General features: G+C 42.9%; 5 protein-coding genes, 1 long non-coding RNA gene and 1 pseudogene across 8 annotated transcripts; 3 read left to right on the top strand and 4 right to left on the bottom strand.

Moving 5' to 3' along the window:
- The first annotated feature begins 206180 nt into the window (after positions 1 to 206180).
- Positions 206181 to 803822, top strand: SLIT3 (slit guidance ligand 3). Its single transcript, XM_063085643.1, has 36 exons — positions 206181 to 206377; positions 251058 to 251129; positions 264063 to 264134; positions 319086 to 319157; positions 605057 to 605128; positions 640636 to 640707; positions 661514 to 661585; positions 667329 to 667492; positions 676651 to 676792; positions 685738 to 685809; positions 691272 to 691343; positions 694965 to 695036; positions 706564 to 706707; positions 707998 to 708161; positions 718413 to 718563; positions 719841 to 719915; positions 726538 to 726681; positions 727337 to 727480; positions 730159 to 730322; positions 731366 to 731498; positions 750962 to 751030; positions 752957 to 753028; positions 753638 to 753709; positions 761802 to 761873; positions 763237 to 763400; positions 765741 to 765865; positions 772033 to 772130; positions 775913 to 776052; positions 779452 to 779548; positions 784969 to 785106; positions 786914 to 787154; positions 789074 to 789204; positions 796282 to 796436; positions 797847 to 798132; positions 800657 to 800865; positions 803407 to 803822. The coding sequence occupies exons 1-36, from the start codon at positions 206181 to 206183 to the stop codon at positions 803640 to 803642; spliced, it is 4575 nt and encodes a 1524-aa protein (XP_062941713.1). The 3' UTR covers positions 803643 to 803822.
- On the bottom strand, positions 802118 to 885041 carry LOC134369293 (uncharacterized). Its single transcript, XR_010022604.1, has 5 exons — positions 884841 to 885041; positions 883595 to 883716; positions 814955 to 815198; positions 814602 to 814724; positions 802118 to 803737 (listed from the first exon to the last, which is right to left on the bottom strand). It is a non-coding gene; the product is annotated as an uncharacterized LOC134369293 (long non-coding RNA).
- A 367-nt stretch (positions 885042 to 885408) lies between these two features.
- On the top strand, positions 885409 to 938315 carry PANK3 (pantothenate kinase 3). 3 transcript variants are annotated; one of them, XR_010022606.1, is made up of 8 exons: positions 885409 to 885738; positions 894484 to 894836; positions 896950 to 897203; positions 899065 to 899241; positions 901842 to 901965; positions 904094 to 904219; positions 905756 to 905941; positions 938179 to 938315. XR_010022606.1 is itself a non-coding variant. In XM_063085672.1 (7 exons), exons 1-7 carry the CDS (start codon positions 885711 to 885713, stop codon positions 905804 to 905806), a joined length of 1113 nt encoding a protein of 370 aa, XP_062941742.1. In that variant the 5' UTR covers positions 885409 to 885710; the 3' UTR covers positions 905807 to 909169. The 3 variants fall into 3 exon arrangements, 1 of the variants encoding a protein (XP_062941742.1); XR_010022607.1 differs by lacking the exon at positions 938179 to 938315 and adding an exon at positions 909176 to 909347; XM_063085672.1 differs by lacking the exon at positions 938179 to 938315 and having other exon boundaries at positions 905756 to 909169.
- On the bottom strand, positions 928509 to 929465 carry FBLL1 (fibrillarin like 1). Its single transcript, XM_063084009.1, has one exon. It carries the CDS (start codon positions 929463 to 929465, stop codon positions 928509 to 928511), a length of 957 nt encoding a protein of 318 aa, XP_062940079.1.
- A 10738-nt stretch (positions 938316 to 949053) lies between the features above and the next one.
- RARS1 (arginyl-tRNA synthetase 1) lies at positions 949054 to 983679 on the bottom strand. Its single transcript, XM_063086008.1, has 15 exons — positions 983622 to 983679; positions 980069 to 980203; positions 975337 to 975525; positions 975009 to 975117; positions 974347 to 974447; positions 973774 to 973895; positions 972665 to 972785; positions 970013 to 970142; positions 968726 to 968830; positions 966437 to 966615; positions 965776 to 965885; positions 962929 to 963034; positions 950877 to 951049; positions 950227 to 950474; positions 949054 to 949269 (listed from the first exon to the last, which is right to left on the bottom strand). The coding sequence occupies exons 1-15, from the start codon at positions 983664 to 983666 to the stop codon at positions 949160 to 949162; spliced, it is 1983 nt and encodes a 660-aa protein (XP_062942078.1). The 5' UTR covers positions 983667 to 983679; the 3' UTR covers positions 949054 to 949159.
- Positions 983680 to 992425: 8746 nt separating this feature from the next.
- WWC1 (WW and C2 domain containing 1) lies at positions 992426 to 1143626 on the bottom strand. The gene is made up of 24 exons (XM_063086920.1): positions 1143508 to 1143626; positions 1071082 to 1071191; positions 1059982 to 1060185; positions 1048751 to 1048827; positions 1047599 to 1047678; positions 1042209 to 1042338; positions 1040718 to 1040864; positions 1039429 to 1039502; positions 1034290 to 1034532; positions 1027470 to 1027559; positions 1026114 to 1026649; positions 1022862 to 1022970; positions 1022324 to 1022404; positions 1021553 to 1021639; positions 1020160 to 1020352; positions 1014522 to 1014674; positions 1011606 to 1011697; positions 1005308 to 1005428; positions 1003876 to 1004040; positions 999804 to 999896; positions 995829 to 996062; positions 995300 to 995302; positions 993628 to 993749; positions 992426 to 992638 (listed from the first exon to the last, which is right to left on the bottom strand). The coding sequence occupies exons 1-24, from the start codon at positions 1143624 to 1143626 to the stop codon at positions 992572 to 992574; spliced, it is 3330 nt and encodes a 1109-aa protein (XP_062942990.1). The 3' UTR covers positions 992426 to 992571.
- LOC134371217 (COP9 signalosome complex subunit 8-like) lies at positions 1094090 to 1094694 on the top strand (annotated as a pseudogene).
- Positions 1143627 to 1153433: the final 9807 nt, after the last annotated feature.

Raw genomic sequence — 1153433 nt, 5'->3', positions numbered from 1 at the left:
CTCATGAATCTGAAATGACAGTGTCAGCTGGGACTGTAACTTCATCTGAGATTTGGGGTCTTCTTTCAAACAAGTTGTTGGCAGAATTCAGTTTCCTGTGATTATAGGACAAAAGTTCCCATTTTCTTTCTGGCTGTCAGCAGGGATAGCCCTCAGCTTCTAGAGGCTACCCTCAAGTCCTTGTCACATAAGCCCCACTCCACAGGAGATTGCTTCTTCAAAGCCAACAGGAGGATCTCATGCCAGTCTGTTACAACAGAGTCTTATATCATGTAACAGATATATATTTTTTACATAACATAATGTAACAGGAGTGATTATCCCATCATATCCACAGTCTCCACCCTCACTTATGAGGAGATTATATAGTTCACATACATCAGGGGGCAGGAATCTTGAGGACATCTTAGAATTCTGCAGCAAACTTTAATGGCATCAATGAAAATGATGTTTGAAGAACTGCTTGGTTTCTACTCAGATGAGTAGGCTAGTTAACAAAAGAAACAAAGCAAAACAGACAAAAAATGATAGCATGTCAAAAGGGAAGGGTTTGGCTATCAAAGGATTAAGAGATGCCTTTGGGAAAAATTGTTAAATGCCCTATTTTCACACACAAGAAAGGGGCTCAGATAGTCTTAAACAAAGGATATTGTATTAGCTCCCATAAAATTTATTAGATAAATATTATCTCTCTAAATACAATGAAAAGTTGATTCATTTTTTCCTAATAATTATAAGATAATTATAGTTGTAACTTAAAATTATAAAACAAAAATAAATTTCAATTTAAAAAATTTTATTTTCTAAGATTAAAACCCCAAGTACTTTCTCCTCCCTATTTACTATAAAATTTTGGTCCCCATTTATCTGGGATCAATTTCCCTTGGATAATGAATGTCTGCACTTGAAAAATGCATGATGTTTGGAGAGATGATCCAGTTTGGTGTATCATATTCAGAAATTTTTATCTCATCACCTAGTGGTTAGCTATCATTCAAAGATGCCACCCAGTTAAGAGGACTAAACTACTATTTTTAATTTCTGTAGGTATTAGCTCAGCTGATTACATTGAGAATAAAAGTATTTATTAAACCATAGTATTAGTTTTTCACAGGGGAGGTGTTTTAAATTACTTACAAAGAGACCAATTAGAATGGATGTCTTCCATAAACAAATGGTAGAGACATACTAGGGCATTTAAGGCAAATACCACCTGTTTTGGTTATTTCCTTTTACTCTGGGCCAGTATCATACTGCATTCCTAACCCCAGCTAACTTCACAAATGATTATGCTGATTTCACACTAGCCAAAGGAAGAGGGTAAAGTCCCTGTCAAACCATTTGAGAGTCCAAAGCTTAGTACTCTAACATTTAAAAAGACTCATGGAAACTCTCCCCACACCTTCAAACCATGTCTTTTCTTTTCTTAGGATGACATTCCTAAAAGGAAGAGTTAACAGCGAGGAGGGGAATGGAACTTTTGTCCAGTCTGTGTTCTGAGAGACTGCATATGGAATATCTTAGACTTAAACTTTAGATGTTAAAAATCAATTAAGTCGTTATTATTTTTGTCTTTAAAAAGGAGGCTGGGAGAGAAAGAAGTCTATAGTATATTGTTCGAGATACCAACTTTGTGCAATACTGGCTGCTAAGAAGCAGGACATTTGACTTTGGGTATGCTTTCAATATAAAGTTGGACTCGTGCCAGGCTTCAGTGTTGTGCAAGTCATGGCTCTAAAGGTGAATACCTCTTTAAGTTTTTTTGCACTGGGCATCTCACTTGACTCACCTAGTCCTCTCCTTGTGTTAGACCCTTGATCATGGACTGAGAATTCCTACTTCCCTTTTCCTTGGAAACTCAGATTGTTAAAACACTGTAAACACTCACTTGTTTAGACTTGTTTTCACTATTCTTATTGTTCATTTAATTATTTATTTGTTTATTTATTATATTTTAGAAAGCATATACTTTTAAAAGTATATATAAGCAACATATATATAAATCTATGTTTTTAAAACTCCCCAAAAGCAGACATAGAGAGAGCAAGAAAGTGAGGCTCTCCTTCTAAGTTTTCTTCTCATCTAATTCCACTCCCTTCTCTAGAGATCATTATTGCTTTTGCCCCGTCCTTCCACTCTCTTCTGTGCATTTATATACACACAGATGCATATTTGCCTATATGCACTTAAAAAATTAAGAGGATCATCCTTTTCATATTATTCTGAAATCTTTTTTGCTCCATATTATGTTTTAGACAGTTTTCCATGGCCGAAGCTACAGCTGGACCCTAGTCTTTTCAAATGCTGTATAATAGCATGTTCAAAATAGCAATCACGCTAACATGAATTGAGTATCTGTTATGTGTCAGACAAGGTTCTGGCTCTTTAAGAGTGGTACTTCATTTAATTTTTACAGTAGCCCTACAAAGAAGGAAATTTTATTATCTTTTTGCCTTTGAGGGAAACTGAGTCACTGAGAAATTAATTAATTTGGCTAAGGTCACGTAGCTAGTATGCAGTAGAGCTGAGTTGTGAATCCAAGCAGCCTAAATCCAGAGGCTTTGTTCCAACCACTACACTTTGCATCTAGTATGAATATACCATACTTTATTTAATATCCTGCTATTCATGGATACTTAGATTACTCCAATTTTTGATTATAAATAATATTGCATAGGAAATTCTTGTTCATGTGTCTTTGTGTCCATGTGCAGATATTTCTGTGTGATAGAGTTCTACAAATATACCCTCTGGATCAAAAAGCATGCACATTTCAAAGTGTGATAGTTCAGGTAGGAGGAGGCCTGTTGCATTTGGTTAATTATTTACCCTGACCATGACCAAATTCAGAACAGGACATGACAGGTACATCTGCAGGACTTGAGAAATGCCTGAGCCCTCAAGCCTGGTTTATCTTTTTATACCATGATGTCATCCTCTGTTTCACAGACCTTTCAAAACTCCTGCCCCGATCTGTCTCCAAGGAGGAGTTGGCTAGTCTACATGTTGCTCTGCCCCAAATTACTGTTTATTTCATCTGCATTTGACTTGTCTTATACTGATGTAATTAGCATGTGCAGGAGGTTTTGCTGCCCACGGGACTGGGAGTGAAGACCAGAGTTCCATCTCATTGGGACCTCCTCAGGTCTTTTTGGTTGGGGTTGGTCTCTAACAATACTATTGGTTATGCTTATTCTTGTGGTCACACAAAAATATAATCACATCTTCTCTGCCTTATTTTGTTTATTCAAAGATCTCATCGGCCTATACTCATTTTTTCCTAAAATTTTTAATTTAACTCATTTTACTTTTACTAATCTTGCTACCTTTCTCTCTTCTGCTATGACATATTCACTCCTTAAACAATATTGAAACTTCAACACAGATGTCATTTGTTTAAGGTCACACATGTCCATATTAAGTGTCTCCTTTAGATAGGTGCCTTAACTAGTTACAGAGAACTGGAATTTCTAAATAGTCAAGTATTTTTGCCTTGATTTACTGGAAATGCAAGCAGGGATTCACATTTGAGTGCCCTAGGCATGGAGTCAACAAGGGATATATTACAGAGTATGAAATAATATTTAAATGAACTCTTCTCTTGGGAACTACATGAGAGGTCACCACCTGGATATGTGAAGGAAACATTTTTACAAGGGTCTGACTCTGTGATAATTTTCAGAGAAGACAGAATTTGAGTTTATGTGCTGTACCTATTAGTAGAATTGTATTCTGCTTTTCTGGCAAATATACTTTCTTTCTCCTTGTACCTTAATACAATATATGCTCCATTGGGTTGTTAATAAATATTTGATATTACATTTTGTTCTTTGTCCCTTACGTAAACTGATGATGTTTAAGAGAAATTCAGTTACAAGCTTCCTTTTGTTTTTACATATATCATACAACTTCTTCAAATATATTTGTTTCCTGCATTTTATCTCTCCATTGCCTGTTTAAGTCATGATCCCTCTTGCTTTCTGCAAAGACAGAGATTAATTCAAAAGTCTTATCACTGAGTTAAAATCAATTCCGGAAAGATAACTTTGGCTTCTTTACAGATTCTTGTGAGTCTCTCCAAACTCACGTGAGGTAAGCAGGTCATGAGGACAGGTCTTCCCCCCTGAACAGGGGGTGGTCTGCTGGGGGCAATGCAGTAAAGTGAGTTGCAGTCAGATATCAGCCATCAGTGAAGATGGAGTCATGGAATTGAGGGGTCTTCTGAAAATAGTACATTTTATTACCACCAAGTCTGCCATCACACAGACTAAGCCACAAAAGGCATTTCAAGTTCTGGAGCATTCCCCAGATTTACTCCATCTCTTGTGGTCTCTTTTTCATTAGGAGAATGCCCAAGGTTAAGTAAGCAAAACACAGAGGCAGGCTGTCTATGAACAATAAACTAGAGGGGGTAAGTGAAAGTTCTTGCATTTATTGATTAGATTTGAGACACATAGTCTGTTTCCTATTAAAATATGGTGTCCTAGCAAAGACATTTTTGGGAAAAAAAAAAAAAACACTAGACAAAATACTACTAAAGAAGTTTCTGTTTTAGTTGAAATAATCTACCTTACAATTTCAATTTCTTGGCCAACCAGCTGTTGTTAGGTCAGATTAAATGAAAAAGGTGAAAAATGTGTATTGGCTAGTTTCTATTTAAGTTTCAGACATTTCCCATTTCTCTAATAATTAAAACATTCTCATTAAGAGTCTGGACTTTGAAGTTACTTCCACTTCATTGCTGAGAGCTCCCGTTTTCCACAGAAATAAGCAAGTGTCTGATAAAAGAAATATTACTATCCTCCTCCTCTTCATTGTCATTGTGACATTATTCTCACTGAGGAAAAGAACATTTTGATGTTGTAAGCATCTATGAATTTTTGCAGCTCTGCTTTGCAGTTTTCATATGTTCTAAAAAATGCATAGAAATTTCCATAGGAGAGGCTAACTCTGTCCATCCCTTTGATGTAATAGGCAAGCAAACTTTCTGGATACTTTCCTTAAAGGCTCCATAGTCAGAAAAATGTCACATCCCACTTCCCTATGGGATTTGATTACATGGAAGGAAGTCACAACAAATCTCTTACCATACATTGACATCATGAGGCATGCTAATCATATTCACGACTTACTATTAGTACCCCACTCCCAAATCAAGCTGAATCAAAGAAGTGTCTGAATAATTCTAACTACAGCCACCATGAGATTTCCTTTGAAGTCACTGCTGCATATTTACGAATAAATACATTTTTGCTGCGTTGCCTCTGGAAAATATTATTAAATGGGAAAGGACCTTGTCTGGAATGAAGACAAGAGAACATATTCTCTTCTTTGAGCAGGAGAACATATTCAAATTACTGTGAATTCTGAATTGGTAGTATTTTTCAGGCTAAGGTTCATCTAAACACAGATGAGAAGATTTCTCTTCCTACTTCATTTAAGTGTGAGATGTTATAATGGAGTTATTGAAGTTTCTTTGACTATTCCATTGAAAGAAGAAGGAATATTTAAAGCATACATGGAGTTGTTCTATTTATTTATTTTTAAAGGCTGTGTCTATACTGGAATGAGATTGGATTCTCAAGCCACCTATAAAAATCAACCTTTAGCTTCCCGCAGTGTGTCATTGAAGGCAGAGCCCTCCTGAACTTCACACAGTTGAGTTGCTGCCATGACATTTGGCTGCTTCCAGGCTCCGCTGCCCCAGTTGCTGGCTAGGAATCCTCCTTGAGTTGCCTGATCCCCTGAGACCATGAGTGAGAAGCCCACCCAACTCTAAGTATCATCTCTGCCTGGAAACCTGAACAGATAGGCTCTACTTCCAGACTGGACATCTTATAATATTAGTTTAAACCTGTATGTGGGCTGACTTGTCCACATTCTTTTGGGCCCTGAATGTTGAACTGTTCTTGGGAGCTAGGTCTGGAGTCTGTTAATTCCCCCAGTCCTAGTCCCACCTGTCTCCAGTTTCCCTCTCTGCCTACCAGCCTATGCCTTTAGCAGATATTACCAGAATTATGAGAGGCATGTGCTCAGAAAAGGAAAAAAGACAAATGAACTTGAATATGAGATCTCAAACAACTAGGTAGACAAATCAACTTCAGTAATCTCCCAAAGTTAATCTAATGGTTTTAAGTTTTGTATTCTGTTTAGGGTTTTATATATTATGCTCCTTTTTATTTATATTGATAATTGAGAGCTAAGTAGATTTCCAGATATATTATAATAAGTAATTAAGTTATAAGCCACTGGATGTCACTCTTAGGCTATGCAAGTGCAGCTAGTGGTGGTAGAGATTTTTTTTTTATTGTGAATTAGAAGTAGAGAGCTAGGGAATACAACCAGGGGTAGAAACCACTTGAACTGTTTGGATAGGTACATTTGCCATGTCAGTGAACTATTGCATAGTTTGCCCTTAGGTTCCTATATATTTTCTGTAGACTCATTTCTCAATGGCAGTTAAACAGGACTAATAATCAGAGAAAATTCCCCCAGCACCAAAAATCAACAAGGCATTGATTTATCCATCCAATATCTCTGTTAATCACATGCTATAAGCAGGGTATTGGGCTAATGAACTATGAGATTACAAGAAAAAGTGAATTTACATCAAGAATACATTTAACTTACTGAAATTCAGCTATGGAAAAAGAAAAAGGAAGAAAAATAATACAAAAGGTCTTCTAAAAGTTCATGGAAATATTTGTATTATCTTTAAATTCCATTTTTCCGTGAACTTTTTGAAATATCCTCGTAGAAATAGGGCAGGAAATTCTGCCCATTATTTCCCTTAATGAATTTGTGCCTCTAAGTAATTTTACCTTCTACTTTTCAGCCTCAAGCCCAGGCTTTTATATTCTGTTCAGTGACACTGGAGGCAGGGGCGGCAAACTGCATTTCCCAGACTTCTTTGCTTTCTGGCTTCGGCTTCTGATTGAGTTCTACCAACTCGAAGCACTGGCAGGAAATTAAAAGGTAGTAAGAGGGCAGAAGGGATACTCTTACTGTTTTCAGTTGTAGTCAGCTTTGCTCCAGCAGTAGTACTCAAGTAGGACTCCAGGTTATTTCAGCATTTCTAGCATCAGTTCTACAGTGGCCCCTTTGGAAGTGCCAGTAGCAACTTCGGCACACTTCCTCTTAGAGCTCACCATCAGATTCCAAGTTGCAATCATATGTCCCCTTCAGAGGTTCCTGAACTAGCCGTTTAGCAGCACCTTGGTGATCTAGGCATCTGCTCTGTGGCGACCCTTCCCTCAAGCTTCTAGGTTCTGGTGACACCATTTCTCCTTCTTTAATCTCCCAGCCCTAACAGTGGTAGCTGCTTCCCAAGCTACTAATACTGGGGTTATCTGAGCCACCTTTTTTTCTTCTTTTAGCCTTCCAATTGCTGTATAACTGATCCACTGTATTAAATTACCTGTGTTTGAGACACCTAGCATGGTTCCTGTTTTCTGATGGGATGCTGATTGCATTAAGCATGAGATGAGAGACAAGAATGTTCTCTTGCCTTAGTATCAGAATTTGTGTTCTTCTCATGGTTGAACCATCTTGTAACACTGAATGACATTCTAATGTTTAGATTTATATATTTCAAACAATATAGGCCTAATCACAAGCCACCTGGTGGTCAACCAGAAACAGTAGAATGTAAAGCTTCATACAAATAAAGGATTTAATGATAAACTGACCAGCTCCAACACGAGAAAATCTGGCCATGTTGGACTTAATGAATGATAGTCTCCAAACTGCCCATTTCTAAGAGGTTTTCAAGGATGATTTGGCCACGTGAGATTTTTGCCTCACATTTTGACTTTAGAAACTGAACTTCTCATAACATACGTCTCCATAGTATAATCTTGCAAAAGTGAGTAAGATAATAGTTCTTGCCTTCAGAACTTTTCAGTCTAGCAGAAGAAATAAGGAATGGACAGAGAGATGATGCATGGTGATGTTTGATAGGAGCAACACACAATCCATTTGTCACCTGTTAGCAGTCAGACTTCATGAAACAGGTTGAAAGAGTAGGAGAACATGGAACAAGAGCCACAGGTTCTGCTAGAGATTTCATTCACTTGTTTGCTTAGAGCAGGAAATTATTATTAGAACTATTTCCATTTTAAAGACCCAGGTAGAAAAAGATGCTTGCCCATATAGCTTTGCTTAGCATATAACCTTATCTTCTCCTGATTTACCAATGCCATTTTATTTTCTTTTTCTCAGTGACTGTGGAGAATACCTGATTACTTCAAGGCTTCTCAATAACATACTCTTTAAAGTTTTAATAGACCAGTATTAATTCTTTATTTTGTGCTATGAGTTTCTTTTTCAGTGTGTTTGTTTGTCTGCTTTTTTCCCCCTAGAAAACATATGATCGTATTGCCTGGTTCCAATTTCTATCAGCCCTGATCCTTCATGTCTCACTTCTGGTGTTGATGAAATAATCACTGTCCTTTCAGCACAGAACACCAGGATTAGAGAGACAAGAAAAGAAACCTTCCAGCTATATTGCTGGGACCATCCGTCCATGGGAGCTTTTGAACTTCAGTATGTTTCATCCTCTTACCAGGTCATTCATCTTTGAAGGTGGTGACACAATAGGGTGAGAGATGACCTAATGATGAGGGACGTCTTTACAAGTTATCATTTGAAGAGGTGGTTTTTGAAGAATAAGGAGATGTGGGAGGAAGATTAGCAGTCAGCTCTTTTCTTCAACTATTAAATCTTTTGGGATTTAGCACTTTTTCTAAATATATTTGCCTAAAATTCATCAGGGATGCATTTGAAAGAGAGGAGCAAGAGGAAAAGAGAGGGTTTGAAGCTGAAGAGAGAATATTTGTTGCCTTTTTTCCTCATGATTTGAACTTATTTGAACAGTTTTTGTCCTGCCAAATGACTTAGCTTGAGGATTTTTCCCTCTGGTTTTAAACAGTGATGGAGGCACAGAACAAATTTTCCCTGAAAATGCTCCTCCTATTACTTTGAACTATATCAAAGCACACTCCATGCATAATTCTGTGCATTGATTTCCACTTTTTATGGCAACTCATTCCAGATGAATGTGACATCCTGATAGGTACCAATACAATGGAAGTAATAAACTTATTTAAAGAGGGTTTTACTTTACTCTAAAACAAAATATCTGTGTAACTGTAGCTTGCTGAGTAGAATATTAAAGCTTTTTACAAATGAAGGGTCTAATGAGATACTGATACGTTTTGAATATTGGTCCATGAGATTGCTAGAAGAACTTGGCTGCCTTACAGCATTACGTTATAGACAAGCTTCGGTGGAGTAATACAATTTATATACACCTTAATGGGAACCTCCTGGCTCTGACTCACAGCAAGAAATGAAGCCAAACACTCCAGTCTGTGGTGCTTGTTCGAGTTCCTGGATTTAAATCTAGAGTCATAGTTACTTTGTATTCATTTTCTGAAGTGAATTGTATCATTATGGTCAGGATTCCAGGTATAGTTGGGGATGCTTCACTTTTCAAAAGAGATCAATGTCAGAGATTCTCAGAAGGTAAGCCAGAAGAGACTTTATTTTCAAACAGAAAAGTTATAGGCAAGAACCTACAGAGAGAAAGCCAATGGAGGGATTTAACTTTATTTAGAAGTCATCTAACCATGGGGCTGGCCGGTGAGCTCAGTTGGTTAGAACACGATGTTATAAACCAAAGGTTAAGGGTTTGGATCCCCATACGGGCCAGCCACCAGAAAAACCCAGAAGTCATCCAACCAGGATGTGCGAAGAAGACAAATGCTAGGTTCCAATAAACAAAAAGGGGTGTGGGTGGGACTAATTAATGAAGCTAAATCTTAGCTTGTAGCCCCTACTCCATAAGAATATCTAAAAGAATTCTGAACGTGTAGTCAATTAAATAAAAATGTCAAACCAGCTGTTGTTATCATTTGGGCCAGAAAACTGGTTGACTGGCTGGTCATTTTGCTATCTTATAAAATGAAACTGGGAAAAAGTTTAATGTTAATCATGTCTATGTAACATGATTAACTTGCTTCAGGACAATTAAATTAATATGTTCTACTGTCCCAACAACTGATTGTATTAAAGGTAATTTGATCCATAGTGATGCAGGAAAATTCTGTTTTTGAGACGGGCCTACATGGCTGGTTCAGCTATAGTTATTTTAGTTGTAAAAACACAGTCTCAGTCTCCATGACCTAAGCAATACAGGTGGTTAGGGCTATTCTCCAAGTACTCTAACTCAGAGAAAACATTGGCTTTTTTTCAGAAACTACCTGGATCACTTGACATGTGTTCTGCTTGAGCTAGTTCAATGATTTTTTCAATCTTCTACTTTGGTTTTGCCAGAGAGATACAACATACAATGTCTGGACAAAAAATAAAAGCTGTAGATGGAGGATGCTCTTTGTTACATGGCTTAAATAGGCTTTTTCTGAGTTGGCAGGTGCAGTATTTCCTAAAACTATAGAAAAAAAAAGATTGTTAATCTAAGTCTATATTGCATTGGGAGTACAGTGGAATGAAACAACAGAGATCTGTAGCTCCTCTGAGTTAGGAACCAGAATGTCACAGCACTAGCTTTGCACTTAGACTTACAGATACAGGATCATCCTCAAGGATGGTTTTCAAAATTTTCACTAATCAATCCAATAATCAGGATTCTACTAACATAGGAAAAAAGATCTATTTTCTAAAGAAAGACATTTATACTAATACTGGAGATGTAGCTTCTTGAATTTCCCAAGGGAGGAATCCCATCAGGAACCCACAATAACTCCAAGTCCACATGGCAGTGTCACATTCACACTCAGTTTATTGCAAAGTGAAAGTACATGCAGAAGAGTGTGCAGGTGTCCTCATGCATGAGGAGTGCTGTGGTTTCTCAGGGAGAGGACTTATGTCTTGATTTCTTTGAGAGGGAAGTTCTCTAACTTCATTAGGGGAGGAATAGTCAAGGAAAGGGGGTAGTAAGAGGGGGTTTTGGTGTTTTTTTGTAGGTGAGAGCTCTTTTTGCTTCCTGGCATGCACAGTGAGGGGCTTTAAAGGAAAAGCTCATGTACAGTGGGGTCAATTTTCCCTTAAGTTTGCCTTTTTTGGTCCAGCAGCATATGTGGAAGATCTATTTTTGGAAATTTGCGCCTAGGTTCCTTTTTAGTGTGCATGTGTTGTGGTCTTTGTGATTTTGTTTCCTGTTTGGAAAACAGCAGAGCTCTGAACAAGGGTAAGCTGATTGGTAGGGTGGCTAACTGCTGTTAACAGGGGTTAGCTCATTATGGCTTCATTTGCTGCAAAACTAGAAGGTGGCTAATGTCTGTTCAGCCTGAATATTCATGAGCAGTCTCCCTGGGGCAGGTCTCTGTTCTATCCTGCCTCAATATGATTATGCTAGGAATTACAAACTTACATGCCAGAACAGGATGGCTTAATTATATGCCTGGTTGTGAGGTAATGTGGAGTGGTGGGGACTACAGCAAATTGGAGCATTTATGCTCCATCTAAAGGTGACATCCATTACTCAGCTTCAGCCAATCGATACTATGTACAAATATGATTCCTGTGTTGTCACACCTCCCATTTTTCAACAAAAGTCAGAAATCTAGATCTTTATATGAAATTTCCAATTGTATAAATGTTGGCAATCTCTTGGAGTTTGAGGGAGCCAATTATTAACACCACCCTCTCTTCTCCTCTTGAGTTTATTACCAATTGAGAAATTACATTGGAGTAAGACAGATGGAGATCAAGATGTCAACATTATTACTGATAAAGCTGATTGGAGAACAATGCTGGAATCTGCAGACAAATGTATTTTCTAATTACCACTCTCAGAAGAAATCTCGGGTATGCATAATTGCCTTTTAAGGAGAGAAAGGGTAAGAAAGAAAGAGATCATGGTGCTCTCAGGTTATTAATAGAATAATTTTACACAATTTAGAAACAAGGACCAGTGAATGTCAGAACTAACCTCCTACCCATCAGGAAGAAAGATCAGAGAGCTCCTAGAGTGGAAATCCCCCTATTGCCACCAATACCATGTACACATGAAAATGTAAGGTATAATGCCAGGGGGATAAAATTTCTGCCCAGATAGCAATTAGTTCATTTTTAAAAATGCTGTTCAGGGCAAACACAGCTTGACTCAGCCCATAGATGCCCAATTTGCAATCTCTGGATTATAACCATTCAGTTTTTAAATTTGTCAGTTAGGTGCAATTTTTAGAAGTAAAAAACTGCAATAATATTTTTGTAGGCATAAATACTAATAATGAAATTTTCTTCACTCTTATAGAAGTTCAGCATAACACAATACTTTTTGATTTTTATTTTGAGGTATATCCTGGTGATGATCCAATCAGGTTAGAAATTTAAATGAAAATTCAAAAGAACACACACACACAAAAACTTAAATAAATAAAAGTTTTAGAAGTTTCAATAAAAAAATTAATAAAAAGGTACAATTTACAGTTTTTTAAATGGAGCTAGTAGTAACCTGATTCCAAAATGAGATAAGTGAAAAAAAAAAAAAAAAAAACTACAGACAAATATTTCTCATGAACAAAAATGCTCAATAAAAGATTAACTGATAAAATGTAACAATATGTAAAAAGAATTATACACAATGTAAAAAAAAAAGAATACTTTTTGATGATTTTGTTCAATAATTGAATAATTGCATCTTCCTCCAAAAATTGTTGGGAAAATAGGCTTTCCCAACAATTTATGTCAGGAAATAGACTTAAATTGAAATAAATGTTGTAAGCTTTATTTACCAGACCCAATAAAGAAAGCCTGTGTACACTACTGACAGCCCCAGTTCTTTTTTTTTTTTTTTTTAATTTTATTTTCTCGATATACATTGTGGCTGATTATTGGACAGCCCCAGTTCTGACTTCATACTTCTCTCCCACTTGTGCTTCATTTCATATCTTCTAAGACTATTGCTCACCTTCCAATTTCTTTCCTTGCCTCACCCTTCTGTTATAACATCTGCAGTTGTTTTTCTGGTGACGATTTTGACTCCTCCATGATTCTGGTTCCTCTTCCTCTACCCACTTCTCGCCATCCTCGTTCAAGAGGCGCTGAGTAAGCACTCCTCCAACTTCAATAGCAGAGACCCTCCTACACTGTGTTGTTCTCCCACTTGGTTTGCTCCAGACCCTTGAACAGGAAATGGCATCCATAGTTTTTTGGTGGTCTGGAAATGTTTATTATTAAATACAGTTTGCGATGAGTGGACCATTGGCCAGGGCAATGATATTTGTCATAATAAGATCAGTGCTATTCCCATGGGTTTCTTATACAGCAGAGAGAGTAAACAAAGCCATCATCATCTTTAGAAAAGTTTCCCCTCCACCCAGTGTAACTGAATCTTGAGAAGTGTTTTGAAATGCAGCTTCCATTTTTAAAAAAATTTCTCTCTTAGAATCATAATTGATTAAAAACGTCTTTTAAATTTCACTGTAGCAGTGGTCTGGGGCATTTTTGATGTGCAGCCCTAATCGGCTCTTCTGTGGTTTGTTTTTGACTATTCAAAAGCTGTTTTTCAGACAAATGACACCCATATATCAAGATGATGACCCATTCCTTGCACACTATCCCTGGAATTTTCTCACCCAGAGCTTTCTCCTACCAATAATCAAGGGAGGCCTAGAGGGTCAGGGTGCTTTGGAGGGGACACTAAACAAGATGCTGGAATTCATTCCTGGTGTTGTCCTTTTTATTCAAAGATGACCCTATTGGATAGATTTACTATCTATCCGTGGGGATATGAGGAAAAAATCTCAGCCCTGGTTTCCTCAGACCCCCACTAGCACAACCCAGTAGGGAAGTTAGTCTCCACTAAGGCTGGCAGAAGGCCAGAAGGCTCATGCCCACCAGCCTGGGCTGTGCAATGTGTCAGGCACAATTTTGTAGGTTCTAACTAGGGTGGTCTTTAGACATATGTCACCTACAAAAACTTGGCACCAAATAGCTTCCATTTATTGAGTACCTACCATGGTTTTGGAACTATGTTAAGTGTATCTCCCATATTATCACTTTTAATGTAATCCTTTCTGTATCCATGAGGTAGGGAGCCTCATAGATGAGGAAAACTCAGGCTCAGAGTCATTCATGCCAAAAGTCACACAGCTAATAAGTAGCAGAGCTAGGATTTTACTCTGGGTGTCCAATCCAATGCTGTCAAACCCTGTCCATTGGCCTGTTCCTGAAATTTTGCTTTTACCTAGGTGCTCTGTTTAGCATTCTAGTTTTTCATTTCGATGGGAACCATAGTATCCTGCCTAGATTTTAATAAGTCCTACCCAGGTGGATTCAGAGCTCCCACCCATAAGGTTAACTATACCTTTTACCCTGAACCATCAGTTAGGGAGAATCTTAGTTTGTTAGGATTGTCAAACAAAATACCACAGACTGGGTGGTTTAAACAACAGAAATTTATTTTCTCACAGTTCTGGAGGCTGGAAGTCCAAGATCAAGGTGTCAGCAGGTTTGATTTCTTCTGAGGCCTCTCTCCTTGGCTTGCAGATGGCCTCGTTCTTGCTGTGTCCTCAAATGATCTTTTCACTCTGGGCACGCATGCCTAGTGTCTCTGTGTGTCCTAATCTCCTCCTCTTATAAGAATACTAGTCAGATTGGATTAAAGCCCACCCTAAAAGGTACATTTTAAGTTAATTACCTTTTTAAAGGCCCTGTCTCCAAATACAGTCATATTTTGAGGTACCAGAGGTTAGGGCTTCAACATGTGAATTTGGGGGGAACATAATTCAGCCTATAACAGGGCCCAAGAGCCTGCTGCCCATGAATTGATTATTCAGATCTCCGGTAATCTGACTGCTTTTGACTATCACTCCTGGCCCTGCTGAAATGCATTGCTGTTCTGAACTATCCTATAGGAGGAAACTCCTTTGAATGTGAAGCCAGTTAGAAATTCAAGCCTTAGTTTTTATGCCCTATTGCCCATATCTTGGCTTCCACCCTGCTATGGTCTGAATGTCTATGTTCCTCTAAAATTCATGTGTTGAACCCTAATACCAACATGATAGTATTAAGAGATAGAGCCTTTGGGAAGTGATTAAGCTACGAGGCCTCCACTCTCATGAATGGGATTAGTGCCCTTATGAAAGAGGCTTGAGTGAGCTCCCTTGCCCTTTCCACCATGTGATCACACAAGACACCATCTATGAGGAATGGGCCCTCACCAGACACTAAATCTGCTGGTGCCTTGATCTTGAACTTTCTAGCTTCCAGAACTGTGAGCAATTACCCACTCTAAGGTATTTTGTTATAGCAGCCTGAGTCAGCTATGACATACCCCTTCCCCACTGATCCCACAGAGAAATACCTCAAAACACCTGCCTTTGTGCCCATGACTGAACAGACTGAGTTCAAGGGCCATGCTAAGATTCTCTTAACATGGAAATTGTTCCTTGGATTCCAGTTATATTACAGATTAAAAGATATATCTTTATTTTTACCTTAAGACCACCTTTTGTTCTTTACACTGCTAAAGTGACCCTGGCAGACACCTTTACAGCTCATGAGTGTGAAAAGTATCTTCTTGGTGGGTCCTAGCAGTAGAATGTGGTAATTAGGCACACAGCTCTGGGATCAGATTGCCTGGGTTAATATTTCAAGTGCCACCTTACTACTGAGTAATCCTAGGCAGTTTTCTGACCTCTTTATAACAATTTTTCCTCATCTGTAAAAAGAAAAAATAATAACACCTATCTGATGGATGTATTGTTAGGATTATATGAGTTAAGACATATAACGTAAAACACAGTGGTTTGCCCACAATAAGTACTCACCAAATTTTAGCTCTAATCTTTCTTATTAGTGTGGAAGTTTATAAAATTGTCTTCACTTTATCCTTTACTTTAGTTTATCTTGGAAATTTTTATGAAATGTACACTTGTCATTTATTTATCTATGAAAGATAAAAATTCATCCCCAACTGGCTTACATATAGAAAGCAATTTATTGGCTCTTATCAAGCAATCCAGGGACATGGTAGCTTCAGATATGGCTTGATACAGAGGCCAAGTGATGTCACCAGAACTTGATTTTTCTCTATACATTTCTCAGCTATATTGCCTCGATGTCACCATTCTTGGTGGCTCCCTTCTCATGGTTGAAAGATGACTGTCATCAGCTCTTGGAACAGCATGATTCTAGGATGAAATCCATTGAAAAAGTGAGAATCTTTGGCCCAGCATTTCCAGGAAAAATTCTAGGGTCCACTGTGATTGCACCAGGTTAGTCCATGTGCTCACCCTTGATATGATTACTTTTTTTTTTTTATTGATTGTGCATATTCATGGGTTACAAAGCTGACTGTCACCACCTGTGCCCAGGATGTGATGGTCAGATCAATAGTATCAGGATGCCCACTACCACAAGTCGTGATTATTCCTCATGTCCCCGCACAATTAATCCCTTATCCCCCTCCCCCTCCCCCCTCCTCACTCTCCTACTGCAACCCTAGGTATGCTCTCTCCCTCTGCAAATCCAACACACCACTGTGGTCTTTCTTTCCTTCCTTCTTTCTCTCTTAGCTCCCACTCTGACTTGATTACTGATGCTATAAGGATTTAGGAGTTTGGTTGTCCAGTCTGGGTTATTCATCCACTCTTGAGTTAGGGGTAGAATCAACTCTGCTGGAAGCACATGGGTGGAAAGTGGGGGAAATTGGGGTCTAGCTACCAGAAGAAAGATTAAAAGATTCCAGACAGCAAAATAATAGATATTCACAGCATGATTGCTTTTTAAGTAGATTTGGAGGACTTTTGGAGTATGACTGTGGGGACTCTAGCACCTATTACAGTTCAGTTCTGTTGTGTGTCCAAACCTGTATTTTAGATATGAATTAGGTCTAACATTACATAAAAGGCAACAGTAATGCAGTCAAGATAGTGGATCCCCTAAATGAGCCAAAGAAGCTGCTGTGGATTGAATGTGTCCTCCCCACAAGCTCATTGAAACTTAATCCCCACTGTGACAGTGTTAAAAGGGTGGGAAACCCTATCATAGTAGTTGAAAGGTACCTATTATGGTAATTTAAGAGGTGATTAGATTGTAAGGACCATGCCGCAGTGAATGGATTAATCCATTGATGGTTTAATGGTGGTCATGGGTGTGGTACTGATGGCTTTATAAGGAGAGCAAGTGAGAAGCTTAGCTGTCTCTCTTGCTCAGCCATTTCACCATGTGACACCTTGCATTGCTGTGAAGAGTCACCACCTACAAACAAGTCCCTTACCAGATGTGTTCCCTGGACTTTGGACTTCCCAGCCTCTGAGGCTGTAAGAATTAAATTTGATGTATTTATAAATTACCCAATTTCACATATTCTGTTATAAGCAATAGAAATGAACTAATACAGAGGTATGTTAACATATACAATGCTTGGATGTGAAAAATTTTTACATTTTAGTTTCTAGGAACTAAAAACTAAAGTGTGGAAAATATCAAATTTTGTCAAATGAAGCAAAGGAAAAAAATTCTTCTCTCCTTCATTCCAACCCCTTCCCTCCACCTGCAAAAGGGGAAATTACAGACAGGGTTGTCCACTCTGTGTGGAGTCACTATACAGGGTTAAAAGAGCCATCTCCTCACCTTCTGGGTGATATACTGGCCTGGTCCTGCTACACTGGGAGAAGGCCCAGCCATCTCTCTTTGGATGCTTCTTCTCCACTAGATCCTAAGAATGCCCAGTTCAGCTTTAGGCACTGAAAGCTTTGCAGGGATAAGCACTCAACTAGTTGGGCTTTGTTAAGATGGAATAGCTTTTCCACTTGCTTCTAGTTCATTCAAACCTGCCTCACTTGGTTACAGGAGCTCTCTATGGATTCTAGTCAAGCTTGCTTGAGTTCTGCTTTGGCATTTGGGGTCAAAACCCTGTATTTTGCCTCCTTTGTTTATTATCTCCCTTGGATACATTATAAAAGAAGTAGTGGCATACCCAAGGCAAGAATTCAGGTAGTGCTAAGGCCCCTGGCTAAAATACCACCATAATGTCTTTCTATCACCAATTAATTGCACCTAATTATAGATTCCAAACACAACTCTTAAGAACATTTAATTGTCATATCATTGTCTTTAAGTTACAGAATTAAAGGACTAAAGAACAAATGAAATAAAAATCAAAGGCACATTATATTGCTCATGTGCTTGAAGAATATAGATCAGTAGTCGGGAATGAGGGTGTCAAAACCCCTTGTTAAGAACAAAGGAATCTGGCTCAGAGAACCAAACTTGAGTAAAATATCTTAATGGAACCAAGTGTTTACTAATATGATTTCCATGGGAAGAATCTGGCCTGAGCTCAAAAAAAAAATTTTAATACAAACTAATCTACTAAGAGGATATGTTTTCTTAACGCAAAGCCTGAAACCCATCTTTGTGAAGTATACCATTGTATACGGTGTGAGTGTTGTGCATTCCCCTCATTAGGAGAAAGAGTGGAAAATATCAAATTTTGTCAAATGAAGCAAAGGAAAAAAATTAGTCTTTCATTTGTAGAAGAGAAAATAACACCCCAGGGACTCAAAAGCCTGCCCTGTATTACCAGGAAGTCTCTAATTGAGCCTACCTTCAAAAATCCTACTTCACAAGTTATGTCTGATAAATTCCCTGTAATTTAAAGTACTCAACAGTCCAGCATCTGTGAATGTCCCCTTCTGAGCTGGAAGGGCTAATGATCAAAAAGAAACCTGTGAGATACAAAGATATTTAACTTTTCTCATGTGAGTTTAGCAATTTAGAAGACTGATATGCCAGTTTTTTTCTAGTTTTAATGATCTTTCCCACATGCAGCCTCTCTGATTCCCATAATAACACTTTGTTTATACAGATAATTTTCTCTCCAGCAGGAGCTCTTACGTGCTTTAGTAATCTTTTCTCATAAATCAACTCAGTGCACTGTGAAGTTTGATGGTGCACAGAGGTTAGGAGGGGTCCCCTCAAGTCTGCCAGTCGGGACTCTGATTGCTCCATGGCCCCTTCCTGGACTTCTAAGTGGGCTGATGTTGGCATAGGGACCTGGGGGTATGGCTTCACTGGGCAGAGAGGTCACTCCACAGTGGCTCAGGGGTGAGTGCAAACTCTGTGAGAAATAGAATAGAAAAATCTGAGAATGTCCCCTGTGAAGAAGCCAAATTCTGTATTTGTATCCAGATTGAGGAAAACTTGGGTCAGAGGTTCTTGGGTTGTGTTTTGGTTATTTCTTAGAAATGCCATAATTTTTATTATGTATTTATTTTTTATTGAAACATAATCGATTATACATATATGTGGGGTACAGAGTTGAATATCAATACATGTTTACAATTGCACAATGTGTGCTGATCAAATCATGATAATCAGCATAGTCATTGTTACAGAACAAAATTTTTATTTGCCCAAGCCTCCATTTAGAAATTTAAAATATCTTCACTGCATGATTTAGATGGTTTTCTTTTGGTAGCACAAGACAGAAACCAAGCTCAAATTGGTATAGACACAAAAGAAAAATTAATGCATGACTTTACTAGGAGACCCTGATCAGGAACTTCAGGTACACTGTGATCCAGGAAATCAAGTGATATCAAGGAGCTCTTTCTTTCTTTCATCTCTTGCCTTCGTTTCCCACTAGATGTTTTCAGCTAGGCCTTTTTACATATAGCAACAAAGATCTACTCACTTTCCATGATTAATGCTATGTGTAAACAACCCCTTGTTCTCATGGTAATAATTTAGGATCCAAAGGAAGAGAGGGACATTTTTTCTCTTGGCATGTCTATATGAAACTTCAGGAAGTTCTATGACTCTGTGATTGATAATCCCATTATAATCACAAGTACATGGATGGGTTTCTCAAAGGTGTCAGAGAAAGGGAAATGCAAAAATTTGCTGGACTGACCTATCTTTGTCAGCTCAATATTCCTTTTTCCTGTAACCTGCCCTGCCTCTGCTCCAAACCAACTCACACACACCCACACACACGCACACATGCACATTCATGCACACACACATACACACACACATCTTGCTACAGGACTGGATAAAGTATTCTGAAAGGAAACTTCATATGATTAAAAATAAATAAATATGGCACAACTAACAAATTATAGTTGTTTAGGGTCTCATTGTAATACTACAGAAAATTGTCTGATGCCACTTACCATACTATCTCACAAACACTATCTTATCTAACAAAAATATGTACCAGGCACTGTTGTAAGTATTTTACAAATATTAACTAATACAATCCTCATAATAACACTATGAGGTACATATGATTGTTATTCTCATTTTATAGCTTAGAAAACTGAGGCTAGAGTAGCTAAGGCACTTGTTCACAGGTAGTAGGAATCAGAACCAGGATTTGAATACAGATAGTCTGGAAAAAATTCCTTTAAAAAGAACTTAAGTATATTAAATACACTATCTTCTGCCCATTAGCCCTGGTACTATTAGAGTTACTTCATTAATGTCTTCTGTGTCCCTTGCTTGAACTACACATCAGAGTTACCAGCACATGTCCTATGCCCTCCACTGCTTTCTGACTCACATATAGCAGGGTTGGCATTGCTCTTAAACTAGTCAGACCTCAGAGATACTATGCAAAGAATCTGACACACAGTGGACTCTCAATATGGGTTCATTTTTTCCACCTGTACTCTATTTTTTTCCCAGCTAATATTTACTTGGCTTATTTATTTATTTATTCTTTTTTTCCAGCATTAATAATGGAAAGTGAGTAGATCATTGTATCCCATTTGAAAGAGCCAACATCCTGAGTTTTGGGCAGAGTCAGGAATAGCTTTGTATTCTTAAAGAAATAGAAATGCCTTTTTTCTCTAGATCTATTATATCATTGACCATCTACTCCAACAGATAATCCAATGAATGCAGTCTGACCTCATCCCTGGGCCCCTCCCAGCCTACAACCCTGCCCTTTGTACTGAACTGTATATTCCCCCCCCCCCCCAATTCATGTCCACCTAGGATCTCAGAATTTGATTTTATTTGGAAATGGGGTCATACTAGATTACAGTGGTGTTCAATAACTGGTGTCCTTATGAGAAGGCCATGTGAAGACACAGGCATGCAGAGGCAAAAGAGGGCCATGTGAATACAGAGGCAGAAATTGGACCGATGCTGCTACAAGCCAAAGAATGTCAAAGATTGCCAGCAACCACCAGAAGCTAGAAAAAGCAAGAAAAGATTATTCCCTAGAGCCTTCCAAGGGAGCATTGCCCTGCCAACATTCTGATTTCAAACTTCAGCCTCAAAAATTCTGAGAAGATTCTTGCTGTTTCGATCTGTCCAGTTTATGGTAATTTGTTACAACAGCCCTAGGAAGCTAATACTCTTTGTGCTGCTTATCGTCTCAAAGCTTCAAGTATACCCTTCTATTTTCCACTCTATGATGTTGCAGTCGGACTTTGAAACCAGGTTTCTGCTTTGCAGCAGCTCCTTCTAGACTTTGCCATGCCAATACAAGCCCCAGAGGGAAGCTTCAGAGTAGGGCAGAATGATGGGACATGCTCTTTCCTGTTTGCCCCTCTTTCTGTCTGTATTAACACAGTGATTCTTCTTTACCCTGGCATTGGCGGTTGGTTCCAATAGCAGCAGTTCATGATGTTTTCCGTCATGGCTATGGGATAACTGCAGCAGCTCCGAATGTCACACAAAGGGGTGAGGATATACAATCTGGAAAAGTGAGATGCTTCCAGCATACCTTTTACTAGGGAGTAAAATCTTCACAGAAACCCCGAAGGGATCAGATCCTCCCTCAGGTCTTATTGACCAGAATCAGGACACACATCCACACTCTAGCTGGGAGAGGTGTTGAAAGTGAGCACCTGGCATTTGTAGCCTCTTATATGAAGGGCGGTCACTACCAGCTTCCTTTATTGGCCAAGCTCTTCTCCAATCTGAGTCTCAGTTTCCTCATCTATTAAGTAGAGATAATAAGTATTTTTTGCAGGAGTTTTGCAAGAACTAAATGAGGTAGGTGGGTTAAAGGTCCCCAGCATAATGTGTAGCACATTAAAATAATAGCAGATGTACCCTCTGTTACCTGGCTGCTTGTCTGAGGAGACTGCCCACTCTACATAACCAGGAAGCTGCCTTTGGGTGACTGAGGTCTATCTGGGAACTCAGAGCTCGATTCCTACTCTCTAGCTGATAGATGTTCCTTTTATGTGGCACAAAGTCTTTTTTAAAACATTGTCACCTTTGGTATATACTTTAATCACAAATGCCCTGTGAGGAAGCCAGTATCACCCTCTTCCAAATGTGGGAAAACTGAGAAGGGAAGGGTTGGGATCACTGTCTCCAATGATTTTACCAATATGGGTTAAGTCTAGAGCTGTGGGAACCATTCCTCCTTTGAAAATGAATCTATGTGTCCACAGAGATTTTGCCAGGAATAACAGACACCCCTTCTGTGGTAATAGCACTTCCTGCTCAAATCTCAGCCAGTGAATTTTTCCTGAGGATTCCTGGGAGAAATATTTCTGTGCACAGTTGCAAACACATCCATCTACAGCCTGAGAACATCATATGTCTATCTTTGTGTTTTGATTTTGACATTCAACGCATCAGCCTTGTTCATGCACACAAAGAACCCTCTTTGAATCCCTTCTGCTTCTGCTTAATTCACTAGCATGTTAGAAGCATCAAGGAGAACATGAGGCTATTGGATCTGTGGCAATGAGTCTGGGTAGTGCAGGGATGCATGATATTCTATGGCCTAGGGCAGCCTCTGGGACAGAAGGCTTCTCAGCTTGTTTCTGGGGCCACTTGGACATCTTTGTGCTACAGCCGAGTAGGGTGTTGGTAAAATTTCTCCTCTGAAGAATCAGAGATATTCAGCCTCTCCTTTCCTGTGTTTTGTGTGATGCACATATCCCTCCTTGCATGAACTGTTAAGTACACAATATTTACCACAGTGTATCAGGATGTAAAAAAAAATTCAAATAGATTAAATGGGGGGTAAATTACTAATATGCGTTGACTTCAAAGCATCACTGTGAATTTTCCAGGAGATTCCTATGGCATTAGTTTCCTTACCCTGCCTTTCTCATGATATGATGGGCTTACCTTTAGGGAAATGTTTTTCTTTTCAAACCACGGAGACTCTGTTGCAATGCTGTGGTTCTCAAGCCACAGTGAAGGTATTAGGTGCTGCCACTTTACACCTTAAAGAACAGTTCAGATGTAATCTGGGGTGTGTGTGTGTGTGCATATTTATGGTGAGTTGGAAGGTAGGCAGTAAAATGTCACATTCTTCTAAGACAATGAGAATTTCTCATTCTTTTGCATCCTCTACAGAAAAAAGTTGAAGTCTTTAGAGCAGCCAGAAGCATCCTCTTGCCATTTTTCGTGGGGCCCCTCCCCTCTGAGGGGGGCACGTCTTAGCAGTTAGTACTTAAAAGATGGCTTCTAAGTCTCTGGCTGTACTTGGAAGGAGACAGAGCAAGAGGCGGAAGGGGCCCAAGTTTGTGAAAAGCTTCCCCTTCAGTCTGAAGGAAGCTTCTTGTCTACCCTGTGGAACCTGGAGCCCAGCCAGCCCTCTACAGAATGTGCAGGAAGTGTTATCAGGAAGGAAGCTATTGACAAGTGAGAATCAAATTGGACTTCTGGGTGGTAATTAGAATTCTTCTCATATATGGCATGGTGGGGTTATCAGGTGAACTTGTCAGGCCTCCCTTTCATTTGATGAAAATAAAAACAATGTCTCCTGAGAAGCCAAATAAATAAGGGCTCTCAAAGCATTCTGAAGAATACTGGAGACAAAACAGCAAACAGAAACAAAGCATTTCCTTTTCAGAGAATTGTATGTGAACACTGTCGGAGGAACAGGAAACAGCCTGATTAGGAACAAAGATTTTCCTCAGGACTGGGTCCTGGTCCCAACCCTGATCCTCACCCAGAGATCATGGGCAGGCCACTTAACCTCTTGGGGGCTAAGTGTTCTCTTGTGGAATTCCAGGATTAAACACAGGGACATCTTGCTGTGAGTGCTGGGGCAAGCTAAGATGGGGGTTCTGGTGGCAATTAGAGGGGAAATGTGGGAATGAGGTGTTCACTAACAACTGAGTTTTACATTTTGTTTTGCAAGTTGGGAGATCTCTTCTTCTCCAACAGTTGATGTATTTGTACATGTATATATCTCTATTGCACTTTAACCACAGAACAGTCACTCTGAGGAAGCAGTAGATTTTGGAATTCTGGGCTTGTGTGGCTCATTTGCTGAGTCTGAAAATAATTACTCTTTTTGCAAAAAATCATTTGCGGGGAGAGGTCAAACCTCAAACTTCTCTCAGTTTTTCTTCCAAGGAAGAGATACTTTAAAGTTGAACATGAAGTCAAAATTCCTTTACTTCTAAATAGGTTACAAGTTTCTCCCAAATTAATCTAATAGTTTCTCAGATTCAGCAAACATGGTTCTCTGTCCAGGAGGTGTTGGGAGGGAAGAAAGTGATCATGGGTCTGAAATCTATAAGCTTTTCTTTTCCCCTTAATCTGCTTCTGCTATCACCTCTCCTGCCCCCTCCAACCTCTGACAAATTTAGAGACCTTGCTACTAAATTGTGATGAGATTAACCATGTTGATTTCCAAGAGTTAGAAATAAGCATTTTAAAAAACTTTTTGCCTAAAGACATGATGCAATCATAAAAACTGTACTCTATCCTAGTACTAGTCCAAATTGTTTTACTATTAATGAAATAGATAAGACCACTTTTTCCAAAGGATAAGACCACTTTTCCTAAAGCAAATGATACATTATCTAGTTCAAGAGTAGTTCTTTCAGAGACAGGTATAGGAATAATCCCCTAGATCAAAAATACTTCACCTCCAGAATTTGCTATTATGAGTAATATTGCCATGAACATTCTTGCATGTGTCTTCTGGTGCATGGAGACAGTAAATGTATTTTTTCAATCTTATAAAATAATGTTTCATTGTTTTCCAAAATGCTTGTACTAATTTACATTATTACCAGAAGTGCAGTTTGCTCTAAATTCTCACTGGTGCTTGGTATTGTCAGATCTGTTAATCTTTGACAAATATCCATTTACATGTTGAATCAATAATATAGTGAAAAAGTAAAAAAAAAAAATAACATGGGGTATATATTATTTTTATAAAGCTCACAAATAAGGAAAATGAAACAATATATGATTTAAGGATACATACATAAAACATTTTTTAAAAAGTGAATATGTCTAAAACTCAATGGTTACTTTTGGGAGTATAGGGGGATAGAATTGGCAGGAACACATGGGTATTGGTAATGTTCAAACTTTACTATTGTGATGGTTAATTGCAACTTGACTGAGCTAAGAGATGCCCAGATAGCTGGTAAAACATTATTTCTGGGTGTGTCTATGAGGGTGTCTCTGGAAGAGATTAGCATTTAAATCAGTAGACTGAGTAAAGATCTTCCTCATCAATGCAGTTGAGTATTATTCAATCCACTGAGGGCCTGAGTAGAACAAAAATGTAGAGGGTGGGAATTCACTCTCTCTTTCTGAACTGGAGCATCCATCTTTTCATGCCCCAAACATTGGTGCTCCTTGCTCTCAGGCTTTTGGACTAAGATCAAGACTTACACCATTGCACCACCCCCTCCTTGATTCTCAGATCTTTGGACTCGGACTGAATCATGCCAGCAGCTTTTCTGGTTCTCCAGTTTGCAGATTGCAGATCATGGGGCTTCTCAGCCTCTGCAAATGCATAAGCCAAATCCTATAATAAATATGTATCTCTCTCTCTGTCTATCTATCTATCTACTTTATTGGTTCTGTTTTTCTGGAGGACCCTGACTAATACAACTATTATACTTTATGCAACCTACATATATGTTACATATATTCTTTTTTGTGTACTATTTCATAATAATTTAAAAATAAAACGGACTTTCCTTTCAATTGGAGTTGGGATCTTGGAAATGACCTGGACGTTTAATTTAATTAAATTTTAATGCAACTAACTAAGAAAAAGTGCAGTCAGGAAAGAAGAAACAGAAAAATGGCACTGAAAGGATGTGTGAGGAAGCTCGAATTGGACAGAGGGCCATTGCCACTTCTGAATTTGAGTCTTGTCTCTGTCACTTACTAAGAACATGGCTTTGGGAAAGTAACTTTACCTCTCAGGATTCCATTCTCCCTCTCTGTAAAATGGAGCTAATGAAGAGTATGCATTTCTTAAGGTTGTTGTGAGGACTAAAAGAGAAAACGCAGGTAAAGCCCTTTCTCAAGAGCTGGCACCTTTAAATATTTTACTGTTTGTTTTGGAAGAAGAACTTTTGTAGGAGATTGAAGGTTTAGAGAATAGATGGGTATATTTGTATTTGGAGCCCAAGCACCTTTTGTAAGGAAAGCATTTGAAAATTTTCTTCCCAGACACCCAGAGGAATTGAAATCCATCAAGATGGATTGGAGTTGGTCTTTGCCAAGTCCCTGGGACAGGAACACATCATTACACTCTGAAATAAAATTATCCTGATGGTTGAACAAGATGGGGTCAATGGACTGGTAGCCAAAGGGTCTGTTAGTTGACAGACAAACTAGAACTTATCCTGATGCATGCATTAGACTAGAGTCCTGGAACACAGATGGTGAGTGTGCATCTAAAGGTCAGACTTAGACTACCACTATCACACTGTAGTAGTGATTTGCAATAGCTGCAGTGTCAGCAACATGAGCAGGAAACTCAGCCCCAACCTCATTTCTTCATACTGCTGGATTTCCTTGAATTTTGATCTGAGCAGCAACAAGTAGAAATATACCAAGCTCCGTGAACCTGTTTGGATGTGTATTCCTGGAATGAGCAGGACTCCAGTGGGTAGCACTCCAGTTCCACCTGAAGCATCTGTGGCAAACAGGCATTTCTTTGGCAGTAGCTGAGGACTCCAGACTCAATTTGAGTTCTAAGGTGAGAGCAAGCAGGTCTGGATCTTGGAACATAATGAGCAAGCACTCTTGGTCTGTACTTTTTGGAAGTTAACAAAGGTGGGAAACCCTGAGTGGGGAAAACAGGGCTCCCTGCCAAGTTTGGCTATGGGAGGCCTGAGTGTTTGCTGTACATTGGACTATGACTGGGTGGGGAGCAAAACAAACCACAACCCCACTTGTAAAGCCAGATACTCCAATCAAAATGTCTTCACATTAATTAAAATAAGATGGCATGTCTGCGAAGAATCTGTATTTTGCAGGCTGCCATCAGTGGAAAACAGGTTCTGCATTGCAATTCGCTAGCAGGGAATATATTTGCATCCTCCTCTTGCTTAGATCTTGTGGGATGGGAGAGAGATCTTTTCAGATGCACGTTGTATAACCCAGGACTAAGGTAATAGGTTTAAGTCTTCTAAATTGTATTTAGAGGTTTTTAAAAATTATGTTTGTTTAATTTTTAAACCAGATAATAATATAATCAACACCTTTATTCCCGCCGTATAATATTGTCAATATTTGTTCTATTTGCTTAATTTTTTAAAAAGGAACAAAACATTATAAATAGACCAAGTTTAAGTTCTCCTGGCTCACCTGTTCCATTCCACTTCTCTCCTACTCTCTGAACCCCACAGAGGCAACTAATGTCACAGTTGGGGAGGCCTGCTCCCCCTCCGTGTTTTTATACCTTTACTACGCATTGAGCTATTCATAAAGAGTATGTAGGTTTGTGTTCTTTGTTTTTTAAATTAACATCAATTTCATCATCTGTACGTATTATTCTGGAACTTCCTTTTTCACACATTTTGTTTTTGAGATCTAATTCATGTTGTTGCATATAGAGCTAGACAATGCATTATTATTGAGAATAATATGAATTCCATAATACAAATATTAATATAAACATACAGTGTTTTATTTATTAATTCTTCCACCAGTGGATATTCAGATATATATTTTTAAATATTCACAATTATAAACAAGGCTGTAATGAGCATCCTCTTTGAAGACCTGCCTACTTTATAGGAATACGTGGACTACTGTAGCATCAGCATTAATATCAAGGGCAACCAGTTGCTTCTGTGATCACACTGTGCTGTGCTGGGGCCAACTTGTTTTGGTTTGCAAGAGATAATTGTTAAAATTTCAGGAATTTGGGCCGAGCCCATGGCACACTCGGGAGAGTGCGGCGCTGGGAGCGCAGCGACGCTCCCGCAGCCAGTTCGGGTCCTATATAGGAATGGCCGGTGCACTCACTGGCTGAGTGCCTGGTCACGATAAAGACAAAAAAAAAAAAAAAAAATTTCAGGAATTTTACAAGCCAATAATTAAACACAGCCATTATGAAAAATAAAATTCTGTAAATTTACAATGCAATGAATTATACTTTAAAAGGCAATAAATACTCAAAACTCATCATTTCCTAATTATTTTACTACACTTCGCTGTTATCTGTGCTCTCAAGATTACTTATGGCTCTTGTATCTGTGAGGTAGATTTACTATCAAATGGTACAGGATTTTACATCTCTTCCCAACTCTGCAAAATATTATTAGCCTGAAATTAGCCACAGAGGAAGTATTTACACTACCAAATCAGCAGTGCTACAAAAACAAGGCTTCATTTATTGTTTCATTGATTATATAGACCAAGGGTCAGAGAACTTTTTCTCTAAAGGTCCAGATAGTAAATATTCTTGGCTTTGCTGGACACATACAGTCTCTGTTGATATTCCATGCCACCCCCATCCTATTTTATAATCCTTTAAAAATAGGGGAGAAAAAACCAGTCAGCTAATGAGCTTTACAAAATAGGGACCCACGGGCTGTAGTTTGCTAACCCCTGTCTAGACGTAAAAAAGTAAAAGAGAAGATGTTAATAATGCACATTTAGCTTAAGAGCAGAATGTGTATATAGTTTTTGCATTGTGAATTGCAGTAGAACTTGAGGAAATATTCTTTCAGTGTTGGAAGACTATTACCTGATTCAGCAAAGTTGCATTCTTCACAAACAAATGAAGTTCTGACATACGTTTTTATTATTTATTTCACTTTCATCTTACTCATTAAGGTAAATGAAAATATCAAACAACATTCATGAGGAATCACACCTGGAAATCTAGTTGTTACACATTCATCAACACCACTGGATCACATCCATTAGATTTATGCAGAAAAGGAGCACTCATTGATCTGATGGAGATGCCTGATTACACTTAAATTGCGTCTTCTCTTTCTCTCTCTCTTTTACACACACTCCCTTCTCATTTAGTTGGCACACGTTCTTCTGTCTTATGCATGGTCTTCTAATATTTCACTTAAAACTGCATTCAAATGATTATTAAAAATATTATGAATATCATCACTATCATCATTTTACATTCTGACTCCCCACCACGTGGTGAGCTACTTGAAGGCAGGGTCCATGTTGCATTTATCCTTCCTGAGCCTTGACGTTCTCATTTGAAAAGTGAGATAATAACTACCTTATAATAATAACTACTTCATAGGGTTGTTATGAGAATAAATGAAATAATATATGTTATGATAATAAGTGAGATAATATAGAATGAAATAATAATAATAATATTCACTTAATAACATAGAAGTTAAATAATATATGTTATGAGAATAAGTGAAATAATATATGCTATGAGAATAAGTGAAATAATATAGAATGGTGTCTGGCATACAATAAGCACTCAAATACTGTTAGCTATTATAACCATTATTAATGTTAGTGGTATTAGTATTATCCTCATCATCTTCACTATAATGGTAGCTTGAAATCCCAGAGTAGTTCCCGGCCTACTGCAGGCACAAAGCATTTCATTCATGAATGTGACTTCTTTTTAGCATGTGGGATGTACCCATCAGAAAAAAAAAAAAAAATTAAACTATTTAAACTGCTTCTCATGTCTCTAGGACGAGATACTAGATGATAGAGTGATACAAATATAAGTGAAATTTCCCCCTTCAAAGAGCTGCAATCTAATTGAGGAAGTTTTCCACCCTCAACAGTAGATGGAAAGTACCAGTGGAACAGTACAGGCTCTAAGAGCCAGAGAAGTGAAATATCAGGGAAGTCACTATTTTCTGCAATGACAGGAAAGGCTTATGGGTGAGGTGGGTCATTCTGCCTCTTTTTCTTGCAAATCATTTCTTTCTTTCTATGGAATGTCCTCACTCTCTCTCACTTATGTATCTAGAAAAGCATCTCACATCTGGACCGATCAAAGCAAACTTGCTGAATGAGCAGCTCTGCGCATCCTTGGAGACACTGGTGGCCTCCATACCAAAAAGCTTTCCCAAATTCCTAACAACCATAAACAGTATTCCCACATCCCATAAAGTGCTGCAGCAAGTCACTCTGGGAATATTCCACATTCGTGTTAATGTTCTCATTATCTGACAGGGACATCTGCCTTGGGAGAGACTGACATCCACCTTAATGGTACTCATCTATAAAGTGGTCCTTGGCGAGCCAGGCCCCCTCTGAAATGACCTTACCTGGCTCCAGTGGCCATTTTTACTCTGCATCTCCTGTGATATTTCTGATATATGAGGTGTTGGAGGGCTCCCATCACAAGCTCGAGAAGAGTCTGAGGAGGAAGCATAATGCCAAAAGAGTAGTATTGGAATATTTTTTGGCCTTCTGAAAGGGCCTACATGGTCTACCAGTTAAGTTTTTAGGACTGGATTGTAGAGCTGATTATTCTGTGTCTTTCTCTTTACCTGTTAAGATTGCTGAGGGGGGTAATTAATCTTACAAGCCAAGGAGAGAGGCCTGGAACAGACCTTTACCTCACAGCCTTCAGAAGGAACCAACCCTGCTAACAACTTGATTTTGAGCTTCTGGTCTCCATAACTGTAATGCCATCCATTTCTGTTGTTTTAGCCACCCAGTTTATGGTACTTTGTTACAGTAGTCCTAGCAAAGCAATATGGGATGTATTTTCATATGCTCGAAATCAATTGTTTCATGGACGATTATTGCCACCTCTGAGATGTGGGCTTCTAAAAGGTAGGAGCCTCTGAGTGCCTACAATGCCCAGCATCAGGTGCAGAATATGGTTTCATATATCCTTTTTTCACAAAAAATCAGTACTCTGTTAATTTGGAAAATGGCAAAATAGTTATCAATATCTAAGCCAGATAGTGCAAACAGCACTGGCTTTGGAGTCAAAAGACCTAGGCTCAAGTTCTTATTTTGTTACAGACCGTGGGGCCTTGAAGACATTCTTTTACTCAGGAACTCTCCCCAGTGGGGAGGTACTATGGTCCCCATTCAGTTATCCCTTCTCTTGCCTCAAGACTCCCTGTTTAGAAAGTATATGTCTCTAAGGATTCCAAAGTGTCAGTCATCTCCACAGCTGGAGGGAGGAAGAGTCAGGGCAGGGCTCATGGGAGATGTGAAGAGGTTTGACTAGCTGTCTAGACAGACAACCTTAATGTTTAAACTTGCCTGCACATCTGTTAATCATCCAAGATGCTCCTGATGCTACGTCAGCCAACAGATGGTCACCTGGGGCCTGGCCACCAAAGATGTTGTGTGATTATGGCAACTCAGGAGCTACAAGATAGTTAATGGGAAAGACTACCTTCAGCCTACCTAGGATCTAGATCCTAAATGATAACTAGGAACTTGATTAGGCTACTAATACTAGCTCTGGTCTATCACAAATGAAACAATTTTCCTTCTAATTGGCAAGATTCCAGGACTAAAAACTCTTACCATCAACTGTTTAGTCTGGATATAAGAAAGTGGGTAAATTTTATTCTGAAAAAGTAAGTTATTTGAATTGGAAAAAGCATGTGTTCCTTTGGTCTTTGCACTAACAGAGGCCTTTCCTCCCCAGCCAATCTCAACTTATTCTGACATGGGAGACTATCTCCTGTTACATGGTTGTTTTCTCTCTCTAATTTTGGGGAATTTAAGAAAAGACTTTGAAAATCAATCAAATTAAATTAAGTTAATCAAATCATACTATATTAATCAAATCAGGATGAGTGTGTAGCATGCTGCCTTGCAGGCCCCATCTTGGGGAGCAAGAATCAGACCAAAACTCTAGCTTGGTTGGTTTAGGCTAGTTCCCATGGCCCCATACAGTGGTAGTTCCTGAGCAGCATGGAAAAACAGAATCTTTAGATGGGAAAGAAGTAGGCTCACCCTTAGCAATGTGTGGCCTAGGGTGGATGAAGAAGATACAAATATTGTTTCTTTGAGTCCCTCCTCCAATAACACAATGTCAATAAAAGCAATAAATACTTTCTGAGATACTGTCTTAGGCATTAAAGACTCAATGATTAGCAGATGCACCAATGGTCCCCACCCTCTAGAAACTTATGCTCTAGTGTGTTGGGAGGGGAGCCCAGTGATGTTTGTAGACCACTTGAGATGTACCCGTACTTTACATGGATTATCTCATTAAATATTCCCAACAACCCTGTGGGGGGCTAGTATGGTCTCTGTTAAGTAGTTAGGAAAACTGAGAGTATGAATGGTTTAGCTTTGACTAGGTTCACAAATCGTGGAGAGAGTGATGGTGGCATTTGATTTCAGAGGTGGACAGTCCACCTATCCATCCTGCATGCCCACCTCCCAGTGCAGTCCCGAAGATAAGAACTATATGTCTTACCTCTGCCCTGTGTCCATATGTGCTGGTGCCCGGGGAACTAGGACACAGCCCTAGATAAGCTTTGGCCTACTCACCCCTTTGATCGTGGAGTTCAGAATTTCACATTCATGTTTTAACTCAGCCCTGTCTCTTGAATAGCATAACTGTGGAAATGTTATTTCAGTTCTGTCATCCACTTTTCTTCCTTCTCTCCTCTGGTCCCTTCTTTCTCTCACTGTTATAATAACAATTTGATGATGAGGTTTTACCTGATCCTGGGCTTATATTTCTTCCACACTCTGGTTCTGTATTTGAGCTTTGGGCATGCCAATTATCCATTTTTTCATCTGGGTTCTTTATTAGTGGCAAACAGAGCTTGGGTAGGATCAAATTCCAGGATCAGCTTTAGTAATTGCCAAATTTGAAGCTGCCATTACTCTGTGCTGAAATATATGGATTGACCTTGAAGCCATAAGGTGGCTTCCACTACTTCCTCTTTGCAGTGTCCCAAGTTTAAACTTTTGGTACCCCCTCTGGGGTCTGCAAAGCCAATAGTTATCCAGCCAGCTATCCAGAAGGCTGTAGCCTGAATTACCTGGTATTGGCAGGACAGAAAACTGAGGGGGCTGAGTCTCCAGGTCTGTCCTTGGAGGCAGATTCACAGCTCACCTGGCATGCTTTCTGCCTAAAGTGGGAGCAGAGAGTACAGCTGAGGCCACTTGCTGCAGATGGGATAAAGTGGGAAGTGTGCAGAGCCTGTTTTCCACCTTTGTGGCAGAGTAGCTCTACTCACTAGATCTCAGCCTTTCCAAGAGTTCATTGGGCAGGGAGGTAGTGATCACATTAGTGGATGCTGAGAAGGGCAGAAGTGTTGGGGGAAATTCTCTCTTTTCTGAAAGAGTGAGGGTAAGAGGAATAAGCATTTTCTTCATCACTTAGACATCTGACACACCATTTCTCCAGGTAGTAAGCAAACTAAAACTCTCCTTTCTGGGTAGGTAAAAGAACCAGAAACACACTTAGAGCTGGAAGAGGCAAACTCTTCCATGTAGCAGATGAAAAGACGGAGCACTTGGGTGACTTGCCCAAGGTCACACATCTTCTTAGGAACTGTTCCAAGGAAACCAGAAGTCCTGACACCCAGCCCAGTGCCTCTTCTCTGTGCATGGACTCAAGTGGGAACCTGAAATCTTCTCCCTGAGAACATTCACACACCTACACTCGGTTTCAGCTCACTCTCAACAGCGTCATATAATAGCTGAGATATCTTTGTTCAAAAGCTTTGATCAAGTGGCCTTAGGCAGTACATGGCTTATCCCATTCCCTATTCAACAGACGCTGTCTGTTGACTATCCCCTTCTCCCCAGCAGCCTTCTGTTCTACACCAGGAGCCCTAAGGGCAAGACTGGAAAATCAAAGAACCACCCTAGTAGGTGTCCTGTTACTCTGGACCAGAAGGGAACAGCAAAAAAGGCCCGAGTACCCGTCTTCCTTATCCCTCCCTCATTGGGAAGTTTTCTTCTGAATTTCTATTTATTTATTTATTTATTTATTTATTTTTTAAATTTTATTTTGTCGATATACATTGTAGCTGATTATTGCTCCCCATCACCAAAACCTCCCTCCCTTCTCCCTCCCCCCTCCCCCCCAACAATGTCCTTTCTGTTTGCTTGTCGTATCAACTTCAAATAATTGTGGTTGTTATATCTTCTTCCCCCCCCCCCGGTTTTTGTGTGTGTGTGTGTGTGTGTGAATTTATATATTAATTTTTAGCTCCCACCAATAAGTGAGAACATGTGGTATTTCTCTTTCTGTGCCTGACTTGTTTCACTTAACATAATTCTCTCAAGGTCCATCCATGTTGTTGCAAATGGCAGTATTTCATTCGTTTTTATGGCTGAGTAGTATTCCATTGTGTAGATGTACCACATTTTCCGTATCCACTCATCTGATGATGGGCATTTGGGCTGGTTCCAACTCTTGGCTATTGTAAAGAGTGCTGCGATGAACATTGGGGAACAGGTGTACCTTCGACTTGATGATTTCCATTCCTCTGGGTATATTCCCAACAGTGGGATAGCTGGGTCGTATGGTAGATCTATCTGCAATTGTTTGAGGAACCTCCATACCATTTTCCATAGAGGCTGCACCATTTTGCAGTCCCACCAACAATGTATGAGAGTTCCTTTTTCTCCGCAGCCTCGCCAGCATTTATCGTTCATAGTCTTTTGGATTTTAGCCATCCTAACTGGGGTTAGATGGTATCTCAGTGTGGTTTTGATTTGCATTTCCCGGATGCTGAGTGATGTTGAGCATTTTTTCATATGTCTGTTGGCCATTTGTATGAATTTCTATTTATTACACAAATGATATTATGAGAACTATAAAGAAAAGATGTATCATCATCATCATTATTATTATATATTTTTTATCACTCCAGAGAGGGACATGGGCAGAGTTCAGGCTTTGGAATCAAAGGGGTCTGGATACAAAATCCAGGTGGCTACTATATGGACTTATGACACTGCAGTTTCCCCATCTATAAGCAGGAATAATAAAAGCTTCCTTATCATGTATGTGTATGCATGTGTGTGTATGTGCAAGGAAAAAAGGAATGATGTATAAAAGGTCCTGAAGATGTAACTTTAATAAGTTTTAGATCTCCTGCACTCTCCTTCCTTAACATAACCTTTTAAAACTTTGTGGTTCTCCCTTCAAGTTCTTGTCCAAATGCAAAGATACTTTTATGTACCATAGATGTAATTTTGCTTTCTCGATTTTTTCATCTAACCTTATAACATCATCTGTTTTCCTCTGTTACTCTTAAGGTGAATGACATGAAATTGCTGATATTCAACTATTTTGAGCCAGAAAGAGCAATTTCATGTGATTTCACCTAACACACAGTTTTCAGACTCATCATTGTAAATAATATTCTTTTGAGTTGATGCCCCTTGATTTATAAAAGGACTCCCTATTGTTGGCCATTTTGGTTATTTCTCATTTTTCCATTAAAAAATAGCTCTATAGTAAAAATCTTCATGTATATAGATTATTTTCTTCAAATTATTTTTTCAAGGGTAGCTCCAAAATTATTTTTCCCAGAGCAGCTCCAACTTTATTTCAAGGCCCTATGAACTATATTCATTTTGCCCAAATATTACATATTTGTCACTTCCATAATCTGTTCCTCAGGTCTGACTAGAGTTAAATCTGTTGGCAGAGCCAACTAAGAAAACAATGGAAATCGTAGAAACCAGCACCTGGTGCTTGTCACGGCTGAGGCCGCGGGGCAAAGAACAAAGATACAGCAGGAATTCTCCTCTGGAGGCCTGGTCAATCTCAGGAAGAAATTTAAAAAAATAAGAGACATTTTATTCATGTTGAGCTGTCAAGGAACTCAGAGAAAAAATGCACAGAAAAGAGAACCTTGAAAGTTACTTAAAAATCCATTAATGGGAGACTGAATAAATAAAATATAGTATGGTTCTTTGACAAACTATCATAAGCAGTTTAAAAAATGAACAAAATCTACATATACAATATGAGAAATTCTCAAAAATAGTTATGAAAAAAAATCAAGTTATAGTATGAGGTGGTATACCAGTTACATAAATTTAAAAATCACACCCAACATATTTTGTGTTTTTCATGGATACCAATATGCATTTAAAATATTAAAAAAGAACTGAGAAGATGCACATCAAAATTATGATTCCTTTTGCCTTATGGAAATAGGAACAAGGGATTTTTGAATTTTTTCTGTAAATAATTTTTATTCAAAAAAACCATGAAAGCAAATAAAAAGTTAACAATAGTGGATTCTGGGGAAGGGATACCTGTTTGTCCTCTTATTCTCAGTTCTTTTCTGTATTTGTTAAATTTCTCAAATCATCATCATCATCACGACCACCATCACCAAGACCAACAATAAAAGAACATCTAAAGGTAAGAAGTAGTGTGGGTAGTATATTGAAGGGAAGGTTCACCCGAATGCAAGCAGAAGCTCTTCAAGTGGGTTATGAATCAACAGATTAGTACAGTCTCCTTGCTACCCCTTGCTAAGTCAGTTTTTCTTTGCATATTAAGTTAGCTCTAGCCTGTTGCTGTCTTCTTGACATTTTCAAGAGTTTGGTCAGCTGGAGTTTCTGGGAAGTGCTGAAACCCCAAGGCTATCCTACCAGTGTTGCCTCTAGTGGATCCCGTGAAGGCTGAATCTCCTGGGAAGCCCCTCACTTGAGACTGCAGAAATCATTTGATGGATCAATTCCTTATCTGATTCCAGAGCAAGTGCTGATGATTTGGATACTGACCAGTTGTCGGTCCAGTTAATAAGTTTTTGATTCTTTCTTTTCAATAAGTAGAATAAGAAACTGCAAAGAAAGGAGGATTTATGGACTAGATTTTTGATCTACAAATGAACACACTTAAAGTTAGATCATGCATGTAGGACAGCCAGTGAATAGAATGATCCTAGGTAGAGTTGAGTATCAAGCACAGAGGTTAAGATGAGAAAGCCATCTCATGCTGTCGTGCTACCCAACTATAGTGGATACTGTGGTCTATCACAGACTCTGCCTTTAGGACCAAGGCATTTATTCTCCTAGCTGCTAGCTACATCCTTCCCCAGGAATTGCCAAAAGCTGTTGTCCTGCCCGGAAGTTATTTCCTTTTCCCAGATATAGCCCATATCCAAAGAGTAGTCTAAGTGGACATACAAAGACCTGATCTCTTTGCTTTGCTTCAGTTGAGCAATTTAAGGGCTATCCCAGCTCCAGTGCTCCCCTTGTGATTGACTGAAGACTGTTACAACTACATCACAGTTCAACTTCTTCCTTCACCCAATCCTCATCCATCTCTCATCACCCATAGATTGATTCTGATCGCAGTAACTTCCTGATGGCAAATCTCAGAATCTCAAAACAACAACAAACCCTCCTGTAAAGTAAGGCAAATCATAACTAAAGTCAAAATGTTTCATTATTTTAGTTATACTAAGTTTCCACTTATGTTGTCAGAGCTAGGGCTCAGACCCTCCAAACCCATTGTACAGACTGGGTCCCCAGACCCCTCACATGCAGGTCCATGCTAGGTAATTGGGAAAGATTCCAGGAGCTGTTGAAAGATTCCATGAGCTCAGTCCTCAGCTTCCTCAGCGGCAGCAGCTTACAGGTCCGGCAATGGCAGTGGCCTTGCAGAGGGTCCCGGGGGCACTAGCAGCAGTAGCCTCCAGCAGCAGTAGTGGCCTGCCCATGCCCCCCCCCACGAAGGGGGTGCATCCCGGGGATGGGAGTCACTGTGGATCAGAGCCACTCATTCTTATACTTAAGTCATAACCCAGGACACCTGGGTGCACATGCGCAATTACACTAGACAATAACCAAGGAACACCTGAGTGCATATGCCTGTTTACATCAAATGCTTGGCAAGATTCTGAACATCTGAGGAGCCCTGATCATTTTTCCTATATTTTCCCAACACCTCCAAAGTCTCATGGTCTACTTTCCAGGGAACCTGATCTGCAACACCTACCAACCTTGAAATCCACCTTTTTCTCATACTTTACTTATCCCCATTTGGGTAGTTTAAATTAATCTTGTAAATTGGCATTTCTGGTTCCCATCATTCCTAGTAATTAATCAATCAATCAACTACAGTGCTTGCAAGAAGAAGACTCAGATACAAGTACTGATCTTGAGGAATTTATGGTCCAGATTGAAAACCAAGATTTTGGGGAAAAAAGTTAGCTAACTTCCCTGCAATTGAAATAACAGTATAAAATTCTAGCTAAAGAAATACTACAAATTTACTTGCCTGGTAAGTGGAACAGACATGTTCTGTGAGCTCAAAGGAGAGAGAAAATGTGGTGGGTTAGGGAATTTAGCAAAGCGATTGTTAAGTTAATAAAAAAAAATCAAAAGAATTAAAAAATTGGCAAAGAATCATTAAGTTCACAAATCAATTGTCTACAGATATAATGATGACTTAGATGGTTGAGGGGAGAATGGAGGTAATTTCATATTGGAGTTTGGATTGATGAGCAGGAAGTAGAGGCCTAGATGGCAGAATTGTAAGAAAAAGGAGCAGAAAGATATACTGGGAGACATACCTGAGAGCAATTTAATTTCAGATTCTAAGAAGCATTGAGTATTAGGCTAAGGAGCTTGGTTTTACTCTGCAAGCAATGGGGTGAGGGTTGCAGTTGGGGGAGATAGACAGACATTGAACGCCTAGTAGCCCAGTAAAGACGAGGGCAGTAGTGTTGAAAGAAGGCTGACCTGGTGGAGGATGTGCAGGATCTAGGGAAGCCATGAACCCAGAGGCAGCCTGGGGCTTGTGCAAAGGTTCACCTTTAAGCTGTGAGGAAGAGAATAAGGATGGTGGCGAGCCAGCTTCCTGGACTGACCATTGAAAAGTAGTTGAGGGCTGACCCCGTGGCGCACTCGGGAGAGTGCGGTGCTGGGAGCGCAGTAGCCCTCCCGCTGCGGGTTCGGATCCTATATAGGGATGGCCAGTGCGCTCACTGGCTGAGCGCGGTGCAGGTGACACCAAGCCAAGGGTTGCGATCCCCTTACCGGTCACGAAAAAGGACAAAAAAAAAAAGAAAAGTAGTTGAGACGTTCAGTGCAGCATGTTACAATCATTCCTGCCTCCTGCTTTTGATGCAGTTCCCCTGATAACCACCTTCTCCATCTGCTCATCTACATCCTACTTGTCCAGCACGGCCCAGGACAAGTCATGGCCTCCTCCATGAGATCCTGTCTGGCCCCTTCAGCTCACAGTGATCTCTCTCTTTGAATTCCTAGAGTTCCTCAAGCCAAAGTATTTGGTATTTGCTCTATGTTTAACTGAAGTTAGCACTGTCTTACACGTTATTGTTAAAGCTTATTATAATTATGTCTAGACAAGTGCCAGGAACCAACTATGTACCTCTATGCTGATTCTCAATTCTTAACCAGTTGGTGGGTTTCTCTTCTTCACTATCATCCACTAAAAAGTTTTTTTCATCTATCTTTTCATCTTCTGATTAGCTGAAGGCTAGTGTTTGGCACATAAGACTAAGTGTCTCTCACCTATAACTCTCTAACCCTCACAGCAATCCAAAGAGATAAGTATTATCATTATCCTCATTTTACAGATAAGGAATGTGAGGCACAAGAGGTTAAATAACTTGCTCAAAAATGCACAGCTAGTGAGTAGACTCAGATCAAACTAGGCAACTTGACTCCATAATCCACCCGTTTAATCCCCACCCCATTCAGTAAAGGACTCAAAGAAAGGGTTGATGGATGTGTGAGTGAATGAGGAATGAATCAGGCAAATGACATGTTCAAGTCTTTTTGCGCATTGAGAGGTCAAGTCCTCAGGTGTTCTCTGAATCTTTGCCAGGGAAGAAGTTTTGCTACCGAACTCAGATTTTCCCATAGTAAATTGAGCATGGTGTGTATGGGCTGCTGCTTACCTCTGAGGTCCTGTCCACTTCTTAAAGATTAAGAGATTGTAAAACTCTCTTTCAGGAAGAGTATTGAGATTTTAGGGATTTCTACAAAGTGTGTTTGATTGACTTAGAGGTATATTTAAAATGAAGGCACTCAACAATCCACAAATACTTTAAAGTATTGTTCATCTTAATCTGTAGCTTTAAATGCTCATAAACCTCTCCAGATATGAGAGAGGCCTGTAGGGTTTGGGATTCCTCTGGGGCTTGGTTAATTTAGAAAGACCAATGCAAATGCACAGCCAGGGTGTTTGTCATCAAAGCTCATCATTGTTTCCCACTTTCTTCTTTCTTATCAGAAGTCAAAAGCAACATGTGAGATGTGTGGCTATCAGAGGGGTTATCACATGTTGCCAAGTGAAAAAGCACAGCTGAGTTCAGTTTAGCTTGATGGCCCCTCTGTTGAAATTCAGGATCTCTTATCTTTGCTTCCACTTCTCCTGTCTAGACACTTGACAATGATTTGCAGGAAATTGAGGCACTTACCCCTGCTGAGAAGGCAGAGCTAAAACATTTCTAAATATAATTTTACTGTGTGTGTGTGTGTGTGTGTGTGTGTGTGCGCACGCGTGTGTTTAATGTTAATTCAAAAGGAAAACAGAAGTGTTTTTCTCTCTCTCTGAGAATGGGATTAGTTGACCCTCACTCAGGCAGAGCTATGTGATTTTTCACAGTCCAGTCTTTCAAGGCTAGTAAATTCATCCACTTATTTAGGGCACAAAACACAGGCCTCTTTTCTCTGACAAAAGAAAATTGGAGGATCTAAGATACTTGTATTCAACCACTTTTTCTCTTATTTGCTTTCTTTTTATTTTCTTTCTTTCATAAAGATAGGAAAATAATTTTATTCTCACAACACCTGGTGTCAGAATTTCTTACAGGGAAACATTGGCTTTTGTTGAGAAAATGCTCTGATAAATTCTCTTTAGGGTCCCAGGGTCTTCACATTATCATCTGGCATCCAGGTTCTGAAAGGATGAAAGAGAGGCTTTGCTATTAAATAGAGGAGAGCGGGATTGGGGATTTGGCTTTCTTGGGGGCAGCTGGACGGGAAGAGCCTTCAGGATGAATGCTGTCAGGGAAAGAAAGAGCAATGACTTCCAAAGTTGCCAGTGCTAAGAAAAAAAATTGAGAATAAAAACGCTAAAAGTAAGTTTTAAGATTTTCTCTGCAGGATGATTAGAGTAAATTACTTCCACCCCCCACCCCCAATCTCTCCTATGAAATCTTCTAATTTGGGGGGAGAAAAGGAGGTAAATCATATGTCCATATTAATGATCACTAATGCTTTCATAGGTGCAAGAGCCAGAGCATGGAGGAAAACAGCTGCTTAGGTCAAATGTTAGTTCTATTTAAGTGATTAATTTTTGTACACTGTACCCAATTGGCCTCAGAGTTGATCTGATTCAGTTAAGACAGCTAAACTTACCAGTCAGTAGGCTATTGTTCAACCATGTTATCTTTTCTTTTTTTTTTAATCCATAGTACATTTTTTTATTGGTTATGAATATTCATGAGATACAAAGCTGATTGTCACCACTTGTGCCCAAGATTTGATGGCCAGATCCATATTGGCAGCATGCCCATTACTACAAATTGTGATTACAGCCCATGTCCCCCACCCAATTATCCTCGATCTCCTTCCTCCTCCCCTTTTCCCCCACTCCACTTTGTATCCCTAGGTATGCTCTCTCCCTCTGCAAGTCCAACACACCACTGTGGTCTTTCTTTCCTTCTTCCTTTCTCTCTTAGCTCCCACTTTTGAGTGAGGACATGCAGTATTTATCCCTCTGTGCTTTGCTTATTTCACTTAACATAAGTTTCTCCAGGCTCATCCATGTTGTTGCAAATGGGAGAATTTCATTCTTTTTTATGGCAGAGTAGTGTCCCATGCTGTATATATACCACATTTTCCTTATCCAATTGTCCATCGATGGACATTTATAACCACGTTATTTAGCAACACATTCAGGAAGGAGGAATTAAAGAAAAGCCAGCCATTTGTAAAATATATATGAAGCATTTCATATGTAGTTGTATCTTGTATAAATTGGTATGTGTATTAGTTTGCTAGACTGCCACAACAAATACCACAAACTAAGTAGCTTAAGTAACAGAAATGTGTTTTCTCAAAGCTCCAGAGGCAAGAAATCCAAAATCAGTGTTGGTAGGGTTGATTTCATTTGGAGGCTTCCTTCCTTGGCTTATAGATGGCTATCTTCTCCCTTCTCTTCACATGGTCTTTCCTCAGTCTGTTTTCTCTGTTTTAATCTCCTCTTCTTATAAAGACATCAGTTCTGTTGGAGTAGGGCCCACCCATGTGATCTCATTTTACCGTAATTACTCCTTTAAAGTACCTGTCTCCAAATACGTTCTCATTCTGAGGTACTGGGGGTTAGGATGAACATATGAATTGGGGGGAGGGCAGGGGAGTTGCATGATTTAGCCCATATCAATAAGGCATTTGCAGTCTGGGAAAATTTCTACTCACACATACATACATGTAAACACAGACACTCTACATCTGAAGACAAGCATGTTTTTAGCTGCTACACAAAACACACATGCATTATAGTGAAGCTTGTAGGAGTTCTGCTGTGGCTGGGGGCATGGTGGTGGGGGATAGGCAGTAAATTCTACCTACACAGCATGATGTAGCCCACCAGGAATGTTTCCTGCTTTGCAGCATGCTTTATAATCACACTGGGGCTTCTTTTCCCACGTCTGTAAACTCCAAATGATATTACTTTAAGTAATGCTGTACTTGTGAAACTCAGACCTTGACTTGGTCTCATGCAAAAGCCAATACTTTGTTTCAATCCAGTTCCTAGCTTTTCTTAGTGTTTCTACAATTGTTCCAGCAGGACACTTATTCCAGTGTCTACCAGTGAAATTAGCAAGTCCTTTAAATTTCCAGGCTTCCCATCTAATTTTTTTTGAGAAACCCACCAACTTTGTGTCTGAGGATGTTCCATTTACACCAGGGGATGAAGAAGTTAGCTATAGTATGATAGATTTTCTGTCAGAGTTTAGATTTCATTTGGATGCTTCCTTTCATGGTTATGTGTATAGAGAAAAAGGGTACCATGCTCTGGGGGAGCCTATGTACATCATGATTTGCTTAAATTATGATAACTTTCATTCCTCTTGCTAGTGATTAGATTGAGCATGTGACCTTAGAAAAAGTCTGCTGTGTTTCTTCTGAGAAGGAGAGGCAAATGGGAGACAAACCCCTTCTTTTTATAGCTGGTTGTCCTTTGGTCTGCATTTGATAGTTGCACTGTTGCAGCCCTCTTGTGACAATGAAGAGTCTCTACCTATCTCAAAATAATGGTATCCATCTCATAACAGTGTTGAGAGAACCAACTAATTTAATGCTTGTAAAACATTTAGAACTGCTTGGAACATAATAGGCATTCAGCAAGTATTATTATTAATGTGAGGGATAATGTGATCAGCCATGTTGAAGACAGCAGAGTTGGACAAGGGGAGGCACCTACCATGGTAATATTGCTGAGATGCTGGATTAACACTAATCCTAACCATGCAGTTTCCTACCACTGGACATCCTGGTTTGTGAGATAACACACACTTTACTTATTGCTGAGGATACTTTTAGTTGGGACTCACGTTACTTGCCACAAAAATCAGCCTTACTTATATGTATCAGTAGACTTTTGAGTAGAGGCATGGCACACAGCCCCAGAAGCTTCCATTGTTTGTAGTGCCACTAGCTGTGCTGGAGAAACTAGTCATTTGTTAAAAGGGTTAACTATGCTTCATAGTCAGGGGCAGCATATTTAGTTTTCCAAGTTAATCATGCCAGGTACTCTGGAATTTCAGAAGCAACAGACTTTGTATTTCTTAGAGGCTATAATATAGTTGTGAAAAGGGCATGGAGTTTGTAGCTAGAATAGTTGGACTACTTACTGGTCTGTAACCCTGGGCAGTTTACTTAATCTGTATGTGTGTCAGTATATTAGTCCGTTTTGTATTGCTTATAACAAAATACATGGAACTGGGTAATTATAAAGAAAAATGAAATTTATTGCTTACAGTTTCTTAAGGCTGGGAAGTCCAAAGTCCATTTGGTGGTGGTGACAGTGACCCAGAGATCTCACATTGTAAGACGGTGGAAGCAGAGAGAGCAGAATAGAGAAAGACAGACTCTCTTCTTCTTTTAAAGTCCTTGGAACCATGCCCCGACCACCATTTTTAATCCATTCACTACTGCATGGTCCTACAACCCAATCACCTCTTCAAGACCCCACCTTTCAATTACCATAATAGGATTTCCCACCCTCTTAACAGTCACAGTGGGGGCTAATTTCCTAATATGTAAAACTTGGGGGATACAACTCAAGCTTCAGGGAGTTTGGGGGGACATAATTCAATCCACTACAGTCAGTTTCTTTATTTGTAAGATGGAAGTAAATTATCTTCATGTCTCAAGGTTACTGAGAGGATTAAATAAAATTGCACATGTAGTAATAATATTGAGGTTTTCCTATGTGTCAACAATCACTGCGCTAAAACACAGGTTTTTTTCCTATTCATGAATCTACCTAAAATTGTATTAAACATTTTATCAAAGCAGGGTTCCATTTTACCCATAGAAGTTTAAACTACCCTGAATAAAGATTTTGTTATTAGGACTCTTGAGCATTGAAGTTATTGCAATCTGTGAAGTTAAGATAGTGAATTAAGATGATAGATGGGCCTCTTTCTAGTTATTGCAATTTGTGAAATGTTTGGAAATGGGCATTCGGTTTTTAATGATGTGCTGAGAAATGGTGAATTTGTTTACCCCCACTTGACACAAAAGCCTTAAAATGGTCTCTTGCATTTCACTGTATCAGAAAGGCACTTATTTGATTTCAATGTCCTTCAGACTATTGCCAACTAAAATGCTGTGGGTCAGAATGATTTGGCTTGAACAGAGCCCTAAACAGGCTGAAGGAATGCTCACCAAATTCAACTCACCTGGGAAAAACATGCATCAGGACTGGCTCACAGTTAGATACCCAAGCAATTGCTGTGTTGTAAGTTCAGGTGAAGGGAGTGAAGATGTTTCCATTAGGTTGGCATTATTCCTTGAAATACTTATAAAAGAGTCCTGAGTTAATGTTTTTCTATTTAGGCAGAGAACAGCGTGCTTCTTCTTTTATGTGCTCATAATAAAGTCTACTTTTTATGCCTTAGATGCTGGAAATCCCAGAGTTAAAATTTTGTTTAATAATGGTAAGTGGCTTTAGGCAAGGGTTCTGGTCAAATTATATTTCCCTTCACCATTACATGGTTCTTGATCCAATGTCTTTCTGAAAATTGTCAGTATATAGCTTATGATGATTCACCTCAAATTGTCTCCTGGAAGTAGATATTGTTTATTGATTCACTCACCCAACCACCTGACAAATATTTATGGGTATACATTATGTACTAGGCACTGTGCTATTTGCCGAGAAATCGGAGGTAAGACCTTCTACCTCTGTTCTCAGTGGATTCTCATAATCCACTGGGCATGATAGATATTAAATCATTTTACAAGTAATCTTTTAAATTACCAAAAAGGCAAAGCAGAATGTACTATGAGAATGTGAAATAGAAAAAAAGGGTGTACATGGTCCTCACACACACATTCTGCAACAAGGCTTCTAACAGTCCATGAATCTGAGTTGCAGTTATCAACAAGCCCTTTGGCTGATCTGTATAGACACAGACTGATGATGCTTTACACATAGAGAATTAGATCCTCATTATTATTTGGCATTTTTTTATTCACCCATATTTTATTCATGATCATCATCAACAAATGTAATGTTCAAAACCCCAGAACTATAATATATACTCTAAAAAATTTTATTTGGCATACATTTTCTCAACATCTGGGCTCTGTTGTTGATATCACTTTTCCCTTTATCTGCAGATAACAGAGAATAAATTATAGGTTCCCAGAGGAGGGTTTCACATTTTATTTCATCATTTTGCGGCAGAGAGTACACCCAGGATGTGTTTCAAACAGGCATTTTGATAATTTTATTTTGAGATAATTTTTTCTTGACTACTAAGTCTTTGGAAGCTTTGTGGGGAGAATTCACAGCCAAGAGTGTACATTGATGGAAGCATGCGGGAAATTGTCCAAGAATTTAGAAATGTAAAATCTCGTAGTTGGAAGGGCTGAAAACATTATCAAGACTTATCTCCTCATTTGTAGATGAGGAAACTGTGACCAGATAGGATAACTGGTATACCCAATAACACATGGTCTCTCAGGTTTCTGCTTATGTATCTTATTCCAGGTAGACTCTAAATTCACTGTAACTTGTGACAATTTTTACTCCAATTGCTGAGCTGACTAACAGGAAACTCTGAATGAAGAAACGGAGTGAGGAGCAAAGGCATTCAAATAATATTAGGCCGTGAAGAAAGTTGCATTTGATTGCAATGTTTAACTTTTTTTTCTGAGCAGTTTCTTGCTCTTTATCCATATAAAAATCAGCATGCAGTGGATATGAGTACAAAATGTAAAAACTGGAGATTGGTACAAGGAAATGCATTTCCAGGAAAAGCTCAAGGAATCACTTTATTCATAGCTTGGTTTCATCTGGATACACATGGTTAGAGCACAATTTATGTAGAGAAAATAAAATGTGACATTGTTAGTTTTGAGGAAAGATGTGCCCTCTAAACCCAAGACAGTGAACTGATTATTACTTTTTCAAGCAAAATCTATTTAATCTGACTGAGTAACCTGCTGTTTCTTCCTACCCTTTGCAAAATTGCTGTTTAAATGTAACCTAATAGAAAATTTTATTTTGCATCAAGAATTTCTGTGGCCGTTTGACAAACAGGAAGTCAAGGTCATAAAATGCTTGTATCTCCCAGAACCTACTCTGAAATAACTTAAGCTTCTGAGGCACAATGGCTTCCTAAAATGTCCTTCCAGGTGGCATTGCTATTTTTTAGTAGAAAAAAAAAAATAGTGGGGCACCACAACATGAAATTTGCACCAGGCAGTTTGTTTTGATGTGTACTTTAAAGCAGTGGTTCTCAGTGCTGGCTGAACATTCAAATAATCTAGGAGGCTTTAAAATAATACAAGTTCCCAGACATTCTGATTTAATTGGTCAGGAATGGGTTAGGGTCAGAATTATAATGGACAAGCTTTGTGTACCTTCTTAGCTTCCCTAAATGTTCTCTATCTTTTCTTCTTGGCTCTCTGACCTTGTTCCGCTGCTCCTGTCTTTGCTACATCTTTGTTGACCCCCTTGTTCCACCTCTCTAACCCCCACCTACCATAAGCTGGCTGGAGCTCAAGGTAAAATCCTAAGGAGCATGGCTCTCATGACCCACATGCTGGGCTCTCGCAGTTCCAAGTCATCTCTCTTTTCATGTAGACTTTGATAAAATGCCATACCTCAAGACATGGAATCTGACCTTCTGAGAGCAGCCATGGGTTGGATGATGCAGGGAGGAAGCTCACCATGAGAAGAACCTCAGCTGATGAAAAATGGGAAAGATGGACCTTGACTAATGAGAAATGGGAGACAGTAGGGAAGTGGGTACATAGATTTCTCCCTTTCTCTCTTCTGCAAACTGCACCAAGGTGTGGCTTCTCCTTACGTGTCTAGAGAAGTCCTGTTGAGCAACTGCTCTGTCCTTCAGGACTTTTTATGAATATTACCAGTAAGGTAATATTGCATTACATTACTTTGCATATTTTCTTGCCCACTTGCCTTAATTCCATATCTTCATTACCCTAGGCTTGTACCACCCAAATAAATTGTCATCATTGTAATCCTTGCTGCAAGCTCTGCTTCCTGCAGAACCTGAATTAAGACTTTTTTAATTCTCCAAGTGATTCTACAATATAGCCAGAAGTGAAAAACACTGTTTCTAAAAAAGACCTGAGCTCCCATCTTTTCAAGAACATCACATAGGAATGAGTTTTTTCTTGCTGTCATTTTCTTTTATTTTTTATTTTTTCAAAATAGGTGTAGAATAAAATTTCAAATTCTCTCTTTATCATTCCTTTTTCTTACCATTCCCTATCCACTCACTTTCTGAGAGTCTCAGAGTAAACTACTATAACTGGTTTGATGTGCTGCCTTGCAGAAATGCATTTCATACAGAGACATAGAGTCTCAAGGATCTTTTATTTTTTGTGTGAGCATGATCAGCTGTCCATATTGCATTGTACTGGCTTTTGTCATTTAACCATGTCTCTTAGAACTTTGAAAAGGAGAGAACACCACTGAGGTTACCAGAGGTGGGAAAGGGAGATGGGGAGAGGGGTTAGCAAGAGATGGTAAAGGGCCACAAAAAGTGATTACGTTGTGAAATGTTGAATATACTAATTATCCTAATTTGAGCATCACATTGCACACAGGTATTGACAGTCAATGCAGCACCCCACATGTGTACAATTATGCTTAAATAAAAAACCAACAAAAAACAATGTATCTTAGAGATTGTCATAATACAAAGGGCTTCTTTATTTTTGTGAGTTGTCACATAATATTTCATAATGTGGAGGCACTAGAAATAATATTCCCTTAACCTTACAAACAGTGATTTATTTAGATTGCTTGTAATCTTTTGACATTAAAAACAATGCTTAACTGGGCATCTTTAAGTATATCTTTGTACACATGTGAATGTAATTCTTAAGAGCAGATAGTTGTTAGGTTGAGAGGCATACTCATGTTAGGTTTTGACAGATACTTCTCAAATGCCCTTTAAAAATGGTGTTCCAATTTATATTTCTACCAAGAGTATATGAGAATTACTGATTATTTATGCCTTTACCAATACTTGATATTATCAGTTTTAAAAAATTGTCAATTTGAGCAAATAATAACCCATGGCTATTTTAATATATTAAACATCACTTTTTAATCTTTATTTTTAAGCCTCTTTTGGACTTGCATCTACAGTTTGGAAAATTTTGTTAAACTTTATTAGAACAGGATGTGAGTACCACATAGTTGCGGAGAAGTTGGACTGTTCTTTATAAGCAATAGTCTTCTAAGCCAGGTCTAATTACTTTACACTCTCTATAACACTGGGTCTTGGAATTTGGAGGGCTGAGCCATCCCAACCTTTTTCTGAGAGGAACCAGACCTGGGCACCAGACAAGATGATTGAAAAGGCTTTCTAATATTTAGGTTACTAAAAGAAGCCTTCACACCTGCCTGGCCTGCTCTCCAAATCCCCTGTTGACTCTAGCTCCATCCAGCCAGTTTGAACAGAAGCAGAGCATGCTGAGAACTTTCCTGAGAGTCAAACATGGCCTGCCAGGGAGTATACATACAGAGGAGCTGGGTTAAGATTTTCCTGGCAAACAGGCTTTACGCAAAGCTGAAGTAGGCTTGCCAATGTGAAACAGCCCATCTCCTCAGTGTCACGGGAACCGGGGTGTTGCATGGATAGGGAAAGTGTCATGAAAATGAGGCTTAGCACCAGATGTGGCTGCAACCCCAGGCCTGCCCTGCATCTCCACTTCTTGCATAGATTGTCCATATTTTTATGTACTACCTTTCCTTGGGAGAAAGAGTCATGATCTCTATCTTTGGGATGTGCCTAGTCTGATGAGAGACATAGTACTTGCTCCTAAAGTCTCTCCAAACTGCTGAGAAAATGGGTGTTGTTATTTCTAGTTGGAATTTATAATATGATTGATGAGATGAAACATCTTTGCATAAAATGACTCAAAAACACTTTAAAAAGCAATGTATAATGCATTTGGTATAAGTACATTCAGCACAGAAGGGAGCAATAGGAGTGGTTAATTTGGACACAGTTCTAAGAGGCAATGCTTAGCATTTAGGATCCCAGAAAGTTGGCTTCCTTCCATTCTTTCCACTTTATACCTGCTTATCCCCATGTATCTCCTTCACAGTGCCCAGAGGTGGGAAGTCAGCCAGTGCCCCAACCTGGCTCTGCTTCCCAACCCAGCCTTTCAGGGACAAGGCAGGTCCAGTTCAGTGTGATAGCTATTAGGTTAGACTATTACTCTTCCGTCTCCCTGACAATTCTCTTTATATGTAAATTTTGATCTAATTCAATATATTTATTGAGAAGCACTTTAGCTCAGGAGAGCTGTGCTAGGTGTTAGAAAAACAACAATGAGAAAAACAATCTCTGCTAACAATCTCAGGAGAGAAAGAAACATAAAAAACTAGCTGTAAATAGTGTGTTAATGCTGCAGGGAGATTTCAATAAGAGGGTGGTAGTAACGCGTAGGAGGAAGCTATTCATTTTCTACATGTTGAGTTCAAGCAGCATATGGGACATCTAGAAAACGATGACTAGAAAGTCATTTGATAAACAGGTCTAGAAATTAGGAGGATAGACTGAAATGATGATGGAAATTTGAGATTCAACATATGGATTTGTTGAAACTTTGGAATGAGATCTCTTGGGGAAAGAGGGATGAGGTGAAAAATAATTACATGGAAAACATACAGTTTTAAAAAGTGAACAGAAAAACACCAGTGAAAAACTGAGCAGGCACAGCCTTATCAAACCCTATAATCAGGAACTTCTATGCTCACTGAATGTAGAACAAAAGTGAGCAGATTCACTCTCCCACCTGAAACAACAATATCAACAATAACAACAAAACAAAAATACTGTGAAGCAAGTTTTCATGTTAGATATCAAGCAATAAAGGACTGTGATCCATGAGGGTGTATAGCTATGCAACTACACAACTACGCCAATTGTTGGGTAAGGCAAACATAACTAAAGCTAAAATGTTTCGTTATTTTAGTTATACTAAGTTTCCATTTGTATTGTCAGGGCTAGGGCTCAGACCCTTCAAATCCATTGTACAGACTGGGTCACCAGATCCCTCACATGCCAGGCTGGGTTTCCAGACCCCTTACATGGCAGGCTGGGTCACCAGACCCCTCACATGCCAGGCTGGGTCACCAGAGCCCTCACACGCAGGTCTACACTAGGTAATTGGGAAAGATCCCAGGAGCTGTTGGTAGATGACACGAGCTCAGTCCTCAGCAGCAAGAACAGCAGCAGCAGCTTACAGCAGTTTACAGCAGATCTGGTGGCAGCAGCAGTGGCGGCCTGTCATAGGATCCCAAGGACATGCAGCAACAATCTCCAGCAGCAGTAGCAGCCTCCCCGCCCCCCCCCTCCGGGGCATCCCAGGGGTGTGGGGGTGCTGTGGGTCAGAGCCACTCATCCTTTATACTTAAGTCCATAACCCAGGACACCTGGGTACACATGCACAATTACATTAGACAATAACCAAGGAACACGTAGGCACATGTGCATATTTACATCAAATGCTCAGCAATATTCTGAACATCTGAGGGGCCCTGGCTAGTTTCCTATATTTTCCCAACAGAGGGATAGGAAACAAATGAAGTTAAGTCCTAAATTTGCCCCACATTACTTCCCTGAGAAAGTTTCTGGACTTTAGCACATAGGAGAAAACCCTGGCAGTGTCCTCTGGACTCCATGAGTTGAATATATAGGGTGGAGAGTCTGGGAGATCAGGCAGCTAAGATTCACAGGACAGAAGAGAGAGAGAGAGAAAGAGAGCTACACAAAAAGAGAAATTTAAAGATCTGAAAAGGGTGACTGAGTATTCAGAGGAGTATTCATCAGTGCATGCATGTGAGAAAACTATCCCAAACCATGGAAAGAATCACCTGAAATTAATAAAGGAGACACTCCCCAAGGCTCATATATACAGGGCCAGGATTAGTGCCAGGACTACCAGCCACAGTGAGAAACCTCATAATTAATTGGATATCAGGAAGAGTACTCAGAAGAGATTTACCTTAGTAGTATGGTAAATTAGCCCTAGAATAACTGCTGATCTGGTTTTACCTAACAAATCTTAAAATCAAGACTAAAAGAATCGAACTGTCTTCAATTAACAGTACCACCAAACAAAGCTCAAGAATATTTATAGGAATACAAAAATATCCAATAGCCAATAATATTAAATTCACAGTGTTTTGGATTCAATCAAACATACCAGGTAATCAATGGAAACTGCCTCAGAAATAACACAGATGATAACAATAATAGACAAGAACCTTAAAAACATTGTTATAACTGTATCCCATATGTTCAGAAATCTAGAGGAAAGTTAAACACATTAATTAGAGTCATAGAAGCTATGTTTTAAAGCCAAATAAAGCTTTTAGAGATGAAAACAGCAGTGTCTGAGATGAAAATACACACTGTATAGGATTGACATCAGATTAGACATTGCCAAAGAAAATTGTGGTGAATTTGAACACATAGCAATAGAATCTAATCAAAATGAAACACTAGGAAAAAAAATTTTCATAGAAATAATATCAGGAAACTGTGGGAAAACTATAAGAAGTGTAACGTACATGTACTTCCAGTCCCTGAAAGGGAATAAAGAACATATTTTTAAAAGAATTAATGACTGATATTTTTCAATTTTGATGAAAACCACAAACCCACAGATCATGAACCTTAGTGAATCCCAACTACAAAAATATGCAAAAAAATCAAAACATAACATAAAGAAATTGCTCCAAACTAGTGATAACATACTAAAAGCAGCTAGAGAACGAAAATAATATTACATGCAGAGAAACATAGATAAGTATGAGAACAGATTTCTCAGTAAAAACAATGTAAGCATGAAGAGAGTAGAACAATATCTCTAGGTACTGAAAGAAAAAGCAAACAAAATCCTTGCAAAGCCAGAATTATACACCCAGTGAAAATATCTAAAGGTGAAATAAAGACATTTTCAGACATACAAGAACCCAAACATTCATCATCAGAATATCTACACTACAAGCAACTTTAAAGGAAATCATTTAGACGAATAAAAATAATACCAAATGGAAATTTCTACACAAAGGCATGCAAAGTACCAGACACAATAACTACATGGGTAAATATATGCAATTTTTCTTACTAAGTAAATGCCTTTTAAAAAAAATTAACTGTTTAAACAAGGATAATGGCAATGTATGCTGGGATTTATTATGTAGGTATAGGTAAAATATATGACAAAAATAGAAAAAAGCCTGAAGGACAGAAAGAAGTATACTATCATAAAGTCTTCTATTGTACACAAAGTGCTATAATATCACTCTAAGCTACACTGTAATAAGTTAAAGCTATACATTATAAACCTAAAGCAACCAATAAATTAAGAAAAGAGTTATAGCTAATAAGCCAACAAAAAATGAATGAGGAAAAAAGACAAAAATCATCAAATTTTAATTAATCAAAAAGAAGGGTGAAAAAGAGAAAAAGGGGAACAAAGAACAGGAAAAACAAATAGAAAACAAGTAGTAAAATGACATGCTTAAATCTAACTATATCAAAAATTGCATCAAAAGTAAATGGTCTAAACACCCCATTTAAAAGGCAGAAAATTTCAGATTTGGTAAAAAACAACTAGATGCTGTCTCTAAGAAATGCACCTTAAATATAATAGCCAAAATAGATTAAAGTAAAAGGAAGGGGAAGATGTACTATTCTAATATTAGTCAAAGGAAAGCTGAAGTGACAGTATTAATATGGACAAAGTGGAATTTAGGTAAAATAATTTTACTAGAGATGAAATAGTCATTTCATAATGATAAAGGGGCCAATTTATTGAGAGGCTATAACAACCCTAAATTAATATACTCCTTATAACAGAACTTCAAAATACACAAAGCAAAACTGGTAGAAACACAAAGAAAAATAGAAATTTTTCTATTTCAATTTCCTTGAAAGACACAAACTACCAAGTCTTACTCCAGAAGAAATATATAACCTGAATAGCCTAAATCTATTTAAACAATTGAATTCATAATTAAAAATCTTCCCATAAAGAAGCTGTCCAGACCCAGATGGCTTCACTAATGATTTCTACCTAATATTTCAGGAAGAAATACTAGCAATTCCACACAAACTCTTCCAGAAAAATGAAGAAGGAATACTTCCCTACTCATTCTTTGAGGCCAGTAATACACTGACCCCAAAGTAAGACAAAGACACCATGAGAAAAGAAAACTACAAATTGATAAATTTGACTTCATTAATACTAAGAAAACTTTTGCTTATTGAAAGGCACTACTAAGAGAATAAAAAGACAAACTGGGAAAGAATGTTTGCAAAGCATATATTTCATAAAGTACCTATATCCAGAATATATAAAGAATTATCATAATTCCATAAGAAGAAAAAAATCAACCCAATTAAAAAATGGGTAAAGATTTGAAATGACAGAGAAGATATCCACTGGCAAATAAGCACAAGAAAACAATGCTCCATCTCATTAGTCAATAATGAAATGCAAATTAAACCCATAACGATATACCCCTAAATACATATTAGAATGACTAAAATTAGGAAGACTAACCCTTAGTAAGTGTCGTCAAGGATATGAAGGGATGAGAACTCTCACACACTCCTGTTGGAAATGCAAAATGGTCCAATCACTTCAGAAATATGTTTGGCATATTCTTAAAAAATTAAGTATACATCTAAAATATTATCCAGCCATTCTATTCCTAAGTTTTTACCCAAGAGAAAAGAAAGCATATGTCCACACAAAGACTTGGACATTAACATTTATAGTAGTTCTATCTGTAATATCTCCAAACTGGAAACAACCCTGAAGTTTATCAACAGGTAAATGGATAAACAAATTGTGGTATACAGGAGGATACTTCAAAAGTTTCATGGAAAGATTCATATTATCTTTTCATTCTATTTTTCACAAACTTTTTGAAGTACCCTTGTATGTGCAATGGAATACTACTTATCAATAAATGGGATTAAACTACTGATACAGGCAACAATATTGATGGATTTCATAACAATTATGCTGAGTGAAAGAAGCCAGACCAAAAAGAAAAAAAGTACCTTATATGTTTTCCTTAATACAAAACTCCTGAAAATGCAAACTAATTTATAGTGATAGGTTGCCTGGGCAGTGGGGGGTTAGGAGAGTGGCTAAAGGAGTCCTTTGGAGAAGGCAGGATTACCATGGGGCATTAAGAAATATTTGGGGGTGATGAATATGCTTATTATTTTGATTGTGGCAATAGTTTCATGGATGTATATTATACACTAAAACTTATTAAATTGTAAATGTGTAGTTCATTAATAATGTGTAGTTTATTGTATATCAAACCTTAATAAAGCAGTTTTTAGAAATCCTGAAATCACTTTTCTGGATTTCCATAGGTGAAATTCATGCTCCAGATGGAGTGTTGGATGAAGAGATCTTTCAAGTGCATTACAATTCTACGTGACTTGCTGTCAACACCATCACAGACCAACACAACTCAAGTCATTTTGACCATTATGTCTGAAATGCCTTCAATAAGTAACAGAGCCAGTATTTCAAATTGGATAAGGTTTAAGGTGTCCAGTGATAATCTGTGATTTCCCAAAGACCTGCCATGTGGGAGTACACCTCCTTTCTGTGTGTAGTAGAGGTAACTTGGTATGTATAAAATAGTGAGCAAGGAAGGGCACTGGAAAGAGATTTTTATCTTTGCTATTAGCTAGCTGTGTGACTTCAGGCAAGTCACTTCCCCTCTCTGTGCCTCTCTTTAGCTTTAAAATAAAGGAGTTGGACTAGATGGTCTCTAAGTTTCTTTTGGGCTCCAAGATTAAGTTTTTAACTTGTTCTACCATGTACAGAGGTCTTTAACATTGTTTCCAGTATGTGGAGCAATAATCTCACCAGTTATCCTTTAATAACATGATCCCACAGTTAGGTGTGTTTACTGCTTATGATAGTCACCTCCTGGAGTATTGCAGTGCATTGCGGGTACATTAGCACATCAAGGGCTCTGGGGTGTCCTGCAGAGAAACAGTGGATTTAATTTTGTTAGCTCTGTCTTCCCAAGTTTTAACCACAAAATCATATGTTTCATTGAACACCTAATAAATATCTCATGATTTGGGGAAAGCTGATGTCACAGCCTGTCTTCTAGAGAGCAAGAATTAATGGAGGGAGGATGCTCTTGGAGGGCTGCTGGTGTGCTGACGTTTTGGGACCAGGAAATGAAAAGGTTGAAAGGGATATACCAGAGAATAACCAAGGATGTGGAAAGGGACAGCTGAAGTGTGACAAAAATGAGTAGATGTTTTGGAGTAGGCTGTGGGGGAAGAAGGGGCATGTGACTTCTTTTGGGATGCATATTCTGAGACCTTCAGTGTTGTCTTCATTCCCTGCCTCCCCCAGCTCCATGTGGAGCCTCTGCAAAGTAGGTTTCTGCACATCCATCAATCTGCACGTTCTACTTGGCTTTAAGTCTCTCTAATAGGATTATTAGCAGATGGGAGTTTTTCTGTTGCCTTGGCTCAGTATCTCCTATTGTGTACAGAAGGCGGCTGTGTGGAGGCAGGGAGATCCAGTCAGTACAAAGTTCCTCTGAGGCTGCCCCTCCCCTTCTCTCGCACACCTTTAGGGTCTAGAACTTCAGATACTGGTGGTTGTTTAAGTCATGCGCACCACTAAAATGGATCATTTCACCAATAAAACTAGCTTTGTTGCTTTTTCCTACATGAAGATTTACAAATATTCAAAAAGATAAAACACTGTGTAGCAATTTGAGGAAAAAAGAGAACTGACTTCTACTACTTATGATAACCTTGATCATTTTGATTTTCCGTCTTCCTCTTTATCATTTTGTTACTCTATGTATCTATGCATGCATTTCCATTTTGTCACTTTATGCTTCTATGCATCCACATTTGTACAAATAAAGTCATAAAAGGCAGAATAAGGTGAAAGGCAGAATAACGGACTCTCAAAGATGTCCATGTCCTAATCCCCAGAACCTGTGAACATGTTACCTTATTTGGCAATGGGGAATTAAGGTAGCAGACAGAATTAAGGTTTCATCTACTGACCTTAAAGTGGGGGGAATATCCTAGTTTATCCATGTGGGCCTGATGTAATCACAAGGATCTTAAATGTGGAAGACGGAGGCAGAAGAGTCAGTGTCAGAGTGATGCGATGTAACAAGGAATCTGACTGGCCTCTTCTGGCTTTGAAGATGGAAGTGGGCCATGAATCAAGGAATATGGGCAGTCTTTCAAAGCTGAAAAAGCCATAGAAAAGTAATACATTCTGTAAATACTGTTTGATGGAGTTTGGATGTGTTTTCCCCTCCAAAACTCATGTGGAAATTTGATCCCCAATGTGGCAGTGTTGGAATGATTGAGTCATGGGGGTGGATCCCTCATGAATGGATAATGCTCTCCCTAGGGTAGGAGGGGTAGTAAGTGAGTTCTCACTCTGTTAGTTCCCGTGAGAGCTGGTTGTTTAATAGACTCTGGCACCTCCTCTCTTCCTCTCTCTTGCTTCCTCTCGCCATGTGATCTGCTTGTACCTGCCAGCTGCCTGCCACTTTTCCGCCATGAGTCAAAGCAGCCCGAGGCCCGTGCCAGATGCAGCTGTCCCAGAATCGTAAGCCAAATAAACCTCTTTTCCTTATAAATTACGCAGTCTCAGGTATTTCTATTCCAGCAACACAAAACGGACTAATATACTGTTATTATCAAGAACCCTTTCCTTCTCATGTGTTCCACCCTCCTTTCCTTGTCTCCACTTCCCTACCCCATGTAAACAATTTTAATATGTATCCTTTCATGCATTTTCATGCTATGTAGTCATATATACATAAGCATACACATACACATACAGATCAATGATTTTGAAACTTTTATAGAAATGGAGGCACAATTCTCATTTGCATCATACTTGAACTTTTCAGATTGCTTTTATAACTAAATATGGCTGCAGAGGACACAATTGGGGTGGTAGTCTGCCTGACTTACAGTGGTTTTCTTGGTTGTCTGAATGAGGCTCAGGATGAAGCTGGCACCACGGAGGACAAAAAGGAGAGGCAGGGATTCTAAGCTGTTTATAGCATTTGAGCTCTTGGATTAAGCTTTGCTGTCTATGAGAGCCACTTTGGGACTTTTCAGCTGCATAGGTCAATACATTCCTTATAAGTACCGCGCGCTAACCGATTGCGCCACTGGAGCTCCATTCCTTTTATTTTTTAGTCATTTTTAATTGAAATGTTTTTGGTTACTTGGTAACACATTGTCCTAACTGAGATATAGACTCTAAAGCTCTGTTTCTCTTTGGCTACTATACTACTACAAGATATGGGAGCTAGATGGCTCAATAGTTCCTTCCCCCACACCACAGCATTTCAAATGCTGGCAGTATTTTCATTAAGAGACAGAAACCCGATTAGATCAACCTGGTTTATTAAAAAAAAAAAAAAAAATCAGAAAGTGGTGAATCAAAATCATCCTCTCAGCTTACAATCTTCCCAATTTGTCTGATCAGCTCTGTTCAGTGGACTGGAACTATGACTGCAGGCAGTGCTAGGCTCATGTTGCTATCACATATGAAGGAGCACTTCTTAGGCTCAGCTTTTGTTTGAAAAATCCAGGGAAAGAATTCTGATTGGCTGGCTTGGGTCATGTGCTCACCCCTTGGGCTAACCTTTGTGGACAGGTGATGGCGTGCTCTGATTGGCCTAGCTTAGGTCACGAATCCACCCCCATGGCTGTGGGTGGGGCCAAGGTCTGCTTCCAGATACAGGAGACATAACAGGGACATTTCCACAGATATCATTAGTACATTACAGGGAATTGACAGGTAAAAGGAGACTGAATCAAAGGAAGGGTAAAGCAGAGAATACTCAGAGTTTCAGATTCTGTTTCCTTTGGGTCTCTGGGGTTTCTTGCTAATATATGAATAAAATAAATTTAGAACAAAATGAGATACCCGTGATGCACTATTAAGTGAGAAAAACAAGATGCAGACAAATAATATAAAATGCATGATTTGTCTCATATGTTTAACTCCTGTAAAGGTAGGTTGAGGCCAGAGGCTAATACTGAAGACCCCTTTGGGCCCATGAAACACTCCCTAATAGGCTGGTAACTTTCAGAGGTCATAGCCATGCTTCTGGGAAGAAACACCTTGCAGAGGCTCATGTTTGTAGCCCTCTCCTGTGATAATGGCTCTGGCTGTCGTGTTTTCTGTCCCTCCCTGCTGGACGAGTTCTAGTCCTCCCCTGGCAGCAGAACTGGATGGCATTTTGAGTCAAGCTGTCTCTTGGAAGCCGAAACCATTATGAGAGGCTACATTGGGATGGTGGGACAACTGGCATTCAGCTGAGTGGGAGGACAAGAACAGCCTACCAGCTGCTGAGGAGAGTGTTTGCAAAGTATGTGAGAGATAGAGAGAAGAAAAATTGTCTATGTGTATATATGTATGTGTGTGTGTGTGTATGGGTGCCTGGGTGTGTCCATATAACATTCAATTTATTACAAATACTTTGTTCTTTAATAACAGACTATTCTGTCTTCTGAATGTTTCTAGAACTTATGCTGTTTTCCTTAAGCTCATTCTCCCATCCAAGTCTGAAAAAGAGATAAATGGCATGGGAGGCTGAAATATCCCACAGATGGTGTGGAACTAGAAGGTCCTCCTCCTCCCTCCTGTGGCTTCAGTAAGGCCATTTAAAGCCCATCAATACTTACGCTTCCTCCATTGTCTGTGAAGGACTCAGTGCCTCTCTTTCATTTAGGTTCCTTATGTGGGCAATTTTAGTTGTTTTGTGGGTTGGTCCTGGTGAATGCGCCATCCCAGTTTCCCTTCTGTTTACTTCAGCTACCAGCCATAATGATGATTAAACAGTGTTTATTGATCTCCTATTATGTGCCAGTCATTTTAAATCAGAGGGGCAGTAGACATGTGGGTGGGAATGTGTACTATGGAGTCAAACACCATAACTTCAAATACTGGCCCTTCCAGTCACTAACTTGGAAGTGTCTCTGAAATGCTCTATTCTTCAGATGTCTCACTGGGACACGGAACAGTAGTACCCACTCCCATAGAGATGTTTAGGGCAATTAATCACATAATAGGGAAAAAGGGCTTAGAATGGTGCCTAGCATTAAGTAAACACTCAACAAATGTTAGTTAGCTATTGGTATTAATCCTTACGAACATTTTTGAAAAGGAGGAATATTATCTGCATTTTAGAAATGAGGAAAGTGAATTTCAGGGAACAAAATAATAACTGGCTCGGATCACACAAAATCTAAGGGATAGAGCCAGATCTCATACTCTTCCTCCCAAATGGCAAAGCTGCACCATGGGGCCTCTTTACAATGTTCACGAGCATTTGGAAAGGTGAATTCTCAGCTGTAAGACTTTGAGCAAATTCCATAACATCTCAGACCCTGTTTTCTCATTTATGCGAAGTGGATAATAATACTCTTGCACAAAAGTTATTATGATGACTAAATGAGATAATATAGTGGAAGTAATAAATATTCATTTCTTTTCCACCTCTTCTCTTAGTTTTTATTCAAAGTAGAACAAAATATGATGGAAGAGGTAGACTTCTTACCTGAGAATATATTCTCAAATGATAAATAAATCCTCGTTGGTTTGATGTTTTAGATCATCTGCATTCTCACTCTCCTTGAGACGATGGAGAGTCAGCAGCTGTGAATTCAGCATTTTCTTCCCCAAATAGACTCTTTCTCGCTGGGGGGACATGAGATGTGTGTGCAGCAGTAGGTGGCACAGAGCAGTGAGGAGCCCTCGACAAGGACCCAGAACACTGGAGCCCCAGTCTGGCCCTGCTGTCACTCACCACGTGCATAACCTTGGCAACCACTGAAAGTCGTTTGGATTCCACTTACTCATTAAGAAATGTAGAAAATGATGTGTGCTCTGATGTCCCCACTTGGTAATTGTGAAAGACCCATGAAAGAATGAAGATAAAATATCACCAAAATGAGTAACATGCTATATAAGCCCAGGGATTTTGGTTGATAACAGATCCAAGTTTATCACTCTTCTTACGAACTTCAGGCAGTCAACTCTTTCCTCCTCAGTAGACTCATAGTCAAACCTGGCCCCAAATGGAATGTGCGCTTAAGGCCAGGCCATCTGCAGATCCACAAGGGCTCTGGCCACTGCCATCTGGCAGCCCCTCTCTAGTCTCTGAGAAAGTGCACAGAAGGAGTTGTGAGGTGCTGATGTGAAATGGAAGCAACCTGGGAATGGAATGCATGGCTTCCAGGAAGAGGAGACAGAAAGGTGAGAAATGGAGAACTTGATCACAAGTGCTTGCTACTAACAAGGCACCGTGGAGGATTGGACTTGGAATCTGCACGCCACAGCTCAGATCTTAGCTTGGGGACCTCGGCAGATCACGTCTCTTCTCTGGGCTTACCTTTCCTTCTCTATGAAACTGAAATCATCACCCCTGCTCTGCCTACCAGAAGATGAGGATCAAGTGAGATCATGCATGTGAAAGTTTTATGAACCGTGTGTCATCATATAAACTATACAGCACCCAAACAGCAGACAGGGACATTATATGAATTCTTTTTTTTAATATGAACAAGAAGGCCTCTGGTTTTATTGTCTCACCCTGAAAACTTTACAGTGACCCTGTCCCATTCCCCACTCTCTCCCATCCTCTCCGTCACTTCCATTCCCAGCTCAGAGATGGCACATGATTTCTTTACCTATGTTTGTCTTGAATGGGTGGCCAAAGGCAAGTTGACTGGTGACATCCAGACTGACTTGGGGAGGCTGGGGATAGTGGCAGCCACATTCTCAGGCTGCAGAGTAGGGATTTCCACCCAGGGGTTATAGGTAAAATATTTACAACCCATAAGACAGAAGGATCAGCAAATGCCACCTTGGTACAAAAGAAGGTCCTAGGAGTTTCCTGTAGTACCAGGTGGTACTACTTTGGTTGCAGGATGATGTGGAGGTGTGGTCACAGGGAATGGACCAAGCACCTAGTGTGATGGTGAGGCATTCAGGGAGCTAGGAGCAATGAATATTATCCAACCAGTGTACAAATTTCTCAGTATTTTCTATTTATAACTATTTCAGTACTGCCTTAGCTGAGACTGTCAGATGAGTATCAGACTTGCTTCTTCCCCAAGCATAACAAACAGAAACCTTATCTCCAAAGAGTTGGGCAATGTGCCTGGAGCTACCTCCTCTTCCTCCTCCTTTTTCACTTTTCCTCCTCTCCCCTTCTCATCCCCTTCTCTTCTTTCACCCTTCCTCATCCTCTCCCTCTTCCTTGCCACTTTTATCGTGGTATATAAGAAAAAGGGTATGAAAAAAAACGGATGCATTCATGCACATTTGGGACCCTGATCAGACTTTGGCTCTGACCCTTCTAAGTCATTATATTGAGCTAATTTAATTCTCTCTTTAGCCTTAAACAACAACAACAACAACAACAACTGTTCATAATTCAGCCACAGTGTTAAGTAAACAATTAATTGAAACAGGAACAGGGCCCGTCCTTTTCCCCTCCACCCTTCTTCTTAGGGCAAGATTTGAAGGTTTTCTTTCTACAGAGGGAGTTGTCACTGTCACAGAGAATAAAGAGAGACCCAAAGAGATGATTAATTAGGTCCTGTGTCAAGGCCAGTATGCAATAAAGAACATTCATGGAAAAAAATTCAAACATATTTACATGGAAAAGAGTTGAATGTAAACCTGTTTTTGTAACACAAGCACTACCGCTTGCTGTTTTTTCCAAGATGAGAAAAGCTGATCTGAGATCTAAAAGGTTGTGTAAAGAAATTCTGGGGAGCGTGGCCCGTGGGCCAGTCTATCTGAATCTGCACTCTACCATTTACTGGGTGAAATTGGGCAAGTAACATAAAATCCCTGTTCCTTAGTTTTCTCATCTATAAAATGCGAAAGAGCAGATTGTACCTACCTCAGAGTTGGTGTGAAGATTAAAGGAGATTATACAATAGGGCTCATAGAGCATTGCTTGGCGTGTAGTAAGTGCTCAGGACAAGTTCATTATTTTTATGGATTCTAATTCCTCACTGTGGTGGAGAAAATGCTACATGTTCATCAAAACCACATTTGCTTTTCCTCTTGGGCACACAGCTAGACTTTAATACCCAACTTACCTTACAGTTTGGTCCAGACATGACTGAATTCTGCCAATGAAATACGTGCAGAAATGATGTGACACCTCTAGGCCAAGGTAGTTAATAGGGCTGTACTTTGTCCATGGCTTTTGCAGTTCTCCAGAACCTTAGACAAATATGTGCAAGGGGGCTGGGTCCCTGAATAACTGCATGGAGCAGAGCCCCTTCATCCACCACCATTCTGTTTTGAACTGTGACATTAGCAAGAAATAAACCTTTGTTGCATTTTCTACCGAGATTTGGGGGCTTGCATGTTATAGCAGTTAGTATACCCTTAGTAATACAAATTGAATCTCTTTGCTTAAAAATCATGCAGGAAGTGTTTAGGGATTTGTTTTTTCCTCTTGCTTCCTGAGGGTTGACACAGGTTTAAGAAAATACAGAGATCCATCTAATAGGCATTGGCTATGACTCAGCTCTGGCTCTTCCTAGACAGCATGACATAGAAGCAAATACATGTGATTTGGAATTAGTTAACTTGAGTTTGAATCTTGGCTCTGCCACTCTCCAGTTGTGTGACCTTGGACAAATTTCTCAACCTCTGAATAGGCTTCCTAATATTGAAAATTAGGATAGTATAAAATTTAAAATTCACAAGCCCTTGGCCCAGAGGTTGTATTTTTAGGAATCTATCCTATAGAAGTACTCCCAGATGTGTCCAATGATGTAAGTTCAAAGACACTGTTGCAGTATTATGTGTAATAGCCTAAAGTTAGGTCTGTCAATGAACGGGAAGCTAAATAATTCATGATGTATCTATACTTTAGAATATCTAAAACTTTTTTTAAAAGGTGAGATAGCATTATATGTGCCGATATGGGGGGAAGGGGAAACTGTTCCAATATATTATTAAATGCAAAAGCAAAATATAAGATCAAAATCTGTAGGATCCCATTTATGTTCTTTAAACAGCTATATATGTATAAATATAGAAGTATATTAACACACAAAAAAAGCTCTGGAAAGATGTAGAACACCAGTGGTACATCTATAAAGATTTAGTACACCAGTAGGTACTTTTGAGATGTTATAGTGGGCACTTTTGAGATGGGGAGAATAATGGAGTTGGGTAAAAGAGTAAAGGGGAATCTTCATTTTCACTGTAACACTTTTTAAAATTTTTTTACAATGAAACTGTAAATTTTATAATAAAAAAGAAAATGATAAAAATGGTAAATATCTCAGAGTTTTTGTGATGTTAAAGTGACATACTGTAAGTAAAAGTTTGGGGCATATGGTAGTCCTTGAGGGGAAAAAAAGGTATTTTTGAGTTGTTTAATTCTTCTTAGGGATTCAAACCTACTGTGGTTATAATTTTAAACAATTTATTAACTTGCAGACCCTTCTTAGGTGGGTGTCTGGCTCCCTCTGCTCTCTTCTCTCATTCCACTGTGGTGTACCCTTTTCTTTTTTCTTTTTAAATTTTTACTAAAGCATGATTAATTAAACATGTTTTCAGTGTACTATGTTGACTACTATCACCTGTGTACAGCATATGTTGATCAAATCAATATTATTAACATATTCATTATTACAGATTGTACTTATTCTTCATGCCCCTTATCCAATCTCTTCCCTTCTCCCTCTCCCGCCCCTCTCCCACCTCTAATAACTATAGATTTCTTGTTTCCTTCTGAAAGATTAATGGTTTCTCTGTTGATTTGTTGCCTAGATGATCTGTCCAATGCTGAGAGGTGTGTTCAGACCCCCCTATTATTGTAGAGCAGATGCTTTTTCTATTACTCTGGAGTAGGCTTTGTGGAGAGATATGTCCTCTTCTTTTTTTGGTCTCCATTGGTGACTCTTGTGTCAATGCAGTTGAGGGTCTCGCAGGCCACCTGCATGGTGGCTGTGGCTACTGCTGTGACATCTAGCTGCTTTTGTGGCAGCCATGGCTATGGTGGTGGCTGTGGTGGGCCACCCACATAGAAGTGGTGTTTTGGGCATGCTCCTTGCCTGGTTGTGGATGGGGGGACGGCCCTCAACTCCATGCCTCAGGACCCCGGCAGGCTCCATAGCATGCCGGGTTGCAGGTGGAGGGGTTGGCCCTCAGCTCCATCTCATGTACACTTTTCTTAGGAGGCTCCCCCTATGCCATGTGACCCTACTTTCTCCTGCCATTTGCAGTCTTGACTTTCCCAATTTAAGACCTATAAGTACTTTCTTCTAAAGGGGAAACATCTTACTCACCCGAAACATGGCCTCAGAGTCCCTTAAAAATCAGCCACAGGCTTCTTCCAACCTGGGCTAACTCCTCTGATCATTATCCTCACACATTGCTGAGGCCAATATGGAAATCAAAATAGGGGTATCATGATACTGGGGCTCTTGGTTTTTTTATTTTTGAGATTCAGAGGCTGAGCTCTGCTTTCTTGTAGATTCAGTGGATGGGAATTTAGACAGAGCACAAAAGGGGTAGCTTGCTCTGTTCCAAGATGTCTGGGGCCTCAGCTGGGAGACTTGCAGGCTGGGAGATGGAATCATCTGAAGGCTTATTCACTCATGTCTGATGGCTGATGCTGGCTGTTGGCTAGACACCTAAGATCCTCTCCACATGGGCTTGATTGGGCTTCCTCACAGCATGGTGGCTGGGGTCCAAGCACAAGCATCTTGAGAGAGAGAGCCTATTATAAATTAGCCTCAGAAGCTATAGAGTGTCACTTCTGCTGCACTGTGTTTGTCACATCCATCACAAAATCTTGCCCAGTTTCAAGGGGAGGAGAAATAGATCTCACCTCTTGATAGGGAGTGACAAGGTTCTGGAAGAGCACATGGGACCAGAAATATTGCTGTAGCCATGTTTGGAGATGATGACCTCCCACAGTTCATAAGCTCTGAAGTACCTGGGATGAGAGAGATCACACACTTGAAACTTCTGGATTGACTGCTAATTGAAGTAGTTCTGGAGCTTCTTGTGTTGATGATTTGAGCTTATGAGCTGTGCTGAGGGATGAGTGTGACCCTGGCTTTTAGGGTTTTTTCTCACTATTTTTCTCTGCCAAGAAAGTGAAGACCTACAGCAGAGAATCTTTTTGCATGTTTCTTGCCTTGCTGCAGGCTGCAAACCTTCTGAAATAAATTATGCCCTTAAAAGTTAAAAGATTCTATTGAACACGTCTTCTTTATTTATGATGAACATGTATTTGATTCTCCATCTCCCAACATTTGGATCCCAATGTCCTAACAAGTTGACGGCATGAACCCACATGCTTCCTCAGGACATCTTGTGGAGAAGGAGCCCCAACTAGGGACCTGAATAAATACGCCAAATAGAAAAGCAATCTTCCTTCCTGCAGGAGAGCTGCTTATAAGGAATTTTCATCTCTGCCCATTTACACACTTAGGTCTCTTACCAGAAATATTCCACATAAAGATTTTAACCTGGCGATGGTGATAACAGACTCTGTTTTTCTCTGCCATGAGAGTAAAGGGTTTTGTCATAGGGCTAACTGATGTATTTTTTGTCTTTGGTACTCAAGTCACTGAAGATTGGCAACTAAAATTAATTTATAGTGGGCTTGGATGAGATACTTTATTCTTTCTTGTTCTTAAGTCTTCCTCTGGTTTCACTTCATCTGCAGAAAAGTCAGGAAATATTAATGTAGTCATGATTGTTGTGGTGATGATGGTGGTGGCAGATCGTGGGAGTGGGCTGGGATGGGGAGGAGGCTTTCCCCTTCTCGGGGCTGCACGTTGTCTTAGTCACTTCAGGCTGCTATAATAGAATACCATAGACTGAGTGGCTTAAACAACAAACATTTATTTCTTACTGCTTTGGAGGCTGGGAAGTTCAAGATCAAGGTGCCAGCAGATCTGGTGTCTGGAGAGGGTCCTCTTCTTGATTTGTAGATTGCCTTCTTGTTGTATCCTCATATGGCAGAGAGCAGAGAGAAAAGAAGCAAGCTCTCTTGTGTGTGTCTCTTCTTATACAGATGCTAATTCCATGCATGGGGGCTCCACCTTCATGAATTGATTACCTCCCAAAGGTCCGACCTCCTAACATCCTCTAATTGGGACTAAAGATTTCAACATATGAATAGTGGGTGGACACATTGAAGCCATAACATATGTCTTGTCTAGAATAATGGGTTGTGGATTCCTGTCATCTATCCATTGTTATTGCTGTTGAGATGCTCACTGTCCAGGCTAAGGATCAACAGCTACCCAAATAAAGATTTCTCAAGACAAGAGCAGGAGTGCAAAAGGGCCTTAGCTCAGAGCTTGTGCACTGTCACTTACACTCCATTCTGTTACTCAAGCTAGTCTCATTGCCAAGCTCAGAGTCAAGGGGTATGGAAGTATGCCCCTTCCACAATGAGGCCTTGGCATAAATATGAATGCAGCAAGGAATGAAGAATAGAGGCTGGTAGAGTTTGGATGTGTTGTCCCCCAAAACTCATGTGGAAATCTGATCCCCAGTTTGGCAGTGTTGGGAACTGTTTGGATCATGGAGGTTGATCCCTCATGAATGAATTAATGCTCTCCCTGGAGGATGGGGGTAGTGAGTGAGATCTTGCTCTATTACTTCCCATGAGAGCTGGTTGTTTAAAAGACCCTGGCACCTCCTCTCTGTCTCTCTCTTGCTTCCTCTCGCCATGTGATCTGCTTGTACCTGCAGGCTGCCTGCCGCTTTCCATCATTAGTAGAAGCAGTCTGAGGCCCACCCCAGATGTGGCTGTCCCAGAATTGTAAGCAAAATAAACCTCTGTTCTTTATAAATACTCAGTCTCAGGTATTCTGCTATAGCAACACAACAACAGACTAATACAGAGGCCAACAAAGCAGTCAATCATAGTTCCCCTTTCTTTTTTTTATCCTTGTAATTTATTTGTTGAAGAAACCAAATCACTTGTTCTATGGAATTTTCCACATTCTAAATTTTTCTGATTGTATTCCCTTAGTATTATTTGATGTATTTCTCTGCTCTTTTCCTGTAAATTGGTACATTGGATCTAGAGGCTTGATCTGATATGACAAGCATCCTTTATAGGATCTTTTGTAGGTAGTAATTTGTACTTTTATCAGGAGGAACATAATTTCCCATTGTCTCTCTTTTTGTGTTGTTAGTGGCCATCGTTGATCATTGCCTAGATCTATTATTCAATTAGGGGTTTAAAAAAGGGTACTATCATATCTTCTTCATTTATTACTGGAAACCCTCCTATAAAGAGAAACTTTCTTCCATCAGCTATTTGTTTTCTGAGGTACAGTACCTATAGGAAAGCAGGCTAAATGCTTTATTTTTTTCCTTCATTTACCAGTTTCCAGAGTAATGTATTGGCTCCCTCAGCAAGCTCCAAAGATGACAAGGAGTATTGTTTTCAGTATCTTCATGAACTTATGGGGTTTTACCATATTTGAGGTGTTTTAATCCCTTGGTATAATATTATTTATATCAATGTTCACATCTTTAGTCAGTGAAAGCTTCTTGGAGTTGATTCTTGACTTTTTGACATGCTGCTAATAGTCTTTGACAACATCCTTGCTGTCAGGGTGACAAGACATGCCAGGATCATCTTGTACATTTCCTGCCTATGTTATTTTTGTTGTTGTTCTAAAGGTTCCCAGGTAACTCAGAGGAGCAGCTACATTGGGGTACTAAATTGAAGAGATGTCAGACTGTTTGGGACAGTGTTCATGCTAATCTATTGAGGAGCAGGCAGGGGATTCAATGAGGAGATGGGCATTGATGATGGATAAGACTGTGTTTGCTGACTGAGCTACAAAGAAGAAAGTTAGAGGTACACAATGAGGAGCAAGCCTGGGGGTTCAGGACTCTGATATTCCTATTTATCCCCTGGTTGGTCTGACTCCCCACGTACCCTGACCCAAAGTTCTCTAGGGGCTTTGAGTCAGGACAAGAAATTTATGTAACCTTAATTAATTAGTGTAATGATTCATCCCAGGTCGAGGCTGACTCTGGACAATAAAGCACAGCCCTGAGGCATGGCTTCATTTTGGAGCTGTCAGCCTGGTTGTTCAGATAACCATTTACAGATCAGACTCAGTCTTAGGTTTTGAACAGCTGGTAGCAATTTTCCTGCACTAAACGACTGCTAATTATCCTACACACCACACTTAACTCATGTCTTGTTGGCTGAGTTGCGTGTTCACCTTCTCATTGCAATTACTCTTTACCCTCATCACTTTTTTAAATCACTCCCTTCTCTCCTACCTTGAATTTTCAGCACCACAATACAAGGCATCAAATCCAATTGAACAGAAGTCTCTCAGCATTGGCAGTTCTCTGTGGCTCAGGAGATGAACCTCTGGTTCTCTCAGCCACCTAATGATGAGAAATGTCATTCTATATGCCACTCTAATGTCATTCTATATGCCCTTGATTGTGCCATTTAATTCAATATCTGCTATGGATTAAATTGTGTTCCCCGGGCCGACCCCATGGCGCACTCGGGAGAGTGCGGCGCTGGGAGCGCAGCAACGCTCCCGCTGTGGGTTCGGATCCTATATAGGAATGGCCAGTGCTCTCACTGGCTGAATACCGGTCATGAAAAAGACAAAAAAAAATTTTTTTTTAATTAAAAATAAAATAAATTGTGTTCCCCGAAGTCTATGTATTAGAAACCTAACCCCCATGTGACAGTGTTAAGAGGGTGGGGAATCTTATTATGGTAATTGAAAGGTGGGGTCTTGAAGAGGTGATGAGATTGTGAGAACCATGCCCTAGTGAATGGATTAATCCATTGATGGTTTAATGGTGATCACAGGCATTGTTCTGATGTCTTTAAAAGGAGCGCACGTAAGAAACTCTCTCTGCTCAGCCACCTGCTATGTGACACCTTGTGTTGCTGTGAAGAGTCACCACCCACCAACAAGGCCCTCACCAGATGTATCCCCTGGACTTTGGACTTCCAAGCCTCTGAAACTGTAAGCAATAAATATTGCATTTTTTTACAAATTACTCAGTTTCAGGTATTTTTGTTATAAGCACGAGAAATGAACTAACACAATATCTTAGTTTCCGTTTTTGTTTTTGTTTTTAACCTCTAAAATAGGATAATAGTTCTTGCCCTTCCATCCTGCAGGCTAAAAAGGTACAATGTACTTGTATAGTAATGAAACTAATGAACTGTAAATTAGGTATAAAAGTTGACAAATTAAGTTTTATGAAATATTACTATATCCTCACAGTAAATGGTAAGGAGAAGAAACTTCCAGGCATGTGAATAATAATCTGTCACTTCTAAAGAGTTTTTTCATATATTATCCTACAGGGCCCTCGTAACAAATGTGATGGATTAGACAACTCAAATGATCCTTGTTATGGATTGAATTGTGTCCCCTAAAAATTCATGCTGAAGTTCTAACCCTCAGTATGTCAGAATGAGAACTTATTTGGAAACAGGGTTGTTGTAGATGTAATTAATTAAGATGAGGTAGTCATACTGGAGTAGGGTGAACCCTTAATCTAATATGAGTAGTTTCTTTTCAAGGAGAGGAGACAGAGACACACAGGGAAAATGCGATGTGATGGGAGAGGCAGAGATTAAAGTGATACAGTTGCAAGTCAAGGAACACTAAGCATTGACAACTAACACTACAAGTTAGGAAGAAGCAAGGAAAGGTTCTTCCCTACAAATTTTGGAGTGATTGTAGCCCTCTTGACATTTTGATTTTGGACTTCTATTCTCTAGAACTGTGAGAGAATAAATTTCTATTGTTTTAAGCCACCAGATTTGTGGTACTTTGTTCTGGAAGCCTTTAGAAATTAATACAAACCCCTTATTTCTGATCAGTATGCTGAGGTTCAAAACAGTTTCATTGGCAAATATTAATAGTCAAGAATCTATTAGGTGCCAGGTGGTCTTTTAGGCCTTGGGTATACAGCTCTAAACAGAATAAAGTTAAAATCGTACTCAGGGGCACACAACTTGTTAGAGGCAGTAATATGAAACCCCAGTCTCTAGGCTTCCAGATCAGCATTTCTGTTTTGGTTTATTTCAATTACATCTTTTCTAATTAAGAAGTAACTCTAATACTGACAATTTTTATATTGCCTTTGAACATGCCTGACTTTCAGGCATCTTAGTGAACTCCTTGCTAAGTAAACTTACATTTCCCTACAGATACCTTACATGTATCTTCACAGCCTTTCTATCCCTGAGGATGTATACCCTTTATTTTTTCCCCTTGACCCTGAATTTGAGTTAAGATAATCTGATGCAAAAGCAGCTGCTTATGGTAGGGCATTTCTCAACAAAAGGAGGAAAGGGGGAGTTCCAGATTGTGATAGGGTTCCTAGTTGTGGAACTGAGTATTTAAAGCCCTGTGAAGGATTGGGAGTCATTGGTTAAGGAACTTGTGCAGAAAAGTCTCTATGGAGCACCTGAACTCACTCTTCCAGGTATGGGAAAGAACAGAAAATGGCAGAGTGTGACCTGACTGTACCCAACCTCACCCTCCATCCTCTGGTACAGAGGGAGCCCCAGCTCCCTGGTGATGGGGCTAAGGGACTTGATTCTTTCATCACTAAGGGGGGAAAAAAGGTAAAATAAGTGTGCACAGGAGCCCTACTCCATAAATAAAACCAACTACAGCAATAGCCTTGAAAGACTGGAGCTCCCACCTTGACATTTTAATGGGGTCAACAGTTTGAGCTTCATTGTAATGGAAACCAGAAGACAGTCTCTAAAAAGGGAAAGGCCACAGTGGCGGGCCTGGCAGCCTTTGTGTCTAAATGTATCAGCTCTGTCCTCAGCAAATGGCAATGTTGCCTGACAGGCAATTACTGCTGTTCCTAATTGCTTCCATCAAACTCGGTTGTTTGAAATACCTAGAGCCCAAGTACCAAGCCATGCCTCAGCCAACACTGTTTTCTTGGCTTTGGTTAATGCTTTATTTTTGGCACACTGATTTCTGTCTGGCAACAGAGTCCATTCCAACCTGTTAAACTTTCCAAAGACCCTCTCTGATCAAAGCCAGAAGACGATATAATTAGGTTCTGTCTTAAGTGGAAGATTGGCAAAGCAGAGCGTCTCCTGTGCAGCTTGTCAGTATGGGAAAAGATGAAAACTCTACTTAGGACTCTGCCCATAGATATACAGTCTACGGTAGAACTGCCTGATAGTGGCATTTTCTTGAGTGCATTTAGAAATGGGTATTTGTGTGGGGAATTCTGAGTGCTCATGAGAAAGGATGAATGTGTTTATATTTTAAAGTGTGTAAATTCTGATAGCTTGCAATAAGAAGCATGACTTTTTTTTTAACCTAAAAGTATTCCTATGTGATTAAACTAAAACCGTTGGTATTTCCTTCTACCCCCATCTCAGTGAAGGCCACAGCCACCCACTGGTACCAATATACTTCAGTTCCTGCCAGCTTGCACTTGGACTAGGATAATAGCTTTCTAACTATTCTCACCAATTCCTCTCTTGGCTCTCTCCAATTCATTCTCCATAAGGCAGCAGGAATGTACTTTTTAAAAATGCATATCCCACAAAGGGCTACCTACTATATGATTCCATGTACATGACAATATAAAAAAGGCAAAACTAGAAGGAAACAGGGGTCCTAGGTCTAGGAGAGGGGATTAACTGCCAAGGGTCAAAAGTGAACTTTTAGGGGGTGATGGTAATATTCTGTATCTTGATTGTGATATTGGTTATATGAGCATATACATTGTCAAAACTCATCAATCTTTACACTTAAGAAAAATGAATTTCATTGTATATAAATAAGCCACAATAAACCTACCTTTAAAAAATGTAAAAAGCTTCAGTCTTAGGATTTGTCTTTATTTGTCCAATGCAGAGCTCTGCTCTGTGTGGATAGCTGTATCCCTGGGGAATTTATCAAAAACAATCAGTAGCAAGGAAAAATTGAAGAATGAGATGTCCATAAAGGAATTTGAAAAGCTCTGACATATTCTTGGGAATCTAGAAGGTCATACATATGGGCAGAGCAGTGCACATCCTGAGGAAAGACATGAGAAGGCCCTAATCTCACACCTCTGGCTCATCTTGAGGCTCTGCACAATCAGGAAGTGAAGGCTAAGGCAGAGTTATAAGCTACCTTCTGGAGTGTTGAAAGCATGTCCCAACACACCCACAGAACCTCTTGGTGAAGGCTAAGAGACATATTGGCTCAAGGCATTTGAGAAAATCTCTATCCAATCATTAGTTGAATACTAAGCTAACCAAGCAGTGAATTCAGCAGCAGCATACAATAAAGAATACAGACTTTGCATAATTAGTCCTGGAAAGTCATTAAATGAACAGCAACAATGACAAACTCTGGGAAGGCAACGGGATCTGATTTCCAGAATTGTTATGTTATACTATTATAAATGCCCAGATTTTTTAAAAATTATGATATATGCAAAGGAACAGAAAAGTATGACTCAAATACAAGTGAAAAAAGCAGTCAATGCAACTGTCCATGAGGAATCACAGAAATTGGGCTTCCTAGACAGGGACTTTAAATCATCTATTATAAAATAGGTTTAAAGAAATAAAAGAAGCCATATAAAAAGGAAAGGAAACTAGTAAAATTATATCTCCCAAATGAAGAATACCAATAAAGAGAGAAATTATTAAAAAAAAAAAAAACAGAAAGCAAAAAACCCCCAGAAATTCTGTAGTTGAAAAGTACAATGACTGAAATAAAAAAAAAAATCATTAGAGGAGCACAAAAGCATATTTGAGCTGTTGAAAGAAAGAATCAGCAAACTTAAAGATAAGTCAATTAAAGTTAACTATTTGAGAGAAACAAAGAAAAAATTGTACAGAGCCTCAGAATCCTGTGGGAAACATCAAGCTTCCCAACATATACATAACAGGAGTCCTATAAAGAAAGAAGAAAGAGAAAGGGACAGAAAGAATATTTGAAGAAATAATGGCCCAAACTCCTCAAATATGGTGAAAACCATTAACTTCACATCCAAGATGCTCAACAAATCCAAGTAGGAAAAACTTAGAGAGATCCACACTTATACACACAATAGCCAAACAGTTGAAAGACAAAGAGAAAATCTTGAAAGAAGCAGAGGGGGAAAAAAAAAACCCTCACATATACAAGGGTTCCTCAATAATAGCTAAAGCTGATTTCTCTTCAGAAATTATGAAGGCTGGAAGGCAGTGGGATGACATATTCAAAGTGCTGAAAAAAAGAATACTGGAAACCAAGATTTCTATAGACAGAAAATTACCCTGAGAAACAATGACAAAATTAGGACATTCTCAGATAAACAAAAACTGAGAGAATGTTTCACCAGCAGACCTGCCCTATAAGAAATACTAAAGGAAGTCCTTCAGGCTGAAATAAAAGAACACTAAACAGTATTTCAATTAACATGAAGATATGAAGATCACCAGTAATAACTACATAGTTACCATTTACAAAGAGAAATATAAAAGAGACTATGAATACATTTTTGTTTGTAACTTTTTTCTCCTATCTGGTTTTAAAAACAAGTGCATAAAGCAATAATTATAAATTGGGTTGATGTAGTTATAACATATAAATATGTAATTTTTATGATAATAATAGCATGAAGAAGGGGAAATGAATGAAGTTTTATTGGAGAAAAGTTTTTGAATACTATTGAAAATACATCGGTATTAATCCGAATAAAGTGTTTTAAGTTAAGATGCCAGAGTAACCACTAAGACTAAGATAAATATATATATAGTAAAAGACACAACAAAAAAATTAAAATTAAAATGGTATAATAGCAAGTATCTATTTATTACAAAAGACAGTGATGGAAGAACAAAAAAGACTTAAAACATATAGAAAACAAATAGCAAAATAGCTGATGTAAATACTACCTTATCAGTAATTACACTAAATGCAAATGAACTAACACTTTAATCAAAATGCAGAGATAGGCAAAATAGATTTTAAAAATATGTGTTTCAACTACATGCTGTCTTAAAAAGACACACTTCAGATCCAAACAAACACACAAATAGGTTGAAAATAACATTATATAAAATAAGTACCATGCAAACAATAGCTAAAGAAAACTGGGGTGGGCCACTCTACTAAAATCAGACAAAATAGATTTTAAGAAAAAGTGATACTAGAGACAAAGAAGGAGATTTTGTAATGATAAAAGTGCCAGTCCGTAAGGCATAACAGTTGTAAATATATATGTACCTAACAACAGAGCTCAAAATACATGAAGCAAAAACTGATAGAATTGAAAGGAGAAATAGACAATTCAACAATAATAGTTGAGGACTTCATACCCCATATTCAATAATAGATAGAACAGCTATACATATAATCAAAAGGAAACAGAGGACTTGAACAACACCATAAACCAATTAGACCTAATGTATATCTATAGAACACTCCACCCACCAGCAGTAAATAGATATTCTTCTCAAGTGCACATAAAATGTACTCCAAAATAGATCATATTTTAGGCCATAAAACAGCCTCCAAAATTTAGAAAGATTGAAACCATACAAAGTATATTCTTCAGCCATGATGGAATGAAGTTAGAAATCAACAACAGAAGGGAATTCAGGAGTTTCATAACCATGTGGAAATTAGAAAACACACTCCTAAATAACCAATGGGCTATAGAGAAATAACAAAGGAAATTACAGAATACCTTGAGATGAATGATAATGAAAACTCAGCATACCAAAACTTATGGGATGCAGTGAAAGTAGTGCTTAGAGAGAAATTTTACCTGTAAATGTATGTATTCAAAAAGATCTCAAATCAATAGCTTAAACTTCCACTGTAAGAAACTAGAAAAAGGAAAGCAAACTAAATCCAAAGCAGAAGGAAGAAAAAAGAGAGTAGAAATTATTGGGGGCGGGGGGGAAGAATTAGAAAAATAATAGAAAAAATCAATGAAACAAAGTTGATTATTTGAAAAGATCAGTAAAATTAACAAACTTTTAGCTAGACTGAATAAAAAAAAGAGCTGACTCAAATTACTAAACTTGGGAAAGAAAGAGAGGACATCACTACTGAACTTAAAGAAATAAAAAGTATCATAAGGAACAATTATATGCTAACACTTTAGATTACATAGATGAAATGAACAAATTTCTAGAAAGACACAAACTACAAAAACTGACTCAAGAAGAAATAAGCAGTCTGAATAGACCTGTAAGGAGTAAATGGAGTGAATTAGTAATAAAACTCTTCCCACAAAGAAAAGTCCAGGCTCAGATGGCTTCATTGTTTAATTCTACTTGATGTCTAAAAAGAATTAATATCAATCCTTTGCAAACTCTTCCAAAAAAAATAGAAGAAGGAACATTTTGTAACACATTCTATGAAGCTCATGTTACCCTGATACCAAAACCACACAGAAACACCACAAGAAAACTCTAGACCAATATCTTTCAGGAATATAAATGCAAAATTTCTCAATAAATACTAGCAAACTGAATCTAGCAACATATTTGAAGGATTATACACCATGACCAAATGGGATTTATCCCAAGAATTCAAAGTTGGCTTAACATGAAAATCAGTCAATGTAATATGCCATATTAGTAGAGTAAATAAAAAATGTATGATAATACCATTGACTTTGAAAAGGTATTGACAAAATACTACATCCTTTTGTGATTAAAAAGAACACCTAATAAAGTAGGAATACAAGGGACCTTTCTCAACCTGATAAAGAACATCTATAAAATACATATTTCTTTTTTTCATTTTAAAAAGCAATTTATTTTTTATTGAAAAAATAAAAATTGAGTACATTTATGGTATGCAACATGAGTTTTTGTGTTTGTTTGTTTGTTTGTTTAATTTATAAAGAAAACGAAATTTATTGCTTACAGTTTCTCAGGCTGGGAAGTCCAAAGTCCATCTGGTGGTGGTGAAAGTGACCCAGGGGTCTCACATTGCAAGATGGTAGAAGCATAGAGAGCAGAGAGAGCAAGAGAGAGACAGACTCTGCTCTTCCTTTAAAGCATTCGGAACCACACCCCTGACCACCATAAAATACATACTTCTAACATCATACTTAGTAGTGAAAGACTGAAAACTTTACCCCTAAGATCAGGTACAAGACAAAGATGTCCACTCTTGCCACTTCTGTTCAGTACTATTCTGGAGGTTCTAAGCGAGGACATTGGGGGGAAAAAACCCATTTAGATTGTAAAAGAAGTAAAACTATCTCTATTTGTAGATGACATGATATTGTATATAGAAAATCCTAACGAATTCACACACCCATATATACTATTAGAAAAATTAAATGAGTTCAGCAAGGTTGCAGCATATGAGATCAATATTAAAAAGCCAATGATATTTCTATACATAGCTAATGAACAATTCAAAATGAAAGATTTAAAAATTCCACTTGCAATAGTATCAAAAAGAATAGAATACTTAGGAATAATCTTAACAAAGAAGTGCATGATGTGCACACTAAGTACAAAACATCTTTGAAAGAAATTTAAAAGGACATGAATAAATGGAAAAGCATCCCATTTTCATAGTTTGGAAGACTTAAGATGGCAATACTCCTCAAACTGATCTACAGATTCCACATGATCTCCAGCAAAATTCTAGCTGGCTTCTGTTCAGAAATTAACAAGCCAAACCTAAAATTCTTTTGAAAGTATGAGGGCACCAGAATAGTCAATACAATTGTGAAAAGAAAAAAATTATGGGATGCATACTTCTCAAAACTTACTACAAATTTATAGTAATCTAGACTATATGATACTGGCATAAAATAGACATAGGTAATGAGATAGAATTGAGAATCCATAAATAAACTCTCACATTTATGGTCAACTGATTTTTCACATAGATGTTAAGCCAATTCAATGGGAAAAGAATACTCTTTTCAACAAATGGCACTGAGACAACTAGATATCTATGTGCAAAGGATGAAGTTGGACATCTTTCTTACACCACATACAAAAATTAATTCAAATGGATCATAGACCTAAATGTAAGAACTAAAACTATAAAACTCTTAGGAGAAAATATAGGAGTATATCTTTGTGACCTTGGGTTATGCAAAGCCTTATTAGATGTAACACTAAAAGCACAAGAGGCAGAAGAAAAAAATAGGTAAATTGGACTTCACCAAAATTAAAAACTTTTGTGCTTTAAAGGACACCATCAAGAAAGTGAAAAGACAACCTCCAGAATGGGAGAAAATATTTGCAAATTATATATAAACAACTTGTATCTAGAAAACATAAAGAACTCTTCCAATTCCAAAAATGAAAAGACAAATAACCCAATTAAAAAATGGGCAAATGATTTTAACAAGCATTTCCTTCAAGAAGATCTAAAAATCACATGGAAAGATGCTCAACATCATTAGTCATTATGGAAATGCAAATCAGAACTACAAGAAGATACTGCTCTATATCCACTAAGAGAGCTAAAATAAAAATAAAAGTTAAAATTAAAAATCCCCAGACAGTAACAGGTGTTGGCAGGGATATGAAAAAATTGAAAACATCATATATTGCTGATAGGACTGTAAAATTGTACAGCCATTTTGGAAAATGTTCTGGTAATTCCTCGAAAAGTTAAACATAGTTACCACATGAGTCAATAATTCCATGGCTAGGCATATGCCGAAGAGATATGAAAACATACGTACCGCACATAAACTTGTATACAAATGTTTATAGCAGTATCTTTCATAATAGCCCCAAAGTGGAAACAACATAAATGTCCATCAACAGATGAAAGGATAAGAAAAGGGGTATATCCATACAACATAATATTATTCAGCCATTAAAAGGAATGAGGAACTGATAAATGCTCTAACATGAATGAACCCTGAAAACTTTATGCTAAGTGAAAGACACCAGACACAAGTCATATATGATATGATTCCATTTATATGAAATATCCAAAATAGGCAAATCCATAGAGAGAGAAAGTAGATTACCAGTTGCCAGGGTATGGAGGGAGGAGAGAATAGGAGCGACTGCTAATGGGTATGGAGTTTTTTTAAGGTGATAAAAATGTTCGAATTAGATAGTAGTGATGACTGTACAATTCTGTGAACATAATAAAAGCCACTGAATTGTATATTTAAAAACGATGAATTTTACAGTAAGTGGATTATATCTCAATAGAGCTGTTATCTAAAAAAATATAAATCATATCCTTCCACATCTGTGTTTTAAGCTGCTGCATAGCTTCTCCTCTCTTAGAATAAAGTCCAAAGCCTGACAATACCCACACTGTCCTGCCTGTGCCTCTGACCTGTCTTGCTCCACATGCCCCTTGATGTGTTCGTCATCCTGATCTACAATCTGTGCTTTGAGCACATCTAGCTCTTTTCTACTGCAGAGTTCTGGCACTTTCTCTTTCTTCTGGTTAGACTGCCATGGCGTTCTTCATCTCATTCTTTCAATCTCTCTAAAGTAGTTACTTCACCTTTCATACTCTTTATCATATCATGTTGTTTATTTTCTTTATACACTTATATCCCAGGTTGAGATTATCCTACGCATTTATGTATTTATTATGTATTTGGTTTTTGGCCCTCCAGCCCCATCCCCTTACTGTCAGGACATACTCTGTTCAAAGGAAGACCTTCTCTTATTCTTCACTAGATTTTTGATTTTGGATCAGAAATCTTATTCTTCACTAGATTTCTGATTTTGAGAAAAGTATTTGTCCAACTATTGGTGCTCAGTACATATTTCCTGAATAAATGAATAAATTCTCAAGTCTAATGATAGATCTGACTCCAATTTTCTTCTCACAAACAGTACATTCTATATAAGGGCCCTCTTATAGGCAAACTAAAGAAATGGTTACTGAGCAACCAGATGGGTTTTTCCCTTAGTAGAGTAAGGGATCTCTTCCCTTAGAGATCTTGCTGCTTGAACTAATTTGACATTTCACCCTTTGAGCCCCAGATTTAGGTATTCTGCCAGGCAGTGGAGCACAAAGGCATGGAGCAACTCATATTCTAGTGGGGAAAAAAGATCCAAGCAATCATGAAATAATGCAATAAATTCTGATACAGAGCAACAAAGCGGTAAGGGACGATGATGAAAATGGTTAATTTGGGGTTGTGGAAAGATGGCTTTAGGCAAGACTTCACTAAAGAGGTTAAATTTGTTTTTGGCCCTAATGACATAATGGCTGTGTAATGAGGTGGGGAGATGGGGGAAGGATGATTTTTGCCCTGCAGTTCATAGTTGGCAATGTCTAGGGACATTTTTTTATTGTCACAGTTAGAGGCAGGGGGAGGTACTGCTAGCATCTAGTAGGAAGAGACTAGGGAAACTGCTAAACTTCATATAATGCACAGGATAGCCCCAACAACAAAGAATTAACTTGCCCCAAATGTCAATAATCCTGAGGCTGAGAAACCTGGTTAAGAAAATAATTATTAATTTCTGCTAAAACTGTTATGTGAGAGGCTGTAGGTGGTTTTAGAATGGATAAATCAGGCTGACAACACCTGAACCCACTGATCAATCTTAATGTCACACACACACACAAAAGAGATGACTAGCTGTTCTATGTCCTTTGATCTAGTATATTAGGGAGTACACATAAAATAGTCTCAACATAATCAAATCTGACCTGATCAAGGCTTTAACACAGTGCTGGCTGATGGAAATATGTGAGGCACATATGTAATTTTAAATTTTCTAATAGCCACATTAAAAAATAAAAAGATATAGGTAGAAATTAATTTTAATAATATATTTTACTTAACCCAACATAAATAAAATGTTATATCTCAACATAAAATCAATATAAACATCATTAATGAGATACTTTACTCTTTTTCTTTTTTTTTTTTTAACCAAGTCTTTTGAATCTGGTGTGTATTTTACACTTACAGAACATCTCAATTCAGAAAAGCCACATTTCAAGTGCTTTATAGGCATATGTAGTTGTGGCTCCATATCGGACAGAACAGCTCTAGAGTTAAACGCCAATTTTCAGGACAATTAGAGAACAGAGGAATATGTTATACATATACTACAAGGATGCAATTGGAAAAGATCCACAGTGTGGAAAACTCTTTAGGACAATGACCTGGTCTCTTTCACAAATAATTTACAAGAAAAAGGTAGTCAAAGAGCAGCTATGAATTAAAAATTACTTACAAAGTATATTAATCAAATGGATTATGTGGATCTTGTTTGGATCCTGATGTGAACAAAATAACTGTAAAAATTATAGTTTGAACACTAGTTATTGTATAGAAGAATTATTAGTTTTGTTGAGTGATACTGGTATTGTGATTATAGTCAAAATAAGACTCCTTCTAAAGACACATACTAAAATATTTACAGATGAAATGAAGCCATGTTTGTTACCTGCTTCTCAATAATCCATTCAGGAGGGAGAAATGGGTGTGAGTATAGATGAAACAAGATTGTCCCTGAGTTGATAATTCTTTTATTCAAATAATAGGTATATGAGTCTTCATTACTTTTGTAAAAATGTAATGAAGTCTCTTTACTTTTGTAAAAATGTTTGCATTTTGACATTAAAGATTTTTATCTTTTTTAAAAGATAAGAACTCTTATAAAAGACATAACTGCAATATATAATCACATTTTTAAAACCAATAATTCCTTAACATAATCAAATGTTAAATGTCTTTAAATTCTCCAATTCTCTCTCCTCCCTCTTAATTTCTTACAATTGATCTGTTTACATTAGGATCCAAACCAGTTCTGCTTGTTGCATTGGTTGCTGTGTCAGTTGTCTCTTAAGTTTCTTTTAATCTATAGGATCCCCCTTCATCTAACTTTTTCCCCTTTACTTCATGGAGTTTCCCAAAGTCTGAATTTGCTGACTGCATGCCAGTAGTGTCATTTAACACGTTCCAACATCCCCTGCATTTCATCAGTTGCCAGATCCTGAGGCTTGGTCTCACTCAGGTTAGATTTGGCTTCAGAGATACATGTTCTTACTGCAGGAGGCCCATTATGTCTGATCATCTATGGGTGATGTTAGCAGACATTGATGGTCATTTGCTAGATCCATTATTTCAATAAGGTTTTGCAAAATACCATATTCGTTATTTTATTCCCTGTTTATTTACTAGCTGGGATACTTCACTAGACAGAAATGTTCCCTCCTCAGCTACTTCTGGTTACCCTGCGGAACAATTTGTATAGGAAAGACAGGATAAATGCTTGACTCTTCCCTTTTACTTACTAGTTTTAGAAAAATGAATTGTTTCCTTATTATCTTCCAAAGATACTGAAAGTTTGCTTTTGTTTCATTGTCGTTATGGTTTTTTGTGGTGGTAAGATTTAGTTTCTCTTTCTCATTTGCATCTTTGTCCTACCAGTGGGTTTTGTTCTTTATTGTGTATTTGTGGCAGTGATTATTGTTTTTCAGATTCCAGATGCAGGACTCCCTTGAGGATTGCTTGCAGGGCTGGTCTTGTGGTGATGAACTCCTGCAGTTTTTGTTTGTCTGGAAAATATGCTATTTCTCCCTCATTTCTGAAGGATAGCCTTGATGGGTATAGTATGCTTGGCTGGCAGTTTTTTTCTTTCAGTTTTTTGAATATATCACCCTATTTTCTTCTGGCCTGTAGAGTTTCTGTTGAGAAGTCTGCTGTTAATCTGATAGGGGCTCCCTTATAGGTAACTTGACACTTTTCTCTTGTTTCTTTTAAGATCCTCTCTCTGTCTTTGAGCTTTGCCACTTTGACTATAATGTGTCTTGGGGAGAATCTTTTTGGGTTGAATCTGTCTGGGAATTTTGAACCTCCTGGATCTGAAGAGCCATGTATCTCTCTATATCTGGGAAGTTTCCCATTACTTCATTGATTAGGTTTTTCGTGCCTTTTCTTTTCTCCCCCACTTCTGGAACACCCATGATTCAAGTGTTTGTATGGTTAAGGTTGTCTGCTAGCTCTCTTAGATTTTCTTCATTTTTTAAAATTCTTTTTTCGGCTTCTGGTCAAGATGGCAGAATGGACGGTTCCCAGCATCACTCTCTCCCACAAATCAACTAATTTACAACTATAAAAATGTAACATCAGCCAAGCTTGGGCCACTGGAGCTCAGGGGAAGAGGAGGAGAGACCTACATAGTTCATGAAGGTGGGAGAAAACACGTGAGAGAAAGAAAAAACTGCTTGGAGCATTTCGTGCCACAGCCACTTTAAGGCTGGAACTGATTGCACGGAGCAAGAGCCAGCAGAAGCTGCAACTGTGCCCTTCAGATGGAGTTACTTGGAGGCGGCAGGGGAGAAGAGGGCCTTGGCAGCCCCCAGGACACCAAGACAACTAATAAGGTTCCCATGGACCCACGCAGGAGTGAGGAGCCAAAACAAGTGAAAAAAGGGAGCCATTCAGAGGCCAGTGAGTCGTTGCAAGGGATGGGCACAGGGCCCGTCCCATGGAAAGTGTTTGGAGCACGGTGGGGGAGATGGGCCCACTGGGAGAACACTGGGACACAGCAAGGGCAGCCAACCCACCTCCGCAGCAGGACCACTCAGAGGATACTGGTCGGGAATTCAGAATTGCATTGGGTACAATTTGATGAAAAAACTCAGGCCCAGATCAGTTTCTACACAAACCAAGTGCACTGGGTCTATGGAGAGCCATAAGTACCTATAACTTCAACCATTAAACCCTGAGCTGCACAAAAAGCCTTCCCTAGAGAAACAGAAGCAAAGCAGCAATTTAACTCAACCACAGAGCTCAAGTACTGGTTCCCACAGGAAGTTCTCCTCTTTTAGAAGTAAGCAAAGGACAAAAGATTAGTTCTGGCCCAGGCACGCCACCAGCACCTTGGGGCCTGCCTGGGAACCAAAGGCTTGGAGATGGGGACCAGACCCCACTCCCACATCCAGGCACACCACACCAGCACCTCGGGGCCTACTCAGGGATCCGAGGCATTGAGAAGGTGACCGGACCCCCCTACCACATCCAGGCATACTGCCAGTGGCTCAGGGCCCCACCCAGGGGCCTGGGGATGGAGCCAGGGACCAGACCCCCCTCCCACAACCAGGCACACCATGCCAGCACATTGGGGCCCGCCCAGAGACCTGAGGCATGGAGAAGGTGACTGGACCCCCTCCCACAACCAGGCACACTGCACCTGCTCCTCGGGGCCCACCTGGGGTCCCAAGGCTTGGAGGAGGGGACCAGACTCCCTTCCCACAACTAGGCACACCACATCAGAGACTTGGGGCCTGCCCAGGGATCTGAAGCAGGAAGAAGGGGACCAGACCCCCTTCCCACAACCAGGCACACTGTGTCAGTGCCTGAGGGCCTGCCTGGGGACCCAAGGCTTGGAGAAGGGGACCGGACCCATGTCCCACAACAAGGCACACTGTGCCAGTGCCTCAGGGCTCTCCTGGGGACCTGAGGCTTGGTACTGGGGACCAGACCCCCTGCCCACAACCAGGTACACTGCACCAGCACCTCGGGGCCCACCCAGGGACCTGAGATATGGAGCCAGGACCAGACATAACCCACAACCAGGCACACCGCCAGTGCCAAGGAGCATGCCGAAAACATCACCTCCATGTGGGTGGCCCACCACAGCCACACAATAACCATGGCTGCTGTGAAAGTGGCTAGATGCCCCAACCACCATGCAGATGGTCTACCAACCACTGCAGTGCATTGACACAAGAAGTGTCACCAGCAGAGATAAAGAAAAGAAGAGGACATCTCTCTCCACAAAGCCCATTTCAGAGTGATAGAAGAAGCATCTGCTCTATGATAATATTTGGGGACCAGATCATACCTCTCAGCATTGGATATATCACTTAGGTAAAACATCAACAGAGTAACCATTATTCTTTCAGAAGGAGAGAATAAATCTAGAGTAATTAGAGGGGAGAGGTGAAGGAGGGGGGGATGAGGAGAAATTGGACAAGGGGCATAAAGAATAAGTACAATTTGTAACAATATATATGCTAGTAATATTGATTTGATCAACATATCTCAGTGTCGAACTCCAAAAATATGTATAATCAATTTTGATTCTATAAAAATAAATAAATTAAATAAATAAATAAATAAAATTCTTTTTTCCTTTTTTTTTTTTTGTCTGCCTGGGTTATTTCAGAAAGACTATCTTCAAGATAAGAAATTCTTTCTTCTGCTTGTTCTAGCCTGCTACTTAAGCTCTTGGTGTGTTTTCCATTTCACTGAGTAAATCTTTCAGTTCCATGAGTTCTGCTAATTCTATTTTAAGGTATTAATCGCTGTAAATTTCCTCCTTCAAATTATGGAATTTTTTTTCTTGTTTCACTATGTTGTCTAACTGAGTCTTCTCTTATCTCAGTGAATTTCCTTAAAATTGTTGCTCAGAATTCCTTTTCAGTCATTTCAAGGGTTTCCTGCTCTATAGGGTTTGGTATTTGAGAGTTAATGTATTCTCTTGGTGATGTCATATTTTCTTGGATTTTCGTATTTCTAGTATCTCTGTTGATGTCTGCTCATCTGGTAGAGCAGTTGCTCTGGAATGGGCTTGGAGGAGAGAGACTTTCTCTTATTTTTCTAGTTTCCACTGGTGACTCACCTTGTGTTAATGCAGTCTAGTGTCTGGGTGGGCCACGTGCATGGTTGCTGTGGCTACTGCTGTGGCAGCAAGCTGCTTTTGCAGCAGCTGTAGCTGTGGCAGTAGCTATGATGGGCCACACACACGATGATGATGTTTTCAGTGTGCTCCTTGCCTGCTTCTGGGTGGTGGGGGCTGCCCTCTTCAGCTAAAGATTTTTAAAATATGCTTGGTTTTGACAAATATTGGCTGTTGGTACATCTTGCTATTCTGGCTCAATGGCACATAGATGCCTCTGCCACTTGATAATGGCTTTCCAGGAAACTCTGTCTACTCTTCCCCCATGTTTCCCTGAAGTAGTCATTTACAGGTGAGGCTTTCCTAGGGAGCTGAAAAGAGTTGATGGTTGTATTGCTTGTTTTCATTTAGGAATCCAGAGATTTTCAGAAATAGACATTCAGGTGATTCTGTATATTCTATACTTGAAGTAAGCGAAGCAATTACAAGTTGGCATAAATGTTTATTTTAGGAACAAAAATAAAAGAGAGAAACAAAAAGGGAATAATTATATCCCAAACCTTCTGAGAGAGCATGCCCTCTATTGGAGACAGGAAGTGGGGGTTTTCCTCTAAAATATATACCCCTAAGGTATGATTTTAGGTAATACAAAGATCAAAACTTTTAAACTTTAATATTATATTTATATTCTGTGTAATAAAATAAAAACAATCTAGTTAGTACATCAAACTCATTATAATTTTATGGATGTTATCACTTGGGGCAAGTAGAAAGAATTTTTAAATGTCATTTTAAATAAAAATTTTAAGCAAAAAATACTAGATATGACAAAAAAAGTACACAGATATGTCAAAGGCTCATAAGGTGATCCACAAATTAGTGAAGTTTGGGAAATGCTTGATATAGGGATTTTCTTCTCCTGCTAACCTGGATGAGAGGGGATGGAAAATGTTGAAAAGCACATGGAGAAGTAAGCACATTAAAAAATCAGGCTGAGAGATCATTTTAATCAAGAGTGATTTTCATTATGAGAGCTGCGTATTCCTAGATTAATTTTTCTGTGTAGTGCCAAGCTGTATTTTTCTATATCCTGTGCCTCCTAGAGCACAAATGTGGTGGGGAAATACAAGAGAAAGGATGGTGAGGTTTTTTTTTAGAAACAGCGTGTGCTGGCTGAAAAATCCCGAGCAGGGGTGGACAGACCCGTGCTTGCATGTGCTGTATGACAGCCATTAAGTAAGTCCTACAACTGTTCTTGCTTCCATTCGGATTAGATAAAAACCCCTCAACCTGGTCCCCAGGGCCTTACATAACCTAGTCCCTGCTCCTCTCCAGCTTTATCTAATAAGCTCCAGTTTCAAGGCCAGTTTTCTGTTCTCCAGAATTTCAGGCTGGCTCTGTCCTAGTTGCACATGCTGTTTTCTCTGTCTGCTGTCCCCAGAAGCTGCTTGTCTAGTTTCTTATCATTTGGTCTCAGATGAAGTTATTTAGGTCAAATAGTGCCTCCTATCAGGGTCACCCTATCTAAAGAAGCATTTCTCCAATCACTCTTTAGCATATAATCCCATTTTTTCTTCATAGACATTAACACTCTCTGAAATTAGGCTATTTGTTTGCTTGCTCCATAAAAGAGGAGTCTTGTCTGTTTTGTTCTCTGTATTTACTCATCATGTTGAGTGGTGTCTGGCTGTGGAAGGAGCTTGGCAAATATTTGTTGAATGAATACATGAACTAGATAAGCTGGGGTGTGGACTAGATCATCTCTGAGGGTCTCCTTCCAGCTATGAAGTACTATGATTTTCAAAATACATCACAAAAAGCATTCATCTTTCCAACTGGGAGCTTTTCTTCACATATCAGCCAAGATAGGATTTCCCAGGGCTTAACTGAAATGGTGGGTAAGCAAGCAGAGTGAAACAGATGCCTTCGGTGCCCGTACGTCTTCCTTTAAGTTTAGCAACAGAGCAAAGAGCAATCATCTTAATCAGTACAGAGGTGGATAAGAGAGTAACTAGGTCTTCTGCCAAATTGCCCTTGTGGATGTCAGAGCCAAATTCTCTGAAAACAGTTCTTTACTTAAAACACTACTCCAAGTGGAGCTTGCTTTCCACCCCCTACCCCTTTTTCTCTTACTTGGGCTCTCCAGCTTGTCACATATGTGTTCAATTGCTTTCTTAACATCAGTTTGGGTAATCCTGATGTGAGGGAGATGTGAGAGTCAGCCATTAGGTCCATGAAGATCTGATGAAAGCAACTTTAACACATAACCATTTGCTTTGGCAGGAGCTCCGGCCAAGAGCAAAAGTCCTCTTGATGTGTCAAATTATAGATAAACACAAGTTTCAAAAACATTTGTGATATAACTGCAAATAAATGCTGGTAACTGGCAGCGTGCTCCGTTTACAAATAGTTCCTGTCATCCAAACAGTAAGAGGATAAACTTAAACACGACTGACTTCCCAGACATTTGAAACCACTTTAATAGCAAGGCTCTGAGACTACACGTATAAAAAATAATAATAATTAGAGCTTAAAATACAATCCAGCCAAGAGCAAAGCTGCGCAGGGCTGTGCCTTAGGAACTGGGGTTATCATGATGACTCAGCTTGTGATTCTTTTGAGAATTTTCCTTGGGTTCCACCCCATCTTTTGAAGACCCTCTGAGTTGCCCATGCCCCTGCTGTTGGCTTGGGTTGGCTTGTCCTCTCCAGGTCCAGATTCTGAGAAGCATGACCTTGGGAACCACCTAGAACAGTTGATACTTAAGAATAAGAGGTGGTGCATTTCTTCCCTAGGGGGAGACCTTCAGGCCTTGAAAAATAGTTGTTATGTGGCAGATTCTGTCTAGAGGGATCAAGTCAACAGGAACACTGGTCCTTTCTGTGAAGCTCTTTGGTGTGGATGGTGAAGGTGAGGAGGAGAGATAGGGTATACCTCCTTCTGCTTATTGGCCACCATGAGCTTTCATCCATCCACCTATCTACACACAAGTTAGGAAACATGTATTGAGCTCTTCTGAAGTGCCAAGCACTGTACTAGGCACTGGAATACTTTGGTAAGAAAAATCTTGGTTCTGGGATCTAATCTGTATGATATAGTAAAGCTCTGAACGAGGAAGCCAGAGGTTTGGGTTCAGGTCTAAGTTGACGCTAACTCTGTCGTCTACGTACTATATCACGGGCTCCAAATCCCACAACTGATCGGGTAGTAAATGAGTACAGTAGGCAGTGTGGGGACTATGTCACTCTGGAAATGTCCTGTCTCTTACAAAGGAGGTGATGAGACCCATCTCTGGTGAAGTGTTGTTCTGCTAGAAGACAGCAGAGGTTTCCAGATCTTCAAGACAAGCAAAAATTCTGACTGTTAAAATGTGAAATCCCCTCATTTTAAATATTAGTGACTTAGTCACAAAGTCCTTCCTCTCAGCTTGCTCATTGTTAAAACAAGAGCCCTAAATCCATGGAGTCTCGTAGCCTGTGTAGTGACTTCAGGGCCACTGGTCCCACCAGGTTCAGTCAGAGGAGCTCTATTTCAATCAGTGTTCCCAGATGTCATTTGGGTCTTCTCTGTCCCCTGAAATCCAGTTTAAATTGCATAAAATCCACCGAATCAAAATTCAGAATCATGTCCAAAATTCCGAGAGTTCCTAGAATGGGAGCGTGGCTTACTCTGTCCCCTGGGCTGCTGTGGCACCCCTTGAAGCTGCACTGTACCCAGACATGGGACTTGGTTCTTTCTTTGAATATCATAGGAAACTAACTGAATTACCTCAAATATTTGTAGACGTTACAGAAGACATTTTTGATAAGGAAGGAGGGAGGAAGCAAAACAAGGTTTTTTTGTAGCAAGGCAAATTAATTTCTGCAGCAGATATCATTGTTTTTAAGGTGCAAGTTTACCTTCTCCTGGCCTGCTTCATATTTGCGAGTTATGGGATCTGGGAAAGTTACTGAGCCTTTCTGTGCCTCAGTTTCTCATATTTAAAATGGAAGCTATAATAATATCTGCTCACAGGATAAATATGAGAATGAAATGAGTTAATTTCAATAAAATGATTAGAACAGTCACAGGTATAGTACTATATTAGCTTACATATGCAGATAAATAGATGATAGATGATTGATAGTAACAGATAGATCTCTCATATATTTGTGATATATATGACACATATGAAATTTTTTAAAATTTCAATTTCTGGTTCCTCTCACTCTCTTCTCTATTTTTAAATTCTTCCTCACTCACCTCTCCTCCTCCTATTTAGGAGCAAAAACAAAAACCCGTGGCCCTTCTCTATTCTCACCCCAGAATAGTTTGTCTTCTTTCTCCTCTGAGGTCTTGGCTCCACTGATGTCATATCCTAAGCATGTTTACCAAGGTATTTTCCAAACAATGATAGCTTCCTCCCTTAGAGGGATTAAGATGTCAAATGTCAAGATAATATTTTTCCAACTTGTAGGATTTATATATATATACATAAAGGGTTCCATATCTTTAAATAAATATTAAAAACACTGGTTAGGTCTTCAGGGTGTTCTCACCCTCTGTAAATCCTGTGGTTCTGGGTAAATAAAGTTTCCAGGTGGTGTGAGATGCCTTAGTACATGTCTTCTGATAATGGACCCAGGAAGAGCACATTTGAGCATCCAGTCCAGTGGGGGCTCCTCCAGCATATTCTCAGGAGCTTGACAATACTGTTGGCTTTTCTAAAGAGTTAAGAAGTCTTCAGTACCAGAAGTCCAGAACCTAGAACAACATTCAGATAAAATTTTTCCCCTCAAAAATATTTTATCTCATAACTCTTAGAGTCTTTCCAACCTCTTTAATCTTTCCATCTCTAAAAAAGTCAGTCACACAGATGACAAAGATGGAGAGAGACTTCTCTCGGTGAAGAGAAAGTATTATTAAAGAGTTTCTCAATCTTGCTTTATGTATTGATGTTGGCTTGCAGCTAGAATAAGCAAACACAAAATCCCCGAAGATCCATTCCCTTCTCATGCTCCAATAAAAGTGATAAAACCTTGCGTGTGTGTGTGTGTGTGTGTGTGTGTGTGTGTGTGTGTACACTCATCATGCTTTTTGTGAAGCATATTTTCATCTGTTAGAATATTGGTAGAAAATAACATTAAAAACCAAAACCTCCAACTCCTACTTCAACTTTAAATCTGCCCTGTGAGTTCTTCCCTCCTTGTTATGGTCCAGACAAGACCATGAGAGTCAGGCTTTTTAAGCCATTCAATTGCTGTCTTTTGCATTTGTCAGAGGAAGAAGTTGATATAGGAAGCATTGTAATAGAATCATAATCTATTGTAAGTTTGAGAAATAGATTTTGACAAAATTAGAGGAACAGGGAAGGTGTGCTCTGCCATCCATTTCACACAGGTGTGTCATGGAAAGAGCACAGCAAATTGGCTTTGAGTCTCAGCCCAGCATGAACTAGCTTTGTGCTCTTGGGCAAATCACATGAATCTATCTGAACCTGGTTTCTTCTTCCACAACTTGAGAGTGACAGCGTCTGCCTCATGGAGCTGTGAAGGTTTGATAACGCATGTAGCAGGGATCAGTCCTCCTTTGTGAAATGCATTCTTCTCCTAGGGTTTTCCACAGCACCCTCTCCTACATTTTGTTCCCACTTTTCTGGCTCCTCCTCCTCAGTCTCCTTTGCTGCCCCCTAGGTCAGCTTCAGTTGAAGCTCCTCAAAGCCTGCATCTATAAACAATTGTCTTCCCCCCTGGATATTCTTTTCCTGGATGATTCCACCCATACCAAACCCATTTTTATTCCACTGAAAGAAAAGATGGTTTTCCCATTACTTCATGGATCAGAACCAAGGGGAAGGGAACATACTGTAATATGTTGGCACCTCAAATGGTTTTCAGGTTTAGGATTTTTCTAGAAGACATCATTCTAGGTTGGTAACAGCATACTAGAGGAGCAGTAGGGGTTGACTGGTTGGGGACATGTTCAACTGACAAAGCCAACAGCCGATATTCATGACAGCAGCATCTCAACAACATAGAATACTCATGAGACACCACTAGTGACTCCCAGGAATAATTAGGAGGCACTCCAAAGCTCTGTTGCTTTGCAGGGGACAGTGTGGACTCAGAGCTGCTGATGCAGCTATAAATGCTCACATGGCCACATTTGTACTCACAGGCTTGTGAGCCTAAGAACACTAGAATTACAGATGTAGAGTACATAGCCTACAGTAGGTTCTTAATACATTTTAAATCTTTTCATCTCTCCCCCATTTATTAGGATGCTAGAGGCTATAGGTCCTGTTTATAACTAATCAATTTTGCTTTAATAATTGAGTTTTGTTAAAGATTTCATAGAATTTTATAGTTGAAAAAAACCTTAAAAGATCAGGTGACCCAACTCATCCAGGGACACTGAAGAAGCTTGAAGATTCAATCAGTATAAAATAAACCATTCAAGGATGAAAGAAAAAAATGTCTGAAGGACTCAAAAGGAATTGATGGCTTTAGGCACCTGATTTGGGCTAATTATAACACTTGGGTAATGCATTTTTGGCACAAGCTTCCTGGCAGCAAAAGCAAAGTGGAAACATGTTGGGTTACTTAGTTTTGGTTTTCTGACAATGGAAAATGTACAAATTTTTCTGTAGAGACAAACTTTTTCCTGGAACCAAATTTAAGCATTTATCACATGACTCATTGCATAAAGGACACTGAGGAATAGAATGGACAATATCTCAACTCCATGGCTCCTTACAGAATTGTGCCGTTTTTCATCTGGAACATTCTCATCTTGACCATTTATGCAAGTATGCATTGTCCATGAACCAGGTACTTTCCAAGGCACAGAAAGCATCTGAGATAAACTAGAAAAGGAGTCATTTATGCTGCCCTCCTCACCACTAACCTGTGGGGAGAAACTGTGGAGGTGTATTAAATTTGGATGTAATCCAAAGGTAATAATGAAGATGATGATAATAATAATAATAATAATAATAATAATAATTGTAACTACCTTTTATCAAATACAAGTACATTTTATAAGTACAAGCAAGTTAACTAAGTCTTCATAAGATTCATTCTTTTAAGCTCAGACAGCTCATTCTGGTCACCAACTCCATTTAACTGGTCATGGGTTCTCAGAGCATTGAGTTGAGGAAGATTTGAGGTCCCATCTGATGACAGTAGGAAAGAGCACCATGATCAATTCAGATGCTCGAATGTGAGAGGGGAATGAGACATTCCTGCCATGAATTTGCCATCGTTATGTGATTACATTTTCCTGTTAGCAGAGCAGATTTCATATGACAGTATAGCAGATAAATGTTTTGCCTGTAATTCCTCTACATTTGTTAATGAAAATATCCCAAGATGAAAGTTACTCAACTACTTTTATTACATACCACTTGGAAGTTCGGGGTTCCATACAGGAAACAAACCAAACCAAGCAAGAATCCCAACCTCACCACCCCCTCCAAAAAAACCCCAAACCCTCAGTGCAAATTAAAGTTATTAATATAAATTAAATATGTTTAAATTAGTCAATTTACAAAAATATTAACTTTTTAAGAAATCTTTCTTCATAGCTAATGAGTTTTTGTTATTGCTGTTGTTTTTGTACTTAAGTAATAGAATCCACTGAGTTGTAAATTTGGAAGGGTCTCTGTGTGGCACTTTAAATGATCCAGCAATTGGAGGCTGTATACACAAGTTGAAATATAGTGAGTTCTCATTCTGATGGGCTGTGGTCCCTCAAGACAAAACCTTTATTCCAAGGTTGCATGAGGCAGCTGACCGGTCTGAGGTGGGCAGCTGCTGCTTTTGCCTGTCCAGCCTTTCTTTATCTGGTAACAACACCATATCTTCTCCCATTCTCAGAGCACATAGTTTTGTAGAGCTGACTCCACCTCCTGGGGTGGGCATGTGACTGACTATGGCACCACATTGTCCTGACCAATGAATGATCAGAGATAGGCAGAGGTTCCCAGACCAATTAAGCCCAACTCTGGACTTTTGCTGGAGCTAGAGGGTAAAGACCCTTACTGTTCATTGGGTTGAATAAATGGTGCAGGTGGACATACTCTCTGCGAATGTATCCAGCACCAAAGAAAGTAGCATTGAGTGGAGAAAAATTCGTTAGCTTTGAGTACATACACAGAGTTATGTATCCATCCATACAATCACTTTTAGAACATTTTCATTACCCCCAAAAGAACCCCTGCTCCCCTTAGCCATTATCCGCAATGCCCACCCTCTCAGTCCCTCTCCCCATCCCTAAGGCAACCACTAATCTACTTTTTCTTTTTGTCCAGATTTACCTATTCTGGACATTCTTTATAAATGGAATCATACAATATGCTGCCCTTAGTTCTATTTTTGTTCACTTTCATACCTCTCTTTATTTCTTGCAGTCCTTATTAGAATTATAATTAGAAAATATAAGAAATCATTTGTTTAATGTCTGTTTCTCCCATCAGACCATGTAGTTCCACCAGGGCAGGGACTTTGTGTATTTAATTGTCATCATACCCCCAGTTGCCTGTGCCCCACAGAATAGACACTTAATAACATATACTCAATAAATAAATGAATGAATGGATTAATGAATGAATAATTGAATGAATAAATTAGATACCCACCCTGCTACTGCCTCCAGGATAGATCAGAAATACCAGTCTGCTTAGTGCAGTGAAGGAGGCTGATTCAGTTAACTTACTTCAAAACTAGTTCCCCATGTTGGGGAGAAAAAGAAATAAATATCTATTTAACAAGAAAGAGTGTGGTTTTACATGCAGATGTGTAATATTTGTAAATGAGAAGTTGATTGTTTGCGTATAGGAGTAGAAAAAGGAGAGACTCAGTAAGCTGGAGCTAAGTTAAAGTAAACTATTTATTGCACTAACTAAGCCACAATGTGGCCACTGCCAAATGGTCACAACTGCAATCCTTTTTGTTTTGTTTTAAACGTCTCAGTCTCTGCAAGATGCACTCTGAGTACTTGGTAAAGAAATGATCCTAATGCTTAGAATTTGCTCACAGCATTCTCAACTGTTTAAAGCCTTATTCTGTGAGTTCTTAGGTCTGTTTTTTTTTTCTGCTTGTCCCTGTAACAGACAGAGAATGAATGGGAGGGAAGTCAGATGTATGGCTTGTTGCCTTGTTACTTGGGCAAGCAGCTTGCAGAGTGGAACACACACACTCCCTGCTTGGATGACTTCTAGGCTCTGGGGCTTAGCAAAGCTGTTGCTGAAAGCATTGAACAAAATAAACTACAAAATATAGAAAGAATGCAGAAAAAGTCGTGAGAAACAAATTGGTGATTCATAGAGATTACAGTCTAATGGCTACAAGATTTTCCCAGCTTTGATTTGGATTTTTTCAAGAAATCAGTTGCAGTAGAGGCTCCCTTGGTGGTTTGACATGAAAGGGGATTTTCTAGAAATAATGAGTTTTTGGTTGGGGTGTTTATTTTCTTTTTTAATAAAGCAAATATCATTTTTATTCCTTTGCTCCTCTGTTGAAGAAATAAAATCCCTAAGTAATCCCAGCTTCTGGATGCAGGCAGCATAAAGAATACCACAAATAGGGAGATTATTTTAGAGAAGGGACCTTTTTTTTTTTTTTAATGGGTGCTTATGCACTCATAAGCACCTCAACAGTTGCATAAAGAGTTGTAAATGCCAAATGTAGCACCAGGAGGTGCAGAAATGTATACTATTTTGCCCCTTCTTCCGGGCTCGACAAATCCTTGATTAGAAATGCAGTGAGACTGAATCCTTGAATGAAGATCTCTATTTATGATGATCTGCAAGGTTAAACTAATTTTTGTAATAGACGCAAGATTTAGATAAATAAGTAACCAGGGCCACTTTGTTTAAATCCTGACCAGTAGGGTATTTAACAATATAGTTTTAGGAGTATACACTCCAAAAATTACTGTACTGAAGGTCAAATGCGTGGCCTAATGTGCCCAATGAGGAAGTATACACATACCTAACTGGTGTAATAAACAGGAGGAGACCCTATCTCACCTGCCTCCCTCTACCTCCCAGCCAAAAACTCCCACTTGTCTGTAGTTTTCGCTGTCAAATTCACCATTTGTCCTCATTTCTTTCAGATAATTCAGTACCTTCTAAATTCTTCTCATGGTAAAATCACCTGGAATGCTTGTTAAAATTACAGATTTTTGGTCCCACCTATAGAAATAGACCCCTCAGAGAAATCTCTCCTTCTAAGAAATGTCGCAGGTGATCTTTATGATAAGGGAAATTTAGGGAAAATGGGGCTAATGATAATTTTTTAGTTTCGCTTTATGATAACAAAGCACTTTGACAAAACTCTTTCATGTAATCCTCAGAATGGGTCTGTGGCAAAAATATTATTATTACCATAAGAGGAAAGAGCCTCTAGAAGGTAAAGTGGCCTGACTTGGGGCTGGATTTAGACTTCAGGCCATGTGGCTTCCCCACCCAGCCACACTGCCTTTCAGAAACTCATGGTGATGGTGATGGCATTGGCCCCAAGAATGTCTTGTATGAGCAAAGAAAGGAAAGAAGGGAATTCTGATGGAGGCTCTGAGACACCCAAAGGGTCTTGAAGAAAGAGAAATCCTCTGATACTTAAAGGTGAGGGAAGGGAGGAAGGGAATACAGTCATGAAAATGCAAGATCCAATCTAATGTTGGTTAATGAGAAGGTATTAATTAAAAACAGTTGGAACCTAGGACAGAGTCTTGTAAAGTCTCTTTTATCGAGCACTGGTTCTGCAAGATACTCCATGAATCAGGGGTTCTGCACTCAAATAAATTTGGAAAGTGGTGAACTTTACTCCAGTGAATATATTTCCAAAGCACATATGCATATTAAATGCTCTGAGAAATCCTGCGGCAAGTAAATCTAAAATTTTAAACCCAAAATATCTCAAACTTTTTGACCATGGGCCTGTCCCCCAATTTTGCCATAAAATATGCACGAACAGCTGTTTGAACACACTTTGGGAAATGCTGGCCTAGGGCATAGATTTAGAGTTGAGAATATATTGATGGGGTTGTTTAATACTATATGAAATACTACAGTTGCACCCATATAGTTTAATATCCTACATTTGGGGGCTGCACTTATACTAATTTCTTTTCCCTACTTAAAATCTGAAATCTGTTATTTTATTTTGTTTCTATATTTGCTCATTCTGAAGAGAGAGAGAAAGAAGAAGGATGGGGAAAGAGACAGAGAGACAGAGAGACGAAAAGAATCCATAATAAGCAGCAGAATATTTATTGCTCTGAAGTTTGTTGATTCTCTCTTGTTACTAACACAAAGCAAGTGTATAGCATGAGAACAAAGCGGGAGCTGAGCTAAAGCCTGGAATGTGGAAACCAGGTCTGTCTGGAGTCCCCAGCTCTTTCCAGGCATCTGGATTGGAGGTTCAGCTTGTCTTCTTTTCTGGCCTTGCCAATCTGCCTCTCTGGGGATGGGACGGCCCAGAGATGTTGCTTCATTGTTGTGCTTCCTGTTCTCCTTTTGCTTACCCGTGACTCAGAGGGACTCTTCATTCCAGGGACCTCTAGGGCCCCAGAGTGCCCTCAGCAGGGTCCATGTGGCCTTTGGTCAGAAAGAATAGCAGCAGAAGCATAACTAGGCAGGCTTGCCAACTGCGTCAGTCTTTCCAAGATGTAACACTACCCTGGCAAGAATGGGGAGGCTATGTGCTTATGGTTACAAGTCCCATATGTCACAGCCTGATGCCACCCAGAGATTCCTCTAAGTTTGGGTGGATAATTGGGTGGAGATGGGAGTGGATATGTAATAGATCAGATGATTGGATTGTGACTCATAAAGAGGATGGGTGGGAGTTAGGGAGGAATAATTCTTCTTCCTCTTTTTATTATTTTTAAACTGGGCCTTTAAGCAGGCAGACAACTTATTTCAGTTGCTTGTACTCAGATGCTTCCAAGATGATTGATTTCTAAATAGTGTGAACTCTATTGCTATTACTCAGCTGGGCCCTGACCTTGATCTCTCCTAGGTCTGACACAGCGAAATGACAGTTGCAGATGGGTGGGTGAACTAATTTTGTTTGGAAATACAATGTTTAAAAATGTGAATTTTTATGCATTCTTATGGCAGGGTTCACCACTCTCTCAGGTGGTTTGCTGATAATGCCCAATGCTCCAAAAATTAATAAAGTATGTATATATACACATATACATACACATGTAAGTTTATTATAAATTGTATTGACATAAAGGATGTGTAGCATAAAATTTATAAGCAATAATAATAAAATATGCAATACTTTTTATTGTAAATTCATATAGCCAATTGATTCTCATGGGATTATTTCACTGATTTTATCAAACTCTTATATCCATAGTCAACCTCTGGTTTCTACTGACAAACAAGTATAGTTCCAACATGATTTTTTGTTGATATTTTTGTTTATGTTAAATAAGATGAAAGTAAAACAATGAAGACATATGTTTAGGGTTGTCAGATTTAGCAAATAAAAATATAGGAAGCTCAGTTAAATTTGAAGTGTAGATTTAAACAGCAACTAAATTTTTAGTATGAGTGCACTCTGTACAATATTTGGGATAGATTTATGCTAAAAAGTTCTTTGTTTATTTGAAATTCAAATTTAACTAGGCATCCTGTATTGTATCTAGCATTGAAGAATTTCACTCAGTCTTCAGCAATATAAGCTCTATGTTGAATCACTTGATAGGTTTTGAATACTAGAAGAACATTCTCTCAATCTTTTGTGCTGTTTAGAAGGTAACTACTGTCCACATGAGACAATTTTATCTTCATTCATGACATTTTCTCCATCATTCTCTTAAATCTAGGAAATCAACAAAACTATAAGCCAAGCCCTGATCTGTAGCATTTGCCAATTTCCATAACGTATATACTTTCACCATAGTGAACTCCAATCTACCAAATTGACCTCCCTGAGCAAGGAATTGAGAGATGTGCAAGATTATATGCCATTATACCGTATTTCTATTATACAGCCACAATAGACACAAATAATAAGCTCAAGAGAGTAGTCAAAGCAACATTTAGTAAAATAATTAGGAAATGATGACTTTTGAGAATTTATTACCTTTGTTTTTAATATAATTTATTTAATACTAAGTTAATAAAAGCTTTGTTTATAAACTGACTCACAATATTCCTTACAATGTAACAACTGGCTCTTGCTAACTGTTAAAAGCCACTCTGGCACATTACTGAACCTGCTACATCGTCTTACACCCAGCCTATTTTGTTCATTTACAAAATCTGCTTGGCTCCTAGAGGTGTTTGAGTTGGTAATCTCTGTAAAGTTACTAGGGAGATTTAAAAGAAAAAAAGATACAGTCCTTCTAGGGATCTTTTAGTTACTCAAGGGAGTAATGAACATCTATTGAGCATCTTCTCTATTTGAGACACTGCTCTCTACTAAGGACTTCAGATTATAACCTTATAAGACCCCGGGATATGTAAAAGCCAACAATGTAGAGGATACAGGCACTCTAGGTATAAAGAGGTCACCGACATTTTAAGGCAGAAGGTTAGGAGATGGAAAGAAATTCCCACTGTGGTTACAATATTATTGATTTTCTATACCCATAATAAAGGATTGGAAGGGATGGTTGTAAATAATTGTTTCCTTAGGGCAGTGGTCTTAAGGAATGATGAATTTTCCTCTATATTTTCCTTTGATGTTGTGACAATTTTCTGGAAGATAAGTACTAAGTCTGTGATACAGACAACAAATGCATTAAATTCATCAAAGGGACATTCCTCTGGACTGGAGCAGGTTTTATGGAGCACGAGGTAGGCCTTGAAGAATGGGATGGATTTAGATAAGTAGGAAAAGCATTCCAGGCAGGGAAAACTGCATAAATAAAGGGTTAGAGATAAGTATTTTAAAGGAACAATAAATAAAATAGTCGGGCTAGAGAAGGTTCAGATTTATACATAGAAGTGACAGCTATCTAAAGCCGGGCCCCACAAGGTCCATTCTTGGCCTGAAATCATATTCAAAGCACCAATAGCTGCAAAAATTATTAAAACATTTAAATCTTTACTACGGCTTCTCAAGAAAACACAAAAAAGCTGGAGTACTTTGCTCCTCATCACCGATCTTTCTCTACCCTTAGTTTCTCGTCTTTCCCGGTGAATTATTCTCCACCTTTTTCAGTACATCTCTACTTCACTGATTACCTCGATCTTCCCAGTAAGTCTCAGGAAACGAAGGGAATGGGCAGGGTTGAGTGGCAACCAGAACTTTCCTTAGTGGATAGGGGAAGGAACAAGGCTATGCACTAACGTAACAATATGTTTTGTCTGACACAACCAATAATCGTAGTCATACCCACACATAACGATTATGTACATTAATAAGTAATTTCTTTATATTTCCTCCTTATCAACTCTACAATATTAAATTATGTTCACTTCTTGATATATATATATGTGTGTGTATATATATATATATATATTTTTTTTTTTTTTTTTGGTGTTCTCTCTTGCCTTGGCCTTTGTACTTGCTATCTCCTCTGCATATACTATTTATTTCTTTTGTCTTTTACCTACCCAATTCCTGTTAATCCTGAAAGATTCCATTAGACTTTACCCAGAAGTCTTCCTTGACCACTCAAACTGGATTAGTTGCTTCTCTCTGAACCCATAATACCAGGCACGTCCTCCTGTTTTAGCACTCACTATATTTTCTCATAATTGCCTATTTTACTTGTCTTGTCCCCATTGGACTGTTAAAAACTTAAAGATAAGCCTTAGGTCTTATTTCTCGTGTGTGTGTGTCTATATATATACCTAAATATGTTTATATGTGTGTATATAATGTATTTATATATTATATTTAAAGTAATATATATTTCTTATGTTTGTATATACATACAGATTTATTTGTTTATTGCTCCTCTTATATTTTTGGATGAATGAATCCATTTATTGACACCTTTTACGTGAAAGGCACTGCATTAAGCAAATAGCAAACTTATCTCTTTCCATTCTCTGACCAACCGTATAAAGGAAGAGTTACCCTTAATTCTCAAAAGAGAAATCCAGGACTCAGAGAGGTGCAGTGATTGCTCAAGTCTCACAGCCAAGACATGGGAGCACCAAATTCGAACCCAGGGCTAGGTGTTTGGCCCTTGTGTATGCTGAAGCATAAGAAATCCATTAAGAAGCCTGCCTTCAGTGGAGTGAGGGAAGAAGATGTGTGTCCCCTGAGAGAAGGTAGAGACTGGGGCTGTCAGCCAGGCCCTTGGATGGCCAGAGGGACAATGCTTCTGCCAGCCAGCTGCTGCTGATTCGGTGACATGGTGGGAAAAGGAAGGTGGAGAGCAGAGGCTAAGCATATATCCACTGTCTGTAATCAACAGACTCTTGTTTATCAATTCCTTTGCTTCTTGTATTGTGAGACGTCTGAATATACACAACATTTCTCTTCAGTAATGATTTCCTGTCATCCTTCAAGAAGCACTTGTTCTGGGCAAAGTGGACAAAGAGCAGAGAGGTAAAAGCTGAGGGGTTATTTTGTGGTTGGCTCCAATCCACATTGACATCTTAAGTGCACTGTGGGCATGGATACCCACCAGAGGACCATGAATGAATGTGCGTGGCAGGCCTCCTAGGTGACAAGCACATATTCTCTTTTGAAACGTATAACCATTGTATAAAGTTGTGAGTATCCTATAATTCCTGTAACAAATTGCCACAAACTTAGTGGCTTGAAAGAACACAAATGTATCAGAAGTCTAACACAGGTCTCACAATACTAAAATCATGGTGTCAACAGGGATGCGCTCCTTTCTGGAAGCTCTAGGGGAGAATCTGTTTCTTTGCCTTTTCCACTTCTGGAGACAGCCTGCATTTCTTGCCTTGTGGCCCCTTCCTCCTCCTTCAAAGCTAGCCACAGTGGGTCAAGTCCTTCTTGCTCTGCTCTCTCTCTGAGCATGCCTCTATCGCCACTCTTGGACCACAGCCAGGAAAGGTCTTGTGTCCTAAGGATTCAGATGATTAGATTGGCACACCTGGATAATGCAAGATAATTGCCTCTTCTTGAGGTCCTTATTTTTAATCAAATTCGAAAAATCCCTTTTGTTATGTGAGGTAACATATTCACAGTTTCTGGGAATTGGGGTGTGAGACACATTTGGGGAGCAATTATTCTTTTTACCATGAAAGTATACCAAGTAGCCTCATTCTACAGAAGAGGAAAATAAGACTCAGCGAGGCAAAGTGACCTTCCCACAGTCACAGAAGAGATGAGTCTAAGATTCAGACTCAAGTCTGTGTGACTGAGACTGCCTTCTTTTTCTGAGACAGCAAGCTGCCTTCTCTAAAATTTCTATGCCAGTCATAGAACTGTGCCGCAGAGTCAAATAGGTGGTAACTTGTAGAATGTCATGAATGAATCACTTTCCAACTTGGAGTAGGGTAGCATCTTTGAATGAGAAAATGGTGACCCACAATGACCAAAAGGATATTGTTCCATTTCATCCCAGGTGTCTTATCATTTCTCAGAGTAGGTTACACTGGATATGAACACTATCGTACATTGCTGTTGGACCATGGCACATGAGCACTCAGTAAGTATTAGCTGAACATAGGACTGAGAAAATGAACTAATGAACCCTATTGGTTGAACAAATATGATATACCAGAGACTTAACATTTGTTGTTCCTTAGAACAACACTGAGGTAGAATTATTATTATTATTATCCGTGCTTCTCTAGGCCTTTGCATGTTCAGCCGTAATTCAAGGTAGTCTCTTAGTTTCCTTTCACCTTGAAGAAACTGTGATCCCATTAGTGGCCAGATGTTGGCTGTTCAGAGCCCTTTTCTCCTGACACCTCTGACCACGGATCAAGATTCAAGATTGTCAAGAGTCTGGGCTTTTACTGAACAAGCCCTGTAGGTTATTTTCCTCGATCTTGCATATAAATCAGCCTTCTGTGAGAGGTGAAATAATATTCCTTGAGCCAACATTTTCATTGGCTCAGAGGTCTGTGGAAGGAGAGAGAGTGTCCTCCTGGAGCACATTGCCTGGCATGGTTATGATGGAGGAGGCCAAAGCAAACAGAGAAGTGTGCTGTAGGTGCTCCTGCATAGTGCCAGCTTCTCACATGCTTGCGTTGCATTTACTCCATCAAACTATTGAGCAACTATCACGTGCAAGGTCCTAGGACTATAGGGGTTGCTCTCTTAGGGTGTTTCTAGTCAAGCCAGGAAGACATATATATAAATTAGCAAGTACAACATAATATGATAAATGCCAGGTGAATGGGAAGGACAAGGGCTATAGGAGTATAGACAAGGGACATCTAAACCAGTCTGGAAAAATAGGGGAAGTCTTCCTGGGGGAGGGGCTGCTTGGGCTGAGTATGGAAGAATGAGAAGTATTTAGCCAAGTTAAGAAAGTAGAAAAAGGAAGAAAGGGTGCTTGAATTACAACTGTGCCCTTTCTGTGTGTGCACATTTCTGTGTGTGCACATTCATAGCAAGAAAAAGGGCAATATGTATCAACGTTCTTCAAAATGAGTATAACTCTTGATCAAGTAATTCCACCTCTAAGATTTATCCTCAGGAAGTTACCAGACATGAACGTAAAGATTTATGAACATGGATGCTCATTGCTGCATGATTTGTAATAATAAAAAGTTAGAAACAGCCTAAATGTTTATAGTGAATTGGATAAATGAATCCAGATGATGGAATATAATATAGTCCTTAAAAGCCATCTTTAATGAGGGGAAGTGCTTAAGCTGTATTAAGTGGGAAAGAGTAGTTTAAAATATGATCAAAATATGGTTAAAATTGGATATAAAGTGGGGCAAATGAATATTATATATACATAAATTATGCATGGCATGAAAGCCTGGAATGAAATACATCAAAATGGTCGGTGGATAGTAGGACTATTGATTTAAGATATTTTTGTCTGTATTCTTCCAAATTCATTATGTTCATAACTTTGTTGTACAACTAACCCTTAATACTTCAGAGTGTTGTTTGTGCTGCTCAAAAATCCCTCAGCACCCTGTCAGTGCTCTAGCCCATCTTGTGCTGGTACCTATGTCCCCGTCTCTATCTGGGCCTGTATCTGCAGGAGATACGAGGGGCACAGTTTCAAGACAGCATTTCGATTTCAGTACCCTGATCTTTTCTTTTTTCTGTCCTTTTCTCTTTGTGTCCTTTTCTACCCTCTTCTTTCTTATTCTTCCCCAGAAGGATCCTGTGTGTCCAAGTGCCTCTCCTGATCAGAGCCTACTTCTATGAAATAAAATAAGTACATTTATTAAGCACTATGTGCAAGGTGCTCTTTTAAGCACTCCGCATGGATTAACTCAATTAATCCAGACACCACCATATGAAGTAGGCATTACTATAACTTCCATTTCGTTGATGGGGAAACTGAGGCCCAAGGGAGTTAGATGAATATGCCTAAGTTCACTTAATTAGCAAGAGCTGGAAAGTAGATTTGGATGCAGGCAGTCTCTGCATCCATTACAGAGTCCCAAAGAGATGTTCATACCAAACCAGGAGCAGAACCTTTCCCAGAAGTTGTGCATTGAGTAGAAGACCAAGTATTCAACTGGCTTAAGCCAACACAATGGTAATGGGGATGGGAAGATCATGTTTGGGGTATATTGGACTGCCACTCCAATAAGATTCTCTGGGTGTTTCATGGACCTGTTGACATGTGCATTGTTATGTTCCTCTTTCTTTGAAGTTCACTTCTGGGCAAAAAGCCCTGGGAACAATGAAGAATTGGGCTCCTGAACGGAGCTGAGAGGGTGTGCCTGTAGAAAGGGCACAGTGAGCTATGTTTCGTGATTCTGCAATTTCATGAGCTTCCCTGTTATTGATTTTCCTCATGTCAGGGAGGGTAAAAACCCAATCTGTAAATGATTATATGCAATGAATAAAAGCTAGTTTGTAAAAAGGCCTGGCCAGTGCATCTATGATGTTGAGAACCTTGGATGGACAGGTTCCCATGTGAACTATTCTGAAGGAGTCTCCCAGTGGAACAAGCCATTTCTACCTGGGTCAGTGTGGGCTACAGAGGCAGGGACCTGGACCTCATGGTGATGTTCACTTCCCAACATGCATACGCTGAAGTTTCAGTGAGAGCCAGCTCATTGGCATTCACCAGCTCAGCCAAGTCCAAAAGTGACCTTTTGCATTTGCGCCAGTGTGTTCCATTGGCCCAGGATGCTTGGTAGTGTATGCAGTCTTCCGAGGGAATTCTTTGGCCTGCCTGACAAGGAAGTCAACTGTTAGAGGGGCAGGCTGCTGGCTAGAAGATTTCTTTTAAGCTTTGGTGTAGGTAGACTAAAGCTGAGATAATAGTTGGCAGTCATATAAGTAACAACCAGTTCACTTTTACATACATTCACCCAGGGGCGAAAAGAAGCATTTTAAAGACTGCAGTGAGGATCTTGGCCGGCTTTCTTTGTCACAGGGAAGTGATGTCTTGCATTCCTCTCCATGTTTGCCCTGTACCGTGAGTCAATAGGACAGATGTGTGTAACTCCAAAGGCTCCTCTTCCTCCTCCACTCTGTTTCTGGCACAAGGCATGAGTAACCCATTGCAGACCCAGGAAGCAAAGGCTGCAAAACCCATACTATCCACTTCCAAAGAGAATGGAAGAGTCTAGTGGATACCTGCTGATCAGTTTTCCCACCTTAAGACTAAAAATAAAGCGGCTGGGTTGAAAAAGGAGGGAGAGCCAGCAGTGAGAGATTGATGAACTAGGAGCTTCCAACACAGCAGAAGCCATTCATCAGCAGAGCCAAGTGGCAGCTAAAGTAGCACCCATTTATCTTTGTCACTGCCAACCAGTGAGGATGGCCAATGATTAGACAGACAGTCCCCAATAATCAAGTAATGACTGGCCTTAAGTCTTCGCTCAGCCTCCATTCATCCACCCCATGCAGACAACCCTCATTTAATAAGTCCCCAGGATTCTCAGGCATCCTTGAGAGGAGGTGGATCCTGCATCCCTAGAGGCCAGGTGCTGGCAGGAGAGGGAAGCCTCTGCATTCTCACTAAGGTAGGATTAGATAGAAGCAGACATGGAACTCCTACTATACCAGGGTCAGAGGTAGAATCATAGTCACGGTGCTGTGCATTTTTTCTTATCTGTTATCCTCCCTGTCTCATGCAGCATGAGGTAGCTAGAAACGGTATAGGAACCTCAAGTTTAGTACTGACTCACAAGTAACCAGCCTGTGCCTCCAGGTGGGTCCTTTCAGTTCCTTCTCCAGGCATCAGCTATTTTAAGTAAAAATACCAGGCCAAATGATTTCCATAGGTCTGGGGTTAAATCACCTCTTCTCCCATTTCCTTTTTTGTTTTTATTCATTTTTTTTTTTACAAGCTTGACTCAGCACTCCAGACACTTTTATTTTAACAAAACTCTCTCTCTCTCTTTCTCTCTCTCTCTCTCTCTCTTTTTTTTTTGTGTGTGGGGGGGTGGGCGGCTGGCTGGTAAGGGGATCTAAACCCTTGACTTTGGCTTTACAACACCGTGCTCTAACCAACCGAGCTAACCAGCCAGCAGTCGCTTCCAACTTCCTAGCTTGCGGCCTTGGGCAAGCCAGCACTCACCTCTTTAAACCTCACTTCCTCACTTATACAATGGAGATTGAAATACGAACCTCAAAGAATAAAATCAGACAAACAAAAAACAGTCGTTTTGAACCCTGGCTCATGTTGGAATCATTTGGCGAGCTTTAAAATATACTTTTTTTTTTTTTTAATTTTATTTTGTCGATATACATTGTAGCTGATTATTGCTCCCCATCACCAAAACCTCCCTCCCTTCTCCCTCCCCCCCTGCCCCCCAACAATGTCCTTTCTGTTTGCTTGTTGTATCAACTTCAAATAATTGTGGTTGTTATATCTTCTTCCCCCCACCCCGGTTTGTGTGTGTGTGTGTGTATGTGTGTGTGTGAATTTATATATTAATTTTTAGCTCCCTCCAATAAGTGAGAACATGTGGTATTTCTCTTTCTGTGCCTGACTTGTTTCACTTAATATAATTCTCTCAAGGTCCATCCATGTTGTTGCAAATGGCAGTATTTCATTCGTTTTTATAGCTGAGTAGTATTCCATTGTGTAGATGTACCACATTTTCCGTATCCACTCATCTGATGATGGGCATTTGGGCTGGTTCCAACTCTTGGCTATTGTAAAGAGTGCTGCGATGAACATTGGGGAACAGGTATACCTTCGACTTCATGATTTCCATTCCTCTGGGTATATTCCCAACAGTGGGATGGCTGGGTCGTATGGTAGATCTATTTGCAATTGTTTAAGGAACCTCCATACCCTTTTCCATAGAGGCTGCACCATTTTGCAGTCCCACCAACAATGTATGAGAGTTCCTTTTTCTCCGCAGCCTCGCCAGCATTTATTGTTCATAGTCTTTTGGATTTTAGCCATCCTAACTGGGGTTAGATGGTATCTCAATGTGGTTTTGATTTGCATTTCCCGGATGCTGAGTGATGTTGAGCATTTTTTCATATGTCTGTTGGCCATTTGTATATCTTCCTTAGAGAAATGCCTACTTAGCTCTTTTGCCCATTTTTGAATTGGGTTGCTTGTTTTCTTCTTGTAAAGTTGTTTGAGTTCCTTATATATTCTGGATATTAATCCTTTGTCAGATGTATATTTTGCAAATATTTTCTCCCACTCTGTTGGTTGTCTTTTAACTCTTTTAATTGTTTCTTTTGCTGTGCAGAAGCTTTTTAGTTTCATATAATCCCATTTGTTTATTTTTCCTTTGGTTGCCCGTGCTTTTGGGGTCGTATTCATAAAGTCTGTGCCCAGTCCTATTTCCTGAAGTGTTTCTCCTATGTTTTCTTTAAGAAGTTTTATTGTCTCAGGGTGTATATTTAAATCCTTAATCCATTTTGAGTTGATTTTAGTATACGGTGAGAGTTATGGATCTAGTTTCATTCTCCTGCATATCGATATCCAGTTATCCCAGCACCACTTGCTGAAGAGGCAGTCCCTTCCCCAGTGAATAGGCTTGGTGCCTTTGTCAAAGATCAGATGGCAGTAAGTGTGTGGGTTGATTTATGGATTCTCTATTCTATTCCATTGGTCAGTGTGTCTGTTTTTATGCCAGTACCATACTGTTTTGGTTATTATAGCTTTGTAGTATAGCTTAAAGTCAGGTAGTGTTATGCCTCCAGCTTTATTTTTTTTGCTCAGCATTGCTTTGGCTATGCGTGGTCTTTTATTGTTCCATATAAATGTCTGAATTGTTTTTTCCATTTCTGAGAAAAATGTCTTTGGAATTTTGATGGGGATTGCATTGAATTTGTATATCACTTTCGGTAGTATGGACATTTTCACTATGTTGATTCTTCCAATCCAAGAGCATGGAATATCTTTCCATCTTCTTGTATCCTCTCTAATTTCTCTCAGCAGTGGTTTGTAGTTCTCATTATAGAGATTTTTCACCTCCTTGGTTAACTCAATTCCTAAGTATTTTATTTTTTTGGTGGCTATTGTAAATGGGCAGGCTTTCTTGATTTCTCCTTCTGCATGTTCACTATTGGAGAAAAGAAATGCTACTGATTTTTGTGTGTTGATTTTGTATCCTGCTACTGTGCTGAAATCATTTATCAATTCCAACAGTTTTTTTGTAGAGGTTTTAGGCTGTTCGATATATAGGATCATGTCATCTGCAAACAGGGACAGTTTGACTTCATCTTTTCCAATCTGGATGCCCTTTATTTCCTTCTCTTCTCTGATTGCTCTGGCTAGTACTTCCAACACTATGTTGAATAGGAGTGGTGAGAGTGGGCATCCTTGTCTAGTGCCTGTTCTTAAAGGAAAAGCTTTCAGCTTTTCCCCATTCAGGATGATATTGGCAGTGGGTTTGTCATATATGGCTTTAATTATGTTGAGATACTTTCCCTCTATACCTAACTTATAGAGGGTCTTTGTCATGAATGAGTGCTGAACTTTATCAAATGCTTTTTCAGCATCTATAGAGATGATCATATGGTCCTTGTGTTTGAGTTTATTAATATGGTGTATCACATTTATTGATTTGCGTATGTTGAACCAACCTTGCATCCCTGGGATGAATCCCACATGATCGTGATGAATAATTTTTCGTATGTGTTGCTGTATTCTGTTTGCTAGTATTTTAGTGAGGATTTTTGCATCTATATTCATCAAGGATATCGGCCTGTAGTTTTCTTTTTTGGTTATATCTTTACCTGGTTTTGGTATCAGGATGATGTTTGCTTCATAGAATGAGTTTGGGAGATTTGCGTCCATTTCAATCTTTTGGAATAGTTTGTAAAGAATCGGTGTCAATTCCTCTTTGAATGTTTGGTAAAATTCTGCTGTGAATCCATCTGGTCCTGGGCTTTTCTTTGTTGGGAGCCTTCTGATAACAGCTTCAATCTCCTTTATTGTTATTGGTCTGTTCAAATTTTCTACGTCTTCACGGTTCAGTTTTGGGAGCTTGTGTGTGTCCAGAAATTTATCCATTTCCTCCAGATTTTCAAATTTGTTGGCGTATAGTTGTTTATAGTGGTCTCGAATGATTCCTTGTATTTCAGATGAATCAGTTGTAATATCGCCTTTTTCATTGCTAATTTTTGTTATTTGAGTCTTCTCTCTTCTTTTTTTTGTTAGCCATGCTAATGGTTTGTCAATTTTATTTATCTTTTCAAAAACCAACTTTTTGATTCGTTGATCTTTTGAATTGTTTTTTGGTTTTCAATTTCATTCAGTTCTGCTCTGATCTTAATGATTTCTTTCTATCTGCTAACTTTAGGATTGGATTGTTCTTGTTTTTCTAGTTCTTTAAGGTGAAGTGTTAGGTTGTTCACTTGCCATCTTTCCATTCTTCTGAAGTGAGCATTTAATGCAATAAATTTTCCCCTCAATACTGCTTTTGCAGTATCCCACAGGTTTTGGTATGATGTATCATTGTTTTCATTAGTTTCAATAAACTTTTTGATTTCCTGCTTGATTTCTTCTTGGACCCATATGTCATTAAGTAGAATGCTGTTTAATTTCCATGTGTTTGTATAGTTTCCAGAGTTTTGTTTGTTATTAATTTCTAGTTTTAATCCATTGTGGTCTGAGAAGATACATGGGATAATTCCAATTTTTTTGAATTTATTGAGACTTGATTTGTGACCTAATATGTGATCTATCCTGGAGAATGATCCATGTGCTGATGAGAAGAATGAATATTCTGAGGTTGTTGGGTGGAATGTTCTGTAGATATCTGCCAATTCCAATTGGTCTAGAGTCTTGTTTAGATCTTGTGTTTCTCTACTGATTCTTTGCCTAGATGATCTGTCTAATATTGACAGTGGAGTGTTCAGGTCCCCTGCTATTATGGTATTAGTGTCTATTTCCTTCTTTAGGTCTAATAGAGTTTGTTTTATAAATCTGGCTGCTCCAACATTGGGTGCGTACATATTTATGATTGTTATGTCTTCTTGATGGATCAGTCCTTTTATCATTAAGTAGTGTCCCTCATTGTCTCTTTTTATGGTTTTTAGTTTAAAGTCTATTTTGTCAGATAGAAGAATAGCCACTCCAGCTCGTTTTTCTTTTCTGTTTGCATGGTAAATCTTTTTCCATCCTTTCACTCTTAGTCTGTGTGAATCTTTATGGGTGAGGTGGGTCTCTTGTAGGCAGCATATAGTTGGGTCCTGCTTTTTGATCCAGTCCGCCAGTCTGTGTCTTTTAATTGGGGAATTTAAGCCTTTAACATTAAGAGTTGTTATTGAAAGGTGTTGATTTATTCCTAGCATTTTATTGGTTGTTTGGTTGTCTTAGGTGTCTTTTGTTCCTTGCTTTCTGATTTACTGTTTGGTTTCTTTGTTTGTTGGTTCCTTAGGTTGTAGATAGTGTTTTTGTTAGCTTGTTTTCTCTTCATGAATGCCATTTTTATTGTACTAGCAGGTTTAGATTTTTCTTAGGTTTTTATGGCAGTGGTAGTTATTTTTCAGGAACCAAACCCAGTACTCCCTTGAGGATTTCTTGTAAGGGTGGTCTTGTGGTAGTGAACTCCCGCAGTTTTTGTTTGTCTGAGAAATATACTATTTGCCCCTCATTTCGGAAGGATAGCCTTGCAGGGTAGAGTATTCTTGGCTGGCAATCTTTGTCTTTTAGTATTTTGAAAATATCATCCCATTCCTTTCTAGCTTTTAGGGTTTGTGATGAAAAGTCTGATGTTAACCTGATTGGGGCTCCCTTATAGGTGATTTGACGCTTCTCTCTTGCAGCTTTTAAGATTCTCTCTTTGTCTCTGAGTTTTGCCAATTTGACTATGACATGTCTTGGAGAAGGCCTTTTTGGGTTGAATACGTTTGGAGATCGTTGAGCTTCCTGGATCTGAAGATCTGTGATTTTTCCTATACCTGGGAAGTTTTCTGCCACTATTTTGTTGAATATGTTTTCAATGGAATCTCCATTTTCCTCCCCTTCTGGAATACCCATGACTCGGATATTTGAGCGCTTAAGGTTGTCTGATATCTCTCTCAGATTTTCTTCGATATCCTTGATTCTTTTTTCTTTCTTTTTGTCTGCTTGTGTTATTTCAAACAGCCCATCTTCAAGTTCAGAGGTTCTCTCTTCAACTTCGACAAGCCTGCTGGTTAAACTCTCCGTTGTGTTTTTTATTTCGCTGAATAACTTCTTCCGTTCAGCAAGTTCTGCTACATTTTTTTTCAGGACATTGATTTCCTTGTATATTTCCTCTTTCAGATCCTGTATACTTTTCCTCATTTCATCATGATGTCTAGCTGAGTTTTCTTGTATCTCATTCAGTTTCCTTAGAATGATCACTCGAAATTCCTTGTCAGTTATTTCAAGGGCTTCTTGTTCTATAGGATCTAGAGTATGAGATTTATTAACTTTTGGTGGTGTACTTTCTTGATTTTTTGTATTTCTGGTGTCTTTTTTTTGGTGTTTATTCATTGTGGCAGGGGGTTTCACAGTCCACCGGTTTGAGACTAATGACTAACTAGGATGTTGCTGTGGTTGTCAATTTGGTATGGCTCCCGCCGTGACTGCTCAGTTGGCCTCTAGTGTCTTGTGTGTGTGGTTGCCTCAGGTCTTGGGCTTCTCCGGGGATCCACCTTTCTGGTCAGCTTGGACTCTGCTGGGCTGGTGGATCACGTACCACAGGGTGTGTGATCTCTGTTGAGCTTTCACTTTCTGTACAGGACTTCTCCCCGTTCCGTGTGCTCTGGCCCAGGCTGTTAGATCGTGCAGTGGCGACCCCACCGGGTGTGTGGTTTCTGTCGAGTCTCCGCCTCCCTGGCCGCACGTCTCCCCCCTCTGTGCACACTGTGCTGGGCTGGGGTGTGTCTTCTGCACCCCTCGTCTATCAGCTGGGCCTTCAAGACCCTGCTCAGCACCGCCTCGCCCAGGAAGTCTACCAGGTTTCTGCTAGGCACAGACGACCGGTCTCTCTGGGTGCCTTTGTAGCACTGTGTAGATCTTTCTCGGGTCTTGTTCACCTTTGTATCCCCCCGGTATAAACCGAGACTAGTGCCCGCCTGCAGCCTGCTCTCCGGCAGGTTCAAGCGGACCTAGGAACTCTCCTACCACACTATTCCCAACCAGAAATTCGTTAGGCTTTTTTCCAAACTGGTGGTCGCAGAGATGGTATCTGCCTCCCAGTAACAGGAAGTTTACCGGGGCCGGAGTCCAGGGTGTGGTGGAGTGACAGTCGGCCCGCCCGTACTTCCTAGCCTTCCCAACACTGGTCGGGACACCCCACACCCCCAGCCCCGCCAGAGAACCGCGGAGGGATTGGGAGAGGAGGCCGGCCCGCCGGGTCCGGAAAGCCCCGCGCCAGGCCAAGCAAATGGGCTCAGTGATGGCCGAGCAGGGCGGAGCTGCTCGCACCTGGGAAAATGGAGGCAGCACCAGGGCAGTGAGTGGCCTGGTGGTGCAGGCAGGAGCCGCGTGGGCATCCACCCCCCGAACAGAGCTGTGCCAGGGATCATTCACAGTGCTGTGCCAGGTCGGGCGCTCGCTCTGTCTCTGGTTTGTCGCCTTCCGTGTTCTCGGCGCTGCCGCCTCGGGCTGTTCAGTCGCGGTGCCGCTCGGGCGCTCCCAGGAATCTTCTTTAATGCCGGCCTGAAACCTCGAATCCTGAATAGGGCAGCTGGCCGCCTTCAGTGCGGCCCCAGCCTCCGGGATCCTGGCTGCATCCACAGCAGCCCTGGCGCCGTGTTCCCTGTTTCAAAACTCGCTTTTGCAGCTAAGAATCAGTTCTTTTCCTGCTCCACACTTCAAAGCTGTTGCCTGTAAATGAGGCAGCCTCTCCTGCCGGGGGCAAAGTGGCGTTGAGCCCCCATGACCGGCCAGCAGCAGCAGTCCTCCCTTAAGAGATGGCCAGAGGAAGGTCCACAAGTTTCCCGGCTGCCTGAGGCCCAGTGGCCACCTTTTCCACCTCAGCTACTCCGTGCCAGCCGCCGCAGCCGCCGCCATCTTGAAAAACAGAATCCGAGCTTTAAAATATACTGATGAAAATTATCAAGAATTCCATTACTGAGGGCCAAACACCGTTAATGATTTGATATATTTTCTTCTAGTTGTTTTCCCACTATGGTTCAATTCAACAATTAATTTAATCAACAGCTATTTAATACTACTTGTTACATGTCTACCATGTACCAGCTACTGTTCTGGGTGCTAAAGTATGCTATTTCACTGAACAAGACAAGCTAGATTACAATTTTGTATTCTACTTTTCCCATTTGACATTTGATTTTTGATTTAAAAAAAATATATATATATATATTTATATCCAGTTGACAAATAGCATCACAATTCTTACTATATAAAAATCTAAAAATCACCATGGAAGCTAAGGCCTAAGCTCTTATTCTAATTTTTCCCTTTTGTTTATATCTAAGAGATATTAGAAATTAGATTCCAGTACCTCAAAAAAAGTGCTTACATTATTTACATACAGCACAGAAAATAAAAGCTACTTTTTGGCTAAGTTAAATTGCTGTCACCTATAGTATTTACATTGTATATGTTGTTACACTGAATTGTGTTTGTTTTTTGCCAAAGGTTTATATATGTTTTTAAATATTACGACATTTTATTTTGAGTGTGTTTTCCCACCTTACTAAATATTCTTCCAAATCCATGGTTGTTAGTGACTAGCTTGTGATCCATTTCATCGTTCTACCATGATATAACCACTGTTGGGCATTTTATATTGTCTCTTATAACTGTTTAGATCTTGGAAATAAATTTTAAAACATTTTATTGCAGAAATGTTAAAACATTAGCTAAGATATATAATAATTTAATATTTAATAATTTTTTTGCCTAATTATTATAAAGTATTTAATCATCTTTATAAAAAACTAAAGAAATATGGAAAAACACAGAGGACACAATAACACTCACCTAGAGATAACCATCATTAATATTTTAGTATGTTTCCTTTGTCTTACTTCTTGGTACTTTATTTTTATAATAACAGTACAGTACAATTCTTTATTCTTCACTGAACTTTTACTTACTATGAGCATTTTCCCATGTCATTAAACACTCTTCAAAAGCAACATTTTAAAACACTGGAGAATTACCCATCATATGGCTATACTTTGATTTATTTAACGATTACCCTGCTATTATATATTCTGGTTGTTTCTGGGGTTGTGTTTGTTTGTACACATGGTGCTTCAACAAACGTGTTTGTACATAAATCATTGTCTGAGTTTCTACTTCTTAAGGGGCTACATGAAGACAAGCATGAACTTTACTTCAGCCCTTTAACACATATTGCCAATGTGCTTTCCAGAAGAATCTATGGCAATACACACAGCTACCAGCAATGCCTGTGAGTACTTATCTCACCTGTGCACAAATATTTTCATTCTCCTCCTGCCAGGCCTAAAGTAAAATTATACTTCTGTACTGCCTTGAAGCTAGAAGTGGCTGTGTGACTTGCTTTGCTCACTGAAATGTGAGTGGAATTGCCATGTGTCATTTCTAGGTGGAAGCTTATGTCAGGGTAAAAATCAGTTTTTTCCCCCTGCGTAGCAACCAGGGACATTTGGATGGTCGAAGCTCTATCTGCCTGGTTCTCAGAGGGAGGAGACATGGAGCAAAAAAGCTCCCAGCCAACCCTCGACAGACACTTTACATAAATGAGAAATAAGCCTTAGTTTTTAAAAGGCACTAAAATTTGGGGGTTGTTTTGGGGGTTCATTAGGAGAGTTAATCCTAATGTCCTACAACATCCATTTTAGGTAATGAGTTATCTCCTCTCTTACACATCTAAATGGTACTAGTTAGGTGCCAGCCACGGGAGAATGGAGAAGACTGACACTTGTTCAGAGCAATCAATCCACTCTTGTTGCTATAGAAATTGTTTCTGGTGGCCCAGCCCTAAGCCAACATCATGTGGTATTTTCTTGGACATAGAAATTAACTCAAGGATGGTTGTGCAATTCAATTCAGGCTCACAAAATGTGATGAGAAATTTGCTGGATGCATCTGGAAAAGAGCATTCTTTTCTGACTGAGCTGCCAGAAGCCAACTCTTCTCTCCTCCAGATATTGTCATGTCCAGATGTGAGTCCTGAAACTGAAGCAGCCCTCCCATGAGGAGCTGGAGGAAGAAGACCTGCTGTGGGAGAAGGCAGGACTCAGATCTGCTCAGGCCATGCTGATCATCGTGCTAACCTCTGGACTTGCTTAGTTACACGAGTGAGTTTTCAGCTGCTTACAGCCGAATACGTGCTGACTGATCATTTTAAAAGTATTGTTTGAGGTTTGGCTTTTCCTGACCGCCCCTCTTCCTACTCAATCCCACACCCCTCCAGGTGGCAACAGAGCTGGCTAATCTGCCTCCCATCACTCCCCTGCCTTCTCTTCCTCACTTTGAGTCTGCTCTTAACTTTGTGCCATTCTCTTTGGACACATCTCCTGTCCTAGTGCCCTGTAATGAAGAGGAGAACTGATCATGAATCGTTCAGACCAACCCTGATTTTATCCCTGTCCACGACAGCTGCTGAGCCTTGCACACAGCCTAGCCTAGCCCTTCCATGAGGAACCCCTTGAAATGCTTGAGCCTTTCCCAGAAAATCACTCTTTGAGCACTTCTTATTTTGCTTGACAAGTTGTGAGCATTTTTGAGGTAGAGTGCAGAGGGCTCCTCTAGGATATTTGCCCCTAGGATGCAGAGACAGTGAGAAAGAGGGCTGGTGCGTACTCAGTGGAAAGGAGAAGGGAAGGAAAACTGTGTCTTCTTCCAGATCCATTGATCCATGCTCTGTCCTTTTCACCTTTGCCTGTGTCCCAGGAGACTGATCTCTACAGACTGCACCACCAGGCTCTCTTGACTTCTGACTTCTAGATTGGTTTAGCCAATGGGAGGCGGCAGCAAGAGATTAGGAGAGAGTGTGATAGGGGTATTATTCTCCCAATTCTGGCAGGGTTGGTATTCCTTTAGGCCACAACTCCTGCCAAGTGCACAGCTCCATCTCTCACTGGGATCTGCCTGCTCTTTTTCTTCCTTTATTCTTTCAGGCAGGGGTGGTAATAGCTCCCTGATATTTCTAGTCCCTGGGTGCTTCATCAGCCCTTCATCACCTCTGTCTATGCCTCTGTACGTAGAACAAAGAAAGTCCTTCAGTTAAAATCTTTGAATGTGCATCTGTTTCCTGCTGGGACCCAGGCACTCAGAACAATTAACATTTATTGTGCTCTTACTATGTACAGTCATGGGTGCTATACACCCATCATTTATTGCTTAATGTAACCTTTCTATGAATTTATTCTTGTTTTACAGATGTAAAACCTGAGACTCAAGGAGTTTAAGTAACCTGCCTTTAAAAAGTAACATTACTGTGCTGGTAGCAAATGGTGAAGCTGGTTTGAGACCATGACTTTCTGACTCCTGGTTTTGTAGTTGATGTACTCAACCTCTCAATTCCCATCAATCTCCACTGGACATCAAGAGTAGGAGTCACAGGCAGATGTCTTTCAGATAGGACCACTCTGTCAGATGAGTTTAGTTTGATTTGTTTCAGGTTTTAAAAATTGAGGAATGTTACAGAAATCTAGATTTTTAGACAAACCAGAAAATCTAGAAGCAATAAAGTTATATTCTTGTGTGTAAACAATTGTCTAGAACCAAATAGTAGCTTCCTCTTTTAGATAGGTATGAGGTCTCTCATCCCTACAGTACCAGCGCTCCTCATTGCCTTGCAGCTGTATCACTCTGCTCGTGGCTGTTACCTGTCCATCCCCTGGAGGAATTGGGTTTGTGAATCCTGACCTTGAATCTCAATGTCATGTTGCACATTATCCAGACAAGAATACCCCACTAGAATATAAGCTCCACAGGGCAGGAATTATCTGTTTCTTAACTATATCTGAAGGACTTAGAACAGTGTCTGGAGGGTACTAGACCTGCAATAAGTATTTGTGAATGAATAAATGATGTCTTTGTGTGGTCCAGGTGATTTGAGGTGGATAGTTTGCTGAAAATGCCGGGTGATCTAGTAAGGGGCTCTGAGGAGCAGCAGTAGCTAAGAAAATTCCTCTGACTCAGAAATATTTGCAGGGCCATCTTGTACTGAATCTCTTTCCTTGTCTGGCTTAATACCATGGAGATTCCAGCTTTTCCCTTGCTGGACTTGGGTTTGAAGACAGATGCCTTGAATGTTGCAGGCCCCTCTTTTCCTTCTGTCCAATTCCTGTGCACTGGAACATCCTACCCCATCATCCTGAGGCCCCGCAAGTGTAAGCCCATCGGATCTCTGGATCACAGCCAATCTTCAGCGTATTCTCAAGGGCTCTTTCTTCCAACCCTCCTTAATGAGATTCTACCATCCACCATCAGTTATACCTGCTTTACATTCAGAGCTCCAGATGTTGTGGGTGGGTTCTTGGCAAAGAAAGAACATTTGGGCTTAGATGAGAGGTGTTAGGAATATCTGGGCTTGAAAATCATTAGGCTGCTGCCTTTGTAGAGATGGGTTAAATTCAGAGACAGAAAGAGAAGACTTTCTCTTCCTCTGCTTGGATCCATGTGGAGCCCAGAAGACATGAATTTCATTGTCCTCACTCTTCTGTGACTCCATCAGCAGGGAGTCAGGCACGTTGGGGCAGCAGATCCTCTTTCTTGACTGTGTAGTATGAGGTACACAAAACATTTTCCTTGTCCTGAAGCAGGGAGTATTCATTCTTCTGCATCTGCTGGTGAAAGTAAGTTTTGCTGTGACACAATGGCAATTTTCCATCAATAAATCTTTCTCATGAATAAAGGAGCCCCTAGTCACTGGTGGTTCTCAGAGACTGTTTTTTCCACAGCTACATACTGAAGAATGAAGTTAGAGTTTGCCGGGCAAATAGCACTCTCCATGAGTGTATGCTCTATGTTGAGCACAGAGCTGGCTGCATATCTGTAACCTCTTGTCAACCTTGTCTTGTTTTGTAGATTCAGAAGCTGAGGCTCAGAGAGTTTCAATGACTTCTCCAAAGTCACACAACCACTAAGTAGGAGAGCCAGAATTTGAACCCAGAACTCCAAAATTCCCTGCTCTTGGAGACAGTGCCTTGCTATAGAAAAGGTGGAATGGTCTTCTGGGAAGAGGAGCAATATGCATGCACGGGACAGAGGTGTGAAGGACAGGGCATGCCTGGGGAAAAGTGAGAAGCTCCTTGTGGCTGAGGCAAGTGGGAGGATTCAGCTGGAGACCAGACTGACCAGATTGCAAGTGGCACCAGGGGAAACTGTCATAGGGAGAGGCCAGAGGGGTTTTTGTGTGTGTGTGTCTGTGTGTGTGTGTGTGTGTACGTGTGTGTGTGTGTGTTTTAAGACACATTTTATCATATTTTTAGAAATATGGGGAACAAATACATAAACTATCCTTCTTGGGTATTGGAGTTGGGAAGCTGAAAGATTTTAAGATCTAGACAATGAATAAAGAGCCCGTGTACGCTTAACATTTTCACCACTTATTCCTTAAATCTTCCCTTGCCCGCCCACACTCTGCAGCCAGGGCCAAAGGGGCTTTGGCTCCTCTTACACAGAAACTGTAGCTGCTTCTGTGGTGAGCCACAGCTCCCTGGGGCTTGGCCTCTGCTGAGGGCTAGTGATGTCACCTTCAGCAGGAGTTTCAGATGGAGAATTCCCTGTGGACCTCACAATCAATATGTCTCTTGACCCGTTGCCTTCCCAGCCAGAAATTACGTCCATTCCCTGAGTTTTATGTGCTGCTCTAATATCTCAGCTTGCCATTAAGCTAGACATCCCTTCCTAATTCTCATCTCCCCCCAACACCCACCCCATTTCACTAAATCCAAGCTCAAGTACAGTAAACTGCAGAGTATTTCAGCAATAGAAATTCCCAAAGTTAGAAAAGTCATTTTCTATTTGTCCTCTGTGGCTCCTTCAGTTACTCAGGAAGAGAGAATGGGGGCTCTGGAGTACCCCTCTCCCACCTCTTTTTAAGGACAGCAGATACTCTTTTATCTGTTTTAGATTTTAAGCTTCTGAATGTAATTATTTTTGAACTTGGACTGAAAGAGTTCAAAACCCACCTCCTTAATATTTCCATAGAGGTGGTAGAGATGCTTGGGAAACTGTCTGATTGGACATTTCTGTCTTCCTTTTCCCTCCTGTTTTCCCTTTTCTGGGCAAAGCCGAATGAGGCCCATCTGATAGGGCAAAGGGGAACTATAATGTGAGTTTGTGGAAAGAGCATGGATAACGGTCACTTCCCAGCCTCACTTTCATTGCTGAAAGGTGGGTGGAGGAGAATTACTGTGCATCTCATTAAATCAATATTTTATTTCCTCCCTGCTCCCAGCTACCCTCCTAGCTTTGATCTCTTTGCCTCTGGGGCAGAGCTGGACAGGTGACTTTCACAATGCAAATCAGGGTCAGCAGGCTCGCTGCCTGGGCTTTGATCTCCTACCTAAGGAGAAGGCGGGTAGGGAATGCCATGGGCCCGAGTCCCTGCTCGCCCACTGATTCTCTGTAACTTTGGGCAATGTGGAACCTGTCGAGGGGCTTTCCTTTTTGTGCTGTAAAAGAATAACATGACTTACAGCAACAGTCATTAAACTATCCGAGTTCGGATAATTTACACCATGTGAGGCATTGAAGGGGCTAGGGAGGAAAGGGCATCTTGTCTAAAAGACTATTTACTTATTTTTACTCAAGTATAAGTTAAGTATAGAGCAAGATCAAGACATTGAGAAATCACAGGTTTTCTCCCTGGCATATTGAATCTGATCGAAGCTGATCAAAGCTATGCACTGTCCCATTCCCCAGATGTTTGTAGTTCTGACAGCCCCTTTCATATTGATGCTTAGCCACAGTTCTGGGGTAAGGAAGAAGGAAATGATGCAGAGGAGGTGAGAGTTCTTCCCTAGGGAAGTATAGGCTGACCAGGAAGGGGAGGTAAATTCCCAACCATTTCAATCCTGCGGCTTATGGGGAGAAGGGAGATAGATGGAGGAGAGGCAGGGAGAGACATGACTGTCCCCATCTCCTGATGACCAAGAATTTGATGACTAATGCTTGGATGGTGGGGATTTGCTAGCCTGCTTCACTTCTGAGACTCTCAGAGAGGATCATTTCACAGGCAGCCTTCATTAGTCTTAATAAATTTAGATTCATGATCATAAATTATTACATTGTTTTTATATTTCTCATTACATTACAGAGTTGTGAAAACCTTGTTAATGCAAGTATTTATCCATGTACTAGTTTCTGGAAATCTCTATCCTAGACTATCATAGGTACCTATTTCAGTTTCCTTCCAGTTGAATTTTAGTTTTTTTGTTTGTTTATGTTATAAGGAAAAGAGATCCCCTCAAGTTGCTTCAGTAAAGAATGACATTTTGAAGATAGATATGGCTCTGCTGATGACTAGAAATCTTGGACATTGATATCTCTTGTGCATGAACCAATCTCTCTCTTGCAGATTGTGCTTCTCTCTATCCATCTGCTCCCTTCTCTCTAGAACTGTTCTGATTCTCTACTGCTATGCAACAAACCACTCCAGAATGTAGCAGGTCAAAATAACAATTGCCACTACCTCTCATGGTTCTGTGGGTTGACCTACAGTTCTTACTCAGGGTGTTTCATGCAGTTGCAGTCAGATGGCAGCTGGAGCTAAAGGGATCTAAAGGCTCAATTGGGCTGGATTTCCAAAGTGGCTCACTCACGTGATACTGGCTGCCAGCTGGGAATTTAGCTGAGGATGCTGAATAGAGTAACCATATGTGGCCTCTCCATGTGGCCTGGATTTCTCTTGGCACAGCAGCTGGGTTGTAAGAGAAAACAACCCAAGAGACCCAGGTGGAAGCTACAAGACTCCTTATGTCGTATCCTTGGAAGCCACACTCTGCCACTTCAACCATATTTGACCAGTTGCAGGGACAGTTCAGATTCAAGAGGAGGGGACTATTAAAAGGCATGAATACCAGGAGGACTGGTAAATTGGGAAGACCATCTTTGGAGACTGGGTTCCACAGGACCATTCCTTTCTTCACTCATAGATTCTGCTCACTCATGGTTTTAATTTGCTTATGATTCATCCTGAATGCTGCACACGGTCTCTCTAGATGCTTTTTCATGACATTCTTAATTCCTGTCCCTACTCTTACGGGCTTAATTATCCAGTTCACAAATTTCAAATTCCTGATGGAGGACTCTACTTGGTCCAAATTTTCACCAGACAGCCTACAGACTGCTTGCTCAATCCCTGTCCTGCCAGATTTGGGTGGGACCCAATGGCACTAAATATAGCAACCCAGGCTTGCCTCCTCATTAGTGTCATGGGTGAGACAGTCCCTCTAGGAGACATGTCTGATACAAAGTATTTTTGTTTTTCTTTTGCCTATGGGATTTGATAATGAGCTAGTGCAAACTATAAAGGGACTAAGAGTCCAGAGAGGTCAGTTCCAGCCCCTCCGTCTTATTATGTCTGATGTCCAGCTTCTAAATTCTGCCACACAATTCTATTATGACAGCCTCTACAAATCCGGACATTTAACCTTGGCCTTTGCTGTCCATGACTCAGAGAACACACTCATGTGTCTTACTACTTGAAAAGAGCATGGGTCATGAATTCTGGACCCCTCATTTTAGAGATGAGAAAACAGAGACTTTAGAAGTGGATTGATTAAAAATTTCATAAGTACATAAAGGCAGAAACAGATAAAACTTATTTCCCAGGACTCCAAATTAGGCACTCTTCACTTCACTGTGCTGCAACCCTGGGAGGAACAGGGAACTCAGGGGCTGGCAAAGGTGGACACAAAGAACACAAAAGATAGTAGGTAAGCCCCTGTTGACATCACCACGCCCCATTCAGACAGAAAACACTGCTTACTTCCTCCCAGTTTAGCAACCAGATTTATCTTCCTTGGTTGGTTGATAGCACCTACTTCCAACTGACCCTCACTCTGAGCTTTTAGGCAGGTTTTGTTTGGCCCAGCTCTCTATCTTTCCCAGTGACCAGCACTGGCTCAGAATCTTCCATTCCCTCCCTCCCTTGTTTCTCAAAGAGAAAGAGGTCAACATCTTGACATATCTCTCTAAAGCCATTTTCACATGGTGCTCTAGGCTCTCTGGGGAACTCAATAATATTCTGGGCTCAGTGACTTCAGCCTGTATAAACTTGGGGAGTATTTACTTATATGGGAGTTTTCAACCCTACTTTCCAATCTGGGCTGAAGAATTAGGCAAAAAGCCTTGAATTTGTCTTGGGAGTCATAAAATGGATTCTGCAGAGTGGTATTGGTTAAAAAATAGTTCTCCATACAAAACGTAGAAGAGCGCTGGAGAATTACCTTCCTGGAAGATTTTTAAGATAAAAACAATGTTTATTATGGTTTAGGGATAAGTTGGGTGACAGGACAAGTGAGATTGCTCAAGGTTCTGTCCAGCTATAGCTTGTATGAAGTAGTAGTTTTTTTTAGGTATAATAAAGAAGACACTACATTTCCCAATTTGGGATTTTTTAGATTAAGTCCTTGAAGCTGAGCTGTGTCATTAAGGTCAATCAGCTTCAGGGTCTACTTATAAAAATTGTAAATTCAGCCAGTCTTGTTTTCCCTACTCCATTATTTCTTTTGGCACCTTTTCATTCCCATCAAAGAAGCCCTTTCTCCCCTCCCAGTGGAAAACCATTATTTTACTCCATTATCAAGCCCTACTAGACATCAAGCATAACCTAACATATATTGAGTGATGTTGATCAGGTAATATATCAATTAACTTGAGAGGAACTTCCCTGGCATTTCTGAGATTGTTACAGGCAGTAAGGCTCCTCTGCCACTTTATTTACACAGTGACCCTGGTTGTCTTTGGAGACAGAAATAGCATAGTCTTTGGAGCCAGAAAGACCCACATTGTATTTTTGACTCAACTGCTTACTAGCTGAGTGGCCTTGAGCAGTTATTAACTTCTTGAGCATCAGTTTTCTCTTTTACAAAACAATAGCTATCAGGGTGAACTCTGTGAAACTGTCATTTTAGTATCTCAACCTGATACCTCCCAGGGTTGTCATGATATTTAAACAAGATGATGTGTGATATGCGAGGTGCAAAATGTGTGCACATGGCTTGTCATATATCAGATGCTATTCCAGTGTTAGGTCATTCTCCTTGTTTATTCTGTCTATGCCACTGCAATGACAGTAGTATTACTCTTTCTTTCTAAAAATGAAAAGCAGGTCACCACCCATTTTTCCATGGAAAGTCCCTTCATCGTTCATTTCTGTTTGTGGTTCATGTGTTGAAATGTTGCTCATCTAAATAACAGAGAGCTACTGAGGATTTACTTACATTTAGAGTTTTCTTATAATAAATGATAATGGCCTCTTCCCTTCCCCCCTCTTTTTAATAAAATTTTCCTCCAAACTGTGCTCTGCCCCAGAAACTGGTTATTTACACTACGTATGTTCCAGAAATCCCTTGTAATGAACCATACAAATCTATTTGTCCTGCTGCTACTATAATTGCCTATATCTTATTATAACTTAATATGTAACAGATTTTTTTGGCGAGGCCAGAAGCAACTGAGCATTCACTGAAAACGCAGACGCTGAAGGTTGTTGAGGAGCCAGTGAACCCACTAATTGGATAAAGGGGGGATGGTGTGGAAATTTAATTAAACTGGCATTTACTCTAGCTGCTGAAAATATTAATCAGAAAGTGAGTTGAGTAAAAAAAAGTAAAAGGCGGGGGATGACATTAAAAATGGCATGGGTGCCATTCTTCCTGGCATTGATGAGAAAAGGATTCTTTTTTTTCCACAAGGTGTTGGTCATCTGTCCATTGAGCTCTGCTGACAGCTTGTTTGGGCAGAGATCACAAAGAAAGGTGCTTGGAAAGCTGTGAGTTGGGAGGAGGAGTGTGAGATTCTTGACTTGGGGACCAGATGCATCTCTTGGCAGCTCTTGATACAAACATAAAGATAAAATATGTGTCTGAAAAGAAAAAAAAGAAGAAAAAAGCCAACTTTCTCCTTCTACTAAAAAAGTACTCCTTCCAACAAAAGATGAGCTGAACATCTGCATCCATTCAAGCAATAATGCTTAAACAATTGTCAAATTGGAGAGGGGTGGACAAGGGTTTTGAACCAGGCATTTAAATACATTCCATAGTCCAGGAACCACTGGGGAGACAGCACCCTCCCTAGACTTGAAAACAAGAGTAGGGCCGGCCCGTGGCTCACTCGGGAGAGTGCGGTGCTGAGAACACCAAGGCCCCGGGTTCGGATCCCATATACAGATGGCCGGTTCGCTCACTGGCTGAGCGTGGTGCTCACAACACCAAGTCAAGGGTTAAGATCCCCTTACCGGTCATCTTTTAAAAAAAAAAAAAAAGAAAGAAAGAAAACAAGAGTAGAGGGCAAACACAGATGGGAACTCTTGTGTTTGGTTTAGGAGCTGCTCTGATAGGGTTGTTTAATAGCTATGAGTGGCCTGGACAGTCGTTCCCCTAGAAACCATTGCCCCAGTGCCACTGGAGACAGCTGAGCCCTGCAGGAAACTCTGCGATAATGGACTTAGCTGAAGAGCCCACATAGTAGACGAAGATAATTCTTCATTCAGAAAGACAAAGGCCTTGGAGTTTGCTCCTCAGTCTTGGCCATTTGGGCTTCAGTTTCCAGAGGAGCCTTTCTGGTCAATGGGGTGTTTCAGTTCAAGGCAGCCTTGCTTCAAGAAAAGCCATTACGTGAAAATGAGAACTTAAAAACGCAAAATGTACAAAGCTCTTGCTACTTTGTCTTGGCTGCCTGTTAATTTTTTTTATCACTTGAGAAAACTCTGATGACTAATGCTGATCTGGGACAAAATTTGTGGCAATTCTTTTACGTAAATTTCTATTTCTTATAAGCGACTAGAGCCCTAAGAACCACTATCCCTACACTGCTGAATGGGGTATACTTCCCTGCAATCTCCAATATCAGGACCCCTGGTCACCTGCCCTGCTCTTTCCTTGATTATGTAGCAAGAAGGCAGAGCAAGCAACTAGAAGGAGAGGGGCTGTTTTTCTTTGGCTTCTTTCAGTTCAACCAGAATAGTCTCTGTATTTGTTTCCTAGACCTGTGACAAAGTACTAGAAACTGGATGGCTTAAAATGACAGAAATTTATTGTCTACAGTTCTGGAGGGCAAAAATCCAAAATTGCAGTGGCAACAGGATCATTGTCTTTCTGAAGTCTCTAGGGAAAATACTTTCTTGTCTCTTTGTAGCTTCTGGTGTAGCTTTGGTGTTCCTTGGCTTGTAGGCACATCACTCCAATTTCTGCCTCCATCTTCACATGGCTGTTTCCCCTCTATGTTTGTCTCTATATCCTTCTCCTTTCTGTTATAAAGACACCAGTCTCTCGTCTTCCCTGACTCAGTATGACCTCATCTTAACGTGATTACATCTGCAAAGACTATTTCCAAACAAGGTGACATTCACACGTACTGAGAGACGGGACTTCACTATTGCTTTTTGGGAAATACAATTCAATCCTCAACAGTCTTTATCGAAAGAAATGGTATCACGAGCTATTTTGCTTCCATTCAGGTTCACATGACTATGTCAACCTGGCTTTTTTAAAAGGTCCACAATAAAAGCAAAAATTGAATGTTTGAGCTCCTATTTGTGTACTTCTGGTAAATATATATTTCTAATTTGATCAAACTTGTACCAAAAAATTACATACAAAATAACACCACAGCTTAAAATGTATCTTGCAATTTTGAACATTTAAAAGCTTTTAAATCTCTATTAGAATATCAGTGCAGTAATGCCAACTATTATTTCTTAAATTCATTGTGAGATTATAGCCTTCATGCATTTTGATGTTAAAATGTCCCTTCTCTTGTGGAATAATGATGATTGCAAATGGTATTTATTAATGTACACATTTTTAAATAATATCTTAACTTGGCAAAATAAAATGTTGACAATCCTCTGTTAGTCCTAAAGTGTTTTGGGCCATTTTGCTACCCAGTAAAATCCAAATTTGTAGGAATTACTGTAATAGGAGATACTTTATGCCTGAAGAGTTTCCTTTATGAAAAGCATCTGCTCTTTAATAGAGGCCACCACTAGTTTCATAAAGTTTGGATTTTTATTGTTGTTTTCCATAAAATTAACTATTTCATCTAGGGATGAGAAGGAGTGCGAATTTGGAGATAAACCAAAGACTGCCACAATAAATCAGAAATTAAGGATCTTTAAAATACAGTTGTCAACCCCTATAGGAAGTTAATTCTGGTTTCCAGAAGTTCTGCACATTGTCAGCTTTGTAGGGGCTCATCTTCTACATCAAATGCACTGTGCCATTTTCAAATTGTGATGCTGATGCATGAATGCATGGTAGTGATTCAAGATTTTATTTGCAAAAACCAAAATGCCACCAGGATCCATCTAAGTGGTCTGAATATCTCTCCCTATCGGTCGTGAGATTGGAGGTCCCAGCTTGGCACCTATCATGAGACAGGACAGGAATGATCAGTCTAAAACATGGATTTCCGGATGTTTTCAATAAGAAAAGCTAGTTCATATCTACACATTTCAGCAGGCACTGCTCCTCATGAGGCAAAGGAGGCGAGGCAAGCATCAGACCTGACAGACAAGCTTGACTTAAAGCCCTTCAGCGCTTTCGAGAGAGGTTGATTGATTATTGACAGGCAGGATATGAGGGAATGCTGACTGGACTGAGATTATCTTTGACAGGAGTCAAAGCCGAGAAATGGCTTAATAAAGTCTGCCCACTCTTTCTAGCAGGGACCTATGGAAAGGAAATGGATTCCTGTTGCAGGTGGACAACTGCAGAAACTTCCTCTCAAGATACTGAGGGGAGTTTTCAAATGAAATTGTGATGTCCTTTTCCGAGAGATCTTTTTAGGTTCAGTTGAAGGGATGCATGTCTGAGATGGGTAGGCAAGTTCTTTCCTAATGGGATAGGAGAGACTCACTGAGCTGTATGCCGTCATAGCGTCTGGGCTGATGCTCCTCTTTTCTCTTCTTCCACGGTCCCACTATGTGTTCCCGTGAGCACAGGGAATGAGGACTCGGCTCTCTCTCTCTCCAGTTATATTCACAGACAGTGTGGGTGTGGGTGCACTTATGTACAGATACACCCTTCCTCCCCTGTAAGGGAACCAGGGTCAGTTTTCATTTTGGTGAATGATAATTTCCAGATTAGGTCATTCTCAAATGGAGTATTTTTGTTTGGGGCAACCTCATCTGAAGAAAGACCTTTTTGTACAGAGAAGAGAAATTTTACTCCTTTGTCCCCCAAATTCTGCCTGAGTGCAGAGGGAAGGAAATTCTATATCCCACCCCCACCCCCTCTCACATACATCCACTATCCACCCCAAGGAAGTGCTGCTAACTCAAGGGGTTGAGCAGGGAACATTCACTGGGCCACCTGGTGCTATGGGCCAGTTACCTGCCTCAAGCCCAGATTTGGTTTTCCTTCACTTTCAGCCTCTTATGCTACTCGTGGAGGGCCTGGCATTGTGCAGACAGGCTGGCCATCCTCAGCTACACAGATGATGGGGTAAAGGAACACAGTGTCTGCTTTGCAGACCAAGCCATCTCTATTAAAGGGACAAGTAGCCTAAAGTACATTATCTAGTACTGTTTACCAGATTTGTCCCAAATCATGGGAGAGAAGGGGAATAGAAGAGGACAAGGAGATGACATAGGAACACTTCCCTACACTCTATTCACAGCTTTACAATTAGGTTTTCCTTAAATAAACCGTCTTCAAATTATGCTACTTCAAGTGTGCCCCTGAGGCCTGTTGGAGTCCTCTCTGATAGAATAAACTTTGTATAAAAGTCAATTTAGAAGACTGATTTTCGTACATTATATTGCTGGTTATTTTTCAAAAGAGATCTATCTTGAAATTACACTTTTCTTACATTAGAAGCTCTAGCAGTCCTCACCTTTCCCAAACCATCACTTTAGATTACTGAACGGTGGACATATGACCTCTTTGAGTGGAAATGTTGGCATTTTGGAAAATCAGTCTTCAGTCTTCCCTGTTAAGATCAGAACCAATTACCAATTGAGAGATAGATGCAGAAGGCAGTGACAAATCAAGGTTTCTACTTTATTGCTTATTGAAAATGATTCCCCCTTTCCAAGTAAAATTAGACTGATGTGCCCACCCATTTGTAAAGATGGAAAAACCCTCCCAGGTGAGTTTACCTTCCATGGGACTCCAGAAGGAATAGAAAGGAGAATGCATATACAAGGATACTTCAAAAAGTTCATGGAAAGATTTGTATTATCTTTCAATTCTATTTTTCCATGAACTTTTGGAAGTACCGTTATACTTTTGGGGCAGGTCCCAGAGGATCAAACTGAAGTGCCTAAGTCCTGCAAGTTCTGCTCCGGTTTATTGTCTCATGAGTCAAAGCCCTTTGTCCTTGATGAGTGGTGGAAGAAGATACAGGAAGAAGGCAGGAAGCTGTTTCCAAATAATTTTGAAAAGGGAAAAATTTTTATTGTATGGAACAATGTAAAAGTACTAGCAGAAGTAAAGTTCTGCAAAGAGGATTTCTTCTACATAGAAACAATCTTCTGGAATCAAAACCTTCATCTGTGCTGATTATAGGCTGGCAATGGTATGACTTTTCTGATGTTTTAAAATGAAAAGCTTCCTCCTCATTATAGTCCTTATATGGTAGGGGAGAAGAGGGGAATGTATTGTACCCTGGGTTGCTATCATATTACTATTTTGGGGCCATACAATTAAGATCCCATGCCTTGGACACCTCTTGAATAAATTTAGTATCATTGTCTTTCACTAAGAATGAGTGAATGGAAAAATGAATAAATACATACATATCTACATAAAATCCTCTATAATTCAATAAACTTTATTGAATGTCTGTCATATGCTAAGTTCTATTCTAGGTGGTAATATAGGAATAGAAGACAGAGACCCTGTCCTGAAGATGGTCACAGACTAATGGGAAAGAGAAGTACATAAACATAAGGTGACAGGAATAGGTGATAAGAAATAACAGAAGCTCAAGAGCATTAGTTGTGCCAGACAGTGATATAAGAATTTCACTTGTATTATATGATGTAATCCTCATAACAGCCCTACAAAGGGCCATACTTTTATTATCTCCATTTTACCAGCAAGGAATGTGAGGCACAGTGATTAAGCAGCTTGTCCAAGGTAACAGTTAGTCAGTGACAGAGCTGGGATTTGAACCCAAGCAGTTTGGCTAATGGCCTGAGCTGCTGATGGATGCAGACACAGAGGTAAGCATGGGTGCCTCTGGGTGTGCAGAGGAAGAGTCCCTAACCCACACAGCAGGGGTTTAAGAGATCTTTTGAAGGGAGCCCAGGGGTCGTAACCTGTTTCTACAGCATTTGCTTGGAGACAGCAGGAGCAGATTACAAGAGAGAACAGTGCCTCCCATGCATCCTGCTGCAAGATGCTCTGAAACCCACTCGGCCTTGTCCTCACTCCCCTCCCTTCTGGAGAGGGGCCCAGGGACTGGGCCAGAGGACCCATGCTCCTCTTCCTTCAAAACATCCCCAGGGACTAATTCATTGTCCCTTTGCTAGGAATCCAGAAATGGATCTTCTCTTTTTGCCAGGCTTTGTCATAAAGAACAGAGTTTTGTTAGTGATTCTGGCTGGTTCTTAACTAATGACAAACTTGAGAGCATCTCACTGCTGCATAGTCCACTGTGGGCTTTATCTGATTAGATGAGCTCTGTACCCTCGTCAGATCTCAGGCATGCAAAGCACTCTGGAGAGACTCCCATTGTTCCCAGATGCTTTGGAGATGGGTGGGAATCCTATGAGGAATTCCATTCAAATCCCTTATGGACTGTTTGGGAGTAAATGCTCTCTGTTATGACACCCGCAAAGTGACAGATGTGGTTAGCATCTGTGTAAGGTCTTTGTGGGCTCCCAGCTCAGCTTCCTGGAATCCACGCTGGCCAAGGCTGTTGATTATCTCCAGGACCCAATTTCTGTTTTCACATTTTCCCTTAACACAAGGTGAAGAGAGTGAGCTTTGGAGAAAAGGCTTGAACTCCTTCTTCTCTGCCTTCCTTGGCAGTGTGACCTTGTACAGCAACCCCGTAGGACTGGTGAGGGGGTCGTGAGCAATAAGGTCAAGGGCTATGCTCAGTATGCTGTCAACTCCCAATAAGTGATTGCTAGTATTATTACTGTTGTTATGGTTATTAAGTGTTAACAAGTGAGTGTTTATAAATGTCCTAAATTGAAGACATAATGTCATCCTGAAGAATTCTCTGAAGCCTGCCTTCCCCAGTATCTCATTTCTCCATGGCTGTAGGACAGGCTGGTAGGGACCAGGCTGCCTGGGGCTCAGGTAGAACTGGGTGTTCTTGATCTATATCCCAAACATATTGATTTGTATCCAGGGGTTTCTCTAAACCATTGTTAGAGTTATTTCTATTTTCAAAAGCTAATGAATCCAAGAAGATTCCTGCCTGCTTTGTAAAGTAGCATTTCAGCTGCTGCTGCTATGACCACTTGAGCTCTAGTTTTCTAGGGTTGTATGAACCTATCTCTGTTCACTCTATCAATGCACAGCATGATTTTATACAACCATCTTTGGTTCTTTCCTACAAGAGAGAAAATTTTCGCAAGCACAGATGCCTGTTTAAAGAGCCACTCACACATCTTCTGTCTTCTAATTTCTTTGGTGTCCTGGCTCTACACATTGGATTGTCTTCTGTATTGAATCTTAACTTTGCTTTTGGTCACGGTGCCCTGAGGGCAGTACGACCTAGTGACCAAACGTTTGCTTCAATGTCTCACTACCAAGGTTCCGTCAAGTACCAGCAGTAGGTCTTCTCTAACCATAGGTCCTTATCTAAATGGGGATAATAATAATAATTTCTACATTGTAAGCTCTTTATGGAATTTAAATGAAACAATTAATATAAAGAGCTTGGTATAGCACCTAACTCACAATAATCCTCAATTAAAGTAATATTGGTATTAGCAAGAGCATTACCTATTGGAATTGAGATCAGAATCAGGATGAATATCAACATTAGTACCTATGTTTTTGCGCATTCTATGCCTCTATCTGTATTGTTCCTTCCCCTTGTGTATTTGGTAGACACCAAATCATCCTTCAACATCCAGTTCAAACACTGTATCTTCTAGAATGCCTTCCCAGCTCTCCCAGGTGGAATGTATCCATCCCCCTAGTACTTTTTAATCTTTTGCCATTGTAATACTAATCCCTTAAGTGGCATTCATATGTTAATGTGCTCATCTCGGCTGCTAGACTGCCCTTCCTGAAAATGGGCACTGGGTTTAGGTCATGCCTACACCACTTGTCAGAGAACTTGACAGAACTGGCCTTTCTTTAAAGCTCTATCATTTGAAAAGAGCAGCAAAGGCCTCTACAAGACAAGCAGACCCAGAAGTACCCAGAGGTCTAATTACTAGAAGAAAATCAAGATAGAACCCTCCAACCCAGCTGCACTGTGTGAGTTATAGACAGTGTTTCTTTTCACAGGGGCTGGGCCAACTGTGCTGGGTTTGGAGCACACTGAGGAAGTTTGTGCAAATTATACCATGTCTCTGCCTGCCCAGAATGACAAGAACTAGTGAGTTTTTCTGCCTTGTCATGCTGTCAGATGTAGTGAAGACACTCGGGCATGTGATAGGGAGTGTGGATGATAGGGAGTGTGGAAAGGAGGCGTGTCACTTTTAAGTTGTTGGCACTGCTTTGTTTATTTGCTTTAAAGAAAGCAGAGTTGGGTGCTTTATGCCAGTCTTGCTCCTTCTCTTTTATTTATAAAGGGCTCCTTTCTTCTTGGTTTTTATTGCTATGAGTCACTTCTCTGTGTGCCAGATGGAAGATGCAGAAGGTCCTGGCTGCCTGTGAAGAAACATAAGGCTTAGGGTGGGGGATCAGGCTGACAGTGGGGAGAGGAAGGGGAGTTGGGCTGGGTACATCTAGGTTTGTTTTTAGCTGGAATGCAGCTCTCAGTCTCCTCCCTCTACTCCCATGAGGTTTGATCAATTCTCTGGAGATGGTTATTCTCATGTGATTTCCTCTCTTGCTCTTTGAGACCATCTGTAAATTTGCAGGAGAAATTTAATCCGTATGGGCTTGTTCATTAAACTCATTAAGCTGTTGTTTAATGAGAACAATTTTGCGGCTACAAATCCTTCAAAGTTTACTCCTGGCAGGCACAATTTCCTGTTTGTGAAGAGCTTGGGCACTCAGGTCTGAGATGGTTGCTCTTCAGGCCTCTTGTGCAGAAACTAAGACTTATCTCCATTTCAGAGAGGGCTGAAGAGACTGTGGCTTCAGGCTACCAGATGCAACCCTAGTGCCATATTTGTCCTTCCAGGCCAGCATGACCACATCCATCTAGGCCTGGAAGCTTTGAGAATCCCCAAAGCCATGGTCTTTTGGACATAGTACATGTTACCTCTCTTCATCAATTCCATGATGCCTGCTTTGATAGTTAGTTTGGACAAAATCCCTTCTTTGGTTTGGTTTGATTCTCTTTCTACCATTCTGATATGATTGTTTATTCTCTTTCTTGTATTATATATACAACTGATACCTCTACTAGATGATGATTAACTCGTAAATAGTGCTTGAGAGCACACACTTTGGGATCAAGCAGACAAGGGAAGCCTTGAGTTGACGGTTATACCACCCTGGAAAACTCGATTAAAATCTCTGAGCCTTGATTTCCTATCTCTATTTAAAACCTCTTTTAAAACTATGTAATGTAGGGGCCGGCCCATGGCTCACTCGGGAGAGTGCGGTGCTGATAAAACTATGTAATGTAAAATGAACATACAGAGAAAATGTATAAAACATAAATATGCAGCTTAATGAATTCTTGTAAAGTGAATGCACCCAGGTCACTATCCATCAGGGCATGACATTGAACTTTACCAGGACTTTAGAAGTCCTTCCTGTGCCTTTTTTCCATTACACTGTGTCCCTCTTACCTAAATGTAGCCACAATTCTGAATTAACTTCTTTGCATTTCTTCAGTTTTGCCCCCTAACTATCACTAAATACTGGAGTTTGTTTTGCCTGTTGGGAATGCAGTTAAAATGGAACTCTGTAGTATGTATTCTTTCATGCATGGCTACTTTTTCTCTGTGTGATTCAGCCACTTTGTTATATATAGCTGTAATTCATTCCTTTTTGTTATTGTACAGTAATTCACTGTATAAATATACCACAATTTATGTAGCCATTCTACTTGTGATGGACATTTGGGTTATTCCCAGTTTGGGGCCATGATAAATAATACTGCTATGAACCTTCTTGTCTATGTCTCCTGGGGCACAGGTGCATACATTTTGGAATTGCTGTGTCATAGGCATGCATTATCTTCAAATTTAGTGGATAATGCAAAAGTATGCCAATTTACAATTCTACCAGCAGTGTGTAAGAATTCCAATCGCTTTCCACTCTCAGCAAAATTTGATATTGTCCATCTTTTAAGTTTTAGCCATTGGTTATGTGGACAATGATATTTCATCTTGGTTTTAATTTGCCTTTTCTCTATTACCAATAGGTTGTGTACTTTTCTGTATGTTTACAGGTTTATTTAGATTTTCTCTTTTGCAAAGGACCTGTTAGTGTCTCTTCCCCATTTTTTATTTCCTATTTTACTTTCTTTCCTTGCCTATTTTTCTGCTGTATTACCATATATTTATTGATTTGTAAGAATTCCTTTTATGTCCCGGATATGAGCCCATTGTGGGTTATGTATTTTACTAGCATCTAATCACATTCTGTGGCATGCCTTTTCTATTTGTTTAATGGTACAGTTTGAGGAAATGAAGTTCTTAATTTTAATGTGATCAAATTTATCAACCTAGTGCTTTTTATGTCATGTTTAGGAACTTCTGTCTTAAATTAAGTCTTAAAGATAATCTCTATTATATTCTAAAATGTTATTATTTGCTTTTTTATAGTTAGGTCTATAATACACCGAGATTCAGTTTTTTATTTATTGTGTTAAGAGAAGAGTCAAATTCATTTTTCCTTATGTGCATATCTAATTATTCCAACACTAGTTATTGAAAATGCCATCCTTTCCCCACTGCTCTGCAATGACACTTTTAGCATAAATCAAACATCCATATATTGCGTAGATCTGCTTCTATTATGAGTCATTGGTCTGTTTTTCTAACCTGGTGCTAATAAAACATCATCTTAATTACCATAACTTTATAATAAATCTTGATGTCCAGTGGAGCAAGTCTTTTCACCTTGTTTTCCTTCTCTAAGCTGTCTTTGCTATTCTTCTTGTCCTTTTGAATTTCTATTTATATTTTAAAATCATATTGAAAATTTCCACAGAAACCATTTTGAAATTTTTTTCAGGCAAAATCAGTCTAGGATGAATTGACCCCTTTTGCAATAATGAGTCTTCTAATTCACAATCAGTATATCTCCATCTGTTTGGAACTTTTCAAATTTCTCTCATATTTTATAATTTTCAGTGAGGAGATCTTGCAGATATTTTGTTGGATTAATTCCCAGGAACTTGATATTTTTAATCGATTATAAACAGTATCTTTTTATAAAGTTCGTTTTCAAACAGCCACTTGAATTTAGAAATGCAACAGATTTTTTGTACATTGACTTTGTTAATTTTATTTTGCTTAGTCATTTCATTTAGATTATCTCACATATTTACCATTTTCATTATTAATTACTTTCATCTTCATTTTTTCTAATTTGTTTGTTTGAATCAGGATCCTAAAAAAGTCTACACATTGTAATTGGTTAATAAAATTTTTGATTCTTTTCACCTACCGTTTTCTCTCCATATCTTTTTTCCCCCTTGCAATATATTTTTGAAGCTACTGTCATTTATCCTGTAGAGTTTCCCTAAACTTAGTTCTGCTGATGGCATCTCTGAAGTGTCACTTAACATGTTCCTCTCTCCCCTGTATTTTCCACAAATTGATAGTTAGAACTAAAGAAAAAGTTTTATTACTCACATGATGAAGCTTTCTGGGGAGAGCAGGTCAGGGACCCAAGCAGCTCCAAACACCGAATCATGAAAAATAAATCAGACAATTCTTAGTAGAATGACATAGTACAAGATATTTGATCAACACTGACATAGTACAAGATATCTGATCAACACTCCTCAAAGCTGTCAAGTTCATTAAAAACAAGGGAAGTCTGAGAAACTGTCATCTTAGAGAAGTGTAACAAGATATGACAACTAAATGTAATGTGGTCTTCTGAATGGAGTCTTGGGACAGAAAAAAGACATTAGGTAAAAACTAAGGAAATCTGACTACAGAATGGAATTGAGTTAATAATAATGTATTAATTTGATTCATGATTTATAACAAATATACTATATTAATGTAACATATAATAATAGAGGGAATTAGGTGCAAAATATATGGGAACTCTGTACTATCTTTATAATTTCCTGAAATCTCAAAACTGTTCTAAAAAATAAAGTTAATTAAAAAAAATCTAATAACAATATGATTTTTTTCTTTATAAGTGACTTGGTAATTTTGTCTGAATGTCCAAAGGAATTTTTCTATTTTTATAAAGTTTTATTGTTCCTCTAGAATATATTTAGTATTGGTTGTTCTGGTTTAATTTTCCCAGCTATGTAGTGTGTCCTTTTAATATGTACTTTCATGTCTTAGTTTTTTTCCAATTTTCACAGTTTTCTTAAATTATATATTTATTCTTTGCTGTCTTCTCTATCTTTTACTTTCTCTCAAATAATTTTAGTCTCTTCATTTCAGTTTGACCTGAATTGTTTTCCCCCTTCCACCTTCTCGTTCTCTTAAGGCATTATCAATTTTGTTTTCTTTTGTGTCCCTTCTAGTTTAATCTTCATCTCTGAAATACATTTGTCTTCTTTTCTTTTTTATCTTTCCTTGACTTCTATCACTTCATTTCTGAGTTTTTCAATTTCTGATGCATGCTGTCCTTTTGTATCTTGGATTATTTTCTTAATCTCTTTTAGTTATATCTGGTTATAATCTTTATCTGTGGACATGTCTTTCTAGTGTACGCTCAGTGTCTGTACCAATGTTATTCAGTCTTCATTTTCTTTTCTTTTTCATCATAACTTCATATGGGTAATGATCAATTTTCTCTTCCTTTTCTTTTTGTATGAAATTAATGTCATTGAACTTTTAGGAAGAAGGGTGAATCAGGATAGTTTGTCTAGCTTTGCTACTCAAGAGCTCCTCCTGTTGTTTTTTGTAAAGTATTAAAAATATATGGCCTCACATTTTCTGAGACCCCCTTGCATTTTCTTCCTTCCCCACTTTTATCTGGCTTTTGTTTGTTTGTTTGTTTTGCTTTGTCCCTATTGATCCTGTCATATTCAATTCGAATTCTTTTTCCGCAGTTTCTCTCTGGTGTGAGGTTTCATCCTGGAAGGAAATTTGAGCTGCATAGTTTTGAGAATTTGTAGGAGTCAGGCTGTTTCAGCCATGCAAACCTTACCACAAGCCTTTTGCCCAGATCTATAAATTGTAATGTGAAAAATCCCTCCCCAGTTAAAGCTCCTAAATCCAAAACTGGGCCCTCACACTTTTCAAAGAATAACTATTGGGGATTTTGTGGGTTTCTCTGCAGAAGAATAAATGCCCTATTACTTCTCTCTGCTTTCTTTCACATATATGCTGACATTATAGGTGTTTAGTAGCTATTCATACAAATCACTTATGTTTTGGGTAGGTGAAATATCTTATCCTCTATTTTTGTTTTATATATTGTTCTTGGTCTTTCATTTTGCAATCTGAGTTGTTCTGTGTATTTTTTATGGGATGATTCAGAGAGGCTGAATAACACCCCGTTACTACAGCTATCTTCCCATGATTCTTCTCTAACCTTTATCCTTGAAGAATATTTTTGCTGGATATAGATTTCTATGATGGCAATTGTTTTCTTAAAGCAAATAAAAGGCTGTCATTTCACTCTACTGGCTTCCACTATTGCTGTTAAAATTATCTGTCCCTCTTACTGCTATTTTTTTTTCAGGTTATCTGTGTTTTTCTTTGGGCACTTTTAAAATTTTCCTTTTTAGAAAGTTCAGTATGATGTATTTTGGTGTGGACTTATTTTTATAATATGCTTGGGATTTATTAGGATATCTCAGATCTGTAGATCAATATTTTTATCAATTTTGGGCCATTCTCAGTCATCATCTCTTCTTCTCTATTTTCTCTCTTTTCTCCTTCCATATCCTTCTGGGTCTTCAGTTACAGATATGTTAGATCTTCTCATTATATCCTCTAGTATTCTACCTACTGTCTTCTATTTTATATACCTTTTTCTTCCTGTGCTATTTTTTGAATAGTTTCTTCTGACCACTCTTCCAGTTTACATATTCTCTCTTCAGCTGTATTTAATAGGCTGTTGAATACAACCATGAGTTCCTTTTCCAATTCTATAGTTTCTAGTTATTATATAAATCTGAAAAGGCAGCTTTTATAAATTCTAGTTCTTTATTGGATCTATTAAATTCAACTTTTAAGGGCCATCCCGTGGATTACTTGGGAGAGTGTGGTGCTGATAACACCAAGGCCATGGGTTCAGATCCCTATATAGGGATGGCCAGTTAGCTCACTTGGGAGAGTGCCATTCTGACAACACCAAGTCAAGGGTTAAGATCCCCTTACCAGTCATCTTTTTAAAAAATTAATTAAATAAATAAATTAATTAATTAATTCAACTTTTATATCTATGGAAATAATAAGCTAATTGTTTTTACAGTCTATGCCTGGAATTTGCATTACTCAAAGTACTTGTGGTCTGTTTCAGTTGTTTTTCCACTTTTTCTTTTATGTTTTCTTATCTCTTCTTGACCTGGTTATCTTTGATTGTGGGCTGGCTATTATATATAAAATAAATTAGTAAAAATAATTTGATGACTGTTACGCATTATCTTTGTCCAGAGAGCATTCTCATTTGTTTTTTCCAGGTGCCTGGGGCTACTAGTGAAAAAGAATCATCTGAATCCAATTATAGAACTTGAGATTTTTCTGGGCCACCCAGGTGACTTAAAACCAAGCTGCATTTCATTTCAATGTGATTTTGTGATTCTTTAGGACCTAGTTATTCCAGGTCCCAATTCTGTAGCATGTTTTATTAGGACCCCTAAATTTGGAAAGCCCTGGATTTCAACTTTTGTCTCTCTAAACTCATATGATGCTGTAAAAAGTACTCCTTAACCTCTCAGCCACTTCTGATGCATTAGTAAGTACCCTCTAGGCTAAAGGAGGATCAAATGCAGGCTCACTTCTGGCTGTTTTTTCCTATATCTTTGCCTAGTAATTCCACTCTAACTTGATTGCTCTTTGATGTTTTTAGAAGAAGATGTTTTACATGTTTCTTCTAGAATTTAAAAAATCATCATCATCAGGAAGAACACTAAGTCCACCATAACCCAAGACTTTATTTCTTCCGCTGTAAAATAGAGTCCATAAATATTGATCTTGTGGTATTGTTGTGAGAACCCAAATGATATATAAACAAAATATGTTACAAAATATATGGCACATAATGAACTCTCAACTAAAAATAACTTATTATTATCATTATGCTATTGGCAAGAACTATGTCTTACTAATTGTTACATCTAAAGCAACTATTAAATCTCTCTAGCAGCAGGAAAAATAACCATATAATTAGCACCTCGCTGAGAATTTTAAGGTATGCAAATGGAAAGAAAACATTTTTCCCAGTCCAGGCTTACTTATGTGGCTAAAATAATCAGAAGGGGATGGTCAAAAACCACTGAAGAATGGTTAGAGCCCTCTTATGCTTCTTAAAAGTCTCAACCACTTACCTATTGACTATGAAAAGGATATCCGTCAGGGTTTTTTGTTTGTTTGTTTTTTGTTTTTAATTTTGTCTATGCTTTATCTTCCATGTCTGCTGGAAAATAAATCCCAGTGGCCTTTCTAATCTTCATCTACTTAACACTCTTCAAGATTACATGGTCTATAGGAGAGGCAACACAGTGCATGAATTTCTCGAAATATAAAATGAACAAAAGGTTATAAAGCCCTATGAAATACTTTAATTTTCTCCTTTGACAACTTTCTGCTGAGAATTGGCAGAGTTCCTATTGACAGGAATGATTGCCAAGTTCAGTGACACTTGAAATTGGATGATATCAGTTTGAAGATTCAGATACATGCTCTCCCATATCCAGTGGCTCTAATGGCTTTTGTTTTCCTGTTTCAGAGAAATAAAAGACACTAAGGTCCCTTCACTGCTCATTCCACCCCATCTGTGTGAGGCCAAGGCATTCTGAAAGCAGCATACCTATGTTCCACCTCCAAACCTGCTATTGAAAGCTATACAATAATGATAGTAATAAAATTATTATAATCACTGACATGAATTACCAGGCATTTTACATATTTTGACTCTCTGTGATCATCACAGCAAACCTAGGCATTGGATTTTATTATTATACTCATGAAGAAATAAATGCGAAGGAAGTCTAATTACTCATCCAAATTTACACATTTGGTAAGTTCTTACTAACCTTTCTAACTTTATATGTTCAACCTGTAAAATGGTAAATAGTAATTAGCTTTGATGGGATGATTGGATAAGGTAATTATGTAACATGCCTGGCATGTAAAAGGCACTCAATATAGTTGGTTGGCTACCTAGGCAGAGACATTTCATAGAATTATAGAATACACTAGTCTGTTTTCTTCCTTGGGTAGGTTATCTTGATCATTATAGTATCTCAGTACCTAACACAGTGCCAGGCACAGTATTGGTGCCTGATAAGTATTTGTTAAAATGTAATCACCTAAAACTTAGAGGTAAAAAAGGACCTTAGAAGTCACCTAATTCAACCCAACTCAGTGAAGGAATCCTTTTTTTTTTAGGAAACCTCCCAAGAGGAAGGGCAACTAATTCACCTTTTTCACAAGGCAGCCCACTCTATTAAAGAATTCTTATTCTTTGAAAATTTTTCCTTTATATTAAGGCAAACGATCTGTGAATTCAGGGTGTTAGCTTGGATTCTGCCCTCTGAAGGTACATGAAATGTCTTTTTCTTTTTTTTCCTTGAGTTTTTCTTCAGATATTGCACTATCACCCAAGTTCATAGATCCACTTGGTACCTTCCATTCCAGGCCGTATATGCCCAGCAATGTCCATTATTCCTCATGTAAACCAGATGTCAGCTGAGGACACTCTGTCCTTTAAGATTTAAATAAAATTGGCTACAGCCTCCTATCCCACATCCTGTGGGAAATCCAAAGCCCAACCCAAGGTTTCTGTGAATTCTTGGGGATTTATTTTCTTAAGGTGACCTCTGGCTTTGGGTTCCTAATTCCACAAAACTCTGTCTCACACATGCTTTTTTGCCTTGGGTCTTCTCAACTCTCTGCCCAACCATCTTGATGTGGTACTCATCCTCTTGAATCCCTAAATCACATACACAGCATTTGGGTGCATGGCAGAGCTTACCAATGGTGATAATAGAGGAAATTTCTGCTGCTAAGCATAAACAATTGGAAAATAAAATATTTGACATTATAGTTCTTCAAATCCCTTATCCATTCTGTCACCAGGAATTATTTATTCGCTTTTTTTCTTGGACTTCTTCTAACATAGTGCCCCAGCTCCCTCTCTTCATTACTTTCTCCACTTTCTACTCTTTTCTCTAACAACATTCAAATTCCTGCTTATTACTTGCACAGAGCTGTCTCTTTCGAAGCTATGCTCACAGGGTCTTATCTTCCTTACCAAAGCTATTTATCAAAATATTTTTCTAAACAACAAAATTATCTTCCTAACAGGGCCCCTGCCACATACTTAAGACATAATTTCAACCCTCTCTCCCCTGGATGTCCTTATTAAACAAGCTTTATTTGTTAATATCTCTTTTGAAATAAAGTTCCTGGAAGAAATATAGTGACATCTGAGTAAACAGCTTTAGTTATGTAAAAATGTACCTAATAGCATTCCTGAATGGTGCTTAGATAGGGCCCTGCATGTAATATAAATGCCAGACATGAATAACATGTGTCTATTATTTCTTCTCCCTCAGGTGTTTCAGGCAGCCAGAGGTTTAATTTACATATGTATGTACCAGTAGAATCTTTAGTAGTTACTCCAGCAAATATTCTGCACCAGAGATGGGATGCAGACACCTTGGGCACATGACTTCCATTCTGAGTGTTGAACATGTTTCCTTAATCTGCATGTAGCTGGGGAAAGTTCTATTAATGTCATACGCATTCTTTTTAAGATTGCTTGATTGCTTATGGATGTCAAAATGTGACTTGGACTTTTCAAAGCATAAGAAAGCAATCAGAGAGATCCAGAGTTATAATAACCACCTGAGAAAGCCCCAGTTTTAGTCCACCAGTTATTATTTGTATTTAGCTTTGGATTTACCTAGAATGCTAAGTTGACATTGTATTCTTAACCGGTGGCTTGAAGGACAGAGGAACCTGGGACACTTTCAGATCAACTAGTATATATTTCCTAAGTATTTACCCTGGGCCAGATACTGTTCTAAATACATTATATCGGGAGAGTGTGGTGCTGATAAATACATTATATATATTATTTCATTCCCTACTTCCTAAGCCCTAAGCTATAGGTAACTTTATTCTCCCATTTTATAGACAAGGAGGCTGAGGTATAGAGAGATGGAGCAATGTGTTCAAGAGGCCGCAGCTAAAAATCAGGAGACCAAGGAGCCAACCTTGGCTGGCTTGAAAGCCAGTGTTCTTAACCACTGCCATGTTCACCCACCCTTCCCCACCCAGAGGGGCGGGGAAAAGAGACCAGCTGGAACATTCCTGCTTATAACTTTTTCTTTTTGCAGGGTGCCTCAACAGCCTCCTTTTGGGTTTCTAACTTACTATTATTGGCAAATCAAAACCAGGTGGCTGGTTGATCTTTTCAAAAGGAGCCTGGGAGAGGAATTGCTTCTTTGTCTTTCCCTTGCAGGAGCCAGAGCTCCACAAGAAGTAAAAGGAGAGATCATTGAATTCTAAAGAGGAGGGAGGCTAGGGCTCAGAGGGGCCATGAAGAGGTCACCAGGGAGATGCAGGGGGTCACAGCTATCAGAGATGAACTGGCCCCCACCGTGGTCTCTGCGGAAATGTCAGCCTCTTTCAGAAAGGATTATTTTGCATCTTGATTAAAGTGTCTCGGGAGATGAACCTCATTAAATAGAACCAATGAGTTGAAAGTGTGTAATTAAACTAAACAATTTTTGTGCTTCTTAATGCCTTAAATACCCGTTTGTGTGGAGGCCTGAACATCAAATAGTTTCCTTAAGCAAAAGACAGTGAGAGCCATGGAGCTGTAGTAGTAAAAATCTTCTGAACAATTCAGAGTCCTCATTTTTCCTCAGGGGCTGAGTTCTCCTTCCAGAACTCTTTACTCCTACTCACAGAGAACATAAACACACATGTAGACTCTCACTGTCAGGAATATCCGTATCAGAGACACTCCTTGGGATTTTGCTCCCATCACTGATCCATTAATTGATTGGTTCATTCATTCATTTGTTTAACGTTTAGTAAGTGCCTACTGCTTGTCAAGCACTAGGAGCCCAGGAGCACATGAGACAGAGTCCTTGCCCTGGGGGAATTTACACTTTAGTAGGAAACGAAGCAGGCTTCTTTTAGTGTTCTGCAGGGATGCATCCTGAGTCCTTCTTCCTTTCCTTCTATTTTCCCTTTATATTCCCACCTAAGTGAGCTTGGCTAGTCTCATGGATTCTCACATTTCTATGAAGATGACTCTCAAATATATATCACCTGTCCAGTCTCTCTTTGAAGTTTCACACTCATATGCCTGACTGTCTATATGTTTTCTCACCTTAAAGGACTCACATGAATCTCCAAATTCACATGTCCAAAACTCACCTTTCAATTGTCCTCCAAAATCTCTCTCGAACCTTGGTAAACAGATTCATATTCCACCCAGGAATCCAAATCAGAAACCTGGGAGACATGCTAAACTCCCTGTTCCTTCTCACCCCCAATGAATCCACAAGCCCTCCCCATGCTACTTTCAAATTTCATCTCATTCTTCATCCCTCCAGCTACTGCCTTAGTCCAACCCTCCATCACCTTTCACCAGAACTGCTGCAATAGCCTCCTGTCCAGTCTCCCTGTTTCTATTCCTACCTATCTTGAACCTGCTCTTCACACAGCAGCCACAGTGGTCTTCCCAAAGTAAAAACTAGACCATATCCTTATTTTGCATAAATTAGCATAATGATGACAGTAATTACAGTGATCTGCTCAGATCTAGCCCCTACCTACACCCTGCCTCTTCTTGGAAAGCTCAGCTCTCGTAGTGCTTGTTTGGCTCAATATTATGCTGTGGTGGAGAGAATATGCAAGAGATTCTAAAGTCCTTATAATAATAGCTACCATGTGCCCAGCTTTGTACTAAATGGTTCACTTATAGGACTAATAATTTCAATGCACACCCCTCTGCAAGAGAGGCATTAATATATCCATTCTACAGATGAAGAGATATAGATATGAGGTCATACAGCTCATGACTAGAAGAACCAGACCTCTTCCACTTCAAGACAGACCCCATGTCTGATTTATCTCTGTCATGCTGCTCATCACCAATGAACATACTGTCAAATTATACAGTGGCAGTAACTATTTGAACGAGAATTTGAACCGAGAAGTCCAAATCCTGGAAACTTTTTATGCTACTGTGATGACATTTTCTCTTATACTACCAGAAAGATACAGGAATAGTCCTGGCTGTGCAGAAGAATTTTTAAACTTGTATTTCAGTGATGGTCAACCCTGGCATCATAAAAGAATCACATGGGAGGAACTTACAAAAGGATGATGGTCAGGCCCTATTTCTAGGGAGTCTGATTTCATTGGACACTGGTGGAGTCTGAGCTCAGGTATATTTTTAGAATGTGCTCCAAGTGATTCTAACTTGCAGCCAGGATTGAAAAGATGTTCTAGTATGGTTGGAAGGAGGCTGCCTGGTTCAGTCTGAGATGACCCTCTTGGGCTTTTTCTCCTTCCTAAGCCCTCTGGCCAGGTGAGCAGCTTCAGTGCTGGGTGACTGGAGTCTGATGGGGAGCCCAAAGCATTCACTGAGTGGTGTTGTGGGATGAGAGAGTATTTTGAGAAGAAAGCACAATAAAGAGGGTGTTCTGGAGGCTATTTGATTACACAGGATCATGTGAATGATAGTTTCAGATCTACTCTAAAAATTTATGTTATGCAGAGCAACCCCCCAGTAAATGCAACTGTATTAGTCAGTTTCTGTTGCTTATAACAAAATACCTGGAACTGGATAATTATAAAGAAACAATATTTACTGCTTACAGTTTCAGAGGCTGGGAAGTTCAAAGTCCAGGGAACACATCTGGTGAGGGTCTTCCTTTGTGGTGGCTTCAATGACACAGGGTATCACATTGAGAGTTGGCTGAGCAGAGAGAGCTATAGCTCCTCATGTGCTCTCCTTTTAAAGTCCTCAGAACCACACCCATGACCACATTAAACCATCAACTTAATCACCTCTTCAAGGCCTCACCTTTCAATTACCATAATAGGATTTCCCACCCTCAACAGTGACAGTGGGGATTAAGTTTGGAGGGGGACATTCAATCCAAGGCAGCAATCAACACCTCTCTTCCAATGATCCTTCAACAATTTCTTTCCTAGCAGGAGATGATTGGTTCCTGGAGGCTGAGGCTCCTTCCATCTCCAGGGGCTTCTGCAGCAGCAACTTTGCAAGCCTGGTTAAGTGCTACAGGGAGTTTGGGGGAAGGATGAGGAGTTAAAGATAGGGTTGAATAGGGAAAGGAGGTATTAATTAAATCTCTCACTTTTCTCTCTCACTTTCCTATTCACTGAGCTGCCCCTTGTATAGACTTCAGACAATCCCTCAGCATGTTAAACTGGGAGTTGAAACACACTAATTTTCATTGTAAAGAATGGGAATAGCCGTCATATTATTTACAGTCTGTAGATCTTGCCTTGACAATGGGGACCATTCTCCTCCTGTCATCATTACATCATTACTGATCACTGTTATAAGCATCAAAATGAATGTAGTCCCAATTTACTTCCTTTATAATGGTAGAGCTGTATGGTTAGGCACCTGAACACTGGAGCTTGATTTTCTGGCTCCTGAGAATCTGCCCCTTATTAATGGAATGACTTAAGGCAAGTTACTTTGCCTCAGTTTCTCTCTCGATAAGATGGGCACTCTAATTTATCTCATAGGGTTGTTAGAGAATTAAAGGAATTAATTAAAGTAGTTCCTTGAACTTAGTGAATTCTGTATAAATATTTGTTTTAAAATATCATAAAATATACCCCACAACCAAATGGATTAACTGCTAGCTCAAAGCTTCCATGAGGAATCCATGACCAAAATGTTTGGTCTTTGAGTTTGATAGCATGCTCTACTATAAAGTAGAGAGCGGAGAAGGCATCTCTGTGCTGGTCCCATCATCTTTGGACTCATCTAACAGGCCTGGGACACTGCCTATAGGCTCCTGAAGTGCTCCATGTAGCACACCCCAGGGGTTGGCACAGATGCCTCACTCCCTTCCTGAATGCCACTTGGTCCCTCTGCTCTCACACTTTTTCAATATTTTCAATCCCTTTGTTCCCCCACATTCCATTCCTTACCCTCCACCAAAGTTCTGCCTAATCATTTGCTCTGACAAGCACAATTTATCATTTGTACAGCTCTCTTGCATCCAACACTGCTTCCAGCTAGGAGGTTAGATCTGGAGAAGAGAGGCAGGAAGGCAAGAAGATGCCCTTGCCTCAGTTTAACCACAGAATGAGTCTCTAAATAATAGCTAGACCTTTCACCCAATCAATATTAAGTCCTTGTTTGGTGTATGTTGTGTTTGATATTGTGCTAAAATTCCTTCTCGTACATTTATTTTCCTGGCTTATTATGGGTTAGCTTCCATGGGAGGTGTATCTACCCCACCATGAAATCACACATAATAGCTGCTGCTCACTGAGCACCAACTATGTGCCACATTCTAGACATATTGATGCTGTATATCCCAAGACCCTTCAAAAGTAGGCAGATGTTATTATTCTCATTCAGAGTCAAAGAGATCAAGGATAAAAAGGGATTCCTTCCCCCATGCAATGCTGTTTTTCAAGACATTAAAAAGTGAGTCAATTCAAGAACCACAGTCACCAAAATAAAGACTGATTTCAGCACATTTTTACATTTATTCTTTGAAAAGTTATAGTGAAGCATTTATTATCTTTTTCATTTTGCAAATAAGGAAACCAAATTTCAGAAAGTTTAAAGGGTATGTCCCAGCTGACACAACCAATACAAAACTGGGACCAAAAGGCAGGTTCCCTGATTTGAATCCTCCATCCTGTTCACCATACCAGTCACTATCTTTATGATGTGGCGTTTCTTAGTACAAAATTGAAGACTGAAGTGCAGTAGGTGATCGTCAAATGTTTGTTGAATGAATTAATAAAAAAGTAAGAGCTGCCTTTAGTGCCTTCTTTATCTCTTTTCATATATATGCCCTAGATGGCTAATCTTGGTTGTTACTCAGGAAATACCTACTCTGTGGTCTCCAGGCAGCTTCCTAATCCCCGAACCCATAAAAACGTAGCCATCTTTTATCCTACTCTTACTAGGTTGTAAGAACAAAAGTTACAAAACCAGTTAATAATTATTGAGTATATGCTCTGCATTAGGTATTGATATTTAATCCTTATAGCAAATTTAAAGGGTTAGGATTATTGTTTTCAGTTATAGATGACAAAACCAAGACCTTGAAAATTATAAGACTTACAGAGCTACGAAGTGTGGGATATGGTATTTTACACCAGATTTATCTGACTCCTGAAGTTGAGGGTCAACTTGCTTCATTCTCCTGCCTCCACTCAAAGTCAACTGTGACTGCCAAAAGTTTATTTTTTCACCCATCCCTCCCAGATGACATTTGCATTTTAATAAGGTCCTTCAACACTTTAGCTCAATGGTTCTCAAAGTGCAGTCCATAGGTCTCTGGGGCCCTAAGAACCTTTCAGGAGGTCTGCAAAGTCAAAACTATTTTTATTATAATACTTAGATGTTATTTGCCATTTTCACTGGGTTAACATTTGCACTGATGATGCAGAAGCAACTGTGGATCTTACCGCCATCACTTTAGATCAAATCAAGGCAGGGGCACTCAACTGCCATTACCTTCTTCAACACCACACACTCATAGGGAGAAAAGCCAGTTTTCTTAATATTTATGAAAAACAGTAAATATTGCTAATTTGATCAAATCTTGACCCTTGAGTACACATACTTTTTACTACATTCTGTGATGAAATGGGATGCACTCATTAAAGCCTTGTGCATCATGCCGAATTCTTGATTCCGTCATGCAATGGTTTGAGCCCTGAGTTGAACCAGCCACTTTTGTCATGGAGTACAGTTTTTTCCTTGAAAAAATGACTGACAGACAAACTGGTTATTCAGACTTGGGCACTTGGCAGATATTTTCTCAAAAATGAACAAAGTGAGCCTGTCACTTCAAGGAAAACAACTGACAGTATTTAATGTCAGTGATAAAATTTGAGTGCTGGAGCAAAACTTAGAATCTTGAAAAATTTGTATCTGCCACTGTGAGCTTGGCAGGTTCCCAATACTTAACGATTTTTCTGATAAGATCAGTGGTGATATTAATGAATGTGATATTTTTACATTGTACCACGAAATGTGTCAACATTTGGAAGATCTGCATAACTCAGAGACTCAAATATATGATCATTTTTGAAATGATCAATGTATGATGTTACAAAATTACACATGGGCAAAAAGGTCTATGCAAAGTTCAAGACAGATCAATAGATTTTATTGAAACAAAGTATAGAAAATTCACTGATGTGGGTGCAGATTCCAGAGTGTAACTAACATGTTTTGGTGTAATAAAAATAAAGATCTTCACCGTTATCTAAAACCACTATTGAAATACTCCTCCCTTTTCTGAGAACATACTGTGTGAGGCCAGACTTTCTTCATAACCTTCAACCCAAACAACACATCACAATAGATTGAAAGCAGAAGCAGATATTAGAATCCAGCTGCCTCCTATTAAGCCAGACATTAAAAGATTTTCAAAAATGTAAAACAATGCTAGTCTTCTCACCAAAAATTTCTGTTTTAAAAAACATTTATCTTTCAGAAAAAAAATAATTTATGTTTACATATAACAGTGGATTATTTTTCAAGGAATTATTAAATAACCATTTAAATTTTTTCTCAGTTTTAATTTCCAATATGGTAAATATTGAGAGAGAGAACTCACGTACACCAAAGCTTGTTGAGGTCCTCACTTATTTTTAAGAGTGTAAAGGGAACTTGAGACCAAAATGTTTGAAAACCACTGCTTTGATCCAAGGAAGTGATTATTTGGGTGTTTTTGATAAACCAGTGGAGTGGGTATTAAGTGAGAGGACTTTTTATACTTCTTCCAAAAACCAAATGGACAATATATGCGAACATTTGCTCCCAAGGAAACCCAAGTCAAGACTTGAGTGAAGTGCTGTCCCTAAATCACCATTTTCACAGCAATAATTAAATCTGTGCTCAGGCATGAGCTCAGTGTGGTATGCATTTAATTCAGATTTTTTCTCAGATCATGACCTTTTGACTACAGAGTGGGCAAAGTGAGGGAATTTCTACTTAGCACTGCTGGGAGGGTATCTTTGTCCTCCAATGTGAATCTCAGTCTGAGAACCCCTGGTTGGGTCTGAGAATCTGTATCCAATTAATCACCTCGTTGGTCACTCAAGTGGCAGCCCTTAGGGCAGGAAGGGAGAGGCCTGGGAGGCAGAGCAGAATAAACATCTTAATCCAAATCAAGACTGAGGCCAGCCATCCAGGCTGTTCTGTGGCCACAGCTCCCAGGGCTGCTGCCCATGGCTATCCCTCCTTTATTCCACTGCCCCTTGAAGGTGCCTCCTTCCCTGTCCTTCCCACGCGAGCAGCCAGTTTAGTGCATGCATTTGTGGGTTGGACTGTAATTGCTAACTGTGCCTCCCTCTAATTCAGCTTTGACACAAATAACTACGATGCTCACTTGCAAAACCACAACTTCCATAGCAATGCACTGAGTTGGTCCCTTATGGAGTGGACTTCTATTCCATTCAAGTCAACAACTACTTACTGAGTGTCTACTTGGTGAGTACACTCTGTGAAAAATGAATTCCAAAAAGCAAATTGACAGAATCATTGCTTGGGATTTCCAAGCATTTCAGTCTACAGTTGTACCTGTACATAGCCTCCACTTGGACCACTTCAGTGATGAGGAGTTGACTGCCTCTAGAGGCATTTTGTAAGAGGTTTGGTTGGTAGAAAACTCTTTTTGCTTCTCTGGGAGAGGCAGCATAACACAGTGGTTAAGACACATAGTCCTGGGTTTTAATCCCACCTCAGTCATTCACTATATGTATGATCTTGAGCAAGTTGCTTTATCTGTCTCTGTCTTAGTTTTCTTATCTGCACAAAAGCAATAACTAAACCCATCAAAAATCATTGTTGTATTAAATGATGTTATGCTTGTGAAATGTATCACCCATGTCCTAGCACAAATTAAATGCTCATTAAGCCAGTTTCACCATGTAGCCTCCTTTGGCCTTTGGCAAATTCAGTAGCTTCAGGCTCTTGTAAATGAAACAACGCCTACATCACAGCGTTGTGAGGATGCGTCCCTGCTCAGGCACTTAATACTTTTAGGATCTTGGGCAAGTTATTTTAATATTCTTAACCTTCAATTTTTTTTTTTTTTCATCTCTAAAATAGGGGTGAGTAGTGATTGTTATTTAAAGAGTCGTTGTAAGAAAGTATATAAGATTCATATAATCAGAGCCAGGCCCCCTGTCTGAGCTTGGTAAATGGTAGACTTCATTGGATGTCTCTCTTGCAAGGTGTTTGGTCTACCTTTTAGATCTATACAGACTGAGTTAAATCTTTCTTCCATGTTGATCTTTCATTATAATGTCTCTCACAGGTTTTCCTTCCTCTAGTATGGATCTCCCAAGTATCTCCAAGGCATTTCTCACATAACAAGGTTTTGAAGACCTTTACCCTCCTTGGGATGTTCCCCAGATGGCCTTTAGTTTGTCAATGTTCATTTCAAAATATGGTGGTCAGATTTAAATGTGTAACTCCAGGTCCAGGTGCAAATCGACCAATCCAGAGCACCTTGAGACTATCACTTTCATTGTATGTAAGCTAAGCTTCTTTGACTGGAGCAAAGATTAAGTGGTGGATTTGTCATACTGTTGATTCATATGGTAATCAACTTAAATCCTGAAGTCATTTTCATACTTACCACTGTTAAGCCATGTCTCTCCAATTCCATACTTAGGAAATTTAATGTTTTTATTCATATGTACAGGACTTTTTCTCTTTTTTCCTTTTTTATTCTTTTCAACTTTATTGAACCATAATTGATGAACAAGAATTATATTTATTCAAAGTGTAAAATGCGATGTTTTGATCTATGTATGCATTGTGAAATAATTATTACAATCAAGCTAATTAACATATCCATCACCTCACATAGTTACCTTTTTTTGTGTTGTGAGAATACTTAAAATCTACTTTCTTAGCAAATGTCAAGTATACAGTACATTAACTATAGTCACAATGCTGTACATTAGGTTAGGATATTTTCTTTATCTCACATAAAATTGTTCTTATTATTTTGACCCATTTTTCTTTTCTATATACTTTAAAAATAAATCTGGATTTTTATATCCAGCATATTATCTACCTGTAACTATCTCCACTCACAGAGTTAATGAGAATACTCTTTATTCATTTCAGTTAATTAAATTGTTAAGAGGATAGACAAAGCCAGAGCTCCAAGGGATGAAAGAGAGCTCACGCCACCCCCATCCAGGTGGATTTTGATCTATATTATGAAAGTCTGGTCAGTCAAATGGCTATAAGCTCTCCTCATTATAATAACACCCAGCTCATAGTTCTTTACCATGGAAAGAGAAGGAAATCTCATTCCCTCATGGCATAGGTGAAAGAGGATGGCAGAAAACAGGGATTCAAATCTCTATTCTTTAACACACTTGTTGTGTACCCTGCGGAAAATTACTTAAACTTACCCTCCATTTGCTCATTTGCAAAAAAGACAGCACTAATACATTCCTCACTGTGTATTGAGAAAATTAAGAATGGTTATAATTATAATAGGTTCTCCATAAAATGCAGATATTGTGTTTCAATAACTTCACTGAAACACGGATTATCTTTTTTTCTTGCATATGATTTACAGATATTATACACACGAGAAAAGAGGCTCAGAGAAGTCAAGTAGCACCAAGAGTCAAACTCATACCTGTCTTGCTTGAAAATCCATCATTATTCCACAACACCAAGGTACATTGCTGAGATAATATATGTGAAAAGTGTTTTGCATTATAAAATCTCTGGTTGATATGAATTATCATAATTTAGTTTACCAGTAAAAAATTCTACTGAGAAAGGAAATTAGGTTAATTTGATGTGATTAGTCTTCCATGAAACCTGTGGCCTCTCCGTGATTACAAATTCACCTTTCAATCAGTTGTTGCCAGGTTTTTGCTTTTGGCACAATAAGTTTATAACTTCTAGGATTACCTCTTCTTTTTAAAAATGGAAATAAGAACATTTATCCATTTCTGGGTTCCTGGCACCTCTCCCATATTTCTGTATGGCATGACTTCCTGCCTCAGAGTATGTACATGAAACAGAAAAACTAGACAATAAGTAGTTATCTAAAATGTAGCCAAGTATTAAAATGAATGACAGAAATAGAGAAATGCTCTAGATGACCAAGAAAGTGGTTAGTATAGGCTGCAGGTAAGGACTGTGACCCTAAACTCCAATAGATCAGTTTTTAATTTTGGATTTTTCTGTAATCAGACAAGAAAGCACTCTTTGTGCTCCTTGGATATCCCAAGAATCTGTCTCCACTCTGCCGTGCCTGCCCAGTCTCCGTTCTGTCTGCACTGGTACCCAGCAGCAGAGCTGACCCTCTAAGCCATATGGTTGCTCCTATTGGGCTGTGCCCTTATGGTCAGTGCCCTGAGACACACCGAGAGAAGCCATCAGAGGAGTCTGTGGGGAATCCTGTGGTGACTGAGAAGCAGGGGAGTAGTCATTGGCCAGAGTGTGTGTAAAATGGAGCTGCAACAAGCCCAGGCTCTTTTGCTCAAATACTCAACTGTAGGTTTTCAATTTATGTACATTACAAACATGTTGAACAATTACTTTATATGAGGCACTGGGCTTAGTGCTGGAGAAATAAAGGAAAGCTAGACATGTTCTCTAGGTAGTTTCTCATGGCAGGTGGTGCTTGAGTTGATTTTTGAGTAGGAATTAGATATTGGTTGAATGAAAAAGCTGGGAGCAGTGTAAGGCATGCCAGATAGTGGAAACAGCTGAGGGAAATGAAGCAGAGATGCATGAAATAACTCGTCCAATTTGGAAAACTGCAAACGCTTCTGTATGACCAGATAATACATTGACTGTGAGAGAATAATGGGCACAAAGCTGGAGACGAGGTCAGCAGCCAGATGGTGAAGAACTTTGGTTGCTAAGATAGGGAGTTTGAACTCTTGTCCTGAAAGCTGCAGTGGCCCACTGAAGGATTTGGATCAGCAAAGTGAAATGATTGTAACTGTGTTGTAGAAAGAGGGCTCTTGTGAGAGGTGTAGAAGATAAATTGGAAAAGAACCACTCTGAAACCCAGAGAGTCCAGTTAGGAAGCTATGGCAGTAATCAAGGTTATAAGCAATGGATAGGGACTAAAGCAGTGGTCATTAGTGGAAATGGAGCACAGGGGACAAATGAAAACGATAGTAAAGGAGATTAGATTAGTGACCTTGGTGACAAAGGGATGAGATGGGAAGAAAGGCATTGTGGCAGAGGGAAGAGTCTAGGGTGATTCTCACAGTTTTATTTGGTTCACTACATTGATTAAGTTTCCTTTCACTGAGAGTAGGGCATGAAGAGGGAGGATCAAGTATGGGGGATAAAATGATGAGTTCAGTGTTTGACATATTAAGATTTGGGTTTGCAGGATTTCTAAGGGGATATTTCCAGTTGGCAGTTTTATGTGAAGTCTAAGGTTCATTTGAGAGGTGGTAGTGGGGGGTACAGAAAGGAGAGAAATTCATCAATATATAAAAATGGCACTTTGAAGTCACGGTTTGACACGGGAGGAGCAGATACCAAAAATCAATATTTTGGAGTATCTGTCCAACCTATACACTTTTTCTCTAAGAACTATGCCTCCCCTGACCCACAGGTAGACATGTTTGTGCTGTGTGAACCTGCCGTACTGTCCTAATGGTCACAGCTAATTGGCCCAAACCATACCAATCAGATAATATCAGGCAGGGAATCTGAGATAGAAACATCCTCACACAATATGTCTGTAAGATTTTTTAATGTGGAGATATAAAGTCGGGTAGTGTGGGGCAGTCATATTCGGCTATGAAAAAGCTAAACAAGTGTAGAAATAGGGTCAAGGCTAGGGAGAGAGATGAGAGATAGATGCTCCATATTTCCTGTAGCTTTTGTGGCTCTGATAGTCCTTCACAAAGTCTTGGTTCCTGGAGATACTCCAGAATCCTTTCAATAAGTCCCATTCCATTCTTTCAAACACCCCTTTTTTTTTTTTTTTTTTTTTTTTTATCTTGTAGGGAGTGGAAAGTGTAACTTAAAACCAGAGGAAGAAATAGAATATCACCATTTTGAGTGGTGATAATTAAAATGAAATTATAAATATAGGCAGTATTAATAGCTTCTCACATCACAAAAGAAGGCAATCAGATATTATATATTTCTAAATGGAAGTATACAGTATTATCCATGACATATTACTGTCAGAAAACCAAACTTGAATCCGATGAAGTCTCTAAATCTAACCAGGAGTTTACAAGAAATACAGGGCCCAGAGGAACATGTTAAACTATACCATGGGGAAGAAATTGGCAATATCCAGACTATGGAAAGCACTACCAGACAAATTACCTCATTTCTTCATGTAAAAAAAGAGCTGGAGGGGTGATCCGATAAGTTAAATGAGACTTAAGGGACACATGAATCCATTTTAATATATAGACCTTATTTTGATCTTGAACATTTTTTTAAAGTTATGAGATAATTAGGGAAATCTGTTCACTGACTGGATATTTTATACTAAGGAATTTTTATTTTTTAATGAAACAATGATATTACGACTACGTTTTTCTCAAAAGAGTCTGATACTTTTGGGATACATACTTAAATATTAGCAGATGAAAAATTATAATTGCTGGGATTTCCTTCAAAATCATCAGAATGCAGCAGAGCAATTTGAAGTGTATCAATAAACAAAATTGGCTCTGGAATTGATAATATTTGAAGCTCGGGTCCATTATAATATTCTATTTTTTATGTGTTCTAAATTTTCCGTAATAAACAGTTTGTAAAAATATATATATATAAGAGCCTTGACATACCCATGAATGCAAGGTTGGATTAACATCTGAATATTAATTAATGTAATATACATATTAATAGAATAAAGAACAAAAACTACATAATCATCTCAATAGATGTAAAAGAAGCATTTGACAAAATCTAACACTCCTTTGTGATAAAAACACCCAACAAACTAGCAATAGAAGGGGACTTTCTCAACCTGATAAAGCTACGAAAAGCTCACACTTAACATCATACATACTTGTGAAAGACTGACTGCTATCCCCCTAATATCAAAAACAAGACAAGGTTGTCTGCTCTTGTCACTTTTATACAATATTGTACTAGAAGTTCTAGCCAGTGCAATTAGGCAAGAAAATTAAAGGCATATAGTGTGTAAAAAAAGAAATAAAACTGTCTCTACTTGAAGATGACATAATCTTGTATATAGATCTGAAATCCTAAAGAACTCACTAAGAATTATCAGAATAATAAAGTTTAATAAGATCACAGGGTACAAGAGCAATATACAAAAATGAATTATACTTCTGTACACTAGCAATGAGCAATCTGAAAATAAAATTAGAAAAACAATTCTATTTATAATAGCATCAAAAAGAATGAATAGAATATAATACTTAGAAGTAAATTTAACAAAATTATAAAACTTATACTTTGAAAACAATAAAACATTGTTGAAAGAAATTAAAGAAGATCTAAATAAATGTAAAGATACACCATGTTCATGGATCAGAAAACTTAATATTGTTAAGATGACAATATTGTTAAGATGACAATACTCAAATTGATCCACAGATTCAATGCAATCACTGTTAAAATCCCAGTTTGCATCTTTTCAGAAATTGACAAAGTGATTCTAAAATTTATATGAAAGTGCAAGGGAACAAGAATAGCTAAAACAATCTTGAAAAATAACAATGTTGGAGGACTCACACTTTCTAATTTTAAAACTAATGCAAAGATACGTTAATAAAGACAGTATGGATGGCACTGGCATAAGGATAGACATACAACTCAATGGAATAAAATTGAGAGTCCCAAGATGAAACTCTCACATTTAGAGTCCATTGATTTTCAACATGGGTACTTTAGAATTTAAAAAAGAACCCATACAGTGCTCTTTCCACCAAACAACATTGACTGAAAGAACAGAGCAGCATTTATGGTTAGCAGGGTGTAGGTATGGTGGGGTTGAAGGGGACTAGGTGGCCCTACTTAATTTTGGTGGCATTAATATGAGGGCACTTCAAAAAGTTCATGGGAAGATTTTTATATGGGTTGAATGTTTGTCCCCTCCAAAACTCATGTGAAAAACTGATCCCCAGTGTGGCAGTGCTGAAAAGGTGGGGCATTTGGGTGGTAATTGGGTCATGAGGGCCCTGTTCTCATGAATGTACTCATGGATTATTATGGGTGTGGAGTGGTAGCTTTACAAGGAGAGCACAAGAAAGTGCTTCACCCAGCCCTCATTGCTACAGGACTTTGTACAGAGTTCCCACACAAAAAAGAAGGCCATCACCAGATGCACCCCCTAAACCTTGGACTTACCAGCCTCCAACACTTTAAGAAATAAATTTCGTTTCTCCCTAAGCTATCCAGTTTCAGGTATTCTGTTATGAGCAACAGAAAATGGACTAATACAGTTTTACATTATTTTTTAATTCTATTTTTCCATGAACTTTTTGAAGTACCCTCATATAGCTCATTCTAGAAAAGACTTAAAGTCTTGCCCCAAATCTTGCTCAGAGTATATGAAAATCAGAGCATGCAGAAAAAAAGAGGAAGAGGAAAGAAGACACTAACTCTGGCTACTATGACTGTGACAACCTCTGACACTGATGTAACATTTATTAAATGCTGCACATATTGCTCAACAAGCTAAATTTACAAATCCATTTAATACTCACCAAAACCACAGTAAGTACCATTATTATCTCATTATGTAGATGAGAAAACTAAAGACCAAGAGTTTATATAACTTACTGATAGAGAGTTGGAAATGTTAAGACTGTGGTTCTCAGCCCTGATCGTACATCAGAATCAACTCAGGAGCTTGTAAAACACTCAGTGCTCAGCCTGCCCTTCAGACCAATTAAATCAGACTCCATGGTGAGTTTTTGAACCTCCCAGGTGATTCCAATGTGCAGCCAAGGAAAGAACCATTCTATTAAGCTGTAGTTGATTCTTACTCAATGAACAGATTAAGAAGGCTGCTCACCTGATAGACAGCATCCTCCGTGTTTTGAGGCAGTGGTTTTCAGAAAGGATCTCCACTGCATGACATTTTAAAAATGAAAATTCTCAGTCCTCCATCCAGACTTTGGATCAGTCAGAAACCCTTGGATGAGTTGTCTATAAGGTGACTTCTATTGTTAAAGCCCTGCATTTCCATAATTCCTCCTTCATTTTCAGGACTAATTCAAGTTCCTGATGGAAGGATATTTTCCTAAACCACCAACAAACTTATTCTAATTTCCAGCCATGAGAAGTCAGTATAGCAAAATGACTTCAGTAGGGCTGAGGAATACTCGGTAGAATGGGGTGCTGGATGCTCAAGGCCAGAAGTACGAGAGGAATTGTCAGGTGCAGAAAGCAATGTGGGTGAGTGCTGAGGACAAATTTTGCCCTCTTAACAATGTCATGTATTTCCAATCCCTGGTTTGTGATAAGTAGCTACTCTCTCCAAAGCAGAGGAAGAGAGGAAGTAAAAGACACTAAATCACTGCAGTAATACAGGTCTTTCAAGAAACAGCCTATATATTAGTTTTCTGGGGTTGCCATAACAATGTACCACAAACTGGGTGGCTTAAACAACATAAATTTATTGTCTCACACAGTGTTGGAGGCTAGAAGTCCAAAATCAAGGAGTCAGCAGGGTTGGTTCCTTCTGAAGACTACGAGAGACAATCTTGTTCTATGGCCCTTTCCTAGCATCTGGGAGCTTCAGGCATTCCTTGGCTGGTAGATGGCATTCTCCCATGTGTTTTCCTATCTCTTCGCTCTGCATGTGTCTCTGTCTCTGTGTCCAAATTCCTCCTTTTTATAAAAACATCAGTCATATTGGGTTAAGGCCCACCCTAATGAGATCATTTTAATTTGAACTTTTGCAAAGACCTTATTTCCACATAAGGTCACATTCACAGGTACTGGAGGTTAGGATTTTAGTATTTTGGTGGAGGGAAGGGGGAACAATTCAATCCCTAACACAGCCCATGCTTTGCTCACATCTTCTGGTTAATAGCAGGCCTACATAAACTTTCTTTGGTCAGTAGATTTCTTGAGGCTTCAGTTTCCTGTCTCTAATTCAGGACTGCATGGCTTCCAGGCACATTCCTCAGTGCCTTCCATCTGGAGAGGAGTAGGGGAGTCCTACAGCTCCCTGCCAGGAGTTGTCTCGAACAACGGAAGGCCTCAAAGACATCTTCTTAGAGCTGTTGACAGGAAGCTGTTGCACAGAGAAAAAGCAGAGCTAGGAAGAATCTCAGGGATCATCTGGTCATTTTACAGAGCAGTGGACTGGGACCCAAAAGTTGGAGTCATTCTTGTCCAGGCATGTGGCAGAACCAGGCTGCAAACTCAGCCTTCTCATTTGAAGTCTAGCAGTCTTCTCACCCCACTCATGACAAACTCAGCTCTGTACTAGACACTACAAGAGAATCAAAGGAAGTACAACATTTTATTGAGTTAAAAATGCACATTATTTTACATTTTTGAATCTCTGGAATAGAGATGCTATTGACAATCAATGACATGTCCAATTGGCAGCATATTCTCTTTTTTAGTGGAATGTAACAATAAACGTTCATTTTACTTGGGTGTCTTAAATCCAATAAAATTTGATTGAAGAAGTGGCTGCAACCTTCAAGGAGTCTCCCATCTAACGTGGAAGATGAGATTTTGTCATTTGATGTCACAATAAATAGCATAAAACAGAATATAATTGAGAAGTTCATACTAACTGCTTTGACTAAAGAAGGCCAGAAAAAGAATTAACTGAAAATTAAGAATTCGTCATGTCACTACTACTCCTTTTCTATACCCTTCCAAAGGCTTCCCATTGATCTTCGGATTCAGACAAAACCCCTCACATGGGCCACAAGATTTGGCATGTCCTGCCTTTTCCTGAGTTTCCATCCTTATCTAGCGCCCTACTTCTTTACTCTTTCCACCACGGTCCCTTTCTTTCCCTCATAATTGTCATGCTCCTTCCCTCCACAGATTTTGCCCATGCTGTTTCCTCCCTCTGGAGTGCCTTTTTCCATTAACGGTCACATCTTTGAGAAACTTTCCCTGATTCCCTGACTAGGTCAAATCTGTTCTTCCTGCCATGGGCATACACAGTTTTACATGCATTTGGTTATTTGATTAATATCAGTTTCCTCTATTAGACTTGAAGCTCCTTCATAATGGATTCCTGTCTGGTTTTCTTGTCATCGTATCCCAGGACCTAGCAGAAAGCCTGGTATATAGATGATATCAATATTTGTTGAATAAATGAATGAATGAATGATGAAAATGTACATGTTTAGAGAAGATTTCATGGTAGCTATATGATTTAACTTCATCTTGAAAAATGGTAGGCAGCGAGCACAGTTACTGGGTCACACAAACATAGTAAAATCTCAATTCTTCCTTCAATGTAATTAATGGGATAATTAAATAATATATAACACTTAATAAAACATAGCTTTTATTGTTAATATTATGTGCTCATCTATAACAGGCTGTTCAGGGTAGGGTCATGCCTGATTCAATACTTTTGTATATTCTACAAATGGCCAACAGACACATGAAAAAAGGTTCACATCACTCAGCATCAGGGAAATGCAGGTCAAAACCACATTGGGATATCATCTCACCCCAGTTAGACAGGCTATTATTATCAAAAATTCAGAGAATAACAACTGCTGGCTAGGATGTGGAGAAAGGGGAACACTCCTACACTGTTGGTGGGACTATAAATTAGTGCAGCCATAATGGAAAACAGTATGGAGGTTCCTCAAACAACTACAGATAGAACTGCCATTTGGTCTGGCAATTCCACTACTGGGTATATACCCAAAAGCATGGAAATCATGTCAAAGAGATATCTGTACCCCCATGCTTATCACCGCTCTGTTTACAATAGCCAAGAGTTGGAACCAACCTAAGTGTCCATCTACGGATGACTGGATAAAAAAAAAATATGGTATTTATATACAATGGAATACTACTCTGTCATAAAAAAAAAAAAAATGAAATTCTGCCATTTGCAGCAACATGGATGAACTTAGAGAAAATTTTGTTAACTGAAATAAGCCAGGCAACAGAAAGAGAAACACCACATCTTCACTCATAAACGGGAGCTAAAAAAAAAATAGAAAGAAAGAAAGAAACAACAATCATGATTAATCCATTGAACTTTCCAAAGGAAAGAACAGAACGAAGGCCACCCAGAGGCAGGAAAGGGGGAGGGGGAGAAGGAATTAGTGAGAAATTGTTAAAGGGCCACAAAAATAATGATTATATTGTATAATTTTGGATATACGAATTATCCTGATTTGAGCATCACATATTGCACACAGGTACTGATAATCAACTCTGTACCCCACAGATATGCACAATCATGTTTCAATAAAAAAAAAATACTTTTGTATATTCCTAGTGCCTTGTACTTACCAGGCATCCATAAATGTCCATTGATGGTTTGCCCCGTGTTAAGGTTAAAAAATGTTTCTGAGGGCAAGTACAGGAATGATTGAATTTGCTTTGTACCCAGATCCACATCTGAATGGGAACTGTAAAAGTCACCTTCATGTTTTCAATAACTTGTTTATGACTGGTAAGAAACCACTCAGAGCAGTAGGAAACTCAGCCGACCTCTCTCTCAGTGCAAATGTTCCTCATGCAATATCTGTGATGTAGCATCATTTTCAAGGTTGTCACCAGCACATGGTTTTAAGGGGCAAAGGATCCCTTAAAATAAGTGGTAGAGAGGAGGGGTCCATCAATGCCACTGGTTTATGAGCTTCTACCATGGCCTCCAGGGCTGCTCACAAGCTCTTGGTTCCTGGCTGCTTCATCTGGCTGTCATTTTTTACTGTGATCCTCATAATATGGAAAGGTTAACAAAAAGGTATTTAAGAATCAATTTATTTTCTTTGATTATGTCCAGATTTTACTGAGTCTTTTCCATTGAATATTGGCATTTTTTTTCAGCACAGAAACATTTTAATCTACTTTTTCCTTTCTTTGATCAATGTTTCTATCTCCATCTGATATCATTATTTGTCTCTATTTTGGATCCCTAGTCTCTTATCTCTAATTCTCCCTTTATGTCTTTATTGCTTTGTTATTGTCTTGTTAATTACACCTCTTATTTTGCAATCATTGTAGATTCACACGTAGTTGTAAGAAATAATACAGAGAGATACCCTTTGCTCAGTTTTCTACCATAGTAATATCTTGCAAACATATAGTACATCCTCACAAGCAGGGTATTGACATTTATATAACACATCGATATTACTCAGATTTTCCCAGTTTTACTTGTACTCATCTAGGTATGTGCAAGTGTGTTTGTATGTGTGTGATTGTATACTTAATTACATGTAATTTTATTACATATACTGGTTCATGTATTCACCACCACAGTCAAGACACAGTACAGTTTCATAACCACAAAGATCCCTCATGTTGCCTTTTTATAACCATACCTGCCTCTCTCCCATCCCACTTCCCACTTTGTTTTTTTTCCCGTGCATTAATTTTGTTTACCTCACTACTGATTTGATTTTCTGCAGTATTAATTCTTTGCTTTATTGCCTCCAGTATGAATGGCTATTCTACTGTCATACTTTGTTCTTCATAATCTTTTTAAAAAAATCTCACTTACATCCCTTGCTTTGTTATCCTCTTTTCCCTTTGTGGTTATTTTCACATAACCATAAAATTGCACAGGAACCTGGAGAATCATCTGATCCAAGGGGGAAAAGTTTTGGTAAATATGCTGACACACTTCTCTCCAATGGCCGACATTGCTGGTCAGATACTGCTATGGCTTGTAGTACTCCAGGCAAATGCAGCTAATCAATTGGAGAGGGCCTACAGAAGCAAACCTGTTTGCCATTCATGGTCTTTTCCAATCCATTATTTACAGAGGAAGAAACTAAGGACAAACAGAAGACAGTCTGTACCAAAATTGTATAGGTAAGTTACTGTTAGAATTGGGAATGTCTGAAAATGATAAAATGGAAAACCAATGTCATCTGCATTCTTCTGATAGCTCTAAGTCTGCTGGGGCTCAGGGATGTTTTACATCTATGCTGGATGTATGGTACTTCTGGAAGGCAGAGAACTCTCGGGAAGTATCTGCTGAGAAAGTTATTTTTCAAAAGATATTTTTGGCTGAAGACTCTTCTGCCTAAATAATGGAGGAGAAGGGAAGACAGAAGATCCCACTTCTAAGGCCTTATTTATATTTTTGAAACTTCTATTTCACTAGCCAAAACATGCTTTAAGTAGGATTCAATCAGGCAGCATATGCCTGAAAATAAAAAATGGTCCTGGTGAGAACGGATGTTGGAAGACAATTTGCAATCTCCAACACAAAGAATATGACCATATATATGGAACTCATTTCAGAAGAGAGGCAATATTACTTAGTGTTTAGAGTCATGTACTCTGGGTTTAGCTTCCTAGATTCAAAGCCTTATTAGCTATGCTAATCTCCAGAATTTATTAGCTATGACCTTGAGAAATTTACTTAAACTCTTTGTGCCTCAGCTGCTTCATCTGTAAAATGGGGGTTAAAATGATGTTGTGAGGGTTAAACAACATAACACACACAAAGCATTTGAAAGGGTTCCCGGCATATAGAAAGCCATATATAAGTGCTTGCGATGATCATTCTCAGCATGTTCTAGATGCAATGCTCACAGTGAACTTATGAAGTAGACAGTACTTTTCCCATGAAGGAAACGAAAACTCAGAAAGTTATATTACAAAACAAATAAATACTAATTTAGAACAGAGAAGAGAAGGCTAATATTACTAGCCTGGGGAACTCATTGAAAGCTTCTTGGAAAAGTAGGCAGATGAGTACAGATGGAAGGAAGAGGAGTATTAAAACATGAATAGATGGCAGAACAAGCAAAACATCTCATGCAGTATCCTGGGTGCCAGCTCCCCCAGGAGAGGGTACCAGATGGCCAAGACTTGGACCTGGAATGCCATTCCATTCATTATGCATTGACTGAGCATTCATTAAGTACATACCATGATGCAATTACGATGGGAAATATAAGATAAAACAATAAATGTAATCCCAGCCTCAAAGATGTCTACTATGTATTCTGCCAGGAGAGAAAAAGCTGGGGGGAAGGGGTTGAAGATTAATGACTTTCATGCCTTTTTATTGCATTATTTTCTAATGAATCCCTGAGCGTTGTGCAGATGAAATTTGCTAAAGAGATCATATTTGGGGGTCCATTTCTCTGTTACTGAAAACATCATCAGAGTTTGTCTCTTCATTGATGGCTTCAGAAAAGGGGTGGCAAACTCATATGCCTACAGGGGTCAAAAGGTACAGTAAATCAGTGAAGCATTCTGAGTAAAGTGTGAGGGCGCCAAAATGTAAATGTGGAAGTGAGGGCTATGGACACCTAGGGAGCACTTGGCCTGTTTAGGGGAACCCATTCTTCACTTGCAGTGGGTTATCACTAGGTTTTTCAAATCCTTAACAGAATCCAGAAATCTATGGTTTAATGTGAAATTTCTCTAGGTTTTCAATATTGCATCAAATATTGTAAACAAAACTAGGTGTGCCAAATAAAACATGTTTGAGTGCCATTTTTTCAGCTCTTGGCTATCAGCTGGAGCTCAAACAAGCAATGGCATGCAGTGACGCTGTTGTCCTTTCCAGCTCTCTAAGAAAACCCAAAGTCTCTGTCTCCAACCTCCCTCCCACCCAGATACACCTACTTCATCCCCTCACTCCCACTGGCTCCCCAGACAAGGAGGAAGGCAAATTGAACCAAGAGTCTTACTGCCAAGGTATTGCTGCTGAGCTTTTCACATTTCAAGTCCCTGGTTTAGAGTGAGTCATCTCAAATTCAATTAGTGGAGAGTTCCTCTGGGTTCAGTCACCATTGACAGAGGGGGAAATGACTCAGACAGTGAAACGTGCAATGCCTAATAGGTCCAGCATGTGGGGTCTTTTGAGATTGCTGGGCATGGTGCTCATGGTGCCCAAGGGGAACACAGAGGAGGGCCAGAGGTTGCAACATGCTCTTGGCTAAACTCACTGCTGGCTCCTCTGAACTGAAAAGAATTTAAGATACGTGCATCTACCCTCAAACATGAAGTGGGTCTAGCACCTCAAGGAGATCTATTATTACAAGCCCCTTGGCTCCTTCTCCAGCCTTGTTTCCTTCTGCCAGCCCAAACTGTGCATTTTGCATTCTTTCTTTACTAAACTATTTACATTTCTCCCAGGCTCTTTCTTGCTTCTGTACCTTTATACATGCCATTTTGTTCCCCCTGGAATACCTTTATGTGCCTCTGGGAAACTCTTATTTGTGCTTTAAAACTCAAAACAGATGTCACTACTTTGGGGAAAATGTCTCTAACCCTTCCCGTTTATTAAACTTGTGCCCTGCCTTTGTACATCTATAACTTAAACTTACTTTTCACATTATGTGAAAACAATTTGCTTATCTTCCTGTCTGCCTGATTAAAGAGAGGCCCTTGAAGTCACCAAGCTTGTAACGTTCCCCTTTATATTTCACAGTGCCTTGTACATGAGCAGGAAGTCAATATGGGTTTACAGAACTAGACACCACACAGCTCTGAAGTGACCACAACATTACCTATCTCAACTCCATGTGCCAGACCTAAAGTATCTTTAACTCAGGCTCTGCTATCTAAGCCCTTCTGAGTTATCTGTGGTCATGAACAGAGTAGTTAGAGCAAGAAAAGCAAGAATCCACAGATAATCTAAAGGTCAATAATTTCACCCTAGACTTATCATTCACTCAAATTCAGTAAACATCCATGGAATAAATACTCTGTCAGGCCCTGTTCTGGACACTTGGGGTATAGCAATCAATAAGAGAAACCTGGCTAGCCAGTTAGCTCAGTTGTTTGGAGTGCAGTGTTGTAACACCAAGTTCAAGGGTTCAGATCCCAATAGAGGCCAGTTCTGCCAATAACAATAATACTAATACTAATAGTGATACTAATAGTAGTACTACTACTACTAATAATAGGAGAAACCTGTTTCCTGCTCTGATAAAGCTTATATTATATGTGGTAAGGAAGGGGAAAATAAATCAGTAAATATAAACAAAAGAATACCCAGTAATATTAAGTTTGATGAAGAAAATCACACAGGAAATGAAATATGAATAGATAAGGTGGGGTGAGATTTTAGATAGTGTGACAGGGTTGGTCTTTCCAGGAACAGTGCATATGTGCTGAGACATAAATGATGAGGAGTCAGCAATGATAAGATGCAAGAAAAGAAAGAGCCTTCCAATGGAGGATACAAGGACTGGAAATGCTCAGAACCCCATGTGTTCAAGGAAGAAAAAAGGACAGAGTGGCTGGAGCAAAGCTGGAGAGAGCAAGAATAAAATCTAGAAGGTAGTCAGGTGCAAGACCCTGAAGGGTCTTGTAAAACTACAATATAGAATCTGACTTTTTTTTATAGTGTGATGGGAAACCAATAGAGGGTTTTGTGCGACTTTCTTCTGTTCCATAAATTTCCTCCAGTTGGGATGTATTGCCCCATGAAAGAAGGAGAAGAAACAGTAGAATGGAGTAACTAAGGCTGAGAATGAGCACTAGATGGCCCTATGCTTATAGACCCAACTTCAGACTGAAAGGCCTTTATTATTAGTATTGAGGTCAAGTTCTTGTAGTGCTATCAGGACACATGTAGACTCCTTGAGGTAAAGCATTGTTCGAAAGATTAGACAGTCTCAATGGGCAATGTCCTTTCTGATGGATACAGGGATCTTTGCAAGCCTACGTCCATCTTTTGCCCTTAAAATCTACTAGAACATTGCTTCTGAGACCTTACCATGCATACGAAACACATGTGGATCATGCTAAAATGCAGATTCTGATTTGGTAGATTTGGGGTGTTGCATTTCCAATCATCTCCCAGGTAATGAAGAGGCTGCTGGACTACATTTTGAGAAGCTGGATAACAAGGCTGCCTTGACCAGTATGTAGCCAAGCTCCTTGAACTGCCTCCAATTCAGCTGTTCAGATTCACTCCCCTTGATTCAAGGGCTGGAGTGAACTAACAGGGGTAGAAGATAAAAAAGGATCAGTGACAATTTGGAATCATACCTAGGCCCATGGATCTCTGAATTAAGCAGTGAGGACAGCTGCATGACATCAAATCAAAGTCCTTGAAGTTTCAAAGTCACTCCAGATACCCTCCTCAGTCCACCAGAGCCATTTGTTCCAGATCCTTTTAGAAGGCAGAAAGCAATTTGAAATCAGTCCTGGCCAGTGGGGCCAGCTGACCCTGATCAAATGGTACCCCGTTTCTGTCTCCTAGAAACATGAGGCTCCCACAGCCTGCTCCTTCAGGCAAGGTTTTCTCTTTGCATTGCTTCAAAGTCTTGCACAGGATATTAGCCACTTCCTTCTCTATAATTCATCCTTCCACTTTGCCATCTGGAATATTTCTCTTTTATAAGTGCCTAAGTTGTTACGGTTTGAGGCAGTTGAATCCTAAATTTGCCTTCTTGGGTAATTTATTGTTTTTAATGTTTTCTTCCAGAAATTCAGATTCTGTGGTTTGAAAGAGAACCCAGCCAGAATTTCTGTTTCCCAGTTGGGCATCTGGCGGTCTGTCTTTTCCAGGTCTTCTGTGGGTTTATTTTTCAGCCTCCCACAAGTGACTATCAGAGGCTTTCTTCAGCACACTCCTCCCACCATATGCATTATTTCCCATCTCATCACTAAGCTGAATGCCATGGTCAGATCCTTTCTGGTAGGAGATAAGGGAATTAGTGGGGACCACTAGGCTGTAATTTCAATTTCAACAATAGGTCTTGCTGTCCCTAAAACATCTAGTGATATCCTGAATCCTACTTTAGATAACTTTTGAGTTACTTGTCACATTCTTGATGTCTGGGGGACATCAGCAATAGGTGGAAATAAGTACAAGGTCAATAGTGAGGTTGGGGGAAGGGATCCTAACATTTGCTGAGTATTTATCACATGTAAAAGCTGAAACTGATAGAATAGGCAATATCATTCCTGCTCCATAGGTGAAGAAACCAAGGCTCTGAATAGCTTTACCAAGGTATCCTGAGTTATAGAATGATGGTGTCAGGACTTGAACAAGGTTTAACTCAAAGCTCATGTGCTTGGCATTTGATGTTATCAAATTAATACTGGAGGGTTAGATGGGGAGCAGGATACTGAGCAGGGGTGAGAACCAGATTCTGGGGTATTCAAATGTAGGATAACTAAGCACAATTCAGCAAGTAGCCAGAATGGGCACCAAATTTCAGGAACAGGGCACAAGCTAACACACAGACCCTCCATAATGAGCTCACCTTGGCATTATTGCAGGATTTTATGAGTTTCTTACTTATGGTAAGAGCCACACTCTGAATGTGGCTACACTGAAACTTGCAAGTAAACGTGAATGGCAATAACCTGTGTCATGGAAACCTTGAAGAGGAGTGGGGCAAGATAAATTCATCCCTGGAACCACTTCCATGATCTTATTTGAAGAGGTGTTGTTAGGTAACAATACCCTGTGGTTCTCAACCCGTGGGAGCTTTTGAATAGTGAGTACACCTGGGCCCCATCCAAGACCAACTGAGCTGGCTTTCTGGGTGTGGGGCCCTGGCATTCGTACTCCCTGAAGTTCTCCAGGGCTGATGAGCAGCCAGGGTTGAAACCACAGCCTCAGGATAAATGAGCTTTCTATTTTTCCTTTCTCTGAGAAGGAGGACAGAGCTGCAATGCTGTACAATTCTAGGGGGCAGAGGGAGGGTGGGGAAAGGCTTCCGGTGTTGGAAGTTAGAAAACTGAGTTCTCTTATGGAAGGAGATAAAGACAGGTTTTAATCACCTCACAATTTTGCCAAAGAGCAAGTCACCCAGAGGTTCTCTTCATCCCATGTTTTGGTAAGTCTAACTTCCAATGTTTATCCTCTGTAGTCAAGGTAAGAATTTATCATGGTAATATCTGACACCCACTCCAAAAGCTCAACTTAAAAACTCATTGCACTACAGGGTTTCCCATAGTACTGGCAGCCAGGAGAAATGTGTGTTGTCTGTTTTAGACCAGAGAATCTAAGGAAGACAGTGGTTATTTGTTCTAAGGTTGCTTACTGAGTCATCAGGGAGCCAGAGGTAGGTCTCTGCTCTGACTGAGCTACCTTCTTTGACTGGAGCACCATTTAAGATAGTACTGGAATGTGATGAGAAATGCAATCATCCTACAAAATTAACAACAGGTGATTCTGAGGGGTGCCCATCTCAATCCAGCCTCATAGTGGATACCAGAGGGCCCATGGGGCACCATGGTTACAGTTTAACTTTTTTGCAAGTCTCTCTCTTTTTGGAATTGCTGCAAGACCCCAAGAAGATGAACTGTGTCCTCTTGAATCAGAAACAAATTGTCAAAGATGATGGGAACTTTAGAGAAAGATGAATCCTAGCTAGCATTTATCCTTTCCTGACTTATGCTGGGTCTATTTCTTGAAATTTATTACAACTCAGAAAAAAAGAAGTGGACTAGAACTTCTGTATCCAAGTAAGCTCTTTTCCTAAGAAAAGAAACAACCACAGAAAAAACATAGACATCCCATAGAGTTCAACTAGACTTGAGAGATCATCAAGGTCAGTGTATCCATCAGGATTGGGCAGGAAACAAAAATATCTCCCATGAGTACGTCTAATTGGTGGAATGTAATCCAAATGCAGAGCCCTAGCTGCGAGGAAGTCTCAGAAATACAGTTTTTGTTTCCAACCTCTCTAATAGAAGGATGGTAAGAAGGAGATTGAGAGAGCCAATCCAAATATCTGCCACAACCAGCATTTTTTTAACCTGTATACCATGGAATAGTGAGATGTGTTTGGATTTTTTAAAGAGGTTCTCAAATGAATTTGAGCCATGCTTGGCAAAACCAAGTTAAATATGCTTCTTTACTGCAATATATCTCAGGGTATTTATATCCACATGTGCACCCCAGTTTTTTATATTTTGGGGAACATACATAGGGCAAATACCTAAGGCCATTTTTACAGATGAGGAAACTGGGGTCCAGAGAGATTAAATAACTTACCTAATGTTGAACAACCAGTTATTGGCAAAGCTTGAACCAGGATCTATGCCCCTTGCCTAGTCAAGAGTGATCATTCTGCAAAGAGGAGATTGAAAGGTTAGGGAGGCAGGCCAGCAAGAAAGAAGAAAGAGGAAACTGACAGGAAAGTGAGAAGGACTAGAAACCTAGCAGAAGGCTGTATGTCTATTGTAGCGAAAGTGAAGGTAAATGATTAGGGTCCCTCAGATGTTCAGAATCTTGCCGAGCATTTGATGTAAATACACGCATGCGCCCAGGTGTTCCTTGGTTATTACATGTAATTGCAAATGTGTGCCCAGGTGTTCTGGACTTGAGTATAAAGGTCGAATGGCTCTGATCCACAGTGCCCCTTGGGGTGCCCCGGGAGGCCACTAGTGTGGCTGTGGTTGCTGCTAGTCTACCTGAGCTTGCATCTAAATGAAGCCTATTAATTTTGACCCATGGCTCCAAGGATCTTTTTCCTGTTACCTAGCTTGTGGACCTGCAGGTGAGGGGTTTGTGACCCAGTTTGCACAACGGGTTTGAAGGGTCTGTGGGCCCTAGCCTGACATCTGTCTCCCCCAGTTATTAAAAGTAGAAAACACAAAAACATTGCATGTGTCCTGACTCAGGGCCAGAATGAATTCATTAAAGAAGTGAGAGCTCTGGTCCCACATTTCAATCGCTTTCCACCTGTGCCTGGAATATGATGGTGATTTGGCCTTGATTAGTAACAGGAAAAACTGGTTCTGTAGGACATGTTGTCTTTATAAATAGAACCAGAGTCCCATGGTTTCTAAACAGTCAGGAGACGCTCTGTCTTCTGGCATCAGCTTATTTGTTTGTATTGCCGTTTCATGAAATGCATCTTCCCAGTTCTAGGCTTTGCCCATCAGACGTCTGCTTTCCTGCTCCAGATGTGTTGTACAGATTTCTTGGCTTCTTGACTCAAATTCCTGGGGTGGGGACAGTGGGCACTTTCTCCCCTGGTCCCTGCCAAGGTTGGCACTATGGGAGGATGTTTGTGTTTGTTGAGAAGTTGGGAGGACTCTGAGTTTTGGCAGAAATTCTTCCCTAGATTGTGCACTTAGGATAAAGAGAAAAAAGAAATACCTTTCTGAGCAGTACATCTCTTTCAACAAACCTGCACACTTGTTGATTCTTTTTAACAACTTTTGTGTGTGTCAGTTCTCTCTGGTTTGGGTCAGTCAATCTTGCCACTGACCCAAAATGCAGAAAGTCAATAGTCATTCAGAAATGATTTTTAAGCTAAACATCTCAAGCCTTTATTAAAAGCCTGCTGGGCAGCCTGGTTGATATTATGACACAGAATCCCTCCTTCACTCCTGTCTTTCTTCCACATGCACCCTGCTTTAGGTAGCAGACACAAATTTTCAGCCTTAAACAGCAAGGTTAAAAAGATTTAGGGTTCCCCAATAATACAGCGTTACCTTCTCTGATAGACTTGTGATTGTATGTGAATCGTCCTGGAAATAGAGAATTCAATTCTTTATGAAGCATCCCATCATATAGTTAAGATACTTTTGGTTGCAACAGATAATTTTTGGTAACAGACAAGCCAGCTCATACTGGCTTAAATGCTGCTCCCTCGCCCCCCCAAAAGTAACTTAATGATCACCTAAAGAACAGATCATGGATAGACCCACTTCCTGTATTGCTGGATCCAGGAACTAAAACAATGTCATCAGGACCCAATTTGTCTCTCTCTCCAGCCGTCAGTCCTGCTTCTATGTAAATTCATCCTCAGGCAGATTTTTCTGTGTCACGATGCCCCAGGCTTGATGACTCACGTTTCACCCTCACAGCTCCAAGTCCAGTAGATAGTGAGACCGTATCCTCCCACTGCTTAGCTACGTCCTGGGCTGAGTCTCTCAGGACCAATTTCAACCACATCCACACTCCTGAATCAATCACTGTAGCCAGGACCTGTTCAGTTGTCTGGCAAGGCCAGGATCAAGGGCCTACTTCTGGAGCCAGGGGAGAGGTGCCGTTACGGGCAATAGATGCTGATCAGGAAAATTTATTCAGTTACACTGTGTTTATTCATCTTCATTCATCCATTCATTTTGCAGAGTTGAATTTAGGACCTACTTGTGCTGGAAACTCAGGAATCACCAATTCTATGATGAATCCCTTCATTGCTGCTCCCTAAGCAGAGCAGAGTTAGATATTCCCTCCGTGATGCTCTTGCTCTTCCCAGTAAACACCTTGGCTACAGCACACATCATTCAGCATTATATTGATATCTCCTCATCTTTCTCCCCAATTTACTGTGAGCTCCTGGGGAACAGGTATTGTGTCATTTACCTTGGCCTCCCCAGACACCAATAGCAGGCACAGACAAATCACTCAAAAAACCTTTGTTGAATAAATATATGAGTGATGAGTTAGTTATTTAATTAATACATGTGCTCCTAGTCCCTGAATTTTGCAGGGGTAATATCAGGGGTAATAAATCCATAAATAACTAACTGGTATACAGTGTGATTCGTGGAACAACAGCCCCATGAGCAAAGGCTGGGAAGCACAATTCTGTTGAAAATTGTAAAGACATTTTGTGTTATTTTAAATCTAAATCTATCTCCGTATAACTTCTACCCAACACTTTTAGTTCTTCATTCTTGAACAACCCAAATAAATCTACCTATTGTTCTAGCATCTAGGACAATTCCTGACAACATATAAGGTGCTCAATAAGTATTTCTGAAAATAATTAATTGCATCTTCTCAGCCACATGGCAGTATCAATTGTGTAAAGACAGTTATCTTACTCTTTGGTATTCTCTGTTGATGGTTACACTATCATGAGAACTAAAGTATGTCATTGTTGACAATTACCTGTGTTTGAATGTCTGCATCCCCAAAGTCCACTTGAAAATTGATTGTTTAGAACCCAAACTGCACTTTATTTTAGGTAAAAAGTAACAAATGAAGCACGCAGTAGCTGAACTAGTGGATGCTAGTGCTGGCCTGGGATTCCGGAGTCAGAAGTCTGGAAATAGTTGCATCCTTCATTTGAAGTGTGAGTTGGGCCCTGAGCAAAACTGAGTGAAATTGATCTCCAGCCTCTCCTTACTTGCTGGTGTCTCCCTTCCTCCCTCTCTTCTCCTTTCCTGTTTATCCTGGAACTTCTGCTGCATGGAGACTTCTACAGCTATGGTGGCCATGAAAATACAGTGTTCAGATCTCCTGCTACACCACAGAGACCATAACTAATAGACATCCCAAGAACATATTCTGAATCTATCATAGTGTATGATCTGAGGCTTTGCTTCCCTTGGGCTGCTCTCTGACAGTGATTGAACATAAGAGGCATACGAAGGCAGGCCCATTCCTGTGAGATACTGGATAAATTGGCTCTAGAAACCTCGGTCTGGCTGAAACTTTCCTAGCACCATGCTGTAGTCTGAGACCCTGTCTATCCAACTCTCCTTCCTTCCCTTTCTCCACCACAGGGTCAACCCTGCATTGCAGCCTGACAGCTCTCCCTTCCTCCTCTGATTCCTCCCTTGTTCCTCTCACAGACATTTTCTCAATAAATCTCTTATATGTCTAATCCCATCATGGCCTCTGCTTCTTAGAGGACCAGGGGTAACATATTGGTGATCTTGAGACTGCACATAGGAAACATGCACACACTCATCAGGGAGACTTCCCCAATCCCCGCAATCGGTAAGTACTTCTTTACTTGGCTTGGAGGGAGATGGTGGTTGGTAAGTGAATCAAGGAAGTATTAATTGCAGCAGGAGGAATTGGATCTACCTAACAGAGGTGAAAAAGATCTGAGGTTTTTATACATGCCTTCAGCACCCAGTCTCTCTCAAAACCCTAAGGCCAAATAGAGGATCTTCTCCTCCCTATTTTCTGACTTCTATTTCAGATTATTTCTTGTTTTATTTTACTTCATTTCCACAGTAAAGTTGCTCTGAAGATTCACTTTGATCTGATTTTACATGGAAATAAACGGGAGTGGAAAGAAAAGGTTTCCAGCTCAATTACCCTGAATTGCTGTCCCTCTGTCTCCCACCAGCACTGCCCGTGCACACATGCCAGACTAAGACGCGTGCACATGAGGTGAGTAATGTGGGCCCCTTTACACTATTACTCTTTACATGTCTATTCAACATTTAGTAGGAATGGAAAAAAGTAATAAAAGTATATGCTTTTTATGTTCAAAATAAAGATGTATTTTCCATGTACATATTATATGTGATTTTCTGAACTAGACAATTTCTTGAGAGGCATATTAAACTATTTGAATACAGACATTCTAATAAATCATTCCCAGTAAAGAGCACAGAAAGTATCATAAATTTTTCAGTTTCAGAGTTTCAGCAGGCTGGATTGTTACAGGGAACTCTCACAGGGCCAGTCTCAAAGTTAGTGGTGAGTGTATCCACACCATGTAAGTTGCATGTACTTAACACAAAAATATCAACAGAGATAGACTGGCAGCAGTAGGGCGAGCTTAACTGCAGCCATACCAGTTTATGTTTTACCAGTTTTATCAACAGTCATGTGCACAGACCTGAGTTAACTGGCTCCCTGCTTTAGTTTTGTTCCAGTGACATTTTAGTGACCCCTATAGATTGGTGCTCTGGACAGATGCTCAGTGGCTCACCCATTAATCTGGTCTGTGTCATCCTTATCCTTGGTATAAAATGACTCAGCCTGCAATACCACATCATATCCATGAAATGCCCCCTGGAGTGCTTGAGAAGATGGGGACAGAGGAACCTGGTGGGGACAGATGAGGGGATACTGTACTGATTCATGCACCTGGGCAAAGGAGAGCTCCAGTAGGAAACCACACTTGTTGGGAAGGAGAGGAGGGCAAAGCGGTGTGGACCAAGGAGTTCCTATCTTCCCTGGAGGAACCTTTGACTTGATTTCACAGGAAGAGGAAACCCTGCAGACTAAAGAAAGAGACTGGGCTCGAGAACTGGTAGGAGGCAGATTTGTACAGTGGAGAGGAAGCTTCCAGTGAAAGGAGCTCCTCATTAACAATGGATTGGAAGTGGGAATGTGTGTGGTATGGTTATATTCCACTTACCCTGTGTTCTGGCTCTCCATTAATTCACAAGAAGCCACACTTAAATTAAGTGACTTAAAGCAAAATTATTAGTATTTCTCACAGTTCTTGAATTGGCTAGGCTGGCCTAAGTGGTTCTCACCTGGACATGTGGTTAAAGTCAGATAGTGGCTGGGGCTGCTGTCGTCTGAAGTCTCGACTGGCCTGGATACCAGGATGGCTCATTCCCATGGGTTTCAGTTATTGTTGGCTATTGGCATAGAGCTCAGATGAGGCTGCCACCTGGAGCATCTCTTTGTGGCCTTTCATGTGCTTTGGGCTTTTCACAGTGTGGCATCTGGTTTCTAAGAGGGAGCTGTACTTTATAACATAGCATCAGAAATCACAGAGTTTGGTTGATTAAGACAAAGTCACTGAGGCCAGCCCAGACTCAAGGAGAAGGAAATTAAACTCCTTCTCTTATCACAACAGCAGCATGTATATTCATGCAAGGAAGGGATCGATGGTCCCCATCATTGACTATCTACCGCCTCCTACTTTTTGATGCCTTTAACTACTCCCACACCTCCAACCTCACTACGCCAAACAAGAGAGCATAGCATAGTGCTCTGTCAAGTAGGGGAGAGGCAGTATGGTACAGTGGTTAAGAACATGGACATTTAGAGACAGGAAGACCTGGGTTTGAGTCTAGACTTTTCCTCTTACCAGCTGTGGACCATGGGCAAGCTGTTTAAGCTACGTGAACCCCAGTTTGCTCGTTTGTAAAAGACCGGTAATATATATAACCCCATGGATGGCTCTGAGATTTCATTGTTGACTGGAGAAGAATAAGCATTCAATAATCATTTACAAATAGAAATAAAGATGGGAAGAGGCTGTGCTTTGCTTCCAGCACCCCTTGTTTATGCTGATCCAGCACTAGGGTGGCTCTGGGTATACATCTCTACAAGGCAGCTAATTTCAGGTCTTTCCAGCAAGGAGGTCATGGAGTTCAGAAACTACACTCAGGAAGATAAAGTCAGTGTTCTGGGACTGGGTATTGCGACCCTTAGCAGACTTACAGAAGGAAGGAACTTGTCCTGGAAAATAAAGATGAAGGAACAGGGTCTAATCCAGGCAGAGCATTTGACAGAGGCAGTGTGGTAGAGGAGGTGGGGGAAAAACTCAACCTCTGGCTCAAGTCCCTTCTCTTTTCTGAGCCTTGGTTATTGCACAGCAATAAATGGGTATTATTTGAAGGCTGCCAAGTTCCTTCTAGTCTTGGCTAAGCTCTACCATATTAGAAATCTCTAAATCAGTTCACTTCTCTGCAACAACTTGGTTGACACTCTGGATTAGGCTACCATTCATTATTGCTCCCTTTGTTACTATAGATGCTTCTCTACAGGTCTTCATGCTCTTAATCTTTGTCCATTAGTTCTCTGCAGAGCAGTCAGAATGATGTGTTTGGATCACAAATCTGATCATGCCACTCATAGGCTAAGTGCTGTTCCTCTTCATTTGCTCCTCCAATGCCACTCCCCATCCTCTGCTCTGCTTTATACTCCAGCTGGCAGAGGGTAGGGGGGTGGTGCTGCTCTTAAAGCATTCCTCTAGCTTTCTGGCTTCTTTTTTGGTTTAGCCAATCAAATGATCCAGCAGGAGACTGGAGGGAAAGAGCCTAAAGAGTTTGAGGTATCTAATCCCACTTGAGTGCTGCAGCTCTGGTCATTGGCTGTGATCTTCCATAACCACAGCTCCTGCAGAGCGGCCCCCTCCTGGCTCCAGCTCTCCATTTCCTCCCCTGGTGTCTTCAGGCCAAGAGGTGATAATGGCTTCTTGGTATTGCTTTGTTTATGTGCCTCAAATCCTTCCTTGGTTCCTTTAATTCCACCCATATCCATGAAAAGAATTCCTTCTTTAAATTATCCACAACATTTAAGTATGGTTCAAGGAAACCAGCAGTTTCCCTCCATGGCCCTAATGGCTACAGCCTCCAATGGCTTCCTAGCTGTCTCAGGATGGAGACCAAACTCCTTTTCGCATAGCCCTGAAAGCCCCACTAGATCTAGACCCTGCCCACCTCTCCAGCCTCCTCTGTGCTGTTTCTGCCTTCCTCTCTGCATCAGGTACTCTGGCCTTCCCTTGGTTCTTATAATGCAAGATGCTCATTCCCATCTCCAGAGTGTGCCTTTATGTTTTCCTGGAAATCTTTTCCTCATTACTCCTCTTCCCTTGCTGAGTTAAGTCCACTTACCCTTGGCGTCTCAGCTCAAATGCTGCTTAGGAAAATCTTCTGGAATCACTAGATTAGGCATTTTATTAATTCCTTAAATTTTTCTTCATATCCCATATCCCAATTTATGTAATTATTCAATCAGTGTGTCTCTCCTACTAGAATGTAAGAGGCAGGCGAGCAGGCACCATGACGATTTTGGTTTACTTTATATCCTTAATATCTAGCTTGGTGTCCTGGTACCTAGTAAACCCTCTACTCATTGTAGAGTATTAAAAACAATCCAAATATAATGCAAAATCCCAAATAAATATCCAAAAATATATATCTTTAATAACTATATGAAGATGTATAAATATCTTTTATAATTATATATGAATATATCTTGAATAAATATGATTCAAAATCCCATATTTTATTGCTGTAGGCCAGAAAATGGGTTGGTGCTTCCAAGGTCATTTTTAAAAAATAGTGGCTGTGATTGGGGCTTGAGTCATTCGATTTCATACAACTTAATTTGCCCCTCTGCACCTTCAATTCTGTTTAGATATTTTTAGAAATCCTGTATCCAAACAAAGCTCTGCAAGGAAACCTTATACGCCATGGTACCACTACCACATGTGTGGTATGCAGTGGAGCAGAAAAACAATCAGAAGTGTGCTTGATGAAGAAATAACCAGCAGAATGTAGTCCCTGGGCAAAGAATCTCGGGGAAGCCAGCTGAACAGCTGCTTGCATTAAAAATGATTGCTTTATATTTATGGTGGACAGGCAACAATAAGCAGTTTATAGCCTATAATCTAACACAAATGACTTAGGAAAATATTCTTAATAGATAGTTCAGCCGAGTGTCCCATGGCGTTAGTTAGGAAGCTCAGCAGGGAACATTCCGGATTGGTCTTCATTGATCTGACAAATCCTCACTGACCAGCTGGATGTTATACCATTTCTCTGCACAATTTTATATTCTGCCACTTAGGGAAACTCTGTAAAAGAGTTGCCAACTCCAAGACCACAGACCCCACCAGATAGATCCCTGTGTCCCCACTGGCTTCTTAGAAAACAAACCCTCAGCCCTGGGCTTCATCAAGCCAGAAAAATTAAGCATAACCTTGTAAAATATCAGTTCCTGCTCCCCTCCCCCCACCGGCCCCTAATTTTGGGGATGTTATCATGGCAGAAGAAAAATATCATTTTCTGCACTCCATTCTGGAAAATGATATCAGTCTGTGGGAATGCTGAGCAGGCATGATTCCCGTGGCCTGGCGTGGTATCAGACTGACAGGCTGGTGAGAGCTGGGATTCTGTAAGGGGTCAGCTGGAAGAAAGGAAGTGGGTCCTGGGGGAAGTCATGTTCTCTGTGGAATGGCCACACGAGAGCAAAGATCTGAGTAATCAGAAGAGCTGGAGGCTGAGGCTCGCGGTGCCCTGTCTCCTGGCCTTCTCTCCAGTGCTTGGGCCTTCTTGCAGCTCAGTGATGACCATTGGAGCCTGGAACACTGTCTTACATGGTCGGTTCCTGTATGGTACATACTTACCAGCAACTGGACTGCATGCTCCTCAAGGTCAGGCTCATGTTTCAGACCTCTTTGTCCCTCCTGGACCTAATTAGGACAATCCTTTCTACTAGAAAGCATCTGCTTTTTTTTTTTTTTTTTTTTACTAGAAAGTAAGTAGTTCTGTCTACTAGAAAGGACACCACCTCCCACTCCTGACCACAGTCAATACCTCGTGTGGCTTCTTTCACCGTTCCCCTCACTCATGTTAAATGGGTCTGTCCTATGCCCCCATCTCTCCTTCTCCCTAACAGTTAAGAACTTAAGATCCAAAATCAGGGAACTATAGGCTTGTGTTCCAGCTCTCACAGTGGTGTGATCTCTGGGGAAGTTATTTGACTTTGCAGAGCCTCAGTGTTCTTATTCATAAAATGTGGGTAACGATACCTGCTTCACAGGGTTGTTTAATGACTGGGTTACACTCCATCGATGTTAGCTTCTCTTTCTTTTTTCTCCTTCCTCCTTTTTCTTATTATCATGAAGGTAAGCTCATCCTGGTCTACCTGGTCTACAAACACAGTGTCAAGCAAGTGGATGCTTTCTACAAGGAAGGATTATCCTAATTAGGCTTCAGCAAGACAAAAAGTTCTGAGACATGGACCCAATCTCAAGAAGCATGAAGCCCAGTGAGTGACAAATGTGTACCATATAGAATCATCAATAAAGACTGTAAGCTCTAAGTCCCAGCTAAAAGAGTACAAAATGTTTTGAGCATAGAAGAAGGAATGAGCTCTATGAGTTTTACAAATTTTATCAGAGAAGCAGGGTCTTCAAGTTTTCGGAAAAATTAAGCAGAGGAGGATAGTATTCTGGATTGGAAAATGGCATTAGTGAAGATCTGTGGGTAAGAAATAGTGTGGCAAGTTCAGAGGATAATGAGTAGACTGTTGTGTCCTGTATGTGTTTGGAGACTGGCAGTGCATGGTGCTACAGCAAGCCTTTGCTCCAGGAACCAAAGCCCTCTGGGTGTTCTTACACATGAACTAGAGGCTATTCACAGTCATAGGATAAACATGATATATCTTCATGGAGCTTCAACGTACTTGAAAATTAAATTTCAACTACATCTTTATTACAATAAATTCAGATATAATATGGAGTAGACTGCAAAATTCACCTGAAATTTTAAGATAAAAAATGAGAATTTACAAATATTTTGTATTATTAAGATGTGTAGAGCTATGCCCCTAGATCTTATGGAGAACCTTCCACTAAAGTACTTGGATCTAAATTTGAGACATAACTAAACTGGAGAAGTGTTCCAAGTAATAGACATTTTACAAGACCAACAGGGACATATTTGGGGTCAGAGGAAAAGAGAATGGTAAAATGTTAGATACCAAATTCTTTTCTCTGATTTTGTCTATAAAGAGAATGAGGTTTTGAGAGAAGAAGACCCTTGCCTGTGGGTTCAAGAACCCTTGCCTGTGTCTCACCAGTGTTCTTCAAATAACAACCAAAAGATAGCTCAGATGTGGAGCGGCTCTGAAAGAAATTATTCCCCTGTTTCTGTAATGCTCCCTCAAATTACATTTTGCAACTTGTGGTAGGAACCTAGTGCAATGGTCTTCATGGCTTGTCAGTTTTTTGTGCCAAATAAAAAGCTTCCTATTCAGTGGTCCTGAACATAGACACTATTCCAGTCTGTGAAAGGCTTGTAGTAAGTCCCCCCTCACTCCCCACCCCAAGGCCGCTAGTGAGCTCTTGCTCAAATTGTGACTTTTTTAGGCCTCCCGCATCTACATTTCTCACTCTGGTATCAGGTGAAGTGGCTCCAGGAACCCTACGGTGACCCATGCACCCTGGATCCTGCTGGCAGTCGGAGATACAAGTCAGAGAAGAAACCTAATCCAGCTGCAAGTGCAGTGTCTGCATGGGTCCCCGGGGAACATGGAAATGTCACCTAGTGTTGTGGTACTCACACCATGATGTAGCAAGGTGGGAAAAGCATGTACAATTAACCATTAGCAAACAGACTCCAGATGGCACGACCAAGTAAGGTTTTCCTAGGACTCTCAGGATGCTGTCTGAGCCAAACACTAGGAAAAAATACTTAAAATACACAGAGCTGACAAATGACTACATCTAGAATAAATAAAACTTCCTCATAAATCAGTAAAGACCAAATCACAATAGAAAAAATGGGTAATTCATAGAAGAAACCTGAAAAGCCAATAATTGTGAAAAAAACTTAACCTCAGTAATCTTACAACTGAAAATTAAAACCACAATGAACTAGCATTTTAAATCTATCATATGGAAAAATTTGAAAGGTCTAACAAGAGCAAGTTTTGGCTTGATTATTGAAGAGACAACATCACATTCTCTATCAAAACATTTATGGCTATAAATGGGCACAACCATTTAGGACAGTAATTTGTCAATGCTTTAAAGTTAAAGATGTCCATATCATATGATCCAATAATTTCATAGGCCTAAATACATGTTCACAAATGTGCGTGAAGAATATTCATGCAGCAGTGTATATAATAGTGAAGAATTGGAAGAACTTAAATTTCCACTAATAGAGAAATGAAGAAAAAGGTTTTTAGTTTTTTTGGTTTTTTACAGGTGAATACTGCACAGCAATTAAAATGGATCCACTGGGTCTATATGTATCAGCATACTGAATTTAAATCTTAAAAATATGTTTACAGGAAAAAAGCAAATTGCAGAGAATAACCACAATATGTTGCCATTAGTATAAATTTTAAACTACGGATCAATACTATATATAATTCTTTTAGACATATATGTAAATACTAAAAGTATAGATATATGGATTGGAAGGACACAGGCCATCTTCAGAATCCCAGTTACCTCTGGAGAAGAGAGTTGGGAAAGGGCACAAAAGAGGCCTTAACTAAATGCCCTGTGGCTCAGAGAAGTCAGAAATTTCCAGTGAGAAATCAAATCCCCAACTTGTGCTTAGATGAGTATGCGTCTAAATTTATATCACCTGTATGGCATAGAAATCGCTAACTGAGAAATTGAAGTTTAAAGAAGGAAGCAGTCCTGGCTGATGAGTCTCCTGAAGCACTTGGCAGAAAAACTTTCCCAACCTGGGGTACATGTGACTGACTAGCACACTCACACACACACAAGTCCCTACTGATGATCAGCTCACACACAAAACTTATGAAACATCCAAGACAGTAGTCCTTCATGAGGGAGAGTCAGCAGACACCTCCAGCTGGAGAATTAATCTTCCTATAACATGATAGTATAAGACATTCCTAAAGAAACTATGTGATAATCAAGGAGTTCCCATTTCTATCGCAGGGGGCCCTTACAACGTCTGCACAGTGCCATTTCAGAATTGCTACAGACCAATGACAGCTGTGTGTCTCCTTTCTCACCCTTTCTGAATGAATGTGTTCACTGGAATCACCCGGCTGCTGTTCTACCACTGTGTCGAGGAGAGGGGAAGACGTCTGTGTTTGCATGAGATGTAGGTAACTTGTCTTTTTGCTTCATAGGCCTCAAGGCAGATGAGCCATGTCTGGATCTGATGGAGTTTGAACTGTGTGAAAAGACTGAGTGGGCCTTTACACTGCTTCCCTTGTGAGAGAGGAGGACTTAAGTGTGTTCTGCAATGGACACAAGAGGTCAAAAGAATATTTGGTAACTAGAAGAGCAGGGACATTTACTGATGTCCCAATATTTTATGTGATCTCCCTCATTTCTGGCCATGTGCAGTTAGCCAGGATCATGTGACTGTTTCTGGCCACGAGTCACTTCTGGGCTGAAGCATAGAAGAGAAGGCTTGAGATCTCCTGCTCTCCCTTTCTGTTCCTCAGTGACAGTGGCAGCTGCATCTTGAGTTAGTTTAGCTATTAGATAGAAACAACTGTATTGCACAATCACTTTTTGGAAGGCAGGCGCAGACTTGCACAAGAGAAAAATAAACTTTCATGTGTTAAATAAAACTCATGTCATGTGTGACTCATACACAAACACATACACACACAATGCTTGTTGAAAATAAGCTCACATACAAAAATTAAAACTACACAGGAGGCAAGCAATCCATTGTGAGAGAAACAGCAGACACAAAAAATTGGAAATTAGTGGCCAAAGAGCCCAAAGTAATGGAACTATATGACAGAGACTATATTTAAAAATATAGTGTGAATATTTAAAATAACTCATTTATAGAAACACGAGGTATTATATGGGAAATACAAAAAGAACTATTTGAAAAAGAAATTAGTATATCTTTTAAAATGAAAAGCATTACATTTCAAATTGAAAAGTCAGTGGAAGACACACTTATATGTTTAGTCCTTTTATGACAGGTAAAACTGAAATGCAGTAGGAAGTGAAGTATTTTTTCAAAAAATTAATTTTTCATCAGTTACATACCCATACAAGAAAACTGACTTTTGATTTATACTTAACATTATGCAAAAGATTCCAGATGTATTATAGATCTTAATGTAAAATAAAATTTCTAAAGGAAAACTTGAAAGAATAACTTTAGGTAAAGATTTCTTAAATAGAATAATCATAAAATACAATAAAAGAAAGTTGGACTACCTTAAAACTAAGAATTTCTTTTTTTTTGTCTTTTTGTGACTGGCCGCACCGTGCTCAGCCAGTGAGCGCACCGGCCAGCCTTACATAGGATCCGAATCCGCGGCAGGAGCACTGCTGCGCTCCCAGCGCCGTACTCTCCCGAGTGCGCCACGGGGTCGGCCCTAAAACTAAGAATTTCTATTTGTCAAAACATACCACTATGAGAGTAAAAAGACAAGCCATAGAAGGGAAGATATTTATAGTACATACATCTGACAAAGAATTAGTGGTCATAATATCTAAAAAATTTGTATAGATTAATAATAAAGATGTAAAACCCAATAGAAACATGGGCAAAAGACTCAAATAGGCACTTCAGAAAATAAGCTTCCCAAAGGCCAGTTAGTATTTGAAAAAATGTGTGACATTATTAGTCATTAGGGAGATACTAACTTCAGCTAGATATCAGGACAATGCTACCAAAATGAATAATAATTAAAAAAAATAACAAGTGTTGGCAAAGATATAAAGTAACTAGAACTCTCCTATACTGCTGTAGGAGGGTAAGTTAGTATAACTTAATATAAGTTAGTATAAGTTAGCCACTTTGAAAAACTATTACTCAGTAAAATAAAGCTGAATATATGATATCCTATGTGGTAGGGAGAATAATGGCTCCCCAAAGATGTCCACATCCTAATATCCAGTCAGATTCATACAGTATGTTAGGTTACATGATAAAGAGGAATTAAGATTGAAGATGAAATTAAGGCTGCTAATCACTTGACCTTAAAATAGGGAGATTGTCCTGGATTATCTGGTGGGCCCAATGTAATCACAAGAGTTCTTAAAAGTAGAAGAGAGAATCAGGAAACAGAACCAGATGAAGGAATGAAAAGAATTCAAACCAAAGTTGTTGGAGTAAGGCAACCATGAACTAAGGAAAGCAGGTGACCTCTAGAAACTGGGAAAGGCAAGGAAACATTGTCTCCTAGAGCCTCCAAAAAGGAACACAGGACATCTGGTCAAGATGGTGGAATAGACGGTCCCCAGCATCACTATTTCCCACAAATTAACCAATTTATAACTATAAAAAAGCAATGACAGCCAAGCTGGGGCCACTAAAGCTCAAGAGAAGAGGAGGAGAAACCTATGGAGTGTACAAAGGCAGGAGAAGCCACGATGAGAGAAAGAAAAATCCACTCAGACTGTTTTGAGCCCTGGCCACTTCCAGGTTGGAGCTGCTGAGCACACAGAGCAGGAGCCAGCAAAAGCTGCAGCTGTGCCTTTCAGATGAAGTTGCTTGGAGGTGGCAGGGAGAAGACCATGGTGGTCCCCAGGTCAGCAAGATCACTAATAGGGTTCCTGTGGACCCACATAGGATTGAGGAGCCACAACAGCTGAAAAAAAAGAGCCACTCAGAGGCTGATGAGTCATCACAAGGGACAGGTGCATGGCCTGCCCCATGAGAAGTGTTTGGAGCACAGGTGGTGGGGGAGACGGGCCCACCAGGGAAAACTGGGACACAGCAAGGACAGCTGACCTGCCCCCCAATCAGCACAGGACCACTCAGTGGAGGATAGTCAGGAATATAGAATTGCATGGGGGTGCAGTTTGATGAAAAGACTCAGGCCCAGGCCAGAGTTTCTACACGACGCAGGTGCACCAGATTTCTCTAGACCCAGAAGTACCTATAAAGTCAACCGTTAATACCTGAGCTGCACAAAAAGCCTTCCCTAGGGAAGCAGCAGCAAAGCAGCAATTTAGCTCAACCACACAGCTCAAGTACTGCTCCCTACAGGAAGCTCCCCCATTTTAGAAGTAAGAAAAGGACAACAAATTAGTTACAGTGCAGAGTTTAGGTGGTGGGAACAGCAAGTAATCCAACACAGAACTGAAAGAAAAAACAAAGTACCCACAACCAGAGACAAAGTTTGATATTGACTAGTAAAGGTCTCATTTCACCAAAGAACACCTATCAAACCTAGAGGAATGGAAGTCCCATGGGCTACCAAGCCAGAAAGGGGGAAGGGCCGGGCATCTCAGCCATGCCCCCTGATACCCGCAACCAGTCTAGAGGTGAGGGGCTGAGGGCCTCAGCCATGCTCCCCCGACACATGCAAGCAGCCCAGTGATGCTGACCAAGCCACCACAGGACGCTCCCGGACTCTCCAGGTTTTTTAATCTGGGTGCTGGTATCACAGTGTGGTAGAGCTGGGGCAGTGCGGGACCAAGGGCCTTGGCCACACTCCCCCCAACACCCACAGCCAGCCCAGTGTCGACCACCAGCCTACCACAGTAAGCACCCTGGGCTCTCCTGAGCCAGGGCAGTGGGGGGTCTCCAGCTTTGGCCACGCCCCCCCCCCAACACACACAACCAGCCCAGTGACAACCACTGAGCTGCAGCAAGAAGGGCCCCAGGTTCTGAAGCTGGAGTGATGGGAGGGCGAGGGCTTTTGCCACACCCACTTGACGTCTGAATGCAGCCTGGCGATGACCAAACCACCACTTGAAGCCCCCTGGTCTCCCCTGTGGGAATGAGGGGGGTGCCACAGGCCTCAATCCCGTCCTTCCTCCTTCCTCCTTCTTCCATCCCATTTCATTCCCCTTTCCGCTCTCTCCCTCCCTTCCAACTGCTCCACAACAGCATCATAGAATGTAAAGAAATAATATTAATAAAATTTTTTAAAAAGAAAAAGAAGGAACACAGCCCTTCCAACATGATCTGAGCCCACTGAGATTCATGTTGGACTTCTGATCTACAGAACTGTAAGATATTACATTTGTGTTGTTCTGAGCCACTAAATTTGTGGCAATATGTCACAGCAGCAATGGAAAACTAATCTGTGACAGCCATTTCACTCCTAGTTATATACTCAACAAAAAGGCAGAGATATGTGTACCAAAATACGTACAAGAATGTTCATACGGGCTTATTCATAATGGCCTCAAATGGGAAACTACCAAAATGTTCATAACTGTACAATAGATTATTGGTAGCACCTTAATATAATGGAATGATAAACCACAATGAGAAATGAATGCTATGCACAGCAATATGATGGCTCTCAGAAAAATAATGTTGAATAAAAGAAGCCCAAAGAGTTCCGATTGAAAATTCCATTAAGTTCAAAGACTAGTGAAACTAATCTACAGTGTTAGAATCAGAATTCTTGGTGTCTTGGCAGGGTGTCTGAGAGGGAGTACAAAGGAGGTCTACAGTGGTGCTAGCAACATTCAATTTCTTAATCTAGGTGCTGGTATCACAATGTGGTTTGTGAAAATTATTTGAGTTAACATTTTGATTTATGCATATTTGTGTATGTAAGCTATATTTTGACAAAAGGTCTTACTTTAAAAAGTCAATGGATTGGTTAAAAAACAGATCAGACACCACCGAGGTGAGAATTGGAAATTGAAAAACGAATCTGAAGAAATCATCCAGAATGCAACTAGAAGATAAAAAGATGGAAAGTCTAAAAAGGGATTTAAAAATCAGGAGGATTAACATCATCCATAATATATGATCCATAAACAGGGAATAGAGAACAGGAGATATAACATTGAAAGAGAATGCTGCAAATTTTTCCAACCTAATAAACTACAAGACTACTCAGATTTGGAAAGCAGGAAAAATAGAAATGAAAATATATACATACCTTGATATATTGCAGTTAAACCAAAAAATACTATTATCAACAAGAGTTGAGGATGGAAGTTGGTGGAATAATAATTTCTACGTGCTGAGGAAGAAACATAGCAGTCAGCCTAGGTTGTCTTTTTGGGTTTTTTTTTTTTTACACAAGTATGTTGAAGTATGGTTTCCATAAAGTAAAATTCTCTTTTTAGTGTATGGTTCTACAAGGTTTGACAAATGGATAGTCATATAGTCATGCAATCTCTTTTGCAATCAAGATATAAAATAGTTCCGCCATGCACAAAAAACTTCCTCAGGCCAGATGTGATCAACCTCTCCTCCCACCCCAGTCCGTGGCAACCACTGATCTGTTTTCTATTCCTATAATTTACATTTTCCAGAACATCACATAGATAGAATTGTACAGAGTGTTTCCTTTTCATACTGGCTTGTTTTAATATAATGTGTTTGAGAGTCATCTATGCTGTGGTGCATATTTGCAGTTCACTTTTTGTTGCTGAGTAATATTCCACTGAATAGGTGTAATACAGTTTCTTTACCTGTTCACCAGTGAAAAGACATTTGGGTTTTTTCCAGTGTTTTGTAATTATGAATAAAGTTGCTATAAACATCTGCATACAGGGTTTTATGTGAACATATGTTTTCATTTCTTTTGAGTAAATAACCTAGGAATGGGATTGCTGAGTCATATGGCAAGTGTATATTTAACTTTATGAGAAAACTGTCTAACTTTTTCTAAAGTGGCTGTACTGTTTTGCATTCTTACCAGCAGTGTATGAGAGTTCCAGTCATTCCACACCCTTGCCAGCACTCTGTACTGTACATTTTTTCTCCTAATCCAATATGTGTGTAGTAATATTTTTCTGCAATTTTAATTTGCATCCTTCCATGTTGCCCATTTGCCATTAGTATACTTCTTTGGTTGGGTGCTATTCAAGTCTTTGTCCATTTTAGTTGGGTTGTTTCTCTTTGATTGTCTTAACTGTATTTTGAAGAAGTTTTTAGTTTGGTTGAAGCCTAATTTATCAATTTTGTCTTTTATGTATGTGATGCTCTTAGTGTCATATCTAAGAAATCTTTGCCTAATCTAAGGTCACAAAGATTTTCTCCTATGATTTGTCCTAGCAATTTTATGGTTTTAGAATTTTTATTAAAGCCTAGACTATTTTGAGTTAATTGTTGTGTATGGTACAAGGTATGGATGGAGGATTTTGGTTTTGATTTTGCTTTTTTCATATGATGTCTAATTGTTCTCTCACAATTTGTTGGAAAGACTATCTTTCTTTATCAAATTGCCTTTACACTTTGTCAAAATCAATTGACCATACATGTATGGGTCCATTTTTGAACTCTATTCCATGGCATTGAGCTATATGTCCACTTTTTCATCAATACCACACTGTCTTAGTAACTGCAGCTTTATATTGTCTTGAAATCAGGTAGTGTACATTCTCCAACTTTGTTCTTTTTCAAATTGTTTTGATTATTCTAGTTCCTTTGCCTTTACTTATGAATTGCACCTTGTCAATTTCTACCAGAGTATCACTTGAGATTATGCTAAATTTATATGTCAATTTGGGGAAGGATTGAGATATTCAGAATATTGTATGTATCAATCTGTGAATATGGCAATCTATTTACTTAAGGCTTTTAAAATTATTTCTTCAGGTTTATTTTTTTTTTTTAGTTTTAGCATATAGATCTTGCACAAATTTGGCTGTGTATACCTATGTATTTCACAATTTTTCGTAATATTATAAACTATGTTGCTGTTTAAAATTCTAATTTTTCCCTGCTGGTATATAGAAAAACAATTGACTTTTGAGTTCTTTTACTCTGTAATGTATTATTGCTAATATTTTTTTTGTAGATTCTTGGGCATCTTCTACATAGCAAATTATGTTATCTGTGAATAGAAAAAGTTTTATTTCTTCTTTTCTAATGTGAAAAACTTTTTTCTTATTGCATTGGTGAGGACCTTTAATACAATGCTGAATAAAAATTATGTGAGTGAACATACTTTGTTTTTGAGAAAGCATTCAGTCTTTTAGCAATAATACATCTACAAAACACTACAACTATATCACATTTACTGGTAAAAGACAAATGCTAATATTAATAATATCAACCAGCATCTATTGAGTGTGTAATGTAAATGGCACTATGCTAAGCTCTTTGCCTATATCATATAATTTATTTTTTTTCTACAACAGCTCTATGTAATAGGTACTACTACTATCTTTTTTTTTAATGGATAAGGAAAATGAAACAGAATGGTTAGGTAACTTGCCATAGGTCACATAGCTAGCAAGTGGCAACACTGGATCTCTAATCCAAGTCTGATTAATTCCAAGGCCATACTCTGAAGGACTATCTTGTCTGCTTCCCTGAGTTAAAGGCTTTTCTCACTAAAGGTAGGCACACTCTCATGGGTCTGAGATCTTTCCATCTCTCATTCCAGGCACCACAAAATATCTGCTAGCTTACACCTCATTCCATGGATAACCATTCTCATATCCCTACATTCAAAGATTAAAGGGCAGTAATGATATCATGTGCTGTATATGTGACGTAACTGCAAGAACCTACCTTCAGAATCATGAAGCCTAAGCCCAGAGTTAAAGATGTAAAGAGCCTTTCCCAAGGCACATGTTGAAAGAAAATAGAGGTTTCTAAGGGTCCTTTGAAATATAACATGCCTATTATTCTTTTACAAATTTTATTTCAATAAGTGTTTTCTTCCAAGCATATGAATAACTTCTCTTAGCTTGGGCTTAGTGGAAAAGCTTGGGTTTTGGAGTTAGGCAGACCTACCTCCATCACCTATCGTGTTAATTTAGGCAATTTGCTTATTTGTTTATTCAGTGACACTGATGTTAACACCTACTACACACCAGGATCTGTTCTTAGCACTGGGATATATCACTCGTCAAAACAAAGGGCCCATCATCAGCTCACATTCTAGCACAGGAGATAGCCAATAAGTAATAAACATGAAAAATAAGTGATTTATATGGCACAGAAAGATGCACAAGTGTTGGGCAAAAAAAGAGTAAAGCAGGGTCAGGAGGAGTGGGGAGAGTAAATGGGAGGTGAAATCAGAAGTGACATGTCCAGTTAACAGTCACTGAGTGACTATTGAATAGTCATTAAATAGTCAAATATGAGCACACACTTGAAGGACATGAGAGGGTGAGCCACATGCACATAGAGGATATCTAAGGGAAGTTCTCTCCAGGCTGAGAGGAAATCTGGAGCAAACCAAGGCAGGAGGGTGCCTGATATATTCAGTGAACAGCAGGAAGGCCACTGGGGCTGGACTGGAGTAAATGAAGGGAAAATAATAAGGAAGGAGGATATAGATGTGATGAGGGTGCGTGTCAGATCATGTAGGGCTTAAGCATTGTTGTGGACCGATGTTTGTGTCTTCCCAAATTCATATGTTGAAACTCTAACACCCAGTGTGACTGTATTTGGGGCCTTTAAGGAAGTAATTGGGGTTTTAAAAGGCTGTAAGTGTGGGGCTGTGATCTGATGGGATTAGTACCCTTATAAGAAGAGACATCCGAGAGTTCTCCCTCTCTGTGTGCATGCATAAAAATGAGGTCATGTGGGCACACAGCAAGATGGGAGCCACCTACAAGCTGGGGATGGAAATCTCCCCAGAAACTGACTGTGCTGGCAACTTGATCTCACACTTTCAGCCTCCAGACTGTGAGAAAATAAATTTCTGCTGCTTAAGTCATCCAGTCTGTGGTATTTTGTTATGGCAGCCCAAGCAGACTACGACGGACATCGTAAGGACTTTGGCCTTGAGTGAAATGGGAGTCACTGGAGCCATGGTAGGCAGCAAGGATAAAAGCAGCTAATTAGGGGACTATTGCAGCAATCAAAGGAAAATGGGATCATGGCTTAGAGAAGGCCGTGGAGGTGGTGAGAAGCATCCAGAATGTGAGTGTATTTTCAAACGAAATGGATGGGATTTCCTGACATATTAGAGGTGGAGGTGAGAAAAGAGAAAGGAAGAGTAAAGGGTACTTCCCAAGTTTGGGGGCTGAGAGACTATAAGGATGGAGCCACAATCAGCTGAGATTCAGAAGGTTACAAGCAGAGGATGTTTTAGAGGGGAGTCCAGGAGTTCAGTTTTGAATTTGCTATGTTTGAGATTTCCATTAGATGTCGAAGTGGAAACATTGAGTAGAGAGCTGGGTGTACACATCTGGAGTCTACAGTAGGAGTCTGGGGTAAAGATATAAATTCGAGAGTCATCAGTATATAGATGATGTGTAAAGTCTCAAGACCAGATAAGATCTCTGAGGAAATTAGTAAAGATAAAGAAGAGAAGATGTCCAAGGACTGAGCCCTGAAGCACTTGAACATGGAGAAGTTGGGAAGAAGAACCCGTAACAGACGCCAAAGCAGAGCACTCAGCAAGGAAGAAGGAAAACCAACAGAGCGTGGTGGAAGAAAGTGTACTAAGAGATAGTGACCAACTGTGTCAAATAGGTCACGACGAGGACTTGGAATAGACTATTAATTCAGCAACACATGGAGGTCATTTCTGACCTTGATGAGAGCATTTTTCAGTGTAGTGCTGGAGGAGGAGCATACACAGCAGCCTACACAGAAGACCTTTTCTCAAAATGGAGCAAAGGTGGTGATGGATGGTGATGGAAAGTGAGGTCAGGCAGAATCTCCTTTTTTGATGGGAGAAAAAACTGCATGTTTTTCTGTTGAAAAGAAAGACCCAGTAGAGAATTTTAATTACACAGAAGAGTGAGGGGAGAATTACTACAATGATGATGGAAGGGAGAGGATGGAACCTGGTGCACAGGTGGAGGGGCTTAGCTTTAGATGGGAACAGAGCTTGTGTGCACACGAGGGAGAAGGAGTCTATGGATGGACATTGCACCAAATGGCTAGATGTGCTGCTGGGAGTCTGTAGAAGTAGGAGTCCCCTCGTGATTTCTGCAGTTTTCTCAGCGATGTGGAAACCAGGTTCAGAGAGGAGAGAGGGGAGAAGGGCTCTCTTGGGCATTTGAGGAGAGAGTATGTGAAAGTCACATACATCTTTTGAGCCTCAATATGTTAGGGACAAGCATTCATGAATTGCATAGATTTTGTGAGGGTTGGCATCAATGTATCAAAAGCCAGTGTTCAAAAATTCATCATTATCCTTATCATCCTCAAATCTAGTGTGTGTATCTGCATCTCTCTCGGACTCTCAATTCTCTGAGGGTGTGAATCACAGGGTACTATTTTCTCTGGATGCTACCTAAAAAAACATGAATTCCATTTGATTCCTTAATTTTTTAAATCATAAGAAATTACAATAAAAATTCCAGAAAGAGGAAAAAAGATAAATTACGCATAATTCTATCACCTCTCCTGTTTTGCTTTTCTTATGCCAGTTTCCTCATAATTACATATCACGTATGCATCCAATATCACATATTGTTTCTTTCATTTAACATTATGTATTACATGTTTTTCATAATGTTAATCTTCAAAACCATCATTTCAATGGTTTCATAATTTTTCAGATGTCCATTCATGTGAATGAATGTGCTGTATTTTACACAACAATTTATTATACGACATTTAAATTGCTTCAAATATGTTATTAAATATATTATGCTGAATGTCTTTGAGCATATTTAAGCATAATTGATGAGTTCACAATAAAACTATCTACCATTTAATAGCCAATTATTGACTATCAGTTACAGAGCAAGCACTGTGCTAATGATTTTTCATACAACTCATTTGATGATCTTAATAGCAGAAAAAGTAATTTTTATGTTGAAATATTTTGGCATATATAAAAATAGGAAAATAATATGAAAATGCTCTTGAACTGACTGATCGTCTTTGCTAAATATTAATATTTAGCCATATTTGTTTCAGAACTTATTTTAAAAATAAAATATTATAGATAGCGTTGAAGCCCCTCATCTCACTGCCCCCTTCATCCCCATTGGTAACTACTATCTAGGGTTTACATTCCTATTGATTTTCTAATTATTTTGTTTATATAAGTGTGTCAATTAAGAACATAAATTACCTTATTTTAGAATTTATGTAAATGGCACAACACTGTACCTATTTTTGAACTTCGTTTTTCACTTGTGTCTTAAAAGTATATTTGATACATGATGATGCATAGTTTTCCACTGTATATATAATCACAATTCATCTATCTATTCTTTTAATGGACTTTTAGCTTTTCCCAGTAATTTGCATTTGCAACCAATGATATAATTAGCACTTTTTACATGTCTCCTTTGTGCACGAGTTCACTTACATGTAGATGTGGAATTGCTGAGTTCTTTAGAATGTATAGCTAGATGTAAAATTAATCAGCCTAGAATGGTGTTTGGGAATCTGTATAGTTTAAAGGCTTCCCCAAGTGATTCTAGTGTGCCACCAGGCTTGAGAACTGCTGCGCTAGATTTTATCCTTCTCAGCTATAGTTGAATTCCTGCTCACCTTCTTTGCTTTGCAAATGCAGAACTAGATGCATAAAATCCTGTTGCTGAAGATGCTACCTCAGTGTTCTGAAGACTGCCTGATCTTGAGAGCAGCTTTGGATATGGTCTCTCAGAAGAGAGATTTCAAGGCAGACTAGTCACTAGATGACACCTCTCTGATTCACTTGCCATCTTTGTCTTTGCTTTTACCTATGATGAGAAGAATCAAAATACAAGGCCAACAAGCTCACCTAGGACAGGGATGGTAAATTATTTTTAACATATATCAAAGGTAATCAATTGCTGGAAGCTGCCTTGGCAGAATAAAGAGAGTGATTTACAAAGCTATCTAGGGGCTTTGTGGCAAAAACTGCTATGATTTATTAATGATGCCTGCCATTGTTTGGATATAGGTAAGGGTAATATGGGTGCATAATTGCCAATCTGCTACCAGGATTTGCCCACCAGCAGTCATCAAGGAAAACAGCTGTCTGGAAACTGGACCCTGTTTTAACTGAAGAGAAGATCTAAAGGTGGTCAGTGACTAGCTTAAGAGAAAAGTTTTGCAAAGTAATTTTTTGAAGTCTCATTTCTTTTTCTCCTTCCAAAAGTTTGACCTAAATTAATTCCTGAGGCAAATATATCCTTGCTGATAGGCCGGGTAAGCTCTTGATGCTTCTCAGCCAAGAAAAGAACATGAGCTTTGTAGTCAGACCTGTGCTGGAGCCCGGATCTGCTCTTCCCTGGATATCTGGTCTGGTCAAAGCCATTCAGGTGCTTTGTGCTTCAATTTCTCATTGTAAAGTGGGGATCATTCTTATGTCATATGACAATTGTGAGAGTCAGTTGTAAGTATTTAGCATTGTCCTGGGCCCAGCTACCAATTAATGGTAGTGGTTGCAATACTATCATCATCATTATTATTGTTATTATAATTGAAAAGCAAAATAATTATTACGGCAGCAGTTTGCAAATAGGTCTGGTTTAGAAAATTCAGATTCAGGTAGGTTTAGGAAATTTGTCTCCAGATGAAATAAATGGCTAAAAATTTGGGCCCATACGATGAGACACAACACGACATTTGGGGGATAAATATGTATGAAGGCGTTAAACAGTAAGGTTAGGCAATGTGAATTGCTGCTATAATTGGAATAGAACATAAACACAGGTTGAGTTGTGAGGCCAATTGAGGGAGTAACCCCACTTCCAGAGGAAATGGAAGGGAAGAAATCACAAAACAGACTCAATTACTCTGAGTGTAATTATGTTAGCTATGAAAATGCATTTACCAGTCATAGTGCTATATGTCAGGATCCTGATACCTCCTGGGCTGTGAGAAATAAATAGAAACATTTTTGAGAATTCTTCTTTCAACCCAGTCAATAAACATTCCATTGCCAACTATAAAAGAGGGCAGGGCATGAATTCAAAAAGCAAATTGTTCTCACTATGGTCTGGAGTCTGGCGTCTGTTTGAATTCTAAAAAGATTATTGACTCTTTTCTGCTTATTTTATTAAATGTTGTACTCGTTTAAGTGTTGTGCAAGTTACCAGTATGTATGGAGCATAATAATAGATGCTTCTCATAATTGTGTCTTATCTTTATTTATCAATGACACAAAACAGCCCAAGTCAAAGGGGTCATTTTAAAGAAAAAATTAACAGTGGCTACAATTTTATGAATGAAGAAACAGGATTAGAGATGAGTTTGTTTTTGGTCAGGTTCATTGAAATATTTGCAGGTGGTAAAATTGGCCCTTTTTTATTTTTTTAACTAATAATTTATTTTTATCTAAGTTGTAGGTTTACGGAAAAATTGAGTAGAAAGTGCAGACAGTTCACGTACTTCCCCCACAACACACACACACACACACACACACACACACACACACACACACACACACACACACACACACACCCCGTTTCTCCTATTATTAACATCTTATGTTAGTTTGGTACATTTGTTACAATTATAAAATTGGCCCTTTTAAAGAGTATAGGATGATGAGTTTTGACAAATGTATAGAGTTGTGTAACCAAAATCATAACTAAGTTACAGAACGTTTTTCTCACTGCAGAAACTTGCCTTATGTCTTTTTATAGTCAGTTATCTTCCCTAAACTTCAGTTCCTAGCTATCAGTGATCTGGTTTCTGATCTGCTTTTTGCCTTTTCAGAATTTCCTATAAATGTATAGAGAGTATATACGTTTGGTGTCATCTTTCACTAGCATAGTGCTTTTGAGATTCATCCGTTTTGTTGCTTGTAATAATGCTTTAGTTTTTTTATTGCCAAGTTGTATTGCATTATATTAATGTACCACAAATCGGTTATTTATTCACCAGATGAGGAACATTTGAGTTATTTCTATTATTTGATTATTGTAAATAAAACTTCTATAAACATCTGTGTAAAGTTCTTTTGTGGACATAGGTTTTCACTTTTCTTGATTAAAATACCAGGAGTGGGGTTTCTGGGTCATACAGTAGGTAGATGCATAGCTTTACTAGAAACTGCCAAAGACTTTTACCACTTTGCATTCCCATCAATGATGTGTAGAGGCTTCCAGTTGCTCTACATCTTCAACGGCACTTTTTAATTTTAGCCATTCTGATGGGTATGCAGTGGTATCTCATTGTGGTTTCAATTTGCATTTCCTCAATGACTAATATTTTTCATGTGTTCATTTGTTATTTGTATCTCTTCATATATCTTATTTGATGAAATGTCTCAAAGTCTTTTGCCAATTTTTAATTTGCCTCTTGGCCTTTTTATAATGAAGTTGTAAGAGGTTTTTTTAAAAATATATATATTTAAAAATAAATCCTTGGGCCGACCCTGTGGCGCACTCGGGAGAGTGCGGCGCTGGGAGCGCGGCAGTGCTCCCGCCGCGGGTTCGGATCCTATATAGGGATGGCCGGTTCGCTCGCTGGCTGAGCGCAGTGCGGCCGGTCACAAAAAGACAAAAAAAAAAAAAAAAAAAAACAAAAAAAAATAAATCCTTGATACAAGAACTTTTGCTGGCTCTAACCTGCTATTAATCCTATCCAGTGTAATTTCATTTCATATATTGCTCCATTTGGTTATTTTTATTGGGATATAAAGACACATAGCATGAAATATACTCTCCTAACAAATTTTTAAGTGTACAGTACAATATTGTTAACTATATGTGCATTACTGTACAGCAGATCTCTAGAACTTTTTCATCTCAGATGACTAAAACTCTGCAGCCATTGTTCAGCAACTCTCTATTTCTCCCTCCTCCTGACCCCTGGAAATCACCATTCTACTTTCTGCTTCTATGAGTTTGACTAATTTAGATGCCTCATATAAGAGGAATCATGCAGTATTTGTCTTTCTGTGACTGGCTGATTTCACTTAGCATAATGACCTCAAGGTTCATCCATGTTGTAGCATATGACAGGATTCATTTGGTTCTTTTTTATATTATCCATTTTTTTCTTACCTCTTAAATATATAAAGTATACTTATAACAGCTGCTTTAACATCCTTGTCTGTTAATTTATATCAACTTTACCATTTCTGAATCTGTTTCTTTTTTTTTTTTTTTTTCCTTTTTATGAATCATATTTTCAGGCTTCTTTGTATTCCAGGTAATTTTTGATTGGATGTCAGTCATTGTGAAATTTATGTTGTTGGGTGATCTTGTTATGTTTCTTTAAAGAGTATGGGTCTTTGTTCTATCTCACAGTTCAGTTACGTGGAATCAGTTGGATCCTTTTTTTTTAAGCTTCTTAATAATAAGTTGAAGTTGCCTTTAGCTCCACTACAAAGGCAATACTCTTCTGAGGTTTCTACCCAGTATCCTAAGTATTATGAGGGATTTTCACTGTGGCTGGTGAAAACACCAACTATTCCCAGCTATGTGTGAACTCTGGGAATTATTCAGCCTATTGATCTCCAGTGGTTCTTTCTCCAGCCTCATGTGGTTTTCTCTCACAAATACTCAGCAAAGACTCAAGGAACCTCTCTGTAGATCTCCAGAACTCTGCTGCTGTTCAGCTCTCACCTCTCAGGTATGTTGTCTTGCAATTCTAGACAAATTGGCCACTCTGATCTTTGCTCAACTTAGAGAGAATGCTGAATCCTCCTCCTGAAAATTCTCTAGTCAGTAAGCTGGCATAATCATATCATACAGATCACCTCATTTTCCTATCATGTCATGGAGCACAGTAATGCACTTCTAATTTTCCAGAAGTAGTTTTATAAGGGAATATATTTATCATTTGTTTGCTTATCTTTGACAGCTGGCCAGTAGGGGGATCCGAACCCTTAACCTCGGGGTTGCAAGTCTGCACTCTAGCCAGCTGAGCGAACTGGCCAGCACACTTCTAATTTTCCAATGTCTGAAAGCCGCTTTTTTTCCATATAGTTTTCCAGTTTTTTTGCTTGTTTAAGGTGGGAGAGCAAATCCAGTTCCTGTTATTCCATCACAGCTAGAAGCAGAAGTCTCCAGTGGAAGCTTTGAATAGAAAGAAGGACATGACCTGATATATATTTTGATATGCTGGAACTGCTGGGTTATAAGTTGACCATAGAAGGTTGGGAATGACGGAGTCAAGAAGTTAGGAGTCTATTGCTATAATCCAGGTCAGAAATGACAGTCACTTACGGTGATAAAAAGAAACGATTGGATTCCGGACTTGAAAAAATAAACAGAATTTGCTGATTCTTTAGATGTTGAGTAAGAAAGGAAGGGAGAAATGAAGCCTGACTCCAAAAATTTTGGCCCAAGTAGCTAAAAAAAAATGGGAAGGTTGTTGAAAAACACAATTTCAGTAGAGCGTTAGGGAGAAATTCAGGAAGGGGTGGGTTCAAGAAAAAGTGAGGAGAGAGAAATTGGACACAGTGAGGATAAACAGTTCTCTCAAGGAGTTCAGATAATCACGTTTCATTTCTCAAGGGACTCATCATCTGGTAGGGAAGGAAGGAGACGTGTAAGGGGACAATTGTGTGAGTGTAAGGAGTGCCATAATGGACACTGTCATCTTGTGGAGGAGTGAAAGGAGGGAGTAGAAACTGCTTCACATCGGTGGTGGCGCTTGAGCTGCGGGGCAAAGGCACAGGGCAATTTTGCCGGAGGAAGGAGGTGGGCAAGGACATTGCAGAAAGAGAGAAGAGCACGGGTAAACTCACAGATGGAAAACACCTCAATGCTTTCAGGAAATTTTAAGTCTCCACAGCTCAGCCTAAGGTGGGAATAAGGATTAGTGAAGAAATGGAGCAGGAGATGAAGTCAGGGACAAGAATTGTTGAGAAAGATCCTTCTCTACCACGTACACTCTTCAGACTTTATCCTGTAAGTAATGGAAATCCCTGCAAGTCACATCTGGGAATGTGACTGGATAGGAGTTGGGCAGGGAAACCGCTTAAAGAGCTTGGGTGAGAGGCTGTCGAGGCCTGAGCAAAGGCAGAGGAGGTGAACATTGGATGGGTAGGATCTTACAGAACTGCAAGTCATGGAATCAAAAGGTCTTGGTGAGCTGGTGGATGGGGTAGGTTAGGAGGGAAAAGGGGGGAAGAATTAAAGATGACTTTTAGGTCTTGAGCCTGGCCATCCTGGTAGACTACGGTGCCATAGCTAAACTTGGGAATATAGGAATTTGTACAGTAAAATATTTTACAGAAATGGGCATGTCTTCAATAAAGTGTGACTCAAAGGGTTGAGTTAGAGGGGATTTAACCTCCCATCACAGTGGTCATCATCAGCTCCACCCCATCTCCCTCAGCCACATCAAAAACATAAAAGCTGTGGGAAAATATGATGCTGCCTATACAAGATAGCTTTAATACAAATCTCCCAACTAGATTGCCTTTTATCAGCCCCTGTATACAAATACTCCTGGAACTGCAACAGACTCTATGTCAGGTCAGATTACTACAAAAGCTTAGGCTTCTCTTCATACACTCAAAGGGAAGGGGGAATGCCACTCACTGCAGTACATTAGCTATACAGGGGTCAATAAAACAGCAAAGGAGAAATTGTTCTGACCGTCCCTGAATAAGTTTTCTTCACTTTCTAGGATCTTTACGGTTCTCCACCTATCCAAGTCATACCTTGAGGCCTTTGAATGTGCTGTTTTCTCTCTTGGAATAGTGACCTGCTCCATTCCATATCTTATATCATAGCCAGGTTCTTCTTGTTCTCTGACTCTCCTTCCCGGACTGCTGTTTTTCAAAATTTTCCCAGCCTCTATTCATCTTTACCACATCATCCTATTAATTCCCTTCCCAACACTTCCTAATTTGTAATTATATATTATTTTCTTGTTTAATTGTTTGTTTTACATCTGTTGCCCACACGGGATTTTTGAAGACAAAGTAAACATGATTGTTATTATCATACCCTTCACCATAACACTTACAGCATTATCTGCACCTAGAAAGTACTCAGTAAATATCTGTTGAATAAATGAATAAGAGGTAAGCAAAGGGCAGATAATGAGGGTTGCTATTTAAAGGCATTTAAACGATTAGCCAATAGGAGGAAGTATTATTTTGGAATGGGCGAATTTCCTGTTATTTCTGAAGTCATACCGCATAGGTAGCAGCATTCCCTAAGATTGGTCTTGCGTGATTTGGGGAAACATGATCATCAAGATTACATTGATGTATCAGCCTGGGTAATTAATGTGGATCGGTATAATAAACAACCTCTAAATGTCAGTGAAAGGTTTAGTTTTTTTCTCATGTTACAGACTGTTTGACCACTGTCTTGTACAGAGTGATCCAAGACCACTGTCTTGTACAGTGCCTTCCTTTCTGTGTCTCCATCATCCTTTCAGGACACCCTGGATCCTTCACTGGATCTTTCTATTTGTTCAGCCAACAGGTAAAGAGAGAGGGCTTGGCTGATTCCATAAGAGGTTTCAAAGACTAAGTCTGGAAGTGGTAAGCGTCATTTCTGCACACATTGTGTTGGTCAGAATGAGGCACATGGCCCCAACCTAACTGCAAGGGAGGCTGGGACATGTAGTCTTCCTGTATGCCCAGAAGAAGAAACTGGATCTGTGAGCATCAAGCCAGCCCCAGCCACAACAGGGGATTTCATTTGGTGGTTGTGAGCATTAGAGAATTAGTGTATGTATAACACTCAGAACAGTGCTCAGAACATTCAGGGGCATCCACGATTCCAGGTAAGTTGCAGGAGGAGTTTCTCTGAGTTTGCACTAATCGCTGCTTGCTAAACAAGGCTGGTGTTCAGAAGCTTCTGTCAAGCCCAACAGCTGGCTGGAGAGTGTTGTGAGCCCCAGTGCCCAAGGAGGTCAGCCAAGGATGCACATGCCACTGCCAAGTCTGTGTGGCACATCCTCATGCTTTGTTTAATTTGGTTCCCTGGGGTTGGGGGGGGACAAGTTTTATGAGCAGGTGTTCTGGTTAATTAGGTGATTAATACTGCTCAAATTGGAGAGCCATTTCCCCAGTGACAGTTCTTGCTTTGCTCAAATATGAGTCAAATCTTCATTGCATAGTTTCGAGAGGCCTGTGATCACACTTCATCTGTCTGCCAGGCCTCTCAGGCAGCACTCTGGCCCTGAGGACCAGGAGTCCGACCCCACACCTGGCTGAGTTGCCTCTTGATGCACCAGTTTAGGAAACCAAGAGTTCCTCAGATCATCTGACCTGTTCTCAGACCAGGGCAAAGTGGATGTGGGGACATATTTCTGCTTTCCTCCTGGGGATTCCAATCTGTATCACCTCTCAAGGTCAGAGCCATTGCCTCTGCACAGAGTCCTCTAGTTTCCAAAGCAAGGTGGTCAAGACACAGCCAAGGGCAAATCAGGCATCAAAGCTGTTTTACTCAGATTGCCTGTCAGGCCAATAGAAATGTGCTCAAACTCTCTTACATCCTATCTTCCCAAAACCCATTCCTCACATCGTACACAGTTCTATTCCCACCTTTTTACCTTTGTTTCCTCAATGCTAAGACTTTTCTTGCACTCTTTGATTTCATCAAATCCATGTGTACTTCGAAAGCCAGAATGCATTCCTCAACCCTTTCAATCCAGCTTGAAGTGATTTCTTTCTCTTCAGAATTTTTGTAGCACTTATTATCTAAACCACACCAATTAGCATTTAATTACATACCATATATTCTCTCTTCTTTCATGTATCTTAATTTCATCTTCCCATTTGGATTTTTGGCAGCTGTGTCTTCTCCTGGGAATATAAGAAGTTCTCAGTAAATGCTGTTTGATTGCTAAGTTAAGTGGGATGACACTTACTTATACTTCTGGAAACTGGGTCGAATTCATTCTTTTACACCAGCATGGGCCAGACATCTAAAGCACAGCCACTCACTCTTGTTTCTCACATGTTCCAGTTTCACCACCACAGAAGGACTGATCTCTTTTTCCAGTTCAAGGTGGAAAAATTCCAGGGAAGGTCTCTGATTGGCTCATTTCAGTCATGTGCCCATCCCTAGAAAATTACTGTATTAAGGAGGGTGCGATCATATAAGAAAAAGAAAGTTCTGACACATGATCACATGATTGAAGTGGAAGGCCAGCTAATAGTTGTCCACTACAGATGGATCTGAATTTTGAAAGGTTTTATTGCTCTATCTTCTTCCCCAAGATAGGTTATTTTTAAATTACATACTCACTCATCAAACATTTATCTAGTCAGAGTGGATCCTGCCCCTTGGAGAGCCTGCATAGATTAACTGGCAATAAACCTTTATTGTCCTTTCTTTCTCAGGGGAGAGAGTGAGAAGCATTTGCATTGAAAACAAATGTCCTTCTGGGTCTAACTAATGGTACCTTTCCCTTAACTCTGTTCTCCAGAAATGACCCAAAATTCACGTACATAGTTATTCTGTCTCCCAGGAGAATTTAATAGGGATCATAGATCTCAAATTGGGGCTTTCGCCTTCTCTCTCTCCCCTCCCTTTTCACTTATTCCCCAAAGATCTGCCTCAGTGGCTCAATGAAGGAGTGTGTCAGTTTCAGGGTCCCTGGTAGGAAATGGATAACACAATTCAAAGGGGTAACTGAAGAAAGTCTAGTTAAGGGACCATATGGAAAGGTGAGGCAGGATTAAGGAATCAACGAGGAATGGGAACTTCCCAAGGTTAGCATGGTGGAGAGCTGTTCCTAGTCCTACCCCCTAAAGGGGCAAGAGGATGGGGGTGGTTACCAAGGAGACCCATAGCTGCAGGAGAGGGCTGCTGGACATGAACTATGACCTTCAAGAGGGGAAGGAAGCTACTGCCAAACTGCAGTCCATGGGAAGGAAGCCCTGATTTCTCTCCTATAGCTTTCTGAGCCAATTCCTTATATGGCCAGATCCAAGGGAATACACGTGATCCAGTCTGTACAGGTCGGTCTCCTGGGGAATAGAATTGCCTCTGATGGTGGCAGACAATAGATCTGCAGAATACCTCAGAGAATGACCAGCACAAATGGTTAATCTCAATAGGGTGGAAACAAATATATCAGAATGGGATGGAGGGATGTGTATAGTTTATAAGAACATTATGGAAGAATATGCTCTCCTCTTCCACAAATAGATTAAGTAACACTGATCAAAATAAATAAAACTACAACAGGAGAATGTCATATGAGCTAGCCAGTTGGAAAGACCATTTGTTCATTTATTCATTCATCAATCATAAAAATGTTTATTTGCACCTCTAGACATCAAACAATGCAAAAATGGATTAGACATCTCTGTACGATTGAAAATTTTTCTACTAAAATGTTGGAAGAAATGGATTATACAGTGTCATTGTCTTCAAGAATCTAATCATCTGATGCATCAAGGTTTCTTGAAGGAATTGATAGCTAAACTGACTCTGGTCTAGCCAGATAGGAGAGTAGGAAAGAATGTTCTGGGAGGGATGTTCAGTGGGTGTGGGAGAGAGAAGGGAGATGAGAGGGTAGAGGCAGAAAATTACTCCAAAGTTCAAGATTGCACGGTCAGTTCTGCATTTCAGAAAGTTCCCTGGATCATCCAGGCAAAGGATGCACTGGCAAAGCAAAAAAATTAAGAAGTACAGCTAGACAAATGATCTGGGGGCCAATGTGAGCAATACCTATGCATGAAAGTAGGATCTGAACACTGCAGGAGGACTAAAGATGGAGAGGGGACAGAGTCAAGAGAAGATCATGGGGAAGAAATAACAGCACTCAGGAACTCAATAGCTGTGTTATGAAAGAGAGAGAAGATGCTTTTGAGCTGTTTTATCTTCTCAGCACTCACACCCACTTTTCAGCTCACAGATCTCCAGTTTTCCTTTAAGAGCAGTGTTCCTACCTGCTCAGCTGAGTGTGGTTTCCATGGAACTGTCACCCATAGGTTCTTGTAGTCTCTAGCCAAAAGGGCAATCACGTGACCCCAGCCAGGCCAATCAGTCATTCCTTTCTGGAAATATTGGACCTTGCATCTAGATCCTGCCTTGGGTCTTGTCTTTTTTGAAGACTCCTTTAGTTTTTTTCTTAGATTCTGTAAACTACCCAAGGCCTTCTTTAAAAGTTCTTTTTTTTTTTTTTCTTCGCTTCCATCAGCTACAGTCATTTTCTGTTGCTAGCAACCAGACAACCTCAACTCATTACGCTGGTCACGTGAATGGTGGTGCCTTACAGAGAGAAAAACAGGTGAAGGAGGTTTGAGATGGGTTTTTTTGCAGGAATGGGTGGGTAGTTTGCTTTTGAGAAGCCCATGAAAAATTAAAGGGAAAAATTCAAAAGTTGGCCAGAGAGGCTTTTGTGGAACTCTGAAAGTCATACCAGAGTATAAATCCCTGGCACTTGGACACAGAAAGTCCTATCTAACAACTTGATCTCCTAAGAATTTATCCAGACTTTTCCAGGGAGGGTAATTCCTCCATGGGAGGAGGAGGGCTGCCAGATTCTGAAGATGCCCCAGAATCAGTCAGGAGAGTGGACAGAGACACATTGCCCACAGTGGGAACACTGGTTCTGGCTCTGGCCCTCTCACTAATTAGCTAGGTAACCTTGCATAAATGCTCACTTCTCTCTGAAACTCCATTTCCTTGTTAGTAAACATACAAGGTTTGAATTTTATATGGGGTTCTCAAAGTATTCTCCAAGAGAATTTTAAGTTTACACAAAAGGGGTCAGATATACTGGGAAACTGGGTTAAACAAATCTTAAACAGATTTCCTTATGCAGGACTTCTCAGGGTCTTAAATACACTCATCTGTGATGCAAACCTTCAAGAAGGGTAAAGGTGAGCAGTATTTCTCACTCTGTCTTTGCACAAGGAAATGTTTTTTTCCCACTATGAAGAAACATGTGGAACCAGTAGTCATCAGAAGGCACTTCTGGAAATGCTGGATTTGGTGATCTCTAAAGCTGTTCCAGCCTAAACACTCCATAATTTTATGTAGACTGGTGTTCTATGCACCTCCTATCTTTTCTGCTTGTCCCTTCCTTGGGGTTGATTGGCTCTGAAGGACCCCTGCTATCTATTCTAAGGGGCTTCTCCCAGGAAAGAGCACACTTCAATTCCTGTGAAGTTACTTAGAGATCTAGTCAGGCTTATGAAATCCCTCAGAAGCTAAAATAAAAAACACAGTTCCCGCTGCGTTCAGAGCACAGATCCAGGCCCAGCCTGAAGAGATTGCAAAACACGCTCTAGCACGCATTTGGGAAAACAAAGAAAACCCTACTCTTTTCTGCTCCAGACAGTCTGAGATGTTTTTGTGCCCTTGGGCCCTTGCCCGGTTCTCTCATCTGCCTCAGTCCTGGTACTAAATTGGTTCAAGGTTTGGAGGAAAGCTTTAGAAGAAAGGAGGAAAAGGATGTTTAAAGTTCTTAAATGCTGAAGTCACCCTGAGGACCAGAGCATAGACCCCCTCTGGCCACCAGGGGGCGATGACAACACCATCTGTACTGAAAGCTGTTCCCAAGAATAACAGCAGTAAATTGCACCTAATGTGTTTATGAATGATGGAGGGACTGGTGTGTGTGTGCGCGCGTGTGTGTGTCTATGTGTGCGTGTGTGTGTGTGTGTGTGTAATTCGGTGCCTGGAGCTGAGACTTTGAAAATCTGCTAAGTATAATAAAATAAAATCTGCACCTCTACTATATATTCACAGGATGTGGTCAAATAGTTGAAAGTTTCCTTGAAGTAAAACGATGCAGAAGGAGTCAGAATAGCATTCAAGTGAAAGAAAAGTGAAAAGCCCGTCAGGAGTGCAGTTGTTGTTGTGTGTGTGTCGGCGGGCGCAAGCATGCATGTCGTGCACATGTGTGAATGTAATTGTGTATAGGAGTGTATGTGTGTGAGCCTGAGTGTGTGAAAGTGTGCGTGCAGGCGTGAGTGTATGTGCACACATGAATGAGTGTGTGTGTGTGGATGTGTGTATACGCAGGGCTCGTTCAGACTTTTGCAGTGTGAGGGGACCTCAACGAAGTCTGGGCAATACTTCCCCCAGTTCCTGCCCTTTCCCTTCAAACAAACAAACAAAATCACTCCTACAAGTATTTATGGAGCCTCTAACATGCGCCCCTCCCCACCGGCATCTGGAAAAGCTCAGACCTGGCCAATTTAGAGCGGGCACTGGAAGACCGGAGGCGCTGGGGGCAGATGGGACGCCTCGCATGTGAATGACTGTTTTGCAAAAACACTTTCTCTTCTTTGATGCTCAAACAACCCAGGGAGGTGGGTCCAAACAGGGCTGTGGCCCTTTGATTTGAGGAAAGTCAGGCTCAGAGGTGACATGATTGGCCCGGAGTCACCCAGTCAGGAAGCAGAAGCTTAAGTACTAAACATGGTATTGTCAATTCAGAGATCCAAGTCCCCTGCCATCACTACTTTTAGCAGCACACCAGGCAAAGCAGGATGGACCTTTAGGGAGGTTTTGCCAGAAAAGACCTGAACAACATCGACAACCATTTTTGTGTGTGTGACATGTGTGACTGTGGAGGCCATTAGTGTCAATAAAGTAGGTCCTCTAGGAAGAAGTTGTGGATCTATTCGGGGCAGGGACGCAGCTTCGTGGGTGAGAGTGTGATGGCGTGGCGTCCCTAGTGGCTGTGTGACCTCGGGCAAGTCACTCCGCTTCTCTGAGCTTTAGAATTTCATCTATAAAACGAGGGTGCTCAGACGCCCCACACGTGAGACCGTGTTGTTGGGATTGAAGGAAAGAATGTGAGTAGAGAGCTCAGCTCGGTGCCAGAATTTAAAAAAAAAAAAAAAAAAAAAAAAAATGGTGCCACAAGACTCGTCAGTCCTTGGCTCCTGAGTGAATGAGTTTCAATGTTTCTTTCCCGGGACCTTACTGACCGAGCCCCTTTCCTTCCCCTGCTGCCTCCTTCCTCCAGGCTCTCGGTCGCTCCAGCAAAGTTCCCAACTTAGTCGACATGACGCGCGGCGCAGCCAATGGGAGGCGGAGCTGGCGTTTTTTTGGGGGGGGGGGAGCGGGAGGGGTGGGTCCCGCGTCTCCGGTGTCTGCCCTGCTCAGTGAATGGAGAGAGCGAGCGCCGGCCAGCTCACCCGGACGCCCGGTGCCCCAGCCCTCGCCGCCGCGCTCCGCAGCCCAGCCCCAAGTCGGACCTCCCCGTGCGCCGCGTCCCACTGTGCTCGCCCCAGGTCCCCGACCCGGCCCGAGCCCGGGGCCGCGGGGCCAGTGGGGCCAGGGGGCGCTCGGCACCTGGGCGCTCCAAGCGATGCGCAGCGGGGCAGCGTCGGCCCCGCCGATGGAGCTGCTGCCGCCGCCGCCGCCACCCGGCGCGCCCCGCTCCGCCCGCGCCCGGTGCGCCTGAGCGCCGAGCTCGCCCCTCCTCCGCGCCAACTCTGCCGCCCTCTCCGCAGGCCGCCCGCGCTCCCCGCGCGCCTCCTCGGGCTCCACGCGTCTTGCCCCGCCGAGGCAGCTTCCTCCAGGCGCGGGCCCCTGCTCACCATGGCCCCCGGGCGGAGAGGGGCCGGCGCCGCCGTGCGCGCCCGCCTGGCGCTGGCCTTGGCTCTGGCGAGCGTCCTGAGCGGGCCCCCTGCCGTCGCCTGCCCCACCAAGTGTACCTGCTCTGCCGCCAGCGTGGACTGCCACGGGCTGGGCCTCCGGGCGGTTCCCCGGGGCATCCCCCGCAACGCCGAGCGCCTGTGAGTACCCCCGCCCCTCCCCGCCCCGCCCCACGCGGGCCACCCACCTGGGTCCCACAGAGGGGGCCCCAGGCGCCAGATCCTTCCTTTTCCCCTCGGCCGCGCTGCATGCAGTCTCTGATCTCACCCCCTCTCGGATCCAATTCCTCGCTCTCTGAGTTGGGGGTCTGGGCTTTGGACAGGTCTGGAGAGAGAGGTCTGGAAGCCTCCCGAGATGGGCAAAAAGCAGTGACTCTTCAGGGGTGAGGGCTCCGGACCCAGGGCCCACTGACAGCTTCCCGGGAGAACACTGGCGGGAGGGGAGGGGAGGAGAGTACATTGCAGGCTCGAGGTCTTGGGGTGAGGGTAAGGGGTCCGCGTTTATTAAAGAGGGGGGAAAGGACAAAGCTATAGGGTGATGGAACGTCAGGGCGCGGAGGCGTGAGGGAGAGACTGTGACAGGCTTGGAGATCTAACTGGGCCAGCTGCCCTTGCAAGGAAAGTTGAGAGTGTGTGTGGAGGTCTAACTTCTGAAGAACCTGACGGATTCAGAGTGGGTGCTCGCAAAACCCGTCCGGCCTGGAGCGCAGCCTTGGAGATGCCAAGTTGCAGCCCGGGTGAATTTTTTATGGCTGGGTTATAAATGCCTTCCCAAACGGGCCGGAGAATGGAAATGCTGACAGCCCTTTAAATGAGACCGAGCGCTATAATCTTACAAACCGCACTCAGCCTCGGATCCTGGGCTTGGCAGCGAGTGGGGAGGCGCTCGGAGAGTCGGGTGGATTGACCCTCGTTTTAACCCCAATTGTGCAACCAAATATTTACTTTTCATATGTCAACGTTTTGGAAACATTTATCATTTTGATCCTCGGACCAGATTCAAAACTTGGACTCCGGGGTGGGCTCCTCTTAGTCTGCAGTTGTGGGGGTGGGGAAGGAGGGAGAAATGGTGGGGGGTGGGGAGCCGTCCTGGGAACCCAGCCGAGAAGGGGGTGAGGGTTTGCTCTAGTGTGATAGAGTCCCTCCACGTCTTGATTTCTCTTTCTCTCCCTTCCCCACGTGTCTTAGGGGTAGGTGCATGGATCTTCCATTCTGCCTTCTTCACTTCAGGCTGGAAGAGAGTGGGGATGGCATGAATTGTCCTAGAGTGTGTTATTCCAGTTTGTCGCCTCCTGTCACCCAACGTCCTCTTCCAAATCCCAAGTGAATTACTCCTTGTGTATCTCTGGGCGGAGACTCAATAGAACCGCCTTCCTTATTCCTGGTGCTTTCCTTTAACACAAAATGTTTTTTTCCCAGGTGCAGCGATTGTTCTTTTGGGTTGAACCACACAATCCCAGAGGGTTAGAGCTGAATCTTTATTAACACATACAGAAAACAAAGCTCAGGAATGTGAATGACTTGCCCAAGGAAACACAGCAAACTGATGGCAATAAAAGGACCAAAATCCAGGCCAGGTTTCCATCCCTTAATTCAGACATTATATTAGACCATACTAGTGAAAAACATGTTTTAGTGGTATTTTTAGATACCTATAACTTGTAAGCTAAGTTTCCTTCTGCCTCACACCAGTGCTAGCCACATGAGTTAGTGAAATAGTAACTGTAGCTAATGTTTAATGAATGCTTTTCCTGCCTGTATTTGTGTATACAGTAAGTATTATCTCATTGAATTTCTACAACAGTTGTGTTAGTTTCATAGGTAATGCTTATTACTCCATTTTATAATTAAGCCATCTTGTCATTTACTCAAGGTCATGTAGCTAGTTATATTTTTGAATCCCAGCCTGTCTGGTTCCTAAGCCTACACCCCCTTACCACTCTGTGGGACGTTCCTTAGAACAAAGGTCAGTTTGGGCCAAGATCTCTAAGCAGACAGTCCTGGGAAGGTTCTGACTATGACTGGGTCTTAGAATAGGCTTCTGTTCCTGCTGCTTCAGGTATACCCTGCAAACATTCAGCTCACTTTGACATTAGCGTTCCTGTTTGGGGTCTTGAGAATATTTCTCCCCCATCTTCAAAATCATATTGCATGTTTAGGAAACCAAGGAGAGTGGAGCCCCTCTCCTACTGGTATGTAGAAAGTTTTCAAAAGCTACAGGCGCAGCACCACAGCCAGCATGCCACCCATAGCCTCCCCTAGGAGACCAGGCAGTTCAGGGCAGCCTGCTTGCTCTACAGTTGGTGAAACTTGGTGGAGGCTGGAAGCCTGGGCATTTCCATGGGCCCCCTGCTACAGTCATGGTCACTGACAGGCACTAGCAAAGTAGTAGCTGCTTTGAAATATCTGAGTCTCATCTGCTTTGGTTCTGGGCATTGGGGCTGCTTTGGCCAGGGTGCCTGGGGGCGATGGGGCTTGCAAAGGCTGGCATCCTATTCTAGTCTCCTTCCTCCCAGGGAGTGAGGGGCAACCTTTAGGAGCAAGTTAGGTCAGGGTCACCTCAGGATTTAAAGGCAGGCCACCAACAGTCCACCACCCCACATCCTCTCTCAGTCAACTCTGATGTAACATTTCAGTTGTGCAAGCTCTTAGGGGATATTTGGCATTTCTTCCCTATGCTAAAGATTTCTTTCAGGAGGAATTTCTCATTCATTTCCCCCTTCATTCATTCAATAAACATTACTTTAGCCCCTAATACATTACAGTAACTATATAAGAAATCATTGCATATACAGAAGAAAATGAGCATTTGAATGGAAAGAGTGTAAGCAAAGGACAGAAGAGGGCAAATTCCTTTGGTGAGCCTTTTAAACTTCCCAGGGCTGATTTTGTCATGGGGCACAAGTTTTGTTGGCACTGCCATCAGATACTCAGGACCATGCTAAAATCTAGTTTTCTGATCTCAAATGTTTAAATTGTGTTTTAAAACAAAGAGGAAGCATTTTCTCCATTCTCCCTTCCTGCTGCTCTGCCTCCCAAAGAGCCTTTTATGAAGGGATGCATGTGTGTGTGTTTGTGGTTTTTGCTTCTCTGGATGCTTTGGACTCCCCAAACCTCATGGTATGACATGAAGGAAAACCTGAGTGGGGATAATGTGGTCACAATTTGGACTTTGCTTCAGGCCTGGAATGGGGCCTGAATTGTTCATCATTAAGTCAGTATCAGAGTCGGGGGGTCTGTGTTCCAAGTTCTTCCCCATAATGTCAGCACATCACACAGAAAAAGAAACTCTCTGCCTTTTATAAACTACTGACAATGTTTCCCCCTCAATGAGGAGGTGACACCCACAAAAAAGCTAAATAAACACAGAGGAGAATTTGGTGTAATTTATAATCCATGCAGCAAAGATAGAGGACGAGGGAGAGGAAGGGAATGGCGATGCCTGAAACAAAACATTTACCACGGAGCACAGAGTAAACAGATGTTGCATTTACCCTTCTGAGTACAAAAGGAGCCCGCAGATGTAATTCTTCTCCAACCACAATCTCGGCCTGGAAAAGGAGGCGGCAGATGAAAATGAACTCTCACGCAGGGCCTCTTCTCCCGTCCTGCCTAGGGGCAGGCAGGGGCCCTCTTCTCACTGCAGTGAGGTGGTGGCCTGAACAGCAGAGTGGGGGCAAGAGTGGACATCTTTGGTTTTTCACTTGGCTCTGGAACATGCTGGAGACTGCTGTATTTAAATAAACATTTCCTGTTTGCGAAGGAAAACGGGCGAAAGGCTGAAACGTGAGAATGTGGTAACTCAATTTTCTCCATCACTCCAGATGACGGCAAGCTTTGCCGGTGGTTGGGTCCAATAAAAACCGACACCGTGTCATAGGCTTTCCCTCGCTTGACCACAGAGGTCCTGAGGTCAAGTGGGAGACTTTCCAAGATGCTCAACAGCCAAGTCCCGTGTCCCAGTATTCCCAGCCCTCAGGACCCGCTCAGGGGACCAGAGGCAAGCTGGTGAATTAGGGAGCCTCTCTGGGCTGACTGTGGTGATGTGGCCTTTCGGTGAGCACAGTGCTGTCCTGGAGAGTCTAATGAGCAGCTGAGGGCATCCGTCTCCAAGGTGCTGTGCAATTCTGAACAGATTGCCTTACCTCTCTGGGCCTCATTTTCCTGAAAGTAAAATTCTAGCGTAGACTTAGTGGGTTTTCATATATAATCTACAGCCCACAGATGAGCTGTCAGGATTCTCCTCCCCAGTGCCTACAACAGTGTCGGGTACATAGTAAGTTTTCAACAAATATGTGTTGACTAAAAGAATAATGAGCCTCAAAAATGCAAGTCTTTCTTTAGTTCTTACAAGTGAAATACTAGCAATTATAGATTTGCATTTTGATGTATGGCTAAGAGCTGCTTATTGGTAACCTATTACATGAGTTTTTAAGGGTATCTAAAATTTGGATTTCATGAACTAAAATTATTGCCTTACTAGAGTTACCAAGGATTCCTACTGAGTGATCCACTCTGGAGTCTGGTTGCCAGGCGTTGCTTAGCAACCTTGCAAAACTCCTACTGTGTACATACCCAGGAAAAGAGCTAGAAATCCTGAACACTTAAACCATAGGGCTTTCTAATCAGGAACTCATCAGCATCATCCTGAGCTCTCTGTGGTTTTTGATTGCTGCTCTTCTTGTATTAATTGATATGTTTTTGTAGGATCATTATTAAGTTTTGCTTTTGCTGATCTTCTGGGTCTTCTATCATTTTTGCATTTGTGCCATTTTGATTGTTGTTTTGTTTCTCTCCAGTTCTGTTTGTTGTCACTGAATTCTTTACCCCCTGGAAAGTGAGAATGAACTGGTGGGTCAGAGCCATGGGATCTTTTTCCTTGTGACAAGAAAGTTCCAGAGCTCTACGCATTGTGGTTCGGGCATGGGCTCAGAAGGCAGACAGCTCCGGGTTTGAATTCCAGCTCTATTACGTCCTTGCTTGCTGGGTGTGTTACTCCCTTGGTCTGAATGGCAGTCTGATCAGTCCCTTTGTACCTTGCTTCCACACCTGTAATCCGGGGATGGGGATGTTGTGAATGTAGCCCGAGGCAATCCACGTAATGTGTTCAGAAGGGTGCCTGCCCTGTTCACTCATTGTCATTGCTGTGGATTGGTCATCCAACTAGGATTCCTTAACTGTGAAGTGCGGGGGAATAAATGTTCCTGTTTGGGAAGATTAAGTGAAATAAGGTACAGGAAGTACTTAACACAGTAACTGGCACATAAGAGCCCTCCACAAACTAGTAATGGTAGTGACCGTGGCTATTTTCATTTCTTCATCTCAGACTCTGTCGAGCTAAAAGGCTTGAGATGCCCAGTCTAAATTTGCTCCAACCCAGAGCCCTTAGGAGGCAAGTTCCTCCCCTGCACATAGACTGTGCCCGACATCCTCTTGCCTGGGCCGCTCCCTCTCCCTGTTTTCTCTCTGTCTTGCCCCTGCAGCTAAGCCCAGGTTGGCCTCTGTTCCATAAAAAGGGGATTAGGGTTGAAGTGGTTTATATCTTTTCCATGGGTGTACTACTTTGTGGTATATTTAAATAAGGAATGCACTTTATTTATTTATTTTTGGGGGGTAGATTTTCATGGAGAATTTTTGGCCCTGACTTTTTTTTTTTCCCCCAATGCTCATTCCTTCTATCTTTCCCTAAATACTTCTTTTTGCTGACTTCCCTTGTCTGCTTCCATTACTGCTTTTACTTGAAACAGCTGTATTTACTAGCATGCTCCACCCTCATTATGTAAGGTGGTCTTAACCCTTTTTAGAACTGCTGAAAAGGAAGAAAAAAAACAGGGGTGGAGGCTTTCCCAGAGAGCTTTCTGGATCACCAATAACCCAAGTGGGTTAGATGCAGAGGGTGTCCCTGCTGTCGTGCACTGGGCTGATTTTCCAAGGCTCTCCATGGTCTGTTGTTCCCATCCTTAAATTTGTATTATTTTTATTTTTTTTTAACATTTATTTGTACATATTGTGGGGTACAGTGTGTGCTGTTTCAGTACATGCATGCACTTTACAATGATTCACTTAGGATCGATAGCATTAAATTTAAATCAGCCTCGCCCAGGTGGGTAGCTCATAGGAATCATCTCCTCAGTTCTGCAGGCCTGGACTGTATTTTATAATTGCTGTTACTGCCAGTCTGCCAGTAGGCTGGACTTTCTTGCCCACTCACTGAGATCTTCATAGTTGTGTTGGCAGTGCCATATTTGATAGACACTCTGGGAAGAGTTGGCCAAGGAGTGTGTGATTAAAAGTCCTTAATACTGAGCAGACAGGAAGTGGGAAAAGTAACGATCTTGTGGATAAAAGTGTGGACCTGACTCAGACGAGATTCACATCCTGGTTCTACCACCTACTAGGTGGATGGCATCAGTTTCTCCATTTTTAAAATGGAAATAATAATAATTCTCCCTTCATAGGATGTTATGAGTATCGAATTAACTCACACAGACTGCCTGGAACATAGTGCACCCACCACAAATTTTCCTATCATTATTATTATCATAATTCTTATTGACTGTATTCCTCTTTCCAGAGCATGCACAGGATGAAGCCTGATTTGTAAAAATATAAATTGTCAAGGCTGAGAGGGGTCTTCCTGTCCAAGTTCCAACCGCATGAAGGTTGATCTTCCACCAACATAATTTAGGGGAAAGTGGTCAGCCTCCTTTGCTTGATTACTTCTAGCGATGAGGAACTCAGTTCTTCCTAAAGCAATTTATTCCATTAAAAACAAAAACAAAATACAGTCCTATTAAGATATTTTTCTTTGTGTGGAGTTGAACTTATCTCCCATTGATTGTTGTTACACAGAGAAAGTATAATCCTTCTTTCAAATGATAGGTTTTCAGAAATCTTATTGCTGTTGTGTTTCTCACCACCCACATCCCCGAATCTTCTCTTTTCTTCCATTAACTTTCATAATTACCTCGACTGTTCTGTATGTGTTAGAGTTTTGGGACAGGCTCTGTCCCCCTTTCCTAGTTCTTTCCCTCTGAGTGGGCTCCAGTCTTCTGTGGCTATCTTAGTTAGGAGGAGCCCTTCTGCACCCTCACCGTCTTAGTCCACTTCCATGAGTGCGTTCTGAAGTGACCTTTTCATTTTGGGCAGTTGTACATCTGGGCTGGCTCATTTTGACCAGGCTCTTCTGCATCCCTGGTACCTCCCCAGGCTTCCTTGCTCTTATGTTGTTGTCCCACATCCTAGACTTGAGCAGTTGACTTTTTGGAGTCTAAGTGCAACACTTTGCATTTATCCTAATTAAATTTTGGCAAATCAATTCATCAGCTTTTGAGGAACATTTTCTATTTTGATTTCCTCAGGCAGGAAATCAACCACTCCTTTGTCCATCTCCCACTATTTTTTTCCTCTGGAATCTTGGTGAGCTAGCCCTATAGATCTTTATCCAAGTTGCCAATATAATCCTCAGAGTCCCCTCTGCTTTTATCAAAGTCTTTCTACAAGCTGCGTGTGGATTACATAAATATATTATCCTGTTCTTTCTGGCTGGGGTGGATAAAAATGTTGAGATCTAATTTGCCTGTAGTATCTTCTTTCCCTGGTGTTCTGTTCATATTTTCTCTGTAATAATTTCCTATTAATGCTTAATTCTTCAGTTTGCTGAGTTTTCTCTGAACTCTTGGTTTCTCGTAGAACCTTCCAAGACATGACTTTCACTTCATCCTTGTACTATTAGGCTGGTACACAAAGCCCCACCAGCATGGGACATGGGGCGTGGGTGTGTATGCACATGTATGTGTGTAGACACATATGTGTGTATGTTATTCTCTTCTGGCAAGTATTTTAGCCTGAAGAATCAGGTGCTTCTGTCAATGGCAGAGCTCAGGTACCTTCAGCTTTTAAATGCGATGACTTCCTTTAACATTTTGGGTACCCATTGGCATGGGGCACATTTACTTGGGTAGTTCTGGGAACAGATATGATGGAGGATGAAACGTAGAGGACTGAGGCCTATAGTCTCCCCAGACCTGTAAACAGCAACAACCACCACTGCAATAGCTAGCACCGACTGAGCCCTTCTCTGTGCCTGGCACTACTCTCACACTTTACATGCACGAACCTCATTTAATATTCTAACAATTATGTGAGATAGGTGCCATCACTGTCCTCATTTTACAGGTGAGGAAACTCCATAGGACAGGGGAAATAATGTCCTCAGTTAGGAAGGAGCAGGAGAGGCAGGGTAAATGCAGCCAGGCAAGTCTCAGAGTCCACACTCCAGCCAAGGGTCATGTCATTCCAACCCACATCTTTCAAGTCAGCCCCCTTTTCTGTCCTCCAAATTCAATTCTCAGAGAACGACTGGAAGAAGAAGGAAACAATGAGTCTGGCTTGAATCACTGAGCACCTGGTCAGTGCACAGCATCGTGAGGAGAATATCAATGATATGACCTGGACACCTGGTGAAGAAGAGCCAGCATATCCGGCGTGGGGAAGTTGGTGGCATTTGAACTTGGGGCTTGAAGGATGAATAGGGTTCCCATGGGTAGAAATGGGAAAGTGGTACAGGTTCGCCAAAGTGCATGGTTAGATGGGCATGAGCTCAACTTAAGATGATAGGAGCTGCACTGTAGGAAGTCTTATGTCAATGGATTGTTTAGAACCAAATCCAGTAGGTCAAGTCTTATGAAAAATGTTACCCTGGTGTGTGCCTCATTATTTATTTTTATTTTGGATTTGAGGGGATAAACCCTCTAAGAACAGTTCTAATGAAACTTATTGGCCAGTATTTTTCCCCCTCAAGTATTTATTTGAATTTTGAGAGGGATTGTCTCCCTTTCCAGTCCAATGTACATCTTGCCTTCCCCTAGCCGTGATCTCTGGGCTCCTCCCATGCTGGCATCAGGTCCTGCTAGACCAGGATGTATAAAAGAGCATTCTGGCTGGAGTAGAATGTGACTTCACTTATCATAACCTTATCACTGCTTGTGTGGGCTCAGACTCCTCTTCTTTTGTCCAAAACACTGGTCTGGGTTCCTGACCCCTGATTCATTCTGCAGTTTGGCAGCAGTGTGTACTAAGTTTCCTGAAAGTCTGCCAGCACGTTTAACCACCCACCTTGTCTCCCTCTTGAGTTTTTGGCCTCCTTGGCTTCTGTCTGCTACCAGGCATACCCAGTTTTTCCTCCCCTGCCATCTAGAATTACTGACACACTAACTCAGGTTTGTCTGCGTGGTGTGGAGTCCAGGGTTCTCTCCTAATCTGAGGTATATGACTTGACCATGGAATTGTGTATCTCTCCCTGAGCCTGAGCTGCTCCTGGCCCCTGCCTTAACCCTTCTAGCTTGGTTTCTTGCCCTCTCCTCCTCTCCATGTAGCTCGCTACAGCCTTGGAACTGAATGTGGACTGTCGCCATCTGAGTGCTAGGTCTTGAAATTGGACTTCGGGAGTATCTTCACGGCCTGGACCTTCACGGGAGACTGGAGACTTGCAGCTAACTCATGGCTTTGTCCTATAAACAACCTCAGACTTCATCTTCATGGCTATTGTAGCCTTTTATTATGTCCAGGGTAGTATATAGGGGTGCTCCAGGGCTGGACTCTATAAATTATGAATTACTTGGACATACTCCTGAGCTCTCAGCACTCCAAGCAGAGAATGCAGCATATTATTCTGTAATTGAAAAGCACAGCAATGATGGTTTAATTGGAGAGCTGTTCTGCTCAGAAATGTGTTGCAAAAATTTTTGGACTATCTAGCACTTCGCTGACATTCTTTTTTCTCTTCCCCATTCTGCTCAGCTCTAGAATAAAGGTAGAAGGTGTTCTGCATAGGGATATTCTAAGTGGTAGGAAACCAATGGGAAGTACAGTTTGGATGTAACCTTAAATGAAATAGAAATTAAATGAGAAGAAAGGCCTAGGCTGAATCCTGGTTTACACCAAGTTCTGACCACAGGACCTGTATGAGCACCTTCCTGAGTCTCCGTTGTCCCACCTGTAGCCTTTGGATGGTAGGGATAACACTTGTCTCCAGGGGCTGATGCAAGGCTAAAATGAGCTCAGATATCTGCAAACACCTCCTCAATTTGGTGCCGCATGAATACCTTCATGAGTCCACCCACAATATCTGATTTGAACCACTAATTCCTGTATCTGGGACATGATCAGGGTATACTTTAGAATCTTTCACTTATAGGTGAAAACACTCAGGGCTCAGAAGCCTTGCTCAGAGTCACCCATGTCTTTGAATTTTTACTCCGATTTTCTTTTCCACTTAACAAGGTGTATCGTTTCCAAATGTACATATAGCCTTACACCAGCCACATCAGCAACCCAACCGGGCTGAGTTTCCAGGACTTTTTTCCTCACTGGATAATTAATATGTAACAATGTTTAAGACAGTTGGACCAAATAAGGGAATCCTGAAAGATGGGGTCATTTAAAGGAGCCATTTATTGAGAGTCTTCCACAATGAATAAAGTGAGTGACATGTCCTCATCACTAGAACATCCCAGAATAATACAAAAATCAGTCTGGGCTGTCCCTTCCCACCAAATGACTGACAAGACAAAAGCCATCATACTAGATTCAGAGGGGAGATGTAGGAGATGGGGGAAAATGCTAGAACAATGAAGGATGCAGCACCAAGCCTTTGGGAATCACTGGTGAAAGCAAGCCCCTCTCAGCCCTTGTAGTGGGTACAAATATGTGGAAAAACTCACACATTGTAAAAAAATAGTACCAGTGGAATTAAAAAAAACTCATGGGGAAAATTTTAATCTGAAAACAATTGTATCTGAGAAAGCATTCAAGTATGCCTCCGCAGCTAGCTGGCAAACAGCACAAGTTCTGCATTTTATTAGAGTCTTCACTCTGCATAGAACACTGACCTTATTTGAGAGGCATTTCATAAACACTGACACACCACGCAGCAGTGTTTGAGGCCATGAGGAGATACAGGGTCTCCTTTGGGAGGCAGCTTCTTTTCCCTGCCTGGGCTGTATCTGAACCACTGGTCATTGTTTCCTGGAGGTGTTAATTTCCTTATTCTTCTCTCCTAGGTTTAACTAAGCAGGGAAGACTTTCTCCAGGGAAGGTGAGAAAGGGGGCTTTGGAATGAAATTTACTCTTTGGAGGGCAGGTTTGCCTAAGAGTGAGGTAGGCTATGGGAAAGATTTGGCTCCGGGTAAAGGATCTGAGATATTTTATGCAGCTGGTGGAGTTTCTTTTTGGAGGTCTTGCCTTGTGCCTGGAGACCTAGGCTGTGAGTGTGGCAGGGGGCAGTTGTCAGGCAGCATTCACCTGGTCCTTTCGCATGTAAGACTTGTGGCTTGTAATACCCTGAGCTATTACACTCCATCCCCTCTTGCTGGAAGCTGGCTTTGTCCTTTCCATCTGCTGCCAGCTTATGGGTTCTGAATTTCTGCCACGGAACTTGCTTCTCTTCCTCCCCCTCTTCTTTCCTTCCCTAGCCAAGAGATTTGCAGGCTTTGGAGGTGTCTCTAGAGATCATCTGGTCCACCCCCTCCCCATTGATCTCAACCCAACTTGAAAGATAAATTAGCTTTCTGGTGTAATCTGCACTTGTGAGAAGTTTGTCCTGCTGTCATTTTAGCCTTATTTGCAACATTTGGTTCTTAGTAGAGATCTCTCAGAGCCATAGGAAGCCCCTGACAATATGAGAAAGTAGGGAGATGGAAGAGGGACCAAATCTAGTACAAAAATTAAGGAATAACCATAGCCAGAGCGGAGAGGTACCAGATGGGTAATGTGGGATTGCAGATCATATCCTGAGGGTTCTCAACACCAAGGCTGTAGCTTGTTTAGGATCCGAGAGAGAAGATCCAGATGAGGAAAATGGCAAGGGAAGGAATGCTGGGAACCAAGACTGAAGCAGGAATCCAAAAATGCGAAAACCAATTGCTTCATAGGACCCTTTAATGTCTCTAGTTCGCCCAATCCCCTCCCCCCACTTCTAATTGCCTCATAGCACAAGATGGTAACCAATCTGCTCTGTTTACTCTGTTTAGGTGTACATTTTAATACTTTCTGAAACATTTCTCACAAGCATTCCCCTGCCATGTTCCCTCCTTGTACATTCTAGAAATTCTGCAAACACCTAATTCTCTCTGGGTTCTTTCCTGACTGGAGCTGCATGCTGATTTGAGCCATATTCAGCTAGGAAGCTCTCTTCCCGTCTTTAAAACAAGAAACATCTCCTTCCAAGAAGACTGCACTGTAGTTTTCTTTGTGTTGCTAACGAACAAAGAGGCCCCATTGCAAAACAGCATTTCATGAGCAGAGCAGGGCTGATAGCACCTCTTGCCAAATGTGACTGTGTGTAGTTGTGTGGGGGGGGGAAATAGCTTTGTCAAGAGGAGGGCCGAGGGAGGCGGCTGGGGAATTTTTAGCAACTGCAGTGTGGTGTCGTGGAAGGAGTGCTTGCCTGGGAATTTGGAGACCTGGTTTTGCCTCTGACACACCACGTGACCCTTGACAAGTCATTTGACCTCTCTGGGCCTCAGTTTCTTCATCTTTAAAGGGGACAAGGGGAGTGGATTGGATGATCTCCAAGGATCTTTTCAGCCCTATGCATCCTCACTTCTGGGGGCTGGGATTTGAGGTTTAGACCTGAGCCAACATCCAACCAGCCCAAGGGACTTTCTAGAAGCAAGAGAGAGGCCAGGACAGCTGCTTCAGGGAGTGGCTGGTCCTTGATTAAGGCTCAAATAATTAGCTCAGCTCCAAAGTAAGCCTTCTGAAATTAAGAAAGAAAAAGATGTTCAGTTTCAAAAAATAGCAGTTGGTGTTTCTTAAAACTGGTTGGCTTGGGGCTTTGTAGGTTTTATACCAAGACATAATTTCCCCTTTTCTATAGCAGAACAGTTTAGAGTGTTGATGCTAGAGTTAGTGTGTCCTGGGTTTGAATGCTATACCTAGCTGAGTAATCTTGGGCATGTTCTTTAACAGTGACCTGCTTCATTGGGTTGCTGGGAGGATCAAATTAGGTACCACACATCAAGCTTAGAGGACAGCGTCTGGCATTAAATAATCATTCAAAAAGCCATTATTTTTGACTACCTCTTGCCACTTAACAAACCACATCAAAACCTAATTTCATAAAGCAGCAACCACTTTATTATGTGCAATGATTCTCTGATCTAGGATGCTGGACACAGCACAGTAGGGTTGGCTTGTCTCAGCTCCATACTATCTGAGGCATCTGCTGAAGAATCTGGAATGATGTGGGTAGACTTGAATGGCTGCAGGATGTTAACTCACTTGTCTGGCACCTGGGCTGGGATGACTTAAAGGCTGAGCTCAACTGAGACTGTTGACCATAGTGCCTACACATGTGACCTCTCTGTGTGGCTTGGGCTTCCTCGCAGCATGGTGGCTTGAGTAGTCTAACTTCTTACATGGAGGCTCAGGACTCCCAGAAGAGGTGTTCAGCAACTCAGAACAACTCAGAAGTTGCAGGGTTTTTTAAGAACTAGCCTTAGAAGTAACATAGTATCCCTTCCTGCAGTACTCTATTGCCCTAAACACTACAAACTAGCCCAAGTTCAAGGGTGGGGGCCATTATGCCAAGGAAGAAGTCTCTCAGAAGTTTCAGCTGTGTTTTCAAACCACCACAGCTATATAAAATTATCATCATTATCTTCTGTACTGTACAATCTAATCTCTTAACTAGATTCAAAACTTCTTGAGGGCAGGAGCTGTGCATTTCTCTATAGAAGCTTAGTACAATGCTTGTGAAAATAAGACAAAGTCAACACATTTTTAAAAATCAAATTGAATTGGATAGGTAGTAGGTTTGGTAGAAAGACCTCGAACTTTAGAGCCAAAGAGATCTGGATTTAAAAATCTGTACTGAAAATGTGCTCTTCAGCAAATTACTTCTGTTTCTCATCCAAAAATAAGTAAATAATAAATGGAGACAGCAATACCTATTGAAAGAAAGTGGGCCAAGATGCTGGTACCGTACAAGTTTTATTAAAGGAAAAGAATCTGCCTGGCTGTGCCCGAAGTTGGGGGCAGTCCAGGGCTGCCCTCAAAATGGAAGGCAGCACCAGGTGTGGAGGTGGTAGAGGTTATATAGAGCACCAAGGGTTGGCTGATACCATCAAGGAGAGGCATTATGCTAATATGGAAACTATGTGACCAGGGTGGAGAACTGCACCCTTGCGGAAGCAAGTGTTTCTGTTTAAGTCAGGAGACATCTCGTAAAGGGAAGCGGGGAGGGGTTTGGTGCTGGAGTGGAAGAAGAGGCCAGCAGCTATTTTGTGCTTATTGTGTGCACAATGGTGCCGGTCACATCCAAAATCCATCACCTATCTCAAGGATTGTTATAAGACTTAAGGATAGTATATGCAAAATGTCCAACATTCAGTGATGCCCTAACTGAATGATTGATAGTAGGAGGCAGTGTGGCTTTGTGGTAAACACACAGATGCTCAGGTCAGGCGAGTCTGGTTTCAGATTTTTGTTGTGTGATAATTTGTTGCAGATAATTCCCTTCATCTCTTTTAGTCTTAAGATCCTCATCTGTAAAACGGATTCCATAGTAACCAACTTGTAAGGTTATCAGGAGGATGAGGAAGACATATGTAAATCTTCTAGCTCAGTCCCTTACACATAGTGGGGACTTAGTACCTACACATTGTGTAGCCACAGTTCACAATTGTTGTTCTTTTGTATATATGTTGACTCATCCATGAATTCATGCATTGAGCAATTATTTATTTAATGCTAATAACTTACAAAGGCCTCATTTTTCAAGTCCCTGCATGCTAGGGCCTGTTGATGTCTTGATCTGGGAAGGTACCCCTTGGGATAGAGAACTGGCCCTTTGGAAGGCTACCTGGGACAATACTCTATGTTATAGCTCCACAACTGAGTTTTAATTGTCCCCATTGGTCTTTGACCCCAGAGAGCTGCCCTCTTCCTCTCATTACCACCATTCTGCTCAGAGATCCACATGTCTCCTTTCCTAACTGCAGATATCCTATTCCTTGCTGCGTGGAACTATGGGCAAGCACGTTAGCTCTTTTCTGGGGTCTGCTTTTATTGGAGCCTTTTTTTAAAGCACTGTTTTTGTGGCTCAAATTTGGCAGAATCTACCACCTTGCCTATGTGGTGCCAGATTTAACTTTAACAGGTATTTCCTGGGACCTCAGGCTCTGTTAAGGACCAGTGTCTATGAGTCCCCCTTTTCCTTCCCTAAGATCTCCCAAGAGCCCCAACCTTGCCTTTTTAAAAAAATTATTGAGCCTGGGTAATCTGATAGAAAACATTGACCTTGTCCTTAGAAAAATGCTCAAACTCACAATACAGTCATTTTTCAAAAGATTTTGAGTCCATTTCATGGCCACCTCCCCAAGTGGCATATTTCTCCTGAGTGAGCCTGCCTATCTCAGTGATTTTGATTTCATGAGCTTCTGGGTTTTTGCTGAGTTCTGCTTGAAGGTCATAGTGTACCGTGAAGTTGTCTTGTTTTCTTGCATCAAAGAGTCCCTCAGTCTCCTCCATTGTAGTAGACATGTGCTGTGTTTTGGCTGCCCAGGATTTACTCACTCTGCCTTCCTAGCAGCAGCTTTCTTACATTATTGGAGTATCACGTTCTGTACCCATGGGATACAGTCTGGTGGATTTGCGGTCAAGGGTCTTTCCCTGTCCTAGTCAAGGAGTTAGTTCGTAGCCCAAGCCAGGTCAATTGGATGCATCCTTCCTGGAAATGGAATCTTGATGAGAGGGACAAGGAGATCGGACATGATGGTTTTCCATTTTATCAAAGCACTATGCAGTGATCAGACCATGCCTGCTTTCCTTTTCTTCAGACCTCTTCTTAAGGTTCCCATTGAATCTAGAAGTCTCTGATAGCCTTCTGGAGAATTTCCTTTTGCTCAAGTTTACAAACTTGCAACCAAATAACCCTAAATGAGAAAGCTATGAATAACAAACTTCTGAGGAGAAAGTGGCAAAAGGAGAAAGATTATGCATGCCTTTGGAGAAAGGCACATTTGTGTTTGAATCACAGTTTCACTCTTCACCAGCTGGGTGCCCTTAGGCAGTTTGTTTTTCCCTTAGGATGTCAGCATTATTGTAAAATACTGAAAACCCGAAACCCTGGTTCTCAGACTTGCCCACACACTGGAATCATTTGGGGAGGTGTAAAAATTACTGATGCCCAGATCCCATCCCCAGAGATACTGATTTAATGATTGTGGGGTGCTTTTTGGATGTTGGGATTTTATGAAGCTCTCAGGTGTTTCTGATGTGCAGTAGTGTTTGAGAAAATTGACCTAAAGAAATTCTTCAAATTATAGGAAAGAGTAACTGAGATAAGATATGTAAAACAGTTAGCATAATGTAAGCTTTCCTTTCCTTTCCGTTCTTAAGGTGAACCAAAATCACTGCTTTTGCTTCTAGCACGATTTTCTTGGTTCGGAGTAGTCATAGCAATGCATGGCAACCCTGGTGCAGGCTATAACCTTGCTTACTTATCCCACTTGAGGTGAAGGACAATTGTAAATGTAGCCAGAAATATAGAATATACAAAAATGTGATTACTTTCACATCCGTGGAGTAACTAGGGCGAGTTCACCAATGCTTTGTGAGAACATTCTATGGAGTAACTGCTTTTGTGGATAGACAAAATTGATTTATAATTACCATGGCAACAGCAAAATGGAGTGATGTCTTCCCAAGGGACCTGGACCAGGCTCCCAGGAGGATTCTGTCCCATGTCTGCCATGCCACTTGCTGAGTGACCTTGGCTCAAGCAGTTCATCTCTTAAGTCCTCAGTTTCCCCAGAGTCCATTATCTAATCTGTGTGTCTTCAGCAGATTTTTTTAAAAGGAAATTTGTTGATGTGGCAGTCGTTAAGACGATGATGAGAAGATGTTGTAGGAGGCAAAATGAAAGCAGGGCTTTGAATCTCATACAGGAGATCATTCTAGATGCTGGTTCTCCCACCTGCTGGCTTCTCCATATACTACAGTGTGGAAACCTATCCAAACCTCTATCTTCATAAAGTCCTTTCTGTAAAGAAGATGCAAGAGGAAACTTCCATCTGGCCCAAGGTTTTTCTACCTCAGTACTATTGACACTTTGGGTTGGATTTTTTGTTGTTGCTGTGGGGAGCTATCCTGTTCATGATAAGACACTTAGCAACATCTCTGACCTCTACCCACTAGACTCCAGTAGCACCTATGCAAAAAATGTTTCCAAACACTGTCAAATGTCCCCTGGAGGACAAAATCACCTCTGGTTGAGAAATGCAGCTCTAGCCCAATCTCAGTGAAGTATGTTTACTTAATGAAGCAGCATAAATGTTGTGTGTGCACAGTGCTTAATCTCTGTAGTGCCCGCAGAGATCTTCTTGGATGTCTATGAACCAGAGAGCTATGTGCAACCCTTATATCCATTGTTACAGATGGGGGCTCTGAGTTACAGAGAAATTAATAGTTATTACCACGGCTACCATTTATTGAGTGTTTATTATGTGTTATACACATGACTAAGTGCTTTCTATATTACATTGTCTCAATTAATACTCATATTGACAGAGTTGGCAAATCTTTGGCTAATAGGCCACATCTAACCCTCCAACATGTTCTGCTTGGCTCACATGGTATTAGCTCACATAATTTTTTTTGTTGCTTAAATGTCAATTTCTTGCCAACATTTTAAGATTGGATAAATACACTCAAAAATCTATTTGTAGCATCTTTTTTAAAAGTTGAAAAATCTTGCAACAGGAGGTCAGCTTGGCTCTATGGCAATAATTGACTGGCTTTTAGCTGAGGCATGTGTCCATTTCACCACAGTCCCCACCTCTCCCTATTGTGACTCCAACATTGACACTGTGGGTCAGCTACCTTTTGGGAACATGTAGTTTTTCTTTTGCTCAGCCCAGCTTTATTCATTGATATCATTTGCCTGGCTTCTCTAGGCTGCTATATTTGTGGCTCCTGCCCTACACCCACACCACATTGTAGATATTACTGTTCTCATTTTAAAGTTGGAGAAACTGAGGCTCAACAAAAGAAAAGCTCTTGTCCAAAGTCACACAGTCAGTAATCAGCAAAGCTGGAAGTAGAATGAGGCCTTCCTACCTCATCGGCATAACCCTGCCCGACATCACAGAGTAGCCGCTGGTACAGTCTCCCTGCATCCTGAGATGCTCCAGCTCTATCTTCTGCATCTTAGGTTTCCTTGCAGAACCTAACCTCAGTGCCTTTTTTTGCTCACCAGAAACTCATATGTCATCAGGATGGGAAGAGTGTCCTCTGAGTGTATCTCCCCAAGCTGCATTTTTCCTGTATCTGTGCCACTCTTTGGGCAGTGTCCAAAGGCTACTCACATACTCCCACATGGCCAAGGGGCCAGCTGGTGTGTGTGCTTGTGCCTGAGACGAGGCTGCTTGCCTGTGGGGAGGATGTGATTGCTTTAGGAAATTAAGTGGGAGTGATTAATTAGGAAATGTACTGAGGACTCTGGAAAAAATAGCAGAAAAGAAAAAAAAATTGGAACCCTACATACAAAATGCTTCTGGCCACATGGCTAAGGATACTGTGCTGAATGGGACCAAAAGCTTTTGATCCTGTTATTTCTGATGCTGCCAATTTGATATAGCCCCCTTGCGTGAGGGTGATGGAAGGAATCATAAAGTCAGCTGGGCCAACTTCTCCTTTCATTGAATGGCAGATGAAGGCACAGGAAGCCCACCAAGAGAAGCTGGGCAGCTTCCAAGGAACAGCAGGACTTGGGGCTCAGGAAGACCTGAGTTTGAATTCCTGATGAATCCTTGCTACATGCATAATCCTGGGCAAATCTCTGAGTCTCGGGCATCTCACTGCAAAATGAAGGTGGCAGTGACTACTGCCAAGGACCATTGCAAGGAATTAGTGAACAAAGCCTGCGTAATGACTGCTGATAAGTAATGTGTGCCAGGCACTGTTCTAGCGCTTTGTGTTTTCTTAATTCTTACGATCATCCTATGACGGTGGTAGTGTTATTAGCATTTTATATAGATGATGAGCAAAGGCACTGAGAGGATACATTATTTACTTAGTGTCCCAAAACTTGTAAGTGGTAGAGCCAATTTTCCCATGCAGTCTGGTTTAAGAATCCACATTTCAACCTCTAAGAATTCTGCCTCTTATGCATGTTACATAATGTATAGATAACATAGTATAATTAATAAAATATGATACATATATATAAATAATATAATTTATATATAATTTATTAAATGTAAAATTATTTATATAATGTATTATGTTAGGTTGAATTGGAATTGGCATTATATATATATACATACAGACTCAGCAAGTTCCTACCACTGAATCTCAGCTTTCTCCTCCATAAAATGGGGCTAACACTGCCTAACACATGGTGCTGCTATACCATGCCAACAAGGTGATTTGTGTGTGGGGGGAGTACCTGGCACAGTGCTCAATAAATGGGATCTATTGTTACTATCTGGTCACAGCCACAGCCCCATATACACCTGCAGGATTCTGCTATGTGTAATTCCTTCTTCACCCCACCCCTCGGCTTGGCTTTTAGATTGAAGGTCTCCATGTCCAATAAAATTTTTAGGTTACATATAGGTAAAGTGTTGGGCCCAGGAGCTATTTTTTATTCCATGGGACTTTGATATTTTCAATATGCTTCAGTCTAACACAAAGCTTCCTGTCAGGCCAAGTTGAATGCTGCTGCCTTCCATGTACGTAAGAATTATGGTGCTGCCAGCATGAAATACCACCCTGCCCAGCCTCACAGTTCATTCCTTCTGTGTTTTCTCTGGGGTCCTCATGGCACGGCCCCCTGCTGTTCTTACTGCATTTTTTGGCCTGTCAACCTTCTCTTTGGAAACTTTACCCAGCTCCAGTCCTATCTGTGGGTTTTAATGCAATGAGAGTTGTCTCTGACCCCTTGGGCTGTGGGTTCTAGGGCTTTGCAGGAGAGCCTTGTGGTGAAGGCTCTGCTGTGTCCCCGAACACCTTGCCACAATGAGCTTGGAGGGATTGGTGGCCCAAGCAGAGAAGAAACAAGGTCTCATCTCAAACCCTGGCTGTGCATCTGGATGGGTATTCTCATTCCTTCCCGTCAGCCTGGAAGATAATCAGGAAAACTAAGTAATAAGTCTGCTCATCCTGGAGCCCCTTTTGTTTCCCAGGGGTTTTAGTGGTCAGAGGAAGGAGCCAAAGGAGGGGTTTTGTTTGAGTCTGTGCATTAATATTGGAGCTTCATAGTAACAATGAGGCTAACTCTTATTGAGACCTCACATTGTTGCCAGGCACTGTGCTAAGTGTCTTTTATTGATTCATATTAATACTCAAAGAATCGGATGAGGTCCAAGTTGAGACAGAGAGGGAATAAATAGTTTGCTCTTGGACACACACATGGCAAGGGGTCGAGCTGTAATTGAGGCCAATCTGTTTGGCCTGCTGGTTTGGTTTCTTAACCATGAGACTCTATAGCTTACAGTCTCCTTACCTTTCAGGTGTTACCAAGCGGATCCACCTAATTTTAAAGCAGCAGGTTTTACTGATTTCTAGACGCCAAAACAATGCAGATAGAGTGTGCAAATGGTCCCGGAATGAAAGTCCCCTGATATTTGTGATCTTAGTTGCTCTCTGGGTCTTTTTTGTGGAGCTGGGCTTCCCTGTGCAAGTTCCAAACACTATCAACAAGAGAGTCAGGGAAAAGTTGAACAGGACATCAAATTGATGGAAGTAATACAATATTGTAATCAGGAGTGCTCATTCATTCATTTATTCACAGGACAGTACTCAGTGCACCCATGTGATGCAGTGGTGAAGCCATCTATTACTTTACCAATTTGCTCTTACAAAAAACAACCTCATCACACCTACTGTGATGGCTATGATGATGATGATGATGATAATAATAATAAACCCAGAAAATGGCAAGTGTTGGAGAGGATGTGGAGAAATTGGAAGCCTTGTACATTGCTGGTTGGAATGTAAAATGGAGCAGTTGCTGTGGAGAACAGTATGACAGTTCCTCAAACATTAAACCAGAAGTACCTCATGATCTAGCAATTCCACTCCTATGTATATACCCCAAAGAATTGAAATCAGTGACTCAAACAGATATTTGTACACTCATGTTCACAACAGCATTATTCACAATAGCCAAAAAGTAGAAAGAACCCAAGTGTCTATCATCAGATGATGGGATAAATAAAATGTGGTATATACATACAGTGGAAAATTATTCAGCCTTAAAAACAAATGGAATTCTGATACATGCTACAACATGAATGGGTCTTGAAAGCATTACGAAAAGGGAAATAAGACAGTCATAAAGGACAAATATCATGTGATTCCACTTATATGAAATATCCAGAATAGGCAAATTCATAGAGACAGAAAGTAGATTAGAGGTTACCTGGAGCTGGAGGGAAGGAAGAATGGGGAATTAGTGCTTAATGGTAGAGATTGTGTGGTGATGGTTACACAACATTGTGATTGTACTTAACACTGCTGAGAAGTACACTTAAAAATAGCTAAAATATCAGATTAATACTATATATACCACAATTTTAAAAGATCTAATCATACGAGAAACAAAAAGGCTGATTGGTAAAGGAACCACATCTTATAGAGATCTATTTCTTATTCACTCCAGCACTTATGCCTAGCACAGGGCCTGGCCTGCAGTACATGTGCCTTTCTTTTCTGCTGAGCCAAACTGGGAACACAGTAATTCTATTCGTAGTTGAAAATGGCACTGAAGCTGTTGAGTGTAAATTTTACTACCATGGCAACTGTGGAACACAAGGATAATAAATATGAAAATGCAGTAATATTTTTGGCAGGTGGGGTCAGCTGGAGGTAACATGTCTCCTTGCAGGTAAATGCAAGATTTGAGGGAGAGTGAATTTTTAGTAATTGTTATAAAAACTCAGAATCCCAGCTAGGAGGATGTGTTCTCTTTGTTCCAATTGAGGGCATCCATGCAGCTCTTTGGACCAATTGAACCAAAGCGGGTGGAAGATGAAGTCCAAGTAGGTAATGGACTCCAGGAATCTTTGGTAGAGTCTCTTAAGGGAAGAAGGGAGGCCAATCCCACTTTTCTCCACTTATTTGCAACACAGTTCAAATCCTCAGCAAGAGGCATTATGTGTCTGCAGATCATCTGGGCTGTTAGCAGCGTCACAGCTGCTATCTGGGAGGAAGAAGAGAGAAGACCACAATCTGGCCTTTAAGGAAATAGACCTGGGAGGAGATAAAAGGAACTCGTCTTGCTGTTTTATTTCATGGGTTAGAATGCCCCTCGTAGAAGAAGAAAATGGTGTCTGAAAGCTGGTGTGAGTTTTGTATTGCAATCAATTCTTCTCTCTGCATTTAGGATTAGATCACCCGTTTTGGATTGGGAAGGAAAGACTTTGCTGCACCACACACAGACATGCACACAGACACACATACACATTTATTGGCAAGGGGGTAGCAGTTTTAGAATTCAAGAGCATAACCTCTGCAGGGTCTACCATCCTGTCTCCAGCCCACCTATGACTTCCCTCTTCCAGACTCAGTTCTGAGCTCCATCTCTTTCCAATGTTTTATGTGATGTAGTGGCACCAGGAAAGAGCTTGGCCTTCTGACATTGTGGTTGGGTGAATGCTGGGTGATTTTACAGCAGTGGAAGGACTATGGGTTTTACAGTTATGGCTGAATTTGAATCTCACTTTGATACTTGGTGATTGTATAATTTTGGTGAATCACTAAACCTCAGTTACCTCATCGGTAGAATGGGTGCAATGATACCCCTGTTCCAGGGCTCATGTGTACGGTACCTACACATGAGAAGTACCTACACACAGTCTGCCAGTAAGCAGCTGCTCAGGACTTGGTAGTACTGCTGTCATGAAGAAATCAAACAACCATTTTGTGTTCATTGGATCTGGCATTAGAGTATACTGACACTGGTCAGCTTGAAAAATCCCAGCCAGACATAACTTAGCAGAGGTCAATTAGCACCCAGATCTGTGCCATGATACAAAGAGCTAACGTATAGGTCACTTTCTATATTTACAGTATCAAGCTAACTGAATGAGTACACATATTATCGTGTTTAATTCTCAAAACAACTCTATGATGTTGGTGTTATTATTATACCCATTTTCCAGAGAAAAAAACTGAGGCTTATGGGTCTGAATGACTCACCCACGACCATTGAACTAGTACGTACTTGCACACAGGCAGTCTGACTCCAGAGCCTAGGTGCATAACCAACACACTGGGTGCTATGAACAAGAAAGCCTTCATTGGGGTCAATTTGAAGGCTGAGCCAGGAAGAACAGTCATAAGATCGGAGACTTGTATTCTGACCACCCAGTCTTAGAAGCCTTTGTCCTCTCATGAACATCTCCGCATTGGCCCAGAGGATGCTGCTTTTCCAGGCTTGTAAAATCCAGACCCCATCACTCATGCATTAATTAGTTTATCCCTTCCTTTATTCATCCTGTCAACATTCATTTGCTGAACAGCTCCCTTGCAACATGACTGCTTGTGTTGGAGATATTTATTGAGTACTAACTAGGCCCTGGGCACTGTACTCATGAATTTTAAACATTATTCTGTGTACTCCACATGGCAGGCCTCATTACCACTTATTCTTACTATTTTGCAGATGACAAAATAGATACATAAGAAGGTTAATATAGCTACCTTGGGTCCCCCCAAAATGTGTCAGAGCCAGTATTCAAATCCTTCAAGGCTTTCATCAACCCTAAAGCAAGGAGATGACTTCCCATTTCCAACTACCATGGCATTAAGTTGTGGTTCCTAACTTGAGCAGGCACCAGAATCACCTGGAGTGTTGGTTAAAATACAGATTGATGGGCCCACCCCCAAAGGCTCTGATTCAGTAGGTTGGGATGAGGCTTGAAAATGTCCATTTCTCGAGAGTCCCCAGGTGATGCTGATTTGGGGACCCCATTCCAGTCCACTAGAGTCCTGGTCTGGGAACCAATGATCTAGTCCAGTCTCCCTGGAGACAGCCTGTCTTTGTTGATCCTCTAGTATTACACAGTGTTTGGCACTAAGCAGTTGCTTGATATGTATTTGTTATTTTGAATTGTTCAACTGTGCCTTCATTTCTCCTGTATATGCCATATCACATTTGTATATGTCAGTGTGGAAATTCTTAGGCTTTACCATTGAGGGTTTAAGCTCCTAAGGATCATAAATTTGACTTTATACTTCTTAGCACCTGTGCAGAGCCTTGCACACATTGGGTGTTTGGTAAATGTTAGCTAGTTAGTTGGTTAATTCAGAGACTAATCTTACTAAGACCAAAGTTAGAAGTCAGTTAACTCTGGGAGTATAGCTCGTGAGGCAATCTCAAGATACCTAGAACAGGGCCTGGTATAGATTAATGCTCATGTTTGTTGAATGACTAATGTTCATCCCCATGGTTTTGTGGACAACTGAGGGCTATCCTTATATCTTGAGCCCAATTCCAGCATGGGAGCTCAGCCTCAAAGCATAAATTGGTGGATGGAATTTTCTGAGGCTTGCAGTTCACCAGGTGTGATTCTCAACCCTGGCTGCACATTGTAATCAGCTGGGTGCTTTAAAATAATACTGATACCTGCTGTTTATCCCCAGAGATTCTGGTTTAGTTGGTCTGGAGGGTGGCCTGGGCAGTAAGATTTTTAAAGCTCCTCAGGTGATTCTAATGTGCAGCCAAGGGTGGGAACTGAGCCGGAGCATGCTTTTCTCTCAGGCATGTAGAGTGCTGTGCATGTATGTGTATATGTGTGGCCATGCAGAGAAGCAGGGAGCCATGTGCAGAGAAGCAGAGAGCTATGCATTCTACTTGAGTGGTACAGAGAGAGCACCTCTCTCTGACTCTGGAATGGGGGTGCATGGCCTGGAAGTCAAGCCTTGAGTAAACACTTGAGAATATTGAGGATGTCTGCCTCCCTCTCCCGTGGCCACCTTTGGCCGACGGCTGGTTGTCACATTCCATGGCGAGGGGCTCTGTTTCAAGGCTGAAGGCAGGAGGTTGGAGGCTGAATGCAGGTGGTAAGGCTGTTGCAAGGCCTTTTTGTTCTCTCTCAGTTCAGAAGGGGCCGCCCTCTGAGGGGCTGAGGTGTGGGGCTTAGCATTTGGCACCATGTGCATCAGTGCTGAGTTTATTCTTGGGTTTCTTGGTGGAAACACACACAGCTACTAGAGACCCACGAGCTGGCTGCAAGCAATGGGAAAGGTCATGCCCGCACCCACCCCCCCTCCAGCAGGTTGCTTGACTCAGCACAATCCTGGTGTAATTAAGCATGACAAGAAGAAAAAGGGGAAAGGGCTGGTGCTTACCCATGTGCACTCAGCCCAGGTCCCTGGGGGCCAGAGTATTCAGAATGCCAGCTGCTCTCAATTTTATTGGAGCCAAGGTTTGGCTCACCTACGGCCATCTCCATCTCTTTGTCCCTGAGAGTTGGGGTCTGCTTCAGGAGACCTGCAGGATCAAGTCTCCCAGAGAGATGATGGAGTGAGCAGTTCTTATTCTCTAACCTTCTCATGTCATCTCTCTTCTCATGTGGCCTTGGAAGCTGGGAGTGAGAGACACAATACATCGGGACATCCAAATCACCCGCTGTCATTTGAGCAGTGGCTCTGGGTAAGGCAACATGCTGGGTACCAGGGCAAGGACTGATTCTTAGACTTGGTTTCATTCCTAATAGAGCTTTCACATGAGGTGGGAAAACATTTCAGAATTATAAAGTCTGCAGTCAAATCCAATTACCTACCTGGGCCAGACAGGTAATATAAAAGGGTGAATTGGGCTGCCTGTGAAATCATAAGGATTAATAGGGACCATGGTAAACTGGGGACCACATGCCCAGTCAAAAGGCATTTGAAAAAAAAAAAAAAAAAACAACCCTCTTTGCTAACCAAACAAAAGAGAGTCTGTATGGTGGGACTCGGTGGTGGGCAGCCAATGTGACACTGACTCGTGGCCACTCTGGGTGGCGAGCACTCAGCTCCCGGCTTCCTTGTGTCTGAGTGAGGGTCTGCAAACCCAAAGGCCCGATGACTTGTGACCCTGGAGATGTTCTCTTCTGGAGCCAGCTCCACTTACAATGGCTGCTTTAGGAGCCAGCACTGAGCAAGCGGCTGAGAAAGTTTCCAGAATGGAGCTAGGCAAAGCAGGAATTAATCTGAGTGGGTGGGTCAGGGTGGAGGCATGTGCTCAGATTGCAAACAGGACAGGGAAGAAACTGCAGCAACACTGCCCTCCAAATATGACGCAAGGCTCCTTTCTCCCTTTCTGTCAAAGCTTTAGGAGCAAGAGAGGTGAGGAATGGAGAGAAAGGACCCTTGCCCATGCTTCCGCTAGCTCAGGCACTGCCCAGGCAGAGAATGTTGACACTGAGAGCTTGATGGGCTTCTGTCCTGTGCCCTCCCAGTTCCCTTCTGGTTTTTCTCTGTCCTTACCTGCCTGCTTTCACCAGCGCTGGGCTCATTTGCCCATCAGTAGTCTACAGACCCAGGTCTCCCCAGGGGGAGGGAGGCTCTGGAGGCCTTGCCTGTGGTCTCAGCCTCCTGAGCTCTGCTCGTGATTAAAGGGTCTATGGCAAGATTTCTGTACATAAAGTGACTTGTGTCAGCCCCCAGGATTCTTTCTCCACGAGGCTAAAGCAGCAGCACAATAGGCTTGGGCTCATGGAATAAGAGTGGTGAGTCCTTTTCTCTGGGGTTTGAAGCCCTACGTAGCTTCCAATGTGTTTTTGCTTCTGACATGGTGCTATTTTTATCATCCATCTCCAGATATGTAGGACTCTCCCACTGTTATTTTCTTTTTATTTGTCTATCCATGTATCCATGTGCTTGTGTTTTCCACAGAGAATGTGTTGCAGTGAAATTGTCCCTGCAAAGCTTCTTGCCTCCTTCCTAAAACAGTCTCCCCCCTTGCAGTACCCCACACACCAACACCATGGCCCCAAGCCACGTCAGAGTAAACAAACCACAGGCTGAAATTGCAAGCCATTCAGGAGAGAGGAGTCTTTAATTTGGGCTTAAAATAGCCCACAGTCAAGAGTTTGAGGGACCAGGAGAAAGGTGTAATCGCATAATGGGTGTTGAGAACCCATTTCAGGATGACTGAGCAAGGGCTGTGAGCTGGGAAAAAGGCAGAAGAGGTATTGGGGGTCTAAGCTGGAGCCCCCACAGCTCATTTGAAGTTGTCCTCTTGAATCCCCTTCATGATGGAAGAGTGAATGACGTGGTAGTAGAAATACATGGGACTTGCTCCTCTTCTTTCCTCGAAACCCTGCACAGGGCATCACTGCAATGTTAGCTATAATCAGCGCCGCCATGTTGCTGAATTCCTGGGTCTCCATTTTCATTATATACTCCAGGGGTGCCATTCTCCCTGTACACTATTGAACACTGCCCCCTGGAGTTATGCAAGCAGCGATACTGGTAATAATACCAGCAAAGATACGTCAAGCACTTTTGGGCCAGGCATTGTTCCACACGTATGAACTTGCTTAATTCTCAACCAACCCAAGGAGAAGGACGACCATTTTACACATTACCCCCATTTCCCGGATAGGGAAATGAAGTCACAGCGAGTTTAAATAACTTCCCCAGAGCCATGTCGCTACTTCCATCTACCAAATGCAGAAAAAGCTTCAGTCTGACCCTGGTGCTCACACTTTTCACTGTTATATTTCACCCACTGAGCTATTGTTGTGGTGGTTGTTATTCTTGTTATTATGATGACTGCCATTTCCTTATTTTTGACCCTCCAAGACTACATAAGCTCCTAGATCAGGGGTCAGCAGTTTGTGTGAAAGGCCACGCAGTGCATAATAAGCTCTGGGGACCATCAGTCCCAGTTGCAGCTACTCAGCTCTGACCCTATAGAGCGAAAGCAGCCATAGACACTGTACAAATGGAGGAGCGTGGCTGTGTTCCAAGAAAACAGTATTTGTGGATACTGAAATTTGAGTTTCATGTAATTTTTATGTCATGAGATATTGTTCTTTCGATTTTTTTCAACCATTTAAAAATATGAAAACCATCCTTAGCTCCTAGTCTGTACAAAAACAGGCAGTGGGCTCAATATGGCCTGTGGACTGTAGTTTGCTGCCCCTGTTCTAGGGTGCAGGGATTTGGAGGGGTGTGCGTATGTTAATCAGTGTCTTCCTAGGATCTATCTCAGTCCTGGAGCTCAGTCGCCATCCATAAATGTGATTGAATGAATGACTCTGTGGTAGGCACTCTCAGGTATGCTGGATGACTTGGGGATGGTGCTGATTTTCAGAGAATGAGTAAAGTTTGCCTTTACATTTTATTTATTTATTTTTTATTGGTGCATAGTTGATGGTACATATCTGTAAGGCACAGCATTGAATATCAATACCTGTGTGCAATATGTAATGTTCAAATCAGGATAATTAGTCTATCCAACATTATACAATGCAGCCAAGTTTCCCTTTTCAAAGCATGGGATAGAAATATCATCTTTGTCACAATGGCTGAGAAGAAGGCTCCTCACCCTTGTGGGTCTTCATGGATGTTTGTAGGAAAGTAAAGGGAGAAATTTTTTTCTGTTTAAAGTGTAGAGATTTATTCTTTACAGATTGACCTACCTACAGAGCGTGATCCATAATAGGAAACAGATTTCCCCCCTCAAGATAAATGGAATGTCCCCACCTCCCAAACTGAGAAGAGAATTGTTTCCTCTTTACAAAGGAAACAAATTGGATTCTCAAAGGAATAATCAGAGAAGTTTTTTAAATTGTCAAAATAAGCAAGATATGGTTTCATGGATGATGAAAGGAGGTTCGCCTTCCTGGGGTGTGGATGCAAAGAACTGGGTGGAGAATCAGCTGGGCCCTTCTCCCTCTCTGCCTCATTCCTGTCCCTGGGCATTTGATCAGTGCCAGATTGGAAGAGTGGCTCTCGCCAAACAGGGTTAGTGGGCCAGCCTGGTCCCAGTGTCTCAGCCCTCTACCGAAGTAGATCTCCATTCCCCAGCCAAGTTTCCTGACAACTGCAGTTCCTTGTGATCTGTGGGAGAGGGCAGTTCAGATGGCAGATTTGTCTGAGCAAAGTCACAGTGCTTGGTATGAGCCTGGTGAGTACAGAAGACCCACTGGGTGAATGCGCTATTCAGGCTACGTTCCCAGGCAGCTGGGGCATTAGGCTGAGGCCTCTCGTCCTGGTCAAGGTAGAAAGCCATGGAGCCTAGTGCTATGCACCTGGATGAAAGTCAGCATCAGCATGCACTGGGCATCCACTGAGGGGCTTGAAATGTATCCCCCATGGATACAGCCATGTGTTTGGCCACACACTGTTGTGCACAGATGACAAGAGTTGGTACAGTACTAAGAATGGTTAGGGAGAAGGAGGGACTGTAGTTACTTGATCCAAAAGCTTTAACTCCTCAGTCCTTCGCTGGGTCCTGGAGACACACAGGAGACTCCCACACAACTCTTACCCTCATTGCTTACAGGCTAATAAAGGAGACAAACTGGGTGCCTTTAATTCCCCCAGAGCTTAGTAGCAAAAAGCAGAGAGCCCAGACCATCCAGATCTGTCCCCCAGAATCTTTGCTCTGGGGATGATACTTAGAAGATGAGTGAACTGGCATGAGTTGTTTACCTCTCTGGACCTGTTTCCCATAAAAACTAGTTTTAATTTTTATAATAAAATATCATTATGGTAATAATAACAGTAGTTCCCCTTATCCACAGGGGATACATTCCAAGACCCCCAGCAGATGCCGGAAACTACAGATAGTACTGAACCCTATATATCCCATGTTTTTTCCTATGCATGCATACCTATGATAAAGTTTTATTTATAAACTAGGCACAGTAACAGTTTAATAACAATAATAGTGAAATAGAACCATTATAACAATATGCCAGCACCACTACTCTTGTGCTTTGGGGCCACTGTGAAGTTAAATAAGAGTTACTTGAAGACAAGCACCGTGATACTTTGACAGTGGATCTGATAACCGAGGCAGCTACTGAGTGAGTAACCAGTGGGGAGCATACACAGCGTGGATAGGCTGGACAAAGGGAGGATTCATGTCCCGGGTGGGATGGAGCAGGATGGTGTGAGATTTCATCATGCTCTCCAGAATGGTGGAAATTTAAAACTTATGATTTGTTTATTTCTGGAATTTTCCATTTAATATTTTTGGACCACAGTTGGCTGAAACTGTGGAAAGTGAAACTGCAGATAAGAGGGGACTACTGTATCCACCATATAAGATTGCTGTGAGGATTCAAAGGAGATAAACAGTACCCTATACATCTTGAGAACTCAGTACATGGCAAAGCTTATTATTGTTAATTATTATCTTTACACTTTCCCAGCAGTAATAATTTCCTACATTTATACAACTCTTTTTAAATTTATAAAACCCTTTCTCATTTGATCATCTCCAAAGCCTTCTGAAGTTCAGCAAGTGCTATTAACCCATTTTGCAGATGAGAAGGGTGGTTTGCTCAAACCACACAATTAGTAAGTTATGAAACTGGGATGTGAGCCCTGATAGTATAGCTCCTGTCTAGTTATCATCCACTCTGTGCTGTTCTGCTTTTCTCACATGGGTATGGGCTGTGTCAGCCCTGTGGTTGATGCCCAGATGTGTAAGAAGGTTGCTCTGCTCTCACGGAGCTTATAGTCTCACTGAAACTGGAAGAACCTTGGTCTGGAAAGTAGAGCATCAACATGCAAGTGGGAGCCATTTTTGTTGTCTACAGCAAGGGAAGGCAGGCCAGAAATGGACTAGCCAGGAGTCTTCTACAGCACCATCAAATGACACCCAGAATTTCCTTGTGCTGAACCTGCAGAGACCTGTGTCTGATTTCCTGCATGTCACTCGGCAAATTCCCTCCATGTGTGAAATGAGCAATGAAGCCAACTCTCTGTTGGATGGTGTTAGCTCCAAGTTGCACCACATTCCCCCCTCCACCACTCCCCCTTCGCAACAGACCTTAACATTATTCTATGATTGCTTCGCATCATCCTTCCCAAATGTGCATCAAATTAAAGAGTTATTAGGGCATGGCAGGACATGTTTATGGGGAAGAATTTCCTTTAAAGTCACAGCTCAGCCTGAACTCACTTTATTAGTGTTTATACAAAGTATGTAGTCTGTTCCAATGCAATCCATGTTTATATTCCTGCAGCAATCATTGCATTCCTTGGGCTGCTTCTTCCTGTTTTCTTAAAGCGATTACTATACCTATATTAAAAGTTAATAGTGTGTATGCTCTTATGTGTGTGCTCTATGGCTCGCCAGACTTGGAAGTGTGCACCATTTGGAGAATGACACTTAACCATGACGTGTCCTGCAAATATCCATAGACTTAAAAGGGGTCTGCAGTCCAGGTGGACAGGAAGGGGGCTCCTTAAGAACAAAGCATGGTGGATAACCAGGCCCCCTTGTAAGTACTTCCTTTGTCAGTACTGTCATGGTTGTTTTGTGGTTCTAGCTAGGTTGACCATTTGTGCTGATTTATCCAGGACAGTCCCAATTTCTGCCTGTTTCCTTGGTATAATTATTAATGACATCCCCTTTGACTCATAAAGGTATTCAAGTTTGCATAATAAATTATATCATCACTCTAGTTCTAACTGATGACCAGACTTACTGGTATAAATGAAATAGTGGCATTGACTTTTGATCTCAAGCCATTGTCAACAAGGAGCAAATGTAACTCAGTTAAAACTGTCAGTAAAGAGTTCAAGTTCAGATCATTGTCAGTTAACATGTTTATTTATACCTTTTATGTGCCAGGCATTGTGCTGAGTTCTGGGCATTCAAACATAAATAGAATATGGCCCTGGCTCCTGAGAAGTTGGAGTTTATTAGTTTAGCCAAAATTTGGGGCATGTTACTAAAAATACTCTGACCAGATCATTTCAATTTGTCTTTCATCCTTCAGGACTCTGTATTTATTTCTTGCAAGTCGATTGCTAACTTTTCAGGCACTGACACCTGACTACCTGGGTATCAGTGCTCATTTGGTATTCATCAGTTTGTGACCACAGACAAGTGTCTTAATCTCCATGTGCCTCCATTTGTTCATTCATGAGATGGGACTAATCATAACATTGACCTCCTAGGCTGGCTGTGAGGATTAGAAGAGGCTCTGAATGTGACATGCTTAGCACAGTGCTTGGCATATGGTAGACACTCAGTATGTATTGGCTCTTGCATAATAATTGCTCATTCAGTAGATATTTAGTTAGACCATAATGTAGGCTGGCTGTGGCATTTATACCTCTATTGACTGGAGTTAGGTGGTCTTCTTTTAAAATAAGCATCGTTTAAGGTAACATGTATCACAAAGTGAGAATTATAGATTGACTCTAGGGGGTCAACCAGTTTATTTTCCCCCTTTTAAAGATGGGGAAGGTAACTTCTACAAGGTCATGTTATGAGTTAGAAAGAGAGTATGAAAGAAATCAAGGATGCCTAACTAACTTCCAGGCCAGTCTTTCCCACTGTGCCATGTTGCCAGGTGTATCAGTCAGCATTGACAAGGCCGTGCTGCCAGGACAAATAAACCCAGATGTATCAGTAGCCAAACACTATGCAACTGTATTGCTTCCTCTTCCTCCTATCAGTCCAATACAGTTGGTCTGAGTAGTGCTGGTTGGCCTACACTCCAGATAGTCACTCAGGAACTCAGGCTCCTTCCATCTTGGGACACCACCATTTTTGACACATCATTTCTACATGCCAAGAAGAAAGAAAGGGGAAGAAAGTGTAATATTGTGGATTATGATCTCTCCTGGAAGTGGCATGTATTACTTCCATCCATATTCCTTCAATCAGAAATCAGTCACATGGTCCCATTTAGATGCAATGGTTGCAGGACATTTAATCTTGCTGTTTGTCTAGAAGGAAAGTGAAACAGTGGTGAAAATAACATTGTCCCTGACTTGCCATGTTCCCTACATTACTTGCCATGTTTCTAAAGTTCGACCCCAATCTCTTCTGGGATTTCTATTTCCTGACTCTCAGCGATTTGAGGAACCATTTAATCATGTGCTCTCATGTGCAGCATGGGGAAGGATTTGGAGACAGGCCTTCTGAGGAGAGTTTGGAAGGGTTTGAGATTTCTGGACATGATAAACAGGGACATAAAGGGTGAACCCTGTAGATGGATAGTCATCACCTGGAGGTTACTACTCAGAAAAGTGTAAGCTGTGTTAAGTTCTCACCGGAAGAATTTAGGAAGGACTTTTAATTAATTAACTGATTTTTTTCTGAGAGCAAGGGCTAGGATGTCCTGAGTGTGTCATGAAGGGAGAGCTATCTCTGCAGATGCTTTATTGAAGGATGTGCTTGGGGTAGATGGGGGAGGTCTGGGGGAGGGGCTGAGGATTAGACCAGGTACCCCTTCACTGTTAGTGAAGCACCAAGGACCTGCCAGCATCTGCTTCTTATTGGTGCTCACATTTTGCCTGAAAAACAATCAGCAAATTGCCAGCAATGGTTATGTATTGAGTACTTTCTATGTGACCAGCCCTGGGCTAAAATCATGTTATATGTATCATCGCATTTAATCCTCACAATATCCTAGGAGGTAGGTCCTGTTATTATATCTGTTTTAAAGATGAGGAAATAGAAGCTTAGGGATGCCTTGAGTAACTTGCCTAAAACTACACTGCTGTCTGGTAAGATCTGAGCCCAGGCTATCTGATTCTAGGGCCTATTTTCTTAAGCATTACATTCAGTAGCAGGGATCTCAAACTCAAATGCCTATAAAGACTAAGCAGGTTGCATAAGAGAGGGAATCAGATCAGGTGGATGGCTGAATTTTGGAGCACATGCCTTGTTCTAAGTGGGCAGTTGTCTCTTAGCTTACAGCTTACAGTGGCCATAAAGGCCCACGGTTACTTGATCATCTGATTTTTGGAGACAAGCCCAAATTCCAGATTTGTATATATGAAATGCCCCCCAAATTGGCAATTGATTTGCACATGCGAAAATCACAGTGAGAACCAGACTAAACACGTCTGCAGGCCAGAATTCGTTCATGAGCTAACAGTTTGCAAGTTCTACTCTACTGCCCCCAGCAGAGAGCTAGTTGCATCCTATATATGCCCTTTTTAGCTGGAGCATGAAGCTGATCTAAGCAAGATAGGAGCAGGGAGCCTTCCTGCTGCAAGGGTAGAAAAAGTAGAGACCTCACGCCCACCCCTCCTCTTTGCATGGCCCTCACCATGACCACATCCCACCATCAGGGTTGGCTCTCTGTCTGGCCTGTTCTTCTCCCTGCAGGTAGCTGTCTGCACAGAGCTGGCTGCAAGCTTTTGCAGGTGTAAAATTATATATGCAAGAGTGTTGCCAAGCCAAAAATTTAGCCCAAGGAGGCTTAGTTCCCAAACAACTGAAGTAGTGTGAAGCCAGTTTTTAAAATCAAATTCAGTCATTTCTTTCCCGAATGCGCGTATGTGTTTTTAAACTTGTATGTGGTTATGTAACTGATGAGAATGAAGTGCAAAAATCAGAGAATAACTAATAATGCCTCCTGCTGTGCGAGTCTGGAGAGATAAAGTGTGAGATGGGAGCCCTATGAGGGTGATCCGCAGGGAAATGGCTGCCCACGACCTGGTGGGATGGCAATTTGACAGTTCTGGAATACATACTGTTTTGTCCCTTCCATCAGGGCAGTAGGTTCCTTGGGCTGGGGAGACGAAACAAAGAAAGACACTCATTAGGACAGGGCAATCTGAGCAGCTCCTGAGAACTGCCCTTGGGCTCATCAAGGAACATCTTCCTTTAGTCAGATGGGATGGTCAGATTCCAGCATCTTGAATGGCTAACTCTGCCTGGTCACTTAGCTACGGAGAGAGTCAGGTCAACTGGACCACGTTTTTCAATTCTTTTTGTGGGGGTAAGAGGTGCATGTGTAATACATATTTACATATGAAAACATCAACAATACTCTTAAGCAAAATATGAAATGTTAAAGAAAAACTTTTTGCCCTACCACCCTGGGAAAACTAGTATATGTTTTTCTAAGTGTCTCCAAGGGCCCTTACTTCATCCAGGGTGTCTGGGAGGAAGTGTAGGGAGTATCCTCTGCACAGTCCTTTGGGAGACAAGGCAAACATGCAGGAAACAGGCAACAACACACGAGGTGGGAGGAAATGTGATGAAAGACCAAAATGAATTGTGCAGAGGCTGAATGATCCAGAAGTTCAGAAGTTCAGGGCAGGGAGAAACCAGTGTGGGGTGGAGCAGCTGGTGAGGGCTGCAGGGGACACATGGGGGCTTGACAAGCCTGAAATTGGATGTATCTGTTCCTTAAGGCTGCCATAACAAAGTGCCACAAACTGGGCGTCTTCAAACAACAGACGTTTCTTCTCTCATATTTCAAGAGTCTGGAAATCTGAAGTCAAGGTGCCAGCAGGGCCATGCTCCTTCTAAAATCTGCAGGCGAGAATCCTTCCTTGTTTATTCCTCACTTCTGATGGTGGGCAGCAATCCTGGGTGGTTTGCAGCTGCAGCGCTCTCGCTCTGTCTTTTTTGTCACATGGCATTGTCCGTGTGTGTCTCTGTCTCTTAGAAGGACACTAATCATACTGGATTAGGGCCCATCCTAATGGCCTCATTTTAATCTGATTACAAATAAGGTTTCATTCACAGGTAACAGGTGTTAGGACTTCAACACATCTCTTGGGGCACACAATTTAACCCATGACACAGCTGTAGGGTTTGGATGGGGAAAGGGCATTGTGAGCTTTTGAGGCCAGCAAATAGCAGGAACATATGTGTTGATGGAGTACCTAGCACAGTTCCTGGATCTGGTAGGAGCTCAAAAAATGTCTGTGGATATAAAGATGGAAGAGACAAGCTGGGACAGCAATGAGACCCACCCTATTGAGCTGCAGAGTGACATTGGCATTTGGGTTGCATGGGGCAGGATTGATGTCAGGGGAAAGAGGCTGAGAGCTGTTAAATCAGGTGTTTCTCTGATTGCTAGGCATGTTGTCAGCTCCATGGATGCTCCACAGTCGGGGTGGCACCTGCCGCTATGATCCCATTGGTGTTACTCTGCTGCAGTCACCTGGACCTCCTTTTTGTTGCTTAGACCATTTGAATGCTTACTCCCTTCAGGACATTTGCATTTCTCTTCCTCCACCTGGAATCTTCTTTCTTCAGCCTCTTCCCTCATCTGGCTTCTTCTTTTCCTGCTGGTCTCAGACAAATGTCAGTCTCTAAGAGAGGTTCCTCCTGATCTCCCTAGATAAGGCAGTGCCTCCATTTCCTCTTAACCCATCTTTGTTTTCTTTGCCTCATCCTGAAACTATTTCCTAGTTATTTCCTTATCGTAATATGTCATCCTGTTGTTTATTTGTGGTTGCCTGTCTCCCATAGTGTTGGTTTTCTATTGCTGTGTAGCAATGTTACCACAATGGTAATAATGTGTGATGGCTTAAAGCATCACATATTTATTACCTACAGTTAGCTGGGTCCTCTGCTTCAAGGTCTCACAAGGCTGCAATGGAGGTGTTGGTTGGGGCTGAGGTCTCATCTTAAGGCTCGAATGGGGAAGGATCCGTGTCCAAGCTCTCAAGGTTGTTGGCAGAATCCAGTTCCTCGCAGCCTGTTAAATGGAGGGCTCCTGGTTCTTGCTGGTTGTCCTCAGTTTCTAGTTGTTTGTTGGATACTGCCCTCAGTTCCTTGCCATGTGGCCACTTGCTTCATCACAGTCAGCAAGGGAAAGAGTCCCCTAGCAAGACAGGCATTACAGTCATGTGTGATGTGTCTCAAAGGTGACATCCCACCACTTTTGCTGTATTGTATTGGTTAGAGGCAAGTCACTAGGCCCTACCCACCCTCAAGGAGAGGGGGAGGTGATGCTTTTGGGGACCACCTTAGAATCTGTCTACCACACTCACCAAAGGAATAGAAGTTCCTTGAAAGGAACTTTTTTGTTGTTGTTCTACACTCTATCCTTAGCCACGAACACAGTGAAAGGTCCAGAGTAGGTGTTTAATATTGCTTTGTCGTAGGAAGTAAAGAAGGATGGAAGAAAGTGAGGGATAGGGAAGGAGGAAGGAAGGAAGGAAAGAAGGACATGCTTTCCCTTACAACATGCTTTAACAGCCAAAAAATCTGTTATCCTAAGGCAATGCTTCTGGGCATTTATACATGCTGTTTCTTTTACCTGGAATCTTTTTACTCCCTCTTACGTATTACATGCCAACCTGGCTGTGGCCAAGTCCTTCACTTTTTTTTTTTTTTTTTGCTGGCAGGTATGGGAATTCAAACCCATGACCTTGGTGTTGTAAGGCTGTGCTCTAAACAACTGAGCTAAACAGCCATCCCTTCCAACTCATTCTTGAGGTCTCACTTAAAATGTTACCTCCCCCATCCCCTATAACTCTATATTTCTTTCTCTATACTCTCCTTATAAGCTTTTGTTTATGCCTTTGGCATAAGATAGAGCAAGAGTGTATAAACTATAGTCACTGAGCCAAACCTGGCCTTCAGCCTGTTTTGTGAATAAAGTTTTATTGGCACACAGCCGTGCCCATTTGTTGATGTATTGTCTATGGCTCCTCTCACACTGCAAAGCAGAGTTAAATCGTTGTGATAGAAAATATAGCATGCAAAACCCAAATTGTTTACTATCTGGCCCTTTAAAGGAAAAGTTTGCCAACTTGTGGTGTAGAGTATTTATCACAGTCTGTGGTAATTGTTCCTTTATTTATTTCTTCCCCACTAAACTCTGAAGGTCTTAATGGCAGGGACTGAGCTAATATTGTTTACAGCTGTATCCAAGTATTTAGTACAGCCCCTGAAACTTAATAGTCAAAATATATTTGTTGAATGAATGAATGATGCACCAGTAGAAAAATAGAAAACACAAAATAGGATTATTATTCAAATTGATTTACAAAGGAGGTATTTCAGAGGTGTGGGTATGGTTCAGGGGAACTACACAGGATACTGAACCCAGGACTAGAAGCAATGGAGCAGTTACCACTTCTATGTCAGAAGACATGAGAGGAGACAAAATGTTCTGGAACAATGAAATTGATAGGGGAGTGAAGAGGAGCTGTGACCTTTGGTGGCAAAACTATCTAACCTAAGTGAGCTCTCAGGAAGAGAACCAGGAGAATGAATGCCCCATCCTCTCTTCCTTCCTTCCTTTGTCAGCTCCTTCCTCTCATCTCCTGCTCACTCCAAGGGATGTGAACAGCAGAGGAGCCAGCCTTGTGGTGTGGCCCATTCAGGTCAGCCTCCCAGGATGGAGCAAATAACTGCAACTGAGGCCAAAGCCCTCCTTGCCAGCTTGTTCTGGTTTGGTTGGAAACTCTTCTTTGCTGGTGGTAAATGAAGGGTCAGGCATGGCTTTGAGACCTCTAAATTCTGGCCCCTCTTACCCCTTTCCTGAGCAGGCATCCCCAAATCACACTGTGGTGGGAGCTTGAATGTGGGTGCGTCACACTGTCAAGAGCTCCCTGCCCTCATCCTCAGTCCCTCCATTTCTGTGTGGTTCCCACCCTTGTCTTTGCTGTCACTGTGCCACCACAGTGCACTTCCTTCCCATCTCCTCCAGGAGGTCTTCTCTGCAAGTTCATGCTCTTAAAGCTCTCTCACTCTCTGACTACCCACTCACCATGGAATTTAGCACATTTCTCTTAACATCTAATTTTTCATATTCTTTCATTGTTCTCTAAGTATCTCATGAGTCTTAGTCTGTTTCCTCAACCAGACTGCATGCTCCCTGAGAGCAAGGACCAAGCCATAGGGGTTGCCAAAGTATGAGAATTATAGATCTCAAAATTGACAAGACTTTATAGGTCATGTAGTGCAGCCTCCTACCCATCAAGTGTATCCCCTAGACATCACACCCACCATAAGTTCACAACTAATGTCTGCTTACATACCCCTGTGATAAGGAACTCCTATGTCATATGACAGCCCCTACAAGTTCAGTTTAGGTTGAGACCTTGTCTTCTTTCCTGCAGCCTGGAAGGCAGCACTCTGTATACACTAGCTGTACAAGGGACAGGTGGTCTTAAAAGTTGATCTGAACCAATGGTGTGTTCTTTAACTATGTATGTCTCACCATGAAAGGTAAACATCTTTTTTGAAACCCATCTTAACCTACACAATTGCATCCTCTCTCTGCCACTTGGTTGTGGGTGAAAAATAAACCACTCTGAATGCTATGTAGAAAGTACGTCCTCATACTTTATCTATTGAGCCTCATGGTAATCCTATACAGCTGGTATTTTGGGTCATATTTTGCAACAGTCACAACAACTGAGGCTCAATGAAGTGTTTTTCCCAAAGCCACACAACTAAGAAGTGAGGAAGCTGGGATTCAAATCCACTTCTTCTGGGTTTACAGTTGTAGCCCTTTTCTCCACACTGCGCTGTTTTACCCGGGGTTGTTTTTTACTCCTCCATCTTCCCAGATGTGCCACATCAAGAAGAAAATTTTGCAGGAACGCCGCAGAATATATAAAAAGAAGAATATGAATATATACAGGCCAAGATAGGGACAGTGACCTGCCCTAGAAAATGTCATTTTTGTTTCATATTTTTGTTTTATTTTTCCAATGCTGTTCTGAATTCCTCTTCCTCCCAATTCCACCCAAGGTGTCAAACAGATGTGAAAATATCACAACATTCCAAGTCTCAGCATTGGCTTATGATTCACTGATCGGGATGGGGAAAAATATTGCAGGAGATTGCCATGGTGATGCCTGTTTATAGGCAGCATGGCAGATGATAAGCAACATGGTGATAACCAGACATGGGCAAAACCAGCAAGAAAGCACTTCCCCCTCGAGTTTGCAAAGGGGCTCTGCACTCCTGCTGGCCAGACCTCACTGGGAGACGGGGTGAGAAATGCGCCGAGTTGGCTGCAGTATGCCTTTGTTTTTTTCAAGGCATGGGGATGGGAAATTCTGTTGTGTTCTGTTCTACTTAATAATGCATGCATTTATTTATGCATTCTTTTTTTTTTTTCATTCAGTAGGTAACCTGCTGCAGTAGAAAATGCTTAGCCTCTAGTGGTAAATAGAAAGCACATTGTGATGGTTAAAAGAATTCAGAGATTCTGGGTTCAAATTCCAGCCTTGCCACTTACTGGTGTGTGACCTCATGGCAAGTTACTTTATTGATAAAATCTTCTAAGCTGGGGAGGATAAATAAAATAGGATAATAATAGTACCTACTGCATATGGTTGCTGTCTGGATTAGAGAACATGAACCCAAAGTCTTTAGTACAGGGCCTGGTGCATGGTACGGGCCCAACAAATATCAGCTCTTATGAAGGCTGATCTACAGTATTTTTATCTGTTGAAGGAAGATAATAATAACCATCTTTTAGAACTGTTGCAAAGAGAAGAAGGAAAAGAAAGGACGGAAAGCTACTGACTCAAACATTGCATTTGTCGATACAGGCCACTTTAACAAATAGTTCCCAAACTTCAGTGGCTTAAGAGTTATTTCTGGAATATGTCTGAGTCCAATGTGTGTAAATGGGGAGGCAAGGGAGGAGAGGTCTCTGTTTCACGTAGTTATTCAGGGACTCAGCCTCTTTCCATTTGCCATCCATGGAGTCCTCTACTGAACCCAGCCCAAGATGAGGGAAGAGAAAGAGTGTGGATGAGGGGCAGGAAGTTTCATGGGTCATGGCTGAAGGCAGCATATGTTACTTCTGCCCATGTAATAGTGATGAGAGCTCAGTCACACGGCTGCACCTGCGTGCACGGGAAGCTGGGAAATGGAGTCTATCTGTGTGCTCAAGACAGAGAGGAAATGGTTTTGTGGACAGCTCACCAGTCTGCCACAATGTTCAAAGAATGGTAATCACTATAATCATTACTGTGATTAGTAGTGCAATATTATAGTGATTCCCATGGTATCCTAAGCCCCACTTGGAGGGATGGGCATCCCTAACTTTTTTTTTTTTAGTTGTTTATACATATTCATGGGGCACCATCAGCACCTGTGGGCATCCCTAACTGTGTAATCTTTACTCCTGCAAGCCAGAGAGAAGGGCCAGTTCTCATTCCGAGAATGATACGGTGCCTTCAGGCCCTGTGAGCCAGCCTTGACCATAACAACAGGACTGTAGGCCTCAGAAAGGACTTGCCACTGAGGGCCATGTGAATGGGGTGCCATCATTAATGGTAAATTAAATATTTACCATTAAAGAAAGAAGGTGACTTTCTCCTCCTTTCTGTTCTACCTCTCTATTGTTGCAAAATGAATCACCCTAAAGCTTAATGGCTTAAGACACAGCACTTATTTTAGTATTACCTCTCACAGTTTCCGTGGGTCAGAAATTCAAGAATTGTTCAGCTGGGTGATTTTGGCTCAGAGTTTCTCATAAGTTATAGCCAGATGGTGGCTGAGGCTAGAGTCTCAAAGGGGTCTGCACTTAACGTGCCTGAGCTCTAGGCTGGAAAGACTCAAGAGCCGGGAGCGGGGCTCCTCAGGTTCTCTCTCTCTCTCTCTCTGATCCTCTCACATAGCATGGAGGCTTCAGGTCTTCTGCTTTTCTTATATGGCAGTTCAAGTCTTCAATGCAAATGCTGAGAGAGAGAGAGAGAGAGAGAGAGAGAGCCTCTGTCATTGCCTCTTCCAACCTGGCCACAGAAGTTCCTCAGCATCACTTCTGCCACAATCCTGTTTGTCCATGCAGTCTCAAAGGTCTGCTTAGGTTGAAGGGAAGCAGTCATAGTCTCCACCTCTTGATAACAAGTGTCTCAAAGAAAGAAATCGCAAACATTTAAAACCACCCCTCTTCCCCTCCCCACATCCAGCTCCTCCATCTCGGATCACCTATATGGGATCACACTGCCAGCTGATGGCCCAGAACTCATCCTAGGCTGACGTATACCGATTCCTTCAGAGGCCAAAGCCTAAGGTCAAGAAAACTACCAAAAGTCCAGAGGAGCCTGGACTGGACTACGGGTACCGGGGCTGGGATGGGCAACCTCTCCTGAATGTCAATTTGATGAGTTACCATTTTCAGCCAAGCATGTTGAAGCCCAGGCTTTATGTTTCTCACCATTCCATGGTCCGCAGGTAGGAGAGGGTTACCAAGCATAGAGGCTCAGGGAAGTTAAGTAAGTTACTTAAACCCACACAGCAGGAGCTGGGGTAAGGGGTGGGACAGAGACTTGAACCTGGACCTGTCGTATCTTGATGCCCATGTAATCCCTGGTCTGTTCCCTAGCAGTATGTGTGTTTGCACAGTGGGTGGAGGTAGACAGTAGAACTCAGTCGGAGGGGAGAGCCCCTTCCTCCCCTCTGGCCCCCTGCTTCACTCTGCAGCCAGGTACCATGGAAATACGTGTCATAGAAATGCTGTGAGGGAGAGGCAGTGCAAAGGGGCCTTTTGTAGGCACTGTCACTCTACTTATCGGCCACAAAATACACCCTTCTTTTCACCTGCAGGAAGATCACACACAAGTAAGGAGTCTCTTGGGAATCCCAGGATTCATCTGTAGGCACAAGGTTTGGGGGGACAGGGTGGTCAGTTTCTCTTGGTGAACTGAAATTTTAAAGTGAAGATGGGAGGATGAACCTTCACCTAATTATAGTGATAATAGCTGCCGTGATTGGGTATTTAGCAAGTACTAGACAAGTACTGTGTATACATCCTTTCATTTGACCTGCACAAAAACTCTTGAGGTCGAGATTGCCATCCTCATGTTGTAGATGGGGAAACTGAGCCTTAGAGACAAGGTGAACTGCTCTTAGATCACTCAGTAAGTGGCAGGGCAGGGATTCAAGCCCAGGACTGCTTGCCTCTGAAGCTCGGGTTCCCAAACACTGACTGTGTGCCTGGGGCAACCCCACAGTACATCCAGCCCCTGCCACGTGCTCAGCATTTCCACAGCACACCCATAATAAATATTAATCGAAAATATCAGTGCTGCGGCCGCTGGCACAAGCTGCTGAGATGTCATGCTGTGTTCTTGTAATTAAACCCTTAGTTGGATTGTCATATTCGCAGTTGTCAAGGTCCCCAAACATCCATCCCAGTTCAGACAGGAGGTGAGAAGTTGCTCTTGATTAGGAAGTCGCACAGATTCCTTTCTGTCTGCTGGTTTCAGATCATCGCATGGGCAACCCTTCTTTATTTCCCTGTGTAACTCTTCCTCTTTTTCACCAGCACTCACCTTAGTCTAAGAAGTCTAAATACTTCTTTTCTCCATCACAGGCTAGTTTAAAAAACAAACACAAAAAACAAAAACTGTGCTGGCTGTTTTAGGTAGTGGAAAACCGGATGTGGAAGGGAGGTGGTACCCAGGTGTGGTTCCTTGAGGACTCACTGGATTTTTACTTCAGTATTTTTTCTGATATCAGGAGAGTAATCCCTCCTTGAACTTGATTTTTCCTCACACAAAGTGCTAGAACCTGAACATTGTTTCCCTGTTCCTTTTATGCCACTATGTAACTCATAAGTCTTTGTGAGGCATAATTGCAGGATGGCAACTTTAGGACCTGACTAGGGAAACTGAAGAAGTAGTGAACTTTTGGTTGGGGATCCATCATTGGGAAAATGGCCTCTTAGTATATAAATATTCTAGAGGAAAGCAAAGCCAACTTACAGATACCTTCTTGAAACTCTAGTGGCTAAAACCCTGAAAAGTTTCTCATACGTAGGCATAGTGTGTAGGGATTAATCATTCAGCATCCATTATTAAGAATTGTAACTTATTATTCAAGGTCGCTTTTTTATGTGTGTCCAGTCTTCTTAGATGATATTAGTGAACACAAAATATGTATACAGTGGTTCACAGGTTCATTCCTGGCTTCAGTTTTCCTAATCCTGGTTTTCTACTAGTTGTGGTTTCTTCTCCACACTTACCCCAATACCACCACCATAAGGCCTGCAGCTTTTCCATGGTAAATTCTCCTCTTTGGGGCCATTTTCAGGAGCTTAAGTCTACAAATTGAGGCCAGAGTAATCCATGCTGCTGTATTTACCTAATGCATGAGATTGACAAGGTTACCTTGTCATACTATGTGCCAGGTACATACTCTACTATGTTGGGTTATGGAGTTAAGTGAGATATGGTTTTTGCCCTTAGCTGGAAAATAGACAAGTTTTGTCTTGTCTGTTGGTATCTAGCTGTGTACCAAATTCAGACAAGATTCTTTTGGTTTCAAGTGACAGAAAATTAAACTCCAACTAGTTTAAGCCAATGTATAAGGGAGATGGGATAGACTGGCTCACATAATCCCAAGTATCTGGCTTCGGGCATGAGTAGATCTCATAGAATAGCACCAGGAATAAGTTTCTTCTTTTCAACTACTGGGTCTTCCTGTGGTGGCAAGATGTCTTCTGGCAACCTAGAGCAGCTTAGCAACCCCAGTGGACAGAGCATTATTGCAAATTTGAGTCATGTGTGCATTCCTGAAACATTTGCTGTGGTCAGGGGATTGAAGAGGCTTAGAAGTCTTGCCTGGATCAGATGCCCATCCCTGGATCAGCCCCACTTGTATGACATGATGTGAGAGTTGGGGGGGTGGGGGAACTTCCAAAGAAAAATTTGTTACTAATGAAGGGGCCACAGAAGCCAGGTAGTTAAATATAACAGAGCTCTGCTACATACATAATAAACGGCTTATTCCATACAGTATCCTTAAGGTTAGTTGGACATGCTCAAAGGATATCATTAATCATTGGAATTGCCTTATCCTTGACAAGCAACATCCCTCCAGTCCAGGCCAGTCTGAGTTGAATAGACCATAAGTGTAACCAGCAAAAATCTGACCTGAATTTTCTCTCCTTTGCAGTGACCTGGACAGAAATAATATCACCAGGATCACCAAGATGGACTTTGCTGGGCTCAAGAACCTTCGTGTCTTGTAAGTAGCAATGGGCCCTCCAGCACGTATTTATTTTCAGCTCTGCAGTTTTGCAAAAGTGTTCCATTGCCCTGACATCACACTCCCAAGCACTGGGCAATAGGAATTCACCATTCAGCAGCAGAAAGCCCTTCATTAGTATACCCAGGTGCTCACAGGTATCACATTCTGTGTCTGGATGCTGCTGGCTGGGCTAGATGGATGGAAGAACTCAGTTCCAGTGATAGGGAAAACAGAAGGCTATAAATGAATAAATCAACATGCCCAGCTTCTAGGATGACAGCAATGTCAGGTTGACTAACCATGCTTCCCTTCCATAGAGATGGTAATTTCTTCTCCAGCCTGTGCATTAAAAGAGCAATCAGGACAAAAGTTATTTATCTTGTTGCTTAATGGAAAGGAAGGGAGGAGGGAGGGAGAAAGTGAGACAGGGTCAGAGCCCTTGCCAAACACCCACAGCTGTTCAGACAGGTAGCAAAATTTGAGAGAGGCATTGATGGACTAGGGGAGCAAGGAATATCAGGTTCCATTGCTAAATATTGAACACTTTCATCCGTCCTTAAAGCTGTGACTGAGAAGAAGATTCCCAAGCACTTGTCCATTGCAAAGTGTAAGATATTCAGAGGTACAAGAGAAGACCAATTGGATCCTCTTTCCTTCTTTATTCAGTGGTTGATTTTGACCCATATGTGTGGCTCCAGACCTGGGGTGCAACCTGGACAATTTGAACACTGCCTTGGTGTTTTTTGTGTCATGGAATCTTGGCTGGAAAATCATTACTAGAAGTAACAGCTGAACTCTTAGTACCCGAAGTCGTCTCCTTCTTGTTGCAAATTATCCTGTATAATAGAATACATTTTGGACAGGAAGTACTAGGTTCTGGTCCTGACTCAGAATTAACTGCCCATGTAACCTTGGGCAAATCACTATTCCTCTCTGGGCCTCGGTTTTCTCATCTGTAGTGTGTGTTGTGAATAGTTAAAAGTCTTTTTAACTTTTATAGTTGCACATACTGTGCTTTATAGTTTTAACATTTCATGAACAGCCATTGATTATTCTCGCTACCACTTGTGAAGCATTAGTTTTATAACATTGTTTTCCTTACTGAGAAGTGTTAGCAGTAATGATGATGACAACCAACGTGTATGTGATATTTTCCATGGACCAACCACGGTGTTACATCGTGGTAACATATGACGTAGGCATTATTATTGACCCCTCTTTGTAGCAGAGGAAACAAAGGCACAGATAGGTTAAGTTGCCCCAACCTCACATAGCAGGTAACTGAAGGAGTTGGAACTGGAACCCAGAATGTGTACTTTCTATCCTCCATGCAGTGCTGCTGCGTGTGTGCATCATAGAAAGCATAGAAAACCAAAAGAGTAACAGTCTACCCATTTTGTAAATGCAGCACTGACGTGCAGTGGCTTGTCTGAGTTTCACCAAGCCAACATGTGAGGCCATGGGGATCTGAATGCTGGGCCTTCAGCTAGCAGATGCTCTCCCTACTGATGTGTTCTCCCATCTCTGGTCTCGAACATTCTCCACTCACCGTCGTTGGTGGGGAAGACCACCCTGTGCCAGGTCTTTCTTTAGCCCTGAGCAGCCACGTGTCTGTCAAGTGACTGGCAGCTCTGACAAGGTGTGTGTGAATCAGAATCAAGATTGGGCTAAGGGTGGTTCAGTTTTAGTGTGATTTTTATTGAAGAGTTATAGGCAGTAACTAACTCATGATTCCAGGTCATTTTCCGTGTTAAAAAACAGACAATTGTTAAGTTTCTCTCTCTATTTTTTTTCCATTTCTTCTTACATCTGTGAGAGATTTCCTTTCATACGAGTCAGAAATATCACCTAATGCTTCATTTTCTAACAAGTCAAAAATAACCCTTTGATTTTCATACCATTACATCAGAAAGACTAATAAAAATTCCAATTTCCATATCTGTTCTCTGCAAATAGAAAGTTTAAAATAATCACAAAAGATTGTATTAATATCCTCTGGATGGTCTACAACATTCCTTTGACTACAGTTTATCTTTTCAGTTAATTGGTACATTCTTCTTCTTTTGATAAGCAATGCCAGAAAGGCTTTCCCTACCCCCACTTTATAGGCTCTGTTAATACACTGTGTTTCATTATCTTTCTTATCAACTCAAAGACAATCGCATTCGAGTGTCCCTTTATTACTGTAAAAGAACTTGCCAGTTGGAATAGCTGAAATGCTTTCTAACTAACACCAATAAAATATCCAGACATTTTAACTATATTTTCTCTCAATCTATTTTTTTTTTTTTTTTAGCTTTGTAACCTAGACAACTATCTTTTTTGAAAAGCTTTCATCACACCTTGGCACATTCCCCATATCTGTTTCTTATTTACAATTAACAGTGAAATCCAAAAGACTCAATAGTCTTGAATAATTCGAGCTTGCCACCCGGTTCCATACAGAACTGTTAATACAGTACAGGTGAATGGGCGAATGCAGATAAACTGGAGACTGAGGAACCCCAGTCCCATCCCAGGGCAATTTTCCCCAGATGAAATGCATTCAAGGAGAAGATATAAGATTTGCCCATGACAATTCTTTCTCCTAAGGGGTGGGAGTAGGAAAGGTCTCTTCTGGCAGTATTGGTTATATTCCCTTTCTTAGTACTCTGTTTAAGAACTCTGCTGTGCTCACAATGTGGGAACGAGCTTCATCCCAAATGGGGTTAATAAAAGAGTTAAACTCTACCCCAGCCATCACTGCTTGGGGGCAATTTCCAATTCTTACCCACTGCTAAAACTAAAAACAAACAAACAAACAAAAAAACCCAATGCTTAAAGACCTGAAAATGAACACAGTCTGTGTCCCTCTAACTCAGAACAGACTCTAGCCATGGACAGCCTTCCTGGGTGCCCAGCCCTTCCCGATCCCTGAGCTCCGGCATTGGGTCAATAAAATGAGGGGATATCAATGGCTTCAATGCTTGTTTCTGTTTCCATCTCAGCCTAGAAGTCTGGATCGGAGGGCCAGAGGTCATTCATTCATTCGTTCATTCATTCATTGAATTGAATCACTGAATTGAGTTGAATCAAATTCATTGAATTGAATTGAGGTCATTGAATCATTGACCAATTCATTCATTGATTCATCAAATATTGATTACTTATTGAATCTTTGAGTGCCAGGTACTAGGCTGGACTCTGACAGATCTAGGAAGTAGATCTTGAAGGGGCCCTGGACACCTTGTCAATCAGGGTCCCAGCAGGAAAGAGATAATATTCACACAGGGCAAATGAGGAGAGCTAAATAAAGGATTATTTATAAAGGTGTGGGCAGGGGTCAGAAAAGCCAAGAAGAGGAGTTTCAAGATGGCGGCGGCTGCGGCGGCTGGCGCGGAGTAGCTGAGGTGGAAAAGGTGGCCACTGGGCCTCAGGCAGCCGGGAAACTTGTGGACCTTCCTCTGGCCATCTCTTAAGGGAGGACTGCTGCTGCTGGCCGGTCGTGGGGGCTCAACGCCACTTTGCCCCCGGCAGGAGAGGCTGCCTCATTTACAGGCAACAGCTTTGAAGTGTGGAGCAGGAAAAGAACTGATTCTTAGCTGCAAAAGTGAGTCTTGAAACAGGGAACACGGCGCCAGGGCTGCTGTGGATGCAGCCAGGATCCCGGAGGCTGGGGCCGCACTGAAGGCGGCCAGCTGCCCTATTCAGGATTCGAGGTTTCAGGCCAGCATTAAAGAAGATTCCTGGGAGCGCCCGAGCGGTGCCGCGACTGAACAGCCCGAGGCGGCAGCGCCGAGAACACGGAAGGCAACAAACCAGAGACAGAGCGAGCGCCCGAACTGGCACAGCACTGTGAGTGATCCCTGGCACAGCTCTGTTCGGGGGGTGGATGCCCACGCGGCTCCTGCCTGCACCACCAGGCCACTCACTGCCCCGGTGCTGCCTCCATTTTCCCAGGTGCGGGCAGCTCCGCCCTGCTCGGCCATCACTGAGCCCATTTGCTTGGCCTGGCGCGGGGCTTTCCGGACCCTGTGGGCCGGCCTCCTCTCCCACTCCCTCCGCGGTTCTCTGGCGGGGCTGGGGGTGTGGGGCGTCCCGACCAGTGTTGGGAGGGCTAGAAAGTACGGGCGGGCCGACTGTCACTCCACCACACCCTGGACTCCGGCCCGGTAAACTTCCTGTTACTGGGAGGCAGATAACATCTCTGCGACCACCAGTTTGGAAAAAAGCCTAACGAATTTCTGGTTGGGAATAGTGTGGTAGGAGAGTTCCCAGGTCCGCTTGAACCTGCCGGAGAGCAGGCTGCAGGCGGGCACTAGTCTCGGTTTATACCGGGGGGATACAAAGGTGAACAAGACCCGAGAAACATCTACACAGTGCTACAAAGGCACCCAGAGAGACCGGTCGTCTGTGCCTAGCAGAAACCTGGTAGACTTCCTGGGCGAGGCGGTGCTGAGCAGGGTCTTGAAGGCCCAGCTGATAGACGAGGGGTGCAGAAGACACACCCCAGCCCAGCACAGTGTGCACAGAGGGGGGAGACGTGCGGCCAGGGAGGCGGAGACGCGACAGAAACCACACACCCGGTGGGGTCGCCACTGCACGATCTAACAGCCTGGGCCAGAGCACACGGAACAGGGAGAAGTCCTGCACAGGAAGTGAAAGCTCAACAGAGATCACACACCCTGTGGTACGTGATCCACCAGCCCAGCAGAGTACAAGCTGACCAGAAAGGTGGATCCCCGGAGAAGCCCAAGACCCGAGGCAACCACACACACAAGACACTAGAGGCCAACTGAGCAGTCACGGCAGGAGCCATACCAAATTGGCAACCACAGCAACATCCTAGTTAGTCATTAGTCTCAAACCGGTGGACTGTGAAACCCCCTGCCACAATGAATAAACACCAAAAAAAAAGACACCAGAAATACAAAAAATCAAGAAAGTACACCACCAAAAGTTAATAAATCTCATACTCTAGATCCTATAGAACAAGAAGCCCTTGAAATGACTGACAAGGAATTTCGAGTGATAATTCTAAGGAAACTGAATGAGATACAAGAAAACTCAGCTAGACATCATGATGAAATGAGGAAAAGTATACAGGATCTGAAAGAGGAAATATACAAGGAAATCAATGTCCTGAAAAAAAATGTAGCAGAACTTGCTGAACTGAAGAAGTTATTCAGCGAAATAAAAAACACAACGGAGAGTTTAACCAGCAGGCTTGTCGAAGTTGAAGAGAGAACCTCTGAACTTGAAGATGGGCTGTTTGAAATAACACAAGCAGACAAAAAGAAAGAAAAAAGAATCAAGGACATGGAAGAAAATCTGAGAGAGATATCAGACAACCTCAAGCGCTCAAATATCCGAGTCATGGGTATTCCAGAAGGGGAGGAAAATGGAGATTCCATTGAAAACATATTCAACAAAATAGTGGCAGAAAACTTCCCAGGTATAGGAAAAATCACAGATCTTCAGATCCAGGAAGCTCAACGATCTCCAAACGTATTCAACCCAAAAAGGCCTTCTCCAAGACATGTCATAGTCAAATTGGCAAAACTCAGAGACAAAGAGAGAATCTTAAAAGCTGCAAGAGAGAAGCGTCAAATCACCTATAAGGGAGCCCCAATCAGGTTAACATCAGACTTTTCATCACAAACCCTAAAAGCTAGAAAGGAATGGGATGATATTTTCAAAATACTAAAAGACAAAGATTGCCAGCCAAGAATACTCTACCCTGCAAGGCTATCCTTCCGAAATGAGGGGCAAATAGTATATTTCTCAGACAAACAAAAACTGCGGGAGTTCACTACCACAAGACCACCCTTACAAGAAATCCTCAAGGGAGTACTGGGTTTGGTTCCTGAAAAATAACTACCACTGCCATAAAAACCTAAGAAAAATATAAACCCGCTAGTACAATAAAAATGGCATTCATGAAGAGAAAACAAGCTAACAAAAACACTATCTACAACCTAAGGAACCAACAAACACAGAAACCAAACAGTAAATCAGAAAGCAAGGAACAAAAGACACCTAAGACAACCAAACAACCAATAAAATGCTAGGAATAAATCAACACCTTTCAATAACAACTCTTAATGTTAAAGGCTTAAATTCCCCAATTAAAAGACACAGACTGGCTGACTGGATCAAAAAGCAGGACCCAACTATATGCTGCCTACAAGAGACCCACCTCACCCATAAAGATTCACACAGACTAAGAGTGAAAGGATGGAAAAAGATTTACCATGCAAACAGAAAAGAAAAACGAGCTGGAGTGGCTATTCTTCTATCTGACAAAATAGACTTTAAACTAAAAACCATAAAAAGAGACAATGAGGGACACTACTTAATGATAAAAGGACTGATCCATCAAGAAGACATAACAATCATAAATATGTACGCACCCAATGTTGGAGCAGCCAGATTTATAAAACAAACTCTATTAGACCTAAAGAAGGAAATAGACACTAATACCATAATAGCAGGGGACCTGAACACTCCACTGTCAATATTAGACAGATCATCTAGGCAAAGAATCAGTAGAGAAACACAAGATCTAAACAAGACTCTAGACCAATTGGAATTGGCAGATATCTACAGAACATTCCACCCAACAACCTCAGAATATTCATTCTTCTCATCAGCACATGGATCATTCTCCAGGATAGATCACATATGAGGTCACAAATCAAGTCTCAATAAATTCAAAAAAATTGGAATTATCCCATGTATCTTCTCAGACCACAATGGATTAAAACTAGAAATTAATAACAAACAAAACTCTGGAAACTATACAAACACATGGAAATTAAACAGCATTCTACTTAATGACATATGGGTCCAAGAAGAAATCAAGCAGGAAATCAAAAAGTTTATTGAAACTAATGAAAACAATGATACATCATACCAAAACCTGTGGGATACTGCAAAAGCAGTATTGAGGGGAAAATTTATTGCATTAAATGCTCACTTCAGAAGAATGGAAAGATGGCAAGTGAACAACCTAACACTTCACCTTAAAGAACTAGAAAAACAAGAACAATCCAAACCTAAAGTTAGCAGACGGAAAGAAATCATTAAGATCAGAGCAGAACTGAATGAAATTGAAAACCAAAAAACAATTCAAAAGATCAACGAATCAAAAAGTTGGTTTTTTGAAAAGATAAATAAAATTGACAAACCATTAGCATGGCTAACAAAAAAAAGAAGAGAGAAGACTCAAATAACAAAAATTAGAAATGAAAAAGGCGATATTACAACTGATTCATCTGAAATACAAGGAATCATTCGAGACTACTATAAACAACTATACGCCAACAAATTTGAAAATCTGGAGGAAATGGATAAATTTCTGGACACACACAAGCTCCCAAAACTGAACCGTGAAGACGTAGAAAATTTGAACAGACCAATAACAATAAAGGAGATTGAAGCTGTTATCAGAAGGCTCCCAACAAAGAAAAGCCCAGGACCAGATGGATTCACAGCAGAATTTTACCAAACATTCAAAGAGGAATTGACACCGATTCTTTACAAACTATTCCAAAAGATTGAAACGGACGCAAATCTCCCAAACTCATTCTATGAAGCAAACATCATCCTGATACCAAAACCAGGTAAAGATATAACCAAAAAAGAAAACTACAGGCCGATATCCTTGATGAATATAGATGCAAAAATCCTCACTAAAATACTAGCAAACAGAATACAGCAACACATAGGAAAAATTATTCATCACGATCAAGTGGGATTCATCCCAGGGATGCAAGGTTGGTTCAACATACGCAAATCAATAAATGTGATACACCATATTAATAAACTCAAACACAAGGACCATATGATCATCTCTATAGATGCTGAAAAAGCATTTGATAAAGTTCAGCACTCATTCATGACAAAGACCCTCTGTAAGTTAGGTATAGAGGGAAAGTATCTCAACATAATTAAAGCCATATATGCCAAACCCACTGCCAATATCATCCTGAATGGGGAAAAGCTGAAAGCTTTTCCTTTAAGAACAGGAACTAGACAAGGATGCCCACTCTCACCACTCCTATTCAACATAGTGTTTGAAGTACTAGCCAGAGCAATCAGAGAAGAGAAGGAAATAAAGGGCATCCAGATTGGAAAAGATGAAGTCAAACTGTCCCTGTTTGCAGATGACATGATCCTATATATCGAACAGCCTAAAACCTCTACAAAAAAACTGTTGGAATTGATAAATGATTTCAGCACAGTAGCAGGATACAAAATCAACACACAAAAATCAGTAGCATTTCTTTTCTCCAATAGTGAACATGCAGAAGGAGAAATCAAGAAAGCCTGCCCATTTACAATAGCCACCAAAAAAATAAAATACTTAGGAATTGAGTTAACCAAGGAGGTGAAAAATCTCTATAATGAGAACTACAAACCACTGCTGAGAGAAATTAGAGAGGATACAAGAAGATGGAAAGATATTCCATGCTCTTGGATTGGAAGAATCAACATAGTGAAAATGTCCATACTACCCAAAGTGATATACAAATTCAATGCAATCCCCATCAAAATTCCAAACATATTTTTCTCAGAAATGGAAAAAACTATTCAGACATTTATATGGAACAATAAAAGACCACGAATAGCCAAAGCAATGCTCAGCAAAAAAAATAAAGCTGGAGGCATAACACTACCTGACTTTAAGCTATACTACAAAGCTATAATAACCAAAACAGTATGGTACTGGCATAAAAACAGACACACTGACCAATGGAATAGAATAGAGAATCCAGAAATCAACCCACACACTTACTGCCATCTGATCTTTGACAAAGGCACCAAGCCTATTCACTGGGGAAGGGACTGCCTCTTCAGCAAGTGGTGTTGGGATAACTGGATATCAATATGCAGGAGAATGAAACTAGATCCATACCTCTCACCGTATACTAAAATCAACTCAAAATGGATTAAGGATTTAAATATACACCCTGAGACAATAAAACTTCTTAAAGAAAACATAGGAGAAACACTTCAGGAAATAGGACTGGGCACAGACTTCATGAATACGACCCCAAAAGCACGGGCAACCAAAGGAAAAATAAACAAATGGGATTATATCAAACTAAAAAGCTTCTGCACAGCAAAAGAAACAATTAAAAGAGTTAAAAGACAACCAACAGAGTGGGAGAAAATATTTGCAAAATATACATCTGACAAAGGATTAATATCCAGAATATATAAGGAACTCAAACAACTTTACAAGAAGAAAACAAGCAACCCAATTCAAAAATGGGCAAAAGAGCTAAGTAGGCATTTCTCTAAGGAAGATATCCAAATGGCCAACAGACATATGAAAAAATGCTCAACATCACTCAGCATCCGGGAAATGCAAATCAAAACCACACTGAGATACCATCTAACCCCAGTTAGGATGGCTAAAATCCAAAAGACTATGAACGATAAATGCTGGCGAGGTTGCGGAGAAAAAGGAACTCTCATACATTGTTGGTGGGACTGCAAAATGGTGCAGCCTCTATGGAAAATGGTATGGAGGTTCCTTAAACAATTGCAAATAGATCTACCATACGACCCAGCCATCCCACTGTTGGGAATATACCCAGAGGAATGGAAATCATCAAGTCGAAGGTATACCTCTTCCCCAATGTTCATCGCAGCACTCTTTACAATAGCCAAGAGTTGGAACCAGCCCAAATGCCCATCATCAGATGAGTGGATACGGAAAATGTGGTACATCTACACAATGGAATACTACTCAGCTATAAAAACGAATGAAATACTGCCATTTGCAACAACATGGATGGACCTTGAGAGAATTATATTAAGTGAAACAAGTCAGGCACAGAAAGAGAAATACCACATGTTCTCACTTATTGGAGGGAGCTAAACATTAATATATAAATTCACACACACACATACACACACACACACTAATCGGGGGGGGGAGGGAAGAAGATATAACAACCACAATTATTTTAAGTTGATACAACAAGCAAACAGAAAGGACATTGTTGGGGGGGAGGGGGGGAGGGAGAAGGGAGGGAGGTTTTGGTGATGGGGAGCATTAATCAGCTACAATGTATATCGAGAAAATAAAATTTAAAAAAAAAAAAAAAAAGAAAAGCCAAGAAGAGATGGTGCATTTCCGTGGGGCTAGTGACGACAAAGAGCCACCGCTACCACCTGGGCCTCAAGGAGCAGTGGGGGAAAGTGGTTACTAGAGCCCAGCAAAGGCAGGGACTGCCGACAGGACCTATGGTCTCAGGTAGAGGGACACAGTAAACCTGAAGTGACTTGGCAGGGAAGGAGGAAATAAATCCCCCAACCACACTCTCCTCTCACCCTCTGATCCCCGGTTGGTGACTCCCATTGGCTGAACCCAACAGGAAGCTGGAGGTCAAAGAAGCTTCTCGATGAAGCTGATTAAATTCAGCTTTTCAAAAGGAAGGAAGGAAAGAAAGACCACAGTAGTGCTGTGGTCGTACAGAGGGAGGGAATATTCCTAGGGCTACAAAGTGGAGTTGGGGGGAGAGGGGGAAGTAGAGGGACGTTGGGAGATAATTGGGTGGAGACAAGGGGTACAATAGTAATTTCTGGTAATGGGTATGCCCCCAGTAGGAATCTGGCCCTCACATCATGGGCAGGAAGGGTGACAATTAGCTTTGTATCTCATGAATATTCTTAAATAAATAAATTAAATTAAATTGTAAATAAATTCAGCTTTCCAGGGCCTGAGCAAGGTGGAGAAGGAGCACATATCTCATATGGATATATTTGCATTTCTTCTATTCTCCTTTCTGAAAGCAGTGGAAGATTAATTTAGCTAGCACAGAGTAAAGGGAATGTGACACTCAGCTACGCTAGAGTTGGTCCATGTTGTAACTGAGAAATAATGACAGCAAGCAACTCTGTGACTGATTGATAGTAAAAACCTGGTTGAGCAAACCCCCAGTCACTAGTACTAAACTGGCTCCCTGTTTAGCAAGATGTGCTAGTGTGAGTCTGTTAGCATTCCAAGGCCCTCCTAACCATATGGTAGAATGGAAAAGGAAGAAAAGAGAAGGGAAACATTTATTAAGACTCTAATCATACTCCAGGTCCTGACTAGATGATTCCATTTTTATTCTCATAAGAACTTATGCAATGTTTTATCTTCTCTGTTTTATAAGTGAGGAAACTGAATCTCAGAGAGGTTGACTAACTCAATATTACAACACCAGCTAGTATGAAAACAGGACAGGAATTCTAAACTAAATCTGGAAAGCACACCAGACAGCAAGTTAGAAGGTCTACCCTACCTAGCTGTGTGACTTTGTATGAATAATTTCTCCTTGGGAAAGTCTCTTAACCTCTCTGTTCAATCATTTCTAAATCTGTTAAGTGAGGAGCCTGTGGGATCAATCTGTGAGGGGCAGAAGTAACATAAATGTGAGAACTAGAGCTGATGAGGACTGTGGAAAACTGGGCAGCAAGGTGCCCTTGCCTACCGGGTGCTCAGTGCAGGCGAATTCATATTTGGAAATGTGAGAAACAATTTTTTAAAATGAGTTTCTTTTGTGGGGTGTGTGTGTGTGTGTGTGTGTGTGTAATAACCTGAGTTTTAACTGTAACAAATTTACAGAAATATAAAATATCATTGAACCCAAACTAAATACCTCCACCCACTCTGACAGGAAGAAACTTCATGAATCCTAGACTAGCCTTTCCCTGCATATAAAATCAGCATGTGCTGAGGCCCAAAGTCTTCATTCACTTTTCATTCATTCAGTAAGTGTTGATTAAGTGGCTGCTATGCTGGACAATTGTGATAGAGCTAGGCATACAATGACCCGAAGTTCTACCATCTTGGTCTTTAGGCACAGTGGGGAAAGTGGACTTGAACATTAAACACAGGAGCCTCGGTGTTAAGCCTAAGAAGTGCAGGAAGTTATAAACTTTCTAAGAGGTGGAGGGCTGTCGAGGTGAAGACCCAGCTTTTCCAAGGCTGCTCTTCCTCTCCTTCTGCCATTCATTCAGGTGTTTGAGGGCACCTCTCCTCCTGCCTAATCCAGAGGAAGCCACGACTCTTCCTAAACTCCACCTTCCAAAAAAACATCCTTGAATCACGAGTGCATCCCCACTAAACCCTGTTCAGCCACTTAATGCAGCCTCGTCATTGCTCAGCCCGGGGTCAGCACCGGATGGAAGCTATGCAGCTCGTTGCCTCCCTTCCCTGCTATTCAGCTAATCCATTTTAAGCTGCCATGTTTTTTTTTTTTTAAATGAGTGGAACAAATGTTTCATTGTATGTTCAGTTCTTAGGATATACCACATGCGTGAGTCAAACTCACTTAGCAGAGTGTGTAGGGTTTTTAATCACCTGCTTGGAGGGCTTAGTGGGTGAGCAGAGCTTGTGGCTGGGGGTAGGGAGACAGAGCTTTTGTGACCATCATCATGAGGTTGGGATTAGCCAGGCCCTGGGTGAGAGGAGTTCCTGGAACCAAGCTGGTTTCCTTGGTCCCAGCTAGTAGTCTCACTATAGTTTCACCCTTTCACGAGGGTGAACACGGAAGGCCCTTGTCAATGAAGTATTTTTGAATCCTTGGAGGAGGGAGCTCCGAGGGAAGAGATGCTGAATATATGTGTGGTTTTTATAAGAAGCAGCTTTTACCTCTTCCTTTTCTGTGCAACATCCTGCAGTGCTTGGGGGGACATTTGCTGAGAACATTCTTAAAATAGAGGCATGAAAACCAATCTGTCAGGTAGACGTGTGCAGGCGGTGAAACCCTGGTTACCGTGACACCAAGCTGGGATGTGAGTTATCTTGTCCCACCAGGCTGATCCCATCTGGAGGGGCCCAGAGGGTCATGGGAGGGACTGAGTGATCAGGCCTGCATGGCCTGAAGCCTGGCATGAGGATCCCTGAGCCCAGCTTTGTCCTTGACCTTGCTACCTCTGTGATTCTAGGCATCTGGAAGACAACCAGGTCAGCATCATTGAGAGAGGCGCCTTCCAGGACCTGAAGCAGCTGGAGCGATTGTAAGTACAGCATGACCTCTTTTCTCGAAAAGTGTCTTTTTTTCTTTTTTTATACATTTGGTAAATTGGCCTTATGACATTGTTTTAAAAAAGTCTCCAATGTTTAATAAAACTTTTGCCATTATATTTAAAGCACATTAGATGCATGTCAAAGAGACACTGAGATCCACTTAAACTCCTTTTCTTGGAAGGTGCTAGAATCGGCATCGGGGCTTTGTTTTTCTTCTTCCTAGGCTTGCGCTCTCTCGGTGTCTATCCCCAGGCTGGTTTTCACCCAAGCCTCAGCCTTCTCTTTCATGGAGCAGAGAAGCCTGCAGTTACTCCTGTCATGGAACCCAGCATCAGACACCCCCTGCTCCTCCTTCCTCCGACCCTTTCCTCCCTGAGACTCCTTGGCCCCACTTTCTTGGGAGAGGAAGGACAGGCGAGTGGGCGCAGTCTTGGGGGTGCTTGTGTCTCCTCTGAGTGAGCATCAGCCTCTGTCAGGATGCCCACATGTTTCCATGAGAGAATGCATTGCCAGTGGTTTAAAAATAGGCCTCTGTTCTGACTCGATCAGAGGGAGAGAGGAAAAGGGTGAGGATGGGAGATGGATGGAGCCTCCATTTGTTTTGCTGATGAATGCTTTTGCAGAAAACTCTTGGAGCACTTTGATGAGGGGGCTGCTCAGATGGTTAAGTGGGCAACTTCACCTTTCCTCAGTTAATCACATCTGGCAGCTCATAACATCTGGATATTTGCTTTCTGCCCACTGAGCGGGGATTGTCCCCAAGAGCACTTAGTCATGCTGGTGGGCGGCTCTCTTCAGTGCTTGCCTCTGCATCCTGGCTGCTCTGACATCTCAGCCTCCTCCCGCGGTTGGATATGAGGCTGCAAACAGCTTACCATTCTGCCAGCTTACCTGGAAGAACTGTGCTCTCTTGACCTGTCTTGTTGCCAAATCTCATTTACAGAGTTGAGCTTGGGTAAGGTGGCGTGCCTGCCACCAACTTGTTAGCTTTATGATGTGTCATCATGTCACACGGAGTCATTCCATCTGGAGCTACATGGGAAAAAGGAAGGTCCTCATCACACGTCAATTAGTATTACCCAGTAGAATGCTTTATTCCCTCTCTGTTGTGTGAACTGTCTCACTTATTTTTCTCCTCCTGGGTCAAGTCCCAGCATATGTTCTGCTGCCGATGGTTTGAAAATATGACATATATCTCTTGCAAGGGAAAACAGTTATAAAAATAATGAATATTGCCTCTGTTTACATGTTTATTTTTCATTTTCTTAAAACTTAAATTCTCCTTATTTAGACCAAAGAAAACACGAAAGTATTTGTTGAATCTGGTGTCTTTGTATGAAATATTCAACATTTACATGAAAAGATAAATATACAGTCCTTTGTAAAAAAAAAAAAAAAAACAAAGCCACCTCTTGCTTAGTCTTCTAATGAGAAGGGTAAATAAATTCTCAATTTGTTAATTTCACGGTTGTTGGGAAGGAACTAATTGAGTACCTTGGGCATGCCAGGAACCATGGCGGTGTTTTACCTGCTATCTGCGCTTTTATCCCCACAAAACTCCTATGAGGTGCTATTACCCTCATTTTGCAGATGAAGAAACAGAGGCCCAGGGAGATTTAAGTCAAAGAATCGTCAAAAGGGGAGCCAAAATGCAAAGCCACATCTGTCTGACATCAAAGCTCACGTCCTTTCATACTCCTGTGTTGCAGACATTAGATGAAGTGTGATCTTTAGCAATGGCCCTGCAAACAGCCTCTCACATACCCATTTAACCCCAGGGAATATCAGTGAAATATTCTGGCAAGAGGCTCTTTTCTTTGGCTTGGTGAACAAGGCTGAAATACCATGCACGTCTGGGGAACTGAAGGGATTGCAATTGCAGAGAAACCTGGCTGCTTCTCCACTTTGGTATATTAGGTGGGTAATGCTAGCTGCTGTACTAGATAAATCCCAAATCTCAGTGACTTAACACAGTGGAAGTGTACTTCTTATTCATGTAAAACCCAAAGTGGGTGTTCCTGATAGAGCCTCTCCTCCAAGTGCAGACCAAGGACACAGGCTCCTTCCACTCCTTGACTTTACTATCTTTAAGTCTTCCAAGATGCTAATGTTTTTCTGCATCGAGCCAGTAGAAGGGAAAACAGCAGGAAGGATTGCACATTGGATGTTTTCGTGGGTGAGATCTGGAAGGAGTACATGTTGCTTCCACCCTTAAGTACCTTGTGCTAGAACTCAGTCACATGGCCATAGGAAAGTGCAGGGGAGGGCAAGAAAGGTAGCTGAGCGATGTGCCCAGGAAATGGAAGCAACAGGCTTAGTGAGCTGAGAAAGTACTTGGTCAGCAATAAGACTGGACGTATAGGGAGCTGGACTGCCAGACACAGTTGGATAGACACCCTCATTTGAGGCCTTCCAGGGTCAGCAAGCAGGGGGGTGTGTGTGTGACATTCATCGTGACTGGTGTCAATCTGCTTTTGGTTATTCAGTTTCTTCCCAAACAAACTGAGGGATGTAGACTAGGAAAATACGGTAAATTTCCTATTAACAACTGAAGAAATTGATGACGGATGTGCCATGTCTAGCTCTCACCCTTGGCTCACCTTACCCGTGTCTCTATGTTTGGTAGTAGATTAATCTTTTTTTTTTTTTTCTTAAATAAGCATTCTTTATTACTCTCTGAGTACTTGAAAATGAGTACATTTAAGGTTCATTGTTTTTGTTTTCAAAATATGAACATTCCCTTCACACCTAAATCAAACATGCTTTTAACTCTGTGATGCATCCTGGTCTTTCTCTGTAACTCTCCTCATTCATATCCACTCTCAGCCTCTCTTGCCTGAGCTGTTACTTTATGTCAAACTTATTTTCACCATCTCTTAAAGGTCCATCACTAATAAGCAATGGTTCTACTGCTACTCTGTCACCTAGTCTTGCTGACAGCCGCTCCTAACACATTTGTTCATTTATTTTTTCAGGATACCTACAAACTAGGAGTAAGAAAAAAATTAGTTGGGGTTATTTTTTAAAACTTTTACATTGCTTATTTCTATTCTCAAACCAGCTTCCTTTCCTTTTTTTTTTTTTGTTTTGTTTTGTTTTGCTTTCGTTTTTTTTTTATTGTACATGTTTATGTGGTACTGTTTGTTTCAATACATGCATATATTATATAATGACCTAATTAGAAGAGTTAGCATATCCATCACCCAGACATTGTTCATTTCTTTGTGGTTATAACGTTCAAGATCCTCTTTTCTTACTATCTTGAAATATACAATGTAATATTATTAGCTATTGTCACCTTAGAGCACCAGAACTTATTCTTTCTATCTTTATATTTATAAGTTGGTACTGGTCTACTAACCTTTCCTTGCACACCCACTCCAAAATTTTTTTTTCTTTTGCCACAAAACAAGTCTAAGGAAATTCAGAGAATTCACAAGTGTGTGGAAATTAAACAACATTCTCCTAAATAAACAGTGGGTAAAAAGAAAAATCACAGGGAAATTAGAGAGTACTTTAAGACAAAGATCAAAGCGCAACATACCAAAATGTATAGGATGCAGGGCTCATGCAGTGTTTAGAGGAAAATTTATACTTGTAAACACCTATATTAAAAATAAGAAAAATCTCGAATCAGTAATGTGAACTTCTACATTAAGAAAATAGAAAAAGAAGAGCAAACTAAGCCAAAAGCAAATATAAGCAGGAAATAATGAAGATTGCAACAGAAATATATGAAATAGGGAATTAGAAAACAATAGAGAAAATAAACAAAACCAAAAGTTGATTCTTTAAAATGATCAGTAAAACTTGCAAACTTTTATTTAGACAGGACAAGAGAAAAAGAGAGAAGACTGAAATCACTAAAATCAGAAATAAAGCAGGGGCATTACGACATTGTCATTATGTTTTTTTGTGGTGGTAGCATTTAGTTTCTTTCTCTTTCTCGTTTGCATTTTTGTTCTACTAGTGGGGTTTGTTGTTTCTTATGTATTTGTAGTAGTGGTTATTGTTTTTTGGATTCCAGATGCAGGACTTCCTTGAGGATTTTTTGTAGGGCTGGTCATGTAGTGGTGAACTCCTGCAGTTTTTGTCTGGATAGTACACTATTTTTCCCTCATTTCTGAAGGATAGCCTTGCTGCCTATAGTATTTTTGGTGGCAGTTTTTTTCTTTTAGTATTTTGAATATATCATCCCATTTTCTTCTGACTTATAGAGTTTCTGCTGAGAAGGCTACTGTTAGTCTGATAGATGCTCCCTTATAGGTGACTTGGTGCTTTTCTCTTGTTTCTCTTAATATTCCCTCTTTGTCTTTGAGCTTTGCCAGTTTGAGTATAATGTGTCTTGGACAGGATCTCTTTTGGGGTTAATTCTGTTTGGGGATCTTTGAGCCTCCTGGATCAGAAGGTTTGTGTCTCTCCCTATACCTGGGAAGTTTTCTGTTATTTCATTGAATAGGTTTTCCATGCCTTTTTCTTTCTCTTCCCCTTCTGGAACACCCATGATTCATACGTTGGTGTGCTTAAGGTTGTCTGATAGCTCTCTTAGATTTTCTTCATTTTTTTAAATTCTTTTTTTCCTTTTTCCTTTTTTTTTTTTTTTTTTTTTGTCTGCCTGGGTTATTTCAAAAAGACTATCTTCAAGATCAGAAATTCTTTCTTCTGCTTATTCTAGCCTGCTGCTTAAGCTCTTGGTTGTGTTTTTTATTTTGTTGCATTAATCATTTTGTTGCATGAACTCAGTTCCATGAGTTCTGCTACATTTTTTTAAGGTATTAATTTCTTTGTTAATTTTCTTCTTCATATCCTAGATTTTTTTCTCATTTCATTATGTTGTCTAACTGAGTCTTCTCATATATAAGTGAGTTTCCTTAAGATTGTTGCTTGGGATTCCTTTTCAGTCATTTCAAGGGTTTCCTGCTCTATATGGTCTGGTATTTGAGAATTACTGTATTGTTTTGGTGGTGTAATATTTTCTTGGGTTTTCATATTTCTAGTACCTCTATGTTGATGTCTGGTCATCTGGTAGAGCAGTTGCCTCTATTCCTCTGGAGTGGGCTTTGAGGACAGAGATGTCCTCTTTTTCCCATCTCCACTGATGACTTACCTTGTGTCAATGCAGTTGAGTGTCTGGCAGGCCACCTGAACAGTGGCTATGGCTACTGCTGTGGTGTTGAGCTGCTTTTGTGGCAGCAGTGGCTGTGGTAGTGGTTGTCATGGGCCACTCATATAGAAGCAGTTTTTTCAGTGTGCTCTGAGGGCATTGCTCTCAGCTCCTGCCTAGGACCCTGGGCATGCTCTTGCCTGCTTCTAGGTGGAGGGGTCTGCCACTAGTCTTTATTGATCATATTCTGAAATATGGCCTGGAAATTGTATTGGTTCATTTCTGCAAGGTTTATTTCCATTCTGAATGCTCCTTATTGGTTTGTTCTTTTGGGGCTTACTGGGAAAGGGAAGGGAAGCGAAGCCTGTTCTTTGGGTTTCAGCTCAGGAATTTTCACGAGAGGATCCTGTCTCCAGATTGAGTTAGGTGCCCCTCTCATCTTATAACACACAATTATCTGTATCACAGCATTCATGACACCATGTTTTATTTCCCTATTTGCTAGATTATCTCTACCCAAAATTATGAGTATGTTGAGGTCAGGATTCATGTCCCATTTAGTTCATAATCACAAAGGCTTGAACATGGTGTGATAGTAAGTTCTTGTGGAATATTTATCAAAAATTCTCGAGTTTTTCTTCTATACCAGTGGTTCTGAGCTGGGACTAATTTTGGCTCCCAGAGGACATCAGACAATGTCTGGAGACATCTTTGAATATTGCAACTGGTGGATGCTACCTAGCGAGTAAAAGCCAGGAATATCTCTAAAACATCCTAAAATTCATAGGACGGCCTCACACAAAAAATTATCCAGCCCAATATATTACTAGTGCTGTAACTGAGAAACTCTGCTCTTTAACTATTTTGTGTCAGATAGCATGTTAGACACTTTATATATTCCAACTCATTTAATCCACACAGGAATATTATGAGGTTAGAATTATCAAGTCACTGATATGACAAAATAGAAATTTCAAAGCATTGCCTATGAAGTATCATTGCTAAATATGTTTTCTCTAAATCTCATTTAGCTAGATCTCACCTCTGGTCTCCAGAATGTAGATGGAATAGAGGAAAAAGACAAGTCAACATCACAAAAGGGGTTCGAGTTGACCGTTCCATATTAAAAGAAGCTTAAGATAGAATAGGAGCAAAAAAATTGGGAGGGTCAGTGGAATTAAAGTGTTCTAACACAATGTATATCGACAAAATAAAATTAAAAAATAAAAATAAAAAAATAAAGTGTTCTAAGATCCTTGAATTATCTAGGAAGTGATAATAGTGCTAAGGTTTATTGCCTTATTAAATTGAGGATGCTTGATGTAATCTGTAGAATAGCCTCTAAAAGGAATAAAAAAAAAAAAAAAAAAAAAAAAAAGCTAGCCAAATAGAGGGAGAGGGCTATGGTATGATACAAAAAAAAAAAAAAAAAAAAAGGTTAATTCAAATAAGGAATAAAAGGAGGAAAAAAGAACATAGAACAAATGAGACAAATAGAAAACAAATAGTAAAATGATACATTTAAATAGAAATATAACATAATTACTTTATATGTAAATGGACTAATCCTCTAATCTAAGGACATAGATTCTCAGAGTGGATTAAAAAACACAACAATTATATTCTTAGAAAACACAAACATTAAACATAAAGATGGAGAAAGTTGAAAATAAAATGATGGAAAATTGTACTAGGAAAACACCAACCAAAAGAAGGTTGGTATAGCTTTACTTATATTAGATAAAGCAGATTTTTAAAAAAGAAACATTATTTGATATAAAGAGGGACATTTCATAATGATAAACTAAGCCAGGAAGGCACAGCAAATCTATGTCTATATGTATCTAAAAGCATCACCTGGAAATATATAAAACAAATATTGATAGAACTAAATGGATAAATAGACGAGTTCATAATCATAGTTAAGATACCTTTCTCAGTAATTGATAGACACAAGCAGATACAATTATTAACAACATACAATTTTAACAAAAATATTTGCAAATCTGACCTAACTGATATGTAGAGAACACTGCAAACAACTGTAGAAGTATGAAACTTTTATTGTATTCTGATCTAGAAAGCAAGTCTCAACAAATATCAGAGGATTGAAATCATGTGGAGCATGTTCTCTGAGAACAGAAATAATCAAGAAGTCAAAAACAAAACAATAAGTAGAATATTGTAAAATATTTGAAATTGAGTAATATACTTACAAATAACCTCTGAATGAAAGAACATATCCCAGTGGAAATTGGAACATATATTTTTCTTTCTTTCTTTTTTTTATTTATATTTAATTTTATTTTGTCAATATACATTGTGGCTGATTATTGCTCCCCATCACCAAAACCTCCCTCCCTCCCACCTCCCCCCCAACAATGTCCTCTCTGTTTGCTTCTCGTGTCAACTTCAATTAATTGTGGTTGTTATATCTTCTCCCCCCCCCCGGTATTGTTTTTTTTTTTCTGTGTGTGTGTGTGTGTGTGTGTGTGAATTTATATATTAATTTTTAGCTCCCACCAATAAGTGAGAACATGTGGTATTTCTCTTTCTGTGCCTGACTTGTTTCACTTAATATAATTCTCTCAAGGTCCACCCATGTTGTTGCAAATGGCAGTATTTCATTCGTTTTTATAGCTGAGTAGTATTACATTGTGTAGATGTACCACATTTTCCGTATCCACTCATCTGATGATGGGCATTTGGGCTGGTTCCAACTCTTGGCTATTGTAAAGAGTGCTGCGATGAACATTGGGGAACAGGTATACCTTCGACTTGATGATTTCCATTCCTCTGGGTATATTCCCAACAGTGGGATAGCTGGGTCGTATGGTAGATCTATCTGCAATTGTTTGAGGAACCTCCATACCATTTTCCATAGAGGCTGCACCATTTTGCAGTCCCACCAACAATGTATGAGAGTTCCTTTTTCTCCGCAACCTCGCCAGCATTTATCGTTCAGGGTCTTTTGGATTTTAGCCATCCTAACTGGGGTTAGATGGTATCTCAGTGTGGTTTTGATTTGCATTTCCCGGATGCTGAGTGATGTTGAGCATTTTTCATATGTCTGTTGGCCATTTGTATATCTTCCTTAGAGAAATGCCTCCTTAGCTCTTTTGCCCATTTTTTAATTGGGTTGCTTGTTTTCTTCTTGTAAAGTTGTTTGAGTTCCTACTATATTCTGGATATTAATCCTTTGTCAGATGTATATTTTGCAAGTATTTTCTCCCACTCTGTTGGCTGTCTTTTAACTCTGTTAATTGTTTCTTTTGCTGTGCAGAAGCTTTTTAGTTTGATATAATCCCATTTGTTTATTTTTCCTTTGGTTGCCCGTGCTTTTGGGGTCGTATTCATGAAGTCTGTGCCCAGTCCTATTTCCTGAAGTGTTTCTCCTATGTTTTCTTTAAGAAGTTTTATTGTTTCAGGGTGTATATTTAAATCCTTAATCCATTTTGAGTTGATTTTAGTATACGGTGAGAGGTATGGATCTAGTTTCATTCTCCTGCATATGGATATCCAGTTATCCCAGCACCATTTGCTGAAGAGGCAGTCCCTTCCCCAGTGAATAGGCTTGGTGCCTTTGTCGAAGATCACATGGAAGTAAGTGTGTGGGTTGATTTCTGGATTCTCTATTCTATTCCATTGGTCAGTGTGTCTGTTTTTATGCCAGTACCATACTGTTTTGGTTATTATACCTTTGTAGTATAGCTTAAAGTCAGGTAGTGTTATGCCTCCAGATTTATTTTTTTTGCTCAGCATTGCTTTGGCTATGTGTGGCCTTTTATTGTTCCATATAAATATCTGGATAGTTTTTTCCATTTCTGAGAAAAATGTCTTTGGAATTTTGATGGGGATTGCATTGAATTTGTATACCACTTTGGGTAGTATGGACATTTTCACTGTTGATTCTTCCAATCCAAGAGCATGGGATATCTTTCCATCTTGTATCCTCTCTAATTTCTCTCAGCAGTGGTTTGTAGTTCTCGTTATAGAGATTTTTCACCTCCTTGGTTAACTCAATTCCTAAGTATTTTATTTTTTTGGTGGCTATTGTAAATGGGCAGGCTTTCTTGATTTCTCATTCTGCATGTTCATTATTGGAGAAAAGAAGTGCTACTGATTTTTGTGTGTTGATTTTGTATCCTGCTACTGTGCTGAAGTCATTCATCAATTCCAAGAGTTTTTTTGTAGAGGTTTTCGGCTGTTCGATATATAGGATCATGTCATCTGCAAACAGGGACAGTTTGACTTCATCTTTTCCAATCTGGATGCCCTTTATTTCCTTCTCTTCTCTGATTGCTCTGGCTAGTACTTCAAACACTATGTTGAATAGGAGTGGTGAGAGTGGGCATCCTTGTCTAGTTCCTGTTCTTAAAGGAAAAGCTTTCAGCTTTTCCCCATTCAGGATGATATTGGCAGTGGGTTTGGCATATATGGCTTTAATTATGTTGAGATACTTTCCCTCTATACCTAACTTACAGAGGGTCTTTGTCATGAATGAGTGCTGACTTTTATCAAATGCTTTTTCAGCATCTATAGAGATGATCATATGGTCCTTGTGTTTGAGTTTATTAATATGGTGTATCACATTTATTGATTTGCGTATGTTGAACCAACCTTGCATCCCTGGGATGAATCCCACTTGATCGTGGTGAATAATTTTTCGTATGTGTTGCTGTATTCTGTTTGCTAGTATTTTAGTGAGGATTTTTGCATCTATATTCATCAAGGATATCGGCCTGTAGTTTTCTTTTTTGGTTATATCTTTACCTGGTTTTGGTATCAGGATGATGTTTGCTTCATAGAATGAGTTTGGGAGATTTGCGTCCGTTTCAATCTTTTGGAATAGTTTGTAAAGAATTGGTGTCAATTCCTCTTTGAATGTTTGGTAAAATTCTGCTGTGAATCCATCTGGTCCTGGGCTTTTCTTTGTTGGGAGCCTTCTGATAACAGCTTCAATCTCCTTTATTGTTATTGGTCTGTTCAAATTTTCTACGTCTTCATGGTTCAGTTTTGGGAGCTTGTGTGTGTCCAGAAATTTATCCATTTCCTCCAGATTTTCAAATTTGTTGGTGTATGGTTGTTTGTAATAGTCTCGAATGATTCCTTGTATTTCAGATGAATCAGTTGTAATATCGCCTTTTTCATTTCTAATTTTTGTTATTTGAGTCTTCTCTCTTCTTTTTTTTTGTTAGCCATGCTAATGGTTTGTCAATTTTATTTACCTTTTCAGAAAACCAACTTTTTGATTCATTGATCTTTTGAATTGTTTTTTGATTTTCAATTTCATTCAGTTCTGCTCTGATCTTAATGATTTCTTTCCGTCTGCTAACTTTAGGTTTGGATTGTTTTTGTTTTTCTAGTTCTTTAACGTGAAGTGTTAGGTTGTTCACTTGCCATCTTTCCATTCTTCTGAAGTGAGCGTTTAATGCAATAAATTTCCCCCTTAATACTGCTTTTGCAGTATCCCACAGGTTTTGGTATGATGTATCATTGTTTTCATTAGTTTCAATAAATTTTTTGATTTCCTGCTTGATTTCTTCTTGGACCCATATGTCATTAAGTAGAATGCTGTTTAATTTCCATGTGTTTGTATAGGTTCCAGAGTTTTGTTTGTTATTAATTTCTAGTTTTAATCCATTGTGGTCTGAGAAGATACATGGGATAATTCCAATTTTTTTGAATTTATTGAGACTTGATTTGTGACCTAATATGTGATCTATCCTGGAGAATGATCCATGTGCTGATGAGAAGAATGAATATTCTGAGGTTGTTGGATGGAATGTTCTGTAGATATCTGCCAATTCCAATTGGTCTAGAGTCTTGTTTATATCTTGTGTTTCTCTACTGATTCTTTGCCTAGATGATCTGTCTAATATTGACAGTGGGGTGTTCAGGTCCCCTGCTATTATGGTATTAGTGTCTATTTCCTTCTTTAGGTCTAATAGAGTTTGTTTTATAAATCTGGCTGCTCCAACATTGGGTGCGTACATATTTATGATTGTTATGTCTTCTTGATGGATCAGTCCTTTTATCATTAAGTAGTGTCCCTCATTGTCTCTTTTTATGGTTTTTAGTTTAAAGTCTATTTTGTCAGATAGAAGAATAGCTACTCCAGCTCGTTTTTCTTTTCTGTTTGCATGGTAAATCTTTTTCCATCCTTTCACTCTTAGTCTATGTGAATCTTTATGGGTGAGGTGGGTCTCTTGTAGGCAGCATATAGTTGGGTCCTCCTTTTTGATCCAGTCAGCCAGTCTGTGTCATTTGATTGGGGAATTTAAGCCTTTTACATTAAGAGTTGTTATTGAAAGGTGTTGATTTATTCCTAGCATTTTATTGGTTGTTTGGTTGTCTTAGGTGTCTTTTGTTCCTTGCTTTCTGATTTACTGTTTGGTTTCTGTGTTTGTTGGTTCCTTAGGTTGTAGATACCGTTTTTGTTTGCTTGTTTTGTCTTCATGAATGCCATTTTTATTGTACTAGTGGGTTTAGATTTTTCTTGGGTTTTTTTGGCAGTGGCCGTTATTTTTCAGGAACCAAACCCAGTACTCCCTTGGGGATTTCTTGTAAGGGTGGTCGTGTGGTAGTGAACTCCCGCAGTTTTTGTTTGTCTGAGAAATATACTGTTTGCCCTTCAGTTTGGAAGGAAAGCCTTGCAGGGTAGATTATTCTTGGCTGGCAATCTTTGTCTTTTAGTATTTTGAAAATATCATCCCATTCCTTTCTAGCTTTTAGGGTTTGTGATGAAAAGTCTGATGTTAGCCTGATTGGGGCTCCCTTATAGGTGATTTGACGCTTTTCTCTTGCAGCTTTTAAGATTCTCTCTTTGTCTCTGAGTTTTGCCTATTTGACTATGACATGTCTTGGAGAAGGCCTTTTTGGGTTGAATACGTTTGGAGATCGTTGAGCTTCCTGGATCTGAAGATCTGTGATTTTTCCTATACCTGGGAAGTTTTCTGCCACTATTTTGTTGAATATGTTTTCAATGGAATCTCCATTTTCCTCCCCTTCTGGAATACCCATGACTCGGATATTTGAGCGCTTAAGGTTGTCTGATATCTCTCTCAGATTTTCTTCAATGTCTTTGATTCTTTTTTCTTTCTTTTTGTCTGCTTGTGTTATTTCAAACAGCCCATCTTCAAGTCCAGAGGTTCTCTCTTCAACTTCGACAAGCCTGCTGGTTAAACTCTCCGTTGTGTTTTTTATTTTGCTGAATAACTTCTTCAGTTCAGCAAGTTCTGCTACATTTTTTTCCAGGACATTGATTTCCTTGTACATTTCCTCTTTCAGGTCCTTTATACTTTTCCTCATTTCATCATGATGTCTAGCTGAGTTTTCTTGTATCTCATTCAGTTTCCTTAGAATTATCACTCGAAATTCTTTGTCAGTCATTTCAAGGGCTTCTTGTTCTATAGGATCTAGAGTTTGAGATTTATTAACTTTTGGTGGTGTACTTTCTTGATTTTTTGTATTTCTGGTGTCTTTTTTTTGGTGTTTATTCATTGTGGCAGGGGGTTTCACAGTCCACCGGTTTGAGACTAATGACTAACTAGGATGTTGCTGTGGTTGCCAATTTCGTATGGCTCCCTCCGTGACTGCTCAGTTGGCCTCTAGTGCCTTGTGTGTGTGGTTGCCTCGGGTCTTGGGCTTCTCCAGGGAGCCACCTTTCTGGTCAGCTTGTACTCTGCTGGGCTGGTGGATCACGTACCACAGGGTGTGTGATCTCTGTTGAGCTTTCACTTCCTGTGCAGGACTTCTCCCTGTTCCGTGTGCTCTGGCCCAGGCTGTTAGATCATGTAGTGGCGACCCCACCGGGTGTGTGGTTTCTGTCGAGTCTCCGCCTCCCTGGCCACACGTCTACCCGCTCTGTGCACACTGTGCTGGGCTGGGGCGTGTCTTCTGCACCCCTCGTCTATCAGCTGGGCCTTCAAGATCCTGCTCGGCACCGCCTCACCCAGGAAGTCTACCAGGTTTCTCGTAGGCACAGATGACCGGTTGCTCTGGGTGCCTTTGTAGCACTGTGTAGATCTTTCTCGGGACTTGTTCACCTTTGTATCCCCCCGGCATGGACTGAATCTAGCGCCCACCTGCAGCCAGCTCTCCGGCAGGTTCAAGCGGACCTGGGAACTCTCCTACCACACTATTCCCAACCAGAAATTCGTTAGGCTTTTTTCCGAACTGGTGGCTACAGAGATGGTATCTGCCTCCCAGTAACAGGAAGTTTACCGGGGCCGGAGTCCACGGTGTGGTGGAGTGACAGTCAGCCCCGCCCATACTTCCTTGCCCTCCCGACACTGCCAGGGGACGCCCTACGCCACCAGCCCTGCCAGAGAACCGCGGAGGGAGTGGGAGGGGAGGCCAGTCCGCAGGCTCCAGAAAGCCCCGCACTGGGGCAAGCAAGTGGGAAGGCTCCGTGAGGGGCCGAGCTTGGCGGAGCTGCCAGCACCTGGGAAAATGGAGGCAGCCTCGAGGCGGTGAGTGACGCGGTGATGCAGGCGGAAGCCGGGTGGGAGTCAGCCCCCCAGGCAGGGCTGGGCTAGAGGTCACTCACAGGGCTGTGCCAGGTCGGGCGCTCACTCTCTGCCTCTGGTTTGTCGCCTTCCCCGTTCTCGGCCGCTGCCACCTCGGGCTGTTCAGTCGGTCCTGCGGCGCAGCTCGGGCACTCCCAGGAATCTTCTTTAATGCCAGCCTGAAACCTCGAATCCTGAATAGGGCTGCTGGCCGCCTTCAGCGCGTCCCCGGCCTCTGGAATCCTGTCTGCATCCACAGCAGCCCTGGCGCTGTGTTCCCTGTTTGGAGACTCGCTCTTGCAGCTAAGAAACAGTTCTTTTCCTGCTCCACACTTCAAAGCTGTTGCCTGTAAATGAGGCAGCCTCTCCTGCCGGGGGCAAAGTCTATATTTTTCTGAATGTAAATAATCATGCAGTATATCACAGTGTATGTATGGATTGCAGCCAAAGCCATGCTCAGAGGAAAATGTACAGCCTTTAAGCTATATTATTCAATTTATGGTATATATGTTATGTATAGTACATATTTTAAAAGGAATAAGTATTTTGACTCAAGTATCCACTTGAAGAAGTTAGGGCAAGAAAACAAAATAGAAGAAACGAGATCATTAAGAGCAAAAGTATATGAAATGAGAAACAAATATATAATAGAAAACTGTAAAAAGTGGAAATTTCATTCTTTTAACAACTAATGAAGTCATAAACTCTCAAAAGATAGATCAGAAAACAAAAACGAAGAAACAAATTACTAATAGGAAGGCTAAAAAGAAGGATAAACTGAATATTACAAACATTTAAATGATGACAGATTTTGAACATCTTTACTTCAATGATTTAAAAGATTAAATGAAATTGAAAATAGAAACAAGAAGGGATCAAAAGTATGTCTTATATGTATTAGAGAAATTAAATGTTTAATTTAAATGTCCTGTTAAGAAAAATCTAGGCTCAGATGACTTCACCAGTAAATTCTATCAAAGTTTTAAGGAATAAATAATATTAATTTAACACAAACTCATTGTATAGAAAGAATGAACATTTGTCATTTGGCCAGCATAACTTTGATAGCAAAACCCAATGGGGACATTTCAAGAAAAAATATAAACCAATGTATTTCATGAATATTTATACAAATTTCCTTACAAAATACTAGCAAAATGAATTCAGTGATACATGAAAAGGATAATATATTAGAGCCAAGTTTGGCTAACTCAAGGAAGGCAAAAGTTGGTTTAATATTCCAAATCCCCCTTCCTTTCATTGTTTAGCAATGAAAACATGCTAAACAACTAGGATAGCAAAATCAAAGACAATAGACACTATCTATTATAAAACTTGATGGCAAAGTGTCCCAGTAAAGGGTTACGAGACTGTTGTAGTATCTCTTCTCTGTCGAAGAAAGCAGAGGAAAGGCTGAATTTCTTATGACCCTGAGAACAGGAGATCCCTAAATTTCCAATCAGTGTTTGTTGGCAAACATAGTGGTCAGTCTCAGAAAAGATGCCAAAGCTGGAAGGGAGTTCTGTTAGATTCAATTCATGGTAAGCACAAAGGAACCATGATGTCATAATGACTGATAATCCTTGAAGCATTCTGGGCCCTATTAACTCTACAAACAAATAAAAACAAGGCTCTTTTCCAAGGAAAAGAAAGAAACTTCTGGGAGGAATTGATCAGAACAGGGACAATAGTGGAAATACAACAAGAACTTCTTGATAAAATTGTTACAATTCACCCTAAGAGTCAGGTCTTAGAAAATTCAAGGTCATGTTTTTCATTATTTTGCAAAAACAAGAGGGAGCTCTAGAGTCTTAAAGCTAAAAAAGATATCATTTTCCACTCCGCCCCCAAATTACAGAGAAATTTATTTCACTTAAAAAACAAGCAACCAAAAGGATTCTGACTGAAGCGATGAAATATTTTTTATTTTAATAAGAAAAAAAGAATAAAAGCATAATAACATCCCTATAAACAATGAAAAGATGCAAAAAGAGATACCCACAAAACAGATGAAAACTTTAATAGAATAGTTCAAAACTATCTATAAGAATTTAAGATCTTATAACTTCTAAAAACATACATAAATCTGAATTTTAAAAACTCAGAAATTAGATGATTAGAGAAAAGCAGGATTTGAAAGGAGGGGTGAAGAACTCAAAAAAATTTTTTAAAATAAAAGAAGTCATTTTAAACTAAATACTGCCGAAACAATACTAAAGAACAACAACAAATTAGGAATTATACTATCCAGTTTTAAGATTTACTACAAAGTTACAGTAATCAAGACAACATGGTATGGGTGAAATAATAGACACATAAATCAATGGAACAGAAGAGAGCCCAGAAACAGACCTATGCAAATATAGTAAACTAATTTTTGACAAAGGTGCAAAGATAATTCAATGGAGAGCAATTGGATGTCCATATGCAGAAAAATGAACCTGAACACAAACCTTACATCTTACACAACATTTAAGCCAAAATGGATTGCAGATGTAAATGTAAAATATAGAACTGTAAAATTCCTAGGAGAAAATATAGTGGAAAATCTGCATTACTTCGGGCTTGGGATGAGTTGATACAACATGAAAAGCATGATATATGAAAAAAAAAATTGTTAAATTAGGATTTATTAAAATTAAACACTTCTACTGTGCAAAGGGAAGTGTTAAGAGAATGAAAAGATAAGCCACAGACTGGGAGAAAATATTTGGAAAATACATATCTGATAAAGGACTTATACACAAAATATACAAAGAACTTCTGAAACTCAACCGTAAAAAAACAAATACTGTCCCCCCTCCTGAAAAAAGAAAGAAATGGGCAAAAGATTCAAACAAGCACATTACAAAAGAAGATGTACAGATGGCAAACATATTAAAACATATTCAACATCATTTATTAGGGTAATGCAAATTAAACAAGATACCACTACAAACCTAATTAGAATGGCCCAAATACAAAACATTGACAATGAGGTGGAATAACAGGAACTCTCAGTCATTTCTGATAATAATGCAAAATGGTACAGCCACTTTGGAACACAGTTTAGCAGTTTCTTACAAGGCGAAACATGGTCTTATATAATCCGTATTAGTGGGTGCTAGAGATTTAAGGAAGAAGAGGGAGTAGAAAGTTGAATACATGAAGCACAGTGCGGGCTAGGGGTTAAGACGAGACACTATGCTGTATGATACTGAAGTGGTAGGTACATTATACTGTAAACTTACCAAAATTCATAGAATTTTACAGCACAAAGAGTGAACCTTAATGTACCCCAATTTTTAAAAAAACATTTAGGAAACTGGGGCATGCCAGGGTGGAACGCAGATTAGGATGAATGTAATCATCAGCCTCATTGAAGGGAACGGGGGAGAAGGTGCTGATCTAAGTAGCTTTGGAAATGGGTAGAGTCTGCAAGACTAGAGGCAAAAGGAGCTACACAGAAGAACTGGACTCTAGTTGCTAAGTTTTTTCCCACAAGGGTATGAATTAACAATTTTGAAACCACTGTACCTGTATGCTAGGATTGAACAATGGACTGTGGATAGTAGGGACAGGTTTCTCACTGTTGAGATGAAATGAAATGGGTGGTTAGGGACAAGCAATGGAGAAGGCTAGAATGATCCATGTGGTAGGAGATTAGAGACATCAGTATGAAATCATATTTCATTTAATGTATATGGGTAGGTACGTGGGTTAGGATACAAACAAATATTTCCATGATCTATCAACTAGAGGACCTAGAAGCAGCAACTCCACAGTGGCAGGAAGCACACCTAGCACCCAGATCTTGGTTTCTAATACCATTCTCCAGTGAAAGGAATGGAGGTGGTATAGATTGAATTGTGTCCCCCAAGTTTTATGTATGAGAAGCTTGATTCCCACTGTAACTGTTAAGAGGGTGGGAAATTCTATTATGGTAATGAAAGGTAGAGCCTTGAATACGTGATGAGATTCTGAGGACTGTGCCCTACTGAATGAATTAATAGTGGTGGTCATGGGCATGGTTTTGAAGGCTTTAAAAAGAGAGCACATGAGAATATCTCTTTCTCTGCTCCACTATTTTCTGCCATGTGAGACCCCTGCCACCAAAGAAAACCCTTGTCAGATGTGTTCCCTGGACTTTCAGCTTCCCAGCCTCCGAAATTGTAAGCAATAAATTTTGTTTTCTTACAAATTACCCAGTTCCCAGTGTTTTGTTATAAGCAACAGAAATGGACGAATAAATAAGGCATCTTGGAGAAATGGTTGATTCTAGGACTTGGGCATGCAATATGTTGTGCTATAAATAAAGGAAATGCTCAACAAAACAAAACACAAAACCCCACAATTTGGGGGATATGTCAAAGGAACAGGAGCAAACTGAAAGAGCTCTTAATGCTGAAAGCCAAAACAATTTGAGCAACAAAATAAATAAATTACTATTGGATCATAACCAAAGTATAAAATAAATATTCATGTGTTCATACTGATATAAATAAATGATTGAATAAATAAATACATTGGAAGAAGAGAAATCTCCCATACAGAAGAATTTCAAATAATTTGTTGTTTAGGTTCTCTGCTCCCTAGGAGGTTGAGCATAGCTCTTCATTCCTTAAATGTGGGCTTCACATATGACATCCTTCAAAACAGCCCTGTACGAAAAGGGTGGGGGGTGGAATAGGGACAGTAACCTGAATGGGACCTTGAAATTAAAAAAGGACATAAGTAAAAGCTAAGGCACTCTGAAAAAGGTATTGACTTTAGTTAATAATAATGTAACAATATTGTTTTATTAATTATGACAAATGTACTGTACTAATGTAAGATTTAATAATAGGGGGAATTGGGTGTGGGGTGTATGGGAACTCTCTGTGCTATCTTCCCAACTTCTATGTAAATCTAAATCTATTCTAATATAAAAAGTTTATTTTTTTTAAAAGTTGACCTTGTATATGAAACCCTGCTTTGCATACAAATTCATGAGCAAAACAAAATATATACAGGCATACTAATCTCAATGGAATTCAAGAACAGATAAATGTAATGGATAATGCTTTAAGAGAAATGGAAGATGGAAAGGAGTATTTTTTAAATATCAATAAGAAATTAATACACAGGTAGAAAAAGGTTTAAGAGAAAATGATAGGTATGTAATTTCGGCAAAGAAGTTCCAGACACTTATGACAATCTCTGAGAGACAAAACCAAAGCAACGGAACAAAGCAAAACTAATAGTACTGATAATTACTATTATTCAAGAAAATTTCCTTAAATAAAATCAATTTGAAAATAATTTAAATCTTGAAATAATTGAATAATTTCAATCTTGAAAGGACACTGATACCTGGAAAAATAGATTCTCGAATGAAACCAGAACATATTCTAATAAAACAATTATAAAGGAAAAAATCTTTAAGCATTCAATCAATTAGAGACTCATGGAAAGAAAATCAGATTTCCTGTATACTTTTTGACACCAAAACTATATGCCAGAACACAATTGAATAAGTTTTCTAAGGAAATAAAATATTGACAGCACTCTGAGAACCTGTAAGAAAGGATGTTGAAACACAAAACAAAAGGATTCTGAGTCCCTGTGGACATGCATTTGGCTATGACATGAATAAGAAACTTTTATTGTTTCAAAAGTAATACTGTAATTTATCACATTAACAAAATAAATGAGAAAAGTCACTTCCTCTTCATAGATGCAGAATAAAGTATTTCATAAAATTCAGCACCAATTCATGATTTAAAAGCACTTAACATATTAAAAATAAAATGGAACTTCTTTACAAAAAAGCTACAACAAACATCACAGTTAATGGTGAAATATTGAAAACTTTCGCCCTAGGAGAACTAGACACCTGCCATCATGACTTCTACTCAACATTGTATTGGAAATTCTGGTCCTGGAATTATTAAAAGAAAAAAATAAAGAAGAAGAAGAAGAAGAAGGAAAGAAGGAAGGGAGAAACCACAAAACCAAAGAACCAACGAAAAAGAATAGATATAAAGATTGGAATAGAAGAAATATAAATGACATTATTTGCAGATAACATGATTGAGTACACGAAAAACAAAATAAGCAGCAAATAAATTGTCATCATTTCTAGGTGAATCCCTAAGGTCACTGCACAAATGGCAATATACTAAAAAGTCAATACAATTTCTATATAGCAGGAACAAACAATTAGGAAAAATTTCTTAAATGATGTTAATGATAGCACCCAAAAAAATCAACTGCATCAAAACCTGTTTGGCAATGCAGGGTTGTAAATGGAAAGGGCATTAAGGGATTTCTGGGGTGTGTCATGTGCTGTATCTTGATTTGAATAAAGGTTTTACGGATCTGTTCACTGCGTGAAAATTCTTCAAGGCATACAATTTTGATTTGTGCATTTTTTTCCTGTGTATATGTTATATTTCAAAATAATAACTGATTTAAAAAGTGACTTGAGACAGATATAACAACCAAATTCAAAGGATGGCCCTTAACCGAAGCTTAGTTTGAAGAAAGGAATGTATAATATAAAATAAAATTTTGGGACAAATCAAGAAATCCAAATGTGGTCTGGGTATCAGATATGTTAGGAAACTATGCTCAATTTTAAGTGTGATAATGGTACTCTAGTTATGTAGGAGCACATCCTTAATTTTTTGAGATGAATGCTGCAGTATTTACGAATCAAGTGTTTTGATGTCTGTAATTTACTTTAAGATGGTTCAGTAAAGAAAACAAAATAAAAAACAAATATAGCAAAATGAAAGTAATTGTTGAATGTAAGTGGTGAGTATATGGATGCTCAAAATACATTTCCCTTTTTCTGCATGTTTGAACATTTTTGCTATACAAAAATTAAGATGTATTTTTAAAAATTATCATTCCTTTTCACAGAGGAAAAAGATCTGAAATTCAGAAAGTTAAAGTAACTCGTCATGCCGAGATTTGAATCCAGGACTATTCTGAATCCAGGTGCTGGGAAAGAGAATGTGGAAGGAGATTGAGATATTGTATTATCCTATTTCCTCACTTTACAGATAAGGAAGCAGGCTACGGAGGAACTTGACTTCCATGAAATTTTAATGCAGCGTGCAATGTTTTAAAGTTTGAGTTGTCTTGTTGTTAGCTCCATTTTTTTTAAAGAGCAGAAAACCATGGTGTCCTTAGCTCTAACCCAGAGTTCACATTTACTCTTTAATTAGATGTGAAATACATTATTAGATTATGTATTTAAATGCATATGTGTGGCAAATATATTTTTTAAAATTACTGCGGTAGTTACTTTGTTTCCAGCGGACAGAATTCTGCTTGTCTCGCCAGCACTAATGGCCTGTTGTGTTCCTTAAACTGATCATTCAGAGGCCAGACACCCAAACAGCCCATGAATGTGGCTTTTTCTTCATCTGGCCTCATTTGTATCAACATCAAAGCCTGACCATTGTTATTAACTTAGAATTATGGACAGGCTTTTCTTTGTGAAATTTATTGCCTGTGGTGTCTGCACTTAAATTACTCTAAGTCCGTGAAAAACACCTAGTTTCTGTGTGGGTGTAAACTACCAACACCAGAAACACCACTATTGACAGATAATTTTCAACTGGTTTAGTTTATTATTCCTTTAAAAAAAAAAATCTGTCTTGGAATATACCTTCCCATGGTCCCCTAAGAATTGCAAGTCAGACAGAAGGGAAGCCATAAAACTGGGGAAATACCAGGGGAAACATAAAATCTGGAGAAGACTTTCAAAGCCATCAGAAGGCCTAGGCAGGATGGTAGGCCTGCAGTCATGGGCCAGCCCTGCAGGAATCCCTCCCACCAAGTTCTTTCTTCCCTAGATGCATTGAGAGGCCTAAGGCAGAGGAGGAGGAGATGGTTGTTGGAAGACTTAAGCCTAAAACCTTCACAGTGTCATCTAGGAGCTGTCTACATCAAGATCAAAACTTGGAAATATAGGCTTAGTGGCAAGAATTTAAGCAGATGAATAGGAAGGAAGTAGAGCAGGGCAGCAAAGAAGATGTGCTCTGGAATCCTGGCCCCACTTACTAGCTGTTTGACCTTAGGCAAATTAATGAACCTCTCTGAGCCTTCATTCCCTCATCTGTAAAACATCCATATATCTACCACATAGGATTATTGGCAGAACTAAGTAGCACACATGCAAAGTATTTAGGATGGTGTCTGGCTAATAGTAAATGCTCATAAGCAAAACTGACAAAAACAACATATTCTTGGGAAATCCCTGAGACAAACATTTTCAAACATTTTCCAGGAACTTCCTCTCCCACCCTAACCCACAGCAGCCCACCTACCTCCAGAGAGGAGCTGTAGGAATTTTTTTTCATCCTGTGTATTAGACAATTCAATTTCATTTCATCTCATGAGCATCTGCTGTATGGTAGGTATTATATTAGTAGTACAGTTTTTGAGGAGAATACAAGGGAACGCTTGACCTAAGGGTGCTTATAGTCTACTAGGAAGGTAAACATGCAAACACATACCTTTCGGCATGGCAGATGCTAAACCTTTGAGAGTACAGAGGAAGTTATCGCTTTTACCGGGGAGCTCAGATAAGGCTTGACCAAAGAGGCATCACTTGAACCAAGTCTTGAAATTCAAATAGGATTGTCACCACCAGTTTGGCAAAGAATGATATATCTGGGGTTCAGGAAAGGGGCAATGAACAAGGGCTGCTCACTAGAAGTTTCCACAGGCTCTTGGATCTGATAACTTAGTTTGAGTGAGTGGTGGACACTAGCCTATTTAGAGATTAAGAGCATGGACTTTAGAGTTAGGATAGACCTGGATTTGAACCTGTATAATAAACCTCCTCATTTCACTTCCAAGCCATGAGATCTTGGGCACATTTCTTAATGTCTCCAAGTACCATCTGTTAAACGGGGTTAATCCTTGTTGAGTGGAGGTGCCTTTTAAAGAAAGGCTTGTTTCTAAAGTTAGCATGGGAAATAACAATGGAAAATATTCACAATGATTGACAGTTATATCTCCCATAAACAAGACATGTAAGGGCCATTTTTTGGAATCACACTTAACCCGATGCTCACACCATGAGCAGCACATGAGGCCTGAGAGATGGAGGGAACAGCAGATTCACAGCCCTCACGTCAGGGCCATTTGTGGGCCCGGCTTAGTTAAGAAGAATGGCTGTGGGACCTTCTGCACCTTCAATTTCTCACCATCTCTTACTTCTCCTCTCCTTCTCCTTTCATTTTTGCTGAATGCCCACACTTAGGTTCACTTACACGTTCAATGTACATGCATCCTGACTCCTTTAACACACATCATGAGGCTCTTATAAGATTAGCCGTGTGAAATGCTTTGCACAGTGATTGACTGGCACAGTAGTCATCACTCGATGAATTTCAGCCCTAACCCCCATCTTCATCACAGGCCAAGAGTGACAAATAAGGAGGGAGAGGGGAATTTATTTGACTAAGTGGACCAAATGACTACATTTCTACTCATTGACTTTTTTCCATCTCTTCAGGCAAAGACATACCAAACTGGCATTCTTCCCCTGTTCTCCCCTCAGAAGTTCATGAAGCATGTTTCTTCTCATCTTAAAAATGAGCTCAATAGTATTTTCTTTCTGATAGGAGTGAGGGCATTGTTGGAAAGCATGCAGCTCATGTTAGAATACTCTAAAAAGAAAAAACAGATAAAACAATACAAATTATTATTACTCTTTCTATATTACTATTCTTGGCGGGTAAGACCATATAACCTGTTTAGAGTTGGGCCCAGCTCTGTCCTACCAGTGCCTTGAAGATTTTTAGTTTTATTTGTTTTATTCTTTTCTTTATATCCTATTTTTTGCTAGAATTGGAACAAAAAAGTAGCTGAAGGATCAATTTTCACATTTCAAAGTGTCATAAGGAGAATTGCTCTAAGCCTGGGTATATGTCAGCCAAGTTTTAAATCTCAGAATACTTCTATGTTTCTCTCTCTCTCTCAGTATGTGTGTGTATGTGGCTTCTCCAAGATGTGAAGGTTTGGAATAAAAATGGTAATTGACCTTTAACGAGAGAGCTGACAGAACTGCTTCTGTATATTACATGGCTATGAGCTGGATTTTAAATGTTTGATTAAGTTATTAGAGTGTTTTGCTTTGGCATAATGTACTATAAATTCATGATCGCTGGCCAAAGAAGTTAGTCAGTAGAGAAGAATAAATTGTTTTGAGAGGTGCTTCAAAACCTGGATTTTATTCTCTTGGAAAGACAGGGCTTTAAATAAATCACATAATACAAATGAGAATTTCCATAATTAGGGTTCTAACTAGGAAGATCCCTAGGAGCTTTCTGAGCAGGAACATGAAGAAAGACATTCCAGGATGCTTTAATTTTCCTTTCTTCTTTTTTTTTTTTCTTTTAATTTATGCTTTGAGTGTTCTACTTTGTTTTGAGGGACCCAGAGACCAAACAGCACAAAGTAAGCACACATGAAGTATATGTTGTTAAACAATTTGTCTCTGAGATGTGAGTGCTGTCGGGAGATTGATGTGTTACACAAATGTATTAAAACAAGTCTGGGACAGCTCTTGCTTTGCAGGGCTTCAAACGGTTAGAGGCCCCTGACAACTGCACCCATGTTGTTGCTGAGAGAAGTTCTGCCTGGCGATTCTCACTCCTTGTCACCCAATAATTTCACTTCCTGGCAGCTTTTGTGTTTTCAGAGCATGTCCTCCTACTTCTGTGACTTTAGGAAATCTCTCTTAAATGGCAACGGCCCTCTCTTGGGGAGTCCTTCTGGCTCTTGGCCTCAGACTCTCTGCCCAAGATTCTTCCAGCAGTTTCCTCAAAATCCCACAGCCTCTCCTTGGCACTGCTAGGCTCTTCTCCCTAGGAGCTCCTAAATAAATAAAATGTAATTAAATTTATGTGATTGGTTCTTGTACTGCTCTATTTATTTGATGTATGTACACACTAGAGAACTTTATACTGTGCAGTGGACAAATGCACCATTTATAATTGATTAAGTAGGGCAGTTGTGGTCATTTCCAGAAAAAGCATGTCATCAGGCCCTCCACTGGGAACCTGGGCACTTACTCAGACATGTGTCTATGGAATCAAATGAGATGAAGTTGGGACTGCAGCCCTTTGTAGAAGATCGCAGAGTGCTACCCACTTGTGTTGCTGAAATGCTTCTTTTGTTGGAGATTAGGCTGGTGATTAGGAGCACAGGCTGAGACCTTGGCTACCTCCTTCAGAATTTCAGCTCCTCTGCTGGCCAGCTGGGCAGCCTTAGGCAAGTGCCTTAATCTCCTCATCAGCAAAAGGGGCATAATAGAATTACCTACCCCCGAATTGAGAGGATTAAATGAGAAGATGCATGTAAACCGTCTAGCAGAGTGCCTGACACCAAGTAAGTGCTTGCAGACTTCCGGTCAAGATGGCTGAATAGACAGTCCCCAGTGTTACCTTCTCCCACAATCAACTAATTTACAACTATTAAAAAGCAATAACTGCCAAGCTGGGGCCACTAGAGCCCAGGGAAAGAGGAGGAGGGACCTATGGAGTTCATGAAGAAGGAGAAGCAATGATGAGAAAAAGAAAGGACCGCTCTGACCATTTTGAGCCCCAGCTGCTTCAAGGCTCTGTGAGCACACAGAGCAAGAGCTGAGAAAAGCCGCAGCTGTGCCCTTCAGATGAAGCTGTTTGGCGGCTTCAGGGGAGAAGAGAGCCTTGGTGGCCCCCAAACCAGCAAGACCACTAGCAGGGTTCCTGTGGACCAGCATAGGAGCGAGGGCCCACAGACAACTGAAAGAATGAGCCTCTCAGAGGCCAATGAGTCATTGTAAGGGACTGGCACATGGCCCATCCCATGGGAAGTGTTTGTAGCACAGGCAGTGGGGTAGATGCGCCCACTGGGGGAACACTGGGGCACAGCATGGACAGCTGATCTGCCCTCCAATCAGCACAGGCCTACTCAGTGTAGACTGGTCAGGAATGTAGAACTGTAGAGGGTGCAGTTTGCTGGAAAGACTCAGGCCAGACCAGAGTTTCCACACAACCAATGTGTACCAGATCTCACAAGACCCAGAAGTGATTACAAAGTCAACAACTAAAACCCGAGTTGCACAAAAAGTCTTCCCCAGGGAATCAGCCACAAAGCAGCAATTTAGCTCAACCACAGGGCTCAAGTGCTGGTTTCCACAGGAAGTTCCCCCATTTTAGAAGTAAGCAAAGGACAACAAATTAGTTCCAGTGCAGAGTTTAAGTGGTGGGAATAGTAAATAATCCAATGCAGAACTGAAAGCAAAATCAAAAACCCACACATCAGAGACAAAGTTCTGATATTAACTAGTAAATGTCTAACACCACCAGAGAATACCTACAAAACCCAGAAGGACCAGAAGCCTCAGCCATGTACTCCCCCACTAACATCTGCCTTTAGCCCAGTGATGACCACCAGGCCGCTGCCAGAAGTGCCCCGGGCTCCCAAGCCTGGGTGGTATGGGGCCGAGGGCCTCAGCCACATCCCTCCATGTCTGCATCCAGCCCAGCCATGACTAAGCCACTGCCAGAAGTCCCCTGGGCTCCTCTGCTGGAATGAGGGGGCTGCCATGGGCCTCAACAATGCCCCCCTCCCCTCTTCCTCATCCTCCCACACTATGCCCCCCTTCCCCTTTCCCCCTCCACCCCAACTGCTCCACAACATCTTAGGATGTAAATAAATAATAATAACTAAATTCAAAAAATAAATAAATTTTTAAAAACCAAAGTGCTTGTAATATGCATTAACTGTTAATCATATCATCATCCTGATGATCAGATTTAAATGACACAATTTAGTATATAAAATCTCTTGCAAGAATGTAAGCAAGTGTAAATTTGAGGATGGACTGTCCAGCTATTCTCTAATTCATGTATGTTCAGGTATGGGTATCCCATATATGCCAATGCTCATCCAGGGATGGCCACCCCAGCCACCTGGGCACAGCATTACTCCTCTCTCCCTGGTGGTCTCCAGACCTCCCATCTACTCATGATCTTATAGACCTGATGCTGCTTGGGACCTACCTTTTACCAGGTTGGTCCCCCATTCCTACAGAGTGGGGGCTTTGGTGACAAGACCGAACGATGAACAGATGAGAGGCGTGGGGAGTTCAGATAAAGTCACTGCCAATCCAGCCTTAGTATGTATCTCACTGAGGCATTCCCCCAACTCAGAATGTTAAAATGACCCCTCCATCATCCGATGTTATAAGATGTCCAAGAGAATCTAAGGCCTGGATCATAGCTAAAAAATAAAGGTAAATCTGACTTGAGTCTGAGTGTCCTGAGACCCGCCATTACCACCTCTATAGATGGTGACAAAGTGAGAAAAGGGACTGAGGATAACAAAGGATGGTGGTTTTGATTTTGGCCTTAACCGTGCCCTTTGAATGAATGAATAACGCTAACATTTATTAAACACCTACTCTAAGTCGGACACTGGGCTTGCTTAGAACTTTGTCTCATTTCATTCTTTGAGCTATCCTGAGAGGCAGGCATTATTATTAGCATTTTACAGATGAGGAAACTGAATCTCAGGGAAGGTGAATAGCTTGCTTTCAGTCCCACAGAGCAGAGACTAGCACCTGGGACCAAAGCCTAGGCTCCTTTTAATGTGCTGCAGATCTCCAAGGGACTCTGCCACTTCCTTTGCCATCCCTCAAGTGGGCAAGTGTCAGAGGGAAGGAAAGGGACTGAAGAGGAGTCCATCCTGCCTCCCAAGGGACACTGAGGCAGGAGAGTCTACCCTACAGAAGCCCAGCCATTCTGTGGCTCCCCGCCCTGCTGAGAGCACTGGCTTACCCAGCTCTGCGCCTCTGGAGCACCCACTGCCCAGCTAGGAGTGGCTGGTGGGCAGGAGGGTGGGGAGTCCACATCCACATTGCCATACCCAGGGCATGGCAGACACTGGAGGGGGATGTAGAGCAGTCAGGGAGGTGGGCAGCGCTGCCTTCTAGCCGTGGCCTTTCATTCTCCCCTTTCCTCCATCCCCAGGGCCACTTCCACTCTGGCCCAGGGAACAGTGTTCACACGTCTCACCTCTGTGTCCCTTGGCTCTGAAAGTTAAGCTTTAATTCCTTGCGGTGGCGCTCAGGGCCCTGAGGGATCTGGCCCCTGCCTCTTCTCCAGCATCTTCCTGCCTCTGTCCCCTTGCTCTGCTTTCCCTCTGCCGGGAAATCTGCCCTCCCCTCATCAGCCTCGAACTCAGCATTAGAGTCACTTCCTCAGGGAAGTCTTCACCGGCCCTCCAACATTCCTCTCTCACACATTCTGACAGGACTGTGAGTCTTTGCACACCTCAGTCTGCATTTACACCTTTGTTAGTGACACTGGATTGGCATTTGTCTCCCTCAGTAGACTAGAAGATTCCTGAGATGGAAACCATGGGTTTGCACTAAGCCATGTATCACTGTCACCTAATGCTGTACCTGGCCAGAATCTGCACATATTAATATTTGCTGTCTGAGGGAGCGGTATCCTGCTCTGGAATCCCAGTTAGAACATTGAGAGGGGTGGCCAGAGCTACAGAGGAGTAACCCCTGCAGTTACCCCACACCATGCCCAGTTAGATGGGCTTTCTGGGTTATTCTTTGGTCTGCTCCCTCCCCACCCACTCGCAATGGAAATGGCAAGCGTCTACAATGTCTTTCTGAGTAGTTACCTTGTGAGGCCATGCCCAGTGAGGAACCCATGTGTGAACACCTCTTTTAGAACCACCTTGACCTCTCTCTGGCTGTGATGTAAGACTTGTCACATAGTAGGTACTCTGGGAATATTTGCTGGAATGCCCAGCAGCATACTGCTTTGAACACCTTTATTAGTAGCAAATTTTTTTTATGATAGTGTAATTTCCAAAAAGTAAAATAAATAGATTGTAAGCATTATACTATATTGTCTTTTTAAGGTGTACATTTAATTTTTTAAAAACGGGTAAACCAATAGAACTTATTTTTCCTAACTAGCTGTACAGTCAAGCTAGGCACCTATAATTAACATTAAATTACCGCATGTTATCAAATGACTAGAAGAAAGGAGATGGAATGTCCTCAACACAAAGAAATGATTATGTTTTCTGATGATGAATATGCTAATTATCCTGACTTGATCATCACACATTGTACACAGGTATTAATATCCAACTCTGTACCCCACAAGTATGTATAACCAATGATGTTTCAATTTTTAAAAAAAGGGAAAAAGTGGGTAGACCATTTGGAGCCAGGTGGAGTACATACAGTATGTTGGTAAGCTAGGCAATCTCCTATCACAGTAGTTTTCTACATAACATTCTGTTAGTGATATCCTGCTACGTGTCTAGCATGCATACATTTCCTTATTTAATCCTTACTGTAACTTTATGGAGTATATATTATTATCCTTTTGTTTTGCCAGTAAGGAAACTGAGGTCCAATTAGGGTAAATGAGACCAAAATCTCACTTCTGTGAAAAGCAGAGGCAAGATTTGAAAGTAGCTCTACCTCCAAAGCCAATGATCTTTCCATTTCCTGATCCTATGTATCTTCTAAAGACATCAGTGGTCAAAGACGTGGTGTGATTACAAAGTCATAAGTCTCCTTGTTCTGTGTACATTGTAAACAGGCTCTGAAGGCAGAACCAGAGGGGAAGGACCCATTTCTCAGCCCTCCCCACTCTCTGCAGCCTCCTCCTCTGCCTCCATGGTATCCTTGCAGATGGTCCGGAAGACAGACTCGCAGGCATTTCGGCAGAAACGGATCTCTGAGTCAGCCCTTGGAAGAAAAGCAACCTCTTTGCTGGTTTTGTTTTTCTTGCTTGATTTATTTGACAAGGAACCATTTTGTATATCATTTTTGGAATTTCAAAATATTTTTTATCTACAAAGGTCTCTCTTAAGAAGCCCAAGTAGAAAAAAAGAGAGGCTATGTATGTGACTCCCAGTGTGATGCTTTCTGAACCCTGAGATATGCCTTTTCAGTTCATTTTCTGACCCTGAGATCACAGTTTGCGAATAGGGGCCTGAACACAGCTAAATCCCATCAGGTAGGAGTCTGATTTGCACTAATCCCTAAAGACACGTCTCTATCACTCCTTTGACTTGGCAGGACACCTATGCTGCTAAGCCCCTTAGAAGAGCACATGAATTATTCAGTCTCTAACAGAGCTTCTTTGGTGAGATTAGGTGTTACAACCAGCCAACAAGAGAAAACATCCCAAGCTCTGGCTGGCTGCAATTCAGTTACTGTTGGTTTTCTTTACCTCGAAATCAAAGAAACCCCACTCCCAGGCTTTCTGCAGAGATTGTAGGCTGGTGCTCCTGGAGTCTCTGCTCTGGAATCAAGTCATTTACAAGGACATCCCTCATCCTGGCATGGTAGGTCAGATGCCATCAAAACAGCCACCAAGCTTCTCTGGGAACTCTCTCCAGTTTAACATGTGTTTCAGCTGTGGGAAAAGCACAGAAACAAAAATCCAGGCTGAATTTACAGTTGCCTTTAATAACCCATGCAGCTAAATTTATTAGGTCACAATTCCCCTTTGAACTGTGGTGTGGAATTTTCCATGTACCATCTAGTTTCTCCGGTGAGAAGCAGACATTCCCACTTGGTTTTGTTCGTCTCCTTGTTGAGTGAACTCCCATGCCTTGGCCGTGTAGGTTTAGAACCAGCTTTGATCAAGGTGGGGCTGGGAGATTTTACCATGGCTCTTGGTGCTTCTATCTGAATGACAATGGCTGAAGTGCCATGCATATACCAGCTCTGCATGAAAGGTCTGTATCTGGAGACATTCTTCCTCCTAAAGACACTTAAAGCAAAAATTCTGCATCATTTTTTACAAGTTCTGTTTCTTGAGTGCTTTTTTGTTTTGCTAAGAATAAGTTATGGCATAACTTTGTCAGTTTCCTTTGACCCTTCTACTTGAACCACAAAGTTTAGGGCTAAGATATATTTGTCAGTAACTTCCAAGTCTCAAGGCCTAGAAATCAGAGAGATAACTTGCTTAGATCCTGGAGTATCTTTTTTCTTTCATTACAATCCTAACAAGCAATTGTCACATGAAATCAAATCAATAATCAGCAGATTGATATTGAACATTCACTGTGTACAAGATTCCTCACTAGCAATGGTGGGAAATAAAAAGCCACAGTGGAGTCTGTTAACTTCTGAGTGATTATTTTTTTCTTTCCAAGTGCTCCAGGGTGTGTCAGGCATAATATTTTAATTTTCACTTTCATGGATTTTTTTCGGTGATGTGTATTAGATAAGTAGCTCTTCAAATACATGACCTGATGGATATTTTGGCTTAGGATGAGCTCTTCAAATGGATGATGTTATAGATATTTTTGTTTAGGACAAGCTCTTCAAATGCATGACCTTATAGGTATTTTTGCTTAGGATGAGCTCTTCAAATGTATGATCTTATGGATATTTTTGCTTACAGCAGATGTTTAAGTAAGAATCAAAAAGGTGTTAATTTACCAAATTATATTAATTAAATAATAATACAGATGATACTTAGAAATGATAAGGTAGTATGTGAATGATTAAAAATCTCAAAAGCCACCCTCCTTGGTGCACTTAAACACACATCCCCAAGGAAACCAGTCAGTTTATTATTCAAGGAGGTAAGCCAAGGGCCTTTGAGTACTTGACAATACCTGGTCATTAGCTTGCATGGCTCACCACACAGCCAAGTCATAAAGAACTTTTAATGAAATTGCTCTCTCACATGTCCTGTGTACTTCGTATTGTCTACTCCATGGTAACATTAAGATGTAAAGCACTCCTTGCAACCTTGGCAATGTGGATGGAGGAGGTACGGTGGGAAGAAACAAGCTGCCTTTTAACTCTGCACATCCCACTCTGTGCATTAGCATTGGAAAGGGGACACCGGAGACATGGCAAAATGCAGATGCAGCACCAGGCGCTGATGGCTAGGGGTCAAAGAGGGGGATACAGGGAGAAAGATGTCTTGAAGGCAGGGGGGCTGCTGATCTGATGTGCCACAGCTTCAGAGGAGCTGGGCCAATGACCACCGAGCCCTGCCACAGAAGCAATGAATAAATCCCAACACGTGCCCCTCCAAGGAGCCCTAAACTCATTCAGACGTATAATGCTGTTGAGTGCAGTGAATAGACTAACATCATCTTGGCATCTCTGTGGTGACTAATTTGTGAGCTCCCTGATTTTGTTCTGAGTTAAGTGGTCTTTATGTTCCAATTCTGGCAGCGCTGAACAGTGATATATTGTGTCCACGATTCCGCCCGGTTTATTGGTGCTCACATAATGACAGCCTGTTGAACGGGAAGAAGTAGTGCGTAAACAAAACAGCCCGAGCTGGAGGGAAGCACTAATTTTCTGGGCCATATTTGCTTTGATTGAGTCATGAGATGTTCTCCTGTTGGTGTCAGCCTGGATTTTCAACCCCAATGAGTAGATTCACTTTTGCACTTTGAGCTCTAAAAAAGCATAAGTTTGATTACACAAAGAAAACAGGACCTAGCACAAAGGCATCCCTGCCTGATAGGAAAAGTGAGTTCTGAAATCTGCCCCCTTGCAGTGATTAGGTGGGACCCTCTGGGTTTGGAATCTCAGGAGTGTCCCATTCTAAGGCAAAGCCTGAGGGTGTATTATGGGGGCAAAGTGCTTTGCTATTAATACAGAATGATTAATACAGAGTGGGAGCTAGAAATTGTAGCCAAGCAAAGGGTCAGACACCAGAAGGGGCGAGTATAGCCAGGGAAAAGTTGGGGTTGCGGGATGTGTCCTGAAGGGCACTGTCTCTTGTTGGTTGATATCTGCACCGTGCTTTGGGGAGTAGGGTTGGTTTGATAAAGCAGTTTGGAGTGGGCCTTTGCCAATGACCATATTTCTCTCACCAAGTTCACATTTTTTTTTATTGTTACTTTTGAATTTGAAGTTAGAAGGTATTACATACATATTCATGGCCCAAAACTGTCAAGGATTAGAATAAAAGGTAAGTATTCCTGCCTTATCAGACTCCTGGTTCCCTTTCCCAATATCTTCTTTCTTTTGTATGCTTCCGGAAATTACTCTTATACAAACTTATGAGAGAGAGAGACAGTGTGTGCATGTCTTGTGTGTGTGATCTCATATACTGATCAGAGCCAGCTTTATCCATAGATGGAGAAGATAATCATTTATTTGGTATAGTTGAAGAAAACCAGAAAGTCCTATAGCCGAAGAATACACATCTCTGAGGCCTGCTATGGATCCAGGATCTTTTTCTTTTAACCATTTGAGAATTATCACTTAAATTGATTATTTTAAACTTCTCAATTAAGACATTTCATGCATTTGGCTAGGACCCATCTACCAGTTTGTAATGAAGAGGGCCTGTTTGCAAGGGGGTTGATTTTAGTATTTTACCTCTGCCTTTGGGGGTCCTCTGGGACCACTGGCCACACAGAGTACTACGGTGTCCACAGCAATGCAGTGTCCCAAGGGCAGGGCAGGAGCTGAAAGCCATGAGAAGAGTAGCATAAGGTTGAGAATGGTCTGTGCCTGATAAGGGGAACCAGGAGACACTACTGCAGAATTGGGGGCTGCAAGAAGATCCCAGCTCATTTGGACTGGCCACCTGGTGTGTGAGTAGACTTAAGTTGAAGATGCAGGCATGGAGCAGAGAATCATGACATCCAAGTTTGGTTCCGCATCTGTCTTAGCCCACATGTAAAACATCAAGTCTTTGCAAATAGAGACTTCTTGAGGTCTCCAAAGACTCTGAGGGCAATGAAGGGAAAGCCGCTCAGTGACTACGCAGCTATAATTGTGTTCCTTTGTTGATAGATGCCTGTCTTTGTACTTAGAAAGATAAATTGCTTCTGTGATTTCATCTTTTGAATTTCCATGGTGCTGTAGGTATAGGCATCCCAGAAAGTGTCACCACTGGTTTCTAGCTGAGGCTAAGATGAGAAGCCCTCTGCATCCCACGGTCAGGGTCCGGAAACTCAGGGTGCAAACGCTGAGGGTGAGTGTCCTCCCAAGCTATGGTGAGCCCCTTGCTGCATGCCCCAGACAAGCCCACCCCTGCCTCATCTGGACAGCACAGATAGCTCCCCGACCATGCAGGGCAAACAAACCGACACAGGGCAAGAGAGCCATGGTCAAAGAAGGCACAGGTGAGGTGAGAGGTGCATTCTGCACCTGATGCAAGTCCTAGTTCGGCCACTTAGTAGTAGTGTGATGAGTTGTAATGACAAGTTACTTTAGTTCTCCAAGCCTCAGTTTTATAATCTGTCAAGTGAGGTTAATAATGGTCATGGTTGTTGGGAGGATTAAATTAGTTAAAAACTATAAAGCACTTAGAACACTGGCAGGAAGCACTCGAGAAAGGTTCTGTGGTGTTGCTGCTATTACTCTGGAATCTGATTCTGCCTCTGTTGTCAGCCGGTGCCACAGTTGATGCTGGAGGTGGATCAAACCTCTCATGTGGTCTTTCTGTTCTTTCAACCACTGCTGGACATGGCTTGAGGTTGACCTGCTTCATATCTGCCTCTGTCCTCAGGGAATATGTCCTAAGGCAGCAGCCCTAGTGTTTGCTGATCTAATCAGGAGAATGATTCAGGGCCACTTCTGCTGTTTACCTTGGCTCTGGGCCTACTCTTGTCTGTCTTGAACTGTAAGTCCGAGAGGATGGGCCAGATCTGGTTCAAGTACTCTGCAGGGTTGGAGCCTTGCAAACATTTGGAGTGATAGATCAATGCATCTGGGGAGGGTGGCTGGGCTGGTGGTAGTCTCAGCTTAGTTTTACCAATTTCATTCCTTTGTGAACATCTTGTTACCTAAGGAGTTGTCAATTGGACTATCATTTGGCCTCCTGCCTCAAACGCTGAGTTTTCAATAACCATTGCTAGCATTAATTCAGCACTCATCAGCTGTAGGCTCCATGTAAACCATTCCCATATGCATGATCTTGGGTAAGGCTCAGAACTATACAGTTAGTTAGCTCGATTGTTTTCCCCTTTGCCTAGATGAAGACATGGAGGCTTCGGATGTTAAATCACCTGCTTAAGGCTACAGAGCTAGAAAGTGCAGCACCAGATTTTAAATAATCTGTCTGCAGAGCTCTAAACCCTCTAACCTTAATGTTCACAGGAGTCACCTGGAGATGTAGTTGACAGGCAGAGTCAGATTCCGCACAACTGGGGCATGGCCTGATATGCTGCTTTTCTCACAAGTTCCCAGGTGAGGCTGACGCTGCTGGTCCCTGGACTGTGCTTTGAGTGACAAGGCTCTAAACCAGGAGGTCACATAGCCATGGCTGGCTTTGTTATCTGTTTGTCCATTTTGCTGGGTCACAGGTGTGACCTCATCCTCAATTGCCTGGCAGCCATCCACTCACTGATTGATGTGAAGATGTCACCTGGGGCTCTCAGCAAGTGAGGAGCTGAACACTAAGGTTTGGGGGATGCACTTCATGAGGTGGTTTCTCTGCTCTTAGATGTGTAGGCAGGGTAGCCCCTCTCCTTTCTGTATAGAATTAATCCACTTGATTGAGAGAGAAGAATCCTCTGCAATCCTGAATGTGTCTCTATTTTCTTAGTTCTCCTAGTCTCAGCTGGGCTCCTGAGTTTGAGGACCAAGGGAAATCACCATGACCTTTATTTTGCACCCCAGCCTCTCTCCTCTTATGCTCCCCACCTCTGATCATGGTGTCATTTACCCTTTCATTCCCCCCAGGCTCATTCCCCCCAGGCTCAAATCCTTCCAAATTTTTGATTCCTTTCTTAGCCCCAGGTTTCCTTTTATTGTCAAGTCCTAAATTGATTCAACTTGCATAATATCTCTGCCGTTTCAGCCCTCCAAAACCTAGAGAAAGGGACAAGGCTCTGATCACCTCTTAATAACATAAGCTATTTTTTATTTGACAGCTTTTATGTGACTTATCTACTTCATTAAACCTTCATCACTATCCAGTAAAGGTGCTATTATTATTGCCCGTGGTCAGATGGTACACACAAAGGTCAAGAGACTAGCTCAAGGTCACCCAGAATGTGAATTTTGGCTCTGGGTCTGAACCCAGAGAGTCTAATCCAACACTGTCACTACTAAACCCTCTGCAATTCTGCCTCTCTCCCTTCTATCCATCTTCCACTACAGCTGGAGGCATCTCCATAAAGCAAATGTTTGATCACCGATTCATTCAATAACTATCAATGAAGCCTCTCTAGTATGTCCCAGCCTTGTGCTAGGTGCTGGTGATACCAAGGGGAGCCAGATAGAAATGCTATCTACCTTTATGGAGCTGCATTTCAATGATCTCATTGTTGCTACTTGTTAGCCATGTAACTTTTATCAGGTTATTTAACCCATATGAACCCATACCACCCATATGAACCTCAGTTTTCTCATCTATAAATGGGGATCATTATAGGACCTATCTCACAGGGATGTTGCAAATATAAAATCAGATCATGTATGTAGCTCTTAGCACTGGCAGATAGTAGGTATGTAATAATCTTTCCTGAAATTGCATATGAATTAAATTCCATTTTTTTTCCTCAAATGCCTCAGCTGGAGAGCCAGAAAACAGGAGCTCCCATTCTATATCTATTCTGTATGTTTTAGCCAGTAAGGAATCTTGTCCTTCTGACTCAAAGATCCTTCTTTACCATGTGGCTGGTGACCTCCCACCTCTCAGGGTTGTGGGCAATATTCTGGGTGTACTTTGGAAGAGCTATGGCCACAGGTAGGGTCTGGAATCACAATACAGCCTGTATTGTATTCATTTGTTTGATTCATTCAATAAACATTTGTGAGTGCCTACTGGGAGCAGACACTCTTTTTGGTGTTGAGGATGCAGTAAAGAACGGAAGAGATAAATGCCCCTGACGTCATGGAACTTGTAATGGGGCCCCCAGGTACCTGGGGATGTAGCTGCTGAGCCACTAGGTCTTCAGACCTGCAGAGCATTTGTGGCAATGGTGTCATATTCTCCTGGATTACTGCAAAATTCGAACATGCTCCCCAAACCCTGTCATTCGACACTGGGGTCCCAATCCCTCAGCCACAAAGTCGAGCCCTAGGATTGCCAAGTACTTTAGTTATGAGCTCCTGGGACCTACACATAATTTGCTGTATATTCTCCCCAGGAACTCTGCCCTGCTTACAAGTGGTGAGTGTGTGAATTCCTCAGAGAGCCATCGTCTTTTAATAAGAAGAAACAAATAACTCCTTGTTTACACCCAGCTTGCGGTCCCCACACCAATTCTTTATTCACACCCCTGGCTCACAAAAGAGCTTAAACAAAGTTTAGTTCCCGAAGGATGGGGGAAGGGTGGAAAGTCTAATTTTTTTTTAACCTACTCAAGGTCTTGTCCAAACGAGTTGTCACCAAAAAATGAAAGCCAGATGTTATTTTAGTGAGAAATAAATATGTGGCCAAGCTGCGGATTGAACCTGAGGTCTCCCCGGATGGTTTCCACGTGTGTCGGTAGCTGGACTCCCAGGTAACGGTGGCTCACATTCTTTCTCTTGTCTTTTAACTGAGGCGCAGCACACACAGATGGCTAATGAGCAATTAATAACCCAGCCACGCATCCCGCCATAGCGATACCAATCGGCTCATAAGTCAGATTCAAACCAGCACTGTGAGCTGCCATGGGCTGGTGAGTTCAGGGTGAGAGGCAGAGACCCATGTCCGGAAAAGGGAGAAAAGACAATTTCAGGCTGAAAGTGCTGCCTCCAGCTTCTCAACAAGAGATCTGCTTTTGTTGGGAGCCCTTACATCCTCACAGGCAGCATACTTCAGATAGCCATCGAGGAAGTACAGATGGAATCAGGCCTCGGAGCAAAGAGCGGCCCTTTGGGGTTTAACATTACAGCCTGTTCTTCCCCAAGTCTGATTCAACGGTGAGCTTTGCAGCCAAAGGAAGTGTTTTCGGTAATTGGCCGAATCTCCGTAGGAAGACCGCTGAGCTTGCTACTGCTTCTATCAGAGCGTTTCTCATCTCTTGGGTTTTCTCACACTTTTCAAGTTCTACATATATTTCATTGTGCATTGGCCTTTGAAACATGTCAGGCTGGTATTAGAACTTCCTTGAGGGGCAGAAAAAAGATGAGAGAAGGAAAAAGTGATAGAATAGAGCTCAAAGGGTCAGTGGGGCCCAAAGCAGAGATAAATCCACTGGACAGAGGCAAGCAGCGTTGCACCTGGAGATTGTGGATAAGGGGATTACAGGGTTAGGTGGGCAGGGGAGCCACATTAGATGTCCAACCCCAGGCTGGGTTGGCATGGCACTCGGGCTGAGCAGGCCGGGAGAGGCATGGATCCAGCCAACCATGAAGATGCTGGGGGAGAAGCCCCACCAAAGGGCTGGATTTCAGGCACTAAGCAAGAGTCTGTAAGCGAGGGTGTCTGCCAAGGACAAGTCATAGCCCATCTTCGAGAACCTTCGTAAGGTTTCCTCCTATGTAAATTGGGGTTAGTAATAGTTCATAGCTCATGGGGTTATTTTAAGGATAAAACAGATAAATCATTTTAAAATATTGAAAAGAGTGGTACTCAGTAAAATTATTACTATTGCTGCTATTATTATTATTATTATTATTATTATTATTATTATTATTATTTTATTCCTGGGCAGGGCTTTAGACATGAAGGAACAAGAAAAGATGCCATTCTTAAAACATGAATTTGATTCTAGTAAAGAATATTTTCAAACAAGGGTAGCTTGGCCTTTGAAGTGTACCATTCGTTTATTCATACATTCATTCAATCTTCTTCATTCAAGAAATTTTTATTGAGTTCCTTAATGTGCAAAGCACTCTTCTAGGTCCAGAGATACAGTGACAATCTAGAGCAGGGGCTGGCAAACTGCAGCCCATGGGCCAAATCCCACTGCTGCCTGTTTTTATAAATAAAGTTTTATTGGAACTCATCCATGCTCATTCATTTATGTATTGTTTATGGCTGTTTTCTTGCTAAATCAGCAGAATTGAGTAGCTGTGACATACAGCATAGGGGCTACCAAGCCTAAGGTAATTACTGTGGCTCTTTACAGAAAATGTTTGCCACCCTGTGCTCACTCTCTAACGAAAGAGACAAGTAAATAGAGAATTGTAGTACAGTAAAATAATTACAGAGGATTCTGGGAGTATAGAGAAGGGTCAGACAGGCTTCCTAGAAGAAACGCTCTCTCAGCTGAAACCTGTAGGCTGAATAGGGGTTAATGAAGTAGAGAAGGGAAAAGTATTCCAGATGGAGAGAACAACACTGGCAAATTCCCAGAGGTGAGAGAGTGCGGGGTACGTTCAGGAGCTGATGAAACTTGTTATGGCTGGGGGACAGAGGATAGATGACACAAAGCTTTAATCTGACTTTAAGTCAGCTTCCTTTCTTTTTTCTGAGACTCTCCTTAAGGAATAACAACCATGAGAGAGTGATACCTTTTTACAAAAACATAAAAAGTATGATTCAAATGAGAATGCTTGTGTTTATTTGCCTCTGAAATCCCAAGAGGTGTGACAAGTGCATTTTGGTACCTCCTGGCCTCCCCTGGGCCCCTGTACCTTCATCACACCTGACTCGTCTCCCCCTCATCTCTACACATGTTGGTCACTGGGATCACGATGGCCCTGTGCTTCTACGCACTGTCATGGAAAAGCATTTGCCTGTAACTTTGCTCAACCCACTGTCTCGGCCTGGAAGACCCTACCCGCTTCTCTCTTTCTGTCGCTCAAGACGTGCCTCCTCCATGGGCCCATGGCCCTGGTTGGCTCTGCCTTCCTGCTTCACTTCCAGTCCATGCCCGTCACCTGATGTTCCAGTTTGTGCTTCTCTAATCATTGCACGTGTGTTGATCTTGCTGGCGGTCACAAGTACCCCAAGCCTCACATGGCCTGTGCTTGCAAAGCCTCCCACTATCCACCCCTAGACATCCTTCACCCTTCACTTTGCATATTAAAATAGGAGTTGTTTCTGTGGTGTTCCATCTCAGTGCCTTCTACCCTGTACTCTCTCTGCCCTTTCTCCTCGTTTCATTCCTTGGCTCATTCCTCCTTTTCTTTCTAGATGCTAATCAGATATTGCCTCCTCCTTAAAGAAGCTGTAAAGAATCCTCCCCTCCTTCCTGTATTTCCTTCTTTCTTAGCATACATCACATGTTCCTGTGGCCTTCAATAAACTTTCCTTCCTCACCCAGTAGACTGTAAATTTCTTGAGGAGATAGTCTTGTTGGATTTTGTGTCTCAGAGCATGACACAGAATAGGCACTTAGTAAACACTGTGTTTCTTATTCAATTTATAATTAAGTGATTTTGATGTTTCAACAGGACCATGAATTCTTTGAGGGCAGATCTTGCCTTCTTTTTTCTTCTTCTTCCCTGCATTGTTTGCCCCAGGTAGTAGGTAAACAGTAGGTGCTTGTTATTTGCAATAAGATGAGTTGCATAGTGTCTTAGTAGTCCATTTGGGCTGCTATAACAAAATGTCATAAATTGGATGGCTGATAAAGAACAGAAATTTATTTCTCACAGTTCTGGAGGCTGGAATGTCCAAGATTAAGATGCCAGTGGATTTGGTGTCTGGTGTGGAGCTTCTTCATAGATGCTGCCTTCTTGCTGTATCCTCACAGGGTGGAAGGGGCAAGACAGCTCTCTGGGGTCTTTTTTATAAGGGCACTAATCCCATTCTGAGGGCTCTGCCTTCATGACCTAATACCTCCCAAAGGTCTCATCTCCTGCTACTCCTAATAACATCACCTTGGGGGTTAGGATTTTAACGTATGAATTGGTGGGGAGTTGGGGGGACACAAATACTCAGACGATAGCACATGAGAACATAGGAGGCAGCTAAGGTTGAAATGAAAAATGATGACAGTTCAGATAGTTTAGCAATTCTAAGCTCTTTGGGCCTAAGCTGATATTGAACTCAAGAGACATCTCGATTTTGATCATTGAAGGCAGAAGAGTTTGCCTTTGGAGCCCTTTGCCATCATCCACAATTGAAAAGATGTAATTCATGTTAGGTAACTAGCTCTGTCCATTCTATACTAGCTCTACATCTGGAGACGGTGCTGAATTTTCAGGATGGAACTGGTGGTGTGTGTGTGTGTGTGTGTGTGTGTGTGTGTGTGTGTGTGTGTGTGTGTGTGTGTGTGTGTGTGTGTGTAAAATGAAGACCGACAGATAGCGGTGCAGAGGCCAACCCAGATTTCGCACTAAGTGAACATCTGGGATTCAGCCTGAGACGCCAAGTTTGGATGGGATCTCCAAGCTGTGGTTGGGATGTGGAAGTGCTCGCCTGAGGTGGGAGTGAGCAAGTGAGCGGGGGCTCTTAAACTGTTCTGCAGACTTTAGTTCAAATGCAATAGCCAGAGGGTTGAGAAATCCTCCACGTGCTGGAAAAGCATTCAAAAAAAGGGAATAAGTTAAGGAAGATGTACTCAGATCAAAGCAATAATGCAATCCGAAAAGTGCTCCCTTTCCCGTTTCACCCTGTCCACTTTCCATCCTATGGCTTTAATATATCCAGTTATCTTTCTTTCGTAGGAAAAAAAATAGGAAGAAGAAGAAAAAAAACTTGGACCTAAACCAGGAAGGAAATGCTAGGAGAAAGTGAAATTCTAATTAGTTATAGATGAGAACTGGTCACAGATAATTACTCTACATTCTTTGGCTCATGCCTGAGAAGGCTTAAAAGATCTTTTTTTGTGGCTAGATATGTAGATATGTATCTAAATGCCTAGATAAACACACAGAGAAGCACACCATCATTAACAGATCTTGCAGAGTGCCAGTGTTTAGAATAAAAATGAAAGAGAAATTTGTCATTCACAGGCTAGGAATGTTCGAATCTTTCGCTGTCAGGACTTTTTTTTTTTTTTTTTTTTTCTCACTTTGAACTTACTCAGAACAAAAGGAAAGGCCAACGGGTTCAAACAGGATCGTTTTAAACAGTACACTTCCAGAAAATTTTGCTGAGTTGCACCTGCCCTCTCTGACATCTACCAGCCAGAGTATTTCTCTTTCAATTTGCATCTGTCAGTTTCTTACCTGTGGGTCGAAGGGGTTGGAGACCCAAACGAAGGGCCTAGAATAACCCAGAGAGATCATGGAGAGTGTGGTGGGCTGTGCTCATGCCATCCTATTTAGAACCAGCATTGCTGCATTGTTTTGGGGATTTTAAAAGGAAAAATCCTCGTAGCTGCCTAATGTTTTTTTCTCTTAATTCCTACTAGAAATGACTCTACATTAACCATAGTCTGCACAAGGCATGCTTAATGTCTTGATGGAGCATGCTTTCACAGAGCAGTGCTGTATTCTAAGGAATTCTCAATTCATCCTTTGCTGCTCCCAACACAGCTCTTCCATGTTTATTCCCAGGCGGAAAAGGGAAAGTTAGCCTTTGGGGGCCTTCTACCATTTCCTTTTAGTACCCCTCACTTTGCTGATATAGAAACCTCACTCTGATGCCCCGCCTGGTAGAGACCCTCACCCTGACCTCGGCTCGCTCTGTCCTGAAGCTGCCCCTGCTCTCCGCCTCACCCCACTGTACATATCAGATGGCCAGGGCCTTGTGCTCAAAATTCTCAGGACCCTCTTTCAAGCAGGGTGGCAAGTGATTAATCTGTGCTGTTGTGTTGGTGACCCTCCAGTATCCTGGGTGCAATGCTCTGGAGGCTTCCTAATGAAGTACTCTGGTTTTCATAAAGTGAAATGGCCAGCATGGGGGCACTTGGGCAGCACCGCAACACAGCATACAGCACTTTCTGTTTTCACAAGGTTTACTGTCTTCATCTCATTCACTCCTCAGTAGTTCTGTGAGACGGCTGAAGTAGGTGTTCACTCACTCATTCCTTCAGCCAGCTAGCCAGCAAATACTGATTGAGCACCTACTAGTTGCAAGAAACGATTCTAAGCTCTGAGTTGTAGTGAAAGAAACAGGTGAAAATCCCTCTTTTCCTTTAACGTTTGAATGGATATTCTAATAAATCTCATTATTGCCATTTTTCACATTAAGAAACCAAGATGGAAGGAGGTTAAATCGTAAAGATATGGCTCATTGAGAGCTGGACTTCGAACCCAAGTGTCCTATCCAGCTCTCAGAATACGGAGAACGCAGTTGGTGATCTTAGGAATCATTGTGTCCGATCCACTGTTTTTGTTGCTGGAAGAAACGAAGGCTCGGAGAGGTGCCGTGGTTTACACAGTCACACAGCTCTGAGGCAGAGCTGGGATTATACGGTACAACTTCCCTAAGCCCCAGCCCCATGCCCTGTCCAAGAGTTCTTGGACCCTGCAGGAGTCTGTAATTCACTGACCCTGTCATCTTGTCACTGTTCCCCGCCTGCTTAATGACCTCTACCCCTCCTTACGCAGCAGATTTCATGGCCCATTTTTACAATCACCATAAGCACATTCCCTCAACTGCATTGCCCCTTTTCCTCTATCACAGTTACCTGGAGAAACCCTAACTGTGGCTGAATTCAACCGTCTGTTGTGGGCATCCTCTCACCCGGGGAGGTTGAATGTGCTGAAGAAAAACACATGCTTCTGTCGATGAGTCTCACAACTCATGATCACTCGCCTCCAGTGGGCACTTGCTGCTGCCCGGCAACCCTCCGGCCTTTCCTAGACAACGCTTTCTCACCTTCTCTTCTCAGTCATCAGACACCTCATTCCTCTCCTCAGTCTCTGCTGGTTATCTGGCTCCCTTGTTTGCTGAGAAAATAGAAGTTGTTGGAAGAGACCTTCCACAGACACCTGCCAATGTATCTGCCATACGCTGTCCCCTAGCCTCTGTCTACCCTGCTATTGCTGCAGATGACCCATCTTTGGCCCTGTCAAAAATCATTGCAATCCCTGGTGTGCTGGCATTCCTCCTGTTGCCTTTTTAGGAGCCTCACTGTAAACACTTCCCCATCCCTTGCTTCATTGACTTCTCTCTCTCCTAGATCATTCTCATCAGCATATAAGCATGTTGCAACTTCCCCCATCTTAAAAAAATTAAAAACAACAAAACCACCCTTTAGCCTGTATCCCCTCCTAGCTATCAACCCATTTTCTGTCCCCCTTTGGAGTAAAACATCTCAAAATCATTGTTTTTCCTTAGTTTTTCCTTCTGCTCATTCTTGAACCACTCCAGTTAATAGTTCGCACTTATCCCTTTTCAGGTCACCAAGGAGTAATGAATGCATTGTTAAACTCAATGTCATCCTCACCTTGCCCTACCTCTCAGCAGCATTTGACAAACCATCCCTCCCTCGTTCCCTCCTTCCAACGCTTTCTTCCCTTGGCCTACACAACTCCACCCTCTCTTGCTTCTCCTCCCACTGTGCTGGGGGCTGTTCTCTCCTCTCTCTGGTCTCTAATGGATGGTACAGCCCAGTCCTCACTCCTCTTTATCTTCATCTCCCAAGATGACTATGTCCAGGTTCCTGGCTTTAAGTGCCGCCTGCATCTCTATCTTGGTCTTATTTCTGAACCCCAGGTTTGCATATCTCATTGTCTATTGGCATTTACACTGGGATAATTATAGGCATATCAAATTTAACACATCCAAATCTGTTCCCCGCCTCACCCCCTAGCACTGCTCTACCCATAATCTTCCCCCATCTCGGGTGACAACAGGTCCAAAGTTTCAGATGCACCAGCCAAAACCACAGCACCATTGTCAACTTCCCTCTTTCTTATGCCTCACCCCCAATCCATCTGCAGATCCCATCTGCTATACCTTCACACTATTTCCAGATGTTGGCCACTTCTTAATACCTCTACAGGTGCCACCCTGCTAGCAGGGTAAAGAGCATTCCCAGAGAAGGCAACAGCATGTGCAAAAACCCTGAGCCAGGGAAAGTTGCAAAACTAGAGTATCTCAGAAGGGATCCAGGCATGATTTTGTGTGTGTGTGTGTGTGTGACCAGTAAGGGGATTGCAACCCTTGGCTTGGTGTCATCCACACCGCACTCAGCCAGTGAGCACACCAGCCATCCCTATATAGGATCTGAACCCGCGGCCTTGGAGCTCCCAGTGCCGCACTCTCCCGAGTGAGCCACCGGGTCGGCCCACAGGCATGATTTTGAATCTGGGAAACTGCCTGCCCTGTTGGCCCCATTATGAGATGTGTGGTGAACAGGTCACTATGGGGATCCAAGCTTTGGCCATTGCCAAGTAGTCTGATTGCATAGAATGGATCTGGCCAGCTCCAAGGAGATACATGACTGTTAAGTTGCATGTGCATTATATCTGCAGTGTGTGCATGCATTCACATGTGTGCATAAGTGTGTGCTTTCTCCCACTCTAGACATATTTTCCTGGGGTCTGAGCCCTAATGTAGTTTCATGTGCAATCCTCTAGGAGATCCCCAGAGACCCATGCTCTTGACTTTAGTCCTAGGGAAAGCAGCCTGTTGCATTTTTCTAGGCAAAATAACTTAGCTTTGTGGGTCAGCCACCTGGAACCAGGGGCCTCTCGGTGCCCTTTGGCTCTTTCTCTGCAGAGCCAGTAGTTTTCCACTGCAGCTGCATAGACAGGACTTTTACTCTCCTTCTCCCCTACCCACTCCTTTCCTCCTGAAATCAAGGTCTTCTGGATGCAAGGGTGTTTGGCCATATGGCAGCAGCTGGAGCAGGGGTCAGAGGCAAGGCAGGCTCAGGCCATGATGTGTTCTGCATTTCCCTAACAGCCGTGTAATTGGAGGAAAATTGGTCCAATGTGAGGTGCAAGAAAGTTCAAAAGGCGGCTGTTTGGGGGCTTTGAGCATGTTTTCTTTTCATGCTAGTGTACTAAGCCAGATCTCAGTAAGAGATCCTGGGCCAGCCCCAGAGTTCTCTAGAACTGCATATATAGGGCACCTAGAGTCACCTGTAAGGGCAGGCAGGGCTGAGAACACACTCCAAGAAGTTTGAATGGACAGATCCCTTAGGTCTGAGAGAGAAACAAGGACAAAATGCTCTTAATACGTGGCCCAGGATTCCCCACCTGCTCTGGGGGCAGTGATTTTCTGGGACCCTCAGAGCCTTCTTCTGAAACCAGAGCAGCAGGGTCAGCAAGTAGGCTGGGGACAGAGACACAGGGTCAGTTTCCTAGTCTGCTTTGACTCAGTTTCTCCAGCTATAAAATGGACAAATATTTCTTGTCACTGGCCTCCCTCCTGGGATTATTGGGTGGCCTCCTGGTCAACCAAGCACCAAAGAGTTAAGGAAGCAGAATGACAAAAGGGTTAAAATCACAAGTTTTGGTGTTCAAGAGTCCTCTGTCCGAGTCTTATTTATCTGCTGTGTGACTTTGGATAAGTTACACAACCTCGCTCTGCCTCCATTTCCTTATCTAAAATAATGACCATAACAATGTCTACTTAAGGGTGGAGTAAGATAATGTATATAAAATACCATCCCACTTAGCATATTGTTAAGTGCCCTATGTTAACAGAAAAAAGGAAGGAAGAAAGGACAAGGATAAAGAGATCATTACTGCTGCTTTGATGCTTAAAGCATAGTCCTCACCAAATATCCAAGTGTTCCTGTAGATTTCCCAGCTTCCTTTGCAGTTAGGTTTGTGCCATGTGATTAGTTCTGGCTAATAGATTGAGTACAGAAATATGAGCCCCTGCTGGGTAAAGAGAAGTAAGAGCTGGTATTCTTTTTCCCTCCATCTCTCCCCCTGGTAAAGTGGTCTTGGAGTTCACATATTCTCTACAGAGTCATGCAAATGGACCAAGCCCTGTATTTGAGTGTGGAACAGTGTTTATTGTGTTAACCCAGTGAGATCTTGGAGTTAATTTGTTACTGCCTTGCTGACCAATACAGTCCACTCTGTAGGAGAAATAAATCTTCTGTATTTCTGAGCTCTTAGGGCATCTCAGGATGATGATAATGATAATAACAGTAGCTGCAACAACTCCCATTTATTGAGCCCTTGAGAAACACTGCAAAGCTCATGCAGATGCTAAACCATTCAGTCCTCTCAGGTATCCTATGCGGTGCATGTTTTGCTATTACATAATTGTTATTTTTTAAAAAGGTTCTCGTAAACAACCTCAATGAGGGGGAAAAAAACTGCTTAGAGGCAAGAATTTTAGACTATGACAACCAAGTTATTTCTCCTACAGAAATGTCAAAAATAAAGGTTTTTAATTGCTATTAGAATATTTGGAAGTTACAAACGGAAAATAACTGATTTTCAGAATTGGCACGTGCCAACCTAAATGTCATTGAGCAAATGCCTAATAGTATGGAAGACAAATCTCAGGTCAACTTGCTTCTAAACCATTGAAATAAATTCTTGGTTGGGCCATAATTGCTATCAATGGGAGGCCCCATTACAGCTCAGTAAAGCTGTTTACCTATCCCTCCAAAAAAAAAGGAAACCCCAAAGGCAGAGTAGTCACTCAACTAACATGGCCATGGGTGTGGAGGCAGTAGGCCAATAGGCTTTCTTGCTACACATGTGGGGGCCATTTCTGATCATGACATTGCTATAAACCAATAACCATCACCGTTCAGGTTCCTAACTGAGTTGATCAGCTGACATCCAGTTTGCATTGTGAAAACTTGCATAGTGGGGAAAAAAGCCTGAATTCACTTTGTGTGACCAGTGAGGAAACCAAGCAAGTGTGAGGCCAGCTGTGGCTATAGCAAACGACTGGTGGGAACAGTCCCAAATCTGGGCTCTCTGCTCTTTTGACTCTCCCAAAGTTCACATTTTTTGCCCCTGATTTACAGTGACCTTTTACATCCTCATGGATGATGGTCCCTCCTCCGAGCTGATGTTCAAGGCCTCTGCAGTTTGGTCCTGCCCTTGCCCTGAAGCCTGCTGTCATCCCTGGGTTTTCCTGGCCTGGAGCTGCATCTCACAGGAAGCCTTTTCCCTCTCTTTCTCTCTCCACCAGGTACCACATGGAACTTCTGCTCTGAATAACAAAGCTGCTTTAGCCTTTGCTGTTTAGACATGTGAGTGTTTCCAAAACCACCAGTAGACCGAGAAAGAATCCAGGCTGCCTACTGCCTGGGGAAGGGGAACCACCCGAGTTCATTACTAAAGTGAGCAGTCCTGGTGACCTTCAGGGGTTAGCACACATGGACTTTCTCCCTCCCTAAGGCCTTAGCCAGACAGCTGGACATTCCACACATCCCTGAGAAAAGGAAGGGACTTGCTGTGCTGTGGGCCATGCCTGGGCTGGAGTCCCCTCACCCCTGTCCTTTCCCCAAGGAGGGGAAGCAGTGAGCCCTACCCCCTTCTTGCCTTGGTGGCCAGTGAGGCAGGTGAGTCTGGAAGCTGAGTCTCCAAGAAGTTTCTGGAGGATGCAGACAGACTCAGGCAGGCAGTCCCCCTGCGAGTCCTGTTTACCTCCAGACAGAATGGCTCTCCTCATCTAGCCCAAGAAGACTGTTGATTCTTCAGGCTTCCCTAGTTGGCCACCCCTGCCTTTGATGTATTCAACAGGCCCTTCTCAAATGTCCCTGTGTGCCTGGTGCTGTGCTGGCTGCTATTGGGACACAAAGGACATTAGACATATTCCCACTCTCAAGGACCTTCAGAACTTAATGGGAAGGTGAAACGCACACATTAGGTGATAAATGAAGACAGTTTAGAATGAAGGGCTAAATTAAATATCAACATTATTCATAATAGTTAAGAGCAGAGGTTTAGCATCAGGCATCTGGATTCAAATCCCGTCATCGTTATGGGTACCTTAACCTTCTTTTAGGCCTCTGTTTTCTATTATAAGGATACTAGCAATACTGATCTCCAAGTGCTTCTGTGGGGATTAAATGAGGTAGTGCATGTAGAATGCTTAGTACAGTGCCTGACTCATGATGTTAGTATTATCACCAGCTACTGCTATTAGTTGTCAAAACATATTTGAGAGAACTCAGTGGTATAGAAATCCTGAATCTAAATGCACTGACTTCTGCGTTATGTTCTTCTCTTCTCTATTCTTTTCATCTGTGATTGGTAATTTCGACTGATCCATTGCTTACCCAAGCCGGAGCCCAGGAGGCCACTTTTCATACCTCCATTGCTGTAACTCCCTCAACCCTCACATGCATTAGACCGCAAAACTCTGTTGATTACACCTCACATCTGTCTCTAACACACCAATACCACTCTCATTCTTTACCAGGTCCTCACACAGGCACAGTGATTACTCAAGAGCCCTCTTAATTGGTCTCCTTGCTTCCAATTTCACCCCCTTCAGAACCAGGTCTACTGCTACTATAGAGAACATTCTGAAATCCAAACCAGATGATCACTCCCTTGCTCAAACACTTTCTGTGGCTCCTTGTTACCCTCCATAAAAAACCAAGCCCAATTTCTTTATCATAACCCACAAGACCCTTATGATAACCACCTCTGCCTACCTGTACACCTTCATTGCTTGTGTTCTCCAGATTCCTCCCTCTTCCAGCAATGTAAGCCTGCTCCCCAAAGTTCCTCCATCTCCTGGCCCTCCACGAGAATGCACGGTGGAGGACTGTTCTCTAGTCTAAAAGTCTCTGCCCATATGTCTCGAAGAGTCACACTTACCCTACAAAACTAAACTCAAAACTACTTTCTTTGGGATGCCTTTCTTTAACCAGGACAGGGGTTAGCTTCCCCTCCTGTATGCTCCCACAATCTTTGCTTACAAGATCATGGCATAATTTTTTGTTTTCATGTCTATCTCCTCCACTAACATATGACATTCTTATTTTTTTATTATTGGTTATGAATATTCATGAGATACAAAGCTGATTGTCACTACTCGTGCCCAAGATGTGATGGCCAGATCTATACTGGCAGCATGCCCATTACCACAAATTGTGACTATACCCCCACCCAATTATCCCCAACCTCCCTCCCCATCCCCCTTTCCCCCACTCCACTTTTTATCCCTAGGTATGCTCTCTCCTTCTACATGTCCAACAAACCGCTGTGGTCTTTCCTTCCTTCTTTCTGTCTTAGCTCACACTTGTGAATGAGTACATGTGGTATTTATCCCTCTGTGTTTTGCATAATTACACTCAACACAAGTTTCTCCAAGCTCGTCGATGTTGTTGCAAATGGGAGAATTTCATTCTTTTTTATGGAAGAGTAGTATTCCATGGTGTATACATACCACATTATCCTTATCCAATCATCCATTGATGAACATTTGGTTGGTTCCATATCTTGGCTATTGTAAACAGAGCTGCAATGAACATGGGAGTGAAGGTATCCCTTCAACATGATGATTTCCATTCCTCTGGGTATATACCCAGCAGTGGGATTGCTGGATTGTATAGAAGATATATCTGTAGTTGTTTGAGAAACCTCCATACTGTTTTCCATAGTAGTTGTACTAACATATAGTCCCACCAACAGTGTAGGAGCTTTTCCTTCTTTCCGTGGTCTCATCAGCATTTGTTATTTTCCGTCTTTTTGATTATAGCCAGTCTAATTGGGGTGAGATGTTATCTAATGGTTTTAATTTGCATTTCTCTGATGACTAGTGATGTTGAGCATTTTTTCACGTACCTGTTGGCCATTTGTATGTCTTCCTTTGAAAAATGTCTATTCAGCTCCTTTGCTCATTTTTTAATTGGGTTATTTGTTTTATACTATGTAATTGCTTGAGTTGCTTGTATATTATGGATATTAATCCCTTATCAGATGAATAGTTAGCAAAAATTTTCTCCCACTCTGTAGGCTGTCATTTCACTTTGTTGATTGTTTCCTTTGCTATGCAGAAGCTTTTTAGCTTGATATAGTCCCATTTGTTTATCTTTTCTTTTGTTGCCTTTGCTTTTGGGCTCATGTTCCTAAAGTTTGTGCCCAGACCTATTTCCTGAAGTGTTTCACCTATATTTTCCCTAGTAATTTTACATTTTCACGTCTTACACTTTAGTCTTTAATCCATTTTGAGTTGATTTTAGTATATGGTGAGTGATGCATGTCTAGTTTCATTCTTCTGCATATGGATATACAATTTTCCCAGCACCACTTATTGAAGAGGCAGTATTTTCCCCAATGTAGGATTTTGTTGTCTTTATCAAATATCAGATGGCTGTAAGCCTGGGGGGTAATTTCTGGGTTCTCTATTCTGTTCCACTGGTCTGAGTGTCTATTTTTATGCCAGTACCATGCTGTTTTGGTTATTATAGCTATGTAGTATAATTTGAAGTCAGGTAGTGTTATGCCTCTGGCTTTATTGTTTTTGCTCAGGATTGCTTTGGTTATCCAGGGTCTTTTGTTTTGTTCCATATGAATTTTAGGATTGTTTTTTCCATTTCTGTGAAGAATGTCATTGGTATTTTGATGGAGATTGCATTGATTCTGTAGATTGCTTTGGGTAGTATAGACATTTTCACAATGTTAATTCTTCCAATCCGAGAGCATGGAATGTCTTTCTGTCTTTTTGTGTCTTCTTTAATTTCTTTCAGTAGTGGTTTGTCATATGACATTCTTAAAGGAAGGGACCATATCTGATTTATCTTTGTATGTTCCTATTGAAAAATGACTGGAAAGATGGAAAGGTGGATGGATGGATGGATAGATGGATGGATGAAAGGATAGATGGATAGATGAATGGATGGGTGGATAAATGTGGTTAGATAGATAAATGAATGATTGGATGTATGGGTAGGTGGGTGGGTGGGTGGATGGATGAATGGATAGATGGTGGTTAGATGAACGGATAAACAAATAGTAAAATGGATGGATGGTTGAATGGATGAATAAATGGATGAATTCAACAAACAAATTGGCAAAAATGTCTTATTATATCTTACAGCCAAGTACATTCAGGAAGGCCTTCTGTGGTTCCACAAAGACAGGGCTCTGTTTCTCGGAGCTTCAGAGTTCAGTCTGAAAATCAGCATGACCTTGCACCTCAGCAGCCAGTGACTTTGATGCTCCCCATTGTTCCAGCAGGAGAGCTGAGAAGGAGTTTTGGTCTTAGAGGGAGATGGCACACCTGGGTGGGCTTTAGCCCATCGTTCACCTAGCCTATGTCCCATTTGCTGACTTCCTTGGCTCTGTCCTCATACGAGTCTCATTCAGTCCTGTTCTCCATCCAGGAATCACAAATTTACCTCTAACTTGAACTGTGGCAGGAGATTTCCACCTCTGGGCCCAGAGTCCCAGAGCAGCAGATGGCATGAGTGCGCCATGGCCAATAGCAGCCAGCTATTGTCTGCAGCCCAGCTCTTATGTGTTCCTCTCTCAGGAGAACAGTGAATTTCATTCTGTCACTTTCCTGTTCAGGAGCTGCTTTTAAAGCAGCCACATGAGAAGCACACCTTATGCGGCTTGGAGCCTTCATCAGCTTTTCAAGAAAGACTTTCAGGCTGGCCTGTTCACTAAGTAAACATAAATAAGTCCTAGAATGACCTGGAAATACAGTATTGCGCTTCTGATACAGAGAACCAGCATACAACCTGCCCAAGCTGAAATGGAAAGGCCTCGAGGCTTTTGGGAGGAGAGCCCAGCCTGGCTGTCCCAGGATCCTCATTCAGAATTTATGAAGCAGCAGGCAGAGCACAACTGGCTCAATTTGGTTGCATTTTTATTTTTGTCCAGCCACAAATACAGGCAAAAACAAAATGATTCCTTCCCTTCCGGGAGCCTTGGAGCCAAGCTGACTTTATTTTTAGCTTCAACTCTGGTTCAAGGCTTTTAGCACACTAAACACCCTACCCACTGCAGGCAGTGGCTGGCCAGATTTTAGGATTTTTGTCTAGACTGGAGAGTTGGTTGTCTGAGTGTAACTCTTACCAAGTTTTTTACAGCTGTGCCAATGGAGGGTGCTTCCAGACAGACCCACATAGAGACCCAGTTCTTGCCCTGAGGGCCTCCAGGAAAGTCCTCTTCAGGGAGAGCAGTGTACCTGGGGTGGATCATTGTCTGGTTTGGGATAGAGGAGGTAGCAATCCTGGGTGAAAAGCAGCAGAGAAGAATGAATGAATGAAAAGGGGAAGGGAGCTGTCATTTATTGAAAGGCTTCAAGTAACATGGTGGTTTGGATCCAGGGCTCTGGAGTCAGACCGATGGGGTCCAAATCCTGCCTCTACAACTTCCTACCGCTGGGCCTTGGAGATGTGCTCTACTTCCCCAGGCTTCGGGTTCCTCATCTATGGGCTAGGGATACTAGTAACACCTCCTCCAGCGCCGCTGCTGTTGAGATGCTGTCCATGTAGCACGTCACTGTGTTTGCCATGCAGGTAGGACTCAATCAGTGTCGTTTTTATTATTATTGTCATGTTCTTATTGCAGTGATAAACACTTGCACATACACCGTGTCATTTAAGACTCACTGTAACCCAGAGAAGTAGGATTATTTTGCAGATGGAAAACCGAGGCTCAAAGTGTTAGGTAACTTGCTCTAGGTCCTACAGCGAGAGCCGATACAGCTGGACTTGAGCCCAGCCCTGGCTAACCCCAAAGTCATTAACACCATGACTTCTCCAGTGTTGGTGGCTTCTAACTATTAAAAAGGGACTTATTACTAAGTGGGAACTGCTCTAAACAAGGAGCTGGATTCCCTTCACCCCCCTTTCCCCTGGGCTCCCTACTCTTTTCCACTTTAGTGACGGGAACGCACAAAGAGTGGATACCAGGAATGGTCACAAGAGCACTGGTCAAATTCACAGTGGCAGAAAGAACAGTGGTTGCCAGGGGCTGGGAGAGGGGGATATGGGGAGTTGTTGTTTACTGGGCAGAGTTTCAATTTTGCAAGATGGAAAAGTTCTGGAGATTAGTCACTCAACAATGTGAATATACTCGATAGTACTGAACTCTACACTTACAGATTGCTAAGATGGTAAATTTTATGTTATGTAATTTTGCCACAATTTTAAAAAGTTAAACAACCAACAAAGAGCACAGGTATAGGAGTCAGGCTGCCATAGAGGTGGGCAGGGAACTAGAGCTTCTCCTGTCCAGCTTCCCAGCCTTTTCTCCCTGCCTCCTCCTACTCAGAGGCCTCCCCGACAGTATCCCTGATCCACCCCCACCCCCACACTTCACGGACCCCGTCAGGGCAAGAGGCACAGTTTTTTGAATGGAGGCTTTTCATAAGAGGTCCTAAATGCTCCTGTCTCACATGCTTTGCTCTTTATGGCCTCCTTCTAGTCCCCCATCCCTCTGAAGTTTTGGTCCATAGGATGAAAAGAGGGGAATAGGAGCAAAATCCCACTCAGAGAATCATGTCTGCTTGGTGCAGGGCTCGGGGTGGGGGGCATGGGCTTCGGGGTCAGAAGCTGTGAAGAAGCTTACCTTTTCTTCTCCTCAGTTTGCTTAGTTCTAAGATGGAGATAATATAGTATCTCATGTAACCAGACATGCTCAGTTCATTCTAGGTGGAAAAATCCATTTAGACTGCAAACTGTTCTTTGGCTCCAGAAGACTCTGGCGACTGTGAGGTATATGCTTTAACAGTGGTTTGGGTGTTCACTGATTTGACTGTAGTATAAAGATGCTAGGGCAAAGAAATTGGGGCTAGCATGGAACAGGGTATGCTTCTTGGCCTAACACTCCAAGAAAGCAGCCTTCATGGAGATCCCAAGAATGGTTCAGTGTCCCTCAGAAACTCGGATGGGCTTCTTTTCTGTGGGTATTTAGTACTGACCATGCTCAGGAGAAACTCTGATTGACTCTCTGTTGGCCGTCATTCAATGTGGGCCATCCCTACCGGGACAAATTTTAAATTTTAAACTTAAGATTAGAAGGAAAAAAATGAACTTTTAGGTAGAAATAAGTGTTATGTATTTGTTTTTGTACCAACACAGTTGTAAAATATATTTCAAGTTTTTTTAATGGAGAAAGCAGCCCACGAAGGCAAAAATGCCAAGGACCCACAGAAGTCATCATGCAGCCCTGCTGTGGTCTGAAGAGCCAGGATGGCAGGGATTCCACTCAGTCCCTCAACCCATGGTGATTGTCTCTGTTTCTATGGCAACTGCTATCTGCTCCCACCACTGCTGCCATTTACGATCTGGGGTGTTTTTTCTGATATTTTATCTATGTTTTTAGTGGCTTATTTCACATACTAGTTTCATCACTTGGTCATAACTACCCAGAGTTCATGGTGAGAAAAGTTCAAAAGTCTCATGTGGGATCTGTGAGAAAGAACGTTGTGATCTATTAATTACATCCATCCTACACTCGTGATGGTGGACGGGCAGCATATTAACCTGCTGTGATTTTGCTTATGCTTTGCCTTTGCCTTACATCCCTGACTTGACAACAAGCTCCACCAAGCTGAATATGCCTTACACATTTTAAGCATCCCATATGGAAAGATCTACAGAATCTCTTAATACCTGTTGATTGACTGATTGAAGTGGTGTCTGTAAATAAACCTGATCCATTTTAATGTCCCTTTGACATCCTTTCATTCTTTTTTTTTTCCCCCTCTTAGGCGCCTGAACAAGAATAAGCTTCAAGTCCTTCCAGAATTGCTTTTCCAGAGCACACCAAAGCTCACCAGACTGTGAGTAGAGTTGATTTGTGTTTTCTGGCTTTGGTGATGTGGAGAACATGGTTGCCTTAGTGTGTGGAGCCCAGTGTCATGTGCAGCTGGGCATGGAGACTGGGAGCAGGGCCTTGACATGGAGTCCTCTGCCTCCCACACACACCTCCAGGCTTGACTTCTTGGTACTTCTCTCAGAGGTTGGTGGCTTAAGTGGCCGGTGAGAACTTGAAACTTGTGTTAGGGATCATTCCCTTGCAGGGAGCAAAGTAACTCTTTCATTTAATTTGGATCTGAACTTGCTTCAGAGAAATTCCCTGAGGGGGTTGAGGTGAGTTTATTCACATGAGACTGCCAATGGTCTCAGAGGGCATTGGTTTCAACTGAATATGTCAGCCTGACCACCTTGCTAGCTGGAACAGATCCTGCCCTTTGCCCACTGCCTACCACTTCTGGTCCAGGAACCTTGGGTCTGGAGGTCTATGATTTTGTGGAAAAAGGAAGAAACATCTTCCTTGAGTGTTGTTTGGTCCAGGATATAACAAGGAGTGAAGAGTTGGAGATACCGCTGTGCATTTATTCATTGTGAGAGTTTGGAAGCTCAGGAGCTGAAGATACACGTCTGTGTGGAGACCATGATTCACATATTATGTGTGTTGGGCAAGTGCTAATTATTGACAGTGAACAGCTCCATGATCGTGAACCTGAAACCTTGCTGGCAGTGATTAGTGTAGATCATGGGGTGAACTGGGTCACCGAAGGCTTGGCTTTCTGAATGGAGTGACTACTTAGCAGTCAGGTCGCGAGATTCACAGCCTGGCTGGGAGGACCCTAACATTACTAGGGAGGCTCCAGCATTGTGGCCACTATTCTCATCCCCAATGGCTGTGTTTAATGCCTACTTATGCAGTCAAACAATGCATGTAGGCTCTGAGATAAATTGGGAAATACAAAACACATGTTAGTGTGTGTGCTGAAGAATGAGTTCTGAATTGGAAATATATTTATATAATTTATATATGTCTATACACACAGGCTTGTGTGCACACACATGCATGGATTATATGCATAAATGTATTTTAAAAGGGCAATTTGTTGGAACAACAGCAGGCCACAGTTGGCTGGTGTGCCAGGGTGCAGTGATCTTGTTTGCCTGTCAAGGACATACCTGTATTTTGTAGAGGTCTCCTCTTGCTGTGCATGCCATTTCTCTGGCTCAATCCACCAAGCTGACTTTGTTAAAGGTAGGACAAGAGATGTCCCCCTTTCCACTCTTGCAGTCTGGATCCACCTGGATGGGCATGAGGGTAGACAGTCCAGCAGAGCTGGATAAGCTATGCTAAATGAGCATACCAGAAACCATCCTGGTTTTTAACTTCCCCTTCCCTGGATAGTTCTTTCCTTCAATGCACACCTAATAGCCATTGCCACCCAATACTACATTGCACCTTTTCAACTTGCTCTCAACTCAGTATTGCAGACAATCTGCTATTCAGCTGGAATCTCAGCATCGGTTTCTAGGCAGAGGAAAGGTGCCTATGAGGCTGAGGCTGCTGGATGGCTTTGTATGGGTGAGGTCTGAGTATTCCAGTTCTGCAAGATGTCAAGGGGGCTGGTTCTTCCCCACAGAAGCTTCCCCATGGCCATCAGGAGATGCCCAGTTGTGCAGAGCTGGACTCTATCTAGGCAGAGGAGGTATTCAGGTGGTGATAACAGGTCTCTGACCTGCTGGAAACCAGGCACGGGGGTGTGGGAAAACCCTGGGTTATGTCCTGACTGCTGCTTTCTAACTGAGAGAGTTTGGGAAAGTCACGTTCCCTTCTGTGCTTAAATATCCTCATCAGTAAAGGGAGATACCCCTCCTCCTTTCTACCTACCTTGCAGAGGAGCTGTAAGTATCCGAGATAATGGTGTGCATATGTGTGTTTTCTAGGGTTTAAAGTGCTGTCTAAGTGTAAGTGCCAACTATTGTTAATTATTGTTACTCCTACAGTTCCTGTCTTTATAACCTCAGTTTCTTATCTCCTTTCTCTGGGAGGCATGAAGAGACTAGGAGTTGCAATGAGTACTGAGGTCAATTACACTGAGCTTTTGCTTCAAGCTTTGCGGCTGGGAAGGCAGGAATGGTGTTTGACTCATTTTGGTATCCCACCCTCTCTGGGTTCCCAGCCAGGCACAGAGTTTGGCACATGTTGGCAGGCACTCAGTCAGTGATGGGTGAATGAATAAATGAATGATAGATGAATAAATGAGTGATAGAAGCCTAAGGATATAAACAGTGCTGTCAAGGAGCTTTGATTCTTTTATCCACCATTCATTAATTCATTCATTCATTCATTTAGCTTTTCCCTGGGTGCCTATCCCAACTTGGCCTCTGTGCTGGGTGTTGAGCTGTAGACATTAAGGATACCCAGTTTTCCATGTGCCCTATCATTACACATTCTGAAGGGCTGCCAAAAAGCTGAGAGCTAAATATAATTTTTCTTTATTGAAGCAACTATATTAAGCCAGGTTTGGAATATAATCAGCAATCCCTTTTCTCTCTGGGCTTGATCTTTGATTTTTCTTAATGGCCCTATTATATCTTTGTCTTATTTTTCCAGCCACTCAAGGGCCTTTTTGGAAGTAAGCAGGGTACAAATTAGAAATCAATAAATGTGCAATCATGGGCATGTATACATATGCCACTGGCTCTGTTTTAAAAGAGCACTGCATCTCAGTAGACACAGGGAGCCATTTCCCATAGAATGCAAAATGTGGGTTCTGTGTGGCTGACTACTCCACAGTATGCCATGCAGGGTAAGCAGCAATTCTGGACACCACTTTTCTTTTATTGTTAGACTTCTAGACAAAAACTGCTTAACATTCAGTGTTCATCTGAAGAATACCTTTTGGAAAGGCTATGGTTGTATAATAAAGCATGTTTTGAATAGTGATGGGAAAATGAAATAATATTTATTGAGAACATATGCTATGATAATAAAATTACTAACTAGCAAGTTACAAAAATGCAACTAAAGTTAGTTTAACCCAAACAGGAGATATATTGGTTCATGTAACTGAGAAGTCCAGTGGTAGTTATGGCTTCAGGAACAACTGCATCTGGGAGCTCAGTGATGTCACTAGGACTTCATCTCACTCCCTCATCCCTTGCAACAGTGGCTATGACAGCGAGCAAAAGCAGAAGACTCACAGTGTACTAATTTAACAACCCCAGCAGACAGTGACTTTGTCAACAGTCTTGTAGAAAAGAACTGAGGGTGGATAGACTCTGATTACTTAGCTTGGTCATGTGCCTATGTCTAAGCAAATTGCTATTGCCAATGAGATAGTGTCCTCTGATTAATCAAGTTTATGTCATGTGTTCATCCCACTTATTTGGGGCTGAGGGTGTTCAGGGTATGTGTTCATCCCAATTGTTTGGGGAATGGGTTCCCCACAGGAAAGAGTAATTCTGTTACCAGAAGACAGGAGAAAAGACGCCAAAAGCAAAAACAACAGATGTCTACAAGTTTATTGAGCATCTACTCTACTCAGTTCCCCGTGCTTTAATTGAGTGCTTTGGATCCTCACAATAACACTTTAAGATAATAACACTAGCAAACACATTGAGTGTCGGGTACTGTTCTGAGCACTTTACATCTATCAATGCATATGATTCTCCTAACAACCCTGTGGGGTAAGTACTATGGTTAGTACTGTTCTACAGATGTGAAACTGAGGCTCAGAGAAGTTAAGGAACTTACTCAATACTGTACAACTGCTTAATAGCAGAACCGGTACTCAAATTTGGGTAACCTGGCTCTGAAGTTTGTGCTTTTTTCCAATATAATGAGTTCCCTGCCTACACCTCAATCATAACTCTCATTTTACAGATGAAGAAATTAAAGCTTGCAGAGTTTAAATTAATTGCCCATATACCCCATATATCTAAGTAGCAGCACCGCATTGGGCATCTTGTCTCAACACTCATATTTAACTTTTACACCAATCCTGCACAGCTTAGAGGGGTTATCTAACTTGCCTATAGCTGTATAGGTGGGATACAGTGGGACCGAGACTCAATTCATGTCTGTGTCTCTGAAAAGTCCTTAAGCTTTCTACCATACCACAGTGCCATGCTGATTAAGGTGGAGGGCTGAAGTTATGCTTTCTAAAGGATTAATAATGGACCTGTCACATATTCAAGAGCTTCTCTTAGGCCTTTGCTGGTTCTCCCACCCCCAGCCACCCACAAAGCCAGCACCATCTGATACCTGTGTGTGTCTGTCCTCTTACTCTGTTCATAAGCACACAGAGCATGGGTGTAGAATCCTAGGGCTCGGAAGTACCCTGAGCTTTAGGTAATATTGCCATCTGCAAAATGCCCAGCAAGGTCTCTACCATGCATTGGGCACTGGAGAAATGCCAGCCCCCTCCCATCCTGATGTAGCTCATAAGATGTCCAGTGTAGGGACTGTGCTTCAGCTCTTTCTTGGCTCCCTACTGTGCCTGACTCAGAGCTGAGGATAGGTGGAAGCTGTGGTGTGAAAGGGTTAGGGGACTGTCAATTATGTGTCCTGAAACCCTGGGCAATTTACTTGACCTTTGTAGGTCTCATGTTCGTCATCAGCAAAATAGACAATAATACAACTTCTCTCTCTATGTTGTCATAAGGATAAGTACAAATCATCTACAGACAACATTTACATTGAATGTAGCTCATGATAAGTGCTCAGTGAAAGACGTCTGCAGTTAACTTTGGCCAGCTGACTGATGGGAGTGGTTCATAGCTGAGGCTTTGGGGTCTGTGGCGTAAACATTTCAGCACCTGGGGAAGAGTTCAGGCTCCAAAATACTCATAGATGAGGGATGAATGAGCACTGTACATGGGGTGAGAAGACCCAGGTTCTAACAGCTCTGCCACCCACAAGCTGTGTGCCCCTAGGCATGTTACTTCACCTGTCAGGGCTTCAGTTGTCTCATCTAGAGAGGATGGGATGGAGGACAGTCTGTTACATGGTTTATAGGCTATTGAGTTCTCCTTTTTGCATCTCCTTCCAGCTTTTTCTTTCACCTACACTTGGGAGAAGCAGTGAAGGATTTCTGGTTATTTAAAGGCTAAGAATTACCAGAAATTCTTTAGAAGGAACAGAAGGCAAGGTGAAAACAGTGATTAAAAACCTGCATTGGAGAGCTTTGGAGGGGCTGAGGGACACCGTGGCTCACAACTGTTTTTGAAAACTTCGACTTTGCTATGTGAGAATGAGCAGAACACTGGGGTCCTTTTGGCCCCCCATCCCAGATTCAGGTCCAGAGTTCATTCAATAGTTGGTAATGGTTTAAAACCTGTAACTGCATAAGCAGTTGTGCTAGTGGCCAAACAGAGGGCTCCAATTATTTTCCACTCAGTTCTACTAGGTATTTGGCAGTTTAAAAAAAAATACCACTGGGGTTAAACCTGCTGTCACTCACTTGGGGCAGTAGAGTTGCAAGAGACTTAGAAAGTTAATCCCCAGGCAGCTGAAAACAATATGAAATGTGGCCAACCAACTTAGCCCCAAGGCACTGGGGCTGTTATCGTGGTGGAACAGCTTCCCTACCAAAGAGTGAAAGGCTGTGTGACTTCAGTTTCCAGGGAACTTGCTTCCAATGAATGCGCCCCCTCCTCTGAACTCTCGTTACTGCTAGTTTGTACCTCTGCTTCATATTTACAATTTTCTGCCTTTATCACAGGCATTGTGTATACATGCTCTAGACCCAAAACACTGGAAGCTGCATTTAGGAAGGTGATCTAATGTCTCTTGGAGGCAGCCCAACATTAGAGCAATGAACAGGAACTTTGGAGCCATACAAATACCGCATGATCTGACTCATATGTGGAATCTAAAAAAAAAAAAAAAAAAAGCAGTTCTCATAGAAGGAGAGGCTGGAAGGGTCAGGGCATTGAGGGGAGGAGCAGGGATGGAGTAAGGGGTACAGGGTAAGAGTTTGAATCATACTTTCTGGTGATCCTGGTCAAGTGAACTCAACTTTCTCAGTCTCGTGTTGGTTAATTAACTGTACAATAGGGATAATAATCATAGTTCCTGTATTAGTTTGCTAGGGCTGTCATAACGAAAGACCACAGACTGGGTGGCTTAAACAAAAGAAAATTTATTTTCTCGCAGTTCCAGAGGCTGGAAGTCCAAGATCAAGGTGCTGGTCCGATTGGTTTCTCCTGAGATCTCACTCCTTGGTTTGCAGATGGCCATCTTCCTGCTGCCTCTGTGTCTCTTCCTCTTCTTATGAGAAACACCAGTCGTATTAGATTAGGGCTCCACCCTAACAGCCTCATTTCAACGTAATCAGCTCTTTAAAGACCTGATCTCCAAATATGGTTACATTCTGAGGTACTGGGGATTGAAGCTTCGAACATATGAATTGGGGGGGAGGGGGCACAATTCAGCTCTTGTCAGTTCCCAAGTGTGTGTTACATATTTACTATGGGTCAGGTGCTCTGCAAAGTGCTTCACATATATTCTCTCACTCAATCTCAGATTTAGGAGGTAGATATGATATTATCCCCATTTTAGACATAAAGAAACAGAGTCCTTGAGATTTAGACAGTTTACCCAAAGTTACAGAGCCAGTAACTGGCAGAGCCAAACTTCAAACCCAAACTTGCCTGGCTCCAGAGCCCCCGTTTCTTTCTACTTTTTTTTTTCTTTTTAAAATTTTTATTTTAACATTTACTTGTACATTTTTGTGGGGTTCAGTGTGTTGTTTCAATATATGTGCATACTGCACAATGATTCACTTAGGGTAGACAGCATAGCTCTGTACCCTTTAGTCTGCTCCCTCTCCTCCCTTCCACCCCTGATGCCCCTTACCCTCCCAGCCTCTGGTAACCATTACTTTACTCTCTACTTCTATGAGAAGCACTTTGTGTTTTTTTAGATTCCATATATGAGTGAGATCATGTGGTATTTGTCTTTCTATGCTGGATTGACTTCACTTAATATGATGGTTTGCAGTTCCGTCCATGTTGCTGCAAATAATAGGATATCATTTCTTCTTATAGCTGAGTAGTATTCCATTGTGTATATATACCACAGCTTTTTTATCCATTCATCTGTTGATGGGCATTTAGGTTGATTCCATGTCTTGGCTGTTGTGAATAGCTTTGCAATGAACATGGGAGCACAGGTGTCTTTTCGATATATTGATTTCATCTCCTTTGTGTATATACCCAGTAGTGGGATAGCTGGGTCATAAGGTAGATCTCTTTTTTGTTCTCTGAGGAACCTCCACACTGTTTTCCACAATGGCTGGATGAATTTATATCCCTATCAACGTGTAGGAGGATTCCCTTTTCTCTGTATCTTCCTCAGCATTTGTTATTTTCTGCTCTGTTGATAACAGCCATTCTAACTGGAGTGAGATTATATCTCATTGTGGTTTTAATTTGCATTTCCCTAGTGAGCAGTGATGTTGAGAATTTTTTCATGTGTTTATTGGCCATTTGTATGTCTTCTTTTGAGAAATGTCTACTCAGGTCCTTTGCCAATTTTTTAATTGGGTTATTTGGTTTTTTACTGTTGAGTTATTTGAGTTCCTTAAATATTCTGGAAATTAGCCCCTTGTCTGATGTGCAGTTTGCCAACACTTTCTCTCATTCTGTAGGTTGTCTCTTTACTTTGTTGTTGGTGTCTCTTGCAGTGCAAAAGCTTTCTAGTTTGATGAAGTCCCATTTGTGTATTTTTGCTTTAGTTGCCTGTGCCTCTGTAATCTCACTCAAAAAAGTGCCACCCACTCCCATTTCATGTAGCATTTCTCCTAAGTTTTTGTGATGATTAACTCTAAGTGTCAACTTGATTAGATTAAAGAATACCTAGAAACCTAGTAAAGCTATCTTTTTAAGTGTGTCCATGTAGGTGTTTCCAGAGGAGATTAGCATGTGGGTCTGAGTGGACTGGGTGAGAAAGATCCTCCCTCAATATGGGCAGGAACCATCTAATCCATTGGGGGCCCAGAAAGAACAAAAATGGAGGAAAAGGTGAATCTCTCTTTCTCTCTCCACTAGAGTTGGGATATAATTCTGCTCTCTTGACTGTGGATCTCAGTACTAGAGACTCCCCAGCTTTTGGGTTCCAAGACTTATACCAATGGCACCATCAGCTTCCCTGGTTCTTCTGACTTGGACTGAGCCATGCTACTGGCATCCCTTTTGCAGATGGCCTATCATGGGACTCCTCAGCCTTCACAATTGCATAAACCAATTCCCCTAATAAATCCCTTCTCATATATTTATGTAAGTGTCCTATTGGTTCTATCTCTCTGGACAACTCTGACTAATATATTTTTCTTCTAGTAGTTTCATAGTCTCTGGTCTTAAATTTAGGTCTTAATCCATTTTGAGTTGATTTTATGTATGGTAAGAGATAGGATCTAGTTTCAGTTTTCCACATGTGGATATCAAGTTTTTCCAGCACCATTTGTTGAAGAGGTTGTCCTTTCCCTATTGTATATTCTTGGTTCCTTTGTTGAAACTTAGTTGGCTGTAAGTGCATGGGTTTATTTCTGGGCACTCTATTCTGTTCCATTGGTCTATTTGTCTGTTCTTATGACAGTACCATGCTGTTTTGATTACTATAGCTTTATAGTATATTTTAAAGTCAGGAAGTATGATGCCTCCCACTTTGTTCTTTTTGTTCAAGATTACTTTAGCTATATGGTAAAGCATACCAATTTACTGTATAGCTAAATTGTGGTTCCATACAAATTTTAAGATGAGTTTTTCTGTTTCTGTGAAGAATGTTATTGGTATTTTGATAGGGATTGTGTTGAATGTGTAGATAGCTTTGGGTAATATGGATGTTTTGAGGATGCCATTTCTTCCAAACTAAGAATGTGGGATATCTTTCCATTTATTTGTGTCCTCTTCAATTTTTTTCACCAATGTTTTACAGTTTTCATTTTTGAGGCCTTTCACCTCCTTAGTTAAATTTATTCCTAGGTATTTCATTTTTTTGGTAGCTATTGTGGATGAGATTACTTTCTTGATTTCTTCTTCAGCAATTTTGTTTTTGGTGTATAGGAAGGCTATTGATTTTTGTGTTGGTTTTATATCCTGCCACTGTGCTGAATTCATCTATTAGTTCTAGTAATTTTTTGGTAGAGTCTTTAGGGTTTTCTATGTATATGATCATGTTACCTGTAAAGAGGGATAGTTTAACTTCCTCCTTTCTGATTTGGATGTCCTTTATTGCTTTCTCTTGCCTTGTTGAGCTGGCTAGAACTTCTAGTACTACATTAACTAAGACTGGGGAAAGTGGGCATCCTTGTTTTGTTATAGTTCTTATTTCTAACCACATTTTCTATACTATAGTTAGGAGAAGTTAGTAACTAAAGTGCCATCTAGCAGGAGCTTAGTGAGTGCTAGTTTCTTTATCTCTTTGAAGCCCTAAATGAGCCCAGAGTTGTTGAATGACTGGAGCCATATACCTCTACGTAGTAACTGCTGTTATTCATAGATCCCTTTGCAGCCACCATAGTCTTCCACTTCTGCACTAAACTTTAAAACATAACTACATGCAATATATGTCTCTATAAAACTCTGCATTGATGTGAAACAGTGCTATAAAAGTGAAAGACCAGTGGAGAAAACAAAAACCATATTACCCAATTTTCCAATGGAGTTGTTATCTGATGTGGTGAAATGATAATAGGAAAATGAGAAAAGCAATCCATCAGGAAGGTGGAGACTTCAGAGATGGCCTGCCTGGGGCTGCATGGGGATGGTGAGAGATGGGGATGGTGAGACCATCTGGAGATGGGGATGGTGAGACCAGCCTCACCATCACAGATGGATGGTAACTTTTCTTGGGGCACAGCCAAGTGAGACTCAAGAAGAATGTCCCTGCAAACTGGGCCTCCATTTCCTCCCCTTTTCCTCTGTTCCCCAAGCCCTGAACATTGCACTGGGGCCAGCCTTCTGTGTGTTTTGCGTCATGCTTCATCAATGGCAAGTTTTGCCATGCACTTGAAGACAGATTTTGCTTTAATCTGTGTGTGAACAGATAACGGGTTACAGCGGGTGCCTTGTCACTCTTGGTATTTCTGTTTTGTGGACTTGCACTCTCTCTGTAGTACCTTAAGCCAGAACTAGGAGAGAAGGCCTAGAAAGTGTCTTTTCTCCTTTCCTTCACTGGGGATTTATCTAGCTGAGCACAGAAGCCTGTGGACTTATTCATAGGGTTGATTACAAGCCTAATATTTTGAATTATCTTGTAGACTCTTACCCCATAGAATTTTAGAACTGGGAATGAAAGTTATCCAGGCCAGCACTTCTCAAAATTTACTATACATCTTTGCACCTGGGGATCTTGCTAAAATGTGGATTCTGGTTCCGTAGGTCTGGAGTGGGATCTAAGAATCTGCATTTCTAACAAACTCCCAAGTGATCCGTCTGGCCTGGGATCACACTTTGCAGAGCAAAGATCTAGGCTACAGTTGGTTCTCAAATTTAGCATACAGGAAAAAAATCGCTTGAGATGCTAAAATGCTGATTTCCTGGCATGCACCCAGGAAGTCTGTTTCATCAGATCAGGAATGGACCTACGGATTTGACTGTGTAAATAGGCAACCTAGGTGGTTTTTCTGTATGTCACCCGTGGGTGTTTCTTATACTTTAAGAAACACCCATCTAGCATAGCTCCCGATATTTTATAGATTTGGGAAGAGGAAAAGAACTAAACATCTTTTGAGCACCTACTATGTGCCTGGTACTTTATGCAGGTGCCAACTTCTTTGGTCCTTCCAAGAATCCTGCAAGGTAGGTATTTTTATGCTCACTACACTGATGACAAAACAGGCTTGAGGAATTTAACTCACCAGGAATAAACTCAGGTCTTTTTGACCCCCAATTCTATGTTTCTTTTCTACCTTACTGCATGCCTCCTATGCTGAAACATACTTTAAAAACGAGAGAAAACAGTCATAGATTTATGAAGTTTTCATGGTTCAGTATCTTGAACTTATATGCTTTTATAAGCATATATGAGCACATGCTCCTATCTGAGATGTAGGATATTAAGACTTGAAACATTAAAAGAGAAAAATTTATAGACTTAAATACATGTTAGCAGGTAGACCTTTCTAAATTCCCTACAATTTATCAAAGGTAGAGTTAGGTTTTACATTTTTAATCTCTTTAGTCTTTTGGGCCAGCAGAAGAGTTTTCTAAAGTGATCAGGCAATACTTGTACCGAGAATGTTCTGCCAGCTTGGAAATTGTTTTTAATTTTTTTTTTTTTAAGAAGGAAAGAAAACCAAGCTGTGACTTTACAATGCTTTGGAATTACAGAATATGCTTGTAATTTTTACAATTCTGCACAGACTTCTTTGCCACATCTGGTTGATATTACTGGCAAGGATATATGGGGGGAATAAACCATAGACTGGAATGTGAAACATCCCACAAAATGAGTTTCTTAGGTTGCTGCATAAAGTATTTTGAGTCTCCCTCTCTTTGGAAGGGTGGCTTAAGTGATTTCATGGATTTAGTATTTTCTTTGGTTTGAAGGTAAGAGGTTTTTGCTGGTTTACTTGGTGAGGATTCCAAGACAGTTCTCTGAAGATGTATGCATCATTCTAGTGTCATGCTATGGGCCAGGGTGAGAAAAGCCACCTTCCAGGGAAATCTGACTAACCTTGGGTCAACAACACTGGTGCTGATGGCAGAACCCTGGGACCAACCGAATTACTGTAGAAAAAGGCAGAATGTAGGGAGAAAGGGTAAAATATGTAAGGGCTTCAGATGCCTCCTGAATCTTAGCTCAGGTGGTGCATTAAACAGCTGAAGGCAAGACAAGCTCACTTCTCGCACAGACGGCTGAACGTCTTCATACGTCGGTACATTCTCTTTATTGTATGTGAAAATAGTAGGTTGGAAAAATAGAAACATAAGACAAACACCCAGCTGAAACCTGGAACTCAGTCAATTCTCTGTTGGTGGCATTCCTGCTCAATTCTCAGGAAAAGAATTATGTGACCAGGGACAACTAAAACATTGTTGAACACCTACTGTGTGTGAGCCACTCCAATGTGATGGTTTCGAGATGCTGAGTATAGAACCCAGAAATGTCAAGTCGGAGCCCAGAGGGTGTGAGTATGGGCTTCTTGCCACCTGGCTCCTTCTCAGACTTCCTTGGCTGGGACCCACCTGCAGAGCTGGAACCTTGACAGCTGAGACCTTTCTGCACAGCACCAGTGCTGCTCTCAGCACCCTGTGGTGTGTGGTGGAGTCGGTCAGCCTAGGTGGAGTTTTGTGGCCATCACCAAAGGTGCTCAAATAAAGAGTGTGCTCTTTGTTAAGAATGAGAGCCAGAGGCCAGCTTTTACTCACATTATGGGATCCTCATTCTCCTTATCTGGAGTTACAAACTATCTAGGGAATTAAATGTTAGGGAAATTCCACATTATATTTTTAAAAAATCAGCCCTTTTAGGTGGGCCAACCCCAAACACACATTCTTCAATTGTCTGAATGATGCAAATGTACCCACATCTAATAATCTTCAAATATTTGTTCTTGAACCACATTCAGCATCAACAAAAACATTTCTAAAGAGCTTAATCATCTCTCCTTTTCAACCAACACTTGAGAATCTCTCTAGGGGACAAATAGAGTTTTAATTTGATGCCCCAAATTCTAGCATAATTTTAAATTACAAAATGACTATGTAACTTTGTCTTTCTTCTGTCTTTCCTATGGGCTCAGTATCCTGGACTTGAACTCTAAATTCCGCTGCTTAAGGTTTGCTGTTCATTTACAGAGTCCTGGAGTTTGAGGCCTATAATGAAAGTGTTGACACATTATTAACAACAGCAAAACTATGTTAACACAGTGCTGTCCAAAACAAATAGAAATGCAGAAGTTTAAGTAAATTTCACGCTCTTTGACTGAATTTAGTATGCTGGACCTGAGTTTTTGATTCATGGTTTTGAATAATATTTTAATGTTTTATTCATGATGTTTCTTTCTTTCCATCATTCCTTTTCTAATTCTCATCACCCAGCTTGTGGAGATGAAGACTGCTTGGACGTGTGGCCTCCTCTTGATTGGCAGTGCCTATTGCATAGCCAGAAACTTTCCCCATGGTTGGCTAAGTGCAGCATTGTGCTATTGGACTGATGGTTTGGCCTCGCATTGGTGTGTCCTGGGCTTTGTACTTGAATTGTTGGTCAATGAGTCAGCTTTTGATTGAAAATAAGTGTATAGAATCATTCCAACATATCCCCAAGCAAAAGGAGCATCTTGACTTTTGGAGGCCAAAGTATTCTGGAGAGAAAAGTGGATTTCCAAGAGGGTGAAGGGGTAACCTAGGACTGATCCCCTCCATCTCAATCTTATTTAATTTGGGATTTATGAAGCTCTATGCTGTGGATCAAGATTCTCAGAGAATCCTAATAATACCTTCAGTAATTTTTTAAGATGAAAAGCAGCGGTAATAATATAGAAAGAAAGCTGGATCATCAATTTTATTGACATTACTGCCCTAAACATCTCCTTCCTGTTTCTCTATGTCTACTACTCTACTTCTTTTTTCAAAAGCATATGCACACACATATGACATACCATGTACATACACATAAAATCTTCTGTTCTATAGGAGAATCCCAGACAGATAAATGAATATCCCTCCTGTGCTGCTGAATCAAAGCACAGATAAAATTTTTCTTTAGTGCAAGATACTGACTGTTGAATTAGCCAAAATTATTGAGCAATACTGTGACAAAATATGAGGGGTTAGAAAGGTGGTGGCCGTGAGGGGCGGGGATAGGCTCTTTGTCTCCTTGGCTCATAATTGGTGTTTTTGGTGCATAGAGATGGTAGTGGCAGATCTGTGTCAGAGACAGTAAATTATTACTTTAAATATTGTCTAGTCTCCAGAGAGAGCTTCCACTTTTCCCTGGAAGAGATGTGCACAGGTCAGTCTTCTACCTGAGACCTTCAGGGACTTCCATTCCATTTTATAGCTTAGAACAGGGCGTTGTCAACCACCAGTTCCCAAGGGCTCAGCCACTGAACAAAATTATCTTAGAAAATAATAGTTCTCGTTTCCATTGCTAATGGTGTTCTCTGAGGATCCTCTCCCCTTCTGCATGGAAGTTCCTTTATTTAAATGAGAGTGAAGAATGGGAGATCATTGGGTCCAATGAGGGTGGAAAGGCAGGAGCAGGGAAAGACAGAGCTTCCCAGGGACTACTCTACTCTTTAATTTCTCCCTGACTGGGTAGTCATCAACATGAGAGGCATGGAGGTTGGATAGAATTTGTCATCTCTGCCTTTACCACCACACATTACCAATTTGTCTGCCATCTTCCATCTCTGCTGCATCTCCCTTGGACCAGCTATCCTCCTTTCTTGATTGGATGATTGCGAGGACCTCCTCCCTAATCTTCTTGCTTCTCATAGTCCCTCCTCATCCATCGTTCACCCAGCAGCCACCATGACGGTTTTAAGACAAATCAGGTCTCTTTGTTCTCCCCAATTAAACCTTTTAATGACTTTGTGTAGTCCTTAAAACAAGCCTCAAGCTTATTACATAATCTGGCCCCATTGGTTTTCCCAGTGCCTCCCAGGTTGCTCTCCCCACATGCACCACACTGCAGCCTCATGGGCCTTTGTCCCATTGCTCCAACGACTCTGGTCTCTTCTTGGCCTTGCTTTTCCTTCTGCCTAGATCATGCCAACTGCAGATGTCACCATGGCCAGGTCCTCGTTGAAATACAGGTCCCAGCTCAAACATCATTTCCTCACAGAGCCCTTTCCTGGTCACCCTGTCTACACTCATATTCTCTTACCTTTCTATTCACTGTCTATAAGATGAACTTGTTTTATTTTCTTCATAGCCGTTATCATGACTGAAATTATTTTGTTCATTTGTTTACTTGTTTATTTTCTGCTCCCCCATTCCTCAGTAGAATGTAAGCTTCCCGAGAGCAGGAATTTTGTCTGTCTCGTTAACTCTGTAATCTCCTACCACTGCATCTAGCACATGGTCGGCATTCAATAAATACTCTGAAAATGGGCAAATGAGAGAAGGAACGTGATCTCCATAAAATCTGCTTCTCACTGTGTGGTCAAAGGCACCTTTTGCTCCAAAACAGAGCTCTCTCTTCATTGCCTTCCAAAAGCCCCAAGTGACTAGTTAATAGCAGGTGTACATATGTACACTCGCATGCACATGCACACATGCCCATGCACACTCACATGCATGCCCATGCACACACACGCGCATGCCCCTGCACACTCACACGAGTGCACATACACAAGAATGAGGTTAAAACTAACACAGTGGGGCAGGATTTCATACTACAACAGCAGGTCTCTCAGCAAAGAGAGAGAAACAGCCCATGCTAGAATCCTCTTCTAGCAGATGTGAGCCAGGGCCTGAGACTGAGAGATAGGGAGGGAAAGTTGTTTTTGATGCTTATTTCAAAGATCCAGGATTAATATTCTGTGATACAATGAAATGAAAAGATAAGCTTTGTCTCCAGGCCTCATTGATTTTTGACTTCTAGTGGGCATTGAAAGGGATTGTCTAGCTATTGGAAGCCTCAGCTCAGTGAAAGCTTTACCAAAAAAGGAAAAAAAAAAAAAGAAGAAGAAGAAAGAAAGAAAGACCTGTGGGGACTCAAACAAAAACCAAATCTTAGTCTGGAAAAAAAAATAAAAAAGCATAGATTACACTAATTTACTCAACATTGACCTAAACCTCCAAATTATTTTTTTCTTGATCTGAGATCTAAACCAGAGGTTGTTTGAAAGACATCTGGTGAATTAGTTCGAACCTGAAATGAACCATATCTTCTGAAATAACTGAACCAGAACCGCAATGGGACATCAAAATATTTATGTTTTCCAAGCTAGCTCTCTCCGAGACTCTGGCTTGTTATTGTACAAAGCTGCAACACCAATGTTCTTTTTTTTTTCCCCCTTTCTCCCATCCTGTCCCCCACCCCATTCATCCCTTCTCCTTTCTGCAAAACTTACCATTATTCAATAACAGGCCACCACCCGTACTGCACTGTGGAACGTCGGTTCTTCGGACTCTCTTTATGGCTCCCATGTTAATGCGAGATGCTGCTGTTATGGAAGACCTGACCCCTCAGCATCCTTAATTCCATGTCATCAGAAAGAGAGGAGGTGTCTTTTCAGTGAGGGCACATTCATTAAATGAATGAGTAAATAAAGGATGATTGGATGGAAACAAAGGAAGAAAACTTGGAGAGTAAGGAAGAGAAGAAGGAAGGAAGGAAGAATCACAACCACAACCAAATAGTAAATGTGGATCGGGATGCCAAAGGTATAGGAACAGTGAAGGAAAAAGGAAAGGAAAGAAAAAATTAGGAATCTTTGGGTAGGGCATATGTCTCAGGTTTGTTTTTGTCTTTTTCTGGCTCCTCCCATAGCAGATGGAAGAATTTCTTTTTTTTTTTTTCCTAAAAATATCTACCATTTATTAAGCATTTATTATGAGCTCTAGCATTTTACCTAAATTATCATGGTTTTTTTTAAATTTTAACTTCTAAATGTATATTGTAGTTGATTTTCATGACTTTTTACTCATTCCTCTTTCCCCTTCCCTCTCCCCCTCCCTCCCCACATCATATCTGTTCACTTGTCTTAACAAGTTCAAGGAATTGTTGTGATTGTGATACCTGTACTCCCATGTTTATTGCAGCACTATTTACAATAGCCAAGAGTTGGAACCAGCCCAAATGTCCATCATCAGATGAGTGGATATGGAAAATGTGGTACATCTACACAATGGAATACTACTCAGCTATAAAAAAGAATGAAATACTACCGTTCACAACAACATGGATGGACTTAGACAAGATTATATTAAGTGAAACAAGTCAGGCACAGAAAGAGAAATACCACATGTTCTCACTTATTTGTGGAAGCTAAAAATAAATAAATAAACACACAAACAAATAAAGGGTGGGGGGGAAGAAGACACAACAATCTCAGATGGAAGAATTTCTGATCACACATGTGACTCTCCATTCTGTGCCAAGCTCTGTGTAAGCTTCTGTCTCTACAACAGCCTCTCAGGGTGTAAGAAACCATCTTCATAGAATGCCAGAGCTGAATGGCACCTTCTGGGACTTCTAGACCAATACTGTCATTTTACATTTGGGGAAACCAAGGCACAGAGCAGTAAGGGACTCACAAGTCCCCAGCCCTCAGGTTTTTTCTGGCGTTGAAGTCACATCCCTAAGATATTTGCTTACCTTGGGTGTGACTTTTTATATTAAGTGATGGGGAAACCATGGCAGGGGGAGCACTACCTTACAAGAAGTCAAGGACTGATGCTTCCCTGGGTTGGGCTGGCTGGGGTAGCAGTTATCTTTTAAGAAAAGGGATAATGAGGTTTGAAAGAGGTGATACTGGTGACAAATTTGCTGTGGAAACTAAGGATTACCAATTCCTACCTTTATAAAAAGGATGTGGTTGGTTCTATCAAAGCACTAAGGCTGCCTTCCCGTGGTTACCATTATGATGTAGGAGGGCACTTCAAAGAGTTTGTAGAAAAATAGAATTAAAAGATAATATGGATCTTTCCATGAACTCTTAGACATACCCTCATACTTGAGGAAGAGAAATGAAAGGATAAAGCTCACATAAGAACCATTCTAAGGAAAGAACCAACAAAATAGGCATTCAAAAGGAAAGAGTAAAGGTTGACTCCCAAAGGCCTTCATCCTGCTGTTGACGAATGGTCGTACCATTCAAAGGGAGGGAAGAGAAGAGGAGATCTTCTTGGGGTAGGAGGACGGAGACACTTCCCAGAGCTTGCAGCCTTCTCAGGGAAAACAAGCCCTTACATGGAACCTCTATCCCCTGGGAATTTCAGAAGTTAAAAAACTCAAGTTAGCTTTGAATTGGAATCATTTTCTTTCCCATCCCATCTAGTTACTTTTCCCTTATAAAGAACCTGTTCATTTAAGAAAAAAGACCCCAACCTGCTACTTACAGTCTCACAGTCACTGAGAAACTGACCAGGTTTTCCTACTGGGCAGGGTCACTGTACCCTGCTCACCTGCCATATATAACCCATTTACCTGAAGCTAATGAGGCAGACTTCAGTGTGGTGTCCCAAATTGCTATGCTACTGATGGCAGCCCTCCCCTCCCCAGAAGTGCTGATTTCCAGGCTCAGCATGAGGGACTTCAATAATATCTCTTTCCGATGATATAATTTGATTCCTCCATGGGAGGCTGCTTTGGTCCTACCTCACTTAGCACTAAATCTCTTGCTGGATACTCTCATTACTTAATCTTTTCAGGCCCCAGACCAGCCCAGGCCTCTTATTTATTTATCTGGGGCCCTGTTTACTTCCCTGTTATAAATTACTCCTGGCTCCTGGCCGTCTGATTGCTGCAGTGATAGACTAATAGCTCAGAGCTACCGCATTTGCCTTGTGTGATGAGGCAAATAATATGCTTAACTTCTGGGAGAGAAATGCACCCTCCATTTATTTCAGTGGGGGAAAATATTACTCAGGGGAAAGGGCCAAATCATTTACCTAATGGCTGCTGGTGGAAGTCTGTGTAATTACTGACAGAATTATGTGAAACAAATTGTCATGCCCATAAATCTAAACCTCCAGTTTTCAAAGGCAGAGAGAGAATTTCAGCAGCTTGCATGGGCTCTGCGTCTCTTGTGGGGTGGATTTCTAAGAGGGTGCTGGCGGAAAGAGGAAGGTTGGCCCTCTGGTATGCTTGGTGAGGGGCATGATCTTCACCAGCTCTAAATCTTCCCTAACACCGGAGTGGGCAAACTACAACCCACTGCCACCTGCTATTGTAAATAAAGTTTTATTGGAACCCACCCACACCCATTTATTTACATACTATCTCTGGTCCCATCTGTGCTACAGTGGCAGAGCTGTGTAATTGTGACAGAGACTGTATGGCCCCCAAAGGTGAAAATATTTACAATCTAGCCCTTTATTGGAAAAGTTTGCTAATCCTTGCTCTACCAGAAGAACTGTCAACGAATATTTTATATGGAGATGGAGGGCTTAATTTGGAGCACTCCTCTTAACTTTCTTCTTTCAGACAATTCAATCCCATGGTAAGGAAATTTGAAGGGAACTGGGATAGTCATCTACTTCCACATCTATTCATTGTGGCTTCTTTCAGCAATCTGATGGCTTAGGAGGTATTATGAACCCCTTCGACAGAAAATAAAACTGAGACTCTAAAAGGTGAAGTGTTTTGCCCAAGCTCATTCAGCAAGGAAATTGCAGAATTGGGATTTATATCTTGCCTCTCTGGACCCAAATTCTGTCTTCTTTCTTAGGAAACCTTGCTGTTTCCTGAGAAAAAGAAAAAACAGGCATTGGCAGTGGGGGAGGATTTATCTAGGCCTTGCCTCTCTCTGCAGAAGAACTGCTGAAAGGGGACTTGTGAGTAGGTAAATCATGGGAAACACAGAGGCAAGAGTGAAGGGCTCTTGCTTTCTTCAGTCCATACTTGCTGTGGAGTGGGTAGTGGAGTAGGCCCAAAAGTACTTCATCATCTTGTGAAACATAACAAATGTTATTCATGCAGCAAGAGAAATGCAAAGAAAAAGAGGCCTGGGTGATTTAAAAAAAAAAAAAAAAGGCTCATTTCATGGCCTTTGTTGCCTATGGAATACCAGTTGCTGGACAGAGAACATGGTCCACAGGGGGAAGTGGAAGCCACCAGGTCTGCTGCAGCCTGCGTGGAAAGGCAGCTGGGTTCTTGCACCCTGTAGGAGTAATTCTCTAGGCTGTGGGGTAGCCTGGAGCCAAATTCAGTTGCCCTGATCTTCTGAAATGGGTGTGGGAAAGATGGCATCTCCACAGGCCTGCAGCCGTCACCAGTTTGTCTGCAGAAGCTGTAGACATCCCAGGTTGAAAACAGGAACCAAAAGCACCTGTACCTCTTACAAAATAGTCATCGGGCTGTGAACCTAGGAAGACAAGATGTAGTGGAAATAATAGTAAATAACTCAACCAGGTGGCCACAGCTGCCATTCGTTGAGTGCTTACAAGGTACCAGGCATTGATCTAAATTTGACAATCTTCAGAGTCTCTCTTAATCTTCACAACCATCCTGTGAAGTGACTATTACTATTTCATTTTATTGAAGAGGAAATGAGGCTCAGAGATGACAAATAATTTGCTCAAGCTAATTGTAAATGGTGGAGCTAGGAACCCAATCTTCCTGACTTCTTAACCATTTCATGTACAAGGGATGGGAAGTGGGAGAACCACAGACATGGAGCCAAACTACCACACCCCAGCTCTGCCACGTGGGTCCATAATTTTGCTTTTCTGAGCTTCAGTGTTCAGTGTGTAAATAGATATTACAACAGCCAGAATTGTGGAGGCAATTAGGGTGACATTATATTTTAAGCATACATCTATTGTCTGACTCACAGTAAGAGCTCAGCAGGCCCCTCTCTATTCTCTTCCCTCTGCCCGTGACTGATAAGACACAAACCCAAGCTTTTCCATCACTCCCATCATCGCCCCTGGTACTCTGCTGAGCTCTGCAGGAAGTGAGATACTCATACCCAACCTCTGGCCTTTAGGCCCTTGCTGTCTAAGGTGGATATACATTTATGGACCATGCATCCGGGGGCAGAGAACAGCCAAATGAGCCTGAATGGAACAAAAGGTATTTGCATCACGTGCATGTCAAGGGCAGTTGCATTTTAGAGGAATATTTTTTTTGCAATTCATTCATATATGTTGAGCCTCTGCTCCATAGGCTAGAACACAGAGAGGAATTTGGAAATGTGCAGGTAGGACAGATGAGGGCAGGCTATCACTTCTCTTTTGATCAATCTAGGAAGGTTCTTGGGTCAGACATCTCCCCTGTGGGAGTTTGCATGGATCGTGATATACTGATGAGCTGGTCTTTAACAGAAGAACTTAAAATGAAATGGAATTAACAGTGTTTTGTGTTGTACTGTGTGCCAGGCAAGTTCTTTCTCCAGCATTTTCAATTTATTCTCCCAACCCTTGAGGTGGGGGGAGGGGGGGTGGGGTATTAGACTTATCCCATTTGACATCAAGGGAAAGGATTTAAAGAACTTATGGTCTCAGATTTAAGAAGAAATGAAGGCAAAATCAGACCTGTGTTTTTCCAACTCTGAAGCTCATTATACATATAGATGCTCTGTCTTCACTCTGAAGAATAGATGCTCTCTTCTTTGTAATGACCCCCTGGTGCCTGCAAAGAAACACTAGAAATTATTCCAGTGGCCGTGTGTGGCCTCATAGGGTCTGACTATTTCCGCCCTTTAGGAACTAACTGGGCTTTTCAGGACTCTCAAGATTACCCTTGACAGATGCCTAAAGCAACGTAGAAGAAGGAAAAATGAACAAACTAGCAGCAACAACAGCAAAACAAAGCCAAAGATAGGATGGCCTGAAAGACCACAGGCACCCAGGCTCAGAGCCAGCTAGGTCTGTCTCTCTCCAATTCTCATCTCTGCATCTTTCTGTTCCTTCAGGTGTCCCCTTGTGATGGAGCCCTGGAGGCTGGTACCATGTCCTTACAGCTTTTTGACCAAAGAGGAGTCTTCCCTGCTGTTTATACTGAAAACTCTCAGGGCAGGATTCTTATTGCACCTGGCTTGAGCCATGTGCCTTCCCTGGACCTGTCACTGTGGCTGGAGCTGGGGCCTGTGCTGAACCCAGCCTGGGTCACATGCCCATGTTCAGTTAAGAAGGAAAGGGGGTGGGTCTAGGCATAGAGAGACTGGAACAAAACATTCCTTAGCTGGAGGAGCTAGGATTATACCACATGCAAAAGATCACAGTTGCCTTATATCCAAACTCTAGGCTTCCTCAAGCCCAAAGTCATGCCTAGAGTGCCTTGCAGTTTAATTCCAAAACACATCTGCGGCTATTCTCAGGAATGACCAAAGGAGCTAAAGCAGGGGCATTTTGTACAGTTGAGGAGTTGTCAAGGCTGCTGTGAGAGGAGTAGTTGCTCAGCTCAGAGCATCTTGAGTTCCTAAGGCCGGGAAAACAATGTGAAGAAGGAACAGAAACCCAGAAAGGGCGCACCGTTGTTTTCAGACCTAACAGTCAGCCTCGTTGAAGCTTGGCAGGACTTTAGGAGAATCAGGGACTTGATGCAATTCTAGATCTCTCCTCTGCCTCCCTCTCCAGCTTTCACATACTTTTCAGTCCTACCATAGCTAGCATTTTGCAGTTCAAAAAGTCTCCATGTTTTATTTTCTCTGCATCTTTATGCCGTCTTACTCATACCTGAAAGGCTCTTCTCACATCCTTTTATCCAAATAAATCTCACCATTTAAAACTCATCTCTCATCTCTTCTCATCTAGGAAGCCCTCCCTGACCACACTAGCCTTATTTATTAAAAAGACTTCTCTAGCCCCAGCCTTCTGGGCAAACGATTATCTGAGTATCAATTACATTCCAACTCTGAGATCGGCCTGCCTTCCCCACCAGACTATGAGCTATTTGTGAGCAGGGGATTGTATTTTTATTTTTTATTAGTAGAGTTTAGTATAGTGCTAAAATATATTTTTTTAATGAAAAAAATGAATGAATGGGAAGTAATGCCACAAGAGCAGATGCTGATTTTCTGGAATTCATTACCTCAGAGGAATTTGAGGCAGAAAATATGAACATCAGCTTCCCAAATGTCTAGATGTACATTTCCAACGTGTTGCATCTTAAAAGGTATTCAGCAGAAAAAGAGAATCCTGGTCAAATAAATTTAGAAAATGTTGTGCTAAAGGAAATATGAAAGTGTCTTGGTTGCAGGACTTATCAGAGCCTTTACTATGTTAATACACACTGTGAATTTCAGGAGGTGAAAGTAAATATGCAGCTAGATCCCAAATATTTTTTGACTTTGGAATCTGTCTTCATGGCACATTTGGTGGGAGCTGAGTTTTATAGGACTGGTGTTAAGAAAATGGGAAGTTAGAACTTTCTTAAATTAGATTAACTTGTAGGTTTAAAGGGTCATTAAAGGACCCTGAAAGAAATATCTGAGGGCAATACAGTATTTCCCCGGGGAGCCCCATGGTGATCGAAGTGGGTCAAAGATTGGTCAATTCAGGTTGATGATTCTGAGGCCCCATTTAATTGTGATCTCAACTTGGCCTTTGAGAGCCTTCTTAATATTGGTCCTTAGTGCCACGGTCTCTCTCCAGGCACTTTCTTCCACTGAGGTTGACAGCATTTCAGAGGCTCTCTTAACACCATACCTCTTCTCAAATTTCCCCTGATTTGCTAGAAGAAAGGTGACATCCCTTTCCATGCCCACCCTGTCTAAATTTGCTTGCCTTTCCCTTCTCCTTGCCCACCATCCTTAACACCTCCCTTTTGACTCTATTTCTGGGGGATTCCTCACACCCTCAGGGCAGAGAATAGCTAGAGATCCCTAAGGCATTCTTGGTGGGTTATTAGAACCAGATTCCTGTCTGAATCCAACATCCCTACTCCCTGCCCCACCCTGTTTCTCTCTAGGGGTGGAGTGAATTCTTCCCAGCTGAGTCCTCTGAGGTGAATGTCTGCAAATGTTCAGCAGCTTCCCCAAAGCAATGAATGTTCTTGTATTTGCACCACGGTGGACTGCATTGCAGCCTGAGGGCAGGGACCTTTCCTGTTCTGCCACCCAGTTCCTCAGGACCTAAGTCTGATCTATCTACTTCCCCTTGGGGAGAGCCCATCCTCAGCTGACATCTCTCTCCTGATGCTTCAGATCAAAGGAGAGCCACACTAGCCTCGGGGTTTCTGCACCGTCTGGAATCGTGGAGGTGGACACTTGTACAAAACACACAGCACAAGGGAAACCTGCAACAAAAGCTCCCTCTTTCCCCTCCCCTCCACACACACATTTATTTGCCCATTTCTACTCCAGGCTCGTGACCATTATTTGCCCATTTCTACTCTAGGCTTGTGACCATTCCCGCTGCTAGGATGCCTTGCCTTCCCCTCCAAGGTCTATCCATGTCTAAAGACAGTGCTGTGTGGTGTTTAAGAGTGAGAGTTCTAAGCTAGAAGGTTATTGCAGACATTAAATAAAATAAGCCTCATAAAGCATTTAGCACAGTGCCTGGTGTTCAGTAAACATTAGCTGCTGTTATCTAACCCTCAGGGCCCAAATCCTCCCCTTCAGTGAAGACTTTGCAGTCATCTCTCCTCAGAGAGGTCCCCTGAATTCCTCAGCATGGTCATCAGAACCACATTAATCACACCTTTTGTGATATTTTCGGCCTTGTTTTACTACACCATTATTCATCCTTGGTGGTGTTAAGCAAGACATTCCCTGTGTTTCTGCCTTTTTTGCCCAACCACGTGACTGGTAACCACATGTCTGCCAGGGTAGACTTTGCACAGAATAGCTGGTTAATTTACTTGTTCGTTTAATTGAGCCACCAGATTGGCTAAAGTCAAGGATTTGGAAAAACCACCTTATTCTTCCTCTTCCTGAAATCAGCCTTTCAATAAAGGAGACTGCAAAATGGTGGTCCCACAGGTGGAATCTGCCTATAGATGTATTGTGTTTGGCCGGCACCAATTTTTAAAAATTTTTAAATGAGTTGGATATATTAAAACATTGAGAGATCCCATATAAAAACCCAATTGCTTGTTCCTCCTGCACATTGGGAGCTCTGGCAGCAGCAGGGGCCTGGAGTTCTATATGGCAGCAGTCTGCAGAGCCAAGGCCTCAAGCACCCCTTTAGAAGGGCATGCTTCCTCTAGTTTGCTACAAGTCCTGTCACTCTCATTGCCCCACATGGGCTCAGTTTGTTTACTTTCATAACCCTTTGCAGTAGATTAAATGTCCCCCCATTGAAGCTTAATCTCCACTGGAACTATTAAGGGTAGGAAGTCCTATTATGGAAATCAAAAGGTGGGGCCTTGATGAGGTGATTAGATTGTGAGACTGTACCCTTGTGAATGGATTGATCCATTCTTAAAATAGTGGGCATGTTCTGAGAGCTTTAAAAGGAGAGCGTGTAAGAGTCTTTCTCTCTGCTCAGCCATTTTCTGCCATGTGAGACCCCTGTGTTGCTGTAAAGTTACCACCAAAGAAGGTCCTTACAGGTGTGTTTCCTGAACTTTGGACTTACCAGCCTCCAAAACTGTAAGCAATAAATTTTGTTTTCTTTGCGAATTACCCCAGTTCCAGGTATTTGTCACAAGCAGCAGAAATGGACTAATACACCACCATAGGCATTAAGTCTTGGGATGCGACTTTCTTCATACCCTAGCAACACTTCACAGAAGGGGTATTGAGGCCCCAAGCAGGGCTGCCTTTACCTTTGTTGGGTTTGGAAATTATTTAAGACTCTATTGGACCTTTCTTTGAAAGTCTCCACAGCCTTTTCTCCCCTGAGAAATAGGCAGGGCAAACGTCATGGTCTCAATCCTGTAGAATAGGGTGCCCAGCAACGTCAAGGTCCTCAGATGCTGTTGTCAGGACTCTGCAGGCCAGCGGGTGGGGAGGTGGCATGTGGGTGTCCATGTGGACCTTCACAACACATTTGCCGCCTGCAGTCCAGCAAGGCCAAATCCCCTCATTTGGGTACAATCAGGGAAACACAGAGAGGATTCCACCTTGGCATTCCTCCAGGAAGCCCTTTGCCTGCATGGACTGTTTCCTCTCTGAAGAAAGGCATTCCTGAGCTGCCTGCCCCACATCACAGGCCTCTCACCCCAAGGGGAGGGCTGAACTTGGGCTCTGTGGCTAGTCCCTGCAGTCTCAGGTATCACACGGTCAAGACCAAGCCTCAAAGCGCCTCTGCCTGGTGGGGCTTTGCAAATAAGGGGTTTAGAGAAATGGGGAGGTCTGTTTTTAATTGAAACAGTTACTTCGCCTCATCTCCTTGGTCAGGGCCTGTTTTTGTGGTGACACAGCTTCTCTCTCAAGTATAGGCTTCTCTGTCTCCAGGTCTTAGTTATATTGTTGGCGGCAAGTGATTTGGGGTGTGCTAATTACTGTCTGAATCGAGCAGCAATTCTCTGATAGGGACCAATTTGTGGTAAGGAAATTTCCCTTGCCAGGGATCCCCTCTCTAATTTTCTGAACCGTGAAAACTTCTACCATTCTCTCTAATTTGACATCTCAAGGGCCCCTGGGCTCAGGACCTTCTTGCATGGAAAGGTTGGAAAAGCCAGCTAATTTATTTTCCTGAGTTATGTCATTGAAAGCTGATTCCATTATTTATTTCACAAAAAATGTGTATTTTCATACACTTCATGTGTAGACATACCATACAATGATATATTAATCAGGAAGGGTCCTTTAGTATCTTCTAGCTTAGGCATGGCAAATAGATTACATCTTGAATGCCAGCTCTGATTAGATAAATGGTGCCCAGGATAATATGTTGAGGCCCGTCCAAGCTCAGAAAGGATTGGGGGTGTATTATGCTTGGCCGCCGCAGCTCCAGGACGGGGAATGGCAGCACATTCTCTAGGCATTGCCAACTCTGATGGAGCTCATACTACCCATTTTACAGATTAGGACCCTGTGCCCAGGGATTGGAGACAACTAGGGAGTTGCTAGCCCTTACAGCACCTCTGTGTGAGTTAGAACAAGGTTCCTCCTGCTGCCCCGGGCTGACACTGCTTCAGGCTCACAGAGGTTGAACCTTGAGTGAAGTGGGTTCCGGGTGCCATGGTGAAGGGAGGGAGGGCATAGAGCTGGCCAGCCTCCTGACCTGTCCCAGCAGGGTCTCTTTCTGGCCCAGGCCACCCCCCAGGGATCAAGGACTTCCTTCACAGTTTGCATCCAGCTGTTTCCCAGTATTCCTCCTGAAGGAGACAGGCAGGTTATATTTAAGCCATCAGCTGCTAGGAGTATTCCTTGTAGTTGAGGGCTTGAAGGAGATAATGTATAACTGAGTGGTTTAAGAGCATGAAAGCCAGACAGACCTGGGTTAGAACCAAGCTACCTAATTTTCCAGAGATTCGGTTTAGTTTGGTTTTGAAGTAGTGACACTAACACCTACCTCATGGAACTGTTGTAAAAATTAAATGAGATGATGTACGCAAAGCTCCTAGCACAGTGCATAGCATTTAATTAACACTGTCTGAGGAAATATTTGCTATTTTTATCATCTGGCGGGTGAAGAGCCTTTTTTCCCCTGTCAAAAAGCTCCAAGGCAGAGAAATTTAATGCCAGAGTATAGAGCAGCCCCCAGTGTTTCGGTACTCTGCAGTCTTGGAACCAATAAAAAATTTAGATTGTAGAATATTTATTATTTTTTTAAAGTTATTTTTCCCCTTATTAAAAATGATTTGAGTTAGCATTTTTGAAGATAAGTACTAAATCACAGTTTTGTAAGATGCGTAGCCTACTTTCTGGAAACTGTTTTCATTGCTACAAGGTTGTGGAAAGGGGCTGACCCATGCTCAAAATGAATGGCCCAGGAGGATGTGAGGGATTTGGGTTCTTTTGACCTACAGTGTAAGAGAAATGCTTGAAGAGATGAAGAGAACTCCTACAGGAAATTCTCTTGTTAATGCCTGTCTTTTTTGACAGAAACCTCAACAGAACATTAAAGTTCAGATCCCCAGTGTGGAGAGGTTAGGGCATTCTCAGGTAGTATTCCAGCAGAGCTGTGTTTTCCCTTACCTTCCCCCAGGCTGGGGCTCTTTCCAAAGTTCACCCATCCTCTGCACCTCTTCCCTTATCACTCACCTCTATGTAGTGAAGCCAGAGGGTCACTAAGGGAGAGGCTAGGTGGTAGGTGGGGGGAACCGAAAGACAAGTGCCAGAAGCCAACATGCCTGGGTTTGAACCCTTTGCTACTTGCTCGGGTGGCTTATTTAACCTCTCAGGGTCTCAATGTTGTCCTCTGTGAAATGGGCATGATGATAGTACCTAGCTCACATGACTGGCAGGACGATGAAGTGAGTTATTGCATATGAGTGCTTAGAACAGGGCCTGCAACCAAGAAAGCATTCTGTTCACGTTCGCCAATATCATTGTTATTAACACAGGGATGGGGGAAGGATGTGGGAAGGTCACTTTGGAGTATATTCCAGATTCTACAAGTGACATGGCAGCATACACACACCTTTCTGCATAGGCAGCATCGTTCTCATTTCTTCCATTCCTGAGGTTTTCTGACCTCTACTTTCAGTGCAATTACTGAAATAAACCAGAAACTGGAAACAATGCAACCTGTCACGTTAGGGAAGGTGATATTGGGGAGCAGGGCAGAGGAAGGCATGGAATAATACTTACGGGGCACCTGCCATGCTTCTAGCTCTCTGTTAAGTGCTTATTCGATTAACCTAACCACAACCCAGCAGGTTGTTCCTCTATCAGCAAAGAAGCAGATGCCAGAAGAGGTGAATTGACTTGACTAAGATCCCATAGCTATGTTGTAATAAGTTCTCACTAGGATTCAGACTGAGAGGTGTGTGGCTCTGGGTCCCAGGCTACTTCAGCCACCCTATTCCACTGCTCTGTTGCTCAAGAAGATCTCCAGCACCCTGCTAACAATAAACGGCTCTCATGTTCCTTGATGTACCCGCTGCTAGATGAGGCATCTGAACATGAACACGTTGAGTGAATAATTGACCAGGCAGCAGTTCTCTCATTAAGAACATGTGTCAGCAAATGAGTCTCTTTCTCAGCACGAACAAGAACTTTGGGGGAGTCATTGGTTTCCATGGCAAAGAAGGCTGGAAAACAAAAGCAGTGACCCCAGAAGAGGAGGAGGAGGAGAAAAAAATGTTAGTGTTAGTACAGACACAAATCTTAGATCAAAAGGGGAAAGAATAGAGTGCTTGGTTTCTGGAGTCGAATCCTGGCTTTGATCTTTACTGTGTGACCTTGGGCAAGTTATTTCACCTCTCTGTGCCTCAGTTTCTTGATCTGTAATATAGGCATGTTGTTACTAATAGTACCTACATCACAGGTTTCATTCAATTGACAAATACCTGTTGAGCACTGACTCTGAGCTGGACATTCTGACACTGTTCCAGGTGCTGGGAACACTGCTGGGAATAAAACAGCAAAATATCTGTCCTTAGAGGGGCTCATATTGTAGCGAGTCTCATAATTTAGTGGAGATGCACTTGATAAACAAGGTAAATAAATAAAGCAACTAGTGTGTTGGATATTGATACATGCTAAAGAGAAAAATAACACAGAGAAGAAGGTGGTGAGGTGAATTTTAGATAAGGTAGCCAGGGAAGGCCTCAGTAAGAAGGTGATATTTGAGAAGTGACTTGAAGAAGGAGCGGGAAGGAGCCACATGAATATCTGGGGAAAGAGCAATGTTGAATGAATGAATGAGTGAGTGAGTGAATGAATGAATGAATCAGTGAAAGTATAGGGTCATTGTGTGGATGAGATGTGATCATGATAAACATAAAGCACTTAAAATAGTGGCTGACACATAGTATGTGCTCAATAAGTGTTAGCTATTTTTGTATTTAGCAGATTAAGCAATGAAGTTGCTGTCACGCCCCCTTCTTCTGACTTTCTGAAAAGTCACTTTCAAGATGATTAGAAAGGCCACAGAAACCTCTTCTATTCTTTTGGCAGAAAACATACAATAGGCTCTCTCTTTCAGGTTGCTTGAGCACAAGTTAAGACTCATCATGCGTGTATGGATCATAATAATATTCCCCTACACATGCAGCCCTTCAGAGGTTTTTAATATTTTTGTGTATTTCACATTCTTTGTCCCTTCCAACAGCCCTGTGGGGTAGGCAAGGCAGGTGCCTCCTAGCTACCTGCCTTCCCTATGAAAGGCAAAGGGATCTAGCATTTCCTGAGCAGCTACTGCATGCCAGGTGCCTTGCTAGCTGATTTACAAATATGTGTCACCCCAGAGTCCAGTATCATTAGTACTTGAAAGATGAGAAAACAGCTAGGGCTGTGGCTAGCCCAGAGTGGCACATAAGCCATCAGCAGTTTGCTGGGGCTGAGCCCCAGACATCCTGTGGCATGGTATCTTCTGTGGTTTGGTCCCCACGTGAAGCCTTGGGGTGCCACCTCAGGGGACCAGCCCTGTGTCAGAAGCCTGGGAACAGGGCCTGTGGTTGGCTTGCAGTTGAATTGAAGTGGAAAGCAACCCATTGAGACAGGCCCAGATCTGTTCATCTTGATTGTAGGAATGCTGGAGATAAAAGCAGCCATGAATCCAGAGAACAATAGCTCCACATACCAGCAGGGAAGGGCACTGTCATAGCCCCCAACCCAAACAACTGCTCTTTATCCAGCAGAGCCACAGCCTGGAGGATCTGGCTGGGGAAGGCCCAGGGCCAGGCTGACTCACAGGGATGATAGAACAGCCCAGAGAGAATGGGAAAATGAAGAAGCCAAGTTTGCCCTGGTGGCATATACTTTGGGGCTGAATAATGTGGCAGACAAATCACGCCCTTCACCATCCCACCCAGAGTAGAAGCACACCCCAAAGCCTCAAGGATCATTGTTACTTAAAACAATTGAGCGAAAAGGAACCGCAGACTCTGCTGCTTCTTCAGGGAAAGATGCGGCGGTTCTGAGCCTCCCACCCCCTCATTCTAGAGTGGGACCTTTGGAAAGCTTCCTCCAAGGCAATTGAATGAGCCGGAAATGTTTAAGATCCCATTTTCCCTGCCATTGACTTGTACTTACTGGTCTTGGTGGGGAGTCTGAGGGTGGTACTTAGAGGGCCTTCAGCGGAAATTCTAAAACAATAGGCTAGACTTGCAAATATGTGGTCATGTTTAGATGTCTTGGGTTGCTTTCCCCTGGCTTTGAAAAGGAGCAGCCAAAACATCTTGATTTGCTAAAATCCTTCAAGAAAGTAAATCACTGGGGTGAGGGTGGGGTTGGGGGCTGTCAGAGCTCACTGCAGTGATGGGCCCAGTGCCATCTCCCCTGGTCTCCCCGTTATACTTTGTCCTCTGCCCCAGGGCCATTCTGCTGGGCCAACAAGTATCATCTCTGCCCAGGCCCAGAAGGAATTAACAGGGCGAAAGTTCGAGGAATTTGCCTCCGTGAGTTTTAAGGAAGAACTAGCCTGAAAGTGATACAATTGGAAGAATGACACCTAAATAGTACCTGGGCTCCTTTGTATTTCCTGATATGTCCTGGACAAAGATAAAATGAAGTATCTATATTCATGCTTTCTGTCTAATCACTTTGATGAGGTTTCAGGCCTCCAGAATAGTGGGGAAATATGGGAGAATCAGAACTTAAAGTTTTTTTTCAGTTGTTTTTCCCGACATGTGAGTTATATTTTAGATGTTCCTCTGGAGAGTGTCCAGGGAAAGGAAAGCCAAAGTGATGTCTTCCCAAACACCCAGTGATTAAACAGAGCCCGGCTCTGGAAAGTCTGTGTCTGGGGCTAGATACTCTTGGAGCTTGGATGAAGTTTGGATTTCCTAGTTCAAGACTGAACGTCATGTGTTTGAGTCTGCATGTGCAAGGTGGAAGTCATGTAAATAAGATGGATTTGACCTACTTACTATTAGCCTGGCATACCTTTAATTTTCTTTTTTAATGATAAATGGCACCATTTTCTTCTTATCCCTCCTGTCCATCTACTGAGATTTTTACTCTGCATTAAAATCAAGCTCAAGTCCCCCTTTCTCTGCAGGTTTTCCTTCCACAGAGCTGTCTCCTACTCCTACCTTACCTTCCTATCATGGTTTGGCAGTGAATCATGTATCAGCTGGTTGACAAATCTCAATGACAACCCTGGCCATTTAGTAACAAATCCCTGTACTAGCCATTATACAAGGTGGTTGCCCTAACTTCATTTCATTCTTAGAGTAGTATAAGGAGGTGAGGGACTCCAGGCCCAGTGAGGTTAAGTGACTTCATTAAAGTCCCACTCTTGGGAATGGGAGCCAGGATTGCCGCCCAGCTCTGTTTAACCTCAAACCCTGAACACAGATGCTTTGATTCACAGAGTAGTCTGTGTTGTTGGATAACTTTGTGCACATTCTTGTCTGGTCTTGATAACTGAGGAATATGCTCTGTAGGCAGGAAGCTCACAGTTCTTTGTGTCCCCATGGTGTCATCTAGTATAGCACTTTGCACCTAGAAGACCTACATGACTGTGTGCTGTGTGAGAGGTGCATGCAGCTGGAGTTTACTTTGTACCAATTACCTCGAGACAGGAAGGAAAGAAACCTACCTCTCCTCCTGCTGTAGGGTGAACATGGTGATACACAGAGCATCTCAAAATGTGTATCCCACTCTCCTGGAGGGCTTGTAATAACAAATCGCTGCACCTACCCGTAGAGTTTCTGAGTCAGTAGGTCTGAGTGGGGCTGGAAAATTTGCATTTCTACCAAGTTTCCAGGTGGCTTTGGACCTCACTTTGAGAACCATTGTCATAATGGGAAGTACAAATTCAAATCCCACCTCTGCAGCTTACTAAACAGCCTGACCATGGACAAGTTTCTAAAACTCTCAAGGATCCAACAGCATCCTCTGTAAAGAAAGCATAAAAATGTCATCAAATTATTGTGAAAATTAACTGAATGTCACATATATACATAGTATTTCTTTACCAAACACTGATATAGTGCTTTGTATGTGCAAGGCACTTGTTACCATCCTTTACAAATATGAACTCACTAGATTCCCATAACAAGCCTATGTGGTAGCCCTCTTGTTTTCTTCACTGTACAGAAAAGCAGACTGAAGCCCAGAGACATTCAGTGACTTGCCCAAGGTCACCCAGCATGTAATTATGTAGAGTTGTGCTGTAAGACAGGCAGCCTGGCTCCTGAGTCCACATTTCTGCTGCTACACAGAGTACACTACCTGGCCTGTTGTTAACAAATGTTCTTTTCCGTTCCCAGGCAAGCTAAGAACTGGACCTACAAAAGGGCAAAGAAACAGTTTTTCTAGTTCAGAGACAGATTAACCGTAAATGACAAAGAAAAGATGACTGTTTTATGACCACAGTTTGGAAATCACACGCTTGGCCTCCCTTCTGATACCAATATGGTCAGCTGGGAGTGGCTGTTTCTCTTTAAACTTCTCTGGCACCGAGGTTTATCATTGCTCAAGAAGAGGGTACTTTAAAGAGGCCTGCGGCTGAAGGAGTGGAGGAGGCGGGTTGCGGGTCAGTAATAAAAGTGGAGAGAGGTTTGCAGCTCCCACGCCAAGGGCCTCAGGAGTCTGGCTGGTGGGCGGATACAGAGGGTGGGCCCCAGGAAGGGATGATGATGGACAGGGTGGGAGGGAAGCAAATAGTTTCAGCCTGGCCGGGTAACTGAAGCCGAGAGGGCAGGCAGTGGGAGAATTCCAGCTATGTCATGGGAAATGGCCATGGCCAGGGCTCTGATTAGCTGCCGACCACAAATCCCCTAGGACCCTGCCAAGGGTCAGGAGACTGGGGCACCACTGGGATGCCAAACGGTTTGCTGTATTTTATTGTCAGAGAAGGAGGAGGTGATTTTGATTGTTATCCTTGGAAGTGAGTGCTGGCACTGCCAGGATCCGAGAGCTGGATGGGGATGTGGGAGTTAGAGGGAAGCTAGAAAAATCCACTTTTCATTCCAGGGAAGATAGAGGAAAGACTGAGCCACACCGCTGGGGCTTGGTATGATCTCAAAGCTTTTTTGGACACCATCTCTGAAGCATTTCCATCCTTTTGTTGTCTCTCTGCAAGGTGAGACATCAAAATCTCCTGTTGCCATGTTAGAGACCTAAAAGGGAAAAAAATGACCTGGGTCCCTCAAAGTATAGGTGGGATAGGACAGTGGAGCTTCTAGGAGAATGGACTTCACGTGTGAGCCCCTGTAGTTTGCTTGTTTGACATCTAGGGCTTGGAGGTGAGCAATGAAATGTGAAAAAATTCGACTTCAAGAGTAAATGAGCTTAGTGCCCAGCCCACACTGGGGACCCTAGAGGGATGAGGTTGTGTTCCTTGATTCATTCCTCAAGCTTATCTCAAGGCCTGGCACCATGAAGCCTTTATAAATGTTTGTTGAATGAACAAGGGGCCTGATTGATCAATCAATTGATTATGTCCAAAAAGATGATAAATTCAAAAAGAATCTCAGCTAACTCTTTATGAATGCCTGATGAATAAAAGTTTTCTCTGAGCTCATCATGGTCCCATGTGACTGTGGAAGAAAGCCAGTCAGGCAGGCTGGAGGGGATGGTACAGTCTCTCTCTTTTTTTTAGGCATTTCCCTGGATTTCACTGTGTGGTTAATGGTCCTTAATAGGCCTTAGAGTTAGATGAATCAGGTTTGCACTGGGCAGATGAGATGTGTTGTTACCCTGGGCAAGTCACTTAACTTCTCTGAGCAGTAATTTCCTCATCATTATAAAAGGAGGATAACAATAATACCTTCCCCCTCAGATTATTAAAATAATCCCTGTGAAGGGTTTGGCACAGTGATAGACATGTAAGTAGCCCTCAGTAAGTATAACTCCTTGGGATCAGTGAGGATTAGGTTCAACCTCAAGGAATAGGAAACCTCACAGTAACAGGGCTTAAACAAGGTAAAGATTTACTTTTCTCTGAACTAGGAAGCTCTAGATAAGAAGTCCAGAGTTGGTAGAGCAGCTCTGCTGTACCACATGCTTAGAGACCCAGGCTTTTTGTTCTATTATTTCTATGTTGTGGGCTTATCCTGATAGTCTAAATTAGAGTGGCAGCCATCACGTGCATTTTCCAAGAGGCAGAATAGAGGAAAAATCAAGGAGAAAGGACATGTGCCAGTTGCCCTTCAAGGAAGTAGCCACACAACACTTCTGCTTGCGTACATTAGCATATAGTTGGGTTATGCTTTTTCCAAAAAAAATCTACCAATCTGTGCCTTTTCAATGGTGTATTTAGACCATTTACATTTAATATAATTATCCATATGTTAAGTCTGCCATTTATTTTTTGTTTTCTGTTTGTTCTGGTTTTTCTTGTTTGTTTCTCTGTTTTCTTTTTTTGTTTGTTTTGTCTTCTGTGGGTTACATGAACATTTTTTAGAATTCCATTTTGATTCATTTATAGTATTTTAGAGTATCACTTTTTATATAGCATTTTTAGTGGTTCCTCTCTATATCTATTATATGTATATAATGTAATAGTGGTCTTACATTATATACATATAAAACTTATCACATTCTACTGATGTTGACAATTTTCCTGTTCAAGAGAAGTGTAGAAACCTTACTTTCCTTTATGTCCCTTTATTCTCCCCATTTATAATGTAATTGTCTTAAATACTTTCTCTATGTATGTTGAGAACCACACCAGACAATATTATTTTTGCTTCAACTACCAAAAATAATTTAGAAAATTTAAGAAATATATTTACCCATATTTTTACTATTTCCATTGTTCTTTCTTTTTTTCTGATGTTCTAATAGTTATATCCTTTCTGTTTAGAGAATTTCATTTAGCTGTTCTCTTAGTACAGGTCTGCTAGTGACACATTCTTTTAGTTTTCTTTCTTCTGAGAAATTCTTGATTTTCCCTTTATTCTGAAAGATATTTTTGGCTAGATTTAGAATTCTGAGTTGACAGTTCTTTTCTTTCAGCTCTTGAAAAAATTTGTGTTACTTCCTCCTGGACTTCATGGTTTCTGATGAGAAATCTGCAGTCATTTGAATCCTTTTTCCCCTATAGGTAAGTAGGTAAGGTGTTATTTCTCTCTTGCTGCTTTTAAGATTTTTCTTTTTAAGTTTTTAGAAGTTTCACTGTGACATGTATTGGCATGGATTTCTTTGGGTTTATCCTGTTTGGGATCTGCTCACCTTATTGAATCTGTAGGTTTCTGTCTTTTTCCAAATTTGGAAAATTTTCAAACATTATTTCTTCAAATACTTTTTTAGCACCAGTCTCTTTCTCCTCTTCTTTTTTATATCCTATGATGCAAGTGTTAGATTCTTGAGGCCTTGTTTATTTCTTTTAATTCTATTTTGTCACTGGTGCTCAAATTGGATAATTTCTATTGTTCTATCCTCAATCCCACTGTGGAGCCCATTCACTGAGATTTTTTTAAATTTTGGTTATTGTATTTTTCAGTTCTGAAATTTCCATTTGGTTCTTCTTTTCTCTTCTATTTCTTTGCCAAGACTTTCTAGTGTTTCATCTGTATGAAACATGGTCTTCATTGTTCACAGAAGCATTTATAGCGTGGCTGCTTTAAAATCCTCATCAGTCTTGGCATCGTTTGTCTTTTCTCATTTAAGTTGTGAGTTTCTTTGTTCACAGTATGATGAATGATTTTCTATGGAAACTGGACATTTTGGGTATTATGTTATGAGACTCTCGTTTTTATTTAAGTCTTCTGTTTCAGCTGGCTTCTGACACTGCTCTGGCATGGGAAAGCGTAGGCACCACCTTGTTGCTGCCAGGTAGGGGTGGAAGTCCAGATTCCCCACTTGGGGTCCATTGATACCTGGGGAAGCTCCTTGTTACTGCTGAGTGGAAATGAGAACTTCTCCTCTCCAATAGGAGTCTCTTGACACCACCTGGTTGGCTGGGTAAGAATGCCTTATTACTAATCCCCACATGGCCTCCCCAACACCACAGGGTGGATGGAGAGGGTATCCTCATTACTACTGGGTGGTAATGAAAGTACTGACTTTTCCTGGGACTTCTCTGATACCACCCCAGCAGTTATGTCACTGGGGAGGGGGGAACCTTTTTACTCACTGCCAGGTGGGTGTGGAAGACAAGTCTTTCCACATGGTCTCCACTGACACTGTGCAGAGGGATTTCATTACCGCTCAGCAGGGATTAAAGTCCTAGCTCCCTCTATGGCCATCTCTGATACTACCCAGCAGGGGTTTGGGGTGCCTTGTCACAGCCTTGTGAGGTGAGAATTCTAGGCTTCCCAATCAGCCAGTACTGCTGGGGCTGGAGCTGTAGACCTTTCTATGCTATTTTATTTTACTAGGCTGCCTCTTTCCTGGTTCTTTGGTGAGAGATAGCAGATTTTTTTCTTGGGGCTTTTCTTTTGTCTGTGCCCATTGGTGTTTTGGGGTTGCCAGCTTTATCAGTGCCTTTATATGTGAGGCAAAGAGAAAACCCAGGGAACTCACCACCAACTATTTCATTCCCCGGGTTCCAAGTCCCTAGCCAACCTGCCTTCCTCTCTCCCCCTTTTAGAGTATTCTGGAGATTGTTTCATATAATATCCGGGTCTTTAGATTGAACACCATGGGCTGAATAAGGAGGACTATATTTATTCCATCTTCCTGGAAGTGGAAGTTCCCTAAGATGGCTTTTTAAGCTTGTCATCAGTTACCTCAATGGTTCTGACGGGGCAGACCTGAGCCAATTGGTGGTTTGTATCCTAGTTTGTTTATATATAAACTGTCTTGAAATCTCCTCATGAGTATTTTTAATGATTCTGCCTGGTGCTCATCAATAATGGGGTGGAAGATGCCCTCCCCCAAACTCCTGATGAAAAGCTGCCCCCATGGGGAGGAAACAGCCCAGAACAGGGCAGGAAATGGACACAAATATGCCTTCCCACCTCCATAGCCAGGGAATGCTTCTCCTCTTGCTGATCCAGGACCTGGCGGCTGGTGCAGAAAGACAATTGACAGGCTGAGAGCTACTTGCCACATGAGCCAGTGGTGTGGGTGATCAATCAGGGCACCCTCAGTTAGGGTCATAAGGGTCGTTAAATGGAGTGTTGCTTGGCCCTGTGTGTGTGTGCATGTGCACGCACGCATGCATGCATTGTTAGGCACCTGTCTTAGAGGAAAACATGTTTTCAGAGGCTTCCCTTTCTCACCATATTTATTTCTCACTCTTTATCGAAAGGGAACGAGATGGAATGAGAGTCTTTGGTTTTCCCTTTCACAGTCAGGAGAATGAACCGGGCTGCTTACAATAATGAACTTGACATTCCCAGATGTTTTCTGAAGTTTCTACATGCTAGTAAATTAATAGGATTCCATAGTCAAAAACATTTGAGAAATAAAAATAAGTAAAAATAAGTAAAATAACTTACTTCATCATGGGACCTTCTAAGAACTTTTAATGTGCTGATGTGCATTGTAAATCTGCAGTGTTTCCCATGTTTACCCAGTCATAGATCCATTTTGTTATGGAGCATTACTCTTGACTGGTGTCCTGAAGAGGCATCTTGTGGGAAATGCTGCTGTAGACAAGGCTGAGCATTTCATAACTTGGAAGAGGAGTAGTGATGTTCCTTCTAACCAAGACACACAGGCAGCATTTGTTTCTATCCATGCCTACTTCTGTGCCTTCAGAAAAGGCAAAGTCAATTTGCATCTGTCATTTGGAGAATTGGACAGCTATACCTATGTCAGATCCATGTCCCTTGCAAACCCTTATTCTAAAGAAAAGGAAAATTCCCATGCCTGCCTTGTGTTTACTCCAAAGAGCTAACTCCCCCAGGTTACCCAGAGGAACAGGCTCATTCCAGTGATGCTAAGACTCAGGCTTATATTTTCTCCCTACCTTCTTTCAGTTACAGCTTCTTTCTGTATCTACATTAGAACTGAGATCTCTGCTCATTTCTGGACCATTTGCTTCGAGTGATTTGATCTTACCTAGGACCAAAGGTTTACACCTTTAACAGCTTGTGGAGCAATGGGGTTTTCAATAAATTGATTTCAGATCCAAATTGTTCATGATGTCACATTATGTAGACGTGACTTGGGCCAGGAGAAAGGCTCTGATCTCTATCAGTTGCAGACACTGTGGCTTTGACAGTGGTTGGAACAGTCTTGCTTTGTCTGAGTAGGAATGCAACCTCTGTGAGCTGACTGTGTTGATAGGGAAGACTTGAGAGCACTGTCCTTTTGTCGAAGCAAATATGTGGACGTGCTTAGAAAATTGGCTCTTATCTGACTCACAGACACAGGGTTGATCAGCTCTGACACTAGGTTACCAAAAACTGCAACTGCTTATGCACATTGTGATTACTTCAACCAGGTCTTGATGAAGCAGGCAGGCCAAATTGACTATCTTTAACTTTGTCACCCGGTTTGATTTTTAGAGCTCATTTTTAAGTGAATCCCTCTGTTAATTTTCCTAAGAAAAGCTTTTTTTTTTTTTTTTTTTTTTTTTTACTGTGCAATGTGGTCAAAAGATGGCTTGGGGCTGGCTGGTTAGCTCACTTGGTTAGAACGTGGTATGGGTTACACCACACTCAAGGGTTTGGATCCCCATACCTTCCAGCCACACACACACAAAAAGGCTTGGTTTAAGATTGCTTTGAAGGTTAATTTGGAAAAGTCTTGGGGAGCTAATAGCATTCAAGAAGAATGTTCTGCAGATCATGCTTACTTTTTCTGATCTTCATCTCAGTTTCCTACAGATTTCAAAACTATGTTTTAGAATTCTCAAATGTCCACATAACACAATTAATCTAATAGCTAACATTTATTGTGTACTTAAAAGGTACCAAGCATTGCGCTATTCTTTATATTCATTACCAAATTTAATTTCCTCAACAACTCCATAAGGCTATCTTGACTTTGCCAAAGAGAAACCGAGACACAGAGTGATTGAGAAACGTGTTCAAGATTGCACAGCCAGTGAAGCTATGGGGTTGAAATTTGAAACCAGAGCCTGTGCTCTTTACTGGACAGTCTACTCTCTCAGGACTCACTTGACCATGGCCCATTCTCAGCAATGAGATGAGTCAGGCAGGCAGGGACTGGGCCTGGAGCCCCAGGAATAGGCAGAAAGTCATGATCACTCATAGGATGGCAGCAAGCAGAAACCAGGAAGTTGTGGGTGTGGCCAAGGAGCTGTCAGCAGGTGGAAGTACAGTTAAGAGGAATAGAAGCAGAACAAAGTGATAGAGAAGTCAAGAGTCTGTGTTACCCAGAGATCTGGAAAGACTGGCAGCTTAAAGGGAGTCTGGCAAGGTGTCAGCTGGGTGGTAAGGTTCAGAGGTAGGACTCCAAGAGTGAAGGGGCTAAGGTACCAGGTAGCTGACTTTGATGAGGATAGGCCAAAGGAATACTTTGAGAATCAATAACCAGAACCAGAGTTCAAGGGTAGACTGGGTACTGGAAGCAAAAGTTGAGCTAATTGGAGAGGGTTAGAACCAGAGTCAAAGCAATGCTGATGATGGGGAGTCCCATGTGCCCTCTGCCCATGTGATGATTAACTCGTAGTATTGATTCCCTCCTTCCCCCTCACCACCGGCAGACTGCAAGCAGCCTGTGCCTGACACCCAGCCTGTCCTCGAGCCAAAGAGAAAATCCAGGCCTGGGTGTTTTCCAAAAAAAATGCCAAGTATCTGAATATTGTCTGGCAGTCTGTTAGTGGAGATAGAAAAAACAGCAGACTTGGATCTGCAGTACAACCTAACTGCTCACTCAAACAAAACACTGTCCATTGCACAGTTTACGGGATATAATATTTGTCAAGAGAATGGCAAGTCTACAAAGGAACCTGTAAACTGCCCAGTATAATTTCCATTGCTTTGTAATGTCCAAAAGTTTCATGTGGAAGTTTTGGAACTTGGGGGTGTTTCAGGCAGAGAAAATTGTTATGTTCGCCCATTTGCTAAGTATTAGAAACTTGTTCTAAGTCAAGGCAACAGAGGAGGACATGGCAGGGAGGGTCTTCCTGCCCTCCTCCTGGGCCCAAATGGAGTGAGGGGTGGGTAACAGAACTTGATTTGAGTCAACTTGTCGGTATCCTGCTGTGAGTTCTGAACCAGGCCTACGTCAGCAAGAGTGATGTCTTATCCAGACACACACCGTGGGAAATGTGAACTGGATTGAAATCAGAGCAGGCAGGGCTAGGGGGACCTTGGAGCCTTCTGAAGGTATTTTTAGAATGTTTTTAACCTGAAAAAGGGAAAGTGTCTCCTTCTGGAGACCACAAAGCTGAGAATGTCACATAGCTAAACCAAGCTAATAGCTAATTTGGGAAACCCCTTTGGCAGCTCCCCTAGGGTCAGGTGGGAAGGCCTGTTTTCATGCTCTGGGAATGTGACATGCAGGGGATGGCTATCATCACAGACCCTCACTCTCTCTATTGAGACTGAGACTAGGACACTCAGTGTCAAGGAAGGAAATAATTATTCCCTATATTTGTGAATATGGTTTACAAACACGTGGACAGATTTTATGTCACCAGCACTACTGGATACAATGGTCAGGCCTATTGTCCCCCACTTTTCTGATGAGGATCTTGGGGTTCATGTGACACATTTGCACAGCTCTACAGTAGACCCTCAGCCCCTTCATCAAGACTGTCCACCCCTACACGGCATGTAAGGCAAATAATGATGCATTACTAAAATTACTCTGAAAAGCATTGCAAGTCATACCCCAGGAGCAGTGCCCAGCCAGTTTGCTCTCTGGAGCTGGAAAAGATCCTTCCTTCAGTGGACTGCCATCTGAAAGTAGTCGACTTGCATTTAGAGGTCATGTTTTGTTTTTTAAGAAAGGTTTCCTCATACTCAGCCTGCTGAGATGCACACACATGAGAAGCATGTAGGGGCCGAGACTGTCCGAGGGATCAGCGGGTTTAGGTCTCCCTTCCATGCTCACTGGGTGCATTTGCTTTCCGAGCAATGTGTCAGGTAACTATTTCAGTTGTTGACTTTCCCTTTCTTCTTCTTTGTGACAAATGCACATAGTTGAATTTTCCCAAGTCAAAAGTACGTGTGCTGTGATTGTGCTGTGAATTACAGAGCAGACATTTGAGCCTAGGCCCTCTGACTTCAAATCTGGGGCTCTTTATACCATAATCACAGAGCCTCCTTTGGTCCAGTTTTGCCTGGCCAAGGGAACTCTCATCTGCTGCCCTTTCAATAATAATGATGATGATGATGATGATGATGATGGCAACAATATTGAGATTTCATCTTGTGCTAAGTGTTGCACATACTTTATTTCCTTTACTCTTCAAATCACACCTTGAGATGGGTACTCTGATCATAGATGGAGAAGCTAAGGCACAGATGATTGAACAAGGTCAATCAGCTTGTAAGAGCCAGGGGAAGGATTTGAACCCAGACCTAAGCATCCCCATACCCCTAACCATTCTGCTCTTCTGTCTCGCTCTCAACTTTTCCTGACCACTGCGCTACATGCCCACTTACTCTGTGAGGAAGGCTAGCACTTCAGAGGTGAGAAGGAACAGACCTGAGTGCTTTACCCTGGGCTTGTGGGCTTGTTCTGATCATGAACCTGGAAAGTTAATAGCAAATGACCCTGTCATCTGACTACATAAAGTTCCCAGGAAAGTTGACACTGTTGCCAAGTGAACACCGGCCAGCACGCCTTCTGCTCAGATTCTGCATACTATATACTCTCTCAAGGAAGCTCGTTTGGGTCCTTGACAGGAGCGCTGTCCCAGCATTGATCTTCATTCTGCCAAAGCCATTATTCCAGGCTGGCTTTTACAGCAAGTTAGCTCTTTGAAGTACTGCACCTTCAGCATGATGGGCCATTACAATCTGGCCCCGATGGTACTATGGATGGAACTCAAGGAAGTCTCAGAAATGAGGGCAGGAGGTTTGATCCTAATAAAAGGGGGAAGCAAGACCATGCAAGGTGGAGGGAAGTACACTCCCAAGCAGCAATGGGCTGCAAATGATGCATTTAATGAACTGGCCACCTGCTGTGCTGAGAAAGAGATGGCCACACCACAGCAAGGCAAGGAGTCACTTGCTCAGTAGGAAGCAGAGGGTGATTGCTGCCTCACTTTAAAACACTGATCCTGGTGTCCCTTACAGTTAGCTTCTCTCCCTTGCTCCCAGCCCTGATTCCTGACCTGCCACCTGGCTTCCAAGTCCTAAGTGGTGGTGGTGGAGTTTTTCCCCCTACTGGACCCCGCTCATCTGGAAATCCAGCTACAGAGAGCTTAGGACTCTCTCTTGAGGGGACAGGAAAGGTTTGAGTTTTTCTCTCTCCAAATTGCTGGGAAATTAATTTCAGTAGATGTCTCCAGCATTTCTGGCATGAGTTCAAATTGTAGATTCCCAAGCCACATGTAAGGGTGGTCATTTAAGAACGACAGGTAATTTACAGAGTGATAACTGGATGCTGCTGTATACCCCCAGATCCTTTGAAGACAGGGAGATAGGACCCCTCTTGTGCAGATGGGCGTTCTTATTCAAGGTCTTATTTGAGGTCACAGTGCTTTAGTATTGACATAGTACAGGAAGCAGGTTACCTGACTCCTAAGCTATCCTTTCACCTCTACATCCTGGTGCCTCCATAAGGCAAGAAGGTGCTAGAGAGGTTAGAAGAGACATCACTACTCTACTCAAAGTAGGTGTGTGTGTGTGTGTGTGTGTGTGTGTGTGTGTGTGTGTGTGTGTGTGTGTGTGTGTGTGTGTGTGTGTGTGAGAGAGAGAGAGAGAGACAGAGACAGACAAGGTGTGTGTGTGGGGGGGTGTTTCTCAAGCAGGATGGGAGTTGTTCCTAGATCCCATTCTGGGATAGAGACAGTTTTCTTTTCCTTATTTAGACCTTTGTTTAGACCCAAGTGTCATCTACTTGTCCCAGAGAACCTGCACAGCCTCACAGCTTTATCCTTATCTTATTTTATATTTAACCTCATTAGCCATTTCTGAGCCTAGCCTGGGCCAGATCATAATGGCAGGCACACAAGGCGAGGGGCTCTGATGTTTATCTCTGCTGTGTAGTGTCTGGAATAGTAATTAACTTTGAGGTCTTGAATACAACAGGATACGGGTTGTGGGGTGAGTGAGAATCAGAAAAGCTCTTGCTAATTTGCAGAAGTCTTCAAAAACCAGAAACTAATTATTTGTGCATTTCTTGCTTACATAAGGAATAGTTACACCGCCCAATGCACTTCAAGATGTAATGGGGAAGAACCCAGTATTGGCATCTCACTGCTAGGATTGGACTCCTACTCACTGGCTGCACGACCCTAGGCAAGTTACTTTATCTCCCAGAGCCTCAGTTTCTTCATCCATAAAAGAGGAATGATCAAATGAGGATTACATGAGATACACAGTGAAAGTATTTGGCACAGTCCCTGGAGTAGAGGGAGGCCGGCGAAAGTAGGGGGTCCTGTCTAGCTAGCTACGGCTTTATAGGACCCATTCGCGTTTTTTGTGCCTTCAGCTCAGATTCTTGTTCAGGCAGGACCATTAACATTGATCACTCCTGACACAGGAGAGAAGACTCTGTTGGGATTTGATTGTTGAAGGCGTGCGCCAAGACCTTCCTAGTTCGGAACACCATTGCACAACCAGATTTTAGAAATCATTTTATATTATTCAAGCCATTTATTTTTCAGGCTGTGCAACATCAGGCTATTTGCTCCCCTTCACTTTCATGGGCGCTCGCAAAAGTAGTTAAATGGTGGCCCTTCTTCGCTCCTACTTTCTTCGATTCTACGGACCTGTGTTGATAGCCACTAGAGGGTGCACCAGGGATTTCTGGGGTCTTGGTAACCCGCTGATGGATAAGAAAAGTCAAAAGTCAATAATTGCAGAACCCTCGGGGGTGAAGAGCCCGACTGCAGTGCAGATGACAGGAACAGCATTTTGGAGCTGGAATTAATCAAGGAGTCTTATCACATGACTAAGAAAGCCCTTGTTGTATTCTCTTGTAAGGTTAGGCTATATCTTTTTTTCTAACAAGACCGTTTACAATTATTTTGCCCCCAAAGAATCATTGGCTACAAAATGCCTTTCTATAAGCAATCAAATAAAATCTGTTAGCATTACTTCCTCTTAATTTGTCACGCAATTAGTGTGTGGTTAGAATTTCCCAGGCTGTGTTTCTTCTGTTAGGAGCCTGGGTGGCTGGTGGCCATGGACTTTAAAGATAGAGAGTGCGGACGTCAATCCCCAGCTTTCTCCAATTACTAATTCTTTAGTTTTTGGCAGGTCATGTAACCTTTCTGACCTTCCATTTTCTCCTCTATAAAATGGGAATAAAGATACTCCTTTAAAGGACTTCTGTGAATAGTAAATGTACAGTGAGCACAATGTCTGGGATATAATAGTTTTTCAATAAATGGCAGGTATTATGATTATTCTCAGTTTTTTAAAAATGACACTGTTAGTCGCATACATTACTGATCTGTCTTGGAGAGCAGCTTATGACTTACAGGATATAATTAAATGTGTTAGCTCCACTACTGTCACAGTTTAAATTTTATCTACCCTGTTTCCTTGTTAAACATTTATTAGACTATTTTTAAAATATGCATTTTGTATAGAACACCAATGCCAAGTCACAATTAGTAACAGTTTTTCATACAACACGTAACAGAGGTTGGGAACTGTTTATGCAAGATGACAACCACCACCAAACAATGTGCAAAGAAAACATTGTGCCTGCTTGGCCATTCCTGACATTTCAAGTCAAGGTGTTGCATTTAATTAATCTCTAGAAGGTTTAATCTCAGACTTATTAAGAGCATTATTTTGTGAAGGCAAACAAACAGCTCTGCTAGCAGCACCAAACATGTTTATCCCAAATAGTTAATTAAATTATGTCAGTTCCTGCTCTGGAGCTTTCAGGCTATTCTGTTTTTCTGCCCATGTGGACATTTTGTCATCATTCATTTTTATTTCCTCTCCAGCCTTTTGAGAAGAGGCTCTGAGCAGCAGCCCAAGCATGCCTGTAGTTGGAGCATTTTTGCAAAGTTAAATTGCTTAAATACGGGCCGGCACTGGCTGCTGTGACTGTCTCCATTTTTCAAAGTCTACTGGAGTTTTCCAGTGCCATCAAAGCAAACCTGAACAATTCTGACCCTGAACATAAGCAGCGATAGCAACTGAGACCTGGATAACTCTGGAAGCTCTGGAGCTTGGAGCTACATGGAACCTGGTGCAGGGAGAGATGATGGTTGACTTCCAAAGCTGCTAACCTACACCTCTTCCTGACCTGCGAAAATAGACAGGGATGTATCAGTTTCAAGTCTTTCTCTATGAACACAGGGGGCTTCCTTTCGGCTTCCAGGGGGTGCAGGGTGCCCACCCTGTGGGGTGCAGGGCTGGAGGTGGAGGGAAAGGCCCATGGCTCTGCTTGCATGGCTGTAAGCAGTGCAGTGAGTCAGAATCAGGAAAACCTTCTCAGACATCCAAGGCCCAGGCACACTTGACACTCGGGATAGGCTGCTCCAGACACCCTCTACTAAGAAGCATGAGGCCCCTGGTCTCTCCAAAGCTGGGTTAGAGAGGAAGGTGCAGAGGGCCAGGTACTTACAGACTAGTTCATAAAAAGATACAGATTTGCAGGTCAATATTGTAGTCCCCCCCCTCCATCTGTGGTTTCACTTTCTGAGGTTTCAGTTACCCATGGTCACCTGCAGTCTGAAAATATCAAATAGAAAATTTCAGAAATAAACAATTTGTGAGTTTTAATTTGCTTGCCATTGTGAATAGTGTCATGAAATCTCTCATCGTCCTGCTCCACCCCACCTGGGATGTGGATCCTTTCTTTCTCCAGCGTCTCCATGCTGTCTACGCTACCCGCCCATTAATCACTTAGTAGCTGACTTGGTAATCAGATCAACTGACCCGGTATCACAGTGCTTGTGTTCAAGTAACCCTTATTTTACTAAAAATATTATAATATTCTTATAATGGTTCTTTTTATTATTAGTTGTAGTTGTTAATCTCTTACTATGTCTAATTTATAAGTTGAACTTTATCACAAGTGTGCATGTATAGAAAAAACCACTGGAGGTCCTCCAATTGGATTTGGAAGAACTTACCAATGTGGAGAGAAGTGGGGAGAGCATCGCAGTGGCTAGAAGTGGTGCAGGTGGCAGGGGAGGCAGGAGGAGCTTTGTGATCTGGGCAGGTGGGCAGCAGAGAAGGGTGTGTGGAGGGCAGGAGGAATGGCTGGGGCCAAATGGCTGTGGCCTTGAACTTCAAGCCATTGTCATCAAACAGAACCAGAGGAAATGAAGTGACTAAAGCCCTGAACCTGGGCATCAGACACCATCCAGGCAATAGATCCCCTTGTTCTAAAGAGGGAAACTGCTGTTAGTTAGCAGCATTGTGGGTCAAAGACTGTGTCATTGTTACTTTGTGACACCACTAGGCTATGTTTGAGAGGGAGTACATTTTGTGGTTAGGAGCAAATGCCCTGTAGCCAGACTCCCTGGATTTGTGTTCTGGTTTTGTCACTTAATAGCTGTGAGTTCTTGGAGGAGTGACTCAACTTCTCTGTGCCTCAGTTTCTTCTGTGCTGCAAAATTGAGCAATAATATGTTCCTTGCAGGGTTGTTGCATGTAGTAAGTCCTCAATATGTGTTATCTATTGTTATTATTATTGTTGATATATTATCATCTTCAGCTTTGAGACACAAGCATTATTCCAGAGCCCAGGCAGGGATAAACTAAGAGAATGCAGGTTTATCCAGACAGTGCCTCTCCCTCTGTTTCTCAGCCATCTAAGGTCATTAGCTCTGCTAAAGGGAAACAGGGTACCCAATGAATGTGGCCCAGCCCCTTGTCTATGAAGAACTTGACTGCAGCTGCTTTACTAGAAGGCTAATAACATAGGTGTGCTTCCTTTTACATGAAGAGCCTCATTAAGTGGAGGTCTGTGAACTTTGCCTGCAGCTTTGGGTTTCTCTGGCATCTGCACATGTGTGCCTTAGGAGCTGTACTGACTGGGGAGAAGCTGACATGCTATGCGATGGCTTTACCAGAAAGGCCCCTTGTCCTCTGCAGTCCTGGTGGGCAGCGAGCAATAATAAACTGTGCTTCCTTTCCAGTCCAGGAGACAGGAAGCTCCAAATGGGCCTCTAATTAACTCTCGGGGAACAATGGGTTTCTCCAGACCCCAGTGGTTCTGATCGGGTCTAAGGAGGTGTCACGCAGCCTTGGAAAATAATTAGAACCGTAATGACGATGCCTCCAAAGTTGGGCTCCTGACGATACACCTTGAACAAATGTGTGTTTCTCCTTCCCCACAAGGTTCGCTGCCCTTAATTGCTACCCTGCTTCATTAAGTGGCAATTAATTTTGTGACTTGGTTTAAAAAGGCGGTAATTATAAGGCGAGGACAAAAAGCCCGTGGTTAAACATAATCTGGCTGGATGTAAAAGGTGCTCCCCAGCAGATTAAAGGAGGAGAGAGGGAAGAAGCTTGCATCCCCAGCAGGCCACATTTTCATTCTTGCATTTTCTTTCCTCAAGTCATAACTGCCTCTGCTGTTGCAGGGTAGGGTGTGGGTCAGAACCTGTCTTTTCCTGCCCAAGCTAGAGGACTTTGCATCTAACAGGTCTTTGGTTCTGAGGTCTTGGCCATTGGGTGTTCTTCTGCCATAGAAGTTGACCAGAAAGCCTGGACCAAGCTCAGTGGCCAGGGGCCTTTGGTGGACATGGCTTCCCAGAGAGAAAAGGCCCCTTCATAGGGTTCTACATGTTAGGGGCATTTTTTGTTTCAGTGTCATGCTGGACACACCTCCCTGCATTCATCTATCGTTCATCAAATGTTTGTTGAGAACATTCTACATACTGTGCTAGACTCCTGGGATGAAATGGAGAGCAAAATAAACATGTGCCATGCCTTTAGGAGTTTATAATCAGATGGGAGAGCTGCATGTTAACAAAATAATAACCCAAAACAAGGAATTAGAAGCAGTGAAACATGCTAGGAAGGAAAAGTATGGGGGCTATGGGAGCATAAAATAGAGGCATCAGAGTGGTCAGGAAGAATGGCCCCAAGAAAGGGACTTTTGAGCTGAGACCAGAAAAAGTGGAATGTAGCAAGGTTAATGGGGGAGGGAGGGAGTATTCGGGTCCCAGGGAAAAGCAGGTACAAAGACTCTGAGACAGGAGTGAGTGTGACAACTTCAAAGAATAGAAAATAAAGGTCACAGAGCTGGTCACGAGATGAAGGGAAGAAGCAGGGTAGAGTCATGGGCCTCAGCTTTTCTAACCATAAAATAAAAACAATGTTCCCTTCTCTTGTCTATACCATAGAGAGATTGGGAGGATACAGTGACAGCTTAGCTTTGTAACTATCACCTGCACATAATATCTATTGATATCTTACCATGCACCTGGCTTTTCTCTTATGGTGGAGAGTCAAAGCTACGATCACAGTCCTCCATTTAATGACACTATTTAATGCTGGCAATGTGAGATTACAGGACCTTCTACTTTGATATTTCTGTGTCCTCTCCCCAGTTTTTACCATGGACCCACATGAGTCTGCCTGTTGTGAGCATTCCCTCACTGTCTCTCTCTCACACATACACACGCCTTGCACACATACACGCGTGCATACGTAATGTTTATGCAAAACAAAACTGAAATCATACGGCAGCAATATAGTGCCAGACTGAGTGTACATCCTAGCTGTACTAATCACTAGCCACATAACCTTGACAAAGGTACTTAACTCTTTAAACTTCAATTTCTTTGTCTGCAAAAGGAAGATGATTTCATCATCTACTTCACTGGTGTTGTTTGGATTAAATGAGACAATCCATGGAAAGCCCTTAGCAAACTATAAATCCTTAACAAATAGTAATAATAATCACATCATTATTACTGAATGACTTAATACAATGTCTTACACCTAGTAAATATAATATCAATAAATAATATTATAGTTATTAAATGTTGTGTAATCTGCTTTGCAGCTAAGGATAATATTAATAAGGACTCTTTGGGGTAAAGAGGCAGAGACACAACTTACACAAAAATGGGTACTTACTGGCCACTAGGACTCATCCTCTTTTTCTCTCTGCTTCTTTTTGCATCTCAGCTTCATTCTCCCTGGGGCATATGGGCTTCCTTCACCTAGCAAGAAAGGCAGCCTCTGGCAGATCCAAAGACATGTTCTTCTATTCACTGACCAATCTGGAAAGGGACATTCTCTTTCAGCTCCAATTTAAACAACCACAACTGAGGACTCTGATTGCCTCAGCTTGGGACACATATCCATCGTTTGGACTGATTACTGTTGTCCCGGGATCTGAGCTGGGGTGATTGGCAGCCCTCACTGCATGGAGTTGAGAGGTGGGTGTTGGGGAGTGGGAGCAGGCTGTCCCGTAGAGTGTGGGGAGGTTTAGCAGAAACATGGACATTAGAGAGATCCCCTGATTAGGGCCCACATCCAGAGTGTAGCAGAGGCTCAACCTGCCCGTGCTTTCAATCCGACTTGTCTAGTCATGCGAGCTGCGAGGGTTGGAGCATAGCTTGACTTGGAGCCTAGATGTTCCAGGAGTCCCAGTTTACATGCAGTCTTGGGCTAATGAACTGCATTGCTATTTCTCTCTGTGTCTGGGCTGAATCCAGTGGGCAGTGACCCAACACCCAAGTGATTTGTGGGCCTGAGGGAGGAGGAGAGAAACTGATTATGGAGTCAGCAATTACTCTGCCCAAGCCCTGCCTGCCAGGGCCTTATCTTTATTTATAGCTGGCGGAGCCTCCCAGAGCCCAGTTTCTGCCCTTGAGTGACTGGTGCACAGCAGATTTAGTTCATAAAACACTGTTTGTTTATAATCCTTAACGGATTCTGTTTTATTGAAAGAGAAGTCTCCATGCAGAGTATAAATAAAGTTAACTGGTTAAGTTTTAGTTTATATTCACAGTGAATATGCACGGGATGGGAGCTCACCACAGAATTATGCACACTCATGACCTGACTTTATTTAAAAAAAGAAAATCTTAAAGGTCTCTGAGGCCTGAGGCCTGGACAAAACCTTTTCCAAGGGGGATGGTGGAGGGGTAGAGGGAGGGGGAAGCAGAATTAAGATCTTAAAATGAGCATTGTTGCAGAGGATTTTTTAAGTTTCTTATTGTTTTTGTTTGTGGGGCACTGTGGCAGGCGATATGTCTTTGGGTACAGTTTCATGATTTGGGGGTGATATTGGGGTAGACCTAGGTCTATTTGCAAGAGTGAGAGGAGAGGGAAGAGAGAGATCTCAATGAAAGGGAACAGTGAAGGTTTCTGGGATCGAGGGGCATGGCACAGAGTCTTGAAGGATGGGTCAGATTCTGACCAAGACAAAAGCAAAAAGAATCGAAAATACATGAGTGAGGCTCATGGTGATGGGAAAAAACTTGTTTAAGCTATCTAAAGAAGATCGGTTTTCATACGGCGTGAAGACAACACAAGGGAGATAGGATTCAAGGGTCGGGTCCTGCTGTAGGGTGGTGGCCAGATCCAAAGGGTTTTACAGTTGACTTAGCCATGGGGAACCACTGAATTTTTGACTGGCGGAGGGGCATGGTTGGACTTACCTTTGGCATGTGTGATTCTTGATACCCACCAGTTTCATCCAGCAGGTACCAACCCTCAGAAACAGTTCTTGCCTCCTCCAACCTGTGTCTCCTCTGAACTCTGGAAGAATACCCCACACTGCTCTCCTGTGCTGCCGCTCACCTCACCTTCCCTTCTTCCTGGTCTTGTGGTTGCTGAAGTCCCTGGGTGGGGCTCTGTGTGGAGGTTTGCTCTTGGGAGGAAGAGGGGGAGTTTCAAGGTCTCTGTGAAGTGAAAAGGCTTGAATTTTTTTACCCAAGGCCTGCCTCTTGTTTCAGCAGTTTCTGAGTAAACGTTGGCCCCTAGTGGATGGGACAGTTCTTTGGGGTCTTCCTGTAGCAGCCTTGTAGAGGGGAAGGGAAGTCCAGGAGTGAAGGTGGAGTTTTTTAAAGCAGGAAGATTCCAGGGGATGCCAGGAATACCAACTGTATGCTTCCTTCCTCCCTTATTTTCTTTCTTCCAACAAATATATTTATTAAGCTCCTTTTTTGTGGTTGGCATTATGCATAGAATGTCCCATTTTCTCCTTGGACGGACCTAGAAGGGTTTCTTGGGGAAGAATGATCACAGACTCAAGCATTATCATTATTCACAAATATTTAAGAGAGGATAGCAAATAATTGGCATGTTTATTGAGACTCTCCTCCTGTGCCCATTGCTGACATTACAAATCAATCATGATCAATCACACAGAGCTTAGAAGATGCTCCAGAATCATTCTTGACACAGTGCTCCAGGCACGACTTCCATTTAATCCAAGTGGCCTCCCAGGGTTGTTCCTGCACCTCTGACATTCTTCCTGCACACCACTTGGGCATGCCCACCTTCCTTCACACAAGGCTGCCCAGCATACCTGCGGACCCCTTCTACCTACCCAACCCTTCCTATATGCACTGAAAGCTGAGAAGACATAATGGCTACAGCTGGAAACTGACAGTGAAATTTGAGGGTAAGGATGGTGATAAAGGAGCAAGCGTTATATGCTGCAGGAAACAGGAAGCCTGGGTCCTATTCTAGGTTTCCCATTTACAAACTGGGACCTTGGGCAAATTAGCTAACCTCCCTGAGTCTCCATCTCCTCTTCATCAAAATGAGAGTTTGGATGAAATGTTGTCCTGGGTCCCTTCCAGCTCCGGTTTCTTCTGATCTAATTAATTAAATATTATACTTTTAAATCTAAGTAAATAAGTTCCACTCTTTAGTGATGGAGGGAAAGAAGTGAACCAAGTGTCTGTTTCTTATTACTCTCCATAAGCATAAACAAGAGCCTCGTCATTTATAACTGAGCAGAACTTGATGCTGGGTCTCCATTTAGACTGTCAGCATCGTTATCACATTCCTTGAGCTTGTCGTTTCGCAGATCCCTGCTCCTGGCCTAATTTGCACATCCCTGAAGCATGCATATGGAAGGTGATGGCAGTCCCGGAGCTGTTTGTGAGCGGACCTGGGCTCCATCCCCAGCCCGCCCTTGCCACTTGCCCATCATCAGGCATTTTTTGAGCATCCCCTAGACTCTAGCCTCCCAGCCAGCCTTGGTTCAAGGGCTGTGCAGAGGTTTCTCACCAAGAAACAGCACCCATTTCTGACTCTGACAAGGGCCATGGAGAGGTGGCTGTGGGCCAGCTAGACCCCTCCATTGCTGAGGCATGTTTGCTGCACTTAACAATGTTTGAGCTGCAGTTAATGTACCAATATTTGTTCTGGAGTGTATCTGGCATGGAGCAGGTCCCCGGGACACGGGCAGATAGATTGCCTTCTCTTGCACCATTCTTCATTTTTTTGGCAGGGATGGAAGGGGTTATTAGCTGCTGACCAGAGGTGTGGAAAAGGAGCCCCTATTTTTCCAAGAAGTGCCTCGATCTCACAGTTTGGAACTGTATGATGTTGTCCACATCACTAACTATTTCCTGGTGTATTTCACTCTTCCCAGCTTTACTAGAATTCTGTTCCTTATACTCATGTTTGTTTCAACCTCTCAACTGGAAGCTCTTTGGGGTTGGGCTAGAGCTAGGAGAAGGGGAGTTTAGTAGCTGAGAGTGTGGGGCTGAGACCAGACAGCTGAGGATGAATGATGCTCTTGCTGGTGAACCGTGTACCCTGGGCAAGCTCCCTGACCTGTCTTGGCCTCCAAAATCCCTCTAGAAAGTGAGGATGGTGATGACAGAAGAGCTGTAAGGATTAGATAACATCATACAAACAAAGCAGTTTGCAAAACACCTCAGGCATAGTAAATGCTCAATAAAAGTTGTATCTCATTAATCATGATTCTTCTCATTCAATAAATGGTGATTCTTGGATCCTTTTGTCTACCATAAGTTTCTCAAAGACAAGGACCAAAACTTCTATCTCTTCTATAATTCTTCTGTTTCTCTTCTAACAGCACAGTGCTAGATTTATAGGAAAAGCTGCCTACAACTCTAGGGTTTTTATCAAACTATTCTACATCAAAGGCTGGTGCCCTCACAGCACTGGGCAGTATTACCCAGGGAGAAACCCCCGGTGCAGAGGACTTGTCTCCAGTCTTGGGACAGAGCTTGCTGGTGAAAAAGGAAGGAAGAGACATTCTACGTGTGATCTCTTCATGAAGCTGAAAAAAAGAGGGCCTAGTCCTGGAGAAAGTCTCCAGGAAAGGCTGGAGCAGCTGGGGCTAGAAGTAGACAGTAGTTCTCCACTGCAGTCAATCGTGAGTAACCTGTTACAGAAGGTCCCTGACTTACAATGGTTTGACTTAAGATTTTTCAGCTTTAAGATGGGTGTGTAAAGCAATATGCATTTGGTAGAAGCCATTCTCTGAGTTTTCAATTTTGATCTTTTATTTTTATTATTTTTATAAAGTGTTTTTTTTAGCATTATAAAATAGGCTTTGTGTTAGATGATTTTGTCAAACTTTTCACTAATCCAGGTGTTCTGAACATGTTTAAAGTAGGCTAGCCTAAGCTATGATGTTCGGTAGGTTAGGTATATTAAATGCATTTTCAACTTACGATGAGTTTTTCAGGATATAACCCCATTGTAATTTGGGGAGCATCTGTACTGTATGGTACTGAAGCTTTCAAGTGACTACTTTAAAACTTGGAACTATTTCCCCCATGATAATGTCACTTACGCCATTTCTGTTCTAACTCTGTCTTGACTTGCAAGTCAGAAATTGTGTAACAGTTGGGATACCCAGAATCTGGCATACCCCTGGGTATGTCTGTGCAAGTGTGCTATGCTTAAGGGAATTAGATAACAAGAGCAGTGCTCAGAGGGGAAAAAAGGCAAGACCTGAAGTTCCGTGAGACAAGAGAAGTTGCAGAGGTCAGGACAGAGCAGTCACAATGTGGAAACTTACCAATGCCAGGCTGTGACATAAGCATTTATGTGCATTATCTTATTTAATCTCTCAGCAATTCTATACAGCAGGTATCACTCTCCCTAGAAGCAGAGCCAGAGCCAGGGCTGTGTGAGTGATTTGTTGAGGAAGTGCTCTAACGGGAAAGCTTTAAGGAAGTGAGGGAAACAGGTTAGGACAGGGGAGGAAGCCCAGAAAAGATGGGGTGGCAGGAAAAGTCTAGCACAGATCTGTCCTCACTTGAGGCAAGGAGGTCGGGTTTCTGTTCTCTTGTATCAACCAGTCATTGGCTGGAGAGGTTGGGGTGCAACTTTCCAGGCATTTCTGAGAGAGCCATATTCCAAGGGCAGCTCAGTTAGAGCTGTTAACAGCCAAATCTCCCAGCCACGAGGGGAGGAGTGTACCAACCCAGTAAAGAGGAACTGGGTGGGGCACTGATAGCATCAAGCACTGTAGATACAATGAATAGGCCCATTTGCCCAATGAGGAAACTGAGGCCTAGAGTGTTTGTCATTGGCCTACAAACGTGTGAGCCAGGACTCAAACCCAGGCACCCATCTCCAGAGCCTTTGGTCTTGCATGACTTATACTCCCTCACTGTTAAATCATGTGTCCCTGTCCAGGGCCAGTAAACCAGTTAAATCATGTGTCTCTGTCCAGGGCCAGTAGACCAGGGATAGCTGAGACAAGGGCTCAAGAGTCCTAGAGATAAGGAAAAGGTCATTAGAGGAGCCCAGGAGTCAAGACCAGACTTTAGGCTGCTGTAGTGTGACCAACTCATCCTGCTTTGCCAGGGACTTTCTCGGTTTTGGCAATAAAAGTCTTGTGTCCTGGGAACCTACTCAATCCTGGGCAAGTGCGGATGGGACAGTTGATCAGCCCAGGTTCTGGATGTGAGCAAGGTGAGCATGTGGTAGTCTATACCATGGCACTGTGTGGAGCCAGATGAGGCAGTTTAAATGTAATCAGAGCTGTTATTCCCCAGGGCTCCTGGAGTCAGAGTCGCCTCAGCTGGTGGCTGTTTGGAGGACATGGGTGAGGGGGAGTAAGCCAGGAAAAGCCCCCGGTAGGAGGGTATCCTGGCCAGGAGCTGAGCAGAGAGGGTGGTCTGATTCAGGGTGGGCTAATGAGAGGAGGGACGTGCATTGATGGGAGAAGGCAAGGGGAGTAAATTTCCAGCCCCCGGAGGCCTCCTCAGGGAGCTTGCCAGAAATAGATGCCTTCTTCTGCCTCCTGCTTTGAAATAGGCTGTTTGCTGTGTGTGTGTGTGTGTGTGTGTGTGTGTGTGTGTGTGTGTGTGTGTGTGTGTGTGTGAGAGAGAGAGAGAGAGAGAGAGAGAGAGAAGGGGAGGATGTACATTGGAATTAACCCAATGAGAACTTGCTGTCCTTTTAAGTTCCTACCCCATCATAGGTTTGGGCAAGGTGAAATCGGCTCCCATGCTTTTGTATGGCCTGATCATCTGAATCTGGTGCATCTTCTGCAGACTTGACATGAGAAGCTATCATGAAGCCCGGAGCCATGAAACGCATGAATAATCATGTCCTTTGGTGAAGCTTTCTGGATAAGAAGCAAAGAGAGTGATTAGGATCTGAAGTCCAGAGGCCTAAAAGAAAAAGTGGGTCCTGGGTCCTCAGGATGGAGCCTTGGGCTGCAATGGCTCAGTTCTTACATATACTCATACACACGCGCGTGCACACACGTATATATGTGTACACACATACACATGCACACATGTATACACACCACCTCCTTCTTGCCAGAAGGATAGCCTGGCTCGTTCTCCAGATGGGAAAGCTGAACCCAGGTCCAGACTGGGGGATTAGGCTTGTTTTTAGGAGTGGAAGGGAGGAGCCAGAGGTTACCAAGTTTAACCTCCAAGATGGTCAAATTAGGAATTCCCTCCATAGCGTTGTTGACATGTGGTCCAGTCTGACCTACGATTGGACTGCTGTTTCCTACCATTTCAGGATGAGGTTGGTCAAAAGGTCGTTCAGGGTCATAGGAGGGGTTACAGCAAAGTTTGGTCACTGCCTTCACTCCAGCCAGAGCAGAGGAGCAGCTCAACTTTGGTGGCACGAGGCCTGTGTAAGGGAGTGGACGGTGCTCGGCGGTGTGGGTTTTGGAGGGGAGGGGGGAAAGCCCTGCCCTTCAGCAGATGGGGTAGCAATCATGTGCAGAAGGCAGTGCCTTAAATAAAGGGAGCACTGACTCCTTTTACTTAAGAGGCTTTGGGTTCACCACTGATGTCTCAGTCCCATACTTCATGCTGCTTTTTCTCTTCTTTCCTAATCAATGTGAACCACTGAAACGTCTGTGATGGACTGCCCTGGGGAAGTGGTTTCCCCACCACCACCACCGCCCCTTGCCCCCAAGCTGGGTTCTGACTGGGACGTCCAGCCTAGCTCCTCCCCATTTGATGGGAAACGTTATTTCTAGTTGTCCTCTTCTGTACTCTGGCTCGATTCCTTATGTTTGGGAGACTGTCCTAGGAGGGAGCAAGGTTGAGAAAGAGGAACTTGCTTCTTTCTGTGTGGGATACAGTAAACTTCTCTGTTAAGTGAAGGGAGGTAAAGGCAGTACTAGACAGTGATAATCTTTCCCATGTACGAGGCTGTTACCAAATGTCTCTTCTCAGGCTCCTGGGGGCCTTCCCAGCCCACCCTAGGTGGTAAAGCAGGAGTAGGGAGAAGGATTCTAGAAGGCCAGGGCTGGAAGTGAGCTTACAGATTTTAGAGATTGTCTAATCCAGTCATTTTCCAGCTTTCAGTGTTTTTAAAACTTTCTGATGCTTTTTATCTGTGCCCCATGGAGGGGGGGAATATATCTATATCTATATCTGTGCAGATACATATACACATACTTTATACCATGATCCAGTAAGCAAATGCATATAAACATAAAAATACTGAAAGAAAACTGTCATGAGACAATACTTGCTTACCACCAGTGATAAAAGGTTTTACTGGTGTCAAGAAAAAGTATCGTTTCTATGTTTCTGGTAGTTTCTATGCTATTTCATGTTTTGAAAGTATTAGTCTTGACAACCACTGAATTGCTCCCATGAACCCAGGAATAGGGAACAACCCACAGGTTAAACAAGCACTGATCAAGTCTGCCCTTGCAGGAGTGATCAGGGTTGAGGTTCTATAGGAGAAAACAGATGGACAGTAAAGGGAAATGACTTACCCAGGGTCGTAACACATAGTCTATATATATTTATTGAGCAACTACTATATGCCAGGAACTGCCTGGACACTGGATATATAGTGATGAGCAAAACAGGATGATCTCTGCTCTCAAGATGTTTAGGATCTCATGGGGGAGGTAGACATTAAACAAATGAAAAAACAAACTTACGTATAAAATTATAGTGTGAAATGCAATGAATGCTATGAAGGGAGCAGGCTGAGAGCTCTATCAGAGACAAGCGGGAGCAGGGAAGGCTGGGGCCTACTTTTATAGGGTAGTCTGCAAAGGTCTCCCTGAGGATGCAAAATTTAATTCAAGGCCTATGTTAGACAATGAGGCAGCTACAGAAAGGTAGGAGAGAGGGAGGACAGGAGGGGGAAGAGTGGGGAAGGAGTATTTTGAGCAAGTATGAAGATTAGTGCAGCTGTTATGGAAAACAGTATGGAGTTTCCTCAAACAGCTACAGATAGAGCTGCCATACAATCCAGCAATCCCACTGCTGGGTACATACCCAAAGGAATGGAGATCATCATGTCAAAGTGATACCTGCACTCCCATGTTTATAGCAGCTCTATTTACGATAATATCTAAGAGTTGGAACCAACCTAAATGTCCGTCAATGGATGACTGGATAAGGAAAATGTGGTATATATACACAATGGAATACTACTCAGCCATAAAAAAGAAAGAAATTCTGCCATTCAAAGCAACATGGATGAACTTAGAGAAAATTATGTTAAGTGACATAAGCGAGGCACAAAAAGAGAAATACAGCATGTCTTTACTCATCAGTGGGAGCTGAAAAAAAAAAAAAAAAAGAAAAGAAAGGTACAACAATTACAATAATTTGTTGAACTTTCAAAAGGAGAAATGTAGTGGGAAAGGGGGATGTGGGCACGTTGGGACAAATTGGTGAATAAACATACACAGAAGGAAAAAAAAAAAGACCTTGGGTCAAAGAAGAATTGAACCTGAACTGGAAGAAAGCCAGGGTGGCTGGAGCACAGTGAGAGGGGGAGAGGCACTGCGGGCTGCAATGAGACCTCGGAGCCCACTCCTGTTAGGCCTGTTGGACTTTATTATAAGGTCAGCGAGCAGACATTGAGAAGTTTTAAAGCAAGAGTCTGACATGATCTAATTTATGGCTTTAAAATATCCCTTATCCACTATGTGGAAAAAAAATATTGGAGAGAACAAGTATGGAAAGAGAGAGGAGATCAGCTGATTTTTGTCTGCAGAGTCTCAGCGTGGGGTGGGGGGCAGTAGATCTGCCTTTGCCCATATAGAAAGGCTACGTTATTAATGAAACATGTGCATCTTAAAAAGTGATAAAACAGGCGGCTACATGTAAAAATTAAGTAACTCAGTTTGTTTTAACAGCTCGTGCTCTAGTACAGCAGTGTATTTGGCACATACACAGGACTCCATAGGAACAGTAATTATGCCATACTAATGATTTTACTGTATTGTGTACATCTGACATTTAATTACGGGGAAGTGTGTGAGGGTAGATTTTCTTCCTCCCTCCATCTGCCTGACAGGTAGTTTTGTTTCCCATACCTCTTTTGCACCTACATTGTCTTTATGCCAACTTGTCATCTGCAACGAAATCGTGTTTCTGTGACAGCTTTGCTCAGCCATGTTGCCTGCGAGTTGTAGACAATCACCAAAATAAACAGTTGACACAGATGTCACTGTCACCCTCCCCGTTCTTCCTCTCCCTCCCCCTTGATCTAGTTCCTACAAGAAAGATTTTGTTTTTCTTCTCCTCTAAGAAGAAAAGTGATCCCTGTCAACCTTGAGCATCCTTTGGTACGTGGGCATGTCTCTCGGTGACTTCTCTTGTGACCTCTGCCCTTCTCCATGGAGACCGTTGGAAAGTCAACTCCTGTGGCTCTATGCTTAGATGACACAGCTCAGCAGCCGTGGGTGGTAGACCAGCAGGCTCAGGGCTTGCATTCGTGGAGAGGTAGCAAAGGTGGACTTACCACTCAAGATTCCAAGAATTGGACCAAGGCTGTGTTGTACCCTTCATAGGGTGCATTGACAACACTGTAAAGCTGAGCAGGCTTGGTGCCTGGGCCATGTCCACAGAGATGGGATGGGAGTGGGGGAAGGGAACAGGGAGAGAATGGAAGCTCCTGCCTATGAATACAGAAATACAGAATACAAAAATACAGAACTACACAATCTCAGTTGGGATAAGCAGAGGAAAAGGAAAATGAGATGCACATCATGAACCTCAGGCACCACTTCCTAGCCTATCATTTTGGTTGGTGCATCTGTAACAACCTCTCCACAAACAGGAAAAGATCGTCTATGTTTCTCAAGTGGAGAGAGGTAGTTAAAAAAAAGTTGCAAGAGTAGAACGAGATCGAAGAGAATGGCTCAAAGATGAAAGCTACCAGGACACCACAAGGCATTTATTTCAAAAAGTGCCTTGCTACAGGACTCTATATCTTAAGGTGTAGCAAAGGTACATTAAAGTACACACACAACCCTGCTATGGGTATAAAATAAATGTCCAGAGGGATTAGAGATCACGGGAGCCTTCCCAGAGCTAGAGCCAGAGCCGTTTACTTCTTCCTTGTGTTCATTATATTTCCTTGTATACTTGGGGTTAGCTAGGAAATTTGGTGCACCTTAGGGAAATCAAAAAAATAGACATAAAGACCTTCAGCTTGATACAGAGTGTGCTCTTTGAGAAGTACTGGTTTCTGCTCAGTTCAAGCAATCTTGGGTTTGGATCTTTCTAGCTTATGTTTTGCTGTTTCAGATCCACTGAAGCTGCAAACCCTCTGGCCCAGGAATTTTCCGTCAGTGTTTCCCATGAGTGCCAGGCAAATCTCTGCTGGTTCACAGATGACTTTTGGTGGCAAAGGGACCATGTTTTCAAAAATTTTAATAGTCACGTATTCATTTAAATGTGCATTAAAGTATGTCTAACCTGCACCTGAAACCCGTGTTTTAATGGATATAATAAAGTTTCTTGTGTAAATACAGGATTGGCATGCCTTCATTTTCCTCTCTTCCAGGCTTTTGCTTCCTTTACAAACTCATTCAAAATTTCCCACTTGTAGGTATCCTCTCCTCAGGAATCCCACCTGGCTCTCTTCAACCTTTGTCCTATTCCTCCACTTCTCCCTCCTTCTCTGCTTCCACCTCTTCCTCCTTTCTCTTTGCTCTTCTCCCTATTATCACCCACAGGCATTCTTTAGAGTCTAATGTATGCTGGGCATGCAGGGGGACTTCATGCAGTAAGGAATGTGTCTGGCTGCAGTAACAGAAAAACTAACTGCAGGGGTTTAAAGAAACAGGGCCTTTGCATCCTGAAGGAGATAAAACAGAGCTGATAACAGCTCTTCCAGGATGACATAAAAGTCCCGTGCTCCTTCTGTCTTCCTGGGCCTGGGCCCCATCTTTACCATGGGACTTTCATCTTCATGTTTGCATGAAGGCTGCTACACAGAAGTGATTCCTATGAAAGGTCTTCTCTCTCCGGGCTGTTTTATATTTAGAAAGCTAAGCCTTTTCACTGAGATCTCTTTGACAAAGGCAGTGAAGAGAAAGAGAGTTTTTAGCTTGACAGCCTCAATAGTAGAGGAAGGCAAATGAGAACTCGGTTATAAACGGTTTGGGGGTAGCCAAGCCACAGAGTCAGCCAAGGAGGAGAATAGTAAGAATATGATTCCTGGCCTTACTTTCTCCAAGTATGTATTAAAAGTTAACAACTTTATAAGTTGGTGTATGGTCATAAACTTGCAGGGGAAAGAATTTAGAGATCATTTGGACCTGATCCACATTTTCATAGATGAAGAAACTGAGTCAAAGATAAAAGGGATTTAGTCAAGACCCAGTGGGACAAGAACTCTTCTTGGCAGACCCTGCTAATCCAGTGGTTGTCACGTGGAGTAAGCATCAGGATCACCTGCAGGGTTTGTTAGAGTACCTGTTGCTGGGTCTCCGCCCCTAGAGTTCACAATTCAGTAGGTCTGGGGTGGGGCCTGAGAATTTGCATTTTAACAAGTTCCCAGATGATACTGATGCTGCTGGTCCAGGAACTTCACTTGGAGAACTGCTGTGCTAACCAATCCCAAGAATGTAATTTACAACCAGTAATCCCATAGCAGATTGTCCTATATTATGCTCTTTTAATTTGTGATTCTTTGTATGTTCTTTAACAACTAAATAACATGGTAGCAGATGATCAATGCAGCCAGTGGGCGAGCTAAACTCAATCTTAGAATTGTCTGTGTTCCCATCGTTTGATAACTGGAGGCTCTTTGCTCTTCTGACCTGTCCAGGCCTCAAAGGGGATGAACGCTGCCCTTCCCCAAAGATGACCACTACTTTACATTTAATGAACCTTTCTGGCCCATGTTTCTCTATTTTTATTCACCACGTAAATCATATGTGTATCAGTAAAGAGTGTATGGTAACATTTTGTATATTTTCAAACATTTTTATGTAAATAGTATCATACTGTACTTGTTCTCTAACTTACATCTTTCATTCAACATTATGTCACCCTCTAGAAATGCTGATCCACATCCATCTAGTTGATTTAACTGCTTTGTAGCATTCCATAGTCACATGCCGTAATGCACTTATTCTTTCTTCATGTTTCAGGTTGGTTTTTAAGAGGATTAATAAGGTTTTGATATTGTTTGTTATTAATAGCAATACTATATTGAAGTGGGATGTCATTTTGAGCTCTTCATTTATTCACTCATGTGACAAATATTTGCCAGGCACTCTTTTAGGCATAGGAGATATAGCAATAAATGAGCAACCTTACTGCCCTCATGACGCTTATTCATATGACACTTGCAACAACTCTATCAAACAGGTGCTGTTATTCACATTTTATGGATGAGGAAAACTAGAGTTCTGTGAGTTCACATGACTTACCTGGATTCTCAATGAAGAGAGGAAGAGAGTTTTGAATCAAATCATCTCACTCTCATACCAACTCTCTTTCTACCATTCCTCATTTTCTTAATTCTCTCTGGAGGCCTTGGTTTTTTAAAAAATCTAGATTTACAGAAAAGTTTTAAAGATGGTACAGAGAGTATCCACATACCTCTCATCCAGTTTCCCTCTTTATTAACATATTATTACTATGGTACATTTGTCAAAACTAAGAAACTGGCATTTGTATATTACCATTAATTAAACTCCAGACTTTATTTGGATGTCACCAGTTTTTCCACTAATCTCCTCTCTCTGTTCCAGAATTTAGTCCAGGTGTCATGTTCCATTTAGTCGTCATATATTCTCTGTCTCTTCTGGTCTGTGACAATTTCTCAGTCTTTCCTTGATTTTCATGGCCTTGACAATCAGTACTCCTTAAGGAAACTGAAATGTATTTTTAATTTATCCCAAATGTCCACACAAGATGGTATCAAGAATTTAGAGAGCCATAACCATCTCATCAGAGAGTTAGGATTTGGTTACCATTTTAGCACTTCAGAAAGGGGCGTCATTTCAACACTGCTCCTGTGTTGTATAAAGACACAGAGAACAATGGAGTGACATGTAGTCTTCAGGCTACAGGGCCAGGTTCTTGCTGAGTATGGCAAATTGTAGGTTTCGATGAACAAGCAGCTTACCAAGGAGGTATAATCCCCTTCCCCCCAGTGCTCAAGTCCAATTCTAAGTGTTATATAACCACAATTTGACATGGCTGGATCTTCCCCAGCTCTGCCTTTTCCCGTGAATATTTGTATCTTTCAAAAATCAGTTCTTACTTCTGATGACTCCAAATACAAGCCTTCCTCAGTCACAAAGTCACAAAGATGGGAGTCACAAAGATTGCTTGGGTTCTGTGATGCTGTCACCAGATAGAACTTAATAATTACATTTGGCAGACCCACTGTCCATGTTAACAGGCAACATGGGGGGATCAGAGAACTCTTTGAAACAATATCCAAGTTGTTAGTTAAAAGAGTTATTACACCAGGATAAAAGAGCCCAGAATAGGTTCGTTCTTAGAAACTAGTAAACAGCCAATTGCTTTCTTAGAAGGGCAATGTTTGAGAGACTTTATTTTTTTAATTAAAAAATATATATGTGTGTGTGTGTGTGTGTGTGTGTATATATATATGCTTACTTTCATCTCTCATTATACAACAAATCTTTAAATTATGCAATAAATCTTTACTGCAGAAATTTCTGAAAAATTTCAGAAAACAGCATATGAAAATAATTATTCATAACTCACTTCCCCAAAACAATTATTGTTGATATTTTGCCTGTTTCCTTCTATTTATATTTATGCTTTATAGAACACATTATATGCTTTTTAATATATACTATATGTTAGTATATAGTATATATTAAACATACTTTTTAATTATTTTTTCATTCAACAGCATCATAAGCATTTTACCTGTTTCTTTCAAATAACTATTAAATAAGTACATAATAGTTTTGCTTTTTCCTCTTTGCGATGATGACTGGATGTGAAAGGCACCATCTTGCAATGGCTCCCCAAAAGTACTGGAGGAATCAGTTGTCTGCTTCTTAGCCTGTTGCTGAGTTCAACAACACTAACTCTCAGACAAGCTGTCTAATGATGAAGCCACGGTCAATTATCTAGGGAACATTTTGTGTAAGTCATTTGAATCCTTGAAGTCAGTGCAGACTTCTTATTGTAATTATGTGGATCATGAAGTCCTGATGACTCCCAGTGGATCTCAGCAAAGAGTGACTAATGGTTCATGGGGTCATTTGGTTGAGCTGAGGAGAAAACCTGGACAACCAAGGACAAGGTTTGAGATGATCGCCATCTGTGGCCTAATCTCTGGCAAATGCTGTCTCCTCCTGTCACCTAGAGGCTCTGACTCCTCAGGGCATGCCTCCCCAGCCCGATAAGAGGAATACTCCAGTCTGGCAGATTCCTGCATCTCCAACTCTGCTGCTTGCACCTGATGCCTCGAGTGGTTGATATAGTCGTGTCAAGAGAGCAGAGCCTGTGTCTGTGAGCAAAGTCGATGATGGAGTGTTTGGGAAGGGCAGTTCTCTGTGTCAACCATGATGTCATTTAAGGGGGTCAGCTTGGCCAAAGCTGTGCTTTTCATGATGTCACTACTAAAGTCACTTGGCTCTGAATCAAAGTTGTTTCTCTTATGCCGACTTCTTTTGTTAATTGATAGTGAGAGAGGAAAGAGGTTCTAAGGAGCACAAAACATTCTACCCTTTAGCAGCATCATGGAGTTCCTGGGTGAGTTCTCACATCTCTCTCTCTCTCTCTCTCTCTCTCTCTCTCTCTCTCTCTCTCTCTCTCACCCTCCCTCTCCCTCCCCCTCCCTCCCCCCTTGTCCCTCTTCCTCTCTCCCTCTCCTGCTCTCTTTCTCTCTGTCTCTCTATTCTTTATATGCATTTGCTTTTTAAAATTTTTCAGAGCACTTGTCACTTTAGAACATAAATAAGTTGTCCAAAATGTGTGATTTTTGAAATAAAATTTATCAAAGGATCTTGCATGAGAAGATTTTCCTACAAGCTCTTTTGAAGTCTAACGGTGTGCTGCTGGAGAGCTAGAAGGCAGCAAGACCAGTCTTCCTAAGGTAAATGTAGTGTTCTTGCTATAATTCCACATGGTCCCTTCTCTCTGTGGGTCTCAATACAAACGTGTCATTATGAGATGAGCTAAAAAACAAGCTTTCCAAAATGAAGTCCCTGCGGAGTGTAAACTCTGGGACACCAGTTGAAATACTCTTCCTACAGCTAGGCTGGGAGTGTATTTCATCTCTTAGCAAGCTGGTTTCATCTCTACCTGAGGATAGATAAAGAACTTTGCTCAGGAAATGTGAGCTCCTGCTCTCAGGCCTCGTTCCTCTTAAGCTGATGGACAGGTATGGCAGGAATGTGTTTGTTGGCAGGAATTAGTGCCCAGGCACAAATGGAAGTCACATTCTTATCCTCCCTCTCTCTGCTTTGGGGGAAGAACGTGGTAGGTGGGGGATTCTCTGCAAGGAGAGGGGTTCAGAACAAGCTGTCTCAGCTTTAGACAGCTGCCTCTTGTCAAGGAATTCTGACAATGGCGTCTGGCTCAGTGAGTGTGAAGCCAGGGACGTGCCTCGTGTAGAGGTGGAGTGACCAGTGGAAGATGGGGTAAACCTTCACTGCAAGTCAGGAACAAGCTGCCCTGAATCTGTTCCCCCAAAGGGCATTTCTCTACTCATAACTCCATCCTAACTGCAAGGCTTGGTTTGTTCCCTTTCCTTCTGTTTCCAGCCAAAAAGCTTTGCATGGCAAGCAGGTGGCTAAGACAGTAATTAAGAAACCTGGTTAACCTGAAGTTTCAATCATAGGATTGGCCAATTGCATTACAGTTCAAGAGAATGCTGCATTACAGTTGTAAGTGCTTCTCAGGACATATATTAGCTCATATGCAAAGAGAGAATGATGTAATAGGCAAAAAGCAAAGGCTATAAAACAGCAGGTATGGTACAATGCCGTGCTGGTATTCTCTATATAGTCATTTATACATTTAAAAAAGAAAAATGGAAAGCAATACAACAAAGATTTAAATAGGGACTATCTCTTGGGGTGATATTACTGGTGATTTTTCTTCCTTTGAGGTTTTTCTGTTTTTCCACCTTTTTCCTTGAAAAAATAAGGAAAGATTTAACTTCCTTACCCAGATGGCTTATAATCACTCTAGTTCTAGCAATTTCTACATATGTCCGTATCCATATCTACATCTATATATCTCCGCAGGGTCACTGTGTACAGTGGCATCGATTGTACGCTGCACCAGCACCTAGTTTAGGAAGAGGTGTGTGGGGACTGCAATCCGTCTCTTCATCCACTTGTCAAGCCATACCTGGCATGGGGCTGTGTCTGCCCAAAGGAAAAGGAGCCTTTTTCTAATTTTTCCAGAAGGGATGCTTTTTTCTAATCCACATAGTGACACTGGATTTGCTCACAGAAGCCCTGCTTCCCTGTATGCGTGTGTGTGTGTGTGTGTATAAATGTATGTATGTACGTATTTATGTATGTATGTATGTGTGTGTGTATATATATATTTATGTTTATATATATATATATATATATATATATATATATATATATATATTTCACGTTAATCATTTTGGATATTTCATATAACTACCACATTGTTTTATAAAGAAGAATTATTTCCCAGTCTAAATACATCAGGGCTCAGATTTTAGAAATGGCTTTCTGTAGGAATAGATGAAGTTAAAGGATTTTTCAAAAGGATGAGCTTCTTTGGGCCTCTCTACTACTCTATTATGTGCCTAGATCTGTATTTCCTAAGGACGGGAATGGGTTGGGAGAGAAGCAAGAATATTTAACTATGAAATGTCAGTAATAGACACTGACCAATGAAAGACCCATGTAAACCCCTGGTACTAATGGGATGCAGGCAGCCTTCACTGTGCCAGAAGGTAGTGATGGTGTCACCAGTGGCCTAAAATAAAGGGAAACTGTGTGGCTATGCTCTGAAGTAGAGGATGTCAAATTCTTTCATCTTCTTTTCAATCTACATCTCTTTGTGTGGGCTCTCTTCTGTTATTTTGGGGAAACTGAGATAGCTTCACAGAGAGAACACCCAGTAAACCTGAGATACCCAGAAAGCATGAAATGATATAACTGAATGGCTCCCTGAGTTCTTTCCTAAGTGATGAGCAGGAGGATACTAGGTACCAGAGCCCAGAGCTTTGTTGCACATGTGAAAGGCACCATGTTCCAGAAATAGCATCCCTGACCCCAGAGACGAAGGCGGCCTTGTTTTAATTTCAGGGTTGAAATAATGACAGCTTTATGAACAACCAAATAGTTATTCCAGGTTCTCCTCTTGAGAGTGTGGTCTGAGACCTTAGCTTGTGCAGTCGAAGTGTATAATAACGTCTGATTGTGCTCTCAGTGATGCTGCGACAGCCTTCACTTTGAGTTCTATTTCAGAACATCCTCCTATCTGGGAGCACCTAAACATAGGCTCTGGTGAGGCAGAATTTGGAAACAGCATCATCTGTAGGTCAAGCCAGGACTGAGCTGGCCAACTCCCCACTCTCAGCTCCATGAACAGCGACAGGAAGTCACCCCACACATTTTGGGAATGGTCAAAGGTGCTACCATTTAGTAAGCAGAGTGAGTGCCCCAGAGCTGCTTATGAGCAACTCTGGAATCCTCTGAGAAATCAGCAAAATTGGAGTGTCAGGTGGCAACTTGGGGTGGAAGAAAGAGCACTAAACTGGGAATCACAGCAGCTCCTGGGTAACCTTGGGTATGTCTGTTCTCGACATTGTCATATCCGGTTCATGGCTAGGGGCACTTCCTGCTGTTAAACCCCATGGCTTAATGAACAGAACGACTAGCTTAGGATGCCCTGCAGAAAAAGTATTCACAAGCAACAGTCTTCAAACCAGAAAGAAGTGATGAGTTCCCTCTCTTCCTCTCTTTCTCTTTCTCGCTGCAGAATAAATGCCTCCATAAATCTGATAATGAAATTTTTAGAATGTTAATGATGAAATTTTTTTCTCCTCATAGAATGACTTCCAAAAGCAAGTACAGAGCAATAAGGACTACGGAGATGAATGGTCCCTTGAACGCTGGTTGACTATGAGGTTTGAGTTCTGAACATTGGCAGGATGGGACAGCCTGAGCATCAGTCAGTGGTTGGGATAGACAGGCCATGGGGTCAGGGGAGAGTCTCGCTGAAGAAGTGTCCGTTGGTCCTCTGGGTTTGGGGGTGATTCTTTTTTGCATTGCTGTGATCAGTGAGCCCAAAGCTACACAAAGTATGCCACACTAGAGCTTAACTTTAATTCTGCTCTCTATTGAATGAAATTAGTAGAGATTATGTCAGTTTCAACTCTCATCAGAAAGGTTTTAGGTATCAGAGGTCCTAAAGTTAATCCTGGGCCACAGCTCCTGGGACCTCCTGGGGGAGGTGGGCGAGGGAAGCTCATGACAATGGTTATATTCAAGAGCCCTTGAGAACAGAGACTTTAGCATTTTACTCATCTGGATATTAATCCTGGCATACCATTTGTGAACTGTGTAAATTTTGGCAAGTTAATGCCTTTCTAACATTAGCCTTCTTCTTGCTAAATGGGGATAAAATATAGTATTTTCCAAATAGGGAGTGGTTATGAGAAGTAAAAGAGATCTCACGGCAAATTTCTAAGGCATGGAGACTAGGATTATAAGAGAGGGTCCTACATCAATCCTGAGAATAAAACACAAGGATTGGACCCAGAAGCACAAAAATTAGACCCAGAAGAAGGAGCCTAGCTGGGCGCTTGGGTGTGGGTAGTGGGTCATTGTTCTCAGAAGTGGGTAAACAATGACTATGGTAGAGAAGAGACCTCAGGGGATGCTGAGCAGAAATAGGATGAATATCTAGGGGTGGGCACAGAGCAGGTATGTGTGCAAGGTGGAAATCCTGGGTCATGTGCTGTATTAATTTATTACTGGTACTGTAAGAAATCACCACACATTTAGTGGCATAAAGCAACACACACTACAGTTCTGGAGTTCAGAAGTCTGAAATGGATTTCACTGGGCTGAAATCAAGATGTTGGCATGGCTACACTCCCTCTAAAGGCTGTAAGGGAGAATCCATTTTCTTGCCTTTTTCCACATTCTAGAGCCCACCTGCGTTCCTTGGCTCGTGGCCCCTTCCTCCGTCTTCAGAGCAGCAGCATAGCATCTTCTAACCTTACTCCCTGCTCTGTGGTCACGTTGCCTTCTCTCTCCTCCTGGGCCAGGAGTGGAACTGTTGAACAGCACTAGACAGAAATCACATCCCTCCTACAGGATTCTCCAAAGCTCAAGGTGTTCCAAGAACAACTATACGAGGAAGATGGAGGAGGCTTAGAAAATTAGGTCCCTGTTGCCTCTCCAGACTTAGACCATTATCCCAACGCTGAACACTCTGACTTTGTACCAAGATCAATTTTGCTTTTAGAAAGATCAACTTAAGTCTAATTTTAAATGGGAAGAAAGGTAGGACTCTCTTTACATTACTACTTAAGAAGATATCCTTCTTGGTTCTGTTCTGTTCCTGCACATGGAGTAGAATTTTAAATAGCCAGATATGAGGCTGCATTTGAAAGCTGATGAAGAGCTTTATGATGACAGGGGCTTTTATTGGCCTTCCATTGTTAGCCAATCTTTTTTTTTTTTTGTTCTTTGAATGATATGACAAACAAGTGTTCTGATACAGTTGTCTTTGGTGTGATTTCATGAGCTGACATAATTAAGAGCCATTTCCACTTGGCAATGCTGCAAGAAAACCATCCAAGTCAAATGAATAAGGAAATTACTTAATTAGCAACTCAGGTGAGCCTCGCTCTTGAGAAGCATGTTAAAATTGAAGGAAAGACAGGAGACCCACAGAGGAAGCCTACCACCTTGGGTGCTCGGACAAAGACAAGTTAGCTGTCCTTTTCCTTCTCCCCTCCATGGGATTTCTCAACTGTACACGTGAGATCAGATATGGATGGGCTCTGCTGCTGCTGCTGCCCACCTAGTAGAAAGAAAACATCAGTGTCAGGGAAAAAGGATTGTGTCTTTGGTTCCCTCCAGTTCTCACAAAATAAACATCACCAGGCAATTCCTTTGAGATTGATTAGTCATTATTTCACTCCCTTTGGTCCTTCCTGCTCCGTTAATCATTGCTCTGAACAATGGCAGCATTAATCAGTATAACAGTTTCTAGCCATTAACAATATAAGCAGGTTCTGTGCCTATGTAGTCCCTTCATCAAACCATCATGAAGATCTAAAACTCATCCTATGGTCGATGCTATTTCCTAGGGGAGACACAATGCCCATGCTGGGAAAATGTTCCTTTGAAGAATTTAGCTTTGGATGGGTTCCAGGGGGTCATCTGCAAGGCAAGCCTGAAGAAGTATGTTTTGGTGGAACTCCAAGACTTTTTCTTTGGGTCAGCCAGTGTCTTTGACTTCCCCGTGTATTGGCTTTGATGCTTTTTAAAGCGCAGAGGCAATCTAGATATCACAGTTCAGTAGACAGGCTTTGTATCCAGACAGACTTGGGTTCAAATATGAACTTCTAGACTAACTGTTCATAAGAATTTGGTAAAAACTTAGCACTTAGGAATAAATATAATAATCTATGTACAACATGTTAGCATGGTGCCTGGTACACAATAAGTGGTCAGTCATAAAAATATGAGAACAACACTGAAATTGTTTTTTTAAAAAATTCATGCAACTCCAGCCTGTTTGGGGGACTTTAGCAGCAAGGGATATATCCTGAGGGAAAGCAACAGACCGAAGAATGCCATAAATGTCATTATCAGAGTGTCAGGTTTGCCACAATAGTTTCCTGCAAAGGCCAAGTGACACACTCACCCTTTTTAAGGACTGTTAGTTTTATCTCCTAGTAAGGGCCAAGGTCTTAAATCCCCAGACCTATGCACCATCCAAATGCCTGGGTCATCTCTTCTCCAGAGAACCAGAGCAGACCACTTGGGAAACTCATCTTACCCTTTAGCTTATGGCCTAGAGTTCTGACCCTTTACCCCTTTCTTCTGGGTTGACAACTGAACTTGACCTGGTCCTGCCTCGAGAGCAACAGGACAAAACCACTAGCTCCAAATTTTCTTTCCCTTCTTACTCTCACCTGGCCCTTTCAAAAGCCAAGGAACCCTCAAAGACTGAAAGGAACATTTGAGCCAAAGGCACCTCTAGCCACTAGCCACTGTCACAGGGAGACAAGAGGAAGATTCATGCACTAGGGTGGTCTTAGTACCACCTCCAAGATGTTCCTCCCAGCACGCACATATCCTCCATCTAAGGCTCCACTGAATGTAACACACAACTTATCTAACACAAATTATTGGGGAAATAAAGGCTCTTTCATTCTTATGCATTGCAAATGTACACATTTCAAAAATATGAAAGTGGCAAGACATGCATCATGAAATCTAAGAACTACAACACTGTTCTGTGTGTGATTCTGGGCCCATATCAGAGTGTCTCTTCTTTGTGATGCTGATGCATTCTTAAGAAACCCCATGGAGTATTCTCAAGTTCTAGGTAAAGGGCCAAGGGAGAGAACCCAGAGTTTTCTAATCTATTCAATCTGCCTCTGACTTCACTGGCAATATTTGGAGCTCATTTTGCATAGGAGAACAAGAGAATTTACCTCTTGAGGATAGAGACCCCTTTGGGTGGCAGGCAATAGAATTTGCCAGACATCTCCAGGGAATGGTAACACTTGGCTGCAGGCTAGGGAAGACTCTTGAAACAGATAGAATTCTGGCTAACACCTCCATCAGTCCCTAGAAATCCTCCATTCCTCCTCCCCACATCAAACGTGAGGTGTTCAGGTTGGCAGCATCTTGGCTCTGCCATCATGTCCAAATTCTACCATTTCTGTCTTGTATTTCCTTTCCCTGGCAGACTTGAGCCAAGTCCCAATGAAACATATCCATGGCCTTTCAAAATTACAGGCAAAATTGGGCTGGCAAGAGGTGTGTGTGGGGGGGCAGGGGACTGGGGAGAACAGCTCACAGTAATTACTGCAAATGGCCCAGTTATGTGGACCTGCACGGAGGAAATAATTTCGTGTGGTCTTTGCCCACTCACTTCCAGTTTAGCTCTCCCAGCTCCTTGCACCAGGCCCAGAGCCTCACTTTTTAGAGACTTTAAGTTCATTGTGAAGTTATGTATCCTGGCAGCTTGTAACGTCGTGTTTTTCTTTCTTTTTATTGGTGCCCTAGGACAGTGCAGGCACACACGCGTTTGTTGGTACTTCCCCTTCCACGCTGCTTGTGATTAATTGAGAAGGCCGGCTGCCCTCAGCCCCTTCGTAGGAAACCATATCCTCCTAGACCCAGGGCAGCCTCTGATTTGCTGTGTGTCCGTGGTTGAGCCAACCCCTTCAGGACCCCCGTGCCCAGCCCCATCCTAGATGTTGCGGAAATGAATGAGCGATGAGAATGAAACCCTCCCTGAAGGGTTATGTAAATGTGAAAGGCTCCACAGACTTTGAGGCTGGCCTAGGGAAACCTCAACAAATCAACTGCCCCTTGCTTTTTATTAGAGTCCCTGTAAACAACTAGGCTGTGATTGCAGTGGGAATCAGAGGACAGGAGACTGCGTCATGCTTGAGGACTTTTCCCCAGCACTGGTGCCAAGCACTTCGAGCCTCTTCTCAGAATGCAGCCTTGATTAGCCTGGTTCTCCCTCAGACCTCAACAAAAGGGAAGATGTATTTGTGGCAGAAGGAAATGTAATAAGCAGAAAGATTATGTACACAAACTATCATCTTATCAGTGATAATAGGCCTGGTCGCCTGCATTTTTCCAGTTGGCCACTATGTTCTGTCAGCATGGCCTTCATAAAGTCCTCTTCATTTCATTAACAATGACTTTGCCTCTAGTCTTTCTCCTCTCTTATCTACCCTGAATACCATAACCAGGTCATTCATCCTGGAGAGATATTTTAGAACCTTGCCCTGAGATATTCAATGGCTTCCTATTTCCCAAGGCTGAAGTCCTAGCTTTGTATGCTGACATCCAAATCTCTAGACAGTATAGTCTCCACCCCTGTTTATGGGTGCCCTTGCTCCCTCAGGCACCTGCTTTCCCACATCTCTGCTCACAATGTCCTCTCTTGGCTGGACTGCTCTGTGATGATGCCTCATTCAGATTCTCATCTCTTGCAGATAATCCCTGACATCCCTGTAGTAGACTATTTCTGTTGCTTATAACAGAATACCTGAAACTGGGTAAATCATGAAGAAACAAAATTTATTTCTAACAGTTTCAGAGGCTGGGAATTCTACCATTGGGGGGGAGGCATGTGGTGAGGACCTTCCTCTTGGTAGTGACCGTCTACAAGTAATGCTGGGTATCACGTGACAAGAATGGCAAGAGCAAGGAAGCTAACTTTCTCACTCCCTCTTCTTAAAGCCATCAGAACCACACCCATAATGACTCATTACTCATAATGAATGGATTAATCTGTTCACAAGAGCACAGTCTTCACAATCTAATCACCTCTCAGAAGCCCTGCCTTTAAATTACCATATTGGATTTCACACCCTCTTAACACTGTTGCAGTGGGGGTCAGTTTTCCAATCCAGGAACTTTTGGGGGGCACGTTTAACCCATAGGAAGCCCCAATCCCAGGAAGTCTCTCTCTCTCTCTCACTGTGTGTCTCTGTCTCTCTGAGCTCTTCTAGTACTTGCAGACTAGGAACTTATCTTTTCCTGCTTTATATTATTATCTAACTGGTTCATGTCCTTTATAGAATATGTATCTGCCCTATGGGCAATGACTATTCTCTGCCTCTTGGCGGGGCCCCCTGTACCTAATAAGCTGGTTGGGCCTTGTCCAAAGTGGAGGTGGCTTTACATGGTGGCCAGGAGCACTGGCTCGGACAGGAGGCTGGAATCCTGCCACCATGTGCAACCATAGGCAAGTACCTTCATCTCTCTGATCCAGAGTTTCCTCATTTGCAGTGTGGGGAATGATGACTCCTTTTTTACAGAAATAATTGTAAGGACTAGATTAGAAATTCTGGGTTAGGCATTTGGCATAGTTCTCAATGTAGAATTATTATCATTATCATTATCATTAATGTTGATAGAGATGACTAGGAATTCTGGTCATAGGATCCAAGGCCTTTCTGAGGGGGTGGACATTTGGCTTGATCTGTCTGTGGAACCCCTCCCTGGCCCAGCTCCCATAAATTTGACTAAGTCTCAGTTTTCTTCTGTGTAGCTTGGGGAGAACAGGAATCCTCACTTCCCAGGGTTGTTGTGAGAATTAAATGTGATGATGGCTATAAAATGCCTACACTTAGGAAAGAAAGGCTTGGTAAATGAAAACACAATGGAATTCTGGAAATTGCTTTGGGTCAACAGTCAGGAATTCTGGCCTGTATCACATCTTGGGCTTTCATTGGTGGGCCTCAGTTTCCCCAATCCCTATGTTGGGTCTGGTTGGGGAGGGGAAGAGAAGCTTCCTTCTGGCTCTGGCTTTATGCAGTTCTTCTCTTATGTCTCCCTTGACCCACTAAGTCCAGACCAGAGATGGGAAAGCTTTGAGATTCCAGAGAAGGGTTCATCTTCCTAGCTTAGAATGGCAGGACCCTTCCAGGGGCTGAGGTGGATCATCGCCTGCTTGCACCCAAGAAGCTCATCAGATCCTGGCAAATGCTGCTTCTCGAACCCAGAGCGCCCCTGGAAATATTGACACTCTCTGAGCTGTGGGATCCAATGCAGACGGGTTAGCACCCCTCCTCCTACAGCTCTCCCCCTGCATTTCATCCACTATATCCTAGGGTGGATAGTGTTTCTATAACTGCCTAATTGGGAGAATTTAGCTGGAAAATTGCCATCACATTCTTTTAAAGGGTGCCAGCAGCCAGAGGCTGCCAGCTGTAATGTCAGTGTATAATCCTGGCTTTGCTGCTGTCTTTCTCTAGTCTCCTTCCCAGGTGCTTAGAGCAGGCCACCAGCTCTAAGAGGAAAGAACACCAAAGAGCCAGACAGAGGGGGCCAAGAATGCTGCTGCAAGCACAGGTCTGTTTCCTAGTTATCTTCCCCCTCCCCCACCCCCACCCCCACCGTAGCCTGCTCCACAGGGAAATGAAACGTGATGAACTGGAATGTCTGACCAGGACACCTAGGCCCTATGGTGTAATGGTTAGCTCCAGAAACTCCCACAGCAGCAATCCTGAACTTAGACTGGATCTGGGGGTTGTTAGAGAAGAGAAAAATTGAATTAAGGTCTTGTTGCTGAGTTTGAGAGAGACAGAGACAGTGTAGAGTAGTGTCTAAAAGTGTAGACCTTTGGGCCAGACTTCTTGCTTAGGTTGAAATCACGACTGTGCTACTTGCTGGACAAGTTACTAAATCTCCTAGTTTCATCATCTGCAAAATGGAGGTTATCATAGAGCACCTACTTCTGCTCCACACACTGAGGGACCCAGGCTGATAGAGGCTCTGTTATCTTTAACACAGGACATCCAGGATCTTCCTGCAAGTTGGATGTCTGGCCCTCAAAAAGGGAGAAGGCATAAAGGACTGGGTGGGGGAGGTTTTTCTGGGCCAGGCTTACAAGGGGTATGGCACACTCTGGTCACATTCCACCTCTTAGAATGAGGCCACGTGGTCACAGCCTAACAAGATAGGGGGAGGTAGTTTCACTGGTGCTCAAGATGAAGACAGATTGCTACCCAGTCTCTGCCACACAGAGAAACCTTCCTAATAATAACTCTCTGACATTTATTGAGTACTCACCATGTGTCAGGCACTGACATATTTACTCAATTAATGCAATTACTCAAAATGACATGATGATACTTGGTATGTATTATATCGGTGACAGTCCTCATAGGAACCCAAATGGAACCCTCAAAGGGACATTTAAAGAGGATGTAAGGGTATTTGTACACCCATGTTTATTAGCAGCATTATTCACAATAGCTAAAAGGTAAGAGCAACACAAGTGTCTGTGCATGGATGAATGGATAAACGAAATGTGGTATACACATACAATAGAATACGATTCAGCCTTAGAAAAGAAGGAAATTCTGACACATGCCACAACACAGAAGCACCTTGAGGATATTAACCTATGTGAAATAAGCCAGTCACAAAAAGACAGATACTGTGTGATTCCACTTGTATGAGGTACCTAGAGTAGAAAACTCATAGGGACAGAAAGTGGAATGGTGGTTTCCAGGGGCTGGGGGAAGGGGAGTTATTGTTTAATGGGTAGAGTTTCAGTTTATCAAGATGAAAAGAGCTCTGGAGATGGGTGGTGGTGATGGTTGTACACTGTGTGAATGTACCTAATGCCACTGAACTGCTGTATTAGTCCGTTACCTGTTGCTGATAACAGAATACCTGAAACTGGATAATTGATAAAAAAAAAAAAAATGAAATGTACTTCTTAGAGTTTTGGAGGCTGGGTAGCCCAAGGTTCTGGGGGCACACCTGGTGAGGGCCTTCTTGGTGTGGACTCTCTACAGAGTCCTGTGGTGATGCAGGGTATCACATGGCAAGGGCTTAGCAAGAGCGTTTTACGTGATCACTTGCTGTCTTTATAAAGCCCCCAGTCTACACCCACGATAACTCATTAAACCATTAACCCATTACTCCATGAATGCACTAATCCATTCATGAGGGTGTAGTCCTCTCAGTCCAATCACCTCTTAAAGGCCCCACCTTTTAAATGCCATAGCATGATTCCCCATACCCTTAACCATGTTACAAAGGGGATCAAGCTTCAGTGAGTTTGGGGGTGGGGGGAACATTCCAGCAATAGCAACTGTACACTTAAAAATGGTTAAGATGGGGCCGAGCCCGTGGCGCACTCGGAGAGTGCGGCGCTGGGAGCGTGGTGACGCTCCCGTCGCGGGTTCGGATCCTATATAGGAATGGCCGGTGCACTCACTGGCTGAGTGCCGGTCACGAAAAAGACAAAAAAAAAAAAAAAAAAAAAAAAAAAAAAAAAAAAAAAAAATGGTTAAGATGGTAAGTTTTATGCTACATGTATTTTACCACAATTAAAAAGAATTTTAAAAGAGGGCTTAAGGAAGGGGATATTTACAAAGATATAGATGGGTTATAGGTGCCAATGAGTGATGGTTAGGCACAAGGTGAGTAGCAACCATGGGAAGCCACATCCACCCCTGGGCCTGAGGTGAGAGTAATAACTGTGGGACAAGGGGCACCAGCAGGAGCTGTGGCTTTAGGTAGAGGAACTCAGCACTCCCAAACCCCAGCCCAGCAGAGAGAAGGCCAGGGGATAAATACCTGCCTTCTGTCCTCTTGCCCTCTGATCTCCTGCCTGGGACTCCCACAGGCTGCACCCAGCTGGAAATCAGTGGTCAAGGGAAGCCGGTGATGGAGTCCATGCAAGGCAGCCTCCCCAGGGCTCAGAAAAGGGCAAAGGGTGGAGAACAGACCTGGAGGGCTTAGAGGGCAACCAGAAAATATCCCCATGTAGCTACCACTATTCCCATTCTGTAGATTAGGAAACTGAGGATGAAGTAAAGGAACTCATCCAAGCTCACAATTAGCAACCAGACATGGCTTTTAACCTGAGATGGCTGACCCCAGAGCCTTCAAGGGAAGAGGGAGAAACTACAATGTAATGAAGGTCTACGATGTATCTAGCACAGCGATTCCTCTTCCCTGTGATGAATCAGAAAAGAGAGACTCAGAGAAAGGTAACTTGTCCAAGGGCAGGCAGCTAAGAGACAGCAGATCCAGGATTTCAGACTCCAAAGCTGAACTCTTCCCCCCTGCTGCATGACCTTCAGGCTGAGCGTCATGCACTGTCACCACCATTATCACCAGAATCAGGAGGCGGTCACTGAGCAGGGCTGCATTGTGCTGTGTCTAGACAAAGGGAGCTACTATGCACAGACCGGGTGCCTCCCCCACCCCCACTGAGCTTCCAGGCTGGGGCACTACTTTGTAAAAAGTCACACTAAACACAGACAAAAAAGGCTGTCCATCCCCTGGCAGCAGTCCCCAGAATGCTAGAGCTGAAAGACATGTGAAACCATCTGTCAAACCCCACCATCATGCCTGGGCCAAAATGACCTGTTAGTCCAGTATTAGTTCAGATCAGGGGTTCTACATCGACGGAGCACCTGGCTGCTGCCCACTTGGAGCCGGGCATGTGGGAGACCATGACTCAGAGGAGTCCCCTGGATATCTCGTGCACCACACCCTTCTCTTCATTTGCACCACCACCACCTAGACCCGGAGCCCAAAAACTGCAGTCCACACATCAAATCCAGCCTGCAGTCTGTTCTAGTAAAGTTTTAGTGGCACACAGTCCTGCTTATTTGTTGACCTCTTAGCTGTGCCAGCTTTCACATTTAAAAAACACGGTTGAGTAATTGCAACAAGGACAGTATGACCCCCCAAAGCCAAAAATATTTACTATCTGGCCTTTTACAGAAAAGTTTGCTGACCCATGACCTAAACCAAGTGTTCTAGTTTGCTAGGGCTACTATAACAAAGTACCACCAACTGGGTGGCTTAAAATAATAGAAATGTATTGTCCCATAGTTCTAGAGGCTAGAAGTCCAAATTCAAGGTGCCGGCAGGGTTGGTTCCTTCTGAGAGATGTGAGGGAGAATCTGCTCCATGCCTCTCTGCTAGCTCCTAGTGGCCTCAGGCATCCCTTGGCTCGTAGAACGTGTTCTTCCTGTGTCTTTACATCATCTTCTCCTTATGCATGTCTGTCTTTGCATCCAAATTTCCCCTTTTTATAAAGACACAGTCATACTGGATCAGGACCCACCCTCATGATTTCATCTTAACTTGATCAGCTACAAAGACCCTATTTCCAGAAAAGGTCACATTCACAGATGCTGGAGGCTAGGACTTCAGCATCTTTTGGGGCAACATTGTTCAACCCATAACACCAAGCTGCATGATTTCTCACCTGGCCTATTGAATAACTCCCTAACTAGCTTCCCATTTTTATACTGTAGCCTCACCCCACCCCCAAACCCTTATTCTACAACCCACTGTCCACTTCTCAGAATAATCATCTCACCGTTTATGTCAGATGGGTCACCTTCCTGTTTCAAACCTTCCAATGCATTTCCAGTGGGCAAAGGTGGGGCTCTCTCACATGGCCTGGGGAGCACTGTGTGGTCTCCCCCAGTGGACCTCATCGCCTCCTCTGACCCACTCACCTTTGCCATCTCTGCCACAGCATCACTGGCTTTCTCTCAGTTGTTCAAAATTGCCATGTGTCCTTCCCCACAGGGCCTTGATGTAAACTGTCCCTCTGTCTAGGATGTTCCTCACCTCCCTCTGCCTGTTCTAGTCCTCCTCACCCTTCACGTCCCATTCTAAACATCACTTTCTCAGGGAACCTTCCCTGACCCCACTCCTAGGTCACATGTGCCCTTATTGGCTTTATCATACCTTCCTGGCAGGTATCCTCAGCCATCATGCTCCAGGATCTCTTTGTTGGTAGATCTGATACTCCATGAGGATAAGAACAGGATCTGTATGTAGCTGCTGTTGTTTGCATTTGTATCCCAGCACCTAGCACACTTTCCCAGCACACTGTAAGCCCTCCAAAACCATCTGCCAGAGGTAAGGAGAAGGGAGGAAAGAAAACAAAAAGACAGGGCATTTGTCCTTGAAGAGCTCAGGGCCTCGTGAGTGAAATCAATGTGGAAACAGAAAAGGACAACGTAGTGTTAAAAGGGTTATTATAGAGCGAACATAGGGAGCTTTGTAGGAGCACAGATGAGGGACTCCTGAGGTGGGAGCAGAGTGAAATAGGGAAGGCTTCTTGGAGGAGGTGATACCTAAACTTAGTGTCATGAGAGTCCCTTAGCCCTTCCCTTCCAGACAGAGGGAACAGCATGATTAAAGTCCTGGAGGCTGTATTAGTTTTCTTTTGCTTTGTAACGAATTACTACCAACGTAGAAACTTAAGACAACACACCTCTACTGCCTCACAGTTTACATGGGTCAGGAGTCTGGGTGTAGCTTAGTTGGATCCTCTGCTCAGGTTCTCACGAGGTTACAATCCAGGTGCCAGTTGGGCTGCATTTACATCTGGAGGCTCGCCTGGGGAAGAATCTGCTTCCAAGCTCATTTGGGTTGTTGGCAGAGTTCATTTCTTTATGGCTGTATGACTGAGGGTCCCATTTTTTGCTAGTTGTTGGCTAGAAGCCACCCAAATGTCCTAGCAGCCACCTGCTCTTCTGTGGCAGGTGGGCTTCCTCAGCATGCCCTGATTCATCATGCCAGCAAGGAGAGTCTCCTGTCCACAAAGACAGAGTCTTATGCAACCTACCATCATCAGAAGAGTGATATTCCACCACTTCTATGATATAACATGAAGTGATCATGGTAATGACATCCTACTGCCTTTGCTGTATAACTTCACCTAGTCGAGGGAGTGACACATTGCTTCACCTTTGCTGTACTCTCTTGGTTAGAAGCAAATCACAGGTCCTGCCTTCAGTCAGGGTGAGGGGATCACATAAAGACATGGACACCAGGAGGCAGAAACTCATTGGGGGCCCCTGAGGGTCTGTCTGCCCCAGAGGCCTGAAAGATCATGTGTGTGGGGATAATAACTGTTCCTTCTTTGACTGAGCCAGGGTCTATAGAGCACCCACTCTGTCTGTGCCAGGCACTGTTTGGGTCCTGGAAACACAGTGGAGAACAAGTCAGACAAAGCATCTACCCTCATGGAGCTTCTCCATTTCCAAGTAGCAGGAACATGTGGTGAAAGGGGGAGTTAACTTTCATGGGGATGGTCTTTAGGTATTTTCCTTCTGACAGCATGACATGTAGAGGAACATCCTTCTCAAAAGCTGCCCCCTCCCCCAAGAATATCGAGAGGGGTCCTCAGCCAAGCCATTGCTTTAGCCCTTCCTCAGACACCTCAAGGGTGACAGATGCCTGCAGTCATCTCTAGCTGTTGAAGCTGGCATCGTTCAGTCTTACAATAATTGAGCCAAACCCTCCTTTGCCTTGTGTCCTTCCTCTGCCTCTACCACTTCTCCAACCTGGCTACTTCCCTGGCCTGGAGGAACATCTCTCCGAAGGATTCCTCTGGACTTCAGACCTGTAGTGGGATGTCTCGTTTTGGTCTGCTGTGCTGTTGGTCTCTGGAGCATGACATGTCAGCTGTCTCTGGGCCTGCCAGAAATCTGTTCTCAGATGCAGGGATTCCAGCATTCTAATGTCAGGGCTGAGACTTGAACCCAAGTTGCCTGACCCTGAAAGCTCTTCTCTTCTGTTGTCCCTGCTGTCTGGGATTGAGAGTACCTGGTCCTTGCCTTGCATCTGGAGAGCTTTTGACTTTTCACTTAATTCACAAAATGTTCATTGAGTGGCTTCTCAGCACTAGACCCTATATTAGGTGCCCTGGGGTGAAAATAAGCCGAGTGTCTGCCCTTAGCCAGCTTACAGTCTGGTTGGGGGCAAGTATGAGCTGAAGTATCACATGTGTAAGTGGAAATTCAGCTGTAATAAAGAGAATGAGCAGTGCATGGTGATGGAAGAACCCAAGGGCAGCATGTGAGCTGGTCTGCAAGGTCAGGGAAGACTTCTCTGAAGCAGGAGTTCTTGAGCTGAAGTTTGGAAGAAGAGGAAAGAGAGCCAAGGACACAGGAAGGCAGTTAGAACGGTGGTCCAGGCAGAGGGCATAGCATGGGCCAGGGCTCTGAAGTGGGAGAGTTTGGGGGAACTAAGAGAAGTCATGTTGGGCTGGAGCCAGGTGGTGGTTCATCCAAATCTGAAGCTGGGCAGCCAGACCCAAACAGAGAGAGTGAAAAGGCCCTAAGCCCCCTGTGTTCCCAGGCTCCCTGTGATCCTGCCATGGCCAAGGCCTCCCATTTATCATGCTGAAGGGCCCTGCCATGCCTCCTCCCTGGGGCTGTCACCCTCTGGAAGAGGTTATCACCACACAGAAATCCAACCAATCCCCTGACCATGTTCAAGGCACACAGCTTAGAATAATAGTAATTTTTTTCAAGCCTTCGGAAATGTCAAGCCCACATCTACTTGGAATGAAAGAACAATGTTACAGCTCTTATCATCAGGGAAGTATGCAGGCCACAGCTCTTATGAAATTATGGAAAGCCGATGAGTGCATTTGGGTCTGTATAAGGTGAGGGGGAAGCTTGATTTTTTTACCCTGTTCATCCCCAACACCTTTGGGTTTGGGAATACAAGCTTGAACTGGGAGGACTGTGAGCCACAGGATTGATCTATGAAAAGAAAAAGGGAGACAGACAGCCTTACTCACCTTTTCTGCCAGCAGCGAGGAGCAGGGTCCAGCCATATGGACAGTCATGAGGAGGCAGGGACTGCTGAGCCTGCTCAGTGCTAATTAGAAGCAAACTAAGGCCTGGCTGAAGTGGCTGCAAGGACACCTAGTGGGGACCATTTCCTGCACAGGGTAGGCAGCCCTGGATTAGGGGCCGACAGGTGCTGCCTCCTCTGACACTTTTGGCAGCATCTCACCTGCTCCTGCAGCTCAGCCCTAGATGCCAGTGACCTTGGAATGCTCAGGGAAGCTGGGTTTGGCTAAAGATTCTGCAGGAACTACTGTCTCCCCAGCTCTCTCGTTGAGGGTTTGTCTGCAAAAGCTGAAGGACTTTCACTTCTTTTGAAGTTCATTACAGGAGTGGGTGATATTTTGGCCCAGCTGTTTCAGGATAGGGTCATTTTAATGTGATCTAGAAAGCAAGCCAGTAAATTGATAGTATTCTTTTTGTTACCCAGCAAGATGAGATGCCTTAGCGTGCTGCAGAGACAAGGAGGGGATGGTGGGACATGTGCATAGCATCAGGGATGGAGAAAGAAGCTTAGGACTGAGAAAAAAAAAATGAGGACGAGGTCGGAGATGGCAAAGGGTCCGAGATATGATGATGGTTATACTCAATACTGGTAATTTTTTAAAAGAATGTTTTGCATATTTATACAACAATTTTGATACCAGAATGACTGTGTTGAAATGACCCACTTAGCATTGGAGATACTGAGGAAGGGTCCATTTGACAGAAATCTCCATAGAGTTCCCTCATTACTCCCCACCCCCATGCCTGTTGCATAGACTTTCATCATCACTCACTCATACTATTGCACCAGTCCATGTACTAGTTGCTCTGTGGTTTGCCTTCCATATAGCAACAAGAGGGATTTTTCTAAAACACACCTGTTTAAAAGAGGACATTTGGCTTCTGCATCCTGATACAAATCCCTGCTCTCTGAATCTTGTTCTGTTTTCCTCTGCTCTGGAATATGTTTGATTTATCCAAGGATGACCTTGGAGGACATTGTCTAGTGGGTGAGTCTTATCTTCACAGGCTTGATGCTCCCTGAAGCTTCCCTCTACCCAGAAGGCATCCCCAACCTTGCTAACACTTGGCATGCCTTTGGGCAGGTGTGTTCTCAACACAAATATAGCCCTTCTGCATTCCTTTGCCTGAAAACTGTTTGGTTTTTTTCCCCCTGTGAGGATGAAGATGGGATGAGAAGAAATAGCTTGGGTATTTCTTTGGTTTAAAAGGAAAAAGAAAAGTCTTCTCAATCTGCATGTGCATGTACATATATGTGCATTAGAATCATTCATGGTTCTTTGGAGAGAGGTTAAATTTATGTGCAGTTTAACCAAATGATGTATCTCCAGGGGAGGGGAGGGAAAGTCATCCCCCATCCATATTAAACAATATTTGTGATGCATGGAAAAAATAAAAAGAAACCACGAACTCCACGAGCGTGAGAAAACAAAGGGGAAATCAGAATTGTGGATCTGCCAGGAACCTGCCATTCACAGAGCCCACAAATCACAGGGAAACAAAGAGAAATGGAAAGATTTGGTATTAAAAACCCATTCTTCCCTGAACCTGTGCCAGCATCTATAAAACAATTACATGTGATCATACTTGAGGCTTTTCTGAGACACTAATTCTTCTCTTGACATTAAAACGTTGTGCAGTTGCTTTCAAAATGTCGCACCCCGTAAGGAAGGACACACGATTCAAAGGGCAGACACAGAACTCTGCGCAAGTTAGTCCAGCTCCTAAACACTGAGAAATCTCTGTGGTTTTTTCCCCTTTTTCCCCCTGGGAGTTTTCTTTTGAACCACTGATTTTTGACTGGAGTATGACATCCTTATCTGGCTCCAGATGGCTCTTTGGTTGCCAGGAGACCAGACGAGGGGGTGGATGGATCCATGAAGTGCCCCCCCCAAAATATGAGAAGAACTCACCAAAGCCCATGCCCAGGAGAAGGTGATGAAGCTGGGAGCTTGGCCCGAGGTGGAATGAATGCATGCACTTAGTCACTGAGGAGAAGGCTCACCCACCAGTCCGTCTGCTGATCTCACGTTCATCAGTGCATTCAACTTTGACTTAAGATTAAATAGGGCCGCTGTGTGAAATCGGCTGTAAGTTTTTAAAGCCTTTTCATTTTGACGGATGAAAACCTCATCAGAATTACCCTATGCAAAGATGTCAGGAAAAATATACAAGAGGAAATTGGAAAATGTGATTGAGCCGAGCAGGCGTGTCCTCTACCCTGCAGTTCTACGAGGGCTTATTTATTTCTTGCCTATGTGCTCTTTGGGCATTTTCCCTCGTTGAGGCTTAGATGTAGAAATTCACAAAAGGCAGGTGATTCCAGGGATGTTGGCTCCTTGCTGGCATGGCTTGGTGGGTCCCGAAGGGGACCCACCTTCGGATCAGATGTGGGGGTATTTCCAAATTGAGCTTCAAGGGGTGGAGCCCAGAGGAGGAGAGGTAAGAAGAAAAAGTGGTGAATTAAGTCAGAAGCATGTTGTGGGCCAATTTAATCAGGGCTAATATATCAGACTTGGTATTGTTTTTGGAACTGGATTCAGGAGTAACAGGATCCCTGACAAGTTGTAGCCAGCCCTGGTAATGAGTGTCTCCAGAGTTCACAGGCCTGTCTTGAAACTCCATTACAGAGAAGCAAACAGCAGGTCCACTCTGGCAGCAGGAGTGGGATGAAGGGCCATCAAGGGCCATTTTCCCCCTGGTCTCACTGCCCTTCCTGCTGGTGAGAGACAAAAGCTGGGAGCAGCGTGGCCAGCCCCAGGCCTATGCAGGTCTGCTCCTGGCTGGAGGGGTGGACACACGTGGGAATGGGTAGGAGTGGGATGCCAGGCCATGCTCTCAGAATGCACCTGTGCTACAGGCTGCAAACAGTTCCATTCTGAGTCCAGAAAAGGGACCTCCCATCTGTCAGTCACAGCATGCCCTGGGGAAGAGGCCCTGGGACAGGCAATTGAATCCCTGCATTTTGCAAAAGGAAAAGGAACCTCCCAGAGTGAGAAAGGCCCTGCCTGGCCCAAGGGATGACTCAGGGTCCTAACAGCCACTTGCTTTCAAAACTTTCCAGGCATAGTTGACTTTTCATTGCATTGGGGACCACAGGTTTTCATATCCTTGGCTTGGTTTTCCTCACAGATTCTGAGGTCTGAGAAAAGACCTAGGCCAGGGCTTTCAAGCCCCTTCTCAGAGGCTACAATTCCAGGACATTGCTTGGAGGAAGGGATCTGAACCTCCACTTCCCATACAACAGTCCTAATTTGTCTGTTTTACATAATATGATGGAGAAATAGAAATCCCACTCCTTGGATTCACATTTATGAGCTGTTTCACTTTGAATATGTTATCCAACCCTTCTCTGTGCCCCAGTTTCTACCTCTGTAAAACTGGAAGAATAATAATAGTACCTATCTGATAGAATTGCTATGGAGATTAAAGAGTCAATGCATGTAAAACACAAGGAATAGAGCCTGGATGTAATAATCACTCAACAATGTTACTGCTACTATTTGTTAGTATTATCATTGTCACTATCAGAGTTGTGGGGAAGATTCAGTTTGAAGAAAGAGGATTTTCTGAAGGATAAAACACATTTAAAATCCATTGATTTGGAACAGAAGTGACCTGTGATTTGTGTGTCATCTTGACTGGACCATGGAGTGCCCAGATATTTGATCAAACGTTACTCTGGGTGTTTCTGTGTGGGTGTTTTAGGATGAAAGTAACATTTGAGTTGGTAGACTGAGTAAAGCAGATTGCTCTCCCTGATATGTATGGGCCTTATCCAACCTGTTGAAGGCCTGAAAAGAACAAAAAGCTGACCATCTCCTGGGCCCAGGGGAGAGTGAATTCTCCTGTGGCCTTTAAACTGTGACATCAGCTCTTATTGATTCTGCAGCAATTTCCAGCCTTTGGACTCCAACTGAGACATTGGCTCTGCAGATTTGGGACTTTCCAGCCTCCATAACTATGTGAGCCTATTCCTTCTAATAAATTTCTCTCTGCCTCTCTCTCTATTTTTTTTTTCATGAATATGGTACAATAAATCATTCAAATGTCCAGGTTTTTTGAAAAATCAGAAGATTTGACTGTAGTGGCCTCTGATTGGCTAGAGGTGATTTCAACCGTCCCCCTCAGACAGAGCATGTAGTCCTCAGTTCTTACCCCCACCCTTACACATGTATTCCCTTGTAGGCAGCAGCTTCACATAGGCAATAGTGAACATATTTGAGAAATACTGGGCAAACAGCTGCCCTCCAGAATACAGAATTCATTCATACAGTCAGTATTCACTGGTAGGTGGCAGGGTCACGGTGAATAAGACATGGGTTGCTTCACTCAAGGAACTCACATCTATTGGAAAAGACAGACAATTGTCAGTGCTGGGACAGAGGTAACAGTAGTTCTCTGGTGTTGACCAGTCTGGAGTAGAAGGGATGTCAAAGAAGGCCACTGAAAAGTGGGGAACCCTTGAGCTGAGTCTTGAAGTTTGCATAAAAGGTTAGACAGCTAATGAAGTAGGTGAAAGAAACTCTAAACAGAGGGAATAACATGTGCAAAGGCCCTGTGGTAAAGGTTTAGAGAACAGTTCACCATAGCCAGAGCATATGGTGACACTCAGGCTAGAGAGGTGGGAAGTGGCAGGGTCATCAGGGATTATTTTTCCTGAAAATGACCCAAGACCATCGAGGAGTTTTTAGCAGAGAAATGGCCAATATATTTTCATTTAAGGAAGAACTCTCTAGCTGCATTGCGGAGAATAAATTGACAGGGTAAGGAGACCAAGGAATCTCATTGGCAGATATCTGGAAGTCTAAGCTTTCCACCCTAGTAGTAAAGACTTGGATCCCTGTCACACGGTTTATGGCTTTAGAATTTAATCTCATCCTCCTTCAATGTCAATGAGTCCAGGGGCCTTCTCTAAGAGCAAGTTTCCATGGTAGGAGATGTAGAAGGTGCTAGGGCATTGAAAACAAATTTCACCTGCCTGATGATTTTTCCCAAGTCCTCTCCTATGAAGAGGGACCCTACAAGGGCTCAGTAATGACTTTGCATGGAACATTTGTGGGCTGTTCTTCTGGACAAAACATCATGCAGCAAACAGAAGGTTTTATTGCCCCCAATACTCACTTCTTGAGAGGAGACAACCAGTTTTTCTTTACTCTCTAGGACCACCAAAAGTGAAAGCACTAATTTCAGACATCTATGGGACTCAGGATGAGACTAAATACTTGATGTTAACTTTTCCTTTTTCAAAACAAACAAAACTCAAAACCAGTTAGCCAGGATGAGCCCCAGGGAGGAGGACGACCATGGCCAACTTTCACTCTGGTTGCCACCCTTGGCTACTTATTAAAAAAACAAGAGGCCATTTGGAGATGCAAAAAGCAAAATTTTTTGGTCACAGTGTTCATTGACAAATGGGATTTCCCACTGTCAGCTCGTCATCTTCTAGTGACCATAGAGAACCCTAATGAGTCAGCCTCTTCTTAAACCACGGGGCATCTCTGGTCCTTTGGTGAGGATGGAGATACCTGGAATCAGTCACAACAGCACCAGAAGACGGGATGACTCAGTGTCTGCTCAGCCTTCCCTACCCCCCAGGCTTAGGGATGGAGGCTCTGGGGCAGATGAAGGTGGTAGATCCGTTTTTGGTGTCTCTGTATCCCCATTCTCCCCACCCTCAGGCTCTGAAGGAAAGACTCGGCATCAGAAGGGACCTCACACATCATCTTCCTTAGTTGAGCCACCAATTGCTCTCCTCTGCCTACGTGAGCACATGGCCATATTCCTGACTCCTTTACTTTGTGGAGCTCCTTGCCTGCTCTCATTCTCAAAGCACTTTCTTGCCATGCTTTCCTTTGTGCCTACGACAACCCTGTGAAGTGGGTAATAAGTAAACTGAGGCTCATCTAGTTTGAAGGACTTGACCTATGTTCACAAATCTTCCATGTGATTGTGCCAGGACTGAACCCACTGGCCTCCTCTCCTCCCGTGTCTGACTCATGGTGTTTACCTCTGTCTCCTCTGGCCCAGCGGGATCCGCATTTGCTGTTCTTTCTTGGCTCTTCTTGCTTTGGACTGGATCTGGCATTCTGCCTAACTCTATTCCAGGCTTGATCTACCTGTTTGTATGAGCCAGCACACCCTACTCTGTTTTATCACTGAATCCTGAGCTTTAGCAGTGCCAGAGGAAGGCTTGGCAGGGTGATCAGATAAGTGGAGGAGATGCAGAACAAGGTGTTCCAAACTAAAGGCCAGTCAGCTCTCTGACATCTGCTTTCCAGGAAAGATGCTTTCTGGCTCTCAGTCTGTCTGCCCTCATTCAAATAATCCTAGCAAATGGGCCTGGACCTTCCTCTCCCAGATGGCAAAAGTCCTCCTTGCCTTCAGGACTCACCTTAGATATCACCTGCTCCTTGCAACATCATCTGCCTTCCTCACCCTCAGGCAGGGATAGGTGCCCCTCCAGAGCACTTACTGCACCCGTAAGTAGTACCTGTCACACCATGTTGCAATCCCTGCATTGCCTGGCCATGTTTCCCGCTGCACCATGAGCACACTGAAGTTGAGACCAACCTTCTGTGGCAGGCCACTGCCATGGTTAGGACTAGGATGGGCTGTGGAGTCAAACTGCCTGGATTTCAACCTCAGTTCCAGCACTTCATAGCTGTGTCACCACTTAGAGGCTCTGTTTTCACATCTATAAAATAGGGCTAATAATCATTCCTAATCAGAATGTTATTAGGAGGATAAAATGACACAAAATCTAAAAAGCATTCAGCTCTGTAAAGGGCACACAGTAGATGCTCAGCATTTGTTACTTGTTATTATATTTGTATCGCCATTGTCTAGTCATTGCATGTGGAAGGGAGGGAGAAAGGGAAGGAAAGAGGGAAGGAAAAAAACCTGGGAAGAAGGAAGCACTAATTGATTTAAGGAAGGATGAATGACTGAATGGATGATCAAGTCATACAACATGAGGATAAAAATGGGCCCCAGCAATACATACGCCTTATGAATGGCAATACAAATGGCCCCTCACTTTCTTTGGGGGCTGCTGTGCCTGTAAATCACCTATTTTGTGCAAACACAACTGCATCCTGAGAGGTGTATTCCATGCTGAGTGGACAACCTCCCGAGGTTGTTTTTCCCCTCCAGAAACAAGGAAGGATAGGTCAGAAGAAGATGAGATGGCAGAAAGCTAGGGAGAAGGGATGGGCTGGGGGAAAATACTTGCTTAAATCCTCAAGGCAATTTCTGGAAGGTCAAGCAGAGGCAATGGATGTATGAAACCTCAAGAGGCTCCCAGAAGCAGGCTCTGAACTCTTACGCTGCTAGGAGGTGGCAGTCATCAGAGATCTGACCTTGGAGCTCAGTGCTTTGGTCTTCCCCTGCCATCCCAGGTGTGTGACCCTCTTACCCCCTGGAATGTGGCTACGCTGGAGATGTAATCAGCACAATTACTCTGGCTTCTCAAGAAATTCCCCTTTGGGAGGGAAAAGTACAAACAGGTTGGAAAAATGTGAATCCTGCTTCTTGTGCCTGAACAATTGTCCCATTGTAATGACCGTGTCCAGTAAAGGAGAAGAGCGATCAAATGACATCTTTGTCAGAAACCGTCCCCACTTAACCCTTCCATCATTTGACACATTTATAGGTGGGCATTATCCACTTCATCCCCTTTTGTTGTTTTTGTTTGCTGAGCTATTAGACGTCTACCAAACTATAAGCAACATCTCCCTTTCTGGAATTGTCAGAGCTGTAAATATCTAACTAGAGTCATGTGATGTGTGGAACTGATGGGGAACCCTTGAGAAAATCGAATCCTCTACGCACACCAGCATTTGTTCAGATTCTGGTTTAATGCCACAAAAATAGTCTCCACTGAATCTCTGGGCTTAGGAACAAAAACCTTCTGCATCTAGGAATGGGTTCACACTCAGGCCAAAACCGTACCTAAGAGTGTGCTTAGTCATTGGTCACACACACCTATGCATGGTTTGAGCAGGGATGCCCATGTTAAAAAAAAAAAAAATGAGATTCTTTTTGTAGAAAGAAGGACACTTGATCGCTTGGCTCCACAGAAAGGGAATTTCTTCCTGGAGTAATTTGTGACTGGATAATGAACCCCAAGGCATTGAAACACCATGTGTGAGAAACAGCCAGCTCTCCAAAAGAAATAAAACCAAGCTGGGGCCCTGCGATGCCCATCGGGAAGGCATGGGCAGCTTGCCCAGAGTCAGTTTCACTTTACTCTGGGCATCCCTTCTGACAGGTTTTCCCCAAACAAGGAAAAAGCACTTGTCAAGTATATTTTTAAAAAATTTTTAAATGAACATTGTGAATGGCCCCTGGTTCAGGCCCCCTGGGAGTTCCCCATTTACATCTTTAAAAGCTCAGGCCTTGGCAGGTCTGGGCTTTTTGGTTGGCATGAAACAGAGTGGAAAATGCACTTCATCCTCCAAGTCGTGCCTGGGGAGCAGGGTTTGGACCTCACAAAGGGCAGATGAGGAGCAGCACTGGGGAACTGTGGGGGCTCCAGAGCAAACTGCAAAATGCCAGTACCAAACTGATAGCCTTCCTGCTACTGCCAGCTCACCTGACTGCTTCCCCCAGTAACTCCCTATGGCCAGAACTGTCCATGGCTGCTAAGCTCACATTATACAGTAAACTGCTCTTCTTGTGAAATAAACACACACCCCCACCACCGTAGTCTGCCCTTGATAATCTTAACAGGTCCCCAAACTATCCCTATAAGGTGAAAGCATGTTGGCTAAATATAATTTTTAAAGTGCATATACATTTAACATTGGATTTTTTTTCCTCAGCTCCTCTCTTCCTTTATCCCTCCCTCCCTCCCCCCTCTCTTTTTCTCTTTCCTCCTTTCCTTCCATATACCCAACCAGCCTTCTATCCATCCATCCATTCATCCATCCTCTTTTCATTCTTCAGTGGGTAAAACACAATCAAACTCTAATACCATGTCTCAAACTTTCAGAAACAAGTGGGGAAGAAAAGCGAGTGTCTCTAGACAGAGAGGGGAGTTAAGAATTAAGGTTACTCTAGGTGTGCTTTAGGTAAAGAAAGCATGTGGTGTGTTTCAGCACTGGATAGGTCCCCAACTACATTGGGTCCTAATACAAGAAATCTTAACCTGAGGTCCATGGTTGGCACTCAGGGGATCTATGACCCTGAAATTATAGGCAAACTCCATCTGCGCATGTTCCTTGGAAGAGGGTCCACCACAACCAGCAGATTCTTTGTTGTTAAAGCCATCTGGTACTTACATGATGATGGACTAGCTGTGTTTTGACCCATCTACATGCTACCTCTTCTTGCCTTCATAGTAGGAAGACATTGTAGTATAGTGGTTAAATACACGGGCTTGGAGTCATGTACCTGGAGAAGAATTCCAGTTCCACCTGTTATCAGCTGTGTGACCTTAAAAAATTATGTGTTATCACTGGGTTTCAATCTACACACTGATAATATTGATTCTACTACTTCATAGGAGTCTTGAATGAACTAAACGTGCAAGTGGAGCCTGTAGCAATGGCCATGGCACACCCAAATGGCTCAGTAAATATTAGTTAGTGATTATTGGTGCTGTGGTGTGATACCCTAGAAATACTCATTAACCATAAAACATTGATGTGCTAGTTGGAAGGTATGCTCTAAACCAAGGGACAGCAAACTATGGCTTTGAACAGCAAACAAAATCCTGTGCAATGACTATCTTTGTAAATAACATTTTATTAGGGTCACTGCCACACCCATTAATTTACATAAGGGCAGAGTTGAGTAATTGTGACAGAAACCTTATGGCCTTGCAGAGCCTAAAATATTTACTATCTGGCCCTTTACAGAAAATTTTTGCCAACCCCTGCTTTAAACAATGAGAAAACAATGAGCAATATGTAATCTACCTTGGAGAAACACACAGGTACACAAGGAGGCATAGACAAGAATGTTTATAACATCATTTTACTCTCAAATAGTTGGAAACAATCTAAATGTCAATCAGAAGAGGAATGCTATACTTACACCATGGCAGTTGAAAGAATGCATTCTATCTATATTGAGTAATGTGGAAAAATCTCCTGTAAGGATTGTTGAGTGAAAAAAAGCAAGGATGTTACCATTTGTGTTAAATATGCAAAACATATTATATATTTTCTACTGGTTCATATGTAAATATGCAAATGCATAGAAAGGACTTTGGAAAAATATGCAACAAACAGATAATGCTTGCCTTGGAGGAGGAATGGAGCTTAGAGGTTTTTGTCAAAAGAGACTTCAGTCCTATCTATAATGCTTTTACAGAATGCATTATGATGAGAAGAATGCATTCATGTATTTCTTGTTTAATTAAAATGGATTTTAGTGGTGTTGTGTGTAACACATAAGCATCCTGGGCAGAAGGATGGGTGTAGTTCTGACAGGTAGAATGATGGGGAAGGGACATGTGCCAAGCAGGGGATGGTGGGTGAGGACACTCACTGATGTAGCCCCATGAGAGGCAGAAGACAGCAAGTAGAGGGGAGGGGAGTGGATAATTAGCCTGGAAGGAAGTCATTTACCACAGTAGAGGGCACAAAGATGAATTAAAGTGTTACACTTGATGCCACAGTTGGCCACTCCCAAGAGAGACAGCAGTTGGGAAGGCCATGAGCACTTATGGCGAGACTGGACAGAGCCTGGGCCTATCAGTCCCACCAAACTTGGGGGGGGGGGGGGCTTTACTCTTCTCAATCCCTTCCCCTTAATTTTTTAATTTCTTCAGATTATGTCCTAGCAGGAGGGGACCAGAGAACTTTCTGTGCTTCCCAGGGCTTGCTAAAATGGACTGGACGATTGGATTTGGTTTCTAGCACTAAGGAAAAAAGATGCCTGTTTTTAAAATAGTTGGTACAACATGTAGAAGTGACAGTTGGATGTGGTGTGGGGCAAGATGATTCTGCATTCATTTTTTTAACATGAGTAAATCAACCCAGTTGGAGGAGAATTTAAATGTACTTCCTGGGATGAGCACTAGGTATACAATGAACAGGAAGAAACTGTAAATGGGCAGATTTGGGGCTCTTGTTTAAAACAAGGGTGTGCCCTGGGTATGAATGCCCAGCAGAAACAGGAAGTAGGGTAGGGAAATAAAGTTTCACATCTACAGAGGTTATTTGCAAACTTCAGCTCTGGTTAGGTATTAGGGAAGCGTCATTCCTTGCTGTCCCTCTCCACCCCAGGGTGGTCCCTTTGGTGTAAGGTGGAGCCGATGAGTCGTGAGCCATCCAGGTGGGGGTCTGCCAGTAAGCTATTTCCATAAAGGTCCAGACAGTAAATATTTTAGGTTTTGCAGGACACACGGTCTCTGTCACAACTACTCAGTTCTGCTGTTGTGATACAAATGCAACTCTAGATAGCACGTAAATGAATGGGAAGGCTGTGCTCTAATAAAACTTTATTTACAAAAGAGTTGCAGGTTGGATTTGGCCTATGTACCATAATTTGCCAACCTCTGTCCTAAAGCAAATATTCTACACACTTTGATGTGTCAACACTCTGTTCTGTCTCCAGAGGATTTGAAGTATGTTTAGAGGTGGTATAGTGAGTGGTTAAGGGCAGTAGCTTTGAAAATTAATTTGGATTTGGATTCTGGCCCAGAGCCTTTATTAGCTCTGTGACAAATGGTTAACTTCAGTGTCTTCAGCTGTAAAATAGGAATAATACCTACTTCATTGGGCTCTTTTCATTAATCTAACTTAATATTCAAAAGGGCCCTTCCTATTGAAACTCAGATCACAATCCTAACACCATGAAGTAGGTATTATTATTAATCCCATTTTACAGATGATGAAACTGAGATATAGAAATACACAGAAACTGCTTCAAGATCACACAGCTAATAAAGCTGGAGCTGGGATTTGAGTCCAATAAATCTTCACCCTGTATTACTTTCGTTAATCTCACTTAATATACAAAAGAGGCCAGTGAGGGCTCCAGCATTTATTAGCTGTTTGTTTTAAATAATAATAATTTTTTAACTGCATTATAAATCAACATATATAATCAAATTAAAGCTGATTCAAGGCGATCCTTATAAAGTCACTCTTTTTTTAAAATATTTACTTGTACATATTTGTGGGGTACGGTGTGTTGTTTCAATACGTGCATATACTGCACAATGATTCACTTAGGGTAGATAGCATAGTTTTGTACCCATTAGTCCACCCCTTCTCCTCCCCCAACCCCATCTCCCCTCCTAACCTCTGGTATCACTCAGTCACTTGCTTTGCAATATAAATTTTTCTAAGAAGGTGAGAAATGAATGGAGCCTCAGTTTATAATCAACAGCCTGTCTCATATCTGGCATAACCAATGGGGGAACAACTAAATTCTACAATAATATATTAATTGTTATAAAAACAAAATCCATGAGCTACTTTATTGTAAAACTCTTACTTCTCATAAATTAGGCAGGTGGGGGCAGGGAGGGTTCTGGGGTCTTCGGCAAGATCTGAAAACATTTAACTGAATGACCAACTTGACCCCTTGGCACAATCCAGACCTGGGCCGATGAGCTCCTGTGCTCCACCCTCTCCCAACACTGGCTACAGGTTAGAATGGACAGGTGACCAAAATCTGCCCAATTATAATCAGTACCAAACTTTTGCTGGACCTTTTGAGAGAAAAAGGTTTTTTTCACCACTAGAATTGCTAAGCTGGCAGGATACATGCCTGGAGGAGCCCAAGTCCACCACATGAGCAGAACATACCTAAGAATGAAACCAGTAAAGAGGAAAGCAAGAAAGACACGTTCTTGATATTATTTATCTCACTGTATCTAGCTGTACCTGGAATCTGTTAACCCCCATAATTCACAGTTATAAATAAATTCCCATTCTTCTTAAACCAATTTCTGTCACTTGCACCTCCAAGAAGCTTGACAAATATATTCAACCTATTGTGTTGCAACAGGAAAAAAAAAAAAATCCCTTTCCAGAACTGTGCTCTGGATAAAACAGGAAACCTCTCTACACTTCCTCCATCCGCTTAGGAATAAGCTAGTACATACTCTGGATCTGGCCAGGTTAATAGTTCCAAAGAGCATCAGCCCACACTGATGGAGATGGCAAATTGATTTATAAAAAATCAGGTGGGTCTTGGAATTGCCAGAGTTTTAAAGAATTGGGCTCAGGACAGCAGTGGGAATGAGGGGAGTTAGTGCCCCAGGACTACAAAGGGACAGGATGAAGAGAAGGCCACTGCCACCACCAACACAGGAAACTGGCCCTAGATGCTCTGGCACTGCTGCCCCAGAAAAGTACTGCCCTGCCATCTCTGCAAGAATTCTACATGCTGACTGACACAGCTTTTTGCATCAAAAGCTCCATATTCAAATCCCAGGCTAGCATGTCTGATTGGCTGAGCCTAGGTCACATGCTTATACTAGCTGCAAAGGAAGCTGGAGACATGAGGATCTGGCCATTTGGGCTTCTAGAATGAAGGGCAGACTGCACCTAGCTCTGAGACTTGGGGTAGCAGAAAATAAAAATGGATTGGAATGGAATGGAATACAATACAATACAATATGATACAATGGCACATGTCCACTATGGTCCATATGACCTTTCCTAGAACTGCTGCCATCTCTCGTGGCTGTCTACTCACCATCCTCAGCCCTTAGCAACTGCCACAGCTCCTCTGTGGATCTATCAGGACCCATGACTTGACCAACTCCTCCCACCTCTGAGTCACTTTTCTGGGCCACTCAGTGGTTTTGCTGGGACATGTTAGCAAGCTGGGCTGTCAACCTTGGGCAATGTGATTTCTAGAAGGCCCTCAGCCTGGCTCGGGACATCTGTGAGCAGACTCTAAATCCCTCCAGAGCACTGAGTGATAACTAATTATCGGGCCGGTCCAGCCTTCCCGCGAGGCTTTGCACACGTCTGCTTGCGCTGTGGGGAGAAGGGGAGCTGGGCAAGGAGCAGCGCCCAGGAAGCCGCAGGCCCCATCAAGCCTGCCCTCCTTGTCATTTCCCTATGGTCTCCCTGGAAACTAATCCCGTCCCTCTTGACGACTGCACAGTGAGGCTGCTTGCTTCAGTGATTGTCAAGGTAGCTTATCCCCTCGTTAATTAACTTCTCAAAAAAATGCTGTACGACACTATGCTGTTTAGCTTCCAGCTTGTTAACACCGGGGACTCCAGAGGAACTTTGACCTGGCCGATGGCTGTGAGTTGCATGACTCAAGAGAAAAGCAGGAAGGAAGAGGTGCTTTTTTTCAGTGACTTACCGTTACTCTCAGGGATTATGGGATGAATGGGTAGGAAAAGTGGGACCAGCACTGCCATTGGGGAGACTGTTTACTGAAGCAGAGTGTGTCCCGTGGGGGCGGGGGGAGCAGTTTACAGGGTAGAGATTCCTGCACTGTAGAGTCTGACTAGATGGCTAGAAATATTGTATTAAGTTCTTCTTTTGGGCAATATTGTCTGAAATAAGAGATCAAAGACCAAGATTTAGGTGGCTTAAAACCTAAATTTAATAATATTTATTTGTCATCCATTATGTGCCAGCCACAGTGCTGAGAACTGGGGAAATAACTACTCAAGACATAGTCCCACCATCGAAGAGGTCAGACTAAAGAACAGATAAGATGGTGCAATTGGCTGCTTTAACAGGATGGGACACTGGCAGGGGGTGCTGTTATGGGCATGCAATGGGGGGCATGGTATTAGTTTCCTGCAGCTGCTGTAATGAATTACCACAAACTTGTAGCTTAAAATGACGAAATGTATTTTCTCACAGTTCTGGAGGCCAGAGGTCTGAAATCAAGGTGTGGGCAGGGCTGCACTCCCTCTGGAGGCTCTAGGAGAGAAATTGATCCTTGCCTCTTTCAGCTTCTGGTGGCTGCCACCATTCCTTGGCTTGTGGCTGCATCACTCCAGCCTCTGCCTCCATTTTATCTTCATGCTGCCTTTTCTTCTGTGTATCTGTCTCCCTCTGTCTCTCTCTTATATGGATACTTGTGATGGCTGTTAGGGCCCACCCAGAAAATCCAGAAAAATCCAGAATAAGCTTCATCTCTCAAGTTCCTTAACTTAATCACATCATTTGTGACATAAGGCAATATTCATTCTTTTGTCTCAGAAGGTGCTATTCAGAGGTTCTGGGGATTAGGAAGCAAATCTTTCTTTGGGGGACCATTTTTCAGCCTATCAAGGCCTCTAATCCAGCTTGGGGTGGGAGGAGGAAAGACTTCCAAGGAATTAAAGACAGCTTGTCTGGGTCTTTTGCCTTCAGACTCACTCTTTGCTCTTTTCCTGTTCTGCTCTGTGTTTCAGAGGGGTTGATCCCTGCAGGCTGTGGTTGCCAGGCTTCTGTGTCAGCTGGCTTTCATCTGGGTCCAGCCAAGGGGCGTCATTCACAAGAGACTGTGGAGTGGGTAGGAGCACTGGGAGGGAGAAGCCAAGACGATGATGGTGGTTCTTCTCCTCCTTCTCCTCCTCTTTTGCATCAATAGCCTCTCTGGTAGTAGCTGTGTCTCCTTCATAGTTCCATCTCCTGCCAGACAGATCCCTGGGCACTGTAACCTGTTCCCTTTGTCCCACCAGCCTAGAGGTAGGAACAGTTTCTTGCTGGTGCTTATCTGTGGGATAGTTCAGCATCCTCTGTGGGGCTCTCAGCTCCCCTATCACCAGCATAACCAAATCCCCCGCATTACATTCCCTCTGTAGGACATACTCGAAGTGGTTTCAGTTTTCCTGGCAGGACCCTGACCAATGCCAAATTAGGGCTAAGATTTGAAAGAAGAATAGTCTAGGATGAGGCAGAGGAGGATTACTGTGCTGCAGCGGTGAGCCAGACAGACAGACAAACAGACCCTATCTCTTTGGAACCCTCAGTCAAATAGAAAGAACAGACAGTAAGCTACTCATCACCCAGGTAAACATGTTTACAAATGATGGCAAGTAAATGAAGGAGAAATAGGACAGCTTTAGAAAAACACAAAGATGGGACATGCAATCCAGGATGGGGGGACATTAGGGCTCTCTGAGGAAGTGATGTTTGAGCTGAGTGATGCTGAAGAGTTGGGTTAAGAGGTCACCTGACTGAGGCATTCCAGGGACAGGGGGCAGCATACTCAGACAACCAGATGCAAGATGGAGCCCCCAACGGCCTGACAGAAAGTAAGTGTGACTGGAGCAGCCATAGCTAGAGACAAGGATTCACTGCTAGAGGCAGAACATGTAGGCAGAGAGGGTGTGCAGGACATGGGCTTGGGAAAAGGAGTCAGGTGGTATTGTTTGCTTGGAGCAGAAAGGAATATAGTCTGGGTTAGCAGCTACCTAAGATAGGCCTTCCTGGGCCACAGAAGAACAGGGACAGACACCACCACCGGACCAACCCTGCTGAGCAGCCAGTTTTCTTCTTGAGAAATGAAGTAGCAGGTTATGGACACAGAGGCCATGTAAGAGAACGTTAGGATTCAGACACCAGGAAGAGGTTTCTAGAAGTTTCCAGTGCAGAGGGACCTGCTACCCCCAAAGAGGCCCTTGAACACAATGGTGGATGCCAGAGTGAACGATGGAGAGATTCCAGCTGTGGCCGGGAAGGGCCCTGAGCTTCCTTAGCACTTGCATGCAGGCCAGTAGTACAGGGCTGGCTGCAGCAGAATCCTAGGCACGTGGCTCAAAACACAGATTCCCACCCCTGGAGATTCACAGTCAGCATTTCTGAGGAAGGGCCTGGAATCTGCACTCTTCCAAGCTATTGTGGAGGTTTTAATGCACAGCTGGCTGTAGCAACCAGTACTCACAGTCTGATTCTTTGACAAATCTTGCCTCAGGTCTCGATACTGGAGTAATTACTGGTACCTCCACACTTCATTCCTCTGACCCGCCTTGCTTACTCCTGGGCTAGTTGTAAATCCCAGGTTCAGAAATGCTGTTGCCATGGAAAGGGTTTTAAGCTGTGATTCTCTTTGGGTTTGCTATTCTCATGCTAGTTATTTTTGTTGTCATTCTTATTGTTGCTGTTGTTGTGACAAAGAATGTCTTCTTCAAAGAATAAGCTTGGACAGGGGAGTAAAGGCAGTAGGGATTTCAGCATTTTGCAAACTTCCTGATGTTCCCTTTGTAATCCACACAGTGTCTTCTGGAACTTCTGAAGCACCGTGTACTACCAGGACAAGATGAAGACAACTTAGGAGGGAGGACAGGCTTTTCTTATCCATGAATCCCAGACAGATGGCCAGCCACACACGCTATAGGAGATATAGTTGTGTAGTTCCCACCTACCCTAAAGCAATTGTCCTTTGTATCATCCGACCTTAGAGACTCTGGGGAGTAACGGGCCTAGAAAACAGCAGTAGGGAACTTGTACAAATACCAAGAGTCATAAGATATTAGCATCTGGTGACACCCCTGCCCTTCTGTCTCCACTAACCCCACCTTGTAGAAACCAGGGAAGGGGCTGACTCGTTAGCTCATTGGTTAGAGCATGGTGTTATAACACCAAGATCCAGGGTTCAGATCCCCATGCTGGCTAGCCACCAAAAGAAAAAGAAAAAGAAGAAAGGTGAAAGACAGAGAAGTTGTGGCCAACAGGTGTTCTGGGCATACCCGGGTGGTAGGAGGATAAAGAGAACAGGCAGATGGAGAGGGATGCCGAGTTAGAACTCAATATATTCGTCAACAGAGGCACATTTTTTCCTTTCATAGAGCTTTATTTTTGTTTGATTTTTCAAAGGTATACATTCCCTCCTACAAGAATTATAGGAAATATGGAAAGTATAAAGAAAGTAGGAAAAATCACTCATGAGATCATCAATTACTACTGGCATTTTGGCCACTTCCTTTCCATTTTTGGTACGTGCTTTTTCTTTCCTTTATTGGTCGCGATTGTACTATAAATACCTTTGCTGATTTCTGGGTTTTTGCTTCACAAATTTTATACCAAGAACATTGTGTCATGTTGTTAAAAGCTTTTTGAAAATATTTTAGGTGGCCACACATACTATTCCACAGGGCGGGTGCACTGATTTACCTAACCATTCCCCTCATGTCAGGCAGGCAGTTCCTAACTGTATATTGAAATAAAAGCTCTGCAGATGCTCCGAGGCCCTGGGAGCAGTCTCAGTACTCACCTCACTCCTTTCCTAAAGCAGCTGCTCACCTCCTCACAAGGTGAGCCCAGCTCCAGAAACCAACAGCAGGCAGTAGAGATTTGCCTACAGATGCCCAAGGCCCACTGAGGAGATGGCGTCATTACCAACGTGACAGCAAAACATACTAAGAGATTCCCACTAGACATCCCGTCCTCCCTTTCTCAGTCGTCCTTTAGCCACTAGTCTCACCTTCCGGCAATCAACCCCCTCAGGACTCCAGTTAGTGCTTCTCAAGCTATCTGCTGGAGAAAGGCCAAGAGGTTTTGTTTTTGTTTTTGTAAAATACAAAATAACATGATTGGGGGGTGCAAAATGTCACACTTCTAAATATTTACTAAGTTTCTGTACTGCTGACTCATCGCTGGCTGCAACAACTGATTCCAGGAGCTGCAGCAGTTCCCAGACCACTCCTTGAGTAGCGCTGATCTGTAGCATTTCCCTTCATGCTAAGCAGTTTCTCACTCTCGTAGCATCTCCAAACTTGCATGCATGCACCTTCCTCTTGTCCAACAAACAAAGACTTCTCTTTTGGACTTTCCTTTGTTAGAAGGCAGTGAGGGGTGCAGTTAGTTGTTCTAGTAGTGCTGAAAATAACATTTGGGCTAAATCTTCATCCGCATGTCTGATTAGGATAGATTTCCAGAAGGCGAATTAAGGGTCAAAGGATTTGGGTATTCTTAAGGCTCTTGTGGCATGTTACCAAACTGCTTTCAGAAAGTTTGCACCAATTTTATTCTCACCAGTAGGAATTAAGAGGTCCAGCTTTACTAAACCCTTGCTGGTATTGACAGCACTTTTATTATTTTTATTTCATCCTTTCTCTATGTACATTCAAAAAAATACTATCTCTATATGGTTCTAATTTGCATTTCTTTGATTCTAGTCAGGGTGAATATATTTCATATGTTCATTTTATAAATGAATGTTTGGGCTCAATGGTTGAACCAACAATTAGATATAGGTGAAAGAATCTCATTGGTGGTATATTCCAGAACACAAGCAAGAGCTTGTAGGTACCTCCAAGTTGGGAGTCTGGGCACACCTGTCAGAACCTTTCCTTAAGAAGAAGTCATTCTGAGATGCAAACACTTGACTTACCAACACACATTCAGAACTTCAAATAGTGGCTGCTGCTTCCTGGGTTCTGACCCTGGCTCTTTGCTCTTCTGCAAGTCATTTATATTTTGTTCACGTGTAAAATAAGGTGGTTGGCCTGTGTAAACTCTAGGCTCCTAAAAAAAAAAAAAAAAAAAAAGGTGTTTGTCCTCCTTGGCCATGACCACAGGAGAATAAAAATCAATTATAAAGGATACTAGAGCTTCTGAAGGACACATCGTGGCTGTGAATGGAAATTTCACTGGGTTGAGTGGAGGATTGGCATTTCTGCTGAGGAAGCTGGCTGTAGGGAAATCAGGGCCTCTGAGAAATGATTTTTGGGATCCCGAGAGCTTAAAGGGTGGTGCTGACTCTCTGGACTGGTGCTCAGTGGCCAAGTCAGCTGGAGATCAAATATGCCAACATTGGAGCAGCTTTGAAGGAAGGCAAGAGGGGGCTTCCTGACAACACCCATGTCATCTCTGCAGTGGTTTGAACGTCTACACAGCCGTGAAAATCATGGAAGGAATCTTCATGAACTCACAGATCTTTCTTTTCTTTTTTCTTTTTTTTTTTTTTTTGTCTTTTTAATGACCGGTGCTCAGCCAGTGAGTGCACCGGCCACTCCTATATAGGATCCGAACCCGCGGCGGGAGCGTCGCTGTGCTCCCAGCGGCGCACTCTCCCAAGTGCGCCACGGGCTCGGCCCACAGATCTTTCATTATTCCAGAAACTAGGGAGAAGAGGGTTCCATATTGGGACAGGGTAGACACTGCATACCACTTGTTGGTCCTTTTAAGACTACCATTTGTCTTGCTGAACTGGGGCCTATTGTGTTGGGTTTGGGTATTGACACGAGGCAGTTCTGATTCCCAGCAGTAACTTCCTTCTTATTTCCATTTCATTAATTTTCATTAAGGCTTAAACAGCCATGCATGCAGCCTGGATTTGGGGAATTGGAGTGGATTTGAACAATTAAAAGCCCTTGCTCTTTGAGTAGAGCAAGACCAGAGAGAAAAATTCCTTTTTCTCCTCTTTTACTGCTGTGTTAGTTGAAGCAATTTCAATGGGATTAATTGACTGCTGGAATGATTTGCATTTTATTGCCCACGTCTGCTCATTGGGTCAGAAGATGTGTAAAAGCAGAAGCCCAGGGTTGCTTACAACCTCAGAGACAGCGGGCTGCTCCACAAAGAGATTGGACCAGTCAATCTTATTCTTTATAACTCAGTGGTGTAATAAGTTACATGTGTTTCCAGCCGACCTGCTTTGGCTCTGAAAGTCAGATTTTGTGTTTTTCCAGGAGCCCAGGAAGCAAGTAAGCCCGAGCAGAAGTTGCAGGGCTGAATTTAAGAAAATAAGAAACCTGGGGTCTAGGGAGAATTGGATGTGGATGGCAACCCAGTAAGAATTTTCTCTGGGTAGAAATCTAATCTATGTGTTGGTGCTGTTGAACTTGTAAAAAGTTTATAGCTGTCAGTTGTTGTGTATAGCAGGGATTAGACACGCCTGCTGGGAGAGGCAGGTAGCATGAACAGGCGAAGCTGGTCAGGTGGCCAGTGGAGGAAACTGGGCTTTTCTGGCCCACAGGGAGCCTTCGTGTAGATTAGGAAAAGGGTCCCCTTCCTCCTAGTGAAAACCAACTTGGCCCAGCTTTGATTTTAGCCCACCGTGCCCCCTCAGCAGCACAACCTACCCAACCAAAAGCAGTGGCCCATCCACCTGAAAGAGGGTAGGCCTGCTCAGCTCAAGACAAAGTTTGTCATGCAAGAGTGTGGACCCAGTGTTACTACAGCTTCTGAAATTTTTGCTTGCTTTTCAGAAGGAACTGGAAATCCAATTTTCTGTGTGAAATATCCCTATTTTAAAATGTAAGTCGCAGCTTCAATTTTTTTGTTTCCCTTAAATACTGTTGGAGTCAACCAACAAAGTGCATGTGAGGGATGGGTTGGGCTGCAAGTTTGCAGCCTCTAGTACTATACTGCAAAGGAAATAATATCCTACCCCCACCCCTGCACACACATGCAATTACAGCCAAAGAGCTGAGGATGCTGGGATCTTTTGATTCTTACACTTAAATGAGCACACTTTTAGAAAACAACAAATGCCGAGCATGATCCTGTTCAGACTGGTAAGGTGGAGACACTCTCCAAGAGAAGAGTAAAATCCCAAGGAAGTGAGATGTGGGGCCCTAAGAGAGAGGGTTTATTAAGTGAGGCAAGCACAGCTAACCAAGAGGGACAATTTTGCTGCAGGTGGGTATTTTAAGTAGCCTATAGTGAGCTCTACCTCTTTAATTGCCAGGCAGACAAGAATTCCAGGTCGCCCCCTGAGGCGTCAAGAATTGGGAAAGGGAAGGAGCAATTTCTGGAGGTGGCTGGATGACAGTCAGCTCCAGGGCGGACCCTTAGCAATGCTGTGTGCTTCCCAGCAGCTTGAGATGGCTGGCTGCAGCCCTAACAGTGTTTTGTCTTCCCTGCTGAGCCCAGATTGAGTGCATATAGATGGCTAATTAAACTCTGAACTGACAAACACACATGCTGGAGAGGCTCCCCTTTGATGAGCAGGAGATCACAGGGACAATTTCCTGTTTGCCAGTTTGCAACCCCAGATCTCATCAGTTTGGGATTGTGTTAAGTTTAACTAAGGCATGTTGATGGCACTCAACGCCAGTCGCCTTTTGCTAGAAGTTCTAAGCCTGAGTTTATGGTGAGATCTTCCCTGCCCCCCCACCCTTCTCATTTTCAGGTGTGTGTGCTTGGAGGGGGAGGGGGAGGATGAGGGGAATGTTATACCTGTAAAGCTTTAAGGTCTCAGTTTAATCCAGAGAGTCTTTTTGTATGACATTTTTCTATTAAGAGAGCAGCTATTTCCTTCTGCCCATATATGTATATATATATTCATACATGTATTTAGATTACTATATGTATTTGACAGGTAAATGCAAACACACATAACTATATAGAGAAATAAAGTCAACAATGAGGTTAGTTTGGTTTGGAAACTTTGTGTGTCCCATTCCCTTTCTGGGATGACCAGTTGGTTCCCAAATTATACTGAAAGACAATGCTTTTTCTCACCAGCAACCAAGGGGTCAAGTTCTTATTTTGGATAAAATATGTTGCATATGGTAGGCATTTAATAAAGATCAGTGTATCTGATTCTGTGATCACTTTATTTGCTTTGGAGTTGTAAGAAAAATGAATAAGTTCAAGTTGTGTATTTGTGCTGTACTGAACTGCTGGGGACACAAGTGTCAACGATTGTGTAAGTGATTTTACTGAGACACGGAGGGAGAAAAACTTAGCCAAAAGATGTAAGTTGCATACACTCGGTGATGTAAAGTAGCAATTACAGTCACATGATCACCAGCAGCTCCTATGAAAAGGACGGATTAAACAACATCACATCTTAACCTACCATATTTCCACTTTTTCCTGTGGTTGCCAGGATACACTGAACCAATTAAATGTCAAGTTGTGCTAACTTAATCTTTTGATCCTGGTGCAGTCATTTCTCCCATTCTACCATATGATTTTAGATAGATAGGTAGGTAGATAGGTAGGTAGGTAGGTAGGTAGGTAGATAGATAGATAGATAGATAGATAGATAGATAGATAGATAGATAGATAGATAGATAGATAGATAGATAGGCAGACAGACACACACAGGTACTTTTCCAAAACCCTGGGCATCGGGGTGAGAAGGACAGGATGCAAAGAATGAATAGTCAAACATCCAACCTTTGAGGAGTTTACCGTTTAGTTAGTTGAGGAGGTTTGTGTGTTATTTTTTTAATAAGCTGTCTCATTACTCTTCTGGAAATAGGTGAGACTACACAATATAAAAAATAATTACTCCAACATAATCTTAACTGGGTCTTTGGCCAAAAACTTAAACTGGAAGCTTTGTAGGTTTTAAAAAAAAAAAAAAAAATCTGAGCATAAAATATGAGCCCTATATTTTCAATGTCTGTGAATTTCTTTGGAGTATAAGGGGAAAATAGAGAGAAAAAAAAGGTAGAAAAAATTGAGGGTTTTAAACTAACCATAGAAAGCAGTGGTCTGTTTAGTGAGGTCTTCCACTCAAGGATGGTTTTGCTGGCATGGTCACAGGCTGTGGAGCCCTAGCTAAGGATGATTTCTGTGTTACCCTGTGCATAACCCTCTACCTCTTTGAACTCTGCTTTCCTCATCTGTTAAATGTGTTAATAAGGATCTCACAGAGAGTCACTTATGTTAAAATGGATAACAAATATATACTTGTACAGTATCAGTAAATGTTATGGTGCGTGGGACTCTGGAGTCAGGCAGGCCTGAGTTTAAATGTCGCCCTAGCCACTGTCCAGCTGCATGGTGCTGGGCAAATCACTTGGCCCCTCTGAGCTTTGGTTTTCTCAAATGAAAAACCAGGCTGATTATGCCTTCTAAGGCTGTCCTAAGGAGTAAATGAGACAGTGTATGTAAAAGAGCAGAGCATAGGATCTGTCCTAGAATGGACTTTTTGATAAGGCTTGGGTGTTATTACCTGCTTTGAATATAATTCTTCTATCAAACCTCCTACTGTCACCACCACTTCCACTACTCACACCTTCCTCTAGTCATCCATGGAAGAGGGATACATGCTGCTGAATGGAAAAGCTTCCAGTGGCTTCTGGGACCTTCCCAGAGTAGACCCTGCAGTTAAGCATCCCCTTCTCCTTGGGGGCCCTAGTAGAAGAAAGTTCTGAAGGAAGCATCCAATTGCTCCAAAACATACCATAAAAACCCCAGGAGGAAAGAGCTCCATTAGCACCTGCACATTTGGGGACCTTGACAGCAAAATGGCCAGGAGCTTCCTGCTGAAATCCCAGAGCATGGCAGGTTTACTGAGGCCCTTCATTAAGATGAATTATGAACCCATTGGTCTCCTTGGTTCAATTTGGCCCAGCCTGGGAGGCACAGGTGCAGCTGTCTCCCTGCCTGCACTGCATGAAACCTTCTTCCTCTCCCGATCCCAGGCTCCTTCCCACCCTGCTGTGCATCCCTACCCTTGTTTAATGAAAGAGAAAGGCATTGCACCGCTCCAGGGAAACCCAGAGCATGAGGCAGAGTTCAACCTGACAAAATTGTTTTCCTGCAAGTGGCAAGCACCTGGCTGACCAGCCTGGCCCCAGCCTTTTGTGACTGTGCAGTTGTCTGCTGTCCTTCTCCACTACCCCCAGGTCATAAACAAGTCCACACAGCCAGGAGGGAGGGAAGTGATGGGGCGGAGAAGGCAGCCAGGCCACACGGCGATCTGCACATTTATTTCAATCCTAAGCAACAGGTCAGGGGCTATCCTTCTTGTTCCTCCAGGGTATCTGGCTTTTTATATTTTTTGTTTTTCTTTTTTCTTTAAAACCATGAAATATGATAAATGGTTGTTCAGAGAAGTCAAGCACAAATACTCTCTAGAGCAGTTGTTCTTAAGTTAACATGCTTGCAAATAGCCTGAGGATCTGGGTGTAGCAGGGAAAGCTACAGCCCAGAGGCGGCATTTAGGGGCAGCCAGCTGAGGACTTAATCTGCAGCATGAGAGATGGAAGGCAGAGAGAAGGAAGGTCTCCCTGACCACAGAGTCAGTTGTATGGTAGAATGGTTGACAGACTGGGGAAAGGGGGGAAAACCAATATTTACTAAGTGTCTACTATGTGCTTTATGCCGTTCACCTGGCAGGTGGTATAACAGCTGGTGCGTGTGCAGACTCTGGAGCCAGACTGCCTGAGATCAGATCACATACTTATGGAATCTCAGCACCTCATGTCTCCCAGCCCCAGACTCCTTGCTTTTCCAATGGGGAGGATGAGAGTACCTACCTCACAGAGTTATTTTACTGTGGGTTAAGTGAGATAGATGTAAAACTACTTATCACTATGCTTGGCGCATAAATCCTCAATAAGTGTGAAATGGTGTTATCACTATTATTATTATCATTGACAAAGACTTCATCCTTAACCAAACTTTAGTCAAGTTTCTAGGTCCTCTTTTTGACTAGGCCCTGACCTTGGGCTCTGACCTTGGCCTGCTTAGTCCAGTTTTAGCAAGAATCCTGTTGTATCACCCCCGCCTTGATATTTTGATATTTTCTCTTGGTGTTTTGCCATTTGTGAGGCACTGACCCTCACCCTGCTCTTTGGCTTTAACTCTCTGTCCTTGTATTTGGAGTTAAGCCCCATCTCTCTTCCCTATGCAAAACCCCATTCCCTTGAATAAAGTCTTCCTTACCAATTTTAACAAGTGTCATGAAAAATCTTCTTCTTGCTCTTTTTCTTCTTCCGCCTCCTCCTCTTCTTCCTTCTTTCCCTTCTTCCATTTCCCCCTCCTTTTTCTTTCTCCTTTTTCTTTTTTCTGATTTAATTTTTTATTGAAACATAGTTGATTGTACATATCTGTGGGGTACAGAGTTGAATACCAAACCTGTGTGCAATATGTGATGCTCAAGTCAGGATAATTAGTATATTCAACTTTACACAATTTGTTGAGCTACAAATATAATCATTTTTTGTGGCACTTTACCAATTTTCTTTCCTCTTTTTCTGCCTCAAAGCTTAGGATTCTGTCTCTGACCCTGCTCTCTTGGCCTGGGCCATAGGAGTCTTCCTTTTAGCTGAAGAAATTGAAATTTTCTCTGCCTAGAGTCGAAAGATGAGAAGTAACACTTCTTTGTTTAGCTAGAGGCTGGAAAATCTGAAAACAAAACAAAACAAACAAAAAAAAAAAAAAACAGAGCTGAAAGAAGGCAGGTGTGGGACAACATGCCTTATCCCTTTTGTTCCTGGTTTACACAACCACCTGGGCCAACCCTGGCCTGAAAGCTTTGAGCTCCTTGAAGCATTTTCTCTCCCACATGGAAAAGACAAGAATTCATCAGTGAGTCATTGCTTTGGGATGCAGCAGGATGAGGGGCCAAGGATCTGCTATTCCATCGCTGTCTCTCTTACTCTCTCTCTCTCTCCCTCCGTTCTTTCTTGTTTAGGGAGCTAACAGGGAAGGCTGATTCTGGGAAGCAATTTTTTTTTTTCTGATATCCCCTGGAATTCTGTGCCATTAGAAAGCTTGTAATCTGAGGTCAAAAATTATGGGTTTGAACCATAACAGAGAGCCGGTGAAGTAGGAAGGACTTTGGGTTTGCAGGAGGCTGGCCTTTCATTCCTCACTGGGTCTAAGATTTCCACTTGGTCATTTGACTACTCTGAGCCTCAGATTCCTCTTCTGGAAGATGGGAACATAAATATTCATTGTATTGGTGGTATGTATCCAAGAGGAAATATATTTGTGAAGGCAGCCTCCAGAGTTCCTAAAATACCTGTGGTACAAAATGACATGAAATCTGAAGGTATAAAGGAAACCAGAAACAAAGAAAATAGAAAGGAGACTAGGAAGCAGGGGAATCTTCTGACTGGGCTGGATTGGATTTGGGTGTGAGAAGTCATTGCACTTGGACATAAGTGTGAACCCTGTATTTTGTAACTTGTTGTGATTAAATTGAAGGGGTGAATGGTTGAGGTCAGGAGTGGTAATGCATACACGGCATGTAATCCCTATGGGGGAAGCAAAATGAATGTAAGGTCCCCAACCGAACTCCTAGAAAGTAAAATGAGGTTTCCTAAGATTCTCTAACTTACAGACTCAAGCTGAGCCTTGATCTTGTGTGGGTTGGAGGTTGTGATTGTCAGTTAACCCAGCAAGTCAGGCGACAAACTGGCTGTGTGTACAAAGAGACACAGCCTAAGAAAAGTAAACCTAGGAAGGATTGTTTTTTAAATAACATTTTATTTCTTTACAATGACATTATTGTTTTTAATAATTAAGGAAGTTGTAGACATCCATTCTGGAAATTTTGGAAAATGTAGAAAAGAACACCTATAGGCACATCAAGAGATAATCCATCATTGACATTTTCATATAGATCCCTCCAGGGCTTTGTGTGTGGGTGCATGTGGTGATGTAAACTTGGAGCATATTTTTATTATATTCAAAGTACTTAGCTAGTTGTCCCAAGACCCATCAATTCAATAATATTTGATTGACTATATATCAAGTTCTATATTCAATAAAGTGAACTATATTCTGTTTCTGATTAGCTCTTCTCAAGTTCTTGAGTTTAAAAAGAATATTCTTGGGAAAGGCTGTTAGCAATATCCTACAACCTATTCTAGAATTTTCAAGGACTGAGTTATAAAATGCTTCCTCTCCCTTTTAGGTTCTCAAGACAAATTTCTTTTGCCCTCTCTCTCCTCTTAGAGTAAGGAAAAAAACAATTTTTTCCTCTGAGATCAGGAAAAAAACAATTTTGACCATTTCTTTTCTGGATATGATCTATACTATAAAAAGAGGTTTTAGCAAGCTGGAAAGAGATGTGGGGAGACTGGGGAAAGTTGGGAAGGAAAGGAAGATAGAAAAGGGAGACAGAAGGCAAAGACAATGGAAGAAAGAAGGTAAGGAAATGGAAAAGGGATCTGTAGGGAGACTTGCAGGAGTCATTCATACAACTAATATTTATTGAATGTCCATTAAACACCAGCCCTGGGTAATAATCACAGCCTCCTGAAAAAACCCTGGCCCTAACATACATTCTTTTTTATCTCTTTTAAGTCTGAAAAGGCCCTCAATCCCCCCAGCCTTTGAATACTGTTCTTTATAAACTGTTGGAGAAACCCTATGCATCTACTTTCCTGTGGTCCTCTAGCAACTCAGGCCCATCCTCTCCTGAATGAAGCTTCCCCTGAGGGTCCTGCCCTTGTTGGTGGGTCTTCCTAAGGGAACTCTCACACCAGAGGATGGGGGGCTCAGCTTTGTTCAGAAACCTTTCTGTAACACCTCTCCCCACCTGGCAGATTCTCAAACAGTGGGAATAGAGCTCATCACCCCACCCTAGGATGTGGGTACCTCTCCCCAACCCCTCTAGTGGGGATTTGCTACATTAAAGCCCACAGAGACAGACTACATAGATAGATATATCAATAGATTGACAGTCTATACTGGCGGGCCAGAGAAGGACTAGATGAAATCCAAGAGAAAAGCAAAGAAGAGCCAGATCATGAAGGGCTGGGAACTCTCTGAAGAGAGTGCTGTTATTGATCAATTTTTCTCCATCATTTTGTTTGTATATCACAAGCCAACCCTCTTCTGTGCTTCTGCCTAGAAGGTTGCTGAGCATGATCCAGGCTCAGACAACCCATCACAGATTTTCTGCAAAGAAAGTTTTCATAGAGCCCACTCTGGCATAGCTAAAATTTAGGTAAACATTTTCCTCACCCAAGTTTTAGAAGGGAACATTTCTTAACAAAATGCATTCAACTTCACAAAATTTTAGGACATAGCTCTTATTATTTCCCAGGACTTATAGGCACATACACCATAGCACCAAAAACACAGCAACAGAGAAAGCTCCAGGTCCTCACTCAGCCCTAATGCAGAGAGACTTTATTTCCCCAAGTACGTACCTTATCATCATTGGTTCAAGAAAAGTAAATGCAAAACTCCTGACATCAACAGATCCCTTCTTTCCTTCTCCTCCCACCATAGTCAAGGTTACTTTAGATTTTCTTGTAGAATAAGAAAAGATGACTAAAATGTCAAAACCAGCCATCATCCCAAAATGTCTGGTCCAAAATTAGAACAAAGAGAAGACAATCAATCACTCGCAGGTTATGAATCATGACCCAGCCATAAGCAGAGCCTCTCGGTGATGTATTGTGTTTGTATCTGACTCTCCTTCCTGACAGTTGGCCCTCTGCGATGAGTTTCCTATGTTACAAAACTACTCCAGATGTAAGAACAGCTCAGTACGTGGAACTCTCAGCCTAATTAATCCAATCACAGGATGGTGATTAAGAGGTCAGTGGTGACATTTCCAGAGAGCACCTTCTGTCTTCCCAGCAGCTAGCTCATCCTAGGGCTGCAAACCCCTCAGAGAGCTCTGGAACCAAAGGATCCATGGGGGTCCTTGTCCTACCTTAAGCCTTTGCTCCAGCTGTTTGCAGCCAGGCTAACCAAGGAGAAGGGCCACAGTTTGGTCCTGCTGGGAGGAGTTTCAGATCCACAGCAGAGAGCACTTGCATGCACAGCCCAGGTCCAAACACAAAGGATCCAGAGTAATGAGTTCCAAGCATGGTAACTTTAGTTTTGAATTTCATATTTAAGCCTACTTCTTAGGAGGTAGTGGAAGGAAAGGATGAGACTTGAAATCCTTGGAAAGTTATCTCTCCAAGCTTCTGCTTCCTGAACTGTAAAACTGGATTACTGATAGTACGTACTTCATAGACTGTGTTTGAGAAGTAAATGAGTTATTATATGAAAAACTTTTGTGACAGTGCCTGGAATGTGTAAATACTCCATAGATGGTAGCTGCTATTATTATTATTATTACTACTGTTATTATTTGTGTCATTTGGTGTATCACTCAGGATTCCTAGTTTCAAGCTACAGAATCAGACTTAGCAGATTTAAGCCGAAAAGGAATGCATTGAAACTGATATTGGATAGCCTACAGAATTGCCCAGAGAGCTGGAAAATGAGACCTGGAGACCACCCAGCTAGCAACAATACCCAAAATCACCTTGGAGACTTGCCTAACAACACTGCTATCCCCACCTAGCCCCGGGGATTATAGGATGCATGTTAGACATCACCAGCTGGGGGATCTGAGTACCACTGCCCCCTCGAGCCATCACTGCCCCAGAACTTGGTCTTGCTCAGCCAGATGCTACCTCTAGAGAGGGTTCTTCTGAATCCCCACTTCTTTGAGGAATCTACTCCTCATTCACCTGTGGGGCTGCTCTGTCCAACTGGTAGATCCTCAATGCTCTCATCATTGCAAGATGGTCCTGGAAAGCACATATCTGGCATTGTCTGATTCCACTGTAGAAGGGGGCTTTGCCTCCCACCCAGACCCAAAGGGTGGAGAATTCCCCAAATGTTGGAAGAAAGAGGTGAAATGCCAAAGGGTGAGAAAGAATGATGGAGATGAGGCTAGTGTAAGGTAGTGATCATCACATATCTGAGGCCCAAGCTGGCCTGTGGCACAGCTTGAAACTGGACCACCATATGTTCATTCTACTGGGTTAAGGATTGCCCTCCCCCTGTTTTAATGTGCTGATGCTTCTGGAAGCCCATGAGAATTAGGAGATTGAGGTCTCTCCCCTCCCCCAGGAGAAACTAAGTAACAGGAAGGCATTGGGGGAAGGCAGTGTAAGGAAAGGAGTGTTAAAAGCATAACAATGGGACGTGAAGGATCTGTTCTGAAGGATAAACTTCCCATGATTTATATGCTCCCTGCACTGCATGAGCATTTACCAATAAATATTAAATGAAAATGCTGTAATTACTGGATGAGCCCTCTGGCCACCTGCTGCCACCTGGGTGTTTAAGGTGGGCTGGATCTGCTGTGGAGGCTGGTAGTATTTCAGCAAGCGGAAGGCACCCTTTACTGGAACAGTTTGGGTTTCTTGGAGAATGAAGCGCTGCTAAGCAAGGAAGTTGTTGGATACTGAGAATGGCTAGAAGTGAAAGGAGGAGCGTCCCATATGCTCAGACCAGGATTGGGCATAAGGGTGCCCAAGGGATTACTCTAGCCAGTGACCCAGCCATGCACAAGATCTGGTGTGAGTTTTATCTCCCATGGCTGGGCTCCCACTGTTCTATGCTGACCCCTGCCCAGCTGGAGTCTGGAAGCATCCCTAGCCCCCTCCATGGGTGGCTATGTCAGGATGATAAAAACCTCTCTAGACAGGCTAGACCCAGCACTCGGACAGTGGCTCCGTTTAATCCATCTGAGATTCTTTAGCCTTGAATAATAAGTCACACCCTCATTTGTACTCACCTTCCATCACAGTCCCTTTAGAACTGGAGAGACCTGATGTGAATAATGGGAGTGCTGACTTTGTACAGAGTCGTACGTGCCTGGAGTCATTTCTCCTCTCACTCCTTGGGGAAGGGCAGCAGATATTTACCTGCTTCCTTTGATGCATGAGGTATCTACAATTCAGGAAGCTTATGTGACCTCTTCAAGGTCACACCAGCAGTAAGAAGCCTAATCGCAGGACTTCTGTCTCCCAGTCCAGTGCCAGTGACATTGTCACTCCCCTGGTGACCTGCCTCCTGCTGGAGACATATCAGAGGGGGGAAGTAGGAGAGCACGGTGCTTGAGAGCCTTGTGACTAGACTGAGACATAGACTGCCTAGGTTGCTGTAAGGATTAAAGGAGATAATGCATGTAAAACACTTAGCACAGAGCCAGGAACATAACAGCACCCAGCAGTGTCATTATTTTCCATGTTTATCAGCATTCCCCACCACCACCGTCCCTCCGTCACTGCAGGAAGTCCCCTCTCTTTTGATACAATACTTTCACGTGGGGCCATCTTTCCCCCTAACTGGTTTCTGGAATCTGGATGTTGTCGTTCTCATACATATTAATAAAGGACCCTTTGGCTATTTGGGAATCAAAACTGGGCCATTGTTCTAGTCCCAGCTCAATCCAACTTAGAGCCAAGCAACATCAAAGGGAGCTTCTGTTACCTTCTAGGGTTTCCCCTGACATTCCAAGAGCCTTGCACCTGTCATTTCTCCCCTTCCTCCTCTGATGATAATGACCCAGTACCTTTACCCTGCCTGCCCTGTCCCACCCTCCCAACTGCTCACAGGAGGGGTTGAGAAGGTAAGAGTGGCTATTTCCTGAACAAGAGGCCGAGTCATTCATGGTGGTAACTCAAGAACGCAAGGTCCATGCGGTGGAAAGAGGGCAGGCAGAGTTTCAATTCCAGTCGCGATCCTGGATTCTAGGCTTACACACAGCAGTGATTCCATGTCAAGGGCTACAATAAAAACTCCCCTAAAGTGGAGGCTGGTGTCATTAGGGGGTAAATGTAGAGCACAGAGTGTTCTAAAGGAGCACAGCTTTATGAGAGAGGCTGAGACCAAGACAATAACTTCTAGAGTGAGAAAAAGCCCTCTTATCTTATAATACAGTTTTCTCCTGTAGCCATTTATCACTCTGTGTACCCTCCACCACAGAAATCAGTGTTTTATGAATTATCTTTCCTTCAAAGGCTCTTTCTCCTCCCTATTTTGCCCAAAATAAGAGTTTCATTAAACTTAGGATTTCTCCTGCTTGCTACTTCTTAGAGCAGTGAAACATGGAGGAATTGGGTTGTGTAGAAATGATTTTATCTGTTGCTTCTGTTTATAAAGAAGAAAAGCAAAGCATGGTCCCTGTTTTTGTGTCTGTTACGTGTACCCCATTCAAAGAATGAAGCTAACATAGCACCTTCTATGGGATTAAGTGCAATAAAAGCTTTCTGGTCATGATAGCCACACATAGCACTAACCATGTGCCATAGCCTGTGACAAGCACAGTCTCAAGACTCATCACATATTAACCTCATATTTATATTACCTGTGGGGTAGGTTTTCCCATGAGTTGCATTTTACAGATGGGGAAACTGAGTTTTAAGGAGGTTTAAGTATCTTGCCCGAGGTCACACAGCTCGAAAGTGGGGAAGCCAGGAATCAAACCCAGTGTTCGGGCTCTAAAGACCAAGTGCCTAACTGCTACAGGTGCTTTCTTTTAAGGATGAAGGTTGATGTCGACAGTTATAGTGTCTCAGCAACATGTGATTGTAAAAGGTTTTTAAGGTCAGTTTAAAAGTTTGGGCTTCAGGCTTCTTTTGGAGGAAATGTCTAGGCAAATGTTGGTAAATAGCACTATGGCTTTCAGCCAATGGATTTGGGAACTCAAGTGATGAATCTGGCCTTTGCATCTTTAAATATCTTGGAAGGTCAGATTAGCACAGAAACCCTGATGCTGAACCGAACACTTGGTCCTCCCAGTTGGCAAACATTAGCTGGTTGAGATACTTTCTGATGGAAATACGGATAACACGCTGACAAAAGTTCAAACTTGTTTCTAAAGGTCATCTCAACCGGCAGAGCAATTAGTTCAGGTTTGCCTCTTGCTTTTCCCTAGTGAGAGTTTAAGCTGAAACCTCAAATTTTAGTCCTCTGCATCATACGGTCAGTGACAGGAGAAAGCTGAATTCTACCCCATACAGAGTATGCAGTGATCAAAAAGTTTCTCTTCATCTGGGCCAGAACCAGAGCTAGACATTCCTTCCGGAGCATGGTGACAGCCTTTCCGGGGGGATCTCTGTTCAGTTCATCACAGGATGCCCATTGGACCCAAGAAACATCCAGTTACTTCCTGGACACATCACCTGAATATACCACAAACCCCCAAATATTACCCTGTTGGAGCCCCTTAAGTCTCCAATCTGTCTTTATTACCTGGCATCATCAACCAGAACACTGCAATCTGCTTCAACTTCCCCTCTTACCCCGAATCTAATCAGATCAATTCTATCTCCATCATATTCGTTATTTTTCCTTCCTTTTCTATTCCCACTGCCGCTGGCCTTATTCACTCCTGAAATGTTTTGCCCAGCCTATCACAACTCTCCCACCTTCATCCCACCTTCCTGAGTCCTTCAAACTGCAGGTAGAACAACCTTTCCAAAACCTCCATCTGACCTTGACTTGACCCCATTTCAAATCTTCAGTCTTTTGGAGTGTTTCCCACTCCCCAAACTCTCAGCACTGTGTGTACTTTCTTCCATGGTGTGGTCTGGTCCTTGCTGGCTTCTCTGTCATTGTGGTGTACACTTTCCACACTCCATCTTTTTCACATTCACTCTCTGTCATGTCTCCCTTCCTCCTCTCTTTCCCTCCCTCTCCCCTGCTTCTTCTCCTAATACCAAACCCCTTGGTGCTCCCCAAATAGGTCGTGCCATCTTATACATTTGCACATTATATTGCCTCTACCTGTAATAACCTTACTTCACATAGAATATGCCAGACACCCAATGGAAGTTAGCCATCTTTCTTCCAGGCTCCCGGAGTCCCCTACACATTCCTCTAGGAGACCACTCTTACAGGTCTGAGTTCCTTAGGGATGAGGCTAGGGGTCCTGTCTCCAATGAGTGGCACAGGACCTGGTGCAAGTGCTCACAGCCTGCCCACGGAACACCTGGGGTTTGAATGCACCTTCTAGGCTGCTGTTCCTCCTGCTACTCCTGCAGTGTCCCTAAGGCGACTCTGTTAGTAACCTGGCACCTGCTTTCTATGACCCTCATGCCAGTTTCTCTGCCACATACTTCACCTGCCTAACACATGACACTCTCCCTGCCCCCCCTTGCTATATGGGAGCATCTGGAAGGCAGTACCCAGCAGGGACAATTTCTGGAGTTGGGCTTGCATTCGACTCCTCTCAGACACTGAGGATTTGTGTGCCCTTTTAATATGTGCCTTAGTTTCCTCATCTGTAAATTGGGGATAGTTGTAACTACCTCCAAGGGTTGTTGCAAGGAATAATTGAGATAATTTGCAAAAAGCATGTAGCCTACATCTTGCTTTTCAGTAAAGGGCAGCTGCTGCTTTTGTTGTTATTTCCTATTTATACCTTCTAGTCGATTGTAACAGGGTTTATGCCAATCCACTTATGTCTCCAGTCTGTTGTAGGGGCTAAAAATAAACTCTGATAAACTTATTCATTGAGATTGAATTGCCACTAAGCTGCTGCTGCTTTAGAAGATAGCCTTTCCTATGGGATCATAAGAAAAAGATTCTGCACTGTTTTTTCTGAGGCTTTTAAAATTTGGATGATAAATAGGAGTTTTTTCTAATATAATAGGGAGGGTAAAGGCACCATGGCAGAGCTTCTTCAGCTGGGTGGGCCGTGTGTGCATAGTGCACACTTGTGTCCAGCAGCATCATAAGAGGCATTCCTATGTAACTTGCTGGGGTATGGCCTAAGGGCATTTGGGGGGACATTATGTTTTTTGAGGACTCACTGAAGAAATTTCTTCCAGCCTTCAGTTGCCAGGAAGGGCTATATTTCTATAGAACGACTGCTATATTTTGAACTTTTGAATCTCTCTTTGCTTTGGCCACTGGGAAACTCAGGATATACCTTGCAGCCCACCTTAAACAAATCTCTCTGGTGATCCATATTGCCTTTTGACTTTACCCCAGGCTTCATCTTAGTGGTCTATGTTATTTTCCTTTCCTTTGATCTCTATACCTCAGTACCTAGCACCGAACCAGGCCCACAGTAATTAATTATTAATCACAGTCTAATTCCAAAGTCTATTGCCAACAGACTACTCATTATACTTTTTTCTATAGAAATATGTATATGTAACCTTTCTGGAAAATGGAAAGATATAAAGGAAGAAACATTATTGTTAGCATTTCTTTTTCTTTCTCTCCCTGTCTTATTTCCTCCCTCATTGTCTCCATTCTTAAAACATAGTGAGAGTTCCCTTAAAGCATGATTTATTGTACTTTTACAACCGTAAGGGGAATAGTGCTTACCAGCTTGACTGGTGGAAAGTTTCCAAGCTGCACAGTTCACTAGTTTATATTACCTAATAGAGAGATAAATAAGCCATGATTCTTCTTAAGGACTGGCTTTTAATTAGATTTTTAATGGATACTCTTTGACTTTCCCATGCATATAAGTACTGCTGTATTAGTTCATTATTGTGATTCAAAGCAGCTAATAATGATCATAACTAAATAATTTTCCTCAAGTGTTCTAGCCCAGTTTGATGCCCTGAGTGGTAGCCACGGCTGTCCTAAGCCTTTTTTTCCTCTGCACTGCACTGCACAACAGAGCCGCTGTTCTGAGTTGGAGGCTGGGATGCCTGCAGACACAGGAAAGCACAAAGGACAGAAAGCACCAACTCTCAGAGCCCATGTCTTTGTGTTTTGTGGGGGGCTGCTCGAAACACCCTCTATTTCATCCCTCTGATGTCAGAGGCTTCTACAAAGCTTAGCCCAATTGGAATATTTCCCCAAGTATATTTAGGTCACTGGTTGGGATGTAAGTGGGAAAGCCCACCTGGGAAGGAGTTTGTGAGCACGCAAACGACTGATGCGAAGGCCCAGCAGCATCAGCCCTGGCCACTGGGCTGAGAATGAAAACTTGCAGCATCCTGAATAAATTAAAAAATATATTTGCTTTATAAACAAAGATATGGTTGTGGAAATTTTTGAAGAGAATAACAATCAAAATTAGTTTTACTATTAATATTGCATGTTTGTTCTTCTTGTCCTTTTCTAAGCATATATTTATCTCTATCTTTTTTTTCAGAAAAGGCATCATGTTGTTGCCTTAGTAATACACCATGAACATTTTTCCATGTCATTAAATCGTCTTCTACAGAGTCATTTTTTAATGTCTGCCAAGTATGTCATTACATAAATGTACGATAATTTATTAATCTCTGCCTTTTATTGGACATGTAAATGATTTTAAGGCTTGTATTATTATAAGCAACACTTCAATTAATACCCTCTTCAAAAAGTATTTCAGCACACCATGATTATTGGGTGAAAATTTTAGATGCTGGTCAAAGAGAGTGAAGAATTTTAATGCTTTTGCTATGTACTGTCAAATTGACTTCCAGAAAGATTGAGCAAATTAAACTTCTACTAACAAGGTAAAGATTGATTACTTCTTCATATGTTCTCTAGCAATGGGAATTATCAGTTTTATAATTAATATTTTTTTAGGTTTTAAGGCACAGGGAATGGTAGTTGGTTTAAGTTTGGGTTTTTTTTTTTTTTTTTTTTTTTGGTGGTGGGGAGTCATACAAGTCAAGTTGAACATTTTTTCACACATGTTGGCCATTTGAATTTTCTATTTTGCAGATTGTCTCTTCTTGTTCTTTTTCCATTTGGGGTTGTGATGTTAATTTTGGTGCAATTATCTTTTGAAGGTCTTTACCAAAAATAATTCTCCCCAACTTACTGTCTCTATTACTTCATGCAAAAGGGGAAGATAGGATCAACTCTAGGTTTGGGATTAGGGAAATCAATTGGTACCACTGCAGTCATGTCTAACAAAGTATATGTAACAAATTCTAGACTGCCCAAAAGTAGTTTTTAAATTTTATTACCTGTTCTGGTTTTATGCGTGTTATTTTAATCAATACTCTGTGTGTGAGTCCTGGCTCTGTGATTTACTAGCTTTGTAAGCTTGGGCCAAGTTACCTCACTTCTCTGAGCCTCAGTTTCCTCATTTGTCAAGTGGGGTACAGACACCTATCTCACAGTGTTCCCTAGTAACAGATATAATAAAGCTTATAAAACAGAGTGCCTGGTACAAAGTTGGCAGCCATTGAAAGACACCATAATTATCATTTAGGAGACTGCAGAATGATTTCCAATTTTTTGCTTAAACATGTCACTTTTGAGTAGCCTTGATGTAGCCATTGGGGTGTCCCTCACCCTATGTCCATCCCCCTTTGCTGAAGGGCCACAGGCGAAGAGGTGCATACTATGTTAGAAAGAAGTCTTCCAGCTTGTATGGAATGGGACATCTTGGGGATTTCACAGAGATCTTACCTCTATCCTGACCCACAGTGTCATGGGAATAAAAGTACTCCCAGGACCCAAGGATGCCTTGGGGAGGATGTCATAGCCTCCACATTCCCCAGCAATGACCAGGGTACCTGATGTGGCCAAGACAAATGTCAAGACAAAGGTCAAGTTAAAATGAGGGTCATTTTGGTGGTCAGGCTCCTCCTATTCATTCCCAAGAGACACAGGCTTAGAACTTCTGGGGACACAGAGAAATTGGCTTCACTCTACAAATGCTTCAGAGGGGCCAACCCGGAGGAGGAAAATGGATTCATGAAGACTCTGACATGAACCCTGGGCCCTGCTCTGTGTGATGGCTTCTGTCTTGTCCATTTGGCATCATATAGAGAGTATTTATTCGATTGTTTCTGATTCCAGTACCCTGTATGATGCACTAGATGGTAGCTGCTATTGAGGTGTACGCTGATTGTTCATCTGGTAGTTGGAGAGAAGGTGTGAGTATTTTTGAAGGAGGTTTGAGAGGGACATCAGTCTTACTTCTCACGAATGTCTAAGACTCTAAAGAATCCTCTTTGAGCATTTTAGGTAGTATCTACAGGTCTAGCTTTGAACCTTCCCACCAGTAATACATGTAACACTTCAACCATGTGAACTTTGTTCTCTGGGCTTCTGCTTCTTCAGGGACCATAGTAATACTTCCCATACCTTCCTCAAAGAAAAGGTTTTAGGAATAAAATTAAACAGTAGTAATGAAAGGTGAAAACTCATAATGTCAAGGCAAGCAATTAGGCTGGGATCTAGTTTTAAAACTGCTAGGGAAAAGCCCTCTGAAGCTCTTATTTCCCTTTCATTAAAATGAGGAGGTTGGACTGAAAGATCTCATTGGTCCCTTATAGCTTTCCCAGAGTCTATGTGAAATGTCCAAAAGGATTCAACAACAGCAAATCCCTAGGACATAGACAGTGCTCCTAGAATTGAATAAATACTGAAAGAAACCGAGCTTCACAGGACTGAAGATATGCAAAGAAGGGTTGGATTGGCCTTTCTTGCAGCTGCAGTCAGGCACGGGAAGCAGTGACCCTGAGCATATGGGCAGCCATTGCATAAAAAGTATATTAAATTTGGCAGCAGAAGACCTAGGTTCAAATCTTGACTTGGTCACTTTCTAGCTGTGTAACTTGACACAAGACATTGTACCTCACTGGCCTCAGTTTCTATCTCTGTAAAAAAGGGGGAAATAATGATAATACCCACGCTGAGTTTTGTAAGTGACAAATAAACTTGTATCTAAAAATACTTGCATGTTATAGAGCCTCACACATAGTGATCGTCCACCAGCGTGGCCACCATTGCAATTATTGGACTGAATCAGAGAAGACAAGTCTCCATTTCAGCACCCAAAGAATCAAGAGGCAGTGACCCAGAGCTAAGGAATATCGAAGCAGGCAAAGATTGTTTCTTCTGTCCCACCATGTCCCCTTCAAAGTTCAGTTAGGGTTTTTCCAGGAAGTCAAGGGTGAAAGTCATAGGAGCTAAATTTGGTTTTTAATAATCCAAGAAACTGCATCTATTTATCTGTTTAAAGGAGAACAACAATCCAATTTTCTGGCACCAAGCAGAAAGGAAAGGTATTCATTTGTAACAGGCTGGTTTCACGCCTTAAGCCCTGCCCTTGTGAAAATAATTTACCCTGCTAATGACATCACATTAACCAGTTACTCCCAGTATAGATTAAAGGACTGCTTTTTCAAATCTTTCCATAAATTAAAAGCTGTTCTCCAAGATACATGATTTCATGGATAAATAGTGCATTTGTGTTGTCAGAATTTATGTGGAGAGGAAATGGAGGAAATGTATTCTTAAAGAAATATTTTGCAGTAGTTGTTAACACCTTCCCCTCCTTCTGCTCACGGCTTCTAGTACCGTAATATAAATGTGCAAGCTGTTAGTGCAAGATGAACATTCCGGAGCTTCAGGGGCCACCTGCCTGTGTGGCTGACTTGTTATTTAAATTCCCTCTGCATTTCACAGATTTAAATACTGCCACAGTCCTGATTTATGGTGTCCTGCATCACACACATAAAACTTTCACTAGGATCTCCCTGTTTCTCATGCACGCACAGGAGGAAGTCAATTGTGGAATGATTTTGTGGAGCGAGTAGTCCCCAGCAGGGTGTAAAGACCAGAGGAGAGCATCCATGAAGCCAATTGGAAGGCAGCAGTATTGGGGAGTCTCAGTTCCCAGAAATCTGTCCCTACCCTTTCCGTCAAAAGAATCGAGAGAACTTGGGGAGACTGAAGGAGCAGAGACATTGAAAGAAGAAATGCTGCAGGGAAATTTCTGCTCCTGGAAGGGAGGAAATCTGCAACCCCTCCTTTCAGAGACAGATCTAATATATACAGAGGAGCAAGTCTGTAGGAGGCAATAGAACCAGATGACCTTGGAGAACACAGAACTGACCATCAAGGTCCTGCCTCTAGCATTATGGTGAGTCATGATTCTCTGTGCACAGCTGGCTCTGAGGCTTGGTTGGCATTTAGGATTGCAAACTTTTTTTCCTCTGGGTATTTGCAGCCAACAATGTGCTAATTTGTCCAAGCTGTGTATCTAAGCTTGGCAGACCAACAAATATACCAAATGTACCAACAGGTACATTTTAAAACATTTTAAACAAGTATGGTTTCTATTTCAAAATGTAAGAAACATCTTGAAAAGGTTGGGTTTTGAACAGTTTTGTACACACACATGCACACACACATACAGCCTCTTGATGGTGGCGTTCACGTTGCTGACGTTCCCTTCATTCATGGCTAATGGTCTCTCTCCTTCCTGGCTATGCTGAGAACTTCTACTTGTGGGTAAGGCAGGGAGGGAGCATTAATGAGGAAACGATGGTAATGATAACAACTTATTGGGCCCGACTCTGTCCTGGGGAACTCATAGTGAGGAAGCCTCACAGACCGAAATCTCTGCTCTCATGGAATTAACATTGTTTGGGGAGACATATGTTGTGCTGGGCATACTAATTACGTCTATGGGTTGAAGGAAGCCTGTTTGAAGTTTCTGCAGTACAGTCATGGAAAAAGAGCAAGAGCTTTGGGACAGACAGCACTTGGTTCAAATCCCTGCTCTCCTACTTCCTGGTGGTACAACGTAGGTAAATGACTTGACATCTGGATCAAGTGGGGATCTGAATGCCACCTTGCAGGCTTGCAGTAGGATCGAATGGGTAATGCTTACAAACTGCTTGGTACAGTGGCTGGCACATATTAAGTGCTTATGGGATGTGGCTGTTGTTGTTATCCTTATTCTCAATTGTGTGAAGGGCGAGCTGCCTGTCTGTCTGACTTTGCTCCTAGGAAGAGGGGAAGGGGCCTTCTCCTATGCTGTCCTCCATAGAATCTCTGTGGTCTTCTAGAGCTGAAAAAATTGCAGCTTTCTGTTTGTTTGCCAGGAAGATTCTCCCAGTGATTCCTTACCAAGAAAGACAAAAAATGCCACGAGCTTGTGATGAGCTACTTCAGCACCAGCTCAAGGACAAATGCAAGTGTTCTTGGAGATCATGCTTTAAAATAAACCCTCTTATTCAGGGTTTCTTTTCAGCCCTCTTGGCAAACCTTCTAGCACCTGTGTTCCTCACTTTGGATATTGCAACATCCTCGCTATGTTTAGTGTGTGCAAAGCTGCCTGAGATGATGGTGTTATAACCTGGAATATTCTGGCAGCTCTTTGATGTTACTTTCTGGAGTAGCAGAAAGTTCTTCCCCTGGGAAGATGCATTTTCCAAACCCGAAGCATCTTACTCTTCTTTCTGGTGTCAGCCTACTGTCTGAATCTCATAAAAGGAGTGAGAGCTAGAGGAAGGCTCACTAATCAAGAGCTGGTATATCTGGAGTGGGAGACAGAACCACAAATTAATGCAATTCATATAAAGCCAAACGATTCACAGCCTGGCCCAACACAGCCAAGCATTCAGACAGAACCACAGACCAGCATCTGAACGGAATGCTTTTGGCACAGAGGCACGATCTGAATCTTTAACAGCAGCACGATCTGAATCTTTAATACAGGTTCTCAAAACTTACAGCGTGGGATTTCATTCATAACACACAAAAATTTCTCTGAATTCTCTTCGTATTAGCCAGCATCTCCCTGTTCCCCAAATGTCTCCAAACATATCCTGAGCTGCTCACATGTCTTTGACCAGCATTCTTACCTTTCAAATCTAGCTTCTTTGTAAGTCTGCCTTTCCAATGTAAACCAGGCTCACTATCCAGGCTTTTCCTGGTCTGTGCCTCTCCCCACAACCCCAAGCCTCACAATAAAAGCAAGCAGATAGATAAAGAATCTGCATTGGAATGCTAGTGGGGAGAAAGGCTGTGAATACATATACATCAGCATTTTGCCCCATCACATTAATATAGCATATGCCACAAAGCGAAGCCATTTGATGGGTGGCTCTTTTGATAGGCAGAATATTTGAGAAGCAATGTGAGAAGACCTTTCATGCAAAAACATGGCAGTCCCTGCATCTGCAATAGTGCTTGTCTCCTTTGACACTGAAGGAAATTCCATGTTTTTTACCTTGCAGACTGGGGCCGATCATTTCATTCACTACATGCTGGAGCAAGCAAACAGGGTCACTTTCTATTTTCTGTAGCCCATCTCACCTTGATCTTCAGCCTCTATCCTGCTGAAGGGGAGGAGGAAAAATCCCAAACTTTCCTAATTAAAAGGAATGTTGTCACTTTTTGTGTGACAGAGAGTAATCTCTTTTGGGTTGAATATTCTCTTTGGAGAGGATGCTCAGTATTTCAGGGTCGCTCTCCGTTTTCCTAACTGAGAAGGCACAGAAGGAAACCTATGTGGCCTCTCGTGGCTGGGGTGGAGGTACAATCCTCAGCTTCAGGTGCTTCAGGTGCTGGCCCCATCCCTTCTTGTCATCGGGCATCCATTGCTGGCATCCATGGCTGAGGAAACTTGTGGTCTCCTCTCCTGGAACAGTGAGGCATCATGATGACCCCCACTCTACCTTCTGCACCTGGGCTCCACCTCATTCTGCAGTTTCTCTGTGTCTGAAACATGTTTTCCTCCAAGCTTATCACTCCCTCTGCTTCTGCTAAGGGGTCCTCTCACCCCTCGCATGATAGCCTCATGGCAAATGGACCCCCTGGCTTCCCTCTCCCAGCCACCACCCACAACCCCACTGGAAGCTGATGGGCACTTTCAGACTCTACTCTTCCACTCTTGAAGCTCTATTTCTGGATTTGCTCTGCTCACGCCCAGTGTACCACCATTCCTGGTCTTCCCCAGCTGCACCATGCTAATACCAGGGCACTTGATAAAGCAGTTGCCTTCCAGAAAAGGGAAAGGAGGGGAAAGATGCTGCTTTGCTCAGCCTCTTCCCAGCCCATCTAGGGCTACTGTCTTTGACCCCTTCTTCCAGACCTCAGCCCAGGGTTATGGGGACACTGGACATCTCCCCCCCGCAAGTCTCATCCCCTCTGAATTTCTCCCCTATTACCTAGAAGAGCATGCTTTTCTTTCCCGATAGAAGGGAACTCAGTTCTATGTCACATCCTCCTTCTCACTATCAGTTACACATGGTAGCTACCCTTTCCTTTCCTGGAATATCAAAACCCAGTGTAGCCTTAATGACAGATAGGACATAGAGAGAAGATCTTGCTTACCAGAAAAAGAAAAATATATTAGGAAATATTTTTAAAAGATTGGTACCATTTCAGTTGCAACATGCTCACTCTTGTCATTAGAAGGACAGGTAAGGCAGGTAGCATTTTCTTATTTTATAGCTGAGAAAACTAAGGCCCAGAGAGGTTAAGAGACCTGCCTCGGTCAAACAGCTCATGGGAGGCACAGCTGGGAGGAACACGTGTTTTGACTCCTGGTGGCTCATTCCTTCTGTGGCACCTAGCCTGCTAGGGCACCCTTTTCCTCCACAGGACTGTGAAGTCAGCCATGGGGCAACATCAGCCCCACCAGTCTGCTCACTTGTCTCTTAAAGAGATTATAAAGTAGAAACCATGAAATCTGCAGCTGCAGGAACAGCAGGAATTCCGCCTCAAATAGGCACAAATCCTGGAAGCCAGCGGTTAATAATGAAGTCACTGTGAGCTTCATTTAACTTCTTTTTTAAAGAGATTGCCAGCTATGAATGTCTGGGAGGTGTCCAACGATCCATTGTGTAAGTACTAAATAATTTGTAAGTCAAACCTCTCTGTTGATGGCAATGTGATGTCAAAATCAGTCAACTTAACAACACATGTGGAAAAGAGAAATCAATTATGCCTGGGCCTCTCTGAAGGTGGTTTGGGAAGGCAGCACATGGATATGTAAGTGTGTATAAGCATATATACTTAATGGGGTGCAGAAGAAACAAAACTGGCATAATAATTGAAGAATCTATTGGACTCTACCCGTCTTCTTGCTCGGAACCCTGCCCAGCCAAGAATCTACAAGGTGCCTGAATCAAATACGAGCCCCTTCCTCGTGCACTGAGATTATGAGAAGTGAGGCTCCCACTGCTCGTAGCAAAGGCTCTAAACCTGCTCAGACCCCTTTCTGCATAGTGCTCTCTACTGAGAAGAAAAGACTGAACACCCTCACTTCAATGCCCCCTCCAAGCCCTTCAGCTTCCATCTGGACTTCAGGGAAAGCTGCCTAACCAGCCTCCTGGACTCCACTCTGCCCGTCTCCAATCTATTCCCAAGAACAAGCCAGAGTGTTCTTTTGAGAACTAAAATCAGATCATGTCATGCCTCTCTGCTCAAGCCTATTTCCACTGGTTTCCAAGTATATCTAGAATAAAGTCCCAGTTTCGTATCATGGTCAATGAAGCTCTATGCATTCTGACCACTACCTACTTCTCTGACTTCTCACACATTTGCTCAGCTCTCTCCATAAGCTGCAACCTCTTCTGGGCTTCTTGCTCTTACTTGAGCAGGTCATGATGTTTCTGCCTCCGGGCCTTTCCTTAGCCTCTGTTTGAATGTCCTTCTGTAGACTGTGCACATCATTAAAGTCTAATCTCAAATGTCACCTTCCCAGAAAGGCCTTTCCTAACCAGTTACTCTCTGTTGTATTACTACGTCTTATGTCTTTTAGTACAATGTCTACCTGAAATTTACTTATTTACTTGATTGTTGTTCATAGCCCTCATCTACAATGGAAGATTCCAGATGGCGGGGACTTTGTCTTATTGACAGCTATATCAACGGAACAATAGAACATGACTGGGTTTGTGGTTGGCATTCTCATGAAACCTGTTGATTGACTGGACGGATTCCTTTTATTCCTCCTAAATGATGGTTTCCTTTACCAGTCAAGCAACAACTATATTGAAGTTTACCAGAGATTCAATCATTCATTTTCATAAATGCATTCATTTTTATAAAAGCATTCACTAATTTCCTACTACTTGCCAGCTCATATGCTAGGGATTAGGGCCACAGAGCAACCTCTGACTTCAAAGAATTCAAGATCTGGAAAATTCCATGATACCTATTCAGTGTAGGAAGAAATATAACAAAGGTGTGCATCATGTATTCGGAAAATAGGACCCCAAGTCAGGGGTTTTAAGGAAGGTTTTCAAAAGCAGATAAGCCTTGAGCTGTGTCTGGGAGGATCTGTAGAAGTTAGGCAAACAAGGGCAGACAGGAGAAGTAAGTAACAAGAGCCCAGGAGAGCCTGGCAGACATCACTCCATATGACTGGAGTAAAGGATCCCAAGAGGAGAAGAGGAACCAGAGGCAGATAGGGGCTAGATTAGGAAGGATCTTTATAATATTAAGGAGTTTGGACTTTACCTTGTAACAACTGTAAATTTTAAGAAGGGGAGTGGCTTTAGGCTTATGTTTTAGGAAGATCACTTTGGCTGCTGTAGAGAGGATGTATCAGAGGAGAAAACAAAGGAGACAAAGCTCATCTAGGAATAATATTGGTCTTGGGAAAGAAACCCTATTGGCGTGGACTAGGGGAGTGGAATCATTTCCTAGGGCTGCTGTAAGAAGTTACCATAAATTGGGTGATTTAAACCAACAGAAAAGTGTTCTCTCATAGTATTGGCAGGTAGAAGTCCAAAATCTAGGTGTGGGGAGGGCCATGCTCTCTCCAAAGTCTCTAAGGGAGGATTCTTTCTTGCCTCTTCCAGCTTCTGGTGGCCCCAGGTGTTCCTCAGCTTGTGGCTACATCACTCTGGTTTCTGCCTCCATCTTCACATGGCCATCTTCTCCCTGTGTGGCTCTGAAGATATGGCATTTTTCTCCTCTTACTAGGACATCAGTCATGCTAGATTAAGGCCCACACTAATGACCTCAATTTGATTATATCTGCAAAGACCCTGTTTTGAAATAAGGGCAATTTACAGGTACCAGGGGTTTGGACTTTGGCATTTCTGGGAAGACATAATTCAACCCATCACAGGGCGTGAATGGAAAGAAGGGGGAAAATTCCAGAGTTGAATAGAGATAGACTCAATAAGTCTTGGAAGCTAAGCAGATACGAAATTTCGAAGGAGAGAGTGTAATCTAGAAAACTGCTCGTTTTTTGTTTACGCAATCAGGTGGAGAATGGAGCCACTCATTAAAATACAGAATGCATCATAGAAAGCGTAATACCCGAGATCCCTATTTCTTTTCTACAAATACTTAGCACATCATCCAAATAAATCTTAGTAGCCTAAAGGACTACCCTAGAGAGGAAGAACAGGCAGAGAAGGCAACTGCCTGAGTAAAGCAAGAGGCAACATTAACGTCCTCAGAATTCACACCAGAAGCCAAAATGAAAATCAAGTTACTGAATTCAATTGATTTCTTAAAAGCTAAAGCCATAGACACAACTGGAGTTTTCCTTGTGGAGGAAAAGGAAGGAAAGCTGTTTTCCCAGCCTAATCTATTGACCCTGCATTCATTCTGGAGCCAGGTTGATATAAATAGTGTCTTGTTTGGTTGGAAAACCTCAGAAAAGGGAGGCCAACTTAGCGGCAGAGCTTATTTCAGAGTCACATTAACATGCACAGGATGTTGCAGACTGTACAGGTATATCAGCCTCTCCTCTGGCCCTGATAATCCAGGGGCTTGTTCTGACACGGTCCATCCGGTGCCTATTGCTGAGCCTCTTTGATGTCCAGACCAAATGCGGCCCCCTTTCCCGTGGGCATCAGGGCCTTTCAGCATGTTTACCTGCAAGGAGTGGTTCTTTGCAACGTCCGCCTGTCCTTTGAAACAGAGTGGGGTGGTGGGCGGGTAGGTGCTCCCCATGAAAAGGCTGATTGAATTTGCAGGCACCAGACAGAGGCGATGATATAGTATTTCAGCAGTGGTCTGGGAGGAAGCTTGGGTGGTGTGGAATGAAATCCACCTTCCTTCTACTTGGAACCCAGTTCAAACTTGGAAGACCCCAACAGTGTGATGGCTTACTGGAGCTGAGACATTGTCAGGGACAAGGCCAAAGAGAATGTGACCTACCACATGTTACAGATCGTTGACAGACTGGTGTACTGGTACTCACACTCCATATGCTTTCTGACGTTTTTTTCTCCTCCTTGTGCTTCTGACAGTTGGAAAGTCTTGTATGGCTTAGCTAGCCTTGACAAGCTCTTTGTTGCCTAAGGGGGGAAACCACCTCTGCTCTTAATCTGACCCAGCTAATTGGCCCTGGGGAAGTAAATTATGTAGAAAGAGGAGCCTTCTCTGACTCTTGCCACATATATCTCCTAAGTATAGGAGACACAAAAAGTGACCACAGCCTTTATATAAATCTGTTATGGCCTCTTGACCTCTGAGCAATAATAAATAGTATTCTCGCAGGCTGTCTTGAAGATATGAAGATGTTTTGTGAGAACATCTGGCATTCATTGACTCAGGAAAAGGAAGAAAAAAATCACAAACCTTGAGACAGAATTTCATTTTCTTTTTATGTTGCCATGTGGGTGAAAGTAGCCCTTTCTGTCTCTAAGCAAATCGGGGGTAGGGGGCGGGTATGTGAGCTCTCTTTCAAGTTTTAAAGGGGACATAAAAATGCACATGCATTTCTGTGAAGATGTTCTCTGGCAGGGGGGCATCTTTTTGGAAGGAGGTTGGGTATTGTCCAGTTATTGTAACTTTCTGTTCACATGTCTTCTTTCCTTCTGGTCCTGTGACGTTTTCTCTGTGCTGCCTTCCAGGAAGACCTGGGTCACAGATTATGGATCTGTGGGTTGGTTAGGGAACACCAGGGTGTGCAAGCTTGAAATGGATAAAAGCCCAGAGTGCTAGTTTGTGCTTGCTTTCTCTCTCTCTCTCAGTCTCTCTCCCTCTCTCTCTCTCTCTCTCCCCAGTCCTATAGAACAACCTGGCTCATAAGCTCTAACACCCCACAGATTTAGACTTTTCTTGATATGCAGTGGAAGCTCACTTCTGAAGGGTGGATTTTCCACTTTCCCATAGGATGAACGTAGGCTCTCCTTCCCCCATACAGAAGTTGGCTCCTCTTTGGTCAGTGAGTTTAAATCAGAATAGGTCTTAGGTAGCCAAAGTGGCTTAAAATGTTAGCAAACAGTGGGCTCTCTTTTAATTTTTAAAGGGAACTCTAATTCTACCCTTTATGACTTGCTTAATTATCCTGGGCCCCTGAACAGCTGTCTATTGATTCCAATTAACATGATTGACATCTCCTCTGGAAGGTAAAAGCTAATCAACTACAGGATCCCCCACTGAGAATTCATTTCCTTCTTGGAGTCAATCCTGGGCAGGAGGAAACTTAGAGAATTGAGATTCGGCACCCACAGCTCTGATTTACTCCTTTATATACAGTCCCACAATGTCTTGTAGAAGGAAAAAAAAGACTAGAAATTTTTTAAATGGCAATTTATTTTTGAACCAAACTAGAGTTAATTCTGTTGGCTATCATTTTTCTTCCTGTTTTTTTGTGAATCTAAATTGATTCCTTAAATGTTTGATTTCCTTTTCCTTTCTGATTCTGAAGGACCCACAAAGTCTACTCTTTATTACTTCTGACAAGTTTAGATGTTGACATGAACTTCCTGATATTGCCAACTTTCAATTTTCCATCTTTTTTCCCCATCGATTTAGATGCAGATCATGATGGTTTGCTAGTGATATTTTCAGATAAAACAAAAGCAAGTCAGAGAGAAGTTATGTCAGATAACAAACCAGACTTCATAAGACAGGAGAGTGCTGGCATGATGCTGAATCTAAATATGAAACATGAAAGAAATAAAGTCAACAAATTCATTCACATTTCTACCTGTTTGTGCCAAATACATGGAAACTTCTGCAAGGGGTTGGTGTGATCCTTCTGTGATACCTGTAGCATCCTCTTCTTTCCATGTGTATTCCTCCTAGACAGAAAAGAAATCTTAAGTGTTACAGCTGGCAGGGAGCTCAATGTGAACAGTGTTACATAGCTGGCAAAAAAAAAAAAAAGTGCTTTTATAGGCTGCGTAGTATCCAGTTCAAAGGGGGCAGTGGTTAGTCAAATCCTAACATTAATTGGCATTTTATTTGACTATAAATTTTATAAGGGCAGACACAACATGGGTCTTGCTGATTACTGCATTCCAATAGCCTAACACAGTGCTTAGCATGTCACAGATATGGAAGAGGTATTTGTTCAATGAACCAGTTCTCTGGGCACAGACCGAATAAGGGTAAAGAAACATCGTGTTTAGTGAGCTAGTCAGAATAATTATGGGATGGATGGATGGATGGATGGATTGGATGAGACGAAATGGGGGAGGTGAGAGGAGGTTTTGTTTTGGACAATGTGAGAGAACTAATAATGAGAAAACAAAGTTCGCTGTTCATTCTCCAGAAAGAGCTCAGAGACTCTGGGCATTTGTACAGGAGCAGATACAGCACTGCATCGCTATGTGAGTGGCTCTCCTTTAATGAGGGCTGGGCGATCAGTGAGAAGGATAGCAAGAGAGCCTTAGCATGGAACGGTGTGGTCCAGCAAGTCCAGGGTCTGCCGATGCATTTATTCCATATGTTCCTGACTACAGAAAATGCCCCCCATACTTCTTATGTTATCTCTCTTTGCAGAGCCATCTCATTTACCTAGAGGAGAAATGGGGAGTGAGGGGGAAGCAGCCTAGAAAGAATAGATGGCTCAGCTGTGCCAGGACACCAGTGTCCAAGCCTGATGTTGGAAGCCCAGCACTCCCTTGGTAAAGATCAAATGCTTGTGGCAGCATTTCTTGGCCAAAATAGAGCCAACAACAACAAATAAAAGCAACACCACAAACCTACCCTGGGAAATCCAGGACGCCTCTGTCTTGTTTCCCTTTCTTTTACCCATTTCCGAATTTAGGTTTATGTCTCATGGATTTAAGTGTGTTGTTGCCTATCATTTGTCAACCCCAAATGCCAGTTTATGTATCTTAATGTCACTTCTTCTTACCACGACAATAAATCTTCAAGCAATTAGAAACTTCTCAGCATCCAGCAGGGACTCTGGGGCTCTAGACTGGACATCGCGGAGGGAAACTAGAGAACTTCTGATGTGTCCATTCCTGACTGTTTGAAAAATTACAGTGCTCTCTACATTTTGGATTATCCTTTCCAATGCTCCACTGCTGTTGCCAGTTGGTTTTACTACATAATATAGCTTTTCTGAGTGGAGGTCTGGGAAAACAGGAGAGAGGTTAATAAGGTAAGCTAAGAGAACAAAAGTCAAGCAGAGCAGTACCTGATTCCAGTAAATGCATAGGCTGATTCCTGCTTCCCTGCTCTGGGTGCTGTCAAAGCCCTAAGAACTCTTATTTTTGGAGGAGTCCCATCCCCCACCAAATCAAACAGTAAACTACACTTATATTGCACATCAGATTTAATAAATTTACAAATTAAAACAATTTTTATAATTTTGCTTCTTATAATTTTGATTTTATACTTTTTGTATATTGGAGCCAATATTTTTTTTTTTTTTTTTTGCCAACTACAAACATTTTCATATGCTCTCAAAGAGCTCATGTGACATAGGTCTTGACTGAAGTCGGAAATGGCCCTGCCGGTCCTGCCTGGCCTGCTATAGCGATTCCAGTGGCCCTCACGGGACTACTGGCTTTCCTGAGAAAACTGCCAGACTGTTCTCTCTATTCAGTCAAACAAGATTTTCAGTTATCCACTGCACATCCAACACTATGCAGTTCATGGTGTCACTCAACTTCCAAGCTTCCCCCCACCCAAGTTCTTGCCTGTTCTTTGCTCAGCCTAATCTGACACATTTCAAGAACAATATCGTAACTAAGTGGGGAATTTTTCTAAGCAGCTGAACCAATGGGGCAAAGGAGCTGGGTTCCCTTTTTCTGACTTGATTCATTCCTTCCAGAAGAATCCTATGCTACCTCCAGAGAGGAGATAGAGAAAGTGTCTCTAACAATTTAATGTGGTTATTATTTTCTGAGGTAAAAATACTGTGGCATTTAATGTGCATTACTATACTGGAAATCAGTTCTGATGTTGCCTTTTATCCTCAAAGTTAAAAGGTACAAACATTTTTAGCTCTTGGTTGCAATGTTGGAAGAAATCTGTAAGCAAACTAAATACAGTATCTCCAGTCAGTCCTCCATATCCAAGGGTTTTCATCCGAGGATACCAAGGGACGACTGTACTGCGTGAATGGCCATGTTGATGGAGATGCCTAAATTCTGGTACATCTGGCTTAAGAAAATCGGTCTTCTTATTTTATTGTCCCTTCTGATCTGTCACCCTAACTAGATTACCAGTTTCAACAGGGTAGAGATTCTTAGGAGTTGAGGAGCTCTGTTCAGTAAAAGATCTCTAAGGACAGTGATAAGGAATAATAATAAAAGTTATCATTTGTTGAATGCTTACTGTATGCCTGATTTTGTTATCAGAATGTTTTACAGCTTATCCTTCTGGTCAAACATTAAAGCAACTGTGTTTGTGTCTGTGTAGACAAGCTTATGATTCTCTATGTGACAATGAGGACACTGAGTTTTGGCAAGCTTAAGTAAGCCATCTGAGGCCACCCATGGACAGAGAGTGGGTATTCAAACATTTCTCGTCTTCTGCTAAGTCTGTGCTTTGAGTCTCATCAGTTTCTCCTTTGTGGCTTCAATTTCATTCAAGTGGCATCGAAAGAAACTAAATGAGGTTTGGGGGCAATAAAATGGGTCTGGAGAGCAGGGATAGAGTAGAGTTTGACATATTTTCTTCCATTTTCCTTCTTTCCTGTCCTCTTTCCTCCACCCTTCTGCACAAACATTGATTAGGCACTGGTGCTCAGTTGCTGAGAGACAGAGATGACTATCACCTGATCCCTGCTCTCCAGGTGCTCGTCAGCTAGAAGAGGGCAGGACAGTGCATCCTTATGGCACATCGAGCTGAGTGCCCTTGTAGAGAGAGCTGTGTCTGAATTTGCTAGAGCATGAAGCAAAGACAGCCAGGGAAGCAGGGCAGCAAGTATCCCAGCAAAATGAGACAACATGTGCATGAAGGCCCTTGAAATGAATGCACATATCCTATTCAGGGAGTGACGGTGGAATTGGGGGAGTTCAGTCAGCCCAACTGGACTGAAGGGGATATCAAGGGAGATGGTGGACCTGAGGCTAAATGGGAAGGTAGATTAGAGTCATACTGTGGAGATTTTGGGGGGCAGCTACAGGCAGAGACCCCAATAAAGATGGGAAGAAGGGCTCGTGTTAGAACAGTGGTTAGCAGAAATGAAGTAAGAGGTTGATTCAAAGGACATTTCAAAAATAAAATCAACAGGACTTGGAAAGATTTCAAAATGGAAAAATGGTATGGGGTAAACGAATCTGAGGTTTTTAGCTGAAGCAATAGGACAGATGGGGGATGTTGCTTACCAGGATGAGGAAATGGGTGCAGGAAGATGCAGAGGTGGCTTGAGAAGGTGGGCAGGAAGCAGCCAGTGAGGGCAATTTTGGACATGTTGAGTCGGAGGTGCCTGCAGGACATTCAGGTGGAAAAGTATATTTTTTCCAGCTATGCGTTGCTGTGCTTTTCATTTTTCGTTTTTCCAGTCTACAAATAGGACTTGAATCCTCCTAAAGACACAAAGTTGCCAGTAAAAATAATGTCAGAATTATTGTGTCTTGACTATGGCGGGACTAGACCCCTTTGCCAAGAGCCCAGGATATAGAAAGCAAATGGTGGTTTTGGCAGTCTGGTGCAGACACCCAGCTGCTAAGTAAAGGCTTAGGCCTGGAGAGAGGGCCCTGGAGCAAAGGGTGTGTTGGGGGAGAATGGAGAAGGGGAGGGGTAGAGAATTATCTCTAAGAAGAAATCACTTTTGTTTTTAATTTTACACACATGGGGCTCATAATACTTGCAAGAACAGGGCTCAGCAGTGGAGAAAGATGGAGCGATAAGAGTGAACCTCCCCTCATGGGAGCCTGGGGGGCACTGTTGCTTTCTGCTAAACAGCCTCCAGTGCTTAAAAGAATGTATTTTTGGTGAAGGGCAAGGAGAAAGTGATTCTCAATTCTTCTGTGGCTTTCTTCATGCTTACCTAAATGTGCAGTCCACCTCTCAATTCTGATCTGCTTAGAGTGTAGGGGTGAGATTATGGATCTGGAGAAATTTCAAATACGCAAAAGAGATTGTTGCTCTCTCTTGCTCCTTATTTTTTACTTCCTTACCTATTGGCTTGCTTTTAAAGCAATGTCAAAGGGAATCAGTATCTTCTCCAGTGTATCCGATTTGGGGAGCCTCACCTCCCTTCTTGTATTAATTTAGGAATGTTTCATTTCTGCAAAAATAGTGCTGTGATCTCTGCTTTTCTATGCATGCCTTTCATCTGGCCCTCACAATGTGCTGTACAGATGTTTTGCTGCCGGACCCTGGTGCCCCCTAATTTGCTTTGTGATCCCTAGCTAGTTACAGTCCCTCTAGGCAATACCACCCCATTACCTGCAAGTAAGCACACAAATAAGATACCTTGGGGGGTGAGGAAGGGGTCTCCCTCCACACACTGCCTCCTATTTCTTTGCCTTTGCCCATCAAACCCTTCTCAGTTCAGTCTGTATAACTCCCACTCACCAAATCATAAATTCAGTCGTTAATTCAATATGTCTATACTGAGTGATACACACTAAGTGCTGTGCAATGAGCAAAACACAGTCAGTCACTGCATCTAGGAGCTCACTGAGTACAGTGGGTGAGATGAAAGAAAAGTGAGCATAAAATCCAAATTTGATACGGTGGATGCTAAGATGGAAGTAAGCACTAGGTGCTGTGGGAACAGAGTTGTAGGGCCCTAACCCATCCTGGTCAGGCAGAGAATGCTTCCTACAGGCAGTAAGAGCTAGCAAGGTTTTGGCTTCCTGATCTACTATTAACAAGCAGTATTACCTTGGCAAGTCACTCTTCACCTCTGTGCCTCTAAAACGTGATAATGAATTAGAAACTTAGTAAAGCACCTAGCACATAGTAAATGCTCAATAAGCACATATTCATTCACTCCATTCAGTGAATATCTATTGAGTACCTACCATATGTCAAGCAGTGCTCTAGAAGGTATGGAGAGGTGTCCTCGGGTCTTGAAATATATTTCTAGGAAGCAAATTACATCATCTCAGCTCTTCATCTTCTACATGGACTATACTTGGAGAAAGTCTTTGAAGTCATATTAACAGACATTCTCTTTTGCTGCCTGTTGAAGCAGCAATGAAGAGGGTTTTCCTAGGGGTGAGGGGAAGCCCAGGAAGTGAGGAAATAGTGGGTGAAGCTGTGCCCAGCAACATGAACGTTCAGGTTTTCATACCACCACCATCTCCAGGCTGTGGGAGCCACCCCTCCCACCACCACCCTCTCCCACCACCATCTGAATTTAAGGTCTGCTTGGCATGACAAGGCACATAGAAATGCACTGTCATCCTCTGTTGCTGTCAGAAATGACCTAAAAAACCTTATCACCCCCCGCTGCTGAACTCTTGAAGTTCTTATACATAGAATGCACTGCTCCCATGAGCATGCCCTCAGCCAGAACCTGGCCATCTCATTCACATGTCCAGCTGCAGCTGTGTCAGAGCCCTCACAAACAGCCACAGAGTGAGAAGGCAACTGCAAACCACTGACCCAGCTGAAACCTTAACCTGACCCTGCATTTCTGGGCCAGCGCAGCCCCACAACCTGTGAACCACAGACGAGTCCTCCCCGTCTCATGATGGAAAAAGGCTGCTTCTTCAGAGAGATGAGGTTGGGCAGTGGGTAGCTAAGGAAACTTACAGTTATTACTGCTATTGATGCCCCAAAATTGCAGCACTAAACACTATCCTCCTCTAGGTCCAGAACACAGAGCTGGGTTCTCCAGCCCAGTTGAATGGAAAGATGGTAAAACACCACTGTTTGGGCCTCTTATCTTTCCAGCAAGTCCCTTGCCCTTTCTTTCTTTCCTTTCTTTCTCTTTCTTTCTTTCTTTCTTTCTTTCTTTCTTTCTTTCTTTCTTTCTTTCTTTCTTTCTTTCTTTCTTTCTCTTTCTTTCTTTCTTTCTTTCTTTCTTTCTTCTTCTTTTCTTGAGATATAATTCAAATAATATAAAATTCACCATCTTAAAGTATATAATTCAGTGCTTTTTAGTATATTTGCTATGTTGTGTGACCATCACTGCTATCTAATTCCAGGGCATTTTCATCACCCCTAAAAGAAACCCACTACCCATTAGCAGTCCCTCCCCATTTCCCCCTCCCCCAGCCCCTGGCAAACACTAATCGACTTTTTGTCCGTATGGATTTTCCTATTCTGAGCATTTCACATAAATGGAGTCATGCAGTATGTCTCCCTTTATGCCTGACTTCTTTCACGTAGCATCGTGCTTTCAAGGTTCATTTATGCAGTAGTATGTATCACTACTTTCTATGACCAAATGATATACCATTGTATGTACCCCATTTTGTTTATCCATTCATCAGTTGGTGGGCATTTGGGTTTTTCCCACCTTTTGGCGATTATGAATAATGCCATTATGAACATGTACGTGTAAGTCTCTGTGTGGTGTATGTTTTCAAAAGTCTTGGATGGATACCTAAGAGTGGGATTACTGGGTCACACGGTAATTCTATGGTTAACTTTTTGAGAAACTGCCAAACTGTGGCTGCATCATTTATATTCATACCAGCAATGTATGAGGGCCCCAGTTTCTTTACATCCCTGCCAACACTTGTTGTTGTCCTAATTCCTTTTTTTTTTTAGTATAGCCATCCTAGTGGGTGTCAAGTGGCACCATTTCTTATGTGTATTGACTTGACCACTTTAGGATTTTTCTGCCTCTCTCTACCTAGGACAGGCTTCTATCAGGATAGGTCCCTCTGATCTAGGATTCAGAATTTTTCCTAGAGTGGAAAGGAAGATATGGACAGTTTTTAATATTTTGTGTGTCACAGTTTCATCATTCTTAACATTGACTTGGCCAGAATCTGCATCATCCCAATCTTGAACTCCCAATGCAGATGCCACTAACTGCTGTGTTTGCTGATTATAAAGCCTAAATTTGGTAAGGCAGAATTAGCTACTCTCTCTTAAACCACCCACTCTTCCTGCCTGGGCAACTGGAAGAGAGAAGAGAAGAAACCCATTGCTTTCTCTTGCTTCTGTTTGTTTCTAAACCAAGGAGTTAATGAGATATACAAAGAACCCTAGAGTTTGGAAGAAATCAAGAGCATAATCACATCAAGGCTTACTATTGAAGAATTTGTGATCCCTTGAACATAAGCTCATATAAAGTTGTCCTCAAAAGAGAGTTTGAGCAAGTTATCAAATAATACTTAACTAACTTAAGGGGACAAAGTATTTTCATGTATTTCAGTTGCGTGTTTCTATTTCCTTCATACACAGGGGTTATGACCTACGATTATTCTTATCATTAAAGTAAGTCCTGAAGGATCTCCATCAAACAGGGAAATTACGAACTCATTGTGTATACTTGTGGATAATCGGTGGGCATTTTGTAATTCAAACTTTTCTAGCAAATTTAAACTCTCTTGTGTCTTAACCATCTCAAATTAATGAGGCTTTAAAGTATGGCTATTAGATCTGATTCCTAATAAGACACAAACAGTGAAATACAAAGCAAAACAGACTTTGACTTTGAATCTCAGCTCTGCACTGCCTATATGACCTCAGGCAAGTCATTTTTTCTCTAGTCGAAAATGAGATTCTGATATGTAGGTTATGGGGCTGTTCTGAGAAGTAAATGAGATTAATTACATAAAGTGTCAGTACAGGGACACTCACATAAACAGCAGGCAATCAATAAAGGGAAACCATTAGTAGCAGTACAATAGGTCATTCTTTAAATAATAGATGTGTTCCAGAAATGCTGCAAGTAAACACCCCTTTATTTTTGTTTTGGGGATAATGAGACATATTAACTAGATCAGGGAACTGATTTTTAAGGAACAGCCATGGTAAGTCCTCTTTTGTGAATCGAGGAATCACTTCTAGTTTTATCTGGTTTTTACATCTTATTTTTTAATAGCAGGATTTCTTAAAATGGCACATAACATGTTCAGAATCCCAAGTCCCCATCTTTTGCCTTTGCTTGACAAATGTCACAGTTTGATTTTGGGGTCGGCAAATGCTGGTGTAGCAAACAAACAAAAACCCAACAACAAAACACCTTTGATGTGACTGCAGTGCATGGGGGAGCCCAGGATCTCTAAGTCAAAGAAGGTACTGACTCCTGGGAGAAAAAGACTGATTTCACTAATCTTGTCCTCCATTGGGCTTTTAAGGGAAGTCTCACAAAACGTTTAGGTTCAAATGGAAGCAAAATGCTTAAACCCTAATAAGGATCTCAATTATAACCCTAGGAGAGCAGATGGGCACTGGATTTGATAGAGAGGACTTTTTAGCACATCTGTCTTTGACCTCTAATGCCGAGAGTGGAGTCTTTGAAATTAATTGGTTGGTCCAAAGCAGTGTTATTAATAATGCAGCTGAGAACTTTTCATTATGTAGAACAGTCCTTACTAGTGCTGACTTAGAGTACTGAATTAATTTTTCATGAGTTCATATCTCTCCAGGTTACTGTTCCAGCTTCTTCTAGTTTCTCAGGACTTTTTCTTTTTCAATGTGTAGGGTGATTTGTTTGAAGCATCTCTGTATGAAGAAGTTATGGAGGAGCTCTATTTTCTCCTCAGTCACTATCTGAAAAAGTGATCCTGTGGAGTTTGAGGATTCTCTAGTAGGCACTTATAAGCTGGACTATCCCAATATACTACCAAATATGTTTTCTTTACCTTCTATTTTCTTTGGATATGCCCTGCGTTCCAGCAATATACACACAAATTAAACCAAGAAGGCAAGCGGGAGTAGCAGGCTTCACTCTTAGAGAAAAGTGCCTTTTTTAGAACTACAAGATTTGAATGGGGGATGAGATCTTATAGCTAATGTTTTCCCTGTTTATCTCCGGGAAGGTCTCTTGAGGCTCTCTATCCACCACTTGGGCGCCTAAGAAATCTTCATGAGTCTGGTTGCTGGAAACAAGGATCTTGTCTACAGAAATGGAAAGTACGGACTTTATTGTTAGCCTATCTTAGAAAACAGACTCAGCCTCCTTATTTTCTGAAGCATCTCCCAAATACTCTAACCCACACAGACTTCCTCCATTCTTCAAACTCCTGTAATATTTATTCATAGCAGGAAAAAACAGAAAATACTTTTAAGCCTGCCTTTCTTTCCCCAAATTTCATTATGTTGTAAGTGCAAGAATTGAAGAATATCTAAGGCTATATGGTTGTTCTATAATTTAGAAGATTTAGTCTAATCGCTGAAACCACTGTAAATGTAATAGATAAGAGGAAAAGCTCTGAAAACCTTCTCTGCTCTTCTCCCACCCCTGAGTCTGAGATAGATGCCACTCCTGGATGTCCCCATGGCATCTGGTACTTGGCTTCATCCAGCACTGATCACCCTCGATTGTGATTACCTGTGTGCATGTCTGGTCACCCCCACCCCCACCCCCCGCCACTAGACTGAGATCCTTGAGAACTAGGACTGTGCTTGTCTTGTTTGCAGATTTATCCCCAGTGCTTAGTAAATGTTTGTTGAATGAATGATTGAGCAAAGAAATGAAAGAGACATGTAAATTAGTTGGGACCTCTTCTTAAAAGACATGATACTGAAAAATAATAGGTGAATATCCCAGCTATTCACACTCAATTTGGAGAATGATACCATACTTTTGTAACTTACTAGAGTTTGGGCATAATGATACCAGGAATCATGGGAAGAGTGACAAATATACAGTATTGGTCCAGTTAAGAAATTGTGGCAGCTAAACATTTGTTTAACCTTCTTCATGTTGTATTGATAGTAAACCTATTAATCACCACCTCCATCAGAGCTTATCAGCCTCGTATTAATGCATCGATCATCATTTGCAGAAGTAGAGAATAAGGGAAAGAAGCCTGCTATTAAAAAGATCTTCACTTTTTAGGGGGTAGCTAATTAGCAAGTGTCTGATGCCTATTGGTGGGATTCTTCAGGTCATAATGTGTATGCACAAGACCTTCCCCCCCCCCCTTCATTAAGGGATAATTGATTGAGGTCAGAAGATTGGAGAGTCCTGGGAGATTTTTAATCCAGTGCCATCATGCAAAGCTTACTACATCAATAAGACAGTTCCATAAGGGAATGGAGGAGTAATTGAGATGCCACACCAGCTGGAATCCAGATGAAGATACATTTGGAAGCTTAATCACAATCATGTTCTACACTAAATATTCATCCGTCTGTCTTCCAGAGAGGACAGGAAATTAAGTTGTCAAGGGCAGGGGGGATGAGGGTTTTGCTGAAAGAAGAAACCCACACCTTAGCCTTAATCTCTAAATATGCAAGACTGTCTTAGACGGTTGGAGCAAAAGCTGCTTCTTTCCAGTTTTATTTCCTGAGAAATATTTGAGCTGTTTATGCACAATTTATCAGCTTTACAGTTACCAAAATGGACTGTTAAGATAATTCAGTCTTCTCACTGTGGGATAAATACAGATGAGAGTGCCATCTCAATAGAAAAATGCTTTATTGAGCCAATATAGAAGAATATTAAGGTTGTGTAAACATGCAGGAAGCAGCAGGGGAAATCCTAAACAGGACTAACAGTCCATGATTGCACATGCCTTGTGTCCCGAAAGTTGAGACAAACACTGGAGGTAGTCAGTAGGAATTACATTACATGTTGTGCATTTTCTTTCCTTTCTTTTTAATTTCCAAATTAAACTCTCTATGGTCCCATCTAAATGGTCCCATGGCATATAAATTTCATTTCAAAGGGTGATTTGAAAAATGTGTGTTGCTGCCATAAGTGAAATGATAGTTTCCTTTGAAATTCTGGCCTAACAGTACAAATCAAACATTGGCTTTGGTTCAAAGGGACATTGACGTTCAGTATTATCATTATCATGTGAGGAGCTTGCATTAGGTAGGATGCCTTTGGCTGCAAGTAACAGAATAATCCCTATTTGAATTAGTTTTAATAAGGTAATATACTATCTCTCATGATAAAGAATCTTTAGGGAGGGGATACAACAGTGCAAGATGTTAAGTTCCCTTCTCTGCTTCCGTTTGGTTCCCTCAACTCTCTGCTTCCTCGGTGTGCTAACACCATCCTCCGCTGGGTCACAAATGGCTGTGGGATGTCCTGGCCATCGTATCCTTACATTTCAATCTCTAGCAGAAGGGTCCATCTCTTCTCCATGCCTTTCTCTTAGGAATGAGTAGACTGTTTCTAGAAGCTCATCAGTAGATTTGTTCTCACTTGAAAGCTGCGTAGCCCATTACAACTATTTCATGGCCACCTTTGCTTGGAGATGGTAGTAGGAACACATCTTCTTCCTACCCATCCTCTTTTTACCTGCTGTAACATGACCAAGACATAGCTACCAGTGCATCACTGAACTCACCTGGTGCAGTAGAAAGAACGTGGGCTGTGAGCCAGACAGTCCTATATTTGAATCCCATACCTGTCACTAAATTGCTGTGTGACCTTGGCTAATCCCTTAGCCTCAGTGAACCTCACTGCCCCTTGGGTGAAATATGGGTGTGAGACCCAATCCCACAAAGAGCTTGTGAGAATTAAAGCATGGAGCACAGGGTAAGCACTGCTCAGTCGTTACTCCCTTTCCATGTGTGTCTTCTCATCTAGTGGATCTTGGTGCCAACTTGCTATCTAACATGTTCTAATGTGTTTTCTCTTTCCTAGGTATAGGTCTCCATTTGGTAACCCCATCTTCTTATATACATGTATGGTAAAAAGGATAATTGAGTTGAGTATATGTGTATATAGCTGTATTTGGTATGAATATATCATGCATGTATGTGTATAATATATGTATATATATTAAATATACATACACACATAATCAACAGTTACATATTGAGGAGATATCCCATGTTCCAAAGTGTTCTAAATATTCCAGGTGTCCTGGTTTAATGCTACTCAAAATGTGGTTCACAGACCAGTGCCAGTCAGCAGGCTGTGTGTTGCTGGTCTGTGACACATACAGAAACTGAGTAAACACTTAGACACATTTATAGTAATTTGATACGTCTAAGACATTCAAGCTCATGTTCATTTTTCTAATACATTATTTTTCTTATATTCTACAAAAATATTGGTGCATGATAGATTAGAAAAAAATTTTTTAAATAAAAATATAAAACAACAACCTATCCCCTCAAGATCAACTGAGAAGCTTGCTAGGATAGAAACATATTGAAGCTCCTCTTTGCCTTCCAGGTGCTAAAGTTTATTTGGAGTGAGATGATAACACAAAGTTGTTAAACAACAGTACATACACAATTGTGAAAGATAATGTCATCAGGCAGTCATAAATTGCCAAGTGCCACATCAGTGGCTGCAATAGCACTTGCCACAGATGTCCGCAGGAGGACGAAGTCACAGCACTGCAGTCGTCGTCAGAGTCTACCTTCAGCAGGTGGATTTGTTTTGATTTCCCCTGCATCCCAGCCTCCTGTCAGGGCCTGCTCTGTCCCTTCTCACTCGGCAGCCTGATGGGTTAATCTCCTGGTGAGCGAGGGCCTGCGAATGAAGCTGGCTGAAGTTATATGTCAGACTGCAACAGGCGTGCACTAAATATCCCGCTCCATTATCTTGGACGGGGCTTTGATGTCAGCGCAAAACATGTCAGATTACACGGGACATCATGTCATGTGTCAAATCAGTGTTGGAGCTCTGTCCTGACACTTTAATTAGTGGGGGTGGAGGGAAAGGGTGTATTATTTTTCTATTTCAAGGCAAAGACCCTAACTCCCACTGAGAACTGTTTGGTTATGCCCAAGCCTGAAAGCAGCCTTCTCTCCTTTTAAAAACACAGCTTGTACCCCCTGGGATAATGGCCATAGTGTCAGCTAATGAACAGAGCCGTGGGCCAGGAGGTATAAAGCCTCACTAGACTCTACTCCACTGGGAACAGCTTGTGTGAGCTAACCAAGTCCCCTAGTGTTCTCATCTTTAGCAATATAAATGCTCATTAATTATTGACTTTGCAGGTTTCTCAGCATTAAAAAGTGGCTGCTGATGCTTTATGTATGTCACGGGAGTATTAGTTGTGGCAGTGAGCTAATGCCTATGACAGTGCTTTAGATGTAGTGGATGATGCCACGTAGGTAGGCAGGATAGAGGTGGGGGTGGGGAGAAGGGAGATGGCACAGTCAGAGACCTCTGCATTTAAGAACCCCCCATCAATTAGCAGCAGTGTGGCCCACACCTGAAAACACCTTTTGTTCTGTTTGTCCCACCATGAGCAGATATGAGCATTGGGGTTCAGAGATATATCCCACCCCGAACAGTGTCCAGGTATGACCAAAGTCCTTTGCCATTTGTGAACAAGGCCCTGAGTAATGAGAAACCTGCACTTTGCTCTCTGCTCCCGGAAAAAGGTCGTCCAACTTAATACCGAGTGAAATCTCTGAACATCAATAAGCCACATTCATTTTGACATCTAGACTCCCATGTAATTAAGACCTCAGGTCTGGCGCTTGGTTTATCAGTGTATGTCGATTCTCATTTACATAAGACTTTGGTTTTTCCCTCATCTCTGCACAGACGCTGCCAAAAAAAATACTATTAACAATGAAAGAGCTGAGGATAAAGTTACAGCCCATCGTGTCTCTAATCCCTGCTTAACATTTCCCTTAAAAAGAATATTGCCCTATTCAGAAATTAAACACTATGCATTCAGATGTTCTTTATGGAGGTAGAAGGGAGGTAGATTTTTCCACTGCTTTATTTTGAGCTTAAAAAACATCCGATTTCCTGCCCCTTATTCAACTGGGAAGCAGAATCTGCTGCATAATGGAGGGTGGTGTTTCCATCCCTCTTGTAGAAAACAACAGGGCCGAAGCTCTTCTGCCTGTAGCTGGACACTAAAAACTGAGGCTAGTCTCTGACGTGCCCTAGGTGTGTTCACTTAGTTTTGTTTATTCAGACTGAGATCTGTTGGGAGTGTGTAATTGGATCCTACAAAGGAGGAAAGTGACTTCTGGGACTGCTGGAAACGGTCCTTCCCTCCCTTCCAAGCTTTCTCCAGAGCGAGAACGACCCAACACTTTGGATGCTGCTTCTTCTTCCAATGCTAATGGCTACCAGGCAGATGGGTTTATTTTTGCAGCTCAAATGATAAAAAAACCATATCCAAGTGAAGTTAGGGCACTTTCACAAGACCACACATATGGTCGCTTATATGACCAGGGAAATAGTATGGCCTCTATAGGTCTTCATTTTCACGTAGATAAAATGTACTCATCTGTAAAATTAGAGATGAGGAAAGCAATCTAATAAAAAGGCACAGAGAGGGCAGATCCCGGAATTTCTACGACAGCCTTCTAGACCCTAAGGTACCTGGTTTTAAGTAGAAAGCCATCAAGAAAGGATGGAAATTTGGGATTGCTTTCAAGGACCCTCCCATTCCATCTTTACCACTTCCTACTGTGTGACCTTAGACAAGTTACTATACTTCTTTGGGCCTCAGATACATTTCAGAAATAGATAATTATGGTGCTTGCTTTGTAGAGTGGCTGTGAAAATTAAACAAAATAATTCTTATGAAGTTCTTGGAAGAACAACTGACATAGTTAGCCCTCAATGAATATTGCGTAGTAGCAGTAGTAGTAGTATTTTTTATATTATTATTTATCAAAATGGCTGTCCCTTCTGAATGGGATAAAAACAGTGATTGACTGTCACTTCCAGGTTCTCCCCTTACAGCCAATCCCCAATATCTGTCCAATCCTAGAAGTCCTAGACGGTTTTAGAAGGAAGGCATCTAAGAATCTAGGTCAGTGGTTCTCAACCGTGGTTCACATAAGAATCATTTCAGAGAACTTTAAATAATGCCGATGCTTGGGCCCCATGGCCAGAGGTTTTGACTTAATTGATCTGGAGTCCAGCTGGGCATCAAAAGTTGTAGAAGCTTGCTAGGTGATTCTAATGTTAAGCACCACCAGACTAGTAGAGGGTCTTGTTAATTTTGAAGTTGAAAAAAGACCTAAAATATGAATGATATAATGATCAACTAACTTTTGACAAGGGCACTAGGAGAACACAATGGGGAAAGAAGAGTCTCTACAATAAATGATGCTGGGAAAACTGGATTTCTACCTGCAAAAGAATGAAATTGAACCTTTATCTTATACCATACACAAAAAAAATCAACCCAAAAAAGACCTAGATGTAAGACCAGAGACTATAAAACTCCTAGAAGAGAACATAGGGGGAAAGCGCCTAGATATTGGCCTTGGCAATGAATTTTTGGATATTACACCAAAAGCTCAGGCTATAAAAGCAAAAATAAATAAATGGGACTACCTCAAACTAAAAAGCTTCTGCACAGCAAAGTATCAACAAAATAAAATGGCAGCCTGTGTATTAGGGAAAAAATATTTGCCACCTATATATTAGTCAAGGAGTTAATATTCAAAATTATAAATAACTCATACAAACCAATAGTAGAAAAATAAATAGCCCAATTTAAAAATGCACAAAAGACCTGAATACACATTTCTCTGAAAAAGACATAAAAGTTGCCAACAGGTATATGAAAAGGGCTCAACATCATTAAACATTAGGAAAATACAAATCAAAACCACTGTGAAATACCACCTCACTCCCATTAGGATGGCTATTAGCAAAAAGCCAAAAGATAACAAATGTTGGTGAGGATATGGGGAAGAGGGAACACTTGTACCCTTTTGGTGGGAATGTAGGTTGGTGCAGCCATCATGGAAAGCATCATGGAGGTTCCTAAAGAGATTAAAAATAGAATTACCATGTGACCCACCAATCCCTCTTCCGGGCATACACCCAAAGGAAATGAAATCACCACTTCGGAAGGATATCTGCAATCCCATGTTTACTGGCACATTATTCACAATAGCCAAGATATGGAAACAAAGTGTCCATCGACAAATACATTAAAAAAAAACAAACTATATAAACGTAATGGAATATTATTCAGCCTTAAAAAAAAAAATAATGAGATCTTGCCATTTGCCACAACATGGATAAGCCTGGAGGGCATCATGCTAAGTGAAATAAGCCAGACACGGAAATAAAAATATTGCATGACTTCACTTATACGTGGAATCTTAAAATAAAGAAATAAATAAACAAATATACTAAAATAGAGAACAAAACAGTGGTTACCAGGGGCGGGAGGGGAGTGGGGAATAAATGGAGAAATATAGGTCAGAGGATACAAAGTAGCAGATATGTGGGATGAGCAAGTCTAGAGATCTAGTGTAACATGAGGACCACACGTAATTAAACTGTACCATATTTGGGATCTCTGATATTCAAGTAGATTTTAGCTGCTCTTACCACGAAAAACAAACAAAAAGGGTAACTCTGTGAGATAATGGATATGTTAACTTGCTTCACTATCGTAATCATAGTAACCATTTACTATCTATATGTATCCCATAACATCATGTTGTATACCTTAAATATAAACAATAAAATTTATTTTCAAAAATACGAATGGTTGACCGACAGAAGAGGCATCTGCTCTGTGATAATATTGGGGGACCTGATCATGCCTCTCAGCATTCGACAGATCATCTAGGCAACAAATCAACAGAGAAACCATTATTCTTTCAGAGGGAGAGAAGAAATTTAGGGTGATTAGAGGGGGGAGGAGGGAGGGAAAGGGGGGTGAGGAGGGATTGGACAAGGGGCATAAAGAATAATTATGATTTGTAACAATATATAAACTAGTAATATTGACTTGATCAACACATCTCAATGTTGAACCCCCAGAATATGTATAATCAATTTTGAGTCAATAAAAATTTAACATATGTATATATATATATATGAATGGTATGAGCTATCACTTCCATGTATATTTTTTACCACTGGTGTTATGTGATATCCTATTAGTTTATATTATTTATATGTTATTAGATCTGCAACTATTTTAATGTGAATTAGGAAAAAATATAACTGGAATATCAACTCCGTGATTTTGTAGGTAATATTCTTTAAGTTGAAATTTCTTTAAAAAACAAAACATGGATGGGAATGTACATAAATTATATTTAAATAAAATATTAAGTTAATATTTATGCATTAATTAAAAAATGACTTAAATATGTCCATAAATAAGGTTCAGGAAATGTGTTATAAACAAAATACGATTATAAATATAATTCTAAGTAAATGATCATTCTAAAGAATAAAATGATTTTTATTTCACAATTGTAAAATTTTCAACATTTAAAAAAAGTAAAAGTAGATTTATGAAATACAGTGAAACTGCTAACATATCTAAGAACACAAAATTCTTGGTTTCTAGTAACTTACTTTCAGGACACAGCAGGGATAAAAAATGTTATTCCATGTTTATTCAGAACTATAATTATAATGATTTTGTATATGTTGACATGTTTAACGATAATGACATCCTCATTTTCATAATGCTTTACCATTGACAAAGCACTTTCACTTACACTATTTAACTGGGCTTCCTAATAACCCACTGAGGCTGGATGATTAGCCCATTGTTATGAGCGGGGAAAATGAAGCCCAGAGGGGTTAGCTAAGTGGCCAATCTCAGGTTACACAGCTGTGACGCCGTGGTGCAGGACTGGAACGGCACCACTGGAACCGCATCATCTAAATCCAGTGTAGCGCTTTTTATTTTCCACCACTCTTGTTCTTTTAAGTTTCGCCCATGCTGCCCACTCTCTCTTCCACATAAAATTGTAAAATCCCTCAAGGGCACTTCTGACTGTGTGACCAAGGAAAACCACCTAATAACCTCCTCGTAGGTCTCTTCATTTATACTTTTGACCAAGTCCAGTTTTTTCTCCAGACCATAGCCAAAGTCATCATGATGTCAGTCAGTCATGCCACTCTTACTTAAATCCCTGCCGTGGCTGCCCATCATGCTTTGCAGAAATTAGAAGCCCTTCCCCGCTTAACCCCTGTCTCCCATCTCCTGCAGCTCTGTTCTTGCACTGGGCCCAGCCAGCTGCGGATCCTGTGAAATCCTCAACCAGGTCAAACACTTGCTGCTTCCTGCCTGGACAGTGCTGTTCCACGCAGCAGGAATGCTCTCCCTTCTCTACTCTGCCACAGCAACCTAGCTTCAGTGTTACCTCCACAGAGCGTGGTTCTTACTCACTAATTAGATGAGACCCCACCCCTCATGATTCTTTCATGAAAGAAACAGATCTTTCCTTCATAGCTTTTACTATGATTTGGGATTATTTATGGTATGATGTTCTGTTTTGGGTCTTACCAGTAGGTATGCTACATGAGAGCAGAGGTGGAATCATCTCCATATTTTTTTCTACCATTCTTGTCCCAGACCCCAGCACAGTACTTAGCACATAGTAACTTAACAAATATTTGTTGAATTACTGAACAGAACATGAAAAGGCTGAGGGGTAACTTACCCTCCCTGAGGACGGGACGCAGTTTTCACCGCCTACGCTGAGAGCAAGCCAGGAGGTATGAAGTACTTGCAAAAACTTCAGGGCTGACCAGGGCCATCTACAACTATATTTTCCTCAGTAGTCAACTGCTATGCTAGTCCTCTACACCTGAGTAGTACAGCTACTATACTGGATATTATAGACAGAAAATGAGAACCTGTCAATGGCTCCCAAGCTGCTTTTTAAGGGAGCAAACATTCTAGTTAAAGCGGGTAGAGTACCCTGAACCCTGCCTACCTCACCTTTCCATAGCTCCTCCAGAAGTTTCTGAGTCAGCATACAAGAGCCGTAGGCTCACAGTTTTTAAACCACATTCTAGTAGATAAATACAGCACCAAAAATTAGTAATCTGTATTCTGTTCCCACTGATGCCACTTTCAACTTCTAAGCCAATAAGTTATTTTTACTGGCCAAACGTCAGTTTCCTTACCATTAAAATAGGTGTGATATTGCTTATCCTACTTAACTCATTGAATTGTTTGGCACATAAAAAAGGTAAAATGAAAACAGTTTGAATAGGTAGAAGCACTTTATGTTATTCTTTGAGCCTGAATTACACAGATATGATTACTTCTCCTTAAGGGCTTCTAAACTAAAGATGCACTGATTTCCATAGATACAAAGATATTCCAAAGACATAAATATAGTGAGGGAACAAACGCATTATTCACTGGCATTATGGATTTTGATAGGTGGTCAGAAAGAGACAATGTTCCGTAATAGGTCTCCACCTGCATATCTGGGATTGAACCTACCTTGCAATCGAAATACTAACTGTGCAAGTTTGGTAGGTAATGTAAGCCCTGGAAGCCTCAGTGGTCCCATCTGTAAATTGTAGAGTGGGAAGTGGAAAAATGGTAATGCCATTATGGTAGTTTGGATCAAATGAAAAGTTGGCAGTGAAAGGCCTTGGGAAACAGTAAAGTGACTTAGCAATGCAAGGCATGAGTATTATCCAAGTGCTTGTGTATTTAGCCAAGGGGCACTCAAGAAGCTGCCAGGGAAGGTTGCCCAGAATAGCAAGGAAGTATCAAGAGTGACTTGAATAATGGTGGTGAAAGCATAGGTCTAGCCAGAGAATGAGAGCTTCAGATGGGGGCACAGCCTAGGACAGGGCTGATTTCCAAGGGGCTGGCAGGACCCAGCCAAGATGGCAGATCGTCCCCTCTTCTAGAAGCTGAAGTGGCTCCTAAAAGCACTGGATTACAAGGCAGAGGACAGCATACAGGTGGGCAGAAAATGTTAAAAGCATCCCAAGTATACTTGAGGATGTTTATTTTTGATTAAAAGATAAGGATTAACTGCATTAATGGAGCCTCATGGATGGAGAATGTGCACACGCTAATTACCCCTAAATTACAGTGGATTCCATTGGAATTGTGTATTCTCCTCCACAAACCTAACCACACCCTCCTCCTCTCCCTCCCTTCCCACACAATGCTAAAATGAATGTGTCATTGTAACTGAGATGAAAGGCCTTCACATTTATTTTCCGCTTCCCTCCAAGATCTCTTGTTTGCAAAACACAGGAAGATGTAGGTTACTAATCTAGTTCCAGTTTACTTCAAACCAAAATAAATAAATAAATAAATGTATTCTGGAGATTCAGGCTTCTGGAAGGCTTTTCCAAGCCCTCTTTCCTTGCTTGGTTTCTCTAGCACAATGATGACCTAAATTAGTGATTCTCAAAGTTGAGTGCACATCAAAATCACCTGGAGACTCTGTTAAAACAGGAGGGGGCTTCAACCGTGATTTCTAACAAGTTCCCCAGTCACTTTGATTGGTGCTGGTCCCAGGACACAGGGCCACACTTTGAGAACCCACTGAAAGAGGAAAATATCAAAGTATTTTAAGGAACCTGGTCAAAGGAAAGAGACTGCAAACCCCAAAGTCCTATTGTTGTGTCTCCTTGGAGATGAGGTACAATTACTCCAAACTGAAAAATTCTTTATTTTCTAAGTCAACTATGCATATATGGTCAGCCCTCCATATCTGTGGGTTCTGCATCCACAGATTCAACCAACTGCAGATCAAAAATATTTGGAAAAAAGAAAAAACAACAATACAACAATAAAAAATAATACAGTATGACTATTTACATAGTATTTACATTGTATTAGGTATTATAAGTAATCTAGAGATTATTTAAAGTATATGGGAGGATGTGCATAGGATATAAGCAAAGACCACACCATCTTATATAAGGGACTTGAGCATCCATGGATTTTGGTATCCAGGGTGGGTCCCGGAACAAATCTGTGGATACTGAGGGATGACTGCATTCTCTTGGATTTTATGAAGCTTGTGTAGGGCTTTTGGGATCAATGTGCTTACAACAGTGTGAGAAATTCAGAAGAGTTTGGAAAGGAGGTGGTTTCTTCCTAGGGGACCCCACACATTCCTCCTCTGTGGTTTGCACACCTTTCTCTTCTGTTGATTATTATTGTCAAGTGTTTTTTTCACAGCTCCACAGCCATCACATTTCCAAACCCCTGAATTCACCCTTTGCCTGAGGCCACCAATATGTGTGCAATCCTATTTCACAGATTACTTCTGTGCAAGGCTGGGTAAAGCCTGGGCTGCTTTTGCTAATTTTTCCAAAACTTTGCAAAGCACCGGACAGTGAGTCAACAGATTTTGGGTTTTAGCTCTGGCCTGGCCTCTGGCTTTCCATGTGATTGTGGAAAAAACATTTAAGCCTCTGGGTAGGATTTTACTAATCAATTAAAGGAGAAAGTCGGTCTAGCTAGCTTAGCGGCTCTTCCCCTTTTGGGAAAAATGAAAATGAAATGAATGGACCTCTTCCCAGGAAAATGCACACGTGCACATAAATGCAAAATGTTGCTTACAATAATTTTTAGATTGTCTAAATAATAACAGAGTAATAACAAGCAATAATAATAGCTGGCATTTATTAACTGCCAACTATATGCCAGGCACTGCAAAGCACTTTACATAAGTTACCATATTTAATCATTGCAACAGCCCTTTGAGGTCGTAATGCCCAGTTTCTAGAGAAAAACCACAGCAGAGCCAGGGAGAGGAATTCATCTCAGGTCACCCAGCTGGTAAGCAGTAGAATGGGATTTGAGGTAGCCTGAAGCTGATAAATGTTTCCCTGCACATGTATGACCTTGAGAGTTAAGAGTAGATCCTGTTCTAGGTGGTATTTCAAGTTCCCCTGAGCTCTGAAGTCCAGAATTCACAGACTTTTTCCCCCCAATACTAACAACCAAATATTGGGGAAATGACCCATGGTGTTCTCAAGGCTTCTATGCATCAGAAGTGGTCATAAGGTTTGGAATTTTAAGATATTTAGGGGTCAAAATCAGAAAAGCAAGCCACCATAGAGCCACACTTCTGAATACTTTCTTATCGTAGTTTCTGAACAGAGGCAGCTTCCTTTAAAGGCAAGGGGAAGTAGCCCATCTTGGCTTCGGCAGGTCAGTAATGTGACGAGATAAAGGGCAGTTCCTTAATGAAAACCACTCTGCCTCCTGCCAGCAAAGGAGTTTCTTTAGTGCATTTCAAGTCCTCTAACACCTCTTCCCAGATCAATGGCTTTTCATAAATGCACCAGGAGATCTTTGAACCACTAATGCTTCAGGGGCTGTTTAGGTTTGGAGTCAAACTGTTTAATATAACTCTCCTCCAAGTCTGGCTCTACTGAAAAGTCTCAGGAAACAAGGCGGGGGAATGTATAAAAAGCAGAACTGCTGTGGCCAAGTGACACCCCCCTCCCCACCTCCGCCTTCTGTTTATACAAGCAAATTGGACCAGGCTGATTACATTCAGGAGGGAGAGGGGGATTGAAATGGCATATAGGTCATGATGGGGAGTTGAGGGAAAAGGAATCAGATGAAAGGTGCCTTTTGATTGGAGTGGAGTAAGTCATTTGCTTAGGAAGGGGGGAAAGCCATTGATTGGCTTCATCAACAGATTAAGTCATCAACAGATTAAGCACTACAATAAAAACTGCACTGTGCCAGGGAAATGTGGGCCAGACTTCCACATGTTCCAGGGAAAATGAGGGCCATTTAATTTAAATACTTGTTTAAACACTCAATCTTAAGGAATTGTCTTTTCAAAAAGTAGATGACTGTGAGCATCAAGAAATATTACACCAAAGGGCAGTCTTTCTTCTGTCTAAAGCTGTTCTCACTCTTGCTTTCACAGTGCCCTTGGTGGGAATGAAAATGAAGTAATAATAACAATGGGCATCTCCTGAAGGTCTCCTGTGCGGGAACTGTGCTATGTGCTTTACCTCATCTATTGTTATTAACTCTACTTTCAAATGGGGAAAGTGAACCTCAGGGCAGATGAACAACTTGACCAATAAGATACCAATTATTTCTTACCCTTAACCACCATCCTATGTCTGTCTACCTATGTGAACATGATCCACCATCATCTACTGTTTAACTCATTTACTCCTAAAGATCTGTGACCTAGTGGTTATTTAATGTAGTCATAGACAGTATCCCTCATTTAGACTTCAAGCCCTTTGAGGGCAGAGACCATGTGGCCCTTTAAATTTGTCCCCCCATCACAGTGCATGGTACAGTAAAGACCTGATCCCTGTCCTTTATTCTTAAAAAGTCAGTCTAAAAGTCGCTTTCAGGTCTGGGTTTCTGTTTTTGGTTTTTTGTGTGTGATTTTAATATCCATACAAGCTCCCTGCATAAAATATTGTTTTAGGCACCCAAACTATATAAAGATAAAAAGAAGCTTCCCCCAGAGGTAACAGTCATTAACATTTCAGTACATAGCCTTTTACTTTTTCCCTTATTCACATATACACATAAAGATTTACTTTAAATAGGATTATGCTATGCATGTTGTTTTGTATCGTGATATTTTGCTAGCAATATATTGTGGGCATCTTTCTGTGTTAATAACTATAGATCTTCAGCAGCTTGTATATCATAATACTGCACAATGTTCCATTGCATGTTATGTCATAATTCACTTAATCCACAGTTGATGGACTTGGGTGGTCCCTGGTATTTGCTTGTCTCTGCAAAGATACAGCAAACATTTCTATATCTACCACTTGATGCTAGTCTTTCAGTCCCTGTTCTTGACCCAGCTTCTTGAAAACTTTACACCCACAACATTTACTTGGGTTGCAATTCTCCTAAAAATGGCAAAACACATACTTTGTCTATTTCAGGATGCCTTAGAGATTTATACATTTCAGTTTTTAATATAAAAAATAGGCTGTGGCATTTCCCTTAGAATGGAAGGAAGTCACGGGTGCTCATTTCTGATGCAGTTCATCAGAATATTCTTAGTCTCTCTTACTGAACACTCTCTCCCAGGGAATCACCACACCAGGGAGCTTATAGTCTTTTCCATAAATGCCCTCTCTATGAAATTGCTGTGGACAGCCAATAAACCCAGGGTCAAAGATTAATGAATGCCAGCAAGAGCATGGGGAGAGGAGTCAGGCTGGTGATTTGGGGGTTTGGGGAATAAGCCACTGACCTTTTAAGCTCATGGGCCCAAGTGCATCTTGGGGAATCACAGGTGGCTATAGCTAAGCTAGGAACAAGCCAGATGTAAAGGTGATCTGACGGAGAGTTCAGGATGGTGGTGACAGAAAATACAAAGTACAGGCCCCAGGAGCCCTGTTTATTATTTTCCATCAGCAAAATGAAAATAATTTTTAGATTTAGATGTGGTTTTTTTTGATGAGCTGTCACCATGGTGATGGAATTGAAAATTCTTTTTCTGACAATATTGCTGTGAAACCATTCGCTTAATTATTTGCATACCATGACTCTAGGAGGCCCCTAGAGCTGTGTGCTCCTCTACCAAGAATAGAGTTGACCTCAGCCATCTCTTGGATTCCTTACAACACAGAGATCCAGGTTTCTTTCCTATATGCCTGGTCTCTACCAGATATGGAATGAGGCTCTGGATTCCCCAAAATCCATCCCACAAAAGGAACTCATGAGAGAACAAGACTAAAGAAAAGAAAGAAGAGTGGAGAATTTACCATCTGCTCCTGGGAAATGGTTTTGAGCCTCTCTCCTTCTTCTATGGACCCAACTGATGTGATCTCTTGCATATCACATCTACACAATCCCATAGCGTAGAGATGTTGCAAAGAGGCATTCAGTAAGTACAACCTTCCAGAATGAGCCAGGAACTCAAGAATACAAATTGCTTTTCCTGCTATGGGGCTGGATCCATTTCTGAATTTACCCCTTTCCTTGTCTGAGTAATACTTTAACATTCCAGATGTATTCAAGATTATTTTTTTAATCTCTTCTCTTAACTCTTCAACTGATTCCAGAACCATATCCAGAAAGGTCCCTTCTAAACATCCTTCTCTGACTTTGGTCCAGCTTATTAATGGAAGAGATTGGATTGCTTCCTGAAATCCACACTGCCCAGACCCACGCTTCCATTCAGACCTGTTCTGAATGGAATAATCAAGAGCAGTGTCCCAATGAGAGGTAATTTAGTTTTGCAAATTTTTGTCCAAGTTGTGAGGTCTGGAAGTGTCTGGAGACTTCAGGAGTCAGTTGTTCTCCAATCCTATGGGCCTGTGAGGATTCTGTACACCTACGTAGGAAGTGCTTCAAGCTGAACCTGTGTCATGGGTTCACATCTCTTTTTCTATCTGCCTCTTTTTCCCCTCCATCACTCTGCTACTCTTCTATAAAGACAAGCAAGGGGTTGGTTGATTCTGAATTGGTATCAGTTTGCTTCTGGAGAATGTGGAGCATGTGACAGCATGGGCCAGGCACGGAGCCCAGGCTGTTTGTGTCACACTCCGTTCCCACCCACAATCACTGCTGCTCGCCTCCCTGTCCAAATCTGATAATGCGTATGTTCTCCCAATCCTGTGCTGTTGCTCTGGAAACCGAGAAAGCAGCACAATTTGGAGTAGGACTGTGGCCTAGTCAACCTTAAATGTCTCACAGACATTCTGGCAACTTCTGGCAAGAAAAACACATCTGCCCGCACTGCCGAGTGAGAGATTTTTGACTGTTAGCTTTATCTCCCCAATGGAAAAGTTTGCCTCCTAAAGTTAGAGAATTTGTATCTGCCCAGAGCTCATACTGGGGTCAATGTAGTGTATTGGATGAAGACTCAAACTCTAGAATCTCAGGTGAATCCAAGCCCTGATGCTTCCTAGATAAGGCACCTAGTGCTCAATAAATAAGAGCTGTTATCATATGCCCTTCAAATGCCCCTCAACCTCCCCCCGGGGATGCGCTGGCCATCTGGAGTCTCCCTGATGCTGTGTCCACATTCAGTACCCTGCTCTTGGGACTCATTCCTGGCTCAGAGGCTTACCAGCTGGGTGACTGGGCATGTTCTTCACATTTCTGATGCTCCTATTGGTTATCAATAGAAGAATAATTATGCCTACCTCAAAGCTGTTTTTTGAGGATAAATAAAATAACATATGTGAAGTCCATAGCTTAGGTCACAACCAACATGATCTGCTGGCAGAATCACATTCTCCAACAGTAAGATGCAAATGTTTCCACTGCGAAGAGAAAACAATTCTTTCCCTTTCCCTAGGCTCAATCCTTCATTTCTTTCTGAAGATACATCTAACCTCATGATACCAGCTCCCCACGTCTTAAGAGCTGGGTAAAGCACAGTAAGAAAACCCGACCTTTGACCTCCTCATTCCTGTACTCACACCCCAGCCCAGCATCACTACCTCTGCTGGCGCCTTGCAGGGAAGCCCTTCAGGATGGTGGGGGGTCGAGCTAGGGAGCCCAAGCGTTTAGGGCAAAGAGGGAGGCACAGCGAGGACTGTAAAAGGGAAGAGTGAGAGAAGGCAGCTGGGGGTGGGAAGAAAGGAGAATAGAGGGAAGAATACAAGGGGAGTGAGGAGGAGAGAGAGGGGGCATCTCCCTGTGGGCTTAGAAGTCTCCTAGGTTATGGGACATTGACTGTGGGCCTCTTCTCAACGCCAACAGCCTTTAACCCAGAGACCTCGCGCTGTGTCTAACACACCTGATAAGGGCCTTGGAAGAGCTTTAGTCTTACAATCATTCTTTTTTACGTGAAGATTCCAACCCTCCCCCTTTTTAAAAATAGAGCCCAAAAGAACCCATTTTTACAAAGAACAAACTATTTTTCACAGTAACAGAGGAAGCCAATGCCAAAGCCCACCCCTGCGACAGTGCTCACCCCTCTGCACGCCAGCACTTGGTTCTCACAGAGGAAGTCACGCCAGTGCCTGGTGCTCAGGATCTTCAGTAGAGTGGTATTCTACATGCACTCATGCATCGCTTAGCAACAGGGATGCATTCTGAGAAATGCGTCGTTAGGTGTTTTCCTCACTGCGTGGACCTCCCAGAGTGCACTTACACAGACCTAGATGGTATAGCCTGCTACACACCCAGGCTGCGTGGTCTAGCCTGTTGCTGCTACATGAACAATGTGTCGCACTACAATGTCACGATGGCTACAACAGGAATTTTTCAACTCCATTATAATCTTATGATACCACTATCATCTATGCAGTTCGTCATTGATCAAAATGTCATTATGTGGCACACGACAGTAGATAGATGCATCTGAACATTCATACAATTCACCGAAAAGTATGGACATCTGAAGTGAGAAGAACACAGCTGGTGTGATAACAAATAACTTAAGAAATTATTCAGGAGCACACAGAAAGAGAGCATGCTTAGATAGCAGAATTTGAGCTTGCGTTTTCTTAGGCATCTTCACATACACAGAGAACATCGTTTTAGAGTGGACGGCACTAGAAACAGAAACGATACAGGACGCTGACCAAGATGGTGACGTGTTTTTGCTTAATACCTGTTCTCCTTTTGCTCATTTTCTTGTGGAGCAATGCAGGGCTTTAAGCTGGGGTGGGGCGTGTTTTCTTTTGTTGGACTTACACATGTAAGCTTAGAGCACACACTCAGTTGTTTATTGGCTTGGCCCTTGACCCACTCAGGAGGTGTCAGGGCATACACTGGAGAATTCTGCTGCCTTCACACACCCAGAGTTGATCTTAAACAGCCTGAAACCTCTTCCTGCATTTGCCTGTTACCCCAAAACCCATAACATCCAATGAGATGCTTTCAGGTATAAGAAACAGAGATCTCTGACTCAATTGTTCATTGAGTTTTCCATCTGTCATTGTTTTCAGTGGCAGGGTCACTTTTGCACAAGACAGACATAAGAAATACATAGTGGGCATAAACTCAGTCTGCAAACATCCGTATCTAAGAAAGGCGACTTAATAACAATTCTTACATGCGTCTCCTTTCCACTTTTTGCAAAACCTAAACCACAAGCACTTTTAGGTCCCCCTGCCTCCTTTCCCAGGGCTATGTCCAAGATTCAGGGTGTTTAAGTGGTGCCCAGCATAAGAGAAGAAGCAGTGGGCACCTAGTTCATGGACCATGAGTCTGTCCACCTCAGCATCCAATGGGACAACCCCTCCTCTCTCGGTTTGCTTCTCCCCTCCCATTCTCGAGGGCTTGCTTCCTTGCTCCTCAGGGGCTCTGGGAAACTCTTGAAGGCTGTCTTTCAGGCAAGGCTGCTTGGCTTCCCCTGGTAGAGGGACATAGGTCTCCTTAGACCTCAGCTTGTGTCACTCCCCTTGGTCTGACCCACTTCGAGCCCTGCAGTTGACAGAGGGAGGTTAAGAAAGGGGTCTCTCATCAGGTGCCCATCTGCATCTCAGCTTCTTTCACTGCTCCTTTAATAATTCCTCAGCTGGAAAAGTCTCTGGAGGAAGGAGTGTCCTAGTTCTGACTCATCAAGTATGCCCTGATTACACTTAGGTTTAGATTAGCACTGTCCAATAGAACCTTCTGCCATGATGGACATGTTCTACATGTGCACTTCCCATGACAGTAGCTATAGCCACATGTGTCCGGTGAGACCAACGAACTGAATGCTTCATTTTAATTGACTTGAATTCTACAAGCTACATGTGACTAATGGCTACCATACCAAATGGCACAGGTCTAGACTTTTGAAACTTAAAAACCGAGAATTAATGTTTTTGTTCTCTATGTTATAATGGGACAATCCATCCTTAGGGCAAAGATGGAATCTATCCTGTCTTCCCAGGTACAAGGGAGTGTGCATGTCCTGTAAGGGGTGGCAAAAAACACATGAGTTATGACTTCAAATACTATCCCACCATAAATACTTAAAAGTCACGTTGCGCCTGTTGAATCGGTGGGCAGCCCAGAACGTGCTCACTGTCTATCCCTTAAATATTGCAGAAGATAATGAGGCACCTATGAAGGATCCCAGGTATCCCTGGAACTTGTTTTGGAAATCATCTAAAATCCAGTCTAGTTCTGACATTCTAAGATGAAATGGGCTGGCTGGCCAGTTAGCTCAGTTGGTTACAGCACAGCCTGGTAACATCAAGGTTAAGGGTTCAGTTCCCATGTCAGCCAGTCACCAAAAAATATATATATCCAAGATTCTGAAAGCTGTAAGGGCTGTCAGATTATTTATTAGGCTGGCCAGTTAGTTCATTTGGTTAGGGCGCAGCCTTTTATTTTTATTTTTATTTTTATTTTTTTATTTTTTTTTTATTTTTTTGTCTTTTTCGTGACCGGCACTCAGCCAGTGAGTGCACCGGCCATTCCTATATAGGATCCAAACCCACGGCGGAGCGTCACCACGCTCCCAGCGCCGCACTCTCCCGAGTGCGCCACGGGCTCGGCCAGGGTGCAGCCTTTTAACACCAAGGTTCCAGGTTTGGATCCCCAACCTGCCAGCCACACACCAAAAAAGAAAGAAAAGAAAAGAAAAGAAAAGAAAAGAAAAGAAAAGAAAAGAAAAGAAAAGAAAAGAAAAGAAAAGAAAAGAAAAGAAAAGAAAAGAAAAGAAAAGAAAAGAAAAGAAAAGAAAAGAAAAGAAAAGAAAAGAAAAGAAAAGAAAAGAAAAGAAAAGAAAAGAAAAGAAAAGAAAAGAAAAGAAAAGAAAAGAAAAGAAAAGAAAAGAAAAGAAAAGAAAAGAAGGAAAAGAAAAAGAAAACAAGTAACTTCACATGGAGAAACCTGACAAATACTATCTCAGCCAAGTGACTAAAGCCAACATCAACAGTCAAACGTGATGTTGATAGCATGAGCCCTTGATTTGATGTGACGAAAAGGGCACTTTACTTCTGTGTTCTTCTACCCAAAACCCATCACCCCAGTGGAATCCATAAAGAAAGCATGTAGACTTACATAGACTGGCCTTAAGCTACACAGCTAGTGTTTGCAGGGAAGATCTGAGAGCCAGGTCTGCCACACTGTATTCAGTACTCTTTCATAGTTGGCTGTAGGGTTCTGACACTGATGCTAGACTGTTCCATCACTGCTGGAAGTGATTATCGCCTGGAGAAAGGGGCATATCTCCTGCTCTAGCACTCGGCGGCAGTGGAGGACATCTACTAGTCAGTGATGGGGAGGACAAACTCATTATTCTGGCATTAGGAGGATGATATGAGTTGAGACCTCAGGTAGAAAATAGTTTCCACACCACTACCCTCTCTGGCTCTTCTCCGTCCTTCTCTTTCCCCTGTCTGTAAGTAGCAGTCCCTACACTCTTCATCCATGCTTTTGGAGAAGCTAAGGCTGCCCTGAATAAGGAATGGACATCACCGCATGACTCTTTCTAACTTCTAGCCTAAGGAAGGAGGGTCTGTGTTTAAGTTAAATTAATTTGGATGCTGTAACAAATGAATTGGATATCATGTATAACGATGCAAACTGATTGAGGTTTATTTCTCTCATATAAAGACCAAAATGGCTTTTCCTAATGGCTAGGTGGCTTGCTTCCAAGTAATGATTAAGAGACCCAATCTCCCCAACTCCTTTACTCAAGTAATCATTAAGAGCTCTGCCGTCATCAGCAGGAGCCTTCCCTGCACCTTGGGGGATCAACTCAGGGAAGTTTTATAGGCCAGACCAGGTCAGACTCTCCTAATTACCTGTCGCATCTCCTTGGTCAGAACTCATCATGTGATCATGCCTAACTGTGAGGGAGGCTGGGGAATGTAGTCTAGGTATGTACCCAGGAAGACAAGGAAATGGGTTTGTTGAACGGCAAGCCAGTCTCTGCTACCTTTCTAGACCAAGGTTTGGCAGACTTTTTCTGTAAAAGGCCAGATAGTAAAAATAAATATTTTAGGCTTCACAGGCCATACTGTCTCTGTCTCAACCACTCACCTTTGCCATTGTACTATGAAAGTAGCCATAGACAGTATGTAAACAAAATGGCAGGACTGTTCCAATAAAACTTTACTACAAAAACAGTCAGTGGCCAGATTTAGTCTGAGGAATGGAGTTTGTCAGCCTCTGTTACAGCCCAGGGAAAACATTTGTTCCCATGCAAAACACAGAACAAGAACATTTTAGACTATTTGCAAAGAACTGAAAAATTATGTCTATTTTCTATAAATACTGGAAACAAAGAAAATGGATTAAGAGGAAAATACAAGAAGCCGGGGACCATATTTAATTAATCCTTTGTAAAAGAAACATGTTTCCAGCTATGGTTTGAAGGAAAGGAGTGATCGCTGTGAAGAAGATGTTTGTTAAAAGTGTGGATTTCAGGAGTCTACCTTCAGTATCTTTGGGGTGGGGCCCAGGAATCTGCATTTTTGACAAGCTCCTCAGCTGGTTTTATGCAAGCAGTAGAAGTGGTGGGTTATCACAGTTTGCTAAATACTGCCAAGCCATTAGTGTTTCAGACATTTGTGGTTGCGACCAGTTACGAGCCTGCAGAGTACATAGGAAATAAGATACACTGTATAAACAAAGCCACGGACCTAGGTGAGCCTAACTTTTCTTTTCCTCCAAGGAATCTGTCAGAATGCAAGGGAGCAGGAGTGATCTTATAGGTCTTTCAAATCTTTTTTTTTTTTTTTTTTTTTTGAGTAAATTAACCTGGGACTCTAACTCAGTAACAAATTGTATGATGGCGCAACCCACAATTGGATGTGAAGGAGGGGTAGAGTCAAGACTTCCAACCAGGCTGTGACCCGGCAGGCAGGCAGTTTGGCTTCTTTTAGACATTCCATCACTTGCTTCTCTCCTCTGAAAAATGTCAACCCCCAGGTCTGAGAAGGGACAGTGTTTGCTCTGGCAAGAGGGATGCATGGTCGTGTGGAATGAGTTGACACAGCTGGAAGATTCCAGTTGCTAACACCATGTCACTTCCCTTCCCCTCCTTATCATGCAGCTAAAAGTTCTCTCTTTGCAGTCTGTGAAATAAGCGTGTAGCCCCGTCCACAGCTTCCTCCTGTTGCCCAGCAACCCTGCCTGGGAGGAGGCAAATTTGCATGGGAGAGTAAGGGAGTGGCTTGTCATCAATGCAGGGTGCTAATGGGCACCCCAGCAGAGAGAGGCAAAAGACATTCAGAGTGACCTTGAGAAAGTCACCTCAGGAATCCCGTATGTCAGCCCATGTGTTCCTGTCCCAAAGATGTAGTAGAAACAGAAGGAGAAGGAAAGCTGCCTTTGCCCCCTGCTTTCCCCTAGAAATAGCCAATGGCGCACCGTCAGAATTGGTGGGGATGTTTTATATTCCCTAAGCAAGAAGACTGCAAAGCATTGAAGGGTGAAGAGCGAATCAGTAAATGTGTTTCTGCAGTTCACCACCCACCTTGGAGATAAGAGAGAAAAAAGCAATAAATGACTTTAAGATTTCTTTCTGGTGGAGGGTAGGAGTCCTGCACTCAGTTCTGATTTCTGGGCATGGAAATTTGCCTTTAACTGAGCAGACCTGCGTGTTTCTCCAGTCCCCATGTCTCTGTGAAGAGGTCTGAAGCCCCCCTCCAACCCGTCTGTCTGAGGAAATGGATTGCCAAAGCCAGACCCTCTTCCTCGACTCAGCAGCTTGCCATTGTGCTGGACTTAGGTGGTTGTTCTGGCAGCTGAGCAACTCATCTCTCTGGAAAAAGGAAGCTTTTATTTTTATCTTAGTGCCCTTTCCAGATGGATTTGGTAAAATGTATATATTAGAAAGGGGCTTCAAGCTGAAAGGGGCTTGCACAAGCTTTGGTTCACTTCTCTAAGGCAGACAGGGGACTTTGGTGTATGTAAAAATCACCTTGGGAACTTGTTAAAAATCTGGGTTATGGGGCACCACCCTCCCAGGGATTCCAACTCAGTAGTCTGGGGTGGGGCCTGAGAACTTGGATCTGCTACATAAACACTTCAGGTGATTCTGATACAGATGGTATAAATGACGCAGGCAACTCTGGAATAAGTCGTATAAATAGGAAGCATACAGGATTCTGGGATATGGGAGGGAAATTTGTTTTCTTTTAGAAATATTTCTTGAAGATTTATAGGTAGAACCATACTCTTAGTCAGCAATGGAATCTAGCAATCTTAACAGCCTGTGTTCAGAAAGGACTTATTTTATTCAATTGGAATTTTCCTTCCCGCTTAAGCCCATTTTCCTTTCTTTGAATCGCAGTGTCTCCAGGTTACTTCTCTGACTCCTCTCATAAAAGCAAATAAACCAAAGAAGACTTCGGAGATGCTTGAACACATTTACTCCTTAGGCTTTATTTTTTCCTTCTAGCCAAAATAACTTTATTAACAAAATTATGGATAAACTTTCTATAAACTAACTTCCTCCTAGGACGATTTATTCATACCATTTTTGGCAGTCTTGCTAGAGATACTGCTGTGCACACACTGTTGAGGTCATCCACATTTCTATAGGAAATGTAGCCCTGTTGCTGTGCGGAGGCTCGCGGGAAGCATCGGTTGGCATTGAGGAGATGGCTGCAGGTGGTATGCGATTAGGCCTGCTCTTTCCAGCCCTGCTGCAAGCAAGGGCTGGCATAAGTGTTATGAATGTTCCCCAAGCTGCCAAGGTGGCTGCTTTCCTTTCCTTAAAAGCTTCCTCTGATGAAAGCTGCCAGCATTGCCAGGACTGTGCCTTTCTTGCTGTATTCCATACCATTGCTCTTCTTGGCTCTTTCCTCGATGTTTCTTCATTAGGGACCCCCAGTGCCCGATGTGAGCTGGGTCATTAGGAAAGAAGCAGAAGGGAATGTCCCAGAAGAGTCTGGAATGGGGGCTGGGCAAGGAGTTCAAGTTTCTGGAATTACAGATAATGCACAAAGCAGCCTGATACCTACCTCAAAGTAAAGACCATTAGGGGTCTCTGACTCCCATTAAGGCCTGACTATCCATGCCACAAATTTTCCTGACCTCTTTCCAAGGCAAAATGATTTGAACCACAGGTGAATAATGACTTTTAAAGGTAGATTGCAGGAGAAGTCCCACAGAAAGTGCTGAGTTTATGTGAATATCTGAAGAAGTTGGCATCGAGAAAACCTGAGTTCTGCAGTGATGATATACATCCAAGGGACAGCACACACAGGATGGGGCTTAGAGACAAATGGAACTGGATTCAAACCCCACACTAGCTGTGTGACCTTGGACGAGTCACTTGGGCTCTCTAGGCATTAAAGTAGCCATGTGTGGAAAAATTATACTAACAACAATAAATTACATTTATAGAGCATTAATTATGTCTCTAACATTGTGTTAAGTGCTTTACATAATTTTTTAATTGAAAATCCTACCAAGCCTCTGAGGAACATGCTATTGTTTGTCCCATTTCACAGATGAAAAAGCTGAGGTATGGAGAAGGGCAGAGTCTGTGTGACTATTAGCTTGCCCTTGACACTGTGCTTACATTGATCCCCTGGTTTATGGTGAAGATTAACTGAGATATGTATATGAGTTGCTTAGCACAGTTCATAGCATACAATACTCAATAAATGATAATTACTTTTATTCTATGTGTTTAACAGACAGGTCCATCCTAAATGGAGTGATTTCTCAACGAATAGGAATAGGTGCACTTAGTGAAGAATGAGGACATGATCCATTTTGCTTAACTCACACATTAGGTCCCCTCTTCTAGGAAGGCTTTCTGGATCCATAAAATTCACTCCCTCTGTAATCAGCACAATGCCTTCATGGCTAGCCATTTCACCCACAAGCTCTGTCTTACTTTCTGCAGCAGAAATGTCGCATTTGTGTGTGCACTTGTACTTCTGTGTTAGACCAGACTTCTTGGTGCATGGTCTGTATTTATTCCTCTGTATCCCCAGACTTAACCAGGAGACCCTTGCTTGCTGACTGCCTGGTTTCTCATACCCATCACTCAACCAGAGACTTGGGGATTTGTCTTAGAGCCTAAGAACTTTGTAGCTGAATCATAATTGTGGGATATCAGCTTCTCCAAACCTTGTGAAAATAATTCCTCATTTGCTGGCTTCCCTGATCTGTTGCTGGGGTTCACTGGCTCTTGTGAGGCAGATGAAGAAGACTTGGCAAAGAGAGAGGAAAGAAGAAAGGCAGATATGAGACAGGAAGAGCCAGGGAGAGAAAAAGAAAAGGGGGCATAGAGAGAAGAATGTTTTTCATAGAACTATAGAATTTTTAAGAAGATTCTTAGGGAGTACCTGTTCCAACATTTTAATTTTATCAATAAGGTTAAAGAGTTCCAGAGAGGTTAAATGCACAGAGTTACACAGTTATGGATTATATGTCAGTTTTGGACAATTGCAACAGAAACTTTTCTCCAGCCTGTCCATGCTTTCAAGAACACATGCTTATTACCAAACTCTGATTTTTGGAATCCCATTGCTGACTAGCTCCTGGAACCCAGAATTCCAGCATCCCTGTGCAGAGGTACCCAAAGCCATAAACACATACCTGCAGCAGCTTTCCCGCTGGATGCAGGATCACCAGAAAGCATACTTTGAACCTGCCCTTCAGTAGCCTTAATGTTCTGAGCTTAAAAACAGCCACATACAGGAAGGGAGGGAGGCAGGGACAACAGTTACCATGACAAGGGGATGGGCTAGAGCTGCTTTTGTTTTGCCCTTTCTTAATACACAGAAAAGCCATGCTGGGCCAAATACATCAACTCGTCAAGGGTGATACTTTGTTTTCTGTTCAGTTAGTTGGTTTGTAATTTAGTTTTGTGTGGATGGGTAGCCCTTACCTATGATGAGGTGTTGCTTTGTGCCCACCTGGAAGTTTTGTTCTGTAGCCTACAAAGCCACTGCAGCTTTTGGAGGCTGCTTATTAATGCTCTTGCAGACATGGCTACCCCAACTTCTCTGCCCTTCCCCACAGCCCTGTGTACAGAGGGCTCTTTCTCTTCCTTCCCTGCAGGCCTGTGTACAGAGAGCACTGTTCCCAGCTCAGAGGGGAAAAGGAAAGCACATGTGTTTGTGAGGGAAGCTAGCTGGACATTCATCTTGACCTGTCTTTTCTTAATGCCAGAGGTTTCAGCCAAAGGAAAGCCCTGGCTATTGCTTCTCCACTGTCCTCTCCTCCAGCTATACTTCAGGTTTCTTAGCTCTCATCAAATTTATATGGACTTTCCACTCCATCTACCTAGGTATCCAGGCTCTGGCTAATTTTGGTTCAGAAAATTCACTAGATAATAGCTGGAGGGAGTGGGGGGAGAGAGAGAGAGAGAGAGAATATATGTATAATGTATAATGACAGGTGATACTACAGATAAAATTATCTTCTTGAATGATTCTGTCCTTGCATATCATGTCATAAAAATCATGGTCACGTCATGAGTGTGTCATAAAGATTGGGATATTAAGGGTGAAAACATAAGTCTTTCCTTCCTCCCTCCCTTTCTTCCTTAACAGAACATTCTCTGTAGTCCGAGCCCCGCTGGCAAGCAGGCCTCTCAGGTTGGTGTGGCATCTTATGAACCCATTTATTCCTTCCCCTCGTCCACTCAGTGCTGTGGCTCGCACGTGCTGGGACCATAGCATGAGCAGGATGGGCACGCCCTCTCCTCACAGAGTTAATGGTGCAGCAGGCAGCAAGCAGAAGCTACTGAGCAAATACGCAAGTGAGACGCTTTAGGGTGAGTGGAGTGAAAAAATCGTCAAGGAAGATGTGAGGAAGAGATAAGCAGTATCTAACTGTATATTTGGAGGTCGGGGAAGGACTTTCTGAGGAATGAACACTTGGGCAGAAACCTGAATGAGCAGAAGGAGCCAGCCTTGCTCAAAACGTGCTTGTCCACCGAGGAACTTCCTGGGGCCCTGGCCGCCCTGGGCCACCTATTTAGCCTGGGTTTAATTCCACGTGAGTCTCCATCTCAGAGCAGGCGTCAGAGGCAGAGGTCAAGCAGCTGCTGAAAGCAGAGTAAGCCAATCTTGGGCACAAGTCAGCCTTTAATAAACATCCAGGTAGCCCTTTGAAAAATGAAACCTGTGGTCACGTCTCCAAGAGCAGAAGGGTCAGGTTTCAATTTTAATTATGAAACTAAAGAGATGCTCCTGCCTGGATCCCACTTTGTGAAATTCCAGCTTCCCCCAGAAGAGGGTCTCCCATCTCAGATCCTGCGGTAAGATGCGCCTACCTCACGCAGATCCTGGCTGCTCCACGTTGGTGCTGAACGTGGAACTGGAGTTGGACAGGCTGGTGAAATGGTCGGGTGGAAGCAGAGGCCCAGATGTCATGTGCGAGCGGGTGATGAAAAGTGAGAGGGAGGTGGGGACTGGACTCGGGGGCTGTTCACATTTGTGGGCTGCAGCTCAAATTATGACATCACAGAAGGATGGGACAACTTTCAAGCTCAGGAGCATGAATATGTGTCTTTTCCTCTCCCTCATTTCCATGCACCTGACAGAAGCTCTGTTAAACATACGACAGAGCAATGCAGCCTGAATACAGGTAGTGCCAGCAAAGATCCTCTTTGAATCATTGACATTTTTGTCACTTGCTATTTGTTAGACACTGAGTTAAGCAGTTGTTATGCATTTCTTTGCTTGACTCTGCCAACATTTTATACAGTGGGTTGTAGTACTATTCCCATTTTATAGATGCAGAAAGTGAGACTCAGAGGTTAAATAGCTTGCTTGAGGTCATCGCTAGTAGGCAATGGCCAGAATTCTTCTCAGGTCTGAGTTAGGTGTCTGCGTTCTTCATGACTTTGCTTCACGGCCTCTTTGTGTAGGCTCCAGACCTGCGTTCGTAAGACAAATCAAAAGAGGTAGGTTTACATTCCTAAAGGCGTTTTCCAAAGTGATTTCTAAAGATATTTGATCCAGCAGCTTTCCAGAATTAGCTCAGTTGTTAGAGGTTTCATGGATGAATAGTGGTATGGGCGGCGGGGGAGGGAAGCGGTAAGAAGGAGAGACGTAGGTGGAGAATGATTTCCTAGCCTGGATCTTTCTTTTATTTGACTCCAGTAAATTTTAACAAGGCCCTTAATGAAATCCCAGTTCTTAGCAGAGCCTCCATCCACATTTACAAGTTGCCAGATCCTGGTGGAAGACGGGAACTTGGAATCCTGGCACTAAGCTTAGCCCTGCTGACCTTTCATCGGTCAGGGGAGCCAGGCCCGTGAGGCTGAGCGCCACACTCTGGCAGGACTCTCCTGCCCAGGTAAAGCGGCCAAGAATCCTGACGCCCACTCAAGGCTGGTTTCATCCCCTTAGAGGAGGCGTTCTTCCCAGCACATGCCTGAAGTTGAAGGCTGCCAGTCAGTGAGATCTTGGAAGGAAATAATCAGACACAGTTATCACAGGTCAGCAGAGCTTCATGTCTTTTTGCTTCAGAATCATTATAAAGTGATGTCCTCTTGGTGATTATCAAAATCCTTGTCTCATTTCACAATCTAGAAGATGTCCTTTCCCACACCCCCAAAATGATTTCAACAACAGTGAAGAATTATTGTTTGTATTCACTATTTAGTAGATAAAAAAATAATATTTAAAACATATCAAAGTATAAGGAATAAAAAATGATGTTAAAACTGGTTTCTATCTTTCAACACCTAGTTTAAAAAAAAAAGAAGAAGAACATTACCCTGCCCTTGAAGTCCCCTCCGTAGAGTGAAAAAATAAAATTTTCATCAAAGTGGGCAGTGGTATATTTGAGGCTTCCCTGGAATCATTATTTCCGACAAGATACTAAAAAAAAAAAAAAAAAAAAAAAAAGTTCCAGCTTTTTGTAATAGCAAAAACAGCTGCAGCCCATTTACTGACAATAGCACCAGGTCACTTTTCAAGTCTGGTTGACTTTTTTCCCTTCCTTTTGACCCGATGTCCGTAAGTAAAGATTTTAGGATGTGTAAAACACTGAGCTCTGACAGAGTGGGCCCCTCCCCCCGGGCAAAGGACTGTCTTGAGTGTGCTGGACAGGGCATTCCTCAGCCTCACCTCTCCTGGGTCTGCAAGGCAGCCCTGAAAGTCAGGCTTCATTCTTTGCACAGCTCTCATCTCTATAAATCACCATCCACACCCGTCCTTGTTGAGCTGCAGAAGAATCAAGCCGCCTTTTTATTTGTAGATGAGTTTCACCTGGCCTGGAAGATAATGAACCCAAGGGTTGGTAGCTAGACCTATTACAAGTGTTCCTAGATACCACAAGCAGTGGAGACTTAACTGTGATCACCTCACCAAGTAAAATCATTTCATAGTTTGGCTCTTCTGCAGACTAGAAAGAGGTCATCTGGAATCAAACACACATAAAACTTCAATGTTTACCTAACCTTTCGAGGGGGAAGTTTGGAACCAAACTCAGTGATATCATTTCTGGGATGCAGGAGCCTGGTCCACACTTGGACTCAGGAGCTACTCAGGCTCCTGGAGCAGAGCTGGACTGCCTGCTGAAGCAGGTTTTGGTTATAGCTCTATCCCATATGCTTTAGAGTCTTCGCCGGACTTAGCTACCCCAAACCTGTTTGTTTTTTTTTTTTTTTTCTGGAAATAATTAGACACATTTCTCATCCCACCAGATTACTGGGAGAATCAAATGACACGGTCTTTGTGAAGGGGCTTCATAAACTGTAAAGTATTCTAAAAATAAAAGGCGTTATTTTCTAATGGGGTTGAATCTCAGTCTACAAATTCAGTTTTGTAAACTCAGGTATGAATTTTGGTCCAGATCATTTTGTCAACTTAATTTCTATTTCAAGCCCTATCTAGGGTTGCCAGATTTTGCAAATACAGGACACCCAGTACAGGGCATACTATAGTATATCTATCAGCTTTAGCCCTTTTCCTCCAGGCCACCAGGAAACTATGGTAGGACTGGTTTGGGTTCCTAAGACTATGGGCCCACACCCTCAGTCTATGCAATGTCCAAGTAAAGCAGCAACCAAGCAAGTTACCTCTGAAATGCTTCTTATCCCTGTCCATATGGCATCATTAGGGCTCTCTGTGGTCATGCTGCAAACCTGAGAATCTTCTTGCAGAATCACCTCAGGTCCTGCTTTTGCCTAGACGTACCACACAGCCATTTCTTTGGGGGTGTTGCTCAGGCATGAATCATGAGGTTAGGTCCCCTTTGTCAGGCACCCAACAATCAAGTCTCAATCTCTCTCTCTGCCTCTTTGTCTTTGTATTATTCACTTTTTCTCTGTCTGTCTTTGTCCCTCTCTCTCACTTTCTCCCTACCTCTGCTCCCAGCCCAGGGCTATTTCTTTCTATACTGGGAGAAAGCCCCTCTCTACCTTGACTTTCCCCAGTTCACTTTGCATCTTTCCACAAACACTCTTTTGCCTCCTGCCTCCCCCATAAACCCCATTGGTTCAACTCTGGGCATCAGTTTGTGTAACATCAAAGCCAGGGAGTCTTGCATTCCACTCTTCCTTTCTGCTCTGCAAGGTATGATTCCCAAGGCAGTAAAGACAAGGCTACCTGCTTGAGTGGAGAGAACAGGAAAGGAGAAAGTTGATGAAAAGTACAGATTAAAAATTCAAAATATGTTCTAGCCATAAGTAAAGTGATGTTCATTTAGCATGTATTTAATTATACCCTATATTGTGGCATTTCTTTCCTGGTCTTTTCCTGCTCTACATTTACAATTTTGGGAGGGAGAGCCACGTACTTTATCATGTCTGATGTCTTGAAGTGCTTAATGAATGTTGGTTGAACTTGTTTTGGCGGCTTACAGATACTGAGTGTGATGTTGGGATGTAGCATTAATCAGCTGCAAGGCTATCACTATCTGGGTCTTAAGTTGTCTGCTCTCAGTGACAAAAGCAGAACAAATATGAGTATTACCGCCCTGCTTTACTATGGGTTTGCTTTTTATTGGCATATATATATATGGGTGGGGCTGGGGAGACTGGCACAAAAAGGCAACCTAGAAAGGAGCTGGTAGCTACACAGAATGCATGCTCTTTGGCAAGGAGGGAAGAGACTGTTTGCAAACAGACTCCCCCGTGTGACATTTGGCATCAATTCCAACTAATGACATCTTTCTGAGAACCTTGCAGAGCTTGTCTGCTGATTCAACCAAGTTATGATCGCCCAGAGACACAGCTACATGGGATCTGGAAAGTGAATTAGCAGGTTGTTGGTCTCCATTGGTTCAGGGGAGTATGTGGATGTGGAATGGAAGTTTCAAGAGAAGAAAAGCCATCTTGTGGTTTAATACCTTTTGAGGAGCTTTTGCACTTGTTTTGTGCTCCAAGGTGATCTCTTTCTCCTAATTAATCTTTCCTGGTTTCTCCTAAAAAGAGCAGTAATTTTTGCTCATCTCAAAATATTATCTTGGCTGCAAATGGTCAAACTGCTTTTGTGCAAATACCAGCTCCCCCACTTACAAGCAGTGTGACCTCACACAAGTTACTTAATCTCTGAATTCCCCATTCTCCTCAGTTCAATGCAAATAATAACAGCGTATAAATACGTCCACCGTCGGGTGGTTGTGAGGGTTACGTGAGAAAACGTGTCCGAGTGTTTACTGCAGTACCTGGCAGATGATAAGGCCTTGCTGAATGTTTGCTGTTACTGCTTGGGGGATAATTTATCAGCAAGGCAAAGGAAGAGCAGGAGTATTTCCCATTTGAAAAAGGGGATGACAAAGAGAGACCAAGAGTCTTGTCCAGACTTACCAGCGAAGTCTGTAGCTGATCTGGGAACCCCTATTTCTCAATAAAGAAGTGGACCTGGCCAGCACCACAGGTCTGGCCCTTGGCCCACCAACATGGAGTTCTGAATTTCTCTAGCTCCTTCCAAATGCCAGTGCTAGCTATCATTATGGCCTCTTCTCTAAGCCTCTGCACTCCTCTGTGTGGCCAGGGAAGTCAAGTCCCTTCTCTATGTGCTCCTCCTTGTCTCGGGACCTCCTCCAAGCCTCACATCTCCAGAGCCATGGATTATGTGGGGATCCGAAGATGAGTCCCCACAAGAATCATTGGCTGTTTCACTGGAGTTTACAGGACCCTATGGACCCAATGTTTTTTTTTAAATTCGCATCCTGCTGGAGATGATTTATTTCCATCACAAAAAACTGATCTTGTTATTGCTTTTTTATCTCAATTTTTTTGTGTGTGGACTTTACCCAGGAGAAGGATATAGTTATCATCAGTTCACCAAGAACCACATAGAGCTGGGAGTCTGTGTCCAATATTGTGGCAGAATGACTGCTCTCTACCTGGTAATACCAAAGGAAAATGGCCAGTTCTCAAGGTACAAGGTAACAGAGAAAAGGGAGGTTAACAGGGAAGATTAATGTCAGAATGATGATGACTTCCAGAGATAACTTGGTTAGCTCTGAGTGTTTGAGCAAGAGAAGTAATGGGGAACCCAAGATTTCTAAAGGCAAAGGGTGTGCATATATGTGTGTGTGTGTGTGTGTGTGTGCGTGCGTGCGTGCGCGCATGTACACACATGCTTGTGTATGCACACATAACTGCATTGGGAAGGGGTCATCTTCAGCTTTGACAAATCTTGAGAAGAGAAGCTATTGAGCAGAGCTTTCTACTTTGAGAAAGTCAGGATAGTTAAAATTGTAGCTGAGCAAGTCAATACATATTCAGTTAAGCAGACAGGCTGCAGTGTATGTAGTCAAATGTACACAGACTGTGCACCCCAAAATACACACTTTCAAATACACACACAAAGCATCATGTAAACATGTACATGCCATCCAGAGACTCCTAGACACTCTCTAACTAATATCATTCTAAAGTCTATTATTTTAGGATCAAAGAACTTGTAGAATGAAGTTGGGGGCAGAGGAGCAGCCCGATGTTCCCCCCTTCATACTTGATGATCAGGGCAGAGCCCCTGGCATTGTCACTGAGTCAGGATGAGAGAATAGGAGAAAGTCCAAAATTCTGAGACCTGGTGGGTGTACAGGTGACAGGTGGGGGTGGGTGGGCAGAGCTGTGTGACAGGAGTAGCATGGCTCACCAAATGCCACTTCCTGGGCACCTCATGGGTATCCACACACTCTGCTGGCAAATGGCAGCTGAGAAGGCCAAGGGATCAGAGGCACTGGGGTTCCTGGTAGAGCACTTTCTCATTTAGGGAACTTTGGGGAGGACAAAACAAATGGAGGTGAGGAACTAGGCTTTATCTCATTGGATTTTCAAATCTTGTTTTTAATTGTAAACACATAGGAGTCTAGAGGAACCCAACTTTTTTTACTATTATTATTCACATCCTGCTGGAGATGATTTCTTTCCATCACAAAGAATTGATTTTATTGTTACTTTTTAATCTCAATCTTTTCTTATGTGGACTTTACCCAGGAGAAGGATTGTCATCAGCTCTTTGTTCTCTGAGAGGCAGGAGTGTGTGTGTGAGAGAGAAAGAGAGTCTTTAAATTTTAATTGGTCTGCCGTGAAAGATTTAGTTGTTTAAAAACCAAAACCTCCTTAGTCTCAGACCACAACTTACGTGCTAATGTGGGATGTTGGGGGATAGTGAAGAAAGAAGGAGGGAAAGGCAGATTCCTAATGGACCCCAGGGGAAGTCATGCTGTCATGGGGTGGAGGAAGCCGCCACAGGGACCATGTGGCCAGTAGAACACAATTCAGATGTGACTCTCTGGCTGTGGTCCCATCTCTCAGGTGGAGAAGTTAATCTTTGCTTTCTTTACTTGTAAGAGTGTCCTGTAAATAAAATAGATGATTAGAGAAGAGAATGCAAAGTTGGTTAAAGGTTTACCATATATTCAGCTTCAAAAGAGGACCTGGCTGGTTGACGGTGTGCTGTAAGGCTTGAAGTACAGGGATACAGCAGATGCCCTGGGGATCTGGCATTGCCCCTTGGTGGGATGACTGTTTTCTTGTCCATCTTTCCTCTCCACTTAGATTATGAGCCCTTGCAAGGCTGGGCCTGGGCCTGCCTTATGTACCATGGCACTCCTGGACCTAGCTCAGTGCCTGGTGCTGAGGAGATGTCAGTAAATACCTGTTGAATTCTCTGTGGGCATTTTGGGTAAAGTATAGACCCTAAGTTCCTGTGGCCCTGATGACTTCAGTGCCCTGCCATTTGGTGGCAACATTAACTGTGAGCAATAACTCAGGCTGCCTTTGAAGCCTTTTGCATTGTGTTTGGCAAGGCTGTGTTTCAGCCCCACCCCGACAGCCCCAATGGCAAAGGAGACTGTACTCTCCAGAAGGACCAGCACTGTGTCTGCCCAGCTTATAGCTGTATCTGCAACTCTAGAAAAGTGTCTGGAACATAGTAGGTACAGTAAATGTTTGTTGAATTAATGAAGGAATGAATGAATGTTACAGTTGTATCCTTTGCTATGTCCTGATTGTCTACAGAAGAATGAAACTGAGGATAGACATACTGTTAATGTCATGAGGGCCATTTGCAAATCCGTTCTAAGTGGCATTGAGTTGAGTAACTTAATGTCTCTGCTCTCATCCAATCCTGGCCCAGGTCATCAGGGAAGATACTGGTGATGGTGATGGTGATCTTAGCAGCCACAGTGGTTATAATGCTTACCATTGAGCTTGCCACAGGCCGGGAACTCTCCTATACATTTTACATGCATCATCTCACTGAATCCTCATAGCCATTCTGTAATGTACATATTACATTCTCTATTTTACAGAAACTGAAGCTCAGAGGCTTAGTCCGCCCAGGCTACTATAACAGACTAGCACAGAGTGGGTGACTTAAACAACAGACATTTATTTCTCACAGTTCTGGAAGTTGGCAAGTCCTAGATCATGGTGCTACATGGTTGGGTTCTGGTGAGGGCCCTCTTCCTGGCTTGTAGACGGCTGCCTCCTTGCTGTGTCCTCACATGGCAGAGAGAGAGAGAGAACTCGCCGGTCTTTTCTTATAAGAGCATTAATTCATCATGAGAACCCCACCGTCATGACCTCATCTGCACCTAATGACTTCCCAAAGACCCCATCTCCAAATACTGTCTTGTTGGGGGTTAGGCTCTCACCATATGAATTTTGGGGGAGATACAAACATTTGGTTCATAGTAGAGGGGTTAACCCACATGCCCAAAGCTATATAGCTAAGAAGGTGTAGAGACAGTATTTTAACTCAGGTCTGTTTGACCAGCTCCAGCGCCCCTTCTCTTACCTCCACAGCATGCCAAGCACTATCAGACTCAGCACTGGAGGGCCCAGAGAGGTCAGTAAAAGCAGCTGAAGAAAAACAAACTGTAGGGAGTCTATTACAGTTGCTCTTAAAAGCCTTCCAGTGACCTTATTTTCTCCGGGGGACATTCTGAAAGCCAGTGATTTACCATGGCAGCCTGGCCAGGGGAAGATAGCCAGGCGGCGGGTTCCCCTACCTGTGCTGTGGGGCACGGCCAAACCTCACCCAGCATGGACTCACGAAGGAGCTGTTGCCATCCACTTTTACCTCTCTAAGTAACACTTTACTTCTCTAAAATGCATAGAATATCAGCCCTTCGGGTTTTGTTTTGTTGTTTTTTTTTTCCCCCCCAGGAGGGTTGTTGGCTTCTAGCCAAAAATCCTTTCAATTAATGGACAAGGTATGGCACCCATGAAGAAAATTAGAAACAGATACGAAAAGAAGGGCCCTTGTGCTCAGAGCAGAGGAAGGGAATAATTCTTGGATTATGCTGATGATTTACCAATGTTTTCCTAACGTGAGAATCAGTCAGCAGGGGCCTGGGTTTTTTATGAGGAAGGAATCCCGTCCAGACAGCTCACTCCACAACAGCCCCGATAAATCCCACACCCCCACTTCCAGCGAGAACGTCGCCCTCTCCAGAGTCACCGTGTCAAAGCCTGGTTAGCTGTTCTTTACTTATCAGCCGCAACCCCAACATTAGTTCATGCTTGGAATATGAAGCCATTTCATATTTATTCTTGTTATATCTGGCAAGGAGCCTTAAAAAAAAAAAAAGTCCCCTGTTGGTACTGTTCAGCTCTTATATCTTTATAGTCTCTTGAATTGATTTGACAGAGCAATCACAGGCCACGGGTGAGACCAAACTCTCCTGTCTCAGCAGCAGGCTGGGACAACAGACTCACTACACAGCTCACCCCTCCAGGTCTGCCCTGAGTGTGAGTATGTGTGTGCATGTGCATGTGGGCACACACGTGCCCTTGGCTACTCTGGCCCATGCAGATCAGTGCCAGAGAAAGAGTTTTCTTATGGCAATTGTCTGATGGGAGCCTCTAAAAAGAACTGGGGTAGCTGGGGAGCCATTAGGAATGGCTTTCACCACAGAACATTCTAGAAGGTGAATGGGGTCAGACTTCCCCAGAGGGTGTTGCAGGCTCTCAGTAGGACTTCTCCAAGGCCACAGTGAGTTTCAGGAATATTTGCCAAGTAACCTGGCCTGCCCAGAAATTAAGGTTCATATTCTGCAAGCTTCAGATCCAAGAGACAATGACAACTTGATAGGCAAAGCTGCATGTGTGCTCACACACACACTGAACTTTCTGGAAAAAGGGTCTGTAGATTTTAGTAGGTAAACGAAGGGCTCTATGACCACAGTAAACTTACAAACCTATGAGCTAAGACAGCCTTCCCCAAAGCATGCCCCACTGGTGGTCTGAGATGACTTTAAGTGAGACTCAAAGTTCTTTTTTTACTAGCCATGTACTTGTTTTAATGTTGTTAAAATATATATGTAACTATTATATCAAGTTTTTTATTTCACAGATAATGTAGATCAAGGTGAGGCTACAACATATATTTAGGTAAATATAAGAGTCAAGTTAAAAGGATAACGTAAGTAAGGATAAAATAAGTAAATAGTAGTATAAGTTCTGTGCATCTATGGCAAAATTCACTAGTGCTGAGAAGAAATACACTTAGGGAAAGGATCAAGGAAGAAAAACATGGGAGGATCTAGCCCTCATCACCTCTTAATTACTGAGACATTTCTAAATTACCCCCGATTCTAGTCTCTCCCACTAGTTGCCTGTACACCGTTGCCATTCCAATACCCTCTCAGTTCATGTAACTTTCCTGCTCTAGAACACTCGATGGCTCCCTGTGGCCAATATATCATATCCACACTGGGTTTTCAAGTCTATCCTTCCACCTGATGTTATCTCCACGACTTCCTAATTCTGAAACTTTGCCTGCCAGACAATTATTTTCTTTGTCCCCCACAACTCCCCAGATTCCAGCTCATCTCTGCCTCATTTTCTATGTGATCACCTCCATATCCCTGCACTTTCTGTATGTCAGAACAAAAGCAGGGCGGGGATACTTTTGGTTAATTACCACTTCACTTGGCACCAGTAAGCCTTGGCTGAGAGAAGAGCCATGGCCAGGAGTCTAAAACTTCCCTTTTGGCTTGCTGAAATTGTTGACAAAATGGGATAAGTTTGGGATTAATCATTGAAAAACAAGTGAGATAAACTCCTGGGTTCCAGAGATGTTAACTCCTTGGTCCTCATCCCAGCTTAGGTTATCAAAACCAAGAACTGTTCATTTTTCACAGTTTATGAGATTTATCTTTGGCCTGTCATGAGATGCTGACAGAAAAATGAAATTGGTCTGTTTCTAGTCTATTTCACTTTCTCATTCCCACTCTTATAACAAGTTGAAATGCTCCATTGTAAACACTTAAAGAGAAAAAAAGAAAATGGACATAAGCCGACTGTGTGCCTGTACTACACTTCTTGTAGTTAATGGCATTTTTACCTGAATCTTTTTATTGTTAAGACAAAACTTGAAAGATGGGGGCCTCTCCTTTTATTTCAAGCAGAAGGTGGATTTTAAGTTGGGGAGGGTGACTGCAAATTAATTAATAAGTGGGAGTGGCTTGAGGACTTTTTATTTTCTCAGGATAAGGCAGAGAAGATACAGGTTTAAAATGCAAATGCTGAGCGTGAGCTGGAGCTAAAGAGCTGCTTCTGAAAGGGTTGGTTGAAGTCGGTTTTGGGGGGGGTTTTGTTTGTTTGTTTTTCATTTTATCCCCATTAGACGTTCATTTAAAAAAAAATAGCAAAGCATTTGGATAAATACAAAAGTGGTTTGAAATGTGAAACGTACGATGGACTTGCAGAAAAGCATTTTTTCGATTGAATGGGATTATTTATGTCCCTCCGATGTTTCACACTTTCCTAACAAATAAGATGACTAAGTAATGAACTTCTTACTGGGACTCAATGCAGAATTCACTGAAACAGGTGTCTGAAACAACTCAAGTGACAGCTTAACAGGAAAAGTTATTGAAGAGAGGTTTCAGAAGTAAAACCTCCAATGAAGAACGCCTAGGATACAATAAAGAATGCCTCCAAGAATAGTTTCTCAGGGCTGTTACTAGTGAATAGCCAGTCAATCAGTATTTATCTGATGCTTACTGTATGCTCAGGGTGGTTATAACTGGCAGGTGTGTGTGTCTTTTTTTTGGTCACAGTTGGTACTAAGGTAATTTCTGACCGTTCCATAGTGAGTTTGGTGCTGACCAGATCTATCATGTTCAGCTGCATATCATATTATCAGTGTCATGCTATGACTTCTAATACCATTAAGTTGTGGTTATTTGTTCTTACCTGAAATGTTTTTGTGGTCATTTGCTTAGGTCGTTGAACATTCTGTGATTCCTTTATTATTTTTTTCTTCTGTAAATCTGAATTGCAGAATGCAACTGAAAGAACTTTCCAATTCAGAAAGAGTCATGATAATGTTTTTAACACATTTTTGTGCACTTAACTAATTTCTGTTGTTTTGAGTCAAGGCTAACACGTGCTTCAGAGCTCCCAGTCTTGCCCCAGTGGAGTGGTGAGATTGCGAAGTAGTTAGAGGCAGCCAGACCATCTGCATTTGAATTGGGGGCTCCGCTACTCACTCACTGAGTTACCTTTGGCTACTGTTTAACACCTTGTGCCTCAGTTTCCTCATCTGTAGAATCAAAGTAAATAATATTAAACCTACCTTATAGTATTTTTGTGAGAATTAAATTAGTTAATACGTTGATTATTAATGCCTGGCTCATACTCAGCTTTCCATATGTGTTAACAATTGCTATTTCTACCTGCCAGGAAGCGTTCAGTGTTACCATTTGTTTTTCCACAGAGCAATTTGGAAATATCTTATAACTTCTTAATAATGGTCACAGCGTTTATTGAGCACTGATTTTTGCAAGTGATAGAGAATGCTTTACCCCTGCTGTTTCCAAAGAGGGGTGGGGACATCCAGGACCCAAGAAGAAAAGTCATGAGGGGCCTCCAGGATGTCTTCCACACCCCTCCACTCACTTCCCCCTACCCTGAGCCATGAGCTACAAGGTCACTAAGCTCAAAAGCAACAACTGAACCCATGTAGCTCAGAAGGTCCCCTTTTGTTTGGATCTGCCAGCTCCCAGGTGGTGTTCACTCTGTACCTTCAACCACAAGGCCTGCCCTCTGGGGTGGAGCCAGGGCTATCATTGTGAAGCCTGTGCATGCACCTCCTCTGCCCCACTCCTGGTGTTTGACGGTAGGAGGCAGTGATTCGTGTTGTGTGCCTCCTCTGCAGACTGTCCCGCCCCCGTCAGGGACATTGTCCAAAGTCCATGGGAGGCAGTAGTAGGAAGCCCAGTGGTGGGCGGTGGCCACACACGAGTGCGGTCCTTCAGAGGAGCTTTGCCAGCCATGAAGCTGACGTCTGGTCTCTGTCTACCTGATTCACGTTGCTCTAGAACTTGGAAGAGGATGGGGACATGATTAATTATCACACAGAACCCCCCAAAATACCCACAGCTCTGTGGATCTGTGTTGTTTCATTTGACCCAACAACCTCATGAGAGGGATTATTATTACTGTTTATCAGATCAGACACCAAAGATAAGGCCAAACAAGGGCTATGGTGGGTGCGAAGTGCCAAGGACCAACTCAGGTGTGCAATGGATACCACTCCCGTGTCCTTGATTTTGAACCTAAGTCCCCATCATATAGGCTGGTTGGAAATCCCATGTCATTCACCCTCTGGGTCTTTTCTCCTTTTCCTTTCCTGTTTCCCTCCAGCAAAGTTAGGAGTTTGCCTGGTTCCCAGAAACAAGGCTGCTTAGCGTTGGTCCCCCATTGCCCAGGCCCACAGAGGTCTCTTGGAATGCAGCTGCTCTGCCTCTTCTGGTCTTTGATGAGAAGGGAAATTTTTGGCAAGACTTTTAGAAAGCCACACAGTTGTGACTGCCTAGGGTCTTTCCCCCTCCCTGGGGTACAGCAGGGAGCAGGACCTCTCCCAAATCCCTGGGCCCCATGCATATCTCCTCCTTCCCATTCCTTTCTAGTTTTGAGGAAAGAAGCCCCTCCCAGCCTCTTTTCCAGGCAATGCTTCATCTCCCTCAAATCCTATTCCTTCCCAGTAGGACTTGATGCCCACTAGACTCAGAGCCCCCCAACCCTCTGTCTAGGAGGTACAGAAAAAAAAATTGCAGTCTCTCCCTGTAAAGTAGGGGGAAGACATAGGAAACACAGCAGAGCTCAAATTCGACGCTAAAGCAACGTAGCTGACCTTGGATTAGAGCTGCAGTTCTCAGCATCAGAAGGGTGTTCCCCTCCCCAACCCTCCACACCTTCAGGGAACCTCTGAACCCAGCTTTTCCCTGATCATGATGTGAACTCTCAGCAGACCAGCTTCCAGCCCCTGTTATCCAGGAAAGTGCAGGTGTCACTGTTAGGGAAAGGGCTGGCAAGATGCCACATCCCCCTAGTGTATTGGGCATAAGATTGAGGGTCACTGTGGTAGAAACGGGGAACGCGAGGAGACTGAGGATTCTTTGTCAGTGAGGTAGGTGGTCCCTCCTGTCTCCGTGGGTTCGTAAGCATACTCCAACCTTGCCTCACAGCTCCAGGAAAGTCCTACCCACATGGCAAAGCTGCAGTAGTCACCTGATGGTCCTGCAGAAGCTAGACTTGAACAGACCAGTTTCTACTACATGTCACTTCCTTCCCAGCTCAGGCCACCCACCTCATGAGGCAGGCGTGAGTCTCCTTTGCTTTTGCATCCAACAGAGACCATAAAAACATTGGTAGCTGGGGCCCCTCGATGTCAGGAGCCCTACTTCCTATCAACCCATATGGGGACTGGATTTGATGGCCTGATGCCAAACCACTGACCAGCCCAGAGGGGCAGGACCACATATGAAGGGCCATTAAAAAGCTTGCTGCTGTAACATTCATCAGGTAAATTCCTACAAGCCAAGAGTTATTGAGGGTCAGAATGGACAGAGTTCCTTGTAGGTTTCTGAATTTACCATTTGGGGGAAAGAATTTAACAGTGGCATTGTGAAGGGGTTCAACATCATTGCCAACGCCCCAGATGTACCAGCCCAAGTTCACTGGAAGTTATAGGTTATTTCTCTCACAGAGACTTAAAAGGTGTATGTACCTAGGGATGAATATTTTGTGTTCATTAAAAATGAAACTTTAGCTCCATTTGCCCCTATTCCCTTCCCCTGTCCACTGAAAATGGAACCATTTTATGTCACTCTGGTGTGAAATGGGAAGGGATATTTGTAGCTCAAATGTCCCCTTGTTGACTTCAGCCTAGGTAAATCATGTGTTCCTCGGAATGAGGACAGCAGGCCAGGCTCTGGGAGGGCTGTGCTTGCAGACCTGATGCCTCTGTGTTTGTTCTTCTTCTGTCTAAAAGGGCAAAGGCCTCCCTTCAAGGGAAGAGCTGCCCCCAGCAGCAGAAGCCTGTTCACGCCTTCCCATTCCAGCCACTGTCAGCCACATGGAGCTTCTACGAGCTTCGTGGAGCTCCTGCTCTGTGCTAAGCGCTATCCTGTACATTAATCTTAGGGTCAGATGTCTCTCTTTATTGATAGTCACCAGCTAAACTTCAGGGGTGGGAGGGTGAGGGGGTCATGCATGGCTGGTCAGCAGGAGCCAGAAAGAATAGCAGTGCTTTGAGGACTGTCTTCAATAGCAATCCTTCTCTGGGAAACCACCATAGTTCTCAAGTCCTGCATGGAACAGAGCCTCAAATGTCCAGTGGGCTGATGGCCTGGCTGTCCAGGATCTGGCCCGTGTGCAGAGTCGGAAGGTGCCAGCTTGATGCTGGTTTGCCAAGTAAGCAATTGGACCAGAAAAGGGGTGGGGAGTGGGGTACAGGGGAGCAAGGGAAGCTTCCATTGGAGACCACGGTTTTCTTCTGACTAATGAGAATCATTTGTTTTGCAAATGTGTCAAGTGGATCCTCTTAGGAGAAGAGCATGCTTGATATTGATGATTCTCAATTTTCTGACAGCAGATTAGCCAAGTTTTTTCTTCTTCATTACCAACACACACAATTCGAATCACTTTCTTTCAGCATGTAATCATTGAGTGCCCAGGGAAAGAAAAACTAGGTTTAGCATTAACTTGTTCAAACCATGACTAAGGTCATCAGTTAGGAATAGATATGAAATATGTATTAAAATCATGTAATAAATTTGATGGCAGAATCTAAATGATGTTTCAGACTGTCCATTCTGTCAGGGTGATCCAAAAGGCTGATTTGTCCTTGTTCTATCCCACCCGCCCCCCTCCATAGGCCGGCTTTAAACAGCTCCTTTGTGCACACTTTTCTGCTGTGAGTACAGGGAAGCTCTGTACGCTTTTACACTGTGTCAGTTTGCTTGGTTGCAGCGTGAAGACCTGGAGGTGTATTGTGCAGGCTGCCTTTGAGTGACATGGGTGAAGATGGGACTCCTAAGTGAGGTCACCTGGCTTGAATCCTGCCTCTCTCCCCTACCTGTGTGATCTCAGACAAGACACCAGATTTCTCTGTGCCTCAGTTCCCGCATGTGAAAATAGGGACAATAATAGTTCCTAACTTCATAGGCTTGTTATAAGCATTAAATAAGACAATACATGCAAAGTAGAAATACTGACACATAGTAGAGCTTTAATAGCATTAGGTATTATTATTGTTTGTCACCATTTTGACCAGGGGCTGGAGAGGCCATTAGCCATGGAAGTGATGTGGGCTTTGTGTGGGTGTGTGAATAAAAAACTTGACTGGAAGTGAGAGGGGATTGAGATGGACAGATATCTGAATCCTGGGATGGTGCCTTTCAGCCTTTCTGGGGTATGAGCAAGTTCCAGGTGGGAATTTATAGAAAATAAATGTGTAGGATCATGTAAAACTTAGAGCTCTTTTTCTGTAGGAATCCAGAAGACAACTTTGATGCTCAGTATATCCCAGAAAGCCCTGAGAGAGGGTCTTAACCAGCTGCAGCAGCAGAGCTTTGCTCCTCCCAGCACTGAGCATCCCAGTTACCCTGTTTGTTCTTCAGGGTCATGAGTCTTACAGTCCAGGGGGTTCTGGGGTCTTCCAAGGAGCCACCAGCCTTCCCACTGCAGTGGCTCTGGGACAAGGGTATGTTCAGACAGCCTGGTGAAGTCCTTTTCTTCTGCACCATTTCTTCCCAGAGCCACACAGCTGGCCAGTTAGGCACAAAGGCACAGCTAGAACCCTGGCTCCCACCTTCTCGGCTACATTCCCACAGTCATCCTCCTGCAATCCCAGCTGACTCCGGAAGCCTTCAGTCAATGTCTGCTAGAAACTGACATTCTATAGATCTTGTGTTTTGCTTTGGTTTTATTTGTTATAACATCACAAGAAATCCAAGGGCTTTGTCAGACTGGGGACAGTGGGATGACTGGATCATGGGGCTCTACAGCCTAGTAGAGGAGGTGGCCTCTGCCTGGGAACAAGGGGACAGATCTCTTTGCCAGTCATCACCTTGTTCCTTGTTTTTATTTTCTGCCTTTCATCATTTAGTTTGGATTTTTTTCCTGGTTACTTAAATAGTATATAAGAAAATAAAAACTCTTCCCATAAATCTCAGTGTGGATGTAGAAAAGTGTATAATTCCTTATGATGGAAAATCCTTCTGAGATTAAAGCCACCTTCAGAGCAGGATATGGGAGCACGTTGAGCCAGTGGAGATGGATTAACCACCTGGGGGATTTTGTTGTCTAGCCTCTCACTTCCTACCACCTCGTTCTTCACATCTGTAGAATGGGTTACTGTCTGTCCTGTCTGCTTCAGAAGGATTATGGGAGGAGTCACTGAAGAAGCGAGGAGCATGCTCCTTACAGGTGGTGTGCCCTGCACAGGGCCTGTGCAAGTGAGGATGAACGTACAGGAGTTCTTCTCCCGATCCCAAGAGGCTTAACAACAGCACAGAGCCCGATTCCTGCTCCATCGCATCACCCCGTCAGCAGCCATTCTGCACTCTGCTGACATCTGGGGTTTCCTCCGCCTCTTAGGAGAGGGAGAGGAAATGTGTATTTTCGGTTTGAGAAGAAAGATAAATCTCTAAATGTCAGACCCGAGGCTTAGAGTGAGCGCATAAGGACTGTTTTCATTTGGGGCCTGAAGAGCTTGCTCCAAAGCATGGGTTTCTTGGCTCCCAAACACCCACCTACTCAGGCCCACAAAGCTGACCCTCCTTGAGAGGTTCAGAGGTAAAACTTGCACCATGTCACCCCTTCCAAGAAAGAGAACACTTTGAAGCTCACGCCTAGCTCTAGGGTCATTGTTCTGCATGTAAAGAGCCTTTGCTAATACCCACTGACACTTTGTAGTACAAGGGGGGATACTGTATTAACCCCATGAAAATGGGAATGCTAACACCACTGGGATAAGAGAGCACAGTGCCTCTTCCATGTTCAGTAATCGTGAGGGCAGGGACTAGAAGATATCTTCCAAGGAGGATTAACTCTTTTAGGGCAGAGCTTTTTAGACTGTGTCCCTTGGAACCCTGAGGTTCCACAGAACATGTCAGGAACTGACGGGTGGGAAGCAGGGGTGGCAGGGGAGCGGGAAGCCCAGTGAGCAAGGCTGCAGGCTTTCCTCCTCATTCTGGCCAGAGAAATGTGGCTTTTATCTTTTCTTACACCATGGATCTGTGTACTATTTCATTTGACAGAAGGTTCCACTGCTTTTAAAAACAGTTTGAAGACCATGGGCTGTTTGAGAGGTCCTATCCACAGATTCAAGCTATAATTATATTTACAGGAAAAAATAAATAAAAACCCATTTACAAATCCAGTTTAATTAGCCCTTGCATGAAGTGAAAATAAACCTCAGCAGAATTGTCCAGGATTCTGAGTCATCATAATTCTTTTTTTCTCCTTCAGATGTAGTGGAGGGTCTTTGCATCTGTCACAAAGCCCCTCACTCCCAATTCATAAAGTCGCCTTGCACTACATGTGAGCAGTGCCATGGACTTGTGGGCTGGAGAGGGAGCAACGTGAAAAACTTTCACACACCCCCCCTATAAAGTGTCTGAATAAAATGCAGGGGGGTCATTCCCTTTTCTGCAAGGGGCAACTTCTCAACCATGGAATGGTGGCCCAAGAGACGGGGTGGGGTCAGGGGCAAGTCCAATGGCAAATGCAATGGCTTTGGGCCAAAGGGTAAAATGCATGTTTTCAGGAAAATTAGAAAAATTTGCCTGAGGCAGGTCCTACTTGCACACTGAGTTCTTACATGGGCCCTTTTATAGTACTGTTTACTTTGCTTTTAAATAAAAAAATGAGTGCCTGCCAGCCAGGGGGCCTCTCAGGCCCTGAAAGGGTCTGCAAGGCGGAGCTGCCTCCACCCCCACTCCCAGGCTCCTGGGTCAGAGAATGATGGGAATTGCAAACTCAGTGTCAAGAGGGAACCTGGGGGTTAGAGGCAGACGTGGAGCCTGGATTGTTTTTGTATGGTAAAGGACAAGCAGGGGTGGCCACTCTAAGAAAGGGGCTTTCTCCACTCAGGTCTGTGGGGTAGTCCCTTGAAAGCAATTTGCGTGCTAAAAAGACTAAAAATGATCTTCATAAGGGTCCCAAGCAAAACCCATGAGAGCAGGGTGAGCCTTTTCCTGGTTCTCCCAGACAGATCACTGTGCACTGCATCTTCCTAGGCCAGCACTTCCCCACTCCTGGCTACAGATTTGCTGCTAGAAAGAAAGGCCAAAGCAGACAGCCACTGTTTATGATGCCATGACCCAGTCTCGGCTCCTGGAGGGTTCCGGTGGGCACAGCATTCACCTGGGGCTGCCATGTCCCCTCCTGAGCCTGGAGCTGCAGGCAGGAGCCCTTGCACACGCTGGAGAGAGCAGGGGCCTTAGAGCAATTCAAATCCTAGCCCCACCACTTCTGCCTTTTGAGCCCTCTGAGCCTCAGTTTCCTTAGCTCTAAAATGAGGATACGACTAGAATTTGCTTTATACAGCTTTTGAAAGGACAAAAGAAGACTATCTCTATGAAAACCACAGCTCAGTCCTTGGCACATAGTAACCACTCACAAAAAGATTAGCTATTACTGGCTAGTTTAGTTAGATATTCTTGTTGAGAGGCAAGTATTCTAAAGGAGTTTCTAATAAGTGCACATCTTAGCTGTGACAATTGCCAGCTGTATGATGTTGGATGATTTCCTTTACTTCTCTGAGCTTCACTTGTTCTTCTCACAGAATAAAGATGGTAACTCCCATCTCACAGGCCAGCAGAGACAAATGAAAGGGGATCATGCCCATAAGTGCTGAGCACAGGGCCTGGCACTTAGCAGGCAGTCCACAAAGTCATTGTTAATGTTAGCTCTCAAATGTTGTCCTCCAAGGAGAGCTGAAGTGTTGTTGGGTTTTTTTTCCCCTTAACCTTCCTCAGAGTGTGTCCTCCCAGGCTGTACCAGCGGTCAGCTGATGGGCATAAATACTGATGCAACTGAGAAGGACAGGTTCTCCCTAAGGTCCCCATATCTGGGTCCCTTTGACTCTCCCTTTGGAGTGATGCTCTTCAAGCTCTCAACCAGGGCAGCTGGGGTATAATTGTTTTAAATTTTTTGATTCCCATCAAATTTAATAAAGATAATGCTTTTAAGGCTGCAAGTGGTGGTGGAAAGTGGGGTGAGAGATGAAGACCTTGATATGAAAGTGATAGAACTGAGAGGATTTCACAGGATCTGAATCATTTGAAAGAAAACAAATGTCCAGCATAAAAACAGAGGCTTCCCATAAGTGACTTGGAGCTTGCTCTGTCCACCCTCATGGTTCCCCTGTGCTCTCTCTGTTGGTGACTGGGGGGAGTGAAGGGGGCCACATGAGAGAAGAGACTGTGGGAGGAGAAGGTGGCTCTTGAACCAGATGCCTTGCAAGGCCGCTGTTGCCAAAGGCACAAAGTGGGCATCCTTGCAGGCCCCGATGAGGAAACCCTGACTCACCTGGACTATAGCCAGTTCATTAGCCAAGCCCATCCCCCTCACATCTTTAGGGGAAAGGAGCTAAGAATCTGATGGCTGGGGGTGAGGACAGGGCACTGTTTGAACCCACATAAATAGCGGGAGAGGCGGCCATGGGATTTTTATGGTGTGGACCTGGACTTTCTTGTCTACTCAGCTTAACCTCTTGACTATAAAGTGCCAGCCACGTACTTAGTCACAGAACAGTTAGAGATAAAAGAGACTTCAGAGGACATACAGCCTGACCCCATCACATTACAGAAAAGGAAATCGAGCCTCAGATAGACGAACAACTTGTTCGGGGTCCTGTCCTGGTGTCTGGCATCCTTGGCATGAAACTCCAGATCTCTTAGCTGATCATCTACACTTCTCTGGTCCTCCCATTTTAGTGTAGCGGTGGGAACAGTGACAACTACTGACTTTTCTGGGTCTTTTGCCCATACTGCTTTGCTCTAGTTTGTAGCTGCTTTTTTCATTCTTGTGGGTGCTGGTTACAACTCAGATTTGCCCAGCCCTTTCTGGCTGGAGCTTGCTCGCACGTGGAACTTTCAGAATTACATTAGATGTAGAGAGGTCAGGTGGGACTTGTCACCCCACATCTTTCCTGTTTGGACTGTCCTTCTTCCTGACCCTGCGGAGGGAGACAAGTGTGGCGAGTGCCACTGGACATTTGCTAGAAGTCTCCTGCTGTGCTTTTAGCAGATTCTTTCAGGTGGCTACCCCTGAGTCTGCAGCACATCTATTTTGTAGAAGAATCACTCAGGTTTGTTCCTTCCTCTTATAGATACTTTCATTCCCTGCAAAGTTTGTTACAGAAAACCAATTTTTAAAACTTTTTGTTGCTAATTAGAATTTTGTGAGAATTTTTAACCAAACACACAAAAAATGATTATTTCTTAAAGACGTATACTTACAATATCCAATCACGTGTGGATTTGCCTGCTTTTTGTAGCTTTGTGAAAGAGGCGTTCTTTCCATTCTGTTTTGCAAAGCTTACCTGTGCTCAGTTTAGCTTTCTAATAAAACACCTGAATTCAGGGGAGTGTCTTTGAGGCAAATCAATTTAGCGGCGAAGTTGAGACTGTGGAGATGTAAAAGTCCAAAAACATTGAGAGCTGGAGCTTGCTTCAGCAGGATTTGTTAATAAAAATAAATCCAGAAAACTATGCTCTCTGAAGTGAACGGTGAAGGGCAAACAGCTGGCACGGCTGAGACAGGGAGAGCGCCAAAGAGATTCCAAGGGAAAGAGGCTGCATTCTTTTCTCTGGAGGCAAAATCCAGGGAGGCTTTCCTGGCTCGACTCTAGCCCAGCTGGCCCCCTGGGATCTCCCAGTTGATCCTCCTCCAGCCTGCCAAAGTGAGATGGGTGAAGGTTTTCCATAAGGTTACATTTAAATCCCACCCCTGACCCTCATATAAACTTGTGTGCAAGTTGTGGAGCACGTTAATTGCATCCTTAAGTATTTGGCTGGCAGTTTGCTTTAAGTTAGATTTTCCTGGGTGTGTCCTGACCTAGGTTGCTATTTTCCAGAAGCTCTCTGGAGAGAATATCCAGGAAGCCAGACACCCCTCCTTCTGTGCTCTGTGGCTCCAAGTGGACAGAGAGCCCTTGGAAGGAGCTGAGGATGAGACTCGAGGCTTTGATCTTTCCCTGCCAGCCCCGCCAAGTGACCTGGCCAAGCCCATTCCTTTCTCCCCATACTGGGGAATCCAAGTGTTATCTGCGTTCCCTTTCTAATCCAAAATTACAGATTCCCGGGGCTTTGGCAAATTGTGTGTCATTAAGAAAGGAAGGCCACATCTGTTGTTGAGTTAGAGGAGGAATGTGGCAGAGATTCCGTATGATGACCAGTCATCCTGTTCACCTAGGACTGAAGGATTTTCCAGGACACAGAACTTTTCAGCTTAACACCAGGAAAGAGTCCCGGACAAAACAGGCACCCTTGGTGTATGTACGGTGCCCTGTATCAGCCTCCCTGACACACCCTATCATGGGTGCAGGGCTGAGAAGCCCAGCCTAGGGGGGATTTCTAAACCCAGTGGGCTCTCTGATGGAGTCTGGATGATGGAATGAGGAGGAATTGCCAACCACACTCCTTAAAAGGTTAACACCTAAAAGTTCAGTGAACTTGTCCGTCTGCTTCTGTGCCACGTTGGCCCCATGCATACAGATAAACTCACCGAAAATGGCACCAGGAGCCTGTGGATTTTTATTCCCCCCATCCACCACCAAAGAAGGGAAAAGAAAAATAAGTCATCTATATATATATTCCATAAGAAATCATTTCATCCTCTCCTTGTTCTGGGAACAGAAGCTTCCTCTATCGTGGATAGGCTGCCACCTTGTGGTCGTGATGGGGAGTGTGGGAAAGTGCACGTAACCAGAGAAGGAAATGCCTCTGGGTTAAAATCAATTTAGCTCCTACTGGATATGAGGCAGTAAGACTTGTGCAGCTAAGACTCTAATTACATTAGGAAGGGTACAGCTTTGCTATGTGCACTTCATAAACGAATATGCTTAGTACTTTGCATGTAGTATCTCCAAAGTGTTCTCAACAACTCTGAGAAGTGGGGGTTATTATTATCACTGATTTACAGATGAGGAAACTGAGATTAAGAGGTTAAGTAACTTTCTTAAGGTGACACAGCAAAGGACCAGGACTGGATGGCCCTAAAGCCTTGACACCTAAGCTATACTGGAGGGGAGATTAGCATGATCAGGAAAACAGATGGTACAGATAGTCTGGGTGGGAGAAATAGATCATCTTGATTATGTGGGAGAAATTCACCTGGTGAACGAAAGGGAGAATGCAATTCAGGGAGTGTCTCTGACGTCAACAAAGATAGAATCCAAAGTAAAGAGAGAGGGAGAGAGGACTGGAGTTGTCAGGGTTACAGAGTAAGGGGGAAGGTAGATTTGAAATAGCCATTGAAGGATGGGTAGGAATCAGATAAACAGAGAGCGAGGGATTAGTGATCATAAATGATGTGCTGACAGAGACTGTACTCGAGAAATACTAGCTTCTCTTAACAATCTGTACTATTATTAGTTGAACTTATGCCAAGGGCTTTATACATATCTCATTAATTTGCAAAAGCCCTGCAAGGCCTGTATTATGATGGGCCCCATTTTATAGATGAGGAAACTGAGCCGTAGAGAGGAGGTCACTTGGCCACAGTCTTAGCCATTGTAAGTGAGGGAGTCACAATGTGAATGCACATCCTTCTGACTCCAAACCTGTGCTAAAACCTCTGCATGTTTACTGGTGGAGAAAAGCCAAACCAGCACAGATATGGAGGGCAGGTTGAAGGAGGGAAGGCTAGGGCACAGGAGGGATGGTTGAGGACGCTGGGACTGAGATGAGGCCTGGTTGCCAATGTTCTGTCTCATGAGTATGTTGAAAGCCTTTCCCTCCAGCTACCAGCATGGGCTGGGAGCTGCTCTTCTACCTACTGCCAAGGGGAGAGGAAGGTTATGGAGCCCAAGGGGGAAGGACCCACAGTCCTAGTGTTGACTCTCCCTTTTCCACACCACTGGTGATTGAGCCACCTCGGGCAGGTTATTCACATCTCTTGTCCTCAGTTTCCTCATCTGTTGTAGGGGAATCATTATTTTTGCCCTACATCACAGAATATACCTCCTTTGCATCTGGCACTGTCAGAGGGGAAATTATTAGAATCAAGTGTAAGACAAGACATGAAAAACTGTGAAAAAGTAGGAGGTATATTATGTATTCTGATGTCCTAAACTGAATTCACATGCTTTTTGAGAAGACTCAGTGTCAGCATCTCATAGGAAAGATGTGGAAGTGGCCTTTTCTTTGTGAGGCTGGACACTTCATTTGAAAAGCCTTACTATATGGTTAGGTGTCTTTCATTTACAAAGTTTTAGGGAAAGCTAAACCCAAGTTTACTGTTAAAAGAGATGATTAAATTATGGGTCTGAAAAGTCCAGCAGTAGGGCACCCTAAAGGCATGACTTAATCAGGAGGTCAAATACAACCACTACACCTAGTCTCTCTCTCTCTCTCTCTCTCTCTCTCTCTCTCTCATTTTCTCTGCATTGGCTCCATTTGCAGAGAGATGCTCCCCTCACTGTGACAAGATGGCCACCACAGCTGCGGGTTCAAGTTGATGTCTTTGTTTCAGCATTCCTGCAAACACACCTGCTCCCATCTGCTCCAGCCGGGCCATGGGACAGAGAATGAGAAGCCTTGATTGGCTTAGCTCAGGACCACATGCTCCACCCACCATGCACAGGAACTGAAATTAGGGAGGAGCAGACCTGCAAACAAAAATTGGGGCTGTTGCAATAAAAAATGGGGAAGCAAATGATTAACCAATAAGTTGATTATGCCTGCCATGATCGCCGCCTTCTCCAGTTTGTGATCACCAGGATACAGACTTCCCCTGCCAGAAAAAAATCCCCTGCCTTTATGTTTCTGGCTTGCTCCTCTGGCACTTGCTGATAACGACAGCAATTCAGAGATTGCTAGAGCCTGATCTTACCTAAGACCTTGCAAAGTGAAGAAAAACTGGCAGACTAACTTTGGAACTAGGATGGCATGGTCCTAGCTCAGCTCAGGTGGCAGCTATAGAAGGAATTAGGTCCTGACTCCTGGGCTGGTTGTTGAGAAAGTTCAAGTGAACTTTTGCTGCAGATTACTTACCTTCCCAGGAATGGAACTCTGCCTGCAAGGTGCAAAGCCCAGGGTGGTGGCAGAAACACCACTGAACATCCCTGGCCTTGAGGAATTCATGTCCAGTAGGGAAGACAGTTGGAAGTCAGGTCACTGTAATTCTATGAAATGACCTGAAAACTTTAGATGACTCCTTTACCGGCTTCCTGTTGGTTTCCTCTTAGCATTTCTCTCCTGTGTGTGATGTTTCTGGATCATTATTTCTTAAAGTCTGTTATTACAATCACCTGGGTGCATGAAAGTGCAGAATTGGAGGTCTTACGATAGAGCTTCTGATTCAGAATTGGGAGTGGAGAGAACGGGGATGTGCATGTTTAACAAGAAGCTAGTTAAGTCCACTGAAATTTGGGATGTTGATCTATTGTATATTAATTTCCCCTCATAGTTTATCAACACAACTGAAAATCAGCCTCATATTCCAATCATTGGGTGAATGAGGCCCCTCCTCTTGGAAAAGTAGAGAACACGAGTGGCTCTCAGAGTCACCCTGACACATTTTCACGGCAAGAGGTCATTCGGCCACATGCAGTCTCACCTTGATGTTTCACTGGGGCTGTGAAAAGCTTTCTTCTGTTGTTGGCCTTACATAGACAGCTTGGCTGCCCCCAGCTTCACAATGATCAGCAGTGAGCATGGTTGAAAGACAAAGCCAGCCAAGAGAGAGAATTGACAGGAAGCATGCCAGGTGACTTAATTAAATTTGGGCAATTCAGTTGGGGTAGCTGGTTCTCATTTGGGAAATGCAGATTGAATAACCAGCTCTCTCGCTAATGAGAGCTATGCAATTTGAGGAGCTCTGCATCTGGCACGGACAGCACCGCCAGTCCCCAGGCCCAGCTCTTGCACCACTCAGGATCACCAGTAGTTTAAATCCACCTGAGATTTGCCCGTTTCGCTCCTCCCTTGGGATCTTTTTGAATCCTATTATTATTGTTTTTAATTCTATGGTATTCAATTTCAAAGTCAAGTACTATAATATTCTAGTTTGTTGCAGGTGAATTTAACAGTGTTCATCTTTTTATCCATTTTTTTTTCTATCAAATTCTCTGTTTCTCATTCTTTCTCTTGTGTCCTTTTTTCTTGGCCTCCTTTTAATACGGTAATGATGTCCTAGTGTAGTTTCAACCCAAGACTCAAATTTGTGGGGTTCAGTTCTTTTGAGAAAGGAAAAATTTGCTGTGATTTCTCTGCCCACATCATGCACCTCAAAAAACCCTTTTGGAAATAGCTTATACCCTTTTAAATAAGAACATAATTATAGAAGCTAATATTTACTATGTGTCAAGCACTGTTATAAATGCTTTATAATTCAAATTGTACCATAATCCCAGGTGTCAGTTTCCTTATTTTGCAGATGAGGAAACTAAGGCATAGAGAAGTTACATGATTTCACTTGGGGCTACAGCTAAGAGGTGCTAGAGGAGGGAACGGACTTCAGGTTTTTGCCCTTTGTCACCTCTCTGTACCACCCCCAAGAAGAATCTTAGCCACAGAGAAACGAGACAACATTAAAGTCCCACTCAAGATGTGTGATATTTCTGATGAAGAAGAAATTTTCTCCCATCCTAGGGAAAGGGATTGAAGGGCTTAGGTGAAGAAAACTGTAGCACTAACCTACTATTGATTTATGAGAAAAGATAAATTGGCACCAGACAGGGAAATCCCTGGCTTTAGGTAATCTTGGGGGGTTTACCTGGGGGATAAGGCTTGTGAGATCTCTACAAAGTCAGAAACATTTTATTGTGCAGAGAGCGATGTTCTGACCGCTATGTTTTCTGGAGCCAGTAGATATCAGAAAGTCTGATTTAGCCTTTTGACATTCAAATCCATCGTGAACGCAAAGGGTGATGTGGCTCAAGACTGGCGTATCATTTCACTCAGGTCTCCAGGTCAGCACTGGGACCACTTCTTGCCTTTCAGTTTTGATTACTGCACAACTTAGATAACATGGTTTAAAATGCATGATTATGCTTTCTCAAAAGAAACTAAAGCTATAGGCAGCAATATTTTATCCTCAGCCCCCCTGTTTTCATATCAATTTTCTAGTAGCAGAGGATGTTTAAACTAAAATTCTAATGTTGCTAGGCACAATTATGCAGACCAAAACTTTGAGTGAAATTACAAGGTGGCAGGGTGCAGTGGGGAAATAAGGATGCCAAAGCCAGTAGAAGAACCAGGAGTCTCTTGGCATAAAATAATGAGATTATGCCCCAGAATTCTCTCAATCCATTGGCCTTCCATCAGCTTAGTCCAAAAAGATTCTCAGAAGGCTCTGATGAGCCTTCGAAGTGCCGCTCAGCTGGAGTTCTAGCTCAAAGACAAAGCTGTACCCCAAACCCCAGCTCTGTTTAACTCTTGATTATCTCCATTATTAAAATTCTGAGAGGACTAAGCCCACGAGTCACAGGCCCAAACCTACTTAGTGCTTCTCAAACTATCTGTGGAGTTGCACTTTTTTCTTTTAAAGAAAAAAAAAATCCAGCCTATAGACTAATACATTTGTAAAATACAATAAAAATTACTTACTAGAAAAATGAAACAAAGACAAAATAGAGACCTAAATATTTAATTATTAAACAGGCATAAAATTACATTACAAAAACTATTGGAGGAAAGGAAAAGAATTGCAAAACTGTGCATATGGGTCATGGAAAGGGCATATAATAGGCAATGAATATCATGTACACAGATGTGGCAATGTCAAATTATATAGAAGTTTCTAGATAACTTACTCTCAACTTCTGCATTTATGTCTTCGGGGATCATTAAACAGTTCATGGACTGGCAGTGATCACCTAAGAGTTAAAGGGACTCCAATCCTCAGTGCCCTTAAATATCCAGGGTCATAGAAGCTTCTTGGTAAACCAGATGTCTTTGATACAATAAGCCAGGATTCTAGGAATAATGTGTCTGACATTGATTCAAACCATTTATTAGAGGAATACGAGAACAGACAATGTATTTTAGAATTCAGGCATGGAGTTATTGATTGAGAAAGAAATTAAGACATATGGTTATTATAGTAAAGGGAGGGAGAAGTGGAGGCAGCCGTGTCTGGGGTCCAAGTAACCCATTCAGCTTGATCTACGATAATTAAAGTCAGGGTGTGCTGGTGGGGATCAGCACCTTGCTGATTAGGTCTGCTCTTGGCTCTGCTGGCTGGGGATTTATTTATTTTATTTTGATGGGAGTAAGGGAGGGTCTATGTGCGGAACACCTACCACATGCATAAGTACGACTGTTTATGAGATGGGAGTGATCCTCCTGCCTCCTTCCCCAAAGCCCTCAAGCCTCATCACAACCCTGAAAATCTGTTGTCTTCTCCACCTGTCTCTATTCAGAGCCCATCCCTGCTTCCCTTGTGTCTCCCCATTTACCAAAATCTGATGTGTTGCGTAGTCAAATCCCTCTTGGCATGCACTCCACAGTGTGCCAAGTGCACATTAATGAATAAACCAATGTGTGGTTCAAATTTCATGTATATCGATAAACATTAGCAACCTTGCTCATATATAATATCAGCATCACAACACACAATGACAAAATTGTATACTGAGACCGTTTCTAAATAGTGCCCTATGCATGATTGTTGAGAATTGTTTTCAATGTTTGGTTTTTTGGGGGGGGGGGGTTCTTCTTTTAAAAAAGAATATCTTTGGGGGAAGGATGCAAATTAGCAAAAAGAAGAAATTCTTCTAAGCCAGGACTTGTATAAAAGTAAATGATTCTTTTGCATAGCTTCACAGTATTCCATTGTACGGATATACCAAAATGGATGTCACTTCTTCATTACTTTTGATGAACATCTGGTTACGAATTCATTTTTTTCACTTAACACTATATTGTAAACATTTTCTCGTGTCATTAAATATTCCTCTACCCTATTGTTTTTAATGACCATATGGTATTCTATTGTATAAAATAATACCATATAATTAAATAGCTTTCTCCCAAATACATGCTGTTATCAGTAGTATTACTGGACATCCTTGTAAATATATCTTTGTCTACCTCCATGATTATTTCTTTAGCTTATGTCCATAGCCTTGAAGCACTGGAAAAAAGGGCATGGAATATTCTGGGTTCTTCCTGAAGCCCTTCCATATTGCTCAAGTAGAAAGGTAGTATGAGAGGTGGAAAGAGCATGGAGTTGAAGAGAGACAGGCCTTGGTCCTAATCCTCACTCTGACACTTACCAAGCTGGGTGACCTTTGCCAAGGACTGACATTCTCTGAGCTTCAATTTCCTTGATATAGAGTTGAAAATAAAAGCATTTGCTTTGCAGGACCATTTTGAGGCTCAAATAAAATCATGCATCTCGAACCTCCCACAGGAAGCAGCCTTCTCCATCATTTTGGAAGGGTATATGAGCAAGAATGTGTTTTTCTCTGTCTGCCATCTCCATTAACTTTTACATAAGTCTCAGAACCCAGGCACCGCTCCATAGCACATTTCGGCCAGGTGAGAGCGGGTATGGGAGCTGAAATTTCAAAGCCTTGCAGAACTGGTCTAGCTCTTCTGTAATATGAATAAAATCTCCCTTAACAAATGGACACGAGATGAAAACTGTTTGGATTTGAGTTTTACAAGGGTCATTCCCATTCATTAGAAGTGCAGGGCCTCAGAGTTGTGTTTTTGCTCCCTCGTGAACAAGGCGACAGTGTCCAGTTCTGAAATCCCAGGAGCCGATGGAAGCCCCTTTTTGCCCAGTTCCCACTATCCCAGGGTTTTTGGTGAAGCAAGCTGGGGCCTACAGAGAAAGAGGAATGACGCCCATTGATCCCCAGTAAAACTACACACACCTCCCTCTGGTCTGTTTTGGTTGAAACTTGACAAAGGTTACAATTGAGAAAGCCTCCAGGGCAGGCGGGTGGTATGCAGTTAGCTTTGTGTGGGAGCCTGAGTCCCGAGTCTGCCCTCGCTTTTGCAGCAGCAAGCACATTTGTATGTTTGGATTTTCCAGAAGGGATAAATCACACAAACAGAGCACCTTAAAAATTCCTCGGGGAGCCCAGCTCCGCCCCAGCCCCTCCTGCTAAACACATGCCCCATTCTCCAGGCTGTGCACAGCATTGCACATTCTACCCTTGTCTGAAGAGCTTTCTCTGGAAAACTCATTCTTGGAGAGAACTTTCTTTGTGCAATAGTTCAGCCTTTTAGACTAAACAGACGAAGAGAAAATAGTGAAGTCTAGAAGAAAGAGTTCCTTCTGGTAAATAGAGAAGAGAAAGGGTTGCTTTGGGTTTGATATTCTCTGCCTCTGATTCTTTTACTCCACGTTGACAGTGGTACCCAAGCCAAGAAAGACACTGAGAAACAGATCCTCTTTTTCACTGTGTCCTGTCTTCTCTTTGTTTTCTCATTGCTTGGAGGGTGCTGTGAGCCTGTCTGGCCTCCAAGTGCATCTTGTCCTCTCTGGGCCCCAACGCAAGCCTGTGGTATTTGGCCTGCATGGCAGCATTCGTTTAAAATCAAAGCTTTGAAGCTTGGCCTGGTTTGAGAACAAACCAGGAGCGTGCGATTCTTTGGCATGTGGGCCCCTTGGGGCTGAGTAGAAAGACAAGCGTCCAGTTTCTCCATGATGAGCTTCAAGTGATGTTGAAGAATAGTCTCCTCGTTGATGGACCTGACTCTAAAACCAAAGCCAGGACAATTTCCCCCTTTCTCCATCCCTGTCCTTTCTCCACTAGGGCTGCTCTGTGGTGCACACATCCTGTTTTTTATTACGAGGTGACTTCGCTTACAGACCCTTCCACTCCAGCCACCCCAGACCCCCACCCCACCCCGCGAGACGAGTCCCCGTTCCATTAACAAGCTGGTGGAGCTCGGGGAAGATGACAGCACCCGCCAAGGTGAAGCTTCCCACTGCGGAGGGAGAGAATGTCGGACCGGCAATTTCAGGAGACAGTTAAAAGATTAGATAGTAAATTTACTTAACGGAGACTAATCGCCTGGGACTGGGTTTCATATCCTGTTTTGAAATAATGTATTTTCTTTTGTGCTCTGGTCTGAATCTGTCATCCCTCCTCTAATAATGAGAGGCAGTGGATTTTTAATCTTTGACCCTCTTCCATATAATCTAATCACAGTGGTTTTCTGATCCTCCTCTCCTTATTTGGTGGAGTTTGGGAAAGAAAAAAGAATTCATTTCTCTGGCACTGCTGGGTCATTCTCCACTTCTTATAAGGGGCTGGGATGGCAGGTAAAATCAGATTCTAGCTGTTAGATGTTCAACTCTAAGCCCTTAAAATCGAGGCCACCGGGACGAAAAAGAAAGGAAAGAAAGGCCCAAGGCTCTTATGTCTGAATCGGATGAATGACGGGTGGCAATTAGGACTACAATAAAACATTCATGACATCTGCTTCATACAAACACAGCGTAGAGAACTGTGAGTCATGAAATGGGAGAGTCTTAGGTGAGGCAGTTTCTGCATCTAATCGAGTTAGGAATGAGACCAAGGTAATCCTCCAGTTGTCTGCACATGGAAACTTATAAACATTTAGCATTGTCCCCTTCGCTGTCAAGCTGGGAGGTCTTTGCGTGTCTCTTCTTCCTCTGGGCTTGGCACATGGGCAGGCTGCTTGACCCCAGCGAACCTGCTCTGAGGTCTTCCCTTTGTGTGGGTTCCCAGATGGGGTGTCTCTCCAGGCTTTCCGACTTTGGGAGTTGCCCCAACAACCCTGGAGGCTGGTAGGTTGGGTTCAGGTCTAACTAGAAATCGGAGAAAGTGAGCAGAGGAATGCCTTCCCTCTGCCTCATGGCCACCTCCCCATTTATGTAGTTGTCGCTCGATGGGTGGGAGAGGTGTAGACAAGACCTACAGCATCTCCATCTTCACCTTTTCCATCTCTCAGGGATCAGGGACACTTCAGAGAAAGCCATGTCTTTTGGCTGCTTAGCCAGAGCTCTCTAATTGAAAGCAAAAACACAATCAAATTTAGTCAACTAAATAAAAAGTAAAAGGCACCTCTTGAAAAAAGTAAAAGGCACCTCTTGAAAGACTATGGGAAGGTCAAAAAACAAGGCTTGCAAATCATCTTCAGAGGGTATCGAGCACAGCAATTGCTCAACAGTCCAGACACCAGTGCCAATGAATCTATGCCAACTTATGTTCCCCTTGCCTATCATTCAAATGCCACAGAAGGAGAATCTCACTGACCCAGCTTGGCTCATATGTTTGGCCAGGGCAAGATAGGGCATCTTGATTAACCATCCTACCAGACCATGTCTAGGGAAAGGCAATTCCTCAAGAGAGAATAGGAGGGTATGCTGTATCCAAAGGTGAAGGTGATAGTGGGCAGCCAAGAGCCAGCAGATTTCTGCCAGATATCTGCGAATCCATGTCTCTCTTGCTGGGAAGGTCTAGCTATGGTAGCAAGTGGAGAAGACTGCAAGAGATGGCAGGAGACGCTGATGGTGCCCTCTTCTCCTGCCTCTCCTCTTCACACATGCCACCATTGTCACCACTCCCATACCCATCCTCCTGTCATTATCAGAATGGGCAGACTGACTCCCGGAACTGAACTTTTAACTTGAGGTTATTTCCTTTCTTTCAAATCTCTCAGGTTGTAGCTGTCACTTGTCTTCGTTAACTTCCCTCCTGGGCCTCTTTGTTCCCCACTCAGATCCCTGCCCCTCCCCCGCCCCCAAATTCACAGCTGAGATAAATAATTCACAGGTAAAATAAATATCTAGCCCCCACCCCCAGCTCTGTGTAATTACCTCCCCAGTGAGTGTTGGCTTCGCCCTTGTGGGAAATGTGAGAAGGGAACAGGTCCTTTTAGCCTGTGAATGGTGCTTTATTATTTTGATGCATGAATGCGGAAGGAATAAGAGACAAAATAAAGTTAATAATACATTGCAGTGTAGATAATTCATCACTTAAATCAATAGGAACTGCAGGTCACTGAACTGGAACTGGTGTTACTGTGATCCAAACATGGAATTAATAATTGAAACTACACTGATCTGTCTTCCTGGAATGGGAAGACAGACAACCCCAGGGATAGATACATACAGCCCAGGAGGAACAAGGCGATAGAGATAGACAGATGATTCATTTAATTCCTACAGCTGTCACATACAGTAAATATGAAAATCTGCTTTCTATCTGGAATCAGCCTCATTTGGGAGTAAGGTTAGCTGAATTATATCCTCAGCTCTGTGTTTATTTTTCCATTTATTGCAGGAATTTCAAATGATTGGTTAGCATGGAATGCCACATTCTCTGAGGTTGCAAAGGCTCCCTAGCAATGACTGGGCTGTGGTATGCACAGCACATGTGGCCCCTTACCTCCTCCACACCCACCTGAAAATTATGGGTGCTCGATTTCCCAAGAAGTTCAGTTCTGCAGCCATGCTGAGGACAATGGAATCAGTGACCTGAAGTTCGCAAAAGAGTATAAGAAAAATCAGGAATACAAACCCTGAAAGAGATCCCCAGCTGTCCAATCTTGGGCAAGTTACATATTCTCTTTGAGCTCAGTTTCCCTCCTTATTAAAGGAGATAATGATAGCACCTACCTCCTAAGGGTGCGTAAGGAACAAATGAGATAATGAATGAAAAGGATTTAGAATCACAGGTGGCAACTGGTATCCAGTAATGTTTGACATTATTCTCAGAGGTGGTCAAGGAGTAACTGGGCCAGGGTAAGGCTGAAGTTGGTGGTTTATGGAGAGGAGTTTATTGCTGTTTAAAATTAAAATCAGCCCTACCTGCTCGGGCTCTTAAATGGGTAGAATCAATTGCAGAAGTGAATCCCTGTACTGCTTTCTTCTGCTTATAGAAAACTGGGTTGGAGTGAAATGAATGGGACCCTAAGCAGGGCGCCTGCTGATAGATCTGATTGCATCGCAAAAGCAGGAATTCATTTGGAGAAGGGGGTTAGGCAGAGTTAAATTGTCCTGCCTAATAAATAGGAGGAAGTGGGGTGAGGAGCAGATTTCTAGAGAGCTTCTGGAGAGGAAAGCAAAGGAGAGAATCTAGGGAAGAATGCAAGAAGTAGAATCTTGCAGAGAAAAATGGCTGAATTTTTTATGAACAGAGATGCTTAAAATTCATTTTTAAAACTCCCTTCTTTTCTGCAATCTTCTACATCCTGTACAAATGCTGTGTGTCTTTTGTGTATGTGGGTGGGTGTTTGTGTGTGGGTGGGGTGTTTACAAATAAAGGAAAAGGCGTTGGATCTCCTGGCTGGAGTGACATGGTCCATGACAAGACAGCACATGTGAGACTGGCCTGATGATGCATAAACTGATTTATGTCAGCAGAATTTGGATTTCAGAACCAGAGCTGACTGGAGAAGCCCCAGTCCTGGCCCTACCCCAGGCCCAGGAGAGAGTAGGTGGATGCAGGGCTTTCCCCCATGTCTCTTGCTCCCCACTTCCACCTGTGAAGGCTGCAGAGGGGGTGACTGGACATCACCTTTCTGGTATGGGGACACACTTTGTCCAGGAAGTCTCTTCCTATATTCACCTGCATTTCTGCCTTGTAGTGACTTTTGTACCTAGCTGAGCACCACTCCAAGGATGCTATAGTGAGGTGGGGTCAACCCTGGGAAAGAGAATGGTGATAGACCAGCCCCCTGAGCCCAAGCAGGAGGACCAGCAAATGAGCAGGTTTCTAGAAGGGACACTTTCAGTCCTTTCCCCATTCTCAGAGGTGTGTTAGCATGTGGAAGACCAGGGCCACCTGCTCTGGGCATTCCCTGAACCGCCTGCAGCAGCTGTGATCAGACACATGGAAGTAAGAGTATGTTGGAGGAGGAGAGAGTGGCTTGGTTGAGCCTTAGCCTGTTGGGCAGAGAACACAGGGCAGAGAGTAGGTGCGTGACAGCCTCTCCCCAAAGACAGAGGTGACCACATTCTGAACTGGTTCCTTTAAAGAGTCACTTCTCCTCTCCTGTCAAGATGATTCCAGAGCCCAACAGGCTCTTCTAAGTGGAACTATTTTTCGAGGGAAATACAATGTAGTCTACTTAATGCAAGCCCTTGGTGCTAAAGGCAGCAATGATAAGAAAATCTGTACAATCAAATGTACCCTTGAAAATCCCCTCCATCCGTAGAATATGATCCCTTCGAAACTCAAAAGCCAAAAGGGAGCTTACTTTTTAAAATTCTATTTTCTTTTGGGATCTGGCCTTCGCTGGAGTGGTAGAGGTAAAGATCTAGATTGAACTGGAAAGATGACAAGGTCAACAAAGGATGTTTCTCTTTTTGCTGAGCTACATAGTTCTATTTCATGAGTCAGATGCCACTAGTGATAGCACTTCAGTAAATACTGTTAAGAGTGGAGAAGGCAATGAACCAACAGGCAAATGACCCGTTCGAGGTCTAGCTCCATCACAAAAGAGTTGTGTAACTTTGAACAGGACACTTCACCTCTCTGGATATCCATTTTCCAAATTTTAGAGCAAACTCTGAAAATATTTAGATAGATAGGTAGGTAGGTAGTGAGGAGGGGGAGGGGGAAGGCTAGCTTTTTTAAAAAGGTATAATGTAAAGTGTTCCAAACAAGGGGAGAATGAGATACTTTTATAATTATGGTTTTACAGTTATCTGTATTTTTCGTGCAAGCTTCATGAGCTAGGAATCCAACTTTCCTCCCTTTAAATTGTTGAATTGGATTGCATATGGCCATAATTTATATACAGAGTATTAAATATATTCCATTTTAGGATGGAAATCAGTTCATATTTTTGATGTCTTCCTTGTCAACTAAGAAAAATTCTTACTATTTCCTAGCTTCTGTGTGTGTTGGGAATAAAGAAGGTAAATTAAAGGCAAGTTATGATACATCAGGTTCTTCAGGAAGGCAAATTTGAAAGAATCATAATGTTTCACAGAATTTAGAGGGTCCTACTATTCAGGATTTTTTAAATTTACATTTTTAGGAAAGTTACCTCCACGACCCTGAAATTACTCAAACTGTGAAGATGTTGGGCTAAATCAGTGGTCTTCAAATTCTTTTCTGTTGATTGTGTTCTCTGGACATGCTCCAGGAGCCTTCAGGGTGGGGTAGAAAGGACATGAGGAAAATCCTAGCTGTCGTCCCTAGGCCCTTTCTTTCAAGGATGCATCTCTATTTGTTTGATTTACATGTTAAGATTGTCATGTAAGATTTCACTTTTAAAAAGGGGGTCAGGAGGAAGCAGAAAGAAAAGAAACAAATGGTCTTTAAAGTCTAAGGTCCACCCTGTCTAAGTTTTTATGATGTTCAGAGAAACAGACAAAAATCCCAGTTGATAAGATCTGGGCAGAGTAAAGAGTCCTGAGCAGAATGCCTGAGTCTCTGCTAGTTTCCAAGAGTGGATGTAGATTCCTTTCCATCACCTAAGTCTCCATGAAACTAACATGGAGTCAATTCTCATTATTCATGGTAGTTATAGTCTATAAAATCACTTCAAACACTGAATTAGCAAATACTGAATCATTGCTTCTAGGGGAGATATGTACATACACATACACACACACGTCTCACATATATTATAATGTTAGATCCTATAAGCAATTCAACCTGGTAGTGTCTATTTTCTTTATTTCACAAGCAAATGAGGTTCAAAAATGTTTAGTGGCTTGCCTAAGACAGACCCACTAACAGGTCCCGGGGTCGGGCTTCGAATCCCATCAAGTGACTAAGAGTTGTAGTGTATTGTGCTGTGCTGCCCTGTCCCCACCACCCAGTCATCTCCATGTGAGAGCTGAAACAAGAAGGCAAAGTTTGACCTTAGTTGGGAATGTATACATTGGGCAACTCAAGTTTTTTGCCTCCCTGCACATTGCAGAAGATGACCATGAATGAACACACCATGAGTTTGCTTTGGGGGTTACAAATAAATTTTAGCAAGTGGGCGAATTTACAGCTACAGAGTCATCCTAGTAACAGCCAGGTAAATGATCCATTGTACTACTCTGTTGTTCATGTGCACAGTGCATCATATATATCTATTTGCCTTTAATGGTAATCTACTGGTCAAATAATCTGGGTGGGATCTCTGGAGCAAGTCAGAATTTTCCCACTCCTACTCATGAACAAATAAAGTGAAAAATGAATGCACTGTAAGAAGAACATGTAATGATATGTAATACTTCCCTCCCCCGCCCTTTCCACCACTTCACCTGACTCCCACTCACCAAAGTCTTGTCTTTACCAACCAAGTTCCTGGATGTCTTGTGATGTAAAATATGGTAATGAGCAAAAGGAGGACCTAACCAGTGGTAAAAGGCAAGATTGGCATAGGGAATAGGTATGTTGGCCACTAAGAGTGTTTAGAGAATCCACGAGGTACATCACACATGCAGGTCAGAAAAAGGGTATCTGAAAAGTCTCCATCTTAGATAAGCATGATTTAAGAGGTCCAAGTAAAGATTAGAATTCCTTTTTAGCCATCCGGGTTTGCCTTACTGCTACTTTGCATATAACTCCATGTAGAAACTGGGCCATGGGGACCTTAGTTTTATCAAGGTTATTAGACAAACCTAAAAGTTGGTCTATTGATACATGTGTTTATGTATGTCATCTTAGAAGCATTATTTTTCTATACTGAAGTCAGACCATTAGGGGACAGGGTAGTGGCTTTGGATGCAAACTATGAAGGTAAATATCACTTCTTTTCTGGAAGAATGTATATAAAATTGGGGTGGGGAGCATAAGCATAATGGAGGATATGACCCCTTGAAAGAAAAAAATTTCAGGGTCTAACTTTATGTCTTTATTATTTGGTTCTCCTAAGAAAAGAAACAAGCCTAAATAATATCTAGATGTTTCTCTCTCCCATTGTGTTATTTAGATTCTACAAGCCTCAGATTTCTCATCTGTAAAGGAGGGGTAGAAATAGTACCTGTCTCAGGCCAGTGGTATGAGGATTTAATGAGATAGATGTAGCATGATTCCTGACATGGAATGACGAACACAATATAAATTAGTTGGTATGATGATGGTTATTACCATCCTATCAGTGGGAAAACTTATTCAAAAAGAAATTTTAAAATGTTATTTCTAAAGAGAAATGGAAACACATCTCCACACAAAAATGGGTACACAAATGTTTATAGCATCGTTGTTCATGTTTATAGCCAAAAAGTGGAAACATCCCAAATGTCTATCAATGGATCAATGGATGAACAAAATGTAGCATATCCATACAATGGAATATTATATGGCCATAAAAAGGAATGAAGTACAATAGCCCCCCTTACCCAAGACCCCCAGCGGATGCCTGCAACTGCGGATAGCACTAAATCCTAGCCAAGAAATGCCAAGGTCACCTTTTCACTTAAAGGAAGCACTTTTGGCTTCTCTTCGGCATATCTGAATTACCAGCATCACTACTCTTGTGCTTTGGGGCCATTACGAAATAAAATAAGGGTGACTTGAACACAAACACTGCGATACTACAATAGTCAATCTGATAACAAGACAGTTGCTAAGTGACTAACGTGGGGAGCACGTACAGCGTGGCTACACTGGACAAAGGGATGGTTCACGTCCAGGGCAGGATGGCATAAGATTTCATCACATTACTCAGAATGGCATACAATTGAAAACTTATGAATTGTTTATTTCTAGAATTTTGCATTTCATGTTTTCAGACCACAGTTGACCACAGGTAAATAAAACCATGGAAAGCAAAACCGTGGATAAGGGGAGAACTACTGTACTGATGAATGCTACAACGTGGATGGACCTTGAAAACATCATGCTGTGTGAAAGAAGCCAGTCACAAAATACCACATATTTTATGATTCTGTTCACATGAAAGACCAGAACAGAGAAATCTATAGGGACATAAAGTAGATTAGTGGTTGCTTAGGGCTAGGTGGTAGCGAGTGGAGGGATAGGAGGTGATAGCTAAAGGGTATGGGGTTTCTTTCTGAGGTGATGAAAACTGTCTAAAATTGACTTCAGTGATGGTTGCATATATCTGTGATTATGCTAAAACCATTGAACTGGGCACTTTAAATGGATGAGTTGTAAGGTATGTGAATTATATCTCAATGAAGCTGTTTTAAATGTTTCAATGAAAAAGAAGAAAAAAGTTATTTCTAGATGATTTTGCTTCTAAGCATAGGGCAGAAGCCGACAGCTAGAGAACTGTAGTTACATTCATGACAGTCATGGAAACAAGACAGCAGGGACCTGTCTGTGTCTGGCCATTGCCTTCAGGCTCTGCAAGGTCAATACCCAGAATCGATGTTAAGCTGAAGCTTAGCATCCTTAAGTTGGAAAGAATTTTAAAGGTCATCTAAGGAAAGCATGCCCCAGTCACTCTCAGCCTATCAGCTCCTCCAAACACTTCCTAATCTCTGCTTTTACCAGGAAATTACACCTAGAGAGGAGAAGGGGACCTAAAAATCCATGTGGGGGATATTTGTGGCACAGCTTGGGGGGAAGGAAGGACTTGGGAAAGAATGCATTTGACCCCATGAGTGAGAGGAGAGAGGAAAGTAACAACAGCTGCCCTGGAGTGTGGATGAGATGTAGCACGCCACTCACACCCAGGGCAAGGCAACCAACTCTGAGTTAAAACAGGCAGAGTCAGGTCTGAGTCTGTAGAAAACAGCAAAAGGAAGGGGAAGAAAGGGACCCCAAAGGCATGGAAGTCTCATTTTGAGTTTCGTAACACACTGGGTGCTTCCCAAAGAACAACTCCCTTCAACATCCCTCAAGGTAATATAACACTTTTACAGACAAGGAAACTGAGGCTCAGAGACATGATGTAACTTTGCAAAAGGTACTCAATTGACAAGCAGGGAAACAGATTCAAGCATGAGATCTAGGGCATCCTCACCAATATGGCTCTCAATCAAACCTGGGAAAGGGGTCTGCCATAATCCACCCCATGGGTCCAGCCAAAAACCTAGGAATCCTTCTTCATTGCCTGATTTCTCTCCTTTCTACCAAGACACACATACTTTGCGCCCCAACCAGTCCACCATAAGACCAGACTGGATCAAACTCCTCACCTGGTCCCTCAAGGCCATGCCTGGCCTGGCTGCTCCTACCCTGTCCAGCCTCATCATGGACTGTTCTCTGCCTCGTGCTCCCTCTTCTCCCAGCCCACTGGGAGAACAACTATGTCTGCTGTGCCTGCTGCCTGGAATGCCTTTCCAGGTCTTCTCACTGCTGGGTCTTTCTCACTCTTCAGACCTAAACTCTGGAGTCATCACCCCCTCAGAGAGACCTTCCTTGCAGCCCTGTCTAATACGGCTTCCAAATACATGCTGTTCCATCACTGTGATTATTTCCTATGTGACACATCTTTTTTCAGCAATTACTTTTTGTAGTTTATTTACATGTAATCTTATTTGTTCCCTATCTCCTTAGTTGTAACATAAGTCAAGGTCGGGGGGTGGGGTGCAGGGCATGGATTGAATTCTCTCATTCCCAAGGTAACCCTGGAGCCTTGCTCATGGAAGGTGCACCAGGGAGGCAGGGAGAGAGTAAAGGTGGAAGGGTTTTCCCTGCAGAGAAAAGAGCACCAAAGCAGACATTTCTGTGGCACAGAGAGCTCTGGGATGCCCCAATTTTCTGCTTACTTTCTGTGGTCATCTGAACACCTTTTTAATGCATTCATTTCCAATGATATTATTAAACACTTTTTACTAAAAATAAAATCCATTTCTCAGTGATTGAAAACAGATATCCTGGGATTCAGCAAATATGTATGCTAAGGTTTAAATTTGACCATGAGGTGTGGTTATGAAGTCTTTGTTCCTGGTTTGAGGGTGGGAATGGGCAGATTGTCAAGGAGAAGCAAAAATCCAATTGATGATTAGTTTACACTAGGTATGACCATGTAGAGGAACAGGGAAGTGAAGAAAATGACTCTCTGGTCCCTGCAACATTATGCAGTGGAACGTCCAACCGCTTGACCAGGTCGTCCTCAGACTAGATTCCCCCAACTTCACACGAGCCCATAGCAGACGCAGAGCATGAAAACCCTGTGCTTACGATCCACAGCTGGGACAGCCTGTCTGTACAAGTGATCTCAGGTGACTCACACATGATGATGAAATGATGATAATGATGAAGATGAGGATAGTAAGAGCAGTAGCACACTTACAATATGCCAACACCGAGCTTACTTTTCTCACATCATCTCATTTAGTCTCATTTATAATATTTCTCTACAAACATGCTCCACTTTCACACTCCAGGAAACTTTTCTTACTATTGAATCTGAAGCATCTAAAGTAATGTCTGACCTGTAGAAGATGTTCAATAATTATTGGGTGAATGAATAAAGGAGGTTGGTCCTATAGTTATCCACCTGCATGCAAACTCACCCCCACAGACCTGCTGCCTAGGAAATGGCTGGCATCAAATAAGCCCTCAACAAATTCTTGCTGAATAAAAGACTCCCCATTTCACAGATGAGGAAACTGAGGCCCAGAGATATTACAAACCCTGCCCAAGGTCACAGTGAGGAAGTGGTCGAGTGGTAACAGTCCAGGCTCTTAATTATTATAAGAAAAAAGGATCATTCCAGTTTAGGGTTGGGAATTAGAATCTGCATAGAACAGAATAGGCAAGGGTGCAGGAGTGAGTTTGAGATAACCCACAGAAAATTGCTCTAACTAGCCACGAGAGCTTTAAGCGATGTAATTTGTGGACAGAAAGCAGCTTAGTGCTGGACTTGTGCAAGATTCTGCTACAGGATTTTCTTATACTATTTTAGTTCAGAAGAGTTTTTCTGTTTGTTTTTGTGTTTTTAAAGGGAAGGTTGGTGAGGAAGCATTAGGGTGTTAACTAATCTTGCATGACTGTGAGAAATGCTGTCTCGAGGGCCCTAAGGTGAGCCTGAGCTAAGCATTCTCTTCTCCTGTCCAGGAGCTAGGGCTGCTACCCAGAAAGAAAGCAAGTTCATGGAAACTGCATCTGTCACAGACAAATTCAGGGTGTCTCCTTCCCATTTATCAAGCTGTCAACTCCTAACCTGTCAGAAAACCATCTAGATGTGTTGGAGTTTATCAGCCCGATTGAGCGGAACAGCCGCATCCGGTAGCTTCTCTTGCTGATAGCTTTATGGCTGTTTTCAGGATGACCTGCGAGAGGGAGCGATTCTCTTCCTGCTGCTCTTTCCCCTGAACAGGAGAAACAAAACAGAAAAAAACCAAACAAACAAACAAATAAAGCCCCAAACAATAGAACCACGTATGGCCAAGGATGGCACGGGTTAGCTTTGTCTGCTTTTATCCAGTTAAGCACCGACTCCTGGCAGAAGCTGCTCCAGGTACAACATGTCAGCTGAGGAGAAAATTAAAGCCGAAAACCTCTGTGTAATTTATTCTTCACTACCTAAAATTGACTCCCTGCTTGTCTGCATTAAGGCTGAGGCTCATTTAACTGCCTCCACCATGTCCATTTAAAGAGAAAATAGAGAATCAGCTTGGGTAAGATAAACCAAAACACAAAAAGTCCAACAATTCTTTCATTTTATTCTGCAGATGACTTTATTCTTCTCTGCTGGTTAAGATGAGAATGACTTTGCATCAAAATGATTAATTATCATTATTTTGAATTTGGTGTCTCTTGAGGGAAAAAAAAAAAAAAAAACTGCTCTGAATGTTTTTTTTCTGAGGAAAAGTCCTCCAGACCAGGACAGCAAAGCCCCAATCACATATTCTAACTGGGTTTTCCTCTGCTTTTGAAAGCATCAGTACACAGTAGACACTGTCACCTTTTATAGATGAAGATCAGACAGGTAGAGTGACTTACACATTGCTAGAAAGAGTCCGAGCTAAGACAGAATTAAGTCTGAGTCAAAGCCTCTAAATTTCCCTGAGATTCATGTAGGAGATCATGGTTGGTAGGGCAAAGACCTACAGAGGTATGCAGCCAAGACACTGTGAAGCAGGACATAGATTTAGTAAAAAAGATACTCTAACTATAGAAGAAGAATAGTTTCGGTTGACAAGTGAGGTGGGAGGCAGATTGCAATTGGAGGAGCAAGTTGAAGAGTGTGTCATATCTCCCAGTGAGATTTTATGCTCCTTAAAGACAAGTACTTCAAAAGGATGTACAATTAGGTCCGTAGAAGAATTTCCTTTGTAATGCACCGAACGGAGCTGGCTACAAAGATGTCTTCCAAGGTTGGCAACGAGGCTGTTGACAATGATGGCAGTAAAGGGTGGCGTCTGCCAAGGTGACGACAAGAATGGGATTCCTCTCTCTGCTGCCGTCTAAGTGTGGAGTCTGGAGCTCCTATCCCTGCCATATTTGGGAAGAGAATGAGCTTGAAATTCCAGGATAACAGGGAGAGGCAAAGGAGAAGACTTACATGTTGTGTTGGGAGACACAGGAGGAGTAAGGGCTGAGCAAGGGCAGGGTGGGGGCGTAAGCTTGCTGATAATGCTACTGCGGAGTAGTATCCCAGCTCCTCTGCTGACCTGGGAAAGGAGAGTGGGAGATAGGTTTGGAGAGAAGGAATGACATATTTAACAGGAGAGGAGAGATAAATAATTCTTTATCTTTATGTCCAGGGAGGAGGGTGGTGAGGAATCTCAAAAACCCACTCTCTTTTCCAAGGCCCAGGGAGAGCAGTGCGGAAGGAATTTGAACGCCTGCCAGTGCAGGTGAGCAAAGCGTGGGAAGAGAATCTGGCGCAGGCACGGAGGTGCTAGCAGGAGGCAGAGAGTGTCTGAAGCTCTGTCGGAGAGTGCAGACCTCATCTTTTCTGACAGCTTTGCAGTGGCGGGAAGTGGGAGACTAATGCCTGTTCGTCCTGCAGATGACCATACCAATATCATACCTGTAGAGCTGCGGGATGGACAGGTGCAAGGAAGGGAGTGAAAACCCCTCAAAGACTTGAGATGGGGGTGCCAGAGGAATGAGAAGGGTTTTAAAAAAACTCTTATGCAAGTGCTATATATTCACTGTAGAAAAATTACATGAGACAGAAAAGCCAAAAACTAAAAATGATATGTTTATAATCCCTCACCTAGAAATAATTGCTAGAAATATTTTGGTGCAATTTTCCCCCGGACCACCTTCTCTCTTACACATGCACACACATGAATTTATGTCTACAACATTGGATTACACTGTGCATACTCTTTAGAAACCTACATTTTCACTTAAATATATACAGAGCATTTTTCTAACTTTATGAATAACATCCTCCTTTTAAATGGCTTGGTCTTCTATTTTAGCGGTGGGCCATGATAAGCAGATCCTACAGTTGGTACATTTGGATGGCTTCCAATTTTTTTGCACCACCCAAAGTGCTCCAGGGAACGTTCTTGTACATATATTTCTTGTACCTTTGTCAGATTATTTCCTTACAAGTAAATTCGCTAAATAAAATGTTATGTACACACTGAGAGCTTCTGAGATATGTTGCCAAATTGTCCAACTGAAAGGCATTACCAGTTTATATTCCTTCCAGAAATGCATGAAAGCATGTGTCTCTTCCCATCTTCCCATTCACAGGATATCATCATTTAAAAAAATTAATATTATTAAAGTTCAAAAGGCTGGAAGGAACACTGTGGCCTAACTCTGCCTTGTACCACCCATGACACTCTTCAAGCAGAAAAAGTTTAGGCACTGAGGAAAGTTAGAGCACTCAGAGGTGGATTTTGCAGAATCAAACAATATATAGGAGGATGCATTTAAGGTATGAGCAAGGGTATTAACTGGGAGTTTCTCTCTCCGTCAAATTTAATATAAGAGAAAGCTTCTGCCATTAGAGCTGACATTTTAAAGAGGAGTTTCTTCTGGAAGTAGAGAAGATGAGGAGAGTGGTCCCATGGTGACATACCGAAAGGAAGCACCACGATGACTTTTTTGGGGGTCCTCTGTGGGTCTCATACCACCTGGCGCCCTACCCAATCTATCCCTGATTCTAAGCAAGGTCCCCCAAATTTTGCCTTTCTCTTATAAGAATCACTCTGGCTTTTATATAAAGAAATCCGGTGAACTCCTCAGACTCTTCTAGGCAAAAGATTTGAACTTCATCTGGGTCCCATTTGAGGAGAGCAGGCATATAAAAGTCTGACATAAATGGCACAGATAAGACTGAGAGCTCACCTGGGGAGGCGTACAAGTGTTTCACATTCAAAGCACATGTCTCTAATGCTAATCAGATAACTGTAGCATTTAGTCCTTACATCTGGCACAAAACTCTTGCTCTTATGTTTCCTATTTTTTTCCAGAAGGTAATAAAATTCACAATTGTATCTCATAATCAATATAGCGTCTCTTCAGGCATTGCTGCACATTATGAGCACCGGAGCTTTGGCCCGCCTCTGAGAAGAGAACCATATGCTATTGCATATTTTTCCTTGTTGAGATACTCAGCCCCAAGGTCTTGCCATTGGGTGACTTAAAAAACAGATCTTGTTTCCCCAACTAAACAGGGTAGACTGAGATAGAGTGAGAGCGCTAGGGTAAGTTCACAATTAGAAGGTAGACCAGCACATTACATTCCAACTGGGATTGTTGAACTATTTACTTAGAAACCAGAAGCACCAACTCAGAATCTAGTGGAAGGTTTGCCCTCAGAGAGACAGTGAACTTTAAGGTGTCATTGCTGATAAGTGATAGAGAAGAATTCTGTCTGTACTTAGAGGAGCCACATAATATCAATTTGCAACACTGGTATACAAAGTGCCCTTGGCATGAAGTTCATTTTGGATGACCAACAAGAAATACACCGTAAGGGACCCATGCTTGAATAAGCAGAACTCATCGTATTTTTCTGAACTAAATATCGGTCAAAATGCAATGAAAGTCATAATTATATATTTTGAGATATACGAACAAAGTAATTTCGTATTTTCTAGCTATCTCAAGTTCATATTAGAAAGTAGTAAGAGAAAAAGTACCATCAAAGCCTGTAAGTTTGCTTCTTAGCTATTTTGTTATCAAAATTCATCTTCCTCTTTTAGCTTCCCTTAAAGTTTTAGTATCTATCTTTCTCTACGTGAGCAAATTCTCACACCTACTTAACCTGCTTACTTATCTATTTCCTAAATGCTTAATTTTTTTCTTACCGTTTTGTGTTCCAATAGATGTTTATAATCTTAAGAGGTTTCTTTCATGATGCTTTAAATGAAGGAAATCATTTTTCCTCTTTGAGAGTGACCCAGGCAAGGCACCCAGTGTGCACCATTTAAGGAGGCCCTCACTCTCAAGGGTGTGGAAGTGCAGGGTCGGCACCTGCGAGTGAGTGCCTCCTGACAGAGTGTGCCCAGGTGTCTCAGGTGCCTCGCCCTAGTCCTGGTTCTCATCCTGGTTATGGTCTCCAGACTGCTTGGGAGCACATCAACCATATCTGGCTTTTAGAGCCTTCTTTACTGGAAATTTATTAAGGGCCCTACTAGATGTCAGGAAACGTGTTTTGTGGTGTGTGCAGGTGATAAAGACCAGACCTGCCTTATGGTAAACGGGCCCCTCTTTGTTGATCTCCAGGTGGCTCAGCTACTAACAACACAGATTGGCTGCTGTTTCTTTGATGCCCATCCCAGTTTATATCTTTGCCTCCATTACGACATTTGGGGCAAAAGATTTGAAACAGATAAATACTGCTGAGTGACCAGAAGGCTGAAAGGTTAACTGTATTGAACTGGATTATTTTACATTTCTTCACCTTGTGCTTTGTTTATAAACAGCAAAGTTCACTCGATCCCCCTGTCTTCTTACCTTTTGTCCAGCTTTAAAAGTAAAATGAGTTTGTTTTTGGCTCAGCAGGCTCGTCATCTCCCCTCACACATCTTCTTGGCCAGTAACAGTAAAACTGTGCCCGGGCTTTGTGGAAGTGCATGTAAATATCTGCCCCTCTCTTGTCTCCCATGGTAGTAATTCATCCAGGAAACTTATTTCCAACAGGTTAGGTATTAAACTCTCCCTCGCATAAATCCACATGGGATGTCTCTGATCAAATTATAATCTTCAAAGTATTCCATCACTGAGTCCAGTTAAATTATTCCTAATATTTTCCCATGACTGGGTGTCTTTAAAAGTCCTGATTGTGCTACAAAAGTGTTTTCCCAAGTGCTTTATTAAGATTTGCACAAATGCTCGCCATTTATCAGCAGGAAGTCTTTGCCTACTTGGAGGAAAATCAAGCTAATGAATTTCATTTTATTTTATTTTTTTGTTTTCATGCAGCCCCCTGCATTTCCCTCCATTTGGACTGCCTTTTTTGAGCTTGGTATTGTAACTAGGGACAGCTCCCTGTGGCCTCAAAAATCAGAATTGTTGATATTTATTGCTTTGTTGGTCTTTTAAAATTCCTTTTGTGGGTTTCCCCCTTCCCTCTTAAAACTTTGCCTTTTGTTTTCTTTTAAAAGCACTGGTTATGAAACTAAATTATCTTCTCCTGTCTTTTAACTCCAAACTAAGTATAAGGCAAGGCTTAAAGCAAAAAATAAAGAGTCTGAAGTTTAAAGACAAAGGTCATCCTCTTGGTCATTGGCTCAGCAATCCCAACCGAGCATTTGAAAAGGTCTTTCAACTGATGTTTATCAAGTGCCTTTTATGGGCTAGACTTTGCGCTGGGCACCAGTCATACACCAATGAAGAAGACAGACTTAGTCTCTGCCCTCATGGAGCTGACAGTCTAGTACAGTTGACAATCTAGAAAAAATCACGAAATTTTTTCTGTAATTGGCCAGATAGTAAGTATTTTAGGCTTGAAAGCCATACGGTCTCTGTCAAGACGACTCAACTCTGCCCTGTATGGCAAAAGCAGCCATAGACAATCTGTAAGGAAATGAGTGTTAGTGACTGTGTTCCAATAAAACTTTATTTACGAAAATAGGCAGTGGATAGCATTTGGCCCATGGACCATAGTTTGCCAACTCCTGGCCAAGTGAAAGGGAAGAAGCAAAAATAAGTATGGAACTAAATATAATAATCACCACATGTGATCATTGCCATAAAAGAAACAAATGGGGTGCTGTGATAGTTTCAGGGGAGATTTGCTTTGGATAGGATGGACTGGGAAGGAAAGGCTGCTTGGGAGAGATGTCATTTAAATGGAGTTCTGACAGAAGTGAGCAATTAGCAACACCAAGAGTGGCAGATAGAGGATTTCGGGCAGTGAGAAGATTTCGGGCATGTTCAAAGGCCCCATCAAGGGAGGGTGCTTAATGAGTCTAAGCAGCTCACAGAAGGCCACTGGACTCACCTTTCATCCCTCTCAGCTTTTTTTCATGCATGAAGTGGAGTGTTCCTGTGAATGGTGGGGAGTCAGACCCCAAAATCTAGCCAGAAAGCACCTACTTGGGCTTCCCTGGGGGACTCAGTGGGACTTGCAGAGTATGGATACTGTCCTTTGCTTTAGCCACCCAGAGGAGATGGGGGTTGGGCTGACTTCTTTTTTCTTTTTCTCTTCTACTTCTTAAGGGAAGACCTGTCATCAGCACATGGAATATAGAAAGCTTGCTCGGAATGTGTCAGGCTAAGCAAAAACACATGGTCTGGATATATTCTCCTAAAATAGAGCAAGAGAAAGGCGGGAAACAGAGCAGCCTCCCATAAATCATCGTTTGTCCAGAGAAAAGGTCTCTGACAGATTGGGGGGCTGCTGGTGTGTGTGAGTGTGGAGTTTGATTTCTAAGGCATAATGTCCTTGTCTGGTCCCATCTGGAGAACAGAATGCTTGTGGTATCTGCATCTGGAGGCCCATCTCCAGCGTTACCAGCCACTTGAGAGGTGCCCTGAGCCCTGTGGGATATTACAACCCTCCCCACCCCATCCCCCCACGGGTATTGAAATTGTCCAGAAATCCTTGGTGGGAGCAGGAGTCAGCAGGTGGACAGCCAGAGATTCTAGAGCATCTGTATTAGTCCATTTCTGTGGCTTATAACAAAATACACAAAACTGTGTATTTTATTTTTTTAAAAAATTAAATGTATTGCTTATAGTTTCAGAGGCTGAGAAGTCCAAAGTCCAGGGAACACAGCTGGTGAAGCCCTTGGTGGTGGCAACAGTGACCCAGGGGTCTCACATGGCAGAAAATGGTGGGGCAGAGAGAGAGATAGCTCCTCATGTGCTCTCCTTTTAAAGCCCTCAGAACCACGCCCATGACCACCATTTCTAATCCATTCACTAGGCATGGTCCTGCAATCCAATCACCCCTTCAAGGCCCCACCTTTCAATTACCATAATAGGATATCCCACCCTCTTAACAGTCACAGTGGGGATCAAGTTACCAATACATAAAACTTGGGGGACACAATCCACATCAGCATCTGAATCCACACTTCTGCTGAGCAAGAATGTGGAGACTCTGCAATCCTGTTCAGTGGAGGTATCAGCAGTCACTGGGCGCTGTGACCTAGTCACACTTCCCTGACCTGCCCTGATCCATTCTCCATACAATATCCAGAGTGATCTTTTCAAAGCACAGCTACAATTCTCTGACTCTGTGTCTATGTCTGTGTCTCTGTTTCTCTGTCTCTCTCTCACCCACACACACACCCCACACACTCTTCCTTAAATGGTATACTGTTGCTCTTAAAAAAAAAGTTTCTAACATTGCACAAAATATCCATGTACTTAGGTCCCCTGGTTGTTTTTTCTCCAGACCCATCTTCTACTTTCTCCAACCACACTGAACTTGTTCCAATTCTTTAAACCCTGCCTACTTCCTCCAGCCATGTTGCCTTTGCACATGCTGTTCACTCTGTGTAGAATGCTCTGTTCCCTGCTACCTCTGCACTTTGTTCTCAGCTCAGACATCTGGCCTCCTCATTAGGTCAATGTGTATTTTTCTTTCAAAGCACTTTTTACTATTATAGTTTTATATTTACTTGTATTATGTGATTAATGTTGATTACTCTTTGATTAATGTTGGTTCTCGCCTCCCACCCTCACCCTCCTCGTCAGTCTTGGGGCAAGAAACAGGGCAGGGTCTGTGTTATAGCTTTTGGTTTTGTTAATTTTCTTTTTGTTTTGCTATGTTTATTCATCATTGCACTAAAACGATGTCTGGCCCATGGTCGAAACTAAATATACGCCTTTTAATGAATGAGTGAATTTTCTGGCCATTCCTTCCTGCAGCGGGCACCTGCATCATCTTGAGTAATTATGTCCTGCTACCTGGGGGTTTCCCTCTACCAGGGCTTTTATCCAATCAAAGATGCATTGGTCCCTGACTGGGTATTTCAACAGTGCAGGGAGAAAAGGGAGGTAAGGAATGACAGTCTTTTCCGGAAATGAAGATTTTCTGAGCCAGAGGTGATGTTGGAGATTAGCCATAGACTCCTCGTTACGCAGGTGGTGAGGTTAGGTTATCCCAATGGCTTATTAGATGACCACCCATCTTCACAGCCCAAATTGTCTGTTCTTAGGACACAAGTTCCTGCCATAAGCCTTGCTGCCTGGCCTCGAGTCTCAGTCCAAGAGCTCCCCTGAGTACAGTTACCCCCCCTCCTTTTTTTCTTAAAGTCAGGTTAGCTCTCAGCAAACTAATAAATCTTCAGCCCCTCTTTCCCCTTTTCCTCTTAGAGAAAATATACAAAGTTTCTTCAGAAAGTTCGTGGAAAGATGCACATTATCTTTTAATTCTGTTTCCATGAATTTTTTGAAGGACTCTCGTACATCCAAGTCCCTGAGATTCTCTGGACCCACTGGACACATTACGGAGACAGTATAATAGTTGGCTAAAATGAAGGGCTCTGGAGCCTGGCCGGGATTGAACTCTAACTCTGCCTCTTACTACTGTGTTACCTTGGGCAAGTTACTTAACTTCTCTGTGCCTTAGTTCACTTAACACTAAAGTGAAGATTATGATAGTCCCTACGTCCTAGAATTGTTGGGAGGGTCTTAGCACCTGACACTGCCTGACACAGAGACAGCACTTAATACTGTTAGCTGTCATTATCTTGGGTGCCATGGAAAGCCATAGCCACATCTGAGCTCCGTGTAGGAGAAGCAGCTCCAAGCTGACTCCAAGTCACAGGGAACACAAAGAGCTGGGGGCCTGGGAGCTGAAGAAGAACTAAGCAGCTATGTCCTCCAGGCTCCAAATCACTTTTCCCACATCGCTTAGGGTGAATTCTTAGCCCCCCACACCTGAGGTTCCATTCCGGAGAGGCCACCTGCTGCAGACAGCCGGAGGTGGGACCTCTGCCAGGTTGGCTCTCATAACTTGAACAAACGACATTGTGTTTGCTTTCTCTTCCACTTACAGACACTTCATCCTGCAAAGGCACAGACGATGAGGAAGAGTGGGCTCTCCAGGGTAGGTTTACATGTGTGGGGGTATCTTCTTACACAAGTTTGGCTGCACAGTCACATTAACACAGACAGAGACTTTCTTTCCACTGATGAGCTCCACCTGGCTTTGAACACCTGTCTGAACCTAGGATGTTACTCTTAGGAGAGACTTTAAGTTCTCTAGAGCACAGGACAACACCCTTATTTACAGATGGGTAAACTGAGGCCCAGAGTGAGATGTAATTTGCACAAGGTCACAAACAAGTTTGTATCAGAGCCAGGATTAAAACCCAGGCTTCCAGATCCCCAGACACGTGCGATTTCTACTTTGCCACAGTGCCTGTAAGGCTTTATGCTGAAAGGCAACCACTTTCTTTCCAAATCTCAATCCCAATCGATGGCTGTGCCTGCCTGGAGTCCTCTGCAAGGGAAGGGAGTGAGGCCATATTCAGCCTCATGAAGGAAAGAGCTATGATCGATGATGCCTGCCATGTGTAGGAGTGTGGGGCCACGTACTGCCTACTGGAAGTCAAAGGAGATACCACTCATGGTGGAACTTCATTCATAAGCCATGGATAGGAAGGACATCTAAGGAATTAGGTTAGATTACGGGGGTGGGGGGTGGAGTATGGAGAGCATCAGTACACGCTGCAACTTCTCCCCGCAACACGCTCATCATTGAATTGCCCCTTGCAGGCAACCTTCTGATCTCCTTCCTCCACAGCCTCTCCTTCTCTCTCTCTAGGGGTAAAAATCTTCCCAATCTACATCAAAGAATTGCCATGGGTGGTAGACGAGAAAGGTAGAAGTGTAGGGTAGTGGTTAAGGGCACAGGTTATGCAGGCAGAGTTCTGGGTTTGAATCCCAGCTTTCCACTTGATAGTTGGCTTACACTCAGCCAATTTATTTAACTTCTTTGGGCCTCAGTTTCCTCATCTGTAAAGTGGGAATGATAATACCTGTATGACTGGGTTTTTGTAAGGATTAAAAGAGATAGTGCATGTGATATGCCAAGGACAGCGTCTGACATATAATAAACTCTGAAAAAAACTGGCAGCAGGCCATGAATAGATGTTGAAAATATAAAGCACCATGCAGAGTTCCCTCAAGCTGTGAACTACTAATCTGTTGTTCTTCCAGTCGGGTAACTGATATTCATGAATAATGAAGTCCTCGGACCTCTATTTACCACTGGAAAGTTTTCTAAATCAACAATGAGAGCTTTAAAAAACTTTCTGTGCTAAGTAAAATTTATTGTATCCTAATTCTTGAAATATATGATGAGAAAGTGGCTTATAGGGTGGCCATATATGGTTAATTATAATGCTGCATTTATCACAATACCCGATTCACTCAATGTACCAGTTGCCTAAATGACAGTGCTAAAGGCAACAATTCTCAACAGTCCCTCAAAAACTTTTTAGAAAGGCAGTCGCAGGAGGGGAGAGAGAAAATGGAATGGTTTAGTGATCATCCAGTGTTTCAAATATGTTTACTAAAAACGGGAAGGACTCAACAATGTTTAGTTAACCAAACTGGGCTGTTTAAATGGAACCCCCACCCCAGTATGTGAGTTTAACAACTTGAGATTCAGAGTGGTTAAGTAACTTGTATAAGGTCACACAGTAAATAAGTAGCAGAACTAGGACTAGAAGCCGTGGCACCTTTGGTCTTCCCTACCCCCACACAAACATAGTAGAGAATTACTCGAGGAGTCTGTTAAACATACACACCTCGGTACCTTGTCATCAGAACCTCTGAGGGCGGGGTCCAGGAACCTGTATGCTTTAACTAGCTTCCCAAGTGATTCTGCTGCACAGTCAGATTTGTCAGCCTTTGCTAGGTCCTGGCTACTCAAAGTAGGCCTGGGAACCAGCGGCATCAGCATCCCCTGGGAGCTACTAGAAAAGCAGGATCCTGGGCCCCACCCCAGATCTCCTGCATCAGAACCTGCATGTTCACAATATCTGCCAGGGTGACATGTGTGTGAATTAAACTCTGAGAGCTGCTGTCTGCAAAACACTGTAACACAAAGTCCTTCACAGCCACTTCCAATATCAACTCACTTTAAAAGGGCCCGAGATTAACAAACATATCTGTCTTGAGCTGAAGAGAATGTATAGACCTGGGATGAAGTGAAATTAGGCTTTTGACCTTATGGGTATCTCAGCTATATTTTCAAAATCTAACTACCCAAAGATACGTCTCCTCCATGAGCTGGAGACTCCTCCAGCTGATGGAGTTTTCTCACTGCAGGTCAAAGGTAACTTAATTTTTTAAATAAACCTTAATATTTCTTCAAATGTACTTTGTGTCAGTCTTACTATTGCCCACATAAACACAGGCAGTTTTCTCCAAGTTGTCCTTGTGTCACATACAGAGGACATCTTTACCTTGACTTTCTTGTATTCTGATTTTTCAGAGACACTAATGGCTTTTTACACCCTCTGGAATAATGGATTGTTTTTGAAGAGTTTTGTTCTAATGTTACTTTTAACAGTGGGTGTATGTGAAGTGGGTGATAAACATTTGAAATGAGGTGGGAAGGAATTCGATTTCTCTCTAGGAAGGTGTATTGTTTCTTTTCTAGTTTTACAGGTTTCATTAGCCTTTTTTTCCCCACTTTAAAAACCCAAAATGAGTTTTCCGTGTGCATGGTGTGGCTGCGTCAAGTTTGCATTGTACCAGACCCCACCAGATCACCACCCTTGCAGTTTGCTGGCATGGATATAACCCAAATGTTTTGTTGGCTGATTTCCCCTCTTGTTCCTTGAGCACCGTAGACTAGATTCAGCAACAGTCATATCCCCAAACCAGAAATCAGGATATGTCGGGAAGGGTAGAGGGAGCAGAAAAGATTCCATCACACGTCACAGAACAAAATTTAAACAGATTCACCATTGGAGATCTCTTTTCAGCAGGTACCCTGTAGGGTCTAATCTCCCTCCCTCACCTCAACACACAGTCTCTAAAATCCCAGCTTTTACCCTGAACTTTTAGGCAGTGACTCTAAGCCCATCATCCTTTCTGGGCTCAACAAAGGTTTGGAAGTTGGCCCAATGCAGACATGTTTCCCAAGCCTGTCCCTTTCAGGCAGCAGTTCACCTGCCCTCATGGCTGATGCTAGAGTGTGTCTGCCAGGGCGTAGTCAGGACCGTGGGTTTGAGCTCATGTGTTCCCATAACTAGGTCTTCAGGGCCTAGAACAGGCTGACCCATAGAAGGGGCTCAGTAAACGCCTGCATCCTGAACTAGTGAACAGGCTCCACTGAGCCTGTCGTGGTGGGAGGAGGAGGGAGAGTGGGAAGCAGTTTAGACCCAACATTAGTATTAGCAGCTTAGAGAAAGAGGCCGCACAGCGTCCCCCTTGGGGGAGCCTCCAGGGAGCATTGCTGTCTAACCTGCAAAAATAGAAAAATAATTTTCTTTTCAAAAAACAGCACACTACCCAATTGATTTGCTAATAGGTTCTGGCAGCCTTTGTATTAGTCTGAGAAGCCATTCAGACCACCATTGACAATGTCAAACTTATAAATTGCTCTTGTTAAAATCTGCACAACAAAATTAAATAGGAAACACCTGGTGAGCTGGGCCCCCACCATCGTGGCCAGAGATGTGTGGCCAGGGAACAGACCTTCCTCCAGGAAGGCCCAAAGATATTCTGAAGCCTTTGGAAGAAAAGGTCAGAGGATGAAGCTGGAATCTGGAGGGCTTTAGATTTTAGGTCAAATCTGACACGTTTCTTTAAGTTGTCACCACCAAGAATCCAGAGTTTTTGTTTTGCATGAGAAATCAGATCTGGTGCGCCTGGCCTGCAGTCTTGCATGGCAACAATCAGCTAGAAAACTGTCTCCTTCAAACCAGCATTTTCCTCTTCAGTCTACCAAAAAACTGCCTTACTCCCAGCCACTTCCTTCTGCCTGCCCTGCCTGGCCCGGTTGGTGTGTGAATTGGAACTCCCGGAGTGCTAAGATCTTAGGCTTTGGAGACAGAGAACCTTGGTTCCAAGTGCCCTTGGAAGAATCGTATCCTGCCTATAAGCCTTGGTTTTCTCATCTGTAAAATGGAGATGATAATGCCCACCTCGAAGTATCATGTCCATTAACTGATAGAATAATGATCTCCAGGAACCTACTTTGCAAAGAGCCAACTAGCTTAAAACTGTGAGACAGGAGTCTTACAGGTATTAGAAATGAATATTCTTCCTTTACTACTGGAGATTCCCAGTATTTTTGCTTCCCAGGCTCCATCTGAAATGAAGCCAATATTCCTAATAAGTAATTAATTAGAATAGCTACATTTTTGGAGAGCATTATATGTGCTAGATATACTTCTCTCACTTTGCATCTATTGCCTGTGTTCCTTTCCTCCCTGCCTGACAAAGTCAGGATTATTATTTCCACTTATTGATAAGTGGTTAGGGCTTTTCCAAAGGTTAACTCCTTCAGAAAAGCTGGTGCCAAAGCGTCCTCCCACCCTTTGCTTCCTCCTTCCTTCCCACCCTTGATCGGCTAGAATAAGACAATTTTCAGTGAATTGTTGGGCTCTGGAGTGACACCTGTTTCCCCAGAGCAGAAATGACACCTTTGAAGCAAAATTTTCTCAGCTCCCAGCTCCACGGTAAAAATCTATTTGGGGGCCCATTATGGCTGTATTCTAGAAGCCGTCAACTCGGATACTTAAATATAGCATTTCTGCGGTTCTCAGCCGCCAGCAGCAGGGAAAACATTTTGAAGGGCAAATAAATATTTATGTATGAGGGCTCTTTGTGCACAGTCAATGTTTGATTCTGTTGCCTCAATTCCCTGGGCTTAAATTATGGAGCCTAAAGGAGAGCGTGGGTGTGAATATGCACCCAGCGCCTCTGCTTGTTGAGCAGGGATCGATCAAGCATCCACCGTGGATGGGCCAGGCACGGGCTCTGCGTCCTTCTGTGTGCCTGGAGACCTGCATAGTGTTTTGCACTGATTATCTTACTTGATTGCCACAACCCTGTGAAATAGTTACATCAGCTTCATTTTACAGATGAGAACCAGCTAAGTTCCTGCTTCCACCTGCCCTGTTGTGTATAGACACAGGCCAAGAAAAAGATAATATTCTCAGTTTTTCTCCCTTTCCCCACTAACCTGCAGGCCCGTTGAGGAGTGGCTGGATGGTAACAGTCATTAAGATGCCATTGAGCCCTCCCAGGGGCAGGGCAGGCCCTTAGCTAAGCACTTGCTATTTCTTTGAATCCTCACAATGACCCCAAAGACATGGGCGTAATAAATTCCTCAGAAATATCTGTTAAATGAGTGAATGAGAGGTGCACCAATCTGCTCATGTATGTGAAAAAGGAGGAGAAACATCCATTTGGGTTATACTGAGCAAGAATCTGTCTCCTTGATCAAGCTTGAGTCAGGCTCCTCTGAATCCTCCTCCCAATTAGGCCTTGATTTTTGGACTTCTGCATTTGTCTCTGAATTGTCTGATTTTAGCAAGAACCCTGCACCCTCGATATCTGATCAGGTCCCTCGTCCTCCGCAACCCCCCAGGTGACATCAGACCACCCTGGCCTGCCTTCAGCAAGAACCCTGCTAGGTCGGTTTGACCAAAACTCCCCCCGCCCAATCCCCGACCTCTGATGTTTCCTCAGTCACTTTCCATCCACTGACCTCCCCTGTCCCTGCTTCTTGGCTATAAACTCCCATTTTTCCTTCTTGTATTTTCAAGTTTAGCTCAATCTCTCTCCCCTATTGCAAAACCCCGTTGCACTGGTCCTTACACCTATCTCAATCGTTGGCCTGAATAAAGCCGGCCTTACCGTGCTTTAACAAGCATCATGGATAATTTGGTCTTTAACAATACCTAAATCTCTGCAGAAGGTATCAGCAAAGACATCTTCCAACTGCAACGCCTGATATGGATTCGTCTCCCCATTCTCTTGGCTCCCTCTTATTTTTCCTTTTCTTGCTACCCTTTCCTACCCTTTCTTTGTCCTTTCTTCCTTCCTCAGTCTTTCCTTTTTCCTTTCTTTTTTTTTTTTTTTTTCTTTGCCCTTTCCTTTTTCTCCTACCCATTTTGGTGGTATTTTCCCTTCTTCCTTTTCCTCATTCCCTTCCCCTCCCCCCTTCTTCCCCCTTCTTCCTCCCCCCTCTTCTTCCTCCTTCTCCTGCTCCCTGTCTTCCTCCTCTTCCTTTTTCTCCTCCTTTCTCTCCTCCTCTCCACAAAGACAGACCTCAGTCCTCTGAGATCGTCGGGGAAATGTTGGAGGGAACGTCTGGGGGTGACGGAGCCGGGTGCGGAATGCAGCAACTTGAGGGAAGTAATACCAGATGTGACGCTGGTGCCAACAATCAGCCTGAAACGTAAACGTGTGCCGAGCTCCAGTAATAAAGCTCTCACAGCTGGGGTGCTGGGACTGCCAGAAGGAGGGGGACATGAGGCTTTGCTTCTTAACTAGAGATGGATCAAAATCTGGTCTTTGCATATATTTATGCCTCCAACATCCTTTTTTGCTTTTTCAGAAAGGTGATCCATCTTCCCCCAAGTTTATTAGAGGCCATTTTCCAACACCACTTATAAAATATTGCAGGCGGCCCCATGATTCATGGCTTCATTTATAACCCACAGCACTTGGGAACTTTTGGGGAATATTTCTCATTAAATCTATTCCCAACTCTTTGGAGCTGCCTACTACCTCCCCAAGATAACCCAGAAGATTCGAGACAGGTTTGAGCAGCGGGACAAGGTGGAGGTCCTGGGTGCTAAAGATGGGGGTGAGCAACAGGAGGGAGGTCAGAGTGATCGTCCCACTGGGTTTGTCCGGGGCTGCACAGTGTGTTTTCCACATCCATAACAGCCCTGTGCATCAGAGACCTTAAGTCATGGGCCTGTGTAGTCTTTGCATCTTTCTCCGGAGGTCTTTCTTCATAAGACAGTTTTGTAGGGGCAGACAGAGAGCGCCAGATCAGGCCAGGCCTGAGTCAGCCTATTGGTCAGCAGGAACCCCGTTATTATAAAGAGAGCTCCCTTCTACAAGGAGTAGGCCAGGAACTCATTTCTTGGATTTTCCCAAATGGCTCAGTTCCTGTCTGTTACCTGAAGTAATATTTCTCTTACGAATAAGCATTGTTTACAGCTGAGAATCAGTTTTTCCTTTAACTAGTGTTGGCGTTAAATCACTATGCCTTAAATACTAGACCAAGTATCTGGAAAGCACCAGAACTTATAAAGAAAAGAGTGGCACTGTTCTCTTGCCGAATGCTGGCAGTAAAAATATCCTGAGCTCTCCTCTGGTTGTCCTTCCCAAATCCTCTACCCTGGGGCCAAGTTTTCTCTTTGTGACTGTTATCTCCTGAGATAAAGGGACAGAACCTGACTTTTATAATAGTTTCCCTTCCTGCAACCATGATTTAGATGATTCATACTCTAAATCTGCAGGATGCATTGTGACTCGCTGAAATTAGAAAAAAATAAACAGGTTTGGTGTTTGTTTTTATATTTATATATTGGGGTGTGAAGGGTAATATTTAACTTATGGAATTCAGCTCTGTGTGCTGAGCAGTGAGAAGATGGATCATTTATACATTGGGCGATTTCACCTGCCATTCTGGTAAGTGTATACCCAGCGGGAGCCTGAGGTGGAGAACGTGAATCTGCTCCTCACCTGCACCCCACATCCATGTGGTAGTGTTTTGAGACAGGTTTTTTTTTGTAAAATGGGTTCTTCCCTATTTATTAAGTTTGATAACAGAGGTCAGCAAACTATGGCCTCCGTAACTGGCCCAGGTCAATCTGGCCCTCTGTCTGTGTTTATAAGTAAAGTTTTATTGGAATAGTCATGCTCATTCTCTATGTATTGCCCATGGCTGCTTTCTTGCTACAACAGCAGAGCTGGATAGTGGCAACTGTGTAACCCACAAAGCCTAAAATTTGACTATCCGGCCCTTTAAGAAAAAGTTTTCCTACTCTGCTTTATATATTAATGAGCACATATTACTGTACAAAGCTTGTCTCAGTCTGTTGAGGCTGCCATAATACAATATCATAAACTAGAGGACATATAACAACAGAAATTTATTTTTCACAGTTCTGGAGGCTGAAAGTCTAAGATCAAGCTTCCAGCAGATTCGGTGTCTGGTAAGGGCCTGTTTTCTGGTTCATAGACGGCCGTTTTCTCACTATGTCCTCACATGGTGGAAGGGGAAAAGCAGCTCTGAAAGGTCCCTGTTATGAGGGCACTAATTCCACTCATGCGCTCTGCCCTCGTGACCTAATCACCCAAAGGCCCCACCTTCAGATATCATCTCATTGGTCATTAGGTTTCAACACAGGAATTTTGGAAGGACACAAACATTCAGACCATAGCAGAACTGTATATTCAAGCCCATCTAATGCTGTGTTTTATGAATGATTTAAGGGAATTTCAAAAGTAACTTTAACTAGCTGTGACTTTGCTTTATGCACTGGCTTGAGAACATAAACCCAACAAAGACGCTCTTGCACTGTGGCATATTTGATTATTGTTTTATACTCCAGATATATGAAAATTCACTGAAGCCTCTGTTGCCTTCAATTTCTCATGGTCTCATTCCTCTTGGCATGTCCATGTGACTGCTGACTTTCTGTGGTCTGAGCTCTGGTGACACATGATTTGGAGGGAATTGTACCTTATCCAAACCCAGTCAGGGCTGCCTGGGGTTAAAAGCAGGACTGCAGAGCCTTGGAACACTCGCAGGTGTAGGGACTCTCACAAGTCAGCTTGTCCATTCTGATCATCAAATGCTCATTAAAAATATAGGTGCTAGGGTGCTGCTTCAGGAAGTTCTGGTCCTGGAGATGTGGGTGGGTCACAGGTGTATTTTTAACAAGCTCCGTAGAGGAGCCCAAAGGACCAGGTGTGGGAACTGCTAATTTACTCCACACTTCTCCCTTGGTAGCTCTAGAAGATGACCCAGCAGGTGACCAACCAGGACCAAATCCTGGGCCTTGACAACCAGTCTCACCAGTGGTTTTCAAACCCACTTTATTGATTGCTGGGGGGTTCACAGATGCCTTTGAGACTACCCTGGGAGAGAGAAATGACAACCCAGTGGGTGGCCCAAATAACAGCACTAGCCTTCTCCATGTTCAACTAGAGTCCATTTGTATATTTTATGTATTAGGCTCACATTAGATTTGGTTCCTAGAGTGAGAGCTGGCAAGAGAATAATCTTCCAATATGAAAAAAAAAAAAAAAATTAAAACTCTCAGCCCTGCATCTTGCAGTAAATCAATCCTCCAAACCCTTTCTACAAGTTTCACCTTTTCTTAAAAATCTCCAGAGGGAAGACTCCACCCTTTAAACCCACCTCAGAAGGACCTGCAAAGTATCTCCTGACCCTCACGATCATTTCTCCCATGTGCTGAGGAAGCTGCTACCTGCATGCAGCCTTGCATGCCGAGTCTCCCACAGGCTCTGCTCTGGACTGTATTGGTACCTAAATCACATCACACCTAAATCTTGCCTACTCCAGTTGAGCCCTTTCCTCCTCTGACTCTCTCCTCTGGACCCAGAGAACCACAGCTCCCCTCAGCTGCTCCAGAGCCCTCTACAGTCATGGCTACAGGTCAGATAGTGGTGAGCACCCACAGTGTGCCAGTCCCGGGACAGCGTGGCAGCTCCTTTCTGAGGGAGAAGAGAAAGGAAGGAATGTGGTCACTCACTGCCCTGACCATGGGCAGCAGTTTTCAGGGCACTTTCCCTTCTGCCTCTCTCCTGGGATGATAGGAACTATAGTTCAGACTCTTTCTCCATTGCCCAGACCTAGGGGCCTGGCTGTGAGGCATATGCTTTGAATAATCCACCAAATCAGCACAAAGTACGCAAAGGAACCGGACCTGGGTAGTAACGTCTGGCGGCCCTGGAGCTTCTTCCTCCAGGACAGAGGTGATCCTGCTCCCGACCTGGGCAGGGCTGCAGGGCAGAAATGATCAGGGCCCAGCACCCCAGCGTGGTTTTCCTTTTATGCCTCTCTTTGGGCCACAGTGTTCCGCAGCACTGCACAGTTCTCTGCACTGCCACCTCCTGGCCAAAGACAGTAGCACGCAGGGGCCTGTAGGAGTGAAGTCCAGACACCCAGACTGCAGGCTGCCACTCTCCCGGCAGCTCCCGAGAGACCCAAGGAGCATCCCTGAGAACCGTCCGCGGAGAGGACACCCACAGGCCACGGACAGGTGATGGGCAGCCTCAGCCTAAAAGCACCCCAAAACTGCCCCGGCAGAGGCAAGGATCTGTTTTCTCGTTGCATTTCTCTTTCGACCTTTTAGTTTATATTGCCCCTGCTTTCTGTTTAGATGTTTAAATTCTTGCATATTTCTGTGTGTGTGTTTAGGGTCTAATCTTCTATGTGCCATGTGTGTTTCTTATTTCCATACACAGCCCTTACTCATTACCATGCAGAATAAAATAAAAGGGATCAGCACAATGAATATAAATTATAAAATGCTAGTGAGAGACATGCTAGAGTAATAAGACACCCCCATACATTTGCCATTTGCTTATGAAACCTTTTCTCTTTGAGGGAAGGACTGAGCCCATCACTAGTTCCAGAAACTTGTTCTCTGTCATCAGGTGGTACTGATAAAAGACTCCATGTATGGAGAGGCATTTGGACTGGAGGGGAGTGGATCTGTATTCAACTAGGTCAAGTTGGAGATGCCTTCCCTAAATCCTGGCATGATTGAGCCAAAGGGTGGGGCGGGGTGGGAGTGAAAGGGTGAAGGTCGTGCAGGGGGTGGGCTTATGGTCGGTGTAAAGACCCCAGACAAGCTGCAAGGGGCTGTGCTAGCCAGCAAGCCCCCCAGATGCCCATGCCCTGATGATTCAGGATCTGTGTGCTTGAAACAGCCCCAAAACCTGCAGAGAAGATGCTGGAGCCAGGCAGTCCCTGCCATCACTCAGCCTCTCCCCTGGATGTCACTGTTGTGCTATGTGAGCAATGCTGGGGAGCACTTATGGGACCATGAAAAACCCTCCTGGAAGCAGCTGCCCCTTGGGGCTAGGGAGGCACAGTAGGGAAAGGCAGGGCCAAGCCTATTTGCAGGCAGTTAGAAGGTTGGGGCTCCATGTCCCCTGCCCAACAGTGAGGCCCCTTGATAGCATCTGCAGGTGACAGCAAGGCTTTCTGTCCTGCTGGTCCTGGGTCAGAACTGATTCTCTGGTACAAAGAGGCTGGGGTGACTGAGAGAACGGGGGTCATCTGAGCCCCCTCCTTCATGGCTCTCAGGCTCAGAGGTTCCCAAGTCAGCAGTGGGAAGGAGTGAATGGCCAACATACGTAATGGCTACGAGCACAGATGTGAATCCAGGTCCCAGCCTCACTATAAACAAGCCAGGTGAACTTGGAGAAATTTGTTTCACATCTTCAGAGCCTCAGTTTCACCAGCTACATAAAATGCAACTCCCTAGTAGCATCATTATAAGAATTGAATGAGAATACTGCACTACAACTTAATACATAGAGTGCAGCTATTATTTTAACAAGGAATTTAGAAACAGTACACAAAGAGCGATTAAAGTCCATAGCCTGGGAGGAAAATCTTGTTTCTAATCCAATCATGAAAATAAGCACAAGCCCAGAGATTAGCACAAATCAAGAGCGATTTGGCCCAAGCCTAGTGGAACCAATGCCCTCTTTTCTTTTTACATGGTTTTGGGTTTCCCCAGACGCTGGCTGCCTCTTCACAGAGCCACAGATGCATGTGTTTTGTCGGGAGGAAGCACCAAGTTTAGCCCTAAAGCAGGCAGGGGATTTTTTTTTTTTTTTTTTCCTATCTCAGTGTTGATATATTTGGAATTACTGAAAGTAGACTTAGAACATACTAAAGTAAAGCACAGGGAGAGAGCCCCAGGCAGTCTGTAGCACTGACAAATGAGAAGAGGCCAGGCCAGAATGTGCCAGCATCTCCCTTGCCCTAATAGTGGATACCAATCAAGAATTTTTTGATTCCTTTGGTTTTCTCCTCTGGCATGAGATTTTTGCATTGGCAGTTATTAGAACTTCCCGATAGGAATCACTGTGGTGTGACTTTGGGTGGCAGGAGCTAGTTTGAGCAGGGTCCCATTCCCTTTCCGTAAGTTAGGCACCAGATGTGCTGAGCTGGGAGGTATCACCCTAGGGGCCTCTTCCTTCCTCCTCTGGCATCACAGGGCCGTCCCAGTTGGGGTTCTGATGCTCATCCCCATTTCATCAGCAACCTGTAGATGATTGTGGTGCAGACTCTTCTCAGTGTTGAAATGGGTTAAAATGGGGCCACTGCACTTAGTTCAGAGTAAGTCTGGGATACAAGCGGAGAGGCCCACTTCACATTAAAGAGCCATCAAGACGCCTTACAAAATAGCTTGGGGGATGACACGCTCAGACTTGGTAAGGGCTTCCACCCATAGACAGTCAAAGAACAAACTGGGAGTAGAAGCCATCTTTTTCGTGTTATCATGCATTTGAATTTTCTGTTTTTAGGGAACACTTTTGGCGTCTTAATTGCACAATCACCGATTCAACCCATCCTTCCTCTTTCAGAGTGTCTTTGAGACTAGCGCCCCAAAAGAGGCATTGTGCCTTCACTGCAGGGCACTGGGGAGAATGGACGCGAGTATGGCTTGCTTCAGTGGGGGAAGGTGAATTGGAAAATAAGACGGGAAGCCGTGCCCGAGCAGCTGCAAAATTGTTCAGAACCATTTTCTAACTGGGTTAATTGTTCTTCCCCATGGTGCAGAGACACCTACGCCTTCAGAAGTCTGTGTTTCTTTATTGCAAGGAGCAGCCTATTAAGAGAGACAGATTGCCTGCCAGGAACAGCTGACTCCCCCTCCTCTTCCCTTTCCCTCTGTCTCGGGTCTCTCCTGCTAACACTCCTGCCCCGCAGGACAGAGCTCAAAGGACTCTCTCCCCCTCGGCATTAGCTTTATCACTGGGAAGGGTTGCCAGCGATAGGAGGCGGTGGGCAGACTCAAATCAGCTCTGCTTGAGGAGTAGGAATAATTACAAAATCTCAGGCCGTTATCCAATTACTCTGACATGTGGCCATTCTAGGGAGTTCTAACTGGATTAAGTTCATTATAAAAAGATTAGTCCTAGGATGGGGACTGTGCATAACAAAGTGAACCTTCAGAATGTGCGCTGCTGGGCCGCCAAGGACTTTGGGGGTAAAACCAAGTGAATGGCTTTGTTTATTGAATTACTGCTTAGGGATTCACCAAGGAGTTTTGTTCAGATAGAGTTTGTGGCTTAAAGCAACTGTCAGCAGTTTCCTGTTTGTTTTCCTTTTTTCAACACTATTCTTCAATGCCATTGTAGTTATTGTCAAAGCACTAATCCGAGATGTTTGTCCTTAATGTTCTGTGTGAGCGTGGAGGTGAGAGTATTGATCAAAATGGATCTGAGACAACGCAGAGCTCATATGTTACTCATGCACTGTGTGTATATGTGCACATATAGAAAGTGTGCTCATTTAATACCTGGCATTAGCATAATGCTTCATAGCTTTACAAAGCATTTTCACATTTCTCTTTTGACCCACCTGGAATGCCTTGGGATAAATAGGTATTATTATAAGGATTTTACAGGTAATGAAACTGAGACTCAGAGAGGTTAATCTGTGGTTACCCAGCTAGATAGTCCCAGAACAGAGGTTACTACTTAGACCTGCTCTCCCTAGCCTAGCATTCTACAAACATGTGAACTCAGTTTACACATGTATTTTACACACTAAGTATGTGTTCAGCTTATGACAGTTGGCTATTTGTATTAAACAAGTTAGTTGAGATCAATTTTCTTCCTCTATTTGCCATAAGAATTATATCAGATATCAGTTCTGAACAACTAATTTACTTGCTACTTTCTTATTTTTGAACTCAGGAAAATTTTATATGCAGAAAACATCATGGAGCTGTTCTTTGGGGGTTATCCCAAACCATTCTTCTGGTATATTCACTAGAGTTTGTCCCTCTTTGGGGAAACTGATCATCATTTCACCTTCCTAGAATAATTGCTCAAGCTCTTTTTCAGGATCCTGGGATTAGGGGCATAGATATTAGGGTCAGTGGAAAGATGTAAATTACCAATCAATCTCTTATAATTTCACTTAGCCTGACTGATTTTCTTGGGCCCCAAACTCTCCCTGGGTGAGCTAATAAGAATTAAAACTCTAAACATATAAATCTGAGCTCTAGATGTTTCTTAGGATCAGCAGCGCCTCCATGTCCTCCTCCTAAGCCCATTGTAGACATTGCTAACGGATCATAACACACTTTCTACTCAGCTTGAGCATGGACTTCCAATACATCTCAAAACAAACCTATAAGCAGCCACCACCAAGAGTCAGGAATTGACTAGCAAAATGACATCTTTTTACCATTCCGATCCTAGACTCCAGTGACCCCACAAACTTCAGAGGCCTTGAGAGGTACAACCAGACCAGCTAGCCAGTTAGTACCAATAGGTCCCATCTTTACGGCCCTGTTTGGTGATCAGCAATTCAGGATACCCAGAGAAGGTCAAGGAGAATGTGTAATGATTTAAAAGGCTTTAGATTTAGTAAGTGAATATATTCAGACTACAATTACAGTAAAGATTAGGGCAGAAGCCAGTTTGCCAGAAAAGAAACAAGGTTTGTGTGTAAGTGTATTGCTGAAGACCAATGATTCTATCTATCCCGTCTTACCCAAAAAGAAATACACATAGATATATTTTGTACAAATTTTTACTCCCTAAAGCACATCTTGCTTATAGACCAAGGTTAGAAACAAGCAAACAAACAATATAAACTGTTGAAGAAGTATAGTCAGGATTCTCATTTGCAAATAATAAACTCTAATTCAAGATGGCCTTTAAAAAAAGGAAAAGGAAGGGCCAGCCCGTGGCTCACTTGGGTGAGCATGGTGCTGACAACACCAAGTCAAGGGTTAAGATCCCCTTACCAGTCATCTTTTAAAAAGAAAAAAAAAAGGGAAAAGGAAATTTTTTGGCTTATGAAACTAAAAACTCAAAGGCTTCAGGCAAGGCCAGATCTAGTGGCTCAATAATGTCATAGGGACTTTTTCTACATGGTGGCAACCAGCATTTTTACATTTACCTCTTCAGCATGGAATTTGGCAGAAAAAGGAGCTGCTTTTCTTAACAGTTCCTGTAAAAGTTCTGGAACTTATTCTCATTGGGCCTAGCTTGGTCCTGTGCACATCCCTAAACCAATCGCTGCTGTTGGGGGATGCACTGTTCAGATTGGCCAGGCCTGGGTCATGTGGTCTCCCTGGCATCTAGCCTGGCCCCGCCCCTCCCCTCCTCCACCTCCACTCCCCACCTCCCCTCCAATCCCCTCCCTTCTCCCCTCCCCAAACCACTTACACGGAAAATGATGCAGATGTGATGGACTGGAGGGAAAGTCAGCAACCTCTCAATTGACTGCTTGCTATGTACTAGACTCATTGCTAGGTGCGAAAAGGAGACATTACAAATGGGTCCAAAGCTTAGCAGTGTACAGACTCTTTTCCTATAAATAATCTTATTTGACCCTGACAGTCACCATGAGGTAGGTATTTTTATTATCTCCATTATACAGGTGAGGGAAGTTATGTTCAGTGGTCCTCTATAACCCACTCAAATAGACCTGGCACTTGACCTTCTGTTTGTCCAATTCCAAATGCTGTACCCTTTCCATGAGCCTTTTGCCAGGATGGGTGAGAATATCAACATGAAAAATTTACATTCCTCACTCAGTTACTTGAAGGAGGCAAGTCAGAGACTGGATGTCCGTTTCTCCATCTAGAAACAAGTCTTGAACCCCAAATTTACAGTAAGAACAACTGCATCCCCCACTATTACAAGTTCTTCAGCACTTGGATACAGTGTAGAAAGAAGTGCAGCTACAGTTCATTGAACACTTACTATATGCCAGGCACTGGCTAAGCATGTTACAAAGAATATCCCATCGAATGCTAAAAACAACCCTATGAAATAGCACATCTTATCCCTCTTAGGTGAGAAAAGGAAGTCTTGGAAGGATGAAGGGAGCTAACGCAGGTAGTATATGGAGGCAATTTGAATGCTGTTCTAACTCACACTCTGCTATTCTTCCTGCCTAGAGATCGATGGGCCTAATGTCTCTGATTTCAGCCACTGACCAGTTAGAAAACTGGGTAGAGATGGGAGACAAGAGAGGCATCAATCTCAGACTTTGTGAGAGCCCAGAAAAAGTGGAAGAAAATTAGATTTTAGACAAATTCCTGGTGATTCAAGAGGCCTCTGACCAAAATAATGAGAAACAAATAAGCAGGCAGGCTACAGGGTAAAACAAGAGTATCGTCTTTCAAAGGTTTCCAAAAGTTAAAATTGACTAGGTTTTAATTGCCCAAGCCCCGTGGGCTAGTTTGCTTTCATACGTGAGTCTTGCATTTCACTTGCTCCTATAACTCACTCAGGAATGACAGCAGTCCCACGGGATCCTGAGTGGTTCCATCTGGAGAGACGAGCAGGCCAGCCAGGGCTTCACTTAAACACGGTGCACACACCCTCCTGCTCGTAACCCTGTCCTTTGCCACGTCTGGTTGTTGCAGATTGGCATTTTCACATCGTTTATGCTTTTCAAGGTACACATCTCATGACAACACTGGCAGTTTTCAATTTATTAGGCTTATTAGCAAATAAAACTGTCCAGAAAAGCACAGATTTGATATCTGGAAGATTCATTCCAGGATTGATTTAATGCAACCTGCCTAGTGGTTTATTTCACATCTCCAGGTTGGGACTAAATCATCCTCATCTTGTGCATACCCTTAATATGATGGTTGGTGTTTGCAAAATAGGCCAGGCTATAAAAGAATCTGAAGACTCTAGTTGCTTCCAATGTTTTTTTGCTTTTTTTTTTTTTTCTTTAAACAGAGATGATAAAGATGCTTTATAACTTTATGTGTCTAGGAGATTCTGTGTTTTTTCTTTTTTTTTCTCCATTTTTGCTCTCAGCGATGTTGTTTGAATAGAAATAGTGGGAAATATATTCAGAGATGTGGGCCTTCTTAACTGTTGATTTGCAGCCATGGGAAATCACCTGCTTTCTCTGGAATCACTACTCTGCACAAAAGACTAGTGACATCTGGCATTCAATATGACAAACTATGGAAGCACCATCCAGAAACAGTCCATCATTTTTTCTTCTTATTCTTAAGCCTCAAGCTACCATCATACTTTTTCAAGATAAAGACTAGAACAGAGCAAACCTGTTATTACCAAACTGGCCAATGGCACTTACCAAGGGCTATTACCCTCTGTTAGCATTTATCACCCGCATCTCATTTGACACTTATCATTTATAGCCTGACAGTTTTATCTATCTTTCATTTTATCCTCCCCCACTGTGTTACCATCTGCCAAGAACCTGGGCCCTAGAGTTAGCCAAATCCAGTTCAAATCCCACCTCTACCATTTACTACCTGGGTAACCATGGCTGTATATCTTACCCCCTAAGCTGTTCGCTCATTTTTAAAATAAGATTAGGATACCAAGGAGCACCATGTACAGAATATGCCCTTTTCTTTAGTATTGAAATGGTTCTGCATGTAAAATATGGGGTGATTACCTGTTTATTTTTAAATTCTAAATAAATTATCTGAGGAAAAAAATAGGATAATAGTATTAAATTTAAGCAGTGTATGAAAAATCTTTAACACAGTATCAGACACACAGAAAGTGCTCAATAAGTGGTAGCTGCTGTTATTGTGATTAAGACAAGGATAATAATACTAATAGCATAAAACATGGTCTTAAGTGTTACTTTCTATTCTGTATACCAAAGTGCCTTGTATAAAAGCGGATAACATGCATCCATGAAAAATATTGATTGTAGAACTTTAAGAAAAAAAAAAATCCATTTTGTTGCACTTAAAAATTCTATATATCCAAAAGTAAAGTTGTGACCAATAAAGATGCTTAAGGAAGCTTATTTTGTAGAAGGAGAGCTCTTAAAGTTTTTGAGTATGATTTAATGCTTGATTTTTCTAGCAAATTGTATCTCCCTCTATCTTGGTTGCATTTTTAAATTGTTTAGCCAAGCCTTCCCACAGAATATACTTAGATCACCTTAAGCCTTTCTGAGTTAGCAAAAATTCCAAATTTCTATAGTATGAGATTCCAGAAGTTTTACTGTATTCCTGGGAGATATAGGCTCACCAGACAGCAGTACAAGCCAGAATTCCTGATCCAAGTACACATTCGTACTTTCCTCCATTACCTATTTCAATGTAGTAAGTCAGGGGCCAGGTGAGGCTGGCTTCCCGTAGTAAAATGTGCCCAAGTTCAGCAGTAATATCTGAAGACTCCCCCTCTTCACCAGTCATAGCCGTGACTCTCACCAACTCTAGACTCACCCAAGTGCTTGTGTCTGGCCTGCTGCTGCTTTGTCTACCTTGAGTTCTCCTTTATTCTGTATTTCTGCTCTCTTGCATGCTTCCTTCTAGGTGTTGCCTACAGGGTTTTATACACCAGTCATGATGTTTTTCCGTGTCATTGTCCTGCTATGGATCTGTAGGTATATCATGACTTCCATTTTGAGCAAATATCTCTGTGTTCCAAATTGGAGTTGATTGGTTTCTGTTACAATTCTTGCATAGAGAAGGGAATAAAGCAGAAGTAAAGGGTGATTAAAAATCAAATCATAGTGTCTAAATACCCCGTAAGAGTTCTTTTAAGTTTCAATACCCATTTATCAAGATTTATTCTAGAACATGACAATACCATGATCATTATCCACAGCAGCAGCAGCAGCAGCAGCACAATCATGCAACCTTTTATCACTTACTGGATACCAGGCAAAACACTAAGCATTTTATACATCTGTCTCACCTATTTCCTGTTTAAATGCCCCTTTCACACACTAATGTCTGGAATTAGAATCAAACATTCTCTACAAAAGTTAGAAATCCAGCCATACTGTTAAACTTCATCCATGCTAGCAGTGAAATGCTGGCAGGTTTTTATTTGGGGTTGGGGGTGCTTGTTTGCCTAGTGTTTAGCCAGAATATGTTCCTTACCTCATATTCTCTCATTGTGGACAGACCACAGCAGATTCTATGTGTTAGAAGTTCATCCTTCCTTCAAGTAGTTTACTCCCACCTGTCATAAAATGGTTGTGATGTATCAGTATGTTAGAAAAAGGATTTATTGCAATATTCAGGGGGAAAAGAATGTAATAAATATACAGATCCACAGAATCCACCATGGGGAGGGAGCCCCCAAGATTTGTGACTGTATCATATACCCTTGCATTCCAGAAGTGAGAAGCTCCATCTAAGGTGTTTCTGATATCAGAAACGTTAGTGGGCATCTGAGGATTTACTTTGGGGAGGGGGGAGGAATACGAATAATAATTATAACTGCTATCATTTACTAGAGTCTTTCATATATCAGGCGCTGTGCTAGACATGACTCTTCATTCTAATCCTTAAAAAAAAAAAAAAAAAAGGTAGTTGTCAATGCAGGTTGAGCATCCCTAATCTGAAATCTGAAGTGCTCCAAAATTCAAAACTTTTTGAGCACCAAAAGGACACTCAAAGGAAATGCTCACTGGAGCATGTTGGATTTCAGATTTCATATAGGGATGCTCAACTGGTATGCATTCTGCAAATATTCCAAAATCTGAAAAAAATATGAAATCTGAAACACTTCTAATAGCAAGCATTTTGGATAAGGTATATTCAACTCATATCCCCATTTCTCAGAAAAGAAAGCTGTGGGGAATGGAGAGCTGTATGACTCACCCAAGGTCACACAAGTAATGAGCGGCCGATCTGGGACTCTCATCCGTGACTGTGATCTTCCTCCCCAATCCCACTTCTAGTGTTCCAGGCACAGAGAATGCCAGACCTTCTCACTCAGCTGCACAAGGCTGATGTCACCTAGGTACCACCTTCCCCGTACCCCAACTCCATATATCCAGTCAGTCTAGTTGATTGCACTTCCTAAATGTATACTCGATCCACTTCATCCTTCCCCACTGCCACCCTCCAAGGCCAGGCTGCCTCCGCCTTTTGCCTGGACTGCTACCTCCTCAATGATCTCTCCTCCTTCATTCTGCTCTGTGTCTAATTCATTGTCCACAGGCTGGGTGTCTCTCTTCCTAAATGCATGTCTGATCCTTCAGTCTCCTGCTTACAACACTTTCTCTTAGAGTAGAAATTAAAATCTTCCCACATGGCCTACAGGGCTCTACACAATTTGACCCCATCTTGCCCCCTTGGCCTCTGCGCTACAGACACACTGACCTTCTCCCCATCCCTCCAGTATGCTGGACTCCTTCCTACCCCAAAACCTCTTGTGAGCTTGTTTCCAGCTCCGTGTGGTTGAGTCCTACCCATTCTTCAAACCCCAGCTTGGTTGTCGCTTCCTCCAGGAAGCCTTCTCTGGCTGTGCCCCTGCCCCCTTATACACAGCTATGTGTGATAAACTCACTTTCGTTGTACTAAGCCCAGTTATAATTAAAGAGCTACTTTAGTTGTTTAATCCCTAAGTACCTCCACCAAACCTGAAGCTCAAGAGAGCAGGCTACCTCTGTAGCCCCAGTTCCTAGTACAGGACAAGCACATAGTAGGTGCTTAGTAAACACAGGTTGATTAACTAAATAATAAAATGATTCCAATGCCCCCTCCTTTTGCTGAATACCACCCCGCATCCATTGAGGATAAGTGTCAGCGGGTCACTCAGCCTGGGAACGTGGACTTACAGAAAGTCATAGGATATGGAAAGCTGTGCTGTTTAATATTCCAGCATAATGTTAGCTGTTCATATAGTTACTTTTGTCTCTCCCGGGGGCATTCATTCTTTCTGGGCAGATGCTGTGGCTTGGGAGGTCTTTCAATGACACTTGCTTTGAGTGGAAAGGCTGTGGTCCGGGAAGGCATGTGGATGAGCGGGCCCCGTGCTTGGTCTTGGCCTAAGGGTTGTTGGTTTCCCATCCACAAGTAATAGGATCCAAGTACCTTAGTGCCACAAGGCAGCTTTGGTTGGAGTCTCTTTTCTCTGCTTCACTAATTTCACATCCACGTGGTCCTCCCTAGGCTAGCGTCCTTAATTGGGTAGGGAAAACTAATTGTAACTAGGGAATTCCAGAGCCTTTATTTGGTAGGTCACGTTCATTTTATTGTTGGAAATGTTGCTTTCAGTCCAATGAGTTTTTTTAGTTGCCAGAGAAATATAAATAGATTTGCTGCTTTAATGTTTGCCATCTTGGAAAGAATATTCTTTAAACAAAAATCAGACACAAATACAAAGAATGTTTCTCAAAGGAACCACACCACAGTTGTCTGTGAGCGCTGTGATGGGATTGCTCCGAATCTCTCCAAGGCCCTGGGAGCTCAGAACAGAATGTCATGATTTGTGCTGAAACTCTCTTTCCTTGCTACTCATCGTAATCCTATACATTTCTATTTATGAAAACACCATGAAAGCTGAAACGCACTCAAACTTTTGGCCGGGAGTTAGAGGCATGTGTAGACCCAACAGGCTTTTCTATTTAGAAAGATCTTTTCATCAGTATGGCACTGCAACATAAAAATGGTCAGTTAACAAATTCTTATGGAGGTGATGTGAGAGAATTAAAACAAAGGAATGAGCAAACATACCAAAACAACAGAGTGGAGGCTGCACCCCCTGACTTTCAGAAAGGTACTCTGTAGTTGTTAAGATAGAACCCAGAGCTAACCAGGGTAGGAGCAGATGATCCCTATAGGCCAATGAAGTCAGGGAAGGCTTCCTGGAGGGAGTGTGGCCGGAGAGGCCCTAATGCACAGTGTGGTGGTTCCAATTTCAGGACCAGGAGGGAGATGACCTGAGTCTCAATCCCAACTTCACCGCTTTTAGTGTGTGACCTTCGACAAATGATCCTCTCTGAGTCTCAACTTTTCATCTGCAAAATTAGGGTAATACCTGCTTTATAGGGTCATTATTCTTTTTTGCTGTTTTGTTTTTAAAGACGTATGAGATAATGTACATAAAGCATTTAGGATAATGCCTGGCCCACAATAAGTGCTCAAGAATAATTAGCCATTATTAGTTGTTGTTGTTGTTGTTGTTGGCTCTTTCTCCTCCTGAAACACTCTTCTCCAGTCTCAAGGGCAGACTTTGCTCTTCGTTCAGAATTGAACTTGAATGTCAATTCTGGTAGAAGCCTGCCCCCATCCCGTGCACTCCCGCAGCCTCCTGCCTTCCCCATCATCCCAGTGTGCTAGCAGCCTGTCTCTCCCACCAGCCTGACATCTCCTGAAGGCAGACTCTGTCACGTTGACCTCTACTTCTTCCCACAATAGGGTCAATCATTATTAGTTGAATGAATGAATGAATGAGTAAATGAATTAGCTATTCCTATTTTTGTCTTTTCACTCCCTGCAGAGAAAATGTGAATCAAGGAGTGGGTCATTTAAAGACTGGCTGCTTAAGTAGAATCCCAACCAGCAGGAAGAAAAAGCAGGCTTGGGTGGCTCAAAATCATCAGTCTGTTCAGCTCTCCAGTCTCTTGCCTCAAGCAGAAGCTTCCAATAGGTTGATTGTTCCTCTTGGGAGCTGTTGGCAGGTGATTATTGCTGCGCCATCTGCCAGGAGGGCTTGCCCACCTCGGCAAATGGGTGTCTTTTTGCAGAAGTCCCGGTGGGCTTCCAGGACGCGAATTGAGCCCATCGCTCCCTAAAGAACATGGCAGTTTGTGTATTTGTCACAACTCCAGAGTGACTATTTATTGCCTGTTAGAGCAGAATGCAAGCTCCTGGTCAGAAAGGGAGGGAATAGAGCAAGCAACACCAGTGCAGCACCATGCTCAATAAATATTAGTTGAATAATAAATGAAGGAGGAACTCCTTGTTGCCCCTCTTCCCACCCTACGTGCCATTCAGCCCATCCTAGCCAGGTTCATCTTCTTAGATCATCTCTATTACCACATCACTCTTCCACTGTAAGATCTTCCTGCCTTTTATTGCTTATTCAGTAAAATCCAAACTCTCCTGTTTGGCTTTTGGTGACCTCCAGGGTCTGGCCCCAGATTACCCGTGTTGTTTTCTCTCTTACTCTTTACCCACATCAATGCTTTGGAGCCAGCAACCCTGGACTCAAGTCCTGGCTCCAGCTCTTACTAAAGATGCTTTTATAGGGAGGAACCCAGCTCTTTGGAGCCTCAGTTTCCCTGAAAAGAGCATCACGATCCTCCTCTGGCTGTTTTAAGAATTAGCTGAGAGAATGGTCAGAAACCCTTAGTGGACTGGAAAGTCCTTTCCAATATGCTAATGATTATTAAATACTCTCAACCTCAGCCCAATTATTCTATTTAACCACCCCCTGCACATTTTAGCCTTGTGTCTTTGTTTATGCTGTATTCTCTCCTATCCTGCAAAGTTCTCTTTGTCCATTGATAATGAATATTGTTCATCTCTCTAAGCTGACAGTTCTCTCACTCTGCCCAGTATGCTTGCCAGTATTATTCATGTGGCAACCTTGATTATAGCGTAAGCTTCTAAGCAAGGACTACATCTTGTAACAATAGCTGCTGTTGATTGAGCTCGTACTATGGGCCAGGCTACCACATAGGTTATGCATGTCGCACAGTATTTGACTCCAAGGGGCGCTACTCAAATTGTGATTGTAATCGTGCACCCAAGCCTTTACATGCACGGTGTGGTTTAGATGTGCATTTCCTCATTTAATTCTCACAACGGCCATGTGGGGCAGGCATCTCCATTTTACAGATATGGAAACAGAGTCAGAGAGGGTAAGAATTTGGCCACAGGTCACACATTTAGGATGTGGAGTTGCTGGGCTCTTACTCCAGGTCTGTTTCCTTCGAAATTCATTGGCCACCTACTCAGCTTTCCCACAGGGTGTCCCTGGGCGGTTGCTTATCTACCTTGCACATGCGCAGTGATTGGCTGAGGTGAGTACACTAGGGCTTTGCTGTCTGTGAGAAATTTTGCCAGCCAAGAAAGCAGGGACTACTGTGCCCCCTATTCTTTCTGCCTCCTTAGAAGGAGGGGGCCCAGGAAAAGAGAGAAGTTACAGAGAAACCCATAACAAGTGTGTATTTTTTTCTTCTTCCCTGTTCTTATCCGTTCCAGAAGAATGACTTGAAAATATGTGGTGCCTTCTACCAAAAAGAAAAGTGTCAGGAATGTGGGAGGAGTTGGGATTTGGGGCTGAATTGGGAGAAATCATCCAAACAGGTCCTGGCCGCCTGCCTGGAAGCACGTGGCATGCAGCAGCCATGTTCCCCGGCAGCAGACAGCCTCCCCTCTCTCCACTACTCTGTGGTTCTCAGTGATACAGCGTGGTCCTGATTCTACCACATTTGAAACCACCAGTCACCACCATCCCATCCAGAGCATCGTGGTGGCTACAGGCCTGGCAAACAGGCGGGGTTCACGACAGAGGGAGGCAGATTCCCTCTCCACAGTTCTGTCGCTCAGAGTGGAAGTGTCAAGGAGCGTGTTTAAAGTCTGGCTGCAGCTCTTGGGTGCGCTGTAAAAACATCTGCAGGGAGCTATAAAAGCACATGTTGCAGAGGGAAGCTCCAGGAGTCATCTCAGGCTAGACCATCCCGGGCATTTCTTCCTGTGTAGTGGCAGGTGCCAAGAGACAGCTCACCATAAACCTACCTGCCACAAGTCACTGCCTTAGTCACCAACACACACTCAGCACAATGTAGGGGCAGAGCGACTGAAGCCAGAAGCTGGGCTGCAGCCCTGAGATTGACTGACCATCCAGTGGCACCCACGGCACCCAGCCTGGGTCTCATCCTCTTATATATGCTCTTAGAACATGCTATCCCTTTCTTCCTTTGAGACTTGAGATTTTTGTGGAGGTGCAGATGGGGTAAAGTTTTCTCTCCCCCTTCAACCTTAGGCTCAGAGATGCCAGAAACCATGTCTTTATTTTGCTCATCCCTGTATCCCCGGATCCTCCCACAGTGTCTGGCACATAGTAGATGTACGATAATATTTACATGTAGGTGGTGGGCAGGTGGGTGGATAGGTGGATGGATGGATGGATGGATGGATGGGTCAGTCAATCATTTGTTATTCCACATCCCTCATTTTGCAGATTTTTTTTTTCTGACAAGGCAGTTGACAGGTAAGAGGCAGTCTGAACTCCTTACATAACATAGGAGAATAGGGAAATGAAATTAAATGTGGTCCTGAAAAGGTTCTTTTTCAGGAACCTTTTAAGCAGCTGTTCTGACTTTCGCTAGGGAGTTTGATCTATGCCTTTGTTTACTTCCTGCCAAATCATGGGCAAAACCAGTAAGGCAATTAGAGAGAGTCCCCCAGGTTTTCCCTGACAGGGACACGGAGGACAATGGGCCTGGACTGGTTGTTAGCAGTCACTCAGGTGATGGTACTTGCAGAGGGAGGTGGCAGTGTTGTCAGACCTGTGAGATTCCAGGAGGCTTTGCAGGCTCTTGCTGGATTTGCAGCATTTATCCTCTGAAATAGGATGTTTCATCTTCGATGGACCCAAAAGCCCACAAGTTTATTGTCCAGGAGGCACATTGCTCATGACATGCAGCACCATGAAACAGGACAAAGGACTCGGTGTCCTGGGTGGATAAGGCCTCTGGGGAACTCCTACTTGGAGAATTTCCAGAACTGGAGCTTAGCTTCTCCTGTGAACTGAGCTGTAGGTGTCAGCTGCCAACCCCTCTCCACGGTTCTGTTTCTAGACATGACGGGGGAGGAGCACAGTGCCCCAGACTTCCTTATTAATCATTATAATTGCAGTACAGTGCTCAGGGTTTGTACTTACTGAACACCTTTATGTGCCTGATGCTAAGCTCAGCCCCCTGGGTGCCTTACTTCCTGATAGCCCCCACACCTCTAATCCAGTAGAAATAGTTACTGTCTCCACTGTTCAGAAGGGAACAGTGAGGCTATCAGAGGTTCGAGTGACTTGTTCACACTTGCTCAGCTAGAAGTGGCAGGGTCCAGATTGGAAAGCAGATTGCCTGACCTCAGAGCCTCAAACAAGAAACATTCAGCCTCCAAGTGTGTCTGCCTGTTTTATTGTTGGCTTAAATATGCACCTGTTTCCTTGTCCTGCCTGTGTAGAGAAAATTTACAAGAGTTTCATCTCCATGCTGATGGCCCCCCATGCAGTGGGTGGTTCTCCCACTTTCCTGCCATCTTTTCTTTAGGTAAAGACACAGGCCATGGGTTCTCAAAGCTGTGAGAGGTAAGAATCGCTGGGGAGCACTTACATTCCCAGTTCTCACCCCTGAAGGTGCAGTTTCATCTGGGGAGGAGTGCCAGGAATCTGTTCTTTCTCTGCTCCCCAGCAATGCAGGAGGGCCCCCTCCCCCACCTGTGTAACACTGACCAGCACCTCACTTCTCTGTCCTGGGAGTGACTTGTGCTACAGCTGCCTGGGCTCCTGTAAGCCTGCCTTCCTGAAGTGTGGACACTTGGCTGAAAGATGGATGTGGTCCCCAAAGAAGGACACCCCACAAAAGAGCCTGACTGTGAGGTAGCATCTGCCTTTCCGGCAGTGGAGGCCAACCCAGGCCTTTCCCAGTTGCCCGCACATATTCTACAGCAACTTCTTCCAGCTGCAGCCCAAGAGCCAGTGTGAATTATTTGGACAGTCTTTCCATGCATTTCTCTTCCCCACAGGTGCTAGGTTTTATTTGTCTGTTCATGTACAAATAGACTTCTCAGTTCGACTTCAGATAAATAACCTGCCAGTCAGTAGAGACAGTTATCCCTCCAGATTAACTGGGGAAAGTTTTAATCCCAACATGTTTCATTTCCAGTGGTACAGAATTAATCTTCTCTTTCTACTCTTCTCTGACCCATGCTGACCCTGATCCCCGAGTATGCCTTGGTTTGAATCCTGACATTGCCAATGTGTAGTTGCCGACACATCTTTGGATCGGCTGGTTAACTGCCCTGTGACTCAGTTTCCTCATCTGTATGATGAAGGTCGTGATAGCACCTACTCATGGGATTGTCACAGTGATTGAATGATTTAAATCACATAAAATAAAATGTTTAACACAGTGTTCGACACATAGTAAGCCCTCAATAAAGATAGCTATTCCCATTATAACAATAGCAACAATAATAATAATTCTTAATATTATTATTACTGGACATTTGGTGGAGTTGGGAAGCACTTGCTGGTGTAGCCTTGAGCAAGTGACTCAAACTCTACTAGCCTCAGTTTCCTCATCTAAGAAATGGACACAACTAGAGTATCTAACTCATAAAGTTGTTGGTGCGGATTGAGTGAGTTCATAGAAATGTGCCTGGCAATAAGTGCTCACCAGGTATTAGCTATTATATTGTTATTCTTCTCAATATTTTGACAATTAGTTCTTATTTATTACTGGGTCTGGGCTAATCGTAAGTAAGCTAATGGAAAGAGTCTTATGCTAAGAGTCAGAGGCCCGTGTGCCATTGACTAGCTCAGGGACTTTGGGCAGAGGTGCTTGGATTATCTCACCCTAGGTTACTATCTCCATCCACAACATGCTGCTCATTTCCCAGCTTTCTGCTAGAAATATTATGAAGAGAAAATGGGAGAATAGGTGTGAAAGTGCTTTGGCTCTAAAAGTGCTATTTTAAGTAAAGTAGTACCTAAAATATTAATGTTCAAATGCTTTTTTAAAAGTTTTTTTAAATCCTCCAAAAAAGAATGTAGAATGTCAAACACTAGAGATATTTTTAAATGTGTTCAGTATTTTCTCCTTCTAGAAAGACTTGACAATACACAAGGGGGCCAGGTTTCCAAGCAGAGGGAGGGAAGGGGGCAGATATGATATACACAGCAGCCTCCGTTACCTGATTTTGGCCTTGGCCTTGAATCCAGTGCTTGCCAGAGGTCTTCAAGGGACACCAGAGTAGTATGACATCAGGGAGTCATTCTTTAAACCAGTGTTTTATGAGGAATGATAGTCATACTTTTAAGGGTACATGGAAGAACTTTTTAAAATTTAATTATTCATTTAATTTAATATGTAAGAGAGGAAAATATAACTAGCACATTAAACTCTTGATTTTTACCAACATTATTATTATTATTTCTCTTTGAATAATTTTAAAGTATGAGCTAATTTAAAAGTAAGTATGTTAAGTAAATATGACAAAAATCTTGAAGGTAAAAAAAGAAAATGGCAAAAGTTTGGAAGATGCCCCGTTAAACAAACCTTTAATGAGCACCTATTATTTGTCCAGCACTCTTCTGGGTGCTAGAAAGGTAACAGTTAATAATGTGTGATCCGTGGCTTGAAGGTCTCCATCTGGTGTGATAAATAGCCACGTCCGTGCTAACTGTAAGGCAATGTGATATGGTAGGTGGTGGGCTGGCAGTTCAATAAAGTGCAAACTAAACCAGATAAAGAAGGGACCCATTCTGCAAGGGCAGTAGAAGCAGGCTTGGGAGAGGAAATGACCTTTGGACTGGGTGCTGAACATGCCTTGGTCATATGGTTAATCATAGGCACTCAATCCTGCAGTATTTAATAAGATGTAACGTCCCTGCGTGACTGAGCTTACATTCTTGCAGGTAAGACAGGGAACATCTCAATGGTCAATGGAACATGTGACACGATTGCAAGTTTTGATACGAGTCATGAAGGAAACAAGCCGCAGAGCAAGGACAGGGCTGTGCTGTGGTAGAGCCACTCAAGAAGACAGTCTGAGCAAAGCCCCAGAGGCATGAAAGGGCCTGGTGAGGTTCAGAAATGGCTATCAGTTATCACAGGGAGAATCCGGGTGGGGTGGGGGATGGGGGGTGGACAGTCCCAGCACCTGTGGTCCTGTGGTCCTGAAAGCAGCAGGTTGGAGCCTAGGGGTCTAAGGCACTGAATGCCACACCGGATACCTTGGATTTTATATATTTTTTAATTGTGGTAAGATATATATAACATGATATTTACCATCTTGACCATCTTTAAGTGTACAGTTCTGTACTGTCAAGTGTATTTACACTGTTGTATAACCAATCTCCAGAACTCTCCATCTTGCAAAACTGAAAGTCTGTGCCCATTAAACAACAACGCCCCATTCCCTCCCATCCCCCCGACCCTGGTAACCATCATTCGACTTTTGTCTCTGTGACTTTGACTATTCTAGGTACCTCAAATTCTAGGTACCTTTAAGTGGAATGTTGCAGTATTTGTCTTTTTGTGACTGGCTTATTTCATTTAGCATAATGTCCTCGAGGTTCTACACATGTTACAGCATGTGTCACAATTTCCTTCTTTTTTTAAGGCTGAATAATATTCCATTGCATGTACATAGCACATTTCATTTATCCATTTAACTATCATTGTCCAGTGATCTGATTCCATCTTTTGGCTATTGTGAATAATGCTGTAGTGGGTGTACAAATAGCTTTTCAAGACCATGCTCTCAGTTCTTTTGAGTATATACCCAGAAGTAGAATTGCTAGATTATATGGTAATTTTATTTTTAACTTTTGAGGAACCACCATATCGTTTTCCATAGTGACTTTACTGTCTTCCTTTCCCACCAACAGTACATAAGGGTTCCGATTTCACCACATCCTCCTCAACACTTGTTTTTTCCTGTTTTTTCAGTAGTAGTCATCTTAATGGGTGTAAGGTGGTATCTCATTGTAGTTTTGATTTGTATTTCCCTAATGATTAGTGATATTGAGCACCTTTTCATGTGCTTGTTGGCCATTTATACATCTTCTTTGGAGAAAAATCTATTCAAGTCCTTTGCCCATTTTTTAATCAAGTTGTTTTGTTGTTGAGTGGAATTTATCTTTTAAGCAATGACAAGCTAAAGGATTTTTAAGAAGGGCTTTAACACCATTAGATCCAGATTGTAGAAATAGAGGTCTGGCAGCAGAAAAGATTAATTGGATGGTAAAAACACAAAACAGGGCTCCCCACAGGGAGTTGGCTTTGCAATGGTTCAGTTGAGAAATGATGAGAGACGGAACCAAGGCAGTGGTGATGACTAACTGAATAATTAATAATTACTGTCTACTCACTCCTGAAAACTGTAGTCCCTCTCATTGGAGATATATGTTCTCTTCTAGAGAAATGAACTCCTTCTCAGGACCTCAAATGCACAGCTCCCCCCACAGCTGGGTAGACAGACTCAGCCTTCCTGCTCTTTGGGAACTATGGCTTGTAGTTTTATGGCTATCCTGAATTCCAAGTCACTGCTCCCCAGAGAAAAGCACTGTTGTCACTGAACATCGTGTTGGATGAAAACATGTCCTCGGCAGATCACTTTCTGAATGGTGAGATACTAAAACAGCTGGTGGAGATTCCAGGATTCTGCCCAACCAGGTTCACTGACTGACCCTTGTTAGCTGACTTTTTGTCAGTTTTCCAGTATCTGTCTGGGCTCTGAAATGTGTCATTTTGGCACTAAAAAGACTGAGACCTCACTTGTTACTGCCTTTAAAAGATAACAATTGGCATTCTCTGTCCTTTTATTGGAAAAAGCAATGGGGCTTAGAGTTGGCAAAACTGGACTTGACTTTAGGATTGTGCACTTCACCCTCGGAAACTCAGCTTCTGCTTCTATAAAATCAAGGAAACAGCCCGTATTTTTTTTTTTTTTTTGTAAGGCAGAAACTACAGATTGCCTACTCATCATCCAGTCAACATCTTCCTTGTCTACCTTCTTGTCCTGCAGAGATGGGAAAGCTAAAAATGACAGTCCCCAGATTCCCTTGCAGCCAGGGCTCTGGATGTGATTTAATATCTGTCCTCTGATGCACTTGTACAAGACTGGAATCCAGAACTGAGTCAGGTGGAAGAGAAGAGGCTTGCCAGGGATCCATCTTGCTAGTGTGGATCACATAGGCATGGCATGGCTCTGGAGCCAACAGTTCTGGATGTAGCTTCCGAATCCCCACATCGTAGCTAAGATGTTCTGATTCTGGAAACAGCAGCTGGGGCAGCAGTTTCCTGCTTGCCTAGCTTGTGCATAGTAGCAGCAACCTGGTGGGTCGGTTCTACAGTATTGTTCCTGCAAGTTACTCCCAGAGGTATACCCTGGAACCTGTGTCTCTGGCCCATTCAGCAAATTTATAAGCATCTGATCCCTTTTGCTGCGAAATTGACACATGCTTACAAAATTGTTGGACTTCCTGCTTAAACTATCTATAGTGGCTCCTGTTACCTGCAGCTGAACCCAGACTGGTTTACAAGGTTTATGTTCATTAAACTAGCTTGAGTTGAACTGAGGTGTAAGTGGTTGGTTTGGGCTCCTTTTCTAAAAGAAGGGTTTGAGGAAGAAAGAGTAAGAAATATGGAAGTTACTGGACCCCAACCTACAGGAGGGAGAGAAGTAGAATATAGGAAGGGTAAGCCAGGCAAAGACTGGATCTAGGAATGCCCTGGGTCAAAAAGGCCTAGAAACACATGGAATTAGGATGCTCTACAGGTCATGCCAATATAAGACCACCTAGTTCCCCGTCCATGACCCCTGTGAGCAGCCAGAAGTCAGCTAGTATGACTGGAATGACGAGAACAAGGGGGTCAGCAGTGTGAAAAGGGACTGGAGAAGGAGGCAGGGGTCACACTGTGCAGGGCCTTATGGACCAAGGGAAGGACTTTTGTCTAGGTCAGTGGTTGGCAAACTTTTTCTGTAAAGGACCAGATAAATATTTTAGTCTTTGCAGGCCAGACAATCTCTGCTGCAACTACTCAATTCTGCTGCTGCAGTGCAAAAGCAGCCATAGACAATACATAAGTGAGTGAGCGTGGCTGTGCTTCAGTAGACTTGATTTAAGGCAGCAGGCTGGATTTGGCCCAGGGGCTATGGTTTGTCAATGCCTGGCCTAGTCTCCAGATGCTGAGAAGCCTTTAAAAGATATTTAGGAAGAGGTTACCTAATCATATTTTTCTCGTAAAAGAGCCCTGTGACTTCAGAGTGGAAGTAGATTGGAGGGAAGCAGAGGGATTTGAGCAGCCCAGAAGGGGTGATGGTGGCTTCAGTGAGGACACTGCCAGTGGAGGTAGAGAGAAGCGGATTGGACAGATATTTGGGAGTAAAAACGCTAAAATAAGTGATTGGTCGGATATAAGGATTAAGGAGAGGGAAACATCAAACCTGACAGCCAGGACTCTGGCTTGTAGAATGCTCTGGAGATCAGCTTGTTTTATTTTTGTCCCGTTTAATGATTTGTTAAAGTACATCATTTCCCCCAAAATGTTCTCAATGGAAGTATTTTGCTTCCGTGTATGGATTCACCATCACTGTCCCCATCATGAAGGCTCCAGGCTGGAATTAACCTTGACTCCTGTTTTGCTAGGAGTCCTTACCTCCATCTGGCTAAGCACATGATCTGTTAACTCCACTACTCAACACCTCTTAGATGCACGTATCCCTGCTTTCCACATCTACTCAGTTCCTGAGCTCAGATAGTGAGACTTTCGCTACATATGTTCGGGTACTGAGGAAATCTCAAAATGTTTGTCTGAATCGCTTCAGTTCTTGAGTTTAGGTTAGCGAGAGCTCCCTTAGCAAGCAGCACCTAGTGCCCACCCTAGCCAGCCCTCTTCATCTTAGACCCAGACCCCTCCCCAGTGTGTTCAGCTCCCTTATAATCAGCTTATACATAGCTGCCTGGTCAAACTTCATGGAGCTCTGTTTCTGTGCACCTGCCTGAAAACCTTTAATGGTTCCTCGTTACCCCCAAAGTGAAGTTCATGACCCTTACCCCAGCATCCCAGCATCTGCAGTTGCAACCCAGCTCCTCTCTGTGACATTTACCTCTCTCTCTTCCTCTTGATCTTGGTCAGTCTCTTCTCAAATGCACCGTGCACATTCCCACCGCTACAGATTTCTACTCACATCGGTTCCCACACTTCACTTACTGTGTTCTACATAGGATTGATCTTGTTTGCAAAGAAAAAGAGCTCAATTTGAAACCTTGCTCCTTGACTTAACACTGTAGCATGTGGCCAATGACTTAACTTCTCAGAGCCTCAGTTTGCCCATCTGTAACATGGAGTTCATTTCATTAACTTTACGCTGTTGGTATGAGAATTAACAGAGCAAACTCTCATAATACATTTAGAGTGTTTCAGGTGTCCAATAAATATAGCTTTCCTCCCCCCGCACTCCCTAAGAGTGGTTTAAATAATTAAATGAGCTTTTATGTATAAAGTGCTTAGAACAATATCAGCCATACAGTTTGTGCTCAGTAAATTTATTTATCTTTGAAAAAGTATCAGGCAGAAATTTTAAACAAACTGTTCCCTCTGCCGTTCATTCCATCATTATGATAATCAGTTTTGGGAACTTGAAAATCAAGAATGCTACCTGAGAGGGGACAGAGAGGTAGACAGCTTGGAGCCAGGACAGAAGGAGACATAGCCAAAGACAGGAGGAGGGCACTAAATATGTGCATTTCCCAAAATCAACTTCACCTAATTTTTAATTTTGCTAATGGCTAGTCTTTATTTGAGATGTCATGCTGAAATAACTCTTTTAATAAAGGAGAACTAATGCATTCATCATTTTCCCCTTCCTTCCTCTATATGAGCAAGGGCTTGGTGCAATGATGTATATCACCCTTTTATTTTAATTAAGCATATAGCTGTGAGAGGCTTGTAAAAATGTTGCCAACGGAGAAATGCTTTAGCGGATGTGAACTTGAGGTTGGCTTGTCCCATATATCTTTAGTACATAAAACTGCCTTCTTTATCTTGCACATGAGGGGAATGGATGAGCCCCTGTATGCACCTCTGAGCAGAGGCGTTGAGGGAAGTAGGGTGTTTGGGAACATAAAGAGTGTGGGAGTGGGAGAGTTTTCGAGGAGTTTGGGGAGAGAGGAACAGGGGAGAGGAAAACCATTTTCTGTACATGATCATGTGCAGGGAAATATCCTTTCGGATAGAGGTTATCTATCATTTTTCCTTCCATATGTCAGGTGCCAGATGATGTCCAAATGCACGGAGTTTGAGAAAAGAAAAAAATCAGGGTTTTAAATCAGGGACCTGTGGTTTAAACTCAGGCAATCTGACTCCAGAACCTTTGTATTTAGCCATTACACTAAGCTACTGTCCATTGAAGGAGACGAGATAGTGAATTTGCAAACAGTTATTCTGTAAAATATAAATGAATGAAAAAGTGATGCATGGTATTTATGTACTGGCTTGTATCTAATATATCAATGAGAGCAGCATTAAGGCTTAGTGGATGGTATTTCTGATTGCTGGGGTTTTTTTTAAAATAGAAAAAGGGACTCTAAGTTTAAATAAGCCAGAAAAAGAGAAGAGAGAGAAGCAGAGACAGAGAGACTGACTTGTACAAAAGAGGATTTAATGTCAGAAGAGAAGTTCACCCACATCCAGAGAAGTAAACTTGAACTAGAAGATAGAGAGTGAAAGCAGCAGTTTTGGAATCAATGCAGAAGCTCCCTGAATGAGAGTACACTTGATTCAGAGGGGCTGGAAAGATGCATTAAAACTGAATAAAGAAGTCAGGGAGATCTAGCCCCACAGCGGGTATCTGTATTCCCTCCATGCAGCTGTGATTGTCTCACTGGTGAATAATTCATTCTGAGATTATCCTCCCTGCCTCTAGTTAAGTTGTTTCTCTTGTTCTCTGCAAAATTGGCCAGGGTGTATGAAGCTGTTGTGATTCCTTAAACATGAGGTGTTCTGGAGAGGGGAAGTTAGCCACCCGGTAAGGTTCACAGATAGAGGCTCCGCAGATGTGGGAGCTGCCCTGGAAGGGTCAGAGGCTCTAGCTCACGGAAATCTGACTCCCAAAATAAAAACCAAGTTAATCAGGTAAGTATGTATATCCCACACAAAGGCAGGGCTGACTTCTTTACTGTAGACTTTTATTGCCCTCTTCTAGAATTCTGCCAAAATGGGGACCAGATATCCAAAAACCTTCATCTTCAGAATCAAAGTCATTTTTGCAGAATGTGGTGTTCAGGCAACTTGGGTTGCTAGAGATCCCTGCTAGAAAAAAAAATGTCCCTTCCATGTAGTAGAAGCCAAAACGCCCATTGATGTTAACCCCTCTACATAGCTTACTATGTACTGAATATTGACCACTTTTCTCAAAGCAAATGTCCTTAAACAGAAGAAAGTACACTGAATAACATCAAATTGAATATAAATCATGAAAACTTGACAGAGAGAAAGGTTTTTTCCTTGTATGTTCTTAATTTTTATCAATGAGGAAATGACCTTAAATGACAATGTGTAGAATCCAAAACATAATCTTTTATTATTATTATTATTACTATTGTTATTATGAGGGCTGAAAAATTAAAACCCTTGGTAGTGTTTAATCTGGAAAAGAAAAGGCTAAGGTGTAACTTTATCTTTGTTAGACAAGGGGCTTTTTTTCTTTTTTTAGTTTTTAATTATAAAATTAATAATATTCTTTTTTTTTTTTTAAATCACATATTACCTAATTTTGCAATATAAAAGTCCCCGTCTCCTCACATATTCCTCTCTACAAAGATATTTAAAGCTTTGGTACATTCCAGAAAGTTTCTATGTATAATCAATTGAAATCAGACTGTATACTGTTTTAAAGTTTTCTGTTTTATTTAACAATATGTCATGGCTATGTTTCTGTATCAGAATATAATTCTTTTTTAAATAAACTACATGATATCCTGTTGTCTAGATGCACTAAAACTTATTTAAACATTAACTGGGTAATCACTGATGTAGATTTAAGTTGTTTCTAGTATTTTTAATACACTGCTGCAATAAACATCCTTATGCATATATCTTTGCAGATTACTGTGACTATATAGGATAAAATCCTTAGAAGTGGAATGTCTGGGGAAAATCATATGAATATTTTATATTTGAATAGCTATTGCCAAATTGTCTTGGTGAGGGCTTTTTGACTTTTAAGAAGGATGTTGATATGCATGCTGAAAATTTTTAAGAAAGAGACACAAATTGAAGTTCTCTGAGCCAGGCAAAAAGTAGAACTTTACCATCTGTGTATAACCTTGAACATATCATTGAGGTTGTAATGTCTCCTTTTCTAAGGAACTTTAGGAAGAGCAATCTCTCCTCCAGAACCCGATGCTGTACTGTCACAATGATGCTCAGGAAAGATTGTAGCCACATATCTATCCACAGATCCAAACCACCGAGAACTGAATTCTTCCACCTGAGCATAACTAATGGCAAGTGCAAGGAAGTTGTTGGAAACACAAATTGGGTTCACAAACCTCCTATAAAATATCTTCTAAAAACCCTCATCTTAGTACAGTCGTTGACAACAGGGCTAGGGCCGTCAGTGACAACTGATATACCAACTTCCCTTACCAAAGTATTACTAGCCCCAGGGACCCCTTAGATTTCATTTTATTTTTCTTTTGCGTGAGTCAGAACATCAGGCAGAAATGCATATATATGGAAGATGAATGCAGTGCATAGTTGAGATTTCTGCTGCTATGAGTCTCTCCACACCTGGAATTTTAGGCTCTCAAGCCATTTTTAAATGCAGCTTCATTTTTCTTCCCTGTTTACCTGATTTCATCTGAAAATCTCAGCATGTGGTTCTCTTTTCCCTTAATTCATTAGATTTGGCATTGCTGTTTATTATATCAACTTGACATCTGTCTAATATAGCATCTTTGAAGCACCAAGATGTTTTAAAAAAGACACAGAGAGGATTTAACTCTTCAGGGCTAACTGGAAACTGTTTAAATTTATAGAGGTGACTTTAGTCCTCTGTAGATCTTCCTCTAGATAGAAATATATTTGTAATCAAAATGATAATCCATATCCCCTCATTCTTCTGCTGAGATGAAGGGAAAGAGACTTGGGGGAAGGCTGAGCTATTTATTCACAGATTGTTTTAAGTCAGAGTTAGTCTGTCCTGGGAGAAAAGATTGTATTAGCTTGATAAAGCTAACCCTTTCAGCCTGGGGAAGAAAGAATTACACAACAGTACTGCAGAGGTTTCCTTGGCTTCTCCAAAGAGGAATTAGAATTTAACATGCCAGAACCTTCCAGATTGGAGGGTATGTGTCTAGAGATAATGTGGCCATAAAAGCAACTCTTTTTTGGTGGGAAACAGGAGATATTACAACAGACCCCAGACTTTAGAGAGAAGGCTGACAGGGAGCCCCAGGAGCAAAGTGGGAGGGGCTGAAGCCATCTTTCTTCAATACAGAGAGAGTGTTGTTTAAAAAAAAAAAAAAAAACACACACACAAGAAAACATCGTTACTGTCTGCTCCAAGATGTGCCTTGTTTGGACTTCTGGTTGGAATTCTTTGGCATGGAGTATCTATAAAAAAAAGACAAGGGGCTTTGACTGGGGTTTCTGTCAGGAGACCTGTTCTTTCCTTTCCTACAGTGCCACACACAGATTCAAAAGTAGGCAGGGAAATAAGCTGGGGCCGAGGCACAGCACCCCAGAAGGAGCAGAGCAGGAGGGGTTTGGAACAGCTCGTAAGTCTCAAGGTGTGACAAAACTAGGACTTAGCTAGGAATTGCTGTTAACTCTGGCCCTGGAACCTAAGCTCACTATGCACTTGACCTTAGGTTGGATGTTGATTTCAGATTCCTTTTGCATGTCTTAGACCCTAAACCTGATGATTACTATGTAATGATGCTCGTGGCTGTCTGCTTCTAGTTACTCATCATCTCACCGGAGGGATAAAAAAAACCTCCTATTTGGCGATCCCTTCATTTATTTCCGTCTCCTTTGTAACTCTGAAGCTGAACATATTAGTCATGTTGTGTGACAAGGATCGCGGGGATATTCCCAGCTGTTCAGAGGAGAGGAGGAGGAATGACAGGCAGAGAAGCTGCTATCAATAATACAAAGCACGGCGGGTGAGGTGTGCAGCATTTTGGTGGTGTTAGCAATCCACCCAGTCAGTCTCCCGATGTGAGCCGTCCTTAGTGCAGCAGAGAGAAAAGTTGCCTAGAAAAAGAGAAGCAAAAAAAAAAGGGGGTGGGGTGGGGGGTGGAGAGAGACTCTGTAAGCCTGAGAAACATCTTATTTTTAAAACTGGCAATCCTTTTTGAGAAGTTAAGTGGAAAAGAGTTATGATCTAAATCAATAGAATTGATGATGTTTTCATCTTGAAAGGTTAACTGTATTTTTGACACTCTCCTAACTCCCAAGCAACTTGGCTTTTAAGAAAAAAGAAAAAATCCTCTGGGCAAGGAGCCTCGGATACACTTAATTTAGGGCTGAGGTTTATGACTGGTCATTGACCTTGAAATTCCATTAGCGCTAATGAAGGACAGTGCCGGACGCGTCCTGCCTGAGTCCGGTAAGTGACGCGCTTGGCGCCTGGAGGGCCCCTCCCCTCTGTCTCCACATTGCCTCCATGGGGCCCTGAGACTCAGCCGCAGCGTGTCTCGCAGGGCTGAGAGCCTGCATAGCCATAGGTTCTCCCAGGCCTTCCCTCCAGAGGAGAGGGGACATGCCCTGGTCGAGCAGGAGTGCAAGGCTTGCTCTACATGCTTCTCCCTTCCTAGAGCAATGAAATCCAGAGGCAGAATATGCAGCTGACATCCTAAAATTATCCATCTGGAAGGGGCCTTAAGATCACTAAAATGAAGATCCCACGTATACCCATCACTTGGATTTAACAATTATGAATATTTTGCTATTTTTGTGGGGTGGTGGTTTTGCTGAAGTATATTAAAGACACAGTGACACTTTATTCAAATATTTCACTATGTATGCCTCACTAAAAAGTAAAAACATGTTCTTCTAAAACTACAACACTGTTATCACGCCTAACAAAATGAGTAATAATTCCTGAGTATCATCCAAATATCCAACCCGTATTACAAGTCCCCTAATTGTCCCCCAAATGTTTTTCAACCATTGGTTTGTTTAAACTACAAACACAGCTTACGGATTGCATGTAGCTGTTATGCCCCTTTCAGTCCAGAACTGTGCTATTTGATACAGTAGCCTCTGGCCCCGTGTGGCTAATGAGCACTTGAAATGTGGCCAGTCTGAATTAAGATGTGCCTTAAGTATAAAATACACACTGTGTTTAAAAGACAGTACCAAAAAAAAGTATAATATCTCGTTAAGAATTTTACATTGCAAAAACATAAAAAGTGGAAACAAAATATTTTTTTAAATTTTAAAAAGAATTTTACATTGAGTATATGTTGAAATTATAAAATTTTGGATATGTTAGGTATAATAAAATATATTATTAAATATGTTTAATGTGTTTTTTCTTATTTTTTAATGTGGCTACTAGAAAACTTAAAATTCCATATGCAGTTTATTTTTGTGGCTTATATTTCCATTGAATAGTGCTAAAACATTACCATCCTCTTTTTAATCTAGAACAGTATCTTTTTCCCCTTTTTTCCCCATGTTATTGACTTGAAGAAACCAGGTCAGTTGTCCTGAAGCATGTTTCACCTTCTGGGTTCTTCTGATGGCTTTTCCATGATATGGTATAACTTGTTTCTCTATTCCCCATATTTTCATCAATTGGTTGTTTAGATAAAGGCTCGCTTAGATTCAGGTTATTTTTTTTTTACAATAGTCTAAGTGACACTGTGCATTGTAGAGGACATCCTATCAGGATGCCTCTAACACTAATGGGTTCACTGTTCTCATGCTAAGATTGATTGATCCCTGCATTGTGAAGTTGCTTTTCTATCCTCAGGACCAGCAATAATCTGTGATTAGTATTTAGGTACCCCGAGAATCAATCTTTAACTTCATGGTTTTAACATTCATTGATGACTGTTCCCTAAATAAATTATTTAATTGGAGGATGTAAAATGATTTTTTCTATCATTCTATTTATATGTACTAGTTAGAATATCATATGCAAAGAAAAGCTCAGAAACCTGGGCTATTTCTTTACCCTGAAATACAGCTCCTACAGAATAGACCAGATAAAAGCTTGATTTTTTCCCTTTAACTATCATTTTTCAGAGTAAGGAGTTGGTAGAAAATATATCCCTTTTGACAAATGAAATTTTTTTTTGGCTTTCTCTTTTTGTGTATTATGTACTAGTGGATCTTTATGTATTACATATCAAATAGAATTTAAAATTTTTTGAATTAGTTTCCAGCATTTAAAAATCTAGAAAAAAAATCTAGAAATTTTGCGTAAAATAGATATTTCTAGATTCTCATGGAAAACTGGGAGCTCTAGCAACAGTGGGCCCACATTTTTACTCCCCACAGTCCTCTGAAGTGGAGTTTTGGCTCCATCCTTAAATGGGGCATGTGCTTTCTTATTGGCAGCTATCCCCACTCAGACACTGCCCTGTCCCTGTGAGTATTTGAGCTCATGACCCTGAGTGCAATCAGCTACAACATAAATAAGGAAATTAAAGTACAAAGAGAACGGACAGGCTGAGTAGAATAGCAAAATGACTGGCAGAATCCAGTTTTCCTCCCAGGACCAATGTTCTCATCCTCAGTTACTAAGGGAATGTTCCCAGAAAGTCCAGGTAGCAGCAGCAGCAGTTAGTGGAAGGCATTTAGTGTACGCTCTGCACTTTCTGTATGCAGATGAAAGCTTAATGCTGTGACCACTGCCTTTCTCTTTGACCATGATTAAATTTTGCTTAAACCTTTGGCAGATTATGATGCTGCCCATCATATTAGCTCTAGTTCCAGGCCCTCCTTTGGGACTGTGATCTACAGAGTCAGTGTGAACTACTCCAAATAAATAGAATTAGTACAACCATTACAGAGACCCCTTGGGCAATATTTATCAAAAATTTAAGTGTGTATACCCTTTTTGATCCAGCAATTCCAAAATGTATGCACCTTGAAGTTCATTGTCCTCACAGAAAGCTAGAAGCAAATTTCAGCAGAGTACCAATTAATATTTATAGCACATCAGTATAAAGGAATAGTATGTGGCCATTTTAAATAGTTAGGTAGAACTACATGTGCTGATATTGGAAGATCTGAAAGATGTACAGTTCAGTTAAAAAAGGAAATATATAGAATAGTGTATATCTTATTTTTTATTTGCCTATTTTAAATAATATGTGTATGTACCAATATATGTATAAACATTTTTAGGAAAGATACACAAGAAAAATATTAAGATCTTTAGAAGAAGAGAGCAGAGATCAGAGTTATGGAGAAAAATACTGGTTTTACTTTCCTTTTTTTTTTCTTTTTTTTTTTTTTGTGGCTGGCTGGTACAGGAATCCAAACCCTTGATCTTGGTGTTATAACACTTACTTTTCATTATATATCTATCTTTATGAGTTTTTTAGAGTCATAAACATGTATTAATTTTTTAATATGAAATTTACCAAAAAAAATGAGTTTTCAAATAAAACAGTTGGATTGGGAAAAACTAATGGTGCATTTTTTTTTTATCTGATCTTCTGGTCACTGAGTAAGAGGGCATTAATAGTGCTCCTCAAAGCAATAGCAGCCAGTTGCGTTACTGTGGATATCTACCAAGCTCTGCAGGTAAGTGCATATGGCTTAACTGGGTGCAATGGGACGTACCTGCAAGCAGTAAGGAGCTTGCAATCAAGTTAGGGAGAGAAGACCTGTAGACCTAAAATGACTCAGAACAGTAGCAGGCTGTCTGGAACTAAATGCTGATTGTGGTTTCTAAACTCTCAGTGCTTCAGAATACAAAAGAGAATCTCTGATCAGGAGACTGGTCAGGTAGGGGTGGGATACCTGAGCCAAATGAACTGTAATAGACGAATCCAGGCTGAATAGGCACAAAGGTGGGAGAACAGCTTGGGTAAAGAATGAGCAGGACCACAGCAATGGAAATGACAACGACTGCATCTAAGGGGAGCCATGCAGAGGTCAAGGACATCAGTTTGGGGAGAAGATGGGTTTTACAACACAGCCTGGCCACTTGTTATGGAGCCACAGGCAAACCCTAGTTTCATTAGTAAAATGTGTAAAATACATTACAGAGGCATTACAAGGATTAAAGTGTATGTGCACATTCAGTGTGTCAGTAGGTTTGCAATACACACCTAAACCTCACTGGCTCTCTATAGGTATGTATGGGAAGAGAGAAAAATGGAAAGAGGGAGAGAGGAAGTGTGGGGGATGGCAGAAACACTGACTTGGAGTCAGGTGGTCTAGTTCTAGCTCTTGACTCGGCCACTGCCTAACTGTGGGACACGAGGCTTCCCTCACCTCTTGGATGCTTGGTTTTCTTTTCTGTGAAATGGGGAGAAGGTGAAAAACTGGTGCATGCTAAGTACTTCATAAATAGTAGCGGATTGTTGTGCAAGTGAAAGTCAATTTGGAAGGCTGAAGTTAATCCAGCACAGTCAGCATTTATTCATGCTGTCTCGGTTTCAGGCAGTCTTAAAACACTGTTATGTCGACTCTCCAAGACTCTTTATGATAAGTGAGACAAGAGAGCTTAGACACAGCGAGGAAAAGGTTTCTCTAAAACATGATGTAGCTCAGGCTTAAAACTGCATCTGCTGTACTCTAAACTGCCAGGTTTCCCCGCTAATCCTGATGTCTAATATGCCATATAATGTAAGCCTCCTTTACCCCCAAATCAGGGCCTGGAATTATTTAGAAAGATGACCAGAGGGTGGTTAAATGATGGCCACTTCTTATTGCTGGAGTGCACATATGTCTTTTCATTATGCGAACAAGACTTACATGTGCTGAGACTGTCTCAAGAAAAAATTTCCTTAGCTAAGCATTTAATTTAAATTTTGCAAAACCCTGTTTTTAATCAGAGACTCTTCATTAAAAGCATACTCACTGGGAGCTAATGATAAGTCATAGAAAATAAGTTTAAATCCACAATGCAGCTGTTCTCCCATGTGTGCTAGTCATACCAGCATTTGGAGACTGTATGGAAAAGGCAGAACGCTACTAGGACAGCTACTCCAGCTAAAATACCCCACAAATTATTTAAAGTGTATGCACTGTGGTTGAACGTACATAGACCTGTTATATACATAATATTTATTCCTTCACAAGTGTTTTTAATAATCACTTGGTATTTAATTAACGTGCACTGTTTGTCAGGAGAAGGCAAGAGGAAGCAGGCTGAGAGGAGAGTGGGAGCTAGAGAGAGAAGGATGGCATTCTTCAAACCATCAAGAAGCTGTTTGTTTTTCAACACAGCTTTTCTGCTCTTGCTTTTGCACCTGGTGCAAAACAACAGGCTGATCTCCCATGTCCAGGGTCTCATAGGTAGGGCTCCAGACATCCTTCTGAAGGAGACAAAGCCCAAACTGTTTTAAAAGAGGTTCTGTTTGCAGACGTCATTTGGATCAAGTATGCAGACACACTTGTAATGACTATCTATCTTTGCAAGTGTTGTGTGATGGTTTAATCCATCACTGACGAATTACCAAATATGTGTATGTGGAAATGTGGAAACATACAGATGTGCATAGGTGAGTATATGAGTGTGTTTGTTTATAAACAAAAATATCTGTTTAAACAGCTGGAGTGAGCTAATGTGAAAATTCTTCCCATTCAGATATTTTAGTCTTAAAGAGAATTGCTCTATGACAACAGAGAGTAAGTTACATTGAGCCTTCAGTTTCCTTGCCATGTAGGTAAACAGACTTCACTGCATAGCTAGATGTGACACATCATCAAGGGGAGAAGACAGTTCTTTTAAGAAGCTTCTTTTCAGCCCAAATAGTTTGGTTCTGAGTCACATAATTTTGCACTTCTTTCAGCATTGAAATTATATACCTATCTTTACATGTTTAACAAGAAGAAGAATGCTGCACATGTAATAAATTTTGTTGAAGGGTGTAAAGCAGATCATGCAAATGGGAAGGTGGGCTTCTTTGGGGAGACAATTGGGAAGTAGAACCAAGTCTGAGTAGACAAGTCTGGAGATGGCAGCTCAGTGGATCATGAACTTTGACCCCTTAGAACGTTCTCATACCCAGACCAGAAACCCAGGTTTGCTGCAAGGAGGAGCTGAGTTTGTGAAATCGTTACAGTGGAGAGAAAAGCAGGAGGCATTGTTTTGTTTTTTGTGTCTCTTACTTTTTATAATGCCAAGATAAATCTTCAGGCCATATTCTCAAAACTCTAGGCCAGGGATTACAACTTAAATGTCTTCAGGTAAGGTAATTGAGTGAAATGCGTAGGCATAATAAAATTATTTCTCAACGATCAGAAAAACAACAATGCCAGCTCGTTGATAAATGGCAGAGGACACAGAGGTCGTAGTGTTAGGAGGCAACCAGGACTTCTGCGGATGATGCTGAACTCAAAATAAAAATTGCCTGTACCTCTACAGAGGGCAGCTGCCACCAAGCTTTGTGGCGTGGGAGAGAGGGCTTAAATTGTGGATATTTGTAGTTTTTAAGAGAATCTAAAATCTAAAAATCCAGATGTTTATGTGACTTCCCCAATCTCAGATTATCTTTTTAAAGAACATGCAAGCCAAATTAAACACCAGTTTGCAACATGTGCTGTAGGCAAAGGGAGAATCCACAGGAAGTGAGACTATGCCCAAGATATTGGTCTTCTGTGTGAGAACAGCTCAGGGAGTGGCCCTTGTTGTCTTACCTGCTGTTGACTCACATATCCACACAGATGTGGTGGATGTGTGACCAGAGAACAGGGGTCTGTGTGTCTGATATGGGTTTGCAGAGAAAAGGCAAGAAGCCTGGATGGGTATCCTGATGTGGTTTCATGACATCTTCACAACTGTAAGGAAAGTCGCAAATCACAGTAGGGGATAGGTAGGTGTTACGAGCATCTTTGAGGACCCTCTTGCACCAGGCTTATAAGGTGTGTGCCTCTCCATGAGAAATGTCTGCCATTCCTCTGTAGGTCTTACGTGGGAAACATATTCAGTTGAAATAGAGGTTGAACACCTTTACCATTCTTAATATTTAATATAGAGTAATGAAGGTTGGAAGAATTGCAGCAAACTTTGTTATCTAGTCTGCTTTTTAATATTTTTGCAGGATGAGGAAGATGTGTAATAAGCCATGTTTGCTGATCTTCAGAATCCTTTTATTTATTTATTTATTTATTCATTCATTCATTCATTCATTCATTCACTCATTTATTTAGTAGAGATTTTTGCCCTGTTTCCTTGCACACTTTGTTACCCTGATTATAGATGTTCCAAAGTCCCTTGTCATGAGAGCAAGATGAAGTCCATGGAGCCACCTAAAAACAATCAATCCAGAGCACCGTGTCTCTTCTCAGTTTAGCAGTGCAGTCCATGAAAGGTCTGGGAATTGGAGACACTATTAATTCAGGCTCTTCAGTGTCTCCCGTCCTCCTCCGCCACTCATCCTTCCTGACATCAGGATTCATTCCCATAGGCTGACATCATCTCTGCTGGAAACCTGCCCTCAGCCCTCTGCAGACTGAGCCGTGGAGCGCATGCTATTCGGACAGATTAGGAGGAGAAATTGGGCAAGGGTGTGAGAAGGTCAGGAGGACCCGGGTGATTTGTCCACCCCTCCTGTGCATCAGACATGGCCACTGTCCCTTCTGGGATGTTTGTAAGGAATATAATACAACCACTTAAAGAGATGAATATACAAAATGCAATAGCATGGAAGATGCTTCCTACAATATGGGATTATGTTTTAAACTATTTTAAAATAGGCAATAAATTCAAATGATTCAAAATTCAAAAGATTCAAAAGGGTATACAATGAAAAGTTTGCTTGCCACCCCTATGTACAGTCACTCGTTTGTAATGTAATGTTAGATGAAAAAAGAATATAAAATGAAACCTCCCTCTACACACACACACACACACACACACACACACACACACACACACACACACACACACGTGTATATGTATGCATATATAAGTACATTCACACAACTTATCCATAGAAGAAAGACTGAAAGAAATAAGCAAAATTTTTACAGTGGTTATTTTGAATGAAAAAATTATGGGTAATTCCTTCTATCTTCCTATATTTTCCAAAACGTCATTATATTATGTGTATTTCTTTAAGGAAATAATAACTTTCTTTATTATACATATAATACACAATCATTGAAGCAAAATTGGACAAAGACCAATCATCAAAAAAAAGAAAAGAAAAGTCACTTATTTTTCCATAAACTCAGAACTCACTATTGATGGTACTTCATATTTTCACACACTACCTTCCTGGCCTTTGCTTGGCATAGACATGATCATACTTTACCACTGCTGAATAACTTGCCTCGGGTTAACAAAATGTTAAGGACAACTTTATAATAGAAAAATAACTTTCAAAAGAAGAAGGCTGCCTCGGCATGCATACAGGTGTTGAAGGAAATAAGAAAGAAAGGTCCTTTAACTGGGGAGGAGGTAGGTACATTTGTACCTTTCCTAACGATCTTCCTTTCCCTAGGACCAACAGCTGTGGTTCTACACAGGCACAGGTCTTGGCAAAGCAGAAAGCCTGCCATCGGCCACTTGAGCACAGAGATTGAAAATACTTGGTGAGAATGTATAAAAACTCCCTATCTTGTTCCCAAGGATAAAGGGAGCTGCAACATGCAATCACTCTCTGTAATTTTACCTTTCAAGTACACACAAATAACCTATGAATACTTTATTATAAAAATGATTTGAAATACAGAAATATCTAGAGTTACAAAGTGCATGTTTTTGGTCATACATTTTTTCCTCTATTTTGAAAAAAAATGTAGAAGTTTCCCCTGAAACCCTCTTTTCCCAAGCTCACTCCTCCATGTAGAGGTAACCACTGTAACTATTTGAGATCTAGACAGAACTTTTCTGATGCACTTTCTTCCAAATCCATAAGACACATAATGAATGCATGCTATTTTTTTTTTTAATTAAACTTAAATTCTCAGGTTCTTTATCCCCTGGGCTCTAAATCTCACTTATTCTAAACTCTTTTTCAGAGCAATGATGTTTCCCATGTATGAATCACCAAATGCTAAATGTGCTCTTCTCAGCAAAGGCAATTCACTTGAGAACTCCCAATAAATTGCCTGTGATGTTTCTTCATTGCAAGAGACAATGGGCAACACCAAGGCAATAAAGGGTCGTTCCAAACCCGTCATTAGTTTTAATGTGGTCTGGCAGTTTTAATCCTTTCTATATTTTTAAGTATAATAGCATGGTATGGTGTGTTAAGATTTGTTTTTTTCATTCTTTTTTTCCTTTCTTGAACATTAAAATAGACGGGAAAGGTGATGAGGGGAATGTAATATTTTCACTATGAGAAAACATACTGCCAACCCTATTTCTGCAGACTCTAAGGGATGTGGGGTGGAAATTTTAGGACGTGCCGATCATCAGGGTTCAGGGCTTGCTGTTTCTGGAGCTCCAGCAGACCCCTCATAGGATCCTCGTATTTCTTTAGCTCTCACTTCCTCTTTGTGCCTCGCTTCCTCATGCTCACTTCCTCCACCAAGAGCTTACTTGGAAGAAACTAACTTTGATGCATGAGTTTATGCTACATGAACATGGGACATCAGTTAAAATCTTCCCAAAAGAGACTACCTCTTCAAGTGCTGTTGTACCCCAGCACCTCAGTAATGCTAAATCTTTAGCCTGACCCCAATACATAAAATGAGTTGAGATAAAATACTATGTAACTGCAGAATAATTGGCAGTATTAAACCAGGCAGACATCATCATCTTCTTTCCAAGGTCAAAAAGTCTAGACATCGTCTCTTTGCCCATGGATAGTGGGAGGGGTGGAATGCAGGACAAGTGCAATAAGCCAGGCTCCTCTGACTAAATGTTGTGGTTCAGCAAGGGGAGGACAAGGTTCTGGAGGCAGACAGACGTGTCCAATCCCAGTGCCTCTATGCTCTGTGCCTTTGGGCAAGTTCCCTTGTATTTGAATTGTAGTGTCTTTAGATGTAAAATCAGAGCAGTAGTACTGGGCTGGTAATGTTTTTGAAATTGAAATGAGGACATGGTAGGTGCTCCTCATATGCACCTCTCTGAATGTGGGTGCAGACCTACCTAAGCCATGATTTGCATATCTCATGGTGCTTTATGAATGCACCTCTATCAGGGAACAGGCTTTGGAAATGCTCATCTTTTTAAAGAAGGCTGTGAGATTGTAACACTTAGGAACCCTAGGACTATCCAGAATATATGTGCCAGCCCAGGGCACCCACTATGACACAGAGGAACTGCCCACCCCCAGAAACCAGTGGTCTGGTCCACTGGTTTTGTAACTTCCTCTCTGATGGGAGCTCTGATTCGCTGCTGTGAATACCCCAATACTGATTATCAGGAGTGACAATTAGGCTAGTTAGGGTTTTGCTTCTCACTAGTCCCCTTTTACCCAAGCGAACTTAGCAGGCAGGATATAAAATGTGTCTTTCTGATCCAGAATGTGTAAACTCCAAGCCAGTTACGGTAGCAAGTGCAGACAAAGCAAAACATTGAGTCCTCCTTGAGTGCAGCCTCCCTACCATACACATTTATTTCTGTGCTTCTGGAAACCTAGTGAGAGTGAGTAGAGCGCTAGATGTAAGGATGCAAGGACCGTGGCTTCAGTTCCCACTTTGCCGAGTGTCTCATACAAGGCACTTACCTCTGTGCCACGGCTCCCTCGTTAATAAATAGAAGGAGTTGGTCATGTTCAAAATGTGTCAAACTGCCCTAGGTTATTGGTGGTTCAACCAAGCCAGGCTTCCCTATCACCCCACCTGGTATCCCCATTTCAATCAGAGAAGCTGTATTTGATCTATTCTGTACATCAGCGTTCTGTGGAAACACTCAGACACAACAGATCTGCATTTGTGTGATAGTTTAAAAACCACTGAGCTGGATACTAGAAGGAACCACCATGATTCTCCTATATTTATGCAGAGTAGAGAGGGGTGGATAATAGAGTTGGGGTCAGGGACAACGACAGAGAGGAGAAGAGAGGAACAGAATGGGCGGGGACCTCGAGAACGGGCACATGCTCCAGCCATCCACGCTCAGCAGAGGGACCGCTCCCAAGACCCTCCTACTCCCACATCATTCCTTGCCCCACAAGTTCTCTCCTTTTGCCTGGGCAGCTACAACAAAGAACCAGTGATTTAGGGGGCTGCCCTGGCTTTCTGTGACCTTGAAATTATGTGGCAAAAACCTCAGGCCTCAGATCTAGAGAATGGGACCCAGCTCCGTCCTCTAACAAAATGCTGAGGTGCCGATGGGTTTATAACTCATCAGAAAATGACAAAATAAGTAAAGCCCTGCTAGGCAAAACATGCTGATGCAGGAACTTTAGGCTTCCCGGGCACCAGGTTCACTCCCCCAGGCAGCCCGGCTGCTTTTGAATTCTTTGTTCATCTGCCTGTGTGTGGAGACTCAGGGCTTATTCCTCACTGCCAAGCACTGAATGAGGAAGGGGCGTATAGTGCGAGAGTGATGGTCTGTGGTTTTTTGAAGTGAACATATCCATGTAACTGAGAATTAGTTGAAATGTCAGTTATTTTTTAATTGGCTTTTCAAATCAAATATACAACCTGTGCCTGTTGGTCTGCTGTTTAGTGGTGCTGGTTTAGAGATTCTCATTGGCGTTCAGTGAAGAATTGTGCTCTCCCCTGTTTAAAACACTTCCATAGTTCCTCCTTGTCCTCGGATCATATCCAAACAAGACCCCATCCGCCCATCACCTCCTGTCTTCCCAACCAGCCTCACCTCAGCCACTCCCCTGCTCTGGCTCGGCAGCCCCCCATGCCCTGTGCTAACCACACTTGCCTTCGTCTGCTCCTCAAAGGCATGCATGCCACCTGCTCCTGCACCTCAGAGTCCTCACCACACTCTCCCCTCTGCCCAGCATGCCTTATGCCAGTGGCTTTCGACGTTGGTGTGCACAACATTGCTCGGAGGGTTTATTTAAAACACAAGTGGCTATTCCCCACCCCCAGAGCATCTATTTTAGTAAATCTGGGATACGATCTGAGCATATCCATTTCTAACAAGTTCCCTGATGATACTAATACTGCTGGTCTAGAGACCATACTTTGAGAACCCCTGCACCGTCCCCCCAGTAACACACACTCTTGCCTCACATAATTCCTGTTCCTCCTTCATGTCTCCATTTGAGCTTCACTTCTGGCTGCCTAGCATGGATTGAGCTCTCCTATTACACATGCTCCCTTCGTGCGAGCATCTTGTACTTCTCTATAGCACTTAAAACGATAAATGCTCATCTGTACAATTATTTGCTTATGTCTGTCTTTGCTACAATTCTATAAGCTCCATGAACAAAAAGATACAATGTTCACCACCTGTCCTCTGTGACTAATGCCACACCTGGCATAGAGTAAGTGTTCAATAAATGCATGTTGGATGGATGAATGGAAGGGTGGCTGGATCTAGAAAGACTATCCATTTTAAATGCAGGCAGGACATTAGGAGGGCTGTTTATTCACACAGTGCAGGGCACGTTGCAAACAGGCAGCCTAAGAGGGAGGCTAAAGCTGGTAAACCAGATCAGCCAGGTGCACCCTGGCTGCCCGAGAAATGACAGCTGCTACATTCAGACCTCCCACGTGTCCTGCCTTCTTTATATAAAACATAAGCAATATGTGGAGAGGATAGGTGCCTTCCACATAGAGTCGGGGCCTGTGTTGTTGTTCCAGGCTGTGTGACTTGAGGCAAGTCCTTTCACTTCTGGAGCATTGGTTTTCCCATCTGTAAACCAAGAAGGTTGTATCTTTTAGCTTGAAAATTTGTTGAACACGATGGGTTGTGAGCAAAGATGCTTCATTTTGAATAGGATCCAATAACAACTGGGGTATTTGGTCCTTTCTCCTAATCTTGGCCAGATCATGTCACAAAAGGGAGTCAAACTGGAAAGACTGCCTGGGTCCTAGGGTCGAGGATGGAGATTCCAGCTTCTCTCGGGGGCCTCTGAATGGAGCCATCCTTCCTCAGGAACTTGGGGGAGAGGATGTTAGCTGTGAAAGGGTGAGAGGCCACTAACACAGGCCAGAGCTTGGGGACCCAAGGGGAACCCATTTCCTGCCTCCTGTCACCCCATGTTTGGGCAATGTTCCACCCAAGGGTCTGGCTGAGGTTTTAGGACTTGAGTATTTAACGAAGACTTGAAATACACGTATGTATTTTGCGTGAATGCCCTAAAAAAATTGTATACTCATTTCTTTCATTTTCTTTTTTTGCAATCACAGCTTTAGATAACAACTCTGAACCTACGTGGCCACACTCACGGCTTTGCTCATTCTGTCTCTGACTTACTGGGAGAAATCCACAATGCTAGTGCAAATGCCCAGCATCACTTAACAATTTCATCTTCACTTTTTGTGTTTTTAAGTTCCCTGTCTAGAAGTTCTTCTCCTGGCTTTGTATTCTTAGGGAAATAGACTATGGTTATATACAGAAACTAATTAAGAAATGATTTAGAAAAGCTCAGAGAGAAAAAGAGTAGAAGAAGAAGAGAGAAGCAAGAATCTTTACTTTCTTTGCCATATCATTTCATTAAAGAAAATTTGCTTTTAGCCTGGCTTTTGCATAAAAGATTAAGAGTACTTTTACCCAGATGTTTTGATGTTATGGTAATAGGCTTCTCAAGTAATGCCTTTTAGCCTTATGCCCTGTTTTGTTTGGGGTTTTGTTTGGGCAGAGGCTGTGTCTTTCCTTTCTATGGGTGCACCAGGGAGTTCTAGTTGCAGGTTATTAAAAAGCAAGCTCCAAGGACCGAAAGAAAGGGAGGGCATTTGCAGGTTCAATGGTGTGAGACTTAGAAAAGTTAATAAGAAGGATTAGAATTGAAGGATAAAAAGATTCTTACAAAGCCAAGCCATTATAAGGCCCATTACTTTATATACATTCTCCAAAATCACATGAATGAGGGGGAAAGAAAGGAAGGAAGAAAGAAAAAAAACCAGCTTCAGTTCAGAATGTCAATTATGTCTTTTTTAAATACCCTTTTCACAATTTATTTGACATTTTGGACAGTGGCCAAAAAAGCTATTATAACTATAAAACATATTCATTGGTATAAATGTCATTCGTTGAGCGATTTAATTAAGGTATCGACATGCTTAATTGATATGTGTAAGCCAAGACCATTTTCATATCTCATTTCCGTATGCTTTCTGCTTTAAGAGAAGCGAGGAGCTGGATCTTTAAAAAAAAAAAGTCTCCCTCAATAAAAATGCTATAGATTCATCTGCGCCTGACATCCCAGGAGACCACTTTCTGCCACTCTCCTTGATCCCCAGCCAGCTACTTCTGTAAGTGGCGCTGCTCGGAGGGAAGGTGATGTATACGCAGCTTGAGTGCCTGTCAGGCCCTCTTATGATCAATAGGAGAATATTTATATTAATAAAGCACCAAGTTAATTAAATAAAACGGTCCTCTGGGTAAACTTAAGATACTAAAGGATGGGCAGGAATCGATATATTCTGCCATTTGAACATTAAGTATGTGCCTTGAAATTTTATGGAGCTTTTAAAAACTCGCTTTGTAATGTAAAAAGTTTGAAACCCACAAGTTTTCTCTGCCAAAAATCTAGTGTCTGTCTTCCGGAGCTGAGGAAGGCAGGAAAGATTCCAGCTGCTGGAGATGGGAGCTTACGGGGAGCCCCAGCAGACACCCCCGTGTTCTGGGTAGCTCCCCTCCTGACGAGAGTCGGGGGTTATCTTGGAGGACAAGGTGGGGCTGGGGGATGGAGGCCTGAGCACGGTGCAGGGTCCAGACATGGAGGATAGCCTTCCTTGTTCCCAGAGCAGCCTACAAAGAAGATCGTTGGACTCCCCTCCTGTCCTTGGTCCCCTCATCCTGGGAAAGCTCAAACACTAAGATCTTTGGGAGGGGAATTTCTGTCCATCAGCCTCACAAACCCTCCCTGGCTTCTGCCTGCTTCTTTTCCTCTTGGCTTTTTTCTGTCTCTTATTCTCTCCACTCGTCTCTTTCTGTGTCTCTCTTCTTTCATGTGTGGGTACACCTGTCTCCATCTTTTTTTTCTCTGTCTCACATCTGTGTCTCTTTCTCTGTGTATCTCTGCCTTTCATGGTCTCTTCTGTGAAATGACTGTCTGTGTGTGTGTGTGTTTCTGTCTCTGACTTTTTTTCTCTTTTGTTGTCTCTGGTTTTCTTCTCTCTGTCTCCCTGTGTCAGTCTCTCTCCCTCTACATCTGGCCGTGTCTCTCTGCCTATGTCTCTCTCGCCTTTATATCCATCTATCTGTGTATCCATCTTTAAAGGGGACCACTCATTCACAGATTCCGCCCTCCACACCTGCACTCTTTCTGGTTCCATCCCCTCGCTCCTGGAGCAGCCTGTCCACTGGGTTTGGCAATAGAGAAGAGGACAGAAGCCTGCTGCATCTGCCTCGAGGGGCTGGGTCCATTTGCAGAGGTGACATCATATTCACTGTCTCCCTTTGTCCTCTCCTACAGACTGTGTCTTCTCATTTTCTTATCTTTGACCCACAGTGCCTAACTTCCTAGGTACATTGTAGTCACCCTAGTAATAATGACCCTTCATCAAAATCTAAGTCCCAAGGCAGTTTTAACAAAGTAGTGAGGATTATCTTCTCAAAAGACAGTAATGACAGCCAAAAAATTTGCTTTAATAGTGCCTTCCCACCTTGATTGATCTCACTCAGCCTGTCCTCTTATCACTGCTGACTGCATGGCTCTGGACCCCTCGGAAGTTCACACACATCCCCAGCTTCCTTTGGAAGGCTACTTTGCCTTGCCCTGAGTCTGTGCAGAGGCTGCTGGACCAACATTCTGCTCTCAGCCCAGATCCGTGTTCGGGTCGAGGCCGTTTCCAGGTCTCAACCCTGCCTGGGGGGGTGAACTTAGAGCTGTCCTCCCAGGTGTCCTCCTGGGCTCCCCTTCTTTCCCCTCCTCTTTGAGGGAGGCTCCTGCCCACTTCTCCCTTGCACAACAACTGCTCCACAACCATTTCCCAGCCAGCTTCCCAGGGGGTTTACAGGGAACTAGGCAGCTTTAACCTATATTCCCATCTTTGCTACACACCCTCTCCACCCTTGCAAGTTTGTGGTAGATTACATGAGCTAGGGTCTCCCTGCAGTACCCAAGGAAGCTTGAGGCACAACAGGCTGAGTGCAACCCAGTGACTGCTTTCTTTCATGTTAAACTTGACCTAAAGTTCCTGCTTACAGTTTTAGAGTTCCTATGTAATATTCCCCGGGGCAAGGAGTCAGAGATTTTCTTGTCTTCTACTCATAGTGTTTAAATACTGACTTGAACAGATGCAAATGCTGATAATCATTAGTATTAATTAAGTGCTTATTACAAGCCAGGTAATATGCAACGAGCTCTAAATTCATTATCCATTTCATAATAATCCCTGACGTAAGTATTTTCATGGTCCCCATTTTACAGATGAGGAAACTGAGGTTTGGACAGGGTAATCTACTCACACAAGGTCACACACCTAGCAAGTGGCAAAGCTGGAGTTCACACCGAGGTCTTCCAGGCTCCTGAACCATGCTTTCACTACTACTCCTGGGGTCTTGGCCATATGCAGGACTTCTGGAGTCAGGCATGAAAGGAAAAGAGTTGAATTACCAGGAAATGTAGGGATCAGGCTGTAGTCGGTGACAAGTCTGAGAGAGACAAGGGAGGTGTTTCAGAAGAAGTGCCCCCTTTACCCCTCCTCTCTGCCCCCTGCCTCCTACCATGGAGATCCTTTCCTCTTTGCCGGGGACAAAGGAGTTTATTGTGTTTGGCATGAGACCAGTGGCAGCAGTCTCACATTCGTCACTAATTAATTGCATCTTTGCAGTTCACTGGGTTCTACCTTGTCTAGACCTTCCAAGCTAAATGGCCAGAAGAAGATCTGGGATTAAATATTAGTGTTAACTTCAAACTTGGTATAAATCTTTTGAACTGTATCCATTTTTACAGAAATAAGCAAGAGAACAGCATCTATTCTCTTTTCGTCAATACCAGGACATCCACAGGTGTGAGTTATTAGCAGTAACTGTAATTGCTCTGAATGGAACAGTAAATAGTGCAGGGGGTCAGGATGAGAAGTGCCGTTCTATAGTATTAACATAGCTTAATGGCTTACGGTGCTATATGCTTCATCCGACGCTGGGCTTTGAGGAGCCGGTCTTGCAACGCAGGGTGCTCGGCACTTGCTGAATTGCTTTCCTGCTTCGGTAGAAGATAATTTTGAGCCTTTCTGAAGCCGCATTGATTTTATCGGCAGATGGCCCCAGGATAGCATCTCACCTTCACCATTGAGGTTTCACTTGTTTAATGGGGTTCTGAAAAGTTACAAAGAAGAACAGGCATGTACAAGCTACATTTCCTTGAGCTGTAGCCCTGCATTCCAAATCCTGCCTCTGGGCAGCTGTAGCCCATGGCTCAGTCCCTCCCCACCCTGTCCCAGCATGTGCACATTTCTTCAGTAAAACACAATTGAGCTCCTAAGAGTAACCGCAATGCTATATCCCTTACAGAAGGGAGGAGTTGTTCAGTCCACAACGCAAATAGGATTATAGTTAGGCATACGGGGATCCAGAGCAGTGTTCAAACAATCCTTTCCTCATGATCAAGTGGGATATTTAAGGTTGCAGTGGGGTAGGAATTAGGAAATGGCTTCAGCATCTCCCAAACTCCAGTCCCTTAGCCCTCTGGACTTCCTCTCTTCTCCCCACCTCCTCCCCCGACTCCCACCCCCAGTTTTCTTTCTGCTCATCCTCAGACAGTTTGGCAAGGAGGAGTCAGATCACAGTGTAGATTATCCCAAAGATAATCAGAACTTTCTCACTGCCAATCATCCCCTTCTAACATCTCCTGTAGGTTAATGCTAAAAGTATCTCTTTCTGTACCCAAAGTTTCATTATCTATCTTATCTTAGTTTCAGGAGAAGAGACTAGTATAGAGAGAAGTTTTGTTATCTATATCATCCTAGTGCCAGCATTCAGAAAAGGGGGGCTTGTTCTCGGACATTAAACATTGTCGGACACACAGCCCTTTCCCAGACTGAATTCATTTTCTAAATCAATTGTACACTTTCAGGCCAGGTTTGCACTCTATTCAGAAAAACTGAATGATCTGTCTACTTAGCCTACCTTCCCACTTCAGCTTAGCTCACTAAACCTTTCTCAGTTGAAGGCTTTCTTGTGGCTCCTTAGAACACAAGCCTATTCTAATGGCATTAGTTCTCAAGCCTGATACACCACCAGGGAGGTAGAGATAGAAGGGTAGAGGGAGATGGCAAAAGCTCTTTAGAAGCCAAAGGGACAAACTAGACTTGGAAAAGTAAAAAAAAGAGTCTCATACTTGAGATTTATTCTTGATCATCCATGAACCAGGCAATGGCATAAAATCATTTTCACTTATTTTTTTTATCCATTCAACAAATACTTTTTAAGCTATGCCTCATTTTAAGCTATGCATTTTGCTCAGCAAAAGCTCCTGCCCACATGAAGCTGATAATTTCATGAGGGAGCCAGCAGAAAAGACTACATTACCTTACAAGCTCGACGACCAGTAGGCACGTAGGTATAGCAACAAACAACCTTTTCAGAATCAAACTCACTTCTTCCTGTGCCCAGGTGGCTAATTTGCCCTTAGCCTTTTGGTAAAGCCAAGCTGAACATGGCCCAGGGTCAGTTACTGTGTGAAGAGGACCACACTGGTGGAGGATTTGCCATTCTGCTTTAGCTTCTTCAGGAAAAGTTCAGAGGACATGAAAACAGGGTTGAATCAATCACAGACTCACCCGCCCCCCCCCCACCTCCTTCCTGATACTAACAGAAACGGACCTAAGTGGTAACTGAGAGTATAAATTTGGAATCCACAAGAAAAACATATTAGAGGCATACTCCCCATCCCTTTAATTTTAGCTAATTATCACATAAGTAGATCTTCACCTATGGGATATTATGCCTCTGAACCTAGGCTATCAGGCCACAGACTGGGAGGCCAGTGAGGAAGCCCAGGTCAGCAATTAATTAATCATGAAGCAGGCCAAATACACACACTTCATTTCAGAACAATTCCGTAAATTCTCCCCCTGCCTCCTGCCACCTCCTCCTCTCTCACAAGGTTTCATCTCCTAATTGCAAAAGCTTTTTGGCATGGCAATGTCTTTGTGATGAAGAGAGGGCTCAATTTAGGCCATCTCTCTAAAGAAGATGGGAGAACAAGGACACTTCTCCAATTAATCAGCAAGTGCCTGGCTCCAGCTATGGGGCCAAAGGATCGATTTACATAAAGCTACTTCTCGAGATGAATTTACCTCCTCCTCCTCTCCCCCGGCCTTCCTCTTGTCCAGCCAGCATTAGACATGCTACTGGATTTCAGATTGACAGTGTCAGCTACGACAATCAAATTAGGGATGAAAGCCTCAGATGGCTGCCAAGGGAGAGGGACACAGGGGAAGGAGGGGGCAGGTAAGAGTATGTCTGCCTCACAGGAGGGTGGATTGCACAGAAATGGGCTCCCCTTCCCAAACTCCACTGGGCAGACATAGCTTCAAACAAAGAAAAAAACGAAAACACCAGGTGAATGCCCTCCCCAGCCAAGGCTGATAAATTAAACCAAAACATCCCATTGGGCCTAAAAATTGGCAGGGAACTATCTCAGGTGAATAATTAGATCTTACAATCAGATAGTTTTCAGCATCAGATTTCTGAACAGAATGTGAAGACCCCAAACTCACAGTTGTGTGGTGATACATGCATAGACTCTGGAGTCAGATGCCTGTGGTTGGATCCTCCTGTTTCCTGGACCACTTAGTGACACAGGGAAGCCTGGACCAGAACAGAAGGCATAATTGGGCCGATAATGAGCACTCCCCAATCCCATCTAATGTCACTGCCTTGTCGCTAAATTGTGATAATCCCAGGGATTAGTGAGCTGTTGAGAAGCTCAGCTTCTGTACCATTTGCTGGAGATGATCAGTCAATTATAATGCTGTTTTGAGAATACAAAGCGCCTTAGCTGGAGTTGCATGTGATATTTAAATGAAGAAAGCTTCTGTTTGGACTGGAAGCATTGGTTAACCCTGCCAGCCCTGGAAGGGTGGTAGTTTAGAAAAACCCAGATTAAATCCTCTGGCTGGAAGGACGTTCTCTGCTCAGAGGAGGGATAGCTGAATGACTGGAATATTTCAAGCCATGGCTTGCTTCTCTGGATATAGGAGTTTCGACCTTGACTGGCTCCCCTCCACATTTCCTATTGGTATTCCCAAACCCCACAAGCCGTCCTGCATTGTGCTCCTTTAGATTGGCTCCAACATCTAAAGACTTTTTCCTTCTCTTGTTGATGAGAGTCCACATAGCTACAGCATCTAGCTCCCACCTCTCGGTTCTAATTCTAGAATCACACTGTCCAATAAACAGTAGGAAGTAGCCATGTGTGGGTATTGAGCACTTGGAATGTGGCCAGTCCAAATTGAGATATGTGTATAATACACATCAGGTTTCCAAAATTGGATATGAAAAAAAAAAAAAAGAATGTAATACATCTTATTAATATATTTTTATATTGGTTACATGTTGAAATGGTAATATTTTGGATATAGTGGGTTAAATACAATACTTTATTAAAATTAATTTCAACATTTTTTTTTTTACTGTTCTTAATATGGCTAATGGAAAATTTTTAATTGTATCTGTGGCTCATGTTATTTCTGTGGGGCAGTGCTGTTCTAGAATTAGCAGATCCCCCCTGGAGGGGTGACAGCCTCTGTGACCTCACCAGTTCCAAACCTGAGCCTGCAGGTCAAATTCAACCCAGAACTGAAGTGTCCTGTTGGCCAGCGCAGAGAGCTATTTGGTTTTGATTTTGGGGAAATTAATTTAGACAGGCCCTGCATTCCCCCAGCTCACCTCCCAATTTCTTCCATTGCCCACACTCAGCCTGACTTACTCATTCGCTTTACTTGCGTAACCCTGCAGCATTTGGGTTTGCAATCTTTAGAACATCTACCCATAAAGAGACAAAAGGGGTCCCCACATTGTTAACTAATCATAGAGCGAACCATTAACTCTAACTCCACTGGCAGCCTTTTGTATCACCCTGCAGTCTAACAGCCTCCTTCTTATTTCCTTTCGGTTAGAAAGCTCCCTGGAAACAAGCATCTTAGCTCCGTTGTGCTTGAACCTTAGGCCTTCGTCTTCGGTCATGGCTCCAGATCAGTATCTCAGCCTGGCTGCTCAGTCCTGCTCCTCACCTGCCCTCCCATGATTTCTCTCCCAGATTGCCCCCCCTTAGAAAATCTAAGGAATCACTTATCTGTGATGCTCTACCAGGAACCTCCTAATCCCAGCAACCAGTCTTCCTGCAGGTTTGGGAGAGTCCAAGGGCAAAGTGTTTCGTTATCTTCTGCCATATCTCTGGGATCCCAGTGGAGGATGTAACCATCAGTGGACTTTTATACCTTCTAGGTCAGCCTCCCAACTGGACCCTGAGTGGCTTTCTAAAATACAGACTAGATGTTGTCAATTTCCACCTCAAGCTTCCCCTGGGACTCTATCCCATAGGCCTTTTGTCCAACATCAGCAGTCTCACACCTGAGATACAGGAGGTCTTTGCATCTTGGACCCAAGATTTTCCCTAAAATCATACTTAAACATTTAAGGTATTAGGATTCTGTATTTGTTAACTTCATGCTAGTAAAATAGAGATAGTAATTTGCATTTATATACCTGCACTGCATTGGGGTTTAGAAAGAACTTGCTTGTCCATTATCTGTGATGCCTATCCCAATTTTACATAAGTACAAATTGAGGCCCAGAAAATTGAACTGATGCTCTTGAAGATACTTGGCATGTTAAATAGCAGAAATGGGATATGAACTTAACACCTAATCTGATGCACTAATCATTCTGCCCATGGTCCTCAAACTTGTTCAAAATTTAGACTCTGAGCCCATTCTCAGAGTTTCTGGTTCAATAGTTCAGGAATGGGTCCCAGGAATCTGCACGAATTTTCATTACGGAAAATTCCACACATATTTAAAAGTAAAGCACAGATGGTAAATTAACTTCCTTTGAGCTCATGACCTAGCTCTAGTAAGTATCAAGTAGATTAATCTTGTTTCATCTATATCTCTTCCCACTTCCATCTCTTCTGTATTATTTTGAAGCAAAACCTAAACATCATTTCATCCTTAATTATTTCAGTATGTATCTCTCAAAGATAAAGCCATAAATGAAAGGAAACATAACCACAATACCATTCTCATACCTAAATTTTAAAAAATTAACAGGAACCTGTATTTTTTCAAAGCATCATCAGTAAATTTTGATCAGATGGACCGTGAACCCTACTGTGAGAACAAATACCCTGTCCCGTGCCAACTCTTAATAACAGCATCATACTGTCCTGATTTTTCTCAAACTGTCCATTTTGAAAGACAAAACCAAAGTACCCAATGAAACAAGCCTGCATTCCTGCAAGTCCTAATGATTCAGATTGACATCTTTTTGTTTTCCTGCCTAAAAACTGAAAAAATTTTGGACTCTGAGTAAAACAATTATAATATCTTTTGCTCAGTGGTTGGGAGCAATCCGCAGTGTGAGTTTACATATAGGCTTTCTTCTTGTTGAAACAGAAAAACTGCTGCTCTTACTTTTTAGGATATCTAGGTGTTTATTTTAAAGTTGTATAGGTAAAGGGATCTATTTCTTTGTATCTGGGGTAAACAAGAATGTAAGCTCCGAGAGGACAGAAACTTGGTTCTGTTCACTTCTGTATCTTAACTCCTGACATAGTGTACAAATAGTAGGCGCTCAACGCATTTTTGTTGAGGAAAATAAGAATCTGAGCTGACACTCAATCTGCTAATATTAAACATCTGAATGTTATAGCTAGGACTTTTCTATTGAGCTTGTCAGAGAAGGCAGAACAGAAGGAACTCTTATTGCTGTCTTTCATTCAGTAGTTTTTTAACATCAAGAAAGAAAGCAATGCAAACTCCTGCTATGGTGAAATATTCAGAAACAACCTGAGCAGTGGGAAATAATTGGGGCTTTTTTGTCCCCCATTGATACTTTGATTCTCTGGATCCTTGAGATAGGTGGCGATTCTTTCAGGAGATGATTCTGTTACTCCATGCTAATCTCCCTTGGACAAAGGTTGCCATTGACGAGACACCCAGCTGGAGGTGCCAGGGCTTCTTAGCTGGGACATATGCTTGGTGCTCATTTGATTTTGACAGTGACCCAACTGCAAACATGTAATCTTGCTTATTAAGATAAATTGCCTGTAGAAGAGATGTACCTATTAAGATAAATCCTCCCTGAAGTCCACATTGTTAAATCCCCAGGGAACAATTTTTCCTTCCTGTCTGTCCCTCCTGCTGTATAAAATAAGGTGAGCAAAACAATATCTTTCCCTTTAGCTCCTGGAGCAGAGTGATGAGTGACAGGGTTACTATATATTAGGAATTGGGTTTTGGGGGTGAGGGGAAAAGGGTTTAGCTTTTTATAGGATGGTAGTATTGAGAATCCAAAAAACTCTCAGTTTGTGGATTATCTGTCAGAAATTTTTAAATCCCTAAATGAGTATTGATTGATACCAAATGCACCAATGAATTGTGCAGATTTCCTCCTACTAGGCAGAGAACATGAAAGTGTGATTTTAATATATATACTCAGGCCGAGGAGAATCAGAGTGATAATCTACCACCCTGATCCCAAATACAATATAGTTCCAAATATAAATGCTTTCTAGATCATCCCCTATTTTAGTGTGACTAATCAAGAGTTGATGGATTTTTTTTTTTTCTTAATGTTACTGAAAAGGCACCATGATTGGTCTTAGAAGAGGTGTTTGGGGAGGCAGACAAAGTATAAACCTCATTGGATACAAGACTGTGTTGTTCTGTTTCTTCAGTCAATTAGCTTCCTGTGTGGCTTCTTGATCCTTGGTCCTGGATGTGCTATCTTTCGAGAGTGATGTTTTACTCTGCTAAGGACTTCCTGATTCAGCAGAACTGTTCTAGAAGCTCTCTTACGAATGCTTTGAGTTGGATCTCCTTGGGTCCCCTTTACTGGTACTGGTGCCCATCTCCTGTTTCTTTAGACTTTGCTGCTAAAGTCTCATAGTTGGCAACCTCTTCAGCAATCTGTCCTTGTTTTGCTAGAATCACCTCACCCAGAGTAATGGAAGGCAGGCATGGCCTGGGAATTTGCATTGCTGATGAGTGGTTTCTACCCAAAGACTGATGCAGGGCTACAAAGAGCCAGCTCCCCTGCTTGGAAACAGGAGCTCCCCATGGTATTGGACTAAGGCCGAGACTTAACCTGATTCTACTTTATTCCCCTTCTCTATCCTGCTTGCGTCCCTTACTGGTCTCTTCTGGGAGCATTTCCTTAACCAATCACTTAACCCCTGAGTCTTTGGCTCAGTGTCTGCTTCTGAGAGAACCCAACATAAGACAGAGCTTTTTTCTGAATCCAGCTCTCCTGTTTCATCCAAAAGAATCTAGAATCAAATATGGATACTCCGGTCTAGATGATAGACGAGGGAAACTTTAGTCCTTCCCTCAGATTTTATGGAAAGAGCACTAGTAACATTTATGTGTTTTATTCTTTGCAGAGTAAAACATTTGACCAGGGAGTGTTGATAAAGGACATTTCAGCAATGTAAATCCAGGACTAAATGGGGGGAAATGTCAAGAAGTAAATACAGCCATTCACTGAATGCTTACAGTGTTCCAGATGCTGTGTGAAGTGCTTCACATGTAACAACTCATTTTAATCTCACAGTTAACCAATGAGGTAAAGTTAATAGCCCCACTGTAAAGATGGGGAAACTGAGGCACAGAGCATCTTAGTACTTGCATGACCACCTAGCTCATAAGTAGCTCCACCCACTTCAGAAATAAGAAATCCTTAAGTTTAGGGGAGCTTCCAAGTCCCATTTTGTAGCTTTGGAATAATTTTGGATTGACATGTAAAAGCAGATCCCCCACAAACTGCCATTTAACAGACAGGACTTCATGGTAGCACGAATGTGACCAAGACAAGTGCATCGTCTCCACCAGAGCAGAGAGGAGAACATTTTCCTGCTCCTTGTCTTGCAGGGGTAGGGGGGAAAGTGAGGACTGTCACTCACTGTTCCTCTGAGAACAAAGCCTGCCTGACATTGCAGGGAGAGCCCCAGGAAGCATTTCAAAAGCTCCACTGGAACTAGACAACCTTTCAATCCATTTATCAAAGTGTCTGCAGTTCCCGTTTCAAGGTAGATGAAGCAATAATAAATTCACGAAGAAAGTTAATCTGTGTCCAAAGCATTTTAGTAAATTAAAAAGTGGGGGAGGGTTGACTGGAAAGGGGATATATTGGTTCTTGCCAACTCCTGTTTGACTTACTGTCTCCTTAATAAGTCCTCTTTGGTCTTGTGTTTTTGGATGGAATAATCAGTCGGTTAATCATTTTCCGGAAGCTGGAAAATGCACTTTAGCTAATGCGGTTCTCTTTTTCTTTGAGCCCTCATTATTTAAAAAGGCATCTTGATCCCTAGCCCCACTTCCCAACCAAGACAGCCTTTTCCACCAGCCATCATCCTTTATTTCCCCAGAAAACAAAGCACAGCTCCTACCCTCTCCCCCTACTCCAACCTAGTACTTTTCTTTTAATGTTAAAAAAAAAAAAATTCTTTCTTGGTTACTTCTGAGCATTTCTACCCTCCTCACCCTGAACTACTTCCCTCCTAAAGGGTGAGACACTAAAACCCCAACAAGAAATTGGCCAGAATTAGGCTCTCGGGCATTACCGATAGCTTTTGTTATTTTTATTTAAGTGTCAGTGGAAAATGGTGGCTCTTGTCTCTCTCAAGGATAGTACTTAACAATAGCTCCATGCTCTGGCATCACGCTGAGATAAACACACTATTAGTAACCCTCACAAAGGCCCCGAGATAATTGTGAAGGGACAGTTACCGAAAATGAAGCACCCAGCCCTGAACCCTCCTCCACGCCCCATCAGTAACACCATTAAAACTGTCAGTTTGTCAGCCCACTGGAGGTATTTATGAAATCAATATACAATCCTGCAGATGGATGGCAGCGGTATTGTTAGCTGGAAAAAGAGAAGCTCAATGGAAAATAAAATTAATAAAATTTACAAGCAGATTGTCATGGGGAACAGATAAATTCCCTACAATCTACTGTTTTGCTCAGTTGGAGCATGAGAAAAGCAAAGACAGGGAGGTGGAAAGAAAGCTGTGCGTTAAACTGGGCTCCTTAAAGTAGGAGAAAGGCTGGATATATATATCTACAGCAGGAAAAGAGTGAACAGAGACAGAAGTGGCTGCCCCACCCAAGCACAGAATTGCCTCTGTGACACTGCCAGAATTTTGTTGCTCATATTTTGCTCTCCTCTCTTCATCCCACTGTGTCACAAACGAGAACCTTTGTTTGATTACTGTTCCTTCCAGTATGTTTTGGGATACCTTCTATTCAAACAAGGCTAATACATTACTGGAATATGTTCCTTCTTCAGCTTGCAGCCACGGTTAAAGCTGACAGTTCTAAGCCTCTCTCATGTTTGCTCCCCCTGGCCCCAGTTTTGATCATCAGCCATTTGCCAGAACTGTGGCAGGAGCTCATCCTCCCCGAGTGGCCAGCAGCCAAGCCTGGGAGGGTAGTGGGCAAGGGCTTGGTGGCCTGAAGACCAGCCTTCCCTTGGCAGAAAAAACTGGGCTTTTTGTGGCTGGCAGAGCCTTGGGGCAGCCCAGATGCCTGGTGGAAATTGCATTAGTCGGATGACAGGACAGGGCCCCCTTCTCCAGAGGCTGATGGAGAGCAGCCGAGTGGCCTTGGTGACACTGCTTGACCTCTGCTGTCACTGTGGGCTTTGTTCAGCGCCCGACTCCAGGCTGGAGCTCTGCTCATTGAATCAGGGGAGCCTGGGATGGGGCTCATTGTGCATCTAAATGTACTTACATCAGCTGCAGACAATGGACACTGGATCTGAGATACAGCCCTAGACGCCACTAGTACTCACACCTGTCCCCTAACCCGACTCTGTGACTTGCTTTGGGGCCTCAGAGTGGCCCCCAGACAATCCCAAAGTGGCTTATCTCAGCAGGTGAGAGCAGAAAAGTGGACTCCTCTCTTCTGCTTTCTATTTTCCCTCCTGCTGCCTTGCAAGATGTTCACTTAGACGGCCCAGGATTTAGGGGAGGATGGTTGTCTGACCTCTAGTTCCAAATATTTTTGAAATCATCTAGAGCTTTTGATTAAGTGTCCTTGGAAAATCAGCATGGGAATGTCCATCGGAGAGTACAATCTGTCTGTAGGGCTACTCAGCAAGTACATTTACGCTGTGACCAGCAAGTTCACCTTATAAGACCTTGTACGAAGGAAACAACTGGACGAGGGTCCCCAAAATGCATGGGCAGGGAAATTCATCCTTGCATTTCTTCAAATGGGAAATAAATAAATAAATGCCCACCCAACAATTTGGGATCATATAGCCGTCATACAATTGGATGATATACAGCCATTAAAATGTTGGCATTGTTGTACTGTTAATGACATGGACAGATGATCTCAATATAGTAGGCAAAAAAATAGGTTATAACAGACTGTATATTATGAGGTCAGATTGGTGAAACCTATATATATATATATATATATTACTCCTAATTGGTAGCAGTGGTTATGTCTGAGTAGCAAATTTCTTTACCTTAATATATGAGGGTTTTTCTGGGTGTTCTTTTAAGAATGACTGTGCCCTTAGCCCCCATCTCTGCATCCACCAGCCCCCCAGGCCAGGCCATGCTCCTCGGAGATGCTTCTGGAGCCCATGTCTGTGCAGAACGAGGTGGAGGCAGGGCATGAGTGTGTTTCAGGGCCACTTTGCTGGCCTGATGGGTCTTTCCAAAATGATTACCCACTGAGACCCAAGCAGACTTGAGGACTGAATAGAAACAAGTACATGTGTTTGGTCTAGCAAAAACTAAAACCAGAAAACAAAACAAAAAAGCCCATGTCGTTCTTAGGAAAGGAAATTGAGGTTTGGGGGATGCTTAAACACTGGGATAAGACTTGGGTTTGAGCCAGCTGGGGGACCTGACACTCTATCCCTTACCTCCCTCAAAGCAATGTGCTAGTGCCACTCAATGCTAGATGAGATGCCAGTGGGACCCCAATTTTAGATGGGTTGGTGGAAATGAAATTTGAAAGTATCAGGCCTGTCACTAAGAAGATCGAGGGAACCTCCAGGGGTCTCTGGGACTCTAGAATAAGCTGAAGTAGTCATCCCGCATCAGAAAATCAGAATGGCCAGGCTCTGTTCCAATCCCAGATGACAAAAGCAGAGCGTCCTAAGAAGCAAAGCATAGCCTTGAGAGATGGGAGATTGAATGGTGTTGACCCTGCAGTGGGGGAGGGACGCCTTGAGGGAGGGGGGCAAAGGGTTGTCTCCCGGAGGTGACAAAACAGAGAGTTGGGTGCAGTGTGTGCAACAAATAACCCAGCGACTTGGCTCGTGGCCTGGAGGTGCAAGACCACCCACAGAGCCCGCCCTGGCGGCGAGCTGCTCCTTGCCTGGTAACCATTTCAGCAAAGGCCATCACTTGAGGAACAATGTGAATGCCTGTAGCAGCCTGGGGCCTGAGACTAAACAGTCCCCCAAACGGTCTGACTGCAGAGGGTTTTTGTTATCATAATGAGAGGCAGATAAAGCCGGGTCTTGGTCTTTAACGTTGTGTGCCTCTTCTGTTCTTGTTTAGAGATCTGAGCGAAAACCAGATCCAGGGGATCCCCAGGAAGGCATTCCGCGGCATCACCGATGTGAAGAACCTGTAAGTGCTGTTTTTGTTGCTTTGCTGCAGATGTGGCTAACTCAGGCTCTCCGGCCAGAGGGTGGAGTGGGTGAAGTATGGGACAGGAGAGGGGTACAGGCACCTTTCAGAAACGAGACTGAGGGCCGTACTTGAGTGGCTTCCAGAGAACATGTGTCGGATGCCACACCAGCTTCCCAGAGCCCTGTTCTTCCCTAGTTATTCATTCCCAAGTATGAGCATTGGAGCCCCAGACCTGGGTCAGAGCCTGGCCCCACAGTGGTAGTTCTGTGGCTTTGGCACGGGTCTGCTTTTCCCAACATCATTATCATCTTCTGTAAAATAGGGGTGATAGTTGGGATGGCGGGGAGGGGCGGGTTGTGTGCAGAAAATGTTTTTAAAAAAAAACCTTAGTGCCTTGTACACAGTAAGTGTTCAATAAATTGGAGCCTTGATAATGACAATGAGGATGATAATGATGAAGATCTCATTGTTCTTAATAGAATCATCATCTCCTATGAGAGCATTAGGACTTGTGTCCCAGGGCCTTGGGGAGACATAGCCAGATACACTTCCACCGCACTAGGTGGTTTTTGTTTGTTTTTTACTTTTTATTCTGAAATAATTATTGATTCACAGAAAGTTTCAAAAAGTAGTAGACAGTCTGTGTACCAGTTTCCCCCAATGGTAACATCTTACCTAACTATAGTACGATATCAGCACCAGATAACTGACAATGGTACAGTCCACAGACCATAGGCTTCATACTTCAGTTTCACGTGTACTCATTTGTGTGTTGGGGTGGAGGGGGAGGTTCTATGCAGTTTTCTCACACGGAGATTCCTGCAGCCATCAGCACAGTCAAGAGGCAGAACTGTTCCATCACTATGCTGTTGAACTTGCCAGATAACCTTGATTTATCTCCTACCTGGCTGCCAGTATTTGCTCAGGAAGAGTGTGCCTTCTGAATTTTCTCCTCAAACAGCTGTGCCCGTGGGTTCAGCACGTTTTGGGAGAGGGGCACAGAAGAAGGGCTGTCTTGGCTGAGCAAGCTCTTCTGCCCACCAGTCTCTTCCTCCACAGCCTCAATTTCAATTTGAAATGTCTTGAAGGAGGCTTTTTTTTTTTTTCTTTTTAACTGCTTTAACTTGTCACTTTTCTCTGTAACAAATGCAGGGGTTTTCTTTTACTGGCATACCAAAGGGAAGCTGCTGATGGCTTCCAGATGCAGGTTATCTACCTCCCCTGTGGCAGAGGCCTCATCAGAAAGCTTTTGGTGTTTAACATGCAAGACACACAAGAGGGCAGGGGAGTCTCTGGGGTTGGAGGGAACAGGGAGGCAGAGAGGACTTTGTAAGGGCTCAGGGCCAAGAGGGCTGCCAGCTGCTCCCTCTGGGAGTGTTTGCCCAGGAGCAAGAGGGTGGGGTGGAGCAGCCCCAGCCTGGGAGAAGATGAGTTCCTTTGCAGGCATCATGCAAGAAATCACTTTCTAACTCCCTGAGAAAATGAGATACTGGAAAACCCAACCTTCACAACCACTAAATAAACAGTTAGGGATACTCTCTCACCCTAAGCTGGCACTTTTAACATTTCAGAGTGCTTTCCTAGCATCTCTTTCTTGAATTCCAGGAACTCAGGACAGTGCACATGAACTGAAACCAACAGACTGTGTTATTAGCAGCCCAGGATGTCAGGGCATGAGAAAATGGAGGTCCAGAGAAGGGCAGGGACTAACTCAAGGTCAACCAGCTTCCTGTGCATTGAGCCCAAAATGAACATTTTACGTATAGAAAGTGATATATCTGTTGCATCTCATGGCACTAATTTTGAATTAATCAGTTAACAAACAAACAAAAAAAATACTGTAGTGATGTGTAAGCAGGGCTGTGTAATTACCAACTACATCTTTAATTTTCAAAAAAGTAATTAAATCCCACAATGGTTCTCAATAGTTGCTGGGGTTTCTTGGGATTTTTTTTTGTTTTTCCTTGTAGTATTTCTAACCATGCAAAGGCCTCAGGAGTTAAAAGGATCGGGCTGCTGCAAACCCAGAGTCCTAAATCACTCCAACGATTCCTGTCAGGCCTACCTTCTCTAGGTCACACATTACATATTACTCAGGAGCCTAAGCTTAGCCACGATCATCTTCTCTTTTGTTTATACCCAGTACCAGCCTGTGGTGCTGGAGGAAGAAGGGAGGGGACTAAACTCAACCCCTAAAGGATGAATTAAACAAAAAACTCAAGGGGGATTAAATACACTTCTAATCGGTGCAGTCAGCACGCACTTGTCAGGTGGAACCTATAAAGCCCCAGAAGTAGAATTCATGTTCTCCTGTGGCTAACAGTGTAACTAGGGACAAGAAACATGTACATATAAGAGGCTGTTTAGTAAAAAACCAATCAACGTGAAAGTTGGCAGATAAGTGGCTACGAATAGTGTCAGAGCTCAGAGAAGAAACACAGCTTTAGGCAATGTAGCCCAGAGATTAGAAACATGGTTTTGGCAATCTGATAGAATTATGTATGAATTCCATCTGTTCTAGGTACTGAGTCTGTGACCTTAGGTACATTACTTGACACTTCCAAGCCTAGGTTTTCACCACCGTAAAATCAGGATAATAATTGTGTTACTGAATTAGGTTCTGGGTCCCAGAGTCATAGAAATGAACAATGCTCCCAGCAGTAAATCAAGCAATGCTTTATTAAAAGAGGGGATAGACTTATGTATAAGGGGGTTAGCTACAGGAAAGCTAGCTCCCACAGGGGAGCTGTTCAGAGTCTTTTATAAGGAGATGGGTTAAGGGGTGCAGGCCAGTATCATCATTCTGCACCTCTGGAGGAGATCCATTCTGTTCTTCTTGGTTGCATCATGGGTGCATGCTCATTTAGGGCTTTGGTCCTTGTGCCTACTCAGTAGGTCCAAGATGGTGGTGGTGTTCATTATCATCACCCCAGGAAGGTCATTGTAGCGGTCACCTTGAAGTTTTTTGAGCATGTGGGAATTCCTGAAGGGTTCTTAAGGTTAATCTGTAACTTAATTTTTACAATTATGGGAAACAGGCCTTGGGGAGGGGTTTTGCAACTCAGTGAATGTCTGTTCCCCTATATCTCAGTTTATTTTATCAGGATGGGTCATGGGGTAATCATGTGCCCTGAGGTTGTCTCATGACTGAGGAGTGGAAAAGTAACAAAGTGTCCTCTGCAAGGAAAATGGAATCAGTTTGGTTCACAGGCCTAGCCTTACTTTGTCTCAATCGGACTTACCTCCTAAGGTTTCTGGGAAGGTTAATAAAATAATGCATTTGAATAATGTTGTCCTGTGCTTGACACATGGAAGGTATTTGGAAAGTTCTAGCTACTGTTGCTGTTGTATTCCTTTGTTGTTGTTAAGACAATAAAGACTAAAGCTGGGCCCAAATGATGATTGGAATTCACAGAGTAAAAGAGGCAGATAGTGCCTGCAACGTGTGGAGGCAAAATTGTATAAGGGGTGTTTCAGGGAACATAAGCGGACACATGTCGTGGGAGTGGAGGGATTATGAGGAAGAATAGTAGGTTTTTGGGTTAGAAAGAGAAGTGGAGGCCGGAAGGTGGAGAGCCTTGCCTGCAAGGCATATGGGCCTTAGATGCAGTCACTGAGAATGTGGACCTGACCAGGGACAGGTCACAATGACATTCATTGTGGAAGAGGAATCGAGAACAGGAGGAGGTGGAAGGAGGAAAAGTCAGGGGCAGGAGATGAGACTATAGTCCTACGTGAGGGATCAGGCTTGTGCTTGGGAAAGCACGATCAGAAGTGAAGGAGTCCAGAGCCAGCAGCCAGTGGAGACAAAGTCAACAACCAATGAGTTATTAGAGGCTGGGGAAAAGAGATGAAAAATGATGAGTTCCAAGTTCAGACACTAGAGAGAATGATGGCAGATCCTCATGGTCATTTCTCTATGCATCCCTCAAAATACTTCTTGAGCTCGTATTAACTGCCGGTTCTGGAGGAAACAGCAGAGAGTAAGGTGTATAGATCTGTGAGCTCTGCCTTCTTAGAGCTTCCACTTCATAGAAAACGAAAAGTCAGGAGGAAGAGCCAGGTTTGGGAGATCATGAGCTGGGTTGTAAACATGCTGGGTGTGAAGTGATGTCCAGTCTTTCACGGGCCTTGTGGACAGAGCATCTTCTCTGTGTCAGGAAATTGGTGACTCTGACATCCTGTCCTGTTCCTGCTGGTTGAAGGACTTTGGTAAAGCAACACGACGTCCTGGGGTCTTAGCTTCCTTGTTTTTACTAAGAGGGAGTTAGACTAAATAATCTTAGAGCCCTGAGAAAAAATGTCATGCAGTAATTGGATGTATAGGACCAGAGCTGAAGAGCAAGTTCATGGGGGGAAGCATCTGGGCACAGGTGATAACGAAGTTGTACATTTAAATATGCATCAGCACATGGAAAATAGGAGACACTTTGCAGAAATTCAGTTTGGATGAAACCTGTTAAGGAAACACTCCTCCTACTACCAGACCTCAATTACGCACAGAAGATTGTCTACCTTGTGAATGATGAATAGCAAATTTTAAATTTAGAGATGAACGTCCCTGTCATCAGTCTGTTGGAGAACCACCGCCTAGCCCCCAATGCCTTCTCCATCACAGTGTGTGAACTCAGGAAATATAACACTATTCTACTATTACCTTAAGGAAAATAGGAGTAGAAGAAAAATGGTCAGAGTATCAGGCTTCAAACTAAATGATATGTGAAATGACAACCAACTGGACATATCTAAGACACCATATCCTTTATTAAAAAGAGAACATCGAGGACTATCTATTTTCTAAAAAATAATTGTGTAGTTTGCTGTGAATTTTTTTCGCTTATCCTCACATTCCCTTTCAAGAAGGAAGAGACAGTGATACCCCCATTTTCCAGATGATAAAATTGTTTCCATCAGTGCATGTAATTTGGTAAAAGTCAGCAGACAAAATTAAGCCTACCCCTTCCTGCCAAGCCTACCATTAGTAACATACCCAACCATCTTTTGGACTCTTCCATACTCATCCATAGACACTTCCGTGTACCCAGATTCCTCCCCATGCAGCCATGCCAGCAATAGGAAGAATGAATAACCAAAGAGGCTGCCAGAGGGTGAAGGCCCTATCCACCTAAACAAGTAGGCAAGCGTGCAACTTTTATCAGAGCCAAGAGAAAGGATGCAGGGAGTGTCTGAACCCTGTAGAACTGGGGAGCCACTAGCATAATGCTCGTAATGAAGGAACTCGGCACCCTACCCCCCACCCCAAATAGCAGAAGGAAGCCCCTAATTGCTTCCTGCTTCTTCAGAGAAGAGAGAGAAAATACTTAGCTGCGGGTGCCACTCCATGCAGTTACTAGAGCTGGTTTTATGGGCTTGTCCCACTCTCCGCTACCTGTCTGGAAAGGTGAGAAGGGCTATATTTATATTCAAAGAGAAACAGGCAGTTAGATGGACAGACTGATCTGGAGAAAGAAACTGATCTGTAGAAAGACCTGTATTAAATGCCTACTGTATGCAAACCCTGTGCTAGGTGCTGGACAAAGACACCATGAGAAAGAAGAGAGAAGGAGAGAACGAAAAAGAAATCATAATCAGAAAGACATAGAGATAGGACAAAAAGAAATGAATTGGAAAAAAAGAGAGATGACAAATCACGATCCAGCAAAGCATAATATGAAAAAGACAAAAACCAGTATAGATTGTTTAAAAAAAAAAAAATTGTCCCCTTGCCCTGTCTTTCTCGGCTGTTATGTTTTCCTCTGTTTTTCAGTTTCTATTTGTGAGGACTCTGTAGGACATGCATTCCAGAGGGAAAATCAATAACCTCTGTCTCTGCCAGCTAGCAGAACTTAGAATTGACAGTTTCAAAACAAAGCTGGGCAGGCGGCCTCTGTGTTCTGTAGTTAGTCTGTGTTGCCGCACTGCCCGCGTCTGCCCTCCGTCTTCCTGAGATTAATGAGGGCTGTCTCCACCCCAGTGAGCAGGCGGTAATCTTGTGTGAGGGTGAGGAAGGTGTGGGGAGGGACACAAGCACCCATTCATTGGTAGCATCTCCGTCTGCTAATCTCGGCAGTCACTCACTTTGTCACTGTAGCTGGAACAGCATCCACACTCGTGGCTGTGCCCTAAAAGGCCCTGCATGATCTGAGTCCTCTCTCACTTATCTCACATGTTCCCTCCTGCCCCAGGACCTTTGCACTTGCTGCTGCCTTTGTATGGCATGCTACACCCTCAGACCTCTGCAGAGCCAGCTCCTTCTGATCTTTCAGGTCCCGGCTCAAAGGTCACCTCCTGCCCCGCACTTCCCACCCTGTCTATCCCATTTCCCAGTTACATATCTTCAGAGCATTTATTACCCTCTGAAACTATTGTTTATTTGTCAACTTGTCACTGTATGTCACATATTAAACACAACACTGCCTGTTTCAATCACCGTGGTATCCCCACTACCCAAACAGTTCATGGCAGAGAGTAAAGTTAATTAAAAATGTATCGAATGAATGAATTTTTTTGTGTGGTTTCTGGTATGTAATAGGCCATTAGCAAATACTCATGGAATTCCACGATTCCAGAAACCATGCACAATTGAGAAAATGTTTCATACGAAAGTAATATTACAGAAAGAATAAGATACCATCCTTGTATTTGAAGAACTCACAGTCTAGTGAGGAGATAGACTAGTAAGCCAGCAGTTGCAGGACATGGGTTAGGGCTCCTTTGGAGGTAAGGACAAGTATGTGGGAGAGGCCAGGGAGACAGGTCTGATTCTGGTTCACTCAAGAAGTAACATGATTTGGGTCTTGAAGGACGAGTAGGAGCCCATCGAGGGGAAGGGCAGTCCAGGCAGAAAGAGCACATGTTAAAAATCACCAACATGTGCAAAGGGACAAGAGTGTGTGAAAGAGTTGATGCTTGTCAGAGATTTGTGACTGGAGCACAGCCAGCAAGAGAGGCCATAGCAAGAGGTGAGGTTAGTGAGGATGGAGTGAGGGAGAAGGGAGCACCTTGATGGTCCACAGCAAGGTCCACTGGAGGGTTTTTAATAGGAGAGTTGCATGATCAAATTTTCATTTAGGAGAGAGAGCTCCAGCAAGTAGGGGACGTGGATTGCCAAGACTGAAGTCAGATGGCCAGTGACGAGATTTGGTCCTGAAATGATGGGAGCCTGTATCAGGCAAGCAAAGTGGAGCTAGAGAAGCAGAGTGAAATTATGAGACGAGGGGCAAAGTGGGTGGGTGGAATGAATGCCTGTCACCGGGACCTGTCAAGCAGAGGCAGAGGTGGAGTTTGGGACAAGTGGACTCTGACACGGGAATAGCACCTGGCTCTCATCATGAAAGGGATGCTGCATCTTGAAGGGGGATTTGGGAAAATCTGCTCAAGGCACATGCTGATTTATCACCTCCTGAGGTGCAGCAAGTTTTCCAGGCTTTCCTGCTTTACATCCCTGGCTGAGTGTGTCAGGTTCAGAATTGCCGCTGGAGGAAGTTGGACTGAACCCCAGTGTACTAAGTGCTACCCAAATAAACTATCTAAAGAAAGAGATCCATTGTGTCTGCCTGCTTCGCTCCCTCTCTCTCTCCTCCTTCCTCCTTCCGTGCCTTCCTGCTTCTTTTCTTCCTTCCTCTCTCCCTTCCCCCTCCCTCTCTTCCTCCCTTCTTTCCTTTCTTTCTTTCTTCTACCCTCCCTCCCTGCCTCTCTCCCTCCCTTTGTTTTACCCTCCCTCCCTTCCTTCCATTCTTCCATTTTTCCATTCTTCCTTCCACAAATTATCATTGAGCCCAGAGCAAGTTGTGGAAACAAAAAGATGAATAAGACACAGTCCCTGCTCTTGAGAATTTTTGTGTACAGAATGAGACAAATAGACATGCAAAGAGCATAGATAATGTGACAGGCACTCTCCTAGAGCTCTCTTCTGCATCTGCTCCATGGCCCACAGTGTAAGTGCTCGATAAATAGCAGTTGGTTCATTAAAGTAAATCCCCTGAAATGAGAAAAATAGTGGTAGAAGCATGTTATTTGAACTCTATTGGTGTGGAAAAGATATGATACAGCATTATCCGTAGGCACAGAGGTAGTGGTGGTCAGTGCCCCATCCCAGAAATTGTGCCTCAGATTGAAAGTTGTACAGACGGTAAGTAGAATTCCTTCCAGGCCAAGATTACACAGTTCCATAGACCTTGCTAGAGCTCCTCTCTTGGGCTTTGTATGTTTGTTGTTGCACCCCACCCTGTCATAATTGTCTGCTCAGTTTGTCTTCTCTAGTAGTCTACAAATTATGTAAAGGAAGAGCTCAAGTCTGCCTTGTTCGTCTTTGGATTTTCAGGTTAGTCCTATGCCTGGTACATAGTAGGTGCTCAAACAACATTAAGTAAGTGAATGAATGAACAGATGACTTTCAGAACAAAGAGACTCCAGGCATTTAGAGAGCAGCCAAAAGCCTGAAAGAAACAGCATGATTATATCGTTGTAGCAAAGAAGAATAAAATCAAGGTAGCAATAATCAGCCCAGAGAAGCCTTCATGTTTTTTCAGGATAATGGAGACCATTATTCTTGACTCAGCATTAAAATTTATTATCTAGGACAATTTGGTTTATGGACCAAATTTTTTTTAACTCATCATAGATATTTAAGCCCTCTGAACACTAAATCCACAGCAAGCAAGGTGTTTAAAACAAGCATGAGTAATAGAATCCTGTCTTTCTTGTCCCCTGGTAAGAAGGCACAGTGATGGGGCTCAGGGATCTTATGAGACATTTGCTGTTGGACTGAGCTTTTGCCTGGAGATTTTTAGCTCCAAAGAGAAATGAAAGGGACTTTAAAAGAAAGGGGATGAATATCTCTATGGAGGTCACACTTTAAGACTCTAGCAACTGTGGATGTTCTGATTTTTTATCTTATTAGTGTCAATTGAGCATCATGATTAAAAATGAGTTTTAAAGTCAGGCTTGATTTTTTTTTTTTTAATTCCAGCTTTGCTGCTTACTACCTGTGTGACTTTGGGCAAGCTTCTTAACCTTTCTGAGCCATTGTCTTCTAATCTATAAAATGGGGAAATTACTAGTGAGAAGTCCAACAGGGAAACTATGTGCCTTACATTTGTATAATGCTTTACGATTTGCACATAGTCTTCAGATGCATTATCTTGCGTAAATTCCACAACAACCTTGCAGGACCATTAGGGGAAAGTTTATTATCCTGTAGATATAGAAAGGGAAATTGAGGCTCAAAGAAATTCCTGAACTCTCCCAAGAAAACACAGCTGGGCATGGTAAGTCTAGGACAGGATTCCCAGGATGAGTCTGGACTCTCAGTCAGTGCTTTTCTGAGTGATTGGCCAGGAAAAAAGGCTGAGTTTGGTAAGCATGGAGCATTGTCTTGAAGGAAACAACAGATACTGATCAGTGGGCGATGATGAAAAAATATTTCTGGCTTCCAGCACCAGCCAAGACTCAGGCAGGAGCAGACAAACTGTGATGATCACAACTGGGACGAATTGCTGAAACCACCAAGATTGTCTGACAGTGCGAGCTTATTCTGTTTGTTTAATTAATAGACTTCATTCTTTAGAGAAGTTTTAGGTTTACAGAAGAATTGAGCAGAAAATCTAGAGTGTTCTCATACATCTCCAACCCCCGCCCCCCCATACACACACATAATGTTTCTCCTACTTTAACATTTTGCATTAGTTTGCTGTGTTTGTTACAATTGCTGACCCAATATTGATACGTTATTAACTAAAGTCCATAGTTTACATTAGAGTTCACTCTTGGCATTGTACATCCTATGGGTTTTGACAAATGTGTAATCACACGTATCCGCCATTACAGTATCACACAGAATAGTTTCACTGCCCTAAAAATCCCCTGGGCCCCACCTATTCATCCCTCCCTCCATCCTCTCCCTCAAGCCCTAAAGTGTGAGCTTTTAAATGTGCAGATAAATCCCTTCATCTTTTCATGGCCCTTCACAATAGTTTATATTTACTCAGTTTTGCAGCTTGTAAAAACTAGAGTCTTCTTTTTTCTTCTTTGAGAAGGAGTAAGTGACACCCTACAAGTTTAAATGCCTTCAAGCAAGTCAACAGGAAAGCCAGGACCAGACCAGTTTCCCAACCACAGTGTGAGGTACAAGTATTAAAGTCTCCCCTTCAGAGAAGAGTTGTGGTCCAAAGGACCTGCCCAGGCCTGGGGTGTGTTATCTGTGTAAACTTGGAGCGTGTTTAGACAGTGGCTAAGTGCTCAGATTCTGGAATCAGGCTGCCTGGAGTCAAATCCTGGCTTTTACCACATGTGTGATATTAAGCAAATTCTTTGTAGCCTCAGTTTCCCCATATGTTAGGTGGAAATAATATTACTCTCCTCATGATGTTATGAAGAATAATAACTATTATTGCTGCCTTTATTTTATCTCTGAGAATGAATTTGGCTCAGGTTATGACATCTAACAGACTACATCGTCCCTTCCTAGACAAATACAGACCCAAAGAAAAAGGTTACATTTACAGTGTACTAGCTCCAGGATAACCCTGACTTTTAAAAATATTTAACTTTCTCATTCCTTCTCTTATTTCTTTGAGCAGAGCTGTTCTGTTCTGGCTTATGGCTTGTAAAGGCCAGGTATAAAGTTGGTCAGAGAAAAAGAAGGTGTACCTTTCCCACCCTGTGCCTTCCCCCATCCCCACTGAGACTTAGAAAGTACCAGAAGAGCCCAGGAATCCAGCGTTAGGTCACAGCTCTGCTGCTAACTGCTGCCTGCTTACGGTAGGCTGAGTAATAGCCCCCCAAAAATGTCCATGTTCTAATTCCCTGTATAGGTGAATATGTACCCTACATGGCAGAAAGGACTTTGCAGTTGTGATTGAATTAAGGCTCTTGAAGTAGATTATCGAGTGGGTCCAGTGTAATCGGAAGGGTCGTTATAAGAAAAAAGACATGTGCTGGAAGCAGAGAGAGAAGAGGCCACGTGATGCGGGAAATGAGGACAGCACCTATCCTGGAAAAGGCCAGGAAACAGATTCTCCCTAGAGCCTCCAGAAGGAACGTGGTACTCCTGACACCTTGACATTAGCCCCATGAAACTGATCTAGGACATCTGACCTCCAGAATGCTAAGAAAATAAATTCTTATTGTTTTAAGCCTCTAAGTTTGTGGTAATTTGTTATAGCAGCCATATACTAGTACTGTCCTCAGGCTGTCACTTAACCCCTTGGTCTTAGTTTCCTCATCTATTAAAATAAATCACTGACATGTGATCAGTGGATATCAAACTGTGTTCTGAGAAACTCTAGTGCTTGAAGAGCCCACAAATCAAAAGTCACTTTTTTGTAATGATAACAATTTAAGTTGCCGCTTTGGGGCATTAAAGTTCAACAGAAATTTTCAGTAACAAAGAGCAGGGGAGGGGGGAAATCTTGAAAAATCACTGGACTACAGAGATATCTTTCAAGTCTGTTCAGATTGTAAAGTTTCATGATTCTTTGAGACCATCTTCCATCAGGGAGCACCTAGGTTTTGTCACTGAGATGTAACTCAGCAGTAGAATAAGGAAGCTGGCACCAGATAGTGACAGCAGAAGAAAGAGTCAGGATAATACCAGGTCTCTGGTCTCCATCTGGACTCAGAGTTGGACTCCAGAAGTCAGACTCCAAGGCTGAGTGTCAGGGCTGGGCTCACTCTCGGAGGAAATGAAACGAGAAAAGTTGGATGTTGATTTTCTAGAATGGGGCTGAGGGCTTTTGAGGTCTTTCCAACATCCTTGGGACTGGTTAGGGATTTCTGCAGTGGGTTGACTTTAACCAGTTTTCCTGCCCAATCTCCCTCCCTGCTTGCAGCACTAGATAAATGCTTTGCTTCTGGGGGAAATGGCTAGTTCTGGAAGGAAAGTTCTTAAAGCCTCAGGTAAAGAAGACTTGGTCAGCCAGTGGTCAAAAACTGCTTGCTGGGTGAATAAAGAAGTTGTTTATGCAGGGTGCAGGGCGGGGGTTTTCAGAGCCTGAGATACAGCCGCTACATTGCTCATGATGCAAACTGGTCTTTTGCTGGAGCTGGTGTTTCTGAGCAGGCTTGTTGTATCAGAGCTGACATATCCATATGCACAATGCCCTCCATGCCAGAGTGAAGCACTTCCATGTCTGCCACAGTGTTCAGCTCTGTAAATGAATGTGTTACAGTGTGTCTATTTACACCGACAGCTATTATTCCCCACTGTTAACATTCTCCTTTAAAGCTCTCTCTATAACCAGTCCCCAGGTACAACTGAGCAAACCTAGATTACTTCTAAATACTGATGATCAGTTCTTGGGTACTGTGTCTGCCAGGAAAACTTCCTAGCCAGACAAATATCCAGTGGATAAGGTTTGGCTCGGTGCATGGTCCAGCAGTAGTTCTAAGATTTTGCAGCTAATTAGCATTCTGTTAGGATGTGTTCCTTTTTCTGTTCATGGAGGCAGCACCATTTCTTGGGCTCAGGGATGAGGTATTTGTCTGAGATTACTTCTGAAGTCATAATTTAACCCAAAATGCTCAGATCTCCTCCATGCCCACCCCACCCCCCACCCCCACCCACACACACAGAATAAACAGAGGTTGTCTCAAAAAAGGAGTAGCAGCCACAAAGAGAAACACTCATTCTTCTTAGTAGGTAATAAGTTCCTATAGATCCCTGACCATGTACCAGACACAGTTCATATTAATTTCTAACTCTTATCTCATTTAATCCTCATGACAGCCTTATGTTTATTGTTACCAGTTTACAGATGATAAAACTGAGGCTCAGAAAAGTGAAATTATTTACCCAGCTGATAAGTGGCAGAGCTGGGATATGAACTCAAAGAGCTTAAATCTAGAACCTGTAACCAGAACCACTATGCTATGCTGCTTAGGGTTAGAAAATATTTAATGAAAGTCAAAAACTGTGGACCAGGGATGGCTAGTTAGCTCACTTGGTTAGAGTGCAGTGTTATAGCACCAAGGCCAGGGGTTCGGATCCCCTTAACAGCTGGCTGCCAGGAAAAAAAAAAAAGAAAGTAGACCGTATTCCACCTCCAGACATGCTTTATTTCCTCTTTATAGGGTTTCAAAAATCAGTAAATTTTGCTTGAAAATCTGGATTTCCAGCAGCTCTGGAAAAAATCAAATGTGTTAGCACCAACTGCCCCATCCTGTGTATGAGTCCAGCTCAGACTGGAGCTGAGTTGCAGCTTCCTTCTCAGACAGGGTGTGTGCTCTCCTGTTCCAAGCAGGCCTGCCTCACTGGTCCTACAGGCTTCTACAGAGTCCTCTGGCCATGTAGAACGTTCTTAAAGTTACCCTCCCACCTCTTAACCTAGAAAGACCCCCAGACTCTAATAGAATAGTTGAGGTTTCCTTTTTGGTACTTTGCTGGTTGGTGACCTTGGAAACATTGCTTCTCCTCCCCAAGCTTTTATTTCCTTTTCAGTAAAATAAGGATGTTCAACCCTTAACCAAGCCATAATTTTTAATGTAAAAGTGAAATGAGATGACGAATGGAAAGGACTTAGGATAGAGCTTTGGCACAAAGTAGACTCTCAATAAATATTAAAATTCTGCTCCCCATCCTCACACATCCTTCCTTCTCACTGATTATCTCACAGTTGGGCTATTGGCTTGAGAGATTGGACGAGAGGGAGAGTTTTGGGGTTTCGCCTGGTGGTCTTGGGGATTTTCTCTGATCCAGTATGTTGAAGATAAACCCTTTGATAAGGGACTGTAAACTCAAATACCGTGAATTGACAAATGGCTATTGGAATCAGCCTAAGTAATAATCAGGGACCAGCAGGAAGAGGTGACAGGAGTGGCTAACAGGAGAACATGTGCTCCATCTGAACATAACTACCAGTTGGCTCCAGCAGACGCACATGGATCCAGCTTTAACGTTTCTTCTCATTTTTCTGAAAGAAGCAAGAAATTTCAATTTCTATGTGAAATCATCTGACTTGGGCACCTAATGCTAAGTCTTTTTAAACACTTAGCGTCCACACCTTGCAGGCCAAATCAAGCCATCTGTGGGTCAGATTCAACCACAGGCCTCTGACTTAGATTATGACTCTCCTTCCCTGGGGTGAACCTGCCACAGGCAGCAGAAGTGATGGGAGATTCCAGCAGTTTGTCCTGCAACCACCCCAGCTGTCAATAATCTGAACCCCGCTAATGTGCTGGCAAGTTATAATGTGATAATTCCTTAAGTCAGTTAAAATTCATCTGCTTCCAAAGGCCTTGAAAGAATGACTCTAATGGTGGCAATCAAGGTGGCTAGAGAGAGATGAATCTGGGAGCAGATACTCCTGGAACAATTCACATAGAACTTTGTTAATTGCACTAAGCAGAGCACTGACTCTGGACATGAGCTTCCCTTTCTGCTGTGTCCCATAGTGTTTTGAGGCCAAATGCTCTGCCAGGAATTGGGTTTGCTATATCAGGGTACAGCCCTGGCCCATCTCTGAAGTGGGTGACTTTGCCTGACTTCTTTCAAAGTCACACGCCACTGGTCATCCTCACTGAAGTGTCCCAAAGCCTCCAGATCCTGAGAGACCAGCGCATTCTTTAGCTTGACTCGTGATTATTTATTTAGATAGATTGTTTACTCAATACATGCACATCTATCTCTGTGCCTTCCCTGTCACCAGCCTCGTCTCAACTCTGTCGTTGATTGCCTGTTCTTTGAGAACCTAGCAGAGGCGAAGATTCACCAGCCCTATAGCTCCCTTCCTTCCTCTATCCCTGGCCCACCCTAGAATTTTTCTCTATTTGCTTTTTTAAAGTAATAATTATAAAGTAATAATTGCATTGTTTTATTATAACCATGTACAATATTTCCAAAATGCAGTTTGAAGACAACCTGCTCTAGAATCTCCTGGACCTTATTAAGAATACAGGTTCCTGAGCTCTGTTACTGACAGACTGAATCATATTTCTAGTCAAGGACCAGGAATCTGCATGTTTAACCTGCTCCTCTGCTAATTCTATAATGTTTGAGAACCACCGGCATGCCGAATAAAAACTTGGCATTAAAATGAGGAGAGATCTATCTTTGCATCCCAGCCTTCCCACTGGTCTTAAGCAAGTTACTAACTTATCTTAGCTTGATTTCTTCTTCATAGAAAGTAAAGGTAGTACAAAAATCAGAAAATGTTTGTAAAGTAGTTAGCACTGACACACAGTAAACACTTCAAGTGTTAATTATTATTATCTCGTTTCTTATAACAACCCAATGGGGATAGTGGAGTTATTCCACTTCTAAAGATGAAGAAACTTACACACTCAGCAAGGTTAAGTGATTTGTCCAAGGTCACACAGCAGAGCCTAAATATGAACCTACATGAGTCTGACTCCAACTCTTAATGCTTCTTAAAACAATGGGGGGAAACCAATCCAGAATTAAAATGAGAGTGAAGAGACCTGGACAATAAAAAGAAGGGAAACCTCCACTCATGCTAGGCAGGTGCGGCTGTCCATGTAGGAATTTCCCTGTGCTGTTTGTCATCTGCCCAGGATCGTGGAAGAGAGGTGGTGGTTGTGGCTCACATTGACTCCTTTGTGCCTAACACCCGAGCCTTTGTTGCTCTTAATTTGTCAATCCCTTGGAATGTTGTCAGCAGAGGAGATCCCATATCATGACAATGAATTGGAGAACGTGGGAGGGCCTCATAGGCAGCAAAGCCAGAGAACAAAGCCTCCCTTTCAGTTACTTTAAGGCTTTTGTTTCCCCAAAAACAGTGGAGGGTGGAGGACCTCTGGTTTTCTTTGGAGCCTTTTGGGTTTCTCCCTGTGAGTGCCCTGCAAGCTGCGGATGGGGGCTGGCCGAGTTTTCAGCTAGTGCTGACTCTGCCTGCACCTTGGGAAGCGACCCTGCTAGGCTGTGAGCGGGCTGCCATCTGCCTGAGGCCTGTTTAATCCACACATCTTGTAAGGGAGAAGGAAAAACGCATCTAAAAAAAGACGCCAGGACTCACAGAATTTTCTCAAACTTGGATACTCTATAAGGATGATTTTTTACCTATGACTGGGGTGGGTGGGAAGGTGGAGCTGTTTCTGTTAGAAACGGGAAAAGTTTGAGATAAGGAAGTAAACCTTTAAAGAATCTAACCAATATATTGTTAAGATTTATTTTAAAAAGATTACCAAATCGTATGTTCCCATTTAATTGAAAAAATAAAATGAAAGGTACATTTGTAAGTTCAAATATAGTTTTATATATGTATATATTTGCACAGGAAAAAAGTCTTAAGGACATAAACCAAAAAGCTATCAAAGGTTAACTGTAAGTGATAGGAATTTAGGTGATTTTTTTAAATCAATTTTATTGAGGTATAATCTACCCATAACAAAATCCATCTATTTTAACTATACAGTTCAATGCATTTTGACAAGTGAATAGTCATGTAACCACCACCAAAAATTTCCCTTGTACCTTCAGACACTCAATCCTCTCTCCCATGCATGCACCTGGCAACCATCAATCTGCTTTCTGACACTATGGTTTTACCTGTAGGACGATTTCATATAAATGGAATCGTACAGTATATTGCCTTGTGTAGCTAGTTTCTTTCACTCAGTATATTTTGAAACTCATCTTATTGTCTATTGGTAATCCATTCTTCTTTACTGCTGAATCGTATTCTGTTGTATGGATGTAGTCCAATCTGCTTATCCTTTCCCCTGCTGGGCATCTGGGTTGTTTCAAGTTTGAGTTATTATAAATAAAGCTGCTGTGAACATTCAATTATACGAATCCTTGAGCGGACATATGTTTTCAATTCTCTCAGGTAAATACCTAAGAGTGATTTTTTTTTTTTTTTACTTTATCTGTTTTCTGATATTTCTACCATGAACACACATTACTTAACAACAATGACGACAAATACCAAAGTCGGAAAAACCAGTTCTATATCCTATTGTTTTAGAAAGCTAACATAAGTTGAGAAAGAAAGCCTGATTACAGTGTATATTGACGTGGCTGTCTTGATTCCAGACAGCACATCCAAATTCTTCCCATAAAATTTAGATGTGATTGAAGAGATTTCTTTTCATGAGTGCTTGGTGAGAATTCAAGGACACTGAATTGGCAAGGGTATGGAACAGTCTTTTATACTGACAATGCGAGTATTAATTGGCATAACTCTGTTAACAGGCAATTTGGCAACAACTACCAAAATTTAAAATACACATACTCTTCAATCTATCAATTTAATTTTTATGAATTTATTTTAAAGATAAACATATGGAAGTCCCCAAAGATGTATAGGTAAGTATCATTTGTAGAGAAAATGTCTTGGGAGCCACCTACATGCCCATCAATAGGACACTAGTTAAGTGAATCATGGTATGTTCTTTCACCGGACTGTTATAGAATAGCTAAGAAGAGTGAAACTGATCTTTATATATCACACAAAACAGCATCCAGAACTCATAAAAGAGAAAACAAGATGCAGAGTGGTCTGTACAGCTTTTTATCATTCGTATTTTTAAAACAATGTACTGTGTTGGTTCTTCTATGATTTTATGCAAGGGTAATTCACAAAGTTCATGGGAAAATGAAATTAAAAAATAATACAATCATGAACTTTTTGAAGACCCTTCATATATGTGAAACATTTCTGGACAAATTCATAGGAAACTCTAGTAGTAGTTGCTTCTGGGAAGGCAGACTTCAGAACTGCAGGTACAGGGGCAGAAGGGGTTTGCTTTTGCTCTATACTCTTTGACACTCTCTGAACTTTCTTTTATCATGTGCATGTATTTATGTACTAAAAAAAAATTTGTGAGTTAGAGAAATTCATCTAATCTCAGCCCAAAGAATTGGAGTGCTGCTGTTTGACTTGATTCTCTGGCACCAGATGTCAGAGTGCACCTTTCCCAGCAAGAACTCACAGGACTCTGAGCTGGCCATACCGTATGCCACCTCTGGCTCTGCCACAGTTGACCCTCCATAACTGGAAACTATGATCATTACTATTTGCATAAATACAACCACATTGACCCACGGTCATGGCTGCCACTTTCAAATGAGGGGAATTATTTGTATTCCACAGGCATCTCTGATTGTGGCCTTGACCAGCACTGAGATATCTTTCAACAATGGATCACCAGCAGCCAACCCCACGACCTTTAGAAAATGAATTTGCCTGCTGTTGGGCTAGCCCCAGTTCTCTTGCCCACGTAAAATGTCAATTAGATCACTGGCTGAATGTCGCCTTTGTCTATTTAAGCATATTCAGCTTACAAACCTGTACATGTTTGCTTGCTTCTTTCTAAAAGAGAACTTTGCACCCAAGTTCAAAGGATGCACCTGGCTAAATATGTTCACTAAAAAAAAGCCAGTGCATTGATTCGTTGGGAAAATACAAATATTGAGTCATTATTCAGTCATCAGGCAAATCGAATGTGTGGTGTTGTGAAGAGTCTGCATTTGCTGTGGGTCTGTGAATGAGTCCAGCCTCGTGGCATCAGTGACTCATGCATGGTATTTGTCTCCTCTTTCTCTCCCAGCCCACACTTGATACCTGAGCCAGACAATGAAGAAGGTAAAACCTAACCTTCTATTAGATGACCTTTAGGAGTTAAAGATGAGAGAAATGGAGGGGGAGAGGGGTGTGGCTGAGTGATGGTGGTTAGACCCAAAGCAGTAAGAGGAGGGAAGACACCCCCAGGCTGTAAAACCTCAATTAAGTGTAGTCAGTTTCTGGAGTTTTCTGTACTGGAATTTTAAGACATGTCACAAAGGTTGAAACAAAAGTTTTCCAAAATTTTCCTGAGCAGAATGCTGCTGCCCCCATTCCCTCTAATCCGGCTTTTACTGCCCATGCCTTATTTAAATATCCCAAGGGATTCCTTTGACCCTATGTCAGCCCTAGGCATGTCTTCCAGCTGCATGAAAAATTGATAGACCACAAAGCCAAGATTCTCAACTTTAGCTCTGCTTTAGAAATGATTCTGTTTTGTTCTCTCTCTGAAAAGAAGGTTGGTTGCTTGTAGTTACATCTCTCCTAGCCCCATTAAGTGATGTTCTTGCTGCCACCAAACAGCTGCTAATGTTAAAAAGAGTTCATCTTTGCCCTGCACACCACAAAACCAAGGCTCCTGAGCTAGAGGTTCTTGCTTTGAATTTTGAGGGGACTCCTCATCGTCTGCCTCAGAGGTTGAATGGTTTGAATCAAACCTTCTTGGGCCCTCTATGTGTCTCAGGCCATATTAAAGCAAATGAACTTCCATTGGGGTCCATTGTGAAATTGATGTACAGTATTTGCACCTTTCCAGCAATTAAGATGGTTCATGTGTAGTTTGGGGAACTTTCTGTCAAATCATATAATTGAGCTGTGAATGTGCAAATTTTCTCTACTGGATTGTTCGTCACCGCAGAAGATGAGTCTTCTTGGTAGACTATTAATCCTAGACCCTTTTCTGGAAGCAGCTCCTTAATGCAATTAGATTTCCAAAAATGACTTCCTTTCTTTGCCCATTTTACTAGCAAGGCAGGTCTGAGATGTGCTTTTATAATAAACGGTTTGGCTACCCAACAATTCCTTTACTGCAGCCAGGCTCACTACCTGTTGAGTTGGGGGCGTGGAATTCAGTCACTCTACTGAGAATCATAGACTTAGCAAGCTAGAAATGGCTTAAAAAAATAAGTTAGGGACTGGCCATTTAGCTCAATTGGTTAGAGCATGGTGCTGATAACACCAAGTTCCAGGGTTCCATCCCTGTACCAGCCAGCCACAAAAAACAGATAAATAAATAACAAATAAATAAATTAGACAGTCCAAACTTCTTTTAAAAATATGGAGATTAAACTTGCCCAGGACTATTCAGACAGTTGGCAGGAGTTATGACTAGAACCTGAGTACCCTTGATTTGTGTCCAAGTCTTAATTTCTAAAGGTGACCAAATAATAACATGGAGAGGTCAATGCCATTAAAAGAAAAGTTTACTGGTACTCACAGTTCCCCTAAAAATGAGACAGACAGCACACCACGCAGGGCCACAGGGCAAGCACCAGTGTCAGCCAGGAGGCAGAATGAGGAGGAAGGGGAAGCCTAGGCAGAGGAAAGACAAGGCAGGGCAAGGCAGGAGAGACAGCTTAGGAATGGCTACTTTAAACAATCACAGCAGGCCTTGGGACATAGGAGCCATCCCTAGTTGTGTGGTGCCTGGCCCTGGTTTGATTTAAAGCAAGGTAAATATTGGCTTGGTGTGTGAGAGTTAGATAAAGGAGGTGGTTGAGAGATGGACTCAGGTTGGTTGGTTTATATATGAAAGGTGGGCCCACCAACAAATTGTTTGATCTCTCAAGGAATCAACTAGTTCTAGGAGGGGCAGTGTCTCCCCAGTCAGTAAGCCACTCTCCTATATATGTCAAACCATCATAAAATACAGAAAACAAAATACATGGTTAATACACCCTTAAGTCCCTGGGACGCATCAGTTCATACCCATGTCCCCCCCCCCCCCCCCCGCACCACCACCACATTGAAGCCCAAAATGGATTGAAAGAATCAAGCATCCCTGAATTCTAGTGGCATTTCAGACTCGAAGATACAGTTTAATCGTCTTTTATTGTATTCGATTTTTCACCAGTGAATCTGTGTCCCTCTTCCCTCCCCAAACAGTGTCACTGAATCAGCAATCAAGCCCTGAATTCTCTGCCAAATGTTATCTTAGGATTTTAAGTAATTCTTCCTCTCTCTAATCCTCACTTTCCTCTCCTGTTGAAAATTATAGACTTGGACCTGATGATCTCTAGGATCACTTCCAGCACTGACATCCTACAACTCTACAGCTCTAATCACCCAGAGGGCTGTAATCTCCTCAGCAGAGTTGAAGTTCACAGTAGACGATATTGTTAATGCCTGAAAAGCAAACAGTGATGATCTGAAGTTAGGTGGGTGAACAGGTAGGGAGGGATGGAGGGAGGGAGGTAGATAAGTAGGTAGGTGGATGTTTCCCAAGAAATCTCAGTGTACAGTTTGGAATCGGGCCTCAGAAAATAATTCTAAAGAAGTTAACCCCTTAGGACCTGAAGCATTGTATAGTGCATCCCCTTTCTCCCTCCTCCCCGCCCCCCACCATCCTACTCCAAATCCCAGATAAAACAAAAAGTTCATCTTCTCCTCCAGATACCCACCCCCCTACACACACACATACCCCTAGACTTCTTTTCTGGAATATGGGATGCATAAAATAGCAAATGCCGTCAGATCTCAAGTTGGGCAAATACAAAGACAGCATTTTTAGTCTCATTGAAAAGTAGTTGTCAGAAATATGCCATTCACTCTGAGTCTCTAAGTGCTCTGTCAAGCTTTAACTTGATTAAAATTGAAAACCACGTTGCTTGAAAACCAAACGTGAAATCGAAATCTCTTTACTCAGTGATCTTACATTCCGAAGCCTTGGCTTATGGATTATTCTCAGTTAATTTATGCCATCTTTGTGCCATACATTAATTTTGAATATATTTGTTGAAAATTTCCTGTAGCTTGCATTTATGGTTGTCAAAGGGGCTTTTATCTTGAAAAAAATGGTGCTGGTTTTAATTACAATTCTAAATAGCTTCATAACCATCGTGAACCCTGGATTTACATCATCTTTATGACAGCCGCGCAATTCCCGCTTTATTGATTTTGTCATTTGCTTCATTATAGTTAATGCAAACCTTTTGTACAGAGACAATTCTGGTACCTCTCTCATCTTGAAGGGGTTGGTATAGAACATCATGACCGAAATAGACCCTATCTCTCCATCCCCCGCTTCCTCCACAATGCTGACCCAAGGAAAAAATCAGGATGGGAAACATTTCCAAAGTGGCTATCCATCACAGGCAAAGGAAATGTTAGCTCTGATTATCCAACCCTTTCCTCTGATCCAATGGGTTCAGACTTTTCCATTTTGAAGTCCTGAAAATGGCATCTCTCACTGTGGCAGGATGATTGGGCTCACCCCAGCCCAAGCCTCGTTCACCCCCTTCCGCATTTCACATGTGAATCCCGAACCCCCTGCACCCAGCCTGGCCAGGAGCCTGGGAACCAAAGTATACTAGAGCTGGAGACGTGCTGTGTCCTCTGCTGAGGTTAGTCCCAGGATGGGAATGCCCAAGAAAGCATGTGAGTAACCTAGGATGGAAAATGGAAACCTTGGGTGATGAACTTGAAAAGGAACATCTTAAGGAAAAGAGTAGAATTAGGGACCTCAGGAAGTAAAAGGAGACACAGCTTACATGTTTGTTAACATCAGACACGGGCTTCCAAAGGGACGCTACAGCCAGTAAGGGACGCTACTTCAGGGAATTTATGGACAAAGACAACATGTTCTTGGAGCATCAATGGTGGAGAAAATAACACTTTTGATCTGGAAATGAGGAATTTTTTGTCCTTGGGTTTCACTTAAAAGGACCTTGCGTTTCCCAAACTAAGGCTTGCGAGGGAACTAGCCTTTACCTGGGATGTAAAAGTAGGTGAAACTTGCCGGAAAAAACAGGGCAAGCCAAAGATCATTTCTGGAGGAAGTGAGTGCTAAGGGGGCGGAGAGGAGTCACATTTCTAATGTGCTTTAGTGGTGAATCTTGGGGAAAATGCTGGAAGGCCCATTCTCTGCCCCTGCATCTCCTAGAACTTCTCGTTTATTTACTAAACTTGTGGGTATTACCAGGGGACAGCTTTCTCCTCTTCTGCCTTCAAAGACTGTGTTCCCCACTTCTAGACTCTCATTTTTCCAGGACCCTGTTGGATGTGGTGTTTAGCCTCAGCTTTCTAAAAGCTGTAAAATTATTGAGTACTCTTTAGAAGTCATGTCTGTGATTAAATGGGAGGTGAAATATCAGAGTACTTCAAAAAATTCATGGAAAGATTAGTATTATCTTTTAATTCAATTTTTCCACAAAATTTTTGAAGTACCCTAAGACATGAGAGAGCTGAACAGGAAGAGGAGACTTTTTAAGGAGATGGAGCAGAAGAAACCTAGTAGCCTGACCCCTAAACATCCAGAAGCTTGAGATCTGGGCTTGTCCTGCCTACAAATTTCTACATGACTTTCTACCTGACTGGCACTGTTGAAGGGTTCTGAGCTTGGTGGTTTTCCATGGAGCAGTTTGGCAGAAGTTAATACCACATTCATTCATATTTGTATTTTTTTCCAACCTACTGTTCAGACCCTCAATCCACGGGACAGTCTTCATCTAAACGGTTCCAAACAGGAGGAAACTCACATTTACATTCTCAACATACTGCATTAAAAATAAAATCTGACTCCTCAGATGGTACCTGTAACAACACAATGAGAAGATTCTCGTGTGAAGACATAGGGACTGGATAAAAACGCAGTAGCCCTGAATGTCAAATGGGGGGAGGGGGCATAGAAATCATCTGTTTTGTGCCTTTGTTTCACTGATAGGAAAATTTAGCCCAGAGAAGTTAGGTCACAACCCAACAAGGTCAAACATCCTTGTTATCTGATTCCCGAGCAAACTGTTTTTATTTTTTCCACTAAACCACATCATCTTAGATAAAAACTCTACTGTTGGGAAATAAGAAAAAGAAAATCACTCTTTTTCTGTTTTCCTCCAGGGCAGTACCTCTTATCCCCAGTTCTGAAGTGTGATCAATGTCCCTATGTCCCTTTTCTGGAATCGGGGGAGGAATGAGAAATCTCCTTAAGCCTTGATGAGGCCAATTAAATAGAAGTAGCCGCAGTGGAAAGCTCTGGACGTGGAAGTTTGTGGGTAGAACTGTCCCTCAACTCTTAGAACTGGCCCTCACCCAGGTGGTACCCAGGTACCCAGGTGAGAATGGTCTGAGTGGGCAACCCCCTGGCTTCCAGCACTTTCTGCCCTTTGTTTTTCTGGTCTCTTCCTTCCAATCCAACATTTTTAGATTAACTCAGCTCAGTGAAACCAATGTAGCTGCACCAAAGAGTCCTGCGTGAATTTGGAGACAGCTTTAGAGACAATGACTACCACTTTCACCTGCTTCTCTACCCCACCTCTTCCCCAGGAGCCTTTCCCCTGAGGCTGCCATAGCCCACCACCCAGACCAGAGGCCTAAGCAAGAAAGAATTTCTGGTGAAAGATGCTTCTCTCACTGCCATGTGGGCAACAGCCGGACCTCCTTTCCAGCCTTCTCAGAGGGGGAAGGCAAAGAACCAACCCCAGCCTAGGCAAAAAGAAAGTGAGGAACTCAGCTTCCAAAATGCAAATACGATCTACTGACTTATCTGTGCTAGCTACTGATGGAGACCAAGAGCAGTGGCCTGGAAAATACAGAAGACTGGCTAATCCTGCAACATTTCATATTTGACTTAAGAGTCTAATGCGTGATGTTTTTCCCCTTCCATCAAGTTCACTGTTCCCATTATTTTCACATAAACTAATTTTTTTTTTCTAAGCATGAAGTGAATGGTAGTGTTCCCAAGGCAAGCTAGGAAGAAGAGTTTTAAAAGTTGTTATCAATAATTCCCAAAAGTAGATGGATTCAATGCCCCCATGTTTCTCACCTCCATTCTCATTGCTCTTCAAATGCCAAGATATTTCTTTTCACACCCAGACAGAACCGGGTTTGCTGTGTCATCATCCCTAGTACAGGATCTTGCAATAGGTTTCCCACCTGGATGTCATCACCAAAAAATTACTCTGCCAACGTGGTTTTCTTATTTATAAAGCTCCTTCCTGCTATGGAAAAAGCAAGCTGCTCTCCCTCCCGGCCCCAAGGTAAAGTTCATGTAACATAGAATTAACCATTTTAAAGTGTACAATTCAGTAGCGTTTAGTGCATTAACAATGTTGGGCAATCATCACCTTTATCTAGTTCCAAATCATTTTCCATCACCCCAAAAGGAAACCCTGTACCCATTAAGCAGTCATTTCCCATTCCCCACCTGCCCCCAGCCTCTGGCAATTGCTAATATGCTCTCTGTTTCTGTGGATTTACCTGTTCTGGGTATTTCATAGTAATGGGATCGTACAATATGAGGCCTTTTATGTCTGGCTGCTTTCACTTAATGTAATGTTTTCAAGGTTTACCCAAGTTGTAGCGTGAATCAGTACTTTATTCCTTTTGATGGCTGAAAAATATTCCATTGTATGGATATACCACAACTTCTTTATCCATTTATTCATAATGGACATTTGGATTGTTTCCACCTTTTGGCCATTGTGTATAGTGCTGGTTTGGACATTTGTGTACAAGTTTTTTGTTTGAACACCTGTTTTCAATTCTTTTGGCTACATCCCTAGGATGAATTGCTGTGTCTTACAGCAATTCTATGTTTAACTTTTCAGGGAAACTCCAAACTGTTTTCCACAGCAGCTGCACCACTTTACATTCCCTTCAGCAATGTAGGAGGGTTCCAATTTCTCCACATCCACAGCAAGCACTTGCTGATTTCCATCATTTTGACTATAGCCATTCTAACTGGTATAAAGTGGTATCTCATATGACCCCTAGGATTTTGTACCAAACAACTGTAATGTGCCAAGCACTGTGGGGCAGGTGCAGCAGTGAGCAACACAGATCCTGCACCTGCTCTCCTGCTGTCAATGTGTCCGGGCATTCATTATTCCTTAAAAGTAATAGTAAAGAAAAAGAAGCTGGCCTTTTCCGAAGGTATTTTAATTCTGTGCATTAGCTCAATTGAATGTAGTTATCAGCACAGCCCATGTTGCTGAGTTTTGATGCCCTGTTTTTCAGAAGTTAATTACAGGAGCCTTGATATCCCCTTTATACTGAGCTTACAAGACACATTTTAATTGGCTTCTGCTGCCACAGAGATACATTTGAGTGATGCCTTGCTAATGGCCACTCACCCCGAACATCCTGCCACACAATCTGGTTAGAACAGCCCAGTTGTTTTGGTGCCTGCGGCTCATACACCTTTGGAAGACAGGCCTGTGTCACCGTGGGGAAGGCCCTGACCAGGAAAGACTGATTAAAATCTCTGCAATTTACAACTTGCCTCGAGCAAAGAGAGCCATTTCTCTGGATGTGCCATGCTCCTGCTCAAGAAAGCATGAAGCTGTCCCAGCCTGGTCAGAAGGCTACCCATTGCATCCCAATAAGTGACCTGGAGTTGAAGCATCTCCTCAAAGTGTAGGTGTCCATGATACTCAGTAACTGGAGCTAAAATCAGTCTGCTTCCCCCAGGAATCCGAAAAGTCAAATGGACTGGGTCTTCCAGGTAATCTAATTGAGAGAGACACACAGGGGCCAGTGGGGGGACACCGCTGAGTGTGCTGCCCTCCTATCCCATCTTCTGGGTAAAATGCTTGCAGGCCAAGGAACGCAACTGGGTCCCAGTGACAAATACAAAGACCAAACCCTGACTTTTCTCACCAGCCTCTTCCAAGACTACAATAACTTAAGCCCACACAGTCATATTACAGGCTCCCTATCTCCACACTTTGAAAGTCAAAGAAAAATGGAATAACATGGTGGATAAGCCCCAAGGCTCTCAGATCAAGAAGCCAGGTTTGAACTCGACTCTCCAATGTACTAGCTGAGCTCCCTTGATAATGCTACCTAACCTCTCACAGGTTTCCTCCTGTGTTCACAACTAGTCCTACACATGTAAATGAAGGGATGACCAAAGGGTCATAAAAATTTGGAAAGAGTGGTTCATTTTTCCTGAATTTGTACAGGAAGTTTCCATAGAGGTTGTGACCTTTGATGAGGGCCTTGATGGATGGAGAGGGGTTCCCCAAACAGAGGAGGGGCAAGGTGTGGGAATGTGGAATTACTTGGTATATTCACTAATTGGGAGGTGGGCAGGGTGGGGAGTGGAGCAATGCCAGCCAAAGGAGTCTGCACTGTTTCCTGAGAAAGCCTCACATATAGCCATCATGAGAATGGACTGACCTGGGTTTGAAGCCAAGTTTAGAGATGTAGCTCCCAATGCCTCACTTTCCTCTTGTGTAGAATAGGGATTGTTATGGCATAAGGCACTTAAGATGCTCAGCTCAATTCTGGATGCTTAATAGATGATGACTAAATGCTCTGTGCAATTATTATTATAGTTGCAGTGGTGGCAGTGGTGTTACAATTTATAATATAGGCCAAAGGGAGTCACTGAAGGTTTGTGTACAGATTAAGAAGTGTTAAGACTTAGAAATTACATACTGTAGATGGTGTGGCATTTGACTATTTTAGGTGCTCAATATATTACTTGATTGGTTATTAATTGGAAACAGTCACCAAGAAATGGGGTTAAATTTTGCAGTTGCTCAGGAGAGAACCACCTTAGTTGTTCTTGCCTTTGGTGGCTTCTCATATTTCAATCTCATAGCAGCTGAAAGTGCACGAAAAGCATGTGAGTTTAAACTGCTGCCCTCAGTCCAGAAAGATTATATTGAATATCTCAAATAGTAGATTTTTTTTTTTCATCCCGAGAAAGAAGAAGGGATAAAGGGATAGGTTCAAATCACAGAAGAGTCTGAGTAAAATGACAGGAACTTTTTCTTAAGAATCTCATAAGACATCAATCTCAGGTCACATACCTTTAGAATTGAAAGAGACCTTAGAGATTATATAAAAACAAATTCCTTTGTGTAATATTATTTGTTTTAAAGCCAATAAAATTAAGCAATGCCACAAATACATTTTCAGAGTGCATATATTTTATTACTTTAATACTCAAAACTTCCTCTCGGGCTAAATGTTATTATCTCCATTTTACAGAAGAAACAGAGATTCGGAGGCATGGATGTGAGTCACTTAGTTAACATGGCTAGAAATTACACAGGCCTTAGTTTTCCATTTTACAAAAAAATGGGTAGCAAATATTGAAAGCCTCCAAAGGGTGAGTTGGTATGGAAATGTAAATAAATTCAAGGGAATCTTCGGTAAATTTGTAGATAAGAGAATCATGTAATTTTTTTTAAAGGAAAACAAAGATCTTTGGACGTCTAAGGAGGCAATGCAGCCTCCACGCATTGTTGGGGAGAGAAAGATCCCAGGCTGGGTTGATCTGTGGCTTCAACCCGGAGTAGTGATGCTTGCAATCCCGTATTTGAATAAAAATCAGCATCCCACCTGGGCACCAACCTCTTCTCTAGGAAGAAATGCCTCCTCTCTGACTTCTATTGGTTATATTCACACAGCTGGAACAGTTCACCTCTAGAGTCCAATGGAACAATTTCTGAAACTGCCATGAGGGTGGAAAAAAACAAAAAACTCACTATCTCATTGCAGTTTGTGCTGCTTGGTTTAGAAGAAGGAGTAAAAAACAGAGATATAAGAGATAACTTTCCATGCCCGTTAACAAAAGCACATTTCATCTTCCCAGTTTCTCACTCCCTCCTTCCTCCTTCCAGCGCCTCTGCCAGGAGGAACCACAGATGGTTATCACTCAAGAGTGTAACTAGGGAAACCACCAACCTGCCCCCATCGCTATGGAGACAGCCATTTATTTGTCCAGCCTCTAAGTAATCATGATATCAGCAAGACTGGCGAGTAAAACATGGATACTTCTTACAAAGAAATTCCAATTTCCGAAGAGGAAGGTTGAGAATGCATGGTAGAATGTTTCGGTGACTGTCAGGGCTCCCACCAGCCTCACTGTAGGTGTGTTTGCAAAAGGACAGACCGTTTTACAGAAGATGCAGGAGGAGTCTCTTAGAGCCAACATAACTGAAAGCCAAGTTTGTGAATCAACAGACATTTTAAGGTTTAGGGACACAGTGAAGGGAATGATGTGCTGAGAGTAAATCTCTTTCCTACTGAGTCAGCCCCAGGGGTATAACAGGGTCAATAACCACCGCAGTTTGCCTGAGACTAAGGAGTTTCCCAGGATGGGACAGAGGAATCTCAGTGCTAAACAGGGAAAGTCCCAGGCAGACTTTGGTGAGTTGAGCATCCTAGGTATAAAATCGTTTGGTCCTAATATGAGTTTGACAACAGGAAACAGATGGATTTGAGGCAATCCTCAAAACAAGAGAGCACATTTTGCAAACTAATCAAGCTTTCTTGGTCCCTTGGTCTAAAAGTTGCTAGGAAACAAATGAAGCTCTCTCACCATGACTATGGGGTATTTTAGTTTGATTTGCTTTTTGTTTGTTTGTTTTATTATTGTTCTTTTATTATTCTAGAAATGCCAGAAATATGTTTTAAATTTAAATTTGCCTCAATTAAATGGGAGCTCCGCTTCTTCCCCATATAGCTAAGGATAGCTCCTTAATGCTAAATTGGTTTGCAGGGATTTGTCCCCGTGCATTTTTCAGTACAAATTTATTTGCTAAATGCCCAGCATACAGGAAACTATGTAAACACAGAAGTGGAGTTATTGATATTTCCCAGCGATGTGTAAAACACCCCTTTTATTCTCCAAGGTCTGGTGTGCCTCTTTGTTGCTAATCCATCATCGGTGTTTGCATTATTGCAGAGGCTGCTTTCAGGAGCATCTACTGGAGTGGATGCTGTTATTCTCCTGCTGAGAAGTTGCATGTGTTTAACAGCAATATGATATACACTAAATAAAAATATATTGTGCTAGCCATGTGGCCAAGTATGCATAACGACACTTGTTAAAATAGACTCATGTTCAATTTTCAGCTAAGTCCTAAGCAGGCTATGCTGGTCAGAGAGCTTAATTAACCTAGGACTCTGTCCTTTGCAAAGAAGATACGGTAGGTTGAAGTTGTTAGAATGCTAACAATCAATTATCTAAATATCTTTGTAAATATAACTGCATGCACCACATTAAATGTCAGAGGTCAACAATCGCTTTACTTATTTTATAATATGTGTTTGTATTTACATGCATACAAGAGAGATATTACGTGTAACTATGTATGTAGAAAAGTAGGCATAAACTTGTTAGTTCTATTGCAGGGATCTTTGTGTATACTTGAATAATTCATGAATCAGTAAACATCTATATGCATGTATTCTTGAGTCTGGTGGACAAGTGTACAAAATGGGAAAAATAGATTCACCTCCTTTTGCTCATTTGAGATGTCATTTTAATGTGGAATTACAGTAATTTCTTAATGATGAGAAGTAGTGACAATTCATTAGCAGATTGTGGCTTAGATCAAGTGTTTGATTTGCCTACAAAGTGTGACCAGTACTCAATTATATGAGGTATATGCATTTCTTTTGAACGTGTTTTTTTTTTCCTTTTGCCAGTTAAAATAACCTTGAGCTTTTTTTTTTTTTGAAGACCCCAGCCAGCAGCAGACAAATGCTTATATAATTTGTTCTTCAATAATGATTTTTTTAAGAATGTTAAACTGTCATAAAAAGCAACCTTCAGAAGCACTACTAGATTTCTTCTTTTCTGCTTAAAGGACAATTGGATAATAGGGAGAATAGAAATAGCATGTCAAGACTGCTTCATGTTTCATCTTTCACCTTATTTTATGAAAGCAGGGATTCCCCAGGTTTTTTGTTTTTTTTTTTTTAATCATTGCAACCTTCTATTGCTCCTTGGTCTACAAAAAAGTACACCTCAAATATGTATGTGTATGAACATATATATTTCATCGAAAACAAATATAAATTAGTTTTTTGAATTCTCATAAACCTTTTCAGATAATAGAGATATAAAAACCACAGGTGGCAACCTTCTTCCAAATATTTTCAAAGGATGTCTTACACTTCATTCTATATCTGGGTACCTAATGCAGTGTGAACATTTAATAATACTCTGTTGCTCTTATGGGTTAATCGTGGGATTCTATGATTACAGACTTGCTTTGGATTTCAAGTAAGGTTTCCCTTGTGAATTTCATACAGAAGTGCTCCACTTACTTTGCACATTTTGTGTAGATGCTTTTGTTCACAAATTAGCAAACTGCTTAACTCCAAAGGATGCTAAGCCTTAGCTACTTCTCCCATTTAGCATGAGGAGGACTGCAGCGACTCTAGCTGCAGTCCTGGAGCAAAGGCTGCTGCTGGATTTGGGGCCCCGGCGCAACCGTGCCCTTGGGCTAAGTTTAACCATCCATCTGACAAGATGCTGCGGCCCCAGAACATCTGGATGAGAAGTGAACAACTCGATGGATGTGCCCTGCTGTGCGGACCTTGCATTTAGATAACTAGTTGGGAATTCTATTTCTCTTACAGATATCCAAAGCCTGTTTCCGGGGATTTTTATTTTCAGGGTATTCCTCGTGGGACTCACATGCATCATTGAAATCCAGAAATTTTCTTATTTTTCTTTCTTTCTTGTTCTTTCTTTCTTTGGTTGTTGTTAAGAGATAGGTAGATTGCTCTTAATATTGTAGTCAGGTTTTTAAACCCCTTTTTAAGGATCTAGATATGCTTCTTTAATTTTTGAAGCACCAAAATATTTCTAATCCCACTTCAATTATGAAATTTCAAATTGCAGTTGAAAGAGATGAACTGTGATCATAGGAATATAATGCTTACAAATGGAAATTCTTACAAAAGCACTATCTCCCTGTCTGCTGTTTGTGGAGATTATTTTAAGTCCTCACTCACGCTGGCTTTCCTGTCTGACTTGTTTATATTCTCAGAGTATAAAAATACAGTAGTAAGAAAGCTTCTCTCAGGGAGTCTGCATTTAGTTCTTGTCTGAGGATTCCTTTCTAAATGGACTCTGGTATCATTTTAGCAGTCATATTGTTTGCTGAAACCCAAGCTTCCCGGGGAAATTAGAGCAGCTAATTTAATATCATAAAACATTTGGGGGGCTTCTCAGCTTATGCAGAGACAGGGGAGTGTAAATCAAGTCTAGTGTTCTGTATAAAGTAAAGGACAGTAAAAGTTGCCTACAAAAAATAGCCAGCCTTCCTTCAATCCACTACTTTCCTGCTCCTCATCTTCACCCTGGGCCCAGAGAAATCTCATTTTCTTCCATCTCCTTCCCAAGGGCTCTCCAGGAGATCTATGTCTCAGAAAGATAAGGAAGCCTCGAGGGTGTTTAGCCCATGTGGGCATGAAGGGAATGCATAGTCAGTCTTTACAGTCGTTGTGGATACTGTTAGGACCATAGGGACAGTGTGGCTCGTGGCTTAGAGCTTCTTTTGTATAGTTTGGCCCCAGCCCTGACACATAGAAGGACTCATTCTGCAACCCTTAGTGACCATATGTGAAGTACCTGGCACTGTGCTACGCGCTAGGGTAAATTATTCTGTACGGGAAGAAGAGAGGTGTCGGCATGATAGGAAATACACTCCTTATTGTTGAGGAAAAATAGAAAACTATCAGGCACCCTCAGACTGTGAGCGCTTTTTGCTCCCATTTCCAGAGTTCTTTTTACACGTGCCTCCTGAGTGCTGGTGCACTTGCTGTGGGGGAGGCGATGGGCTTTTTTGATTTGTTTTTGAGAGGGTCTTTGAATGAGTCCTTTCAAAGGCACGATATGGACCTTTGACCTGAGAGCTTAGGATACACGTCGGCACCTCCAGTCACATCGGCCCCCAGAACCAAACTGCTAAGGCAAATGCTTTCTCCCCAACTCTGGAAGGTTCTCTGTATGTTCAGTAGTACTACACTCCAACACCCTCAAAGAAATGCTGGGTTTGTGTATTTCTCCTCCCCTCTCCTGTGCTTCAGGATGAACTTTTATGTCTCTGAGCCGTAATTTTGGAAAGAAAAAGAAACCTGTTTAAACCCAGTGCATATTTACTTTGTTTTAGGGACTTAGCATATTTGTGTGAAATATCAGGAATGATTATGGACGATTAATTGGGCTTTTTATGAATACTGTGACGCTGGGTGCCATGAAGATGTAATAGCTGGGAAGTGGAGTGACGGCTGCAGTTTTTGTTTGCCTGACAGAACCCCTTAGGCAATGCACTCAGAGAGACTCTTGTTGAGTGGAGCATCTTAAGAGTGGCTCTTTGACTGTCAAGGTTGGGATAAGGTTCCTGTTTGGTTTATCTGTGGTTAGAATAAAAGGAAACAGTATCGGTTATAATAAATTTCTTCTAGAAAAGCATGCTTAAGCATAAATATTTTAAGTTTTTATATGTTTTATGTTTTAAAATAGTCTGTAAAATACACCCACAGAGATGCTTATATTAAAGCTCAGTTTTCCCCATTACAAATAAACAGCTAGATGTCAACTTATGCCACCCACTGAAAATATTTAAACATCATGTAATTGATCATGTATTATAGGACTTCTCTGCTTTTAGCCTGAAAATGGACAGAACCCTCTCCAAGACTCTTTGTCCCCACCACTTACTTCAGCATCTTGAGTTGCAGGACTCTGATGGGATATCGAATAGTGCTTTTCAAAAAGTCTTTTGCCCATCTTCCCCCAACACAAATGTTTTTCTTTTCTTTTCATGACTTCATTTTTTCACCCCTCTTTCTAAACTTTCTCTTCTCCCCTGCAGATTCTGTTCTTTCCATGTAAAATTCTGGACATTTAGAGTCTCCTATTTGGTTTCTGGTGCTTTCAAAAAGAAAAGGAATGGAAAAGACAAATCCACCAAATAAATAATATACTAATAGTAAGGACCTTTCTAAAAGGTCTACACAAAAGCAAATGCACCACAACTGCTATCTCTGTACACCCCCGACTTCCCAATTTGATGATTTAGATACTTTTCTACTTAGTCGGATGGTGCCATTTTTGCCGAATTCAGCATGTTCGTTGAACAATTTCTTGGAGCCAAAAGCCAATTCCACTGCATTTCTGCTTGATAAGGTTTGGTGGCCTTGGCGTGGGGCAGGGGTTGTTGATTCATTGGCCTGCAAACTGATGATAAATCTGGAAGCTGGGCAGCTGTGCTAGATTACCTTAATAGAACCTCTGCAGGGAATTAGCGGCCCTAACACTACAAGAAATCCATGAAAAAGATGCTCAGCAGACTCGTGTTAAGAAAGGCTCCAGAAGAATTAGGTGTAGGAAGCACTCAGTGAGATTCCGTGTAAGCAGGGATCTGCAAGAACTCTGAACACTCGATATAGAATTTGCTCTAAAGTGTGCTTCCAGTGTCTAAATCTTGTATTGTGAGCACCTGTTGAGGTGATACAATTCCCCTATTCTCATAGCAGCGCCTGTCTCTTGTAACGTACAACATCACTCAATTGTGTGTTCCATTCATGTGCATTTACACAATCCTACATCTATATACTTTTCCAGTGATAATAGTATTTTAATTCTAATTCTGTCTTCCATCAGCAGAAAATAAAGCCCTCCATGAGGGTTACCAAATGTAGCTTTGACACATCTTTTGTAGAGGGTTGTCTTGGGATAGATTAATGCAAATTACAAATGAAAATTCCAGCAATGGGAAATCCCTCTACCTGTGAGGGGCTCATTGTTTCTGAAACAAAAGAAAAAAAAAAGAGTCTATAAAGGAGTTTTTTAGTACAGCCATACTTCTTTTGGCCTGTATCCCCAAAAACCATGGTATGTTCTGCAAAGTACAATAGCCAATCTGGTGTTAATAACTATTTTCTGTATAACATCTGTTTTGCGGTTTTTTCTCTCTTTTTTTTGAGAATCAAATACATTATATTTAATATACAAGTATGATATTTAAGTTGGGATGTGGTCGTGGTAAATATCCTGACTTACCCATCATATGTATTTTGATTTGGAGATAATGGTATCTATCTGCTATCCCTCAACTAAAATACCTCAGTCCCCAACTAGAATGCACATTAGTCATGGCACCGTTTTAAAAGACATTCTTTTCATGCTCATAGGATGGAAAGGGAAATAAAAAAGGAGTCCTGAAATAGGTGCATTTAATTCTCCCCAGTTTAGATGTAAGTGGTACATCTTTAAGGCAGTAACAATATTCCTTTTTTCTTCCCCCACCACAAACGCTTCCATCAATGAATTTCTTTACTGTTGATGATGGTTAGTGCAGTTTGAGGGAATCTGTATTTAGTCAGAAAATGCTTCAATAGAATGACCTACCAGATGGGCCCGTAACAATGCACAGAGGCATCAAACCACCACAGACATTTGGTGCTTAGAATAATAAAAAGACTATAAAATTAGATTAGTTGAGTCTAATTTGGAATTGTTATATTCCCCATGTACCCTCGCCGCTCTTGGGCAGATAAAGCCTTGAGATTTAGCACTGTGTCAGAGCAGAAGACTGCAACTTCCAGTAAAAGGGAGACGAGGGAACGGGAGAGAGGAAAAAGGCATTCTGGGAGGTCGCGGAGGGCAGAGCAGTGACCTCCAATGATTTACAGGCCTTTAGCTTAATGAAATTGTTTCAGTGACATGACGGTAAGAGCTCGTAATGGATTGGATGCCCTAATGTAATGAAATTACTCCCTTCTGCCTAAAAAAAAAAAAAAAAAAAAAAAAAAAATGCGCAATTAATATTTACTGAGACCTGACAGCCTCTGGTGCGCTCGTCTGTGTAGTTCTCTCAGACAGTCAGAGAGGAGAGACGGAGCAGCGTGGCAGACAGGCTGGCTCTGCACGAGCTCCTGGCGGGGACGAGCAGAGCCTGCAAGGGGGTGGAGGGACAGGCGCTCGGGTGGCCAGGGACTCCCGGCCCGGGCTGCCCAGCCCCTCGGTGCTGTCCCCACTCAGCCTTCACGCTCTCCCTTGCTTTTCCACAGGCAACTGGACAACAACCACATCAGCTGCATTGAAGATGGAGCCTTCCGAGCGCTGCGCGATTTGGAGATCCTGTGAGTTGATTTTGCGATCGCTGCCTTGTGTGTGCCTGCGTGTATGTGTGTCCATGTGGGGAGGAGAGGGGGGGAGTGTGTGTGCCAGGGGGTCCGTGTGGATGCATTTCTGTGTCTTCTGCTGCAGTGCTATTAAAATTGGAAACCGGGAGATCCCTCCAGCTCACCTTGGCCAAAGTGTTTGCAGGCAGCAAAGTGTGACTTCTCACCTCCCACAAACTGGGCTTCCTGCTAATTAAGTCTCCTGTCTCCCCACAATGCTCCCATAGTGTTTGTTGCTGGGTGAGACAGATGGGCTGGGGTAGCCCCCCAGTGCCTGCCAGAGCATTCAGGGAGAGTCTGTTTGAGTGTGGATATACCAGAAGGCAGGTTACAGGTCTGGGGCCAATGAGAGAGGGGTGAGCACCAGGAGGTCAGTTGGAATTACCTGGAATCGGAAAGGGACCTTGGCACAGGACAGGGGGGATGTCAAAGAGCCTGGTGAAGTCCAGTCATTGCCATTGCTCCTGGGATCTCATCTCAGGTTTCAGTTCAAACTTTAGGCAGTAACCTCAAAGTGGCAGGGGGAAAAGATGAGAGGAGGTGGTCCCCCTCCCCATAATCCCACCTTATACTCCTTATCTTGAAAAATTGGGTAGCTGTCTTTCTATGTTCTGCATTTTCAAATGGGCCTAACTATGGAAACCTGATTTTCGGGGGGGAAAGCCAGCTAGGAGTCATCTTGGGGTCATTCCCACTAAAGTTGAATTGTGTAAGAAAACATTTTGATTGTTCTCACCGAAAGCTACACTCTGGCTATCCCTGACTTGGGGAAGCCTGGAGAAGAAGGCAGTAAAGCATAGTAGAACTTGTGTCGGGAGATGGGTGGTTCAGTCCAGATTCTGCCACTAATTAGCCATGTGACCTTGGGCAAGTCTCTGACTCTCAGAGCCTCAGTTTTGTCATTTGTAATAAGAAGGGATTGGTTGCTCTATCTTGGGAGTGACTTCCCCTTTCCAAACTCTGTAATTGCTTGGTTCTAAAAATAATTCTGATGGTACAAGTCTAGCCAATGAATGATAACAGAGTAAGCTATGTCAAGCATCCCCCCAAAAATAAAAAATTACATAGTCACAGGTTACCTCTGATTCCAGAAGAACAAATGAATGCCAAATAAATAAATGAATGAACATATTAAAATATTCCTTTATATGTAAAGGAAGGAGTAGAGGGTCCTCTCCCACCGTCCTTTTCACCTGGCCCCACAGACACTAGCAAAGGGTTGGAGACAGCCTCTCCACATTGTCTGAGAGGAAGGTGATTCCGAGAGGAATCACGGGAAATGGGGGTGCTGATGCTGCAAGCTGCTTGAAATTGGATGAAAGCTGAGAATTCCCAGTACAGAAAAGGCAGGACCCACAACCAGGGAGGTCAAGTTGTCATTCCTAAGATGGATGGTCTCTCCTCCTCAAACTCTGACCCCGGAACTGGCAACAAATGCGTGTCTGCGAGGAAGAGGATGCCAGCCCAAAATTAGTAACCCAGGACTCCTTTTATTGAGAGGCTGATACTGAGACGAGTAGGCACGATTTTCCCCACCTGCAAAAAAGCATTTGTAGAAAGGACTGCTAGGAGCATGTTACCTTTTTCCTCCCTTGAAAGAGAAAATGAAAAAGATGAGAAAATTCCTTGGGAAGAGACCAGGAAATGGAAGTCACCAGCTGCCACAAAACAGCTGTGATGACCTGACGGCTTCGTGTTAGTTCTCTGTGCTAGGAGTGGTGTGGTCTCGACTCGCCAAGAAGGCAGCCTTGGGACAGAGGAAAGGGCTTTACAGTCAGACACACCTGGGTGTGGAGTCCCAGTGGCAGTAGGACTTGGGTCAAGCTTCTTAACCTCTCTGAGTATTTCCTCAACGTTAAGAAGAGACGCCTCACATACTACACAGGAGGAGCTCTCCAAATGTTATCCCTTCTACTTCCCTAACCTTCTTCCCTATGTGCCCACACTGCCATCAAATCCCTGCCCAGAATTGGACAGCTCCTCTCTGCTCAGATGTTTGCTATTTTAAAAATTGGTATCCAGATATACCATGTGTCTCAAAGTTGAAACTTAAACACCCCCCAAAAAGTACTCATTCCTTATCACAGCAAAGAGGCTACTGATTAGTTTATCTTCTCAATTCCAAACAAGGCCAGATCAATAACTTTGTTTTAAAGATGCTCTCATTTGGCTTCACATGGCTAAGTACTTAAAATTAATCATAATCAGTTATTCCATGGGTTTTTAATTTCCAGCAGAGGCTCACAGCTTTGGAATCATCCATCTTAATGGCGAGCCATTCGGAAATTGGCTGGAGCTGACATCTCCATTTAAAGAACCTCCGCTCCCCACCCCCAGACCTTCCAAATTTCATCCACACATTGACATTTTATAACGCTTCCCTGTAATCACGGTTAAGGCACCATAAAGAATCTTGGCAATGAAATAATAAATAGAAACTAAGTGTGGGCATCACACATAAACTTAATAAATTTCTCAGAGAGAGAGAGGCAAGTTCAAAACACTCCATTCCCAGGAAGGTCATTTTTAAGTATCTAAAGCTTAAACGGCTGCAGATTAAGAAGGCAAAATGTAACATTTCAGGTGGGTTTTCTCTGGCATTGGGCAACATGAAGCAGAAAACAAAGAGACTCATGATGTTCTCAGGGGACACTGTCAAAATTAACTTAAGGAAGTTTGCAATGTCAGCTACTAGTGGCAATATCTTGCATGCAATAACTCTGTTATTCCATCCTCCATGTGGATGGAAACTCTGTAAAACTTCTTTCCGTCTAGGCTGAGGTTGGTTCACCTGTTACATTGCGTGAGAATTTAGGAGGTGAGTCTGGGAGGGACCCACTGACAGTGAGGAGAAGTCACCTGGTGCAAGGTTGGAGAACACTGAAATCTGCCCACCCCAACCTCATTTTTGGCTCATGCCCTATGGTAGATGTCCAGCCCTGAGTGTGGTGGACGAGGAGAGGAACCGTCACCCTCCCCTGTAAAGGGAACGGAAAAAGGGACAAGAAGAAAAGCTTAGTACAGGTGAGACTTCTCAAGGCTGCCGTGCCACCACAGCAGAGGAATAATAGGGAAAATGATCATAGCTAGTTGTTCCTGTGTCCAGCACTATAACCACTATCTCCCTTATTGTCCTCACCACCCCTCAATGGAGCTACTGTTGTCACCTCCTCTTACAGAGTAGCCCATAAGCCAAGTCACTGCTGAACTAATAAGCCACAGAGCCTGTGAGATGAACCATTCTATCAGGCTGCCTTTTTGATCTGTGTCACCAAGGCTGTCGTGGTGTTTGGCTCCGCTGAGGTGTGGCTAGTGTATGCGGCAGGATGGTATGAACTGGCCTCCAAGAACTGGGCTAGACAAACTCTCAATGACTCACAACCCTGCTGGGGAGAACATCGGAGCCTCCCACAAGCTTCTGAAATTGGCCTGGTCATTCCCTTTACCCAGTGAACAGGTCCCCACAAAGTTGAAGGTAAATCAAACCTGCAGGGGAAAGAAAATAATTCTGCTTTTTCACTGACTTCCATTGTAGTTTCAGAGACAATTGATTCTCACTTCTGGCCGTTGCCAGTTGGCACTCAACAGTTTTGGGACTCTGTTCTTCAGACCCCTCCAAAGACATAGTCTCAACTTTGTAGCATTTAAGGCTCTTAATGAAGGGACTCAGCCTTCTGTGAGACAGACCCTGTCTCTGTTACCCAAATCATTACCCTTTCATTTCCACCTGTTCCATACATTTGGCAATTCACATATTAGGTTTTCTCCAAGAAAGTTGTGCACATACTGCAGTTGAATATGCCAAGACTGCATTCCCAGCTCTGTGTGGTCAGGAATCATTGCAGCGGTGCCTGGAGCCATGGGTTTCTGGCCCCTGTGAGCTAGGCTGCAGATTGCCAGGCATTTCACCAGTTATACCAGGCACCTCTCTGCCCAAAATGCAATCATGGGTCAGAAAAATGCTTAACTCCAATGAAAAAAAAAATTAACAGTATGGACAGAGATAAAACAAAAATGAGAAAACCTCATTAATAAAATATGTAATTAAATGTTTTCAATGGTATTGCAGGAGAAGAAAAAAATATTTTCAGACTTTGTCCTCGGACTAAATGTAGCAAGTCAGAAGTTCATTAGATATGTTGTCAAAAACACCAGACTGCAGATGTCAGGAATATATTCTGAAAATGCCTCATCTCCCAGTGAGTGGTCTGCCCTTGATAGATCACCTGTGTCAGCTAAATTGCATGGAGATCCAACAGGGCTGGAGATAACCAGTGTGTGCTGTTTTGAAGGTCTCACTTCCACTCATGTCACTTGCCAGTTCTGGAAGTTCAGTGACATTATTATAGGCTGGCACTGGAAAGAACTTAGGTGTCTCTAGAATGACCTCTTCTTGTTCAGATAAGGCACAGAGAGCAGGGCTGGGACTAGAGGGAGGTACATCTCTCCTAACATTCTGCACCCTGAGTGCCTCCTTGGCTCACTCTGGTCCTGGCCCTAATAGGAGACCTGTCTGAGGGCAACAGCAAGGTGGCGGAAGCAGAGGGACTAGAACCTAGGACTCCAGACTCCTGATACCATGGTCTTTGTCCACATTGGGCCCCTCCATGCAATTAGGCTGTTCAGAAGGAACCAGGGATCCTAAGCCGTTTGTCCTTTCAAAACTGGTCATTAAGTTTTTGATGTTATTTAGGAGGTTTGTCCATGACAGAACCAAGGCATGATCCAGCTTTCAGCTCTCTTTAAACCACAAGTTGCAAACTAGACTACAGATCATATTGCACCCGCAGATGAGATTTTTTTTCCTATAGAGTGTTTTATAAAAATTGAAATTAGCATTTCACATTTAGGAATTGGGATATCTTACATAAAAATCCAGATTTCCAGCTTCTCTTGAAAAACCAGAAGCACTGGCAACCCCAGGCCGACATTTTCACATTACGACGGTTGGCTGTGGCTGAGGGGCACCTCCCCTCCTTAAATGGAGTGTGTGTAGATTCCACTTTGCAATAGACTCCTACACACTTAAGTAACTGCTAGCCCCGGCAAGCCCCACTTTAATCCATCCAAGAAGGAAGGACATACTGTGCGTGTATCCAGCATAGGAAAGCTGTAAATGAGCAGGTGCTCTGGTGGATCAAGCTGTATGGGCCAGAGCTTACCAAAATCATCACACAGGTATGCCCAGAGAGAGCCCAGCCACGTAGAGTCCAGGACTCCCAAAGCTGAGCAAGGACACCCCACAGGCAATCCGGAATATCTCATCTTCTGGGAAATTCTTCTGAAGAGTTAAACTAGTCTCCAAATTCCCATTCATTTTAAATCAGTTGTAATTGGGTTCATGAATAAAATGATGACAAGCAAAAGATGAACCCAGTTCTACATCTTTATTACTAGAGCTGCCCCTATGCTGTTTCTTGCTCCCCAGATCCCCACATCAATCAGTGCACAGAGCTCCCTCTCAGCTCACAATTAGAGAGGAGAGATTCAAGAGTTAAAGCAGTGGTGGAATTAACCAGACTTGTAGGGTTGTTCTAATTCACTCATATCCAGGTGAATATGACACAGCCTGATACTGAGCCCCACAGGCAAACACAGAAGAGTGAATGGAGAAGGAAGTCCTTTGCTGATATAAGAACGTAGTAAAAATGAATTCACAACCATCCTGATACCCACATCAGGGTGCGCTCACTCCCATAGTATGGGGTTGGCATCCCAGCTGCAGGGTGCCAAGCACTGGGTGTTAGGACATTTAAGGACATTGTCATCCAGTTCAGAAAACCCAGAGTTTAGAACAAGTGGTGGTCTGTCCTCCATTTCAACTGAGCTGCTTCTGGATGCTCCGATTAACAGATAATAATAATGATGTCATGGTAATACATTACCTAATTCAGTGATATAATAATTATTAGTATAGTTACCATGAGCATTATTGTTACAGCCTCCATGTTTGAGCATTTTCCAGGTTCTGTGATAAGACATTAGAATGTAGCATCTTATTTAAATCCTTACCACAACTTTGCAAGATGAATCCTATTAATCTTATTTTACCAACCAGGAAAGTGAGGCTTTGAGAAGTTGAATAATTTGCCCAAACTGACACTGCCAAGTACAAGAGAACTCTTCTTCCAGTATTCAAATTCAGTTCTTCCTGATATCTCAGCCCCTACACCTAACTGCTCTGCTACAAAAAATGAAAATTAAAAAATATTTATCAGAACACACATACCACAGAAATAATTATATGCATTAATTAATATATTACTATATTAATATAGTACTGGTAGAGATTACTGGCTGTAGTGAACACTCAGAATAATTCAGGAACCATGGTGTTTCTTTTTGAAAAGTTGACTTATAGAGTGCTTAGATCTAAACTTGGGACCTCAGCTTAATCAACTCACATCTAGTTCCACAAAACTGCCCCAGATGTGGCGGTATGAAATCAAGGTTGAGTTTGGGGGTCTTAGAGTCCTCCCATAGAACTGGCTGCCAGTCCAGCTTTACCAAACTGGATGGTTTGGGGTTCAATTCCTTATCAAAAGATGGAAACAGGAATACCCACCCCTTAGGTCAGTTGTGCGGGTTAAAGGAGATTCCACTGGTGTGAGCCCAGCACAGAGCAGAAGCCCAGTCGGGATACTCATAAATTGAAGTTGGCAGATACTTCTGTACTGTTTCACTGGCTTATCTCCAGCTCATAGTAGGTGGTCAGTTAAAGTACATGGAACCAAATCAAGGTGAAATTAATTAACTGGACCAAAGCCCACCCCACCCCAGTCCCTCTAGATTCTCTATTATGTCTTGGCCCTGAACAGAATTAAGGTTGTGGTTATCCCAGAGTTATTTTAAATGCTGAACAATTTAGCATTTTACTGAAACATTCCATTTTGCACATTATCTTTGATTTTGTATTCCTTCAGCTAAATGGTGACTTTTTTTTTTCCTTTTTAATAATGAGCAAAATCAGAGCTACAGTGAAAATTGGTGTCTTCTAACAGAGATGATTCTCATTTTAATTTATTTACAAAATGTTTCATCTGGGTTTCTCCAGGAGATGCAAACATTTTTTTCAATGGTCTTTGGAATAAGGGTGTTTAAACATGATATTATTTTGAATATAGAATTATCACTGCTTAATGAAAGTCTTAAAATGTCTACAGAATGGTAATTTTTTTTGGTACCCTGCTACAAATTATGATTTGTTCAGGCAATCAGGATTAAAATTGTGCTTTGTGGAAAACATCAGTCACTTCCTTTCAGCCCCCAGAAAACTAGGAAAGGAACCGGGTTTTCTATAAATGCTCTTGTCAACACAGCACACACCTTCCTCATGGTCATCCAGACTCAAAATTTGATGTTAGTCATGCTCTTAAAATGACTAGCCTGCTACTGAGAATACCAGGTTAATGAAAAGGTAAAAATTACCATGAAATCTAAAATAATTTTATCCATTTAAATAGGCAGTACTTTAACCTTTAAAGTACCTAGAATCTGGGGTGCCTCGTGGCTTCTGGTTTATTTCATTTCCCTGTTAACCAAAGATTAGTGTAGTCTCTAAAGTTGAAATGTATTGGTATACATTGCTGGGTGAAGAGGATGTGGCAAAGATAATTGAATTGTTCTTCACCAACAAAGGATCTTGAATCGTTTTCAATGCAGTACCCCACAGATATGTACAATCAATTATATTTCAATTTTTAAAAAAGGAGTGGGGGGATCTTGAATCAATAAACCTGCTGTTAACAACTTCTCCTGTAAGCAACACTTAGGTGGTGTCAGGTCATGGAGGCCTTACCGTCCCCAGGGCTCACAGATCCCAGCTGCCAGGTCTCTGGGCTGAAATTTGGGCTGGACAAACTTGGTCTGGGAGCAGCCTTTGAGTTTGCTTGGTCCCCTCCCACCTAGAACAAAATGGAAAAATAGCTCTGCATCTTTGAAAAAACATTCCAGGGGGGTTTCTCTCAGGGGCGAGATGGGAAGGCCGGTGAGGAAAAGCCACAGAGCTGCCAAATGCACACTGTGGTCAGTTCATTCCCAAGATGGAGCTTCTGCATTGATGTGGAAAGATGCCCTTGCATTGATGGTCGGCCTCTGCCCTTTCTCCACCCCCTCAGCTGCTAGCAGTGGGCTTCAGCGACCAATATTTGAGCATGTTCCGTGAGTATCTAACCCCTCGATCAGTTCTCATTTCATGGCTCTGCTGGATCTCCAAGCCACGACCTATGTTCCCCTTGAACAGCCACACCTGCCTACTACCCCATCTCCATTTCCACCCAGGATGCCCAAGGTGGGAGGGCTCAGCTTACCTGTAGCCAAGAGTCCACTACTCTGTAGAACTGGGTCCTGAATGCCAAAATCCTAGGACCTAAATCAAGAAATGCGCCTGCTCCTACCCGTTGGCTTTGTGGAAGGAAGAATGGCAAGGGAAGGTGAGGGAGACACAGAACTGGGGAGAATTGGAGCAACATTCCTACTTTTCCCTGAGCTGCCAGTTCCTATTTCGAAGGCACTCAGGAGTGAGGGACAGTGAAGACAAGGGATGAAAGGAATAATGATTCCATTTTTCTGAGGTCATATTTGGATTCTTTTGACTCATCACAGAAAAGCTCTAGAGAGTCCATTTCCTTTTGAATTATAACTAAACCAGAGGACCCCAACTGCTGGCCCATGGGTTGAATGAAACCAGCAGATATGGGGCTTGAATTTTTTAAAAATTTTTTTAGTTTTTCTAGTGTTTTAAAAAATTAGAATTTTATTGCCAACATTTAAAACTCGGGTAATTTTGTGTGAAAGTGTGGAAGTTCAATTTCCATTGAGTATCTAGAAGCTGTGACAACCCTGGGCCTGCATGTGGCTGTGATCGTCTGGAGCAGCGCTGTCCAATAGAACTTTCTATAATGAAAGTATTGTATATCCATGCCATCCAGTATAGTAGCCACTAGCCACACATAACTCGAGCACTTGAAGCGTGGCTCGTGCAACTGAGAAACTAAATTTTTAAAATTTTTATTTAATTTTGGTTGATTTAAATTTGAATTACCACGTTTAGGTCATGACTATCTTCTTGAATGGCTCAGATTTAGAGCTGAGTGGCAGGTGCACCTTTGGACAGGGCATGCCCTCCACAAATTTCCATAGCTCCCACTAGTCCTGCTTCCCTGCATACCCTGCTCCAAACCTCTCAAGCCATTGCACATCCATTAAGAAGCAGAATGTTTAAACAGTGTGTTTTTGTGGGTTGTTTTGTTTTGTTTTTTGGCAGCTGGCCAGGATCCTTGGGTTATCAGCACCATGCTGTAACCAACTGAGCTACCTGGCCAGCCCTCTAAACAGTGTGTTTTTAAAAGGAAATACTTTGAAATATCTGCCACTCCCCTCACCCCCCACTCTGCTGTTTCTGTCTTAATTTAAACATCTGGGTCTGGCACCCACAAATGACCCACTTTCATTGAAACCCAAGATATGATCATTAAAACCATCTCCCACCAAAGCAAAACCTCTGCATGAATTAGTTTCCTGATCCCCACTATTCACTTCTCTCAGCCTTGCAAATGACTTCCACAAACTCAACTAGGTAGAAAAATCACTCCCATGTCTGGGTCTATCCATCTCCATACATGAGCTAGAGATGTGGCAGCTGGTTAGGGAAGCAAGCCCATTAACCCCACAGAAGCTGAGCCAGGTGTCTGCATAAAGAGAGAAAGAAAAAGAGCAGACCCTGCATAACTATTTTCACATGCTGCACAGTATGACTTTCAGAGTTCGGCCAGATGTCCTGCCTTTGTGCAGAGCTGGGCAGATCTGGGTATCTACAACCACATGCACGGCCGACTGGAAAACTATTTCCAATCCAGAATGCCCTTTTAGAGCCAGCCCCAAACTAATTGGAATTGGAGAGTGAAATTGTAGGCTAGAAAGACCCTAGAGGTCAAATGGTTCCACCACTTCATTTTAAAAGAAAGAAACGCCCTCAGAAGGTTAAGTGACTTGCCCACAGCTGCAGGAAAATTTCATGGGATAACCAGGCTAGAAAACAGGTCTTTTGGCTCTATATCCAATGCTATTTATTGCCGTCTGCCTTTCCCCTATATTAGCAGACTGGAAACAAAAGTTAGTGTAGGCAGTTTTTATGTCCTGTGCATGCCGTCCTCCCTTCATTTCCAGCATTTTGCCAGAGGGAACATTTTAAATTCAACATGGGGACAACATCCTCCCTTTCTATGGTGAGGGGTGACCACCCCAGTGCCCCAACAGGTTGCTGTCCAGTCAAAGGGCAATCGGGGAAGAGACGGAATTCCACATCATTGATCCCTGGCTACCAATGAGTGAGCCCTGGGACCCCTACCCATTTGTCTACCCAAACAGCCCATGGTGTAAATTGCACCCGGCTTCCAGAGAGTCCATCCCTTGCAAATATCAGGCTGCATAAGCAGGATTTCTCTGGCATCCCAGCCCAGGAACAGAGCTTCACACACCCTGTGCAGTTTTTTCTGCTAGCAGTGCTGAAGTGGCTCAGTTCCAAACAGTACATGAGAAGTGACTTACATGTTTAGCCACAAAACTGATGAGCAGCATGCAAAAACCAGACAAGAGCACACCTACCTGGCAGAACACAGTCTTATCCTAAGAAACAGAAACTTCTTTGGGACTTTCTGTAACCAAGAAATGATAGTGGGGGTGGGTAGGGGACTACTGAATAATTTTTAATTGTTTAAAGATATCTCCTTTGAATAGTAGGTGCCTGGAGTGTATCTCAGCTGGTGGCTGCTGCTAAGGAGATGCAGTATAGAAGGAAGGTTTTAACCACATTTCACCATAATGCCATTAAAATACTTTGATTTTCTTATTTTTTCTGATTCAAATTGTTAAATTAAGTTGTTCAGTTCAGAGATCAAAAACTGGCACCTGCAAGCCAAATCCAGTCTTCAGGTGTTTCATTTGTGAGTTTTGTTCCTTAAGGTGATTTAGTTGCCAATATTTAAAAACCTAGATATTTCGTATGAAAATTCTAGGTGTCTTGTTTTTTCTCAAAAAAAAAAAAAAAAAAAAAAAAAAAAACTGGCAACACTGCATTCACATTCCAGCACAGCACAATCTCCTGAAACAAGAAGTGACGATCCCCATTTAGTAAAGCTGTGTTTACTAGAGTCTCCATGCAGCCCACTTACTTATATGACAAGCCTCGCTCCTGAAGGCAATTGAGTTTATGCTCCTGGATTAGCCCAGAAGGCTGTTCACAGTGGAAATTTATTTGTATCAAAAGATGCCAAAAACCGAACCCTTCATATTTTGAAACTCACCAAGCCATTCAGTAAATATTTATTGAGTCTTCAATATGCCAAACACTGGGCTAGACAACTGGGCACAAAACAGACTTGCTCTCTGTCCTTTGCTTAGTGTATACATTAGTGGATAATTAAAACTTTCTCTCTGCCTGGACTAGGCACCAAATGCAGCTGAGGTGGGAATTGTTTGTTTCTCCTCTTTTCAACCACAAACTCGCCTGTCCAGTTACATAAGCTGGAGGTCACTCTTTCATCCTGGGTCCATTAGAGACATCTTGGCATGGCTGGCAATTGCCTGATTTCTAAATAATGTAATGGACAAGGTTTCCAGGGTGCCAGTCTATAGATAATGAAATAGAATCAGGAGACCAAAGCCACCTTATTCGTGTGGTCATTTAAGGTACATTTTACAATTAACTCAGTCATTAGAAAGCAGTTGAATCATTCTGAATCACCACTAGACAATATCTGTGATTATCTCAATAAATAAGTAAGGAGTTCTTCAGCATCAAGGGACCGAAAACACTGGAGCATCATGAATACTTAGGCTGTCAAGCATCTGACTGAGCAATGCCAGGATTTGGGGATTCATCTTCCTCTTTTGATCTTCCACTGTTTACATTTTTTGGAGACATCTTCTCTTCCCCTACCCCCTTAACTCAGCTGAGTGACTGGAGATAAATTCCTGCCTATCATAACATGAATATATAATGAAGGGATAACCAAAGACAAGCCCTTTTGTTAAGAAATCCGTATAATCAAAGACCCAAATTGGCAGCTGATTGTTTTTATTTATTTCTGTAGGTTTTACATGACACCTGGAGACCATTTAAAATGTTACTTGGCGGTGAGAGCTGTGTGTTTAAAAATAACGCTCACCCGGTGCCAAATCACTTTAGAGTCGGGTACAAATATTGAGACAAAAACCCCAGCTGTTATTGCTTTGGCTGCTAATTTGAGGTGTCAAATGAGAGCTCAACTGCTATACGTCAGTGAATAAGGCCCCTTGTGAGATCATTATGTTTTCTAACAGTTGAGAGTAATGGACTAATCAGTGCAGCATCAGTTGTTTTCATTATATGCCCACACAATGGTTATGAGCTTTAATTTAAACGGTCCACAGGGAGATCAAGGAACTCAGTAATATGCTGCACCCTGGATAGTCCAGGGGAGCAGGTAGTGTTGGAGAGGTACCTTCCCACCCTCAGGTTTCCTCTCTCCTTCCCCATATCTCTCTCGTTCCTCCTGCCTCATCTGCCCTCAGAGACCCATTGCTCGCTCCTAACAGACAAAAGATGAGCTTTGCTTAAGGATCAGATCTGTACTCTTGGTTCTTTAGAGTATTCTTTAAAATTCCAGTCCATCCACCCAACAGTAAGGGCTACAGTTACTGACAAGGCTTTTGGCAACGCTTTGACTTGTTAGCCAAAGCTTGACCTTAGGAGGCTTTGAGGCGCGGCCACCCTCTCTTCTACGTAGCCTCTGCCACCCCCCTTGCTCTCTGTGCTAAGCTCTTCCTCTTCCTCACACAGCAGGAGGGTTGAGCGATGCTGTTGCCTTTGAGCAGTCTTGGGAGTGATGCAAACACCACACGGTCCCTGCCACATCCAAGTCAGTGGAATGTGCTCACCACAAACCAATAGGATTCACCTCCACCTGGGGAAGACTGAAAATTGGGCAGCCGACATCGGTCTATAGACAATCCTGGAAGGGGCAGTTTTGTGCAATGGTTAAAAATATAGGTCCTGGTATCACACCTCCCGACTGAATACCGGCTCCACGAGTCTATAGCTGTGTGGTCTGGGTGGAGTTCATTGACCTTTCTGGGCTTCCAAATGGAAATAATGATAATGTCTCAGGATTGTTGGGGGAATTAAATGAGGTAATGTGTGGAAACTGCTCAGTTTGGTGCTGGCACATAGTAAACTCTTAATAAATAGTTTCAGCATTATTACTGCTATTATTATGGACATCTTTATTGGAAGATCTTGGCAAGCTCACCTCAGAGCAATATTCTTTACTAGTCTAGCTTATTAGAGGAAAGTAGAGGGTTCATGGAAGGACTTAGAATGTTAGACTTAGGTTTTCTCAAGGGATGCATTATTGCATCCTTTTTCTTCCTGATTTCTGGAGTTTCTTAAAGCCCTCAGGCATGTCGGAACAGTAAGCAGCTGGGTGAGAAAGACAGGTTTAACCTTGATAGAAAGGAAACAGTGAAGGGAGCTTCATCTAAAAATAACTAAGATGCCAACAATGGCCTGAGACCCTGTGCTGGGGGAGAGGCTTAGGGATGCCTCTCTCCACTTCAGAGGACCCCTTGCACACTCGGTGTGTTTTCTCCTGGGCCGAGTTCACCAAGAGAAGCCAGTTACACATATACCAGTGGAGCTGAGTCAGCCAACAGCATTCACATTCCTAAGATCTCAAGAGTGTTGTAGGGCCTGGTCATCAGAAATAGGCCGTGATTCCTGGAGCCGTGATGGCTGTCAATCAGCAGCCACCCAGCATGACCAAGAAGAGCCAGCCTGGCTTTGACATATGAGTTAGAGAGGACAGCAGGCACCTAATGGACAGCCGCAAGGCTCTGAAGTGTCTTCAGTTTCATTCCTCTTGCTCTGCCTGATCCAAGCAGGATGAGGGGCAGCAGTGAGCTCTCTCACCCCTCCCCTTGAGACCCAGACACTGCTAGACCCCTCTGTGTTTTATATCCCCCAGGCCAGAAGTTTAGGTATTTCCCACAGGGTCCACCCACAGTATTTACACTTAGCTGCTCTTCAGGAAATGATTCTGCATACTTCAGTTGTGCCCACCCCTGTGAATTCAATATTGGCACTTTTGGAGGTAATTCTTTCTTCTAGGCTTGGAGTATTGGCCTTTGGACACCCACATTTGTAAGTGTAAGTCAGGACATCTCCAGGCTCACTTTTAAAAGACATCCTGTTGCCAAGAGGATGCCAAAGACATCTCCTTCTTGGGGACCATTAAGTAGGAAGCCACCTTGCTTATCCAGACTAGGGGAGAAGTCAACCTCTGGAGGCAGGGAATGAATGGGCCAACCTGCCAAGAGGGTCTGTGTGACCCAAGGCATCTGGATCCTCACCTGTGTGGAAAGAGGAGGTGTTCTAAGAGCACCTCAGGAAGGTTGGCACACTAGGAGGCTGCAATGGCACTTGCTGCAGATGCCTGGTTTTGCAATTATGTGACACGTGCTCACAGATAATATTGTTGCATTAGAGCCAATTACATGGTGTTATGGACACACAACACACGGATTACACCCAGAGCCAGGAAAGCACAGAGTGATAAAGCGATGGCCTAATCAGAGGAGACAGAGGCAAACATCAGCCTTATTAAGGTTGCCCGAGTGGCATGGCGGCAGCTGGACTTGGCTCCCCCAGATCAGAGATGGCTATCTTGAGTGACGCAAGGGAGAGCCACACATTCACACCAAGAGAACAGTGGAGAGCCGGGGCAGGAGCCAAGTTAGAGTTCTCCAGGGTGATTACAGCTACCTCTATTGAAGACTGTGTACTGTTTCAGAGGTTGAGCCTCTTCCTAAGCAGGAAAACATCACGCCCTCCATAAAAGAGGCCTTCGGTCTCAGATGCAGCAACAGGGCATCCTATATACTGTCCTTTACACTTAGAAAAGCTCTATTCTTAGCCTTTTCCCTAGTTTGGTGGTTTACAAACATGAACTTCTGTGAGAATCCTCTGAGGGCTCATTAAAACACACTTGGCTGGGACATACCTCAGGGTTTCTGATTCAGTAAGTCTGGGTGTGGCCTGAGAATCTGCATCTCGAACAAGTTGCCAGGTGAGAACCACTTACTGTCCAACTTCCTTCCATGCCCAACCCAAGGTGGATTGAAGCATTGTGATTATGTGATACAGGCTCACAGGTGATACTGTTGCATTAGAGCTATGGGCATAGGCCAGAAGCAGTGGGACCGATCTTCTAAGGGTGGAGCATGGTACAGTGGCTAGGAGTGTGGACTGCCTCCTTTTGAATCCCAGCTCTGCTACTTGCCACTTGGGGTTTCCTGAAAATGTTTTTGTCTTTAAGTTTTGAAATTGTTTTGTTTTTAAGTTTTCAAAGTTCTGACTCAATTCAAGCAGTTGTGTGACTTGCCCAACATTTCACTCTTGGTCATTGGCAATGGCAGAGCTAGAACAGCCAGTTCTGGAGCAGCTAGGGATCAACAAACATTTTCTATGGAAAGCCAGATAGTAAATATTTTAGGCTTTCCAGGCCATATGGTCTCTGTCGCAACTACTCAGCCGTTGTAACACAAAAGCAGCCATAGACAATACAGAAATGAATGGGTACAACTTCATTTACAAAAATAGGCTGTATTGGATGGGATTTGGCCTATGGGCAGTTGTCTGCCAGCCCCTGGAGCTGCCCATTGTGTGCACTGCTTCCTCATTCATTCTTCATTGCCGGGGAGCCCCTGTGTTACCACAATACCCCCATATTTAGCTGAGAAACATGAGGAGGCACGAACTCTTTCAGGGTGCTGAGGTTCTATTTGTGCAGTATGGGAGCAAAAATGAACTCAGTAATCCCTAGTGGGCTGGAAAAAATTTTTAGTGTACACTTTCTAGTGCTCATGATCAAGAGAGAATAGGATCCATTGGCAGGAGTAGTGTTGTCCAGATGGATCATTTTAATATGGAAAATGATCCTTTTTCATTAGGTATTTATGCTCCAATAATAACAAGCTGTAGAGAAACTGGACAGTATACAGGTCAAACTTAGTCTCAGTATACAGTATTTATAATGGGGTAAGGACTTTATAAGAGAGAAATGGGAAGTTGGTGGACTTTCTTTTAAATCCCATGGTTGAGGGGAGAAGCATGGCTTTATTTCTGGTTCATATGAAATGCACATCAATCACTTGTGATGGTTATGGGGAGACCAGAACAATCCTGAAATTTATAGAATTAATTTGACCCTGAACTTGAGCTTGAAAGCTGATGAAAAATGCTGAATTAAGAGTATTTAATTGGGGGAAAACCTCTAACTGCTACCTGGGTAATTTGGAAGAAAGCACATTTTCTCAAAATACCTCCAAAGGAGCAGAGCAGAGAGGTTGAGGCTAGACTCTGGAATGAGCAAATCTCTAGGAGTTGGAGGTAAATAAGATGAGGTTGACAAGGTCACCATAGCTTAGATTGAGCCAGCAGTCCAGTGGGAATGATGGGAAGGGTGTCACTGTCAGACAGAACCTTTCATTTTTCTGTTGGTTAATTTTCCAGGAGGAGTATAGAACAAGAGGCAACAGGGGGCTCGTGCAGATATTTCTAGCTTTGGGTACTGTGGGAGAGATGACAGGGACTATCCATGCTGGAGTCACAGACTGGGTCTAAAAGTAGGAGGCAGTGGGTAATTCAGGGTGGGGTACAGGGATGTGCTGTAAAGAAAGAACTGCAAGCCCTGAATCCACCAGGGACTCATGTGGTGCCTGCTGGGTAAGCCCCCTAACTTTTCTTAGCCTCAAATTGCTCACCTCTAAAATGGGAATAATAATCCCAACCTCACACTACTACAAGTACCAAATGAGATCAATGTGAAACTGTGCTATAAACTGGAAAGGACTAAACAAACACAAGCTACAAGAACAATAGCTAATGATTTTTGAATGTTGACCATGAGCCAGGCAATGTGCTAAGTGATTTGCATACCTTGTTTCGAGAGCATGGTGGTCAGCTGGACAGTGGCCCCCCACAGATGCCCACATCCTCATCCCAGGAACCTATGAATGTTACCTTATATGGCAAAAAGGACTTTGCAGATTTGTTTAAATTAAGGATCCTGGGGGAGGGGGATGCAAAAGAAGGTTATCCTGGATTAACCAGCTAGGCTATAAATGTAATCACGGGGGTCCTTGTAAGAGGGAGGCAGGAGATCACAATGAGTACTAGGAGGTGTGACAACCAAAGCAAGAGGCTGGAGTGATGCAAGGAAGGGGCCATGAGACAAGGGATGTGGGTGGTCTCTACAGGCTGCCAAGGTAAAGAAACAAATTCTCCCCCTGAAGCCTCTGAAATAAACACAGCCTCGTGAACCCCTTTTAGACTTCTGACCTATAGGCTGTAGGAAAATAAATTTATATTGTTTTAAGTCACTAAATTCATGGTAATCTGTAAATGCAGTAATAAGGAACAGATACAGATCTCATTCCTGGAGTCTGGCTTGCTTGGATTCAAATCTTGCCACCACAGCTTGCTGCATCAATGAAATGGAGATGACAAAAGTCCCTGCCTCGTGAGGTGATCGGAGAAATTAAATGAGATGCTACAGTGTAGCACCCTTAACCCAGAGCCTGTCTGCCATACAATAAGCTCTCAGTTAATGTTGGCAATGATTAGTATCATCTCATTTAATAGCCACTAAAGCTCTATGAGATCAGTGCTATCATTATCTCCATGTTACAAAGGAAGAAATTTAATGAGATTAAGAAATTTACATGGTTGCATAGGCTGCAAGCAGCACAGCCAGAATCTAAACCAGGTCTCTACCTTCGAGGCCCATGTTCTCCAATTCTGTTCTGCTGCATTGGGGCTGTAACAATTCCTCCACTGAATGTCAGCTGCTTAGGCGGGACACAAGAACCAGATAGAGCACCATGCTCTCTGCGTGGGCAAAAGCTGCCAAGACTAGAAATCAAATAAATCTATGTTTATTAGGGAAACAAAAACTGTAGCTGCCATAGAGATCCACATCTAAGAGGTTACCAACCGTTTGACATCCCTGGGCTGGCTAGCTCCAAGCAGCAAATCATGGAAGTCTGAATACTGTGTTTAGTCATTTTGGTTCTGGAATAATAGCTATTATCGTAAATGTTTTATAGCTCTCATTACAGCTCACATTTAAATATCAGTGTAGTAATACATTAATAAGTCATTGCTGCCGGACTACTGCCGGATGCAGTTAAGTTGAAGCCTTACGTATAACTGAACTATATATTTAGCTAAATTAGGGCCGGACAGTGAACTCCACCTGATATTGAGTGGCTGGGAATGGTCAGAAAGAAACCTTCTCTCTGCAAAAGCTTCTTGCTCTTTGCCTTTGAGAGACAAGGAAGATGCTCAGATTTTAGTCTGATCATCAGTCAACAACCCTAACTTGGTATCCCCCCAAGTGTGGAGACCAGAACACTGAGATGAATAGAAGGGGAAATGAAAGCACCATTTCTGCCCTGGAGGCACTCCAAATCCACAGGGAAGATGAGGGAGCATGTTCCTCACCCCCAGGAAGCTCCCTGCCAAAGCCTGGTCTGATGGGAGTGAAAAATTCTTCACTGTTGTCTGGTAAGATATTCTGAAGGCTTTCTGGGTGGACAGAGACAGGATGGATACCCCCACGCACATGCACAACACACACACACACACACACACACACACACACACACACACACACACACATACACACGGAGAAAAGACAAGCCACATGAAACAAAACAGCTGAGTAGATACAACTTCATTAAATGCCAAGTATCTGCATCTGCGCATCACTGAAGTTACGAAGTAGCAAAAGCAGGCAGTGTAATGTGGTCTGTCATTCCTCTTTACCATACTACATGCTTAACATAGTGCTAGACACAAGGTAGTTGCACAATCAATATGGGAGAGAGGGAGGAAGAGAATTAGGTTACCTACTTTTGCGTAAATAGACTTCTTCCTGGCCTTATTGGCCAAACAAATGACTAGTAGAACAGAGAGATTTGGAGAATAGTCTGGGGCAAGGAGGATGTAGTCACTGGAATCCTGCTCTGGACTAGAGTCACAGGGGCTGGAGAAGGAATCGAGCATGCCTCTTGGATGGGTTGGGTATGGGGGCCACTGTGTGCTGGACAAAGCTCTGTTTCTATTTCCATGGAATTTGGGGTGGGAAGAATAAAAACGATCAGGACAGGACTAGATTCTCTCCACCAATATCAGTAAAATGGTAGCCTCTGTTTACTGAGAACATACTATGTACTAAGCCTTTTACCAGCCTATGACATAGGTTCTGTTACCTGCTTCCTTTTACAGATAAAAAAAACTGCGGATAAAAGATGTCAATAACTTGCCCAAGACTACACAATTAGGGAACAGTAAGACTTGATTGAACCATTTGTAGACCAGGTCATGTGGCTGTAATGATGCACAAGATAGAAAATGTTCCTGCCTTTGCAGAGCTGATGACATACAGGGCATTTTAAGAGGAAGATAATGTGTTTACCAAGAGCCTGGGGCAGAAGAAGTCTGCTTAAACTATGAAGGCTTCCAAAACAAGGCTTCTTCCTGGGCCAGTGAGGGCCAGTGAGGACCCAGAAGAGGATAAGAGAAGTTGGGTTGATGAGGGGTGATGTCTGATGTGGCCTTGGGGGAGCAGAGAAAAGAAAGACACGGGAGAAAACGGCCACTGTGAAGGATGGTATCAAAAGTTGTCGCCAGCTCTTGCTCTTTGGGATGCAGAGCGTGGCAGGTGTGGGGTCAGATAGCTGAGAACGAGGCTGGCCTTCCCATGTATTGTTGCCTCTCCATCTGGGTAGTCGCTGAACCCACTGACCCGAAAAGGCACTCCTGCTGTATACACTGCAGGCCTCTGCAGACAGCCTTGCTGGGCTGCCGTGCTTCCCCTGGGCTTCTTGAAGGGCTTCCTTTTAGAAGGGTAGGCCTGGGCTGCACTTACCTGTATCTCGACTTCATTCTTCAGGAGTCTTATTTCATTCTGGGCCGTTTGTAGAGCTCACACCTTTCTCTTCACTTTTCCCTATACAAAAGTGCCCATTGGTGCTAACATTGCACTGCAGGAGTCCCGTCTGTGGTCATGGAGATACACGAGCAGGAGGAGACATCGTCTCTGTCCTTGCAGACTCGCTTGAGATAAGATGTGCTTGAATTGTCAGAAGATGCCTGGAACAGGCAGAGTAACCTATCCACAGAGCACTGTGTGTAAGGCAATACATGCGATGGGCAGAGCAAGGAGATAGGAGTGAGGTCATGCTGGTTTCAAATCCCACCTCCAGAGCTTAGCAGCTGTGGTCCTTGGGAAAGTTACTAACCTCTCTGTAGCTCAGCCTCCTCTGTAGAGGAGGATAATACCTACTTTGTAGTGTTGTGTTACTGAGCAAAATGATGAATTCTTTTCCCTTCTCTTTAAAAGAGGACAGTAATATGTAACTGGTTGTAAGGATTAGAGATATTATAATGAAGCGCTCAGCACATAGTAGGACTTCAGGAAACAAAATGATTATCAAGGTGGGTGGGTGAGTTCTGAGAGGGCAGCAGAGGGGAGAAGGGAGCCACCTGAGCAAAGGGGTCAGTGGGCTCTCTTATCATTGGAGACCTGTCCACCTGTCTCTAGCTGCCCCCTGACGGGCCCATGGCTGTTGACTTGTCCCTCTTGCAGGCACATCGCTCCCTCCCTTTCTGCCTCCTGGTGCTCCCCTACTGACCACTTCCCCTTTTCCTCTATCTCCTCAGCACCCTCAACAACAACAACATCAGCCGCATCCTGGTCACCAGCTTCAACCACATGCCGAAGATCCGAACTCTGTGAGTAATGGTCCCCACCTCCTCCCCACCTGACACGCCCAAAGAGCAGCACTCTAAGCTGCTTGGAAAATCTACCATGCTGTGCCTTGGTGGACAGTCCCTATTCAAATGCCTTCTCCTGCTGCTGTTAACTAAGGGGTGTGTCGTCAAGCGAGGGCGGATGATGGAAAGGATCACGGTACCATCCCTAGTTCTGATCCACCATTCTGCATCAGACGGACTCATTTCTCTTCACCCTGGGACTGGTGGACTTCTTCCTGTACTGTGTGTGTTTGTGTTTTCCATCTCGATGGAAAAGATTATTAGTTTTATACTGTCACAGGACATATAGAACAGTGGCTTAATGATTCACCATTTCCTTAGCTAATGTCATGTACCAGCTCCCTGGATGATATTTTGATATTAGATTGCAGGAATTTACTTTTTTATCTTTAATGTCTCAGATGGGTTTAAGCCTTCCCGGGTGTGTACTCAGGAAGCAAATATCCCGATGACTCCCAATACTGAGAACAGTTGCAGTGCCCTTATTACCTGGGGAGTTCCCCTCTGTCCTCAGCCAGAAACCCCTTTGTAAGTTTCTCTGCAGTAGACTCCAGTGGCCTGTCCAAAGGGGTCCATACTGGATGTTTGTCTTGCATTGATAGAGCCTCAGGTGTTGTTTTACATCACAGTAGAAGGGGAGAGGCAGTCCCAAGAGTTTTCAGACAAATACATTTAGGGTTAAGTCAAAGGGCTAGAATTCCTGCTGAACCCTTTATTAGCTGCATGTCCTCTGTTTCCTCCTCTATAAATAGGGGTGGTGGTGAGGATCAGAAGAAAATAGAAGGCTAATTTGGTTAGACTGCACCAAGGTCAAGGGTTTGGATCCCCATACTGGCCAGCCACAAAAAGAAAGAAAGAAAGAAAGAAATTAGATATGTAAAGTGCTTGTCATGTAGACAATAAATGATATTGATTGTTATATTATTATTATCACACTATTTCTCCAAAAATCTGGACTGAAAATTTCAAGCAACCAGCTATGCCCCTGGAATAATATGGAATCCATGAGATTTGAAAATCCTTACAGCATTGGTTCCCAAAGTGGGGTCCCTAGACCAGCATCACCTAGAATTTGTTAGAAAAGCAAAATTCCGGCCCACCTTAGACCTATGGAATCAGAATTTCCGGTTGTGGGGCCCAGCAATGTGATGTTAACAAGCCCTCCAGGAGATATGAATGCTCACTAAGTTTGAGAACCACTGCCCTCCTGAGAAAGTGGCCTTATCTCCCAGTGAGGAGAAAACAATGGCCAGTGAAGCAGTTTATCAAGAAGCAGTACAGAGAACCTTGAGGAGGACAGAGTTTGTGGTCAGGCAGACCCGAGTTTCAATGGGATCTCTGCCACTTACTTTGGGCAAGTTTCTTCATTTCTCTGTGCTTCGGGGAAAGTGAATTAATAAATGCTTACCTCAAAGTTGTAAGAATGAAGTGCACTTTAACATGTAAATTGGTGTGCACACAACAAATACCAGTTATTACACAGAATAATAATAATCTGAGCCCAGCTTCTATCTTTGCTTCTCAAATTCTTCCTTGGACCCCTCATACGATAGCGTAACTCAGCCAAGAAAATTTATCCTTTCCCCTCCCTCTTAAAATGGGATGGCGCAGTGATGGAATTTTAAGGAGAAGCCATTTAGTATTCAAAGACCTCTTCAAAGTCCCCAGCAAAGCACAAATGAGCAGGGGAAGAGCGGGGCCCAGGGCTCCTGAGCAAGAAGCTAGAAGTGAGCCTCAGGATGCTGGGCCTGCGTCCCTCCAGACAAGTGCATTCCATCAAAGAAAAATGACTTTCACCTGCAGAAATCAGCAGTCCAGCTCCTGTGGGCCGTTCCTCTGTGATTTAGACTTCCCCTCTTTGTTATTTGCAGTTTAGGAGCAGCAGTAGCAGAAGCTGGCTTGGTTCCATGGGTGTTGGGGGACGTGGTTAGGCCTGGATCTCGGGTGCTTTGTTTGGAGTGTGTCAGGGAGGCAGAAGAGGGCGGGAGGGCTTTTTCTCCTTTCTGTTGTCATTCTTCTCTGTGGTCCTGAACATTCATCTGATGAGTTCAGATCAATCAATCCATCTCATCTGTTCTCTTTGCTCCCTGCCTGCTGCCATTTTCTCTTTAGTTTAATTTCAGAGATGGCTCTGTGTAGAACTCCCTGGAGACTTGAGCTGACTAATCCCCCTTCACTGTAATTAAAGTGTGTGTGTTGGGGGGTTGGGGGGAGACTGGTGGTGGTGGAGAAGGAGGGAAGAGGAGAGAGGAAGGAAGTCATAAACGGGATTTCTAAAGGAAAGCTTTTATATTGAATTCAGAAAGCCACATTTTATAGAAAATGAATGCTGACCCTCTCTAAAAGGATTTGCTGGAAATTTAATTTAGCGTCTGTGGCTAAAAGGCACCTTCTATAAATTGGCATTTGTATTCATTCACCTTATGTTCTGTAAAGGTGCTTTCATCAACATGGAATATGGTGTGTCTATCAGCAAAACACTGCAAAACAACATGCAGGAACCACCCAAGCACCTTGATCCTTTAATATCTAGATAAGAAAGTGTAGCCTTGAACTGGCAGGGCCATGCTTGGAAAGAGACTGAAGTCTGGAGCTACTCTCCTATCTGTCATAATAATAGCAAACATTTCTTCAGTGGTGTACTGTGTGCTAGGCTTGGTGCTAAGCACTTTCCCTGAATCATTGGAATCCTCACTCTATCCCTGGGAAGAAGGCACCATGAATATCCCCATTTTACAGATGATATCACTGAGGTCCAGAATTAAATATCTGTCCAAAGCCAAAGCCAGAAAGCACAAAGCCAATGTCACACTCAGGCAATTTACCATCAGAGCCTGTGCTCATACCATTCAGCAGGAGCAAAAGTGGAAGAGCCGAGGAAGGGGAGACCAGAGCCTCTGTACAGCCCAGGAGGCAATAGCAGGTCCCCGTGTCATTGCCATCACAATTTACCAAAATGATCAAAAGTAACTAACATAATTCCCCTTCTCCTCAAGAGAATTATAACTACTCCTGGCAGTGTCCGAGCCCAAATTTTATGATCATCATGATTATTAATATTCTTTTAATATTAGTATTTGGGATGGCAGCGCTCAATTTGATCTCCCAAACATGATGCAAAAGGTTGTTTGAAAGAATCTTCCCAGCTTGACTCTTCCAGCATTTCTGGTGGATAAAATGGTAAGAGAAAGGAACTAGGCTTGTCATTGCCCTGGCTCTTGACAAGAGCCTTCCCAAGGCTTCCAAGTCCGTGTGGGTCACCCTTTTCTGTGACATCCACTTAGGAGGAAGAAAATTCCTGTGAAGATGGACAAAGGAATAGGAACCATCTGTAGCAAGGTTAAAAAGAGAGCAAGCTTGGGGCTGGCCAGCTGGGATTGAGAAATAACCAACCTAATATAATCTTCCAAAAGGGAAACCTCTGACATTTTTATTATCCCAGAAATTAATCAGCTCAGTAAGAATCTGGCTTACCTAAACCTCATTTTTGTTGTTCCATTGATCTTTTACCCTTGATTGGAACTGACGGGAATTGGTTTGCATTGATCTGACTCATGGATCCATGCTCATTGCCTCACGGTGAATCCCTGCTGCCTGAAATTCCATGCCTCACTGCCAAAGAGGGTAACTGCCTTTCCAAATAAAAGCCAAATTCTCATGATGAGGTTCTGCTTCCCCTGGCACACAAAAAAGTTGCGCCTTAGCCTGCACCTGCCACTACAGTCTGCCCCGTGTTCTGCCTTGTCCCCCAGACAGACCCACAGTGGCCATCTCCCTAGGCAACATTTATACACAGTACAGGCTTCCTGGTCTGGAATCCCCTCCTCTCATTCCTGCTTTTTAGGAAATAGTAACCAGCTGAAAGTCCACCATCAAGAAGCCTCCTCTCTCTTCTTGGCTCAAAGTGGTTATGTTTGTTAAATAAACAGAGGTCCTTCCCAGCAGCTTAGGATTTTTGCTCCCCAACCCCTTCCTGCCTATTGCACTTCTTTCCAGAGCCCAGGCTAAGGGGAAGCAATGCTGGCTTCAGCTCAGGGCCTCTGAGCTTTGAACTCAAAGAGGAGAATTGTTTGGGACCCATTATAGTCACAGTATCTTGGGCCTAAAACACTATGAAAATGTGTTCAACCCACTGTAAGATACAAAAAGATAATTACATCAAGATTAATCTTTTTTAAAACAAATCATAAAAATCTTTTCAAATTTTTTAGCAGGAAAAAAATTACATTTTATGTGGGATATGGGTTTATTTAGTCTGATATGATGAGATCTGGAGCCGCCCAAGACAGCCAAGGGCCCAGTGGCACTGGCCCATGGAGATTTCTGCTCATGCAGCAGCAGGAAATCTCTGCCCGTGCAGCACGAGTTAGATGCACTTGGCCAGTGTTTGGCAATATTGACTTTACGCTAAGTGGAGTGTGGTCAAGAGCCCTTCAGCTCTCTCCATTCCAGGCGTGGAGGGAGCCCTACCTACTCCTTTGGGCTGCCACTCAGTATTAACTGGCTTGACACAGAGTACTTGGAAGTCCCAAGATACTGCTAGCTGATTAGCATGTCCAGGATTTGGCATTTGAAATCTGCATCAGAAACTCAAGTAAATGATACGCTAGTGTGACTGAAACTCACCCAACACCACTTCAAATGACCTAGGGTGGTAGGGAATGCGGAAACCAGAAACCCTCGATAGGGGGACCTTGGAGAAAAACCATTAGAAGTCCCTGGATATCCTTAGTTTGCCTCCTAGTTAGTGGAAAGGAAGTTCAAGTCATTTAACCAGATGAGATTCCCCTCAGAAGTGGAACATGCAGATCTCTCTAGGGAATCTTATTCACTCAAGGCAAGAAATTGATCTGGAATCACAGCTACTAAAGGGGAAAAACCAGAAAGTCCTGGAACTGGTTAGGAAATTTTTTCAGAGGCACCTAAGTCAGTCAGAATAGCAAACAGAACATATGGAATTAAACTTGGGGAGGAGAGGAGGGGTACTATGGACAAATTGTTGTGGATTGTAAGAGTCTGGTATGGACAACACCTCATTTAATTAGGAGGGTGAAGAGAAGGTTCAGCCTTCAAAAAAGTACCCTTCTGCGTGTGTCCTGCACACCCTGAGTGGTGCACGCAAGTGGTATTGATGCTAGTGCACATGGGCAGCATTACATGCAATGTGTTCCTAAGGGACACTTAGGGAGGAAATGAAGGAAAACTAACAGGTAAAGGTGACACCAGATATCAGCCACCATGCCACCATTGACTGGGGCATTGAGACTGAGAAGCGTGTGTCAAGCCAGCAGTAACTCATGCTAGCTAAAGTACTGAGATTTGCACAAGCTGACCCTTTGTAAGTTTAACTCGAATCAGGATTGTCACTATAGTAATGTCACTCTCCCTCTCCTGTGTGCTGAGGCTTGCTAGAGTGGGAAAGAAAAGGGTGGAATTACTATTAAGAAGTGAGGAATTGCTCAGAACCCTGGGGCATCCTTTGTACGTGGCCTGCCTGTGAGGATAACTGTCATTGTGGCTTGGCAATGAAAGGGTTGAGGTCCTATGTTTCAGCGGTGCAGAAAGAAAAGCTTCCCCAGACTCGTGAGGATTATCATGCTGGGGAAGGGAGCAACAGAGGTTTTGACCACTCTGTTCAGCCAGGGGCAGCCTCCCCACTTCAATCTGTGACAGCGTCTTGCCTCTGTCCCTCCTCTGCCAGGCGCCTTCACTCCAACCACCTGTACTGCGACTGCCACCTGGCCTGGCTCTCAGATTGGCTGCGACAGAGGCGGACAGTTGGCCAGTTCACACTCTGCATGGCTCCTGTGCACCTGAGGGGCTTCAATGTGGCAGACGTGCAAAAGAAGGAGTATGTATGTCCAGGTGAGGCTTCCCCACCCACTCTCCCCTCCTGGGCTATGACTCACCCACCCATAAATTCTCCCACCATCACCCTGACCTTGAACACATACTGTAGCCCAGAGCTTGGTATGGAAGGAACCACGTAGGTTGTGTCCAGTGTCAGTAGTGACTTAATGAACTCTGGAGTGCCTCAAAGCCTTCAAGAAAAAAGCTCTTGTCATCTGGTAAAGGAAAATGCTAAAGGAACTCATGAATCACTCGATAAGCCCCGTAGTTCATTGATGCTAAGAGACCTAACATTTGTTGAGCTGCAGATCATACAAAAATAGGTGTAATAGAGGTGTTTCAGCATTTGCTGAACATGTTCCTGTCCTCCAATTGCTCAGAGAAATTGGGAGACAGGATCATGTAGACTGTGGAGTCAGCCTGCTTGGCTGGAAATCCTAGCTCTGCCCCTTACTAGTGTGTCACTTTGGCAAGATACTGCTCGTCTACAAAATGGAAATAATAATAATACATGACTCAAAGGATGGGTGGGAGGATTAAGTGAAATAATGCATAGGAAGCACTTAGCATAAGACACAGCACTTAGTAAGAGCTAAATAAGTGGGGCTTAATTATCAGTTTAGTGGGCCCACAAAATGTGCTGAGCCAACATAAGAGTTTGATCTGTGGGTAAGTGAAGTGTAACAGAAGGACAGATCGCCTCTGTAGCATAGCACAGAAAACAGAACTGTGCAGACACATAACTGAAGACAGCTCACTTCTCCAGGATGGCAGGTAGCTGAGTGGCCCATGAAAGTTTTTCCAGTGGATGTAGCTTTTCAGCTGGGTCCTAAATTTTACTTGCTTATCTGCTTTGACTTTTCATTGACATCCTTCACTCCCACCAACTCTCCCTTTTCTGTTGACAAAGAAGTGGAGGAATGAATCCCTTGGCTTTCTCAAAAAAAAAAAGAAAGCATTAGGAACCCATTCCTGGAATTGGGGCCCCTTGGCCTCTGAAGGCTGAGCTTGGGGAGATGGTGTGCAAGAGGGAAGGATGACAACAGGGAACTGAGCACAGTGGGGGTCTGCGTTTCTCCTCATCCGTCTTAACTGTCACCCACTTTCAGAACTCAGGGTTCATGGAGCCCCGTGTGTGCTTTCGGGCCCCCATATGATCAGGAATGTGGAGTGGCCCCTTCTGCTCTCAGGCTACATTTGCAGCCTACAAGAATTCTCCTTGAATTCAACTTAATCTCGCTCTCTTCTGCTTCTTTCTGTCATGGTATTACTCTATCACATTATTTATTATCCAAAAACATTTTAACATATCTCAAGCTGTACCGCAAAAACTTCCAACAGACACCCACTTACAAATCACTTCCCATCAAACATATAACAAAACCGTTTATCACACAGACACCAAATTCAAATACAGTGACTATAATTACAATAATTATTAGGCAAAGGGTGCAATATCGGCATAAGTGCCAGTGAAAGAAATAATTATAGAGTGCAGGAGTTATCCAAGAGCTGGTAAGAAAAACTAATTAGAGAGAATGTTAAAACACATCGTTATAGGTGGGCGCAAGTTTCTTGTAGCGCACGACCATGTGTACTACCTCGTCATGCAAGCACCTTCCATCAAAAGAGTGGCGAGACATTGCTTACATGAGAACAGTCAAGATCCAGAACCCATGGGAGAAAGGCTGAGCCTCCTAAGTCCTGAAAATGCTAATGCCTCAAATCTCCCTCCTTTAAAAACGCTAGATCTAGCATGTGGGTTAATAGATACAAAGGAGAGTCTTATCACCTCCTTGTTTAGAGCAGTTAAGCCCATTGCTTGTGATGGCCCCTGGAGCTTAATATGAAGCCAGGTGTCTTTTGAGAACATGAGAATTTAGTCCAAAGACTCCAGACTTCGATATATTATTAACCTTCACCCTCTTACGTGTAGTATGAATTTAGGGGAGTGACATATTGGGACCCTGTAGGCATGAGGGATTCTTTAAATGCTTTTCCAGGCTCTCATAGGTTAAAACTAGAATGTTGTAGGCGTTGCTTTCTGAAAAGGTCTAAGTCAGTTATAATGGTCTGGGGGAACCAGTGCATTGATCTTCCGTGACGAGTGAACCACCACCACCATTAGTGGGGTGCAGGAGGAGCACACCCTCCCCAAAAGTCCTACCTCTTCAATAATTAAAGATGCTTTGGGAGACTGTAATAAAGGGTGGCAGAGGAAGCAGCGTGGAGCAAGGCTCAGTCTATGAGCACACAATTAAAATCCCAATGGTCAGTCTTTGAGGCCCTAGAGGAGGTCACAGAGAAGAGCTGTATTCGTGTCCTGACCACCCCACACACACGTTGCCACCGAGGCTGCAGACCCTGACCCGATGCCAGACCCCAGCAAGGGATCTGGATGAGGCAGGACCCAACTGTGGTTGATCTAAGCTGCAAAACCACAAATACTCTTCGTTTAAGCTATTCTTCTAATAACTTACATGAGGAGGACTTCAGTCAAGAATGGAGGACAAGAATGTCTCTTAAAAAGTAGAGTTCACCTGCTCAGAGGAGAGAGGCATAGGGCACCATTCAAGCCATGTGTGCATGTAGCTTCATCACCAGCAGTCCCTGTCAAGGCAGCATTAGAAAAGCTCCCTGGGTCCTTAAGTGGTATCAAAAAACACATGACTCCGGAGACAGGAAAGAGCTTTATCTCACTCAGCCTGTGAGGGCCCTGCCTGCCCATGTCCCTGATAGCTCCCTTTGAATTAAGTCCAGCTGTCTGGAGCCCAGCATCTTCTCCCCAGAAGCCCTGGATATGGGCTCCTTATCACTCCAGCTAACCCAGAAATTTGCTAGCAGCGCACTTTGGCAGTACTCATATCTTCTGTCAGCTGGACCCTTCCAATCAAAGGCATTTATTTTCTTCCTCTGGGAAGACAATTGGGAATTTTTCACAAGGTGGGAGAATATATCTCCATTTTATTTTATATTAACATTTATTGTAAGTTATACAACTTGACTACTTGGCTTCCCTCAGCTACTGCTGAAAGATTTCTGTTAACTTTGCTTCCTTCAAGGGGAAGGCGACGGCCCTGGGGCTAGCAGAGTCTTCAGTTTAAGCCTCTTGTTACCTGGGCCAGACTAGAACTTTATCAAAGTTCATGATAATAGACCAGAGAAAAAGTACATGTTATGGGAGTTGCCAAGTTGCAGGGGTTTTTTTGTTTGGGTTTTTTTTTTTTTTTCTATCCCCATCTAAAGAATTTATTTTGGGGTTTAAATTCTAGGATTTAAATCTTCCATGTGTTAATTTCCTGGTACCTTAATCTGTGATTTTACTAGTGACAGTTTGTAATTCAAGGTTATTAAATATTTGATCTTCTGAATTAATTATCACTTTCATTTGAACATCTCTGAACCCATTGATTTGTCCACCCACTTCATTCTTATCTGCCCATGACCTTGAATGTGATATATCTTTTCATAAAGACATTAATCTTGTCTTCTATTAATAGGAGGCCATGTCTTTTTTTTTTTTTTTAGGTGCCCCAATGCCTAGAACAATGCTTGATCCTAATAGCCTCTCAATAAATACTTGCTCATTTATTATTAAAAATGAAATATGCTTATCTCCCTGGAAAAAAGAAACTCTTCTTTTTTAAAAAACTAGGCACTAGTTACTAAATATAAAGATAATTAAGGTAAGCCATGACTAGCCACCCATCTCCTTAGGAGGTTTTAATTAAAGCACCATAATTGGGCATTGCAGGAATGAGATTATTAGGTTTATTTAGCCATTCCCAAAATTATCATGCCTCTGGTATTTAAATCACATTCATTTATATTCTCATCATAACTGCTCAAGTCCCATTGTCACTGCAGTCTGTTGTTGGCTTTTGAAAGGCCAGAGGCCAATGGGGATGCTTAATTTGAATACTGGAATTAATTTATTTCCACATACAAGGCCATTGGATTTTTTGACTCTGTGCACTCTATTGGGTGAGGTTTTTATTAAAAACAGAAGGACATAAGCACAGTTCTAACAAGAGTGTCTGGTGGTCTCTCGTATGGCTTACACAATCCGTGTCCCAGCCTGAGTCTTCCCACCTCCTGAGATTCTGAGGCTCTGATGCTTTTCAATTTCATGGTGATAAAAAGAAACACTTTGGGTGTGTTTTTGGCAGAAGAGACAGACAGAGGAGCACGGGACTGTATGTTAGATCGTGCTGTTTCCCAGCTCTGTGATCTTGGGCATCTTGCCTAACCTTCCCTATTCTTCAGTTTCCTCATCAGTTTAATGGGCGTAATAATAGAAACTAAACCACAGATTCTGTGAGGATCAAGTGAGATAATATGTACAAAGTACTTAATGCAGTATCTGGCACATAGTACACATTCAATCACTGTTCGCTGCTATCAGGAGAATGATGGTTATTCTTAGTTTGGATACTGCTGTGTCCTTGGCAAGCACTGTCCTCTCCCAGAGCTTTTGTTTTCTTACCATCTCCATGGGCCCATCTACATCTGAAGTTCAGTGATGTTTGTCCCGTCACCTGGGCAGACAATTCGGGCCTTTTGCTTTCAGCGTGAGGATCATCCCTATTTTGCCAATTAGGAGAAGCAGCAAGCTGAGGAGGCAGCGGGGCAGGACCCAGCTCTCTGGTCATCTCTCCCTCTCTCTCCTCTCTGAGAATGAGGTGGGGAGAGATAGTCAGCAGAGACGAGATAACTAGCATGGTGGCAATGCTGGCGACCCGCAGGGACAGTCCCTCTGGGAGGTGTGGCTAGGAACGCATTCCAGCCCTCTCACTCACTGAGTGCCCCCTGATCTGGGAAGCCTTGATGATTAATGACAAGCAGCAAAGGGCCCGCATCTCCACTCCCCCAAGTTCTGCTCTGTCCTCCCTCAAAATGTCAGGCCACAATCCTGGGAGTCTTAGAGAAGACATCTGAAGGCAGGGCATCCTTGTTTCCACCTTGTTTGGCACAGAGATGGCTTTAGCTTCAGGCTGAGATTCCAGAGCTGATATGGTGATTCAGACAGGCCCCCAGAGGGGAGATGTGTACTTGGGCCACAGCCCTGCCTCCCTCTCTGGATAAGAACACCCTTGCTCTGCTGTGGAGCAGCATTTTAGTACCACTGAAAGAGTTCTAAGAGCACATAGCTTGGGCACTTATTTAAAAATTAAGAAAAGAAGAGCAAGTCCATATACACTCCTAAGTTGATAACAGAACATCTTGTAAAGTAGATTACAGGCTAGTCCATCACCATTCTCTGATTTAAGGCCACTTTCTTTGCCAGTAGACAGGCTCACTGGAGGACAGTGTGGATTCATGGGACCCCGTTAAGAATATGTTGTACAAGAGGAGCACACACATACATGCAGGCAGTTGCATGTCTAGATATTCCCCTTTCATCAATGATGTAGAGAGAGACTCATTCCATCCCAATATAAAAACTTGATTCCCAGGGCTGGTGGTTAGCGCACAGCCTTATAACACTAAGGTCATGGGTTTGGATACCTGTACCAGCCAGCCACAAAAAAACGAACAAACAAAAGTCTTGGTTCCCATTCCTCTCTGCTTCCCAGCTTATAATCGTAGAGACTGGGAGGGAGGGATTTGCTGACAAAGCTCAGCAGAATGCCTAGAACACCCTGACCTGTGCAGGTGAGAGACTCACAGGGAGCCCCAGGTGACTGGGGAAATGGCTTTAGCCAGCACTGAGAGCTTTGGTGGAAAGAAGTGGGCTTCAGGCAGGAGAGTCTCATCTACCCATAGCCAGTCTGTCTCCCTGCTTTATAGCTAAATCCTACCTGCCAGAGCCCAGGGCACTCAGAACTCAGGGAGGCTCCCTTCTGGGGCCTTCCAAAAGGAATGCTTATCTTCGTAGCTTAGTGACATTTAACTCCCACATCTCCCAGACTTCTCGGCCAATTTCATTCATGTGTTCATCCTCTCATTTATCCAAGGTATGTTTACTAAGTCAATGGTTTTTGTTGAGCCCTGATTTAGGCACTGAGAATCCAACAGTGACTAAAAGAGAGAAAGTCACTGCCCTTATAGAATTTACATTCCAATCGCATGCTGTGCAGAGACCCAAAGCAAAGGGAGAGGCATCAGCCATCACAGCTCTCAGAGGCCCATAGGGAAATGGGCTTAACCCATTGGGCATTGATGAGGGGAGAACGTTTTCAGGGAAATGGAACCCATCTTTCAACCCCATTTTAAACCTGAAGTGTTTTGTTGAAACAAGAAGGTAAAGTCCTCACTATGCATGAAGTCCTGGCTGGGGAGCTGCCAGCCCAGGGTGCTAACAGAAGCTATAATTACTGTTGTTTCTCTCTGCGTAATTAAAGGTGTTGTTAGTGACCTGGTTAAGGACTCTTTTTCAAAGGCTTTTTTTTTTTTTTTTTACCTTCACAACATGTATTGAAATGTAGTGCACACTGCCAATGGAACCAGAGGCACCCTGTGAAAGATCCAGCCGCCTCCCAGAGGGACTCGAGGCTGCAACCTGGGTCTGGTTTAGAACAGAATCAATTTCAACATAGAAGTCAGAAGGGGCCCCTTTGAAAAAACTCTATGTCAGAACTTCCTGTTGCCATTACAAGCCCTTGAATATGATGTCTTTCTTCCCCCTTTTCCAACATACGCCCTTTAAGTAATATTTTGACAGATCAGAAGAGGGATAGTCATCTGATCCCTCTGCCTGAATGGATGGAAATGCAAGAGTTCAGACTCCAGTCCCTGACATTTCCCAAATAGGAAGGTGTCCTGGGTGTGGTGATTTTCCCTGGCTTTGTCAGGTGCACTTGCCCCTTGATGTTCAAGACCAGGCATGGCAGTTTTGCGAGGGTGCACCATCTGCACTTCAAAAGTCCTGACAGCTGAGGCCAACTATTCCCAACCTCCGTCAGATGTGGGTGATGGGATGGGAGCCCTTCTCCCTTAGATCTTCTGCTGCCTGCAAAGAAGTGGAGTAGAGGAGGAAAAGATGTTGTTAGGTGTCTTACTCCCTCTGCTTCCATTGTTCTGGAGAACAAAAGCAGTTGATCTTTAGTCCCAGAAAGGACTCTAGTAATCATGCAATCCAAACTCCTGATTTGCTGAAATGGTAACAACAAAGCTCAGAGATGGTACTGTGACTTGCCCAAGGTCTTGCAGGCAATTAGTAGCAGAGCAAGACCCAGTAATAATAATAACAACACCTAACATTATTAAGCTCTGTGCCATGCATTCTTCTAAATACTTTTCATGCATGCATTAACTTCCTTTGCCTTTACAACAAAACCATGCTATGAAATAAGTATTGTTATTTTCCCCACTTTACAGATGGGGAAAAGTAAGGCACACGGAAGTAAGAATTAAATGATGGAACCAGGATTCACACTGAGGCAGTGGGACTCCAGAGCCCACCCTCTTAGCCACAACACTCTCTCATTCCTGATCAGAGGCTCAAAGAGGCTGACTCTCTGGTGTTGCCACTTTCTCAGAATTCTAAAGGCTTTCTCAATTTGGAACAAAGTCAGTCTCACCATTCTCTCAAAGAGAATGTTCCAGCGGGAGATTAGTGTGAGTCATCATCTCTGGCATTTTCCATGGTTTCTATTGGATCCACTAGTGTGTGCTGCACTGGCGACCTTGAATTCCTTGTACCCTGGACAAGAATATTTTCTCAAACATCCCAACTAAGAGGACGTTGTAAATTTTTGTTTTGTGTGTAAGTGAGGTTAAGGAAAGTGAGAATCTTTCATTGGTTTGGCACTTTCTGGGAATGTAAACATTCCAAATTAAGCTGTGGGCATCAATTTGAACTCCTACAGAGGGATCACCCCTTGGAATCATTGGGTCTATTGAATGTGGTGAGTTGGACTCTCTACTTTAAGCCTCAGTGTCCAAATGAGGATGGGCCACAGGCCCACTTGGTTCTCTGATTCAACCACTATAGCTAGACCCACTCTGGCTTCCCAGAATTAGTTTCTCCAGTGAACAGGTGCCAAACCAAAAATCACTTTTGTCCAGCAGCAGACATTTTCCATGTTTCATGTTTAATCTGTATTTAAGAGCCCAGAGCCAGAGGTTCCAAGTCCAAGCAGTGAGGGGATCTGCAGAGTTAGACTGAGTTTGGTCTCAGCCCATGACCCTTTGCTCTGAGAGGCAAATCTGGTAAGATATTGAAATCCATTAGATCCAGCATGCGTGAGATGAGGTCCTGGGAGGGCTGTGGGGTTGGGTGTCCCTTTTGGACCATATCATCCACACTTGAAGAACTAACCATATGTTTGAGATTCTCACCTCACTTTGAGGTTGTAGTCATAGTGTGAAAGTGTTTGCAATGTCTTTAAAACATTTGAATTTACTTTTTGTATTTGGGATTTGAAGTTGCCACCAGAGAAAGTGATTAAGATTCTCAGTGACTCTGAATCTTGTGTTAGGTTAGTAATGGACACATTTATCTATGTTACCTTTCTAAATAAGCTCCTTGGGTGCCATTTGCTTGGTCTCTTAATCACTTTGCTTTAAATTCACACTGGTTCTCACCTCAAACAAAATTAAGGCCTGACTCCAAAATATGTAGTAACGTATTTGCCGTTTTTCTAGTGACATACATTTTATCTGCATGTTCCCTGGATATAAAAGCCGTTTGGAAGTGGCTTGGGCATTGCTACTCATAACTGTATTGACACTCTGACAATATTAATGCCCCAAATGGGAAAACTCTGCCACCTTTTTTCCTCCCACCTCATTTTGGTATCTAACTCAAAAGAGAAAAGTCTAACTCAGCATCCCATCACCAGCTAAAAGCCGAAAACTCCAGGGTGCCATTCAGACATTGGACACCCTGGGCATGTGGCCCCAGTGTATGATCTTTGAATTCCAGTGACATTTTTTTGTGCATGATTGACTCTAAGCACTCCTCTTTCTCTGAAAGACTAGAATGTTGGGATAACAGAGCAGGTGAAGCAATCCAGAAAGGGTAAGGTCAAGGTCAGAATCTCTCCTCTTTGCTGAATAATTGGCCAGTGACAGCTGTGCCTCCCAGGTGAGGGGAGATGCCAGTTGGTGATCATTTTTCAGATAGCTTATCAGTTAATGCTGCATCCTGAGAAGCTGGTTGAGGGACACAGAAGCCCAGGCAGCTCCTGACACTGACCTGAGCTAACCATTGTGTTCTGGCCCCACAGGCCCCCACCCGGAGCCTCCATCCTGCAATGCCAACTCCATCTCCTGCCCTTCGGCCTGCACTTGCAGTAATAACATCGTGGACTGTCGAGGAAAGGGCTTGACAGAGATCCCCTCCAATTTGCCAGAGAGCATTGTCGAAATGTAAGTGCCTCCATTTGCCACCCCTCCATCCCTGGTGAGTTCACTTCTCCGTCCCAGCCAATCCCCTACTAGTCCATCAGCATGTTGGACTGTTGGAGCCAACTGTTACAAACACCCTGGAATCTCTTTGCTGTCCTTCTAGGCTTTCCTGGATATGATAGCTCAGTGGTCAAGAGCATAGATTCGAGAACAGAGTCAGCAAGCTACAGCCAGCAGGCTAAACACACCCACCACCCATTTTTGTAAATAAAGTTTTATTGGAACACATCCACAACCACTTGTTTATGTACTGTCTATGGCTGCTTTCATATGGCAGTATTGAGTAGTTGCAACAAAGGACCATGTGGCCTTCAAAGCCTAAAATATGTTTTCCCTGGCCCTTCCCAGGAAGTTTGCCAATCCCCGCCCTAGGGTCATACTGTGTCTGTATCCTGGCTCTACCATTTACTAGCTGTATGACTTGAGGTAAAATAATCTCTCTCTTTCATTGTTAGTTTTCTCGCCTATAGTAATGTGATAATTATAGCATTATACTTCAGTGGGTCACTGTGAAAACTCAATGAAATACCGCATGTGAAGTACTTAATACAGCCCTCAGTCCACGGGCAAGTGCTCTGTAAAACAGTGGTAGTGTGGAGGAGAGTATACGAATAAGGAGCTGATTTCATAGCTACCACTACCAGCGAAGGGGACAGAGCTTTTGATTATTTCGAATCAGATTTTGTCCTCTGGATTAGATCTTTAGGTAAAGAGACAAGATTGTGTGTGTCTATACATAGGTACAGATGTCAAAAATTCCAGTAAAATTTGTCCATGTAGCTCAGTCTTGTTCAATCCTCCCTTAAATGTTAGAAAATAGCCAGCGTCTCATTCTGGACTGAGTAGGTCAGTCAACATTGACCTCAAGATCACTCTTTAAATGACAACAGTTGTTTTCATTTTCTACCTTGTCCTTCCAATGGCTTTATCAAAAACATCACTATATGGAACCCTCCTACTGAAAACATCACGTAAAATCCCTGCAAATGAAAGACATGTATTTCCCTTGCTACTCTGCTTCATATTCTCCTCCTCCTCCTCTTTCCCCTGTGCATGCCGTTTTGTTCCCATCTTATTCCAACAGATGGCCCATTGACTCTTTTATTCATCTGTGTATTTATTCAGCAAACATCTATTGTGAGCCTGCTGTGTTCTGTGCTTGGAGAGACCACAATGAACAAAATAGATGAAATTTCTGCCTTCCTGACACTTGCATTCTAGTGGTGGGGAGGTGCGGATAATCAATAAACAAGGTAAAGTAAATTAGATAATGTGTTAGAAGTTGGTAGATTCTATGGAGGAAAATGAAGTGAAGAAAGGACTCGAAGTAAGTGAGAGAAAAAGCAAGTGGCTATCTGGAGGAAGAGTGTCACAGGTAGTGAGAACAGTGTGTGCAAAGGCCCTGCGGTAGGCGTGTGCCTGGCCTACCAGAAGGCCAGTGTGGCTGGAGTGGAATAAGCAGCAGGGAGAGAAATTGGGGGATGAGCTCACAGAGCTAATGAGGGGCCAGATCATGGAGCCCCATGGGACTTTGGTTTTACCCTGATTGAGATGGGAAGAAATATACAATTTATAGCAGTGAGTCTTAGTTTCTTCTTTCATCTACTTTGCCAGCTTTTCTCTAATTTCCATTAAAACTCTCTTCCCCAGCCCCAGGGGCTACAATCCATACCTCCACTCCTGCTTCTGCAGGCAGGAGCTGGTCAGTGGAGAATCCTGTCACCTGCCGTCCATGCCTTCGGTGGCCTTCATCCATCTCCACCCAGCCCTCAGTCTCCCTTTCCACAAGCACCGATAGCAAATCCCCTTCGTGTCTTACTGTAGCTCTCCTTCACTCTCCTGCTCCGTTGCCCTAGCTCTTCAGATCCCCCTCGCTGTGGAATCTGCTGAGACCCCACCTACCTCCCCTGCTCACCACTTTGCTTCCCTTCCTCCATCACTCTCCTCCTTCCTGTCCTCACGTTCCTCCCTTTCTGTACTGTTTCCCCACCACTGTCTTCTCCCTCCCTGGATTCATTCTCCCCCATCTCTCCATCTCCCTACCCATGGTCTTTCCACTGCTCCTCCCACCCCTATCTCTTTCTCTAGCCTCTTGACCCTTTGCTCCCCATTATAAGTGCCCTCCTCCTTCTCTCTCCATCCACGCCAGGTGGGCCAGATTCCCAAGGTGGCTGTTCAAGACAATCCATCTCATTTCAGATTCCCTTAGATCGTTTCTTTCTTGCTCTGCTCCCCGCTCCCCACTCCTTGTGTAGACCATGGATTCAGGCTGACCCATATTTAGCCCTTGCCCTGCCTTGGAGCCATCAGCAAATAACTTTTCTGAGCCTTGCTTTTCTCAACTGCAAATGCAGAGGCTAATGGTACCTCATTAATAGTTCTCATGAAAGTTAAACAATGAATGCTGTAAGATGCTTAGTGTTGTGTCTAGCACATAGGATATACTATGTTAGTAATGACTTGTTATTTTACAACTACAAGTACTACAGCTATTGCCACACTCTTATTAGGGATGGCGACAAGGGTTAGAAACCACCTGCTAGGAGCTAGCACTGCCTACACAAGAGATACCTTCATAAAGACATGTCAGTTCTTTGAAGGGTAATGGTTGAGAGAATAGGTTCTTGAAACAGATGAGCCATTTGTGTTATGACTTGAACCTGGTAGTGTCTCATCTTCATGCAAATGTATGCAGACATGGAAATAAGGCTGCCCCTGCTTATTGGGTACCCACAGTCTACCAGATGGATTGCCCAGGACTTCTCTTGCTGTGCTTGACCCATTCTCCTCTGTGATGAAATGCAGCTGAGAAATTAAAGCAGATGAGGCAAGTCTCTGCAGTTGGGGAGGGTAGTTTGGGAAGTGACATGTAAGAGAAAACTTGCAGGAGGGGAGGAACCTACTTGTTCCTAAGGGCAACTAAGCCTGTGCCTGGGGACCTGTGTGTTGGCTTAAAAGCCTGTAAAACAGCTAAAATGCATCCTCTTAGCTGTGAGAGGAGACCAGCAGATGGGTGAAAAGATGAGAAAATGAAGAAAGCAGAGAGTAGAAACAGCAGGATGCACCCCAGGATGAAAAGAAAGTGTGTGATTTATCATCCCAAAGACATCAAATGTGACTTTTTCTTTTTAATATTGAGAACTCCACCTCTTGTCCATGGCCACTTAAATAATCCAGATTTGTTCTTCCCCCTTATAGGAATGCTTGACACCAAATCAGGCTCTCCACTCCCTCTTCTTGATCCTTAACTATTAATGATTCTCTTAAATTGCCTTAACCTTGGGAGGGGGACCCGCATTCCCCAACATTTGGGGGAGGGAGTACTTATCTCTCATGCAGAGCAATCTGGCAGACTCAGATATTTTCCAAAGCCGAAGCAGCTCAGAGGAGTGTGTGCTGGGCTCCCCACATAACAGAGCCAATTCCTCTAAAAATAGCTTTCTTCCAGAGAACCCACAGTGAGATGGTTCACTGCAGATTTTCCTCGAAACTGATCTCCCACCAATGGCACCATTCTCACTGTTCCCTGTCATTTCTTTGAACCAGATCCAGCTTCCAGTAGGGATAGATTCAGGGAAAAGCCAGAGGCCCACGTGTTTCTCTGTTCTGTGGTCTTCAGACACCATCCTGAGTCTTCAAAAGCCCTGGAGGGACCATCTGTTCTTAGAGCTTCTCCCAATCTCTGGCTCATCTTCCATTTTTGCTCTATATTTCCACAGTGTCACCCGGTGGCTCATGTCTTCTGCTGTGGCAGGTGAATTTATTCAATGGAGAAAGGCTGTGCATGGGCTTCAAGGCTGCTTAACAATAGCAGATATTCCCCCTTTACACTGATCATCAAGGAGGTTCAAAAAAGAGAAAGAGAAAGCTAAAAGCAAAATAAAACAAACAACAAACAGAACCAAAGAGTTAGATCACTCTAGAAATCATTGACTTCAGTGATTCTTAAATGTTCTGAGAGCACCAGATCTCTGAGAAAATGCCACAAGGAAAGAGGGGAGGTGGGGTGGGGTGAGTGCAGGTGGTGTAAAGGAGAAGCTGATCAGGCAACTGAATGGTTCAGAACAGAGTCTTGGGATAAATTGTCGTGGGTTTGAATCCCGGTTCTGCCTCTTACTTTGGGCACATTTCTTAACATCTCATGCCTCACTCCATTCCACCCTTTGCAAACTGGAGGTTGTCATACCTACCTAAAGATTTTCCATGAAGATTAAATAACATAACATGTAGAAAGTTAGCATAGTGTTTGAAAACTACTAAATAATAGAATCTAAAAAGCAAAAACCTATGTACATGTATGCATATGCAACATGATAGAATGATTTACTCTCAAGTTCCCATACTATTCTTCATTCACTTTCTTAAGATGAAAAAAAAAAAATTACCTCTGTAGACATCTGGGCATGTAGGCATCTGGGCATGTAGGCATCATGCATATAATAAGAAGAGCAAATCTGGCTCTGTGTTGCTCCTCTGCTTTCTCGTAGGTGATGCCAGGGGTTCTACAAACACCAGGTAAGAATGCCTGTGTCAGATATGCCTGCATCCCTCCTCCTTGCTGTGGACCAAATGTACAAACTCAGTGGGGGGGGTCCAGGACTCACCATCTTTCTAAAGAACCACAGAAGCAATGGTAAAGAAGGGGAGAAGCCAGAAAGGGGCTTCCCCAGAAGATGGCCCAAAGAAAAATTTTGAAAAGGACCTTCCCTGTCAGCCCTATTCCAGGCAAAGAGAGGCATCAGGAACTGGACCTTTGGGCTCTGAATTGCTGTCTGGTCTCCAACCAAATGGCCTAGGATAACTGAGGGGAAGGAAAAATGTGTAATTTCCTTCCTTTGGCAGGATCTGGATATCTTAACAAGAGTTCCCAAGTCAAGGGAAAACTCAGAGAGATAAGGAAGAGTTATGAGCAAGAGGCAGTATAGTCTAGGGGTTAAGAACACAGGCCCTTGAATCAGACCAACCTGGGTTCAAGTCCAGGCTCTGCCATTCACTAGGTCTATGACCTCAGGCAAATTGACCTTTTGTACCATGATTTCTCCAGCTGTAAAATGGGTTTATTAATACTACTTGCTTCATAGTACTGTTGAAAGAAATAACATGAGCCAGTGCGTGAGGGGCACAGTGTCTCATATCATCACCACCACCACCACCAATATTTTCACACAGTTCCAGAACCTCTTTATCAGGAGACTTGCAGACATGCCCATGCACTAGCCATGCCCCAGTCAGTCTCTCTAGCATCTTGTTTGACTTATGTATTGCAAAAAATATATTGCACTCAGCTGCATGTTTGTAAATGACAGATTATTAAGAAAGCACCTGAGGAACTATGTCAAATCAATACAGAGCACAAATTGCTGAAATCCCCATCAGATTCTCCCATTGTTTTTGCTGGTGCAGGAATATGCTTGGATGTTTGATTTGTATGTTTGTTTTTATGCAAGTTCTATTAAATCAGTTTGCAGCCTGAAGAATGTTTGCCAGACAAAGAGAGACACATGTGCCAGTTCAGAGAGACCTACAACAGCTGTTGGCTTCAGACACATTCCTAAATGTGACAGTTTTTGCTGATGCTAAAGCTTCTTATTGTCCTTTGCAGAGAAGTTTTTTCACTGGAAGTCTGGATCTTTGCATCCTTGTTCCAGCCTGCAGAACTGGGCAAGTGTAAAACCTACCAGGGGGAAACCTGCTGCACAGACTGTGTGCACACACGCTCCAGCCTTTCTGTCTTGACAGAGGGGCCATTTTTCCTGCCGATGAGCTGGCAATGACTGAAATAATGGAGATGCTTTAACTCCAAATGGTATTTAATAAAGTTCAGTGATTAGGAGTTGGTTTGTGGAATCAGACCAACTAGGGTCTGAGTCCCAGCTCTAGCTCTTCTGGGCTTTGTGGATTTGGACAAGTGATTTAACCTCTCTGAGCCTCAATTTTCCCATGTTTACAGTTGGGGTGGTAGTAACTAATAAGATTGGCCTCATAGGTGTGTAAGTGTTTAGATAAACCATTTGAAACTCTTAGCCCAGTGCCTGACATGTAAGTACCTGATACGTATTAGCTCTTGTTCTTGTTGTTATCCCCACCTTTACCTTCTCTTTACACTTGAGGTATACCAGCTATTCACAACTACCTCACCCCCACCCCAGACAAATCCCTGATACCTCCTGGGGCAAAGTTAACCCCCATCGTGGCATGGCCTTAGCACTTCATACAGGGTTGGATGGTCAGACAGTGCCCGAAACATCACGAGGAGCTGAAAGAGTATAGACAACCAATCCCCAGTGAGCAAGTCTGAGGAATACCAAGGTTTCTGCCAAGGTTAACAGGCTAAGCTTGGAATTCTTTGATCTTTGCTCACAAACCACACCTCTGCACTCTATTTGCATATTTTATATATATATTCACGTCTGTATTCCATCTTCCCTCAACTCCTTCAGCCTTTTCACTGAGCACCTGTTTCCACACCAGCCACGTGATATCTCAGAGAGAGCATTGGGGTCTTCATCCTTTAAATTTTTCTGTGATTTTGAGAAAGTCACTTGAGTCTCTGGGCCTCAGTATCTGCAATTTCACAAATAGATAGAGGCAGTGTGTCCAATGGGTAGAAGCAGAGAAATGTTGATTCTGCCACTTATTAGCTCTGTCACTTCAGACAGCTTATTTGATCCTCTGGGTTTTCTTTTCCTCATCTCAAAAATGGGGCCAATGCAGCTTACCTCATAAGTGTAAGGATTGAGAGAAATAATAGACATAAATCAACAAGACTGCACAAATGATGGCTCTTCTTGTTTTTTATGATAGCGATACAATTTGATTCTGTGCTGGACCATCCTGGGTTGATCTCTATCACCAGATTATTAAATTCTTTGGGGCCAGTATCACATCCAGGTCCTTGATTCATCTCTCCTTTAGTTTTTGTACCCCTCACTAAAATGGAGGTTAATTGATTATGAACTGCAGGGAGCCGCAAGACCTCACACCCAACACTGACCTGACTTGCATAGGCCCTTGGCCTGCACCTGGGAGCAGTGGATCCTCTTGCAAAAGCTGAGGGGGTTGCCATTGTTACAGACAGTGGCTCTCTCTGGTGGCATCCTCCAACTGAAATTCCTTGCCAGAGTAGCAGGTAAATCTCAGGATTCCTGGAGACCATGTGCCACCTTCCTGGTAGCCCCAGAGATCTATGGAACTGCTGCCTTGGCTGAGAAATCCTGCTGAACTCTTTGCTCAGCTGGAAAATGAGAATGTCCTTGGAACTTCTTGGTCAAGGCATGCTGCCTTGAGTCGCTGCCTCCATGGGTGGCTGTATCCAGTAGCCCACAGTCCCTGAGATCCTGTGGCAAGTGTTTGTGGCCCACCAGGAGCCAGCCAGGCCGCTGTCCAGCCCGCCTGTGACTGTGGTCCCAGTAGAGTACACTCCCCGCCCCCTTCCAGCGGGGCACAAAGGCATTGTTAATAGACCGTGGCAGTCCCATTTGTAGACTCTATTCATCTGGCAGCCAAGAATGATCTGTCCTGATACTCCCTCTCTCTTCTCACTCGCCCTTCCCCTTTCTCTCCACCCCCTTCCCTTCCCTCTTCCTTTTGCCTAGAGAGTGATTTGTCTGTGTTATGGGCAGGCCTGACAAACCATTCCACATTAGCAGCTGAGATGTTGTTTGAAATGGGAAAATTGCTGGCAAACTGCTCCATTAGCGGCTCCAGTAACAAATACTCTGTTCCCCCAATGAAGATGAGATCGCAGAGGCACAAATTAATACGACTGTCTCTCCCACTCTGCAGCGGGGATTACTCTTCAAGATGAATAGGCTCATCCCAGCCAGAAATGTGCATCCACTAGAAGCAGCCTCCGAGGAAGCCAGTTCCTCCCCTCTATCCCTTTTGCTCCCCCCACACCCCCCTCCACACACATCTTTTTTTGCATCTTCCCAGCTGAGGGTTTGGGGAGCATCAATGCCAAATGAGGAGGTGATGAAAAGTTCTGCACCACGGAGAGAAGGGAGATGGATGAGGACGAGCTGCTGAGTCCTCAGCCCAGGCCTGGTGTTATTCATCACCTCTAATAGAGGGCCTGCCTCCCACTCTTGCCTGGTTCCCACCACACCTGCTCTTGGCTGCAGGAAGTCATTTGAGAGATGAAAGAATAAAGAATGGAAAGGCTCAGTCACTCCCCACAGCCCCTTCTCTTCCAAGGAAGTTCTGGGCGCTGGACCTGCTGTGTCTCATAGTCTTTCCAACGTTATAGAGAGGAAGCATTTCAGGAAAGCCCATGTTCCAGCAACAGCCCAGGAGAGTGGTCCAATCTGGAGCCCTGGGGCCCCCAGGATATCAGAAAGCCAGTCTGATGAATGTCAGGCCGGGCAGCCTAAAGACTGTAAGGCTGTTTCTCCAGCATATTAAAGCAGCCCATTGAAAAACCCAAAAGTGAAGTCAGCCATTGACGTTTCTGCCTGTTCAGTACCCCATTAGCAGTGTGGTTGAAGTTTTCATAGTGACGTGGTTTCATGACAGATAAGCATTGCTGGCCCATGGTCCATCTCTTTTTACTCTTCCTTCTCTTTACCCTTTTGACTTTTTCTGCACCCTGTTTGGTTACTTCCTACAGCTTTCTCTGAAGGAGATATCTGCCTCTAAATGCAACTTAGAATAATCAAGAATCAAAAATCCTCAAGAAGATGTCATCTTTTCTAGCTTTCTCCAAAGAAAGTTAGACCCATGGATGGGTGCTCCATACGCCAGAACCTGAGCTCTCTGTCTGTTGCCCAGTGTCTCCCACAACCAGAGCCTGTGCCTTGTGGTGATGAGGACCATTCTGTTCTCAAGGCCAGAGAACACAGTAGACCTAAGTAACCACCTGTTCACAGGTGGATGGTTAATTGACTCTTCTCTGCTTTGTTTCCCAGACGCCTGGAACAGAACTCCATCAAATCCATCCCTGCAGGAGCCTTCACCCAGTACAAGAAACTGAAGCGAATGTAAGTTTCCACTGGGGAGAAAGAAGCCCAAATGTTTTCAGTTTTGGAGGTAATTTGTAATGTGTAGTGGGCAATCTGCCCCAGATGACAGAATGCATCTGTTCCTCCGGGACAGTTCAGTTTCAGACCTGGAACACTCTCCTAAATTGGGAGGTAAAGTTCAGAAGTGTTGGGTGCAGATTGTGAGGTGTGTGGGCTTTCACACATAGAGGGAAGAGTCTCTCCAACCAGGTAATGTAACAGTATGTGGGAGGTGGAGATGAGTTGGCCTAAAAATCCCATATCACCATTTTTATTGTTTCTTTGCTTTGATGATGTGGACCTAAAGTAGGAATTTCAGCAGAAACGTGACAGTGGCTCCACATCTGTCTACACCACCATCACCAACATCCCTACAACCATGCCTAGGTTCATGTAACAAATACTTAGGGAATGTCTACTGCATGCAAGGATCTGTGGATAGAGCAGTGGACAGGAACAAAGTCTGCTGTCATGGAGCTTACATTCCAGTGGGAGAACACAGGAAATAAACAAATAAATATCAGAAATTGATAAGTACTAAGAAATAAACAAAAAAAAAAGTAAGAAGACTTGAGAGTGATAGTAGGGTGGTCTTTTAGGTGGGTTTGCCCCATGAAGGCCTCTATGTGCAGGTTACCATGAGCTTTCAAGGAGGACTGTCCCAGGCAGCAGGAAGAGCAGGCAGCCGGCTCCGGGAGCATGCATGGAGGGTTTGTGGAACGGCAAGGAGGAGGGGAAGGAGTGGGGGGAGAGGGGAGGGATTGTAATGGAGAGGTAGGTAGGGGCTAAAGTAGATCACTTTAGACCATGGTAAGGACTTTGTATTCTTTCTAAGTGAAATAGAAGTCTTAGAGGGTTTGGTCAGCAAATGACTTGACCACAATCATCCCCAACATCCCCATTTCCACTATAACCAATATCACTTCCACCACTACATCACATCAATATCTGGTGACACCAACACTGCTGTGCCTTCCTCCCTGCAGCAGCCTTTGACAGCACATGATATCATCGCCCTCATCCTGGCCATTGTGACGATGTCGTCATCCTTCCCCATCACATGATGACCTCGAGCTCTGCTCTGAGTCACTCAGAGCTGGGCACTCTGAAGAGAGGCTAGTAGGATTCAGACATGGTCCAACCATTGCCATGAGAGATATTAAGATTCTGGAAGGAGGCTCCTTTCACTTTTTCAGGCTAAGAAATCATTTGTGATAGCCCAGTGATCAAGATGCTGTTTTCATCCCACTTACATACTCTTCTGTGCCCCCCCAACACTACCCCCACAGAGGAAAGAGAAAGGGCAAGTAGAAATGTGCATGGACTCCATCCTGTTTCTCCCTTTCACACCAGGCTGATTCACTGGTTTCCCTTGTGTGGGAGGGCCTACAATAAAGGGGTTAAGTGTCTACTGATTCCTTTTATGTTCAAAATAAACATCCCTGAAAGACAGTGGCATTGGTAAGCTTTACCCTCCAGATCTCAGGAAGCCAACTTCCCATCTCTCTGGAAATCCAAACCAAACAAGATGTTCTCCTGGTACAATTCCAGAAGTGGAAACCAACATAATGAGCCATCTCTAAGCACATATGAACTTCTTCCCTCCCCTTGGCAGCATTCCTGCTGGAGGAGCTGTATAAATATAGGCCTTAATATTTAAAACCTCAGGCCATTAATCTCCTGGTGATCCTGCTTCCCCAGCTCACTCTCCATGCACCCCTCCCCCCAATTCATTTTTAAAGCCCAGCTTGATTATACAGCCAGATAGTAATTTCAGTGAAAAATGACAAGTTCAGTCACTGCCCCAACCTATATCTCTTGCATGATTTAAGTTACTGCTCTAATTTTTTGTGAAGTCCAGGTAATTTAGAGCTTGGTGATGTTTTACTATCTTTTCTCCATCCTGTTGGAATCACCATGATCTGTGTATTCAAAATTCATAAGACCTTCTCAGTCAATATCTAGAAAGTGAAATTAATTTTTGATTACTTCTGATGCTACTGATATTTATTATGATGCCTTTTTTTCCCCAAAGGGAGGGCAGTAGAAAAGAGATCCCACTTCAATTTTTTCGACTAAATGAACTTGAGAAACCTAGACTGAAGTGCAGTGGCTTGGGGGAAGTAGGGTCCCTGGTGAGAATGGATTTCAAAGCCCTGAGTATGAATTCCTCCTAGGTGTACATGACCAGTTTATCCCTAATATCTAATGGGAGGAAGTTTCCCCCTCAACTATGACCAAACCACATTCTTCTCTTATTCCTTTAAAATAAAATTTAAAAAAAAAAAAAAAAGCAAAGAAGAATTATTTTCTCTGAATGAATGGCTTTGTTCTTACCTATTCCTAGTAGTCATCCTCACCTTAGTATAAAAAACATTCCAAGGTAAATACTAGTATCAAGGTAGAAAAGCCATTTGCCATTTGCTGGGAGCATTGAAGGCACTGGAGACAATCCATAGTCTTACAGGGTTGTTTGGCTGGTAACATTGACACCTGGGGGCCAAACCTGTGTTGTTTGGCAAGAAATGCTATGTTAAGAGTTCTTCTCATTTATGTGCTCCTAGGTAGAATGGTTTTCCACAGGCTCCAGGGCCTCCTAATGTTTCACACATATTCCCTGCTTGACTTCTGTAGGCACTTGACTTTGCCACCTCTGTTCCACACAGTCTGGAAAAGCCACTCCCTCTTGGTCATCCAGTTTATAAGCCCCAGGTGACTGAGACTAACCAGATTCTAAACCACTGTGGACTAACGTATGACCCAGGGACCACCTCCATGAGAATCAGCTGGAGATTTGTTAAATATGCAGATTTCTATCCCCCACCCCACCCCCAGCCTACCAAATCAGACTTTCTGCGTACATTTTAACAAACACCCTCAAGAGGTTTGAGAACCACTGGTCAAGAGTGACCCCAATGTCCAGACTCAGTTCTAGGACCACCCTGCTGTAGATTAGGAAGGAATCAAGTGTGGCAGTCAGGGGACAGCTGAAACCTTCCCCAGTCTACCTTCCTGTCCAGTGCCACTGTGTTCTGCACCCATATAGTGAAATAGCAGGAAGGGCCGTGAGCCGAGAGTCAAGAGACTTGCAATGCCCACTCCATGCCCAAATAGCTGTGTCAAGTCACCTGTGGGTCCAGGTTCTTCACCTGTCAGGGCTGCTGTTTCCCTCCTGCAGAATTAAGAATTAAGACAAAGTATACGCATTATCTCACTCATGTGGAATCTTAAAAAAGTTGAACTCATGGAAGCAGAGAGTAGAATGGTGGTTACCAGGGGCTGTGTGGGGGAGGGGGTGTTGGGGAGATGTTGGTCAAAAGATACAAAGTTTTAGTTAGACAGGAGTAATAAGTTCAAGAGATCTGTTGTGCAACATGGTGACTGTAATTAGTAACAATGTATTGTATACTTGAAAATTGCTAGGAAAGTAGATTTTAAGTGTTCTCACCACAAATAAATATGTGAGGTGCTGCATATGTTAAATAGCTTGATTTAGCCATTCCACAATGAATACTTCAAAACATTATGTTGTACACCATAAATATATACAATTAAAAAATGAAGGAAAAGAAAAAAAAAAACAGATGAAGGGACTACCAGGGTTAATTCCCAGCTAAACTATCACCTCTCCAATTCCCAGTCTTCACCATCTCCAAAACCACAAGACATCCCACTTCGTGCTATAGTGAGGGATGCGTCCAAAAGCCTACTTGAGGACTGAAAACCATTTTTTCCTCACAAAGCTAAAGCAGAGCTTTAGCCCCATGGGCCACAGAACTTCCTCTTGCATACTAGAGGTCTAAGCACCTTGAAGGGACGTCCCATGATCATGGAAAAAAAGATAAAACAGGCCCTCTCACTGGTCTGGTCTGAATAGACCTTCATACTTAACTGAAATGCTTTGCTAGGCAGCCATGCCAAGGGCGAGCAAGATTAGAATAATCCAGGGTATTTGCCTGTTAAGACCCTTAATACAAAAATGAAGCGCTGAAGAAAAGCCGGGTGTAAGCTGTCGAGTTTGCGAGCACAATCTCTGGATTTGTTAAAGACGATCTCGCCAGCTAAAGGGATAAACCAGACATCTGTGCCCAGGAAGCCTTAACCTGTGAAGTATCTTTCAACTCACAGGCTTTGGAAACAGGGAGGGAAGGGAGCAGAGGCCTAGGCAAAGGTTGCAGTGCAGGCCTTTTGAAGGCTATTAGAGGAAGGAAGGAAACAGGCCCACGGAGACCCCCACTGCATGTGCTTAAGAGGCTGGGAGGCCAGGTTGCCTGGCCTCGCTGGAGGCAATTGCTTAAGAAACTGCTTAGACGTGCTTTCTTCTCAATATTCTCTTGTCTCCTCCTTGTTGACCCTCCAAGACCCTAGCTCTCACTCTCCTACACAAAAGCAAAGACACATTGATTTATTTTGTTAAAGAAAAAGAACTGGAGAGGACTGTTATCGCAGTAAATTGGAGCATCTCTCCAGGAGCCCAGAGGCCATCCCTGAGCTAATGACTCCGAGAGACAGAATTCCCCCTTAGTAAAGGACCATTAGCAAGAACTGGTGTCCAGGCTCTCAAAAGTCTCTGGGATGCTGGAAAATGGGCAGCCTCAGGGTGTGTGAGAAGGAGTGGGGTAGGGAGATTTCCATTCACCACCGAGCCAGGTTAGCTGCCTTATTGCCCAGTGTTCATACAATTCTTTTATGTATTTATTTATTCTTTTAATTGTACATGTTTATGGGTCATACAATCCCTCTAACACACAGCATCCCTTCTGCTCACATGATCCAAAGCCCCAGACGTTATCACTGCCCTGGACTTGCTCCCGTGTGAGGAGCACTGCCAGCCAGCGACAAGCTCACGTCTCAAAGGCGTCCCTCGAGAATTCGATGATGTTCTTACATCACACAGCCCAGAGGACGCACTGAAGCAGACAGAGATTTAGGTCTCTGCTCAAAACCACCTTTTGGGTCAGTGAGGAAAAGTCACTGGAGAGGTGAAATGACTCAGGACTTTCTGGGAGAACAATAAGCATTTGCTGAGGCATAAGGCGAGAAGATGATGCTTAAAGGAACCCTGGCCGGTTCCTGTTGCATCTATGGCATTAATTTCTTGGTAATCTGACCTAATATAAGGACATGATTTGACTGGATGCAATTTTCCACCTAAAAAGTGAGGACCCATGCATGCACAGCCTTATACCCAAGTCAGGATGCCATGGGTAGACGTTCTTGGAAAACCAACAGGAGTGATATGAACGTAGTGTGCTTTATCATGGGGCAGTTGAACTGAACGCTCTTTAAGCTCCTTCTCTCACACCGTGAATAAATGAATTGATTGATTGATTGATTAATCCTTCCCATTTTGAATGCCTGAAATGCTTAATTCACACTTAGGAATGACTGTTATCACACCTTTGAGCCATGTCCTCAGACTTTCCCTTTAATGTTTTCAGAGACATCAGCAAGAATCAGATATCGGACATTGCTCCAGATGCCTTCCAGGGTCTGAAATCGCTCACATCGCTGTAAGTGGGGACAGAATGCGGGGAGGGGCAGTGAAAGAGGGAGGCACCATATTTTTCAGGAGGTGTTTATCAAGACTTTATGTTCCTTTACACACTTGTGGCAACCTGGTAAAAGAAACAAATATTTCTTCAGGGGAAATTGATCTTGGGGAATATTTCTACAACCCTAATGCATTATTTTTATTGATTAAGTGCCCACAGCTTTCCCAGTTATTGGCTTCTGATTTGAATGAGTCTTCTACTCCAGCCTTGCTCCCCTCCCACTCTACATGCCACAGCTGCACTGTCCCTAGGGAAAATGTAAGGAGAGGATTTAATTATGTGTTTATTACTGGTGTGCCCATTCCCTGCCCTCCCCCCATTTATGTGGCTTTGTTAAGGGAGGAGCTCGTATTCTTCCACAGATTTTTAGGCTTTTTCTCCAACCAACCTCATGGTCACTGTCTGAGGAAACAGACACACCATCCTATAGTCCTTCGTTCCCTTGATTTTGAAACCCTTATTCATCTCACTGGGTAGAACCAAAGCCTCCTCCACCAGGGCCTCTGAGACCCACAGGGGAAGGAAGGTGTGGAGTTTTGTCCTGACTCTATCAGACTCACCATGTGGCGTAAGGAAGTCACTTGATCCTTCTATACATTTTTCTCATAGGCAAAATTCAGACAGTGATACCCTTCCTACCCAACCCACTCAATGATAATCATACTTACAGCAATAACAACAATTGGCAGCATTTATTGAGCAGTGACTGTGTGCCAGGTACTATTGTAGGAGTCTTAAGGGTTTAATCCTCACAACAACCTAAAATAGAGAATCTATTGTCACCTCGCTTTTACAGTTGAAGAAATTGGGTAATCTAAGCTCCACAAAGACAAGGACTTTTATCTATTTTGTTCCTGGCATTCTGGGCACCTCAAACGAGACCTGGCACATAGTTATTGTGAAAAAAAAATCCATAGTTCATAGTAAAGAGTGGGAGAGGTAGGATTTGGACCCAAGTTGTCTGGCTCAGAACTCCAAGCTACAGCCTCTTGACTTAATGTGGAAAGTCTAACATAAGATACAACAAAGGTTTCATGGGTTGATAGTATTGACATCATCTAGAGGCCTGTGTCCCTGCCATCCCACCCCAAGGCAACAACAGGGACACTCAGAGGCAAGCTGTTCATATTTTGCCTCTCTGTGCAACCTGTTCACCTAATTTATAAATGGGTGAGTAACAAAATGCACATTTTTTCCCCACCTGGCCCCTTCTTATTGGGAAGGGGCTGAGGACAGGGAAGTCTCTGATTCAGCTGGTGCCTGCTGCTTGCAGAATAAATTAGTTTCATTTATCGAATAGAACATCTGGCTGGGATATCAAAGACAAGACTGTGTGTGAGATTAGTGTCTGCTCATTGTGCTGGAGATCACAGAGTAGGGAGAGGGGCCGTCTGCTGCCAGGATCCCAATTCTACCCCCACCCTCCCATTTCTCTTGTCTGGTTTCCCTCAGCTGGGATTTGGGAACAGTCTGAGCACAGCAAGATGCTTCCTGTCTTGCAGGAAAAGAAATTCAAAATCTGGTTGCCAGGCATGAAATTGGCATGCCACTAGCCAATTCTGAAATGTATTTGGGGCTTGTTTACATGAAGTACCTCTATCTCTGATTTACTCATTCATCTGTTCAGAAGATGCCTACTATGTACTGAACAGTATTACAGCCCCTGAGAATGTGACAGTGACCTGGACAGACAAGACCCTTGGCCTCATGGAGCTTACAGTTGAACACAAACACACCCAATCCCAGTTTAGGACTGGCCAAGGTAAAGGACTGGAGAGCCTTTATCTCATACCTGTCCATTCATTCATTCATCCACTCATTCATTCATTCAACAAGTACTTATTGTGCTAGACCTGGTTTTATTCTCCAGCCATGAACAAGCAATATAGTGTCACCACACTCAGGGAGCCTACATTCAAGGGAGCAGGGTGGCAGAGGGAAGAGTGACATAAAAGATTTAAAATAAATATATAAGTAATATAACGTGACATAAAGATAAATGCTGTAAAGAAATAAAAATAGGGTAACAGTTGGTGAAAAACAGTCACTGAAATATTCAAGAGAAGCTTCCCAAGGAAAAGATGTTCGAGCTCAGACCTGAAAGGAGGGAAGAAGGTAGTCAAGGCAAGATCTGGGGTGGGAAGCCAGACGGGTCTACACTCAGACACTCCTGGGGTGGACACCCAGGCAGGCGAGCCTCAGTGGTTTTGACCCACCGACCTCAGAGGCGTCCCATGCTGAGGTGTGGAGGACAGAGTGAAACCCCTCGACCCTACGCCCCCAGCCCTGCCCCCTACCAGTTTCAGCTGCACTATAAGTTCTGACATCAGCCGAGACAAGCAGACAGTGACATTACCACATTTGGCACAGTGAACAGTGGGGCATTAATATGAATTACAAATGTGAGCCTGAGCCATCATGCTGACTTTTATTTAGTCATTAATTTGTTGAAACATTAATGAAACACACCCGCAGGCTGATGGAGACACTCACTCTTCACTCCTTGTGGCATCTGGAAATGGGGGGCTTGGTTTATCACTCCCATTTGCCATTTCCTCGTGCTAATATTTTGCTTCCTCAAAGGTACATAACAGCCTGGATTTGTGATCCAAAAGGGAATTAAATATTGCATTTATTCAGTGCACTTCAAGGCCCAAGAGGGAATTTAAAAAAAAAAAAAAAAAAAAACCTTCTTTAGATCAGTTCCCTCAGTCACAGAGGAGGCTGGACCTGAGAGACAGACACGTCTCTGCTATGGATGGGAGCAGAGAGATGCCAGAAGAGTCTCCCCAGTGCCCAAGCTGAGGATCCATAAGGTCCAGGCAGAACCCACTGGGTGCTGGGCTGGGGCAGGAGACCCAGTAGATTTTTTCCCCAAGCCTCACAAGTCACCAGAAATGAGGAGACATGAATAGGAGACACCAGTGAGAGGGACACTGTAGGCCTGAAAGAGAGAGGGGTAAAAAGGTTCTGAGTTCTTCGGGTCCTGGAACTCAAAGAATAGGAAAAGGGAATGGAAACTCCAAGACATTGAAGCCCCCTAATTTTTCCTGAGAGCCAGTCCTTGATTCAGCAGTCCCTCTGCCATCTAGAGATGACCCCCAGATATACAAAGCCCTGTCTAGATGGATGATTAAAGGACTCAGCTCAGGAATTCCTAAGATGCAATGGGATAGTAAAAGGAAATGTTCTGTAGGCCAGTCTCAACCTGATCAATACCCATTGAAGACACAGGGCCGGCCTCCCACACAGCTTCTTTATTGCTGGGGGGTGAGTCATGTTAGCAGCTCAGGGAGACACCACAGAGGAACTGCTTCTTCCTGTTAGGGATTATTTATTGGGCTGGACTGCCTAGGAGTGAAGCAGAATGAAGCCCGTTTCTCCACGCCTCCCAGACAGCCTGACCGTCCAGCCCCTGACTGCACTTGCCACTCAGGAAGAGAAGGGCTGAGGCAGGTCATAGAGGTGGTCTCAGGAGATCCCACCCCCAGAATTGGCTGAGGTGGTGGCCTCCCACATGAGTGGGTTCCTGTGGCCCCACATTTGCAGTGATAACTGTCTTCACCTGTTCTCTTTCAGGGTGCTCTATGGGAACAAGATCACCGAGATTGCCAAGGGACTGTTTGATGGCCTGGTGTCCCTACAGCTGCTGTGAGTAGGAGCCTTGTCACTCTTTATGTCTCTGGGACTATTTGCAGGTTCTGACCCAAAAACTTGTTCTGGAGAGTCCTTTTGACTTTATACAAAGCAAAAAAAAAAAAAAGAAAGAAAAAGAAAAATCTGAGCTGTCTACCCCCTTACCTCCATCACCAATTTTTTTTTTTTTTTTTTGAATGTGTGTATGTGTGGAAGGAGAGCCAGGGAGTTGGGAGAGGGAGGCCAAGGTCTACGTCCACAAACCTAAATGGTACAGCTCAGGACTGGCCCAGGCATGAGTCTATCAACCATAGGTTTGGAGCTAGAAATTAAGAAAGAGTTGAATCCTACAAGGAGGGAAATGTTTTGCAAGTTGCTCTAAGAATTTAGGGACTAAAACATTCACACACCAAACTCCAATACCAAAGCTGAAACAGAGCTGCTAATAGACATGTGACCTTGAAGAAGAGGGAGGGTAGGGGTGAAATAATTAGAGAAGAGTATGATCAGTCACCGATGTGGCTCTATCTGGGTAAGATAAGGCTGATGGGAGACGTGTTTATTTAGTTTAAAAGGAAGATTTGTTGCCTTGATTTGTAAGCTCTGAGATTATTTATTCACATTTATTTCATTCTGGTCATTTGAGCTTAAATGTTTGAAGAAGATAATTGAACTCTGATGTGGAGAAGAAGGGAAAGGAATTTAGCTTGTACTATATTTTAAGGTTTTATGATTGGGGGAGAATCATCTCTGGTTTGTGATTAGGCAGCTGTAGTATCTACACGCATGTGCTGTGGGTGTAAGCATGTACATGTGTGTGCATATGTATATAGGTCTGCTCTGTGACCATCAGCATTCCTACTGGTATTAGGAACTGATCTGAGCATCCTGTGAGCAATGGAGAATACCGAGTGTCAAAGAGGTAAATGACTCTCCCTCACCCACACAGCAAAATAGGTGTGGAGACTGGAGTAGAATTTATATGGTCGTGCAGTTCAGAAAGCTCCCAGCCTTCTGAATAGCACATGATGTGGTCACAGAGGTGCGCATGTGCATACAGATGAGTGTATGTGTCTTTCTTTTTAAAATCACTTCCACGTCATAGGCAGTGAGGAAGGGGCCTGGGGCCTCCCTGCCTCCCATGTGGAGTTACAAGGAGCCACGGTATGAGTTTGCAGGCATCATAGTCAAGGTGGATCTGCAAGTGAGTTGGAAGCACAGGAGCAAAGACAAAGAGAGAGGACAACGCATATCCCGGGGTTGATGGCAAGGACTCATCAAGAAAAAAGAGAGACTTTCCCTCCAGCCCTTCCCAACTCACATCTTTACTCTCTCTCCTTCCAACATCCTTTAAGACTCATCCCTGCACAGGTTCTCCTAGAACAACACAATAATGTGAATCATGTTGGGATGAGGTGCCCAGCAAATTTCAGGCAGCAGATCCATCATAGCAGTAGTCAGGCTTGTTTCAGTGAAGCTGAAAGCAAGAGGGAGAAAAATCTTTACCTTTTTCTCGGCATCTCCCCTCATCTTTGTCTCCACATCTGTCTCACTCTGTGTGTCTCGGTGTGGGCATATTCGTGTTCAAAGGTCCCAGTCCTCAATGGGCCTTTAAGGCTATTTGTTGGAATGACATGCCAGGACTCTGCGGGGAGCTGGGTGTTTCACAGATGGTGTTCTTTGCTTGTAGGGAAGAAACTGCAAGTTATAACTCCCACCATAAGGCCAGTTAACTGTAGCTATTAATCCCCTGAAAGAAGAGTAACGTTAGCATCCGCCTTGAGGTAGGGGTGTTGTGTTCTGCTGGGCTGGTGTGAGTGTCCTTTTAAAATCTGTGTATTTGCATGTAGAAAGGAAAATGCTCTTGCACAAATGAAAGACACATAGAATGTGCATCAGGAGCCTAGCACAGTGCAGGACATGTATTAAAGATTCTATAATTGCATGTTTTTTAAAAAAGAAAATGTATCTCAGCTTCAAGCTGACAGCAGTCATGAGGTTAATAGAACTCACAGGACTTCGTGTGAGCTGGGAAGGCAACTCCAGCTTAATATCACCAGGTGGAATTGAGTAGCTGGGGATAAAGCCAAAGCATCTCCCCTCTCTTGAGACCAAGAGTTGACACAACTCAGGCAGGCTTACTTTCCAGAAAGAACCAGCAACTGGGGCTCGAGCAGCCGTCACTGGGTTTTGACCTGCTGTTGAGCAGTTGGAAAGCAGGTCCTGATTACATCTGATTTATCGTTCAGCCTGCTGTAGATTGGATTTCTCCCTGTTAGACTGGAGACACTCTGATAAGAAGGCTCTGATTAGAATACCCTGGTAGACTGGGTAATTTCCTCTCCTTTGACTCGAAGGCTTTTTGTGAGAGGTTTGTGTTTTTTTCTTCTCAATCTATCTCTCAAATTATTGGTACATCACAAAGCTAAGCTGTCTCTGGCACATGAAGTGGTCCAGGACATTTTCTTTCTGGCACTTTTCAGGATGCTGCCAGTAAAAAAATGGGGACATTGTAGTTGGTTGCCCTGCCCTTCTCTACCCTTCCCCATTTCTCTGGATTTTTCAGCCATCCCACCAAACTTGCCCAGTCCAATATGCACCCAGCCAACACCCGGGTGGTTTCCTTGGCATGTGCCTTTAGGCAGATAGCCAACACTAATAGAATATCTCAGTATCTCAGAGGCTGCAGCAAATGGTCTACATAGACAAGCTTCAGCAGTCCTGGGAGATGTCCCCTAAACAAGATATTCTGTCCTCTAGAGCTTCACAACACTCACCTTCTTTAACTTCCAAAATGTTAGATTTCACAGGAACCTTGGGGTTTCAAGCACAGCCTCCCACCTGGCTGGTGCAGAAACCCCTTCCATGCACTCTCTGACAAATCCTTCTATTACTCGTTTGTTGATGGTTTCTGTGAGAAGTCCTCACTGCATAGTTAGAAGGTTAGAAAGCTCTTATATATAGTAAACCTCAGTAGTGGCTTCTGGAAAACTCAGAAAAGTCTGTTATCATTGACTTTGGATGTTGAAAATAGTTAGTAGGTCTCCCTGTAATTAATCCTAAACAGGTTCAGTTCCTGCAGCCATTCATTGCTTAAACACATTCATTGTTTATTACTATGAACCTTTTATTTTCTTTATTGGGTGCAAAGTAATCCATCAGCTTCCCCCCTTAAAACAGGCTGTTAGGACATGAGTTGGGTGCCCATTTGGACAATAGGAAGTGTGTTTAGAACTGAAATATCCCACATGGAGACATCTCAGAACCCAAGCTTAGTACAAGACATATTACTGGGCATATGCTCCCGACTCTAGGGATGAGAGCAGCTGGAATTACCAGAGAAGTGACCTGTCCTCGTCTCACAGGCTCCGTCCTCCTCCTCCTCACTGGACACTCAGGACGATTGGCCTTGCTCCTCTCCATTGCCCTAACAACCAGGCCTCTGGGCTCCTGGGATGTCTGTGGAGATGATCCTGTGAGGGCAGCCAGCCAGTATGCCCCCAGATCTCTTGCCTCATAGCTCAGAAGTTTGTCTTCCCCAAAGCAGGAAAAGTGGTCAGTGTGTCGCTAGGGCTGTCATTTCCTCCTCTGATGGACAGCTGCAAGCTATGCTATTACAGCTCCCCTCAGGGAATAAGGAGCATTCATTTAGTGCTTATTGATTGCATGGCATGCATAGGAAAGCTACTCGAGTAGGGAAGGCAGTCATTTGAGGTGGAAGCTTTTAAACCTGCTCCAGGAGGTCTTAAACCAAACCAGTCCTCGGGTTGGAATAAGTTAAGACAAGCCAGGCACCTGTTGTTCAATTTTCTTGGAAGGCAGACAAGACCATTTGAGGCTCTTGGAGTTTGCCAAGCAACATGCCAATTACAGAGCAGGGAGCAAACTTAGCTCCCTATAGCTCACTTTTCCCTCACCAGCTGTTTCACGAAAACTACTTATGACTACTGCTAATAATAGCAACTAACATTTATTGAATACTTAATATGCTCCAGAACCTGTGCTAAGCAATTTCATAAGCATCATCTCATCTTTGCAGCAATGCTAAGAGGAAGGTATTGTAAAGGGCCTATTTTACAGATGAGGAAAATAAGGGTTAAGTAACTTGGTTATTGTCACTCAGCATGTAAGTGATGGAGCCAGGACTGGAACCTGAGCTTTCTGACTCTAGAATTCAGGCCTTTAACCACAACACATCCTTCCAGAGACTTCTGCCTCACCCTGTCACAGGCAGATCTGCCGAGCCAGTTTTGTGACACCCAGAATGAGAATCCCTCACTGGCTCAAGCCAAGGAGAAGTTGCTACTGAGCTATTATTCAGCTCCTCCTGTTATGCCTCAGTTGAAGTCATGGGCTGCTGTCTCCACGGAACTTTCTGTAGTTCATTGTCATCACCCCACTAATTGTTTGCCGTGAACCCTATGAGAGGGTAATCAAGGAGCTGCTTGTTTTTAGAGACTCAGTTGAGGTGGGATGATGAGAATTCTCTTCAGTTATAAAAGCAGACTGACTCGGTGATGCATTCTTGAAGGAGGGATTCTTCCCCCTCCTGTGTACCTGGCTCTTCCTTTTTTTGGGTGGGGGGGTCAGCTGGCCAGTACAGGGATTGAACCCTGAACCTTGGTGTTATCGGCATCACGCTCTAGCCAACTGAGCTAACCGGCCAGCCCCTCTTCCTAAGGAAAGCCCTTGGGGAGACTCAAATTCTGGAATCATTCCATGCTTGGTCATTGAGTGAATGGTTCACCCCTCTTAAAGGACCGATTAGTAACCAAGTGACAATCAGATAAAAAAGTGACCACCCTAATAGCTGCTGTGGGAAGGAAGGGGCAGCCTAGCCACAATAGGCAAGGTCACTTGATCTCCTGCTAACCAAGTAATAGCTCTCCCTCTCTGGTCTCTCAGAATCTCAGCTTTCCTCTGATCTCCTTAGGAAAATCCAGTTGCTTGCACTCTGTTCCTGGGGCTCTCCTGTGTCTCTGGAGTAGGAGGTCTTGTTTTTCAGAAGGCCACACGATGGAATTGCTGCATGCAATGTGGTTTCCTTTGCATCAGGAATCACCATGACAACCCACAGCCCTTGACAAGCAGTGCGGCCATTATCAGGAGAGAATGGGGGAGTCATCCTTGCCCCTGGCTGGGACTTGGAGGGCTCCTCCTGTTTCCTCTTATGAGCATTTTGCATGGTGTGGCCCAGAGCACCCAGTCACAAGCACAGAGATGATTCTGGGCAGGGTCAGAGTTCCTCAACACTGTGTTACCAGGTATCACTAGGTTCCTCCCCATATGCAACTTCAGTAAGTTGCTGAAGGTCAAAATATATCCCACGTATTTCATAGGGAAGGACAAGAACATAATGTTCTAAGGCAAGAGTGATCTTTATTACAATTAATGAATAAAGAAATTCAGGATGACAGAGGGTTAACTCTAGAGAAATAAAAAAGAGGAAAGGCATATTAATGAGGGAGGTCTGACTCCATATCCTGCAGCTTAATCAGGGGTCCAGAATAGCTCCCCTAATTGGCATTCTCATTACTAGTTTATGCCAATGTGTAATGGTGGTAAATACTTCCAGGGACACACAGAGCGCTTTTTTTCTTAGTAACAAAGAGCCTTTATAGCCCATTCTTTAAAAATTATTCTCCTACTGGAGGAGCCAGAGAAAGGGTTATGCCAGATGGCTGTTGGGGCCATCTTTCCCTACCATATATCTGCATCTGAGTGTTTACCAAACAAAAGCTGACTCCCCAGCCGCCTTTTAGGAAAAGGAGGTCTGCGAAGCGTTCCTCTTGGCCTGTGCCCATCTTCCTATCCCATGGTCTTTCCGGGAAGGGTTTCACCCATTCTCCTGGAAAGGGCCATTACACTTTTTCCTGGCACCAGTTTTCTGAGAAGACCTTGTACTCCAGAGTTTGGAATATGCTTTTGGCATTTCCAGACAAACACCATGTAAGGAAGAGGAGTAGCATGACCAGGTTTTCACAGACCCATGGGCAGGTGCAGAAAATATAGAGACCACCCAGAATAATAGTTTTGGGCCACTGAATCAAAGTGTGAATCACTGGAAATGCCAAGGTAATTTCAATGTAATTTATCATTAAACCTGCTCCAGATGTTTGTGTTTTCCAAAACCTGCAGCAAAGATGTGAGAGCCCCAGGGGAGTCTTCACTGAGGCACTGCTATGAGCAAGGACAGTAGCTAACAATGGGACCAGTGGTCTTCTGCCCCATTGGCCTTTTTAAGGAGACTGAGCATGGTGGGTCCTTTTTACAGATCAGAATGAACCTCATTTTCTACCTGTGGTTCATCTCTCCATGTCACCTGGACCCTGAATGAATGAAGCTGCAAGCTGCTTCTGGTGAGGAGAACACCTGAGCCTTTTCTGGACAGGCCAGTCCCAGTACCGTAGCAGAAGGACTTGAGTTATGCGAGCCCTCCTTAGCCCAGATTCAGGGCATTTCATTTCCCCCATCCAGCTCTAGCTTTATGACTCTCAGTCACTACTGTTTCCTGCCTTGCTTTTCCTGAAGGCAACAGCTCCTGGAAAGGATTATCTCTCAGCGGCATCATGACGTTGGTTAGTCAATGCACTGATTGCTAATTCCACTTGACATGGAGCATATGTGGCAGTTGAAAGTGCTCTGAGAAGATAGGGGTGGCAGAGTGCCTCACTGAGCTAATGCTTGGAAATACACTTGGTGGTGTATGTGGACTCCCACTCGAGTGTGCCATTCATCTTAATGTCCTCTGATGAGAGCATGGCTCTTTCTGTTGTATTGTAAAATAATCACTGAGTTAATGAAAGAGGACACAAAGAGGGTACTTCCACTCCCTCACATAAGCATTAGGTGAATCCTGAAGTCCCTTAGTGAGAGGGGGCTGGGTATCAGGGTAGCATAATGGTTGGGAGCAAAGTCTTTGGAATACGATAGCATGGATCCAAATACTAACCTACCACCTCCTGGTTGTGGAACTTTGGTCAAGGCTGTTTATGCTCTCTGAGTCTCAGAAGTGTCATCTGTCCAATGCAGATAGCATTTACCTCATAGGGTTGTGGGGGATTCAGTGAGTTAATATGTGTAAGGGGTTTGGTGAGTGACTGGCCACATGATGTGCTTAGGTCATGTGTCCTCTCCTGTTTACCTCATCTGATCATCTCCATCCTTCCCTCTCTTTTTCTTTATGACCTCTGATGTTCCTTTGGGAGGTGGGTCTGGGAGCAAGTGGCCCCAAAAGACAGTTAGATTTGCTTCTGGGGAAATATTTATAATATGCTTCCAACCACCTGACTCACTGGATCCAACAGCAGATCAGGCTGAGATCTAGCTGGGATGACAAAGTTTTGTGTTTAAGTACCAAGCAGCATCTTAAATGAGGCAAGCTGGAGGATCTCACCTTATATGAAGGATGCTATTGTCTCTGCCTCATCATTGTCCCATGGACTGCCCAGAATACAGAGAAAATTAGGGGTGAGAGGAGCACAGAGCCAACCATATGAGCTCCCACATCAACATCTAGTCAGTGATTCCTGAAGGTGGAAACTTTGCTTTGTGCAGGTGCAGGTACAGGCCACTCGGTGAAGAGTCTGCCACCTTGTGCTAATGTCAGTTCACTGAGCATCCTAAGCTGAGACTCCAGCCGAGTCAGCAGGACTTTTGATGCCTCTGCACTCCCAAGGGCAAACAGTGTCCTCCAGACCTAACCAGACCTTTGTCTATCTGAAGCACGCCCAGGTACATTCTAAGGCTAGCAAAAACAGCCACTCTCCAGACTTAGAGAATAGAGAAGAAAAACAAATATTACATGGTGGATAAGAGGTGAGCTTTGGAGTCGAATAGGCTGGAGCTTCACTTACTGCTAGGTGACCTTGGTCAAGTCCATCACCACTCTGAACCTGTTTCCTCATCAGAAAAATGAAGATAATTGTAGTGCTGCAGTGAAGGTTAAGTGAGATAGTGTATGGAGAGTGCTTTGGAAAATGCTTAGCACGAGGCTGCACAAAGAGATGTAGTCTGTAGAGATGATGTTGCATTATTATAATTTCCCACAGCAGTTACGCCACTGCTCCTCAAAGGGGGGTGACAAGGATAGATTGAGCATCCTAAGAGTTTCTGCTCCAAAGAGGGAGACTCAGTCCCTCCCATGAAAGAGGGAGGCCTGTGTTCAGGATTTCTTATAGAACTTTTGAACTCCATTTCAAATAGTTGTTCACTCTCTATTTGGTCCATACTGTACTGTTTTAAAAATTTCCCTCCAACTCTTGTCCATGTATCAGATAGCTCAGAAATTTTTTCATGGAAGCCGGAATGAGCTGAGCAGCTGCCAACCTTCCTCCCAAAGGAGAGAAGGCAGGGGGCCAGGCTGTTACATCTTGCTGATGCTGGGGGTCAGCGAGGCTGTCCTTGGCACCGAATTCTGGATAAGCAGCTTAATTTTATCTCTCCCTGCACCTATGCATCTCGCCTGAGGGAGCCATGTATCCTGGGAGACAATGAGTGGCCAGGAGACTCTGCCCTGTGGTGCTTTCTTTTGCTCCATGCTTCATGAGCTCTGCACCTTGTGCAGTCTTTGCCTAGTGATTCTGCCAGCCTGACTTGTTTTGATGCCTTGCATCTTTAAAATAACATTCCATGCAAAGAGATCCAGGAGCAATCAGAAACAAAGTGTCTGGATGAGAAAAAGAAGATAATGGGTGAGGCGGGTTGCCAGGGTGGCATTCCATTTGGACACCTTTTCAAGGCAGGTCAAAGCTGCCACTGCTCTCTCCCTGTGGTCATCCTCCCTGACCAGGGCCTAACAATCTCCAAAACCAAGTTCTGCAACTGGGCTCGTGCATCTGCACTGGAATCTTAAATCTAAATGCCTACTCAGGCAAGAAAGGTAAAATAAACTAGTGAAGGGTATACGATAGGGAGTAGTGAGGACTGTGGCAAACAGAGAGCATATGTGCTGTGTAAAGGGGACAGCCACTGCATTGCTACTACCAGTGGACCCAGTGTTGCCAGAGGTTCTGAACTGTTTTTTCAAGAGAAAGTAGAAATCTGTTGTGTGTATGAATGTGTTTGAATGTGTGTGTGTAGTACATGAAATTTCCTTCTAAAATACAGAGAGGGTTGAATGAAGAGATTTGCATGTGACATGTCACAATATGTTACAAGGATGATTCTATCCTCAGGCCATCAGATAGGCACCTCTGACCTGGTTTCTTTCCTGAACAGTTCAACATTTGCTGACAACTTGATGTACTCAGAAGGCCCTGAATATCAAGGTCTGGAAAAAAATCGATCACAAACTTTTTTTTGAACAAGCAAATCAAAAAAAATTGTGTGTGTGTGAAAAATCCATTTCTGACTCCTGGTTGCTTGGCCCTGTCAGGTCCTCTAGCTTTTCTCTTTGTTTCTCTGCTCCATAGTATCCTCCTCCTCAGAATGTCCCCAAGATGGAGTGACGTCGACTAAAATTGAATACACAAAGCACAGGAAATTCTTGGGGGAAATGTTGAAAAGGGGATCGGCAGATTGGTGGGGTAGATAAGGCATTTATAAAGAAGAAATGGAACCCTCAAGAGTCCTAAATTATCATAACTACTTCCAACATGCTCCCTGGAAACTTGTGTGACCTTGAACAAGTCCATCAAACTCCCAGCCTCAGTTTCCTCACCTGTAACTTGTGAGGCTGGCTCTGCCCATGCCCAGGTTGTCAGGAGAATAACAGGATGTCAGGGAGCACTTTGGAAAACACAGAACGTATTCAAGCAACGTGAGCCTTTTTCCATTGCGAGGCAGGAGGACATCTGTGTGAACCCTTGAGATCTTGCCCATTATTAGCCAGATTAAACAGGCAGTTCTTCTTCCTCTTGTCACTGCTACAGCTGCCTGCCTACATGCGGGGTGCATGGGGGACTGCCAGGGAGGACGGGTCCCACAGCCAGGGAGAGGTGGCACGGGTGATTGAGCACCCACAGGCAGCCCCACCATTGCCAACTGAAGTCCCCCTGGATCCTGGTACCGAGAGACTCCTGAGGCAAGCCAGCCTGTTACGAGTCCCATGGGTCGCACTCTACCAGGGACACTCTCAGCCAGCCATGAAAATAAACATTTTAAAAATTGAGCATTTCTGCTGGTTAGTGTAGTTTCCCTCCCCTCCCCTGCTCTCCCACCACTTCCATTCAGGAAAGAGTGAGAAAGGATTTTATGCTAGTTTTGAGGGCACAACTAGTCAGTCTAGGATCAGTAAAAGGAATCTTTCGGACCCAAATTTATTTGACTTGCTAGCCCTACTCTGGAAAATTCTCCCATAACCCTCATGGTATCTTCTGTACCAGAACAGAGATTCACCCAAAACGCAGCTCCCTTTAATGCTTTTTAGGAGGAAGCAGGGGAGGTTCTGGAAGAGCTAAAAAACACAGCAGAATGGGTCCCTTGTGAATAGGAAGGCTGACCCTGGGAGATACGTGTCGCCTTAGAGAATCAAGACCCCTTGATATTGGGTACATGTCTTGATAAAGAATATGCACCAAGAATAAAGGGAGGAAAAATATAAATGTCATTTGTGCCATCATAGAGCTTACAGTCTTGTGCGGGAGGCAAATGATAAACAAACAAACAAAAAAAAAACCGAAGAAATATCCTAAAATCACAAATTGAGGTGACTGCCAGCAAGAAAATATACAGAGGACTGTGAGAGACAATAACAGAGGAAGGAGGGGAGAGGAGGTCAGGGCAGCCCTCTCTGAGGAGGTGATGTTGAGCTGAGATGCAAAGGAGGAGAAGCCTTGCTGCAAGAGGGACAAGAGAGAACTCCAAGGACCTGGGCAAAAGTGCCCATGGTTTGTTTGAGGCACAAAAAGGCAGCTGGAGGAAGTGAAGGGTGTGGGTGGGCGGTGGGGAGGGGTTAGGATGAGAGTAGGGAAAGGGGCAGAGGTCAGATCACAAGGGGTGTGTCGTGTGTGTGTGTGTGTGTGTGTGTGTGTGTGTGTGTGTGTGTGTGTGTGTGTGTGTGTGTGTGTGTGTGTGTGTGTGTGTGTGTGGTAGAATCTGTGTGTGTGCACACGTGCCTATACCTGGATGCATTTTTTTCTGGGGAGATGACCTATAACTTTCATCAAATTTCCAATGAGATCAGTGATCCAAAAGAACTCTAAAGAATTTTCTGAATCAAAATTGATTTTAGTCAATCGGCTAAAGCTTTAAAACAATTATAGCAGATGATTTTTCCCCCTTTTCAATTCCTGGAAGCTCTGAATTCTAAAGCAGAAAGGAAGCACGTGGGGTGCCATTTCAGGTCCCCCTCCGAGGTTGTGGGTACAAGGGAAGGCTCCGGGTGACAGTAGCGAGTGGCACAGCACCAGTGGTGACAGGGTGTGCGAGTGCCCAGATGTGTCTGGAGTTTCAGTGGCCACAGGATCACTGTTCAGCAGCAGGGACTCAGGCTGCATGGATGAGTGATGGGAGCTCTGCAGCCGGTCCCCTGCAGGAGCAGCCCTTGCTCCTCTGGTAATTACCAGGATTAGTGAATCACCAGCCTCTCTTTCGTTTGCAGCCTCCTCAATGCCAACAAGATCAACTGCCTGCGGGTGAACACGTTCCAGGATCTGCAGAACCTCAACTTGCTCTCCCTGTACGACAACAAGCTGCAGACCATCAGCAAGGGGCTCTTTGCTCCTCTGCAGTCCATCCAGACGCTGTGAGTATGCTGTCTCGAGAACCAGTGGGTGCCCGGGCAGCAGAAGACCCCAAACACCCAGTCACAGAGAGCACCCAGAATGAAGGCAAAAGAGCACGTCCAGGAGGATTTCTAGAGCCTGCAGTGAGAGTGGAATGATAAGAACAGTGATAGCTTACCTGTACTGAGATGACGCAGTGCTCAACACCACACTGAGTACTGGCCCATCTTAACCTTTAAGGCTCACAACCACCTATGAGGTAGGTGCTATTATTATGCCCAGTTTATGTGTGAGGAAACCAAGGCACAGAGAGGTTAGGCAACTTAACAAGGTCACACAGCTTATAAGCAGGATTTGAATCCAGGCAGAAGAGCTCCCGAGCTGCTCTCATAACCACTGCAGACACTGTATTCTGAGCATGCTCCAATCCATCTCTGCTGATAACCCATTTCTGCCCATCAACGCCCCCTCCATGCTGCAAAACAAGCCTCAGATACGGGTGCTCTTAGCATATTTCACCTCCCTCTTTGGGAAGAACTTCCTCACTCCCAAGCACTGCAGATGTTCATAAATATTTCAGTTAAATAGAAGACATCTGAGTACAGATCTCAGCCCATGTTTTTGATGGCTCCAGCCTCAGGCTTAGACCCCAGCCCCAGGCCTACAATGATCCTGGGTGCTTCTGGAAACCTTATAAGTCATCTGGTACTTGCTGCCCCTGTAGCCAGAAACAGGAACCAATATAAGGAAGAGCAGCTGCTATATAGTGAACACCGGCCACGTGCCAAGCACCGTGTTTGGCGCTTTGCAGCGTGTTTCTTACTGAGCCAGGGGAAGCAGGCCCACGGTGCTCTCATGATGGTAAGGATAATTACAACAATACCCGCTACTATATATGGAACACCCACCATATGCCCGTCGCCGTGCCAGCTGCTTTATGTGCCTGGTACCACTGGGCTTAGAGAAATAAAATGCAGTCTACTCTAAGTGTACACTCCCAGCTGCGACTTGCTTTGCCCATCAGCATTGGTGTGGGTGAGAGTACAGGTGATCGGTGGAGGGTCCTGCCCCAAAGGGGGAGCGCTGGGAGGCTGATTCCCCAGAGCAGATGCCAGCTGCATCTGTGGCTGTCTTTTGCAGACAGCAGGCTTCAGGCCCCCTCTTCCAGTCCTGTCTGTAAGTAGCCCCCCCACTCGCCCACCAGGCCTCCTGGGTCGATGAGGGAGGATCAGCAGGATCCAGCAGCAGGCAGGGTGGTGGAGCAAGGCACCACGGGTCACTCCTGACTAACGACTCCGTCCCTCTCACAGCCACCTAGCCCAAAACCCATTTGTGTGTGACTGCCACTTGAAGTGGCTGGCCGACTACCTCCAGGACAACCCCATCGAGACAAGCGGGGCCCGCTGCAGCAGCCCTCGCCGGCTCGCCAACAAGCGCATCAGCCAGATGAAGAGCAAGAAGTTCCGCTGCTCAGGTAATCAGGTTACGGGGCTGGGCCCCACTTTCTGACTCACAGTACAGCAGCCCCGGAGAGGCCAATAATCCAATCTGGAGGACAGCAAGAGCTGTAATGGCTCCTGGGGAGCATCTTTGCAAATTAAATTGGGGAAATTCAGTTAGCCCTGCAGAAAACCAATTACCTTATGGATTTAAAATAAAACATACACACACAATAAAAGCATGGGGGAGGGGGCAGTGGTTTCAGGGGAGACAGAACCCAGGCGGCAGCCAATCTCCAGAGCTAGGTGGAGGCTAGGGTTGGGGCAGTCTTTGCCTGTGTGCCCTTTAGAGGCTAAGATTTGTTCTTTACTCTCCAAAGCCTGCTCCCCAAATGGCAGGGAGAGAAATAAATACAGCCTGGTTCAGGTTGCAGGCAGTATGCAATCTTGGGCGCCTCCCCACTCCCCTCTAAGACAAACTTTGGTACAGCCCTTCTACCACAGTACATTATAGGTTTCACAGACATTCTTGCCAGCTGTCTCCTCCACCCAGACTGCTACATTCTGGTTATGGAGAGAACAGCAAAGAGTTATGCTTAGGCAGAAACAAAGCCTTGTTCTCCTGTGCCCCAAGCTCTCTCTAGAAATCTTCCTCCGCATTGCACCCAGGGGGAATGGCAGGGGAATTCTCAGCCCATCTTGGAAGAGAAGAAGCTCTCCTTGACCTGATAGCTAGCTAGCTGAACAGGCAATTAAAAATTACTATCATTTGTGTCCTTTTCGACTGGAAAAAAAATCACCAGGCTGCATTGTGCTCCCAATGGTAAGAGATTGATAGTAGGAAGTATTGAGATGCGTTGGAGCCAACTCTCACAATCTGTGTGTCAGCAAGAACAGTCCTTCTCCCCCTGGCCAAGAGCAGCTTATGCAAGTGAGTTTTCCTGGGGAACATGCCAGTGTGGAGATCGGCCACCTGGAGAAGACCAGCAGGCAGACTTCCGCTTCTTGCATGGTGTTCTTGTGCTTCAAGTCTAATTCTTTAGTTTGTGTCTTCAGAATGGTAAACTTTAGGTATTTTATTTTTTTCATAGAAGTAAATACTGCGGGAGGGCTTAGAGATACTGCAGGGACTTTGTGGCAATATGAGAAATTGGTACCAATTTGCTTTCCCCAGAATAGTGATGTCAATTATGAGAGAAATTTTTCACCTATGATGAGCACTGCACTGAATGCTGCTAGTTTGATTTGTTTCTTCCAGTAGTCCTGGGAGGTCAGCAGGAGAGATACCTGTGCTACAGTAGATGAAGCCAAGGGCTCAAAGGTGAAGGGCACCCAAGGTCACAGGCCAGCAAACAGTGGTGACAGGACCAGACCCCAGGTCCAGCTCACTCCTAGATACCATGTAGCAGCTAGGAGAGAAGGAGTATTTGGAAAGGAGGTCCAGCTGCTCGAATGACTTCCTTCCCTGTCTCATGGACCCATCCCCACCCCACCACCCCCTGAACTCTCCCTTAGGTTCCTTCCTGGGCCCAGCAACATCCCTGGGGAGAAAAGCCCCTCCCAGCCCAGAGCTGTCACCTGAGGCACAACTGTCCTTTCCTAGGTCCTTTCCTCATGACCAACACCAGCCTTACTCCTTCTCTTCCTACCCCTGTCTGGCCAGGGCTAAGTTAATGAGCTCTGCCAAGCAGTGGTACCCAAGAAGAGGGACAGAAAGAATGAGAGGAGGGCAGGGTACCATCTACCAACTCTGACCCCTCAGTCTCACAAGTGTTCTGTCAGTATCTTGGACCCCAGATTGATGCCAAGGCCCTGCGTGGCAGGGCAGGAATGGGGTCAGCCAGGGTCCAAGGACTGGCATCTCCAGGAGCACAACCTTGGCAATTGCCTAGGAATGACTGTGGGCTGGGATTAGGGGAAACCAGGTAGTAGTGTGATGTACAGTAATAACTAAGTAGGAGAAAGAGAAAATAGAAAGTGGACTTAGGAAACAGCAAAGCTTAGTTCTAACTAGCTCTGCCACTACCTATCTACCTAGCTGCCTTTGCAGTTACAGGATCCTGGCTTTTTTTTTCTCTGCAGGGTAGGAGTGGTGGTTGGAGATTTAAAAAAAGAAAAAAAAAAAAACCCAGGGAGAAGCAGCAAGGTTCTTGGATCGACCCTTTCTAAAATATCTTTTTAAAAATCAACAGTAAGTAGAGAGATTGTTCCTGTAAAGGTAGAGACATTTAGAACTGTGATGAGCCTGACATATAGCATTTTAAATTCTTTTATTTTATGTAGCTGCATGAGAAAAGTGGTAGAGAAAGCTACTGCTGAGCTCCAATGGCCTTGGCTTTGAGAAACACAGGGCCCAAACCTGCCTTGGCCTTGGGGGAGATACAGAAATCATAGATCTAAAGCTGTGTGTTTCCAGGAAGCTCCAGAAGAAAGAAGCAGGGATAGGTGATGTGTACTGGATTTGACAGATAATAACTCTGCATTTTACTTTCCCCTAAAAGCACCCCCATTGAAAAGACAGCTGATGTAATTAGGAGCCCCTCTCCAGGCAGGGCGTCTGGTTTCCCAGCTGCCTCGTGTCTGCCTCTTGCTATCAGCTGCATCCGCTGCCCCAGGCAGCGAGATCAGGTTAGAGTGGATGCCGCTGGCTAGGAGAACCTGACCATCTGATTAAGTCCTCCCTAAAGGCACCGTCTGGCTGCTGGGACCCCTAGGACATCTCCGGGGAGCACTGGGCAGTTGCAGGACGCTGCCTGCCTTCCATCATGCCTCCCTGCTTTGTATGAGAAGGAACTCGCCTGTTGAAAAGTACAGAAGATGGTAACTCAATGTGTCCAAAGATGGCAAATAGCAAGGTATCTTTCAGGGAGTTACAGAGCATTAGAGACCTTCAAGGTCATCCAGTCCATTCTAGAGATGAAGAAACTGAGGGCCACATAGCAGAAAAGTCTTATCTAAGGTATAGATAAGACTTATTTTCAGGGCAAATCTGAAACCCAGATCTAAAACCCAGATCTGAAACCTCTGGCATACTGTGAAGAATCTTGATAACTTACTCCCTGGTCCCTCCATTTTTTTGGAGAAAGAAACCCAAGAGAAGGAAAATGAGATTTTAAGCTGGGGAGCGGGTGGTGGGGGACAAACAAAGGATAGATTTTCCCTGCTCTGGTAGTGAGGTCCTGATCAAATTCAAATACGAAATCCCCGAACCAGAGTGCTCCCAGAGCCCTGTGTGTCTGGGTGTCAAAGTGGAGTTGAGTACAGATTACAGTGGCCAGCCCTAGTTGGTAAGATGGGAGAGCTTAGAGAGGTGGAGAGGCCAGACCAGAGCTGTGGGTGGGCTCTTCTTACCTGATCCATTATTGCAGACAACCTGTGTGCAACTGTTGAGATGCTAAGACCATCTTGTCAATGAACCCAGTCCCCAAAACACATTGCAAAGGAATGGTGACCCTGTCCCTCCTGTCAGAGGTCAGGCAAGGAGGGCCTAGTCACCTGACCCTGGCTCCTGTAGTCTCTTCAAGGTGCACACATCTCTATCCCAGTGCCAAATGGGAGTAAGTTTCACGTCAGCAGGTGCATGGAAACTGCCCCTGATCTATCACAGATAGGGACATAAAAACTGGATACCCTCACCTGGGCCCTTGGCATTCAGGACCATTGGCACAGGTCAAGTACCCTTTATCCAAAATGCGTGGGACCAGAAGTATTTTGGATTTTGGATTTTTTTTTTTTTTTGAGTATTTGCAGAATACATACCAGTTGAGCATCCCTAATCTGAAAATCTGAAATCTGAAATGTTCCAATAAGCATTTCTTTTGTGCATTGTGTCAGTAATCAATTTCAGATTTTGGAGAACTTCAGATTTCAGAAATAGTTTGTAGTTGGCCCACCCCACCCACTCCTTTGATTTCCAGCCAAGGAGGAGATTAGGAAATCAACAAGGCCCCTAGAATCAGATGTCTTTCCCTTAGGCTAATCAGTTGACTTCTCCCTTTCTTTCCTTCTCTTAGTCTGAAAGAGGCCCTTCATCAGGAGGGGCATAGGCCACCATCTCTGTGAAAATCAGTGTTCTGAGACCATTGTGATTGTAGGTCCTAAGTCCCAAACCCATGGCCCCATTGGCTTTCCTGTCCTCCTCTCTGTCTAGGAAGATGTATTTTCTTTTGATACCATAGTCTTCCTCTACTATACCTCAAGCAATCTGGGATAAGTCTGGAAGTCAGAGGGTTTCTGGGAACCCTGAAGGATATTGAGGAGACTCCTGAATTGTGGGATGTCAAAGGGGGCTTTTTCCTAAAGAACAGCATCATTGCTTTGTTAGACCACTGGGATTGTGGATTGTCTCTTTATTTAAGGGGATGGAGGAATGGACTGTTGTGGAACCACTTGGGTGTTGGGATTGGCCCTATGTTACAAAGCATGCAGAAGATGCTCTGCTAAATTTGTTTAGAGGCTTAGTTCAGGCCTGTGATATGACCACAGATGTCTGAGTGTTCTTTCATTCCCTTGGGAAAGATCTATTCTGCCTTGATGCTCCTGAGTGCAGGCGTCTGATGGTCTCTGACCTGTTCTTCTCCCTTCCTACTGTGTCTTCCCGGGGGCAGGGCACAAGGGTGGTGGGGCTCCTGTCTTCGGAAGCATTCCAGTGGAACCCCACTCCTGGTACTAATCACTCTAAGTGGGGGCCTGCTCCGGCTTCCGCTTCTTCACGCTGCTTCCTCTGAGCGCTCCTGTCCTCTCTCTGATGCTGCTTCCTGACCTTGACTCTGACCAGTCGCCGCGGGGCTTTCCTTTGTGCTTGATCTAACCATGTGGTGGAACGATGGAAACGGAACATGGTTCTGTCAAGCACCGCGGAAAGCACCGTGCTCTCCTGCAGCATGGCCCGCCGCCACCGCCACCACCGCTGGACACCTCTCCTCTGCTCTGGAGCACCGCAGCCCACCACCTGCCAGACCCACCTCTCCCAGTCTCAACTCACAAAGGGCAGGAGGGTGGGAATCTTGAAGGATTCAGATACAGGATGAAAGGGGTATTGGGCCAATCTAAGATCTGTATGCACATCTCCTACCCAAAATGGAGTCACCATCCCCCAAATCTAGACTGGATGCCAGCCAGGGAATGATAGCTAGAAACCACTGTCTATCTTCTCCCATTTGAAGGGAACAAGTATACCCGAGGCCTATGCCCCATTGTTTCATGGGAGAGTCCCAGCCCAAGGTTATTTTCCCCAGTGGTATCTAACTCAAAGGGGAACTCATATTGCTTGTGTTCCCCCCGCCACCACCTTTACTGATATTCACTTTATTTGAAATGAATGTGAGCATGAGAATGGGTGAAGCCAGCTTGAGCCTGAGACTTTGGGTGTAGCCTGAAACTCCTTCTGAACCTGACCCCCACTCCTCATGAGTACTTTGGCCCTGATCCCCACACAGCCCAAAGTGCAGTCTGTTTCCTTGACCTTCAAAGCACAGTTAACACAGAGATGCTGGGCTCCTCACCAGGTGCTAATTCCATGCCAGGTGGGGGCTGTGCAGAAACCTGCTGTCTCTAACAATAAAGAGAGGGATCATGGTGCTTCCTATTTTCCTTTCCCAGGGTCACCAGGAGATTGTGTTGTTGCTTTCCGTTTTGGAATCTGTGTCCTATTCCATGAAAAAGGGCTAAGGTGGGAATCAAACCCTGGCTTGGATGTAGGAGCTGGGCCCTGGGCTCCCATCATGAGTGTGTGACTCTTGCTATCTCCTCTAACTCAGATGACCCCTTAAAGCCAGGGGCCCAACCATTGCTGGTTAATAGGGAGTCCTCTTTACCTCTCTGAATTTTTTTTACATATATTGAGTGCTTACTGTAGGCCAGACACTGAACTGTTTTACATCACTACCTTGTTTAGTTTTCACAACAACACACTAAGTCCTATGTTACAGATGAGGATATTGAGGCTCAGAGAGGTTAACTGACGTGCCCAGGGTCATCGGACTCCAGAATGCTGCACTTTACCACTGTAAACTCAGCCTTCCCAGCTGTGGACAATCCCATTGCCTTGAATAAGAAAATTTTAAAAACCTTGACTTGAACTGATAGGGAATTGAACTTTTTTTTAAAATGCTCCTTTTCAAGCTTGCATCTACTAATAGAAATAACTTGAGTAAGAGAGAAAGCGTTGTTCAAATGGCTCTTCTTCTCCAGCATGAACATACCAAGATTCCATCTGGTATAGAGCAAATCCTCCAGCCTGTAGAAATTCCCTTTTCCTCCTTACAGAAGGTCATCCCGAGTTCCTCAGTACTGCCCCACCATGCCAGGGGCCAGCCCTTTGGGAGTGGGTCCATAAAGGTGTCCTTCCATCAGTGCCTCCCTGGCTATGCAGTAGCTGCAGGCTGTGGACATCTCCCTCTGCTCTCAGGCAGATGGCTGCACTTACAATAGACTCTGATAAGCATAGCTTACTAGAATAGCTCCCTGCCCAGTTGATCGCCAGACTCCTGGTAAAACAGTGTTTCTAGCCACTAGTGTCCGGTCCCCCAGTCTTGCCCATGAGTGGATGCCTGTGTGTCTGACAATATTCTCTTGATTCCATACACCACCAATACTCCTTGGTGTGTCCACATCACTTTATTTTCAAGCTGATGAGCCCCGACAGGACTTCATACTCCCCCACCAAGTTCCTCTTCCCGCTCCTTTCCTTCTTTTTTCCATCCCACGGAGGAGAGCTCTGAACACATGAGTTAGCAGATCCATGCTGATCAGATAGTGATGAATTTGTGACTTCCAGTCAACAAACTGGTTGCCCAAAGGGTGACACACATTGCAGACTGCTCATGGCAGCAGCCATCCTGGGCCCAGCACTGGTCTCTGATCCCAACCCAGCCAAGTCCATCCACAGAATGGGAGCTTTGGCTCCAACCTGCCCCAACCCCCTGACCATCCAAATGTCACATACATCCCTCCTGGGAAGTGTCCATAGGGCAGAAATTTATAATAAAATTGCCTTGCTGCGCATTTCCACCTCCTATCCCCACCCCTGTCTATTAAAACTTGTCTGTGATCATGTACCGAGTGTCGTTGTTCTGAGCTGTCTACAAAAGGGGAGGAGGGCTACAGGGGCAGGGGCAGGCAAAATGCCAGATGACATCAGCTCTTCCAAGGCCCGTTTCAGCCAGAGTTGAGTTTTATGGCCCTTCTTCAAATCCTCCGAGAGATGTCTCCTGCCTGAACTCACCCCAAAGAGAAGCAGCAGCAGCCTGTTTCAGTTGGTCCTCTCCTCCTCAGTATTTCTGGCAGTGACGAATATGCATTGAGATTGAAATTGACTTTTAAAGGTCTAGAAAAGTTAAAAATACTTTTGGGTAGTTATGAGCATTAGGTATAACAAATGGCTCCGAGAAACCCTGTGTAGTTTAGGTAATGAAATATGAAGTGAGGGAGGTGGCGTTTGGGGCTGGCTCTGACTGGGGAATGAACTTTTTTGGTTATGTACATACACCGTTATTAACATTTGTGGTTCCCACTCATATAAAATATCACATTCCGACCCCCTCATTATTACAAACCAGGGCAATAACAAAAACAGCAGGGGAGAAAATGCTGAGAAGAACACATTAGTCCATTGAATCTAATTGCAAAATCATTTCATTAAAATGGGTCAGCGGCTCTATTGCAGAGGTCCGCCAGTTATAATCTAACTATACTACTGAGAGCGATTCCTGCTAACTACAGACTGCTCTCACCTTGATTAAAACGAAAATGCATTTAATAGGCGGCTGTCCCCAGCCTCAGCCCAGCCGGTACACATCTTCAGGCTCATCATATTGAAGAGCAAACTGAGCTCCCTCCTGTCTTCCTGCCTTTGATTAGCAGTCAGGGTTCCTCTGCCTTGCAAAGATCCCATTATGGACATGTTCTGAAGGAAAAATATATGTATATGTGCAAAATGTCCCTTCGTGCCATCCCCGTGTAGATCCACCGGCAGAGAACAAGAAAGAGTAGCCATCTAGCAGGATTTGCAAAATGAAATTCACCCAGGACTTGGAACACTGATGTGTCTGGGGGGAAATGGTCCAGGTCAGGGTTATTTAGTGGAACGGATGCTGCCAAGCCAAGGGCAAGAGATTTGCATAATACACTGGACTAGAAAGCCACTCAAATAACTGTGGGGATATGTGCACAAATTTTGTTCACCCAAGCCTGAGGGTAGAAGGGGAGATGAAGGAGGGGGATTGGGAGGGAGCAGAGAGGGAAAGGACAGGTCCAGGTTTCTGACTTCCTGTTTTAGGTAGATGGTATCACTTCAGAATCAGAGACCCATCAAGTTCGTTTCCAATCAGAAATTATCAGAGGGAGATCATACGAGGGGTGAGAAACTAAGAGGGTAGGAGACTTCTGCGTCCTGCCTCACCATAGCCCACTGTAGAAAAAAATCCTGTTCAACCAACCTCCACAAAATCTGACTTTATGGTCATTCCTAGAGGCACTGGGATAAAGTTTTTGGGAAAACCTTTGGGGAAAAGCACATCTACAGTAAAGCATAGTGTTAGTTGCATGGGCCCTGGCAGCAGCCGGCCTGGGTTCATCCCTCTTCCTCAGGCCGAGTGACCTACAGGCCTCAGTTTCCCCATTTATAAAAGATGTATCATAATCTCAGAGTGTTTTGAGGATTAAATGGGATCACCCATTTGAAGCTTGAAGAATAGTGCCTGGCTCTTTATCACTAGCTACACTGGTGTTTTAGTGGCCTCTGACATGCCAAAATGTTCTGCCAGGTTTCAGGAAAAAGCAGTAGTAGAGTCACAAGCATTGATACAACTCTTGACCCTTTTTCAGAGGCTCTCTACCCCCTCAAGCATACCTCATCTTCACGCAGCCTCTGTGAGACAGGGGCAGTTGATTCCTATTTTACACCTGGAAAGATTGAGGCTAGTTAAATGGCAAAGCCTGGACAAACCCAAGCCCTCCACTGCTAAAACCTATGGACTACTAGTGCCCCATATTTCTCCTAATGCAAATAAGATCACCAAGGTAATGCCTCAGCTAGCTAAGCAAACAGATGATGTGCAAATTCTCTGAAACACTTCCAAAATACATACAGGGAACTTTTGGGCTAATGGCACCCCACTTGTGCATTGGACAAATGTGGACTGAGCTCTTGTTTTTGCCCAGCATTATGCTAATGAAATGTTCAGGGTGAAAGAAGAAAGAAGACCCAACCCCATCAACATGCTTGTGTCTGATAGGAGAACCACAGCGCCCCCGCCTACCTCCGGCATGATTCATGGTCCCACAGAGGCTTGCCCAGGTGCAGGGGCATCATTTCTGATCATTAAAGCAGCTCCCCAGGGCATCTCACAGAGACAACAAATTGTCAGTCCTGTTACCCTTACTGTGTGACCTCGAGAGAAATTTGATTTTGACAAAATAAGTCTTAGCTCCAACTTTTAGCTCATCGGAACTGGCCCTTCGCTGTAGTCAAACAGAACTTACTCTCTAAGACAAAGGTCAAGTATGACCCGCAAATGCATCTTGCTTGTTGTCTTCACGGTGTTTTAAATTTGAATACATCACTAATATTTTTTAAATACCCAGTTTCTCTTGGAAAAGAAATATATCAGGAATATCAGGCAACCCTGAGCCAAATTCCCCAGCATTAAGGCTGTGGGCTCCAATTCTCCAGGTCCCCAACCCTCAATATTGTCTTCCCGGTACTAAGGACGAGAGTCAATGGTCATTTATAGCCACGTGCTCAGTCCCCTTCACTCATTTCATTACCTGTGAGACAACTGAGTTTGTGACCCCTTCCCATACCTAATTTCTGCCCCTGGGGAAGCCACCATCAAATCCCTATCAAAATCTCTCCCACCTGGGTTATCACGAACATTGGAGGATACATGGATGGTAGGCATCGTGGAGTGGGTAGCCCCCCTAATACCGTAGGCTGAATTCTGTTCACATGTGCCTAGGAGCATTTCTTTGGAGAGAGCATTCGTAACTTTCATCAGCTTCTCAAATAGGTCCATGAACCTAAAAGCATAAGAACACACAGACCTTGAGCCTGGTATCCCTGAAGACTGACAGTGATGAATGACAAAGACCGCATGGAAAGCAGCAGGGCTGGGGGGCAGGGGGAGCACAGCAAGGTGGCCAGACAATGACAGCACTTCTGTGTTTGTCACTTGACACCCCAACTTGTCTGTCCATCCTGGTCTCCCCACACCCACTACCCACAACCTCAGGCCCTGTGCCAGGAACTCAGGTGACACTGATGCCCCCTCTTTGGCCCCGCCCAGGCTCTGAGGATTACCGCAGCAGGTTCAGCAGTGAGTGCTTCATGGACCTCATGTGCCCTGAGAAGTGCCGCTGCGAGGGCACCATTGTGGACTGCTCCAACCAGAAGCTGGCCCGCATCCCAAGCCACCTCCCCGAATATGTCACCGACCTGTAAGTCCTATCTGGGCATGAACTCTCTCCTCCTTACCCCCACACACCCTGTCACCTCGAACCAGCCCAGGCAGAGTCTCCTGGAGGTGGCCTCCTCCTGGCTCAGTCATATGGACACTCCTTGGCCATCCTCTACGTGATGGACTGAGGGCAGACATGCAGGCATCCCCCGGGGACAGCTTGCTCTCAAATAAAGACAGGTCATTCATTCATTCTACAAGTACTTTCTGAATATGCACCGTGAGTTAGGCACTGGGCTAGGCCCATCAGTTTCTGCAATGAACAAAATACAGCCCCTGCCAGCCCTTATGGCGCTTACAGTATAACCAGAAAGATGGATATTAAGTAAGTCATTGTAATACAGCAAAAAAACAACTAGAATGATTAAACATATCTGAGCCTCCAATTAGCCATGCTAATAAAGGGATGTGTTTGTTTATCCAAGAGGAAGAGCTGAGAAGTTATGGAGTGGCAGGTGGGGGAGGACAGCATGTGGGGGCTGGCAGAACTGGGGCGGACCCTTGTCTCCTCCAGTCTTTCAGAGGTTGGGCAGGTGGCTTCTCAGATCTGAGACTCAGTTTCTTAGCTGTAAAATGGAGGCAATAATGCCTACCTACTAAGGTGATTGGGAAGACCAAGAAAGAGAATGCAAGCTCAGATTCATCTTGAATCCTGGCACGGAGTAAGCCCTGAAAAAATGGTGATTAGAGAATAATCTCATGATTATTCTTGTTCTCTTTGACTTCACAAATCACCGTAGGCTGCAGCAAGGCACAGCGTTTCTTGCCCTTCTGCTCTCCCTGAGCACATACGTATGGTGGGTGTTAGTCCATGAGCTGACCCTGGGAGAGGAAAGTGGTCAGGAAGGAGCTGAGAGGCTTGGAGGATTGGGAGACCCTGGGGAAACCTACCTGGGGCATTTAAGTTGCCCCCACAAAATGAAGACAGATCATTGCCAATTGATCAGGTGCTAGAAAAATGCATGCCCATGCAGAGAATTCAAAAAGCACACCACACCCTACCAAAGGGGCTTCCTCCAGGAGGAGAAGGCAGCTTTTTTCTTTTTCCTAACCTTCACATATGTCTCCTCTCCTTGCTGGGCCCCTCATGCTGATGGGAAAGATGCTGTAGTCGTCCATGGCTCTGTGGTCCTTCACTGATTGTGAGGTTCAGGAGCCCACTCAGCTGAAGCCAGGAGGGGAGCCGAGGAAAGGGTGGCTAAGCAGGTGCCTCAGCCACAGCCACCCCACCAATCCATCTTCTTGCTTCCCAAACAGGCGACTGAATGACAACGAGATATCTGTCCTAGAAGCCACTGGTATCTTCAAGAAGTTGCCCAACCTGCGGAAGATGTAAGTCAGGAACTTGGCAGCAGTCTCCATTCCCTGGCCAGGGTCTGTGTGTTCCAGACGAGAGCAGAATGCCAGGGTACCAACCTATCCCTGTCCCTCTGCTCCAGCCCCTCTAGCCTCCTCCTGACCCCTGCTATGTCCTGAACTGGGAAGAGGACATGGAGACACAGACCAAGATGGAACTTCACTGTATAGTGCCGAGCATGCATTCCACACCCTCTCGGACCCCCACCCCATGTCCCCCCTGCTCATACCTCCCCCAACCCTCATCCAGCGTCTACCCCAATGAGTGGTAGGAGGGACCCAGGTAAGGACCAGCAATGGGGCATGGGCAATTTTTATGAGGTAACAGTTTAAAGGTCTGTTTTTAGATGGAACCAAAAGGCCTCTGCATCCGTGAGGCACATCAGAGTGAAAATACCACCTGCTTCTCACAGTGGGTTTCTAGGAGTCCCTGGATGGACCCGACCAGAGCCTGGACTTAGGCAAAGGGCCCACGCACTCATGTTGGCTTCTCCACTACCTGGGCTGCCTGTCGTCATACCCTCTCCCTGCCTAGGAATTGGAGCCAAGTCATAAGGATAACAGGAACAATGTCAGTGCACTATTAAAGGACTTGCCCTGGGCCATGCTCCCTGCCTTACACACATGGTCTTATTTAGTCCTCACCCTTCCGGGGCTGGCTTCACATTCCCCTTTGTGCAGGGGAGGAAGCCGGGACTCAGAGAGGTTCCGTGATGTCTCCAAGACCACACCTAATAAATGTCAGAGCTGGCCTTCAGACTCAGATCTGTCTGCAGTCACAGTAGTGGGAGGTGGGGCTTGCTTCATCCTCTTCCCTTCCTGGGCACGCAGCAGAGATACCAGCACAGAGGGAAGTTCTTTACCATCTGACTCCCAGGAACTCTTCTTTTTGACCCTTCTCCCTTCCCGCACCACATATTCCATGTCTCCTGGCCCCAGAGTCTGGATCTGCCTCTAGAACAAAGGAGATACAGTCGAACCTTATTATTCGTGGAATCTGTATTTGCGAATTCATCCACTCACTAAAATGTGTGTAATGCCAAAGTCAAGACTCTTCATGCTTTTGCAGTCATTCTCAGGGATGCACAGAACAGCAAAAAAAACTGAGTCATCCTGCATGAGTGCTCACAGCTGAGTGAACAAGGCAACGTTTTGCCTCCTTGTTTCAGCTCTCAGGTTGTAAACAAGTGTCCTTTTTGCAGCTTATTTAGTGCCATGCATTTTGCATTTTTGTGTTTTTCGTTCTGATTGTGCCCCTGAGCATAGGGTTGAAGTTCTGTCTAGTGATCCTAAGCACGAGAAGACTGTGGTGTGCCTTGCAGAGGAAATACATGTGTTAAAGAAGCTTCATTCAGGCAGGAGTTAGAGTGAGTTCAATGTTAATGAATCAAAAATACATGTTAAATAAGGTGTCTTTAAACAGAAACACACTTAAAACAAGATTATATATTAATCAGTGGGTGAAAATGTGACCAGAGTCTCACGGGAGCCTAACTCTGTATTTCGTCTAGGAGCAATGGTTCAGTATTCACTCATTCAGTGTTCCCAGCGACTTTTTGGAACATAACTACCATGAATAATAAGAATTGACTGTAACTCCTTATTTTTGTCTTGTTCCGTGCTCCCACCCATCCATACCCTGCAGGACAGAGACCTTCTTTGCCCTGTGCAGCATATGGATCTCGCTGGAGCTGCTCAGGCCTCCTCTCTTCTTCCTTGCCTGCAGCCACCACACCCACAGCCCCAGTGACTGTTCTGTAACTAGGAGCAGTGGAGGGCACTGTGAAGGACCAGCTGAGAGGGGAGCACATGCGGTCCTGGCAGGGATTGTGGTTGTCACTGCGGTCCAGCACCACACTAGCGGCAGGGACCCAGCACAAACATCTCCCATCACCTGCCAGGAGATGCTCTTTTTAAATTCAAACCAGAGAAATGAGCACTTTGTTTTTAACCTCAAAACAGAAACTTAAATGCCTGTGGACATGAGGCAGGTATTAAAATGAGTCAAGCTGGCCAAGTACATATTTGTCTAGTAAAGAGGATCAGGTAGTCTTTGCTTCTGCAAAGAAATACATGCTCTCCCATGTTAGGTGAAACTCAAGCACGTTGAGTTTATCTTTCATCTTTCCACTTTTGATAGGGACATGAGTCCAGAGAATGCTTTCTGTACCCCCAAGAAAAACAACAGCACAAACACAGTAAGTGGCAAGCAACTCCCAGCCTTATCAACCAAGCAACAAAAGGGAGTCGTGGGACTGTAGCAAAGTGTAGGCCCAGATCTCATCAAAAGGGCCAGATGTCACTCAGCTCGTCCCAACATTTGCCATGCAGGAATAAAAGTCAGTGCTGCCAAACATCTCCACTTCTCAAGAGCAACCAGAAATCCAGGTATGGGGGCAGAACTGGCAGATAGACCTGCATTCCTTCGGAGTTCAGCTCTTCCCCTCCCCATCTATGTGACTCTACTAACGTCCTTAGCCTTTCTGAGCCTTAGTTTCATCATTTGTGTACTAGAAATAAATCTACCTTCCTTCCAGAAGTCACTATGAGGAAATAAACATGAAAGACACAGCCTCTGGCTGTGCTACCAGGGAGAGAGGGTGCAGGAAGACAGGAGAGGGCATCAGGGTTGAGTGACTCAGAGTCACTGGTTACATGTTTAAAACAGGGATTGTACACTCAAACACTTTCATGAGCCCAGGGAGCAGCATAAATGTGGAAAGTGGCTGGGTACGAGGCCATATAATAATAACTAGCAACTAACACTTATTAAACACTATACTCTGTGCCAGACGGTGCTGATATTAATTCATTTAACCACCGCCAAGAAAAACAAAAAAGCTTTGAGACTGCTTCATTTTACAAATGAAGAAGCTGAAACCCAGAAAGTTAAGTAACTTGTCCAAGGTCAAAAGTCAAGTGGCAAGCAGAACCAGGAGCCAGGAGTGGTGACAGGGCAGGTTAGCTGGGGAATGCACACCACAAATAAAGGCAGTAAACACATGTGTGTCTGTGTGTGTGCATAAATCCATATATATAGTACTAGCCAACCAACCAAATGACCCAGTGGGGCAAATCTAGTCCCAAACGCCACCAGCTGCAGCCAGTGGTTTAAAATAACTTGATGGCAACTCTTTTTATCAAGTAAGGGGTCTTTGTGTTCTGGTCCCCATCATCACCCCTACACCCCCATAGAGGAGGTGGTGGGTCCGTCTGGAGGTCTTCCTAGCAGAGTGGGTAAAGCCAGCTGAGCCTGGGCTTGCTAAGCCTGTTCAAGAACTGCAGGACCAGGGCCCTAAGTTTGCCCTTACCTTTCAATTGGAATAATGCAGTTGAGCCTGTCCTCCTTGAGATTTCCATGAGTGTCCCATGTGCTCAGGGATGCAGACAAAAGCGCACACTGGATTATCAGTACTTTGGCAACTCCACGCAGCGTTTCAAGTGCCATCACACCCAGAGCACAGTCAAGACCTCTTGCAGGCAGACTTCCAGGTCAGCTCTTATGCAGAAGCAGAGTCTCAACCAGAGGCTGAAAACTAGTGGTCCTCTAGCCAAAAGCAGGTGCACACAGTTGGATTTGTTGTTGGTGGTGATGTTTTTAATAAGGTTAGTTACCTGCTTTTGAAAATTAGGAGTTTTCGCAGGAAAAAAAACATCTAGATTTCTGGTGTCTTTCGGAACATCAGACAATCTGGTAGAACTGGCCCCACATTCCCAGATGGTACTAGTCGAGCTGAGCTAAGAAGCAGCTGCCCCTTAGATGGAGCATGCCCTTCCTAGCAACTTCGTCCCCACTGGGCCTGCTTCTAGTCACTATTCAGTCACCTGCCTGGATCCCATGGACACTTGAGCTTGCAACTCCAGCTTGAAATAGAATTTCCACCTCAGGGGAAGGGAGAGCCCCCTAAGGAGGTGGACAGGATCTCCCCGTCCTGACAGTGTGCCAGACATACTCTTGGTCATGACCCAGTGTCCTTGGTTTCCAGGAAGATCCACTTAGCTCTCTCCCGCTGCATTTCCATCTGGGACTGGACTTTAAACAGGATTACAGCTCCTTCCCTGTTGCCAGAGTTTATGGGCTATCCTACAACCCTAAAAAGACATGGGCCTAGGAGTGACTAGGGCTTTCCTTATTTGACTCAGCCTTTCCAGAGGTGGCCAGATGAACCGCCAGCCTCTAACGGCCTTCACGTTTCTTAGGAAGAATGAGAACAGAGTCTGAAAGGTGCACCCAGTAGCTTGCAGAGGCAGTGGGGCTGACACCCCTCTGAACTGAGCTTGTACCTGGGGTGGGAGCTTCCAAGGCTGTGTCCTCTCAGATGCAAGACCCACCCCTCCACCCCCGGCATCCTCATCTGAGTCAAAACTATGAGGAAGCAGTTTTCCTTCAGGTAGGTCTGCAGAGACAAAGATGGAGAGTGGCCCCCTGGGTGGCCCTGTTTTTGCGTTTTGGGGATTCCTGGGATCCAGGGCATCTTCAGAAAGATACTGCTCTGAGAAGCTGGTAGAGCTCTTATAGAGCCCCCATGCACCCATTTTGTTTCTGGGGTGCTCTCGGTCCTCCAGCCGCTGCCACCTGTAGTGAGCAGTGATTTGATGGATGGATAGAAAATAGCAGCCAGCTCTTCTGGAAAATTCTATCCCCCTTTTTTATTCTCCTGTTTTCCGTTCTTCCAGCCTGAGGAAATCCAATTCACAAACCTTACAGTAATGTGATGTTAATTTTGCTGGTTTAAAGAAACAGATGTCAGGAAATGGGAACCCTCCCACTCCATAGCTGCCTTAACTCATCTTCATTGCCCGTCCCTTGTACTTTAATCCCCCAAGAAACCCAACTCTCTGGAGCAAAATCCTTCTCCTCCAGCATTCGGGTGAGTTATAGCTACTGGGAGAGCCTTTGTCTCTCCTCCAATGTCTAATTTGGGGGTAATTTGCAGTATCCCCAGTGCATTACCTTCGTTCCTGGGTTATCCCAAACCAGGGCTACCAGCCAAATTTAAGGAGAGCCAGGCAGGGAGCAGAAATCCAGTTCAAGTCTCCTGACTCTCTCAGACCTTGCGAAAGGGAATCTAGGAGCATTTGCTCCTATTTTCTTGGCAGGACAGTAAGGGAAAAAGAGAATGGGGTCATGAGGAGGAGCAGAGGGGGAGCGAGAGAGGAAACTGAGGCACCATCTGTTTCCGCCACACCTGCCCACAGGGGTGAGCATTTCCGTGCCTTGGGGGCCCAGTCCCTCCTTGGGAAAAGCAAAAACAGCCTGCATTGAGCCCTGGGTGCACCAGTTCTGTCACTAAGGGAGGCTTCTCCCCTGGGGTTGCTGTGAGTAAGCCCAGAGCCTAGCAGGGAGGTGAGCTTGAGAGGAACAAAATTACCAGGGACTTGGTGTGGTCCTATGTCCCCTTCTCATGCTCCGTGACCTGAAGCAGTGCCCTACCCCTCTGGGCCTCACTGTACTCAGTGAGTTAGCAGGCTCCATCTCCACCCATGGATATTCCTGTTTGCAGAAGACAGTTCCTTATGCAAGGCAGTTGATGGGCTGTTTGCTCGGGAGGCCTTCCCTTCCCTCAGCTTGCGTAGACACCCTCACCTTTGGTTCCATGCCTCCGTCCAGGGATGCCTTTCAGGCTGGGATATTTGGGTGGTCCATGGAGGACCACTGGAAGGCAGGGAGAACCCGGGAACTTACAGTGCTAATGGCTGTGCAGGATCTGCTTGCAGTGTGGATCTTTGTGAGGCCTGCAGCATTGGTCATGAGAGGCCTGCTCTCAGAGCTCAGGGGCAGAACCAGAAATGGCAGCACCGAGGGCTTGATAGGACGGAGCACACTTTCAGAAAACACAATATCCCAAACCCTGAATTTTTCCTGATATAAGGGAGTGAGTATCCACATCACCAAAGGAACATCTGCTTATGAACAAGGCAGGTCAGTGAAGCACTTTTTATGTGTCAAGAAACCTGGCTTCAAATCCCAGCTCTCACAGCTGTGTGACCGCGGGCAAGTTACTTAACCTCTCTGACCATCAGTCCTCCCATTCATAAAATGGGACAATGATAGTATCTGTCCGATGGGTGTTGCTTTGAGGGTTTGATGTGATTATGTTGGCCAAATCCCTGACGTGTTGCCTAGTACATAATAAGTCCTCAGCAATTAGTGACTAGAAATCATCTATTTACATCAGGGATCTGGTGAAAGAGCCAGAAGCTCCACAAATGCGCTGCTTCCACGGGGTGGGGGGGCATATTTTATATTTTTCTCCTACCTTTCTCTTGGGAATCACTCCTTAGTGATTCTCAAGACTCTGGTGAAGAGACAAAATAAGTTTGAGAATCACTGTTTTAAATCTACCAGTCCCCCAGGACTTTGAAAAGATGATTACACTGAAAAAACTTCAAATCCCACGCAGTCTATTTCACACAGGTAGCCCCACCTGTGTGTGCTGAGGTCTCCACTTCCATGCACAGGTGCTGTTGACCAAACCCGTCCTCAGCTGCAGGGAGTCCTGAGAGTCCCCAGCTGGCTACAGGGGTGGTGACTCCCTCCCTGCATCTTGACCCTCTGCCCCCCTTGACTCTCCCCGATTCTGTCCCCTCTGTCTAGAAACCTGAGCAACAATAAGATCAAGGAGATGCGCGAGGGTGCCTTTGACGGTGCGGCCGGCGTGCAGGAGCTGATGCTGACAGGGAACCAGCTGGAGACCGTGCATGGGCGCATGTTCCGCGGCCTCAGCGGCCTCAAGACCCTGTAAGTGTCCAGGGCCTGTGCCAAGGCCCAGAGGAAGATGAGAATGCAGGGAAATTAGAGACAACTGTGAAAGCTGGCAGGACCCAGGTGCTGCCTTGGCCCCCTGGAGCCAAAATCATCAGACATTTTCCAGCCTTTGATGGGAAAGAACTTAGAATGCTGAACAATGCCCAACATACACACCCAACACACTCAAGGTCACTCCCTCTCATGCATACATATATATATCATACCAGAAGCATGCTGATAGAGGCACATGCTTACACAGTTACCCACAAACATAGATGTATATGCAGACATGGGCAATGTGCACATAAACACACAAACGGCATAGACATACAAGCAAACACACTTACACACAAGCTGATGTCCACAGCCACTTCTCGATTCTCCCTTCTCCTCCTAGAAATATACTTGCACACACTAACAATCATATAGTATGCATGCGTTTGCATATATATGTATGGCGCATGCTTCCACAATAAATAAAGCATGCACACACAAGAATGTACACACACATTCACATGCAGCCCCCATGGAGATCCATGGCTTCGGAGCACTGGGCTTCGGAGTTGGCAAAACCATCCCAGCCATACACACACACACCACGGTGGATAAAGCCTGTGTTCCCTCATTCCCACCCTTCTCCCTGCAGGATGCTGAGGAGTAACTTGATAAGCTGTGTGAGCAATGACACCTTTGCTGGCCTGAGTTCGGTGAGGCTGCTGTCCCTCTATGACAACCGGATCACCACCATCACCCCTGGGGCCTTCACCACACTTGTCTCCCTGTCCACCATGTAAGTTCTCCTGGATCCACTGCCTGCTCACTCTGGGCTCTCCCCTCCCAGCTCCCTGCTATCTTTGGCAAAGATTATCTATTCATCTGTCCACTTAAACATTTGTCAGGCTCCCTGTGTATACCAGACACTATCTAGTTGCTGAAGATACATAGACCTTGCCACTGCTTTCTGGAGTTCACAGCATAGTGAATTACCACAAAAAGTGATATGAAAACTCAACAAAAGCTTTGTTGAGAAACACTAGAGCTAGGTCCTGGAAAGTGAGTAGAAGTTAGCTTGTTGAAGAGAGTGGAAAGTACATTTCCATTAGAGGGAAGAGCATGTGCAAAGGCCCTGTGGTTGGTTGGAGCAGAGCAAATATGTGGGACTGAGCAAAGCCCAGTGTGGTCATAGCACTGAGTGAGAGAGCTCAGGGTATAAGGCGAGGCTGGAGAGGAGGCTGGGGCCAGGCTGCAGGACTGCCATGGGCCATCTTGGTCTTCATCAGAGCACGTCAGGAACACTGAGACTTTTAAGTAGACCCAGACATGATCAGACAGGGATTTCAAAAAGATGTCATTGGCTGCTTCAATGGGTATCAGAACCCGAGTTAGAACCCAGCTTTTTGGACACCTAAATGAGTGCTTGTATCCAGGAAGGTCACTGTGTAGGTAAGGGAGGCCATGTGGAATAATTGTGAAGACTCTAAAATCAAATGTCCTGGGTTCAAATCCTGACTTTACCTCTTGTTAGCTGTTTGACCTTGGACAAGTCACCTCATCTCTTTGTGCTTCCATTTTCCCTTCTGCATAATCCACCTCCTAGGATGCTGATGAGGATTGAACCTGTTGATACAGGGCCTGAGGTATAGCAAGCACTTGGCATGTGAGTTTTACTGCTACTCATAGCACATCCATGTGGCTCTGCTGTGCTCAGTTGCTACTTTATTGTCCTGTCTCCTCCCTTCCCCAAAGAGCCTTAGGAAGACAGAGGAAAAAGGCAATTGTTGCACCCCTCTTGTAGCTGCTCATTGTCGACCTCCCATGTGCCCATCCTAAATGACTGCTCCTGTTCTAAATGAGAATAAACGCCAACATGACCTGAAGGCCCCACGTCATCTAGTCCTCATGACTCCGCAGTCCCCAGCCTCCCTCCAGTCTAGCTCCACCAGCCTCCGCACTTTTCTTCCACACTCCCGGCCATTCCCACCTTGGGGCTTAGCACTGGCTGTTCCCACTACCTGGAACGCTCTTCCTCCTGGCCTCGCTCCTCTTCATTCTGTGCTCATGTCACCTGCCTCACCCCCATTCTACTCCTCTGCCACCACCCCGAGTCCCTGCATCCCTGCTCTCCTAATTTGTACATAACACTATCCATTTCCTAATATAGTACTGTAGTACTTATTTATTGTTAATTGTATATTGCCTGCCTCCCATCATATGAGTTCTGGAAGGACAAGGATATACAGCTGTTTTGTTCACTGCTGTATCTTCCATGCTGTGCCTGGAGCATAAGTAAATGCCCAGTATATACTGTGGAATAAATGAATGAATTGAGTGAATGAATAACATCAACAGGAGGCGGGGGCAATAGATCATGAACTAACATCAGCAGATTGGTTTATTTTAGCCCATTTTTAGCCCCTTCTGGGTGCCTCTACACTGGGAATCCAAAGATATATAAGATGCCAAGAGGGACAGCAGCACAATGCATTAAGGGAACCAGCTCTGACACGTGAAGTCACCTGCCCATCTTCACACAGCTACCAAGTGTCAGAGCCAAGACTCGTACCCCTGAATAGCTGACACCCTGGCTGTTAATTGCCAGGTCATACGGCAGCCACTCAAGGACTGCCTGGCCCTCTTGTACGACCTCCTTAAGCTTTACTTTCCTCATTTGTGAGATGAGAACAATCTTCCCTTCTTCAAAAGGTTGTTGTAAGATAATGGATTTATAAAGTGTTCCACGTGGCCCCAGTCCTGTAGTAAACACTCAGAAAGTGATAGCTGCTATCGTCCCCTCATCCCTCCATCAGTCCAGTCCTGTCACTTCACAGATATGTGTAAAGTGCCTGTAATGATGTCATGCCAGTTTCTGGATGCACAAAGGCAAACAGCCCCAGCCCTGCCCTCATGGAACTTAGCGTCCAAGGTGCCAGGCACGTATCGAGCAGGCACAGAAAGTGGCTCATGACACGCACTGATGGCTGCCACGGAGGAAATGAAGGGAAGGAGAGAAGACAGGACAGGGCTGAACTGTCCCACTTTGGATGAGGGACTCAGGAAAAGCTTCTTTGATGAGGTGTCACTGAAGCTGAGGACTAAAGGTTGAGGAGGAGCTAGCCAGGCAAACTGTAGAGAGGCGTATTCCTGGCAGGAAGAACAGCACCTGTGAAGGCTCTAAGTGTAAGAAAATCTCCACTGAGGAAGCAGAGGCCCCTCACGCTGCCAGAGCTCAGCGGACAAGGGGGGCTGTGGCAAGAGACCATGGTCATGTCAGCAGTGGAGGTCTGGAATGAGACACTTGCGAAGATTGCACCTGGATTTTAGAAGAGAGTCTGTGTTTCCTTCTCCAGACCTCCTCCTCCCCCACCGGGAGAGCCGGGCCCCAGGGTTGCAGAAGCAGATCCCAGGGCCAGTTCCCACAGTAGAAGGGTAGAGGCTAACCACTCAGAGAGGGCCCTTCTCTCCTTCCAGAAACCTTCTATCCAACCCTTTCAACTGCAACTGTCACCTGGCCTGGCTTGGCAAGTGGTTGAGGAAGAGGAGGATTGTCAGTGGGAACCCTAGGTGCCAGAAGCCATTTTTCCTCAAGGAGATTCCCATCCAGGATGTGGCCATCCAGGACTTCACCTGCGAAGGTGAGAAGGCTGGGGGGAGGGGGTGGCAGTCTCTGGGGAAGCAAAGGTGATGCAGGAGAAGAGAAGTCCAGCTGAGAGCTACAGCTCAGGAATCCCTGACGTCCGATTCCACTCTGGCCTTTGGGCACCCGGCTGCAGCTGTAAAGGGCTCTGATCTGCTGCTAGCCCATGTGGCTCCTTAGTGCAAATTAAGAAAAGGTACCCCTTTCTGAAGTCATTTTACTTTCATTGATCAGAAATCTGTCATAATATACTGACTTCATTAAAACAAGACACTGCCATCTGTGAGAACACAGTTGTACCAAATATACTAATCTACCAAATCCACAGTGAAATTGATGCCCCTAAGATGATTTGGCACCCTTCTGCAGTACACAACCTATACAACTGTACATGAGAGCTCTGGTCAGTCTTCCTGTTTGCATGATGATGAGGATCCGAGTATGTGCTCATGAGAAACAGTTCAAGAAAAGTTCTGTCACTGGCTTTGGGTCTCAGGATCCCAAAGAGCATATTTGTTTGCATAAATTTCAAGCCAGCACAGTTCTTTACTTGATCAATTTTGGGATATCTAGGAACAGATTAACTAGTTTGCAGATAACTGAGGTGAGGGTATAATGGGGACTGGTGGCACACTCCCTACCCAAGGGACTGTGTAGTGGTGGGAGGGGAGAAAGAGAAAGGGAAAAGACAGGGCTCTACCCCAACCCCTGACTAGTCCTTCAGGCAGTTTGGCCTATTCCTGCTCAGGTTAACAGTGACCTCTCTCCTGTTACTCTGGTTAATCAAGTATTGGTTAGCCTCTTTGATAGTCTTCATTTTATGTCAAATGCAGTAGAAAGCAGGCAACTCCTCCCACAATTCAGGGCATGTATCCTTCCCCCTCCAATCATGGATGAGACCAGCAGGTACCTTATTCCTGGATCTGACTCAAATTGGGGGCAGGGGGAGCCTGCCTTTGTAGAGAACACCGGACCTTGCTCAACTGCTCCCCCTAGCGGGCTTTGTCTCCCACCACACTCACCCTCTCCGGCTCCCCACAGGCAACGACGAGAGCAGCTGCCAGCTGAGCCCACGCTGCCCAGAGCAGTGCACCTGCGTGGACACGGTGGTGCGATGCAGCAACAGGGGGCTACGCGCCCTCCCCAAAGGCATGCCCAAGGACGTGACCGAGCTGTAAGTACCCTCACCCCACTCTGAGCTCCCTGTAATCTCACCATGATCAGCATCCTTCACACTTCACCCCCAGTATTCCAAGCAAGACTGCCTGGGGGTGCCCTGTGTGGACAGATCCCAGCAAAATGGCAGTAGAGCCTTCACCAAGCTGACAGACATGGGCTTTAACAAGGGAGCAGGAAGCACAGCTCCCCCTGGCACGGAAGGAGTGTCTGACCCTGCTCTGCCTAAAGATACTCCAGAAACAAGTGGAAGGATGCTAAGGCCCAGGGCTCCCATGCACAGTTGTATAGGCGATGTATTGCCTCATTTTTCTATATCATCTCCAAATCCCTTGCTCTGCATTCTACTCTCCTAGTTCCTTGGCACTCTCTCCATCTGATTCCAGCAACAGTGCAGGAGAATTGCAAAAACTTTGTCCAGTGGGCACTATGGCTTACAAAACATTTTTATGAATATGATCCTATTCCACCTTAACCCTATGAAGCATGTGGCCCCATTTCGCAGATGAGGTCTTAGTTCCGAGTCCTGTTTATTCTCAGAACAGAAGTTTTCTTATTCCATAGCCCGAGCTCCTGCCACTGATTCCTCAGATTTTGTGCCTGTACCAGAAGTTCCCAGTTAAATGAAAAAGGTGCTGTTCTCTTCCTGAAAAGTTTTTTTTTTTTTTAATTTTATTTTGTCGATATACATTGTTTTTTTTTTTTTTTAGCTCCTGAAATTTTTTTACTTTACGTTTTTTTTTTTTTTAATTTTATTTTGTCGATATACATTGTAGCTGATTATTGCTCCCCATCACCAAAACCTCCCTCCCTTCTCCCTCCCCCCCTCCCCCCCAACAATGTCCTTTCTGTTTGCTTGTCGTATCAACTTCAAATAATTGTGGTTGTTATATCTTCTTCCCCCCCCCCCCGGTTTGTGTGTGTGTGTGTGTGTGTGTGTGTGTGTGTGTGTGTGTGTGTGAATTTATATATTAATTTTTAGCTCCCTCCAATAAGTGAGAACATGTGGTATTTCTCTTTCTGTGCCTGACTTGTTTCACTTAATATAATTTTCTCAAGGTCCATCCATGTTGTTGCAAATTGCAGTATTTCATTCGTTTTTATAGCTGAGTAGTATTCCATTGTGTAGATGTACCACATTTTCCGTATCCACTCATCTGATGATGGGCATTTGGGCTGGTTCCAACTCTTGGCTATTGTAAAGAGTGCTGCGATGAACATTGGGGAACAGGTATACCTTCGACTTGATGATTTCCATTCCTCTGGGTATATTCCCAACAGTGGGATGGCTGGGTTGTATGGTAGATCTATTTGCAATTGTTTAAGGAACCTCCATACCCTTTTCCATAGAGGCTGCACCATTTTGCAGTCCCACCAACAATGTATGAAAGTTCCTTTTTCTCCGCAGCCTCGCCAGCATTTATCGTTCATAGTCTTTTGGATTTTAGCCATCCTAACTGGGGTTAGATGGTATCTCAATGTGGTTTTGATTTGCATTTCCCGGATGCTGAGTGATGTTGAGCATTTTTTCATATGTCTGTTGGCCATTTGTATATCTTCCTTAGAGAAATGCCTACTTAGCTCTTTTGCCCATTTTTTAATTGGGTTGCTTGTTTTCTTCTTGTAAAGTTGTTTGAGTTCCTTATATATTCTGGATATTAATCCTTTGTCAGATGTATATTTTGCAAATATTTTCTCCCACTCTGTTGGTTGTCTTTTAACTCTTTTAATTGTTTCTTTTGCTGTGCAGAAGCTTTTTAGTTTGATATAATCCCATTTGTTTATTTTTCCTTTGGTTGCCCGTGCTTTTGGTGTCGTATTCATGAAGTCTGTGCCCAGTCCTATTTCCTGAAGTGTTTCTCCTATGTTTTCTTTAAGAAGTTTTATTGTCTCAGGGTGTATATTTAAATCCTTAATCCATTTTGAGTTGATTTTAGTATACGGTGAGAGGTATGGATCTAGTTTCATTCTCCTGCATATCGATATCCAGTTATCCCAGCACCACTTGCTGAAGAGGCAGTCCCTTCCCCAGTGAATAGGCTTGGTGCCTTTGTCAAAGATCAGATGGCAGTAAGTGTGTGGGTTGATTTCTGGATTCTCTATTCTATTCCATTGGTCAGTGTGTCTGTTTTTATGCCAGTACCATACTGTTTTGGTTATTATAGCTTTGTAGTATAGCTTAAAGTCAGGTAGTGTTATGCCTCCAGCTTTATTTTTTTTGCTGAGCATTGCTTTGGCTATTCGTGGTCTTTTATTGTTCCATATAAATGTCTGAATAGTTTTTTCCATTTCTGAGAAAAATGTCTTTGGAATTTTGATGGGGATTGCGTTGAATTTGTATATCACTTTGGGTAGTATGGACATTTTCACTATGTTGATTCTTCCAATCCAAGAGCATGGAATATCTTTCCATCTTCTTGTATCCTCTCTAATTTCTCTCAGCAGTGGTTTGTAGTTCTCATTATAGAGATTTTTCACATCCTTGGTTAACTCAATTCCTAAGTATTTTATTTTTTTGGTGGCTATTGTAAATGGGCAGGCTTTCTTGATTTCTCCTTCTGCATGTTCACTATTGGAGAAAAGAAATGCTACTGATTTTTGTGTGTTGATTTTGTATCCTGCTACTGTGCTGAAATCATTTATCAATTCCAGCAGTTTTTTTGTAGAGGTTTTAGGCTGTTCGATATATAGGATCATGTCATCTGCAAACAGGGACAGTTTGACTTCATCTTTTCCAATCTGGATGCCCTTTATTTCCTTCTCTTCTCTGATTGCTCTGGCTAGTACTTCCAACACTATGTTGAATAGGAGTGGTGAGAGTGGGCATCTTTGTCTAGTTCCTGTTCTTAAAGGAAAAGCTTTCAGCTTTTCCCCATTCAGGATGATATTGGCAGTGGGTTTGGCATATATGGCTTTAATTATGTTGAGATACTTTCCCTCTATACCTAACTTATAGAGGGTCTTTGTCATGAATGAGTGCTGAACTTTATCAAATGCTTTTTCAGCATCTATAGAGATGATCATATGGTCCTTGTGTTTGAGTTTATTAATATGGTGTATCACATTTATTGATTTGCGTATGTTGAACCAACCTTGCATCCCTGGGATGAATCCCACTTGATCGTGATGAATAATTTTTCGTATGTGTTGCTGTATTCTGTTTGCTAGTATTTTAGTGAGGATTTTTGCATCTATATTCATCAAGGATATCGGCCTGTAGTTTTCTTTTTTGGTTATATCTTTACCTGGTTTTGGTATCAGGATGATGTTTGCTTCATAGAATGAGTTTGGGAGATTTGCGTCCGTTTCAATCTTTTGGAATAGTTTGTAAAGAATCGGTGTCAATTCCTCTTTGAATGTTTGGTAAAATTCTGCTGTGAATCCATCTGGTCCTGGGCTTTTCTTTGTTGGGAGCCTTCTGATAACAGCTTCAATCTCCTTTATTGTTATTGGTCTGTTCAAATTTTCTACGTCTTCACGGTTCAGTTTTGGGAGCTTATGTGTGTCCAGAAATTTATCCATTTCCTCCAGATTTTCAAATATGTTGGCGTATAGTTGTTTATAGTAGTCTCGAATGATTCCTTGTATTTCAGATGAATCAGTTGTAATATCGCCTTTTTCATTTCTAATTTTTGTTATTTGAGTCTTCTCTCTTCTTTTTTTTGTTAGCCATGCTAATGGTTTGTCTATTTTATTTATCTTTTCAAAAAACCAACTTTTTGATTCGTTGATCTTTTGAATTGTTTTTTGGTTTTCAATTTCATTCAGTTCTGCTCTGATCTTAATGATTTCTTTCCGTCTGCTAACTTTAGGTTTGGATTGTTCTTGTTTTTCTAGTTCTTTAAGGTGAAGTGTTAGGTTGTTCACTTGCCATCTTTCTATTCTTCTGAAGTGAGCGTTTAATGCAATAAATTTTCCCCTCAATACTGCTTTTGCAGTATCCCACAGGTTTTGGTATGATGTATCATTGTTTTCATTAGTTTCAATAAACTTTTTGATTTCCTGCTTGATTTCTTCTTGGACCCATATGTCATTAAGTAGAATGCTGTTTAATTTCCATGTGTTTGTATAGTTTCCAGAGTTTTGTTTGTTATTAATTTCTAGTTTTAATCCATTGTGGTCTGAGAAGATACATGGGATAATTCCAATTTTTTTGAATTTATTGAGACTTGATTTGTGACCTAATATGTGATCTATCCTGGAGAATGATCCATGTGCTGATGAGAAGAATGAATATTCTGAGGTTGTTGGGTGGAATGTTCTGTAGATATCTGCCAATTCCAATTGGTCTAGAGTCTTGTTTAGATCTTGTGTTTCTCTACTGATTCTTTCCCTAGATGATCTGTCTAATATTGACAGTGGAGTGTTCAGGTCCCCTGCTATTATGGTATTAGTGTCTATTTCCTTCTTTAGGTCTAATAGAGTTCGTTTTATAAATCTGGCTGCTCCAACATTGGGTGCGTACATATTTATGATTGTTATGTCTTCTTGATGGATCAGTCCTTTTATCATTAAGTAGTGTCCCTCATTGTCTCTTTTTATGGTTTTTAGTTTAAAGTCTATTTTGTCAGATATAAGAATAGCTACTCCAGCTCGTTTTTCTTTTCTGTTTGCATGGTAAATCTTTTTCCATCCTTTCACTCTTAGTCTGTGTGAATCTTTATGGGTGAGGTGGGTCTCTTGTAGACAGCATATAGTTGGGTCCTGCTTTTTGATCCAGTCAGCCAGTCTGTGTCTTTTAATTGGGGAATTTAAGCCTTTAACATTAAGAGTTGTTATTGAAAGGTGTTGATTTATTCCTAGCATTTTATTGGTTGTTTGGTTGTCTTAGGTGTCTTTTGTTCCTTGCTTTCTGATTTACTGTTTGGTTTCTTTGTTTGTTGGTTCCTTAGGTTGTAGATAGTGTTTTTGTTAGCTTGTTTTCTCTTCATGAATGCCATTTTTATTATACTAGCGGGTTTAGATTTTTCTTGGGTTTTTATGGCAGTGGTAGTTATTTTTCAGGAACCAAACCCAGTACTCCCTTGAGGATTTCTTGTAAGGGTGGTCGTGTGGTAGTGAATTCCCGCAGTTTTTGTTTGTCTGAGAAATATACTATTTGCCCCTCATTTCGGAAGGATAGCCTTGCAGGGTAGAGTATTCTTGGCTGGCAATCTTTGTCTTTTAGTATTTTGAAAATATCATCCCATTCCTTTCTAGCTTTTAGGGTTTGTGATGAAAAGTCTGATGTTAACCTGATTGGGGCTCCCTTATAGGTGATTTGACGCTTCTCTCTTGCAGCTTTTAAGATTCTCTCTTTGTCTCTGAGTTTTGCCAATTTGACTATGACATGTCTTAGAGAAGGCCTTTTTGGGTTGAATACGTTTAGAGATCGTTGAGCTTCCTGGATCTGAAGATCTGTGATTTTTCCTATACCTGGGAAGTTTTCTGCCACTATTTTGTTGAATATGTTTTCAATGGAATCTCCATTTTCCTCCCCTTCTGGAATACCCATGACTCGGATATTTGAGCGCTTGAGGTTGTCTGATATCTCTCTCAGATTTTCTTCCATGTCCTTGATTCTTTTTTCTTTCTTTTTGTCTGCTTGTGTTATTTCAAACAGCCCATCTTCAAGTTCAGAGGTTCTCTCTTCAACTTCGACAAGCCTGCTGGTTAAACTCTCCGTTGTGTTTTTTATTTCGCTGAATAACTTCTTCAGTTCAGCAAGTTCTGCTACATTTTTTTTCAGGACATTGATTTCCTTGTATATTTCCTCTTTCAGATCCTGTATACTTTTCCTCATTTCATCATGATGTCTAGCTGAGTTTTCTTGTATCTCATTCAGTTTCCTTAGAATTATCACTCGAAATTCCTTGTCAGTTATTTCAAGGGCTTCTTGTTCTATAGGATCTAGAGTATGAGATTTATTAACTTTTGGTGGTGTACTTTCTTGATTTTTTGTATTTCTGGTGTCTTTTTTTTGGTGTTTATTCATTGTGGCAGGGGGTTTCACAGTCCACCGGTTTGAGACTAATGACTAACTAGGATGTTGCTGTGGTTGCCAATTTGGTATGGCTCCCGCCGTGACTGCTCAGTTGGCCTCTAGTGTCTTGTGTGTGTGGTTGCCTCAGGTCTTGGGCTTCTCCGGGGATCCACCTTTCTGGTCAGCTTGGACTCTGCTGGGCTGGTGGATCACGTACCACAGGGTGTGTGATCTCTGTTGAGCTTTCACTTCCTGTACAGGACTTCTCCCCGTTCCGTGTGCTCTGGCCCAGGCTGTTAGATCGTGCAGTGGCGACCCCACCGGGTGTGTGGTTTCTGTCGAGTCTCCGCCTCCCTGGCCGCACGTCTCCCCCCTCTGTGCACACTGTGCTGGGCTGGGATGTGTCTTTTGCACCCCTCGTCTATCAGCTGGGCCTTCAAGACCCTGCTCAGCACCGCCTCACCCAGGAAGTCTACCAGGTTTCTGCTAGGCACAGACGACCGGTCTCTCTGGGTGCCTTTGTAGCACTGTGTAGATCTTTCTCGGGTCCTTGTTCACTTTTGTATCCCCCCGGTATAAACCGAGTCTAGTGCCCGCCTGCAGCCTGCTCTCCGGCAGGTTCAAGCGGACCTGGGAACTCTCCTACCACACTATTCCCAACCAGAAATTCGTTAGGCTTTTTTCCAAACTGGTGGTCACAGAGATGGTATCTGCCTCCCAGTAACAGGAAGTTTACCGGGGGCCGGAATCCAGGGTGTGGTGGAGTGACAGTCGGCCCGCCCGTACTTCCTTGCCCTCCCAACACTGGTCGGGACGCCCCTCGCCCCCAGCCCCACCAGAGAACCGCGGAGGGAGTGGGAGAGGAGGCCGGCCCGCAGGCTCCGGAAAGCCCAGCGCCAGGCCAAGCAAATGGGCTCAGTGATGGCCGAGCAGGGCGGAGCTGCCCGCACCTGGGAAAATGGAGGCAGCACCGGCGGTGAGTGGCCTGGTGGTGCAGGCGGGGGCCGTGTGGGCATCCACCCCCCGAACAGAGCTGTACCAGGGATCACTCACAGTGCTGTGCCAGGTCGGGTGCTCGCTCTCTGTCTCTGGTTTGTCGCCTTCCGTGTTCTCGGCGCTGCCGCCTCGGGCTGTTCAGTCGCGGCGCGGCTCGGGCGCTCCCAGGAATCTTCTTTAATGCCGGTCTGAAACCTCGAATCCTGAATAGGGCAGCTGGCCGCCTTCAGTGCGGCCCCAGCCTCCGGGATCCTGGCTGCATCCACAGCAGCCCTGGCGCCGTGTTCCCTGTTTCAAGACTCGCTTTTGCAGCTAAGAATCAGTTCTTTTCCTGCTCCACACTTCAAAGCTGTTGCCTGTAAATGAGGCAGCCTCTCCTGCCGGGGGCAAAGTGGCGGTCACCCCCCACGACCGGTCAGCAGCTGTAGTCCTCCCTTAAGAGATGGTGAGAGGAAGGTCCACAAGTTTCCCGGCTGCCTGAGGCCCGGAAAAGTTTTTAATATTGTGGAGAAAACCTTAATTTCTGCCCCCTGGAAATTTCACACAGATGGACAAGGCACAGTCCCACAGTCTGGGGGGCCTCTCTGGAATGTGCCAGGAGCAGCACAGCTGGGGCCCGATGAGCGTCGCCATCAGCCACTCCCACAACCAACACAAACCATGGTCATCCTTGCATTCATTCATTGCTTAATTCATTCACTCAGCATGTATGGATTAGGGGGCCTCATGTGTCAGGGACTCTGCTAACCCTGGAGAGATGATGGTGAGCAAAACAGGTGTGATCCCTACCCTCTTGGGGTCCATGGTTTATTGGGGAAGGTAGATATGAACGTGGTCATCTCAGGAGAACATGTGAAGTGACTACCATGAAAAGTGCTACAAAAAAGAGGTGCAGGGTTGCAAGGACATCCTAAAGTGAGAGGTTTGACTTAGATGTGAAACTCAGAGAAAGCTTTTCATAGGAGGGCTGAGGAGCATACAGGTAGGAGGGAGGGAGTTACTGCACAAGCAAAGGCCTTGCATCAGCAGTGGGCAGAGCCGGGGAGGGACTGCCAGAAGCCCAGAACACCCGAGCAGCCACACAATCACACACCGCCACTCTCCACGCACATTGCATGTTTATACTTTGACGCTCTCTCCCCCTAGACCCCAGGCACACCCCCCTCCTCTGGACCAGCTTAGCATTACTTTCAGACACAAGCAATAGAATGCAACCCAGACTCCTACAGGGCATGTTTCTTTGCCCTGCCCTGCCAATGCCTTCTGGGGTAGAACCTGAGCATGCCAGCTTCTTAGATTAGCAAATAGATCCTTGGATGTGTGTTGTGGCTCCTGGCATTTCCCAGTGCTCAGGGAGACTGTAGCAAGGGCTGCCAGCCCAAGGGGAAAAAGGGAGTTCTTGACAGTCACTGAAAAGTCTGTGTCAGCCCTGGGTTTGGGCTGGGGCCATGCCCTCAAAGATCTGTACGAGCAAATGCCAATTGTATAGTGAGCTTCACACACTTTCCTTGGGCCAGGCTGTGCTGTGGGATGGAGGTCGCAGAAAACGACCCAGGTACCTCTCTTTCCTGAGCTAATTGAGTGCCAACTGACACTTATCAAAGGAAGAAAATGCCATGAAAACAAGGCTGTGGGTGCTTTTCCCCAAAGCTGGTGAAACAAAGACAGAAATAACAAAGATAATTGGATGCAATTATAATGTAGACTTCAGTGTTTGGGGAGGAGACCTGATTTTCTGCTTTGGAAATCGTAGTACTTCCCTTGGCCGGGCATGGCTTTCAAAGCACAGCAAGGAAGTCAGTCCTCACTTCTGTCCCTGAGCCATCTGCCAGGCAGGTGCGGGGAGGATGCCTCCAGAGCAATGAGGAGGAAAGTGAGTGCTGGAGAAAGTGAAAGCTGGCCCAGAAACTGGCTTGGAGCCTCTGGTTCAGGGAGAGTGGCCAAGTCCAGTTCCAGAGTTCCCAATGCTGGTTTTGCAGCCCCCTCTGGCGTCATTAGTTATCTCAGGCAGCGCTGCCAGCTTACAAAACAAAATTAAGCTTAATTCACTGAGAAGAAGCGAAAACAAAACTCCCCAGCATTTCTCCAAAGGGCAAGGTGTGGGAGTCTATTGCAAGCATGCAAGGCCCCAGCAATGCCATCCAAATGGGAAGCGACTTTTCCCCCTGGTCAGCCCTCTGCAAACTCTCGCTGCCCTCTTCTCTCTGTGTCTCCTCTCGATTGTATCTGAGCTATCATTTGCTCATTTTGTCCTTGCAAGTCCTCAGTGAAGTAGGGCTATGGTTCCATGTGCCCTCTTTAAGGGATGAGGAAATTTCAGAGAACTAAAAATCACTTGCCCAAGTGTCCTCATTGGTAAGCAGCCTAGTCAGCATTAGAAAACAGATTTGTCTAGCCCCAAATCCTATGCTCTTATGCATTACACCAGACGTTCTAAAACTTTTGGGTCTCAGATCCCTGAGATCTGAGGACTCCAAGAACTTGTGTTTATGTGGGTTAAACCTATTGATATTTACCATATTAGAAACTAACACTGAGAAAAAATTTTAATATGTATTTATTATTCCATTTTAAAATAACAATTATATACCCATCACTTGTTTATATAAAAAGCATATTTTTAGGACAAACAAACCAAGAGAAATTTAATTGAGAAGAGTGGGGTTTTATATTTTTGCAAATCTCTTCAATGTCTGGCTTCTTAGAAGACAGCTGGATTTTCATATCTGCTTCAGCATTCACTCTGTTGTGATATGTTGTTTTAGGTAAAGTATAAGAAGATACACAGATATGTAGTTGGAAAAAGGAGGAGTGTTTTAATAATTATGGATATTCTCATTAATAATATACCAAATTCAACAAGTAGTAGTTTCTGAAAGGCTAGTCGTAGTGTGGAAGCTACACCCATATTATGGAACACTTTGTCCTCTGTTATGTTAAAATTCACTGGTCCATCTTGTACTTTGAATGGAACTTTTCCCCATGCATGATCTTGTAACATTACAGCTTGATCATTTGGAAAATATTGGCTTATTGAGTTATGCAGATCTTCCAAATGTTGACACATTTCCTTATGTGATGTATATAAAAAAATAATTTCCATTAGTATCACCACCAATCTCCTCAGAAAAGTCTCTGAGTAAAGGGAAGCTGCCAAGCTCAATGTGGTAATTACAAGTTTTCCAAATTTTTAATTTTCACTTGGAAGCTCAAATTTTATCATTGGCAACAAATACCATCAGTGGTTTTCCAGAAATTGTCTACTAAATACCCATGTCTGAATAACCATTTCACCAGTCATTCTTTTAAGCAAAAATAGTGTTTCATGAAAAAAATGAAAAACTGGCTAGTTTAGCTTGCAACTCAATTACACAGGTGCTTTTGCCCAAGATGACCAATGTATATCATGTGCAGCAGAAGTGCTTAAGACTGTGTGCTCAAGAGGCTAGAGTTAATACAATAATTTTTCTGCATTCTTAAGTGAAACTGGATTTTTTTTTTCATCTGCAAGTGCACAGGGGTGAAGAAGAAAGTGACTACTTAGTACCATTGCCCTGGTTCATGCTAAGGTGCTAGCAGTTTTCCCCTCTACTGATTTTGTACCATGTATACAAATGTCAACACAATGGAAAAGGGAAATAATATTTTGATCTTATTACAAAAATAGTTTTGGCCTCATAAACCCCTAAAAGGGTCTCAGGGACTAACCCCCCACCCACCCACCCACCACCCTCCCCCGGGATCCATGGATAATACTTTGAGAACCACTCCAGTCATTACACATTGGCAGCGAGGAATACAGGGAGATACCTGCTGTAAGTCCACATTAAGTTCCTGATTTAAAAGGCAAGCCTGCAAAATCTTATTGAAAGCAGGGCAGAAATAGATGTGGGACATCTCAGCCCCACAAATGCTCTCTGCAAAGGTAGGGCCTCACTGCCTTCAGAAAGTACAATTATTACAATACAAGTATCCTTTTAGATTCTGGCTTACTTCACTATCCTAGAAGAACAGCAACCTAAAATTCTGTTTGCTTCTATTTATTGGAATGTTTACAAACATCAGGTCTTCCTGGTTCTGGAAACAAACTTTGCCAGCCTACATCTTTATAAGGGCTGCAAAGGAGAATCAGAATCTCATGCTGTTGATCAATGTGCCCACATCGTCCACCCCTGGTTAATATCCAGGAGTTTTGATACTGATTGTGGTCTGAGGACCCTGATCATAGATTTGTTGTCCAACAACTGATATTCCAAGGAGAGGAGAAGAGAAGGATGACATATCTCCCCCAAAGCACAATTATTGTAAGAAGGGATTTGTATTAGGATGTGAGGTCCGAGAACATCATGGAAAACAGGCTGACAGTGTGCACCTGTGTGTGTGCACGCATGCACACACACACACACAGAGCACTAACAGTAGACATGAAAGGGACAGGGCTTGGCCAGGAGGCAGGAAGGCACAGGGCTGAGACACATTTCTTTGAGAGTGAGTGTGGCAGAAGATGATGACAAGAAAGCGTTGGGTGAAGGAGAGGGAGGGACCTGCCTGGCACTGGTTAGCTCCAAAGGGCTAGAGGGTAGGAGTCTGGGGTCCAAAGAGCAGCTCAGTGGAAGTTTCTCCCGATCTACAATTTAATTAGGGGGGGACATGCATGCAGGAGAAGGTCAGAGCAGTGCAGAAGTGACAAGCACAGAGAGGCACAGATAGCATGTGCTCTGGAGTAGGGAGGACTCCGGGAAATTCTGCTCACCCTGGCCTTTACAAAAGCAAGGAAGAGTGTCCTGTCTGCCCTGCAAACCACCCCAGCCACCATTTACAGAGTATTTGTCATGTGCTAGGCGTTGTGCTGGATTTTTTTGTAGCCGATCTCCTTTAATCCTGCTAACCACGCTTCAAGGCAAGTATCATCACTCCCATTCTGTGGATGAGTTAACTGAGGCTCAGGAAAGTTGAGTAATTTTTTACGATCACACTGTCAATAAGCAGCAGAAAACACAGACTCATGCCCACGTCTGTCTGACCCCAAGGCCCAACCACCAAATCACAACCTCCCTATGGTAGAGGCCCATGTCCCTGTGTGTTCTGCCCGTGGCCTGGCATGTTGGGGACTTATAGAAGACAGCCATCTGATTTTAAGCAGGGAGAAGGCAAACCCAGGACCCTTGCCACAATGCTATAGGTACCTGTCAGTGTTTCTGGCCAGTTCCATCCTGACAGCTCGCCCTTCTTTAGCAATGCCAGCTGCTTCCTTCTGTGTCCCTCACACTGAGCGGACTCCCCAGAGCACCTAATGGAGCAACTGCCCATCACTGATGACATCCTTACCTTCCTCTGGCCCAGAAGAGACAGAAATGTGCCTCCAGCCAGCTGGAGGGAGTTGATCACATCTTTGGAGAGCAGGCCGGCTTTGGGCACAGCAGCACTTATGAGTCCTGGCGCAGGCCCTGGCCCAGAGAAGACCTCAACAGATGGCATCAGCAGAGGACACTTCTCGGCACTATCGGGCAGTCATGACCATCTATGGGAGGGACAGTGGGAGGCCTGAGCACAGGCCGAGAACTGAGAAAGCTCCCTTTGCTCATTCAAGTGTTTACTAAGTTTCTTGTGCCAGGCACAAGGAGCTGGAATATAGCAACTAACACTACAAATAAGGTCTCTGATCTCAGAAACTTAGAATGGGGGAGAAAGACAATAAGATAACCAATCATCAGATTAGCCATTTCAGACAGGAGGGAGTAGAGTAGGATTTCCCAGGAAAATAAAGGCAAGTGAGGAGCAGAAAGTACACGTTTTGTGAAGACCCCCAAGGTGGAAAGGTCTGATATTCAAAAAATCAGAGATGGAGCAAATAGAATGGGAAAGAGGATGGTGTGTGCTGAAAGCCTGAGAAGGGATGTGTAAGTTCCTGTAGACTGTGGTGAGGGCTGACTCTTTATCCCAGGAGAAATGCAGGAGCCAAGGAAGAATTTTAAGCAGGAAAGTGGCATGATCTGATTCTCATTTTAGAAATATTACTCCAGAAGAATAGAAAATGGATTGCAAGGGGATAATTATCTTTCAATAATCATATGTATTATTGGAGTGAGATAAGTGTGTATGTATGTGTGTATATATAGATAGACAGATATTTAAAATCTCTTGAACACTGTGTGCCAGGCACTGCTCTAAAAGCTGTCTATCCACAGAGACTCTCATCTCTTAATCACATCAAAGTGGTAATTATTATAAGCCCCATTTTACAGATGAGTAAATGTGAGCTCAGAGAGATTGAGTACCTTGCCTAAGGTCACACAGCTATTAGACAGTGGACCCAGGATGTGAGCCTCAGCTGCCTGCCTCCCAAGCTGCCCCTGCATCACTCCAGACCTCTGGTGGAAATCCTGGCCCGACAGGGTTTTCCTGCAAGTGACTGCCCCACCCTCTTTCACCATTCTGTTGGCCCTGGTTCAAGTGTTCTCTATGGGGCACCTGTCAGCACCAAAAAGCTCAAAACAGGAATGGGGAACATTCATTCACAGAGATCTGTGTGGATTTTCATGTGAGGCAGATGTGTCCTGTATACTTGTGCTGGGGCTGAAACAGAGCATTTAAATGCAGGTCAACGTGAAGGTTGACCCGCCAGAAATACTCTGGCAGTTCTAAGGCTTGTGGGGCCAAAGGGCAGTCTTCTGAAGGGGTCCCTCTGGGGACCTGGGCTGCAGGCTACAAGCAACTTTGGAGTTTAGCGTTTTCATGAAGGGCTTCCTACAAAGAGAGCTTTCCCACACAACCGCATCTGCATTTCTGAAGTGGAACCTTTTGATTTCACATCTTCTGAGCTGCGATGCCAGGTCGCCGGGGACATTCTGTACTGAAAGCAGCCCCCGCTCGGCTCCGCAGTGCCAAATGCAGCTCCACCTGGGGAGTTCTGAGGTTTTTCATTATACCAATTCCTGAGCATCTTCTGTTGCCAGGCAGTATGGAGGAATGCTGTGGTGAGCAAAACAGACATGGTTCTGCCAACATTAGTCACAGAATCACACTGAAGGTGTCATCGTGGAGCTTAAATGCCGTGAGGAAAATACACACAGAGCTTTGGGGATCTGTAATATCACTAGTGGGTGTGGAAACTGATATCAGCGAAGTGACACTGGAGCTGAGATCTGAGCATCTATAGCAGTAACCAGGTAAGGAGGGAAATGAGGGACTAGCATGGGGAAAGACCTGCTACACACATCCCCACAGAGGGGTTTGGGGTATTCAAAAAAGGGTGAGGCCAGTGGAGTTGGAACCAGAGGTCAGAGAAGAGTTTGATTTAAGAGGAACTGAGAGGGGAGGCAGGGCTGTGGTGGTTAATCTCCTGCATCAGCTTGGCCAAGCTGTGGTGCCCAGTTGTTTGCTCAGACACTTAGTCTAGATGTTGTGTGGAAGACATTGTGCAGATGTAATCAGCTGACTTTTTAAGTCAAGGAGATTACCATCCCTAATATGGAGGTGGGCCTCATCTAATCAGTTGAAGGGCTTGTAAGCAAAAATCTTGAGGTTTCCCACAGAAGAAAGAATTCCGCCTGAAGACTGTAACATAAAATCCTGCTTGAGTTTCCAGCCCACCAACCTGCCCTACAGATTTCAGACTTGCCGGCTCCACAGTGCATGAACCAATTCCTGAAAATATTCTTCTCTCTCTCTCAATATATAGAGATAGAGATATGGAGATATATAGATATAGATCCTATTGGTTGTGTTTCTCTGGAGAACCCTGACTAGTACAGGACAGACCACAGAAGGTCTTGTAGGATTTGGGCAGGAGTTGGGCAACCCTTCTCTAACAAGCAGTGGAAACCACAGAAGGTTTTAAGCAGGGAGAGAAGCTACATCAGCATTACACTGATCAGAGCCAGGCAGGAACTCAGGAGAACTGGCACTGTGACCCTCAGAGGCTCCACAAGCAGCTGTGTCATGTTGCCCATCCTCCAGAGCCCTGAACCTCCCTGTGTCAGATGAGGATGCTGTCTCTAAATCCTAGTGGTCACACATGCATTTATTCAACTGTTCAACAAATAGACACATTTATAGAGCACAGCCTGTCCTAGGGATATACCTGGGTCAGGCACAGGGATTACATGAGACCACTGTAGGTTTTTGGTTTTTAGTGCAGGTCCTATAAACAGCCCTTCTCTGTATCCAATCATTCATTCAACAAATAGTTGAGCCCCTACTATGAGATGAGCACTATACTATGCTCTGGGGGTACAGCAAGAACCAAAACCAGCAAAAAATCCCTGCGCTCATCAAGCTTACATTCTCATGGGGTTGAGAGAGAAAATAAATTACACAGTAGAGTATTCCCTCTGGGGACTGTGATGGCTGAAGGTGAAAATAAGGAGGTCAAAGTGGAGAGGCGAAATAGCATAGGGTTGACTTCTCGAGCTTCAGAGGAGTTTAAATCCTGGCTGCTGGACTTACTATTTACCTCTCTGAGCCCCAGCAAAATACCCTCTCCCCTCCCGCAGCCAGCTCCAGAGGATTAAATAAGATAACACATCAGAGTCTCTCTCTGCCAAAGCATTGGGACTACACCTCAAATAATGCTGGTGAGTTTGGTTTTGGAATTGTCCTTGCCCTTGTGTTGTCTGAGAGGTTAAGTTACTTGGCTCAAGGCACACAGCAAGCCCAACCTTCAGATGTCTTGTCATGTGGCCTTCTGTAACTATACCAGCAAGGAGACTTGGGGTTTGAGTATTTTATTCTGGTTTCCTATGTAGTTGTAGCAAACAAATGGGAGAAGGAGCAGAATGAGATGACAGGATAGGGTGAGCAGTCGCTGTCGGTCTGAGGTCAGGCCCTTCGCAGTGACTCCCTCGTGGTAACTAGTCTCCCTGAAGGAGACAAGCTCCCTGGACCAGACAAGCTCTGCCTGCCCTGCGCATTCCTCCAGCACCTGCCTCCAAGCTCCCAGATGCCACACTGTCCACAAAACCCTTCCTGTGGGTGTGTAAGCCGGTGGCCCAGCATGGCTTGCTTTCCCCCACTTCAGCCTGCACAGACCCTGAGATCCCACCACCCCCAGAGAGCCTCCCCACCGCACAGAGAAAGCTGGAAGGCTCCCCCATCCCCACCCCTTCCCACAGGGAATGCGAATGCCCTGCAGCTTGTCATTCAGGGAGGACGGAAGGGGGAGCCAGCAAAGAGGCGATCAGGAAGCTCTCTGCAGCACCAGCCCCTGCACCTGTCAGCAGTCACTTGTGCTTTGAGCAGAATGACCCCCAAGGCCTCAGCGTGATCTGCCCCAGGGAGGACTCCCCTGGCCCAGGAGACTTCTTTCCTTGCCTCAACGCTGGAGCTCAGAGATCTCCACAGGCTGCATTCCTCTTTTTTTGTTATTATTAGCATATTCGTCATTACAAATCATAATTTTTCCCCACGGCCTCCACCCAACCTATCACTCCCCAACCCCCCTCCCTTCCTGCCCCCATCTCTAATATCCTTAGCTTTGTTCTCTCCTTCTGAAAGTTCAGTGTATTGTGGTCTTTTTTCTTTCTTTCTTTCTTTCTTTCTTTTCTCTCTCTCTCTCTCTCTCTCTCTCTCTTTCTATGTATCTTTCCTTCTTTCTTAGCACCCAGTTATGAGTAAGAACATGCAGTATTTCTCTTTCTGTGTCTGGCTTATTTCACTTAAGATAATTTTCTCCAGGCTCATCCATGTTGCTGCAAATGGCAGAATTTCATTCTTTTTTATAGCTGAGTAGTTATTCCATTATGTATATACACCACATTTTCTTTATCCAGTCATCTGTCAATGGACATTTAGGTTGGTTCCATATTTTAGCTATTGTAAATAGAACTGCGATGAACATGGGAGTGCACGTATCACTTCTACATGGTGATTTCCATCTCTTTGGGTATACACCCAGCAGTGGGATTGCTGGATCTTGTGGTAGTCCTAGCTGTAGTTGTCTGAGAAACCTCCATACTGTTTTCCATAATGGCTGTACTAATTTACAGTGCCACCAGCAGTGTAGAGTTCCCCTCTCTCTGCATCCTCCTCAGCATTTGTTATTCTCAGTCTTTTTAACAGTGGCTAGTCCACCTGGGGTGAGATGATATTCCATTGTGGTTTTGATTTTGCATTTCTCAGATGATTAGTGATGTAGAGCATTTTTCACGTACCCGTTGGCCATTTGTATGTCTTCCTTTGAAAAATGTTTGTTCATCTCCTTTGCCCATTTTTTAATTGGATTATTTGTGTTTTTTACTGTATAGCTATTTAAGTTCCTTATATATTCTGGATATTATTCCCTTGTCAGATGTAGAGTTTGCAGATATTTTCTCCCATCCCATAGGTTGTCTTTCTGCTCTGTTAATTGCATTCTTGCTGGCCTCTCCTTCCTCCCCTGCTCTTTCCAAAGCTTCACCCTTTCACCCATCAAGCTTCATCTTAAATATCTCCTCCTCGGCAGCGTCTTTCTGCAGTAAGCCCCTTGGTGTTCGTCTCCACAGCACCTTGCTCCTTCTCTTCAAAGCACAGATCACAATTTATAATTTACATCTCTTTATGTGTATGTCCTCTCTCCCCCCTCCACCCCAACACTCACTTTAGATTTTTAATTGCCCAAAAGCAGGCATTGTGGCCATCTTATTCACCAGTATGTACAGTACCTGGCACATTGCAGTTGCTCAATAAATACTGTGCCTGAATAAATGAATGCATAAATGAATGTGTTTCTCTCAGCTCCTCAGCCTGAGGGCATGATCTAAGTCTGTGCATGGCTGAATTTTAGACCAGCTGAGCAAGCTCCCTGAAAACAAAAATGGGATCTGTTCATCTTATATCTCCCTCAGCATCTAACATAGCTCTTGGCACATAATGGGTATACCACAAAGAATTGAGGACCAAAGGGACAGCAATCCAACATGCAATGGCAACCTAAGACCTTATTGGGTCTTGCCCAGTGTTTTGTGCCATGAGGATCCCTAGGGACCAACCACAGGAAGAGAGTTGCTTGGTCTTCATTAAAAGTAATACACATTCCAAATTGTCCTTAAAGTTAAGCCTGATTCAGTCATTGACAAACTTGCCCATATCCTGCTTTAATCCATTTCCAGCCCATTCAGTCATTTTGTGGTGGGCCTGCTAAATACCAGGCAGTGTGCCAGCACCTTATTACTCAAAATGTGTTCTGCAGACCAGGAGCTTGCTGGAAATGCAGACTCTCCAACCTTTGGGTTTCCAACCCAGACCTACTGCATCAGAATCTGCTTTTTAGCAAGATCCCAGGTGATTCACATGTATGTTAAAGTTTGAGAAGCACTGAACTAGCAAAAGATAGACCTCTGTCTGCCCTCAGGGAACTTAAGGCAGACACCGGACAAATGAACAGCAGCAACTGTGTATTGATTGTGTGGGAGAGGACAATCTATGGGAGCTTTATATCAAGGGAAACTCACCCAGGAGATTAGAGCAGGTCTTATAAGCCATCTTAAAGGTTTTGCAGTTTTGTCCTTAGTGCAACACGAAGCCCAGGGAAAGGAGTTTACAGCAAGAGTGGGAGTGAATGAATTGGCCTATCTCCCCTCTTGTGGGTAGTGGTAACCTGAAAAGGTAGTAATTTTTGTGATTCATGTTTACATTACAATGAGACTTCCTTCTCTTGTCTTAACCCACACTCAAGTCTCTGAGGAGGTTACCTCTCCCTAGATGAGGAGGTCAGTGCAGGACCCTGAAGTCCAGGCAGCTCTAGGCTCAGACTTTGCCTGTGCAGAAAGAGCTCCCATCCATTGGCTGCATCCTCATTCAAAACCCCTGCCCCCTCCTGGCATGTGGTCTTCCTGCTGGGAACTGTAGCACAGTGCTCCAGATTACAGAGATATGCCCATATTTCCTCAGTTTCCAAATGCACATCAGAGATACTTGACATTGAATTAGGACTTTTATGATGAATGGTGGCTCAGTTCTCACACCACTCTCCAATAACTAAGTAGAGGCTGTATGGAACTGTGGTAAGATTATAGTCAGAGAGACCCCGGGTTCAAGTCCCAGCTCAAGCACTTGCTTACTGTGTGACCTTTGGTAAGTGTTTTAACATCTCTGAACTTCCTCAACTGTGAATTCCTGCCATATAAAGATATTGTGAGGGCTGAGCATATAGTGGGTGCTTTATTTATTAAACAAATATTTATTGAATACCTGCTATGTGTCACCTCTGTAAACAGCCTTTGGGGAAATCCAATGGTAGGCAATTTTTTTTTTTTCAGATCCATACCTGCAGATGATGGTGGGCAATTTTAGACAAGAGCTCTACCATCATGGAACTTACCAAACCAGTGGAGAAAAGTGTCATTAGTTGAAGAATCACACAAATATTAAATGACTAATGTGGTATGAGCTTTAAAGGAGGGGAGGAAGCTATGAGAGAGTAAAAGAGAAAACTAACTTAACCTGGAAAGTCAGGGAGGCTAAGAAAGTGACAATTTGTGCAGTGTTGCTTTCTCATGTGTTGTTACTCTGCACCTCTCTTTCAGGTACCTGGAAGGAAACCACTTAACAGCCGTGCCCAGAGAGCTATCTGCCCTGCGACACCTGACACTAATGTAAGGAGCCCAGCATTGGGTGGGACATTTATTTATCTTTTCTGGGCTGCTCAGGAAACTGACGTGAGGGTACGAGAGAATGTGCTGTAGACTAATGCAGCATTTGCAAACTTTGCTTCCTAGGTGGAGCAGGGAGAGGCAGCTGGTAGGAATGGACCACCCTGGTGTACCAGTTCCTACCCAGTGAGACCTACATGCAAAATATCCAGAGCTAGGTTTCATGGGCCATCTGCACCACCAGCTTGTTTAGCTTGGGGAAAGGTGGGCGAGGCTTTGACCTTTTGGGCTCCAAATGGAATTCCTGAATCTCCTTGATGTCCAGCTTCCCATAAACTGAGGCCACACTTAGGTTTGCCAAAAGCATAAATGGGCATTTCTTCTTCCTCTTTCTTTAGTTCCCCTGAAAACATCCCAAGTAGATGGTTCAAACTGAGGATCCTTCAGGTGGTAGCTAAGTCTGTCTAGGCCCAGGAAACCCCCCAAATGAGGGGCAGGCTGCTGGGCATGGACAGGGCCCAGGAAGCCAGGCAGTCTGTGAGCTTTGTCCCCCACTGACCTCATTACCTTGCCACAATAGGACCCAGGAGGGGGCAAAATAATTCTTTGGGCAAGTGGTAATTGAAAGATGTCCATATCTGCTTAGAGGGACAGGGAGCCAGCCCACAAGGGGAAAATGGGAGTTCTTCCAGAATGAAGAGTGTCACCCTTGAGAAAGTAGGGGGCCCACTGAGGAAAGGTGAAACAAAGCCAACTGTCTTTGGCCTGGTTTCCTAGTTATCCCTAAAACCAGCCTCTAGCTGGGGTTTTCTCAATCTCAGAACTGGGGACATTTGGGACCAGACAATTCTTGGTTGTGGGGGCCTGTCATGAACATTGTGAGATGTGTAGCAGCATCCCTGCCCCTACCCACTATTTGCCAGTAGCTCTTCCCCTAGTAGTGACAACCAAAAATGATTCCAAACATTGCCAAATGTCATCAGGAAAGCAGAAGGGCCCCTAGTGGAGAACCACTACTCTGGAGCATTGGTTCTCAACTTCAGCTGGTTAGAGGAATCACCTGAGAAGTTGATGTTTTGTAAATACTGGTGCTCAGACCTACCCTAGACCAATTAAATCAGAATATCTGAGCATGGAACCCAGGCATCAGAGGATTTAAAGGCTCCACAGGTGAGGGCCAGCTCATGGCTCACTTGGGAGAGTGTGGTGCTGATAAAGGCTCTCCAGGTGATTCTGATGTGTAGCTAATGGTGTCACTGCTCTGGGTACTTATCCCTGAGGAGAAACTGGAAGTTGTAGTTGGCAGAGGACAACCCCCCACCCCTCACTCCCCACCTCATTCCTCCTAAGAGAGACTCTGATAAGATGGAATAAGTGAATGCCAGACGAGAAAGAGGGTGGAAGGACTGTGAAAAGAAGAATGGATCAGGGGGAAAAAACTACTAAGATAAGGAGAGATTGCTGTCATAAGTGTTATGTTTTGTTAGTAGAATTAAATAAGTGAATAGACATGTAATTGAATGATTAAATAGTTGAATGAATAAATGAATGGATGAATGAATGAGTGAATGACACTTGCTTGAATGATTAAGTGCTTGAATAAAAAATGATATTTGGATGAATGAGTGAGTGAGTAAGTAGATGTATGGATGGATGAATAGATAGATGGACAGTGGGTGGGTGGGTGGGTGAATAAATAAGTGAGTGGGTGGATAGATAGATGGGTGAGTTAATGGGTGAGTGGGTGGGTAGGTGGGTGGATGGATGGATGGATGGATGGATGGATGGATGGATAAATGGGTGGGCTGATGGACTGATAGATGATGGATAGATGGATGGATGGCAGGCATGCATGTGCAATACTTGGGAATGGCCTCCTTCAAATGCAACTAACAGTAAAGCACTATCCTTATGTTTTACTTCTCCTAGTGACCTGAGCAACAACAGCATCAGTGTGCTGACCAATTACACCTTCAGTAACATGTCTCACCTCTCCACTCTGTGAGTACAGTGGGATGCTGTGTTTACCATGCCCATGGGCCTAGCAGTAAAAGGCCATTCTTTCCCTCTGTCCACTCAGGCCTAAGTTCTCTGCTTAGGGCTGGGGCTGCCCCAGCATAGGGTAGACCTTAATCACCAGAAGGAAAATAAAGTCGGTCAGAATTCCACCATCTAGGCGGTTAGAGAGGAACTGGAACCTGATTACTTCTGAAGAAGGCTGTCTTTGGAACACCTGTGATTTGCAAGTTTTCTTTCCCAGTGGAGGGTTTCCCTACACAGTGATAGTTTGCTCAGACCCATTTATTTCCCATTAGCTTTGCACATTGTGAGCACTCACCTTTTGACACTAGAGGGAAGTGACAGAAACACTGGTTAGAGAGCCAGCCTGCTATGGAACATGGGGGTAAACTGAGGAAATGAAGTCAGTGAGATTCCTGGAGTGGTTGGAGAGGTTTCTCTTCCCTTTATTGTAAGGATGCTTTTGTCAGTATATTAAGATCAGGAAGATAAAGAAACTGCATGCTTTGGCTGGCCCACAGTGAGAACAATGCACCCATGAGTAGCTGAGAACAGGAATAGCCAGCAGGGCACCTGCCTCCTTTTCCACAGGATCCTGAGCTACAACCGGCTGAGATGCATCCCCATCCACGCCTTCAATGGGCTGCGGTCCCTCCGCGTGCTGTGAGTACCCCAGTGCCCTGGTTTTGACTTATATGTTACTTGGTAACAACAGGAAGTAAACTGAGCCCTCACCTTCCCCACTCCCCTTTGCTCAAAGCCCACTCCACCCCCAACATATACCTCCCCACCCAGCACCCTTATTTGCTGGATGGAGATGAGAGAGCGTACCCTTGAGAGTCAGCCATTCCTGGGGCCCAGCCCACTTCCACCTGTGGAACTTTGAGCAAAGCACATAACCCCTCTGAGTTTCCACTTTTCTGTGTTAAATGGGATCAGTAGCACCACCCTTTTGAGGATTAGGATGAGCAATTAGATTCTGCCATCTACTATTGAGCACAGTGTGTGCCATGTAGCCGCATTTTGATGATCATTCTGTTTACAGTTGTCCCCTCTGGCTTCAGAGGGGCCAAAGCTCATGCACCAGAAATCACAAGCTGGAAGCCCAGGAGCCCAGGCCAGCTCACAGACAGCTATTCATTAGCAGTAGTGGAGTTGGCTCGTAGAGTCTCTTTTCAAAAAAAAAAGAAGTTTTAGTAAGCTGACAACATTCAAATATCAGGAGATTTCTTACACAAATCTTAATCTCCACATTCTCTTGAGTAATTGAGAGACCTGGCCTTACCAGGGCCCCGCCTCTGCATTCCTGCATGGCTGAGCACTCCTCCTGCTTTGGATAGTTATGCAGTCTGCAGGATAACCACACCCAGCTCACCCCATCACCCGCTGGCCCTATCCTACACATGGGTGGGGGGCAGCCCACGTGAGACAGATGAGCTCCCTGCAAAGGTTGGATGGCCGTGGAGTCCACCTGCTTTCCAAGTGCAACTCTGCCCCTCCCTAGCTGTGTGTCTTCTCATCCATAAAATCAGATAATTATGGTAATTGCCTCACAGGGGCTTATGAGAATTAAATGAGATACTGTATGGAGAGCACTTAGCAGAGCTCGGGACACTGTAAACACCTAATAAATATTCATTTGTTATTACTAGACTCCCTTCATAGCTTGCTAGAGCAGGAAGGCACCCCACCACCACCCCCAACCCTAGGCCTGACTGCCATTGATTTTTGTGCCTTCTCTTCTTGCACTTATTTTTTTGGCAAAGGAGGATCCTTTGAATTGATCCTTTGAATAACGCCCTTGACTGATATTCCCTCGAGAACAGAGATGCCAGACACTCTGCCAGTAAACCTATCAACTTCTTGCCTTTCTTGTCATTATTACTATAATAGTGATCACCGTATTTTATGGGGCTTTTCATGGCCATTTTTTCATCTAACATTTTGCAACAGTGCTGGGAGGTTGAGGGGATTATGCCTATTTTAAAGATGGGGAAATCCAGATTGGTAAAGTAACTATCCAAGGGTCCAGCAATCAGAAGGTTGTAGAATCCAGCCTCCCTACTCGGAGCCCCCAAGACTCTTCCCAGCACCCAGGAGCAATCAGCAAACAGCACCCAACAAGCTGGTTCATTCCAGAGCCTCCAGTCTGATGTGATTTATTGAGGCCCACAAAACACCGGTGTCAGCGACAACTCCCGCCACATGTCATCTGTGCTGTTATTAAAAATCAATTCTCTGAGGGCAAAGAAGTGCCCGCACTGACAGTGTGCAATCTGTTATTGTCACTTATTTATTATCCTCCTTCTCTGGGGAGTTTGAGAATGGAAACATCAGCAGAACCATTTCCCTGTTTCCAGTTGAACACAACAGGAGATGGGCTCATCTCATTGGCTAGGGCTGGAGCTGGACCTGCTCCCCATTCCTTCTGTTACCGTCCCCCCTCGATCCCAGCCTACTATCTCCCATCCCCGTCTAACAGTTCTGTGCATGTGTTTGCTGCCATAGGGTGGGACCTGCCAATTTTAAAGGGATCTGTGTGCATATGTTCACAATCAGAGTAGTTCCGGTTGGGGCAACTCCACGTGTAAAGGGGAGAGAAAAAATGACGTTCGTCTGTCCATCTGTGTATTGGGGTGGTGGGGTGAACATCACCAGCCCGCCCAGTGTTTCCTCTTTCCTTAGGACTTTGTTTCACCCAGCACCACTACTACCAGCTTCGTCAGGAATACACATAAACACACAATACACTGGTGCTCGCTTCTTGTATTAAGAATTAGTAGGCTTTAAGCATCATCATGGTAGAATCGTGGGATCTCATGGATAAGAAAGGATCTTAGAGGCCCTCAATACGACCATCCACCTCAGTGGGGAGAAACCATTTTCTGCATAAGGGCCAAATCAGGAAAAATAAAAATGTTTATGGGCTACATTTCTTTTACAATATTTGTACCCTTTCTCCCAGTAATTGCCCATCTAGGAATTTATGTTAAAGAATAATCCAAAACAAGGGAAAGGTTCTGTGCATGAAGATCTTTGTTGCACTGTTATTTTTAATCTAAATTTTAAATATTACCTACAAGGGCCACAGTGGGGAAATGTTTAAGGAAATCATGATGTAATCAGTCAATGAAATGCAATTATTAAAAGAGGTAAACAGGAAAACTAGATAGCAATGTGGGAAAGTATTTACTGCATAGCGTTACATGAAAAAATAAAGCTAACTTGAACATATGTTACAAATATAACTTGTGAATGTTTATACCTATGAAGAAAGACTGTAAGGGAGCAAATGCAAAAAATCATTGATAGCTAGCTGGTAAAATAAAGTCATTTCTGTAATAAATGAAGACAAAGTTAAAGATAAGTGAAGATGGTAACATATTTACAATTTAGGGGGTTGGAAAAACATAGGATTTTTGAAATTAGGAACTGTGTTATCTGCAACCTCATTTGAACATTTGTATATTCTTTTTTTCATTTCTTAAGGGGTTTATTGGTTTTATTAAAATTTCAGAAATGACCAGAGACCCAGGGACACTGAGTGTTTCAGGGCAGGAAGGAGAATGAGCATCCAAGTTTAGCCATAGACAAAGGCCAAATGATGATCTGGAAAGAGGAAGAGAAAACTGACGTGTGTGCGCGTGTGCGTGTGCGTGTGTGTGTGTGTGTGCGTGTGTGTGTGTGTGCACGTGTGCGTGTGTGTGTGCGTGCGCGTGTGCGTGTGTGCGTATGTGTGTGTGTGTGTGTGTGTGTTGGCGGGTCTATGTGAATACATTTCAGAGAACATGACAGGAGGGTGTTCAGGAAGCCCTGAGTACAAAATATTGTGTAAAAAAAATGTTTTTCCTATTTCACTCCTAATCTTAAAATAGCTAGAAGAGAACAGTCTTGTGGACATTCTAGTCCTTCTCTGGGGATCGTGCATTCCCCGATCTGTGCCCCACACCCAGTCACATGCCTTGTATGTGTGTGGTCCCAAATGTCACTCCTCAGCCCCAGCTGCAGGAGGGCCACCTGCAATCAGTTAGCACTGGAAGGCCATTTCAGCATGTGCTCACGAGGGGAGTGGGATTATCATTCATCATCCTCAGTATTTTTAGCTCCTAGTCCCTGAAGTAAGATTGTGCTGTTTACACACAAGAGGCTTTTCATCCCTGCTTTCCAATGGCATGAATCCTCCCTACAACATCCCTGCAAAGGGCCCCATTTGCCCTACCTTGGTTATCTTCCAAGACAAAGAGCTCACTCCTTTACAAGACAACCCGATTCCACTTCTGACCAGCTGCTAAACATGAGAAAATTCTTGTGAGCCAAAAGGTGACTCCTTGTGACATCCAAACCACAGTCCAGGCTTGGCCCTTCCTTTGATACCTACAAAATTAGATAGATAAATAGATAGACAGATAGACAGATAGACAGATAGACAGATAGACAGATAGACAGATAGACAGATAGACAGATAGATAGATAGATAGATAGATAGATAGATAGATAGATAGATAGATAGATAGATAGATAGATAGATAGATGTTTAATTATAGAATTTTAGAAATGAGTGAGTCTTGGAAATGTTCTTATCCAGCTCTCTCATTTATAAGATAAGGAGACGGATTTGGAAAAATTTAGTGACCTGCTCAAGTTTATTCTCTTTTTCATCTTTTCCTGAATACCTACTATGGGTTAGTTGCTATGCTAGACTCTCAGGGAAAAAACAGTGAATACAGCACAATTGCTGCCCTGGGGGAGCTCTTGGTCTAGAAAGGGAAATATTCAATTATATAAGCAACTACCATACAGGGTGATACCTGAGAGAAGAGACCTAGGAATACCAGTGAGAGGCAGATAAGCCAATGCTGGCATCCAAAAAAGCATTCTGAAAAGAACGTTGAAAATCACCACTGACTTTTATTAAACCTTGACTATGCACTGCACACGGGGCTAAGTGCTTTGGTTACATTATGATATTCGCTGTTCACCCTATGAAAAATATGCCACTATTATCTCCATTTCACAGATGAGTAAACAGAGGCTGAGCAAGATTAAGTAGCTTGCTCAAAGTGACCCAACCAGTAGATAGTAAAGATGGGATTTGAACCCAAGACTGGTTGCTTTCAGAATCACTCCTCTTAACTTCTGTTTCCAAGCCTGAGACTGAGAAGCTAGTGGGGTTACCTAAGGAGGGATGGCAGTGAAGAACATTCTACGCAGGGAGAGTATAGATGCCCTGGACAGAGGCCCTGAAGTCAGGAAGGGCGTATACAGCGGGGGAACCACAGGAAGCTACAGGGGTGGCTGGAATGTGGCTTTGGGGTATAGGAGCAGGAAGAGACGCTGCTGAACAGCCCCAGGTTTGGGTGGAACCAAGGCTGGAACTCGTGTCTCCCGGCTCCCAGCCCAGTGCTCTTTCTCCCACATTCTATCTCCTTCCTCATCACGGATGATCATCTGTTTTTATTCCAACCCAGTTCGGACTTTTCCTGAAGATTGGAGGGACATGGCCTATTTAAAAATAAAGTGTTTCCTTCCTTGCCCAGAGAGGCCTCCAATGAGGATTAAAGAGTGGATGGAATGGAAGACACAGGGAGATAGGAGATGGGCACAGGGCCAATCTGCCAAAATGCAGTGCGTCTCCTGCCCAGTCCTGCAGGGACGCGGCAGGACTCACCACTGCCTTTGAGAGTACAGGCTGCATTCATATTCTGTGTGGGTAACTCTTGGCCTCAGAGTACATCCAGGAGCATAGAGGAGGAGTCACATCGGTGGTAACAGTAATCATAGTTAGCGTGATGGAGGCTTATCAGGTGCAGGCCCCGAGCTGAGCCCTGCAACGTCTGAACCTCTCACGTCATCACTTTTAATCCTCACAACCAGCCGAGGAAGTGGTATATTAGGTCTCTTCCTGACTAAAGGGAGGGAAAATGAGCTCAAACCACCTTAAGCATAAAGAGAATTTATCAACTCAGGTAGCTGAGAAGTTTGGTGGTAGATTAATGCACTCTAAGCTGGTTGTCTGTACTCCAGTGATACCATCAGAAATGGGTCTCTCTCTGCCTCTCAGCCCAGCTTTGCTGAGTAGATTTCACTCTCAGGCAGTTTTTTCATTTAAGGCTCAGAGCCTTAGTTCTTAACCCCCAGTCACCTGGGAGTGGCCTCGCCTGCTCAGAAGAGAATTTACCCGCCCCAATCCACTTTTAGGGCTAGGATAGTTCCTGCTACCCATCATGCAAACTGTGAGCGTCTAGGGACTCAGACCCATGGTTTAAGCGGCCCACAACTAACAAGGGATGGTTTTGCCCTAATGTAACTCTAATAATGTCCTCGTCTGCATCCCAAAATTCACAGTTTTGCTTTTAACATCCCCTAAGAGTCTGGAGGGGAGAAGAAGTCCCAAGCACTTGAAGCTGAGCCACTAGGAGGGAGTTCAGAGAGTCTCTGCCAACCACAGCCCAGGGAGGGGACAGGGCGGAGGGGAGAAGAGAGGGCAGGGAGCAGTAGTGCTTCCTGGGAGGGTGCACTCATCCACTTCTCTGGTGTTTAGGATGGTTGCTTGACATGCAAGAATTCTTCTTTGGGGACCAAACCGGGAGCGAGAACCTGCGGTGTAGGCAGATTTCTTTAGAATGTTTCAGTAAATTACAGCCCCTTTACTCTGCAGTTTATGGAGATCTCAATGGCCCAGATCACAATAAATGGGAGCGTGACTTACAGGTATCACAATATCAAAGCTGTCTTTGGGACATTTGGTTTTTTTAAATGAGGGCTTCGTGCCTCTCCAGAAGCCCAGGATCTCATTCAGAAATGATTAACAATGGGGCCGGGTGCATTTGCAAAACAGCACGCAGCCATGAAGTCATCCAAGTCAATAGCAGGCAGGGGCTGGTGTGATTCATAAATAACTACATGAATTAGAGACTAAATGATACTGATAAAAGTGTTAGGAATACTTCTAGCTCCTTACCCAGGAGGTGAGAAGCTATCACAAACACTCTTTGGGGGACTGTTTACCATCTTCCTGAAGTCTTGGCTACCTAAGAATTGAGGATGACTTTCACCCTGAGAGTTTCTCTGTCAGCAGGGAGGAGAAAGAGCTGGTGGTGATAAGGATGACAGCTGAGAGCAACCAGAAGGAAGAGGAGATGTTACAGGAGAAGGGAAACAAGGCCCTTGCCTTAAAGCAACAGGAAAACCTTTCTAAACACCTGGGAGCTTGTTAGAAATGCAGAATCTCAGACCCCACCCCAGACTCACTGAATCAGAACCTCTGGGAATGGGGCTCCAGAATCTGCATGTTTACTAGCTCCCAAAGCCCACTCAGTGTGGGAGTCACTGTTCTACATTAAGCGTAATTAAGCTTATGTCTGTATTTCAGCGGAAGACCAAGGGCAAGCTAACTTCAGTTGAAAGGAAAACAAAGGAACAGATCCATTAGTTATTATCCTGTTTATACATCCACTGTCAACACTAATCGTCTCTTTGTTTTACTAGGGCTCCCTGCCTGCACTAAAATTATTAGTCCTTACCCTTAATGGTGCTTTATCACCAGCACAGGTGATGGTGCCCATCAGTCACTAAAGAAGCCTTTGAGTTTCTATGATTTTACCCTCCTTGCATTTCACAGGCCAGACTCAAAAAGACTCATGAGTTTGGGGGGGGGGGGGGTATGCAGTTGATGATTAATCCTTTAATGGAGGATATAATCCATGAATTGTTGGATTCACTCTTGTTGTAACTTGAGCACAGAGCAGCGTTCATTCAGTTTTTTTATGGACCTATCCTCCAGGCACTTATGGGAAGCTTAACGTATGCCACCACTTTGCAAATGAGAATAGCTCCTAGCTACCTGCACCACAGGTGGAGAGAGGCATGATTAATAATTTCCTGGCCCCTTGGACATGCTGTCGGAATATGCACTCAGATGCACACAAGTGCCAGACTCATGTATGTATGGCTGATGCCAAACCCTTCCCATAAAGACAAGCGTCCAGTTCTAGGGAATCTCTTCAGGAGCTAAGTGTCCTCCCCCTCTATCATCTGAGCTGGTATTGACAGCATTTCTCAATCCACCTGAAATCTCTTTAGGTGAATATGAAGGGAACCAGTTTATTGAGCTCCTTGATCTGTACCAGATATTCTTCAAGACCTTTCACAAATATTAATAATGGTTAATCATTTAGCACTTAAAAAATGTCAGGTTCTCTCTCCATGGATAACACATCCACAGCAACCTTCTGTGTGGCAAATCTTTTTATTGTCACCCTCTTTTTACAATAGGGAACTGAGGCCCACAGAGGGTATGTTGCTTTGCCCACAGTCACACACCTGGTAAGTGGCAGAGTCAGGGTTTGAACGCAAGCAGCCCAGCTCCAGAACTTACAGTTAAAGAAATTATCTCTGCAACTCCAGTGACTCTATTAGGTAGATGTCTCTCCACTTCTCAGGTACAAAACTGGAGGCCCAGAAAAGTAAAGTAACTTATCTAGTGTTCCTCAACTAAGAAGGTATGAAACTCTGATTCCACCCCAGATCTATCAGAGTCAAAGGTCCATCCTCTTCTTCCCTAAGCCCCCTCCATCCCTGCTGCTGAACTGGGCATAGAAACATTCCTGCACCTATAGCAAAGAGGCGGCAGCTGCTGCTCCTAGCAGTGAGCTCTGTGTAAAACTGAAAGGTGACCAGGCTGGGCTGGGAGATCAGTGTGCTGAGATCAGAACTGTCACTGGGTGTTAACCTCTGACCTGTGCCTCTGCTTCAGAACCCTCCATGGCAACGACATTTCCAGCCTTCCCGAAGGCTCCTTCAGCGACCTCACATCTCTTTCCCATCTGTAAGTAGCTGTATTTCTCCCCATTGTGCATTCACTCAAAACGGAAAATCATGATAGTGACTGCGACGGTGTCATCCCTGTTAACATTTTGGTCTGTGTTCTTACCTTATGCAAATAATATATTTTACAACAGTGTGTCCAGGCTGCACACATGGTCTTATTCTCTCCAGATGGTCTTATTCTCTTCAGATGCCTTCATCATCAGTTATGTAAACAATGTAAATATTTAATAAGAACTAACAGAAAACATTTGCTATGTGCTTAGCACTTTAGATGAATTATATCATTTATTTCTTACAGCAATAAGACATTTTTATTTCCCACCTGCCCACCCACCCCACCCCCTTTTTTTTTGTTGTTGTTGGTTTTGGTGGCTGGCCAGTATGGGGATCCAAACCCTTGATTTTGGTGTTACCAGTGTCATACTCTAATATCCCCTTATCACACATTATGTAATTGGAACTTTAAAAGGTTAAAGAATTTGTCCAAGAGTTGCACTGCCAGTAAGTAGCAGAGCCCTGATTCAAATCCAGATTTGCCTCGACTCCAAAGCACATATGCTTAACTACTCTGTACTCTGCATCAGGTGTTTCCTTCTTATTTTACACTGGAGAAACTGAGGCCCATAAAGGGTAGGTGACTAGCTGAAAATCACATATCATGTCAGTAAGACCCAGGTTCTCTAACTCTCAGGTCAGATGTCTCTTCCCTAGATCAGGGATCTCTATTTTATTTTTATTTTTATTTTTATTATTATTATTATTATTATTATTATACATATCTGTCCATGAAAATTTTTGAGTCAATATAGATATGTATGCATACAATAAAACATTCAAAAATAGAAATGTTAAAGGGTATGATAAAAATAAACAAGTTTTAGTATTTTCTTCCTGGACACCACTCTGGAGAAGTCTGCACTGGACTGTGCCCCTCATCCCCTGCATTTTCAAGCTGAGTGGTCTGAAGCTGCTGGCTAGGTTGCTGGATATCAGAACTTTCTCTGCAGAGTCCGTCCTCTAATGGACCCTTCAGTAGGGCACAGGAGCCAGAAAATCAGACAGCCAGAGGCCCAGGAAGCTTCCTAGAGGGGCTGGGATTAGGGTTGAGTTGATTGATTTTTAACGGTGTAGGTGATAGAAAAGCCTCAGAAGTGGGAGGGGCTCGGGGTGGGGGTCGAAACATCTGCAGGATTGGTAGTATACTCTGGAGACATTGGCTTTGCCCCAGTCTCTGCTGGTCCCCATATCAGACATGCCCAATCTAGCCAAAGTCTGAAAATGTTGCTTTTCCAGAGAGCCAAGGATATGGAGCCTATGGGCCAAGCTGGGCAAGGAGGCCTGACTTCCTGTTCTGCTCCTAGGGCGCTGGGAACTAACCCGCTCCACTGTGATTGTAGTCTGCGTTGGCTGTCAGAGTGGGTGAAGGCGGGGTACAAGGAGCCTGGCATTGCCCGCTGCAGTAGCCCGGAGCCCATGGCTGACAGACTGCTGCTGACCACCCCTACCCACCGATTCCAGTGCAAAGGTAGGTGCTATCCCCACTTTCCTTCCCTACCTCTTGTTGGGTCTACTCTGTCACCAATGGCTATTAGAGAAAAGCATTTCAACAGATGCAACTTCTAAAACCATTACCGTCTCTCTTCCACGGGTCACACAAAGAGACTCATGCTAAAACTGATGTGGACCCACATCTAAGGGTCCATCTGTCACTGTTTGTCCCAAAGCCCTCTGCTGCCATTTCTACATATGTTCTCACTGACTTATTTCTGTACATATTTTTTCATAGTTGAAAAAATCTTTAACCTACATTTTCCACCCAACATTATTAGAGCACAAGCATTTTCCCATTTTACTGCAGCAAACTTTTTTTTACATGTGATTTTTATTGACTGCATCTTTATTATGATAACAAACTACTACTGAGTTCTTATTATATGGCACGCACTATGTTAAACACATTTTTCACGTATTATTTAATTCTCACTTTTCGTGCATCAAGGTATTTAATTCTCCAACACCTCTATGGGGCAAATTTTAATATTACCCTCATTTTTAAAAATAAGAATACTTAGGCTTAACAAGTTTAAATGACTTCTGAAGATCACAGTTGAGAGGATTCCAGGTCTGTCTGATTCCAGAGTACAAGCTCTTGCCCACCAACCTATAATATTCCACCAAACTATTAATCAGTTTCTGATTTTGAATCTTTAGAGTATTTTCATTTTTTTTTCCATTGATGCATAAAGGTCTTTCTCTATTTGAAATCATGTCCAGAAAACAGAAATTACTGAGTCAAAGTATATGATCATTTTTAGGGTCTTCACATATATTGATTTCCAGAAAAGGGTTATAACCAGCTCATGCTCTCAATAAGCACCCTTTGAGTGCCTTTTTCATTAGACTCTGTTATTATTTTATCTCATTTTGTAATCATTGCTAATTCAATAGGTAAAAAAAATATCTCCTTTTATTTTGTCTTTGATTATCAGGGAACCTGAATTTTTTTGTCATACACATTTGTCTGTTAATGTTCTTTGCTCATCTCTTAAAGCCTTAATGTTTATTTCAATTTCCAGATATACTTTACCCTCTAAAACTTCATTGTGTCCCACACTTCTGCTAAAAGCAGAAAAACATTCCATCGGTTTAAAGCTGATTTTAATTTTTTTCCTCCTGCTTCCAAGTTATCTGATCTGATACTAAAGAGGCAGGCCCATCTAGCTCTAGAATAGTGTGGATCTCAATCTTGGCTGCACATTTTGGAAATCACCTAAGGAGCTTTAAAAATTACCAGTGTCTGGGTCACACCCTCTAGGTTTTGATTAAATTTGTCTCAGGTACAGCCTGGGTATGGGGATATTTAAAAGCACGTTGGCTGCTTCTGGTGTAAGTGACCAACTCATTCCAGTCTGTCCAATACCTTCCTGGTTTTAGCACTGAAAGCTCTATGTTCTGGGAACCCCCCAGTCCCAGGCAAACTGGAACAGATAGTCTCCCTATTCTAATGTGAAGCCAGGGTTGAGCTCACTGGTAGAGGCTCTCAATCAGGCTGCTCTGGTTCCCCCACCCACAAATGGTCAGACTCATGCTGGGGTTGATCTCAACCCATCTCCACATCGATGACTGTTAACCCAAGTTTGTTTAAAGTCCTGACATTAAGTAGGGGCTGTTTATCCAGGGCTCACTGTCAAAGTTGGCTGCAGCAGTAGAACATAGCCCACTTTGCAAAGCTCTGTGTGGGGACCATGACTTCCCTCCAGCCCTTACAGCTAAAGAAAGCAGGACACGGTTGAAAGCATCATGGATGCAGAGTGTACCTGGGCACAGTTCGCCAGTCATCATCAGCATCATTGCTGTGGCCTCTGCAGCCATCCATTTCTTACTTCCAGGGTTTTGCAGGGAGGACTTTCTATGTGTGCCCTTGGCCTAGGCACAGTGCCCTCGTACCCTGGCACAGACTATTCCATGAGGAGGGGCATTTGGGGTGGGAAATGGGAAGCCCAAATGGAACCTGGGCCCAGAGCTTCTTGGAATATGAAAAGATACACAGGGGGGTTCTAATTATGGTGCATTGTTTGCAGATTAGCAACAAAATTGGATCAGGCTAATTACAGTAATTGATTTGACTGCAGAAGTGCTTCTGAATGATGTCCCACTGTGATTTTCCTCACTGGACAACGGCTGGATAAATGGGATTCTAGCTGGACTGGATGTGGTGGCTAATCGGAGCCAGCTGCCATCTGGGCATGGAGATGGGGAGGGGCTGGCAGCTGGCTGAGGAAGGGGCCAGGGCGGAGAGGAAGGGAGGTGTGACAGTGAGCGCACTTAGGACCTGTCATCAACACTCCATGGTTTTGCTGCCCAGGGCCAGTGGACATCAATATCGTGGCCAAATGCAATGCCTGCCTCTCCAGCCCCTGCAAGAACAACGGGACATGCAGCCAGGATCCCGTGGAGCTATACCGCTGCACCTGCCCCTACAGCTACAAGGTATGGCAGGAAGCCCCGCCCCCACCAGTCATGCCCCAGGCTCTGTCTTTGGTCCTGGCCACAGGGAGGGGCACCATGCCCTGCTGACCCTCCTCTGGACAACTGTACTTTACAGTTCAACCCAAAGCAGCATTTGCCAGTAACACTCCCATCTTCCTCAGAACTGGCAGAGGCTGCCTGGTCATGTCACAGGCATGCCACTCAGAGAAGACCCCATATAGTATTAACAATGATACTCTGAGATAAGGAGGAAAACCCACTATCCTGACTTCCCTTCTAAGAAATTTCCAGAACTTCCCTCAAGCCCCCAAATCCAGCCCTGAAAGTTCCTACTTGGTGAGGATACAGGGATGGGAGATTAAAAGGCCTGGGGGCTGCCAAGGCCACCCACACTGTTGACAGGCTCAGGTCAGCCAGCAAAGGGACAGAGACCCCAGTTCTCCCATATGTCCTCCCCAGAAATACTGGCTATTCCAGACAATTCTTCCTTCCTTTCTCACCGAGCACCATCCAGAACACGATACTCTGCCCCCTACTAACATCTATATAGACTATGTGCAGATGCTCTGCTTGGCATTTTACTTACCTTTTCTTTTTAAACACCCCCAGCAAACCTATGAAGAAGATCTCATTAATCCCCATCTGACAGAGGTGGAAACTGGGCCTTAGACTGTCAAAAGGTTTTACTCAATGTCCAAAGCTTGTAAGCAATAGGGGTGGGATGAAGACCCAGGGTGACATAATTCCAAAGCCTGAGGCTTTTCCCCTGGAGGGCCTCCTAGAGAGCTGACCACCTCACTGTGCCTCAGTGGGATCGCAGAGCTCCATCCCTTCTGCAGGACGCTTTCATCTTCCCAGATTCCAGCCTTCCCAGGGCACCCATCTGAATGCACTGGGCAAGCCAAGAGTTTTCAGATAGCCCAGTGGCCCAGTTGTACACACCTTGTACCTCTGAGAGAGGGATGGCATCTCTGGGTCTCTGTCCCCAGGGAAATCGTATGTGTGGTGACAAGCTTGAGAGGAAGACTCGCTGTAGGGAACAGGGCTACCTAGTAGTGTTCTCAGCTGTAGCTGTGCCTGTAGCAGATAGTGTGAGAGTGCCACCTATGGGCCTGGGACCAAAGAGCCAAAGGATTCCTTTTGAAACCAGCCACCCCCAAGCCCTCAAACTCACCATGAAGTCCTGGACCCATGCACCCCTCTGCCCCGACATACACACACATTAGCGGGGGAAGAATAGAGATTAAAAGCAGACATTGTAGGAAGTGTGGATCTACTGAAACTCCCTTGTGTATAGAGTTAGTGGAGAAAACTCAGGCTGTAGAATTACAGAGAAGCAGGTGTGGATTCCAGCTTTGTCATTTACTCTCTGTGTGGCAATGGCCAGTGACTTCACCTCAGCCTTCCCATCTGTAAACTAGGACCTGTGTCACAAGTTTGCTGGAAGAATCAAATGTACAATAATGTATGCAGTACATCTAGGATACACCTGGTGTCAGCAAGCACTTGCACTCGACAAGCTGGCATATTGCTGCTCTTTACCGGAACCTTTGCATGCTGGTCCCTCACAGCACAGTGTGCAGTAGGCCATCAGGAACAGGTTTCACCAGGGATTATCAGCCTGACACTGTGAACTGCCAAGGACTGTCAGTTGTTCTCCTAGGACTGTGACATGCATTTATAACATTTCCACTTCCAAACCTGTTCAGTTCTCTTTTTAATCATCACCTAAGGGCCAGGCACTCAACTGGACCTTATGCATTTATTCCCTCTCTGATTTTTATAATCATTTTGTGAGGTGGGTGGTATCATCCCTATTTTAAAGATAAGGTAAACTATTTCACATCCCGAGTCTTGCTTTCTTCTTTATGAAATTGGCCTGATCCTGAAAGTAGTAGAGCTGGGTTTGAGGTCCAAGCTTCTTCCAGCTATACTGGACTGTACTATGAAACATGGCCTAGCAAAGAGTGCACCCACAGGGCTGCTGCGGGATAACGCCACTTGTTTGGACTTTGTTCACAAGATTCTGAACATCCTGTAGATTTCAGAAAAATTTGAACAGATTTTGACCTTAAGGAAACTGTTGGGCCTCAGCAGGTCTGGGGTACATGATGATGGTAGTGATGATGGTGCTGATGGTGATGGTGGTGATGATGATGATAACAATGATGACAACAGTAATATTAGCCGCCAACATTTATTGAGTGCCTACTATGTACTAACAGTGTACTAAGTGAGATAAATGTATTGTCTTGCATACTCCTCATAGAAGCCCTAGGATACAGTTCCTAAAATGATCCTCATTACAGTTGAGGAAACTAAGGATAGTAGGTGAGGGAGTTGGGATTCAAAGCTCAGAGCCAACTGGTTGCAGAACCCCTGCTCTCAGCCACTGCATTCACTGCCCAGTGGCAAGTAACATGATTGCAGGGGCTGAGGGTGAGGGCTCCTGGACATTTAGGACCTGTCTGAATCTCCAGAATAGGGAAAAATAGAGTGTGGTGGTGAAAGAAACACCAGCAGGACCCTCTGGAGCCTGTTCCTACCCCACTGCATGACCTTGGACAGCTCCCACTCTTATCCTGACCTCACTTTCCTCAACTGTAAAATGGAGCAGGTTAAACCGAAGGGGTCCTTTAACTGTGAGTTTCATCACCTCCCTATGCTGGGTTTGTTCCTCCTGCTTTCCTTCTTGCTGGGGTTAGAGCCCACCCAAGCAGAGCGACTGAGGTACTAGTTCAGGATGAATTAAGTTGACAATCCTGAGACACCCACAAAACCAAGCTCAAAGTTGAGGCTTTTATTGATCTATTTCCAGACATCTCAACTTTTTCATCGACTAGCTGGGTGAACTTGGGAAGCCCCAATATTACAAAAATGCAGAGCATCCACTGTTTAATGTTTGGGAGCAGCCACTGTGAATCTACTGTCATGCCAGGCCTGTGTGAAGCAGTTCAAGCGCATTAGCTCATGTGGTACTCTTAATCATCCCAGGAAATAAGTTTTATTATCCTCTTTTGATAGATGAAGAAACTAAGGTTTTAAAGATCAAATAATTTACTCAAGCTCCCACAACTAGGAAACACGTAAGCTAAAACCAGAGCCCAGCTATCTCTTGCACGAGAATCTCTACCCTTAACCACTTCGCAAGTCACTGATTCTCTCAAAGTCTCACTTTCCCCACCTGGAAATGAGAATAAACATACTCACCTGCAGAGCTGTTGTAAGGATGAAAAGGGGTACTTTACCTACCTCAGTGCCAGGATTCAGTAGACACTTTGCAAAGGATAATTATTTTGCCATTATTTGCAGATTGGAGGAAATAAAATATATCTGTTGGCTGATTTTTTCAGCCATTTAGCTTTATGCATGTATGTTCAGTGCCCTAGAATAGTGCTTCTCAAACTTTAATGTGCACAAGAATCACCTGGAGGTCTCATTAACATGAAAGTTCTGATTCATTAGAGCTGAGGTCTGGCCTGAGATCACACATGCTGAACATGCTGTCAGTGGATGCCTGTGCCACTAGCCAAGGACCACACTTTGAGTAGCAAAGTCTTAGAGCTGCCCTCCCAGCCCCCTCTCTGAAAGAGGTTTCCAATGGTGGTAGCTGTTTCCAACCTCTTTTAAAGGGAGCCAGGAGCCCTGGCATGTCCTTCACACACACATACACACACTGGAGGTGGGGTGGGGAGTAGGAAGTGGAGGAAGACCAAGGAGCATCACAAATCTGGTGGATTTGAGCAAAATGAGGCTGAAGAGAATTGAATCCGGCTAATTTTCCAGTCATTGGCAATAGTGATTATTCTCAAGGATGTGTTAAGTGACAGAAATTCCCACCTCCAGGCGCAATTACCATGTCATCAAGTGCTAGGACTGCCTCCTGGATTTCTGTGCTTGGCATAAAGGGCTGGCAGAGACACTGCCACCTCCACCCCCACTCTCAGGGGAGGATTCCAGCTGGAGTCACTGGTACTTGCAAGTTCCCCAGAGCAGAGAGGCTGTCCCAGGCAGGGGCTGCGGTGGCCCTGCCTCAACCTTCTCCAGATTCTCTTGTCCTGCCCTTCGGGGTCCATGTCTACCACCACCACTCCCCACCCCCACACACCTCCTGAACTATGTGGCACCAACCAAAGACCTGAAAAAGTATTTTAATCACCCACATTCAGACCCCAGTCACCCCAGCAGGAGCAGCATCACTATTATTAAGCTGCCATGACACATGAGGTGCCTTAAAGATATGTGATTTCTAATCATCAGTTAACTCCCCAGAGGGTAGCTATTATTATTCCCATTTCATGGATGATGAAAACAAGGCTCAGAATGAACTAATCATTTCCTCAAGACACACAGCAGCCAAACTAAAATCCACACTCTGATCTACCTCCCTCCAGACCCTGTGTTCTGAGAGGTGCAGCACAGAGGTTCCCAGCACTGACTTTGGAGTCATATCTGGGTTCAGCTGCTTGTTCCATTTAACTGCTGTGCAGTCCTGGACATATTACCTCACTTCCCAAGTCTGCCTTCTTCATCTATAAAAATGAGTATAATAACAATTGTTCCAGTCTCATAGGGTTGTTGAGAACATTATATGTGATCATGAATATAAAACACTTAGCATGAGGCCTGGGATGGAAAATGTGCCTGATAATGTGAGTGAGAATTGGTACTATAGTTTCCATTCCACACAAAGACTTTTGGAATGAGGCCTGTTGTTACTTTGGTTTAAGATAAACCCAGATACCACCCCACACTGCATTCATTTTCTCTCTCTCCCCTCCAAGAAACCTAACTGGCTTCTTAGCTGTCACAAGGCATGAAAAGAACCAGACAGATATGGCCCATGCCTTCTGGTTGTTGGAGGCAGGCCTGAGGCTCCAGCATTTGAAAAAGTAGGAGAATGCATTTGAGAGTCCACAGTGGAGGCTGCCCTGTGTCCAGCGCCACAGACCCAGTTGGCAGCAACATCGCAGCCAGGAAGCCCCAGTCCCATTCCACCACAGGCACTGGCAGCAGCAGAAGAGGGAAGAGGATTTACACAGGCAGATGGCAAGCAGGTGGTGTGGCAGTGGGAGGGCTCCCTTGATCACCCCGAACTAGCCTGCGCCCAAGACATAAACCCATGGTGCAGAAACAAGCGCAGCACACACCTCCCCAGACCCCATGCTCCCAGGTCCTGCAAGGGACTGCTTGCCAAGACTCAGGTGCAGCCCTGGTCCATCAGTCCCAGGAGAAGCAGGAGCCAGAATGCCGAGAAGAGTCAGGCTGCTCCCTGGGACACTGGGCCTTAATGTCTTCAGTCTCTGCCTTGGGTCCACTCTTTTCAGTGCCTTTGCCCTCATTGTCCCTTCTGGCTGGCATGCTCCTCCCCACCTACCACACGTTGGCTCCTTTTCAGCTCAAACATCCTCTACAGAGGGGCCTGCTCCAAAGGAAGTGCACCTACCCAAAACTCTCTATCCCCAGGGTTCTCAACCTGAACTCACATTGGACTCACCTGCAGAACTTTAGAATAATACCAACGCCTATACCACAGTCCAGACCAATCAAGGTTGAATCTCTAAGGGGTTGTCACTTTATAGGAGACAAAATCTGATGGCCACACTTCAGCCTTAGTCCATGCTGCTCAAGTTGTGGATTATATTGAAGCCTTAGTGAGACTGATAGTGATATCATCCTTACAGAATGCCTGCTATGTGCTAGGTGTGCTACACAATGTGCAACACTTCCTTATATGAAAGCTCTATTTTAATTCTCCTAACAACCCAATGAGATAAGCTTAGAGAGGTTAAGAGTGTTTTGCAAGGTCAAGGTCAGCCAACCAGGAAGAGATGGAGCTAGAATGTGAGACCAGGTTTGCCCATACCCAAAGACCATGCCATTGTCCCACAATTCAGGGTTGAGAAGGGCGTGAATTCTGGGAAGTAGTGGAGCTGGGGCCTGAACTCCTGGGTTCTCGACTTTCCTCACCTTCTCACTTTGGAGTGACTAGAGGCGATGGCTCCCTTTGGCTTGCCCCAAGTCACACAGCAGGATGGCCCAGGCCCTCCTTGTGGCCATCTCCCTGGCTTCTCCCAGAGGGTGCTGGGAACTCCCAGGGGTCTCCCGGGTCAGGGAACCTTTGGTGGCCTCCCTCACCAGGTGCTTCTCCCCCTTCTGTTCCTCAGGGCAAGGACTGCACAGTGCCCATCAATACCTGCATCCAGAACCCCTGTCTGCACGGAGGCACCTGCCACCTGAGTGAGAGCCACAAAGATGGGTTCAGGTAACAGCTTGCCTCAGGCCTTCCCTCACCTTGGAGGGCTTCATAGGTAGACCCCTCAGGACAGGCTGAGGAAGCAGAGCTGCTTTCACTGAGAGACTACTCTGTGCCCACACTGTGCCACGCACCTCACGTGGATGATTTCAAGGCTCTTTGCAACCTGCAAGGGAGGTGCTGTTATCCCTGCTGTATAGATCAGCATCAAAGGGATAAACCCTTGCCCAGAGTTACATAGTTAGTAAGCATTGGTACAAGGGCTTGAATCCAGGCTCTGGAGACAGGAGGTCTCCAAGGGGGGCTGCAGCTGCTGGCTCTGATCAGAGAAGGATGGGATGCTGGCTCAAAGGCCACCCACCTGGTGATTCCACCACTCTTTTCTGTTATAAATAATAATAATAATGATCGGTGACATTGATTACATGCTTACTAATCACGCATTATCTCATTTAAATCCTCATGTGACCCTATCTGGTAGATAGGTTAGGTAGGTGTTATCCCTAATACATGAGGAAACCAAGGCACAGAGATTGATTTGCTCTATGTCACACATCCTGACACTTGTTCCTGGAACTTCCAACCCCACCTTGAGTCCTCTGTCCTCCCTGGCATTAAGATTTCAGGAAGAAAATGCCACTTAGGTTTTTCTCATCTCTGTCCTAGGAGTGGGATTAGGCCTCTACCCAAACCTCATACCCCCTTCGTGTTTCCTCCCCTCCCCAGTTTCTTTCAGATGCCCAGTTTTCCCAGCCTATGGCCCTGGCAAAGGCAGACTGTTGGGAACTGGCTCCCCCAATGAGCCAGTGGTTAGGCGGTGGCCCCTCAAAATGCAGGGGCACCCTCTGCCAAGCTCTATGAGGACGTCTTAGAGCTCAGGTTGCAAACAATTAATTATCAAAAGCACTCTGGCCAGAGGCTTCTGTGTGGTCTGTGGAAGAAATCAAATTCTGGGCTCCCGGTTCTCCTCCCCGGGGAACCCAGCCCGCCCACGTGTCCATCTAACAAGCCAGCCCCATCAAACTCTGACTCTTGAAAAGTGAAATTCAAGGCAGAGTTCATTTTCCTGCCTGGAGCCGGCCAAACCACCCACTCCCGCCTGCTCATTTAGAGAAAGAGCAAGGAGAAACCACACAGAAATCTCACAGAGGTGGCCACACAGCCCCAGCCAGGAAATACTCCTCCTCCAGGGCTGAAAGCCTGGTCCTGCCCTACCCAGGTGAGGGATCAGGTCGGGGTGAGAGAAGAGCTTCCCCCTGCAGGCGATTATATTTCTCCCATCTCAGCTGGAGGTGCAGGTGAGCAGAAGGATCTGTTTCTATCCTCAGTCACTGAGGAGTTTCAAATGAACTGGAAATATTTTTAGAACTGAAATTTGAAAGGAAAAGGGCCCAGATACAGGATTAGAGAAATGGGGTGGAAGGTTAAGGCAACGAGGCAGATACTAGGAATGGCATAGCTTGTGTGTACTCCCCAAGGAACAGGAAAGTCCTCCCCCATCATGCAGCACCTGGTGCGGGGGGCTTGTCAGGGAGAGCCGTGCTCCCTCCTTCCCTCCCAGAGTAATTTCCCAGGGCTGCCCTAACACAGTACACAGATGGGAGGCTTAAATCAACAGAAACCTAATCTCTCACAGTTCTGGAGGCTAGAAGTCCAAAGTCAAGGTGTCCGCAGGGCCATGCTCCCTCTAAAACATGTAGGGGAGGATCCTGCCTTCCCCCTTCCTAGCTTCTGGTGGTTTGCTGGCAATCTTTGGCATTCCTTGGCTCACAGCTGCAGCTCTCCGGTCTCTGCCTGTATGGTCACATGGCATCCTCCCTGTGTCTCGGGTCTTTACAAGGCTGTTTTCTTACAAGGACACCAGCCATATCAGATTAGGGGTCTGCCCTGCTCCAGTAAGACCTCGACTTAACTAATTGCACCTATAATGATCCTGTTTTCAAATAAGGTCACATTCTGAGGTACTGGGGGTTAGGACTTCAACATATCTTTTTGGGAAGAACACAGTTCAACCCCTGACACCTCTTAAGAGTCAGAATTCTGGAAACATCACTTGCCACTTCATACAGACAGTTCTCTTATCTTACCACATTGCCTGCTCACAAAGGCTGGCAGAGCTAGTCACACAGGAGACCAAGACGAGAGATGTGACCTTCTCCAAGTCCCCTCAGCTAACAATTGCTCTTGGAATCTCCTTGACAACCCCCCCAAGGTTTCCAGTGAGGACAGGGGAGACTTTAGCCTCCTTCCCACCCTCTGTTCAGTCCACTAGCAACCCCTAGTCCCCAGCCACCCACATCCCACTGCCAGGCAATCCTAAGACTCTGGGAAGAGCCAAATAACTCGTCTTCAGGAAGACCAGTGGGCAACACCATGCTTTAAGACCTGAAAACCTTCCCCCGCCTGGCTCTGAAGAAGAAGCCTTTTTCATGAATGCCCAGGGTCCCTAACAGAAAAAAGGAATGAGTCATTGTGCTGTACCTCCAGAACACAGACCCAGGAAGCCCTTCACCTTTTGTGGAAAATTTGATGTGCTTTTCAGGTTGTGGAGGAAGGGAATTTAAGTAGGATTCTAGGACCACAAAAATTTACTTCCTATGAGTTAGGTTTAGTTTACTTTTCCCAAATCAGAGCAGTCTTTGAAATAGAGGCCTAGAATTCCAGGTCTTAAGCTGAGCACATGTGCTTGGATGGGGTGTATGTCCCTGACTAGAAGGTGGGGCCATGAAAAGAGCAAGATTCACTGCAGCTTTTATTTAATCAACACTCGCCTCCCACCTACCCCCAAATACTGCCAAGCCCTGAGCCCTTCTCATCTGCCCAGCCTTCTTCATATGTTCTGACTTATTTTGCATGCTTAATCCTGGGGATGTGACCAAGGTCAGGCAGAGGACAGGGGGTTTGAGGTTTTTATCCAAGAGTTATTTAACACTCCAGAGACAAATGAAGGAAATGCATCCTGCTGATTTAGGGTGTTTTAAGCCAAGCTCACCAGAAGGCCTCGGTCTTGGCAGGAGAGGGGTCCTCCCACTTCATGCACTCGTCCCCCAGAGGCTGGAGGGGCTCAGAAGTGCTAGGAATCCATGGTAAGGAGAAATAACATCCCCGAGGGAAGGTGAAAGGAGGGCTGGGGGCAGGAGTTGTCTAGAACTGAAGCTGGCTAATGTGTTCTGAACATTTTTTATGTGTGATGTGCCCTTCTAAGTGTTTTGCTTGTATAATCTCAATTAATCTCCACAACCAACCAAGGTCAAACAGCTAGGAAGTGGTAGACCAGAATTCAATCCCAGAAAACCCAGTTGCAAAGCCAATGATCTTGGCCTCTCTGTTCTGCCCTCCCACACACACACTCACCGCCCACTGAGGTAGAAAGGCTGCCTTAGAGTGAAAACATCACTTAAAGGGGGATGTTTATTACGCTCTCTCTGTGTCCATGGAAAAGACTATACCACAGAGGAGCCAAAGGAAGAGAAGTTTAGAAGACAGCTGGAGGAATTTAGCCATATCCAGGAAACCAATTCCAGCTGGGTAAAGGAGGCACTGCTGGTGGGAATTGTTCCCAGAGACCAGGGGAGATGGAACCTGCCTGGAGACTGGGGGCGAGATGAAATGACTTTGTAGGCTCCTAAGGGTCTTTCTGCTCAGGACCCCAAGTCCTCATGTGTCCAAAGTGCTGTCTTGGACTTATGACTAATTGTATTTCCCACCCCCCACCTTCCTCTCTGCCAATCTAACCCATCCCACTCTCTGACCCCTGGCTCCTCTCATCCCCACCCCGCACATCCCCAAAGCTGCTCCTGCCCTCTGGGCTTTGAGGGGCAGCGCTGTGAGATCAATCCAGACGACTGTGAGGACAACGACTGTGAAAACAATGCCACCTGTGTGGATGGGATCAACAACTACGTGTGTGTCTGCCCGCCTAACTACACAGGTAAGGATCCCATGGTGCACAAACATGTATTTGTGTGTGTGTCCATGGCGGGGTGGAGGGGCGTCAGCAGAAGAACACCATTTCCTTAGCTTCTTCCAGGGACACCCACCTCCTTCCTCCCTGTGGACAAAGACTAAGATCCCAAGTCTCTCCCCAAGATCTGCCGTGAATGGCTTCCCAAAGGCCCTGTTTGCTTCTTGTTCTCTTGCAGCCCACCCCCCAGCAAATCACTAGCTCCTTCCCACCTGGAAACAGGTTCTCAGGGCTCTTCCAGTCTCCATTCATTTAGCTGGTGGCCATCCCCTCCTTTAGGAATCCTAGAGACCTGGTGGTGTTTGAGGCTGGCAGGGAGGCAACTGCATCGTGTTTATGTTTTGTTCAGGTCTAGTCGACTGTCTTTGGAAATCTAAATTTTCCAAACACTCTGCTAGGAGCTGGGTACAAAAATGAGCAACACAAAGTTCCTTCTCATAAAAAGGTCATAGTCAAGTAGAGAGAGACATGGATTCAGTGGAATGAGAACATAACATCTGCAAACCCAGGGGGTTGTGGGATCACAGAGGAGGAAACTCCCCAGCTAGAGAACACAGGAAGGCTCCCCACAGGAGGTTGTTCCTCAGGAAAATCATTCTACCCACCCACCCTCAAAACACAACACCTTTATTTCCTACATAAACAGCCTCTAATGAGGACAGTTAAATATGCCATTAGATTGTGAAGCAAAATGCCACCAATTGGTGCAAACACAGCCTACTTTGACTAAAGTGGCATATCCCAGGCTGTAATTCCATAAATTCCATGCATTCTTTGAGGAAAAGTCTCCATGGGCAAAAATGTTTGAGAAGCACTAAGTGTAATAATAACACTCTTCTTGAGCTCCATGATACAAACTAACCTATTAGAGACTCTTATCCCACCCCGGAACACCCTCACCAACCCAGAGATCTTGTGCTGCAAGGAGAAAATATGGATAGTGCAATTCAGGGACTCCCACGTCCTACCGTACTGGAACCTGGCTTTAATGTCAAGAATGAAGTGGGAGGCGGGAAGCTATGGAAGATGAATAGGAGCAGTCCTGAGGACTGCAGAGAAGGAAGCTGACCAGCTCCCATTGCCTTAGACCCTGTGCCTTTGTGAAGCCTACAGCCCAATAGCCAGGTATTTCCAAGCACACTCTTGGGACTGCTCGAATGTGCCATGATCAGCTGAAAAAACACCTACTCTATTAATCCTGGGCCTCCTGGGGTCCCAGACAAGCCTTTGTGCTGGAAGAAGGTGCAGGTAATCCTGCCGAGGGCTTACCTCCTTTGTGCCCTGCATCTTCCATCTTCTTTTTTTATTTATTAATTTTTTTACTGGTTATGAATATTCATGAGATACAAAGCTGATTGTCACCTCTCATGCCCATGATGTGGGGGCCAGATTCATACTGGCTGTATACCCATTACCACAAATTACATTTGTACCCTGTGTCCCCCACCCAATTATCACCAACCTCCCTCCCCAACCCCTACCCCCCGCCTCCACTTTGTAGCCCAAGGAATGTTCTCTCCCTCTGCAAGTCCAGCGCACCACTGTGGTCTTTCTTTCCTTCCTTCTTTCTCTCTTAGCTCCCACATATGAGTGAGTACAGGTGGTATTTATCGCTCTGTGCTTTGCTTATTTCACTCAACATAAGTTTCTCCAGGTTCATCCATGTTGTTGCAAATGGGAGTATTTCATTCTTTTTTATGGCAAAGTAGTATTCCATGGTGTATATATACCATTCTGAGAGTGGAGTTATAGCCAAGAGTTGCATGAGCAACAGGCAGTACTTATTATGCACCTACTATATACACTGAATTTGCCACTGGAGATACCAAGAAGTCTAAGGTGTACCTTCAACCCACAAGGGGCTCCTGGTCCAGCTAAGACAAGAGGAATCATTGTATAGAGTGAAATCATTGGTCCAAAAGAATCTGCTCAGTTCCAGACATGAGATAGTAAAAATCCCAGTGGTTCAGAAGGAGAGGGCAGAGGGGCTCAATATAGGCTTTGTGGCAGAGGAGGAACTTGGACTGAATTTACAGCAGGCAGCTGGGTACTGGAGGGGGCTGAGGAGACACATAAGGTGGTCCCCTGCCCCCGCAGATCACCGCCTGTGTCTGCAGCTGGCCGGGCACACTTCTCGTTTGGTGCACCCTGTTCCTGAGAGTGGGCTGTCGTGGTTTCCTCTGTCACAGCACACGTTCAAATCCTGCACAGATATTCATCCACTTCTCTGGGTCTCTCCAGGTGACAAGGAAGAGGAGGAGGCTAATAAGGAACACAGGGCCCTCTATGGTCTTGAGAAGCTGAGGGCAAAATGTGGAGATGAGGGGTTCAGGCCCCCACCCCTGGACCCCGGCAGCAGAGAACAGCCTCTGGGGCTGTGTCTGTCATTCATGTACTGCCTGCCAGCCCTTCAGAGGGACCACCCACTGCCCTGTCCCCTGGGGCAGCAGCCCAGGCAGCCTTCTCCAGCCCCAGAGAACTTCCAGGGTTAGAAGCTTCCCTCTCTTAGATCACGCTCCGCCTGGCTTGACTGGGTGGAATTTGAGGAGACCCAAAACTCAGACTTTAAAATCCAGGGTTGCTTGGGAGCTTCCTTCCTACTTCACCCCTCACATTCCTAAAACACATTTTCAGGTGTGTGAGCTTTTCAGAGTTTATATGCAAGGGCCATCCCTCGGTATTTACAACCCGTTAGGCATTTTGTAGCACTATGAACTTCAAAGGCAATGTATCCAGAGACCAGAACCTCAAATTCCTTTCATATTTCTTTCCCTGAAAAATCCAAGAGGCTTACTTGTCTATAACAGGTGAACTAAGCTGCTAAGCTGCATTCGTCCCTCCAGGAACCTCCTTCTGCCTCCCAGGCAGGGTTATGGGTCCCCCTTTGTGTTTTCTCAGAGTTTATCCTCTGGTCACATTTACAACTCTGTGTTGTAATTGTGTGATTATTTGTACATCTCCCCCACTAAGCCCTGGGAGGAGGACAGGACTGCATCACTATTGTGTCCCCAGCATCTGTCACAGTGCCTACCACATGAGGTGCTCAATAAATAGGTGTGGGATAAGAAATAAACAAGCATGGCCCAAGGTCAGGGTTTGGCATCTTATGGTTCCAGCTGCAGCAGTCCCTTTATGATATTGAGTAAAACAGCCAAATGATGGTGCTTTGACAGTGTCCAGAAGAGATCCTGGAATCTTCCTGTTGTCACTGCTAGGGAAACTGAGGCAGAGGTATAGAGAAGGACACACCAAGAGAGAGAAGGCAGAGCTCCAGATATCTATGACCTCCTGACTGGGGACTGGATGAGTCTGGTCTTCTGGCCAGTACCCTCCCTGATGCCTGAATTCTCTACCCACCCCTGCCAGGTGAGCTATGCGATGAGGTGATTGACCACTGCGTGCCCGAGATGAACCTCTGTCAGAACGAGGCTAAGTGCATCCCCCTGGACAAAGGAGGATTCAGGTAAAGCTCGGCTTCATGCCCTGGCATACATAGGGTCCCTGAGGCCTCTGCCTCCAACTCTCTGGGTTGGAGGCAGAGGCTCTGGACTCACTCTCGCTCGCTCGCTCTCACTCTCGCTCTCTCTATTTCTCCCTCTGCCATGTGTTTCTCTGTATCTCTGACTAAGTCATGGTCTAATTCTCTCCATCTGCCTCTATTTCCCATGTGTGTGCCTCTGTGTCTCTCTGTCTCTTTGTGGGTGTCTCTCTAAGTCTCTGTAGATAGATAGATAATAGATAGAAATTAATAGATAGAAATATTTATATATCCCCTCTCTCCTTCTCCCTCCCTCCACCCCACCCTCAGCTAGAAAAGTAGAGCAATCCCATGAGGAAGCCAAGTACAGGGTTACTTGGTCCCCTCCTCCATGGCTGCAGCAAGGTTACAGCATGTGCGCCTGTGTGTGCTGGGGGAGGGGGTCGGGAGTGCTGACCTGTTCAGCAGCCTCGACCACTGGTGGAGCTCTCTCCATGGTGAGCAGCAGAAACCCATGGAGCCAGGAGAGCAGTGAGTGATTCTGAGGGGGGATGGAGGACCTGCCACAGCAAAAGACCACCCGATTCTTGAGCCTGAGAATCAAATGGCATCCCTGGGAAATTCCTCCTGAGCTCTGTCTCCGCCTCTTCCCTCCTTCATGAAAACTGGTGTTATTGCATCTTCTGGAGAAGATCCTGAGACCCTTGAGACCTGGGATTTTCTGACATCAGTGGGGAGATCCCAGAGCCCTGTGGCCAAGAACATTTTCCCTATCTCAAAGTTGCCTTCCACACTCAGTTGCCTCCCTCTCCTCTCCAGCAGGCTCTGTCCAATACCAGAGGGAAGCTTCTAACACCAAGGTTTGGGGGAGCAGCCAGAGACCAGGGCAGCAGGTAGAACCCCAGGATGAGCCCTCAGCAGGCACCTGGAATACCTAGACACCTACAGAGCCTCCCCTAGAGATAAGGGACCTGGGTCTGGAGCTCAATGCCTGTGTTGATGGGTGTTTAAGGAGAAGCTGGCCAGCCTTTTTTCTATGCATCTCCAGCCTCTGGAGGGCAGAAGCTCATGCTCTAGAATTAGATGAGTCCAGGAACTTTTGCCACCCTGAGCCTAACCAGTTATCAGTCATAGGGCAGAGAGTTCTCAGACTCTGTGGTGTTTGGGACTATGACTCTATACTACAAAGCTTAGGACTTCATGGAAACCCAGGATCTTAGAAAGCCCAAGGTGAATGACATAAAATCACAGAATCTTAGGAATTTAGAACTATAGCCTTTTAGAGTTGTTAGCATCTCTAAAACTTAAACTTGTGAACTCTTAGAATCCCAGAATCCTAAAATCTAAGAGTCATGGGTTCCAGTTGTGGTCTCCGACCTGGCCTGCCATCCGTGCACAGATTTTCATGATATGGAGTGCTGTGGGGATTGTAAGATGTTTTTTGATTCCTCTCCTCAAGGCCCTTGCCATGGACCTCGGGAAGGAACATTTGATGCAGAGCAAACATTTAGAAAAGAAGGAGTTTCTGGGCCCCATGATTCTAGCTCTGAGTGCAGCTGAGGTTCTAAGGAAGGAAGAAGCTTCTGGAGCAGAGAGGGGAGCTCCCCACCCCTTAGAGGTGGGATGGGAGGTGAGGCTTGAAGGATAGGTGGAATACGGATGGGCTGAGAGAAGGAAGGAGAGCCGCATGGGTGGAAGAAGAGTCTAGAGTAGGTAGGGGTAAGAGGTGGACATGAGTATGTCTTTTCTGTGTTTTCTTCCTAATTTGACATCCCACACCTAGAGCTCTTCTCCAGGGAAAACGCAAGAGGCATGTTAGGGCCTCTGGTTTTGCTGAGACCAAAGGAAGCATCAGTCCTTCCGTGTGCACACCCTACCCAAATCCACCTTACCTGCCCCTGTGCCCCTCTGAGATATGCCAGGTGGGACTTTCAGGTGGATTACCTGAGGGTAAGGGTGAGGGATGCCTCCCAGTGCCCCGTTCCCACCCAGGATTTGACTTCAGTTCAAGGCTTCTCTTTACCAGTTCCCTGCTGGATACTGTGAAGGGACAGAGCTGACTGAGGGGCAAAGGAGAGGGAAGAGGCATGTAAAGCACAAATTTGAACCCAAAGCAGAGCAGGCCAGACTGACAAGCAAAGTGCTTTGGGAGTGCTGGGAAGGGGCGATGAATGGCGACCGGGCACCTGAGCCGTGAAGAGTAGAAGAGCTACAGATGGAGAGGAGATAAACGGTCGTCTAGGCTGAGCAGACAGCAGGCTCGGAGGACGCTGGCTTGACAGAGACTGGCCACGTGTGGTCCAGCAGACAGGTAGTGGTTAGGAACACTAGAGAGTTAAAGCTGCCAGATTATCATGATTCTCTGGTACTTATTCCTAGAAACTTCGCTCTTCATTGTAACCAAGGCCCATAGGGTTCTAGGACAGTATAGGGAAGAAAGAAACCAGTCTAGCTTTCATAATCTGGAGATATTTTGTTTATACCTAATGTCTTCTCAGAGACACTGTCTTGAAGAGGTCTAGTTTTTTTTACTAAAATGCATTTAAATCAAAACTCCCTTCTCCCATTACAACATTTTAAATATTTTATCCCCCTCCCCTCCCAACACCAAACAAAACAGCTCATATCCCATGGCAGCCTATAAGGATATTAACAAGAGTGATGCAGTCAGTGTGACCTTCGCCCAAGTTTGAAGATGTTTGTCCTTGGAGGTCTTGTATGCTCCTCTAACGATGTCTCAATGACAAGCAGATAGTATCTGCTCACAAACACTGAAAATAATAACAAAAACAAAGATCACGATGATAAAGATCAGGGTGCTCTGATAACTTACTACCTCATTTAACTCCCAACAGTCTTGGAATGTAGAAACCATTATTCGCATTCTGTGAGGCTGGTGAGGTGAATCAAGCTGCCTGTGCACACACATAGGAAGGGTGGGACAGCCAGGCAATCTGGGCTTGACTGACCTCCCAGCTAAATCTTGAGACTCCAGGTGTCCTGGAACCAAGGATATCACTTGGTTACTCCGCTTGTCCAAAATCAGTAGATCCAACACATATTGAAATTACATCAGCCTTATACTTTAACCAGAAGAAAGATAAAGGCAAACATTTCAGAACAGTAGGGAATGCAGGTGATATCACTGGCTGCTTCTCTGTAGCAGATGAAGAAATGTGTGAATACTTGCTATGGGAAGTGAGGTCCATGAACCAGCAGCATCAGCATCACATGGGAGCTTGTTAGAAATGCTAATGCCCAGGCCCCACCCAGACTCCCTGAATAAGAAAGAAGCTGCATTTTAATAAGATCCCTGGTTTTGTATGCTCATTAAAGTTTGAGATGTGCTTGTGTGGAAAGGGTTGTAGCATTAAAAAAAAAAAAGAATGTGAACACATTTGCCTCCAGACCTGCTTGGTCTGGGAGTAAGAATAGCTTCCCTAATTCCTAATAAAGACCTCATCAATAGCATTGAACTCCATGCTTAAAAGGTTTGATTTTATCCTATACATGCAGGTTGAGTATCCCTTATCCAAAATGATTGGGATCAGAAGTACTTCAGATTTTGGGATATTTGCAGAATACGTACCTGTTAAACATCCCTACTCGGAAAATCTGAAATCTGAAATGCTCCAACGAGTGTTTCTTTTGGGTGTCATGCCAGCACGTAAAAAGTTTCAGATTTTGGAGCATTTTGGATTTCAAATTTTCACATTAGGGATGCTCAACCTATATGGGGTAGCTATCATTGCCTTGGAGAAGGTCCAATAGCTTAAGTGTGCTGCAGGTACTTTTTAGAATTCAAGGGACACACACGTGCCCAGCAGGGCCATGCAGCACATGAACACAGTAGCAGAAGTATGGACTATGGCATGTTGAGCACATGCCCCACAAAGGCATTCCCAATTTGTCTCTTTAAAAGACTCTGATTGAACATGGGCTGTGATATGCAAGTTTGCAACTTCTGTTTAACAGTAGGTTACATATTTCCAATCAACCAGTCAAATAAATAAAGGTGAATTGTTCAGATCTTAGCAGATTTCATAGTCTTTGAACACAGGCCCAGCAAATCCTCAGTGAGGGGAGGGAGGAGGGAGGACCATTCCTTTGCCCTGATTCTTCCCCAGACAGGCTCTTACAGGACAACGTAAAGATTCAGAACTCTTGCCTCCCCCTCCTCCACCTTCACCTCCCCCTTCCTGTACCACCTCCCCTTGCATGTACCACCTCTTCCTCTGACTTGGATGGATTGTGATTATTATTTTTATACTGCCCAGAGAGGTACACAGGCTTTGCAGGAGGCAGAAGAACCCGTAAGGATTGTGCTTATATGTGCCCATGAGTGCACCTAAGCCCCTGAGAGTCAGCCCCTTGGTGCCTTCAGGTCTGTTTCTGCACTGGGAGTTCGGTTCGGTGTTACCCAGACAGAGGAGCCCAGAGACGCATGTTTCTGGCCCACACTCAGGGAGTCCAGGTTTCAGCAGAGCAACATTCTCTGGCCAGGTTTTAAGCCTGGGCTAGCAGGGATGGATGGAGCTGCGAGACGTTGCTCTTTGGGGAAGGACTGGATCAGTGTGCAGGGTATGGGGTGGAGCAGGGCGTAGCTCCCACCTTCTTGCCTGGGAAATATAAGCCGTTTATTAAGGTACAAGAGAGTGTGTCCTTGTTAGCCCAGTCTGAATCTCCGGGAACAAATGAACAGGCAATAATACAAAATCGAGGGAAGTGCAAACAGCACCGTTTTCTTCTTGATCATCATTATTGTCTTCTACTATCATATTGACCGAAAGTATTTATCTAGTGCACTCCACAGAGCATATCATTTAATTTTTAAAGTAACCATAAGAGGGGGTGTTACTTATCAATCACATTTGAAGATGAAGAAACTGAAACGCAGAGAGGTAATGAGAGTTTGACACATGGTAAACGTAAACTAAACATTATCATTCTAGGGAGTCTTGGGGAAGTGACCACAGCACTCGCTGTGCTCTGGTTTCTTCCTTGTGCTGGAGGATGATAGACCCTCCCTTGTAAGGTCCTTTGCAACATCCTGGGAGGCCTCCATGAGACACCCAATGCGAGTTGCTTAGTACAGTGCCTGACACAACAGAAGGACCAAACTGAAGGTCGATTATGTGCAGAAAGTGGCAGATCCAAGCCAAAAGCTGCATGGTTCCAACCCTGTGCTCCTCAGCCTGGCCCCCAGACACAACTCTTACCCCACATGAAGCAGACGGACACTGAGTTCAGGGAACAAATGCTACACTATGACTGCCAGTAAAACCTAGTGGTGGAGCCAGGCCTGGCAGATCTGTAAGGCACCTGGGTAGAGAGAGAAGAGAGGGAGAGGCCACCTGGCAGCTAGCCCAGCCCTGAAGAACAGCCTCGCTCTGCTTGTGTTCCAGGTGTGAGTGTGTCCCTGGCTACAGCGGGAAGCTCTGTGAGACGGATAATGATGACTGCATGGCCCACAAGTGCCGCCACGGGGCCCAGTGTGTGGACGCAGTCAATGGCTACACATGCATCTGCCCCCAGGGCTTCAGGTATGGCAGACGGGCACCTCAGGGAGGAGACAGCCCAGGTCAGATGGCGGGGGCTGGGGACTGACTGGCTAACGCAGCCAGGGTGGAGACTCAGGCCCAGGCAGCCCCGGCCCCAGATCTCTGTGGGGCCTTTATTCCCCCACACCTTCTTCAGCCCTCACCAGTCCCAGTGAGGAAAACAGAGCAAATGTCAATCCCACTTTGTAGATGGGGAGAAGTGCTACCCAGGGCAACTCTGTGTAGAAGTTGGTCTCAGATTCCAGCTCACAGAATGTTGCACTTGGGTATGATCCCAATAGTGGAAGATGGCATCATCTTGGAGCCCAGCTTGCAGGGTGAGGGTAGCCACATGGCCATAATGGCCAGAGACTTCTTTCTGGGCTGGAGAACAAAAACATTATGGTGCCCAATGGCAGAAAATGAGTTCAAAGGGAGGACTTGGGATCAGTCTCCGGAATCAGTGAAGCCAGAAGAAAGGGGCAATGGGAGACACTGGCCAAGTGGTCAAGAGACATCTGTGGAGTGTGTGGAAAGAGAGGCCTGGGTCCCACTTCTAGCACCTACACCGAGTGGAACGGAAGGGCAGATGGAGGAGGGAGGTGCAAAGAGGCAGGGACCATACTTAAGTGGGGGCAGACTGGGGGACAGTTCTGTGTACATCAGTACTCGCTTATGGCATCAATGCAAATCCAGATCCACAGGATGGCATAAATGCAAAATATGCCAATGAGCCTTAGACATAGACTCACAGCATGTGAGGCTGGAAGGAGCTGAGGAGCTCTCGAGGCCAGTGTTTCTCAAGCCCAGTGGAAACCATCTGCATCAGAGGCTTGCAAAATACAAATTCCTGAGCCCTACCCCAGAGCTGCTGAATTAAAATTGGGAGGTGGGGGGAAGGGGCTGGGGGTCTGCACCTTTTTTTTTTATTGTGATAAAATACACATAACAGGGCCAGCCCATGGCTCACTTGGGAGAGTGTGGTGCTGATAACACCAAGGCCACTGGTTCAGATCCATATATAGGGATGGCTGGTTAGCTCACTTGGGAGAGCCTGGTGCTGACAACACCAAGTCAAGGGTTAAGATCCCCTTACCGGTCACCTCTTTAAAAAAAAAAAATACATATAACATAAAAACGACCATCTTAACCATTTTTAAGGGTACAGTTCAATGGTATTAAGAACGTTCACACTGTTGTGCAGCCATCACCGCCATCTGTCACCAGAACTCTCCCATCTTGCAAAACTAAAACTCTGTAGCCATTAAACAATATCCCATTCCTTCTCTGCAGCCTCTGGTAACCTCTGTTCTACTTTTGATCTCTCTGAATATCACTACTCTATGTACCTCATGCAAGTGGAATAACACAGTATTTTTCCTGCGTGGCTGGCTTATTTCACTTTGTGTAATGCTCTCAAGGTTCATCTGTGCTGTATCACAGGTCAGAATTTCCTTCGTTTTTAAGGCTGAACAATATTCCATCGGATGGATATACCATGTTTTGTTTCTCCATTCATCTGTCTGTGGATGGGAATCTGCACTTGTAGAAATTCACCCCAGGCAATTCTGATGACACTGAAATTTAGGGATCTATACTCTAGCCCAACTCCATTATATTTAAAATGGGAAAACTGGGACTCAGAGAAGGAAAAGGACTTGCCCCATTTGGTGGCAGGGTTAGAGATAGACCCAGTTCCCAACTCACTTCACCTTCCTCCTAGAGGTTCTTTGGCCTAAATAACCATGATTTTGTCTTCCTCACCATTCTCCCCCCCTCTCGCCCCCATCCCCCTACACCCACCTTCCAGCGGGCTCTTCTGTGAGCACCCCCCACCCATGGTCCTGCTGCAGACCAGCCCCTGTGACCAGTACGAGTGCCAGAACGGGGCCCAGTGCATCGTGGTGCAGCAGGAGCCCACCTGCCGTTGCCCCCCAGGCTTTGCCGGCCCCAGGTGTGAGAAGCTCATCACTGTCAACTTCGTAGGCAAGGACTCCTATGTGGAACTGGCCTCTGCCAAGGTCCGGCCCCAGGCCAACATCTCCCTGCAGGTGCGTCCGCCCCACCCCGCCCTTAGAAGGACGTGTTCCCAAGCTCTGACTGTTCAGAGAACAGCAATGATACCTCCCGTAAAGTATCATCAAGGACAGCACTCAGCTTTGGGGGATCTGGGCCAGCTCTGTCCACAGATATAATTATAGATAACTCCTGACCAGCCCTCGCTGCAAACAGCAGCCCCCACTTTCAGCCTCATTCACTCATTCCTCTAGAAAATATTTGTTCAACTATTATATGCCAGACGCTGAGCTGGGCAATGGGGATTCAGTGGTAGCAAGACAGACAAAGCCCCTTGTCTAGGGTAGGATGGCAAGGAAAGGGATAGTGACAAGCCTGGGTGCTGTGGGAGTGATTCCAGCCCATTGGGAAGAATCATGGAAGGCTCCCCAGAGGCAGTGATGACTGAGCTGAGACCTGAAGGATGAATAGGACTTGCCTGATGAAGGGTAGAAGGGTGGAGGACTGAAGCAGCAGGTTGAAGAACAGAGATGAGGAGGAAGGGTGTTTAGCCTGAGAGATCAGCGTGTGCAAAGGCCCAGAAGCACAACCAAACAGAGCATTTACCGAGAATGCAAAACCATTTAGTATGACCCAAGTTCTTTTCTAACTTCTTCAGGTTCCCTGCCTATGGACCTGAACACAGTTATTCAAAACTGCTCTTCTGGGCAACCTAAATGCTATTCTCAAGGGTAAGAACAGGGAAGGCGCATGATAGAAAAAGAAAAGGACACTGCCCAAAGGCTTGCTGAGGAGGAGGAGCCCTGGACACACACTAGAGGGTGCTGGCCAGTTAGTGGCCTCCGCCACATGGGGTTGGATACTTCTTGGTGCTGATGGGCACTGACTCAGGCTCTGTTCTCCTTTTGTTCGTGGCCACATTAGCCCAGGTTTAACCTGGAGCTTATGAAGAAAATACTTATTCAGTGAAGATCTGTTAAGCACCTACACATGCCAGACACTATTCTAGGCAGTGGAGTTGCAAAAATAAACAAAAGTTCAAACTGCCTCACCTCATGATGCTTTCAGACCACTGAGTAGGCCCCTGAGGTGAGGGTTGATCCTGGGCACAAACAACAAGGAAGCCCTGGTTACCATCACCTGCTCCTGCTTCCTCTGTCAGTCCCACCCACCCAGGGACCCAGCTATTGGGTCCCAACCAGCCAAGGCAGCACCCAATGCCCTAGACATCCAGATGTCCTATCAAACTTACCTGTGCCACATCCAGCTCCTCAGGCCAGATGTGCCCATAGACTAATCAGAGAATCTCATCCCTGCAGCCAGGTGGCTGGCAGATGATGCCCTCTGAGTAGCAACTTCTGAAACCAGTGGCTCTCAGCCTTGGCAATACCTTAGAATCACCTGGAGAACTTCTAAAGTTATCTTTGCCTGTGCCCTACCCCCAAGAGATTAGTGTGTACTTGTTCTGGAATGAAGCCCAGACACTGGTATTTTCAAAATTTCCCCAGATGACTATTAGCACAGTGCCTTGTTCATAGTAAACATTCAGTTAAATGGTAAGTGTTAGCATTTTATTTATGATAATTATTATTATACTTTGTAAGCAGAGACTGAGGCTCTGAGCAGGGACTTGGGCGGGATCACATTGCATGCCAGTGGGAGAGGACAGATAGAGCTCTTGACATGCATAAATATATAAGTATAGTGGCACATAGTAAATGCTCAATAAATATCAGTTGAAGTGGTTTGCTCAATCAGCATTTGTGGAAGTGTAAGTATAGGCCTTGCCTTCTGGGAATTTACAGACTAGATGGAGGAGAAAAGATGGATGCGAATTCAGATCCAGGATAGGTTCAGAAGCCACCACCTGGAAGAGTGCTGTGAGGTGGGGAACCTCAGGAGAGGTTTGGCCTCAGGTAAGCTCTAACCCACATGCCCTGGCTTTTCTCTCCAGGTGGCCACTGACAAGGACAATGGCATCCTTCTCTACAAGGGAGACAATGACCCCCTGGCGCTAGAGCTGTACCAGGGCCATGTGAGGCTGGTCTATGACAGCCTGAGCTCCCCTCCAACTACAGTGTACAGGTAAGAACCTCACTCCCTCCCCACCCTTTGCATGTGCCTCCACCTCCCGCCTTCCAGCCCTGCAAGATGATGCTGATGCCAGATGGCTCTGATGCCTCTTCTTCCTGCCACATGCACACATACACACACACACACACACACACACACACACACACACACACACACACACTTTTTCCTTGCACAGAGTGGTGGGTAGGAGGGAGAAAGGCGGTGTTGGAGGAAGAGGCAGGCGAGGAAGGCAGGCACACACCAGGAGATGACACCTCATTAATATAAGATAAATGACCAGCTGGCTACTGTGCATGGCACGGGGTGCTCCAATGGGGATGAGGCTGCTTAATGAGATGCCCTTTTCAAAATGTCATTCTAATCTTTTATTAGTTTAAGAAAGAAAACAGGGTGATTAGCATGCAACCCAACAGGAGGAAATCCAAGAGCACCACGGGAACAGGACTGCTCCTTAAGTGACTTTCAAACTGTTCTGAAAGACAGTTTTTCCTAAACTTCTGTCTTTCCGATGGTCACCCTGATTTCCAGGTTATCCATGTGGTGGCTGTGCTATTCATATGCTACTTTATATCGACTTCCAGCCTGCTCACTTTTTTATTTAGCTTCGTCCTCAGGGGAAGGAGAGCCAAACCTGGGGAAGCCATAATTTGAAATGGGAAACCAGAGAACTTTTGTCTCCTAAAGTCCTTGTCAGGGAGTCAGATGAGGTTTAGCAAATGGGCCTGGGGAAATACCAGGCTCTTTATCTTATCCACAGGAGGCACCAAGTTGAGGATGTCCAGGCAGTCCTGGCCTGGATCTTCATGGTGAGCCTGGTGACAGGTCTTTGGTACCCTCGGCTTCCAGTCTGAAGGGGCCCCAGAAATCTCATATTGAGATTGGTTTTGCTTCCAGACACTTTCCTCTGAGACAGCCCTGTTTGGGCTCCAGGAGTGCAGTCTTTCACTCAGTAAACATCTATCAGGCACTTTGTTTGGACAGGCCCTAGGCTAGGTGTAGGGGGCACAGTTATACACAGTCCAGACAAGAAGACAGACACATAAACAAGCAACACTTACACAAGCCAAATAAAATGGTTCTCACTGGAGACACCAGCAGCATGCTGTGGACACTAAAGATGGAACAAATATTTTTTCCTGGAGGACCAGGGAGGGCTCCTTGGAAGAAGAGGTAGTGTTTGAGCTAAGGTTGGACCTATGGCTAAGGAGTATTTCCACAGGCTGAGAAGGAAGCCAAGGTGGGAGGGGCTGGGGTTAATGGAGGGCACAGGCTGAGCTAACCAGCAGCTGAGAGGATCAGGAGGCCATTCCAGCCAAAACAAAATGAGATCTCCTCTTCAGAGTCACTGCTGCAACTTCTATCCACCCAGGAAGGCTGCCTCGGCCTCAGGGCCAGAGCCAGGGAGCCAAACCAAAGCTGATCTAATCAGGGGAGCTGGCAGCCTACAGACTTCTGCCCACTGAGGCCCCATTGATCAGCCCCCAGGTGAGGATGGGAAGCCAGGGCCCCCAGCAGGGGTTCCCAGGCTAGATTCCATGCCTCCTTCCTGTTGAAGCCTGACTTGGTTATCTGCCCAACTGTAGTCACAGAGGGTGATGAGGGCACTTCAAGATTTTGTTCCAGGCCCCAGGGCAAATACACAGAAAAGCCCATCTGAGCCCCCCACTGCCCCAAAATGGGGACAGACTCCACTGTTCCTCAGTACCAAGATTTGTCAGGAAGCCAAACTCACCTGCCAGCTAGGCCAAGCAGTTAGTAGGTAACAGACCTGGCTAGGGTGTCAGTAGGGAGTGGTAGGGAGTGGTGGGGACTGCCGTAGCCTGGAGGGTACAAGCCCCATCCAAAGGGGCAGCTGGCCTCAGCTCCAGCAAATGTTGCTGTGTGGGAATGCAGGTTGTCAAGAGAAGCTGGAGGGGTTTCTACGTGAGATATCTGTTTTTAAATATTGGCCATTGTAAAATACCACGTGTGAGCTCTATTTAGCAGTTCACCCTCCCCAAGTCTTCATAATCACAATCTTATCCACTGCCAAGGTCTTTGTCTCATCTGATCCTCACCACAAGCCCTAGGCAAGCATCATTACTCCTACTTTAGGGATGAGAAGGCTGATTCTCAGACAGATTTAAACCCCTGTAGGTTCCCACCAAACCTCGCTCTCCCACCGTGCTGGCTCCAGGGCATGAAGGGTGGGGCCGGGAGAGAGAGCATAGGCCCAGCCGCTGTGGTGTCAAGTGGGGGCTGCTGCCAAACTGAAATCCCAGGACCTCTTTGTTCCTTGAGGCTCCATCGCCACCTAGTGGTCACAACGCAGCATCCAGGTGAGCGCGACCAGCACCTGGAAGAATGACGACCCTCCTAATCCCAGTCTTTCCACAATGGCACAAGGTCCTGTGGCTCTGGAGACTTGGAGTTCAGTCCTGCCTCCACCAATTCCACTATAAGACTTCGGGCTGCACACCTTCAGTCTCTGAGCCTTAGGCGTCGTGTTTCTGAAGTGGAGAAAAAATTGTGCATTCCCACCTGGGGGTTGTTAGTGTTAAATGAGAGGATGTAGGTCAAGTGCTTAGCCTAGAGTAGTACGATGCCTGGCTCCACTAAGGCTCAACACATGCCCACATTGTTATCAAAAGCAAAAGAACTGATGGGCCGCTCTGGCCAACGCGTGTTGGTCATGCCAGTTGCAGACAGGAACCATCCAGCCCAGCTCTGACACACCCAGTGCCATCTACCTCCCACTTGATGCTCGGTCAGTCTGACCCAGTGGATAGTGAAGAAGACTCTCAGAGCTCCCTTCTCTCCCCTGAAGTTTCTAGATATCTCTCCAGGAGACTCATTACTGGAGCTTAGAACCACATGGTATGATCATTTCTTTTAGAGTAAACACCAGGTTTCTGGTTTATTTTGTTTTTTTCAATTTTTTCCCTCTTCTTTTATAGCATTAGAGCTGTTTTTCCCATTGATACAGGTTGAATATCCCTTATCTGAAATGCTTGAGACCAGAAGTGTTTTGGATTTCAGATATTTTTGAATTTTGGAATATTTGCATTATACCAGTTGAACATCCCAAATCCGAAAATTTGAAATTCGAAATGCTCCAATGAGCATTTCCTTTGAGTGTCATGTCAGTGCTCAAAAAGTTTCAGAGTTTGGAGCATTTTGGATTTCGGATTTTCAGATTCGGGATGTTCAATCTATATTTTACTTCAAAGGCCAAGATTTTTTTAAAAAATAGAAATGGAGCCATCCTCATTTAGAGATAGTGGTTAAAAATGAGAGCTTTCAGTACTGTCGACTTCAACCCCCAGGGACCCACAGTTTGAAAAGCACTGGTTTTAGGCATTATTTCCAGGCAACCCTGGTTAAGACATGCGAAGGAAGAAGTGAACCTATTAATTCACGAGCACCTACTGGCATAGACAACGTTATGAGAGGTTTAGACTTGGAGTCAGTCCTGACTAAACCTCAACTCCACTACTGGCTAGCAGTGTGGCTAGTTATTTAGTTTCTTTCCCTGTAAAATGGAACTCACAAGAGACCCTCCTCAGAGATGGTAATAAGTGGAAGCATCCAGAAATTCAAAGCCCTGGGCAGCTGTAAGGTTGAAAAATCAGAGTACAGGCTTTCCAGGTTCTACTAACCTACTCCCCCACCCCAGTCCATGCTACACCCAGCTCCTACAAGCCTAGCATAAGGGTCTAGGAGACTGAGCACTTTCTTGGTATCAGGGACCATGCAATACCCATTAAAACCCAATGTTAAGAGAACAAAACTCATTGTGTAGAAGCAGAAACTGGAGCTTGCACAAGTGATGTGACTTGCCCAGGATCTTTCAGCTAGAAGACCCAGTATGATATCAGACCTCTCACCCCTGCCCCCAGCATGAGCTGGCTGAGGATTATACCTGGAGGAACGGGCCTGCCTAGGACTCTACCATATGGGCATCAGGCAAGATCCTCTGCAGAGCTGGGTGCTGGGGTACTGTGGAGCCCAGCACTCTGTCTGGGGCAGGAGCTGGTGACTGCACAGTCCTCTCTGCTCCTGCTCCTGCGGCTCCTGCCAAACCACTGTCTCCAGGCCAAGTGCCTTCAGAGGCCATGCGCCAGGGCCTGAGCTGGCTGGAGGATCACAGGAAGGGGAGAAGGGAATAGGCTTGAAGCCAGCGTTCAGGAAGGAGCTAGTGTGTGTGTTCACTGAGCCTGTGTGTGTCTATAATGGGAAAACAGCTGCCCAACTCCCTGAATCTTAATGTTGAATGGGAACACAGAGACCACCCAACCAGAGCTGCAGCCCCTCGACAGCTCTTTCTGACAGGTGGCAGCCCAGCATGTTTACATACCTCCAGGGCAGGGAGCTCATTTGCATTTTAGGACAGCACCAGTTTACAGGATGGTTTGGGGCTGTATCTGCATGTTTTTTGCATGTGTGGTTGGAGAACTATGTGAGGGTTCAAGGTCAGAAGTTTATGGTCTTTTCATACCAGCACTCATTCCCTGAGCATCGCAGTCCTCTGCCTTGTCCTTGGCTCATGACTTGGAGCAGCTGGAGGCTTCTGAAATAGAAACAGCTCTATCTTCACACAGCTTCTTGGCTCCCTTTTACAAAACCAGATACCCCAATGACTCTTTTAGCCACCATACCACCCCCCTTTGTGCTGTTTCTTGGCCAGACCTTGATAAATTAGTCATCTGATTAGATGAAAGGCTAAGAAAAGTAGAATGTGAGCTTTGTGACTGCAGATACTCTTGTCTGTCCTGTTTGCTACTGATCCCCAGCACCTAGGCCGTGTGGCCCATAGCAGACACTCGGTGGGTGGATGGATGATGGAGGATCAATGGATGAATGGATGGAGGATGGAAGGATGCACGCATGGATGTATGAATGGATGGAGGATAGGTGGGTGGATAGACAGGTGGATAGATGGACAGATGAGTTGATAAGTAGATAGATGGGTGGGTAAGTGGATGGGCGGGTGGATGGTTGGATGGATGGACAAATGGATAGATAGATGAAGGATGGATAAGTGGGTGGGTGAATGGATGGGTTAATGGATGGATGTGAAAGAAGACATTTCCCAGTGGATTTGGGTGGGCCCTTGGCTCCTGCATGTCCCCTTCTGCCATCACTTTCTCCCAGGGATCAGTACTAGAGTAGGGATCACTAGGTTGGCAGACAATGGTAAGTTACTGTTGTTATTACTATTCTAAATAACTCTAATAATAACTGCTCCCATTTTCCCAGTAATTTACAGTCTACAAAGCACTTTTATGTACCTTCTCTGGTTTATCATAATAATTCTGTGAGGTTATTCGCTCCCCTTTTATTCTCCCCCTTCTCCAGATGAGGAAACTGAGACCAGGGGGCTCAATTTCTATGACTGGCCATGGTCCTATTCAGCAGTAAGGGGCTGGAATGGACTCTGCTTTCTCCACCACACCCCAGTTAAGCCTGTCTTCTCCCAGGCATTTCCCTTGCCTCATTGGCTGCTAAAGTTTCTAAATCTGAATCAGTCACTGAGACTGTCCCTGCCTGCCTGGATAATCAGTGCCACCTCCCTGCCAGGGTCCTCTTGTTGGAGCCAACAGGAATTCACCACGGAGATTTCAAGGAGAAACGGAGCCTTCATATTTACTGCCCACACCTGAATAGATAAGACAGTGCTCAGCCTACTCCTCAGAGAGACATTTTCTTCAGGGAAAGAGGAGGTGTCATATCTCCAAACTCTGTCACCTCCCACCACTCTTCCCTCCCAGCCCCTGCCAAGGATAGAGTACTAGAAAGAGCAAAACATTGGAGTCAAAAGTTTTTCCTATAAATTCTGCTCTGGTATTTACTAGCTAGGTGACCTCAGACAAATCACTTATCCTCTCTGGGCCTCAGTGTCTTTATCTTTGAAATGGGATATCTGGCATCAACTTCATCGAATTATCATGAGGTTCAAATATGTGAGCCATTTAGTACCATGTCTAGCCCATCAAAAGCCCTCAATGAGTGGCTGCTGGTATTGTCAAAGGCGGCACAGAAAAGGAGAATGTGTCTTGGTCCAAATCCCTGCTCTGTCACTTATTAGCTGTGGGGCCTTGGGTAAGTTACTTAACCTTTCTGAGCTTCCGTTTCCTCATTTCTATAATGGGGATAACAAACTTGCCTTGCAGGAGTATAGTAAGGCATTATTTCCCCAGATGTGGTATTATACCCCACTGGTAGTACACAGGGTAAATTTAGGTAAGACAAAGTATTGAGATTTTCACTATAAAAGAATTTACTTCATACGTACTAGAAAAAACATAAAAATCACACCAAAACAATTTTTTCTTGGACAGTATTTGCTAAAACAATGCTAACCATATATCCTTATTGATACTTAAGGGAGAAATGAGGCAATCGAAGGAAAATATGTTAAGTAAATAATTGTCTGGGTGGTATATAGGTAGAGCAAAAGTTGAGAAGGTGTTCTGAGGACAGAGTTTGCTTGACTCTATAAAACGACAGAAAATAACACAAACAATGATAATCAAATGCAATACAGACCCTAGACTGGATTTTGTACTGGAAGGAAATAAATGCTATAGAGGACATTATTGCATCCACTGAAAAATTAGAATACAAATGATAGACTAAGGTATGGTATCAAATGTTATATTTACCAAAGGTGATTACTGTGCTGTGCTCATGTAGGAAAATATCCCTATCCTTAGGAAATGCACTCTGAGGTATCTAGGGATAAAGGGCTATGATGTATGTAACTTATATTTAAATGGTTCAGAAAATGTATGTATGTATATGCATATATACATATATGTGTGTGTATATACATGTGTTTATGTGTATGTCTGTATATGTATAAAGAAGAGAGAAATAAATGGTAAAGCAAATGGGGGTAATGGGAGAATCTGGGTAATAAGTATTTTGTGTAGTTTTTACTTTTTGCAAATTATGTAAGTTTGAAGTTATTTCCAAATAAAAAGTAAAACAAAGTGCAGGTAGTGCAGGTCGAGTCTGCAGCCCAGGTACCTGGCTGTGGAAGGCGTTCAGCAAACCTTCTTGCCCCCTCCCTTCTCTCCTGTCCAGTGTGGAGACAGTGAATGACGGGCAATTCCACAGCGTGGAGCTGGTGATGTTAAATCAGACGCTGAACCTGGTGGTGGACAAAGGAGCCCCCAAGAGCCTGGGGAAGCTCCAGAAGCAGCCGGCAGTGAGCATCAACAGCCCCCTCTACCTTGGAGGTAAAGCCCTCCTCCCTGACCTTCCCTACCATCCCTTCTACCCCTGCCTTCCACTGGCCCTCTGTGCTCCAGCAACCACACTCAGGCCCACTGCCAGGGGCTCCCCTGCTCTCATCTCCACATGCACTGCCAAAGTCAATCGGGGAAGGCTTCCTGGAGGAAAAGACAACCAAGCTAAACCCTAAAAGGGTGAATAGGCATTAGTCAGGCCATGGAGAGAAAAGAATTTTGGACAGATGTTAGGAAAGGAAAGAGCAGAATGCCTGGGAACTACAAGTTGGTGAAGATGGAAGGGGGAGGGGTGAGAAGAGAGGAGGCAGGAGATGGAAGCAGGGTGGGGACTCTGCTGAAGGCAGAACAAAGGCCAAAAAGCAAAGTAGCCACCAGCCTGGCAGAACCAGGACCTAAAACGCAGCTCCTCAGCTGGTAGTTCTCAAAAGACTAGGTATAAAAAAAGCCCCCAGAGCAGCTTGTTCAACACAGAGATTGCTGAGACGTCACCCCAAAAAGTCCACCTCCAAATGGATGTCATGGGCCCAGGAATCTGCACTGTTAATAGATAGTTCATATGCAGGGGTGTGCAGGGAATGTCCTGGCCCAGAACAATCCCTGAAGGGACACAGCTTCTCCCCAGAGGAAGCCTGTTGCTCGCTTTCTCTTCACCTGCTCCATTGGTAGCCAGAACAAAGCTGAGTCCTCTGCTTCTGGCTTTCAAGTCAGTCTCAGGATCCCACTGTAGGGGGTGGGCAGGGAGTGTTATATTAGGAGAGAAAACACAAATCAGATTCCTCGAAAAGCGAATTAGGTCTTTACCAACAGTCTCTTAAAGACACTGAGAAGAGGGGTACACAGCACATAAGGCAGCCAAGGGGTCTAAAAACCTTGAACCCCAAAGCCACTGAGCAAGGCTGTTCCTCCATACCCGTCTCCTCTCCCAAACTCCAGCTCACCTGCCCTGTGTTCTCCTGCAGGGCCCACAACGAGGGGCTGAGGAGGGCTGAGGGGGACAGCAGAGTTACCTAGTGCACCATCCATCTCCTGCCTAAGTGACGGGGGCACCCTCTGCAGTTCATCCAGGGGGGCCATGTGGCAGCAGGTGACCAAAGGGTCTCATTTTTTGAAGGGAAGCCTAAAATACAGATTCTTATGGGAAATTTTCAATATTTAAATATTGGCAATGAATTCAAGTTTTTGAAAGAGTCCTAGTATGCATATCCTTGCATGATTAGGCCCTGGGTTTGGCCTCATTCTCTCAATTTGAACAGCAGAGGGCCAGACCTCTGAACACAACCTTGAGCACATGAAAGGTGCTTTCTCGCTCTGAGGAGAGGACTTGATGGGCACTCGGCCCAGCAAGCAGGGGTGGCAGGGGAGGGTCCTCAGGCTGTCGTCCTGGCTCCCCTCCCGCAGGCATCCCCACCTCCACGGGCCTCTCAGCCTTGCGCCAGGGCACAGACCGGCCGCTGGGCGGTTTCCACGGCTGCATCCATGAGGTACGCATCAACAATGAGCTGCAGGACTTCAAGGCCCTGCCGCCGCAGTCCCTGGGGGTGTCACCAGGCTGCAAGTCCTGCACCGTGTGCAAGCACGGCCTGTGCCGCTCGGTGGAGAAGGACAGCATTGTGTGTGAGTGCCACCCAGGCTGGACCGGCCCACTGTGCGACCAGGAGGCCCGGGACCCCTGCCTTGGCCACAGGTCAGTATCCTGAAACCCCCAGCTGCCCCATCGGGCTCCCAGTTTGGACTAAGTCCCTGGCCCACCTGAGAAGTGGGCACTGTGAGCGCTGGAAGAATTGTGGTCAAACTGTAGACAGGATTTGCATAAGTGTGACTGCTTAAAAGTTCGAGAGGTTGAGTTTACACATGCATGCAGCAGGTCCCACTAGGAAGTGAAAGCAAGAGAGGGCCTTGCTCAAAATACCTGTCTCCGCCAAGTGGCCTTTAGTGAAAGGTGCCCCTTTGGGCAGACACAGCCCATGGGCCCTCAGCTTGGCAAGTGAAATGAGGGTGAATTTTAGCCCCAACTTGGCTACTCCCTCAGCCGGTGCCCTGTGCAAGGCACCAGGTGCATCACCGTGCACGGCTGAATCACATTTAATGATTTAATCACTCAATATTCATTCAACAAGTATTTATTGAGGGCCTACTGTGTGTCAGGCCTTATGCTAAATGATATCCAGTATTTTCAGTGTTAAGAAATCTGTATCAAACAAAAATGACAACAGAGCCAAGACTGGTCATTTGGTTGGCTGAACAAGTTGGGAAATGGTATTTTAGATCAGGAATGAGAGACAGCTGTAAAGGGTTTGAGCTGCCTGTGTTGCCCTTCAGTGTGTGTGTTTGACTCTATAATTAATATGAATTCTGGCTTTGTCATCCCAGTAGGGACAATGATGCATCATGATTAAAAATATAGGCTTTGCCGTCAGTTTTTCCATCTAGGAGATATGGATAAGACTACCGATTGCATAGGAGCCACAGAGGAGGGGCTGTTGTGGAAATTAAGAGTGATACTGGATACAAAGCACTTCACACAATGCCTGGCACATAGCAAGTGCTGCCTGGTGATGGTGGTGGTGGTAGTTATAGTAGTGTTGTTATCATTTAAAAGGGTAGAGCAATTAAAATGTTTAGATAAGGCTTAGATTCCTCCTAGCGGTGATTGGCCACTTTGATATGTGAGGCTTTTGGGTTTTTTTGGTTTTTTAAATATTTTTTTACATTCTATGATGATGTTGCAGAGCAGTTGAGAGGGAGGGGGAGAGGGGAAAGGGGAAGGAAATGGGATGGAAAGAGGAGGAGGGGTGGGATTGAGGCCTATGGTACGCCCCTCATTCCCACAGGGGAGACCAGGGGACTTCCAGTGGTGACTTGGTCATTGCTGGGCTGGTGCAGATGTCAGGGGGGTGTGGCAAAAGCACTCGCACCCCCACCACCCCAGCTTGGGAGAGCCCAGGGCACTTTCTGCAGCAGCTCAGTGGTTGTCACAGGGCTGGTTACGTGTGTCGGGGGTGGGGGGGTGGCTGAGGCCCCCAGTGCTCCCCCCTTTCTGGCTTGATAGCTCAGGGGACTTCCAGTCCTTCTAGGAGTTATAGGTGTTCTTTGGTGAAATGAGACCCTTACTAGTTAATATCAAACTTTGATTGTGAGTACTTTGTTTTTTCTTCCAGTTCTGTGTTGGATTATTTGCTGTTCCCACCACTCAAACTCTGTGCTGGAACTAATTGGTTGTCCTTTGCTTACTTCTAAAATGGGGGAACTTCCTTTGGGAACCAGTACTTGAGCTCTGTGGTTGAGCTAAATTGCTGCTTGGCTGCTGATTCCCTAGGGAAGGCTGTTTGTGCAACTCAGGTTTTAATAGTTGACTTTATAGGAAGTTGTGGGTCTAGTGAAATCCAGTGCACCTGGGTTGTGCAGACACTCATCTGGGCCTGAGTCTTTTCATCAATCTGCATCCCATGCAATTCTATATTCCTGACCAGTCTCCTATGAATGGTCCTATCCTGACTGGGGGACAGATCAGCTGTCCTTGCTGTGCCCCATTTTCCCCCAGCCACCATCCATACTCCAAACACTTCCCAGGGGATGGGCCATGTTCCTGTCCCTTGCAGCGACTCACCAGCCTCTGAGTGGCTCCTTTTTTTCAGTTGTTGTGGCTCCTTGCTCCAGTTTGGGTCCACAAGAACCCTATTAGTGGTATTACAGGCCTGGGGGCCACCAAGGCCCTCTTCTCCCCTGCCTCCTTCAAGCATTCTGTAGGTCTTTCCTCCTCTTTCCCTGAGCTCTAGCAGCCCCAGCTTGGCTGTTGTTGCTTTATAGTTGTAAATCGGTTGATTTCTGGGAAAGAGTGATGCTGGGGACTGTTTATACTGCCATCTTGACCAGAAGTCAGATATGTGAGTTCTAATGTCTGCATGTAAAGCTGCAAGCCAGCCTCTGTCATGATCACAGCTGGCACTGGACACTGGGTGATGCTCACAAGCTTCCAGCTTGTTGGCCACTGGGACAGGGTATTTAAGAAAAAAAGAGATGCTCAGCCACTGGGCTGGCAGAGGGCAGACCATGGGATGGAGAAGGCCTGTCATGCCTCACTCAGCCTAAGGTCCCATGGCTCTGGGTCCCCTGGTTCAAGCCTGGTCCCTGGCTAGGGTGGACAAAGGAATCGCCCAGCAGCACTAACTCTGATCTGGTTCCCTTCTCACCCTCCCCTCTGTCCCCAGCTGCAGCCATGGAAAATGTGTGGCAACTGGGACGTCATATGTGTGCAAATGTGCCGAGGGCTATGGAGGGCCCTTGTGTGACCACAAGAATGACTCTGCCAATGCCTGCTCAGGCTTCAAGTGTCACCAGGGGCAGTGTCACATCTCAGACCGAGGGGAGCCCTACTGCCTGTGCCAGCCTGGCTTTAATGGGGAGCACTGCCAACAAGGTGGGTCTACTGGGCACATGGGAGGGAGGACCCAGGAAGGAAGCAGGTCCGAGTTGGACTCCAGATCAAGACTGCCTAAGTTCCAGTTCTGGCTGTGCCACTTAGAGGCTGCATGACCTTAGTTCAGTCACTTTAGGTTGCATTCAGCACAGCCAGGGCTGTATGAGGGTCCTCGCCACAGGGCAGCTGGCTTCCGCCAGAGTGCATGATCCCAGAAAGAGCAAGGAGGAAGCCATTGTCAAATGATCTACCACCCTGATTTCCACAACATCATCTTGGTTACATGGGTCAGGCACATTCATTGAGAGAGGGGACCACATAAAAAACATAAACACCAGGAGATGGAGGCCACAGGGGGCCAATTTGGAGGCTGGCTACCACACTGCCTTATAGGGTTGTTGGAGGAGGACATGAGATGTGAAGTATCTGGCACCTGGCCCAGTAGTAAGAGTTTGGTAGCTGGACTACATTATAGTCCAATTTCATGAAAAAGCCAGGTTAAGATCCTTAAAAGCTGGAAGTGACATTGTTCTCATGATAAAGAAGGTCAAACTCTGTCTTAGAATCTGTGTGACCTCTGTCTTAGAATCTGTGTGACCTCCTTTGCCTCTCTGGTTCACAGTTCCTTACCCAAAGGTACAGACAACTCATAGCACCTATTGCATAGGTTTAGTGTGAAGATCTCTCCTCCTCTTTTCTTTTCCAATGTGTTGGCCCTCAGGATGCCATGCCTTCAAAACTAATTCCTACCCTAGCCCTTTGGGTTCTCAGGCCACACCCCCACCCCAGACCTTTTGAATCAGAACCTGCATTTTGACAAGAGCCCCAATGATTCGTATGTGTAAGAACATTGCAGATGTTGCTCTATGGTCTCCATCCAGTCCCCCTGCCATTATTAGATCAACAGAAGACAGTTCCTTGGACTGGTCTATTCTCCTAAGCATCAAATTACTTATCTCAGCTAGTGGCTCTTTATTATATTAATTTTGAGATGAGCTCAAAAAAGGAAAATTAACTTTAAATTATATTAACATGAAAATTGTTCTATCTCACCTTGGAGGTTTTTCTCCTGCACAGACACTGAGAAGTCTTCCTCCCTGCCACCCAAGTCCTAGGCAGACCACCCCCATTTTATACCTAGATGAAATACTATTCTTAACCAAAACTGCTCATTTTTAAAAATTTATTAATTTAAGATAATTTTAGACTTAACGGAAAAATTATTATCAAGAGAGTACTAACAGCTCTAATATTCCCCTCACCTCGATTGTTAACTTGTTGCTACATTTGCAGTCTCTTTCTTCCCACATTATACACACACACCCATTATCATTAGTCTCTTTCTTATTCTAACAATCTCATAATTTTAAAGCAGTGTATCAAGGTTAACACAACTCACATTGCATCATATGAAAACACTGAAGTTTTAAAATGCATAAAGTCTTTTCTCCTTCTCGATCTCCTCTGCTGCTCTAAACAACCTGTGAATTATTAAGAAGGACAGGTAAATGTGTCAGACAAGGAAACTGAGGAAGAGGGATGACAAGTGACTTGCCAAGGCCATGCGGCCAAGGACCCTAGCTCCAAGTCCACAACTCCCTTCCTCAGTACCTTGCTCCAGATGTCCTCCTAGTGTAGTAAGGACCGTGGAGGGGTGGAGTTGGAGAGTTGGGTCAGGGTCCAAGTATTCAAGCAGATACAGGAGTCCCCTTGCCCTCCCTCCAGTTATTTCTAGGACTTCTGGAAAAGCTCATCCCCAAAGCCTCTTTGTCTCTTTAATTCCTGCTCCTTATTCAGTTCTCAACTCCAACATCGCTTCCCAGATAAGCCTCTCTGGCCACTGGGCCAGATCAAGTTCCTTTGCTATATGCTCTTATATGAAGATGTTCCTTTTCTCTACAGCATCTACCTCAGTTTCTCATTACAAATATATTCACTCAAATGATTATGTAATTAGTGTCTAGACTCTAAACTAAGGGAGACAGGCTACTGGGACTGGTGGGGATTGGGGCAAACTGGAGATCTCCTGCCCCATCTAAAGCATTCAGCTATAGCCAATTATTGCAATGCAGGGATGCAGACCCAGCTTGGCCAGACCTCCTGGGTTTCAAAGAAGCCAGAAATCCAAATTCTTTGGTGAAATCTCCTGGTTTTTAATATTAGCATTTAATTTAGTTTTTAAACATGTGTAGGGCTATCAAAACATCTGAGGATGGGTTTAGCCCACATTCTACCAGTTTGCCATGTCTAGTTTGGACTTTAAGTCCCCTGAAGGAAGGGAGCACGCCTGCTTCTGCCACCATTATATCCTCAGGGCTTAGTTATAAGCCTCATATAGAGCCTGGCACAGAAAAGGCAACTTAATATTTGTGGAATAGATGGATGGGTAAGTGTGGAACAGGGGTAGGGACAAATGAATGAATAAGTACATAGAGCTTTCAGATCACAAGTGTTTCAGAACAGCCTACCTGGGAACTGCCCATGCTCTGCCTGCCACCTATGCTACCAATGCCCTGTTCCTACCTCTTCTGCCCTCTGCAGAGAATCCATGCCTGGGGGAGGTAGTCCGAGAGGTGATCCGCCGCCAGAAAGGTTATGCATCATGTGCCACAGCTTCCAAGGTGCCCATAATGGAATGTCATGGGGGCTGTGGGCCCCAGTGCTGCCAGCCCACCCGCAGCAAGAGGCGGAAATACGTCTTCCAGTGCACAGATGGCTCCTCGTTCGTGGAAGAGGTGGAAAGACATTTAGAGTGTGGCTGCCGCCCGTGTTCCTAAGCCTCCACCCACCCATCCATCTCATAGACTCGAGCTTGTTAGGGTTGGGACAGCCACATGGGATCCCCTTGAGATTCAGAGTGAAGGAGAGGAAGCTGGAGAGAAAGCAAAAGAAGAGAATATTAAGTATATTGTAAAATAAACAAAAAATAGAACTTATTTTTATTATGGAAAGTGACTATTTTCATCTTTTATTATATAAATATATCACACTGTCTGAGTATATGTACCATATAGTGAGTTATTTTTACTGAGTTTTGTGTTGTGTATTTGTTGTGTTTTTATAAACAAACAGCTGTTAAAAATTTTAAGAAAAAAGATTCATAAAAATGTTTTAAAACAAATGGACAAGAATAAAGAAACAATAGCCTGTCTGAGGAAGGAGAAGGAAGTATTTATGTTTATGAAATACTATCATGGCAGTAGAAACCAAGACTTGCTTACTGAGCTCAGGAAAAGAAATAAGAGGAAGAGAGAAAAGGAAAAGATCTTTCTTCATTTCTAACTAACTCCTTTTTTCTTTCTTCCCTGAAAGGACCTAGTTTTTGTTTTCTTTTTTTCTTGGTGGCTGGCCTATACAAGGATCCAAACCCTCGACCTTGGTGTTATAAGGCTGCACTCTAACCAACTGAGCTAATTGGCAAGCCCTAGGACCCAGCTTTTAAAAATCCCAGTTCTTCCAGAAAAAGCAGCTGAGCCCCAGGCTTCTGAGTCTGGCAGTTTCTGTCCCTGTCTGCCCCAAACCCCACTGCAGGTCTGAAGCCCTCCCCAACCCCTCCTCCAAGAGACCAACCCCACTTTTCCTTCCTGGCTGGCCCTGACTTCCATTAGAGGATTATCTGAACTCTGCCATAGGCTTAATCTGGGCCTGTTTTGCCAAATTTTAAAAGAGCTGTTCTTTTCCTGCCCCTCCACAGGAGCAGGGTCCTCCTGGGCGAAACAAGGGGAAACGGGGCCATGCTATCTTCTTAGGCCCCAGGCACTGGCCCTTCTCAGAAAGTTCTGGCCAACTGGAATTCCAATTCCAGGTATTGAATGCAATGCCTGGAGAGGAGGCAGCCAGCACTGCTGGGATGAGGAAGGCTGGGAGCCATGCCTGCCTACAGCCCTAGTAGATATCCAACTCCAGAAGGTTCTTAGAGGCTCTTTCTGTGAGACAGAAAGGCCTCTGCCACCTGATCCTCCAGGTCACCATTCTAATGACAAAAACTGTACCTTTATCTATTCAACCCCTGGCTCCGCAGGAAGGGTAAAGCAGTAGAGCCCCACCTCATAGATAAGGAAACCCAGGCCTCCCTCAGGCTCTGTAACTCACCTTAAGCCGCATGTCTGACAAGTGGAACAGCCAGACCTGGAGTCCAGACTAAAACTCTAGATTCCTTCTCCAGAATGGGTGAGCACAAGAGATTCTGGCAGTTTAAGTTCATCAGAGAAATCCTACTGGAAAAGGAAAGTAGATGTTCTTTCCTTTTATTTATTTTTGGCAGCTGGCCAGTGCTAGGATCCGAACCCGTGACCTTGGTGTTATAAGTGCTCTCTAACCAACAGAGCTAACTGGCCAGCCCCTTCCTGCTTTTGTTCCGCCTTGTTCATTCCTTTTTCTGCCTCCCAAGTATCCAGAAAGATTCTAGAGAGAAGGACTTAGGATCTAGGGAATGTGATCCCATCCAGCCTCTGACTCCATTCCTGATGGGAACTTGCCTGCCCCCATCTCTTTCCACATATCCTCCTCACCCAGCCTCATTTTGCCCCCTTTTGTCCTGGTCAGGTTAGTACACGTGGCCCAGGGTCTCAGCTGTTCATACCAACTCTCTGGCTGTCATCGTCCATCCCTCCCACCCCCAAGAGCCTCCACTGTAGAAGTTTCAGGGAGGAGAGTTTGGGACTCAGTGGACCTTTCAGCTCTGAGGGTCCCCACAGGAGCCTAGTTGCTCTGTGAGGACCAATGGTGGGCCAAAGATTCCAAGAATAAAGAAAGGAGAAAGGAAAGGAAGGAAGATGGAGGAACACAAGGGAAATGGAAGATAGGGAGGGAGACAAGGAGGGAAGGAGGAAGGAAGGGAAGGAGGAAGGAAGGGAGGGAGGGAGAGAAGGAAGAGAGGGATATGATGGATAAATTTACCTAAAAATATGCAGGGCAATATACATTATGTTCTAGGTGCTGTACTTTATGGTGGGTTTAAAATATTAATAGTCAGATTTACTTAGTGCTTACTATATTCTACATCAGATATTATTCTAATTGCTATATACATTTATAAATACGATCATTTAATTCTCAAAAACAACCCTATAGTAAAAATATTAACCCACTTTACAGCTGAGTAAACTGAGACACAGAAAAGTTAAGGAACATGCCCAAGAGTAGATTTCTAACAAATTGTAGAGCCAGGATCTGGGCTGGGTTGTCTGACTCCAGAACGTGCTCGCGGAAACATGAAACCATACCGCTTCTCTGAGAAACCAGTCCTGCCCATAAGGATCCTACAGTCTGGGGCAGAAGCAGTCACGAAAACGGATGATTGCTTATTGTACAATAAGTTTTCTAATGGCAGTATAATCAAAGGAAGTGGCTGTCCAGAGGAGGGAATTTCCAATCCTGAGTCATCAAGGATGAATAGGAGTTTGCCAGGGGTGGTAAAGGGAGTTAAACTGTCCAGGGAATGGCCTATAAGCAGTGAAATGTGAAAAGGCCTGGTATGTTTGGGGAGCCGTCAGAGACTCGGAGTGGCAGGAGCGTGGGAGTCCACCTGGGGAAGAAAGAGAAATGGGGTCTACCTGAAGGCAGAGTTTTGACCACAGAGTTGTGTATGCTAAGGTAGGCCATAGAGAGCCAGCAGGGTTGGGCAGAGGATTAGCAAGATTAGTGCTGGCTCAGGAGGAGAACTGTGGTAAAGGAGAGAGAAGCCTGGAAGAGGAGATAGGTCACCCAAAATGGTCTTAGGGGCTCCCAGTGGTTCACTTTGTGGCTAGAAAACACTACTTCCCAGATGTACCACAAAAGTCTTCATGGTAGCTCAGACGCTTAGTCATGGAAGGTGTGTCCTGGGATCTACCCAATACCCCTCCCATCTCCCATGCCCCACCAGCCCCTGTCCCCATCCCAAGGAAGGACCTGAGCCTCATTCTACCATCAACACCCCTAATTAGCCTCTCCCCACCCAGCACAAAGCCCACTCAGCCTGCTACTTTGAGAGCCCCACCCAGGGTCACTGGCTTTCTGGAAGGACTCAGCTGGCTTTCAGCTTTTCCTCTGTCCCCCACCTTGCCAATCACCCCCTGGGCCCAACCCTAAATCCAGCCACAGTCAGCCAAGACAGCAAAAGGGCTGGGTTCTCTCAGTGTGGTTTAGGGGATATTTTGAGCCTTCCCCTCAATTTTGGAAGGCTTAACTTTGAGAAATGCCGAATGCAAGGGCATAAGAAAATTCTCCCCAAAATAAAGTTTCCCTAACAAATGGAGATTAAAACTCTCTCTCCTTAACAGCAAAATTCTAAGAACAGAAAGTTCAATGGGGCAGAAAGAGTTCAGTTAGTTAATTTGCACCCTAACAAGTGCAGTTCAAAGTTTGTGAGTGGGGACATAATATACAGAAGAGGCCACTAGAGCTATTTCCCCCTGAGCAGGATTCAGGAGAAGGGAAGGGAGGGTCCCTTATGAACTCAGCCAAGGGGCCCTACAATAGCTGATGAGATGATGTATTTAAAAGCTCTCTGTAAAGTGTAAACTAAAAACCTTAAATGTAAGATGCTGTTGTTATTACTGTTGTTGTTGCTATTATTGACATGCCAAAAGATCCTTTTTAGAAGACAGCTTTGCTCTTCCAATCTCATAACAATGAGCCCAAATCTGATGCTTCAGAACGATGAGGAGAGGAGAGGAAGAGAGGTATGAGGGGAGGAAGGCACATCTCCTAGGACCAGAGGAAAAAAGGAGGAAAGCCTCCAGGGTGACCCTCAAGAACACAGGAATGGTCAGGCCTGGGACTGAGCTAACCTTGCCCTCCACTAGAGACAAAGCTATCACCAGACTAAACCCTAAGGCTGAGAAGTCACCCACTGCTGGAAGCAGAAGCCCATAGAAACAAGTGACCTGCCCCACAAAGACTCACAGGTTCGCAGATATCAGAACTGGAGAAACCTTAGGGGGTCACAGGTGGGTGGGAAAATGGAGGGTCAGACAAATGAAAGGAATGGAGTGACTAAACCATAGACCAAAATCATACAGCTAATTCATGACCAAGGCAGGAATAGACTCAGATGTTCACCCAGCCAAAGTTCATCCAACTACTCCACAGTGATATTCAGGCAGAGTGAAGCCTCAGATAGACCTTCCAACACCTTCTTGATGGCCAGGAGAGTGTCCTCCACCTTCGCCCACAGCCATCTCCTGTTGTGCTCTCAGATGGCCAGGAAGCTGGTTAGGTGGCACTTATCCATGTTTTCTAGTCTGGGTTAAACAGTGCCAAATGAAACACTTGGGGCAATTTGGTGAGAGATGCCAGCTAGCAGGACCAGTGAAGGCAGAATTGGGCATTTGGCAAAGCTTATTTCTCTTACTTGATGATAGGTTCTAATAGGAAAATTTTTAAGACTTTTTAAAAACAATGTTATAGTGCTGCCTCCACAATATGGAATAATGTACATTCTTTTTTCAACAGACTGTCATATTCTGATGTCATTAAAATAAACAGATGAGTCACAGAAGAGCTATCAGACACTTCTGTGAATATCATAACTTAGCCCTGCTCCATGGTGTGTGCTTTATTTTGACCCCTGACTTTCATACCCCCTGGGACAATGATTACTGCATTCAGGGGGCTTAGGCAAGTCTGGTGTGGAATTAGTTGGAAAAAATTGGTTTCTTGGACCATAAAGTGAGATGAATGAATCCAGAGTTCCCCAGACACATGGAAGAGAAGACTCAACACGTGGCTCAGGGTCTGCAGGGAATGCAGTTTGTATGGCCACACACTGGGTGCCAAGGGTCACGGGGGAGGAAGCCACTCTGGTTCAGAGGGAAAGAATCCTTATTAAGACATGAAGGAAGATTCCTCCTGGACACTCCAATTCCCAATTGAATTACTTCCTTTATTCCTTCAACAAGCATTTTTTGAGCATCTACTATGTGCCAGGTACTATTCTAGGCATTAAGGATTCCAGGGATGATCAAGACAAAGTCCTTGTCCTCCTGGAGTTTAAACTCTTACTGAGGAGGGGATGTGCCAATCAACAAACAAGTAACTCAGCTAGTGATAAGTTCACTTCAGACTGTAAAGTAGAGAAGACGTGACAATGTCTGGGTGGGTGCTTTACACAGTGAGATCAAGGAAGGCTGCCCTAAAGAATTGGGACGTGGAGGTAGGGAAAAGTGCCAAGAGATGGAAGAAGGAAGCCTGACTATGCAGCACTGGCTAGGTACTTGCCTTCATGTGAGTGGTATCTGAGGGAAGTGGGTTGCTCAAGCACCTTAGTAGGCCAGAGATGATGGCATGGATGAGGGAGCACTAAATGGGCCTGCAAATGAGAGGAGGGAAGCAGCACTCACCCCTTAGCCTCAGCCCTGGGGCTCCCTTGAAAGGCTATGGACTACTGGAATGAGGACTGCTAAGGGTCTGGAGGCTGCCACCTGCTAGTTGAAGGTCACCCTCACTTCCCTCCATCTCCCTCGTGGATCCCATTGAGAACAAGACACTGGCGGCAGCAGATGCACCAAGTGTTGGAAAAGGGCCAGACCTCATGGCCCCAGGCCTGTGGCTCCTTCTTCTCCTGGTACTCCCTGAGCAAGATAGGGCCACGCAGGCTGGTGCCCTGAGCCTCTATCACAGATGTCCTTGACATTTGTTTCATAGCTTTCAGTGTGAATGAATTTGAATTATGGAGGGGGTTAGGTTTTGTGCTGACACACATTGTTTCAAGACAGCCTGGGTGTCCCTTCCAGGAGAGACTGATGCCCAGGAACCCACAGCCTTCATTTTCCATACTTAGACCCAGAGCCCTCCCACGGCTGGGACCTATAAGTATATTGATCCCTCTCAAATTCCCTTTTGTGTCAGTCTATCACATATGTTCTCAACTGTGTGAAATTTGCCCCCTGAGGAGACATTTGGCAATGTCTGGCGACAGTTTTGATTATGATTGGGGCATGGTGTGCTACTGGCTTAGTATGGGTAGAGACCAGTGATGCTACTAATCATCCTGCAATACACAGGACATCCTCCAACAAAAAATTATCCTGCCCAAGATGTCCATAGTGCTATGAATTTGAGAAAACCTGGCTTAGCCTAATCAGATCCTTCCCTGAATATCTGGATGGAATCATTTACGAAGAAAGAGGAAAGGAGTACTAAATAGGCAACACAAAGCGACCTCCCCAGGGTGTCTTGGTTGGAACACATGGCAGGCTGGTGGTCTCTACTTGTATTTAGAATACCATTATTTTTATTTTTTGGTGCTGGCCAGTACAGGGATCAAACCCTGGACCTTGCTGTTACCAGCACCACATTCTAACCAACTGAGCTAACTGGCCAGTCCTTGAACACCACTACTGATGGGAAACTGAGACCAAGACATTTTTGGCAACGGGGGACCACCATCAACCTTTCTGCCATTCTTTGCCCTTATTATTCAGGCACTGCAAATGTGTGCAGGGCAATGGAGTCTAGATTTAATATGCTTCATTGACATATAAAATATGGCAGAGCAAGTGACATTCATCTTTGGACCTGCTATTGGCAGAGAAATAAAGAACAGGATTAATAAAAATGTTGTTTCTGTTTCCTGAAACTCTACCCTTCATCTAAGTCCCTGGCAGAAGAAGTAGAAAAAGGTTGTCAGGTTATCAAATCAAAACATGAGGACTGAGGATTTGTTTGTGATCTGTCAAAGGTGAGTGAAGAAGCCATGGTTCAAAAGCCACAAGCAGCCCAACTTGAAGACCCAGCGAGGAATGTTAAGCTCTCTTAATAATTGACAGCAGGATTAACTGGTTAGTAGAATAGCCTTGCTCATTCAGCGTAACCTTGTAAAGCACTGCAGGGACAGGAGACACTCTTGGCTCCCTACCAGGGCTCTATAAATAGACTCTGTAAATGTCCCCATTTACCAAGCCCTGCAGAGGGAAGGGAGACCAGCAAGCCTTGGAACTTGAGAGCAGGGTTGAGAGAGGGTTTGAGTAAGCAGGCCTCCATCCTCATCCCCCTCCACCTACCCAGAAGATTACCACATCCTCACCCCAATCCTGCTGTTTAACTTTGGCAACATCACTGTGAACTTCAATTTCACCATCTAGAAAACAAGCATGACAAGGCTTGACATAATCACGGCTCTGTAGGTTACAAGAGGCAAAAAGCAATTCAAACCAACTTAAGCAAAAAAAGGAACATGTTGGCTCCAGTAATTGGAAATTTTTCTCCAAGCTCATTCATGTTGCTGCAAATGGCAGAATTTTGTTCCTTTTTATAGCTGAGTAGTATTCCATTGTGTATATATACCATTTTCTTTATCCAATTATCTGTTGATGGACATTTGGGTTCGTTCCATATTGGCTATTGTGAACAGAGCTGCAATAAACATGGGAGTGCAGATATCCCTTCAACATGATGATTTCCATTCCTTTGGGTATATAGCCAGCAGTGGGGTTGCTGGATCATGTGGTAGTTCTGTCTATAGTTGTTTGAGAAACCTCTGTACTGTTTTCCATGATGTTGCACTAATTTACAGTCCCAACAGTGTATAAGGGTTACCCTTTCTTCACATCCTTGCCAGCATTTGTTATTTTCTGGAAAAGTTAGGGTAGTTCTTATGGCATCTGGCATGGGTGTTTGGCTCCTAGAGCTCATACAATGTCATAAGGGCTCAGGATCTCACAGGCATGCTTGGCTTTCTTCTGCCGTGGCTTCATTCTTAGGAAGGCCCTCCTGAGCAGATGGCAAAATGACTCCCAGAAGCTGCAGACTGAAAGTAGTACATACTACTAATTTCAGGCCCAGGAGAAAAGAGACCTTCTCTTTTCCAGTACTTCCAAGAGACAGCCCAGAATTGAGTCTCACTGGCTCTGAATGGCTTGGCTTGGGACAAATGTCCATCACTGAACAAAACATTATGGTCAAGGGAATAAGCATCATTGATTGACCAAGCCTGTATCACATGATCACCCCTTGAGCCAGAAACAGGTAGTTGAAGATGAGGAAGGGTGTTTCTCTAAGGAAAAGAGGGAATAGATGCTCGGTCAGCAGAAATGACATACGGTAACTACTCACCATAGGTAGTTACTTAGAAAATATATGACACCAAGGTCCAGGGTTCAATCCCTGTACCAGCCAGTTGCCAAGAAAAAAGAAAGAAAGAAAGAATATATGATATTGATATGATAAGTCTGGAGAATCCACTTTATAGACTCCAGCACACCAAATAAACATAAGTGATAAACACAGATACTATCATTTTGGCAACTAGAAAATAACACCAAGTTTCTTACTAACATTCATGAAAGTCTATAAAACTTTCTTAACTGGACTCCAAATCCTGTTTTCATTGGAATTAAAAATTAAATTTAAAAATGCAGGCTAAAATATATATCTCCACCTAAATTGGAAAGGGAGAGGGAGAGAGAGAAAGAGAGAAAAGAGCTGCTAAACCCTGCTCTGAGTCCTAGAGTAAAATTTAATTAGCTGAAGAGGGATTCATTCACCTTTCAAGTATGTCTCAGGGTGACCCCTCTCCAGTGACCTTGTTTTGAAAACAATTTTATCTTCCATATCTTTTTGATGGTGGCTGATAGGATATAAGAGCAGTGTTTGGAGAAGTGGAAGATTGCCTAGTTATAGGTGAGAAGGTGAATTCACAGAAGGAGGGGAAAGATCTGACATTCATTGAGCACATGCTCTCGATCACACATTTATACACATCCTTTCCTGTACACCAAAGCAAAGCTGCCAATAGGTTCTGTTTTCCCCATTTAGCCAGTGACTGAGAAAGACCTAAATCACACAGCTAGGAAATGGCAGATGGGTGATTCAAACCAGGTTGGACCCAGTGCCCGTGCCCTTTCCACTACAACACCACGATTTGCACATAACGAGCCCTTGATGAATGTCTGTTGTTGGATGTTTTCCACATACACAGTGTCTTGTGCAAGATACTGGAGCTCATGGGATTAAGGAAAGCTGACAAGCTCATTAATCGGAAGACTGAAACCATACCTTGTGTTAAGTGTTGGTGTAAAGCCAATGCAACTATTGGGAGGTAATGGGAACAGCTCTCTTTTAGAGTGACTACTGCATGCCAGACATTTCGCCTGTTTATCCACAATCCTCACAAAAATTCTGCAAGGTAGGAACTGTTATCCCCCTATTATGGATGACGAACCTGGGTGATACAGAAGAGGGTTATTGCTTGGGGTTCCACAGCTAGCAAACTGCAGCACTGGGATTCAAACTTAAATTGGCTGTCTAAAAGTACATGCTTTTCCACTCTGCATGCTGCCCAACCTGTGGTGATGAGAACAATGATCTCTAGTCTACATTTTCCACAGGTTGGGGAGGGTCTGCAAGAAGTGTTTCTAAAGATTGGAGGAGCCTGGGAATCTGTGGAAACCAAGATCAGTGACCTAAGTCTCACGGGCAGGCCTCAGCCCATGGTCACTTAGGTACAGCCAGTGAGGCTGGCACTTCCCCAGCCAGCTTTCAGTTCATGCCTATGAAGGGCATCGTCCATTCTTGTGGACAATTAGAACTTTTCAGCCACTGCAATGTATCCTCAAAATCCTCTACCTCCTCCTGTACTAGAGGAAAAGCACGTGACCCAGAGTCCTAGGGCTGCCAGTCACTCTCTACGTTGCCCGAGTAGATATGGATATGTCATTTCTCTTAGTATCTGCAAAACAAGGGAATGGGCTGATAAAAATCTACTTGTGGCCCAGAAAACTAACCTGGCAATAATTCATCATGAGGGACAAATTTATGTGAATACACTTTGTAAAAACTATAAGTGCCATGAAAATATGAATTAATCTGGGCAACAGTATCTAAACTCTGTTTCCTAGGGCTCCTTTAACAAAATACCACAAACTAGCCTAAAACAACAGAAATTTATTCTCTCATAGTTCGGGAGGCTAGAAGTTCAAAATCAAAGTGCCAATAAGGCTGGTTCCTGCAGGAGGCTGTGAAAGAAACTGTCCATGCCTTCTCCTTGCTTCTTTTCTGATAGTTGCCAGCAATCTTTAACAATCCTTGGCATGCCCTGGCTTGTAAATGCATGGCTCTAATCTCTGCCTACCTCATCTTCGCATGGCTATTTTCTCTTTGTCCCTGTGTGTCCTCTTCTGTCTCCTATAAGGACACTCTCTTTGGATTTAGGGCCTAATCCAGTATGGTCTAATCTCAATCCTTACCTTAATTACAACTACAGAGGTACTATTTCCAAGCAAAGTTACATTCTGAGGTTCTAGGTGGACATGAATTTGGGGGGAGACACTATTCTGCCCACTACATAATTCTTTTACAGCTGAGGAAGCCAAGTGACTGAGAAGGAAGTGACTTTCCCAAGGTCATACAGTTTTCCTACAATTTCATGTGCATAAACAATATTAGAGAGAGGAGAGGCAGGGGTACAGTGTGATTTTCAGAGACCATACATCAGTGAACAGACCTTCGTAGATAAAGATAAATAAGCCCATCCTGCATGACCAAACTCCAGAGGGAGCCTGCCTAAAATATGTTCTATAACTCTAACCCACATTTCTCCCTTCTGGGGAACAGAAGAGAGTAGACATTTAGCTCCACAGAAAAATTATTGAAGCCGGATAAAGAAACCCAAGAACCAGCAGTGTGTCACCAGCTGGCTCTTTAACCAGACACACAGAGAGTTTGAAAGAAGCCTCCACCTTCACTCTCCTCCGCCTACAATTTCCTTACAGTTTCAAAACCCTGCCACAATGTCAATCAAAGAAGCACCTGACCTGGTCTGCTGTTTATGTGCATCTCTACAGTGTTGCTGGTTCTCCTGGCCAGGTGCAGCATTTGGAGTTGGCAGGACTGAAGCCATGTTGGTGTTGCCGAACTCAGGTCTTGCTGCCCACTCCCTTGAGAAGAAAAGAAAAAAAAAAAAGACTCAGAAGTCAAATGGTTGGTATTAGAAAAGCAGATGTATTCAGCTGAAGGAGATGGTAGGCTATCCCATCTCAGAGACTTAGATTTACTGAGGGATTTTTAAAAGAGGGGTTGAGGGAATGGAATGTGGGAGGTTAAAAGCAGGAGAGAAGGGTATGTGAGCTACAAGGGGTCCATGCCTAAGTCAGATAAGAGGTCTCACCATCTGGTTTCTGTTCTCATCTTCACTGTTGTCGCAGGACACTTCAAGATTTTAATTTGCTTCAGAGTAGAATCATCCTTTCTACAGTCTTTTGTGTACTTTCATTTTGCAGAGCTCTGGTTGACTTGGCTGGTGCCCAAGGTCAGCTTCCAATCATTGGGCCTCAATCACTTCTCAAAACTCTACAAGTCTGAAAGAGCTTTTGGCCTTGCAAAGTACTGATTAGCTTCTTAGACTTGTTTTCCTATTTAGCAAGCAAGATGAGAAAGTCAGGGGATAGAAAGAAAGAGTGGAGAGAAAAAAAAAAAAAACTGTCCTTTTTTATTTTTTTTTTTTTTTTTATTTTTTTTTTTTTAAATTTTATTTTGTCGATATACATTGTAGCTGATTAATGCTCCCCATCACCAAAACCTCCCTCCCTTCTCCCTCCCCCCCTCCCCCCCAACCATGTCCTTTCTGTTTGTTTGTTGTATCAACTTCAAATAATTGTGGTTGTTATATCTTCTTCCCCCCCCCCCCGGTTTGTGTGTGTGTGTGTGTATGTGTGTGTGTGAATTTATATATTAATTTTTAGCTCCCTCCAATAAGTGAGAACATGTGGTATTTCTCTTTCTGTGCCTGACTTGTTTCACTTAATATAATTCTCTCAAGGTCCATCCATGTTGTTGCAAATGGCAGTATTTCATTCGTTTTTATAGCTGAGTAGTATTCCATTGTGTAGATGTACCACATTTTCCGTATCCACTCATCTGATGATGGGCATTTGGGCTGGTTCCAACTCTTGGCTATTGTAAAGAGTGCTGCGATGAACATTGGGGAACAGGTATACCTTCGACTTGATGATTTCCATTCCTCTGGGTATATTCCCAACAGTGGGATGGCTGGGTCGTATGGTAGATCTATTTGCAATTGTTTAAGGAACCTCCATACCATTTTCCATAGAGGCTGCACCATTTTGCAGTCCCACCAACAATGTATGAGAGTTCCTTTTTCTCCGCAGCCTCGCCAGCATTTATCGTTAATAGTCTTTTGGATTTTAGCCATCCTAACTGGGGTTAGATGGTATCTCAATGTGGTTTTGATTTGCATTTCCCGGATGCTGAGTGATGTTGAGCATTTTTTCATATGTCTGTTGGCCATTTGGATATCTTCCTTAGAGAAATGCCTACTTAGCTCTTTTGCCCATTTTTTAATTGGGTTGCTTGTTTTCTTCTTGTAAAGTTGTTTGAGTTCCTTATATATTCTGGATATTAATCCTTTGTCAGATGTATATTTTGCAAATATTTTCTCCCACTCTGTTGGTTGTCTTTTAACTCTTTTAATTGTTTCTTTTGCTGTGCAGAAGCTTTTTAGTTTGATATAATCCCATTTGTTTATTTTTCCTTTGGTTGCCCGTGCTTTTGGGGTCGTATTCATGAAGTCTGTGCCCAGTCCTATTTCCTGAAGTGTTTCTCCTATGTTTTCTTTAAGAAGTTTTATTGTCTCAGGGTGTATATTTAAATCCTTAATCCATTTTGAGTTGATTTTAGTATACGGTGAGAGGTATGGATCTAGTTTCATTCTCCTGCATATGGATATCCAGTTATCCCAGCACCACTTGCTGAAGAGGCAGTCCCTTCCCCAGTGAATAGGCTTGGTGCCTTTGTCAAAGATCAGATGGAAGTAAGTGTGTGGGTTGATTTCTGGATTCTCTATTCTATTCCATTGGTCAGTGTGTCTGTTTTTATGCCAGTACCATACTGTTTTGGTTATTATAGCTTTGTAGTATAGCTTAAAGTCAGGTAGTGTTATTCCTCCAGCTTTATTTTTTTTGCTGAGCATTGCTTTGGCTATTCGTGGTCTTTTATTGTTCCATATAAATGTCTGGATAGTTTTTTCCATTTCTGAGAAAAATGTCTTTGGAATTTTGATGGGGATTGCATTGAATTTGTATATCACTTTGGGTAGTATGGACATTTTCACTATGTTGATTCTTCCAATCCAAGAGCATGGAATATCTTTCCATCTTCTTGTATCCTCTCTAATTTCTCTCAGCAGTGGTTTGTAGTTCTCATTATAGAGATTTTTCACCTCCTTGGTTAACTCAATTCCTAAGTATTTTATTTTTTTGGTGGCTATTGTAAATGGGCAAGCTTTCTTGATTTCTCCTTCTGCATGTTCACTATTGGAGAAAAGAAATGCTACTGATTTTTGTGTGTTGATTTTCTATCCTGCTACTGTGCTGAAATCATTTATCAATTCCAACAGTTTTTTTGTAGAGGTTTTAGGCTGTTCGATATATAGGATCATGTCATCTGCAAACAGGGACAGTTTGACTTCATCTTTTCCAATCTGGATGCCCTTTATTTCCTTCTCTTCTCTGATTGCTCTGGCTAGTACTTCCAACACTATGTTGAATAGGAGTGGTGAGAGTGGGCATCCTTGTCTAGTTCCTGTTCTTAAAGGAAAAGCTTTCAGCTTTTCCCCATTCAGGATGATATTGGCTGTGGGTTTGGCATATATGGCTTTAATTATGTTGAGATACTTTCCCTCTATACCTAACTTATAGAGGGTCTTTGTCATGAATGAGTGCTGAACTTTATCAAATGCTTTTTCAGCATCTATAGAGATGATCATATGGTCCTTGTGTTTGAGTTTATTAATATGGTGTATCACATTTATTGATTTGCGTATGTTGAACCAACCTTGCATCCCTGGGATGAATCCCACTTGATCGTGATGAATAATTTTTCGTATGTGTTGCTGTATTCTGTTTGCTAGTATTTTAGTGAGGATTTTTGCATCTATATTCATCAAGGATATCGGCCTGTAGTTTTCTTTTTTGGTTATATCTTTACCTGGTTTTGGTATCAGGATGATGTTTGCTTCATAGAATGAGTTTGGGAGATTTGCGTCCATTTCAATCTTTTGGAATAGTTTGTAAAGAATCGGTGTCAATTCCTGTTTGAATGTTTGGTAAAATTCTGCTGTGAATCCATCTGGTCCTGGGCTTTTCTTTGTTGGGAGCCTTCTGATAACAGCTTCAATCTCCTTTATTGTTATTGGTCTGTTCAAATTTTCTACATCTTCACGGTTCAGTTTTGGGAGCTTGTGTGTGTCCAGAAATTTATCCATTTCCTCCAGATTTTCAAATTTGTTGGCGTATAGTTGTTTATAGTAGTCTCGAATGATTCCTTGTATTTCAGATGAATCAGTTGTAATATCGCCTTTTTCATTTCTAATTTTTGTTATTTGAGTCTTCTCTCTTCTTTTTTTTGTTAGCCATGCTAATGGTTTGTCAATTTTATTTATCTTTTCAAAAAACCAACTTTTTGATTCGTTGATCTTTTGAATTGTTTTTTGGTTTTCAATTTCATTCAGTTCTGCTCTGATCTTAATGATTTCTTTCCGTCTGCTAACTTTAGGATTGGATTGTTCTTGTTTTTCTAGTTCTTTAAGGTGAAGTGTTAGGTTGTTCACTTGCCATCTTTCCATTCTTCTGAAGTGAGCATTTAATGCAATAAATTTTCCCCTCAATACTGCTTTTGCAGTATCCCACAGGTTTTGGTATGATGTATCATTGTTTTCATTAGTTTCAATAAACTTTTTGATTTCCTGCTTGATTTCTTCTTGGACCCATATGTCATTAAGTAGAATGCTGTTTAATTTCCATGTGTTTGTATAGTTTCCAGAGTTTTGTTTGTTATTAATTTCTAGTTTTAATCCATTGTGGTCTGAGAAGATACATGGGATAATTCCAATATTTTTGAATTTATTGAGACTTGATTTGTGACCTAATATGTGATCTATCCTGGAAAATGATCCATGTGCTGATGAGAAGAATGAATATTCTGAGGTTGTTGGGTGGAATGTTCTGTAGATATCTGCCAATTCCAATTGGTCTAGAGTCTTGTTTAGATCTTGTATTTCTCTACTGATTCTTTGCCTAGATGATCTGTCTAATATTGACAGTGGAGTGTTCAGGTCCCCTGCTATTATGGTATTAGTGCCTATTTCCTTCTTTAGGTCTAATAGAGTTTGTTTTATAAATCTGGCTGCTCCAACATTGGGTGCGTACATATTTATGATTGTTATGTCTTCTTGATGGATCAGTCCTTTTATCATTAAGTAGTGTCCCTCATTGTCTCTTTTTATGGTTTTTAGTTTAAAGTCTATTTTGTCAGATATAAGAATAGCCACTCCAGCTCGTTTTTCTTTTCTGTTTGCATGGTAAATCTTTTTCCATCCTTTCACTCTTAGTCTGTGTGAATCTTTATGGGTGAGGTGGGTCTCTTGTAGGCAGCATATAGTTGGGTCCTCCTTTTTGATCCAGTCAGCCAGTCTGTGTCTTTTAATTGGGGAATTTAAGCCTTTTACATTAAGAGTTGTTATTAAAAGGTGTTGATTTATTCCTAGCATTTTATTGGTTGTTTGGTTGTCTTAGGTGTCTTTTGTTCCTTGCTTTCTGATTTACTGTTTGGTTTCTTTGTTTGTTGGTTCCTTAGGTTGTAGATAGTGTTTTTGTTAGCTTGTTTTCTCTTCATGAATGCCATTTTTATTGTACTAGTGGGTTTAGATTTTTCTTAGGTTTTTATGGCAGTGGTAGTTATTTTTCAGGAACCAAACCCAGTACTCCCTTGAGGATTTCTTGTAAGGGTGGTCTTGTGGTAGTGAACTCCCGCAGTTTTTGTTTGTCTGAGAAATATACTATTTGCCCCTCATTTCGGAAGGATAGCCTTGCAGGGTAGAGTATTCTTGGCTGGCAATCTTTGTCTTTTAGTATTTTGAAAATATCATCCCATTCCTTTCTAGCTTTTAGGGTTTGTGATGAAAAGTCTGATGTTAACCTGATTGGGGCTCCCTTATAGGTGATTTGACGCTTCTCTCTTGCAGCTTTTAAGATTCTCTCTTTGTCTCTGAGTTTTGCCAATTTGACTATGACATGTCTTGGAGAAGGCCTTTTTGGGTTGAATATGTTTGGAGATCGTTGAGCTTCCTGGATCTGAAGATCTGTGATTTTTCCTATACCTGGGAAGTTTTCTGCCACTATTTTGTTGAATATGTTTTCAATGGAATCTCCATTTTCCTCCCCTTCTGGAATACCCATGACTCGGATATTTGAGCGCTTGAGGTTGTCTGATATCTCTCTCAGATTTTCTTCCATGTCCTTGATTCTTTTTTCTTTCTTTTTGTCTGCTTGTGTTATTTCAAACAGCCCATCTTCAAGTTCAGAGGTTCTCTCTTCAACTTCGACAAGCCTGCTGGTTAAACTCTCCGTTGTGTTTTTTATTTCGCTGAATAACTTCTTCAGCTCAGCAAGTTCTGCTACATTTTTTTTCAGGACATTGATTTCCTTGTATATTTCCTCTTTCAGATCCTGTATACTTTTCCTCATTTCATCATGATGTCTAGCTGAGTTTTCTTGTATCTCATTCAGTTTCCTTAGAATTATCACTCGAAATTCCTTGTCAGTTATTTCAAGGGCTTCTTGTTCTATAGGATCTAGAGTATGAGATTTATTAACTTTTGGTGGTGTACTTTCTTGATTTTTTGTATTTCTGGTGTCTTTTTTTTGGTGTTTATTCATTGTGGCAGGGGGTTTCACAGTCCACCGGTTTGAGACTAATGACTAACTAGGATGTTGCTGTGGTTGCCAATTTGGTATGGCTCCCGCCGTGACTGCTCAGTTGGCCTCTAGTGTCTTGTGTGTGTGGTTGCCTCGGGTCTTGGGCTTCTCCGGGGATCCACCTTTCTGGTCAGCTTGTACTCTGCTAGGCTGGTGGATCACGTACCACAGGGTGTGTGATCTCTGTTGAGCTTTCACTTTCTGTACAGGACTTCTCCCTGTTCCGTGTGCTCTGGCCCAGGCTGTTAGATCGTGCAGTGGCGACCCCACCGGGTGTGTGGTTTCTGTCGAGTCTCCGCCTCCCTGGCCGCACGTCTCCCCCCTCTGTGCACACTGTGCTGGGCTGGGGTGTGTCTTCTGCACCCCTCGTCTATCAGCTGGGCTTTCAAGACCCTGCTCAGCACCGCCTAGCCCAGGAAGTCTACCAGGTTTCTGCTAGGCACAGACGACCGGTCTCTCTGGGTGCCTTTGTAGCACTGTGTAGATCTTTCTCGGGTCTTGTTCACCTTTGTATCCCCCCGGTATAAACCGAGTCTAGTGCCCGCCTGCAGCCTGCTCTCCGGCAGGTTCAAGCGGACCTGGGAACTCTCCTACCACACTATTCCCAACCAGAAATTCGTTAGGCTTTTTTCCAAACTGGTGGTTGCAGAGATGGTATCTGCCTCCCAGTAACAGGAAGTTTACCGGGGCCGGAGTCCAGGGTGTGGTGGAGTGACAGTCGGCCCACCCGTACTTCCTAGCCCTCCCAACACTGGTCGGGATGCCCCACACCCCCAGCCCCACCAGAGAACCGCGGAGGGAGTGGGGGAGGGAGTGGGAGAGGAGGCCGGCCCGCAGGGTCCGGAAAGCCCCGCGCCAGGCCAAGCAAATGGGCTCAGTGATGGCCGAGCAGGGCGGAGCTGCCCGCACCTGGGAAAATGGAGGCAGCACCGGGGCAGTGAGTGGCCTGGTGGTGCAGGTGGAAGCCGCGTGGGCATCCACCCTCCAAACAGAGCTGTGCCAGGGATCACTCACAGTGCTGTGCCAGGTCGGGCGCTCGCTCTGTCTCTGGTTTGTTGCCTTCCGTGTTCTCGGCGCTGCCGCCTCGACAGCCCAAGTGGTTTTAGGTCACAATAGGCTTCAGTCCTGCTCACTCTAACATTGAGACATAAAACTGCATGGGCTCTAAAAGATTTTAAAAGGAAATAGTTTTTTCTTGGCATGCATTTCTCTGAGTTCCCTCTTTTTCCCACAGTTATTTGATATTTTGACTGTTGGATACAGGGTAAGATGATATTATTTACATAAATGTAAAGTTGTTTTCCAGTCAGCCTGGAGCTGCAGATTTGCACATACTATCCAGACCCTGGAAAACCAAGGAAGATATAAATGAAGCTATGTTGATTCCACTCCTCCAGCAAGACCCTGAGATAACAGCAAGGACAGGAACAGAAACCAGATGGAGCCTTGGGGAGACTTTGCACCTGGCTCCTTGTATGGAACCCCCACAGCTCACATTCCCCTCCCTCCTGCTCTTCATTTCCCATGTTCCATTCCTTCAACCCCCTCTTTAAGAACCCCTCAGTAAATCTAAGTCTTTGAGATGCCTTTAGTCTGGCCATTCTCCTTCAGGTTTACCAGCAGTTGGGTGAGCCTAACATCTCTCCTCAGGTCACCCATATTCTTGAATAAAACCTGACTTGCTATTCCACCAACATTTTGTTGGAGTGAGCAGGACTGAAGCCATGTTGGGACCTAAAACTATGTGGGCTACAGGCAAATTTTTAAAAGACAGTTTTTTTTTTTTCACTTCGCATGCATTTTCCTGAGTTCCCTCCTTTCCAGCGGTTATTTGATACTTTGAATCTTGGTTATGGGGCAAGATAACATTATTTACATAAATATAAAGCTGTTCTCCAGCCAGTTTGGAGCTACAAACTTGCACATGGGAAACCAAGGAAGACATCAATAAAGCTCTGCTTATTCCACCCCCCCAGTAGCACCCTGAGGTAACAGCGAGGACAGGAGCAGAAACCAGATGGAGCCTTGGTAAGACCTTCCACCTGAGATGTTGCGTGAAGCCCTCACTGCTCATGTGCCCCTCCCTCCTGCTTTTCATCTCCCAATTCCCTTCCCACATCACCCTCCTTAAAAACCCCTCAGTAGAATAAAATAAAAATAAAATAATAAAATAAAATAAACTCTCAGTAAATCTGAGTCTTTGAGATAGCTTTTAGCCTGGCCATTCTCCTGCAGGTTTACTGGAAAGATAGGTTAGCCTAACATCACTCCTCAGGTCCCTGGTACCCCTGAATAAAAGTTGACTTCCATTTTCACCAACATTTGACTTTTGAGTGGCTTGCTTTTGTCTGGGGGCAGGCAGCTGGACCTGTGAGTTTCATATGAATTTTGGGTGAACCAAGTCAGGAGCTGAGTGGCCCGATACCAATTTGACTTTTGAGAAGAAACAGAGCATGCCCAGGGTCCTAAGCAGGAGCCGAGGGCAACATCCTCACCCTGAAAGCAGGCAAGAAGCATGCCAAAAACACCACCTCCACACAGGTGGTCCACCAAAGCCACAGCCACAGCTGCCGCAAAAGTGGCTCAACATCATAGCAGTAGCCACAGCCACTGTGCAGGTGGCTTGTCAGACACTCAGCTGCATTGACACAAGGATAGTCACCAATGGAGACCAGAAAAAGAAGAGGATATCTCTGTCTTCAAAGCCCATTCCAGAGTAATAGGAGAAGCAATTGCTCTACCAGATGACCAGATATTAACATAAAGATACTAGAAATATGAAAACCAAGAAAATATGACATCATGAAAAGAATACAAAAATTCTCAAACACCAGACCCTATAGAGCAAGAAACACTTGAAATGACTGAAAAGGAATTCCAAGCAACAATCTTAAGGAAACTCACTGAGATATAAGAAAACTCAGACAACATAATGAAATGAGAAAAAAATCCAGGATATGAAGGAGAAAATTTATAAGATTAATACCTTAAAAAAAATATGTAGCAGCACTCCTGGAACCGAAAGATTCACTCAGTGAAATGAAAAACACAACCAATAACTTAAACAGCAGGATAGAACAAGCAGAAGAAAGGATTTCTGATCCTGAGGACAGTCTTTTAGAAATAACCCAGGCAAAAAGAAAAAAAAAAAGGAAAAAAGAATTTTAAAAAATGAAGAAAATCTAAGAATGCTACCAGACCACCTTTAGCACACAAATATTTGAATCATGGGTGTTCCAGCAGGGGAGGAGAAAGAAAAAAGCATGGAAAACTTATTCAACAAAATAGTAATGGAAAACTTCCCAGGTATAGAGAGAGACATGACCTTCAGATCCAGGAGGCTTAAAGATCCCCAAACAAATTCAACCCAAAAAGATCCTCTCCAAGACACATTTTAGTCAAACTGGCAAAGCTCAAAGACAAAGAGAAAAATCTTAAAAGAAGCAAGAGAAAAACATCAAGTCACCTACATTGTAGCCCCCATCAGACTAACAGCAGACTTCTCAACAGAAACTCTACAGGCCAGAAGAAAATGGGATGATATATTCAAAATACTAAAATAATTGCCAGCCAAGAATACTGTACCCAGCAAGGCTTCAGAAATGAAGGAAAAATAGCATATTTTCCAGACAGACAAAAACTGCAGAAGTTCACCACCACACGACCAGCCCTACAGGAAATTTTCAAGGAATTCCTGCATCTGGAATCCAAAAAAATAATAATCACTACCATGAATACACAAGAAAGAATGAAACCCACTGGTAAAACAAAAATGCAAACAAGAAAGAGAAAGAAACTAAATCTTACCACCACAAAAAACCATAATGACAACGCAATAATGCCCCTGCTTTATTTCTGATTTTAGTAATTTTGGTCTTTTTTTTCCTGGTCAATCTAGATAAAGGTTTGCAAATTTTATTGATCTTTTTAAAGAATCAACTTTTGGTTTTGCTGATTTTCTCTATTGGTCTTCAAATCCCTATTTCATTTATTTCTGTTGTAATCTTTGTTATTTCCTACTTATATTTGCTTTTGGTTTAGCTTGCTGTTCTTTTTCTACTTTCTTCAGGTAGAAGTTTACATTACTGATGTATAAGGAATCTCTTGGTATTATTTCTTCCAACTGCATGTAAATCTACAATTATTTCAATAAATATTTTAATTTTTTAAAAACCTAGACATTGTTTTTCTATAGTTTTAACATATTTGCTTAACTATAAATTAGTTTAATATGTTTAACATATTTGTTTAACTATTAATAAAATTTTTTGACTTTTGAGTGGTTTGTTTTTGAAAGGGGGCAGGCAGCCAGACTTAGGCCTGATAACACAGCTACTTAGAATTTAAGGGGCAACTTGATACTGCAGTTGTTTCTCTATGCTTTTCTGCCTGATTACAAACACAGCTTTGTCAAAATCCAGCCACACCACAGTCTCATTCCGACTGCATTTTTCCAGAACTCAACTTTCCTTCATGGGCATGAAGCATCTGTTTCCAGTCAAGAGCCAGGGCAACCTGTCTTCCACATGGCCAGGCACAGAAGGTGCAGCCATGGGACTTAAAACCTAGTGGCCTGAGATAATTGGCCTCCAAACCAAATTCAGCTGCTGGGGCCTACTCAGACACTGCTGGGTTTGTTTTTCCCCTAAACCTACTTAATTCCCACCCCCAAGCCCTCTAACCTGTTTCCTTTCTCTAGCCTGATTTCTGGAAGATGGAGTCTGCAAATGCCTCAGGGATGCTGAGGTGGGCCCCAATGCCTTTAGAGGAAGAAATAGAACTGAAAGGTACCAAAGGGATGAGGAAAGAAGCCGGACATAAAGGCCACATGTTGTGTGATTCCATTTATATGAAATGTACAGGATAGGTAAATCCGTAGAGATAGAAAGCAGACTGGTGGTTGCCAGGGGCCAGGGGAAGAGGAATGGGGATTGACTGCTCAATGGTTAAAGTGAATGCTTAATGCTTTCATCCTTTGAGAGGGATGAAAATGTTTTGGAACTATATAGAGCTAATGGTTGCACAACACTGTGAATGTACAACATTGTGATACTGAATAGTATGCTTTAAAATGGTTAATTTTATGTACATGGACTTCACCTCAAAGGAAGGAAGGAGAAAAAGGGGGATGGAGGTGGGACGATGAGGAAGGAAGCCCTCCAGCTAAAGCTGAGCTTTCACAAGAGCTAGCTGAGATTCCCCTAGGCCAGCACAGGGCCTAATGCCAGGAGCAGTTTCCCTAGGAGCTTTAACCGAGAAATTATGCCCTTAGCCAGCTGGCTGGCACCCTAAAGCTAAGAAACTTCTGCCTCTTCAATGCATCGGCTCAGCCCTGGGGGGTTTTTCCTGATAGATAATGCTTTTAAGGGGAGAACAGAAAATGAACTAAAGTGTAATGAAGCACAGTGGGGAAATTTTTTTTTAATTTAAACTTCTCAGCCTACTTATTTAGAAGTGCTAAAAATGTGCATCATCTTTTCTAAATCGAACTTAAATTCCTGTTTTGAGACCCCGCATCCAGCTACATAGCTAATACTTAATCTCATTCAGTTCAGCACCTGCTACTTCCTTTCTCCAGGGTAACACCTAAATTCCAGGTGTTGCATATCCTATGGAGATGTCTGCTGCTGGACATCTTCATTTACTCATGCTAGCTGCCAAGATGTCCTGATGCTTACCTGGCTATCTACACTATCTTTGCCTTGTCTGTCCAGCAAGTCTTCTCCAGGTTTGTGGGTTCTCTATGCCACTGCTCTGCTCCCCATGGATGTCTGGAAAAATCAGTGGCCCCTCTACCATGCTGTCACCATGAGAAATGAGACAGCGCTAAGGTTGGTCACCCAACCATTGCTTGCTACTCTCAGACACAGAAAAATCATCCTACTGCTCCCCATTACACAGGGCACTGAGAACTCTTTAAGGCTGTGTCAGAAACACAATGTAGCAGCTGTTTCCTTTTGAGTTTTTTTATAGCAGTTTGGTTTTACAGAAAAATTGAGCAGAAAGTACAGATTGTTCCCACACCTTCCTCCATCCACATTTAGTTTCTCCTGTTATTGACATGTTAGAGTGGTACATTTGTTACAACTATGAACAAATAGTGATATATTGTTATTTTACATTAGGGTTTCCTCTTTGTATTGTACAGTTTTATAGGTTTTGCCAAATATTTAATGTCACGTATTCACCATTATAGTATCATACAGAATAGTTTTGCTGCCCTAAAAATCCTCTGTGCTCCACCTATTCATCCTTCTCTCCTTCCTCCAGCCCCTGAAACTATGGCAACCACTGATTTTTTTTTTTTCTTTTACCTCAAACATTTATCATTTCTTTGTGTTGGAAACATTCAAAATCTTCTCTTCTAGCTAATTGAAACTATACAATAAGTAGTTAATTATGCTATTTCTACTATACTTCTTTCATTTCATGTTGCGGCACAGGAAGAGCTCTGGATATTTGCCCCTTTTCCAGGTTCCATCTGCAAAGGGATCACAGGTCTTCTATACTCTCAGACTCCCAGCCCCATATGCAGTCTCTGAAGTGGGATTCAAATCCACGTTTGACTTTTAAGACAGACACTTCCTCCTATACAACATTACCTTGTTGAATTTAATTGGCGTCTTAGAAAGACATCAATCTTTTGACTGCAGTTGGGCTGAGGGATTTTCAGGAAGAAAAACCAAGATACTCCTGCATATCTGAGCCTCCAGAGCATTGTCAGTAGGGTACAGGGACTGCCAAGTAGATGCGTATCAATGTGCCCCAGCCTGCTCTGCACCCACGCTCCTCCCTTCATCAAGGCTCTCTGGCCCCTACAGGAACCACCCATGAAGAAGTTAACTTGGAAAAGTCAAAAAGACACAGGAGTTTATACAAAAATAGCTAAAAAATTCCAGGCAATGGACAAACCTTGAAAACGTTATTTTAAGTGAAATAAACCAAACACAAAAAGCCACATGTTATATGATTCCATTCATATGAAATGTCCACAATAGGCAAATCCATTGAGACAGAAAGTAAATTAGCGGCTTCCAGGAGCTAGGAGGAAAGAGGGATGGTGAGTGACTAATAGGTATGGGGTTCCTTCTTGGGGTAATGAAAATGTCCTGGAATTAGATAATAGTGACAGTTGTATAACATTATATAACATTATCAGAAGTCAGTGAATTATACACTTTATAACTGTTAAAATAGTGAATTTGATATTATGTGAATTTTACCTCCATTAAAAAAGAAATCTAGATGTGCTTGGGTTGGTAATTTTTTGGGCGGTGGGACAGCTGGCCAGTATGAGGACCCAAACCCTTGACCTTGGTGTTATAACACCATGCTCTAACCAACTGAGCTAACCAGCCAGCCCTGGGTTTGGTAATTTAAAATCATTTTATCTCTGGTTGGAGAGCTCAGGGAAGGAATCTGTATTGGAGCAGGGTTTGGGGTACGGTATCATCCATAGCCTTTGCCCTTGGATAGGCAGTTCAGGACAGCTTCCTGTTTAACACAACCATCTTGTCACTTTTCTTTAAAATTGTTCATGTATCTGGTTCAGACCTTCCAGCCCTTGATAAGCCTTAATTGGAACGTAACAAAATTCTGATTGATTATTTCCAAACAACTGTGAATGTCTAGAGTTGAAGAGACAGACTTCTAGTCCCAATAGAAGGCATCCACCTACTCTCTAGAAAAGAGAGTCTTTTAGCCCTATTTCCATCTCCTTCAAGCCCCCTGCAAAAGGATACACCGTTCTTTAGTAACTGTAGTGAACACCTTGAGTTAAAGCCTTACTATATGCCACCCTGTTGCTATACATTTCATTTAATCTTCACCAAAATATATATATAAATACATATATATAGAGAGAGAGAATATGGTATTATCATTCCCATTTGGAAGATGAGAATACAGGTCCCAACAGTTAAGCATCATGCTTAAAATCAAACAGCTGATAAGTGGCAGCATTGGGATTCAAACCCAAAATCACCTCCAAAGCCTATGTTCTAAACTATTACATCATTCCACCTCTTTTCTATTAGCCATGGTGAATTTCTCTCATGGCTTTTTGTCATTGCTTCCTTGGTTTCTTAGTTTTCTCATACTCACTGGTGTTGAAATTCTAGGGAGGAAAGTGAGGGAGAGTTTCCAGTTTGGGTAATAGAATAGCTTTTCTATTAAACTAGTCCTCCCACATGTAATGGCTATATACTCTGGACAAAACAGTTTAAAAAACAACTGTTTTAAAGCACTGGCAGCAACCAAGAGCAGGCAGAAATGGAGGGGATCCAACCCTTGAAAGAAAGGCAGCACTCTGGGTGACAGCCTCAATAACTGGATGTTCCCCTGAGGGTCCATCTCTTTTTACTGTGCATGGGGGATAGAGCAACTGGAAATGGAGAGGGAAAATCCTGTGAGAGAACCACAGAAAAGGTACCCTAAAATCTGTGTACAGATTCTCAGATTCTTGTCTGACTGAACCCTGTGTATGGTTCATACATAGGGTGAAACTCTAAGTTACCCAGAGGGAAGCAACTGCAGGAAGACTAAAGAGCTGAGCACAGTTTGGAGTTCAAGTCCTACCAAGTTAGGGAAGCTTTGTAAACACAGTGATTTTTTTTTTTTAATTGAAACGTGGTTGATTGTACATATCTGCAGGGTACAGAGTTGAATATCAATATCTGTGTACAATACGTGATGCTCAAATCAGGATAATTAATATATTCAACATTATACAATGTAACCACTTTTCGTGGCACTATGCCAATTCCTCCCTGACCCTCCCCTCTTTTCCCCTTTCCCACCTCTGGTAACCTCAGTTCTATTTTCTCCTTTTGAAGGTTCAACATATCATTGTGATTGTTGTGTCTTTATTTATTATTTATTTTTTAGCTCCCACTTACGAGTGAGGACATGTGGTATTTCTCTTTCTGTGCCTGGCTTATTTCACTTAACATAATATTCTCTGAGTTCATCCATGTTGCTGTGAATGGCAGTATTTCATTCTTTTTTATGGCTGAGTAAATATACCACATTTTCCTTACCTAGTCATCCAACAATGGACTTTAAGGTTAGTTCCAACCCTTGGCTATTGTAAATAGAGCTGCAATAAACATGGGAGCACAGGTATCCCTTTGACATGATGATTTCCATGCCATAGAGTGTATAACCAGCAGTGGAATTGCTGGAGTATATGGAAGTTCTACCTGTAGTTGTTTGAGTAACCTCCATACCATTATCTGTAAATGGCTACAACAATTTACAGTCCTGCCAACAGTGTAGGCAGTTTCCCCTTTCTCCACATCCTCACCAGCATTTGTTGTTCTTTGTCTTTTTGATAATAGACAGTCTAAGTGGCGTAAGATATCTCAACGTGATTTTGATTTGCATTTCCCTGATGCTTAGTGATGTTGAGTATTTTTTCATGTGTCTGTTGGTCATTTGTGTATCATACTTTGAGAAATGCCTATTCAGCTCCTTTGTCCATTTTTTAATTTGGTTTTTTGGTTTTTTGCTGTTAAGTTGAGTTCCTTATATATTCTGGACATTAATCCTTTGTTAGGTGCATAGTATGCAAATATTTCCTCACACTCTAGGTTGTCTTTTTGCTCTGTTAATTGTTTCTTTTGCTGTGCAGAAGATTTTATTTTGATGTTATCCCATTTGTTAATTTTTGCTTTTGTTGCCTGTGCTTTTGGGGTCATGTTCAAAAAGTCTTCACCCAGTCATACTACCCAAAGTGATCAACAAATTCAGCACAGTGCCCTTTTGTTGAAACCCTTTCAGGGCCACACCTTAGGAGTAAGGACTACATCCTTGAACTAACATCTACACCCTAAGAATAAAAACAAAACTGAAAGAGACTCACTCTCTAGTAAAGGCTAAAACTAAGCTTCCACAGGACTAAGGTGTTCTGTCAGCAATTTAACCATCTGCTGGGGCAAAACTTAATACTTTTCATAGAAAGATAACAGAATCCAGAGAACTTATACTGTATTACATACAATATAAAATTATGTGGTATACAAAGAACTATGAAAATATGACAATAAATAGAATAAATAGTCAACAGAAGCAGACTCAAATATGAGTCAGATATTGGAATAGGCACAAGAGAAACTTGAAATAACTATAATATATATGTTCTAAAAATTTGATAGGAAAACTTGGTTAGAACATGGTGCTGATAACACCAAGGTCAAGAGTTTGGATCCTCTTACTGGCCAGCCACAAAAAAAAAAAAGAAAGAAAAGAAAAACAGAAAAAGACAAATGGAACAGGTGAAGAATTGGTAAATTTCAAGAGAGATAAGAGAACTAAAAAAGCCAAATGTTAATCCAAATATTGAGAAATATAATGATTGAAATAAAAAATTTAGTAGATAGGATAACAGCATATTGGAAAAGTGAAATCAAAGACAGGTCAATAGAAATGATTCAAATTAAACCACAAAGGGAAAAAATATTTTAAAAACATAAACAGAGCTTCAATAGGACAACATCAAGGAGTCTGATATATGTGTCATTAGAGTCTCAGAAGAAGAGAAAGAAAATTGGAGAGAAGAAAAACCCTGCAGAAATGGCTGGAAATTTTGCAAATTTAACAGAAAAAATATTAAATCCATAGATTCAAGAAACTTAGAAAATCCCAAACATGTTAAATATAAAGAATCCAAATGTAGACACATCATAATCAAATTACTGATGAATAAAGACAAAAATATAAGATATCTAGAGGTGAGGAAAACACATTACATATAGACAAAAAACTTATTACTCATCAGAAACAATGGAAGCCAGAAGACAATGAGACAACCTCTTTAAAATGCTAAAAGGGCTGACAGGTTAGTTCAGTTGGTTAGAACATGGTTTTATAACACCAAGGCCAAGGATTCTGATCCCCTTACCAGCCAGCCACCAAAAATATGAAATAAATAAAATAAAATGCTTAGAGAAAAGTGGGATCCACCCCTGCAACACCTGTGGAAAACCTTCTCATACACAAAATTATTTTCTTTATCCATCTGCTCTCAATAGAGGAAAGTTTAATGTTTTATTATTTGTACAAAAGCAGACCTGAGCTTTTTGTCTAAGTTCTAGCTCTATAAGTACATTAGCTGTGTGCCATTTAATCTCTCTGAACCTGAGTCCTCATCTGTAATTGGGTATGATAATACCACCTAGGACTTCTGTGAAAATTAAAATTAGAAATGTAAAGCATTTTCCTTAGTGCTTCCTATACACAATTGGCCCACCATATGTGTGGGTTCTGCATCCATGAATTCAACCAACCACAGATCAAAAGTATTTGGGAAAAAATCCCAAAACATTGTCTCTCTACTGAATGTGTACAGATTCACTTGTCATTATTCACTAAACAATACAGTGTAACAACTATTTACATAGTATTTTCATTGGATTAGGCATTATAAGTAATCTAGAGATAATCTAAAGTACACAAGGAGGATCTGCAGAGGTTATATGCAAATACTACACCAGAGACTTGAGTATCTGAGGATTTTGGTATCCATGGGAGGTCCTGGAACACCTGTAATGGGCTAGAGACCACAGGGTAGGCAGAGGATGGAGAAGACATAGACAATTTTGCCCATGTTCCCCAAAGACCTTTCCAAGTAGGAAGGCAACCAAGCTCTATGGCCATGGATATGGGATATGTTGGCAGACTTAGAACTCAATCACAGCACATCCTTGATACCAGGTGAATAGGACCACACCTGAGCTACCTGGACTGAGAGTGTGGGAAGAATTCTCGCGTGCAGGCAGAGGTCCCTGGATGATAAATAAAGGCTGTTACTAAAAGAAGGAATAATGAAAGTGGTGAGGCAAAGTACAAATGTTTACCCTAGTCTCTAAAGGTACGTCACAGTTTATCCTCAAGGCGCTCAATAAGGAAACAATTTAGTAGAGAACAGGAGTACAAGGCACTAAGCATTAGGAGAGGTATGCACAGATGTAAAGAGGCAAAAACGGGAGTAAAGAAAGGGGAAGTCAGGGAAGACTTCCTGGAAAGAGTAAAATTAGAAATGAATATTCAGGAACACGTAGGAGTTCACAAAGAGGAGGAAGAAAGACTTTTCAGGCAAGTGAAAAGAAGCAACCTGGGAGTGAGATGAGGCAGTAGAGATAGGAAGAGGCACATTGTGTCCTGCCTTGTAAGCTGTGCTAAGGCACGCTAAGGAATTCAACTTTTTCCTCTAATGTGTAGCTTTCAGGTTTTTTTTTTCCCCACTAAGACCCACAATAATAAAATTATTTTCCATGGCAATCACATGTACATACATATATACATAGACACATGTATGTATAAATCTCAAATGTAATTACTTTAGAAAACTGGCAGTGTGTGTATGAGTGTGTGTGTGTGTGTGTGTGTGTGTGTGCGCGTGTGTAAGTGTGGGAAAAACTGTCTTTCCTCTATATTCTCACACAGCACAATCACCAACACAGAAGACAGACTTCTGTGACCAAATGTGCAGGGACTTCTCCCTGGCAAGCAAGTCAGCAATTCTTAGTGGACACCAGCTGAGTGTCCTCCAATTTAACTCTGATGCTATCTACCTGGAGAGTGTCAGATCCCACAGGTTCGGGGCTCAGTCCCCAAGGCTGTCCCCCACTTCAGATGCCAGTCACAAGCCCAGGCCTCTGTAACTTCTGACCAACTAGCTGTAAATCAGGGTTTCCCCAACCCCCTCTTGGGTTCTATTAGTTTGATAGAGCAGTTCACAGAATTCAGGGAAACACATACTTATGTTCACTGTTTTATTACGAAGAATATTTTAAAGGATACAAAAAAATAGCCAGATAAAGAGATACATAGGGTAAGGTTTGGAAGGGTCCAGAGCACGGGAGCATCTGTTCTCATGGAGCTGGGGTGCCGCCCTCCTCTCATGCAGATGAGTTCAGCAGTCCAGAAGCTCTCTGAACCCTGGGCTCTTGAGTTTTGATGGAAGATTCATTACATAGGCATGACTGAAGCATGGACAAAAATGTAGAAATGTGATTGTACAAAAAGGGTATAATCTAACACTAACAGACTCGGTGGGGAAACCCAGCAAGGTCTGTTTGGATTCTTCTTGGCCACTCTGTGCAGCATTCCTTCTTCCAGGGTATAGGGCAGGGCCTCTCCTGAAATGGAGGTCTTATGAACTATAGTCAGCTAAGGTAGGTCAGAGAATTTCCTACCTCAGGGAGAAAAAGGAGCAGGCAAAAGGAGGACAGGAGAAGGTCAGAGTAGCAATGACCCAGGACCCATGGAAAAAAACAATATGTAAATACCGTACTATCACAGGTAGTTTTCATAATGTTTTTTTTTTTCACAGCAAAATCATATTTTTTTTAAAATTTCATTTTGTCAATATACAATGTGGTTGATTATTATGGCCCATTTCTGAAACCTCCCTCCCTCCTCCATCTCCCCCCTCCTACCCAACAATGTCTTTTCTCTTCGCTTGTCGTGTCAACTTCAAGGAATTGTAATTGTTATGTCTTCTTCTCCCCCCCCGGTTTTTTTTTTTTTTTTTTTTTTTTTTGTGTGTGTGTGTGTGTGTGTGTGTGTGTGTGTGTGAATTTATTTATTTATTTTTATCTCCCACCAATAAATGAGAGCATGGGATATTTCTCTTTCTGTGCCTGACTTGTTTCACTTAATATAATTCTCTCAAGGTCCATCCATGTTGTTGCAAATGGCAGAATTTCATTCGTTTTTATAGCTGAGTAGTATTCCATTGTGTAGATATACCACATTTTCCGTATCCACTCATCTGATGATGGACATTTGGGCTGGTTCCAACTCTTGGCTATTGTAAAGAGTGCTGCGATGAACATTGGGGAACAGGTATACCTTCGACTTGATGATTTCCATTCCTCTGGGTATATTCCCAGCAGTGGGATAGCTGGGTCATATGGTAGATCTATCTGTAATTGTTTGAGGAACCTCCATACCATTTTCCACAGAGGCTGCACCATTTTGCAGTCCCACCAACAATGTATGAGAGTTCCTTTTTCTCCACAACCTTGCCAGCATTTATCGTTCAGAGTCTTTTGGATTTTATCCATCCTAACTGGGGTGAGATGGTATCTCAGTGTAGTTTTGATTTGCATTTCCCAGATGCTGAATGATGTTGAGCATTTTTTCATATGTCTGTTGGCCATTTGTATATCTTCCTTAGAGAAATGCCTACTTAGCTCTTTTGCCCATTTTTGAATTGGGTTGCTTGTTTTCTTCTTGTAAAGTTGTTTGAGTTCCTTGTATATTCTGGATATTAATCCTTTGTCAGATGTGTATTTTGCAAATATTTTCTCCCACTCTGTTGGTTGCTTTTAACTCTGTTAATTGTTTCTTTTGCTGTGCAGAAGCTTTTTAGTTTGATATAATCCCATTTGTTTATTTTTCCTTTGGTTGCCCGTTCTTTGGGGGTCATATTCATGAAGTCCGTGTCCAGTCCTACTTCCTGAAGTGTTTCTCCTATGTTTTCTTTAAGAAGTTTTATTGTTTCAGGGTGTATATTTAATTCTTTAATCCATTTTGAGTTGACTTTAGTGTATGGTGAAAGGTATGGGTGTAGTTTCATTCTCCTTCATACTGATATCCAGTTCTCCCAGCACCATTTGCTAAAGAGGCAGTCTATTCCCCAGTGTATACGCTTGGTGCCTTTGTCAAAGATCAGATGGCTGTAGGTGTGCGGGTTGATTTCTGGATTCTCTATTCTATTCCATTGATCAGTATGTTTGTTTTTATGCCAGTACCATACTGTTTTGTTTATTATAGCTTTGTAGTATAGTTTAAAGTTAGGTAGTGTTATGCCTCCTGCTTTTTTTTTTTTTTGCTCAGCATTGCTTTGGCTATGCGTGGTCTGTTGTTATTCCATATAAATGTCTGGAAATTTCTTTCCACTTCTGAGAAAAATATCTTTGGAATTTTGATGGGGATTGCATTGAATTTGTATATCACTTTGGGTAGTATGGACATTTTCACTATGTTGATTCTTCCAATCCAAGAGCATGGGATATCTTTCCATCTTCTTGTATCCTCTCTAATTTCTCTCAGCAGTGGTTTGTAGTTCTCATTATAGAGATTTTTCACCTCCTTGGTTAACTCAATTGCTAAGCATTTTATTTTTTTGGTGGCTATTGTAAATGGGCTGGCTTTCTTGATTTTTCATTCTGCATGTTCACTATTGGACAATAGAAATGCTACTGATTTTTGTGTGTTGATTTTGTATCCTGCTACTGTGCTGAAATCATTTAGCACTCCAATAGAGTTGAGGCTTTTTTTTGTAGAGGCTTTAGGCTGTTTGATATATAGGATCATGTCATCTGCAAACAGGGACAGTTTGACTTCATCTTTTCCAATCTGGATGCCCTTTATTTCCTTCTCTTCTCTGATTGCTCTGGCTAGTACTTCCAACACTATGTTGAATAGGAGTGGTGAGAGTGGGCATCCTTGTCTAGTTCCTGTTCTTAAAGGAAAAGTTTTAGCTTTTCCCCATTCAGGATGATATTGGCAGTGGGTTTATCATATATGGCTTTAATTATGTTGAGATACTTTCCCTCTATACCTAACTTATAGAGGGTCTTTGTCATGAATGAGTGTTGAATTTTATCAAATGCTTTTTCGGCATCTATAGAGATGATCATATGGTCCTTGTGTTTGATTTTATTAATATGGTGTATCACATTTATTGATTTGCATATGCTGAACCTACCTTGCATCCCTGGGATGAATCCCACTTGATAGTGGTGAATAATTTTACATATGTGTTGCTGTATTCTGTTTGCTAGTATTTTAGTGAGGATTTTTGCATCTATATTCATCAAGGATATCAGCCTGTAGTTTTCTTTTTTGGTTATATCTTTACCTGGTTTTGGTATCAGGATGATGTTTGCTTCATAGAATGAGTTTGGGAGATTTGCGTCTGTTTCAATCTTTTGGAATAGTTCGTAAAGAATCGGTGTCAATTCCTCTTTGAATGTTTGGTAAAATTCTGCTGTGAATCCATCTGGTCCTGGGCTTTTCTTTGTTGGGAGCCTTCTGATAAGAGCTTCAATCTCCTTTATTGTTATTGGTCTGTTCAGATTTTCTATGTCTTCATGGCTCAGTTTTGGGAGCTTGTGTGTGTCCAGAAATTTATCCATTTCCTCCAGATTTTCAAATTTGTTGGCATATAGTTGTTTATAGTAGTCTTGAATGATTCCTTGTATTTCAGATGAATCAGTTGTAATATCACCTTTTTCATTTCTCATTTTTGTTGTTTGAATCTTCTCTCTTCTTTTTTTTTGTAAGCCATGCTAATGGTTTGTCAATCTTATTTATCTTTTCAAAAAACCAACTCTTTGATTCACTGATCTTTTGTATTGCTTTTTGGGTTTCAATTTCATTAAGTTCTGCTCTGTTCTTAATGATTTCTTTCCATCTGCTAACTTTAGGTTTGGATTGTTCTTGTTTTTCTAATTCTTTAAGGTGAAGTGTTAGGGAGTTCACTTGCCATCTTTCCATTCTTCTGAGATGAGCATTTAATGCAATAAATTTCCCCCTTAGTACTGCTTTTGCAGTATCCCACAGGTTTTGGAATGATGTATCATTATTTTCATTAGTCTCAATAAATTTTTTGATTTCCTGCTTGATTTCTTCTTGGACCCATATGTCATTAAGTAGAATGCTGTTTAATTTCCATGTGTTTGTATAGTTTCCAGAATTTCGTTTGTTATTGATTTCTAATTTTAATCCATTGTGGTCTGAGAACATACATGGGATAATTCCAATTTTTTTGAATTTATTGAGACTTGATTTGTGACCTAATATGTGATCTATCCTGGAGAATGATCCATGTGCTGATGAGAAGAATGAATATTCTGAGGTTGTTGGATGGAATGTTCTGTAGATATCTGCCAAGTCCAAATGGTCTAGAGTATTGTTTAGGTCTTGTGTTTCTCTGCTGATTCTTTGCCTAGATGATCTGTCCAATATTGACAGTGGGGTGTTCAGGTCCCCTGCTATTATGGTATTAGTGTCTATTTCCTTCTTTAGGTCTAATAGAGTTTGTTTTATAAATCTGGCTGCTCCAACATTGGGTGCATATATATTTATGATTGTTATGTCTTCTTGATGGATCAGTCCTTTTATCATTAAGTAGTGTCCCTCATTGTCTCTTTTTGTGGTTTTTAGTTTAAAGTCTATTTTGTCAGATATAAAAATAGCTACTCCAGCTCATTTTTCTTTTCTGTTTGTATGGTAAATCTTTTTCCATCCTTTCACTCTTAGTCTATGTGAGTCTTTATGGGTGAGGTGGGTCTCTTGAAGGCAGCATATAGCTGGGTCCTCCTTTTTAATCCTGTCAGCCAGTCTGTGTCTTTTGATATGGGAATTTAAGCCTTTTACATTAAGAGTTGTTATTGAATAGTGTTGATTTATTCCTAGCATTTTGTTGATTGTTGTTTGGTTGTCTTAGGTGTCTTTTGTTCCTTGCTTTCTGATTTACTGTTTGTTTTCTGTGTTTGTTGGTTCCTTAGGTTGTAGATAGCGTTTTTGTTTGTTTGTTTTCTCTTCATGAATGACATTTTTATTATACTAGTGGGTTTAGATTTTTCTTGGGTTTTTATGGCAGTGGTAGTTATTTTTCAGGAACCAAACCCAGTACTCCCTTGAGGATTTCTTATATGGGTGGTCGTGTGGTGGTGAACTCCCACAGTTTTTGTTTGTCTGAGAAATATACTATTTGCCCTTCATTTCGGAAGGATAGTCTTGCAGGGTAGAGTATTCTTGGCTGGCAATCCCTGTCTTTTAGTATTTTGAATATATCATCCCATTCCTTTCTGGCTTTTAGGGTTTGTGATGAAAAGTCTGATGTTAGTCTGATTGGGGTTCCCTCATAGGTGATTTGATGCTTCTCTCTTGCAGCTTTTAAGATTCTCTCTTTGTATTTGAGTTTTGACAATTTGACTATAACATGTCTTGGAGAAGACCTTTTTGGGTTGAATACATTTGGAGATCGTTGAGCTTCCTGGATCTGAAGATCTGTGATTTTTCCTATACCTGGGAAGTTTTCTGCCACTATTTTGTTGAATATGTTTTCAATGCAATCTCCATTTTCCTCCCCTTCTGGAATACCCATGACTCGGATATTTGAGCGCTTAAGGTTGTCTGATATCTCTCTCAGATTTTCTTCAATGCCTTTGATTCTGTTTTCTTTTCTTTTCTTTTCTTTCTTTTTTTTTTCTTTTTTTCTTTTTTTTTTTTTTTTGTCTCCTTGTGTTATTTCAAACAGCCCATCTTCAAGTTCAGAGGTTCTCTCTTCAACTTCCGCAAGCCTGCTGGTTAAACTCTCCATTGTGTTTTTTATTTCGCTGAATAACTTCTTCACTTCGGCAAGTTCTGCTACATTTTTTTTCAGGGCATTGATTTCCTTGTACATTTCTTCTTTCAGGTCCTGTATACTTTTCCTCGTTTCATCATGATGTCTAGCTAAGTTTTCTTGTATCTCATTCAGTTTCCTTAGAATTATCACTCAAAATTCCTTGTCTGTCATTTCAAGGGCTTCTTGTCTTATAGAACCTAGAGCTTGAGAGTTATTATCCTTTGGTGGTGTACCTTCTTGATTTTTCATATTTCTGGTATCTTTTCTTTGATGTTTATTCATGGTGGCAGGGGGTTTCACAGTCCACAGGTTTGACACTATTGACTGACTAAGATGTTGCTGTGGTTGCCAATTTGGTATGGCTACTTCAGTGACTGCTCAGTTGGCCACTGGTGCCTTGCATGTGTGGTTGCCTCGGGTCTTCGGCCTCTCCAGGGAGCCACCTCTCTGGTCAGCTTGGACTCGGCCAGGCTGCTGGGTCACGGGGCAGTACCGCAGGGTGTGTGGTCTCTGCTGAGCTTCCACCTCCCGTACTGGACTTCTCCCTGTTCTGTGCACTCTGGGCCAGGCTGCTGGGATGCACAGAGGCATCACAGAGTGTGTGGTCTCTGCGGAGCTTCCCCTTCCCCTGCTGGATGTCTCCCTGCTCCGTGCGCGCTAGGCCGGGCTTGGGATGGAGCCGGGTGGCGGCGGTGAAGCTCACCTGCTGCTGGATCACACGGTGGCAGCCCCCCACAGGGTGTGTGGACTCTACGGAGCTTCTATCTCCCCTGCTGGACGTCTCTGTGCTCCGTACGCATTGGACCGGGCTGCTGGATCGTGCGGCAGCAGTGTGGTCCCCGTGGAGTTCCCACCTCCCCTGCCGGACTTCTCCCTGCTCCGTGCGCACTTGGCTGGGCTGGGAATGGAGCTGGGTGCCTGCGGTGAAGCCTACCTGTTGGATCACGCAGTGGTGGCCCCACAGGGTGTGTAGTTTCTGCGAAGCCTCCGCCTCCCCTGCCGGATGTCTCCCCACTCTAAAAATCATATATGTTTATGATCTTGGAGATAGAGAAAGCAGTTTCTGAGCCTGGGAAGTCCAAAGTCCATCTGGTGGTGTTGACAGTGACTCAGGGGTCTCACATTGCAAGATGGTGGAAGCAGAGAGAGCCCATAAATTTATTATATATATATACTCTGCGACCCAGGAAGTTTATTCTTGTTAGTCTGACCAAAAGAAATGACTGGGTATGTCCACACAAAAAAAACAAAAATTTCCCCAAAAAACTATGTACAAGAATATTCACAGGAGCTTTGTTCATAGTAACCAAAAACCACAAACAACCCAAATGTTCATCAGCATGAGAATTGGAAAATTAAATTGTGGTGTCTTCACACAATGAATACAACAATGAAAATGGACAAGCTACAGCTACCTGCAACATTAGGAATGGATTTCACAAACATAATATTTAGCTAAAGAAGCCAAACCCTAGGGCTGGCCGGTTAGCTCAGCTGGTTAGAAGGTGCTGATAACACCAAGGTACAGGGTTCAATCCCTGTACCAGCCGGCCACCCCCACCCCCCCCAAAAGAAGCCAATCTCCCAAACAGTATGCATTCTTAAATTCCATTACATGAAGTTCAATAACAAGCAAAACTAATGGATTATTATAGCAGTCAGAATAGTGCTTATCTCAGGGGAGAGTACTGACTGGGAAGGGGCATAAAGGAGCCTCCTGGGGTGCCAGGCATGTCATATATCTTAATGTGGTGGTGGTTAAATGAGAGTTTGCATGTGTAAAAATTCATCACGTTTGAGATCAGGCATCTCTAACTCACTCACAGTGGGCCATCTTTTGATCCATATTTCAGCCAACCAACCAAACTGTTAGCAGCTTTCTTAACTTCCCAAGCTGCAACATTAAATGCAGGATCTCTGCTTAGTGGGCCCACATCAAATTCAGCCTGATCCTATTTTATGTTCCACCATTATCCCACACCCTTAATATAGCTGAACATACGTTATGCCTCAGTATGAAGTTGTTTAAAACTATAGGTCAAAACTATCCTAAATAACATGTCAAAACATGTCACATATGGTGTCTCAAATTCCTACTTGAAGTTTCCCATACTTCACTTTTTAAAAAATCTTCAAATTCCCATATTTAACTTCATACTTCAAATTCCCTTAGCTTTTTAAAAAATCTGAAAAAAATGTTCCACAAAGCAGTACTCACATGAGACACAGGCTGACATTCAGTCTACTCATTTTTTTTTTTTTTTTTTTTTAAAGATGACCGGTAAGGGGATCTTAACCCTTGACTTGGTGTTGTCAGCACCACACTCAGCCAGTGAGCGAACCGGCCATCCGTATATGGGATCCGAACCCGGGGCCTTGGTGTTATCAGCACCACACTCTACCGAGTGAGCCACGGGCTGGCCCAGTCTACTCATTTTTTAAAAATTTTATTAATATATATTTTTTTACATTCTATGATGTTGTTGCAGAGCAGTTGGGATGGAGGGGGAGAAGGGAAAGGGGAAGGAAATGGGATGAAAGAAGGAAGGACGAAGGAGGAGGGGAAGGATTGAGGCCTGTGGCACCCCCTACATTCCCACAGAGGAGAGTGGGGAGCAGGGGGGCTTCCAGCAGTGGCTTGGTCATTGCCAGGCTGGGTACAGATGTCAGAGGGGGTGTGGCAAAAGCCCTCACCTCCCACCTCGGGAACCCGGGTCCCTTCTTACTGCGGCTTGGTGGTCATCGCTGGGCTGGCTGCAGATGTTGAGGGGGACATGGACGAGGTCTGCGGCCCCCCACCACCCTGGCTCAGGAGAGCCTGGGGCACTTTCTGTGACAGCTCAGTAGTTGTCGCTGGGATGATTGCACTTGTCAGGGGTGTGTGGCTGAGTCCCTCAGCCCCTACCCTCAGAATTGGTTGCAGGTGTCAGGGGGCATGGCTGAGGCCCCCGGCCCTCCCCCCTTTCTAGTTTGGTAGCCCAGGGGACTTCTGGTCCTTCTAGATGTTATAGGTGTTCTTTGGTGAAATAAGACTTTTACTAATAAATATCAAACTTTGTCTCTGGTTATGGGTACTTTTTTTTTTTCAGTTCAGTGTTGGATTATTTGCTGTTCCCACCACTCAAACTCTGTGCTGGAACTAATTGGTTGTCCTTTGCTTACTTCTAAAATGGGGGAACTTCCTGTGGGGACCAGTACTTGAGCTCTGCGGTTGAGCTAAATTGCTGCTTTGCTGCTAATCCCCTAGGGAAGGCTTTTTGTGCAGCTCAGGTTTTAATGGTTGACTTTATAGGTACTTCCAGTTCGAGTGAAATCTGCTGCACCTGGCTTGTATAGAAATACTGGTCTGGGCCTGAGTCTTTTCAACAAACTGCACCCCCTGCAGTTCTATATTCCTGACCATTCTCCACTGAGTGGTCCTATGCTGATTGGGGGGTAGATCAGATGTCCTTGCTGTGCCCCAGTGTTCCCCTGGTGGGCCCATCTCCCCCACCACCCCTGCTCGAAACACTTCTCATGGGATGGGCCATGCTCTGGTCCCTTGCGATGACTCACTGGCCTCTGAGTGGCTCTTTTTTTTCAGTTGTTGTGGCTTCTTGGTCCTATGTGGGTCCACAGGAACCCTATTAGTGGTATTGCTGGCCTGGGGGCCACCAAGACCCTCTTCTCCCCTGCCTCCTTCAAGCAACTTCATCTGAAAGGCACAGCTGTAGCTTTTGCCAGCTCCTGCTCTGTGTACTCAGCAGCTCCAGCCTGGAAATTGCCAGGATTCAAAACAGTCAGAGGGGTTTTTTCTTTCTCTCATCATGGCTTCTCCCACTTTCATGCACTCCATAGGTCTCTCCTCCTCTTCCCCTGAGGTCTAGAGGCCCCAGCTTGGCTGTTGTTGCTTTTTTATAGTTGTAAGTTGGTTGATTTGTGGGAGAGAGTGATGCTGGGGACCATCTATTCTGCCATCTTGACCAGAAATGCCATTTTTTAAAAAATGCTGTTTACTACTCACTAAATTGATTCCACATCCCACAAACAGGTTATATCCATTATTTGAAAAACACAGTTCTTAAACAATGGGAAGCCACTGAAGGGCAGTGTTACAGAAAACTCCCTCTGGGACAGTGTGGAAGATGGATTCAAGGTGTGAGACTAGGGACAGGGGATCAGGCAAGGAGGCCATTAGGTTTGGGCCCTACAGGATAGGGTACTGAGCCAGATATTTCAGGGTGTGGGTTTTTGTCTGTCCCCTTGGGCTTCTGCAGTGGCATCTCAGCTGGCCCCTGGTGCCCCACTGGTTCACCCCCACTGGTTTTGCAGTTAATGGCATTCCTCATTGGGAGTGGCTGGCTGGGAGTAAACTCACCCATTCTCTCCACCAACATGACAAGGGCATGGGGCAGAAACCTTCCCTCCTTGTCTCTTTCCAACAAGCAGTGGTTGCCCATGAACATTATTAGAGACAAGGGTCTAGGGGAGAGCTGGCAAGGCAAGAAAGCAATTTGTTGTGTGCCTGTTCTTTCCAGACAAAGGTAAGTCACTTTCTATGTAATTTCCTATTCATTACTTCAACAACTCTTTAGAACAGATAGTATCATCTCCAATGATGAAGAAAGTGAGGCTCAGAGAAAGAAAGTGACACGTACACCCAATGTCCCGCAGCTGGCGGATGATAAATCCAGGCTTAGAACCCAGGTCAGCCATCCAGTTCAGCTTGATAAAAAGTTCCCAACTCTTGCTCAACAAGAGCTCTTTATTAGTCCATTTCTGTTGCTTATAATAGAATACCTGAAACTGGGTAATTTATAAAGAAATGAAACTTGTTTCTTATAGTTTTGGAGACTGGGAAGTCCAAAGTCCAGGGTACACATCTGGTGAGGGTCTTCTTCCTGGTGGGGTGACTCTCTACACCAACTCAGGTTATCACATGGCATGAACAGATTGAGCAAGAGTACTAATCTACTCATTCACTCTCCTTACAAAGCCATCAGAACCATGCCCGTGACCACCCATTAAACCATCAACCCATTTCTCCATGAATGGATCAATCCATTCACAAGGGTACAGTACTCAAAATCTAATAACTTCTTAAAGGCCCCACTTTTCAAATACCTTAATTAGATTTCCTACACTCTTAACACTGTTATAATGGAAATTGAGTTTCCAGCACACAAACTTTGGGAGGACACACTTGACCCATAGCAAGGCCTAATAACATGAGTGCATTTTGCCTTGGTTGGAGATGCTGGCTAGAGAAGAGGGGTCTGTTGGGTATATATGCCTACCCATGGGCTCTGTGAAATCTTCCAGGGAGAGTGGAGAAATCTCAGCCAAGCATCCTACTGCCTGAGTGGCACTTGGATCTCACACATGCTACTTGAAATGTGGTAACTTTTGACTTTTTCCCACATCTTAAATACTTTTCTCAGCTAGGTCAGGGGTCCTGAGCACAACAGCACCCAGCACTGGGCCACTTAGGAGTTGCTCTGTTCTATCACCTCTTTGGCCAGGCTAGAGAATTGGTGATGAATAGCAGGGATTCTGGAGGCTCAAGGAGAGTGGAAGTCTGGAAGGACCTAGAGACCAGGCCCAGGCTAGCCCAGCTACCATCTCAACATTTCCACATGAGTGTCGCAAGGTGAGGAGAAGCTGCTAAAATGTTATGACTCTGAGCTATGCAATATGTTTCTTTCTAATCACTCCCAGAGAATTCTGAAAGTAGAAGAGGATACTAAGTGGAAGTCCTGGGGTCATTCTAAGCTGGAGCGCTCTGTAGGAGGATGCTGAAAATAATTAGCATCCCAGCAGCCCCCATCATTGCGCCCACTGAGGTGAGGAACTTCCGGTGTACACACACACACGTCAGCCAACCCAAGCTCTACCATCTCTGCCCTATTCTGTGCCCTGAGGCTCTAGCCAGCCTCTTGCTTTCAGTTTTAGGAAGGAGCAGGCATCTGCTCCAGATGACACATGGCACATACCCTCAGTGGTTCTCGGGGAACCCCCTTCCTCCACTTATAATATGTGTGGGCAGCGGAAGAAAATACACAGTACCTCTCAAAGAGGTTGCTGCTCTTGGTCACTCTCTCCATCATCTCCATGCTTCTTTAATATCCTCAAAGTTGTCTTGAGACCAGATTTTTTAATCCCCGTCTAGCATGTTCTGCATAGCTTGTCTAGCACCTTCCTCTAGAAAATGAGGGCTCTTACCACCTTCTGTTTTCAGCTATGTGGGTACTTATGAGCAAGATTAGCAGAATATTAGAAAATCAAGAATACTGTTACTTCCAACCTTCCTTTCTTTGCACATCTGAGTGTAGTGGATAAATTCCACCCCCTAACACACACACAGACCCCCCCACACACACACCACCTGCCATATATACATAAACACAACAAATAGCTGAAAATAGAGACTAAGAGACCCCGGTGGTGGAAGTGTTATCTTCAGTGATATCATCTGGGCCCAAAATGCCCTGTCATACAGTACACCTATTAAGGCATTTGGCCTGCATATGGTGAAGTTTTGCAGGCCTGTGGTCCACTGGGCTCCCTTCAGCTGTACTTCTAGGTACTTTACTGTTGGACTATGGGAAGCAGTCTGTTTCTCTCATTTCTAAGCTCCCAGGGGCACCTCAGAATAGTCCCCTGATATTTACAGTAAAACCACTCTAAAAAGGGAGTGTCGGGCAATGATCTCTCTGTGCCTGGGTCCTACCAAGGGTCATCACTGGGTCTAAGCTTGAGTCATCAAGTCCTGGCATCATCTGAGCCAATAACTACGCCAAATGGGATATCTTCAATGAATGCCTTTCCCTTATCACCACTTTCTATGGTTTGAATATGTCCCCCAAATTTCATGTGTTGGAAACTTAATCCCTAGTGCAACAGTGTTGAAAGGTGAGACCTTTAAGGGTGATTAGGTCCTCACCTAAAGGATTAATGCAGTCATTGTGGGAGTAGTTCATTATTGCAGGAGTGGGTTCCTGATAAAAGAATAAGGGGGCTCCCTTCCTACCCCCCTCACATTCAGCCACGGTATGACTCAGTAAGAAGGCCCTTGACAGATGACAGTGCCTTGATTTTGGACTTCTCAGCCTCCCAAACGGTGAGAAATAATTTTCTTCATAAATTGTTTAGCCCAGTCTGTGGTATTCTGTTATAGTGACACAAAATGGCTAAGACAGCATCGCATGGCTCACAGTGCATGAAGTCTTTCTGCACACCTCACCCACCTCATCTCATCTCATAGATGTGAGATCTGAGAGATCTGAGAGAAGAATATCACCAGTCTCTGGGAAGGCCTATTGAGGTTTTTAATAAGCCAATTTGAGTACAATGGAACCATAATTACATTCCTCCTCCATCCTGTTTTCCCCCATTGCAAACACTGACATTCGTTCTCCCTCCTGAAACAAGGGGAAAAGGTCTAAGGCCCACCTGGATTCTGGACCCCATCCCTCTGACTTCTACAGTAAAGGTCCCATTAATCATTTATTCTGTCTCTCCTCATTTAGCATCTGTCTCTCTCTGTCCCTGTCTCTCTATCCGTCCTGGATCTTCCTAGTTACCTAAGATTCACTTTTATTTGGTTGGGGGCTTTGGGGGGGGGGTTGTTTTGTTTTCGGAGGCTGGTGGGTACAGGGTTCCAAACCCTTGACCTTTGTGTTGTCAGCACCATGCTGTAATCAAGTGAGCTAACCAAGATTCCTTTTTTTTAATAATTTTTTTTTTTAAGAGACGTGAACTAGGAGGAGAGAGGCGGGTAGGAGGGAAGAAGACGGGAGGAGGAAGGAAAGAGGAAGGAAGGGGAGAAAGAGACAGGGGAGAGAGAACTGGCTCTTTCTCACAAGAAACAAACCTGCTTGCATTTCTTCTCACTGACACCCCTGCCAGCGATTACCTTGATCTCTCTGCTTCACAGCCAAGCATTTGGGGGAAAGGTCTATATTTGTTTCTATTTCCTCACCACCCATTTATTTCTCAGCTTGATGCAATCTGGCTTCTGTCCCCTCCTCTAGCTAACACTGATCTAAGTTCACCAGGGAGCATCTACATGCAAAATCCAGTAGATTAAAAAATATATAGATGGTTTCTGCTGAGCATGTATGTGGTCTCATGACTTTACCCACCCCCCACCTTCCTGAGATTTTCTTTCCCCTGGCCTCTGTGGCTCTACCTTCTGACCTTCTGCTGGGATAACATTTCTTTTTTTTTTTTTTTTTTGGCAGCTGGCTGGTGCAGGGATTAAACCCTGGACCTTGGTGTTATCAGCACCACACTGTAACCATTGAGCAACCAGCCAGCCACTCCCTCAACCCTTAAACACCAGGGCCACTTCCTAAGCCTCCTTCATTCCCTACTCTATTTACTCCCCCAGGGAAATGACATTCAAATCTATGATTTCAGCCACCAACATCAGTTCCCTGCTGGTGACTACCCAAACCATGGCACAACCATAAGTGTTTATTAACAGATACTATGTGCCCGTGTTAGGCCAACCTCACAACTCTCTGCATATTTATTATGCATATTTTTTCTATGTGAAAACTGAGACACTGCCAACTTTAGGGACCAGCCCAAGGTTACATAGTTATGAAGAGGCTGCTCTCAAAGTCCAGTCTCATTACCACTCCGGTTTTGCAAGATGACAAACAAGGGCTGCTGGCTCTCTCCCCCTAGTCTGACTCTGGAGAAACCATGAACATGACAGGGAGGTTGATGAATCTGAGAATATAATGAAAAAACTGTGAGAAGCCCGAGGGGGGCCAAAAGATGGCTGGATACCAATGCAGGATGGAGAACAACAGCCCAGGAAATAAGACGGCAGCCAGATGCCAACCAGGTGACAGAGTTTGTAAGGAATTTTAGAGACACTCTCTCTCTCCCCTATGTTTCCAATGGCTGGGGGATGGGGATAGGGAGGAACTGCATGCCAGTCAGCACTTTGGGGCAAAATAGCCACAGCTGGGCACTGACTGGGCTGGGGAGCAGGGAACAGAAGGTACACTTAGATTGCCTGGCCCTGGGCACTCATCCCCATCCCCACAGCCAAGGGGACAAAGAGGGGATTTTAGCCAAAAAAGACAGCTCTCAGAGCAGTGCCCAAGGTAAGGTGCAACAAGGTTCCCCAAGGACAGGGAAATACGCAAACTACAAGGGCCAGAGCATCCGCCTGAGGTGTACATCTCTCTGCACATATTCATGTGGAGAAATTTTGCAGAACACAAGCCATGGTCTGGCCTTTCACCACTCCACCTGGACACATATTACCAGCCAAGACAGATGAGACTCCCAGGGGAAGGCTCATGTGTATGAGCTCATAAGATAAAATGACATCTGAGGGGAGCAACACCATAAAAAAAAGTCAAAAGGGTAGTCAATGAACATTAAATAAAGCACAACAGATGGACCATGACCTTTCAAAATAATTCCAACAAATATCTTCAAAGAAGTAGTTGAGGATTATAGTTTATAAAATGATTCTAGAGTAGGGGCTTATCGATTAGCTCATTTGGTTAGAGTGCAGTGTTATAACACCAAGTTTAAGGGTTCAGATCCCCATACCAGCCAGCCACCAAAAAAAGCTTCAAGAGTAAACACATTGAAAAACAATCAGCAACACTGAGTTGAAAAATATGTGTAAGAATATATATGAAAAGCATAACAGGTTTTAAAAAAGGAACTTAATAAACTGAATAGCAGAATGAATAAATATGAAGAATGAATTAGATGGAGATTCAGGTCAAGACAATCACCCAGAGAACATTGGGAAGAGATTAAAGAGATATAAAATATAAAAGAGAAGTTAAGAAATATGGAGGACAGAAATAGAACTGTCAGCATTTAGACAAAAATCCTGGAAGGGGAAAAAAATAAACATAGGTAAGAAAATATTTAGAATAATTAAAATTTTTTCCCATGATTAGAAAAACTAGGAGACTTTAAAAGATCTCACAGAGTGATAAATACATAGGTAAGAATAAACACACTCTTAGTCACATTATACTGATATTTCAAAATATAATGATATTTCAAAATGGATGAATGTAAACACATCCAGAGAGAAAGAGCAGATCATCTCTTAAAATCAGACAATGTTCAGATCCCCATAGGGGCCAAAATTAAAAAAAGAAAAAAATCAAATGGAATTTTGAAAAAATTTTATTCAAGTAAATACATATACAGAGAGAGACAGAAAGCCAATTATAAAGCACAGCTTGATTTTCTCAGTATGAAAACATTTGTGTAACTAACCCCCATATCAAGAAAGAGAATATCACCACCGTCCAACAAGTCCCCTTCTGGCCCCTTCCCAGTTCCATTTCCTCCCTAAAGGTAACCTTATCCGGACTTCTAATTCCATGAATTTTTTGGTTTTGAATTTTATATAAATAGAAGCACACCATATATATATATATATATATATATATATATATATATATATATATATATATATATATATATATATATATATATATATATATATATATATATATATATATATATATATACTCTTTTGTATCTGGTTTCTTTTGCTTAACATTATGTTTGTGAGAGTCATCCATGTAGCAATAGCTCATTTAGTCTCACTGATATACTGCAGGGTTCCTCAACCTCAGCACTATTAACATTTTGGGCCAGGTAATTCTTTGTTGTAGGGGAACTGCCCTGTGCATCCCCACAGGATACTTGGCAGCACTCCCAGCCTCTGCCAACTAGATGCCAGTAGCAGTCATCTCCCCCTTACAATTTGTGATGACCAAAAATTATCTCCAGACATTGCCAAATGTCTCCGGGGATGGGGGGCAGAATCATCTGCAGTTAGAACCACTGTTGTATAGTATTCCATTGTATGAATATATTGAAGTTTATTTATCTGTTCTAGTGTTGATGAACATTTACGTTGTTTCCAATTTGGGGCTATTGTGAGTAATACTTTTCTTTAAAAAAAGGCTGTACAAATTTTATCATTTAACATGCTGGGAGAAGGCAAAGCACACAGGGAATCACAAGAGAGTAATGTCCCAAATTCCCGTGGAGGTCCAAAGCTTACATACCAGTGTTCATGATAGAGAAAAGGAGGAGGGAGGTCAGGAGCAACACTGTTTTGAAGAGAAATGATATTTCCAAAAGTTTTAAAGGAAAAGAACATCGAACCCCAAATTTTAATCCGTATAAAAAGCCTCAGTTTTGTCTATCAAAGATCCTCTATAAAAATACTTTTGTAGATAGTATTCCAGCAAAAAGAGAAATAAATTCGTAGGAATACTGCAAGCCATATGGGAAACAAAGGTGAGTAAACAACACAGCAAAGCATACTGTTGTGTAAAATAATCAGGACAAAAAACTATCACTTCTGGGTAGGATGTCAAAGGTTAGAACAAACCAATATCTATTAAGACCTAGATAAATTACAAAAATTGCATTTTAAAAAGGTGTCAAAGGGCTGTGAAGCAGTGAAGAGTGGATGGACTAAAAATCCCAGGGAGGACAGAGTTCAGAGAACTGTCAGACTGGCAGCTCATATTTTCCCCTGGGGGCTTTTGCCAAACGTGATCATTGGCTGAGCATTGGGACTTGACCCAGGCAGATGGCCGCTGGTAGGGGAAAGAGAAATTAAAAGCTTTCTGCTACTGCATAGGGCTGGAATGACAAAGTCAGGAACTTGAGGAGCTTCAAACACACTTGATTTTCCTTACTAGACATCCATTGAAACCTAAAGCTAGGAGTGCAGGAGGGTAGGGAGCTAAGCTAAAAACTTTTGAGAGTCAAAATCTGATGCACCCAAGGTCCACGTTTTATCCAGCTACAAAAAAAAAAAAAAAAAAAAAAAAAAAATTGACGCAGATACAATGGAGTTAAAATAGAAATCAATAACAGAAAAAAATGTGTGAATTCCTCAAATATTTGGAAATTAAACATATTTTTATATAACATGGGTCAAAGAAGAAATCACAAGAGAAACGAGAAAATTTTGAACTGAAAACAAAAATATAAACATTGCTGCTAAAGCAATGCTTAGAGGGAAATATACACTTTTAAATACCTACATCAGAAAAGAAGACCTCAAACAATACCCTAAACTTCCACCTTAATAAATTAGAAAGATACAGGCATCCCAATGGAAAACAGTAAACAAGAACTCTTTGGAAAAGTGGATACTGAAATGTCTGATAAACATATGAAATGGTACTCAGCTTTGCTAGACCTCAGGAAAATGCAAACAAAAAACACATGATACACACCCACCAGAACATGTAGACAAATATCACATGATCTCACTTATATGTGGAACATAAAGAAGTTGAACTCATAAAAGCACAGAGTAAGAATGGTGGCTGCCAGGGGCTGGGGAAAATGGGGAGAGGTTGGTCAAAAGATACAAACTTTTGATTATTAGATGAAAAGTTCTGGTAGTGGCTACCAGAGGCAGAGAAAGGGAGAGAAGGAGGAGAGGCCAGGGAAATGCTGGTAGCTGTACAAAGTTCCAAAGGTACAGTTTGACAAGAATGAGTTCTGGTACTCTAGGGTGACAATATTGTATTGTATATTTCACAATAGCCAAAAAAGAGGATCATGAATGCTATAACCACAAATAGTCTTTTTTTCATTTGGCATCTGGCTGGTACAGGGAACCGAATCCTTGACCTTGGTGTTACAAACCTGTACAAATACAAATAGTCAAATAGTCTTATGGGTTCGCAAACTAGTGCATTATCTTTGGGTGACAATAAGACAGTTGTGGTCAGATTTACACAGCAGAGGAAAAGCCTTGAGGATGTGAAGTGCATGAGATGTTTGCCTCTAATTTGTTCATCAGTGACTATTTGCTTTTAAATCTCTTCAGATTTTTATTAAACTTTAATAAAGCTTCAAAATGATTAACAGTCTTTCAGCAGCTCACCAAAGTTCAAGTCCTTTAAGTTGGGTACAACATCTTCACTATCTGGCCTTTGCTTCTGTCTCCAGATTCACTGCTCTCCCACACACAAATTTTGACCCTGAAACATCGACATGGTGGTACCACGCTCTATCTACTCTGTTCTGGAAGGTTCAGGGCTGGTCAGTTAAAAGAAGATTAGATTGTCTTCGTAATCATAGTGGATTGTCATAAAAAAAAAAAAAAACTTAGGGTAAATATTGATTAAGTTTCATGAATAATACGAAGAACTCCTGTATACCCTTTACCCAGATTCAACCAATTATTTATATTTAGCCCCATTTGCTTCATCTTTATAATTCTCTATATTTTTATATCATTTTTCTCAACTCTGAAAATGTTGGAAACATCATGCCCCTTTACTCCTAAATACTTCAGAGTGTATTTCCTAAGAACAAGGACATCATCAAAATCAGGACATTTCACACTGATATGATGCTATTTGTCTATATTGTCCATATTCAAATTGTATCAATTATCCTAAAAATGTCTTTGTTGTCCTAAAAATGTCCTTTTAAAATGTCCAGGATTACACATTACGTCTAGTTGCTATGTTTCTCAGTCTCCTTTAATCAGCCTTTCATTGTCCTTCTCAACGTTGACATTTTTGAATTGTGCAGTCCAATTATTTTGTAGAATGTCCCTCAACTTATGTTTATCTCGTGTTGTCCTCACGATTAGATTGAAGTTTTGCCTTTTGGGCAGAAATATCAGTGAAGTAGCACAGTGTGCTTCTCAGTGCATCTCAGAGGTACACTATGTCAGATTGAGCCAGTACTGGAATGTCAATTTTGATCATTTGGTTAAGGTGGTATCTGCCAGATTTCTTTCTCCACTTTTTAAGTTAGTATTTTAACTCTTTGTTTTTACCTGAAACCACATAAATGTGTATTCATTCACCAATCTCTTAATTCAGGGTTAAAGCTTTTTCTTTGAGTATGGATCTGTTAACCAGATCTCTAAGCCATTTCCAACGTATTTCCTATACTGCATTGTTTAAGATTTTCAATTTTTTTTTTTTTTGTCAGCTGGCCGGTAAAAGGGAATGAACCCTGGACTTTGGTGTTATCAAGACTACACTGTAACCAACTGAGCTAACCAATCAGCCTAATTACTTTTTTCTTTTTTTTTTTTTTTTCTTCTTTTTTTGGCAGCTGGCTGGTGCAGGGATCCAAACCACTGACTTGGTGTTGTCAACACCGTGCTCTAAACAACTGAGCTAACTGAACAGTCCCATTTTTTTTTCCCAATTTCAATTTCTTTAAAGAAGAGCAAGAACTTAAAGCCACCTTCAAAGCAATCTGAGTGCTGAATTATTCTAGAATTTTTATTTTCTCAGTCTTCTACAAGCATCTCGCAAAAGCATCTTGCTTTATCAATTTTTTTTCCAAAGTTTAACTATTTTCATAGTAACAACTCTCTTTTCACATTCACATTCATTGGTAGATATAATTTTTTACTAATTTATATAATTACTATAACAAATGAAACTAGCATAATCAGGTTTGGGGACAAATGCAACTGACTGATACTAGTAAGCACACAATTCAATTGATGGGAACAAAAGTTGTGGGTACTCCTACCAGCCATGTGTACCTAGGTTGCTGTGGGCCAGAGAGAATGGAGTGTTTGTGGGGGGGTTAATCTAGCAAGGCAATTAAGTAGAGGTCAGTTAACAGAGCTTTTGCTGTAAATTAATCTTCCCAGAATTGAGGGACGTGAGTTTTCAGATTGAAAAACCCCACCAAGCAATCAGCAAAATAAATTTAAGACCCATCCCAAAGACTGATTATTGTAAAGTATCTCTTTACTGGGATAAAGAACAAATTTTAAAAGAATCCAGAAAGAAAAAGAAAAAATTCACATACAAAGTGGAGGGAGTCATAATTGCATCAGATTTTAACAAACTACAAAATTCTTATAAAAAATTATTTTCAATCAAGACCTTTGTACAAAACCAATCAATCAAGTGTGAAGGAAGCCCAGCCATATACTCAGTTATACAAGGTTTCCCAAGCAATCTTTCTTATGAAGGTGTGAAGAATGTACAAGTATAATAACACAAAGGAAGACTCAGGATCCAGGAAATAGAGGCCCCAGCCCAGAAGTATGGCAAAGTATCAGTTATCCAGATTGCAGAAGGAAGATGTAGGGAAGCAGGAGAGAAGTCTCAGGAATGAAACTGATTATCAAACATCTTTGAAAATTTATAAATCTTTTTGATAGGCATTTGACATATCCGTAAGAACACGGGGAATAAGGAACAATAAGTACCTTGAAAACTAAGCAAATGACAAAAATAGAAGCACCTCATTAACCAGAAAAAAAGACATTTATATAGAGTAATGCAATCTCTAACTACTGACAATAAATGATGTCTAAGTAGAAAGTAAGCTTTATGAAAAACCCATAGAACTGTACAATACAAAGAGAAAATCCTAATGTAAAAATTAAAAATACATCGATATTGATTCATAATTGTAACAAATGCACTCACTAATGTAACATGTTAATAATAGCAGAAGATCTATATGGGGGGGTACGGTAACTATCTCTACTTTCTGCTTAATTTCTCTGTAAAACTAAAACTGCTATAAGGGTTGGCCCATGTCTCACTTGGGAGAGTGTGGTGCTGATAACACCAAGGCCATGGGTTTGGATCCCTATATAGGGATGGACGGTTAGCTCACTTGGGAGAGCGTGGTGCTGACAACACCAAGTTAAGGGTTAAGATCCCCTTACCAGTCATCTTTTTAAAAACAAAAAAAACAAAAAACCAAACTAAAACTGCTATAAAAATAAAGATAATGGGCTGGCCATTCAACTCACTTGGTAGAGTGTGATACTGATAATACCAAGGTCAAGGATTCAGATCCCAGTACCAGCCGGTTTCCAAAAATAAATAAATATTGATATTCAACTCTGTACACAACAAATTTGTATGATCAATTATGTTTCAATTAAAAAGACCAGCAAAAAAGAATACTAAGTAAACTGTGACTTTTGAGACAATTTATAAAATCAGACTAAGAATAAGGACTATAACTTGAGAAAAGATTCTCAGATGGATGAGTGAGGGATCAGATGGAACTGTGGGGCATACTACTGAGAAGGAGTCCGTGGATACTCAAGAGAAAAGGAAAACAGACCAGACTAGAATGGAGGCAGTTCATCGACCTGTATCTTACAAAGTATTTGCCCAGTTAGCTGGTGAAGTGGAAACCAATTTTTACTGTGTGTAATTATACTAACTACATGTTACAATATATCTCATTCCATCGTGTAAATGCAGTTGTTTATATATTGTTTTCATAAAATCCCAGAGAGGAATCCATAAAATTCTATGTGCTTACCCTTTCCACAATTCATTTCTAAAGAAACTGACTCTGAGGAGTTCTTTTGAAAATAAAAAGATGTTTTGGTTTTGAAAAATATATATAATGATGGGATAACGAATATCTATAATATTTTGTCAAGTTAAAAAAGCATGTTTTAAAATATTATGTAGAGTTTGATAAATTGTTTAAAAATTGCATGTCAAAAAGAATACACAAATTAATGATATTTTATTGGTGGTTTTCTCTAGGTAATGGAATACAGTATATTGTACTCTGTGTGTGTGTGTGTGTGTGTGTGTGTGTGTGTGTGTGTGTGTGTGTTTTGTTTTGTTTTGTTTTCCAGCTGGTGGGTATGGGTATTCGAACCCTTGACCTCAATGTTACAAAACCACACTCTAACCAACTGAGCTAACTGGCTTATTATGTATTTCTATATATTATTCTATATATTACTTTTATTTAAATATTTATATTAAAGATACTAATATAAGCAACTAGTGCAATATACATATGTATTGAAACAATACATTATACCCACAAAATATAAATAAAATTGAAAAAAGATAGATATATAGTAAAGAATGTAAGCTTAATGAAAGCTGACACCTTATCCTATTCATTTTTATTTCCCAGTATTTAGAAAGTCAGTGTTTGACACATTGAAATTTTTTTTCTTTTAATGATAACATTTGAGCCTAAATTGTTCAATAAAAGGTAACAGAACTTTTCTTTTTTTATGATCTCTAACTTGAGAAGACTACCTTGGGGCATACAGAATACTAGCTAGTAAGAAGCAGCCTGCCATTCTCCCATGCACATCTACACGGGAATGTGTTACTCTAATAGATTGTCCCCACATCAATTTCCCCTGGCAACTCAGCCCTGGATATTGACAACTGGGTCAATCTGTATTCATGCTATACCTGTTAGAATAATTCAATGGACTTGAATCAATGTCAGTTATCAGGATTGTTGTGAATGTCCTGGTGCAAATATCTTGTTCTAAACACATGACTTTAGCCTATTTTAACAAACAAGAAAACTTTCTAAGTTTTCTGTCCTCCCAATCTATATAGTTTGGGTCTACAAGTGTTTATGTTTCATACAGTTGTAGATCTCTGATCACTAACAACATAGTAGATTATTTTTCCCGATTGTTTAACTTTTTTGTCTGATTACCAACATTATAAACAAAACTTGCAAAAGTTTTGGAAAATATAAAGTAGAAAAACAATCCTCCCAAATCAGATATGATGCTGTTAAACTTTTTTTCTAAGTGACTTTATTTTTTCTTCTCTACAGTGAGATATTACCACTGTAGGTTTAATTTTGTGTCTAATTAACTAATTAATGATAGGACATAACTATTTCTCCACTCATTAAAAATAACTCCTTGATAACACCAGCATTTGGGGTTCAATCCCTGTACCAGCCAGCTGCCAAAAAAATTAAATAATAAAAATAACTCAACTATTTGAAAGACTGTTTCAAAATCATTCTCTTTAGAAGAGAGTCATAGGTTCTAGGTGAACACCTTTTTATAAGAGTGGTAGGGGATTTAGTCTTTCTCTAAAAAGCTTTCCATGGGGCATTTCCTTGGAGTTTTGCCTTGGGAAGCTCATGTGATAGAGTGAGGTGCTGCTAATGATCTGGGTCTCCGTCCTCAGACTTCTATTCTAATACCAGAGTCCCACTTACCAGCTAGTGACCTTGGAAGATCCTTTTTTGGGGGTCTGTTTTTAAAAGATGCCGTCGGTAAGGGGATCTTAACCCTTGACTTGGTGTTGTCAGCACCACACTCTCCCAAGTGAGCCACGGGCCGGCCCTGGAAGATCCCTTCTCTATGACTCACTTTCCTTATATGTAAAATGGGGATAATCTCCCTCTCCGAGAGTTGTTAATAAGATTAAAGGAAATATGGCATGTCAAAGACTCAATGAGTACCAGCTGCCATCATCTGCCTTGTTTGCATCATCATTGAAATGAAGGGTTAATAGAAGCAGAACTTCCTAAGGATTGGTTACATTTCCTGCTATTAAAATGGCAGCTCCAAGCTTGTCGTCTTTGCTTATTTGATCCTGCATATTTCTGTTCCAATTAATACTCAGCTTCTTGGAATGCAGGAGTATTTTGCATTCCAAAGTGAGCATTTAATTAATGCTCTTACTCATTCTATGTCCTACCTTCCTATCCTTGAGAAACTTTAAAAGGTTAATCGCCAGCTTTGGCCTCAAGCCACATGTGAGAAAATCAAGGCGTGGGCTAAATATTATGTTGTTGTAAAACAAGAAGAAAAAGAACTGGCATTAGCTGAGTGCCAAGTGTGAGCCATAATCTGGGGTAGATGCTTTTCTCACAAATTCTGCAGTGCAGGTATATGACCACAGATGAGAAAACCTTGACTCAGGGGAAGTAAGTTGCCCATAGTCACACAGCCAGGAAGCGGCAGAGTCAGAAATGGAAACCAGTTCCCTCAGATGTCCTGACTTCTTCCACTCTATCAAAATCCAGAATACCCACTGCCCGCCAAAATTCAAACAACACTCCACTATCAATAATACTGTTTAGTCAGCAGTCATTAGATGCCTGGCATGGTACTAGTCTATTCCATGTACTATCTCATTTAATGCTCATATCAACCCTATGAAGTAGATACAGCTGTCATCCTACTTTACAGAAGAGGGAACCAAAGCTCAGAGAAGTTGTCTCTTGCCCAAAGCCAGGCTGTTATTAAGAGTCTTTGCTGGGATTCCAACCCAGGTCTGTCTGATTCCAAAAAGTGGGCCCTGAATCACTGCACCCTCCTCTTCTCTGCCATCCCTGCCTCCCACACCCACCCAGAGCATCTGATTGAAAACACAAAATCTGTTCTTATACCCCAAGCTCTTCAGGTTTCATATTGATTCTCTAACTCAGTTAATAATTACTGAACATGTAATGAACATCACAGGAACCAAGAGAGACAAACACAATCCCTGTGGTGTCCATGATTATCCAACTATAGGATCCCACAGGGAAAACCCAGCTCCACAGCCACATTTTGACTCTTCATTGTTCCCATACCAACAGCCACTCCAGTAGACATGGTATCAGTGATATGGCATTACAATGAATTTAAATGTCTTCAGCCTGAAATCATTTTCCAGAGAAACTGGGCCAAAGGCCAGACCTCTTTTTCAAGCTTCTCTCCCCTGAGGCTGAGGATCTCCTTTCCCCTGAGACAGGTTTCTGAGAAGGAGGAAAACACAACAAACACTGTGCTCCTTGCTAGGCTCAGAGAGGCCAATGACTGACAGATACTGGGAGATATAAAAGGTAGGCTCCCTTGCCTCAAGTTGGAACCATATCTGTGGTGCCACTTGTGCTCTAGAGTGTCCCAGGGAGGTCGAGCTAAAGCTAGACTCCCATTGAGACTGCATTCTTGCCTAGCTTTTTGCCGGTCTTGTCTTGCTTCATTTGCCTTCTTTCTTGCTCCCTCAAAAAAAAAAAAAAAAAAAAAAAACACTTGAACAACAATCCCTAACTCAGACTCTACTTCTGGGGAAACTAACCCAAGATTGTTGGTATCTTAAGTGGTCTTAGGAAGCAAACTCTGCAGGTGGGTGACTCCCCGGTAAGATGGCAGTGAGCACCCATGGCTGGTGGCAAGGGGGTATTGACAGTACCTGTATGTCCCAGCAGTGTGATTGCTAAGACTTTCACCTACAGTGAACAGGACCAGGTAAAGTTGGAAGAGGTACACAAGTTAATACAGGTCTCTGGCATTTGAGAGGTCTGGAGGAAACCATGACCAGACTGTGGAATTGGGGGACTCTTGCTAAGCACTACTGATTTGTTGAAGAGAGGAAATGACAGACTCATCAATTAACAATCTAAAACAAAATGTGAGAGTGAGTGGGTCTGCTTGGTAGCAGCTGGAGGGCTGGCAGGGCTGAAGAACAGGCACAGACTGAATTGTAAGAGTGGCAGAAATTTAATGAATGCCAATTTCCTGCTAGGCACATCTCTACACCAAACACAAGGCTCTGATAGGGAAGGAGGACCCTTTAATTCTGGAGAGGGGCTATTTAGAGATCAACTTAAGAATCTTAAATCCCCAGATACTCCAGAACCCTTGGGACTGCAGAATTGTTCCTGTCCTGTTAGAATAGAGAGCCACCACCTCCACCATCTTTCTGGAATAGAATGCAAAGGACTCAAATGAAGCAGGTGCCTTTCATTTATTTTAATTGAAACATACTAATTACACATATTTGTGGGGTACAGAGTTGAATATCAACACCTGTATACAGTACATGATGATCAAATCAGGATAATTAGTACTCATCTTTACAAAACATAATCATTCTTTAACCAATCAATATCTCACTAACCCCCCGCCCTCCCCTTCTCCCACCTCTCATAACACAGTTCTGTTCTCTCCTTTTGAAAGTTCAATGTATTGTGATTTTTTTTTTTTCTTTATTTTTTAGCTCCCATTTATGAATGAGGACATGCAGTATTTCTCTTTCTGTGCCTGGCTTTTTCCCACTTAACATAATTTTCTCCAAGTTCATTCATGTTCTGCAAATGGCAGAATTTCATTCTTTATGGCTTGAGCATTATTCCATTGGGTATATATACCACATTTTCCTTATTCAGTCATCCATCGATGGACATTTAAGTTGGTTTCATATCTTGGCTATTGTAAATAGAGCTGCAATAAACACAGGTGTGCAACGATCCTTTTGACATGATGATTTCCAATACTTTGGGTATATACCCAGTAGTGGGGTTGCTGGATCATATGGCAGTTCTATCTGTAATTGTTTGAGGAAGCTCCATACTGTTTTCTGTAATGACTGTACTAATTTACAGTCCCACCAACACTGTAGAAGGGTTCCCCTTTCCTCACATCCTTAGCAGCCTTTGTTATTGTCTTTTTTATAATAGCCAGTCTAACTGGGATGAGATGATATCTCAGTGTGGTTTTGGTTTGCATTTCCCTGATGATTAGTGATGTACAGTATTTTTTCATGTATCTGTTGCCCATTTGTACATATTCCTTTGAGAAGTATCTATTCAGTTCCTTTCCCGATTTTTTAATCAGGTTACTTGTTGAGTTATTTGAATTCCTTATATATTCTGGATATTAATTCCTTGTCAGATGTATAGTTTGCAAATATTTTCTTCCATTCTGTAGGTTGTCTTTTTACTCTGTTGACTGTTTCTTTTGCTGTACAGAAGCTTTTCAGTTTCACATAATCCCATTTACTCATTTTTTTCTTTTGTTGCCTGTGCTTTTGGGGTCTTATTCAGGAAGTCTTTTCCCAGTCCTACATTCTGAAGTGTTTCCCTTATGTTTTCATCCAGGAGTTTTATAGTTTTAGGTCTTATATTTAAGTCTTTAATGCATTTTGAGTTGATTTTGGTATATGGCAAGAGGTACAAGTCTAGTTTCATTCTTCTACACATGGATGTCCAGTTTTCCAGCACCATTTATTGAAGAGGCTGTCCTTTCCCTCAGTGTATGTTCTTGGTGCCTTTGTCAAAGATCAGCTGGTTGTAAGTATATGGATTAACTTCTGGATTCTCTACTCTGTTCCACTGAATCATGTGTCTGTTTTGGGGCCAGTACCATGCTGTTTTGGTTACTATAATTTTGCAGTATAACTTAAAGACAGGTAGTATAATGCCTTCAGAAGTAGGTGCCTTTGGGCCGGCCCGTGGCTCACTCGGGAGAGTGCGGTGCTGAGAACACCAAGGCCATGGGTTCGGATCCCATATACGGATGGCCGGTTCGCTCACTGGCTGAGCGTGGTGCTCACAACACCAAGTCAAGGGTTAAGATCCCCTTACCGGTCATCTTTTAAAAAAAAAAAAAAAAAAAAAAAAAAAAAAGAAGTAGGTGCCTTTTAAAACAATGCTTGTCCTCCCTAGGGGTTGGCTCAATCTCCTCTCCTGGCTACCACAAGGATAACCCAAGTGAAAATCTCATTATGAGGGCTGACCCGTGGCTCACTCAGGAGAGTGCAGTACTGATAACACCAAGGCTCCGGGTTCGGATCCTATATAGGGATGACTGGTTAGCTCACTGGTTGAGTGTGGTGCTGACAACAACAAGCCAAGGGTTAAGAACCCCTTACCGGTCATCTTTAAAAAAAAAAAAAATCTCAGTATGGACCAACTCGGCAAGTACTAGACCTTGCTATGGAAAGAAACAGATTATGTATCAGATCTGGCCAAACTGCACAAGCCCAAACTAGGGGAGAATGCCTGTGGAGGATTCTAACAGGGGCGGGGGGGGGGCGGGATGTATGAACTGATAAGGTAGAGTTTGTTGATGTAGAGGGGCTCTCTCCAGTGTCACAGGATTTAACACCCTGGCAAGGGCCCCCAGGAGATGGTTCCTATCTACTGGTGAGATGGCTTTTGAAAGATTGGAAAAAGCAATGACTCAAACTGAACAATGTAGAGATGCCAGAACTGCCATTGCAAACTGTAGGGAAGGATCAAAAGGCTCAGAGAAGTGAGCATGCTAAACTGGGCCTTCTGTATAAGATAGGAAAGCCCATGAGCTGATGGTGTCTCTGGGAAGGCCTGGAGGGGCTCTCCATTTACCAAGGAGATAAGAAATGTGTAGGCAGGGAAACAACAGTATCATGAGAAGCTTAGTGGTGGCTGTTTTCTGTAGGAGGTGCTGTTACAGAACTAGTTTCTAGAAGAAATTATGTAACAAAATTCCAGACTAGCAAAGACCAATGGAAGCACTTAACCATAAGAAACAAGGTAGGTGGCAATTACCATAAGGGCAACAGGGTTGGAATAGTGGCCACCGAGCCATTTGGTAGATGGCTCATAGAACATAGTAATCTTACGGGCAAATTAGGACAGCCAACTAGAGTACTGCTGATGATCCACAATCAAAAGAGATGAAGAATGGATGAGCAAAGGAATGAGGTCAGTTCTCCAATGGAAAATAAAAACCCCTTGTCGGTTTTCAGGTCTGAGCCAGTTCTCTGAGCTTACTGATTGAAGGAGAGCCTGAGTCCCCATGAGGAAGAATCCTGCAAAACCACCACAAGAGTATATAATAATGATTTCCCCCATCTGTCCCAAAGGAACCTAGAGCCATTAACTTAGATAGCCATACATAGGGAAAAGGAAAATCCTGATATTTTGAAGGCTGTTAGATACAGGGTCTAAGCTGAGGCTGATACCAAACAGACATAAAGTACCATCATGACCTCTCTTTTAGAATAGGAGCAGAGGAGGTCATGTAATAATTGAAGTTCTGGCTCTGGGTCTATCTCACAGTGGGTCTGCTGGGTCCATGAACTCCAAAAATGGCTTTGCCTTTCCTCCCCACATTGCCTCAGCCAGTACAACAATCTAAGGGTTCATAATCTGTCTTATCTACCAACATGGGATTCTAAATAATATTGCTCCTCTTATAAAGCTACCAATGCCCCACCCTCACAACCTCATCTAATCTAATTACCTCCCAAATGTCCCAACTCTCAAATAACATAGTTGGATTTTCCACCTTCTTACTACTGTTACAATGGGGATTACAGCAGGGATTAAATTTCAACATGAGTTTGAGAGGGGACAAACATTCAAACTATAGCAGCAAGGCCCCCATTTTCATTTTGCTCTGGACCCCACAAATCATATAGTTGGTCCTGCTCAATCCCCTTCCTCTGAGAGCTCTGCCCCAATAAATCACTAGAACATGAGTTTCTGTCTCAGACTCTGCTTCTAGGGAAATTTAACCGGGTCCAAGTTAACCAGCTGGGGGGGGGGGGACACCTAGAATTCCCAAGGAAAATACTATGGAACCAGCAACAGATAGAACCTTGTGTCCTGTTGACCAGAGCAGAATCCAGCCCTCCTTACCTTTCATACTTACTCCTCCCGACTCATCCTGAGCTCCTCTCTGAAACTAGTTGTCAGTGGTCGTCTCTGGGGCTCTTTCCAGCACCTTTGCCCATTCTCTGCATAAGCAGGTATTGAACTACCATTTACTGAGCACAACACACATCAGGCAAGTATATCCCATGTCTCATGGCCAATCTGCAGGTCAACCCTATGTTACAGGGAGAACACTCATCCTCACCAGGATGAAGTTACTTGCCCAAGATCATTCCTCTAGCAAGTGACAGCTCAGGATTAGACTCTAAGGCCTTCCACTTTTACTTAGACTTCCCAGCCTCTACCTGTCCTACATGCTAGCACTGAAGCTAGAGGGGTAAACAAGACCCAGCCCTTACCAAGGCACATTTTATTAGTAAAATATTGTCTTACGGGCCGGCCTGTGGCTCACTCGGGAGAGTGTGGTGCTGATAACACCAAGGCCACGGGTTCGGATCCCATATAGGGATGGCCGGTTTGCTCACTGGGTGAGCGTGGTGCTGACAACACCAAGTCAAGGGTTAAGATCCCCTTACCGGTCATCTTTTTTAAAAAAAAAAAAAAAAAAAAAAATATTGTCTTACTTACTTATTCAAGGCTCAATGATATTTTCAAACATTTTGCATTCAACCAGAAATTCCCAAAATAGAAAGGGAACTCAAAGTCAAGCCAAATCTGTCTGCCCTGCCCCCTCAACACTGTAGCATTTCTGGCTGAGTCAGTCCAGCCTCCTTTTAGACTTCTCCAGTGTAAGAACCCAAATGCCCCAAGGGATCACACCGAGGAATGTAAAAACCCAAATGCCCCAAGGGATCACACCCTGATCACATAAGTCCTTCTGGGCCACACCCCATCATGGCGCTGGTTGCCCTCTAAGTAGGGATTGTATTTTAAGCCAATCAGCCTTCCCTAAAAGCCCTATATATATGTGTGTGTGCTGCCTAATAAACGGGCTCTCTCCGGTGGATCGTCAACTGGTGTCGACTCATCCTTTCATTTGGTGCCGAAACCCAGGACGGAGCTTCTCTCGAGCGGCGACACTTTTCAGATCACAGCGGCAACATCTTCCAATTCGCCCCTCAGGGCTCCCTCAAGCTGTAACACTTTTCGAATCACAGCTGCGGCACTTTCCAAGTCGCCCCTCGGGAACTCCGTCCCGCCAGGACCGGCCTCCCTTCCACCGCTCACCATTGACGGTCCACCCTCGTCCATTCTTTTCGGCACTGGCTCCTTCCACTCACCACCAGCTCATCATTACGTAAGCCCCCTTTCCTAAAGGGCACTGGCCCTTTTTCAGGCTACCACAGGGAGTCTAGATCATCTGGTAGCCCCTAACGCCCATACCCCACCCCACCACGGTCTTCACGACCACCATAAATTCCCAAACTATAACAGGTTCCAAAGCCCCGGTAAACTTTTACTTTCATTTTTGGAGGTTAAAAGCCCCATTCTGTTCTCTCCTTCACCCTCCAGTCCACCACTCTCTTCTCTCCACTTCCCGGGTCCGGGACCTGACCAGAAAATCCTGGCGCTAGGTTCCTTCAGGCACCAGGCTTTTGCCCAGAGAAGTGGAGGTCTGAGTGATGACCCACACCTCCCTTCTCTCCTCCTGGTTCGTACCTGAACCTGCCGGGACTGACGTGACCTACTGGGGACGCCCTCTAGGATCCCGCCTTTCCCAACTGGCCGAAGGATCTGTCCTATCACTAAATCTCTGATTTCTGTCTAAATTCCCATTAAGAGACCAGAATGGGCGCTTCCTCCTCCTCCCTAGGCTGTACACAAGATTGGCCTTATTAGCCCAAACTCCTCACCAAATTAAAAACCTCACCAACCTTTCCCTCAGGCCGGATATTGATCCTTTAGATAATCAAAACACATGGCCCCCTGAGGGCACACTAGATCCTAACATTCTAGGAGACCTCTTTAACTACTGCCAGCGCCTAAAAAAACGGAAAGAGATCCCCTACATCGAGGCTTTTTGCCTCTTGGCTCAGAACCCCGCCCTCTGCTCCTCCTGTGCTCCCTCTCAAGTCCTTTTAGTCTGTAAACCATCTTCACAGTCACCCCTCGATTCTTCCACCTTCGACCCTGCTGATGAACCCCCACCCTCCTCCTCCTCCCCCAGTGCCTCCTGCGTCTGCTCCTCCTCCCCCGTCATCCGCGTCACCTTCTGCACCTCCTGCGCCATCCACTCCCCCGTCTTTACCCTCACCTACTCCTGACCCACTAAGCCCCGCTTTCACCCGTTCCTGAGGACCTCCCCCCACCCCTTTAACAATTGTCCCACTACGTGAGGTAGCTGGGGCTGAAGGAGTAGTTAGGGTCCATGTTCCCTTTTCCCTAGCTGACCTTACAGAATTAGAAAAAAGACTAGGCTCTTTCTCTACCAACCCTACCACCTACATTAAAGAATTCCAATGGATCCTGCAGGCCTACAGCCTCACACATCACGACATCTTCATGCTCCTAGCCAATACCCTCCTCCCCGAGGAACGCCGCAGGGTCTGGGATACAGCCCAAACCCATGCCACTGACACCCATTGTACCAATCCGAATCACCCGCCAGGCCCCCAAGCAGTCCCAGAACAGGAACCTAATTGGGATTATAACACAGCCCAGGGAATCCAGGCTCAAGACCGTTTTGCCTCTTGCTTAATAATTGGCCTCAAAAAATCGGCTCGCAAGGTCGTCAATTTCCAAAAAATTCAAGAAATTGTCCAAAAAAAGGAGGAAACTCCCTCCAAGTTCCTCAATAGATTAACTCACGCCTTTCAACAATACACTAACTTAGACCCCAACTCAGAAGACGGCCGGCATGTCCTTATGACCTATTTCCTGGCCCAATCCTACCCTGACATTAAAACTAAACTTAAAAAATTAGAGCAGGGTCCTGCAACCCCTCAGACCGAAATCCTGTCAGTGGCCTTCAAGGTTTTTCATAATCGGGAGGAGGAAAAAGAACGTCGAAAACAAAAGGCCGACCACGCCAACTTCCAGATGTTGGCCCGGCTTATCAAACCCCCTGGGTGCCCTCCCACAGCCTCTACCTCTAAGCCTCCACCTGGAGCCTGCTTTAAATGTGGAAAGGAAGGGCATTGGGCAAAGGCTTGCCCAACCCCCAGGCCACCCACTACTCCTTGTCCAAAATGCAAAAAGAAGGGACATTGGGGATCTGATTGCGCCCTTGCCCGAAGGGGTGAGGGACCAACTGCTCCACAGTCCCCCGAACCGTGGACACCACCTATGGTGGGCCTCGCTGAGGAGGACTGAAGGAGCCTTGGGCCCTTCCCGACCATCTCTATAACAAAGCAAGAGCCCAGGGTATCCATGCTTGTGGATGGCCACCCAATATCTTTCCTCCTGGACACTGGAGCCACCTTTTCGGTCTTAAGGGAATATAAAGGCCCCACCACCTCCAGCAGCTCTCCTATAGTCGGGGTAGGAGGTAAACAAATCTTTCCCCAAAAAACCCCTCTTTTAACCTGCTGCCTTCAAGGCACTCAATCCGTTTTCTCCCATTCCTTTCTAGTCATGCCACAATGCCCCGTCCCCTTGTTGGGTCGGGACATTGTATCACGGCTTCAAGTCTCCATTACTTTGCCCCTGTCCTCTCCCACTTCCCCCGTTTCCTTCCTCCTAGCGCTAGTTCAAGCCCAAGATCCTACTGATCCCACCCCTCCAAAGAAGTCCTTACCCATGCTAACGCACCCTGTTAACCCCACAGTTTGGGACACTGCCAGCCCTGCTCTGGCCCAGTGTTCCCCTGTACACATAAAACTAAAAGACCCCTCCAAATATATTTGTCAGGCTCAGTATCCATTAACCACAACAGCCCTCCTCGGGTTAAGCCCCATCATTCAGGACCTATTAAAAAAGGGGTATCTCCGTCCCACTCGCTCCCCTTTCAATACTCCCATACTCGCTGTAAAAAAACCTAATGGCGCCTTTCATCTCGTCCAAGATCTCCGCCTTGTTAACGCCGCTGTCATTCCCATTCACCCCCTTGTACCTATCAAAACAGTTGGACCCCATCGTATGAGGCTGGGCACCCTGTCTAAGAGCCCTAGCAGCGGGGCAGTTACTGCATAAGGAGGCATCCAAATTAACATTTGGGGCACCTCTCACCATTCTCTCACCACATCACCTCAAAGACCTCCTTACCTATAAGGCTCTCCAATCCCTCCCACCTTCCAGAATCCTAACCCTCCTATCCTCGTTTCTGGAAAATCCTGCCCTATCCTTCAATACCTGCCCACCCCTAAACCCGGCTACCCTACTGTCTATACCAGATTCCCCCAACACCCCTTTACACAGCTGCGTAGAAAGCCTTCAAAATTTTATACCTTACCGCTCTTCCATCACTGAGGGACCCCTATCTCATGCTGATCTCGCATGGTTCACGGATGGGTACTCATTCAGGAAAGGAAACACTCATTACGCAGGGTATGCCATAGTCTCCCTTAATTCGGTTATAGAGGCCCAACCTTTACCCAAGGGTACTACCAACCAGCAGGCCGAACTTATCGCCGCTTTCATATACTTCTCTCTCATGCCGCCATATAAAGAATGCGGTCTGCTTAACACCAAGGGTAACACAATCACCAACTCAGCTTTAATCTCCACATTAATTGAGGCATCCCATTTACCTTGTGAATTAGGAGTCATTCATTGCAGAGCCCACCAGAGGGACGATTCCCCAATCACTCGCGCGAATTGTAAGGCTAACCTCGCCGCACGCACTGCGGCAATGCACCCATAGACACAAAACCAACTTCCCATTCTTCCATAGGGCTCCCAAGGTTCACAGACACCCTCTCAGCCTCAACCGCCTAATGATGATAAGTCCTCTCTCTTTCGCTTGCTCCATGACCTGTTTCACTCTAGCCCCCAAGCTTTATCCCAGCTTTTACAAGCCTTCTTCTCAATCACCCCATCTGACAAAGCCCTCTTGCAAAAAATTTCCTCCTCATGCACAATCTGCCAGCGTACCAATCCTAACACCCCTCTCAAACCTGGGCCATACCCCTCCCACCAGGCCAGAGGTCTCACACCCACGGCCGACTGGCAAGTCGATTTTACGCACATGCCTTCTGTCCGGCGCCTCAAATACCTCTTGGTGTTTGTTAATACCTTTTCAGGATGGGTAGAGGCATTCCAAACATCCAATAAAAAGGCCTCCACCATAGCCCAGACTCTCCTTTCCCAAATCATCCCACGATTTGGGATGCCCACTTCCATTCAATCTGACAATGGACCTGAATTTACCGCCCAGCCCAGTCACCCTCTCTCCCCTGGCACCTACATTGCCCTTACCAACCTCAGGCATCTGGAAAGGTAGAGAGAACCAACAGAACCTTAAAGGACATACTAACTAAATTGTCTCTGGAATTACACCTGATTGGGTCCGTCTTCTACCTCTCGCTCTATTCAAGACCAGAGCTCTCCCAAAAAGGCCCTCCAATCTTTCCCCTTTTGAAGTCATGTATGGTAGGCTCCTCCTACCCCCGGGGATCACAGCAACTGAAGGACCCATACCACCCACCATGGCCTTACCCTTGCTCTCCCACCTTCGCTACACTTGCCCGGAACCGAAAACTCCCCTAACCCCTAAGTGGGAAGGCCCATGTCCTGTCATCCTTGGCCTTCTCCTGTTCTTTTCATTTCACCCAGGGAGCTTTCAGGCCCCTCTGCTAGCTCCCCAGGGTCACCCATTTACACCTGGCAACAGATCTCTCATGCGACCGCTCCTGGTGGCCGTCGCCTTAAACGCTTCCCTTCCTCAACCATTTTTCTTCTGGTGCAATGGAACCCTCTCTACCTCCATCCTATCCAATCTTACTGCCCCATGCCTTCTCGTCACCATCGTCCCTCAACTCACTCTATACTCCAATTCAGAACTGTTCTATCTTCTTCACCCACCCTCAAGACAAAAAAGGGCCACCTTCCTCCCAATCATGGTTGGTATTTCCCTAACAACATCAGCGGTCAGAGCCGGCCTGTCAGGAGGAGCCTTAGGATGGGCGGTCAAAGACATCAATGCTAAACTTGAAGGGGCTCTGACTTCCACTGCCGAATCTCTTTCCTCTCTACAGAGACAGATCACCTCTTTAGCTCAGGTCACCCTCCAAAACCGCAGAGCACTAGACCTCCTCACTGCAGAAAAAGGAGGTACTTGCATCTTCCTTGGGGAAGAATGCTGTTATTATATCAATGAATCCGGTCTAGTAGAAACAAACATCATCAAACTCACCGACTTAGCTTCCAGCCTACGAACCACATCCAGTTCTAACCCCTTTTCTTCTTTTATCTTAAACCCTATCCTAACTTGGATTTGGCCCATTTTGGGACCTCTAATCATTATCCTCATAACCTGCCTTTTCTTGCCCTGCATCATTAGGGTTCTTCAAACCCAAGTGGGAAAAATCTCTAATCAGGCCTTTAACCAGCTTTTGTTTAGAAACTACCAGCTTCTAGGTACCGATGAACCCCCCGCTTCATCTCGTGAGCGCCTCAGCCGATGCTGAAGAGACACCACTTTACAGAGGAAATGCATTCCTACATGCCCTTGCCACCAACGCCTGGCTGCCCCCTCCAGTCTCCAACTACGCTGCCCCCTCCAGTCTCCAACTACGAACAATGGAACTGGTGCATATTCGACTTGTGGCTTCAAGGAACGTTTATGGACTTTTCCCCTTTTGAAATTACTTGTTTCTCCACCCTCCTTTGGGGTTTCATAATGGGTATTTATGTACCTTCCTCCCTTTGCCCCCCCCACAACGCCCCAGTTCAGCAGGAAGTAGCTCGATGACTTCAACGTCCCCTTTCCTAAAACAAGAAAAAGGGAGGAATGTAAGAACCCAAATGCCCCAAGGGATCACACTGAGGAATGTAAGAACCCAAATGCCCCAAGGGATCACACCCTGATCACATAAGTCCTTCTGGGCCACACCCCATCATGGCGCTGGTTGCCCTCTAAGTAGGGATTGTATTTTAAGCCAATCAGCCTTCCCTAAAAGCCCTATATATATGTGTGTGTGCCGCCTAATAAACGAGCTCTCTCCGGTGGATCGTCAACTGGTGTCGACTTGTCCTTTCATCTAGTGATGGGACTCACTCCCAGACTAGAAATTCCCACCTCTTTTCACCAGCAACTACTACTGGAAATGACATCAGCATCTCTTCCTCTGTAACGTCCTCTCTTTATTTATTTCTGCCCCCTGGGAGCACACCTAACAAGACTAGACAAGCTGCCCAGTGACAGCTTCTCCGGACAGGCAGTCTTCCCTTCCTCAGGCCTGACACTGTGAGGCACCCTGGGTGTTCCTGCTAGGGCATGGCTTTCAGACCCACTCCCATCCTGGCTGCCTCCACGCACTCCAGTTTCAGAAAGTCAAATCTACGACTCAGGATTCTCCTGATTCCAAGTGTCAAAAACTGAAACCAAACTAATTTAACAAACAATAACAACAAAACCCAGAGAAACTGGATTTATTGGCTGAAGTAACTGAAAACAAGATAGAAGGACTCAAATGAGATTATAAACATGAGTCTCTCATCTTGTTGGTCTTGCTTTTGTCTTGTTGGCTCCACTCTGAGGTTAACTGTCTAGAGGGTTAAAGCAGCAGATGCAGGCTTACACCTGCAGGTATCCCTGGGGAAAAAAGAGGCCAATAAAAGCATCAAAATTGAGCCCCATTGGCCCAGCTTTGGTTCATATCATTATCTTGAACCAATCATTGTGGCCAGAGGAATGGAACATGCTGATTGTCAGGCCTGGTTACACACTTATCTGAAACTGGGAACAGAGACTGAAAGCAGAAGGTCAGTGCTATGGTTTGAAGGTGTCTCTCGAAGTTCATGTGTTGGAAACTTAATCCCCAATGCAACAGTGTTAAGAGGTGGGACCTTTAAGAGGTTGATTAGGTCCCTTAATGGTGGGGTTGGGTTCCTGATAAAAGGATGAGTTCTGCTGCCTTCCAGACTCTCTGATCTTTTGCTTTCCTACCCTTCCACCCTTCTGCCATGGGATGACTCACCAAGAAGGCTTGGAGAATGTGTGCTTTTCTTTACCATTGCAACCTTAGAATCCAGTACAGTGCCTTGTACACTGTAGGTGCTCAATAGACATTATTGAATGAATACTTTATTTAGCCTAGCTTGTTTAATCCTTAAAACAAGCCTATGTGGTAGGGACAGACAGACAATTTTTTTTAAAGTAAAATCTTTTTAAGTAACGCTAGGTGCTAGGAAGAAAAACACAGAAGAGAAAGAGAATGACAGAAAAAAGGGGGAAGATGTAATGTAGGCAGCTAAGAGCTAAAACAAGTTAGGAGCAAAGACAGGTGCAAGTTTAACAAGGGAGTGTAATGGACTGAATGCTTATGTCTCCCCAAAATTCATATGCTAAAGCCCTAATACCCGGCGAGTCTGTATTTGAAAACAAGGCCTCTGAGAAGGTGATTAAGGTTAAATGACGTCATATGGGTGGGGCTCTGATCTGATAAGATTAGTCGTTACAAGAAGGGATACCAGGAAGTCTGATCACTCTACCCCTAACCCCTTACAAGAGAAAAGACCTCAGAATGAAACCTACCCTGCTGTCCCCTTGACCTTCCCAGCTTCCAGAACTATGAGAAATAAGTTTCTGTTGTTTAAGTCGCCCAGTGCATGGTATTTTGTTATGGGAGCCCAAGCAGACTAAGACAGGGCATGTTATAGGAAGAGCAAACATCAAGTGCAAAGGCCTGAAAGGAGCTTGGAATTCAAGGAACAGCAAGAAAGCCAGTAACCAGCAAGAAAGTGGTAAAACACAGGGTCAGTGAACCATGCCAGTCCTACCCCACAGGGTCTGATAGTAGAATGCCAGGAGAAAGCCCCCACCCCAGATAAAATTATCACCATAACAGGTAAAATAAACAATTGTCTTTTTCTCAATCATATGTGAAGTGTAAATAAAGGCCTTTTTAGAAAACTACCATATTTTTCTAGAACTGTAACACAATCTATGGGTAAATTATATTCTTGTCATGCAAATTCAGTTTCTACACAAATCAGATTGCTACATGCCCATGACTCCCTACTGTGAAATTCTGGAGCAGTCACTGGAAACAGAACCCCCTCCCTCTCCCTCAGGCAATGACCAGTGTGTTGCAGCTAAGAGCCACCAAAACCATGACCCTCAACCCCCAGCTGAGGCCCTGTGAAAGGTTCTGGGAGGAGGCTCAGGTTTCTTTGCACTATCAGATCTGGCCAAGCCTGTTGTTTTTCATGCCAGGGTGGATCAGCAGACTTGGTCTGCTGAAATCATTGGAGATAATTAAAAGGGCAGGACTAGATTTGCCTTCAGAAAAGGAAGGAAGGAGGGGACTATGCAGATTTTCCTTTCTGCAATGCCAGCACTACAAAATTGGCATTGGTATCTACTTTCCTCCTCATGCCATCTAGTTTTGTAGGCAAAAACCTAGTGAAATAGAGTCAGGATGGATTCAGAAGTCAAGTGCAGAGGTGTATATTGGAGTCTGCAGATTAGGCATAAATGTGTGGCCTTTTATCTAAAACAGTGGTTTGCAACTGGGGACAATTTTGCCCCCTGCCCCAGGACTCATTTGGCAATATGTGGAGACATTTTTGGTTATCACAACTTGGGGTGGGGGTAGGGAGGTAGTGCTAGTACCATCAGAGGGCCAAGGATGCTGCTAAACATCCTATATAATACACAGGACAGCCTCCCACAACAAAGAATCACCCAGTACAAAATGCCAACCCTGATTCAAGAAAATAGAAACAGGAAAAAGAACATTTAAAGATCTTCCATTTGCCATATGATCTACACACACACAAATATGTGCATTATTTAATATTTACACCAACACTACAAAGTGATGCCAATTTCCCAGATGAGAAAATGGAGTCCCCAGTTAAGTGGGGGCTTCACCCAGCTAGTAATGGGCAGAGGAGGAATTTGAATTTGGCTCTGGGTGATTCTCTTTAGGCTGTAAGCTCCGTGAGGACAGACACTTTGCCAATCTTGTTCACCTCTATGTGTTCAGTGCCTAGCAGAAGTTAGTACCCAACAGAAGTTGAGATTAATTACTTGAATTAATGGATAAATAAATGAATGCATGAGTCAATGACCCTGAAGTCCATGCTTGTCTCTTCCCATCACTCCTTGAGAATAAAAAAGATCCTCATAACATCTTTCCATGGATTCCAGTCAAGGCAATATTTTTCATGCCAGGAACAGAAATCTCCTTAGGTCAACTCAAGTCAAAATGGGAGTTTATGGTAAGAATGCAGAGGTATTATAGAAACCAAGCAAAGCCAGGACTTATGGGCTTGGAAAGCCACCAGGAATCAAAGTACCCCATGGTCATCACTATATCTCAGTTCTCTCCCAACAGATGACTTCCTTTGCTTAACCATTTTGCACACGGCCCAGTATAACAGCCTCAGCTTCATTTTAACTCTGAAAGTCCATGTGGCCTCTGAGCTTGGCTCTTTGTAGTTAACTAGGTTAGTCTGTTAATATCCCAGTTATAAATTCCCAGAGGTGGGATTCAATTGATTTAGCCTGGCCTAATCTTCAAGATGACTCTGATTCCAGCCAGACAACTGCAACTTCATGAGAGATCCTGAGTGAGAACTGGCTAAATGAACCTTGTCAAGTCTGAGGAGCATAAACAATAATAATTGAATTATTATTACAGCTTTGGAGGCTAAGTCCAGGGTCCAGAGATACATCTGGTGAGGGCCTTCTTCCTGGTGGGGTGTCTACAACAACTCAGGGTATCACATCGTGAGAATGGGCTGAGCAAAAGTGAGAGCTAAACGTCTCAGCTGCTCTCCTTATAAAGCCATCATATTACTCCATTAATGGACCAATCCAATGATAGGAGCACAGTCCTCACAATCCAATCATCTCTTAAAGGCCCCACCTGTCAAATACCACAATTGGATTTCCCACCCTTTTAATTAACATTGTTACAATGGGGGTTTCCAATACATGAGCTTTTTGAGGACACAGTTAACTTACGGAAGACACTGTGCCAGTTTCCAGGCAGCTTCTACTTCCTCTTTCTTGGGATGCATCTTTTTGGAACCTAGCCATCATGCTGTGAGAAAGCCCAGACCAGACAGAGAGGCCAAAGTGTATGTGTTCCAGTAGACATCCCCACGGAGCTCCCAGCCTCTAGCTGCATCAGGTGCCAGACATGAGAGTGAGAAAGCTTTCAAGAAGATTCCAGCCACCGCCAATATCTACCTATAACCACATGATAGACACTGAGTGGGACACAATCAGCTGAGCCCAGTTAGGAAAAGAACCATGAGAGATAATAATGAAATGATTGGGTTTTTTTAAACTACTAAGCTTTAGAGTGATTTGCTACACAGTAATAAACAACCAGAACAGATACTTTCAGTAGTTAACTTTATACAAGGGTACTTCAAAAAGTCCACAAAAAAATAGAATTAAACGATAAAACAAATTTTTTCATGAATTTTTTGAAGTACTCTTGCATAATCTTAAATTGTTTGAATGTATGACATTGAATGTATATATGAATAAGCATATATAACATGAATAATTATAAAAATTCACTAAAAGAGAAAATAAAGAAAAGAAATTCAAATTTACTATTAAAATGACAGAAGACTTTGTAATCAGAAAGAACTAGGTCAAATGCTGGTCAGCATCCTATTAGTTGTATGACATTAGATAAATTACTTAGCCTCTCTGATTCCCAGTTTCTTTCTCTTTAAAACAGAGTTAATTGGGGCCGGTCCGTGGCTCACTCGGGAGAGTGCGGTGCTGATAACACCAAGGCCCCGGGTTCGGATCCCATATATGGATGGCCAGTTCGCTCACTGGCTGAGCATGGTGCTGACAACACCAAGTCAAGGGTTGAGATCCCTTTACCGGTCATCTTTTTTAAAAAAATAAATAAATAAAAAATAAAAATAAAACAGAGTTAATTAAGAACACCTGTTGCATAGCTTATTGAGAGGTTTAAAAATCAGAGAAGGGGCTGGCCAGTTGGCTCAGCTGGTTAGAGCATGGCATTATAACATCAAGGTCAGGGGTTTGGATTCCTGTGCTGGCCAGCTGCCACAAAATAAAATCCGAAAATGCATGTAAATCCCTTAGCCCAGTGCCTGGTATATAGTAAGTGTTCAAAAAACACCTCTCATCATTGTTACTTGATCATTGATAATGATGGAGCCAGCACTGGCCGATGAGTCCTCAGATAATGAATAGGACTTCTCCGGTGTAAGAGAACTAAGAATTATATTAAGCAGGCTGGTCAAGTGCTAGTTTGCCTTGTACAACAGGATCCGTGGCTGGATAACTCTGGAAGTAGAAATCGTAAACAGGGCTTAGTAATTTGTCTGGTTCCAGATGGAAATCATTACAGTTTATTTGCTGTTAGAAATTGACTCATCTTCTAGCCTTGAGCACTGGTGGGTGTGAAGGTAAACAGGTGAAAATTACACAAGGTAGAGGAGAGGACTTCTATACTTTATTAGTTTGTTTTCTGTTGCTTATAGTACCTGAAACTGGGTAACTTAGAAATGAAATTTATTTCTTACAGTTTAGGAGGCTGAGAAGTCCAAGGTTGAGGGGGTGCATCTGGTGAGGACCTTCCTCTTGGTGGGGACTCTTGGCAGAGTCCCAAGGTGGCACAGAGTATCACATGGGCTGAGCAAAAGTGTGCTCATGTGCTCTTATTTATTTAATTTTTAATATATATTTATTTATTTTTATTATTTTTTGTGAGTGGCTGGCTGGTAAGAAGATCCAAACCCTTGACCCTGGTGTTATCAACACCACACTCTAAGCAACTGAACTAACCAGCCTGTCTTGCTCTCCTTATAAAGCCACCAGTCCATAGCCATGATAACCCATTAATCCATTAACCTATTAATAGATTAACCCATTCTGAGGGCAGGGTCCTCACAATATAATCACCTCCTAAAAGCCCCACTTCTCAACACTGCCACAATGGGGATCAAGCTTGCATGTGAGCTTTGGAAGGGACAACATTCAAACCATAGCATATACCATGGGCTACATCAGCTTTGTGCACAAGGACTTGGCTCCTGCAGAGTGGATAGAGGATCTAGTTTGATTTTACTTTAGTTATGCAATTTAGCTAGTGTTTTAGTCCATTTTGTGTTGCTATAACACAATTACCTGAGACTGGGTAATTTATAAAGAGAGGTTTATTTGGCTTACAATTCTGGGACAGCTGCGTCTGGCATGGGCCTCAGGCTGCTTCTACTCATGGCGGAAAGTGGCAGGCTGCCGGTGGGTATGAGCAGATTACATGGTGAGAGGAAGCAAGAGAGAGAGAGGAGGTGCCAGGGTCCTATAAACAATAAGCTCTCGCAGGAGCTAATAGAGCGAGAACTTGCTCATTCCTCCCCACCCCAGGGAGAGTATTAATCCTTTCATAAGGGATCCATCCCCATGACTCAATCAGTTTCCAATACTGCCACATTGGGGATCAAATTTCTACATGAGTTTTGGAGGGGACAACACATCCAAACTCCATCAGCTAGTTAAATGTTAATTAAAAATTAACTTACACAAAGACCTAAAGTTTTTGCTGAAGAACATCCAAAGTTAACACCAAGGTCAAGGGTCCCAATCCCTGTATCCGCCAGATGCCAAAAACAAACAAAACAAAAAAATCCAAAGCAAGGATGGTGAGGTTGCTGTCATGAGGAAGCTTGTGATCTAGTTAGTGATGTTAATATAATCACTTTTATTTATTCACTTATCTCACCACCAGAATGTCTGCCCCAAGCTGTTTTCTTGGCCTCCAGTCCCACCTAAGCTGTTATGTTTACCAAAGCCAGAGTTAACTTTCTAAAACGAAGTTCTAATCCTCACACTGCCCTGCTTTTATTTATTTATTTATTTATTTATTTATTTATTTATTTATTTATTTTAAAAGATGACCGGTAAGGGGATCTTAACCCTTGACTTGGTGTTGTCAGCACCACGCTCACCCAGTGAGCGAACCGGCCATCCGTATATGGGATCCGAACCCGGGGCCTTGGTGTTATCAGCACCGCACTCTCCCAAGTGAGCCACGGGCTGGCCCCTGCCCTGCTTTTAAATCTTTGGTCAGTCCCTGTTGTTCTCTGGACAAAGTCCAAATTCTTTAACATGACTCACAAGAAACTTTATGATCTGATTTAAAACCCTCCAACAGTTTCGAGTTGCTTTTGGAATAGAATTCAAACTCTTCTCTGTGTCCTAGGAGGCCCTGCATGAACTGGACCCCACTGGCTTTTCTGGCTCACCTCATCTTGCTCACTCTACTCCAAACACATGGGCCACTTCTGTTTCCCCAACATGCCCCAGAGCCTTTGCACTTGCTCTTCTCTCTGCTTGGAGGACTCATCCTTGAGTTCTTTGTACAGCTGTCTCCTCCAACTTCTCATGTCAACCTTCTTGAGAAAGGCCTTCCCTAACCATCCAGTCTGTTTCACACACATCACATCAGAGCTACTCTTTGTCATTTCACCCTAGCAACTTTCTTAACATCATATCATAAGCTGCCTTTACCTCACTTCTTTATCTGTTGGCCCCTTGAAAGCAGGAATCCTATCTACCAACGTCACTGCAACATCCTCAACTCATGGATCAGTGTCTGGCATATAGTAGGCACTCTATATGAGATTCTAAATGAATCTCCATTTTCCACATTTGGAATCCAAGGCTCAGAGAGCCTAGGGGACTTTTTTAAGCAGCAGAGTCAAGTCTGACAGATTCCAAAGCCCATGCCCTAGACCAGAGTTTCTCACAGCAGCTTGTCAGTGAACTACTTGATACTGGTCCACACCTAGGACAGTGACAGCTAGTGCTAAAATGTAAATCAATGCAATGTTACCTTCATGAAGAAAATGTTGCTATTAGAAAATATCAGCTGAACTAAAAAGTAGTATGCTTAGTGATGTAGTTGATTTACATCCTGCTTCCTATGTTGTCAGGAGCCAATAGCTGTGTGGGGATCAACCCCCATCTTTGCACCACACATTGAACAGCACTGCTCTATTCTGGCCACCATGCTATATGTCCTGCTTTTCTTATTCCCTAGCTGGTGACTTCATATGAAGCACCTGGGTTATTTCAGGCTTCCCTTCTGCCATCTCTGGGCTTCTGCACAGGAAGTGTCAAATAATTTGTACCAAAGATGAAGAGAATATTGAGAAAGTGTTTTTTGTTTGTTTGTTTTTTAATCCTTCTTTTCAAAGTCAGTAAGAAAACCTTCTTTTGGATTACTCCCAGTTTGGGAATTTTCATGAGGCTCTAAGTTCCAGAAAGCTATTATTGCTGGCTAGTTGGCTAAGCTTTTAGTCAAAACCCTGATTTCCAAAGTAGAACTGTGCAAACTATTCTTGTCATACACACTGGCCTCATAGCCTAAGGCAGTGACAGCCTTAAAAGTCCTATGACGCAAGGGCCTGTCCTATGTGCTCTTAGTTCCTCTTTATGCTAGTCCAGAGCTTCCTAAGCAGAGTCTGCCCCCCTTCTCCATCACCATGGGCTTTCATTTTGTTTTGGCAGGTGGCCCTTATAAGAAGCCATGGGCTTTCTACCAGCTTTTTCACTTCTAGCCTCATCCAATAGCCCCACCACACACACATACAAATACGTTATACCAATGTCTTCACTGGTAGCAGCCGGCAGGAAATGTTTGCATTCAAGGGCCAGTCCGTGGCTCACTTGGGAGAGTGTGGTACTGATAACACCAAGGCCACGGGTTCAGATCCCTATATAAGGAAGTCCGGTTAGCTCACTTGGGAGAGCGTGGTGCTGACAACACCAAGTCTAGGGTTAAGATCCCCTTACCAGTGATCTTTAAAAAAAAAAAAAAAAAAAGGAAATGTTTGCATTCCTCTATTCATTTAAATATTCAGTCAGAGCTGTCTATGTGCCAGGAACTATGTTGAGTTCAGGATGCAATGGTCAACAATAAAGGACAGAGTTTTCTGAGCTGAATGAGGAAATCAGACTAAATGATATAATGAATGCTATGAATAAAGTATTAAAGTCCTATGATGCGTCGGCCAGTTAGCTCAGTTGGTCAGAATACAGTGTTATAACACCAAGGTCAAGGATTCAGATCCCTGTACTGGCCAGCCACCCCTCCACCCAAAAAAGCTCTGTAAGAAGATAAAGAAGGTGCCCTAATCTAATTTGCTTACGTGTGGTAGTGGGAGCAAAAGTGATATTTAAATTAAGGCTCATGGGCCGGCCCGTGGCTCACTCGGGAGAGTGCGGTGCTGATAACACCAAGGCCCCGGGTTCGGATCCCATATACGGATGGCCGGTTCGCTCACTGGGTGAGCGTGGTGCTGACAACACCAAGTCAAGGGTTAAGATCCCCTTACCGGTCATCTTTTAAAAAAAAATAATAAATAAATAAATTAATTAAGGTTCAGGGTCCAGCCTATGGCTCGCTCGGGAGAGCGTGGTGCTGATAACACCAACGCCATGGGTTCGGATCCCATATAGGGATGGCCGGTTAGTTCACTGGGTGAGCGTGGTGCTGACAACACAAAGTCAGGGGTTAAGATCCCTTTACCAGTCATCTTTTAAAAAAATAAAAATAATAAAAATAAAAATAAAAAAATGAATGAATGAATGAATAAATAAATAAAAATAAAGAAAGAAAAAAAAAAGGCTCGAGTATCAGCATGAACTCTTTCTCTTTAACAGTCACCACCAAAGCCACCCTTTTGTTCCCAGTTCAGGTATTGAGTTAAGCACTTTAGCTGCAAGAAGTCACTTAATCTTCACAAAGGCTCAATGGCAAGGAAGCCATTTTTATACCCATGTCACAGATGAGAAAACTGAGATATAGGAAAAATTACCACTCCAAAGTTGCACAACCAATCAGGACTGAGACCTAATTCTGCCTGATTACAATGCCTAGTTTTTTCTGGGTTTTTGTTTTTTTTAAAAGATGACCAGTAGGGCCGGCCCGTGGCTCACTCGGTAGAGTGCGGTGCTGATAACACCAAGGCCCCGGGTTCGGATCCCATATACGGATGGCCAGTTCGCTCACTGGCTGAGCGTGGTGCTGACAACACCAAGTCGAGGGTTAAGATCCTCTTACCGGTCATCTTTAAAAAAAAAAAAAAAAAAGATGACCGGTAAGGGGATCTTAACCCTCGACTTGGTGCTATCAGCACCAGGCTTTCCCAAATGAGCCACGGGTCAGCCATACGATGCCGTTTTTAACCACTTCACTTCACTCTACTCTCACCCGGTCAAAGCCTTGATAAATACACTAGTAGGTGTCCCAGGCCTAGGAAGAGGGCCAGCTTAATTAAAGCTGTCCCAAATTAAATGTGGTGTTAGGAAACAGATGATGGCTCCCAGCCTATACTCTCTTCAGTACCACCCTAATAAAGTATAGCAATTCACACCAATCAGAGGTGCTAAACTGCCTTTGTTGTCCTTAATTATTGGGGTGCTAAAAGTTTTCACAAGGATAAAAGTTTCCAGGCTGCATCTGAAGGACTTGGTCCAAACCCATTCAATGTAATTATCTGTGAGCCCCCATTCTGGGCCAGACCCCATGCTAGGCTTGGGGACACCAAGTGGAATAAGCCACAATCCCAGCCTTCAAAGAGCTCATCTGGTAGTGAAGGAGACAGGCAAGTAAATGGATCACTATATTATGATGCAGTGAGTGGTAAAGGTACAAGCATGTATACAGACCAGAAGTAGCATACAAGAGAGGAAGTTTTTCTGGAGAAGAGGATTTCCAGGTTGGGTTTTAAAGTAGGACTAAGTGTTCAATGGTGCTATGGGTTAAATGTGTCCCTCAAAGGTTCATGTATTGGAAACAATCTACATTGCAACAGTGTTAAGACAGTGGGAAATCCTATTACTGTAATTGAAAGGTGGAGCCTTTAGGTGATTAGACTGTGAGAACTATATCCTCGTGAATGGATTAGTTTACTGATGGTGTGATGGGTGGTCATGCTATGATGGCTTTATAAGGAGAGCAAGTAAGAAGCTTAGCTCTCTCTTGCTCAGCCCATTTCTACCATGTGACATCCTGAGCTGCTGTAGGGTCACCACCCACAAGAAGGCCCTCACCAGATGCATTCCCTGGACTTTGGACTCCCCAGTCTCTGGAACTCTAAGAAATAAATTCCTTTTTTTAATAATTATCCAGTTTCAGGTATTCTGTTATCAAGCAACAAAAATGGACTAATACAAATAGGAACTCAAGAAGAGAGCCTTCCACATGAGCCTTCCACACAGCCTTCAGGACATCTGGCAATAGATGCACTCAGTTTGCTATAAGTGGTTTTTGTCTTACCAGAGCATATATTGAAGGGTGAGTGGAGGCAAGAGATGCAGCCAAAGAGGGACATGGAGGCCAATCAAGACTGGTCTTAATATTCTAGGCTAAGGGGCTGGTATTTTACCTTGAAGACACGTGATGGGGAAAGACATGGTCCTAAGCCCCAGAAATTATATAGTATGGTTTGCCTTTGAAAAAACGTTCTCTGGCATTAAGGAGAGTGGGTCAGATAAAGCCAACCAAGAGGCAGGAAGGGCCTTTAAGAGTAAACATGAACTGGCTGGCCAGCTGCAAAAAAAAAATGTATAAATGAGAGATGCAGAGAATGGTGCTCAGGCAAGAGAAGTGAGGTTGGACAGGAAGGAATAGACATGAGGATAACAGCAACAAAAGGAATCGGTTACTGGTTGAATGTGTGCTATGAGGGGGGCAGGAAGTGTCCAGGATGACTCCCAACTTTCTGTCTTGGGCGAGTGGGTGGTGGCTGGTACCACCAGCTTAGACAGAGCCTTCAGGAAGTTGAAGAGCAGGTGGGAGGATGATTAGGCTGGACTTGTTGAGGTTGAAGTACCAGGAGGCGGGGATCAGCAGGCAGACAAGAGCTCCAGAGAGGCTCTTCTTTGTTTCCATATGGAAATGCCTGGAAGAACTCATTCCTGGGCAGGGCAGAAATGCATGAAACCCACACTGGGGGCCTCAGAGATGCAAACTGTCATCTGTTAAAACAAGCTGGCTCTTATGACAAAACATAGATTGCATCCCCAGCCTGAGGAGTGGCCCTGGAGGAACAAAAAGCCCAAGGAGAACCCTTGATTTCCCACTTATTTAGTCCCCATGCTTCCTTTCTTAGTAAATGGCACCACCCTCTACCCCAAAGCTTAAGCCCAAACCTAAAACCTATCCTTCATGCCTCCCTTTCCCTGTCCCCATCCACCTCATGTAATTAATTCATCTTCAGTGAGCACACTAAAACAGCCCTGATCACTCTTGATTCCTTATCCTGCTTTATGACTTTCATAGCATTTACATGATCTAAAATAATACTATCCATCTGTCTACTTGTTTACTGTATATGTTCCTCTGGAATGTAAGCCAGGAGGGCAGGGGCTTTGTCCTGTTCATTGCCATGTCCCTAATCCATAGAACAGTGCCTGGTATATTGTAAGAACTCAGTGAGCATTTGTAATATGAAGTTCTTGATCAAGCACTTCTCCCCATCTCTGCTGTTGCCACACTGATTCAAGTCCCTGCACAGTTCCTAGAGTCCTCCCAGAGCCCCCTGGACTTGGTGACTGATTGCATGTGAGCTGGGAGGGTGAGGCGGGAGTCTGAGGTGACTAGTCTTTCCATTTCCAAGTCATGGTTCTTCTCCAATCCACCCTTTCTCCACAAATCAGCCAGAATAGTCCTCTAAAATCATACGGCATGTCACTCCCTTGCTCAAAATCTTCCAGTGGCCGTCAAGGCCCAGTATGCTCAACTCTCCAACGTCATCTCCTATCACTATAGCCCTTGCTCATTTCTTCTTCTGTTCTTCAGACCAAACCTACTTCCAGTACCAGCCATACCTCTGTTGGGCATACTTTCCCTCAGCAATTTGCATGGGTCCCAGCTCAAATGCCACCTCTTTAGAGAAGCATTCCCTGACCATTTAATCCAAAATAGAGCTACCTCTTCCCCTACAACTCCAGGCACTCTTTAGCACATCAACCTGATGATTTCCTTCACATCAATTATCACAGCTTATTCTTGTTTGGTTTGTTGACTTCATTATTGTTTCTCTCTTTTTCACCTCTCTTGCTCCAGCATGTACTCCACTAAACAGAACATAGTTAAACCTCAACTAATATTTGTTGAATGAAATTGTGCTCCTACTCTTGTGATGGGGGTGATGATGATGATGATGATGATGGATGATGCTAATATTAACAATGTTATCCAACAGTGAAATGCTGATTTGAGTTTGTGGATCCGAGAACTGTCTAGAGTATGTTCTGTACTCTACAGTCATATAATTAGAGACAGGATCTATCATTGCAAGCCTGCTCTGTGCTTTGAAGATTGTGCGTGTATGCGTGTATGTGTAAGTGTATGTTTACTTCATACCAGAAGACCGTATAGTCATCATTAGGTACAATCTACCACCTGTCTCCATGGATACCCACTCAGTAAAAGCAAAATGAGGATGTGTCAGGTCTCTATCACTTTGCAAGATGGTCTGTTAGCCCCTTCAGATGCTCTTCCCAGCTCCCGCACTCATTCCGACGAGAATGGTTTTGAGGACTTGCTAGAAAAAAGAGAAAATGAAATTAACCAGACAGTGCTAGGGGCACGGGTTGGGGCTGAGAGCCAATGGGGGCTGCAGAACAAAGACTGGCTAGAAACTGAAGTGGGATGACCTGTCAGTTTCCACCACACTGGTGAAAACTTAAGGAAAAACATGGTTGAACATATCTCGTGTTAAAAAAGAGACAGATTCTAGTGAACCTCAAAAAGCAGAGATGAAAGAAATCTCAATTATCTCATTTTGCAGATGGGTAATTTGAAGCCCAGAGAGGAGAAAGGACTTTCCCAGCCTCACATAGCTATTCTTTGGCTAACCTAAGACTAGAATTCTCACTACTGGAAGTTCAGTGTTTTTCTGGCACCTAACATAACCAAAAGGGAGCGCCATATATGAGCAAACAGTGAATAGGCTATTAATTCTAGTAACATCACAGGGGTAAAACCTAGCTTTTAAGCTAAGTCATCCATGTTACTCACCTCTGTCACCACAGAGCCTGTGTCCAAAACTTACCCAAATTCCTATGGCTTCTCATTTCTATCTCTCTTTCCAGCACCATGGCCAGCCTATCACAAGGCATATGTATCACTTCTCCTTTGACTTCCAATTTGATACCATCAAATAGAGGCAAGGAACAACCAAAGATATAGGTTGGTAGAGAACCAGCTGTGCATGCAGACTTACAGAACCAACGGGTGAATCATTTTTTTTTTTTTTTTTTTAAAGATGACCGTAAGGGGATCTTAACCCTTGGCTTGGTGATGTCAGCACCACGCTCACCCAGTGAGCTAACCGGCCATCCCTATATGGGATCCGAACCTGTGGCCTTGGTGTTGTCAGCACCACACTCTCCCGAGTGAGCCATGGGCCGGCCCCAACAGGTGAATCATAATAGTGTATATTCTTTGAAGTCATGTCAGATCAGAAATCGTGACTCTCACCCAATAAAACTGTGGAAAACTGGACCATTCTAGAATATCTAGGGTTCTGTGTGAAATGGGGTGACAGGAATGACAATTAAATGAATAACTGTATGTGGTTCACAAGGCTGCTGAGTTAAATAATTCACAAAAAAGTACTTAGCACAATACCTTAAGTATGGTGAGCATTAAATAAATATTACTTACCATTTTTATGCCACTATTGATATCATTCCAACCCCAACGTTTAAGGCGTCTCTATTAAGGATTCCTTTGTGAATGGCTTTAATTCATAAATGCACTTAGTGGTCTGTCTAGAGTGGCTCTAGAGCCCTGAACTTAGAGCTTTCCATAGCACGATGACCAGCTTTTCTGCCTCAAAGGGAAGTCGGCCACGCATAGAACAGCCATGACAGTCCCTGCAAAAATTCCCCTACCCCGTCTTTTCTTACTGCGGCGGGGAGAGGCCTAATCTCTAGACTTCCCTAGCCCGCCCATCTCGGCCACCATTGGTCGCCTCCTCGCTGGCGTGACTAAGGCCCCGCCCTGTCCTCGCTGGGACCACGCTGAGGCGATCTCCGGAAGCGGAGGGGCCTCGGAGGAGCGGGCCGCGGTGCATCCTGGGATTTGTAGTCCATCTGCACAGCTGCAGCCAGAGAGCGGGGCCTCACGACCCGGAGAACTACAATCCCCAGCAGTAGGGTGGAGAGTAGGGGGAGGGGGCCGTGTCACGTGGGCGTTCGGCCTGGGCGGGCTATTTCTCAGGGCGGCGGCGGTGGCTCGGCGGACCGGGGCCTTTTGTTTGGAGCGGCTGCGGGGGGGCCCCGGAGCGGCGAGGCCGGCGGCCTTCCCCAGCTCGCTCGGTCCCGGCCGCCCCTCCCGGGGGTGGGGGGGCCGCTCCCTGGGCCGGGCGTCGCCTAAGGCGCCGCCGCCCCGCCCTAGGCCCGCCCCGCCCGGCCTGAGGGAAGGGGAGGAACCGGCCCGGCCTTACCGCGCGGCCCAGCCAGCTCCGGAGTCGCCGCCACTGCTCTCCGTGCTGCGGTCCCGAGGCTGCCCTTCGCCCCTCAGGCCGACGCCATGAAGATCAAGGATGCCAAGAAACCCTGTAAGATGGGGGCTTGGGACCGCCGGGGTGGGAGTGCACCCTGGGGCCCCGTGTGGAAGTCTCTTGTTGGAGCGGGTTGGTTCTAAGCCCGTCGCTCCTCTCCAGCGCCCAGCCCGGGAGGGGAGCGGAGGGACCGTTTCAGCACCGGGTTCGAGGCGTTCTTCTTCCCCATCCCCCTGTACATGCATGGCGAACGCCTGCCGCCCCCTCCCACTTCCTCCTCGAGATCTGGGAGGTGCAAGAGGGAATTTTTGATTCGGGTTTTGCCAAACAAGACTAGAGTTACCAGTCCCCACTCCCAGCTTCCTGTGAAGTCAGGTTGAGAAGAGATGGTCATGGCTGTCAGATTGCGCGGGAGGCAATTGCAACCCGTTTTTGCTGATATTCGGGCTGCCTGCTTGTGTCCTTGAAATCCCGGTGGGTTCCTGGGAGTTGTCTCTGTTGTTACAATTGGAGCTTTTAAACGCACGTGGCATACCAGTAGGTAATTGTCTTGGCTTTTTTTTTTTTTGTCTCAAATATCAACTAGTTCACGTTTGTTTTAAAAAACACAGAAAAAAAAAAGATAAACACCCGCCACCTGAAGCGAACCATTATTAATATTATGGTGAATACCCGTAGAGATTTTTCTACATCTGTAAATGCATGTGCTTTAAAAAAAAAAAAAAAAAAAACTTACCATGATTTAAGAAAAATCAACTTTTATTTTTTTCCTTTTATTGTTAGCTTTTTAAAAACCTCTTGTTTTTGTAATTGGCTTATTTAATCATTGAGCCATTGTGATTGTCACACTTTAAGAACTATAGTCTCCCAGAACAACTAGGTATGTGGGGATTCATGCTCCTCTTAGAGCTGTATTGATGTTTGCAGTTTTTTACAGTGTTTTGTGTGACCTTCCAACTGTTCCAAGAAATCTCCAGCTATAACACGGGGTACTGACGTTTTCTTGCCCATCAGGGTTCTTGTAAACTTCACTGCAGAAGCAACCTGCCAGAGCACTCTGAAAACTGCCAGTTGTCATTTAAATATAAGATAACTTGGTCTTAACTTTATTGATGAGGAAATTGAACTTACTGAGCCCAGAGTAACTTTTCCAAGGCTACACCTACCATATGCTAATGAGGTTCATAGCCCCAAGTCGACTAACTCATACATAGTCCAGTGTTCTTGCTCCAGCATCCATAGGGCATAGTCTAAATACTTAGAGAAACACAAATCTTTCCTATCTAGTAGTTTTATCTGCTAATTAAAAAACAATTTTTTTCTTTGGTGGCTGGCCAGTGCAGGGATCTGAACCCTAACTTAAAAAATTTAATGATTTCTGGGGCCGGCCCGTGGCTCACTCGGGAGAGTGCGGTGCTGATAACACCAAGGCCCCGGGTTCTGATCCCATATACGGATGGCCGGTTCGCTCACTGGCTGAGCGTGGTGCTGACAACACCAAGTCAAGGGTTAAGATCCCCTTACCGGTCATCTTTTAAAAAAAAAAAAAAAAAAAAATTTAATGATTTCTTATGATAGTTGTTCGAGGAATCTATAAAATAGTGATGGGAAAGCTTAAATGACAAAGTAATACAGAAACACTTCTAATTTACATCTGCTGAATTAAATTAATGTGTCTTAACAGGTGCAGTAATGTAGAACACTTGGACATCTTCCCTCAATGCACACACTTTCTCTGCTTGTCTTAGAGTTTCCATTTAGTGAAAAGAGTTTGACAGACTCATTCTGATTCTTATGGTGGTGTTAATTTTCTTTTTGCATGATAGTGATTTGATTACTTAGATTTGGGAAAACTAATAATCGGGTATGAATACCCCCTTCTTCAAAGGGGTTTCAAAAAAGATTATAATGATTACCATTAAAAGTTTATAAAAATAAACATTAGGTTGAGAAGTAAAATTTATAAAGTAAGTCGATTATTACTGCATTGTGGTACCTTGTGAGACCATTAATCTTAAAATAGAGGCATGCTGAAAAACTTGTCAGTTAATATGATTTAGAATATAACATTTCCAGTTTCTTATATGTAAAAGTGACTTTTTACATTCTGCCAAATTCTTTATAGTAGAATAAAGAGCATCTTGTTTTTGTGGAAAATAAGGTATTTCAACATGAACGATTCTGGAAATATAACTGGAAACTGTTAATCTAATTTTTTAAATCACTCAGGTTAACTAGAAATATATTTGTTTTTATTTTTGAATATTGTATAGGGTTCTGGTTTTAATTTTTGGAATAATCATAACATCTATTGACCACTTAGTTTGTGTAAGGCACTATCTTTATATACGCATTGCTTCATTTAACTCTTACAGCAATACTAGAAGAAGCTATATATTATACTGGTTAAACAAGTGACTTTGCTTCACACATTTTCATACGTTATTTACTTAAGTGTTAGAAAACATTGCTTTTAGATTCATCACCAAGTTCATTGCCAGGTTATAAACCAAATGCATATATTAACTAGAATCTTAAAAAAAAAAGTTACATCTTCTAGATTATATAACTAGAACTGAAATTGTGTTAATTCAACCCCATGGTAAGGAGAAAGTCAGTCACATGTTCCTATTGACTGACGTGATTTTTTTTAATTTTATTTTTTTGGCATCTGGCCGGTATAGGGATTGAACCCTAGACCTTGGTGTTATCAGCACGACATTGTAACCAACTGAGCTAACCAGCCAGCCCCTGATTTTTTAAGATACGTTTTTCAGCTTGTCTTTTGCTTACCTGTTTCATGTAACTGGATTAACAAGGTGATAGTAAAAGGTGATGTGTATATATATGTGTGTGTGTATATATATTTAAATGTGACTTAATGTAGGTTTTGAGTTTGTGCTTTGCTAACCCAAGTAGTAAGGTACTTGAAGTTTTTAAGACCAGAGAGAATTGTATAGCATGTATGTGTATGTAGTTTGCTTCTATATAATTTGATTGGCTGTTTGTAAATTTAATTATTAAGAATTCTGTCACTTCCAGTAGTGTATCAGTCCATTTTCTGTTGCTTAGAATACCTGAAACTGGGTAATTTATAATAAAATGAAATTTATTTCTTACAGTTTTGGAGGCTGGGAAATCAAGGTCCAGGGGGGCACATCTGGTGAGGGCCTTCTTCTTGCTAGGGTGACACAGGGTATCACATAACTAGGGCTGAGCAAGAGCACTTTTCCACATGCTTTCTTCTCCTTATAAAACCCCGGTCTACTCCCTGATAACTCATTAATTCATGAGGACAGAGTCCTCACAATCCAATCATCTCCCCGAGGAGGTGATTTCAAATACCAGTCTGATTTCCCACCCTCTTAACACTGTTACAATGGTGACCAAGCTTCAGTGAGTTTTGGGCGGGGGACACATTCACACCATAGCAGATGGATAATAAGGTGCACTTGGAGGTAATAGTTTCTAATATAGCTCCCTGAGACAACTAATTTATTAAAGAAAAAATTTTACCTGAAGCGCTTCTAAGGAATCATAGTGCTGAAGGTGTAAAGATCTTATTCTATTTCAAAACACCACCATTTTTATTTGGAATGATTATTCAGATGAGTGAAATGTTTTTTATTTAAGAACTTGAAGCATATCTGGAATTTACCAGTGTACATGCCCATTTTAGAATTTTCTCTTAGAATACCCTATAATGTTTTGAGCATTTTCAGCTTTGGTTTCTCTTTACGCCTAAAGAACAATTAAATTGCCTAATTTGGTGTAGGGACCCCTTGGATCAAAATCTGTATGGGATCCATAGCAATTAAATAGCTCGTCAGTCCCCACCTCCTTACCAACACTCAGTAAGATAGCAAACTTAACACATGTTTTTAGGAATTAAGTTGCTCTTGTGGCTAGGTATTTTCTGCTGTTTAATCATTCAAAAAGGTTCTGGGACATGCAGGTTTCTCCTTCTACAATCATAATCTACCTGGTAGCACTCTATCCTTGTGGTAATTTGGGATAGTTTTGTTAAATATGGAGAACTAATGCCAACTCTCATAAGACCAGTTGTGACATAGAATAGGAGCTTTTTTTTTTTTTTTTTTTTTTTTTAAGGCCAAATAAACAGGTCATGAGAGATTCTAGGAAATTCTCAGTCTGGAGAAGCTACTTTATATTTGCTGTCATCAACAGGCTATTTGTATTTATGGAATGTGTGTTTTGTTTTGCTTTTTAAATGTATTTTGGTTCATTTCTTTCACCTTGGCTTTGACTGTTTTATTTGCAAAAAATAAGAAATGTTTAGGTTATATGCTGCTTATGCACTGGTGACCCACTTTTATTTTAAACTGTCCCTTGACCAGGAGTAACAAAATTATAGATACAGATACTAACTTGATTTCTTAGGTTACTGTGGTATTTTTCTTGTCAGAGAACTATTAGGTGGGCCTGTGGTATTTACCTCATATCTTCATTGCAAATAGTGGTTTGAGCTCCATGCGTCTCTCCCCTCCCTCCTCCCTGGGGGTGGGGGGGGGAGATGCCTCTGGCCAAGGCGGTTATCCAAGGAAAGTCACATCCCCTTTAGATAAATAGGATGCTGGAAGAAGTAGGACACCATGTGAAAATGACTTACATTAGCTGGTTGAGGGCTTGCACATGAAAGTGATCTGGTTGAGGGCCTGCATGTGAAAGGGATTTACATTGATCTGTTGACTAACTGCTGTGTGCTCCATGGCAGCACGGACTTCTTATTGCCTGCCCACCCACCCTTGGTGCCTCTTGTAAGTCTAATAAACCCACGTCTGTAACTGCTTGACCTCCAGGTGATTTCTTCGGAATAGATAAACACTGTGCAATGGCCCTCTCAGATTTGGGGTTTCTACATTACACCCCTTCATTTTGGTAAGTGACAAAATAGCAAGCATAAGTATTTTTTCTTTTCTTTTTTTTTTTTTTAAAAGATGACCGGTAAGGGGATCTCAACCCTTGACTTGGTGTTGTCAGCACCACGCTCAGCCAGTGAGCAACCGGCCATCCCTATATGGGATCCGAACCCGTGGCCTTGGAGTTATCAGCACCACACTCTCCCGAGTGAGCCACAGGCCGGCCCAGTATTTTTTCTAATACACTGGAAAATAAAAGTTAGACCACTTGCTAAATAAGAGTGGATCATAATTGAGAATTTGTGTCTTCTGTGTTCTTTCTGCCACCGTCGTGCTTTTTGAATAGTGATTGATTATTTCTCTGGCATAAGGAAATGAATTCCAGGACCTGCTGAGTTGAAAGGATCTCTATGCAAAAGGTGGCTATTACCTTTTTTTTTTCAATTGAAGCAACTGGCAGGGCTGAGTTCCCCTTCAGTCCCTACCTCCTTGATTTTAAGAAAATCATCAAAATTAAGATCTGCTAGAAATGGAATGGGCACGTAATTTTTCAGTTTGCATATTACGGTTACCAAGAAATCATCTGCAGTAAAGCATCTCTAGTTAACCTCTTTCAGAACAGACAGCACTAAAAGAACAAACATCTAGTAGGCTAGATATGTAATGAGTCTTGGGCTTTTTGCATTGTTGATTTTTTAAAAAACTACCTCTGTGGGCAGTAACTCTTAATGAAATCATATAGTTTTTACAATTTAAAATATTATATAGAAAATTGTTTTTCTAGTCCAATATACAGATAAATGGGTCACACAAAGGTTTGAAATTTAATAATATTCTGTTTTATGAGTTCCTAGTTGGTGGTGGTGGTGGTGATTCATTATGCCTGACATACATATTTATAATATTCTGAGTATTTAATATAACTCAAGATTTATAAATAAGAGATTTAGTATACTGTAATAATATATAGCTTTGTTTAGGAATTTTTACTTTTTGTGTAACGTTTTCTTTTTGAATTAGGACAAATTTGGTTGTTTCATGCAGACAGCATGCCCAAAAAGCCTGTTAAAGAACCACTGGAAGGTTGTTTTTATCATTTTAATGAAAATTATACCTAAAGAGTCATTTTCTTTCTCTGTGAGTCAGTAAACATTAACACTTTTGTAGATGTGTCCTTAATACTTCACTACATGCATTACATAGTGGTTACCAAATCCATTCACTGTAATAACACTCTTCATACACTTTTCAAGTAGCACTCAACTCATTGTGTGTGTCTCATGTGAGTTTTAAATACTTCACTACGTGCATTACAGTGATCAGAGTTACGCATTTTGGAATTGGCTGTTGATATACCTTTGGAGTCAGAAACCTTGATACTAATTCATAGCTTTAGAAAAGTAGGTAATTTCTTATTCCCCAATATTTTATCTGTAAACTTGAAATATTTTCTTGGCAGTTTCAAGGTTCCTTTGAAACTTAATTCATGGTTTTGTGTAAGAATTAAAAGTTCTTCATGTGTGTGTTAATTGGGGTTATTGCTTTCAAGAATGGCAGTATTCAGGTATTTATAAACCTGGGAGCAGAGGTTTCTGGCTGAAAATAAAAATGGCATGAAATTTAAACCTGGTAATGCTTTATAATTAGCTTTGTAGTTGCATGGGTAACATTTTTATATTTGTATGTATGTTTTCACACCTGTGTTTGACATGAGACACAGAAAGAAAACCTGCAAATATTGGTATGTAATGTATTTTGAAATTTGGAGAATAAGTGTTTTTATCTTAATAAATCTCACTTTATAGAAATTGTTCGGGCCAGCCCGTGGCTCACTCGGGAGACTGCGGTGCTGATAACACCAAGGCCCCCGGTTCGCTCACTGGCTGAGCGTGGTGCTCACAACACCAAGTCAAGGGTTAAGATCCCCTTACCGGTCATCTTTAAAAAAAAGAAATTGTTCTATCCCAAAAGGTACTTTATGTGGCACTAGTGATTTCTACCCCTCCCCACACAATCTTGTAGAATCAAGCATTCAGCCAAATAGGAAAATTCATTCTCATTATATAATAATCAGAAGAATTCCTTTGTTTTCTATAGTGTCCATAAATAAGTGTCCTAATTATATGTCTTTTCAACAGATTGTGAGAATTCTGAAGAAATATCTTTGGTTTATTGGATCAATAGACCTGCTCCTGTTTTAAGTGTATTTGTCCAAGCAAACACTCTTGTTAATTTCCCCCTCTGTAATTTAATATTGCTGCTTGCCACTACTTACTTATTTGAACAGGCAATCTATAACTTTTTACATGAATTTTTTTTTTCTTTTTGGTGGGGTAGCTGGTTGGTACATTAACATGAATTTCTTAAAGCAGAAACTAGATCTCACAAACTGAAAGCAAAATTTAGTGATACCACATTTCTTTATACCTAAGGGTCTGTGTATGGTTTCTGTAAATGGCCTACCATTTATTTCAAGAGGGTATTACTTATGTAAGATGGCCTCTGCTGCTAGCCACCCAACAAGATGGAGAAAATTTAGTTTCTTCTGCTTCTGTTGCTTCTTATTTATAGTAGAATCATCTAGATGGAGTTTTTGTTTTTGTTTTTTAAGTAGAGCCCCAGATTGCACTCTTAAAGATTACTTTTCAGTACATCTGGGGTGAGGGCTCCATAATCTGTATTTTTTAAATATCTAGGTGATCTGGATCTACTAGATTTAGGGTAACTTGGCCTTACTTTACAGGCACATCTTAAGCACCTCTTGTCCATTCTGCACACTGTCACTAAATAAGCTTTCTAATTTGCACCTAGACTGTGCCAGTCCCTGCTTAGAACATCAGGAGTGTCCACATTGTCTGCAGGTTCAAGTCTAAGCTCCTTAGCCTAGTGTGCAAGCCCCTCTGTGACTCTTATTTCCTCAGCCCTAATTTTTTCTAGTTCCCCAACTATACTGACTTATGCTTCTTTGTCTTTGGATAAGCTTTTCTGTTACTAGATTTCCCTACTTTCCTACATAGGCATAAAGTTTAGCATTCCTTAGTACTTTGTATATCATTTTATTTTGCCTGTCTATTCTTGTGTATTTGTATTTACATTCCCCTATTAGATTGAGCTGTTTTCGAGGGCAGGAATTTTATTTTATTTTACATTCCCATGTCCTAGAGTAGAGGAGATACTCAATAATTACTTACTGAAGAGAATTAAGGAAAGTAAGATCCAGAGAGATTAATGGCTTTTCCAAAGTCATATAGTCCAGTTATTGAGAGAATGCCAAGTCCTAAACTTGAACGATATTGCTTGCCCAAATATGCTTGTCCCTGAGTAGACATTATTAAAAGCTAATTTTATTAACCAAATGTACCAAAGAAACACATAGTATACTTTTTTTTCAACTTTATTTTTATGGGGTACGGTGTTTCAATACATGCATATACTGTACAGTGATTGACATGGAAACCTAATACACTTAATGAGAAAAGAAAATGATTAGTTTTAAGGAGGTACTTTTCCCTGGGGTTACTTGAAGTGATTGTAGGCCAATTTTATTATATTAAAATCTTCATAGAAACAAAGAATTTTAAGCCCTAGATGATGACCTATTTATTGAGACAGAATTGATCCAGATTCTTCCTGTCCCCTGGGCACATGATAAGTACTTAATAAATGAAAAGGAATGCCTATCAGACCAGGAATTAATAGGCACTGGGCCATTTCTAAGCATCCTTTGTTATGAGTTTTTAGAAAATACAAATAAAACTTTGAAGGGAAAAAAGTGAGTTGCACATAGGAAATGTTGCTTGCCCAATAAGTATTATTGACTAAATGTGTGATTCAGGGTAAATGTAGTTCCTAATCTGCATTTCTAAAATAAATAAAATATATATATATAAATTTTTTTTTTTTTTTTTTTTTAAATTCACAGCTTTCCCGTGGTTTGGCATGGACATTGGGGGAACTCTGGTAAAGCTCTCTTATTTTGAACCTATCGATATCACAGCAGAGGAAGAACAAGAAGAAGTTGAGAGCTTAAAAAGTATTCGGAAATATCTGACGTCCAATGTAGCATATGGATCCACTGGCATTCGGGATGTACACCTTGAACTGAAGGATTTAACACTTTTTGGCCGAAGAGGAAACTTGCACTTTATCAGATTTCCAACCCAGGACCTGCCTACTTTTATCCAAATGGGAAGAGATAAAAACTTCTCAACATTACAGACGGTGCTGTGTGCTACAGGAGGCGGTGCTTACAAGTTTGAAAAAGATTTTCGCACGGTAGATATCTTTTACTCCAAACCAAAAATTGATACCCATTCTGTACAATTTCTTAAATATCAGGCTAGGTTTCCATCTGTCATGTTATTTAGATTAGTACCGTTTGGGTGCAGGGGAAGTATTCATGACTAGCCTTTCGTTTGGGATGTCTTAAACACCTTTATGGGATGAGTAAAAATTGCCTATATTTAGGCATGTTGCACATAATTGGTAAACTGCTAAGTTTAGTTCTGTGCTACAAAGGTGACTTTAATAAATTTAGCAGTGTACAAAGCCAGATATAAATGGGGTTTAAATTATTTTCACTATTATTGTCTTATGTTTGCATGGTTTTTTGAGTATTATTTGTATAGTCATCCTTCCAGGGCCATCTCTTTCCGAAATCCTAAGTCTGGACTTTTGATTAATAAACACCTGAATGAAAATTCTTATACCACCTTTTTCCTGGTGGTTTGGATATAGCAGGAACACTGAGTGTTGATTTATGTACTGTTAGAGGTTTGTCAAGCTTCTGGTCTTTTCCAATAGAATAAAGAGTTCAGAGTTGGTATTTGGGTCTACTGAAATTTGTTTTCCTTGAAATTGTAGATTTGAGCCACTTAATTTCTCAGTCACATAAGAAAATTCTGTTAATATAACGTAAGGGATTGCTTATTTGGTTCACATAAGTGAGCCCTTGATAATTTGTGGTAGTTTAAAGATCTAAATTTTTATTTAAACTTTTTTTTTTTTTTGAATTATGCTGATATGTACTCAGTTTGAGTAATTTGAACATAAATTTTATGAATTTGAGACCAGTTTGTTTGGACAGTTAATATTTGTTTGCCAGTATTCTTGCCAAAAGTAGTGTTCATGGAGCCAGCTCTCACCTGGCCATTGAAGATACTAGTATCCAAATATTGAGTTCTAATTTTTGAAAAATATGTAACAAAATTGTCTAATGATGAAGGTCTATAAATTCGTTTTTGTTGGCATTTTATTAGGCAGATATTTGAGCATCTAGTATGTGTCAGATATTGTGCTAAACACTGGAAGGACACAGCTAAGAATAAGACACAGACTTAGCCCTCATAGAGTATAATATTCTAGACCACACAGATAGGTAACTTATAAATAAAAGTACAATGCATTACAATTAATACTAGTGCTGTGAAAAGAGGTATAAAAAATATTTTATAATACACTCTTTAGTAACCAGAAATGAATTTAATAATTTCAGACAAGTACCCAAATCATAATATAAAGACAGGAAATGAAGGTATTTACATATCAGTAGGTAGATTCGCTGGTATGATTATACCAGAGGACATAGTGAAATAGTTAGATGCTAGTACCTATACATAGCTTTGGTTTTCATAATAAATCTACAGATGCCAGACTGATATGGTTTGTTTTATTGGAGAATCAGATACCATAAGTGACGTTGCTGTTGATGACATGACTTTCTAAGGTGCTGAACAATACTTGGTAAAAGTCCAAACAGTAAAAAGCACAGTATTCTTTTGGTTTATGTGGTGGTTGAATTCCTAACAAAGTTAATATATGTTAAAACCACATAGGGCTGGCGGGTTAGCTCATTTGGTCATAGAGTGGTGCTGATAACACCAGGGTCAAGGATTCAGATCCCCATCCTCACCCCCCCCCCCAAAAAAAATATGAAGAATATTTTATGTTTATACACACAGACTGATTTTTTTTTTTTTTTAATTGTGCTTATGGGCTCAGATGATTGTAAACAAATTTTCCTATTGCCATTACAAAAATGTCTGGTAGAACGCTCAAAGATAATGCAGTGATGGGATAATTCTTCGTTTTATAGAACTGTCCCACCCATTGTAGATGTCTGGCATCCCAAGTTCCTGCCCCGCTAAATGTCAGTTTGTTCCTTCCTTCCTCCCCATCTTTTGAAAACTAAAATGCTCCGGGAGATGATACTGTCCTTACTGACAACCAATAGACTACATGAAATCCCAGAGATTTTGACATAAAACAAAAGTGAAAATGTAGGGGTCATAGATGGCTTTGAAATTTTGTGAAGTATATGAAAATTGTACAGTTAAGTATTTTAAATGCTGTCCCTTTTTTTTCTGCTTAAATTTTTTATTTTTCACAGATTGGAAACCTCCACCTGCACAAACTGGATGAACTTGACTGCCTTGTAAAGGGCTTGCTGTATATAGATTCTGTCAGTTTCAATGGACAAGCAGAGTGCTATTATTTTGCTAATGCCTCAGAACCTGAGCGATGCCAAAAGATGCCTTTTAATCTGGATGATCCCTATCCACTGTTAGTAGTGAACATTGGCTCAGGAGTCAGTATTTTAGCAGTCCATTCCAAAGACAACTATAAACGAGTGACTGGGACAAGGTAGTAACCTTTAGTCTTATTGTAGCATTCACATTGTTTTATATACTTAAGTTGTGAAGTCAATATATTAATGCTGGTTTCCCCAGGAAGATAACATGTATTTGTACAACAGTAAGAAATGTTATATGTATTAAAATGTTGCAAAAAATATCTTTTTATAAGATGTATATGTAAAGATTAAATTAAATGGAGCAACTGATTAGCTCAGTTGGTTAGAGCACAATGGTATAACACCAAGGTCAAGGGGTTGGATCTCTGTACTGGCCAGCTGTCCAAAAAAAAAAGTTCAACTAAACTAAAATCAGTGTTTATTATTGGTCAGCATCAATTGGCATCAAACTTTCCATAATGGTAGGAGTGAATTTTTATCTAGGATGATTCTAATAACATCTCTTCCTTAATTTAAAGAAAACATTTACTTGGAAGCAACAATATTCTATTGATTTCAAAACTACAGTATCTATATTTTATTTTCCAAAGCAGTTTTCTTCTTTTCATGTTTTCACTTTTTATATTTAAGCCTTAAGCATGCCCATATACTGAATAGATTTCACATTTAAACTGCAATATTGGGTAACAATGTAATCCTTTTTTTTTTAAATTAAAAATAATTGATTATATGTATTTGTGGGTTACAGAGTTGAATATCAGTACATGTGTACAATGTGTGATGACCAAATCAGGATGTGTAATTCTTATAAGATGAATTTAATGGAAACTCTTTATGGGCTAACATTAGTGTTCCCAAATAGCCTATAAAAATTTCTGTGATACCTGAAATATGAATGCAAAATAAGATTTAAAATTTTTCCATATGATTCTCTTACATACTTAACAACTTTTAAGGAGAGGTGAACTCCTATTTACTTAAGGAAGAAAGATTTTAGGATACTTTAAAATAGATTTGTGAAAAAAATCATTTCAGTTTTAAACTTGTACTCCTGTTTAAATGATACTTTAATTAGTACTTTATTTTTATGGTGGTTAAAAGTTCACCTCCATTGTAACTTTCTGTGCCAAAGAATTAACACATAAGTATTATCTACAGTTAGCTCTACAGGACAGAAATTCAGTCTGTTAATTAAATCCATCAGTGATTCAGGAATAAGAACCTGCTAGAAATTTAGGAGAGCCTAGGGAGCAAAGGTTTTGAGTTCAGGGATTAGAGAGACCTGATTTCATTTTGTCAGCATATTCAAAAGAATTATAGAACCAAGCAGATTTCTGTCATTAACAGATGACCATTGGGCATAAATTTCCTCGTTGTCTTTACGTCTAGGTCATGTTAAATGTTTTTGTTTTGGCAGCTGGGCAATACAGGGATGGAACCCTGGACCTTGGTGTCATCAGCACCATGCTCTAACCAACTGAGCTAACAGGCCAGCCCATGTTAAATGTTAATATATCACATTGAATGGATCTCAGCCCTGTCAGGCCAAGTAAATAAGCTTTTCACAAAATCGTTTTGGGGGGACCATTTAAAATTACAGATTTTTCTCCTTTTAATTCATATGGTACTAATTTTTAACATTAATTTCTTTTTAACACACACAAAAATATGTTTTTAGCAACTACGAAGTTTAAGGTATTGGGCGAAGACTTTGGAATATATCCAGGGTCCTTTCTGTCTTCATGCTGTTTCCACCGAGTGATTTTTTTTCCTTTGGTTTATTTTTCGATCTTAAAAACTTGGTTTTACTTACAATTTTTCTTGCCTTTCTTCATTGTGTTACTGTTTCAGCACTTAGCATTAGTAATATGTTCTATGTATTTATTTAATGAATGAATGATCCACCCTTCTACTTTGGAGGAAGAATACGGTGTGTAAATGCAACTTAGCAAATTTCTTTATCTCCTTTAGCCTTGGAGGGGGTACCTTTCTGGGTTTATGCAGTTTATTGACTGGCTGTGAAAGTTTTGAAGAGGCTCTTGAAATGGCATCCAAAGGAGATAGTACCCAAGCTGACAAGCTGGTTCGTGATATATATGGAGGAGATTATGAAAGATTTGGCCTGCCAGGTTGGGCTGTAGCATCTAGGTAAGTTAAACATTTATGTTGTAATTCAAGTTGCCTATTTAATTTTTAGAAAGCAGTGTATCAGGGTGCTTTCTCACTCAGTTTGGGTTTCATGTTTTTAACATTGATGTAGTTAAAAATTAAGTATACATTAAAATGTCTATCCCTAGTCACCCTATACAAAACAACTTTTATTTGTTCTTGAGTATCCTTCCATTGTTTCTCTATGTAAATACAAATATATATTCTTATTATCCTTCACTTCACTTATACAAAAAGCAGTATAATATGTTAAAATGTATCCTAGATATCTTTCCATATTGTCATTGTGTCCTTATTTTGTGTGTGTGTAGGCTTGTCTGTGGGTAAAATTCCCAAAAGTAGGATTGCAGAAGCATTTTTGTGATATTAAGTATGCCCTCAAAAGTAGCGGTATACTACTTTTATACTATATATATTTCTCACTCTCACCTGCAGTAGATGAAAGTTTCACCAGTAGTATGCTGTCAGACTTTGGAATTTTTGCTAATCTGATGGAGAAGTCGTATCTTAATGTAATTTTAATTTGCATGTCTCTTAGCAATAGTGAGGTTAAGAACCTAGCATATTTTCTTTTCTGTGAGTGAGCGTTCATATTCTACTTTTCTGTTGGATCGTTATACAGTTGAACTTATTAGTCTTTTCCTTTATGGCTTCTCGATGTTGATTCATAGTAAGTAAGTCTTCTGCATTCCAGATATATAAAGGAATAAGCCCTTGTTTTCTTCTGATACTTTATTGGTATTATTTTTATATTTCAGTCTTTGATTTTCTTAGAGCTTTACCTTGGGTTTTTGTGTGAGGTGCAGAGCCAGCTTTAGTTCTTCAGTTTTTTTCAGAAGGCCCTAATACCTAATAGTCCATATTTACTCCACTGATTTGCAGTGACTTCTTTATCATACACTGGATTCTTTTCATTACTCTATTGATGCATCAGCACTATACTCTTAGATTTATAGAAGCATAAAACCATATTTTAATATCTAAAAGGGCTAGTGCCCCCCAACCCTTGCTTCTTTAATTTCCCATATGAACTTTACATTTTCTCTAGTACAAAAAAGTTAAAAAGGTTGTCCCTTTTTTTGGATTCTCACTAAATTTATATATTAACTTAGGGACAAATGACATCTTTGTGATATTAATACTCGCCATCCCTGTTGAAGAACTTAGCAGTTTTCCTGTTTGTGTAAGGCTACTTTTGTGCCTTTCAGACTTTATTTATTTATTTTGGCAGCTGGCCAGTTTTCAGACATTTTTAAAGTTCTCTTCATATATGTTTGAACATTGGTTTTTAAATTTATTCCTAATTATTTCATATTTCTTCTATTGGATATCAGTCTGTGCCTTTCAGACTAATTTATTTATTTTGGCAGCTGGCTAGTTTTCAGCCATTTTTAAACTCCTCTGTGTACATGGAACATAGAAATTTTTTCCTAATTTTTCTATATTTTTTGTTCTGTTTTATATCAATCTTCTCTCCCATTATACTTTCTAACTGGTTATTGCTTGTTCACCTCAAATTCTTTGTCAAGGCATCCAGTGCCCTTCAGTTGTGGACTTTGCCTGACTCCTCAGAAGTGTCTCTTTCCTTTCTCTCTCATGGACCTTTTGCTCTGAACATCTGGTGTTACTTGTGATTTCATAGATGTTTTCAGTTCTTGTTTCTGTGTGCCCAACATTTTCCTTCTCTTTTTTTCTGTCTAACTTCTTCCAGTCCTTTTACTCTGAATAAGCTTCCTTCATACCTTGTCAACTTTTTCCTCTTAACCACAGTGATACAGGATCTTTTTTTCCTTTGTGTTCCCAAGGTAGCTTGTGGTTTGGGGTTTTTGTGTTTGTTTGTTTCCTGTTATAGTAAGTACTTCTGTTGCTCTCTCTCTTCCTCTGTCTAGGCCTGCATTGTCCGGTATGGTATCCTCTAGCCACACATGTACATCAAACACTTGATATGTGGTTAGACCACATGTTGAAATGACAATATTTGTATATATTGACTTAAATAAAATGTACAATTAAAATTAAACTTCACCTGTTTATTTTTGTCTTTTTTAATGTGGCTAATAAGAAAATACGAAGTTACGTGTGGCTCATTTTATTTCTATTGGACAGTGCTGCAGTAGACTAATATACTGCTTGAGGGACTTGCATTGTGCCCCCAACACAGTGCTATGTCATAAATACTTGTGACTGAATGAAAAGGGATTTGAAGTTAAAGCTGAGATATCTTTGGAAACATTTTATCATTTTGACTACAGCAAGTCAAAATATACTTCCCTATTTCTTGGCTTCCTAAAATAATAGTCTTTTAATTTAATTATTTTGTGTCAGTTTTTAAAATGAAGACATTTTAGTAATATTTGCTTCTTTATAACAGGTAACTGTACTTTGAGACTTAATTTTAATTAATTTTTTAAAAGTTACCACTGTACCCTTGTGTATATTTTTGTTAATTTGTTTTGATTTTATCCCTATTAGAACTCTTGGTTCTAATTTATAAGAATATCCAGGTTATGGATATATCTACTAATGTATGAAATATTGCTTGTTATCAGCAAATTTGACTTTTTTTCATTTCTTTGCAGTTTTGGGAATATGATTTATAAGGAGAAGCGAGAATCTGTTAGTAAAGAAGATCTGGCAAGAGCTACTTTAGTTACTATAACCAATAACATTGGTTCTGTGGCACGAATGTGTGCTGTTAATGAGGTAAAAAAAAAAAATTAAAATGTGAATTTTAGTTTTATGTACATCTGACAGGGCTTCTAGGTTTGAGACTTCTAGGATTGAGATCTGTTCCATTAAGTCCTAAGACTCATTACGCATATATATGTTTTATACTCAGTTGTTATGGTACCTGTAAAGAAAGCAGATAATTCAAATTGGAATAGGACAAATACATGTTTACATTTTATATTCATCCAGAAACTTTTTCAGGCATACACAACCTAAATCTCTTGAGGATGCAAAAGAAAGTTCTTTCCAAGCATAAAACATTTTAATGTAATTATTTTTTACTGTTAATACTGCATTAGATTAATACTTGGAAGTTTTCTTACTGCCCTCGGCTTCTTTACAGTGCTGCCTTGTTGCATATGGATCAAGCAGCATTGTACAGGGCTATGAAGGCATTGAGATTTGTTCTTCACATGATATTTGAATGATATATACTGCTTACTCTAAGAAAACTGAAAAGCATATACTACTAGATTGACCACATAGTTGGGATATTTTTATTTGGAAGAGAGTATATGTATAATTCTACCTTTATATACTAGACATATTTGCTCATTTTATTTTTGTCAGTATCATCAAATACTTTAGATGGATTGAGAGGTTTGCTTTTTGAAGGAATCCTTCATTTATTCATTCACTCATTTATTCATTGAGTAAATATTTATAGGGTATCATGTGCCAGTCACTGTTCTAGGCACCTAGGAGAGTTAGGGGGCTTTGGCAGGGAGGGGGGAGGGGAAGGTAGTGGCTGGCATATATTAGGGATCTGACCTTGACCTTGGTATTATAACACTGCATTTAGGATATGATAAATTAGTGAATATAGCAATGTGGAGCCATTCATTCTAGTGATGTATTAAGTGAATCCTTTAGTATGTATTAGGTGATAAATGCTAAATTTTCTGAAAAGAGAAAATAAAACAGGTTAAAGAGATTTGGAAGTAGGGCAGAATGTGGCAGAGGACAAATTGCTGTCATTGGGTGGATAAAGGTAGGCTTTTTTGAAATTGTAACTGTTAGGCAAAGATTTGAGAGGTGAAGGTACCATGCATGTAGATATTTATGGTAGAAAGGCTGTAGCAAAGAAAACATCTATCAAGTCCTCTGAATTCTGTTTAAATCTAGAATTTTCTTAGTTTTCTTAATATTGGGCCTTTTAACCTAGATTTTGGGAATATTTCACTTTGGAGGCTGACAGTAATCTGGGATCTTTGTTCTTAGCCCTGTAGATTTTTACTGGCTGATTAATTTAACAGTTATTAAGGCCATGGTTTATACTGTCCAAATTCATGTGCACTTATATTTAAAAGTCCATGTGTTATCGTAAGAGTAAAAATAGGTTTTTTGGAGAATCAAACAGCAGTTCCCCCATCGAATATTTCCTAATCATAGGGGCACCTAAGAAACCAAATTAATGAGTGTGGAATCTTAGCAAAGACAATGGCTTGATGGAGACAGAGAATGCTAGAATCCTAGCAGTTGAATGCACATGCCAATAACCCCCATCAGTGTTACTCTCCAACTCTGTATAGCGTCCATGCATTTTACAATACTTTTCCTTGGTTTGACTCCTTTAATCTCATCAGTAATGTGTTTCAAAATTACTTTTTAAATGGATTATTTATTGGTCATTATCAAAAATAAGTCTTACCTATAATCATTTGCTAGGATCTTTCCAGAACTTTTTTTTTAATGGACTTTATTTTTTAGAGCAGTTAGGTTTACAGTAAAATTAAGTGTAAAGTACAGAGAGTTCCCATATACCTTCCACATACACACATCCTCCCTCACTATCCACTTCCACAATGTAAAGTGGTACATTTGGTATAATCCATGGAACTATGTTGACGCATCATTATCACCCAAAGTCGTCCATAGTTTACATTAGGGTTCACTCCCGGTGTTGTACATTCCATGGGTTTTGGAATGTCCAGAACTAATTTATAAATATTCAGGATTATAGAACATTATGCCAGGAATGTAGTAATTAGCTCTAATAAAAGGTAGTTGTTCACATTTTTAAATAGACTTTGTAAACCCTTTGTATTGTAAAATCTATTTAATAATTATTTTTACAAGTCACTTTCTTCTTTTCTTTTAGAAAATAAACAGAGTTGTCTTTGTTGGAAACTTTTTACGTGTCAATACTCTCTCAATGAAACTTTTGGCATATGCACTGGATTATTGGTCAAAAGGTCAACTGAAAGCATTGTTTCTAGAACATGAGGTATGATAGAAAAATGATGTTTTGTTACTTTTAATAATAGCATGGTTTTATATGCAAATTTCATATGTTGCTGCTTAACTTGTATTTATAAATGAAATGTGAATTATTTAAGTTAAATAGTGACTCCTTCACCTCCTTTTCAATTGGAAGGGAGTTACTGTAACCTGTGGGTATCCCATTAAGATTTTGGGGGGGGGGGCGACCTCATGGCTCACTCGGGTGAGTGCGGCGCTGGGGGAGTGCAGCGGCCCTCCCGCCGCGGGTTCGGATCCTATATAGGGATGGTCGGTGCGCTCACTGGCTGAGTGCGGTGCGGGTGACACCATGCCAAGGGTTGCAATCCCCTTACTGGTCACAAAAAGGACAAAAAAAAAATTTTTTTTTTTTTTTTTACGACTGTCCAGTACGGTTAAAACACCACGCTCTAGGCCAGCCCATGGCTCACTCGGTAGAGTGCGGTGCTGATAACACCAAGGCCACGAGTTCGGATCCTATATAGGGATGGCCGGCTAGCTCACTGGCTGAGCGTGGTGCTGACAACACCAAGCCAAGGATTGAGATCCCCTTACCGGTCATCATTTTTTAAAAAAAAAAAAAAAACACCACGTTCTAAACAACTGAGCTAACCAGCCAGCCTGCATTAAGATTAGAATTTCACAGTTCTGACCAAGAGAGAGCAATATGAAGTCTGAGTTCCTCAGATACCTACCTGGGGCTGCTTGTGTATTTAGTGGGTATTTTGTTAAATTGTTGTTTTGTTTCTTTGTTGTCATTATCACTCCCCCCACCCCCCCAGATTACAATTGTTAAATGTGAACAAATCCAAAAACAATTTAGCCATGAGAATTCTCCATAATTCTCTCACCACAACCCTACCTCCACCTCCAGAAGAAATCACTGTTAGCATTAGAAATTCATTCCTTAAGGTTTTTTTCTGTTCATTCCTACGTCCAGTTAAATTCTGATCTGAGCAATTATTAGTTCACATAATATTTTGGATCAAGTAAACTTAACTTGAATCGTTTTGTTTAAAGTCAAAGTCAAATAGTATAATACTATGAATTAATTATGCAGTTTCAAAGTATTTTTCTGCTGTCATAAGCTTCTATACCTCATTGTGCTGCTGTAATGGTACAGATCAGAATGGTGTGCTCTTGTGCAGGTCCACCAAGCATGCGGTGAGAATGTCACAGAGCCACAGGAAGTTAATTAGGTTATTGAGTAGCAGGGAGAGGGCACAGAACTGCTGTAATAGTCCTGGAAGCTTTAGTGCCTAAAAGCCATACTTGAAAAATATATATTTCAAGGGGTGTGTGTGTGCATGTATATATGTATGTGTGTGTGTGTATATATATGTATATACATAGAACACAGTATAAGAAAAATTTTTACAACATGGAAATTGGTAGATTTTCAAATAAATGTTATTGAATAAATAAATGGATCATACATAAATGTGTGTTCTTACAAAGTTGTTAATATTGTATGGTAATTTAAAAGCTACAATAGATTAACAATTTCTTAAAAATTACACAGGGATACTTTGGAGCAGTTGGTGCACTTCTTGGGCTGCCAAATTTCAGCTAAGCAGTCAAGCACATCTCTCTCTGCTAATAAATGTCATCCAAGAGGAACTGAAGCAAGGCATTATTACTGCGTTGTCACTGGGAACCAAAGGATAAAAAAGTAGCACTATTCCTATTGTTTTTAAATCTCAGAATGGTAAGCTGCTGAATGTTGCCATATTAAAAGAGAAAGCTCAGTAACATGAAGTATTTCTAATCGAAATGCTTTTCCATCTGTATATAGCCCGTGTTAAATCCTTAAATGCAATACAGCCTCTGATTGTTGAGCTTCCTCTCAAAAAAGATTTCCTATTTATTTTATGTAGCCAACATTGCAGTACTGTATGCTCAAAAACAAATCTTAAAGTCTCAGAAATGTTTGTTTAGCTTATGAAAATAATTGATTCCGAATATTTGTTATAAGTCTGTTTTATGTGTGTTTTGGTTACTAGTAAGCAGACAGTAACATATCCCATATCAAAAATTATTGAAATGGTAATCAAAGATGATTATTTATGTGATTTTAGAAATGTTAAGGCAATCTAATTACTGCAGTTTTTCTAATATACCCTCCTCCCCATCAAGAAAAGCATGTTTATGTGATCTTTTCCCCTGAGGTACAACTCTTCTCAAATGCCATTATTTAATTGAAATACTGTTGTTAAATTTTAGCCTGATTGGAGGCTTAGTTATGGATTTGGGAATCTGTCTAATAAGGTCCTAAAACTATTCTAATGGAATATGGTTTGAGTGTATTGATAAAGTTCTGTGCTCTTTCTTTACCGTATTTCTCTCTAAGGCCCAAACTTAGTTGTTTCTTTTTATTAGATCTGAACCATCAAAGCTAAAGATTTTTATTCTATCAAAGCTAAAGATTTTTATTCTGTTATGAACAATAGCAACAAAATCACATTTATTCTAAGTGGACATTATAGAAATCTAAAAGATGAGTTGTTTTGAAACTTTGTGAGCATTTGTGAGTACTGCAAAATTATAAAAGAATCAGTGTTTTGTACATTCTGATAATAAGAGCATTATAGATCCAAAATTTGTAAATCCTTTTGCCTTGGAATTTATTCCCTATTTTGTATTTATTTTTTACAATGTTATAAAATTCTTTGCATTTTAACATTGGCAGTATCATTTTGGAGGTTCAGTAGTTCAGCAAAGTTGTTCAAATCTGTTGCTTATGGTTTCAGAAGTAGAAAGAGTGGGTGGGTATTTGCCTCTTTAAATTACCAATAAATCTGGATGTACTTTGAAGAACTTAAATTGTTTACATTACACAAAGGAAGTATTACTATATGTTTTTACAGACCACAATTTTGCTCAAAAGAGAGCAATTTTCAGTAGAACATCAAGAGGTGCTCAATAAAGACATTTCTACGTGTAGTTTTCAAATTTTGTGCTCAGTTGTTTAAAATTCTTTTTTTTCAACCTAAAGACATGAACATATGAATAATAAAAGTGAGTATTTAGGGAGGAAAGCATGTAAAGATAGTTTTTTAGAATTTAGGCTATTTGGAAATTTGAATTTTTGTCATTCAGTAGCCATTTTAACAATTTACAGTGACTTCATGTTTCTTGCTTTAAGTTTTTCATTGTAATCACTAAGTATTTCAGCCAAAATGCCATTGGTTCAGTTTATTTTTAAAGTTTCTTATTTAGGCATCTGTACAGGTAAGAATCTTATCAAATGATAGTAAGTACAAGTTTTATACTTGTGGCAAATTCTGTACATTAGTAATTTTAGGTTTAGGACCGTCATTAAGGAAAAAATGGAATTTTGGTCGAAGTCTATTAATTTGATCACTATGGTTAATATGGAACTATGATTTATATATTTATCCTTTGAAACTAAAATGACCTGCCTGTAAAGTGAACAGTCATCTCACTACTATTGCTCTTAGCTTTTCCCTTATGTAATTGTAATCTAGAATTGCTGGAGTAATAGTAAGAACACAGAATTGTAATGAAGGCTGCCAAAATTCTAATTTTTTATTATGATCTTAAGAAATTCCCTTTAAGCATGCTGTGGTAAATAGGTTTGGTTCTAATGTCAGTCAACATAATGCTTCTAAGCTCTATATTCTTGAACAGTGCTGTCTAATAGAAATATAATGTAAACTACGCGTGTATTTTACATTTTCTAGTTAAGTACATTAAAAAAGTAAAAAGAAACATATGATATTTAATTATATACTTTTATCTGGTTTTGTGTGTCTGTGTGCTTAGTCTTCAAAACCAGTTTATATTTCCCAGCACATCTCCATTCTGACTAACCACATTTCAGATGCTCAGTAGCCACATATGGGTAGTGGCTGCTGTATTGGACAGCGCAGTTCTAGAACTACCTCTTAAAAATGAACACTATTGTGTCCATGAAAACATTCTGAATATGGGCTTTTTAAAGAATGAGAAGGAAAAATTGGAACCTTATTTTTTAAATACAGAGGGATAAGAAATAGCTTATTTGGGCTAGATTATTTTACACAGACAAGCTGTACTTCTGACCATTCCAGAAATGTCTTACATTAGCATCCTATCATCTCATTGTAGTGTATATAATTTTTCCAGTGATACTAATAAAGTTGCCCAAGAATATCCTGACAGTTCTGAACCAATCTCCAAAACACATATTTCCTTCACTGGAGCTAATTTGATGATTCCAGTGACTTAATTTCTAAAATTCAAATTGAATTTTGAGCAACAAATTTAAAAGGATTAAAAAGAGACCCTTTTAAATTTGGTGTTGACTTCTGTACACGCAGGAGAATCTTCTCTATAACTTTTGGACTTAATTTTCTTTTTTTCTTTTTTATTTATTTGCTGCTGGCTGGTAGGGAGATCTGAACCCTTGACCTTGTTACCAACACCATCCTTTAACAAAGTGAGCTAACCAGCCAGTCTGAATCATTTTTAAAAACTTTTTCAAATGCAAGGGCACTGTCAATTTGCTTTGGGACTTGGTAAACAAATGAGATTTAGAACTTCCCACCGCTACCACTTCTCCCCAATAAGTGTGCATTTTCACCAGAGAGTTTTCTAATGGCTTTTAGTTCGATACCCAGACTTCTCCAAAGACAAAATATTAGTAGACTTGCCACGTTAGTTAACATGGCAATTCTTTGCTCAGCTACTCTAAATATATGGAAAATTAGGTAAACTCTTTAGTTTGGGTAAAATCAATGCCATTGCCAGTAATATACATGATAATTGAAAACTCATCAAGAGGTTCAGATTATTTGTCAGATATTAGACTCTGTAAAAAATGCCTGAGTTTTTTAACCTTAGAGTGCACGTGTGATTATAAATACCAGTTTCTAAAAGACCATTTCTGTAAGCAGACTGGTGCAACTCAAAGTGAAAAGGTTTTCCTCTTTTTTTCCAGTGGTATTCTTGCCTTCAAAGAGCAGTCCATCATATCTTGCCTTGATTTTAAAGTTTGCATTCTTGGGTGGAAGCTTTGTCAGGCAGTGGTTTCCAAATGTCCTTTATAACCACTCTGCTTGTTATAAGCAAAATTTTTTCATATTCTGTGTAGTTGTATCTTTTTTCTGTTAAGCACTTTATGGCTTTTAGTCTATTGCATTTGAAAATGTAGTTTAGAAATTCTTTTTCATTTAAAGCCATGTAAAAACTGATAAAGGATAATGAAAATGTATATTATTTTGCATTTTACTTACTGTGGTGTGTGTTTTTTAAAAAAATGAAAAATTAGAAATACATTGCCTTTATGTAATAATACTTGTTAACCTTCTTTAAGGTGATTTGCCAGGAAATGTCAATGATGTCCTATTTCCAAATAAGCTTATGTTAATTCTAGTGTGTTTTATTTTAATACTGAAGGAATTCAGCCAACTTACTTTCTATTATCAGATAATCTCAGAAAATAATGTGATTTATCTATGTTACTGCCTGTTTTCAATTTTTTTTCTTTTTCTTTTTGGCGGCTGGATGGTACCCTGGACCTTGGTGTTATCCATAGCACCACACTGTAACCAACTGAGCTAACCAGACAGCTCCATTTTCAATATTTAAGAAAGCGGTAGTTGTCTTATATTTTTTACAGAGCCTAGTAATAATCAGTAAAAACCCAAAAAAAGTGAGTAATTTTTTTTCTTCTTTAAAGTATTTTAATAGCCTCTCTAGAATAATGGTGGTGTGAATCATCCCAGCTTTTCTGCCATATCTAAATTTTGAGTAAGTTCTACTTGCAAAAAGTTCACATTTTCTTAAAGCAGTCCCTATTGTTTGCATCATCTATCTTGTGTATTCAGTGGACATGCAGTCATAATTTGGTATTGTATTAGAAGTAGTGCTGGTTACTGGTCTAACCTTCGAATGTTATTTTATTTGTAAAATAAGGGAATTGGTTGTTACAATGGGAAAAATGACTCAATTATCAAGATCCTTAGATGTCATGGCAGTATTGGGAATGATCGAAATAATTTTTTCAGATATTTGGTGTCATGCTTTGGAGTTAATATTTAGTGCTTATAGTATTTTTGTAATTATTGTATAATTTTTATTGGTATATGTTAATAGGTACTAGGTTTTGGAATCTCATCAAGCCAACAGAATGGTATTTGTTATTCTCATAATATTGTTATTGCCTGAAATGGCCAAGTAGATATACCTTAAAGTAATATGAAGGGTGTGTGTGTGTGTGTGTGTGTGTGTGTGTGTGTGTATTCAAGTGTGTATGTGTACTTTAATTTGTAAAGGCATCTGGATTTTTTTTTTTTCTTTTTAAAAGATGACAGGTAAGGGGATCTTAACCCTTGACTTGGTGTTGTCAGCACCATGCTCACCCAGTGAGCTAACCGGCCATCCCTATATGGGATCCAAACCCGTGGCCTTGGTGTTAGCAGCAGCACACTGTCCCAAGTGAGCCACAGGCCAGCCCTGGCATCTGGAATTTTTACTGCGTTAACTTCAGAATCATATGGGCATTATTACTTTTCCATTGTTCAAAAAGAAAACATCCCACTAAATTCATAGATGTTAGAATTCTGATGTTCCTTGACTTACAACGGGGTTCCGTCCAACCCATCATAAATTGAGATTAATATAAGTTGAAAATGCGTTTAATACACCTAACCTTACCAAACTTCGTAGCTTAGTCCATCCTACCTGAAGCAAGCTCAGAACACTTAATGTTATCGTACTGTTGGGCAAACTCATCTTACACACACAAAAAAATCACTTTATAATAAAGTGTCATATCTCATATATGAGTTTTGTACCACATATCACTAGGCTGGGAGAAGATCAAATTCAAAGTATGGTTTCTACTGAATGTGTATCACTTTCATACTATTGTGAAGTAAAAAATCATAGGTTGAACCATCCATCGTAAAGTCAGGACTGTTTGTATCAAATATATTTGGTGTTTTTAGGGGTCCTTTTTTTTAAGCGTTTCTTATTTCTGATCATTGAGAGTGGGGATAGATGTGGGATGAACTCTTCCTGGAATTATTTATTGCCTTTGTCCAACACAATTCAGAACAAAATTTATAAAGCAAAAATTTAATTACCTGCAAGTAAATTGAAATATCATGGATTACAGTCATACCCCCATCAAATATGTTGTTGACCTTAAGTACTTTTTTCCTTAGTATTGTCTGAGAATAAGCAGATTGGACGTGTGTCTGACATTCCTACCTTATTGTTTATAGGAAATGTAGCAGTAAGCTGATACTGGGATTCAGGTCCTACAGTTAGTGCTAAATGATATGTTTGGGGAAAATCAATTTTTTAAGTCTAAAAATCTTTACGTACATTCTAGCTCCATCTTTAGTCAAAAGGTTATTTTTCTCTTAAATTTTTCAGTCTTTTTGCAGAACTGCCACTAATTTTGTGTTTAAAAGAACTAATGAATATTTTTCAAAGGAGTGAATGAGGTTAAAAATCAGAATTTTGAATTGTATAAATATACAACTAATTCAATTCTAGGATATTACAAATTTTTTTTCTATTTCTAACCGTTTTTTATACATTGCAGCACTTACAGTTCCAAAAGCTTTCAAAGAAAACATTTCAGCTTTTACATAATGTGTAAAGTATACATAAATAATGTAAAGTAGTTTCAGATTATTTTAGCTTTACGTCATAGGTCTGAATTCTATACAGATATCATACCTGGCTCAGTCAGTTGTAGTCACAGTTTGCAGTTTGCCACTTTTTTCTTAGTGGTCCCTTTTAGTTTACAGCATTTAGAAATAAAAGATAATATTAATGACATAACACCGATATCCTAGTCTCCTTATCCTAAATATAATTAATGGCATTGGGATATAAATGATGTTAAAGTGGCTTTATTATTTTTTTCATACATTGTGTGCTTTTACTTTTCATTTGTACTACAGCAAAACTCTGACTTTTTAACTGAAATTGAATGGTATTTGTCTTCATTCTGCCCAGTTATTGATCAAATCATACCTAGAATATGTTTTTATGTTCCAGTCTAGGGAATCCTTTAATTTTGGGGTTAATTCTACTTATATATGCCATTTCAGTTTAAGTTGCCTTATGTCTAGTGCATTATTCTTGTCAAGTCTGAGCTTTGTCATGTCTGAATTCTTCTAACACTGAATCTGTGATGTAAAAATGTATGATGTGCTACAAATTTTATTCATAATAAACTAAGTTATAGCTTATTATAACCTGTAAAACATTTCTTATAAATTGTCTAATTTATTTTTCCATTTATGTACAGTTTCTTATGTAACTTTAGAAAACACTTGTTGTGGCCCATTCTGTAACATTCCCATACTCTTTTCCTTAGTGCTTATGTGCACGAAAGAAATTTGTGTTTTGCTTGTTTGTATTGTGTAGCCATCAGGCCAATTTCAATATCTCTCTGCCTTCTTTTCTGTAGTTTAACTTTTTCTAATTTTGTTCATACTCTAAATAAATGTTAGAATCATGCTTTTTATTTTCTATTTTCCAAATAAATTCTCTAAGTTGTTTACTATGTGTATCTTTTCATTATTTTATATATTGTACTCCCACATTTCCACTCTGATTAAATGTAAGGTTGTGGTTTTAATGGAAATTAATAGAATGTGAACTCCATGAAAGTGAGGACTTTCTTTGTAAAGTCTCACTCACCTCTGTATCCCCAGTACCTGGCACAGAGAAGGCAGTCAATAAATAAGTATCTGTTGAATAAACTAGGAAAGTGTCTTTATCTGTCTAGTCTGCCTATATAAGGTAGAAGTAATTATAGTTGTTCTCCACCTTCCTCTCCCTAATGTTAGCATAAATGTTAGTTCCTCAGAGATTCAGACTTTTGTGAAATTTAAGACTTAAGTTTTATTAAGGTGTGAAAAGCTTTTTCTTTTCCTTGAAATTAGACCGTGTTATCCTGTAAGAAGTACATGTGTACAACAGTGTGACCCTTACAAAGTTTTAGATGTGCTCTGCCGTAGAGATGCCAGAACACATATTATGGTACCTTAGTATCACAGTTTGGAAAGGTTATTTTATACACATTTTGTCTAAACCAAAACTTTATTTCTAATAGGCAATGCCTGTTAAATCTGTTTTTAAAAAAGAAAAGGCTTTGATTTTTCTTAATATGTGAGGGATTAAGTTAGAGGTTTGCTCACTGCATTTTCAAATTATATGACTATCCTAACTTCGGGCATGTAGGAATGATTGAAAACATGGACTTGACTACCATGAGATATGAAGCATATGTAAGGGCTGGCCGGTCAGCTCAGTTGTTTAGAGCATGATGTTACAACACCAAGGTCAAGGGTTCAGATCCTTGTGCCAGCCAGCTGCCAAAAAACAACTGTCCTTCCTATTTAAAAAAAAAAAAAAAAACAGTAAACTAGGATGAGAAAAATGTGAGATTTAGGGTAAGGAAGAAAATGATGTGGAAAGTAGTATGGAAATACTACATCTGAGGTATAGTCTAGTTCTCCAAGTATAACATAGTACTGCAAGCAGTTAAACTAGTTCAAGGCTACGTATGCAAGTGCTTCATTTAAAATAAACGTGCAAAGTGGGAAAAGTTTGTATTGGGTTCTACAAAGTGCTGTATAAATTTTGAAAGCAAGGTGTCTTGTCTCTCTTGACATATACCTCAGTTGAGTGTGTTGTTTATTGAGCAAACATTGTTAATGTTTCTGTGTCAAAAATATTGATCACTTCCTGTGCTGAAAGCTTTGTAAATACCTTTTTTTTTTGACCGGTAAGGGTGTTGTAACCCTTGATTTGGTGTCCTCCGCACCACGCTCAGCCAGTTAGCACACTGGCCATCCCTATATAGGATCCAAACCCGTGGCCTCGGCGCTACTAGCGCCGCACTCTCTCGAGTGAGCCACAGGGCCAGCCCTGTGAATACCTATTTTAAGATATTTATGTGCTTATGGGTTTTGGGATTTTAAGCTTTGGGTTTTTCCCTAAAATAAACTTGGGAAACCTGGCTAATCCCTGGGACTTTACATCTTTTCCATAAAAAGTTGGTACTTTTTTTTTTTTTAAGGATGACTGTAAGGGGATCTTAACCCTTGGCTTGGTGGTGTCAGCACCATGCTCACCCGGTGAGCTAACCGGCCATCCCTATATGGGATCCGAACCCGTGGCCTTGGTGTTATCAGCACCACACTCTCCCAAGTAAGCCACGGGCCAGCCCTCAAAATTGGTACTTTTTAATGTTACTTTTCCCAGAGCTTAACAATACATCACAAACAATGCAGTTAACTGGACATTTAGTTAAATAAGTGCTCATCCCAAGCCAGGGCTTTAAACATAACCGTTAACTCTCTGAAAACAGCAACGAAGATTACAAAAACTAAGAAGGCATGTTCTTTTAGCATGAAGGGCCCATTTGGAGTCCAGCTACCCCAGATTTAAAAAAAAAAAAAAAACTTACATAGTAAATGATACCATTGAAAGAATTCACGCATCTGAACTTAAAAAAGGTAAGTCAATACATGTTATTTAGGGTTTTAAAAAAATATATTCTGGGCCACCCTGTGGCTTACTTGGGAGAATGTGGTGCTGATAACACCAAGGCCACAGGTTCGGATTCTTATATAGGGATGGCCGGTTGGCTCACTTCAGAGAGAGTGGTGCTGACAACACCAAGTTAAGGGTTAAGATCCCCATACCTGTCAGACCTTTTTGAACAAATAAAAATACATAAAATATTCTGATGATACCTTGTATTTTCAGATTCCCTAAAACACTTTTTCAGGTTTTCAGGACAACCATTTGGTACTTCAAAAAATTATTCCAGTGAATTCATAAGTACTCTTACTCGTTTTTGTTTAGTTTTGATTTTGGTCCTGTTTATAATCAACTTTATTGGGATATGGCTTAAATACAATAAAATTTTTATTGTACATGTAAATAAGTTCAATAAATATATTCACTCATGTAACTATCTCTCCAAGATATTTCCATCATTCCAAAAAGTTACCTTGGCCTACATCCTAATCAGTCCCCTTCCATACCCCAGGCAACCACTGATCTGCTTTCTGTCACCAGATTAAATTTGTCTTTTCTAGAATTTTCATGCAAGTGACTCTTAGAGTGTGTACCTCCAATCTCCCTGTCCTTCCAAGCTCTAGGTTTTCCAGAGCTACTGTTTACTTTCTGCCTCTATATATTTGCTATAATATGTATTCATGGTGTCTGACTGCTTTCTCCCATGTTTTTGAGTTTAGTCCATATTCATATCAGTAGTTCATTCATTTTTTTTTTTTTAAAGATGACTGGTAAGGGGATTTTAACCCTTGACCTGGTGTTGTCAGCACCACGCTCAGCCAGTGAGCTGACCGGCCATCCCTATGTAGGATTCGAACCTGTGGCCTTGGTGTTATCAGCACCGCACTCTCTTGAATGAGCCATGGGCCGGCCCCTAGTAGTTCATTCATTTTTATTGCTGAGTAATATTCTGTTGGGTAAATACATCATAATATATCGATGTATATTTACATACAAATCTGTGGGTGGACATATTTTTCCCCACCTTTTGGGTAAAGAGTGAAACTGGTGGACACTATGGTAACTGTATAATTGAAACTGGATACTGTTCTCAAGGAGGTTCCAGTTTACATTCTCACCAGCAATGTATGAGAGTTTCTACTTGCTCTGCATCCATGTCAACACTTGGTATTATTGGTGTATTTAATTTTAGCCATTCTTACATGTGTGTAGTGGTATCTGTCCATGGGGATTTTTTAAAACATTTATTTGTACATATTTGTGGGGTACAGTTTGTTTCAATGCATGCACATGCTAGACATTGATTCATGTAGGGTAGATAGCATAGCTTTTTATACCTGTTAATCCACCATTTCCCCCTCCCCCAGACTTCCCCTCCCCTCCAGTCCTCTGGTAACCATTATTCTACTCTTTTTTTTTAGATTCCGTATATGAGTGAGACTGCAATATTTGTCTTTCTGTGCTTGGGTTCACTTAACATAATGGTCTCCATGTTTATTCATCCATGTTGCTACAAATGACAGGATTTTATTTTTTTTAAATAGAATGGTGTTCTATTATGTATAGAATACACAGTTCTTCTATCCATTTATGATGGGCTTCAGGTTGATGCCATCTCTTGACTATTGTGAATAGTGTTGCAGTGCAGGTGTCTCTTCAATATATTGATTTCTTTTGGGTATATACCCAGAAGTGGAATTGCTGATAAGGTAGTTCAATTTTTAGTTTTTTGAGGAACCTCCATGTTATTTTCTACAATGGCTGTACCAATTTATATGCCCACCATCGATGCAGGCGAGTTACCTTTTCTCTGCATCCTCACCAGCACTTGTTATTTTTGTCTTTTTGTTAATAGCTATTCTAACTGGAGTAAGATGTCTTATTGTGGTTTTAACTTGCGTTTCCCTGATGATTAGTGATGTTGAGCGTTTATTCATGTACCTGTTGGCCATTTGTATGTCTTCTTTCGAGAAATGTCTGTTTGGGTCCTTTGTTCATTTAATTGGATTATTTGTTTTTTGCTGTTGAGTTGCTTATATATTCTGAATATTAGCCCCTTGTTTAATATATAGTTTCTGCACACTTTCTCCCATTCTATAAGCTGTCTCTTTACTTTGTTGTGTCTTTTGCTATGCAGAAGCTTTTTAGTTTGATGTAGTCTCACTGTCTATTTTAGTTGCCTGTGCTTTTGAAGTCTTGTCCCGAAAAGCACTGCCCACTCCCATTTCATGTAGCTTTTCCTTTTTGTTTTCTTCTACGAGCTTTATAGTTTCAGGTCTTAAATTTAGGTCTTTAATCCATTTTGAGTTGATTCCTGTGCATGGTGAGAGATACAGGTCTAGTTTCAATCTTATACATGCGATATCCAGTTTTCCCAGCACCATTTATTGAAGAGGCTGTTCTTTCCCCAGTGTATATTTTTGGCACTTTTGTCAGAAGTCAGTTGGTTGTAGATGTATGGGTTTATTTCTGGGCTGTTTTGTAAGATATTTGCTGAGGGCTTGTCATATATGGCTTTTACTGTGTTGAGATACCTTCCTTCTGTACCTAATTTGTTGAGTGTTTCTATCATGAAAGGATGTTGGATTTTATCAATTTTTTTTGCACCTATTGAAATGAACATATGGGTTTTTTTTTTTCCTTCATTCTGTTGATGTGATTATCACATTTATTGATTTGCATATGTTGAACTATCCTTGAATCCCTGGGATGAATCCCACTTGATTGTGGTGAATGATCTTTTTAATGTGTTGTTGGATTTGGTTTGCTCATATTTTGTTGAGGATTTTCACATCTATGTTCATTAGGGGATATTGGTCTGTAGTTTTCCCTTTTTGTTGCTGGTTTTGGTGTGAGGGTAATGCTGGCCTCATAAAATGAGTTTGGAAGTATTCCCTCCTCTTCAATTTTTTGAAGAGAAGAATTGGTATTCTTTAAATATTTGGTAGAATTCAACAGTGAAGCCATCTGGTCCTGGGGTTTTCTTTGTTGGGAGACTTTTTATTACTGCTTAAATCTCATTACTCATTATTGGTCTGTTTAGGTTTTCCAATTCTTTATGATTCAACCTTAGTAAGTTGTATGTGTCCAGGAATTAATCTGGTTTTCCAGTTTGTTAGCATATAGTTGTTCATAATAGTCTCCTATGATCGTTTGTATTTCTGTGGTATCAATTGTAATGTTTCCTTTTTCACTTCTGATTTTATTTATTTGAGTGTTCTCTCTCTTTGTCAATCTAGCTAAAGTTTTTTTTTTCTTTATTTTAAAAAATCTCTAATTTGTTTATTTCTGCTCTGATCTTTGTTATTTCTCTTCTACTAATTTTGGCTTTTTATTGTTTTCCCAGTTTCTTGAGGTATAATGTTATGTTGTTAATTTGAAGTCTTACTTTTTTGATGTAGGCATTTATTGCTATAAACTTCCCTCTTAGTACTTCTTTTGCTGTTTGCCACAGATTCTGATATGTTGTGTTTTCGTTTGACTCAAGGAATTTTTTAATTTCCTTTTTAGTTTCCTCTTTCACCCATTTGTTGTTTAGGAGCACGTTTAATTTTCATATATTTGTACTGTTTCCAATGTCCCTTCTGTTATTGATTTCTAGTTTTATTTCATTGAGTGGTTGGGCAAGATAGTTGGTATGATTTCAATTTTTAAAAATTTGTTGAGACTTGTTTTGTGACCTAACATATGGTCTATTCCAGAGAATGGCCCATGTGCTGCTGAGAAAAATGTGTATTCTGCAGCTGTTGGATGAAATGTTCTATAAATGTCAGTATTATGGATTGAATTATGTTCCCCCCAAACTTAATCCCCACTGTGACAGTGTTAATAGGGTGGGAAATCCTATTATGTTAATTGAAAGGTGGGGCCTTGAAGAATTGATTAGATTGTGAGGACCATGCCCAAGTAAGTGGATTAATTCATTGATGGTTTAATAGTGATCATGCGTGTGGTTCTGAGGATTTTAAGAGGAGTTAGCTCTCTTTCTGCTCTCCTATTCTCACCATGTGACACCCTGCCTTGCTGTAGAGTCACCTCACCAGATGTGTTTCCTGGACCTTGGACTTCTCAGCATCTAAAACTGTAAGCAATAAATATTGTTTCTCTACAGATTACCCAGTTTCAGGTATTTTGTTAAAAGCAACAGAAAGGGACTAGTAGAGTGCATTAGGTCAAATCAGTTTAGAGTGGAGATTAATTCTGATGTTTCTTGGTGACTTTTCTGTCTAGGTGATCTCTCCTTTGCTGAAAGAGGGGCATTAAAGTCCCCAGTTGTTTTTGTGTTGGGGTCTATTTCTCCCAGTAGGTCTAGTAGTATTTGCTTTATATAACTGGGTGCTCCAGAGTTGGGTGTGTATATATTTAGAATTGTTATATCTTCTTGTTGAATTGATCTCTTTATCATTATATAATGACCCTCCATATCTAATTTTTATTTTCCTTGGCTTGAAGTCTACATTATCCAATATAAGTATAGCTGCTTCTCCTCTATTTTGATTTTCATTTGCATGAAATATCTTTTTCCATCTCTTCCCTTTCAGCTGATGTGTCCTTGTAGGTGAAGTGTGTTTCTTGCAGGTAACATACTGTTGGTTCTTTTTTTATAATCCGTTCAACCGCTCTGTGTCTTTTAATTGGGGAATTTAATCTATATTTAGAGTTATTGCTATATAGAGACTTATTGTTGCGCCATTTTGTTACTTCTTTTCTGGTTGTTTTGTAGTCCCTTTTTTCCTTTTTTGGGGTGGGGTGGTCTTAACTATCTTCCTTTGTGATTAAGTGGTTTTCTCTGTTAGTTTATTTTGATTTCTCTCTATTTACTTTTAGGATGTCTGTTATAGGTTTTTGCATTATGGTTACCATGTGGCTTACAAAAACCGTGTTATAGTTATAACAGATTATTTTAAACTAATAACACCTTAGCTAGCTTTGATTGCTGAGAAAAAGGAAAACACCAAGGCCAACTCTACACTTTGACATCATTCCTCCCTACTTTTTGACATTTTGTTTCAGGTTACATCTTTTAATGTTGCCTATCTCTTATGTGATTGTTAAATTTGTATTATCTTGTTGGGTTTGTCCTTTAGTCTTCCTAGTAAGGTTATAAGTAATTTATTCACCACCCTTACAACATTGGAGTATTCTGAGAATGTGTATTTACTAGTGAGTTTTGTACTTTCAAATGTTTTCTTGTTACACTTTTGTGTCATCCTCTTTCAGCTTGAAGACCATTTCTTGTAAGGATGGTCTAGTGTTAATGAACTTGCTTATTAGCTTTTGTCTGTCTGGGAAAGACTTTATTTCTTCTTCACATTTAAAGGCTAGTTTTGCATCACACAGAATTCTTCGTTGACAGTATTTGTCCTCCAGCACTTTGAATATATCATCCCACTCTCTCTTGGCCTGTAGGGTTTCTACTGAGAAATCCGCTGAAAACCATATTGGGGCTCCATTGAATGTTATGTGTTTCTTTTGCCTTCAGTATTCTTTCTTTGTCTTTGATATTTGATTATGGTGTGCCTTGGGGTGTTCCTCTTTGTATTGATTTTGATTGGTGACCTCTGAGCTTCATGTAGCTGTATGCTGTCATCTTTCTCCATACTTGGGAAATTTTCAGCCATTATTTCCTTGGGTATGTTTTCTGGGTCTCTTCCTTTTTCATCTCCTTTGGGTACACCAGTTAGGTGAAGGATTAGGTGAAGGTTATTTCACTTGAAGGAGCCCCATAATTGCTGCAGTTTTCTTTCTTTTTTTTTTTTTTTTTCTTCCTCTGATTGGATAATTCCATGTGTTCTGTCTTCAAGCTCACTGCTTTTCCTCTGTTTGATGAAGTCTGCTGCTGGAGCTTTCTATTGAGCTTTTCAGTTAAGATAATGTATTGTTTATTTCTAGAATTTCTTTTTTTTTAAATTGATTCTATGTCTTCAAGTATCTTGTTCTGCTCCTGGGTGTTTTCCAAATATCACTTAATTTTCTATCTGTATATTCTTTTGACTTCTTGAATTTCCTTATGAGGTTTATTCTGAAATCTGTCAGAAATTTCATAAATCTGGTGTTCTTCTGGATTCATTACTGGTGCTTTGTTTCCTTTGGTGGTGTCATATTTCTCTGTTATATCTCAATCTTTGTGTCTTTACATTGATGCTTGCACATTTGAGGAATGTTTTCCTCTTCCAGGTTTTATAGGTGCTCTTTGGTGGTGTTAGACCTTTACTGTTCAATATTAGAACTTTGTCTCTGGTTTGTGGCTTTTTTCCATTCTGTGATGGATTAATAGCAACCATCACCACTTAAGTACTGCCTGCCCTAGAACTAATTTGCCATCCTTTGGTTAATTAGTGGATTGGGGAAAACTTACTTTGGGGCCAGAACTTGAACTGTGCCTGAACTAAGTTACTGCCTTACTGTTGTTTCTCAGACTGCGGAAAACTTTTTTTGCGAACTGGATTGTAATTGTTGGCCTTTTGGTCATGTTTGGTTTATGTGGAGTTACCACAGATGTAACTGTACTGTGTGGATATTCTGGCCCGGGACTGACTTTCTTGTAAACTGCACCCTCTGCAGTCCTATGGTACAACCAAGTCTCTACCTTGTGGCGCCCCTGCTGATTGGAAGGCAGATCAGTTGCCTACGCTGCTCCCCAGTGCACCCTCATGGATCAGCTCTCCTGACCGTGGCACTGCAAACATTTCTTGAGGGGTGGGCCCTGCATGAGTCCCCCATGAGCTCTGCATGTATAGTTTTTCCCATCAGCTGTGACCCCTTTCTCCTATGCAGGTGCTAGGGAAGCTTGCAAGCAGCTTTACTGGTCTGAGATTTGGGATGGCGCACTTAAAATAGTTTTCTGGGGGTTTTTTGCCAATGGTCACAACACTCTTCTCCCCTACAGACTTGAAGTAGCTTCATGCAAAGGGCACCACCGCTGCTTTGCTGTCTCCAGGTAGCTCCTCTGTGTGCTGTGCAGTGCTGACTGGGGGAATGGCTATGTATGATCATGGTGGTCCCTCCTTTTGCTCATCTGGGCTTTCCACACCTTCATGGACTCAGTGAGTCTCTCTGCCTCTTCCCCCAAGTTCCAGTGATTACAGGATAGCAGTTTTTGTGTTTTAACAGTTGCAAGTTGATCTGTTGTGGGGGGAGCAATGCTGGGATCATCTATTCCATCTTGGTGAACATCTCCCTATCTTTGGTTTTAATTTGCATTTCCTTGACTACTAATGACACTCAGTATCTTTTCAGATTCTTATTGGCGAGAAAGACAACCGTCTCTAAAGTCAGGTTTCTACTTCTGCTCTTCTAGTGTTCTAGTGTTTCTGGAAACCTTCCTGTGTGGCAGAGATAGTAACTCTGCCAAGCACTATGGCTATTGCAAGCAGCCAGAATTATTTATTTGTTTGTTTGTTTGTTTATTTATTGTTTTACATTCTAAGATGTTGTGAAATAGTTGGGGGGAGGCGGAGGGGGCGACAGGAAAGGGGAGATAGGGTGGGAAGAGGAGGAAGTGGGGGCATGGTTGAGGCCCATGGCACCCGCCTCATTCTGGCAGAGGAGCCCAGGGGGGTTCCAGCAGTGGCTCAGTCGTGGCTGGGCTGGATGCAGATGTCAGGGGGGCAAGGCTGAGGCCCTCAGCCCCTCCCACCCCAGCTTGGGAGCCTGGGGAGCTTCCAGTCCTTCTACGATTTATAGGTGTTCTTAGGTGGTGTTAGACCTTTACTGGTTAATATCAGAACTTTGTCTCTGATCTGTGTGTTTTTTGTTTTTTCTTTCAGTTCTGCGTTGGATTATTCTCTATTTTCACCACTTAAACTCTGCACTGGAACTAATTTGTTATCCTTTGGCTACTTCTAAAATGGGGGAACTTCGTGTGGAAACCAGCAGTTGAGCCCTGTGGTTGAGCTAAATTGCTGCTTTGTGGCTGATTCTCTGGCAAAGGCTTTTTGTGCAGCTCAGGGTTTTTTTTTTTTTTTTTTTTAAAGATGACCGGTAGAGGGATCTTAACCCTTGACTTGGTGTTGTCAGCACCACGCTCAGCCAGTGAGCAAACCGGCCATCCCTATATAGGATCCGAATCTGTGGCCTTGGTATTATCAGCACCAGACTCTCCTGAGTGAGCCACGGGCCAGCCCTTACAGATCAGGTTTTAATTGTTGACATTGTAAGCACTTCTGGGTCTTGTGAAGTCCAGTACACCTGGGTCATGTGGAAACTCTGGTCTGGGCCTGAGTCTTTTCAGAAAACTGCACCCCCTGCAGTTCTATATTCCTGACCTGTCTCCACTGAGTGGTCCTGCGCTGACTGGAGGGCAGATCAGCTGTCCATGCTGTGCCCCAATGTTCCTCCAGTGGACCCGTCTCCCCCACTCTCAGCACTCCAAATACTTCCCATGGGATGGGCCATGTGCTGATCCTTTGCAATGACTCACTGGCCTTTGAGTGGCTCCTTTTTTCAGTTGTCTGTAGTCCCTCACTCCTATGTGGGTCCACAGGAACCCTGTTGTGGTCTTGCTGGCCTGGGGGCGACCAAGGCCCTCTTCTGCCCTGCAGCCTCCAAGCAACTTTGTATGAAGGGCACAGTAGTGGCTTTTGCCAGCTCTTGCTCCATGCACTCACCAGGGCCAGACTTGAAGTGGTCGGGGCTCGAAACAGTCGAAGTGGTCCTTTCTTTCTCTCATCATGGCTTCTCCTGCCTCCATGAACTCCGTAGGTCTCTCCTCCTCTTCCCCTGAGCTCTAGTGGCCCCAGCTTGGCTGTCATTGCTTTTTAATAGTTGTAAATTTGTTGATTGTGGGAGAGAGTGACGCTGTGGACCATCTATTCTGCCATCATGATCAGAGGTCAGCAGCCAGAATTCTTGTGTTATGTTTTCAGGCACCTGAGTCCTCCAGGCAGGAAGCAGAGGCTCCACTGGAGGCAGTGGATTGGGAAGTGTCTAACCAACAGTGGAGCTAGAGCAGTAGCTGCTCTGGGGCATGGTGAGCACCAGGGAATAGAAATGGCAAACAAGAAATAAAAGAAAAATGGAAAGGCAAGACTTCAGAGGGAGGTCCGTAAATGTTTTTGCTCAAGAGAACAAAACTCCCACTCAAAGCAACTTAAGTATTGGGAGCCCCTACTTCGAGTATGGATGAGGAGGTAAACAGTGAGGAGTCTGGCTTCTTATTAAAAACCTATGTGTGACTTTTTGAGGCCTGACCGGAGGCGACCACACAGGCTTGACCTGGCAGGCTCAGGGGGAAATCTGCTCTTCCCACAGCAGACTTGGTGCCCGGCCAGTGCACCGCAATCTGAAGGAAGTGGCAGTCAAGGACTTAGGCACCCTGGCAGTTGTACTCTTTCATAAATTTACATTCCTAGCCCCTGAGCCTTCATGCCTAGGTCCCCTGTTTTGGGGCAGAGGCCATCAAGAGGGGGAAACCTTGGAGACACTTTCCCCACTAAGTCAGCACTTTTCCACTCCTGGTCCTTCCCTTTCACCTCACCCCGACCACCTCAGGGTCCAAGAAACTGCTGGAGTCTTTCCTTGGAGACTCCATCAACACAGACAACCCTGACTGTGCTGATCCACTTGACCCTTGACAGTGCACCATTCCATGGGGGAAAGCGCAACAGGGGGACTCGGCACCTTCTCTTGTGTGAGCCTCTTGCTTATATCACAGTAAGTGATTGAAGACTCACTTCAGGCTTGTTGCTTTATTGGCTACTCTGACACTTGTCAGCTCGGGTCTCCCTTCCTGACACACATGATTGGCATGCAGTGCCCAATCAGGTGCCCAAGGACCGGGAGTATCAATAACTTTGCGTTCAGACACCAACTTCAATGTCCTCCTCATTGGAATCTCAGGAGTGGGCTGTGTTGTCACAGAGGCCCCCAGTTCCAGGAGGCACCACAGGCTCAGCTCTTATCTTCCAGTTATTCAAAACATTGTCCTAAATCTGCCATTCCCAGTTGGTGCCAAAATTGTACAGGATTTTAAATAGTGGGTCTCAGCCCCAGCTGTACCCAGAATCACCTGGGGGACTTATAAAAATCCTAATGCCAGACCTTCCCCTAGAGTGTCTGATTTTAACTTCGCTGACTTAGAAAAGGGACACAACTCTTCCTGAGATCTCCCACTTTCTAGTTGCACCACCTTGGCTGACTCATGTCACTGTCCTGAGCCTCAGCTTCCTCATCTGTGATACAGGTGTGACAATACTTGCTTCTCAGGTTGCTGTGAGGATTAAGGGAAACAAGGCAAACGTGTGCAGTGAATGGTGTCTTAATCAGAATAAGGGTCAAGAGCTGTGATTTCAGAAGAGGAGCTTCCTGTGAGCCAAAGGTTCTGGAAGGACTACTTGGAGGAGTTAAACTTTCCTCCTTCATAGAGGAATGCTGAGATTTGGATGGTGGAGAGACAAAGGGGACACTCTTAGACAGGGGTAACTGGGGCCCCTGCCCTGGGCCCCGCACTTCAGAAGACTGTGCTCTGGCCTTCCACTGTCTGCTCCTCACTTCATGGGGCAAGGAATCCATAGGGACCAAGGGCCATGCTTCCCCGGAGCCTGTATCCCCCACCTTGTAGATCATGCATCAGGCACCAGGAACTCTGCCTGAACAGCCTGAGCCAGCTTCCAGTCCTCCAGGGAGGAGACCATGCTCCCTTTTGCAACTCTAGTCCTGAGGGATGGCTTAAAGGAGTCTGTTTAAAGTGCATGTGGACAGATCTTGGACTTGAGGGCTGGGTGTCTGCAGACATGGGCATAAGGCCTGTCGGGGTATGGAACAGAACCAGGGGTGGGAAGAGAAAGGGGCAGGCCATGGATCAGGGGCCCTTATATATTCTTTTGCTTCAGGCCACACAAATGTTAGGGGTAGTTCTGACACCAGTGTTCATTTTACAACAACCTATCAAACTGAGTCAGTGTTTTACCACTTCCTGAAATGTTTGGTCTCATTATTAATTTTAAAATAATACTTTTTTTTCCTTTTGGCAGCTGGCCAGTATGGGGATCCAATCCCTTGACCTTGTGTTATCAGCATCATGCTCTAACCAAGTGAGCTAACAGGCCAGCCCTAAAAATAATACTTCTCAAAATCAAATAAATGCTTAGCTTTACACTGGGACATAGTAAGTGCTTGATAAATATTAGTGTAGCAATATCCAAATGTGCTCAAACATCTTGCTTAATAGCAGGGTTGGGAGGAGGAGAAACTGCCAATTTAGTGGAACTTGGTTTCTTCCAGTTTAAAACAGAGTGTCTTTTGGATAGAGGTTCATTTCCTAAGGTCTTATGTCCCATGCTTCTGTCCATCCCAAGAGGCTTCTGGGCAAAGGGAGTGGGGCTGCCAGACATCATGGTGATGGTGATGGGTAGGTCCCTCTTGCCAGGTCTTTGAATGTCAGCCTCCAGCCTCACTGCATCTTCTGTGGAGCTGAAACTGGTGCTTGGACTGGGCTCTCTACCATGGCTCTTGATGGAGATGCTGATTCTCTGAACTCAGCCAGCAGCCAGTTCCGCCCGGCTCCCAGCTTGGAACAGGTTCCTCACAAGCCCTGCTAAGTTCCCCCGCACTCCACAGCAATCTCTTCATCTACGTGAACTCTTAATTCTCAGCAACCTTATTATCTTGACAAGAAGAGGAGGCCAGGCAGAGAGAACATGCAGAGCACGTACTGTGTGCCTGGCCCTGCAGGTGTTTTCAGTTGCACGCTGGTCTCCTCAACCCAGTTTTCACAATCCAGTGAGACGGGCAGGCATTTCAGCTGAAGTTCTCATCCAGCCTTAGTGTTATGAACTGAATTGTGTCCCCCAAAATTCCTAAGTTGAAACCCAACCCCCAATATGACTATACTTGGAGATAGGGCCTTTAGGAGGTGATTAGGGTTAAAAGAGGTTATGAGGGTGGAGCCCTAATCCAATAGAACGGTGTCCTTAGAAGAAGAGGAAGACACCAGAGAGTGCATGCTCGCTTTCTCTCTCCGTACACAGAGGAAAAGCAATGTGAGAACATAGCAAGAAGGTAGCCAATTACAAACCAGGAAGGAGCTCTAGTCAGAAACCAAATTTGCCTTGATCTTGGGCTTCTAGCCTCCACAATTGTGAGAAAATTAATGTCTGTTGTTTAAACCATTCAATCTGTGGTATTTTGTTACAACAGCCTGAGAAGACTAATACACTTAGAAATCCAAATTTAAGGGCTTCTGGGAGCAGATGGCCACCAAAGCATTGCCAGCTCTGAGCAGGTCTGGTGCCCAGTGCAATAGGAGTAATGATCCTTGCTCTGCAGGGTTTAACGAAGATTTCCAAGACTGCCTGGTTTGGGTTTTTGTAGACATTTACCCCCTTCACTCTCTTCATCCTGAGTCAGTCTTACTGACAAATCTGAACTGTAGTTCTCTCCCTGAATTTTAGGGTGAGGGGTGGGGTGGAGGGTTAGCTGCCTTTTACAAAGTTGATTTTCCCCTTTTGTTGTTCAGGAAGTATACACTCAAAAAACACAGACTAACCACAATCTCCACCAAGCACATCTTTAGGAAGCAAAACCCCCTCCAAATGATGAATTTGTGAGCAATCATTCCCAAACTAAATGTTACTGACACTGGCAACTGGCCATGGGGATTTTTTTTTTTTGAGTGTATGAATGAATAAATGAATGAAAGGTCTTCTTAAGGTCTGGTTTGGAGAGACTTACCAGGCTCTGGTGCATTCTCAGCTCTCCAAGTATTGCTCATTCTCCCACTCCTTTTTGGGCTGGTTTGGAGAGCCAGAATTCAAAGTACTGAGTCTGGCATTTCAGAAGGAAGTACCTTTCACAGATGGATACTTTCTGGGAATCATATTTCTGGCTGTTCCACAGACACTTGTGGTCCCACTTTGGGTATGTATTGCCCCACTGTGGGGACATTCTGCCAGGTGGACCCACGTCATGCCCCCCACCTTGTTTTGCTATTGCAAAACCTAAGAAAGGGGGAGCCCAGTGAGGTGAGAGAAAGAACAGAGTGAGGCCACAGAGCCCTGCTCTGTGTATGACCCAGTGTGTGCCTGATTGGGGAGAGGCAAGATCCTGCCGATGCTGAGGAAATAGCAGTGGATTTAGACTGATATGTAAGTTCTACCTCCTTAGTGACTGTAATTTTGGGGATTGTTTCCCTTCAGGTGCCCTGTTGCTTCACAGGTAATATGAAAATAGTCAGGAAGCCATCTCAGGACTGGTGTGATCGTTAAATGTAATAGTGAATGCAAAAGGGCTTAGTTGAAGAGTCAAGTACCAAAAACTTACTTTGGTTAAGACTGGTTTTGGGTCAAACGGATTGTGTGTGTTAGACTATACTACTGTCTAGCAATATCCAGTGCCCTTCGCTGGAATCAGACTTGGTCATGTGACTTGGCCAGTGTGAATAGAAGTGCCCCATCAGTTCCAAGGGGAATGTCAGAAGCTCATTAGTAACTCTCCAGCTCTCTTTCCTCTGTTCCTGTGAGGGAGGAAGCATGTGTGAAAATGGAGTCCTGCAAAGTCAGGGACATGAGTGATTAGAATTGACACAGCTCCCATGTTGTTACTTGATGGACCCTAAGCCGAGCTGTTTTAGGCCACTGGGATTTGGGGATTGTTACTGCAGCAGATCCCAGCCTGGCCTCAAAATACACCTGGGTACTGTTTCTTTGTGCCATTTAATAGAAAAACAAAGAAACAGAACACACACAAAGAAAACACATCCTTGATAATAGTGACCAACACAGTCTTGGGGAGATGGCAGGGAGATCGTGAGCTGGGTGCTACTTGCTGCTGCTCTTGGGCAGGGGTCGGTAGACCCCGACGACCACAGCGTGGTCCCTCTCATAGGGCTCCAGGGTCAGCTGCTCTTGAGGCTTCAAGTTCTCCTGCTGCAACTTCCTCACCTCAGAAGCAAACACAGCCTCGGCGGACGCAGTAGAGTCGATGCAGTTGGCCTTGATGGAAATGAGAAAGTGGCCGCCGTTGCGCAGGAAGGTGTGGGCGTTCAGAGCCACTATGCGGGACTGGTCGGGCTGGGCCACGTCGGCGAAGATCACGTCCACCATCCCGATGAGCATGCGGTACTTGAGCGGGTGCCGGGCATCTTCCAGGACAGGGATGATGTTGGTTCGCTTCTTGGCCACGTTGACCAGATCGCGGCCAGCGCGGTGGGAGAACTCGACGGCGTACACCAGGCCGTCCGGGCCGATGATGTCGGAGACGTGGGAGACAGTGGTCCCAGAGGCGGCGCCCAGGTACAGCACCTTGGACTTGGGCTTGATGTGGATCTGGTCCACCCCGCCCAGGATGGCCGCGGCCAGCTTGGAGCGGAACGGGTTCCACGTGCGATACTCCTGCTTGACGCCGCTCTCGGTCACCGTGACGCGCCGCTCGCCGTACACCGACTGGCCGGGCACCATGTTCAGCGTGACCAGCGCGTCCTCCGCCCCGCGGTAGATGAAGACGCCCTCGTGCCGGTGCGGCTCCACCGACACCGCGGTGACGCCCTTCCTGCGGCGGCTCCTGCTCTTGGCCACGCCGCCACGCCGCGGCCCGCCACCGCCGCGGTCCCTGCCGTCTCCGCCGCCGCCCCCGCGGCCCCGGCCCCGGCCGCCCCCGCTGAAGCCGCCGCGCGTGCGCGCCCCGAAGCCGCCCCTGCCCCCCGCGCCGCCGCCGTCGCCGCCGCCTCGCCCCCCGCCCCAGCCGCCGCCCCCGCGCGAGCTCGCCGCGGACTTCATGGCGCGCCCTGGGCGCACGGGGGGCTGGGCACGGTTGTCAGAGGTTACCGCTGGCCCGGGGCGGTGGTCAGGGGTCGTCGGTGGCTCTGAACAGGCGTCCTGGAAGGGACAGGGCGTCGCTGTCCGCGCGGTTAGCAGAGGCGGGCGGCGGGGAGGGGTGGGCGGCAGTCAGGACCAGATCTACCGCAGTCCCCGCATCCCCGGAGCCGCCCTTTGACGCAGGGACAGGCGTGATTGCATCACACCCGCTCTGGCGACCTTGCAGCCCCGGAAGCCCCCCTCTCCCGGCCTGCGCGCAGACGCAGCCCCTTCATTAGAACACTGCGCCCTCCCCATCTTCTGCTTTCTTGGGGATCAGGAGGGCGTCTCTGTGGCAGGAGAGGGGGAGACAAGCATCGGCGTCAGTCCCTGCTGCGATCAGGAAGCTTACCTGACTCTGAGGATCTTGTCTGAATTTGGACAAGTTTCTTGATCTATCTGGGTGTCGTTATCCCATCTGTAAAATAGAACCTTCCTCAAAGGTTTGGTTTAAAAAAAATTTTTTTTAATTGTTTGTTTAAATATACATTTTTTTCTTCCCTCAAAGGTTTGTTTCGAAGCACCACATACTCTTACCCTAGCCATGGTGCAGGCTAAGTTCTCTATAAGCACTGGCTTCTTTGTTTGGATGTTTATATACTTCTTTTGGTCATGTTCTTTTCTTTTTTCTTTTTTTTTTTTTTTTAGGTATAGTTTACATAAAATAAAATGCACAAATGTTTTGTTTTCTTTTAAATAAATGTATTGCTGTTAGAACTTTTGCCACCTGAGAATGGCATTGGTCCTCCTACATGACTTTGGCAAGCATGCAAATTGATACAGATATTCTGACTAGAAACGTGAACAACATACCTAAACTTTGACCTAGTTATTCCGGTGAACGTTTTATCCTAAAAAGATGATCCTAGCAAGAAGCAGAGGTAGTTAGAACTACTCGATTGAAGGTGGGGTGGCGGTGATGATGGGCATCATGGTCGTGGAAGTGGTGGTAGAGGTGAGAAGTGGAGTAATCCAAGAGATGATTTGAAAAAAGAATTCAGAGGACTTCTGATAGGTTGGACAGGGTAAATCAGAAAGAGAAAAGTTGAGGGGCCAGCCTGTGGCTCACTTGAGAGAGTGTGGTGCTGACAACACCAAGTCAAGGGTTAAGATCCCCTTACCAGTCATCTTTTTTTAAAAAAAAGAAAAAAGAAAGAGGAAAATTGAAAGCCAGCGATTGCCAAACTATAGCGGCTCCCCTGCTGTGGTTAATAGCCAGCAGGCTGCAGCCCTGGTTGCCTTCTACTTCCTTCGCTCTACCCCATCAACTGTGCTAAATCCCAGAACTTGCTCTGGGATACACGGCAGCAAGAAAGTGTTGATTCTTCAGTGTGAATGGTGGTCTACAGACTGGTACCCTAAATCCTATAGTACACTTCAACAGGAGCCAAAATCTCGCGTTTATCCTTGAATTCTAGTCTATGCTTCAAAAACCCGCTCTTTCAGTCTAGTCTGTAGGATCTTTTTTAAAAAGAACCATTGGGAAGCACCAAGGACAGCAACACAGGAGCCGCCGCGGAGGCTTTAGCGTTTGGTCAGCAACGGGGACAGCGACACTAATTGGGGCTGTTTTGGCCACTGGCGCTGCCTGCTGAGGAAGACGATATAGGTCTTGCAAGCAACTGGCTGAACTCAGTTGAACTGAGTGGAACTCAGTACCTGGCCCACAGAGAGACACAGTGTACCTGAAGACCAGGGCACATGTCAGGCAGGGGCTACTGAATGCTTCAGATGTGCACACAATAAAACTTTCGTTGCATCCCGGACCACAACTCTTCCTGTCTCACATTTGTGCACAGTGATGCCTGAGCTGGTTTCTCCTAAGGACCAAAGTACCTCCTTAATAGGGGCCAGAAGTCTACGTGTTGGAATGTGGACAAGGTCAGAGAGTGAAATATAGTGTTCTTGAGGTGGATAGTTCCTATAAAATACTCTCCTTAGTGGTTTCTACTCTAACTACAAATTGAGGAGTGTTCCCCCAAAATGATGAGCTACACTTGGTGTCTGGGTTTGGGTTTCCCCCAAAATCAGACCCTGTGATGGTTAATTTTATATGTCAACTTGACGGGGCCATGGGGTGTCCAGATACTTGGTTTATATTCTAAGTGTTCCTGTGAGGGTGTTTTAGGAGGAGATTAACACTTAAATTGGTAGACTGAGTAAAGTAGATTGCCTTCCATAATTGGGTGGGCCTCATCTTATCAGTCAAAGGCCTGAATCAAACAAAAGAATGACCCTTTCCAAAAAAGAGAGAATTCTCCTACCCAATGGCCTTTGAATTGGCACATTAGCTCTTCCTGCCTGACCACATTTCAACTGGGACATTAGCTCTACAGATTTTGGACTTGTCAGTCTCCATAATCACGTGAGCCAATTCCTTAATACATATAATACATATATCTCCTACAGGTTCTATTTTTTGGAGACAGACAAAGACATGAGTCTGGGTGGGTTATTTGTGAGCTGATCCTAGCAAGCACATGTGAGGGTGAAGAGAATGAGGCAGAGAAGATAGAAAGGCTGCATTAATCTGCATTAATAAGCAGATTACCACAGTGAGCAATTGGGGCTCAACTGCTCTGGGTGCCCTCGAAGAGACTGTGTGGGAGGCATCTCAGAATTGTTCCACTGCAGCCTGGGAGGCTGGGAGGCTGGAGCACTAATCCACCAGTCTCCCTTCCCTATTGTCAGGAGTTGAAATTGCTGCTGTGCGTGGTTCTGTAAGCTCCCCTGATGCTACAGCCAGCCCTCAGGCAGAGAGCAGGCACTGAAGTGAGAAGCTGCCATCATGCTGTAAACTATTTACCACAGCTGCAGGTGAGCTCAGAGGTGGGCCTAGGGAATAGAGGGTAAGGCAGCAACAGTGCCTGCTTCACTCGGCCCATACATTTCGTATACCACCAGAATTTTATTACTTAGAAAATGTGTGTGAGCTCATAAAGCTTAGCAAAGAAAGCCATATCATAAATGTGCTAATACTACAAGTGATACAGGTATTCAACTTAGCCATACAGAACTTTCATCAATGAGCATAAGTATTTTCCACCACTCTGGTACACAGTATTGTGGATGTCTGCACTTATGTTTGAATAGCTTCTTCCTTCTTTGCTTTTTGTTCAGGCTTCAAAAGTCCAGTCCCCAACAATGAACTCTCTCCACTTATGCCTCCAGGCTACTGAAGGGGATCCATATCCAACACAAAGGGATCTGCCAAACTTTTACCTGAAATAGTTTTTTTGTTCTGTTTTGTTTTGTCTTAGTTTTTATTGAATCAAAATTGATTATACATATTTTTGGGGTTCAACATTTGAGATATGTTGATCAAATCAATATTACTAGCATATATATTGTTACAAATTGTAATTATTCTTTATGCCTCTTGTCCAATCTCTCCCCCTCTTCCCTCCCCCCCAATCACCCTAGATTTCTTCTCTCCCTCTGAAAGAATATTGGTTACTCTGTTGATTTGTTGCCTAGATGATCTGTACAATTCTGAGAGGTATGATCAGGTCCTCCAATATTTTCATAGGCAGATGCTTCTTCTGTCACTCTGAAATGGGCTTTGTGGAGAGAGAGATCCTCTTCTTTTCTTTATCTCTATTGGTGATTCGCCTTGTATAAATGCATTCCAGTGGCTGGCGGACCATCTGCGTGGTGGTTGTGGCATCTAGCCGCTTTTGCAGCAGCCATGGTTATTGGGGTGGCTGTGGTGGGCCACCTACATGGAGGTGATGTTTTTGGCACAGTCCTTGGTGCTGGCAGTATGCTTGGTTGTGGGGAGTGTCTGGTCCCCAGCTCCATACCTGGGGTTCCTGGGCAGGCCCTGAGGTGCTGGTGCAGTGTGCCTGGTTGTGGGAGGGCAGTCTGGTCCCCAGAACCATGCCTCGGTCCCCTGGTGGGCCCCAAGGCACTGGCGCAGTGTGCCTCATTGTGGGAAGGAGGTCCGGTCACCTCTCCATGCCTCTGGTCTCTGGGCAGTTCCCGAGTTGCTGGCATGGTGTGCCTGGTTGTGATAGTGGGGTCTGGTCCCCAGTTCCATGGCTCATGTCCCCTGGTGGGCCCCAAGGCACTGGTGGTGTGCCTGGGCTGGAACTAGTTTTTTGTCCTTTGCTTCCTTCTAAAATGGGAGAACTTCCTGTGGGAACCAGTACTTGAGCTCTGTGGTTGAGCTAAATTGCTGTTTTGCTGCTGTTTCCCTAGGGAAGGCTTTTCGTGCAGCTCAGGTTAATGGCTAACCTTATAGGTACTTCTGGCTCTCAGAGACCTGGTGTACCTGGGTTGTGTAGAAACTCTGATCTGGACCTGGGTTTTTTCAGCAAACTAAACCCCATGCAATTCTATATTCCTGACCGGTCTCCTCTGTGTGGTCCTGCACTGATTGGGGCACAGATTGGCTGTCCTTGCTGTGTCCCAGTGTTCTCCCAGTGGGCCTGTCTCCCCTACTGCCTGTGCTCCAAACACTTCCCATGGGATAGGCCCTGTGCCCATCCCTTGCAATGACTCACCGGCCTCTGAATGGCTCCCCTTTTTCAGCTGTTCTGGCTTCTCACTACTGTGTGGGTCCACAGGAAACTATTAGTGGTCTTGCTGTCCTGGGGGCTACCAAGGCCCTCTTCTCCCCTGCCACCTCCAAGCAACTCCATCTGAAGGGCACAGCTGTGGCTCCTGCTGGCTCCTGCTCCATGCTCTCAGCAGTTCCAGCATTAAAGCAGCTGCGGCCTGAAATGCTCAGAGCAGTTTTTTCTTTCTCTCATCGTGGTTTCTTCCACCTTCATGAGCTCCGTATGTCTCTCCTCCTCTTCTCCTGAGCTCCAGCAGCCCCAGCTTCGCTGATGTTACATTTTTACTGTTGTAAATTGGTTGATTTGTGGGAGAGAGTGAAGCTGGGAACTATCTATTCCGCCATCTTGACTGGAACTTGCCTGAAATAGTTTTGATGATTCTGTCCTCCACTCTAGGCAAAAGCCTTTGAAAGCATACCTGCTGACACATTCTTTTTTAAAATCTTTTTCCTTCCCTTCCCCTTTCCCTCTGCACAGCTTTCTCCTCCCACCTGTAATGCCTTCCTTGGCTTCCTACTTGTTTCTAGTGATGGGCTTGGGTGTAATTTGAGGCAGGAGAGCTGAACAAAGTAGCAAGGGCGGAAGGAGAAAGTGAAGACTCTGGACTGCTCTGCCAGTCTCCAGGCTCACGGTGCTCCCACTTTCCAGTCCCCTGACGTTTGTTTTATCACTTTCTGTTACACTGTCATTAACTCTCCTTTACCCAAGTATACAAGTACCTCCCAAGCCCCTGCTCATAGCCTCTGAAATTGACTGAGGTGGCCTTTCCAGTATACTTGCTGTTCATTTCAGAACCGATACTCTCGAGGATGTCATGCATTCCCATGGGATGCATTGGATGGAATCCATTGGGAGGGTGCCTAGTGATTACAAAGTCTAAATCTAATGAGCAACATCTTCATGAATTTAGAGTTGTTCTTTGGAATTAATTACTGTAAACTTGTAAGTAGAGTGGGCCATCTTGCCGGATTCTAGCAGTGACAACATCCTCAGACACTTTCCCATTGCTGACCCCAGCTGTCCATCAGTTTTATTACATTACTGCTGTCATTTTCAATAATCTGCTAAAGGTTCCAGAACCACCTCCTCTCAAGATATGCAAACCCAAGGTAGCTTTCTCAGGCCTCTTCCCACTGTCTTATTGCTGGTGACAGCCTTGGAACTGATACAAACCAAACTGGCAATCTTGCTTTTGACCAGAGGTATTCTCACCCACAGTAGTGTTTGATGACTCCCACAGAGACCTTTTCTGTCTCCTGGCCTTGATTCTGGATACCATCTGGCATAGCCATCTGTTACAGGCTTCCTATTGGGATTCAGCCAGCCTGTTCTCAGCATCCAGTAGATCCACCAGCCAGCAAGAGTTTCAGTCCAGCTGAACATGTTCCACCTATCCTGTGAATGCACCCAGAATGCTACCAGGGCAGGGACTCATGCCAAATATTAGCATCATAAGGGGACTGAGGTGTCAAAAAATTCTTCCCCTGATGTTTTCATCTGGGGCCATTGATAACATTGAAATCTTTCTCATTCCCAAAGTTTTTTAGCAGTCGATTCCATTTGTTCAAGTTGTTTCCTAATGGGATTCATAAGTTGGCATTATGATCCATACATTTCGCTCTGACAGCCAACAAGAACAACTATAGTGACTTCTACTTTAATTTTCAATTGACTTGTTATTCCAGAAGATATGCCCTATAGTGATGATCATAATTATGTCTGTGACTGGGCCTCAGCAGTTAACACAGGACACATCGATCCTACCCATAGACTTAAAAAGATGCATGAAGAACTTTGCTCTATTTTTGTCATACATACACCATTCCAGCAAACTGCCCAAGGAGTGACTAGCCATGATTTAGGTAAAACCAGCTGGAAGGCTATACAACCCCATCTCTGTTCTCAATAGTACTTAAATATTCATGCACAAAGAAGCTTTCCCAACCTGTTTTCTGTAAGCCATGGTCTACATTCAAAGGTCACTCCAGGAATCTGATCTCCATCCACAGTGACAGGCACAGCTGTGTGTGCTAAGAATGAGCTGGGCTATGATGCAGTTACATATAACTCCCAAATCTCAATAGATTTGATGCACTTATGTTTATTTTTTGCTTACATTTTAGTGCTCATTGAAGGTCAATGGGAGGTTTGCTCCACCTTACACTGAAGGACTCAGGCACCAACAACTTGTGGCTGTAACATGAGAAACAAGAGGGCTTCCACCTTACCACTGGGGAAGAGTGTGCATGGAGAACTCACATCCTTTTTCTATGTTTTTGCCTAGGCTTTGATGCAATCATTTGTACTCACAACCCATTGGCCAGAAGTATTTATGTGCCCTGCCCAGCTAAAAGGCAGCTGAGAAATGTGGGCAGAATAATTGATGAACAGTAAGGGTTTTTGCCATAGGTATCTACTGCATAATGCCGGTCTAGCACACCTGATCAGTGTACTCAACGTAAACATCACAGATGAAATTTACTGTTCGATATGCATATATTTAAATTTATTCATCAAGACAAAATGACTTCCTTACTAACACATGACTAAAACCCAGAATCACAGTCAACTTCCAATCAGATATCTAATATTGCTTGTTAAATAAAGTAGAAAAAAAGAACTTTCCCTCCTTTCCTAGCCTCAGGGTCTTGGAGAATAGCTAACATCCTTTATGTGGGATCTCAGTAACATTTGGCCATTGCCTCTGCTGGAAGCACTTTGTCTCTGGATGGCTCAGACTCCCACTCCATTTTCTCCTGTAGAATTAGTAGCTGGCACTCAGTAAATGCTCAAAAAGCTTAGGGCTACCTTCACAAAGTTTCTGTTGTTGTTTTTTTGGTGGCTGAGTGATACAAGGATTGAACCCTGGACCTTTGTGTCATCAGCACCATGCTCTAACCAACTGAACTATCCAGTCAGCCACAAAGTTCTTTGCAGAACAAACCTTAGAAATTATCTATGTCCTCATCTTACAGAATAAGAAATTGAGATTCAGTGGCTACCTGACTTGTCCACACTACAAATCCTACAAACTATCTACCAATTTCTACATACAAAAAATCCAAAATCACCACAAAAATATGGTGTCTAATTGGGCTCCCCTTCAATCCACTACATTTTACCTTTTATAAGCACTTTCTGTACTTATGTCATGAAACTGTTGGCCAATATGGAAATCCAAAGCAAGTTGGGCCGGCCCATGGCTCACTCGGGAGAGTGCGGTGCTAGTAACACCAAGGCCCCGGGTTCGGATCCCATATACGGATGGCCGGTTCGCTCACTGGGTGAGCGTGGTGCTGACCACACCAAGTCAAGGGTTAAGATCCCCTTACCGGTCATCTTTTAAAAAAAAAAAAAAAAAAAAAAGCAAGTCAAATGACATACATAATAAACTGAAAATTTTTTTACCTCAGATGAACCCATGTATTCTCATTAATCTCAATGAAACATCTACGACCCAGCTGAATATATTTTAACCAATTTTCTGGGATAGTTAATGCTGGCCATTTTGGGCTATCATTGCCCAAGAAGGAAAGTCAAAGCCTGACAAGAAAAATTAACATAAAATTACATTGTTGATACAAGTTAACTTCGAATGACCTTTCTCTAATAGTATTCATGCCCTAGTTTAAATCCATTTTAAGAGTTTATTTTTCAATGGGGAAAAAAGTCAAGATGACCCCTAGATGATGCTAGATGACCTCTCATGTACCTCAATATATTCAGAATAATTTCTCTATGATCCTATTTGTATCATTAGTTTGTTCCCTCTGCTTTCTAAGAGTTTGATAGCCGGTAGGGGAACCCTGCATATAACCATAAAAATTAAAACAACAGATTTGGACTTTGGTTGCTGTCATGGCTCCTCTTTGACCACAGAGAACTCCAAATAACCTGTTTGTGATTCATTCTTGTTCCTATGGATTCCCTTATCTCCATAGCAATTTTTTGTTTTGTCAAATCAGAGTCTGAAAAAAGCTTCTTAAAAAACTCCATAATTCCTTGTTGACCCTAAGTAACTCTGGCTGCAGTTTAGCTTCATTTATAACCTGATTTTGTCATCTCTCCTCTAGGAATTTCTAGGAAGATGGAGATAAAAATCAAAGACTTCTAGAAAGAAGTAATCAGTACAAGGTTGGTTCCAATCTTGTCTTTCCTGCACCACTGACTTCTTGATGATTTTAATTGCCGTTGGAAGCTCTCCCAGATGTCAGACAGTGAAAAGTAATTTTAATGAAAATAAAAATCTTACCTGTTAAAACGTAGGCCTGTTGAAATGCGATGATCCTGCCTCTGCATTGTACCTTAATTGAATACTTTATATTCCATTTCCTTGGTCACAATATGAAATTGCTTTGGCTGAAAAATATGCAAGTTTCCAAATATGCTATTTTTTTTTTAATTTTATTTTGTCGATATACATTGTGGCTGATTATTGCTCCCCATCACCAAAACCTCCCTCCCCCCCTCCCCCCCAACAATGTCCTTTCTGTTTGCTTGTCGTATCAACTTCAAATAATTGTGGTCGTTATATCTTCTTCCCCCCCCCCAGTTTGTGTGTGTGTGTGTGTGTGTGTGTGTGAATTTATATATTAATTTTTAGCTCCCACCAATAAGTGAGAACATGTGGTATTTCTCTTTCTGTGCCTGACTTGTTTCACTTAATATAATTCTCTCAAGGTCCATCCATGTTGTTGCAAATGGCAGTATTTCATTCATTTTTATAGCTGAGTAGTATTCCATTGTGTAGATATACCACATTTTCCGTATCCACTCATCTGATGATGGGCATTTGGGCTGGTTCCAACTCTTGGCTATTGTAAAGAGTGCTGTGATAAACATTGGGAAACAGGTATACCTTCGACTTGATGATTTCCATTCCTCTGGGTATATTCCCAACAGTGGGATAGCTGGGTCGTATGGTAGATCTATCTGCAATTGTTTGAGGAACCTCCATACCATTTTGCATAGAGGCTGCACCATTTTGCAGTCCCACCAACAATGTATGAGAGTTCCTTTTTCTCCGCAGCCTCGCCAGCATTTATCGTTCATAGTCTTTTGGATTTTAGCCATCCTAACTGGGGTTAGATGGTATCTCAATGTGGTTTTGATTTGCATTTCCCGGATGCTGAGTGATGTTGAGCATTTTTTCATATGTCTGTTGGCCATTTGGATATCTTCCTTAGAGAAATGCCTACTTAGCTCTTTTGCCCATTTTTTAATTGGGTTGCTTGTTTTCTTCTTGTAAAGTTGTTTGAGTTCCTTATATATTCTGGATATTAATCCTTTGTCCGATATATATTTTGCAAATATTTTCTCCCACTCTGTTGGTTGTCTTTTAACTCTTTTAATTGTTTCTTTTGCTGTGCAGAAGCTTTTAGGTTGATATAATCCCATTTGTTTATTTTTCCTTTGGTTGCCCGTGCTTTTGGGGTCGTATTCATGAAGTCTGTGCCCAGTCCTATTTCCTGACAAATATGCTATTTTTTTTCTAAGCCATAGGCCTTATTTTTATAGCAGTTTTTGTTTTACAGAGAAAACCATATGCCCCCCCCACAAACGCATATGTAGTTTCTCCTATTATTAACATGTTACATTAGGGTGGTACACTTGTTCCAGTTATGAACCAATATTGATATGTTACTGTTGCCTCAATTTCACATAAGTTTTCCCTCTTTGTGTTGTACAGTTCTGTGGGTTTTGCCACATGCATGATGTCATGTATTCACCGTGACGGTATCATACAGAATAGTTTTGCTGCCCTAAAAATCCTCTGTGCTCCACCTATTCATCCCTCCCTCCTGTCCTCCTCCCTTGAAACCCTGGCAAAAGTATATCAGTTCCCAAACATGCTATTTTGAAAAACAATGCTTTTTTTTTTTTTTTTTAAATGGTGCCTTCGATGTCTTTTTATGCTTCCTGGCGAGGCTGAACGCTTTTCACTGAAATACCCACTTAGTTTTCAGTGACCTGGAGACCCACATTCTCAGGAGTTCTCAGCTCCCAGGTGCCTGCAGGTCTTGGTGTGATACTCAGGACTCTGTGCCCTGCAAAGATAGAGCAGATGGCATCCTTCTCAGCACACAAGGTACAGGGTTCTGGGAACTGGTGACCTTGAAGCCATGGGGATAGACAATGTCTCTGGTATGGGTACAAAGGCTGGCCTGAAATCAGGGGTGTGGTGGTGGAGGGTTGAAGAAAGGAAAAAATTTGAAAAATAGTACAGGAGAAAGAGGAGAGGAAGAGAAAGTGGAGAAGGAAATAAATGTACCTTAAGGCAAATAAGCATGAGTCCCAGCCCTGACTCTATGAGTTGTTAGCTGTGTCTTCATTGGAATAATGATATATACTTGCAAGATTGTCATAAGGATTATAGAGTCTTACAATAGGTGCTCAGTAACAGGAGTTCTTATCAAAGCTATTAAGCCAGAGCAGGTGCAGAGGGGCTTATGATGTTGACAGAGTGCCTTTGCTGCTAGATATTGGCATATCTTTACTTAACTATGCTCACAACCCCTTGGCTAAAGCAAAAACACTGGAAGAAAGAGTTTCCTGCTTCCCACCTAATCCCTTCTCTTATTTCGGTCTCCTCTTAGATTGCTGCCTGAGCCTTCCTATGATAGGCAACAATCATCCAGGCAAATCCAGCAGCAGGCAACTAAACACTAGGCCTAAGGGGTTGAAGAGACCATTTTTCCAAGGAGGAGGGTAAAGACTATTTATTGGCAAGAGTAAAAAAGACTTAATTTAAGCAGATCTTGCTGATTCAGGCCCTGATCTTAGAGTTATTCACAAAAGAAACTCTCTGGGCTGTTTCTTTACCAGGCATTATGCATTATTTTTCTGATATAGGTGTCTTAAATATTTCTAAGGGAAAAAAACTTCCTTCTATGTTCCTGATACTGAGCTAAATACTTCATTTCATATAATCTTCAGAGTAATCCTGGGGAATGAATGGGGAAGCTAATAATTGGAGAGAGGGAAGTAACTTTTCTAAGGCAGGTTATACAGCTTGTAAGTGACAACCAAAATTTGTTGAGTGTCTAGCCAGAGCTATTTCAATTATTTGTAGTAGTAGTGGCTGTAGTAGTAATAGTAGTGACTACTACTTTTGAACACTGTAGATATATATATTAACTATATATATATGTCTTCAAAAAGTTCATGGAAAGATTTATATTGTCTTTTAATTCACTTTTTTTTTTTTTTAAAGATGACCGGTAAGGGGATCTTAACCCTTGACTTGGTGTTGTCAGCACCACGCTCTCCCAAGTGAGCCAAGTGAGCCAACCAACCATCCCTATATAGGGATCCGAACCTGTGGCCTTAGTGTTATCAGCACTGCACTCTCCCAAGTGAGCCACGGGCCGGCCCCTAATTCACTCTTTTCACAAACTTTTTGAAGCACACTTGTGTGTATATATTGCTATTGTTTTTTATTTTTTGGCAGGTGGCCGGTATGGGGATCCAAATCCTTGACTTTGGTGTTACCAACACTGCACTCTAATAACTGAACTAACTGGCCAGACTGTACATTGCTATGGTTTGAATGTTTCCTCCAAAACTCATGTTGAAGCACATCTGGTGAGGGCCTTCATCCTGGTGACTGCAGAGTCCCAAGGTGGTGCAGGGCATCACATGGTGAGAGGACAAGAGCATGGTAAAGTGCTAGCTCTTTTGTTAAATTTTACTGTTGTAGCCAGAGAATTTTAGAATAAAATTTTAATGTCCTGCTTTTAAAAAAAAGTGCTAGCTCAATTCTTCCTCTTGTTATAAAGCCACCAGTTCCACTCCCATAATCCTTTAATCCATTAATCCATGAATGTATTAATTTATTCATGAGAGAAGAGCCCTCATATTCCATTCACCTCCCAAAGGCCTCACCTCTCAACACTGCCATATTTGGGATTAACACCTTGATCTTGGACTTCCCTGCCTCCAGAATTGTAATAAATAATTTATTTCTTTATAAATTATCCAGTTTCAAGTATTCCATTATAAGCAACATAAACAGACTAAAATATATATGTATATATAGTCTCATTTATCCTCCCAATGATATGCAAAGACATTAATTAGCATGTCCAAAGTCACACGCTGATAATGGGTGAGACCAGTCCATATTCAGCCTCACACATTCCACCCTTAAGCCCAGGGCTACATGGCCCTTCCTCACTATCTTAGTCTGCTCAGGCTGCCATAACAACATACCACAGACTAGGTGGCTTAAACAACAGGAATGCATTTTCTCATAGTTCTGGAGTCTGGAAGTCCAAGATCAAGGTGCCAGCATGGTTGGTTTCTGGTAAGGCCTGTCTCCTTGGCTTGTAGACAGCCACCTTGCTGCATCCTCTCATGGCTTTTCCTCTGAGTGTGTGGTGGGGATGGGGAGAGATATCTGGTATCTCTTCCTCTTTTTCTGAGTACACCAGTCCTTTCAGATCAAGACCCCACCTTTATGACCTCATTTAACCTTAAGTACTTACAGGTTCTATCTCTCAATACGGTTACACTGAGGGTTAAGGCTTTAGCATACAAATTTGGGGGTACACAATTCAGTCCATAGCACTCACTATTCTCACAGTTGGCAGGCAAGGTTAAGGCAAGCAGAGTTAAGAAACTCTTCCACAGCCAAAAAAGCAGGAAAGTAAGTAGTCGAGCGGGGTAAAAGCCCAGCTCATACTCTGTGAACTCCTTCATACCAAGGACGTATACTTCTCTTGTACACAGAGTTAGGGTGCAATAATCCGTAGGCTGATTACTTTTGCTAGTATTAACCTCACATTACCAAATCTGGCAAACTTGTAAATAGCCATTGTTGGCAAAGGTGCAGAGAAATGAGAGTTCTCATGCATTCTGCTGAGGCTGTGACATCGTACCCTCTCTTTAGGAGCCATTGAGTAATGTGTGCTGAATTTGCAAATATATGTGCACTCTTTGATTCAAAAATTCCACTTCCTGATATTTCCTAGAAGGGATGATTATGGTATATGTACAGATTTAGCTTCAAGAATCTTCACTGTGGCATCATTTGAAAACGCATAAACTAAGAAATAAGCTCTATATTCAACAATAAGGGATTAACATAAATTGCAGTAGATGCTCCTTGGCTTACAGTGTGGTTATGTCCTCATAAACCCATCATAAACTGAAAATACTGTTTAGTCAAAAATGTAGTTAATACCCCAATAAACCCATCATAAAATCAGAAAATTGTACGTTGAACAAACAATAGGTCAGGGACTGTCTGTATGTCTATAAAATGAAACACAAATCAGCTACTAAAACTGATGTTTTGGAACAATATGCAAAGCTGTGCAACAATGCCCATGACATGCTAATCAAAAGAAATATAAATTCACACACGTGCACTTGCTTGCCCACAAAAGGAACAAAGAACTGTGATATTTATAAATGAGCATTAGGATTATTGATAGCTTATTTTATTTTTCTTGCTCATCCATAGTTTCTAAATTAGTTTCATGGCAAGAGAAAAAACATTTTTTAAAAGAACAACTCTAATATTAGATCTGAACCTTATTTATTTTTTATTTATTTATTTATTTCAAAAGATGACCGGTAAGGGGATCTTAACCCTTGACTTGGTGTTGTCAGCACCACGCTCACCCAGTGAGCTAACCAGCCATCCCTATATGGGATCCGAACCTGTGGCCTTGGTGTTATCAGCACCACATTCTCCCAAGTGAGCCATGGGCTGGCCCCATCTGAACCTAATTTTGATTAAAACAATTTGGCTATCCATAGAAATGAAGGGAATGTAAGACAGATAACGAAACATTAATTTACATTCCAGCTTCAGAAAAATAGGATCCATTTTTTGTCTAATACACTGTCAAGGGGAGTGGTCTAGACAGGAAACATCTACACAAGGTTCCACCAAGACACAAAGCTGAAGTTCTGCTTTTCCGATCAGGAGCCAACTAAAGATTTATTTTGGAAAGAAAGAGAACACTTAAAAGCTAGAAGTTTCTTCAATAATTGACTCAAACTCTCAATTGAGTTTTCCCTTGATATGTGGCAAATTCTTTATACAAAACACACCAAGGAGAGTACGCTGGTCTAGAGGCTCAAGGAGGTCCAGGTTATCAGAGAGCCCTCATATACTTCTTTTCTTTCTTCTTTTAAAATAGGTTTCTAGAGCAGTTTTAGGCTTACAGCAGAACTGAGCAGAAAGTACAGAGTTCTCATATATCCCCTGCCCCTCCCCAGCCACCCCACTATCACCATCCCCCCACGATCAACAGCCTGCACCAGTGTGTACATTTGTTACAATGGATGAACCTACATCGACACAACAGTATCATATCCAAAGTCCATAGTTTACATCAGGGCGTGCTCTTGCTGTTGCACATTCTGTGGGTTTTGACAGACACAGTTCCTTTAGACTCAGTTTCCTAACTGCAGCTGGCACTCACTGGGGAAGGTAGAGACAGTGACGGACAATTTAACCAGGAGGGAAGGGAAGACTGCATCTTTGCCTGCAGTCCTTTTTAACCGAGGAAGGCAGCAGAGGGTGATCTGAGCAAACAGGTTCCTCCCCTTGCACAGAAGTCTGCATAAGGCACTCACATGGGGTTTCTGGATTCTTCCTGCCTCAGTCAGGCACCAACACAGACTTGGCCTGGCCCTCCTTGTGGCATGGTCACATGGCAGTCCACCACGATCCCAGCTGCCTGTCTAACCTCTATGTCCAGTGAAGAATTCCCTGGGGGCAGGGTCTGTCCTTCCTTTCCCCTCGCAGAATATAGGGAGAAATTCTAAATGGCTTGCCTTATGCCACAAACCTCCCTCCCTTGACAAACTAATGGCAACTCAAATTTCCTGAAAATGATGGAAATATTTGTTTACATGGTTACCTTATGCTCCCTACCAGGTTAACCGTATCTAATTTATTTAATTTCAATCTTTCTAGTCACATCTAATCTGGTTCTCAAAAGTGCTTAAAGCAGTGTTAAAACATTCCTTATGAAAGTCCTGAGTGGATCTGAATATTTTGAGATATAACCGAGACTTCTTGCTCTGGGCCTTCCCGCTACCCTTCACCCATGTTATACTGCTCCCATTTCAGCTGGGAGCTCCTTAATGTTGGAGGTGCTATGTTATCTCAGGACCCAGCAAGAAGCCAGGTGTGGGGTAGGTGCTCTGTTGATGTTTGTTGGCCATGCCTGTGTGTGTGTGGATTCAGCCAAAGCAGCAAAACAAGAAAAATGAGTCCCCTTAGACTGACTTTCACTACGGAGGAGGTTGCAATTTACAGAATGCATCTGCAGTGGTCCTTGGATCTCCTAATGAGGAAGCGCTGATATCATTGTACCCATTTCAGAAATAAGGAGTCTGAGATCCTGGGAGCTTGGACCCTTTACCCAAGGTACACAGAAGAGCTGGAAATAGGGCTGACCAGTTAGCTTACACAGGAGAGCATGGTACTGGTAACACCAGGTCACAGGTTCAGATCCCAGTACTGGCCAGATGTTCCCCACCTCCCAGCCCCCGCAAAAAAAAGGAGAGTCACAGGAAAGCTGGGAATAGAGCCCCATCTCTTGGCCTCTAATGTGTGTTACTCTGCCTCACAGACAGACACATCCTGCTCAGGCTCAGCTGGATCATGGACTCTCAGAAAGCAAACTGGGAAGTCACATGGGGCTCTGAGTGAGGGCTTCGTCCCCACAGAGCACATGGACAGACAAGACTAGGTGTGGCAGTCTGAAAAATGTCCCTCAAAGATATCAATCAGGTCTTAATTATCTTGTATGGAGAAGTGTCTTTGCAGATGTGATTAAGTGATGAGTCTTAAAACGCAGAAATTATGCTGGATTATCTGGGTGGGCCTGATATATCCCGTGCCTTGTAAGAGGGAGGAAAAGGGAGATTTCACAGACAGAAGAGAAGGCAATGTGACAGGAATGCTGGCAGCCACAAGAAGCTGGAAGAGGCAAATAGATTTTCCCGGAGAGTCTTTGGAGGAAGTTTGGCCCTGACAATATCTTGATTTTGGCCCAGTGATATTGATTTTAGACTTCTGGCCTCCAGAATTGTAACAGAATACATTTCTACTGTTTTAAAACACTGAATTAGTGATAATTTGTTACAACAGCCGTAGGAAACTAGTATGCTAGGGAATGTGGGCATAACCAACATAAAAAGAATTGTTTGCCCCATAGGGCAGAAACTGGCCACCAGCAGCATTTCCAATTCCCTTTTTGTAAGTGGTGTGAGTGTGTGTGTAGGAATTTTAGCGCTGCACAGGTTCACTGTATGGTCCAGAGAGACATTTCATAATGACAAAGAAAATAAAGTCACCAGCAAGATAAAATTAATCCCCATTGAGGATCCTATATTTGCAAATTCACCAGCTTGATGAAATTTATTTGTAACCCCCAAATCAATACTGTGGAGCCATGGACAGGCACAGAGCAGCAAAAAATCTGTCATCCAATGAAGATGCTCGCAGCTGAGGCCAAATGAAGGCAAGCTTAAGGGTCACAACCAGGGCCCTTAGACCTGAATGAGATTAAAGATTATCTGAAGCCAAACTGGCTTGTTTTCTTTGTTTTCCCAAAGAGTAGCATATTAAAAACAGGATAATCAGAGCTTTACTATTTCCTAAGAAAAAGCTTCTGACATTATATTATCTAATAATATTTATGTTTCTGTAAAGTATGTATGGTAAGACAATGTTTTACAGATAAAATCAGGTATAGTTATGGTCTCAGGAAGCTGAATGTCTGATTTGTTAGCATATGAACTAACCAAGAGCTTTGGTTAATTTAACATACCCCATAGTCTTTTTCATTATTTTCTCCTACATCTCATTGAATCCTGTTTTTTTTTTGGTTTTTTTTGTTTTTGTTTTTTTTTTTGTCTTTTTCATGACCAGTACTCAGCCAGTGAGTGTACCGGCCATTCCTATATAGGATCCGAACCCGCGGCGGGAGCGTTGCCGCGCTCCCAGCGCCGCACTCTCCCGAGTGCACCACAGGCTCGGCCCTGAATCCTGTTTTTAAGTTACAAAATGTCCCAGATCTTCTGACCCATGAATTCTACTGTCTAGGTGGAGTGTCTCTGCAGTCAGTAGACTAAAAGGAAACTGCTTAGTTTTCTCATGTTTGTTGGAGGGAGCAGTAATCTAACGTGGACACATCAGACTTTTACATACCAGTTTTGTCTAAATTAGGGCTATCATTAGATGCCGTTACTCATTAATAGCATCTGTAAGGTTCTTTTGAGCTTGGTGGCCCTTGGAAACAGCATGGTACGTTAGGGTTCATGTTTATTAAGCATTTTTCTATTGTTAGTTTTTAAATAATTGGTTATACATATTCATGGAATACAAAGCTGTCACCACCTGTGTCCAAGATGTGATCAGAGCAATTCTATCAGCATGCCCATGACCACAAATTGCCATTATTCTCCATGTCCCCCACTCAACCTCTCCCTGACCTCCCTCCTCCCCAGGTAATCCTAGGTTTGTTCTCTCCCTCTGCCAGTCCAAAGCACCACGTGGTCTTTCCTTCTTTCTCTTAGCTCCCACATATGAGTGAGGACATGCAGTATTTTTCCCTCTGTGCCTGGCTTATTTCACTCAACATAATTTTCTCCAATCTCATACATATTGCTGCGAATGGCAGAATTTCATTTTTTATGGCTGAGTAGTATTCCATAGTGTATATATATATATACCACATCTTCCTTATTCAGTCATCTGTTGATGGACATTTAGGTTGGTTCCATATCTTGGCTGTTGTAAAGAACTGTGATGAACATGGGAGTGTACGTATCCCTTTGACATGATTTCCATTCCTTTGGGTATATACCTAAAAGTGGGATTGCTAGATTATATACTAGATCTGTAACTGCTTGAAAATTCTCTATACTGTTTTCCATAGTGGCTGTACTAATTTACAGTCCCACCAGCAGTGTAAGAGAGTTCTTCTCTCTCCACTTCCTTGCCAGTATTTGTTATTCAGCGTTTTTGATTATAGCCAGTCTAACTGGAGAGCTTTTTTTGCTGTTTTTTGGTGGCTGGCTGGTATGAAGATATGAACTTTTGACCCTGGTGTTATCAGCACCATGCTCTAACCAACCGAACTAATCAGCCGGCTCTGTGTTAGCTTCTTTACATGAATTCTCATTTCATTTTTAATTTGTTGGGAGAGTCCATTGATTACTGACTCAGCAATTATTGCCGTAAGCCCTTCTCCTGCAATCCTGCTTGCTGCCACCAGCAATCTCCACCTTCTGTCTTGCTAAAAGAACTCCAATTTCATGAAGTGAGACAATATGTCAACCACAGGGGGTCAATCTTGATTGGTCTAAGCAAATCATGGCACTCTTGTCCTTCTTAGCTTAGCTATTCATGCTTTCTAGCTTCCCTTGCAACTTGGATTGGCACATAACCAATGAGATGCTAAAAGTTAATCTGCAGATTCAAGAAAATTTCCAGTCTGTTAAGTTTTCTTGCTCCCTTCCCTTGAACACAGGTCTGTTACACTGCTGATGTCATCTTTTGCTAAAATGAAAAGAGCTTGAATTTGAGAGTTAGACACCACACGAGTATGAATCTTGACTTTGTTCCTGAGCAATCCAGGACAAGTTACTTATTTCTGTGGAGGCTGTTTTTTCCCTTATAAAACAGGGATAAGTATCTACCAAAGAACAATGGAATGAGGAATAAATGGGACAATGAAGGAATGTAACGTTCTTTGGGCCTACAGTAGGGCTCAATAAATGGGATTCTTTATCTAATTAATAAAAACATATCCCTACAAACCAATAAACTCTCTCACTGTGGTACACAAATCTTATTTATGTTACTCCACTAAGTCATTCTGGTTTAATGCTCAGCAAGAAATAAGTAGATTTGTGAAAGTGATTTTTTTCTTTTTAGAACTCCAGTTTTTAGAGATAAAGAACCACATTTTGCATAGTAGACAAATTTTCTTTACTTGTTTTTGTATCCACATGATTGTAAAAAAACAAACAGTGCTAATGGCCACTTTGGTAAAAACACACAGTGTTCAAACCTAAGAAGGATTACATCCTTTGGACAGGTTTTATTCCCAGGATATCAAACCCCTTGGCCATGACAGCAGCTACTGCTTCACAAAGTAGCATACGCCACATGTTCACCTTCAATACTTTTCCTGAGAGGACAGAAAAAAGAAGATATTAACTTGTTTCTCTTTTTGAAAATCATTACTAAAGAACTTATGTAACATAGATTTCTTCTGGATTTTACTTAGAAGTAAACAGGCCCAACCCATACATGTTTTGGGGCTTTAACTAGAATCACTTTCACCTTATAAAGAGGGATGATCCAAAAAATAAAGGCATTTCTGTGTCAAGAGATCTGTTTTTAACTGATAATTAAGATAAGAGATACAAGGTCTGCAGCTATTAGAACTATAAATTTTGGGCCAGCCCGTGGCTCACTTTGGAGAGCGTGGTGCTAACAACACCAAGTCAAGGGTTAAGATCCCCTTACCGGTCATCTTAAAAAAAAAAAAAAACCTGTAAATTTTATCTTTCTTTTTTAAATTCAGAGTTCTTTCCTAGGCCTTATGCTCTGAAATAATTAAACCTTAATATTAGTGAGTTTTTTCCCCCCACTAAAGTTTCAGTTCTCAGGCATGACCCTCACAAATGCCTACTTGCCTTGCAACACATTAATTCAGTCTACTTCATTAACTATGTAACATGATGGACAGCAGAAAGCTAAAGGTAAGAAAAGATATCAATTGTTTTCCAAGGGTAGTTTCCATTATCAAGAACACTCAGATTCATTCTGGGACCCTTAGACACACTGCTTTTGTTGGAAATATCCTATCCCCAGTGGTCTTGGAATTGTTTTCTTTGGAGTCTTAAGGTTCTATCCCATGTGCCCAAGAGTGAAAAAATAGACTAAATGGGCAGAATTCCATTTCTGCTTTTATTAGCACTAGTTCAAATTTGTCTATTATGTATGATTTGGATCACTGCGCAACTGTTTGGAAAAAAGAGGGGGTTTCCATGAATAAAACAAATCTGAAAACCTCCCCCACCCAATTTAAATGCCTAGATGGTGCCCCATCCCCAATATGTCCACTAAGTGAGACACTTACCAGTCTGTCGATCTTTCTCTACACAATAGCAGCTATCATAGAACTCTGTGAAAGTAGTTGCCAGCTCATAGATATAGTCACAGAGAGTATGGAGAAATAAGTCATCTAAAATCTTTTGCAGAATCTCAGGGAACCGTAAAATGCACCGGCCTAGTTTCCATTCCTTCTCATGGTCCAAAATGATCTTGGTCTCTCGAGCAGCTTTCTGGATCATCTCTTCATCAATATTGGCCAGACGTGCAATAGACCTGAGAAATCAGGCAATCACATTGCTCCCTTTCATTAGGCATGCTCATTCTTTTCCACTCAAAAACACATAAGTGACTGATGTAAATCAGAAATTACCATCAATTAAAAAGAAATTCTTATAAAATGGATGAAGTATTTTATTACAGAGCATACTATTAGGCAAGACTAATAATCTGGTCTTAAGCATTTTGTTACACTGAAAACAGGAATATAATTCTTTTGGTGGTCAGCTGACACCTCCCCGGTATTTAAATCAAGAATAACTGCCAGAATAAACAGGGGCAGGCTTAGGAATTCTGGTATAACTGAAATTCTAGAAGAGGATGCTTGCACACAGTAAAATAAGCCAGGAAAACACATTTTGGAGCAACTAAAATAACACAAAGTCTATCTACTATTACCTGATTCTAGTGAAGGCATATAGCAAGTAAGCAGCGGTGTTTCCTCTGTCATCTAGCATTTTGTCAAAGGAGAAGATGTAGTCATTCAATCGGTTGTGGGAAAGGTCAGCATATTTGATACAGCCATAAGCAACAGATGTCTGAGCAGCCTTCAATTCCTCTGCAGTTAAGACCTTTGGGAAAAACACAACAATACTTCATAGCTTACTGACCACTGATTCTGGCCTGGTGTTTCACAGACAGAAGACTGGGGTAGGGAGCATCTAATGATGCTCTCTTATCAATAAACTTTAGTAAATATTGACATTGAGGTAGAATGACATGGGCCAATGTACGAAGAGAATAATGAAAATATAAAACTCAACTGTGCACAACAAAACAATGCTTCTATGAGAAACCTGACTTGTAAAAATATCAAGTATCAGCATGAATACTTTCCTTTAATGTATTCAGTAGACATAAAACCAAAAGCACTAATGATTAGCTTATATTCACTTCATACCATAAACATTATGAGGTTACAGGAAACACAGTAATATAGTAAAAGTAAAAAATTATCAAGTAAGTAACTGAAATCAACAGTTTATCAAGAGTGAAAGAAAGAACTCATGCATTCTTTTGTAATATTTGGTCATGTATTCTGCAGATTAGTCCACAAATGATTAAAGCAGCTAGTTAAAAGCTGGGTAAAATACATAAAACAACCATTCAAAGTCAGTGGAGAGCATCAACACAAGCAAAATTTGAGGGGCTATAATTCTCAGGAGAAGGGAAACAAAGGAAATGAATTCCATACTCACTTGGCTTTTTCCCTGAGAGCATTTTCCAAATCACTATATGGTGGACAAGGGGGACAAAAGCCAAGCAGAAAGAAGTGGTTTTATTGGGGCAAGAAGAGTTCAGAGTATGGGGGCTACTAAGGAAGCAAATACAAAATCCCCAAGAGGAGGGAACCACAAAGGAATGAAAAACTCTTTGAACAATTTTCTTTCAAATTGTCATATGGCTGGCAAGCACATAGCAAGACTCCCAAAAAAATCTAGCAGGAAAGAGCGATGGGGTGATTAAAGAGCTGAGCAGAGATTTCAGTAGCTGTGTAATGCTGGGCAGTACCAGTAGCAGCAAGGTGGAAGGGTGCTTTTAGAAAACACCCCAGTGAACCAAAGGGCCATATTTTAGGAGTAAGGACCTTACCCTAGCAGTAAAGGTAAAATTGGAAGAGTTCAACACTAACAAAGCCTGAGACCAACATTGACAGGACCAAGGTAATTAACTGATAAGCTATCTGCCAGCTACAAAAAAACTGTCTCTCGGGGAGATAACCTCAGCCAGAACCTTTGTAATTTTTCAATCACAATGTCCAGCATCTAATAACAGATGAAGCTTCCTAAAAGCAAGATGAAATGACTAAACACTAAGCTGGGGGTGGGGGGGATGGGGGGGTCAGTAGGGAGGGGGAAAACGATTTACTTTAAAAATATTTATTAGTGAGAAGTAGAAAAAATAGTAACTTTACAGTGGAGAAAACTGAACATTATCACCTTAACCAAGTGATTAAAAGTAGTATTGCCAATCATGAGACTTATCAACATCATGTGCCTCCTGAAATGAACTGAGAAGGACTCTACATCTACTCTTGCCAAGACTGCATAACCTGAATTTAATCATGAGGAAATATCAGACAAATCCAACTAAGACGGATTCTACAAAATAACTGACCAATACTCTTCAAAAGTGTAAAGGTCATAAAAAGTCAAAGAAAGACCAAGGAGACATGACAACTAAATGCAACATGTTATCTTGGAATGGATCCTGAACTAGGAAAACAACAACATTAGTGAGACCAATAGTGAAACTTGGATGAGATGAGTTAAGTACTGTATCAACATAAATTTTCTGATTTTGATCATCATACTCTAGCTGTGTAAGATATTAGTATTTGGGGAAGCTAAGTAAAGGACATAAAAAATTCTTTATAATATTTTGCAACTTTTTAATGTCTAAAATTATTTTTAAATGAAAAGTTAAAAGAAAACTATGATTAACATGTTCAAAAAAGAGAAAAAGAAACAAAATTAGATGAAAAGATATAAGATTTCAACAGATATCTTGAATACAGAACAGCAAAATGTAATATCTGAAGTAGAAAATATTCAAAATGAAGCAAAGAGAAAGAAAAAAAATCAGAGCATAACGAGACACATGGGACACAGTCAAAAGTTTTCAGTATAATATATGTACTTGGAATTCCAAAAAAAAACCAGAATAAATAAAAGAAGTAATATCTGAAGATATGATCAAGAATTTTCCTAAACCAATGAAAGAATTCAACCCATAGATTTAGGAAGCTCTACAATCCTCGCAAGCAGGGTAAATACAAAAGAAAGAAGCAGACAAAAACGACTCCCCAAAACCATACTTAGGCATTTTTTAATCGAAATACTAAAAACAAAGCCTAAAAAAAATACTAATAGTAGTGAGAAAAACATACACATCTTCAAAGGAGCAAGAACAAAACTTACAAGTGATTTTCAAAAGAAACTATGGAAGCTAGAAGGCAATGGAATGCCATCTTTAAAATGTTGAAAGAAAACAGCTGCCAAAGTTGAATTTTTTCTTTTTTTTTTTTGACAGCTGGCCTGTAAGGGGATCCAAATCCTTGACCTCAGTTTTCCCAGCTCTCCAATCCAAACTAGAATTCTATACCACTAAAAACATCATTCAAAACTGAAGGTGACAAAGACACTTTCAGACAAATGCTGACAGAATTTGTCACCAGCAGACATTGCTATGAAAACATACTAAAGGAGATCTTCAGACTGAAGGAAAATAGTCCTGGATGGAAGCAAAAAAAAAAAAAAAAAAAAAATTTGCAGGAAGGAATAAAGTACACGGGAAAGAGTGAATAAGTGGATAAATATAAATAAATATTGATGGCTTAAAGCAAAGATAAAAATTTTATTTTATTTTATTTTATTTATTTATTTATTTATTTTTTGTCTTTTTCATGACCGGTGCTCAGCCAGTGAGTGCACTGGCCATTCCTATATAGGATCCGAACCCGTGGTGGGAGCGTTGCCACGCTCCCAGAGCAGCACTCTCCCGAGTGCACCATGGGCTCGGCCCCAAAGGTAAAAATTTTAAAATTAAAAATGGGCAAAAGACTTGAATAGATCCTTCACAAAAGATGAGTATCTAAATGGCTGATAAGCACTTCTTCAAGATGGCGATGGCTGTGGCGGTTGGCGCGGAGTAGCTGAGGTGGAAAAGGCGGCCACTGGGCCTTAGGCAGCCGGGAAACTTGTGGACCTTCCTCTTTCCGTCTCTTAAGGGAGGACCGCCACTGGTGACCGGTCGTGGGGGCTGACCGCCACTTTGCCCTTGGAAGGAGAGGCTGCCTCGTTTACAGGCAACAGCTTTGAAGTGTGGAGCAGGAAAAGAACTGTTTCTTAGCTACAAAAGCGAGTCTCTAAACAGGGAACACGGCGCCGGGGCTGCTGTTGATGCAGTCAGGATCCCGGAGGCTGGGGCCGCACTGAAGGCGGCCAGCTGCCCTATTCAGGATTCGAGGTTTCAGGCCGGCATAAAAGAAGATTCCTGGGAGCGCCCGAGCTGCACCGCAGGACCGACTGAGCAGCCAGAGGCGGCAGCGGCCGAGAATGGAGACGGCGACAAAGCAGAGGCAGAGAGGGAGCCACCCGACCCGGCACAGCCCTGTGAGTGACCCCCGACCAGGCCCTGCTTGGGGGGCAGACGCCCGTCCGGCTTCTGCCTGCCCCACCAGGCCACTCACTGCCCCCGGGGCTGCCTCCATTTTCTCAGGTGGTGGCAGCTCCGGCCTGGCTCGGCCAAGACTGTCCTCCTCCCCCGACTTGGCTCCTCACTGAGCCCTCCCACCTGCTTGACCCGGTGCGGGGCTTCCCGGGGCCTGCAGGCCGGCCACCCCTCCCACTCTCTCTGCGGTTATCTGGCGGGGCTGGTGGTATGGGGCGTCCCCAGCCAGCATCGGGAGGGCAAGGAAGTATGGGCTGGGCCGACTGTCACTCCACCGCACCCTGGGCTCCGGCCCCTGGTAAACTTCCTGTTACTGGGAGGCAGATACCATCTCTGCGGCCACCAGTTCGGAAAAACGCCTAACCGATTTCTGGTTAGGAATAGTGTGGTTGGAGAGTTCCCAAGTCCGCTTGAACCTGCCACAGAGCTGACTGCGGGCGGACACCGGACTTGGTCCGTGCCGGGGGGATACAAAGGCGAACTGTGTGCTGCGGGCACCTCCCCCGAGGAGCTCACGCTCTGGTGTGGGAGATAAGACAAGTACACAAATAACCGCGATACCAGGAAGAAGGTGATAAGTCCCGAGAAAGATCTACACAGTGCTACAAAGGCACCCAGAGCGACTGGTTGTCTGTGCCTAGCAGAAACCTGGTAGACTTCCTGGGCGAGACGGTGCCAAGCAGGGTCTTGAAAGCCCAGCTGATAGACGAGGGTTGCAGAAGACATGTCCCAGCCCAGCCCAGTGCAGACAGAGCGGGGAGACGTCCGGCTAGGGAGGCGGAGACTCGACAGAAACCACACACCCTGTGGGGTCGCCACTGCACGATCCAATAGCCCGGGCCAGAGTGCATGGAACAGGGAGAAGTCCTGCACGGGAAGTGAAAGCTCAGCAGAGACCACACACCCTGCAGTACCGCCCCATGATCCAGCAGCCCAGCAGAGTCCAAGCTGACCAGAGAGGTCAATACAAAAAATCAAGAAAGTACACCACCAAAAGTTAATAAATCTCAAACTCTAGATCCTATAGAACAAGAAGCCCTTGAAATGACTCACAAGGAATTTCAAGTGATAATTCTAAGGAAACTGAATGAGATACAAGAAAACTCAGTTAGACATCATGATGAAATGAAGAAAAGTATACAGGACCTGAAAGAAGAAATGTACAAGGAAATCAATGTCCTGAAAAAAAATGTAGCAGAACTTGCTGAACTGAAGAAGTTATTCAGCGAAATAAAAAACACAACAGAGAGTTTAACCACCAGGCTTGTCAAAGTTGAAGAGAGAACCTCTGAACTTGAAGATGGGCTGTTCGAAATAACACAAGCAGACAAAAAGAAAGAAAAAAGAATCAAAAACACTGAAGAAAATCTGAGAGAGATATCAGACAACCTTAAGCGTTCAAATATCTGAGTCATGGGTATTCCAGAAGGGGAGGAAAATGGAGACTGCATTGAAAACACATTCAACAAAATAGTGGCAGAAAACTTCCCAGGTATAGGAAAAATCACAGATCTTCAGATCCAGGAAGCTCAACGATCTCCAAACGTATTCAACCCAAAAAGGCCTTCTCCAAGACATGTCATAGTCAAATTGGCAAAACTCAGAGACAAAGAGAGAATCTTAAAAGCTGCAAGAGAGAAGCATCAAATCACCTATAACGGAGCCCCAATCAGGTTAACATCAGACTTTTCATCACAAACCCTAAAAGCTAGAAAGGAATGGGATGATATTTTCAAAATACTAAAATACAAAGATTGCCAGCCAAGAATACTCTACCCTGCAAGACTATCCTTCCGAAATGAAGGGCAAATAGTATATTTCCCAGACAAACAAAAACTGCAGGAGTTCACTACCACATGACCACCCTTACAAGAAATCCTCAAGGGAGTACTGGGTCAGGTTCCTGAAAAATAGCTACTACTGCCATAAAAACCCAAGAAAAATCTAAACCAACTAGTACAATAAAAATGGCATTCATGAAGAGAAAACAAGCTAACAAAAACACTATCTACAACCTAAGGAACCAACAAACACAGAAAACAAACAGTAAATCAGAAAGCAAGGAACAAAAGACACCTAAGACAACCAAACAACAATCAACAAAATGCTAGGAATAAATCAACACCTTTCAATAACAACTCTTAATGTAAAAGGCTTAAATTCCCCAATCAAAAGACACAGACTGGCTGACTATATGCAGGACCCAACTATATGCTGCCTACAAGAGACCCACCTCACCCATAAAGATTCACATAGACTAAGAGTGAAAGGATGGAAAAAGATTTACCATGCAAACAGAAAAGAAAAATGAGCTGGAGTAGCTATTCTTATATCTGACAAAATAGACTTTAAACTGAAAACCATAAAAAGAGACAATGAGGGACACTACTTAATGATAAAAGGACTGATCCATCAAGAAGACATAACAATCATAAATATGTACGCACCCAATGTTGGAGCAGCCAGATTTATAAAACAAACTCTATTAGACCTAAAGAAGGAAATAGACACTAATACCATAATAGCAGGGGACCTGAACACTCCACTGTCAATATTAGACAGATCATCTAGGCAAAGAATCAGTAGAGAAACACAAGATCTAAACAAGACTCTAGACCAATTGGAATTGGCAAATATCTACAGAACATTCCATCCAACAACCTCAGAATATTCATTCTTCTCATCAGCACATGGATCATTCTCCAGGATAGATCACATATTAGGTCACAAATCAAGTCTCAATAAATTCAAAAAAATTGGAATTATCCCATGTATTTTCTCAGACCACAATGGATTAAAACTAGAAATTAACAACAAACAAAACTCTGGAAACTATACAAACACATGGAAATTAAACAGCATTCTACTTAATGACATATGGGTCCAAGAAGAAATCAAGCAGGAAATCAAAAAATTTCTTGAAACTAATGAAAACAATGATACATCATACCAAAACCTGTGGGATACTGCAAAAGCAGTATTAAGGGGGAAATTTATTGCATTAAATGCTCACCTCAGAAGAATGGAAAGATGGCAAGTGAACAACCTAACACTTCACCTTAAAGAACTAGAAAAACAAGAACAATCCAAACCTAAAGTTAGCAGACGGAAAGAAATCATTAAGATCAGAGCAGAACTGAATGAAATTGAAACCAAAAAAACAATACAAAAGATCAATGAATCAAAAAGTTGGTTTTTTGAAAAGATAAATAAAATTGACAAACCATTAGCATGGCTAACAAAAAAAGAAGAGAGAAGACTCAAATAACAAAAATTAGAAATGAAAAAGGCAATAGTACAACTGATTCATCTGAAATACAAAGAATCATTCGAGACTACTATAAACAACTATACGCCAACAAATTTGAAAATCTGGAGGAAATGGATAAATTTCTGGACACACACAAGCTCTCAATACTGAACCATGAAGATGTAGAAAATTTGAACAGACCAATAACAATAAAGGAGATTGAAGCTGTTATCAGAAGGCTCCCAACAAAGAAATGCCCAGGACCAGATGGATTCACAGCAGAATTTTACCAAACATTCAAAGAGGAATTGACCCCGATTCTTTACAAACGATTCCAAAAGACTGAAACAGACGCAAATCTCCCAAACTCATTCTATGAAGCAAACATCATCCTGATACCAAAACCAGGTAAAGATATAACCAAAAAAGAAAACTACAGGCCGATATCCTTGATGAATATAGATGCAAAAATCCTCACTAAAATACTAGCAAACAGAATACAGCAACACATACGTAAAATTATTCACCACGATCAAGTGGGATTCATCCCAGGGATGCAAGGTTGGTTCAACATACACAAATCAATAAATGTGATACACCATATTAATAAACTCAAACACAAGGACCATATGATCGTCTCTATAGATGCTGCAAAAGCATTTGATAAAGTTCAGCACTCATTCATGACAAAGACCCTCTATAAGTTAGGTATAGAGGGAAAGTATCTCAACATAATTAAAGCCATATATGACAAACCCACTGCCAATATCATCCTGAATGGGGAAAAGCTGAAAGCTTTTCATTTAAGAAGAGGAACTAGACAAGGATGCCCACTCTCACCACTCCTATTCGACATAGTGTTGGAAGTACTAGCCAGAAGAATCAGAGAAAAGAAGGAAATAAACGGCATCCAGATTGGAAAAGTTGAAGTCAAACTGTCCCTCTTTGCAGATGTCATGATCCTATATATCGAACAGCCTAAAACCTCTACAAAATAACTCTTGGAATTGATAAATGATTTCAGCACAGTAGCAGGATACAAAATCAACACACAAAAATCAGTAGCAATTCTTTTCTCCAATAGTGAACATGCAGAACGAGAAATCAAGAAAGCCAGCCCATTTACAATAGCCACCAAAAAAATAAAATACTTAGGAACTGAGTTAACCAAGGAGGTGAAAAATCTCTATAATGAGAACTACAAACCACTGCTGAGAGAAATTAGAGAGGATACAAGAAGATGGAAAGATATCCCATGCTCTTGGATTGGAAGAATCAACATAGTGAAAATGTCCATACTAGCCAAAGTGATATACAAATTCAATGCAATCCCCATCAAAATTCCAAAGACATTTTTCTCAGAAATGGAAAAACTATCCAGACATTCATATGGAATAATAAAAGACCACGCATAGCCAAAGCAATGCTGAGCAAAAAAAAAATAAAGCTGGAGGCATAACACTACCTGACTTTAAGCTATACTACAAAGCTATAATAACCAAAACAGTATGGTACTGGCATAAAAACAGACACACTGATCAATGGAATAGAATAGAGAATCCAGAAATCAACCCACACACTTACTTCCATCTGATCTTTGACAGAAGCACCAAGCCTATTCACTGGGGAAGGGACTGCCTCTTCATCAAATGGTGCTGGGATAACTGGATATCCATATGCAGGAGAATGAAACTAGACCCACACCTCTCACCATATACTAAAATCAACTCAAAATGGATTAAGGATTTAAATATACACCCTGAAACAATAAAACTTCTTAAAGAAAACATAGGAGAAACACTTCAGGAAATAGGACTGGACACAGACTTCATGAATACGACACCAAAAGCACGGGCAACCAAAGGAAAAATAAACAAATGGGATTATATCAAACTAAAAAGCTTCTGCACAGCAAAAGAAACAATTAAAAGAGTTAAAAGACAACCAACAGAGTGGGAGAAAATATTTGCAAAATATACACTGACAAAGGATTAATATCCAGAATATATAAGGAACTCAAACAACTTTTCAAGAAAAAAACAAGCAACCCAATTAAAAAATGGGCAAAAGAGCTAAGTAGGCATTTCTCTAAGGAAGATATCCAAATGGCCAACAGACATATGAAAAAATGCTCAACATCACTCAGCATCTGGGAAATGCAAATCAAAACCACTCTGAGATACCATCTAACCCCAGTTAGGATGGCTAAAATCCAAAAGACTCGGAACGATAAATGCTGGCGAGGTTGTCGAGAAAAAGGAACTCTCATACATTGTTGGTGGGACTGCAAAATGGTGCAGCCTCTATGGAAAATGGTATGGAGGTTCCTCAAACAATTGCAGATAGATCTACCATACGACCCAGCTATCCCACTGTTGGGAATATACCCAGAGGAATGGAAATCATCAAGTCGAAGGTATACCTGTTCCCCAATGTTCATTGCAGCACTCTTTACAATAGCCAAGAGTTGGAACCAGCCCAAATGTCCATCATCAGATGAGTGGATACGGAAAATGTGGTACATCTACACAATGGAATACTACTCAGCTATAAAAACGAATGAAATACTGCCATTTGCAACAACATGGATGGACCTTGGGAGAATTATATTAAGTGAAATAAGTCAGGCACAGAAAGAGAAATACCACATGTTCTCACTTAACGGTGGGAGCTAAAAATCAATATATAAATTCACACACACACACAAAACCGGGGGGGGGGGGCGGGGAAGAAGATATAACAATCACAATTACTTGAAGTTGATACGACAAGCAACCAGAGGGGACATTGGTGGGGGGGAGGGGGGAGGGAGGAGGGAGGGAGATTTTGGTGATGGGCAACAATAATCAGCCACAATGTATATCGACAAAATAAAATTTAAAAAATAAATAAATAAATAAATAAATAAATAAATAAAAAATAGATAAATAAATAAAGTATAGAAATGAATACTGGGAAGAAAAGATAGTAAAGGTTTTTGTTTTATGAAGTGTCAAATTTTGTGCTATGCAAATATGGTATTTACTAAGCTGGTGCGTTTTTTTGTGTTCCCCTATACTTTTAAAATAGAATTTCTGACACTACACCTAAAGAGATTAATAGATGAATAATGGTTTGGAAGAGCAAGTTTCAGAAAATAGAAGCAGCTTTGTTTTGAATTCACTTGTTTTGAACAGAACTATTTACTGACTGACCATACTTTCCTACATATGTATTATGCAAAACCTTTTATGTTCCAATAAATATGTGCCCTTTCTCTGGGACCAATGTAATCTTCTACAGAATCTCTTACCTATTATTCTCAGAAAGTCAGATCACGTCATGATTTGACCATGACAAAAACCTGCCATAGTATTGTATATCCTCATTTATAGCAAAAATAAATTTTACACATTAACAAAAAAAATTTAAAAAATAATAAAATAATAAATAAATAAATAAATAAATAAATTAATTAATTAAATAAATAGCTGATAAGCTTAAAAACAGTACTCAACAGCATTATTCATCAGGGAAATGCAAATTTCAACCACAATGAGATGCCACTGCACACTCATTAGAAAGGCTAAAACTTAGTTAACCAAGTGTTGGTAAAGACATGGGGCAGTTGGAACTTTCACATATTAGTAGTGGGAAATATAATGGTTACAACTTTCGCCTTGGCAATTTTTAACAAAGTTAAGCATAAGCCAACCCTACAACCCAGCAATGCTGTTCCTAGATATATATCCAAAAGAAAAAGTGTTATGTATCTCTGAAAGGGCTTGAACAATAATGTTTAAATTAGCTTTTTATTCATATTAGCCAACGACTGGAAACAATCCTAATGTCCACCAACAGGACAGATAAAATGTGGTACACATCCATACAACAGACTATTATTAAGTAATAAAAGAAATGAACTACTGATACACATGGAAAAGAGCACATACTTTAAATTTCATTTATATGAAATTCCAAAATAAAATTTCTTGAGTGATGGAAATATATCTTGATCAAGTAATATAACAAGGTGAACACATGTAAAAATTCATTGACTTGTGCACTTTACTGCACACAAATTAACTTAAAAAAATATTAGCTGGGGTGTTCAAATAAATATTTGAACCAAAAGAGAAAGCTTCTCCTCAAAGGACATTTTTTGGTGCTTGGTTCTTTCATGTCTATATCTTACTCTATTCTGTTTCCCCTTCTGTAGTTTTACTCTTCTGTTTATAGTCGTAAGTTCATTCCAAAATGTCACTTCACTCGCTGGAAAGTAAGACATTAAGACCCTCTGCATCCCAATTCTTCACCTCTCCTCTGTTAAAATGATTTTTTTCTTCATGGATATGCTATTTGTCCTAAGTGAATCACTGTACAGTATATGCATGTACTGAAATAACACACTGTACCCCACAAATATGCACAATTAAATTTTATTTATTTATTTATTTAGGCGGCCAGTATGGGGATCCAGACCATTAACCTTGGTGTTATTAAATTTTAAAATAAAACACAAAGGGAAAAAAATTTTTTGTCAACTTTTCATCATTTCAATATAATTCCTCCAAAGTCCACACAAACCCAAGCATATCCTCTCTAAGGGTGCTATGAAAATGAAAGCCTATCATGTTGCCTGCTTTGATGGCTCATCAGTGGCCCTGATGGGTAAGCACTGACTGCTATGCATACTCTACAAAAAGCTCCCAGAGAAGGAATTCAGCAGACGTAGTCTCTAATGTAAACTGTAGACTCAAACCCCTTCAGTCTGCAATATTCTCCCATCATTGGAAACTGCCATTAAGAAGCAGAGATACTACTCCACATTAACAAAGCCACGGTCTTTTCTAATAGCCAAGAACTGTATTTTCAAAATAAATGTTCAGTAATTCACCAAACAAACCTACCGTGCAATAAAATCTGAGCAATATAAGCCTGCCCTAGGTGGACTGACTTCATAATTCTCTTCAGATCTCAATAAAAACAAAAATGAAAAATCACAGCACAATGCATAGTACACATTATGCCAGTAAGGTCTTGGATTACCTTGTCTCTTTCTTTTTCCTTCAACTTGTCCATGGATCGTTTTAGTCCTTCTTCTAGAAGGTCCATTAGGCGCACTGTTTCACCTGAACGTGTTTTAAACTTCTTTCTGAAAACATTTAAAGGCCCCAATCAAGAAGATTTTAAAACAGACCTTTTAACTTAGAAGTATTTGAAAATGAAGGTTTGAGGGACCTGAAAACAAACTGCAACATACACTTGTTCAAATCTCTAAGGTATATTTCTCTGGAGAACTATTAAGAGAGGGCTTAATGCCAATGATAACACTGCCTTATTCTGGTTGGCAACAGGGAGGATGCCAAAAGAAACAAGGTGCTGTCAAGTATCTCTCATCTATAGCCCTCAACTCAAAGCATCCTATGTTCCAGTTCCTAACAGCACTCTCTATGCATTCACCTTTAATACATTCCCTAACAGGGAAAGAAAGAAGATATTTGTCAGTTTGTTCACCTTCCTGGAAAACAAAGTTTGGCTTAGTTGTTTTACTTTTTTAGAAAAATTACTAATATAATACATGTTTGCTTATAAAATTGCTTGCAAAGTCAGCAAATTCTTTACTGAAATCTCACTTGAATTTCTCTATTTAGTGATTCCTCTTGTTCAGTGGTAACCAATCCTGGATGCATATCAGAATCAGCTGGAGAGATTTTAAAAAATAGGACACAGGGCCCCATTAAAATCTACTGAAATCAGAATCTCTGTGGATGGGGCAAAAGCACTTATAAGCACTGCTCTGGGCAGCTGCTCTACTGAAAGCATCTTGAGAAAAAATTTTACCTACTAAACAGAGCAGAAGTTTGCCTGACATCAAGTATATAAATTATCTTTTTCTTTGGTTACAAATCCTTCAAACGTAACGATACAAATAAAACACGCTTTTGACTCTAACAGAAAGCTTACCAAAATAAATGCAATACTTCCTATTAAGTTTTATTTTCAGAGCTTGTCTTAGAAAGGATCTACTTGTCTTTATCACAGAATTAAAACTCCTTTATTATCTTGTAATTACATTAAATATTCCCATGGCTTTCCTTATGCCATACCCTTCTCCCTTGAGAGCAAAACAACTTCCAAATCTTTGATAAAATGAAACTCATCATAAAGCCTAGATAAAATGCTAAAGGAAGCATTCCTTAGTGTTTCTGCTCTGCAATAACTCATCCTTTCAGTTACTCCCTACCTGTGTCTGCCTTGAATTTTTATATTTTGTGTTAGTCTATTCTGACTAGTGGTTCTACTATGATGGGTACACATCTGAACACCAATAGCACTTTTAAAACCTAATACCCACTCTCTGCCTAATTCCCACTTTAGATCTAATAAGTCAGTAACTCCCATGGTAGGGCCTGGCATGTATATTTTCACGGGCTGCACAGGAAATTGCTCTGCTCTGGATGATAGGCTCCTTCAGGTAAGAGGCCATCTCTATGAATCTTTCTGTACATACTGTGCAGCACCCAGCCAACACCATGCACAGCAGGTACTCAATGAAGAGGTGCCCAAGGAATAGTAGGAAGATGATGAAATAAAAGGATATATTTTTTATTACATAAAAACTTAAAATGGTAAAATGCCACTAAAAAATAAATGGCATAATTTGTGAGCATTTTAATGTAAATATTTAAAATATGGTAAGCTTCCACTGGTGGGCTAGGATGCCTCAATTACATGATGCTGAGTGCAGAAACATAAAAAAAAAAAAATTATCAAGAATCCCTTAGCCATTATACGATAAATTAAATGCCAAGATATGAATACTGGTGATAGGTGATAACTGTAGAAAGTAAATTTTATAATTTCAACCAACTGTAGGAATATCATCTAAGTGTCCAAAAAACCACCAGTTAAGAAACAAAGACACTATAAGCAATACTCAACTTGGTTAGTTTTTAAGCACTTTCTTAGGACCATAAACATTGTAAGAACCCAGTGTCTTCTGTTTCCAACAAAGTCTTTGACCTACATATAATTGATATCTAAAATAATACCTTGAGACACACCTAACCTGCCTTTTATACGCTCTATTGGGGCTTTTGTACATTGGTTAGTCAAACATCTTGAGTTAGGAGTTAGTTCATGTGGTTTTTAGAAGCACTACCACCTCTGTGCAATGATAAAATATTTAAGTCTTGTTGACAAATCAAAGATGTCACAGATTTTAAGAGGCATGCTGATTAAATGGCAAGTGATCCTAAGACACTAGTGAGTATAAGATGTTAAAATGTGAAATATTTTGTGTCTTTGAATTGGCAAATACTGTATATAAATATTTGATTTTACTTACCTTTTTATTTCATAAACACTGAGCAGAATGTGGGGGAATGATTAGAAAATAGAAAAACTGAAAGTATAGACATTGATATGAAGGTCTCAATAAATTTAATAAAAGCAGTGAATCTTAAAACTCAATTGGAATTTCAATAAATCTATACCTTTTGACCAAGTGTTCAACTGTGAAGGAAAAAACAGAGACATTTACAAAATGCTTAGACTATACTGTTAAATATTTCTGTGTGAAATCTGAGGAGGTGCTGTTATTATAGATTTTGTAATTTACATCTGTGGGAGTGGAAACACCTTTATAATCTGGTAAGTCTGCACTCTTTCTTTCATTCAACTTTGTACATACTGTATCTCCCTAAGAGGATACATTCTCTGGCAGTGATGAGACATAGGTATAAAACAGCTCAACTTGGCTAATCATTACAGCATATGTAGATAAAATTGTGGACTTTCTTAATTCTAATATAGTATCAAATAAAACATAGCTTCTTCCAAGGAAATGTGGGAATCAGTTATTTCACTACCATTTTGATTTACCAGACTTACTTGTCTTCCCCTAGCACCACACCAAATCCAGCATGGGACACTCGAGTTACTTTAGGGTCATACCAACCAATCATTTGAGCAGCAGCAAATATTGTCTGGAAGTGCACAGACTACAAAGCAACAGAAATAGAAAGTTACTTGCTAGTTTTCTAATAATAATAATAATAATAATAATAATAATAAAAAAGACTTAGGCTCTTGTGCTTAGGAATAAAGATTTATAAAATTCAAATCACAAATTTTGTGAGGCAAGTGTTATTATAAAAGCTTTTTTTATTCCCTACATAAGAGAAACAGTAAGAGCAAGACTGTTATACTTTCTATGTTCAAAGGTTTTAGAAGCAACTGAATTAAGGGCAGGTTCATATGCAATAACTTCAATTAAATTTTAGGTCTCGCAACAACCCTATCAATAGGAACAATCGCTGTGGTTCAGAGAAGTAACCTTTTCCAGTTTGTGAAGAAAAGCTGGAAAGCTGGGAAGTGTCTAGGTTTGGCTAGGTTCAAACTCTGTTCTTTCTCCTATGTTACACCAATGTTCTGAATCTTAGTCTTTGGGGAACATTTATACAGTTTTCCAGTGCCAAATGCCAACAACCTTACCATACTGTCTCTCCTCCAAGCAGACAATGTAAGAACATATAAAAATCTACCAACTTACTTGTCCACTGTCCACCACATAGATAATCATATCTGCTTTTTCCTCTAATAGTCTTTGTTTAATAGCAGCCAGGTCAGATGTATCATAGGTATAGCCTCCATCGGATTTTACTATGGTTAGTGGTATGGAACACCCTGGGACAAACACAATCTTTCTGCCATCATCTACTTGCACAAATCCTAGAAAAAAAAACTTTATTAGTAATGTTAGAAGAATCCTCAAGGAATAAGAATGTTTAGTCATTCTAAGACTGTAAACAGTCATTCTAGGATTATTTTAGAAAATATTTACTAGAGAGCTGAAGAAATCACAGAATTGTTTTCTTACCAGGATATACTAGAAGCCTTGGAAAATGGCTACTGTCACGGTTGTCGTGCTGTCGGGGCACAGGTCAGATATCCTGGCAGTTTTCTAGACTCACACTACACTTGGCTCCCTAACTCTTTATAGAACACCTCACTGGGGCCCACCTGCTCAGTAGGCCCCAAAAATGAAAATCTGTGCTTTATTTCCAAGATGGAGCCATAACTTTCCTCTTGGAGAAAGATGCAATTCCTATACTGACCTCTTACAATATGCTAAAAAGAAGTTAACACTGTCACAGGTTCCAGGAAACAAACATGGCAGGATTTAGCACTTGGTATAAGCAGTGGAAAGAAAAAATAAAAATGTTTATATACTCATGATGAAAAAGGCAAAATTCTTGGATGCACGAAGGGACATGAAAGAATATGATGATAATAACAAAAGTGTTTGAGTATTACTATGTGCCATATACTGTACTAAGTCTTAAATTTAACCTTTACAGTAACTGTATGCAGTATATAATTCTATGATTTCTTACAGTTTAGGAAACTGAGGCTTAGTAAGGTAAAGGCACTATAAAATAGTGGTTAAAAATGTAAACTCTGGGGCCGATCCCGTGGCGCACTCGGGAGAGTGCGGCACTGGGAGCGCAGCAGTGCTCCCGCCGCGGGTTCGGATCCTATATAAGGATGGCCGGTGCGCTCACTGGCTGAGCGCGGTACGGCCGGTCACAAAAAGACAAAAAAAAAAAAAAAAAAAAAAAAAAAAAAAAAATGTAAACTCTGAAGCTAGACTGCCTAGGTTTGAATCTCAGACTTGTCACTTATTAGCTATATGACCTTGAAAGTTACTAACTACCCTATGCCTGCTTTCTCATAAAAACAAAACAAAAAACCAGAAAATCCAATTTGAGGGGGCTACTGCTAGACAAAAATGGGACAAGCTGAGCATTACAAAGAATAATAAAGGCGAATAATTGAAAAATATAACATATATTAAATCCCATTCACAATAATGCTAAAATCAAACAACTTGCTTGTCATATCTAGAGATGCTAAGAAATGAATCTTTTATTCTGACAATTGATAAATAAAAGTAATCAAGCACTTATACTACCTGTCTTATATGAACTGTACCTCAGGCAAACCAAGACAATTAGGTGACCAAATTCTGCATAGGAGAATCCCAAGTGACAAATGGAGTAGGAATAACAGAACACTACCATTTTCCAACTGTTAATGGAAACAGTAGTGGATCAAAGTTATCATCATAAATAGTTGTTAAAACCAGTAGGGAAAAGTCTGATGGAGAAATTTATGGATAAAGCAGGCTGACAGCATCCGAACTCACCAATCAATGTTAACATCACAGAAAGAAAGCCAACGATACATTGCTTATAATTTGCAAATAAAAGAAAAGCCAAAAAACCCCCCAAAAACCACAAACCAGAATCTAATGAAGCCTCTTTGGAAAATACAGATAGAGGAATTATGTTAAATAATACCATATGGGAAATTCCGTAGGACAAACAGCCATTTCTTCAACAATAAAAGAAATAAAAAAGGTAGGGGGTGGCTATGGATTTATAGAACTTAAGATACAAACCAAACAAATGTAATGTGCAGACTCTAAAAAAACTAATAATTAAAAAAGTTGCAAATCAATTTTGGACAGTTGAACTCTATTTCATGGTAGTAAAAATTACTATGAATTTTCTTGGTGTGATAATGGTACTGTAGTTTTCAGGTGGGAGGAAGGGCCTGTTCTTTCAGAGACCTATACCAAAGTAGTTATGGATGAAATTATATGATGTAAGCAGTGTGTGTGGAAGATTCAGATATAATAAGGTTGGCCATTATTCATACTCATTAAAGCTGGGTGATGAGTACATGAAGTTGAGGGTTACTATAAATTCTCTCCACTTTTGCCTATGTTTGAAAATTTCTATAATAAAAAGTTAAAAAAAAAAAGTAGAGAGCTTACCTTTATCTTCAAATTCCTTTACAACATCATTCATCCTATCTTGATAAAAAGATTCTCCTCTCTCTATCAATGAGATGTCCAATGCATCATAGATTTTATTAAACTCTAGGGAAAAATAAAGAGGAATAAAGATAAAAATAAATTTTTATTGCCATCAAATAAAGAAAATGCATTATAATTTAAAAAAACAGGACACACACCTTACATTAAATTTATTATTTAATCACAACATTTGAAAGGAAGAAATTAATTACATAAAAAATTTATGATACAGAACATTACATACATGCTGCCATTGTGGAAAAGTGGAAAGAATATGGTAAGAGACACATCAAAATATTAACAGTTGGTAGGACTATAAATAATTTTATTTTCTTTTTTGCCTTTATACTTTTTTTGCATAAGGAACATGTACTGTACTTCTGGTATAACCCTTTTTCTTTTAATGCTTATTGGTACATATTTGTGGGGTACAGTGTATTGTTTCAATACATGCATATACTATACATTGATTCACTTAGGGTAGAAAGCACATCTTTGTACCCATTTTTACTTATTTTTTTTAACACTTGAGAATCTCCTGTTATTGACTAACTTTTAAAAAATTAATTCTTAAAAAACGTAAACAAGAAGAAAAAATAAAAGCCTTTCCTATTTGGAAATATTTCAAATTATTTACTGAGTTTTCTTACAGTTTTTCCTAATTTGTACCATTTACCTGTCTGTCTAGCTATATATTCATCAGTAACACTGTAGCATTATAAAACATTTTACTATCCAGTGCTGAAAACCAGTCATCATTAGTCTTCTTTTTCAAATATTCTACTGACTATTCTCATCTATTTACTAATCAAAGTGATCTTTAAAATTATTTTGTCAAGTCTGAAACCTTGAAATTGCCTTAAAACTTTGAGAACTAGGAACCTTGGCATGGCACCCTACTCAAACATTCTGTTACTTCTTGTTGTATATTTCTCTTCATCTTGGTCGTACACATTTCTGGATAAATTCATTCCTAAGAATTTTATAGTTTTGGTTGCTACTGTCAATAGGATCTTTCTTTTTCCTTTCTAATTAATTTTTGCTAACTTCTAAGAAAGATAAGTTTTGCACCTGACTTATTATTAAACTTTTTTATTAGTTGTTTCAGTTCCAGAAAAATGTTTAAAAAAAATCTATTTGCCTCTCTTCAAAAGTTTAAAATGTCAAGGTCAATTCTGAATAAAGACTAAAGAAAACTATATGCATAGTATTTGCTAGATGAATGAACAAAGTCTAGAAACTCACCTTGGCGGGAGATATCACAGATAAGCTTCCAAGCTTTTGTAATATCTGGACTTTTACTCTGGAGTAGAACTACACAATGATATGCTCGCTTCTTAAATTCCTCCTCAGTATCAAACCTCTTCTTAGATTCCTGTGTTTTAACAAAAAAGTAAAAGTTGTAAAAAGACCAAATCTTGTATTTCTAGATAAAGAATTTATTCATTATTCATTTCTAAAAACACACACACATACACAGAGTGAAAAAGTGAAGATTTAGAACTCCAGAACAAGTGCTCTGCCTCAATAGTTAAGAATATTGTTACAACTGAATATGTCAAAGAACCCTATTATTTCTTTTGAAATCATTTTTCTTGAAAATACAAAAATCTCACCCTAGTCCTCCCTCTACTTTTCCAATTCACAAAAGCCTACTTCACACTAATACTTCTGTGTTCAAGGAGAGTTAATAATGAACTGCTAACAGGTAGGACTGAATTTTCTGTGCCCCATTCTCTCTTTTGAATATGGTCTTTAATTAATTTTTTAAGTTTAAAATAAAAAAATTGATAATCCCACCCCAAACTACTCAGTAACAACATTTTGGTGTATAACTCCAGATATTTCTTTGCAAATACACATCTGTTTTAACAAAAATTGGCAATAGCTTTTCTTTACTAGCAATGTATCACGAACATTTTCTTGCAATAATAGATCTGCTTCCTTATATTCAAAGTACAGGGCTACAAGAGATGACTTTATCAATAATTATTTTACCAGTCTCATATCAGTAAATATTTGACTAATTTTCAATTTTTCATTAGAAAACACTTATGAAAAGACAAAAAAAAAAAAAAAAAAAAAAAAAAAAAAAAAAACCCAACCAAAAGCCAAAAAATCCCACAAATGTTTACTTTTTAATGTAGCAATCTTATTTTTGGTATCTATTATAAGGAAATAATTTTTTTTTTTAAAAGATGACCGGTAAGGGGATCTTAACCCTTGACTTGGTGTTGTGAGCACCACGCTCAGCCAGTGAGCGAACCGGCCATCCGTATATGGGATCCGAACCTGGGGCCTTGGTGTTCTCAGCACCACACTCTCCCGAGTGAGCCACGGGCCGGCCCATAAGGAAATAATTTTAAAAAGGGAAAAAAACCCACATGTATGAAGTTATTTACTGGATAGTGCCTCCCCCAAAATGGAAAAAAAAATTCAGTAGGGGATTAATGGTAACTTTGGTATACCAATCCAACAAAACAATGTGCAGTCATACCATAAAGTAACATGCAAAAGTTTACAATAAAATGTTAAATAAGCACAATACAAAAACTATATTATAATGATAAACGATGCAATAAATGTTTGTAGACAGATAAGTCAAGAAGGAGGCAAAGAAAGGTGACCCATATGGGTGATTAAAAATTATGGATGACTTGTAAATGTGTCTTTTAAAAATGGTTCTTGCCAGAACTGAGGTTACCAAAGGTGGGAGAGGGGGAGGGGGAGGGGGGTTAGCTAGAAATTGGTAAAAGGCCACAAAAAAAAGATTACATTGTGTAATGCTGAATATACTAATTATCCTGATTTCAGCATCACATATTGCACACAGGTACTGATATTCAATATGGTACCCCACAGATATGTACAAAAAAAGAAGTAAATGAAAATAAAAAAGTGACCCTTAGGTTAAAAAAAACATAACAACAGCAAAACTGTTCTTGGAGGCTGGCTGATTAGCTCAGTTGGTTAGAGTGTGGTATTATAACACCAAAGTCAAGGGTTCAGATCCCCATATTAGCCAGCTGCCAAAAAAACAAAAAACTGTTCTTACATATAGTTAATAATATCCTCAAAATTATAAAATTGAGAACAGCATCAACAAATCTTAAATACTAAAATGTATTTTGATTAACAAAACCCTAAATTCACTTAACAATAGGTAATGTGGTAGAATTTAATTTTTAACATACACCAATAAATAAAGCAAATAAGAAATATTAAAGGGTAGGGATGGCTATTTCTATGAGAACAATCAAATGCAATAAATCCAGTTTGTGTTTCTATGTACACAACACACTACAATGAACCTTGGGGGTGAGGAGTGGGGTGCGGGGGTGGCTCTTTCTAAGCACACAACCAAATACAATAGATCAAGGAATCTAAAAGAATTCAGTTTTTCAAGTAGGTAAACTAAATGATATGGCTTTTTATTTTCATTCACGTGATGTCATATCATTATGGCTAGGCCAATGTACGTGAACAAAGTTAATGTTTATTAAGTAATTTAAGTTCAGGAGAGTGTCATTTATATATAGAGATTAGGACATGGGTGGAACAATGGCCTTCAGAAGTTGAGCAACTTTCAGGGCTGGCCTGTGGCTCATTTGGGAGACTGTGGTGCTGATAACACCAAGGCCAAGGGTTTGGATCCCTATATAGGGATGGCCGGTTAGCTCACTTGGGAGAGCGTGGTGCTATCAACACCAAGTCAAGGATCAAGATCTCCTTACCGGTCATCTTTCAAGAAAAAAAAAAAAAAAAAAAAAAAAAGAAGTTGAGCAACTTTCATTAACTCTATAGTAACCTTAAATACCATTTTGAACTCCCTAGGGAAAATGGATTAATTATGATGAATGCTAAGCACACAAATAATAACAATAAATGGTATCAAACCTTATAAAAGGCCTGAAGATCCCCAATAGGAGGTGAAACTGTTAGATAATCTGGAAATTTATCTTGTAGATGAGCAATGAGCATGCCAAACTGGGTCCCCCAATCTCCTATATGGTTTAACCTAATACCAAAGAACATAAAATCACTTAAAAAAAAGATAAAGATGTTTAAATTAGAGGAATTATATTCTAATAGAAACCACTAACATTTAAGTGCCAGTACATCACATTTGGTAATATCTATTTACTTGGCTGTTTACTCAACTGGTCTATAAACTTCACAACAGGGGAAGACTATGTTATGTTCAGCTCTATATACCCAGTAACAGAGTCTGCACATAGCAGGCATCCAGGATTTATTGCATGAAAAAATATCCTATCAATGGACCTTACTCTGTTTATTGTGTAGCTAACTGGAACAATGACAGCTGAGCCAATGTTGGCCATTCCCACAATTTTATGAAAATTTAACTTTTCAACCAATTATCTTGTTATAATTTAGACCAATGGTTACCAAATGTCAATGGACAAAATTCCTCAAAATACCTCAAAATAGTGTCCATCTAACAACTTCTCATTCCTCTCTGCTTTTATCTAATCCCAGACCACCAAGTCATCTCTCAACTGGATTATGACAGCCTCATCAGTCATTACACTATAGTCTCCCTTCGTTGCCTATCTTCTTCACAGCAGCCAGAGTAATCTTTAATTAGATCATATTGCTCCACTAATTAAAACTTCCCAGTGGCTTCCCATCACACTTAGAATAAAATCCCAATTTCTTACCATGGTCTACAAGGCCCAACATAGTCTGTTTCTTGCCTACCTCTCCCCCTACTAGAATATAAACCCCTACTATATAGGAGGCACTAAAGAAATATCTGTGGAATGAATGGAGGAGCTTCATCCTTGGTTCCACCCCACAAGAGTCTAAAAAAAGTAAAAAAGCAAAAAAAGTTCAGAGGAGGAGCCCAGGACATATTTGCTAAGTTTACTGGGTGATTATAAAGCAGAACTAACTCATGAGCCACTGATTTAGTCAAAGATTCTTTCTCAAGTGAGGTGTTTCACTTTGTATAGAAATTTCCAAGCAAAGGCAAGAGCACGTACCTTAGCACGTCATATCCTGCAAATTCAAAGAGGCGGCACATACTCTCTCCTATGATAGTTGACCTGAGGTGGCCTACATGCATCTCTTTAGCTAAGTTGGGAGAGGAAAAGTCAACTATAACCTGGGATAGACAATAAAAAGAGAAAGAGATGTTTAAAAGGGGCAGACACAATTTATTCTGCTAACAAATTCATTAATAACATAATTACTAATAAATAATAAATAATAAACTCAGACAAACATTAACTTGGGCTGTAATTCAACTGTGTTAGATTTTCTGATGGACATTATTAACTAAAAAAAAAAATTCATTTCCACAAATTATCTATCCTCTACTTCAGCAATACCTGTGTAAGTATCAGCTGGCTACTTCAAATACCTTGCAAAATGAAGTGGGAAAAAAAATCAGGTAACACGCAAGACTCAAGAGAAAGGCTACTTCACAATTACTTCCATAATCCCAAATATTAATGTTTAAATCTCAATGTAAAAAGTGAAAGCCATTCCTAGTTATAGCACTTTCCACACAATTCTAAGATGATTAATACATCAATAGACGATTGTACATATACCCTTTTATTTTCTCCAAGAGCAGGTAGTTGAACTCCATTCACCAAGAGATTGGTCAACTGTTGTGATACAAAATCCTTTCTTAAGTGGACATTAATAAAACCTAATGGACAGAAGAGATAAAATATCAGATAATTCCATCTTGAATGACTGCGCACCCCAAAGGATTTTCTCAATTTCATTTATGTTGGTCCAGAGTGCTGAGCTAGTTCTGGTCAAACTCTTCAGGATTCCAACACCACTTGGGGCCTTGACTTGAGCACTTTTGTAAGCTCCTATTTCAACATTTATTTCAAACTTTTACCACTCTCCCAAAAGCTTCCAACTTAATTCAGAGCCCCCTCACTTTCAGCAAATGATTTGGTTTGCCTCGAAACAGAAAAAAAAGGGCTCTTTCACCACAGGCTTTCCCATTATTTATTCCCTTTCTGCTGATGAAAAACTCAATCACAGGGAGGTAAAGTAAGTCATCCAAGATCAGGCAGCTAAGTGGTAGCTGGGTCTAGACTAAAACCTTGATTTCCTAACTCACAATCCAAGGTGCTTTCACCATTTTATTCAGTATATAAATTTCAACCCTCTATTTAAATTGGTTTTCATTTTCTCATTTCAAAAAGGACTTATCAAAAATACAACTATTAAGAAGAATAACATTATGTCATACCAGGACCAGCAATTTCAACTTTTTCAATACATTCATTGTCTGGGAGGTGCTTGGTAATGTTTTCAGCAATTTCTCTTGGATTAACTTTCTGTTCCTTCGTTTTGAGCATCTATAACACAATATAGAAATTCATTTCACAACAGATTTCATCAGGTTACTTGGAAATGCACAACTGACAAAGCATGAGATGAATTTTACATAAAACCTATCGAAAGGCAGAAGCAGAGAAGTCACTGAGAATACAACAATTTGCTATTATTTATGTAAACAGTAATGATAATACTTAAGAAAATCAAATCACCAAGAGTGAGTCATAATAATACATCACCTGAGAAATACCCATAGCACTATTACACTGATAATCCCCAAACTTGGGCTGTTGACTTGGTGTCACTAGCAGAGGAGGGTTTTCCAAATTCGGATATGCAGCTTTAATGGCACAACCAAAGAGCTCTTGTAGGCGGTTATTGATGTTCATCATATTTTTAGTTGGTTTGCTCCTTTCTGCTTGAAGACTCTAGGAAAAGAATGAAAATATGTCAATAAAGTACTACATCATCATACAAAATTTCCCCAAATATTGTGAGAAATGTTCAAATATCTTGAGAAGAAACAAAAGGAAACATGCACTCATAATGCGATGCTCTCAAATCTGAGATGTGTTGAGACACATAATAGGTCAAGTCCTTCCTAGGCATCTAAGATATGGATAAGAAATGCCCTGAGGTCTTACTTTCTACATTTGTTTTATCAGAAACTGGGAGGAGGGAGTAAAAAGGAATGATTGAATCCTCTTTTCAGCTTCTCCAAAGCTCTGAGAAAATAATAGTGTAAAATTAGCCCTACATTACTTCATATCAAATACTGGAAGTAAAAACTCAATGAACAAAAAAAAACAAAAAATGCATTCAAAGGAGCTAATATCAATATGCCAGAAAAATTAGTTTTGTCTTATTGTTAAATAATCCCATGTTGGACCTACTCCTTCCTACCTCCTATTTCTAATTTCCCTTGAAGTGTAATATGTTCATTTAAGATGGTGTATAATTATCTCTATTACTGCACTTATCATACACAAAATTCTGTTTCCACCACTAGCCTGCTGGATGCAGGGAAAGTGTCTAGTTCATGGCTCTATCCCTGGTACCTAGCATTGTACCTACTATATAGCAAGATATCAAAAAATGGTGAATAAACACATATGCTTTTAATGGAATACAAATGAAAATGCTGCCTATGCAGTCATCACAATCTTAGGTTAATCAAAATGCCAATGTTGTGAAATATTAGCAGCAACAATGAAAGCTAATATTCAAGTATGTACTGTCAAGATCTGAGCCAAGACCATTATTTGCATGCATTAGCTTATTCCATCTACACAACAAAATTGAGTTTCTTACTATTATCATGATTTCCATGTAAGCTAGAGATTAAGTAAGTTGCCAAAGATAAAGAATAAGTGGTAATGCCAGGATTCAAACTGAAGTCTACCAGAATGGGGAGTCCAAGTTCTGTTATTATCATCCCTATCTTCATCACCATAAGAAATCATAACCTTAAACTTACTAAAACTTCATTTTAAGTTTTTAATCAATAATTTATTTCCTCTGTGGTAACATACCCAAAAAAGGGAAGATATGATTTTCACAACCTGAAGATTTCTAATGCAAATACTAAAGTTACTTAGATATAATCATAAGACCAAAGCTTACTGTAATAAATTTCGACTTTTTATTTTTAAAGGATAGGGTAACAGGTATGTATGTATGTTTTGGGGTATATACATATTATACACAGGCATGCACACACGAAACCCACTGTACTTGATTTTTGTACCATGCAAATTAATATTTAATTATAATCAATTTAACACTTTTTCTCTACCTGTCTCATATGTGTAAGTCTTTTTCTCCCCCAAAATGGTAAGCTCCATGATGTTAAGAAATATTATATATGGTATGAGCATCTCTGCTATAACTTGATATAAGCATTCTGAAAAACCTCACATTATGCAAAAATTACATCCTAAAAACAACAGAGCTTTTGAGAAAATTAGGAGTAGAAGTAGATTACTCAAAATCTATGTGACTTTGTAACATGAGAACTATCACAACAGTAACCCTAAAGTCATCAGTGGTAAAGAGATCTGTAACTCCTAATAAATAAGTAATAAATAAATACAAGACTTTATCTTAAAAAAAAGATATGATACAACAAGCAAACAGAAAGGACATTGTTGGGGGGAGGGGGGGAGGGAGAAGGGAGGGAGGTTTTGGTGATGGGGAGCAATAATCAGCTACAATGTATATCGACAAAATAAAATTAAAAAAAATAAATAAATAAATAAATAAATAAATATTAAAAAAAAAAAAAAAAAAAGATATGGACAGCTCAATAGAAGGGGGTATAAGGAATAAGTGAGGCTGCTGAGTAATGAAAACAAAGGTAAAATTCCTCCCTCCAAGACAATCAAGTAAGAGCATGTGGCCAAAGTGAGAGAGGGTGAATGGGCATCGCACATAATATTTTATTCCTCTGTGGTTTGCTGTTTTTGGTTCTGTATCCAGTGTTCAGTCGCTTACTTGGTAGGGCAAAATATTTGTGAAAGAACCAAGATGACTTCCACATTACATTGACAACATTCTCATATCTACAGGATAGCAAATGTGCATTACAGAAACGTGTATTAGAATACTGTTGGGATGCTTGCCAGAACTTATTCTACCCTAGTGGCCTTCTGAGTTTTGGAACATCTACAATCTCCCTGCACAGATTACTTAGCAAACAAAGCAGGGAAAGGATGGAATGCTATGTTTGTGTAAGATAAAGGGGGGTGACACCAGCAGTTGCGAGGAGTCTGGGAATCTTCCACTTCAACAGATTTCTCTCTTTGGCACAGTTCTACCTTTGTCTCTAAGACATTTACAAGTTTTAGCTCCCACCCCAGAGGTTGTGGAGTACAGCTGCACAGCCCTGAATTATAGTTCACCCTATCCTTCACCCATCAATAAACTTTGACGATGATAATTTATGGAGTTGCCTTTTTCAATTTTGGTTTCAAGATACTTTCACAGTCTAGAGGCTATTTTATTTTAGCTTGGCACTCAGAGAGAATACACTGTACTTCCTTTTGTACCTTTTTCCCTCATAGGTTCTAGCACATATTAGGCATGTGTATTAGGCTGTTTCTATTGCTTATAACAAAATACCTGAAACTGGGTACTTTGTAAAGAAAACAAAATTTATTGCTTAGTTTTGGAGGCTGGGAAGTCCAAGGTGCAAGGAACACATCTGGTGGTGGTGACAATGACCCAGGGGTCTCACATTGCAAGATGGTGGAAGCAGAGTGAGACTAACCTCCTCATTCGCTCTCCTTTTAAAACCCTCAGAACCATGCCCCTGACCACCATTTTTAACCCATTCATTACAGTGTGGAGCTGCAACCTAATCACTTCTTCAAGATCCCACCTTTCAATTAACATAACAGGATTTCCTACCCTCCTAACCCTGTCACAGTGGGGGTCAAGTTTTTGGGGGGACACTCAATCCACAGCAGCATGTAATAATACTTTTGAACTGAAATAAATAAAACAGAGAATAAAGTATAAATAAGTGTGGAATGAATGACATAACCAGAAAGATAAGATTCCTTGGGGGAAGATTCCATGGAAAAGGAATTTTGTGATTTAAGAAGCCTCAAAGACAAAGCTATTTCAAACACAGCAGATCACAAACAGGTAATAAAAAAAAACTCCATGGGAATGGGGCAGGCAGGGACTAAGATGAGTAAATGAAATCAGCTTTGGGAAAAAGATGTAATGCCAGTGTGGCCTGCCTGAAAGTGGTGTACACAGAGGAAAACAATTATGGGTATGAGGTCATACTCAGGGATGTGTCATTAGCAAACCTGAAAGGCAGGCCAAAAAACTGAAGCAATATTTTTTGACAAGATTGATAAACATTGTTAGATTACGAGGCATTAAATAAATACAGCACAAGCTTCATGGACAAAAAAAAAGTTTTTTTTTTTTTTTTTTTTTTTTTTTAAAGATGACCGGTAAGGGGATCTTAACCCTTGACTTGGTGTTGTCAGCACCACACTCAGCCAGTGAGCGAACCGGCCATCCGTATATGGGAACCGAACCCGGGGCCTTGGTGTTATCAGCACCGCACTCTACCGAGTGAGCCACGGGCCGGCCCCCCCCAAAAAGTTTTAAAACATTAAGTGGGGGAATAAACCCCAAATAATGCTGCATAATATAATTATAAAAATAAAATTATAAAATAACCAACTTAGGACAGAGATGGTATGTGGGTATGTTTTAAAATATTTCCTTTATGATAGAGGCAATGATTTAAATACCAAAAAAATTTTTTAAATAAAAGGCATGGCTACAAGCTGTTGAAAGAAATGTCTTGACCCTACTTATATCCTGCATTAAGCTAGCTAAACATTTACTATGATGCAACATTTCAAAGGGTCCTGGAAGGACAGGACAATTCCAATTTCTCCATTATCTGCACTAACTCAGTCCTAACTTGTTTGACACAGTGAGAAGAATCGGGTTTCTCAGGTACAGAAAGAGAAATACTGTATGTTCTCACTCATAACTGGGAGCTGAATCCATAAACAAACAAATGAATAATAAAGAGAGACAGAGAGAAAGAAAGAAAGAACAATCACAGTTATATGTTGAATTTTCAGAAAACTAGAGGTGGAAATTGGGAATGGAGGGGGAGAAGGAGGGGGGCTAATGAGGAACTGGTCAATGGACACAAAGAATGATTGCATATTGTAATGATGAATAAGCTAACTATAGTGATTTAACCACCACATGTTGTACACGATTATTGAAAATCAATGTTGCACCCCACATGTATGCATAATAAAAAAATTAAAATACCAAACCAAAACAACAACAACAACAAAAAGAATAGGGCTTATGGCCTCCTCTTTTCAAATTCTATACTGTATACTTTCAGAATATTTTGTAACAAAGGTTTTTAAAAAGATATAATAATTCAAACTGGAAAATGAAATTGGAATACGGAGTACTCACCTTTCTAAGAATATTCAGTCGATACTTTAATTTTGAATTTTCTTCTCGCAAATGCTCTAAATTTGGAGAAGCTTCTAAACAGCCACAGTTTTTCAACCGATCGATTTCAGCAGTCAGAGATTTAATCTCTTTTTCCTATGAAAGGAAAGCCATTTTATTCAGTCTAGTATGATCAATGACTTCCATATGACAAATTGTACCATGAACTTCCTCAATTCACCTCTCCACCAGGGCAGGGCAGAGGTGATTAGAATGACGAACTTTTCCTTTGACAAGCTGAGATATTTTTTCTCCTCTGAGACTTTTGCTGACATTAGCATATTATCTTTGATAAGAAAAAAACTGAGCACGTATGTATGTGTTAGGAGAGAGGAATAGGAGTGTTAAGCATATAATGGGAAAATCCTCATATCCCTAAGTTTCTATCTTAGGCTTACTAAACCAGTCTGATTTAGTTAAGTTTCAGGGCAACCAATCTACTTTTATTCACAAACCTTTTTTTTTTCGTACCTGGCAGGTACAAGGATTGAACCCTAGACCGTTGTATTATTAACACCACACATTACCAGCTGAGCTAACTGGCCAGCCCCTATTCCCAAATCTTATGAATTGGGACTCTCTTAAAAACGAAATATCTCTTGACATATTCAAAATAGTCAGCGCTCTGTATCTACGGGTTCTGCATCCATGGATTCAACCAACCGTGGATAGAAAATATCTTAAAAACAATACAACAATAAAAAAATACAAATAAAAAAATAATACAGTACAGCAACTACTTACAAGCATTCATATTGTATTAGGTATTATAAGTAGTCTAGAGATGATTTAAAGTATATGGGAGGATGTGCATACATTATATGCAAATACTGTACTACGCTATTTTATATCAGCGATTTGAACGTCCAGATTTGGCACCCTCGAGGGTACTGGAACCAACACCCCTCCCTCAACCCATTCTACAGAAGGGCAAGTGTAGGGTGTCTGTCTTTTGCCCTTTCTAGGACTAAACGATTTTCCCATTTTTTCCTATTTCCAATGTTTTAGGTCCTTGACCAGGATTTGTACGTAAATATCTAAAACCAAAGACATGTCAATTCAGAAAGAAAGCTTCCAACTTAGCTACAAAACTCAGGGGGAGTCAAAGGGTTGGATCCCAGTACCAGCCAGCCGTCAAAACAAAACAAAACAAAACCTCGGAGGGAGATTTCTCACCTGAAATTTCAGAAAGTTTACCAGCAGATAAATACAGCCAAAACAACAACAACAACAACAAAACTTGCCTGCCGGAGACCAGCTCCAGTCGAGTTGGGGGTCTGTGAAAGAGGGATGGAGAGGCGGCGAAAATAAAAAACACAGGCAGAGACCTTGGTTCCTTTGAAGCACGTTCTCACCCTGCGGGCTGTCAGCGCTGTCTGTCGCAGCCAGAGCAGCTAAAGCAGCTGAAGCAGCCTTCAGACTGAAAACAGCATTTTTATTTGTTACACAACACAGGGGGTTAATGTGGGCATTTTAACTACATAAACCTTTAAAATTATTAAACCAATAGTTAAATGGAAACTTTTCTTAAAATTATGTCAGTTCTCATAAAATTAATAATCCACAAAGTTAAATAAAACTCGGTGGTCAGCCAATTCTTTCTGGTGATTAAATCTGTTGTGGTCGATTAGTCTGTGACTCGCTGTTCTTGACGTTTTTCACCATTGTGTTTCTTTTTTTTCTTGCGCTCGTATTAACCTTAAACTTATTACTACCAGCAAGCATAAATTATATGTCTGACTCAAAATTGAGACGGCAGCAATTGTGGTTTCAAAGTGTTAAACAAACCTTATATATATTTTTAACTTTGATTTAATGATTCTCATATTTCTATAGGCATGAACCTATTGCTTATTTGGAAAAGGAATAAAAGATATTTGAACAGCTTTATCATGCATGTACTTAATATAGCAGCTGTGTGGCCCAATGTAAAGTGTCAAAGTGCACAGCACCATCCCTCACAAAACCAGGTGCATTCTAAATTCCATCTGTAATCTTTATTTTTAGGAGGGAAAGTTGTGCATCATATGTTTTTGTCCCAATATCTTACTAAGATGTTTTTATTTAACTTAGGACACCAATGAGTAACAGGGTTTCTACGCATTCTTTCTCATAAACTTAATTCTTCCTATAGTACCTTTTTCCATTAATTCCAACCATTCTCTTACCATTAATGTAATCCCCTATAAATGATGTTTGCCAACTTAAGTCATATTTAGGATGTCCCCTAGGAGGGTACCAATTTTTTCCTTTTGCCATTTTATAATCCATATACCATTTACCCAGATGGTGGGAACAGCATGGGGATTTCCATTGTTTATTAATTTCATGGGTAAAAACAATTGCTCATGGCTACTCATAAGGTGTTTTTAAAACATCCGTTGGTGCAATAAATTGACTCAAAAGGGACAATTTGGAATTGTTCAATCTTCCCGGATCTCTTGTGGGATAATCTAATTTTATGACAACTGTTTGTGTGTCATTTTTTGCATCTTTTGGAAACTCAGGAAACTGCCACGCTGACCAAAACATCAAAAGAGAAAGCGAAAGCAGCACCACTATGCCGAGGCAGAGATCTTTACAGTGAAAGCCGGTGCTGATAGCCATGGCACTGCCAGCAGCTCTCCCTCCAGCGGCCTGCCAACTCGGAAAGGGCAGTCCAAGCTATTCTTTTCAAGACCCCGCCATGGCGTGGACCGCGCCACTTGCCGTAAGTGTGCATACCTTATGTTCCAGGCGCTGAGCTAAATAAACACTTTTCAGAAATTACCTTTGTAATTCTTACCACAACACCTAGTGAGGCAGTCCTTATATCCCCATACTGATAAAGGACATATGGCTCAGACCAGTAAAGAACTTGCCAATTTATCTCACCAACTTGTATGCTGACATAGTATAAAGCAGTTCCTGCATAACAGGTAATGGAACAGTCCCACTTTCACTTTTATAAGTTGTAACTGCCCCCCCCCGCCCCCGAATGCTGAAAGCAGAGAGCAAACTCCTGTTTGTCTAATAATGAACCACTCCATTGCTCATTAGCAATCCTCGTGCTCAGTAGCAGAGAAAGAACAGTGGCTTAGCTGCAAACCAGAACCCAGGTCTCCTGATCTTTTCTCATCTTGCCTATCCCCCCCGCGTCCCCCAAGAGAGCACTTGAGGGGGAGGGGGGAGGGAGACGTGGAGAGATTCGTACCGAACATGCCAGGCTCCAGCCCCCTGAAGAAGCTGGCACGGGGAGGTCTCTCCGTGCCGCTGAATGTCACAGTCACACAAGCCCTGGAGACGAGTTCCTCCTCTCCTACACCCTCCCTCTACAACAAAGAGGAAATTGAGTTCCTGGGAGGGCGTGTGCCTCCGAGGCAGCGGAGGCCTGGCTCTCGGGACCCCGCCGTCCGCATCTGACGGGAACAGGGTAGTCCCCGAATCGCTGCCGCCGCCCCAGACACTGCTCGGGCAGACGCCGGGGCCTGATTCCTCCCCTCCAAGCCATTAGGCCGGTCCCATGAGGCCCTACCTGCTGAAGCAGCCGCGCGGAGCACTGAGCCACCAGCCGGTCCATCCTCTCATCGGCGCTTCACACACCAAAAGGCCGGAAACGGAAATGGACAGCCCCGCCCGGAAGTGGAAATCTCCTCCCTCAAGTCCCCTTGCCTGGGGTCGGACTGGGTCCGCCGTGTCTGCTGCCTTCTGGCGGAATCCAGGCGAAACTGCCAGGGGAAGTCAGCCAGTAGCGAGACTTCAGCCTTGGAATGTTGGGGCGAGGGGAGAGGAGTTGAGGGGAATCAGCCCAGAGCCACCTCGCTGACGTCTTGATCTCGGATTTCCAGGCTCCGGGGCCGTGAGAAAAAAAATTCCTGTTGTTTAAGCCTCCCTGTCTGTGGTACTTTATGGCAGCCTAAGCAAACGAATACAGGAGGCTTTGAAAATAGTCCAGGTGAGGAACGATGAACCAAACTGGTAGCAGGAAAAAGTGGATGATTTCATGATATAATTTGGAGGTAGAATTGACAGATCTTGATGGTGAACTAGGAATCCAGAAATAAAGGCATGGGGTATGAAAAACAACGAACTGAGTATGACCAGAAAGAAAAGAAGAAAGCTACAGGGAAGGAAAAGATGACTGGATTTTTGAATTTTCCTTCTAATGACAAAGTTTTAATTACCCAGGTCTGACCACACTAATTGTTTCCATGGGGAATAATGTTTACTTCACCATCACATTATATATGCAGTTTATTAGTTTTTAATTTTTCATTTCAACTCATAGCAGAGGAAGCTTTATGATCATCACAGAGCAGCATGTAAATGTGATGCCCTGTTTTAAACTATATAAAAAATAAGGGTGTAACTAACAATAATTGGAAGGTATGGCCAGGGAGGAGAAAGGGAAAGTTTGTGCCACAATTTCCTCATTTTTATGGTAAGGAGACCCGAAGACTGTGAATAAAGAAGAAATGTCCATTATTTAAGGTGGAAACCATCAGATTAACTATTGTGAATGGCAGATTCCAGAGAGTTGGGGTATCTTTTATTTTATATCTTATATCCTTCCGTAGCATTTTGAGGTTTTTCTTTTCCTTTCTATTTCTTTTTTTTTCTTTTAATTCCCCCAAGCACAGGACTGTCCTAGAGAGAGGGGTGGGGCTGATAAAGCCCTGACCTAGTAGGAAGCAGGTCCCCCACCCCTGAAAACCTCTCCTTGTCCTACTCCCTGCCGTTAGAGGCCACCCAGGGTCCCAGGGTCCCTTCCCCTCATCACTTACTACTGGTTCAGCATCTTTACTGTGCCTGGTGTCACACTAAGGTAGGAAGGGCTGACTCAGGCAGGAGGAAGCCAGAAAAAGCTTGGGAGGCTTAGAGAATGGCAGCTTTCTCATAACTTCTCTCAGCATGGTAAAGCACCCTTGGGATTCAGAGTGTTAAAGGCCAGAGGTGGGCCTATCTCAAACCCAGAAACCACCCCTGACTGTTTTCTTCCATTACCTACTCATTCGTTCAACAGTCACCGGCACCCATGGCTCAGTCCTGGGCACTGGGGACACAGATGAATTTGACATAGTCCCTGCCCACAAGGACCTAACCAATGTAGTCCAGCGGGAGAGAACTCACATTAAAGAATCTTTGGAAATAGGGAGAAAAGGTTGGTGGTTTGGTGGTGGGTGGTGAGGAGGAAGGGTTTCTAGAGGTGATATCTGGGCTGCGTATGGGATGGGGAAGGGCATTCCAGATGGTGAGAGGCAGGCTGCATCCTTAGCCCCCAGGCCAGGTGGAAGGACAGGGCTCTGGCATCAACATTCCCTCCGGCCTTCTGGGTCTGCGCTTGGAGGGGAAGGCTCCTGGGTAGTAGTGGATAGTGGTGGCAGTGCTACTACCACTATTCCTGGAGTCCTATGACTGAACCAGAGTGCACACTGATCTGTCCTGTCTCTTTCCATCAGTGAGGGAAGAGGGCTGAGACGTGGGCACTGGCACCAACAGAGGTTGGCCTCGACTTAGGAGGGGCTGTTGCTGCTGCTTTCTGCTCCTCTTGCATTTTAAACTAGATCAGTCCTTTTTGTTTTGTTTTGTTTTTGGAGGCTGGCTGATACAGAGATTGAACTCTGGGCCTTGGTGTTATCAGCACCACACTCCAACCAACTGAGCTAAACGGCCAGCCCTGATTAGTAATTCTCAAGAGTATGGGTGGGGAAAAGGAGGAGTCTATCAGAATTTCTAGATGAAGGGGATATATTTAAAAAAAAACATATTCCGTATTGTAATTTTATATTGGAGGGACACCATTGTTTTAGTAATACAAAGTAGAACAGATACAGCTTTTGAAAACAGGCAGAGGGATTACACAGAAGACACATAACCAAGTGATAATTACTCAAGAGCATGTGAGTCTAGGGGCACATATCAGGATGGGATGGAAGTAGAGGGAGTAAGAAATTCTGTCCCAGACACACCCAGGGTAACACCATGTGTCAGCCAGTCCAGGCAGCTCTCACTGAGGCCATTGGATGAGAGGAGAGGGTAGAGACAATCCAAAACTGTGCCTACACACTTCTCTTTTCCTTGGTTACCGAGAGCTCACAGTGTACTTGTAGAAAGCTACAGCTCCTGGGTCTCAGTTTTCCTCACTTATAATATGAGGAGACTACTAGGTGGCCACTTAGAACCATTTTAGATATGTGAGCTCAATCTTTTCCAGACGTTTTTTTTTAAAAAAAATTTTACTGTAACATAGTTGACTGTCTATACCTGTGTGCAGTATGTGATGCTCAAATCAGGATAATCAGTATATATAACAATATACAATGTAATTGTTTTTCTTGGCCCTTTACCAATTCCCCCTTTATCTCCTCACCCCCCGGCCTCCCTCTTTTCCTCCTCTGGTAACCTCAGTTCTGTTCTCTGCTTTTGAAAGTTCAGTGTTTGTGATTGTTGTATCTTTCTTTTTAAAAAAAATTTGTTTATTTTTTAGCTCTCATTTATGAGTGAGGATGTGGTGTTTCTCTTTCTGTGCCTGGCTTATTTCACTTCACATGATTTTCTCTAATTTCATCCATGTTGCTGCGAATGGCAATATTTCATTCTTTTTTATGGCAGAATAGTATTTCATAGTGTAAACATACCACATTTTCCTTATCTGGTCATCCAATGATGGACATTTAGTTTGGTTCCAACTCTGGGCTATTGTAAGTACAGCTGCAATAAACATGAAAGTGCAGGTATCCCTTCGACATGATTTCCATTCTTTTGGGTATATGCCAGGAGTGGAATTACTGGATCATATGGTAGTTCTATCTGTAGTCGTTTGAAGAACCTCCATACCGTTTTCCATAATGGCCACACCAATTTACAGTCCCACCAACAGTGTAGGAGTGTTCTCCTATCTCTGCATCCTTACCAGCATTCCAGATATGTTTTCATGATCACATTTTTTGCTGTTTCTTTGTGCCACCATGTTAATTACATGGCATTTTAAAACTTGATTCACTTTTTTAACTAAATATTTACTTACCCTCATTCTAAGCAGTAATATCTGTGAATTCATGGGTTGACGTGCTAGTTATAAAGTATATTAAAATACATGATCATAAATATAAACACTCACATACCACCTAAAGTTTCCTCATGTGCCGTCACTGGTGTCTATGTATTTCTTTGGGGAAATGCTGAATCAAGTTGTCATGACAGCCTGGCAAGGTCAAAAACCACTGGAAAGTGTCCACATTCATGTTGTTTCTTAGCAGGACTGGAATTCAAACTTGGTCTTAGCTTAATTTATTCGCTGAACAATTGTTTGAGGGTCTACCATCTGTCAAGGGCTGCTCTAGCTCTGGGGCTAAAATAGTGAACAAGATATGCCTGGTGCCTGCCCTTGAATCTTCAACATCCCAATGAGCAGACAGACAAAAGGAAAGAATCAAATACATAAAGGCGAGTGGTAAAAAGTACAATGGCAAGCTGTGTCCTTTTGTTACTTCTGATTAGCTTCATGTATATTTATCAGCTACCCAATGGTTGGCTGTAAACTTATTACTTACCACATTCTCCTAAATAAATTTGTTCCGTCCCAAGTGCCCTGGGAGAAGCCTTCCTAGTGGTGTAAGCTAAGCTTGTAAGTTTAGTTATTCCCAGAAGCATCTAGAATATAACAACTAGCATACAATCCCTACTAGAATATAACAACTTCCCTACCATCCATTAACAATTTATATTTGTTCAGTACCTGAACTGTATTACTTTATTGAATCTTCACACCACTTAATGAGGAAGGGCATAACATCTTCCTCAAAATCGTAGAGCTAGGAGCAGGTACAGTCTGAACATGGAACTTAGGACTTTCAGTTTCCAGAGTCTCATCTTCTTCTACTGCTCTGCAAGCAACAGACACAGTAGGTATACTGAGAATAAATGTCTGAGAGGCATTTTACAGTTTTACATGGAGCTCCGATAGTGCACTTTAAAAATGTAGTTAGTAATTTATCTACATACTCACACTCATACATACGTGAAGGAATGTATGGGCAAAGAGAGGAATGAGACACGGTTAGTAAAAGCAATTGATTGGCCACGATGTAAATGTCCATCAATTAATTTATGGTGCATCCATTTAGTGGAATACTACACAGTTGTTAAAATTGTTAAAAAGAATGAGGTAGCTTACAGATATCTTATTGGGAAACAACAAGGTGCAGGACAGTATCTTTACTATGCACTTTCAGGTGAAAAAAAAAAAGAATACACATATAAGATGATATATGTATTGCCTCTCTGGAAGGACAGGGAAGAAGCTGACAATACAGGATGTCTTTAGGGAGGGGACTGGATGGGTAAAGACAGGAGTGTGACGATGACTTACTTGTCACTGTAGTGATGTGTCTTACAGAGCACACACTGCATTAAATCTCACTTCTACCATTTATCAGATGTGTGATGCTGGGCAAGTAACATAACCTTCCTGGACAGTTTCCTCATTTGTAAAGCAGGGATGATCATAATAGGACCTACCTTACAGGACTGTTGTGAGGATAAATGAGTTAAAAATAAGTAAACTTTAGAACGGTGCCTTGGTCTGTAGTGAGTGGAGACACTTGCTACTATGGCTCTCATGCAGCCTTTGGATTTGCTGTAGTATGTAAGTATTAGCTATTAAAATAATAAAACTAGGGCTGGCCAGTTAACTCAGTAGGTTAGAACATGGTACTGATAACACCAAGGTCCAGGGTTCGATCCCTGTATAGCCAGCCACCACAATAAAATAATGAAACTAACTGTTACAAGAATACAAGGGTAAAAAAGGAAAAGGATTGATTTCAGGGTAAATAAGCTAGCTTGCTCTTCAGAGAATTTAAACACTATGTGTGTTAGCTCCCAATCACTTCTGCTTCTTTACACTATAGGGTTGCATACGTGTTGGGGGTGTAAGTGGGGGTTATGATGCCCTGAGATGAATCAGAGAAGGGTCTGCACCCCAACACCTGACAAGAGCAGCCTTCAGCACTCCTGTTCCACCCAGACCCCTCTCCACTTCCTGATTAGGAATGACAAAGGAGTAGAGACTAAACATATCCTTGGGGCAGATTTTTCATCTCATCTCATTCATTCATTCCACAAATATTTATTAAGGACCCAGTTGGGCTCAGACGTAACAGAACACAAGGCAAACAAGGACCCTACTTTAAGAGCTTACATTCTAGAGGAGAGATGGATGAGGACGTAACAAAATTACTGCAGAGAAGAACAGTGCTCTGAAGCACACAAGTCTGGCTGTGTCAGAGTGTGACTTGTGGGAGGGCAGCGTTGGATAGGGTGCCCCGGTGAGGAGGGCTCTCTGAGGGGTGAGGCTTGAGTTGAGCAGGTCATATGAAGATGGCAGGAAGACCTGGAGGAAGAGTACACCAGGCAGAAAGAGTAAGAACTGCTAAACCCCAGTGGTGGCAAGGAGACAAAGCAAGGTCAGCGTGGCTGGAGTCTGGTTAGTGGGGGGACGATTAACTGGAAGAGTCTTAGTTGTTAGTCTTCTTGGGAGGCAGGAAACACAAAGATTGCCAGTGTGCATATTGCAAAAGATCTGTAATCAAAAAGGAAACCGTTGGCTTTGGGAACAGGTCAATCAGACCCAGTGAGATTTGCTGAGTGTCTTTTTTCAGATTAGTATCCTAGTCACCCTGTCTTTCTCTCTACCCTCATGCAGAGAAACCACGGAATTTCACAATTTCATTCTTCAAAACCAAAGCTTCTACACCCCTATAATTAGGGCCTCATGTGACATGGTAACGCTGCAGCTGAAAGAAAATAGAGATTTTGGAGTCGGAAGATGGGATTTGCATCCTAGCTCTGGCCATCTACTATCTGTGTGACCTTCAGCAGGTCATTTCACATTTCTGGGCTTTTGTTTCCTGAAGATTCTGCAGAAGACACCTGCGTGACTCCAAGTGGAGATTTCTTTATTCATTTTTTTAATTTACGTAAACAACTGAACATAGTGTTGGTTTGCCAGTGAGACATTTACGGAGAATTCAACGCCACAGCAGGGGTAGGGCCTTCTGCCTCCCGCAGAGGTGGTCTGGATCTCCCCACAAATGCTCCATCACCTGAGGCAACACTGAAACACACTTCTCCATGGGAAGGAGGAAGCCCTGGGTCAGTGATGTGAAATTGGGCTGGATACCAACTATCCAGAGGGGCTGGGCTCTCAAAAGCTCCGGAAGCCATATGGGGAAGAACAGTGGCTTCTATGCCATTTTAGGTTCCTTACACATGAGGAGGAACAGCCAGGTAAGGAATGCAGAGCGCAGGTAGGGAAGAGCCTCAGCAGCAAGTGAAGGGGGTTCACTCCCTCCATCATACCTGCAGTGCAGTGGTCCCCAGCAGCCTGGAGAAGGCCATGCCTGTTAGCGCTCTCCGTGTGACTCACCAAGCATGCCCGCTTCACCCTTATTTTGCCTCCGTCTCTGCCTGGGCTTCATTCACATTATACCAGTGGGTTCTGAACTACAGAATACATAAGACTCCCAGGGTGGGTGGGGTGGTTCAGTGGATCTAGGGAGGGGTCCAAGAATCTGCATTTTTAGTAGGTTGCCCCAGGTGGTTCTGATGTAGCTGGTGCAACATACTTTGTTTGGTGGTGCAACAGACATTGAGAAAGCTGCACAGGGTAATGTAAGAAAGAGGAAGGAAAAAGATTTTGTTGTTGGTATGGATTAAATTGTGTTCCCCAAAGGTTCATGTAATAATCATCTCAACAGTGTTTAGGGTGGGAAATCCTATTATGGTATTTGAAAGACAGAGCCTTTAGAGGTGATTAGATTATGAGGACCATGCCCTAGTGAATGGATTGATCCATTCATGGAGTGGTAAGTTGATGGTTTAATGGGTGGTAATGTGCATGGTTCTGATCGCTTTATAAGGAGAGTGAGTGAACAGGTTAGCCCTCTCTTATTCAAGCCATTTGCCACGTGACACCCTGCGTTGCTGTCAACTCAACACCCACCCACAATGCTCTTACCAGATGTGTTCCCTGATCTTTGGACTTCTCACCCTCTGAAACTGTAAGGAATAAATTTTATTTCTTTATAAATGACCCAGTTTCCCGTATTTTGTTATAAGCAACAGAGACAGACTAATACAGTTGTTGTTGCTATTTGTTTGTAAAAGGCTGACTTTCTATTGTCTGCAATAAACCCACAAAGCTCTAAGCTGTGTAGGCATTAGAGGCCCCAGGTGCATCATGAGACACAAAACTTGTGCTCTAGGACCTACTACAATTGAGTCAGAGCTGATGTGGATTGATACTCCTAGTAAGAAACCATGACGTCAACTCCAACTTGTGGGGTGGAATTCCACAGAAGGAGAGAAAGAGCATAGAGAGACCTCCCCGTCTAAATTGGGAATTTAAATTCCCAATGAGCTGAGCAGTCATTTTTTTTTTTTTTTAAAGATGACCGGTAAGGGGATCTTAACCCTTGACTTGGTTTTGTCAGCACCACGTTCTCCCAAGTGAGCGAACCGGCCATCCCTATATGGGATCTGAACCCATGGCCTTGGTGTTATCAGCACCACACTCTCCCGAGTGAGCCACGGGTGGGCCCATCATTTTAATCTAATGAGCAAATGATCATAGTTGGCAAAAGAAAAAAAAATGTTTCCAGAACTGGGGACGAGGGGGAAGGAAATGATTGGAAAGAGGAGAGTCAAAAATCAGAGAAACACAGACGAAGTGAGGAATGGGAGAGAAAAAGAGAGAGGGAGGAAATTCTTTTCGAAAGGACACTTTATTGATGGAGATAAAACTGAATGGAGTTCTCCAGGCCCTCCCCTCACTCCCATCAGTGGTTTCACTGGGCACCTGAGACCAGTGTGGCCTGTTGCCAGCAAGGGCTGGGCTGCTCAGCCAGCTCCAAAATGCCCCCTCCAAGTCAGGTGGCCTCACGAAAACACATCACAGCTCATGAAGATTTGTGGATGCACCTCTGAATCCCCCCAACAGTTTTTGTGCATATTTTTTTAATATTGTACAAAATATGTTAACTAGGAAAGATTAGCTGTGCTGTGACATCTGCAGGACGTCCTTTTAGGATTACCGTCCCCCAAACATTACTCCTTATTGCAGTAAAACCTCTAAAAGGTGTAACTGTACAAAAAAAAAAACAAAAAACTAAACAATTTTATTTTAAGAAGAGCAGCAACTTAATACTGCTTTAGTTCATTTAAATTTTCTTTCCCAAAAAATACATTCCTAAATATACAAACTATACAATCTTGTCATTTTAATGCTGGTTTTTTTGTTTTGTTTTGTTTTTTTAATAATAACAATAGACCCACACTAAAAAAAAATCTGTTCATCTTCAAACCAACAAGAGCGCTAGAGGACCTGTGACTCAGTACCTTCATATAACACCACATAAATAACTTTAGCCACGGTCAACATTCACAGCGTGGTCAGCAGAACAAAGGAAATACTTTTCTGGCGATTAGACGTCATCTGCAGAGAGGGTTGGGATATTCATCCGAGGCCGGGTGAAAAACGCCATCTTCTCCCTATAAAAGAGGCCATCCCATTACAGCAGGGTTTTTCAACCTCATGTACAGATATTTGGGGCAGGATAATTCTTAGTTTGGGGAGGGGGGACTGTGCTGTGCATTGCAGGATGTTTAACCAACATCCTTGGCTTCTGCACACTCGATGCCCATAGATAGCATCCTTGGCCTTCCAAAACCAAAAATGTAATAACAACCAAAAATGTATGGACATCACCAAATGTCCTCTTAGTGGGAGAGGCAAAATCATCCCTGGTTAAGAACCACTGCCTTAGGGACCCATTAACATAATCAACTACCCTCGGTTCAAATCAGGGCCTTTCAGGGTTTAAAAGGGCCATTGGGCCACTTCTAGCATGTGTTTTAGATTCTCAATTTGTTGAAATATTAAGAGATGCCAAGACATGGCTATACAAATTATAGTATACTTTAAATGTTTATATTCCACAAAGTAATTATATTATGATTTTTTAAGCACACACACAAACACTTGTACCTTATCTGAGAGGACATGAGAAGTCTAAATGCAAGTATCTCTGTGGAGGGGAGGCCCAGGCCAAATGGCATTCTGGGCCCTCCTATGACATGCCTGGGTCTCCAGCACAGCAAAAAAGTGCCTCCCCGAGATCCTGGCAGGCGGCAGGCAGAACTAGGGAGGCCCAGTGAGCATCCGTCACCCCCAGGCTTATTTATCATCCAGCCAAACCTCCGCAATTACCAGTGATGGAAATGCTAAGAGGCACGGCTGGAGCAGGTGGCTCATTCATTAAACAAGAGGATCTAACAAATTAGCTTGAGTAGTGAGGGGCCTGATAAAGACAGCTGAGGGAAGAACACTGCAGAGCTCATGGATCGCCAGGGATGGCTTGGCAGAGGATGAACATCTGTTACAGACAGAGCTGGTGCCATGTGAGCAAGGGATGGGAGTGTGAGACGATGAAGGGATGACTGAGACTGGCAAGCTGGCTGTAAAAGGGCCACGTGCTCACCTGAAAGACTGCACTTCGGGGGGCTCCTTGCAGCTCTGGCCTCGAAGCCTGTGCACATCCTTGGCGGCCGCCCTCATCATCTTGTCTGTCTGAAGCTCACCCTTGTGCTCTGCTCGGTCCATCTGTAGGGCACAGCAAGCAAGCCTTGAGACAGCTGAGTCTGCCTGGCCTCTAGAAACGGCCAGCCCAGCAGAACTTGCTATCAGAACGATGAGTCTAGTGTAGTAAAAGGCATGCTCACTCTTCCTGCTCCACCCTGGGGTCTGCTTTATTCAAAACGATAATGGGAAATGTTCACATTATCTGGCCAAGGGGTCTAGTTTCTAGGGTCAAGGAACTAACACCCATGTGGACCTGTTGGCAGTGAGGTGAGGGAGGGCTGCCTGGTGAAATGTGCACTACCTCAACTAATCCTCAAGGTGGATTTTATTATTACTTCTATTTTAGAGACTAGGAAACTGAGGCTCAGGCACGTTAAGAAATTTCTTTAATGTCAAACAACTAAGAAGTGGTGGAAACCCAATTCCAAGTCATGCAGTGGTGCTTAAGAGCTTTAGGTGCAACACTGTACTCCTTCCTCCTAAACCATTCAAGAGCCCTAAAATACCCATGGGCCACATACTTAAAATATTGCACAAAGACAGAATTTTCAACAATAAAGCCATCATTTAAATGGTTCTTTAGGGCCAGCCCATGGCTCACTTGGGAGAGTGTGGTGTTGGTAACACCAAGGCCACGGGTTCAGGATGGCTATATAGGGATGGCCGGTCAGCTCACTTGGGAAAGCGTGGTGCTGACAACACCAAGTCAAGGGATAAGATCCCCTTATTGGTCATCTTTTTTTTGAAAATAAACAAACAAACAAATAAATGGTTCTTTAGTAGAGGTCATGGATGTACTTTTTTTTTTTTTTTTTTTTCTATTTGAAAGGTCAAGTTTTCTTAGTTTGTATTTTCTTAAGGTTGGGCACACAAGGCAAATTGTTTTCTTACCTTTTTATTTTTTTTTTTAACCTTGGCTACCAGGAAGCTCAAAGATAAATATAATAGTCAAGTACAATTAGGTTACTTTAGGTTTGGGATATATTTATTTCATTCTCCTCCTTAAAGCTTTCTAATTTTCTATTTTCTCTTAATGCTTGTATTATAACCCTGTTCATAAGTATTGAGGATGTCAGTTATACATTAGAATGAAATAAACATTTCTGGAACTTCTGACTAGCTAGAGTCAGTCTGAAGCTCCTACATTAGTCCAGGCTTAAGAAGTCCAGCACTATCTTCCTGCCCTGAGGCATCACCACCTGCACTGAGAGCTGGGATTTCAGCAGATTACTCTTCTGACAATCCAGGCAGGCACCCTCTGTAAGTTGCTCTCTGCACTGTCAGGCTATGTGCAGAGAGAACTTTGGCAAAAATCTGTCTTTTTTCCTATGGGTGGCAGTCAAGGAATGGCAGGTGTTATCTATTATATATGAGACAAAGATAGCCCTTGTATATTGGCCCTATGCTATTTACTTCTTCGTGGCAGTCTGGGACTTGTTGGCTCAGAAGCCTGCTGGTTTCAAACGCAAATTTTTACCATCTAATTGTTTTAAATATAGCTCAACTAAGCAGCTTTTTAAGCCACTTACAACCTTCCTGCTTTGCCTACTCTGTGATACTGTATCCAAAACCTGCTAGCCATAGATAAGACAAACCCTGGTCCCATAAAAGATCCCAAACTGTTGCTACCATTTAGAGTTCTCCGACCCAGAGACTCCCCATCTTGCTGCTGACCACACATGATCTAGATGTGTAAGCCCCCTCCCCCCAGTTCCCTGGAAGTTCCCTGGAAGTTCCCTGGAAGTTCCCCTGCCCTCCTTCCCACTGGGTAGTGGCACCCAGCACCTCTGACAGGTCTCATGCTGTGAGGGACTCCCCCTGCATGCAACCTGTCAAGTGCGGCCCCAATAAAACTCACTGTTTGCTACTGCCATATGTTTTTCCTTGATCAGCCCCCAAATCCTGCAACTCATTACAGCAGGGCAAGACACCCACAGGCTTGGACTCCAGGGTATTCTCCTCAGCACAAAGCCCAGGTGTGATCAGCTCCTCTCCCCTTTGGAGATGGCTGCTCTGTGGGTCTGCGTGGGCAGGCACTGGGTCAGCATCCGCCTCCAGTCTGTGCCCGGGTGGGCTCCCCGCCTTTGGGGTGTCACTCACCCGCTTCTCCAGCATCCTCAGCAGCAGGCGGAAGCGCTCGTCCTCGCACACCCCCTGTGGCAGCTCCTTCTGCCCGTGGCTCTTGGCTTGTTCCAGCTGCTCCTTGAGCTCCTTCAGCACTGAGATCTCCTGAGTCAGCTGGCTGTGCCAGGTCCTCGTTGCCTGTAGGTCTAACTCGAGGTCCAGCGAGGTGCGGATCAGGCGCTCGGTGCGCAGAGATTTGACTGAGGAAGGCTGCAGGGTGGAGATGGCTTTATTAGAGGGCCCTGCCCACTGAGCCCACACTAGGCTCTACTCTCTTTTTAATTATAAAATCTACGTTGAGGATTAGTTGAGGTAGTGCACGTTTCACCAAGCAGCCCTCCCTCATCTCATTGCCAACAGGTCCACATGGCTGTTAGTTCCTTGACCCTAGAAACTGTACCCCTTGCACGGATGATGTGAACACTTCCCGTTATCATTTTGAATAAAGCGGGCCCCAGGGTGGAGCAGGAAGAGTGAGCATACCTTTTACTGCACTAATAAGACTCACATACCCTCCTTCACTCATCTGCAGGCTTCCACTCCTCCAGAATGGGGCTTGCCCTCCCCGAAGGCCTGTCCTCAATTTTCCCACTAATATGCTCAGATTTATTGAGCATATATTTTGTCCCAGGCACGGTGCCAAGCGCTTTACTTCCTACCATTACTTCATTTCATTTACACAGCAACCCTGTGAAATCCCAACTGTTATCACTTGCACAGGTGAGGCTCGCAGAGGTTAAGTCACACAACGTATATGTGGTAAAGTGGTAAAGCTGAGATTCTACCCCAGGCAGTTGGCTGCAGACGCCACCCACCCACTCTGGACACTGTGCCAGCTTTACTGCTCTTAGTGCCCTCCACATTTACACTCCTGGTTAGTGGATGCCTGTCATTATTCTGTTCTGAAGCTGTTTCCTCAGTGCAGGTCTGCTCCCCATGGAGACTAGAAGTCATGTCTTCTTGACTTTGTGTTCCTGTAACAGACATCTATCGTTTCTGCTTGTCCAGTGTCCATTTCCCCAGTTTTACAGTAACAATGCCCTCACCTTCCCTGGAAGGTCCACTCCTTCTGCACACTCAAAACACCTGGTTTGTGTAGGACAACAGGACTAGGAATGCAACCTGAACCTAACCCCTCAGAACCTCAGTGACTGGTTCAGGGGTGAGTATGTTATCTGAACCCAGCCAGTCCTACTCAGCTCTGGTATTTTGCTGAACTACTCGGAAGAAAGGCAGTGTCTTTACACCTAGGTTGTTAAGCCAGCAAGATATAAACTTGGAACTGATCATGGTCATCTTTGCCTTCATTCAGGGTGACCCTGTTTAAGAATGAAGCTATCTGGAGGGAGCAGTGCCATGAGAGAGGGACTGAGGCCTGATGACATTATTTCAACCCCTGGATCAATCCATGCCTGAAGCTAGCCCGACATCCTGGACTTCTCTATTAAATGGGACAATAAATTCTCTCTTTTATTTTTAAGCTGGATTTGATTCTCAATTATCTGTATGTAAAAGATCCTGATGAATACAGTCATTCACGCTCCTCTCACCAAAACCCATTAATAAATAAAAAATAACTAAATGACTGCAGGCAGAATTCTAACATGGCTCCCAAGATTCCCACTTTTAATATACATGTCCTGTATGATCTCCTCCCCTTCAATGTGGATGGGACCTGTGACTATGAGGAGAGAACACTACTATGATTAGGTTACTAATCAGTTGACTTTGAGTTAATCGAAAGGAAGATTGTCCTGAGTGGGCCTAATCTAATCAAGTGAGCCCTTAAAAGATGAACTCGGTTCCTCCTGGCTGGCTCTTCTCCTGCTGGCCTCAAAGAAGCACTGCATTTTGTACAGAAGGTCTCATGGTAAGGACCTGAGAGTGACCTGTAGGAGCTGAGAGTGGCCCCTGGACAGCAGCTAGTAAGAAAACACAGGGAAATGAATTTTGCCAACTGTCGGGAGTCTGGAAGCACATCTTTCCGTGGTCAAGCCTGCAGAAGAGGATGCCATCAGCCAACACCTAGATTTCAGCCTGCTGAGACCCTGAATGAAGGTCTCGGTTAATCTGTACCTGAACTCCTAACCTGGTAAAACTATGAGATAATGAATTTGTATTATTTTAAGCTGCTAAGTTTATGGTAATTTGTTATGCAGCAATGGAAAATGAATATAATGACCAATAAAGGGATTTGGAGTCATGGTATAAGAAACATAGTGAGACCTATCCTTACTTTGCAAGGCTGGCAAACATAGTTTTAGGAATATTAAATAGCTCGATGTCGAAGTTTTAGAATGTTCTTCTAGGGTGAACATTGTCTGGTCTGTGCTTATAAAAGAGCAGGGTCAAGGATATCCAGCTGAGTGATCTATGTGGTTCAAGTTTTCAGAGTAACAAATGAAGATTATTTTGCTTTGCTCAGGCCAGTGTCCAGTCTTAGAAACTTGCCTGGGCAGGCTAGAGCAGAGAACCTGCTGCTCAGGCAACAAGGACCATAGTGCCCAAGGACCCTGGCCCAGCCTCTGGACTCCTGTTCCTCAAGACCTGGGGGAAATGTGGGCTCAGACCCACTAACAGCTCCTTCAGTAAGTTGTCCTCTTGGCTAAGGAAAACTTCTGTGGGGCCTGCCTTGGAGGAGAGTTGTAGGGAATTCAGGGAGAGCAAGTACGAGTTCCACAGTGGCATGTCTGCAGGAGGTGATCAGGGAACACCTGAATCTACAGAGGAGCTTGTAAAATGCAGTGTCCAGGGCCTCACACCAGCTGCCTGAACTAGACTTTCTGGGAGTGTGGACTAGGAATCTGCATTGACAACAGGCTCCCCAGGTGACTCGTGATGCTGCAGAGGCTTTGCAGTACCAGTGAGCTACAGCAGACAGGGTGGGAGTTGGGGGAACCAGAGTGGGCAGTTGGTTGTTCCTGTCACCTGAGGCCACATCCACATTCTCCCACAACTAGCATGCTCTCCTTTCCCTCTGCACCCTCTCCTGTGTTGCTTTCTCTCTCTTGCTGTCTCTGGTTCCCTCTGCAAATTTGCTGTGGGGAGGGGTGGTGTGAGGCAAATGACCAGCTCCCAATTCTGGCTGTCAGTGGCAGGTCTGCAGGGGAGGCAAAGGGGCCTTCCCCTACTCAGGCTGTCTCTCTTTTCCTTTTATATGCTCTTTCCCTCTGCTTTCTCTCCCCTTTCTCTTTCTGACATTCTTGCTCCTGAGTTTCTTTTGGTTCTCCACACTCACCAGGCAGAACTGCTTTAAAGTTGGGTTGAAAGCCCAAAGTGGCAAGGGCCCCTTTGCATCTCCTGTAGCCCTGACTGGTCAAAGTCCTAATCAGGAGTCACTCCTTTGCCTAACGCCACCCTGCACCAATGCCTCAGCCCTGTCTCCACTAGGAAAAGCAAGGCTTCTTTACAGGGACAGGCTGTGGCCTCTCCCTGTGCGTTTCCAGACAGTCTGAGAGAAGCCCATTTGCATCCCCTTGCTTTTGGCTGGTGCTAAGAGGCACCCAGATTCTCTGCCAGCAGGGAGGCCACCATAACCTTTAATTGGTCAGTCAGGTGGATGACAGGACACACTGACAGTCATGCATGAGGCAGGCTCCCATCGGATCAGACTCTCTGATTGGTGACCGTGACATTTTGGGTTGGTTATTTCTTACTGACTTTGATTACTACCCAGGGGTGCAAGGCCAAGTATGCACACTCCTGATCTAACCTATCTGTCATAATAATAAGATTGCATTTACCCTTCGGCACCTTCCCCAGCACCTACACACAGGCCTTACAGTTCACAAACTTCTCTTTGAAAATACAATCACACTTGCAAGAGCAAACATTCTTCAAGCCAGTGGCTGAGGAAAAATGGCCAGACATGAGGGGGTGGGTGTGGAGGACACAAGGCTTGGAGAAATGAGGGAGGAGACAGCACATGAACAGTTTCAAGGTGACTCTTACCCGCTTCATCCGGACGCTGCGCCGCTCCAGGGAGTTGCGAACAAAAGGTGGCTTTTTGGACAGAGTGGAGCTGTCACTATCACTCCGATTCAGCTGCAAGAGAAAAGTCGTGGGAAGTCAAGCATTGTCAGAGTGCATTCTGAAAGGCTCTCTGGGGCTCAGAGGGAGGTCGTGTTCCCCCACTCAGCCCAGTCCTTCCCCTCCTGTGCAAACACCCAGACTTTCCTGTTCTAGGTTTCATTCTGACCTTCCTTTTCTTTATAAGTGAACATTCACTGAGCATGTACTGTGCATGAGCTTGCTGCGGTATCTGCATGATGATAAATGCGATGTAGTATCTCACTGAATCTTTCCAGCAACACCACATGACAGGAGCATCACCATTTCACAAATGAGGAGATAGAGGCTTGGGGTTACGGAACTTGCCCAAGGTTGGAGAGCTGGTAAGCAGCACAGCAGGGTTTGACACCAGGCAGTGTGACTTCAGGGTATGCTGCTGTCCCCTTGACTTACTACACAAAGAGCGGTAGGCATTGACCTTCCTGTCACTCACAGAGCCTGCCTTTACTGGCTTAAATGGAGCCATGGTCAAGACTGACATTTAAAAAAAAAAAAAAAAAAAAAAAGGCAGCTCTGAAGCAAAGCCTCAGGGACAGCATCAGTTGTGCTGATCCTGACTCTCCCCCTGGCGGAATTCCCTTCAATCACTCAGTTATTCTCTCCCCAGTGGGCTAATATTCCACATCCAGCACCAGAAATCAGGCCTATGGTCAGGATAGGATGCTTTTCTACTGAGAACGTGTCCCACTCCCGCAGGAAGACTGGAAAGAGAGATTGGGATGACAGCACATTCCAAGAGGTGAGTGCAGGGTAGGGGCTTATTTCTGGAGTCATATTTCCAAAGTCGGTGAGGTTACCACAGGCCCATGCTACTGTCCCTGTTTGTCTGGCAGCTGGGAGTTTTCTGCTGCAGGTCTCTCCTGAGAAGCTGTTAATTTTTGTGGTTATTAATAATTATTAATGATAATGATATTAATAGCCCTGCTAAGTGGTTGAATGCAGCAACCCCTGGCACATAACTGATGAAATCACTACTGCGCTAGGCAGAGCCTCCACCAGATTCAGGAATAGAATAATGTCAACAATAGTGACAGCCACATGGACGGTGCACCTACTGCACGCCACGGGCCTCACTGACAGTTTCGTTTAATCCTCAGTCCTAACAGGAGGGAACTGAGCCTTAGAGAGATTAGAAGCTTTTACAAGTTGCACAGCTGGTAAGCATCAAAACCAGATTTCAAGGCCCAGTCTATCTGACTCCAAGGCCATGCTCTTTCCTGGCTTCGGGACTTTGGGCTGGGAGATGAAACTAACGTGAATTACAACTTGTTTAGTTGGACCCAATTCACTGCTACTGTGCCTCTTGGACTCAAAAGGGCCACTCTTTTTTTTTTTTCCACGAACGTGCCATGTTTGTATCTCAGGAAAAGCCATTAGTGATAAATAGTGGTGGCGGCAGCAGCAGCAATCACAACTTTGGTGGCCAGCAGTGGCTGGAACCTGGTGGTGGCACAGGTATTGAACAGCAGAAGCAGCAGTGGGCCATCTGGGGGCCACATTCTGCCGCAGCAGCGGGGCTGTCATCACCCGATTGGCTTTGTGGTTTGATTTTGGCTATGGTCTGAACTGCCTTCTTCCTACCTGAGATCCAAGGCTGGTTTGACAGCCTTATGATGCATGTGTGAGCTACTCAATTTCCTTTCCAAAAATCTCTTTTCTGTGTATACTGCTCACTGTCTGTTTCTATTGCTTGCAATTAAGAACCCTGGCTGGTGCAGGATTTGGTAGCAGGAAGTGAAGTGATAGACTGGAAAACCAGGAGCGGCTGTGTAGTGGAGGGCGGTGGGGTGCTGCACAGCTCCAACGTTCCCTGTTGGGAATTTAGTAATGCTCACTGTGAGGGTGCAAAACAGAGGGTTAAACTGTTACCTACTGTACCTCGGGAGACAGACTGCATGCCTACGGAGTTTTAGGTAAAATGACACAAAAACATTGAGGTTTTTACACTGTTGGCTGCCTCTCGTAGCCTTCAGTAAGATTCCATAAGGGATACATTTGGGATGAAGTGGGTCAGTTGGAAAGCAAAGAAGGAAAAATATATAGCTTTGCAAAGAAAATCTCTTTCTGCCTGTGTCATGTGATCCACATTGACTGGGAATCTTTTAATCTGAGTCTTGCAGGTTTTGAAACTGGTACAGATAATAAAAGATGGGAAGTGCCCAGCATGGTGCTTGGTGTGTTACAGATATAATAAATGGGACTAGAGTTTCTTGTTGGAGGATGCCAACCCTGAAACGGGCTATTTAATATAATACCATTTAAACAGGGGACAAGAATTTTATAGTAAGCATTGGGAAAAAAGTTGGAGTCTTTAGTTGGAAAAGAGAAACACTTTACAAAAGTTATTCTATTTTACATCTTCCAACAAAATTACAACTGCATTCTAATCCTGATGAAAAAGAATGAGTCAAACACTAATTTCTTTGGGTGTAATTTTTCTGATGAGTGACATGTTTCTCTTTGTGTTTGATTTCCACGACAAGTTCATAACGGTGGCAATTTTGCAAAAAACAGGTTATCCATTCACCTAAGGGCTTTTCTAAATCCTTCAAATGATTCACATTTGAAGCACTGATTGGATTTTTCTCTTCTGCAGTTGTGAGCTGGCTCAATTGCAGGGTTCTTTACCTGGGATTTAGGACTCTCTCAACATAACGTTCAGTGACTTTAGGAAATCCTGTTCTTTTTGCAAAATATGCAGCCAACATGCATTGTGCCTGGATTATCTTTTCAAATGCTTACAAGCTCAAACAATTAGCTAGAGACTTAACATAGAAGGGAGGAGTTTATGTTATTACTAGGATGGACTGCAGGGAATGTTTTCATAGGGACTAATTTGATAAGTAGCCAATAAATTAGCAAAATTTTCATATAATGAAGAGATGAGCTTCTCCACTCAGTCTTATAATTATAGGCCTTGGATAGTGAATGCTCAGATATAAGAACCTCCCTGTTGATATCCTCCTCCTCCCATAACAGTAGTCAGGTAAATGGCAGGTTGATGATGGAGAATGGGTTCCACAGGCCTCCCTTCTGTGGGGTCTTGTTAGAACATCAGGCAGGAAGGTTCTGTTTATGTTTCTAGTTACTATTCAGTGGTTTTATATGGTGGAGGGGAAGGAAGTATGCTGACATATCCCTTGAGCCCAGAACTCAGGTAAGGTACGCCCATGTCTTATCTGTGCCATCCCCATGGAAGGTCAGGAGCAGGGGCTCGTTCTGTAGCCCCAGCAACCAGCATGACCCCTCAGACCTGGTAAGTGCTCAGACCCTCCACGCAGGGTAAAACAAAGAAAACTGGGCTGGCCTAGGAAGGGGCAGGTGAATTGGACAGCGAGGTGAGGGTGTGAAGGAACAAAGGTCACTGCAGGGCTTGTGAACTCCAGTGGGGGCTGACAGAGCAACCGGAGTAGGTGAAGAGGGCCGGGTGGAGGCCAGAATAAACTGGAAAGCTCCCTACCCCCCACGCCCTGCTCAGCTCCAGCCGATTGTTGCCATAAGAAAACATGTCACTTGTGGTGCCAGAGAGACTTTTTTTTTTCCCAATCGAAACTGGGATTTTATGTCAACTTCTCCATTTTTATTTTATTTTTAACTGCCTTTCTTAAGTTTTAAATGTTGGCGACAAGTTCAATTAAAAAAAAACAAAACCCAGCCTGTAGTTAGGTCTGTGGTCACTTTGCAAACTCAGGCTATATATTGAAGTCGCTCTGGAGGTAAGGAAGAAATGCCCACTCACTAGGGGACAGCGAGGGGTCAGTCTGATCTCAGCAAGTGGTAGCATGGGAGGGAGGGAGGAGGTGCGTTAGCTGGAACTATAATAATGATAACATCGACCGAGTACTGGCTAAACAATCCTATGAAGTGGGTCTATGAACTCCACATGAGGAAACTGAGGCTCAGAGCTGTTAACGTGTCCTAGGGGAGGAGGAAGGCATCCACGCTTGCTTACCCGGCACACGTACTGGCTCTGGGGTCCCGGGGAGAAGGTCTTAGAGCGGATGATGGTGCTTCCTCGAAGAAATGGCCCCGAGGACGGGGTGCCTACCCGCCGGTCCTTGGGCCGCACCACCATGGGGGATGGGGCTGGTGTCTCGGTGTTGGTCTCTTTGTCCACCTGAGGAAGAAGTCAGCCTTGAGGCCACCAGTGTCCACAGAGTCTCAGCCACTCACCTAGTGACTGCTCACCCTTCCCCACTCCTGTCACCTCACCTTGGCCCACAGGTACAGCTGGGGCTTTCTTGGCTTTAGCCCTGCTGGGTTAACTCAGCTCAGTCCAGCCAGGGTGGTACCCAAGGCCGGGAGTGCCGACCCCATTCCTCTAGTAAACGTGTGCTTGGGGCTAGTGCGAGAACACTCAGTCCCAAACTTAACGTGAGCAGCAGAGATACGTCAAGTACTAATGTGCTTGAGCTCACACCCTAAAGACTTATGTACCAACCACAAAGCCATACCCAAGGCCTCCACTGCCCTGGTCAAGAACTACAGATGCTTTCTTGGAATTATGGAAGCAACCAGGAAGTCTCATTTTTAAAACTAGGCCATCAGATTTCTACTGTCCATGCACAGTAGCTACCAGGAAAAGATAAACAAAAACACCTAAATGTCGGGCCTTTGTTAGCCTAAATAGTGCCTTTATGTAACTTTGAAAAAGGCACGCCCTCTGGCTGGAGAAATTGTAAAATGATGCCCTTTTGGTATGGAGGAGTTAGAAGAAGGGCCCCAAGTCTACCCCAGCCCCCACCCGCCCCATGGCCAGGACCCTTGGTGAGGTGTGCCACGTGCAGCTCCACCCAGGTGCCCTGCTCAAACACAGCAGGTGCTCTAGTTCCAGGAGTCCTGCAGGTTCAAAGAACATAGAGATCGCTATGGCAAGGGGACCCTCTTATAGGACCCTAGCGCGGCAGGGAAGCCGGAGGTATGGGAACTTCACTGTGCTCCCTTTCCTACTGCACTTTGGGCAGACGAGGCCTCTGAATCCATCTGCAAGGTTGGTATTAAGGTGTTCATTTTAGAGGTGAGGAAACAGAGGCTCCAGAGGGATGAAGCCATCTGCCTGAGACTACACAGCTAGGGAGTAGCAGAGGCAGGATTTGAACCCAGACCTATCTGACTGCAAAGCTTGAGATCTGTACAGAGAAACAGGGAAACCACAGAGGGCAGAAGAGAGGAGCAAGTCAGCCTCTCCTGGTTCACTATCACCAAAATGACCCAAAGTACAGGCAGTGACACTCCTGAAAAACCTACTGCACTCACCCTGTTCTGAGGGTCTGTCTCCTAATGCTGGGGGACAAGATTTGGCCCTGAGCCTTTTCTAACTTCCTAGGCTCAAGAAATGAGGGCTATGTCCCCAAGACCCTTCCCATCTCCCCAGCCCTCCCTACCTTTAATGCTGGGTACCCATCCACATCTGGTGAGACTTTCTCATCAAAAACGTCCTCCTCTCCCTCCTCCTCCTCTTCCTCGGCCGCCCCCTCGTTCTCGCTGGTCTCCTCCTCATACCTCCTGTGATGACAAAGCACTTTGATGACCACCCAGAAACCACCATGCCTCTGCTCACCTGCCTTTAAGTGCACTGGGGCTTGGCTTCTAAGCCTTTTCATGATTGAGGGCACATTTTAAAAACAAAACCCAATATTAGTGAGGTATAACTTAAACACAACAAAAAAGCATTTTCAGTATATAGTTCAATGAGTTTTGACCAGCCACCTGCGTAACCATTACCACACTCAAGATATACAAGGTTCCCTGTAGCCTTTCCCAGTTAATATCCCCCCACCCCCTGGCAGCCACTGATCAGCTGTCATTATAGATTAGTTTTTTCTAGCTTCATATAAATGGAATCAGACAGTATATGCTCTTTTGTCTTCTTGCTGTCAGCATAACGTTTTTGAAGTTCATCTATGTTCCTACATGTATCAGTAGGTTGCTCCTGTTTATTGCTGAGTAATACTCCACTGGACGGACACATTGCAACTTGTTTAGTGCTTCATCAGTTGAACATTTGAATTGCTTCCATTTCTTAGCACTTACGAATAAAGCTTCCATGAACATTCACACATGAGTCTTTGTGTAGATAGAGGTTTTCATTTCTCTTGGATATTGTATTCGTTTTCTAGGGCTGCCAAAATGAGACAGCACAGGCTGGGTGGCTTAGACAACAGAAATGTCTTTCTTGCAATTCTGGAAGCTGGAAATCCAAGATCAAGGTGCTGGCAGGTTTGGTTTCTCCTGAGGCCTCTTGCTTTGGCTAGCAGATGGCCACCCTCTTGCTGTGTCCTCACATGGTCTTTCCTCTGTGCTCACACATTCCTGGTGTTTCTGTGTGTCTAAATTTCCTCTTCTTATAAGAACATCAGTCAGATTGCATTATGTCCCGCTGTAACCTTCACAGCCTCATTTTAACTTAATTTCCTCTTTAAAGGCCCCATCTCCAAATATAGTCGCATTCTGAAGCAATGGAGGTTAGGGCTTTAATAAATGAATTTTGGGGGGGGGGGACACAATTCAGCCCATAACAGATATATAGTGAAGAGCAGAATTACTGGGTCACACAGTAAGTGTCAGTTTATCCTTTTAAGAAACCAACCATTTCCACAAAGTGGTTTTGCCATTTTACATTCCTGCCAGCAACTCTATGAGAGTCCCAGTTCCTCATCTATACCTGGATTGTCAGTCTTTAAATGCAGTCATTCTATTGGATGAGTACTGGCATTTTCTTGCTATGAAAATTGTCATGCATTTATTGGCCATTTATATGTTTTCTTTTGCAAAATATCTGCTAGAATCATTTTAACGTTTACTTGTATACGTTTGTAGGGTACAGTGAGTTGTTTCATTGCATGCATATACTGCACAATGATTCACTTAGGGTAAATAGCAAGAATCTCTAGTCCCTTAAAAATCGGGTTGTCTTTTTATTATTGAGTTGTAAGAGATAACTATATATTCTGGATATGAATCCTTTGTCAGATATACATATTGCAAATATTTTCTTGAAGTCTGTGGCTTGCCTTTTCATTTTCTAAATGGTATCTTCCGAGGAATAGAAGTTTTTGATTGTGATAAAGTCCAATTTATCAATTCTTTTCTTTTATGACTTGTGCTTTTTATGTCTTATTTAAGAAGTCTTTGCCTTATCCAAAGTTGCAAAGAATTTATCTCATACTTTTTTCAGAAGTTTAATAGTTTCAGTTTTTATGTTTAACACTATGACCCATTTCAGATTCATTTTTGTACATGGTGTGCAGTAAGCGTCAACATTTATTTTTTTCCATATGGATATCCAATTGTTCCAACACCATTTGTTGAAGAGACTTTACTCTTTATAACTATCCATTTCCCTTGGACTCCAGAGTTGGAAGGATTTCATGTGACAAATGGACTGCATTTGTTCAGTAGTGATTTATCTCTGTTCCCATCTTGACTTCTCAAAGGCATACATAACTGCCGGGCTTCTGATCAGCATGAGGCAGTGTTATCACACTGGGCCGAAAGAATTCCAGCCAAAAGCAGAGAATTTGACATGTACTCAGCTGGCTCAGTGAGATTTATGGGTAAACATAAAAATCTCCCTGAGGATTTTCCCAATGGAGAGAATAAATCTTGGACCTCCTCTCCCAACCCTGTGTTTAAAACTACCCCTTTACTTAGATGGGGACTATTGCTATGGAGGGGTCTTTGCTCTTCCCTCCTTGGCCCCAGCAGTCTATCTACTTATAAAAGAGCCCCTGAACATGTGAATACACAGAAAGCACCTCCACAAAGAATTCTGCAGAAGCCACAATGACCAGCATTTATTGAAAGCTTAATAAGCACCAGGTGGTATGCTAAGGCCTTACAACACTACTGAAAGAGATGATCTCCATTTTACAGATTCAAAAAGTGAGGAGTGTACCAGCCAGCTGCCAAGAAAAAAAAAGTGAGGAGCAAGTTTAGTTCAGTTGGGTGGAACACGGTGTTATAAAACCAAGGCCAAGGGTTCAAATCCCTGTACAGGCCAGTGCCCCAAAAAATAAATAAATAAAATAAAGTGAGGAGCAGAGGCTGACAGGCCTCGTTCAGTGCCACAGGCTGCCAAGCGGTAGAGCCAGATTTCTAACCCCGGTTTGTCTAACTCCACGAAGCACTCAACCACTATGGAAGTCTCTTCTATTTGAGTGTGAATGAGATTTAAATATTCCAGGACAGGTAAAAACAAAACAAGGCACAAAACCACTCAAGCTCATTTATAAAGAGAAAAATAATTATAATAGAAAGTATCTTCTCACCCATTGGAGTGGCAAAAAAAATAACTGATAATATCAAGTGCTGGTGAAGGTACAGAAACAGGCATGTCCCTGCGGGGAGTCTAAATTAGAGCAGCCAATTTACACTCTGAAGCAATTTAGCCTTAGCTGTTAAAATAAAAAAAATGTACATATTCATAATTAAGAACAGTAATTCGATTAAATTGAGTGTCAGAGAGGGTGTAGGTTAAGCGTACTCTTTACCATTGCTGGTGGGAGCATTTACTACAATACAATCTTATTTGACGACTCTGCAATGTCTAAAATATAAAACACACCCTGGGACCCTGCACTACCACTTCTCAACATCTGCCCTAGACAAACACATGCAAGTTCCCAAGAGGCAAATGCAAGGATTTTTCACTTGCACATTGTCTGTGATTATACTCTCCCATATTTTCTAATACTGTTAGTTTTGTTTTGCTTGTGGATCTTAAAGAAAATCCAGTATTCTGATTATATGCACTACGGAAACCTAAACAAACAAAAAGAGGGAGTAACAATGGCATACTGGGCTTTGGATGCTGAGGAAGGGTATAAATTAGAACAGAAGGCCAGTCTTTTTGGAGACCTCCGCCCAGAGTCTTGGGGGAGGGGCTGCAGATGGATTTACCCCACTATAGCAGCTGAGCCCCCAGTCCTCTTTGTAAGTCAGCCTCTGGGGAAGTTTGAATGGCAAGGGGTGGGGAGAGAGGGGGACACAAAGGAAAAAAGAACAGAAGGCGGTTGCTAGGAGACGGCTTGAAAAGTCTCAACACAGGCTAGGAATTTGGAGGAAACCACTGATCTTGTGCCAGGGTTTTGGGAGACAGGTCCTGGGCCTATTTCTGGCATCAGACCTTTGCCTGTGTGAGCCATAGCCCAGTACAGCTCAGCAGTATGCCAGAGAGGAGGAGAGAGAAAGAAAGAAAAGGTGTGAAAGAAAGAGGGGGAGAAAGAGAGAAGGAGAAATTGAGACAATTTAGAGAAAACCCTAAAACAAAGGAACATACAATAACTGTAGGAACGTTGCCATGCTCGTTATCACATGGAAAAATAGCAAAGGAGAAGACCAAGACAGGGATCAGCAAACTATAGGCTGTGGGCCATAACCAGTCTGCTGCTTTTTTTTGGACAGGCCAAGCTATGAATGGTTCTCATATTTTTAAATGGCTGGAAAAAGTCAAAAGGGGAATGATATTTCACGACAGGTGCAAATTATATGAAATGCAAATGTCAGTGTCTATAAATGAAGTTTCACTGGAACACAGGGTCGTTTGCTTACATATTGTCTGTGGCTACTTTCACATGACAACAGCAGAGTTGAGTAGATGCAACAGAATCCATACGGCCCACAAAGCAACACTATTTACCACTAGGTCCCTTCCAATATTTGTCATCGGGCCCCTTATCATCGTTTGCTGACCCTTGAAGTAAAAGATATCAAGGGAGGGCTACTTCTGAGACCAAATATATAATTTGGGGCTATAATAAAATAACAATACAGAATGCTTCCTTTGCATCAGGGTCTGTGTTAAGTGCTTATCACACATAATTTTGTTGAATCTGCAAAATACCCCACGACAGTGACTATTTTTAAAATCTATTTCACCGATGAGAAAATGGAAGTTAATAGCCATGGTTCTCAGCCCAGGCTCACATTTGAATTACCCAGGGAGCCTTTAAAACTTACTGATGCTCAGGCCCCAGACCTAATCCCACAGGAAGCTGGCTGAGCTAGTCTCTGAATCCATATGTCTGAAATCAAAGCACACGCACTTAAGACCAACCTATACTTCCTTCCAAATGGCAAGATGCATAGGCTGTAGTCATTTCCTAGGTGGGATTTATCCTCTTCCTTTCCAGCTAGTAGTTAGCATTGCTGCTTCTCTTTTTCCTAATAATAATTCCTGCCATTTATTGAGTGTCTACTATGTGCTTTGCACTTTAGCTTCATGAGTGGCTTTTCCTTAAGTTTTTTCCAGCAAATCTATTCAGTCAGTGTTATTTCCCCAGTTTTCAGTTGAAGCTCAGACAAGGTTAAAGTGACTTGCCTACCAGTGGTTGCCCTTGTTGGGGAAGACAGTGATGGGAAGGAAAGAGATGTAGCTTCCATAGTTCTGGTAACACTCTGCTTCTTGATTCAGGCATCAATTACATGGTTTAGTTTGGTTTCTGAAGATTCATTGAGCTGTACACTTAGGTGAACTTTTCTGTATGTGTATTATACTACAATAAAACGTTAAAAAAAATGTTTTGACTAAATTTACACAAAAAATGATGAAACTGGAATTCGAACTTTAATCCATTCCATTGTTTCTTAAAGTGTGTGGTGAGACCTTTCTGCCCGTATACAAGGAAATAAACAGCATTCAGACAGTCTGAATACACAAAGGAGAAAGTCTTTTTTGGCAGTAGCATGTTTTTATAGAATGTCTTCAATATAGCTGAAACACATGCTAACCTTCCTTTTTAATAACAGGACAGAAGACCTCAGGCTTAGCAAGCAATATATCTAGCTAGAACTTTAATAATATTGTTTTATTTTCATTACATTGGATTTTCCAGTTACCTTCTGAGGCAGACTTGGCTCATGGGCTACCTGATACCCATTGCCACTTTTTTCCTTAATAACAGAAACTTGGTTTTTGTACCTAACTAACAAACCTCATTTCCTGGTCTCCCTTGCAGTTAGGAGGGCCAAGTGGCTAAGCTTGGCCAATGAAAAGTAAGCAGAAGTTGCTGTGTGAAACTTTCAGGAATGCTGCATGGTTAAAGGTGCACAGGCACATTCTTTTGTCTTCTCTCCTGATAGATGCCTGCCTGATGGCTGGTGATCCAGCAGCCCTCTTGGGCTATAAAGCAGCCTCAATAACAGAGATCACATAGTAAAGACAGCAAAGCAGAGAAGAGGAGCCTGGTTCCCAGTAACACCATGGACCTGACAGAACTTGATTCCCTGGATTGCTTCCTCTCATTCTTCTTTTTAAGTCATAAGGAAATTATCTTCTATCTTATTTATGCCTAATATTTCTGCTCTTTATTCCTAGCAGTCAAATCTAGTTCCTGAGGACTCTTTAATTTATGGCAAACTATACAAATTGTCCATTTATAAAGTTTCTTTAAAATTATTTTTTAACCAAAATAAATGTCAGTGCATTAAGACAAAAAATAACATTAGGTGTGAACTAGCATGGGTGATTCATGGAACATAAAATGACAAATTGGGAAGGGATTTTGGGAACCTCTGTCCTAGGCTGTATTGCCTTGTTGCCTACAGAGAACTCATGAGGAAAGAGGTTCTCAGCTTTCCCAGGGGAACCTTTCTCCTGGTTGCCCTGGTATTTGGGGATCTCATCCCTGGTCCCGGTCCGAGCCAGCTCAGCTCATGAGGCCCAAGGGAGTGCTCGCTTACCAGCTGTCTTCCAGCACCTGTGTGCTACTCCTTCCTTCCTGCCTCTTCTCCAGCTCCACTGCTGTCTGTTCCAACAGAGCAGACACAGCGTCCTGCAGAGACAAAGGCTGCCGGGTCAGAGGGCTCACCATGGGCACCACCCTACCTGTCAGGAATCAGAGCATCTCAGAGCTGTGACCCTCTCAGTAAACTGAGGGTAAAACCGAAGACTAGAGTGGTTGTGTGTCTTGTCCAAGGTCACATATAAATTGGAAATAAAGTCCTTAGCTCCTCTAACTGGCAGTTCTCCAGAGAATAACCCATGCAAGTGTGGACCTACTCAGCAGAGTTTTGGAAGACACCCAGGTTAGCAGTTAAGGGAGACAGAATTGTTCATCTCTGACTGTAAGGAGATCATAGCGTCATCAGGCAGACCAACACATGAACCATCGATGACAAAACAAAGTGATAAGGACTAGGAGAGAGAAAAATATCAGATATTTGGCAACAAAGGAGCAGTGACAAAGCTTGGGGGGTTGCATTCAGGGAGGGCTTACTGGAAGAACACCTATACTGAAAGGTGTTGCTACAGTTTGAATGTGTACCCCACATTTCATGTGCTGGAAACTTAATCCCCAAATACATAAATTGATTGGAGTTGGGGCCTTTGGGAGGCAATTAGGATTAGATAAGGTCATCAGGGTGGGGCCCTCATGATGGAACTGGTGGCTTTATAAGAAAAGGAAGACAGACCTGAGCTGACACGCACACTCTTACCCTTTAGACATGTTATGCCCTCTGCCACATTATGCTGCAGCAAGAAGGCCCTCACCAGATGCTGGCACCACACCCTCAGACTTCCCAGCCTCCAGATCTATGAGCTAAAAAAACTTCTACTGTTTTTGAAAATTACCAAGGAAGTGGTATTCTGTTCTAGCAATAAAAAATGGACTAAGACTGGTATCTACAGCGAGGAAGCCTGCATGACTTAATGAAATTATTTAACCTCTCTTAGACTCAGTTTTCCTCTAATAACTACTACAAAGAGTTGTTATGAAGATTGATTGAGAGTATATAAAGTATGCAGGAAGGCCCTGATGGAGTTTGGATATGTTGTCCCCTCCAAAACTCATGTGGAAATTTGATCTCCAATATGGCAGTGTTGGAAACTGATTGAGTCATGGGGGCGGATCCCTCATGAATGGATTAATGCTCTCCCTGGGGGAGGGGGGATTAATGAGTGAGTTCTCGCTCTATTAGTTCCCACGAGAGCTCGTTGCTTAAAAAGACCCTGGCACGTCCTCTCTCTCTCTTGCTTCCTCTCACCATGTGATTTGCTTGTACCCACAGGCTGCCTGCCACTTTCCACCATGAGTAGAAGCAGTCTGTGGCCCGTGCCAGATGCGGCTGTCCCAGAATCATAAGCCAAGTAAACCTCTTTTCCTTATAAATTACCCAGTCTCAGGTATTTCTGTTATAGCAACACAAAACGGACTAAAACAGGTCCCCAGCACATAATTGGCACCCAGTAAATAGCAGCTAATACTAGAGCAAAAACTCGATCCTGTAGTTTTCTGAGCACGTGGTTAATGTACAATTACTCTTGGTAGTGTGGGCCAGAGCCTAGATAATCCCTGAAATTTTCTTTTGAGGAAGGAAGAAGGGAACTAAAGTCAACCCAAGACCTGGTATATGCCAGGTACTATGACGGACTGCTTATGTGTATCATCTTATTTAATCTTCACAACCATCCTAATAGGTAGGAATTATTATTACTCCCTTGAGAAACCGAAGTGAGGAAACTAGCATGGCTAGGGTTGATGTTATTTACCCAAGACCACACTCTAAAAAGGAGAGGAGTTTGGTTCAAGACCTTTGCCAGCTCACTGTCTCCTTTTTGGAGTGGGAGAGACCTAGCTTTATTCCTTATTAGATGTATGTCTTCATGTAATTTGTATTATGTGCAGCCTTGGTAAACTGCACATAATAAACAGGACAGTGTATGACACAAAAAAGTGCAGAAAATATGTTGATGAAAAAGAAGAGGAGGGGGGGAAGAGGAATAAGAAAGAGGAGGAGGAGGAGAAAGAGAAAAAGAAAATAGACTTAATCTTTACCCTTACCTTTAAGCAAGTACTGATAGAGGGAAGAAGCACTACAGAGAATCACAAGACAATCTGAATCCCAGACACTCTCTATTTGGCTCTTTGATGTGGTCACCTCATTAACTGAGTCCTGGCAGGTCTATTTGGCCAGAGGTATGGCCTTTCTAAATGCAGGAAACAGTGTAAGGATATTTTAATGGTTAAAGTATACTGCACTAAAATGAAAATAGTACATATTTTCTAACCCAAAATAGGCAAATGTACGATTTTCAAGTAACTCAAAGTAATAACAAAACAGTTACCATTTATTAAGCCCTTACCAAGTGCTCTTTGCATGTATTTCTTTAAAGCTTTGTAACAACCTTTTATGGCTCATATTAGGCAAGAAAAAATGGAGGTTTCTGACTCTCGTCACCCAACTAAGAAATACTCAGTCTTCTGACCATACTTCCCATGACTTACCACTGCCTCTTATGTAAAGCTTCCACTATGAACCTTGCACACAGCAGGGTCTCAAAGGTTAATTTCTTACCTCCCACCGTTTTCTCCTCCCTCCTCCACTTCATTTTTTAAAAATTGTGAATTAAGGTTTTCATCATCAGGTAAAGCAAAGTACAGAAAGAGGAAGCACAGTGCAGAAGGGAGTGAGCTGCAGGAGAGCTACCTGCCCCCAGCAGAGACCTCTCCTTCCCCACCCTCTTCCCCTACCCCCATCCACTCCACTTCCTCCACCTCTCAGACCCAACTGTCCTACTTCTGGGAGAGGGTTTCCCTTCCATCCACCCAGGTGCTGCATGTGAGGGACAAGAGCACACACCTGGTCCCAACTCACCGTGTTTTCAGGTCCTTGGGTGGGGCCTGTGGCTCCCACTGGCTTGGACTCCCTGCTCTGTTTCTCCAAGTATTTGTAGCTTAGGAGGTTGTACCAGCGAGTTGACCTCTCCCCGGACTGGCAGACCTCAGCCAGGCTGATCTGGGCGCCTCCCTGTTTGGGATGGAAAAAAGGAGAGTGTAAGTAGAGGGTGACAAGGTGTTCTGAGAATTTGGCTTCTAGGACAGTATGGAAAACACCGCTCAAGGTGAGATGGAGGCTTCCTGGGAGGAAGAAAGGGCTAGTTGTTAACATTTCCTATAACTCATTCATTCACTTATTCATTCATTGGTTTAACCGTTCACCAAATCTTTACTGAGCTCCTATCCTATGATGTTTTTCTTTTTTTGTTTGATAAAAGACACCTCACATAAAATTTACCATCATCACCACTTTTAAGTATACTGTTCAGTAATGTTAAGTATATTCACATTTGTAAAACAGATCTCCAGAACTTTTCCACCTTGCAAATCTGAAACTCTATAGTTAAACAACTCCCTCTTTCCCCTCCCCACAGCCCCTAGTAACCACCATTCTACTTTGTTTCTATGAATTTTACTATTTTAAATACCTCATATAAGTGGAGTCATATAGTATTTGTCTTTTTGCAACTGGATTATTTCTCTTAACAGTGTCCTCAAGATCCATCTGCATTATAGCATGTATCAGAATTTCCTTCCTTTTTAAGGCTGAATAATATTCCATTGTACATATATACCACATTTTGCTTATCCATTCATTCCTCAATGGACATCTGGGTTACTTCTACCTCTTTGCTATTGTGAATAGTGCTGCTGTGAACATGGTTGTGCAAATCTCTCTTTGAGATCCTGCTTTCTTTTGGATATATACCCAGAAGCTGGATGATATGGTAGTTTGTATTTTTAATTTTTTGAAGAACCTCCATTCACCACTTTGTACCCACCGACAATGCACAAGAGTTCTGATTTCTCCATATCTTCACCAACACTTGTTATTTTCTGTGTTTGATAGCCACCACCCTAATGGGTGTGATGTGGTATCTCACTGTGGTTTTTTTGGTTTTTTGTTTGTTTGTTTTGCATTTCTCTGATGATTAGTGATGTTGAGTATCTTTTCATATGCACATTGGCCATTTGTATATCATCTTTGGAGAAATGCCTATCCAAGTCTTTTGCCCATTTTTAAATTGGGTTGATTTTTTTGTTGTTTCATATCCATACCATGTTAATCATATTGAGCACTGGGTTCTGTATTAGGTGCTAAGGATAATGACGATCCCCACATGGTCCCACTTTCTAGGAGCTAACAACCTCCCAAGGAACTTGGACACTGATGTAATTAATTACAGGTGAGGTGAAAACCACATATCATCTGTCCCCTACCAAATTTGCAAAGATCTAAAAAACTGACAACACACGCTGTTGGTGAGGCTATAGAAAATGGGCACTCTCTTACCTTTCTGATGAGAATGTAAAATGACAGAAACACTATGGAAGGAATTTAGCAATATCTAGCAAAAATACAGATTCATTTTGGGCCGAGCCCGTGGCGCACTCGGGAGAGTGTGGCGCTGGGAGCGCAGCGACGCTCCCGCCGCAGGTTCGGATCCTATATAGGACTGGCCAGTGCACTCACTGGCTGAGTGCCGATCACGAAAAAGACAAAAAAAAAAAAAAAAAAAATACAGATTCATTTTACCCTTTTGACCCAGATTAGGGAGGAGCAGAGAGGCCCAAGCTGGAGCCATACACTTGGGATAGTGTTTGTAGCTGGGGGATAGGGTGAGATCACCAAGGAAGTGACTAGAAAAGGGGAGGAGCAGGCACTGAGCCCTGGCATCTTCTGACATACAGAGGTCAGGGAAATGAGGATGAATCAGCAAAGGAGACAGAGAGAAGTCAGTGATGTGGGAAGAACACCAGGACCGCGAGTGTCGGGGAAGCCATGCAAGTGCCAAGGATGTCAAGGAAGATGGATTGAGTGGTTGTGCCAAGCGCAGGTGACAGGTGGAGAAAGGGGAGGATGGAGAACTGGCCCTTGGATCTGGACGCCAGGAGGTCACTGATGACTGTGATGAGCACATTTTACGTACAGTGAAGAGGGAAAAAGCCTACTTGGACTGGGCTACAGAGGGGATGTGAACACCTCTTTCGAGTTTTGCTATAAAGAACAGGTAAGAACAATGTGGTAGCTGGTGGGGGAAATGGAGTGAAAACAAAGTTTTAGTTTTGTTTTAAGCATGGGAGAAATAACAGCATGTTAGTATATTGACAGGGCAGATCCAGTTGAGTAGGAAAAATAGAAGAAAGAGCACTGGGCAGTGATGTTCTTGAAAGGGGACGGAGGGGCTGGCCTCAGACAGGAGTGCCCAAAGGCCCATCCTCAGAACCTGCAGAAACAGCAAAACCGACGAGAACAGCTAGGTATGGCACGGCAGAGGTGGGAGCACTCTTCGGATTTCTCCAGTCTCTCCCTGAGAGGGAAGAAGTATGAATTAGCCATTGCGATGAGTGGGAGGGTAAATGGTACAGGGAGACAAAGGATAATTGAGGGCAGCATTCGGCGGACACGGGAGGTCAGTGATCACAATTTCCACAAATTGTACTGCATGGTGGTGTGTGTGTTTTCCCAGTTGCACAGGAGGCTAGGCGAAGGCTGAGTTCACTTGGGATATAAGCAGGACCTGGGAAAAGGGGATTCCCTGTCAGAACCTGAGCCATGTGGCACTGAGCTTAGCAGTTGAGTAGTGGGCAACGAGGCCCACTGCAATCCCATGCTTGGTGGAACTGTTGCCTGTGGTACTGGGGAAGACAGGCCACATATAATCCAGGTAGGGTGACATGAGAAACACTAACAGTAACCCCCCAAGAGGTAGCATAGTGCAATGGCTACACATAAGGAAGCTGGAGTCTGTGTTCAAATCCAGGCTTCTCCATCTACTGCCTGGAGGACCTGGGCAGATCCCTTAAACGTAAAATTTGAGTCATCCCAGTACTTCTCCCCAGGGTTGTCCTGAGGAGTAAGTGACATATTGCATGCACAGTTCTTAGCCCACTAGCAGACACAGAGACACTGCTCTGTACAGGTCTTGTTGTTGCTTGGCTGATTAAACGGCTTAAAACAGTCTGGGGATTCCACAAACCCGGCAATGCAGGGAGACTCTGTATGGGAGCTGACAAGCCCTTTCTCCTCCTGTCTCACTTCCTCTCCTTCTCCAGCCACCAAAACACTACAGCCTGACACTGCACGTCCCCATCACAGATGGGATAGGACGTTTCCCATTGGCCACAGATGGAGGCAAGCTACAGTGAGATGAACGCTTTGGCTGCTACCATGGCAACCAGCAATGGCCAGACTTCAATTAGGAGAAGGAATAAAAGGCATCCAATTAGAAGAAAATAGGATCAAGTCACTTCTTGTTTAGGAATGCCCTGGGCTGAGGAGCCGCTTCACTGGAGGAGGCTGGGTTTGGAAAAGCTTTCTGCTCTGTCGTTCAACATCCACCATGCTTGCCAAACCCTCAGGTCACCAACCCCACCTGTGGGATCCAGCAAAGGGACAACACAGAGGGGCTGACTGACGTGTGTGGGCTTCAGAGATGGACCCACTTGGGTTCGAATATGGCTTCTGCCACTTTCTGCCATGTGGCCTTAAGAAAGTCCTTTCACTTGTCTGTGCCTCAGTTTCCTCACTGGTATGTAGTACCTATTTTATAAGATTGGAGTGAGGATTAATAGAGATGATGCCTATAAAGAGCTTAGCTGAGTGCCTGCCACATAAATTGTATCCTACGGACATTAGCTATTACGTTATTGTCAACAGTGACAACTACGTAAATGGCAGTGATGTTATGTGCACCAGCTACGGAGGAAAGAGATGGGAATTGATAGCCAGTGAGCACTTAGCGCGTGCAGGCACTTCGTTGCTCTACATCCTTGCTACACAAAGTGTGGTCCTCAGACCAGCAGCATTGGCATCATCTGGGAGCTTGTTAGAAATGCAGAATCTCAGGCCCTGCCCCAGACTTGCTGAATCAGAATCTGCATTTTAACTGGAGCTTCAGGTAACTTTGTGTGTGTGTGTGTGTGTGTGTGTGTGTGTGTGTGTGTGTGTGTGTGTGTGTGTGTGTGTGTGTGTGTGTGTGTGTGTGTGTGTGTGTGTGTGTGTGTGTTCAAATCTGAGAAACACTGCTTTAGCACCTAATTTAATCCTAAGAGGACCACCTGAAGATGCAGGATTTTATAGATAAGGAACTGAGAGTAACGATTAAAGATTTTTAGATGACAAGACTGGGAAGGGCAAGCCAGGTGACTCAGCCTCTGACCTGATATTCCAGGGATGTGGCCTCACAGTACATGTCAGAGAAGAGTTTTATAGCACAAGCAGATCCAGGCAAGGATGGAGAGCAATAAGGTTCCCCACTCTGGACAAAGGTCTATGGTTCACATCAGGAAAAAGGAGACCAGCCCACGGAGGAGAAGGGACTGCCCCTTCCCAGCTTCCAGACATGTTTGCAGGGAGAGGCTCAGAGAAGCGCCCACCTCCCTTTTCTCTCCTTTGCATGAGCTCCATGTTTCCCTCTGTCACGTCCATTTTAACCATTCAGCTCTCATCATAATAAGTTCATGCATCAGCCATCAAAGGTGGCTCCTTGACTATTTGGTTCCCCACTAGATCCACAGCACCCAACACAGGGGTGGGCATATAACGGGCTCCCAATGAAGATTTGAGAGAGTGGATCTCCCTTCTAGGTGTAATGCCCACATCTGGGCTCCTTGTGCCCACTATTGAGTTATCATCAAATACTCTTACATCTGAACAGTATAAAGATTAACAAAGCCCTTTACTTCTCTTAATTCATTTGTATATCACAAGCCCGAGTTAGCTATAAATTTCCTTTTTATAAATGAGAAAGGTGAACAACATTTGTCTGCACTTGGGTCTGCCTGTTTCTAAGGGTGTGGCTTCCTTGGGACACAAATGTCCCAAGACCTACTTCATCTCCAATCCTGACTCCTGCCAATGCAGTGGGGAGGAGGAAGTGAGAGGAGCTCTTTCCAGGGAGGGGACTAGAAAGGCCCCATTCAACGAGAACCTACGGTGTGTCAGACACTTGGGTAGGTGTTTTACATGCACTACCTCATTTAGTCTTTAAAACCACTCTTCTAGTGGGCATGAGGGAGGCATTGTCATTTGCATATTATGGATGAGAAAAGAGAGCAACAGAGATTTCAGTAATTTGCCCAAGGTCACCCAGCTACATAGCAAGTGGTAAAGGTGGGATGTGAATGCCTGTCTGTTCTCATTATTTTGTGCTTCTTGTTTAATCTCTAATGCTGTACAGTGAAGCTGTGGTATATGGCTAGAATATTCTAGGTTCTGGCAGTTTAAAATGCACTTTCAGGTCTATTACTCTTCCTTTCATGAAAAGATCTCCCCCACCATCCCCAGTAAGTCTGAGAATGCTATTCACCTGTGGAAGTATCTCTGCCTAGAACCCAAGATGAGCTTGACCAATAACACAATGTGTCTCCTTCAAGCCTTCTCCCCAAAGCTCAGGGTGGACAAATCCCCAGGAGGACAGAAAGCCAGACGAACAGACAGACACGGCCCTCACCAGGCACTCCTCCAGATGGCTCTTGTCGGTGGTACAGACATCGATTCTTAAGGTCTTCTGGTGAAGGGCTGGATAGGACATGGATACCCAGAATACTTCATTGAACACGAGGGTATCTGAGGCATCTAGAGGCCGGGTCCGGAATAGGCAGGTGACGCTTTCAGAACAAGGAAGGATAGCCACACGAATGTTCCTAGAGAGAGGCAGAACCACAGGAGGGCTTGGGTCAGCCCAGTTCTGGGGCTAATGTGTTGGACTAAATAGCTGCTGAAACCCCAAGGAAACAACAGTAAAGGAGAGTTTGCAAAATTTCTCAAGTCATTATGCAGGTATTTGTGAAGAATGCAGAAAGGGCCTGTAAGGACAACACATTGCTCTCCTTTCCCCTGAATCCCCAAATCCTTAGAATCTCAAAGCATGTGCCTGAGGCCATCAGTGTGCAATGTCAGCGTGCAGAAGGATCAGCAGTAGCGCTGAGGTATCCAGAGAATCAAGCCCCTCATACACTGGAAGGCAAAATGCTACAACCCCTGTGGAGGAGAATTTGACAATTCTAACTAAACTACAGGTGCATTTAGCCCCTTTGACCCAGACCCATCACTCCTAGGCACTATCCCACAGACACCCTGCACAAGTACCAATGAGATATGGAGGTTATTCATCCTGGCCCTGCTTGGGCAGAAGACTGAAAACAACCCAAGTGTCCAATATTATCTTTGGAGTCTGCCTTCCTGTCTTCTTTCCTTCTTCCCACATGTCCCACCCCATATGCTGGCTGGGTGCAGACCATAGAAGTATAAGCTCCTGTTGCTGCTCTCAAGATTTTATGGTCTAGTTACAGGATAAAGCATGTAGGCAGATGAATATAATAAAACATAAACCCAGGCTACAATGGGAAAGCCAACATGTGGACAGTGCAGGTATCTGCCATCCTGTCACCTCAAGGTGACCCCTAGTCACGCCCTTCCAAGAGAAGCATGGTGACTGGCCGGGACTCTTGAAAATGGAAGAGCTGTCTCTTTTTGCATAGAATATTTGAGCTTAGAGAAGATAAAATGAAATGTGACTATCCTTCTTCCTGAGGCTCAAAGTCCAGGAGGGCAGGGTCCGTGAAGGATCTGCTCACTACACCATTCTTTGAGCTGGCACATGGTAGGTACTCAGGACGTACTAGCAAAGGAATCAGAACCGTCTAGAGCACTTCTCTCTATAGTTGGTGAGCTTGCCATTGTGCCTGCATCCACAGGAATAGTACTGACATTTTGCATCACGGTCATATGCCTCAAATACCCACAGTGAGTTTACAGATGGAGCAGGACAGAGCAGTACGGTGTTCCCTGGGATGACCGCAGAGGGTAAGAGGGCAATGTACACCATCCAGCTACATACTCACACTTTCTGGTCTTGTCGCAGCAACAGAGCAGAAAGGTTATTCAGCTGGATGACTAATATTGCAAATTGCTTATTCTTTTCATCATACCTGAAATGAAAAGGGGCATATGGAGCACCCATTAATAACACATTTATTTCTCTCTGTCTCTGTTAATAATCACAAGACACACTGTTGGCTGCTCTAGGGATTGTCGTGGGTTGGAAAGCACAGGACCAGTGCTTTGCTGCCATGTAGGGATGTAGGTCCAGAGCTGCCGGTTGTCTGGATTTTTAAAGAGAAGCCAGAAATTTTTTGTGTGCAATTTCCTGATATTGAAATGTTGGCCATGAGTTCCTATTAAAAAAAATATTGAGGTCATCCCCCAGCAGGAAAAAGCAACAACAAAAGTATATCGACCAAATCTGGGCCGCAGCCCCCAGTGGACAACTTGGGTCTAGATCGTTGAAACTCAGATGGGGATGAAAAGGCAAAGACCAACAAACACACCAAGAGGCAGGCAGTCTCGGTCCCAGTCCTGGCTCTGCCATCAGCCAGCTCAGTGAGTTGAGGCAAGTCATAAGGTCTTTCAAAACCTCATTTTTCTCATCTCTAAAATGGGGAACACAGGGGAAAGAGTTGACACCCTTCAGTTAGGACCCCACAATGGCCAGCAGGTGCTGCTGCTTCTGCCTTCCTCCCTTGGCAGCCATGAAGGTCAATACTGGTAAAATGCTGATGATGAAGGGGGCTAGCACAGATCGCTCCCTCTGTCCTCATCTTCTTGTCACTTACTTCAGGGCGACCTGAACCCGGGTTGCACCCTCTGTTTCCGATTCATCACTGTCAAACGCAGCGGCTTCTGAAACGCCTAGTCTGAAAGACAGCAGGGGAAAGGGAGTCAGGTGTCCCTGCAGAAATCTGGGAACAAAGTCATTCTGCAAGAACAGGGTTCTTTCTGGGAGGCTGTGGTTGGATCCCCCAGTTGGAAAGTTCAGGTCTGCTCTGCCTCCCTGTGGACCTCAGCTTCCCATTTGCTCCGGACCCTTCTCTTGAATGGGCTTCCTATTCTCTAGTGCTTGCTCCCCTCGCTGAACAACTTTAAATGGCTACCACAGAACCAGCACTCCCCCAGATCTGAAGCATCTCTAGCCCCAGGAGAAGCTGTGCTGTCTGCATCTTCAGCTCAGCCCCAAACAGGGCTGCCGAGGAAGTGGTGTCACCCGAAGAGCCCTCCTGGGGCCCCTCCCGCACACCTGTGGGGCAAAGCCCAGGCCATCCCACAGGCCTGCTGGGCTCTGCATTCAGAGACAGGTGGCACCCAGAGACCCACCTCTGCATAGAAGCCTCGTACACACCACTGTCCCCAGCCACCGACTCGTCCGACACTGCAGCCGAGACACAGGCCACTTTCAGGCCACACCCCTGGGCCATATTCACAGCTGGAGGTGGAGGGGCAGAAAAGGAAGGATGGTAAGGCAGGTTCAGAAACCAGGAGATTGTCTATGCAACACCCAATTTTGATCCACCCTCTGCCATAAGATGGTCCTGCCAAATTCCAACCACCTCTGAAATCTAAAGCAAGATCCTGCTTTGCTTTAAGATTGAAGGAGTTGCCTAAGATTTTGTGTTCAACATCCCAGGCTGTGGAGTCAACTGCCTGGGTTCAAATCCTGGCTCCGCCACTTATTGCTTTCTGACCTTGGGACACTGATTTAAACCCCTTTGAACTCTAGATCCTCATTTGTAAAATGGGGGTAATAATACCTACTTTATAGCGCTGTTGGGAGGGTTCCATGAGACATTATAGGGGAAGTCCTTAGTACAGCAATCAGAGCAGGGACAGTGCCATACAAAATCCATTACCACTAGCCTTACTGCTATTGTTTCCACCACTATGGTGATGCCTTCTAGATCCATCCATATATACCTGGCCAAGATACAGCCACTGAACCCTCAGGAGGAGCAAGGGAAGTATTTAAGCACCTGCTCTCCCACTCAGCCTATCCACTCCTCCTCACCCTACCCTTAACAGAGCTCCCTGAAAGTCTCTGACCTGGGGCTCATAACCGGGCACTCAGCACACGTTGCATGTTCCTTCCTTGCCCAAGTAATGAGCACCTATGGTGTGCCAAGCCCATTGCCAGGTTCAGGGCTACAAAGATGAGTAAGACAGTTTCTGCTCTCTGCACAGCAGTGAAGGCCACATTCAGATCTGCAGCCCCAAGGCCAACACTTCTGAGCACCCGTTGTGTGCCTGCACTGGGGCCAGACCAGAGAAGGATGGGGCTTGCAATGGAGGTGCACAGAGACGAGTGTAGCGGGCTGGGGAGAGGGGTAAGGAGGCAAGCCTGGGAGACTGGCCCAAGTGCTGGCGATGGAAAGCCCAGCAGCCATTGCACTCAGCATTCTCAGCCTGTGTCCCATGCCCACCCGCTGAGCCTGCAGAGACCTCCTGCCTACAGACCCACGCATCTCCACCCTCCACGAAACCACTTAAGGAGATTAATTCGTCTGCTGACTGAACAGCGGCACTAATCGCATAACCTGCTTAGCGTCTGAGCTCTGCTTGGCATTGCTGGCTGCGGGGGAGGCTTCTGGAGATGGCATGAAGGAAATGCTGTCCTGAGACCTGTGCATGCCCGTCCCATGTGCTGTCTCTGGCCCTCAAGCCCCAGAGACACTGTGGGCAAGGGGAGATAGGGAGGTGCGTCACTTCCTAGGGGTCTGAGCATCCTGACTCAGCTAAATGCCCTACCAGAGACATTTTTCTTGAGCCTCATTAGAGATGCCACCTGCACCCCTCCTCTCCAGGGAACAATTTTCTGAAGTTTGCCACCTGCTGTAGTTGGACGCTTGTTTTTATTTTTGTTTGAGAGTACTCAGCAAGACTCCCTTCCTGACGAGGTAACCCCTGGGATCTCTCAGCTTTACTTCTAAGGAAACCACTGGCACTCAGAGCCTTTAGTTAACAGGAGTGCCCATTCTCCCTCCTTGCTCCCACTGGCCCCTGCACACAAATGGATAATTCTGGGCACAGCAGCAGCGCTCCTGCTTGTTCCTAAAGCCATGAGGCTGAGATGGGTCCTGCTGCTTCTTTTTGGCCTCACAAGAAGCCAGTAAGACAAGCACTTTGCAGTCAGAGCTGAGCACATGGAGAATGTGGGTTTTGGGCAGGTGATCCTGGTGCCAGTCCTGATCCAGCCACTTCACTGCTGTGAGACTAACCTCAGACAAGTCTTTGAACCTCACTATGCCTCACTTCGTTTATCTGTAAGATGGGGATAGAAATAGCACCTACTGGACAGTCATTGTGAGACTTGAATGAGTAATATGTTTAATGGTACCTGAATCCTATACACTAGTACTCAATAAATCAGAGCTATTATTGTTGGAGGCGGGGCAGGGGGCGGCCAGCAAGCACCAGGAATGTCACGTGAATAAATACACTGAGCTGCTTCTTATCCTGGGGCAGGGAGAGCAGGGCATGAAAATAAAGGGGTTGGGCTCTGGGGTCAGAAAGACCCAGGTTCTAATCTTTGCTTCCTCTCTTGTTGGCTGGGTGACCTAATGCAAGTGACATCACCTCTCTGAACCTCTGATTCTTTAGCTGTGAAATGGCAGAATAGAAGTAACCTATTTCACCATATAAAACACAGTGCCCAACACATACTATATCCCCAATAAATGTTAACTGTTACTATTTATTATAGGGTTGCTGCTAAAGAGTTCTTCTCCTAATAAATCTTGGTTGTCACTGTCATCTATTTTGAAGAATCTCAGTCACACCGAAATGTTCACCCATGCAGAATGGGAATCAGATCAATCATTCTCTGGCTTCAGTCACATGGGTCCCTGCTGCAATTAGGATAAAATCCAAACTCCTTACCACAGCTCACTGGGCCTTACATGATCAGGACTCTGCCTAATTCTCCAGTTTTGTTGGTGACCCCCGACCTCTGACTCATGGCTTCCTCACCCCTCTTTTAGTCCCTTGCTCTGGCCTCAGAGATTTAACTATTGCTTTTCCAAAGGCTGGGTCCTTCTCACCACTCAAGCCTCTACTCAGTGTCACCTTCCTTCACAATCCGATCTGAACTGGCAGTCCCACCTCCCACCTGAAGGCTCTATCACATTCTCTGTTTTATTTTCTTCACAGTGCTTTTGTCTGGTTGCATGTTTATTGCCTGTGCCTCTATTTGAACATAAATTTCATGATTATAGGGGCCTTGTCTTCATCACCGTACCTGAGTGACTAACCCAGAGCTTGGCACATGGCATGACTGTTGCATGAATGAAAATATGAATGAATCCATGTACGTCCATTAGCATAGGACCTGACGTATAGTTTTAGTAGGTACTAAATATCTGTTCAATGAATGAGTCTACCCTTAGCACAGGACTTAGAACATACTGAGTTAATAAATTTCTAGTGATTGAATAAATAAATAAATCTGCCATCTAAAGACCTGGCACATGGAAAGCAGTCAGTAAATGCTGACCATAAATATCACTGGGGGTCCTGAGCACAAAGCCTCTCTTCCCCTCCTCCTGGATCCCATCCTCTGGATATGGTGCTCTCTACCTTGGCCCAACTGCTTGCCCTCTGTACCCGGTTCCTCTAGCCGGTATCTCTCCCGGGCACTGCTGCCAAGGCTCAGTTCGCAAAGAGTGGCACTCAGCTCCGGGTCTTCAAACTCCAGGGGGTTCAGAAAGGCATCTCCAGCCAGGAGGGGGTCAGCGATGAGAGGGGAGCAGGGGGGGGATGGGGAGGAGAGAGAGGAGCGTGGAGACAAGGAGGTCATAGACTTTGGGGTGCCAGAAAGGGAGCGCAGGGCCTGTAGGCGGCCACTTCTCTCTGCCTTCTGGGTCTTGGCCACCTCGTCCTCGTGGATGGTGGTGATGCAGCCTGAGGGCCGGAAGCCCGTGGCCCCTTCCAGGAGCAGGAACTCCACCTTGCTCTGCAGCTCTGAGTCCAGCTGCTCGAACGGGTCATAGTAGAGGTCAGTGAAGCTGGCTGAGGTGGAGGAGTCCAGGCTGGAGGCGGCCAGGGAGCCCCGGCTGGACGTGAGGGATCCGGGGCTGCTGCCTGAGGACAGGGACTGCATGCTGCTTGAGAGACTGGGGAACAGGGAGAACATGGACAGTGAAGACATACAGAGTGCAGTGGGCCACCTGGGACTTTCTGCTGAGCTCTGGAAAGCACCACAGCACTGAGAATACATGATCTCAGCAGACCCGCTTGACAGTCTCCAGGTCAGGCCATCCACCCCCACCGTACTGAAGAGAAAACAGGCACCCAGAGGTGGCCACATAACCAGAAGTGGCAGAGCTGGAATTCGAACCCAAGTTAGCTACTTTGAAAGTCCACCTTTTCCTCTACATCTATGGAGGTTTCCCAAACCTCCATTGGCCACTTTGCATTTTCATGATATTTTTCCATATTTGAATCTAGCCAAAATATTTCTTAATACCTTTATTGAATCAACTCACTTTTTTATACTTAAAACATTTATCTTCAAAGGTAACTTGATATCCTAAGTGTAATTTGAAAAGCATTATCACTTACAACAGGTAGAAGGCAACCGTTTAAAAAAAAATCTAATGAAAACAAAATGTTATTAAGCTCCAGCAGCGCACTGCTGCCTACCAAGGCTCAGGCCTGAGGCCTCCTCTCTCTGTGTTGTAAAAGTGAGTTGGTAGGTATAAGAGATGTGTCTTAAGACATACTAACACCTGACAACGGCTTTCTCCTCTGTGTCAGTCCCCTGCCCCCAGACACAACAGACCAACCCCACGTCTGCTAGACTAATCACCTGCTGTGCTTCTAAACATCCACACTCAAGCTCCAGAGGGCAAGTGAAGAATGGAGCCTGGGCTGGGCCACCTGGGGACACAGGCCATCCTCAGGGGAGCAGTCACCCCGCCGCCCACCACTCACCTTTTCAGCTGGGAGTGCAGAGTTGCTAGCTGCCGAGTGGCTTCCTCCAGTTCTCTCACCAGCTGGTTCCTCTTACTGTTTAACTTTAACCTGAAGGGAGAGAAGGTATAAAGGAGATGCCCCGGGGAATCCAGCCCTCCCCAAAAGGAAGGACGGGTATGTACTTTTATAGATGTACACACAGACCAACATACACGAGAACTTTCTGAAAGCATTTTACTCTGCTGTTTGGGGAATTACAGTCTCCACATATATTAAAAGCCTATAGTAATTGCTAGATTACTCACCTACTATACATCAGGCACTGTGCTAGGAACCATATGACATTGCCTTAATTCGGCCACACAAATGCTGTACGGTAAGAATGATTTTTACCACTTTACATACAAGGAAGTTGAAGTTCCTAAGAGTTAAATAATTTACTTAAACCTATAGAATTAGTGGCAGAATTAGGATTACACCCAACCATCCCTTCCTTCCCTCCTCAACTAATATTTACTGAGCACCTACCTCACACCAGACCCTGTCCTTGGCACTGGAGATGAAGTAGTGAGCAAAACAGAACTTGTTTATAGAGTTCACATTCTACTGGGGAGGGCAGGAGAGGGGAGAACAGATATTCAAGAAATACTCAAATATCTAATTAACAGTGTGTGACAAGGCCCATGAGGAAAAAGTAAAGAATGGGAGAAAAGGACATAAAAGGAGGGACCCAACTTGGACTGGCAGGTGAGCCTCTTGGAGCAAGTGACTTTGTGGCTGAGACTGCAGGTGCTTGCCCACACCTGCACCCTGCTCAGCCCCTGGGCCAGGCTGCACCACCTTCCCAGCCTCCCTTGTAGCTGGGTGGGCAGGGCATATGACTGAGTTCTGGACAATGGGATGGAGCCGAAGCCATGTGCATCAGGCAGAAGTGGCTGAGAGAAGAGATGGGTCTCCTCACTGTCTCTTGGAAGGACTCTTGTGGTCTCAGAAGGAACGTGCCACAGATGGCAAGAGCCTGGGTTCCTGATGGCCACATGTAAGGCTGCCTGTTAACTAGGAATACCCAATTAGACATTATATGAGCAAGAAATAAAGTACTATGTTAAGCCACAGAGATTTTGGGGGCTGTTTCTTGCAGCTGCTATATTCCCAACTAGTAGAGAAATTTAAGCCGATACAATAGACAGACAGGAGCTGGTTAGGAAAATTGCAGGAGGAGAGAATATTTCAAGCTGCGGATGGAGCAGAGACTTTTTCATTTTGAGGTCACATGGTTTCTGTGAGGAGAATGGGCAGGAGGGTGAAGACTCATTCAGGGAAGGTGGCTGCAATGGTGTTACAGACAGTGTGGACTCAGTGCTGCCAGAGGAGACAGAGAAAGTGCATGGGCTGCATGAGGTGGCAAGGCCAAGTCGGTAAATGAGGAAGACTATGAACAACTGAATGGGTCTGTAGATGGCATTTGCTGAGATGGGAAGGCTGAGGGCAAGAGAAGAGTTCTATTATGGATTGTGGATATAAACGCTGAACAGGTGTGCTGTTGGCAAGGCGGGAGACACCATCATATGGATCACCACATGAATGAGACTACCATCTGATTTGGGCTGATTTTCATCTCCCCAAAATACCTAAGTTAAAGTCTAGCCCCCAGTACCTCAGAATGTGACTGTACTTGTAGACAGGGCTTTTAAGAAGAGATAAAGGTAAAATGAAGTCATTAGGGTAGACTCTAATCCACTATGACTGGTGTACTTATAACAGGAGATTAGGACACAGGCACAGAGGGAAGACCATGTAAAGACAGAGGGAGAAGGTGGTCATCTATGAGCCAAGGAGAGAGGACTCTGAAGAAATCAGCCCTATCAACACCTTGATCTTAGGCTTATAGCTTTCAAAAATGTGAGATGATAAATTTCTGTTGCTCAAGCCATCCGACCTGTGGTGCTCTGTTATGGCCCCCCTAGCAGACTAATACACCATCTTCAGGTAAAATATAGAGGGGAAAACAAGAGAAGGCTGAGGCTATACAAAATTCCAAGGTTGAATGGACTAGCAACAGTCAGCAAAGGAGCTGGAGAGAGTGGGACCAGAGAGCTGGGAGAAGAGGCTGGTGAATGTGATGGAGTGTCATGGAACTGGGAGCAAAGATCTGCACCCAAGCATGCCTGATACTAAAGACCAATTCAGTAGCTACCTCCCTGGAGGCAAAATCCTTGTGTTCGAAGAGACCTCTGGATACAGGCCCATATCTCAGTCCCCAGCTTCTCCTGAAATTTTCCAGGGAGTAGGCTGGCCCCTGGAATGTCTATCTGGGACAGAGAAGGGGCCCCATCAAGCCTGCCTCACGACCTGGGCTGCTCTCATGTATCCACTAGATAAGCATTTCTCAGCTTGTGGCTCAGAGACCACCTGCAAGAGAAAAGGGAGAGCGCTTAATAAAATGCACATTCCTGGGTCCTGCTTGGACCTGCTGAATCAGAAAGCCTGGCAGCAGGGCCCAGGAATCTGTATTTTTATTAAGCCTCCCAGTGATTTTTAGGCACACAAGGTTTGTGAACTGCTTTGCTGATGGGAGACTGCAAAGAGGCAGAGGCTGTGTCTTGCTCACCCAGCACAATGTTCACAACGTGGACGTACTCAATGTGTGCTAAGTGGACACCTTTTCCCCCCACACGAAATGGGCAAAGTACATTTGCTCTGCTGAAATACCTGGATGTCAGCTCTCCCATGGACAGGTGTGTTCTAGCATTGGTTCCCTTCCCCTTATCCCCTTATGCCATCCTGTTTGAGAAGGGCAGACTGACCCATTGCTCCCTGGACTGGGAAATGCACCCAGAGCACAGCTAATCCAGCCAGGGCCTGAGAGAAAGGGCTCATTTTCATGGAAAAACCAAACCATGCCATCCCTCCACCAACATGCCCAGGCCTCCAACACATGCCCTGCAATGAAGACCGCAGCTAGCTCCTGATACAACTGCAGAGTGTTGAAGGATGGGCAGGGCTTGTTACTGGGTAACTGAACCTGTGAAATTACAGAAAAGACAACTGGGGCAGTGGGCAGAGTGGCCTTGGCATGGTTCTTGGCCAGCTCGATCCCTAGTGCTGCTTTTCCAGAGCCCTGCCTGGGGCTGGTGGGGGTGGGCAGCAGCCCGGCAGATGGAGCCTGTAATGAACAAAATCCTTGACTCTCAATGGAATGGATAAGGCTGTGGAATCTCTTGATGCTCCATAGAGCAAAGCCCAGACAGGACATGAGGTCTGGGGCCAAGAAGCAGCTGGAGCTCACCATTTCTACCTCATTTTCCTCTTCTCTGTGGAAGAAAAGCCACAGAGGAGTGCTCTGGGAGTAAATGCAGTCTCCGCTGGAGCCTGAGAGATTATTGAGGGAACTGGGAGTGGGCTGCCTTGACTTTCTGAGCATGGTGGGGACAGGTGCCGGCAGCAACATGCAGGTGCCGAGGCCTCCTCCCAGTGGCGTTGGGCTCAGCAGCCCAGATGGCATGTGTGTGATGCCTGGCACATGCTGGGAGGCCGAGGACACATCAAGCATGGAAGCAGGCAGAGGATCCAGAAGGTGGGGCTGGAATCCCCACAAGCTGTAGCTCAGCACCTGGAGTGCTGGTTAAAAATGCAAGAGCCTGGGATGCATCTCGAGCCTGAAGAATGGAATTGGTCTCTGGGGTGGGGCCAAGGAGCCCATGCTGTGACAAGCATCCTGTGTGACTGCACGCCAGTTCTGGGGAGCGGTGGGAAGGGTCTGTGGGAAGGCAGGGGGAAGCAGGAGCTAGGATGAGGGATACTGGGATGCCTGTAACTCTGATTGACTTGTGACTGGGGTTTGGCAGGTCCTGTGGTCTGCCTTTCCTGGACATGTCTATTCCTGTCCTCTAAGGCACTTTGAATGGGAGAGGCTGCTGTGTGAAGATGGGGAGCATAATCACCCTGTTTTGAGAGAAACAGAGACACTAAAAAATAAAGACACACATACACACACATATAAGAAATAAAGACATAGAGAAAGAGACCTAGAGAAAAGGAAAACAGAACACCACAGTCGGAGAGAGAACAAGGACAAGCAAACATGGAGCTGGAACCAAACGCTGTAGCTAAAGACAAAGCCAACAGGGTGGCTTTCTCCTTTCTCCTGCAGGAGGCTCACCGCCATCAGCACTGTCCCAACCCTTCCTGTGGGCTCCCTCCTCAGACCCCTTTTAGGGCACACATAGCTTCCATACTACTGCATATCCCCCAGAGCACTCTGCCCTCCAGGACCTCCAAGTTGCCAGCTGCAGAGGAGTGGAGATTCTGGCCTCACTGGACTTGCTGTTCCAGAGGAGCCATGGGACCTCTGAAAGATAGAGTGGAAGGTGGTGACGGAAGGCCTTTGAGTGGGCAGCAGCCTGAAGAGCCAGCATACCTCGGGGCTTCTAAGCCCAGCTCTGTCACTCGCTAACGCCGGGTGAGCCTCAATTTCCTCATGTGTAAAATGGAGATTAACCTCAGGGTTACTGGAAGGTTTAGATGAGATGCTATAGTTTACAGGGTCTGGCACATAATGGTGGCTTTCACATGTAGTATATCTTAGGAATCCCTAAGAGAACCTCTAATCCTAGTTTTAAGAAATCAAAATTTTTATAGAGAAAAGCCTTAATTCACAATCTGGTCCAATCACCTGTCATCAGACTACACAGGAATTCAGCATAATTACCCTGTTTTTTTCCCTGTGAGGCACCAAAGCCCACATTGGTCAATGACTTGCTCAAGGCCAGCAGGCAGGAAGGGTGTCTCTTTTGACCCCAGAAGGAGTAAGGCTGCCATGATTCTGTTCTCTCCAGCTGCTGGCTGCAAGGAAGATGAACAGCTGAGGGTTTCCTAGTGGCAGTTACAGAGTCTGGGAGCAAGTGAGGGGTCCAGAGGCCGGAAGATGCGTGTAGAGGCCCAGTAAGGTCTGCTCAGGCTGGCTAACCATTTATTCTTTCAACTAACACTAAAGGCACGAGGGCACATAGACACAGGCCTGTCTCCAGGGTGCACAGTCCTAGGGAAAGCAGGACAGAGTCTTAGTGCTGAAGAAGACATCTAGCAGGTGCTTCCAAGGGCTGCAAAACACCTATTACTCAAGTTCAATCTTTCTCCTTCTCCCACCTACCTGGTGGTGGTTCAGGGCTAATCAGCCATTCCTGCCAGCAGAGTATGGAGGAGAGGAAATGGATATACTTTGGACATCCCCACTGTTAGTAGTTCCGATAAAGCACTTGGTGGGGACAGCTTCCCATCAATGACCAGTCAAGAGACTCCTTGAAGCCATGAGAGGCTAGGCAGAGGCTGGTCAACTTGACCCATCCTGCACCATGCCATGTGCAAATGGGGCTTACTCAATTGCTGGGTGGTATTGCAAGCTGGGTGCCTTAGAGCTTGCAGGCTCCCTGAAAGACCCATCATGGGGTGACACAGAGAGAGCATATATAGGCACCTAGGACTCCCAGGATGCTTCGACTGGGACACAAGCATGTTTACCTGCTTTACAAACTGGGCTTCTGCCTCTGGTTTCACTGGAAAAAGGAATTCCCTTGCTTATGGGGACACACACACACACAAACACACACACACACACACACACACACACACAGTTTGAAAATCTTTAGCTTCAATTCTCAGTTCTTTAAGGGCAGGGAACCTTGCTCAATAAAGTTGGCTGCCAAAAAAAGTGAAAATAACTAGATAAGATTTAAAGGTCATGGGGCAGGGACCATGTCTTATTAATTTCTGAAGCCCCCAAGTTGCCCTGCACACATAATATGTGCAGCAAAACGTTTCCCGAATGAATGAATAAACCCCAGCTGATGGACAGAATGAATGAATGAATGTGAAGCTGGGGATTGTAGGACCTGTGAACACTGTGTCACATTCTGTGCAATGCAGGTATGGAGGCTGGTGGGAACACTTGAGGAAATAAAGGCAAGGTTTGTTATAAGGTCTAGAGAATGTGAACCAGTGGCTTTCAGGTTATATCAAGCCCACAGATGAGGCTGATTCATAGTATTTCTTAAAAATTTGGATCAGTTGCCAATATTTAAAAGTCTAAACAGTTTTCTTTTTTGAAACATGAGGACCTCTGGTGGCCTGGGGCTTGCACTCCCACTTGCTGGAGTGGGGAGAGAGCACCCACTTTTAGATAAGTGGGGTCTGTGTGCTCTGGTCTGATGCGTTCTGCCACCAGGTGGGCCTCTAGCATTTCTGTTTTCTGCTTGGCCCCATAAGCATGCCAGTTTGCAATCCCCATCTATACCACTAATTTCCAAACAGCCAATGCAACCCCTTAGCATGTGGCAAAATCAATTTAGTGGGTCATGAACAGCACGAAAAGAAATGCAGTAGAAGAGCGAAAACATCAGAAGAGCATGTATTATTTTGTGAAACTTGTGTATACTAGGTCACAATATAAAGTGTGAGTCACTGCCACAAAGTTGGACTGTTCTACATTATACAAGGGTACTTCGAAAAATTCATGGAAAAATTGAATTAAAGGATAATATGAATCCTTCCATGAACTTTTTGAAGACCCCATTGTATACAGTTATGTGACTTACTTTAGTCAAAAGACATCTCTGAAAACATGTACTCAAGCAGACTTCGGTAACGCGATTGACAGTGTAAAGTGCCAGAGTAGCTGATCTTTTCCTGATTAGGTGCTTTGGAAAGCTGTGACATCTCTAAACTGAGTGTGCTCAGAGTGGAGCCTCCAGGGTGTCCTCCTCGCCCTTTCTCCCTGCAGAGGCCTGAAGGACAGACTGGTAGTGAGGAGAGGTCCTATGCACCCCTGGCCCCAGCCCACCTCTCTGTGAGTGCCTTGCTCTGGGTGTCCCGGGCTGCTTGCAAGTCCTTCTCCAGCCGCTTCCGGGCCACCTCCAGCTGCTCCACTTCACTCTGGGTCCACTTCCGGGGACTGATGAAGCGCATCTCCTTCAGCAGCTCCTCCTTCTCATTGATGAGGATCAGTCGGTCCCTCTCAGAGTCTAGGACTCCAGGCCAGGCCTCCCTGTCGAGCTTGGCCAGCTGGATCTTCAGGTTAGCAATCCTGGGGGTCAAGAAGGTGAGCATGACTGGCGTGCCATTGGCATTGTGGCAAAGAGAAACAGACTGCATCCCCAAGGTTATAAGGTACGAGGAGCCATAACATCCTTAGAGCAACTTTTGACAGCTACCGTCTTCCTTTTGATCAGCATGTCATTTCAAGGAACATATTTTTACCTAACAAACACATGTGGGTGCCTACCATGTGCCAACAATGAAGAAGCCTCTGCAGGGATGGGGTACAGACATGCACAACAAGGTCCTTGCCCTGAAGGACACTACGCCTGGTACAATAGAGACCCAGATCGTTATAAGGCAGTAACCTCTTACTACTAGCTGTGTGACTTCGGGCAAGTTGCTCATATCTCTGAAGGGAATAACAAAAGCTCCTTCCTCACTGGGTTGTGTTTAAAAGTTTTATAACAGAATCTGCAAACCCTCAAAGCACAGTATTTGGTACATAGTAAGCCCCCAATAAATGTTTCCATTGCTACTGTTGATAGTACCCGGTGTGACCACGTATTAGGTGTGGAACACTGGGCAAACTCCTTGGGGCTTGAAGATAAGAACACAATGACTCATCCTTCAGAATGGTTATGAAAATCAGCAGTAAGTGCTCAGAGTGTCTGGCATGTAACAGGCACTGAATCAATGGCAGTCACAGACCACAAGGACTATAATTACTGACCACGTGTTCTCAGTGCAGAGAGTGGTGGTGGCACTGTGTGACCAGCAGTAGATTTGGGGCCAGAAGCCTTGAGTTGGAGTCCTTGGCAGAAGGGACCATTTATTTCTTAAATCATTTTGGTATCACAAGCTTAAAGCACAGTATCTGCTATACCACAGACACTTAATAAATGTTAAAGGAAGGAGCTGGTAGTCCTATCCCTAACTTCTCTAAAACTCAGTATCTTTATCTGTAAGATAGGGGTAATGATACTTACAGTGTGGATTATGAGGACTAAATGACAACATAGCATTAAGAGATTTTTATATATTGCCAAGTGTTATATAGACTTTAGGTATCACTATCACTGGGTCAAGATACAATTTAGAGTATAACTAAGATATTGCTACAAATATCTAAAAACAATCATGACATGAGTTTTTAGGACTTAGCCACTGCAAAGTGCTTTCAGCTATTATGTCCTATCCTTACCCCATCCCTAAAGGGTGGATAAGCTAGAAATTGTTAACCTCCTTGGACAGATGCCCAAGGAGGATATGGCTCACCTAAGACTTTAAATCACACACATGGCCAACACTCGTTGAGAGCCCAGGCCTCTGGATTCCCAGTTTGATCTTACCTGCAAACAATGGAACCAAACTCTTATTTTATCAAAACGCTGCTGGAGACAAAATTCCCCAGGACATGTAGCAAAAATTCCGTACACAGAAACACATCTAGGTTTGCTCATTGTCCCGCCAACTGTCCCACCAGGAATTCTTATAGTTAATTATTGAAATTCCATATTCACGTATACAGCAATCCATCAACATTGGCTTTGAAACAACATTGTAGGTGCTGTTATCCAGCGTTTTGAGGATAGAATGGTATGGTAAAGTCTGGCAGGGGCTCCACTAAATGCAGGATGTTGAAGAGTGATTGATGCTTTCCTGGATGTACTTTCTAGGGCACTTTCCCTTCACCAGTGCTCCTTAAACTTTGGGTTGTACATGCCTTGGAGAATCTGATAAGAACTACTAGTCTCTCTCCTCAGAAATGCACACGTGACAAAACTTGGCATCTAATGATCACATCTTCCTTGCATGACAGGCATCTCCCTTCTCTCCTTCAAGTCCTGTAGCCTCTGCTTTCCCATTCACCAGGCTGCTCTGTCCTTTACACTAAAACTAGCTTTGGGTGGAGGGGAAGCAAGGAGCTGAATAAAGGCAGATGAGCCATGAAGTTCTGAGATGAGAAGTTGAGAGGCTCAACCCCAGGGGGGAAGATTTCAGTCCTTTAGTCTCTCCAGGACTGATCGTCTAACACAGGTGTTAGGCAGCCTGGAATAGATCCAAGGTTCAGAGTGGTTCCCTTCAGAAGGGATGAGAAGGCGCTGTCCAAATACAGAAGTCCTGCTGTTCTGCTGGACCCCTAGGGGGAACTGAAATAGTACACAGGACATCTGTTTCTTTCTACCTGACCAGTATCCAATTCCTCCTCCTTTTGTTAACAACATTCCAATTCGTCTTTGGGAAACCACTCCTCCCACACTTTCAAGTCACTTGGTTCCCACAAAGCTGACCCTTTCCAGGGTTGGGCACATGACCCATGCCTGGACCTTCAGAGAATTCTAATTCCCACCCCCTCCCACCCTACCCAAATAAGCCAGCGAGTCTCAAACCCAGACTTTTAAAACTGCTGGGAAAAGTAGTTCCCTTTCCACTGGGGTTGCTAAACTGGTAGTATGTAAGCTTAGAATTGCTAGGGGTCATCTTGCCACTTGGACAGCATGATATTGTGAAATACATACTTTGTCTTGGTCCAGTTTCCTGGCATACAACTGGTAAAATCCTTGGACTCTTCAAGGTGATAAGTGTCTTTTTGTACACTAATGAAGTGGTAGCCCCTAGGTAGCTTCAGGATGGGGTCTGGTCACCAGAAGGATTAGAGAGTTGGTACTTTCGGCCCCACCCTCCAAACCCAGGGGAGGAGAAAAGGGAAAAGGGCTAAAGGTTAAGCTGATCACTAATGACCAATGATTTCACCAATCATGCCTATACAGTTAAGCATCCATAAAACCCCAAAAGGACAGGGTTCAGAGAGCTTCTTTATAGCTGAACATGTGGCAGTTCCTGGAAGGTGGCATGCCCAGGGAGGGCATGGAAGCTCTGTGCCCCTTTTCCCATACCTTGCCCTATGCACCTCTTCATATGTATGCCTTGTGCCACCCTTCAAGATAAACCAGTAAATGTAAGTACAGCCAGCCCTCTGTATCCATAGGCTCTGCATCTGTTGATTCCACCAATTGTGGATCAAAAATATTTGGGAAAAAACAGTGTCTATATTGAACATGTACACTTTTTTCTTGTCCTTATTCCCTAAACAATATAACAACTATTTACATAGCATTTACATTGTATTAGGTATTATAAGTAATCTAGAGATAATTTAAAGTATAAGGGAGGATGTGCACAGGTTACATGCAAATACTACACCATTCTTTTTTTTTTCCCCCAAAAGATGACCGGTAAGGAGATCTTAACCCTTCTGGTGTTGTCAGCACCACGCTCTCCCGAGTGAGCAAACCGGCCATCCCTATATAGGGATCTGAACCAGTGGCCTTGGTGTTATCAGCACCACACTCTCCCAATTGAGCCACGAGCCGGCCCTCAAATACTACCCCATTTTATATCAGGGACTTGAGCATGCTTGACTTCTGGTATCAGAGGGACGGTCCTAGAACCAATCTCCCATGGATATTGAGGGACAACTGTAAAGTGCTTCCCTGAGTTCTCTAAGCTGCTTTAGCAAATTAACTGAACCCAAGGAAGGGGTTGTGGGAATCCCAACATATAGCAGGTTGGTCAGAAGCACAGGTAAAACAACTCAGGGCTTGCAACTAGCATCAAAAGAGGGGGGCAGTCTTGTGGGAGTGAGCCCCCAACCTCTGGGATCCGATGCTAGTGTTGGAAATGAATTGGAGGACACCCAGCTGGTGTCCGCTGCAGAACTGACTGCTTGATGTGTGGGAAAAAGCCCCACACATCTGGCATCTGAAGTGTGTTGTGAGAGTGTAGTAGGAGAAAAACTGAGTTAGTTTATTACTATATTTTCAGAGACAGGAAAGTATGCTTGAGAGTGAAGCCTACACAAAGGCAAGCCTACACAAAAGGAGGGAGACTGAGTCTGTGTAACATTGAGTCCCTAGAAATAGCTGTGCCTGAATGCTGTGTACCTCAGGACTGTGGAGTTAAATAAGCCAATACATCTCCTTTTTTGCTTCCTCCAGTTTCTATTGGATTTCTGTCATTGCTAAAGAGAGTTCTGCTGCTCACAGAGTTGGCCGAGGGGCACAGCTGGGCACTGCCACACTTTTCCTGGCCTGGCTGAGAAGGACCCTGGGCCAGGCAACTTAGTTTAAGGAGGAAAGGATAGCAATATGCCTGGCTTCATTAACCATCACCACAACACCCAGTGGGTTCTTTCCCAATAAGTGGCTCAGTGTATAAGAAGACAATGAACTTGGAACTACAATGTCCAGGGTTTAAATATGCTACCAACTGGAAAAATCATGAAACATCTTGGGTCTTACCTTTTTCCTCTCTAACACAGAACCTATGCTATAAAGTTGCTTTTGAAATTAAATGAGATGATGTATGTACAAATCTTTTAGTACAATAAACAATCTGTTTAGGCCTGTAACAGATGCTCTAAAAATGTTAGCTTTGATTATTATTTTATTTGTGGTAGTGGAACTCAACTGCTTAGGATTCTGTGAAGTCACAGAGCATCTAAATCCCTGGGGTCTACACTGTTTGAAAGCACAGTTTGCTCTTAGTTATGCAGGAGACACTGAAGCAGGAAGGATCCTTAGTCTTTTTAGCCTGTTGCTGAAACCCAAGTTGTGCTTCTTTAAACCAAACCGCTTACAGGATCATCAGAAAACTTCAATTATAGACACCAAGACAGGCATATGGAGAGATAACTAAGCTTCGAGATTAAACAGACCTGGGTTCAAAGCACAGTTCCACTCTCTGTCTAGCAGAGTCCTGGGCAAGTCATTTCCTCCCTGAATTTCGGAGAGGATAAATACGTAAAGATTATAATACCTATCTTCATGGTCTTTGCAAGGATTAAAGATGAGGTGTGTAATAGGCAGGGCAAAGAGTAGACATTCTACAATAGCAGTTATTGTTGGAACTGCCCCTCCCCTAGTCCCCAGCCTCCAATTACCTTCTCTTAGCCTCTTCATATCGAAGGCGCAATCTGACCTTCTCTGCCAACTGATTGTTGCTGCTGGTGCCGAACTGGAGGAGAAGAACAAAGTCAGGAATTACATGGCTATTGTGGCTGGTGCTGAGTTGGGTTTCAAGAGCCCATGAGAGACTTGACAGCTTGTGTGGGCAGTAGCCAAGAATAGCCCCAAGTGACTGGGCTGGCTGTGCAGATCGCAGGGAAGCTGGGTAAGCGCACTTTCCTTCCTTCAGGCTGTGGGGAGAGCCACAAACTCAGACATCTATCATTTTGAGAAGAGAAGCCGAGGGCCCAGAATATCATTTTGCAGCCCCCAATGGCTAGGAGCCAACTCAAGCCACAGAAGCATGGAGCCAGTTGGTGAGGAGGAAACAGGACAGCCAATATACAAGAAAGCCATTCAGGAGGTGCTAGGAAGGGGTCAACAGAAAACCCAGAGGGGCTGCAGTTAGGAGTGAAACACTGGGCGAGTGTGGAGAAGGTCCAAGAACTTAGAAGGAGGCACACAGCTCTTGACAAGTACTTTGGCCTGCATGTGGCTTGTAGCTGGAACACAGGTGGTGTGGGGAAGGAGAAAGCCCCTTTTGCAGTGCTAGTCTGTCAAGAGCAGCAAGAAGCTACAAGGCTCACCGGGTCACACATGGGCATAGCTTCTCTTCACAAGTGGGAAGAAGCTATAGAAATCAGATAGGAATAGTATTTAGCCAGGAAGGTTGGGAGGTGGATTTGTTCAACAACGCCTGCTCTAATAAAACAAAAGCTCCCCAAAAGTTACAGACCACTGTAGTTCAGTCCTGCTCTAACTCTTTTATGAGCTACATCTGGACAGCACTTTCACTATTCAGCTTTGGAAATGGGAGCCAAGCAGCTGTCTGAAAGCTGTATGCATTGTTTTGGAACAGGAGAAAAATAGCCTCTGCTTTCCAGCTGGTGAAAGAAAAACAAAATGGACCCGCAAAATAGTATGAAAGAAACCAGATGAAGACACACTTTGTCCTTTAAAACTGCTTCTGTGCAGTGTCTAAAGACACAAGCACTCGACCGGGCAATATGCAGGACTGTGGAGTCCATCTGCACTGGACTTTCCTCCACCCCACCATCTCATGTCATCCTGGGGCCAGGAGGTCTGCGAGAGAGCGGAGCTCCAGAGTGCGAGTTAGCAGCCAGCCCCGCAGAGACCTCCGGCTGGCTCCTGGGGTTAGCAACCAGAACTGGGCCTCCCAGACGCCGCCTCTCCTGAGGGCCTGCAGTGCGTGCTGCCTACTCACGCTTCCCGAGATGTCCGTCTGTGAGCTCACGTCCAGGTACTGTTTGGGCAGCGGGAAGCCCGAACTCTCCAGAGAGCTGCTGCTGGACCACAGGTCTGAGTGCGACCCTCTGTCGGTGCGGAAGCCATCCTTCAGCGCGGCCAGGCTCTGCAGCGGGAGGGCACGGTCAGCCACGTGCCTTCCTGGGGGGGGGAGCTCCAGGTCTGTCATGTTCCACTGGCCTTGCTCTCCACTGTCCCTAATTTAGGAACCCATGCTCATCCCAGACAGCTTGTAATAGAGAGCTAGCAGCAGGTGGGTACTTATGGTGTGCCAGGCTCCATCATGGGTCTTTTACATGGGAGAGACCCATGTGAATTCCAACTCTGGAACCACACTGTCCGAGGTGGAACCCCTGCTCTGCTACTGCCTAGCTGTGTGATCCGAGCTAGCTGATGAACCTCTCTGTGCTTCAATTTCCTCTTCTGTAAAATGAGAATAAATCACAGGTCCTTTTTCACAGAGCTATCACACTGATTCAATGAGAAGACAGTGTAAAGCACTAGTCCAGTTAATACTCGATAACTGTCAGCTTCCTGTGATCTTACTGAACAACAAGTTCGTGAGGAATAACCTATGATTAGCTCCATTTTATCAGTGAGAAGCTGACAGAGCCGTGATCTGGACCTGGTCTATCTGACTTAAGCCTCTGTGCACCTGACCACTAATCACAATAGGAACACTCCTGTCTGTCCATGAGTGCCTTGTGAGAATGTTTTCACTGGGAAGCTGTCCTGGGAAGGAGCTCGAGAATTGTTCTGTTCATCACAGAGCATAAAACTTCTTTCACTAAGTCATTCATAGCATCTCTGAGTGTCAGACTCCTAATCTGCCAATAGAGAACATAATAAAATATCTCAGAGGTCAGGTAGTTCCTGCATGGGGAGGTGATATGTCCCCAGGTTAAGAAGATGGCTTTGAATCATGGCTCTACTCCTTACTCTCTGAGTTGTACAGTCTTGATCTGTACAATGGGGATATGCTAGAGTTGACGTAAGAAATGCACGCAAAGTGCTTGGCACAATTGCCTGGCACATTTAATAATGTGTATTACTTGTTCAGTTCCCAGCATGGGGTCCCAATACGCAAGGGGATGCTTATAGAGATGTTACATTTTGACGTTAACGATGTGGAAACCTCCTCCTTCCATTTGGTTCTTGGACAAATAAGCAAGGTGGCTAGAACTGGTAGCAAAATCATAGCCTTGGGACTAGGCCAAATGGCTGCCATTCCAATTCTGCCATTACACTAGCTGTGTGGCCTTAGGGAAGTCACTTAATGCTTCTCAGCCTCCATTTCCTCCTCTATGAAATGGGACCAAAACCCTGAGAAGACTAGTAATGAGAACTCAGTGATCAGTGCAGCATGTGGAAATAGCCTGCCTGAGTCCTGGCACATGGGGGTGGCTCAGGAGAAATCGAGAGGGGGCCACGTCACCAGGGACATGTGTACCTTGATGAGATCTTGCTTTTCCTTTTCTCCACAGGTGATGGCCTTCTTGATGGCTTTTGTTTCTCTCAAGACAGCCTGAGCTTCATCCAGTTTGTAGCTGCCCTGAGCATCAGACATTTTCTTATCGATTCTAGAAGACAGTTAATGGGAAAGGTTAGACATAAACAGGGAAGGCACAGGATTTCCCCAGAGGAAAAACACAGACCACAGTGCTTCAGTCCCTCAAGATGTCTCCTTTCTCTGTCCAGCACACCCTTCCTCCCCAGGTCCCACTTGTGGGATAAGTCACTGAAGATCCCTGTTAAACTGCAAATGTCCCATAGTGGGTGTCTGCAAAGCAATGCCGTTCTTGAAGTCAAGGGTCCTCTAAGCATCAGCTCTTACAGGAAGCTTTCCCTGATTACCTCCCTGGGTCCTCCAGGCAGGGTAGGTGGTTCCCATAATACATCACACATAACTGTGACACCGCACTCCTCATTATGTTATGTGATAATTTATAGTTTATACGGTCGCATCCTTGACTGGCCTCTGGCAAGCTTGGAAACAGGGGACAGAGTTGAATATGACTGAGTAGTTTTAGTATCTGGCATAGAACAGTTCTTTAATCCAAGTTAATCTGGGTGTCGACTTCAGAACTTTTGATATTTGGGGCTGGATAATTTTTTGTTGGGGAAAGGGGTGGTTCTGTGCATTGTAGGATGTTTAGCAGCATCCCTTGCCTTGACCTACAAGATGCTAAGTAGCACCTGAACCCCAAGTTGTGACAACCAAAAATGTCACCATATATTCCCTAATGTCCCTTGGGGGAGAGGGAGTAAAATCACCCTGGTCAAGAACCACTGTCTTTAATAAGTTGAGTTAATGGACACAACAAAGAAAAGGTAAGAAAGATGAAAAACTCCCAGTTTGACTACCTGTCAGCAGTGTGACCTTGGTCATGGCTCTCGACCACGTGTAGCCTCAGTTTCCTCCTCTAAAAAACCCTGGATAATGCCATCTGCTTGGCCCATACTCTTGGGATTGTGAGGAACATCAAGTGGAATAAAGGATGGAAAATCTTGTGGTGAACAAGGATGTACTGTACAAATGCAAGGGTTAAAACATTTCTAGCCTGGACAGCTTATCAGCTTATCCTGACCCTACACACAGGTTCACTTTGATGCGGAAAGAGAGTATTAAAAAAAAAAAAAAAGCAATGGATTTTGATGTAGTTTTCTGAAGGTCAGACCAAATCTGAGCTTCTGGAGGAGGAGGGCTGTGATGTGGAAAAGGTCTTGAGGGCGGAGAGACATTTTAACTGCTTCACACTATTGCCAAAGGCTAGGCCGGAGGTTTCGGTCCACGGTGGGGAAAAGGAGTTTTCACAGTCTGCGGGAACACCACCAACCCATTATTTCAGGATGAGAAACCACTCACAGGCATTCCTTTCTGGTTTCCTGCTACAGGCCAAATTGTCCTGGGCTAAAAATAACCCGAGTGGGGAATCACTGAGCGGGAGTGGGTTTTCATTCTGGCCTCCTCGTCTGCACCCCTGAGCGGGTGAGAGGGAGGCAGGGAGCGCGGTCTCAACTCAGCCTCCCCCTGCGGTTACTTCAGCCTCCTTGGAGAGAAAACAAAGCCCCATTTATGTCTCCCCACTAAAAATAGCCTGTCTACTCCTTTGGAGGACTCGGGCCTGGGTAAGCCTGCCAGGTCGGCTAAGACTGGTCTCAGATTCAGTCTGAAAAATTTGTCTGTGGAAGCTTTCCCCAGCAGAGTCCTGCTGAAAATGCTTGGTGGAAAGGAGGATCCCCAGAGTCAGAGCAAGCGACTGGACCGGGAGGTGGCCCCACCCCAGATGGGGGTGTAGGGGAGATGCTGTTTGCTTGAGCATGTCTGAGGGCTGGGGGCTCTGGGGAGGCAGCTGCGCTCAGCTGTCCTCTGCCAACAGGGTGAGAATGGCTTTGAATCCCCAGCTGGATGGAACAGAAGAGGTTTGTCTGCTGGGCCTCAAACAGCCTCTACCTGGTTTCTTCAAGGGACTTAGCAACCCGGGCTCTGGAGTTTGGCTCTAGAGAGTAGGTCTGAGGGGGAACACACTTGGGATGAAACTAGGGTGGGAAGAGGGTAGGGGGAGAAGAAAGGGTCACCATTATGATTCAGTGAATGGATCTTTTTTTTTTTTTTTTAAAGTAAAAGTTGTGTGTGAGGGGGGAGGGGATACATGTGCTTTAGGATTTCCAAATTATGTAGCTGCCATCTCTCTCAGGCCTTCACAGACTCACACACCCAGCAGCCACAGGGAAGCAGAGTGAAGTCTCCAGCAGCAGCTGACTCCTCCCAGACCTGTCCAGACAACTCTCACCGGGCACGGCGGCTCTGTGATGTGCAGACGGATGCCGCTCTGCCCTCCTCCACAGGCGCCACATGCCAAGTCTCAACTCTTCCCCACTTACAAGGGCTCGAAGGAGCCGACAGCCCGGTCCCATGCTCTCGTCTTGATTTTTCTTTTCAGTCTTCTCTAAGAGATATCCTTCAATCCTCATCAACCTTTTCTCTTTTTACTCTTTCTCTCTCACCCTCCTTCTAAAACTGGGGCTGCTGACTATGAATCAAACAAATAGAGTCACAGCACAGAGTGACTGCTCAGCACCTCTTAGCTACTATAATCACAGTCATTACAGTTATATCTGTGCTTTTAAGAAACAAGAGAGCTATATCTTACTCGGCTGTGAGTCAGCTTCTAAAAGTGAAAATTACATTTGGTCAAAGTTATCCCAGCAACGCCTTATGTCACTCCTTAAGGATGAGTTTTACCTCTCCCCATGTTCTGCAAAGAGAGGAGGCTAAGTAGTAGTAGCAGGACCATCCTCCAATAGACCCTGAAAAGGATTCACAGGAGATGGGAAGGGGTCTTATGTTTTCTGGGTAGAGGGAGGGGGGTTATCTGCAATGATGCCAGGAAAGGAGTTACTGAGACTGAGCTTCAAAATTCAATAGTCCTGGGTTCTAGTCCCGGCGCTGACACTTGCTAGCTGATGGCCTTGGGCATACTTTCAATCGTGTTGGTGACTTCATCTATAAAACGGGGCAGAACAAAAACTTCTCCTAAAAGGGGGGAAAGAGAATGAAATGAGGTGTCTGTTGTAAAGTGCTTACTCAGCACAGCATCTAGCCCAGGGCAGACATCTATTTCACCTGAATTCCCTTCCCAAGTCCAAGCAGGTACTAGCCAGAGGTCACTGCCCCACCCTCCTCTTACTGAGCTCTTCCTGCGTGCCACATACCGTCATGTATTTGGCATGGATCATCCAATTCAATCTTTATGACCACTCGTTTTTCAGATAAAGAAATCGAAGCTCATAAGGGTTAAGTTGCTTTTCTAAGGTCCCAGGGAACTGGGATTTGAACACGGGCCATCTGCCTCTTTAGGCTACATTCCTAACCCTCTATACCAAGGTGTACATTAAAGTCGATGCCTTCCTCCATGCTAGATGTGGAGCCAGGCTTCCGGCTGAGGAATGTGGGCTGCCAGAGCTGCCATGGAGTCTTATCTGGGTCTGATATCAAACATGGGGCAGGGAGGGGAAATATAGGAGGCTTGTCTTTGGGGTTTCAGCATCAGCTTACCAAACAACAAGAATTTTCAATGCCGCTACAGGGTGACAAAGTGGCAAAACAGGTTTGTGGTGGCTCAGAGAATAATGGGAAGTGTTCTAACCAGAAGCTCTTGAGGATTGTAGGAGTGGGGTGGGGGTGGGGTGTAGACATTCAGTAAGGTAAGATGATGTGTGAGTAGGAGTGAGTAGCCCTTAAACTATGTGCTCAGAAGAAGCTGTTCTGCTAGAGAGTTGGAAGACTGAGGCTACTGCTTTAATAGTCAAAAACAGGAATTTTCTAAGTTCACACTATTGCCCTGAACAGTCCGTGGCACAACTGAAGATTACCGAGAAGCCTAAAGCATAGTGCCTGGTGTTAATGAGTTTAGAATCTGTTTTGAGAGGCAGGATTGACAATATGTACATATATAAAAAACACATACTTAATATGTAAACAGACAAATATATAGCCATAATTTACAATTTGTAAAACAAAAGCAATTGTACACAATTTATGATATAAAGCCATACTTCCTTATATCATGGGTTGTTCCAAATTCCTGACAGCTCACACCAGACTTGGGGGGCTTGTGGGGTGGGAAGATGTGAATAAGAACCAAGTCACACCTCAACTGGTGACCAAAGGCTTTGGGCTATGGCCATTGAATGGAGGGGGTGGTGGTGGTGTGGATTTGAAGTTCAGAGGATGAGGAAAAGATACAGTCAGGGAGAGAAAAAAAGCAAGTGACTACAGAAACAGCCATCCTTACAGGTGTGGCCTCCATGGGAATCTAAGTGAGATGCCCCTCAGAATAAAAATACCTACTCGGTGAGAAATCTACTTGGTGCCCTGCCTAGAGCTCCCAAGAGGACTACCAGGTACCTTTGTAATGATCGTCCAATGAGCCCATCAGATATACTGAACACAATTCAATGAATAAGTCTAAGTTATATGTTTTGGTTAATAATGGCAATAAGCTAACATTTATAGGGCACCTGCTACAAGACTCAGTTTCCTCACCTATAAAATGGGCTTAGCTAAAAGAACATTCCTTATAGAATTGCTATGAGGATCAAAGGAGTATAACCATGTAGAAACCCTGAAGGTGTTCCCGGCAGAGAGTAATTGCTCAATGAAGCTTAGCTAGTATAATCACAATCATGACAGTCAACACGTCTGCTCTTAAGAAACAAAAGAACTGTATCTCGCTTGGCTGCAAGTCAGCTTCTAAAAGTGAAAATTACATTTTGGTCACTGTTATCCTGGAAACTCCTTAAGTCTTCCATAAAATATACATGGCATTGTGCATTCTTTTCTAGTAATTTTTTTACTGCTGGAGGAGACTGCTGTTCTTTAGTGGAGCACCAGGGGAAAAACTTGCTCACTTTTAGTGGCCATGGGGAACAAAAGTGTAAGAGTGTGTGTGTGTGTGTGTGTGTGTGTGTGTGTGTGTGTGTGTCTCTCTCTCTCTCTCTCCACTGGCTCTACTAGAGGGGAAGAGATGTGCGCACAGGAATGCTCAACATTACTTCTATGACTGGATAGTAAAACTCAGCTGAGTGGAACAGACCTTAACAGCTTCAGGAGTTCTGAGGACAATGAGAGCTCTGTGGTCTGAATTGATTCCTCTTTCCAAACCCCACCCTTGGGTGATAGTATCTTCAGGAAATGCCAGTGAAAAGAACTTGAATTGGATGACTGGAGAGCTACATTTTGAGAAGGAAAGAAAGGGACTGAAGGAGAGAGAGGAGGAGGACAGTAGGGCAGCATGGGTAGACGGCCCCCATGCTGTACATGGCAGATGGACTTACTTCTTCAGGGTCTGAAAGCCACGCTCTTTGAACTGTAGCTCATGCTGCAGGTGAACCATCTCTCTCTTGAGCTTGTTGACCTGCATGGCAGAAGACCACACACAGGGCTGGGTCAGAGGCTGTGTGACCTCTTTCAAGCCATCTTGCCATTCTGAGACCCACTCTCCTGTTCTGATGGATGAGGATAATGGCAATTCCCAGGGCTGTGCATTACCTAAGTCAGGAAGTGGATATGAGAGTGCTTTGCATGGAGGTGAGAGGCAATGTAGTCACTTTAGAGGTAAGACAGGCTCTAGGAGCCAGATCCAGCCTGCGGAAAGGGTTGTTTGGCCTGCAGAGTATTATTCAACTTTTAAAATGAGTAGCTGGTAATTAAATATTGAGAGATTTCATATAGTAAGCCTATATATACAGTTCCTTTATAAAAATACCTGAAGATCTGGTAACACTGAGCCCACATCCCAGCATGGCCACAACAAACTAGTGCTGAAATTCTATTCCCCTTTAGACAGGGCATGCAATCTAGGTTACATAGTCCCCACTACTCCCTATTGCCTCCCTGTCAGCCCATTTCCCCCATTTACATTTTCTTGCAGGCATCTGAGTTTGTGGAAAGTACTTTGGGTTTAACTAACCCAGTGTCCAAAATACTGTCTTTACCATGAACAAATCACTTAACTGATATGAGATCAGTTAAAGCAGGAATAATAATATGTGTCTTCTAAGGTAATCATAAAGCAATTAAATAAGATAATGTAGAATAAGCAATAGCTAGGAAGACAGCACACTACATTAAAAACTTTGGAGTAAGACTTGAGTCTCTTGTGACCCTGGACAAGTTTCTTAGCTCCTCTAAGCCTTTGTTTGCTCATCTTTAAAATGCACATGACAGTAGCTACTGCATGGGGTTGTTGCAAGAACATGAGATAATACACATGAGGAATTTAGCACTATGTTTGGTATATGGAGATTATGTGTGAAATGGTAGCTGCACTCCCATCACTATTAGTACAATTACTGTTAATATCTAGGGCCTTGTTGGTCAGCACTGGCTGCCATGCTCTGGCTGAAGCATCTGTTCTGGCCTTGTGGTGGACCAGTGGCCTAAGTCCTCAGTGGCCCCCATCAATGGCATAGGTAAAGAGGCCCTACCCGGGACTTTGCAGTGGCAATTTCAGCTTTCAGGATCTCAGGGTCATACTTAGAGCTGGATGATGAACCAGAAACCACTGTAATGAAAAAAGAAGAAAAATAATTTCAATATAAGAAACACATTTCAGCAAAGTTGGGGTATTTGGCCATCTAAATTAACCCAGAAAGGAAGGACTAAAAGTGAACAACCTAAATGTCCAATAAAGGGGAATTTATAAAATAAATATGGTACATGCATACAATCGGGACTAAACAACTTATGCAATTTAAAATGACAGTGCAAGCGCTGGCCATCAGCTCACTTGGTTAGAATGTGGTGCTGATAACACCAAGGTCCAGAGTTCTGAATCCCCTTACCCGCCAGCTGCTAAAAAATAAAGAAAAAAAAAAAAAAGATGGTGCAGAAGAATACTGAATAAAGAATAACGATAAGGAAAAATGTCTAAGGCTTATTGTTATGTGAAAACAAATTTACCAAAAATATGAGTAATTTAAATTTGGAAAATATACAGTTTACATACACATACACATATGCATGCATCTAAAAAAGCTGGAAAGAAATATACCAAAAAGATAATGTTGACATTGAGAGTTGGATGATAAATGATATTCATTTTCATCTTTGTATTTTTTTGTCTTTTCCATATTTTCTAACATGAACATCTATTTGTGTAATAAAAAAATTACTAAAAATATTTATTCTACTTTATTATATTAATGTATATTTGAAAAGTAAATTACTCATAGTCCTACCACCCTAATATAATTATCTTTTTCCAATGTTTATCCACAGTTCTATCATGTAGTTGTAATCTCATCGCATTTTTTTTTTAAATAAACCTTCTTTATTTATTGTTCTTTTTTTTGTTGGCTGGCTGGTAAGGGGACCTGAACTCTTGACCTTGGTGTTACAACACTGTGCTCTAACTAACTGAGCTAATGGGCCAGCCCTTCACTGCATTTTAGTATTAATTTGTGTTTTGAAAAAGGATTTTAAGGCTTATGAAGATGAACACAACAGAGCAAGATACATTTAAAGAAAGGAAAATGAGACCAAGGGAAAATAGGGTAAAGAAGTAAATCGGCAAAAGGCATGAGGTTTGGGCTCATTGCACAGCACGAGGTCCCACTTCCTACCCAGAGTCCCCACAAACCTGGAAGAGGGAAACAGGGCCAGATATAAGATTCATGGTGTCCTTAAAGTAAATACAACCCCACTGTTCAGAAAAGGACAGTTATTCTTGGTAGGGAAGCTAGAGAAGCATTTCTCCTGGAGTCCTTGGTCATACTCTATGAGTAATTTCATTACCTCTCCTTCCACTTATCATCATCTGAACACTCTGCACACTCACATGCAACAGGATCACCTGCTGAGACCTGGATTTTTCTGAGGATAGAGAAGCTTATTTGGTGATTGCTGGCAATTTTCAGTGTCTGGAGGTAGAGGTGACAGTCATGAGGGCGATGCTGCTCTTTGGATTTGGTTAAAATAGTTTAATGGGGGTTTTAGATTATGAATGACGCGAGTTAAAATGCAATCCTGGGAAATCTGGGAGAAGTGAAAACAGCTCTGCATAATCACATAAAAGATGTTTGGCACCATGGGCAATGTTGCCCTTCGGCGGAGATGATGATGATGACGATGATGATGGAGATTGAGGTTTAGCAGAAGAGAACGGTGGGGGCAACGCCACAGTGGAGAGGGCCTTGGAGCATGGAACAGAGACTACTCCAGGTACAGATAACTTTTGTTTCCAATTTGAAATTTTCATTTCCTGCCTTCTGATTCCTCTGGTTTTTGCTGGACTTGGGCATTTCAGGGAGAGACCTGGTTGGATACATAACTGGAGGCATTGCCTTAAGCATATTCCCCAAATTGGCACTTTTCAACCAAATTTTAAGGTAGGCAACACTATTTGTTACCCACTGATTAATAGTAAGAATATGGTGAAAGGACAAGAGGCATTGTCAGTGTGGAAATAAGATGGGAATACACACAGAAGGGTCGTTGAAATGGGGTGCCTGTTCTGTGAGCACCCTGTCCTGCCAGCCACCTTGCTTATCAGACTGTGCTGCTGGACATGGGTCTACACATTGGGGAAATGCTAAGGTTAATGTGGCAGCAGCCTGGAAGAGCCTGTTAAAAGTTGCAAGACCTGGCCCAGACAGGAAGAGGGTGACTGTGGGGACCAGTCACACCAGGGCTGACTTGTGGAATGCATCAGTGTTCCTTGGGCATTCTCAAAAGTCCTGGAGGGAAGGGAAGCCAAAAATGAATAAACTCCTGCCAATTGGGCCACGAAAGGCTTGAATTCTGCTCTGGAATATCACTGTAAAGTGCACCATTTGTACCCAAAGCTGCTAAAATGGGATGTAGCCTATTACTTATCATTTTTAAAGTAAACTTTACTTTTTAATTTTTTAGGCAGCTGGCCTGTATGGGGATCTGAACCCTTGACCTTGGTGTAATTTAAGTAAACTTTTTATTGAAGTAAGAAATACATACATATAAACGCACAAATCATGTGTGTACAGCTTGATGAATTTTCACAAAAGAAGCACACTCAGGTAATCAGCACTCCAGTCACGAAACAGGTCTTTCTTTTTGTGTCCATATTCCTTCACCACCCTCTATCAAAAGAATTTTATATTTCAACAGGCCCTTCAAGACTGGCTTATCCCTTTTAAAAATTTTTATTTTTTTTTACTAAAGTTATATATGAACACAGTTCCACATAGTACAAGGTTTGCTATAAAGAAGAGCATTCCACAACCTTCCATCTCCATAACTCATATGCCAAAAGGGAGCCACTTTCGACGTGTTCAATTTCTTGTGTATCTACCTCTGTGTATCTAATAATACTGCATGTATGGCTGCTTCCTGATCTTTTCAGTATTAGGATTAATTATTTACTTCTCTCCCTCTGGAGGATGGGGATGTAGTTTCCCTTCCTTCCCCAGCCCTTACCCACACACAATCACCCTTCCCACCTCCCCGTCCTCCTAAAAGAGACAGCACACTTTTGGTGAAAGTCATCTTCAGTGTTTGCATTATTTTTACTCTGCAAACACTATTCAGGGCAGAGTCAGCTAGCCAATTTTACTTACTTTTCCTTTCCGGCACATTTTTCCCCCTAGAGTTAATAACTCATTTTTATGTTTGCTTAGTTTCTACAAACTTATCACTGATTCAACCTCACACTCTGCCAGTTATCTACATCTCTTCTCACAAAGTCCAGACAGCGGGCATCCTGCCAGTTTCCTCTTTTTGGATCTTTCTGGCCCGGCTCCTGCCCTGCTTTGGTGTGAGCTCGCTGGGCTTGACACACAGTTGGGATCACCTTCATGTTGCTCTGGGCATCTCTTCACCTCTCTCCTCTTTCCTACATACCATGTCTTCCTCTTTGTGGTCCACCCCTCATTCTGGTAGAACATCACTTCCAATAGCTTCCTAAGAAAGGAACCATGAAGGAAACAAACTTTTCAAAATCTTACATGCCTAAAAATATCTTTATTCTACCCTACACTTGATTAAAGGTAGTTTTGCTAGATATAGAAATCTAGGTCGGAAATGATTTTCATTAAAATTTTGAAGGCACTGAGCCATTGCTTTTAGGTTTCCAGCGTTACTGGTGAGAAGTCCAAAGCTGTTCTGAGTTGTAATTTTTGTGTGACCTGGTTTTTTTCTCTGAAAGCTTTTCGGATTTTGAATTGCTCCCAGTGTTTGAAGTTTCACAGTGATATATCTTGGTGTGAGGTGACTTTCTTCCATTGTGTTGGATACTTGGTGAACCCTTTCAATCTAAAAATTCTTCCTTCAGTTCTGGGAAATTTTTCCAAATTATTTCACTCACGCTTCCTGGCCTGGTGCTTTATTTTTTCTTCTTATTTTCAATCTCATTGTACTTTTGTTCTCCTTTGTAGATTTCTTCAGTTTTCTTTTTCAGTTTTCCTACAGAGTTTTCATTTCTGCTATCTTATTTCAATTTCCAAAGGCTCCTCTTTGTTCCCTGAAGGTTCCTTTTCACAAAATGTAGCATACTGTTCTCGTTTCACAGCTGTGTAGCTTCTCTCTATGTTTCCTTCTCTACGTGTATTTGCTGTTTCCTCCAATGCCACCTGTATTAGTCCATTTCTGTTGCTTAGGACAGAAATACCCGAAACTAGGTAATCTGCAAAGAAACTCTATTTATTGCTTACAGTTGTGGAGGCTGGGAAGTCCAAAGTCCAGGGAACACATGTGGTGAGAGCCTTGTTGTTGGTGACTATGCACAGTGAGGAAGGGTCTCTCATGGCGGATGGTGGAGTTGAGACTAAACTCCTCACTGGCTCTCCTTTTAAAGCCATCAGAAACATACCAATGATCACCATTAAACCATCAACTTATTACTCAGTGAATGGATCAGTCCATTCACTAGCCATGGTCCTCACAATCCAATCACCTCCTAAAGACCCCACCTTTCAAATACCATAACAGGATTTCCCACTCTCTCAACACTGCCACAGAGGGAATTAAGTCTCAATGAGTTTTGGGAGGATATTCAATCCAAAGCATTCTGCCCCTGGGTGCCCAAACCTCATATGTTTTTCACATACAAATACGTTCATTTCATCTCCAAAGTTGTGACATGTTTCAGCTCAAAAGTCCAAAGTTTCAAGGTCCCATATGTGAAATATAAACGATTTATTTACTTCCAAGATATAATGGTGGGACAACCATAGGGTACATATTCCTGTTTTAAAAGGGAGAAATAGGCCAAAAGATTGGGGTAACAGGTCCTAAGCAAGTCCAAAAGTCAGCAGGGCAGGCCTCAAATCTCAAAGGTGGCGAATCATGTATCTTGACTCTGCACACTGTTTGGCATACTCCTCACACTGGTGTGGGGGTTGGGTCCCCAGTCCTCAGGCAGCCCTGCACCTATGTTTTCCTGGTCTCCAGCCATGTTTCAGCTCTCCCAGGTTGGTGTTGCATGCTGGTAGCTCTACAATTCTGGGGAATCCACGGCAGTTCTGCTCTCATGGCTCCATTAGACATGGCACTGATGGGTTTTTCTGCTGCTACTCCCACCCCACGTTTCCATTCCACTTGGCATCACTTCAGCGAAGGCTGCATGTGGTGACTCTGCCCCTGTGACAGATCTCTTCCTGGGCCCCCAGACTTTTCCATACATCCTTTGAAATAGAGCTGGAGGCACCTGAGTCTCCATAGCTCTGGCACTCTGTGAGCTTGCAGACTTAATACCATGTGTATACCACCAAAGATTCCAGATTGTATCTTTCAAAGCTGTGGGTCCAGCCACACCTGGGGCCAATTTAGCCATGGCTGGTGCAGCTGGGGTGAGGGAAGCAGCATCCCAAGGTGACACTGGGCAGTGAGGCCATGGAGGGCACCTCAGACCAGTTTCCTGAAACCATTCTCTTGCACTATTCTCTTTCTCATTCACTCTTTCACATTCTCTTTCACTAGGCCACTGGGCCTGTGATGGGAGAGGCAGCCCCAAAGATCTCTGAAATGCCTTCAAAGTCTTCTTTCCATTCTCTTGATAATCCCATTCTTCTGAACTAATCTCCTTAGCAAATGGTCCCTGGGCTACATCATTGGTTTCCTCTCCCAAAGACACCTTTTCATGCTTTACGTGGCTAGACTGAAAGCTTTCTGATATTTTGCCCTCTGCTTTCTTTTGAATTATAAATTCTGGCTTTATATCATGCCTTTTCTGCCATAACTCAGCATAGGCTGTTCCAAGTTTCCACGCAGCTTCCTTAATGCTTTGCTGCTTAGAAATTTCTTCTGCCAAATACCCTGGTTCATAACTTTGAAATTCCACATTCCATAAAACTTTTGGGCATGAACAGAATGCAGCTAAGTTCCTTGCCAGTTCATAGCAAGGATGATCTTTGCCCCAGTTTCCAATAAGCTCCTTCTCATTTACACCTGAGACCTCTTTAGAATGGTCTATATTTCTATCAGTATACTGGTTGCCACCATTTAACCAGTCTCTAAGATGCTGCAAACTTTCCTCACCAGCATCTAGGCTTTTCCTAGCCTGTTCCTCCCAATTCTTTCAGCCTCGGCCCAATACCATTCCAAGGCTGTTTCCACATTTCCGAGTGTTTGTTATTTAAGCAGTAATCTGCTTCTGGTACCAATTTTCTGTATTAGTTCATTTCTGTTGCTTATAACAGAAATACCTGAAACTGGGTAACTTGTAAAGAAACAATATTTACTGCTTACAGTTTTGGAGTCTGGGAAGTCCAAAGTCCAGTGGACACATCTGCTGAGGGCCTTGTTGGTGGTGACTATACACAGTGATGCAGAGTCTCACATGGCAAATGGCAGAGCTGGAGAGAGACTAACCTCTTCACTGGCTCTCCTTTTAAAGTCATCAGAACCACACCCATGACTACCATTAAACCATCAACTTAATACTCAGTGAATGGATCAATCCATTCACTAGGCATGGTCCACACAATCCAATCACCTCCTAAAGGCCCCTCCTTTCAATTACCGTAACAGGATTTCCTGCTCTCTCAACACTGTCATAGTGGGAATTAAGTCTCAGTGAGCTGTGGGGGACATCCAATCCACAGCACCTCCCCTCTACCATGTGTCTGTTTTAGTCTCCTTTTCTCCAGTTAGAGGTTTTCCTTGGATGTTTGGAATCTCAGCTGTCTGCTCACATCTAGTGTGGGCCCAAAAGGCTGACTGGAATGGAACTTGTTGAATGCAGATTGCACCATCCATGAAGTAGCTAGATTATTTCACCCAGGAATCCTCGATATCGATGTCTTTATATCTTTTCTCTTTACATCTTTCTCTGGTCAGATTTCCCAGACTCTTATACTGTCCAGCCTAGACGGTAATGGTGTGGCACTATTCTGGGCATCAAGTGGTACATGAGAGCTGAGGTCTCAAAATCCTGTATGTCCATGTTCCTGTAGTCACTGTGTTTTCAGTACAGCACACCCCGGCTTTGAATTTGCCTGGTATCCTGTAGTCCAGAGACTGTTTTACCCTCTCCACAAAGCAGACCTCCAGTCTTTCTCCAGGCTGGCGATGGGAAGTAGCCTGGTTATACTGATTTGGGAAGGGGATCTGATGGTTTAACTGTCTCAGAAACAACTTGCACCCAATCCTCTTTATTTGAGACCCTCTTCACTTTACTCCCACTTCCAGCGATAGCTGTTGCCACCAATTCCCAAGGCCTTTGTAAGTGCTCTATGTATACTAGCAAGTTGTCAGTTTTCCTTACTATCAGCCCATTTTCTCTTTTCTCAAGTCAACCAAGTAGGTTGCCACCTGTCTGCTTTCCAGCTTCCAAATTTTATTGTTACTCTTTCTTCTCCAATTCTCTCTTTCCTTCTGTACTATACCTTTAATAAAGTCTCTCATCTAAGATTTTTTTAGATTTGGGAATGAGTTAAATCAGATAGTTGGTTCAATTGGCATTTTTAACTGCAAAGCTCACAGTGATTTATTTTTCAAATGGGAAACCAAGGCCTAAAGAGGGGAAGGAGCATAGTGAGGTCCCAAAGAACCCAGCTCCCCTCAGTCTCACCTTTTAGAGGATGGGAAGAGCCAAGTGTAGCCCAGGAACCTTAGCATTTGACTGGATGACTTGGATTAAGAGATTTGGTTCTGAGGTCAGGTACATCTGGGTATAAAGGCTAGCTCTCCCATTCTTTACTGGTGTGACTTTGGGGAAGCCACTTCCCCCTTTTTGGGCCTCAGTTTCCTTTTCTGTAGAATGGGAACAACACTTTCTTGCAGGACTGTGTGTGAGTGTGGGGAGGGAGGTTACTTATGTAGAATGCCTAGCACATTGCCCTCCAGGCATACAATACAATGGGTGTACATTAAATGTTAGGTTTTTTTTCTCTTTCTCCGTGGAGCTAGAGATTACACCGGTGAATTGACAACAAAGTCTCCATCCCGAGGGCAGGGCCCCACTCATGGCTGGGACCCACCACAACCAAGGCCAGGTGGCAAAACTCTCACAAGCCCCAGCAGGTCATCTGAGTTAGAGGAGAGGCATGTGACCTCACCAGTTTGTCACACCAGAGAGAGCTCTACTTGGAAGGCAAACCTGGCTTGTAAAACCCGAAGAAAGAGTCATGTTGAGGCTTGGGTCATGCCTTGTTTAACTGGGATGTTTGGGTTGGGAGACTCCCAATTACTGTCTGGTTTGGATCTCAGATCCAGTTGCCTGAAAAGACCCCAGATCCCCTGATGGAAGATCTTGAACACTCAAAATAGTGGTGGCTTTGAGCCTGGTGGAGCTCTTGGGAGTGTCTGGAAGTCACATGACAGGGCTGTGGAACTATACCATTTACTTCCCATCTTTGATCACGTATTTATTCTTATTGCTTGCAGGGATCTGTTAGAACTCTTTGTCATTTACAATGCTAATAAATTCATAATAATAATAATTATTATTCTTTATTGAGAGCTTAAGAATGTGACGAGTACTATTCCAAGTACTTTATATTTATTAACTAAACCCCATAACACCCGTATTAGTCTGTTTTCTGTTGCTTATAACAGAATACCTGAAACTGGGTAATGTATAAAGAAAACAAAATTTATTTCTTGCAATTTTGGAGGTGGGAAGTCCATGATCCAGGGGACGCATCTGCTGAGGGCCTTCTGGGTGCAAACTCTGTAAGAGTTCCACGGCAAGATAGGCAATCACATGGCAAGGATGGCAAGAGCTCATTCATGTTGTGCTCTCCGTAAAAAGCCACCAGTCCATGCTGATGACAACCCAGTACACCATCAACCCATTAGTCCATGAATGGATTAATCCATTCACGAGAGCACAGCCCTTATGATCCAATCACCTCTTAAAGACTCCACCTTTCAACACTGCCATAGTCTGATTTCCTGCCTCCTTAACACTGTTACAATGGAGATCAAGCTCCAGTGAATTTGGGGGAGGGGATTCAACCCACAGCAATATTCCATGATGGTGACACAATTATTAGATCAATTTTACAGATGAAGAAAATGGCAGCAAAAAGGTGGCCTAACTTGTACAAAGTTACACTGCTATCCACGTGCATACCCTGGATTTTACTCTCCACTGTAAAAGTACATTTTACCCTCTGAAATTAGTAAGTGATTTGTGGGGCAATACTTTGGGTCCATGTAAACATCCTGTCCTCCAAAACAGGAAGTTTGTTTTTATATATACTTTTCAGACTGTGGGACATTAGAGAAAGAAAAAAAAAATCGCTTCACTTCTTCAAACCTGAGTTTCAATAGGGACAGTAATATCTCCTTTCCAGGACTGTAGGATGATAAAGGTAATGTTACAGACTGAATTCTCTCTTTCCAAAATTCATATATTGAAGCCTTCACCCCCAAAGTGACGGTATTTGGAGATAAAGCCTTTGAGAGATAATTAGGGTTAGATGAGGTCATTGGGGTGGGGCCCTCATGATAAGATTAGTGCTCTCTCTCTCTCTGCCATGTGAAGACACAGAGAGGAGGCTGCCATCAGCAAGCCAGGAAGAGAGCCCTCACCAGATCCTGACCTTGCTGGCATCCTGATCTTGGAATTCCAGCCACTAGATCTTTGAGAAAATAAATGTCTGTTGTTTAACCCACCCAGTCTATGGTATTTTGTTATGGCAAGTTGACTAAGATAGATTAAGTGCTAAAAACCTCAAGACAGTCTCTAGAATACCATCTGACCCAGAAATAGCTAATGAATGCAACACAATTCTTTTTTATAATCTCTGAGATTCTGGGGTTTTTCCTGAGTTGCCAAGGAAAAGAGCAAGGCTGGGACAGTGAGTCACCAGGCAGGATTTGCCCCATCCTACTAGCAGACAACTTCTCAAAGTGAGGGCTTCACAGAGGGGGAGTGCCCAGTGACCAAACCAAGCCATGGCCACCCTGACACCATGGCTCAATACTGGTCCCAGTGGCCTGGCCCTCACTGAAAATGTTGGGGGAATGACAGAATGGTCTCTCACCAGCTGTAAGACCCGGGGCATGCTGTTGGTCCTAAGCTTCAGTTTCCTTATCTGTTAAAGGGAATATTAATTGTACTTGCTCATAGAACTGTCATAAGGATTAACTGAAATTGCATATTCAGACTGTAGCAGAGTGCCAGGAATGTAATAAGCACTCAATAAAGACAGGAAAGGTTTAGTTGTTAGAAACAATGGTAAAAGACAAAAAAAAAAAAAAACCCAATACATTGGAAAGGGTCAGTGGGCTCCTTGACAGCTGTTGACCTGGCAGTGCACAGCACTGGACATGAAGGACAGGGGACTCTGGCCTGCCTGCTCTCCTCCTGCAAAGACCAGGGTGAATAAGAAGACAGGAGCCCTGGCCTTACAAAGTTTATACTCTAGTGAAATAAATACTGGTAACACACAAACAGATGTACTGTGATATGAGCTATGACGAAACAAACAGAGGCTAATGTTGGAGAAGGGAGGTCTTTGGTGCAGTTGTCAGAGCAAGCATCTCAGAAGTGATGGCCTGAAGAATGAGACTGAAAGGATGAGGAGTTTGCCTTGCAAATGGATCACTAGAAAAGCATTCTAGGGAGAGAAATAGCAAATACAAAGGCCCTGAGATGGAAAACTGCAGGTCAGGCTAGGAGAGCAGAATGGGCCGGAAGGAAAGGGGAGGGGGGAGTCAGTATATCTGGAGCCTAGTGAATGAGAACATGAGATGAGGCAGGAGTGGCCAGCAGGGGCCTGAACACACAGGGCTATGGAGGCCCTGGAAAGAGTGATGGGAAGCCACTGAAGGTTGGCAGGTTGTTTCTAAATTGTGAGAAAATACACATAACATAAAATTGACCATTTTGACCATTTGTAAGTGTACCGTTCAGTGGCATTATCTTCCATTACCACCATTACTACCATCCATCTCCAGAACTTTTTAATTTTCCCAAACTGTGACTCTGTAGCCATTAAACAAGAACTCCTACTTCTCACTTTCCCCAGCCACTGAAGGGTATAAACAAGGAGATATGTAATCCAACTGGCCTTCTGAGATGATTCCAAATGAAATACAAATGGCTAATGAATCTGCAAGACAGGTAGGAGCAGAAAGAGCAGTAAAGAGGATGGTAGTTTGGACAAGGAGTGGAGATGGAGAAAAATGGGCAGATTTGAGAATCACTGAGAAGCAACATTGGCAGGACTCAGTGTGGCTGTTCTTGCTGGTATTAGTGTTGGTCGGGGTGCTGGTGGTGGAAGGTACTCACAGCTGACCTGGGAGCCCAGCTTGTGCTCCCAGACGGCATGCAGCTGCTGATACTCCTGTTGTGCAAGCTCCAGACGCTGTTGCTTCACCTGGTAGATCTCCTTTTGTGCACTCAGGGCCTCCTGGGCCACCACCAGGTAATCCTTCAGCATGTGCTCCTGTTCCCGCCGCCATTGTACCCGGGGGTCCTCAATCTGAGTGGTTTCTGGAACAAATCCCATAGACCCTAGGTCAGTACCTCACAAATATCTGTTGGGTTTGTGGCTTGTAGAAACCACTACCAGAAAACAAAGAGCATAAACATAGAAAAATCACAATAAATGCAAATGGGTTAAACTCTCTCACTAAACAACAGTCTCCATTTGCATTAGTCAAACAAAAAATAAACCAAAATCAATTTCCAAATCCCAAATCAATCTCTGTCTGAAATAGACAGGAGAAAAATCAGATTTGAGCTCTAATCTAGACAGAGAGGCTCAAGGACTTTATAGATGCTCATGGTCATCTGTTTTGGTGAAGAGTAAAGAAACAGAAAATAAAGTTTTGGAGGACATGGAGAAATAGGCACCCATACTTTGCTGGAAATGTAAATTAGAACAGCCTTAGTAGAAGAAGATCTGACTATGCAAATTAAGAGATTTAAAATGTTAATAGCCTTTGGCCAATAATTCTCCCTATAGTTATTATAACAAGTAATAAAAAATTCAGGCAAAGATGAATTTTTTCAAAAGATGAATTTTTACAAAATCACGATAGTAATAATAAATAGCAAGCACATATTTAATGTTTACTCTATGCCAAGCACTAAGCACTTTATATGTATTTACTTCTTCAATCCTTACACTAACCTTATAAAGTAGATTCTATTACTAGTCTCATTATACAAAAGAGAAAGCTGAGACACAGGGAGGTTAAGTAACTTTCTCAAGATCACACAGGAAATAACTGCTCCAATAAGTATGCCATGCTTATGTAATGCACTATTATATATTTATTTTAAACAGTAATAAAATGGAAAGGTGCTTATGATATTAAAACGAGCAAAAATGCAGTTGGAAAACTGACAAAATAATTTTGTATTTATCAAAATAAATATGTATATTCTCAAAAAGACTAAGAGGAAACAGCAAAATATTAACAACAAGCTGGGCAGTAGGATAGCTTTTTCTTTATTCTTTTTTTTGTTTCTAAATTATGTGTACAATAAACAAGTACAATGATAATCTGAAAAAAGGAAAGATAAGCTTTTAAAAAAATGCAGCTGAGCAGATGTGGAAGAGGTCAAAACAATATCAAAGAATCAATGCCCATGGACTGTCAACTCCTCAGTCACCTCCCAGTTGTTGGGTGGGGGTAGAGGGGACTGACAAAACAGAAATTGTACAATCATGGCCCTGTGGTGAATCCAGCCTGTCTTAGTCCAAAGTGTTTTATTAATTTTGAATTGAACACTGGTAGGTAAAAATATGGAGATCTATTAATTAAATTCTATGTATGACTTTTCTTGATAATTCAGAAGATCTGGCCACCTTGGGTCCACAATTTGCCACAGATTCCAGCACTCCATCCATCAAAACCCCATCTACTTCCTTCATCTATGTCATGTGCCTGGCCCTTGGGGACATTTGAGTTTGTGCCTCCTAACCTAGGCCCTTTAGTTCTCATTCCTCCTGAAGAGGTTCAATGAACATCACAAATGAAAGAAAGAAGGATCAAAGAAGCAGCAGGGCCAAGTTCTCATTCTTGCCAATAATCGCTGTGTTACAATGGGCAGGCTGCTTAACCTCTTCGAGTCTACTTCTTTATCTGTTAAGGAGGATAACAGGCCCTGCACCTCTGCTTCCCAGGAAACTGAAAAGCACTTGTGTCCAGGTAAAGTAAACAAATGATGGTGAGAGTAAAACTATTGACTACAACCTATCTTCAAAATTGTCTGTGAATAGCAATTCTTTAAGCCTTTCCTCCTCCCTTCCTCTGAGAAAGAAAAGGTCTAAAGATTGCTGACAGAGGCCACGAAATTGCTTCCCATGAATAAAGCTTAATATCCTTCAACCAAACAAGAGAGAAGAACAATTGGAAAGAAGAAAAAAAAAGACGGCTGGGGAAAATTTATAAAGCTGTGCTGAAGGACAGCTAGTGGGGGAGCCCATCTCCTATCAGCGGGTGTGTATTCCCTCAAAGTTAGGGACTCCTGAGTCCCCCTTAGGGACCAGCCCTGTACCTCCAGTGGGCACAGGCCATAGAAAAAAAAGCTCAGCCTGTCTTGGCCAGACTGGAGGTGTTTTTCAAAGTTTTTAACTTTTTGAAATTTACTTTTTCATTGAAAAACACAAAAAAGAAAAGTCCAACAATTCTGCCATTACAAATTTATAAAATAAGAGTTTCCATCTTTCCAATCCTACCCCCTAAATGTAACTTTTAGGAGTCTCACACACTAAAAAATACTGCCCTCTGATTATATACAAAACTTTGTTTATACATATACACCTACATAATGTTATTTTTAATGCAGCATAGGCCATGTCATACATATTGGTCAGGAACTTGCTTTCATCCCCAAGTGACAGATTATGTTCATCTTCTCTTACAGGCTCCCAATCTTTTAAATGGCTGTGTAGTAGTCCACGCTGTGGTATTAGGTTTTATTTAACCAGACCTCTATTGGGAAACATTTGGATTGTTTTCATTTCTTTTGCTACCACAACCAATGCTGCAGTGAGGATTCTCAAAAACATACTTTTATAAACTTGTGCTATTGATTCTGTAGGACAGATTTCTTAAAAGAGGAACTACTGGGCCAGAGGGTACACATAGTTTAAATTTTAATAGATACTATCAAATTACCTTCCAAAAAGTTCTGCTAATTTCTATTCTTAAAAGCAGCCTATGAGATTGCCTTTTCCCCCAAATTCTCAGTGAAACTGTTTTTTTTTTTTTTTTTTCAAAAAGTGAGTGCCTCATACAGTGATTATAGGTCTTCACTTAACATCAGACTCAGCTGAGGAATTTCAAAGAAACAAAAGCCAAAATAAAGGCCTGAACCCTACCCCAGAACACTGAAATCAGAATTTACAGGATTGCAGTTCAGGTATTGATAGTTTTAAGAAGCTTCCCCAGGTGATTCTGATATGCAGATGTGGCCGAGAATCCCGGCTAAAAATTAGAATCACCTGGGGAAATTTAGAAATTCCCCACGCCTAAGCCCCACCTCCAGGCCACTTAAATCAGAATCTCTGGGGGTGGAAACAAAGCAGTAGTGATTTACAAAGTTCCCCAAATACTTCCAGTGTGCCACCAAAGGTGAGAAACAGTGTCTAAGAGGTGGACAACACGTGGGGGCGGGCAGGCTGAGCTCCAGTTGGAATCACCTGACAGAGGGCTGGCTGAATTGCTGGGCCCTTGTCAAGTGCCCTGAGCAACACCTGGATACCTCCCCACAATGCTCTAGATTTAGGCTGCCAGTGCACTCTCTTTGGCCACAGGTCTCACTCCTGCTCCTTGGAATATAAAAGTATGTGAGAGCCTTAATTGAAGGCCTGGACAAGTCGGGTGGCTTGGCTACCATTTTTGGTGGCCCATAATCTTTTTTGTAGTTTAAAGCAACACAAATTGATAGATGCACAAGCTGACAAACACAACACACAACCCCACGCCAGAACAATGGTTCTCAGCCTGGTTGCACATTGGAATTACCCCAGAGATTTCCATTTAAGTGATCTGCAGTAGGCATCAAGGTTGTTCAAATCAACTTTATTAAGGCCTAAACTAAATACATTAAGGGGTAGCCATTTAAAGTGTGTAGTCTGACAAATGCATACACCATAAACTATCGTTCAATCATTTGCGGAACATTTCTTTTACTCCAATGATCCCTTGGAATTCTTTTACTCAATGATCCCATCCACCTCTTTCCCAGTTTTGCCTGTTTTAGAACATCATACATGAAATTATATAGTATACGCTCTTTGGGTCTCACCTCTTTCACTCAGCATAAGGTTTTGAGACTCATTCATGTTATATCATTTGTTTCTTGCCATTGCTGAATAATATTCTTTTGTATGAATGTATCATAATTCACTCTTTCATAAACCTCTTGAAAAACTGGTTGTTTCCAGTTTTGGATTATTATGAACAATACTGTAATGAACACATACGCACAAGTCATTGTGTGGGCATATGTTTTTATTTCTCTTGGGTAAAAATCTCTAGAGGTGGAATTGTTGGGTTGCATAATAAATCTATGTTGAATTTTATAAGAAACTAGCAAATTGTTTTCCAAATGGTTTTACCGTTTTACATTCTTACCAGCAGTGTATTAGAGCTCTAGTTCCTCCATATCCTTGTGAACAACTGGCATTGTCAGTTTTTTTCATTTTAGTCATTATGGTGGTGTTGGAGAAATATAGGAAAATGGTCAGGGCCCCTCAGATGTTCAGAATCTTGCCGAGCATCTGATGTAAATATGCACGTGCACCCAGGTGTTCCTTGTTATTGTCTAATGTAACTGTGCATGGGCACCCAGGTGTTTTGGGTTATGGACTTAGGTATAAAGGACTAACGGCTCTGATACAAGGGGCTTCTCCGGATGCTCCAAGAAGCCACTAGGGCGGCTGCTCCTGGCTCTGAATAAAGCCTTTTAATTTTTCACCCAGGGCTCCCAGGACCTTTTTCTATTACCTAGCTCCCAGGCCTGCATGTGGAGGGTTTGTGACCCAGTGTGGACAACAGGCTCGAGGGGTCTGTGAGCCCTAGCCCTAGCTTTACAGGTGGGTATGTAGTGGTAGTTCATTACAGATTTAACTTGTATTTCCCTGATGACCAATGATAAAAAGCAAATCTTTATGTGTTTCTTGGCCGTTTGTATGTTTTCTTCAGTGGAGTGCCTATTTAAATCTTTTGCCCATATTTTTTACTGGGTTGTTGGGCTTGTAAAATTTCTTTATGTATTCTGAATATGGGTCCCTTGTCAGATACATGTATTGCAAATATTTTCTCCTGCCTTTGCCATTTCTTAATGGTGTCTTTTGAAGAACTGAGGTTATAATTTGATGATCCCCAATGTGTCCATTTTTCTTTCATGGTTAATGCTTTATGTGTCTTGCCCAAAAAAATCTTTTCCTACCCTAACATCGTATAGATTTTCTCCTATGTTTTCTTCTAGATGTTTTCTAGTTTTAGCTGTTATGTTTAGGTCGATGGCCTATTTTGAGTTTATTTTTACGAATGGTATGAGGCAGGAGTGGAGTGTATTTAGAAGTGAAGGTGTATTTTTTTTCCCCCCTTATGGATACCAGTTGTACCAGCAATTCTTTAGGGGGCTCGGCTTGCTTTTTAAAAGCTCTCTAGATAGTTTTATTTAAAGATCTGTGTTCAATGCTATTCTGAATTGATCACACTCTGAGGGGTTCCTCCCACAACCCGGCCCTTTTGCTGACACCACCCTTCCTCAAGTCTATCTCACCAAAATAAATAACTTTAAATCTGGGCAAGCCAGTTAGAGGCCACCTTGGCCAACTATTTTTTAGTTTTTATTAAAGTTCTGCATGGACACAATTTAATAATTCAGCATACTACAAAGTTCACTACATAAAACATCATTCCCCCATCTCCTCTCTCATATCCCTTTCCTCAAAGCAGCTACTTCCAGACAGAACTTTTAGCTGATGTAGTGCAGCCACCAGGAGAACCACTTCTCCATCCCTGTGCCCCGTGCTTCAAACCTCTACCTACATTCTCCACACCTTCTCCATACAGCACATATGGTCACCACACTCACAAGCTCTCTGCACATCCCACCTCCTTACCATACATGCCACACACACCCCCACACGGTCAGCCCTACTGTGTTTTCCAAGAGCTTTAACAAGAACAATTGTCTTAAACACCCGAACATCTGGAGAACATTCAACTTTGTTACTATGCAAGGAATGCAAATTAAAAATGATGAAGTAACATTTTAAACCTAGGGTAAATTTATCAAAAATCAGAAAAATGGAAATAGCCCCATATTGACAAAGGTGTGGCGAAAACATGTACACCTTTTTATGGCTGTGTCAATTCAGACTGATACAATCTTTTGGAAATACTCATCAATCTAAGAAAAAAGTCCGCAAAGTTAACTTTGGACTTAAGAATTGTACACTTGGAAATGCATCTTCAATAAATTATCAAAGAAAAAAGTGACATGCATCAAGGTTCTCCCCCTAGTGCTATTATTTATAATAACAAAAATTGGAAATAACCCGAAAGATCAACAACAGGGGCATTATGCTACTTTCGTTTTATGTGTTAAAATGTACTGCTACATCCTTTTGTATTATAAATAACAGACATGAAGACTGTAGTATCCCTCAAATATTCATGATATAGTACAAAGAGAAAACAGCAGAAAACCTAATTTGATCGCTGATTAAAACCATCTAATCATGATGTACGTAGACAGCCATCAAGGATACCAAATACTGACATATGACTTAATGAAAGTTTTAGAAAGAGTTGTATGTATTTGCTGCTTCTGATTGCCCTCCTCCTTTTTTTTCTGTCAGGTTTTTGCCTCCAATCCTTATCCAAAGCTGCCCTCCAAATTGAGGTCAACAGTGTTACCTGGGCTGCTAAATCTATTGGTCAATTTTTGGTCCTGTCAGCAGCACTTGACCCAGCTGACGACCCTCTCCTTGATACACTTGCTCATGTGGCTTTTCCTCCCACCTCTCTGACCACTGCTTCACAGAATCATTGCTGGTTTTCCTCTTCCCATTGTCTTTCTGTTGGAGGACCTGTACTGTTGGGCTTGGGCTAGGGCTCAGACCCTTCAAACCCCTCGCATGCCAGCTACAAGCCAGCCTGGGTCACCAGATCCCTCACATACAGGTCCATGAGCTAGGTAATTGGGAAAGATCCCAGGCTGTTGGCAGATAACATGAGCTCAGTTCTCCGCTTCCTCAGCAGCAGCTTACAACAGGCTCTAGCAGCAGTGGCAGTAGCCTCTGGGAGGGTCCCAGGGTCCCTGGCAGCAACAGCTTGCAGCAACAGCCTCCAGCAGCAGTAGTGGGCTCCCCCCTGGCCTGCTCACCCAGGAGCAGGGGGGCACTGTGGATCAGAGCCACTTGTCCTTTAAAGTTAAGTCCAATGATCCAGGACACCTGGGTGCGAGTCAGACAACCCAGGAACACCTGGGTGCACATACACAATTACATTAGATAATAACTAAGGAACACCTGGGTGCATGTGCATATTTACATCAAATGCTGGGCAAGACCCCAACCCCCCGAGGGACCCTGAACATTTATCTTCCCTTTCCGTATAGGACCCACTGCTCATTCCTTGGTCCTCTTCTGTCTTCATTCCTTTGGTGATCTCATCCAACTTCATGTCCTTAAATACTATATATATGCCAGCAACTCCCAAATACACACCTTCAGCCCAGATCTCTCTTCCAAACTCCAGATTCCATACACTGAACTGTTAAGCAACATCTTTTCAGATGTGCAATAGATATCTAAGGCTCAACATGTCCAAACAAACTCTTGTTCTTCCTTCCTAAACCCACTCCTTGGGTTTTGTTCATTCAATTGATGGCAGCTCCTCCTTTCTAGTTGCTCAGCCCCGAAAAGGGTCATTCTTTCTTTTCTCTTTCACATCCCGCATACATGGAATCTACTGGAAAGTCCTGCTGGTTCTGCCTTGAAAATACATCCAGCACCTGGCCACTACTCATTCCCTCCACCACCAGAGCCCTGGTCTAGGGCACCTGGACTATTGCAATTGTCTCTCACAGGTCTCTGCTTGCCCTAGTAAGGTCTAGTCTCAGCACAGCAGTTAGACAAACCCTTTTATAAGTCAGATCATGTCACTTATCCGCTTAAAACTATCCAGGCTCCTATCTCACACAGAGTAAAAGCCTAAACCCTCAAGGCAGACCACTCTCCAATATGTACCCTGCTGCTCTCTGGCCCAAAGTCCTTCTTGCTTGTTGGACTACATGCACACGTGCCTCCTTGCTATCCTTTGAATAAGCTAAATGTGATCACACCTTAGAGTTTTTGCTCTACCTATCCTTTCTACTTAAAATGCTCCCTCACCTCCTTCAAGTCTTAGTTCAAATCTCATTTTCTTAACAAGGTCTTCTTCCCTGAAGACCCTACTTAACACTGCCATTGGCCACTGTTACCGCTGTCCTTCCCCCACTGCCCCCAAACACATCCCAGTACACCTTAGCTCTACATTCTGCTCTTTTTACCATAGTACTGAAAATTTTCTAACACACTACATAGTCTACTTATTTATTTCCTGTCTCCTCCTGCCAAAATGAAGTCTCTATGAAGGCAAGGATCTTTGACATTTTGCACTCCCACATATCTCAAGCTCCCAGAACAAGTGGCCAATAAATATCTGCTGAATGAATGCATGAATGTTGGATGATGAATTTATGATTGTAGGGAAAATGAAGGAAAATGGTCAGAGCCCCTCAGATGTTCAGAATCTTGCCCAGCATTTGATGTAAATATGGATGCGTGCCCAGGTGTTCCTTAGTTATTGTCTAATGTAATTACGTATGTGTCCAGGTGTCCTGGGTTATGGACTTAAATATAAAGGACGAGTGGCTCTGATCCACAGGGCCCTCCCCACCCTGTCCCCGGGGAGTCCGCTACTGCTGCTGGAGGCTGTTGCTGCCAGTGCCCCTGGGATGCTCCGAGAGGCTGCTGCTGCTGCTGCTGCTGAGGACTGAGCTCATGTCCTCTGCCAATGGCTCCCAGGATTTTTCCCAATTACGTAGCGTGGCTGTATGTGAGGAGTCTGGTGACCCAGCGTGGCATGTGAGGGGTCTGGTGACTCAGTCTGTACGATGGGTTTGAAGGGTCTGAGCCCTAGCTCTGACAATACAAATGGAAACTTAGTATAACTAAAATAATGAAACATTTTGGCTTTAGTTATGAAATGCTTAGCCATACAAATAGTGTAGCTGTTGTCTCAACCCGACTCTACACTCTGCTCTTTTTACCAGAGAACTGAAAAGTTTCTAACACACTACATAGTCTACTTATTTCCTGTCTCCTCCTGCTAAAATGAAGTCTCTATGAAGGCAAGAATCTTTGACAACTGGTGTAGTCATGTAGCTTTACAATGATCAAATTGTTATTTGATTATATTGTGTCTAAACCTCTCAAGAGAGGAATTTCAGTCCATAAACAACACACACACATACACACTGAATGCTTGAGCCTCGGTGGTCATATTTGTACTGTATTTGTATCAATGGCTCTGAAGAGGTGGTACCCTTCATCCAATGACACCACCTTCAAACCAAAAGGAAAGCAGGAACCTGATAGCTGATAAAACTACCAGATAGACTTTTTCCTGTTGTGGCCTCATTTAATCACCCTCCCCCCAAACACCCAATTTCTGCCATCATCCCCTCTAGAATAAATTCTGCCATGGTTGCTACTCCTTCCTTCTATTTCTCCAACAACTCCCAGAGGCACCTGAAAATCCCACTCCCGCCATGAGATTTTAATGAGGGAGATGCACTCAGCAATTAGAAAGAGGAAAGGACTGATTAGGGTTCCTGTATATCAGTGTTTAACCCAGCATCCCATGCACCCTCCAAGCATTAACCTCATTCCCCATACACACTCAATTAGGCATATTTACTTCTCATTATCCAGTATGCAATCATGAGTGCTAATAAAAACCTTTGCTACCCCCAACAATGCAATTAATGCCATTAGCTGTCTCTCAGAAACTCTCCTATGCTTTGGTGCCAACAACAGTCTGCTCGTCCCTCCATTTACTCATGCATTCACGCACGTAGGCCCTTTTCTCTTTAGCGAAAGTTAAGTGCACACCTACTATGTACCTTACACCAAGCAAAGACCTGGGACTAGAGACACGAATTAGACACAGTCTAATTAGAAGAACTTGCAACAACAGGTAAGTGATTATAATAGAGTGGTGAGGTGAGGGGCACAACAGAGGTGTGGCCAGGGTGCTGCTGAAACCCAAAGGAAGATGTGGATAGGGAAGCATGACTCCACTCCCCAGTGCCAGTTCACATCCCAGCTCAGCCATGTTTTAGCTGAGTCTTGGGCAATCAATCGCTACCTCTAAATCCCATTTATAAGATGGGGATAATCACCCTAACTACCCACAGGATAGATGGGAGGATTAAATGAGTAATGCCTACCAAGTGCCTAGCACAGCACATGGACAGTGTGTGTTCAGTAAACAGGGGCTGCTAGGATTTGGTGCTCTGTTCTCAGCCTTCAGTCTTTGCCAGGCACATCACATTTCATTCCATTCTCCTCTTGCTTGAAAGGATAAAGTTCAGAAGGCCAAGAGTGAAACAGAAAAATCCCCTTTTCTGTAACACAGACAAATGGGGCAGCAAATTTCAGAGGACAGAAATAGTCTTGGCCAAAAGGGTGCACGATGGATGGGGCCCAAACATAACACCAACTCTCCCTAGCTAGGGGACTGCTTTCTGGTTCCTCCACCTGTCAGACAACATGCTTCTCTCCTTCTCAACCAGTTCCTCCATCACTGGCCCAGGGACAGAGATGCTACGAATCTTCACACTGGATCAGGATACTCAGATTACAATTACAAAGAAAGGTTGGGATGATTGGTATGATGGACTAGAGACACATACTCTAATACCAACCCACTATGGACATATGGATCTGTGTGTACACCTCTAGGGCTCTGGCTGCTTTAAAATGGTTTTGCAATGACAATGACACATTCACATTTTATGGTGAAAAAAAGCATGTATGCATCTTTCACATACAAACACACATGATTGGGAAATTTCTGGAATGATACACAAGAAATTATTAGCAATAGTTGCCTCTGTAAAATTGGGGAGATGGATTGCAAGAGGAGTTTTAATTCTATTAAAAAATCCCTCTAAATGGTTATTTTTACATGAGCATACATTATCTACCTATATCTACATTGACATCTCTACATCTATTTAAAACAAAACAGAATCTGGCTTCAAGAGTCTCTGCTGGTGGTTCTTCCTGACTAGGTGGGAGGGGTGAGAATGAAGGTAGAGGGATGGAGAGGGGGCATGGGGAAGGGAGGACCGCCAGGAACTTACTGGTGTTGTGGTCTATGAAGTAATCTCCAACCTGTGGGTCATACGCTTCTTCCCATCCTAGCGGCAACTCATCACTAATGCAGTCAGCAAAGGTGAGCGGTTTGGTGTACCTGGCAAGGAGAGGAGAGACAGACTCCATCAGCCTACAATCTCTGAGACTCCTGCAACCTGCTGCTTCTTCTGTGCTGGCCCGACAGATCCTGAAGTTTTGCATATAGCACCAGCTCTGCTCTCCCTGTTGTTCCCAGGAAGGTGAATGCATGCCTGCAGCAGCAGGATAAGATCACCTTGGTAGGGAGGCAGAGAATCTGCATTCTGGCCCCGGCTTTGCCACTAAATTGGTAGTGATTTGAGCAAGTTGCCTTCCTTCTCTGGGCCTCTGTTTCTGCATCTCTAACTGAGGGCTTGCAGTAAAGGGCTCTAGGGCCAAGTCTTGCTTCTTGAGTTGGATAATAGCCCTCTCCGGCTTCTCCACTGGCAACTCACTTGCCCACCACAGCTTCAATCTTTACCCTGGCTTTATCCCATGTCTCTCATGCTCACTTGTCCCTTGGAAAGCTGGCTCACTGCAACATCTAGAAGAGCAGATGTTCCGTCTCTGTGAATTTAGCCAATGAGCAGTATTTATTTGCCTCTTGTACTGGTTCCCAAATGCCTGCACACACTGCTGGCTTTCCCTAGACAATCCAGGCCAAAGTGATCTTTCATCAACAGCCACTCATCCCACATGTGGGGAGTGAAGTGGTCGTAATTATCAGGTCTTAGTGGCAAAATCGAACAGACAAACACATCACCCAACTAAACTAACAAAGGCTGGTCAAGGTTGGAAAACTGGATCACAAACCATTTGTCAAGTATTTTAGCCAGAGTATGGGGAGCCTAGGAATCTAGGCACATGAGACTCAGCCTGAGAGGCCTCTCCAGACAGCCACTTTGGTGTCTCCCCATTGCCACCTCTGTTTAAAACACATTCTAATATTCCCCACTCCTGTCTGTTTCCTACCCCCTCCTAATTCTGGAAGCCCAGCAGGCTCTGCTTTATACCCTTTCTACAGATTGGCAAACTCAGTACAATGGGACAGGAAGGAGGATGACCAGAATAGGGTCTAGGATTTCTGATCAAGGGCTTCCTTCCACATCATGAGAAACCTCCCCCCATCTTATCCTGTACAGTCTCCTTCCCTCTTAAACCTATTCCAAATCAAACTTAAAGAAAAACACATGGGGAAAAAGAGACACTGAAAGAGCTCCTGGTGGATAGGGCCTGGTATGTCCATGTACCACTGTATATCCAGGGTCTGGTAGGCTGTGAAAAAGATCTATTGACTGAATGAATGGATATCCCAAAAGTTTCCGTTAGTAATTTACTGCTGCATTGTGGAAGACTGTTGGTTCCATGAGGATGAGGTGAGAGAAATATATGATATGCAACAGACTAGGCACTATCACATAAGGATTCAATAAGCATCACTTATTAGCTGTGTGAGTTAGGTAACTTACGTAACCTCCCCACGTCTAGTATTTTCACCTGTAAAATGGGGATAGTAATAACTCTTCAGGTTGTTGGGTAGGTTAAATAAGGACACATCTATGATATATTTAGCACAGATGCTGGTGTGAATGAGCACTCAAAAAACATTAGTTATTACCTCCACTCATCAGAAGGAGAAACTGAGGCAAAGACAAACTAAATAACATTCTCAATGTCAATGTCAAAACTGGGATTTTGAGTAAGGCAGTCTATCTCCGGTGCCCCTCCTGTGAGCTGCTAGGTTCCCTTAAAAGCTGACATCTTTGGTGCATTTCCTAAGCTCCATGGAAAATCACAAGCCACTGCCCTGGAGTAAAAGAAGGAAAAAGTGCAAAAGACACAGGTGATGGGGACTTTCCTCAGCACGGAATACTTTTTGTTCAAGAGCACCTGCACCAGACAGTCTGGATATAGTTTCCACAAAGCTGTTTTTAGCCCACCCCTTTCCCCCATACCCTCTCAGACTTCAGAAACAAAAGGCTCCTTCCCTCGGTGCCTTCCCTTGCTCTAACTTTTCCAGGTGGTTTGTTCCCTCTTCCTCATGGTGAATTAAGACCAGTGACCAAGAGCCAGATCTCATCCAACATCATCTTCTCCAACAAATCTTTGAAAGGGTCCCCAAAGAAAAACTCCATGGTGAGTCAGTACTCTGCTACTGATGACAGATACATCTGTAAGGGAACAGGAATGCTCAGGCCACCAGGGAGATCTCTCTCTCTGGCTCATTCTTCTTGCTGCACTCTGCCCTGAGAAGCCCCACCTACCTGCCTGCCTGCGGGGATAGGAATCTTATTATATACAGTTTACAATCCAGAACACCAAGAAGGTATGTCCTCTCTCCACAGCTCTCCTGAATCTGTGTATGGATCATCACTTTGTCAAAGTTCTCTCTGGGGACTGATTAAATGATTTTAATCAATAGTGCATTCAAGCAACAGAATCCTTTGTCCAGCATAGTTGGGGCTCAATGAATATTTGTGAAATGGGTGAATAATGAATATACAGGAACAAAACCAAGAATGATTAGTGTTCTATATTTTGCCAATATGGAAGGATGCTCTCAATATACTGTGAGAAAGACAACACTGTTAAAAGATAAAAGCTGCAAGATACTGTTACAGTATAATATTTTGCCTAAAGAGCGTGTGTGTGTGTGTGTGTGTGTGTGTGTGTGTGTGTGTGTAGAAAATGAGAAGAAATACATTAAAATGTTATCTGCGTAAAAGGATTTTTATGTAATTTTAAATTTTTTCTTTTTTTTTTTTTACTTTCTCAGTAATGTTCATAATTAATTATTATTAAAACATTCAATAACCACTAAATCTAGGTCTAGAAAGCAAGTTATGTATACAGCATTCCATCTCTGGATAGTAGGTTCTCTTACACCATTTCACAAATGAGAAAACTCACTCAACATCATGTAGTTAGTAAACACCAGAGGTACAACCTGAAGCTCCACTGCTGTATTCCAAAACCTGAGTTCTGCTAATAAAAATTAACAAGACTAAGTGAGTCTGAGAACAATCTGGAACACAAAGATATACTAGAGGTACAGATGATGAAAGTGGACCACAGGGACATCTGAAACAAGCAAAAGGCAAGGAGTTTTAGCATATTTGCTATCTTCATTTATCTGTATGTTGGTGCAAAGATATTCAATATCTTTGAAAAATCCATGGCTGCTTAATGAAAAGACAATGAAATGCTTCAAAGTCATCAGTCGTCAATACAAATGCTTCACTGAGCTCTCTGGGTGTGAGGATGGAGAGATGGGTAGGGGACAGGACTGAAACATCAAAAATGCACTACTTTTCCAGAAAATCATTAACTCCACCTATCGTTGCAGACTTACATGATACATATTCATCAAAAATTCAATAAATGTGAGCTACAAGCATCAGTAACGTAACAGACATGTGGATATCTTACTGGGGCTGAGATGCTGATCCCACTTGCAGTGAACGCAGACTTTGTGTTCAGCAGGGATAAAGCAGAGTGAGGCAAGTGGACCCAAAGTTAGGAGAGGGCATAAGGAAAAAGAAAAGTTTGGGGTTTGATTCAGGTTCCCCTTCAATGCAGTCATGAGGGAACGGTCAGAGGGATGATATCCTGACTCCCAGAGCTTTTCCATGGGAAAGAGAAAAGCTTCTACGGAAGCCTATGCAACTTACAAGGAATCTGGACAGCAAGGTTCTCTCCGGAACAAATGCCAAGAGGGAGATGAATTATTCAGTGTGTGGAGATGTGTCATTCACAGAATCAGGATGAAGAGAAGTGTTTTTAGCCGCACAAGGATTCGAACACACACACACATGCACGTGCTCACTCTTCCTGCCAGGGAGAGGAATTGTCCGTTTAAACCAGTTCCCCCTGGGAAACTGTGGGTGCTTCTCTGGCCTGTAATGTTTCACCTTGGGCAAGTGCCAAGAATGCGAGCTGGGAAGAGATGTCCGCTTTCAGATGTGGCCAGGACTTGGGGGCATGCCTGGAACTCCCAGCCCCCACCCCCAGATGAAGCAATTCACCCCCATCCAGCCTGGTCTGGTCAGTCCCTGCCACCAGCCTCTATGTTCTGGGCTGCCAAAAACCCCAATCATAAAATCAAATGACCCAGATGCTGGAGGGGTGAGAGGGAGGGAGGGAAGGGCACCAAGTCAAAACGAGTTCTGCTGCTTCTTAATTATAAACCTTTGAAGGAGCACAAACATTCCTGAATGTTTCACAACAGGCCACCTGGAAAAATGGCCCGGATGTGTCGCCTTGGAGACAGGTAGGCTCTGCCAGGAGCACCCTACAATGAGCACATAGTCACACCTGTTAGGGAGAGCTGCCTCAGGATCTGGGGCCTTCAACAGGCCCCTTGCCCTCCTCTCGGGGGCAACCACTAGTGGGCAGCTGGGTGTCACTTTCCTAGCGGCCTGTGGGCGAGGCTCTGGGGACACATGGCCTCAGCGGACATTCATATTCAGAAAGTGTCTTTCCTAAGGAGGCAGATTGAAGGAGGAGGAGCAGAAAGCCTTTTGCCAAGTCTAACGCTGGGTGGTGATTCTCTTGGAACCGAAGAATGCGTAAGCTATCTTTCATGTGCCTAGTGTTTCCCGAGCAAGCCCGAGATTCCCACAGTAACCTCTTTATTGCCATCCAGCAGGACGCTGGCCCCGACTCTGCTCCATCCGAGGACCAGCTGGGAGGGATCACTTTCTAAAGGGCCCTCCAGACTCCAAGCCAAGAACTGTCCAAACTTTCAGCTGAACCTCTCCTCTCTGGCCCAGGCACAATGGCCAGGCCGGTTCTTCCTGTCCTGGGCTGTTTCACACACATAGTTCCCATAGCTTAGATTGCACAACTCCTGATAAAGCTCCTTGACCTCCGGCTGCTTTGGAGCACCATTCCTGAGCAGTCCCTGCACCATTTGCTCCTGGAAGGCTGAGGTGAGCAGGAAGAAAGTGTGATGTTCAAAGTTTGCCTGCCTTTCTTTAATTCAGTTCTGTTCAAACACCTTTACTCATTTGTCTAACAAATCTGGGGATGATAAAAATAACCATCTCACAAGTTTTTTAGGAGGGTTGAGCATAAGACACACAGTTGAGCCTTACTAAACACCAACTACAGAAGTGGATGAGACAGGGAGGGCCCTGCTATGAGAGTCAAGTGGGAAAGACACAGCCCAACCAGAAGCAGATCGACACCATCATTTAGAGGAGATGTAAGCTATTCAAAAAAAGACGACAACAGGGTGTTGGGATCAAGTGCAAAGGCAGGTGGGCAGTCAAGTGAAGACTCAGAGAAGGTGACCTTCAAGAGGAGACCAGATGGTGGGAAGCAGCCAGTCACCTGAAGATCTGGGGGGAAGGCGATGGGAACAGCAAGTACAAAGGCTCTGGGGCAGAATGATGCTGGTGAGTTTGAGGAACAGAAAAGAAAGTTGGTGCGGCTGGAATGAAGTGTGCTTGGTGCAGAGTGACTGATGGGGTGGAGGCACAGGACCAGCTTTTGGGGCTCTGGGGCCCCTGGTAATGACCCTGGACTTTATTCCTCTGAGCACTACCCACGTGCTGAGCTGTAGGAGGTGACCCAGAGAAGCGCCCTGCCTCACCCTCTGCTCTCCTCCTCTCACTCTCATTTTGATCAATCTGTCAAGCAACAAGAATTTATTGCTTGAACATAGCAGCCCAGTCACACGCTGAGTACTAGAGCTCAGACGTTTGAATAAGCCTGGTTTCTGCCTTCAAGAGTAGAAGGTCTGTCCAGGATGACAAGGCTCACACTTCGAGCAGGTAGGGAACAATCCCCATGACATTCCATGACAGTGTATGTGGCTGTGACGTTACCCAAGGCTATGAGCCACAGATAATTAGAGGATGCAGGGATGTTTAATAAGTTGCCAGGTCAGCAGCACAGACGCGAAAGGCCAAGGGGCTGGGAGAAGGGAGAGGCTGCAGCAATGGGGTGTAGTCAGGGAGGAGTCCAGGGAGAAAGAAAGAGAATGTGGTCGGCTGCATGGTTAATGAGGAGGCAGGGGAGATGTTCCCACAAGGGCTCAGGATGCGAGGCTGAAACCCAGGCTCCGCCTATTCCAAAACTGTGGGTGTGTTATGTAACCTCGTTATGAGGAGTTTCCTTCCCTGTGAAACTTAGAAGCCCCAGTCTCAAAAGGGTGTTGTGGGGATTAAATTAGACAACCTATATAAAGTACTTAGCACAGGCCTGGCCCATCATAAGACTTCAATGAATGTGGGTTAACACCATCAGTTCAGAGACCTCTGTACACCATGAGAATCGTGTTCCTTCATCTTAAATCCTTAACATGTTAGCCATCACCATCATCACCACTATTCTTCACCCCAAGAGACACACGGTGGGGGTTAAAACTCACAGGCTCTGAAGTTGGCCCTCTGGATACCAGTGCAGGTGCTGTCACTTACTAGCTCTGTCCCTTTGGGCACGAACTCTAACCTCTCTGACTTTGCCTCCTCATCTGTAAGATGCGGATGCTCAGGGTGACTACCTCATTCACATGGGCTGTGCTGAGCACATGGCAATCCAGGCCCCAACAAAATTAGCTGTTATGATGAGTTAGAGATTATACTCCTATTTTCATGATGGGGAAACTGAGGCAAAACAATTGTCCAGACTTGCAGAGTGAATAGCCTCGTGCTGCACTATACCACCTCTCTTCCTGGAGAAGATGGTACTGCTTAAGTGCTCTCTTCCTTTTTAGAAATTTAAACCAGACAAGTTAGGAGATGGTAGCTGGATTGGATCTGGCTCTCAAAATCTGCTTTGTGAAGAAGGTTTATACCAGGAATTCCCAAGTTATTCTTCTCTTAAGCCCTTCCTTCCGTCCTTCTTGTTCCCCACTCTCAAAATACCTGTCTCCACATTCTGGCTATTCGACCTTCAGACCTCTTTGCTTCCCTACTTTGACTAGGCTGTTTTACTCAGAAGCTTTCTTGGCCTGGTCACTTCCACTCCTGGAATTCTTTTATGGAGAAAAGAAGAGGAGGGAGAGCTAGAGGGAAGATTCCAGACTGCTCCCCACCCCAGATCCTTCCCGCCTTCTGACAGAGCCCCCAGAAACCAGTGGTTCACTGCCCCCTGCCAAGTCTGGATGTGGTCTTCACTCTGCCCCACCAAGTCCTTGGGCTCACACACCTGTGCAGGAAGGCCTGCTCCCTTCCTTCGTCTCACCATCTCTATGCCCACTCTCTCTGCCTGATTGCCTCCAGCTCACGGGCACAGTGGTCACTCTGTGCTGTGATTCCCCTCTGTGTATCATCTATTGGAATTTAAGACTACAGTTCTGAGAACCAGGTCATGGGTTAGAGTAGGCAGGGTCAAATTCCGCCCATGGGTATGTTTATCTACTACAGTGCTATACTTTAAACATGGAATTAGTGCACCTTTGGGGGCAGGCACTGCTGTGGCACTCGGTCCCCACTGCTCCTTAATGTGGTACTTGGTAATGGCTAAGAGCACAGGCTCTGGGGCCAGACTCCTTGGATTTGAATCCAGACTTTGCCATTTTCTAGCTGTGTGACCTTGGGCAAGATACATAAACTCTTTGTGGCTCAGTTTCCAAGTTTGCAAAATAGGATAAATAATAACACATTTATTGAGAACTCACTATGTGCCAGCAACTGTTCCGAGCATTTTACATTTATTACTGGCTTTGCCCTCATAACAAGTGTTTCAAGTAAGTCCCATTCAGACTTACCTCTATGAAGATTAAATGAGACAATGCATGAGCAGCACTTGTGTACACAGTGAGTGCTCAAAAAACTGTGAGTGATTCATTATTATTATTTACACTGCTGTTCAAATGAGGCCCCTAATGTAAAGATTCTAAAGAATATTAAAACTAAGAGGGATCTGACAAATTAACCCCATTGCTTTACTGATGAGAAAACTGTGGGACAGAGAGAAAAGACTTGTCCAGAGCCACCCAAGGTCCCAGTGGCAGGGCTGAGATTAAAACCTGGAAACTAACCCCAAGCCTGCATCCCACTTACGACATCAAGAGATCAAGTCAGCCTGGTGCTGGTTTCAGCTCCATTTAAAATGCAACACATGTCTGAATAGTCTCCAAGAAATACTTATTGATAGCATTTTTCTAGGCTAACTAATCCTATTTTACTGGAACGAGAATTATCACTGGGTGAGAACTGAGATGAAACCATGAAGCTCCCATTCATGGAGAGACGAGGTTGGGAGGTTGGCCCTTCATTTTGCTCATTAACTCCCCAAAGCCTGATTTCCTAAAAGCCTGACACCACAGCAGAACAGAGACCCTGGTATACCTGTTTGTCCCTCACCCAGCTCAACCCCAGCTTTATCCTCATTCCTGAATTAGGAGTTAGACTACAGAAGTTCTGTGCCCTAAAGAAAGGGCCAACTTCCAGTTCCATTCTTTCTAGTTGTACAACCTTAGCCCATTCCTTTCTCAGCTCTGAGCCTCAGTTTCCCCATAGGTACAAAGCAGTCAAGAAAATCTGCCTCCCAGGGTTCTTGCAGGGATTAAATGAATTAGTGCATGGGAATGACTCAACATAGCACTGGCACACAACCCAGGCAGGCCTGCAGCCCTCCTCTTTTCTGTGTTTCAGTCTCTGGGGATACTCAAGCCCCAGCTGTATTCCTTCCAGTCCCCTAAGCTGGGTTTCCAAGGGCTCTTCCCAGGTGCTGGGTTGTCCAGAACCCTCCTCAGAAATAAGACTCCACATAGCACTGCATACAACCCAGGCGGGCTACAGCCCACCCTTTCCTGGAATCTGGCCATTCCAGAACCTTCTGCTCCTTGAGAATCTTCTGGTCCTTCTCGAAATGGAATTGGCCTGTGAAGTCTTCCCTGAGATCCTGTCAGACTTAGGGCCCCTTCCATAACAGCATGGTTTAGACAGAGCACTGGAAGGGAAGAAATAAGATCTGGGTTTGAATCCTGATGCTGCCCTCGGGCAAAGCAAGGTAGGACCCTTGGTTTTGCTATTTGCAAAACCAAGTAGCTGGAATGTAACATCTTTAAGGTCCCTTTGCAGCGCTGGCCTTCACAAGTCTAATGTCTGGTTTGCCTGTCCCAAAGGTTGAAGGCATCTTCCACTTGGCCATTTAAGTAACAGGCACTGGACCATATGCTCTATGAAAAAAAGCATTTCCTTTATCTTCACAATTTTTCCATGAGGCAGGTACCACCAATATCATTTAACCAGCAGGAAACTCGTGCTTAATAGTAATAGTAATAATAATAATAAAAGCTAAATTTTATTGAGTGTTTACAAAGTGCCAGGCACTGTCCAAGTTCCCTTACATAGACTCTATTTCACCAATTCTAAGATGCACATTTTTAAACACATTCAGCATCTCTGAAATTGGGATTTGCATTACCACTGTTAATATCTTACCACCTCTGTCAGCCAGGCTGCAGTCTGAATGGAGTGTCACTGCCTATATGTGTACAGATATCAAAGGCGCCTGCATTGCCCCTCGTGGAATGGGTGTCACAGGCTTGGGATAAAATGCACAGAGAAGAGTGGAACACTTTGAAGCCCTAGGAACCAAATGGTTGTGGAGAGGGGTGGAGGAGGCTGTGAACAGACCCGTTTAGCAACATTCCCAAAGCAGGAGACCAAAGTAGGCTAACTCCACATAATTGCCAAGCTGGCTTCAGAGCCCAGCAGCAAAAGCTTTGAGTTCCTTTGTGGGTCCTTATAACAAGGTTGCATGACTAACACTCTTAAGGGCACAAAGGACAATATTAAAAGCACAGACATCAATCACTTAGTTAAAAAGTGACTCCAAAAAATGGGATTCTGAACAGGAAGATGTTTTAGGAACACTGGAGCTTATTTTACTTATGTATTCCTTTTTTTGTTGTATGCATAAAAGTGATATGTGATTAAAAAGAAAACCTAAGTTTGGAAAATTTATTTCAATAAGCTTGAAATAAACATTCTAATTAATTAAAATATATTGGGTCATAGTTTAGTTGGCAGCATTTTCCCTTTCTTATGGCACATAAAACAGTGGTATTTCTTAAAGTCAGGGTCATGTACATTTGTACTAACCCCAACCTGGAAACAACTCAAATGTCTATCACTGGGCAAATGGACAGAAAAACGTGGTGTATCCATACAATGGAATACTACTCAGCAATAAAAAGGAATGAACTATTAACACATGCAATAACATAGATGAATCTCAGAAACATTAGGTAAAATAAGAGAAAAAAGTGACTATATATATGATTCCATTTATATAAAATTTTAGAAAATACAAACTAATTAACCTACAGGGACAGAAGGCAGATCAGTGGTTGCCTGGGGATGGGGGTAGAAGGAGAAAAAGATTACAAAGGGGCATAAGGAAAGTTTGGGGGATGATGGGAATGTTTATTATATTGCTTATGATGATGGGTTCATAGATGTATGTGTATGTCAAAACTCATCAAATTGCATCCTTTAAAAACATACAGTTTAGTGTGCTTCAATAACTCCTCAAGGAAATTGTAAGAAAAAAAAATAAAACCCCTATATACAATGCAACATGGTATTAACTTATTTAAAATAATTTTATAAGTACTATTATTAGCTCCATTTTACAGGTGTGGAAACTGAGGCATGAGAAGTTAACTGATTCATCCAAGGACACTCAGCTGGTTGAGAAGAAAATCCAACTGGCTTCAATTCTCAGCTCTGCCACTGAGTGACTATGGCCAAGAACGTTCTCCTCCCTGGGCTGCCCTTTCCCTATCCCTATCACGAGAAGATAAAACAGGATTGCTAAGGGACCTTTCACCAATGAGTTTCCATGACTGTGTCCCAAGGACTTGTCCAAGGTCAAGCAGTCATAAGGTGGACTCTCCCGGGCACTCAGATTACCTAACACCTCACCTAGCTCCCCTTGCCCATACTCATTCATTCTCTGAACACACCTCCAGACATCACCTTATTGTCTATAGCAGATCTCTCCTCTGGGATCACTGTCAGCAGCCCTTTCTAAGCTCAGCTGTGCACTGCATACTAGAGGTGTCCTGCCAGAACCCTAGAGACACATGACACTGGTCCCCCAGGTTGCCCACTCAGGCAGACAGGGCTTTCCTGATACCTGTCCTAGATGCTGCAGCTGGCATGTCTCAGAAAACACAAGTCAGCACGGCCTGGCCAGGTGCAACAATCTGAAGTCTGTAGACTCCCAAGTGTTTGCTGATCAATCACAGTGGGCAGACTGATGTAGCCCGGAAGCTTGTCTTGCCTGTCCATCCAACTGCTATTTCTTTATTTTTCAAGACCACAGAGGCGTACAGTAACTAATTACAAAGGAGCTTTGCATAGGAGTTGAAAAGAAAATGGTTTTCACCTCTGAAAAATATGACTTTTTTAAGGGTTTATGTTTCTGCCATCATTGAAGGGAAGCCCTACCTACAAGTCAACATGAAACACCGAAATGTCCTGAACTGAAGGCGGTTGGATTAAAGTTGGCAGGGAAACAAATAAGCAGTTAAAACAGCTATTTTGGGAAGCTCTGGAAAGAGGCAGATACATATGAATTATTCATTCATACTGCTAGGATGACTTCTGGGCACTGTCCTCTTTGCCTCTGCTCTCTTTCTCCTGTTCATTCAGCCACTCAGGCACAGAGAGGGAACACAATACCCTGGCCCATGCACACACATGCATACGTGCCCCCACAAGGAAGCCAGGTTGCTACTCCAGATGGTGAGCCACACGGAAAGAGACCCACAGGCTGGCATATGCTTTCACCTCCAGTGCCAGGGAGAATGTATGAATTTCCAATTGGCCCAAGAAGAGACACATATACACAGGTCACAAAAGCACATGTGCAGTGCAGCAGAGAATATATTGTATTTCTAATATTCCGTAAGCTTCCTACCTGCTCTGGGATTGATTTGGCAGCTCCATCAGCAATGGTTGAGAGATTAGCAATTAGTTGATTCCACTGTTCTCTCTGGGATCCACAGAGGAGAAGAGAAAGCACTACTGAGACTCACATTGAGCCCACCCAAGATCTGACATCAAAGCATGTGCCCAGCAGGCTGGGTGGAAGCACGCCACCTGGACTCTGAAGAAGTCAGCCCTTCTTGCTGCGTGATGATAGAAGCAGCTCTGTGATAGCATATCTCATATTTATCAAGGTGACCTTGGTCAAGTCCTTTCGCCTCATGGGCCTCAGTTTCCCCATCAATAAAACAAGGGGGTTGGACTTGATCCCAACCAACCCTTCCAGGCCTGGCATTACATGGTGCCATTTTGTCATGAAAATCTTTTGTTTTGTTTTTTTTTACCAATAAAGGGATCGCAACCCCAGGCACAATGTTGTCAGCACCACGCTCAGTCAGTGAGCGCACTGGCCATCCCTATATAGGATCCGAACCTGTGGCCTCGGCTCTACCAGCACCGCACTCTCCCGAGTGAGCCACGGGGCCGGCCCTTGTCATGAAAATCTTGCATCTGCGAGGTGACTTATGTGCTTCTCTGTAAGAACCTGGTGTCCAAACTGTTAGAGAATGATAACAACACTACCACAAGCTCAGTACTTTATGTGTATTGTGTCATTAAATCTTACCACAATCCTGTTAAGTGGTTCCTATTACAAGCCTGTGCTATAGAGGAGTAAATGGAGCCTTGCAGAAGTGACTTTAAGTTACCCAGGGTCACTGCCTGTTAAGAGTTGGACTGGGGATTTGAATTCAGGTCTCAGCTACTACTCAGAAAGTGAATGAAGATGTCCAAATCTACACAACTAGGTGGCCAGAAGAGGGAATTTTAAAATACCATGGGATTTGAAACTATCCCCAGAAAGAGCATCCCTTTATAAAGTCTGGGAAGAAGGGAAAATCAGGGGGCCATTTTTGCCCCCAGCTATAAACTGGCCATCAGGAATGTTTATTAGTAACACTGTGGGTGAGGCTGTGGGAGAGGAAATGGCTGGCTGTGGAAGACAAGAAGGAAATGAATCATGTATTAGATAAGCCAAAAGAGATGCTTATCTAATTCTTGGAGCCCAACCTTGGAGCAGAAATCACAGTGGATGAACGACAGAAAAGCTGGAGAAGTACTGGTTCCTTGAAGTTCCTAAAAGGCCTCAAGAACTCCAGCCATGTTATTTATCATGGGAAAAAACGGACATGGCCTCAGTATCTGTAGGTTGATAAACTATGGCTATAACCATTTGATGTAACTATTTGGAATGAAGCATTTTGAATAACAGGGGAGAAGCTTATAGTATATAATTTTAAAAGAAATAAAAAAGCAAAATACAAAATTGTGTGCGCAACATACCTCACCTGCCTGCAAGAAAAAGGGGAAATGACTATAAGGGAAAAGGCCAAAATGCTGACAGTATTTGCCTTTCAGTGGTGGAGATGAGGTTCAGGGTTTGTTTTTGTTGTTTTTGTTTGCTGCTTTTATAAACCACAAATAAGACAAACAAATAAACCTAAAAATACTGAGAATATTTTCCTATCCAACTTCAGTCCTTTTATTCAGAACCTCTTACCACCCCTGCATAAAACAATCATTCTAAAGTGAACCCTAATTTTCTTCTTGTAGAAAAATTTAAAGTAAAGACAAGTATAAAATATTGAAAGAAAATAGCCATGAACAGTAATTACATGATCCCTGCTGAGAAGTGGGGCCAAGAGATCCCACATGGCCCCAGTCCAGCTACCAGGAGAGGGATGGAGTCAGGAATTAGTCCCCTTCCCACAGTCTGCACACCCCAGAAGGAACCAGCCTGAGAGGCTGTCTAGGGGCTGATGTGAGAGGCCTTTGAAGAGACTTAGAAATTACTTCTAGATACTTCCCCCACAATCAATCACCCCAAATTATAACCAACTGAGTTTCACTGGAGGAGTCCTGGTAATAAATTCGGAGCAGCTTGGAATTTTTTGTGTGTCACAGAAAGCTGATAAAGGTCAGATCAGCCTGGCATAACAAACTGGTAAGACCATGGTCAGAACACTTGACAGTACGAGCTGTTAAAACAACTCACACCCACCCTCCATGAACCACTCTGCCCTGAGAATGTTGTGGCCTCAGAAAAATAGTGGCTTCCTACTGTTTCTGGTAAGGACTTCAAGGACACAGCTCTGAGACTGCTGACTGCATTCTCCACGCTATATCACAGGGAAAGAACATCTTTTCCTGGGCACCTGTTTTATCTTAACAGCAGAGGCCGGAGAGCTACTACTTTACAAGATATGTACTTCTATTATTTGCTTATATGCCTGTCACCTCTATGTGTCTCAAGAGGGCCTGAGCATATCTTATTAACCGTTGTAACCTCAGCATCTTATATGAGTGAATGTTCACTGAATGAATAAATGACCTCACAAAAAAAAAAGAAGGAAAGAAATATTTCATTAGAATCCCAGCAGGGTTCACAGCTAGGCCCTACACCTTTGAAGTCTGGCTTGTCCCACCAAAGAGAAATCTGTGAATGAAGAACCAGTTCAGGGTCCTCAAAATGCTTTTGCATTCTTCACCTTATTTGATTCTCAAACAACCATCATTAACAGCAGCATCACGACCATTATTATTATTCCCCCGTTTTTCAGATGAGCAAACTGACTCTCAGTCTTTCCTAAATTGACAGGGCTCTTGGGTCCCTGTTTTGTGCCAGCATTGGACCTGCGCCACCTGAGCCCTGGCTCACTGCTCGGTCCCCTCCACCACGAACTGTCTCAATGGGCCACCCTCCCTCATTCTCAGCTGATAACTAGAGAAGTGTGGCAACAGCCAATTCTCCTTCCCTGGGGAGTGGATAACCCACTGGGTAGAGAATGGAGGCCTCTGTCTCCTACTCTTGTTTCATTGTCATTAGTATAATCGCCATCATGCAGAAGCAAACTCTCTCTGGCACATGCATTTGTAGCCTTTGCATAGCTCTGCTCAAAAGTCCTGGGGGAAGGAGGTGCTGCCCGAGGGTAGAAAGGATACTTGTGGATTGTCTATAGGTTTCAATTATTTGGGAGCCAAAGCTAATTTCGTCATCACATATGATTCCAAGCCCAGAGGACTTGGAAGACCCTTGCCTGACCCTGATGTACTATGGCTTCTTTTCCATGGACACCAACACACAGAAGCCCAGAGGTCAGGGGAGTGGGCAAGGGCTTTGGAACCACAGGGACCTGGGTTTCCAGCTGTGAGTGCTTGGGCCAGATTCTTCGCCTCTGTGGGCCTCATGCAGCATGCCCCCCAGCAAAGAATGCATTCCTTTGCTTCCTTCTATTTTCTCTCCAAAATGAAGCCTTCCAATAAATATGCCTTTGGCTATGTAAGGAGTCTGCTGTGGTCTGAATGTGTCTCCCAAAGTTCATGTGTCGGAAACTTAATGCCTAATGCAACAATGTTGAGAAGTGGGGCCTAATAAGAGATGATTGGGAATAGATTAATGTTGTTATCATGGGTTAGTTATTACAGGAGTTGCTTTGTTATAAAAGCAAGTTCAGCTCCCTCTTGCTCTCTCACTCTCACCCTCCCTTGCTCTTCCGCATTCTGCCATGGGATGATGCACCATAAATGTCCTCACCAGATGCAGGTGCCATGCTCTCAGACTTCTCAGCCTCCAGAACCATGAGCCAAATAAATTTCTGTTTATTACAAAATTATCCAGTCTGTGGTATTCTGTTATAGCAACATAAAGTGGACTAAGAGTCTAATCAGAAGAAATCGTGTGCCAAGATTTCACAGTGGAAAAGAACATATTTGGGCATAGCACCAGCTGATGAACCAAGATTCTCCCCTGGCTGCCCACTCCCTGTGCCCTACATGGAGAGGGGAACTGATCTCTGAGATTTCACAGGCCATGGCCTGGACCTTTACCCAGTAGATTTCCAAAAGCCCCTAGATCACTCCCATTTGTTCTCATCATGGTCCCCAAAGGAATCGTTCACATCTCTCCCTGCTCTCTTTTTTTCTCTCTCTCAGCCTGTCTCTCTCTGCCTGTCTCCCACCCTCCTACCTTTGCGGCCCCCTCACCTCACTTCTCCTGCTGTTGACTCTCAGTTCTTCTACCCCCTTTCTTGTTCACTCCACTGTACCCCATAATAACTACACATAAATACAATCTTGTCACTCTCTTGCTTCAACCCCTCCCAAGTCTTTCCACAAAACTAGATCAGATTCCAACTCCTTGCCATGGCCTATGCAGGGTGTCCATAAGCAAGTGTCCTGCCTGCCACTCCAGCCTCATTTTCCTCAGTTCTCATAGTGCAGTAACCTCATTCCCACCTCACAGCCTTTGCTCACTCGGGTCCCTCTGCCCCGGATGCTGTTACCTGCCCTTGTCCATACACCCATCCAATCTTTGCATGGATCACTCCTTCTGTCCTTCAGCTCTCAGCTGAGATGCCATTTTTGAGAGGCTTTCCCAGGGAGCCTTGTCTTTGGGCCCCCCTCCCACTGCTTTCTGTCACTGTTATTGTTTGTTGACATGTTGACTGTCTTTCCCAGGAGCCATGTCTGCTTACTTCACCACTGTCTTACTATAATCAAACCCAAGGCCTAACACAGAGTAGATGCTCCCTAATATCTGCTGAATAAATGAAAGAACAGAGGACTTGTTTGCATCCCTTCCCCTCCAAGGCAAAAGGCTTCAGATTTCTTTGGTCTTTGTTTTTCCTTCCTGAAGTAAAGCTCATGAGCCCAACACTTACAAAGCCAGAACCAGACTCCTACAAAGAGCTCCAGGGACACAAAGCCCACAGCCCTACTCCAGGGTCTGTTACAAGCCACAAAACTGTTTACCCCAAAGCTCAAAGCCCTCCACACATCCACAGCAAACTGGAAACTACCAAAGGACGAGCCCTGAGAATCTTCCCTAGGAAGACTGAAATGACAGAACCAAACCAGGTGCACAAAGGAGAAACTCACCAGTGCAGCCAACTACATGGGCATCCAGAAACTTTTTTCCACGGACTGGCAAAAGTTGGACTCTGGAATTAGGTCCATGACAAGCACCCAAGGGTCTTATAAACTTCAGGAATAGTTATTTATTTTTGTACCTAGGACACTGCTAGTGCTAGGTACATCCCAGATTCCCCCAAAATGTAGAGTGGAGCAATGAAAGAATCAGCTTTTTAAAAAGTAAGATAAAATATAAGAAATTTATCCAAATAGTTTAAATTTTGCTTTACCTTAAAGAAAAATGCAAGCCAATGAGAAAGGATTCGACACTCAGCCCTGATTTATGCCTGTTCCAATGCCTCGATATTGAAAAACAAAGGTGAAAAGCCTTCATTTTTGGAAACGCGTAAGCTAGTTACCAAATATCTTTTGCATAGATAGCTATCATATGTCTAGCACCAAGTACTATATACAAGCTTGAAACCAGCTGAAAATAAACCCACAAACATATTCATTCAACCATGATTACATATTGTATATGGAGGAATAAAAACAATGAAGACGTCATTCAAACTGAAGCTTTCACGAAAGGTGCCACAGGAATCCAAGAAAGGTGAGATACTTGCACACTGGCCTATTTTCCCAGGAGGCTGCATGCAGGAAGCAGGAAGCAGGAAGCAGCTTGGGTCCTGACTTGGCAGTAATTGAACCAAGTAAATAACGCCATATGTCTTCAACCTTTGCATCCACGCACCATGCAGTGGAGGAAACCAAGGCTTTGAGAGGTTGTGATTGGCTTGATGGCACACAGCTGTGGAGAAACCGCTCTTGAGACCGACGGACAGCTGTAAGGAGGTCAGGCTCCCTGGGGCGACAGGTACGAGAAGGGCAGCAACTCTAACTTCCTGGGGTGGGTGAAGAGAAGGACGAGTCTGGCAGGCCCTTCAGGGCATCGTTCTCCAGCAGGCTGACGCCAGGCGCAGGGCTGGCTGTTGTTTGCACATAAGTAGCATCTTGTCTCTTTACTTAAGAACTTCGTATGCAAAGGGCAAGAAATGCCTCAGGGTCTGACAGATAGCCAGAGACTGGAAGAAAAGTCTGGAAGGAAAAGCCAGGCTGGTCACAGGGCACCTTTAGGGAAGCCTGAGGAGGAGGATGGAAGGTCAGTCATGGCCTCTTCTTAGGGAATGTGGGGAAGGGAGGTAAGCAAACCTGCTGAGGTGAGTCTGGGAAGGCAGAGGGATGAGAAACAGTATGGGAAGGGGTGTCCCATGCTAACCCTAATTTAACTCTTACAATGTCTTAGCTGTTCAATGAACGCTGTTGACAAATAGTTGACCAGAAGAATGAGTGAATGAATGAATGATGATGATACGGACAGGTTCTTCTCCACTTCCTCTCCCTCCTGTCCTGCTCTCGACTAGATATCCTTCATTTTGACACAGAGGAAAAACAGAACATTGTTTAAGAGTATGGCATCAAGGGGATGTGACAGTCAGTCCAGAAGAGGAATTTTCTGCTCTGTCCAAGTGCCCATCTGGCCCATGCTGGGCAGCCTCCTGGACTGGTGGCACCTGGGGACCAGAAGGGGAAGGTGTGGAAGACAGTTATTGGGTTTTTGCCACCAAGCACTCATTTCCACATCTTTTGTGGTGAGAGCACTGAAAATTTCCTGGGGAAGCCACCTATCTAAGATTCTTAGTCTGTGTGCTTTGATGGAGAGCTGATTTCACACCAGCTCTAGGGATGAGAATGTGATATGGGTCTGACCACACCCCACTCTATACTCCTGAACCCCAGCTTCTGGTTCAGGGGCAGGCAAGTGACCCAATATGGGCTAGCGAGAGGCAACCTGAGGACTTCTGTCTGAACAATGAATAAGAGAGATCTTTTTTTGCATTTTTCTTCAATTCTAGAAAACCATTACATGGAAACTAAAAATAAAGCCAATATAGCAATAGGCAGAGTCAGGAGATGGAGAAAAACTAAGTCCTGATGACATAAGTGGAGCCCTAAATGTACTTCTTCTAGACTTTTCCAGTATGTGAACCAGTGTTTAATGTCCAACTTGGCTGTGTGTGTTTCCATGAGATCACAGAAAATGACCTAGAGCTGGGAGGTGAGGCAGGTGTTTTAAGCAGCAAAGATGGACAGAGCTCACATTTGGAGGGCCCAGGAAGGTGGTACCCATGTGGACTGCCACTCTTCTTGCTGGGCAAAATGTTGAGTACTACTGTGAGGAAATAAAGGGTTACTAAGGAGGCTGCTGTTGGTCACAAAGTTGGGGCTGGTGGAGCTGCTGGTCCAGACCAACTCTTCCAAAAGAAGGAGGGTGTGTGTGTGTGTGTGTGTGTGTGTTTTTTTTTTTTTTTTTGCAGCTGGCTGGTATGGGGATCTGAACCCTTGCCCTTTTGGAAGGGAGACTCCAGCCCAGGGGACTAGAGGCAGTCAACCTCACCCCCAGCCCCACTCTGCCTTCAGTCTGCAAACAGAGGCAAAGGGAAGAAAGCCAGCCTAATGAGGGAAAGAAAGGAGCACTCCTGAGGATCTACTGTGTGCTGAACAGCAGACCTGGATGTAAGTCCCAGCTCGGCATGGCCACTCATGTTGTGTGACCTTGTGACAAGGTGCTTAGTAAACATTAGAAGGCTGATAAAGTCTGCCTGCAGGACTCTGCTGAAGGTGAGAGTGAGACTGCTTGGCCTGGACTAGGCCCTGAAGTGTGGCATGGAAGCCAAAAACCTTCAATAGGGAAGGAAAAGATAAATTTTTTGAGCCCAAAGTTGGAAAACATTAAATAAAACAAACAAAAAACCTCCCTACAGTTGTAAGGTAGGGGATGCTCTAAACAAAAGGAGATTTCAGGTGGCTTGCTCAGGAACAGGTGTGTGGGAGGGAAAGAGAACTGGGCAGGGGTGTCCGAAATCCAGGTGCCCATGAGGACCTACTCCTCCATGGCTTAATGACCTTGCAGGTCCCCGGGGCACAATCATGGGAACTAGGTATTGGAAGGACTTCTAGAAATCACTATGTCCAGTCATCTCATTGTGAAGATGGGGAAACTGAGGCCCAGGGAGAGGAAGGGACTTGGCCATGATCACTCAGTGGCAGAGCTGGGAGGGAAACCCAGCTCACTCCACGATTTCCCAGCTCTAGAACCTTGGGGGTGTTAGTTAACACTGTCATGCCTCAGTTTCCTCCTCTGTAGAATAGGGATAATAATAGTCCCCAACTCATAAAGCTGTTCGTAGGTTTACAGGACAACGTGTGCACAACACTGAGTGTCATGTCTGACATACAGAAAGCAGTCACAGTATGTTAGCTTTGGAATTTTCAGACCACTCAGGAACTTCTCCCTCAGTCTTCCCACATCCCCGAGCAAAGAATCCAGATGGCAGTTTGGAGGCTGGACCACCCTAGCCCCACCCCAGACAAATTCCTTCCAGGCCACCTTCAGGAAGGGCACTGTGAAGGCCCTTTCCTAGCATGTCATTTCTTCCTTTGCATTTCTCTAGGGAGCCTGCTCGGACAGCTACTTCTCAATCCTTTCCGGATGGAGCCTTTGTATTTCCTCCTTGGAGAAACCCTTGTTTGTGATGGCCGTCACCCCCAGCTGGCAAGTAAGTGTGGTTCTCTCTGGCCTGGCCAACATCGAGGTGGGATAAAGGCAGGCCTGTGCTCACGGCCAAGCTCCCACCCCACCCCGGAACTCCTCGAGAGGTGTGCTTCAGTGAAAGGGACAGTGATGTGTGGCCCTTCCCTCTGCCAGCAGCTCTCCCCATCCGGCCATGGATTAAATGAGCCTGGGTAACTGCCCAAGCGGAATATAAAGCCTGCAAACATCCTGGGGGCACACCCCTCCTTGGCAGAAAACAGTAGAGAGGGTGAGGGGGGACAGCTCGGGTCTCCCCAAGCTTCACCTATCTGGGCTTGTGCACATGTACACATGCACACAGCAGTCACGTCTCCTGAGCTCAGGAGCCAACTCTTCCACTTGCCAGCTGTGAGCCCTGCACACATCACTTCCCCTCAATGCCGCATTCCCCCACCTGTTCAGTGGGGCTAACAGCAACACCCACCCCACAGGGGCTGGGGGGAGAAAAGGAGCTCAAGTATACCAGATGTTTGCACAGTGCTTGGATATAGTAGGTGCATGATACTCTGGTATCATGGTAGATACATCGAGTAGTTAAATCACTGTCTCTGACCCTCCAGACCAGGTTAGATCCCAGCTTAATAAGCCCATGGCCCCTCTGCTCCTCCTTCCCAGCTCTTCACAATCACTTACAGTCTTTCCCTGTAGAGAATGACCTCCACAAGGGCAGGGATCAGGACTGTTTAGGTCACTGTAGTATCCCCAGTGGACAGTGGACAGAATAACTCCTGGTGCATAATGATGACAATGAATAGGGATTTTGCTTTTGGACTGAATTTGCTTGACAGTGACACTATAAATTTAAAAATCATCAGATTTCACCCAGGCTAATAAATAAGACAGATCCTCACATAAATTCCTCCTCACCTTCTCCTGAGCCCTCCCCTGACACAGAGAGTGAGGGTATCTCAGGGAACATGAAGCCTCTGCCCAGATCAGGCCACCAACTGACAGAATGGCAAAAACAGGGTTTTAGTTCCACATTAGCCAGGGACCCACAGACAGGTCCTAACAGAATGAGCAAGGACTTCACATGACCTTTTCCCCAACACCAGCATCTCAAAGAAAGGTCCACGAAGATGCTGGCGCAGCAGCCAGAATCTGCGGCACAGAATTCCAAACTCTCTCTCTGGGTGGGCCAGGGTGAGACTGGAGGTGGTGAATCTGAAGCAGGGAATGTGCCCCTCTGAGCAAGATGGGCTGAGTAAGCAGTGGAACTGCCTCCCTCCTAGGGTCTGCCTTGGGGGAATGTGTGACCTAAACCAGTTAAATCACAACTCACAGCATCCCAGGAAACAGCATGGGGTGGAGGGGGAGATTCCAAAGCTGGTGCAGCTGAACTGGAGAGACCTCTAAGGAGGAACCTTGTCACTCAGTGGGTTGGGGGCACTGCAAATGCCCGGGGGTGATTTCTGAGGCTCCCATCAGGAAAGTTAGGAGGAACCCAGAGGACAAGCCCAGTGTCAAAGATTCAGAATGACTGTCTTGCGACTAGGGAAGCAATACCTGCCAAAGACAGGAGGCTGCAGGCTCATTCCCTACTCAGCTCAGCTCTTCTTGCCCTGCCCAGCCCCCCAGACCCTCAAGAGACCCCCAGAATGTCTGTTCAATGCCCCAACATCAGAAGGCAGGCATCTGGGAGACAGGGTAAAACAGTGCCTGACACTAATGAAACGGCTCCTAATCAAATCGTTTTACATGGAACCAAACATCCATTGTTGCATTAAAAAAATAAGGCATGTCTGTCAATCATTTCTAAACTGCCACCAACTGATGGAATAATTTCAAAGAGCATACCAACTTGGGCCCTGGGAGGTCCCGACTTTTGCTTTTTAACTGATTCTAACTAGTCACACAGGTTTCTCAACTATGGCTCACCTCTGAATTCCTCTGCTCATAGCAAACAGGAGGTATTCAAATAAGTTGTGTACTCTGCTTGCATTTATTCTCTCAACAAGCACTTCAGGCATGCCTACTAAATGCAAGGTGTGTGCTAAGTATCCTGTTACAGTGTTTTTGCACCTGTAAAATATGGACTTTCAGTCTAACTCCAGATCTGCTGACACTGGTCAGCAAGAACCTGCCCTTCCCACACCCTTCTCCTCCTTTGTACATCAAACACAAGGCATCCAGTTAATCTCAGGCAGCAGCGGGCTTCAGGTGGCTTGACAGCTGGGGCTGTGGCATTCCACAAGCTCTTGTGGGTGCTCCTCTGCCATCTGATTCTGTTATGAGATGGGGCCGGTCACTTCTCCCTGCCCAGGTGCCTTACGAAGCCTTTGCATGCTGGTAATACTCTTATTCTCAACCTGAGATGGTCCTGAGATGCCACTGCAGACCTTGAACTTGGATGCAGAGTGTCACTGAAGTTGTGAACTGCAGCTCCACAGAAAAACTGGATCAGAGGACAGTTTGAGGACTGGCTGTTGGGAAGGTGTGGCAGTGAGACCGGCTGAGAAGATGCCAGTGGAGGTGATGGCGAAAAGTTCCAAAAAGTTGTTGGATCAATGTGATGACCAAGAACTCAAGGCTCCTGGAAGAACTGATACACCCCCAGTGTATGGTCAGCTTCTAGCTTTATATTTGCTCCATAATGATATGAATAATGCAAGCTATCTTTGGAAAAGAATACCACCTGCTATAAAATCTGCAAATTCTGAACTTGGAGGAATTTGGTCGGTAGGGCAAAGAATCTGGCAGAGAGATTTCCCTAGCAGTGCTCACCCATGGGTCTGAGACGGTCCAGCCAATCATAGAAGGACTCAGAGGTGCAACAAGGAGAGGAGACTTCCCCTTGGTCTCTCAAACACATACCTCAATAATCACTGACGATTTTGCAGCCTTTGTTGGACTTCCTGCAGAAAAGGCTGTGAAAAGTATGTGAGAACAAGGATGGCAAGCCGACTCCACCACCAGGAGGGTTCTGCCCAGAAAGCCAGTTGCAGGGGCCCTGATGTTTCTTGTAACAGGTTTATTCCCTTCTCAGAGTCTGAGCCAGTACCCCCAGTCCCTGACAAACTCAGTCAGCCAGACTGACTGATTACATGGCTGTCCTTGAAAACTGATTTCTCCTTCTGAGTTCAAGATGCACTTTCAGAATTGGGCATACTGACAAATATAGAAATGTAAAATTTTTATTTTCAACTTACTGGATGGGTTAAGCACCTCAGTATTCCTTGCTGAGTATGTGATAAAATACATATATAAAGTTTATCATATATATTTTATTCTTAAACATTTTGCTGAATAGTTGTTGAAACAATTCTCATTTTGTGTAAAATTTAACAATTTGGATGGAGCCCGACAGTATTATGTGGTTAGCTTATATTTCCTAGTGACTCATAAAGCAAGCTCTCCCATTTCATGTAGAACAGTGGTTGTCAACTGTCTTTTCTCTGCCCCAGCACACACCACGCTCCCATCTGTACCACTGGTTATAGTTGTAGTGATTCATTTGGGGGTTAAGGAGGACCTAAAATTCAGGGCAGACTGTAAATTGCTTGGGATTGTGATTTACCCTCTTTGGAGAATATGCTCTCTTTTCTCCCCACCTCCTGAGAGTCACTAATGTGGAATACAGAAATATAGCTGAGGAACAAAGAGACCGTTTCCTTAGTAAACCAGCTTAACTTTAGAGTTTTTCCGATAGTGTCCATTGCTGGCAGTGGAGGGCGTGCCATGAAAACACAACTTATTTAAGACATTCATGACAAGTATTAAGTTGTAATGTCTCCTGAGGGAAAAGTTAACGTGGAATGCATTATATGGGGAAAGAAGCTATTACGGTAAGTGATACTCTTCGTACAACTATCCCACAGCCTATTGGCTGCTTATATTTGTCTCTTGTTTCAAGTTCTGCTTTTTTGGAGAAATAATGAACAAGCCTTTCATTCTTTGTGTGACAGCCCTCTGAATATGTGAAGTTGTTTATTGCATCTTCAGGTTAAAACATTCTTTAATGGTTTTATTTTGCATTTATTCAATATTAAATTGAATTCTTAAAAAAAAAAAAAGAAAATAAATAAACTGGTTCACAGATGAGTAAAACAAATTCTGGTGAAAACCATGAACACCACCCACTTGGTGCTAATAATAATAAATACTTGCATAGGATGTGCAGGAACTAATCTAAGCTCTTTACCTCAACTACCTCATTTAATCTTCATGAAAAGCCCATGAGTTAGTGATTAACATTATTTCCTTTATGTAGGTGGGAAAGATCAAGACTCCAAAAATGTAATGATCTTATCAAGGGTCACATAGATTGTACAGGCAGATGCTGGGATTCAAACCCAGGCACTCTGACTTCACAGCCTGCTCGCTTAATCATGGGAAATTCAATAACTGGATATTTATTATACCTTGATCCCTGTACTTATAAAATCATTTAGTGAAACAAGAGTCATCAAAACATGAAAATTTAACTCATGAACTGAGCACTTATAAAATTGGTTGCTATTCAAATATCACTTCCCATCAGTGTCCAACCCAACCCATCAACATTTCCAGTCAACATCTTTATGGGTCGGCTGGGTGTCCTAGCATTTGACAGAGCAATGCAAATACAATGCACATCTGCTGAAAGGGAAATCGCTAACATTCTAAAAGAGGGAGGATTTCATGGAGCTGGTGAAAGTGATGTTGAAGAACTACTCAAATCACACCCAAGAAGTGGTAGTTACTCAGTTAACAATGGAGCGAGGAGAAGATCCACCAGGAGGAATAAGAGACAACGGGTCCTTCAAAAAAGGATTTTAATGATGATAAGGGATTTTAAAATCCCTTACTGGGAAAAAAATCCCTTATTTCCCATCATTAGGAAAACTGATGAAGCTCTCAACAGTATTTTGCAAAAAATGACTTGCCTTATAAGCCTGCTGAGAAAGTGAAATGAGAAGAGAAAGCTGATTGTGCTGAAATAATTATGCAAAACAAAATTAAGCACTTTGTTTAAACTAAAAATGGGGGCATAGTTGCAGCCATTACTTAAATTTTATTAAATATAATATAAAATACACTTCTTGTCCATAATTTTTAGTTTTGTCTCTCAAAATAATGGTCTAATCAAATCTCCACCCCCCCCCCCAATTTTTACTATAAATGTTTGACCTCTATTTTAAGTCATTTTTCTTCTAAATGAAACATCTTCTTGGAATATACAGCCTCCCACCCCCACCCCTCCTCCCATCCACACACAGTGCTTTGTCAAGTCATCCCTGCTTAACACATTGCTAAGGCTGGAGCAAGAACACAACCACCTCAGAGATGCTGAGAGTTTCCCCCCTTTGCAGAACTTTCCTGTCTATTGTCTCATCTGATGTCTTCAAGAACTCCAGGAAATGAGGAAACTCTATTTTCTCCCCCACATGTGTGTCTCATTTAGTAATTTACAAAGATCTTATCACATCTAACTTACCTTGACCCACAGGACAATTCTGCAGGAAAAAGTAATGCTCAAATTTTACAGATGAGAAAACGGAGGTTGAGATTTAAAGAACATCCCTGATGCTCCATAACTCATTGCTGGAGTCTTGAGGACTGGAACGCAGGTTTTCACTGCTTGTTTGTTCCCATGGGTACCCACATCTGTCAAGCGTGGGGAGGACGAATGGAAGTTCTGCAAGCTCATGAACATTTTTTCAGGCCAATGAATTCTTTTTAGAAGCTATCTGCAGGGCTGCCTTAAAACACTCAAACATCTCTCTTTCCTGTCACAGGGTCTTTAAGCAAAACAGTGACAATTAATACATTTCTACTGCCCGAACGTGACTGGTCTGGGTGGAAAATAAGTATCAGAAGAGCTCTAGTTCAAATGCTCATAACGTATAGGCCTTGCAAGCCCCGGCTTGGGTGTGCTGCAAGACAGCTTGTCAGCTACAGGGTAGAGATGTAGCAGTGTTCTCTAAGGCCTAACTGAGTAGAGGGAGCAGCACAGAAATTATTCAGAGATACCATTAGTGGAAGACTGAGTGGGGGCAATGGGGGTAAAAAAAAGTCTGAGAGGTCTGAACCCTCAAGGGCTAGGAAGAAATACCTTGGAAGCAAAAGTTCAGCCCTTGAAGTATAAATCAGCAGCTCCTTTGGGACTAGGTCTCTGCGCTGCTGCTGACAAGCAGCTGGGTGTGGTGGAGGCAGGGGATGTTCTAGAGTCATGCCGCCCTGAGCTCTGTGACCTTGGGCAAGTTATTTCCCCTCTTTGAGGCTTGGTTTTCCTCATCTATAAAATGGGATCATCACTTCCACCTGTTGTGAAAAGTGTATGCAATAATGTGGATGCACAGTTAATATGGTGCTTGCCTCATAATAAACACTGAAGACGTCGAGGCTATCATTAATAAATTCAAGTTCAGGGCACATGACAGCATTCAATAAATGTTAGGTCCCTTCATCAAGAAGGTATTTCTGTATCCCCTAGCACAGGGGACTTCATGTCCTTTAAAACTATGACTTACAAGTTTTTGCAAACAGGAAAGGGAAGTAAAGTTGGAAAAATTTGGGTGCATGTTTCCTATCTGCAATGGAAATGCATGCAGACTCCCAAGCTCTTAGGGCTGGTGTGGCATCCTGCAACAAGAACTGCAAGCTCCTGGGAGCCCCGTGGTTCCTTGGAGGATAAAAACAGGAAGGAATCACTGTTAACATTGGAATTGGAAACACTCTGGGCTCTCTGCCCGGTGTCCAGACACAGGTAACCAGCAGTGGGCACCTGGATAAGCCCTCTGGCCCAGAAGAGTGAAAATGCTTTGGAACTCCCCACAGTGCCCCCATCCACCCACAGAATGAGCTGTTTCCGCAGCACTTTCATCCTCTCCTTCTTTGCTCAAGAATTTACAATGGCTCCCAGTAATTTATGGGGTTCCTGCTCTGCATCTTCAAGGCTCCTCCACATCTACCCTTTGGGATTACTCTCCCTTTCCACGGACCCCCCTCCTTCACATGGTGTAGTCTAGTCACTTTGTCCCTTCCCACCTCAATGTCTCAGTGCTTGCGTCTTCCATGACTCCTTACCCTGCCCCTGACCACATCAATTTATGCCTCTCTAAATCCTACAAAACCTCTAGGGCCTCCATGAGGTCTACAGGAATCTCTGTCTGCTTGAACCCTGTCAGCATGAATTCAACCCCACATCTAATTTCACGCTTAAAACATCCATGCATGTGTCACTGGCTGAACTGTCAGCTCCTGGGAGGCAGGGGCAAGCCATGTACTACTGTGATTCACCCACAGCACCTCACACTGAGCCTCTGACCCAGCCAAATGCCTGCCTGGCTGCTGATAGTCTGATTTTTGCTCTACAGCTCTACCTTCCATGGTCTCTCTCCCAGTCAGCTCCATCAACCCCCCAAACTTATTACCCTGATTTTTATGTTTTCCCTCTCCCTTCCTCTGCTTCAAACAATTCAGGACAAAACTAGGCCGGCTGGACGCGAGGTATGTCAAATCCTCCCCACACCTGAAAGTCGTTCTGCAAGCCCCCACCATTGCCCGGGGTGCCAATTTCAGCATCTGATGAAGCACTTGGAACTAGAGCCCTGGGTACAGGAAGCTGCTTCCTCCCATTGCACATGGTGGTGTCTGACACAGGATGCACACTTGATTCTGGGTGCTGAACCTGGCTGCATGGAGCAGGGAACAGCATGGCTCTAATCGCACTGAGCAATCATAATTAGCTCACAATGCCTGCTCCCAGACCACTCGGGGAAATTGGGGTGGGCTCCAAAGCTGCTATCAGGAGATAACAGGGCTTTCTTCTGTTGCCCAGGGATGAATCACCAGGACCCTTTCGTGGCTCACTTAAGAAGGGTCCTGGAAGGACCTGGCTGTCCAAACACCTGGCAGGTGTGTATCTGGTGACTGAGACCTTACTTTTTCCCAAATTCATTTTTCATCAGCAAATGACACCTGCACCTCTTTGAAGAGGAATGGATATTCTCCCCCATTTGAAAGACCAGTTACCTGGAGGAAAGAAGATGAAAAACACCACTCTAGGTTTAGATCTGAAGCATACCAGCCTTTTGATGTTTAAGATGAGAGGTGGGGATTGAAATCTGGGTGTCTCAGACTAGACATTCGTAATATCTGACAGCAAGGTATGTTCCTGCCTGGTGCCTCAGCTGGAGAGATTTTTCTCAGTCAGCACTGCCCTTAGGTCCCATGATCCATGGAGCACTGTGCCTATAATGGGTGCTAAGTAAATGCTTGATGTCTGAAGGATGCATACTATATTGGCCTACCCTTGAGGGCTTGCACCATATAAAGCTTCTGCTTTCCTTCCCTCTGTCTCTGCCTGATCCTAGCATAAACACCTCTTCTCCAGGGAAGCCTTCCTTCCCTGGGCTCTGTGATAATGACATGTGCAAGGCCCACCAGCCCACCTGCCAGAACCTTGGAATGCTCCCCTGTAACCCTTAATACAGCTGCCACACTAGTTGTTTCCTGTATCTTTTTTTTTTTTTTTTTTGTCTTTTTCGTGACTGGCACTCAGCCAGTGAGTGCACCGGCCATTCCTATATAGGATCTAAACCCGCGGCGGGAGCGTCGCCGCGCTCCCAGCGCCGCACTCTCCCGAGCGCGCCACGGGCTCGGCCCTGTTTCCTGTATCTTTTTTTTTTTTTTTTTGTCGTTTTTTTCGTGACCGGCACCGGTCATTCCTATATAGGATCCGAACCCGTGGCGGGAGCGCGGCCACGCTCCCAGTGCAGCACTCTACCGAGTGCGCCACGGGCTCGGCCCTTCCTGTATCTTTTATTATAGCATTGTCATCTCCCTGTAAGCTTCACAAGGGCAGGAACATGTCTGCTTTGTTCTGCCTGGTCTGTCTGGCTCCTTGCACAGTAGCTGCTGTGCAAGAAGCCCTCAGAAGAGGTACTGATTAAGAGCCAGACTGTCTGAGCTCTAATTACAGCTCCGTCACTTACTAGCTGTGTGGCCCAGGACAATTACTTAATCTTTCTGTGCCTCAGTGTCCCTACATGTAAAATAAGTATGAGTACCTACCAGATATCCAAGAAAAATAAAAATGTAAGTACACACAAAAGCCTGTACATTAATGTTCACAGCAGCTTTAATTCATAATAGCCAAAAAGTGGAAATGATGCAAATATCCACCAACTGATGAATGGATAAACAAAATGTGGCCTGTCCAAACAATGGAATATTATTTGGCAATAAAAAGGAATTAAGTACTGATATATGCTACAACATGAATGACACCTGAAAACATTATGCTAAGTGAAAGAAGCCAGGCACAAAAAATCACTTATTGTATGATTCCATTTATATGAAATGTCCAGATGCATGGGATCCTAGGCAGGAGCCGTGGACAGCTCAGCGTTCCCACCTGGCAGAAGGCAGGAGCAAGCCAAAAACACCACATCCACATGGGTGGCCCACCTCAGCCAATGCCATGGCCATGGCTGCCACAAAGGTGGGTTGATGCCACAGCAACAGCCACAGCCACCATGCAGGCAGCCCAACAGACACTTAACTGCACTGACACAAGGAGAATCACCAACAGAGACTGGAAAAAGAAGTGGAAGTCTCTCTCCTCAAAGCCCACTCCAGAGTAACAGAAGAAGCAACTGTTCTACCATATTACTAGCCATCAATGTAGAGATACTAGAAATATGAAAATCCAAGAAAATACCACTGAAAGAATACAGTAATTCTCAAATACCAAACCCTGTAGAGCAGGAAACCCTTCAAATGACTGAAAAGGAATTCCAAGCAACAATCTTAAGGAAACTCAATGAGATATGAGAAGATTCAGACAACATAATGAAATGAGAAAAAAATCTAGGATATGAAGGAGGAAAATTACAAAGAGATTAATACCTTAAAAAAGAATGTAGCAGAACTCACAGAACTAAAAGACTCACTCAACAAAACAAACAAACAAAAACCACAACGGAGAGCATAAGCAGCAGGCTAGAACAAGCAGAAAAAAGAATTTATCATCTTGAAGATAGTCTTTTCAAAATAAACCAGGTGGACAAAAAAAGGAAAAGAGAATTTTAAAAAATGAAGAAAACTAAGAGAGCTAGCAGACAACCTTAAGTACTGAAACATTCAAATCACAGGTGTTCCAGAAGCGAACAAGGGAAAAGTCATTGAAAACCTATTCAGCAAAATAATAATGGAAAACTTCCCAGGTATAGGGAGAGACTTGGACCTTCAGATCCAGGAGGCTCCAATATCCCCAAACAGATTCGATCCAAAAAGATTCCCTCCAAGACACCTTATACGCAAACTGACAAAGCTCAAAGACAAAGAAACAATTCTAAAAGCAGCAAGAGAAAAGTGTCAAGTCACATGTGAGGGAGCCCCTATCAGACTAACAGCAGACTTCTTAATAGAAACTCTCTAGGCCAGAAGAAAATGGGATGATATATTAAAAATACTAAAAGAAAAAAAAATGCCAGCCAAAAATACTATACCCAGAAAGGGTATCATTCAGAAATGAGGGAGAAATAGTGTATTTCCCAGTCAAACAAAAACTGTGGGAGTTCACTACCACATGACCAGCTCTGTGAGAAATCCTCAAGGGAGTCCTGCATCTGAAGTCTGAAAAACAATAATCACTACTATGAATACACAAAAAGAACAAAACCCACTGGTAGAACAAAAATGAAATGAGAAAGAGAAAGAAACTAAATCTTACCACCTCAAAAAACCAACAAACATCAAAGACAAACAATAAAAGGGGGGAAAGGAACAAAATATATTTAAAACATCCAAATGAAAATTGATAAAATGCCAGGAGTAAGACAATACCTTTCAATCGCAACACTACATGTAAATGGATTAAATCCCCCACTCAAAAGACAGACTGGCTGATTGGATTAAAAAGCTAAACCCAGCTATATGCTGTCTTCAAGAGACTCACCTCACCTGTAAAGACACATAGACTAACAGTGAAGGGATGGAAAAAGATATATCACACAAATGGAAACCAAAAACAAGCAAGAGTAGCTATTCTCAGATCAAATAGACTTTAAACCAAAAAACATAAAAAGAGACAAAGAAGGCCATTGTATAATGATAAAGGGATCTATCCAGCAAGAAGACATAACAGTCATAAATATGTATGCACCCAACACTGGAGTACTCATATATATAAAGCAAACACTATTAGGTCTAAAGAAAGAGACAGACCCCAAAATGATAATAGTAAGGGACCAGAACATCCCTCTCTCAGCATTGGACAGATCACCTAGGCAACAAATCAACACAGAAACACAGGATTTAAACTACACTTTAGACCAACAGGACCTGGCAGATATCTACAGAACATTTCATCCAACAACTATAGAATATACATTCTTCTCACTAGCACATGGAACACTCTCCAGGATAGACTATATGTTAGGTCATAAATCAAAGTCTCAAAAATTTTTAAAAATCAAAATCATTTCAAGTATCTTTTCAGACTACAATGGATTAAAACTAGAAATCAATAACAAGTGAAAATCAGGAAACTATACAAATACATGGAAATTAAACAACATGCTCCTGAATGACCTATGGGTCCAAGAAGAAACTAAACAGGAAATCAAAAAATATGCCTTGGAACTAATGAAAATAAAGATACACCATACCAAAACATGTGGGAGACTGCAAAAGCAGTACTAACAGAGAAAGTTAGTGCACTAAATGCTAACATCAAAAGAACAGAAATATTTCAAATAAACAACCTAACTTTACACCTCAAAGAACTAGAAAAATAAGAACAATCCAACCCAAAATTGGTAGATGAAAAGAAATAAAGATCAGAGCAGAACTAAATGAAATAAAGACCCACAAGACTACACAAAAGATCAACAAAACAAAGATTTGTTTTTTTTAGAAGATAAACAAAATAGACAAGCCATTAGCTGAGCTAACTAAAAATAAAAGAGAGAAGATCCAAATAACAAATATCAGAAATGAAAAAGGAGACATTACAACCAATACCTCAGAAACACAAAGAATCATTAAAGACTATTATTATAAACAACTGTCTGCCAACAAATTTGAAAACACGGAGGGAACGGATAAATTTTTGGATGCATTCAAACTACCAAGACTGAACCAAGAAGAAATAGAAAACGTGAACAGATCAGTAACAGGCAATGAGATTAAAGTAGTAATTGGCAGTCTCTCAACAAAGAAAAGCCCCGGACCAGATAGCTTTACTGCTGAATTCTACCAGACATTTAAAGAAGAATTAATATTAATTCTCTTCAAACTATTCTAAAAAATTGAAACAGAAGCCATTCTCCCAAATTCATTCCATGAGGCCAGCATTACCTTGATACCCAACGCAGGCAAAAAGATACAACAAAAAAAGAAAACTACAGGCCAATATCTCTGATGAACATAGATGCTAAAATCCTCAACAAAATATTAGCAATCAGAATACAGCAACACATCAAAAAATTATAGACAATGATCATGTGGGATTCATCCCAGGGATGTAAGGATGGTTCAACATATGCAAGTCAATAAATGTTATACACTACATCAAAATCAAGGACAAAAACCATATGATTACCTCAATAGACAGAGATAAAGCATTTTACATTATTCAACATCCCATCATGATAAAGACTCTCAGCAAATTAGGTATAGAAGGTAAGTATCTCAACACAATAAAAGCCATATATGACAAACCCACCAATATCAACCTGAATGGGATAAAACTAAAAGCTTTTCTCTTAAGAACAGGAACAAGACAAGGATGCCCACTCTCACCATTCCTATTTAACACAGTATTGGAAGTACTAGCCAGAGCAATCAGGCAAGAGAAAGAAATAAAGAACATCCAGATGGGAAAGAACAAAGTCAAAATGTCCCTCTTTGCAGATGACATGACCCTATGTATAGAAAAACCTAAGGACTCTACCAAAATACTCTTAGAGCTGATAAACAATTTCAGCAAAGTTTCAGGATACAAAATCAACATGCAAAAATCAGTAGTTTTTTAATACTCCAATAACCAACTATCAGAAAAAGAAATCAAGAAAGCAAGTCCATTTGTAATAGTCACCAAAAATCAAAATACCTGGGAATCAATTTAACAAAGGAGGTGAAAGATCTCTACAATGAGAACTACAAATCACTAGTGAAAGAAATTAAAGAGGACACACAAAGATGGAAAGATATTCCATGCTCTTGGATTGGAAGAATTAACATTGTGAACATGTCCACATAACCCAAAGCAATCTGCAGATTTAATGCAATCCCCTTCAATATAACAATATTTTTCATGGAAATAGAAAAAACAATCCTAACATTCATATGAAACAACAAAAGCAAATCCTGAGCAAAAATAAATAAATAAATAAAAATAAAAATAAAAATAAAGCTGGAGGCCTTATACTATCTAACTTCAAATTATACTACAAAGCTATAGTAACCAAAACAGCATGGCAATGGCATAAAACTCTCACACCAATGGAACAGAAAAGAGAATCCAGAAATCAACCCACATACTTACAGCCAACTGATCTTTGACAAGGGCAATGGAGCATGCACTGGGGAAAGGACAGCCTCTTCAATAAGTGGTGCTGGCAAAACTATACATCCATAGGTAGAAGAATGAAACTAGCCCTGTATCTCTTGCCATATACCAAAATCAACTCAAAATGAATTAAAGACATATATAAGACCTGAAACTATAAAATTCATAAAAGAAAACATAGGGGAAACACTTCAGGTAGTAGGACTGGGCAAAGACTTTATGAACAAGAGCCCCAAAGCATAGGCAACAAAAGAAAAAAAAAAAGGAATTACATCAAACTAAAAAGCTTCTGCATGGCAAAAGAAACAGTTAACAGAGGGAAAAAAACAAACTACAGAATGGGAAAAAATATTTGCAAACTATGCATTTGACATGGGATTAATATCCAGAATATACAGGGAATTCAAACAACTTAACAGTAAAAAAACAAGTAACCTGATTAAAAAATGGGCAAGGGAGCTGAACAGACATTTCTCAAAGGAAGATATACAAATGACCAGCAGACACAAGAAAAAATTCTCAACATCACTACTCAGCATCAGGGAAATGTAAATCAAAACCACACTGAGATATCTCCTATTTTTTTTTTTTTTTTCTCCTTAAACCACACTGAGATATCATCCCACCCTAGTTAGACCGGCCATTATCAAAAAGACAGAGAATAACAAATGCTGGTGAGGACGTGGGGAAAGAGGAACCCTACTACACTGTTGGTCGGACTGTAAATTAGTACAGCCATTATGGAAAACAGTATGGAGTTTTCTCAAACAACTACAGATAGAGCTGCCATACAACCCAGCAATCCCACTGCGGAGTGTTTACCCAAAGGAATGGAAATCATCATGTTGAAGGGACACCTGCACTCCCATGTTTACCACAGCTCTACTTACAATAGCTAAGAGTTGGAACCAACCTAAAAGTCCATCAGTGGATGACTGGATGAGGAAAATGTGGTATATATACACAATGAAATACTACTCTGCCATAAAAAGGAATGAAATTCTGTCATTCACAGCAACTTGGATGAACTTAGAGAAAATTATTTTAAGTGAAATAAGTGAGGCCTAGAAAGAGAAATACCACATGTCCTCACTCATAAGTGGGAGCTGAAAAAAAAAAAAAAAAAAAAAAAAAAAAAGAAAGATACAACAATCACAATAATTCCTTGAACTTTCAAAAGGAGAGGACAGAACTGAGGCCACCAGAGGTGGGAAAGGGGGAGTGAGGGGTTAGGGAGAAATTGGTAAGGGCCACAAAAAATGTTTACATTGTATAATGATAAAATTAAAATAAATAAATAAAGGTAAGATACTAAAAAAAAAGGATTGAAATAAAAGTTTTCTTTTCTCAGGCGATTAAAAAAAAAAAAAAGAAATGTCCAGAATAGGCAAATCTATCGAGACAGAAAGCTAAATTAGCAGTTGTCTAGGGCTGGTGGGGAGGGAGACTGGGGGATGACAGCTAAGAGGTACAGGGTTTTGGGGGGAAGGGGATGAAAATGTTCTAGAAGTGGTTGTGGGGATGGTTGCACAACTCTGTGAATATACTAAAAGCCACTTAATCGTAAGCTTTAAATGGGTGGATTTCACGGCATGTGAATTATATCTCAAAAGCGCTGTTTAATTTACATCTTTACTATCTGTAAAAGTGTTTGTTACCTAAACTAACTACATAATAATTAATACTCATTAAACCTTGATTACATGTTGGGTGCTCTACTAAGCACTTTACAAACAGTACCTTATTTCAACCTCATAGCTCAGTGAGGCAAGTACTCTATTTTCCCCTCTTTACAGATGAAGAAACTGTGGCTTACAGAGTTTAAGCAACCAGCCTTAGGTGAAAGGGCTGGTAAGGGCCATAACCATGCAAAGCCACCTGTGCCTTGAACCATCACAAACAGACAGAAGCATGTTCCCCAAACCCAGAGGCCTCTGGACATGCAGTAGGAACCACTTGGCAAACACAGAGAGACAAAACCTCCTCCTTTACATCAAACGGGAGCACGCCCACAGGCCCTAAACTCATCTCTTGCATTCTCCTCCCCTAGGCACCCAGCTGTAGGGCAGCTCCTTCCCTTCCCAAGTCCCAAGACCCCTCTCAAGTCCTCCACCTCTGCTCTGGTTTCTACAAGGAGCCCAGCTGAAAACCTCCTAGTCATGTAACGCCTTGTGTCCTGGTTCCAGAGCTCCTTGTTGTGTAATTCTGTGTGTCTGTCCTCATACCTGTCAGGGGTCGTTGGCTTCCTCGAGGCCCTCAGTCCTTACAATAGCCAGGTCTGGTTTCTTAGCCCCTCCCAACATTTTTAATCCAGGAAAAATCCCTCCCAATTCATACTCTTAAAATCTTTTTTAAAAGTAGAAGAGATCTTGTTACTACTTGGTTAAAGGCTTTCCAGTGCCTTCCCATTGCATTTAGAAGAAAACCCACACTCTTGCCCAAGCCTAAAGACCCCTCTCCAGTCTCCTCCAGCTCCCACCATTTCTCCAAAGTTCACTCTATTCCAGAACCCAGCCCTCCTTTCTCTTCTCGAACCCAGCACATTTTGACCCATATCCTCTTTTTGCATAGCTAGCTCCCGGGTTTTCAGATCTCAGTTTAACTGTCACCTGCTTATGTGACTGAGCCATCTTAATTAGGTTCCCCTCATTTATTCTACACAATGGCACCACTGTGTGTCCTTCATGTAACTTATGACAATTGGCAATTATGTGATTATTTCTTTGTTTAGTCATTTAATCTCTGCCCATCCTCCCCCTGCCAACACACACTAGACTGTAAGATCCACCTAAGCAGGGACCATGTCTGTCTCGCTCATCATCAGGCCTGCACAGTGGGTGCTTAACATATATTTCAGGGTTTCTCGACCTTGACCTTCACTGTGAAACCTTGTTGACATTTTGGGCTGGATAATTCTTTGTTGTTGGGGACTGCTTGGATGTTTAGCACCATCCCTGGCCTCTAAACGTTAGGTGCACCCTCCCAGTTGTGACAACCAAAAATGTCTCTCCAGACATTGCCAAATGTTCCAGAGAGGAGAGTAGCAGAGGGAGGAGGTGTGAAAATCTTTCCTAGTTAAGAAGCATGGATAGAGTTTTGGAAAGACTTAGTAAGCCAAAAGTAAGGAAAAAAGAATTCATCCAGAAGTACATACAGTTTGAGAGTGGAGTATATGCACACCAAGGGCTGCTCCCCACCACCTATAATAGCAGAGGGAGAGAGGAGAGTTACAAGATCCGGTCTCTGCAGGACCCCAACAATTTTGCTACCATCAGTGTGTGTAGATGGCTGGGTGGCTGGTAAGGGGAATACAGTATGATGTTCCTTAGATGTCACCTGATTGTTATACATAACTCAAGGTTGTTTTTAGCTCAGCGCCAATTTCTAATGGTGGTCATGGTACATGAGAAATAGCAGGTGCTTTGCAATCAAGACTTGCAATAATGGCTAATATTTGTTGAGCACATACACCACCATCTAGTTTTAAATGGCCTGAGGTAGGCATCATCACCTTCTCCATGCACAGGAAGAACAAAAGCACAGACACGTTAGGCGTCTCGCCTAGTCACAAGTTTAAAGCAAAGGTGTAGGGATTTGAGCCAACTCAGCTTACCTATAGCTGTCCTGCACTCACTACCAATTTATATAGATTTCCTAGTAAGTAAGAACACCAACTGCACAAGTAAAATGAGGAATTTCCTCTTTCTTCCCTGTAGTTGAGTCAGTGTCTAAACACACAGGAAGGGGGTTCTGGGTCATAGGCTTGGGGTCTTGAGACCACCGGGTATTGTCTTTAAAAATGAGAATGTGTCCTGGCTTGTCTCTACTGGACCCAAAATTAGAGAAGCAAAAACAGCTGATCACACTGGAAAGGCCTTTGGAAATCACCTACAGCTGAGGTTCTCAAACTGGGTTCTGTGGGGTCCACATATCTAAGTAGGCTGGGGCAGTGGGGAGTGGGGGCAAAGGGAGAGGCTCACATGCCAGGGTTTGGTGCTAAGATTCCAATGGAAGAAATGGCTCCACTGCTAAAAAATGTTTGAAATCCCCGGAGAGGGTCCGCTGTCCTCATTTTATAGCTGGGGAAACCCAGGACAAGAGAGGAAAAGTGATCTGCTCTAAGCAACACAGACTCTGCTATTCCCTTGGGGCGGGAGGGGGGAACAAGGGCTTTGTGGCTGGATGGAGATGTTTGAATCCTGGTTTTGCTACTTAAGTAATTCCTCTAAGCCTCAGTTTAGTAATTTGAGAAATAAGAGTAATCACATCGTCATCATGTTTTATAAACAATTAAATGAACTAATGAGTGAAGTGCTAGGAAGAATGTAAGTGGTAAAGTGCTGGCTGTCAGGGCTTCTTGGAGGTGGCACAGTGGTCAGAAGAAGAGCTTGGGAGCTGCTGGATGGATCTATGTTCAACTCCCAGCACTTCAGCCCCGAGCTGTGTGACTACAGGTAGATCATTTCAATTCTCTGTGTCCTAATTCCTCACCTGTTTAATTGGCATAAGAATCCCTCACATACAGGTGTGCAGGGAGGCCCAGTTCATATGAAGCATGCAAAGTGCTTCGTACATCGCCTGGAACACAGATGCTCAATAAATACTTGCTATGTTCATCAAACCACTTTTTAACTTCTGACACCTCATTAGGGGAACTGCTACTGGGATATTTCCATGAGTATTCAGGGAGTATCCAGCAGGAACCTCAACTCCTCCAAGGTGTATGCAATGCCAAGGAAGCTTGGAAGATGCACCTGCACTCACCTGCAGGAAGCAGGTCTGGGTGATGAGCAGAGGGTGACTTAGGAGGCCCCCACCTCACAGCTCCCTCAGAAAGAATGTGTTGCATGATTGCACCTTTTATCTGGATTTTTTAAGAGAGGGAAAAAAATAAAGGCAAGAACTTCAAGGTCAGGTTCATTTCCCTGCAGGCTCCTCCTAGGCTGCAATGAAATTTCAAGAATGCAGCCTCCAGGTCCAGCATACGTTCCCACCCTCTCAGTATCCAGGATACCAGAGGGACCTGTGGCATTCCATCCTACCAGTCAGCCTCCACGTCACTCAGTCATATCCTGGGCTGCCTCCCTGCTAGGGGCAGGGCCTGCCACTTCTTGGAAGAAGAATCATTGCTTAGTAGGAGGGTCTTTCATTCATTCATTTGCCCAGCATAGTTCACTGGAGCCAGGCACTGGGGATACGATTTTATGGTAATAAAACAGCTAACGCCTGTCCTTGGGAAGTGCAGTAGAGCAGACAGACACAGAAATAATCTGAGCAGTTCTGAAGCAGCAGCACTCAGTGGCATGAGACCGTATATGGCAGTGAGGTCTCAACTACTCCTCAAGGTTGGGGAAGGCTTCTCAAAGTAAATGATGATCAAATTCAGGGCTGAAAGATGAGTAGGCTTAAATAGGTAAAGAGAGAAGGAAAGAAAATTCCAGGTAGAGGGACCAGCATTTGCAAGGCTCTGAAATGCACAAGGTTGCAATGCCTGCAGTGCAACCTGTTTCCAGAGTGCAGTGGGGGTCAGGGTGGGGGAGGTAGAGGTAGGCAGGGGAACAGGATGGGGCTAGAGAGGCAAAATCAGAGTCAGAGGTACATTAAGCATCCTGTGGGCAGTGTTAGGGAGAGTAGATGTTAAGGGCCATGACAGAGCAATAAAAGTGTTTTATGCAAGGAGATGGCATGAAAGTAATAAGACATCTTGGAGAACAGAGTGGAGAAAGGACAATATGATAAAAAGCAAGGAAACCACTTAGAGAACTTTAGTAGCAGTTTCCAAGTCCCCCAGATGATGGACCTGGGCTGATGGAGATTGGGAAAGCTGTGCAGGTAAAGCCAGGGTGGGCTGTCCTCTTTCCAAACGTCCCTCTCCTGCACTATCTCCTTCAGGATGGCCCTGCAACCATACCAGCAGTGAGCTTAGCATTTCTGGACTGATATTGTTTCAGAGCAGCCAGCCTCTCTGGGTTGCAAAGGTCACAGAAGTGTTGCCCATCATTAGGAACCTGCTAAACCTACACCTGGCCTTACAACAAGATCTGGCCAGGGAGGGGAATCCATGTTTCCCACAGAGGACTCACAGCACCAAGGGCGCATTCTCAAGCATAAAGGCTATGAAGAGATGGTCAAAGATTGTAAGGACGCATGTTTTCCAGGCACCTTTTGTGCAAAATGGGTACCACCCCACCCCTCACCCCTAGCTCCAGAGGGAGGGGAAAGTCTGTAGATGCATGTTTGATACTATGCACAGAGGAGGTGTTCAAAAATGTTTAAGGAAGGATGCTAGCTGGTTTTTGGCCTGTTTAGATGGAGAATCAAACCTGGCTACCCAGCACCTGGGGTCCCATCCCCAGAGATGCTGAGATCAGGAGGTCTGAGAGTTGAAAGGTTCCTCTACCCTAACTTTTTATAAAAGCAAAAAACAAAACATGAGCAAACAAGCAAACAATAATAACCCACAAATATAAGCAACAAAATTTTGCCCTCCTTGCCCACTGATGAGGCCCTTAAGTAACTAAAAAGTTAACATTTCCTGTGTGTCCTTCCAGAAATGTTTTCATAGATTTATCAGCATGTACGTGAACCCAGCACAAACACACGTGAATACAGATATTTATGCTGATCAAATACACACACATATACTTTACGAAAGCATCACTTACAAACAGGACTATTTATACAACTAAAAAAACCTTGCCAATAAGCTATGACTTGTGCTTTCTTTACCTTAGGGTACTTATAGGTATTGCAAAAGCCAATTTAGACAGATTTTATTAGATGGCGGTCTTTTCCATATATAAAAAGACATGAGCGAAATAAGTTAGCTAAGGTATTCATAAGATTAAACCCCTTTTCAGCTCTGAGTCATAGGCACCTGTGTTTCTCACAGTGTCATTCTTTGTGCCACTGAATGTTGAGGCAGCATTTCTTGAAAGGGAACTCTGACAATGTCTCCATGATTTTCTTCCAAGCCACTGACAATTACTTTGAGTTTTGATTCTGGTACCTTCTTGATTTTACCAGAAGATGTCAAAGAAAGGCTTTTCAAATAAGAACAAAGATCTGTTCCTAACCCCATTTTTTAACATAGAACATACTGTTCTGAATCTCGCTGTCTGCTTCGCCATGCATTTTGGAATTTCATATCAGCACCCGTAGCTTTGCCTCTCTCTTGTCCACATCTACATGGCATTCCACTGCATGGTGTCCCCTAACTGATCTATGCAGTCCCCAGAGAGAGGTCTTTAGGCTATAGGCTGGTTTTGTTGCTCTCATTTGCAAGGCTAAGTGAGGAAGCGGCAAAGCTGCAGTTTTGAAGCAAGAACCCCCTGGAGGAGTGGGGTGGGGCAGGCACTCTGACGAACGGCTGTGTGAGTCACCCAGCTCACTTTTTGGCATTTCTGCCTTGAGGATTTGAGGCTTCTGGGGAGGTAGGGGGAGGGACTGATTGTTGAGGATTCTGGATGCACCAGCTGCTTCTTATATAGTCAGAATATTCAGCAGCTTTAGGAGAGAGGACAATGAGCAGGGGGCCAAGTCTTCCCCAATTCCGGCTTCCTAACTTGAAGCATCCTGTAGCCCCCAAACCTGACCTCTGCCTGCCAACAGTCCCAATACCCTTACTGCCTCCTTCTCTGTTCCATGTCCCTTTTCTTCCCTGGTCAGCCCTAACCCCTTCCAGATGAACAGAGGAGAGAGAAAGGCAAAATGGGCCTCTGTGTATGAGTGTATGTGCGGACAGACAGCGGTCTTAGCTTTATTGTTCCAGGATCAACTCCCACCACCCCCTCAACCTTCTAGCACATTCCATACACATATGGTGGGCGCCAGAGGAGTGGGGGTAACAATAGTGACCTCGGGAATGATTACCGAACACTGTGCTAAGCAAACACAATCCCAGTTAATCCTCATGATTTTGAAGGTGCCTATTGTTAGTTCCATTTTATTGATAAGAAAGCTGAGTCTCGGAAAAGACTTTGTCCAAGTTGCACAACCCACAAGTGGCCTCCCTCCGTAGAATGCCCCAGTTTTTCAAGGATTTCTTCCAATGGGGTGTTTCTCAGGCAGCAAATTGAAACTGGGAAGTCCTCTTCCTAGACAGTGTGGGTCCCAGGCCAATCCCTAAGACCCTCCCATTCAATGCAGTACATTCCAGGGTGCAAGGAAGGGGATCTGGCTGAGGGTGGCAGGGGAATGGAAACTTTTTTTAAATACTCTTTGTTTATAATTCACATTTTAATCCAAAACCATAGTTTTTAAGTGATATTGCTTTTCATCATTTCCCTTCCCCTTTTGTTTATCTTTCTGCCCTTTTAATTACTGTTTTGCATGTTACTCCCATTTTCATGCACTGACCTCCCTAACAGAGAAACCAGCAAGGTGGGTTTTCCTAAACTCTTCTTTCCAGTGGGTCCAGGAATTTGCAGAACATGACAAAAAAGATTCTAATTCCAAGTTCATTAGCATGGCTCGTTAATTATAAACACTCACCTCCCTGCTAACTCTCTCCCAAACACGAAAAACAGCAGATTAAGTTTTAACTTTTGCTGGCAGTACAACTGCTTCTGAAATTCCTTTTCCCCCCACCTCCTAGGATTTACAACACAAAAGTAAACATTTACACTGGTTAAGATTTACCAAAAGGAAGTGTGGCCTGGAATGCTTCCTTTGAAGTTCTGCCTCAAAAGAAGGAGCCCTTTATGTATATATATATAAAGCTCATGTTGGAAGAGAAAACCTCAACACCTTCTAGGTGATGTCGGACTTAGGCTCAGCATAACCAGGCCTTCTAGGTTTTCCACCTGAGCCTCGAAGCCAGCATATGTTAAATACTAAGCATAACTCAAAACGATAGGTCTCTGCTCCAGGTTAATTAGCTTATCAGTCAGCGATGCAATTAAGTGGCCTCCTGGAAACTCAGATAGTACTCTCTTCCTGACTGAGATATTACTAAGGGGAAAGGAAAAAAAGAGTACCCTATAAAGGGGAAGCAAAAGGGGAGGACCAACTTACCGGGAGGGAAAGAGCCCCATGTCCACCTGCTTGTGCCGGACAAAGCTGATTTTCCCAAAGAGGCATGTTTGTTTTATTGTTGGTGGGTAAGGGCTGGGGCACAGCCAGACCAGGGTGGATGCTGGCTGAGCTGATTGGGTGAGGAGCAGGTGCATGCAGACAGGGTCACCAGAAACTAAGGTAATGCAAGTACTTAGGGGAAAAGGAAGTGGAGAAAATTCTCCACACTCACCTCAAGATTGCAGGCCAATGGAAATGCTCTCATAAGAGAAGGAGGGATGACTGCTGATGTTTGACATTCATGACAATCAGACCCTTCTATTCCTTCAGTGATAGAACCTCTACCACCACCTCCCTGCGTCAAGATCAACCAATAGTCTTGACCATGTGGGGCAAGCCCTAAGCACTTGCTGTGCACCACCAAGGGAAGTAAAGACTCACCAGGAAATAGCATCGTCCAAAACCAACTCTGTTCTAGGACCCTGCTAACTGCTTTACCTGATTAGCTCGCTCATCTTCATGACAGCCCAGTGAGGTGGTGTTATATTATGTACACTTTTTGAGTGACATCACTGGGGCTACTAACCTGGCCAAGGTTGCAAATGATGACAAAGCCCATGCACTCTCTACTGCACTACACACCTTCCAAACAGAAGATATGTTAGAAGAAGCACTGAACTTGGATTCCTAGTTTGTAGGAGGTCCAGCTCAGCTTTTTGTTAGCTGGGAGACCTTGAGCAAGTTAGTCAATCCTCTGCAGGTGCTTCTGATCCCATTTCTGTCTTCAGCTGCAGCGTTTCAGTGGGTCGTACATAGGAAGGAGGAGTCCAAATCCACCCACTTGCTCTAAATTCCTGACTGATCCTGCCAAGTACTCAGAATTTATCAGCATAAAGGAAACTTATGCTGGTAAGGCTTTCCCCTCACTCCTGGGTTCCCTATAAAGTGGGAAGCATGTTCCTTCCAACATGACCTTATATTCTCATTATAACTTGTTCCAGAGTTGAGAAAGCAGTCAACTTAATGCTAGACCACATCATTTTACACTCGGGCTTTCATTAAGTGAGTATCAATAAGCATTGATGAAACTCAGCTCCAGCAAGACCTCATCTTTATCTACAGAGAGAAAGCAGATCCAGAGCTCCTGGGCATTTATTCTTGCTGCCTCCAGCTTCCCAGCATCTCATAAAGACATGATCTCACTCAGAAGAACATCGTGATTCTGAATTTGATCCCAGGACCATAATTACAAACCCATTTCTCGGCACTTCTGAAGCTCAATTTACCACCTTGTCGACTGAGGATGAAATGATTTACCTCAAGAGGTTACAAGGAAGAGCCAAGGAGACCCCAAAAGGTAAATCTCTTCTAACCATAAACATTCCTGCTCTTACAATGTGCTGGGCTCCTGAACTGAGTCAACATCAATATGCATGTCAGAAACAAATACAAAAATACAGGACAAGGGGTGAACAAATGAACCAATCAGTAAGCAAAGAAATGGAGGGAAGGAGAGGGGGAGAGGACTGGGAAGGTCAGTGAGGACCCTGAGTGATGCTAAGAAGTTTCAGGGTTTTCTGTAAAGATCCATGAGCAATTTTTGAGAATGGGAGTCATTTGGTCTAGAAAGCCCTGTGGAAAAAAATTCCCAAAGTAGTTGCAACAAGAGATTTCTAGAAAATGATCTTGGAGTCTGGCCACCCTGATAGCTGACTGTTGCAATAGCCAGAGCAAGAAATGACACTTAACTCAGACAGTGGCTATGGGACCAGAAAAGGTAAAAGAAGGGAACAGACTCAAAAGATCTCAACCACTGAAAGCTCTCAGCAACTCTGTCCCTTCAAAAATGCAGATTTGCAAGGATAATCATTCTCAGATACTTATTTTTGTTCTAGAATGTGAAATAAGACTGTCATGCTGGTGTTCTGAACCACTAATTGCTATCCCCACATTCACCTCATCATCTTAAAACAAAAAGAAATCATTACCCAGGTCCATAGCAGTACTGTTTACAATAGCCAAAAGGTGAAAGCAACTCGAGTGCCCATCTGCAGATGAATGGATAAGCAAAGTGTGGAATACGCATACTGTGGAATATTATTCAGCCTTAGGAAGGAAGGAAATTCTGACACATGCTACAACATGGATGAACCTTAAGGACATTATGCTAAGTGACATAAGTCAGCTGCAAAAAGTTAAATACCATGAGATTCCACTCATATGAGATAGTCAGAGTAGTCAAATACATAGAGCCATAAACATTTTCCACTATTTTTAAAAAGTTAAAAAAAAAAAGAAAGTAATCATTGGTCATGTGGATTGTCAATGCAAATGGGACTGCCTGAAAATAATGTAATTCTTTGCCAGCCAGGCACACCCTATCTGGGACCTTGCTCCTCCTCTTCTCTTTCTAGACCTTTTTATTATTGCTTTAGAAAAAACTCCCGTCAGCCCCCCTCCCCTGCGTCACCTGGTGCAGACTCAGCTCCTTTCAGTGTCTGAATGGCAGGAACCAGCCTGAGGGTGGACACTGCCATCTTCTCCTGTGTCCTAGGACACCTGGAGTTCCCAGTGACCAACACCAACCCCACCCATTGCTCCAGGATCCCAGCCCTCTCCAACCTCAGCGAACATGGTCCCATGGCCTGGCTGGTATCCCATGAGAGCTGGCAGGTTCCTAAAAATTCTCTTCATGACAAAACTTAGGGGTGGAGCACCCTGTGGGAACAACTTGCAAGTGCTCCTATCAGTGGGGCCCAGGGCCTGAAGTCTCAGAGGCACAAGGAGGACACAAGTGGTCTCAATGCTGAGCACAGAATGAAGCTGTGGAGTTCAGCTTACTCCTGCCTACTTCTGTCCTTGTCACTGACTCAAAGGAGATTGGGACTGGAATGAGGAAATGGTGGATCCTTCCCCCTTGACAGGAAAGCTTGCTCTACTGGATCCAGTCATTTATTCATGTATTTGAAGCTATCAGCTATCAGGTGTCTATACATTTAGGATTATATCTTTTTGATGAATCAGCCTATTATTATAAAAGCTCTCTCTTTATATGACATTATGATAGGCATTTGAGTTTTCTTTTGATTGGTATTTGTATGGTGTATCTTTCCCATCCTTCTACTTTTAACCTACTTGTGTATTTATATTTAAGTGAGTCTCCTATAGGCAGACTATACACTTGAGTCTTGTTCTTTTTTTCCAACCTACCAATATCTACCTTTTAATTGGAGGCTTAGTCCACTTACTTTTAATGAATTATTGATGTAGTTGTATTTAAGTCTACTGATTTGTGATTTGTGTTCTATGTGCCTGGTCAGTTTCTTGATGTTTTCACTCCTTTTCTGCTTTTCAAAAAATTCATCCATAATACACCATGATTATGTTTGCTGTAAACAATTATCTTTTAAAAATAATGAAAAATTTAAGAGTCTTTTATATATCTGGTGTTCTGAATTTCTCATGCAGATCTAAGTTTCCTGACATCATTTTCCTCCAGCCTAAAGAATTTAAAATTTAACATTTCTTGTTGTGTAACTCTGCTGGTGAGTCTTTCTTAGCTTTTATTTTATCTGAAAATGTCTGGATTTTGCTGTCATTTTTAAAGATATTTTTGGTTGAATATAAAATTGTACATTGACAGGTGTTTTGTTTTTTTCTCCTTTCAGCACCTTCGAAATATCATTCAATTGTTTTTTGGCTTGCATTGTTTCCAATGAGAAGTTAGCAGTAAATCTTACTGGTCTCCTGTTTGTTATTCTCTAGCTTATTTTAAGATTTTTCTTTCATTTTTAGCAATTTGACTGTGATATGTCTAGGTGTGGTTTTCTACTTGATTATTCTGGTTTTGTTGAACCTCTTGGATCTGTGGGTCAATATTTTTATCAACTTTGGAATTTTTCAACCATTATATCTTCAAATATTTTTTCTTCTCTGATCTCTTTCTCCTTTCCTTTTAAGAATCCAAATACACATTTCTTAGCCTGCTTAATAGTGTCCTACAGATCACTGAGGTTCTCACCATTTTTTTCAGCTTTTTTTTTCTTTTGGTGCTTCACTTTGCATGCTTTCTATTGCCCTGACTTCATGTTCACTGTATTAGTCCATTTCTGTTGCTTATAACAAAGTACTTGGAACTGGGTAATTTAAAAAGAAAGAAATTTATGTGCTTACAGTCTCAGAGAGTGGGAAGTCCACAGTGCAGGGAACACATCTGGTGGCAACAGTAATGGCACAGTATCACATTGCAAAAATGGTGGAGCAGAGAAAGACTCTTCACGCTCTCCTTTTAATGCCCTCAGAACCACACCCATGACCACCATTTTTAATCCATTCACTACTACACGGTCCTACAACCTAGGACGTCTTCACCTCTTCAAGGCCCCACCTTTAAATTCCCATAATAGGACTTCCCACCCTCAACAGTTACAGTTGGGATTAAGCATCGATGAGGCTGGGGGGGCATCCAATCTACAGCATTCACTGATCATTTTTCCTACAGCATCTGATATTCTGTTATGTTAAGCTCATCTAGTAAATTTTTCATTCCAGATATTGGCATTTTCATGTAGAGTTTTTATTTGGTTCCATTTGCTACTGATTTCTTTTCCTTTAAGTCCTTACACATATCCATAATAATGGTTTTAAAGTCACTTTCAGCTAATTCAACATCTCTGCCATCTCTGAGTCTGTTTCTATTGACTTTATAAATATAGTACCTTTTCTACTAGACACTGAATGCTAAGTTGATAAGAATATAGATTTGTGTTTTTTCTTTATAGAATGTTAAGTTTTGTTCTGATGGGCAGTTAATTTATTAACCAATCAGCTTAATCCTCTTGAGGCTTGTTTTAAAGCTTTGTTAGGCCATGAAGTGAGTTTAAGAATGGAAGTCACATGCTAAGAATGGTGGACCAGAAAAGTGTAGAGAACCTGGGTCCATTATGACAACGTGAAGCTGCCACCCTGGCCCTGACTGGCCTACCTCTTGATTTTTAAAATTTTAACATGACAAAGAATTAATGCCTATCTTGAAGTTAAGCCAGTTATTTTTGACCCATACTATAAACAGCTAAACACTATTTCCATTAAAATTACCAAATATCTACTAAGTAGCAGTCCCCAGGCTAGGTACTAGGAATAAAACAATTTACAAGATAGATGTGGCTCCTATTCTCTTAAAGATTACTTTCTTGAGCAGGGAATGGCAAACTATGGCCCACAGGCCATATCTGTCCACTATCTATTTCTGTAAATAAAAAATTTTTTGAAACACAGCCATGTCCACTTGTTAATATAGTATCTATGGCTGCTTTCATTCTACAGAGTTGAGTAGTTAAGACAGAGATGGTATGGTCCTTGAACCCTAAAATATTTACTATCTGGTCCTAGGCAAGGTTTCCAACTCCTTGTCTAGAACAGAAGTTCTCAAACTTTTTGGTCTCAAGATCCCTTCACACTCTAAATTTAGGACCCACTCCAAAATTTTTGTTCATGAGTGTTTTATCAATATTTACCATATTAGAAATTAAAACAGAAAATTTTAAAACATTTATCAATTCATTTAAAAATAACAATAAATCCATTACATGTTAATATAAATCACATTTATAAAAATGTGATTTTATAACTAATGTAATTTTATAACTAAAAAATGTAACTTTTCTAACTAATTATGTTTCCAATCTCCCCCAAATTAGTGAGAAAAGTGGCAGTATTTTACATTTTTGCAAATCTCTTTAATGTACGGCTTAATAGGAGTTAGCTGAGTTCTAAGAGCTGTTTCTGCATCTAACTGTTACAAAATCACATGACTTATAGCCTCTGGAAGACTCTCCTGTGCTGTTAATGTGAGAGGCTGAAGGTGAAAAAGGCAAATCATTTCCTAGTATTATCATGTTTGGCTCTCAGGGAGTTCCAGGGACCATACTTTGAGAACAAGTGGTCTAGAAAAGCCCTGGGCTGACCTTACACAGAAATACCATGAGGTACTAACTAATTACAACTGAACTATCACTTCAAAGGAAATGTATATTGCCTTATGATAGAATGTAAACACTGAACTTGGTCCCATTCAGTGACTTGGGGAATGACTACTTGAGAAACTGACTTTTTAAGCTGGACCCTGAGAAGGAGGTTAACCAAGTAAAGGTGGGGAGAGGCGGAAGTTCTCCCTTCCTTCAGCATATTTCCTCTTCTTGGCTTGCTAAGGAAATTGGGTTAGGCTTTAAAGAAGGATCAGGGAAGAGGATTACTTTCTCCCATGACATCTTCCCTAGGGGAGAGCAACCAAACCAGCAATCTGTATTGGGAAGCAAAGGGGAAGCTATAACCCAGGGTCCTTCTGATGCTCTTGGGTCAGGGAAACCTTGAGCTCTCTGGGATGAGGGCAATGTCCTAGCAGAGAGAGTACTATATGGAGGCCCAAGTGCTGAGACTCAGGGCACAGGCCTGAGGACTGTTATCCAGGCCCATAGGATGCAGTGTCCTAGTTGCTACACAAGTAGCAACATAAACCTTTAGCTAACTACTTAAACTTAAGGCAATTAGGAGCCACTCATTATCTAGATAGTTATTTGCTTTAATCGTCAAAGGAACTATAGCAGCTACCTTTCCTTTCCATTCTCAAGCCTCGTTTCCATTTTCTGGCTGCCACCTTTGCAAACCAAATGCTCACTCTCCAAACCAGATGCTGTCAAGTTACGGGAGGCATATGGGAGGCTGCCACTGTTCTCCTGCTGACATGCCCCACCCCACCGCTTGTGAAAACCCGCCACGTTCCAGCCACCATCTTTGTTCATTTTCCCAAGGCCTTCGCCCCACTTGAAAAAGATTAGACAGAGAAGAAAACCATCCCTGGATGATGGAAGGCAGCAAATCGCTGTGTTCACGGACAGTAACAATGCCCAGCACTCACCAAACGTATACAGTGAGTGTCGCACTGTTCTATGAGACTTATCTGTACTAGTTCATTGAATTCTCCCAGTAACCCTAGAGATCAGTTCCCTTCTTATCCCATTTTACAGATGGGAAACTGAAGCACAGAGAGGTCTTGTAACTGACTCAAAGTCACCATGTTAGTAAGAAGTGGACCCAGGATTAAAACCAGGCAGTCCGGCTTCTAAGATTCAGCTCCTTGAACACTCCACTCCACTGCCTCTCTGGCTTTGAAATGGCACAAGGAGTTAGTTTTTTTAAAAGTGTAATTGAGATATTCAACATCAATAATCATTAGGGAAATGCAAATCAAAACCATAATGAGATACCACTTCATACACATTAGGACGGCTACTCTTGGGGAAAAAAAATAAGCACTGGTGAGGATTTGGAGAAATTGGAACCTTTGTGCACTGTTGGTGGAATGGAAAATAGTGCAGCCACTGTGGATAACAGTACAGCAGTTCCTCAAAAATTTACACACAGAATTACCATGTGATCCAGCATTTCTGCTTCTAGGTATATATCTAAAAGAATTGAAAGCCCGGACACAAACAGATATTTGTACACCCATGTTCACAGCAGCAATTTTTCACAATAGCCAAAAGATGGAAGCAACTCGAGTGTCCACCAACAAATGAATGGATAAACAAAATGTGTGTGTGTGTGTGTGTGTGTGTGTGTGTGTGTGTACACACACAAGGGAATATTATTCAGCCTTAAAAAGGCAAGAAATTCTGACACATGCTAAAACGTGGATGAGCTTTGAGGACATTATGCTAAGTAAAACGGCCAGTTACAAAAAGACAAATACCATATGATTTCATTTACATGAGGTACTAGAATAGTCAAATTCATAAAGACAGAAAGTAGAATGGTGATTGCCAGAGGCAGGGAGGAGGGATAAATGGGGAGTTGCTTTTTCATGAGTAGAGAGTTTCAGTTTCCCAAGATGAAAAGAGTTTTGGAGAGGATCGTGGTGATGGCTGCACAACGATGCAAATGTACTTAATGCCGCTGAACTGTACACTTAAAAATGGTTAAAACAGTAAATTTTATGTTGTGTATATTGCACCACAATTAAAAATAAATTACTTTTTTAAAAAGTAAACTAAAAAAAAGTATCTGTGTAATAAACCTCAGAACACTTATTGTTGTAATTACGGTAGAAATTATCCTGAACAATGTAATAGAAAAAAAAAATTGGGGACTGATTACATTTCTGAACTTCTGGAACTGAGAGAACATTTGCAAACAGATTAAGTGCTGTGGACTTTCCTTGGTCCGCATGCCAAGCCAAAGAAGTGATTAGCAGGTTTAAACTACTGATTTCTAATCAGAAAGTTAAAAAAAAAAAAAAAAAAAAAGAAATCATCCTGTGTTAAAGAGAACAGGAACAAAGGGCCAATAAGCTCAGGGGTTACACAATAAAAGCTGGATTATGCAGCGTAACAAGGCCCTTCGATCTCCCCAGCACTGCATTCTTGCCTGTGAACGCGTTCTCATAAAGCAGGGATTTTCATGACATCACTGGGCTACTGCGTTGCACTGATAACGCATCATTCATCACAGTATGGTCCCTCACACAGGCAGGCAGTGCCTCTGAATGAAAACAGGGACATTTGGGAGGACATATTTCAGGAGTCATTAGCAATCATATCTCAACAGTCCCTGTGCACTTGCCTCTCCTTCTCACACAAGCCTGCCTCTTTATCTCTCCAGTGAGCTGGGATACTGGGAATACTGGACAGCAGGGCTCTTTCTGAAAAGGCCTCTGTGCTCACATTTCCAAATAGGTATAGATCCTAAGAGGGTAGGAGGCAAAGAGGTAATAGGAGAGGGGGCCTTGGCAGGAGGAGGCCCTGGGTTCAGTGCCTGGGAACCTGCAGGGAGCATGTGCCCCGGCCATGCTGCCAACCACTGCACCACACCTCCTGTCCTCACTGCCTTACACAACAGAATCTGGGGGACCTGCTACTGGCTCCAGGAAGGAGGCAGGAACTTCCTCCAGAGCCTGAATTCCAGTCACTGTACCCTGGAGAGTGTGAGAGCTTAACTAATTCTCAAATCAGGACACACAGACAAACACTGTGAGAAGTGGTAGAGGGCTGGCCCCGTGGCTCACTCGGGAGAGTGTGGTGCTGGTAGCTCCAAGGCTGTGAGTTCAGATCCTATATAGGGATGGCCAGTGCGCTCACTGGCTGAGCGTGGTGCAGACAACACCGTGCCGAGGGTTGCGATCCCCTTACCGGTCAAAAAAAAAAAAGAAGTGGTAGAGAACTCGGTGAGTGTTAGTGATGCTACATCAGCATCTACCTTGCAGAGGCAACGCAGCACTGGCAAGCACTCAGACTGTGGGGTCAGACAGCCCTGGGCTGAAACCCCAACTTCTCACCAGCTTGCTGTGTGTCCTTGGTAAGTGCCCTAACCTCTCCAGGCTTCGGCTGCCTCATCTGGAAGGTGAGGACAAGTGAAAAGTAAATGTATGTGAGATCCCTCAGTGAATGACAGCCATCACTACCGCTAGTTGAGGGTTTCTACAGAATCTAACAAGATTTTTGAACTTTTTTACCACTTAGTTATTTTTTGAATCTGAAATCTTAACCAGATGATAACATTGTACTGTCTTCCTCCCAGAGGCAAATCAAGTATAATTGGGGAGAAGGGAAGAGAAAGGGAGTGGATTTAGAAATAACAACCTCACAAAAAGGCAAGAAGGAAACTCAGTAATTGCCTAAAATCTTATAATGCCTGACTCCTTTAGGGAATTGCAGCAAATGTCTAAAGGACTCTGATGCAGCGCACATTTCACTAAAACTGGATGCTCCCCTTTCACCTACTCAATTCAAGAAGTGTCTGATGAGGGTCTGCTGTGCACCAAAGCCAGCAGCTGCTCTACCCTGCTGCCTATAATTCAGCCAATCTCTTCTTCCTTTTCAAGGAACCAAGAAGGTTCTGAGCCTACTGCGGACTAAGAGAGCAGGCCACCTTCTCCCTGACCTCCTGGGCTGAATCCCCTATGGTTACAGCAGTCTGGGTTGACCCTTGAGTCTCTCCAGGTCAGGCCTTGTTGCCTTTTGGCTTTGGAGCCACTCTGCTCCCAGCCAGCCCCCAAAAGTCTCCCAGCCCCTACATACACACAGATAAGCAAGCCAGATCACAGGAGGCACCCTGGACTGGTAAAGCAGGTTTCTGGGGCTCAGGTTGTGAAGAGCTAGGTGATGGGCAATGTTCCTCCGATCACAGGCACCGGGCTCTCCCTTCACTAACACAATTAAGACAACCTATCTAGGGCTCCTGCTATCTTTGTTTGATTTCTGTTGGGTCAACTGTTACTGGTTTGGCAAACAGCAATCGCGAGCCTCACACAGAAAATCATGGTAGCAGATTCTGAGTAACACTGGGGGAAGGACTTGGGAGTTTCATGGTCCAATAGCTCTATTCTTTAACTCCTCCTGCCTGAAAAGAGAGAGGCCTGAGCATTCTAGGCTGCCCTGGGTTTGGGGTCAGGCCTGGGGCTAGAAAATAGTCTTTAGTCTTTCTTTTTTTTTTCCTACAGCAGGAGGAATCTCAAGCTATGGAGTCTTCCTGAAAACCAGATAGGGAGCTGAGCTTCCACTGGGGACATCTCTACCACAAACAGGTGGGCTGTGACTCCTGCCAATCAAGCCCTGGGCTCTCCTTGGGTCTAATGCTCACTCTCTACCTCTAGACTTGACCTAGGAGTCCAGACTGACCAGGAGAGGAGTCAGAAGGTGGCAGCCTCTTGATGGGAAGCATCCATCATCACTCCTATTCTGCAGCTTTCCCATCGCCTCTGTGCCCCCTTCACTTGTATTCATTCACTTTCTGGGCTGAGTCTAGGCAAAACTTCATGCTGGGCCTGGGGAGATGCATCAGGTGGCTTCACCATTCAGTGCAGCAGTCACACAGGAAAACATAACTATTATGTGGCAGATTCGTGTTAGAAGGATACACAGCGGGCCCCCCTGCACAATCTGGGACAAAGATAGCAAGGAAGGCTTTCTGGAAGAGGTGGCCCTTTAGCTGACGTGCGCTGAGTGAAGCGGCACAGGAAGGGGATATCGGCAGGCAGGGGCACACATGGTCTACACCAGGAAAGAGCCCTGTGGGTAAGGGGAGTGAGAGGTTAGCAAGTGTAAAGTGTACCAGAATCATCTAGGGGTAGTGTATTAAACATGCAGATTCCTGGAGGCCCCACTGAGATTCTGATTGAGTAGGTTTAAGGTGGGAGCCCAGGAATCTGCATTTTACAAGCTGCTCAGGAGAGTCTAACACAAGAGGTCTGTGGACCCTGCTTTGGAGGAATGGGGTGGGGGGAGCTATATTTGTGGCTTTGATGGAATGTTGGTTTATTTTCCTGGAATGTTCCCAAAGAGACTTTGGACAGCTCACTAATGACTCGTTCTTCAGTCATTTTACATAGACATACATACCAACATCAAACAAACTGGAAATGAACCCAGGAGGTGTCAGCAGCCTTGCTCACACTGACTGACTGTCAGAGCGTTCCACGGGAAAAAGGCGGGCCAGGGAGCATTATCTTAGGAATGTGTTGGGGCAAGGTCCGTGCTGACGCCAAAATGCTGTTCACAGGTGAACTGGGCCTGGGGAAGGCAGTGTCCTAATCCCCGATGGGAAAGCCCTGTGGAATCTGGCCACACCACCTCACCACCCTCATGCCTGGAAAGGCGAGGCATTGCACAGACCTCTTCCACTCTCTCTGCAGCCCGTTCCTGGCTCCCTGCCCCCCAGTCCCCAATCCCCCACGAGGATCCCACCCTCTGCTGTACAAATACCACCCCAGGATCAGGATCCCCCTGGCTCAACCAGCCTTAGCCCTGGCCCAAGGCATCTTATCTGCTCGTCCCCTCGCAGCAATATTTGTGCCCTGTTCAGAGCTAGTTCTAAGGAAGCTGAAATTATTTTGCTGGCTCAAGTCCCTGCCTGGGAAGCTAACCAAGGACCCCAGTTCCTCTTTGTCTTGCTGTTGCCAGTGTTCTCTACGGACTGGAATCCTGCCTCTGTGATCTCTGCCGGGTGCCTGCTGGGCCACCTCCCCATTACTTATGTGAGCCAACAGCCACTACCCTCTCACAAGCGTTCCCACCTTCTCACTGTCCTGTGTCCCCCAGATGCCATGTTCTGCGTCTCTGGTGGGCTTCTTGCAGAGCCTGTGTCTGTTCTGACCTTTGGCATCTGACCTTGCTAGTTGATGGCTGTGGCCTCAGGACCTTGCATTTTCTTAGCCGGTGTGAACCTCTATCAGCTAAGCTCTATTGCCCCACCCCACTTCAATCCCTTATCCTATGTGGGCATCAGGAATGAGCTGAGAAGCTCCTTTCCCTAGATAGTGTTTATAACAGGTTATAAAAATCCACTGTTTATTCATATCACAACTATGTGGTGCACCCCAGATCAGAGCTAGTAAGAGGCACAGTCAGCCACAGAGCAAAAAAAGAAATGAAGGCTTTGCACACAGAAGCAGTGATGAACAGGCAGTGCTACTCAAACACTCACATGCACAAGTATCACTGGGGATTTGCTTAGAAGGCAGATTCTGATTCAGTGAGTCTGGAGCACAGTCCAAGATTCTCTATTTCCAACAAGCTACCAGGCAATGCTGATGTGCAAGTCCGTGGCCCACGCTCCGAGTAGCAAGAGGGTAGGAGTCACACAAATGGATAAAAGTTTGCCACAAGGGGGTGAGGGCAGAAGCCAGGCTCATAATACAACACGCACTCACATAAAATAACCGCCAGGCCCTGCCAATTGTCATGAGCATTCAAAACAATTTACTCTGGAAGTTCTGAGAAAGAATGTCCTAGGGATGCCAACTGCCCATGACCTCTTCTGAGTGGGCAGCTGCTGTGGTTGGCACCACATGGTCCCTGACCCCTGTCATTTCCTGTACCAGGTGAGTCCAGTTCAAGGCTGGCTCTGTGATCTTTTCAAATCAGTACCTCTTATTAGTTATGTGTTAGCTATGGTTGCTGAGCCGAAGCATGATGAGATAGGCTGGGGCCGTAAAGTCCATGTGGATTACCTGCAAACTAATGGTGTGATAGCGTAATAACTATTAACATTTTTGAGTATTTATGATAAGCCTTGCTTTCTGCTAAGTGTCTTCAATGACATAATCCATGCTTAATTCTCACAATAACCCTTCAAAGTAGATGGCAGTTTAAGAGCCCAAGCTCTGGAGCCAGACAACCTGAGTTTGAATCTTGCCTTTGCTATTTTCTAGCTGTGTGACCTTGGGCAAATTACTTAGCCTCTCTGTGCCTCCACTTTTGTGTCTCCAAATGGGGATAGTAAGAGTACCTCTCTCAGAAGGTTGGTGTGATGGTTAGTTGAGCTAACAAATATAAAACACATAGAGCGGTGCTTGGCACTCAATCAAATCTTGGTTTTTACTACTCTTAGCCTTATTTGTATAAAGCGAGGAAATGGAGGCTCAAAGAGATTAGCAGCTTGCCCAAGTTCACACAGCTAGTAAGAGGCAGAACTGACTCCTAAATGAGGTTTCAGGAGGCAGCAGCAACGATGAGGTGGGCGGGCAAACAGAGGGAACAGGAGGTACAGGGAGATGCTGCGGCCTCAGTTTCCCACGGCCTCCCAGCTGCAGCTCCCACCTGCCCAGTGGTAGTTGCCACCATTCCTTTCCTTAGACTCCTGTGAACTCTCTAACTTCACGGCTGCTTCTTTTATCTAGAGCCATCTTGCATGGGCCTCTGTTTCTTTAGACCAGAACAGGCCTGATAAAGCAGACCCCCTTCCTGCCAGGAACGGGGAGGGAGATAGATACATGATAAATAAAGGAAGAAGGTCTCATGGAGCACGTGGCATTCCATGCAGGCTGTGACGGGAGGTGGGGCATCAATGGACATAGGTGGGGCTGGGGAGCTGTGGTCCAGGCTGGGAGAACGGCCAAGTGCAGGGCATGTGTGGGAACCGCCACTACCCAGGCAGACTAGAAGCAGAGGAGCAATGCAGAGAACCCAGTGACCATGGCTAAAATCGCTGGCACCTGCAAGTGTGTTGGGCACTCCACAAAGTATTTTATTTATTGCTTATTTATTTTAATCCTTATAAAAACTGCATGAAACATCCTTGTTTCTTAGAAAATACACACTGAAGTATTTAGTAGTAAAAAGATGACATCTCCAACTTACTTCTAAATGGTGTGTGCTCTATATACATATACAAGGGTACTTAAAAAGTTTGTGGATCCTGGTCCAAAAGAAAAAAAAAATCAGTGGAAAAAGAGAATTAAAAGATAATACAGGGCTAGCAGGTTATAACACCAAGGTCAAGGGTTTGGATCCCAATACCACCCAGCTACCAAAAAAGAAAAAAAGAAAGAAAGAAAGAAAGAAAGATAATATGAATCTTTCCAGGAACTTTTTGAAGACCACTCATATATGTATATTGTACATGAATATATCTATATTTAGGTATCTATAAATGATATATATCATATAAATTATATAACTTACATATGTCTGATTACACTGCATATATTCAGAGACATATAAGTAGTATATAGACACATATATACCTTAAATGGTTACACACACACGCACACACACATCAATAGAGTTTAATATATAGTATATGTATTCAGAGAGAGAGAGAATAAGAGTATACAAGGTAGATAGGTAACATGTAAAACTGGTAAACCTGGGCAAAAGGTATATTGAAATTTCTTGTACTATTTTTGCAACTTTCTCATAAGTCTGAAATTATATCAAAATAAAAAGATATAAAAATATGCATGGGAAAGTTGTTTTTAAAACACTCTTTAAAATAGTATGAGGTAAACACCACTATTATACCCATCTTATAGCTGTGGAAAGAGAGGCAAAATACGAGGGCTTAGAAAATGAGAGTGGGACCAGCTTTGAGAAGCTCAGAAGCATGTCCCTCAGCACCCCAGGAGGGTCACCAAAGGGTATGCGGGGGGCGAGGTCAGAGTTGATCTATGGGAGACTGATCTGGAAGCAGACCCCAGGTGGGCCAACAGAGGGATAGGCATCTCATTTGGTCTCTACTTTCAACTAAGCCCCTACAGGAATAAAGAGAAAAGGAATGTGGTGTCTGGGCCTGCAAAAGAAAGGGTGGAAGAACTTGGCAGCTAGATGGGGAGAAGAGAGAACCAAGATGGATGTTTCTGGAAATACAGGTTGTCTATGGGGAGGGGACTGGGTAGATGGGGACTAGGTAGGAGGAGGACCCACGTGTCACTGTGTACCATTTTGATCTTTAGATTGTGAACCATGCTTATGCTGTAATCGGTATGAAGGTACCTTCTCGCAGTGATGGCAGAAAAGGCAAGAGGGAAAGCTGTTCGTTTGAGACTGGGACTGGATTCAGTTTGAAATTTGCTGTAGTTTACAGTGCTTGCCTGGACACAGAAACAATGTCCAGCAGGTACCTGGAAAGGGGCACCTGAGGTTTCATGGCAGAGGAGGTGGTTAAAAGTTTGGAGACACAAGACACCACTGGGAAAAGCAAAGAGGGAGAAGACTGCAAAAGGCCCTACCTTCCCTGGATAAGAACGACTTCCAGGAAAGGAAGAGGTTGGCAACGCTGTTAGATGCTACAAGGAAGTCAAGGGAGATACCACTGTGTGGCCCCTGGTGGCACTTCTGGAACTTTGCTCTGAGGTTGGGGTGGGAGAAGTGGGCTATGGAGGTGGTGGGAATGAAACTCTATTATGTTCTTCAGATAAAGGGGCACAAGGAGGAGCATAAAGATTGAAGACTTATTCTTGGAGAGGGAACACCTGAGCATATTGTAGAAAAGTCCATTGGAGCCTGGAGAAAGGAAGAGATTTTTTGATGTGAGCACCCAGAAGTTGGCCAGGTTATAGAGGAGGCTGAAGGGATTCTAGTCCTGGTTGGGTCTCTAGAATGATTTGCAATTTGGGACAAATCTATTTCCTTGATTTGTGGTTCTCAAACTGAAGATTCCATCAAAATCATTTGAGGGTTCTTTCTACAAATGTGGAGTCTGGGTTCTACCTCCAGAGATTCCGATTATGTTGACTGGAGTTGAGCCCAGGAATCTGCATTTTGAGCCACTCTCTTTGGAAGTTCGGATGCATGTGGCAACAGATCATGCTGCCTCGAGAAAAAACAGAGCTCCTTGACCAAAGTCAAAAAAAAAAAAAAAAGGAGAAAAAAACACTGCTTGTTGCTAATACAATGCTGCAAATTCCTGACTAGAATTAAGAAAACCTAGTTGAAGAGGCAGAGAGGCGATCACTATAGATGTATCTTATTTAATGCTCAAAGCAAATTCAGTTTTTCTGACTCCAAAACTTTATAACTTTATACTTTGACCTTTAGTGTCATTTACAAGGCCTGTTATTTTCTAATACAGTATCCTCTTTACTTTCTTAATCTGTAATTATTTTGCTTATATTTTATTATTTGTCTGTATGGTCCATGTGAGACGAAGTCATTCTTTGTCCACTGCTGTTTCCATTCCTAACACAGTCACCCCAAGGAACCAAACACACACAGGTAACGGCATTCTTTGGGTTCAATTCTACCCAACATGCAGCCAAAGTGAAAGGTAATCCACGCACAGCTGTAGCCACTTCCTGCTCAACAAAGCTCAGCCTGAGATGGCCCACTTGACTTCTAGTGACCCCAAAGCAAACACCCTGAAGGATGTTCCACTGAGCAAGCAAGAATGCTGCAGACCAAGCCCATAGGCTGTCCAGGCACCAAAGAGTCAAAGGGGAGCCGGGTTCTCGCTAAGCCTTTCATACCACAGTAACGAGATTAAGCTCCCTTGAGCAGAACATGGTCTATAAGAAGGGTGAAACAAAGATGTTGATTGCCAACACAGAAAGTGGCATTTTGTCAAGGAAATCATTCTTTGGAGGGATTCTGAATAACCAAACCTCAGAAAGAGCTCGCTTGCCCTGCTCACCGAGAGAGGGACATCTGCTAAAACAGGAGTACAGAAACAGAAAGGTCTGGCTCTCCGACAGACCCCGAACAACCAGAAGCTGCTGCTGAGAGAATCACAGTAGTGACAAGGGCTCTGGTTGAAATTACCAGGATTAATTCAGTGTTGCTCTCCTTGATGGCCTGGCCTGACCCATGAGACGGTAAACAACATGCATCTGCAGGGGCAGACAGACTGGGTTCAAATGCCCGTTCTGCCATTTATTAGCTGTGCAACCACAGACAAGTTTCAACTCCCTAAGCCTCAGTTTCTCCATCAGCAGAACGGAGATGGTAACAGTTCCTACCTTACAGGACTGCTATGAGAATTAAACGAGGTGAAGCATTCCAAGCACACAGCCCAGAGCTCAGCACAGTCTAAAAAGTCCCAATAAATGTTAGCTATTATGAGTTTGTGTCCACAGGCTGTGATCTATATGGTGACAGCATCTGCATCCCTCTTTCTTGGAGTCACAAGGATGCAGGTATGTGCATGAAATCCAAACCAGGTTCAGAAGAGAAAAGGGAGGCCCAGCCCCAGGCTTACAACTGTAAAGCAGATTCATTTGAAAGCATTACTGGTGCAATGGGAGTTGAAGATTTTCACATTAAGCAAAAAGGAGTCCAAATCTCTTTGATACTAAAATATCAGGAAATAAATAACAAGACATAGAAGAGGGGAAATTACCAAACAGCAAAACACTGACATTCCCCTAAATATCTACTTCTCCACCTCCTGCAGCTATTTTTTTAATACTTCCTGAATCATCTCGATTTTTCCAAGTGGAACCGTATAAATGTTGAGTTTTAAAATGATACCTGATGTTCGTACAGCACTAGTGCCCTTTACAAGGTACTTCCACATAATCTCATTCAAGCACTATAGGCACTTGTAAGAAAGGCAGAATTTATCCACAGCTGTCGTTCTTCAATCTGGCTGTGCCCAAGAATCAATCGGGGACTTTCTAAAAATCCTGTGCCCAGGCCATACCCCAGGCCAATTAAAGCAGACTCTCCAGGGGTAGGCTGGGCATGGGTATTTTTAGCACTTCCCTCCAGTGATCTGTTGATTCTAGTATGTAGCCAAAACTGGGAACCACAAACTGTTTCTAGTGTCCCCCCAGCTCCAAACACACCCTCTCATTCTATGTTGTGGAAAGGAGATCAAGGGTCCTTATTCCTGCAGTGCAGAGCTATGGAGACCAGGGCTCAGGAATGCTAAGTGACTTGCTGCTAAGGGGAAGAATCCTAAACTCCCAACTGGGAGCAGTCATCTCCCAGTTTAGTGTGCTCCTACTGCATGCAGGCCACTGAGTTACCCATTCACCAAGAACAGAGAAGATGCGGACAATCACGCTGTTCTACCACAGCATAAGGTGCTACAGAGCCTCGGCAAGGGAGTCAAATTTTCTAAATTTCATTTGGGAGCTGAATCTTCATGCAAAGAAAATATCACGTGAGGGTGGGGGCTGGGTGAAGGGAGTATGAAGGTTAATCTTGGCAAATAACAGTTTGGGGATGGCATTATAATGTTCATAAGCCAATTAAGACCATTTCAACAGGCTACATATACCTGGGCTCACATGGTTCTGCAATTCTGGCCAATTTCTGCCATTCACCACTAACAAAATATCTTAGGTCGTGCTGGCTGCAATCACTTGACCAGTGGGTCACAGATTTGAGTGGGTAGCAGGGTGTCCTGGAAAGCTTGTTAGAACATAGGTCACTGGGCTCTACCCCTGGAGTTTCTGATTCAGTAGGTCTGGCGTGGGACAGGAGAATCACTTTCTAACAAGTTCTCAGGTGAAGCTGATATACCAGTCTGGGACCACTGTAGTAGGACAAAAACTTTGGAGGGCCCAGTGACCATCAAAGAGGCTGAAGGAAAACCCAGGTCCTCCATTTTGCTGCTGGCAAATCTTTGTATTGTGTCAGCAATGGACATAAACCATGTAAGCTGGTCTTGAAACTCCTTGAGCTATTAAGATACCTCTTAATATTGCTGTCCAGCAAAAGTTATTTACTGGGAAAGGGTCTATTTTCTTACATGTGATCAGTTTTTCTAGGGAACACTTTTCTCAGAGAAAAACAAGAAAGTGGTTATGTCCAAAAAATCTGGTTCTCAAAATATACAAATTGAGCAGTAACTATAGAACTATAGAGACAGCTATAAAATGTACTTGGGTGGCTGTAACTGCTGCAGTTGTAAATGTCTGGTCAATGGAACTTGAACATAGCAAGAGACTTCTAATGAGATTCTTACCAACCCCAAAAGGTAGGTTCTAATTTAGTCTAATTTGCCAATGAAGAAATGGAGGCTAAGTAACTTGACCAACGTCACAGATCTAGCAAGTGACAAAGATATGTCAAATTCAAGTAGTGGTTGAAGAGAACAGCCATAGATTAGGCCTTGCTAGAGCGCTGTTGAGAGGATTCCATAAGAGGGGGGATTTACCTCTTCCCCACATCTCTCTCCTTGCACTTCCTACGTTGAAGTAGGGAAAGTTCCCAAAGCTGAAGGAGCCCAGAGACCCTTCCTCTGATGGTCAGCTCAGCACAGGTGTCCTGGCTAAGTTCCATGGAAAAACAAAGACGGCTGTTTCCTCTGATCCTCCTGTGGCCATGGATGGACAAATTCTATACACTCTAATTAAAGAGAAGTCCCTTCTGGCTTCTGGAATCCTCTTAGACCACCTGCTTGCCTGTGCTTTATTTCATAACAGACAAGAAAACCCTACAGGATTTTGCTACTACTCAGGCTTTGGTCAGCAAAAGAACTAGAACAATGGATGCTCCTAAAATCACAGTGATGCAGATAAACAGTGCTTGCTCATGAGACCATTACCTTTTGCCCTCTTAGCATAGGAACCTCACCTGTCTTCAGTCTCCACATCTGTAAAACAGGAATAATATGAATACAGTATCCCTCCTAGGTCATTGTGAGGATTCAGTGGGTCTCAAAGTGCAGAGCACAGTCCAGCTGCATCACCTGGGGACCTGTTGGAAATGTACATTCTTGAGCCCCATCCAGACCCACTGCTCAAATTTTGGGTGTTTAACAAGCCCTCCATCTGGTTCTGATGTGCGCTTAAGTTTAACCACCACTGTTCTCATATGTAAGCCCCAAGAGGACAAAGATTTTTGTTGGCTTAATAACTGCTGAATCCCCAGTACAAGAACACTGCCTGGCACATTACAGGCACCATCCAGTAAACATTTGTTAAATGACTGAATGGGTCCAGACAAACCAGGAGAGGAAAGAAATGAAGCTCAGGGAGCTCTGCATTTCTAACTATATTTGCACAATTCGATGACTAATGTGTGTCTCTTATTAATTTGTAGTAAATTCTATGAGTTGGAGACTCTAATGTGTCTCACCTTTGCATTCCCAGCCTTTAACCCAGCTCATCATAGCAGCACTCTACTGGTAACAGGTGGGTTTCCCTTGGTAACACCCTACTGAAGTTCTCTCGGCTCGAAACCTAGGTTCACACCACCACGGTTGACAAGTATCACAGACAAGTCTGTCTTTACATCTTCCAAAGATGGGTAAAAGAATTCTGGAGAACCAAGCCCCTGGGTCATAATGCAATTTACCTGCTTAACTACTTGCCATTCTACCTTACCCAAGTATACACCCCAGTGCAGCTGGGACTTTGCTCTGATCCTCGGCACCAGCAGCGGAGTGTGAGCACAGTAGGCCCTCCATAAATACCTGGTGAGTAAATGGCCAACCCCTGGCTGGGTGGGACGTGATAAATACCAATGCCCTTCTGCACCACCACTATGCTAAAATCAGCAGGTTCTCAAAGAGCTCTCAAAGAGTGCAAGGGGGAAGACCGAGTGAGGAGACATGATTTCAAAGCAGTTTTACAAATGAATTCCAGAGATCTCCAGTTCCTACATCAGCCCTTTCAGCTCCGCCATGACAACTGCAATTCACTACCCCTTCTTCACACAGCCCTGGTGCCAGCTCACTGGCAATACTCACTTCACTCCAGAAATTCCAAAGAAGGGTTGGCCTCTGATAAGCCTCCGGGGAGAGGGGGTTGGAGTTTATTGATTTATTTATATAAGGAGTGCCATCAAGGTGATTTGCAAGCTCTAATGTCAACGTAGCTCAGGTGAGCCATAGCCCACGAGGAAGAGCCTTGGGTTGGCAAGGAAGAAACCAGGGTGTTAGTTCCTGCACCAGTGCTCAAGACGGTAAGTTAGCCTAACTAGTAACAGTTCCCATTGGAAAGCGTGATGCACGCTAGATACTGTGCTAAGACATGTCTGGTGTCATCTCATCCTCACCACAACCCTCGGGGGCAGGTAGGTACTACTCTTATCCCTGCTTGACACTGAGAAGCAAATGGTTCAAGGTCACTTACTATTTGTAAGTTAATAGAGCTAGACTGGACTCAGTGTCCTCTGATGATCTTTATGGAGGCCTTTTCTACAGCAAGGGAATAGTGTGGTGTGTCAAAATGATGCTTGGCTGGAACTACAAAAGCATTTTTCTCCATAGTGAATAAGGTACATACACTGAACATTTATCTCTCTATAACTAAAAAGGTCCCTTTCCTTTTGCTTCCCCTTTCTATCCTCCCTTCCTCTCCGACTCACTGAAATAGACTGCAGTGGTGGAAGGAGTTAGGCTTTAAAATCAGGCAGATCTAGATTCAGATTCCAACTCTGCCCCTTTCTATCTGGGTGAACTTGAGCTTGTCACTTGACTTCTCGCAGCCTCAGTTTCCCTATTTGCAAAATGCCAGTAGAATACAATGAGCAATAGTGCTCAGCACATGACACACACTGATTAAAGATCATTAAAGTTAAACATAGTTATTTATCATCAATATCACCAGGTGCCAGTTATGGTTCTCATTGTTAGTGATACAAAGACAAACAATGCACTTGTAAGAAATTCCTGGAATACACCGTGAAACGTTCAGGGAACCCTAACTATCCAAGAAAAGCCACAACAGATGCAGGACCAGAAGGCTGTCCCTGGGTCATCCCATCCTAGAGCCACCTGATGTCTGTATCTTGACATTTTATCCTTCCAAGTCAGTTACCAGTCAGTGGATACCAGGGGCTGCCCCAGTGACAAATCAAACAAGTAACTGCCACTGGGCAGGGAGGAAGCCAGCGTGGGGGCTGCCACCAAACCAGGCCTGGGCAACAGCAGGCAGCCGACTGGGGAAAGTCAGCAGCTGCCGTTGGCCTGGTGTCCTCGCTGCCAGAGAGTGATGAATGGAGCTCAAGAAGAAAATAAAAAGCCAACAAAGGTGTCCCTAATCTTGATGCAGCTTCATTTTTTTTCTGGCTGACCATTGAGTGAGAACTTAAGCCTCGGTCCCTTTTCTTCAGCAGACATTTGAAACTGAAAGATCCCATTTCTTCCCAACAACAAGATGTCATGGGTAGAAGCATTGAGAAGGCAATTCAGGGGGGTGAGGGGTGGCCATGTGACCCACCACACTTGTCCTTTCCCTTCCCCGCCTCCCGTCTCTCTCTACTCCACCCCCTCTCCCCTGTCCAGCATCTTTACAGAATGTCCTCTCTACAAAACTGAACGCCTATCTTCCCCCTACCCCATTAATTTAGCAAGAGGTTTTCTGCTTAGAAGCTAGAGGCTAAATGGCCTGCTGGTGAAGGTTAAATAACAAAATGCCACTGTATCCAGTTTCTTAGTGTTCTCTTCCTTTATCTCACTCTAAAATGGGGATTCAAGGCAGCCAAGAATCTTGTAGGCAGCAGCAACCACAGTCTGTCGTTGTTCTCCCTAAAGGTGTGCAGGCGGCTGGCCCTCTCTGGGCTGGGAGAGGCAGGGCGGGGTGGACTCAACACAGATCCAGCCCATGGCCCTGTCCAAGTGGAAGTGCTTCCCTCAGCAAGCAGCGAGGAGCTGGTGACAGGAATGCCCCTGAAGCCACTTCTCCAAGTGAAGTGAATTCCTCTTATCCAGAGCCCCTCACGTAGCTGGGGGCTGCAGATCCTCATCACCTGGAGCCAGATGTGGCCAGAGAGAGCTCTTGACATTCAGCATGACAGCCACATGCCACTAGGTTGGCACCCCCTGCAAATGCCACTCAAACCTGACCATCCAGAGAGCTCTGCAGCAACATGCTGGCCACCTCCAACTCAGTTATTATAGCCTTGTCTCTCCTTATGTGCACCTGAGCGCGGCGTGCCAGCTTTCCTGGTAACTAAGGCAACCCAATTCTCTCCCCTTCAAAAGGGCAGTGTTTCTCTCACAGCTACCTGGGATCCCAGGGGAATGGAAAATCAGGTCAGTTTGACTAAGCCCTCTCCCTGGAAGGGGGAGGGATGGTGACAGAGAGTAGATGCCTTGGCTACTCATTCCCTGGTTGCTGGGAGCATTCACCCAAGTGACTTGGAAAGGACGTTGAACTCCCTGCACATGCTGCATCCTTCAAAGAGTTTCTCTGCCTCCATCTCTGTTTTCTTGCCCCCAGGCCTCTGGTTAGCTGGCTGCTCCCAGAAGGTAGAGTTTATGCTGGTCTCTTAAGCCACCATGAGGATCTCACTGGCTTCGACTAAGGCTCACTAGCAACATCTCTCCCTGAAATCAATATGGGGTTCCCCTTTTTAAGAATAAATGCTAACTCTCAAGCTCAACTTGTGTACGGGGCACTCTGGGGCCCTAAAATGGATTAATAAGCCAGGGTAGGGGTAGACTAGGTGACAGCTAACATGAGTGTAGATTCAGGAGTCTGGCTAGCTGGGCACTGCTTACTGATGAATCACTTATTGGTAACTTTCAGCAAGTCACCTAACCTTTCTAAGTCTCAGTCTCCTCATCTGAAGATGGAAGAGTAATAATACTTATCTCATATTTGTTGAAAGGATTAAATGAGATCATAATATAAAATGCTTAGCCCAATGGGCAGCATAAAGTAAACATTCAATAGATGTCAGTACTTATTACCATTTTATTCATTTGTAGGTTCCCAAATCTTTTATTTCTTCTTATCTATACTAGTGCTTTTTAACCTTATTTCTTTCTTAATAATTGACACAAGATGTTCCCATGCTTGGTAGATAGCCATGGAATGGGAGTAAACTCAAGCCTTGGAAAGAGCAGAAAAGTCCTCTAATAACTTGCATATTGGTATTAGTATTACAGGTCTATGCATATTAGTGAATCATCAGGAGCAGAAGCATATAGAGAACAGAGGCTTTGGGTAAATTCCCTGGCAGAGTGGTTATAACTCCCACTTAAGAAAGCATGTTGGAATGTAAACTGGTGGAAAGCGACGTTAGTCTGACAATAACCCTAAATAAATTTTAATTGATTATAAAAACAGTAATTCACTCACAATCACTGGTACTTTAACTGTTCAACATATAGCAAATTCCTATGACACAACTCACAAATGACTGTGACACTTATGAATGAAACTGGCTGGTCTACACAGTCAGAAAGGATTATGAAGAGTAACTCAGCCACAGCCATAAAACATACCTAAATTATTACCCCGGATGAGGAGAACCTGGATCTCATTTTTAGGGAAAAGTTTACATAAAAGAATGAAAAAAAGAGACCTTTACTAGACTCAAGGTTGGCATTTATTTTCTGTGTGACCTTGGGCAAGGCGTCTGAGTCTGAGTCTCAGTTTCATCAGTGAAATGAGAGGCCTGGATTATATGAGCAGAAAGGTTCATTCCAGCTGCAAAGATGGGTGGAGACGCAGCCTCCATTTGACTTAGGTGTTTTGCAGGTACTTTCTAGTAAAAGTTCAAGAACTGGTGCTCTGAAGTACCTCCTGCGAGTCAGACTCTGAGCTAACTTCCCTACCTACTTTAGCTTATTTAATGCTCATAACCACCCTGGATGGTTTATGTGCATATCCCCATCCATAAGAAGACAAAACCAAGGTTCAAGGCGAATATGTAACTTGTCAAGGCCACTCAGGTAGCAAGTGCAGATCCAAGATTCCAGAATTGAAAGGCTCACCCTCTTTCCATGACCCACACTTGCCCTCTAGTTGACTATGGCCTGGCCACACCAGAATGGTCACAGGTAAGTAAAACCATGCCTGCCTCAGCTGCATTTCCCAAGGCCAAATTCCTCAGGTAGTGGAGCAGAAGTCTTGACTCAGCACGAATTTAGCAGGAAGCTGAAGGGGGCAGTGGTTAGAACGTCGGTTCTGGAGTCAGCCTGCCTGGCATTCGCATCTCAGCTCCACAAAAGTTGAGTGGCTTCAGGTAATTCAGGTAGATAACTGTACGTCATCCCAGAGCTTTTAGGAAGATTTAAAGAAATAACCCATGTAAAGTTCTCAGCAGACTGCCTGAATATATGGTAAATGCTCAATCATTATTTGCTACCTAGCCAGACAGGAGGGCATACAGATAGATGGTGATGAGCAGTTTTCAAGGTGAAAAACTTTGCACTTTTCTCTGGGAAGAGTGCTGAACCTCTATCAGAGTCTCCTAAGGGTCTGTGACTTGAAGGAGATTAAGACCTTCTGACTAATGTAGGTCCAACTTCCTACAGTATAAATATTTCTGAAATAATAAGGTTAGCAAAAGTTCCCCCTCGAGTCATGAGAGAAGTTGCTGGGTTCACACAGCATGGCCTTTGGAGCCACCTGGGCCTATAGATAGTATTTGTCACCCAGACCCAGGAACTATCCAGAGTTCCCAGGTGGTTCCTGCAAGGTCTGAACACAAACCACAGAACAGCAGGAATCAGGCTTCAGGAACATTCTCTGGTAGGGCCAGTCCCAATGAACCATTCTTCCTCAGAGAACAATTGGTGTATTTGTTTTTGCATACCACGAAGTTAAATCACGGGGAATGCAGACCCTTTGCTGGGAGCTCCCAGAAGCACCCGGAGTTATTCTGTAAAGGAGCACAGCTCCAAGGGGCTGGTCAGGCCTGATGTGCAGCACCTGATTCCCCAAGGACCTGTCACCTTCCCAAACTGGCCTTAACTGACGAAGAGGCTGGGGTGCTGCCGGAGCCTTTGACCCAGTGGGCAGGGCCCAAGCTGCCCGCTGGACCCTCTCCGGTTGTTGGGACAACCGTCCTCAGGAATTTCGGCCTCCCAGTCTTCCTCTGGGTGAGAAGGGGAGAGAGTTGGCAAAGCTGGCTGCTTGGCTGCTCTTCCAACCCCCTTGTGAAAGGGGAAGCTGAAAACTGGATTCCCTACCCCCCAGCAGCTCCAAGCCGGACAGCACACAAAACAGCTCAGCCCCAGAGGGAGGACTGTGCCAAGACATTCTTCAGGGTTGGTAACCAGAGACGGTATTTTGTCCTCGGTGGCTAAGAACTCACTTTTCTGACTGAAGGACCATTTGACTGACTTCTTTTAAATTCAGGGGAATGGGCGGGCATGGTAAGGAAAAAGCCAAGACAGACACACAGACACACACACACAGACACACACACACAGACACACACACACACAGACACACACACACACACAGACACACACACAGAGAGAGACACACACACACACAGAGACACACACACACACACACACACACACACACACACACACACACACACACACACGGAGTAGAATTTTTGTTAATGTGTTTCTTTTGTTTCACAGCATTAACCAGTTGCAGAGATGTAACTACCTTGGCAGAATTTATCTCCCCACTCACCACCCCACAAAAAAAGTTTGCCTCACTTTATCTTTGTTAAATTTCTTCCTCCTCTTCCTCACCCCATCCCCCTCTACCCCATGGAGTCAGGAGGGGTAAACAGAAGTGGGAGGGTCTGAAATCATATCTGAGAGCTGACAGACCCTTGGAGACCATCTAATCAACCCTCATCTCTCACTCACAGAGCACTCAAGTCTCAGAGAAGTCACGCGATTTACCCGAGGCCACACAGACAAGATCAACAGGCAGAAACCCCTAATGGGGTGTGCAGGGCAGAAATTCCAGAGAGCCACAAGTGGATGTCCTTTACTCAGCTCTTTCCCAAAATTTTCAAAACTGTCCCATGACAATGACCCCCGGGGTTGACCTCTCAGCCCCAAGCTCAGGCACCCCACACTGGCTCAGTGCAGGTGGAATGATGAGGAGGCACAAAGATAAAGCCTTAAAAACCAGTGACTTAAAAGGTGAAGAAGGTAAGCAGCTCAGTTAAACGTCGCTGTGTTTTTGACTCCTCTCCATTTCCTGCCAATCTGCCTAAAGACAAAGGCTGGGCAGCCCTGGTGCTGGGGCCCTAGGCAGATCGCAGTATCTAGCTAAAATATAATGACACTGGGGTTTCCTCCCCCTAATGTATTTTTTAAGGTTCCCTTCTATTTATGGCAACAGATATTACCAGTTCCCCATTTGTGAAAGTGATACAAAAATTCTAAAAGTGAGTTCATGTAAGGTATTAAGTAAGCAATCGCACAGGTGGATATAGCAAAAAATCATGAAGGTGGTCCATGTAATACTAAAATTTGGGAAATTGTGCTCTAACCAAGTCAGTTCTCCATGGAAGCCTCACTCTGTTCTTCTCTCCAAGGGTAAAGAATTACTGTCATTTGAGAGAAACTTCCTCCCAGTGTATTTTCCTCCCAGAGCCCCAGAGAAGTCCAAAAATACATGATTATCAGTGCTGGTGGGAGCTGTCCTAGCCCCCACAACATGACATCCAACTGCTAACAGCACCCTGGCCTCAATAAGCTTCAGGGACCTAAACTGGGAGAAGACACCTAAGCTTGAACTTGTGTCTATTCTAAGGAGAAGACGAGAGAAAACGGGTTGGCTGTCAAGTCACCAACACAATAATGGACCCCTGGAGTAACTGGGGGGTGTGGGGCACAGAGGGAAGAAGAGTCTCAGGATTACAAATCTGGAGGTTAGAACTTCAAGTTGGTAAAGAACTTGATGTACAAAGAGCAATGGAAAGATCAAAATACTTTAGCACATTACACCTCTGGGCTTCAAATTTTCTCTTATGTTTAAAAATGAAAGTTGGGCTCTGATCTATGTCCCTTCCAAATTTTAGGGAGTCGCACTATTACTACTTCCCTTTCAAGCAAACCATTCACCTGACAAGTGGGGAAACTGAAGCTCCAAGGTTAAATTAAAGCAGCTTGCCTAAGAGATGCTCTCTAGCATTAAAAATTTCTCTTCCAGATTACGTTAATGAGACATTGAGCATGGTGCTGAGCATAGAGGAGGAACCCAGGAAATAACGAATGAATGAATGAATGAACGAATGAACGAATGAGCATAAGTGCTCACAGAAACTCCTGGGAATCTCAACTCTCATTTTCTTTCTGTTTCTTTTTCTTTTTTTAACCCACATTTTGCTACACACCAATCCCAATCCTACAAGATGAAGGATCCAAAAAATTCACCTCGGTTGGTTTACAGGGCCTGATGCCCAAGGTCACAGACCAGGTGACAATTCCACATTCCTGAGACACTTTGACCACAGACCGAGGCAGCAAAGGCCAACAATTTGTCTGGGTGGTGAAGAGGTGGACCTATGCCCTGTTCCCCCATTCCCCCTCTCTCCCACCCCCCGCCTCCCCAGGGAGAGAGAGAGAGTGTGTGTGTGTGCGCGCGCGCAAAGAAATGCCAAGCAGTTAAAACCAATAGAAAGTCTGGAGACCTAAGAGCCACACGGAGCCATCTCGGACTCCACCTGCCTCAGCAAAATCATCTCCTGCTACAGCCGGCCTGGTGCCCACCAAGGTCAGGACACTCTGGTGCAAGGCGAGCCTCGGCCCCCAGAGGAAAGAAAGGGAGGAGAAAGAGGCGAAGGGCAGGGCTCTCCGGGAGGCCTCTCACCTTCATCTGCATCCTAACACCTTCCAAGTTGCTGTGAGATTCCTGGAGAACCAGTCTCCCTCACTGCCCTCCCCCGCCCGCTCCTCTCCTTCCCACCCCGGGCCTCCAGGCCTCCTGGCTGCTCCTGCGCTCTTCTCAGGAGCCTCCGAGGCACCTGTCAAAAGACACACTGCAGGCTGCCTTCCCCTCCGCTGAGTGCTCTTCCTCCAGCAGTGTCCCACTGAATCTTGGGTCCCTACCACCCCTCCAAACCAGATGCTTCCCCATCCCCATCCCCATCCCCCCACCCCCAGGCTGGGGAAAGCCTCCCCGGGAAGACCCGGCTTCCCCGGGCTAGGTGGCTCCCCCTGCCCCTGCCCGACCTCTCTTCCTAAAGGGGCGGGGGCGGGGCTAGAGCTTAAGGTCAAAACTCTGGGCAGGTGCAGCTGGGGCCTAAGTCCTCCCACTGGGGATGGGGGTGGCGGGTAGCCAGAGCCAGCCCGCCGGCGGTGCTCTCCTCGCAGCAGTCCCCTGGGGCAGGAGCACCACTCCTGCAGGGGAGGGACAGGGGGACAAACTGAAGAAAGCGCAAGAGGCACGCGGAGCGCCCTCGCCCCCCTGCCCAGTCCCGGCCGGTGGCCCCAGGGGCAGGTGGGGGCTCAGGCGGGGGTGTGGGGGGAGGGAGGGGGCTCCTACCTGTCCCGAGGGTCGATCCAGCTGGTGGTGCGGTTCGTGTGGTCTATGTAGTAGACCTTGCCGTCGAAGTCGCGCGCCTCCTCCCAGCCCTCCGGCAGGGGCAGCTCCGGCCGGGGCATCTTCCCGAGCGCGGCCCGCGCTCCCCCATGCAGCTCCCGGCCGCCACGGGGGCTCAGCGGCTCCGGCCGGCCGCCCCCAGTCCGGGAGGCCGCCGAGGCACCATGACCTGGGGGGTGGCGCCCGCGGATTGGGGGCCCTAGTGGGGGCTGGCCGGGGTGGCGCCGCTGTCCATGCGGCCCTACGGTCCCGGCCCGGCGCCGCCCGCTCCTCCCGCCGCCGGCCTCTCACGCTGCCATGTGCTCCCGCAGCGGCGCGGTACGGGGCCCGGGTACGCGCCCAGCCGGCCGGGCAGAGCGAGCCGAGCGCTGCCGCCGCCTGCCCGCCTCCTCCGCGGCGCCGCGCGCTGCGCCCTCCACGCCGCCGCCGCCGCCCTCTCCTCCCCCCCCCCCCGGGTGCCGTCCCTCTTCTCCGCCCCGCCGTTCTGAGCTCGCTCGGTTTGCGACTTCTGCCTCCGCCAGGTGCGGCTCGGGCGGTGCAGGTAACCGCGCTGCCCGGAAACGGGAGGCGGAGCGCCGGGCGCCTGGGTGCCCGGGCCCCCTCCCCGCGCCCAGAGCCACGAGGGCGGGTCCGAGGGCCCGAGACGCGCCCCCTCGTGGGACGGTCCGAACCGCCGGCCACCCCTACGCTGCCCCCGCCAGGGGAAAAGGAGACCGCCCCTTACCTGGGTCCCCTACCCAGCCTGGAGCCTCAGGAGGCTACGGCAACACCCGCCCTGTCTCTGCTTCCCAACGCTCCTGGCTCGCTCGCTCTCCGCCCCTAGTGTCCAGGCTCTTGGCACAGGTGACCCCAAACCTTAAAACTCCCTGGTTCTCTTTTCTGTAGAAGCACGAGTCAGGCAAGAAGTAGTTAAATGGAAACATTCTTGCAAATCGGGGAACATAAGTTTTACAGGATCTCTGGTCCCTTCCCCCAACACTCGAACCATCTGTCTCCTCCTTATTCAATTCTCTACACGTTGTTTCGCCCACCCTTTACCCCCTCCTCACCTCCCCACCCCCACTTGCAAATGTAGCTGGCTCTCCTTAGGGTCGCTAAAATTAGGAGTGCTATGCATCCGCTTCTCTGGGAGGACTTCCAGAGGGTGTTCGAAGCACTTTGTCAAAGTAATAGTAATTATATTGTTGTTCGATAAATCGAATACCTACCAGTGGCAGGCTGTGGGCTAGCAGCTTCTCTTGCCTTCTTTCTTGTGATACTTTGAGGCAGGTATGTTAAAGACTTGGGGGAAGAGAGATTATGAGAAAGAAGAAAGAAAAAGCAAAATTCCATCTTGAAAAAAAATTAAAGAAAAGAAATTCAAAAATCGGATATACAATATTTCTGGAGAAATTAAAAATACAGGATTAAATACAAAAATGAAGTAACATAATGGAGTTAAGGATCAGCTGGCTTTGCACTTACACATATTTTGTGTGTATTTATCGAGTATGAGTTTAACCATTTTTTTGCCCCGGACATATGTCAGGAAGCTAGGCTGGAGAAATAAAGCCCAGTGCAACGAATCCTCTTGTCTGAGGCCCTCAGACTCCCAGAGGAGCCAGTACCCTGTGCTGTATGGGCCAGGGTGTGCTGAACAAGGGAGGGAATCCCATGTCTGTGGTCTCATTTCCTCTTGATAGATTTTTTGTTTGTTTGTTTGGGGGGCTGCTGGCCTGTGCGGGGATCCAAAACTCCTCTTGGTAGAAAAGACACCACAGTGAGCCTTACCTCCAAATGCCTTCCACAAAGTTAAGTACTTCCCTGAGGCTAGGCCTAGGGCTTAATGTTTAGCCCTTCCTTCCTTCATTCCATAAATGCCAGGCACCAGAGTCCAGGAACCTGGGCCTCCGGCTAGCCCCCAACAACCAAAAGTAGGAGTTCCTCATTTCTTTATGGCAGAGTTCTCACAGCCCTCTTCACTTCCTGTGCTTGGGCCAAGCCTTCACTATATGAAAAACTCCAATTACTGATTAGAGCAATAGCCCAAAAGTATGATATGGTGCTAGGTGTTTCTCACGCATGATCTCATTAATTCTCACAACAACCCTCTGTGTAGGGAAGGTTATTTATTAAACCCATTTTACAGACAAGGAAATTGAGGCTCCAAGATGCTAGGTTGTTGACTAGGGATAGAGAGCTAATAAGTGGACCCCGATCGGCCTGACTCTAGCACCCATGCTCTTAACCATTAACCTTTACTCTCTTTTTATAATTACTCTGCATCTTCAGGACCTTCCCATGGTCTGGGTCTGGAATATTATGGATGCTGACAAATGTTAGTCTCTCTTGATGTTTGCTTCCTCATTTTTTGGTTGAGAAGCAAGAGGTCTAGAACCAGGCTTTTTGGATCCCAAACCTACCCAATGTTCTAGCCATGTGATCTTGGGTAACTTGCTTAACCCAAGTCTCAGTCTTTGGTCTGAAAATAAAAATCACGTAATAGTATGGACTCCTTAGGGCCTGTTGTAAGGGCAGAATAAGATGAGGAATGTCAGGGCTTGGCACTCAGCAGTAAGCCATCATCTCAGGGGCCACACTGTGGGACATTTGGAGCACTGTGCATGGCAGCACATTGCTATGAAATGTGGACCAATTAAGTACTTTCTGTTCAAAACACAAGTCTATGTCCTTCTCCCTCCTGAAAAGTATGCATGGTTGCCTGTGACAATCCTCTTAGTTGTTTTTTTTTTTTTTTTTTTGGTCTTATTTTCCAACCAAGACTTCTCACTGGTTGGCATTGGTTGTGAAGAGAAGACACCTTTCTTTGTAACGCAGGTGCCCAAACCCTGGCATTGTCCAAATGGCTTGCTTCTTTGGATCTTTAGACCTGGCCTGGGGAGTGGGAAAGAGAGACCAGAACAGGAATTGACTCCTTAAGGCCTTGGTCTGTTCACTCTTCTTACCTCCAGCCTGCCCCCACCAAAAGAATCCCAGGTTATCTTCCAGGAGCTGCAAGCAGGGTGAGGTCATAAAACAGATGACTACTGCCCCATGTGATGGTGGGTGAATCATCCCTGGGCATTCTGTGAGGCTCAGGACAAACGTGAAAGGGATTAAAGGTAAAACCAGTTCAGCTATGTGATAGGCCAAATTGGACGTTATTCTACAGGTGACTGAACTGCAGGAATCTGAACTGAAGACAAGAAGCCCAGGCCCCGCCCAGCCTTCCTCCTGGAGCTGCATCTGGCTGCCCAGGTGCTGAGTTAAAGGAGATGGTCATGGGCAGTGTAGGAGCCAAGCAGAAGTCCAAGCTTTCTTCGTTTGTTTTCACGTCCGGTGGCCCATAGGAGACACTTGAGCCTGGGACAGGTTGTCTTGTTTTTAAAAATCCTTTCTCTCACTGCAACAGCAAAGAAGAAAGGCCATTTTCCACACATGTATTTTAGAGAATTTCAGAGAGACAGTAACATTTCATGAAGATGATGAGGAGGAGAAATTAAATGTAAAAAACAAGGAACAGATTTGTCAGCAATAGAGTTTCCTGTTAGCAACTGCATTCTGCAGGGGAATGGAAGCTTTGAGAACTTCTGCTGAGATTTTCCTTCCTACTCCATAATTGTACCACCCTACCTCGCGCTGTCCCCTCCCACATATCCTGGGAATGCACACAGCTATTATGTTCTCTGTTTGAGCCAATAATGTCCCTTCTTTAGTCATGCAATATTTGAGGTTCATAATTGTGCCGTAGACTGCTTTTTTGTTTGTTTTTTCAGTGATGGGAAAATATATCCAAAGCCAGAGAAAATCAGGATGGAAGAAACCTTGGCAACGTGAGCTCCAAGGTGAGAGAGATGTTTTCTTGTTTACCTATGGGTCCTCAGTGCTTAAGACAGTGGAGTTTCTATGAATAATGACTTATCGCCACTGGTTTTATTGGTCCCGTTTTATAGATGAGTAAACTGCCACCCAGAGAGGTAAAGTCACTTTCCTGTAGTTAGGTAGTGAATAATAGAGCCCAGATTGCAACTCAGCTGCTTCCAGTGGGTTTTTACTTCTGGATTCCCAGCAGCGTAGGCTTTAGAATGTCTATGAAGGAGAAACTTCAGGGCAACAGTCTGGCTGGAAGCGGGGGGAGGAGCAGCCAGGAGACTAGTCTGGAACTCCTGCTTTCCTTTGGGTTGCGTTTCTGTTTGCTGTGGTTGGAGGAGGCCATGGAGGTTTGGAAGGGCATGCTAAAGCAGGTCATAGTTGAGCTTACAGTGAGAGAGTAGAGTGGAGGTGGGGCTTCTGAATTCTAAGCTGGAGATAGACCAATCCGATCCTCAACCGCCTGCCAGTGCTGTCAACAAAACCCACCTGGGGGTTAGACATCAGGGGAGTTAACCAGCTGGGCTAGTAACACTCCCCCCTCCACCCCCCACTGTGTTCCCTGCCTTCTTTCCCTGCCTTTTTTCCCTTGCTGGTTCATTCACTAACTGGACTGGATTTCTCCTAGATGAGAGGCTATCCTGGGGCTGGCAGGAGAGGTTGAGTCCATCCTGTTTCTGTATCTCTCATCAAAGAGTCCTCTGGGGACTGGGAGCTGTTGTGTCTTTCACCAAGGAGGAAATGAATTATGCACTGAAGGAGGAGGTGGAGATGAAATCTCGGTTTCAAGGGTGGGGGTGTGGAGAGGAGAAAGAAAGTGTGTGAGCAGAGGGCGGGAGTTTTTGCAAAGCAGTGCTTTCCTCCCCTCCCACCCCAGCAGCAGAAGCAGAACCCTGATGGGAAACGCGGGTGGGGTGCAAGTGCAATAACCAGCAGGCTGGCTGAAAGAAGCCTCTGGGTATTTATAGAGCTTGCATCGCCATGGTACCCAGGCGCTTAAACTCCAGCCAGATTGCTTAGAGACGCACCGAATGAAATGCTCTTTACCTGTCCACTGTGCAGGGTCTGACACCTCGTTCTCAGAACTTCACCACTTTAAAGATAAGCAAATTGAGTGAGTTTTTCAAATCACCCAGCAAGAAAGGTGTAGGGTTGGGGCTTAAACACAAATAACCTGCTTCAACAGGGTGGCTGGGCGGAGTAGTAGAAAAAGCATGAGCAGAAAAAAATTCCTGTCTGGAACTTGGCTCTGCATCTTGGTTGATGTGTGATTTTAGGCTTGACACTGCACCTCTCTGAGCCTCAGTTTCCTTGTGTGTAAAATGAAAGCAACAATACCACCTCACTGTTGACTTGTGACAACTAAATGAGATGATGTAAATAAAGTGCTTAGCTCAGCCCCTGAAACACAGAAGTGTTTTTAAAGGTAGGTCCCCTTCTCTTCTTAGTTCTTTATTCATTTATTCAACAAGACTTTTTTGACTGCCTATTGTGTGTCAAACAATGTGTTGGGACACAAGGGTGGTTTCTGGTCTCATGGAGCTTACAGTTTAGTAGAAGAGACATACAATAAACAAGTTAACAAATGTGTAAGTAATTGTAAGTTATTATCAATAATATGAAGGAAATAGTGTGTTATGAAGAATTTTGTAGGGTGATGATTGGTTGAAAACCTACTTTAGTCAGGGCCAAAGGAGAAGGCCATTTTGAGAGGTGACTGGCTATCTGAAGTTGCCAATAATGTGAAGAGCCAGAGGATGTGCATTCCTGGATAAGAGAATAGCAGGTACAAATCCCCAAAGGTAAGGTATGTTCAGCACATGAAAAGAGCCCTGTTTCCTTTCCACTGAAAACCATAGCAGGCTGCTCTCTGTGGGGGCACCCAAGCTAGAAAGTGTAGTTCTAAAATCCCACAAGGTTCTCTGACCCCAAACACATGACATCCTATACTGTCATTGCCTTCTTAATCCAGGGTGAACAGAGTCCTGCCCCCCAGCTCTGGTTACTCAGCTATAGTTGCCTGAAATGTCCAGTCAAGCCTGGTAAAGGTTGGATACTTTGTTTACTCTGACTTTAGTGTTCAGAAATTTAATTAATTGTGTGTCTTGGCATGGATTTCTTTGGGTTTATCTTGTTTGGGGTCTGCTTGGCTTCTCGAATCTATAGTTTTATGCTTTCTATCAAAGTGGGGAGGTGTTTAGCCAGTATTTCTTTGAGTCTTTTTAAGTTTCCACATCCTTTCTCTTCTACTTCTGGGACTCTTGTCTTTATTATAGTCCCCCAAGACCCTGGGGCTCTGTTCATTTTTTTTCCCCCAGTCTTTTTTCTCTCTGTTGTTCAGATTGGGTCATTTCTATTCTATCTTCCAGTTCACTGATTCTTCCCTTTGTCCCCTTTATCCTGCTCTTGAGCCCAACCACTGAGCTTTTTGTTTCAGTTGTTATATTCTTCAGTTCTAACATTTCCATTTGGTTCTCTTTTATGTCATTTATTTCTTTGCTGAGACTTTCTGATTCTTTGCTGAGGCTTTCTGATTTTTAATTTGTTTCAAGTATATTTATAATTGCTCATTGAAGCATTTTATCATGGCCACTTTAAAATAGTTGTCCGATACTTCTAATATCTCTGTCATCTCAGTGTTACCTCCATTGCCTTTTTTTCATTCAGTGTAAGATGCTCCTGGTTCTTAGTACGGCAAGTGCTTTTTGATCGAAACCTGGACATTTTCCTATTATGTTCTGAAACTCTGGGTCTTATTTAAATTGTTTTAGCTGGCTTTTGCTGATACCATTCCATTAGTAGAGAGGGCAGCACCTTGTTAGTGTGAGGTGGTGGTAGAATGATGGGATTAAAGTCCTGGCTCCTTGCTTGGCCTTCTCTGACAATACCCCAGGAGGTGTTGGGGAGCCTTATTACAGCCTCTTGAGGGTGGAAGTTTAGGGTCCCCACTAAGCCTTTGCTGATGTGGGTAAAAGGGGGGCCACAGTATTTTTTCCCATGGTGTTTGGCTGGAGTTAGAAGGTTATTGTCTAAAAATGTTCTGTTTGCTAGCCTGCCTCTTTCCTGGTCCTCGGGCTAGAGAAAGCAGGCTTTTGTTGGGGCATTTTTTGGGGGATCTGTTGGTGTTTCTGGGTTATCTGCTCCTCCTGCCCTCATCCTGTGATACATGAGGCAAAAAGAAAACCCATGTAACTCTCCACTGTGTCATTCCTCAGATCATGAGGTCACTAGCCATCTGCCTTCTTCTCTGCACTGGTCAGAGTCTTCTCATGTTTGTTTTATATATAATGTCCAAGGTTTTTAGTTTAATTAATGGAAGGAGTAGGGAAAAGTATGCCCACACCATCTTCCTGAATACAGAAGGTCATTGCTTCCTCTGAGCCAACAAAACTCAGTGTGTCTAAGCTGGAATTCACCCATTTTTCTCAAGCCAGCTTCTACTGCCTTCTCTACCCCTCTATTTCACTTTACGTTCCCTGCAGTTATCTAGGTAGGAAACGTCGGCATTCTGTCTTCATGGCTTCCCTTACATCTCTTCCTTATTTTTGATCTAAGCTCTGGTTTAGGCCCTTTTGTCTTATTCATGACCATTTTAATGTTTTCTTAATTGGTCTCATAACTTATGTTCTCACTTCTTTACTCCTCCAGGATACCTCCTAATCTTTCTAAAGCAGGTGTCCACAGGTGCATTCCTCAGAGTTAAACATAAAAACGGTGTGAGAGCAAGTACATTCGGAAATATTGATTTTAATAAGGTAAATGGATTTCTTTCCTGTGGGAGCTCTTAGTGTGCCTACATCCATGGCGAATAGACAAGAAGACAGTATGGAATAGTTATTTGACTAAACTTATTTGACTAAAATATCCCTTTTCTCACTGAGGCACCTCTGGAGTACAATTGTTCTAAATCAGGGGTTGGCAAACTTTTCTGTAAAGAACCAAATGATAGATATTTTGGCTTTGTGGTTCATATAGTCCTTGTTGCAACTACTCAGCTATGCTGTTGTAGCATGAAAACAGCCATAGGTCATATGTAAAAAGATGAGTGTGGCTGTATGCCAATAAAACTTTATTTACAAAAACAGACCACTGGCCTTCAGGTTGCAGTTTGTTCACCCTGGTTTTAAAACATCATTTGAATTTACAGAGACCTGGGTGTCATCCTAGCTTTCTCCCTTTTCTTTATTCCTTGTGTCTTTTCTATCTATAAGAACCTTGGATCCTATCTCCAAAATACGTTGTCTTTCTGTTCCTACGTCTCCATCTCTTCTTCTACTACCTTAGGTCCAGGCCACCATTGCCTGTACCTTATACAGACTCCTAGCTGGGCTTCGTCTGCCCACTCGCTCCATCGTCCCTTACAGTGCTGGGATGCTTGTAAAACGAACATCAGATCATGTGACCTCCCTCAATGGCTCTTCACTGTTTCCAGGATGAAGCCCAAGCACCTTACCACATGTCGTAAGGTCCAGTGTGGGCTGGCCCTGGCCCACCCTTCTGGTCTTGCTTTCATGCCTGCTCCCCTCACATTGCACAACTGAGCTATATGTGTGGTCTGCACACACTCAGTTCTCCTCACCTCTGGACCTTTACACAGGCTGTTTCTCTTGCTGAGAATACTTTTCTGTTGTCAGCCTGCAAATTCCCCTTCTTCAGGCTTGAGTGTAGATGTGACTTCTTCCCTCGCTACCCAAGGAGGGATTATGTGCCCCTATATCTATTTTATCCTTCAGAAATCTAGCCTTATTTTATTTCTCTCTCTCTCTCTCTCTCTCTCTCTCTCTCTCTCTCTTTTGCTTCCCCAACTAAACTGTGTACCCTGTGAGGACAGATTTTTTTTTTCTTTCTTCCACACCTCCAGTGCCCAAATCCAGCATAGACTGGCCCTTAGAGGATGTGGCTGTAGGTTAGGACTATATCTCAGAGCCTAAGACCCCCTTGATACCACCTTTTACTCATTTTTTCTTCTTGTAGGGCCAGATGGCATTAATCTGTTGGAATCATTGGTAGTCCATATGTACCTCTAAGAAATAATTTGCCCATCTGTAGTGAGGAATAAGAATTATGCAGCATCCAAGGGTTCTTTATGGAAGGATTTTTGCTTTTTAGTTTGTCTCATGGTTCTTTATCAAAAGTGTTCATTTGAGAGCTCTATGTCTTTCTTTACAGAACTCCATATCTATCAAAACATTAGGACAAAGCCAAATGCAATGTGGGATCTATAAGTGGATCCTGGATTACTTTTAAAAAATAAAAAGCCACAAAAAACGTTCTTGGAACAATTGGAGAAATGTCCATATGGAATGCATTTTAGACAATTGTTTGTGTCGGTGTTAAATATTTTGGGATTGGTCTTGGTATGGCAGTTCTATGGGAGAATAATCCTTGTTCTTAGGAGATACCAGCTGAAGGGTGTAGGAGTGAAGTGTCAGGATGTTTGCAGCTTACTTTCAAATGATTCAGTAGTCATTTGAGCATTTCAGAGGGAGTGAGGGTGGGAGAGAGTAATTGTGGCAAAAATGTTAACAACTGGAAAGTAATAAAAAAAGGTACTATCTTTGCTATTTTACTCAACTCTCATCTCGTTTATCACAGTGTCTGGCATCGAATTGTATTAGTCCATTTTGTGTTGCTATAACAGAATACCTGAGACTGGGTAATTTATAAAGAACAGAGGTTTATTTGGCTCACGATTCTGGGACAGCTGTATCTGGCATGGGCCTCAGCCTGCTTCTACTCATGGCAGAAAGTGGCAGGCAGCTGGCAGGTACCTGGCAGGTACAGGGAGATCACATGGTGAGAGGAAGCAAGAGAGAGAGAGGATATGCCAGGGTCTTCTAAACATCAAGCTCTCGAGGGAACTAACAGTGAGAACTCACTCACTACCCCCATCCACGGGGTATTAATCCATTCATGAGGGATCTGCCCCCAACATTGCCACATTGGGGATCAGATTTCCATACGAGTCGGGGACAACACATCCAAACTCTATCAGGAATATACCTCAGTAAATATTGGCA

Source organism: Cynocephalus volans, chromosome 2, assembly GCF_027409185.1.
Source record: "Cynocephalus volans isolate mCynVol1 chromosome 2, mCynVol1.pri, whole genome shotgun sequence".
Lineage (NCBI taxonomy): Eukaryota > Metazoa > Chordata > Mammalia > Dermoptera > Cynocephalidae > Cynocephalus > Cynocephalus volans.
Note: the sequence above shows the minus strand (reverse complement) of the source record. Positions and strands in the feature narration are given on the sequence as shown.

What these genes read in the sequence shown, in the direction of transcription:
- RARS1 (XM_063086008.1), bottom strand. Translation starts at nt 983,666, where the DNA reads ATGGACCGGCTGGTGGCTCAGTGCTCCGCGCGGCTGCTTCAGCAG. An exon ending in CCGCGCGGCTGCTTCAGCAG is followed by an intron (nt 980,204 to 983,621) that starts GTAGGGCCTCAT and finishes TTCCTTTCATAG; the next exon opens with GAAAAAGAGATTAAATCTCT. An exon ending in ATCTTCAGGCCTTTTATAAG is followed by an intron (nt 970,143 to 972,664) that starts GTTTGATACCAT and finishes GTTAAAACACAG; the next exon opens with GAATCTAAGAAGAGGTTTGA.
- FBLL1 (XM_063084009.1), bottom strand. Translation starts at nt 929,465, where the DNA reads ATGAAGTCCGCGGCGAGCTCGCGCGGGGGCGGCGGCTGGGGCGGGGGG.
- WWC1 (XM_063086920.1), bottom strand. Translation starts at nt 1,143,626, where the DNA reads ATGCCCCGGCCGGAGCTGCCCCTGCCGGAGGGCTGGGAGGAGGCGCGC. An exon ending in TGGATCGACCCTCGGGACAG is followed by an intron (nt 1,071,192 to 1,143,507) that starts GTAGGAGCCCCC and finishes TCTCCTTGCCAG; the next exon opens with GTACACCAAACCGCTCACCT. An exon ending in AAAAGCAAGATCTCATCAAG is followed by an intron (nt 1,040,865 to 1,042,208) that starts GTACACATGTCC and finishes CTCCCGCTGCAG; the next exon opens with AGCCTGGCCGCGCTGAAGGA.
- SLIT3 (XM_063085643.1), top strand. Translation starts at nt 206,181, where the DNA reads ATGGCCCCCGGGCGGAGAGGGGCCGGCGCCGCCGTGCGCGCCCGCCTG. An exon ending in CTGAAGCAGCTGGAGCGATT is followed by an intron (nt 264,135 to 319,085) that starts GTAAGTACAGCA and finishes TCCCCCTCTTAG; the next exon opens with GCGCCTGAACAAGAATAAGC. An exon ending in CCCGAATATGTCACCGACCT is followed by an intron (nt 718,564 to 719,840) that starts GTAAGTCCTATC and finishes CTTCCCAAACAG; the next exon opens with GCGACTGAATGACAACGAGA.
- PANK3 (XM_063085672.1), top strand. Translation starts at nt 885,711, where the DNA reads ATGAAGATCAAGGATGCCAAGAAACCCT. An exon ending in CAAGGATGCCAAGAAACCCT is followed by an intron (nt 885,739 to 894,483) that starts GTAAGATGGGGG and finishes TTAAATTCACAG; the next exon opens with CTTTCCCGTGGTTTGGCATG. An exon ending in GAATGTGTGCTGTTAATGAG is followed by an intron (nt 901,966 to 904,093) that starts GTAAAAAAAAAA and finishes CTTTTCTTTTAG; the next exon opens with AAAATAAACAGAGTTGTCTT.